Here is a 1,153,433-nt window from a genome sequence, read left to right as displayed (position 1 = left end):
GCCTTTAATGGTTTTCTTATACCATTTGTAAATAGTCCCTTTATTTAACTCTCTTCATTTTTCTATTTGTGCCATTTATTTCCTGCTGGGACCCTACCTAAGGGACGCTGCCTTATACACTTCCCTAATGTTTCTTTGAAACATTATGGCAGAAAGTGAAGAGGAACTAAAAAGCCTCCTGATGAAAGTGAAAGTGGAGAGTGAAAAAGTTGGCTTAAAGCTCCACATTCAGAAAACGCAGATCATGGCATCTGGTCCCATCACTTCATGGCAAATAAATGGGGAAACAGTGGAAACAGTGACAGACTTTATTTTTCTGGGCTCCAAAATCACTGTGGATGGTGACTGCAGCCATGAAATTAAAAGACGCTTACTCCTTGGAAGGAAAGTTATGACCAACCTAGATAGCATATTCAAAAGCAGAGACATTACTTTTCCAACAAAAGTTCATCTAGTCAAGGCTATGGTTTTTCCTGTGGTCATGTATGGATGTGAGAGTTGGACTGTGAAGAAGGCTGAGCACTGAAAAATTGATGCTTTTGAACTGTGGTGTTGGAGAAGACTCTTGAGAGTCCCTTGGACTGCAAGGAGATCCAACCAGTGCATTCTGAAGGAGATCAGCCCTGGGATTTCTTTGGAAGGACTGATGCTAAAGCTGAAACTCCAGTCCTTTGGCCACCTCATGCGAAGAGTTGACTCATTGGAAAAGACTCTGATGCTGGGAGGGATTAGGGACAGGAGGAGAAGGGGATGACAGAGGATGAGATGCCTGGATGGCATCACTGACTAGATGGACATGAGTCTGGGTGAACTCCGGGAGTTGGTGATGGACAGGGAGGCCTGGCGTGCTGCGATTCATGGGGTCGCAAAGAGTCGGACACAACTGAGCGACTGATCTGATCTGAAGGAATATGGTTCCTTAAATATGATATTTAAGGTAATGTTTCCCATTACCAACACTCTGACTCTATCCATAGCTCAGATAATTCAGGTGGGATTCTGCCATGGTTGGTCTCCCCCAGGTTCAAGGAGAGATATGGAAAACAGGCTGGAGTTCTAACATTTACCTTCTAACATCCTACTTGCTTTGTGTGAACTGTTTGAAGAAAGGCTAATCCCAAATGGCAAAGGACAAATAAATTGAGGATCATCCTAGAGACAGAAAACTTAAGTGGACTTTGTTTCATTCAAATGATACAATATGATTAAAATATAAAGGATTTCGCTCCCAAGGAGGAACACTTAAAGAGGCCTTAACTAGGTCTCTGTTTGGCAGCAGAATTTTATGCCTCTCAGTATTTGCATGGTCAATTAATCCCTTAAAGTGATGACTAGTAGGCAATTTATTTGGATGGTACAAGAGGCTAATTGGTAATATTGTTATACAAAATCTTGTAGGCAAAAATTATGCCTTTTAAAAAACGTGCCTTTGGTATTTGAAGAGAGAGCTTTAGTGCCTTGGGCCTCAGAGGAATTCAGCCTGCTGATGTCAGAATTAATGAAGAATATGGAAACTTAAGTGTGGGATGGATGGAGTGAAACATGCATTAAAGATTAATGACAGTAGACTAGTGGGGGAGCCACATTTTCTGGTGATCAAAGACTCTGAGGCTTTCATCTCCCAGTGCCTGGGAGAATGTTGAACATCTTGGAATTTGTCGTATCGCCTATTGGTTATGTTTTATCAGCCTGCTCTCCAGCAAGGTGTTCCAAGAGAAACCCCTACCCTCCAGCTCTGATCTGTTCATTCATTCAGCAAATGTGTTTTGAGTACCTACTCTGTGGCAGTGGTGTTAAAAAAATGGTGACAAGTCAAAACACATATATTTGCCTTCTCTCAGGGAGATTATAGCATAGTGAAATGGATGAGTTTTCTTAAATAAGAAAGTAAATGAAACAGAGCAGGGCACTATGGTCCTTCCCTCCCCTGCCCTCTGTCCCTTCAACCTGTCTTTTGTCTGTAGAAAAACTTTAGCCACAGAATAAGTTTAATCAGAGTAGAGAGGAGAAAAGCAAAGAAAAAGAGTCAAACAAGACCAAATAATAACAGTTTAGTCATTAAGTAGAGTCAAGGACCTTTAGTTCCTCCTCAACAGCTATTGGTAATATTCTGAGCTTTATTCTTTGAGCTGTTCTGTAGATACTGAAACCCCCACCAAGTGGAAGAAGTTAACTACATGATGACCGGACTGTAGCCATGACATAAGCTGTCATAATTCCAGGAACTTATTTCAAAGAATTGAGAAACTGACCCTGGAACTGAAGACTTAATGTAATTGAAAGTTGCTCAGTTGTGTCTGACTCTTTGCGACCCCATGGATTATACAGTCCATGGAATTCTGCAGGCCAGAATACTTGAGTGGGTAGCCTTTCCCTTCTCCAGGGGATCTTCCCAATTCAGGGATCGAACCCAGGTTTCCCGTGTTGCAGGCAGATTCTTTACCAACTTAGCCACAAGGGAAGCCCAATGCTACTTAGAGCAGTCAAGATGATGCTGATAAGACCAATTTCAAGATGACTGTCAGAGCTGACTGCAGTTTCTAAGTGTGGCCCCTCCCTCCACCTATATACCCTTGAAACTCCCATTTTTAAATCTTTTGCCCACTGATTATCTATAGGGGGAGTACCCTGCCCCAGGTTGCCAGCCTCCACAATAAAAGAAGTTTTCCTTTCCAACCAATCTTGCCTCTTTATTGGCCTTCAAGTGGCCAATAGCCTGACCCCACTTTCAATAACATAAGAGCATATTTACATTCTTAGTTGGAGAAACTACATTTCTTGTAATAGTGTTTAATAGGATAACAAGAATTCCTCCAGTTTCAAAATATCCCAAACACTGGATGAAATATGGTAAGAAACATTTCATTGGCGGGATTGAACATCTCCAAAAGTCAATGAAACTCTCAGAGGCCAGAAAAAAACAAGATGAAACAAAAGAGAGGAGTGTAAATTAAAGATCTGGTAGCTTTGTTTGTGGAGCAAGAGGGGACGATTCTCACAGATAGCTCATAAAGGAAACAGTTCGCCATGAATGTGAATCAGCAGATACACTGGGCAAGAGAATTTAAGCCCTCCTGACTAAGTGATGTTCTGAAAGAATCAAGATTGCACCCAGAGCACTGAACCATATCATCTGATCTAAGGTGGGCCAGGCATCTGTTGTGGAAGCTTCCCTGAAGATACCATGTGTGGAGAGGGCCCTGTGGGATAAGTGGGACTGGGGGAGTCAAGGCCATGGCTGGGCAGTCCTAGAAGAAAGTTGACCATGTGATACATGTCTGGGCCAGATGGGCAGTAGTACATTGAAAGGACAGAAAGGCTACTGGGGCCAGTGAGAGAGAATGAAAGGGAAAGCTCTTTAGTACAAGACTGAACAGCTAAGTTAAAAAAAAAAAAAAATTCAGTCTTTATAGGCAGGATTTTCACCTGCACCTGAAAGTCAGTGGGAAACTCTTAAAGATTTTAAGTGGTGTGAGTTGCTCTTTTTAAATCTTCTTTTTGCCACTTTATAGAGTAGGACTACAGTTGGGTAAGAGGGGAAGATGGTCCAGGCAAGAGGACAAGTGCTTTAAACCCCAGTGGGGATCAGAACCCCTACTCTTCTGTTCTGCCAATCTGGAACCATGAAGCAAAGGAAGGGAAAAAAAAAAAACAAGAGGGAGAGATGGGAAGTAGTGGGCATATGGAGTTTTCTTTTTAAAATGTTGAGGAATGCAGAAAACATAAAACGATAAAAATTGTATAGCCCTAGGATTTTCACATCGATAAAGGTTTTGTTTTGTCAGTCTTGTTTCATGATTTTTTAATGTAAAAGAAACAAAGCATAACAGATAATGTTCATCCCCTTTATCCTACCCTGCTCCCATTTGCTCTCCTACCCTCTCCTGAGTTAGAGAGGTGAACTTCAGATCATGTTTCTCTACTTCTGGGAAATAATTTTCTATTTTCTAGATAATTTTTATATACATATGTATAATATTGAATATTTAAAATATTCAGAAATTATACTATGCTCTGTGTAATAATCTACAGGGTACCTTTTTCACTCAGCATTATGTTTTTGACCTCTGTCCATGTGGAATCGCATACATATGGCTTTGCATCCCATCTTAATTATCTCTTCTTCTACTGTTGGGTGTTTGGGTTGTTTATAATACAATGTCACAGATGCTGGTGTAAGCATTCTCAAACAGTCTTCTGGGACACAACAATAGTTTCTATAGGTTACATACTTAAAAATGGGATTGTTGAGTAGTAAATTATGTCCCTTTAAAAAAATTACTGATCTGTTGCCAAATTGTCCTTAGAAGTGGTTGTAACAACTCAGTTGCTTCCAGAAGTTTACACTATCATCACTTCATGAGGTCAGCCCTTTTCCCCACCAATTTGAGAAGTATGAAATAGTATTCTGTTGTTACTTTAGTAGGTGATGCTTTTGGTTGCTACTTGAAGTTGAGCTCTTTTTTTTTTTTTTCCCTATTGGGACAAAAAATGTTTTCTACATTTTTGTTTGTCCACATGTTTGGCTCATATTTTCTAACTCACATGTGGGCTTTTTCTTTCTTTTGCTCATGTCTTCCATCTTGTAGGATCTTAGTTTCTGGATCAGGGACTGAACCTAGATCACAGCAGTGAAAGCACCAAATCCTAATGACTGGACCACGAGGGAACTCCCATTAAGGGACATTTTAATCTGCTCTGAACACTGTTTCCTAACTGTGTATGCATTACAAATAACTATTTGCATTCTGTTGCTTGTTCATATTATTTTACATTATCCTTAAGTTGATACTTTTCATTCAGTGAATTTTGTTCTTTCTTTTGTGAATTGTACTTTCTCTTTATTAAGGGTTTCTTTGATACAGCATAGCAGAATGGTTAGAATATTTGTCTCTGAAACCAGACTGCTGAAATGGAAGCTGGGTTGCTACTTTCCTATCATATCCTGTCCTGTCCACCGTATCTTATCACATTGCATTCATGAAGACCTTGAGTACAAGGTTGAATAGTAGACATGTTTGAAAGAGGTGGATCAGTAGAGATCCTTGTAAAGTGGCAGCATGGTCTTGACTGGGAAATATGAAATTCTTTAGTTTGCCCTATGTAGCAGACACTGAAGATGGCTTTTGTTGCTGATGCCACATCCTCTCACGGGCTTTGGTCAAGTGATCATTTGCTCAGAGTTGTGTTATTATATACCAAGATAGAAAGGCTGAAAACTATTTTAGGTTCACCACTAATTTGCTGTTTTGACATCATTTAATCTTAAGTTTTCATTTTATTTATTGATGTCCCTTACTAGACTCATGACGATAATGCAGGTCAATATTACTGATCCAAAACCTGAAATATTGGGCTGGCCAAAAAGTTCATTTGGGCTTTCCTGTAACATCTTACAAGAAAACTTGAGCAAACTTTTTGGCCAGCCCAATAATATCTGGCATATTATAGAAGAGAGTGGAAAAGTTGGCTTGAAGCTCAACATTCAGAAAACTAAGATCATGGCAACTGGTCCCATCACTTCATTGGAAATAGATGGGGAAACAGTGGAAACAGTGTCAGACTTTATTTCTCTGGGTTCCAAAATCACTACAGATGGCGATTGCAGCCATGAAATTAAAAGACGCTTACTGCTTGGAAGGAAAGTTATGACCAACCTAGATAGCATATTCAAAAGCAGAGACATTACTTTGCCAACAAAGGCCCATCTAGTCAAGGCTATGGTTTTTCCAGTGGTCATGTATGGATGTGAGAGTTGGACTGTGAAGAAAGCTGAGTGCCGAAGTATTGGTGTTTTTGAACTGTGGTGTTGGAGAAGACTGTTGAGAGTCTTTTGGACTGCAAGGAGATTCAACCAGTCCATTCTAAAGGAGATCAGTCCTGGATGTCATTGGAAGGACTGATGCTAAAGCTGAAACTCCAATACTTTGGCCACCTAATGGGAAGAGTTGACTCATTGGAAAAGACTCTGATGCTGGGAGGGATTGGGGGCAGGAGGAAAAGGGGATGACAGAGGATGAGATGGCTGGGTGGCATCACCGACTCAATGGACATGAATTTGAGTAAACTCTAGGAGTTGGTGATGGACAGGGAGGCCTGGCATGCTGTGATTCATGGGGTCGCAAAGAGTCAGACACGACTGAACGACTGAACTGAACTGAATAGATGCTTATTAATGATTAAATTAGTGATCTTGTTTTATCTCTCTGTTAAATGATATCTATAAAATAGGGTCCTTGAAATTAGCTCTATCTCCCACAGTGAGTTAGGAAGATTCAATCTGATGTGCTTTGAAAGGTATCCAGAGTTTATGATGACCATAGGTCTTGGTGGATAACAGCAGACAAGGAAGCACAAGTAGGTGATAACATTTTCCCCACCCTAGAGTGTGCATTCTATGAGAATAGGAATCTTGTTTACCTTGTTTATGGTTGTCACCCAAGTACCTAAAATAGTATCTAGAATTCAGGTATTTATTGAATGAGTGGAATAGAGTAAAATTTAATCAAGATCTTTATTTTACTCACAGAAAATAAAAGAATAGAGTAAAATTTAATCAAGATCTTTATTTTACTCACAGAAAATAAAAGAAAACATAAAGTTGAATCCAGGGGTTTGATATGAAAACATACATATGAATGAAGGTGAATCGGAGAAGAACGAAAAAGAAAAAAAAAGCAGAATAAAAAATGGATAAGAAAACCATAAAAGAGAATAAAGAAGACATTGTCTAGGACTTAAAAAATTCTAGACTGAAAAGGTCAATTTGATGTTTGACTTATCTTTCTGAGTGGGATCAATAGAATGACAAATCTGATTGCTTAAAACTGGTCTTAGAGAACTGCAATTTAACTGTAAATTCTTGCTTTAGTATTTATACGTCTATGAAGAAAGATGAGAGACAAGAGTCTGAAGATCTCTGACCTTTTTCATTCTTTGGAAGTGCCTTAAGAATTGGACAGTTGCCTGTGGTCTGAAAACAATAATAATGTATCCTAAAGAACTCTGAATTTAAACTTGGGTTTTGTCTTTTGTAACTTTCTCTGTATCCTCATAAAAGTAGTTTCAGTGGGCATCTGCTGGTTTTGCTTGCCCTGCATCTATTGGCTTTTTATTTTTCTCCTAATAGCATCCAAATTTGTTCTGGGGGATAACTTCCTAGCTTCATTCATTTGATTTGTGTTAGGATGGGCTACTCTTCATTGCCAGGAATGGTCATGTGACAATCAGAATAGACCATTTTCTTCTGGTGACAACGCTTGACTCAAGAGATGGAGCACAGAGAACAAGATAGGTGAGGACACTCACTCTTGGAACTTTGGTCTACTTGTTGGGAGAGAGAAGTTATTCTTTAACTAGGGCTTCTGCATTGACTAACACCCAAAGAAGAGAACCTACCCCAAAAGAAAGAAAACTAATGAAACTGAGGTCTTACGATTATGTGAGAACATCTGAATCCTTTCTTCCTTGAAGCTCCATTTCACTTAGGTCAGCCAGCACATTCTCGACTTCATTTAAGTTTGAGTGGGAGTTACCTTGCAATTCAGAAGAGTCTTGATTAATACATTTTGATTAAAAAAAACTTTTTAATGGAACTTATTCTTTAGAAAGCAAAGCCCTCAGACCTAGATTGGTAAAAGTCAGGAGTATATGTCATCTAGCCTATCTAGGTAATTAGTTATTGAAAACATATCTTTAGAAACTTAACCTCTCAACAATGTTTGTGCTTCTATAGCTATAGGTGGTTGAATTAGATGATCTCAAGGTTATTTTGAGGTCAAAGTGTAAAAGTCTGCAACAGCCTCTCTTTCAATGACCTTATGATCTCTCATATTTGCTGACCACTCCTGATGACCAAGACTAACTCTTACCATTTTCCAGAGTATGCCCTGCCATTAACCTCCCTTTCTTATGTCTGCCTTTGTTTCCTAATGCCTCATAACATAGGAAGACCCTGCAGCTGCAGTAATGATGATGTAAATAGCTACCCTTTTAAATCCTCACGATACCAAGAATTTCACATCATTTCACTTAATCTTGCCAAGAACTTTAATGAAATAGGAATTAATATGAAATGTGTAATCACTGATCTACTGTAAGAATCTTGGATTTATTCAGTTTAACTTTACCTCACCTACGCACCAAGTGCAGACAGGTATAATTTTTCCATCATCACCTGAATTAATGTCCAGAGACTCATTATCATTTGAGGGACTTATAGGTTCCTTAAGAAATAAGAAGTGTATTCATGGGGTGTCAAGGGGCCATCAGGTGAAATCTACCAATTCTTCTTCCATAAGTAAGCATTTTACTCCTGCTGGGTTTATAGGTGATCTTCTGTTCTTTTGGCTTTCAGGGAAGGTCAACTGACATGTTCCTGGTTTAACAATGGCTGCATAATTAGTGATGAGAGTGCTAACTCAATCTCTCATTGATCCTCTAGTCTATATGAGCTGTGCCATGCCCAGTGATCCTTCTGTGAGTTTGCATATCTGGATCTTTCTGGGAAGATGGTCTTCAATCTTTTATGGAAGTTGTTCCAATGTAACAACTAACCTTCCAGAGCTTTTTAAAAAATTTACCCAATTCTACTTTTCTTTGATTCTTCTGCTGTCTCTTCCATTTTCTCCTTCTTATTCTTACTATTTTTTGGTAAACATTCATTTTTATTGTTTTTTAACAATTGACAGGAATGTGTCAAACCCACATGCAAATTTTTGGCAATCTCCCCTAAAGTTGCTTTTTCTTCAAAATCATGAACTTAAATGAAACTGTGTCAGGAAGTGAAAGGAAAAATCTTAGAATTGATCTTTGAATTTCATGAAGAAAAAAGAAAAGAACTAACTTTTTCTATTAAAACACTGTGAAGAGTCTAAAATGACTTCAATCCTCATTTTACAGATGAGGAACCAGAGGCTCATAGAATTTGAGTCAGATCAAGAGTTATAAAGCTGTAGAGTTTTGGGTCAAAACTTGATAGGATTAAAAACAAAGCCCTGTTATTCTCTACTGAGCTTAGAGGAAGTGGGAAGGATTGACCCATGATATATTCTTAGGAAAATGATTCTAGAAAAATGTCACAAATAATAGTTTTTAGCAAAAATCTGTAAGTCACAAGTTTTGTCAGATACTCTTTTCTACAAATTGTTAGGGGGAGTGAGCCAATGAAACATTTAAAAGCCCATGTAATTTTCTGGAAGAGTTTGAGTAAGATAGGAGTTAGCTCTTCTCTAACTTTTTGGTAGAATTCAGCTGTGAAGCCATCTGGTCCTGGGCTTTTGTTTGCTGGAAGATTTCTGATTATAGTTTCAATTTCCATGCTTGTGATGGGTCTGTTAAGATCTTCTATTTCTTCCTGGTTCAGTTTTGGAAAGTTATACTTTTCTAAGAATTTGTCCGTTTCTTCCAAGTTGTCCATTTTATTGGCATATAGTTGCTGATAGTAGTCTCTCATGATCCTTTGTATATCTGTGTTGTCTGTTGTGATCTCTCCATTTTCATTTCTAATTTTGTTGATTTGATTCTTCTGCCTTTGTTTCTTGATGAGTCTGGCTAATGGTTTGTCAATTTTATTTATCTTCTCAAAGAACCAGCTTTTAGCTTTGTTGATTTTTGCTATGGTCTCTTTTGTTTCTTTTGCATTTATTTCTGCCCTAATTTTTAAGATTTCTTTCCTTCTACTAACCATGGGGTTCTTCATTTCTTCCTTTTCTAGTTGCTTTAGGTGTAGAGTTAGGTTATTTATTTGACTTTTTTCTTGTTTCTTGAGATAAGCCTGTATTGCTATGAACCTTCCCCTTAGCACTGCTTTTACAGTGTCCCATAGGTCTTGGGTTGTTGTGTTTTCATTCTCATTCCTTTCCATGCATATTTTGATTTCTGTTTTGATTTCTTCTGTGATTTGTTGGTTATTCAGCAGTGTGTTGTTTAGCCTCCATATACTGGAATTTTTAATAGTTTTTTTCCCTGTAATTGAGATCCAATCTTACTGCATTGTGGTCAGAAAAGATGCTTGGAATGATTTCAATTTTTTTTAATTTACCAAGGCAAGATTTATGGCCCAGGATGTGATCTATCCTGGAGAAGATTCCGTGTGCACTTGAGAAAAAGGTGAAATTGATTGTTTTGGGGTGAAATGTCCTATAGATATCAATTAGGTCTAACTGGTCTATTGTATCATTTAAAGTTTGTGTTTCCTTGTTAATTTTCTGTTTAGTTGATCTATCCATAGGTGCAAGTGGGGTATTAAAGTCTCCCACTATTATTGTGTTATTGTTAATTTTCCTTTTCATACTTGTTAGCATTTGCCTTACATATTGCAGTGCTCCTATGTTGGGTGCATATATATTTATAATTGTTATATCTTTTTCTTGGATTGATCCTTTGATCATTATGTAGTGTCCTTCTTTGCCTCTTTTCACAGCCTTTATTATAAAGTCTATTTTATCTGATATGAGTATTGATACTCTTGCTTTTTTTTGGTCTCCATTTGCGTGAAATATCTTTTCCCAGCCCTTCACTTTCAGTCTGTATGTGTCCCTTGTTTTGAGGTGGGTCTCTTGTAGACTGCATATATAGGGGTCTTGTTTATGTACCCATTCAGCCAGTCTTTGTCTTTGGTTGGGACATTCAACCCATTTACATTTAAGGTAATTATTGATAAGTATGGTCCTGTTGCCATTTACTTTGTTGTTTTGGGTTTGAGTTTATACACCCTTTCTGTGTTTCCTGTGTAGAGAAGATCCTTTAGCATTTGTTGAAGAGCTGGTTTGGTGTTGCTGAGTTCTCTTAGCTTTTGCATGTCTGTAAAGCTTTTGAATTCTCCTTCATATCTGAATGAGATCCTTGCTGGGTACAGTAATCTGGGTTGTAGGTTTTTCTCTTTCATTACTTTAAGTATGTCCTGCCATTCCCTTCTGGCCTGAAGAGTCTCTATTGAAAGATCAGCTGTTATCCTTATGGGAATCCCCTAGTGTGTTATTTGTTGTTTTTTCCTTGCTGCTTTTAATATTTGTTCTTTGTGTTTCGTCTTTGTTAATTTGATCAATATGTATCTTGGGGTGTTTCACCTTGGGTTTATCCTGTTGGGACTCTCTGGGTTTCTTGGAATTGGGTAACTATCTCCTTCCCCATTTTAGGGAAGTTTTCAACTATTATCTCCCAAGTATTTTCTCATGGTGTTTCTTTTTGTCTTCTTCTTCTGAGACTCCTATTATTCGAATATTGGGGTGTTTCACATTGTCCCAGAGGTCCCTGAGGTTGTCCTCATTTCTTTTGATTCTTTTTTCTTTTTTCCTCTCTGCTTCATTTATTTCCAGCATTCTATCTTTTAACTCACTTATCCTATCTTCTGCCTCTGTAATTCTACTGTTGGTTCCCTCCCAAGTGTTTTTTATCTCATTTACCCTAATAGCAAAACCAGACAAAGATGCCACAAAAAAAGAAAACTACAGACCAATATCACTAATTAACATAGATGCAAAAATCCTTAACAGAATTCTAGCAAGCAGAATCCAACAACATATTAAAAAGATCATACATCCTGACCAAGTGGGCTTTATCCCAGGAATGCAAGGATTCTTTATATCCACAAATCAATCAATGTACGTTAACAAATTGAAAGATAAAAACCGTATTATTATCTCAATAGATGCAGAAAAAGACTTTGACAAAATTCAACATCCATTTAAGATAAAAACTCTCCAGAGAGCAGGAATAGAAGGAACATACCTCAACATAATAAAAGCTATATATGACAAACCCACAGCAAACATTATCCTCAATGGTGAAAAATTGAAAGCATTTCCCCTAAAGTCAGGAACAAGGCAAGGGTGCCCACTCTCACCACTACTATTCAACATAGTTTTGGAAGTTTTGGCCATAGCAATCAGAGCAGAAAAAGAAATAAAAGGAATCCAGATCGGAAAAGAATCCACTTGTAAAAGAATGAAACTAGAACACTTTGTAACACCATACACAAAAATAACCTCAAAATGGATTAAAGATCTAAACATAAGACCAGAAACTATAAAACTCCTAGAGGAAAACAGGGAAAACACTCTCCGACATAAATCACAGCAGGATCCTCTATGACCCACCTCCCATAATATTGGAAATAAAAGCAAAAATAAACATATGGGACCTAATTAAACTTAAAAGCTTCTGCACAACAAAGGAAACTATAAGCAAGGTGAAAAGACAGCCTTCAGAATGGGAGAAAATAATAGCAAATGAAGCAACTGACAAAGAATTAATCTCAAAAATATACAAGCAACTCCTGCAGCTCAATTCTGGAAAAATAAACGACTCATTCAAAAAATGGGCCAAAGAACTAAATAGACATTTCTCCAAGAAGACATACAGATGGCTAACAAACACATGAAAAGATGCTCAACATCACTCATTATCAGAGAAATGCAAATCAAAACCTCAATGAGGTACCATTTCACGCCAGTCAGAATGGCTGCTATCCAAAAGTCTACAAGCAATAAATGCTGGAGAGGGTGTGGAGAACAGGGAACCCTCTTACACTGTTGGTGGGAATGCAAACTAGTACAGCCACTCCAAAGAACAGTGTGGAGATTCCTTAAAAAACTGAAAATAGAAATGCCATATGACCCAGCAATCCCACTGCTGGGCATACACACTGAGGAAACCAGAAGTGAAAGAGACACATGTACCCCAATGTTCATCGCAGCACTGTTTATAATAGCAAGGACATGGAAGCAACCTAGCTGCCCATCAGCAGATGAATGGATAAGAAAGCTGTGGTACATATACACAATGGAGTATTACTCAGCCATTAAAAAGAATACATTTGAATCAGTTCTAATGAGGTGGATGAAACTGGAGCCTATTATACAGAGTGAAGTAAGCCAGAAAGAAAAACACTGATACAAGATACTAACACATATATATGGAATTTAGAAAGATGGTAACGTTAACCCTGTATGCAAGATAGCAAAAGTTACACAAATGTAGGAACAGTCTTTTGGACTCTGTGGCAGAAAGGGAGGGTGGGATGATCTGAGAGAATAACATTAAAACATGTATATTATCATATGTGAAACAGATCACCAGTCCAAGTTCGATGCATGAGACAGGTGCTCAGGGCTGGTGCACTGGGATGACCCAGAGGGATGGTATGAGGAGGGAGGTGGGAGGGGGCTTCAGAATGGGGAACACATGTACACCCATGGCTGAGTCATATAAATGTATGGCAAAAACCACTACAACATTGTAAAGTAATTAGCCTCCAACTAAAATAAATAAATTAAAAAGATTAAAAAAAAATCCCATGTAAATTTCTAAACACTATATCCCATAATAGTCCTTGACAGTGAACACTCTGAAATTCATAGCTTGAGGCACACTCCTAGGTGTTTGTTTTTGTTCTGTGTTAAAAACAAAACAAAACAAAACTTTGGTATGTTCTCTATATAACTTTACTGATTAAAATTTGCAAACAATATCTGTTTTTAATTCTTTCATACCTTTGTTTCTCAATATCTAGTGAGGTATGGGGCTAACTATTTTAAATAATGTTCGTCCTTATATAGTAGCTATGAACATAGTACTTTGCCATCCTACAGAAAATGGAAATTACTTTTTCTGCATGAAAACCTTTGGCTTTTCACAGTTCACATGAAAATTTTTGATGAATAAGTTTCTTCTCACCTATTTTTGACGTACCTTCCTGCTTTATTTCTGTGTCAGGATATGGAAAACAAAGAGTTGTGCATTTAATATCCCAAGAGAATCTGGCCATATCCAAAGTGGAATAGTTACACAAGGCTAGACTTGCACAGGAAAGACTTATGAGCCTAATAGTGAAATATGCTTTCCATTAGCAATTTACAACTGCAGAAACTAAATAGCACTTTATATATACAAAGTTAGACTTTCAAATGAGGAAGTACCTGATGCCAACTTGTTGCTTTATAACTACTTGTCTTTGCTGACTAGAGGCCATTGAAACTTATAAATTTCTGATATTTTTTATTTTGTACATTTTCTTTCATGGCCCGAGTATTAATCCTTGGATAGACAGAAGTACAAAGGTTTTATCCTGTTGTCTGATGTAGACAATGTATCAGTTGCTCTACACAGGATCATGTTAGAAAATTGTGTGGACATATTAAGTCAGTTGCTGTGACATCCCAGGTAATGTTAGAAATGCTTCTCCATTTCTTTTCATCAAGAACTAAGAGGTTTGTGTTGAGGGAGGTGGGAAGTGGGGGTAGGGCTTAAAGTCCATCATGAAGGGTTCCTTATAATATCAAAGTTGGGAGGGAGAGCTACTGCGAACAATGCCAAAATGAAAATGAAAATCTAAAGTGACAAGCTAAAAGGGGAGTAATTCCCTTAAGATTACTTCTGATTACAGTGAAGCTTCAGAGGCATCAAAAAATCCAAGAGTTGTATCAGGATGATCTGGATTAAAATCTATTTATGAGGGGGAAAGTAGAGATCTTAGCTGGCAAGCACTGCTTACATAATGCAGCTGCTTATTAGATGATACAATCTTAGGTTAAGCCTTGAGCCACTGCATATACAGCATTGTCAGGGTGTATCTAGAATGTAGGCTCCTTTCATAAGGCAGTTGAGAAATTGAGGCAAGTCCAAAATTCTAAGCTGGCTTTAAGGAAGACCAGGAAATGTTGCCCAAAGACACGAAGACCAAGTTAAAGCACATTTTTTTCTCTCTGGCCTGTTAATAGTTCAAACTTTACATGTCATAAATGGAACTGGTAATTTTCCCCTTAAATTGGCTTTTTATTCAGTGCTCTCGATCAAGTGGTAAAGGGTATATACCAAATAAGATTAAACAAGAAAATGTGCCACTTAGCTGTAAGTTTGGCACATGGCAAACTCTCAATGAATTAAGGACTACTGTTATCTGCAATCTCAGGTGAAAAAACTGAGTGTCACTGAAGTTAGGTGGCTGAGTCAAGACAACACGGGCTTCAGAGCAGGAGGTAAACTAAGGCCTCTCTGAACTTGAAGAACGCTTATAGTGCTAACCAGTAATTGCTTCTGCCTCTCAAGAATGTCTAATATGATTGGATAACAGTGATCAAGTGGAACTAGGTTATGATGTCCACATTCTCTTTTGACTTGTTCTGAAAGAGTTGCTACTTTCCTTTGGGCTTTTAAAGCTTCCTGCACCACTCTTTCGTACTTTGAATGTTCTTCTCAACTAGACAGAGAGGGAACTGCATTAGCTATTAAATTGGATACTTGACCATATACTAATTTCCGACTGAACTTTTTAGGACTTCAAAGACTTGAAGTAGAGTTTAATGGTGTTTTGGCTGTCACTGGAATTAAAAGTTGAGTGCTATTGTAAACTGGGTTTTGTCCCCCCTTTGGCTGATATTTGGAGAAGTAATTATCCTCCTTGAGACTTGCAAAGAAGTGTGTACTGTGAAACAAACAATAAAGACAGACCTCTTGAGGTGTGCCATGGATTATTTATTTCCCCTTAATATTGCTCTCTGAGAACAACTCACTGCCTATATTTTTGACCCGCTGTAACTTTTTCCTTAATAGAAAGGTAAAGAGACCTTAGATCTAACTCTCCCAAATTTATATCATCACTAAATCACACAATATTCAACCCCCCAAATCATCTAGTCCTTAAGGTTGCCAACACAGGGGAGCAAAGGCAGAGTTAGCCATTGCCAGACACTGATTAAACACACCCAAAGTGGTCTTTCTCCTGAGAGGCTCCTGAGGTGGACAGAACAGAGACTACTAATTGTCCTGTGAGGAGTTTATCCTTCTACATTCCCTCCTTTCACTACACCAGGAATAGACCTCTTCCCCTGGTTAAAAATTGCAAGTATTTATTGCTTGTATTTTGATTTGCTGGTTGTTGGCCTGATATCCCAGTTAAAGCAGCATATCTTCTACTTTCTCCTCTATTATCACACTCTGAGTCATCTTTAAGTGCTAGGTTAATGCAGGGGAGCTCCTTCTCATCTTTGAGGAATAGACAGACCAGTTTTCTCCTGTATTATTCAATACAATCTCTGGTGTGAGGTGTTCAGAAAATGCTTGATCAGTATCTGTTAACTTTGTATGCTTAAGAATGAGGCAAGAAGATGATGAAGCCCTGATTCCGTCCCAATAATAACCACAAGATGCTTTCTCTATCAGCTCTACATGTGGCATATATGACATGAACAGCAGCAGTTATAAGCCTTTTGACATGAGCAGTATTTGTTGTACTATGGGAACCATTGACCAGATAGGAAAGAAATGGGTGACAGGAAGTGATCTATAAGACAAGAAGGCATTGTGGGGTTTGTGGGAACTAAAGAGGGTTTGTTACATCTAAAAGTACCCAAATTCAATCTCTGTAAAAAAAATAAAACAAAAAAGCATCCACAGACCTTTTAGACTGTTAGTTGTTGGGTTCTGATTAAAAAGAAACTGGGCCAACTTCAGAGAAAAGCATCATAAGTATCAGGGGTTCAATCATGTCTTAGGAGGAATAGTTGGAGCCAAATACTTTATCCTACATGAAGAGAACTCAAAATAAAGATAAAATTTTCCTTAGATATCTGAAGGACTGACCAGAGTAAAACAGGACTTAGTGTCTGAGGCCAGTATTTGGAATCAAGAGGAAGAAAGAGATTTTGCTTGGATATATTTGCTTGAGATTTTGATTGAATTCTGATGAGTAATGAGTTCCCATCACTGAAAGAGTTCAGGTTTATCTTGAAAAACTTATAGCTGACATGCTGAAGAGGCATTTAATTTGAGAATATTTATTTTTATTTATTTATCAATTTTGCTACTTTATGATTTCTTAAAGGTCAAGGTGCATGGATAGGATGAGCATCTTTTCACACACAGTGCAAGGCAGAAGGAGTAGGTGGGCTATTTGTTCACTATGCCAAAGCACCCTGTAACTAGACATATACCAAGTAGAAGAACAGATAGACCTCTTCAGCCTTAGGCAAATCCCAACCTTGAGGTGCATAGATCATTGAAAGAATATTATGCACTTCATTTCTTAACAGTAATCAGCATTAAAAGATACATAGTAAAATTTTCACTCAATTATTAAACAATAGCTTTACAGTCTAGAGAATAAAGAAATTAATTGCCTAGTAAATGGGGCTTCCAAGGTGGTGCTAGTGGTAAAGAACCTAGCTACCAATGCAAGGAGATGTAAGAGACCAGGGTTCAATCCCTGAGTTGGGAAGATCCCCTGTATACTCCAGTATTCTTGCCTGGAGAATCCCATGGACAGAGGATCCTGGCAGACTACAGACCATAGGGTCGTGAAGAGTTGGACACAACTGAAGCAACTTAGCATGCACAAGCATGCCTAGTAAATTAGTTATACCTCATAGCAAAACAAATCATCCCAGACAATTTGGCTGGAAACAACAATAATCATTCCTGACTGCATGACTTCTGTGGATCTGGATTCTGTGAGTGGCTTAAGCTGGGCAGTTCTGGCTTGCAGTGTGTCATGATGTTGTAATCAAGATATCCACCAGGGCTACAGCTGTCCAAGCTTAACTGAGTCTAGAGGATCTGTTTCTGTGGTTTACTCACATGGCTGGCAAGTTAGTACTAGCTATTGGTGAGAAGCTTGAGTTTCTTCCCACTTAAGATTCTCCACAGGGCTACTTGAGTGTCCTCATAGTATGGCAGTTGGACTTCTCCAGAGTGACTGGTCCAAGAGCAAGCAAGGCAAAAGCCATAGTGTCTTTATTTGAAATCACACTTCCATTTTGCGATATTCTATTGGTTTCACAGGTCAGTCCTATTCATTGTGGGAAGAGACTACACAATGGCATTAACACCAGGAGGAAAGAAACACTGGGGACTGTCCCAGAGGCTGGCTATCACATGTCTTCTGGTTACCCTTGTGGATTCATGTCTCAAATATTCCTCCAAGTTTGAAGTATCTTAGTCAAGGAGAATTTCATCATAATTCTATATTTCAGGGTTGTTTTTTTTATAGTTTTATTTTTTCCTTCACTCTTTATAAGGGTGTTTTGAAGCACAGCTTGACAGCATTCAACCCTGAATCTCTTAGGGAGTAATTCCTCACAAAATCTTTTGTAGTTAACCACAAAGAGCAAATAAATTGGGAAAAATCTGTTAGAGCAGATATTGAACAATCTAATATTATTGTTTAAGTATTTACTTGTTTGAAAATTTTAACTGTTTTACTAAGTTTAACATTTTAAGTTCTTATAATTTCTGGTATATAATTAAAAATTATATATAGGCTTGGAAATTTATATTGTCCTTCATTGGTTACTAACATTTAATCTACTGCTCAAATCCTGATCAACCTCTATTTTTTTAAAGTGAGGAATTCATAAAAGGAAGGTTTTACTGAGTCCATTCCATCAGATTTTGGATGGATTTACCAAACCTATCAAAGAATTGCTGTGTCAGAATGTATCACTTTTAAAAAATGGGCACTTGCATAAGATATTTGTGTTTTCCTGGTTATAATATTACAGCACTGTCAGCTGCTGATTTCCACCCCCCTTATACCACAGATTGTTATAGTATTTAACGTTTATGTGTTCTCTCTCAGTACCAACTGGGGCTATGGCCAAAATTCTGATTGGGAGTGGGTGGTGGGGTTGGAAACTATATATGTGATGGCTGAACAGCTGTGATAATCTACGTTTTAGAGGCAATAATCATGAATAATGCAAATTTAGCTATTAAAAGAGAATGAGGGGATAACGTCTTACTGGGTGGGAATTTTAAGGAAAAGTGATAGTTTTAGAGTTATAATGATAATACCTATGGCTAGGTGTCAGTATTATTACTCACTATACACTCAGTTTGAGAATGAAAATGTAACATCTTTGAATTAACCCCTGAAGAACAGATGATGGGAAATCCATATGATGATGTCCCCTCTGAAAAGTCTTTCTCTGCCTGATCCCCCCAAATTGGGTCAGTGCTCTTGCTGAGAGCTCCCATATCTCCCTGTATTTATCCTGTTAGCAGTTGTTATGACTCATTGATTCATTGATACCTCTCACAAGAATGTTGATTCAGTGAAGTGGGATTACTATTTAATTCCCAGCACTGAGAAAGCTATAGGCAATACTGTTAGTCAGTAGACCTTTAACAGTAAGTGAGGGAAATGTAACTCAGGTAAGCATGACCATGAAAAGTAACTTATTACTCAATATAATGCAAAAGTCTTTTGATATAAGGCTTCAGGCATGATTGGACCCAAGTACTCAAAAGTATATGTATCTCCACCTTGAAACTTTTTTCCTCAGTACTGACATTGATTTCAGACAGCTTCTTCCTTTGGGGTAACAAGATGGCAACCAGAATGTCCTGTGTTTACCGAGAGGGGATTTTATCTTCCTCAGTTATCCCAGCCTAAGTGGCTGGGAATCCCAGGGACAGGGGAGCCTGGTGGGCTGCCATCTATGGGGTCACACAGAGTTGGACACGACTGAAGTGACTTAGCAGCAGCAGCAAGTGGCAGGTGCCAAAACTTGCTTTGGTGAAGCCATCTGTGGTCACGTGTTCTGAGCAATTCAATGGGAGGGACAGAAATCTAGTAATTGATACAAGCTGTTTACAGATTAAAGAACCTGCCAAGAAGGTGGAACTTGAAGGTTTTGACTGGATCACTTGGTTTGAGAGAAAAGGGAAGACTTTCTGACCAGGCAAACTAAGGAGCAAAGACAAAGAAAGGATCATGGATGTTGAGAAACCAAAGAGGCAAGTAATTGATGGAAGTAGGATTTGAACCCCCAGATATTTGAACATGTATAGCACTTAGCCACAGTTATGCCACATTGCTTGCTTATGATTGCTATCCTGTAAATGCTTTTTTTTTTTTTTTGCTATTTTTATATCTTTATATACTAATGCCATTTCAAGCACTGAGTAGGGTAGGGTATCTCCAAACCATCTGGAGAAGACAGAAGGAGTTGATGTTTTTAGCACTCCATATATTGGTTGAACAGATTTTACCCACCTGAGTGATAAAGTTAGGTATAATTCAAAAACTGCTAAAGTAACAAAAGAATGATAACAATTGACTCAAGTGTGATTTCTAAAATAGAAAGCAGATATATTAATCTATAAAGGCAATGATTTTCCTGAAATGAAGATCAAAGCAGAAGTTAACTTAGTGTTCTTACACAGAGGATATTGAGACAAAGTAGTATGTCATTGTTTAATCCATAAAGATCCAAATGCTATTGGTTGGTTCATTGGCTGTACCATATCCACACAGGAGATAAGTAGAAGGCACTTCCCATTTCAGTTTCATTAGTGATCATATGCCTTCAACGCCTCATTTTCTTAGTCGCTAGTATTCTTTTTTATACTAGCAACTTTTTTATTCTTTTTTATTCTTTTATTCTTTTTTGAGTGTCCCCAAACAGACACTCACTTAATGTTCATACATGTGCAAAAGCAGAACACCCAACTCCTCAGACATGTGAAATATGCAATAATGTCTGATGTATTTACAAAGAGTACTTTGTGTTGGTGTCTTTGCACTGAGGTCATTTTCTCTGTTAGAATTTTAAATGCATGCAAAATATAAGTAGTTTTGGATATGATTTATTATTAATTGTCATTTAAGATTTACTGGAAACCTTATTATGTATCAGGCCCAGGTGCCAAGCACTTTATAAATGCAATCTAATTTAACTGACTAGTATTTGTATAGATTAATAGTGGTGTAGATAGAGTAGAGGCAAAATTTATTTAGCTCCTTCCTTGGAATTCACTTTAGGAGAAAGGTTATTACTTCCTTATCTCCCTTTCGAATTAAAATAAGCGGCCAAGACAATGGTGTCTGTTTCCTCCCCAGACCCATATCATTCAGAACCTGTCTGCAGCCATGAGTAAGGTAGCTGTGAGTTTCTGCGCCATCCAGATGTTTCAGCCCAGACTGGAAGGCAGACAAATACATCCAGTGGAGCAGTCACTAGTTGTACTGGTGACCTTGTCTTTGGCACATCAAAATAGCCTCACTGAACAGTTAGGAAATACCTGGGCTCTTCTATGATTGGGATAGGGAATCAGGCCCTTCTTTTAAAACAACAGTTTAAAAGCCATTGAACAGTCTTATGGACTCTGTGGGAGAGGGAGAGGGTGGGAGGATTTGGGAGAATGGCATTGAAACTTGTAAAATATCATATATGAAAAGAGTTGCCAGTCCAGGTTCGATGCACGGGATGCTTGGGGCTGGTGCACTGGGACGGCCCAGAGGGATGGTATGGGGAGGGAGGAGGGAGGAGGATTCAGGATGGGGAACACATGTATACCTGTGGCGGATTCATTTTGATGTTTGGCAAAGCTAATACAATTATGTAAAGTTTAAAAATAAAATAAAATTAGTTAAAAAAAAAAGCCATTGAATAAATTTTGCTCACAATTTAGTCCAAAGATAAAAAAAAACAAATACTAACAGTTTCTAAATCATAAGCATTTAGGTAATAAGGGGTAAGTGAATTCCCCAATGCAACCAGAAACTATGGACAAATTTGTAACATCGAGTTTCCACTTGGTGAGTACTTGTTATGCTAAAACACAAGTTTCCATTTCCCAGCTGCCAGTGAGACCTCAGGACTATAACTGTCCTTATTTTGTGTATATTTTTGTGGGTTAATTGTAGTAAGATATTATGGTACAGGTTTTGCCTTAATGTTGACCCTCTAGCCTCAACTGATATAGTTTTCATTATCCTATTTGGTCAGAGATATTTCTGGTTAAGTTACATAAATGCTAGATATTTTTGAGTGTAAAGAAATGGCATACTAAATGTTCATCAAACAAAAGAAGTTAAAAAAAGACCAAAGAACTACCAATCTGGGATTTTCACCTAGAAACATAATGATCCACGTCTATGGCTTGGCTTGCTCCACAGGAAGGGAGAATCGCTTCTAGCCAGCTGTTGGTTCTGCAGTGTCTTGGCTGTCGATGGCAGGAGGAAATGCTTTTCCTTCCCTCAGGCAGAAAAGAATTTGGAATTTAGGGAAGCATTGAGGAAAAGGTCAAGTTTGATGGGAAAGGGCATTTGTAACAGCTGGTGAATACTACTTTTGTTCTTATGAATCATTGGCTATTTCATATGCTAGAAAGCATTTTTATTTTTATAAAAAGCTCTGAAGTTTGTATAGAAGTATTGGTCTCTGTTTTTCAAAAATTCAGATTTTAAGATAAGCCTTGGTGACCTCAATGTTTCATTACAGGTAATCATTTTCAGCTTTCTTAGCTAAGGTAAAACAATGTGTCACTTAGCTAGTGATGAACTCAGCTAACTGCCCAGCATCAAAATCTCAATGAGACTTTGATATTGTTGATGTTTCCTATATTTAGTAATAGTTATCCATTGATTAAAATTGAAACTAATAGCAACTTAGATTCTTTGGGAAAATGGCTACCAAATGAAGGTGAAGATGAGGAAAGTTGAAAAGTGGACTATTGGTGGGGTAAAGCCATGCAGAGGAAGCATGTGTTTCTTGATGTGATTGAAAAGGAAGCCGCCAACCTATATTTATCAGTTTGAGCATTTGCAGTGTTCTCATTTTACATTTACTTCTGAAGATCAGGACATGACCGTCAATTAACATACGTGCTTTAGTAGGCAGTTTTATTTTAGTGTAAATAACAATGTAGTTAGAAGGATGATCGCTATTTAGGATGGTGTGAAATGAATAAACAAATGGCTTAGTCTTCAATGCTCCTCATCTTCTAAACGATTACCAAATCTGATACTGGCATCTTTCCCAATTTTGACACTTCATTTTTTTCCAGAGGTAAAATAAGGGAGAGACTTAAAAAGGAAGAAAGATGGGAAAACCAGCATAGTGCAGGCTATAAGTCAACCCTGCATTTGTAGATGAAGAAAGAAGCACAGAGGTGACATCATTGAAAATGATGGAGTAAGACTTCCAAAAGTTTCCTCCTTCATAAGAGCAATGACAAAACTGGATGCATTGTCTGAATAAACTTTTTCAGAACTTTGGAAATGAGTAAAGACTTGTAGTAACCTGGAAAGTGTTCATTCAAGAAAAACTGGAGAATTTTCATCAGAGGAGAGAGCTTTGTTGCACTTTAACTTGCTTGGTTTCCATCTCCCTCCACAGTAGCACTGAAAACCAACAGATCACAATTATTGTGAAAGAATGGAAAGAAAGAATGTGATTGGAGCTTCTTCAAAGTCACATTCCCAGAGAATTGTCATTATTTGACCTTTATGATGGTTCCTGGATCTTCCCAGGTAGCACAGTGATAAAAAATCCACCTGCCAATGTAGGAGATGTGGGTTCAATTCCTGGGTTGGGATGATCCCCTGGAGTAGAAAATGGCAACCCACTCCAGTATTCTTGCCTGGAAAATTCCATGGATGGAGGAGCTGGGTGGGCTACAGTCCATATAGTCACAACGAATTGGACACGACTGAGCGACTCATTGCGATGGTTCCTGAGAAAACCCCACTTGCAAAGCCATCCTTATTTGACCTGATTTACAGCTTACTGAATGAAGACAGCCTTAGTGAAGAAAGCCTTTTCCATGGGGGCTTTTGTCAAAAATATGTAGAGACAAATGTTTAACTTTATGTCTGTCTGAGGCAATGGGCACCAGTTGGGGCAAACATAGGCAAACCAAAAAACTTAAAAAGCTAGGGAATGAGATGCCCTTTCTAAAGGCTCTGAAAAACTCCTCTTGTTTCTTGGAATTTAGAAAGTCGTACACATGTGTAGGGCTATGTGCATGCTCAGGGCTGTGTGAGTGCTGACAAAGACCTGAGATAAATGTCCTAAACTCTCACCTCTGGCTCATTTTGAAGCTCTATATAAATCTGAACTAAAGACTAAGGTAAAGTTGTGAGCTGGCTGGCTGGCTGTTTAAGATGTGCCCCAACATGCACACCAAGATTCTAAACAAAGACCGAGACACCTACTTTTTTAAGAGTTTAAAGAAATTTCTATTTAATAATTAGCAACTACTAAGCTAACTGTAGGGAGAAGGCGATGGCACCCACTCCAGTACTGCTGCCCGGAAAATCCCACGGGCGGAGGGGCCTGGTGGGCTGCAGGCCACGGGGTCGCTAAGGGTCAGACACGACTGAGCGACTTCACTTTCATGCATTGGAGAAGGCGATGGCACCCACTCCAGTACTGCTGCCCGGAAAATCCCGTCCACTCCAGTACTCTTGCCCGGAAAATCCCGTGGACGGAGGAGCCTGGTGGTCTGCAGGCCATGGGGTTGCTAAGGGTCAGACACAACTGAGTGACTTCACTTTCACTTTCCACTTTCATGCATTGGAGAGGGAAATGGCAACCCACTCCAGTGTTCTTGCCTGGAGAATCCCAGGGACGGGGGAGCCTGGTAGGCTGCAGTCCATGGGGTCGCACAGAGTTGGACACGACTGAAGCGACTTGGCAGACTTGGCAGCAAGCTAACTGTAAAGCATCTGTCTACAATGCGGGAGACCTGGGTTTGATCCCTGGGTCAGGAAGTTCCCCTGGAGAAGGAAATGGCACCCCACTCCGGTATTCTTGCCTGGAAAATCCCATGGATGGAGGAGCCCGGTAGGCTACAGTCCATGGGGTTGCAAAGAGTTGGACACGACTGAGCGACTTCACTTCATTTCAAGCTAACTGAGCAGACATTTCATTTACCAAATAAAACAGAGAATACAGATTTTATAAAAATAGTTCAGAAAAGTCACTAAACAAATAACAATCAGCAATAATAACAAACTCTGCGAAAGAGGGAGAATATAATTTTCAGAGTTTCCACATATGTTCCATTTTCAACAAAAATTATGAGACATGAAAAGAAACAAGAATGGATAGCCCAAACAGAGGAAATAAGCACATGATAGAAACTGTCCCTGAGGAAGCCGAGATGGTGGACTAAGTAGATAAAGATTTTAAATCAACTATTTAAAATATATTCAAAATAACTTAAGAATATCATATTTATGAAATCAAAGAAAATATGAGAACAATGTTTCACCAAATAGAGACTACCAATAAATATATAAAAGTTATTAAAAAAAAACAAAATAGAAATTCTGGAGCAAAAAAATACAGTAAGTGAAATTAAAAAAAAAGAAAAAACTTACTAGAAGGGCTCAAAAGCAGGCTTGATAAGGTGGAAGAAAGAATCATTGAACTTAAAGATAGGCCACTTGAGGAACAGAAAGAAAAAGGAAAGAAGAAAAATAATGAAGAGAGCCTTAGAGGCCTGTAGTGTATTCAAATGTATGAACACACACATAATGGGAATCCCAGGAGAGAATAGAGCAAGAGAAATAAGAAAGAATATGTGAAGAAATAATGGGTGAAATATCCCAAATTTGATAAAATAAAAACAAAACATTTATCCACATATCTAAGAAGCTCAGTGAGCTCCAAGTAGGATAACCTCAAAGAGAGTAACACCAAGACAAACATAATCAAATTGTTGAAATGCAAAGAGAGAAAGTCTTGAAAGCAGCAATAGAGAAGTAACTCATCATTTACAAGATTAACCTGATTTCTCATCAGAAACCATGGACAGCAGAGGCAGTGGGGTGATATATTCAATGTGTTCAGAGTCACTCATTATCAGAGAAATGCATATCAAAACCACAATGAGGTACCATTTCATGCCAGTCAGAATGGCTGCTATCCAAAAGTCTACAAGCAATAAGCTGGAGAGGGTGTGGAGAAAAGGTAACCCTCTTACACTGTTGGTGGGAATGCAAACTAGTACAGCCACTATGGAGAACAGTGTGGAGATCCCTTAAAAAACTTGAAATAGAAATGCCAAAAGACCCAGCAATCCCACTGCTGGGCATACACACTGAGGAAACCGGAATTGAAAGAGTCACATGTACCCCAATGTTCATCACAGCACTGTTTATAATAGCCAGGACATGGAAGCAACCTAGCTGCCCATCTGCAGATGAATGGATAAAAAAGCTGTGGTACATATAACAATGGAGTATTACTCAGCCATTAAAAAGAATACATTTGAATCAGTTCTAATGAGGTGGATGAATCTGGAGCCTATTATACAGAGTGAAGTAAGCCAGAAAGAAAAACACCAATACAGTATAGTAACGCGTATATATGGAATTTAGAAAGATTGTAACGATAACCCAGTATGTGAGGCAGCAATAGAGACACAGATGTATAGGACAGTCTTTTGGACTGTGGGAGAGGGAGAGGGTGGGATGATTTGGGAAAATGGCATTGAAACATTTATAATTTCAAATATGAAATGAATCACCAGTCCAGGTTCGATGCATGATACAGGATGCGTGGGGCTGGTGCACTGGGATGACCCAGAGGGATGGTACGGGGAGGGAGGTGGGAGGGGATTTCAGAATGGGGAACATGTGTACACCCGTGGCAGATTCATGTTGATGTATGGCAAAACCAATACAATATTGTAAAGTAATTAGCCTCCAATTAAAATAAATAAATTTATATTTAAAATATTAAAACAAAACCAAAAAAAAGAATGTCAACCAATAAATCCATTAAATCTATCCTTCAAAAATAAAGGAGAAATTAAATCATTGTGACATAAACAAATTTGAAAGAATGTTGTATACAAAAATTAACTCCAAAATGGATCAAAGACCTAAATGTAACAGCTAAAACTATAAAACAGAAGAAAACACAGACGTAAAGCTTCATGACCTTGTCTTCGGCAATGGTGCCACCTAAAGTGCAAGGAACCAAAGAAAAACAGATCAATGAACAGCATCAAGAAAGTAGAAATGTAGCCCCCAGGATGGAAGAAAATATTTTTATAAACACACAATGGATAATATACCCTTTTTGATATATGATGTAATAAAATATTTGTATATGATATGAGATGTTATCCACCTTCATTCTTTTGTATGTGGATAATCCAGTTGTCTTTATACCATTTGCTGAAAAGACTCTTCTTTGTCAGTTGACCCTTGTTTAAAATCAATTGATCAGACATTTATGGGTTTATTTCTGGACTCTTAATTCTTTCTCCTTGATCTCTCTCTATATATATCTTTATGCTGTCACCACATAGCCTTGCTTTCTGTAGCTTTATGCTAAGTTTTGAAATTGAACTTCAGAAGCATTCAAGGTATGGACTTGAGAGAAGGGATCATCAGTTTAACAGACAGCTGAAACAAAGACACATTATAATTTTTATGTTCAGTGCCTCAACTGGGGAATTTCCCAAACTGCATTTTGCCACTTGAGTCCATGTCAAGACATACAGCCAGAATCCTAGTTTGTATGACAGATTGAACAAACATCATGTGGGAGTGTGGCATTTCTGAAATTTGAGTCACCAAGTACTGTTGTAGTATTTTTTGCTATAGCCACTTACCTACTTTTTTCTCATTTTTTCTATGAATTGATTCACGTTAAATGTCTAATTGTTTTACATGACAAGTCTATGTTAAGTACATCATAAAAAGTGTTATCTGTGAAAGTATGGGTTTTAATTGTTGGTAATATTTCTTCTAACATACATTAAAATAAATACATAATTATTAAAAATTAAGTTTGCACAGTTAACACCTACAATTTTTTAGAAGCCATAAGACATATGAATAATCTATTTTGTGAGACACTGCTATTTGGAAAGAGCCTTCCTCTTTGGGATTTATTTGACCAGGTTTCTGGTTTCCATTATACTTTGTCATTCTTGATGAACCAGACAAATTCAGCGACCTTATCCGAAAAATGTGAGTGAAATATTTTATCTTATATTAGCCATTATTTATCAAAGACCTCCTGGAAGTCATGATCTTGGGATCATGGTCAGTGATCTCACCATGAAATTACGTGGTCAGTTTGTCTATTACATACTGTCATGAGTTGATGTGTATTTGTCTCCCCAAAAGAAAAGTTATTGTCCTAACCCCTAATACTTGTCAATGTGACCTTACTCAGAAATAGGATCTCTTCAGATATAATTAGATAAGGTCACAATGGATTAGGGTGAGCCCTAAATCCAATGATTGGTGTTCTTACAAGATGAGAGAAATTTGGACATATGGGCACATTTTGAAAATGCCATGTGACAATGAAAGTACAGATTTGAGTGATGGGTCAATAAACTGAGTAACACTGAGGATTTTTGTTAACCACTAGAAGCCAGGAGAGTCAAGGAAGGGCCCTTTTCCAAGAGCTTTAGAGGGAGCATGGGCCTAGCGACACCTGGGTTTCAGTCTTCTAGCCCCCAGACAATAAGAGGATATATTTCTTTAAGTCATCCAGTTCATAGTAATTTGTTACAGAGCCCTAGGGAAATAATACACCTATCTTCTTTTCTGTGTGAACTAGATGAGGGCAAAGGTCTCTCATTTTTTCACTACTAATCCTCAGGTGCTGAAACAGTTTCTCACATTTACCAAATACTCAATTTCTTTTTCTTTTTTTTGACTGAATGAATCAGTGAGGCTTGTTAACAATCCTGAGAGTTATACATTTATTGTATTATTGAATAAACCAAGCTTAGGAGAGTTTGAGAACTATGTCGAAGTTTATATGACTAGCAAATAGTGAAGATTCAAACTTAAATAATCTAATTCCAAAATCTCTGTCCTTTTCCCCATACTCTTGTTCAGTTGCTCAGTTGTGTTCGACTCTTTTCAGCCACATGGACTGCAGCACGCCAGGCTTTCCTGTCTTTTACTGTCTGAAAAATATAGAGCTGCTGGAACCAAATGATCTCAAGGGGTCTATGATAGCATGAAAATGTTTTAGAAATCATCACGTGCATGCATGTGTGCTCAGTCGTGTCCAACTTTTTTCGACTCCATAGACTAGAGCCCACCAGACTCCTCTGTCCAAGGAATTTTCCAGGCAAGAATACTGGAGTGGGTTTCCATGCCTTCCTCTAGGAGATCTTCCTTATTTAAGGATTGAACCCGTGTCTCTTGTGTCTCTTGCACTGGCAGGTAGATTCTTTACCACTGCACCACCCAGGAAATGAAAGATCATTGCTAAATACCAAGTCATTGTTTATAAAGATACTTATTGAGGTTGTAGTAAAATTGGGACTCCTAGAGAGAAAAGTAATAAGAATTAGTTTCCGTTTTTGTTAATTCAGTAAGTAGAGAGTCGGACACGACTAAAGTGACTTAGCAGCAGAAGCAGTGGCAGTGAGAGCTTACTATGCACTAGAACCCATACATATTTTCCTCAACAGATTATTTAATTTGCTTTTCACAGGTGCAAGTTGAAATGATTATCATTTCCATTTTACACATGAGGAAAGTGAAACAAAGTCATGCAACTTGATGAATGTCACAGCTTGGAAGTGGGCAAATCTAGATTCAATCCAGACTTTGAAACTACAAATCTTAATTGCCTGAAATGCTTGTACCCTCCCCTTTCGTGTTCCACCTGTTCTACAAATCCTAGTTCAGCATCTTGCAGCCCAGAAAACCTTCCTTTCATGTTTTACATCTTATGGTATATTCCTCCTTTATACCACTCTTCTGGCCCTTCCCTCTACTTTGGCTGCCTCCCACACTTACATATAACACATGCATAATCCCTGTAGCTTGAGCTGGTGATATAAATGGTGTCAAGGAAGGAGCTGTGTGGATACCTGAGACACATTGTCCAAATTTTCCTGGATGACCACATTCTGAATTGGTTCAGACTACCATGTTGCCTCTGACCTTCTCAAGGTTTTTAATCTTTTGCATTAAAATCTCTTGGGTGTGTTTGTTAAAAATTTATTTTCCAGGGCTTCTCTTCAGACTTATTGAATCAGAATGTCTCACGGTGGGATCTTCCCAAACTCAGCATATGTTCTTGCAGTGCCTACAGTGTTTTCTGCCCCAGTTAAGTGACTTCACTAAAAAAAATTATCTTTGTGTTACAGGTGTTAGTTTAAATGTCCCAGTCTCTAAGAATGTTTCTTTTCATCCCAGGCTAAAGATGAGACTCTCCTGCCCTGTTTTCCCATTGGGCAGCTTGGTATTTAGCATTCTGCATGCTCTAAAGGAAAAGGCAATGGCACCCCACTCCAGTACTCTTGCCTGGAAAATCCCATGGATGGAGGAGCCTGGTGGGCTGCAGTCCATGGGGTCGCTAAGAGTCGGACACGACTGAGCGACTTCACTTTCACTTTTCACTTTCATGCATTGGAGAAGGAAATGGCAACCCACTCGTGTTCTTGCCTGGAGAATCCCAGGGATGGGGGAGCCTGGTGGGCTGCCATCTATGGGGTTGCACAGAGTCGGACACGACTGAAGCGACTTAGCATGCTCCAATATGCCTGCATGTTTACTTGTAAGTCTCCCTTTGACTTCTCTGTGAGCTACTTGGGGCCGAGGTCTTTCACTGTATAGCCCATGTTTTTATCGCAGTCCTTGGCATATAGGTGGTGAGTAATAAAATAGACAAATGCACCAATAAAAAAGAGATAATAGAATTAATGTGCAATTAGGAATACCTAATTTCTACTCAAATTTCTGCCAGGAATATATAGGGACAGAATATGTCTTCTACATTTAGTGTTAGCATTATTGTTGCCCCCCACACTCAGCCATTTTCTCTGTTGCAAGACTGAGTCAGAATTAATTGTCATAGAGAAACAGAAGGAAACCACAAAAGTTGATGGTATTGTTTGTCTTATCTAGTTTGAGAAAGACACAAATGCAGTCAATTTAGATGTCAGTGGAAAAACAGCCTTAGCCTCCTCAATAGTTCTGGGCAGATTTGGCTTCTGTGGAAATGCAGGAAGAAACCAGTAATGACAGACACATAATTTTGCAAATCATAGTATTTCAAACAAAACACACCTTTTTGGAAATCAAGACTAACTATAAATCAGAGGAGCTAACATCCTGTTCTAAAATCTAGGAGATTGTTACTTGCTGATATCATATGGCAGGTGCTTTACTGGCATTTAATAAATGCTTATAGATTGGATTTAAGTAGCTAGTAGCCTTCACACTCCTGTATATGGGAATAAAAATATGCTGTTGAGAAAAAATTTCTTTGTGGACCACATGTTTATACAAATCTGCCTTGCAGAGGAAAAAAAATCTACTCTGTTCACCCAGTCAATGAGCTTGTGGTTTGTAGAAAAATCTTGAATCATGATAGCAAATATTCTTAGGCTTGGTCTTGAGTTTGTCTCTAACCAGGTGGCCTTTGATACATTCGACTTTTCTTAAGTTTTTGTGTCCTTACTTCCCAAAGGAGGAAAGCGTCAGCCTCTTTATTAGCTCGTGTGTTTATTCAGAGGATTTAATAAGACAATGTGCTAATGAGAGTTTTCTTGTATATAAGAAGTAGTCACTTAGTAAATATCAGGAATAAACAAATAAGTAAACAAGCCAGAGTGTATGAAAGAGCTTTAGAGTTATAGAATTACTAAAGATTATGAAGCCTGCTAAGAGATCAGAAATTTCCAAAGAAAATTTTTTCTGAAGGACTCAGGTTTCTTCTTACTTAGGAAGAAATTTGAGCACTGTATTATGTCAGAGTAGGACCTGAAGGAGACGGGCCATAGATTGGATAAGTTTAACGAAGGATAAAGCTAAGGGCTTATACAGGGAAGAAATGATTGGAGACCAGGTGAAATGTTTCAGAGTGGGGCCATGCATTGCCACACCTTGGGATCTGAGGCAAAAAAAAAAAAGGCAACAAAAACAAGCTGGTGGCAGTGGGGAGGGAGAGCAGAGAAGAACCTAAGGTTTAAGCCAGCTTCTTGTACTACTGTTGATAAAGTTTCCTGCGTACATAAAGAGTTCACTGGGATCATAAGCAGTGATATACTGGTTAATGTTCAACAATTAATTTTTCAGAAACAAAAAGACTTGACTGTAGCATTAGCTTATTTCCATATACCCACTATGGCTGAATTCAAGCCACCATTGGTTTAAAAACGGGCTTGTAAAAAATTTAATGGCCAATTCTCAGGACTATTTTGAGCCAACTCTAGCAATATGAAAATTTATTATGGAGTGTTTCAAGGAGCAGAGAGAATTGGCTGATAAACTCCCATATTCCATAACTAGCTTAAGTAATGATCCAACCAGGCAAATTCTTGTTTCATCTGTACTCCACCTGCTCCTTCCATCCCCAAATTAATCATTTTGAAACCGGTACTACAATGTCTCTAAAAGGGAAGGACTCTTTAAAAATAAAGCCATCTGGGACAACCCAGAGGGATGGTATGGGGAGGGAGGAGGGAGGAGGGTTCAGGATGGGGAGCACATGTATACCTGTGGCAGATTCATTTTGATATATGGCAAAACCAATACAATATTGTAAAGTTAAATAAAATAAAAAAAAATAAAACCATAATACAAAAAATACTGATAGCAATTTCTTAAAATGATCAACTATCCAGCCTGTATTCCAATTTACCTGATTATGTATATACATTTTGGTGATTATATATATACATTGGAGGGGATATAGAATTGTTTTATTCAAATCAAGATTCAAACAAGAGCTACTCATTGCATTTACTTTATGTATCTCTTAAGACTCTTTTAATGCATAGGTTCCCTCTTTCTTTCCCCACCTCCTTTATTTTCTTTGCGGTTTGTTTGCTAGGGAAACCAGGTCACTTGTAGTTTTCCATAGTTTGGATTTTGCTGGTTGCGCTTGCATGGTATTACCGATGTGTTCTCCTGTCTCCAGTTTGTTGGTTTTTTTTTTTTTTCTTATACAGTGATAATCAGATCCAAAGCCTTGATCTGATTTTAGGTTCTCTGTGTGTGCAGGTGTGTATGTATGTGCATACACATGGGTCTTTTATGATGAAACATATTCTGTCTGGTTCTTGATCAGTGAGTTCAGCCTGAAATGGATGACATTCATTGTTGCCCAAAAAACACCCCAAATCTGAGATAAATATTTTCTTTCTCTGTCTTGAAGATGCCTTTTTACCACAAACACATAAATCAATATACAAGTATACACAGTTACTAAATCAACCCATGTATTTTATTCATGATCACTTCACATTTGAAAGCTCTTGCTGTGTTTATTTTCTTTGAGCTGAATTTGGGGCTTTGACTAGAAAGCCATAAATCCATTTTTTAATGAAATATGACTCATCATGCTACTAATGCCAGATTGGAAAACATTCCTTGCTAATTTTTTTTTTTTCCTTAACATTGGTTTGGTAAGTAGTAAGCATTCAATTTCATTCTGTTCAGGGTAACACACCACAAAATCAGTGTCAACATTAGAGAAACTTTTTTTCTTTACTGTTTAATTTTTAATGGACACAGCATTACCAGGGCCATTCAAATCTGCCAGGTTGTAGAGGCAGGATTTGAAGGGTGCCTAATATATGGGCAGATGAACAAATTCTATCTCCTGAAGGTTAGCTGCTGCTTCTAACTTTCTCTAGCCACTAGTTAGGCCTTAATACACTTAAAAGGTTGCTCTTCTAATTTGAACTGTGTGAGACTTTGGCTGGAGGGTAGTTCTGTGTCCCAGTGATAAAAGAACACATAAAACAAGCCAGTGCCTGATCATTCTCCCTGGCTGTCAGTGAATCATGTCTAATAGCATCTCCATGCAGTTTGTGCCAATTTGCTTGCAATGGCATCCTTTTCCGTGGGCTTGCTGCTCGGCAGGCCCTGAAGCAATCTATGAATAACTTCCCAACAGATGCTGTTTATGAATTGAAGCAAATGGCTTCCCTGTTTCTCTTTTTTCTCACTTCAATAATTTTCAGTTACATTACGATGAATATTTATAGTCCTGTAGCAGTGCATAAAAATGGAGAACAAGCGGACCTGGGCATTGTTTCATACGTGAGTGCTGTTCTAATGGGTTTTGGCTGACTGGTTTTAATAATGTTCTGTTGATGGACTGAAAAGAGGATGCAAATTGTAGATCAGTCATTTTCATTCACTGTTTTTAGCAGGATGAGCCTTGATGGAGCACTGGCTGCATCCGTCGCATGCACATGACACCTTAACTCACCAAAACAGCCCGTCCGGTTGCATGTCTGTCTCCTCTTGATATGTCTTTTGAGTAATTTCAAATATGTGATTTCAACAGGGCCTCTGACACTCGCATAAGGGCTCATTAGGTTGATTTTACCACTTTCCACAGGTATGATCATTTGTGATTCAAGTGACTAACTGCATTAGAAACCGTAGCCCAACTAACATCCTATTCCTAGGAATTAAAATGTGAAATCACAAGGGATGTGTTGGATTTGCTGGTTTCTTTTATAGAAAGGTACTGGGCCATGTTTTACGCTAAAACGTCTTTTTCAAAATGTTTCATAGTTCCCTGTTCTCTTAAATATTACAAAAATGAGACACTTATCTCTAAACATAGCTCTTGAATTTGATTCTCAGGAAATTACTCTGTCTTCAGTGGCTTATGTTTCAAATGAGCTGATAAACCTTACTTGCGTTTTCTACTTACAATAATGAGTCAGTTAACTAGCCTATATTTTCCAAACCATTGACTGTGTCATATTGGCCCACATACAAATAATTGCCTCTTTGGCTATTTGCTTATAAATAGAGTGCTGAAATTGTATGTAAATATGTATATGCATGCACAATGAATATATATTGAAGCCTCCCCAAATATTCAAATTGTCCCATTTTCTACTCTTGCTTTATGAAATGTTCACCAACTACTGAAATGAAACTATATTTATTATGCATGCATTTCCGCAATATCTTCACCACCTATCATTTGTATGCTATACACAGAAGGTTGTGCTGTAACACAACAATAAAAAATAAAAAAGGCAATTTGAAAAGGAGTATGTTTCCTGCTCTAACTGCAAAATGTGCAAAGAGTGATTTTCCTTTGAAAAGGGGCAGTATAACCCCCAATTCTGAAATGTTCTAAAAATTAACAAAAAGCTGAAGAATTTAATATTTGGTAGAGAAAGGTTATTTTTAAAGAAACTAATATACAGTATAATGCCTCAAAGGGATTATCCTACCACAAAAGTGCAGAAATACAAAACTCTGGAAAGATTTCTAGGCCTGGAGCAAAAGGGCTAAGAATAGAGTGAGGTCCCTACTTTTACAGAACAATTCTCTATAGCACTTTTCATTTGTTTTAAATAATGGTAATCAAGGAATTGGCAACCCACTCCAGAATCCTTGCCTGGAAAATCCCATGGACAGTGGAACCTGGTAGGCTACAGTCCATGGGGTTGCAAAGAGTTGAACATGACTGAGCAACTTCCGGAGAAGGCAGTGGCACCCCACTCCAGTACTCTTGCCTGGAAAATCCCATGGATGGAGGAGCCTGGTAGGCTGCAGTCCATGTGGTCGCGAAGAGTCAGACACGACTGAGCGACTTCACTTTCACTTTTCACTCTCATGCATTGGAGAAGGAAATGGCAACCCACTCCAGTACTCTTGCCTGGAAAATCCCAGGGATGGAGGAGCTTGGTGGGCTGCCTTCTATGGGGTCGCACAGAGTCGAACACGACTGAAGCGACTTAGCAGCAGCAGCAGCAGAGCAACTTCATTTTCACTTTCACTCACTGTCAAAGTAACAAATGTAAATGCTATGTGAAGCTAATGTGAAAATTGTTCCCCTCACTAGGATAACTATAGTTAGCAGTGATTTCTGTATAGTCTTACGTGGTTATATTGAGTTTGTAACATTCATACTAGAATGCTTTTTTTCATGTATAAGATTTTCTCTTTCCCTATTGGAAATTTCTAGATCTTTATTTCCTGTTTGCCTCTAGTTCTGTGGTCAACAACTACTCTGATTTCTAAGAAGGCAAGCCTTTTATTCAATTTATTTTCTTCCATATTATCCCTTTGTTGTTGTTGTTTAGTTGCTAAGTCATGTCCGACTCTTTTGCAACCCCAAGGACAGTAGTCCACCAGGCTCCTCTGTCTGTAGGATTTCCAAGGCAAGAACAGTGGAGTTGGTTGCCATTTCATCCTCCAGGGGATCTTCCTGACCCAGGGATCAAACTCTCGTCTCCTGCATTGGCAAGTGATTCTTTACTCCTGAGCCACCAGGAAGCTGATATTGTCCATTCACTCTAGAGTAACTTACAGTTTCATTTTAAGGATGACTTTTGAAAATCAGGAGGAGACTTTGGGGAAAATCATCTTGTTTATGGTCCTTTTTATAGTGGTCATGTCAGGGCCACTTCCCAGTGCATGGGTGCTGCAAAAATATTTGAGTGTGGAGGACTGTGTGTGAGAACTGACACTTAGAATATTTTAAAGTCATACTAACCCTGCTGGGCTTTGAACCTAAATCTGTGTGAGACTGAAGACATTCTCTTGAATAATGTGCTTCCCTCAACCTCTCATAAGAACTCCCTAAAGAAAGAAGTAGGACAAGCTCATAGATAGAAAAGGCCATCCCACAGGTAGCATGCTCCAGATAAAGAAAACATTCTGGATCAACCTCTGCCTACCAACTGATTCTCCCCTTTCCCTGACTAAAAGAGTTAAAATTGTTCCCACATCAGGCAGAAATTGGAGAAATAATGATTGTGAAAATCATTTGCAAAATGCTTGTGTCTATGGGTGCCCCCAAAATCTAGAAATAATGGGATTTATCACTATTATTATATAATATCATTAAAGAAATCTTTGAATTAAAGGAAATAAAGCATTAATTGTGTTTCTAGACTTTATGGACATGCTATTAGAGAAACAAGAAGATACAGATCATGTTTTTTTCTCCTTAAACAGTGCTTTCTTACATTGTGGTCTTTAATATATTACTGCTTGATTCTGGTATCTGAGGTGACTAAATTGCACTGTTAGGTTTGTCACGTCTCCGCTTTCTCATCTGTCCTGTCATATTCCTCCATATAGTTCATTTATCCATTCATCTCTTCATTTATTTGACAAATAATATTTGTTGAGCAATTACTGGCAGTCATTGTAGAGCTTGAACCCACCCTGAGGGAACAGTACCTCTAATGGGATTTTTGGAAAATCACAAAGCTCATTATGACATAGTGAGATAAATGTTAGAATAAATGAGAGGAATGATATGCAATGTGCCTAGACAGGTGGATTTGGGGTAGAGGCGGATTGTGTATAAGCAGAGATATGAAGAGATCTGAAGGCTAGATAAGAGTTAGCAGTGAAATATGTAGAGATGATATAAAAGGGGTCCACGCTGAGGGACCAGGGTATGTAAAGGCCAAGGGGGGAAAAAGATCATGACTTTGAGAAGAAATGAAAGAAGGTCTGCTTGTCTGGTGTCAGAGTGGGATGGGTGAGTGGGAGCCTGGGTGGAGATGGAATCAGTGTAAAGGCATCATTAGAGGTGGAGACCAAAGAGGTGAGGTGTGGATGGGGTCTGATTTTAAAGGGCTGGGGAAGACATGGTAAACACCCTGTGTTCCATTATTCTGAGGGTCATGGGAGTTCATGATTAGTTTTAAGCAGAGTAAGGATATGAAATTTTCGTTTTGGAAAGACCGCACTATGAACACGGCATGACAGGTATGTTGGGAAAGCAAGACTGAGGGCAGTGAGCCTGCTGAGAATGCTGCTGTGGTCCAGCTGACAGGTGACGGTGGTCTTAAGTGAGGGTGTCCAGAGAAGTAGACTGACTGGCATCCTTAATCAGAAACCACTATATTGCTTATTGGCCTTTCCTCAACCTGACATTCTAGATGTTTTCCAATATGGAGCTTGCTGCCTGAGTTAACCCTTGAAACCCAACAGAAAACTACAGTTGGGGTCAATAAGAATTCTTTATTGTATCTTGAAAAAACTTACTTTTCTGTTTTCCCAGCCTTTCAATTTTTTTATTATCTCCTTTGTTTGCCTTACCCATGTTCTCTGTGAATCTTTCATTTAAATCTGTATACATTTAGAAATTTCATTCAAGTTTGGTTTATCTTGAAAATCTGTTGGCAAACATATAGGCTTTGGTGTTGGACATACATAGGTTTAAGTTTTGCTACTCAGTATCAAAGTGAGTTAGGACATGTTTCTTAACTTCCCCAAACTCTGTTTCCTTACTTTTAAAATTGGTGGCACCGTCTTCATCATCATCATCATTAATCTTTAAAGCCAAACACTAATTCATCACAATAACATTTATAGCATCTGCTTCGTTAGCCCTGGAAAGGGGCCCATGATTTATAACAAGCATCTCCCTGAAATTCCAAATCGTATGTGGAAAAATGTTGTGTTAGTTCATGTTTCTTTTTCACTGGGTAGATGCAAATTCAAACATTTTAAGATAATGTAAACTAAAAATTCCACTATTGGGAAAATCAGACCTTCTAAACATTAACACCAACTGGCAAGCATAAGTTCTAAATTATTTTAGAAATTACATATAAAACATATTATTTTACTCACATAACCTAATAACTAGAGGTTAGATACACTTAAAAATGATGGTTGCCCAGTTACCATAAAAGCATGCATTTTTAAAAAGCATATTTTAAACAGCACAGCACAGAAAGTATCTAATAGCAATTTGTCATTGAAATTACTTTTTTTTTTTTGTCCCTGGACAAAGCATTCAGAGTCAACCAGAAACCAATCAATATAAACACTAATGTAAACTATAATTAAAGATGACAAATAGGTTCTTATGTGATGTTAAATAATGTATCTATAAAAATCCAAAGTAATACTTAATACCAAACCATCAATGTCTAGAGGATGCATGCTGGTGATATTCCTGCCAATTTCTGTTCAAATTTTTATAGATACCAGTAACTGACTATAAATCCCTTATAGGGCTGCATATACTAGATGTATGAGTCCTGTGATATTTTAAAGGTTGTTTAGGTTTTCATGTAGGGATGACTTATTTTCAGTCAACTCTTGATATTCAGTTGATGTATTGATAGGGTTGCATAATTCTGATTTTTTTTTTTTTTTTTGGTGGAAAGAGCAGGGATATCTCTGATGTATTTGGAACTTGAAGGGCCAGATATCTCCCATGTGTTAGCTGAAATCAACACCTATAAGAACTTATACGAAGCAAAAAGAAAGATGTTGTCCATTTCAAAGCAAGGGCTTACAGGAAAAAAAGACATATCTAAAAGGAAGCCACCATCTGGGAAACAGACAGGGCTATCATGCTGCACACCTCCAGGGAGTGCCAGTTCCATTGTGCTCTGATAAATATCATTCATACTGGGAAGTAATTATTCCCCACACGGAAAATGAAGGTAGAATACCAGTGCATTCAGACTTTACAGAAATATCATGATAACTAACTTATTGGTAAAGGGGCTGAGTATTTTGAAGAATGGAGTAGTTTATATTTAAATATGAGGGTTTCATTGTAAGCCTTCAGTATATCTAATGAGTTGTTTTAATGTTTTATATGTCTAATGTGCTATCTGATCAATAAAGTATAGATAAAAGGTACTGTACGAACTTATAGCTTATATTATTAAAGAACACAAATTTAAATTGATGACTTGAGTTTGTGCTACTTACAAGCAAATTTCTGTTTCATCAGCTATTTATTTTGTATTTCCCTGTTGGAAGATAATTTTCTAAAGGATTCATATATCTAATGGAGGAACACACTGATCATTTTCTTTAAACTTTGGTTCACATTCTGTCTGCATGTCTGACTTTGAATTTGCCTGTATGAAGGATTCTTGGGCTCTAGGCTCTTTGTTTTCATAGGCATTGAGGAAGGCTGAGGACTTGTGTGAATCAGATGTTGTGAGTATCAGGCATGGCTACCGCAAAACCAGCTGGTAAGATTTACTTTGTCAGGAATAAGGATAAAAATATCTCTTCCTCCCTACCGGTTAGATAAGTTAAGCCACAGGATCACCTGATCAATCTAGTCAGTTCTTTCAACTCAGTCAGTCCTCAGGTTGTTTGCTTTGTCCTTTTTATCACTTGAGTTGAAAAAAGTCTTGCTAAATAACTTGCAATTTCTGTCTTAGGTGTATTGGTAGTGTGCTTCTCATGGACTTGGTAAATATATCCAGAAAAACTGATGAAGTGTTCCAAGATCTAGATTTCTTCTTCTTTCTTTCTTCCTTCCTTCCTTCCTCTCTTTTCTTCCTTCCTTCCTTCTTCTCTCTTTCTTTCTCTTTCTCTCTCTTTTTACTATATGTGCAGAAGTAACTTGATATAGGAAACTGACTATATGGATTGTACTTTTTTCCAGCTCTCTTCAAGGTGAAAATAACTATTGAGTATTGACTATAAGAAGAGTGCTGTACCTTAGCAGTTTAAATGTAGTATCTAATTTATTCTATGCAAGAATCCTACAAAAGAAGAATCTGTAATGTTTCCTCCTTTTATAAATGAATAAACTGAAGATCAGAATGGTTATGGAATTTGTTCAAGGCCAAAAATTCAGTGTTTATATCTAGGCATGTTAGACTCAAAGTTTTTCTGTAACTTTTCAATAACTTATCTGACAATTATATAGACTTGGCAGGAGATTTCATTTCTGTAGATACAGTTTTATCAACTGTATAATGAAAGGTCCTCAGTAAGTTACTTCTAAGGCTTCCTGAAATAATACAAAATCTTGATTCCATTAATTCATTGCTTTTCTATAGGATATAATTCAGTGTAATGAGTGTCTTTCTTGGTCTCATCCCTGTTCAAGGGGGTTAGTGAATAAATTAGCACCTTATTAGGACTTGTTATGGAGGGGGTTTTGCCTATTAATTAAGAATCTAAGAAACAGTATTATCAAATATGTCTAACATACTATTCTCCTCTCCAGAGGTCAAAAAGAGAAGTCCTTCCCAAAACTAAAAACCTACAGGCAGATTCATTAAATATAAGACTTTGCACATTCACATTTTATTCCAGAAATTGTCAGGGCAGATATATATATATATATATATATATATATATATATATATTTTAAAGTAGGTCGCAATGCCTGTTTTGCAGACAACTAAAGCAATCAGCTAAAAATTTATGTTTAAATGATACTTGTTGCATCTCTAGGGTCCACCCTGGCAAGAATGAAAAAAGAGCCCTTTCTTCACTCAATTAAGAACCACAATGATATCTCCATTTCTCTGTGTTTTCTCTCAGCATGAGATGACTCAGCCAGAAATAGCACGATAATATCACAGATGTTCCTTTGCTCGGGTAGCTGGTTATTGCTTATCTCAAAGATATTTTAATACAAACACACAACTGTTCACCCTGTTTTATGGCTGTCAGAATTTTGCCTCATATTTAACAAATGGAAGTTTATGAGCATTGACTCAGGTTTACTTTTTCCCTCATTGTGTTACATGGATAAACTAATTCCTGGAGAGGGTATGAGTCACATCTGTGCTAAGTCACTTCAGTCATGTCCGACTCTGTGTGACCCCGTAGATGGCAGCCCACCAGGCTCCCCCATCCCTGGGATTCTCCAAGCAATAACACTGGAGTGGGTTGCCATTTCCTTCTCCAATGCATGAAAATGAAAAGTGAAAGTGAAATTGCTCAGTCGTGTCTGACTCTCAGCGACCCCATGGACTACAGCCTACCAGGCTCCTCCATCCATGGGATTTTCCAGGCAAGAGTACTGGAGTGGGGTGCCATTGCCTTGATAGGCTATTGGATTAAGGTTGCTCATCTGATCTGTCAGCTTCCATCAGCTCGATATCCCCAAGTTTCACTATCTATTGTTAAGACCAAAAGATCAAAATTTGATTCTAGAATCTTAAGCAAAGTTTTCCCTGTTCTTAACAATGAACTATATTTAATAGCACCATGTCTTCCCTTTGCTCCAGGTACAACTTTGTAGAAATATCAAGACAGTTTGCTCACCCATCATCATTTTCAAATGATTTTTTTTTCCCCCTGATCTGAGTCAGTACACTGAACAAGGCTTTGGAACCAGGCACATTTGGCTATGAGTTTTGACTCCCTCTTGATTTAACCATATGACATTGGTCGATTCATTTACACTTTGATCTGGTCCCTTACTATCTTCCAGCCTCATCTTGAGCTTCCATTTAATTTTACTTCAGTCATAACTGGTCTTTTTTGCTTTATTGCAACAAGTTGCAGGATTTGCCTCTAGAGGATCTGAAGCCCCAGACTACTAGGGGGCTAGTATACCTGGGGAATTCATCATGCACGATACCGAGCTAGGTGCAAGGCTCTTAGGACTTCCACATGCTCAAAAGTCAGTCTCCAAAATCACTGAGATGAGCCAGAGGCCTATTGAAATACACAAATAAAAATGAGGCTGATAAGCAGACCCTTCCAGCTGACCTGCTGCAATTCTTACTCCAGTCATGGTATGATAAGCAGCTGGAAAAATTTAAGTCGAAAAAATTTATAGCTCTGAATGAATATTAAGAAGTCTGGTTCCAGGCCAAATTCAATGCACGATTTCTTAGACGAATGATAAGACTTTTTCCCAGCAGGTTGTTGCTCTCTCCACACCAGACTTGGCACACAAATCCCTCTCTCTTGTCTCCCTTCCCTTACCCCATCATCCAGAAAGATTCAGAAGCCTTTGTTTGGGGCTCCAGGATGAAATGATTCCCCCTACTACGTGCATTGTGTCCACGTGACCTTCAACTACTACAATTCCTTGAGGGGCAGGAGAACTATGGAGGCCTGGCACCCTTCTTTTGTATCTCAGTTGCACTATCATAGTGAGTGACTGAAGCCATGATAGTTGTTCTCATTTGGGCTCATTGTCCTATCTGGCCACTTTGACACCTGATTGCTTAACCAATATGCCACCATGTTTCCCATTCTGTGTGCTTCAATAGCAACAAGATGGAAACTTAAGATTTATTGAGGAAATGGCAACTCACTCTGGTATTCTTGCCCGGAGGAATCCCAGGTGGGCTACAGTCCATAGGGTCACAAAGAGTCGGACTCCACTGAAGCGACTTAGCGATTGTGTGCTTGGCACAGTTTTAAGTACCTTACAAAAATGAGCTCATTTGACAAAATTTAAAATAGGTATTGCTTCGGTCCCCATTTTGGAATTGAGATAAGTGGTTAAATAAATTGCCTAAATCTTGTAGAGGTGGTAAGTGGGAAAATGAAGATTTGGAGTAAGGTAATGTGGGTTCAAAACCTCCTGACCTCCATGGCACATGACTCTCCTTTCTGTTTCTTGAAAGAACTTTTAACCTCTGCCTGTGACTTCTGATATGTTTTCATCAATCAATCATGTGAAAGCTGCTGGGACATCAGGTCTGTGTCATTTTCCTCCTCAGGCCTTATGCATAAGAAGTCCACTCGTACATTCATCCTACAGCCTTGTATTCATCAGCTCAAAGATTCTTTTCTCAGAGAAACTTTCCTTGACTCATTTCTGCATTTATTCTCACATCCTCCTGTACCTCTACTTTGAGTACTTACCACAATTGCAATCAAACAATTATTTGTTAACTTATCTCCACTGCTAATGTCAGGTTCCCTGAAGGTAAAGGTCTTGACTCTTCTGGTCATCAGTGTACATCCACAGTGAGGTGTAATGCAAAGTGCATTACAGAGCTTAATGCAAGACTTGTGCTTGAATAAATAAAACTTTATTGTGTGCAACTTTCCTCATTTATAGAGAAGGAACAAATACAATGATCTTACTTGGATTTTGTGGAGGTGAGATATAATGTATCTAATAACATATAGAGTCATTCTTAGCATATTGTAGATGCTTAATAAACACTACTCATTATTAGGTATGGTAGAAATAGTATTCTTCAAAAATTTTTTTTCCTCTTTTTTGTGGGATGATTTTACAATCCTGATTCTTTGAGGTTAGGTTAGGCCTTGTGACTTACTTTGGTAAGTGAAATACATGTGGAAGTGATATATATTGTTTTCAAGTTGAAATTATAAAAGTCATTGATCCTCCAGTGCTCCCTTTTTTCCTCCATGAAACTGGCCAAGTCCCAGACATGAGCTCCTCCTTCAAAGATGAAGCATACTTGAGATTCTGTTCAGCCCAGCCTTACTTCTACCAACATCAGTATGAAGTGCGATCCAGAACTTAAACTCTGCTGCTGCTGCTGCTGCTAAGTCACTATTGCAAACCAATGAGATTTTGGCATTGTTTTGCATGATAGTAAAAATTAGCTTGAGCTAACTGATGTCTGAGTCAAACGTCAATGCCAATACATTATTGTGTATTATACTGAATCTTTTTGGAAGTCATTTTATGATTGTGCTTTTCCCAGTATCAAATGCTCTCTTACAAGTTGATACATATGTGAATGTATGGACAAAATAAAAGTAATAGCTAACATTTATTAATTATAGTAATTTAATAGCTTATATAAAAGTTATTAGGTGCAGAACAGTTAGAGTAAATGCTCTGAAGATATACAACTCATAAGCGACAAAGCCAGAATTGCAGTCCAAGTGTTCAGAGTTCAGAGTCCATGGAATACACTGATTAGTGTATTCCATCATGTCACGTTTATAAATACACAAATATATGGACATTAGTAGAAACAAAAGCATCTACAAATTGCTACAATGGAAACAGTGAGAGACTTTTTTGGGCTCCAAATCACTGCAGATGATAACTGCAGCCATGAAATTACAAGACGCTTGCTCCTTGGAAGAAAAGCTATGACCAATCTAGACAGCATATTAAAAAGCAGAGACATTACTTTGCCAACAAAGGTCTGTCTAGTCAAAGCTATGGTTTTCCCAGTAGTCATATATGGATGTAAGAGTGGACTATAAAGAAAACTGAGCACTGAAGAATTGATGCTTTTGAACTGTGGTGTTGGAGAAGATTGAGAGTCCCTTGGACTGTAAGGAGATCCAACCAGTTCATCCTAAAGGAAATCAGTCCTGAATATTCATTGGAAGGTCTGATGCTGAAGCTGAAACGCCAATACTTTGGCTACCTGATGTGAAGACCTGACTCATTTAAAAAGACCCTGATGCTGGAAAAGATTGAAGGTGAGAGGAGAAGGGGACAACAGAGGATGAGATGGTTGTATGGCATCACCAGCACGAAGCACATGAGTTTGAGTCAGCTCTGGGAGTTGGTGATGGACAGGGAGGCCTGGTGTGCCACAGTCCATGGGGTTGCAAAGAGTCAGACACGACTTAGCGACTGGACTGAACTGAACAAATTGCTAAGAAGGTATGTCATTGATTGAATATGATTCAGTTTCATCATATGGAAAATGAAAGGATGGACTGTGTTGAGCATCTTCTCAGATCTCAAGTTCTATCATTTAGCTTTCTTTTCTTCTATGAATATGATTCAGTCAAGAAAAAGATCAGTCTTATTCATTGGAATCTCCCACCTGTTGCCCTACAGGAGACAGTGGGTGGAGCAATGGTTCAAATTCACAGATGCTTAGAAAACATACTTTCATGAGAGTTGTTCCCAAAGCGATTATTCAACACTTCCCCTTCATTTACTGATTTAATAAAAACTTAAGAGCGTCCACCATAAATGTATAACCAACCACTCTGAAATTGGCTGGATGGCCCACAGTACTGAGAGAGTCAACACCCAGCTGAGATTTTTGGATTCTCTGTGATAACTCATAGAAAAATGTGTGCTTTCATTTTGTTGAAAGTGTAAAATATGAATATACACACATTTTGAATCATTTAGGAGGTAAATGGAAAGTTGAGGAGGAGCCAAAATGCTAGAGTTGTTGGAAGCAATGAGTTTTGAGTCATGCAGATTTGGTTTCAAATCCTAGTTTTATCTCTGTGTGATGCTGAAGCATTGCCTACAGTCCCTAAGTTTCACGTCCCTTATCTGTAAATTGAGCATGATGAATTCATAAATCATATGATTACTATGAAAAATAAATTAAATTTTTATCATTATATAGTATTTAATAAATGTTCCAAAATTAATAAAGTAGCTATTATTTATAATTACCATTAATTATGAAACAAATCTCTTAAAAGGAAAATTCTACATTGTAATATACTGGCTAGGTACTTATTATCCAAGATGTCTCCCAAAGGACTTCTCCATGGACTGATAATGTCATGAATGCTACCACAGAAAAATTGGCTTCCTTTTAAAGATGTTAGCACTATTTGGCAAACAGGAAAAGCCCTGCATGCCACAACTATGATTCAACACAGTGTCTAAGCAGCACCTAGATAAATAGATATCCCAAGGAAGAAACTGTTTTAGCATAAAAACAAAATCAGGTAAAGACAATAAAATACAGCAAAACAAATAGGTTTTATAAATATAAGGTGAAAACCAAACCACCCTGGCAATTATAGCTTTCATATGATTTATGTCTTTAATTTTTCTAAATCAGTGACCCAAGAAGTATTGGCATAAAAATTTCAAATTCAGCAAAAACCGAAATCACTATAAAGAAATGCTGAGTTTTTATTAGTTATTTTCTTTCACCAACTTCTCCCAAACAAAATGAATTCTTCCCTGAGTGTGGCAAAATGAAGGATTGTACTTTACTAAGATATTAATGTCATCGATCTGTGATTCTTAGTATCCAATATGTCACAGAAACACAGAAACACAACTTGACTGTGAAATCAACACGGTTGAATTACCATTCAAAACTTCCCCCACCCCGCCTTTGCTTCTGTTAAATATTAACACTTGATATCACATGTATTTGATAGAAATCAATAGAAATGGACTCTGACTAACTTGGGTTAAAAAAACACTTTTTAGAAAGATAAGGTATAATTCAAAAAGTCAAGAGAATAGGTCCTATCCAAGCCTCAGAAAAGGACGGAAATCAATGCCAGCTTCTTAGGAGGCATGGACAAATGACCAATCATTTCAGGTCCCCTCAGATGTGATGAAAGAGCTGCACTGAGTTCCAGTTTTGAATTGCTTCACTTAAAATTCATATACTTGGGAAAAACTGTCAATTCTTCAGAGGCCAGAGGAGGGCAAGGCACCTTGATTTTCACTGTTCACAGTGAGGAGATGTTCCCCACATTGGGGATCCCCACCTCCTGAAATGTTTGCAGTCTTATCAACTAAAATTTTGATTTTAGTCCATAATCTGAAGTGTGAGCTAGATTACCAAAGCCAGACTTGCTGAGACTTGGCTGTTTGGTGTTCTCTTAGATTGTATATTTGTCTGTTTGGAATCCATTTGTTGCAGGGCCAATTGAAGTAACTTTATTTTGTTATGTTTTGTATTCTTGATGCCCTGGCATCTGGGAGCTTTATAGATCCAGGGAGATATACACTTCTCTGCTGCTGCTGCTGCTAAGTTGCTTCAGTCGTGTCCAGCTCTGTGCGACCCCAGAGACTGCAGCCCACCAGGCTCCCGAGTCCCTGGGATTCTCCAGGCAAGAACACTGGAGTGGGTTGCCATTTCCTTCTCCAATGCATGAAAGTGAAAAGTGAAAGTGAAGTCGTTCAGTCGTGTCCGACTCTTAGGGCTGACCAATTCTTAGAGACAGCGGGGGCTCGACCAGGAGCACACTGCTCATGTGCAAACCCACCAATCCCAAGTCTATTGCCCCAACCACCTCATTTATCTAGTTCTTACAACCATGCCAAGATTCCCCCTGCTCTAAACCATCCCAGAGCCAAGGACCATCCCTATGCCCCACAGTCCCCTGGAATGATTCAAACTTTGCCAACCCTAAGCTGTGGACTCTGTGCTACCTTGCCTTTCCTGTAGAAAATGCAAGTACAGGCTCTGGCCAAGACTTTCCCCTTGGCCCTGTCTGTCTTCTGCCTCCTGACCACCTCAGTGCTCTTTTGGCCTTTTGTAGTGTGGTATATCCCCTTCTCATGTGAAATGTGAGCCCTAAATTCTTCCTTTCCTGGCATTGGCCTCTCTGTGTTGTCACTCAGTCAGACCACTCTTAATTAAATCCTGGGTACAACTTTAGAGCAATGGCAAACCTGATTTTACGAATTTTAAGAATAACCACCTCTGGCAGTTAAGGTTGAAGGGAAGAATGAAGAAAAGTGCGGGTGTGCTGCACCCTTTTGTTTTCACACCATTGCCCCACCAGGGACAGGAAGGATGCCTTCTATCTAAACCCAAGGTGGGAGACAAGGGGAATGCCAAAAGTGTGGTATCCATCTCTTTTTTTAATTAGACCTGTGGGCTTCCCTTGTAGCTCAGTCAGTCAAGACTCTGCCTGCAGTGCAGGAGACCCAGGCTCGATTCCTGGGTTGGGAAGATCCCCTGGAGAAGGAAATGGCAACCCACTCCAGTATCCTTGCCTGGAAAATCTCACGGACAGAGGAGCCTGGTGGGCTGCAGTCCATGGGGTTGCAAAGAGTCGGGCACAAATGAGCAACTAACACTTACTTCAAAGAGGGAAGAATAAAGCACAGTGTATGGTTTTACAGAGGCACTGAGAAAGAGACTCCACCCAGGAGAACTTTAAGGAAGGGATCCCAGACAGAGGTGAATGGTAGGAAGTCCTGAGCTAGAAGGGAAGTTGAAAGTGGCTGGCCAGCTAGACAACAGGCGGAGCTAGTGTCATGGGAACTCTAGTCAGAAGCTCTCAACTGGAGAATGCCCCAGGCTCAGCTGCTAAACCACGGCATGCTTCTTGGATTAGATTCTCCAGGCCTCAGAGAGCAGTTTGCAGAAGAAGCTCTGGAAGGGTGAGCACGGGAACAAGAGAAGCCAACCCTACTCTCTGTGTTCCCTAATTATAATGGTTTTAATGTACCTTGGACTGGACTTTACTTACTGAAATGAGATCGCTCTATGAATTGAAAAAGCTAGGAGAAACTAAGGGACTTTTCCAGCAGCTCAGGTAAGAAGCAGAAAGGATCAGCATGCAGTCCAGATCAGGAGAGACAGTGGGAGCAACTAGACCAACTTTTTTCATGGTTGTAACTGGTTGAGTCCAGCGTTTTTCATATGTTGTTGTTTATACTAACAGAAAAGTACTTGGTAGACCCAAGGAAAGAAATCTACTAAAACAGAGTCATTACAGAACAGATACAGTAATTAGAAATACTAAGGGAGAGATCAACATTGAAAATCAAATTATTGACATAGAGGAAAGACTAGACATAATCATAATGGATTCTGATGATGGTAAAACAATAAGAATGCTAGCAGATGAATAAGACTAAAATAGCTGACATGAGAAGAGCTGATCTCTCTGAGGTGGCTATTCCTCAAAAAGGGGGAAAAAAAAAAGCCTAAAATGAAGAAAGAACTACAGCTGCAGATCAACAAGCACACATTGACACACTGATCCATGAACACATTCACTGTGTTCTATGGTTTCTGGCTTCTATGTATAAAAATAAAATCATGTACTAGGATAAGAAATCAGGCTGGCCTCAGACCATTCCGTTGGAATATAGTAATGTCCATTGCCTGAAGACAGAAAGCAATGTCTACAGTGTTTTGACACAGAGAGAGTACCACCCAAGGAAAAATTACCTGGCAAAGTTGCTTTTATTTCTAATGGTTACAGAGTTCAGTTTAGTTCAGTTCAGTTCAGTCGTGTCCGACTCTTTGCAACCCCATGAATCGCAGCATGCCAGGCCTCCCTGTCCATCACCAATTCCCGGAGTCCACCCAAACCCATGTCCATTGAGTTGGTGATGCCATCCAACCATCTCATACTCTTTTGTCCCCTTCTTCTCCTGTCCTCAATCTTTCCCAGCATCAGGGTCTTTTCCAATGAGTCAGCCCTTTGCATCAGGTGGCCAAAGTATTGGAGTTTCAGCTTCAGTATCAGTCCTACCAATGAACACCCAGGACTGATCTCCTTTAGGATGGACTGGTTGGATCTCCTTGCAGTCCAAGGGACTCTCAAGAGTCTTCTCCAACACCACAGTTCAAAAGCATCAATTCTTCAGCGCTCAGCTTTCTTTATAATCCAAATCTCACATCCATACATAACCACTGGAAAAACCACAGCCTTGACTAGATGGACCTTTGTTGACAAAGTAATGGCTCAGCTTTTTAATATGCTGTATAGGTTGGTCATAACTTTTCTTCCAAGGAGTAAGTGTCTTTTAATTTCATGGCTGTAATCATGATCTGCCGTGATTTTGGAGCACCAAAAAATAAAGTCAGCCACTGTTTCCACTGTTTCCCCATCTATTTGCCATGAAGTGATAGGACCAGATGCCATGATCTTAGTTTTCTGAATGTTGAGCTTTAAGCCAACTTTTTCATTCTCCTCTTTCACTTTCATCAAGAGGCTTTTGAGTTCCTCTTCACTTTCTGCCATAAGGGTGGTGTCATCTGCATATCTGAGGTTATTGATATTTCTCCTGGCAGTCTTGATTCCAGCTTGTGCTTCTTCCAGTCCAGCGTTTCTCATGATGTATTCTGCATAGAAGTTAAATAAGCAGGGTAACAATATACAGCCTTGACGTACTCCTTTTCCTATTTGGAACCAGTCTGTTGTTCCATGTCTAGTTCTAACTGTTGCTTCTTGAACTGCACACAGGTTTTTCAAGAGGCAGGTCAAGTGGTCTGGTATTCCCAACTCTTGAAGAATTTTCCACAGTTTATTGTGATCCACACAGTCAAAGGCTTTGGCATAGTCAATAAAGCAGAAATAGTTATTTTACTGGAACTCTCTTGCTTTTTTGATGATCCAGCAGATGATGGCAATTTGATCTCGGGTTCCTTTGCCTTTTCTAAAACCAGCTTGAACATCTGGAAGCTCACGGTTCATGTATTGCTGAAGCCTGGCTTGGAGAATTTTCAGCATCACTTTACTAGTGTGTGAGATGAGTGCAATTGTGTGGTAGTTTGAGCACTCTTTGGCATTGCCTTTCTTTGGGACTGGAATGAAAATGGACATTTTCCAGTCCTGTGGCCACTGCTGAGTTTTCCAAATTTGCTGGCATATTGAGTGCAGCACTTTCACAGCATCATCTTTTAGGATTTGAAATAGCTCAACTGGAATTCCATCACTCCCACTAGCTTTGTTTGTAGTGATGCTTCCTAAGGCTCACTAGACTTCACATTCCAACATGTCTGGCTCTAGGTGAGTGATCACACCATCGTGATTATCTGGGTCATGAAGATCTTTGTTGTATAGTTCTTCGGTGTATTCTTGCCACCTCTTCTTAATATCTTCTGCTTCTGTTAGGTCCCTACCATTTCTGTCCTTTATTGAGCCCATCTTTGCATGAAATGTTCCCTTGGCATCTCTAATTTTCTTGTAGAGATCTCTAGTGTTTCCCATTCTGTTGTTTTCCTCTATTTCTTTGCATTGATCACTGAGGAAGGCTTTCTTATCTTTCTTGCTATTCTTTGGAACTCTGCAGTCAAATGGGTATATCTTTCCTTTTCTCCTTTGCTTTTCACTCCCTTCTTTTCACAGCTATTTGTAAGGCCTCCTCAGACAGCCATTTTGCCTTTTTGCATTTCTTTTTCTTGGGAATGGTCTTGATTCCTGCCTCCTGTACAATGTCACGAACCTCCGTCCATAGTTCATCAGGCACTGTATCAGATCTAGTCCCTTAAATCTATTTCTCACTTCCACTATGTAGTCATAAGGGATTTCATTTAGGTCATATCTGAATGGTCTAGTGGTTTTCTCCACTTTCTTCTTATTTCAGTCTGAATTTGGCAATAAGAAGTTCATGATCTTATCCACAGTCAGCTTCCGGTCTTGTTTTTGCTGACTGTATAGATCTTATCCATCTTTGGCTGCAAAGAATATAATCAATCTGATTTAGGTGTCGACCATCTGGTGATGTCCATGTGTAGAGTCTTCTCTTTTGTTCTTGGAAGAGGCTGTTTGCTATGACCAGTGCATTTTCTTGGCTAAACTCTATTAGCCTTTGCCCTGCTTCATTGTGTACTCCAAGGTCAAGTTTGACTGTTACTCCAAGTGTTTCTTGACTTCCTACTTTTGCATTCCAGCCCCCTATGATGAAAAGGACATCTTTTTCGGAGTGTTAATTCTAGAAGGTCTTGTAGGTCTTCATAGAACTCTTCAACTTCAGCTTCTTTAGCATTACTGGTCGCGGCATAGACTTGGGTTACCATGATATTGAATGGTTTGCCTTGGAAACGAACAGAGATCATTCTTTTTTTTTGAGATTGCATTCAAGTACTGCATTTCAGACTCTTTTGTTGACTATGATGGCTACTCCACTTCTAAGGGATTCCTGCCCACAGTAGTAGATATAATGGTCATCTGAGGTGAAGTCACCCATTCCAGTCCATCTTAGTTTGCTGATTCCTAGAACGTTGATGTTCACTCTTGTCATCTCCTGTTTGACCACTTCCAATTTGCCTTGATTCATGGACCTAACATTCCAGGTTCCTATGAAATATTGCTCTTTACAGCATTGGACCTTGCTTCTATCACCAGTCGCATCCACAGCTGGGTGTGGTTTCTGCTTTGGCTCTATCCCTTCATTGTTTTTGGAGTTATTTCTTCAGTGATCTCCAATAGCATATTGGGCACCTAACAACCTGGGAAGTTTATCATTCAGTGTCCTATCTTTTTGCCTTTTCATACTGTTCATGGAGTTCTCAAGGCAAGAATACTGAAGAAGGGAATGGTTACAGAGAGACATTATCAAATATGAAAGAGATCAAGAAATATAATTCTATGAGCTCTTGTTGGAAGGAAAATATCTTGAAAACTGAAGTCAGCCAATTGAGTGATCAGTCAGAATGACAAAGCCAGGAATGATAAAAGATCCTCTGAGAACACTGATGGCATTTGAATATAAATATAATATCTTTTAGTTATAGGACAGTAACTCATCCGTCTCCATTCTATCCTCCTTTGATAGTGCAAAGTTGTAACCGTAGGGCCTTCCTTCCCCAGCAGCTATTGGTTTAGGTTGGGCTAAAGTTCCTAAGTTCTGTTCTCTCTGCCGTCAGGCCCCCGCAGAAAAGTCTTGAGTTTTCTGTAGAGATGCTGCAACGAGTAATCACGAGCTTGTGATTTCAGGTTAGAGTGAAGGACACCCCATTTGTCCTCTCACCATTCTGGGTCCAGGAAGCATGGTGTGGCCCTGAGAGCAGTAGTTGTGATAGCTGTAGTGTCTGGTGTCTGTGTAGTATTATGTTTTAAATCAAGTAATTCTGTCCCGGGAGCTGTCCTGTACACTGTAGGATGCTGAGCCTCTATGCATGAGATGCCCATAGCACCTGTCCTCCTCCCCAGATTTAACAACCAAAAATGTTTCTCGACATTGCCAGATGTCCCCTGGGGTTAAAATCAACTTCTGTGGAGAACTACCCATATAAAGTCAGGTAGCCTATTCTACAGTCCTTCTCATCCTCTTGTTTGGTTTTGCTCTGTGTTAAGATTTGAAAAAAGGGAGACGGTTTCAAATATTTACACAGAGCAAGAATTTTAGGACAAGGATCACAGCATGGCTTTCTATCACTGGAACAGCAGGATTGTGTTTAGGTAGGCTGAATTACTTTCTACCTGGGGGTGTCTCATGAGCAGTGACTGAACATCCTGTACTATTCTCCACAATCCTCATTCTGGGAGTCTTTGAGGACTCTCTTCTATCCTCAGTAATCTTGTGATACAGGTCTTGGGATGTTAGAAAACCATATAGCAGAAGCATATTTGAGGCAAAGAATTTACTCTGCCTTACCCTAGGGTCCAGTGCATTATTTTATCATATTTGTTATGATATTGATTCATGGTACTCTAAGAGGTACAGTTTTTATATTTTGATAAATTATAAAATATCTATTTCTTATTCTACTTCCCTATCCTTTATTTTCTGTTGAATTTGGGGCAGACTTTTTATAGCATCATTTTTCAGATTATAAATTATAATTAATACATGTTCATTTTAGAAAATCTGAAAAATATGAAGAATACAATAAAAATTACCTGTAATCCAACTGGCCTCAGATACTTATTGTTTATATTTGTATACATTTTTTTAAATGTCCTCTCTTACCTATCACTATATGTATGCATGTATTTACTTGTGATTATTTGCTCCTTAAACCAAATTTCCATGTTAATGTGTAGTTTTCAAGGTACTTATTCACATAGTCACATGCTGTATTTTATGTAATATTCCACATAACATTACAATGAAAATGTGAATTTTCTTCCCACTATTCTAAGTTTGTGCTTTTAAAGGCTACTCTTCTCCATCTTGTCTGTGCCATTCATGTATTCAACAAGTATTGAGTAGTTCCAATATGGTTGGTTCTGGCTTCAGCACTGAGTGAGAATGCACAGCTGAGCAAGAAAGCATTCCTGCCACCAAGGAGCTTTTTAAGCCAAGACACATAAAGAAACAAACACTTTCAGTGCCATTTTCATTGCCATCACTGACATTGAAGCTGCTTTTCTGTCATTATTTAAAATTAGGTATTAAGTTCCTGATTGCACAAAGAATTGATTTTGGCAGGAAGCTAGGGAAAACATGCTGATAAGACACAACAGTGAGCTGCTGACATCAACCAGAGGTTAAGGACAAGTGCATTTTTGCCGAAGAAGGCAGGGGTCAGTACCTAATTGGTAGGAGGGCTGGAGAAGTGATCAGGGGTACACAACACAATTGGTTGTTGGCCCAGCCAAACCTGGGAGAGGCTTTGAAGCAAAAAAAAATTGTAAGAGAGAAGGACCAATTCATGATATCAGCTGGTGGAACATTTTATGCTGAGTGTTACCTGTTGCTTTAGGGTTCAATGTCTGCACCATTTATTAAATAGTACTGTAGCAGAAGTCACTTGCCTCCATCCCTTGCTTCCAAGCAGCCATACCCCACAGCCATCAGAAACAGACAGACTTGGCTTGGATTCACTAGATGAGTGGAAGAAGTTCTGGATGTCAAAAATTCTAAAGTCAAGAAGACGGTTGACATCTTACTGCAGTTCTCCATATATTAGGATTTTAATTGGCTAAACAGTAGGGTAGTTAGCTCTGGTTACAATTAATCACGATGACATTTTGCTGCTCAAAGATACCTTGAAAGGTATTTTTGACCAAACTTTTCTATCTGTGAGAAAGCACCCTGTATTCTTTCTATGGATCTATGGGTGACAGTATGAAATCCAGGGTTTCCTCTTACATGCTCAGCGTACCTACACCTTTTTCTGTGGGTGTCAGTTGTTTACCTTGTGTTCTATTAGTGGAAAGCCCTCAGTGGAGGCTCCTGATCTTATGGTCTTACGGTTCTGGTCTTCCTTCCTCTGGGGACAAAAGCCAGACTACTTACTGTGTGAACTGCATTGTGCTTGCTGTGGTGGAAACCACAGCAGTTCCAGCCTCAGGTCTGGACCCACAGAGCTCTGGCTTTCCCAGTAGCTTCCAGGAAGGGCTTTGTACTATAACCCAAATGTGCAGGAAGATAATAGCCCATGGGGAGAACTTTGGCCAGTAAGTGACCAGAGAGGGAAATGAACCAGCAGATGAAGTGTTGCTACTGTTGCCCTTGATGGGCTGTTCTTGTTGATAGCCATCCAGTATGGCTTATGAGGGACTGGGTGACTGCTCTGTGTTCTTCTGGGAAGCCAAGGCCATCTTAATGATTCACCATCTGGTCTTGGTTGCCTTTCCTTTTTGCTTGAATTCACTCTTTCCCTCAGTCTTGCTTCCCTAAGATTAAATACGCCTCCATAGTGAGGGAATGCATTTTTAAAAATTATGTCTTACCAACCATGGGCTTCCCTGGTGGCTCAGACAGTAAAGAGGTGGGAGACCTGGGTTCAATCCCTGGGTTGCAAAGATCCCCTGGAGGAGGGCATGGCAACCCACTCCAGTATTCTTGCCTGGAGAATTCCCATGGACAGAGCAGTCTGGCGGGCTATAGTCCATGGAGTTGCAAAGAGTCTGACATGATTGAGCAACTAAGCACGGCACACCAACCGTGATTGGAAACAGATAATTCTTAATTTTAACTTTTAATTTAAAAAACATAAGTGAGGAGTTTATAGGCCATCTGAACATTATTGCAAAAGTGACAGATTTCATCTTAACAGGGCAGTCACTGGCAGCAAGCCTATACGGTCACTGTACCTGTGGGGTGAAAGTGAAGGAATGAGCTTAAAGACCATCCATCTGTGTTTGGAGTGTCTTAGAGAAGTGTGTTACAGGATGCAAGCATTAGGTCAGTGGGCATCCCTGCTGAGGATAAATGTGAATGTTTATAGGCAGAGAGCTCAGTACACTGGAAGTGAGCTTGCACAAATCCCCAACCTTTTGACTCTGTCCCTGCAAAATGTGTCACTGAAAAAGATGAAAAGACCAATGCATCCTACTCGTACCTACTATATTCCAATCAGCCAGCTGGGTATTTCTACTAAGGTGTCACATGTACCTGTTCAACCATATTTTCCTAAATGGAGATGGCATCAAGAGGAAAAAGTTCTCAGGCATAAAATCATCATACATACTTAATACCAAAGGAGATGTTTTCAAATGAAAATAAGGTCCCTAATGCAGAAACTAACAGTTTTACTAGATGAAGTAAATTGAGACTATTGGCTGCTGAGAAATTTTTGAAGGACTGTTTGAGGTATCTAATATCAGTATAACCTTATTGCCAATTTTCACTCCTGTCAACAAATAACTTAGAATGTTTTCTAGAAGCAGCAAGTTAAATGCCTGACATCCCCCAGAAACTGAGGAAGCAAGCCAGAGCTCCCACATTCTGGCCACTGCTCTATCTGTTGCGGGCAAACTTTTTAGTACTGATAAATGTTTTTCTTGTTCCTGATTTAGTCCCAGCTCCATGATTACTTTACTGTAACTTTTCTTTGACAGCTTATTTCCTTTGCATAGTCATTTGTTATTTAAAAAACAACAACAAAAAAAAAACAATGGGAAATGAATAATATATACATTTAAAAAACTACCCCTTCTCAACTCTCTCATTACAGCCCTCTGTGTTTTTAGTAGTTTTTGTGTTGGAGGAGTGTTTGCAGTATTCATGACTTGAATTTCTAATTTATGGGCTCTTAAAGCTACACCAATCATCAGCACAGTATTAATATTGTACTCTAAGGATTTTCCTCCAACTCCTATTCCAGACAAAAAGAACAATCTTAAAAGTAATATTCAACGATTTCAATAAGCAGTCAGGTCAGGTTAGAACATGAGCCACTGGCATTGATGTGTGGACGGTAGCATTATAAGAAGTTATTTACTACAGGAAATGCCAACCTTGCCAATTTTTAAATGTTAATGGCCTTATGGTGAAGATGAAAGGTTTATGCATTCTACCTAGGGATTTCAGAATTTTGCAATCTGGGCATAGGAATGGCTTGATTATCTAATAAATCATTTTTACTTCTCTTTAATTATAGGTGTTTATAAATTTTTATAAATTTAAAAGCAAAACTTTCTGGTATGTTGTGTATAATAATTGAGCATAAAAGACTGAATTTAATATGCAGGATTTACTGATTGGGGGGAAGACAAATTTTTTTGTTAGTCCTGGGGGGAAAATGAACCAAAATAAATTCAAATGGATTATGCAGATTTGTCTAAGCAGATCCAGAATGTTCACTGCATTTACAGGAAATTCTAATTGCCTTACTGTAACTTGAGTGTATCATCTTTAGCAAATTAGAAAGAGTTGCCCAGGGCCCAGCTTATTCTAAGAGACTTTGCCTAAACGTTCATAGAATCACAGTTCATTACTTAATTTTTATTTATCATTATGAAGCTACTTTAAAAAATGTTCAACTCAAAAAATATCTTACATTTGGATAATATTCCTTAGATGTGTTTCACCTTAATTGATTTCATACTAGTTGCAATATTTTAGAAAGCTATTCTTAAAGTCTTTATTTTAAAAAATGATAAAAAAATTGCACAAATTATTCATGAGATGCTACTATAGTTAATAATAGGTGATGTGCATATTATTTGTATGAATGATACCATGAAATATATCAGGAAGCATTATCTAAACACTTAATAATAGAAAAGCTATATGTTCTCCAATCTGAAATTACTTATGGTTTTGAGAGATTTAGAGAAATGTACTACCTTTTCTCTGTTCGTTTTGAAGGCAAACCATTCAATATCATGTAAATCCAAGTCTATGCCCTGACCAGTAATGCTGAACAAGCTGAAGTTGAATGGTTCTATGAAGACCTACAAGACCTTCTAGAACTAACACCCAAAAAAGATGTCCTTTTCATTATGGAACTGGAATGCAAAAGTAGGAAGCCAAGAAACACCTGGAGTAACAGGCAAATTTGGTCTTGGACTACAGAATGAAGCAGTTCAGTTCAGTTCGGTTCAGTCACTCAGTAGTGTCCGACTCTTTGAGACCCCATGAATCACAGCACGCCAGGTCTCCCTGTCCATCACCAACTCCCGGAGTTCACTAGACTCACGTCCATTGAGTCAGTGATGCCATCCAGCCATCTCATCCTCTGTCTTCCCCTTCTCCTCCTGCCCCCAGTCCCTCCAGCATCAGAGTCTTTTCCAATGAGTCAACCCTTCGCATGAGGTGGCCAAAGTACTGGAGTTTCAGCTTTAGCATCATTCCTTCCAAAGAAATCCCAGAGCTGATCTCCTTCAGAATGGACTGGTTGGATCTCCTTGCAGTCCAAGGGACTCTCAAGAGTCTTCTCCAGCACCACAGTTCAAAAGCGTCAATTCTTCAGTGCTCAGCTTTCTTCACAGTCCAACTCTCACATCCATACATGACCACTGGAAAAACCATAGCCTTGACTAGATGGACCTTTGTTGGCAAAGCAATGTCTTTTCAATATGCTATCTAGATTGGTCATAACTTTCCTTCTAAGCAGTAAGCGTCTTTTAATTTCATGGCTGCAGTCGCCATCTGCAGTGATTTTTGAGCCCCCAAAAATAAAGTCTGACACTTTTTCCACTGTTTCCGCATCTATTTGTCATGAAGTGATGGGACGGATGCCATGATCTTTGTTTTCTGAATGTTGAGCTTTAAGCCAACTTTTTCACTCTCCACTTTCACTTTCATCAAGAGGCTTTTTAGTTCCTCTAAACTTCCTGCCATAAGGATGGTGTCATCTGCATATCTGAGGTCATTGATATTTCTCCCGTCAATCTTGATTCCAGCTTGTGCTTCTTCCAGCCCAGCGTTTCTCATGATTTACTCTGCATATAAGTTAAATAAGCAGGGTGACAGTATACAGCAGGGCAAAGGCTAATAGAGTTTTGCCAAGAGAACGCACTGGTCATAGCAAACAGCCTCTTCAAAACACAAGAGAACACTCTACACATGGACATCATCAAATGGTCAACACTGAAATCAGATTGATTATATTCTTTGCAACTAAAGAGGGAGAAGCATTGTACAGTCAGCAAAACCAAAACTGGGAGCTGACTGTGGCTCAGATCATGAACTCCCTATTGCCAACTTCAGACTTAAATTGAAAAAACTAGGAAAAACCACTAGACCATTCAGGTATGACCTAAATCAAATCCCTAACTATTATACAGTGGAGGTGAGAAATAGATTTATGGTATTAAATCTGATAGACAGAGTGCCTGATGAACTATGGACAGAGGTTTGTGACACTATACAGGAGACAGCGATCAAAACCATCCCCAAGAAAAAGAAATGCAAAAAGGCAAAATGGCTGTCTGAGGAGGCCTTACAAATAGCTGTGAAACGAAGGGAAGCAAAAAGCAAAGGAGAAAGGGAAAGATACACCCATTTGAAGGCAGAGTTCCAAAGAATAGCAAGAAGAGATAAGAAAGCCTTCCTCAGTGATCAATGCAAAGAAATAGAGGAAAACAATAGAATGGGAAAGACTAGAGATCTCTTCAAGAAAGTTAGAGATGCCAAGGGAACATTTCATGCAAAGATGGGCTCAATAAAGGACAGAAATTGTAGGGACCTAACAGAAGCAGAAGATATTAAGAAGAGGTGGCAAGAATACACAGAAGAACTATACAAAAAAGATCTTCACGATCCAGATAATCACGATGGGGTGATCACTCACCTAGAGACAGACATGTTGGAATGTGAAGTAAAGTGGGCCTTAGGAAGCATCACTACAAACAAAGCTAGTGGAGTTGATGGAATTCTAGTTGAGCTATTTCAAATCCTAAAAGATGATGCTGTGAATGTGCTGCATTCAATATGCCAGCAAATTTGGAAAACTCAGCAGTGGCCACAGGACTGGAAAAGATCCATTTTCATTCCAATCCCAAAGAAAGTCAATGCCAAAGAATACTTGAACTACTGCACAATTGCGCTCATCTCACACACTAGTAAAGTGATGCTCAAAATTCTCTAAGCCAGGATTCAACAATCCATGAACCATGAACTTCCAGATGTTCAAGCCGGTTTTAGAAAAGACAGAGGAAGCAGAGATCAAATTGCCAAAATCTGCTGGATCATTGAAAATGCAGGAGAGTTCCAGAAAAACATCTATTTCTGCTTTATTGACTATGCCAGAGCCTTTGACTGTGTGGATTACAATAAACTGTGGAAAATTCTTCAAGAGTTGGGAATACCAGACCACCTGACCTGCCTCTTGAGAAATCTGTATGCAGTCAGGAAGCAAGTTAGAACTGGACATGGAACAACAGACTGGTTCCAAATAGGAAAAGGAGTATGTCAAGGCTGCTGTCACCCTGCTTATTTATTGTCACCCTGCTTATTTAACTTCTATGCAGATTACATCATGAGAAACGCTGGGCTGGATGAAGCACAAGCTGGAATCAAGATTGCCGGGAGAAATACCAATAACCTCAGCTATGCAGATGACACCAACCTTATGGCAGAAAGTGAAGAATTAAAGAGCCTCTTGATGAAAGTGAAAGAGGAGAGTGAAAAAGTTGGGTTAAAGCTCAACATTCAGAAAACGAAGATCATGGCATCTGGTCCCATCACTTCATGGGAAATAGATGGGGAAACAGTGGAAACAGTGGCAGACTTTATTTTGGGGGGCTCCAGAATCACTGCAGATGGTGATTACAACCATGAAATTAAAGGACGCTTACTCCTTGGAAGAAAAGTTATGACCAACCTAGACAGCATATTAAAAAGTAGAGACATTACTTTGCCATCTGTCTAATCAAGGCTATGGTTTTTCCAGTGGTCATGTATGCATGTGAGAGTTGGACTATAAAGAAAGCTGAGTGCCAAAAAATTGATGCTTTTGAACTGTGGTGTTGGAGAAGACTCTTGAGAGTCCCTTGGACTTCAAGGAGATCCAACCAGTCCATCCTAATGAAAATCAGTCCTGAATGTTCATTGGATGGACTGATGTTGAAGCTGAAACTCCAATACTTTGTCCACCTAATGTGAGGAGCTGACTCATTGGGAAAAAACCTGATGCTGGGAAAGATTGAAGGCAGGAGAAGGGGATGACAGAGGATCAGATGGTTGAATGGCATCACGAACTCAATGCAGATGAGTTTCAGTAGACTCCGTGAGTTGGTGATGGACAGGGAGGCCTGGCATGCTGCAGTCCATGGGGTTGCAGAATTGGACACGACTGAGCAACTGAACTGAACTGAACTACCTTTTCAAAGTTGAGTTCAGGAATAGGTATAAATTTCTGTGACCATATTCAAGTTGGAATTTCCATTAACCTTTTTGAGAAACATTTTGATCAAGACTACGTTGTAAGCTAATAAAAATGTGAAATAATTTAGTAACTATAGAGGATAACTTTCTTTTTTTTTTTTAATTTTATTTTATTTTTAAACTTTACATAACTGTATTAGATTTGCCAAATATCAAAATTAATCCACCACAGGTATACATGTGTTCCCCATCCTGAACCCTCCTCCCTCCTCCCTCCCCATTCCATCCCTCTGGGTCGTCCCAGTGCACCAGCCCCAAGCATCCAGTATCGTGCATCGAACCTGGACTGGCAACTCATTTCATACATGATATTTTACATGTTAACCACCCGCTAGTGAAATGTAGTCAAAAAGTACTCAAGTTTTGTATCATCAAAGATAATCATCATATCTTTTGATATGTTTTAGTCTTTTATATATACAGAGCCTGTGTTTGTTTCATACAGTGCTATGTTCAAATATGAAATGAAATTCTGTATTATACTTTTGCTATACATGTTTTTCTATGTAACTGCAATACAGTAATGGTGACATGAAAGTGTGAGAGTGAAACTGTCAGTTGCTCAGTCATGTCTGACTCTTTGCGACTACATGGACTGTAGCTCTCCAGATTCCTCTGTCCATGGAATTCTCCTAGGCAAGAATACTGGTTGTTGTTGTTATTCAGTGGCTCAGTCATGTCTGACTCTTTAAGACTCCATGGACTGCAGCATGCCAGGCTTCCCTGTCCTTCACTATCTCCTAGAGTTTGGTCACACTCATGTCTATAGAGTCAATGATGTCATCCAACCATCTCATCCTCTGTTGCCCCATTCTCCCCCTGCCCTCCACTCGTCTTGGAGTGGGTAGCCATTCCCTTCTCCAGGGGATCTTCCCAACCCAGGGATTGAATCTATGTCTCCTGCATTGCAGATCAATTTTTTTTTTTTTAAACCATTTGAGCCACCAGGGGGACATGAAGGTGTCACGTAATTCCTCTTGAAGAAAATAGTTTTAAAAGATTCATGTCTAGAATTTGCCATCTGTATATCATTTTTTGTGATTTGTCTTTTCATATCTTTTCTGGTTTTCTAATTCATTGTTAAGTTTGTCTATATACCCTAGGTATAAGTCTAGAGAAAAATACACTTTAAAAGCACAATGGGATATCACTGTATACTTATTAGAATGGCTAAAATAAGAGTGTTGATGAGGGGATGGATAAACTTGATCACTCATGCTGAAGGGAATGAGAAAGGGTACAGTAACTCTGGAAAAGAGCTTGCAGTTGTTTTTTTTTAAACTAAACCTGTGGTTGCCAAATGATACAGTGATTATTCTCTTAGGCATTTGTCCCAGAGAAATGAAAACCTGTGTTCACATCCACAAAAATAGCAAACTATATACAAATGTTTATAGTAGCTTGATCCAAAACTGGAAATATATAGGATATCCCTCAAACAGGTAAAGACTAAAGAAAATGTGTATATATTCATTCTATGGAATACTACTCAACAATAAAAAGAAAGTAGCTGTTGATATAGCCCACAGCTTCGATGAATCTCTGGGGAATTATGCTGAGTGAAAAAAAGTAAATCCAAGAGAATTACATAATGTTTGATTCCCTTCAGATAATATTTTGAAATGACAATATTCTAGAAATGGAATACAGACTAGTTGTTTCCAGGTGTTAAGGAAAGGAAGGTAGATGAGGTGGAAGGGAGGTAGATGTGGTCCTTAAAGGGCAGTTCATGGGATCCTTGTGATGATAGAACTGTTGAGTATCTTGACTGTGGTGGTGGGTACACAAGTGATAAAATTTAATAGAATATTCACACACAAATACAAGTGAAACTGGGCAATGTGGAGAAGATAAATGTATTGTATCAGTGTCAATACCATGGCTGTGATACTGCATTGCAGTTTTCCAAAATGTTCTTATTGGAAAAATTGAGTAAAGTATACCTGGAATTTCTCTTAATTATTCCTTACAACTTCACATAATTCATAATTATCTCAATAAAAACTGCCCCAACTTCCTTATCGGATGATAGATCAGAGCACAGAAATGTCTGAGCTTCAAAGAAGAACTTTCAAAAGTGGAAAAGCGTCAAAGGTGCTTAAGTCCAAAATCTAAGTATAAACTCTACTCAAATTCCTAATTGATCACAAAACTACACATGCTTGGAATTAAGAGACCCCAGGGGGGGAAAAAGTGAAGTAGAAACTAGAGAATCAGCTGCCACTAAAATTCAAAACTATCTGGTGTTAAGGTTTTTGAGTTTGCTGTGTTTTTGACTGAGTGTGTTCTCCAAATCACACACAACTTAAGCAGCAGAAAGGAGAATGCTTCTTTATCTTAAATATCAGAAGCATGAAGCTCAGACTGGAAAAACATCTGGAAATTTAGAGAACCCCCCCAGAAACAAAATAACCATTGAGAGTGAACCCTAAAATCTAAATGTAAAATAGACCCAAATTTTTGCTGACAGCCAAACTATGCAGGCACAGAGAGACCCCAAGGGGTCGAGCCAAATAAGCAGCAGCTGGAAGCCAAAGAAAATTGATCAAACACCAGCTGCTGCACATTGCAGGGAGGACTGTTTCACAGTTTGATTTTGGGCAAGAAAATTGCCTTTAGAACAAATAATAAACAACCCAATCATCCTCAGACTATCCCAGAATCACTACAAAGTATAATCTACAGGATACAGTTTCAAAGCAAGAATTACTAGATATGCAAAGCAGGAAAGTGCTTCTTTGTCTAACTATGAATGACAGTCAATAAAAAGTGAAATTGAGTGGGCCCTGACAATGTATTGAGCAAAGGTTTCAAATCGTCAATTTAACATACAGTCAAATAATTAAAGGAAAATATAATATTAATGAGTAAACAGATAGGAAATTTTAACAGAGAGATGTAAGCTAAAAGGAAAAAAGCAAAAGAAAATTTTAGAACTATAAAGTATTAACTGGGTATAAACACCTCACTCTATGAACTCAAAAGAAAATTTGAAATAGCAAAAGAAAAAAAGTCAGTGAAATTAAAGTATCAGTAGAATTGCCCACTCTGGACAACGGGGGGAAAAATATTTAGCAAAAGTGAAAAAACTGTAGAGGACTGTGGAGTAATATTTAACAGTCTACTATACGTGCAGATGGAGTCAGACATGACAAAATGAGAGAGAAAAGGGGGGGAAAAACTGAAGACAGATTGGTCAAATCTTCTTAAATGTGCAAAAGAAAGTCCATTAACTTAGAAATCCAATTCAGTGAAGTTCACATAAACAGACACACACATACACCCCATAGTTCTATCTCAATATACCATAGTACAACATCTGAAAACCAAAGATAGAAAATGTTGAAAGACACATTACATGCAGAGAACTAACAATATGATCAACAACTGACTTATCACCAGAAATGATGTGGGCAAGAAAACACTGGACTTACATATTCAAAATAAAGAATAAGTAAACAAACAAAACCAACCAAACAACAATGACAACAAAAAAACCCTGGCTGTCAAGAAATCTAGAGTTCCTACAGGTATTCCATAAATATGAAAATAAGATAGAAGTTTCTGATGAAAATTTACAAAACACAATGCTAGCAGACTAGCATATCAAGAAATATTAAAGAAATACCTTTGGGTTCAAGGGAACTGACACCAAACAGTAGCGGTGATGTTCAGAAAGAAATGAGAAGCACTGGAAAATGTACATATATGGTGAAATATAAAAGATTATACAAATAATTTTTTCACTTAGTTTTTTAAAAAAGGCAGTGTAGAATGCTTAAGGTATATTAGTATATATGACAATAAAAGAACAAATGAGAATGGGTAAATGGAATTATAATGTTTCAAGATTTTGGTATTTTAATCCAAGTCATAATTCAGTGTCAGGCAAAAGTAGATTGTCATGAATTAACAATGTATCTTGTTATTCTTAAGCCCCTAATAAAAATAATGTAATAAATATAGTCAAAAGTTAATAGGGATTAAAATGACTTACAAAAATATTTTCAGAAAACCAAAGGAGAAATGAACAAAAAGGAGAAGAGACAACTAGGAAATACATACTGCAATGGCAGATTAAAATATTGCTGTACAAAAATCACATTGCTATAAATAGATTATTCTAATTAAAAGGCAAACCTTGGATTAAAGAAAAAAGATCCAACTGTTTTCTTTCAATGAGATATATAGGGTATACAAAGAAATTAAAGGAAAATGATGGTAAATAATGCAGTATTCAAAAAGTAAGCATAAGAAAAAGGAGATGGATATATTAATATCATATAAATCAGACTTTAAGACAAGGATTAATAGAGACAAGGAGAGAGATTTGATTCAAAAAAGATCAATGCAACAGGAAGAGAAAGCAGTTATAGATTACGTTTTTGTTGCTTAGCCGTTAAGTTGTCTCTGACTCTTTGTGACCACAAGGAGTGTAGTCCACCAGGTTCCTCTGTCCATGGGATTTTCCAGGCAAGAATATTCGAGTGGGTTGCCATTTCCACCTCCAGGGGACCTTCCCAATCCAAGGATTGAACAAGTGTCTCCTGCTTAGCAAGGCAGATTCTTTACCACTGAGTCACCAGGGAAGACCATGGTAAAACATTCATATACATTTAGTTCTCAAAATAACTTTATAAGCTATATATTATTATTACACTTATTTTTTGTAAATTAATTTATTTATTTTAATTGGAGGCTAATTACTTTACAATATTGTAGTAGTTTTTGCCATACATGAATAAACCATGGGTGTAAATGTGTCCCCCATCCTGAACCCCCCTCTCACCTCTCTCCCCATCCCATCCCTCAGGGTCGTCCCAGAGCACTGGCCTGGAGTACCCTGTCTCATGCATTGGACCTGGACTGCTGATATATTTCACATATGGTAATATACTTGTTTCAATGTTCTTCTCTCAAATCATCCCACCCTCGCCTTCTCCCACAGAGTCCAAAAGTTTGTTCTTTACATCTGTGTCTCTTTTGCTGTCTCGCAGATAGGGTCATCGTTACCATCTTTCTAAATTCCATATATATGCGTTAATATACTATACTGGTGTTTTTCTTTCAGATTTACTTCACTCTGTATAATGGGCTCCAGTTTCATCCACCTAATTAGAACTGATTCAAATGCATTCATTTTAATAGCTGAATAATATTCTATTGTGTATATGTACCACAGCTTTCTTATGCATTCATCTACCGATGGACATCTAAGTTGCTTCCATGTCCTAACTATTGTAAACAGTGCAGCAAAGAACACTGGGGTACACAAGTCTCTTTAAATTCTGAGTTCCTCGGTGTGTATGCCCAGCAGTGGGATTGCTGGGCTGTATGGCAGTTCTATTTCCAGTTTTTTAAGGAATCTCCACACTGTTCTCCATAGTGGCTGTACTGGTCAACCACTTGTAAAAGAATGAAACTAGAACACTTTGTAACACCATACACAAAAATAAACTCAAAATGGATTAAAGATCTAAATGTAAGACCAGAAACTATAAAATTCCTAGAGGAAAATATAGGTAAAACACTCTCTGACATAAATCACAGCAGGATCCTCTATGACCCACCTCCCAGAGTAATGGAAAAAAAGCAAAAATAAACCAACGGGACCTAATTAAATTTAAAAGCTTTTGCAAAATGAAGGAAACTATAAGTAAGGTGAAAAGACAGCCTTCAGAATGGGAGAAAATAATAGCAAACGAAGCAACTGACAAAGAATTAATCTCAAAAATTTACAAGCAGCTCATGCACTCAATTCCAGAAAAATAACCCAATCAAAAAATGTGCCAAAGAACTAAACAGAAATTTCTCCAAAGAAGACATACGATGGCTAACAAACACATGAAAAGATGCTCAACATCACTCATTATCAGAGAAATGCAAAGCAAAACCGCAATGAAGTACCATCTCACACCAGTCAGAATGGCTGCTATCAAAAAGTCTGCTGCTGCTGCTGCTAAGTCGCTTCAGTCAAGTCCGACTCTGTGCGACACCATAGATGTCAGCCTACTAGGCTCCCCCGTCTCTGGGATTCTCCAGGCAAGAACACTGGAGTGGGTTGCCATTTCCTTCTCCAATTCATGAAAGTGAAAAGTGAAGTTGCTTAGTTGTGTCCGACTCTTAGCGACCCCATGAACTGCAGCCTACCAGGCTCCTCTGTCCATGGGATTTTCCAGGCAAGAGTACTGGAGTGGGGTGCCATTGCCTTCTCCTATCAAAAAGTCTACAAACAATAAATGCTGGAGAGGATGCAGAGAAAAGGGAACCCTCTTACACTGTTGGTAGGAATGCAAACTAGTACACTTATTTTAAGGGCAAGGAAAATTGGGTTTCATAAAGCCAAGTAACTTATTCAAGATTATATAAATTTCATTCTGGAATTTTATTTTGAACTAACAAAATCATGGTCCAGAGCTTGTGATCTTAACTACTACATATTATATCCAATGAATAGATGGATAGATTTGTGGAAGGATAGATGGAATAGTAGCAAGTATAGTTTAAAGTTTCAGTAGTCCCCTTCGTAATTAATAGAATAAATAGCACTCACCAAGACACACCAAAGGCAGGGCCATAAAGCAATCTCAGTGATGCCATGTATATGTGTATGTGTGTGTACATATTCTCTTTCCTTGTGGGTTATTACAAAATATTGAATATAATTCACTGTGCTATACAGTAGATACTTGGTTGTCTATTTTATATATAGTAATGTGTATATGCTAACTTCTAAACTCCTAATTTATTCCTTCCCCCACCTTCCCCCTTTGGTAGCCATAAGTTTGTTTTCTGTCTGTGAGTCTGTTTCTGTTTTGTAAATAAGTTCATTTGTATCATTTTTTTTTAAAATTACACATATAAGTAATATCATATGATATTTGTCTTTATTTGTCAAGGGTGATAATCTCTGGGTCATTCCATGTTGCTGTAGATGGCATTATTTCATTCTTTTTATGGTTTTATGACTGAGTAATATGCCATGATATACTGCTTAGTTGCTTCAGCCATATCTAACTCTGTGCAACCCCATGGACTGGAGCCTGCCAGGTTCCTCTGTCCATGGGATTCTCTAGGCAAGAGTACTAGAGTGGGTTGCCATGCCCTCCTTTAGGTGATCTTCCTGACCCAGGGGTCAAACACAGGTCTCCTGCATTGCAGGCAAATTCTTTACCATTGAGCCACCAGGGAAGTATATATATATATATGTGTGTGTGTGTGTGTGTATATACATATATACATATATATATATATATATATATATATATATATATATATCTTTATCCACTCATTGTGGATGAACATTTAGGTTGCTTTCATATCTTGGCTATTGTAAATGGTGCCACTATGAACACTGGAGTGCATATATCTTTTCAAATTATGGCTTTCTCTGATATATGCCCAGGAGTAGAATTGCAGGATCATATGGCAGCTCCATATTTAGTTTCTTAATGAACCTCTATACTGTTCTCCATAGTGGCTGTACCAGTTTACATTCCCACCAGCAATATAGGATGGTTCTTTTTTCTCCACACCCTCTCCAACATTTATTATTTTTTTTTCATTTCTTATGGTTTGTAGTTTTCATTGTATTTGAAACTTTAATTATCATTATCCATTATTGTTGGTTAAATCTGAATACTGCATGATAAATCAAATTAAACAGAAAATATTCTTGGGCCATTGCATATAAGGCTATCTGATATTTGTGACATTCAGGCCTATTGAGGCAGTTTGCATTTGAACTGGTTCTAGGCAATGCAAATCCTTTGGAGCAAACTATGACAAATTTGGGGGCATTACACCATTTGATAGTTCCATATCAGGGATAATTGGCACTATGATACTTAAAATAGTTCATTAATTCTCTTTAAAAATCCTTCTTCATGGATATAGGAATTATCTCCTTTCTGTAAGAAACTTTGGCATTTAAAATCTGATTCTGCTACTTATTGTCTATGAGATCCTGATAAAATTTCCTAATCTTTCCATATCCTCATCTTTAGATTAAGAGTGATAATTGCCCCCATTTTTCAGGAAGGACTGTAAGGACTGAATGAAGTAATATGTAGAGGGCACCAATCAGAGCCTGAAATTTACCTAGTGCTAGATAAGTATTTATCATCATTGTAATCCATTTTCCTTGTTAATTCTGTATTTTGATAGAATAGGTTTAAAAGTTTTATAACAGCCATTGTGATTAGTGACTGGATTAATGAATTAAGTTGAATGTAAGAGAAATTTTAACCAGTATTTTTAATAATGTCATTCTTTCCCAACTCATCTTCCACAGCAGTTATCTTGCCTGGGGATAGGGGCTCAATATGGGTTGAATGAAATAGATTCCTGATAGTTCATGATCCGAGCAAATACAATAACCTTGTTGACCCTATTATATTAGAAGTCTGAGTCCTCATAGGTGACTTGCTTGCTAATTATAGTTCTCTCTTCTATGAGTAAAACCTTAATAACAATAACCAAACCATAACAAATAACAAAAAAACTTAGCCATAAAATGAAGCCTTTCTACAATGAATTATAGCTGTCTCTGCCAATTTCAACAGTATTTTGAACAGAACATTGTGTTTTATGTAAGATACCTTAGGGTTATCTGTTTGCTCTTATTGAACTCTGTGGACAGCAGTGTTGTCATGAAATGTCCTTCCTGGTCCACGAGAGCTAGACTTTTGAACACTTATATCAGATGCTGTATTATTTTCTCTTCTTCCCCTAAGTGTTAGACACCACTTCTTGCTCAATGTGTGTCTTACCAGCTCCCCTTCCCTTTCTCATTTGTTTTTTACAATAGCTATTATACAGGGAAATGAAATAACTAAAACTGTTCAAAGTATGTATAAAATAAGAGTAAGTCATTAGTGAGTATGCTTTCTTAGGAGTAAAATACATCAGTTGAGATCAGTTCAGTTGCTCAGTCATGTCCGACTCTGCAACCCCATGGACTGTAGCACACCAGGCTTCCCTGTCCATCACCAACTCCTGGAGCTTACTCAAACTCATGTGCATCAAGTCAGTGATGCTATCCAACCATCTGATCCTCTGTCCTCCCCTTCTTCTGCTTTCAATCTTTCCCAGCATCAGGGTCTTTCCCAATGAGTTAGTTCTTCGTGTGAGGTGGCCAAAGTATTGGAGCTTCAGCTTCAGCATCAGTCCTTCCAATGAATATTCAGGACTGACTGATTTCTTTTAGGACTGACTGGTTTGATCTCTTTCCATTCCAAGGGACTCTCAAGAGTCTTCTCCAACACCACAGTTCAAAATTGTCAATTCTTCGGCGCTCAGCTTTCCTTATGGTCGAACTCTCACATCCACACATGACTACTGGAAAAACCATAGCAGCTGACTTATTTTACACATCTTAGTGCCTCTGGATTCTGTTTTGGGTCTTATTTACCCCAATACTCCATCCTCAGTTGAATTTCATATATGCATTGAGTTAAAAAGTTTCTTCATCTGTATGAACTATTCTTGTAAGATGTCTTACATATCCATGAGCTCAATTGGTAGGTATTAGTTAGTGTTATTTTTAAAACAAATGATATGGATAAGACTTGTCTTCAATTATTTAAGAGATGAACAGGAAAATATGAAGATTTAAAGGTAACAGTTCCTAAGTACAAGCAACAATATACCACTTGGGTATGCAGTGGATTTTTCAATATTATAAAAACTTAGTTTTTGATCACAACTATTGAACACAACTGTTATAGTCTTCATTAAGCATCTGATTGATGGCCAAATTTGCATTTTTATGTTGCTAAATGTATAAAATACTTCAAATTTATAGTGATTTAAACTTAAACTAGGATTTGGGATAAATGCTTCACCAGGTCCCTCTATAAATAGCTGTCAGTTCAGTTCAGATCAGTAGCTTAGTCGTGTCCGACACTCAGCCCCATGAACCACAGCACTCCTGGCCTCCCTGTCCATCACCAACTCCGAGTCCACCCAAACCCATGTCCATTGAGTCAGTGATGCCAACCAACCATCTCATCCTCTGTCATCCCTTTCTCCTCCTGCCTTCAATCTTTCCCAGCATCAGGGTCTTTTCAAATGAGTCAGCTCTTCGCATCAGGTGGCCAAAGTATTGGAGTTTCAGCTTCAACATCAGTCCTTCCAATGAACACCCAGGACTGATCTCCTTTAGGATGGACTGGTTGGATCTCCTTGCAGTCCAAGGGACTCTCAAGAGTCTTCTCCAACACCACAGTTCAAAAGCATCAATTCTTAGGCACTCAGCTTTCTTCACAGTCCAACTCTCACATCCATACATGACCACTGGAAAAACCATAGCCTTGACTAGACCTTTGTTGACAAAGTAATGTCTCTGCTTTTAATATGCTATCTAGGTTGGTCATAACTTTCCTTCCAAGGAGTAAGAGTCTTTTAATTTCATGGCTGCAATCACCATCTGCAGTAACCTTGGAGCCCAGAAAAAGAAAGTCAGCCACTGTTTTCCCATCTATTTGCCATGAGACAATTATTTTAAAAATGAATCTATCACTTGTGGTCAGCTGTATAATAGCAAAGTGAATCTCCCTTACTAGGAAATACAGCAAGCCATTGTCTAAAATAAAGAATGAGGTGATTCTCAGTGATTCTCATATACACTTGATATAGAGCTGCTTTTAATATTTTTTCTCATTGTTTGGGCTCTAGGCAATGCTATGGAGGTAATAATGGCATGTTCATAGATGCTGGCATGCTTTCAGAGAAGACTTTCACAATACGGAGAAAGCACAACTTTTACCATTAGTTTAAAGTAAGGGATCTGATCTTGCCTGCTCTAAGTCACATAATTCTCATTTTATGTTAATAGAAGTTATGCCTAATTATCAAGGGGAGAGTAGGTTTCTAAATTATAGTCTCTTCCAGAAGAGTTATGAGTATAACCTCCATTAACACTGGGGAATATTAAGAAGGCAACTCTTTGAATGTTGAGATAAAAATATGTCCCTCTAGTGGAGGGTTATATTTTATCCATAACTGAGTAATTTTGACTCAAGTGACCTATATTGAGAAATAGATTTAATAGTGGAAAGACTGTGGATTGATGGATCCCTGCCAGGCAGAAACAGAAAGTTCAGAGCATAAACAGTAAGTGGAGCAATATAGGACATGATGTTATTCCCAAAATTATCAGGAAGAGAAAATAATAGAGGGGGAAAAAATAGTGTGAACTCTTACCCACCCCCACCTCCCTGGATGTTCAAGTTAATGTCTCCTCAGATGGAGTTTTGTATCAGATTTCTCTTTTGAAATGGTGAGTGTTTTATAGGCTCTTATCTAATCAGAAATAAACCAAAAGCATTTGTTTATTTTTGTAGAAGTCACTGTGCCTTCAGTATGCAATTCTTTGAAGCCCATTTGCTAATGTTCTAAGAAAATTTGCTGCCTCATCTGTGATAAAACCAGCATACACAATCATCTTCCAATTTAAAGTTCAGATAGGAATGTTTTCTAGTCTTCAGAGCAGTCTAAAAGTCTCTCCCTAAAATAAGAATTGCTTGTTCATGGAAGGAAGTCTGGGGAGTAAGTTACGTTGGTTCTTTCTGTTCCTTCCTTCCTCTCTCCTCTTCCACTCCTACCCTCATCCTGCTCCCTTCTGCCTTCCTCCATCCTTTCTTCTTTCTTTCTTCTCCCCTCTTCCTCCTTCCCCTCCCTTTTTTCACCTTCCCTGCTCTTTCTTCCTCCCACATTAGTTCTTGTAACACTGCTGAAAAAAATCTGTCCCAGATTTTAACTTTGAGATTTATATACACCCAGAATCTAATCTGATTATTTAGGAAAGACTTGCAGATTCAATTTACTGTAGTAACTTGTTACTGTTTTATTGACCTGATGTCTTTAGGACTTAGCTAGCATCATCTGAAGTGGGTGGTAAAAGGAAAACCAACAAATAAAAAACCCAAATAACCTGTATTTCTTCATTATGTAATGTGTGTGCTTAGTTGCTCAGTTGTGTCTCCCTCTTTGCAACTCTTTGGACTTAGCCCACTAGGCTCTTCTGTCCATGAAATTTTTCAGACAAGAATATTGGAGGGGGTTGCCATTTCCTCTTGCAGGGGATCTTCCTGACCCAGGTATCGAACCCGAGTTTCCTGCATTCCAGGTGGATTCTTTACCACTGAGCCCCTGGGGAAGCCCTTCAATATATAATACAGACTCAAAACTGTTTCAAAAGTTTTGGAATTGTATCACTGTTTTGTTTTTGTTTTTTCTTTCTGTCCTAGGTGCTTAAGGGAATTTAGATGTGCCTGTGATGCATTAAACTATTTTTAAAGCTAATTTCAAGAAGAGCAATCATTAAGCCCACAAACATCACTCTGAAAGATGCAGATTCCTTAGCTGTATAACTTAGCTTCTGAGTGGGCATGGTTTTTGATCTTTGAACTGAGATTTTGTATCGGCACAATCACTTCCTGAACGATCTAATTATTTCCAGGCTTTGGTCTATAAATCAGCCATTTTGACATTCAGTAGCACAGCTGCCTTCCTTAAAATCTAAGGATATAGATTGATTTCTCACATAAGCATTCTGAGAAAACATAAGACTTGCTAGTATCATTAAAGCAATAAAATATTTTTCAAGAATTGTATGCTTAAAAGAACTTGATCCAAGTTGAAACTCAATCTGTTTTGCCTTTGAGGCTGATTTTATTGAATATTTATTTATTAAAATCAGTGCCGGGCTCAACACATAATATAAGTTCATTAAATGTTCATTTATAAGGAAGGGGAGGAATGATCTCTAGGAACACCAGTTTTCCACGTGTAAAACCAAGGACTGGCCTAGTTCAGGTCCCTTTCAGATCCACAGCCCCATGACTGAATCTTAAGCACACACTTCATGAACCATGAACTGGTGATAAACTAGTCAAGCCTTGGCTTCTGGCAAGTGAAAGTGCTATTCGCTCGGTTATGTCTGACTCTTTGCGACCCCATGGACTGTAGTCCACTAGGCTCCTTTGTCCATGGACTTCTCCAGGCAAGAATACTGGAGTGGGCTGTCGTTCCCTTCTTCAGGGATCTTCCTGATCCAGGGATGGCCAGCTTTCTGGCACTCATACCCTGTCTTTTTCTTCAGTGAAAGGAATAAAAATGTGAAAGTTGAGTAAAAAATCTGAAGTATTTAGCAGTCTTCCAGACGCCGGCAGATTTGTCATGACAGTCTCCCCAGAGCATTAACATCTGTATCTCTTGACTTGTCTTGTTGAAGGTTCTGCCTTAAAATCTGTCTATACTGATATGATGTGATTTCTAAGATAAACTAAAATGCAAAGGAGCAAGAAGGGGAGCAAGTCTACATGTATACACATAAATATATATGCATGTAAAGTATATATACACATATATGTAATGCATATATACACATAAAAATGTATCTATGTTGCATAGATTAATACATTATGTATACAAACATTCAGTATCTCTGAAAAGATGCATACGAATTGGCATGAGATTGCCTTTAGAATGAGACACAGGGAAGAAGACAAATTTAATTTTCACTTTATGTACCTATTTAAATTTAAAAACAAGATTAAAAGTAACTTCTCCTATGTAACTATTCTGGGGCTAAGCTGATGTTAAAGCTGATCTCTTCAATTAGATGTCTCCTAATTATACATCAATAGTAAGGTGCTTAGCCCAATACCTTGACAAAAATCTCTTGTACATATGTTGATTAAATAGCTTTTTTATAATATGATAGATGGAAAATGACCAGATCACTGTTAGAGTCTAAGCATTGGCTTTATCACTGTAAATCTACAGGAGTTCCATTGAAAAAGAAATGTAGAAGGTTCCAATGCAAGTTGAGGCACTTTTGTAAACCACCTTTAGGTCTGTGTGTATGAATGTGTCATTGAAATCTTGTGGGCTGTCTGAACATACTATATAATGTATAGGAATACTAAGTTGTAGTTGAAAAAGAAAATTTTAAAGAATTGATGAAAAAATTCATAGTCTGTGTCAGTTAGGTACAGTTGAATAAAGAATCACTTAAAATGTGGTAACTTAAAGTAGCAAGCATTTATTTGGTTCATGACTCTGCTGGGCTGTCCTGGTTGTGGGTTTGTCCCCCTCATGTGTGTGTAGCCATTTGGGAGTGACCATGAAAGCTGCAGATTGACTCTGCTTATTAGTTTGGGCTCTCACGCCTGTCTGGGATCAGCTGGGCTGACTGGCCCATGGCTCACATTGTCTTCCCAACTCCTGCAGGCTACTCTGAGGTTGTTCCATGACCAAGGCAAAGTACAAAGTGATGCTCACGTGACCTCTTGAGGCCCAGGTCTGGAATGGAATGGACCTTATGCCTCCTTTACTGCATTCCCTTGGCCAAGCACTCCACAAGCCAGCCTAACTCCAAGAGGCTGAGAAGTAGACTCTATCTCGTGATGGAGGGCCTTCAAAGCCATTTTCTAAGAGAAGGGGTCCTGGAAAGGAAACCCCTTTTGCCACATGGTCTTGAAGCTTTATGGCAAGGACCCTAAGTTGGGTAAAAGGAATATATTTAGATTTAAAAATTTAATTTTCCAAGTTGTTTAAAAAAAAGAGTAATTTTAATGTTTTGGGAGGGATATGTCATAGTAATTCCATCTGTTTTATTTGTTTTCATATTTTTCTACCACAATAATAATAGATATAATTTACTGAGAACTCTTAACACGCTGCTGCTGCCACTGCTGCTAAGTCACTTCAGTCATGTCCGACATAGACAGCAGCCCACCAGGCTCCGCTGTCCCTGGGATTCTCCAGGCAAGAACACTGGAGTGGGTTGCCATTTCCTTCTCCAATGCATGAAAGCTGGATGCTATCAACTCACGAGTTAATTTATATACATTTATCTCTCAGGTTTACTGCTATAATGTAAGGTCTCATTCCACTTTCTTTATTATAAATTAAGTTTCATCAGTTGACTGACAGTAGCAGACCAGACCATTGATCTAGATCTGTGTGGCTATAAAATTCAGGCCTTTTCTTTGCCCAGTGGAGTTCCATATCTGGAATTAAAATATGGCTCTAAATGTAAGATAGCTCCTTTATCTTATAGTCAATCAGAGGGAAAAATGATCAACTGTGGATGTGCCATGGAAGGTTCAGATATGGGGATTGGGAGAGAATGAAAGAGAAAGTGATTTAAATATTATGAATAAACCAGCCAGCCATTTTACCCAATAAATATGTGTCCTACTGGAATCCTGATTTGCGAGCTATAAACCTACTGTTGGTTTCCCTGATAGCTCAGTTGGTAAAGAATCCACCTGCAATACAGGAGACCTGGGTTCGTTCCCTGGGTTAGAAGATCCCCTGGGGAAGAGAAAGGCTACCTACTCTAGTATTCTGGCTTGGAGAATTCCATGGACTGTATAGTCCATGGGTCACAAAGAGTCGGGCACAACTGAGACTTTCACTTTCACTTTCAAACCTACTTTAGCACAGGTTATTACAGCTCCAGGTACCTCTTAGGTGGATGTGGTTTTGATATTTTTGTTTCCTTTTAGGAATATGGCTCTAAATGTAAGATAGCTCCTTTATCTTATAGTCAATCAGAGGGAAAAATGATCAAATTAGTGTTAGAGGGAAAAAAAAATCGTTTCAGGGTTGTGAGTTGTAATGCAATCTTTGGTCTGTCACATGGTTGGAGAATTTTCAAGGGCAATTTCGAACCTGTGTCTCCTGCATTGCAGGCAGATTCTTTACTGTCTGAGCCTCCAGGGAAGCCCTAATTTCAACTCTACATACTCTTTATTTTAAGAGCAAAGTTCTGATCTTAATCCACAGTAATATGCAAATTCAGTTAACTATGCTATTTAGTATTTTCTGGAGAAATAAATTTTAATGTTTGTATATAAAATGCTTTTTGAAGTGGGGTACAAAATATTGATTCTGCATTCTTCAGGTATGTTAATATAGTTAAGCCTATCAGAAAAATAAGCGGCATAACTACAACAATGCTACTGTAATGCTACAAAAACACTACTCCATCCATTTTGTAGAAGAACTAGATTTTGCATCATGTTTTATGAATGTATCATTAGTTCATTTGTAAAGAATATTCTGCAAGTAAGAAGATAGTCTTGTTATTAGGTACACTTAGCTGTTTAAAATTAACATAAACAGTGTATAAATTGAAGTAAGCAAATGAAATTATTTTGTCACAAGCATTTATAAAGAGACATGCACATAGAAGTGTACAGTTAAATATATCTTCACAAGTTGTATACACCTGTGTTAGCAGCACTCAAAAAGAAGCCCACTAAAGCCCCCTCATGCTTTTGTCCACATATGATTCCCCCAACCTCCAGAATAACCACTATTCTGACTTTTGACAGGATAGATTAATTTTGCCTACATTGTGCTTATATAATGGAATCAATGGTCTATATATTTTTGTTTTTCTGACGTTTATTCAACACTGAATTGGCAAGTTGGTCTGTGAGACTGCATGATATTTGGATGATTCATCCTCATTTTTGATGAGTGAATATACTGCTATGAATCCATTCCAGAGACATGAACATTTGAGTAGTTTCCAGTTTGGGGCTATTAAAAAATGCTGGTCTGAATATTAAAATACTCAAACACATACCTTTTATGGACATGCACACATTTCTGTTGTGAATGTACCCAGGAGTAGAAATTTTCAGTTATGGACCATTCATGTTTTCATCTTTTTCCACTGACTTTTTTTTTAGCCAGTATAGTTACCTTACCTAAAATACTGTAAGATTGAAGTTTCATATATATATTATTAGAGAGAAGATATTATTTTTCAGAATAATGCTGAAACTCACCTTCATAAAAATAGAACACAGAAAAATTATAAATTTAAGTTAAAAGTGATGGTAGTTGGTTTGTGTTATTTTTTTTTATCTCCCTAATCAAACTGTTAGGAATGACTAACCCACACTGTATATTCATTTAAAAAGCAAAATTTTAATATAACAATCTTCTTTTTCCATTGGAGTTTTCTTTCCAAGTATGATCAAGGCCTAATTAAAGTTAGAAAATAGTCTTTTCAAAGCAGTCTTTTGCATTACAATCCTAAGACAATTCTATGTAGAAGAAATACCTGTGGCTTCATTTTCTCAGCATATGCTTAAGTTAAAGAAGAAGCCCATGGATACATGCAAGTTCCCCTTTTGCATCTCAAAAAATAAGCTATTTATCAAAATAGTAAATCTCTAGAGAGCATATGATTTTTGGCAAATTACATTTTCATTAGTTTTGATTAGGGAATTATTACTCCAGCACTCTTGCCTGGAAAACCCCATGGACGGAGGAGCCTGGTGGGCTGCAGTCCATGGGGTCACCAAGAGTCAGACACCACTGAGCAACTTCCCTTTCACTTTTCACTTTCCTGCATTGGAGAAGGAAATGGCAACCCACTCCAGTGTTCTTGCCTGGAGAATCCCAGGGACGGTGGAGCCTGGTGGGCTGCCATCTATGGGGTCGCACAGAGTCGGATGCAACTGAAGTGACTTAGCAGCAGCAGCAGCATTTTTGTGAATTGCTCAATAAATTATAAATAGATAAGAAAAAGTTAAAATAATATAAATTATTGGAAGACAGTATTACTCTACAAATACAATGGTGGCAGGATTTTAAAAGTTGGAGTTTCTTAGTTTAAATATTGTGCTGCAAGAGGCTTTATAAATCAAAGATATAGTCATTTTCAAATGATGTTATTTTGATTTGATTATAGGCATTGGTTCATTTATAGTAACCCTAGTGGAAACATCACAAGAAACATTGATTCATGTACAGTTAACCACTAATTATTTATTTTTTAAAATAAGACATGAAAAGAGGCTGTTTATATTCATTTACAGGTCATGACTTTTCTGAACGATATTCTCATCTTATGGGTAAATAGCAATTGGTGTGGGCCAAGTATCTTTTAAACATGTAAGCCACATTTGGGGGCCTGCAAAAAAAAATCCCATAAAAATGAGTGAAATACTACTATTTGCAGCAATGTGTATGGTCTTAGAAAATGGTATATTTAGTGAAATCAGACAAATATTATATAACATCACTTTTACATGGAAACTAAAACAACAACAACAACAACAACAACTCTGTACAAAATAGAAACAGACTCACATACATAGAGAACAAACTATGCTTACTGAAGGAGAAAAGCAAGGGCAGAAGAATAAATTGGGAACTTGGAACTAACAGATACAAGCTACTATATATAAAGTAGATAAGCAGTAAGGATTTACTGTATAGCACAGGAACTATATTCCATATCTTATAATAACCTATAATAGAGAATCATCTGAAGAAAATACATAACTGAATCTCTTTGTTGTATACCTAAAACTAACACAATATTATAAATAAAATATACTTTAATTAAGAAATACACACTCACCAAATAACATGGAAAACACTAACATCTATAAAGAAAAGGAAATATTAAATGTAACATTTCCTAGTCATTACCATATTAACACTTTTAGCATCCTACCTGGTGTATGAATGCCTAATGAGTGATAGCAAAAAAAAAAAAAAAGAAAGAAATGAAACAAAAACAATGGTAAGTGCTGTTATTAGCTGCAGCTATCAAGGAACCCTATTTTACAAATAAAGACATTAAAACTCAAAAAAATTAGAATAAGTAAATTGTCAAGTCAGATAGCTAATAGTGTTCAGATGTAGGATTCAAATGATCCTACATGGATCATTGGACATATCATCTTTTAAGCTATCTAGATGTGCAGTCAAAGGAACTTAGTGAAGGGAAACTTATCAACATAAACAGGGAAAGGGATTGTGATGAAAACATGAAGGTGTCCTAGAAGAAGTGACATCAGAAAAAGTATTCACAGTAGAAGAGCTCTTGGAGATATTTCATGACATTGAAACTCAAGGATAAAATGTTGGAAGGTGATTTGTACTTAGAAAGGGCTATGACAATTTTCCAAGGCAAGAAAAGATGCTGGCTGGGTATCATAAGTCCTGTGATATAAAAGAAGAAGACAAGCAGAGTTTAAACGACCCTTGATATGATTTTTCTTTTTTAACAAAGAAATAAAACACCTTGTCTTACTCAGCTTGGAATGGCATAACAAAATACCACAGACCCAGTGATTTTTTTAAAAAGCAGAAATTTATTTTTCACAGTTCTGGAGGCTGAGAAGTCTAAGAACAAGGTGCTGGCAGGGTAGATTTCATTCTGATGCCTCTTTTCTTGCTTGGTTGGTGGCCGTGATCTCGTTGTATGCTTCCATGCTTGTTTGTGTGCTTGCACACAAGGAGAGAGAGATAGAGATCTTCCTCTTTCTCTTCTTATAAGGCCATTAATCTTAATAATCTTAATAGATTAGGGACCTACCTGAGTTATCCATCTTAAGGATGAGGACACATTTATCCATCCACTCCCAGTCCCCAAGGTCAGAAGTAGCCCCATGGACATGAAGTTCCTCACAGGCTCAGGAATTAACCATCTTCTTGTAGGTACCCTATGTCATGACTTAGATAAATTCTGGAGAAAGAAGAAAGAGATACGTGAAGACTGGCAAAAATTTCACATTGAAAAAAATCTTGAGGCTATTTCATGACATTGAAAGTACAAAGAATAAAATATTGGAAGCTGATCCAACTTTCAAAAGGAGTGAGTTACTGTGAGGTTGCACCAGCACCAGGTTGATCAAAACTTGGAAGAAAGCATCCTGACATCAGTAGCTAGAGTGAATGATGGGACAGGAGGATGCAAAGTGCTGTGGTATGAACTATTTAAAGAAATAAAAGGTGGAATAAAAATGAGCATCCAACTTTTAAAAGTTGTCAAAAATAAGCAGATATTTGACAAGTGAAGATCTATTTTTATATCCAGTATAGCCAGCTCTTTGATATTAGAACTGTGCTAGAAAATAAACATTTATGATTCATGAATGGAAATATATACAGAAAAAATTAATTCAAAGATTGTTAGGTATAAAAAGTCATTAAATAAAAAATAAAGTCTCAACTCACTAGGAAAGGGGAATAATTCTCAACATGTATCCACTTCACAAAATAGCTTCAAAAAATACAAAGCCAAAGTTGTTAGAAACACAGAGACAGTCTAATATCACATTAGGATATTTCTATAGCAAAGGGCTGGCACATGTTCATCGTATTAGATATTATTTATTTTATTAATCTTTTCAATTTTACTAGTTCCTTGAAGACAATTGAGTCTGACTCTTTGGCATACAACATGAAACTATGTTATAAAATTTCCATGTTCATTAAGAAGAATGTGTCCCATTTACTTGTTAGGCATAATGGTTAGTGTGTATTTTCTAGAGAGCCAGGCTTATTAATTGTCTCCCTCAAATCTTTTATAAATTTATAAATCCACTCATTCAAAGAAAGCACAAGACCAAGATGACTTTCTAGGAAAATTCTACAGCACACTCAAAGAACAAATCATTCCAATTTCATGCAGATTCTTTCACAGAATACAAAAGGAGAGATTACTCAACGATTCCATTGTATGAGCCAAAGTGGAAACAAGAAATGGTTTCATCCATAAGTATAAGTGCAAAGATATTAGTCAAAATAACAGCAAAATAAAATTTGGCAAAATATACAAAAGGTAATGCATCAAAACTGAGTTTATTCCAGGGATTCAGAGGTAAGTTAACCTTAAGTGTTTCTTCAATGATTTCTTGCCAAAGCACAGGCAACCAAAGCAAAAGTAGACAAGAGGGATTATATCAAACTAAAAAGTTTCTGCATCGCAAAGGAAACAATAAAATAAAAAGGCAACCTGTAGAATGGAATGCAATCAAATTGCAACCTATGCATTTGTTAAAGGGTTAATATTCCAAAAATTGTAAGAGATTCTTAACAATTCAATAGCAAAAGCAAATAACCTGATTTGAAAATGAATGAGCAAAAGAACAGAACAGACATTTCTGCAAACAAGGCAGACAGAGGCAATAGGAATATAAATGGATGCTCAACATGGCTAATCATCAGGAACAATGGAAATCAAAACCACAATGATATATCACCTCATGCCTCTTAGAATGGGTATTGTTTAAAAGACAAAAGATAACAAGTGTTGGCAAGGGGGTAGAGAAAAGGTAACCCCCTGCATTGTTAGTGGGAATGTAAATTGGTACGGCTATTTTGGAAAAGAATATGGAGGTTCCTCAAAAAATTAAAAATAGAACTACCATATGATCCAGCAGTAACACTTCTGGGTGTGTATTGAAACAAAGTGAAATCACTAATGAAAAGACATGCAACCTCATTACAGCATTATTTGTAATAGCTAAGACACAGAAACAACCTAAATGTCTATAAACAGATGAAAGGATAAAGAAAATGTGGTATATACCCACACTGGAGTACTACTTAGCTTTATAAAATAAGGAAATCCTTCCATTCGTGAAAATATGGATAAACCTGGAAGACATTATACTAAATGAAATAAGCTAGACACAGAAGACCAAATACTGCAGAATACCACTTACATGAGAAGTTTAAAGTAGTCAAACTAATAGATGAGTAGAAAAGTGGTTGCCAGAGGACTGAAGAAGGACAAAACAGAAAAGTATTAGTCACAGAACACAAAGTTTTAGTTATGCTAGATGAGTAAATCCTGGAGATCTTGGGAACCACATAGTATCTATAGTTAATAATATTGTATTATATATTTAAAAATTTGCTAAGAATATGGTAAAATGTGTAGTGTTTGGGGGGCTTCCCAGGTGGCACTAGTGGTAAAGAATCCACCTGTCAATTCAGGAGATATAAGAGACACTGTCTCTATCCCTGGGTGGGGAAGATCCCCCAGAGGAGGACACGGAAACCCAATCCGGTGATCTTCCCCAGAGAATCCCATGGACAGAGGAGCCTGGTGGGATACGGTCCCTATAGTTGCACAGGGTTGAACATGACTAAAGTGACTTGGCATGCACACATGCACATAGTGTTTTTCAGTTCAGTTCAGTCGCTCAGTCATGTCTGATTCTTTGTGACCCATGGACTGTAGCACGCCAAGCCTCTCTGTCCATCAACAACTCATGGAGTTTACTCAAACTCATGTCCATTGAGTAGGTGATGCCATCCAACCAATTCATCCTCTGTCATCCCCTTCTCCTCCTACATTCAATCCCTCCCAGCATCAGGGTCTTTTCAAATCAGCCAGTTCTTCGCATCAGGTGGCCAAAGTATTGGAGTTTCAGCTTCACCATCAGTCCTTCCAATAAATATTCAGGACTGATTTCCTTTTGGATGGACTGGTAGGATCTCCTTGCAATCCAAGGGACTCTCAAGGATTTTCCCCAACACTACAGTTCAAAAGCACCAATTCTTTGGCGTTCAGCTTTCTTTATAATCCAACTCTCACATCCATACATGACTACTGGAAAAACCATACCTTTGATTAGATGAATCTTTGTTGGCAAAGTAATGTCTCTGCTTTTTAATATGCTGTCTAGGTATTAGACAGCATATAAAAAAAGACACTTGGGAGATAAGTGTCTAGGAGACACTTATCTCCCAAGGAGCAAGTGTCTTTTAATTTCATGGCTGCATTCACCATCTGCAGTGATTTTGGAGCCTCCCAAAATAGTCTGTCACTGTTTCCACTGTTTCTCCATCTATTTGCCGTGAGGTGATGGGGCCAGATGCTGTGATCTTAGTTTTCTGAATGTTGAGCTTTAAGCCAACTTTTTCATTCTCCTCTTTGACTTTCATTCAGAGGCTCTTTAGTTCTTCTTCACTTTAGCCATAAGGGTGGTGCCATCTGCATATCTGAGGTTATTGATATTTCTCCAGGCAATCTTGATTCCAGCTTGTGCTTCATCCAGCCCACCGTTCCTCATGTTGTACTGCGTATAAGTTAAATAAGCAGGGTGACAATATACACCTTTTCCTATACTTGATGTACTCCTTTTCCTATTTGGAACCAGTCTGTTGTTCCATGTCCAGTTTTAACTGTTGCTTCCTAACCTGAATACAAATTTCTCAAAAAGCAGGTCAGGTGGTCTGGTATTCCCAACTCTTAAGAATTTTCCACAGTTTGTTATGGTCTACGCAATCAAGCTTTGGCATAGTCAGTAAAGCAGAAATAGATGTTTTTCCAGAACTCTCTTGCTTTTTTGATGATCCAACAGATGTTGACAACTTGATCTCTGGTTCCTCTGTCTTTTCTAAAACCAACTTGAACATCTGGAAGTTCACGGTCATGTACTGTAGAGGCCTGGCTTGGAGAATTGTGAGCATTACTCTACTATCGTGTGAGATGAGTGCAATTGTACGGTGGTTTCAGCATTCTTTGGCATTGGCTTTCTTTGGGATTGGAATGAAAACGGACCTTTTCCAGTGCTGTGGCCACTGCTGAGTTTTCCAAATTTGCTGGCATGTTGAGTGCAGCACTTTCACAGCATTATCTTTTAAGATTTGAAATAGCTCAACTAGAATTCCATATCCTCCACTAGCTTTGTTTATGGTGATGCTTCTTAAAGTCCACTTGACTTGGCATTCCAGTATGTCTGCCTCTAGCTGAGTGATGACACCATCGTGATCATCTGGGTCATGAAGATTTTTTTGGTATATTTCTTCTGTGTATTCTTGCCACCTCTTCTTAATATCTTCTGCTTCTGTTAGGTCCATACCATTTCTGTCCTTTATTGTGCCCATCTTTGCATGAAACATTTCCCTTGGTATCTCTAATTATTTTGAAGAGATCTATAGTCTTTCCCATTCTATTGTTATCGTCTATTCTTTGCACTGATCCCTGAGGAAGGCTTTCTTATCTCTCCTTGCTAGTCTTTGAAACTCTGCATTCAAATGGGTATATCTTTCCTTTTCTCCTTTGCTTTTTGCTTCTCTTCTTTTTACAGCTATTTGTAAGGCCTCCTTAGACAGCCATTTTTCTTTTTTGCATTTCTTTCTTGGGGATGGTCTTGCTCCCTGTCTCCTGTACAATGTCAGGAACCTCCATCCATATTTCTTCAGGTACTTTGTCTATCAGATCTAATCTCTTGAATCTATTTTTCACTTCCACTGTATAATCGTAAGGGATTTGATTTAGGTCATACCTGAATGATCTAGTGATTTTCCCTACTTTCTTCAATTTAAGTCCTAATCTGGCAATAAGGAGTTCATGATCTGAGCTGCAGTGAGCTCCTGGTCTTGTTTCTGCTGACTGTATAGAGCTTCTCCATCTTTGGCTGCAAAGAATATAATCAATCTGATTTTGGTATTGACCATCTGGTGATGTCCATGTGTTGAACCTTCTCTTGTTTTATTGGAAAAGGCTGTTTGCTATGACCAGTGCGTTGTCTTGGCAAAACTCTCTTAGCCTTTGCCCTACTTCATTCTGTACTCCAAGGCCAAATTTGCCTGTTACTCCAGGTGTTTCTTGACCTCATACTTTTCCATTCCAGTTCCCTATAATGAAAAGGACATCTTTTGGGGCTGTTAGTTCTAGAAGGTCTTGTGAGTCGTCATAGAACCATTCAACTTCAGCTTCTTCAGTGTTACTGATCAGGGCATACACTTGGATTACCGTGATATTGAATGGTTTGCTTTGGAAATGAACAGAGATCATCCTGTCGTTTTTGAGATTACATCCAAGTACTGCATTTCGGACTCTCTTGTTGACTAAAAGAGCTACTCCATTTCTTCCAAGGGATTCTTGCCTACAGTAGTAGATATAATGGTCATCTAAGATGAATCACCCATTCCAGTCCATTTTAGTTCTCTGATTCCTAAAATGTCAAATTCCTAAAATATTCACTCTTGCCATCTCCTGTTTGACAGCTTCTGATTTGCCTTGATTCATGGACTTAACATTCCAGGTTCCTATGTAATATTGCCCTTTACACCATCAGACTTTGCTTCTACCACCAATCTCATCCACAACTGGGTGTTGGTTTTGCTTTGGCTCTGTCTCCATTCTTTCTGGAGTTTTTTCTCCACTGATCTCCAATAGCATATTGGGCACCTACTGACCTGGGGAGTTCATCTTTCAGTGTCCTATCTTTTTGCCTTTCATACTGTTCATGGAGTTCTCAAGGTGAGAATACTGAAGTGGTTTGCCATTCCCTTCTCCCGTGGACCACATTTTGGTCCACATGACCAAAATGTCCACATGACCACAGTTCTGTGAGAGACAATAGAACTCTCCACCATGACCCATCCGTCTTATGTGGCCCTACATGGCATGACTCACAGTTTCATTGAGTTAGACAAGGCTGTGGTCCATGTGGTCAGATTGGTTAGTTTTCTGTGATTGTGGGTTTCAGCCTGTCTGCCCTCTGATGGAGAAGGATAAGAGGTTTATGGAAGCTTCCTGATGGGAGAGACTGAGGAGGAAACTGGGTCTTGTTCTGATGGGGGGGCCATGCCCAGTAAATCTTTAATCCAATTTTCTGTTGATGGGTGGGGCTGTCTTCCCTCCCTGCTACTTACTTGGGGCAAAACTATGGTGGAGGTAATGAAGATAATGCCAACCTCCTTCAAAAGGTCCCATGGTTCGTACTGCTACACTCAGTGCCCCCAACCCTGCAGCAAGCCACCACCGACCCATGCCTCCACTGGAGACTCCTGGACACTCCTGGGAAAGTCTGGGTCAGTCTCTTGTGGGGTCACTGCTTCTTTCTCCTGGGTCCTGGTGTCTACAAGATTCTGCTTGTGCCCTTCAAGAGTCTATTTCTCAGTCCTGTGTAAGTTTTGGCAGCTCTTTGGTGGGATTAATGGTGACCTCCTCCAAGAGGGCTTATGCCACACCCACGTCTGCTGCACCCAGAGCCCCTGCCCCTGCAGCAGTCCACTGTTGACCCGTACCTCCAGAGGAGATGCTCAAACACAGTTCTGTCTCAGTCTCTGTGGGGTCTCTGGGTCCTGGTTCACAAGGTTTGTTTGAGCCCTCTGAGCATCTCTGGCAGGAATGTGGTTTGATTCTAAATGTGAATTTGCTCCCCCAACTATCTTGTTGGGGCTTCTCCTTTGCCCTTGGATGTGGGGTATCTCCTCAAAGTTGCACCAACGTCATGCAGCTGCTGCTCCAGCACCTACCATCTGGTGGGGCTTCTCTGAGCTTGGACGTATCTCCTCATGGCCACTCCAGCACCATGCAGCTGCTGCTCCAGTGCTGTCCGGCCATAGTGTTTTTACAACACTCAAAATTAATGATAAATAAAAAGGGTGGGGGAAACTTTTGGAAGTGATGGATTTGTTTATGGCAAAGATGGTCATGGTGGTTTCATGGATTTACATCCATGTTGTTGTTTAGTTGCTAAGTTGTGTCCAACTCTATGTGACTCCATGGACTGTAGCCCACCAGCCTCCTCTGTCCATGGCATTTCCCAGGCAAGAATACTGGAGTGGGTTGCCATTTCCATCTCCAGGAGATATTCTCGACCAAGGGATCACACCTGCATCTCCTGCATTGGCAAGCGGATTCTTTACCCCGAGCCACCAGTATACTTAATGCCAAAGACATTTAGATATATGCTGCTGCTGCTAAGTCGCTTCAGTCGTGTCCAACTCTGTGCGACCCCATAGATGGCAGCCCACCAGGCTCCTCTGTCCCTGGGATTCTCCAGGCAAGAACACGAGTGGGTTGCCATTTCCTTCTCCAATGCATGAAAGTGAAAAGTGAAAGTGAAGTCGCTCAGTCGTGTCTGACCCTCAGCGACCTCATGGACTGCCGCCTTTCAGGCTCCTCCATCCATGGGATTTTCCAGGCAAGAGTACTGGAGTGGGGTGCCATTGCCTTCTCCAAAATATATAATAAGTGTATATAAATTAGTTAATAGAATATAGCCAGGTGGATATAATACTGTCAATCAAAATTTGCAGTTTATATATAAGCAAAGAATTTTTAAAACACAGTTTTGGAAAGATAATGTTACACTGAACAACAAAGAATGTACAGTATTTAGGAATAAATTCAACAGTAAGTGTGCAATTATAACACATTATTACTTTATCTGGGGATTCCCAGATGGCACTAGTGGTAAAGAACCCACCTGTCAATGCAGGAGACATACAAGATGAGGGTTTGATCCCTGGGCCAGGAAGATCCCTGCAGGAGGGCATGGCAACCCACTTCAATATTCTTGCCTGGAGAATCCCATGGACAGAGGAGCTTGCTGGGCTCCACAGGATTGCAAAGCGATGGACACGACTGAAGCAACTTAGCATGCATGCATGCATTACTTGCATTACTTTATTGTAAAATATAGATAAATAATAATATGTAATCACTTTATGATAGGAAGGCTTAATATTATAAAAATGTTATTCTTTCAAGTTGATGTATAGATTATATAAAAGTCTCAACAGAGTTTTATAAAAGAGCTTTACAAGCTGATTTTAAATTTAAATGGAAGTTCAAATGCCTGAGAACAACCAAGAGTCTTCTGAAAAAAAAAAAAGAAAAGAGAAAGAATGTGATAGTATCAGCTCCATTAGATAAGAACTATGATAAATTTATAATAATCGATAAAGAACAGCATGATAGGCAAATGACCAGTGGAACATACCCAAAAGCCCAAAAGGAAACCCAAACTTATGTGGCATTTTCATATATAATGGAACTTTTGTAAAGTTATGGAGAAAAATGAACCTTTCAATAAACGGTACTGGAACAATTCATTATTCAAATAAACAAACAAAACAATAAAATGAGATTACTATCTCATGCCCACAAATAAAATTAATACATGATGAATTTAAAGCTTAAATGTGAAGGCAAGTATTTACAATTTTAGATAAAAATATAGAGTTTTTTTTTTAATAGCTTTAGAATTAAAGAAGTTATAATACAAAAATGATTGACAATTGTATTAGTTTCTTGTGCTTGCTGTAATAAATGACTACAAACCGGGTGGTTTGCAATACAAAAATATAGCCTCATGGCTTTGAAGACTACAGGGTGCCTCTCCATTCTGAATGCTTTAGGAAAGAATTACTCCTTGACTCTTCCCAGCTTCTGATCCTTACTGGAAGCCTTGGTCCAGTGACCCTATTTCAGTGTCTGCCTCTGTTGTCATGCGATCTCCCCCGTGGCTGTTCTCTCTCTGTGTCCTCATTTCCCTTTTATAAGACATCAGTGATTGGATTGAGGGCCCACCCTAATCGAGTGTGACTTCATCTTAATGTGATTTTATTTGTAAAGACCCTATTTCCAGATAAAGTCTCACTCACAGGTGCTGAGTGGACATGAATTTTGAGCGGGACACTATTCAAGTCAGTACAAATGTGCAGGAGAAGGTTGATAAATCTTTTAACTGTTTCCTATAAAGAGAATGAAAAGACACAGAAGCTATCAGTAATATATTTAATGGGTACTTTTATATGAATGTAATAACTATATAAACAGTTGATATGAATCAATAAGCAAGACAAATAACCCAGTAGGAAAATTGGCCAGTCATGGATAAGCAGTTTTCAGGTAGGAAAACATATGTGGTAGATTATCTAAGAAAAATGTGCCAAAAGTGCTTAGTAAGCAGGGAAACACAAATTAATATCACAATAAAATATTACTTTACTTTCCCTAAATTATGAGTCTGACAATACCAGGTATTGGTAAGGATGGTGGAATAGCAAAAACCCATACATTAATATTGAAATTGTTCATAGAAGCATTATTTTTAATAGTGTACACATTAGAAGAAACCCAGTATTCACAGATAGGATAATTGAAAGATTGTGATATATTCACTAAATGTACTATTTTACAATAATAAAAAATAGATTAACTGTAGTTACATATGACAGCACAGTTGATGTTTCAATTAAGCAAAATTATTTGACACAGACATACATGATCAATCTCTTTAAAAAAGCAAGAGATTAATAAATATAAAATTCAAGAGAGTGGTTACCTTCAGGGAGGAGGCCTAAGGAGCACACAAAGATGTTGGCAGTATTCTAGATTCTGGGTGGTAGATTTCTGTATTGATTTTATTAGACATCACAGGGTAGATGCATGTTATCAACATATATACTTTGTGTGCAGCAAATATCTCATAATATAAACAAAACAAAATTCATGTTTAAGGGTCATGGTATGGGAACGCAAGTATATCCAACACTTTGAAACTAGTCTCATTTTAATTGCAGTATTGATAGATTAAGGATTTAAGCAGACAATAGAATATACTGGCAAATCCCTGGAGTCCACTGCCGATACAGGAATCCTGACCTTGCCATTGACTAGCAGCAAGATATTGGGAAAGTTTCTTAATTTCTCTTTACTTCCATTTCATTCTCTTTTAAGTGAGGAGAAAAATAGACCTGGCTTTACAGCGTTGATGTGAAAATTACTTGAAATAAAAAGGGTAAAGCATTCAGTTGCTTGAACACATAGTAAGTGCCTAGTGAATATGACTTAAACAGATTTGGTCAGAGCTCTGAAATGAGCTCTCACACAGGTTCCCTGGCACCTGTGACATTGCTCTGAAAAGGCTTTGCCCCACGTAGCTGCTGTCCCCTTTGCCTGGGCTCCAGAATGAACACACAGGAGCCCAACCTAGGATGAGAAGCCAAGCCCCAGTGGGCCTCATTCTAAGTCAGGGCTGCCTGAGTTCAACCAACATGCAGTTAGAGAAACTAAGAATAAACAATTGTTCTTTTTTAAAAAAAAAACAAAAAACCACACAACAATTGTTCTTAAGCCTATAAGTCTTAGAGCATTTTGTTTGCAAAGTAATCAACTGATACATGAACTGCTATTATTGGTATTATTAATATTAAAGATTTCTAGTAGCTAGTTGCTACAGAGTCTGCAAAGGTTGTCTCATTCACATTAGTTGTGCCTAGTCAGGTTGGATTTAGTGCCTTGAAAGACTAAGAATTTTCCGTTTATATCTCAGGAAGCTGCCAGCAGCATGCATATCTTATTCCTGTTGACTTCGTCTTCCTGTAGCCCCAGAATACATAGGTTTGAGTCAGCTTGGCTGCAGCACTCTGGCATCATCAAAAGGACCCGAGGACAAATGAGACGTGCTCCGTTTAGTTCAGTTAAAATTATCTTTATTATGAACATTGTCCTTTACTGTTAGAGCATCATTATACAGCCCATAAACTACCCAACACACTGTTTTATTGATCTGCACTGCAACCTGCCTGGTAGCCAGGGTCAAGATCATGTTGCCTCCTGCAGAATGAAGAGCCCTAATCTCAGAACCGTTATAGTGACTTGCCCAAGGCCACAAAACTTGTAAAGGGTAACACTGGACTGAAATCTGCCACTTCTGATGCCAAGTACTGCCTCTCTTCTAATGTCTCACAGATACCTTTTAATACCTCCAGTTTTCTTGCTTGAGAATATACACTTTTCTACAGAATGGGTCACCAACAGACTGGGTCAGTCTCTTATGTCACAATGATGCCATGGGAAGTGTGCTAACACACTGGTAGCAACAGTCTGTCATTCTGATGTCAGGCAAATACATGGATTGTAAAACTAGCTTCTGCAACTCTAGGTCTTTGTTGATTCCTCAAACTGTGTTTGGTTAGAAGATCTGGAGATGCGAGTGCAGATGAGACAGGAACAGATTTTTACCTGAAGTAATGTGGACATACCTGAGCTCATTAACTGGCCTGTGCATTAAATGGTACTGTAGAATCAATGCCCAAAGCCTTCTTTTCCTATGCTTATTTAGAAATTAAGGTATCATGTGACATGAATTAAATAATGAATTTATCATATTTTCTTTAGGACTTCTGCACAAACAGAAACACAGTAATTGAGGCTTTCCAAGGATTGCCCCTGCTTAGAACATTATCAGACATCTTTGTGAATTCTTTTAAATAAGGTTGCAATATTTAAAATCATATGTCTTATTTTTAAGAAATAAGACTATATAAGAGTTTCTAAAAGTTTTTTGTTTTCTGAAAAGAACCGGGTTCTATGATATTTAGTGTAGTGATGAAGACCTGGGCATTTGTCTGTCTAAATTGCAATCTCAATTCTACCACTTGCTGTTTGTGTGACTTTGGTGGTGGTGGTGGTTTTAGTTGCTAAGTCGTGTCTGACTCTTGCAAGCCCCTGGACTATAGCCCACCAGAGTCCTCTGTCCATGGGATTTCCCATGTAAGAATACTGGAGTGGGTTGCTATTTCCTTCTCCAGGGGATCTTCACAACCCAGGGATTGAACCTGTGGACCCGTGTCTCCTGCACTGCGGGCGAATTCTTTACCTCTGAGCTACCAGGGAAACCCATGTGACTTCGGACAAGTTATTTAAGATTTCTCACCCTCCAATTTCTCATCTATAATTTGAGACAGCTAATAAGACCTTTATTGTAGATTTTGTGAAGATGATTCAACATAATGTGTATACATTGCCTAGAAAAATAACTAGCATTAGTGGGTCTTCAGTTCAGTTCAGTTCAGTTCAGTTCAGTTGCTCAGTCGTGTCCAACTCTTAGTGACCTCATGGACTGCAGCACTCCAGGCTTCCCTGTCCATCACCAACTCCCAGACTGAGTAGGTCTTCACATGTTAGCAATTCATTACAAATTGTTCCTCAACCAGATATTAGCTGGGTATGGCCTTTGGCAAGAGATTTCATCTTTGTCAATCCCTTCATCTGAGCAGTATATGGTATGGATTGATTTATATGAGTATTATGTGTTGGCTCAGAAATTGGACTTGAGTCAGAACTACTAAGTTTCAGATTCCATGGGCAAGTAACAGGATATCTCAAGGCTCTAGTGCCTTATGTTTTTAATGATGGAAATAAGAGAATCTACCTCATAGAACTGTTCAGAAGATTAAATGAGAAAATCATTCAGGATGGGGAACACATGTATACCTGTGGCGGATTCATTTTGATATTTGGCAAAACTAATACAATTATGTAAAATTTTAAAATAAAATAAAATTAAAAAAAAAGAGAAAATCAGTTAGACAAATGTCTCACACATGCCAATATTTTTAAAAATGGTAGCTATGCTACAACTATGAGGGAGTTGGAATAAAGAGCTAATGTCCATTATTTTTGTCTTTACTGGTCTGAGACTGTTGCCCCTAAAAACCTCTAAGACGAATGTATTGGGTTGGCCAAAAAGTTAGTTTGGATTTTTCCATAACAGCATAGGGAAAAACCAGAATGAACTTTTCGGCCAATCCAATATTAGAATCAAGCCATGGACAGCTTTGTACTGTTAGTTGCCTGTCCCTGCGTTGTTGGTTTCTGGCTCCTCTTAGGCATTAGCTTGGCTTGTACTAGGCTTTGGGCCCTCCCTCCCTAAAGAGGCATGTTCAGGATTGAGCCAGAATTCATGCACATGCATTGGGTCCCACAGCTCACAGCGGCTGTCAATATGTTGCCTAGAATGCCCTCTCCCTGAGAGCGTTCTTCTGAGTTGTCATCCACTGGTGGTTGGAATAGAAGATTCCCCTCAGAAGTCCCTTCCTCCTGAGTTAGAGTCTACTTTACTGACAATTCTGCAATTCCATTTCTGTGCATCTTTTACTCTACTCCAGGCTGGTTCTATCCTCTCTGATCTTTTATCAGCACCTCAAATACTTCTGTCTTTCACTCTAGCCTATAAAAATCCAGGTCTTTCCACCTTTAAATGTCTGACTAGAAATCTTTCTTCCTTCACAGTTAATCTGAAATTCTCTTTTTTTATCTAAATTTGTCACATTTTAAAAAATCTAAACTTTCTACCATGGCCTGTAAAGCTCTATCTGTTCTTGTCTGCCTCTCTGATGCCATATCCTGCTTCTCTTCAGTCAAATAAGCCTCTGTCTGTTCCTTTAGGACTGCAAGTTCATTATCACCTTATTACTTTAGCACTTAATTGTTCAACTCTGCCTAGAAAGCTTTCTTCCAAAATATTTCCTGGTTGGATTTTTTTTTTTTTTTGGTCTCAAAGAGGTCTTTCCTGACCATCCAAGAAAAACAAAAGCAAAAAACTCATCCTTATTCCCATCACTCTTGTACAGTGGTTTTCAGCTGGGGAGGAATTTGCCCCCCCAACCCCCACCCCAGGGGATATGTGGCAATGTCTGGAGATTTTGTTGGTTGTTTTAACTGAGAAGGTGCTATTGGTATCTAGTGAATAGAAGCCAGAGATGCTACTAAACATTCTCACCATTCCCATAGTAAAGAATTATTTGACCCAATATGTCAGTAGGGCTGACGTTGTAAAATTGCATCTAGGATTTTTATTTCCTTGAAGGAAGTTGACATTCTTTGAAACTATCTCATTCATTCATTCTTTTCTTAATTTGGTCTGTCTCCTGAACTAGGATGCAGGCTCCATGTGAGCAGGAATCTTGCCTATCTTGGTCAGTGTTTCATCTCCTGTGTCTACCGTGGTGCCCAACACTTGGTAAAAGCTTTAAAAGTTTTAGTTGAATTACTAAATCAATCAGTTAAGAAGTTTCAGCAGAAACTTTTACTGTGCGTAGTACTTAACCACATTGAGTCATACATGGTGTGCGTTTGTATGTGTATCTGTGTGATGGTTATTTGTGCATGTCCTTGGATTATATTGGGCTTCCCAGGTGGTGCTAGTGGTAAAAAACCTGCCTCCCAATGCAGGAGATATAAAAGATGCAGGTTCGAACCCTGGGTCGGGGATATCCCCTGGAGGAGGAAATGACAACCCACTCCAGTATTCTTGCCTGGAGAATCCCATGGACAGAGGAGCCTGATGAGCTACAGTCCATAGGGTCACACAGAGTCGGACACAACTGAAGTGACTTAGCACAAACACACTTGGATTATATACTTGCTGGCAGGGATATGACCCCACAATAACTAGCATGCTGAATAAACATATGATGGCTGAAATGAACTCCTTAGTAGGAAATACCCAATACCCATATTTTGCTTTTCCTTTGTGTTTAAAGATCTGTGTAGCAATCATCTATATTATAGGCTCGTGGTTTTCTTAACTGTGCTCTGCTGAGGGTCCTCTACACAGTGGTTCTTAGTACTTTTAATTCTGATTTTATCTTTACCTAAAATATTAATAAAACCCAATATACACTTTCATAGTAACTGTGAATCAGTTTTAAACACTTTGAAATTCCAGGTTCACAAACTCTTTTTTTGTGCAGACTTTGAAATATCATCCCCATTCTCTGAAACATACACCCTTTTTCTATATGTAGGCGGTGCTTGAAAATCTTGAGAACATGTTATGATTAGGGATTGTTTAACTCTGCAAAGTGTCACTGAATTAAAATTCAGACGTGCTCTTGTCTGCTCATTTAACATCAGGCAGGTAAGAACAGACTCAGTGAAAGGCCGGCGGTATCTCTGGCTTAGTTCTCCTCAGGGTTGAGCAGCACACGGCGAGGTGACAAGAATGTGTGTGGTGTGCACCAGCACTGTCCTGTTCTGGAAAGTTTCAGCAGTTTTTTTTAAGATTGATGGAATGTAGAATTGAACTTTACTTGTTGTCATGGAATTAGGGTACTATATAATCCCTTTGTTCAAAAGAGAACCGGTGTATCCATGTGACACTTATTGAAAACTGTGTCTCCATCGTTCCCACACTTCTGCAGTCTGTGTACACAGGAGATTAAACACATTCAAGATCATAGGGACCTGTGGACTTCTCCCTTCCCTCTGGAAAGGAGGTCAAGGAATTCAAGGAGATCATGTGGATATTAAGAATTTCTGATCAAGCTAGCTAATTGTGTTGATTAAAATTTTATCTCTCTAGTAAGTCTTCTGCTTGTACAAAATACACACCGTCCTTCCATTCTGATGGTGAAATTGACTATTTTTCATCTTGTACTCAACATTTTCTATTCTATGTATTTGAAAGTTGTGTTTTTAGGTTTATACTAGTTTAGAATTTTGTATCTTCTTAGTGAATTAAATTGCTATTGTGCTTAGTACCAAAATATTGCTATATATATGAGTTATTTTTGTCTTAAAGTCTATTTTGTCTAATATTATTATTTCTATACTCATTTTCTTTTAGTTAATATTTACCTGATAAATGGAGCTTCCCTGGTGGCTCAGTGGTAAAGAATCCACCTGCTGATGCAGGAGATGTGGGTTCAATCTCTGGGTCAGGAAGATCCCCTGGAGAAGGAAATGGCAACCCACTCCAGTATTCTTGTCTGGAAAACCCCTTGGACAGAGGAGGGGCTGGCTATCATCCACAGGATTGCAAAGAATCATCTTTAAATTCCCCTAAGTCTTAAAATTTAGATCTATCTCCTGGAAACAGCAGACAGCTGCTGGATTTTTTACAACCTGTGTGACAATTCTGTATGTTGTCATCATGTTGATTTACTGCAGTCTTTTTTTCTTTTTTCTTTCTTCTCTTTATATTGATAATGGATTTTTCCTTAGTTCTCCTTTATGACTTTATTTGTTTAAAAGGTCTATATTGTATGTCGTTTAGTATTACCCAAGCCAAATTCACTATAGATGGTGATTGCAGCCATGAAATTAAAAGATGCTTACTTCCTGGAAGATAAGTTATGACCAACCTAGATAGCATATTCAAAAGCAGAGACATTACTTTGCCAACAAAGGTCTGTCTAGTCAAGGCTGTGGTTTTTCCAGTGGTCATGTATGGATGTGAGAGCTGGACTGTGAAGAAAGCTGAGCGCCGAAGAATTGATGCTTTTGAACTGTGGTGTTGGAGAAGACTCTTGAGAGTCCCTTGGACTGCAGGGAGATCCAACCAGTCCATTCTGAAGGAGATCAGCCCTGGGATTTCTTTGGAAGGAATGATGCTAAAGCTGAAACTCCAGTACCTTGGCCACCTGATGCAAAGAGCTGACTCATTGGAAAAGACTCTGATGCTGGGAGGGATTGAGGGCAGGAGGAGAAGGGGACAACAGAGGATGAGATGGCTGGATGGCATCACCGACTTGATGGACATGAGTTTGAATGAACTCCAGGAGTTGGTGATGGACAGGGAGGCCTGGCGTGCTGCAATTCATGGGGTCACAAAGGGTCGGACATGACTGAGCGACTGAACTGAACTGAAGCTGCCTATCTTAAAGATGTCTGAAGTTAATATTTTTATCATACTACAGAATAATATAAGACCTTACAGTTGTTTATTCTAATTATCTCCTCCCAACTTAAATATTACCATTATCCAGTTTCAGTTTGAATTATTCCCAGATTAGACAATATTATTGTATTTTATAATGTTAGTTATTTTTAAATTTACTCACATATGTACCAGTATATTTTATCACATTTCTTCTTGCAACTTAGCCTTTCCATGTGACATGATTTTTCTTCTGCTTGATATACATCCTATGAGAACATCCCCTAGAGAAGAAAATGGCAACCCACTCCAATATTCTTGCCTGGAAAATCTCATGGACAGAGGAACTTAGTGGGCTCCAGTCCATGAGATCTCAAAAGAGTTGGACATGACTGAGTGACTAAAAAGGAACAACAATAATAATACATCCTTTAGCATTTATAAAAGATACTTCTAAAACATACTAAACTGTAGTTGTGTAACTTTTACTCAGTGGACACGAACTTGGACAAACTCTGGGAGTAAGGGACAGGGAAGCCTGGCATGCTGTAGTCCACGTGCTCACAGAGAGTTGGACACAACTTGGTGACTGAACAACAGCTCTTACTCTTATGGTAGTGTGTGTGAGCAAATTCTTGATATCATTAGTGATTAAACTTTAAAACAAAGTTCACCATATTTCCAGTTCTGGGTGCTCTAAATTAAAGAGAATGGAAATATCACAGGTGGAAATACTTAAGAAACACAAACACAATGACTACTGTTACCTCGAACTACGTGATGTTTTCATATTTGTTGGTTACAATTAATCGATATCACAAATTTCACATTGCTTCTCCTCATATTTATAGTTACATATAAAGGTGTAAACACAGATAATGAGAACCAAAGCTTGATAATAATCTTAAACTAATTCTAAATATTTTAATTGATCACAATTGCTTTTTTATTGATGGACACTAAGAAGAAAATACAAATTTGAACATACAAATAATTTATTTTAATAAGACCTCACTTTAGTTTGTATTACATATTGGGTTTCTGCAAAATATTCCATTTGAGAACACAGTTTCTCTAACTAAACCAAACCAAAGTATGAAGCATGTATCTTGTCCTTAGATATCTAATTCTTAACCTGTTTCTTACTCTTTGATATAGAACCTTAAGATTTACTGTTGTCATTAATATTATTTCAAATCAGGATATTCCCTCCTTCACTTTGATTAACATACACAAAACTTTTGAAGAAACTTCTACAAATATGTGAGTTAATCCAAATTTTTCTCTCATATGCTGTCCCTGACATTTCTCTCACCAAAAGTAAAGGGTAATTACAATTTATATCTTTAACTGCAAGCTTTTCCTAAAATTCTTTAACTACTTTTTAATGTGCAATCCTGTACTCTTACTTAGAAGAGCATTTGATGTTTGTGATAAACCAGTCAAGAATACATGAACTGTTAAAAATCCAGCTAATCATAGTGCTTAATTGAACAATTTCTTATTAAAATTTCGTGTGTCCTGGTAAAATATAAAATCCCTTTAGCCGACTTGTTTCGTTGACACAGAATGTTGATGTAGAGTTTTATTATGATAATACAGTTAAAATGACTTTTCACTGGCCTATAATATACTTCCAGTTAACATAGTTCATGGAAATAAACATCATCATTCCCATTATGCTGTTGTACCCTCATGTCCCATGATGACCTTCTTTATCTCTTGACATATTTTTAGAACTAAAGATCTAATTTTGGTGAATAAATACAATAAGAACAACAGTTAAACAAATTTAATAATTATGTAACTGGTTGACATTTCTACTCTCAAGAATTTTATATGTTAATGATTTAAGTAGAGATCTATTTTTAGAACAATTTTCCTGTGGAAAGATTATCTAATATAGATTTTAGGTTAAAAACAACAATGCTGATATCATCTTCCTCCTCACCAAACATTAATCATCACTATTATCTTAAAAACAACCATTGTTACCGTTCTCTACATCATAGTCTCTACAAATTAAGTTAGTTCATTGTATCCTCAGAATGATGCAGATAAGTACATAGAATATGTAATATTCCCCAATTTAGAGGTGAGAACAATGAGCTCTGTGCATTTTAAGTGACTTAATCAAGAAAAGACTCAATTCTAGACCCTCTTTTTCTCCCTAGTGTTCATTTTCCTCCCTCTTGCAGGTCCAGTACCTGCAAAGCTGACACCTATCACCTGTAACTAGCAGTGATTTTTATATAAACTAGAGCTAATACCTTCTTAAAATAATTTTTGAATCTCAAAATTGAATACATGATTTTAGATTAACCTATTGTAATGCCTTAGACATTAGCCACAGTCTGTACAGACTTAAATCTGTATTGTCCAACTTGATAGTCACTAAGTCAGTTCAGTTCAGTCGCTCAGTCATGTCTGACTCTTTGCGACCCCATGAAACGCAGCCCGCCAGGTCTCCCTGTCCATCACCAACTCCCGGAGTTCACTCAGACTCATATCCATCGAGTAAGTGATGCCATCCAGCCATCTCTTCATCTGTCGTCCCCTTCTCCTCCTGCCCCCAATCCCTCCCAGCATCAAAGTCATTTCCAATGAGTCAACTCTTCACATCAGGTGGCCAAAGTACTGGAGTTTCAGCTTTAGCATCAGTCCTTCCAAAGAAATCCCAGGGCTGATCTCCTTCAGAATGGACTGGTTGGATCTCCTTGCAGTCCAAGGGACTCTCAAGAGTCTTCTCCAACACCACAGTTCAAAAGCATCAATTCTTCAGTGCTCAGCTTTCTTCACAGTCCAACTCTCACATCCATACATGACCACAGGAGAAACCATAGCCTTGACTAGATGGACATTTGTTGGCAAAGTAATGTCTCTGCTTTTGAATATGCTATCTAGGTTGATCATAACTTTTCTTCCAAGGAGTAAGCGTCTTTTAATTTCATGGCTGCAGTCACCATCTGCAGTGATTTTGGAGCCCCAAAAAATAAAGTCTGACACTGTTTCCACTGTTTCCCCATCTATTTCCCATGAAGTGATGGGACCGGATGCCATGATCTTCGTTTTCTGAATGTTGAGCTTTAAGCCAACTTTTTCACTCTCCTCTTTCATCAAGAGGCTTTTTAGTTCCTCTTCACTTTCTGCCATAAGGGTGGCATCATCTGCATATCTGAGGTTATTGATATTTCTCTCAGCAATCTTGATTCCAGCTTGTGCTTCTTGCAGCCCAGCATTTCTCATGATGTACTCTGCATAGAAGTTAAATAAGCAGGGTGACAATATACAGCCTTCACGTACTCCTTTTCCTATTTGGAACCAGCCTGTTGTTCCATGTCCAGTTGTAACTGTTGCTTCCTGACCTGCATAGAGGTTTCTCAAGAGGCAGGTCAGGTGGTCTGGTATTCCCATCTCTTTCAGAATTTTCCACAGTTTATTGTGATCCACACAATTAAAGGCTTTGGCATAGTCAATAAAGCAGAAATAGATATTTTTTCTGGAACTCTCTGGCTTTTTCGATGATCCAGCAGATGTTGGCAATTTGATCTCTGGTTCCTCTGCCTTTTCTAAAACCAGCTTGAACATCTGTAAGTTCACAGTTCACGTATTGCTGATAGTCACTAGTTCTATAGCACTTGCAAGTAAATAGTCTGAACTGAGATGTTCTGTAAGTATCAAATCCACACTGGATTTCAGAGTACCAAGCCAGGCTTCAGCAATACATGAATACTAAAAGTCTAGTTTGTTCTAAAAGATGTATAAAGTAGAGAGAGGGTTAGATCACAAAGCAGTTTTGTCCTGCAAGGTTAGAGCTTGATAAATGGTAATGATAATGATAAAAATTTAATGATACAGTAAAATTTTACTGAATAAATACACTGAGAAAGTTCTGCCTGAGTTTCCTCATCAACTATATATATATGTCAATATATATATATAATATATAGCTTCCCTTTTATATATGTATAAATATGTATCAGTTAGAATTTTATATCAATTAGAACTATATAATATATATCATATATAATAATGTATATAATATGTATTAAGGTATTAGTTTAAGGATATATATATCCTTAAATATATATATTATATATATAAACTTTATAAGTATAAATATATTTATATATACATATACATAATTTATAAATATAAATATAAATTATATTTATATTTATAAATATGCACACATCCAACTTTCCCAATGTGTGTGAGTGTGTATTTATGAGTTTTTCAAGGATCAAGTGAGTTTGTACACATATAGCACAGCACAGTGCCAGTCATAAACAATAAATATTAGATTTTATTATATTATAAATGTTTATTGAAGAAACCTCAAAGATCATAATATTTTTCAAATGATCTATGGCACAGTAGAACTTCATAGCTAATATGGGAGTGTTTGTTGAAAAAAGACAGTTGTAGAAACATATATAAATAACATTATTGTCTTTTGACATCTTTTATACACTTCTGCAACTGTGTTCTTTATGTTTATATTCTTAGAATTTCACTACTAAAGGGAGAATGATAGGTTATTATCTCATCAAACTTCATTAATGAACAGATGAAGAAGATGCCACCCAAAAAAGTTAAAAGTCATGCTTGCACTCAAATACTTATTTAAGAGAAGCAAGAAAATAGTGGCATTTTATTAAGTAGTTGCCACAGGCTGGGGGTGTGTAAAAACTTTGAAGATTGTATCTCATGTAAGCAATTAAACAAGCAACTAAAATAAATGCTGTAACTTCTCCCTAACATATGTGAGAAAACGAGAGCTGGAAGACATTGTCTCAGTTGTCCAAGGTCCCCTCGCGGGTAGACTGAGAAACAATGTATAAACTCTAGTTTGACGTCAAAACTTGTGGGCTTGATCTTGTATTTTGTTTTCCTTGTTAGTTTTATTGTTGTTGTTTTTAAAGTAAAGTGTCAACATACAAACTCTCCACTTTTGGTTAGTCTATAATGAAGGTGAATTGGAAGCGTCTTGTCGAATCTAAACTCTAACTGGCAGCAAATGCCAGCACAGAAAGGAGATAGTCTGAGATTTATGGTTATGGAGCCCTGGGTAACACCTCAGAGAGGCCCTTGATCTATTCATCTCATTGGGAATAAACATACAGGATGAGGAATTAGCTGGGTTATGATGGACAAGATATATAGACACACTTTCTTGAGGGACATATAAAGTGATTGAAGGAGCAAATGGACTGTGAAAAATGACTTTTTGCTTCTTCTCAGTTTAGAGTCATCAGAGCTTAACTTTTATCTCCCAACAAAAGCATTAAGTGATCAAACAAATTTCAGGATCTTTAATTTAACAGACCTAGTATTAATGGATTAAATAACTTTAAAATTAGGTAAAAGAAAATGGGATTAATTTAATTGCTTGCTAATGAAGGAAAAAAATCAACTTCTTCCTTTATTATTAAACTGGTTAAAAAATTATCTTAAGTAATGTATTTGAACTAATATAAGGTCTACTGGCCGTATTGATTTGAACAGCCAAATTTGATATGGAGATGACAAGAATTCTTTGGATCCTTCTAGCTTGAAAAATAATCCTCCAAAAATGAATAAATCATTCATTCCTAACTTAAGGTGATGGCAGGAAGAATGGAAGATGAATACATTTTATTTAAATCAAAAATATTGTTTCTAGTTTACTGGATCCAGTGAGTACAATAAAAGATAGTTTGATAAAATTCACATGGAAACTGGCTAATTCTGGTAAGAATGTGTGTGTGTGTGTGTGTGTGTGTGTGTGTGTGTGTGTGTGTGTTAGTCACTCAGTCATGTCCAACTCTTTGTGACCCCATAAACTGTAGCCTGCCAGACTCCTCTCTCCATGGGATTCTGCATGCGAGAATACTGGAGTGGGTAGCCATTCCCTCCTCCAGGGGATCTTCCCCACCCAGTGATCAAACACAGGTCTGAATTGCAGGCAGGTTGTGGCTCAGATGGTAAAGTGTCTGCCCGCAATGTGGGAGACCCGGGTTTGATGCCTGGGTTAGGAAGCTCCCCTGGAGAAGGAAATGGCAACCCACTCCAGTACTCTTGCCTGGAAAATTCTATGGATGGAGGAGCCTGGTAGGCTACAGTCCATGGGGCTGCAAAGAGTTGGACACGACTGAGCAACTTCACTTTCTTTACCATCTGAGCCACAAGGAAAGCCCAAGAATGGGTGTAGTGGTTTGCTATTACTGTTATAACAAATTAACACAAACTTGCTGTCTTAAAACAATAAAGATGTGTTATTTGTTTTGTAGACCAGAAATCTCACTGGGGTAAAAATCAATGGGTCAGCAGGGCTGGGGTGCTTCTGGAGGCTTTAGCAGAGAATCTCTTTGCTTGCCTTTGCCAACTTCTAGGTCCTGCCTGCATGTCTTTGCTTTTGGCCCCATTCTTCCATCTTGAAGGCCAACAGAATAGCATGTTCAAATCTCTCCTTCTGACTTTCACATGTGCTCTATCTTTCTCATCTCTTTTTTCCACTCATCAGGACCCTAATGCAACCAGCCTTCCTTACAGAGACACAATTCCTTTATGCTGTCCCTGTCTTCCCTGTGATCAGCTTTACACACCCCTCTCTTCCCATCTCTTCAGTGATCAAGTTTTAGTAGTCACAGGTCCTACTTTAAATTACTGTTGTTTCACTTAGATAGCTTATTTGATTCTATTCCACTATTATCCTAGAGGCTGTATCAACCAGATTTATCTGAGATCAAGTTCATTCAGTCACCTGTCCTCTTGGGACTTTTGACTAACCCATAGACTTGAAACAATACAAACTTGAAAGCATCAAGTTGGATGCTTTTTCTGCATGATTACTATGTGTCAGAACTGGCATTGCTCATTCCATCCTCTCCATATAATTCCTTCTATGCCCTTCTACTATTCCTAGAGTTCACTATATCCATTTTGCCATGTGTTCAGTTGTTCACAATGTCTGTGTGTGTACAGACACACACAATATCTAGATGTATACAGATGCTTATGCTATCCGGCTATGTGGACAGGTGTACATAATATCTGAATGTGGATACAGACACACACCTAGAATTATATGTAATTTTGGGGCATAAGTATTTGACAGAACACACCCATTTAAGAACAGCATCCTGTGCTTGTGCTAGGTATTTGAAAAGTTTGGAAGAGGAATGATACAGAACCAGTTATGATGAAATTACATAGATAGTTTTCTCAGAAGACATTGTTTGACAGGAATATTCTCTCTGTGTGAAAACCAAACCTTGGTCTCTGGGACTCAGACAAGCCTCACTATTGAGGCAAATCTTCTCACAAGACCATGTGCTGTGCTTAGTTGCTCAGTCGTGTCCAACTCTTTGCAACCCCATGGACTGTAGCCTGCCAGGCTGTTCTGTCCATGGGGATACTCCAGGCAAGAATACTGGAGTGGGTTGCCTTGCCCTCCTCCAGGACCTTCCCAACCCAGGGATCGAACCCAGGTCTCCCACATTGGAGGTGGATTCTTTGCCGTCTGAGCCACCAAATCACTATGGAGTCAGCTTATTGAAGAACTATAGTCCTATATTAAAATGGATTACTACTGGTGGATTAATGTTAGACACTAAATGTTATTTTACCATGTATTTTACCCCTTAATATAAACCATGGTATGAAACAAGGACACCTATAAGTGCTATATTCAGATTTAATAAATAGTAATTTTTTCCGTTGAAGTCTAATAAATAATTTAATAAGTCTCCCACCAGAATCCTATGGAATTCCAAATAAATCAGTAGATTTTCAGTTTAGCTGTTTAGCGGTTGTAATGAATCCTTAATGTCTAACAGCATCTACTGTTTACATTTGCCTGGGGTCTCTAAAACATTACGAGATGAAATGATTTTTCTGGTCCTTGGTGTATGGCTGTCATAGAATGAAAGTGTTTCATGAATTTCATATTTGAGCGAATGACTTCCATTCTTCAGTCTCTTGTGGGAAAGGAGAAATAGGTGGGACTGAATTGAATGACATGCTGTCTTGTCTAGATTGAATTTGTTACGAATTGCATGGTTCTCAATTCTACTCTCATGCATCCTTAAAACAAACCACGAATTCTATGGGACATATTTTGTTCTTTGGTGAACACTAGAAATATATAAATGATGATTTAAAGGCCATGAAACTGAAGCTGGTATAAGGCTGCAAACAGCATGCTAATTTTCTTTAGAAACATAAAGAGAGCTTGTTTTGAATATCATTAAAAGTTTAATAAGAGTTCCTTTCAAGGCACTATACAAAAGCAACTCCACAGAAAAACAAATATGTACCCATTAGCCTTTGCTAAAATGTACCCAGATTTTCAATTATGCAATGCTTGTAAAGCCAATGATTTCCTCCTTTTAGAATCACTTAAAACAAGTGCTAAGAATTATATTGTTATTTAAATAGGGAACATTCATGTATAAAGAATGGATTTCTGTCTAAACATAAGAGATTGCAGAACTAAAACATGATTCCTTTTTAACACTTTGGACAGTTCATTAGGAGGAATCAAAACAACACAGAGAAGTGAATCAGCTGGCTGGTCTCTGGGGAATATTTGGTCTCTATAACCTTTTCTATGAGCTCAGATAACCGAGTTCATTCAGCAAATCTCCACCAAGGTCCTGTTATGGCTACACTTTGTTCTAGGAACTGGGGTATAATGCTGAACATGTTAGCCAATATCCTGCCAAAGCCTAATGGCACTTACTTTTTACTGGGGTGACAGACACAACTCAAAAACAAAGTAACATATAATGTAAAGTCAGCTGGTTAACTGTAAGCACTACTAGGGAAAATAAAGGAAGATCAGGGCCAAAATGACAGGAGTGTGATGTAATTACCCAGGTTTAACTTTTCTCACAAGGGTATTTACCTTATGATTATTATCTGCACGAGAATTTAAAGCAGCTTATACAAATGGACATGAGTTTGAGCAAGCTCCGGGAGATGGTGAAGGACAGGGAAGAGTGGCATACTGCATGCGGTCCACGGGGTTGCAAAGAGTCAGACACAACTGAGCAACTGAACAACAATACAAATAAACAAGGCACAGAATAATTATATAAATATTGGTAGGAGTTGGGTATAATTATATTCTAAAGTTAAATTAGATCACAGAAATACAGACCTTACAGCCTGGTTTAGGTGCTGCATATGAGCCATGAATTTGGCACAGAGGACTATTCAAGGAATTCTTAAGACTGTCTAACTTCAAAACTTGAGTACTGCCAAGGGGTTCAGGAGAAGAACATTTTGCTGAAATAGAGACACAGAAAGTTTTTTCTGGCATGGATCAGAACTATGCAACAGAGTAGATGATTCTTTGACATCCTTTAATGTCAAGAAAAGCAATTAAAGGTCTAATTATCTCAGCATTGTAATTCATTTTCTCCTCATCTTGCTTTGTATTTTTGTTTGTTTGGTGTGTGTGTGTGTGTGTGTGTGCTGTGCAGAAATGTCTCAAGCCCCTCTGTGACTTTAAGGAAATCTATGGACCCTGTCCCCAGATTATGTCGTTGTTGTTTAGTCACTAAGTCATGTCTGACTCTTTTGCAATTCCATGGACTGTAGCCTGCCAGGCTCCTCTGTCCATGGGATTTCCCAAGCAAGAATACTGGAGTGGAGTGGAGTGGGCTGCCATTTCCTTCTCCAGAGGATCTTCTCAACCCAGGGATTGAACCTGCATCTCCTGCATCACAGGTGGATTCTTTACCACCAAGCCGCCAGGGAAGCCCCTGTCCCCAAATTATATCCACCCCTAATTGGGCACACAGTGTCAAGGAATGTCAAGGAGGTCTGAAGCCCAAGCAAAAATCCAATGATGTCCATTTTCCCTTTATTATAATAGCATGAAGAAGAGAGAAACATACTGTTGTAGGCTCTGATTTTTTTTTTTAATCACATGCCGATATTCTTTGGCCAGTTATTAACAGAACCATATGTTTTGAAAATTAAGACCTTCTGAGAAAAATTAAGGAACCAAGAAAGACACTGGTATCTCTGACCATATGTTAAACAGGTTGTACAAGCCAGTTTTCATATTGCATCCAAGTCCATCACCATTTATGTCTACATCATTTAAGTGTCTACTTTTTTCTTTCTATTTTATTCACTGTTATATTTTTAAGCAACATGGAAAGAAATTATGTGGCAGTGTGTATATCTGCTTGTCAGTATCATTTCATTTCCGAGGAAATTGAATTAACTAGGTAACTAATAGAAAAGAATTGAATACAGTTTAAAAAAAATCCCTCTATTCGAGCCAAAATTGAAACTCAAATCACAAAAAGGTGTATATCATAAACAGCAAAAAAATAATAATAATAATAATAATAATTCCAATCTGGGTGGATAAATGTCTTAATTGCCAAGAATCACATTGTAACAGTTCAGTTTGACATCATTAAGAGTATTTCAAATTACTATATCACCTACTGGGACTCATTTAATCATGCCCACATTTGCCCACCTGACGTGCTTAAAAAAAATTAAGTGAATCAGAATAAAAATGCTCATTGTGATATGATATAACTTGACTCATTTTTCAGAAGCGCCTTTTCCATTGTCTCTTCGTTTTGTTTTTTTTTTTTCCATTTTCTTCCCCATAGTATTCAAAACCTGTATTGGAAGCCAAGAAAGCAGAGGGTGGGGAAGTCATTAGTTACCAGGAAAGGGAAATAAGGTCTCTGCGTGGGGTACACAGGTCTTTGGCACTCCAGTGGTGGTACTGAGTTAACGAATTGTAAAAACCTGATTCTGTTCTGAAGACACACAATGGTAATACCCAGCAGGAGGAAAAAAAGTACTTTTTTTTTTAAAGAACATAATTCCTTTTTAGCATAAATTTCTTTTCAGGTACACTTGCATAAGCACTTATTTTATATGAGTGGATCTTTTGATATACAGTGGGTGTGTTTCTTGATAATTCAATACCCCTGAGACATTTCTAACTTGAGTCCTATTTTCCCAGAGAAGTTGACTAGATGTTGAGAAAACTTTTTATTTGTGACTTGCTAGTGTGCTAATCATTGCTTAAGATCAGAAACCGTAATTAAATAAATATATCCTTACAACTGCTGGCTTGAGAATATTCTCTAGGGTTATCACATATGAGGCAGCAAATCAATGCCTGAGATTCAAGATATCTTCCCTGATGACTTTTGATTTGGGCCTCTTTTGGGGGAAAGAGGCATCTTTTTGAACCATGGTTAGTTTTTCGTTCATGTGGTATATTAAAACACTATGACTTAATTTCTCTAATCATTAATTTGCTTATCATTGAAAAATGGAATAAAAGTAGTGCCTATGGCATAAAGTTGTGGTCAGGGTTACATACTTTGATACAGGTGAAACAGATAGAATCACACAGGCACACAGGCAGCACCCAGTGGAACTGGCAGTCATGATACGAGGGTACCAGGTTTTCTCTCTTGTTTGGCATATTCATGGATTTCTCTTTATATCCCACTTGATTTCTAGCTGCTCTAAAGGGTCACAGCCTATCTTTTTTGGTGTGGTCCAATTTTGTATACTTAATTTAAAAGTGTGAAAGTGTTAGTCCCTCAATCCTCTCTGACTGTGCAACAACCCCATGGACTGTAGCCCACCAGGCTCCTATCTTCATGGAATTCTCCAGGCAAGAATACTGGAGTGGGTAGCCATTCCCTTCTCCAAGGGATTCTCCTGACCCAGGGAGCATCTATACACATCTTAGTGTACCCGTAATTTGACGGTTGATTCCTACCTCAAGTGCCCCCAAGTATCTCTCTGCTATTCTGCTTCAAGACTTTTCCTAAAGCCATGAACAGTTATTATATACAAGGAAGATAAAACCCACAGTAAATCTCAACTATTAGAGACTAAGAATCTATAAATGGATCAGATAGTTTGGTTTTTGGTGGGAGCATTCTGAGACATATTCTACCTTGTTCTCAGAGGCCCCTGATATGAATGAACCTAGTTGCTTAAAACCATCACCAATTTAATATTCTAGCTTAATTTGATTTTTCTCCTTTCATGCTTCCTGCTTCTGGGACCATCTCTCAAATAAATTCCCAAGACTTTGACTCAGGCTCTTTTGTGGAGGAATCCAACTTCCAGTATAGAACATAGGCTATATTTTCACTTGGACCTCACAACTATATTAGTGGAAATTTTCAGATTATTTCTTTTAGTATAATGCAACAGCAAGGAGACAAACTGAAAGAAAACTAATTTTATTTATATAGAAAATCCATAAACCTATGTACCTTTCTTTGAAATTTTTATGGACCTCCATGTATTAAATGAATCATCAGTAGATAAAAACTTAGAAATCCTAAAGATGCCAACTTCTTTATCTTATTAATAGTTCTCTAAAACAAACAATCCTATTTATAGTTTTCTGTCTTCATTTGTCTATTTTCCAGGTGTGGTTTTTGGGTAGTTCTTGTGATTTATTACCAATGATTAAACTCATGTTGAAGCTGGAAATGAATGGAGTCTATGGGGAGATATATCAATACATTTGAGGGAAGAAAAAGAAAGCAAATTTTCATCCTGTGGCCATTTTGATTGACTAGTCAGCCCAGCCATAACTTGTGCTGTTCACCAATTGGCCAATGGGCTATAGCTCAGATCTCGGTCGGTAAGTCACCTCAGCAAAACCAGTTTGTCTTGCGCTGTAGGCATTTTTACAATATCCCGTGTCTATCTTTCTGACTGTCAGTTTCATCTCTGGTTATTATGATGCTTTACTTAGCCTTTTCCTTGTAGGGAAAAAGGTTAGTAGTTTTTGTGTGTGTGTTTTATTTTTAAAGAGAAAATTAATATGGACTCAGGCTACCGGATCCTTCCCCTGTGGAAATTTAGCTTGCAACAATAACCCCCTGGAGGGGTATATCTTATCCAATATGGCTTTCATCATGCAAACCAGTAGCTTTTAGATAGAATTGAGCTGCCAGCGTTTGGCCTGCACAGTGATGATGCTTTAATTTGAATTGGTTGTCAATTTAAAGATCAAGGTGGTATCAACAAAAATGAATATTTTGAGCTTCTGAAATACTGGAAACATTTATAAACTCACATCTCTATCTCTTTAATGCTCACAGAGGCTAGAGCATAGTATCCATGTTCTTCAGTCACAGATCACCACGGTCCCCTCATTGGTGTCCACAGTCTCCTCACCGATGCCAATTCTTGATCCTTGACTCTATTTTCTTGCTTGTCATCTGCTTCACTCACTTATACTACAGTCTGGCCCCAAGAAGATTTGAATTTCAGTTTCAGTATTAGAAAGGACCCAAAATAACATAACGTCCCTTTTTTAAAGTCAAAATAAATCTAGGATACAATAGTACAATTTAAATCAGCTAATTCTAGAGCTTGCCAGGGACTTTGGAGTTTGATCCAAACTCCCTTAAATTACTGATATGGAAACTAGGAACAGAGAAGTTAATTTCTGCATTAGCTAATGATACAATGTATCAGCTCTGCTGCTGCTGCTGCTGCTGCTGCTAAGCCACTTTAGTCGTGTCCGACTCTGTGCGACCCCGTAGACGGCAGCCCACCAGGCTCCCCCGTTCCTGGGATTCTCCAGGCAAGAACACTGCAGTGGGTTGCCACTGAAGTGGTCTAAACAACACTTTGAAGATGCTTCACTTTTTCCCTTGGAATAGAAAGGACATAGGCTATGTCTTTATCCAGGATTTTGATTGTTTCAAAATTCTCCTTTAAAAAAAAAAAGTTAAGATATTTATAAAATACAAATTGCAAAATTGAGAATCTTACAAACAGCCAAGAAATAAAACCATTATGTTTTGAAGCCATCTCAGTAGCTATTGTGAGCTTTACCTTCAAGATGATAAATCCATAAGAATGTGAGAGCACACAGGAAGTGGAAAAAGAAAGTGTTAATAGAAAGAGGCTTTAAAGAGGTTGGATGTATGATTCTAAGTATTACTTTTTAGGGTCATTATTAACCCTAGTAGTTTGTTTCATTCTTCACATTGGAAATTTCTTCCATGGCAAGATTTTGGCTTTATATAAAAAGATAATAGGTATTCTAACCTATTTTAGGACCTTTGTAAAGGTCACTCTGGGAGTGAGCTGAGAGCTTTAACAGACATGCTCACTGGAGTCCTCATTATCTACTGAAACAAAAACTCTTAAAATTCCAAGAATTTTGAGTTGGTATTAGGATGGAGTAAAGGGACACTTTTTTCTTTCAAAGGCAGTAAAAAAAAAAAACCTTCAAGTGATGACCTGCAGGGTATATTAAGAATTTCCAGACTTAACAGGTGCTTGGTCTCTGAACTGGCTGTGCATGGACATGAGTGGAGGGGAAGCTGGTGACATGCAGAGGTCATATAGTTCTTATTAAGTAAGTTCTGTTCTCCAAGAATGCCAGGCTTTCAAGGTATCATAGTAACTCAGATCTCTTATTTATGTATTTGTTTTCTATGAATTAACCCAAATGCTCCTCCCCCCATCCAAATAACATCCAAACAACACATACTGCTCCTTGCTGCTGTTGCTTAGTCGCTTCAGTCGTGTCCGACTCTGTGCGACCCATAGACGGCAGCCCACCAGGCTCCCCCGTCCCTGGGATTCTCCAGGCAAGAACACTGGAGTGGGTTGCCATTGCCTTCTCTGATACTGGTCCCTAGGTGCTTTTAAACAGGTGCTTCATATTATATACTTTTTATTCTAATAATCGCACAATTGGTTTCTCTGCTTCTACCATTCACCCTTTGGTGACCCTATTCCCCACCCAGCAGGCACAGCATCCTGCTAAAACAGAAGTCCACCTGTGTCACCCCTCTAATCTAACCCTCGAATAGCTTTTGGCTCACACAGAGCAAAGATCTAAGTTGTTACAATGCCTGTTATGTCCTACAACAAGGATTCTCAAAACATGGCCCCTGGACCAACAATATCAGCATCAGGAACTTGTTAGACATGTATATTCTCAGAGCCTACCCCAGATCTACTGAAACACTGAGGGTCCAGGGGTGTGCCCAGCTCTCTGTGTTTTAACAGGTCAGCCAGGATTCCCTGGTATTTAGATTCTATTACACTTGGACCTGAATGCTCTCCCTTTCCTAACCTGACCACAGCCACTCTGGCCTCCTTGCAGCCACATGAACCTGCTGCGTCCACTCCTGCTTCTGAGCCTGTGTACTTGCTGTTCCCTCTTCCTCAGGGTAGCTGTGTGGGTGCTCCCTCACCAACTTCAGGTCTTTCCTCAGATGTCATCCCCACAGTTGAGGTTTCCTTGCCCACTATATTAATTTCCTATGGCTACTATTATAAAATACCAAACTATTGAGAAGGCTTGAAAAAAACAGATATTTATTTTTTCTCCTAGGATTCTGGAGGCTACAAGTCCAAGTTAAAGTGTCAGCAGGGCCACATTCCCTCTCAGACGTTGGGTACAATCCCTCCTTGCCTTTTCTTAGTTCTGGTGATGGTCAGAAGTCCTTGGTGTTCCTTGGCTTATAATTGCAATGCTCCAGTCTCTGCTTCCGTAGACACGTGATGCTCTCCTTGTGTGTCTAAACACTATCTTCTAATGAAAAGACAATAGTCATATTGGACTAAGAGTCCACTCCACTCAAGTATGACTTCCTCTTAACTCATTATATCTGCATAGATTCTGTTTATAAATAAGGTCACATTCTGAGCTCCTGGTGATTAGGACTTGAATTCCTCTTTGGAGGAATACAATTAAACCCTTAATACCCACCCTATTTAACACTGCATTCCACTGTCAGCACTTCCTATCCCACTTCTTTTTCTTTTTGCTGTTTATCACTTCCTCAAACTTGCTGTGTTTTACTTAACCATTTGGTTTACTCTCTGGCTACCTTCTCTGAAATTTAAGTTCCATGATGACAAAAATTCTTGTCCTTTTTGTTTTCATTCTCATAATATCCTTAGCTCTTACAACATACCTGGCACACAGTACCACTCAGTAAACCTATTCTGAATGAATGAAAAAGAAATAGCTTAACAAGACCATTTCACTGTTAAGAAGTCTGATTACCACAAAAATAATCTCTCTGTCTTTTTTTTCACTCCCTGGAGGCTAGGCATGCAGAGGGTAGTATGAAATACCCTCTGCCCCCCACCTCCTTACAGTCCATGAAATTCTCCAGGCCAGAATACTGGAGTGGGTAGCCTTTCCCTTCTCCAGGGGATCTTCCCAACCCAAGAATTGAACCCAGATCTTCCGCATTGCAGGTAGATTCTTTACCGGCTGAGCCACATGAGAAGCCCAAGAAATGTTAAGTTCATTCTAAAACTAATGATAAACCCGTAGGTGGACTGGGCTTTCTCTCACGCGAGAGACTCAAGGGAAGCGCTAGAACTGGGGATCTTATTGGGTTAATAACACAGGATCCAGGAAATGGGCTGCTATTAGCAATATAGTTGGTGAAAGCAGGTCAGGGAGTAAAAAGCTCCTACACTGGTGTCTCTTGTGCCTGGATCTTGACATTGCTGTTCACTCACTCACTCACTCATTCCTTCAGTCATTCAAGAGATTCTTGGATACCCAAGTGCTACCTTCTGGGCTCCAAGTTTGGGATACGAGACTAGGTCTGTGAACTTATGGAACTTGCACTGTGTCAGTTTGGTCACCCAGTCATGTCTGACTCTTTGTAAGTCCATGGACTGCAGCACGCCAGGCCTCCCTGTCTATCATCAACTCCCAGAGCTTGATCAAACTCATGTCCATTGAGTTGGTGATGCCATCCAACCATCTCATCCTCTGTTGTCCCCTTCTCCTCCTGCCTTCAATCTTTCCCAGCATCAGGATCTTCTCCAATGAGTCAGTTCTTCACATCAGCTGGCCAAAGTACTGGAGTTTCAGCTTCAGCATCAGTCCTTCCAATGAATATGCAGGACTGATTTCCTTTAGGATGGACTGGTTTGATCTTCTTGCAGTCCAGGGGACTCTCAAGAGTCTTCTCTAACACCACAGTCCAGAAGCATCAGTGTGCAAAATTCACTGTATGCATGAAAAGTGCACTGTATGAGGGGATAAGATGTATGTGAGTGCATGGTTGTACCACAGACACTTTTTTCATGGGACAAGATCTGCTTGAGGTGTTGTCTTGTTATTCACCCCAAAGAAAATCAATTTCCTTTAATCTAATAGGTATAAAATAATACAGGTGTTTAGTAGCCAGGTGGGAATTCACCAGAACAGACCCTGGATTGGACTGTCAGAGGTAAGGCTGCTGTTGAGCAGGTCTTGTTTTTAGAGTCAGTGCTTAAGCACACCCCTGCATAATGGAATTGAAAAGAAAGAGCTGATTAGTGAGGTGGATTAGCAGGTGAGGCCATAAACTTATACCGAAGTTAACATTTCTTCTCAGCCATAAATGAGCCATATAACTTTGGAAAAAGTTGCCCAACCTACCTGAGGCTTCATTTTCTTATCTATAAAATGGCATTAATCTTTCTGTGTCATGAGATGGACACAGCTAAAGAATATAAGCATGTAGCCCAGCGGCTGGTCCATAGTCAGCACTCACTAATCCTATTCAAGGGAAGACATAAATCCAGATGTGACAGATTTTGAATTTGGCAGATCTTTGCTTATCTTTAGTGATATTATGGGATAAAAGAGATGGAGCTATGAAAACAATATGAGCCAGAGATCTGAAATGTGAAACACCTGCCCATATCAAAAGGTGGACCATTGTGTCAAGAATGGCCAAGAAAATTACAACCTTCTCTTTTAGGAGAGTTTTTACTTTTGACTAGGTATGAATTTGGGGGTGACATATATAAAGGGAGTTTCACAAAACACTACAGGGAAGTGACCCATAGTATAACACAAGTTTTCATCCTGGTATTGCTAAAATTATGCAATATCTCTCTTTAGCTGCTGTCTTACAAAAGACAGCAGTGAATTAAAACTGAACAGTGAACTGCACTCTCACCATCTGTCTTGAGAGAGGTATAACATGGGCCTGGCTGTCATTCAGATTATTTGGGAAGGAAAACCATTATATGTTTTACCAGCCTTGGATTGAGCACCCTGTACAGAGTTTGAACCAAACTATTAAAAATACCTCCTCAAGTTATTTCCAGGGCTTCCATTGTCAATAGAAATGCTTTGACAGTGAAGTTTAGTAAAAGTGTTAGTTGCTCAGTCATGTCCGACTCTTTGTGACCCCATGGGCTGTAGCCTGCCAGTCTCCTCTGTCCGTGGAATTCTCCAGGCAAGAATAGGAGTGGGTAGCCATTCCCTTCTCCAGAGAATCTTCCCAACCCAGGGATCAAACCTGAGTCTCCTTCATCACAGACAGATTCATTACTGTCTGAGCCACCGGTAAAATTTAAGTCACTGATAATTCAAATGACGTTATAGACTCGGCTAACTAAAACACTGAAGGTAAGAAACTCTCTTTCATCTTCTCCTGTCCTATTCTTTCCCTCAGATTTTCCTCAAGTGATCACTGAAGTATGGCTAGGATGTCGGGCTGATGTAAAAGGGTCATTAATTAACAACCATGGTCTTTGCTAGCCATTTGGTGCCTTTGGAAAACTATATCTGTAGCTGCAATCCGGTTTAAAGCTGTGAGAATAATGTGTGTGTGTACTCAGTTGCTCAGTCATGTCCAACTCTTTGCGACCCCATGAACTATAGCCTGCCAAGCTCCCCTGTCCGTGAAATTTTCCAGGTAAGAATACTAAAGTGGGTTGCCATCTCCTCCTCCAGGGGTTTTTCCTGACCCTGGGAGCGAACCTACATCTCTTACATCCCCTGCAATGGCCACCTGTGAGAATAATAGCATGTTTTTAAAAATTCTGGACCTAGACAAACAAAATGTCCTTTTTAGAGCAAGGATGTCATCAGTGTTTTAGAGAGGCAGAGAAAAAGAAAAACTCAAGTAGCCGCCATTCCCCTTTGCTAGAATCTCCAATGAGCTGTCAAGATATCAGTTTGCTGGCCCACTTCTGACTAAACATAAAGATCCTTTTTTAAAGGTAAGGTATTTGATATACATTTTTCTATTCTGGAAACACGAGCTGTGGCCTTTTTAGGTCAGATATATAGGTCTCATTATGGATGGGACCCAGTGCCTGCTTTTGTAAACTGATTGCTGTTCTGTCCTTGCTTATCCTAGTGCAGAGAAGATGTGCAACCCAAACAGGCATCTTTATGCTAAATGACCTTCCCTCAGCCTTCTTCTCGGTGTAACTTCACAACATGTCAGCAGCTTGGATTAAACTAGGTTTAGTGTCTATTCAGTAATTCCTTGAGCAGTGGGTTTTCTTATTTAAAGCTATACAGGAGAACTCTGCTTTGTTGCCAATACTAGGGGGATGGTTTTATGTGGAGACATAATTTGACTTAGAATATTCCCACTTCTTGTAGCAGTGTGCTGTATTTTAATAGAGTTCCCATATATTATGCAAACGAAATGTTTTACAGACTTGTCACAGATGGCAGTTGGAAGTGACTATTGGACGATCACTCCATACCATCTTCTTCTGAAAAACGATGAGCTTGATTTGTCTCCCTGTGATCCCTAATTTGAGGAGCATAAGCCATAGAATTAACAAAAACTTCTGAAGAGTTATGCAGGGGTGGGAAAATACAGAGTTCTTTGAAGAGAGACTAGGAGAAAATATCTTCCTGTGTGGTTCCTAAAAGACAGAATTTTATGCCTTTACTAATAAGTATTATTTTTTTTTCTTTTTACTACATATTATGCATTGTGCTGGGAGGAAGGTGAATGGAGAGAAAGAAAAACATGTCTGAAAGCTTTGGGGGCTGTTTATTTCCTACAGAGTTAAGCACTGCTCATTAGCAAAATTGTAGGTCAAATGTTTCCATCTTACTCATCTCCTTTCAGTCCTTCCAGACCAATTTTGGAACATCCCCTAAACAGCATATTTTCTGGAATCTGCTTTCTGCTTCAGGTGCCATTCACCTCTCCCTGGGCCAGCAACTCATAACCATCTAACCTCTATTTCATAAAAAAAGAGCCTTTCCCCCATTTTCATTTATTACTCTTGTTTCTAAATCTGGTCTCCATTAACATCCCCATGGAGTTTAGCTTATTTATTAAATGAGCCACATTTTGTTTTAGTGAATGCAATTTGGCTGAAAGAAATCCAGTGAAGAAATTCCATAGAGATGGGGATTGTTGATAGAAGACTGAGAAATTTCATAGAAACAGAGTATGGAAAACACTAATGCCAGGGCCTTTTGGAGATGGAAGGATCTAGGGGCCTCAACAGCAACAGAAGCCACCAACTTCCTTTGAATGCTTTGGTGCCTTTCACATGTCCTTAATTTTTTGCCCTGCCACCAATGCATAAATGTTTTACAGTCCTAAATCCAGCTTCCTTGAAGTGGATTGGTTAGCCTGACCTTACTTTTCCCATTGATTTTCCTGATCAGTGGTCAGCCTATAGTTGATTCTTCCTCAATTTGGGTATCCACTTCTGGTCCAATCAGATGATGTTGGACTGGGCGGTACTAAGGGGAGAGTATGGAGGAAGAGTCATACACACATGGAGTATCAGAGACTATGGTCAGAGACTGATAGTTTGAGAAAGGGGTGTGAAGTGAAAATCACTCAGTCAAGTCCGACTCTTTGTGACCCCATGGACTGTATAGTCCATGGAATTCTCCAGGACTGAATACTGAAGCGGGTAACCTTTCCCTTCTCCAGGGAATCTTCCCAACCCAAGGACTGAACCCAGGTCTCTTGCATTGCAGGCAGATTCTTTACCAACTGAGCTATCAGGGAAGCTAAAGGGGTGTGGCTATATCCAAATATGGTCCTACTTATCCTCAGAGACCTTTATGGAAAGGTTGAATTTTGGCAAGATGCTAAAAGGAGGCATGGTGGTTTTTACTTATCTGAGATTATGTTGCGTAAGCATTTCTTATTTTGCTCAGTTTATTCCAGACAACAATTAGAAAATATTAATAGAAGACTTACATCTGTGGTGTGTGTGCAAGTGCTCTATGCACACAAATGCAGTAGGGACAAGAGAGGAATACTATATACTTGTACTGCTGAAAAGGACCTCAGAGATCCTCCAGCCCAACCCACACATTTCACAGATGAAGAAAGCCATACTTTTAAAGGTTACGTGACTGGCTTAAGGGCATACAGCTATTAAGTGGCAGAAAATAGACTCAGTTCTCTTAAGTCTTTATCCAATGAGCTTTATAACCCAGCTCTATTATATTTTTCTCTAGAAAAAAGTCTTAATTAATTGAAACAGGATCAAACATATACTATGCTTTGTCATTACATGGTTTGCTTATTACCTTTCAAACCCTAGCTCAAAGCTCCCCACTCCGAAAGGGCCACCTGGACCCTGCCTGATGTTGGTCCCACTCTTTATCCCTAGCATTTCTATTATATCATTACTTTCATAACTTTTTATTTCTAGTCCTAGTCCAATCTTTAATCACCTCGTTCATTTTTTCTCATTTTCTTCCTTTGTGAAAATAGGAGATTCTAGGAAGGTAAAGGTTGTTTCTCTCTGTCATGTTTGCATCCTCAGCTCCTGTGATCATGCTCAGCACATAGTAAGCACATATCCTTAATTAGTCCGACCTTTGCAAAGTTAATAAATATAAATGTTAAAATAATAAACTTTTGGAGGGAGCACACAGACTCTTTTCTGGTCATTCATACTTCTTAATTATTGAGATCATGCACATTTTTATATCCCTATGATATTAAATTCTCTAAAGGATTCTACCTATTTTTCTGTGTCATGTCACAATTTCAGGCTAAAACAAAACCAGGAACTTATAGCAAAGGGAGCCAGCAACATCTGATTCAGATGTGGCTTTACCTGTGTGGGTATGTTCTATGTAAACTGTGAGTGCGCTCGTGACAGGAGTAACTTGGCTTACAGATGCTGCTCCCCAAATATCCTTTTTGTTTGTGAGTATTTCTGTGACTCTCTGACGGTAAGAACTGTTCATTCTTATTTCTGGCTCTTGGCAGCCTACAGATGCTTCCTGTTAGTGCTCCTGGCAGGTTCCTGGTAGGGCCTGTTGTTTACTGCCCTATCTATCAAGTCCTATTTATTTTTAAAATAAACTTTAAGTATACTGTAAACTCCTTTCACAAACAGATTTTTCCTCCTCTTGTACACTTGACAAGCCTCTAAAAGAAATAGCAACTCTGTCTCATAAATATCTGAATCTGAACCTTTTAGGAAAGAATTATACTTAAAGCACCTCAAGAACAGAGATGATCTCAGTCCAAAATCTCCTCTGCAACTACTAATTTTCTCTCTCTTTCAACCTCTCCTTCCCTGCTACTCTTTCTCTCGCTCTTTGAATCCCTTCTTTTTTTGTGTTATCTCATTCCTGTTTCCATACTGCTCTCTCCTCTTGCTAATCATTCCATTCCAGGTTAAATTCACTAGTTGAAACTGCCATTCATATCTTTCTTAAATACAGCTTATATAATATGAATGTCTTTAGCAAAATGATTAAAGGGTTTCCTTTTTTGCAAGCTCACCAAATCTAAATATTTTACATCTCTTTCTTGGTCCTTAAAAACCTACTATTCCTTTAATTTGTAAACTCTACTATTTTCCAGCACAAAGGGAAAGTATATTGACACAATACAACATAAAAGAACTTAGAATTTAGAGTCATACTGACTCTGCTGCTGCTAAGTCGCTTCAGTCATGTCCGACTCTGTGCGACCCCATAGACGGCAGCCCACCAGGCTTCCCCATCCCTAGTATTCTCCAGGCAAGAACACTGGAGTGGGTTGCCATTTCCTTCTCCAGTGCATAAAAGTGAAAGTGAAGTCGCTCAGTCGTGTCCGACTCCTAGTGACCCCATGGACTGCAGCCTACCAGGCTCCTCTGTCCATGGGATTTTCCAGGCAAGAGTACTGGAGTGGGGTGCCATTGCTTTCTCTGATACTGACTCTAGGTTCAATTAAAACACTGCTACTTTATTAATGTTAACTTTGACAAAGTCTGCTAACTTCTCTTACTGAATTTCCTCATTGGAAAGGTGTTTACCCAATATTTCTTTGGGTAAACATTACTGGTATTTTCTAAATATTTCCAGCTCTTATTCTGATCACATTTCACCAGCATTTTTCAATATAGGCATGGCTTTATGGCTTGTTTTTGCTAATGCAATCTGAGCGAAGGTGCTGTATTTCACTTGTAGATGGAAGTTTTTCTAGAGGCAGTGTGAGATTTGCTATGGTCCCTACCCTCAGTTTGAGCATTCTTTGGCATTGCCTTTCTTTGGGATTGGAATGAAAACTGACCTTTTCCAGTCCTGTGGCCACTGCTGAGTTTTCCAAATTTGCTGGCATATTGAGTGCAGCACTTTCACAGCATCATCTTTCAGGATTTGAAATAGCTCAACTGTAATTCCATCACCTCCACTAGCTTTGTTTGTAGTGATACTTTCTAAGGCCCACTTGACTTCACATTTCAGGATGTCTGGCTCTAGGTGAGTGATCACACCATCATGATTATCTTGGTCATGAAGATCTTTATTGTACAGTTCTGTGTATTCTTGCCACCTCTTCTTATTATCTTCTGCTTCTGTTAGATCCATACCATTTCTGTCCTTTATCGAGCCCATCTTTGCATGAAATGTTCCCTTGGTATCTCTAATTTTCTTGAAGAGATCTCTAGTCTTTCCCATTCTATTGTTTTCCTCTATTTCTTTGCATTGATCACTGAGGAAGGCTTTCTTTCCTCTTCTTGCTATTCTTTGGAACTCTGCATTCAGATGCTTATATCTTTCCTTTTCTCCTTTGCTTTTCGCTTCTCTTCTTTTCAGAGGAACCAGAGACCAAATTACCAACATCCGCTGGATCATCAAAAAAGCAAGAGAGTTCCAGAAAAACATCTATTTCTGCTTTATTGACTATGCCAAACCCTTTGACTGTGTGGATCACAATCAACCGTGGAAAATTCTGAAAGAGATGGGAATACCAGACCACCTGACCTGACTTTTGAGAAATTTGTATGCAGGTCAGGAAGCAACAGTTAGAACTGGACATGGAACAACAAACTGGTTCCAAATAGGAAAAGGAGTACGTCAAGGCTGTATATTGTCACCCTGCTTATTTAAGTTATATTCAGAGTACATCATAAGAAACGCTGGGCTGGAAGAAGCACAAGCTGGAATCAAGATTGCCGAGAGAAATATCAATAACCTCAGATATGCAGATGGCACCACCCTTATGGCAGAAAGTGAAGAGGAACTAAAAAGCCTCTTGATGAAAGTGAAAGAGGAGAGTGAAAAAGTTGGCTTAAAGCTCAACATTCAGAAAACTAAGATCATGGCATCTGGTCCCATCACTTCATGGGAAATATGGGGAAACAGTGGAAACAGTGTCAGACTTTATTTTTGGGGGGCTCCAAAATTACTGCAGATGGTGATTGCAGCCATGAAATTAAAAGACACTTATTACTTGGAAGAAAAGTTATGACCAACCTAGATAGCATATTGAAAAGCAGAGATATTACTTTGCCAACAAAGGTCTGTCTAGTCAAGGCTATGGTTTTTCCAGTGGTCATGTATGGATGTGAGAGTTGGACTGTGAAGAAAGCTGAGTGCCGAAGAATTGATGCTTTTGAACTGTGGTGATGGAGAAGACTCTTGAGAGTCCCTTGGACTACAAGGAGATCCAACCAGTGAATTCTGAAGGAGATCAGCCCTGGGATTTTTGGAAGGAATGATGCTAAAGCTGAAACTCCAATACTTTGGCCCCCTCATGCAAAGAGTTGACTCATTGGAAAAGACTCTGATGCTGGGAGGGACTGGGGGCAGGAGGAGAAGGGGACAACAGAGGATGAGATGGCTGGATGGCATCACTGACTCGATGGACGTGAGTCTGGGTGAACTCCAGGAGTTGGTGATGGACAGGGAGGCCTGGCGTGCTGCAATTCATGGGGTCACAAAGAGTCGGACACGACTGAGCGACTGAACTAAACTACCCTCAGTGAGGCAAATATGAAAACATGTGTTGAAAAGGAACCTCCATCATCTTGCGATCTTGGCTGTTAAGACTAAGCACATTCTGCTACTGATTCACCATGGATGTGCAGCAAGAGATACCAGGTTGATTTGTTATTGCAGCAAGACTTGTTCTATCCTTACTGATATGTTTACTATGCAAGATTGAAGGATGAGTGAAAATATATGTAAAGCATCACATAATATGCAGTCAATAATTGGAAGATGTCCTCATCAGTAGTATAAGTATCATCTGTGACCATTGCTACTTTGCTAGTTTTTGGGTGTATTATTCTGTATTGTATTTTTTCCCCATTATATACTATACATATATATTTACTTTTCTATTTACCCTTCAATAAACTATGAGCTCTTTGAAAAGGACAAAATACTTCATATGTCCTCATTTAGCCACTGTCAGTTAGGTTTGGTGTCTATTTCAACTAAACACTACCCTGGCAGAATAGAAGCATTTATAGATAATACAATATAAATGGGTGTATTTGTGTTCCCATAAACAGGAGGCAGACCCTAGTTTGCCAACCCCTGATTTAGACTCTCTTCTTATCCCCCGTCTCTTTCTCCTTTTCTGTCTTTCCATATTAGTCTGTCTCTTTCCCTTATGGGTGTGGCTGTGCTTCTGCTGCCACAGGTACAATTTTTCCTTGTAGCAAATAGAAATGGCCACCAGTAGCCCCAAGTCTCTGCTATAAAGGAAGCAAATCTCTTTCTCCCTGATGTTCCTCTTGAATAATGTGCACACTTGGACCAACCTCTGCTGAGAGGACTTGGGAATTCCTGATAGGTCAGGCCTGAGTCATGTGACTACCCCTGTCATCAGAGAATGGTTGAGACATGGTGATTGATAAACCCTTCAGGACCACCTGGGGTAGGGATGGGAGAAAAAGGAGTACTTGGTAGAAATAATAGGCTGCACTTTATAAGCCTCATTTCTCCTACACATGCAGAAAAGCAGGAAAGAACCATTTCTATCAATTCTTCACTGTGTAGTAGCCTTGATACTTTATAGCCAACCTCACTGGGCATTCCTCAAAGACCTCCTGTGGGATCTGGAAACAAAAGCACTGCTAGAGATTTTGCATGGATTGTAGGTGAGAAGCAAGAAAGAGAGCAACCAAGGAAGGCACTTAAACTTCTGTCTTAAGCACTTGGTTAAGTAGATGGACAGGGAAGCCTGGCGTACTGCAGTCCATGGGGTTGCAAAGAGTTGAATACAACTGAACAACTGAACTGAACTGAGAAGAGGTGCCCTGTATTCAGATGGCTAAAAATCATTTCCCAAACTGTGAAAGAGGAAGCAGCAACATGGATAATTCCCAACTGGCTTCTAAGTACTTTTTAAATGATCTGAGAAAACTCACAAAACTTTACAAAAGGTAATCAACAAAGCGATAAGATGCTATATGAGTCAGGACTTGCTGGAAGCTATCCAAATCCCTCTCTGTAATATGGGGAACACTTGCAAAGTTCTAATGTGAAATGCCATACTAAGGGAAAAGACTTATTCGTGTTATTCCTAGGCACATGAGCTCTGCCTAAAGGTCATCACTGGCTACCATGGATATCTGTTGGACAACTCAAAATCTGAGTCAGTTTGAGATACCAGTACTTCCTCTATTTTTACTTGGCTCAGAAAATTTAATGAAATTATACAAATCCCTGAAATCTAATATTTTTATGTGATAAGATTGTGTAAGAGGAGGAGGTGGAAGAGAAGTTTGGAACATGTGGTGACAGTTGGCAAGTGGGCTCAGGCACATAGCGTTCCTATATATAGGGGAGGGGACAATCTGGTTAATCAAGGGGGTGGGGGAGTATTTTTAAATTTAGATTCAAGTATTTTATATATTCAGAAACATCATTTACTGAAGCAGCCTAGCTGGATAGAACTTGAAATTTTTTTTTGGTTGGGGGTGGCTTGTGTGATATATATTTTCAACAGTTTTGCATATTCTTTCATGACGTCTGCATTTGAAAATCAAATGGTCTCTACAGGCTTTGAGTATGTCTTTTGAGAAAAGGCTGAGAATATCTATTTCTAGAGAGAGTTCCTTCCAAGGAAATTTAATGACATTTAAAAAATTAGGGTCATCACAGCTAATTTAGCAACATTTGAAAATTAAAGTGAATGTTTACAATAAAGACTTTATTCTTTAGTAGAATGAACAATGCACTGGAATGAGGACACTTGAAATCCAGGCCCAATTCTAGGTAACATAAGACCCAGTAGATCGCATTGTCCTCCATGAGTCATTTTGGCTGTTTGGGTCTTAATCTTCTCATTTTTTATTTTTTGGCCGAACCTCACGGCATGTGGAACTTCCCCTACTGGGGACTGAACCCATGCTGCCTGCAGTGGAAGCAGAGTCTTAACCACTGGACCACAAGGGAAGTCCTCAATCTTCTCATTTTTAAAATGAAAGTTTGGGTTAAATAATCTTTGGGATATTTTTAGTTTTATAGTTCCACTGTTGTAGGCTGTCTCTTATGGGTGCTCAGTCAGGTCTAACTCTGTCCACCAGGCCCCTCTGTGTGTGAACTTTTCCAGGCAAGAATACTGGAATGGGTTGCCATTCCCTACTCCAGGGCATCTTCCCTATCCAGGGATAGAACCCACAACTAGCACCACCTGGGAAACCCAGGCTGTCTCTTAATGCTCCATGAATTAGGATGCTTTTGGTTGAAAGTAACAGAAAGCCACACTCAAACTGCCTTAAACAGGGCAAGTCTAACACTGAGTGGACTTAAGAGTCTGGTTCAGCAAAGGACAATTTTTCCACACTTGTTTCCTCTGCTTTTCATGGTATCAGTCTCATGCTAAGATTAGCACTGCTTCATAATGACACTGAGTCTATGACCTGCTCCCTTTCTCAGGTCTGGAGAAGAGAAAAAAATAACTTCCTAAAACTGTCTTGGATGAATGAAAAAAAGTATCTTTCCAGGAGATCTCTGCAAACCTATCCTCACATAATTATTGGCACAGATTGACTTTTGTGCTCAACCCTGGTTATGGCAGGGAATGGGGCTACCCTGAGCCACAGAAGAGACTCCTAGAACCAGCAGTTAGCTCAGCACAGGAGATTGTGACTAAATGACAAAAAGTTAAGGTGGGGGGGGGGGAATGTATGTAAGGGGAGCAATCATGATGTGTACTAACCATCTCTTGGAACACCCAAAGTTCACATAATCTATGCACTTAAATACGAGGTAGGAAAAAAAATCACAAAGTAATGAAATAGAGGTCTTATATGGTAAATATTATCATATCAAGCACATAGTAAGCTTTCCATAAAGATGTACTGGAAACACTGGCCTAACCTTAAATCTATTAAACAGGGAGAATGTGCCTCTTAGTTGGCAACTAATTAACAAAATATCACAGGTATTTATGGGGTTGCCATAGTGACCAAACTCTGCAGTAAGGTTTTGTTTTACTGCAGTGGCTTTCAAACTTGGCTGCATGTTGGAACCACACAGAGAGCTTTGAAAATACTGCTGCCCGAGTCGCACTTTCACAGATCCTGATTTGATTGATCTGGGGTAGGGTCCGAGGCCATTTAGAGTTTTACAAACTCCCCAGGTTATTGTAACTCACAGTCAAGACTGAGGACCTCTGGTTTAGGGAATCCAAGTGTGGGTGTGCTCAACTACTCTATCCTACCCACTTTAGTCATGTTCGATGACTCCCTTGAACTCCTTTTTATAATTCTCTCCTCCTCTACTCTAAACTAGCAACTGCTAGATCTCCTAGTTGGGACTCCCAGAGATACCACATGTTCTTCACTACAGTATGAACGTGAAGGTGGAAACTAAGAGTGGGAAAGGCCTACTTTCAATATGGTGTGGTAGGAGAAAAGGACAAAAGGGTGGATGAGAAAGAACAAGAAGCAATTCAAAAAGCCTTTCTGGCACTGGGCTGTGGTTGGAGATGCACATTTAGGCATTCTCAGACTCAGATTCCCACACAAACACCCATACACATACAGACACATCATCTGAAATTCTTCCCAGCCTCCTCCCTGCTCAGCCCACTGCCAACCACTTGCTTAGAATATTGCTGCAAATTCATAAGACACCTAAAACATGAGAATGAGAAATGGCTGTGTTTATTCATTCACTGACACATTCCTTTATTCATCTAGTCTATAAATAATGATTGATCACCTACTATGTGCCAGGTACATTGTCAGAGGGTGAGTGAACAGTGATGAATAAAACAGGAGTTTAGAGCAGGTACAAAGGCTAGAAAGCTTTTGGAGTGTGTGAGCAATTTCTATCTTATATACCAGTTCTTGAGCTCTGTTCTCTGTACTTGGCTTATTGCATGAATGCTTCTTAAAGGAAAGAATACTGAAGTGTATTACTGAGAGAAGTTAAGAGTGACTAGAGCATAGTGAATGTGGGAGCAGGTAGAGAGGAATGGGATGATATTTAGATTGAAAACATAGGCACACTTTGGTTGTGTTGAGTCTTGTGGTCTGTGGTTTTTAAACCACATTAAAGTCATCATGTGTTTTCAAAAAGGGAATGATAAGGTCAGGGAAAATCTCTGTGAGACCAGAGGGATAAAAAAAGAGCCATCTGGGAAAAGAATAGATGAAGGAATGTTCCAGAAGGAGGGAATAAATTGTGCAAAATCTTTGACTGAGGAAGGCATTTTGTTTGAAGGACTGAAAGGCACTGTGCTTTATCTTGGGATGTGGAGGTGAGAGATAGACTAGATAGTGATAGTGATCTTGTGATCACTAGATAGTTATTTTCACTTCACTAGTCTATCTCTCACTTCCACATCCCCAGATAAAGCATGGTGCCTTCCAGTCCTTCAAACAAAATGCCTTCTTGAGTCAAAGCTTTTGCACAATTTATTCCCTCCTTCTGGGACATTCTTCCATCTATTCTACCGCACTGAGCAGTAGATGCTGTAGCAAATGTGGTTGGCACTGAATCTTATAGAGATTGAGGTGTGTCTTATAGGACACAACTATATAGAGGGGTGTCCAGTCTAGACTTGGGAGGCCAACAAAAAGTCTGTGGAAAATAAAGCACTAGAACTAACTCTAAAAAGTGATTTGATTTAGAGGAAAGAAGGGGAATAGGAAAGGTAAGTGGAGGTGAAAGAAGGGAGCAAGAACGTTTCAAATTTTAAAAGCTGAGGTTTCAAAGACATGTGAAAGCATCTTAAAATATAGAACTAAATCTTAGTTAGAGCCTATATATCAAATTTAATTTTAAAAGTTTACAGAGACTTATAATATACAAGATATTCTAATATGCATCTTAACAATAATCCCTTGAATTAGATATCAGTATTTGGCAACTCAGGAAAAGTTACTAAAATAGGATTGGACAGTTAGTAAGAGATGCTGCTGAAAGAAGGACCCAAGCTGTCTGACTCCACAGTCCATTCTCTTAGCCCTTCTATTTTACTGCCTCTCTGACCAAGTCGAAAAGCAAAGAAATAAAAGGAGGGAAGGCCAAGGAGATATGGATTAAAAGATATACATATCTATTTTTCTATATTTTTTCCATTTCAGGTAATTATTTCTTTCTCATAATTAAAATTCAAACCAGATAAAAGAGAATAGATAATCAGCCATATTAAAAATAAAACAAAGACCAGAAGAGAAATTTACCTGAAGGCAGATCAGATACAAAGCGACAGTGTCAAATAAAGTTCACCAGATTTAAGCCCACACCAATCAGCGGGGATGTATGCTTTTCTGTTGCAGTTAACCATTGGTATCATATAGGATCCTGCAGAGAAAAGAAAAATATTTTCATTGTTAATTCTCTGTCTTGCATAGGAGGCAGTTTGCTGCCATAAAAGTGAGAAGATTAACCACAGTTTACAAGCAATAAAGGGATATGGAATGCTTAGAAAGAGAAAAGTATTTTAGGTTGATTATCTAGATTAAGTTCACCATTAGAGGAATTGTTATTGACATCGTAAAATGTGATATTTTCAGAGAAAAAAACAGACCATAAATATATTCTATAAATTGTATATAAAACATATTATATATCAGTCAGTGAGTCAGTTGAGTTGCTCAGTCATGTCCGACTCTTTGCGACCCCATGAATTGCAGCACGCCAGGCCTCCCTGTCCATCACCAGCTCCCGGAGTTCACCCAAATTCATGTCCATCAAGTTGGTGATGCCATCCAGCCATCTCATCCTCTGTCATCCCCTTCTCCTTCTGCCCCCAATCCCTCCCAGCATCAGAGTCTTTTCCAATGAGTCAACTCTTCGCATGAGGTGGCCAAAGTACTGGAGTTTCAGCTTTAGCATCAGTCCTTCCAATGAACACCCAGGACTGATCTCCTTTAGAATGGACTGGTTGGACCTCCTTGCAGTCCAAGGGACTCTCAAGAGTCTTGTCCATCACCACAGTTCAAAAGCATCAATTCTTCGGTGCTCAGCTTTCTTCACAGTCAAAATCTCACATCCATACATGACTACTGGAAAAACCATAGCCTTGACTAGACGGACCTTTGTTGGCAAAGTAATCCCTCTGCTTTTGAATATGCTATCTAGGTTGGTCATAACTTTCCTTCCAAGGAGTAAGTGTCTTTTAATTTCATGGCTGCAATCACCATCTGCAGTGATTTTGGAGCCCCCCAAAAATAAAGTCTGACACTGTTTCCACTGTTTCCCCATCTATTTCCCATGAAGTGATGGGACCAGATGCCATGATCTTCATTTTCTGAATGTTGAGCTTTAAGCCAACTTTTTCAGTCTCCTCTTTCACTTTCATCAAGAGGCTTTTTAGTTCCTCTTCACTTTCTGCCATAAGGGTGGTATCATCTGCATATCTGAGGTTATCGATATTTCTCTCAGCAATCTTGATTCCAGCTTGTGCTTCTTCCAGCCCAGCATTTCTCATGATGTACTCTGCATAGAAATTGAATAATCAGGGTGACAATATACAGCCTTGATGTACTCCTTTTCCTATTTGGAACCAGTCTGTTGTTCCATGTCCAGTTGTAACTGTTGCTTCCTAACCTGCATATAGGTTTCTCAAGAGGCAGGTCAGGTGGTCTGGTATTCCCATCTCTTGAAGAATTTTCCACAGTTTATTGTGATTGACACAGTCAAAGGCTTTGGCATAGTTATAATAGTCTCTTATATTCCTGTGTATTTCTGCATTGTCTGTTTTAACCTCTCCTTTTTCATTTCTAATTTTGTTGATTTGATTCTTCTCTCTTTTTTTCTTGATGAGTTTGGCTAAAAGTTTGTCATTTTGTCTATCTTCTCAAAGAAGCAGCTTCTAGTTTTATTAACCTTTACTATTGTTTCTTTCATTTCTTTTTCATTTATTTCTGCTCAGATCTTTATGATTACTTTCCTTCTACTATTTTTTTTTGTTTGTTGTTTTTGGTTACAGCTGTTTTAGGTATAAAGTTAGGTTGTCTAGTCAATGTTTTTCTTCTTTCTTGGGTAGGATTATATTGCTATAAACTTCCCTCTTAGAACTGCTTTTGCTGCATCTCATAGGTTTTGAGTTGTGTTTTCATTGTCATTTGTTTCTAGGAATGTTTTGATTTCCCTTTTGATTTCCTCAGTAATCTGGTGGTTATTTAGAAATGTGTTGTTTAATTTCCATGTATTTGTGTTTCCTACAGTTTTTTCTTGTAATTAATATCTAATCTCATAGCGTTGTGGTCAGTGTAGATGGTGGATATGATTTAAATTTTCTTCAATTTACTGAGGTTTGATTTGTGACCCAAGATGTGGTTTATCCTGGAGAATGTTTCATGTGCACTTGAGAATAAGGTGTATTCTTCTGCATTTGGATGGAATGTCCTGAAGATATCAATGAAATGCATCTTATTTGGTGTATCATTTAAGACTTGTGTTTCCTCATTAATTTTCTGTTTTGATGATCTATCCATTGATGTGAGTGGGGTGTTAAAGTCACCTACTATTATTGTGTTACTGCCCTTTTCTCCTTTTACGTCTGTTAGTATTTGTCTTATGCATTGAGGTGCTCCTATGTTGGGTGCATAGATATTTACAGTTGTTATGTCTTCCTCTTGGATTGAGCCCTTTATCATTATGTAGTGTCCTTCCTTATCTCTTGCAATATTCTTTAATTCTAAGGTCTATTTTGTCTGATATTAAGATTGCTACTCCAGCTTTCTTTTGCTTCCCTTTTGCATGGCATATATTTTTCCATCCTCTCACTTTCCATCTATATGTGTCTTTAGGTCTGAAGTGCATTTCTTGTAGACAGCATATATATGGGTCTTGTTTTTGTATCCATTCAGCCAGTGTGTGTCTTTGGTTGGAGCATTTAATCCATTTACATTTAAAGTAATTACTGATACATATGTTATTACTGCCATTTTCTTAATTGTTTGGGGTTGATTTTGTAGATCTTTTTTCTTCTGTTGTATTTTTTGACTATATAAGTCTGTTTAACATTTGTTGTAAAGCTAGTTTGGTGGTATTGAATTCTCTTAACTTTTGCTTGTCTGGAAAGCTCTTTATTTCTCCATCAGTTTTGAACGAGATCCTTGCCAGGTACAGTAATCTTGGTTGTAATTTTTCCCTTTCAGTACTTTAAATATATCCTGCCAGTCCCTTCTGGCCTGCAGAGTTTCTGTTGAAAGATCAGCTGTTAAGCATATGGGGTTTCCCTTGTATGTTGCTTCTCCCTTGCTGCTTTCAATATACTTTCTTTGTGTTTAGTTTTTGTTAGTTTCATTAGTATGTGTTTTGGCATGTTTCTCCTTGGGTTTATCCTGTATGGGATTCTTTGTGCCTCTTGGATTTGACTGTCTATTTCCTTTCCCATGCTGGGGAAATTTTCAACTATAATCTCTTCAAAAATTTTCTCATACCCTTTCTTTTTCTCTTTTTTTTCTGGGATCCCTATAATTCGAATGTTGGTGCATTTGATATTGTCCCAGAGGTCTCTGAGACTATCCTCAGTTCTTTTCATTCTTTTTACTTTATTCTGCTCTTCAGAATTTACTTCCACCATTTTATCTTCCAGCTCACTGATTTGTTCTTCTGCTTCAGATATTTTGCTATTGATTTCTTCTAGAGTATTTTTAATTTCAGTAATTGTGTCATTTGTCTCTGCATGTTTATTCTTTAATTCTTCTGAAGTGAAGTGAAGTCGCTCCTTCGTGTCTGACTCTTTGCAACCCCATGGACTGTAGCCTACCAGGCTCCTCTGTCCATGGGATTTTCCAGGCAATAGTCTTGGAGTGGATTGCCATTTCCTTCTCCCGGGGATGTTCCCAACCCAGGGATTGAACCCGGGTCTCCCGTATTGTAGACAGACGCTTTACTGTCTGAGCCACCAGGGAAGTCCAAGAATACTGGAGTGGGTTGCAATTTCCTTCTCCAGGGGATCTTCCCAACCCAGGGATCGAACCCAGGTCTCCTGCATTGCAGGCAGACGCTTTACCCTCTTAGCCACCAGGGAAGCCCATGAAGTAAAGTGAAGTGAAGTCGCTCAATCGTGTCCAACTCTTTGCAACCCCATGGACTGTAGCCTACCAGGCTCCTCTGTCCATGGGATTTTCCAGGCAATAGTCCTGGAGTGGATTGCCATTTCCTTCTCCAGGGGATCTTCCCAACCCAAGGATTGAACCTGGGTCACCCGCATTGTAGACAGATGCTTTACCGTCTGATTTTTCTAGGTGTTTGTTAATTGATTCTTGCATTTTCTCCATTTTGTTTTCAAGGTTTTTGATCATGTTTACTATCATTATTTTGAATTATTTTTCAGGTAGTTTGCTCTTCATTGATTTGGACTTCTGTGTTTCCAGTTTATTTCCTTCACTTGTGTAGCATTTCTCTGCCTTTTCATTATTTGTTTTAAACTTATTGTGCTTATGGTCTCCTTTTCCCAGTCTTCAAGGTTGAATTCTTTCTTTCTTTTGGTTTCTGTCTTCCTAAGTTTGGTCCAATAGTTTGTGTGAGCTTCTTATAGAGTGAGATTTGTGCTGAGTTTTTGTTTGTTTGTTTTTCCTCTAATGGGCTAGGCTGAATGAGATGGTAATCCTGTCTGCTGATGATTGGGTTTATATTTTCTTTTTTTGTTGTTGTTTAGATGAGGCATCCTGCACAGGGTGCTAGTGCTGGTTGGGTGATGCTGGGTCTTGTATTCAAGTGGCTTTCTTTGTGTGAGTTCTCACTATTTGATACTCCCTAGGGTTAGTTCTCTGGTAGCCTAGGGTCTTGGAGTCAGTGCTCCCACTCCAAAGACTCAGGACTTGATCTCTGGATCTGATTCCGCAGCTCTCAGCTTCCTGCTTCAGTTGCTCCAGATCACTCATCCTTGAATTTCCTCGTGGAAGAAACTACCAAATGAAAGTCCAGAAATAATTCTGTTCAAGGCCTCAGCATCCCAGTTCTCCTGCAATGTCACCTCTTCTTTTTCTCCTCGACTCCTTGAGAAGCACCACTGCCTCCTCACTGACTCCAGAGGTGGAAGTTCACTGGGAGAGGACCTACACTACTCCTACCCCATCTGCACTCTTACTTACAGACCAGGACTCTCTGATGGACGTGGAGGAGGGAAAGAGATTCAAAGAGGGAGGGGAAGTTTACTACCTTTCAAAAACCATACTACTTTTAAGTAGAAAAAAATTATAAAAATGACAAAGTACTTTAGTCCTAAAATATATATGAAAATACCACCAGCTTTTGTCCACACTGTGGTTGTTTTCAATATTCATCCTTTCTTCCAAGTTATTGTCCTGATTTTCATTTAAGTGACTTCCCTGGTGGTTCAGACAGTAAAGCGTCTGCCTACAATGCAGGAGACCAGGGTCAGGAAGATTCCCTGGGTGAGAAAGATCCCCTGGAGAAGGAAATGGCAACTCACTTGCCTGGAAAATCCCATGGATGGAGGAGCCTGATAGGCTACAGTCCACAGGGTGGCAAAGAGCCAGACATGACTGAGTGACTACACTTTCACTTCTTTTAAGTATCAGACCTCCCACATTCCATTCATTTCTTTTGGAGGAAGTTAATTTCCCTCTTGACTTGGGTTTGGGACTAATGCTGTAGCCCTCAGTCTAACCATGTGATCTTTCCCCCCTGATCAAGGTAGCTGGCTCAGGGAGGGGCAAGTGATCCAAGACAAGCTAAGGAGCTCTGAGAAGTGGTTTGCTAGGGGAAGCTAGTAAAGATTCTTCCTTGCTTATCTGAGGAGAGCTTCTTGAAACAATCCTTTTTGTTCCCATACATGGATGAATAAGATCATATCTCAGACAGCTTTTGGCAGTTGTGTTTCATCCATGGTGGGAAGCCTACTTTAGAATGGCACCTTGCACAGCAGAGAAAAAGTTGAAACTGAGCTACATCCTTGATAACTGAGTGGAGTTACTGAGTCAAACCCACCAGGAGGTGAGCCCCACCTGTGAACAATGCACCTTTAAGAAAACTTACATCCTCTGTATTATTTACTCCAGTTTGCATTGTTTCTGATTTCTTTTCCTATTACTTGTAACCAAGCCCATTTTACCTTCTTCAATGTTATCCAAATTCTGGAAGGTTACTGTGAGGTAATTCAGATTTTTCTGCTAGCTTACTAAAAATTATTTGATGTCATTGCATATATTTTCCTTAATCTAGCTAACATATTTTAGAGCTATGCTGTTCAGTACAATTTCCACTAACCATATGAAGCTATTTAAGTTTAAATTAATTAAAATGAAAAATTTCATTTCCTCAGTTGCACTAGACACATTTCAAGTACTTGATAGCCACAGGAGGATAGTGGCTACCATCTAGGTCAGCACAGATACAGAACATTTCCAGTCTCAGAGAAAGTTTTACTGGATAGTGCTATGAAAGAGAGAGCGTGTGAGAGAGAGAAAGAAGAGAAAAGAATAGAAGAGAGCATATAAGATGAGGAGACTTGTATTCTAACGTGACACACACCAGTGAACTCACTGTATTCCCTTAGGAAAGCCTCTTCCCTTTCTTAGGTCTTTTTATTTCCTGTACAACAGAGAGGCTGAACAAGGAGGTTTGGGGGAGGTTTCTTCTAGGTTCAGAGTAATGAAATTCTAAGTGTTTTTTTCAATTTTTAACATTTGTAGATTTTTGTTATTCTTCAGGGGTCACCTGTGAATTCTACCATCAGATCATATTTAGACGCTAAGTACCAGGGCTGAAAATTCAGGACAGTTTTATTTTTTTCTTCTAGCAAAAAAAAAAAAAAAAAGTATCAAAAATAGATTTAGTGGCAGGTAGGTAAGGGTTTAAACAATACATGGGCACTTTCTTTCACTTAGTGTCAAAACAATAGTCTCAAACAGAACAAGGCAGTCATCCTTAATATGTATTGCTACTTCATACATGTGTACTCCCAAAAAGAACAAATAAAGCCTTGGAGGAGGGCACAAAATATACTTATTTCTGAAAAACAGTTCATTGTATATGCCATCATGATAGTGGCCTCATATTTTATTTCTGATTCATTGATTATTGTTTATTTACATGTACAAACACTTGAGTCTCTACTATATGGTACGTAGTATATATATATACACTTGATTCTGACAATAGTGTAGCGAACAAGGTGCTAGTTCTCCTCTTACAGTGTTTATGGTAAAGAGATAAAGCAGATATCATAAATAATTCCAGAAACAGTTATTTACAATGGTAATTAAGGCTATAGAGATGATACACTGTGAGAGCATATATCAGGGTGACAATTTGGTTTGGAGCATTCCAGAAGACAACTGAGAGAAACTGTATCCCACTCAAGGACCCAACAGTATAGTAAGAGCTGAGTGAGAATGTAAAAGATGAGCCTAGAGAAGTAGACAGGGGCCGACTCATGCAGAGCCCTGTCAACCATGCCCAAGAATTTGGGCTTTATTTTAAGCACAATGGGAAAATAATTTAAAGGTTTTCAAGGTTTACTTGAGTGGCATGATCAACATGAATCTTAAATCCATTCCCTCTGGTGGCAGAGTGGGAAAGAGATGCATGGAAGGTTCACATTTGAAGGCAAGTGGACTAGTTAAGGAAGTATTGTTATAATTCAAATGAAAGATGGGTGGTATTTGGGGTGTATATGTTTGAAGGGACAGGGACAGAGTGGAGAGATTTAAGACACAGAGTCTGTGAAGGGCCATTTCTTAGGTCAGAGTGGGTATGGGAGATAGTGACTATGAATCTGGCTATGGATCTGAGCATTTTATAAACCAAAGAAATCATGTTATTGTTTTTATTATTTTCATCAAAGCAGTCATTTTCACAGCCTTTATGTGCTCATAATATATATTCATATTCTCATAATAAAGAGACCACTTGTTCTTTAAAAGTTCAGTTTATTTATCACTTTCATTAGTGCAATGGAAGTGAAGCTGTTTGTGGTTTCAACTTTCTTTCTGTTCTAAAAAGAGAATAAGGAGATGAGATGTGGAAGAACAAAAGAAATGACCTTATTCTTTCTTTTCCTGCTGCCTGGAAGACAGACAAGATAAGCAGTGAGGAATTATAATTGATAAAGTAATTGAAGAGATAGGCTGCTGGAGGTGAAAAATGAGACTCCTACATGAAGGTTATCTTTTCTTCTAGCCTAAGAGAAATCTTGCCTTCCATTTCCCTTTTCTTACAGTTACTGAAAATTCTGGCTTGTGTATCCACATCCAAATTACCAAACTGAGAGTCACCAGTTTTACAGCAAATGATTCAGCCTCTGCTCATTAAGTCTTATTTCTGGAGCAGTTTTTTGGCTTTTTTGGTGGGTGTGCTTTTGCTTGGTTTTTTACCTTATGGACGCTGTACATTTTTATGAAATAAGTTGTCTCTTCTTCACTTCTACTGTTAGGAAGTTTTGAGTGACTTCCTCTGTCACTTGATGGTTGGGAGTTCACTTTCAAAGTTCTCGTTAGGCTTATCTTACTTAGCTTACGTGGCTTTTATCTTTATTTTGTAATTTTTTTTTCATTTCTTGGCAATATCACTTGCCTAGAATTTGGTTGCTTAGAGCTTTGGTTCTGAAAATCAAATATGAGTTTGCATCAAAGTTGTTCAACCTTATGAGAGGTGTGACATTAGTTCAATCACTTCTCTGAAATTTGTGTTTTCACTGATAAAATAGAGATGACTATAATACAGACCTATTAGCATATTTGTGAGTATTAAATGAGACACTGCATGTGAACGCTAAGCCAGTGGCTTGGCACATAAAAAGATTCCTCTCTCTAGATAAAGGGTATTAATACAATAGCATCATCATCATTATTAATACATGTTTATCAATCATCATAGATATTATATATTATATAACTCATATTCTCTTGTACTTCATTTGCTTTCTCTTCATTTTTTCCTCATCTTAGCTTAAATGTATTTTAAAACAATACAAGGTACAGAATAAAGAAATAAGACAAGTATATACATTTTATTTAGGTCCCAAAGTAACACTTACAAGCTAGGGATGTTGTTGTGTATCTGATATGGGGCACATATTAGGACACCAGGGGAGACAGGAAAATTTTAAGTGGGTTCCAGACAAAGCATGATGTAACACAAATAATTTATGCAGTTGTGTTACAGGAGAAAGATAGGGTAGCATTATTACTTAGCCAAGGGAAGAGGTATATTGTCTTCTCATAATCAGGGACTGAAAACAGACATTGTCAGCCAATTGATGGATAGCCCCAGGGACTACAGAAAAGAGAAACTGAGTTTCAGTGGTATAGAAAGCATCTAGATTAGAGATAATGACAATGATCCTCTCATCCATAACTTCATTTCCATTAGCCAATTGAAATGGAACAAGAAAAAAACAATAGAGTTGTGAAATCACAACCAAAATTGTTTTATTTCAGGAAATACTTAGAACTCCTTTAAATGGCATACATCTAAACCACTTTCATTTGCATTGGACTGAAACTTGGCATCTTTCTCAGTCCAGATGTAATTTATTTAAATTCCTTTAGTTGTTTTTTAATTTAGAAATATGCATAGACATAAAATTTTGCATGTCTCAAATGTGTTTTTCCTGCACATTTGTGAATTCAAATTAGCCAAATTATTAAGTGGATTGTTCCTAAAGTGAAGATGGATTTTATTTCTAATGCCAAGAAATGAAAAGAGTGGTAATCAGGGAACTGAGGGATTTTCTGGTGGTACTTCGGGCCTGGATCCAGGATTTTGCCCCTTCAATGCGTTTCCCAATTAACTTACTAACACAAAGTATATATGAATTTTTTCTATTTTAAAACTGTTTTTAATCATTTGAAGAGACAAAAGGTGAAGTCACACTCCACAGGATGCAGTTTTCCACCAGGAAATTCCCTTTGGACATTTCTGTTGCCCCCAGTTCTTCTCTTCCTGAGCTTCTAGAGAACCTCTGCATCTCTTTCTCTCTCTCTCTTTTTCTGCCCACCCCCACCATTTTTCCCCTCTCCAGGTTTCTGCTCTACTGGTTCCTCTATCCTCCACTCCTCCATCCCCATGCCTTTCATTATGCAGGGCAATATGCTAAACATTCTTGGCTATGTAAACATTTTGAGTTTTATCTTTTACCCTCAATTATTTTCATTGAGTTTTCTGAGTAAATGTGGGTTTTTCCATGGGGAGACGTTCTAGTGAATATGATTTTCTCTCTTTTTTACATAAACAGATGTACATACACATAGATACTGTATTTGAAATTATATCTTTAGGAGTTTGGCCCCACTGAGTAGGTATCTTAAAGTCCTGTAACTGGAAGGGCTGTAACAGTGGTGTGGTAGACCTTTGCCTTTTGCAATATCATACTTGTATAACTGAACCAGCCTGGCCATGGGCATGTGAATGTTCAGTTTATAACTCCTGGCTTATGAGAATCTGAAGGGATACTGGCTGCAATAATCAATGCTTTGGATTTACACTGCTCTGATCAAAAATCTCCAATGGGTGTCTATACCATGGAGCTCTGCGAAGACATGAACTGGGCCTGATGTATATATTCTGCTATAGCTTAGGGAAGTAAATGGAACATAATTCAAGTAATACATGATTGATATAGGTTAAATATCATTCAGGACAGACTAGGTTATATTGCAGTAACAAATAGCTCCCAAATCTCAATTGCTTAAAGAACAGAATATTTCTTATTTACTATCTACATCTGTTGTGAGTGGCAAGGTGAAGATGAGGACCTCTGCTCTTTGCAGTCTCTCAAGGATCCAGGAAGATAGTCCCTGTTCCAGAGGCAAAGAGTGATCTGAAAAGTGTTGCTTCAACAGTCCTTCAGCCTCAAAGAGATACCATTAGTCTGGTTGACACCTCATTGGCCAAAACATTATGGCCACCCAACAAGAAAGTGACCAGGTGATGAAGTCCTGTGATGGCCAAAGGTGGAAAGGCTGAACTTCTTTGAAAAGCGTGAGAATAACTTTGCTTTGTGTTGGGAGAATGGACTAAATTGCCTTAAGCATCTGTTGATGCTTATATTATTAGGGAAAATGATCATTGGCAGCAATACAATGGACAGGGTATTTAGAAAAGAAAATGGAGCCAGTCTGACATTCTTGTTCCATCATATGCAAATATAGAAGCCACTTAAGCCTGAAAGGGAAAGTCATTATTCCAGTCTTTTTAAAAAATTCTAACAATGCCTATCTGAGTGCCTTGAACATAATCCATTAGAATGTATTTAAGTTTATTAAACTAAATCATAGATAAGAAATGATGTTGAACCTTAGTTTAATCCCTAGAAATGAAAAATATAATGTGCAGTTTTCAAAATGGTAGCCTTTATAAGCAAATGTGAAAAGTAAAAGTTGCTGAGTCATGTCCAACTCTTTGCGACTCCCTTGGAATTCTCCAGGCCAGAATACTGGAGTGGGTAGTCTTTCCCTTCTCCAGGGGATCGTCCGAACCTAGGAATTGAACCCAGGTCTCTGGCATTGCAGGCAGATTCTTTACCAGCTGAGCCACAAGGGAAGCCCTTTCCTTCTAATTTTAATGCATTATCATAGCAAGGGCTTCCCAGGTGGCGCTAGTGGTGAAGAACATGCCTGCCAATGGAGGAGACATAAGAGATGTGGGTTTGATCCCTGGGTTGAGAAGAGTCCATGGAGGAGGGTATGGGAACCCATTCTAGCATTCTTGCCTAGAGAATCCCAAGAACAGAGGAGCCTGATGGGCCACAGTCCATAAGGCTGCAAAGAGTCAGACAGGCACACACTAGCATAGCAAAAACAAAACAAAAAACCATGAGGTAAAGACTGTCTTTCATATGTCTATACTTCAAATGCCTGGAATATACTCAGCATATAAGTCTTGAATGAATATATAATAATTTTTGAAGACTGTATTAATTGTAAAGAAATAAGAAAATATAATGGCTAATTTTGGAGGGTAGAGTTTTTTTTTTTTTCTATGAAATATTTAATCCTAGTGTTTAGAAGATGGGCTCTTGACCCAGATCACTGGGGTCTGCTCTATCACTTAGCAGCTATAATAATACCTTGAGTAAGTTTCTTAATCTCCCTATTCACCCTCTGGTTCCCCATTCATGAATGAGACAATAGTAATGATACTTATCTTATGGGGTTGGTAAAAAGGATTAAATTACACCTTATAAGCAACATACTTTGGAGTAGCATCAGCACATGGTGAGGGTTTAAATACACCTTACCTATTGCTACTGTGGGCTTCCCTGGTAATTCAGCAATAATCTGCCTGCCAAGGCAGGAGATGCAGGTCTGATCCCTGAGTCAGGAAGATCCTCCAGAGAAGAAAATGTCAACCCATTCTTATATTCTTACCTGGAAAACTTCATGAACAGAGGAACTTGGTGAGCTGCAATCCATGGAGTCGCAAAAGAGTCAGACACGACTTAGCGACCAAACAACAACTGCTACTGCAGTTTTGATCACTTTTGTCTTGAGATTTAATGGTGTGAGCTTACTATATATATTCACCAACTCAACAATAATGAACCATAGAAATGAAATACACAATCGCACCTAGAACTTTGACACTCAACTTATTTTCACTCTAAGGTTTGTATTTACTGTTATCTTGAAATTTGTTTAATGATGAGCTTTCATAAACAGTTGTTAGGGTCCAAAGAGCTATTCTGTGCAGGACCAGGGATGAGGATTGAGGTGTTTGAAGGGTGTCTCAGAGTCTCACTCTGTAAATGGAGAGAGAGAAGGATAGCTTCTGAAGATGCACCGCAACATCAAACTTTCTTTATAATGACTGTGAAAGCCCAGAGAGTACTCGGAGGCACTTGAAGAGGTTGTTGAAGCCAGAATATTATAAGAACTACCCTAATTTTGAAAATAAAAAAAAAAAGAAAGAAAGACTAGACAGTATGATGTATGACAGTGGCAATCACATCAATGTTATTTTCCCCCTTGTGCCCAAGCATCTAACACATAGTAGGTGCTTTATAAGTGGATAACTGATTGACTTATTTGAGTGAATCGTTGTCAATGTAATCTGTAGTGAAAACTAGGTCACTTCATATGTACCATCATATTTATTTTTCCAAAGAAGAAAGTGTCTAAACCCTAGCACTGGAAACAAAATGTTGAACTTCTGAGTGTTTCCTCTTCCCACCCCAGCATATTATTTGAAGGAAATTTTTATAAAATGTCTTGAGCATATTTCTTTGTCAAAACCCACTCTTTGATGCTGAAAATGATACATTTCTATGTATTAAACATGTTTAAAAAAAAACTCAGAAGGTTTGTTTTAGGCTTACTCCTATAAACATCTATACTGTAGTCTAGCTAGATCATGTTCCCACATTTAGCTGCTGAAATAATTGACAGACTTAAATTTGTATACACTCAACAATATTTCGGGTTAACTTACTGGTTAAAAGAACCTTAAGAGGTAAGAAATGGCTTACATTTTTCACTTTCCCATTTGCCGTTAGAAATCTAACACCCATTAACACTATCAGTATTTTGCAGAATGCTTTTTTCTTTTGTTTCTCCTTCCCTCTTTCTTCTTTTGGTAAATGAACAGTATCAGTAAAATCTCTAAGAGAAAGTACTGGGTAATACAGTGTTAAAGTGCTGCTTGAGTTGTTCAATAGTTAGTGGGCAGGTATTACAATTCACTGTAGCTGTAATAGAGGGTAATGTCACTTTAAGACATGTGATACTTTACAGAGGAGGGATGTATTGAAAGAGACTATTGCTACTTACAGCGCCGTATAGCAGCCCTGCTCCTACATTTTGCTGCCTTACTCTGCCCTGAATGCTCTGGAGTGGGGATGGTCCGTCATTAACTTAAACTGATTCTCATCAGGAAACTGCACATTATCTCACCATCATTTCAAAGGTCTCATCTGGCAGAGGTGACGCCAGGAGATGATTTAAAGGTGAAAATGACAAGGTTTCCAGCCCTCAAACCTTGGTTCCTTTTCTGACAATACAGTCTGAATGAACCCAATGTCTTCTTTACTGTGGAAGTAGCATCGGAAGAGAAAAACATATATATTTTTTTAATCCTGATAAAGAAGATTATTGGGAAGCTCTTTTAAAAAAAATCTTCAATTGTGGCACAGATGGATTTTAGAAAGTGTTAGAGCTTTCCAATGAACACTAATAGAGTACTCTGCTCTTGGCTGGATTTTTCAGGTAAGAAGCCTCTTTAAGGATTTAAGATTCAGAAAGCAGATTTGAAATCTATTTAGTCAGGTCTAGAGACCTATGTAAAGCTGAATGCATTATTTTTGGGGGAAACACCTATTAATATAGAGATCACCTCTTGCTAAGAGAGTTAGCAAAGAGAGCTATTTGCAGGAGCCTTGGAAGTAATGTTAAGAATTAAAGAAAGTTAAATGAAAAAAATAAAATAAAAAGAAGGAAAATATTGCAAACCACAGCAATTTTGAGTGCTAAGATTTATATGGGTGAAGAAGAGAAAGCAGTCATTGAAAAACTGTTAAGTTTTTATCCTGGTAGGGTTTTTTCAAGTTTAGATGAATTCCTAGTACATTTTAACTGAAATTCACAGTCATTGCATGCCACCATCCGCTCTATTTTGTCTTTCTATAATTTGCAGGCACCCAGATGCATTCATTTCAGAATTCATAGGAGGAGTGCTGCTCTTATCTGAAGAGAACGCATCTATGGTACACTGATAGTTCTGAAGACAATGAGGCTAAATCTGTTGTACACAAAAGTAAACAGTGGGCTGTGAAACTAATTATAAAGTGAATGGTCCATGTGAATCACAGACCAGGGCATGAAAGGCATCACGCTGTTGAACATAATGTTTTCCTACTTTGCACTTAATTATGGTTGTCACCATTTGTCTATTATAATTTTAAAACCCTTCTTAAAGACTAAGTCTCTCTCTCCTAAAACCCACAAATTATCTTGTATTATGTCTGTATACATACACACACACACACACAGGTATAATGTATATAGTTTGCTTGCTGAACATCACAGCTTTTGAAAGAGGGCCAATTTTCATGAATAAAGAAGCCACACTGGGAGGTCACTAGGAGGTTTTAAATGTAGAGTTTAAATACTTGAAGTATATGATTTGACAATGGAAAGATGAAAAAAAGAAAGAAACAATCTTGGGTCCAAAGCTCTAAGAGAAAAGATTACACTTAACTGGATTCTTATATAGAAAATGCTTCCGTATCACTGGCTGAATAAGGACGATGCTTCAAGTTTGATTAATTTGGCAAATATGAAATGCAGCATAAGGTGTTGTTTGAGAAATTGGACAATATGTAGCGCAGTTGAGCTTTTGTACCTCCTAAGATTCTCATAGGTGCTGAGAAGACTGTCAAAGTTTCAGCGCCTGAGAAAAGGTGGATGTTCGTCCATAAATACATACACCACCTGTATATGCATATTCATCAACACTCAACAAATGCCACAATAAGATCTTAGGAGGCAAAGCAATATTGTAAATTATGGTTTGCTTTAGGAGAGATGCATAGATCTTAGATCTTGTATCTGAAACTCATTTTGGCTGAAGACAAATCCTTCTGATTTTAAGTCCAGCCCCAAACACCAGTTCTTTCAGGAGATTACAACATGCCTCTGAGAAATGATTTCTTAGTTTAGAAGACAGCACTGGAATTAAAAATTCATGACTGTAGAATTAAAAAAAAAAAAAAGGAATCCACTCTTTCCTTCCAGGCTTATGTCAGACTTGCAATGAAGTTAGAATGAACAGGAGCATGCAGGCTTTCAATGCCTGGAATAACTATAGCTTAAAGATAATTGTGTAAAACAGGGTATTTAGTCAGGGTATAGTGTTTCAAACTGTCTAACAGATAGTCAAAAACTTTATTTCTGTATTTCAGCTATCCTAAGAGTTTGGTTTTGCAGAATTTCAAAAATGGATTCATGATCTCGTGGAGAGTGATTTCTCTCAGTCCCACTTCATGCCATGACCTCTGCTGGGTCATTAATTCTAGCCAGCAAAGTAGCAAAGGGACATGACGTCTGAGACCCCCCTTCTCTCATCAGTGGGACTGACGGAGCTGGGGGCTCAAAGCCGGGGGTAATTCTTCCTTTCTAATGTTCCCTTTAGAGAATGGCAATGGTCTCTGCGATGTCCTGGGTCCTGTATTTGTGGATAAGTGCTTGCGCGGTTCTGCTCTGCCATGGATCCCTTCAGCACACTTTCCAGCAGCATCACCTGCACCGACCAGGTAAGTCGGAGGCTGGCTCCACAGTAGCCTCCAGTCTCCAGCCTCTCTGTGGTCTTCTAACAGATGGTTGAAGGCAAGTGACAGAAAGTGCTACAGCGTGGGCAGCTTGCCTCGGAATTCCAAGACTTACTGTTGGCTGGATGTTACGGGGAGTGTGGGGGATACTAAAATGCCATGGATGTATTTCCAATAACTGTTTAGAAAATGTGATTCTGTCTAGGAGTCCCACCATCCCTTGGTGCATAAAGTAGAAGTCTTTTGTTTGTGGATACCTTGGCCAATAGTGAAATATTCTGCAAAAAGTGGGATAACTTTCAAGACTTGAAAAATTTTTAAAGAGGCAAAATACAATATTTGCAATCGAGAAAGTGTGTCCATGATCCTGAGCTGCATTTGTCTGAAGCATAGATACCATAATTTTGATGTGTATGTGGCTAAGGATTTTGTGTGCATGTTAGGGCCAAAATTAACTTTGGAAGTAGTTTGTCAATGAAAAAGAAATTAAACAGCAACTTACTATTTCTTGTCTGGTTTGTCTCCTCTCTTTTCTCCCCTTCTTCACTTTCTGTTCTTCCGGTATGCTTGGTGCCTTTTTTTTTTTTCCCCCCTATCTCTCTTGGCAGTATCAGGGACAAGTTCTCTCTAGCGTGACTCCCCCCCCCAACCACCCTCCACCCCCCCATCGAATTTTAAGTTCCAGATGCATTTTACTTTCTTCGTTTTTCTTTTCAGAGTATATTTCTCACCCTTCCACGGTCTCACGCTTCAATCTGTATTTTTCTCTCCTTTGCCGCTCCAGCTTTCTCATTACTATTCCCTCAGCTCGACTGTCCTCACCAATCCTGGTTCTCGGAAAGGTTGCCTTCCATTTTCTGCTTAGCTTCAGCCCTTGCACTTATTCCTCCACCTTCAGCGCACCCCTTCCCCTCCCCCACCCCCCATCCGATAGCCAGGTCCGGGCTCTGGGGACCAGTTGCGCGCTCAAGCTCCGGATCCTTAGTTCTCTAGCGCTGCCAGCTTTCCACACACACTCCTTCCCTTCCAAATCCCTCTCTGGCTTTCTCCCATCCGCCCGGCTTCCTGCAGCTGCGTGGTCCAGCGTCTATGCCTTTGCCTTTCCCTGCCTCTGCAGCCGGCCTGGGCACCCATCCTGGGCTCTTCGACACTCTCTTCCAGCAACGCCTCCCAGGGCGCTGCTTGCTGCTTTCCTGGGCTCTGCTTCCTGGCTGGGGGCGGGATCGAAAGAGCGCTGCTGCCGCCCAGGTTCTCCCGTGCCGGCTGCGGGCGAGCGCACCAGCCCGCTGAATGCTGCAACTTGGGCCGCCCCGAGAGCAGGGGTTTGGCGGGGCCTTAGCTTGGGGCAGAGGCCCGGGGTTGCCTCTGGGCTCCAGTTGCCCTTTCTCCACTCCCTGGGTCGGGGAGGGATGGCGAGGGGGCGTTGGTGCCCCTGCAGGTGGGTTTGGAAACGGCTTTGCGGATGCTGCGCGCTGGTATTTCTGCTCCGCGTGTATTCTGAGACTGGATCTACCACTGCCAGAGTCCGAGGCATCAGTGCGGAGTTGGAGGAAAAAGAAACGTGGGTCTTGGAATCCCCAGGTTACCTCCAATCAGTAGATGACCAATCTGCTCTGGCAAAAAAACGTCTTTGAGTTGTTACATAGTCATACAAATAACGTGAGAAATTTCTAGTCATGATAATACTTAAAGATAAGCATGAGTAACAGAAACAGCTAATGTGAGTGTTTTAGACAGGACCTGAAGGTTAATTCACGTTGCTTGGCTTAATTCTTATTCAGGTAGGTGTGATTCCCCACCGTGTTGCTCAGGAGACTGAAGTTCTGAGGGTCTGGGTGACTTAAGTTCACACAGCTAATATCTGTCATTGGAGACTTCGGTCTGATTTCATCTCCAGAGCCTGTTTCCCAAAGAGGAAATAATGCCTCAAAGTGCAGAGAACGATCTTGCCATGTAGCCTTTTTGAAGCTGTATGAGAACCTTCATGTAATTCAAGAAAACTTTCCAGTTATGTCAATAAACGGACTCATTTGAAATGCATTCTGAAAGGTGTCTATGGCAGAACTGGTGAGGGGTGGCTTGTGGGGATGACAGAACTCAGGCCAGACCATCAGTACGCATGCATGTGCGTGTGTGTGCACGCGTGTGTGTAAGTGTTCACAGGTGCTCTCAGTCATGTCTGAGTCTTTGCATCTGTCACTGAACATTAGTGATATGACCCTGGACAAGTCACTTTTCTTCTCTGGGCCCAATTTCTCATTTAGGGGTATTGTGGGGAGTGTAAATAAACTAATCTTCAGAAAAGTATAAACTGTAAAACTCTTCAGAAATATCAGGAATTACTGACATCCTGGGGCTTCCCTGGTGGCTCAGATGGTAAAGAATCCACCTGCAATGTAGGAGACCAGGGTTGGACTCATGAGTGGGGAAGATACCCTGGAGAAGAGAATGGGTACCCACTCCAGTATTCTCGCCTGGAGAATTTCATGGGCAGAGGGCCTGGCGGGCTGCAGTCTGTGAGGTCACAAAGAGTCAGACAAGACTGAGCAACTAACACACTTTCACCACTTCATAGACTACAAACGTGCATGTCATAGATGTTGAATTAGTGACGCCTTGCTGTTCACACAGCTAACTATCTTTACTGATAACAATATTGCTTTTACTCTTGCTGTTAATTTTAACTATGTGATACCTGGCTAGAATATACTACCAAATTCCACCTGTCTTATTTTGTGCCCTATGCATACAGTCAAGAAATATGGCACAGTATGCAATGAGTTTTCACATAGACTGTCTCTCAATTAATTGATTAATATATTAGATTTTTTTGGGGTGAAGGGTTGTGGCTATGTAACAAGTAATGTCTTTGTGGAGCTTGTTATCAAAATACAATAATTTTAAACTGGGAAACACATCATAGGTTCTCTCTGCAATTAAACTCAGTATTTTTTTTTTCATTGTTTACTATTAGTAATTGCTTTTTATCATCAGTTCATGGTTCATCTGTACCTCGAATACTCTAAGAAACTGCAGCACTGAAACCAATTTCAACCCCAAGTACTTATACATTTGAGATCTATTTCAGATTCATTGATGAAATGAAGAAACTATAAATACTCCCTTCTAGATGCAGATAATATTAAACTAAAGTCCAGTGTTTCTATGTATTAGGTTTATTCAACTTTCTTGGGTTTTCAACAATAGCTGCAAAGATTAAAGTCATAGATCTTGGACACCGCAATATTCTACATTATTTCAGTGAGAAATACAATCTCCTTTAATGCAATCTTCGGTCTTGATTTTAAGGGAAAATGTATGCTTCCTGTGATGAGAGTTGTGATGTTTCCCTTCATGGGTCTTAAATCTTCAGGGACACTAATGAAATGTGTATGAAAACAAGAGAGAAATCAGGGCCAGTTATCTGTGACAATTCCCTCCTTCAATGAGCAAATAAATAAATAAATAGCTGGATAAATGAGCAAAAAGGAAAAACATAATCTCATTTTCTCAAATCGGTTAAAACAAGTGACATGATGAGAAAAAATGAGACACCAGCAGACCCTGAGCTTTGCCACATTTGCCTAAGCTTGAAAAATCGCCTCTTTCATAAAGTAGGAGCTGGCAGACACCATGTGCATATCAAGTGTCTGGGAAATGTGAAAAATGACACATCTTTCACTCACAGCCCTGGATGGAGTGAAGGCTTTACAGTTGCCTCCTCACCTGTTTAAGAATGTCTGGTCCCCCTCTCTCCAGGCTCTTATAGGCAGCTTCACCATCATCCCCTACACTGTAAGATGGATAGTGCTCTGATCCCAAGCAGCCAATCTCAGTCTCTCAAGAAATAATCCACTCCACTGACAGATGAGTGAAACTGGATGTTCCCCTCATTCAAACTATGCCATACCTGGATGGCACCAGCCAGCCGGAGTCCTTGAGGGAAATGGTTAGAGATTTGGGCCAATTTCTGCTGTCAGCACATAGTATTAGGATCTTGTTTCTGTGAGGTTGTGAATTTGTGATCTGTCTTTTCAATGCTGTTTCTACACAAACAGAATGAAAATATGTTAACTAGAAAACGGACTGAGTTTAATGCATTCCCCTGCAGTCCCAAAGTGCTTCCTATTTTTCATATTTATAGTATTAGGAATGCACCATTTGTTTTCAGTGACTCACTAGTTAAGGAAGATTAAAACAGTCAATCAAATGAAAGTGAATTTTAAAATTACACAAATAAGTAAAATGTGCTATAGATTAACAGATTTGTAATATCAATAATTTAATATTTGGCTAAATCAAGTTTTTTTATTTTGGGAATGATGTAGGAAATTAGTGTAATAACTTGAAGAATACTCATGCCTTTTTAAAAAATATGTACAGTAAAGCTAGAAGAAGGACATTTAATTTAAAAAAGACAGACTGAACAATGAAAACTCAGAGTGGTATTCCATTGTTCCCAGAAGTTAAAATAGACAGCTTCAACTCTTTATAATCACCAGTTATTATGTGACAGGTAAAAAAAGATGAGTGGTTTGCTAAACGTAACTTTCTTATATAAGATTATTTTTCCCCTTATGGGTATAAGATTATGACAGCAATTTTAATGGTTACTTAATTTCAAGGGTGAGGGTACATGGGTATGGGTGTGAGGGGTTGTCCTTGAAACTTAATAAAATATGGATGATTTCAAAATACTTTAGTGAGAAAAGATCTTTAGGATTCTTTAGCAATTTAAAATTATAAAGATAAATTACATGAGACAAGAAGTTGTAAATGCCTTATGAATCATTTATTCTCTCGTCACTGCTATTTTATTGACAAGGGTGTATGGAAGTATAAAAAGATGACACTGAATAGAATTGTCTGTGTAACTTATACTTGGTTTGATTTAAAGCTTTATAAAGCAAACTGTACTTAGAGGTATTTGTGACTTAATTATTACATAGTAAACATCACCATCCATTTTAAAGTGAGTGTTTTTGTGAAGATTGGAAAGCATCCTTGTATACCTTATACTTATTTTTCCCTTACTGTTATATATTACTTTATTGAAAGCTGGTCAGGGAATATGTATTAGAATACCAAGTTTCCTTACAATAAAGGGTTGTTTTACAATTGTAGTATAAAAGAAATAGTGAAAACAAGAGTGGTTGTATATTGAATTTTTAGAATGTGTACCAATTCTAGATTGCTAAGTGTAGTGAATTGGCCTTAGGATTGGAGCAGACAAGTTGTTATTTGGTGTAACTGGTGCTGGTGATAATCCGTCGATCATGTGATTGATGATATTGACCTCATTCTAGAGTCAAAGTGCAGGCATGAGCATTTGATGGTGGCTTAGATGATAAAGAATCCACCTGCAATGTAGGAGACCCGGGTTCAATCCCTGGGTCGGGAAGATTCCCTGGAGGAGGGAATGGCTTCCCACTCCAGTATTCTTGCTTGGAGAATTCCATGGACAGAGGAGCCTAACAGGTTATATATAGTCCATGGGGTCGCAAAGAGTTGGACATGACTGAGTGACTAAAACTTTCACTTTCACACTTTCTTTTCAAAATCAAAATCAGGTAAAGATGCAAATAAAGATTTTCTGACATCCCTGTGAATTTATAAAAGAATTACTACAATGCAGTCTAAGTACTGTTACTTATGACCTTAAGCCTATGGCCTCAGTTTTATACAACAGTGCAAACAGATATTTAGAACTGGCATTAATGAACAGTAGTCTTAGTTGTTCATCTCTTTAAAGTTCATTTAAAATGAAAACTGCTTTTTAAAATCTTCTAATTTTGAACTCTGTGTAAAAATTCAAAGCTTGGGTATAAAAATTGGTACATCATTAAAACAGCAACAACAACAATCTGCAGTGTTTTCCAAAATGTAAAATGTGAAAGTCCTGACACAATTCCATTTCTAGATGCTTATACTAAGGAAATGATTGGATAGGTTTAAAAAGATGTATGTTTAAGGTTTAGTCACTGAAACAGTAATTTTGATGGCAAAAAATTAAAGGAAGTTTCCATCTCTATCAAAAGGGATGTGCGTGCATGCTCAGTCACCTCAGTCATGTCTGACTCTTTGTAACCCCATGGACCATAGCCTGCCAGGCTCCTCTGTCCATAGGAGCAAAATAGTCTGGAGAAAATATTTATTTGTACATGCATAAAAAATATCAGAAAAGATAAAAACATTCCTTATACACTGTTAGTTAAACCTGATGGGAGGATTGGATTGACTTGACTTTTTATTTCCTTTAATTTTGAAAAATTTTCAAATTCATTTCTAGGATGGGTATGTAATGATCTTTAATGAAAAGCTTAAAATCTTAGCTATAGAGAATTCAATGATTAATTTAAAAATGCATCAATGTTCCTTCCCAGTTTAAGGAAAAAGAAGCAAATGTAGGTTGCAAAAGTATCATTAGGCCCTTTTCCTTCTAAGAGCCTTAATCCAATAAAATATTCAGATTAGCATTTCCCAATTCAAAAACACTGTCCCCTCAAGATGCTCTTTGGAGAAAAACTATTAACTGCTGAGGAAACACTCACTGTACGATGTGTCTTTCTCTTGGAGATTTGCAGTGTATGTGAGTGTATGAAAGTTCTGAAAAGGTTTGCAGATGGGAGTCCTGATTGTGTTTAAAATTTTCCAAATTTTTTTTTTTTAATTTGGAAAACACCTACAGTGCCTAGTCATATCACATGCATTGAGACGTATAGGCCTAGATAATCCCGGAATCATGTAACATTCATCTTTTTATCTTTCATTTCTAGTAAGGAACCTGGCATATAGTAGGTACTCAGAAAATATATGTTAGATTATAAAAGAAGAAGGAATGACTGCTCTGGTGGAATCAAACACTCCTTCATTTTTTCCTACTTTGTGTGTATATGGTTGGGTACATCTGTGTCTATATGTGTGTTTGTAATGGAGTGGTATAAACACTAAATTGTCACTGTAAGATATGCATGTGTATGTGCGTATATCTGTGCAGTATCTTTGGGTAGATATTTGACTCTATTCAATATTTGACATTAATCAAAAGCCATGGCTCAGATGGTAAAGAATCTGCCTGCAATGCAGGACCAAGGTTCGATTCCTGGGTCGATCCCTTGAGAAGGGAATGGCTACCCACTCCAGTATTCTTGCCTGGAGAATTCCATGGACAGAGGGGCCTGGTGCGCTACCAGTCCATGGAGTCACAAAGAGTCAGACACGATTGAGTGACTAACACTGATATTATAGTACATTAATCAAAATGGTCCAAAGAACATACTTAAAGATGTAGTGAAAAGTCAAATCCTTAAGGTTTTCAGTCACAGCATGAGTTTTTATTTTTTCCTATAGATTAGAAAATATTATAGGTGTGCTCTTGAGGGTCTGAAAAGGAAACTTCACTTAGTAAATAGGAAAAGGACTTTTGCTTTCAAATCTTCTGATATCAAGAAAAAAATATTCACTTTATCTTTGCAGAAGGAAAAAAATAACACCAGACCAGCAGTTTATCATTTATTTGGGATAAATAGAAGAAGAAGAGTTATTTTGCTAACAATTTGTATAAACTAATTGGATTCCCAAAGATAATATCCTCAAAGTATTTAGGGAATCTTCTTGGCCCACTATTTCTTTCTCTTTCCTTGAGTTTATATGATAAATGTCCAGAGAAAGAAAAGAAAAATGATATATCACAGCACCTTTCTCTCAGAAGATAGATAGACATCAAAGTGATCTGCCTACTCGTTAAGCATATCCTTTCTCCTTGCAGGGCAGGAATCCAATCAAGCTTTCCCTCAGTCTAAAAGGGAGGAAGACTTTGTACATCCTCAGAAAAGGCCATCTTCTGTTGATGGAATTACCTGTGTTTACCATTACCCTGCCCTTAGTAGACCTTCACTTGTAGATGTACCTCCTTTATACCTAAGACTAAATACAAGCTGAGTCTGTGTATATCTAAAGGGGTTTTCTGATTTCCCACTTGTGTGGGTGAAGAATGGACCTCCTGAGTCACATGCTTTGAAGTGAATAAATGTCAGCTTCCAGATTTAGATGAATTACCGCACAGTGCAGGGTGGGGGTGGGTGGCAGAGTGGGGGTGGTGGCGATGGTGGTGGTGGTGGGGGGGGAAGGATTTCAATGCTCCTGAAATTGACAGCAGGCCAGCAGTTCATCCTATCCCTGGATTAAATACTATGTAGGTATTTGATCAATATTTGCTGAGCAAGTAGGCAAGAGTTTTATATCCTTTAAAAAAATGCACATATTGGTGGGAAAGCACCACTTTACACCTTCTCTTATACCTAATGGTGTTGAAGAAAGAGCCAGAGTAGGAGTAGGACACTGGAGCTTTCAGCATCTCACTTCTGTTATCAATTGCAAGGCTCCAGATTAGAAGGTTGGAAGGAAGCAACCATTTTAATATTGCTCCTAGCAACTCCGAGGAGACGATCCATGCATTCCACAAATAGTAAAGTATATCCTGCCAAATAAGGAAGCTTTAAGCGGCCCAAGGAACTGATTCATTGCCTTTATCCATTTGATAGAGCAAGAAGCAGTACAAAATCACCTTTGTATATTTAAAAAACCTTCTGCTAAAGCTATTTGAAAACTTTCTGGATGATTTCATAGATGGAGAAGGCAAATAGCTTCACAGACCAGGTAGTTAACAAAAATAATTGGATCAGCCTGGAGGCCAGATATTACAGAATGCTGAGAACTGTGGCAGCTTAAGAGCATATGCACATCTAGAGGGCATAGCACAGACTTCGCCACACCTGAGGTGGGCTCAATGTGACCCGATCATCCGGTATTTCAAGGCAAGTCAGAAACCTAGAATTTTATGTGTTAAGTTCTTTATCTTTTAAATGTCAAGTGGGCCAAACAAAACTTGACTCAGGGCTATATCCCACTAGCAAGCTGTCAGTGGGTGACCTCAGACAAGATTATCTCCGGCTCCAACAGTTTATGATTCCTGATGAATTTATGCGAGCACAGTGGAGCGAGGTGAAGGCAGTAGGGTCAAAGGGGGAATCTCAATGCAGATCTGTTTCGTTTTGGCCTGCTTTAAAATTATGCCCGTGGATGAGTCCTATTTTGAGTTAAATTCAACATGTTAAAATGCTGTGTGTCTCTGAGCCTTTTATACGCAGTCAACTACTATCACTAGGGGGTCTGATGAACAGAGAGCATTTGTATTATGAAGCCAGTGGCCTAAGCAGAGGTCTCATTTGAATCTTAGCTAAAAGTCAATTAACTTAACTTTAGATTAAGGCTAAGCAGAAAGAGTAATCTGTAAATGTAATAAAACAGAGGGAAGCATCGGACAGCATAATGATGCCTATGTAAAACCCTTTATTTATTAAAGTTCTCAAAATCTAGTCTGCAGTCCACTAGCGGATTATAAATTTATCTTGAAACCCAAGGTGTTTTTTTGTTGTTGTTGTTCTTTTGAGCAAATGATTTAAGATTTTATGTATATTCATTTTGCATATGAACACAGGCTACTTATTAATATACTGGCTGAGTTATCATTCTACCCAAATGACATGTAACTAAGGTTTACTGAGCTTCCTTAATTCGGTATTCTGCTAAGAAAACTGGCTGCTGCCTCTGGGAAACATTGCAAAGTACCTGCATGCAAATAATTAGAACTCATGCAATTTGGGGAAGGATAATTTGTTATCACTGGATCTTGAGTGTTGTTTGAGTTGTTAGTGATTTTGCATTGCTGTGGTCCTTGCTTTTTAATTATAAATTAGTGTTGCTTCAGTTTCATCATTATCAATTAAGTTTGCTGCGGGTTGTTTCATTAACCCTATAGTCTATAATAATGCATATTTGCATACTTGGGGTTTTAAATTTGCTAAGGATTAGACTTTGAAACATTCTTTGGTTGTGGTTAGAAATGATTCATTGATATGCTTATTGTAAAACATGTGTTTATATCACTCTCAAAACTTATTTGTATGGTGACACTAGCCTAGTAACATTTTATATATGGCCTGTGAACCTACGCGACATAAATTCTCAAGAGAAGAAACATTTTTGGGGTTATTTTTATGTCTGTAAGGCATTGTTTCATAATATACTAGCATATTAATAGGTTCATCTTATTTTACCAAAATAATGAGTGATTCATAAATGCATCTTTCCAAATATTTATTACCCAAGTATTTTCCCACTGGAAGTGGAAACAGGTAGAAACTGGATATTGCACCTCCTCAGGGTGTTGGGATTAGGAAAATTTGAACACCACCGTTCTTTGAAGAAATTGTATCTAGAGGTCAGACCTACTGGAACTCTGAATTAAAAACTATATGACAAAGCAAAAAATAAAATAATAAAACCATTTTTTTTCTGAGATAAAATGATAAGATATAAGACAGGAGAAGAGGGTACTTGGAAGCTTCCCAGATGAGGTCTTATTAAGTTGAATTGTTTTTGTAGCTTCTTACACTTTTTATCTGATGAAAATGCAAGATGCCATGTACTGGACATGTGTTTGAGAAAGTAGGTCACTGGGTGAACATTTATAGGGCAGCATTTTTGACAGTTACTCCCAGGATTGTTTAGAAGAAAAAGCAGATTTATGGCATACATGCTGCCAATCTCCAACCCTCTATCTATCACAGGCCAAAGGAATCAATCACAGTGATTGTTCCCACAGAGCCTAGATGCAATTTCAGAATCTTTTTCAATCCTTCTCTGGACCACATACTAATTGATTGACACAAGCAAGTTGAGAGTCTTTGACCGTCCCTGCTGGTTCATTGACCATCTTTAGAATCCCTCTCCTATCCAAAAATACATACCATGAAACAATTCGTAAAAAATAAAAAGATCCAAAGTGTGATTAAAGCAAATATAAATAGCCACACACGTCTAGTAATGATGGTTTAAGATAGTGGATCTTTAGTCATTCTGTCAGCTTCTAGTATTTGCAGAACTTTCTTTTTATTTAATCCAGAAATTTTTTATTACTTTCCCCATTCTCTTATTGTATGTCAGGGATACAAGCTGCTTGTCATAGGAGCTCTAGTCAATCAGGTGCTTGATCATAAAGCATGAAGCACTTCATTCTGAACAGAGAGGATTTGAGAAGCCCTCATAGAAAGCTGGATTTTGTGTTGGCTTTGAATGTTGGGTAGGAAGTCAGCTAGTGGGAAAGACAAAGGGTTCCATAATGAACCAGAGGAAACAGAACAAGTAAAGTCTTAGTGGAAGGTAAGGGGGATAAGGTAGGACTGCGACCTAAATGTCTATAGGCCCTAAACTAGTTGGAGAACTTCATATTATTGCAGATAAAGGGAAAGCAAGATTTTGTTGTTGTTGCTGCTGCTGCTGCTAAGTCGCTTCAGTCGTGTCCGACTCTGTGCGACCCATAGACGGCAGCCCACCAGGCTCCCCCGTCCCTGGGATTCTCCAGGCAAGAACACTGGAGTGGGTTGCCATTTCCTTCTCCAATGCATGAAAGTGAAAAGTGAAAGTGAAGTCGCTCAGTCGTGTGCAACTCCTAGCAACCCCATGGACTGCAGCCTACCAGGATCCTCCGTCCATGGGATTTTCCAGGCAAGAGTACTGGAGTGGGGTGCCATTGCCTACTGTTTTATAATCTAAAGGTTGCCTTAGCAATGTACACTGATGATCACAGATGAACAGCTAGTTAAAATGGAAGAAAGAAGCCCCAGGATCCACAGTTTGAGTCTCTATGGAAAGCAAGTCATTTAATAATACAAGCCAAAATATGCTACTTCTGCTGATTTTTAAAGTCTGGTTGTTACTTTAGAGTAAACTACATATCTCTTACATCAAAACCTAAGGATAATAATTTTATTTTTAATGGACAACAAATTTAATGTGTTATTCAACAAATGTTTATGAACTGCCTACTAGGTTCAGAAAACTACACTTCCTCAATAGTTATAGCAATGCCTCTTTACTATAATCACTGGTTTAATGTTGCTTTTCCTGATTGGATCACCAGTTCTGTGTAGGTAGGGAACTGAGCAGTCTGGGGATCCCTGACTGGGTGTCTGGCCCATGTGCATGTGCTTAATCGCTCAGTCGTTTCCAGCTCTTTGCGACCCCATAGACCGTAGCCTGCCAGGCTCCTCTGTCCATGGGGATTCTCCAGGAAAGAATACTGGAATGGGTTACCATGCCCTCTTCCAGGGGATCTTCCCAACCCAAGAAAGCCCCATCTGGCCCATGGTTCTGTGCTGTGCTTAATCGCTCAGTCATGTCCAACTCTTTGCAACCCCATAGACTGTAGCCTGCCAGGCTCCTCTGTCCACTAGGATTCTCCAGGCAAGAATACTGGAATGGGTTACCATGCCCTCCTACAGGGGATCTTCCCAACCCAGGAATCGAACCCAGGCCTCCTGCATTGTAGGCAGATTCTTTACCAGCTGAGCCACCAGGGAAGCCCCAACGTATGGATAATAATGAAAAGCTGAGAGGGAAACTTAGGTTATATCTTGTCTTTCACTCAGGTGCTCTTTCCATCACAACCGAGTACTACTTTTAGGAATATCAGCAAATTGGTCTTGGTTTAATATAATTACAAAATAAATTTCTATATTGTGGGGCATTGTGCTGTATTAATAGGCTCTGTGTCTTAGGCTTGGCTACATCATGCTATAATTTTAATTTCCTGTGCTCGATAGAACTTTAGTGTTTATATTTCTTTGCATACAGGCCTGACTGAGAGCATGCTTTCTTTGCTTGTTGCATTAACAGGACCTCATTTTCAAGTATTTTTTTATAGGGCTATGGTCTTAAAATGTTTTGTTTTGATTTTTAGACTCTGGAGGTCCTTTTCTTGTGCTCCAGGGGAGGAAGAAGCAGCATAAGATGAATCTACATTTATTAGACTCAGTCATAGTGTAGATTTTCTGTTTTACTTAAAATGAAGTTATAAATCATTCACAGTGGAGAAGAATTCCACCTAACTGCAGTTTAACTTTTTGATAAGATTTTTTGGCATTTATCATGTTGAGACTTTATAAATTATCTAGAATATTGTAAAGTGGGCTGACCTTTCTGGTAAGTGGTTTGATCATTTGCAGCAGTATCTTTTTGCTAAAATATAGAATTTGCTATCTTTCAAATAAAACTTGCCAGATTCATAACTCAATAACATATTTGGTAGAAATTGCTTACATAATCAGACCTGAAGTTTCCCTTTCAAATTCCTCTCACCATCAAAACAAATCCTTTTGTTTGTTTGAAAATATCCCCATGGCCAGTGGTGGCAAATTCTTGAAACATAGTCAACTCTTCCTATAACCATACATTGCATATATGATTGCTAATCAATTATGACACTCTTTGTATTTTCACCTAGATTCAATCTCTGAATCCTTCCAAGCACTGTGTTCCAATCATGAGTTGTTAAAAGAGGTAGGGATGCTTTCAAAAACAACCACAAGAACCACCCCCACAACCATCATCATTCAGCACCTACAATGTCAAATACTGTGCAGTTTCCTACCTGGACTTACTTGTTTAATTTTGAGGTGAGACAGTTGTCCATTCTTGAGCTATGCTGTTCTTATATGTAATTGAAGTCCCCGTCAAGGTGGGCTATATTATTCATTTAAAATAATGATATAAATAAGCATTGACATGTAAAATATTTAGGATGGTACCTGCAGCAAGACTGTTTCACCCCATTTGTGTAGCTACTGTGTACATCTTTGGGAATGAGGTAAAGAGCTGACTTGCTTGCAGGCTTTTTACCTGATCTTACCCTTTTTGCCACCTGTGATCCTTGGCCAAAGAAGCTGTAGGAATTGGAGTAGCTTGGTATCCTAATCAAACCAGGAGTTCTCATCCTAAGTCTATCACTACTAGCTCCAAGTGTGGACTAGACATTATAATTCTCCCTGCCTCACTCATGAAATGGGGATTCCTGTGTATAAAATTTCCACCTTTCTGACTTACGTAAGGAATAGAGAAGGTATCCTTTCTATATCTGTCATATAGTACCTGTCCAGCACAAAGCATCTTACTATATTGTTATGTAAATATATGAATGTCACAGCAAAGATGGTATAGAAGGACTGCTTTATACTGACATGTATACCCATAATATTTTATTCTATAAGATGATGCATATAGAAATTTTATAAGTTAGACTTATTTGACTCACTTTATGAATACATCTGAGAATTCTGATAGTAAAATTCATGTATTCATAACAGTTAAAAGGTAGGGATTTTAGAGCTAGTCTCTACTCTGGAATACATAATGGTTAGCCATTAGTTCTAAGTCAATATGACCAGGTTAATACTCACAGTATACTTCCTTTCAATAGCAGGTTGTGTAGGTAATTACTGAAGAAGGTGCTCTAATCCATAAGTTTGGTAGAGTCTGTATGATGTCAAATAATAGGGAAGTTTGGTTAATTAATTAAAACATCTGGCCAATATTTCATTAACAAGAAATGGTCTAAAAGCCAGCATTGGCTCTTTGTGATTCTCAGAATGGGTTATAATTGTATTAAAACCCCATTAAAAGAGCCACTAGTCAACTGAAATCTTATACCATTTATCCATATTTCCTTAGTTGTTTCTTTTTCCATTTATAGTGTTGTCCTTCCAATAACCCATCACCTCTTTATCATAAGACCCAACTGCTAAAGGAAGTAACCCAGGTGTATACTGATTTGCACATTAGTACCTAAACATCCACGGTTTTCATCCCAGGGTACCATTTTTGTGTATTATTATGTGCACCCCATATTTTCTACTTTGAATGCAAAATGATTTCTTTATGTACTAAGGATTGCTTAAGTAGCATGGTGTCTAACATTTTGAGCCTTAGCAAAAGCAGCAACACAAAATAAAGTGCCAGTGGTCAATTTCTTATGTTTTAAGACTCCAGGGAATTTGAATTAACATAAAATAATAGCCTATGCAGTTAGAAGCATGGATTAAATATATTATAAGATGATGATAAATTTGCAATTACTGTTTAAGAGTCTCCTAAGAACCATATCCAACATATCCAAGAGCTCTCTACTGAAGAGGTCAAAGCCTTATAGAAGTCTTGACGAGTTACTTGATAAAACTTTATCTCTTTTTTACTGTCTCATTAACATACTTCAAAAATGCTGTTAAGTATTTCTGGCAAGCTGAGCATCAGAGTAATTTTACAGTAGTGTAAAGGATTTATTATACTCTTTTCATGAGCCTATTTATATTCAATAGTGACATTAATAGGTTGCCAAAACAAACTAGAGTTAATTGTATTTAATTAAATTGTTGAAAACAACTAAGGGTAGTTTATTATTATTGTAGGCAGAAAGCTCTATTGATGTACTTATTTGTGTGAATAAGATCTGGGGTAAAGTTCTTTCTCATGGGTATGGTATTATTCGTCAACAGAAAGCAATATAAAAATGCTAATTTGAGAAAGTTGTTATTATAATAGAACATTTGGAAGTGGAAGCTTCACATAATGTTTATAATTTTATATCCAGTATTAGACAGATAAAGTGGGGTTTCTGCCAAAACAGACATCCCTGTTCTACTATGCATCCTGAGGAGCTCCAAGACCATCTATTCATCTCTTCTTCCTCCCGTTGAAGGAATATTTGGTGGGGGAAAGGTCTAAGATCTGGGTCAAGTCTTCTGTGAAAAAAAATGCTTTAAATGAAACCTAGAAAAGTAGAAGAGGTGAGATCAAGAGTTAGGGATGTAGTTTGGACAGCAAAGAATTCCAGGCAGGTAAAGATAATAGCATTATGAACATCTGGAGTCAGAAAAGAAGATGCATTAGAAAACTCTAAAGAAGATCAGAAGATCATGGAAAGGGCACTTCTTTGTCATGTTTTAAAACATCTAAATGTTTTGAACATAATAGGAGACAAAGAGTATATGCTGACTTTGGAAGGGAAAAGCTAATTTAGCACTCCTCCTCCTTGTCTGAGATAGATAGATGTATGTATGTATGTATGTATATATATATATATATATAGTTTTACTAAGTACCGTGTGCCTGTCAGTGTGCTAAGAATTCCATATTATTTCATTAACCCTTATACTTACCACTGAAGGCAGCTACTCTTGTTCTCTTCTTTCTACCAATGAAGGAAATAGGGTTCAAAGAGTTTGAATAACTTGCTCAAAGTACACAGCCAATAGGTGGTGAAGCTATGATTTAAACTGGGATAATCTGGTTCCAGATCCCATGCTCTTCATGTCTACAACACTAAAATTATTTGCCTCTACCAGCATCATTAGTTTTAGTTGTGATGGACAGAATTAAGAAGGAAATGAATGTGTTTCAGAAGAGGCTACAAGATGCTATGATGACCAATCAGCTCCAAATTTCAATGGCTTAACACACAGAAGTTATTTCTTGTTTATGGTACTGTCCTCTGGGGTTGGCTAGAGACTGTGGTCTGTGCTATGGTCAATCCAGAATTAGGAGCAGCATCTGTCATTCATCATGGCAGAAAAGAGGAGAGAATTTGAGGTAACATTAGCAAATAAATGCTTCAGTTTGGAAGTGACACATGTCACCACTCACGGGCCAGATCTGGTCATATGGCTCAACCCAATGGCAAAAAGCCAGAGAGTACAATCCTATCATGTTCCCAGAAGGCAGATAACAGGAAATATCTAGTGAAGAGCCTTCATGGTAACTGTGAAATGCCTTAATGACTAGGAAATATTTTCTTTGTTACAGTGCCCTTTCATTCTTAGATATCCAAGTTTAGATATCTCTGCTTATTTTAGTATTTGGATAAGGCTCTAAATGTTTCAGTTACTCAGTCTATAAAGAAGAGGATAATCCAGTTAGTGAATCTAAAAAAGCAAAACAAAACCAGATGCACCATGACACCAAGCATACAGTTTTGTTTTGTTCTGTTTTCACACAGCTGACTTTTGAACAAATGGGTGTCACAGGGCCCAGCTCCCCATGTAAGTGAATGTGGAGCAAACCTCTGGGGCCATCAGAGACCATGCACTCTTCTCCACTAAGTCCTTTCCCATAGCAAACACCTAAAGCGCTCGCTTGCTCACTCTCTCTCCTTCCCTCCCTCTACCCTCTCATTTGTGTGAGCCTAATAGTTGCTTTTGAACTGTGGTGTTGGAGAAGACTCCTGAGAGTCCCTTGGACTGCAAGGAGATTCAACCAGTCCATTCTAAAGGAGATCAGTCCTGGGTGTTCACTGGAAGGACTGATGTTGAAGCTGAAACTCCAATACTTTGGCCACCTCATGTGAAGAGCTGACTCATTGGAAAAGACCCTGATGCTGGGAAAGGAGGAGGGCAGGAGGAGAAGGGGACGATAGAGGGTTAGATGGTTGGATGGCATCACTGACTCGATGGACATGGGTTTGGGTGGACTCTGGGAGTTGGTGATGGTCAGGGAGGCCTGGTGTGTTGTGGTTCATGGGGTTGCAAAAAGTTGGACACAACTTAGTGACTGAACTGAATCTGTGAAGTGTCCTCCTCCGAGGAGCCTGGCAGGCTACAGTCTATAGGGTCGCAAAGAGTCAAACACGACTGAAGCGACTTAGCACACGCAAGCACACACAATGTGTGAACTGATCTCTGTTTTAAGAATTGTTGCCAGTGACCAAAAAGTCAAAGCATTCATTACTCTACCATCTGGGAGGCTGCTGTTTGCTTTAGATGAAACATTTATAAAGCATATTTAGAAAGAAAATATTATTTTTATATTATCCTAGTTATTTTTTAGTTTTCTTGTTTCCATTTTCAAAACTGTATCTGCTCCTAGTTGGCAGGCAGAGAAATCAGTTATGGATCAAATGTACCCATTTGTCATGGATTAATGCATATAAATGCTCTGATGACAGCAGGAGAGAAAGGCTGTAAGGATAGATGCTGACTTTGGAAGACAAAAAATTAATGAAGCTAGGGAAAACAGTGATAGCATAGCGCATTGCAATTGTAGGTGCTAAATGACTTATTTTCATACCCTAGGAGTATAGTAACATTATTCCTCTCTTCCCTCCTTTAATTAGGTGCTCTTATAATCCATAGTGGCCTCAGCTGACAAAAAAGTTGTTTTAGGAAGAGTCAGGCTTCCTGGGAGCTGTTATTAAACAGACAGGGTTTTTTTCTTATTAGCTACAAAACTGTGTGTTGATGAGCAGACAAAGCTGTAATTCACCAATATGTGTCTAAGGAAGAGAAGAAAAAAATAGGAAGACTAGATTGGTCCATCAACACTTCTGTCACAAATGCCATTACCAAGCGGCACTTCCCATGGATGGTTCAGGAAGACGACACATATCAGGTTTAGTCCTGTTAAACATGGCTTCAGTCTCTAACTTCCTACCTCTTAGTGGTGGAATAAGGCTGAGGTAATTATTTTGTCAGGATTTTAAAGGACTTTCAAGACTGTCTCCTTGGTACACACAGACACACTTGATTAAACATTGTTAAATTACTTAAACATAATAATTAGATAAGTTAAGAATGAGGAATTACTTTAACAGTTATCTATATCAAGCTTTCCTTGGACACTTCATTTGCCTCAAAGCAACCCCTGCCAAGTGGTTATGGATTCCCTGGTTGGGTCCTTTGATTTGTTGGGGCATTCTGAAATCAGGACTCATTTTTTGACCTACATAAAATTCTTTCAATCATAAAACTGATTTGCCCCCATTCTCAAGCCTGTTCCATCCATAGTTTTATTCATCTCAGTTAATGGCCATTTCAGCCTCCCCATCCTTTTCATCAAAACCCTGGAATCACCCTGCACTCTCTCCCTCAAATTTCATGTTCAATCCATGAGCAAGACTATACTTCCTGAATGAGTGTATGTCTACGTCTAATTGAATCACTATGCTGTACATCTGAAACTAACACAACAATATAACTCAGCTTACTCAAAAAAAAAAAAAAATAGACTGTTAATTCCCTAACTTTAGAACATATCCAGACTCCAGCCACTTCTCACCTTTCCCCTGTTATCTCTGTGGTGGATTCTCTTAGATCCCCACTGGCCTCCTTGCTTTCCCTTCAAAAATAGACACAACTTCTGTGTTTGTTGGCTCTTGCTCTGCCTGGAATGTTCTTCCCTCGATATCTACATGGAGTACATCCTCACCCCCTTCAAATTTCTGCTCGAATATTGCCTCCTGTGTGAGGTCTCACACAACCACTTTATATTAATTCTTATTTCACCCTCCTCCCAGCACTTCAGATCCTGTACCCTGCTCTCCTTTTGCAGTAGCATTTGTTGCCTTTTAACTTGATATATCATTCACTTATTTGTTAACTTTATTACTTGTCTTCCCCCATTAGAATCTAAGTTCCACGAGGACATAGATTTTCTTTAACCAACCTTAGTCCCTGATGTATCATAGGGCACAAAGAAGGCTCTTAAGACATGCTGATTAACTAAATGAATGAAAAAATGAAAGAGAAACTTTAGGACCTCATGAGATAGAGCTCATTCTTTCTACTTCACATTAAATATTGTAAAATAAGTATTCATAAATTACTTGCTAGAGTTTCTGTCCACTGCTGAAAAGGAAATTCTGTCCTAGATCTATTGGTCCTGATCCTCTGAATTGGCATGACTCTATTGGCCACAGGAGTGAGCACCAGGGTTGGTCTGAAGCCCACAGTCCACGGCCAAACCCTGTGATAATAACATGAAGAAGAAGGAACTTTTATAATCTCAATTTTCCAGATGAAGAAATACAAGCTCAGAGAGGTTAGGTAATTTGCTCAATGTCACACAGCTAGCAAATGACTGAGCTAGGGTTCAGACCCAGACAGCAGTTTATGCTCCTAACGACTGCCCTAACTCTAACTTGTGTGACCTTATTTCAGGAAAGGGGTACACAGTTATCTTAGGATGTCACTCTTATGGAAAATGAACAATAGTTTCAGACTTTTTCTGAGTCTTTTGTAAGACCTGGGATGTTTGTTACCTTTTGTGGTAGCCTGTTTCAATATTGGATAGCTGAAATGATTAGCTTTCTATACCCCCATGATGCTTAGCAGAATCCTAGGGAAGAACATCTGGATGGTTTTTAGTTCTGTGGCAGGCTTTAGAACAAGCTCAATATGTTTTCCATAAAAGAACCATTTAGATGTAAAGACAGTATATCTCTCCTAGGACATCCTTTTCCAGGCTAATTGATTGTCGTATGAAATAGTGTGGCTGTGAGCTAACACAGGACTATTGCCTGTGGAACCCCAATTTTTATTTAAACAGCCCAAGGTCACAATAGCTGTTTTGGCAGCTCTACCAACCTGCCAACTCAGATTGAATTTATCATCAGTGAAAACCCCCAGGTCTCTTTCACACGCCATAGTGAAGTCATATCTCCTCAAGTCTCTGTTTTCACAGTTGGCTATTTGGACCCAAGTGTGGATTTTAAATGTGTCCCTGTTACTTTCTATCTTGTTAGATTTCAACCTTCATTTCATCTTATTGGAAACTTTCAAAATTACAATTCTCTCATCTAATATTTTAACTAGACTGCCCAAACTTAATGGTTTTGAATGAATAGAAATATCTACAAATATTAAAAAAATTATTTCCTAAACATGAATAAAATAATCCTACATTCTAGGATGCTAACATTTTTGTGAATTTAAGAAGATGATATCATTTTGTGAATTTAAGATTTTTAAGCTGCTTCTTACATATGTGACCTAAGAGATGGAAATTCCACACAAAATATTATTTGGAAAAATAGATAATCTCTGAGAGCTTATTCTGTAGCAGTGTAGTACAGGAAAAATACAATGAGAGCCAAATAGGTAATTTAAAATGTTCTAGTAGTCACATTTCTAAAGCTTAAAAAAAGAGAAATTAATTTTAATAATTTTTTAACCCAATGTATCCAAACTATGACTGTGTAACAAGTTTCCAGAGATTGGGAGGCCCTAGAGAGCAATCCCTTCTTCGTGTCTTCTTCTCATGGATATTAGTGCTCCTTGACATGTGGCCTCCTCTCTCCAATCCATCTTGTCTCCTCCTTTGCTGTCTGTCAAATATCTCTTGGCCTTACTCTTAGAAGGACTCTTGTGTTTCTAATGAGAGCTCACCTGGATAATTTGGCATAAGAGCCTCCTCTCAAGGTTCTTAATTACATGTCTTTTGCTGTGTAAGGTAGCATTCCCTCATTTACATGTGAGATGATACTCACCAATTCTGGAGATTAGGCTGTTGATGTAACTTTTGGAAGAACACCATTCAGTCCACTCCAGATATCATGCCCGTGCATGCCAAGTTGCTTCAGTCGTGTCCAACTCTCTGAGACCCCATGGACTGTAGTCCTCCAGGCTCCTCTGTCTGTGGGATTCTCCAGGCAAGAGTACTGGAGTGAGTTCCCTGAGCCACTAGGGAAGCCCTGTAATCAAGATAGAGACTTGTTAATGCAATGTTTGGGCTTCCCAGGTGGTAGTAGTGGTAAAGAACCTGCCTGCCAATGCAAGAGACATAACAGACATAGGTTCAATCCCTGGAAGAGGGCATGGCAATCCACTCCAGTATTCATACCTGGAGAATCCCATGGACTGAGGCGCCTGGCAAGCTACAGTCCATAGGGTCTTAAAAAGTTGGATATTATTTTTACTGGTACTAAGTCTTTGGACTCTGGTGTGTGTTCCATACGTACAGCACATCTCAATTTAGACTCCAAATTTTCATTAGAAAGACTTGATTTCTATTTAGATATTATAAAATTTAAAGTTGAAAAGATGGATTCACATACTTGAGTTTTTCCACACTATTGGAAGTTTCCTAGTAAGAAATCACACATCAGTTTCAAAATTTAAATTAAATAAATAAAGTTTGCAACTCTTTATTTTTGGTCTTACTAACCATTTCACATGCTCAGTAGTCAAATGCGGCTGGTGTATTGCAGCACTAGAGCTTACTTCAATCATTAAATATTAATTGTAAGGCATAATAGCCAGTGCATTGGAAAAGACTCTGATGCTGGGAGGGATTGGGGGCAGGAGGAGAAGGGGACGACAGAGGATGAGATGGCTGGATGGCATCACCAACTCGATCGACATGAGTTTGGGTAAATTCTGGGAGTAGGTGACGGACAGGGAGGCCTGGCGTGCTGCGATTCATGGGGTCACAAAGAAGTGGACACGACTGAGCGACTGAATTGAACTGAGCTGAACTGAATAGCCAGTGTGCTCAGACTTTATAGTGCTGACAGCTTTAAACAGCACTAAGTTTTTCATTTGCAATACACGTATCTCTGAGCATCTATAGTGTGTCAGGACTTGGAAATACGATAATAAACAAGAGAGACAGTATCTCTCTCTCTCTCATGGGATTTTCTGTCTGAATTCACATTTGTTTTCTTACCCTATCTATGTCCCACTTGACAGGAATTGGTTTGGGATAATAGGGACGTAAACTAATGGAAATACATCTGAAAATGTTTGCCTAAGAAGCCAATTTACTCTATGGCAATACTGTGCTCAGAACTTTGGCAGAACTTTGTTTTGGGCTTTCCATCAAGCATGATCTAAATGCCCTTCTAAGTTCGTCTAATTAACTTCTTTTCAGGACATTAACTTGATGTCTTGTAAGATGAAGAAATAAGAGAATATAGTTAAAATGTCAAGAGAATGAAGGTAACTGGAAATAAAATGGATAGCATTATTAATAATAGCAAACAGTAATGTTACATCAGTAAAACAAGTTATAAAGATAAAACAAGTTTATGCTTTTTCTTGACCAGCACACATCTTAATGGTGTCTGAAGCCATCGGTCTTTTATATAGTACATTTTGCCTGGGAGGTTTCCCAAATAAAATGCTGATTGTTTGTTTGTAGTAACAATCCTAGGCTGAAATGTACCCTTCTTCGGAAGAGAAAGGATGTCCCTTTTTTAGTGGTTTTGAAAAGGCCACAAGTCAGCTTATATATCACATTACAAGAGCTTAGATTCAATACCAGAAAGAATTGCACCAAAAAGACTATTGTGGCTTTTGAGATGGTCAGGCAACTAAAACACGTTGCTACTACTGGGCAGGCATGCATCAATTTTCAACCTTGGAATTGTTTCTTAACTCAGAATTTCCTATTCAGAATCAATTCCCAGCACATTTTAGGGGAGAAAAAAAGCTTATTTAAAAGCAGAAACCTGCAGTCAGTTGGAAATATTTTAATGCAATCATTATTAGAAAAGGATAAATATTCAGTAGGTATTGGGGCCTGGAATTATCCATATGGAGAGACTGATGTTCAAGTAATTTTCTAGTGGGATGTCTGGCGACTAATTTTGTGTCCTACCTGGATTCCAGTTTCATCCTTCCAACATTTATGTGATGCTGTAGTAACACTGTTAGGTGCCAAAAGAGAAGAGAAATAGAAGTAGATCTCATCATCAAAGCTGTTAAAATGCAGTGAGGAATGCCTAAAGAAGGAGCGATTATATAAGGCAAAGAGGAGGAAGCACTGGAGAGAGGTTTGAGGAGGAGAAACCAGTAATGATTCTAACCTGGATTTAGACCAAGGTTAGAGAGAGGATCTCGTTTGTAAACGGCAGATAAGTAGGCTGGACAGATAGATGAGAATAATCGTTTCCATTTGTCTAGTCGTCCTAGTTTGGGGGACTTGTCATAAATCTCAAAACCTAGCATCACAGAGTGGCCAATAATTTTAAACAAGTCATGAGTAAATGAAACCAGGAATTTTAAATGTTTGATTTTAAAAAACTCCCAGACTTCCCCGGTGGTTGAGTGGTAAAGAATCCACCTGCCAATGTAGAAGACATGGGTTAGACCCTGATCTGGGAAGATCTCACATGCCGTGGAGTAACTAAGTCTGCACCACAGCTGTTGAATCTGTGCTCTAGAACCTGGGAGCCACAGCTATTGAGCCCACGTGCCACACTTACTAAAGCCTGCACACCTACAGCCTGTGCTCCACAACAAGAGAAGCTGCAATGAGAAGCTCCCACTCTGCAACTAGAAAGTAGGCCCCTCTCACCTTAACTAGAGAATAGCCCTTAAAGCAATGAAGACCCAGCACAGCCATAAAATAAAATAAAATGATATATAATAATTTATATATAATAAAATAAAATTATATACAAAAAGTTGAAAACAAAACAAAACTTCAGGCTCCTGTGTATAAACATCCATTCCAAACAAAGTAGAGCTATACTGTTTTTTTTTTTCAGAGAGTTGTTTCAGTGACTTGAGTCTTCTGTTACATTTCCTGTGGTCTCTGTTTTTAGCCTTACTGTACATAATACGAGTCATATCCCATTGTGATAAATCAAGCCAGAATTGAGGAGACACAGTTTCCCTACTTAATCTCTAAATTATACCCATTTGAATCTTCATACAGATTTTCCTTCTCTAATCTGCAGGGTTTATTTATTTATAATCTGCATGGAAAATTGAGTGTTGATAGTTTTCTTTTCTATGAGATTTCATCATGTTTTTAATCTTAAGCCTCAGCAGGTACCATCATGTCTTTTCAGACTGTTTGGGGGTTTGACCAGCCTCCTCTTGGCAGAATGAACCAAGGGCTTATGTGGTCTGTGTCTAAGCTTCACAAGTTGGATCTCTCAAAATATTTTTGTATTTTTATAGAGTTCCAGAAGGTAGACAAATCTCTCTGGTGAGCAAGTACACACAAGAAAAGGAAACCTGCAAGAAGATAAGTCTGCTAAAATGGTCAAACAAGGGCAAGTTTAGTCAAGCTGTTGTTTTTATCTCTTATCCCTATTTCCTCCCTCCTTCTGTCCCTCACCCCACACAAGTTGTGGACACCTCGGAGAAGGCAATGGCAACCCACTCCAGTACTCTTGCCTGGAAAATCCCATGGATGGAGGGGCCTGGTAGGCTGCAGTCCATGGGGTTGCTAGGAGTCGGATACGACTGAGCGACTTCACTTTCACTTTTCATTTTCATGCATTGGAGAAGGAAATGGCAACCCACTCCAGTGTTCTTGCCTGGAGAATCCCAGGGACGGGGGAGCCTGGTGGGCTGCCGTCTATGGGGTCGCACAGAGTTGGATACGACTGAAGCGACTTAGCAGCAGTTCCCACCCAAAAGCCAGTCTCATCCCAGTAACACACTTAAAAAGAAATGCCAATCAGAGAGCAAAAGTTTTAGAAGGTAATGCACACCTTGGCTGACACACAACCTCTTGCAGAGGTAATACAAAGGGACTTACAGCTTTTAACATGGAATGAGACCGTTCTAATCCTCCTTTTCAGCCCAGTCTCCTTTTAGCCGCTGCCTGGGTGCTTGTCCATGTTTTCCCAAACTCCAAACCACTCCTTTCCTATCACTTGGCTTGGCTTCCCTCCTCACCCTCCCTCTCCTCTCTTGCCTCTGCTTCTAGCCTCCCAGACTCCTCTGTTTCCTTCAGGGGAATCCCAAGCCATTTCTCAAGTACAGAAATTGGTTTCTCTGAAGACTAGCCTTCATACCATCCTGCCCAGCAAAGCAAAAGGATCTTCCTTTTGTTATCTTTGTTCACATGCCTAACACTTCTTAACACTTGTAAATTTATCATTTACTGTTGCTTGCCTTCTTCACCTTCTCACCTTTATGTTTTCCTCTCCTGCTCCCAATTCTTCATTCTATCCCTTTTTTCTCGTGTGTGTAATGCATGCATGCAGGTGTGTTAGTCGTGTCTGACTCTCTGCGACCCCATGGACAGTAGCCGTCCAGGCTCCCCTGTCCATGGAATTTTCCAGGCAAGAATACTGGAGTGGGTTTCCATTTGATATTCCAGGGGATCTTCCCAATCCTGGCATCAAACCCGAGTCTCCTGCATCTCCTACATTGGCAGGTGGATTCTCTACCATTGTGCCACCTGGGAAGCCCTGTGGGTAATATCCTTTTATTTCTTCCAAAATTAAATCAGAGGAAAGAACATTTGATATATATAGTTGATGAAAATATATATACTTAATGACCATTTAGGAGAGCAATGCCTAGTTGTGAAACACTTTTACAATCATGATAAAGTGGCTAAATTGTCTTCAATTTCAACAGGAATAGATAGCACCTCTTGTAATTTTTCCACATTTTCCATTGACCTAGTTACTGTTTGATCATATGGAAGTGGGGACCCAGACATTTTTCTGCGTCTGAGCTTTTATACTCACTTCCTTTTCTGCCAAGTTGCTCAGCTGTTCCAGTCTTCACCTTCTTTCTGTCCTCACAGCTGGGGACTGCACTTTTACTTTCAACACCTGAAATATCTGGAACAGTCTGACTCAAAGACATTCAGCTTTACATCTTTCTTTTATGAGCATTGCATTACTATGGGTTTATTTTTTAGTTGTATAGATTTTTTGGCATGTGTGATTTTAAAACCATTCATCATGCAAGTATTTAGCATCTGACATTGATCTTAACATCACATTATATGTTAGATGCTTCTTTTTTAGACAAGAATATTCTCCATCGAATTTTTATGCACCTCTGATAGCACAGTGCTTTTGTATATTTATAAGCCAATATAATATGACAAATACCAGTTTATGACTTGTGGATTAAACGTATGCTGGACACTTCCTTATTAAGGCAATAGATAGAATAGAAAAATTAGCATTTAAGGAATTTTTTTGAAAGCAAGCAGTATTTATTCTTTACTGTAACTGGAATATGTCTCCCTGTCAAAAAACCTTTACCAAAGGACAAGTTTATCAGTGTGTAAATACTAGAAATATACGATACTGTCTCTGCTGGGTTAGACAAGATGAACAAATAGATGCTCTGCTTGGGTTTCTGAAGGAAACTTTTGGTTTGGAGTTTGATGTAATCTTCAGATCAGTCATTTTAATAGCAGGATGGACAGGTGACATTATCACTGTAAAACAAATGACAACACCATTAGACTAAAGAGGAGCAAAATAAGATAGTCAGAAGCAAGATAGTCAATGTGAATTGATCCCTCAGCTTTGAACTATAAACTAGATATAGCAGTATCTTTTGTAGTATAGCCCTGCCTCTTTGCTAACCCATGGGCTTCCCTGGTGACTCAGATCATTAAGAATCTGCTGGCAATGTTTGAGGCCTGGGTTTGATTCCTGGCTTGGGAAGATGCCCTGGAGAGAGGAATGTCTACCCACTTCACTATTTTTGCTTGGAGAACGCTATGGATAGAGGAGCCTGGCGGGCTACAGTCCATGGGGTCACAAGGAGTTGGACACAACTGAGGAACTAATACTTTCATTTTTGCCTATCTTTAATGCAGGTATGAACTCATTTATAGATTGAGCCAAATAGTACCTTTGGCTTATAGCATATATAAAGTCGTGTATTTATTTATTTATTGAAGGTAATTGCTTTACAGAATTTTGTTGGTTTCCGCCAAACAAGCTGTGTAGTTTTAGCATAAAGGGGGACTTAGATCCCCCAGAAAACTTCCTTCATTTGATACATGTTAATATTCATTACGACAATAAGAAACTTAAAAGCAATAAGAACTAACATGCAACAATTATGATGTTCTAAGCACTATTCTAACCTCCTTACTTGTGTTAATGAATGGAATCCTTACCATAAACCTGTAAAGTACTACTATTATTAACCCCATTTTGCTTGAGGGGAACCTGCAACACAGTTCTTCATTGTCTTGCTGGCTGACATCACATGTTCAGTATGTGGAGGGCAGGGGGTAAGAATTTGAGCCCAAGCAGTCTGATTCCAGACTCCAGGCTCTTAAAAAGATCTTAAATGGGCTACTCCAGCCTGGCCTATCATAGGAAACTTCGGAGAATTCCTTTATGAAGTGGTACTTTCAGCCGCTAGTTCCCGTCTTTCTTGGGGTGGAGCACGAGGAAGTCACTATTATCCTTTCATGTCCTTGCTTGGTGAGTGAGAACACTTTCTGTTTTAAGATGTAAGCCCCAAGGATCCTCTGTCCCTGTCCGTATGAGCATTTGGAGGAGAGAGAGACTGGGCACATTGTTGGTTGGTGAGGATAGGAATGCTGGGAGGAAAGTTTGGCTGATTGTGTGGGTTGGCAAATATATGTCACTGTCTTAGAAAGGAGAAATAAAAAATTCTATATACCAAGGCAGACATCTTATCTACTTATCACCTTTTACACATCTATCCTCAAACTGGTTCCCAGGTTGGAGGCATATTAGGGCTGATTCACAGACTCTTTTTATTTCTACCTGAAGATTATGTTTCGGAGTCACTCACCCAACATTTACCTAAGGCTGCTAACAGTGAATTTGGACCTTCTCTGCATTCCATCAGGACCCTAGCCTGGTTTGTTTTTCAAAGCCCTTAATTCTAATTCCTTTCCCAGATCTTTCCTTATTTCAGACAGATTTTAAAGAAACAAAGCACCTCTCTGATTTATCACATGAATTCAGACCTTTCTTTCAGATGATTGTGATTCATTCCAGCCTGTGGTCTCATAAGTGCATTGACTACTATTTCATCAGCACAAAACTTCTACTTCATCTGTAAGTATATGCTGTCTTAAACCCCAGACTCTCTTTATATACATTTCCTCATATTTTCTCTATGATGTTAAATATTTAATATATTTGGTAAAAAGAAAACTATTGATTGTTACTATGTCAATGCTCCATTAACTTATTTTGTCATATTATGAATACTTTTTGATTACCTGTTTAGAATATCACCTTCTGTTTCCAAGTAAACCATCTCCAAGATCCTGTGACTAGAATGCCCAAAAATGCAGGGCAGGGAGGGACAAAATAAGGGTATGGAATTAACAGATACAAACTACTACAGTTTTTAGGGAAAAAGAAAGAAAGAAAGAAAAACCACATCTGTGGCCATTCTGGGATCAACAGAAGTTTGAATACTTTCTTTTCACATTAGATTTCCTTTGTTTTCTCATTCATTTATTGAACACTTGTTGAGCTCCACAAAGAGCCAACTCCTGGGCCAGGAACTTAGGAAGTGAAACTGAGTCCTGACCTCAGAAGTTCATAGTCAGGTGGGACAGACATACAATGGATAGATGCAGCATGGTAACTGCAGAATTGCAAAGAACTAGGAGGCAATGATTAGTTTTCTTCACCTCCCCCCGCGCCTGCCCCCAATCCTTAGGGAGGTTAGGGAAGAATTAACCAAAGTGGTGGTAGCTTCAGTAAGTCTTTAAGCATGAGTACATTTTTTCCAGGCATAAAAAGGTGAGAAGAGGGCACTCCAGAGAGGGAAGAACTCGTAGAGAAGTCCCAGAGCATCAACAAGGGCAGTGTGCTTCTGAAAATGAGATAGTGCCGAATTGCTGGGAAGTGACATATACAGGGGCCTGTCTGCAGATGATGCCAAAGAGAAGAAGGCCAGATTTTCAGGGCCTGGTGTATCATACCAAGAAATCTGTACTTTTATCTTGCAAGTCTATGATGACTATCCCATAAGGCACAAGTTCCATCTGATTCTACCTAACCCAACGATTCAGTTTGAGGTTGAAAGATGAAAAAACTACCCTCCAAAAATATCCAGGTATTAGCTTTCTATGGATTAACTGCAGCCTCTCTCTTTCCCAGTGACAGTCTTCTGTTCAGTAAAGTAGGTAATCCACTTTTGGAAGAATATACAGTGCATACATGGGCTTTGGTAAAACTAGTTTCAGTTTTAGTGGAAAAAAAAATTCAGCCCATAAATATTTTTATCTTTTCTGCATTAGGTGAAAGGGGTCCTTTTAAATGGTTTTCAGCAGGGAAGAGACACAATGAGATTTGGATTTTAGAAAGATCATTCCAGAGGCGGTATGGAGAAGGAAGGTCTCTGGCAAGATATATTTTACTGTTCTGGAGGTTTACTTTAAGCAAATCCTTTCTAAGCATCTTACGGCCAGATAGGATGAAAGAGAAAGAAAACAAATTCTCACTCTGCTGGTGGGAATGCTATATGAACAAAATTGTGTGGTTTCTCTCTTGCTCCTTCTCTCTGAAACACAGAAGCAAGGAAAGGAAAGACAAAGAAAACCACAAAGAACCTTTCCATATAATTGCATAAAACCCTGATGTCATTTGAATTATTATATTCTACATGATTCTCAACTGATTGTACCATTAACAGACCACAGAAGAAGCATTAGGAAATTCCACAGTGGTACTGAATTTTGCCTACATATATTTAGCTTAATGCACTCTTGTTTTGCCTTGTAGAATATTTTATCATATTTTATCATAATTTTAAAGACTGTCATTGTCACATTTAAGAACAATAGATCACTGAGTCTGAGAAGTCTTCCCTGTACTTTTTTCATGAGTCACTTTGGGAAGGTGATGGGAAAGAAAGAATTTGAAAGAAATTGAGACAAGTAATTAAATGCTTTTGATAACCAAGTTTCTGTGTCATAGGAATCTTTAGTCAACATTTTTGGAAATGTCTAATTTCAACAGAATTACATTGGAACCAATGTAGAATTTTCTATTGAGATCATTATAATAATTTATCCAAATGCTTTGCATAAATCAGTCTTCTTTCCTGGACTGTAAGCTCTATGAAGCTAGGATTCACATTTCTCTCTGCTTATAGCTGAATGCATGGCATGTGGCATGGAACATGGACTCTAGCAGAAACTCAATAAATGTCAATTGTGTGAATAAATAATGCCTGGATGGATGCAGTATTGATCTAACCACTGAAAGGTTGAAAACAATGATGAGATAAAAAAATGGAAAAGCTAAAATCTGATGTGGAGTAAGTGTAGCTTTCCAGTTTTCCAATACAGTTTCTTGAAGAGACTGTCTTGTCTTTGTATTCTTGCCTTTTTGTCATAGATTAATTGACCATGTAAAAATGGGCTTATTTCTAGGCTCTGTATTCTGTTCTGTTCATCTATGTGTCAGCTTTTGTGCCAGAATCATACAGTTTTAAATACTGTAGCTTTGTCATATAGTTGAAGTCATGGTATGTAATAGATAGAGCTTCCTCAGATAATGTCTCTTCTTATTCAGGATTGTTTTGACTATTTGGATCTTTTGTATTATTTCTTCTAGTTCTGTGAAAAATGATATGGTTATTTTGATAGGGATGGCATTGATTTCAAAGATTGCTTTGGGCACTATCAGTTCAGTTCAGTTCAGTAGCTCAGTCATGCCCAACTCTTTGTGACACCATGAACTGCAGCATGCCAGGCCTCCCTGTCAATGACCAACTCCTGGAGTCCACCCAAACCCATGTTCATTGAGTTGGTGATGCCATCCAACCACCTCATCCTCTGTTATCCCCTTCTCCTCCTGCCCCCAATCCCTCCCAGCATCAGGGTCTTTTCCAATGAGTCAGCTCTTCGCATCAGGTGGCCAAAGTATTGGAGTTTCAGCTTCAACATCAGTCCTTCCAGTGAACACCCAGGACTGATCTCCTTTAGGATGGACTGGTTGGATCTCCTTGCAGTCCAAGGGACTTTCAAGAGTTATCCAACACCACAGTTCAAAAGCATCAATTCTTCGGCACTCAGCTTTCTTTATAGTCTAACTCTCACATCCATACATGACCACTGGAAAAACCATAGCCTTGACTAGATGGACTTTTGTTGACAAAGTAATGTCTCTGCTTTTTAATATGCTGTCTAGGTTGGTCATGGACAGGGAGGCCTGGCATGCTGCGATACATGGGGTTGCAAAGAGTCAGACATGACTGAGTGACAGAACTGAACTGACTGACTGAGGTTGGTCATAACTTTCCTTCCAAGGAGTAAGCGTCTTTTAATTTCATGGCTGCAGTCACCATCTGCAGTGATTTTGGAGCCCAGAAAAATCAAGTCAGCCACTGTTTCCATTGTTTCCCCATCTATTTGCCATGAAGTGATGGGACCGGATGCCATGATCTTAGTTTTCTGAATGTTGAGCTTTAAGCCAACTTTTTCACTCTCCTTTTTCACTTTCATCAAGAGGCTCTTTAGTTCTTCTTCACTTTCTACCATAAGGGTGGTGTCATCTGCATATTTGAAGTTATTGATATTTCTCCTGGCAATCTTGATTCTAGCTTGTGCTTCTTCCAGCCCAGCATTTCTCATGATGTACTCTGAATACAAGTTAAATAAGCAGGGTGACAGTATATAGCCTTGACGTACTCCTTTTCCTATTTAGAACCAGTCTGCTGTTCCATGTCCACTTCTAACTGTTGCTTCCTGATCTGCATACAGGTTTTTCAAGAGCCAGGTCAGGTGGTCTGGTATTTCCATCTTTTTCAGAATTTTCCACAGTGTGTGGTGATCCACACAGTCAAAGGCTTTGGCATAGTCAATAAAGCAGAAATAGATGTTTTTCTGGAACTCTCTTGCTTTTTCCATGATCCAGCGGATGTTGGCAATTTGATCTCTGGTTCCTTTGCCTTTTCTAAAACCAGCTTGAACATCTGGAATTCATGGTTCATGTATTGCTGAAGCCTGGCTTTGAGAATTTCAAGCATCAGTTTACTAGCATGTGAGATGAGTGCAATTGTGCAGTAGTTTGAGCATTCTTTGACATTGCCTTTCTTTGGGATTGGAATGAAAACTGACCTTTTCCAGTCCTGTGGCCACTGCTGAGTTTTCCAGATTTGCTGGCATATTGAGTGCAGCACTTTCACAGCATCATCTCTTAGGACTTGAAATAGCTCAACTGGAATTCCATCACATACACTAGCTTTGTTCGTAGTGATGCTTCCTAAGGTCCACTTGACTTCACATTCCAGGATGTCTGGCTCTAGGTGAGTGATCACACCATCATGATTATCTGGGTCGTGAAGATCTTTTTTGGGCACTATGGTACTATTTAAATAATTTTAATTTAATTTAATTTTAATAATTTAAATTCTTACAATCTATAAGCATGTTTATTTCCATTTTTTTGGTTCTTCAGTTTCTCTCATCAGTGTCTTATACTTTTCAAAGTACAGATCTTTCACCTCCTTGGTCAAATTTATGCATAAGTATTTTTTTGATGCATTTGTACATGGGATTGTTTCCTAAATTTCTCTTTCTCGTAGTTCATTATTAGTGTATAGAAATGTAACCAATTTATGCATGCTGATTTTGTATCCTGCTACTTCCCTGAATTCATTCATTAGTTCTAATATTTTTTGGGTGCAGTTTATAGTGTTTTCTGTATACAATATTATGTAATCTGAAAATAGTGTCAGCTTTCCTTCTTCCTTTCCAATTTGGATGTCTTTTATTTCTTTTCCTTATCTGAATGCTATTGTGGAAACTTCCAATACTGTGTTGAGTAAAAGTGGCAAGAGTGGGCATTCTTGTCTTGTTCCTCATCTTAGAGGAAAACTTTTAGCTTTTCACCATAGAATATGATGTTAGCTGTGAGACTGTCATTTATGACCTTTATTATACAGAAGGGCTTCATTGGTGGCTCAGATGGTAAAGAATCTGCCTGCTATGTGTCAACCCCTGGGTCAGGAAGATCCCCTGGATAAGGGAATGGCAACCCACTCCAGTATTCTTGCCTTGAGAATTCCACAGACAGAGGCTGCAGTCCATGGGGTTGCAAAGAGTTGGACACGACTGAGAGACTAACACTTCCATGTTCCCTCTATGCCACTTGGTTTAGAGTTTTTATCCTACATGAATGTTAAATTTTGTCAGATTTTTTTTCCTGTATCTATTGAGATGACCATATGATATTTATCCCTTGTTTCTTAACATGGTGTATCACATTGATTTTTTTTTTGCAAATACTGAACCATTCTTGCATGTCTGGAATAAAACCCACTAGATCATGATGTATAATCCTTCTAATGTCTTGTTGAATTCAGTTTGCTAAAATTTTGTTGAGATTTTTGCATCTATGTTCATCAAGGATATTGATCTGTAATTTTTGTTTTATTTTTGTAGTGTCTTTGTCTGGTTTTGGTATTAGGGAAATGCCAACCTTGTAAAATGAGTCTGGGGTTGTTTCATTATCTTCAGTTTTTTGAAGTAATTTGAGAAGGATAGTTATTGACTTTTCATTGAATGTTTAGTAAATTTCACCCATGAAGCCATCAGGAAAAGGACATTTGCTTAATGTGATTTTTAAAAAAATTGTGATTCAGAGTTCATCACTAGTAACTAATTTGTTTAGATTTTCTATTTCTTGCTGACTTATTCTTGGAACATTGTATATTTCTAGGAATTTATGTATTTCTTTCACATGAGCAGTTGAGTTCAGAGTCTCCCTAGGCTGCCATCTTGGTCCTCTCTTTAATTTGAAACTTTGCAGATCACTTCTTGACTTTTACTTAATAAATAGGCATTCCTAAAATTATATACTATCATTTCATGTGTATGTTTTTAGTATATTTGAAATTTTGTATATTTGAAATAATATCATTATTCTTATTTGACAAGTTTTGGCCCCCTCAGTGATTATGCTGGAATTTATTTCATAATTACATCATAATGGACAATTCAAGTTCTTTCTTACCATTTAAAACAATGTTTCAGTGAACAAGTAGGATCTGTCAAATGCAGATCTTGAAGCATATTTTGGAGTGCAGATAGTTTCCTTGAAGGCGATTGTTTCTCAGGAAAGGGGAGGAAGTCTATATGTGTTGCTTCCATAGCAGATCATTGCTACAGACAATTCTAACTCGATTTCACTACAACCTTCTGGGGAATGGTGCACAATATGTCTCTGAGAAGTCCTATTTAAGGATAAACAAACAGGTATGAATCCATCAACTTGAGCTTGTCATTGGCTGTGGGCTGCTCCCAGGAGTATTAACTCCACAGCACTTCTCACCTGTCCTGTGAGTGGGCTGAACATGTCCCTGCATTCATGTCTCTAGAAAGTTCCCCATCAGGGGCTCACAGGAGGAATCTGTCAGCATGAAGGCATGCTGGTTGCTGAAAGAATCTGGTCGGGGCATTGAGAACACCTGCTACAATGTTCCTGTGCGTGCTTTCTTGTAAGTTTGTGTCTGTGTCTTAGTAAGTATTTTAGGGGAAATTTTTGAAATTATTCTTTTAATACTTTTAACTGGACCTTGTGTTTTGACTGGATGTGTTTGCTTGCAAACTCTTTTGCAAGGCAATCTTCTTACTCACCTGCTGCCTTGTTCAGTTCTATGCAGAACTGTTTCTATTCCTTTTGAGCTTTCTCCCCTGCTGAGTCAGACATTTACTTTAATTGTCTTGAAATACTCTGGACCATCTGATAAATAATCCAACTCTGTACCCTTCTCCCAGGCGAGGCTTACTGCTCCTATAGTTGGGTTTCAAGTGAATAGAGTCAAAGAAGGCAGTCACTGCTTAAGTGACTCTGGAGCTGAATGCAACCTGTGTGTCCAAGAAAATGTCTTTTTTAGTACGACTAAAGCAGATTGTAATTTTTTCTGGTGCTCCAATGGTGAATTAATGATTTATCCATAGCCACTACAGCTTCGTTTTAAAAAGGGTATTAGATTTCCTCTAGTCCAGGGGCTCATAAAATAACTTTTTGGCTAACTCAAAATCATGGCTAGTAGTTATAGAGGCATGTGCCTCACTATATAGTCTCAGTATCACCTGGGAGTTTATTTGAGGTTCACATCCTAAGGCTCTTCCTCCTCCACACCTACCAATTCAGAATCTCTTGGATTGGGACTCAGCAGTCTTTTTTAAAAAGCCCTTCAGGAGATTTTGATAACCACTTAAATTTTAAAACAACAGTTGTAGCTGTTTATAATTCACATCAGTCCAAGTATTTATGGCCAATTAAATTTTATAAAATAAAATTTCTTTTTTTTAGGAAAATAGCAAATTTCTTCCCTTTTTAACAACTTCTTTTATTCTTTAATAACATACACTAACGAAAATTCCAGTGCCTTTAATCTGTGCATGTTTATGGACTATGCAACTGTGAGGGCAATGCTATTTTGAAAATCACATCAAGACAATTCTTCTGTTTTGCCCAGCACATCAAGGATTATTGTAACCATAAAAATTAATTATCTTATGGTTATATCTTTTCAATTATTTTAATCAAATGATGTGATTATATTTTTCAAATATCATAACCAGTAATTACAGAGGCATGTGTATCACTGTAAAGGAATCTGTAATCCAAAACCCAAAACTTTTATACCAGTCCCTTTCCCCAGCGTTGTATGGGATTTTTGACATTCACAATAGTCTCTCCGTTGAGGTTCTTCTACATAAAAACGTATTTATTGCTTGTCAAATGATTTGCTTAAAAAATAATAAAAAGTAACTTATTTGGTTTACCAGAATTCAATTATGTGCATTCCAAGAGTTTATACACAGATTAAAGTGAGAGAGCACAGTATATATGCCTTTGAGCTTGTTTGGAGACATTCTTATGATGATGATATCATGAATTTTTGTTCTGTCCTCGTGAGAGATATATATACATATTTTTGGTCTTTCATTTTCCTAATATGAATAGATAGGAATAACTCGAATGTAGAAAGGCTCAGGAAATTAACCTAGGTTGAAAAGGTTTGAAATCGAACACTGCTCATTACATAATTTAGTCATTGGAAAAAAAATATTTATTGAGTGTCTACTCTATTAGGCATTGTGCTGGCTGCTGGGGCTGTGCGAGGAAAGAAGACAGAGTGAGCTTCCAGTCCAAGATGGGCAAAATCCATGCTCTTTAGTGCATTCCCCGCTACACACCAATGTTTTTCCAAGTTTTTACAATGGTGGAACCCACTGATTCAAACTGTATCTTATCTAGAAGTTCAATGTCTAGAAAAATAATGTTTGAGTTATTCTGGAGAAAGGGAATATAGAGCACCTCATGAATCCTAATCCCCCAACATAGCTCTTGATATTCCAGGGAATATGGTTTGAATACTGTTGACCTAGCATGGAGGTGGCAAACATTTCAGAGAGAGATTTTGCTGGACATGGTTATCATATTAAAAAAATATATAAAATTATTTCCAAATATTTACAAAATGAAGAAAGATCTAGGGTTCTGGATTTTCTGAAAAAATTGGCAGATTGGGCCACAATGAACTTTCATTTTCCCACATGTGGCTACAATTCACTATAAACTCCATCACTCCCTGTTTAATGACTACTGTTTTCTTGCCCTAATTTATACCAGCTGCCTTAAGCTTGTAGAGTATTCTATTTATAGCCTCAACTTCTGATCTGAGAACTTAATCAAAGTAAAATAGTTGCAATTGCTTGAGATCATAATAATCCTTTACATTTATCTAACTCATAGGATTATATTCCTATGCATAGCAAATATTGTTTTCAATTTTGATTAATGGAAGCAGAATTTTATATATAATTAAATGCAGCGATGTCTATAGTGTACATTATATGTGTGCGCATACTTATTTAATCCTCACTTCACATCTCTTGTAAGAGATAATTTTTCTCCTGCTCTACAGATAAGAGGTATAGAAAACTGTACTGTGATTTTAGTTCCTAAAACTTCACATGTACATTAATTTCCACTTCAATCACAATTTAATTATGCTGTTCTGAGTTTATATGTTAACGAAAGGAGAGTGGAGCATTTCATGTGAAAACAGTATCTTTTGTTTCACTGTTTGCTAGGTGACTCTGCCTCTGCTTGCTTAAACAGAGGAAGGTGGTAGTCTTGGAGGGAAAGAGAAACTGTTAAAATTGTCTTCTCTGTAATTTCTCATTTCCGTCCCTTTTAAATTCACCTAGTTCCTCTGAATCTCTTACAGTTTCTCTATTTGGGATGAAAGAAGAATTGTTTTAAATAATTGATTGGTTTTGCCATACATCAACATGAATCCGCCATGGGTATACACGTGTTCCCCATCCTGAACCCCACTTCCACCTTCCTCCCTGTACCATCCCTTTGGGTCATCCCAGTATTGTAAAGTAATTAGCCTCCAATTAAAATAAATTTATATTAAAAATACTAAAAAAATAATAAAAATAAAATAAAATAAAGAATTGATTGGAAAATTAACTTACTAAAAGAATTTCCTTCCAAAGTACAGACTATCCAGATAGAATAGGCAATATTATTCATTTTCTAGGAAATGACTCACAAAATTTTTATATTTGATGATGTATGCATTTTATGAAATACTTATTTTAATACATGTTTTGGGTAAAAATGATTAAAAGATTAGCCCACCTAAAACACATAAGCATTTATTATATTTTAGAAACTAAACACATTTTCCTTAATATGTATCAGACTTTTTCAAAGTAGATTGATTTTACTTTTGCTTCTGAGGAAGAAGCCAAATTCTTCACATGAAAAATAAAAATGCAAGTTCATTATTCATAGAATTTTCTATGAGATTTTTTTCTCTGGAATCTAAAAGTAATGCTGGAGTTTTGATTTTTTTTTTTTTTTCTCCCTGAATCCTAAAAGAGGCTGGTGCTACTTGTAGGATTCAAACTTTTTTTTCCCACCTTATTTTCTTTCTTCCTGGGCCATTCTATACAGGATGCTGCATGCCAGAATCAAAACCTGCCTCGGTTGCTGCTGATGGCATTCATTTCGAAATAAGGTATTTCTAAGGGATTCATATGGACATTTTTCAAGGAAAACTCATTTCTGTTTTCTGACCTGAATCCCTTTCCCATCATTCCAGCCACTCCTTCCACTGAAGTAAAAACTTGAGAAAATTCATAGCCCTCAGCATTAGGATTCTACTCTTTGAAGATCCACATTTGGTACCATGGGTGACAAACATGTCATATCCTTTGATTTGGATGGGAATTGTTTCTATCAGTTTGTTCATTTATTCATTCCTTTAGCTACTGTCTACTCCAGGCTCTCAAAGAATTATGTACTTCTTCCTCCTAGCATTTATGATAATTCTGTTTTTTACCTTTATTTTTGGTTCTTTAATTAGTATCTTGCTCTTATTCCCTGAATTGTAAACTTAATGACACTAGAGACTTTTGTACTTTTATTGCTGACCACTGGAAACCTAAAGTCTATCAAGGTGCCTGTTGAATATCTACTGAGTGAATACACAGGGCTTTCCAGGAGGCACAGTGGTAAAGAATGCCTGCCAATGAAGGAAGACGTAGGAGACACGGGTTTGAGATCCCCTGGAGAAGGGGATGACAACCCACTCCAGTATTCTTGCTTGAGGAGTCCCACGGGCAGAGGAATCTGGCAGTCTACAATCCGTGGGGTTGCAGAGTTGTACACGACGGAGTGACTGAGCATGCGCACACGAGTGACTATATGGATGCGCACATTCGCAGAGGAATCTGGCAGTCTACAATCCGTGGGGTTGCAGAGTTGTACACGACGGAGTGACTGAGCGTGCACACACGAGTGACTATATGGATGAGCACATTCTTTGTCCCCCATCTGTTGGACCTTTGTTTTGCTCTGAACTTTCTACAATGACCTGGGAGGCCCTATATAACAGCCCTGGTCATCTCCCTGACTTCTAGTCCTCCTACCTATTTTCACCTTTGCACACTTCAGCATTGAGCTATGCTTTATTATGGTTAAAAAACATATATATTTTCTTCTGGGAAGTTGTATGGTTTCATATTGGTATATTCATACTCATATTGATAGCTAAATAAAAAGAGAGGGAGAATAAGTCTGGTGTTTAAGAAAGGTCATGGATTTTGGGAATTGCATCAGAATTCAAACCATAGACCAGCCAGTTAGGAGTTGTTGGAACTTGGGCCCATAAAAGCTTTCTGAATCTCATTTCCTCGTCTCTAAAATGGGGCTACTGTTGTTGCAGAAATGTTAGGAGGATTAGACATAAAATGACAAAATGCCTAGCATATAGAAGTTATTTGAGACAGTAATAATGATCATCATATGCAGCACAATTACACTAATCAGCTGCTGTTGTGTAACAAATACCCACCTAATCTCAGGGCATAAAATATTAGCTTTTTTTTTCCTTCAAGTCTCTGTGGAGTAACTGGGGGTACCTTTGATTTATCTTAGCTAATCCACTTATACAACTGGGAGTCAGCTGATGTTGGCTGGGAGGCTCAGAGCTGTGAAACCAATCTGCTCCTATAAATTATGTTTTGCAAGGGCACAAGAGAGGGGAGTGGCAGCACAGGTGATTTGTATGTATTATTATGATTTATTTATCACATAGCTACTAGATTATCTCTTAAATCCTTTTTACCTATCTAATCATTCATTTTATTATTTTCTCATGTTTTATTCCATTTTGAAAATATGCCAAAATTCTCAAAGGGCAACATTCTTATGGTGAGACACCTTGTATTCTAGAGAAAATTTCATTCATAAATGACTATGAGCTATAGATAATCTAAAGTGTTCTAGTGATATTGTCATAAATTACTTAGTAAAGTTTGGGGAATTAGCTTAGTTACATATTTTAATTAACTTGCCCCATTGGCAGCATATTTTCCCTAATAGGTTTACAGTTCCTCTTAGACTTACAGTAAATCCTTCATTTTCCCCTTATCTCCATTATTTGTGTAAGCCATATTCCCATCGAGGATATTTGCTTTTGCAACCACAAATGTTGGATGGGATACAGTTATTTTGGCAGTAGTTTTCAGTATTTGAAACAAATCCGTATCTTTATTTAATTTCTCTACTACTTGAAAAATTGAAATGTGGGTCTAGATAAAATTTTTTATATTGTTTCCTATAATGATAAGGTTATGTTTAGTGACTAATTGCAGAATATAAAATAATTCATCTTGAAAGACATGGCTAAGTAGACTTTTGGAAGTTGTAGCTTCCTTAATCTCAGAATTTACTTAATTCAACTTTTTTAAAAACATTTTTTTCATGATTAGGAACAGTTATTGAGTTTGCAATCATACATTTTCAACTTTTTAAGTTATAAGTAAGCCTTCTAGAAATAAATCAACAAAATTGATCAATTTAGGGTCTAATTATCTTATTGTTAGGATCAATGTTGAATAGATTGATTTTTTGATAATAGTAAATATTGACTAAGTGCTTGCTATGTTCAAGCATCATGATGAATGTAGTCTGTGGCTTATCTCATTTAATTCACACAATACTGTATATGGTAGATACACCAGGTGAATTTATAAATAAACCAAAATCCAAGGAGATTGTGTAACTTAGCTGGTTAGACAGCCAACAAGTAGCAGAGCTAGGAACTACTGTAGGTAGACTGATTCTGAATCCTGGGTTGTGAAACATGATAAGGTAAACCTGCTGATATGAATTTATCCTTAGTAAGTAATATCATAGACAGCATATTGATTTTTAAAAGAAAAGTACAAGTAAATGTGCACCAGATGTATCATAATTTGTTAGACATAAAATGTAAGTGCTGTACTTAAAAATTAGGGAATAGCTTTTGTTTCATTAGTCATTCTAGTGTAATATCTATGAAAAACTGTTTTAATATTTAGAAGAGTTTTATCTCTTTAATATATCCATCTTCATGATGGTAAGCAAGCTGTGGGTTTGCCCACATTACTTTCATAATGTACTTAGAACAGTTTTCCTCTCCTTCAGATAATTCTAGGGTGTGATATGAGGTACTGTCACATTTTTCAACATAGGAAACTCCTGTAGAGATTCAAAGTGATCCTTTTCAGATAGCAGCATAAATTCATCTGAGTCCCTGAACTCAGGTATGAAACAATTCCGAAACAATCTTCCAATTGAAATAAAACATACAGACAACATGAGAAAAATAAATAAATTCAAGATGGAGCCCATCACAAAGGATTAAACTTTACCCCAAAGAGAAGTTTATACTAGTAGCAGTTTCTTTTAATGAGAACGGAAAGCTGTCATCTCTGGAATAAACTAGGAATTCATAGATTCTGTTCTTTCTTTTGGAATGCCATGTAACTTCATTGGATTCAAACTACAGTAAGAGAAACGTTCCTTTCTGCCTGGAACAGGCAGCTGAGTTGTTATAGCAATATGGTTACAAAGAGTAGAAGCTCACTTAAGTTAAGTGATGGAGGATAGGAATATATTAGAAAAATTTATAGATGAGGAACCAAGGAGCAAAGCAACCAGGCTTTGGGAAGATACCACCTCTTGACTTCTTGGAGTCTAGATATGTGATAGAAATCTAAGCTTCTAACTCTATCACTCTACTACAAGAGAAAGTGAAAATGTTAGTTGCTCAGTTGTGTCCAACTCTGCAGCTCTATGGACTGTAGCCTGCCAGGCTCCTCTGCCCATGGAGTTCTCCAGGCAAGGATACTGGAGTGGGTAGCCATTTCCTTCTCCAGGGGATCTTCCCAGCCCAGGAACAGGTACACAATTACTGTAAGAGCCTGAGAAGTTTAAACTGAGACGTTTAAGTAAATGAATCAAGTTGGCCAAGTATTTTGACAGATGATTCTGAGAGCTGTGGTAGCTATTTTATGGCCAAAAGGCAGAAGCTAAGGTAAATGCAGAGGAATCAACCTGGTATCATGGAATCGTTAAGGTAACAGACTCTACAAGGCCCTGTTTCCGTTCTTCCTGCTTCATGAAATATAACTGCTGTTAGTTGAGTACTCTGTTGCTGCCAAGTTAAAGCATTCTGAGACTCTGAAAATCGTTAATACTAAATAATACAACAGTTATGATTATATGAATGTATTGGGCAGGACAAATACAATCAGAGTTCATGGACCTTGGAAATAGGTTTAAGGCAGGCCTGTCATGTATAGTTGGCCAGATTTTTCACTGTATAAGTGTAAGGAGCACCAATCACACAGTCTAAAATGTACAACACTATGTATTGGTCCTGTCTGGATTCCTTATTTTCTCTATCTGAGACCATTCATTTTCTTAGAAATCTGCTTTAAATAGCACATGGGCTATTAAAAGAAAATAATCCCCAAATCTTTGCCTATAATGCCTGAGGTAAGGGCAAGTCAGGGGTGTCAATAAAGAAGGACTTTTCCCCTTGGGGAGCAGCTCTTAGCCACCAGGCAGGATGTACGCATGACAGACAGCATGATTTCAATGATTCTTATTATATGAGGATTGTGAGCTGTGTATAAAGAATCATGGTTGTGGTGTATCCTTCAAATGTGTGATCTTTAATCCCTAATAAAAAAGAGAATGATAGTCTTTTTGTTTTCCACACTGAAGAGAAATAAATGTGTGATTTGTGTATGTGGGCACACATGGATTCTGAATCTCTACAGAGTTTCATAGCTACTCTAAGGCCTGGTAACTCTTGATTGTTTACTTGGAGCTTAAGGGAATATTCTGGGTCATGGCCAATAATGAAGCACAAGCAAAGGAGTGTATAGATGTTACTTTCTAAGGCTCAGGAGAGGAAAATTTGCCTCTGTCCCTCTCTCTTGGGTGCTGGCAGGGAAATGGACTATCCCTCCTAGATAGGGAGGGGAAGAAGCATTGTGTGTGTGTGTATATGTGTGTGTGTGTGTGTGTGTGTGTGTGTGTGTGTGTGTGTGTGTTAGGTGTGTGTGTTTCTCTCTGAAAGAACTTTTATCCCTCCCAAAACAAACTCTGAGACAGTGTTGATAGCTATCTATTTTTCCTGCATAGTAGAGAAAGGAGAATAGGAATATCCAGAATGCCCCTATAAGTGACTATTACTTGGGAATGGTTTGGTTAAGAGTGGACTCTGGAACCAGATGGCCAGGTTCAAATCCTCACACCACCAATTACCAGCTGTGTGACTTTGGGCTAGATACATAACCTCTCTTGGCTTTAGTTTTCTACCTATAAAAATGGCAGAAATTGAAATACCCTCAGACATAGAACTTGAGATAAGAATTCAAGTACAGGTAGTTTATTTGGGAAATGTTTCTAGGAAACATAGGTTGGGAAATGGGCAAGTGAAAGAGGGAAGGGAGAAAGCCAACAAAAGACATGTTTTCAAAACCAGTTACCACAGTGGGAAACAGGGAACTTGGGGAATGAGCATAGAAGAGACCTCAATATATTCCACAACAGGGGTAAAGACTCTGAAGAATTTATCGCTAAGCTGTTGAAGGTTGCTTGTGTGTTATCTATTGTCTGGTGCGTCCCACTTGTCCCATGCTTGAGCCAAATATATTCCCAAGGCAAGGGAAGAAAAGCCCTCACTGTGTAGATGTGACTGCTGGGGAAATACGAGCAAGACACCAACAGCATCTGCTGTCACACGTCATGATGCCTCATTGGGTTATTCAGAGGATTAAATGAGTTTCCAAAGATGGATGCCGAGAGGAGTGCCTGGATCATAGTAAGCCCCAGCCTGGTGCTGCTGCCATTCCTGTTATGATCAATAGAGCCCTGTGGGTTAGAGCCTGGCTGTCATTGGGCTAGGTTCAAGTTCTCTTTATACTACTTACCATTGGAGGGACTAGCTTCTTAGCCTCTAAAGCAGGGATAGGCATCAACAGATCTTTTGTACAAAAGGCCAGGAGAGAATGGATACATGTATATGTATGGTTGAGCCCCTTCACTGTTCATCTGAAACTATCATGTGTTTGCATGCTAAGTCGCTAAGAGTGGTGTCTGACTCTTTGCAATGCTATGGACTGTAGCCCATCAAGCTCCTCCATCCATGGGATTCTCCAGGTAAGAATACTGGAGTAGGTTGCCATGCTCTCTTCCAGGGGATCTTCCTGACCCAGGGATCAAAACCTCCTCTCTTAGGTCTCATATTGGCAGGTGAATTTTTTACCACTAGCGCCACCTGGGAAGCCCCCAAACTATCACAATATTGTTAATTGGCTATACCCCAATACAAAATCGGAGAAGGCAATGGCAATCCACTCCAGTACTCTTGCCTGGAAAATCCCATGGATGGAGGAGCCCAGTAGACTGCAGTCCATGGGGTCGTTAAGAGTCGGACACAACTGGGCGACTTGACTTTCACTTTTCACTTTCATGCATTGGAGGAGGAAATGGCAACCCACTCCAGTGTTCTTGCCTGGAGAATCCCAGGGACGGTGGGGCCTGGTGGGCTGCCGTCTATGGGGTCGTACAGAGTCGGACACGACTGAAGCGACTTAGCAGCAGCAGTAGCAGCAATACAAAATAAAAAGCTAAAAAATAAAAAATCTTTTTAAAAAGGCCAAATGGTAATACTTTTCATCTTTGTGAGCCCTACAGTCTCTATCTTGACTATTCAACTTGCTTTTCCAGAGTAAAAGTAGCCTCAGACAAAATGTAAATGAATGGGTGTGGCTGTGTTCCAATAAAAATTTGCTTGCTAAACCAGGTGATGGGCTAGATTTGACTCTTGGACCATTGTTTGGCCCATAAGCCAATTTATCTTTTCCACAACTATCTAATGTGAAATAAAAAATAGTGTTTACTTCACAGGAGACAGTAGAGCATGGACTGTGAAATTAGAATCTGTGTCAGCCTGCCAAGTTTTGGATCCCAGTGGTTATACTTTGTACCTTGATAATTTTACACAAAACATTTATTCTCTGTAAATTTCAGTGTCCTCATCTATAAAATGGGAAAAGTAAGAGTACTGCCCCATAGGGTTGCTGTGAGGATTAAATGGGATTATTCTATGTCCCATACTTAGCATAGTGACACATAATCAGAACTCAGTGTTTCCAACACACTTATTTTGATTTCTATCACTCTGCTATTTCGTTGAAAGAATCTACTGAAACTCTACTTGGGTGAAAAGATAACAAGATAGTTCTTGGTATCCTTGCTGAGATTCAGATCTGGCACAAAGATTTACCAGTTAAATTTGAGCAATCTATTAAACTGCATGGACTTAGGTCAGTGGTTCTTAACTAGGGGTGATTTTACAATGTCTTGATGGTAAAGAATCTGCTGCAATGCAGGAGACCCGGGTTTGATCCCTGGGTCAGGAAGATCCCCTGGAGAAGGGAATGGCTACCCACTCCAGTATTCTTGCATGGAGAATCCCATGGACAGAGGAGCCTGGAGGGTTACAGTCCATAAGATTGCAGAGTCAGACACAACTGAGCAACTAACTTCCTTCCTTCTTAAATGGGGTGAGGAAACTACTGGTGTTTGTAGAGGCCACCATGCTGCTAAACATCTCTCAATGTGTGGCCCAAAATACCACTCGTGCTGAGGTCAAGAAACCCTGGTTTAGATAGACTATGTCCCTTCTCAACTTTTACCCTCCAACATTTGGCAATATGTCTATCACAACTTTTCACATGAGTTTTAAATTGCCATCATGATTTGCTGGTTCACAGGCTTCCAAAAGATGCATGGAAATATTTTGTCAAGATAAATAGACTAAGGTGTGAAGTATTATATTTTTGAATGACATTATCATTTAAAAAATACTCTAGATGCCTGGTTGACAAAACTACATACTTTATTTTCTGCTAAAACAATTTTAACTGTTGAGGAATCTTTTTGACAATACGAATGATTTTCTTTACATTCCATATCTTTCTATCAATTGGGGACAGTTTGAGATGATAGAAGACAGCCTCTCAAATCTGTCATCTTTGTTGTGATGTAAAGAAACCTTTCTCTATAAATTACCAAGGTATCTGGCACTGGGAAGTGTGCAAGGCTATTATTTATACCTGTTTAACTCTCAATATTATGACAGTATGATTTTTGAAATGGACTATCTCAATTCAAAATGCTTTCTGTTCTGAATTTCACCACATTGGAGTGATTGTTAATAGCTCTTCACTGTCAAGAAATCACCATGACCTCTTCTTTCTCTTATTTTTAAGTGTTGATATATTCTCAACTTGACAGATGAATTTGCTAGAGAATTTTTATTAAAAAAAAAAAAAAAAAGCTCTAAATAGGCTATCTCCAACCAAACATCCCTTCTGAGTGACAGTCTCTTTTCTTTTCGTGCTCAATTTTCATTTAAATCTCTGCAGATTTCCGTGACTACTCTGGGTCTTCAAATGGCCTCACAGTGTTCTTGCATCCTCCCCTAATCCATGTGGAACCTTTGGGCTACTTGAAGAAAGGCATCCTACTCAGAGAAAATACCCCATGAATGAAGTGAAGTGGAGTGAAATGAAGTGAAGTCGCTCAGTCATGTCTGACTCTTTGCGACCCCGTGGACTGTAGCCTATCAGGCTCCTCTGTCCATGGGATTCTCCAGGCAAGAATACTGGAGTGGGTTGCCACTTCCTTCTCCAGAGGATTTTCCTGACCCAGGTATCAAACCCGTGTCTCCCGCATTGGCGGTAGACACTTTAACCTCTGAGCTACTCAGAGAAAATACTCCATGAATACACCCCATGAAAATGCCCCATGAAAATTCCCCATGAATCAATACACAGAGCCTTGACTGGGAACTCTTGAACACTGCACAACTTGTATACTTTTATAGGGTACTCCTGAAAGTTGTATTGTAACTATGCCTGTATCCTGACTTTCTCTCTTGTTGGGACATCACCATTTATTTGTTCATTTATTTATTTTGCCAATAAATATTCACTAAGTTCCTTCCCTGTGCCTGGCATAACAGTAACACAAAGTCCCTCATCTGGTTGACTTTTAAATCTCAGAGCTGGTGCACTGGGATGACCCAGAGGGATGGGATGGGAAGGGAGGTGGGAGGGGGGTTCAGGATGGGGAACACATGTACACCCACGGTGGATTCATGTCAATGTATGGCAAAACCAATACAATATTGTAAAGTAATTAACCTCCAATTAAAATAAATAAATTTATATTAAAAAAGGATAATTTATAAAAAAATAAAACTCTAAAGACTTACAAAAAAAAAATAAAAAAGGATAAAACCATGACTCTCACACAAATGCAAAATGAACACATGCCAAAGATTTTTACTGTTAATGGGGGAACCAATAATATGGTTCAAATAAGAATTAGATTTATAGAGATTTATCATTTCTGTTGGACAATATGCATTTGCCTTGCCACCAGCAAGAGAGAAAAGATTTATTTCAGCAGCATCATCTAAAATTTAACTTTTTCTTCTCACAATTGCAAAACAGATGAGTAAAAAACAATCAAAGATGTGCACTCCATGTTAATCAGTTTATTTCTGAGGGATCCGTTGACATCCTTCAGTATTCTGCAGCAGTCTTTCTTGATTCATTTTAAAGTCTTCACAACTTCTCTTTAACGCTAGCACAGTGTTCAAATAAGGAGCCATTTCAGGTAACGGTGAGTGTACTGAGAAACAAAGCAGAGTGCTGTGGAAGCAGGTGGTTGGGTGAGGGGGGGACAGTTTTTAGATGGCAGAACCAAGAGGAGGTAACAGAATTGGTTAATTGGTTAAAGTAATACTCCCAACATTACCTATTTAAATTTTAACAGCTGTGATAAAGAACTTATTCTACAAGCGGAAAATGTTGATATTTATGGCATCAGTGTTGGCTACTAGCGGAGTCCATTTGTAGTTTTTCACTAGAAATGAAAACAAAATTGGATGTATTGACAAGTCTTCTCCATGTCTTTTTATTTCCCCTTCTGAAACCTGATGTCCATATTTTTTTTTACAACTTTTAACACAGTTTTATTTTATGTATTTTTAGTATGTTAGTAACTATGTAGAAACTCCAGTGTTCTTGCCTCGAGAATCCCAGAGATGGGGGAGCCTGGTGGGCTGCCGTCTGTGGGGTCCCACAGAGTTGGACATGACTGAAGCGCCTTAGCAGCAGCAGCAGCACTTTAGAATTGTCTTACATTTTATTAATGATTGCTTATAATTTTGAGTATGTTTTTATAGGATAATTTATAATTTCATGCATAAAATTAAAATATATGTGTATTATTTTAATAGTAAAATTAGAAAGCTATTAAATTTTTGTTGTTTTATTAATGCAATTTTAATTACCTTATCTCTAGCAGAGATAGAGGTATTAAACAAGTTGCTAAGTAAAAAAGGAGCAGGTTTAATTTATAGTTGCTTGAGAAGTTTTATTTTTATAAATTTTTTAAAGATTTATTTTATTAATTTTTTATTGATGTATAGTTGATTTACAATATTACATAAGTTTCAGGTGTATTTATTTTATTTTTATGCAGTGGAATATGTCTGCTCTTTTTTCATAAAATTTATTTTACAGTAGTTTGTGTAGTATGCTGCTACTGCTAAGTAGCTTCAGTCGTGTCCGACTCTGTGTGACCCCATAGATGGAAGCCCACCAGGCTCCCCATTCCCTGGGCTTCTCCAGGCAAGAACACTAGAGTGGGTTGCCATTTCCTTCTCCAATGCATGAAAGTGAAAAGTGAAAGTGAAGTCGTTCAGTCGTGTCCGACTCTTCACGACCCCATGTATTGCAGCCTACCAGGCTCCTCAATCCATGGGATTTTCCAGGCAAGAGTACTGGAGTGGGGTGCCATTGCCTAATTACCCAAATGGCTTTCAGAAAAGTAGGGCCACCCAAAATGAGAAAATCCATTAAAAAATAATTTTATATTTTAAAAAGTATCAAAATAACCATCAGATAAGTCAGAATTTCTTCTAAACTTCACTTATTTGAAGTTTTGATATGATTTTAATTTTGATTTGCATCAAGATTTGGCAAACTATAGCCTATGAGCCAAATTGGCCCGCATTTATTTATTTATTTATTTTTTTGTAAATTAAAATTTTTTGGAATGCAGTTACACTCATTTATTTACATATTATCTACGACTGCTTTCGCATTGCAACAATAGAGAAGGTGGAGACTATGGGACTTGCAAAGCCTAAAGTTTTTACCATCTAGCCCTTTAAGGGCAGTTTTGCCAACTCCTGGGCTACATAACTGGTGGGAGCTCTGATGCTGGGAGGGATTGGGGGCAGGAGGAGAAGGGGACGACAGAGGATGAGATGGCTGGATGGCATCACCGACTCGATGGATGTGAGTTTGAGTGAGCTCCGGGAGCTGGTGATGGACAGGGAGGCCTGGCGTGTTGCAATTCATGGGGTCACAAAGAGTTGGACATGACTGAGCGACTGAACTGAACTGAATCTTTTCATTTATTCATTTGTTTTTCATATCATATATTGAACACATATTTGATAAGTAGGCACTGTGTGCCAGACCCTGCTCTATAAGATCAAGGGTTACAACACAGTGGGAGAAAAAGTTTTATGATCTTCAGGTTCTTAATCTGGTACTAAATATGTTTCCCTTTTTTCTTTTAATTTTTGGGGTGATAGATTAAAGAATGTTCTCTAAAGTTTTAGTAATGAGATCTTTGCCTCCATACTTTGTCTTAGTATCTCCCTGAAGCAGATTCTTAGGCAAGGATTTGGGTGCAAATATTTTTCTGTTGTTGTTGTTAAAGAAAACACCCCCTAGAGTGGGGAAGTAAGAAAGGGAAGTGAAGGCAGGCGGTAGAAGGTGCATTATTAAGCCACCTGCTTTGGTATAATATTTCCAGGAAAAAAGCCTTTCAGGCACCAAAATGCAGAGATTGGCATCTAGAATTTGCCTGGAGACACTGAAACATCTGGAGGATATGAGTGAGGCAACGCAATATTTGTTAAAAATTTTAATTCCTGGAAGTACTCAGATCCACTTATGACCCATGATAAGTTGCCTTTGTTGTATAGTAAGGGGTTGGCTGGACACAACTTATACAGGAAATTTGATGGGAAAAAGCTTCAGTACTGGCTTTTAGACTTGAGCTGCACTTGAAATCCATAATCTCTGTCCTCTCCTGCCTATTTTAGATTTCTTTCCCTCTTGGCCAGCAATTATGTTGGTCCCAGGTGTTCCTCCAAAGAGGGCAGAGCATCCTTTCCTGTGTCAGAGTCAGTGTATAGTTCACAACCCTGAATTGGGAGCCTAAGATAGAAATAAATCATTTACAGATTTGCCCCTGTGATAACTCAAGTAGTGTCTACTTGGCTTGGAGCTAGAGATGCTAGTTATACCATCTGGCCAAGCGCCTTTACTCAAAATGCAGCCCACCAAGCCGGCCTCCTCTCATCAGTGCTGGGGTAGGTGACACAATGTATTTTCCTCACTTCTCTGTAGCCGACCACATAAATAATTGTATTTTTCTGAGACCACTTCAATTTCACTGCCTCATTTAAACATGGATCTTTGTCACAGAAAAGACGTAGGATGGAAACAATTCACTTCCTTTCCATTTTTATATGCTAGAGACAGATGGTGCTAGTGGAAAAGAACCCTCCTGCCAATGCAGGAGACCCAGGAGATGCAGGTTCGATCCCTGGGTCAGGAAGATCCCCTGGAGAAGGGAATGGCAACCCACTCCAATATTCTTGCCTGGATAATCCCATGGACAGAGGAGCTGGTGGGCCACAGTCCATGGGGTTGCAAAAAGTCGGATACGACTGAAACATCTAAGCACAACAACTATTCAGACAGTTAACCTGACAATGGAAGAGTATGGTAGGCAAAAAAAAATAAAAAATAGCTCCCTCAAAGATGATCATATCCTAATCCACAGAAGGTGCAAATATATTACCTTACATGGCAAAAAAGGACATGGCAGATGTGATTGAATTACAGATCTTGCTATGGGGAGATGATCCTGGATTATCTGGGTAGACCTAATGTAATCATAAGTGTCCTAAGAGGGGGGCTCTAATCAGAGTCAAGAAGATGTGATGATAGAAGAGTGGTCAGAGTAATGTGACCAGATGACTTTGAATACAAAGAAAGGAGTCATGAGCCAGGCGGTGCAAGCAGCCTCTAGAAGTTGGAGAAGGCAAAGAATGAATTCTCCCCTAGGACCTTCAGAAAAAAATACAGCCCTGCTAACACAGTGATTTTAGACCTGTAAGACTCATTTCAGATTTCTGACCTCCAGAACTGTAAGATAATTTATTTATGTTATTTTAGACTATTAGGTTTGTGGTAGCTTGTTCCAGCAGCAAGAGGAAACTAATATATAGGGTAAAACAGATTATAGTCATCTTTGGAGCTAGAGCAGAGGCAGAGATGTTTGTATTTCTGGTGAAAATATAGTGTAGATACTGAGAATCTAAGGACTGAATTAAAGTCCCATGGCTCTACAGTTTATTTGCAATGTGACCTTTAGAAAGTTACATAACAATTTTGAGTCTTGGTTCCCTCACCTGTAAAATGGGAATCCTAATAATATATGTCTTATAGTGTTGTGAGTGTTGAATAAGATAATCTATATAGTGCACTCAAAAGTATTCCTAGAGCATATTGAAAACTCAAAAACATTGACTATTATTGTTGTGATCTAAAAATAATGATCTTTGTGCTTGTGATGATCTCACAGTTTACAATGTTCTCATAAACTTAAACCAATCCTTTGAGATTGTTTTGCTTTTTCTCTCCCTCACCCTTCTCCCGAGGGACACATAGAATCATGGAGGGGATAATGGAAATTCCCAAGGTTTGAGACTGGCTCCTAACTCAGTGCTCTTTTTCAGTACTGAGTCAATGTTGAAAATATGATGCAATAAGTACAAAGTTCCAGAGATAAAGAAAACACAAATGTGCTTCAACAATGGCACATGCAAAGCTCCACATGTTTCATAATGTCTCAGAATGCAGTTGGCTTCCTTTTATTGGGTAGCATTATACACTAATATCTAAGTCTCCCAACTTTTAAAACTTTTTAGTTTGGTTACTTTTGATGAATAGCCCATAGAAAAAGGCTCATACAGTTTTCCAAAAGACTGCTCTATATTTGAGTTCAGTCACTGACTACCGAGAGAGATGAGCTCTGGTGACAGAAAAAAAAAAAATGTCATAAATTGAAAAGTTTCAGGATCAGAAGCTACCAGTGATTGCTGAAGATGGGACCAAATTGTGGAGAAGTTTGCTATTTTATATAAAATCCCCACATGCTGAGTAATAAGTAATCTTTCCTATCACTTTCAGGGTATGAATGATGTCAAAATGCCTGCTTTCTTGACAACTCATATTTCCTACAGGAGGCTGAGAAAAAGCATTAAAGAAAATTCATGATAATGGCTTGAAAAATAAACCATATGATCAAGAGGAATCTTGTATTGATACTTAATGCCATTTATAATGATAGTAGGGCTTCCCTGATGGCTAAGATGATAAAGAAATCTGCCTGCAGTGGAGGAGACCCAGGTTTGATCCCTGGAGTGGGAAGATTCCCTGGAGGAGGGCATGTCAAACTACTCTAGTATTCTTTCCTGGAGAATCCCATAGACTGAGGAGCTGGTGGGCTCCAGTCCATGGGGTCCACTTCAGACAAGACTGAAGTGACTTAGCATGTTCACATTCATAATAATAGCAGCAATAGCTAATGCTTATTGAGTGTTTTGAAAGTGCCAGGCACTGCTCTGATGTTTTAAATATAAAAATACATTTATTCCTCACAATGACCCTATAAAGTGGAAATGATTAGTTGTCCAACTTTGCAGATGAAGAAACTGAAGCAGAAAGGCTAAATAACTTAGAGGTCACAGAGTTATTACATGTCAGAAGTGGGGTTTCAACTCAAGTGACCTGGCCCCAGAGCCTAAAAGAGCCTACATTCCTACTCACTAATAAGTTACCTCGAAAGGTAGAGAACAAATTTCTGAGAGAACAGAATACAGGAGACATGAGTTTTCAGAGGAAAAGAAGGGGATGCTAGGTAGAGAATGCACAGTCAGATAAGACACCATCACAGGGTCCCTGAACTCTGAGGTTAGCAAGGGCCACTTGGCATATGTTTGTGCAGTGACAGATGGGATCTGGGAGGCAGGGAAACAAATTGAGAAAAGAGGCCTCATGAATAATGTTTACCTATTCCATGATTTAGCCAAGGGATGGCACTAACTAAATACATGAAAGATTCAGAGGAAATAAGGTCTTGGTAAAAATGTGTTTGTTTGATTTACGGACTCAGTTGGGAATTATTAACCCAAGTGCCATGACAGAGAGAAGGTAATTGTTTTTACTTAGAATAGCACTTGAGCCTAAATTATTGGATGCACATAACTCTATTTCTGAGAGTCAGTGGTGGTAGGGGTGGGGCTCCATAGACTTGTTCTGGCTTCTTCAAGTTGGGGCTGGATGCCCTAGCTATTCACATCCCATTTGGAAGGCTAAAGTGAGAGAATTTGTTCTGAATGTTTAAGACGGCTTTCTCCTTTGATAATCAAGGCTTGCCCAAGCAGAACTGGGAAGGAAGAGAAGTTTATCTTTGATGTCTTCATGTTATCCTTTAACCTGCGTGCTCCTCTGCTTTGAAAAATCCCCCATTGCAACCATATGTATGTGTGTTTACATACACACATAACATCCCACATTCCCTTGTTCCCCCTTTATCATTACTTTTATACCAGGTGGTTGGCATTCACACATGCAGATGTTGGCTGTATGATGACTAATGCAACTTCAAGTTGTTACCACCAGGAAGGGTATATTTATTTCAAAAGGTATTGTTGGAGGCCATGACACCTTACGTTGTAGGAGGGAAGCTAGAATGGGAGAATCTCAGAGAAGCTAATGGGTAGAACAACTAGTGAGATTCTGGGCCTTTCCCGGGAAATCTGTGCATTGTATTTTTATAGTGGATTTCCATTTTGATTTTGAATCACATTGCCCTGGCCCCCATGAATGTGGAGAAACTGGCTTCGACTGAGACCACGTCCTGGCCTGTTCTCCGTTCAGCCATGGGTCTTTGTCATGGATGTCAGACACATAAGCCTCAGAGGCAAGATAAAAGAGTTGGAGAGGCAGTCTGGAGAGAGGCTGTATAATTTTATTGAGCAATATTTCTTCTTTAAATGGGCTCATGGATAATTCAATTAGCTGGGTTTTGATTGCTCTTCTTAGCGGGTAGACTCTATATAATGAAAATGTGGATTCTTCATGACCCACTGTCACAAACCATCTTGTCAAGATGGATTATTCAACATCATCCCATAGTGTGTTTTGACACTGGTTCAGATTTGACATAGGTTCAAATTCCTCTTTAGCAGTATGTGTGTGTGTGTGCTCTCTCTCTCGATATTTCTCTCACCTTTTCTTGGAGATAGAGCTAAGAGTTGTAGACAGTAAATATGTACTTAAACTGAGTGGACAATGGCCATGGCAGAGACCATGAACTTTTCCCAGTGGAGAGCTCTGGGACATGGCATGTATGAGTTTGTCATTCTCATCAATGCTGGGTGCAAATGGCTTATGTCTGGTGGCAGAATTTGAGGACATTTATTAAGCCTCAGGCTAAGAGGTTTCATATCTTGATTATGAAAATGACATAAAACAATTAAAAAATAAAGTATTTGATAAGTTTCTCTATTTATATGGACCTTACATATCAATAATTCTACATTCAGTCTGGTATGCCTCAAGGAGAATAGGGAAAGCAGGAGCAGTGCTGAGAAAAGAGACTGAATAAGTTCCCTGTGATGAGATGGTTTCTCTATGAGAATGGACTAACAAGCACAGTGGGAGACAGCATAGGGATAGTAGATCTAAGGAGGGATGGTACTCACATCCACAGAATTAGAAAGGGGTCAGGCATGATTATGTGCCTTTGTTTATCATATCCCTAAAAACCAAAGGTTTTGTTCAAAGCTGAAAGTGATGATTTAAGAAGTAGAATAACGGATGCAATTGGCACAGGTCATAAGCACTATTGATCATGTACAGTGGCTTGAAAGAGAAATAGATTCCAAAGAAGAGCAGTTTAAAAAGTGAAGAATAAAACTATAGTTGACGATTAAAGGTGCATTAAGAACATTCAGGAAATATCTCTATTTTTGAGGATGAGGTCATTTTTCTCCACAAAATACCTTTCTGGGAAAGAGGGGGAAGTTGGACCACTTGTCAAGCAGAGTTTCTCTCTTTTTATGTTTCCTGAATATACGACATTTATCCCTGATCAAAACGTGATTTTCCTTTTTCCTGGCAAATGTAGAAATGACACCTCAAACAATTTGGTCTCTGTTCTCAAATTCATATTAGAGATTCTAATGTTTTCAGTATATATATATATATATATATATATATATATATATATATATATATACACTAGGCACAAAAAAGTAGTATTTTATTGTGGAAGCTGTCAATTTATCTTCTGCTACTATATTTCTAATCATCAAAGCCTCTTGGTAGATTATCACTTTTGCTTTTTAAAAAGGTAATTTTATCTTTGTTTAGACTAGGTGGTTTCAAATCAAGATGCTTCAGAGCAGGTGAGTAGGCAAATAATATAGACTATTGAGATGGGTCAAGGTGTTTGTTGCTCTGTTGTGCCTGACTCTTTGCAACCCTATGAACTGTGTAGCCCATCAGGCTTTCCATGGAATTCTCCAGGCAAGAATACTGGAGTGGGTTGCCATTTCCTTCTCCAGGGGATCTTCCTAACTCAGGGATTGAACCCGAGTCTCCTGCATTACAGGCAGATTCCTTATCATTTGAGCCACCAGGGAAGCCCTGAAATGGGTCAAGTGCACTTCAGTAGGGAATGGTGAGGACTGTAGCAAACTGGAGGTCGTAGTCCTTTGGTAAGGGAGGCTTCTGTTGCTCACTTTCAGCCAATAGCTGCCAAATGGGGCTCTAGGCCCAAAATTGTGATTCTGTACAAATATTTTATAGAGATGCCAGAAATACGCTCAAAGAAATGAAGAGTTCTGTCATTTGAAATGATGTACAGGCCCCCAAAACCTTAGTTTGTGACTTCTGGAGAATAATCTGATAAAGGGGAAAGTTCAGCAAATAGAGACAACAAAGCATCAACAAAACAAAAAAACAGGTTCTTGACCTAACCGATTCATATATAATAAACAACTAATTCAAATTACTTTCTATGTATGTACAGGACCCTAGGTTTTGTCCACTGGAAAATCTAAACCGTAAATCAAAATATGTATTATGTTAGCTGCACATTGAGAGTAGGGGCACATATTTCTGTTTGGAGTAGGATAGGGGACTTGGAGGGTGGGTAATATTTGAATTACGATTTGAAATATAGATATGACCTGATTATGAGCAAAAACATAATGAAGAAGCAGTCCTAATAGTTGAATTAAGTGAAGATAAGTCCATGGTAGGACAAGACGGCTATTCCTTTCCTGGAACAATGGTCACAATAATTTGATCAGTAAATATAATTCATTGAAAGCGCCAGGTATTGAGGGTCTTAAATGACAGGCTGAGGAGTAAGAGTTTTATCCTCTAGCAGGGGGTTGCCAATTCAAATGTCTTTAAAGGCCAGATAGGAAACAAAAAAGAAAACTTAATTTGGATAGGAGTCCACCGTATCTAGATGAAAAAACAGGCTCAGTTCCAGTGGACTGTTGCCATGTAGAAATGCACCACCAGCATTGCCCACGAGAAGTTGGAAATCTAAGTTTTTAGTTTTTATTTGGAAGTTACGGTTTTTAAATGTTGGCAGCACATGCACATGAGAAAAGAAAAGTGTGAATCAAAGCTTATTTGGAAGCCCACATGTAAAATAAACTTAGATCTGCGGGGGGACGGGGGGAAGGTTATCATGAGCCTATATTCTCTCTATTCTTGAGCCAACTAGGGGGTCTCTCATCAAAGAGTGGACTTTAAATACTCCTGCTACTGATAATAGGAAAAGATAAAAGACATACATTTTGTATGCATTGTAAAGATGCATGCACAAAGACAAGAAGTATTAAATGAAGATATTTTTGTGTGTAAAAAGATTTTTTTTCATGTATTATGCTTCATATTATAGCATAAAATTTTAAATTAGAGACACATTAATTAAAATATTTTTAGAAGTTTAGAAAAAAAATTTTCTTCCAAATCAGTAGTTTAAAGCAGAGAAAATTCAGGCTTGTGAACTTGAGCAAAAACATAATCACATCTTTATCTCCATTATCCTCTAACTTAAGTGTAACGCTTCATTCAATTATGAAATATTTAACAAACCATAGAAGCTTAAGTGGTACCCTTGTGACTTTGTCACCAATGGAAATCCCAGGAAATTTTCATACTGTTGAAATGCAAATGGCTGGAAGTCATAGTTAGGCTTATTACTATAGATACTTAAAAAACCATAGCAGTTAGCAGACTCAGATAATGTTCTTCCATGCATTAATAAAGAAGTACATATACATATACTATGTCACATATTTAAAAAATACTATTTTACAATAAGTGCTTTCATTTTTAATCCATATTTTAAATGTTTAAATGATTACATGGAGCGGAGTCCATTGGCTTCACCAGATCGCCAAAGGGGTTTGTGACAGGAGAAAAGTTAAGAAGCCTGGCTCTGAATCAGTAAATAAAAAGATTTTCCATTGTGGAGGTTCTGAGATTGCTCTTTTATTTTTTTTACTGCAAGGTTTCCTATCTGGGGTACTAAGGTAAGAACAACCTTTCCAATTGGAGTTCTTACTGCTTATAAAGATTCAGGAGTAACTGGGATAATTCATTGTTGTGAAACAGAACAAAAAAGAATAAAAAAAATTTGTAAACAGTTGAGTTCAAATGTAAAAAAACAGAATAAGGGAGGGAACTGACAGAATGTTGCCATATGTTTGTACCTGCGGCAAACCAAAATGAGGAAATAAAAACGTGATCAAGTGGGACCTCAAGTTGGTCAAGCTGGCTCGCATAGAAACCATCCAAGTGCAGAATTCTTCAAAACAAAAGTAGGGCATCAATATTCTGGACAGTGGCTGGGAAGCAGGGAGCACTCTCTTAGCTATTTAGAAAAAGCATCTTCTGAAGCATTTTTTTTTTTTTTTTACCTGAGTAGTGATTAAAGGACAGAGTTTCCATCTCCTGGGGAAATGTACTGACTGTGACCAAATTAGCTCTGAATTTGCTATTATTTAAATGCAGGTTCTTGTATTTATTAAAATGAAGTGACTGTCATATTAAAATTGAAAACGAGCAGTTGCACATGCAAATTATTTCTAAAGTTCAACTGCTGCTAAATGAGACGCAGTGCTCCTAAACTTAGAAATGCTTAACATAAATTATGACCTAATTAACATTTGCATGGTAATCCGGACTTCCTACAGCTTATTCTGCTAATTAACACATGATAAATGAGCACACATTAATATTTTATTGTAACATAACTTGTCCAGGAAAGCTTCTTAACTCCTTGGAAAATATTTTGTGTATGTGTGGGTATATTTTTCTATTTCCTGCCTGAGAAGTATCCTATTTTGGCTTCTGCTATTATATAATTTTGATGATAAAACTGTTTCATGTTGTAAATTTAATAAGACAATGAGGCAAGCTCTAGGAGTGCTTTTCTCCCCTTCATTTAAATTCTTTTTTCCATACTCTTTCTGGGAAATATCTGCATTTTTTAGAGAGAAAAAGGATGGCCTTGGTATGTACATTTCAGCTAATTATCACTTGTCATGGTTAGTTTTTTTAATACCTGCATTGTGGTTGTCCTGCACTAAAGGAGTCACGAGTGACTCTAGATGTGTTGAGTAGAGCAAAAATGTATATAAAGGTATGGATTTTGTACTTAGCAAATGATTTCCTATTGGTCATATATTCAGCTAGTTTGTGTCTTTTAACCAAATCATGACAGCCATCAAGTAAGTTAGGGAGACAAGAAAGCTTCTGTCTCTATCAGGGACAGGAAGTATCTTTCAGTATCCATCACTTTCATTGTTGTTGGGTTGCAATTTTTGAGTTTTGGCTTACCTACCTGGTATACTGTAGGGGACCAGATGCCATGATCTTTGTTTTCTGAATGTTGAGCTTTAAGCCAACTTTTTCACTCTCCTCTTTCACTTTCATCAAGAGGTTTTTTAGTTTCTCTTCACTTTCTACCACAAGGGTGGTGTCATCTGCATATCTGAGGTTATTGGTATTTCTCCCGGCAATCTTGATTTCAGCTTGTGCTTCTTCCAGCCCAGCATTTCTCATGATATACTCTGCATAGAAGTTAAATAAGCTGGGTGACAATATACAACCTTGATGAACTCCTTTTCCTATTTGGAACCAGTCTGTTGTTCCATGTCCAGTTCTAACTGTTGCTTCCTGACCTGCATATAGGTTTCTCAAGAGGCAGCTCAGGTGGTCTGGTATTCCCATCTCTTGAAGAATTTTCCACAGTTAATTGTGATCCACACAGTCAAAGGCTTTGGCATAGTCAATAAAGCAGAAATAGATGTTTTTCTGGAACTCTCTTGCTTTTTTGATGATGCAGTAGATGTTGGCAATTTGATCTCTGGTTCCTCTGCCTTTCTAAAACCAGCTTGAGCATTTGGAAGTTCATGGTTCACGTATTGCTGAAGCCTGGCTTGGAGAATTTTGAGCATTACTTTACTAGCGTGTGAGATGAGTGCAATTGTGCGGTAGTCTGAGCATTCTTTGGCATTGCCTTTCTTTGAGATTGGAATGGAAACTGACCTTTTCCAGTCCTGTGGCCACTGCTGAGTTTTATGGGGAAAGAGTGGAAACAGTGTCATACTTTATTTTTTTGGGCTCCAAAATCACTGCAGACGGTGATTGCAGCCATGAAATTAAAAGACACTTACTCCTTGGAAGGAAAGTTATGACCAACCTAGACAGCATATTCAAAAGCAGAGACATTACTTTGCCAACAAAGGTCTGTCTAGTCAAGGGTATGGTTTATCCAGTGGTCATGTATGGATGTGAGAGTTGGACTGTGAAGAAAGCTGACCACCAAAGAATTGATGTTTTGACCTGTGGTGTTGGAGAAGACTGTTGAGAGTCCCTTGGACTGCAAGGAAATCCAACCAGTCCATTCTAAAGGAGATCAGTCCTGGGTGTTCTTTGGAAGGAATGATGCTAAAGCTGAAACTCCAATACTTTGGCCACCTCATGCGAAGAGTTGACTCATTGGAAAAGACTCTGATGCTGAGAGTGATTGGGGGCAGGAGGAGAAGGGGACGACAGAGGATGAGATGGCTGGATGGCATCACTGACTCGATGGACGTGAGTTTGTGTGAACTCTGGGAGTTGGTGATGGACAGGGAGTCCTGGTATGCTGCGATTCATGGGGTCACAAAGAGTTGGACATGACTGAGTGACTGACCTGAACTGAACTGATCCTGTAGGGGATTTTGTTTGTTTTAGTTTGTTTTACTTGGGACTACCAAGGATGATTGCCAATTGGCATCTTACTTAATTACATAAATCTGAACATGGGGTCTTTGGAAGAAGATTTTCTAAATCAGAGTGAGAGCAATTGACTATGGTGAGCAGTGCATTGAGTGTTCTGTAAGCCCATTAGAGGGGCATCTAATGAGTGATTGAGAGGGTCTATAGTGTGTTGCTCTGTTTTTAAAGACACCATTGGGATCACTGAGCAACTTTTCTTGCCTAATGCCTGAATCTTACTCGTGGTCTTTCAAACTCATTCCTTTTGAAAGTATTTTCAGCCACACTTCTTACACCAACTGTGTGAGATATTCTTCTCCACCATCACAGGTTGTCCAACTCTCTGGTCAAACTATTGGACATCCTACAACCCAGTTCCATTCTGACACTGTCTACTTGGATAGAGGTTAAAGGCTCAGTCCCACAGAACTGCTCCTCACCCCTAGCAAATGTTGATCAAAGTCCCAAGCCTCCCATAGTTCTGAACAACTGGGTATACACTGAGGGTTCCTACAACCCCTTCCTCAGACTAGCAGATTTCCTAGAATAGGTTATAGAAGTCAGGAAACACTTTACTTACCATTGACAATGTATTTTAAAGGATATTAGAAAGCATACAAATGAACAGCCAGATAAAGAAGTACACAGAGTGAGGTCCAGAAGGGTCCCCAGCACAACTCTATCCCCTCTATGGTGGAGTATACTAACTTTCCAATACCTGCATGTGTTCTCCAACTTGGAAGTTCTTCAAACCCTACTGTTTAAAGATCTTTGTGGAGGTTTCATTTTGTAGGCATAATTGATTAAATTATTGGCTGCTGGCTCTGGGCACTGGTAACTAGAGACTAAGAACTAATCCATACCAGACAAACACTCCTGACTTGAAAAAAAAAAAAAAAGAAGAAGTTTTGAACTGACTATTAGGTAATAGATAAGTTAAATAACTGATGCATTCAAAATAAGAAATACAAAGTGGAGCAAGATTTTCAACTTGTGGATGACTGTAGTTGAGATGTCATTCTGTCCATCAAGGATCTTCATACCCTCATGGGCATAACTTTCTTGTAAATCTGCTCTTTCAGAACTAGACATCCATTTTTAGCTCAGAGTCCTCTTGTTTATATTAGCTGGCTCTTTCTGCTGTTCTGAGGCTTCAGATATCATTGTATGACAATGCTGATGGTTCTCAGCTTTTAAATCTTTAATCATGCCAATTCCTGTACTTGGGGTCATGTTACTTAAGTAGGCGCCACTATTCTTGGGAACAGAGCTACTAAAATAAAAGTGTAACTGTGTCTTCTCATCCCCTGTGGTTTCCCTGTAACAGACCCCAAAGAACATGGCACTGGAAACCACAAACTTATTTCCTTTCAAAATTTTCTCTGTCTGATCAAGGGAGACCCGTGTGTTATGGTTAGTTACATGGCTTGCTTTCTCTCTTTCCGACGTTTTTTCTTAGTGAATAGAAAAGTTGTTCTTGTTTCTTCTCCTTGGGTCAAATAGTAGTGAAAAACAACCATAATAATAACAGGACTAACATTTTAAGTATTTTGCTATGCCTTAGCTGATTTAATCCCCCACATTGTTACACGTAAGACTCTACTATGTAGATTATTTGTGATGCACGTAACCAGTCTCTTTCCTTTGAATTTCAAATCAGTAGGTCTGGAGTGAGATGTGGAAATCTGCATGTTAGGGATGATTTTCAGAAAAAAGAGAAACATGTATTCTTTATCTTGGAACACATATGCTGGATCATTCTGATGAAGGTGTTGCTAGGATTGCACTTTGGGAAACAATGGACTAGATGCAGTATCAACCACTAGGATGGAAAACAAGAGCCTGAGACTGCCGACTACTATGTCATACCAGTAAGATGGGTGGAGTGACATTGGTAAATCATGGAAGATGCTGGAGGACGTGAGGTGTAGTGGTTAAGAACAGAACTCTGGAGCCAGGCAACCTGAATTCACATTCCAGCTCTGCCATTTGCTACATATGTGACCCTGAGCGAGTCATTTAGCCTTTTTGTGCCCCAGTTTTCCCACATTAAAATGAGAATAAGAATGTTAATTAAAAGAGCCCTTGGTGAACATGGTCATTGGAAAAATGGAATGAGTTCATACTTGTAATTTGGTTAGCCTAGGAAATGGCAACCCACTCCAGTATTATTGCCTGGAGAACCCCAGGGACAGAGGAGCCTAGTGGGCTGCCGTCTATGGGGCACACAGAGTCGGACATGACTGAAGCAACTTAGCAGCAGCAGCAGCACATTATGAGTACTACTTAATTAGTTGCTTTTATTATGTTTTTATTTGAGGGTAGCTGAGATTTAAATAATGAGGAGGAGTCCGCCAGGTCACTTATCAGATGTAGTAGTAGCAGGTGGCCATCTCAGCAGAGCAGACATCATGTGTAAAAGCAGAAGAGACTCAGACTGCTGGACCAGAAAGCAGGGGATGTGAGGCCATAGAAGTAGATGAGGGTCCAGTCACTAAGGCACTTGGCTTTTATATTGTGGACTCCTTCACGGGGCTTTCAGGGGGTGATATATTTTAGTACTATTCTGGTGGATCTATGGAGCATTGGTTTGAAGGAAATAAGATGACAGTCCAGGTGACTAGTGAGGAGGACCTATGGGGATCCAGGTGACAGATGAAGAGGTGGAATATGAACACTAGTGAAAGGATGGAGAGAGGATATTTAAATGTTTAGGAGTTTGGGATTAATACATACACACTACTATATGTGGAATAGGTAAGTAACAAGGACCTACTGTATAGCACAGGAAACTACACTCAATATCTTGTCATAACCTATAAAGAAAAAATCTGAAAAATATAAAATTGAGTCACTTCACTGTATACTTGAAACTGATATAACATTATAAAGTAACTATACCTCAATAAAAATAAAAAAAGAAATGCTTAGGAAATTCAGTAGGCAGGTCTTGATTGTCTGAGGGCAAGTTTAGAAGAACAGAAGAGTCAGATATCTGTCTTGAGAACTGGATGAACAGCAATGCCATTAACTGAGACATAGCATAAAGGAGTGCTTACAGAGTCAATGAGTTCAGTTTTGGACTGTGGAGTTTGTGGTACCAAGTAGGATGTCTGCATAGAGATGTGTACAGCCAGTTGGACATTATGGGTTTAAAGTTTGCATCACTGGTTTGATCTGAAGTTTGGAACACATGGCATAATAAATGCAAAAGCTTGGGAAACTGAAAAGGATGCTACAAATATAAAGCATTCAGAGCAGTATTATCCTATTCTTGCAGTGTTCAGCAATAATTATTTATTTTAAGGTACAAAGAACTGCAGTGAAATTTTTCTGAAAAGGAATAATATGCTCTTCCCCCAGCTCATTAGAAGGATTTCTGAAGAGAAAACAGTATGTGCAGTGACACACATCTAAATTCTAGACTTTCAAAGGAAATTTTCAGACAGGCCATCCTTGTTCTTGGTTAATTAGAAAATAAGAAAAACCAGCAGAGGAGACCTCCTTTTGGCAGATTTTTCCATTTGTTGTGGGCTTCTATGAGGATGACTTAGACCTATGGCTTTATTATAAGAAAAATAGCATTTTTATGGATTTACAGACTATTAGACTTAGAAGCACCCTGATAGTATATTATCTGTGATTTAAAAAAAAAAATGAGAGAGACTCACTGAGGCTGACTGATTTACTTTAGATTTCATAGCATGTATATGACAGGACCAGGCTCTAAGAGCAAAGCCCACTGGATTGGGACAGTGAGTTTCTCTGGGGTTCCATACTGGCTCTCATTTTTCAGTACTGAAATAGCTATCTCTATCTATCTAATATTTGCACCCCTTGATTCTTTTTCCCCTTTCTATTATTTACCTTATATCTAAGGAGAACATAAAAGTATGAATACATATAGCACTACCAGGTTAGACATGTCGGCTTGGAAATTCTGCTCAGTGAAACATGGCATATTTGTTTCAAACTGTCCAGTAAGATTCGGTTATAAAATTCTGTTGGATTAAAATGCTTCCATATATTAAAAGGACAAGTGTCACAATCTTTTGCACAATCTTCCTTTTCCCCTAAGTACGTATTAGTAATGGTAGTGGTAGTAGAAATAGTAGTGAGTAGTAGCAGGAGTCATGGTAGGAACTATAGAAGAATGATTGTAGCAGAAGTAGTAACAATGATGGTGAGGGTGGGGCTGGTGATATATATTTCCTAATTGCTTTCTATAGGCCAGACACTCTATACATAAAAGACTGTACAGAATATAACTCAAAACTTTAATGCTCAGGTTCAGATTCCTGGGCTTGTATCCCAGTGCAAACATTTTCTGGCTATTTGACTTTGAGCAAATACTTAAATTCTTGAAGTCTCAATTTCCACACGAGTAAAAATAGAGAAAATGAAAGTACCTGCATGAAATGGATAAAGGGAGACTAAAATGAACAAAAAAGTACATAAAACATTGGCAACGCTTATAACCCACACTCTGTGATGAAGGCTTCGTTTTTATCCCCATTGTACATATGAGAACACTGAGGCTCAAGGAGCTAAAATAATTCCCAAGTCTTTTTTTTCATGGTAGTACTGGAATTCAAATCTAAGTCTATATGACTCCTCACCTGGTTCAAAACCACAATGTGTGTGTTCTTTGGGAAAAAGTTACTTCAATCTTGGTTTTTGAATATTGCTTCTTAAATCTTGAAAAACCTCTTTGCATTTGTTATCCGAGGGCTTTTTTTTTTCCCCCCAACATATAGGATGTTCCATTTCTGAATCTTCTGAAATTGTTGCACCAAGATGCCTCTGTTGTCAACATTAGTCTTTGGTCATATGGTTGGCCTTTCCCATGAACCTGACAGTTGACAAAAGGTACACATTTAAATTGCAAGACTGAAGACTGAACAAAGTAGTCACTGAAGATAGATTCGAGGTCAATAAATGCTGTTGTTAGAATATTATTTAAAACTATAAATCTGACTGCTTCTTTTGTATATGATATTGTGTTGGGACTGGCCAGCATTGGATTCTTCTTTATAGGGACTGCAGAATTACTGCCTTCCCTATTAATTGGCACTGGGGATAAAATTAGCTGGTGTTTGACTTTCCACTGAAGTCTGGGACCCCTGTGACTCTGATTCTTACTCCTAGGCTAATAGACTATTAGTCACCTTCAGTGAGTTTTCTTCCTCTCTGTTTCTTTTCTATAAGCTGGTTCAGAAACCAACTTGTAGTTTGTGGTAAGAATATTGAAAACCTAACTAGGATGTTATATTCAACTCCACAAAGAAAAGATCACTTCAGTAGAATTATAATGAATTGCTTTCCTTTTACACCATTTTAAGTCCCAAGGATTTTAACAAGGGGGTTGTTGAAAGTAAATGCTGTTTTATTACACATTACGAAGGAGCAGCAATTAAGATGTTGTCTAAGTAAGTTAACCTTTTAACCCTTAGACATATTCCAGTTCTCGCAAGTGGATAGAAAAGTAGTAGGTGTCAACATTAGAGCTGAAGGACCAAGTACCATTTTCTTTCAGAGGAAAAAAAAAAGCCCTCCCAATCATTTAAGAAAAACTGCCATCAGCAGAATTAAATAAGCATCATTGAAATGTTGTGAGATATTTTTGCTCTGTTGCCCTTGAGAATTTTGTTCTGTTGCCCTTTGAGCAATTTTAGTGAAGGCTGAATGGAAGAGCTGGGACCTGAGACCAGGTCTTTTGACTCTTAGTTGTCACTGGGCATCAAAGTTTGATAAAAGAGAGCGAAATACCAAAATCCTCTCACAAAAACCAATAAGCCATCAGGAGTCTTTGCATTATTTCTATTTCCTAATTCAAAGTGTCCCTCATTTTTATTCCTGGAGCAATTTATATAAACCTTAAACATAGGAGCTGCTGCTAAGTCATTTCAGCTGTGTCCGACTCTGTGTGACCCCATAGACGGCAGCCCACCAGGCTCCCCCGTCCCTAGGATTCTCCAGGAAAGAACACTGGAGTGGGTTGCCATTTCCTTCTCCAATGCCTGAAAAGTGAAAGTGAAGTCATTCAGTTGTATCCGACTCTTAGCGACCCCATGGACTGCAGCCTACCAGGCTCCTCCGTCCATGGGATTTTCCAGGCAAGAGTACTGGAGTGGGGTGCCATTGCCTTCTCTGTAAATACAGGAGACACATCAATATAAGTGATTATAAGCCTGAACTTTGCTGGCTGATAAACCTGGATTTAGGCTTTAAGCATGACATGCTCTAACTTTGTGACATCAAATAGTTATTAATCCCTCAAAGTCTTTTTTCCATGTCTGTAAACTGGAGCCATTGGTAGTGCCTAAATTCTTTTGGTTGTCTGAGGATAGAAACATAGAATTCAAGTGAAGAAAACAGGACAGTGCTAAGGTATACCTAAGTGTTGATGAGGATAGTGACGATGACAAAGATGATGATGATTTCCTTTGTAAAATGCATTATAATAATTTGTTTCTGCCAACCTCCCCACTAAACAGTGAAAGCCTTTAAAGTAGGAGTGAATTGTATTTATGTTGTGTCCCCAGAGACTTATACAGTGTTGACTGTCTTGTTGTTTAGTCACTCATTAGTGTCCAACTCTCTGCGACCCCCTAGACTGAGCCCCCCAGGCTCCTCTGTCCATGGAGTTTTCCAGGCAAGACTACTGCAGTGGGTTGCCATTTCCTACTCCACGGGGTCTTCCTCACCCAGGGATCAAACCCGTGTCTCCTGTGTCTTCTGCATTTGTAGGTGTATTCTTTACCACTGTGCCACCTGGGAAGCCTTGACTAATTTGGAAGCATCTAATAAATATAGGACTGAATTGCATAAATTAAAGTTTAACAGAAATTGAAGCCTGGCTTACATTACTGATTATGCTGCTGTTTGACATTGAAGAAGTCATCTCCTCCCTTGGTTTATCCAGTTTTCCATATATAAGGAGGAGGTATCCTACTTGCCCTTTAGATGTGCTATAAGAATGATTTTAACATTCAGTGGAAAATTGTACCTTAATTTGTGAGGGATTAATATTTAATATTAATGAAGTTCATAGCCATCCATTTCCCTCCATTCATTTTTTTTTTTTTTTTGTAGTTGCAATATGCTTACGAGCTTAAAGGAGCCTGAATGAAAGAGTGTGAAGGCCATGCCTTATGTCACACACATACCAAATGACTGAGTGCCTCTCAAATTAGAGGAGATATCTGTCCAGGCAAAAAGAGCATTGCAAGCAGTAAGAAAATTAATTGAGGCACTTAACTGCACCAAGCCCCAACCCTCACCTATTCATTTCCAAGCAGTTAAGTATTTTAGGTGATCGTCACTTTTGTCTTTGCTTCAATTACTTGAATTTTAATTGCTTGTTTTCTATAGATCTTATATGAACATCATTTAAAATAAAATTATACATCAAAAACACCATGGATGAATACCTGCTAATGATCATTATGTGTGAGCAGTGAGATTGTAAGTGATTTCTTTGTTCTTTCTTATTGTAAACTTGCTTTAATTTAGCCTCTTTTAGTGGCATGAACAGACTTATTCAGGCTGGAGCAACTGAGTGAATGCTTATGGCCATGAGGCTAATGGGGAGCTCCTGAGAATCTGAACATGCATTGTTACACTGTTGAGGTTCTCCAGAAATGGAGATGAATGCAGAGCATCACTGCAAACCTCTGTCATCATTCCCTCTTCCCTGTGGCAGTTACAGGCTTCAACCACTTTATTGGTCTTGGCTCCTTTTGGTGTGTTTTCTTACTTCTGGTCCATTATCAACTAGCCTTCATTCAATCTTTGTTTGGTATTTTTCTCTCTCCACTTCTGTTTCCTCATGGTCTCTGCTTTTTCATCAATTCAGCTCACTCACCACAAAAGATTCAGTATGAATCTTGCAGGTTATCACCACTCCTGGCTCTTTCAAGAGACCGAAGATGGAGATAGTGCTTCTGCAGAGCTTAGATGTGAATTTTATTTATTTTTTAACTTTTATCCATCTCAAAGATTATACCTACCTATGTCAATAAATACAAGTTTCTGTCACATATTCAGAATTCACTAGAACTACCTAGTCATTCAGAGACTAGGAAAAATGTTTGTTACAACTTTAGATTGTCTGTAGTTTGAGCGGGTTTTCAACAAATGCCCCCAGCGGGAGGACTTTGATAATCATTCTTTGGAAGTGTCTTTATGGGGGCTGGACTTTTCCCCCAATTTTTTAAACACTGATGTACCAGTTGATGGACAACTACAGCACCCAGACACCCCTTCTGGAGCAGAAGTGCCCAGTGCGGATAATTCTAGCCACAGGTCTTGATCTACATTACAGAGCAGAGTGCTAATTCTGGTATTAGAGAAAACCAACACCAAATACTTGAAATTCACATTCTCTCCTGCCCTGAAGGGATTTTTCTTTGTTCATAAGAGGCACAGCCCATTTATAAATACTAAAATGGCCAGTCCTCAATCAAGACATCTGGAAGTGGAGGATAACCTGATGTTCTGATCTGATTGGTAGTTCAGAATCAAGACTTTCTGAAGAGGAAGCGAAGGTCACTTTCTCTCTTTTCCCAAAGTGTTCTGTGACCACTTTTCATGACCACAGACATTTCCAGAACATAGTCCTGGTTATTGAGGACACTGATTATCGCCTTCATCCGGGAGAGGGACCCCACCGGTGTCAGATGTAAGGAACTGTCTAGGGTCCTATGTTTGGAGCTTCTTGGAGATGCAGGTTGCTTCCTGGGTGGTCTATACAATTTGCAGATTTCTCACCTTTCTCTCTGCCTATTCATTTCATGAGTGTGAGCCATGAATTTTATATGTCTCTATTGCCTGATTGCTGTCTCTCAGTTGCATGTTAAAACAGCAGTCTTGCCTCTCATATTCATTTATTCTTAAGTCAAAAGACTGACCAACTGCATAAAAAAGCATTTTCACTAGAATTTCCCCTCTGATTTCAAAATTGGTTTCTGAATTGTTGGCTTATTATTATTTTTTTAAATCTTTATTCTGTAATGTGCATGTGAGAAAAGGAGCATGAGATAGTCATTTACTTTTAATTTAGCCTAAAGAGTGATGTGGTCCCATCACTTCATGGGAAATAGATGGGGAAACAGTGGAAACAGTGTCAGACTTTATTTTGGGGGGCTCCAAAATCACTGCAGATGGTGATTTCAGCCATGAAATTAAAAGATGCTTACTCCTTGGAAGGAAAGTTATGACCAACCTAGATAGCATATTCAAAAGCAGAGACATTACTTTGCCAACAAAGTCCATCTAGTCAAGGGTATGGTTTTTCCAGTGGTCATGCATGGATGTGAGAGTTGGACTGTGAAGAAAGCTGAGCGCCAAAGTATTGATGCTCTTGAACTGTGGTGTTGGAGAAGACTTTTGAGAGTCCCTTGGAATGCAAGGAGATCCAACCAGTCCATTCTAAAGATCAGCCCTGGGTGTTCTTTGGAAGGACTGATGCTAAAGCTGAAACTCCAGTACTTTGGCCACCTCATGCGAAGAGTTGACTCATTGGAAAAGACTGTGATGCTGGGAGGGATTGGGGGCAGGAGGAGAAGGGGATGACAGAGGATGAGATGGCTGGATGGCATCACCAACTCAATGGACGTGAGTTTGAGTGAACTCTGGGAGTTGGTGATGGACTGGGAGGCCTGGCGTGCTGCGATTCATGGGGTCGCAAAGAGTCGGACATGATTGAGCGACTGAACTGAACTGAAAGAGTGACGGCAGCTCGTTGCCAATAATATGTGATTTTGAAGCTGTCAGTCTATTGTGATATAAACCCATTTTCCCAGATAGTGAGGGGCCCATTGGAGAGGAATTCTTTGATTTTATTGGATAAAAAAAGCTTTAGGTTGTGTTCTCTTAAATGATTTACAAAAGAAATCTTTCTCCTTGATCAGGATCATTGAGGTTAACATGAGAGTTAGAGTATCATTTTTCTTGCAAGATCATCATTTTTTCAAAATAAAAAGAGTCTTCAACAAGACACCCCACAAATCCCAAGACAGTAATTACACTCTTGGAACTGGAAATCTTGCATGTTTGCAGACATTTTGGAGTTCGGCATTTGTGGCTCTTCACACACTATGAAATATTTATGCATTGTTCAAATAACCCTGCTTAGTTACCATTGGATACCTACTGTTGTACAGGAATTGCATTTAGAAAGCAACTGAATCTAATTTGCAAAATCCATAAAGCTCTCATACACATATACTTCAGTGGAAATTTTTCTGAGACAATAGTTGAACATACTAGTAAATAGATGCTTATTTGGTTTGGAGGATTTTTTGTTATTTGCAGCAATGAAAAAAATTACTTACTCTCAACATATTGCAATTAATTTATAAAACATAAAGTTTCCAATAAAAATTGACTTTCTATACCAAACATTTTTAAAAAATGATTACTGTGCATGCAGTAATCCATTTTACTAATGCAAAAGCATAAAAATAAATAAGAGATTATTTATAACTATCACCTAGAGAAAGCATTTTAGAAAATACCCTTCTTGACTACTGTTTTGTTTTTCTTCCTTTAATTATCTCCTTTCCTTCCTTCCCTTCCCTTCCCTTTCTTCCTTCCTTCCTGGTCTTCTTCCATCCCTCCTTTCTGTCTATCCATTCATCTGTCCTTGTATTTAAAACATGGTGTTATATTAGATATAAGCTTTTTACAGTTTGCTTTGCTAATGAAGCAGCATACTTTGAGTGTCTTCCAAGCCAGGAGATATACTTCTACTTAACAGGGATTTTATTTCATTGTATTAATGTTCCATAAATTATATGTCCAATCTCTTATTACTGGGCATTTATATTGTTTCTAATTTTTGACTAATATAAACATTTCTAAACAGATAAAGAGAATTAAAATTCATTTATTCAATAAATAGTTATTGAACTGACATTATGTGCCACATACTGGGGTTATAGCAATGTTAGAAACAGCTCATGTTTCTGTCTTTCTATAAGCCCATGATAAATAGATAAAACAAGATCTTTGAAATTTAGATTAGGGTAACATTTGTTTTTCCTGAGACAGTCTTTATCATCTATTAGAGAAGGTTAATACTTCTGATTATTATTTTCCAAGGCCATTAAAAGGCTTTATTCCTGATGTCACACTGACCAACTGTAACTCCAGTTACAGTTGACAAGGTGAGAGATGGCTGTGTTATCACTAGAGATGGTGAAAAATGGTCACATTCTGGATCTATGTGGAAGGTAGAGACGACGAGATATGCTGATGGTTAGGATGTCAAGTGAGAGGGAAAGAGATGTTCAGGTGAACTCTACAGTTTTTAGCCTGAGAGACTAGGCTGTCAGCCACTAGCTGTCAATCACTGATTGGTGGATAGGAGGGAGCAAAGGTTTCATGGAGGCAGAGATGAGGGTGATCAACATTTTGGTTGTGAGGTGTTTATTAAGTGGAGATGTTCAAGTGTGAAATTGGATGCATGAATCTAAAGCTCAAGAGAGAGAAGTCAGAGTGGGAGATTTAAATTTGGGAATTATCAACACTGGCCAAGTGATCTTAATCAAGGCAATTAATCCTTCTGTACCTCAATTTAATCATCTATAAGATGGGTATAATGCTTTTTTGTAAAAGTTAAATGAAATAATACAAATTTTATAAAAATTTCAGCACACTGCCTGACACATGGTGAGTAGATAATAAATATTACCTCCTACTCCTCCTTCCCATGATGATGATGGATGGATGGGTAGGTGGATGATTGCAGTGTTGATAAATTAATTAATGTGAACATTTTTAAAACCCAGGTCAGAAGTTCAACTCATTTTGGAGAAATGGAGAAAACATGGGTTCATCTGCTTTCAGTGTAGGATATAGAGGTATAGGAGAAAAAGCAGATCCTAAAACACATTTAGATTAGAGGTTTAGTAACTATGGGTTATTAATTACATTTTCCAGGGAAACCAAGCCATGAATCCCAGGGCTCATATTATCACGGCTGACTATGCCAAGTCTAATCTTTGTGGTTGAAGTGTGGTCCTGACCTTCCTTGCCTAGATGGAAATGTTAACTAAAAAAGCATTTTGTAGTCCTTGATGTGCTCAGGGAGAATCCTTTTAATAATTCAGTCAACTGTATTTACATGGTCCCTTGATGTCTGGGCCAGGCCTTGTTAGGAATAAAGGATAAAATATTAAAGAGAGAAATATAAACAATCCTGACTTGAATTACAATTTCTAGTTAAAAAAAGAGTTCATGACTCACAGAAGCTATTATGTGTGTAATCTCTGAAAATGGAATTGGCTGGCTGACCTCCTAAGAGCCCCTCTTAAACACTAAGTGAATATTTCACTGTAATGACCAAGACTTTGCAGTTGATGTTAGCAGACTGCCTACTCACTAAGAATTTGCAGTCATTCATTCAATCACCAAAGCTGTGAAGAGCAATTAATATGAGCCAGACATCCTACTAGCTGAGAATTGCAGTTTTTGAAGTTATGATGGCCGAATTGTCTGCTAACTCAAAGTCTTCTCTCCAACACATGAAACACATTTCTGCAAAATATATTTCATTTTTTTAGAAAGCGAACATTGATTCTGAGATACTTGTAGATTTGCACACAAAAGATCCTGTGTACCCTTTACCCACCTCCCCTCAATCGTAACATCTTGTGAAACTATAGTTAATATCACTGTAGGGATATTGACAATTCATTTTTATATTAAGAAATGAAACCTTAAGACTATATTAAGATTTGGAATCACAAATGTAAGATTTAAATATACAAGTCTAAAGACATGCAAAGATATCTCAGCTAATGCTATTTTCCCTGTTTTGTACCCTATGCTGCTTCCCTCTGTCTGTGACCCTGAGTCTGGATACACCTTCTGTATATTGCTCTAGGGATTTTTGTATACGCCTCCTTTGTAACACTCAGCTCACAGGAAATTCCTTGTTTAAAAAATGTTTTCTTTTGTGACTCAAATCTCAAACGGCAAAAATTACATCTATTATTCACTACTGTTTCTATGGCATCTGACAAAGTATCTGATGCAGAGGGTCTTATTTGGATGAGAGAATCAATTAGTCACCCCTGTGACAGGTCATCGAAAACTAGGATGTTAGTGGTGATGCTTCTTCAGAAGTTAGTAAGACCTTTGCTTCTCTAATTACACATCTGTCCTCAAAAAGCTTTCCATCCACCAAAACAACCAAAATACGTATGTGGTCTAACACATGTGAGAAAGTTATTATTCTTCAAAACAATCTAATCTGAGTTAAATAACAATCCGTCAATTACTGAAATGTCTTGAAATCAGGTGTGAAAAGCAATCTATTCTAGAATATTTTTCTTGATGAAGGATTTTTTGGGTTCTCCAATGTTCTAATCAACTAGACCATCGTAGCTGAATGATTTCCCCTCTTAAATGACAGTATAAGTTAATGCTTCTTAAACCTTGCTTGTGAACATCCAGGGCACCTACAAGCTGGCTTCTCTCTGGGGGATAATGGAACTCTGATTATTTGGTGTTTTAAATAGCTTGGCAGATTATCTGAAACAAATAGTATAATAAAGAAGTATACCCTAATCGTTAGCTTCTGAGAACATACCTTAAAAGCTTTTCATTGGAAAGTTTTGTTATTTGAAGTTGGGAATAACTGGCTGACTTTCGAACCACTCTCATTTCTTCAGAACTCTGAGCCATAAGATGTTTAAATGAATATCTGTGTCTGATCTGAGACATTCCAAGATTGCTCAGTCTGTTGGGTGCTTTGTTCTGTGGCACTGAGAAGTCACTTGGGATAAAATTAAGAGCCAGTTAGTCATGATATCTATCTTAATGGAGCTTATTTTCTAGAATAAAGAACAGGAAAAAATATTAAGTGAGAAAAACAACAAATTAAATAATTATAATTTTTGAAAAGCCACTTCTAGTGAGTGAATGAATGAACATAAAGAGAGAAAAGCAGCCCTGAAAGGCAGAAACTAGCCTCAAACACACATAGGTGGGCCGTGGTTTGCTCCTGTTGAACATAAAAAATTTCACAAAACATCAACATCATCCTTTCTGAGACTGTAACTGATCAAAACAATGACGCTGTAATCATTTTTGAATACAGATAAAAACATGAACATTGTCCAAACCAGAAAAATGACCAAACATTTCTCCGTAATAGTTAATATGAGTGACTGCTGCTTTTTTTTTTTCTTTTTTTTCACAAATCACCGGGTGCTTACATTCTAGGTGAGAATTATTAAGATACCCAATCACAGAATTATCCCAGCTTCCTAGCAGCGTCCCATGCAGAGCAAAGTCTCACTTCCTTGAATCATCTCCCAGATGACCTAATTTCAAATCCTACAATGAACCCTTTTCAATACTTCCCCCACCCGCCTCAGCCATGGTGTTCCCCAGGGTGGAGCTCTTTCTCCTTGCCATAAGGCAATAAACACAACATTACTCAATTAAAATGTGTTCCTGCTGCTCTTTGGCTTGAAAAATGAATGCTGCTGCAGCTGCTAAGTCACTTCAATCATGTCCAACTCTGTGCAACCCCACAGACGTCAGCCCACCAGGCTCCCCTGTCCCTGGGATTTTCCAGGCAAGAACACTGGAGTGGGTTGCCATTTCCTTCTCCAATGCATGAAAGTGAAAAGTGAAAGTGAAGTTGCTCAGTCATGTCCAACTCGTAGCGACCCCATACCAGGCTCCTCCATCCATGGGATTTTCCAGGCAAGAGTACTGGAGTGGGGTGCCATTGCCTTCTCTGGAAAAGTGAATGAAAGAACTTTTTTCAGATGTTTAAAGCTTTCTTCACTCAGATTTAATTGCTGAGTCAGATTTAGAATAAAACTTACTAAAATTTGGAAACACACATGAAGAAGAAAATGGTTTATCAACAGTAACTTGTTACAGAGAAAAAAATTAGAAAGACTTGAAAACTTGAGTGATTCTCAGAGAGGAAGACTCTGAGCAGATGGAGGTCAGCATATGAATTGGGAAGAGGTCTATATGTGTCTAGGTAGACAATGGAAAGAATGGATACCAGCATGGGAAAGATTTCAGCTTATTCGAAGAAAAATTCTAGACCAATGAGAGAGCTCTTGTGACAAATGGGCAAGAAAAGAAGGAAATTGAGCCATGTTCTGCCCATAAGTTCTTCCTTCTCTCTCAAGTAAATCTTAAATGTAGCTTATTAAGCAATTTTTATCAAAGAGTTTGTAAGTACTTCAACAGGCAAAAGAACTCTTCTTCCTTCCAAAATACATCTCTCAGAAATCATAAACAGAAGTTCTTAATATCTGGACACCTACCAGAATAGCAATTGCACTCCCCAAGTGTGCCAAAGTAAAATCAGTTGGCTCTATGTGCATACAGAATAAGGCAAGATAAATCCTAATAGCTGAGTCAGGAGCTAAATCTTTATCCAGGGCTCAAGATTTATATACTACAACTCAGCTTTATTGTCTCTAGCTGCATAATGTTGGCTGGGAATAGCTTAATTTTAGGCATTTCTTTCACTGCTAATTTTAAACAGTCTTTTTCAGATTATCTCAGTTTCTTTTAGATACATATTCATAAATTAATATTTGAAAGTAACTTTCATATATGTTTATTTCCTCCCAAAAGTTTTCCCTGTCCTTCCTCAAAATCCAAGATGGCATTAGGTATAGATGAAGAGCTTTTGTGTACTCATAATGATGCAGAAAGGAAAGCTGGAGTGAGTGAGGATGGGTGGCTTGACTATCCCCTGGGTTCTTTTGGGCTCCATTGAGATCATTCTTGTCCAGCATGGTAACTGAACATTGTTCTCTGTATGTTTCTCAAGTTTACGGCTGGTGAAACTGTTCTTTCCACACAGTGGGGCCTAGCGCTTCTCCTTTCCACCTCCTATTTCACACTCTAGAACTGGGTCTCATTTGGCTCTTTCTGGCCCAGGTGATTCTCCTTGTTATCAGCTATGATAATAAATGGATGCTCATCGTCCTCATTTCAACTGTAAAAGAGAACCTAAAAATTACTCTAGCTTATCAGTGGCAGGTTCTGGGTTCTTGATTATCAGCTACCATTTGTAATATCCAAGAGACACTTTAAAATCTTTCCCATATCATAGACAATCCATTATCTTCCATGCTGGTTTCTGGGAAGGTGGATCAGCCTGAAGGACTTACCTTTTGACTATGTCATGTGGCCAATTATATCCTGTGGAGCATCTCAAAAGGGTGCACTTTGGTTGTTGTTCAGTCACTCAGTTGCATCTGACTCTTTGCAACCCCATGGAATGCAGCACGCCAGGCCTCCCTGTCCATCACCAACTCCTAGAGCTTGCTCAAACACATGTCCATTGAGTCGATGGTGCCATTCAACCATCTCATCCTCTGTCATCCCCTTCCCCTCCTGCCTTCAATCTTTCCCAGCATCAGGGTCTTTTCCAGTGACTCAGCTCTTCGCATCAGGTGACCAAAGTATTGAAGCTTCAGCTTCAGCATCAGTCCTTTTAATGAATATTCAAGATTGATTTCTTTTAGGATTGACAAGTTTGATCTCCTTGTAGTCCAGGGGACTCTCAAGAGTCTTCTCCAACACTACAGTTCAAAAGCATCAATTCTTTGATGCTCAGTCTTCTTTATGCTTCAACTCTCAACACCTTGGCAGTTGCATTTTTTTTTTTCAAGTTAAAAGTAGAAACCTGCTTATGACATTCCATGTCAATATATCTTGTGTTTTTATTATTCCCTTTCAGGATTGGTCCTCAAAAGTGGATAGGGATTGATGAGAAATAAGAATTCTAACTGCTGGTGCCCTTGCATGCATTCTCTATTTCTCCTTTGATGGAAATTTACATCATGTTCTATTCTGAATTTTCTCTACCAAAGTCATATAGAAAAGTCCATGTATGCAGTCACCAGATTTGTCTGTTGATATGGAGAAGGAGTTTTGAGAATTTCTTTTTTCTTTTTTGACAAGGCCCAACTATCAGAACTATTATCTTGTTATAGACTCAAAATAAATCTAATTTGACAGTCAACATGAAGCATAGGTTTTGTTATTCTAGATGATTCCTTTTCTCTGAGGCACTGAAACCCATTAAGGTAGGAGAGCCCTAGGGTATTATGATTTAAAATGAATGAAAAGTACATCAATTTAATATTTTAAAACATATTGTACCTATCAAAACTCTAATTCCATGCAGTCATGATTCCCAACTTTGATGGGTTCATGGATGTTTAAATCATTCATCTGCTCTGAGTCAATGAATCTTTCTCTGACATCTTTAATAATTTGTTTATTTATTGAATGTACTACTTATTGTATCACTTCTTCCTTTACAATAAGATCCACAAGGACAGAAATCTTTGTTTTTATTTACTCACTCATGTTACTGGTGCCTGGAACTAAATAGGGCCTCATAACTATTTGCTGAATGAATAAATAATGAATGGATACAAGAAACAGATTCTCTTATGCTCATTTAGCAACAAATATTAAAAAGATAGTCAGGTCTTACACACAGATGAGAAAGTAAGTTGTAATAATATGCACTGAAGAATGTTTAGGAAGTGTCCATTAGGTACTGAGGTTACAACAAGGAACAAAGAGATATGTGTCAGTTCTCATGGAAGAAGAGAGGGAGAGATATTAATTGAAATCCTGGCTTTGCCACTTATTAACTATGTGATACAAGTAAAAGTATCCAATCCCTATGAGCCTTAGTATTTGAATCTGGAAATTGGAAATAGGGAAAATTTTCTATTTCCTATTTGAAATAGGAAATTTATCTTATAGTGCATTCTCTTGGCAAAACTGTATTAGCCTTTGCCCTGCTTCATTCTGTACTCCAAGGCCAAATTTGTCTGTTACTCCAGGTATTTCTTGACTTCCTACTTTTGTATTCCAGTCCCCTATGATGAAAAGAACATCTTATTTGGGTGTTAGTTCTAAAAGGTCTTGTAGGTCTTCATAGAACTGTTCAACTTCAGCTTCATCAGCATTACTGGTTGGGGCATAGACTTGGATTACTGTGATATTGAATGGTTTGCCTTGGAAACAAACAGAGATCATTCTGTCATTTTTGAGATTGCATCCAAGTACTGCATTTTGGACTCTTTTGTTGACCATGATGGCTACTCCATTTCTTCTAAGGGATTCCTGCCCACAGAAGTAGATGTAATGGTCATCTGAGTTAAATTCACCCATTCCAGTCCATTTTAGTTCGCTGATTCCTAGAATGTCGACATTCACTCTTGCCATCTCCTGTTTGACCACTTTCAATTTGCCTTGATTCATGGACCTGACATTCCAGGTTCCTATGCAATATTGCTCTTCACAGCATTGGGCCTTGCTTCTATCACCAGTCACATCCACAACTGGGTATTGTTTTTGCTTTGGCTCCATCCCTTCATTATTTCTGGAGTTATTTCTCCACGGATCTCCAGTAGCATATTGGGCACCTACTGACCTGGGGAGTTCCTCTTTCAGTATCCTATCATTTTGCCTTTTCATACTGTTCATGGGGTTCTCAAGGCAAGAATACTGAAGTGGTTTGCAATTCCCTTCTCCAGAGGGCCACATTTGTCATTTCATGCAAAGATGGGCTCGATAAAGAACAGAAATGGTATGGACCTAACAGAAGCAGAAGATATTAAGAAGAGGTGGCAAGAATACACAGAAGAACTGTACAAAAAAGATCATGACTCATATAATCACGATGGTGTGATCACTCACGTAGAGTCGGACATCCTGGAATGTGAAGTCCAGTGGGACTTAGGATGCCTCACTATGAAAAAAGCTAGTGGAGGTGATGGAATTCCAGTTGAGCTATTTCAAATCCTAAAAGATGATGCTGTGAAAATGCTGCACTCAATACACCAGCAAATTCGGAAAGATCAGCAGAGACCACAGGACTGGAAAAGGTCATTTTTTATTCCAATCCCAAAGAACGACAATGCCAAAGAATGCTCACACTACTTACTGCACAACCACACTCATCTCACACACTAGCAAAGTAATGCTGTAAATTCTCCAAGCCAGGCTTCAACAGTACATGAACCATGAAATTCTAGAAGTTCAAGCTAATTCAGAAAAGGCAGAGGAACCAGGGATCAAATTGCTAACATCCATTAGATCATCGAAAAATAGAGAGAGTTCCAGAAAAACATCTACTTCTGCTTTATTGACTATGCCAAAGCCTTTGACTGTGTGGATCACAGTAGACTGTGGAAAATTCTTCAAGAGATGGGAATACCAGACCACCTGACCTGTCTCCTGAGAAATCTGTATGCAAGTCAAGAAGCCACAGTTAGAACTGGACATGGAACAACAGATTGGTTCCAAATTGGGAAAGGAGTACATCAAGGCTGTATATTGTCACCCTGCTTATTTAACTTATATACAGAGTACATCATGACAAACGCTAGGCTGGAGGAAGCACAATTTGGAATCAAAATTGCCAAGAGAAATATCAATAACCTCAGTTATGCAGATGATACCACCCTTATGGCAGAAAGCGAAGAAGAACTGAAGAGCCTCTTGATGAAAGTGAAAGAGGAGAGTGAAAAAGTTGGCTTAAACTCAGTATTCAGAAAACGAAAATCATGGCATCTGGTCCCATCACTTCATGGCAAACAGATGGGAAACAATGGAAACAGTGAGAGATTTTATTTTTTTGCTCCAAAATCAATGCGGATGGTGACTACAGCCATCAAATTAAAAGATGCTTACTCCTTGGAAGAAAAATTATGACCAACCTAGACAGCATATTAAAAAGCAGAGACATTACTGTACCAACAGAGGTCTGTCCAGTCAAAGCTATGGTTTTTCCAGTAGTCATGTATGGATGTGAGAGTTGGACTATAAAGAAAACTGGGTGCCAAAGAATTGATGCTTTTGAACTGTGGTGTTGGAGAAGACTCTTGAGAGTCCTTTGGACAGCAAGGAGATCCAACCAGTCCATCCTAAAGCAAATCAGTCCTGAATATTCGTTGGAAGGACTGATGCTGAAGATGAAACTCCAATACTTTGGCACCTGATGTGAAGAAATGACTCATTAGAAAAGACCCTGATGCTGGGAAAGATTGAAGGCAGGCAGAGAAGGGGATAACAGAGGATGGGATGGTTGGATGGCATCACCAACTCAATGGACTTTGAGTTTGAGGAAGCTTTGGGAGTTGGTGATGGACAGGGAAACCTGGCGTGCTGCAGTCCATGGGGTCACAAAGAAATGAACACAACTAAGCGATTGTACTATGCTGATCCTATATTGTATAAATTGCACATCACAGGTACTCAGTGAATGTTAATTTCCTATTTCACATCACCAGGTATCAACTTATAAAGTGATGTGAAAAATAGAGGGAAAAATGGAGAAAAGGAAAAGTAGAACATGAATTTTGATTCTCAACCATAAGTGGAATTTGCTCTAGCTCTATACTCTCTTGACATATACATGCATGAATGCTAAGTTTCTTCAGTCGTGTCCGACTCTGTGTGACCCTGTGGACCTCAGTCCACCAGGCTCCTCTGGCTATGGGATTCTCCAGGCAAGAATACTGGAGTGGGTCTCCATTCCTTCCTCCAAGGGATCATTGAAGCTGTATCTCTTATGTCTCCTGCATTGGCAGGCAGGTTCTTTACCACTAGCACCACCTGGGAAATCCCTATTGAAGTATAGTTGATTTACAGAGTTGTGTTAGTTTCAGATGTTGAGCAAAGTGATTCAGTTTTATGTGTATATGTATATAAATATATAATTTTTTAAGATTATTTCCCTTATGGGTAATTATAAAATATTGACTATAGTTCACTGTGCTATACGTTTCTTCCTTGTTGATTATCTATTTTATATATAGTAGTGTGTATATGTTACTCTCAAATTCCTAATTTATTCCTCCCCCTCTTTCATTTTGGTAAGCATAAATTTGTTTTCTATGTCCAGGGTCTATTTCTGTTTTATATATAAGTTTATTTGCATCATTTTTTTAGATTCCACATATAAGTGATAGCATATGATATTTGTCTTTCTCTGTCTGGCTTACTTCACTCAGTGTGGTAATCTCTAGGTCCATCCACGTTGTTACAAATGGTATTATTTCATTCTTTCTATGGCTGAGTAATATTCATTATATATATATATATATATATATATATATATATATGCCACATCTTCTTTATCCATCCTTCTATTGATGGACATTTAGGTTGCTCCATTGTAAATAGTGCTTCAGTGAACATTCAATAAACTCAAAATGGATTAAAGACCTAAATGTAAGACCAGAAATTATAAAACTCCTAGGGGGAAAAAAGACAGAACACTCTTTGACATACATTGCAGCAATATTTTTTTGGTTCTTAACCATAGCTGAAATTTGCTTTAGTTCTTGATAATCATTTTTCTCTGTCTAACAAGGAGTCAACCTGTAGCATAACTGTTGGGGGTCCCATGGAATTACTCCTACAGCAGTGTACAAGGCCACCCATCACAGAGAATGGACTGTGACCCTCTCAGAGGCCCTTCAGTGACTCGGCCTCAAGCACGTGACATTCTGGTCCCTCGTCTTCAAGCAAGCAAGATCTGATTGGCTGTTTTCCAAAGTGTGTTTGCAGCTCCCTGGACACTCTTGTTCTGCTCATGTTTGATAGAGCTCTTAGGTTCTTAACTCTGCTGAGTACAGTCTCTACTTCTCACTTCCCATGAGAGGGAATTGCTGGTTCTTGATATCAGTTCAAGTGAAAACCTGCCCAAGTTTCTTTTAAGTGGTATTGCCAGTAAAGGGGGTTTTATTAATTCAAAGAGTAGGATTCAAAGATATTTCTGCAATGATACACCTTTGTCTGGTGCTGTTCAAGCCTGTGGACACTCAGTCTTGAAACACTTTTTACAATTAGTCCTGGAACCATTGATTTTTCATATTGTCAGTTGAATACCTTACTATTTACTGTCAGAGCCTCTCTTCCCTGGTGGCATGTCCTTACTCTGTAGGTATTTCACCTCCAAGTCCCATGATAAGCATACAAAATTACTAAGGTATATTTAGCTACCCAAGATCTGTCTTGAAGAAACATTTGTAAGCCATGGTTCCTGCCTCCAACAGATTAAAGATGATGGTGGTGGTGATGATAATAATAACATTGACAGTAAGTGACATTTGAGCACTTATTGTGTCTCAGAAAATATGTTAAAAACTTTGCATGCATTAATTAATTTATTCCTGGCAAAATGGTCAATGGATTAGGTACTCTTAGTGTCCCCATTTTGCAGATGAAGAAACTGGGCTCAAAGAGGCTAAATGACTTGCCATAATAGTGGAGCAGACTTCAGAGAATTTCCTGCCTCTCACTGTACCACAGTGCTTTGGATACATTATCTTACTCTGTTATTCCAGTAACTCTGTGAGATTGGAATATTAGTTACATTTTCCACTTATGGAAACTAATGCTCAGAAAGGTTAGGTAACTTCTCCAAGATCACACAGCTTGTAAATGGAAGACCTGGGATTTAAAACAACAAAGCCTATAATCCTAAACTTTAAATTAAACTATTATAGCAACTTGATAGTCAATAGAACACTCTATTACTATGGACCAAGTCTAAATAATACATATACACATATATTCCCTACACCTTCAGAGAGTTATAATCACAAAGCACTTTCATATAGATTAAAAGTGAGAGTTTTGGAAAGTTATTCTCAGAGATAATGATGAAGAGCCATGGTGAAGACTGGAGGGTTTTGTAAACACCTAACTGCCATCCAGCAGGTGTCTACCCCCAGGCTCACACAACAGGTAAAGTGGTGTCTTAGGATAAGAGTGAACAGTTCTTTCCCTAAATGTGCTTTTCTCTCTATACCGTGTTTTTGTGAGCTGACGGATTTAATAACAGATGCTCTGGGATCATTCTTACTAAAGCAAAAGAATTGTCTCCATAGATTCATTTCCTGCCCAGTGTTCACCATGAGCACATCCTAAAAGAAATGATCATCTGACAGAAAAACACAGTAGGGATCACTATGGGATTGGGTTTCTCATGATGATAATGACAGAATTGCCACTTCATTAACATAGAGTTTTACACAGGACACTTCTTTCCTATCATATCCCTTAAATGAAAGAAACACCTTTCAGCCTCAAGGCCATAATACTTATGTTCAGGTTGAAGAAGAATTTGTTTCCATATAAGTTTGAGTAAGCAAACAAATTATCTCTTCTGTTTGTTTTTCATCATGATCTATGTTTGATCCTGTTCACTTCATGGCAAACCAATACGAAACATTTCCCATTTGTCCTGAAATGAGCATCAAATGAAATATCTTTTCATGTACAGCTTGGGCTTGTATTCTGTTGCTCAGAACAATTATTTGGTGCTTTGAATACAGTTAGATTGAATTATCTCATCCTTCAATAATGATAGGAGAGTGAAGAAGGGAAATGTGTCTTTTTCCTTTATGTAGCTTACAGTCTGGCATAAAGATGGATCAGGGTATTTCATTGGTATTGTTCCTGCTGCACCCAGTTCCTGGCACTTAATAAGTGCTCCATAAATGCTTGTTGAATGAGTATATTCACAGTGAAGTTTAGTAAGGACTATGATAGAGAGATTACCAGACAACCATGGAAATGTCTAGCACTGGACCTATTTCCCCAACAGAGATTTGGGGCAGAAGCTCTTTCTACCATACTTGACAGCTTCACTGGAAGAGAACCCTCACAGCATGGTGATCCAGACCACGCCCCCAGTGTCAGAAAAATATGGATCCCAATTCTGCTCCCTCACATGCTCTGCATAAAAGTGTCGACAGGCTGTCCCTCCTGTTTTCTTATATGTAAAATGGTAAATGACTCATGTAATGCTCCTAGTGACCAGCACATGCTAAGCAGTCAATATCAGTAACTGCCATTGTCTTCAAAGGATTGGTTTGGGTTCTCATTATGTAGAACTATGTTATTCCTTCCAGGCAAAACTTTGCAGTGGATTTAGTGTCCTAAAAGACTCATGATAGAACTCAATAACTGAATGCCTCAAATAGAAAAAACATTCACAACCTCCTAACTGAAGACATTTTCAAGTGTGGTTATTTTTTAAAGGTTTATATTCAGTTCAGTTCAGTCTCTCAGTTGTGCCCGACTCTTGCGACCCCATGAATCACAGCATGACAGGCCTCCCTGTCCATTGAAACTCCCGGAACTTACCCAAACTCATGTCCATCAAGTCAGTGATGCCATCCAGCCATCTCATGCTTTGTCGTCTCTTCTCCTCCTGCCCCCAATTCCCCCCAGCATCAGAGTCTTTTCCAGTGAGTCAATTCTTCGCATGAAGTGGCCAAAGTATTGGAATTTCAGCTTTAACATCAGTCCTTCCAATGACATCCAGGACTGATCTCTTTTAGAATGGACTGGTTGGATCTCCTTGAAGTCCAAGGGATTCTCAAGAGTCTTCTCCAACACCACAGTTCAAAAGCATAAGTTCTTCGGCACTCAGCTTTCTTCACAGTCCAACCCTCATATCCATACATGACCACTGGAAAAATCATAGCCTTGACTAGATGGACCTTTTTGGGGAAAGTAATGTCTCTGCTTTTCAATATGCTATCTAGGTTGATCATAATTTTCCTTCCAAGGAGTAAGCGTCTTTTAATTTCATGGCTGCAGTCACCATCTGCAGTGATTTTGGAGCCCAGAAAAATAAAGTCTGACACTGTTTCCACTGTTTCCCCATCTATTTGTCATGAAGTGATGGAACCAGATGCCATGATCTTCGTTTTCTGAATGTTGAGCTTTAAGCCAACTTTTTCACTCTCCTCTTTCACTTTCATCAAGAGGCTTTTTAGTTCCTCTTCACTTTCTTCCATAAGGGTGGTGTCATCTGCATATCTGAGGTTATTGCTATTTCTCCCAGCAATCTTGATTTCAGCTTGTGCTTCTTCCAGCCCAGCATTTCTCATGATATACTCTCCATATAAGTTAAATAAGCAGGGTGACAATATACAGCCTTGATGTACTCCTTTTCCTATTTGGAACCAGTCTGTTGTTCCATGTCCAGTTCTAACTGTTGCTTCCTGACCTGCATATAGGTTTCTCAAGAGGCACGTCAGGTGGTGTGGTATTCCCATCTCTTTCAGAATTTTCCACAGTTTATTGTGATCCACACAGTCAAAGGCTTTGGCATAGTCAATAAAGCAGAAATAGATGTTTTTCTGGAACTCTCTTGCTTTTCCGATGATCCAGTGGATGTTGGCAATTTCATCTCTGGTTCCTCTGCATTTTCTAAAACCAGCTTGAACATCTGGAATTTCACGGTTCACATATTGCTGAAGCCTGGATTGGAGAATTTTGAGCATTACTTTACTAGCATGTGAGATGAGTGCAATTGTGTGGTAGTCTGAGCATTCTTTGGCATTGCCTTTCTTTGGGATTGGAATGAAAACTGACCTTTTCCCGTCCTGTGTCCACTGCTGAGTTTTCCAAATTTGCTGGTATATTGAGTGCAGCATTTTCACAGCATCATCTTTCAGGATGAAATAGCTCAACTGGAATTATATCACCTCCACTAGCTTTGTTCGTAGTGATGCTTTCTAAGGCCCACTTGACTTCACATTCCAGGATGTCTGGTTCTAGGTGAGTGATCACACCATCCTGATTATCTTGGTCATGAAGATCTTTATTGTACAGTTCTTCTGTGTATTCTTCCCACCTCTTCTTAATATCTTCTGCTTCTGTTAGGTCCATACCATTTCTGTCCTTTATCGAGCCCATCTTTGCATGAAATGTTCCCTTGGTATCTCTAATTTTCTTTAAGAGATCTCTAGTCTTTGCTATTCTGTTGTTTCCCTCTATTTCTTTGCATTGTACATCCAAATGAATGACTAGTGTTTTCTTAAGAAGAGCAGAATGTTGTACTCTGCTGTGCTGCTTCCCCTACCCCAACTGCCTTGTGATTTGAGAGTAGCCCTTGGAACTTCTAAGCCTCAGTTCCCAAAGCTCTGAAATGCAAAGAATTAAAATTAATGTATAAAGGCATTTACTTTTCTATCTCAGAGAATTTTTAGGAACCCAAGTCTTCCTAGGTTCTACTTCTTTGATTCATTGAGTCATCAAATACTTATTAGTCACTAGTAATTTGCAATGCATCATGCCAGTCATTAGTTCAGTTCAGTTGCTCAGTCGTGTCTGACTCTTTGCAATCCCATGGACTGCAGCACGCCAAGGCTTCCCTGTCCATCACCAACTCCTGGAGCTTACTCAAACTCCAATCCATTGTGTCGGTGATCCCATAGAACCATCTCATCCTCTGTCCTTCCCGCCTTCAATCATTCCCAGCATCAGGGTCTTTTTTAATGAGTCAGCTGTTCACATCAGGTGGCCAAATTATTGGAGTTTCAGCTTCAACATCAGTCCTCCCAATGAATATTCAGGACTAATTTCCTCTAGGATGGACTGGTTGGATCTCCTTGCTGTCCAAGCGACTCTTAAGAGTCTTCTCCAACTCCACAGTTCAAAAGCATCAATTCTTCAGTTCTCAGCCTTCTTTATAGTCCAACTCTCACATCCATACATGACCCCATAGCCTTGACTAGACAGACCTTTGTTGACAAAGTAATGTCTTTGCTTTTTAATATGCTGTCTAGGTTGGTTATAACTTTTCTTCCAAGGAGTAAGCGTCTTTTAAATTCATGGCTGCACTCACCGCCTTCAGTGATTTTGGAGCCCAGAAAAATAAAGTCTGTCACTGTTTCCACTGTTTCCCCATCTGTTTGCCATGAAGTGATGAGACCAGATGCCATGATCTTAGTTTGCTGAAGGTTGAGTTTTAAGCTAACTTTTTGACTCTCCTCTTTCATTTTCATCAAGAGGCTCTTTAGTTCTTATTTGCTTTCTGCCATAACGGTGGTGTCATCTGCATATCTGAAGTTATTGATATTTCTCTTGGCAATCTTGATTCCAGCTTGTACTTCATCCAGCCCAGTTTCTCATGATGTATTCTAAATATAAGTTAAATAAGCAGGGTGACAATATACAGCCTTGATGTACTCCTTTCCTGATTTGGAACCAGTGTGTTGTTCCAAGTCCAGTTCTAACTGTTGCTTCTTGACCTGCATACAGTCATAAGATGGGATACATGCCTCAAGGAAGTGTGTGGTAGGGAAGTGGGTAACAACAAACATATGTATATATTATTATAAGGGAAGATAGTTATGGTAGAGAGAGGTGCTAAGGGTGCCAGTCATATATAAAGAGGCTTTTGGCTCAGTCTAGGACTCCTAGCAGAGAAGGCAATGGCACCCCACTCCAGTACTCTTGCTTGGAAAATCCCATGGATGGAGGAGCCTGGTAGGCTGCAGTCCATGGAGTCACGAAGAGTCGGACATGACTGAGCGACTTCACTTTCACTTTTCACTTTCCTGCATCGGAGAAGGAAATGGCAACCCACTCCAGTGTTCTTGCCTGGAGAATCCCAGTGATGGGGGAGCAGTCCATGGGGTCACACAGAGTCAGACACGACTGAAGTGACTTAGCAGCAGCAGCAGCAGCATGACTCTTAGGTCCACTAGATGGATACTGTGATTTCATAATCCTAGCCCCAAATTCAGTGTTTAAAACTGCTTGTCAGTAGGTCTGCTGTGAACCTTTAGACTGCATTCAGCTCGATGCAAATCTAAGCATTCTTTTCCTGATCATCATTTATTATTCCAGCTATCTGTTTATCCAACATCAATCTGTTAATTAATAAAGGGATATTTCCTGATATTCCTTGCAATGAATTGATAAAGAAATATTTCCTGAGCACATATTGTGTTTCCAGTACTACGCTCTGAAATCAGGGATAAGTGAAATTCCATTCCTCTCCTTAAGAAGCTCCTAGTTTGAGAAAATGCAGGGGGAAATGCAGATTGCTGTAGCCAGGAGCAGAAACAGAAGGCGGAAGTTGGTGTTTTCACACTTGGCCAGCACCACATGCTTAGGGACGTGGCCAACCACTCCAGGTTCTGGAAGGTGTAGACCCTGTCCTGACTGTGGGAAAGGCGCAAGATGAATCTCTGAAGAGAAGGGAGGTCTCAAATGTCCCATACATCAAAATAGAGAGGTTATGCAATAGAAAGAGCCTCCCTCGGTTGAGAAAAGGGGAGCAGCAGTAGAACCAGAAAGCTGTCCAGCTCTTATAAGAAGGCTGAGGCTGGGAGGATTTTGCCCAAGGAGTATTAAATGAGCTTAGCATTTTCTTCAGAGAACGGGTAGGGTGAGACTTTATTTAACAATCAAATGCCTTGTCAAAGACAAAAAGGCATCCCAGACTGTGTTTCACTTTTTACAAGAATAAAGATAAAGGTGTTACAGTAACTTTTTGTCATTTCTACTCGAAATTATAGCTTTAGATTCTGGTGGAAATGATTTCTTTCTTTCCTTCCGTGCTAATTCATTTCAGCAAGACACATCAAGAGTGGCTTGAGCTGTGAGGCTGATGGGATTTCTTAAAGTTTAGAAGAAACAATTCTCCTAAAATTCTCCCCCAACAAAAAATTCTAAAACCACTTTCTAGTTCTTTAAATACCCTGAGCTTAGGATTTAAAAGCCTGTTGCTTTACTACCATTCAATTATCTACCTCTCAGGTAACTGTGATATTATAATTTTGTGACATCCTATAGTGCTATCCAAGCATTCAATTATATGTATAGCAGGGTTTTATACTAACCTAATTAATAAGGGAGGGGACTGGTTAGAGGCATTAATGTCAGTTAACTCATCACATGCACAGGAAGCTTTTATTTCCCATACTGAATTGCTATCTATACACACAAAATTTTAGCTGGCACTGAGTCTCAGACCCATGGTTATATAATAAAATCTGTAATTTGCTATTCTGTATTATGATTATTAGAACTACACTGATCAATTTCTGGGATGATAGGAAAAAGATGCCTGGCCTTGCAGGCTATCTCAGGAATCTATTTCCACCACTTGCCAGGAAGAAAACCACATAATTGTCTGGTTCTTAGATTTTTCATCACTTATAGCAATACCATCCTCACACCCAGGCCAACTAGCCCTGTTCTCGGCTTTGGTCCTTAGGGTCCAGCTCTGCTCTCTGCCAGTTGTGTCCCTCCCCATGGGAATCTTCAGGCCCAGAACTGTGTCCATCCAGAACCCATGCCCTCTCTACCTCCCAGGCTGTGAATATTTGAAACCCCAGGATTCTCAGTACACCCTGAACCTGTTTTCAGACTCTCTTTGCCCGAGTTTATTCTATCAAGGTAAGGAAAGGATGTTGAGGGTGTATAGACATGGTGTGACCAAAGGGTAGATATTTCTGTGTTGGAGATAAAGGACATGGGTATCTGAAATCATGTGCTTAACTCTTAAGACCAGAGACTGGTATCAGGCATAAGAGAAGGGAGGCAGGCTGGAGAGAGGATCTCCATTTGTACTCTTGCTTCCTGCCCCTCCAGTGTTGGGTCAGGCGTGCTTAGACCCTTGAGCACCTGCTCTTTAGGAGGAGATGCAGCGGGATAAGCTGCTAGAAGGATAGCCTTATGCTTTTAGGTTGGAAGTGTCGTGGGCTAAGTGTGTTTAAAGATTTTCTTGTTCGTAAATATGCTTATTAACTACTGTCCCAGTGATGTCAGCCTTAGCAATTCATTCCTTGAGTTTTAACACTGAATATTTGTTGAAATATAGAAAGTTCTTTGGGGGTGCAAATACATTTATATTTTTCACCAGCAGCAATTAACATCTTTGCATGTGTTTATCCCATTAGCCAGTCACTTACCAAGGCTCAGGGGAAACACACAGGTTTTAGTAACTTTCACTGGTGGTGAATTCACTGGTGGTCTGGAAGATTATTAGAATTCCTAATTTACAAGGAATTTCTAAGTTACAGGTTTCAGCACTATAATAATAAGTAATAATATAATAGTAAGTAACTAATCAGCACTGTAATAATAAGTAATGAATAAGTAGTTAATATTCATTGAAGATTTGCTATGTACCTGGTTCTGTTCTAAACATCTTGTATTGTTCTGTGCTGTGCTTAGTTGCTCAGTCCTGCTGACTCTTTACAACCCCATGGACAGTAGCCCATCAGGCCCCTCTGTTCATGGGGATTCTCCAGGCAAAAATGCTGGAGTGGGTTGCCATGCCCTCCCCCAAGGATCTTCCCAACCCAGTGATTGAACCCAGGTCTCCTATATTGCAGGTGGATTCTTTACTGACTGAGCCACTAGGGAAGCCCAAGAATACTTGAGTGGGTAGCCTATCCCTTCTCCAGGGGCTCTTCCCGACCCAGGCATTGAACCTGGGTCTCCTCATTGCAGACGGATTCTTTACCAGTTGAGCTACCAAGGAAGCCCTCTAAGCACTTACAACGATCATATCATTCAATCCTCATAGAACATAGGAAGTGGGTTCTTTTCTTATCCATATTGTAAAGATGAGAAAACCTGAGGCTCAGAGTGTGTAAATGATTTTCCCAAATCCTAGAGTTAATAAGTAGCAGAGTCAAGCTTTGAACCCAAGTTTTTGATTACTCCTTCCCATTGGCTTAAGACTCCTTCTTTATTTGCATATGTCTTTTGTCAACCTAACTTACTGACTTATCATTCATGTGTCTCCAGTGCACTATAGGAATTTGAAGTCTAATGTTAAGCCATCTTGCCTATAATAATTGATCTTTATTGCTTTTATTATTATAATTGTCCCATTCTAAACTCAGTAGCCACTTTATACCAGTCTCTTACCCTGATCATTAAGAGGCTTGGGAGACTGCCAACATTCATACTAATATGGGTCTACTGTGTTTATTTAACTAACCACCAAAGTGATAAACTGGCATTGAACAATTCCAAGGACAACTCCCTAAGAATCATTACATCATTCAATTAAGTCTTTATTGTTTTATAAGATGTATGGCAGATATAAAAATTTTAAATGAGAAAAATATATGTAAATATTGTGAAATACATTAACAGAAAAACATCATTAATTTTTTATTGGAATTAAAAGTACCACAAACCTAGAATATATTGTCACCTTTCAAGGAAATGAATTACCTTTATATTTCATTTATTGTACACTATTACTTTGGAATGAACTTCCTGTCTTTTAATAAAATGGGAGTGAAGATCTTTAACTCTAAACCAGGGGCCGGGTCAGGCCCACAGCCTGTATTTTTTTAGGTAAAGTTTTATTGAAAAAAAACTGAACTAATTTGTTTACATATTGTCTATAACTGTTTTTGTGCTGCAACAGCAGAGTCAAGTACTTGTGACAGAGATCACTGGCATGCAAAGAATAAGATCGTTACTCTTTAGTCCCTTATATAAAAGTTTAAAGACTCTAAGCAATTTTCCAAACAGAATTGTTGGTTGATATATATTGCAATAATAATTTAAGAGTCCCATCTAACTGGAGACATTTCAAAATGACTAAAACACAGTTGTGTCAAACATTGTTTCAGTTCAGTTCTGTTCAGTTGCTCAATCATATCAGACTCTTTGCAACCCCATGAACTGCAGCACGCTAGGCCTCCCTGTCCATCACCAACTCCAAGAGCTTACCCAAACCCATGTCCATTGAGTCAGTGATGCCATCCAACCATCTCATCCTCTGTCGTCCACTTCTCCTCCTGCCCTGAATCTTTCCCAGCATCAGAGTCTTTTCAAATGAGTCAGCTCTTCACATCAGGTGGCCAAAGTACTGGAGTTTCGGCTTCAACATCAGTCCTTCCTAGGAATACCCAGGACTGATCACCTTCAGGATGAACTGGTTGGATCTTCTTGCAGTCCAAAGGACTCTCAAGAGTCTTCTCCAACATCACAGTTCAAAAGCATCAATTCTTCAGCCTTTATAGTCCAACTCTCACATCCATACATGACCACTGGAAAAACCATAGCCTTGACTAGATGGACCTTTGCTGGCAAAGTAATGTCTCTGCTTTTGAATATGCTATCTAGGTTGGCCATAACTTTCCTTCCAAGAAGTGTGTTTTAATTTCATGGCTGCAATCACCATCTGCAGTGATTTTGGAGCCAAAAAATAAAATAAAATAAAATCAGCCACTGTTTCCACTGTTTCCCCATCTATTTGCCATGAAGTGATGGGACTGGATGCCATGATCTTAGTTTTCTAAATGTTGAGCTTTAAGCCAACTTTTTCACTCTTCTTTCACTTTCATCAAGAGGCTCTTTAGGTCTTCTTCACTTTCTGCCATAAGGGTGGTGTCATCTGCATATCTGAGGATATTGATATTTCTCCCAGCAATCTTTATTTCAGCTTGTGCTACCTCCAGCCCAGTGTTTCTCATGATATACTCTGCATATAAGTTAAATAAGCAGGGTGACAATATACAGCCTTGACGTACTCCTTTTCCTATTTGGAACCAGTCTGTTGTTTCATGTCCACTTCTAACTGTTGCTTCCTGACCTGCATACAGGTTTCTCAAGAGGCAGGTCAGGTGGTCTGGTATTCCCCTCTTTCAGAATTTTCCACAGTTTATTGTGATCGACATAGTCAAAGGCTTTGGTACAGTCAATAAAACAGAAATAGATATTTTTCTGGAACTCTCTTGCTTTTTCGATGATCCAGTAGATGTTGGCAATTTGATCTCTGGTTCCTCTGCCTTTTCTAAAACCAGCTTGAACATCTGGAAGTTCACAGTTCACGTACTGCTGAAGCTTGCCTTGAGGATTTTGAGCATTACTTTACTAGCGTGTGAGATGAGTGCAATTGTGCGGTAGTTTGAGCATTCTTTGGCATTGCCTTTCTTTGGGATTGGAATGAAAACTGACCTTTTCCCGTCCTGTGTCCACTGCTGAGTTTTCCAAATTTGCTGACATATTGAGTGCAGCACTTTCACAGCATCATCTTTTAGGATTTGAAATAGCTCACCTGGGATTCCATCACCCCCACTAGCTTTGTTCATAGTGATGCTTCCTAAGGCCCACTTGACTTCACATTCCAGGATGTTTGGCTCTAGGTGAGTGATCACACCATTGTGATTAACTAGGTCATGAAGATCTTTTTTGTACAGTTCTTCTGTGTATTCTTGCCACCTCTTCTTAATATTTTCTACTTCTGTCAGGTCCACACAGTTTGGGGTCTCTAAAATGTTCAGCCAATTAAAAACAGAGTGTTTTATTTTACTGCCACATTTATTTGAGAAAACTTGCAAAATCAAGGTGAGGTTCCCTCAATCCTATGGTTGTTCTTTAAGCAAAACTATGTTTATCAAATTTATTTACTAAGTGGAAATGAGAAGGCACAGAAACTAATGGAAGGTTTTGTGATAAAACCCAGAATCTGATATTTACTTTTTTCTTTAAAGCAGAATTATAATGGGAAAATAAAAATACCAAAGTTCATGTGAGAAATATATTTTTTCTACTAAATAAAGTAAAAAGAAAACATACTCATGCTTGTTTCCCACTATAGAGGTCTCTTTTCAGAGACCCATTTCTATATAATAATACAAATTAGTATTTTCATACTTTGGATCATTCAATTAGTTTCTTTGTAAGAGGCAGAATTTCCCTTGCAATCAAGCTGCCTCCCTGTGCAAACCAGGCTTAATCTATCTGGTACTCACAGATTAATCACCTAAAGCCTAGCAGACAGGATGTCAGAAACAGATGTTGGTTCAGAAGACAAAAGGTGGTAGAGAAAACAGTTTTCACCAAGTGAATTTGATGACCCTAACTCAACCACCCTGGTGGCTCAGACAGTAAAGAATTCACCTACAATGCAGGAGACCTGGGTTTTTATCCCTGGGTTGGGAAGATCCTCTGGAGAATGGAATGGCTACCCACTGAGTATTCTTGGCTGGAGAAGCCCACGGGCAGTGGGTCTTGACAGGCTACAGTTCATAGGGTCGCAAAGGGTCAGTCAAGACTGAGTGATGAGTAACAGCTTTTTTTTTTTTTTTAACTCAACCACGGTTTTTGGTCTCTAACAGTTTATCCTCAGGTATGCCTTTTTTTGAAAGAAATCATAAAAATGCCAAAGGTAAAGTCTTGTGTCTACTTTGACATACAAAAATTGTTATGGTAGTAAAAAGCAAAGTAGATTTCAAAAATGTTGCTGGAACAATTTGAAATTCATATGCAAAAACAAAGACTCCACCCATGTATCACACCATATACAAAAATTGACTTGAAATATATTAGAGACTAAATGTAAAACCTAAAGCTATCGAACTTTTCGGTGAGTAATGTACAAAAGGAACGGTACACCAAAATCGAAGTGTTCAGTAGCCACCCTGTCAGATAGAATAGCCACTAGTTAGTCAGGTTACTGAGCACTTGAAATGTGATTAGTGCAACTTAGGAACTGAAGTTTTAACTTTATTTAATTTTAATGAATTTGAAGTTAAAATATCTACATGTAACTGGTGGCTGTTGTACTGGACATTTGAGTTTCAGAAGAAATTACAGGAATATGTATTTGTAACTGGGATTTGGCAAATATTTTTTAGGATAAAAAAGCAGATATCATAAATGAAAAAAAAAATGACAAGTTGAACTTTCAGTTCAGTTCAGTTCAGTCGCTCAGTTGTGTCCGACTCTTTGCAACCCCATGAATCACAGCACGCCAGGCCTCCCTGTCCATCACCAACTCCCGGAGTTCACTCAGACTCACATCCATCGAGTCAGTGATGCCATCCAGCCATCTCATCCTCTGTTGTCCCCTTCTCCTCCTGCCCCCAATTTCTCCCAGCATCAGAGTCTTTTCCAGTGAGTCAACCCTACGCATGAGGTGGCCAAAGCACTGGAGTTTCAGCTTTAGCATCATTCCTTCCAAAGAAATCCCAGGGCTGATCTCCTTCAGAATGCACTGGTTGGATCTCCTTGCAGGCCAAGGGACTCGCAAGAGTCTTCTCCAACACCACAGTTCAAAAGCATCAATTCTTCAGCGCTCAGCTTTCTTCACAGTCCAACTCTCACATCCATACATGACCACAGGAAAAACCATAGCCTTGACTAGACAGACCTTTGTTGGCAAGGTAAAGTCTCTTCTTTTGAATATGCTATCTTTATAAACACTAAAAACATGTGCTTTTTAAAAGATAGTAGCAAAAAATGAAATGACAATTTACTGAGAGAAAATATTTACAACCAAATACCCAATAAAGGACTTGTACTGAGAGTGTATAAAAAAATTCTCAAAATGCAATAATTAGAAAATAAAATAGGCAAATTATTTGAACAGACACTTCAACAGAAAGATGAAAAAGGCAAATAAGCATAAGAAAAGATGTTCAACATCACCAGGCATTAAAGAAAGTCACATTAAAACCACAATGTTACAAACCTGATAGAGTGGTTAAAATAAATTGCTTAAAAACTTGAATAATAAAAAATGCCAGCTAGAATGTAGAGCAACTGGAACTCTCATATATTGCTGATGCAAATGTGACATTTCAAAGCCCCTTTAGAATAGTTGGGCAGTTTCTTATAAAGTAAAATTATGATCATTGTTGTGTTGGAATCAGTCCTTAACTCACGCATGAAAATCATTCATCCAACTCCACTTTTAGTGGTGCCTCATGGGAAGCTTGAAACAGGCTAGGTGGGAGTCTATACTCAGGAACTGGCAAATGCTACAAATAAAAGTTTTCTTCAGGGGAAACAATTATTAAATATCTACCATAATGCAGTGCATATAGCCTAGAAATTGTAGTCCTAGAGAAATTAAAAAGTATGTCCATCCAAGTACTTTGCATTACTGTTTATAGTAGCTCTGTTCATGCTTACCCCAAACTGAAAATGAACAAAATGTTCATCAGTTGGTGAGTGGATAAACAAATTGTGGTACATCAATACATGAAATACTGCTGCTGCTGCTGCTGCTGCTAAGTCGCTTCAGTCATGTCCAACTCTGTGCGACCCCATAGACGGCAGCCCACCAGGCTCCGCCATCCCTGGGATTCTCCAGGTGAGAATACTGGAATGGGTTGCCATTTCCTTCTTCAATGCATGAAAGTGAAAAGTGAAAATGAAGTCACTCAGTCGTGTCCGACTCTTAGCGACCCCTCGGACTGTAGCCCACCAGGCTCCTCCATCCATGGGATTTTCCAGGCGAGAGTACTGGAGTGGGGTGCCATTGCCTTCTCCAATGAAATACTACTCAACAGCAAAAAGGAATAAGCTGCAGTTAAATGAAATAACATGATTGCTTTTTAAAAAAACATTAGACTTAAGTGAGAGAAGCCACAAAAGATGACATTTTATAAGAATGGAACAGGAAAAATTTTAGAGACACAGATAAAATTAGTAGTTGCCTAAGTAGACTAAGAGTGAGGGAAGAGGGATTAACTACAAAGGACCACAAAGAAATTTTAGGGTGATGAGAATATACTATGTATACTTCTGTTGAAATGTATAGAACGTTACACTTCAAGCTGTTGCAGTTTTTATTGTATCTAAATTATATCTCATCAAGTCTCACTTTGAGGAAAAAAACAGATTTCCTCTGGAAAAATACCTGTCTTGTACTTTTTGGTTCTCTTGCAAAGAAACTTTTCTGAAAACTTATATGAAAGCAGTCACAATGTATAAGAGAAGTTGAGAATTTGGTGAGGGAATCTCTTTCTGTCTCTATCTCTGTCTGTCTCTTTATCTCTCTCTCATTTAAAAATAAAACTGCAAACATGAATTAGTCTAGATGTTTCACTTGCGACCTGAATATGCAGTATTTTCTTTCAATACGTTCCACATTGCCCCAGTTATTTGAGTATAAAAGGTATTCTTGAATTACCAGGCAGCTGTAGTTGGTATTAAATCATCAAATGAGTTTTTAGAGACATGCCACATCTTCAGTTTAGTTCAGTTCAGTCGCTCAGTCGTGTCCGACTCTTTGCGACCCCATGAATCGCAGCACGCCAGGCCTCCCTGTCCATCACCAACTCCCGGAGTTCACTCAAACTCACATCCATCGAGTCGATGATGCCATCCAGCCACCTCATCCTCTGTCGTCCCCTTCTCCTCCTGCCCCCAATCCCTGATTCAACTAGCATAGGATCAGGCCTATGATAGAAAAACATTTGATTTATATGCAGAGGTCTAAGAAGTCAAGAAAACATAAATGATCATAAAAATCAGGTCCAGCATCTTGGGCAAGCTGTCAACGTAGCTCTGATGTCGTCATCTTCTCATCCTGGTGTAGTGTAGTTTCTCCTGCTTGAGCATCATTTTAAGGTGAGATCAGGTCAGCTGTCTTCTCTATAGACCAATCCACTGTAGGGGCCGGTCAGGTCACCCTGGCCTGTTGTCCGCATCAGGAGGAGATCAGGGACAAAAGGGTCCCAGTTGCGGCTGCTGGGTCTGGTCCATTGGCAGGCATGCTGGCCCCTGAGTACCCCGAGTGGTCAGGATGTCAGTCTCAGGGAAGAAGAGTCTCTGCCAGAGTCGCCATTTGTTGCAGGAAGACGGACCCCTTCCAGGGCCTGAAACTGGGCTCTTGTCTAACATTCGGAAATGAATTGTCCGAGGAGACACACGTGCTGACAAAGCAAGAGACTTTATTGGGAAAGGGCATCTAGGTGGAGAGCAGTGGGGTAAGGGAACCCAGAACTGCTCTATGCCACATCTTACATCAAATTAAAGAGCTCAGAATTCTTCATGTTTATCAAGTTTCAAGGAGTGGTTTGATTTCATATGATTTCTGATACTCACAAAATAGCATTGAATAACAAAGTCTAGTTTCAAATCCAAATTCAAAGGGCTAAAGTCTTTAATCATATAATTTAGCACCTGTTTCAATTTACTCCTTGTATTTTTCTTGATTTTACAGGGGCCCTTGGATAATTCTGTTTTAGTCATTAGGATACTAATTCTATTGAACATTTGGTGCTTTTAGTCGCTAAGTCGTATCTGACTATTGCAGCCCATTTATTATGAACCAAATTATCTATTCATGCCCACGCCTGGTGATTCAATGCTAAAGTGTAAGGGTCAGGGAATACAGAGATTAACAGGCTGATTGGATTTGTTTTCCAGTCATATTGTGTTTCAATATTCTCGGCCACATTTTCCAAGAATTTTGGGTTAGTAAAAGCAAAATCACCTTTAGCAAATAATTATTAGATAACTCTATGGGATGAATGTGACAGTGTATGACAGTTTATTGTTTTTCTTCTTAAAGTGTTTATTTTGTATAACAAAATGTAGACACTTGCTCAGACAAGGGCAATGGGAGCTGTTTTTTTAAGTGAGGTTTACCAGTTGAACTGACTGGTAAAAAGTATTATTGTAATAAGTATTATCTAATGCATCAGAAGATTCAGAACCCCTCAAAGTAAACTAAAGTATGTTCAAATTAGATAACTTCTGTCTGGAATGTCCAGTGTAATAAAGCCAAGGTAAGGTAGTGGGAGAGAGAACTGATTTGAAATTTTTTACAGAGTTAAGCATTACAACATGCACTGACTGTCATTCATCCTTACCTATTTGTGCTTGGGATATCACAACATTGATTGGTGACTGGCAAGTTTCCTGAAGGAGCTTACCAGACTAGACATGAAGTGGGAAGAACAAATTAATCCAGACAGCATAAACCTTACAAATGTATTAGTAATTTTTAACACCTTGAGAATAGTGTCATTGCTGATTAGATGAAGATGCAAAAATACAGCTAAATGAGATGTTCAAAATTAAATGAGATGTGATATTTTAAATTTCTGAGTAGCTTCTTTGGTCTTTCATTATTATAAAAAAAATAATATGTAGAATGAAATATTAAAGCAGAGATATAGAAATAGTAAATAATTTTTTCCCAATGGCAGTTTCACTTAGTAATATGTTACATATTTTAATATATGCATATATAGAGACATGTATTTTAAAAATAAAAGCTTTATCATTTTATATATCTACTTCTACAGTTTTTCTCAGTGAAAAGCTTATCATTAACTTCTTCCATGAAAATATCTTAAAGTCTTCCTCAAGACAGCATATAATTAAGCTCTAAGGTACATTTTGATGTACTTAGCTCTAAGAGAATATTTAGTTTTTCTTTTTTTTCCCCCTATCAAAGTGTATATTTTGTGTCAGTTATTTGCTTACTAATGTGACTGTTTCTTTGGATATATTACTAGTAGTTAATTCTTGTGGGGAGGGGTTGAAAAAAATTCTGTTTTATTGGGGAGGAAATTGAGTGATATTGAATGAGAGATTTGGAATGAAGTATAAAAGGAAAGGATGAATTCATAAGACCATGACTGGATGAATGATTTATGTATGATATACAGGTATCTATATTCTGACTTTCAGCAAATGTATTTAGATATCTTCTATATGCCAACATTCTGTCACATGCTTTTATGTGTTCCTTCTTTTTGTTGACTTAGTTTTATAAACAATTATGACATTTTCAACAGTGTCTCCCCTATATAAAAAGAGGTCTTTTCACATTATCATTGACTGGAATTTGTTGCATGGAATAAAAAGCATAATTTCAGGGATTGGTAAATGCTATTAATGAAGTTAAATGAGGCAAAGCACAAGAGTCCAGAGAGAGAAGGACTTAAATGGGATGGTGAGTGAGGGCCTCTTGGGTTTCTCTTCTTCTTTGTTTTTAGTGAAGTCCTCTTGTAAGACACAACATTCAAGGAGAAACTGAGGGTCCAAGAGGAGATATAATGAGGAAACTGCTCTTTCAGAAAAAGGAAACAGCAAGAACAAAGCAACTAAAGCAGAAACTAATTTGGATTATTCATTAAAAAAAAAAAAATTTTAGTATGCCTAGACAGAAAGGCAGGGTCCAGACCATGGAATGCCTTGAAGGTCAAAGTAAAAAAAATTGCACGTTAGAGAAACAAGGCACTCCAAATTCAATGGGAAGCTCTTAGAGATGTTTAACTGGGGCATCATAATCTGGTTTATGTGAATTGTGTGGCTGATTTTAAATGTTTGGTGAATGGATCACAGGAGACAAGGTAGAAACAAGGTAGGATGATATTGAGGTCACTTAGAGAAGAGGTGATGAGGGCATTGCAGATTGGGAGCAGATACAGATTAATGATACATTTTTCCCAGTTTTTTTTTTTTAATTTTTTCACCAAAGAGTAATTGCTTTACAGAATGTTGTGGTTTTCTGCCATACACCAACAAGAATCAGCTATTGGTACACCCATGTCCCCTGCCTCCTGGACCTACCTCCCATCACCCACCCCATCCCACCCTTCAGCCTGTCACAGCACCCCTGTGTGAGTTCCCAGAGTCATACAGCAAATTCCCATTGACTATCTATTTTACATATGGTATTGTAAATTTCCAGGTTACTCTCTCCATACATCCCCGCTTCTCCCTTCTCTCCTCCCCCCATGTCCATAGGTCTGTTCTCTGTTTCTCCAGTGAAGCAAAACATAGGACTTGCTGATGAACTCACTGTGAAGTGTGATGGAAAGAGATAAATTGCCACCATCAGAAAGTTCTCTGACAGAGAAGTACTTCTAATGGAGATTGAAAAAGTTGGAATCCAGAACCCACTAGGGATGGAGTCCATACAAAGCCTTTCTACTTTGGACTGGGATCCTGAAGGGTGGCATCCTGGGAGTGAAGATGAGCCACAAATAAACTTGATGTCACAGGGACTGTATCATAGTATGAGTTGCTTGAGTCAGCCTCAAAAATCTCTGTCCTTAACACTAGCATTAACATGATCCTAAATTGCTAGGTTCAAGACATAAGGCTGAAAAAAAATTATTATCTTTCCTAGAGAAATATAGGGTACTTATAAAGCTGAAATTATTTCTACAAATTACACTTTCAATAAAATATCCATAGCACGATCAAAGATAACAAGGTACACAAGATTTAACATGCTGCTGTTTCCTGGGCCACATTCTAGGCAGGAAATACCTACCAGTAGACACTTACTCCTCCTAGGAAAGTTATGACCAACCTAGATAGCATATTAAAAAGCAGAGATATTACTTTACCAACAAAGGTCTGTCTAGTCAAGGCTATGGTTTTTCCAGGGGTCACATATGGATGTGAGAGTTGGACTGTGAAGAAAGCTGAGCGCCAAAGAATTGATGCTTTTGAACTGTGGTGTTGGAGAAGGCTCTTGAGAGTCCCTTGGACTGCAAGGAGATCCAACCAGTCCATCCTAAAGGAGACCAGTCCTGGGTGTTCATTGGAAGGACTGAAGCTGAGGATGAAACTCCAATACTTTGGCTACCTCTCACAAAGAGTAGACTCATTGGAAAATACCCTGATGCTGGGAGGGATTGGGGGCAGGAAGAGAAGGGGGCGACAGAGGATGAGATGGCTGGATGGCATCACTGACTCGATGCACATGAGTTTGGGTGAACTCTGGGAGTTGATGATGGACAGGGAGGCCTGGCGTGTTGCGGTTCATGAGGTCGCAAAGAGTCAGAGACGACTGAGCGACTGAATTGAATTGAACTGAGACTTCTTAACAAAAATAATGGAAGCCAGAGAGCAATGAAATAATGTCCTCAATGAACCAAAGGAAAAAAAAAGCTGCTAATCATTAATTCTATGGCCTATAAAAATAGCCTTCAAAAGGAAAACAGAATAGACATATTAATAGAAAAGAGTGAGTGATTTGTCCATAATACCCAAACTAAAAGCTAAAGGAAGTTCTACAGACAGAAGAAAACTGTTCCCAGAGAGAATGTTGGAGAAATAAGAAAAAATAAAGGATGAGAGAAGTAATAAATAGATTATGATGAGTATAAACTGCATATATAGAATTAAAATATATAGCAATTATAGCATATGGGTTATGTGGGGGTCAATTGGGCTAATGTGTTCTAAAATTCTTGAATTCCTTGGGAAGAGATTGTAATTTAAATTACCAATTAACAGTAGATTTAATATGCTAACATACATGTATCCATTATAATAACTCTGGTAGCCATTATAATAACTGCAAAAATTACAATGTTTAAAAAGCTTAGTAAAATAAACATAGAAGAAAAGAGAAAGAAGAAACATAGAACAGGACACATTTAAAACATTAACAAGACAATAGATTATTTAAGCAGAAATATACCAATAATTGCAGTAAGTGCTCCAATTAAAAGCCAGTCATTTTCAGATGGTTATTTTACTAAAACAACAGGAAAGATACTCTATAAAATACTAAATAGAGCTCATGTATCTATAGTAATATCATAAATATAAAACCAACTATAAAACAACATTACTAGAGGCAAAATGGGGAACAGTATTATAATAAAACACTCAATTCACCAGGAAGATATAACAGTTCTAAAGCTCTGTGAAGCTAGGAACATGGCTGAAATAATACATACAGAAAGATGGTTATAGTTATAAGCACAAATCACAGTGGGTAATTAAAACCTTGTCTCAAATATATTCTATTTTTAATGATTCTTGCTCTCTTTGTTGGTTTTCCAAGGCATTGTTCAAATGCATCCTTCATCCTATGAGACACCCATATTCTGTATTTGACTAATTGCTTCTTCATAATGTTGTTTACCTTTGCTTTTCTACCTTTCATTTCCCAGTAAGTTGGTAGATAGTCCTGGAGAGTTGATTTGATGCAGGCTCAATTTATTTTTAGAGTAGGTTTCTTCCTGGACAGTGTTATATACTTTTTATTGCAACTCTTCATGAGGCATATGATTAATCAGTGGGTTTTGGTGAATAGGGGAAATTTTTGATACCTCTTGCTTAGTAGCTAATATAACAAGCAGACAAAGTATCAGTAAGACTAAATAAGATTTTAAAAACTCAGTGGATTCTTTAACACTGTACCAAATAACTGCAGGAGACAGCTTTTTTCCCCAGCACATGTAATACAGTTATAACATTTACATTATTTTAGAATAAGTAAGTTTCAACAAATTAAAAAAAGAAAACTATGTTATAGGGTATATGTCTTCTGACTAGAGTTTAATTAATGTAGAAACTGAGTACAAAAAGGAACAAACTTAAAGGGGAAGTTTTCAGTATCTAACCATTCAGTTCAGTTCAGTTCAGTTCAGATGCTCAGTTATGTCTGACTTTGCGACCCCATGAACTGCAGCATGCCAGGCCTCCCTGTCCATCACCAACTCCTGGAGTTTACCCAAACTCATGTCCATTGAGTCAGTGATGCCATCTAACCATCTCATCCTTTGTCATCCCCTTCTCCTCCTGCCTTCAATCTTTCCCAACATCAGGGTGTTTTCAAATGACAGCTCTTCACATCAGGTGGCCAAAATGCTGGAGTTTCAGCTTCAACATCAGTCCTTCCAATGAACACCCAGGAACGATGTCCCTTAGGATGGACTGGGTGGATCTCCTTGCAGTCCAAGGGACTCTCAAGAGTCTTCTCCAACATCACAGTTCAAAAGCATCAATCCTTCTGTGCTCAGCCCTCTTTATAGTCCAACTCTCACATCCATACATGCCCCCCGGAAAAACCATAGCCTTGACTTGATGGACGTTTGTTGACAAAGTAATGTCTCTGCTTTTTAATATGCTGTCTAGGTTGGTCATACTTTCCTTCCAAGGAGTAAGTGTCTTTTAATTTCATGGCTGCAATCACCATCTGCAGTGATTTTGGAGCCCCCAAAAATAAAGTCAGCCACTGTTTCCATTGTTTCTCGATTTATTTGCCATGAAGTGATGGGACTGTGATGGGACTGGATGCCATGATCTTAGTTTTCTAAATGTTGAGCTTTAAGCCAACTTTTTCCCACTTCTCTTTCACTTTCATCAAGAGGCTCTTTAGTTCTTCTTCACTTTCTACTATAAAGGTGGTGTCATCTGCATATCTGAGGTTATTGATATTTCTCCCTGCAATCTTGATTCCAGCTTGTGCTTCATCCAGCCCAGCGTTTCTCATGATGTACTCTGCATATAAGTTAAATATGCAGGGTGACAAGACAATATACAACCTTGACGTACTCCTTTTCCTATTTGGAACCAGTCTGTTGTTTCATGTCCAGTTCTAACTGTTACTTCCTGTTAAGTAAGTAAATTATCTACTTGTGTTTTAGGTGAATGCTATATGAAATTAAAGAAATTCCCTTTTTGTTATTTCCTAGGAATTTTTAAAACTATGAAATAGCATTTGTTGGTTACTTTTCTGCCTTAATTGAAATGACTTCCCTCTTTTATTCTGTTAATGTGGTATGTTACACTTAAAAATCAATCAACTTAAGGAATTTTGAATTTCTTAACAAACCCTGCATGGCATTATATATGACTGGAATCAGTTTACTAATATTTGTTTACAATTTCTGAATCTGTATTGTAATTTACCTATAATTTACCTTTTCTGTAACTCCCTATTTGGGAGTTTTGGCAGGCTTAACAGGCCTCCTTAGGGAACTGAGTATTGCAATCTTTAATATTTTGTGAAAGAATTTAAGACTGTTGTTACTTCTTTCCTAAATGTTTGATCAAAATACATGATGAAAGAATCCAGGCATCAAGGAAACTAAACAAAATTAAATGTAATTTCATAGTTTAAAAAATTCTTAAGAGATTAGAGAACTTTAATATATTCTATTCACAGAAAACAAAGGAAACTATTAGCAAGGTGAAAAGACAGCCTTCAGAATGGGAGAAGATAATAGCAAATGAAGCAACTGACAAACAACTAATCTCCAGAATATACAAGCAACTCCTACAGCTCAACTCCAGAAAAATAAATGACCCAATCAAAAAATGGGCCAAAGAACTAAATAGACATTTCTCCAAAGAAGACATACAGATGGCTAACAAACACATGAAAAGATGCTCAACATCACTCATTATCAGAGAAATGCAAATCAAAACCACTATGAGGTACCATTTCACACCAGTCAGAATGGCTGCAATCCAAAAGTCTACAAGTAATAAATGCTGGAGAGGGTGTGGAGAAAAGGGAACCCTCTTACACTGTTGGTGGGAATGCAAACTAGTGCAGCCACTATGGAGAACAGTGTGGAGATTCCTTAAAAAACTGGAAATAGACATGCCTTATGATCCAGCAATCCCACTGCTGGGCATACACACTGAGAAAACCAGAAGGGAAAGAGACACGAGTACCCCAATGTTCATCGCAGCACTGTTTATAATAGCCAGGACATGGAAGCAACCTAGATGTCCATCAGCAGATGAATGGATAAGAAAGCTGTGGTACATATACACAATGGAGTATTATTCAGCCATTAAAAAGAAAACATTTGAATCAGTTCTAATGAGGTGGATGAAACTGGAGCCTATTATACAGAGTGAAGTAAGCCAGAAAGAAAAACACCAATACAGTATACTAACGCATATATATGGAATTTAGAAAGATGGTAACAATAACCCTGTGTACGAGACAGCAAAAGAGACACTGATGTATAGAACAGTCTTATGGACTCTGTGGGAGAGGGAGAGGGTGGGAAGATTTGGGAGAATGGCATTGAAACATGTAAATATCATGTATGAAATGAGTTGCCAGTCCAGGTTCGATGTACGATACTGGATGCTTGGGGCTGGTGCACTGGGACGACCCAGAGGGATGGAATGGGGAGGGAGGAGGGAGGAGGGTTCAGGATGGGGAACACATGTATACCTGTGGCGGATTCATTTTGATATTTGGCAAATCTAATACAGTTATGTAAAGTTTAAAAATAAAATAAAATTTAAAAAAAAAAAAAAAAAAAAAAAAGAAAACACAAGTAGATATTATACTTCATGGTTAAATGCTGAAAATTCCTTCTTTGAGTTTGTTTTAAGTCACTAAGTTGTGCAATAGTTTTTCTGTCAGCAACAGTTAACTGAAAAAAGGGCAATAGACTTAAATGGGTACTGCACACAAGAGCAAAATGAATGACTAATTAAGTGTAGGAAGATGCCGAATCTCACTACTAAGGGAAATACAAGACCACAATGAGAGCCCTACCAGGAGAGCTAAAATTAAAGACTAACAATGCCAGTGCTGATAAAGATACAGAACAACTTCAGTTTTCATGCAGTGCTGGTTGGAATGTAAATTGACACAAAACACTTTGACCAACACATTGGCATTAGCTAGCAAAATTGAAAATAAAAATATCTTGTGAATCAGCGATTTCTTTTCTAGATATGAAAAACATGTATTTGTATACTGAGACATATAAAAGAATGTTCAATTCAACATAATGTATAATAGTCTTAAAGTGAGAACAATGCAAATATCCATCAATTTATAAAAATACAGTGATACATTTTTACAATGGAATAGAATACAACTATGGAAAAAAAATACAATTAGGTAAAAGCAACTACAGTTAAAAGCAGAAACTTGATGAATTAAATAGCAGAAATCAGATATATACCATATATTATATTATATAATTAGAAGAATATATACAATATATGTGTGTGTGTGTTAGTCACTCAGTCATGTCTGACTCTTTGCAACCTCATGGACTGTATAGCCTGCTAGGCTCCTCTGTCCATGGAATTCTCCAAATAAGAATACTGGAGTTGCCATTCCCTACTCCAGGGGATTTGGGCCTCCTGCATTGCAGGCAGATTCTTTACCAAATGAGCCACCAGAGAAGCCCCATAGTTTATATGTATTCGTCCAATTATATAAACCTCAAAAATAGGCAAAACCAAATTAGTATAATTTATAGTTCATAGATGATCAAAGTATTAAAAAGAAAAGTAATGGTAAGTATAAAAATCAAAACAGTGGTTACAATTATCATGGAGGGAGGGGCTGTAATTGTGAAGGGGCACCCAGGAGTTTTCTTGGATGTTGGCAAAGTTTTATTTCTTATCTTAAGTGATACTTATATGAAGCCATGCTATATGGTAACTTATTAATGTTTTGTTATGACCAGTGCATTTTCTTGGCAAAACTCTATTAGTCTTTGCCCTGCTTCATTCTGTATTCCAAGGCCAAATTTGCCTGTTACTCCAGGTGTTTCTTGACTTCCTACTTTTGCATTCCAGTCCCCTATAATGAAAAGGACATCTTTTTTGGGTGTTAGTTCTAAAAGGTCTTGTAGGTCTTCATAGAACCGTTCAACTTCAGCTTCATCAGCATTACTAGTTGGGGCATAGACTTGGATTACTGTGATATTGAATGGTTTGCCTTGGAAACGAACAGAGATCATTCTGTCGTTTTTGAGATTGCATCCAAGTACTGCATTTCGGACTCTTTTGTTGACCATGATGGCCACTCCATTTCTTCTGAGGGATTCCTGCCAGCAGTAGTAGATATAATGGTCATCTGAGTTAAGTTCACCCATTCCAGTCCATTTCAGTTCGCTGATTCCTAGAATGTCGACATTCACTCTTGCCATCTCTTGTTTGACCACTTCCAATTTGCCATGATTCATGGACCTGACATTCCAGGTTTCTATGCAATATTGTTCTTTACAGCATCAGACCTTGCTTTTATCACCAGTCACATCCACAGCTGGATATTCTTTTTGCTTTGGCTCCATCCCTTCATTCTTTCTGGAGTTATTTTTCCACTGATCTCCAGTAGCATATTGGGCACCTACTGACCTGGGGAGTTTCTCTTTCATTTTTTGCCTTTTCATACTGTTCATGGGGTTCTCAAGGCAAGAATACTGAAGTGGTTTGCCATTCCCTTCTCCAGTAGACCACATTCTGTCAAATCTCTCCACCATGACCCGCCCATCTTGGGTTGCCTCACGGGCATGGCTTAGTTTCACTGAGTTAAAGAAGGCTGTGGTCCTAGTGTGATTAGATTGACTACTTTTCTGTGAGTATGGTTTCAGTGTGTTTGCCCTCTGATGCCCTCTTGCAACACCTACCATCTTACTTGGGTTTCTCTTACCTTGGGCATGGGGTATCTCTTCACGGCTGCTCCAGCAAAGCGCCATTGTACAGGAGACAGGGATCAAGACCATTCCCATAGAAAAGAAATGCAAAAAAGCAAAATGGCTGTCTGGGGAGGCCTTACAAATAGCTGTGAAAAGAAGAGAAGTGAAAAGCAAAGGAGAAAAGGAAAGATATAAACATCTGAATGCAGAGTTCCAAAGAATAGCAAGAAGAGATAAGAAAGCCTTCTTCGATGATCAATGCAAAGAAATAGAGGAAAACAACAGAATGGGAAAGACTAGGGATCTCTTCAAGAAAATCAGAGATACCAAAGGAAAATTACATGCAAAGATGAGCTCGATAAAGGACAGAAATGGTATGGACCTAACAGAAGCAGAAGATATTAAGAAGAGATGGCAAGAATACACAGAAGAACTGTACAAAAAAGATCTTCATGACCCAGATAATCATGATGGTGTGATCATTGACCTGGAGCCAGACATCATGGAATGTGAAGTCAAGTGGGTCTTAGGAAGCATCACTACGAACAAAGCTAGTGGAGGTGATGGAATTCTAGTTGAGCTATTCCAAATTCTGAAAGATGATGCTGTGAAAGTGCTGCACTCAATATGCCAGCAAATTTGGAAAACTCAGCAGTGGCCACAGGACTGGGAAAGGTCAGTTTTCATTCCAGTCCCAAAGAAAGGCAATGCCAAAGAATGCTCAAACTACCGCACAATTGCACTCATCTCACATGCTAGTAAAGTAATGCTCAAAATTCTCCAAGCCAGGCTTCAGCAATATGTGAACCGTGAACTTCCTGATGTTCAAGCTGGTTTTAGAAAAGGCAGAGGAACCAGAGATCAAATTGCCAACATCTACTGGATCATGGAAAAAGCAAGAGAGTTCCAGAAAAACATCTATTTCTGCTTTATTGACTATGCCAAAGCCTTTGACTATGTGGATCACAATAAACTGTGGAAAATTCTTCAAGAGATGGGAATACCAGACCACCTGACCTGCCTCTTGAGAAACCTGTATGCAGGTCAGGAAGCAACAGTTAGAACTGGACATGGAACAACAGATTGGTTCCAAATAGGAAAAGGAGTATGTCAAGGCTGTATATTGTCACCCAGTTTCTTTAACTTATATACAGAGTACATCATGAGAAACGCTGGACTGGAAGAAACACAAGCTGGAATCAAGATTGTTGGGAGAAATATCAATAACCTCAGATATGCAGATGATACCACCCTTATGGCAGAAAGTGAAGAGGAACTAAGGAGCCTCTTGATGAAGGTGAAAGTGGAGAGTGAAAAAGTTGGCTTAAAGCTCAACATTCAGAAAACGAAGATCATGGCATCCAGTCCCACCACTTCATGGGAAATAGATGGGGAAACAGTGGAAACAGTGTCAGACTTTATTTTTCTGAGCTCCAAAATCACTACAGATGGTGACTGCAGCCATGAAATTAAAAGACGCTTACTCCTTGGAAGGAAAGTTATGACCAACCTAGATAGCATATTCAGAAGCAGAGACATTACTTTGCCAACAAAGGTTCGTCTAGTCAAGGCTATGGTTTTTCTTGTGGTCATGTATGGATGTGAGAGTTGGACTGTGAAAAAGGCTGAGTGCTGAAGAATGGATGCTTTTGAACTGTGGTGTTGGAGAAAACTCTTGAGAGTCCCTTGGACTGCAAGGAGATCCAACCAGTGCATTCTGAAGGAGATCAGCCCTGGGATTTCTTTGGAAGGAATGATGCTAAAGCTGAAACTCCAGTACTTTGGCCACCTCATGCGAAGAGTTGACTCATTGGAAAAGACTCTGATGCTGGGAGGGATTGGGGGCAGGAGGAGAAGGGGACTACAGAGGATGAGATGGCTGGATGGCATCACTGACTTGATGGATGTGAGTCTGAGTGAACTCCGGGAGTTGGTGATGGACAGGGAGGCCTGGTGTGCTGCGATTCATGGGGTGGCAAAGAGTCAGACAGGACAGAGTGACTGATCTGATCTGATTAGTGTTTTAGGCATTTGCTGTGAATGCGTTCTATTTCACAATTGAAATGTGAGAGACAGAGTTTAAGAGTGGCAGGTGTGAATGTGTTGCTGAAATCCAACCACCCTACTGTCCCCCCTGCTGTTATGACAACTGTTTTGTCTATGAAGCAAAAATTTGGTTGACCGGGTGGATTTAAGTCCTCCTTTAGAATTTTGGGACTTCAAGTGCTAAAGGAGAAGCTAGTACAATTGGCACATCACAGCAAGGATTTAATTAATCCGCAGATACAGAGCTTGTAAATAGGGAATATGGACACTTTTATGTGTTTTTACATAAGGAACTTCAGCATTCATGGATTTTGGTATTGTAGCAAGTCCAATTTTGACACACAATCCAGATAATGAGCCCCCAAATTAGTGAGAAATGACATCCAATGGACCAAGTTGAGGTTTTGATGTAATCTGAGCAACAGCATACATGATCTGAGGTGCGCTTCGAGTGCTTTGCTCCATGCTTTCTGGGTGACTTGAGTCAGGCTTCATGTGTGTTCATCCCTGCTTGTCAGTCTCAGACTTGTCAGCAACAAACATAGGAGGATACAGATCAGAAGGTGCTTACGCCCGTGCTCATGCTCAGTCGCTCCATTGTGTTGGACCCCATAGACTGTAGCCCACCCGACTCCTCTGTCCATGGGATTTTCCAGGCAAGAATACTGTAGTGAGTTGCCATTTCCTCCTCCAGGGGATCTTTTGATCCAGGGATCAAACCTGCATCTCTTGCATCTCCTGCATTGGCAGGTGGATTTATTTCTACTGTGCCACCTGGGAAGTCCAAATAAGAAGGTACCTATGTCTTATCAGTTCATTCCACATGTACTGCTCCTCTATCTTATCTTTTTGTGGCAAGAACATTGTTTATCTGTGTAATTCAAAGCCTGTTCAGTATATCTAGGGTGATTGAAAATTGTTAGTAATACTGATACTTGTGTAGCACATGTCCTATTGTTCATAAAACACTCCTGTAAAAATAAAATATGGGAATGAATTACCCTCTACAATTGATGTGTAAAATTATCCTCCAATAAAAATGTCTACATCTGAGACATTCTTAAGTACTAACATGGAATTTATGTCATACATGTAATGCACATGTAGTTAGTTTTCTTGTATGAGTGAAGTGTAAGTATTTCTATCAGCCAGACTGTTTGCAGTGCACATATTTTCTTCTTTGTGTGTTGAGGAAGCTAATTCATTAATAGTTCATTGATTCAATTTTGCTATTTCTTATTTCTCCATCATTGAAATTAATACTAATAATTTTTCTCAACCATACCTATAGAAACAAAGGTTGTTTGACCAGATATCTCACCTGCAGAACTTTCTGAAAAGTATTCCTCCTCAAGCTCTACCCTACACCCATTGAATGAATTTTTTTTTTTTTCCAGATGAACTTCTGTAATGTGGGTTTTTGACAATCTATTAAGTAGCCAGGTCGAAACCTTTAGTTTGGAAGATGTTGGAGCAAACTATTTTTGAAAGGAAATAACTCCATATCATTTAACACTATTTGAAACATCTTTGTTTCTTTGTGTCTCTCTCTCTCACTTTGTCTCTTCCTCCCTTCCTTTTTTCCTTTCTCTTCTGCATTCCTGCTTCCTTTCCCTCCCTCCTCACCCTCTCTCCCCGCTTTTCCCTTGTGTCTCTGGTGGAATATAAGCTTCATGAAAACAAGTCCTCTGGACTGTTTCCTAAAATGTAGAACAGAAGTTAGCATCTATGGCCCATGAGCCTAATTCGGCCCACCTGCCTATCCTTACGAATAAAGTTGTGTTGGGACACAGCATTGCTCATTTATCTAAGTATTATCCATAGCTGCCTTTATGCTACACAGACAGAACTGAATAGTTTGGAGACAGGGACCATCTGGTCTGCTAAACCTGAGATATTTACTATTTGCTCTTTTACAGAAACAGTATGCTGATCCCTGATCTAGAATGTGTGTAGTTGCTAAGTCGTGTCCAACTCTTTGGGACCGCATGGACTGTAGCCTGCCAGGCTCCCCTGTTCCTGGGATTCTCCAGGCAAGAATACTGGAGTGGGTTGCCATTTCCTCCTCCAAGAAGAATAGTTATAGTATAGTGAGTTCTACATAACTGTTGAACATTGAATAAATGAAAAAATCATTTATCAGTGTCTCCAAGCAACTTTCTTTTGCCTAAATAAGTTTATTTTTGCAAGCTACCCTTAGTGAATCATTTTTATTATACTGTGGTCTCTCTTAGAAAACTTGCTCCCCTCATTGTATTATTAAATGCCCTTCATTTCCCTTGGAGCTAGTGTGGGGTTTTTGTTATGCTAAAGTACAATGAGATATGGGAGTATATGAATCAGTTTAAGCATAACTACTCAGGAGTATATTAATTAGACACTATAAGATTTGTTCCAGCTCTCTTTCATTCTCAGGAGAGTGGCAATAGTGTATCAGATTACAGGTTAAATGCAGAGCCAAGAATGGAATGTGGTGTGTTACAGCGGCAAGTATCCCAGTTGGATTTAATGACAGGTTATCAGTATCCAGGAATGAAGTGCATTATCTTTTAACAGGTGGCTAACAGAAAATATCGTGGACTAATTTTTAGGTTTGTCATTCCATTAACTGTTGATAAACTTGCACAGTAGACCATTTCCCCGTATTCCTTGGTTCTTCCTTATTAACTAAAAAAAGAAATCTAGGTTAGTTGATGTTTGTTTATAGTTGCTTATTATTTTATTGATTTATAAATAGGAAACTAGATAATAGCCAGAAAATATGGTAGACTCAAAGTTTAATTTAAAGGTTAGGTTTTAGAGGTTTTCAATACTACATTATAGAAATTTTCATACAGTCTAAATGACCTTTGATTTTTCCACAAGTGACACATATATTTTTGTTAAATTGTGGTAAAATACGCATCACATAAAATTTACCATCAAACCATTTTTAAGTATGCAATTCAGCAATGTTAACTACATTCACACTGTTGTGCAACCAGCCTCCAAAACGTTTTTGTCTTTTAAAGATGAAATGATAAGTGTCATTTCAATGACAATGCTGCTTTTCCCACTCTCCCCAGCCTACTGCCCTCTCACCATTCTGCTTTGTGTCTCTATGAATTTCACTATTTTAGGAACCTTTCATAAGAAGAATCATGCTATCTTTGTCCTTTGTTGAGAGACTTATTTCACTTAGCACTATGTCCTCAAGGTTCATTCATGTTGCATTTATAGCATGTGTCAGAATTTCTTTCTTTTTTAAGCTGAATAATATTCATTTGTGTATGGGCTTCCCAGGTGGCACAATGGTAAAGAATCCGCCTGCCAGTTCAGGAGATGCAGGAGATACAGGTTCAATGGGTAAGTCAGGAGAATCCCCTGGAGAAGGGAGTGGCAAACTATTCCTGTATTCTTGCCTGGAAAATTCCATGGCAGGCTGTCCAGGGGGTCCCAAAGAGTAGATGTGACTGAGTGATTGAGCACATATGTGTATACCACATTTTGTTTATCCACTCATCCTTCAATGGACATTTGGGTTGCTTCCACCTTTTTGATAATGTGACTAACACTGCTATGCACATGGGGGTAGAAATCTATCTCTTTGAGATTGTGCTTTCAATTCTTTTGGGTATAGAATCAGAAGTGTAATTGCCAGATCATATGGTAATCCTATTTTTAATTTTTTAAAGAATTTCTATACCATTTTCCATGATAGAGATACCATTTTCCCTTCCCACCAACAGTATACAAACAAGCATTCCAGAGTCTATCACTAATACTTGTTCAGTTCAGTTCAGTTCAGTCGCTCAGTCGTGTCCGACTCTTTGCAACCCCATGAGTCGCAGCAGGCCAGGCCTCCCTGTCCATCACCAACTCCTGGAGTTCACTCAGACTCACGTCCATCGAGTCAGTGATGCCATCCAGCCATCTCATCCTCTGTAGTCCCCTTCTCCTCCTGCCCCCAATCCCTCCCAGCATCAGAGTCTTTTCCAATGAGTCAACTCTTCGCATGAGGTGGCCAAAGCACTGCAGTTTCAGCTTTAGCATCATTCCTTCCAAAGAAATCCCAGGGCTGATCTCCTTCAGAATGCACTGGTTGGATCTCCTTGCAGTCCAAGGGACTCTCAAGAGTTTTCTCCAACACCACAGTTCAAAAGCATCAGTTCTTCAGCACTCAGCCTTCTTCACAGTCCAACTCTCACATCCATACATGACCACAGGAAAAACCATAGCCTTGACTAGACGAACCTTTGTTGGCAAAGTAATGTCTCTGCTTTTGAATATGCTATCTAGGTTGATCATAACTTTCCTTCCAAGGAGTAAGCGTCTTTTAATTTCATGGCTGCAGTCATCATCTGCAGTGATTTTGGAGCCCAAAAAATAAAGTCTGACACTGTTTCCACTGTTTCCCCATCTATTTCCCATGAAGTGATGGGACCGGATGCCATGATCTTCGTTTTCTGAATGTTGAGCTTTAAGCCAACTTTTTCCCTCTCCTCTTTCACTTTCATCAAGAGGCTTTTTAGTTCCTCTTCACTTTCTGCAATAAGGGTGGTGTCATCTGCATATCTGAGGTTATTGATATTTCTCCCGGCAATCTTGATTCCAGCTTGTGTTTCTTCCAGTCCGCTAATTCTTATTATTTTCTGTCTTTTAAAAAGTTAGTAGCCATCTTAATGTATGTGAGGCAGTATCTCATTGTGGTTTTTGTTTGTATTTCCCTAATAATTAGTAATATTGAGCATCTTTTCAGATGCTTATTGGCCATTGTACAACCTTTTAGAAAATATCTAATTGACACCTTTGCACATTTTAAAATTGAGTTGTTTTGTTGTTGTTTTAGTAGGGGTCCTTTACACATTCCTTGTATAAAGCCCTTATCAGGGGTTGTAAATATTTTTGTGATTTTTAAATATTTTCTCTCATTCTACTGATTGCTTTTTCACTCTGTGGATTGTGTCTTTGATGCACAACTTATAATTTTTATGCAGTCATATTTATCTGTTTTTACTTTCGTTTCATGTGCTTTTGGTGTCATATCCAGAAAATCATTGCCAAATCCAATGTCAAGAAGAATTTCCCCCATCTTTTCTTCTAAGAGCTTTATTATTTTTTTAGCTCATATTTTTAGGTCTGATCCATTTTGAGTTAATTTCTGTATATGGTATAAGGTTAGGACAAAATGTTATTTTGTACATGTGGATATTCCGTTTTCTCAACATTACCTATTAAAAAGACTGTCCTTTTTGCATTGAGTAATATTGGCACCCTAGTCAAAAATCATTTGACTATATACACAAGAGTTTATTTGGAGGTTTTCTATTCTATTCTTTTGGTCTGTGTGACTGCTTTTATGCCAATACCACAATGTTTGGGTTACCATAGCTTTGTAATAACTTTTGAAATTGGGAAACCTCCAATATTTTTCTTTTCAGTATTATTTTGGCTACTCAGCATCATCCTTGCAATTTAGTATGCATAGTTTCTTGCAAGTCTACAAGGTATGTTTAGGTTTATAGAACTATTGACATGTTAAAAAATACAACGAGGGGAGGAGATCCATATGCAAATATCTGGTAGGAGTTTTTGGTTGATCCATTCTTCCTTTAGGAGAACTGTGAAATCCTCAACACCTGGGACTGGGTAAAAACTAGTCAAGTAGCCCTTTTTGCAGCCAATATTTTGCCAGTCAGTGTTCAAAGTAAGTCTCCAAAACTTAACTTTTGTGTCTAGATCTGTTTACTTTAGTGAGGCTTACAGAAAGGATACAGCTTCACCATACCTGAGGTAAGGTTGATAACCTTGGGGTAAAAGGCCATTTGAAGACACCACTGTCCACCTTCATGTCTCCATGCCGTATATACTTATTACGGGTCTGCTCTTTTATGAAACTCATGGAAGAAATGTGTTTTTCTGTGTGCCTTTGAGGATCATTATTCTAGAATCATGGTAATAGATATTTTCAGGGGATGTAATTATCCTAAAAGAATGAAAATGACTATATGAAGTACTAAAAGGGTAATACACTTTTCCCAGGGACCTGTCACCTTTGAGAATGTGAGGGTCTGCCTCAATCTTTTATTGACAAATGCCTGAAAAGCTACTTAAAGACCATTTAAGAACTTTATATGTAAGTTGGATTGAGAGCTGAATTGAAATTCAAATCCTATATGTAGTCAATAGTCTCTTCTTTCTCCCAGTAGCTTTGTTTTGTCTCAGCTAATTTCCATTACTGAGTCAGCGGAGTTGCAATAACAAGCCAGCATGTAAATTCTCCAAGTCTTAATAAAGAGAAGTATATTTTAGTTCCCTTGCTAATAATGTTTCTATAGGCTGTAGGCTAAAAATGCTTTCTATAATGCATTTCATCCTAATTATTCAAAGGATACGATTTATCAATAGAATTTTCAAATGTTGCTCATGAGTGTGTGTGTGTGTCTGTGTGTGTGTGTGTGTGTATATATATGTATATGTATATAAAAGAGTAGGACACAACTGAGCAACTGAACTGAGCTGAACTGAATATATATGTGTGTATATATATATATATATATATATATATATATATATAGAGAGAGAGAGAGAGAGAGAGAGAGAGAGAGAGAGAAAGAGGCCCTGTTTAGAACTGGGGCCTCATATAAGTGAACTCAGGATATTCTGGCTTGATAATTATTAAATGATGGAGAAAAAATAAGAATGCTTCCCTCTGTTTTTAAAAACCCCAGCAGAACTCATTATTCTGTGTCAGTGGCTCTTTCACATATGCAAGCTTATTTTTGGTGTTCCAAGAAATCTGAAGTTCACTAACAAGGTTTTTGAAGAACGCTCTTGAACTGAATGTACGAGCTGTAATTGAATAAGAACAGTATGTGTTTGGAGTGCGAATGAACCAGCTGGGCTACAGAGTTCTCCATGGTGCCCCTAATTCAATAATCACATGTTTTCTTTTTCTGTCAAAATGAGGCACTGTTCATGGTTGAACATAAAAATATTATCACAAATGGACATAATTTACTATTTTGTGCAACATTATAACTCTGTCATCTAGATCAATTAAAATACAGCATACACTGTGATTTCTAACAACAGATGACAGTGAAGTGTAAATGGAGTGTCCTTTACATCAGAAGCTTAATTCTTTATATAGGCCTGAATTTTGCAAGCAATCATTTGGAAGTATAGCAGGAAAATTAATTGCAAGATGTTTATATGTTGGTTCTTTGTATCTGTAAAAATACCAACTAATGTTTCTAGAGCTCACAATATATGCCAAGCATTCCTTTCTTCCTATTAGACAACATCCCTCTCAGGTAGCCTGGGAAATAGTCAAACTATGTGGAGCCTTTGGCACACCTTTAAACAGTATCCTAAAGGCATATACACCAAGACTATATACTTAGGTATGTAGTCCCTTTATATTCACATCTATCTCAAGAAGTGGGCTTCCCTTGTGGCTCAGCTGGTAAAGAATCTGCCTGCAATGCAGGAGACCTGGGTTCAATCCCTGGGTTGGGAAGATCCCCTGGAGAAGGGAAAGGCTACCCACTCCAGTATTCTGGCCTGGAGAATTCCATGGACTGTATAGTCTATGGGGTCTCATGAAGTAGGTGTTCTTTTTATCTCCATCTTGTAAAGAAGAAAGCTGAAGTGTGCTAATAAGCTGTGAGTCTGGAATTCAAGAGTCATTTCATCTAACTCCAGAATTGAATTTTCGTGATGCTCCTACTGTATTGGTACTCTGATACAACTCTTCTTTATATTGTTTTTATATTATTTATGTTCTAGGCTCTCTCTATATTTTAACTCACCTAATAATTTTGAATATTTCCCACTTAACAATACATTCAGGTTTTCATCTCCTCCATGGCAATGATACCCATACTGAAAGAAATTATCCATGTCATGTGTAGATTTCATCCTATTTATAGATGCATTGGCCCAGAAGGAGTTTTGTCTTCTATGCAGTGTAAGTTAGAAAAGATTAAATAATCATGTATGTCCCAGGAGAAGCACAGACTGGAAAAGAATTGTAAATGAGATGAAGATAATAGAATGAGAAGATTCCGAGCTAAACATAATATGCAGTTTAAGGAATCCACATGGCAGGAACACTTACTCTTGTGTGAGGAGAGAAAATGAGTTAAATGTGAATTTAGGACCATGTTCTAATGAAAACCAACGTCAAGATAAACCTAATAGTTTGCCATTGGCATAGTTTATGTGTTTAACATAAAAATGCAAAGCCTGGAAAAAAGCAAGTTGCTTAAAATTCTATGAGCAGAACATGAAATAAATGAGAAATTTATTTATTTTTATATTAAGATTTCAGCTGCTCTTATTCACTATAACTTACTTCATGACATTTATAATGTGGTGTGTGTGTATGTGTCTCATTGAAGTTTCATGACTCATTGAATAGTGGGTACTGACCTACTGGAAATAGCAGTGAAGAAATTAGCAAGGTTTAGAACCTTCTCTTTCAAAAATATTTCCGTAGATTTATTCCTTTTTTCCTCCCTTCCTTCCTCCCCTCCCTACCCCAGACAGCTCTTGCACATGAGTTTCTTCTTGCTATAGGAAGGTGTGTTATTCTTCTCCCTTTTCAACCTTCCATCAAGCTCATTTTCTTGTCCACCTCCTCAGGTGCTAAAGACGTGTTTTGAGTGCAGAGAAGTTAAGGTGGTTAGAGGAGCAGGGTTGACCAGAAGCATGGGAAGAGTGGGCTGCTGCCTTTAGGATACTGTTTAAAGGTGTGCCAAAAGCTCCACGTAATTTGATTATTTCCCAGACTACCTGAGAGGGATGTTGTCTAACAGGAAGAAATAAATGAAGGACTCTGAAGAGAACAATGGGAAGAATGGAAAACAGTCGTTTCCTGTTGCACAGCTTGCCCAGACCTAGAGGAGTCCTGCCTGAGATGATTCAGAACTTAGTATCGTATGCCCAAAACATTAGGGTGGATAGTCGTGTTTGCGGTCAGCTTCAGGTCTGGTGAAGATGTCTTTATTTGTCTGAAATGGCAGATGGTCTGTTCTTGATAATAGAATAGACCAACGATTGAATCTATTTCATTCAGCATGTGTTCATCTCTTCTCAATTAATGCAATGGCTTGGTCTGTTGTTGATTTAATAATCAGCTAGTTCAGTGGTGTATCCACTGGAAATATTTCTAAATCCATACAGTTGTCCATCTGATATTTGCTTGTAGAATTTATAATAGTGATTGTACTGATGTTTCAGGCAACCTTTGCTTTCTTAACCAGCTGTGCTATAAGAACATTTACACTACTTTTGTACTCTGATAAAGAACAACATTTTAAAATGTGTTTCACTCACTAGAAACTTTAGGAATCACTGTCCTTGAGATCTCTTGGTTTTGTCATGATTTCCTTAAGTCAAACTATTGGACAAGTGTGAGGATTGTTGTCCTTTAGTTGAAACCCTTGCAATATTTGCTGATTTGCTGACCTATGTTAATCACTATGTATAAAGGGTTTTTTAAGATTAAGTTAATGTTGCCTTCGGCTTAATTAATTAAAATTTTAATTGTGCTGGCTGTAAGCTTCACCACTCACTGGTAATAAGGATTTTATAATTAGTAGAGGCTAAAAAATGAGAGAAGATTCTTCTCTTTTTTTCCCTTTTGTGTTCCCATGGCTTTTAGCAGTTGCAGACTCTGGTCCCCCTATATTTTCTCCAACACCTCCTTGGGTAAAATTTCCTTTGGAAATGTCTTCACAGGCTCCACCTAGAGATGTCCCTATGTGGACCATGGGGATGCTTAGTGAGTTGTGATGTCTCTGAGACTGGATGAAATCATGTGTATGTGTGTACTTGTGAGGGAAGGGTGTCCACAGCATCACAAAATCTTACATGGAGACATGAGCCACTAAGTTAAGAGCAAGGGCTCCTTTCACAAAGAATGTGTGGCAGTGGAGGAAATAGTGACAATATCCAGTGATTTCCATGTTGAAGACACTGTGCTATAGAATTTTGAAATATTTTCTAAGACTTTAGGCACTGTTATAATGCCCATATTGCAGGTAAGGAGACCAATGCTTGGGAGAACTTACAAGAATCAAGATTTGAACCCAGGAAATGTAAGTCCAGATCCTGAGCTCCCAGCCCTTCTATTGAACAGGGGCTATGGAACCTGGTCTGTCACTGCCCAGCTATGATGTGTCACTACCCCCAAAGAGCAGAATTTTTGCTACCTGGTAGCATCTGTTAGTATGGATATGAGGGTAAGAATAAGGGGTGAAAGGTTGGGATCAGGGTCTCAGTTGATGAGCTCTCCATTTCCTCTCAGTTCTGGAATAAAAACAAACTGATTCTTCCTCCACCAGGCATTGACTGAGGCTCTTGTGATATCTGAGAACTCTTGGTTGCATGCTAGACACAGACAGGGAAGAGATGCAGATGACTGGAATAGGAGTGATGCCTGATCTGTCCATTAGGCTGAGACAGACTGCAAGATGTGATGAGTAAGAATTCTGAAATCTGACTGGTAGGCTTGAGTCTTTGTCCTCCATCTCACTAGCTGTTTCACCCTGGGCATATCTTAAAATTTTGCTGTGCCTTGGTTGCCTAATCTGTAAAATGGGGGTCATAACAATGGTATCTTTGTCACTGAATTTTTGTAAAGATTAAGAGAGATGAACTAGGTTTACCACTTAGATCAGAGCCTCGTGCATCTGAGGGAGTAAATTGTGCTACTATTGTTATTCTTGCTATTGTTTTTACCACCATTTTGTTGTTGTTGTTTTGAAAAATTAGCACTTAATGTGCTTTGAAAAGTGAATCTGATCACCAAACCTGTTTATCTGATCTTTGGCTATGAGCTAAAGGATGTTCTAAATGGGCAAGAGAAACACGGTCCCTGTCTGTGGACATGTGGGATCTAAATGCTGAAGCCCTTTGTGTTTTTCAGCTCACATGCAGGATCCTGGCACAGGGCCTGTCAGAGAGGCAGGCCCTTATTGAAATTTCTGTAAAAGGGTGACTGTCACTCTGCCTTTAGCATCTCCTGTCTCATTCCCTCAGCTTACCCCTCATCTGAGCCACAGCTGTGGTGGGCATTGCCTTGGGGTCTCAAATTCACTTCGTGCCAGCAGCACCTGCCTCAGATGCCCTCAGATTGTCTGCTATGAGGTCTTTTCCAACACTGAGAGAGCCTATGTGTGAAGGTGGCCTCAAAGAAACCCTTAACCAAAAAGGATACTTCCCACCCTCCAGATGGACAGTCCTAGAAGGTGCTTTCAGAGTACCTTCTCCTAGAACAAAGGCATTCAAAACACTCCCTCATCTTGGGTTTTACCCTTCGCTGTATCACTCTCCCTGTTCTCTCCCTCCTGTCTATAGAATTGCCTTCTAAGTAAACAACTTGCACGTAAGTGCTTATCTCAGCCACTGATTTCTGGGACCCACACTAAGACATGCCCTCTTCTAAAACTCTAATTCCAAAACCAATATCATTGTGCAAATCCCCTGTAAACTCCATTCCCTTCTTTTGCTGTGGTTTTCAGTGCCTAGCGTGCAGTCTGATACAGCCTAGACATTCAGTAAATGCTAGTTGAGTGACTGAATCAATGAACAAATAAATCAACATGCTTCTTAGTACTTGACAGTGAGCATGTAGGTTGGGTACCACTCAATCTTATTTACTAAATGCTGTACCAAAAGCATGGCGACTGATTGTCAAAATCTTCCTTGGAGGGTTCTTATATCTTAACTAGTTTCTTTCATCTTTAGTCATGGAAAACATTGTTTTTCTTTGCAATCCTGAAGGGAAAAAGTGATCAGTTCAGTGATTCTCTAGCTTTACAAAAAATGTATATTTCCAAAGATAAAAATGTTTTACATGTCAGCAAATATTCATTGGTCTTTTATAGACCCTGTTCCAGGCTGGGATAACAGATAATGGTGAACTGTTTGATGCAAACCTTATAAGAGGGAGCTTATAGACCATATGTACAGTCAATACTATACCACGGGGCAATGTCTGGATGCCAGGAGGTTATAATGCAAGGTGCATCATGTTATATGGGAGCTTGTTTGACCATACACGTCACTTGCTAACAATAAGAACACAGAGCCCTCCCAGGCTGACTTGAGAAAGTAGAATATACTTCAGCGTGTCATATTCCTACTTCATTACATGAACTCATTTGCATGAACTCCTCAATGCAGTAAGTTCACAACCGCAGCCTTTCTAAAGGGAGATTTGAATTTTAGAACATTTAATCTGCAGAATTCGATGAACTCAGTGTTTTTGCATATTGATTTCAAACAATGATATAACTACCACACCTGAAAATACAAAATGTGTACAACAGGACTTCACTGCAAAAACAATTAGTACAAACTGAAAAACTCATGAATGAGCTTTATTAACTGGCTTCTGACTTGATCAGACCACAAGCAATTTTCACTAATAGAAGTTTAGAGTTAGTGCACACGCCTGTGACTCTCTGGATCACTAAAGAGAAGGAGGAAGTCTTTATAAATAAATTTTTAAAAAAAGAATGAGTTTTACTTAGTGGTTCATAATGAAATATTAAGGCCATTGACAATGTCAGAGAGACAGAAAAATGGTTTAAGGGCAGGACATTTGATTTAAGCTCCCTAAAAGAAACAAAAATGGGAAGTATTAAAGACCTCAGCTAGTTGCCCCAGTGGCTATTGCTTAATGTCTTGTTAGCTTTTAAATCTGCTTTTAGTTGTAATATGGAAAACTTGAGCATAGGTGAGATGGATATGAGAGAAAAGGAAAATATCTGGACTCAAGAAGAAAGGAAAGAGACATTGCTGCTGCTGCTAAGTCACTTCAGTCGTGTCTGACTCTGTGTGACCCCATAGATGGCAGCCCACCAGGCTCCGCAATCCCTGGGATTCTCCAGGCAAGAGCACTGGAGTGGGTTGCCATTTCCTTCTCCAACGTGTGAAAGTGAAAAGTGAAAGTGAAGTCGCTCAGTCGTGTCCGACTCTTAGCGACCCCATGGACTGCAGCCCACCAGGCTCCTCCATCCATGGGATTTTCCAGGTAAGAGTACTGGAGTGGGGTGCCATTGCCTTCTCCGGAAAGAGACATTAAGTGGGTCTTAAAAAACTGGACTAATGGGTTTGGGTGGACATGACATTTTTGTTGCTGCTGATAATGGTGAAGAAGTAGAGACAGTAAGTGGATCTTAAAGAACTCAGCTTTTGGGCTTGGGTGGACCATGGTGTTTTTGTTGCTGCTACTGCCTTTGCTAATGACCAGGGTGGTGATGATAAAGGTAGCGGTGATGATGGTGCTTCTGAGTGTGGTGATAATGATGATGAGGGAACGGTGGCGGTGCTGAAGGTGGAGGGAACAGTGGTGACGGTGATGTGACGGTGACAGCGGTCATAGCTAATATTTATAATCCAGGAACCATGTTTCTCTCAATTTTTATAAGTACTCACTGAAGGAATCCTTTTTATAATAATTATCATTATATTATTATAATTAGTTTTCAAGCTTCAAAACAGGCTTAGAGAGGTCACACAGTTAACAGTGGAGCCAAGACTCAAACCCAGGCAGGCTGACTCCAGAGGCCAGACACTTAATTTCACGTAGTCTTTATCCAAATCTGCATCTTGTGCTTCAGTTTAAATTCATCAAGATCCGAGACCTTCCAAATTCAGTTTTAAGCAAGACCCTACATCCTGCTGCTAACAGACTTAAGCGTAATGAATAGAAAGCTGTGCTCAGATCTTGAAGTTAATGACTAACAGGCAGGACTTCAACCACAACTTTGTTAGCCAGGCAACAATTTCATTAAGTAGACAAGCTACTTACAGAAGGATTGTGAGCAAGGTGATATTGTGTTTTAAAGGTCAAAACTGGTTTCATGTAGATCTAACAAAGCCAAGAATAAAGTGTGATTTGAAATCAGCAGCTTTCTTCATAGTCAGAGCAGACTCTCCTCCCCACACATGCACAGATATCACTCCTAATTGTCTAGCAAGTCTCATTATCTGTCCTCCCTGTTCTTATCCCCACCTGATATGATGTAGATCCATTCCATGGAGAGGAGATGTGTGGTACTTAGACCAGTACCTCAGGAATCATTTAGCCATTCAGTAGCTATGTCCTTAACTCAATTTTCTTCATATAACTCAGGCTTAGTGAATTAACCTTAAACCAAGTGTTCCCAGCTTTGAAAAAAGAAAAGAAAAATAAAGGCTTTTACTTAAAGTTTACTTCTAGAAAAAAGTAGTTTCCCAAGATTAAGTGATTATGTGCAGCTTGTCATTTCAGCCTGCACTTTGACATCAGAATGCCTGCCTGCCTGCTAAGTTGCTTCAGTCATGTCCGGCTCTTTGCCATCCTATGGACTGTAGGCTGCCAGGTTCCTCTGTCCATGGGATTTTCCAGGCAAGAATACTGGAGTGGGTTGCCATGCCCTCCTCCAAGGGATCTTCCCGACCTAAGAATCAAACCCCCGTCTCCTACGTGATAGGCAGATTTTTTTTTAACCACTGAGCCACCAGGGAAGCCCTTGACAGAATACAGCAAGCTAATTAAAACTCTGAAGGGAGAACGACTTATCCTCATATTATGATAACCAGTATTCCGTTAGGAGCATCTTCTCCTCAAAAATATCATACTATACAAATGATATTGTACAAAATAATAAGATCACACATTTAAGAGGTGCTCCTATTTTTCCAGGCGCTGGGCTAAGTATTTGACTTGTACTGTTCCATTTCATCCTCATGACAAACCTTAGGGTGGGTGGGATCTTTGCTGTCATCTGTCAGGTACAGATAAGTTAGCCAGGGATCAGAGAGGTTAGGTAACTCACTTAGCATCACACAGTTACTAAGTGGTAAAGCCAGGATTTAAACGCTTTGACTGCTTTGCTCTGCTCTTGCCTCTACTTGTGTTGAGGATTAGGACAGAGGTCATACTAGCCTAACCACTGCTATACCTCATCCCAGCATTTAAAAAGAGCCATTGGGTATAATGCTTAGAAGCACACATGATGGTTACCCATCAGTTGGATGAACTTATGCATGTAACGCAACCGCTTCCAGGTTCAGTTTTTTCATCTGTTATTTGGGGATCATAATGGCTACTCCATAGGCTTCTTGTTAGAGTCAGGAATACTGTGTTCCCAAGATGTCTTACCTAAGCCCCACTTTTCATTTTGTTCTGCAATGGGTATTTTATGTTTTTGGTGCCTAAGCAAGATATTGACCCCCTAGCCTGGTAATTATTATCCAAAGGACTGATAATTATAATGTAAGTGCAACATATTTTCTCTGTTGGAAGATTTTTAATTTTAGAAGTTCTCCTGCTGTCTCAATAACATCTTTTACATCTCTATAATATTAATACAATGCTTGCCAAACTGTGTTCTACAAAATCCCTAATCAGGTGGTTTGAAAGAAAAGAGTTCCTTCTTTAAATAAGTAGGAAATACAGTATTCTATTGGTGATTCATTAATTCACTAAAAAGCCATACGCATTAATGCATTAAAGGCCCTGATAAATCCTGCAATATAGAAGTCTAGAAGGGTATTTGAATATCAAATGCTTATTTTCATATCTTTTGAGCACATATTCTCCAGTTTGGGAAATACTGGGATAGGGGCGTAATGACTTTTACTTTATTACTCATTAATTAAATTTTCACAACAACCCTGCCAGGTAGCCAGAACTGTAGATGTAGAGCCCGATGAGCTTCAGTGAGGTTAAAAAGTTGACCTACAACAAAGCAGCCATTCATGTGGGAAGCTGAGGCTGGAAGAGAAACTACTTAATATCTTTATCTTGAATTAGTTTTGAACAAAACTCATTATCTTTTTAATTATTTAATTCCCCAAATTTTAGGCGTTAGAGAAGTTTGCTGCTGACGTTTGGAGCAGTGAAGCCTTTGGGCAAAAGGTACAAGTTATTCCTTCTCCAAGACACAACTCAAACTTTTTCATTTATTTCCATTTTTGCTGCTGCCACATTCGCCCAAACCACCTGGGCCTCCACCTCAGCCTCCTAACGAGCCTCCCTGTTTCTCTTCTTCCTTTTTTATCCAGAAACTGAACTGCAATCCACTGCACGTCATAATGTTCTCCCACTGTTGTTGTTCTGTCACTAACTCGTGTCCGACTCTTTGTGACCCCATGGACCTCAGCTCACCACGCCCCTCTGTCCATGGGATTTTCCTGGCAAGAATACTGGAGTGGGTTGCTATCTCCTTCTCTAGCTCATCTGGTTCTCCCATACGACCCCCTAAAACTCCCTTTTTTTAAAATATAGCCCCAAGGTTAACCCCTGGACTACAAATTCATCCTGTCTGGCTCCTGTCCATCTCCAACGCTTTCCTGTCAATTTCCCGGTCCTACTATCTTTCTTTTCATTCACATTTCTCTTCCTCAGGTGCATCAGAACTCTTTTCTGCCTTGGATCCCTCTGCTTCCAAGGTTCTTTCCATACCAGCTCTTTGCAGAGATGATTCCACCTCATCCTGGATGTTTCAGCTTCAGTGTTACCTTCCCCACAAACCCTCCCTGCCATCTACCCAGGCCCACTCTAGCCCATTACACTGTCCCTTTCCTTCGTAACACAGTCCATGTCTTCATCCATTAGTTATCTTGTTGGTTATCTACCTCTCCCAAATAAAAGGCAAGCTGCATGAAGGCAGAGACCTTTTCTGACTCTTCACCATTTCATCCTTAGTACTGTGTAACACATGGCACATAGTTCTCTTAATAAATACTTTAGGGAAAAATCCATGTAGAATGAATGAATTGCTGAATTATGCTCTCCCAAGATCATTGCTTGCACTGTATATGACTGGTCACACATGTGATCTTTGAAACCATCTTTAAGTGGTGGTTTTTTCCTTACTCATCAGTGGCTCTATTATAGCTCCTCCTAGGGGATCCCACATTCTCCTCCACTCTCAGTAACGTGTAAAGTCTCTCTCAACGATCACCCTTAAAATCACACACTCATCCCCAAAAGGAGAATATGACTTTAAGGTGGCGGTCAGAACTGGCTAGCCATTTAGTTGACCTCTGTTCTCCCCAGCAGAAGAGCTTAAATTAATTACCTTTGAGTCTCACCCTTCCTGCATCCTTATTTTTATTTTTAGACTCCTCACCATCATGCTACTGCCCTTTGTCAGTAGCTTAGTTATCTGCTCCTTACTTATTAGTGCTTCTCTACGGTAGATTAAGCAAACTTTTTAGCTGCTGCTGTAAGCTATTGGGTTTTCCAGTGGTACTAGTGGTAAAGAACCTGCCTGCCAATGCAGGAGACTTAAGAGATGTGGGTTCGATCTCTGGGTTGGGAAGATCCCCTGGAGAAGGAAATGGCAACCCACTCCAGTATTCTTGCCAGGTAAATCCCATGGACGGAGGAGCCTGGAGGGCTGCGGTCCATGGGTTCACAAAGAGTCGGACATGACTTACTGACTGAGCACACACACACGTGTGTGTGTGTTAGCCACTCAGTAGTGTCCAACTCTTTGCGACCCCATGGACTGTAGCCTGCCAGGCTACACGCACACAGGAGAGCTGTTAAATCCACAAAAATCAAGCACAGGCATGACTACTGATCAGGCTGTGTTGGATGGGTCATGAGTCCCACTGCAGGGGGCTGGGCTGCACAGAACCTTCAGCAAGTTTGCATCTTAGAGTCACTGTAATTTTGTGGTTACAGTTCAGTTCTTACAGCCCAAGGGCCTGCTTGAGAGTTCTGGCTCTGCCACTACCAGATGTGGACTGGGGTATGTTACTTAGTTTCTTTGCCTCAGTATCTTCATCTGTGAAATAGAAATACTTATAGAACCTCCACATCTGCTGAGAAGCAACATATGAAAGAAAACATTTAACCTAGTATCTGGACTGTACTAAGCAGTCAACATATGATTTAGGAAGCAGTTAACACTGACTTTCTTTGGACCCTGTGTATTTTTTCTTCCTTATCACAGTAGCTACCTAGCTCCCAACTTCCAAGAAACTAAGATCCAAGAGCAAACAGTCGAGATAACAAAAGTTTATTGGTGGGATCAGACACCATGCCAACAAGCAGAAATCAAAGACAGGGAAGACACAGTCCTTGCTCTTAAAGATCTTAGAAACTAGATGATGGAAGATGATTTTCACATGGTAAATGACAGTTCTAAGTAAAAATACAATTGATTGGACAGAGAATTAGGAACAGAAGGAATGGAGACTTTTCTGAGGTTGTAGTGGTTAGGACTGGCCTCTTGTAGTGTGTCAGATTCAGGCTTGACCTCAGAACAGAGGTGAAAATTAGTTGAAATGGCCAATTCATGATGATAACTAGCAGGAAACTCTATGAGTGGTTAATCAATAGACATAAAGGGAGCTAAAATGGAATTGACTTTTGATTGATTCATGTAATCAAAGCCACCAATATTTACTGGTTGAAAACATCTCATGTAGCAGATACAAAATACTTGACCTCTAATCCATCTCTGACCTCTAATCCTCCCATCAACTGCATGAGGTCATCTTCTTGGTGTTCCCATTACCACTGGAGAGGCTGGCTTTAGAGAAGATTCTATAGCTGTAGAGGAAAGCCTTCTAGAATGACATGTACAGAAGTAAAGGGTGAGAATGCAAACTAGGACAGGGATTTGGAGATTTCAACAGCAAATAGATCTGCTGTTCTGAAGTGGAACAAGGACTTGGTTCTATAGAGGAACAAGAGGGGAAATCAGATCAACACTCAAGTGGCATTCAAATTCTTAATAGGATGAGTTTCTGAAAACACCTCTGATGTGTGTACAAAAAGATGCTCCTTTGCGAGTATAATCTAAAGATCCGCAGGCCTCCTTTGTGAGCCACTGTCACTTGGAGGGACAAATTTGATTTTGGGTTTCCTGATAGCACAGTTGGTAAACAATCTGCCTGCAATACATGAGACCCTGGTTCAATTCCTGGGTCGGGAAGATCCACTGGAGAAGGGATAGGCTACCCACTACAGTATTCTTGGGCTTCCCTTGTGGCTCAGCTGGTAAAGAATCTGCCTGCAATGTGGGAGACCTGGGTTCGATCCCTGGGTTGGGAAGATCTCCTGGAGAAGGGAAAGGCTACCCACTCTGGTATTCTGGCTTGAAGAATTCCATGGACTATATAGTCTCAAAGAGGTAGATGCAACTTTCACTTTCACTTTCTTTTGTTTTCTTCAGGTTGAAGAACAGTTGGTTCTTGCTGTCAGTCAGTGTAAGTGGCCTGCTGGCATATCTCCAGAATAAATTTCTTTATAGTTCATTTAAACTGGATTTAGCTTTAAAAATGACATTAAGAAAGATGGACCTTCCTTGGTGCCTCTTCTAAGATATCTACTTATTTAAGCAAACAAGTAACCGTAGACCTCATGTTGTTTACATGGAAAGTCCAAGTGATGAGGAGAAGATATAAAAGTAGATGTAAGAGGAGGGTCTCCAACCTTAAGGTAATTATCATGGAAAGACAGGGACATAAATCCTGCCTTTTTTCTCTCCTAGCAGGATATGTTTTAGTTGGGACTGGTTTTGAGTTTGTATAACAGAAACCCCAAATAATAATGTCTTAGAATAAGATATAGGTAATTTTCTTTTGTGTAACTTGAAGCCTGTACCTGTCTCCAGGTTTTGTGTGGCCTCTGGCTTCTGAGTTGCCATATAATTATGACTGTGGCTCACCTTTCAGTCATCGGATGAGTATTCAAGACAGTAGGAACAAGGCAGGTGCACTGGGACGACCCAGAGGGATGGAATGGGAAGGGAGGAGGGAGGAGGGTTCAGGATGGGAAACACATGTATACCTGTGGCGGATTCATTTTGATATTTGGCAAAACTAATACAGTTATGTAAAGTCTAAAAATAAAATAAAATTTAAAAAATAAAAAAAAAATTAAATTAAAAAAAAAAAAAAGAACAAGGCAGGAAGTAAAGCTAAAAGGGCACATGTCCGTCAAATAGAACCCTGTTAAAAACCTTTGCTGAAAAGCTTACCCAAATCTTCTAATTACATTTCCCTAAGCACATAGATGGGGAAACAGTGGAAACAGTGTCAGACTTTATTTTGGGGGGCTCCAAAATCACTGCAGATGGTGATTGCAGCCATGAAATTAAAAGACGCTTACTGCTTGGAAGAAAGTTATGACCAACCTAGATAGCATATTCAAAAGCAGAGACATTACTTTGCCAACAAAGGTCCATCTAGTCAAGGCTATGGTTTTTCCATTGGTCATGTATGGATGTGAGAGTTGGACTGTGAAGAAAGCTGAGTGCTGAAGAATTGATGCTTTTGAACTGTGGTGTTGGAAAAGACTCTTGAGAGTCCCTTGGACTGCAAGCAGATCCAACCAGTCCATCCTAAAGGAGATCAGTCCTGGGTGTTCATTGGAAAGACTGATGCTGAAGCTGAAACTCCAATACTTTGGCCACCTGATGCAAAGAGTTGACTCATTGGAAAAGACTCTGATGCTGGGAGCGATTGGGGGCAGGAGGAGAAGGGAACGACAGAGGATGAGATGGCTGGATGGCATCACCGACTTGATGGACATAAATTTGGGTAAACTCCAGGAGTTGGTGATGGACAGGGAGGCCTGGAGTGCTGCAATTCATGGGGTCGCAAAGAGTCGGACACGACTGAGCTACTAAACTGAACTGAGGCACATATATTAATAAGATAGCCTGGCAAATACAGTTGTTTATCTGGGCACATTGCCACCTCTTATGTAAGAGGAGGGTGGATGGATTTCAGTGGTCATCTATCAATATCAACCAAAACATATCTCCTGGATACCTAGCTCTGGCCAAAAAAAAAAAAAAGTATAATTTCTTTTCTGACATTGTTCCAGGATTCAGTGATGGGCCATGTACTTTCCATGACTGAGGTTATGCATTTGAATTTTGGCATTTCCTGATTTCCAGGCAGCATGGAAGAAGAAGCGCAGACTCTGGATATTCAAGACCCTGGTTTAAACCCTCTGTGGCTACGGTATGAAAGAAAGAACCTGGGCAAATTGCTTACCCACTCTACGTCTCTATTTTCTTATTTTTGATGAGCAAATTCAGTTATGAATATATAGTATCTAGCCTTGTTCTTGGAATGTAGTAGATGTTTAAGAAATTTCAGTGGTATCTGTTGAATGCTAAGAGTTGGAAGCTGACTCATAGGGCTGAAACCATTTGAGTTTGCTGAATAGCAGTTTATTTACATGGTTTGTTGGAGAAGGCAATGGCACCCCACTCCAGTACTCTTGCCTGGAAAATCCCATGGATTGAGGAGCCTGGAAGGCTGAGTCCATGGGGCCGCTGAGGGTCAGACACGACTGAGTGACTTCACTTTCACCTTTCACTTTCATGCATTGGAGAAGGAAATGGCAACCCACTCCAGTGTTCTTGCCTGGAGAATCCCAGGGACAGGGGAGCCTGGTGGGCTGCCGTCTATGGGGTCGCACAGAGTCGGACATGACTGAAGTGACTTAGCAGTAGCAGTACATGGTTTGTGTTAAAATACAATCATGGTTTCCTCTTTCCTTTCAATCTATCAGGATTTTTCTTTTCATTTTTTATTTAGGCAACTGTAGGCATGATTGCTACTGCTAAGTCACTTCAGTAGGCATGACTACAGCCTACAGTCATGTATGCATGACTACAGGTGGATATTTCACACATATTTGGGGGGAGGGTAAGTGTGTATCTCATGTGTGCATAAATATATTTCCTTTCACTAAAACTCAGGCAGTTATGCTGAAATGTAATAAAGGAACTGAAGTTTGCTTACATATTCTTTCAATAAGTCTCAACCAGCAGAGAGATTGGATTTCAGAAAGATGAGCTTGTACATATTGCTCCAGTTTTGGCTAATGCACCTCAAGAGTGAGAGACAGACGTGGTTACAGTGGGAGAGGGAAGGGGAGAGGCGGCACAGGCGCAGGAGGTTCAGAAGTGTGAATTATTAGGTGTGAAATAAGCTGTAAGGATATATTGTACAACATGGGGAATATAGCAAATATTTTATAATAACTATAAATAGGATATAACTTTTAAAAATTGTGAATCAATGTATTGTATACCTGTAACATATATAATAATATTGTGTATCAACTCTACTTCAATTAAAAAATGAGAGAAAGTATAGCTAAGGCAGCACATGATGGATCTATGTTTTCCTCACACTAGGGAAGATCAGGAGACAGAGTTCAACAGTTTATCCCACTGTAAGAAAACCCAATACCTTGAAATCCTATTTAGGAGGGGAAAAATCTTTAAACAAAGGATTGCCATTAGGGTTCTATTAAATATGACACCGTGTATATGCTTTTGAAATGTACTTTGATTTAAATCCACGGAGTCAGGACACAGTTCTTCTGTAAAGCAAGGCATCCTCACAAAAGGACAGAGTGTATTCTAGATATCCACAGAATCATGTTGTATTTAAATTAGTGGGGGCAGAACTTACGATCTCTCGGGGATTGCTGCAGCATTTCCACTGACAAGTTACATGCCACTTTTCTGTAGTTGTAGTGTCTATTCTTTACCTGGAACAGCTTCTCCATGGCAACCCCATTCACAGAGCGCCTTCATTACGTCTCTCTTTGTAACTGAACACATTGGAAAGGAAGTAGAATATATATATATATTGTGTACATAAAGGAGAAAGGGAGGGATGACAGGCTCTGAGGAAAGAAAAGAGGATTTTTTTTTTCTCTCAATTTGCCTCCTTCCTGGATGGATATGTCAAAAAGAAATGAAAATCACCGGTACTTTGGATTCTTTGATTTGTTAGTGAGCGTCCCAGTGAGATATGGTCTGGACCAAAATTCGTATGTATCTCAGTTGATACTAAGTTTTGACTCAGTGGTTTGCTGAAATTTTAGTCGCCTTTTCACCTGTTCATTGAGGACTGTCTTTAGCCACCCAGGCCTGGAGCATTTGGTTGAGGGGAAAATCCCAGAATAGTGTTTTCAAGGACATAAGTTGTCAGAAGAGAAAAGTGAAAACACTAGAAGGAATGATTTTTCCATTATTTCAGGAAAATATTGTTTTCTAGACTTTTTTCTCCAAGGTCTAAATAAGAGTACTGTGTAGGAAAATCTCTCTCTTCACATGGTATAATTTAAGAGGCTCCTCTAAACAGAAAAACAACACAAAAACCGTCAAGAATTCAGTCACTTTACTCCATACAAATGCCCTGATTATTTTTATCTAAGTCTTCTATTTTTCATTATTCTTTCAATTTTATGATTAAATGGAGGAGTAAGCACTGACTAGGTATTGACCTTCCTTCAATGTTGTGTCTTTCTTAAATAATTTATCCCATCAGATTATATTCAGCCAATGAGAGTTGGATTTTAAATCAAGAAAGTATAGTGCACATCACAGAATGCCTGTAAGTAACAACAGCAGTAGGGGATACAATATTGCATGAAAGAAGGTTCTAGAAAATAGGAAGCCCTAGAGTACACAAAAAGCAAAGAAACCCAGATCAGTAAATTGATGGGTGCAGAGGTTTTCTTGCTCTGAAATTTTGCTGTAGAGTGAAGTCAGTTCAGTTCAGTTCAGTCGCTCAGTCCTGTCTGACTCTTTGCAACCCCATAGACTGCAGCATGCCAGGTCTCCCTGTCCATCACCAACTCTCAGAGTTTACTCAAACTCATGTCCATTGAGTTGGTGATGCCATCCAACCATCTCATCCTCTGTCATCCCCTTCTCCTCCTGCCTTCAATCTTTCCCAGCATCAGGGTCTTTTCAAATGAGTTAGCTCTTCGCATCAGGTGGCCAAAGTATTGGAATTTCAGCATCAGTCCTTCCAATGACTATTCAGGACTAATTTCCTATTTAGGATAGACTGGTTGGATCTCCTTTCAGTCCAAGGGACTCTCTAGAGCCTTCTCCAATACCACAGTTCAAAAGCATCAATTCTTTGGTGCTCTGCTTTCTTTATAATCCAACTCTCACATCCATACATGAACTACTGGAAAAACCATAGCTTTGACTAGACAGACCTAGAGTGAAATATAGAACAATAAATGGAAACGTTGCCTATCACACAAGTCGTCTCCCCTGATGTGCACTCTCTTTGGACCTGTAGTTGTGCTGGTCAGCGTGTTTGGTTAGAAAGTTAGGGTGTAACAATAAGTCATGCGAGAGATGTAGAGAAAGGCCCGAATGAGCCATCTTGTCATCTGGCTGACACTAAAGCTTGATATTTTCCCATAAAGACTGTTGAGTGAAAATTGGATCTGTGATATTTGGCAAGAAATGGCAATGTTGTTGTGTTGGTAATAGGCTAATAAAGATGTCCAAATCCATCTCTTGACAACCCACAGATACATTTATTAAAGGTATTTTCTTGTTGCCAAATATCCTGTTAACACACATGATTAACCTTAGCTACCATTTACAGTGAAAAAAATGTGGATCCAACAAACAGATGATTACCTCCAAAATATTAGGGCAAAGAACTTGAAAATGTGTAATGAAGTATGTTTTTGCAGGTGCCCCATGTATAAGCCTCCTCCTACCTAGGAATCATGAGAAAGGTTACATGGCAGCGGCATCTGTTGTTCATTGAATATCCATGTGCCCTTCCCCAACATTTTCCCATCTTTTGGCATTTGGGCAGCACTGTGGACTAAGGCCAATGGACTAAGAGCAGAATTGGTGTGTTCTTTGTGGGCTGAAGCATTTGAGCCAATGCAAGATCCCCCAGGTTTTACATCGCTTGCCATGGGTATCATGCAACATGATGGAGCCACAGGGCAGAAGGATAGGATACATACTGAAAACACATGCATAAATGTATGGAATTTGGAAATGCAGGAATGGTGCCCATCCTGCATCAGATTCTGTGGCATAAGTCAGAGCTTCTAGCACTTTCTCTATCCTGACTAATAAACCTGAATGTTTGTTACTCAGTCTGAATTTCTGCAGCCACTCGTTTAGTATGAAGGAAGCTTATGGAGCAGGTGTTATAGTTGTAGGCTTTGTGGTTAAACAGAGTGGGATCGGAATCCTAACTCTACCACTTACAAGGTGATAGATGATGGGAAAGTGATTTGCTATCTCAGGGCCTCAATTTCTTCATGCATAACATGCAAACTCCTTACACAGGGCAGCTGCTATGAGATAACTAGTGGTGTGAAGCACTTAGCATTTAGTGCTCAGCACAAGATGTGTATTCAGTAGTATCGGCAGTTGTCTTTGTTGTTGTTACCAATAGTTGGTTTCTGTGATAGTGAGGCTGCATTTAGTAGGGAACTGAATCATTGCAAATCTTTTCCAGGTAGAATTAGGATATGTTTGACATTGCTGGAAGTTGCTAGAACTGGTGGAATTGGGGCTCTGAATGCCATGATCAAAGGTAGAAAATCTGAATGACTCAGGATGTGACAGTTCCTCTGCTCTTTGAATTACTGTTCCTGAGTGTGGCCATGTAAAATCAGATTGTTTTTATCTTCTATTTTAGATTTGCATGGATGTACCTTTAGAATTCTGGAAACTATTAACTTATTTCAATTGTTAAGGAGGTCCATTGGGAAATGAATTTCTACTGTGTTGTTACATCCATTATTATATATAATATTTATTTATGTTAACACATGCAAACATTGACATACCAAATACCAGGTCAATTAACCATAGAAATTAATTGTATATGTAAATAGCAGTAAGTGGAGAAATATGCACCGCTGGAAATTAGAGTTGGGAATAGGTTCTATAAAGTGAGCACTGTTTCAATAATATGTGGGTATGAATAATTCCCCTTGAAATAGCAAAGTAATAATGTACTGTAAGCATTGCTTTCCTCTGCAGAATTTGCCAGGAATTCAGTGGGAGACAAGTAACATTATGGGAAAATATTGATTCACTGCAGGCACAGTGAGTCTAGTTATGGTAAAGAAAGTCTGTGGCCATTTCTTTTCTCACTGTATTCTTATTTGGAAACTAACTGTGTGCATTTGCTTACAGTAATTGGAATATTTATGTTGCTTCATTTGATGAAGGAACTAGAAAATTCCTTGATGAAGGAATTGATGAAAGATGAACTAGAAAATTCCTTGGGCCTCAACAATTTTTTCATGCCCTACATACATTAAGGTCATGAAAAAGTTGAGCTCACACAGTTATGTCAGATCTGGCTTTTGCATTTTGATTATGCATGGAGTCTGGTATAGGAATATCTTCCAATCAGTAGCAAAACTTATCTTACTTATTTGCATTCATCTCCTGTTCCATCTCAGTCCATGTCAACATGGGACACTGAGCATTTAGTGGTTAAGAGATAAGCTCTTCCACATTGGCTGATTCCTCTGCTTTTTAGCTCTATGTGACTTGTGAGCCTCATTTTTCTTATCTGCAAAATGGGGATGATAATGAAACTAAACTGATTGTGAATTGTCAGGACTAAATGACATAATGCACGTGAAATTCAAATAAGTCTTCCTTAAACACCAGGTATCACCTAACTCTCCTTTCCTGTGTACCCTGGGCTCAGTTTCACAGTTGAATCTCCAATTGCAGTGAATAACACATACTATATTAGTGAAATCAGTCTCAAGTTCCAGCCTGTCACACCATCTGTCTCTTCAAAACTTAGTTGGGAGGGTTATTTGGTGACAGTAGCACTTGACATGAATCATCAGAATTGATTCAGAAAATGAGGCAGCTTGGGGGCCAGCACCCCTCTTTATTCATTGCACACAAAGGTGATCTGTTTCTGAAACTTTGAAGGATGAGAACCAGGCCTTTTACAGAGGTAGCTGAGTATGATGCAGTCTGACTAGAATAGCAAAATAAATCTCCTCTTCCACAAAGCCCTTCCAGATTAAACTAGTGCATATCCCAATCAATAATCACACCTTTTGGTACTGAAATGACAGTCATCCGAAATGATATCTACTACTTTGGAATTACACATTTCTTAATGGAAGTGCATCTGTCACCAACTCTTTCCATCTGTGAACTTTTTTTTGATTGGCCACTATATACAAGGCTCTGTGCTGAATACTTTCCTGCCATTTCTAGAGGTGCATCCTTGGTCAAGTTCCTGAACCCACTGTGTCACCATGTATAAAATGGAGATATTAAGAGAACCTACCTCACAGAATTTGGTATGAGGATTCAATGCATGAAAGCACATTTTTAGAGTAGGCATGGGGCAAACTGAAAATGTTCAGTGGGCAGTAGTCACGGCGACCACTTTACAGAGGAGGAAATGGTCTCAGGAGAGTTAGACAGTTTGCTTAGGGATTGAGAGCTCACTCTGTCTACCTTTAAAGTCTCAGAATTTAGGTCTTTTGTTGTTGTTCAGTTGCTAAGCCATGTCCGACTCTTTGCAACCACATGGATGGCAGCTCATCAGGCTTCACTGTCTTTCACTATGTATCACACATGCCCAAACCCATGTCCATTGAGTTGATGATGCCATCCAACCATCTCATCCTCGGTCTTTTACTACCCTGCTTCATAGCATCCACTGTGAATAACTACAAGTCCAGGGACTGCCATCCTTAAAAGCTCCTTATTGTCAGTTGAAGTGAGCCCAGCGAGCTTAAGAAGAAATGTACCAAATCTTTGTTGGAAATAGACAACAGCAGAAGTGCCCTAGAATAAATCCAGATTTCTGCTGTCTGAGATTCTGAGACCATGGAGTTATGGAACCTTGTACCTAAGCTAAGTCTCCTCTTCTTACTTTGACAGTCTGAACTCTTTGGAGCATGAGAATAACTAGAGGGGAGCCACAGGTCAGGTGCTGGCAGGAACTTGTGAGAGTCTGCTTTTCTCATGCAGCCAAGCAGCTCCATAAGAGACAGCCGACGTGGCACATGGCACCTATTTCCAAGGAGGATAATTTCAAACAAGACTAAAATAGCACACAAGAAAAAAAACTCCTTTCAGCCCAGCTGTGCATAATCTATTCTCATTTCAACCCCTGCTCAACTCATTCCATAACCACCCATGTAATATAAACGGAAGAAAGAAAGGAGGTAAGTCCTTTATCAAGAAAGAGAACATGGGTGGTCAGCAAGTGCAGTGGGTGCTCCTGATTTTGCCTGATTGGCATCTATTCTGCCATTTCCTGGTTACCCCTCTGCCCCCTCAGTCTACCTGGTTCAGGTGTGGTGCCAATTGCAGGAGTAAGCACATGATCCAAGCCTGAGCAAGGCGAACTAAATACTGAGACTTTCACTAGAGTGACTGGGAAACACACGTTATGTCTGCTGGGCTTGATGGTGAAAGAATGTATGTTTGAACCTCCTGGGCGTCACCACTGCAAAGGGTCTTGATGAGAGGGAAGCCAACAGCAAGGAAAGAAAAGTCAAGAGATGGAAAGGCAGATTCCCAATGATCTCTTGAGCAACAGGAGTCTGCCTAACCTAAAGCTTTCCACTGGGCTTCTCATCTATGATAAGAGTCGACAGATGTCTTCCTATTTATTCCTTCCAGCAGTTTTGACTTTCAATCACCTGCCACTGAAAGAGACCAGATTAGCAAATTTGAGATATCTTCCCTCCCAGGTCACTTCTTGTGATCACTTGGAATTATTTGAGACCATGTAAGTTGTCTTTGAAGAATCTGAGGTCACTGAGCTTCTTGACTCTTGGATTTCACTCAAAATTTTGAAGATTATGCAAGTTTTATTGGGAAAAGTGAAGAGTCTATGTCAAGGAGAATAGAGATCATCTATCTACAGGACACTTTTATTTCATACATGAGAAAAGAATAATAATTAATAGAAAAAAAATTTCTATGACTCATTCAAGTTCAAAGTCTCAAAAGAGAGGTATTAATATCAATCTCTATTGCATATGGGAAAAAGCAGAACCTGGACAAATTAAATAAGCTGCCCAAGATGACATAGTTAATAGCTGGTGTGCCTGGGATTCAGAAGCGTATAATCTTATTTGCACATGGCAGAAAGGCAAGCTGGAGACCTGTAACCTTCTTCATGCCAGGGCATCTTTAATCCAGATCTGATGCTTTGGTGTGGAGCCCACAGCTCTTCCCTTACTTTGGTTTCCATGGTGCGCCTTGCATCTACATTCCTTGAACATTCTTGCATTTGCTGGGGGTGGGAAGCCTTTCTCCAGCCCTCAGCTTCAGATGCTGCCCACCCAACCATCTGTGGCAACAGATTTGTGTGTTATCAATTAGAGTCTAAAGGAAGTTGGCAAAACCTCCTACTCTAACAGGATGGGCTAAAGCAGTTCCTGTTAAAACAGAAATGGGTTGTGTCTGTGATATTGGTAATTGGTAGCTTTCCAAGAGCACTTTAAATACACCCCGTGCCATGAATTGCTCAGCTTTGATTATCTTTAAGACATTCCCCTCAGACAGAGGTGGCTCATTTCCAAGGAGTGGACCATGCAGAACTACATAGGGTTCCCCTTGTGGAACTCAAAGCAACATCCACAATTAACAGAATCTGTCTGGCCTGAGGTTTTTCACTTTGGGACTAACGTTGGAAACCACAATTTTTTTTTTTTTTTAAATCTACAACATCTTCATACATATGGTGTGTTGTGCCCCATTTATAGTCACCAAGACTCCTTAGTTTCAGCTGCTCTGGAAGACTATCTATGTTTGTGAGAGGCCTTACTCAGGGACTCCAAAATATCATGCATATGAAATAGCCTGTAATTTTAAGACAGACCATCTCTAGCACATGCCCCTAATTCTGTGACAATCTGTCTCGCTGTTTTTACATAACTAGATGATTTGAATTTTCACATAGAGATTTGCAAAATAAATCTGAGTGCTAAGTGCTTAGTCACTCAGTCGTGTCTGACTCTTTGCAACCCCATGAATAGTAGCCTGCCAGGCTCCTCTGTCCCTGGCATTATCCAGGCAAGAATACTGGAATGGGTTGCCATTTCCTTCTCCAGGGGATCTTTCCAACCCAAGGATTGAACCAGTCTCCTGTGTCTCCTGCATTGCAGGTGGATTATTTACCCACTGCACCACTGAGGAAGCCCCCCGCAAAATGTCTACTACATGCAATTCTCTGTGATAGGCCCTAGGGGAATAGAAATTAACCATGTATGGTTCATGCCTTCATGAAAAAATGTACTGTCCAATATATAAGACTGGCTAGAGAATTAGGTCATTCTGACTACCAAAAAAAAAAAAAAAAAAGAGTTCCACATCATCTTATGAAGAAATGTGTTTCTGAACTTCTGAACCATGGAACTTCAGTCCCACTATAGGTAGGTCCTTGTGCCGTATAGCAAAATGCAAGGAAAGACGCTCTCGCCTGCTCATTGCTCTGTTTCTCAATCTCGGTGTGTTTACTTGGGGGCCTGATAATTCTTTATTGTTGGGGTACCCTGGCATTTTATGGTGTTTAGGGGTATCCCTGGCCTCCACCTACTACGTACCCTTGTGGTTTAGCTGGTAAAGAATCTGCCTGCAATGCAGGAGACGTGGGTTTGATTCCTGGGTTGGAAAGATCCCCTGGAGAAGGGAAAGGCTACCCACTCCAGTATTCTAGCCTGCAGAATTCCATGGACTGTATAGCCTATGGGGTCACAGAGAGTTGGACACGACTGAGTGACTTTCACTTTCACTAGCCTCCACCCACTAGATGCCAGTAGCAACCTCCTGTCCAGTTGTGACAATCAAAAGAGTGATCCAGACGTTGTCAAATGTCCCCTGGGTGGTTGGCTGGCTGCGGAGCAGGAAGGGCAAAGTCACTCCCAGCTGAGAATTAAGACCAAAGGTAAATGCATAGGAGTGGAGAAGTTTTCATGTGTTGATCCACAGAAAAATCTGCTTCCCAGTATTTTCTAAAAGAGAATGAATTTGTCCTATGGTGGTCCAATTTAATGGGGAAAGGTGAGTCCTTCCTAGAGACAGAGGAATGGACTAAGTGACCTCCCAAGATCCCTATGGACCCTCGAACTCTTGGACACTGTTTATTCATGACCTGGCCTGATTCCTCTCTCTCTCTGTACCTGTGGGCTTGTACTAATGATAATGCTGTCAGCAGCCTTACCATCCAGCACACCTTTATGTCCGCAGGAAGCCTGGAGGGGTCTTTTTTTTTTTTTTTTTTTTGAGAAAACTTGGCAGAAACATTTTTTTTTTTGAAACAGAGAGAAGAAAAATTAAATCTCAGGGCTGTGGAAAAATAACTTTCTGTGCTCTTAGGTACCAAAATCGACCATTTGTTAGAACCAAGCTTCTGCTAAAGTGTGAAAAATTCTTGGAAGGCATTTCCTCAATTTTGTCATTGTTGTTTTATCAGTTCATTTCCATGAGCCCTCTAGCTTGCTGTCTGTCAGCTGTCTAGGCTAGGCTAGCCAGCCAGAAGTGTACCTCTCATCTTTTATTCTTAAGGTCCTAACATTTATCCCACGGTTGGTAAGTGGGTTGTGCTGCTGCAAAGAAGCTCAGGATTTCAAAGTTTTAAGACCTGGTTTTGAACCTTATCACCATTACTTCTGGACTTGGAGATTTTAGGAAATATTCTTAAAATTTTCTGCCTTCTTCTGTCCCTAAAACTGGAGATGGTAAAATTTTCCACTAGACCACAGTGAGGATAAAATAGAGAGTAGCTGTTTGTAGATTTCGCAATGACTATGCAAAGTATTTGTCAACATGATTAGACATTGTAATCATGTAACAAATATTTGTTCAATTATTGTCCACTTATGCAGGGTTCTTAATTTCAAATTAGGGCGAACCAAGACCATGTCCCCTAGAAACATATTGTAGTCACAGTTTTTTAAGAAATTTTATGTATTTATTTTTATTTATATTTGGCTGTGCGGCATCTTTGTTGCTGTGCAGGCTTTCCTGTAGTTGCAGCGAGTACAGGCTACTCTCTAATTGCGGTGCCCAGGCTTCTCATTGTGGTGGCTTCTCTTGTTGTGGTTCCTGGGCTCATGGGCACAGGCTTAACTGTCACGGTGCATGGGCTTTGTTGTTCAGCGGCATATGGGATCTTCCCAGACCAGGGGTCAGATCCATGTCTCCTGCACTGGCAGGTGGATTCTTTACCACTGAGCCACCACGGAAGCCATACCACACTTTCTATAACTAATCTGTTGTCAAACATAATTCCTAAACTCTCCTGTAATTTCCCACCTCAATATTCTATTCTATTCTATAGATTTTTAAAAGTCAGCTTTTCTGTAGTAAGAACATACTCTCTGGAGTTAAATTTACAGTCAAATCCCAACTCTACTATTTGATGTTGAGTATATAACATCATTTATAAATCCTTAAAAATCCCCTTGTCTTTATCAGTAAATGGGGATGATAATAGATGTTGATAATATAATGACTGTAAAGTGACTTGAAGATGCCTGGACTCTATTAAGTGCTCAAAAAGTGTTACTGATAAACTTGACTAATAAGAGTTCTTTGACAAAACTGATAATACAAAGGCTCTGTCTTCCACACAGTAGAGTGTCAGTTTTGAAAAGACTTCTTGGTTCTGTGTAACTCTAGAGACACCGTGCACCCTATGTCCTATGTGACTGGCGCCCCCTGGAGTTGTAGAGCCACAGCCCAGGGTTTTCCTGCCTTTCCGGGGAATGTTGAAGATACACTGCAGAAGAAATTACTGTTGATGCATGAAGGTTTCCTCAAAGCCAGAATGAAGAAACCCAGGAAGGGGTTTAAAAAGTGATGGATGAGAGTAGGGCTTCTTAAATTTTAATGCATCTAGTCTTTCTTGAGGATCTTGTCAAAATGCAATCTATGGTTTAGTGGGTCTGGAACAAGACCTGAGATTCTACGTTTGTAACAATTTTCCTGAGCTGCCGCTGAGGCTGTTGCAGGAACCCCACAGTATAGCAAGGTTCTAGACTAGAAAGATTATCTTCATCACATCTTTTTTCTTTAGGTGCTGTCCTTCTTTTTAGGAGGTGCCTTAGGGTGTTACTGAATTCAGACTCCATCAAAATATCCCTTCTCCTGTCCCAGAACACATTAAGTCACTGTGGAACAAGAGTCCCTGGAGGTGTTCAACCTCAATGCTGCTGCTGCTGCTAAGTCGCTTCAGTCGTGAGTAACTCTGTGCGACGCCATAGATGGCAGCCCACTAGGATCCTCTGTCCCTGCGATTCTCCAGGCAAGAATACTGGAGTGGGTTGCCATTTCCTTCTCCAATGTATAAAAGTGAAAAGTGAAAGTGAAGTCTCTCAGTCGTGCCCAACTCTTAGCGACCCCATGGACTGGAGCCTACCAGGCTCCTCCGTCCATGGGATTTTCCAGGCAAGAGAACTGGAGTAGGGTGCCATTGCCTTCTCCTCAAAGGACTCTAGAGTGAAATAAATATGCCCAACACTATAAACTTCCCATCTTGGAGACCCACAGGATACAAGAGTGTATTAAAAACTCAGAAATCCTACTGTCAAGAAACTAGCTAAAAAAACATTATACATGGTTAAATATAGAATGGTGGTGGTGGTTTAGTCTCTAAGTTGTGTCCATCTCTTTGACCCCATGGATTGTAGCCCACCAGCTTTTTCTACCCATGGGGTTTCCCCAGAAAGAATGCTGGAATGGTTGCTGTTTACTTCTCTAAAATATAGAATATCTCTTACATATTCTGCAAGTGTCTTCAAACTAGGTTGGTTACAATATCTGAGTCTTAGGGACAGGCCCCAGATATCAGATATTGCCTCCCCAGGTGATTCCAATGTGTAATGGGGACAATGGTAAAGAGGACATTCTACAATACATAGAGCTCGAGCTCATTTGGGGGAATTCCTGGCGGTCCAGGGGTTAGGTCTCCAGAGTTTCACTGTTGAGGGCCCAGGTTCAATCGCTGGTCAGGGAACTAAGATCTCACAAGCCACACAGCCAAAAAATAGGAAAAACTAGATCCCCCTTAGGGAGTCAAAATACTTCATATAAAAACACATTGCTGAATCTAATGCTAAAGATGACAACTCCTGACTTGTTAGGCCTACATTTATACAATAGGTGCCTTGTTTGAACAGATTTAAATGGCTTAAATCAGGCTGGGAATATGGGGACAGTGGAGCTGACAGATTGGGTGAGGAAAGACGGCAAGAACTTTGAAACACTCTCAAACCCTCTATACTATTGACTACATATCTCTGTCTGCTATAGGCTCTGACTGGATAATTTTCTTACCATCCTTAAAATATTTGAAAGAGAGAGATTTTTCATAGCTATACTGGACTCGAGCTCTACTCTTAGCTCTTTTATCCATTTAATGATAGACCTTTAGCAAAGACATTTAGTTCTTCTTGGTGCCATGTTCCTTAGTTATCAGGTGGGACTCACCACTGTCCTGTCTGCATCTCAGACCTGTTGTGCAAAGTAAGTGGGACCTCCAATGCAGAGAAAACGCTTGGTAAACTATTGAACCAAACACATATAAAATGTTATGAAATATTCTCATCGTGCGAGGCAAATGTCATGTACGTTTCTGAGGATTTGCTATGTTGTTTGATGTCTTCATTTGCTGCAGAAATTTGTTTAGTAAAAAAGCAGGACTCTGTGCTTCTGCCAGTATTCTTATATATTTTATTTCTACCCAATACCTGGGTACATATCAACTCTAATGGAAAAAGGCAGGAGAAATTTTGTTATCTGGTATTTCTAACGAATAGCCACAGATAGATTTATCATTTGCTTCTCTTAAAGGTGATTGGTTTCTGACCAATGGATCATGTCCCCAAATAGTTCCATAATGTGTCACAAATTCACCCTACCACAGACAGAAATATGACCTTTTAATGACCATTTGAAGTAATACAGCAGTCTCTACCTCACTAGAAGCCTTATGTATTTAACATCTCTCTCCCATGTATTTTGAACCAGTGTTTTCTTCTCGCTAGGTCCCTCATAATGAGCAATAAACTTTGACACATGTTCAGAGTAGTTTGTTTAAGAAATTCTGTGTTGACAGCATATTTGCATTGTCCTTTCCTCCTACATTTAAGGAATAGGAACCAAAATACCTAACATGAGGGCAGACCCTTGACCACTCATCTATGAAATGATGGGCAGTTGAGAAAGTCATTTCTAAAGCATGTTATAGAGGTTTCAGGAAAACATTTGGCCTGGATCCCTGTAACTTCTCAGCTCTGTCTCCATCACATCCTCTGCTATTTTCAGCTTTCCTCCCAACTCTGGTAGCTTTTCTAAAGTGGCCTCCAAATTCATCCTCATCAAGTACTGGAGAATTCCAAATGCAGCTCTGGTCAGCTCTCTCCAGGGAGGTAAAGCTACAGGGCCTCCCAGTAATGTACAGGGCATCTCTTATCCAAGGGATTTTTATCAAGATTCTGTTTATTCAAGTCCAGGGTACTTTGTAAAACTTCAGTCCCACAAGAGTATCTGTATCAAAATACCCAAATGAAAGAAAATTCTTCTAAGTAAATGATAAGCCCAAGAGTTGGGATTTTTACACACACACACATACGCTTTAAAAATTAGCAGTGTTTATTTTTTGTCCAGCCCTTTAATACTTATTTATTTTATCTATTTGGGTACAATGCTGTCATTACTGTATCTACTGCTGACTAGAATACGGAGTGTTTTACGTGTGCCTGGACATAATGCACTTCCCATACATTGTCTCATTTCATCATCTTGACAATCGTATGTGATGGATGATGTTCTTATCCCAGTTTATGGTTAAGGAAACCGAGGCTTGGAGTTGTTAATAGTTAAAAATTCACTCACTGCTTTCTCAGTGCCAGTCATTACTTGAAGCACTTTACATGCATTAACTCAATCTTTTCAACCTTGCGAGGTAGGCATATTATTATCCTATTTAACGGATGAAGACATTGAGATATAGATATAGAAACCTTACCTCAGTTTTCTAGCTAGCAATGTCAAAAGTGGGCCCAGTGTGTACATTTCTAAAGCTTATGTGTAAGCTCACTTCTCTCTTGATGGGAAACTAGAAGTTGGAGACATGGGAGACAGAACTGGGTTCTGGGTTGTCTGCCATATTTGGTCCTTTACCCTGACATATAACTCCACCTATAAAGCTGTCATTTATTTCAGTGGATATGCTGCAAAGGAAATGAAGCAAAATCTCTAGTGCTGAGAGGCAAATACTGTAATCATCTGCATGACTTGATTCTTTATTCCAGTAATATGAAAATTGTCAATTATGGATGAATTATGGATGCTACAGATACCTGTAATTTGTGGCTGCAGTTTTGTAAACACATGCAGCTGCCTTTAATTTTATTTCACCAGTCATGTAATTCATTAGCACACACCTGCAGTTACCAAAGATAAGGAGGCTAATGAAGCTAGTTTTCAGTTTCCACTATTTATGTTTTATGCACCTCTCTGTTTAATTACCGCTCTCAGAGGTTGAGAAATTGGTTAAAAACAGATGCATTTCAAGAAGGAGCCTGGTGATTATCCTTTAAGAACATACTCAAATTTCCACCTCAGCCATTGACTTAAATCATTGCTTTATCAGCCAAAGCCCAGGCATTTTGGAAAAGGAGAGGACTGTGAAATTGATTTTTTTTTTTCTTCTTGCAACTGTTATGGCAGCAAAGGCTAAAAATGTATTTGGGAGATAGCCCTTGAAGGTCCATTAACATCAGAGCCATTTTTAGTGCTCATGGGTTCTTGCTGCTCCACCATGTGTACGGGCAAAGCCAGTGAAAGAATTGAGGGCATGCGACACTGGACCAGCAGGCAGTACTTTCTTTTTTTTTTTTTTCATTAAAATTTTACTTTATTTTTTTTTTTTCATTTTTTTTTTTGTATTTTAAATTTTATTTTATTTTTAAACTTTACATAACTGTATTAGATTTGCCAAATATCAAAATGAATCCGCCACAGGTATACATGTGTTCCCCATCCTGAACCCTCTTCCCTCCTCCCTCCCCATTCCATCCCTCTGGGTCGTCCCAGTGCACCAGCCCCAAGCATCCAGTATCGTGCATCGAAGCTGGACTGGCAACTCATTTCATACATGATATTTTACATGTTTCAATGCCATTCTCCCAAATCTTCCCACCCTCTCCCTCTCTCACAGAGTCCATAAGACTGTTCTATACATCAGTGTCTCTTTTGCTGTCTCGTACACAGGGTTATTGTTACCATCTTTCTAAATTCCATATATATGCACAGAGTGAAGTAAGCCAGAAAGAAAACACCAATACAGTATACTAAGGCAGTACTTTCTTAAGCCTGCCTCTTCTTTATTTCTTTCGCCACTTGTTGAAATTAATTGAAATTAATGCCTTGGGTTCTTTCTGATTGTTTCTTCTCCCTACTCTCATGTCTATAGAAATATGAAATATTTTGTATGTTTTTTCCTATCCTCATCTTGCTAATTATTTTTAAAAGTAGTACCTCCATGGTAAAACCACAGTAATAAGAATAATAGTGCACTCATCCTATGTTAACCATTCCATTAAATATTTTACATCAGATATTTCATTGAGTCCTGAACACAGCCTAATGAGATTGGCTTCATTTTCCTCTGGAAACCAGAAGCTAAGTGACTCATCAATGTCGTGGCTCTTCTAGTAAATGGGACCTTGGTAATTTAAACTTGGAACAACCAGTCCTTCTTCAAAGCCTGTCCTCCATGTCAGGATGACTTGGAGGTATGCTTATTTCAGGTATATACAGATATACACAGGTATGCTCATTTCCTCCACAACTTTCACCATGAACATCCTCCCTTGTGTAGCTATGCCTATCATACAAGCTGCTAAACCAGTTCCATTGCCTACTTACTTCTGTGTTTAGGGTATTGTTATTCTTTTTTTAAACAGGGAAAGTTTAGGCATTGCTATTTAATGTAGAAGACTTTTCAGTGTGAGGCCTAAAACTGTACTGGTAAGCCATTAAACTTAAGGACATTAGTCCTAAGTGGCTTTAGGCAAGATAATAGGTGAGGTAGGATTTTTTTTTTTTTTTTTTTTTTGTATTTTCCCATCCTTTGTACACCAGAACTTTTATCAGGCTGAGTCTCTGTCCTCTTTTCCATACCAAAATTTATATATTCTGTGTTTCATTGCTTCAAGGTCTTGTATATTTCTAATTAGTAATAATTGGTTTATCTGAGAAGCTAATCCATGTAAATAAATTACCAATAGATACCATTGTTGGAGTCTTATGGTATGACAGGGTTTGTGCTAAATACTTTATAAGCTTTATCTTGCAAAGCCCTCTATGATTGATGGCTTTATTATCTTCATTTGTAAATTAGGAAGCTGAAGCATAAAAAGATTAAAAGATTACCCTTTATCCCAGATATGCCTGTAGGCAGTAGAAACAGGATTTGAAATTCATTTGTATATTATTTTAGTCCCTGAGTTCTCATCCACTTGTCACAGTACTATTTCATAAGGTTTGGCTACCTGTATCAAAATCTTCTAGGCTGCTTGATGAGAATGGTGATTTGTGGAGTGCTCAATGGTCTCCTAAATCAGAATCTATCCATAAAGAACTTCAGTTCAGTTCAGTCGCTCAGTCGTGTCTGACTCTTTGCGACCCCATGAATCGCAGCACACCAGACCTCCCTGTCCATCACCATCTCCTGGAGTTCACTCAGACTCACGTCCATCGAGTCGGTGATGCCCTCCAGCCATCTCATCCTCTGTTGTCCCCTTTTCCTCCTGCCCCCAATCCCTCCCAGCATCAGAGTCTTTTCCAATAAGTCAACTCTTCGCATCAGGTGGCCAAAGTACTGGAGTTTCAGCTTTAGCATCAGTCCTTCCAAAGAACACCCAGGGCTGATCTCCTTTAGAATGGACTGGTTAGATCTCCGTGCAGTCCAAGGGACTCTCAAGAGTCTTCTCCAACACCACAGTTCAAAAGCATCAATTCTTTGGCGCTCAGCCTTCTTCACAGTCCAACTCTCACATCTGTACATGACCACTGGAAAAACCATAGCCTTGACTAGATGGACTTTGTTGGCAAAGTAATGTCTCTGCTTTTGAATATGCTATCTAGGTTGGTCATAACTTTTCTTCCAAGGAGTAAACGTCTTTTAATTTCATGGCTGCAGTCACCATCTGCAGTGATTTTGGAGCCCAAAAAGATAAAGAGCTTAGGAATCTGCAATTTTTACCATTTTCTAAACTGTCCCTGGAATCCATATAACTTTTCCTTGGGTTAAAAAGCTCATGACTTTTTGGTAAGTCCCTCAAAAAGTAACTACTAGTATGGTGACACTGGTATAAATCAGTGAGTGAAACAATTTTGGACAGCTTATAAGAAATGATACCTGAGTACACTGCTGTCAGGAAATCTGACCCTGTTGCTATCAGCTTAATTCATCCCCATGATATTAGACTTGTTACTTTTAGAGAAACCTAATGGTGACTGGAAGAAGCATAAAAGGTAATTGATTTGCTTATGTACAATACATTTTGATCAAGGTGCTTACACACAGAATGAATTGTGCTTTGGGTCACCTCTTCTATGTTTGGGCTTCATTCTTAGGTAGCCACTTCCAAGGAGGTATGGGGTTGCCTCCACCACCTCCAAGTTTATCTACTGCCAGGTTAGAATTTCCAATGGGAAGAGTATATCTTTCAACAAAATTCCGTCAAGAGCCAGATGACTACCATAACCTCCCTGAACCAAAGAAAAGAAGGGGATGACATGCCCGCCCCCCCAAGTTTGGCTAGATTTGGATCCTGTCCACAAGATTCTGAAACTGCAGGGAAGAGGGAATGAAAGGTGGAATCTAGCCATTGATGAACCATAAGAACTGATGGCAAGAGAGGCTTGGTTCCCAAGGGAAGCTTGAGTCTTAATACTCCAAGTAAAGGGAATGATGGACAGGCAAATCAGTAATTATCCTTTTTACCATGAATAAGTAAAACAAGCCACACTCTGCTTATGGCTCTGCTATTGTTTTTCTCCTTGGTGTTTGGATGTAGTATAATTTTCTTAGCAAATATTTTTAAATGTTATAAAATCTAATGTAATCTGGTGCTCTGTGAGGTACATCTCCCTAGAGATCAATATTCACATCAGACCCAATTAGTGCTCTAATAGAATTTATTTCCCAGATGCTTCAAATCAGTTAAATGGAAAAAGTGGCCATGATAGTTCATAGGACACTTTAAAGGACCAGCTAAAAACTGCTGCAGGTTGAGGGCAACAGGATCGTCCTAACTGGAAGCTGACAAAGAGGCCAGATGAGGGGCTGGAGAGAACAAGGACTTTGTATGAAAGTTGAACGATATGGATCGAGATGAGGGTGTTTCTTAGATGTAATTTGAAAAGCTCTCCTATAGCTTTGAAGAATTTTGGAATTGAGTTCTTAAAGTAAGTTTATTTCGTTTGTTCATATTTTATTTATTTTAAACCTCCAGGTATTAGCATCATGCATATTTTCAGAGAGTACTCCATGGGTGGTTAAGATTTTTATGCTGGTCTGATCAATCTCTCGTGTTCTCCTGGTAGAATGGCTGAGATGGCAACTCTAACCCTGACACTTTTCTTGAGCGAGAAAACCATGTCATATGACTCAAATGAATTTGTTATTAAAACAACCTGTGATGTAAAATACTTGCTTTTTATGATGCTTTTTGCTGGTATGTTACTTAGACTGTTACATGGAAAATCCAATTTTTGTAATATTAAAGCTGTGTACAAACTTAGGTGTGAATCATATATTCTACATGTTCATTAAATTATTTTTGTTTTCTTTCCTTCACATTTTAGGGCTGATGAAAAATTCTGTGTCAGGTGTTTTATTAATCGGTAATTAATGTTAGCCATTGTATTAATAATAAACAGCATCCAATTCTTTGTGGCTTAATATCATATGCATTTATATGTCTCAGCCTTGTCATATATAGTCTGATTGCATACTCGGCAAATGATTTTTCATATGGTGGTTCAGTGGATCTTTCCATCCATTTTCTAAATGTCCTCATATTCTCTATCGCATCAGTCAGCTAGTGAGCAAAGAGCAAGTGTATAGGACATCACCTGCTGAGTTTCAGGTTGAATGTTGCATGCATTACTTCTGCCCGTATTCCAGGGGCCAGATCTGGTAAAGTTAATTTCTCTGTTCACCCAAGAGAAAGAAATGGGTTTAATGAATATTCAGCCACTTCCTGCTACCATCATTCCTGGGACCTTTTGCTTCTGGGCTGCAGTAAGATCTCGGGCAGAGGAGGTGATGGCACCCCACTCCAGTACTCTTGCCTGGAAAATCCCATGGACGGAGGAGCCTGGTAGGCTGCAGTCCATGGGTTCGCGAAGAGTCGGACACGACTGTGCGACTTCACTTTCCCTTTTCACTTTCCTGCATTGGAGAAGGAAATGGCAACCCACTCCAGTGTTCTTGCCTGGAGAATCCCAGGGACGGGGGAGCCTGGTGGGCTGCCATCTATCGGGTCGCACAGAGTTGGACATGACTGAATCGACTTAGCAGCACAGCAGCAGCAGCAAGATCTAGGGAATTTAAATGCCTGCTATGATCACAGTTAGCAAAGTTCTTATCCTCTTACCTAAGCCCATGACATTTCACTGAGGCTTCTGTTCCTCTTCTCCCTTACCTATGGTAAATAGGACAAGTTGGGCATGCACAGGATATATGAGGATTAAGTTAGATCCAAACCTGAAGAAAATACTTACAGAAACCTTATCCACAGCTATTTTCCTTTATTTGCTGCGATCCTCTACTACCTTGCAGTTTCACGAAGTAATTTCAGGGTTATTAAATGTGAACAGCTTAAAGTTATGTAATTAATTGCACTCAGGTTTGGTTACAATTCCTGATTGATCCAAGCCTGCCAGCTTAGCACCTGGCAGCAGTCAGGAACACGACAGTGATGGCAGGCAGGTGGTTGCAATAATTAGGTTGTTACTTTTTTTTTTCCTCCCCTCCTGCCTCGAATACCAGGTGGTCTAAACCCCGGGGTCAGGTAGACTGTGTTTGGCCCACGGGTGCCATTTCTGATTCTGGAGTTCTTTTGAAGAAACTGAGAGCTGTGGCAGGACATGCTAGTCCATGAGAATAGGGTAAATAAAACACAAGAACCCTGCTGGCTTTCCTGAGGCAGAACTGGTGACCAGGATCCTGACAGAAGGTCCGGAGGAAGAAAAAGACTGCTTGACCTGCAGTCGTTGTATCGGAGCTTTTGACCTGCAAGCTTGCCTCTTCTAACCAGAGTCTTGGAAGCAAGGAGGGATGAAGGCCTAAAGGTAGGCATGTAATCTGAATGTATGGGCAACGTTACGTGGTGCACATAAATGTGGGATTTAAAATGAAGCAGTATTTTGTCTGCTTGTTTGTTTGCTAGCTCACTTGTTTGGGGCCTTTTGTTTTCCTCCTGGATTTGCTTCATATTAAATGTGAGACTTTAGGCAAATTGCTTGACTTTTTCAGGCCTCAGTTTTTTTCATCTGCAAAATGGAAATGGAAAATATGGTGTAGTCTCTACTAAATGAGAAAATGAGTAAACATTGCTTAGCACAATGTCTGCTGTGCAGTAAATGGATCCACTAGTGTTAACCTGTTTCAACTATATTGTCTCCAAAAGAGGAAACCTGCACTTTGAGCTAGGATGATTGACAATAAATTTAAAGTTTGAAATGCGAAACATTATCATCTTTATTTTTATAATAATAGCCACACTTGATTGAGTATAAATTTTGTGCCGGGGAAAAAATTGTCTTACATTATCTTTAACTCATGTTATCTTTAAACTTGAAACAGATATTAACATGTCCAATTTACAGATGAAAAACCGAGGCATGGAGAGATTGTTACTTCTCTCAGGTTTATACCTATTTTTAGCTGCTAAATGAGGGAGATGAGTTAGAACTCAATTTTTAAAATTCTGTCACCATTAACTAGCATGCTTTTCTGACTTCATAAACTCTGGAAGTAGTGTTCTCAGGTTCTTTATTGCAATATGAACAAACTCACTTTTATGTTGGAGTGCCAGGTAATACTAGTTCAATGTGTGTTACAATTCAGATTACCCTCAGAAGCAATCAGTATGACTTTGAAACCATGCATTCAAAGCATACTCAGAAAGGCTCCAGGGAAATTATTTTTTTTAATTTATTACGTTTATTTTCTTTTATTTAGTAGCTTTTCTCTGTTTTTGTTTGCTGTTTTTGTGCTTTAAAATGTGCTCTGGATCATCCTATTGAAATACGAGCTGAAGTCAATATTCAGTGATGGGCAGGAAATTTTTGATAGGTCTGTGATCTTAAATCAGAAATTCATTGCCACAAGATATTAAAAGTAACTACAAAAATGGTGATTACTATTCTGTCAAGAACATCTGATAAATAAACATTTTCTTTACTGGAAGTGGAAGTCTCCCAAAAGCCGTAGAGAGGAAAGAAAAAAATAAAAGCCTTGCTTGGAAGACACATAGGAAAAATTATTGTTTGTTTTCTAAACAGTTTGGAGTCCTTTTGGAGCTGTCTTCCAATCAATAGAAATGACTAAAAAGTCCTTTGGTTTCATCTCCTAGGTTTTATGTTTCCCATTTATTTAACCAAGATAATAAAAACTCATATGTGGTCTCTTCAGTCATTTCCAAATAGGGCTGGCATCTTTAGTTTATCTCCAAATAGCTTTGGCTGCAAATTTCATTTTAGAACTGTCATTATCATAATCACCTGCTAGTTGGATAGCCAGACATCACCTTTGGTTTTCTTATTAACAGAAATAACACTCTTTGGTTTAAAAGCCTTGGGTTATGATCATGAAAAATTATATCTTGTTTTTTGGCCCTTGGAGAGGCCCGTGAGACCTGGGCAGCTTTCACATTTTGAGCCTTTCACTCTCAGGTGTATCCTCTCAGCCTTAAATTTAACAAGTTCCAGAGATCAATACCTTCAGTAAGAATCAGCTGAAATTAAAATCTGTGTTGAGGCTTCACTCAGCCCCCTTACAAAACCTGCCCTGAGGAACAGCCCAAATATTCAGGCCCCAGTGAAATGGTTTTTGCTGCTGCTTTATTCTCCTGACAGCTGAGATTGATAGGAAATAGGCTTCAGATTTTAGTGTATCTTTTTCACTGATGTTCATCCTACTGAAGTTTGCTCTGTGCTGTAGCCAGTTCAGAAGTGCCATGGAATCATGTGGTCCAAACAGCTCCACGCCCCAGCATTCCACGGGAGTCCCTACTTCTCCATGAGTCTGCCAACCTTGAACACGTGATGTGTACAGTGTTGTGGAGTGGTTTCTGTTCCCGGTGTTGATTTCAAGTTCAACTTGCAGTGTGTAAAATGTATAGATTACTTATAAAGGTGAAGACAGTTTCTCTTTATTGACTCTCGATGGCACTGATACTAGATACAGTCTGGCTATATTTATGCCAGGTTGGAGATGGATATGAGGACACATTGATTGAAAAGTCTACCAAGACGAACTATCAGGGTTAGTCAAGTTTACTCTTTCTTCCATTAAATATATGATGATAACTGGCTTGCATAGAGAGTCATGTAGTGTGAAAAATACTCTTAAACCCTAGAATCATTGAGATGAGACAGTCTCAATTTGAGAGGTCAGGAATTTGCAACCATTATTTTTCTCTTCTCTTCCATTTGCACATTACTTTTTTTCTTTTACAAAGTAAGTGCATTTGATTTCATGTAATTTGAATAAATGTATGCTATAACTTTATAATATGTATTTGTATCAGGAGAGGGCATTTTGCATGCATAGAGGTTTAAGAGAGAATCTTACAGTGTCTGTGGGAAATATCTGCATCTTTAAATAGCCAAGCCAGTGCTGACTGAATGAAGGAATTCCAAACACTGAGAAAGGGCCTGACTTTTTGTTCAATCTCCTGCTCAGTCAACTACTGATTATTGAGCACCTCCCATACTGTAAGCTTTGCTTAATTTGCTGGGGATACAGATGGGAAGGGTACCAACCCTGGTCTCAAAAAGCTCACAGCCTGGTCTGAAGGAAGAAAAAGTTCGTAGATAGCAAGGAAGCAAGGATGGTAGAGGAGCCCCACTGAGATCCATGATTTTCAGGCCTCTGGAGCAGGAGGCAGCCAGTGACAGTTTGTCGGAGCTATGCTGGCCCATCACTTGTTTTTGTAAATATAGATTTATTGGAACACAGTAACACTCATTTGTATAACTATTATCTCTGAACAGCTGTTATGGCACGGCAACAGCAGCGCTGAATAGTTGAAACAGAGGTTACATGCCCCCAGAGCAAGAATCCTTTAGTATTTGACATTTTCCAGAAAATTTTTGCCGATCACTGGTCTGGAGGTAGCCGGTGTCGCACATCACTTTTGGTGAGTGAGCTAGCAAAATAGAGAGTTGCTAAATTCAGTGTCCTAACTGGGACTTCAGTTAGGCTCCTCAACTCTTTTCTACATGTTTCTCAGCATGCTGGCTGACTGTTCGTGTGAGAACTATCATTCTCCCTACCAGAATCAGTAAACGGCTTTCCCTTTCCCCTATGGTTCAATAGTGTGGACTCTGTCAGCATTCTGACCATCAAATTACCACAATTACGCATTTTCTAGTTATTTTCAGCAAGTGTTGTTAACTATGTGTGCACCAGAGTGACTTAGTGACATTCTGAAAACATTCCAAGAGGAATGGTTTGAGCCCAGGCAAGAATCAAAACAAGAAATATACTCTCGCCTCAGTGATTATGTTATCTGAAAAACCTGAAGTGTTTTCTAGTGAGCTCTATGTCCAGACTCAGAATGAGGAATGACAAAATTTTTAGATAAATTGGTTTGTGAAATATTTATGTGCATTTTAGTGGCACAGACAGGAGGTAATCTGTTTTGTATTGAATCAGCTTGGGACAGAAAAAAGAAGCACAATGTTAATGAGATTTTTTAAAGCCACTTTTAAATTCATGTTGGCAAAAGACAAATAGTCAAGACGTTTAATTTCTATAAACTTAATGACTACAGAACAAATAAAGCTTTATTAACATAAATAAAAGTGGCTTTCCTTTCAAGGGCATAGCCATTTTTCTTTCGGTGTAATGTTCTGAAGGACTGTTCTTGTCTATGTATTGATCAGCCTTTTCTAGTGTGTTTAGTTAGATTTTAACAAAGTACTGTTGATTTTGAGAAAAAAAAATTAAAAGGAAAAGAAAGAAAAACATAGGATGATTACAGCTTGGTGCAATGGGAAAGCTTTTGATTTGGGTGTTAGCCAACAAGTATCCTCATACTATTTCTGCTGTGCTCTTGCTAAAAAGCCTTGATAAGACTGCATTTCAATGTGGCAGTCACTTTATTAATTAAGGTAAAATATAAACAAAATTAATGGCAAGTAACATTAAGCAGTTGGAACACCATTTCCATTCCTTTCAGCAGGGCAGACATGACAGGTCAATGCTTGTACACACCTTCTTTCTCCACAGAACCAATCTCAACATTTTTCTCCAGTGAGTGTTCTGAGCATCTAATGTTAAGAGATAGGAACTGCTATGTAAATTAAAACCATTTACCAGTAAACAAGTACATGCCCTCTGGGTTCTTTGATGATGTGCAGTGTCATAGGAATGTTTTTTTCTCAGGTATTCTGTAGTCTCGCCTTCTGCTAATAAATCCACATTTTAAAGACTGCATGTGTTACGGTATGGATCGAACCCAGAAGAATGAATAACCCTTGGTTATTTGAGGGAGAAGAAAACTACAATGAAAGTTTTAACTTTGCCTTGCCTTAAAAAAGTTCCTGGGAGATATGGGAGATGAAGAAATTAAAATTGTTAAAAAATACATTTACCACTGGTTACTGTTGAAGCATGATCTCTAGACACAGCTCTAATTTACTACTATACACTGTTTTAAATCCAGTGGTTAGTACATTAAATAGAAAACTTTGTCTAATATTCAAAAGATTGTGAGAAATTGAAAACATAAACCCCTGATATGTTAATGCTTTGGTAAATTTCTTCTTATTATATAGACCATATTTGGTTGCTCAGACTCTCAGCCATGTCTAACCCTTTGCAACCCTATGGGCTGTAGCCTGCCAGGCTCCTCCATCCACAGGATTCTCCAGGCAAGAATATTGGAGTGGGCTGCCATTTCCTCCTCCAGGGAATCTTCCCGACCCAGGGATCAAACCAGCATCTCTTATGTCTGCTGCATTGACAAAAAGATTCTTTACCACTAGAACCACCTGGGAAGCCCTTATTTATGAGATAAAAAATTTATGTACTTCTTAAAAAAATACTTTCTGCCTGAAATCTGTTTTATAGATATTTCTCCTCTGTCTCCAGTTTTCTGTGTTGGTTTGCGGTGTATGTGAGTGCTTGTGTGTGCAGCGGAATCCCTTACTATATAATGGAAAACTACCAACAGATGTTGACCTATCAGAAAGTGACCCTAGAGTTTCCTGAATTGATTAATACAGCCCAGAGGTGAAAGACACAGCCTACATATTTAAGAAATCAACAGAATGTGTCATTTCCACACAGAAAGGTGAATGGAGCTATAATTGTGGGCACTTTACTTGAGCACTGCATATACTCTTCACTAGTACATGCTTTTCTGGTTTGGAGACCTAAACTAAGGTGAACTAATGGGAGAAAATTTTCTTCATGTGAAGTGATTCCTACCCATGGCTATTTGGGTGCATGCTTGGTAATTTTTTCTTGTTCCCATCATTGTTCAATGCCTATTGGTGACTTGTTAGGAGAAAACTCTGAATGATAAGTGTAAAATCCCACCAGAGGGCTTGGCAGTAGTTAAGTGCTCAATAAATGATAGCTAGCTATTATTTTGTTGTTTTTGTGCTTTCCATCTTTTGTGTCTCCTAAATATCTGTTCTGCAACAAATATTTGACCAGTATTTCAGTTCAGCTCATGTACTCTTGCCTGGAAAATCCCATGGACAGAGGAGCCTGGTAGGCTGCAGTCCATGGGGTTGCTAAGAGTCGGACACGACTGAGTGACTTCACTTTCACTTTTCACTTTCATGCATTGGAGAAGGAAATGGCAACCCACTCTAGTGTTCTTGCCTGGAGAATCCCAGGGACGGGGGAGCCTGGTGGGCTGCGGTCTATGGGGTCGCACAGAGTCAGACACAACTGAAGTGACTTAACAGCAGCAGTAGCAGCATTGAAGATTGAATGGCTTCCTTTGAATCCTGGATCAATTGCTTTCCCTGGCTGACTCTGATACTATTATGGTCAAGCTCTATGATCTTAAGGAACTGAACTCAGTTCCTCAGATGTGAAATGGAAGATGATAGTAGTATCTCCTCTTAGGGCCATTGGGGAAATTAAGATGGTAAAAGTGAAGTATCTCAGTAGAAAGTAAATGATCAACTAATATTTACTATATTATTATCTAATTTATTTAGATGAGACAATAAAGGCTTTTTTAGTATTATTGCATTTGTCTCTAAATTCACATTCTAACCACACTCACTCCTGTCCTTTTCGTTTCTGTTCTCATGCTTGCCTCCTTTGGATGGCTTTCCTGATGAATCCACAGAAGAGAGATGACCCACCTCCATAAGCCTTAACTAGATTACAAAATACCAAAACTTCCTTTAAAACAGGATAACCTCCAAGGAAATATCTCTCTTTTAATTTATAACCTCAGGGTCCATCTGTGAACACATAACATGAAATCAAACTGACAAAGAGAGAGCAGTGATTCTCAATATCTGCATGTGTAAGAATCTTCTAGTGTGTGTTCTAAAAATGCAGATCCTCAGGCTTCTTCCTGATTGGGTCTATGGTAGGATCTGGGTATCTTTATGTTTAACAGTCACCATAGAACTGCCCCATCCAGTTTGGCAGCCAATGGCTACACATTTGTCTTAGTCCATTCAGGCTACTATACTAAGATACCTATGGACAAAGTGGCTGATAACCAATAGACACTATTTCTCTCGGTTCTAGAGTCTGGAAGTGTGAGATCAGAGTGCTAACATGATACAGTAAGGGCCCCTTCTGGGTCACAGACTTCTTGATGGATGATCAAATAGCAGAAGAGGGGGCTAGGAATCTCTTGAGAGCCTCTTATGTCAGGCATAACCCACTCACAAGGACGTCATCCTCCTGAAGGCCCCACCTCCTGTTACAATCATTTTTGGGAATTAGGATTTCAACATGAATTTGGCAAGGACACAAACATTCAGAACATATAGTTAATATGTAAATCAAGATGAACTAAAATTAAAAATTCAAATCCTCATTCACAGCGGTCATACTTAAGCATTGAGTAGCCACATGTGATTAGTAAATGTTTTCATCATAGAAGAAAATTTATTAGCACTGCCTTGTACTATTTTAATAAATAGTCTCCTTCAATCACACATTAAGAAATGTAGGAATAGAGCCATACTTATGAAAACTCTGTTGTATCTGGTGACTTCAAATTGAAAAACCATAATTATTTAAATTGCTCATGTCTAATAATATTAGTAAGCAGAGTAACTGCAACAGCAGACATAATACTGCAGGTATCATTTTATTGAGTATATTCTTGATGCTTTCTGTCAGATGTACCGCCTACATTAATTTCTTCAAATCTCTAAGTGTTCGTATAATTGGTATGTTATTCCTATCTTACAGGAGCTCAAGGCTAAGGAACCTGCTCAAGTGCTCAAGGTCATTCAGCTGGTAAATAGTGAGCCAACTTGCAGTCTTGTTTTAAGGCCAACACTTACTCTCTTCACTTCATCAGCTGATTCTACCCATAAATAGGCATTAAACTGGTTTTAATGTCTGAAGTTGATGCTTCACTTTGGACCTGAAAAATACTCTAGTGAAGTATACAAAAAGGGAAGTCAACCCTAAGATCCTTAAGTCAAAGCTTAAACCTTTCATTTCATTTACCTCCTCCAACCCAGGTCAAGGATCTCATCTCTGCATTTCCATAGTTCTCTCTACTTATTCATCTCTATTAGTGTATAATTCATTCCAGACTGAAATTAGGCTGTATTCCCCTTGTAAACTATGACATTTCTTGAGAGTAAAGACTGACCTTAATTTTCAAAGTATCCCAAGTACCTGGTATATGGTAGATGCTAAATCAGTTTCAAGTATGTGAATTCATTAAAGAGACAATTTTTGCTAATCAGCTGGAAGATCAACTGTAAGGATGGGAATGACCATGTAAACTGTCAAAATCTGCCAGGGACCACGCTAAAGAACACCCTTCTGGAACTTGTTAGGCAAAAAGAGACTGGATTCAATTTGGAGTTCCACAGATAGTTTAGGTCACTATATAATTCCTTGAAAATTTTCTGACCCTATCTCCTAATCTTGTTATTTATGCAGGTATCCCTTTTCTGCTGACCAGTGGCAGAATGCTTATGCATGGCTGAATGTTCTTATTTTTTTTTAATTTTTTAACAAGTATGCTAATCTTAGGGATGATGCTTTCAAGCTCTGGCATCATTAAAATACTATCCCATTGCCATTCTGCAAGTCACTGCTGAGTCAACACCTTCACTACACTCTTTCTTCTCCAGGCTTTCTAATTTGGCCATAAAAATTCACTCAGGTTAGAAACTTAATCACAGGAGGTCTTACTTCTGAAAGGTGTTTTTTTCCAAACAGAATCACAAACTACATTGCTGAATATGAACAGTATTGTGGGGTTCACAAGTATTCCAATGGAATTCTGAAAAGGGCCTTTAAGGCATTATAACTTATGGCATTACCTGAAATGTTGACACTTCATCATGGAAGAGTCATCAGGCAAGTTTTGAATAGATCTTTTTCTCCCATCTTGGGTAATTGCCCAGGGTATATTATGTAGACTATTCCCAGTTTTTGTAAAATCAACACATTTCTCATTTTTGCAGAATCTCTTCTTTTTCATTATATTCTGTATACCATTTCCATTTGCCTTTGCTCTTATTCAGCTTTTTCCTCATGGTCTCATCTACCATGTTCATTGTCATTGCAAAATGTGTGTGTAAGAGGTGTCTACATGGAGATTAAATTATTATCTAGTGCCTATGGTCAGCTCTCAGAATTTCCCATTATTACCCCCTGGTGAATTGTCTATGATAAATTTTTTCCTACAATTTGACTTTTCCCTACTTACCTGGATTATAACCAAATTACCTCTTTCTCCCATTTGAAAACCTCTAGTGACTTAAAAACCCTTTGTAGATTCTTTGAGATATGTCATTTGAGGAATGTATTTTGTCTTCCAAACCTCATAAAATAGGTTGAGTTTCAGTTGTTTAAATGCTCCTAAGAATACGCCACTAACTTGTAGTATCCGGAACTCCTTTGCATATTAGCAATAAACAAAGAATGACTGTTCTTGAACTTGTACTCTGAGCACAAGTGTTCATAATGGATAGCAAGGAAGATCAGGGGGTGAAGTTCAGGCCATGGTGCAGCAGCCTGAGAGCTTGAAAACAGGTAGACAGCTGTGAAATCTGCATTCATGCATGGAACTCCTGGAATTTTAGAATCTTCAACATAATGAATGACTTCCCAAATAAACCAACCCTCCTAACACTGAAAAATATTGTTGAGTTTGCTACAGGCTCTGTGGCAAATGGTGGGTATTCGAAAACCCTTTCTCCCACCAGTCAAACAGCCTCATCGGCAGCAGGGAGACCTCCCCACACACAGATTCTGCTTCTTCCCACATCTGTCTGAGGGCCTAAAGTAAGAGAAAGATTTCTTAGAGTAACACTGATCTTTAGCTATCCCAGGATGAATAATTATCTAAGTTGATCGGCTAGTTTCTGAACATAAGGTGCATGGATGTAGCTACAACACTAAGCTTAGAGAGTTTTATTTATCCGTGGGCATCTGGTCCCTGCCAGGTACATGGCTCTGCTCTGCAGATGCAAGAGGTAACTGTGTAACCTCTACCCTCAAATCGCCTGCAGTCTGTGATGCAAAACAGATACCTAGCTGGCCTTTTTAGTCCAATGTAGTGTTAAAGTAAAGCTTTAAAGTGTTAAAGTAAAACATTCCTTAGATGTTTTCTCTGTGCAGGCAGGGTTCTAGGCTGTGGAAGTGCAATAATGCACTAAACAGACAAGACCCTGCTTTCCTGCTCCCAGGAAAAACAGACAACACGCAAGTCATTAAGTTTGGGAGGCAAGGGGCTTTGTCTTGCTCACTGCTGTATCTCCAGCATCTAGAGCAGTGCCCGGCACATTGTATGTACTCGACAAATATTTGCAAACTTGAATGGACATAATTATGAGTAAAATGGGCTTCCCAGGTGGCTCAGTGATTTTAAAAATATCCACCTGCAATTTAGGAGATAATGCAGGAGACATGGGTTCAATCCCTGGGTGGGGAAGATACCCCTGGAAGAGAGTATGGAAACTCACTCCAGTATTCTTGCCTGGAGAATCCCACGGACAGAGGAGCCTGGTGGGCTACAGTCCATAGGCTTGCAGAGTCGGACATGACTGAAGCGACTTAGTACCCACATGTATGCGTGCGCGCGTGCGCGCGCGCACACACACACACACACACACACACACACATGAATAAAACAAGGGCTACAGTTGCTTTGGAAGAGAAACTATTTGCCTGGTGAAGGTGATCAGGGAGGAAGGAAGGTGAAGAGGTGAGAGCTCATTCTGTATGTGGGCTGGAGAAAGAAAAGCAAGAGGTGAAGCAGCAATGGCAGATGGAGGAGGGCAAAGTCCAAGCAGAGGCAGGTGTGAAAGACTATAGTTCATTCCAGACACTGAAATTCACTGTGACCAGAGCTCAGAGACCAGACAGGCGAGTTGAAACTTGATCACGAAGTTCTTATTTGTCAAGGAAAAGGTTTTGCTATCTCAGAGAGTCTGGGGACACTTAAAGGTTTTTAAGCAAGATGGGTCTTGATCCCATCTGCCTTTCTGGGTTCTTCCTTTCCTGAGCCACTTTCTCTATCACACTTGGTTTCTGTTTCCTCTTAGTGCGTTTTGTCCCTCAACTGTCAACCAATCACACAATCTCTTTTTCCTTTGAGGTTTTCTTGGATCATTTCTTAAAATGAGCAGAGTTCATTGTGTGCCCCCTTGTTTGGTTAGTAACTAAACAGCTTAACATCTCAAGATCTCTAGCAACAAAAAGACACCTTTCTGGAGCAGCTAAAGTGATGCATTGCATAGTAAAAGAGAGACCTACTACTGGCAGTCTGGCTTCGCACATTAAAAATTAACAGTGTGCAATATACAGCAAAGCCTGCCATGCTCCTCCCTCGTGGAGCTCATAATGGGAGAAAACAGCCTTCCCTGGAGGATGGGAAGGGAGCACTTTCATACAGAGGTGCCAACTGAATCATCAAAGGGAAATTCTGCACATCAAATAGAGGGCAGAACTCTCAGGAAGAGGCTGTAGGTTTAATTGCCCATTTGTGAGTCCTGAAATGCTCTTACAGGGTTGTATAAAGGCCAAGGGAAGTACATCTGCCATGAAGCCCTATGCAGAGTAGAATTGCAGTAAATATCTTCTAAATGATAAATAAGATTGATGATGTAACCTGGTCACTTCTGGCAGAGGCCTCAGCAGTAAGGATATTCTGAATATCATTTATGGAGTCTATAATTTACAAAGCCTTTCCTTCATGTTGCCTCTTTTGTCTTCAGCACTAACCAGAACGAGACAGAAATTTGCACCATGATCAGGAGGAGTCCTAGGAAGGTCAAGGGAACCACGGAGGGTCACATGACTAGTTAGTGCTGTGATTGGGACACGAACTCAGGTTTGCTGAGTCAGAATTTTGGCTCTGACAGTGTAACTCGCATACTGTAATAATCTAATTCCCAAACTATAGTCTTAGATGATTGCTTCAAAGTCACCTGGTAGGAGGTAAAATGCAACTTTGAGGTCCTCCATCAATCAACATCTCTGGAAATAGGGCCCCAGGAATCTGCATTTTTAATAACAGCACTCAAGAGAATCCTTACTGCAGAAAATTTTGAGAACCAGTGCACCAAAAAACCACCTAACATAGGCTGAGACACTTAGTAAAAGTTCTAAAAGTCTAAATTATTCCTAGATAAATCTTAGAAACAAAGGAGAATGTGTGTGCAAACTGCAGAATCACACTTGGAGTAGATCTAAAGATCAATTTCAGTGTCATTTGTCAGAGGATGCAGTCCAGTTTTATTCAGGTTTTGACTGCAAATATTCTGATTTGGGGTTAATTACAATTATGAATGTAGAAAATCTTGTCTGTTGGTGGTAATAAACTTCTTAGATACAAAAGGAAATGATAACAATGGCTTTTGGTAACAATGTTACCAAATGGTAACAATGGCTACACCTTATTTTGAATTCTTTTCTTCTTAGCTGGGTAGTATTTGCAGTAACCACGGGCACTTCAATTTCAATGATGAATAAGTGTGTGACTGTGAGCCAACGTAGCATTTTCGGAGGAAATAATTTGTGTCTCCTAATGTTCAAGCAGATGATGTAGTAATCACATATTCATTCTCCATTTTTTATTTATATATTTGCCAGAGCTTGAAACAAGTAGTTTAAAACTGTACAGCTTTATGTTTCTGGAAAGAGTCATAATTTAGATGTTGATTGATGTAAATAGCATCCAGGTAATCTTTATCCAGCCTAGAAAAGTGGAAATTCAGAAGACACTGGTTTTTCTTTAGATACTGGTGGCAGATTATAATTGTGGTCAATACCTTCTGGTTTCAGTGGTTTAGCTAAATATGGTAGTTTGAAGTTGCTTTGCCCACCATGAAGTTGAAAGTCTTTAGACAAAACATTAGTTTAAAGAGTCTAAATCTGCTTCTAACTTAAGAAACTAAAATAAGCACCTGTTCCTTTCTATCTGCAAAGGAATTTATTGGAACTAATAAATAGGCAATCGTTTCCTGATTTCTCAGTCATAGCCAAGAGTCCCTCTCAGTAGAACACCCGTGTTAAAGAAGTTGGGTGCCATCTCTACCTTTTTTTTTTTTGAATTCTTAAAGTATATAATCTTTCATTTTCAGCACATCATTTAGCTTAGTAGTATTGTTATTGGAACATGTGCCTCTTTATCCAAAGGGTCTCAAGCTAAATAGGTAGTGTAGCAATAAGCTGGTATCATGTCCTCAAATAATTCATGTCTCCATGTGCCCTTCCCACATTGAATCAGAGCTGGTATTACATGACCAACAGAATGTACCAAATGTGGTGATGCGTGACTTCCAAAGCTAGGTCATAAAAGGCACTGGAGCTTCTTCCTTGTTCTCTTGGAACATTAGCTCTGGAGAACACCAGCTGTCATGTCATGATGACCCTCAGACAGCCCTTTGAGATGAACTGAGACCCCTGAATAAAAGCCAACACTAAGCTGCCAGCCTTAAAATTGAATTGCCTGAAAAGTAGATCTTCCAGAGCCAGTCAATATCTGAATATGACAAAGTAGAGCCCAAGCTGGAACCATTCAACAAAGCAACTTTAATATTCTTTTCGACAGAAATCAAGCAGCAATAGCTGCTTGATTACATAGACCTGAACATCTATTTAATAGATAGGAATTTCTGGCTAATACATGATGATCATTGCTTTAAGCTAATACGTTTTAGGGTAATTTGTTTCTCAACAATAGATAACACAGAATTCCATGGCCAAAGACAAGAGCATGATGTGAAAGGTTCAAATTACTGGATGCATGCCAAACTCTGTGATGATCATGAATCTATATTTCATTCTGTTCATTTCGTGGAGAGAGAAGTTAGTTTTTAACTAGGTTTTAACAGAATAGATTATGTGGTAAGATAGAAAAAAGCATATTTAATTTGTGGTAAATTCTTAAAAGATTAATGGCAGGTTGCCTTCAGTGGTTTGTCTGAAGGTTTGCTGTCCTGGTAATGATAAAGTATGTTAATTGCAAAAAGGACACAATTTGAAAGTTAAGATGTTTTAAGAATCCCTTCCAGGAGTAAGGACCTCAAAAAATCTTCCTTTCCACAAAAGAAGTACTTAAGAAAGGAAGCAGAATATCAGTTTTGATGCAGAATGTCAGTTTTAAAAAAAATATCAAGCTTTATGATAACTAGGGATAGAAGGCAAGTTTTTAAACCTAATAAAGTATGTCTACAAACCACTGCTCCCCCCCACCCCCAACAATTAACATCACACTTAATAAAGACTAAATACTTTCTCATCTAAGATTAGGGACAAGAGAGAGATGTCTGTCCTCACCACTTCTATATTGTTTTGGAGGTTCTATGCATGGAATTTAGGCAGGAAAATGAAATAACAGACATATAGATTGGAAAGGAAAAAGCAAAACTATTTCCATTTGAAGATAGTATGATTTTATTTTATTTTTTAAATTGAGCACTTTTTAAACTTTTTAATTTAAATTTATTTATTTTAACTGGAAGCTAATTACTTTACAATATTGTATTGGTTTTGCCATACATCAACATGAATTTTTTAAATAAATTTATTCATTTTAATTGAAGGCTAATTACTTTACAATATTATAGTGGTTTTGTCATACATTGCCATGAATCAGCCACAGGTGTACATGTGTTTCCCATCCTGAACCCCCCTCCCAGCTCCCTATAGTATGATTTTAATATAGAAAATTCTAAGGAATCCACTAAAAACCCATTAGAACTAATAAATGAGTTTGACAAAGTTCCAGGATACAAGATCAATACGAAAAAAAAAATTGTATTTCTATGTTGTAGTAATGAAGAATCCCAAGATGAAATTAAGAAAGAAATTCTATTTATACTACAAACAACAAGAATAAAGTACTTAGGAATAAATGTAACAAAAGAAGTACAAGACTTATACATTGAAAATTACAAAACATCATAGAAAGAAATGACATATCTAAGTTAATTTGAAGCATTATATGTTCATCATTGAAAGTTAATCTTGTTAAGATGAAAAAACTGTCCAAATATTTCTACAGGTTTAATGTAATTTCTGTCAAAATTCCAAGCTACTTTTTTTTTTTTTTTTTTTTTGCATTTTGACAAGTTGATACTAAAATTCATATGGAAATAAAAGTGGCCTGGAATAGCAAAAATAGGACAGTGTATTTCTGGAATTACTATATAATTTCAATCCTTATGCCATATATATTATATATTCTCTTATGGTATATGAAAATCGCTGTTGTGTCTGACTCTTTGTGGCCCCATGGACTATACAGTCCATGGAATTCTCCAGGCCAGAATACTGGAGTGGGTAGCCTTTCCCTTCTCCAGGGCTCTTATGGTATTGATTTCTTACATTTTTGGACAGTTGATTTTAACAAGGGTGCCAATTCAGCTCAATGGCTAATAGCTTGTCTATTCAACAATTAGATAGTTTCATGCAAAAAAAAAAAAAAAAAAAAGTAATTCGAGCTGTATCTCACATTGTATAAAAAATAATTTATAATGGATCATGCTGCTGCTAAGTCACTTCAGTTGTGTCCGACTCTGTGCAACCCCATAGACGGCAGCCCACCAGGCTTCCCCATCCCTGGGATTCTCCAGGCATAGAACTAAATTTAAGAGCTAAAACTACAAAACTTTATAAGAAAATGAGAGTAAACCTTAGTGACTCTGTATTAGGCAATAGTTTCTTAGGTATGACATGAAAAACAGAAGCGACAGAGGGAAAAAAATGAGTTGAACTTCATTGATTGTTATTTATTATTATCACTGATCTTTTATGTTTAAGGGACACTACCAAGAAGTCAAAATACAACTCCAGAATGGAGTTGAAAATAATAATTTAAGATTTATTTGGAAATAATTTCAAATCACACAACTGACAAGTATCTAGAATATATAAAGAACTCATAACAATGAAAACAATAAGACAATTCAGTTAAAAATGGGCAACATATTTGGATAGACATTTCCCCAAAGAAGATTTGCAAATGGCCAATAAGCCCTTGAAAAAATGCTCAGAATCATTAGTCACTCAGGAAATAGAAATAAAAATTAGAATGAAATACCACTTCACACCCACCAAGATGGCCAATATAAAAAGAAAGACAATAAAAAGCATTGGAAAGGATGTAGAGAAAATGGAACCCTTATACACTCATGTATTGCCACTTAGATTGTAAAATGGTGTGGACACTCTAGGAAGTAGGTGATGAATTCCTTGAAATGATAAAAAGCAGAGTTACCATATGATTCAGCAATTCCACTCCTAGGTGTATACCCCAAAGAACTGAAAACATCCAACCACCCAAAATCTTGTATGCAAATATTTATAGCACTGTTATTCATAATAACCCAAAGTTGAAGACAACCCAAATGTCCATCAGCTACTGAATGGATAAATGAAATGTGGTTTATCCTAGAAGGGACTATTATTTGACCATATGAAGGTGTAAAGTGCTGCTACAGACTGTAACATGCATAAACCTTGAAAACCTTATGTTAAATGAACACAGCTGGTCAAAGCTGCTATATAATGTATGAAACTATTTATATGAGATGTCTGGAGTAGGCAAGCCCATAGAGATATAGAGTAGATCAGTGGTTACCAGGGCTGAAGGTAGGGAGAAACAGGGAGTGACTGGCTGGTTTTTATGCGGTCTTTTGGGGGTGATGAACTGTTCCATACTTGATAGCAGTGATGACTGCAAAACTGAATATATTAAAAAGTCCTGAATTTTATACTTTAGGGTGAATTTTAGGGTCTCTAAATTATATCTCAATAAAGCTGTAATTTGGGTTAAATGTAGCCATTTGAATTAAGAAAGCTATTAAATCATTGCCATGATGTGTACATTGAGCAGAATGTTTTACTGAACATTATTGGTAGAGATTTATTACTGTCCTGTCAACAAGGCAACACAGTATCAGAGTGAACGACTGCTGTGGGCCAAGAATAAGGGAGAACCTAGCTAGAATCCTAGTTCAAATTCTGACAGCATGTACATATGTGCTATCTGCAAGTCACTTCTTGATTCCAAAGTAAAATGTGGGGGTTGTGTCAGACCAGCAGTAGAAAAGTCTGCTCCAGGTTGTCATCTTCAGGAGCTGAAGAATGTGACACGTTCTTGTGACAAGAGAGCAGAGCAGATCTGACTTGATCTGTTTTATGTATTATACAGTGTTTTGCTTTCTTGGCTAAAAAGAAAGCTTCAAACTTCCCAGATTAAATAATTTCTGAAGGACTTTTCAGCTATATCACTCTAAGATCTGTATGTAAAGACTTTCCTTTTAAATACATTTCTCTGTGTATTTTAAATATACATGTTTTCTGACAAGTGGGAGCTATAATCCCTCCAATAAACACAACAGAACATGTATTCATTTCTGTAGTGTGCTTGATAGCTTCTTCATATTCCTCTCTAGGTTGATTTTTTAATCTCCCAGTATATTTGGATCATGTTATACATTTTGAGCAAATTTTCCAAGCTTAATAGCAGTGTTCTGTGTTCATAGCTTGTTTTATTTGTTTTTTTCATAGTAGAAGTTAGAATCTGTAGTCGTAGACTGTGGCCTATTATCAATGTGATATTTTTTCATACTGAGCTTAGGGTTTTTGAGCCAATCCAACTTCTAAGATTTTCCTTAAAGGTAATGGAATAGCCTTATGTTGTAAACAGCATTTAATCATTTTGAGACATCAGACATGAAAGAAACAGAGGGACTCAGAGAAATAGTATAATAAAAGTTTCCTTGTTTATCCTATTTTAGATTTTAAATGTATGAGAGTTCACATATTTATGCACAGAGTGTATTTTGAAAACCTCAAACAATAAACTTTCAGTATTCAAGATGTATTTTCCTATAAGAGTACATTTAAAGGATGGGGAATGTGAATATTCAAATAATTGCTTTCATGCTGCTTTTTGTCTTTTTTTTTCTTTGTCTTCTCAGCATTAATTTCTTTTCTTAAGATTTTTTTCCCACTAAATTAGCAACGTGGTATGTCATTCTGGTTATTTGCCTTTCTTTGTGGTCTTTTTAAGCAATTCCCTTAACTTCCAGAGTCATTGATTTTCAGAAGCTTAAAAAAAAAGCAGTACTAGAACCACTATTGAAAGAGTGTTTAGGTAACAAGTTATAGAATTTTTTTTTTTAATCATTTCTCCAATTTTTAAGAAAACATACATTCTGGATGTGAGTCTGTCACCTATTTCCAAAATGATTTTTGAATGTTATAAAAATGACACCAAGGTAACTAAAATCTCTTGTAGAAGTTCCATTCCAAGTAAACAGTAACACGGACCAGCAACTTTGTCAGTCGGTTCAGTCGCTCAGTTGTGTCTGACTCTCTGCCACCCCATGGACTGCAGCACGCCAGGCTTCCCTGTCCACCACCAGCTCCAGAGCTTGCTCAAACTCATGTCCATCAAGTTGGTGATGCCATCCAACCATCTCATCCTCTGTTGTCCCCTTCTCCTCCTGCCTTCAGTCTTTCCCAGCACAGTTCAAGGCCCCATTACAAATATGCAGAATCAAAATATGAATTTTAACCAGATTGCACTTGGAAAGCACATTACATTTTGGGAAACACTGGTTATCACGGAACCAAAAAATGGTAGCTAGTATTACAGTTTGAAAGCCAAATTACTGCTGTTGGAGGCAGTAGAGAAAATAATACAAATGAAAATGCAACTTACAGATCATTTAGTATCCTTTTTAATTTTGGTAACTTTTTTTAAATTGAGAAGGTTTATATTATTTCAAGTGTTTTCTATAATGGCAGACAGAACCATTTTGATGTCACTCATTAAAAGCGAAAAGCTCCACACCCACACTTACCAATACTCTATTCCAAAAATATCCCACTAAGCCCTGACCAGTGTGCTTGTGCATTTAGACAATGCTCCTTCTGGGATACCCAGGCCACATAAAATTGCAAAGAGTTCATTAGAAGAGTGCCACCAGCATATAGCAATAATTAAGGCTGTATCAGCAATTTAAGGGCTGGTAACTGTGTTGTGAAGTTGTACTCTGGAATGAAACTCAGCACAAAAGCTCAACCTGGGAGTAGATTATTTGCCAGATCTGGGAGGAATGTGAGGGAAAATTGATTTGGTTGTTTATGATTCGCTATATGTCTCATCTGATTCTTGGTGGCATTTGAATTAAGATGTTTTATGGACTGGTGATCATCGTGAACTGGTATTTTCATGGATGTCTTCATAGACCTTACTCAAACTGTAAACATTACAGTAACTCAGAGGATGTCACTGTTTATATTACATAACTGGGGACAAGTATGCATAGGAATGTAGTTAAAAAAGAAAAAGGAGTAATTCTAATCAGGCAGAAATGGTAACATATTTCATTGAAGTAGGACACAGTGAATTCCTTAGTTGCCTCTACTTTTCTGCCAAGGAGACCCTAAGGCATGCTCCTATGGACTGCTCTGGGATATTTAATTGGTAAATCAACGTTAATGCTTAGGAAAGTTTAGATCCAGCTTATTTAGAAAGCTACTATGCACTTTTGACTTCCTTTAGTTACAGCTACAGAGCTAGTGGCTAAAGGGAAAATTCCTCACTAAAAAAAACAAAAAATCCTGGAATTCTGTGCTCTTTTAGTATCACTTTGCTCTTTTGAAGAGAGAAACTTGACATCCTGAGACTTCTAGCTGTAGTAATCAAGAATATAATAGGAGTGCACTCTTTTTATAGTCAATTTGTAATTAGATACATCGTCATCTTGGGTACAAGTTTAAATGTGGTTTTAGGCAGTTATCTAAAATGTATCCCACTCTAAAAAGGAACTCTTGATTTTCAACCAGGGATTTACTATTAATATTAATGGTGTGTGTAATAGTTACAAGCTAGAGCTCTTGAATAAGACAGAACTGGGTTCAAACACTGTTCCTGCTCTCTTCACTCTCTGTCTGGGCTTTGGGCAAGGAACTCCTGTAAACTTCTGTTTCTGCTTCTATAATGTGATGTTGATAAGACTAGCTACTTCAGAGGATTGTTATAAAATTTAACAAAATAACTCAGCCAAACAGACTGCTTATATGTGACAGCTATTATTATGTTATGCAACAGCTGAAACAAAATGACTTTTCCATGTCATTTATTCATTCACTCACTCATACTTATCAGTTGTTTTCATTGTCCCCGACACTCTGATTAGATGCTGGTACAATGGTGAATGGGCTTCTCGGATGGCATTAGTGGTAAAGAGCCTGCCTGCCAATGCCAATGCAGTTGACATAAGAGATGTGGGTTTGATCTCTGGGTAGGGAAGATACCCTGGAGAAGGGAATGACACCCCACTCAACCATTCTTGCCTGGGAAATCCCATGGAGAGAGGAACCTGGTGGGCTACAGTCCATAGCGTCGCAAAGAGTTGGACACGACTGAAGCAACTTAACGTGCACACAAAATGGTGAATAGGGTAGACAGAGTGCCTTTCTCATTTAGCTAATAATCTGGTGGAAAGAAGGAATCAGACAAGTAATCATGGATTATGATAGGTGTTAAGAAACAAACAAGCAAGGGGTTAAGATGGAAATAAACAAGGGAAGAGGGGCATGCTAATTAATTCAGGATTCAGAGAAGGCTTCTAGGAGGCAGAACTTATAAAGCTGATAATTGAGAGACAAAGAGTAGAAAAACTCAGGAAAAAGCATTGCTGGTGAAGGACCAACATGTGTATGTGCCTTGGTATGCCCAGTTTGCCTACGGCAGAGAAGATAAGGCAGAATAAGATTAGCTTGGAAATGAAACTAGGGCAGGTTAGCCCAGTTTCTTACTCATGTAAGTTTGGAAACACTAATTCAAAAAAGTACATGCACCCTAATGTTCATAGCAGCATTATTTATACTTGCCAAGACATGGAAACAGCCTAAATGTCCACCAACAGATGAATGAATAAAGAAAATGTGATATTTATGTGTGTGTATACGCTTACACAACAAAATACTATTCATCCATCAGTTCAGTTCTGTAGCTCAGTCGTGTCTGACTCTGTGACCCCATGAATTACAGCATGCCAGACCTCCCTGTCCATTGCCAACTCCCGGAGTTTACCCAAACTCCTATCCATCGAGTTGGTGATGCCATCCAGCCATCTCACCCTCTGTCATCCCCTTCTCCTCCTGCCCCCAATCCCTTCCAGCATCAGAGTCTTTTCCAATGAGTCAGCTCTTCGCATGCGAAGGTGGCCAAAGTACTGGAGTTGCAGCTTTAGCATCATTACTTCCAAAGAACACCCAGGGCTGATCTCTTTTAGAATGGACTGGTTGGATCTCCTTGCAGTCCAAGGGACTCTCAAGAGTCTTCTCCAACACCACAGTTCAAAAGCATCAATTCTTCGGCGCTCAGCCTTCTTCACAGTCCAACTCTCACATCCATACATGACCACAGGAAAAACCATAGCTTTGCCTAGATGAACCGTTGTTGGCAAAGTAATGTCTCTGCTTTTGAATATGCTATCTAGGTTGGTCATAACTTTCCTTCCAAGGAGTAAGCATCTTTTAATTTCATGGCTGCAGTCACCATCTGCAGTGATTTTGGAGCTCAGAAAAATAAAGTCTGACACTGTTTCCACTGTTTCCCCATCTATTTCCCATGAAGTGATGGGACCAGATGCCATGATCTTCATTTTCTGAATGTTGAGCTTTAAGCCAACTTTTTCACTCTCTTCTTTCACTATCATCAAGAGGCTTTTTAGTTCCTCTTCACTTTCTGACAGAAGGGTGGTGTCATCTGCATATCTGAGGTTGTTGATATTTCTCCTGGCAATCTTGATTCCAGCTTGTGCTTCTTCCAGCCCAGTGTTTCTCATGATGTACTCTGCATATAAGTTAAAAAAGCAGGGTGAGTGATGTTGAACATCTTTTCATGTGTTTGTTAGCCATCTGTATGTCTTCTTTGGAGAAATGTCTAGTTTTTTGGCCCATTTTTTGATTGGGTCATTTATTTTTCTGGAATTGAGCTGTAGGAGTTGCTTGTATATTTTTGATATTAGTTGTTTGTCAGTTGCTTCATTTGCTATTATTTTCTTCCATTCTGAAGGCTGTCTTTTCACCTTGCTTATAGTTTCCTTCATTGTCCAGAAGCTTTTAAGTTTAATTAGGTCCCATTTGTTTATTTTTGCTTTTATTTCCAATATTCTGAGAGGTGGGTCATAGAGAATCCTGCTGTGATGTATGTCGGAGAGTGTTTTGCCTGTGTTCTTCTCTAGGAGTTTTATAGTTTCTGGTCTTACGTTTAGATCTGTAGAACTGCCTTATGACCCAGCAATCCCACTGCTGGGCATACACACTGAGGAAACCAGAATTGAAAGAGACACATGTACCCCAATGTTCATCGCAGCACTGTTTATAATAGCCAGGACGTGGAAGCAACCTAGATGTCCGTCAGCAGATGAATGGATAAGAAAGCTGTGGTACATATACACAATGGAGTATTTCTCAGCCTTTAAAAAGAATACATTTGAATCAGTTCTAATGAGGTGGATGAAACTGGAGCCTATTATACAGAGTGAAGTAAGCCAGAAAGAAAAACACCAATACAGTATACTAACGCATATATATGGAATTTAGAAAGATGGTAACAATAACCCTGTATACGAGACAGCAAAAGAGACACTGATGTATAGAACAGTCTTGTGGACTCTGTGAGAGAGGGAGAGGGTGGGATGATTTGGGAGTATGGCACTGAAACATGAATAATATCATATATGAAACAAGTTGCCAGTCCAGGTTCAATGAACGATACTGGATGCTTGGGGCTGGTGCACTGGGACAACTCAGAGGGGTGGTATGGGGGGGAGGAGGGTTCAGGATGGGGAGCACGTGTATACCTGTGGCGGATTCATGTTGATATATGGCAAAACCAATACAATATTGTAAAGTTAAAAAAATAAAATTAAAAAAAAAGAAAGCGAAAAAATAAAAATAAGCAGGGTGACAATATACAGCCTTGATGTACTCCTTTTCCTATTTGGACCAGTCTGTTGTTCCATGTCCAGTTCTAACTGTTGCTTCCTGACCTGCATATAGGTTTCTCAAGAGGCAAGAACAATTTTGTCATTTGCAAAAACATGGATGGTCTTGAAGGGTATTATGCTAAAGTGAAATAGATCAGATAGAGAAAGACAAAGACAATGATATCATTTACACGTGAAATCTAAAAATTACAACAAACCAGTGACTATAACAAAAAAAAGAGAGACACAGATAAACAGAGAACAAACCAGTGGTTACCAAAGGGGAGAGAGAAGACAGGGTAGTGTAGGCTTAGGGGATTAAGAAATATAAGCTATTACATATAAAGTAAGTTACAATGATATACTACATAGGTTATACAACCAACATTTTATAGTAACTATAAATAGAGTATGAAGAAGGAAATGGCAACTCACTCCAGTATTCTTCCTGGGAAATTCCTTGGACAGAGGATCCTGGAAGGCTACAGTCCAAGAGGTCACAGAGTTGAATTCAACTTAGTGACTAAACAACATTAAATGGAGTATAACCTGTAAAAACTGTGAATAACTATTATTGTACACCTGTAACTTATATAATATTGTACATCAACTATACATAAATTATATGTGTATGTGTGTGTGTATTTAGAGAGAGAGAGGACCTAGTAAATAATCCTAGAAGAGGTAATATAATAAGGTTGACAGTGTAAGAAGATGCTTCAAGCTGCTGCCCTGTGGAGAATGCCCTGAAGAGAATCCAAGGTGTCGCCCTGAGCTTCCTCCTCACTGATTAGAGGGGAAATCCTCAACCTTCCATTGCTGGGGCTATTTTGTATCTGATGAACTATGAGACATTAGATATTTTCTTCATTCTGCACGTATCAGGGAGCGGAGGAACTGGTGCTCAGAAGGCATTTATTTGCTAAGTAAGAGCAGCTTTTTATAGCATAACCACTTAAGATTGCACTTAACTATTGTTTTGAGACTCACTTCATCATTTAAAATTTCATTAGGTCATAACATATTTCCAGGAAAACTATGTTACATCTCCCCACCTTCCCTGCACAAAACATCACTTTTGGTATTTTTAAAATTTAAAATTCAAGGACATGTACCAGATCAGCATATTTCTCTGATTTTTCTCCTCTCTAGGTCAAAAATATTTTTAGGCATGTTACAACACTATAAGACTAAATGACCTTCAGAATTTAATTTGAGTGCATAAGTAACAAAGAGTGAGACTGGGAGTTTATTAGAACACCTGATCTTTTTTGTTTATTTTGTTCATCTTTCCTTTTTACTCATTTCACTTTGGCTTATATTTTTAGAGAAATAGAACTTGTAAAAAACAAACAGGATTTTCCTTTTATTGTGCTCACTGTATGCTGCTGAATTATTAAGTAATAATATAATAATGAGCACTTATCTAGAGCTTTACTCAAGGACTTCTTACTTGCAACTTTACCCCTGGAGAACACTGAAAATGTTTTCTTTTTATAGTTTCCAATGGAAACTTCGGAGTGAATCTGTTTCTTCTTGGTGTATCCCTGCAATGAAAAAATTTTCCATTTATTATCAGATAAATAAATTGGATGATACGTTGTTGTTCAGTCACTCAGTTATGTCTGATTCTGCCACCCCATGGATACAGCATGCCAGGCTTCTATGTCCTTCACCAGCTCCTGGAGCTTACTCCAACTCATGACCATTGAGTCAGTGATGCCATCCAACCATCTCGTCCTCTGTCATCGCCTTCTCCTCCTGCCTTCAATCTTTACCAGCATCAGGGTATTTTCTAATGAGTCAGTTCTTTGCATCAGGTGGCCAAAGTATTGGAGCTTCAGCATCAGTCCTTTCCATGAATATTCAGGACTGATTTCCTTTAAAATGGACTGCTTTGATCTCCTTGCTGTTCAGGGGACTCTCAAGAGTCTTCTCCAACACCACAGTTTAAAAGCATCAATTCTTTGGCACTAAGCCTGCATGGTCCAACTCTCACATCCATACATGACTGCTGGAAAAACCATAGCTTTGACTATATGGACCTTTGTTGGCAAAGTAATGTCTCTACTTTTAATATGCTGTCTAGGTTTGTCATAACCTTCCTTCCAAGGAACACATGTCTTTTAATTTCATGGCTGAAGTCACCATCTGCAGTTATTTGGGAGCCCAAGAAAATAAGGTCTGTCACTGTTTCCATTATCTCCATCTATTTGCCATGTAGTGATGGGACCAGATGTCATGATCTTTGTTGTTGAATGTTGAGTTTTAAACTAGATTTTTCACTCTCCTCTTTCACTTTCATCAAGAGGCTCTTTAGTTCCTCTTTGCTTTCTGCCATAAGGGTGGTGTCATCTGCATGTCTGAGGTTATTGATATTTCTCTTGGCAATCTTGATTCCAGCTTGTGCTTCCTCCAGCCCAGCGTTTCTTATGGTGTACTCTGCATATAAGTTAAATAAGCAGGGTGACAATATACAGCTTTGATGTTCTCCCTTTCCTATTTGGAAGCAGTCTGTTGTTCCATGTCCAGTTCCAACTATTGCTTCTTGACCTGCATACAGATTTCTCAAGAGGCAGCCCAGATTGCTGACTCACAAAATTCTCTACTGTTTTAAGCTGCTTAGTTCCAGAGTAATTTGTTATGCAGTGACAGATAAATAATATTCCATATTACTTCAGAGGAAGATGATGCATTGATTAGCATGTGCAAAACCTTACCTTGAGATGATATAAATTAAGGTAGTAAGTTTCTCTATTACCATGACTATAGTTTCCTTGTAATGGCTGATGTTGGAGATACTCAGTAACTAGGAAATGAATAAAAGTTGACCAGTGAGGACTTAAATGCTGTGAGAGACTTGCACTAAAATGTTTCTTACAATGCTACTTTTTCAGTATTGTTTGAGTTTGTTCTTCAGGTCTCTTTAGATGTGCTTCCAAATATTCTGATGATCAAAACTGTGTGTCAGCCATAAAAAGCCTGGAAAGTATTAACCACATTAAGTTTTCAGAATACCAGACTCCTATAGGAGACTACCGGAGAGGGCAATGGCACCCAACTCCAGTACTCTTGCCTGGAAAATCCCATGGACGGAGGAGCCTGGTAGGCTGCAGTCCATGGGGTCACTAGGAGTTGGACACGACTGAGGTGACTTCACTTTCACTTTTCACTTTCCTGCATTGGAGAAGTAAATGGCAACCCAGTCCAGTGTTCTTGCCTGGAGAATCCCAGGGACGGGGGAGCCTGGTGGCTGCCATCTCTGGGGTCGCACAGAGTCGGACACGACTGAAGCGACTTAGCAGCAGCAGCAGCAGCATAGGAGACTACTCAAAATTATGCAGATATTTGGCATAGATTGAAGATGGAACCATCTTCAATCTATAAAATAGGGTGAAATCTAAGAAAGAAGCAGAGTAAGGCTAAACAAAGTCTACAAAGATCTGGATACGATTCTTAACTGATAAACTGGGTAACCCTTAGTGGATTATTCAGTATTACTTTGTCAATTGGAAAATAAGGTACTGTTCACTTTTGTATTTAGCAAGTTTTTTAAAAGCCCCTGTATGTAGCAGTTATTATGCTCAGTTTGGAGATAAAATGAATCAGTTATAGAGTGCTGTGCATGCTGTCTTCAGCCTATACAGTTGTGGTATTTGAATAAAGCCTACACACAATGCAGTAGTATTTTATTCAGAATTAATTTGACAGCATAATGTATTTGAATGTGGAGATGGGAGGAATTATCAGTGCTAGGTTGTTGCTTCAGCTTGTGTTTCTGCTAATACTTCATTCCTCTGCTCCTCTAGCAAGCTGAATTTTTTTAGATTAGCCTAAATTTCCTTTTAAAGTGAAATTATATTCATATATATAGATTTTAATGTGTGTTTTAATGTAATGCCTGGTAACCGTCAAACCGTGTCTTTGTATAAACCTTGCATTTCTGTAAACCTTAGGAAAAGCCTATGGCTTTATGCATTATACACACTTCTTAGTAATTTCACCAACTGAATTTCTTGTTTAGTAATAATGTCATGATTTATGAGCATTGTTTATATTTTATGCATTTATGTGGTGGTGATAAACATAGTCAAGGCTACGGTTTTTCCAGTGGTCATGTATGGATGTGAGAGTTGGACTGTGAAGAAGGCTGAGCACCAAAGAATTGATGCTTTTGAACTGTGGTGTTGGAGAAGACTCTTGAGAGTCCCTTGGACTGCAAGGATATCCTACCAGTCCATTATAAAGATCAGTCCATCCTAAAGGAGATCAGTCCTGGGTGTTTTGGAAGGAATGATGCTAGTACTTTGGCCACCTTATGCAAAGAATTGACTCATTGGAAAAGACTCTGATGCTGGGAGGGATTGGGGGCAGGAGGAGAAAGGGATGACAGAGGATGAGATGGCTGGATGGCATCACTGACTCGATGGACGTGAGTTTGACTGAACGCCGGGAGTTGGTGATGGACAGGGAGGCCTGGCGTGCTGCAATTCATGGGGTCGCAAAGAGTCAGACATGACTGAGTGACTGAACTGAACTGAACTGATAAACGTGAGCTGGATTTAGTTGAAAATAAAAAGAAATACTCTTTGTATATAAGTTCATGCAGTTCATAGATAAAATGTTAAAAACATAAATCATCAAAATCATGCTTCTATTATCAGTTAGTTCTATAAACCCTCCTAAATAATTATACCACCATAATATCCTTGCACTATTCAACATATTTGACCTGAGGGGTGTGTATGTGGCTTTATCATCTGTCACTGGCCCTTGCTTCCAGTGAAAATGGTGGTCTGAAAGGGATTTTCCTCCTCAAAAAAAAAAAAAAAAATTGTTTGACTAATCATGCCAAGTTCACCTTTTAAAGTTTTCCCAGGACCACTCATTGTCCGTTAAGTATGTGGAGCAGATCAAAGGTTAACAAGTCTTAATTGGACTTCATTAAGTGATAATATAAAATCTCGAGCTCCTCATTATGCCCCAGGATTGGACAGCAGTGTCGTAACATCATGGAATAATGAACTAGAAGGCATGCATTATCATGCCTTAGAACACTCCAGCAACTTATTATGTTCCAGATGTATTGTCTCAAGTGAGTTATAAAGTGAGGTGCTTATTAACAGCTCAGTCATGTCCCCATTTTGAGAACGAACTATATCTTCAGTATAATGGAGACTTCCTGATTTGAACTGTTAGGATTTGTAAGATCCTATTGGAGCCCATTTATCTTTCTTTACTGTTTATTTGCTGCCCCCAACCTTGAGAAACAAGGTTACTTGTTCATTCCAGAGCTTGTGCAATTCATTTGAAACATATCTTTTTGGTCATGCATCACTTTTGAATTTAGCGACTGTCCTTTTCTTCATCTCCTGTGTGTTGATTCCAAACCCACTTTCATAATATAGAGGATTCCGATAATGTATTTTCTGCTAAGCACATTCTATTTAGATCAGAGTCAGTTCTATGGTTTCCCTTTGCTCTGAGAATGGGAATCTGTGCATAGAAAGCAGTCATAACCGTAGTTAACTTGTCAGGGAAAATGGATGCAGAAATGTGCAGTGGAGTGCCATGTGCTTCAGAGATAACCACAATGAGGGATAATGAGCTAACCTTGGCCTTTAGTAATGCAAAGCTAATATACTCAGAAAGACACTGCCCTTCATCACAGTTTAGTATAATTGCTCCTAATCTGTAACCTGAACAATAAACGCAAACATCTTATTCCAAACACTAACATTAAGCTGGTTTTCCCCAGAATGTCAGTATGACATTGTGCATTCGTATGCCTCAGAGAGGAAAAGGACAGCAAAAAGTACATTATGTGCTATGGTCGCTCTGAACTTTTCTATGCGTTTCTGTGAATAAAGAATCAAATGACTGAGTTGACACTTACATTTATAACTCAGTTGACTGACAGAGGATGGCTTTGGTGGTGAAATAGATCACCTCCACAGGATACATTCCAGCCATCTCATCCTAAATCCTACATGAAAGCAATTATCAGATTCAATGGGCTTTGCAGGGCTGCAGGCTTAGAAAATTATTACAGTTCATATTTTGGAAACACCATGGCTATAAGGTATACCAACATATTTTTTCACATTTAAGATGATAAGCTCTGTGTGTGTATAAGAAAAACAGAATGAGAGTTTTATCTTTCATAAGTATAAACATTGAACTTTAGCTCAAGAAAATAATCCAAAATGCTACAGGGTGTCTTTTCTTCTATTCCTAAATTAGGTCTACTGATGAGCTCCAGTGTATACTGGGAACATAGAAGCCCCCATTTGCTAGCAAAGCAGGTGTTGAATAAATATTAGGTTTGGGCAAATGAGCAAAGATTAACTACTCATTCTTGTGGAACTGCTCCAGAAAAAGAAAGATTTCAAGTCCAAAGTGTGGGTGTTGACTGTGATATGTATAGATCTCTCACAGTGGCCTGTGGACCACTATTTTACTTTGAAATATTAATACATTGGTTCCTGAACATAATGTAGTGAAGCAGGTTCACAGGGGCTGAAGCCTTGAAAAGGGTATTCTACACAGACACCCAAGAAATCATTGTATATGCTTTACTTGAACAACTTTGGGTATAAATTCTGTTTCTTGCTTGGGATGATGTTTTTCCCTTTCAGTTCAGATTGATAAATATTTAACTCTGCTTTGTGACTGTTACTCTCCCCAGAGAGTTGTCTCAAAGTCCCTGTTCCCATGAAAATCCTCAGGCTCTTAGGGAAGACAGACATCTGAACATGCAGTAAACATGCACTTGGACTAATCCCTGTTGGGACAGCAGGAAAGACAGCCCTGAAGATGACATTTCAAAGTCCCTTTAAGGATGAATAAGAGTCAGTCAAGGGAAGGAAAAGAGGGAAAGAGAAAAAGAAGGGACTTTCCCAAATAGAGAAAACCATATTTGTGGACCGGACCAGAGTCGATAAAACAGAGTAGATTTGAAAGATGGAAAGACTTAATAGTTGGAAAAGGGAGTGAGTGAAGTTTGGGGCTTGAGAGGGGCTGGGCAGAAGTGAAAATTACAGGATATTATAGACCAGTTCACTCGTGTTTGATACTATCATATTATGTTCATGGTTTTGTCCACCAGAGTTCCACTTGTACATTTCCTTAATACATTGCTGTACATCTATTTACCTCTTAAACAAATTTATTCTAAAGGAAAGAAAGTGTCACATCCCTGTGTATATATGACACCAGCTTCTTCTCACGTAAACAGGTCACTTTTTAAAATGAAGCTGAAACAAAACAGAGTTGTTAAATCGTAACTCAGCATTGTTGCCCATGGGAGATGATGAGCATAGAGCCTGCTTTTTGACAAAAATGTAGCAAGTGTTAGGAAGGACGTAAAGTTACCCCAGCACCAACATGAGACTTCCTCCCTGGAAAGGAAGTTAAAAACCAAACCGCCTTCTTATTGTGAATTCATAAATACTTAGTGCCTTCATCATGTGCCACCTCCCACCCTTAGAGGACTGTCTGCTGTTAGCTTGAAGGTTTCCATAATACATTTCTCACTATTGGGGAATGATTATAAATCCTGTAGATTTAAAATTTTGTCCTAAAGACAATTAACTCTTCTAGGGAAGTACCCAGAACTGCCTGAAGCGAGAGAAGCAAGTTGAAATGGCTTTGAATTCTGCTCTCTTTTCAGCAAGTGTGATTTCCTGCTCTAAAGTGTAATACAGCCCCTTCTCATTATAATAATAATAGGTCATTGAGTAAAATTCATTTTACTAAGATGTGACAGTACGCTTTTTCTTTCACTGTTGTTCCCCTTATCACTTACACAGAGACGGGCATATAGTGATGTTCAATAAATAGATGTTAGTAAGTGGACACATTCATTGTGGCTTTTAGTGGCCTCTAAACACATGTGTTTTAAGGTTTCTCATACTGTAAGAAAATATGTTTTTGAATTGTCAGTGCATTGATATTTCTGTATTTAAAATATGCTTCCAAGCAGTCTCTGGCATCAATTACTAAGGAAATTAGTAAATGATGGGCTCTGCCATCTCCTTACTCAGGTTTACCAACACAACTCAGCTTCTGTGTTAACACATTGGACTGCGGGTCAGGTGTCCACTGCAGGAAAGGATCTTTGTTTATCCCCACCTGGAAACGGAAATCATCATTGATTCTACTGTAGTTATCTTTGCAGCCTCTTCACCTTCCTCCTGCATCCGGGTGTTTAACCTGCCTGGTCTATTTCCTTTCTTCTTTTCTTACTCCATCTGCCTGTCTTTTTCCCTTCCTTTTCTCCAGCTTCCCTCTCTGCCTTTCTCCTTGTCTCTAATTCATTCATCAAGGACTATTGTGTACTAGACTCTTTACTAAGTGCTCAGGATGTACTGAATTTCTTTTGGCTGCCAAGAAAGCTCAAACTTTTGGAAATGACACATTGATTTCCTCCTTTCCAAACTTACTAGTAGCCCTCACCCACAAAGTACCCTTCTAAAAATCCTCTGTCCTCTTTCCCTCTATGGGTGATAAGTAGATCTTTGAAAACATGTAAAACTTGTGAAGGCAGTGAGCCAAGCTAGTTCCCTAACTCTGCATCCCATCTTTAAGTCTGCACTCTTTGTTTCAGGCCAAACTTTCATGGAAATTTGGAGTATGTTTGAAAAAATTAAGCCGTCAGTTCTATACTAAGTCAATTTTGCCTATCATTATTTGGTATGGATAAAGAATAAAACATAAGCATTGCCATTTTTTTTCCTGCCCATGTAATTTGACATGATTTTCTCTGTATAAGCAGCCTCTCAAGGTATCTTTAAAATTTTAGTTTATGGAAGTAGAAACACACAGGGTATAAATCATAAATGTACTGTTTAATGAGCTATCACAAGGAAAACACATAGATCTAGAAATAAAACATTATCAGCGACTTAGAAACTTTCCTTGTGCCCTCCTTGATCACCCCCAGCCAAAGGTATTATCATAACTTTTAACCCTACAAATCAGTTTTGGCTATTTTTGAACTTCATATGATGGGCTAATACATTGTGGCCCCATTTGTTCAGCAAAAGTTTTGTGAAGTTGATTAACTTGAGTGATGTAGTTTATCACTGGGTGGTATGATTACATGACAGTTTTTAGATGTCCTCTGTAATATTTTTTTTAATTTTATTTTATTTTTAAACCTCAAACACTATTAGTTTTGCCAAACATCAAAACGAATCCGTCACAAATATCCTCTGTAATATTGAATTTCAGTCTGGGGCTATTACAAATAACAGTCCTGTGAACTTTATTGTGTGTATATTGGAAGCATGTATTTTTATTGGATACATACTTAGGAGTGGAATTTGAGGTCATTGTATACAATAATGGCACCCCACTCCAGTACTCTTGCCTGGAAAATCCCATGGATGGCGGAGCCTGGTGGGCTGCAGTCCGTGGGGTCATGAAGAGTCGGACACGACTGAGCGACTTCACTGTCACTTTTCACTTTCATGCATTGGAGCAGGAAATGGCAACCCACTCCAGTGTTCTTGCCTGGAGAATCCCAGGGACGGGGGAGCCTGGTGGGCTGCCATCTATGGGGTCGCACAGAGTCGGACACGACTGAAGCGACTGAGCTGCAGCATATACAATAAGCATTTGTTTATCTTTAGTAGGAAATGGCAAGCAGTTTTCCAACATGCTCTGCAAGTTTATACTTATGCTAGAAGCGATGTATGATAATTCTTTTCTCTTTAAAACCCATGTCAGCACTTGGTTCTGTCCATCTTTCTAATTTTTGCCATTTTAGGGAGTATTGAGGTGGTATTTTGGCTTTAATTTGCATTTTATTAATTACTAATGAGGTTGAGTGTTTGTTTATTGACTTATTGGCCATTGGAATATTATGTGAGACCACTGTTTAAATTTCTTGTCCATTTTCTACTGGATTGTCTAGTTTTGTTTTACTGATTTTTAGAAATTCTTTTATATTCTGAGTGTAAGACCTTTCTTATCCGTGTTGCATATTCTATTCTGTGGATTATCTTTTCATTGTCTTAAGGGTATTTGCTTGCTCGCTTTGAAAATAAATGGGATTCTTTTTTAACTTTAATACAGTCAAATTTCCCCAGTATTTTTTGCATCCTGTACAGGAAATCTTGAATTAAGATAAACTAAATTCCATGCTCCCTAACTTTTTTGGACATTGGTAAGAGCAAGTTTACAGTGTTGGTTCCTCATATCACTTACTAGATTAATTTTCTAAATGGTTATTTGACTTTAAAAAAGAATATTGAAATGGACTATTTTCCCTTACTCCTATTCTTCCTGTTTTAATTTTTTTGTTTTATTTTGAAGCAGTCTTTCTAAATATTTTTCCATATAGCGTTTTGAAACTAGTAGCCCTTGTATCAGTTAATGTTGATAAAAGAGAATCTGGCTCTTACAAAGTAGTCTTTGTGTTTCCATTGAGCAGTTTAGAAAGAAAGAATAGTAGGTTTTCTTAACTCTGAATTAGATTCCACATCCTTTTGCCCTGAGGACAAAACCATAGATGGGTAGGGAAAGATGACTTTTTGACATTGATCAACATCTTGTGTGATGCTTCTTCTGGTTAATTTTTATTGTTCAAGGTAATTTTAGTCATTCCTTTTTTTGTGGCCTGCCATTTCTGTTTCATTAATGGATTGAAACCAGGTACATGCTGAGATTGGAGGGTAGGGGTTAGTGACCATGCTCAAGTCTTTATAGATCCTGGCTGTAGTTGTCAGGTTTAGACATTCAGACTCTCACGTTGGATTGCCACTAGTAATTATGTATTTAGGGGCTGATTTATACCAAAATCCTTTGTAAAATGATCTAAAATCTTGGAATGCAAAATAATAGAAAGTTTTTTCAATTATTTTATTTGGAGGATAAAATTTTAAGAAGATGCAGTCTACATCCTATTCATCTTTATATCATCAATGGCTAGTCACATGGTAAGTACTCAGTAAATGTTAGTTCAGTGAAGGAAAGAAGGAAAGATATTCTTGCATATCTGTCCCATCCTAGAACTCTTTAACTTCAACATAGCCACATGCCAGTTGTCTGATATATGGAATCTAGTCCCAGAGAGCAACATTTGTTTTAAATGTTGCTTCATATTGATCCTTAATAACATTCAACTCTTACCTTGTTCTTATTATCTGTTTCATAAATTCCTGGCTGTGTATTCCCAATTTAAATATCAGCTCTGGGGTTGGCAACCCAGTTCAGTTCATTTGTCAAACGTAGCTGTTCACTCAAAGCTGGACCCAATACCCTGATTTTATGGCCTAAGTGAAAGTTTCACAGTTCTAGAACTAGCCCTTTAGAAGTTCCCCAAATGGGTCAATGACTGGCACTCTATTAAAGAAGGGAGAACAAATTAAGAATTATACAAAGCATATCCTGCATTGAGAAAAAAATAGCCTGAATCACTGGCTCCAGCTAATTAAATGTGACCTTCCTTCAAATTATTTAATCTTTCTGAGCCTCAGTTTCTTCAACTTTATCTTCAGGATAATAATTATACCTCCCTCATAGAAATGCTTTGAATATGAAATAAGATAATGCAGGATCCAGTCCCAGCACACAGGGAGTTGCCATTGATACTGATTTTGTCTCTTTTGTAATTCTTATTGGCACTATTGCCCCTATTAGTCATCTGCACCAGGGAATTTCTCCTGGCAGGTGAGTGAACTTTGGAGACCCAGTTATAGAGAAGATGGCTTTGAAGAGGATGGATTAGAATGAAAGAAGGTAGTGAACTTCACAGATACTTACATCAAGCTACAGTGGCTAAATGAATTGTCTTTCTCCACTTGAAGGAGATTCTGTCAGAAAAGCTACTATTAGTCATGTGGATCAGCCCGCTCTCTGCTATGAATAGTGTCAGAAAGAAATACTAACGAATCCTAACATTTTGTCATTCTCTTTTTTCCCTTCAGTGTTCATTCTCAGTCACCAAAAGCTTCTTTTGTGGCTCTATTATCCTGCAGTGAAAGAAATGATTAATTAGATCACAGCTTATCTGGCATTTTCTACATTATAGCCTGGCTGTCTTTCTGATACAAAAAGGCTGGCTACAGTTTTGGATAAGCTGTAGGTGATACCAGCATGCCTTTAGGAAAACATTTCCAAATATTTCCTGATGGTGCTTCCACACATCTGTTTGATTTCTATGAGTTTTGTTTTCTGAAGAGAAAATACTGAGGTAGGAAGAGTGCCCTCGTACAGAGTCTGTGTTTCTCACAGTATGTTCTTCAGACCACCTGTCTCAAGGTCATTTGAGACATGAGTGAAACATGAAAAAACTAGGCTGTGCTCCAGTCTCCCTGTTTTTGTTCTTTGTCAATAGGAGCCTTTGCAGTTTTAGTGGATACTTATGTGATTCTGCTGTACATTAAATTTGAGAAGCACAGCCTTACCCAGATGGTAATAAATAAAGGTACGTGTGTTGAGAGGATTTTGTGAGAATAGAATAGCTCACTACATGGGCTCTTAATATTTTTAAGTATATCTGTATGAGCCAGAAAAGTATGACTTCTTCATTTATTTCTGATTTAATATATATCTGGTGTTTCCTCCAAGTAATATGAACTTCTAGTGACACCAGAGTATGAATGACATAAAGTATCTATACCAAGACGCAATTTTAACAAATACCTCCACTTCACACTGACATCCTACCAGTTTCAGTTACTAAGTATGTTGTGGGATTGTTATTTTAGAGACCTTAAAAACTCACCTACATAGCTGGTTGAATTCAAAGATTCAAATTCAGCTAGTCTAAGATGGAGACTTCAAACATGCCCTAAAGCAAATCTCAGTGAGTGATCTTCAAACGACCCTTAGAAAAGGGAGTAGTAAATGCTGTTCTATGACGAGTCTACAGTATGTCTATCTTGTTGTTTTTTTTTTTTTTAATTTAGTGGCAAATACATTGTAATACATTTTATCTGTATGGTGTACTTTCTCTTCTAATATCCCTCCTATGAAATCCCAAATAACAATGCAAAGAGCTGAGTGTATCATCACACAGCATGCATCATCAATTTAGAGTTTAAAAGTGTTTCCCACAAGACACATAGGGATATCATCATGGAAGCATTTATTAAACCTGCTCTAACAGTACAAAACCATGACTACAGTCAAAGTGAATCATTTTTACTGGTAAATTGAAGCTGAATCTTGTGGTACACTAAAGGTGCTATGTTGAAGTTGAATCCAATTATTTTTGGCTTTTTGGTATCTTGATTGCTTCAGTTTTAGTGTAGTTACTTGTAGAACTGATGGAGTAGAATGTCTAAGGAAGTACTTGTAGATAGGTCAAGTTCAATTCTAGTAAGTTGGACTTCACTCATCAGCTCTGCTTAATTCTGTTGTCATCATGGAATGTTTTATTACAGCAAAGACAGTAGAAATCAAGGAGGGGGAGAGAGGACTCATCACACAGGGCCATTACTTGACTTAAGGTCGCAACATGACAGATAAACTTTATGTCATGTAGATTCGGAGCCAACACTATGGATCCATAAGGTACACAGTAATGGGCACTTGGTTTTCACTATGGGCGATTTAGGAGACCTGGCGGATGTAGTCATTGTACAGCATATGATCTGATGGTGTTTGGTCATCTCCACAGTGTCACAATAGCTGCTAAAGGAATTTCTCACTTTCTTTGACTCAGTCACTCTTAGGTGAATTCTCATTGTCCCTATATTGCCTCCTTTTGTATTTTGTTTCTCTACTTTTGTATTGGTTCCACGTTCCTTCCCAAAACCCTGCCTAAATGTATCCCTAGCTTTAATTCCTAAGCATCTGTCTTCTGAGCTATGAGGTTTATGTTCACTCTGGCACAATAGTTTTATACTGAGTGACTACTATGTGCCAGACTCAGGAATTATAAGGGAATAAGCAGCATGGCTTCTGTTCTGATAGGGATTACTATAATCAAAATTAAACTAATAACCTTCAGTTATGAGTAATTCTGAGGGTCTAGTATATTGCATAACCCACTCCAGTGTCCTTGCCTGGAGAATCTCAGGGACAGGGGAGCCTTGTGGGCTGCCGTCTATGGGGTCGCACAGAGTCGGACACGACTGAAGTGACTTAGCAGCAGCAGCAGCAGTATATAGCATGGTAACTATAGCTAATGACTGTATTATATATTATATATATATATAATTTTGTAAAAGTAGATCTTAAACTTGTTTAAAAATGTAACAGTGAGGTTATATATATATATATTAATTGATTTCATTGTGGAAATCATTTCATGATGTATACATGTCAAATCATATTGTACATTCAAATATATTACAGTTTCATTTGTCAATTGTACCTCAATAAATCTGGAAAAAAGTAAACAAATGAGATTAAAATTAGAATGAGGGATTTATTAAGAAGGTAAAGGAGCTTCTGAAAGCTCATAACAAGGGGCCTTATTTAGGCTAAGCAAGTGAAAGATGTGGTTTTGGAGGGTGTGATGGATCACCTGAGACCTGAAACTTGACTATGAGTTAAGTCAGGCATGGAGGGACCTATGGTTAATAATCCAGCAGAAAGAACAGGGCATGGAAATGTGCACAGTGAGATCCACGGTGGCTGAAAAGCAAATAGCATGAGATACAGTAGAGTATCCTGGAATGTGTCTACATGGTGGGCAGCAAACATCATTCAGGGCTTCTTAAACTTACTGCAGATTGTTCTCCGGGGGCAGAGAATGTCAGAATAACATTCGGAAGGAGGAAACAGGAGATTCGGAAAAGTCTTACTTTTGCACATTATGCTATTAACTCTGGCACTTGGGGAGTGGGATCTGGTGGGAGAGAGATGGGCTTCCCAGGTGGTGCTAGTGGTAAAGAAACTACCAGCCAAGGCAGGAGACAAAAGAGACGTGGGTTCAATCCCTGGGTCAGAAGATCTTCTGGAGGAGGGCATGGCAACCCACTCCAGTATTCTTGCCTGGAGAATCCCACATCAGAGGAACCTGGTGGGCTACAATCCGCGGGGTCACAAAGAGTCAGACAAAACTGAAGTGACGTAGCATGCATGCACAGGAGAGAGATACCTCATTTTTATTTTAGGTACTTGTCTATCATCGAATGTTTATTAACCTTTGTATCAAGAATTTCTTTTTAATTTGAAGAAATAATGAGACATTGTGCCCTAGCTTCAACATTTTTGCCAAAAGTGTCAAGAAAGAAACCAAGAAGTTAAATAGAGTTTACACAGAGAAAACTTGCCCCAAAAAAGTTTCCTTTGAAACTTGAACAAGAAAACAAATATGTGCTCTTCCAGTGAGCCTTCTTCCCTTGACAAGTTTTGATACTCACTGTTTCTCCCACCCCCTGCCCCCCACTGTCAAGGGCAAGGAGTTAGGCCGAGTTCTGAAGCCTGCTGCATCCTTGGGAGTATAGCTTTCATTGTTATTTCGAAGACATTTTTTCCCCAGGCAAAAACATCTCTGAAATGATTGTGAGTCAATAGGAAGACATGATTTTGTTGACAGAAATTTTGTTTTTCCCAAGTTTCTCAAGTTACTTAGGCTTTAAAACTAATTTGGGAAAGAAAAAAAGAACAGATCTTCTCTGTATCTATCTCAGACGCTTGCTGTTTTAGTCAGGTTTCTGTTGCTCTAATGCTATGTAACAAGCAATCCTCTGAATCCTAGTTGCAGACAACTGTAAACATTTCTTTACAGGCTCAAAGGTTTGCTGTTCTGAGACTCAGGGAAGATTAATGTCTATTTGGGGTATGTTCTTCCTTTGGCAAAGTGCTGAATCTCAACAGGGTTAGTGGACTCTTGCAATGCATCTTAAGATTATGGCTTAAACCCATTCCCACTTCTGCCCACTGATCAATATAAGTAAAGTGGCCAAGCTCAAAGTCATTAGAACAGAGATGCATACTCTGCTTCCAATAAAGGGACTCATTATTACCACGTCATACGACAAAGTCACTCAGTCATGTCTGAGTCTTTGTAATCCCATGGACTGTAACCTGCCAGTCTCCTCTGTCCATGGAATTCTCCAGGCAAGAGTGCTAGAGTGAATAGCCATGCCCTTCTCCAGGGCATCGTTCCAACCTAGGGACGGAACCCTGGTCTCCTGCATTAAAAGCAGATTCTTTACCATCTGAGCCACCAGGGAAGGTGACTCAAACTGTGTGTGTGTGTGTATGTGTGTGTGTGTGTAGAGAGAGAGAGAGAGAGAGGCTTCCCAGGTGTTGCTATTGGTGAAGAACCCACCTGCCAGTGCAGGAGACATGAGACATGGGTTTGATCCCTGGGTCAGGAAGTTCCCCTAGAAGAGGGCACGGGGCAACCCACTCCGGTATTCTTGCCTGAAGAATCCCATGGATAGAGGAGCCTAGCAGGCTAGTCCATAGGGCCACAAAGAGTCAGACACAACTGAAGTGACTTAGCCACGTGTGTGTGTGTGTGTGTATATATAAGAAAAAATGTTGCTCTAGGTATTGTAGGGTGCATGGCTCTACCAACAGCTTGGCTTCAGACTTCTAGCCTCCAGAGCTGTGAGAAAATAAATTTCTGTTGTTATAAGCCACCCAGCTGAAGGTAATTTGAAATGGTAGCTCTAGAACACATACTTCAATGTGTGAAAGCTTAGTTTTGTCTCCTTAAACTGGCAGTGGCACCAGTAGCTGTCCCCTTGGGTTGGTAAGGTTTTGTTTGTAAAGTGTATATAGCATAGAGACTGGTGTATAGGGAAGTATCATCACAGGAGAGGCTTTGCTATCATCCTCCTCCTCATCATCACCCTCAATCAGTGGTAGTTGTCTTCTCCTAGATTTTTTCTCTGATTGTTGTTATTGTTCAGTTGCTCAGTTGTGTCCAACTCTTTGCGAGCCCATGGACTGCAGCACACCAGGCTTTGCTGTCCATCTCCCAGAGTTTGCTCAAACTCATGTCCACTGAGTCAGTGATGCCATCCAGCCATCTCATCCTCTGTCGTCCCCTTCTCTTCCCACCTTCAATTCCTCCCAGCATCAGGGTCTTTACCAATGAGTCAGCCTCTTCCCATCAGGTGGCCATAGTATTGGAATTTCAGCTTCAGTAACAGTCCTTCTGATCAATATTCAGGACTTATCTCCTTTAGGATGTCCTTGTTGGATCTCCTTTCAGTCCAAGGGACAGTCAAGAGTCTTCTCCAACACCACAGTTCAAAAGCATCAATTCTTCGATGCTCAGCTTTCTTAATAGTCCAACTCTCACATCCATACATGACTACTGGAAAAACCATAGCTTTGATACTCATTCTTTAAGTACAGCCACTTAATTTCCTATAAATCTGTTAAAACTGGGTGTGTCCCCTCTGTGCTCATCTATGTCTGGATCCTCAATGTGCTTCGCTTGATGGCAGAGGAGGGTGTGTGTTTGAAGGGGTTGGGGATATAGTCAGAAATAGCCCATGACATTTAGAAATGTTCTTTCAGGCTTTAACTAAATTGGAGTTTATACCATAATATATGTGCATTTACTTAAATATAAATACACTCTGAATTACTATCTAGGTTACTTAACTTTTAAATCCTCAAATGGAGAGTTCAGGTCCTAGGAAGTTATAATATAAGGCTTCCTGTTCCCATCCACTCCCCCTACCCCCAGTATACCGTTGTAAATTCCTGGGCTTATCAATATCCTAGTCTGATAATGAGAGTTTGAGGATTTCTGTGTGGATGTTTCTGCCTAAGTCTTAGCTAGAATTTCTTATTATGGCCTTTCCGTTTCTAAGCATCAGTACCTCTAGGCCAATGGTTCTCAAGTCAGGAGTGCTTGGAATACCCAGGGGACGGACATATGACAACATCTGGAGGCATTTTTGTCATAGCTGAAAAAGCTACTGGTATCTAGTGTTTAGAGGTTGGGGATGGTGTATATGATTCTACAGTGCCTAAGATGACCCCATAAAGCAAAAATTATCTGGCTTAAGATGTCTACAGCGCAGAAGTTGAGAAACCCTACTCTAAACTATGCCAAAGATGATAAAGTTGTGTTGGGTCATGTCAGCCATAGAGATTTCTACCTTTCACTAGGATCATCACCATATAATATTTAATTATTTTCCCTCTGTCTCTCCATGCAACTTCATGTCTTAGGCGTTAGTGTATCCCTTTTAGCTCCTAGCACTGATCCTGGAACAGTAAGCTTCAGTACTTGTTGATAGATGGAGTCTACTGCTATGAAGATGACCTGTGCCTATGTCACTTGGCCACTCACAGATAGAAAAATATTTCTCTCTTTTTATGGTTCAGATAGCATTAGAAATGCATAGAATTTCAGAGGCAACAGGGTTCTTAGAATGTGGGTCACACATCACAGAGCTGAGGTTTGAGGGGGAAAAGTGATCCTTTAACAAGGGTAGGGTGGAAGCTGCTCAGGAATCAGAGACCTGGTTCTTCCCTTCCCGTCTGTAGGTAGGCAGCTTCCCACTGGGCCCACACATTACTCTGTTCTACTTGTTACCTTCCCCTAAGCTTCCTTCAAAGGAGTTCAGTGGTAATAATATTCTCACATCAATGGATGACTTGTGTTTAATTGGTTGAGCTGTCCTCCAAGAAGCATTCTCAGTCTCCAGGAACAATGTCATCAGACCCCAAATCCTCAAGGTACTCTGCACACTGCAGTTAAAGCTGTCATCACATTATATTAAAACACCTTCCCTGATACACAGTGAACCCCTAATGGCCCTGTGTCTCTCTCATCTTTGTAAGTAAAGATTTTCCCCAGCACCTGGAACATGATGGGTGATCAGGGAATGTTTGAATGGATGGATGAATCTACTGGTCAATCCATAAATCATTCCATCATTTTGGATGATACTTATGTGGGGTCTACATCTCTTTTGGCTCACCTGTTTGCCAGTGTACATACAGCATTCAGCAACTGAGGAAATCAAGTTCCAGTTCAGTTCAGTCGCTCAGTTGTTTCCAACTCTTGGCAACCCCATGAACCTCAGCACGCCAGGCCTCCCTGTCCATCACCAACTCCTGTAGTTTACCCAAACCCATGTCCTTTGAGTCAGTGATGCCATCCAACCATCTCATCCTCTGTAATCCCCTTCTCCTCCTGCCCTCAATCCCTCCCAGCATCAGAGTCTTTTCCAATGAGTCAACTCGTCACATGAGGTGGCCAAAGTACTGGAGTTTCAGCTCCAGCATCAGTCCTTCCAGTGAACACCCAGGATTGATCTCCTTTAGGATGGACTGGTTGGATCTCCTTGCAGTCCAAGGGACTCGCAAGAGTCTTTTCCAACACCACAGATCAAAAGCATCAATTCTTCAGCACTCAGCTTTCTTTATAGTCCAACTCTCACATCCATACATGACCCCTGGAAAAACCATAGTCTTGGGAAAAATGGAGGATTATTGCTTTGGAAATTTTCAAAGAATCAACACATAAGTGGATATGGGGAACAAAAATGATATTGTGATATTTCTATCTCTCATTTCTCCTCCTCTTTCTGCTTTTCTGTGTTGTATGCTGCATGTCAAACTCTCTGTGGCCCTGTGGACTGTAGTCCACCAGGCTCCTCTGTCCATGGGATTCTTCAGGCAAGAATACTGGCTGCTGCTGCTGCTAAGTCGCTTCAGTCGTGTCCGACTCTGTGCAAGCCCATAGACGGCGGCCCACCAGGCTCCCCCGTCCCTGGGATTCTCCAGGCAAGAACACTGGAGTGGGTTGCCATTTCCTTCTCCAATGCATGAAAGGGAAAAGTGAAAGTGAAGTCACTCTGTTGTGTCCAACTCTTCGCAACCCCAAGGTCTGCAGCCTACCAGGCTCCTCCATCCATGGGATTTTCCAGGCAAGAGTACTGGAGTGGGGTGCCATTGCCTTCTCCAAAGAATACTGGAGTGGGTTGTTATTTCCTACTCCAGGGGATCTTCCCAACCCAGGGATTGAACCTGCATCTCTTACATATCCCGCATTGGCAGGCGGGTTCTTTACCAGTAACACCACTATTTTATTTATAATTTGAACCAGAGTCTTAGACTACTGTTGGCAGTGCTCCATGTCCTTGGCCATCTCATAAACTGAATCTCTCAACCTAGTGGGCAGTGGGGCCCTGGTGAGGACTAATGCCCCATAACCTTTTTAGAACAGTTCTAAGAACTTACAGGGCATTCACCAACAACTGAGCCAATCACATTGGCTACAAGGATGGGATCATTTCATCAGGGCCAACCACAGAACCATCCATCTGACTGGAGGAGGTAGAGATAGTCCCAGCCAACTGTATGGAATGGATTAGGGAAGGAAAAGGTATTTCATCCCCAGGAGAAAGGGCAGAAAATCACTGCTGTTCAAGAGCATAGGGAATGCTCAGGATGTGAGATAGCCTATCACAGCTTCAACATGTGTCACTCCTCTGTCTTCTGCAAGGCCTAAAATCATGCTTTATATCCCAGCAGTAATTGGTGAATGTATATATAGCCACCAACTGAAGAAAATGTGTCATAATTTACTATGTAAGGTGTTGCCAACACACTGGTTTATTTAGGATGATTTGCCAGCATAGTGTATGAAAGATTTTCTAGCCCATAAATAGAACATTTATGTTCTGCTAAAATATGTCTCCCCCAGCATGCTTACTGTCTTGCTTTTCTTAACAATAAAATGGTGAAACTGAATGTGTAAGAGAATTGAAAGTGTAGGGTTTGGAGTATATGCCTTTATCAGATCAGGGGTATCTTTTGGAATTACTTGATTTTTACCTGGTAGGTCTGATAACAGTTTAATCAGAACAAGCTCCTCTGGGGCTCAGGAAATGGAATACTTGTAAGTTGCAATGGGCACCAATTGAAATTTAGGACCACAGTATCTCCACATCAGTGGCAACATCTAATTATTAAGAAGGAAAGGCAATTTTGTTGTTTTTGGCAGGGTAGTTGTATTAAATCTAACTTTGTTGACAGGGAATACTCAAGATTATCCTACAGAAATGTGCAATCAGACAATGAATAGATCTTTGTCAAAACAGCAAGCAGGGACTCTTTGTTTAAAAACATAACAAATATTGTGGCCTTAGGCTCTGGTGGTTAACTGAGTTCCAAATTCACTGGTGAAAGAAAAGCATTTCAGAGCTGAGATCTATAAGTCTTAGAGTGTTATTTTGCATTATGGATTTAATTGTTCCTGAATACAAATAGACGGGTTGGGTGGATCTGAGATGCATATCGTATATAATTAAATATAATATAACTCTGGTCCTGCTAGAATGTTAGCTCAATAGATGTAGAGCTTGTCTGTTTTGTTCAGCATTGCATCCTCAAGACAGCATGTAAAAGTTGTTCAGTACTCAGTAAATGAGTGAATGAATTGCAGTTAATCTTTTAAAATGAAAATCGTGATGTGTCACTTAATATGTAGATTTAAATATTGGACATATATATATTTCTTAGAACCACAGAATCATTCATCAGATCAGATCAGATCAGTCACTCAGTTGTGTCCGACTCTTTGCGACCCCATGAATCGCAGCACGCCAGGACTCCCTGTCCATCACCAACTCCCAGAGTTCACTGACACTCATGTCCATCGAGTCAGTGATGCCATCCAGCCATCTCATCCTCTGTCGTCCCCTTCTCCTCCTGCCCCCCAATCCCTCCCAGCATCAGAGTCTTTTCCAATGAGTCAACTTTTTGCATGAGGTGGCCAAAGTACTGGAGTTTCAGCTTTAGCATCATTCCTTCCAAAGAAATCCCAGGGCTGATCTCCTTCAGAATGGACTGGTTGGATCTCCTATGTGGTCCACTGGAGAAGGGAATGGCAAACCACTTCAGTATTCTTGCCTTAAGAACCCCATGAACAGTATGAAAAGAATCATTCATAGCATGTATTAATTCTTTTAATGTATCAACATATATTTGATGGGCAACTATTTCACTGGAGTGTTGAACTCACTTGTAGAGAGTAAATAACATCATTTCTGAATGTACTAATTAGAACTCAATCAGGAGCAAGTGAGCAAGCCTCACTTCAAATTATCTTAGGTGAGGAAGAGGAGCTTATGTTTTGGGAAGTCTAGAGGAGGAGAAATGACCTCAGGTATAGCTGGATCCAGAGGTCCTATTGATGTAAACTGGATTCTGACTCTCTCTTCCATTTTTTAAAAATTTCTGCTTTCCTCTGGTTTGGGTTTAGTTATTGGACAGAATCTCCTGACTTAGTAGCAAAGATGATGATGGGAAGGTCCATGCTTATATTGGCTTTAGAGTTAGTGATCCCAGAAAAATTAGTCTAGTCCTTCCTCCCACAGACCTGTAGACTGACCTTCATTTGTGACATCGCTCACCGCTGAACCAATAACTGTGGCCAGAGGAAGGGAGCCAGGAATGCTGTGATAGATCAGCCTGAATCATATATCATCACTTGGGCAGGGAAGGTATAACTGGGACTAGCAGCCCATGGGACTCCTGTGGAGTGAGAGAGTAGCACTGAGATATGTACATTACAATATGTAAAATAGATAGCTAGTGGGAAGTTGCTGTATATAACACAAGGAGCTCAACCCAGTGTGCTCTGACAACCTGGAGGGGAGAACAGGGTCGGGGAGGGAGTTTCAAGAGAGAGGGAACATACGTATACTTATGCCTGATTCACAGTGTTGTACATCAGAAACCAACACAACATTGTAAAACAATTATCCTCCAATTAAAAATATTTTTTTTTAAAGAAAAGAGGCAGATCCCAAAAGTAAGGACACAATAAAAGCAACAACCACAGATGTCCAGATGCCCACCGTATTCCCTCTAACAAGCTTCCTGTGTAGAGTTTGAATTGATTTTGATGGTGAACTTTTGCACCTCCCTTATGAGCAAACTGAAATTGTCAAGGCTGAAGTGGTTTGCTCAAGGTCATCCGGTAAGTTAATGACTAATCTATGACATAACTAAGAGCTTGAGTTTCCTAGTCTCGAGCCTATTCCCATTGCACTATTTGGCCTCCCAGGTGCCCTATAAACCTGCTTCCCTTTTTTCCTTTCACTTGAAGCATAACTATTCCCATTTAGTATATCATATCTTATTACAGAATTATAAAGTAGACTGGCCAAATTGCAGTTCCACATACAGTATAAAACTGACCTTGTGTATAATGAGTTGAAATTCCATAACCTGGGTAAGCCCAAGAAAATGAACCATGACTTAATAGCACTGCAATGCAAGGATTATGGGTGGGAGGATTTCTTTTAACTTATTCTATAAGGTATGGGTGGTTTTTAGACATCACACTCTTCCTGAGATGATTTAAATCAGTTCAATAGCAAGGGTTTGTGCTTTATGAGCTGAAACTCTTAGTCGATAAACCCAATGGAAATCATTGCAAGGAACGAGGCTCTGGCTGTGTTCATTTCACAGCCCCTCTTAACAGTCTGTGTTGTCCAGCCAGTATCCATGGCAATATTCTAGACTTTGTCTTCAAAGCAAATGACTATGAGGGAGTTTGGGGAATGGAAAAGAAAATAAAGCCGGGATCCCATCAGGACATTGTGACTCTGGGCAAGGCACATCACCTCTGAATGTCACTTTCTTCATCTGTAAACTGTGGATATTTATCACTGCATGGCAAATGGAAGGGGAAAAGTAGAAACAGTGACAGATTTAATTTTCTTGGGCTCCAAAATCACTGTGAACAGTGGCTATAGCCATGAAAAGTAAAGACGCTTACTCCTTGGAAAGCTATGACAAACCTAGACAGCGTATTAAAAAGCAGAGACATCACTTTTGCCCATATAGTCGAAGCTATGGTTTTTCCAGTAGTCATATATGGATTTGAGAGCTGGACCTTAAAGAAGGCTGAGCGCAGAAGAACTGATGCTTTCTAACTGTGATGCTGAAGAAGACTTTTGAAAGTCCCTTGAACAGCAAGGAAATCAAACCAGTCAATCCTAAAGGAAATCAACCCTGAATATTCACTGAAAGGACTGATTCTGAAGCTGAAGCTCCAATACTTTGGTCACCTGATGTGAAGAGTGGATTCATTGGAAAAGACACTGATGCTGAGAAAGACTGAGTAGAGGAGGAAAAGGGGGCAATAGAGGACAAGATGGTTAGATAGCATCACTGACTCAGTGGGCATGAGCCTGAGCAAATTCTGGGAGATAGTGAAGGACAGGGAAGATTGGTGTGCTGCAGTCCATGGGGTCGAAAAGGGTGGGACACAACTTAGCAAATGAACAACAGCAACAAGTTACTATCATCAGGCAAAGGTGAATTTAAAGATGGGAAATAATCCCTAGGTTATCTTTTCTTCAGACCACTAAATATGTTTATAATTGCTGTGACTTTCCACAGAAATGAATTACAAGTAACACAAGTGATTATAAGCAGTATACCAGAAAGCCAAAATGATTGTTCATATAAGAATGGATGAAGGGAAAAGAGGAATTAGTCATAAAATTGGTCCTCCTCACACTAATAAGAAAATATATTAGGTAGCAAAATACTAACATGGAAAAAGTAAAAAATAGGTAACGCACACATTTTCTCTTCAGTTGAATTGCACTTTCAGGAAATATGCAAAAGCATTCTGAAGTTACAACACTCTAGAATCCTTTGCAGTCACCCTGACATAGAAACAATATAATTAAAGACATGGTCCAAAATTTTTTATTATTCCACATGTCACAGGGAAACTGGAATGATTTTAACTATTGTCATTCTTTGTTCTATGAATTATTTTTAAACCACAGATTTACACAGAAATGACCAACAGTCTTTGAGTAGTAAAGAGATTTGGGGTAGATTTTAAATTAGGTCTATGGTTATGACATGAGATACACTATGTGTTTATTAAGTGAGGAGGATAATTGCTGATTTGAATTTACTTCTCTGTCAATGTGGACAAGATTGTCTAATGTGTCTGATTTTTCTTAAACTGCTATAAATTAGTATCAATTATGCACTGTTATTACTCATTTTATAGAAAAAATAACCATTTCTAAATGATATTATTCAAGACTCGTCAGTGGCAGATAGAAAAATTGACTTAAACTAGCTTAAGCAGAAAAATGATTTATTGGCTCACATACATGAAAATAAATGATACCGTGGTTTCAGGCATAGCTGGGTCTGGTTGCTCAATGTCAGTATGAATTATGCTCCTTTCTGACCTCTGCCATCCTCTCTGTTGGTCTCATTATCAAGTGAGGTCTTCCTGTGTGAACCCAAGAGAGCCATCATCAGCTCCTGATTTACATTCTTATCATCCTAACTACCTTAAACCCAAGGGAACTTGTTTTTCAATTCATTCCAGTCAAAGTGCTGGTGTTGTATCTCATTGAGTCAAGTTGGGCCACATGCCTGAACCTGAACCAGTACTGTGGTTTGTAGAGTGAATTACGCTGATTGTCCATACTCAAGTCACATGACTTCCACAGAACCTGGGGTCAGTCATACACAAATCATATTGACAAAGAGTGGAGATGACTTTCCCCCTGAAAGTGATGGATATGCTTTTTCTAAGAAGGTAGACTGCTTCAACATCAATAAAGTTCAGATGTTATATGTATGTAGCATGTGGCAAACTAAAAGGTTAATAGCAAGCTACCTGGTGAGGATTACACTGAATGTTATCAAACTGTATGATTGATGGATTTTTAGAAAACAGCCATTTGTCAACCACAAATTGCCAAAAATTAAGAGATTGCCTTCTATTGAATAATACGGAGTGAATTCTTGGTAACCAGGATCCCTAAATTTACTATTGTATGAAAATTCCCCATTCTTGAGCAAGGCTTCAAGATCTAATACATTATGCTTTCTCTGTGTTTTCCAAATTAAATTATATTAAAATGTCACAGCTAATTAAAACTGGTACTGTTTCTATAGACCATCAGAAAAAGTCATAAAAGTGAAAAATACCACATGTTAAAGGTTTACCTGTACAGTGGAATATCATGATTACTGGGATTAACCTTTTCTCCTATTCCCTTGGTGAAGTGACAAGCTTCACAGAATAGACATTGATTATCACCATGTCAGATCAGTTTTCAGAGCCATACCTCAGATTTACTGAGTCAAAACTTTGGGAGTGGGTCTCATAGTCTGTGTTTAATTAAGCCTTCCAACTGATTGTAAAGTTTAAGAACCACCAACTGCTCAATGTCAAGTGTGTGTTGTCAACAATTTTATATCAATAAAAATTCCATAAAAATTTTATTCTGATAGTATTAGCAGCAGTAGCAGTTGTAATAATTAATTACTAATCTCTTACTATAAGTCAGACATTGGGCATAGCTCATCTATGATCACACCTGCAGATATTAGGTGGTCTCATTATTCCCATTTTACAGAAGAGGAAATTGAGGGGGAAGTGAGGTGATTATAAGGTCACACAGCTACTAAATACCATTAACCTTTATCACCCATCCTATTATGATTTTGTTGCTTAGAAAGCTACTCTCCTCAGGCAGCAATAGAGCAAGGGAATAACAAGAGACTCAGACTTTTATAGATACAAAGCAGAATAGTGCAAGACCTTTCTATTCACATGAATGTAAACCTTGTCCATTTTTATTTTTAGTTGAATGAGAAAATAGAAGGTAGCGTTATTTTTAAATAGTGCATTTTCCATGGTAAAATGCAATATGCCTATCATAACTGTGTAGAATATGCAGGGATTGGGAGCTATCCTTTCCATTTGTGAGTGACCTGTGAACTAGTACCAACAGTGCCATTTTATTTCAGCAGCAAGCAGCAACAGCAGTGCCCACCACACATTTATTGTATTAAAGGTCACTATGTTGATTGGATCAAAGGGCTAACCAAGTTCCCATCCCTTTTGGCAAGGTGGTTATGACAAGCAGAATTGGTGCAGTGTACCTCAGTGTGGCTTTTCTCTTGGCTCTGAGTACTCTTGAGGTGCATAGTTTCAGAGAACCCCTTCTGTGCAGATTGCTGCTGCTGCTGCTGCTAAGTTGCTTCAGTCGTGTCCGACCCTGTGCGACCCCATAGATGGCAGCCCACCAGGCTCCCCCATCCCTGGGATTCTCCAGGCAAGAACACTGGAGTGGGTTGCCATTTCCTTCTCCAATGCATGAAAGTGAAAGGTGAAAGTGGAGTCGCTCAGTCATGTCCGACTCAGTGACCCCATGGACTGTAGCCTGCCAGGCTCCTCTGTCCATGGGATTTTCCAGGCAAGAGTACTGGAGTGGGTTGCCATTGCCTTCTCCGTCTGTGCAGATTAGGGTCTTGCTAAATTTGAAGAAAGACCTGAATCCTCTCTTCATCGCTGCACCTTTTGTCATCAATCAGGAGAATCTATTCAGACAACTTAGATTCTCTCATTCAGGGAATGGCAAGCTCTTGAGGTGATCTGAACCCCCCACATACTTCATCCTGTTTATGAGAAGAAAGCAGTGTTACTTGTCCCTGAAGAATATCTTCACCTCCATCTTTTCAGTGTCCAATGAAGCTCATCTTCCCCAACCTCACTCCCTGATGTGCATGCCCTAAAAGTGGAATCCCCTCCTCTTGAGTGTAGTGGGTTTTAATAATCAGGTAAACCCTTTAGAAGAGGCTCTAATGATCATTTAGGCCACCTGATGAAAAAAGCCAACCCAGTGGAACAGATCCTCATGCTGCGAAAGATTGAAGGCAAAAGGAGAGGAGGGTGGCAGAGAGTGAGATGTTTAGATTAGCATCACCGACTAAATGGATATGAGTTTGAGCAAACTCCGGGAGATAGTGAAGGACAGAAGCCTGGTGTGCTGCCGTCTATGGGGTCACAAAGAGTTGCATGGCTTAGCGACTGAACAACGACTACTGATGGTCAGAGCCAGAAAACTCTGAGAAACTCAAAGATGCAGAGGCATGCATCCCGCTACTTTACTTTTTATTAAAAAAAAAAAAAAAAAAAGTTCCATTTAATGAATAGGGCCACATGAAAAAGACCTGAGCATGACCTCTGGGTGCTGATTGACGTCCCCAACCAACAGCTCACCAAAGGAAAAAAAAATCGGGAACCTCAGTTGTATAGCTGCAAGAAGGTGAATTCTGTCAGTAAACTGAGGGAGCTTAGAAATACATCTTTGTCTGGTCAAGCTTCCAGATGAGGACACGGCCAGCCAATACCTTAATATCACCTCTGTGAGACCTGGAGCAAAGTATCCAGCAGAAACCTGCCAGATTACTGACACACAGAACTGTGAGGTGATAAATGTGTGCTCTTTTAAACTGCTAAATTTGAAGTAATTTGCTATGCAGCAATAGAAAGCTAATACAACCTGTAACATGCTTAATCCTCTGTCCGGAATACTATATTATGTAGCGGTAATTTCTAAGATTCTTATACCAAAATGAGATAATGTGGTTCTGAAACAAATGGAATGCAACACAGAAATGTTGTGATTCTCATGGACAATTAAGTTAAGAGGGTAGCATATTATATTATCTGTTGTCCCTTCTTGCTTCTTAACCAGTTTAGTCTCCATTTCCCAGTGCAGTATTACGTTATGTGTCTGTTCTCGGCAGTTTGCAATTTTCTGGCTTCCTATGTGTTTACACAGTGATTCAAAATTGCAGTAGCATGTTTTGATTTTTTAAACTGTTGAAACACTATGATTCTATTAACAAATGCTACAGTATTCCTAAGACTTTTCCCCTTGATATTGCTCATGTCTGCTGTGTTAGAGAACTTATATTTTTGTTTTATAATACAGATACATCCATGATAAAAGGTACAAAAGCCAACACAATTTATATATAATTTAATGTTTCAGATTGAAATTCAAAAATACATAGTCTAAATCAAAATATGTGAAACCTATACAGGCTGAAATTGCAGGCCTAACTTTTAAGCTCATTAATATCAGTTTTTAATTTTTTTCTGAAACATGGTTAAACATGATATGAAAGCACCATACTCTATGACAAATCTTTTTTTTTTTTTTTCCTTTTTGCTGCCCTGTATTTGTAATGAGCTTGTGTTTTAGACAAAAAGAAAGAGAGGGAATTGAAACTATCCTTCCCGTTACAACCAAGCCTGGTTTCTGAAGATGTTTTTTCTATTATTTAGCGTCTTCCATTTGTTTTACCTTACAAGTGTGATTCAGTTATCAGAACCTGAGGAAATTGAAACTGACATTTACGATTTCACCACGAACATCTCTACTCAAATCAGGAAAACTGAACTTTGTCACAAGACCTATTCCTTCAGGCCTTTTCTCTAAAATGAAAGTCTGCCTAAGTTAATGTCAATTCATGGGACCATCCTTAGAGTCTATATATTATCACCACGATCATCAATGTTAATTCACATTAATTATGCACTTCTGTGATCAGAGCTTTGCTAGGTGCTCATCCATTAATGGAATTTGATGGCTACTATCTTGGGATTTGCTCCCTGGGTTATCATGCCCTGTGAAATTACCTGACAGACAGAGACTGAACCATGTGAAAGTTCCAATTTGTCACCTCTATCCACAATTGACTTGGCATAATGCAAGCCATTTTTGGAAGCCAATTTTTATGTCCACCACACACTGTCTCTGCTTTGCAGGTCTGACTATAAAGACTTAAAAGTTCTCTCTCCTACACTTGTACCCATCCTTCACCAGACTCGTTTGGGTAGCCACCCTGCTGTCACTGCTATTTAATGCAGCAGCTGCTGCTTGCTACTATTTTTTTTTTTTTATAATACTTACTACATTCCAGATACTGTTTTAATAGTGTATTGGTCAGCTCGTGCTGCATGGGAAATCACCCCAAGACTTACAGATAAAGAAACAACAAACATTTATTGTCTTATGCAGTTACTCTGGGTCACAGATTCAGGACTGGCTTAGCTGGGTGGTTCCAGTTTAGGGTGTCTGATAAGGTGGCAGTCAAGATAGAGCCTAGGGACTGCAGTTTCTGAAGAGTTGATTGGAGCTGAAGAATCCAACTCTAAATTAACTTACTCATCTGGCTGGCAAGCAGATGCTGGTTACTAGAAAAAGCCCTTCCTTCCTTACCACTCAGACCCCTCCATGGAGTGGCTAGGATCTCTTCTCAATGTGGCAGTTAGCTTCCATTAAGGCATGGCATCCAGGGAGAGCAAAGTGGTCATAGATCTGTATTTTGTAACCTAGCCTTGGAAATCATACACACCCTTTCTATAATATCTTATTGGGTATGTAGGTTAGCACTACTCCATGCAGAAAAGAACTACACAAGGGCAAGAATACCAGGTGGCAAGAATTACGGGGGCCATCTTGAAAACTGACTACCAGATGTAGGTATATCATACAATTTTTGCTTACAGAATATATTTTGTGTATGCTCTTCTCAACTATTAGATAAATTTCCTGTCTTGAAAGTGAAGTCACTCAGTCGTGTCTGACTCTTTGCAACCCCGTGGACTATAGCCCACCAGGCTCCTCCGTCCATGGGATTCTCCAGGCAAGAATCCTGGAGTGGGTTGCCATTTCCTTCTCCAGAGGATCTTCCCGACCCAGGGATCGAACCAACCCAGGTCTCCCGCATTGCGGGTAGATGCTTTAACCTCTGAGCCACCTCTTCTCAACTATTAGATAAATTTCCTGTCTTGAAGGATGTACCTAAGAGAGTAGATTCTGAACATACTAATTTTAGTGCCTTCACTTTCATGATATTAATACCCGAATCTAGATATTTGAAAATAATTACTGAACTATAACAGTCTGTCTCCATTCTAGGCACCAGAGATGCTGTCATGATTGAGGTAGGCAAGACACCAACCCTCACAGAGCTTATAATTGAGGGACAAGAGACTTTGAATGAATAAATAGGGGTAATGCTGAGCATCATAATGAAAACAAGTTTGTGCTGAAATAGAAAATAACTGAGAAGTGGAGGTTACCTAAGATAGGGTCCCACCAATAACATTTAATCCTAGATCTCAAGGATGATTGTGGAAACTTATAGGAAAACGGGCAACCCTGGGGAGTAGGGTCAAGTCAGAGAGAACGAGCACAGTCATGTGCCTTTAGAGGAAGAAGCCTGGCCTGTTGAAGAGCCGGAAAAAAAAAAAACAAAAACAAAACACCAGCATGGCTGAGACACACTGAGTAGAGGGAGAGGACTGAACAGAGGGGAGAGGACTGAAGAGAGGGGAGAGGGATGAGAGATGAGAATGAAGAGAAGACCAGATGTGGAGGACCTGCTTCCAAGCTGGCTGCTGTCAGGAGGCTTCAGTTCCTAGTCATATTCATATGGACCTCTCCCAGAGTGCTGCAGGTCACTTCTAAATGCAATAGGAGTCCTTGAATTTTAGTAGAGAATCAGAAGGATGTTCTTCGTATTTTGGGTTCATCAGCCTTGCCACTAAGTAGAAAACAAATGGTCAGTTTCAGCTGCTTTTTTCTTGCCCTTTTTGTCCTCTTATAGAGCCAAGTGTCTTTAGCTTTAGACCTTGCAATGTGCAGTCACTCTTTTTCCCCCTACTATTAGAATATTGTTAAAACCATCAGCACTTTTTGAAAAGTCAATCACTGAATGAGCCTAGCCAAAGTGAGAAGTTGAGACAATGATGGGGATGTTGGAGCAAGGAGATAGTTGCTATGGAGATATTCATCCTTATCTAGTAAGCATCTTTGCTTGGTTCTGTGTGTGTACACTCAGCCCTGTGGTTGCTCAGACACTGAGCAGCTAGATGAGATGACAACACACCCTCCAAGCCACAGGGGGAGCTGTCATCTTTCCACCATCTCAGGATATTGAACTCACCCTCAATAACATTCCTCAGGGTGCAGCATCCTCGAGTTGCAAATGGTGGTTTTTATAAAAATATTTTAGGCAGAGGAAAAGTATGACACAAACCTAGTAGTGTTACCAGTTACTCTACACTTCAGCAGAAACTGGTACTCGATTCTTTTGAGTGATATAATTAATCAGTTTTAGTACTCCATTGCCAGTAGAAAAGAAACCAACTCCAGCTAATACAGGTAGAAAATAAATTTATTGGATGATGGCCAGAAGACTTGGGAAACTGAAGAGAATGTTGGATATAGAACTTTGGTGGGGGTGGGGGGGGCAGATAAAACGTAAACCTAAAATCACCATCTGTCCATGAATTAAGATGTAGCATCTAGTTTAGTGTCTTCAGATTGTCAATTCTGGAATGAGTGGGTTCTACCATTCATTTTTGTTTATTTTCCTTTTTTGTGTCATTTTTATTCATATTAAAAATCTTAAGAGAGAGCAGTATGTAGTTTCAGTTCAGTTCAGTTCAGTTGCTCAATTGTGTCCGACTGTTTGCGACCCCATGAACCCCAGCACGCCAGGCCTCCCTGTCCATCATCAACTCCCAGAGTCCACCCAAATCCATGTCCATTGAGTCTGTGATGCCATCCAACCATCTGATCCTCTGTCGTCCCCTTCTCCTCCTGCCCTCAATCTTTCCCAGCATGAGGGTCTTTTCAAATGAGTCAGCTCTTTGCATCAGGTGGCCAAAGTATTGGAGTTTCAGCTTCAACATCAGACCTTCCAATTATTCGGGACTGATTTCCTTTAGGATGGACTGGTTGGATCTCCTTGCAGTCTGAGGGAATCTCAAGAGTCTTTTCCAATACCACAGTTCAAAAACATCAATTCTTCGGTGCTCAGCTTTATAGTCCAACTCTCACATCCATACATGACTACTGGAAAAACCATAGCCTTGACTAGACAAACATTTGTTGATGAAGTAAAGTCTCTGCTTTTTTTTTTTTAATTTTATTTTATTTTTAAAATTTACATAATTTTGCCAAATATCAAAATGAATCCACCACTCTTCTTTTTAATAGGCTGTCTAGGTTGGTCATAACTTTCCTTCCAAGGAGTAAGCGTCTTTTAATTTCATGGCTGCAATCACCATCTGCAGTGATTTTGGAGCCTAGAAAAATAAAGTCAGCCACTGTTTGGAGAAGTAATATTTCAGAAGAAAATCAGGGTGCTGTTACCAGAAGTGGTACTTTCCCTTCTACTCTCAAATCCCTAAAGTTCAGCAGATAGGATATTGCATGTATGAAAGATATTAAATCTTACGGAAAATGTCATTAAGGCTGTGGATTCTACCAATATAGTCAAGAAGACATTCAACTTACATATTCAAGTTAATTTGATCAGTAAACTACAGAAAGTCATATGCCATGTCTTTCTATGTAATAAACCTCCAATTTAGGAATTATATCCATAGTAAATGCTTGAAACCAGAGGGTGTGGCCTGCTTAAATCTTCTTGCCATTTGAGTCCCTGAAAGTTCTACTTTAATCCAGAAGAGGCTTTAGCACATTCTTCCAATGTTGAATCAAATGAACTTTGATTTTAAACGTACTTGACGTTTGTTTGCCTGTTTTAGCCTCAGATGGGTATTGTTGTTGTTGTTTAGTCATTAAGTCATGTCTGACTCTTTGTGACTCCATGAACTTTAGCACTCCAGGTTTCCCTGTCCTTCACCATCTCCCAGAGTTTGCTCAAATTCATGTCCTTTGAGTCAGTGATGCCTGATGGATGTTATTATATATAAAACACAACCATGTAAAAATGACTTAACTTCAGAGTTGGTATTATTATTCATGTTATCATCTCTTTCTATATATATAGCTACTGTGCTATACCATTGAGTTGTATTGAAGATAATTCTCAATTGATTCCGACTATCCCAGTCAAATACATTAGGATTGATTTCTTGGATTAGTTTAGAAATGGATTAATTTTCATTAGAAAGAATGGATCAGCTAGGCTATTGGTCTTGTCTTTGACATACTTTGACAACCCAGCATTCCACATCAACATCATACTGGGTGCCTTTGTCTACCTTCTCATTCCTTCCAATTACTTAAAGAATAGTCATTTCCTTAACCTTCTGGGCATTGTTGGAATGATAATAACTTATAAATTCAATCAGGAATTAAACTCTATAGAAGCTGTGGTTCTTTGTGGCATAGGTAACACAATTTGGGTAGCCTTCCAAAATTTTCCAATTAAATTCCTTAGATGCTGTGAGATCGTTCCCCTTGTAAAAAAAAACTTGGCATCATAAAGTTCTAGTCTTCTAACCACATTATCTCCACAGGGTAGAAGAATAGTGCTTCACAGTACAGGCTCAGAGTTCAAAGAGACCAGAATTCAAATCCTAAAACCATTTTTCTGATCAGGTGACTCTGGGAATTTTACTTTATTTCTTTGGGCCTCTGTTTCCTTGCTTTCAAATAAGTATAATAATAATAATAATAAGTGAGGTTAAATAATATTATACAAGTTAAGTTCCTGTGTTTTGCACACAGTAAGAGATCAGAAAGTGTTTTAAGTTAGCAGCTGCCACTTCACTTTGCCCTTACAAGATGCTTTGTAAGATGTTCCCAATCTCCTCTTATACAAACAGTCTTTGGTTATTTATTGTACTCATAAGAGAATCCATTGCCCCAGCCTTTTAAATAATGAATACCAGATGTTTTCTTCTGATGGTGACAAGGAAAGAGACCCCAGGGAGCAAGTGGGATCTTTGCTACAATCTTAACTCAAGTGTCATAATAAAGAAGAAAGTTAAAGTTTTGTTTAGAGGCAGTATATACTGTTACTGATCTGTGAAATAAAGGGCACTCAGATTTCTGCATTATTTAATCATATCAATATAAAGCTCCATAAAACTAAATTCAGTGACGCATCATTCATCCAGTGTGCCAAAGAGGTTCATTTTAAATTAGCGTTGTTTTAACTGAAATCAAACCTATAAGGTAATGCTTAAGAGGAATAATAATAAAAACAAAACAACAACAATAATAAATAGATTGTACTCAGTGGGCCCAGAGTACTTTCCATGCATTATCTCACTTACTATCACACTAAGCAACATGGTTTTTAAAAGACATAAAAACATGCTAAGAACATAGAAATTGAGGCTACGACAGTCTGAGTTGAAATTCAGGCTATGTAGCATCAGCCAGGTTATTCTTCATGCTATGGGAAGGGGGGGCCCCTCCAAAGCCCCAAGAGTGGGCTCTTGTCTAATACTCAGAAAAGAATTGTCTGAGGAGATATGTGCTGACAAAACAAGAGACTTTATTGGAAGAGGGCACCCAGGGGGAGAGCAACAGGGTAAGGGAACCCAGGAAAACTGCTCTGCCGTGTGGCTCGCACTCTTGGGTTTTATGTTGATGGGATTAGTTTCCGGGTTGTCTTTGGCCAATCATTCTGGCTCAGAGTCCTTCCTGGTGGCTCATGCATTGCTCAGCCAAGATGGATGCTAGCAAGAGGGATCCTAGGAGGTGGATGGACACGCAGTGTCTCCTTTTGACCTTTCCTGAACTCTTCCAGTTGGTGGTGGCTTATTCCGTTTTCTTTACCAGGACCTCCTGTTGTAAAACAACTCACGCAAATGATTACTAGAGAGCCTGGCCAGGGTGGGCAGTTTCGGCCAGTGTGCTTCCCCTAACACTGACATTCTACTTTCGCCATCTGGAAAAAAAGAATTATATAATTCCTGAAAAATGGAGGGTTGGAGAAAATCTAGGCGATGGAGTGTTTAAGTTTTTAGATAAAACATCAAAAGCATGATCCATGAAAAAAATACTGATAAACCAGGCTTTACTAAAATAAAGCATCTGCTCTGTGAAACACTTTGCTAAGAGAATGGAAAGACAAACTGCAGACTTAGAGAAAATATGTGCAAAACATATATCCAATAAAGCCATTAGAATGGCAGAAATCCTAGAAACTGACAACAGCAACTGCTGCCAAGTATGTGAAGCAACAGGAATTCTCTATTTACTGCTGCTGGAAATGGAAACTGGCCCAGACACTTTGAGAAATGTTTGGCAGTTTGTTACAAAGCTAAACATTGTCTTACCATATGACCAGCAATCATGCCCCTAGGATATATGCACAGCTGATTCTAAAGTTTATGTCCACACTAAAATGTGCACGTAAATATTTATAGCAGCTTTATTCATAATCACTTCAAACTGGAAGATATCCTTCAACAGGTGAATGTATAAACAAAATGTGATATGTCTGTAACACAGAAGCCATAGCCGTAAAGAGAAATGAGCTATCAAGTCACAAAAAGATACAGAGAAAAGAAATGCATACTGCTCCATGAAAGAAAAGTTTACAGGCATGATTCCAACTATATGACATTCATAAAAAGTAAAACTTCAGAGATCTTTAGAAACAGAAAATAGTTCAGTGATTGCCGGAGATAGAGAAGTTCAGAGTTGAATAGATAAAGCACAGGGGATTTTTAAATGTGGTGGAACTATTCTGTATGATTCTCCAATTGTGGATACATGACACAGTGCATTTGTCAAAACTCATCGAAACTTACAAAAGAAAGAGTAAATCTTAATGTTTGCAAATATACAAGTTATTTGAGAGGTCTGGGTAATCCCAAATGAAAGCAAAAGTGATTTTTAAAACTATTTATAATAAAACATAAAATAGCCTTATTGAAAGGAATGGGGAAAAAACAACAGTGATAAGTAATTTGGAGAATAAGTAAAGCTTGTAAAACAAAAGGTAAAAGAAGCTATATGTAAATACTGTACTCTAGCTGCTAATGATGTATCCACAAGAGTTAAATGTGTATAAAAACATGTACATGGTAAGTGAAAAGTGTTAGTAACTCAGTCGGGTCCAACTCTTTGCGACTCCATAGACTGTAGCCCACCAGGCTCCTCTGTCCATTGGATTCTTCACGCAAGAATACTGGAGTGGGTTGCCATTCCCTTGTCCAGGGGATCTTCCTGACCCAGGGATCGAGCTCAGGTCTCCCGCATTGCAAGCAGATTCTTTACCATCTGAGCCACCTAAACACACATGTATTTTCTTGCACTAGTGCTCAGTACATCTAACGCTCAGATCTTGGTTCCTAATGCCACTATCTGATAAAAGAATCCAGGAATCTTTGAAGAAATGGCTAACTCAAGGATTGGGGCGGAAAATAAGCAAGATGAGCCTAGGACATCTTACAGTGCCAGAAAGTGAGGAAGTGCACAAGAACCCAGACATCCCACACTGAGTCAAAAAGATCATAGACACCAATTGAAAGAACGCCCAATGAGCAAAAGTGGGGGCAAAAATTTGAGCAAGAAAATAAAGTAGTAGTGAATTGTAACCCAAAGTTTAAAATAAATATCTGTGAGTCCGCAGTGTTTCCTGTTTCTGTGGGGCATGCATACATGCTAAATTGCTTCAGTTGTGTCTGACCCTTTGTGACGCCATGGACTTTGGCCCCCCAGGCTCCTCTGTCCCTGGGATTCTCCAGGCAAGAATATCGGAGTTGGTTGCCATTTCCTCCTCCAGGGGATCTTCCCAACCCAGGGATGCAACCCATGTTTCTTATGTCTCTTGCATTGGCAGGTGGGTTCTTTACCCCTAGTGCTGCCTGGGAAGCCACTATAAGCAAATAATGGAATACATAAACACCTGGAAAAGAATAGACAAATCTACTATGTAAAATAATTCCAAATAATTTATGTAGATACCACCCACCCTCAAGGAGATGGGTGCAAAACTCCCCATGCTTTAAGTGTGGGCTGTTTATAGTGATTTCCTTCTAAAGTGAATGGTGTAGAAAGGGCGACAAGGACCAGTAACTTTACAGTGAAGAAATAGAGGCAGCATTACCTCAGCCAGGTGACTGAGACTGACATACACGGTGATGCCACGTTGAGAGTATGTCCCTTTGTTGTAAGAGATGAACATGAAACTTGGTCTCTGTGGTTTTCCTCTTCAAAACTGGTAATCTCAGTCTTACCATTAGAAAAACATCTAAATTGAGGGATATTCTACAAATTATATGACTGGTGCTCTTCAAATCTGTCAAGATAATGAGAAAAAAAGGAAAATCTGAGAAACTCTTTCAGTCAAGGGAAACCTAAGAAAACATGATGCTTAAATGATAGGGGTCCTGGATGGTGTCCTAGAATAGAAAAAGGACAGTGGGCATAAAACTAAGAAAATTTGATTAAGCTCTAGTTAATAATAAAGTGTCAGTATTGAATTACTAATTACAACAAATGTATCACACTAATGAAAAATAATTATGTATAATAGCAAAACTGGAATGGAGGATATAGGAACTCTACTGTAGTCAGTTTTTCTGTTCAAAAAAATAAGGTTGATTTTTTTTAACAGAGAGTTGGTATAAGTGAGATAATGTACATTCCAAATATTTTACATGTATGGATTTATTTTATTCTTGATAAATGCACTTAATAACTCATATAATCTTCACAATAACCCTGTGTATTGCCTAACATGTTTTAGCATGTATTATTATCATTTTTATTTTGAATGGTATTTAGATTGGAAGAAAATGAATACCCTTCACAGTAAACCTCTAAAAATAGGCTAAGTGGTTTGTATTTGTATGGCTTTCTGGGGAGGGTCCAAAGCACTCACCATGTCTTCACGTTTTTTAACAATATGTTCCCCAGAAGTTGAATCAGCATCCTGCAGGACATGATGGTTCAATGTTCTAGCATTAATTCAGTGTGAAAAATTCCAGCTTTTCAATTCTAAATGTAGAAGCCTAATGCTGCTGCTGCTGCTAAGTCGCTTCAGTCGTGTCCGACTCTGTGCGACCCCATCGGCAGCAGCCCACCATGCTCCCCTGTCCCTGGGATTCTCCAGGCAAGAACACTGGAGTGGGTTGCCATTTCCTTCTCCAGTGCATGAAAGTGAAAAGTGAAAGTGAAGTCGCTTCCTAAAATTTCCATTTCCATGTATTTAAATAGATGAATATTTCAGGTTATCTTCTCAACATTGAATGACAAGTATCTTTAAGCTATGAATGCTGTTCTAAAGTTTCAGTTCATACCATGTTTTGATGAAATGATGCATTTAGGAGAATCAAATGTGACTTCTTAATACAGAGGTTAATTATTACAGTTTTTAAAAGGGAAAAATGTTCTCCTGATAATCCAGATTCTTGGTTTATTGTGGTTAGTTCCCAAATTACCACATGCTTGTTGGGGAATAAGTAGCAGCTGCTCCTTTAGAGAACCTTCCCCGGTGGCTAAGCAGTAAAAGAATTGACCTGCAATGCAGGAGATGTGGGTTCAATCCTGGTTCGGGAAGATCCCCTGAAGGAGGAGATGCAACCCATTCTATATTCTTACCTGGAAAACCCCATGGACAGAGGAGCCTGGCGGGCTACAGTCCATGAGGTTGTTGGTCTTAGAGTTTATCGTGTGCTCATCAGTCCCATTGTCTTGTAACTTTATATCTGTGTGTAACTTCATGCTTGATCCTATAGGGGTCCAGTTTATGAAAGCGAGTAACTCCTACCTTCAAATATTAAAGTGCATCCAGATAGAAGAGAGACAGAACTTATTCTCTGGAGTGTTGGGGAGCAAAGCTTATATAAAGGTTAACACTTACATTGACTTAAGTTTCTGCTTCATTAACCTGAGGCATGTATTGACTTATGAGGTGTAGATCTCTTCTGCCTGCAATAGCTGATGTAAAGGAGTATCTGAATTTGGGGTGGACTGAATGAATGGCCCCTGAATTCCTGTCACACTTTGAAAGTGTACAGTTGTTTCTCTGGTAATGTCAGTTTCTTACCGTCCATGACTATCACAAATATAACTTCATTTCATCTTCTCTAAATGTGAAATCCTTTCGAGTGCCCTTGACACTGCTGAAGGATGTCTAAATAGTACTACTTAATTCCTAAGCATTCTTTTTTTTTGAAATTATTTTAAACCAAGATGTTCTCTAAAAGGATTTATAACTTACCATTAGAAATCCTCTTCATTGCATTTTAGCACTTTAGGATTTTGTTGGGATTACGAAGGGGATTTCTTTTTATCACTAGGGAAATATGGTTGCAGCTATTATATCTTAAAAGTATAAATCGTAGACATAGCTTGACAGTGAGAAATGAATTTATATTCCACACTGAACTAGGCTTCCTTATAACCCAAAGACATTTTTAAAAACAATTTTAATTTCACAAGAAGTATAATAAAAGAAAACCCAGGGGAGTTCAATCCACCTGTGAATGTAGTTTACTAATATATACATTATTGAATATCAAAATATAGTTTAGAATGTACAGAACTTAGGAAGCAGTGATATTATAGCACTCTGACTCGTGTTCAGCTCTGTCAATAACAGTTGGACATAAATACAGGTGTCTATATAATCACTCTAGTCCTGTTTCTGCATCCAGTCCCTTCAACCTACTTTCTTATTGACTGTCAGATAAGAGCCACTCTTTGCCCTTGGGAGGTCCCTCTTCTCACACGTGGCTGATTGCTTGCTTCTAGGCCTGCCAGAGAACGCTTCTCTCATATTTCACCTTTTAAATGGGTCATCTGATTCAGTCAGTTTCATCTCCAGGATGATCTCCCTTTTGATTAACTCAAAGTTAACTGATGCATAATCTGTAATAGTGAATGATCCCATCATATTCACTGATCCTGCTCATGGTCAAGGGAAGAAATTCTACAACATGTATATACCAGGGAGCAGGAACCTTGGCGACCACCCTCAATGCTTCCTGTCTCTGATAGGTACCAGGTTGGGCTCAACATTGGTTGTGAGTCTGGAGATTGTAGTTTGTTACCAGAACAAATAGGATACCTTGCACCTACTGGGCAGACTGAAAATAAGATCTTCAGCAGTTATCAAAGCGTAAGGAAGTCTTGTCCTCTCCAACTATTTTTGGATTTAATATGATAGTTGATAAGTTTCATATGGCCCCTTAGTTATTTATTAATTGTGTTATTTACCTGTGGCTTAATTACAGAAGTGACAATACAAATTGTAGTAGAGCATGAATTAGACATTTGAAACCAACCCATCTTAATTAGAAAAAATGCCATTTAGCTTTTAGATTCAGTTAATGTATTAACTCAGTAGGACAAACTATTGTGTGTTCACTGACAGGTACCCTCAAAGAGCTTGTAATTTTGTAACATAAACATGCAAATAGTATCTTCACTACAAGGCTGAATGATGTCAGTGCAACATGGGTGAACATACAAATTGTCCTCCTGAGTGAAAAAGTCAGACAGAGAAAGACAAATAGCCTATATCACTTATATGTGGAATCTTAAATTTAAAAAAGGAGGGTACAAATGAACTTATCTGTAAAACAGAAGTAGAATTACAGATGTAGAAAACAAACTTATGAATAGCAGGGGGTGAGGAAGGGAGAGAGAAATTGGGAGATTGGGATTGACATGTACACACTACTATGTATAAAATAGATAGCTAATAAGGACCTATGTATTAGTAAGCATGTGAAACACAGTGCTCTGTGGTGACCTAAAAGGGAAGAATAATTTTAAAAGTGGGGATATATGTATACATATGACTGACTTTGCTGCACAGCAGAAAGCAACACAACGTTGTAAATCAACTGTACTCCTTTTTTTTTTTTTTCTAAGTAAGTGAGATCTTGTGAATCTCAGATGCATGCATGCAGTCTCGGGTGTATCGACCCCGTGGACTGTAGCCCACTAGGCTCCTTTGTCCATGGAATTCTCCAGGCAAGAATACTGGAGTGAGTTGCCATTTCCTGACCCAGGGATTAAACCCACATCTCCTGCATTGGCAGGTGGATTCTTTACCACTGCGCCACCTGGGAAGTGGCTCTCAGATGAGGAAGTGCTTAATTCAAACCGAGTTCATTCCCACAGATGTCGGGGCATGTGTACCAAGGCTGGCAGCAGAATAGGGTAGCAAATGTAATACTTCAGCTTGAAAGTGCAGAGAAGATGGAATGTCTTTAACTTGTTTATAATTAATATGGTCTTTTCCCTAAATCCTTTACCCATACATTAGTGCAGTGAAGAACAACAACTCCGGGGGAATGTCCAATGTAAGGTTTTACAATTTGTCTGATCTGTTCCCACAGGCTCTTTAGGGAGATTTCAGGACCTTGTACAGAAATGACCAGGGGAAAACACATTCAGCTTCTCAGGTTGCCACCATCACCTCCAAGATATTCTCCAGGATGGTGCACATGTGGAAGAGCATGGGTCTCTCAATCTCTTCATGGAGAAGATGAGTTGAGGCCCTTGGGTCATGGTGTCCTGGGCTCCTCTGTCCACTGAGTGATAGTCCTTCACTTCTTCCTTGTTTGCGCTGTTGGCTTTGGGAGTCTTGACTAGTCTCTCTTGTCTTCACTGGAGTGCATGGAGCTCCTGGCTGGATTAGCCTTACATTGTTCCTACTGGCACTATGGGTGCCTCTGCAGACCACCTGTGACCTCCATCAAGATCCAGCTTCTGTGGTTTGCATTAGGGCCTGAGTCACAGAACTCTTAATCCTGCTAATGTACTCCTGTCAGAAGCCCCCCAGTCACATCCTCAGCAGCCTCTAGTCCTATCCCTACTACACAAGAATCAAGTGCGGCTCAGGGAGGCTAAGTCTGAGGGCTTCCCTCTACCTGCTCTCGTGTCGAACAATGTCCTCAAACTGCTGTGAGAAGCGGCCCAAAGACCGTCTTGTTCCAGCACCAGATGTTCCAGCATCATTTGCTCATCTGATTACCTCCACACATTGGGCTCTGGCTGGAGTGAACAATTAATGCCCCATTTTGCTCCCTTTCTCTTCTCTGCTCTCTTTGCTATCATTTACTAGGGCCCCAAAAGGATAGGTTTGTCCCTGTTCCTCTTTTGTCTGGATATTCTTTATATAAAATCCTAACACAAAGAGACTAGGTTGCCTCTTGATATGTTAAAGGAGAAATAAAATAATTTCAACTGTATTTTCTCAAGAAAATAGCCTGGCTTGAAAGGCAAGTGTTTTGCAACAACATCCATTTTCTTTTTTAATAACAGAAGCAAAAAGCTACCTTTCTCCACCACATCTCTGTCCCTACACTCCTGACACCCCTCCTCTTCTACCTCGAAGCAAATGGATGCACGAACAATTAAGGAAAAAGTAAAAAAAAAAAAAAAAAAAAAGTCAAACTGAAAAGATAGAAAGCACATTAATGTCCTTAAAAGTCATTTCAGAGAAGGTTATGTAGTATTTCAACAAGCTGAGTATTTAGGTAGAGAGAAGAGAACGAGCAAATACACAGTGGGGACATTTTCAATGAATAGAATACCCAATAAATAGGATGTGACTGTGCTTTCTGATTCTTCCAACCTCTTAAGATGCACCACTAAAAATCATAATAATTTGCCATATAAGCTGAACACAAAAATCGCTCCTGATTTGTGTAGTAGAATGAGAATTCACGGTGTGTTTGTTGAACACAGAAATATAATAGGGAATGACACCTGGAGGTTGCTTTGGGGCCAATTGTCGAGAGCTGATTCCCTCAAGATGAATAATGGTTCATCCTGAGCAAGCCAAAAATCCTCCAACTTTTTATTTTCATGATTTTATTGGCGGTGAGAAGAATGCAAGAGAAAGCCTGACTTATTTAAGCTTGTGCTTCTGATTTACAAGAGAAAAGTTCACACAGGCAGCACCATGCATTTTCAGAACTGCAGGGAGCCTGAGGATAAAGGCTGACAGGGTTCATCTTGTCCTTTAGGGCAGACTTTATCTGATGTCATTGAGAAAGAAATCTGCTGTTAGATAATTGTTCTTTTCATAATATAAATTTCATGCCAGAGAGGAAAGCACTATATTGTCCTTCCCATCTCCTCATCTGATAGATCTTTATTTGCAGAGTTTAAAGTAAGGCAGTTAGAGTTGGTCTTTACCTTATTGTCTCCTTCTCTGATGGCTTCTGAGGTCTTTGATGAGTAGGGCTACTTTTCTCTGTATTTCCTTGCCTTCTCAACCCTGCTGTTTCTAGCCTAGTTTTTCTTTTTTTTTTTTTTCACCTGGAGGGTATTCGGTATCTATTTGATCCATTAATGTCATTGAATTAATTTTCTTGAGTTTATTTGCATAGCATCATTTTCTCTTACAATCTTAATTCCTGACAGATGATTACTCCAATTCATACTTTAAGACTTTTTTTTTGAACAATGAGGAGTATTTTTTTTTTAATATAACTCAGATTCTATTGAGCATCCTTAATGATCACATTCATTTTTATCCTTAAGCTTGATTTCCCCTTGGGAAGAAATCAAGACTTTCAAACCAAAGTTTGGTGATTACCATAGGTGATCGGGATGCATGGTTCTCTTTCTAGCTAAAATAATCATTGTGATTTCCTTGAAGGCCTATGAGATGATTTTTTAAACACATTTCCAAAGTACTTAAGGGTGAGATAGCTTACGAAGCCTTTCAAAATTTTCACAAACACTTGGAAGGAAATCTCTACCAAACAGCAAGCTGGGGTTTCCACTCAGTGTTTTTTTAAGAAGGGAGTGCTTACTATGTCCCAGACACTATGCTAAGTACTTCATACACCTCGTGTTATTCGGTACAGTCATCCAGTATTTACAACCAAGGTAACTGAGCCATAGAGATAAAGCAACTTTAAAATCATTACTTATTTTGTTCAAGGGGTGTGTGTTTGTATACATATATTGGGCTTGCCTACTGGCTTAGATGGTAAAGAATCTGCCATCAGAGCAGGAGACCTGGGTTTGATCCCTGAGTCAGGGTGGTCCCATGGAGAAGAGAATGGCAACCCACTCCAGTATTCTTGCCTGGAGAATTCCATAAACAGAGGAGCCTGGTAAGCTAAAGTCCATGGGGTTTGCAAGGAGTCAGACACGACTGAGTGACTAACACATACACACATATATACACATAAGACTCCCATGCTCTATTCATGTCATAGCCATGCCCTTGTAATAAAAGTCTGGCTTTGCAGACTTTCATTTACAAAGATGTAGATAGCATGCAAGCTGTCCCCTGATGTCCCAAACATTTAGCCATTCAAGAGTTTTTTCCCCATGCCCACTGACAGGATGAGGAAGTTTAAATAATGGCAGGATTGTATCAGTAATGATTATTGATCTGGGGCCATGATGGATGCCAGTCAGGGAAAACAATTCATGACACAACCCAAGTTATTAGCAGCCTTGGGCTGAAATTTATGATGGATCAAAGCTCTCTGGGTTTCAAACTGATTTATTTTAATATCTGTATTTAAAATTGAGTACAGGGCAGTAGGGTCATGTTTCTGTGAATGCCTCAACATTAAATGATTTGATTAAACCTTAATCCATTGTTTTCTTTTTCCAGAATGTAGTTAATGAGAGTAAAATTTATTGAGCACCAATTTTATGGCCATTAACTATGTGAGCCTTGACAAACTGCTAGTATTTTAGAGTGTTTTATATCTCCCTTCTTGACCAATGTTTTCTGGTTGGCTGCTCACATTTGACATAAAGTCGAGCACACTTTAGAGAGATTTAAATGCATGTCTAAATCACATTCAGTAAATAAAGGTAGATGTAGGCAAATTTAAGACAAGCTTACACAAAAGAATTAAGATTAATACTAGCGCTGGTTCTTCTTCGAGTGGGTTTCTTCCTTCCCAGTACTCGGACCCCTCGCTTATTAAGTTTAAGTTCAAACACAAGCGATTACACTGACTCTTTCGGATTCCAGCTCTGACAAAGGAAATCGTGTCATTTAAATAAATTTTAATTCTTATGTTTTTAAAAATTGTGTCATCTAAGCTGAAGGGCTGCTAATTTAATTTTAGTTTCTGTGGCTAACCCTTGGGCACTTGAGAAATCCAGACTTAGAGGGGTATCAAACATGAGGTGTGTGTGTTTCTTGACAAACTTTGTGGCCTGTGGCTTTCACTCCCACGTAGAGCACACACTTGATAACAGAGCATCACGCAGCTGGACTGGCCACCAGTCACCCTTGTGCTGAGGTTCACAAGCTCTCACTTTTAACAATGCCCTTCATTGCTCCGTGCCTCAATCTCCCTGTCTTTGAAATGAGCCTTTTATCCTGAATGATTCCTGAAAGGCCTTTAACTTGTATTCATAGTCAGTAGAAAAGAGGAGACTTTAGATTTGTAATGGGGCAGGTGGTGGAAGACAGGGTGAATGGGCCTGTAATCATGTGCCTTGGTGTTTTACATTTCAGAAACCTCTGGGTTCTGACACTTTATTTCTTTTTTGGGTGACAGTTATATTGCTGGGTTCAACTTACATAGTCTTATGTGTGTGAGGGGACCAAGTAGGAGTTTTTATTACAATCTATAATTTCTAATCAGGATCTTATGCGCATGTATTTATAGTGACTATTACAGGATCATCTCTTTAAATTGACCTCCACCAAACAAATCCATGAGAGCAACAGTCAAAATAGATCACCTTATAGTTCCTGCCTGTGGTGGCAATATGGTACCACGGAAGGAGGGCCAGCTGGTGACCTTGAAAAGGTCACATCTCCTCTAAATATGTTTGCCCTCTCTGCCTCAGGGCATGGTTGCCAATAGTGATAAGAAATGCATATTCCCTGAGCACCTGCCAGGCACTGTATCAGGCATCCATCATGCACAGTAGACGGCAGTGTGGTGAGAGAGCAGATCAGCAGATCAGGGAGTCAGTCTCTTGACTGTGAGACCTCAAGCAGGCTATTTCATTTCTCTAAGCTTGACTTTCCACATCTTAAATTCTTTTTGTCTTTGTTCTTACTGGGCAACCTGTGGAATCTTGAACAAGTTTTCTAATGTTGCTGAGCCTCTGCTAACCCATCTCTGAAAGGGAAACAGTAATAATACCTGCATTTCAGGGTGGCCATGAACCAAATCAAATAAACATAACTCATATGAAAATTCTCTGGGAACCATCTGGCAAAATGGAGGGAAAAGATATTGTCATATGTCAGTTAACAGCATAGAGTGGTGATATGACTGAAAAAATAGTTTCACCAAAAGGAGTAGTTATATCAAAACACTCCCTTGGCATGTGGTCATTAAAAAGAAAGAAAATTCAAGTTTTATTTTTAGAGTTCAATTTACTTACATTCAAAGACAGACAGACAGATGGATGGAAACATACTGTTATTTTCTTGGTGTCAAGCAGCCCATCTTTCCGCACTGTTCCTTAGCATTCTTTGATTAGACAATTAAAAGCAAGGAGTCAGGTTATAGCTCAAAATGAAATGATTTCATGCCATGTACAAATGCTTTCCACTCCTCAGCAGACTGATAAGCTCAGAAGTGTTTGACACTTTGTCATGTTCATTAACAGAGAAACAGGACCAACCATATTATCAGAACGACAGGAATCCTGTCCCCGTGTCACTCGTTCAGAGGAATGGCTCTTATGCTTCTGAGGGACGAAGTTTGATATGGGCATATGAATTATCACTTCAAAATATTTCCTCTCCCTCCTCTTTCTCACCTCTTACTCTCATCTCTGTCACTCTTTCTGTGAAGTTCCAACAGAGGAGAGACACACGTGTTTAGTCACTAAGTCATGTCCAACTCTTTGGGACCCCACATACTGTAGCCTGTCAGGCTCCTTTGTCCATTGGCATTTCCAGGCAAGAATGCTGTAGTGGGTTGCCATTCCCATCTCCAGAGGATCTTCCCTCCCCAGGGATGGAACCCCGCATCTCCTGCATTGAAAGGTGGATTCTTTACCACTGAGCCACGGGCATTAACAAAAATAAAACTTGTGATATATTATCCTTCACCTCAAGAAGCTTGTAATTTAAATGGGAGAGGAGATCTTAATCATTCCTTCCCATCTCCTTTGGCCTTCTTCATTTTAGCTTCCACTGTACAGCACATTTGACAAGATACTTCAGTGTATACTTATTTCACTTAACACTCTGGACTTCCCTGAGATGAAGACAGAGCATGAATTATTTTCATTGTTTTGAAGTCTGAAAAATCTTGGTTTTTGGCCCAAGTCACAGATCCAGTAGTTCTCAGAGACTGGTCACTTCCAACTCAGCCTCTCCTGATGCCAGTGCTTCCTCATTCTACCACACCCATCATGCCTATTCTTCTAAAACAGTTCTTAGAAGAGACAATGACCACCAAGAAGTACCATCAGGAAGCCAACTAGGAGTTTGGAGGAGCAAAGTGTACCAATCTGTCCTAGTTATTGTGGGGCACACGATAGAAGCTAATGCATTCTCTGTCATTTAGAGAATTATTGTTGGGATGAAGGAGCCAAGATGCAAGTGAATGGAACACTGAGTTGCTGTGAGTCTGCAGTCAAGTGGTCATTGTTACTGGTGTCATTTAGTCTGAATATTTCAAGATTTTTTTGGGGGGTGGGCAAGAGGCAAATATCTAGTAAATCTGACATATTCAAATATTGCATGCCATATAATATATGATCATATATAATGTATCATATAATTTTTAGTATTTGCAAAATTAATATATTTCCTAAGAAAAAATGTTTTTTAAAGGTAGATTAGCTTGTATCTGAACTGAACTGAGCTTGTATCCTAGCAATATCTGTTTTTGTTTCATACAACAGGAGTAGAACTAAAAATAAATAATGTCATTAGATAATCTCACAATACATCCATTAATTTCCCTTTCTGCTAAAAAGCAATGAAATTGTGGTTTAAGCTGCTTTAAAAACATTACATGAAAAATGAGGAGCAGGGATGAAGACAGATTAGAACATAATTACAGGGGCTGGAACTCAGCCAGGTCCTTTTATGCCTTGCCAAGTTGGAGACAGCCAACCTCCAGGTGAACTTGGAAGATGAGTACTTCAAACTCAGAATGCCACCTCCCACATAGCAAGACTCCACGCAGCCAACTGGGGGAAATACTGACTCATAAAAGACCATCAAAGGGCAAAACTAAGTGTAAGACTGAATGGAACATGGAAAAAAAAAAAACACACAATACAGATCACTTCTGTATTATAGCAGAGAGCGTTATATTTTTTCCCCAACTTTGGTCAGAGATGTTAACTTTCTCTCTGCAGATCTGGCTTAAATCCTTGGTGAATTCCCAAACAGGGTGTGAATTTATCACTCAATATTGGGAGCATCTGGGGTTTTTCATTTTATTAAAATGATTCTTTTTTTTCCCACCACAGATGCTCCATGGAGCAAGGTCTGTACATTATAAGTGAAAAGTGATTCCCCAGAAGGAAATCTTTTATCTCGAGCTGTAACTTAAAGTTGAGCACGTACTTTATTTTGGAAGCTGCTTTGTGAAGAAAACAGCAAAAGGCTGAATGTAGAGACAGGTTGACAAATGCATTAGTATCTAGTTTGCAACTGGGTCTCCAGGATGGCAAGACAGACCACAGCCTAATTCAGCAGGTATATTTGAGGTTCACTCATGTGTAAAGCTGGAGAAGGCAATGGCAACCCACTCCAGTACTCTTGCCTGGAAAATCCCATGGATGGAGGAGCCTGGTAGGCTGCAGTCCATGGGGTCGCTAAGAGTGGGGCACGACTGAGCGACTTCACTTTCACTTTTCACTTTCATGCATTGGAGAAGGAAATGGCAACCCACTCCAGTGTTCTTGCCTGGAGAATCCCAGGGACAGAGGAGCCTAGTGGGCTACCGTCTATGGGGTCACACAGAGTAGGATACGACTGAAGCGACTTAGCAGCAGTAGCAGCATGTGTAAAGATGGAAAACATAAAAGTAGTGACCTGATTAGGTAGTTGTGGAAATAAAATGAGATCACGCATGTAAAGAATCATCATGTCATCTGACATGGTGTAAACCCCTGATAAATATTAACTAATAGAATATCAAGGTAGCCTGATAACTAAACTTAGAAATATTTCTATGGAAGATAAATACGTTAATCACCATACAGTTTCTGTTCTATACAGTGGTACCATATGGCTCTCTACTTCTACTTGTTTCCTTTGCTCTGGTTTAACTGACTGGAATTTGTTTACCCACCCGTGTGCCCTATCATTCTATGAATGTTTCAAGAACTAGATTTACTCTTATTGTCTACCACTGGCTCAACATGACTAGTTCTCAGTATATGCAAGTTTAATTGACTTGAAAGCAATGGTTTTTTGTTTCTTAGGGAAATATACCAAGACTGAAATAAAACCATCTGATCTGATGTTAAGTTTACAAGGGAAACAGACCAGGATGTGCTGGCTCTCAGAACCAGTGCAGGTCTGTGGCTAAGTGAAAGTTGAAGGAAGCAGGAGAATTGGGAGAAATAAGGAAAAAAGGAATACTGTGGGGGACTGTGTGCCAAAGGCTTGCCCCAGGAGAATGCATTTTGCCTGAAACAGTTTCCAACTCGCTTTTCCTTCTCTAACCCCATGGCCGCCTACCCTCTGCCCCCTCCCAATATGGCGTCTGACTCAACTTTGGAAAACCAGGCAGCTTGATATTCATCAAAGTTGAGAAATCTTGGCTACTGACTTTATATTTTTGAACCAAGTAAGCACAAGAGTCTTAGCAACATTTTGTGTTGCAGTATATTTGGAAGTCATACTGAATGTTTCTTCACTGATTTTCTTTATTGGCAGTCAAGCACGTAACTAGGATTTTCTATTGCTCTTATTTTTTTCAGTGTTCAAAAAAAAAAACCAAGTTTTACCTCTGTGAAATAAACATGTATAAGATATCCTTATATGCTAGCTAGAAAAATATGTAAATTCTTGGTAGGATGTCTAACTCTAAAACAGAAAATACACCTGTGGCTTTACAGTCTAAAATATCATCTCTTCACCATTCATTTATAATTGAAATAGGGGAAAGTACCCCTACATAACCAAAGTAGTAACACTCCAGTGTTGCAAACTACTTTGCAAATGTGGAAGCATAGACTGAAATACAGCATGGCCAAACTCATTGTAATACAGTGACAAGATTTTTTTTTTCTTTTCAAATTATCAATCTTACTTTTTGGTGGATGGGGTAAAATGAAAACTAATAAAGTTGAGATCATTGTCATGATTTTAGCAGCTCCTAATAATGTGCATCTATTAGACCAAAGTTGTGCTGTTAATTCTTCAAGTCAGATCTATTTCAGATGATAACTCCTCCACATATACGTGCATTTAAAACCCCTTAATCCTCAGCTTCTTCATCTGTATCATGGAGATATTTATAATGCCTGCCTCAAACAGCTATTTATGACAACTAAATGTGATAATGTATGTAAAATCCTCAGAACAGCAAATATATGGCAGTTTCTTTGTAAGTATCTTTCAATCTTTCTCTACTAAGTACCATCTCTAACCTCAAGAATCTTATCGTATTAATTGTATTTTTCTCAAAGATAGGATGTTTTTGTCCACATCTTTGTTTATTTAAATATATACATGTATTTGCATATTTATACAGAGATATAAAAAGTGGAAGGTCTAATCCTTTCCACCAAGTGAACAGACACTAGTTTTTATAATATACTTTCCTGACATTTTATTATAAACATTTCAAATACTCATAAAAATATAAAAATTATACAATAAACACCCATTACCAACATGTAGCTCATGCACTTACCATTTTATTATATTTGCTTTACCACATTTCAGTCAGTCTATCCATCCCTCAATCATTCTTATTTTTGCTAACAGCTTTATTGAGATATAGTTTATCCACCATCAAATCAACTTGTTTTCAATGTGCAATTTAATTATTTTTAGCACATTTACAAAGTGCCCAGCCATCACCACTCTCCAATTTTAGAACATTCCCATCTTCCCAAAGAGATTCTTCATGCCTATTTGTAAATACTACCTCTTCTCACCTCAGCCCCCCGCAATTGTTAAGCTACTTTCCGTCTATATAGATCTGAACAGCCATAAGTTTTAACCAACATCACAAAGATTCATGAGGATGCTTCTGTCCTATGACTCTTGGGATTAAAAGATCTCAAAAGAAACTGTCTATAACCAAAGGGACCTAATATTTTTCACAAAGCAGAGCTTATGTGCAGAAAAATCTCCCTGCAGTATATGATGACCCTGATTCCTTATTCTCAGAGCACTAAATCACTCCCACTTTCCTGACGAGGAAATATAAGGCAGGAAAGAAGGGTCAGAAACACTGAAAGTGTCCAGAAAGCTATGAGAGTGGTAGAAACAAGCCAGGGGCTACCGTTTACCACTCTGCTCACTGCTCCGAAGCTGGCTTTGTTGAGTATCACTGTACCTCTATGAAACAAATGGCACTGGATGAAGGAGTGTATACAGATTACCCAGCAGCTGACATTTCTGTGGGTCATCGGCCAGGATGGTGATTGTGTGAACAGATTCCCCAGGATGGCATTTGAGAGTGAAATCAAAGAACAGTGATGGCAGATGTTTGGAAACCACATTTGGAGTTGGCCTCGGACAGAAAGGAGCTGAATTCTGATTTGGTGGGTGGTGAGGGATGTCCATGGTCTTCTCAGAGGGGAGTTGCTTCTCTGGCAGGATTCCAGTCAAACAGATTTAGGTTTCTTTTACGTTAAAATCCCCTGAAGACATTTATGGGGATAGGAGGGAGCTAGAGGAATGCCAACATCATGTGTTGAGTATCTATTCTTTCAGAGATAAAATTGTCAGTGCTAACCCAAAGGAGAGTATTTAGGATTTATCAACTCCTTTTGTTGTTGTTTGGTTGCTAAGTTGTGTCTGACTATTTAGCGACCACATGGACTGTAGCCCACCAGGCTCCTCTGTCCTTGGAATTTTCTGGGTAGAATGGGTTGCCATTTCCTTCTCCAGGGGAACTTCCTGACTCAGGGATCAAACCCATGTCTCCTGCATTGGCAAGCAGATTCTTTACCAGTGAGCCACCTAGGTGCAATTAAAATATTTAAAAAGTACCAGTTCTTCTGCCTGCTGCTGCCACAGTTTCCATTTTTCTATTTACAAAGGCTATTAACTCAAGTGATCCTCCCCTGGGTTCCCTCTCATGACTGTCAGCCAGCCCATCAAAGCTCTGCTCTTACTTCTTAAGTGGCGTCATCTCTGCCCACATTTGTCACTAGCAGGTTAATTTCTCTCATATTTTATTTTCAGCCTTGGAAAACTAAAAAAAAAACAACACACACACACTCACAAAACAAAAATTAGCATTTATGGCGGTTATGATAAATGTACTTAGATTTCCTCAGACTACTCAGTCTCTGAAAATTTCAGGGTGAAAACCCAAGTGGCAGACAGGTCACTTTTAATTCAAGCAATGTAGCTTTAGTGTCTATTTGGAGCAGCTTGCTTTGAATTTCTGGCATACTAGCCACACTCATTAAATACCTGTGAAAGGAGGGAATGAGACACACAAATGAACACTTAAGGTCTTTATTAAATACTTGAATCATTCATTCCTGGCTCTTTGTCCCATATATATGTGCGCACACACACAGACATTCCCTGGAGTTTAAACCATTTAGCTCTTAAAGGCTAAAAGGCATTTTCATCTTAGTTCAAGGTGAAGGAGCTATTTGCTGCTTCTGTATAGGTCATAAGGACTTGAATGCCTCAAATATGACAACTCTGTAGAGAAACTTTGAGTTCAGTTTGGTAGAGTGTTAATTTATTTAAATTAATATAAGTGATTTACTTTTAAACACCTTTCCATCCCATTTGGTACCATGCTAGCTGCAGAAAGCATTTTGGAGATGAAGCCCTGATGACCTGTTATCTTTGTCTCTGTTATGTTGGTAGCATCTCTAACATGTAACTATGAATTCTGGGTATGGTTTTGAAATGTTTTTGGAGTAACAACAGTTTCATCCTTAAACCACATATAATAATCCTTAAAAATTAGGTGGTATTATGAGGATTAAATGTCACCTTGTAAGTTGGTTCCTAGTTAAATTACAACTGGCAGAAATTTGAGAACTTTATGTGTGTGAAACACCTATTTCCATTTTTCCTGAAGAGTAGATAGACCTTATGATCTGATTGGGGCCAGTCCTACTCAATGTCAAGTGTGCTTGGCCAATCAAATCTTCTTGTGGACCATAGAATGCAGTGAGACTCAGACCTGGGACCTACCTAGATAGATTGGCAAAAGGAAACTGTCTTTCTGTTAGGCTTGAAACTGGGAGAGCATACACCTGGAGCTTCCTAGAACAACCATATGCATTGAAACTTCTTCATGGTGAAGACAGAGCACAAAAATAGAGCTGATATATAGCAAAGAGAAGGGGCTTCCCAGGTGGCACTAGGGGTAAAGAACCCACCTGCCAATGCAGAAGACCTTAGAGATGCGGGTTCAATCCCTGTGTTGGGAAGATCCCCTGCAGGAGGGCATGGCAACCCACTCTAGCATTCTTGTCTGGAGAATCCCATGGACTGAGAAGCCTGGTGGGCTACAGTCCATAGGGTCCAAAGAGTCAGAGACGACTGAAGCAACTTAGCATACATGAATAGCAAAGAGAAAGATGGATTCTTTATCATGTGGGTTGAGTATCTTATTGTCACCTATGAAACTGGATCTATTCTAGGATTTTTCCATTAGATGACTATAAATTTCCCTTATTTGGTTGAGTTTGTCTTTGTTGGATTTTTGACATCTGCAGCTGGGAGCCTTAATTAATGAACTGCTATATATGTTAGCGGTGAAACCACCACAGCATCTCATTCCTCTGTCAGTTTACCAGGTTCTGCATGATTGAAGCTTGATAAAATCTGATCATCTGAAAGCTCATAGTTAAGCAGAGTAGAACCAAGGAAAATGATCACTTTATTTCAAAAAGTTGGGAATTCTGAAGGCATTTAATTATTTATAGCCGTAATTCCTTACGGCATATTGGATAATACTCTAAACTTTTTGGGAAAAAAAATTGGAAAGATTGTTTTGGTCATAGGTGATTTCAGTAGTTCATACTTTAAAAATATATATTTCCATACACTAGCCTATTTAGAATAAAATTATAATTACTATTATTACTGAAATTAGGAAGTATCATTCTTTTTTTTAACCACTCCATGAAACATGCAGGATCTTAGTTCCCTGACCAGGGATCGAACCCATATCCCTTGCCTTGGGAGCACAGAGTCAACAACTGGACCAACAGAGAAACCCCAGAAATGGCATTCTTATATAGCAAAATACAGAGTTGAGGCTAAAGTCACCCCCTTTCATTTTTTTGATACTGTACTCTGTGGCAGAGTTACAGTAACAATAAGATGGGCTGAAAGGAGATATTAATGGAGTAGGTCTCAACCTACTCAGGAGACTGATATTAACTAACAAAGTACATAATGGGAAAAAATGATAGAGCTGTTGAAAGCCTCCGTATTGGACCAAATGTTTTAATTGTGGTTTTTCATATTCAGAGAGAGTTAATATCATTCATGGGAAAATGTACATCTTAAAGTGCATTTTAATTATTCCTCCATTAGACTGTCTCTGTCTGGTTACATAATTGTGGTTTCATGGAAGGACATCAACACTTAAACTGATTCTTTGAACCTCTGAGCTGAGTAATGTAAGAAGCAGCAGCACCTTCTCATGAAATCATGGTCATGGAATCCTTGATGGAGGATCATTGAGACTGGGTCAATAGGAGCTCATAAAATGTGTGCTGGAATTAATGGGGCCTCAGTAGGAATCTCAGTGATGAATTAGATGCTCTAATCAAAATTAGATTGTGTTCACTAAACAGTAAGCCAATGAATAACATCTCTAGCATATGTTTGTATTGTAGTACAAGTTAGACAATAAAGACTATTAATCTTTAAGCAGTTAAGTAACCAAGTTGGTTTGTTTTAAATGCTACCCTCACATCAGGTGCATGTGGATAACTAGTCATGTATGTATGAATTCATATATTTTTGAATGTAATTCATGAAATACTGGTGAATGACACATCTTAGACATAGGTGATCTCATCATATACATATAATTAAAATCTGTACTTTTCTTACCTTCCCTTTTTTTTTTGCTTTAAAACTTCTTTGTTGGTTTTTGTTCATTTTCAAGTATATCCTCACTCATTATAGAAAAGTAAAAGTATACCCAAAGATATTGAATTAGTAGGGGTCCAATTAGAAAAGAGAAAACCCACATAGTAATTGGAACAGGAAGTTTAATATAGAAATTGTGAATTGTAATAGGAGATAGGGATATCAGGGGATTTGTTACTAGAAATTAAAAGAGAACCCTAATTAATGTCAGAATAGCAGATATAAGGAACAGTCACTACCCTTAGGGCTGAAATGGAACACTCTAGAAGAATTTTCCTCCCCTAGGTGGAGACCTGGACCTTGTTGCGTTTCATGGGCCTCGTTAATTTCAGCAGCTAATTTTCCTTATTGGTTACATGCACTGGATAGGGAAGAAATTCAGGATTTTCTCTGTGAGGCATTGGCCACTTGATGCTAAATATCATGACAGGCAGCAAGATTCTCTACACCAATTAATGCATCTCCTGCAGGTGAATTGTCCAGAAATGAAGCTTTCATGTTGCATGCATAATACATTATACAATCCCTAATTCAGCTAATTTTTGAAAAAAAAATTTTTTTTTGATGTTTTGATGATGACAACTTGGTAGGAGTTTAAATGAAATTGTGACAAAATGAGATGCTGGCAGAAACTGACAAAGTACCAAAGGGAAGAGTGGAATTCTTTTAATTCTTTCCTTTGTCAAAAAGATAGCTGATGATTAGATGTTTGATAATACTTTAATGGGTTTCCCTAGTGGGTCAGCAGTGAAGAATCTGCCTGCCAATACAAGAGATGCAGGTTCAATTCCTAGGCTGGGAAGATCCCCTGGAGAAGGAACTGGCAACCCAGTCTGGTACTCTTACCTGGGAAATCCCATGGACAGAGGGGCCTGGTGGGCTCTAGTCCATGGGGTCGCAAAGAGTCAGACACAGCTTAGTAACTAGACAACACCAACAACAATTTCTTAATAGAAACATGGCCATTTCAAACAACTGTGCTTTTTTTGGCATTTTATTTTAAATATAGCTGAGAGTACAAGTCATTCCCAAGCTCCCAACCTATCCCCTGCCTTTGGTAAAGAGCAAAACAGGCAGGGAATAAGGCAAGGAAAAGACTTGCTTCTCATGACTCCAATTTTGTGATACAACTGTGTATTTTCTAGAGGAAAACATATCAAATATTGAGGGACTTTCCCCGTAGATTAGTGGGGGGTGTTTTTTGTTGTTTTTTTTTTTTTTTAGTTTTTCATTCCACTCTTTGTATTTCTTAACACAAATTGTGCTTATGAGATTGAAAAAATACACAGGTGTTTCGTGGGGGGAAAAAAAAAAACTCACTTGTATCCTTACATTAGAGTTCAATACATTTTCTGAAGCTGCCATGCATTTTTACAAAGCCTTTTTTTTCCAAAGAACTCATGGACTACCCTTTACTATTTTGTCTGGCCTGGGGAAAAAAAATAAAGCAGATATGCCTCTAAGTCTAGGCTTTGTGGCACAGAGGCAAATAAAATTAACTGTGGACACATAATTATAAAAAGCATTAAATAATTGTGAGTTTTGGCCTCATTTATCTCTGCCAAAGAAAGCTTAGAAGCTATGAAATGAGCTCTGGTGTGGATATTCTCATATTTGTTCTTTGATTGAGTGGGGAAAAAAGATCTCCACTGATATAAACCATCATAGAATATTTTTGGCTTGCCTTTTTAAAACTAAAGTATGAAATTTTTACATCTTCACCATGGTTAGGTCAGTTATCAAAGATCTAAGGGAAAGTTGAAGTTATAAAATAATACTTTTTTTCATAAAATCACTATTTCATATAAAAATGTGCCGCTTGATCCTATTGGAAAGAGCAGGAAATGAGTGATGCCTATTTATTACAGATTTAAATAGAAGAAAAAAAATAGAGTGGTTGTTTGGTGATCTTCTGTGTTATTTTTTCCATATACCCTGAGATGGTACAAGTATCTTCTGAAGATATCCCTGGACAAATAATTTCCAGTGATATTTTATTTTTAAGGCTTTCTGGACTCAATATGTAATGGAAGAAACTATGCTGAGAAGTCCATCTCTTCATGACTTTTAAACAACTTGTTTTCAGCTACGAATGAATTAGTGCCAAGGACAGTAGCACTTTGGGGAAAATAGAGCATGACTCTAACCTGAAAATTAATGTCCTTTTCCAAGGATATAATTAGTCTTTTCCACACATGGCTTTGGTGGCACTTGTTGAGTTGTTGTATCTTAATTCTCTGTGAACTGACCATTATACTTTCATATGACTCCTTTTTAGGAAAATGACCCAACTTTGCTTCTCTTTGGGGGGCAATGGGTAGGTGAATATGTGACTGGACAGAGGAAAGCATGTGTCAGGCACTTGGGCATCACACTCAATTTAATGCTTGATTCAGAGGTTTTATTTTACTTCTCCAGCAGAACAAAAACCCCCAGAAGTCCAACTAACTTCAGAGCCAAAGCCCAAACGCAGAACCAACAGGAAGCATAGCATGTGAGAAACACATTTAAAAATCAGTTTTTTGAATATCTTGCAACTTTGCAGGTTATCTGAGGAGGGCCACATATTAGATACAAATTTGGATCCAGAGATTTTGTGTTGCCATTTTGTTGTGTTAATTTTTTAATCCTATCAACCTTGAGTTTGGCCTGACTGACCTATTGTGCTGTCTAAAGTTGCAGTAAAAGAGCCTAAGGCACTTGTAAGTGACTGGCAAGCTGGAGATGATTTCAGAGTAAAGGATTCCCTTGGCATGAATGAGTTTAGGGGAATCTCTTATTAAGGTCTGTTCCCTGTCCTTGTACTATCCTATGTCCCCCTATGACATGATAAATAAATAAGAAAGGTTTCTAATAACCTCTCCATTCTTGTACACACAAGAATTTCTAAAGTGTTCATTGAGTCTTTAAAAATTTGCTGTATTTAAATATTCTTCTCAGATACTTCTCTGCACAATTTACTTAGATAGTAAATCTGTCTTTTCTTAAATATTAGAAATAGTGATATGGGTAACACCCACCATAAGCTGTTATAAGTTCTAAATTAGTAGAGTCTACATTAATGAGGTTTTACTGTACATCAAGTATACTACATCTCTAGTACTTGTGCCTAATGAATTTTCACCCCTAGTAATTAGGTGTTGTTTAATTATGGTTAGAATCTTTCATATCACCTAGGTTAATCACCATATTAAAGACTATTTGAGAGTTGAAGTCATTTGCTGATCATCACAGATTTAGTTACAGAACTAAAAATGTGGTTCCTTTTCCCTACTTCAGTGTTACTGATGAGAATTAAGTGCAGGCATATATTTTCCTATAAACTGTAATTTTGATGTAGACTACATAAAATCTCACTCTACACATTATATGTAACACTGAGCATATGGTGATTCCTAAGCAATGATGCAAGGTGTGGAGATGTGTGTGAATGTGTGCTGGAAGACGTGATGAAATAAACTCCCTTTTCCATCTCTTATTTCCCAGGAAGCATTTTGATATTTATCCTCCTGGATAGCTCAGGCACCACTGAGCTTTATGAGATTTCATCCTGAAATCGTATGTTTAATCCTTAAATCTTTGAAATCAGCATAATTTTTTTAAATTTTATTTTATTTTTAAATTTTACATAATTGTATTAGTTTTGCCAAATATCAAAATGAATCCGCCACAGGTATACATGTGTTCCCCATCCTGAACCCTCCTCCCTCCTCCCTCCCCGTACCATCCCTCTGGGTCGTCCCAGTGCACCAGCCCCAAGCATCCAGTACCGTGCATCGAACCTGGACTGGCAACTTGTTTCATATTTTACATGTTTCAATGCCATTCTCCCAAATCTTCCCACCCTCTCCCTCTCCCACAGAGTCCATAAGACTGTTCTATACATCAGTGTCTCTTTTGCTGTCTCGTACACAGGGTTATTGTTACCATCTTTCTAAATTCCATATATATGTGTTAGTATACTGTATTGGTGTTTTTCTTTCTGGCTTACTTCACTCTGTATAATAGGCTCCAGTTTCATCCACCTCATTAGAACTGATTCAAATGTATTCTTTTTAATGGCTGAGTAATACTCCATTGTGTATATGTACCACAGCTTTCTTATCCATTCATCTGCTGATGGACATCTAGGTTGCTTCCATGTCCTGGCTATTATAAACAGTGCTGCAATGAACATTGGGGTACACATGTCTCTTTCCCTTCTGGTTTCCTCAGTGTGTATGCCCAGCAGTGGGATTGCTGGATCATAAGGCAGTTCTATTTTTTAAACTCCTTATGTTGCAATCATAACAGAGTCATAGCAATTTGTATCTAAGTGTCCAGAGATGTCACCTGTACCCTTCACCCAGTGTCCCCCAGTGATCACATGCTGCATTTATAGTTTATCAGTAATTATGCTAGGAAACTGGCACTGGCATAATCCACAGAGTTTATTCAGATTTCACTATTTCTAGGTGTACTCGTGCGTGTGTGTGTGTGTGTGTGTGTGTGTGTAGATCAATGCAATTTCATCACATATGTAGCTTCACTAACAACCACTTCCACAATGTGTGTTAGTCTCTCAGTCGTGTCCAACTCTTTGTGGCCCCAAGGACTGTAGTTCACCAGGCTCCCCTGTCCATGGGATTCTCCAGGCAAGAATACTGGAATGGGTTGCCATTTCCTTCTCTAGGGGATCTTCCCCACCCAGGCATTGAACCCAGGTCTCCTCCATTGCAGGGAGATTCTTTAATGTCTGAGCCACTTCCACAATGAATATGCTTAATTACACTGTCCCCATAATTTGCCTTTATATAACACTATAGCACTATCCCTTTATAGCCACACCCACCCCTCTTGCCACCCTAGCTCCTCACAGCTGCTGATCTTTTCTCTATTTCTATGACTATGTTATTCCACAAATACTGCATAAGTGAAATCATACCATATGTAACTTGTTGAAATTGACTTTTTTCCACTCTTTGAAGTTTATCCAGGGTGTTGTGTGTATCCAAGTTCATTCTTTTTTTAAACTATTGGGATAAAGTTGTTTATAATATTGTTTCTGCTATATAATGAAGTGAATCAGCTATATGTATAGACACAAATCCCCTCCCTCTTGAGCCTTCCTCCCACCCTGCCCCCCTCCCACCTCTCTAGGTCACCACAGAGTACCAAGCTGAGCTCCCTGGTGTATAGGTACTATACACCAGGTTCCTACTAGCTATTTTACTTATGATAGTGTATATACATCATGAACTTAGTCACTCAGTCGTGTCTAACTTGTTGCGATCCCACAGACTGTAGCCCACCAGGCTTCTCTGTCCATGGGATTCTCCAGGCAAGAATACTGGAGTGGGTTGCCCCTCCTCCAGTGGATCTTCCCAACCCAGGGATCAAACCCAGGTCTCCCACATTGCAGGCAGATTCTTTACCAGCTGAGCTACCAGAGAAGCCCGATAGATAGATAGATAGATAGATAGATAGATATAGTGTATATACATCATAGTTCATTCTTTTTTATTGCTGAGTAAAGATGCAATAGGAGGTTTATGCTTATTTCTTTTGCTTGTGATGTCTAATTATTCCAACACCATTTGTTGAAATGTTATTCCTCCTCCATTGAATTGCAGCATATTTTTTTAAGATTTATAGATCTTAAATAAGTTACATGTGCTATATAACAATAAATAGAAATGTTGAAGGACCTACTCAGTGCCAGGCATTTTAACTGTGCAGTCTCTTTACCTGCATTATTAACCGTATCTTATTTGCAGGAAAAAAATGTGGGCAGTGTTACTATCTTCACTTCAGAGATATGGAAGCTAAGATCTGAAAATCATTGTGACATGCTCAAGGACACGAAGGTGCTACAATATAAAGGTAGAATTAGAAGTCAGATCTGTGTGATTTGAAAGCACATATCATGCTTAATACTAAAATGTTTTACCATCAAAGGAAACTCAGAGTCAAAGCTTTTCATCTTTCAAGCCATTATTATGTTGTATAGTAAGAACTGATGACTTCTTTGGCAGGCACTTAAAAACATTTCTTTAGCTTGAGAAATCAGCTATGAGTTTGGAGTCTGGTTCTGGAATTTGACTAGGCTTTTGCCACATTAAATATAACCATTTTAGAAAATGAAATGGTCCCTTCATCTAGTATCAGTTTTTAACAATACTCTTTGTTATGCTCACTGGGAGATGGTGAAGGACAGAGGCATGCTGCGGTCCATGGGGTCACAAAGAGTCAGACACGACCTAACAACTGAACAACAACAACATGCCAATAGTAACGGCCAGAGCATCTGACCTGTTTTGGCCTCTTTTCATTCAGTTTGTAATTTAACAGAACTTCTTACAGAGCCCTTTACTTTTTCCACAAAGGTCATATAGCTAAGGGTGACTTTCCCTATTTATTGAGCCTCTAATTCTTTTTAAAAATCTTGAGAGACGATTTTTCTGGACATAAACCCATAGTAACGATTTCTATGTGATTTACATGTTACACCCTCAATTTACATACATTTCCGATGTGCTACTTTTCATTTCATGGAGGCTTGCTTAGATGTTGCATATTAAAGCAAAATGAACAACAGGGGTCATCTAGTGCCATATGTTGCCCGGAAGATGATTAGCAGGTTTTTGTTGTTGTTGATGTTTTTAAATCATAGTTCTCCTTTTGTTCCTAAACATTTGGTACTTGGTCACCTGTTGCAAATAGGAAAACTTGTGGATAAAAATCAGAAGATGAGTTGCTTTGCTTCCTCTACTGATTACTTATTGTGTGACCTTGAGTAGCCTCCCATTCTGAACCTTCCATCTTTCTGGTGGGGATCAAAAAGAAAATAAATGCTTTACCCTTGAGAGTTAGCTTTTATCGTTTCCTTGTTTTGTGATATGTATGAGCTAGCCTTTCAGAAGCAAGAGTATGTAAGTTAGGGGGTATTTTACAGGAGCCATAAGAAGGGCTTATCTAGAGCAGTAAGCTAGACTCAGGCATGGGTAAAAGTTAACTGTGGTACAGAACAGCCTCCAGCAACAGAAGCTCACTGATAATAAATAAATAAATTTTTAAAAAAGAAGAAGAAGCTCACTGAGGGCAGGAGATCTGTGTGTTTGGCTCCCTGCTCTATCTCCAGAGTTAACAACAATATCAGGCACTCCCCACAGTCAGCTATTTCATTTCCTATTTCCCCATCTGCACGGAGAGCTTGTAAGGTAGTAAAACTAGCCACATATGCCTTGGAACTCCATGCTCCATCCTAAAGCAGTGTTCCAATTCCCTGGGTATCTATTGCTTGCACTATGCTCTCCAGAAAAGCTTCCCAAGTAGTCCTGATCTTCCTGGGGGAAAAAGGTAAACCAAGAAAAAGGAGTCCTGGATGATCTCAGTCAGTCAGTTTTCCCTCCCATGGTTTCAGTGTTCTGTCTGTAGAGTGAGGAAATGATTCTGGACTTCACTGTTCTATTGAAAGTACGAAATGTATGTATGAGACTGTACAGTGACTGGATTTCCCAAATGGCAAAGCATCATAGCCAACTCTAAAGAGGATGGTCACTGTTATAACAGTGAAGTAGTACCATGGCTCTGCTACTGCTCAAATCTTAGTTTTAATGCCTGTATTAAAATAAACTATAAATGGGCACAGTCTCATTTTTCCTTTATGTAAAATGGGGGTAAGATTGGGTAAATCAGAGTATTCAGAAGGATGATAAAGATGAGAACATGGGATCGAGCTGCTTGGGTTCAGATGCTGGCCCTGATGCTTACTGAACTTCTTGCCTCTGTTTCTCCATCAAGAAAGTGCCATACAATAATGTTTGTTCATGAGGTTGACATGAGAATGAAATGAAATGACATAAAATGATTAGCAATAGCCTTGGCACATAATAAATTTCTATAAGCACGAGTTATGATATTGCCTTGATTAAGACCCCTAGCTACCCTAAAATTTCTCTCTCCTTCCTCCTTTTCCCTATCCTGGACCTGGAAATATGTGATTCGAAACACAAAGAATTCTGTCATGTATCATCCTGAAGACAATCCACCTAGAATGCTCCCTCAGAAACTAAATCTCTTTCTTTCGAATGTTTTGTTTGGAAGAGATTCTTTCTCTTATTATGAAAACTCCTCTAACTTTTTCTACTTTTAAAGAAAAACCTACAAAGACCAAACAAAGTCACATGCATGGATTATTTTTTTTTGTTTTCCCCAAAGCAACAGCAGAGCTCACATCTGTCCTATTTCCAGCTCTGGTGTCCTGGAGAGGACTTCCTCAGAGGGGCTGCATTTGGAACTTGGTCAATTTTACAGTGCTTTTTTGCATAAGGCAACTGAAATCCTTCTTTCTCTGGATTTTTGCTGAGAGGCCTGGCAGTGATGGGTTGGTCAGGATCCACACACACTGGGACCAGGTTCTGCAGAGCTGTAAGGTTGGGTATATTTTACTCTCTCCCCACCTCCACCATTTATATATGCACTTTCTGAATTCTTTCCATTTTCACAAGTTCCTTTTAACCAATATCTGAGTGCAGCCCTATGGGAGAAAGGAATATCATAAACATGATTTTTTTTTAAAATAGCAACATAGCTGTGAATTTACCACAGAATGGGAAGAGGAAAAAAAACTCTCTTTCTTAATCAGATGATTAAATCAATGTCTGCAGGGCATCTTGGGCTCTCAGCTCTCTGCAATGTCCTGTACTAAACCTACATCAACTAGTCTGATCACTCTTTCTCTTCATTTGTGTGGAAATGAGTTGAAATTCTGTCCTTATTAATAATGTAAGTAACTTTGGAAAGGTGACTTAAATTTTCAGGCTGTGGTTTATAGCCCTTATAAACTGAAGCCAATTTGAGTATCAAACCACTATTAGCTAAAGGGCAGAATTACAGATGAGTAATTCTGGAGTATTGAGTTGCAAAACTGTTGGGAGAAAAATCTCATTTTGAGGGGAGGAGGGATAAATTAGAAGATTGGAATTGACATAATCACACTCCTATATATAGATAGATAAGTTTGTACATAAATAGATAACTAATAAGGAACTCTACTCAAAACTCTGTAATGGCCTATATGGGAAAAGAATCTTAAAAAAGTGTAGGTATATGTATTTGTTTAACAGATTCATTTTGCTGTACACCTGAAGCAAACACTACATTGCAAATTAACTATACCCTAATAAAAAGTTAAAAAAAAGTCTTTTAATATCATCTTAAGATCTGGACACTGAACATAGGGTGACTGAGTCTTTAGAACATAACTGACTTCTAATGGATTATTGTAAGAAAATAATTCATCATATTAATTTCTAACACTAAAAATATTCATTATATTAATTTCTAACAAAAATTATGCAGTGAAAATATCACATAAAGATTTATTTGTAAAGTCAGAGGGTAGGATTATTTATTTTATAAAACTAAGACATTCCAAGTTCTGTTCATTCAAAACCCTAATAAGAACCATTAAGTGGAAACACTTCATAAAGTTATATAACTTTAGATCATTAGTAGAGAAGAGATTTCAATTTGCCTTAGGCTTAACATTTCTAGAAATAAATGAAATTATTGAGAAAAGATTAAGAATGAGAAAGAAAAAAAGTTGAAAGAATAAAATTCATAAAATGACTGAAAGGAGACATCAAAGTAAACATCTTTTTAAAGTTGGCATGACTAGTCAGATAGTAACCCACACACAAGCCACCTGTCTTCGAAAACCCAATTGAAACTGGCTTAAGCACCAAAAGAAATGTAGTAGCTCAAGTGAGTAAAATAATACAGAAATAAAACAAACCTAGGAACTAGATGATGTCATCAGGATTTGTTCTCTCCTAGTCCCTAACTCTGTCTTCCTTATGTGAATTTCACTCCCAGGGAGGACCTTCCTTTTAAATCAGGATATTTGAGGAATTCTCCCAGATGTACATTGTTGCTGTTGTTCAGTCACTCAAGCATGTCCGACTCTGCAATCCCATTGACTGCAGGACGCCAGGCTTCCCTGTCCTTCACCAACTCCCGGAGCTTGCTCAAACTCAAGTCCATTGAGATGCATATTGAGATGGTTTTACTAATGTTAAAACATACAAGAAATGCATTCTATGGAAAAAAATACTTCAGTGAATAACTGTACATTCTCATCACCTCTAGTCATATTCCTGCCTCACTGTCGGGTGTAATGATTCTACTTTAAACTTCTCCACCCGCTAAATGTATCACCCTTAAGAAATAGTGTGCTGAACTGTCCACTGTGGGTAATAATAATACCTTCTGCAGAGGTTGGTTATCATGGTGCCTGACAGAGGGTAATCATAGGTTGGCTGAAATGATTGTTGACGCATTTCAGCTTCATTTGGAAGTGATCTCAGAACTAATCAGACGTACTTGCTTAGAGTATTCCAAGAACATATAAAATACACTGATGCTCAGGATTAGGGTACTGGGAACTTCACCAGGAGTCACACTACTCCTAGCTCAGTATGGCCTCTGGTACCTAGTTTATCCAAGGATTGCCCTTACCTTGTCTTTCTAGCCTTCCGAGAAATAACCAGTGATATTTCCTAGTTTCAAGAGACTAGTTTTCTTTGCAAAACATTTATGTACTCAGTCATCTTGCATACTTTGAAGTTCTCACCTATTATTCCTTTTTCAAGCAACCAGCCCCTAAGGCAAAATGAAAATTGCTTGAGTGGGAATTTGGAGGAGAAAGGCAGATTTTTAGTGAAATTGAGCAAGCCTAAGTGACCCTTTTAGTCATTTTTCTAGCAATTTCCTTCTTCTCTGGAGCCTGACCCTGTAGGACAAGGAACTAGTTCAAGTCAATTACTATTCAGAAAGGGCATAATTACATAAAAATCAGAAAAGGAACCTCATTTCTCTTATTATGGTAATATAATGGTAACTTTTGAAAGAACTACAATGCATATGATAAAAATGACATTTGCTTCCTTTGGATTTCTCATTGCTTTTAGTTTAATATTACCATTTTATTCCCAAATCTCTAATTTATCAGCAAAACAGCAGTAAGTGGCAGTTTGTAGGTTATCTTTAAGCAAGAAAGCAAAACAAAACAAATGATTGGCTAACAGCACACCATTGTGGCTAATACACTTCTTAATGAACAACATTCAAAAATCTCCCCCAAAATTCAGAGGCTAACCCTTGAGAGCTTGGATGATGACAGAAGATGCAGGTTTCACTGCCCAAGAAGCTGTTCACAGTCTTAGACTCCAAGCTCCAGGGCTTGCGTCCAGTTCCCTGCCGCCATCTTGTCATTTCCTATTCTTTTCAACTACTTAAAAAAAACTCTTTTCTCTGGCAACTTGAGTGCTTTACACATGTTCTTTCATTTAATCTACATACTACTTACATACTACTCTACATACTGACTCAATGGATATGAGTTTGAGCAAACTCCAGGAGTTGGTGACGGACAGGAAGGACTGGTGTGCTGCAGTCTGTGGGGTCACAAAGGGTTGGAAACAACTGAGCGTCTCAACTGGCATACTACTTCTCTGTTAGGATTTCTATTAGTCCCTTTTTTGGCATTTTCCTTCCATTCACTCATACACATCAATGAACATTCGTGGAATGTCAGGCCACACCCTGGGCACTATGGATATAGCAATGTGAATGAAAATTTGCATTCTAATTGAAAGAAAGGCAGTAAATGGAAGGTGAAGAAGAAAGTGGAGGAGGAGGAGAAAGAGGAGGAGAAACCTCCACAGAGATGATATTTGAGCAGAGACCTAGAGGGAGCCATGATGTGAACTCAGGATGGAAAGTATTCCAGGTAGAGGAACCATCATGTACAAAGGTACTGTGGCAGAGACAGCGTGTAAGAACAGAACAACACCTCTGTGGGTAGGAGGGACGTGCGCTGGCAGGAGGGCCCAGCACCTCTTAGGCCAGGTAAACATTCTGGATTTCTTTTTGACGATAAGGAGAAGCCATACTTAACAGCAGGGGGATGACATGATTTACCTGCAAGGAAACAGAAACTAAAGAGATGTTAAATAATTCATTAATATTACACATTTGGGAAACCCAGAGCCAGGACAGGGTCTATTCAATTCCTGAGCCTTAATCATTTATAATCACAGTGCTACTTTTCAGTTATTCAGTAGATAATTCTGTGTATATATGCTCTGTTACTGCCTTATAAATAAGCTTAACCCTTGAAACTAACTACTTTCTTCTATTGATATTCCCTCACTCAAAATCTCAACTGACTTCTTATTGCTTAACTTTCACCAAATCTGCCCTGCCAATCACAGAATCAATTATTAGTTCCTTATTAAAATCATAGGATGTATCTTTCCTGTTCCATCGGCTCTAGTACTATTAGAGCTTTAGCTGTGTGTATTCCATCTTCTCAAGATTTCTGAATACTCAACAATTTGGTACCAGTCTACCTTTTCAATCTCACCCCTCCTTATTCCCTTACATCTCTTATTGGTCACCTATCTGCAGGTTATATTTAGACCATACGGTCTTTTTAAAAAATGCATACAAAATTAGGTTACTGAATTCTCTTAAAAAAATAAATCACACTGGGGGCATATTCCCACAAGGCTGAAATTGAGCAGCATCCATCAATTTTGTATGGGCCATAAACTCAAGTTCTCGGCAGTGTCCATAGTCAGACACCCACAGGCATCACTTGTAGCCCGTCTGATCCTTAGAAGCATTCTCATATATTTTGGCAATAGTTACGAATGGTGGCTGTAGGTACTTCCTGGAGCTGGACTACTTGGGTTCAAATTCCAGCTTTAACACTTACTAATCTTCCTAACTTGACTGGTGAATTAAGCTTTCTGTGGCAGCCCTGTAAAATATAGGTAATACGATACCTACCTCATATCTCTGCTGCTGCTGCTGCTAAATCGCTTCAGTCATGTCTGACTCTGTGCGACCCCATAGACGGCAGCCCACTAGGCTCCTCTGTCCCTGGGATTCTCCAGGCAAGAATACTGGAGTGGGTTGCCATTTCCTTCTCCAATACGTGAAAGTGAAAAGTGAAAGTGAAGTCCCTCAGTCGTGCCCAACTTATAGCAACCCCATGGACTGCAGCCTACCAGGCTCCCCCGTCCATGGGATTTTCCAGGCAAGAGTCCTGGAGTGGGGTGCCATTGCCTTCTCTCGTGTGATTAAATGAATTAATACATACACAAACATTTAGAACAATGGATGGTCATAGAAAGCAGTCAGTAAGTGGCAGTTTATAATTCCTGCTGTTTGTCAGTAAAGTTGGTACACTTAGCAATTGAACATACCTTTTGCAATCCTATCTCTCTACTCTTGTGTGCCTTAATCTTCTATCTCAAATAGCTTATCCAATCTTCCATGATTACTGAATTCTATCCATCTCTTAAAATCTTCAGTCTTTCCCCTTTATGAAGTCTTTACCAACTACTCTAGCTGCTCGTTTCTCACTGCTCTCCATTCCTCTAACTTGGACTTTTTGTGCTACCCATTGTGTACTCATCTCTTCCTTTGCATTGGCATTTAACTGTCTTGTGTTGATATTTTATCTCTGTAATCAAACTGGAGCATCCTAATGGAGATGTATGACAGGTGACGATTGGGTCTTGTTTCAACTTGCTGGCAGATAGTTGGCACCAATGTTATAGAGTACAAAATTTTCTGAAATCTCATGAGGAAAATTTTTATCATGACATTTTTCTTGGCTAACAAAACTAAGTTAGAAGGTCAGGTTTCTGTCTAATCAGTGAAATAGTGAAAGAGCCAGTTATGAATAACACAGTTAGAGCTTTGAAATGGCTTTTTCACCCCTTCTAATATAGGTTGATGTGGACTGAAGGTCATTACTGTGTAACACTACTTCCAAATTGAAGGTCATTATCATGTGGCAACTGTGTTATGATTTATTTCCTTCCTACCTTATAGAAGCAAGAAATCTAATTGGAAAATCTGTAAAAATAACCAGGGGATCAGTTTCTTTGGAGTTTGGCCTTGGTCTTCAACATGGATAAAAGACCAAGGATGAGAATTCAACATATAATAGGTTATGTAATGGAGATGATGAAATTAGTTATTGGGAAAGTGTGAAAACCAATTACGTATATCAAGATTGAACCTAACAAGATGTTTGTTAGTGGGGATGGGAGGTTCAAAAGTATTCTTGTTCACTAATGTCAGAGAATGCTTCCTAAAATTCAGTCAAACAGAAGAATTACTTAAACCTGAAAGGAAAATACGTGTCATTTTTTGCTTAAGTCTCTGAAATGAAATACTTTTCCATATGCCATCATGGTATGGAGTGAGCTATATTACTGAGACCACTTTATAGATACTACTGCTGGAATTTATCCATATGGGAACCAAAGAGATCCTGTGATAGATAGTTATTACCTCTATGGAGGAATATACAGGAATATTACAAACAAGCTTGACTTCCCTAATGGCTCAGATGGTAAAGCATCTGCCTACAATGCGGGAGATCTGGGTTCAATCCCTGGATAGGGAAGATCCCCTGGAGAAGGAAATGGCAACCCACTCCAGTACTCTTACCTGGAAAATCCCATGGATGGTGGAGCCTGGTAGGCTACAGTCCATAGGGTCACAAAGAGTTGGACATGACTGAGTGACTTCACTTCACTTCACAAACAACCTTAGGTTTTAGCACTGGATCTGCCATAATTAAGTCCCAGTTTTCTGAATGTGACCTTCTAGAATGTTCATGTCTGACTCTATCAAAGGTCATGATCCCATGCAGGGAGAAAGGAGTAATGAAATTGATAAACTAGAGAAAACCCAATTAATCCTGCTGGAACCAAACCAAACCCACAGTGTCAGCTTATATAGCACAATATATAGATAAGGTAATTTGATACTCTGGTTAAAACTAGCTCTGAAAGTGACAGCCACTTGGCCCCATTGAAAAGATAAGGAGAAAATGAACTTTGTAATAAATTACTTGTCACTCAAGAGATCTTTGATTTGCAATAGGAAAAATAACACCTCAAAAGAGAGATGATTTTGTAACGACAACAAAGAAATAAATAAGTGCTAGTGAAATGGATGAAGAATATTCATTCATGTTTAGGTCATCTATAACCCCAAGCTATTAAAGTGGAATGATACAATCCTAGAAGTGTGACTAGGTAAAGAAGGAATAAAGAGAACACTGTAGTTCTCAAATAACTGTCTATTAAATATTGTTTTCATTTATTAGGTTTGTCCTAAAGACCTATATTTTACAAATCTGGTTTGTGTCCAATTTAAGGAAATGTAATCTATTTACATTTATTTGTTTGGTTCTGATGCAGGTAATCATGGAATCTAGATAGATAAGGATATTGGCCCACTATTCAGTATACCAAAGAATTGTGAATTGAGAACTTCCAAGTCTTGAAGTTTAATCAGCAGTCACCAGTGTTATTTCTTAAATGTGATACCAGTTGGAAAGAAACCTGTATATCCCACTTTACTTCTGGTATTGTAAGCTAAAACTGTTGTCTATAGGTCCATTTAGAGGTTACTAGAATCAATGACAGCACAGGAAATCACTACAGAAATGGAAAACCCATGCTAGAGATTTTTATAGTTTGTTTTGTGAGGGACAAAGATTTCTTTAAGGGTTCCTGAGCTTCACAGGATTTGTGTTTGTCTAATATGTTTGCAGAGTAAATGGCTGCAGGCAGGCTGATAGAAATGGAAACACTAGTTCATTTTCTCTGGCTGACAATGGCAGTTAAATCTGTTTTAAAAAATGGAGATTTCAGTTTCACCAAATATATTTTTAATTACTAGAGAAGGGTCTAATGAATCACTTTCTAAATGACTTTATTTACTAATATGGCTCTCTTTCAGAACCCTATCTCTGCTACAATACATACTATCTATCAAAGCCCCAAAATGGCATTAAAACATTTTCCAAATATTATAGTTTAAAATCAGACCAGATGGCTACTCCTACTGCTTTAAGTTGGAATAGTACAACAATCCTTCCAGGTGTGGAGTAGAATAAAATAATTTTTAGTCTAGGGATGACTTCCGGCAGGAGGTAATACTGCTCACTGGCTAAACAGTTCCCACATTTTCTAAATACACTTTGTCTCCTCAAAATGTCTCCCTTTAGCCACAGAGAAATGCCAGGGTTTCTCTTAAACTAAAATTCCATTAGCACTGAGATACATCATACTGGTTCAGAGCAAATAGACTGGCTGTGAGATCAAGACATTGATTAAGTTCCTTCCCATGATTGAATCTACACTTCTGTAAAGTGGGGATAATAATTGTACCTATCTTTTCACATGGTAGTATAAAGTCACATTTAAAATAGGGCTTGCTCTGTGGTGTTATTTATGTGCTGTTTCTGTCTTTTGGGGAGAATAATTGCTTTGTTGAGATGATGAGTAGCACTCTTTGCTAAAAGTCTCAAGTTGCTAAGATATAAGGGTGTCATGTAGAGCATCCTATTTATAAAATTATTTTTTAATTGTTTAACATACGTAGTCTTGTGTCCAGTTGAATGGAGACAGCCTTGACTTTGTGCAGAATGTTATTTGGGAACTGTGGGACAGGAGGACAGCAAATTCAACTGTAGGGTTTTAAGCCCAGAGGGTTAATTACGACATAAATCAGACTAGGTGATTCGGGAAGAGAAGACTGAAAGAGATTGGTGTCTATTTATGTTTATCAACTGGTGCATTCACTCCCCTCTTCCCTCTGCTACCGCCTTCTCGTCCCTGAGTTCTTGTTGTAGCCGCAGAAGTTAATCTCCTCCTCCACCCTGTTACCCTGTTTCCTACAATGCAGCCTGTGTGATTTCTTACGATTTTCTGCCACGTCACACCATCCCCCTGCTTAGCATCACATGTCAGTTGGACTTTGGATAAATAGGAAGCTCCAAGCTTCTGCTTCCCTCTCTAGCTTTGTCTCTCCTCACAGAATGCTCGTCTTCTCCCTGGTCCTTGAAGTATTTCCAGCGTCAACACATGAGCATGTGCTGTTCTATGTGGACATCTTCCAGTCCCCCTTTCTTTCCTACTCGCCCTTCAGACCACAACTAAACATAACTTTCTTACCAAGCAGTTCTTTGAAACCTAGCCTACCACATCATGATGCTAATTTTCAGAAATAGCATACTGACCCTTTTCTTTGTATAACTTATTCCAATATGTAGTGCTATGTTTTCCTATGTGTTTGTTTGAAACATCCATCTTCTCCAATAGACAGTTAACTCCATAAGCACAAAGACTGTCTTTTTTAAACTCTGTATCCTGACTCCCATGGTAATGCCTCAGACATGGTTGGTAGTTAATGAGTAGGTGATGAGTCAATGAATGCATGGATAAGTGAATGCTTCCTGTGTGTCAAACACTAGGTCAATATTCATGATTTTGTTTCATCTACAGAAGAAACTTTTGAGTTAATTACCATGAGAATCCCCATTTTACAAATGAGAATATAGTGGACCTGGAAAGGGCTGTTAAATCTCTCTAAAGATCTGGACTATGGGCTGAGCTTAGTGATTTGCTTCCAAAGAAGAGAGAAAGGAAAGGAAAATAAAAAATAGTAATAATGGTAGCTTCATACTGGATAAACCTGGAAGACACTGCCTGAACCGAGTGATAAAGTTTAATAAGTGGTTGATATCATGTACCTCCTGATGTTGGTGTGATAAGGAAGGCACTTCACTTGCTTGATATCCTCCCCCCTACTTCATAATCCAGTTTACTCATGAGGAAAATCAGAAAACCCCAATTAGAGTGACATTCTATCAAATACCTCTTCCAAACTCTCAAAATTATGAAAAAATTGGAAAGACAGGGAAACAGAGATCCAAAGAAAGCAAAGACACATTGGCACTAAATACTAAATACTTTGAGAGATCCTAGAAAAGGACAAAAGTGAGAAAACTGGTATAATTCAGATTAAGTCTGTAGGTTAGTTACTATCAAAAGTTAATTTCTTAGTTCTGATAAATGCACTGTCACGTATAAGATGTTAATATTACAGCAAACTGAGTAAAGGGTATACAAGAGCTCTTTGTAGTAGCTTTCTGTAAATCTAAAATTATTCCAGTATAAGAAAATTTATTCAAAATAGCTAAACTGGGTTCAAAACCAGTGGTGACCTCTGGTTAGTATACACTAGTTGTTTACCGCTGCCATGACTTAAGTTGATGTCACATGTCAGTTTTGACTAATCAAGGATTGTATGGTGGCATTGACTCTTTCTTTTTTTCTGTTTATTTATTTATTTTACTTTACAATATTGTATTGGTTTTGCCATACATTGATTTGAATCTGCCATGGGTGTACATGTGTTCCCCATCCTGAACCCCCCTCCTACCTCCCTCCCCATCCCATCCCTCCTGGGTCATCCCAGTGCACCAGCCCCGAGCACCCTGTATCATGCATCAAACCTGGACTGGCGATTCATTTCACATATGATAATTTACATGTTTCAATGCTATTCTCCCATATCATCCCGCCCTTGCCCTCTCCCGCGGAGTCCAAAATACTGTTCTATACATCTATGTCTCTTTTGCTGTCTTACATACAGGGTTACTGTTACCATCTTTCTAAATTCCATATATATGCATTAGTATACTGTATTGGTGTTTTTCTTTCTGACTTACTTCACTCTGTATAATAGGCTCCAGTTTCATCCACCTCATTAGAACTGATTCAAATGTATTCTTTTTAATGGCTGAGTAATACTCCATTGTGTATATGTACCACAGCTTTCTTATCCATTCATCTGCTGATGGACATCTAGGTTGCTTCCATGCTCCACTTTCTCTGTCTCTTTCAGAAAATGTGTAATCAACTTTCTATTTACTCTGGAGAATTTCCTTTAAAATATTCTTTTCAGAATAATTAGAAACTCTTATATAACTTTAGCCATTTTGTTTAAGAGTGGTTGTCGTGGTGAATCCACATGTTCAAGGAAAATTTTCCAATTAAAATATCATATAAAGTTAATGCCAAGGCACAAGAAAAGCCAGCTGCTGATGATGTGGTTTTGAAATCATATAAAAACTATACAAATTTATGCCTAACATTGGAAGCCTTCACCTTCAGCATCATGTAGGGCATGTTTTGCAGAAGATGTTATCAAAGATACCCTAACATCTGTCCATTCCACATGCGGTACAGAGTCCAATAGCAGCACCTGGGAGCTTTCTGGAATTTAAGAAACTCCAGGCTCAACCCACAGTCATTGAGTTGGAATCTGCAGGTTATTAATAACGTCTGAGGATCTACCATATAACGTGGAGACCATTATTGATAACACTGTATTGTGTACTTGAAATGTGCTGAAAAAGTAGAACTTAAATATTCTTTCACATGCACAAAGAGATAAATATGTACAATGATGGATGTGTTAAATAACTTGATGAGAGAGTCTTTTCACAATTTATACATACATCAAATCATGCTGTACATTTTAAATATCTTACCATTTTATTTGTCAATTATATGTCAATAATACTGGGAAAAAGATGTAGAGTTTGATAATTATTAAAATCTGCTATAATAGCGTATGCCCCTCCATATAAAATTAGCATATTTATATGAAAATGTACACAAAAAATTGGGGCATTTTTTATAGACTATCAAAGTAAGAAATTAACATGCTGTTTAGCTGGCAATGCAAGAATTGTGTTCAATTTAGGATAATTTATGTCATCCCAATTTTGATTTTCATCTCATTGTAGTTGTGTTGAACTTGGAAACTCTTTTTAAAAGACTCTCATCAAAAACCCTTTCTGAGACTCTGATCACTTAGATCTCCATTTAATTTTCCTCAGTCATTATTAACATGTGTTGATTTCATTTTCTTTGTCTTAATCATTTCTTGCTAGGAATTCTAACCATGGCATTCTCGCTGTGTATTCCAAAGGGGCCCTGAGCCTGCTGCTTTCAACATCAACCTAATTTGAGAGGTCCTTTTATATGAGAATGACTAGCCATCATCAAGGGCAACCCATCCCTTAATTAAAGATGATTATGCACAGCCACCCAGCATCCTATCAGGACAAGCCAATTGACTTTTTGGCTGCGTCACAGTTTACATCCCCAGTGGGAATTTCTATGAATTCTGAAGTCTCTGAAAGATGTTTTGATCTCTCCCTCTAGGGAGAGGACGTTTTCTAGGACAGAGATGCTATGTGAAGCTTGAACTAACTGAGTTCATCTCCAGACCCGAGAAAGAGCACATGAACGGAAAAGCATAGCTTTGCAGCCAGTATGAAGGAGAGCTTCTGCAAGGCTTGTTAAGGAACTGGCACCTAACACCCAAGTCCCTTCATTCCCATGGCCTATAAGCACTGCCGAGTGCCAGGGAGGCTAACTCAGCCCTCTAGAAAGGTCTAGTCTGCATGACTGGGACATGGGTAAAGAAAGTGCCAGGCCTGAGTAGTACTGGACTCTTTTTCTCCAAGGCACTTCACAGCTCTCATGTGTCATGTTAAAGGATTTATACCTGAAAGTAGAAGTTGTGAATATGGAGAAGAAAAAAATGAGACAGTAAGTGGAATGCTAATATCTTGAGTTTCTAAATAGAAAGCATACTTAGATTAAGCTCCCCAGACACAGTCATCATGTGCTTATTCTTTTTACATGGGCCTGGCTGCTTCCCTTAAGGCCATAAAACATTTCCTTCCTAAGGAAAAGAAGTGAAAGTGTTAGTCTCTCAGTCCCATCCTACTCTTCATGACCCCATGGACTATAACCCGCCAGGCTCCTCTATCCATGGGATTCTCCAGGCAAGAATACTGGAATGGGTTGCCATTTCCTTCTCCAGGGGATCTTCCCAACCCAGAGATCGAACCCAAGTCTCCCACGTTGCAGGCAGATTCTTTGGCATCTGAGCCACCAGAGAAAGAAAGCATCTACAATAAGGACAGCATTTTTAAAAAGTGGTCAGCGTTGGGACTGAATTGAGACAAAAGTGGAATGCCATCATTTTCCATAGTGCAGTTTAATCTACAGCCAGGTTGATGCTTAAACTTTTATAGTCTGTAACGAAGTTGCAGATGACACCACGCTTATGGCAGAAAGGGAAGAGGAACTAAAAAGCCTCTTGATGAAAGTTAAAGCAGAGAGTGAAGAAGTTGGCTTAAAGCTCAACATTCAGAACACTAAGTTCATGGCATCTGGTCCCATCACTTCATGGGAAATAGATGGGGAAACAGTGGAAACAGTGTCAGACTTTATTTTTTAGGGCTCCAGAATCATTGTAGATGGTGACTGCAGCCATGAAATTAAAAGACGCTTACTCCTTGGAAGGAAAGTTATGACCAACCTAGATAGCATATTCAAAAGCAGAGATATTACTTTGCCAACAAAGGTCCGTCTAGTCAAGGCTATGGTTTTTCCAGTGGTCATGTATGGATGTGAGAGTTGGACTGTGAAGAAAGCTGAGTGCCGTAGAACTGATGCTTTTGAACTGTGGTGTTTGAGAAGACTCTTGAGAGTTCCTTGGACTGCAAGGAGATCCAACCAGTCCATTCTGAAGGAGAGCAGCCCTGGGTGTTCTTTGGAAGGAATGATGCTAAAGCTGCAACTCCAGTACTTTGGCCACCTCATGTGAAAAGCTGACTCATTGGAAAAGACCCTGATGCTGAGAGGAATTGGGGGCAGGAGAAGGGGATGACAGAGGATGAGATGGCTGGATGGCATCACTGACTCGATGGACGTGAGTCTGAGTGAACTCCAGGAGATGGTGATGGACAGGGAGGCCTGGCGTGCTGCGATTCATGGGGTCGCAAAGAGTCGAACATGACTGAGCAACTGAACTGAACTGAATGAAGTTGTCCCTGCAGTTGGTGGAGATGGAAGTTTCATCTTTGATGAAGAAGAATGAGGTTGAGATATTTCAAAACTAAAGTCTTTAATTGAAGAGATATATATCACATGAGTTGCAAAGCTGAGAGTTTAATAAGACATAGAACTACTGTCTTGACCTTAAACCTAAGTTACCGTAAGTGTTGATAACTCTGTGTCCCACTTTCATGTCGTAATTAATGATCTGACATTTGGTTTGCTTTTTATGGCTTATAGAGAGATTTCACAGAAACTTGCTTAATTTTTGCCTCTCTGGTGTACACAGTATTGTTATTGTCTCTTTACCAAGATTTGTTTCAGGTTTGCAATTCTCCATTTCTAGAACTGCACTTCTAGTAGGGCTGCAAACTATTTTATGTGGAATGGGAGCCTGGGACATTCCAGGAGACAAAGAGAGGGGTCCCTGGCAAGAGCTGGGTAAAGCACAGTTCCCAGATGCGTGGGGTTGTGCAGAGTGGGGAAAGGAATGCCAAAGCATCTGGCTGCCCGTGTTTGGTTGTGGTTCTGCCTTCCAGAACCTTCCTCTCCAGGGACTGCTGCCCAGCTCCCAGGAATAAATGTGATTTTAATTGGCTTGTTACCATAATTTGAAGCTACATGGCCTGCCTGACTGGTATTTAATGAGGCACATCCACTCTAGGGCTCAGTCAAGCAAAAAGAGGCTTCCTTGGATTAATGTACTCGAGTTTTTCCTGTGAATCTTGCCCAAGGAGCAGGGGGTTTTGGGTTCCAGGAGAAATAGATTTTCCACTGTTAGACTTCCTACATCCAAATGGTCCTCATTCCCAGGGGATACTTTAGCAAGACAAAGCTGAGTCTCTGTTCTCAGTTATCCAAACTTATTCCCACCCCTTGATGTAAAGTGGTCCATCAGAACATGTAGGTAAAGTCTTCTGAACCCATACTGTGAGGAAACCAAGCTTGAAAACCTCAAGTAGCTCATGCAAATTACACAGAAAATTATGTATGAAGTCAAACCTTGAAGTGCAGCTGTGGAATCTTAGTGCCTGTGGAGCTGGTGGTCACAGGACTGACCCCACCTAGGGATGGAAAGCTCTCTATCACAGCCTTGACGTAAGTGAGTTTGTAGAGTATATATATGTGTGGACTTTCCTGCCTGAAAAGATAATTGATTCTGTCAAGATTGCTCTGTTGAACGTGATACATCTCTGCTAGACAATTGACAGATATTATTAAGGTTGCTAGATGATGCTATGGATATGAACTGGCAAAGAGGACTTAGTTTTGGAGTTGTTCATAGTCATGAGCTCATTAAAAGAGCTGTAGTCCCTTGCTATTGGCAGTCCAGACAGTTCATTTTATTTTCTCTTTGTGTTGGAATTTTCAGACTCTGTTGAAAAGGTGTTAAAAGGTGAGGCATATTTTGAGAATTGTTCTGTCCCTCTCTTTTATAACACCAGCTCCAAAAATAAAGTTCTTAGGTATTTGACTGCCATTATGAGTCCTTCTTATTGTGAAAAGATACCTAAAGTTTTGGCTCCAAAAGATAATATTGTAAAAAAAAAAAAAAAAAAAAAGACAAGCCAGGTCAAGATAGAAGAAGATAAGAGAGAGCACCATTTCAGTTTCAATGAAGAAAGATATATTTTCACGTGTTGCCTAAAGTTTGACATTTTAAGGGTTAGCAGATCCAAACCGGAGACCAAAAAATGCTTGGCCCTCTGACTCAATGCACTGTGGGAGCTGAGAAGTGGAGGGGGTGGGCAGGCAGTTCAATTGTCAGCTAAATATGAGTCCTTGAGGTATTTTCTTCCTGTGATATTTGACCTCTCTTTCATGGGCATTATCATCATTTTTCCCCACTGGGAGAAAATACAGTGAAGGAAATGAAAGGTGAAAGCAATAGAAAAGAAGAGAATGGATGAAGAAGAGGTAGAGGCCAGATACCCTGACCCCAGGAGAGAAGGGTCAAAGGAAGCCCTTTGGTTTTCTTCTAGAAACTTAAAAATATCCACTTCTTGACTGATTGACGTTTCCAATCTGCTTTCCATACGACATGCTATAGGGCCTAAACTCACTTGTTCCCTGCACTTTTCCTCCGTTTGAAAGAAACCAGTCAGTTGGATAATCATGATAATTAAAAAAGATGTAAACTTTCAGAGTGGCTGACACTAACTCATTACACTAAGATGCCTTGCTTGACTGAGCTAACATTAATTCCAATATCCCGTTACATCATGCACATCAGAGTTGCCAGCCAGTGGAGATATTTCTGCCTTCCTTCCCTTTCTTACCAGGAAATTCCTTCCCTGCTTCCTTCTCTCCCTTCTTTCCTCCCTCCATCCTTTCCTCGCTTCCTTTCTTCCTCATTCCTAATGAGGAAGACATTCCTCATGTCTCCCATTTATGTTGATGCCACTGGTCCAAGGACCACACTTAGACCGCATGTTTCAGACATTTTGAATGAGCCTGTGAATTACCTGGGGGTCTCAGTTCACTTCAGTTCAGTCGCTCCAACTCTTTGAGACCCCATGGACTGCAGCAGACCAGTCTTCCCTGTCCATCACTATCTCTTGTGTTGGTTTCAGTTTCAGGAATGATTTCTCCACATAGTGCCAAGGATGGCCATTAGCCAATCAAGATCTGTTTCCCATGAGGTCATAAAATTTCAATGAATCACAGAACTCCTGCTTCCTAAGAGGAACCATAGAAGTCCAGAGTTCAATTTTGTAAGCCTAGCTTTCACAGGCTCATCTCTGAATGAATTATGTGGTTGAGGATATGAAATTATTTCCCTCTAACTGTACAGAGCTTGGTCACATAAAGCACGTCACTACAAATGGGACAAAGATTATTTTCCCAGTAAAACTGGGCTATTGTTTCAAAAAAAAAAAAAAAGAATGAATGAATTGTGGGGTAAGAAACAAAACTGATTTCCAAGATCCAAAAGTCTGTCAAGATGATAAATTCCTTTAAAGAACTTGGTCAAGAGAGATTCCAACACACACACACACACACACACACACACACACACAGATATTGAAAGGCTTTTCAATAAAGAGAATAAATATCATATTCTGATATCTATCACAAACAAGATGTTAGCAAATACTTTACAGTTTGCAAAGTGTTAAAGTTCAGGTGCTGAGCATGGGGGAAATACTTGGGTAACAGCTACCTGTATTTCATCTGTCAATTTCAATATCAGGGTTTACTCACACACTTACGTGTGTGTGTGTGTGTATATATATATATATTTATTTATATTTATGTGTGTGTGTGCGTGCGTGCTCACGTGCATGCTTAGTTGCTCAGCCGTGTCTGACTCTTTGTGAACACGTGGACTATATATAGCCTGCCAGGCTCCTCTGTCCATGGGTATTCTCCGGGCAAGAATACTGGGGTGGGTTGCCATGCCTTCCTCCAGGGGATCTTCCCAACTCAGGGATCAAAACCAGGTCTCCTGCATTGCAGGCAAATTCTTTACTGTCTGAGCCATCAGGGAAGCTTATATATATATATATATATATAGAGAGAGAGAGAGAGAGAGAGAGACAGAGAGAGAGAAAGTGTATATATAAGTATATATACTTATATACAGTAAGTGTATATGTGTATATACATATATATATATAGTAAGTATACAAATATAAGTAAGTGTTAGAGTTCAGTCATATCTGCCTTTTTGCAACCCCATGATCTTCCCAACTCAAGGATCAAACCCAGGTCTCCTGCATTGCAGGCAGATTCTTTACCATCTGAGCCAACAGGGAAGCCCACAGACACACACACACGCATACACACACATTTATTTAATGTATACAATAAACTTATTCACCTCAGAAATGGGGATGTGATGCCAGCCAGAGGATTTTACTCAAACGACTGAAATGTGGTTAAGTGATTTTCAAGTATATAGCGATTTGCACTATGTAACTATAAATAGGTGCTCTGGGAAAATACTCTTTCCCCAATCCTATTGACTTATGGAGATGTATGAGGAGATCTGAGCTCTGAGCAGAGTGAAATATGATTTTGTACTAGAGTTTCTTTCTGCCAAAGATAAAAATCACTTTACATAAAAAGAGCCTTATTCTCACCAAGTGACAAGCTGCTCTTTCATAATAAAGCACAGTACTCTGGTAAAGCACATCAGCTCCTGTGTGCCATTGGAATACCATTCAGGGAGGCAGAGAGCAGGGAGCTCAAAACCTTTGGCTTTGGTACCAGTCAGCCTTTCTCGCCTGGGTGACCTGCTCAACTTACTAATAATGGTTTTCCTCATCTGTTTAATGACAGTAACCAAGCTATCCAAAGCAAAAGGAATCATGAGGACAAAAAGGATAAAACCTATTACATGGGACCTGGCATATTATGTAGTCACAAACAATTGTTAATGGGTGAAGATCCCCTGGAGGAAGAAATGGCAACCCACTCTGGTATTCTTGCCTGGAGAATCCCATAGACAGAGGAGCCTAGCAGGCTATAGTCCATAGGGTCACAAAGAGTCAGACTCCACTGAAGTGGCTTAGCATGCATGTGGCAACTCCCCCCCCCCCCCCCGCCCCCCAGTGGCTCAAGCAGTGAAGAATCCACCTACAATGTAGGAGACACAGGAGACATGGGTTCAGGCCGTGATCTGGGAATATCCCCTGGAGCAGGAAATGGCAACTCATTCCAGTATTCTTGCCTGAAAAATCTAGTGAGCAAAGGAGCCTGGTGGGCTACTGTCCATGAGGTCACTAAGAGTTGGACACGACTAAGCATGCATGCATGTCTTGTCTTGCCTCTCATGTGGCACTTAGGTACCTGAGAATGCAGCAAGTGGACTGTAACAGTTCATTGCACATTAAGTAAAAATTGTAATTTTGGTCTATGTTTTCAGAAACTTACTGGATTAAAAAAATCAGTCAGTGTTAGATTAAGAGAGTATTAAGATTTTTTGATACTTATAATTCATCTCTTTGGGCTGTAATTTCCTCATCTATGAAATGAGAGATTCAAATACAATTTTTTAGGATCCTCTCAGACTTTACAACTCTAAAATTCTCAGTAGAACATTTTGATACCTTTAGTTTTTGAGCATTGTAATAACATACTGAATGTTTTCAAAATAGAGCTAACTTTTATGTTAGGCTAAGCAATAATTTAAGCATGACTGAAACTCCTGAAATATCATAAAAACATTTCTTCTAATACATTCACGTTCATACAGTAGGACATGGGAGGCCAGAGCTTTGAATTCAACTCACATTCATTCCTTTATTCCATAAAAGTAAACTGAGGGCCTCTGCATCCCTCACTCCATGATAAGCGCAGGACTTATATTTTAACTGGGAGGAGGAGGTTAAAATATGTAACAGAAAATACATTTATAAATCATGTCACAAGTTAGGAAGAAAAGAAAGTACACAAGAGAAACAAAAATATTACCAGTGTGGGCTGCCTTGTTTTCATTTAGCAAGCTCTCTAAAAGGAGGTGATACTTAAGCTAAGATACAAAGTAAAAGGAATCCAAACATGCAAAGGAGAGAAGGAAGCGCATTCCAAGCAAAGGGGAAAGCAAGTGCAAAGGCCCTGGGCTAAGAAAGGTAAGTATATAATTGAAGAACAAAAAGCCTGGCTGGAGCATAATCTGTTGGGGATAATGTAATATCCCCCCAAAAAAGTAATATGATATGTGATTGGAGAAAGGAAGGAGCCAGATCAATGAACTTGTGTTGTTGCCAAGACTTTGCATTGTTTTATGTGTGCACTGAAATACTGTTGAAAGAGATTAGAAGGATTAATGATTTAAAACCACTCTTGCTACTGTAGAGAAACACAGGAGGGTATTAAAAAATGAAAAGAGGGAGACCAGTTAGAAAGCTATCAGAGAAATCCAGAGAAGAAAGGTTAGTGAGCTATGTCAGATGGTGACAGTACAATGTAGAGGAAGAAATGTTTCCACCTTACCTCTATCTGTGTTAATTTGACATAATTTCTTTTCATCCCTGGGACTCTGTTTCACTATAAGATAAGCACATAGAATGCAGTCTCTAAGGACTCTTCTAGATCAGCATTTGGTTCCAGCTCTCAAGTATCCTAAGCCAGACCAACCTGTCCATAAAATCCATTTGACTTTAGTAGGACTCAGTGATTTGCTCTGACTGGTTCTCAGCCATCCCCCCAAGGCAGAGATGTGAGAATACTGACCAGCCAAAGATGTAAGAAACTAGTCTATGTCTTACTGAGAGCTGTGGCAGTTGGCCAGCCTTAAAATGGTGCTATATTCTGTTACCCTCAGAATGACTTCACAATGGTTCACTCAGGTCCAAAAATGAATTTCCACTTCCAAATTCAGACTGTTAGTTTCATATGTCCAGATTATGAATGTTAAATCTCACTCCATGGTGTTTAGGGTGATGCTTTTCATGAAGAAGTGTAAAAGATGAAAAAGAGCTATGATGAATGTTTCATAAAATGAGGGATTCAAAAGAGAAAATTCTTCAAAACTCCTCCAACATTTTTCTTTCCAGTGTTTAGATAAAAACGGTAAATTAATAGATGAGCAAAACAGTATGGGATGCCAATACATTCAAGAAAAAGCCAAAGTTCATTTCGGCCTGCAGTTTCCAACGCTTGTCGGCAGATCAATAGGAGCTTCTCAGTGTGCTTTGCAAAAAATCGTTCTGCAACTAATACCTCAAGGACAAGACTTGTCCTGCTTTGGCTACTGCAGACGTTTGCCTGGATTGCTATGGGAAGTGATATTTTCCACTGGGAGGACTTCGAGGGAACGTATAGTTTACTCCATCCATTAATCATCAAACCTCAAAAACGTAGTGAAAGTTTTGGTGTTTGCATGTTTTTTTCCACATAAAACTGTGTGTTTCTGTATGTATATGGAGGGTGTTGTGTGCGTGTGTTCCTAGTCTTAGAAGTTCAATTATATGCTTCTTCTTCAATTTAACTAGATTATGACTATGTATATATGCCCTCTTTCTCTCTCTCTCGTTTAGTTATACTCTCTAGAAGATCTTCCATTAGCTAAGGACCTTGTTTGCATTTTTGTTGTTGCTGGAAAATTATATTTAGTTTACACGCAGTTTGCAGAAGCACAGTAGAGGTGGGTTTATAAAGTTAATGTTTCTTGAAAAAAACAAAGTAAAAGTTACTTAATGTCTTATTAGCTTTTATATTTAAAAATCAGTTGCAGATCTGCAGGACAGAGCAATTTAAGCAGTATATATTTGTGGAGCATGTATCATAAGGAAGGAATCAGGGTAGGCATTGGGGTGGCAACAGTGGACTGGAAGACAAGGGCTCTGTCTTCATTGGGCTTCTAGCCGTAAGAGAAGGCTGGCGGGGGGGAGGGGGGGGCGACAATTAAAGTGCAGTAAGGAATATTTGGGAACAATGCAGAGGGCAATCTTTGTGGATAGTGGAAGAAATCATGCTTAAAGACAATTGCTGACGGATGAATGGTTACTAGTCAGAAAATGAGGAGAGAGTTTTAGTAACAACAGAGAGATGTCCAAAGGATCAGAGACTGCATATTCTGATGAAGAAGCTGATGAAGAATAAGACCAGTGTGGCTGAGAAGGAGAGAGAATGAGGGCAGGAGAGCTTCAGGTAAGACCACTCACATCCTCAGACCGTACATCTTCCAGGGCCTTGAAGAATCGGGGCACATTTTTCCAAAAGTCATTGTTGAAGAGACAAACACTAAACAAGGAAGCAAGATGTTTATAGATCAAGAGTGTGAAACAGGGTGGTGGGTCAGAGAAAGCTTAGAAGAGACAATAGCTGGGGTGAACAGGAAATGTCCTCTCTGAGGGGCAGACATTTGAGTGGAGACCTGAACGGCACAAAAGAGCCAATAGAGAAGAGATCTGAAGCAAGACTAATGCAAGCAGACGAGTAAACAGGGCAGACACGAAGGAAGCAGGACTGGGCTATGTGTTAATAAACAGAAATGAGGAAATGGTTAACTGGAATTTGGACCTGGGCCCTGAGTCCACATCCAGCGTTCATGTCACTACCTTCAAATGCCATCCCCTATCTGGGCCCCCTGCCCTCCAGGATTTAGGAGTATTTTCTCTCTTTTGGCTCAGTAAACATGTGGGTATTGGCTATGTCTGCTCACTTACATCTGTGCACTCACTCTCTGGCCACTGGCTAGTTCTTATTAGATATTGAGTAAAAATTTGTTGTGTGAAGGGATCTCTAAGAAAAAGTGGTCACATGTCTAGTGTTGGGATTCTAAGACTGGGAAAGAAAACACTTTCAATGTTGAAAACTAATTAGTAATTTAATAACCCAATAAGGAATCCAAAAGTTAAAGCAGTCAAATTACTCGTATCAGTAGATATAGCTTAAATAACAAGATAGGGAATCTATGTGTGTGTATATGTGTGTATATATGTGTGTGTGTGTGTATTTATTATATTTATTTATGGAGCTTCCCAAGTGGTGCTAGTGGTAAAGAACCCTCCTGCCACTGCAGGAGATACAAGAGAACCAGGTTCAATCACTGGGTCAGGAAGATCCCCTGCAGAAGGGCATGGCAACCCACTCCAGTATTCTTGGAGAATCCCATGGGCAGAGGGGCCTGATGGGCTATGCTCGATAGATCACAAAAAGTCAGACACAACTGAAGCAACTTAGCACCCACACATACATACATATATATAATACAAACATACACACACACACACATACATATATATGTATACACACACACACACATGTATATTCTCAGCCTCAGTACTCTTAGCATTTTGGAGTAAATAACTCTGTCATGAAGTTATCTTGTGTATTGTTTAGCAGCATTACTGCCCCCTGCCCATGAGGTACCAGTATTATCCCCTCAGTGGTAGCAACCCCAAATGTCTCTAGATACTGCCTTATGGACCAGAGGAGACTGCTAGTATAAAAGTATTCATGCCATGATGCTCTAAAAAAATGTTGCAGAAATTGTTGCACCACCCAGAGGGGTTTCAGTTGATTTGTCTGCAGTTTTCCAGAGAGGTATGATAAATGTGCCCCCTGAATTGAAATACTGTACATCATACATGCATTTGTAGCAGCAGAAAACAAAGATGCTTAATTTTTTATTATTTCTTATGGTGAGTGTTCAGACATCCATCAATGTAAAAGAAACCATTTTCAAAATTTTTCTTTATAAATATGTAATATAATTGTAAAGTAAAACTCCTCTATCATCCTGATGGGGGAACAGACAAACACTCATCTTATATATCGAGCTTTATCAGGATCTCATTCTATTTTTTTTCAGCGGAGGGAGGGAGGTGGGGAATGGTTCGATTTGCAATATGTTGATATCTATGGAATAATATAGTTTCACTTTATCATTAAGCCCTACCACACAGCTTTAATAATTTTTAAGAATAGTTCTGGTTTTTTTTTAACTGATTTTAAATATTCAGAAAATACAGGCAAGTATACAAAAGGAAATTAAAATCATCCATAATCTCACCATCTAGAGATAACTGTACATTACTCTTTTATAGATTCCCTTACTCTTTCATTAAATTATGTACCCAGCATTTTGCTAAGGCTGATAATTTATGGTGGACCAAACCTACATCTTTAGATGAAACTGATCTGCACATATATTGGTATTTATGTATCCGATCCCCACTTATGCCAGATGTACCTAGATCCCTGGGTAGTTAAATAATGCTTGGGTAGAAGATTGTCTGTAAGTGACAGAAGTCTAAAGAATATGAACAAATCAATGGCTTTATCTTTTTGATATAATGCAGAGTTTGAAAAAAACCATTCAGGTCTAATTCATTCCACACTTGCTTTGGGAACCCAGGCTCCTTTTAGTTTTCCATTGTACCATCTCTAAAATCATGGATCCATTACCCCAGTGCTTGAAAAGTAGCTTCTCTTTTTCAGGTATTCAGCTAGTTTCCAAGCTAGAAGGAAGGGGAAGGGCAAAGAACAAACTGTAGGGACCTCCTGAATTTGGCCCTATCAACCAGCTTTCTCAAAACTTAAAAGAGCTTTCCCTGTGACACCCATTTATATCTCATTGGCAGGAACACTGTCACATGGACCGAGATACAAAAAGGATAAAGAGTGCAAAATTATACAAAATTGAAAGCAATAGACTTCCTCCTCAAAATGGGCATATTGCTCCCCCAAGTAACCATTAACTGTTCAGTATTAGACTTCCAGATACTTGCCTATGTACATACAAAGAGAGCCATACACATAAACATTAGGAGTTTTTATTCCCACTGAAAGGCATGATAGACATTTTTATCTTCTCAGTGATATATTATTGGCAGTCTTCTAGATCAGTACATTTAGATGTATCTTTAGAAATAATAAGTGTACAATCGACCTCATTATGAACATGTTTCATCTTGATAGTTACGTAGACTCCAAGTTACTTCTTATTACAAGTCAAGCCACCGTCATCTTCTTTGTATTGTATCCATACACAAATGGCTGAGTTCTTCTGTAGATATGCTTTCTAAAAATAGTTACTGGATCACTATATGTGAAACATTTTTAAACAGCCTAGCATTTACTGTCAAATTATCTTCCAAAAGTCATAACTACTTGTACTCCTACCATCAGTGTATGAGTTTGCTTTTCTCATACCTTCATTAGCAATAGATATTATCCATATTTTAATGCTTTTTAACTACATAGGCAGTAATGTATCTCAGGATGCATTTATTTTTCAGCTTTTTATTATGAAGCATTTCACGTATACTCAAAAGTAAAAAAAATAGTACAATACATTCTCATTACTCATCATCCAACTTCAACAATTACTAATAGAATGCTACACTTGTTTTATCTGCATGAGGTTTAATCTTTTCTTAATATTCCTGCCATAGTCTTTTTCATTTTTTGTTTGTTCATCTTTCACTCTTCATCCTAGTACTAATTCTGATTTCAAGCATCATACGTGTGAGTCAAGTTTTCCATCTAGAGCAGAAATAATATATGTGTAGCATGAGGGTTATCACTTCCCCCTCTGCACCTGGATAGATATCATGAACCAATGAATGCATCAGCTTGCCGGAAGCCCAGCCTATCTTTCTAACCCTTTTTAATACAGGGCTTTAGACCAGTAGGTCTCAAACATTACCATACTTAAGCATCACCTGGACAGCTTGTTAAAACACAGTCTTGGGACTTCCCTGGGGGTACAGTGGATAAGAATATGCCTACCAATGTGAGGGACATGGGTTCAATCCCTGGTCCAGGAAGATCCTACATGCTGCAGAGCAACTGAGCCCATGCTCTTAAGCCCCCGTGCCACAGCTACAAGTCTGTGCCACAATTACTAAGCCTGTGTGCTGCAGCTGCTGAAGCCTCGGCACCCAAGAGCCTGTGTTCCACAACAAGAGAAGCCACTGCAGTGAGCAACCCACACACTGCAGCAAAGAGTGGCCCCCACTCGCAGCAACTAGAGAAAGATCGTGCACAGCAGCGAAGACCCAGTGCAACCGAAAAGAAAAATTTATGGAAAAAAAAAGTATTAAAAACACAGTCTTGGATCCCTCCTCCATAGATTCTCATTCAGTTAGGTCTGAGATGGAGCCTTAGATTCTGCATTTCAAACAACCTGCCAGGTAACATTGATAGTGCCTGTCTACATGTCACATTCTGTTAACATTACTCTGGGCCACGTCTGACTCTTACAACCCCATGGACTGTAGCCTTCCAGGCTCCTCTGTGAGATTCTCCAGGCAAGAATACTGGAGTGGGTTGCCATTTCCTTCTCTGGGAAATGATTTTTTTTTTTTTATTCCGGGGGTTTGCTGCAGAGCCTGCAGTTAAGCTTTTCTAACAAGCTTCCAGGGGACACTGCTGTTCCATAGTCCAACTTTGAGTATCTAGGTCTTCAATGACCATTGCCAGAATGGTGTATCAGGTGAATCAATTGCCTATGTCTGACCAAAACAAAAGGGCTTCCTTTATCTCAAAGAGTCTTAAATATGACTCTACAAACCAGAACCAAACTGGCTACAAAATATGCAACTTAGAAACTTATATTGAAATTTACATTTCAGGGCCCTTCAATAAGAAATTCTGATTCAATAAGTTTGAAGTGGGGCCTTGAAGTCTCATTTCCTTTAGTCAATTCTGGGGCACAAGTAAGTGTTTGAGCCACTAGCTTACATGTCATAGATGATGATAGGTAAGTGTTCTTTCTTGAATGTATCTGGTCCCTCTCCAAACCATCCATCTTATCAAGACACTTGTATTTGCACTGACCATTTATTATACATGACTATGCTCCAAAATCACTGCAGATGGTGATTGCAGCCAGAAAATTAAAAGACGCTTACTCCTTGGAAGGGAAGTTATGACCAACCTAGACAGCATATTCAAAAGCAGAGACATTACTTTGCCAACAAAGCCGTCTAGTCAAGGCTATGGTTTTTCCAATAGTCATGTATGGATGTGAGAGTTGGACTGTGAAGAAAGCTGAGTGCCAAAGAATTGATGCTTTTGAACTGTGGTGTTGGAGAAGACTCTTGAGAGTCCCTTGGACTGCAAGAAGATCCAAGCAGTCCATCCTAAAGGAGATCAGTCCTGGGTGTTCTTTGCAAGGAATGATGCTAAAGCTGAAACTCCAGTACTGTGGCCACCTCATATGAAGAGTTGACTCATTGGAAAAAATTCTGATGCTGGGAGGGATTGGGGGCAGGAGGAGAAGGGGATGACAGAGGATGAGATGGCTGGATGGCATCACTGACTCGATGGACATGAGTTTGAGTGAACTCCGGGAGTTGGTGATGGACTGGGAGGCCTAGTATGTTGCAATTCATGGTGTCGCAAAGGGTTGGACACGACTGAGTGACTGAACTGATGCTGAATGTGGGGAGCCATGCAAAAATGAAGCAGGAGTTGAATCAGAGGTGTTCCTACTCCTCTAGGCCTGACAATCTGGTGAAAGGTAGAGACATAAGAATACATAACCAAACACATATAGGAAACCAGAGAAGAAAGAAAAATTCTTCCTTATTTCCTCCTTTTTGAAAGTTCATTCAGTACACTTAATAGGGATTTTTCCATTTCAGAAGGAAATATCACAAAAGCATAGAAATGCCAGGGTGATAGTTTTTTCATGTAACATTAAGTCATAATATGGGCTTTGCACACGGGTTGTGTTCCTGACTATTAGCTAGGCTTGAAAGTATAACACATGTTGTTCATTACTGGTACGTACTACAATGGGGAAATGAACACCACCTAGAGAACCATAGCTTCCTTCATTCCTTGACTCAGGGAGAATTTTAATCTGTAATCTTAATAATGTACAACTGTAGTTTTTGCATTTTAAATAATGTGCCAGTTGCAGTCTTGCATAGCATTCTGAGTCTCCCAAAAACGTCATTTCACAAAGCTTTCTATGCAGGGTGTAAAAATCACAAAATGCTAATAACATAAATGATATGGTAACCATCTGCTGGATAATGCTATTTGCTGTCACTGAGATACTGATAGAACCACTTGAGAAAACGGAATAATGGAGAGGGAAAAGAATGGTAATCAAACATCACAGGACTTTTCAAAGGGGGAACTGAGACATCTTTCAGCAGTGACCTTTATATCACTGCTATTGGACTGGGACTGTAATTGTCCGTCATTCTCTTCAGTGGTCGATACTCCACTTGCCACAACTCATTCTTTCAATACCATTGATCCCTTTAACAACATTGGCTTGCAATCACTCTTTGTAAGTTACAAAGTTAGTGGCATTCCTTCTGCCCTGCTTTTCAGTTCACTGTTAGGCAGTCTCAACATTCTGTCTTGATGAAAGCAGCCTGGTAAGTGAATTAGGAAATTCCTCAAGTGGTAGTATAGAGTGACTTTTAGACAGGTTATCATTGTGGTTAAAGGGAGGCATGGGTATCAACTGACAGCCTCCCATCATCATTAAAAAAATTCTATCTCCATTTTTAAAGGAGTTGATCTAGTTTTGAGCAGGTCCTAATTTAATTGTCTTTTCTTTCCTGCACAGTGGGATGACTAGAAAGATTTTGATCTTGTGTGTACTTATTTCTTAACATTTTGGAATATTCTTATGGAATAAAAAATCCATACATTTCTAATAAACTATTTTATAAGATGTTACCAATTTAAAGTTCATACACAAGTCAATTTTTATGACAGCCCTATTTAATAGGCATGATAAATGTTTTAATTGGGGGTTTACAGATGAGTAAATTAAGGCTCGGGGAAGTTAAAAGAATGGCTGTGAATTGGCAGCCTTATACACTACAGAACAACTTAAAAGTTGCACACACACAAAAATGATGTTATGTGGCTGCTGCTAAGTCACTTCAGTTGTGTCCAACTCTGTGCGACCCCATAGACGGCACCCCACCAGGCTCCCCTGTCCCTGGAATTCTCCAGGCAAGAACACTGGAGTGGGTTGCCATTTCCTTCTCCAATGCATGAAAGTGAAAAGTGAAGGTGAAGTCACTCAGTCATATCCAATTCTTAGCAACCCCATGGACTTTGCAGCCTACCAGGCTCCTCCACCCATGGGATTTTCCAGGCAAGAGTACTGGAGTGGGTTGCCATTGCCTTCTCCGGTTATGTGGTTAAAATCCTCATTTTCTGACTCAAAGCTTTTTCCACTTTATCATTTTGCCCTTAGGGTTATCTTTTTAATATATTAAGATTTTATTTTTAGTGTTTTTCAAATCATACATGCTGATTTGTCACACTGTGACATCAAGCCCTAGAACCAGTTATTTAAGATGTTTTGGTTTTGCTGGGCACTAATTTCCACATTAACCATTCTAAATGAAGCATAAAGCTACTGTGGGAAAGGAAGACCAGGGGAATGCAATTAGGATATTTAGTTTTATTCTATACATAGTACCATAGTGATACAGATGAACCCACTTTGCATTCATATTCACATTTTCCAGTCATCTGGACCATTGATCACAAACATCTATCATTAGCTCTCAAATTCAATTAAAGGCATGAGGACTTTGTGTTTGATGGAATAGCTCTGTTGGTATAGGTGAGTTTGTATTTTTCTTCCATGGAAAGTTTCTATATTTCTCAGGATACTTACAAGAGTGGATTTGTGGCATCAGTGTTCTACCACTTTGATTTTCATTAATATAAATTATCAGTATTATTTCTGTCCACAGAAGGGAGTGAGATGGCTTTGCTTTTATTATTATCCCTGATTATGACAATCATGAACAACAGGTGATGAGAACGTATCAGGAACTTTCTGAGTTCAGTTCAGTTCAGTCTCTCATTTGTGTCTGACTCTTTGTGACCCCATGGACTGCAGCACGCCAGGCCTCCATGTCCATCACCAACTCCTGGAGTTTACCCATCATGTCCATTGAGTTGGTGATGCCATCCAATCATCTCATCCTCTGTCATCCCCTTCTCCTCTCACCTTCAATCTTTCCCAGGCTCTTTTCCAATGAGTCAGTTCTTTACATCAGGTGGCCAAAGTATTGGAGTTTCAGCTTTAACATCAGTCCTTCCAATGAATATTCAGGACTGATTTCCTTTAGAATGGATTGATTGGATCTCCTTGCAGTCTAAGGGACTCTCAAGAGTCTTCTCCAACACCACAGTTCAAAAGCATCAATTCTTCTGCGGTCAGCTTTCTTTATAGCCCAGCTCTCACATCCATACATGACTACTGAAAAAACCATAGCTTTGACTAAACAGACTTTGTTGGTAAAGTAATGTCTCTGCTTTTCAATATGCTGTCTAGGTTGGTCATAACTTTTCTTCCAAGGAGCAAGGGTCTTTTAATTTCATGGCTGCAGTCACCATCTATAGTCATTTTGGAGCCCAAGAAAATAAAGTATGTCACTGTTTCCATTGTTTCCCCATCTACTTGCCATGAAGTGATGGGACCAGATGCCATGATCTTAGTTTTCTGAATGTTGAGTTTTAAGGAACTTTTTCACTCTCCTCTTTCACTTTCATCAAGAGGCTCTTTAGTTGTTCTTCGCTTTCTGCCATAAGGGTGGTGTCATCTGCATATCTAAGGTTATTGATATTTCTCCTGGCAATCTTGATCCCAGTTTGTACTCTGCATATAAGTTAAATAAGCAGGGTACCAATATACAAACTTGACATACTCCTTTTCCTATTTGGAACCAGTCTGTTGTTCCATGTCCAGTTCTAACTGTTGCTTCTTGTCCTACATGCAGATTTCTCAGGAGGCAGGTAAGGTGGTCTGGTATTCCCATCTTTTTAAGAATTTTCCACAGTTTGTTGTGATCCACACCATCAAAGGCTTTGGCATAGTCAATAAAGCAGAAGTAGATGTTTTTCCAGAACTCTCTTGCTTTTTCAATGATCCAGCAGATGTTGGCAATTTGATCTCTGGTTCCTCTGCCTTTTCTAAATCCAGATTGACCATCTGGAAGTTCACAGTTCACCTACTGTTGAAGCCTGGCTTGGAGAATTTTGAGCTATACTTTGCTAGCATGTGAGATGAGTGCAATTGTGCGGTAGTTTGAGCCTTCTTTGGCATTGCCTTTCTTTGGGATTGGAATGAAAACTGACCTTTTCCAGTCCTGTGGCCATTGCTGAGTTTTCCAAATTTGCTGGCATTTTGAGTGCAGCACTTTCACAGCATCATCTTTTAGGATTTGAAATAGCTCAACTGGAATTCCATCACCTCCACTAGCTTTGTTCATAGTGATGCTTCTTAAGGCCCACTTGACTTTTGCATTCCAGGATGTCTGGCTCCAAGTGAGTGATCACACCTTTGTGGTTATCTGGGTCATGAAGATCTTTTTTGTACAGTTCTTCTGTGTATTCTTGCCCCCTCTTCTTAATATCTTCTCTTCTGTTAGGTCCATACCATTTCTGTCCTTTATTGTGCCCATCGTTGCATGAAATGTTCCCTTGGTATCTCTAATTTTCTTAAAGAGATCGCTAGTCTTTCCCATTCTATTGTTTTCCTCTATTTCTTTGCGTTGATCACTGAGGAAGGCTTTCTTATCTCTCCTTGCTGTTCTTTGGAACTCTGCATTCAAATGGGTTTATCTTTCCTTTTTTCTATTGTGTTTCATTTCTCTTCTTTTCACAGCTATTTCTTATGCCTCCTCAGACAACCATTTTGCCTTAGTATATTTGTGCCTATGTGTTTATTTGTGCCTAATCCTCTCAACTACTCTCTGGGGGTAGTTATAGTTAGCACCCCCATTTTATAGAGGAGGAAACTGAGACTAAACTATAGGTAGTGACTTGTCCAAGTTTACACAGCAGGTAAACAGTAGTACTGACATTCATACCCTATTTTCAAAGTCTAGCACCCATTCTCTTATAGACTGGATTTATTCCATCTCTCCTGATATAAAACAAAACTGTGGGCCTCTCCTAGTACTAGCAGAAGAAATCTCTTCTTACTTTGGTATCCCATGAGCTCCTATAGTCATATATCTGACCTCCTCTTATCAAAGTCATTTCCTTCGTACATCAGGAAAATGAAAACTATTTTAAGATCCTTTTCAATGTGTAGTCTCTCTTTCAGGCTGATGGTAGCTATTTCTTTTAAAGGTAAGGTGGCAGGTCCTCTTCTCCAGTAATTTTCCAATTGTTTTTGCCCATGCTCCTTTTTCTTACTCATCGCCTTGAACACTTACTATGTGCTAAGTGTATGTTATATTATTTTATATTATCTAGGCACATTATGTATATTTTCAGTCTTCACCATAGCCTTATGAAGTAGGCATGAGTGTATCCTCATTTTAGAGATAAGGAAACCATGATTTAGAATGTTGAACTGAGTCATCCAATGTCTAACAACAGAACTGAGATTTCACCAAAGAATTCTGACATTCTCTCTTGCCTAACTTTTCTTCAAAAGATCCGTGTTTGTCCAAATAAAGTCCACATAAGAGTATCATTCTCATAGGAATGGATGCCACATTTTATAAAGCTAGGGATTCTTGTTGTCCTCTAAGTTATGGATATATTAACAAAAAAAAATCTCTAAGACCATCATTTGTGGATGACTCACTTCTTACTACAAAACTGAGAACTTCTAAGGTTCCTTAGATAATTTTTAACTCCTTGCAGTCTGCTATGCTCTCATGAGTATGAGAGATATAGGTGTAGCTACAGCAGGCTCATGGAGCCTGCAACCCAGGGAGTATGTCCTCTTCCTTGAAGATCACCATCCATTATGAGGCTCATAGCAAAAACAAGGCTGGGAAGAACTGCCAAAACATCTCACCTGTATAAGCAATGATTGGTCGTCTTCTCCAGTGAGTCAAGTATTTGCCCAATGTGCTCAATCATTTCATGGGTAAACTCTCCCACCTGTTTTTCAATGAGACGTTCTGAAGTATATAAAATTCCAAGTTTTGTTCTTGTTCAGTCACCCAGTTATGTCCAACTCTTTTCAACCATGGACTGCAGCACACCAGGCCTCCCTGTCCCTCACCATCTCCCAGAGTCTGCCCAAGTTCATATTCATTGCGTCAGTGATGCCATGCAGCCATCTCATCCTCTAATATCCTCTTCTCCTTCTGCCCTCGATCTTTCCCAGCATCAGGGACTTTTCCAATAAGTTGTCTGTTCACATCAGATGAACAAAATATTAGAGCTTCAGTTTCAGCATCAGTCCTTCCAGTGAAAATTCGGGGTTGATCTCCCTTAAAATTTACAGGTTTGGTCTCCTTGTTGTCTAAGGGACTTTCAGGAGTCCTCTCCAGCACCACAGTTCAGAAGCATCAAATCTTAGGAGTTCTGTCTTCTTTACGGCCCAGCTTTCACAACTGTACGTGACCACAGGGAAGACCATAGCCTTGACTATTTGGATCTTTGTGGGCAGAGTAATGTCTCTGCTTTTCAACACTGTTTAGGTTTGTCATCACTTTCCCCCAAGAAGCAATTGTCTTCTGATTTGATGGCTGCAGTCACAGTCCACAATGATTTTGGAGCCCAAGAAGAAGAAATCTATCACTACGTCCACATTTCCCCCTTCTATTTGCCAGGAAGTAATGGGGCCGCATGCCATGATCTTAGTTTATTTAATATTTAGTCTGAAGCTGGCTCTTTTACTCTCCTCTTTCACCCTCATCAAGAGGCTCTTTAGTTCCTCTTTGCTTTCTGCCATTAGAGTGCTATCATCTGCATATCTGAGGATGTTGATGTTTCTCCCACCTATATACTTGCCATGAGAACCTCATGAATTGTATAAAATTCCAAGTTTTCTGGTAGCTAAATCCTTGGCCTGATTCCTGGAATGGGTCTTCTACTTTCAGCTTTAAACAGATGAACTAGAATCACTTTCTGTCCAGCATATACTAGAGCTCTGGGCACATATCTTAAATCTCTCTAAACTCCAGTTTTACTCATAGTACAATAGGAATGCTATTGTATCCACATTTTACCTTTTGGTTGATAATGGAATATAACATTTTTCTTTGTAGCTGTAGTTATACTCTTGTAAAATTCTCAGACCAACAGATGTAGTAGATGCAATGTGTTTTATGATTATAAAGGATCAGTACTTAAACCAAACAAGTAAGCTGTGCACACAAGGAGGAATGCTTGAGACTGTTCTGCCATACCTGTTCACCACTAGAGATTTCATAAGTCCTGTAAAATGCTAAAAAGAAGAGAGCCCTGAATCTGCATATATCATCTTATGTTCTTTCTTTTAGTCTAACTTACTGATTCTCAAGCTTTAGCATGCTTAAGAATTACTCTTTCAGGTTATATATACCAAGCCACTCTGCCCTACTGTGTAGACAATTCAAAGATTTTTAGGAATAACTTTTGCGTAAGTTTCTTATTATCTCTAAATTTAATCTAATTCATCCTCCTAGTAAGAGAAAACTCGGTGGCATTACTGCTTATATTCCTGGGTGTATTCTGGTCCAAGCACTTACAGTGAAAGCTCCTAAATGTTTCTGAGCCTCAGTTTCCTTCTTAGTAAAATGTAGTAATAAAACCCACCTTAAAGATTTTAGTGAGGACCTAATTCAAGACTAGGTACCAAAAATTCTGTGTGTGATGGGTGGCACTTTGTATCTGCTTAGTAAATGTTATTTCCTTTCCCATCGTTCATGCCCTACAGCCCATCCCATGCTGAAAATCAGAAATGGGTGGTCATTCCCAGGTTCAAAGCCATGCAGCTGTTTTCTGTTGTCCTTAATTTGCTTTCATACATTGTATAACTGCATAAACTCCAAAATACTCATTGATGAGTAGAATTCTTTTGGATACATGTTTGTGCAGTTTTGCATGTCTTGTCAAGTTAGGTGAGTAAAAGGATGGATACATGAACTTTAACCAGAAGCTAAGACCTGAGATTTCCCTAGAAAACCTGCTGCTCTATATGATCTGACAGAGGTTGACAGGCTTTTGATATTGAATCTGTTTAAATGCCCACTTTGGCCAAAGAATTTTGAAAGAGGGAAGAATTAAATGAGATTTGAGTCTTTCCATGTTTTTCAGTCTCACCAACCTTAATTGCATTTTTACTGATATCAGACCACACCACGTGAAAGAGCTTGTTCCTATTAAAGTCTCAACACTTGTGAAAGTTGTTGGCTTATTCTTAATTTGGGGTGAATCTGGGAGTTAAACATAAATGCTGGCACCGCTCATCCATCAATCAGTGCACACCCTACAAGATGACCAATATTTGAAAGATTGATAATATAAAATTAAGTACTGGTGAGGGTATAGAATAACTGCAAATTTCATACTTTTCTGGTAAGAATGTCAAGTGCTAAACAACTTGAGACAACTGTCAATCTGTAACAAAATACTTGCCTCCTCTATAACCAAGCAATCCTACTCCTAACATATGTCCACAAGATATTAAACTGTTATGTCTTCAAAAAGATCATATATGCTTTTAGCAGCTATATTCACAATAGACAATATCTGTCCATAGGAAAATGGCAAATGAATCATGATGTGTTCATAAAATCACACAGCAATAAAAAAGAACCAACTACACATACATTCAACACATGTATGAAACTCAAAAATTTTATGTTGAATGAAATAACCAAGTTATAATACAAAAGAGTTCATAAGGTGTAATTCCATTAATGTGAAGTGAACAAATAGGCAAAAGCAATCTATGCTCTTGGCAGTATAGATATCATAGTCAGATAGTATCAGATACTATCATAGTCAGAATAGTATCTGTATTTGCCTGTGGTGGGTAGCTGATGGCTGGAAAGGGTCACATTTACATCTTTCTGTGGGATGAAAATGTTCTAAATATTGATATGGATAATGTCAATATATAAACATTTATAAAGATGTGCTTTAAAAATTTGTAGATTTCATTATATTCATATTATACTTGAAATTCCAAATAACCTATATATTGCCATGGAAGAGATGTATTAGCATAAGATATATCACAAGAAATTAGTGACTTTATATGAAAAACTTTCTGAATATCCAGTTTCTTCAGCAAATATGTAGCATTGAAAAAAAGGGAGAACTACTATTAAAGGTTTAAAATTATTTAATAAACAATAAACGTCAGTCAAATGCAATTTATGTGAACTTTCTTTGGGTTCTAATTTATTTTTAACTTAGGTTTATTTTTTAGTCAATTGGGGGAAAATCGAATGTGGACTGGTTGCTAAATTATATTAAGGGTATATTACTAATTTTATTAGATGTGATAATGCTATTGTGACTTAAAGTGAAATAAGAGTGTTTCTGGGATTTTCATTATATATTTCAACTAATACAGTGAGAGCAGAGGTGAAACAAGAAAGGCTAAGTGTTATTCAGGAGTAAATCCAGTTTTATGACTTGAGTGACTAAAATATAATAAAAATAATAAAGCAATATCAGAATGGCATGAGGGTATGAGTAATGAGTCCAGGTGTTGATGTTTCCAATAAACCATTCAAGAGGAGATTGTTGGCTATGTGGCCAACAATTCTGGACTGGAGAGGAAGATGGAGGGAGTCACCAGTCCTTCAAATTGCAGCTCTGAGTTGTGTGGGGGTATTTTCTGCATTGATTCTTTTTTAAAATTTTTATTTTATATGGAGTATGGTTGATTTACAATGTTGTGTTAGTTTAAGGTCTATGGCAAAGTGATTCTGTTATACATATATCTATTCTTTTTAAGATTTTTTTCCCATTTAGGGTATTATAGAATATTGAGTAGAGTTTCCTGTGCTATATAGTAGGTCCTTGTTGGTTATCTATTTATATATAGTAGTGTGTATATGTTAATTCCAATTTATCCACCCCCCCCCCACACACACACACATTTCCAGTTTGGTAACCACATGTTGGTTTTCTTTGTGAGTCTTTCTGTTTTGTAAATAAGTTTATTTGGATAAATTTTTAAATTCCACAGATAAGTGGTATCATACAGTATTTGTCTTTGACTGATTTATTTGTTTAGAATGATAATCTCTAGGTTCATCCGTGTTGCTGCAAATAGCATTATTTCATTCTTTTTATGGCTGAGTAATATTCCATCATATGTATGTACCACATCTTCTTTAACTACTCATCTATAGATGGATATTTTGGTTGCTTCTATGTCTTGGCTGTTGTGAATAGTGCTGCTATGAACATTGGGGTGTATGTATCTTTTAGAATTATGACTGTCTCCAAATATATGTCAAGTTGTGGCTCTCAGTTTGAAAGAGAGCAGATGAATAGAACAGAAGGGGGCAGAAGCTGAAGTCCCTCAACCCTCAAAGAGTAGACAATGGAAGTAGAGACCCTCAAGGATGCTAAGAAGGATTGATGAGGGAGAACTGGGAGGAAAATAAAAACCAGTAAGCCCAGGAAAGTTGGGAATGCAAAAAGTATCTTTTGAATATCACTCAGCAAATATTTTCTGAGCACCTGCTATCCAGGCACTGGGATTGGGCTGTTGACAAATCACTGATGACACCTTCCTGGGGCTGTCCCAGTGGGCTGCCTGGGGACAAGCACGAGGTGGCAGTAATGGAGAGCAATCAAGACATTGAGTGGTTGGTTACTCTTACCAGAATGGTAGGAGAGAAAGCAGAGTGGGCTGGTGATGGAAATTTGAAAATGCTCTCTCCTCTTAGAGCTGATGCAGCAGAGGATCATCTTCCTGCAAGAGCCAAGCCCCTTGACACTGCTCTCATCATAGGCCCATCCTTGGTGTGATACAATTGGAATGGAGATTCATTGTATTTCAAGCAAGGAAGTTCAGCATAGGGCCCTGCAGTCAACCACATTGCAAAAAAAAAAAAAAAAAAGCCGGAAAACAGTAATCTCTCCAGCAGAGAATTAAAGGTGACCTACTTTTAGACTTCTGGGCTTAGCATGCCCGAGTGGAGACCCTATTTGCCAAGTCTCGGCCCACGGTTAATTTACTTTCGTTTTATTTTTCCTACTCCTGGATTGAATTATCATCACCTTCCTGAAAAGCTGTGTGTGTAATGGAAAAGCTGACACCAGCCAAAGTGGATTGTAGCAGCCCAAATGAGTCTCCTATTATCGCCCTATTACATGAGGAACAGCCTTCTCTTTGCCCTTCATTCATCACCTGCTAACTATGAAAACCTAATCAAGCCACTGTGTTTTAATGGCAGAAGTTCTGCTCCCTGACTTGTGCTGCCCAACCCACCCCCACCCGGCCCCAATTCCAGGAGCAGACATATGAGTTCCATTTGGAGCTGAAATTATTGTGTGAGAAAATCACAGTTAGGGGCAAGGAGATTTTTTTCCTTTGCCTCCATGGGACAGAAAGCATTAAAGTCCAAAACAGATTCACACACTTAGACCAGAGGACTTCAGCTTTGCCTTGTGCCTCCTGCTGAAGGCTTTCAAGATCCCTCCTGATGTTTTCATAAGCATTTTCAGGGTATTAAAAATATATCCTAGGAAATTATTTTAATCGTGGGTGTTTCCTGGCCTGTGTCACACACAGTATACACTTATGACAATTTATCCCGCCCCTCCACCGTGCCCTAAAGCAAGGGCCATTTGTGAAATCTAATTATACCTGTTTGTTTCTTCAAAAAGAAGGACATTTTTAGATCTTTCACCAGGCACACTTCTCACGCTTGGAAGATTTTTGATTTTTTTTTCCCCTTGGTGGGGCATTTTATTTATTTACTTGAGAGCCCCGAAATGATTGGAGGCCTGATATTTATTTATTTTAACACCAATTTCCACAGGACACTGTGTAGGAGACAATGTAAACTCTCTTTAGTGAAGATCTTCAGTTCTGAAAGCTTCTTGGCTGTCGCTTCCCATTAATTTTTTTTTTTTTTTTTTTAAGTCATGGGTGATCTCTCCTCTCCTCGCAGGGCTGAGAGTTCATGAGAGTTCATGGCTGTTTCTAACTCGGAACTTGCAGAAATAGAAAAATATGCTCCTCGAGATCATCATTCTCTCCTATTTGCAGCTGCTCACCTGTCACAAGGGCTTCCCTGGTAGCTCCGCTGGTAAAGAGTCCACCTGCAATGCAGGAGACCCCAGTTCTATTCCTGGGTTGGGAAGATCCCCTGGAGAAGGAACAGACTGCCCACTCCATTCCTCTGGAGAAAAGATAGGCTACCCACTCCACTATTCTTGGGCTTCCCCGGTGGCTCAGCCAGCCGCCTGCAATGTGGGAGACCTGGGTTCTATTCCTAGGTGGGAAGATCCCCTGGAGAAGGAAACAGCAACCCATTCCAGTATTCTGGCCTGGAGAATTCCACGGACTGTATAGTCCATGGGGTCCCAAAGAGTCGAACACACTTGAGTGATTTTCACTTTCACCAATTATAGGGCAAAACACAACTTGGTTCCAGACCCACGAGTGATCCCTGCCATTACCACAGGCAAAAAAATATATATGTATATTTTAAAAGCAGCTTTGTGAAGATGGATATATCCTTGGGCTAGTGTTTGTGTTGAATCTCAAACACTTGGTGAAAGCAGAAATGAGGAAAACAAAATGCAGATCGAATCCGGGGAATTTCCATTTCCTCAGTTTGGTTTACTAGAGAATCAGTCCATAGAAGATGATGATGCCATTTGCACCAAGTCAGACTGGCTGTTTGTCAAGGGAGTCTAGCATTCTATTTGTATTCTTACCTAGCCCACATGTTTAATGATGTCTCTTCTCCATTTCTCATCCAGACATATTTTTTTTATCTGCTTTCAATGCTAATGCCTCCTTGTCCTGTTTTTCAAATTAAATATTGTACTTAAAATATTAATACTCCTTGCTCTTTGATTCTTTGTTTATTCATCTTATGCAAAACACAACAGTGAGCCCTCCATCTATATTAAATGCTACTGTATGGGCAAATTCAATGACTTATTAATGACTTTTCCATGATATGAAGAGCTAGGGCTTTATATAATCATGCAATTCTTATTCAGAAATGCTCTGCTGGTACTACCCTGTAGGGAAAAAAATGAAATATGTCTATCTTTTCAAAGAAAAAACGACTTGTTTTGTGAAGACCATTGTAGAGACAACTAAGCGTTGAAAGTAGGCCAAGTTACTTCAGTCTCCAAGGAAGTTAGCTCATGTCTTGAAGTATCTGGGTATATAAATTTTTGTAAAATTTTTTGAAGTTAAAACCATGTACCATAAAGGTGTATAGTTCAGTGAATTATCATGAAGTGTACAGTCAAAAATAGTATATGTTTAAGGTGCCTTATTCTTGTCTCTGGCCCATATTCTATTGGGTTATTTCTGCTTTGTGTATGATTTATAGGTGGTGTTTGTATACATTTTTGTAAGGCCTAAATATGAATCTTCTGTCTATTGTATGTGTTAATAACCCACTATGGAGGCTAAATTTTCACTCTTTTGATGAATTGAAGTTCTTAATTTTATTGCAGTCCAATTTATCAAGTTTTCCACTATGGTTAGTAGAAAAAAAAGTGTTTTTTTGTTTTAAATATCTCTCTCTATTTCACCGTCATGAAGCCTTCACTATTACTTCCTAGAAGATTTACTGCTTGTCCTTCATAGTTAGATCTACTTTACTCAGAAATTTACTTTAGTATTTGTGTGAGAGTCACAGGATATCACTAGAATGTTTGTGGAAGATGCTTGCCTTGGCTAGTTTATCTCTTATATAGATCCTTCTGGCTGCAATATGAAAGATGGACAAAGTGTGAATCAGGGAGACTATTTTGAATCTTCTGCCTCGGTAGTTTAGGTGAGAAATGATTAGGGTAAGGAACTGGGTGGAAGCAGTGAAAATGGAGAGAAGTGGCTGGATTTGAGATACGTCTCAGAGGTTGAGCCTTCTAATTTTACAGTTGGAGGGAGAGAAGAAGACAACTTAAGGATGCTTCCTTGGTTCTTGACTTGAACAACTGGGTGAGTGATGATATTATGGGAATGAATGAGTGAATGAATGAACCAGTGGACTTGTCCAAGATAAATAGGCAAGTCGTTGGCCAAACTTAGGCTGCCAGGTGTTTAACTTTTTTCCATTATACCAGCATAATTCAGAGAATATGCCACTGAAGTCTAGTTTCAAAGTATTCTAGAAAAACAAAGTAACAATCTCTGGGTATGTAATTTGGGATATTTTATGTATTAACTCCCTTGGTGATTTAATATACATATTACTTAAGTCTCTGAGAACCTCTGCAAAAACAAAAAATATTTCTTTGGCTTTATGTAACCTAGTATTTCTCAATTTTTTTCCATGAAAGCATTTTAAAAGGGAGACTTGTTAATATTTCCATGAAATGAATGTTAATATTCTATGGAATCATCTTTAGGAAAAGTTTTTCTTCAATTTACTACCATGTTAACATACACAAAACACAAACACACGCACAGTAGACTGTGGCCTTACTGTAGTAAACATCATTGTTTTCAAGTTTGTCTATTTATGCAATCTTACACAAGCGGTAAAATGTCTTTTAACTGCCCTTTCTCAAGGGCAGTTCCCTGTGTTATAATAATTGAAAATTAAGAAGTTACAGAGTCGTAATTAAATTGTCCCCTTTGAACCTTTGTTGACTGAAGCTGCATATTAACCACATCCCATTCAGACAGGAGTAGCAAGAAATATTTAGAACACCAACTGCTACAAGATAACATAACAAGCTTTGACAGCTTCCTAATTACCTGACTATCCAGTAGTTAAGAACTCTTTAACACTGTAGCAATTCTCTTCTTTGCACATAAGTCAAAAGGTATATCTAATTTGCTATTTAATTGATATCTATATTGCTGCTTTAAAAGGAAATTACACTCTCCAGTATGTTTAACTATTAATTTGTGACCTTTGATCTGCATATGAGAAATAATTAAGAAACTACTTATGTTATCAACTACGATGCTGTCAATAATAGATAAATCTAGAAAATGCAACTAAAAATGAATCCTTTTTTTTTTTTCTAAGCAAGCTTTTTTTCCTCAAGGTCTAACCCACTTTCTGTTTAATGGTTATGTATTCTTGCAAATTTCATTTCACCCTGCTAAACTTTCTTGTTCTCATCTGTAGAAGGGGGAAAATAATCAACTTAGGGTCACCACGGACATCAAATATAAAATGATGCATGTACAAGGATTAGAATGGAATCTGATCCATTGAGAACAATGACAGAGCTTCAGCATAGAGAGTACTTTTTACTTGCCTTGTGCTGTGCTAAGCTCTTAACAGGCATATTCTTGGCTGAAGTCCACAAGAACCCTGTGAGTTGGGTAGCATCACTGATCCCGTTTTATAACAACAGCAACAAGAAAAAAAAAAAAAATGTGGCTTAAAGTCTCCAAGTAACGTAGCCAAGGCCAAAGAGCTAGTAAATGATGGAGGTAGACTTTGACCTAAGTGTATCAGTGTGCAGAAAGTCATACTCTTCGTACCGAAAGAATCTTGTGAAAATAATCATTCTATAAAAGAAGTAGAGGAAGCAGAGAGTATCTATACATTAAAGTAGTGTGGATGGACAGCCATTATGGAGAACGGTATAAAGATTCCTTCAAAATCTAGGAATAAATCTACCATATGTGTGTGTATATGTGTGTGTGCTCAGTTGTGTCCAACTCTTTGAGACCCCGTATAGTGCACCAGGCTCTTCTGTCCATGGGATTTTACAGGTGAGAATACTGGAATGGGTTGCCACTCTCTTTTCCAGGGCATCTTCCCAATCCTGGGATTAAACCCAATCTCTTGCATCTCCTGCTTTGGCAGGCAGATTCTTTACCACCAGCACCACTTGGGAAGCCCTAAATCTTCCATATGACCCAGAAATCCCACTACTGGGCATATATCTGGAGAAAGCCACAATTCTAAAAGGCACATGTACCCCCAGTGTTCACTGCAGCACTATTTACAGTAGCCAGGACATGGAAGCAATCTAGAAGTCCGTCTGCAGATGAATGGATAAAGAAGATGTGGTACATATATACAATGGAATATTCAGATCAGATCAGATCAGTCGCTCAGTCGTGTCTGACTCTTTGCGACCCCATGAATCGCAGCATGCCAGGCCTCCCTGTCCATCACCAACTCCCAGAGTCCACTCAGACTCACGTCCATCGAGTCAGTGATGCCATCCAGCTATCTCATCCTCTGTCTTCCCCTTCTCCTCCTGCCCCCAATCCCTCCCAGCATCAGAGTCTTTTCCAATGAGTCAACTCTTCGCATGAGGTGGCCAAAGTACTGGAGTTTCAGCTTTAGCATCATTCCTTCCAAAGAAATCCCAGGGCTGATCTCCTTCAGAATGGACTGGTTGGATCTCCTTGCAGTATTAATCAGCCATAAAAGAGAACAAATTTGAATCAGTAGTAGTGAAGTAGATGAACCTAAGCCTGTTATGCAGAGTGAAGTAAGAAAGCAAAAAACAAATATCACATATTAAAGAATATATATGGAATCTAGAAAATTGGTATGAACCTGTTTGCAGGGAAGGAATGGAGATACAGATGTAGAGAACGGGCTTGTGGAAACAGCAGGGGAAGGAGAGAGTGAGATGAATGAAGAAAGTAGCATTGACATATATGTACTATCATGTGTGAAATAGGTGAGAAGTTGCTGTATAACACAGGGAGCGCAACTTCATGCTCTGTGATAACCTAAAGGGATGGGATGGGAGAAGGGGAGGGAGGCACACGAGGGAGGGGAATATATGTATGCTGCTGCTGCTGCTAAGTTGCTTCAGTCTTGTCCGACTCTCTGTGACCCCGTAGATGGCAGCCCGCTAAGCTCCTCTGTCCCTGGGATTCTCCAGGCAAGAATACTGGAATGGGTTGCCATTTCCTTCTCCAATGGATGAAAGTGAAAAATATGTATAATTATGGCTAATTATAATTATTGTATGGAAGAAACCAATACAATATTGTAAAGCAATTTTCTTCCAGTTAAAAAAATAAACTAAAAAACAAAGGAAAACAGTAAAGTAGTAGAGACTGAAATAACTTGTCCATTCCCCACAGAAAGGATCTAGATCATGTATAAAGATTGTTTAAACTATTATAAACCAAAATGATATTTAAAACCTTAAACCCACCAATCTCACTAGACTTAATACTTCCTTTCAGATAAACACATGCTTGTTTAGAGAATTCTGGGTTAACTGCCATACAAGGAATATCAGAAATAAAATGAATTTCCTCCCTTTAAAAAGCTAATAGTCTAGTAGGAAGAGAATACAGTGTCAGAAATATATTATTTTATCCCTAAGTATATGAGAGGTAACTCCTTGAATATGATGATTTTAGACCAACACAGATAAGATTGTAACCAAACATAAGATATGACGTCAGTCAGTCGGCTCAGCATTCAGTCATGTCCGACTCCTTGTGACCCCATGGACTGTAGCATGCCAGTCTTCCCTGTCCATCACCAACTCCTAGAGCCTACTCAAACTCATGTCCATTGAGTCAGTGATGCCATCCAACCATCTCATCCTCTGTCATCCCCTTCTCCTCCTGACTTCAATTTTTCCCAGCATCAGGGTATTTTCCAATGAGCCCGTCCTTTACATCAGGTGGCCAAAGTATTGGAGTTTCAGCTTCAGCCTCAGTCGTTTCAATGAATATTCAGGACTGATCTCCTTTAGGATGGACTGGTTGGATCTCCTTGCCGTCCAAGGGACTCTCAAGAGTCTTCTCCAATACCACAGTTCAAAAGCATCAATTCTTTGGCACTCAGCTTTCTTTATAGTCCAACTCACATCCATACATGACCACTGGAAAAACCATAGCTTTGACTAGATGGACCTTTGATGGGGAAGTAATGGCTCTGCTTTTTAATATGCTGTCTAGGTTGGTCATAGCTTTTCTTCCAAGCAGCAAGTGTCTTGTAATTTCATGGCTGCAGTTACCATCTGCAGTGATTTGGGAGCCCCAAAAAATGAAATCGGTCACTATTTCCATTTTTTCCCCATCTATTTGCCATGAAGTAATGGGACTGGATGCCATGGTCTTTGTTTTCTGAATATGAGTTTTGAGCTAACTTTTTCACTCTTCTTTTTCACTTTCATCAAGATTAAATGAGATACTCCATATAACAGGGCATAGCTTGTTGCCTGGCTTAGTCAGTGTTTGTTATCATGTTCTTCATAAAACATTTGTATTTAGTGTCTCAGGCTTTGCAGTGGGAATGGAAGTCAGAACAGGGAAGCTGGTCTTTTGAGACTTTTGCGAAAATCTGAAGAGTAATTTCCAGGTCAAGAACTGTGGTGGGAAAAGCGTTTTTCATTTCATTTCCAGGCCAACCAGGGGTTGCTTCTTGCAGCCCTCTTATAAATGAGGTCAGGGAGAAAAACAAACCTTGTTGAAAAACACAAAGAAACAGAACCTGGTCAAAGCACAGAGAATCTGCCTGCAACACCAAGGATTAAGATTTAGGATTGTTTTGCTCATTTACCATTCAGAGGAGCATTACCAAAATATCCTCTTAGCAGTTAAGAAAATTGCCACTGATTTAATTATCACTTGAGTCTTCCTTTATCTCAAGGAATATATTAGAATATCTGTTGTTGTCTAAATATGCAGCAAACAATGACAAGTCAGATTTTGGTATGCTATACACCATCCTCCCCAGGTCAAGTAATTGATAGGACAAGGTAATTCAGAATGACATTACTCAAGATAGGTACCAGGCAAGCCAGACCTGTAATTTTAGTATTTGGATCACCAACCCTCATAACTTTTTCTTTGAGTTCATCTGACCTCCATGTTTGTTGTTCCTACCTACAGTCTCAAAACATGATGTGTCTCTCCACGTATATATCTTCTTGAATTTCAGTTTTAGCTTCTTCCCAGTGTGGAGATGGCTGTCTTCTCCTTACATGTGGGAGGATGTCCTTACAATCATCCCTCTCATGTCTTTCCTTATTAGGGCACTAATCCCATCAGTGAAGGCTCTGCCCTCATGGCTTAATCAACTCCAAAAGACCTCACCTCCAAATATCATCCCACTGAGGGTGTAGGCTTCACCATGAATTTTGAGAGGACACATTCAGTCAATAGTGTGTAACCATGTGCAGACACTGTACTCAGTACTTGGTTTTCAGGATACATGGGGAACAGACCAAAATGACTGCTGCCTTTAGGGAGCTTGTTATTGGTGGGAGACTAGTTCATCCAGTAACCAAATGTAAAAAGTCAACTGTAATAAGTAGCATAAAAAGATAGGGCAAACTGATTTTGAAGATTTGGGGAGGAAATGACTTAATTGAAGAAGTCAGGAAGGCTTCTATGTTTGAGACTCAAAGTATGTAAAAAAATATTAACCAGGTCATAGGAGAGAGGAGGAGGATGGACCTTGTATGTACATGGAACAGCACATACAGAAGCTCAGAGAATGTACAGAATGAAACATAATGGCACATTCAAAGAAGTCAAGGAAAGCCCCTGGAGCTAGGACTTAGACAGCAAGCAGGAGTATGACACAGGATAACACTGAAGCGGTAGACAGGGACAGATTCTGCAGGACTTGGTAGGCTTTGTCTCAAACATTTATCTTTATCAAAATCTAATCTGATCCTCATTCTAATAGGGCATTCCTTTTCAGGGAGCCTGGCATGCTGCAGTCCATGAGGTCACAAACAGTTGGACACAACTGAGCGACTGAACTGAACTAAACTTTCATTAACTAAGGTTGTTGAGAGTATTTAAACCATCACTTGTCTATCTTCAATTTTTTAAGCAAACCATGAATTACTTTAGAATCTTCTTCTTATATCTTCAGAATAGTCACTCTAAATTCAGGATCTTTATCCTGGTGAGATTTACAACAAAGTAGATGATGGGACCTCCTCTCCCAACTCCTGGAGTTTCTGACTTCACAGATCTGGGATGGGACACAGACATCTTTATCATTTAAACCTTCTACTAGTGATTCTGATGGGCAATAAAGTCTGGAAACTATTGCCTTAGAAATTCACTTTTGTATATTACCAGTTTATTCACAGATAATATCAACTTCAGTAGAATAGATAATATTACCAGGTGCTTTTGGAAATTATCTAATGGGGAAGTAATTTGCAGCAAGATCTTCCTTTCCCAATATAACTGGGCTTTGTGATATTTTATTTCTTGGGGATCTTCTCTATTAAGAATATATCTATGTGTTTATAATCCCTTCTTTTGCTTTTCTCCTTGCAGAATTTTGGTTCTTTATAAGTTGGCATCTCTATTTTGAAACAATTATTACAACAAGCTCAGTGAGTCTAGCATTTTCAGATAGTACTATTTTTATCTTATTTCTCACTTAAAAAGAACTTGCTATAATTCAAATACTTTCTTGCAGTCAATATTATTTATTTTTTTCTGAACACTTCAGAAGTAAGACAAAAATAATTCCTCTCTGACTAAATTAATTCGCTGGACCTGGAGATTTGTTTCTCTGACCTTATCTGTTCATCCGTTTTCACCTGTTAGGCAGATTGGTGTAACCATGCTGGAGGGCCTGTTCCCACAATTCTTGATAAACAAAGAGTGGACCAGTAATATGACTACCTTGGCATCAGTGAGGGCTGGACCATTTCTAAAAAGGGCCATTGAGATGCTTCTGGAAAGAATTTCAAATAGGGATCTAACATACATAATTACTTCATTTGGACTACTTGAAGTGAGAGGGCATATAGAATCAGGGCTTCAGGGGCTATCCAGAGGCCATGGACAGGTGGTTGTGCTTGTCACATGCTGAGAAGCTGTTGGGAGAGGGCGTCATGAAATGGGGAGAAAATTGAAATGAAAATGGCAGGAAGTAGCAGGAAGACATTGAAGGAGGCTGCAGCAGAGGTAGAATATCTTACAGCTGAGGTAATGGAAGGGGTGGAAAGAGGGACGGAAACACAGAAAAGGAGGAAACCTGAAAAGAAAAGAGGTGATAAAGAGAACGAAAACAGACAAGATAGTGGGGAAGAGATATACAGGTGAGAGAAATAATGATAAAAAGTAGTGGGAAAGAGTAAGGGAGGCCTTCAGATACATGGAGATGAAGAGCTGTTTCTTTTCTCTGAAGACTTTATCCCATCATGAGTGTATCTGGCTTTCTTTCCTGCCCTCGGATTCTCTGTTGGATTGTTAGTTAAACATCATTTTCCTTCCAAATGTTATTTATTTGTCTTTTTTCTTATTTGTCTCATTAGAACTTACCTATGTTATTTCTCTTTTCAAAAGTGCCATTTCCTTGATATTCTAATCTAACTCTGTAAACTTTGTTTTTTTAATTCTGTTTTAAAATAATTTTAGACTCAGATAACCACAAAAATAGGACACAGATTCATGACCATCACCAAAATCTGACACTTAAAAGGTGATATAGTCACGTAGTTTAAAAAAAAAAAAAAAAGTAAAATAATATTAAAAGATATTCAGTGAAACATTGAAATCCTCATTGTATCCCATGATCATCTTGTTCCCTAACATAATGATCACTTTTACTATTCTTTTGTTTCCCTTTCATTCATCCATTTGAAAATATAAGCAGACTAGTGTGTATTTTTATGCTCTTTATGTAAAAGCTCACTTATATAATCTTCTCCTTTCTGTTTTCATTAATACAAGTTGGGCATCATTTCTTATTTTCACACAAAGCATTTCTTATTCATTTTATAGGTGTATAGAATCCCATTGTATGTATGCTGCACTTTGAATTTACTTACATGTTCTTGGAGTGGCTTTTTACTCCAGACTAAGATGCCATGTATCTCACAAAACAGGAGTCTTGGGGAAGCTTGAGAGAAGCTGTCCAAATGTGCCCCAGTAAACTGGGGCAAATCTATCAGATGGAGAGGAGCAAAGTGGCCTGGAAGCAGGAAAAGCAAGGCAGAATTGAAGCAAGAGTACATCTCTGCACTGAAAAGATGAATTTTTTCTAATCAAAGAGAATATCACCTGAACTGTTTAAGTTAATGGGATCATAACTGAGTTAAAAATTGACATTGGAGACTCAGTCCGCACTCTGAAAATTATCAAAAATCTATCAGATGATTGACAGTTGATGTTTATGTGGGAAACAAAATAAGAATATTACTTGTCTGTCGAGGCCAAGTTGAAGAAGAGCTTATATTTCAGAAAGATAGGATAAATTAAATGTACATATTTTAGAGACAGATCCTTTTACTACATTTATTCAGGTTGGTATTCTCTGTTCATCTTATCCTAGTTCATTTTATTGTTAATTATTCATCTGAATTTTATCACTTTACCATTGTGATAAACAAAAGATATTCAGGATTTATTCTATAATTTCTGAGTGTGTATACATATGGTTAACAGAAAGTCAAATCCATGTAAAATATCTTCTGTGATCACTACCATAGATCAGATATTTTCCTTTACCCTAATTGAAAGGAAGAGATAAATTCTCTTAGTTGGAGTTTGAAAGACCAAGGTGATATTACATTAAACCTTAACTCATTAACAAATACTAGAGTAAGAGAGATGTTTATTCCTAGCCCACACTGTCATCTTTTACTGCTTTTGAGATCCTGAGAGTTCCCAGAAAGGCAGTTGAATTTAGTGAATCTTTGTGAGCATCTTTTATTTGTCAGGCAGAGTATACATGCCCAGGAAGGAATTTCTTATTCAAAGAGTGCCCTGGTTGCTCCCCCAAAATGTAGCATGATCTCTTCATGCAGAGCTGTTATTTCCAAATAACAGCTAGCTACACTGGAAAAATGAATGGAATTTAGGTGCTGGCAGCTGACAATGGCATTAAGCTTTCCCAGCCACTTGTATACATCACCTTTTAAAAGCTTTCTTCTCAGTCCTATTTTGAATCTCTGTTCTCTTATTCATTTGTTTGCCTATCGTTTACTCCCCCACATGAAAATGAAAGTTCCAGAAGAACAAAGTCCATTCCAGTCTTGTTCACTATCATACCCCTCACATCTACAACAGATTCTGGCACATAAAGATACTCAATAAACCTTTTTGAATGAATGAGACAGAGGCAGCAGTCTAACCTAGAGTAAAGACCTCCATTCAGGGAGACCTAAATTCCCATTGCCTCTTTGACATTTTCTAACTATGTAAATCAGCAGGGAAAATAATCTCTGGGCCTCAGTTTCTGTATTTATAAAATAGGACTAATGGATTCAGGGTCAAAATACAAGTTCCAGAGCCAAGACACTCAATTCTATCATAGTTCTAGTACTTACTAGCTAAGTATGATCTAGGGCAAGCTACTTAAAACTCTGTATCCCAGCTGTTTCATTTGTTTAATAGGAGAAAATATGAATAATCTTCCACATAAGATTTTTGGAGGACTGCATATTCTCCTATGGTATGTAGCAAAGTATCTGGTATATACTAAATGCTCAATAAATACTCATATCACCATCATTTACTGTGAGAATCAAATGAAATGTACTGAAAGTACTTTCACTGTATAAGTAACTACACAGATTATATACTTCCTTATTACTATATTACCTTCTGAAGGACACACCCTTGTCTTCTAGTACCAGGTTTCTAGAACCACAGTGCTTTTACAAACTCATACATATCATGGAGATCCTTCCAAATACTGGCATACTGATGGTGTGAGATTTTTGGAAAAGGGGTCTTTTGATCAATCCTAATGTAGTACATCATACGAAATCCAAGGCTGGATGAAGCACAAGCTGGAATCAAAATTGATGGGAGAAATATCAATAGCTCAATAACCTCAGATATATGGATGACACCACCCTTATGGCAGAAAGTCAAGAACTAAACAACCTCTTGATGAAAGTGAAAGAGGAGAGTGAAAAAGTTGGCTTAAAACTCAACATTCAGAAAACTAAGATCATGGCATCTGGTCCCATCACTTCATGGGAAATAGATGGGGAAATAATGGAAACAGTGATAGACTTTATTTTGGGGGGGCTCCAAAATCACTGCAAATGGTGACTGCAGCCATGAAATTAAGAGATGCTTGCTGCTTGGAAAATAAAGCTATGACCAACCTAGACAGCATATTAAAAAGCAGAGACATTACTTTGCTAACAAAGGTCCATCTAGTCAAAGCTATGGTTTTTCCAATAGTCATGTATGGATGTGAGAGTTGGATTATATAGAAAGCTGAGTGCCAAAGAATTGATGCTTTTGAATTGTGGTATTGGAAAAGACTCTTGAGATTCCCTTGGACTGCAAAGAGATACAATCAGTCCATCATAAAGGAAATCAGTCCTGAATATTCAGAAGGACTGAGGTTGAAGCTGAAACTCCAATATTTTGGCCACCTGATGTGAAAAACTGACTTATTGGAAAAGACCCTGGGAAAGATTGAAGGTGGGAGGAGAAGGGGATGACAGAGGATGAAATGGTTGGATGGCATCACTGACTCAATGGACATGAGTTTGAGTAAGCTCTGGGAGTTGGTGATGGACAGGAAAGTCTGGTGTGCTGCAGTCTATGGGGTCGCAAAGAGTCGGACACAACTGATCTACTGAACTGAATGTAAAACTCAAAAGGTGATCATTTACTCTGCCTAAAAAGAGTACAGAGAAAATGCCTTTTGACCCAACTCTTACAATTATAGAGACTCTTAAGAATTCAAAATATGTCACAAAAGGCAAAATTCTTATAGAAGTCACTGGTTTGATGACATTAATTGAAAAGCAGTTAAACCACAGACGTTTCCCTTATTAAAATTATATCTTTTTAAAAGTAGAAGCTTTTATACTTGTGTTTTACTTGTGTTACCCTATTTCAAATATTAGAACTGCACCCACAATATGGTGCTTGGTTAACAAAGGTAGACATTACAGTAGTGGAAAACTGAAGTGTACTATAATAGCTTTACCCACAAAGAATAAGGCAGGGCTATTTGTAAATGATACAAATCTGAAATTGGATATTTAAATATGGCAAAATGAATGTGACTAAAAGAATGTGGAAATAGTATAACCATATTTTTACCTGTCTCATATTAAAGTAGAAAATACTCAATAGCTCTGTGATTTAAATGATATATACCTGATGTGAGCATGTGTAAAGGAGAAGGTTGCATTTAGAATAAGCTATCAAAAATCCAAATGCTGTTAGAATTTTATTTGTAAAACCCCAAGTCAATACAACCAAATATCTAACCACAGTGAAAAACCTTTTTGAAGTTTTGTTTATACTTGAACTAAGCTAAAAGCCATTCCCAGATGGCTTCATTGGTAAAGAATCTGCCTGCTGATGCAGGAGATACAGGTTTGATCCCTGGGTGGGAAAGATTCCCTGGAGGAGGAAATGGCAACCCACTCCAATATTCTTACTTGGAGAATCCAATGGATAGAGGAGCCTAGCAGGCTACAGTCCATAGGGTTGCAAAGAATCAGATATGACTGAGCTCGCACACAAAAGATCTTCCAGGTTATTATTGTATGCATTACTGGTAATTTTTTCAGTGTGTAACTCTTTTCTAAATAATATGAATAAGGGGTGGGATTTAGATCTGCAGCATGTCCTGTGTTCCCTCTACATATTGGTACATCCATGAAGTTTCAGCACAATACCTTATTTCCCAGATGTGTAGTAATAACAGAGTCACAACCATTCCTGAGGTGCTTAGGAAGTGAGATAAATCTTGAATAAACTGTCACAGTTTATCCTTTTCAAACAGCCACTGAAGTATAATACAAAAGTACTTAATTGCCTAAAGAAGTTGAAGAAAGCCTTGGCAAGATCACAGTTTTAAAATAGAGAAACAAACAAAAAATATTCCTGTTGATGGTGATGAATTACTTGGTTAGTTCATAAAAAGAAGTAAAGATGACCTTACTGAACGAAGAGTTTGCAGAGGAGGGATTGTTTGGTTGTATTTTCATTTGTTTTGTGTGCTTGGCTGGCCAGGCAGAGTCATCTGGAGTAGACCCCATAGAATAGTAGCTAATCTCTATCAAGATGTCTCCATTTTACTTCTCATGCAAACAAGCAAAAAATAGAATATGGAGCACTCTGTTAGTTCCCTGGAAATGCCAATGCCAAGTACCATAAATTAGGAAGCGTAGCACATCAGAAATTCATTTGCATTCTCCCCCATTTTTGAAGTCTAAAAATATGAAATCATTGTGTTGGCAAGAGCTTGCTCCCTCTTCTGGAAATTCTGGATAGAATTCTTTCTGATTCTTTCTAGCTTTTAGTGGTGGCCATCAACTATTGGGATCCAAAGGCTTGCAGCTGCATAAATCCAATTTCTGCCTATGTCATCATATTGTTGTTTTACCTTATGTCTCTTTCTTCTTGTGTTCTACTCATTTTAGAAGGATACATCATATTGGATTAGAACCCACTCTAATTAGCGCATCCCAACTTGATTACATCTGCAAAGAACCCTTTTAATAAGTCATATTCACAGGTGCCAGAGGTGAGAACTGCAACATATTTTGGCTGGAGTTGGGTAGGATGAGGGCAGTAGGAGTTGTCACAATTCAACCCACATTGAAAAGGGAAATTACTAGATATTTGAAGTTGTTCTTTCAGGAAAAAATATAAACTAGAAGGCTTCAGATTTCAAGAGTAGATCCAACCATTGGGAGATCACTAGAGGTAGTTAAATGGTACCTGATAATTGTCTAGTCAGAGATCCCATGGCATGTTACCTAGCTGGTTGCATTTCTTTAAAGTTGGATTAAATTGTACCTCATTTTTACTGGGTGAGGTTTTTTCAGTGGATTTAGTGCCTAAGGGGAAATAACAAGTAACTCTCTGAGTCTGACCTTGCAAAAAATGTAATTAAGTGACAGTAATTATCAGGATGCTATTAACTTTGAAACATCTGACACTTGCATACCATCCAAGTTTGCCTGAGTCTGATTTTCAGACTTGAAGAAACACAGTTTTGAACTCAAATATGCAGCTGTGTGTGTGTTTAAATTTATATGCTATCAAAAATATTTTTTGACCGAACAGTTTAAACTTGGTCTCATACAAATTAATTGATTCTCCCCAATGGATAGATCCAGATCTCACAGGAGATATAGCTAGTCTCTGGAACCACAATGTGTGAAAACCTGTCCCAACAACAGCTATTTGTCTCTACTATTTGAACCACATTGCAGGCTCCTGAGGGTCAGGTTGCCCAAGACAGCCACTGTACCTCCTGAGTTGCTATCCTTGGTGCTGAATCTTCACTGTACAGGAAGGAAAGTCAAAGTTGCTCCGTCGTGTGACTCTTTGCGATCACATGGACTATCCAGTCCATGGAATTCTCCAGGCCAGAATACTGGAGTGTGTAGCTGTTCCCTTCTGCAGGGGATCTTCCCAAACCAGGGATCGAACCCAGGTCTCCAACATTTCAGGCTATTTCTTTACCAGCTGAACCACCAGGGAAGGGATCTTTTTCTAGAGTTCCCACATTCCAACCCCACCCTTACCTCAAGCTTCCCCATGAGACAAATTATGAATTAATTTGCATATTTTCAACCATTTTGTGTTAAACATTTGCACTTTCTTTTCTGTAAACATTTGGTGACATTTCAAGGCAGCATTATGTAGTGGTTAAGAAGACAGTCTTGGGAGCCAGCAAGGACTGGTTAAAGGACTCCACCATATGACATTGGAAAGCCATTTAATTTATATCAGCTTCTATTTATTTATTTGTAAAATGCTAATGATAATAGCATAATTGGAATAATGCATGCTAAAAGTTTAATATACATTGCCTAGCACATACCAATGTACCTCATCAACACTACTAACTTTAGATATTATTTATCATGTCACATTTTCTAAGATGAAAGTCCATTTTATCATGCAGTAATGAAAGCAAATTTCTTAAAATATTTATATTTACCTCATTATTCCAAAGTTGGGAATTATTTGGGTTAGCTTGAGGGAAAATTTTTGACAACTCTTGCAGTGCAACATAGGAAAGAAGATGAACAGTTTAAATAAGTTTTCTAGTATCCCAGTGCAAATCTAGAATAGTCTTGTATGTAAGTTAATCTGTAGGTCTATAAATAGAGAACAGCTACAAATTCTGCAATTCCAACAATATAATTTTTCTATAAATAACATATATTAAACAATAATATCCAATGACATATATGAATAACATGGCATTTTAATTTTCTCAGATTTACTAGATGCATGTCTTCATCATCCGGTTCTCATTTATGGGTTTTATTGGACATGTGCCTCCACTTCGCCTTGAAACAATTTTTGGATTTTATCTGTTTTATCTGATTGTTGCTTTGCTTATCTTAGCAAGGCAAAACATTTGAAAGGGCTGGAGATTTGAAGTATACCCCAGACTCCTTTCTTGATTCAACATATTAGTTTCATCTGAAGAGTTTAAACATGCATGAGAGAGTGGCTTCCCCAGGACTGGGAAGACATAGAAAGGGTATGAACTCCATGTGAGGTGAGTCTGAGATCAGGGTTAGAAGTATGGAAAGATGCATAAAAAATGGCTAATCATTGCATCCGAGACTCATAATTGCCCTTGTTACTTTATTGATTTGTAATATGACTATGTTAGCCTTCTTAAATGTCCCAAAATAATTATCTACTTTAAAAAGATAGTGCTGATTTTTAATATTACTGAGCGCTAAATAAACATATGTATAGTCACTCCCCTAAAATACCAACTACAGTAATAAGTTGGGTGATATGAATGGAAATTTCCTAATTTGAAAATGAGCTTTAAAATAATCAAACATGCAGACACTCAAAACCTAGGATTTACAAACCACTAACATTGTGTGAATTCAGAGCCCCCATGAAGGTGTGCAACTAAAGGTATTCCTTATACCAGACACTCTAAATCCCACAATAATATTTGATTGATTTCTAGTGCTTATCACTCTTTGAAGTTCTGTTTGCTTTCTTATTCATTTTTGCCTATTCTAACATAAGCTCTGTGAAAATAGAAAACATATCTTGTCTAGTCTGTTCACCACCATATCCTCAGTGTAGAATGTACTAAACATAGTGTTAGTGCTCAAGGAATATTTGTCAATAGCAGTAGTAATTTTATTCTTCAAGAGTAGCATAACCATAATATGTACAAATACTCTAGTATCTTAAAGAGGAAAGAAAGCTATAGTATTATGACTAAATTATTTCAGTTTTTAAATGAAGCTTTTATTTTATATTAGAGTACAGTTGTTTTCGGAGAAGGCAATGGCACCCCACTCCAGTACTCTTGCCTGGAAAATCCCATGGATGGAGGAGCCTGGTAGGCTGCAGTCCATGGGGTCCCACAGAGTCGGACATGACTGAGCAACTTAACTTTCACGCATTGGAGAAGGAAATGGCAACCCACTCCAGTATTCTTGCCTGGAGAATCCCAGGGACAGGGGAGCCTGGTGGGCTGCCATCTATGGGGTCGCACAGAGTCCGACATGACTGAAGCGACTTAGCAGCAGCAGCACAGTTGTTTTACAATATTGTATTAGTTTCAGGTATACAGCAAAGTGGTTCAGTTGTTCATATACATATGTTCATTCTTTTTCAGATTCTTTTCCCATATAGGTTATTACAGAATATTGAATAGAATTCTAAGTGCTATACAGTAGGTCCTTCCTTGTTGATTATCTGTTTTATATATAGCAGTGTGTATGTGTTCATCTCAGATGCCTAATTTATCCCTCCCTCCCCCACATTTCTGCTTTGGTAACCATAAATTTATTTTCTGTGTCTTTGTGTCTGTTTTGTAAATAAGTTCATTTGTATCATTTTCTTAGGTTCTACATATAAGTGGTATCGTGAAATTTGTCTTTTTCTGACTTCTGTCCCTTAGTATGATGATCTCTTGGTCCGTCTATGTTACTGGAAATGGCATTATTTCATTCTTTTCAACTTTCACATCCTCTCAGTGCCGCAGCACTCATAAATAGCTTAGATGGATTTGAACTCATGTTTGTCTTACAACAAAACCATGTCATTAAGTGTGAAAAAAAAAAAAAAAAAAAACATAGTCATACAATGGGAGACTCCAGGACAAATTTACCTAACAGTTTTCCCTCTAGCCACCAGAAATCATTGTTTGTGCATAAATACTCTTTATGGAATTTGTATCATACAGATTTTTGTTAGCATTGACAATTTTCCACTTAAATCTGCTTGGTCAAAAATATAAAGTAAGATAAATAAATGCATCAGCCCAGAAAATTGAACAGATTGGAGGGTTGGCTCTGACGGAGGCTTGATCTAGTGCTCAAATTATATCATCCAGACCCAGTTTTTTCTCTCCATTTCTACACTCCACTTCCTTGGTGTTAACATGGCAGGTGGGGAGTTCTAGCAGCTCCAGGCATTATGCATTCTCTTTCATGTCAGTGGAAATGAGGAAGTTTACTTCCACAGTAGTCAAGGCTGCTGCCAGCCCATATGGCACGTTTGTGCAAGTTAGAAAAAGGTACCCCTTTCTCAAGGAAATTTCTAAAGTTGGTGGATGATTTAACAGTAATAATTATTGGAACATACATAAAACACTGTAAAAATTAAAACAAATCACACTGTTGAAAATAGTAAAGCAACATGTGTAATGTTTTAATCATAAAGATTAAGAATCCAAAGAAACTTGAATTGTATTTGGGCTTCCCTGGTGGCTCAGACAGTAAAGAATCTACCTGCAAGGCAGGATACATGGATTCTATCCCTGTGTTAGCGAGATCTCCTGGAGAAGGGAATGGCAACCCACTCTAGTATCCTTGCCTAGAGAATTCCACAGACAGAGGAGCCTGATGGGCTATAGTCCACAGGGTCGCAGAGTCGGACATGACTGAGCGACTATCCCTACTACACTATACACAATTACAGGTTTTCCTTTCAGAAAAACAAAATAGAGTTGTTTCAAAGGCTATCTGTACCAACAAATTATAGACTTCACCATCTTTCTAGTGATAGTGGAGACTATAAGTAGTGTTCGCTTTGAGGAATCATACTCTTGAACAGTGACAAATATTTACCAAGTTAACTATATCCTGTTTTAAAATAAAAGTATGTGAAATTTTTTTTCTGGTCAATATTTTCATACTTTTTAACAGGGTACATTATAAATGTTAGAAAACTATGTGTGAACAGTTGGTGCCTCATATTCTGATTTCTCCTCATTATTACAGTCCTTACTATGTTCCTCAGTTTCAAGTTTATATTTTACGTTGTTGGAGTAGTTCATGTTCATGTCAAAGTTTCACATTACATCTAATCAAACAGTAACATAAGCTACTATAAAGTTGCATTTTTAAGGTAATTTATGTTCATGTTAAATATATGAAAAACGTATTTTAAACTTTAGTTTTGAGTTATAGAAGGTACAATCATGGTATTCATATTTGAAATGAATTTCACATTTTCTATTCTGGAAAATGAATGTTAAAAAATATTTGGCATTTATGTGCCTTCAATTGTATATATTTTTAAAACATTACTTCATTTCTCTTCAAATAATTTATTTTTTCCAAGTGCTTTATATATGCTGAATTTTGATTGCTCACCATGTTACTTATAGCATTAGTTTTGTTTAAAATGTCATACTAAATTCATATTACACAAATATATTAGTAAGTGAATAATTTTGGAAGTATAGTGTTGTTTTGTACCTCAGAATCTATCTGCTTTTTAAGCTCCTTGCTTAGAATCACACATTATTTTTGCTGATACTAGGTTGGTAGTCTTTCCCTTCTCCTACTTGCTTCTCCTTCATAAGCCAAAGCATAATGATCTATAGCCACACTGTCAGAACAGTAGTCTTACTTTCATCTGTTTGAAACTTGTCCAAATATGCTGATCTTCTTAGAGCAAGACATCCTTGTTCCATCTGCCCTCAAATTGTTAAAATAAACATATAAATCACTTATGCTCAAGTTAACAAAGTTATGATAAAATTTTAGAAAGGTCAAAATAATGAAGATGTATGAATATAAATGGGACCCTCTCAGATATAATGCCTTTCTTCAGGGTACAACCTGGACAAATGTGTATATCCTGAAAACAACACCAAAAAAGTCCCAAAAGTCAATCTTTTTGACCCTTGATAGCATGACGTGGATCATTTGCGTAAGTCAGTCGCTATGACTGGGGCGTGGACTATCCTGATGACCCTTGCCTCTACTCTGAGGGCCTGGAATTAAAGTCAGTTTCAATAGAAGCCTGTGGACTAGGAGTAGAGAGATGTTTTCCCTTTAAGAAAAGAATGTAAATATTAGCCTGCAGAAATAACAATTGTGCCTTGCATGTTTGATTATGGAAATAACTAGAAATGTAAGAAGGAATCCATTTCTCAACATTAAGCAAGACCACAGTTTCCATTCCATTACTCTCATGTATTCCTGCAGAGTATGAAAATGACTCCAATTCTTGCTTATTTTCCTAGATTTTAGGGTTTTGTTGAATTTGGTGTTTGACCATTGTTTTTTCCTGTGATTGCCTATGAAAGATCTTTAGGAAGAAACAACCCTGTATGCTGAACACACGGTCCAATTAGATAGCAATAACTGACATGTGGGTGAGTAGACAAATGCACGTTTCTTTATAAAATTCAAATAGGAACACCTGTTCCTCTTCACAGAGGAGTTGGTCATATGTTCAGAGCTGAGTTTTATTTGGATACTTTATTCATAAAGGAAATCAATATCTGCCATTTTACAGTAGAGTTAGAGCAAACTCATCTGATCTGCACATAACCATTCCTGCCACTTCCTCAGTCCCCTGTGCTCTCATTTTCCTGATATTAATGTTCCACACATTAAGTGTCTACAAATAATTCTTACATCAGAATCACATATTGTTGGATAAGAAAAGGCTGGCAAATTTTTTCTTTCGACAGGATTGATTTTTGAAAGAGAAAACATTATAGTACACATACGTGGAGGATTGCGCACACACATACTGTTTAGAATAGCAACTCATCAATGAATGAAAGTCACTTTGCCAATAATATTAGTTACTTCACTTGTAAATATGCCTAGCAAGCACTTTTTTATTCAAAACACTAAAAGTTTTTTTTTTTTTAATATATGACCTATGATAAGAGAATTTAGCCTGTCCCCTTCTTCTTAATGAAACAGGAGAAGATTTAGCATAGAAAAGATCACAAATAATATCTAAAGGCATACTTGGGGTCCATAGTTTGAAAGAGTTGGCTAAAATTATACTTGGGTCATTCCTGGTTCTCAGGATAATTAGGCATTGACAGTGATAATTATACATATAATATGTATGTATATATCAACAATGAATGGAGAATACAGTATATCAAGAAGATCATCAAATAGACATGAAAAATTGTCTTTCTCTGTTAAAGAGGACTTCAGTAAGTAAGAAAGTATGTAATATTCTTCCCTGAAAATCATGAAAACCACACTTACTGTGGTTTATCTAAAAGTTAACCATTTATATAAAAGTTCTGCTGTTTCTAGGGAAGAGTACCAATGCACATGTCTTTAAACAGTTCACCAAGCAATTAGATTCTATGATTTCTGATTGGAAAGTGATGCAATAGAGCTGTAGAATTGCCACATTAAATCAGCTTCACAGGAAATTGTCAGAGACGAGTCTATATGGTTCCCAGGTCGGTGGACACATGCTTGGCTCTCTCATGGTCAGTTCTTGGCTTGGAAAGCTATGATGTCCTCTCACACTGAGTTGGAATTGGGATCCTGGCCATCCGACTCCATGAGATATGTGTGGAAAATACATGAGCTTTGGTGGGACAGAGAACTTGGTTTGTCCTAAGGCCTTTACATTGAGTTAATGATGAATCCTCAAGCCTTAAAACTCTAATGATTTCTCCTGAAGATACATTACTCAATTAACTTTATTCTCCTTATGCCAGATGTGAACAGCTCAAAAAAATAAATAAAAAACTTCACTAAACTTCCTTTTAAACAGTTCCACATCAAACTTTCAACTATCCTAGAATCTGACAAATCAAATCATTTTAATGAACCACAGCAAGCAGCTCATGTTGAAACAGCTGTAAGCACAATATGCAAATCGTGTTTACTGGTAGCTTATGCTCCAGAGAAATAATCTTTATACGACTGCTTTATTATTTACAGTAGTTTGGAAATTTAATTTTTGTCAACATTGACAGATGCCATCCATGTTAATACTTGGACTGCTATATATAGGAAAGGCTAAACATATGCAGAAATCTCATGTTCGTGAGCTGATAATGTGGTTGACAAATGGGTTTAACAATATCGAGTCATTTCTGAGCAGTTGACGAAATTCACCTGAGGTCTGTGGTAACAGTGAGGAGGAAGGTCAGAGGAATATGAATGAAGAAAGAAGAAAGCAAAGGCTCTGGAGAGCAGTGCATATAATGAAAGCATGACAGAGGATGATTAATTATATTTCAGAGCCAGATAATTCCCAGAGAATATGTGTGTACGATAAAAAGTTTCTAACCTTTCCAGTTGTAATTAAATGAGGGATTCACTAATCTAAGTTGAGTAAAAAGTACTTTGCTCCGTCACCATACTAATGCACATATTGAAATAGTTTATTTTAAATAGGTCTTTTACTGCTTGACTTGTAAAGCTGACAAACTGGACACTACCTGGAGATGAGGAGGTTTGCCCCCCACCCCACCCCATGCCCCGAAGAGAATGCTCTTCCTTAGAAATGATCAAAATGATTAAATAAAATTACAGTGCCTTGGAAGATTCACCTGCCTTAAAATATCTCATAATTTACTCTCAAGTGAAAAGGAAACAAAACTAATTTTCTACCAACACTGTTTCTTGTTGCTTTGGATTTCAATCTTCCACAAAATAATGTGTTTATAATGTTTGGGTTTCTCATAATGTTCTGCCTTTTAGAGGTTGCTAGCTTGCAGTGTTCTGGACTTTTCTCTCTCCTTTTCTTGGTGTTTGCTTTCAGACAAGGAAAAGTAATGGGTCTAGAAAACCTACTGAAAAAACTGGTAGTTTTTATGAGGTGGTTTGAGTTCATACTAAAATTAATTAAATTCCTAGATTTTCCAACAAATATTTAGTGACCGTTTTGTGCATGTCTGATGCTGCATTAGGCCCTGGGGGATTGAGTGCCTACAACAGTGCCTGGCACACAGTAGGTCTCAGTAAATATATATGGAATGAATCAGTGAAAGAGAACCATGTATCATTATTTTGATTTGATGACTTGAGTCAATTATCAATCTGCTTTCTTAAGACATGAAGAAAAAGTAGAACATAGTTAATAAACATTTCACAAGTGTTTTGATGAATGGAAAAATAGCCTCACACTGCCATTATTTCCTTCTATTTTTCTATTACAGTAGGATGGTGGCATGAGTGTGACTCACAGCCAAGTTAACATTTGAAATAGATGGTACTATGTAGGACAAAAAATTAATCAAACTAAATACATATTCATTGAAGAGTCAATCATTTGTGGAAGGAGATGGCTGTAAAGTTGATTAATGGAGAGCTGTTTGTAAAAAAGGATTCCAGTGCTCACTATAAAAGACTGTAATAATTTTCTGGATAAAGTAGACATGTCGTGTGTTTAGAGGTCTCAAATTTCATGCTAAATCTCTGGGGATTGTAGAGAGGTTCCTCTCCCCAAGTGAAGTGCCATAAATTAGTGAGGGTAGATTAGATTATGCGGCATTAACAATCAACCCCTGTATCTCAGTTACTTGCTGAAACCAAGGCTTATTTCTCAATTAGGCTGCTTGTCAGCTGCAGCTTTACTCTGTCACTTGGCTCCCAGGACCCAGGTTAAAGAACAAACATCTATGAAGAATATTGCTGGTCCCTACAGCAGAAAGGACGGAAACCTGGAGAACTATATGTTGGCTTTTAAAGCCAGTGGAGCCTGGCGGGCAAGTCTACATAGGGGTGCAAAGAGTAGGACACGACCGAGGACACACAGCACCCCAAAGTGACCCCCAACACATCCATCCGTGTTTCACTGGTTACTGCAAGTTGAATGACCCCTCCCAAGCTCGCCTCAGGGAAGGATACCCAGGGACAAGAAATAGAATATTTGATAAACTAGTAATGCCACCTACCATAGTTGATTTTCCGAATTTCTCTTCAGCATATAGGGAATGACTTTATCAGGAATCTTGACAAGGAGTGTCAGGGATGGGAGGGTGGGTAATAATGTTGAAGTCATTGCAAACTCCCCAGGGGCTGAGATGTGCTTTCTTTTGTTCACAGTTAGGTCGCCTGTACCTAGCACAGTGCCTGGAAGATGCCAGATGCTCTGTAAATATCTGTTGTTTACATGATCAGCTTTAGTACCTTATTTGTGAAGCCCAGTGTAAAATGAAAATGCAGGGGTTTTGTTCCCCCCAAATAGGGATAAAAGTACTGTTAGAGCTATGAAAATGTATTTTCCTCTCTCTATCTTTGACATGATGCTTTCATTTGCTATCTAATGTTGAGATTACTCAGGCACAGGGATTCCTGCTGGTGAGATCAGACTTATACGTGTGCCTGGGAGCCCCACCCCATGGCTCACCAAGTTCCCATGTCTCTACTCTGCAGTCTTTTGACTCTCTTATCTTGCCACTGAGGAACAAAGACCCATGAAGACAGTGACATAACTGTGGTCACACCATAGTGCTTTGTAAACACTTGACAAGGATTCAGTTCTGACCATCTTTCTAACGTTATACTATTTTGATTTACTCTTGTGTTATTCTTCCTCCCAGAGTATTTTTTTTCCTTTCTGTTTTGAAATTTATTTATTTTTAATTGGAAGATTGTTGCTTTACAATGTTGTGTTGGATTCTGCCATACAAAAACATGAGTCAGTCACAGATAGACACATGTATCATCCTTCTTGAACTTCCCACCTCCCACCCCATCCCACCCCTCTAGGTTGTCACAGAGCATTTGATTTGCTCTTCCAGTTTCCATTAGATTTTATAGGAGAGAATAAATATTTTTAAAACTGAGAAATTTTTTTTAACCTAGTTCTTTGCACTTCTGAAGAATATATCTTTCCGTATGATTGCTCACAATATTCTAAGGTAGTCTGGTATAGGTACACTTGTTTACTTGATAATTAATTGAATTTAAACCTTCTGAATTATGTTGTCTTCAATAAAGATGAACCATATAATGCATCTAATAATAAAATAATTGAATCCCAAAATTTAAATTCATAGCTAGAAGACAAAGCTCATAACATGGGTAACTGTCCAATTTTTCGAAGAATTATGTTAATGGAGAATCCTCAGAAGACAGCATTTTATTTTAATATTATTCTTTCTTCTCCTCCTCTTACCCTCCTACAAAAGTGTCCTCAGCAAATAAATCCATTTTACTTGAGGTATCTTGGCTCCCATTGGCCATACTGAAGCTTAATTTTTGGTTCAATGTAAGAACATGTAAGGAATAGCTATAAAAAGATTGAATCCTACAAACAGATTTGATCCTTGGATGTTACTTCTAAACTAGTAGGATCCAGTTCAGTGTGTATGATTTTTAAAGCTCAAAATCAAACTAATTCAAGAGAAGTATAAACAGTCACAACCAGTAATAGTACAAGTGAGATAACTATAAATAGTGAGTTGGCCAAAAATGTCCTTCTGGTCATTCTGAAACGGCTTACGGAGAAACCCAAACAAACGTTTTGGCCAACACAATATCTACCACATAAATTATCATCTGGGAGTTATTTGTCCCATTCCCCCCCACCCCCACCACCTCAGAGGACATTTGACGATGTCTGGATTCATTGTTGTCATGACTGAGTGGAGAGGATTAATGGAATCCAGTGGGTAGAGACCAGGAAGGGTGTGAAGCATCTCATCTTACAAAGGGCAGCCCACAGCCAACAAATAACTATGTACCCCAGAATGTCACTACTGTAAGGCTAGGAAACCCTGACCAAGAGGGTCCATCCAAAGCATTAAGGAGTGTGGGCAACAGATTTAAAAAAAAAAAAAAAAAGGTAGTCAGGTTTTATCCAGTATCACCTACACATGCATTGGTGGTATCTGTCATTCTTACCACTAAGGATTTTGACAAAGTTAAATTCACTCTGGGCTTTGTCCCTCAGGTAAAAATCATTTTTCCACATCCCCATTTCAAAATTAATTCATCATCCTCAAAACAGAATAAGTATCTTTTTCTTCTTTAAAGTTCAAAAGAGACATTTCTGTATTAGAAGGATTAAAATCCTTCATTCTGGTTTAGTATTCCAAAGATAGAAGGAACTAGCTAAGCCATGGTTTGGATCCAATTTATCCTACTGAGCTATTTAAAGTCTTCATTATCATAAAAATAATTGGTATTTTTCATAGTAGCATTAGAATGGTTGTTAGCTTTGATAAAGCAAGTAATGAGAATACTACTAAGACAGTGTTTCTTCTAAAATGATTTCACTTGAATACTTTATGTCCAATTTGAATATATATGTATATGTGCGCATTTGTGTATGCATGTATATATATTTGTGTGTGTGTGTATATGTGTGTGTGAGTGTATATATATGCAAAACAAATCCTTCTGTGCTTACAATTTAACTGCAAATTTGGGGACAGAGGATAATAATTAAGCCCTCTTATCTCCCAAATTCCAAGTCAATTGAGGTTTAAATTATATACATGAAGATCATAATACCACTTTAGCTTTATTAATGATACAGCCAAGCTGAGAACAAGGCTTAGATACATGGCCACAATCTGGCTTCTTTGTGTCTTTCCCTTTATGTTGAACATGCCTACGTGTGGGTCCCGGCTCTTTCTGTTCTCAGATCCATGCATTACCCTCCTTTGCCCTGTCTGTGTAGTGAGGCTACATTGTCCTGGCTCCGGTGCTAGCTAGTTTCAAGTAACAGGAGGTCCGGAAGTGTTAGGAAAGAAGAAACAAGAGAGTTTCTCCCTCCCTGCCTCTACAATATCTTTGGCAGCAGCTCTCTCCCCTCCATAGTCCTAGACTCTGCTGAAAACACCTGCCATGGTTCCACCTGCTACTGGTAGATTCTGAAACTGAGGCCCCTGTTAAAGCATTTCTTTTCACTCTTCTGACCCAGAGCCAGAGGGGGCTCCCTGCTGCTGCTGATCCCCATCTTCTTTTAGCTTCTCACCTCTTACTCAGCCTCTGTGACCAGTTTTCCAATGAAAACCATGTTCTAAAGACTCTCTCACACCTATACTCACCAGAACCCAAGGTTGCCCCACAGAGGCAGGATCTCGAGATGACACCCCGAAAACAGGCTCTTCCTCAGTGGGAACCAGAAAAGGGTCCCTGCTCCTTTTCTTCCTCTGAATTCTCCCATCACATAAGAACCCCCCTTCCCAAGAGAACAAAGAGAGAAGGCCCTAGGGAGGAGCTGAAGAAGGTCTACCTCATCGATCTCCTCCTGGAGCATGACCTAGAAGCATCCATGTTTCTTCTACACTTGGAGGCAACATGGACCACACAGTTACGAGACTGAGCTCCAAAACCAGACTGTCTGGGGTCAAACCTCTGACCTGCCTCTCATTGGCTGTGCTATGTAGGCAAGTCAATTAGCTTCTCTTTTCTTAGGTCTCTTTCTTTAAAAATAGGAGCTAATGTGGCCTACTTTATAAGGCTATTACAAAGTCTATGTAATCTAATACACAAAATCAACTAGAGCATCACTTGGCGTCTACAACAGAGTCTAGGACCATAGAGGGGAGAGAGATGCTTCTACAGATACTGTGGAGGCAGAGAGGGAGAAACTCTCGTTTCTCCTTTCCTAACAGTTTCCAAACTCCCATCAGTAAAAGATACATCTCTGTCTTAAGATAAGTCCCTTTGCATTTCAGCTATGCCTGCTAATGTGTGCTAAGTCACTTCCTTTAAGTCCAACTCTTTGTGACCCCCATGGAGTGTAGCCTGCCAGGCTCCTGTCCGTAGGATTCTCTAGGCAAGAATACTGGAGTAGGTTGCCATATACTTCTCCAGGTTATCTTCCTGACCCAGGGATTGAACCCGCATCTCTTGTCTCTTACCTTGGCAGAAAGGTTCTTTACCACTAGCACCATAGGAAAGCCCTATTTTAGCTATGTATTGTGCCTGCATGCTCAGTCGCTTCCAGCCCTTTGTAACCGTGTGGACTTTAGCCCACAAGTCTCCTCTGTCCATGGGATTTTCCAGGCAAGAGTACTGGAATGGGTTGCCATTTCCTCCTCCAGGGGATCTTCCTGACCCAGGGATTGAACCTATGACTCCAGTGTCTCCTGCATTGCAGGTGGATTCTCTACTACTGAGCCATCGGGGAAGTCAATATTTTATATTGTAATATAAGTAAATATATTTTAGCTATATCCATTAACAAAAGCAGAGAGATCTTTTTCCATAGCCGTGTATAAAGATTGTTCCAGAACATCACAGAATATCTTATAAATATAGATGAGCATTATGAACAATGCCTAATGGCAGAGAAGGCTACTTTTCTAATTTCATGGGCTTGGAGCCACAAGCCAAATTTTCCTACTAGTACCTTTATGGAACGCATTTACATTTTTCTTCCAACTCTATCATTATTGTTTTACTACAAAAGAGAAGTTTAACCTACCTGCTAAGTAAATTAGTTACAGCTCAATCTTTTAGTAAGATTAATGCTTCCATAAGATTTGCTGAGTTTGCACCATGTCTTCCTGTTCTTCTCACAACCATAATATTCCTTTAGAAAGATACACACTTCACTCAAGATATCCAGAAAGTCATTCTGTTAGTTAATTCTCACTAAGATATCAGTGCCAGTGCTTCCACTATATTAGCATCTGCAGATCTGGAGAAGTGGTATGACTTGCCCAATCAAGTTCATATCGTTAGAGAGAGTTTGGACAAGAATTAAGTAAATCAAGTGAGTTAAAGAAGCCTCAGTTCCTCCCATTGTATTACAGGGCCTCATTTACCTCGAGGAAAATCAGGGCCAGCTGGGAATCTATAATCAATATTTATAATGTCTTGGAAGGGGTACCAATGCTTATATTAAAAGGTGTTTTGAAAAATTAATTGTACGGAAAATTCTAACACAATTTTGCCAAATTTCATCTCACCTTAAACATTGGCTTCACTCTGAACAGACTCTCTGCCCTAGATCCAGATAAAGTAAATGCATCCCTGGCAGAGATGCTATCTCCTCCAGACGAAATGGATCAGGATTTATGCGGCCACCTGTGTAACACATTAGCGGCCACCTGCAGACCTACCCAGCCTTGTAAAATTCATTGAAATGAATAGATTCAAGTGGCTAGAACTTGGAAACAGGTTGAAGAGACAGGAAATAGGAGCCAACACAAATGCAAAGAAAAACTGGGGACAGTCAGAAACCAAACAAAACAAAACATTGAATTTTATACACAAAAGATGTAGGGCCATCTAAGTTAAGAGCAGGTCAGTGATTGACAGTTCTTTGGCCAAAATGTATTAAATTGCCTGTCCTCATATATGGAGCTAGGTAACCTGGGCTGTAAAAATGATTATTTTTCAAGGCTGACATGCCCATAGTTGTCTTAAGCTGAAAGGGAGGGGGAAAGAATAACCAAGTATCAGAGATTGAAGTTGAACCAAATGGTACAAATATTTGTTTATTCCTTTAGACTGTGAGATCAGCTGGAATTCATTTCTTGAAAAATAATTCTCAGAAGCAGCATGACATAAGGCAATGTTTATCAAATGCCAGCACTTGGTGGATTTACTATGAAACCAATGAAACCATGCTTTGGAACTCTCCATTTGCACAGACCCCTGCATTGTGTTCCAGGTGGGGAGGGGGTGCCAGATTTCAATCAGGAGTAATTTCTGTCTAAGCATTTCTGATAAAGTGCCTAAAGGAATATCAGAAAAAGGGACACCTCCATCTCTAAGACTCCAGGAATCCTTGCATTTTTTTTTCTGATTCTCAATAAACATCACCTTTCCTGCCTAATTTTGTATTTTTCTTAAACAGATCCCTTTACTCACAAATTGCGTAAGCTTTAGGCTTTCCAAACCCAAGTCCCTTCTTGGAAGTGCTGGTCCATGGTGAAGATTTTACTCTGCCAAAATGAAATGGGGAAAATGAGAAAATTGTAGAGACTTTGTCATCGAGACAAGTTAATAATATTAACCATAATTTTGTGGGTATTTTTTTAAAAGATTTATGCCCATAATTATGACATAGTAAATGTAATTCATTTAAAATGATCTTCACCTAATAAAAAAATATACAGTCAGTCCCCCATATCTGGGGTTTCCACATTTGTGAATTCAAACAACTGAAACCATTTGGTGTCATTTCCAGGTAGGGTGGCTCTTAGGAGCTCCAGTACCATAGTCCTTTATGTCTCAATGCAGAAAAGAATTCAGCGAGAGGCAAAGTGATAGATAAGAATTGATTTGTTAGAATAGGATGCTTGTTGGAAGAAAAGTTATAGCCAACCTAGATAGCATATTGAAAAGAAGAGACATTACTTTGCCAACAAAGGTCCGTCTAGTCAAGGCTATGGTTTTTCCAGTGGTCATGTATGGATGTGAGAGTTGGACTGTGAAGAAAGCTGAGCACCAAAGAATTGATGCTTTTGAACTGTGGTGTTGGAGAAGACTCTTGAGAGTCCCTTGGACTGCAAGGAGATCCAACCAGTCTATTCTGAAGGAGATCAGCCCTGGGTGATCTTTGGAAGGAATGGTGCTAAAGCTGAAACTCCAGTACTTTGGCCACCTCATGCAAAGACTTGACTCATTGAAAATGACTGTGATGCTGGGAGGGATTGGGGGCAGGAGTAAAAGGGGACAACAGAGGATGAGATGGCTGGATGCCATCACCAACTCGATGGACATAAGTTTGAGTGAACTCCGGGAGTTGTTGATGGACAGGGAGGCCTGGTGTGCTGCAATTCATGGGGTTGCAAAGAGTCGGACATGACTGAGTGGCTGAACTGAACTGAACTGAAGTTGACAAGTAGGCAGGTGAAAAATGCTGCACCCCAAGAACTTCTGGGGCTACAGTTTTATAATCAAAAGAAAAGTGGGAAAGGGAAGAAGAACATCTTTGTCTTTCCTGAGTAGATATCATGCTTCCACCTATCAGCTTCTCCTCCAGGTTGTCCATACATGGCCAAGCTAGGTCCATAAATTACTGTTTTTTTATGAGTGCAGAGAATATGTCCTAGGGAACATTAACTTACTGAACTCACTGAGCAGGATGCAGTTCTCATGTCACCATTGATTTACTGTTTGGGGGCATGTCACATGCTTCTGTTGCAAGGTTTTGTGGTTAAGCAAGTCTACTTTCTTGACTATTGACTAATTGTTAATTTTCAGGGGTCTCACAAAGTTGGTTTTTTGTGTTGTTTTTTTTTACTTACAAGCCCATAGAGGGATTAACTATTTAATCACCTGCTTTGTCTCTTTATTCTGTCCCTATCACAATAATGAAATTAAAAAACACTTGCTCCTTGGAAGAAAAGTTATGACCAACCTAGACAGCATATTAAAAAGCAGAGACATTACTTTGCCAACAAAGGTCCGTCTAGTCAAGGCTATGATTTTTCCAGTCATGTATGGATGTGAGAGTTGGACTGTGAAGAAAGCTGAGTGCTGAAGAATTGATGCTTTTGAACTGTGGTGTTGGAGAAGACTCTTGAGAATCCCCTGGACTGCCAGGAGATCCAACCAGTCAATCCTAAAGGAAATCAGTCCTGAATATTCATTGGAAGAACTGATTCCAAAGCTGAAATTCCGATATTTTGGCCACCTGATGTGAAGAATGGGCTCATTGGAAAAGACCCTGATTCTGGGAAAGATTGAAGGCAGAAGGAGACGGGGATGACAGAAGATGAAATGTTTGGATGGCATCACTGACTCAATGGACAAGAGTTTGAGTAAACTCTGGGAGTTGGTGATGGACAGGGAAGCCTGGTGTGCTGCAGTCCATGGGGTTGCAAAGACATGGGGTTGGACACGACTGAGCAACTGAACTGACTGAACTGATCACAATCATGAAAATATCACATTGGAAAATATTCAGGAAACAAATTCCAGAAAGTTCCAAAAGGCAGAATTTTAATTTGTCATGGACTGACAACAATTTACATAGTATTTACATTGTATCATTTACTTTGTATTAAGTATTATAAATAACAGAGAGAGTGATATGGCCTACATAGGGGTTCATGGTTGAAATGGCTCATTATGTTGACCTCGCAAACAAAGAATAAAATCACAGTGACCCTTGAGACCAAATTGCCCAAACAACATTCTGTTTTCTTACTGGCACCTACTTTCTCAAGGCTACAAGACCACCAGATTCCAGACCTCCAGCTATGTGACCAAAGGACTCAACTACAGGCTCAAAATTAAGCATCCCTTCAGAGAATTTTTCATTGATGGGGTATAAGAAAGGATTTTCCAATCAGAAAAGGATTCTGAGGGTTCTCCTTAAGGGCCAGTCATCCTCTCATTTCCCTCTAATAAATTTCCCTTTTTGCCTGACTGCCCAGCTCACTCTGTTTTTCTCTGCAGTTGCCTTGCTTTCTGGTGACACAACCCAGAAGGGAAGATCCACCACAGCTGGGTGGGCTCCCTCCCTCAGACCTTGCCAAGAAAGTGAGACAAGCTCTAGGACTGGACTCTCCGCTTGCTTTGCTGGGCTGACTTCCACCCACCAGCCCACATTTCAACCATGAGCCCTCATGTAGTCCCTATCAGAGAGGATTAAAAGTATAAGGGAGGATGCACGTAAGTTATTTTCAAAAAATACTGTGCCGTTTTTTTTACGAGGGACTTGAGCATCTGGGAGGTGTCCATGAATAAATACACCCATAGATACCAAAGGATGATTGTATTTCAAAATTCTCTGTCAGTACAGCCAAAGAGCACTGGAGAATAGAAGGAACATTACCAAGTCAGTAAAAATTGGGCTTGTTTTTGGGAGCCCACACACCTGGGGAAAGTGTGGGAATTTGCAAAATTGTGAGGAAGTGCTTTTCATAAAACTGAGCTTGCTTAGGTATTTGGGGAAGGTTTCACAGCTTTGCTTGGAATTGGATATTTTCAGAGGTAAGAGCAACTCTATGATTGGGTATCTTGACAATTTCAATAAGTAGGTGGGAGAAACAAAGTGGGGCTGAAGAAGTAATTAGTAAATAAAAGCAGTTGATCATATGAAATAGACACAGGGAGGTTTGGTCATTTTCATAATTTGGATCATGTTCTTATGCTCAGGTGGGATTCTAGAGAGTGGTCTCTTTTTCTTGTTCTTCTTCATGGTCACAAAAGTGGCCTTATCTGATGGTGATTGGCTTTTGTTCCATGGAGTTAATTTATTCAGCAGGAAAACAGTGTGGTCTGTTTGAGCTAGATTTGCTCAAGCTGACACAAGAACACTAGCAAGGGGTGTCTGTCTGTCTCTCATCTCTCAGTATTACAACTTCTCCTGAAATCTGAGTTTGTGAACCAATAGAGAATAGAAGTCTGGTCTTAGAATTGATGGGTTTGAGTCTCTCTCTGTCTCTTGATAGGTGTGTAACTCTAGGATAGTCATTTTACTGGCCCTAAATGTCAGGGCCATATGTTGTATGTGGGAAGTTGAATTAATATTTGATTCCCTATAAAGCCTATGGTTAAGAGCATCCTTAGTTTACTATGAATCTCAACCCCTGCCCCACATACTATGTGATCTTCCAACTAGTTATTCAACCTCTTCCTCACCTCTAAACTGATTAAAATATTAATATCAATTGCTAAGTATTGTTTTAATGATTTAATTAGGCAATATATGTAAAGACTTTAGAGCAGTGCCTAGCTCTAAGCCTTTGCTATATATTTACATCTACTAGTATGATGCTGATGGTCAAGAAGGTCACTGTCACTGTTAATTGTGTAACTACTGTGTTCACAATGCTGGGCTGGGCATACAGTTCACTTTTAGAGGCTGCAATTACAGTGAGCTTTCGGGTGAACTAGTTGAGGTTTAGTTGTATTCATTGTATTGCTGCTGCTAAGTCACTTCAGTCGTGTCCGACTCTGTGCGACCCCATAGACGGCAGCCCACCAGGCTCCCCCATCCCTGGGATTCTCCAGGCAAGAACACTGGAGTGGGTTGCCATTTCCTTCTCCAATGCATGAAAGTGAAAAGTGAAAGTGAGGTCACTCAGTCGTGTCCAACTCCTAGTGACCCCATGGACTGCAGCCTACCAGGCTCCTCCATCCATGGGATTTTCCAGGCAAGAGTACTGGAGTGGGGTGCCATTGCCTTCTCCAATTCGTTGTATTAGTTAGATGCAATATCTGATATGTATTGAGTTCAACACTGTTTTCCATTCTTGTAAACTCTATAAGGATTTCAAAGGCTCCTCTAAGCCTGCTATTTTGAGTAAGGAAGATGAGATCCGAGAAGGTTAGATAATTTGCCTGAGAAATGAAGTATTTCCTGCCATGTAAACAATGTGAGTTCCTGAGCCCTAAGGGCACCCAAGAAGGAGAAGAATACCTGTGACCTGGCAGCCATTAGGCTGCAGCCACTCCCTACAGTGAACTCTGAGGAACTCAGGATGTGAAAAACGCAGGATACTGGCCCCATATAGCTGAGATGCATATGAAAGGAATAATTTCAGTGATCCCAGACTCTTGCATCTTCCCATAAATAGGAAAGTGCTAAATTCCTTAAGCCGGGATATCTGGTTTTCTTTAATTAACAATAATCTTTTGATGTTCAAATTACCTTCCCTTTGTTGTAAAACTTCTATATAACCTGGCTCTTCCCCTCACCTCCTTGGAGCAGTTCTCACAAGACTACTTGAGATGTTGCCTCCTGGGCTTAAGTCCTAAAAATTTCCACCTAATAAAACATAACTCTCAACTTTTAGGTTGTGACTGTTTTGTAATTAGCATGCCCAATGACACATATTTTACTTGTGATAAAGGAGACTTGTATCAGATCCCAAACTCTTGGTCACACCACTGTGACCATGGCATTACTACATTATGGGGCTATTGATGTGACTCCTTTGGTCATAGTGTTGAGGGAGGTCATTTGGAATAGATTTAGAACAAGTTAAAATGTTTGAAATTAAAAGACGCTTACTCCTTGGAAGAAAAGTTATGACCAACCTAGATAGCATATTGAAAAGCAGAGACATTACTTTGCCAACAAAGGTCCGTCTAGTCAAGGCTATGGTTTTTCCAGTGGTCATGTATGGATGTGAGAGTTGGACTGTGAAGAAGGCTGAGCGCTGAAGAATTGATGCTTTTGAACTGTGGTGTTGGAGAAGACTCTTGAGAGTCCCTTGGACTGCAAGGAGATTCAACCAGTCCACTCTGAAGGAGATCAGCCCTGGGTGTTCTTTGGAAGAAATGATGCTGAAGCTGAAACTCCAGTACTTTGGCCACCTCATGCGAAGATTTGACTCATTGGAAAAGACTCTGATGCTGGGAGGGATTGGGGGCAGGAGGAAAAGGGGACGAGAGGGGATGAGATGGCTGGATGGCATCACCGACTCAATGGACGTGAGTTTGTGTTAACTCTGGGAGTTGGTGATGGACAGGGAGTCCTGGTGTGCTATGATTCATGGGGTCGCAAAGAGTCGGACACAACTGAGCGACTGAACTGAACTGAAAATGTTTGAGAATGCAAGCAAATGACAATTTCAAAGAAAATGTAACTAAAGGGTCTAGCAGAAATTCCTGTCCTTTTAAATCCCAAAGTGCTGTTTTCCCAAAGTTGCTTATTTTCTTATTTGCATATGACAAACAAGAAATTGCAATTTCCAAGCTGATAGAGAACATTGGGTTTCCTGTTAGCTTATGTCAGTGGTGAAGGAAACCTACTTGTGAAGTGTGCCTTGTATCACATGTTCACATTTAAAAGTATCTGTCATTGTTTTTAATGAGCTGTAGTTGCTGCAGATTTTGCCTTGTGTCATTGACAATTATATTTGGAAATTAAGCCTAGGAAGGGGAGTCAGTTAGAATAGAATAGGCAGATTAAGAGCTATTGGGAATTGGTTGGGTTCATAGATCTTTTTTTGTGTCACAGAGTTATTTCCCATTCAAATTGTCTACATATTCATATCAGCCTGGGGTGACTTTACCTGAGAGTTTGCATTCAACAAACTCTTTCTCTTGCCCTGCATAACTGTGCTCAGTCTATGCCATGCATGTATGCTCAGTGCTCAGTCGTGTCTGACTCTTTGCAACCCCATGGACTATAGCCCACCAGGCTCCTCTGTCCATGGGATTCTTCAGTCTATGCCACCCTTTACATGTTCAGCAATTTATCAGGATCTGATGTTTAAAAAACAATGAACTTCTTTATCATGGAATATAAAAGAATGATCATGACAGAAGGAATAAAATTAAAATTTAAAGTGTTCTTATTACTTGATACACACATTAGCAGATGTATTTATGGATATTCTCTCATTTAATCCTCACAATTCTGTGAAGCAGGTATTATCATTTCCTTTGAAAAGATGAAGACATAGGACTGAGAGATGTTGTGTGACAAACCCAAAAACCTTAAAACAGAGTTTGCTGCTGCTACTGCTGCTAAGTCGCTTCAGTCGTGTCCAACTCTGTGCGACCCCATAGACGACAGCCCACCAGGCTCTGCCGTCCCTGGGATTCTCCAGGCAAGAATGCTGGAGTGGGTTGCCATTTCCTTCTCCAGAGTTTGGGCATCTTCAAATACAGGATTTCAAGACTATAGACTATGTTGCCCAAACTGCTATATTTGAATATTTTGGTATTAACAGAATATCAATTTTATATTAACAGAATATTTTTATATTAATAGGGAGACTTTATAAAGAGTTTTGGGCCTATCACTTGGTTTTAGTGAGAAGGAAACTTTATAAAATCTTTGCTGGTGGCTCAGGCAGTAAAGAATCCATCTGCAGTGCATGAGACCTGGCTTCAATCCCTGGGTCTTGAAACCAAAATGGATTTTTAACCAAGGAGGGACTATATGAGTTAAGCAGCAGCCCTGATGTTAGACCATCCTAGGTTTGAGTACTGTCTTCACCAGCTATTACCAGTCTGAAATTCTGTTCTAAATACTTAACATTACTAAGTTTTAATTCTCTTATCAGTAAAATGGAGATACCAATACTAACTTCACAGGTTTGTTGAGAAGGTTAAATGTGTGTGCATGTGAAGTTGCTTCAGTTGTATCCAACTCTTTGCAACCCCATGACTGTAGCCTGCCAGGCTCCTTTGTCCATGGGATTCTTCAGGCAAGAATATTGGAATGGGTTGCCATGCCTTCCTCCAGGGGCTCTTCCCAACCCAGGGATCGAACCCATGTCTATTAGGTCTCCTGCATTGGCAGGTGAGTTCTTTACCACTGCCGCCTGGGTTAATTCAAATATATCCATGACATAGATCTGGATACCAAATAAGGAGTCAACAAAGGGTATTAGTTGAAGTGTTGTTATTGCCCTGTGTAAAGCTGGATATTATTTGTTTATAATAACTAAAGTGTTTGAAAACCTCCAGCCTCTCTCTCAGTAATGAAAAGACTTGGGTCTTCCCTGGCGGTCCAGTAGTTAAGACTTCGCCTTCCAATGAAGGGGGTGTGGGTTCGATCCCTGGTCGGGGAGCTAAGATCTCATAGGCTTCATGGTCAAAAACCAGAATATAGAAAACGGAATCAACATTGTAACACATTCAATAAAGTCTTTCAAAATGGAACACACACACAAATCTTTAAAAAAGAAATGATGATAGGACTTTTCATTGAAGAGATATTTCCAAGTAGATCATATTACTTAAAGCGGTTCTTAGGGCCGCCTTTAGTTCTATCAGTCTCTATCAAGAGAAATAAATGGACCAGGATAACCTACAAACTAGACATCCCCCAAATCCTTGATAACTATCATTTGGGTTGGCCATAAAGTTCAGTCACTCTTTCTATAATATGTTATGGAAAAATCCAAATGAACTTTTTGGCTAACCCAATACTATAGTTTTTTTTGTGTGATAGAGATGAATTTTAAATAGAGGTATCTGAATATTGAAATAGCTGATCATAATTACTATGGTGTCTTCTAGGGCATATTCATAGCTTGTCTTTGTTAACATAGATGATCTATTTGTGTAGAAAGATGTTTCTCTTTGCTGCCTAGGATCTCATTTTTCCCATGTGGCTTACCTGGAAAGCTAGCCTCAACTTTTATATTTTTCCACATGGCTTGTTTTCATGAGTCAGCTAGTCGGTGATCAACAGGATTTTGTGCCACTCACACAAATGCATTCCCCAGTGTCTGGCCTGGGCTGTGTGGAGTGTTGAAATTACCAATTTCATAAAATTGCTTTTGATGTTGGCTAAGATGCTATTTTTATTGAACACAGCAATTGGTACCCAGTTTCAGAAGGACAGTCTCTTCTTCTTGATGATCCTATTTAGTTTCAGATTTGTGTTTGGGGAAAGTAGTTATTACACAGCTTTGAAGCCCCTTGAGCTGAAATTGCTGAGAAAAGTGTCTGCTGGATCAGGAAGCTAGTTGAAGCATGTCAGCTGTTTTCTGAGGTAACAAACTGATGTGACTGCCCTGTGCACCATTTCAACTTTGGCAGATTATCACAAATTATTTAGGGCATTTCCCAAGGACTTCTTGTGTAAAGCAGCAGGCTAACATGAAGCACAGTTCCATTACCCATTTTTTATTGTGCAGGTTGCTTTGAAATTCACTATGCCTGAGAAGGAACTCACAGATAAAACTAATGTCCAGACACTTTTTATTTCTTCATTTCAGAGAATAAGCTCTCTCTATATAATGAATTCATGTATAGCCTTGCAGCTCCCAAGACCAGACACAACTGAAACTGAACTAGAAATTAGAACTTAATGGTAAGAAACAATGGCATGAAAGCTAAGGGGAAAAGAGAGCTTGTGGGAAACCAAGAAGAGTGACAGAATATAATGAAATAAAAACCATATAAGATGGCAAAGAGTAAATGGCATGTTGGTTCCAAGCTACGTGCAAAATGGAAAAAAAATAAAACATTGTGATGCTGCTATGGACTGTGATGCTGTCCATAGAGGAATAGAGCATTGTCTTAGTTGTGGCCATTTTAATGGCTAATCTACCATTTTCTGTATCTCAGCTTCCAAAGTCTGTCCCTCATGGGTAATCTATACCAGCATAGTCATGCAAATCAAGTTCTGTTACAGGATAAATCTCATTAGGCAGTGATGGCTAATGATGCACTGAGTGAAGACTGGCTTGAAAGATCAGAAACCTTAGTGACTCTTGACTACCAGTCTTTGCTTTATTTAAGCAAAATTCCTGTGTGTTTGCTGCTTTATTTTAGTTTTAATGCCCTCAGTCTCACATGATGACCATTGGCTTTCTACAAGCCTCAGGCACACATCTTCAGTCTTAGCTGTCAATAAACCCTATACTTTGGAAGACATTTACATTTGTAGAGCTAAAATCAGGAGTACCAGAGACAGCCTGTGGCAATGTATGAGTGATCTCTGAACTACCATGTTTATGATGATGCTCTGGGCAGAAAGATGGAGAAATAGCAGGTTTCTCATGCCTCATGAATTGAATATTATGTGAACAGGTTAATTTACCTGCTTGTACATTAAATTTGCATTCAGTTCAGCCGCTCAGTCATGTCCAACTCTTTGCGACCCCATGAACCGCAGCACACCAGGCCTCCCTGTCCATCACCAACTCCTGGAATTTACCCAAACCCATGTCCATCAAGTAGGTGATGCCATCCAACCATCTCATCCCCTGTCGTCCCCTTCTCCTCCTGCCCTAATCTTTCCCAGCATTAGGGACTCTTCAAATGAGTCAGCTCTTCGCATCAGGTGGCCATACTATTGGAGTTTCAGCTTCAGCATCAGTCCTTCCAATAAACACCAGGACTGATCTCCTTTAGGATGGACTGGTTGGATCTCCTTGCAGTCCAAGGGACTCTCAAGAGTCTTCTCCAACACCACAGTTCAAAAGCATCAGTTCTTCAGCACTCAGCTTTCTTTATAGTCCAACTCTCACATCCAGACATGACTACTGGAAAAACCATAGCTTTGACTAGATGGACCTTTGTCAGCAAAGTAATGTCTCTGTTTTTTAATATGCTGTCTAGTTTGGTTATCGCTTTTCTTCCATGGAGCAAGCATCTTTTAATTGAAGGCAGGAGAAGGGGACAACAGAGGATGAGATGGTTGGATGGCATCACTGACTCAATGCACATGAATTTGAGCTAACTCCAGGAGATAGTGAAGGACAGGGAAGCCTGGTGCACTGCAGTCCATGGGGTCATAAGGAGATCGACATGACTTAGCAACTAAACAACAACAGCAAAAATGGGGCAACAATCCAAAATGTTTATCAATGAGGAATGTGTAAACAAAATGTGGTGTATCCATCCAATGATGTACTTAGTCTCTCAGTCATGTCCATCTCTTTGTGACCCACGGACTGTAACCACCGGGCTCCTATGTCCATGGGGGTTCTCCAGGCAAGAATACTGGAGTAGGTTGTCATGCCCCCCTCCAGGGGAATTTCCCAACCCAGGGATCAAACCCAGGTCTCCCACATTGCAGGTGGATTGTTTACCATCTGAGCCACCAGGAAAATCAACCATAAAAAGAAATGAAGTACTGACATGCTATAAGGGTCATACCTGAAAAACATTATGCTAAGTGAAAAAAGCTAATCACAAAGGGTCTATACTGTATGATTATGTTTATATACAATATCTAGAAAAGGCAAATCCATACAGACATAAAGTAAAATAGTGGTTGCCAGGGGCTACAGGGAGAGAGGAATAGAGAATTACTGCCTAAAAATCGGGGTTTCCTTTTGGAGTGAGGAAAATATTATTGAGCTAGATCATAGTGATGTTTGTTCAATGGTGTGAATATGTCAAATGCTACTGAATTTTATACATTAAGATGGCCAAACTGGTAAATTTTATGCTATAAGACCTTTACGATACACAACAAAAATAGTCCAAGCACATAATAGGTATTTTAAAAATAGTTGTTGAATAAAAAAATGAATGGATACCTGAGATAACAGACTTAAAAAAAAAAACATTATGGGCTATGTTGTCACTAAGACTATATTTACCTCTGTTGCAGAGAGAAACATTTCCTTTGTGGTAATCTGAAGCCAAAACTATTTATCTTATGGGAGATCGTTAGCAAATTTTTATGAGTAAGATATTTATATGTGTTTCCCTTTCCCAATTCTTTGAGATAGGAATAGAGAATATTCATACTCTTAGGTATATTTTGATGCAGTGCTGCCGTGATGTATTTCAGTTATTTCTTTGTTGGCTTTGTCATATTTGTGAGACTGCTCTGAAAATTTGATGAAAAAGATCCTTAAGTACAGATAGTCATGATAATTAGGGAGAGCTAGATATTTAAAATATATATCTATGGGGCTCGCCAAAAAGTTCATTCAAGGTTTTCCATAAGATGGTACAAACAAACCTTTTGGCCAACCCAATACATTGGACAAAGTTAAGGGTTGTATAAGTCAGAATAGACTCTCAGTGCTTCTCCAATTATGTGTGCAAATCACCAGCAGCCTCTGTCTCAGTAGTTGTGACCTGGGGCCTGAGATTCTATATTTTTAATAATCTCCCAAGTGATAAGGATGCTGCTCTACCATACACATTACACACTGATTTTTGCTGTGGGAAGAAATGAACTCTGATGTTCTGACATTCATGCTATATGTTTTTCTCACGCTGTGGGTCTCACTCGTGCAGTATGTCTTCCTAGACCACTTCCCTGTTGACTCAGACAATAAAGAATCTGCCTGCAGTGCGGGAGACCTGGTCTTCCTATTTAGGTTATGCCAAGTGCAGACTGAATGAGATACTGAGCTCTACAGAGTCTCTTAGGGACTCATATCAGTGGAGGACTTAACATCTCATACTTGAACCACCCAAGGGATGACAAATGAGAGGGTTAGAAAATTGAGCCCCAGCAATTAAGTACTTTGACCTCAAGGTATCCTATGTCACTTACAATCATATTTCATTAACATGATTCACTTCAAGGAAGCAGAAAAATGCAATCCTCTGTATATTCACAAATAGCATAGAACCATATGTTGAAATAGTAGTGAATTTTAGGAACTTAAGTTGAGGGCCTGTGCTTGCAGTTTTATCATGTGAGCAAAATAGTTCACAAGTCATTATTCACAAATTTCATAAGAAATACCTTTGCCTTAAGGTTTCAGTTACATGCTTTCTATTTACAAGAGATTTGGTGTGATTTTCTTCCTCCTCATAAGATAAGTTAATAATTCTTTTTGACTGATAGAGTTTTGGAACTGAAAAGACTTGCAGAAGTTATTTCCAATCCTCTTACTTACAGAGGCATAAAAAAGAGGTAATCACTTTTCTTTTCAGAATAGGAACATTAAGTCTAGAATTCAGTTATTTTGACTTCCGTAAATTTTTGCATGGCATGACTTCTTGTTTGTTACTCGGATCAGTGGCAGACAATGAGTGGAACAGAAACCAGCTTCTCCATATCCCTGGTTAGTATATGTGATCTTGAAAAGAATTTTGTGGCCCTTTTAGTTTTAAAACAGTTGAATTAGAATGGACTTTAGATGCTGAATTGGAGAAGGAAGTGGCAAGACACCCCAGTATTCTTGCCAAGAAAATCTCATGGACAGAGGAGCCTGACAGCCTACGGTCCATGAGGTCACAAAGAGTTGCACATGACTAAGCATGCACATACCCAGTTTAGATGCTGAATAACTCAAGTTTCTAGGCCATTGCAATGGTGTGTCTGTATAATGGGACCATTTTTTTAAAATGGAGGATTCATTTCAGTTCAGTCACTCAGTCCTGTCCAATTCTTTGCAACTCCATGGGATATCCTACAAAATTTAAGATATATGATTTTACACATACATACAAACAAACATAATGACATCAGGAGGCACATAATCATATTCCAAACTTGACAGATAATTGAGTCCACTTATTGTAAGAATTTCCATTAATTCTAGAATTTACAAGATACATAATGGATGATCTCAATAACCAAGATGAACACCAAGTTATCTTTGACTTATCTCCTTAAACAAAATTTTCTTTAAAAGGAAGTCACATGACATGACAAACTTCAGTTATGGAAAACATTTCTTAGTTGCTTTTTCAAGTTTTGATTCATAAACATTCTTTGTGATTCCTGAATCCCAACCCAATGCTTTTAACATTTATCCTGTGCTCCTCTTCCTCTTTAGTATACCAAATTGGAGAAGCAGTGGGTCATTAAGAATGGGGAGCCAGCACCATCCTTTGCCAGCTGAGAAACCTTAGGTAAAACATTCTGACAATTAAATTTTTAATCTTATAATAAAAATCCAATATCCACTTTGCAGAGTGGTTGTGAGGATTAGAAACAATATTACTTAAAGTCTCTAGCAGAAGGTCCAGGTCACTGCATGCATTGTTTAAACGTGCTGGTGATTGTTTTAATGCCAGGTGATCTGAGCTTTCAGCCTGAGAACCTCAGTCCTAACATTTTGCCCTACCAGGACGGTAGCTTTGGTCTCTTGTTTCCATGCTTTCAGGATCCTCCCAACTGACCACCTTGCAACTTCTCCAGAGTGTTAATTTGTCATCCTGAAACCCAGTTCAGGAATTACCTGTGCCTAGTTGCTCAGTCATGTCTGACTCTTTGCAACCCCATGGACTGTAGCCCACCAGATCCTCTGTCCATGGGATTCTCCAGACAAGAATACTGGAGTAGCTTGCCAATGCCCTCCTCCAAGGGATCTTCCCAACTCAGGGATTGAACCCAGGTCTCCTGCATTGCAGGCAGGAGAGCCACCTGGGATCTCCTTAACTCTTTTAAGAAAAGCTAGAAATTTGTTTTTGTGAAATTTCATACATTTTGGCACCCACCAAAGAAAACAAATCTGTGAGGCCCAGAAAACACTAGTTTGTGCCCCCATCCCACCCCCGCTCCATTAAGTTTAGGTCAGTGCTCCTCAAAGAACAGTCTTCACACCATCTGTTTGACAATGAGGTGGTCCTCATCTGGTGCATGAGGTAGGGAAGGGAAGTTCCCATCCTCACTCCAGACTGATGAATCAGGAAGTCTGGTGCTGGGCAGGATATACATTTTATTTTATTTTTAATATAAATTTATTTATTTTAATTGGAGGTTAATTATTTTACAATGTTGTATTGGTTTTGCCAGTTTCTGGGTGATTCTATGGCCTCTAATGTGGACATAGACTAGTTGAAGTACTGCCCTTTGAAAATCATCATGAAACAGTATCTGGGAGACATGCAGCCAGGGGGATTGTAGCTTTTAAGGAGAATCATGACTACATTACTAAATAAGGAACACACTCACCTAAATTTTACTTTCTTATTTTGTTTATTTTTCAATTGCAGGAAAAGTGCTTCACAATATTGTGTTGGTTTCCTCTGTACAACAACACGAATAATTATATATTTATCCCCTCCCTCTTCAGCCTCCCTCCCCTCTCCCATCCCTAAATTTTACATTATTTACTATTTACCTGTTTTATCTCCTCCATCCAGAAAAGAGCATTAGGTCAAGGAACTCAGAGACACTGTGTTCTCAACAAATTTCACTAATTCACTGTAGACCACTTGGTTGATTTTTCTAATCACTTGGTGGGTCTCTGTCAAATTAGATTAGCCTGTGTTCAAGTACAAAGCTCAAAGTCCTTTGGCTTGCAATTCATTTGCTTATCTGTGTGTTTGTTCTTATTGTACAAGCTTAGGTTGAAAACTCTCCTCCCTTGTGAGTTCTGGGCTACCTGTTATGGATTTCAGTGCCTGTTGTGAACAACACTTGGATAAGGTCATGCCTTAATTTTTACGTATATAATAGAACTCATCCATCAAATTTTATAGAGACTTTTTGGTATGGTCAGTGCTTAGCAGTGTTCAAAAAATAAATTCCTGTTCCAAACCTGTGTTTAATTCCAAAGCAATTGCCTTTGGCCATGTTCTTCAGTCAATACTAAATATGTTGCCTTGCAGGTGATTCTGTTTTATTAGTGAGTTCAGACTCTACACCAAAAATAGGCTTTTCCCCTCTCTTCTCAATTTCAGTCAGTAGTGATGCTTTTGTAAATAGTAAATGTTTAATAAAAATAATCCTAGTAGCTATTAATTTTGAGTTTTCATTATGTCCCATATTCTATGTTGAGCCCTTTATAGAAGATCATTTTGTGGAGAGAATTCTCAGTTCATCCTCACTAGAACCTTATGATAGAAATAGTATTGTCCTCTTTTAATTGATAAAGAATAGAGCAGCTCTAAATATTTGAGCCAGTATTCAAAACTTTGCTCCTGAATTCCAAAGCCTGTGCAAGTCTGATTTATATTTGTTATTTAGTTTCCAAGTCATGTACAACTCTTCTGCACCCCCACAGACTGTAGCCTGCCAGGCTCCTCTGTCTGTGGGATTTCCCAGACAAGAATACTGGAGTGGGTTGCCATTCCCTCCTTCAGGAGATCTTCCCAATCCAGGGATCAAACTCACGTCTCCTGCATTGGCAGGCAGATTCTTTACCACTAAGTCACTAAGGAAGCCCCTGATTTATATAAACTGTTATTTAAAAAAAAAAGTTTAATTTCTGCCTACTGTCTGATAACTACATTAGTCAGTTATTGCTCCAACACTGCTACGTAACACATTACATCAAAACTTGCCTGCTGAAAATAAACGTTTATTTAAATAAGTATTTACTGTACACTCATTGAGTTGCCTGGAGTTTGCTTAATCTCAGCTAGGCTTGTCTAAGCTTGGATCTGAGCAATCAGCTGGATTCAAGTCTGTGCCCTGTTTCTTTATTCTGGGGCCAGGATAAAGAAAAGCAGCTTCTAAGGGCATTGTCTTCTTGTGGTCAGTGGCAGGGACAGAAGATAAGCACACAGTGGCTCTTGAGGACTTGGACTAAGAAGAGACATACTGGAGGCTCCACCCACATTCTGTATGGACAAGACTAACATCAGTGTGATGGGAAGTGTGGACATGAGTGTGACTACCAGGAGAGGGGTGGATGTGGAAGAATCACAGCAATGACTAAATACACAAGAACAACTCTTCCATATTTTCTCCCTGTCAAAGACGTGATTGGATTATAACCAGCACCGCATTAAAAGAACTGTATTTTGTCTGTAAGGTATAACAGGATTTTATTTTGTGACTCTTACTATTCTTTCATCATTTTATAACATTTTTACCACAGATAACTTAGATATAAAGATATAGTGAATTGCCTTATTAGAATCAGGAACAATGTATATACCTCGATCATTGTTTTCGAGATGATTTTGATGCTGAAGCTGAAACTCCAGTACTTTGGCCACCTCATGCAAAGAGTTGACTCATTGGAAAAGACCCTAATGCTGAGAGGGATTGGGGGCAGGAGGAGAAGGGGACGACAGAGGATGAGATGGCTGGATGGCATCACTGACTTGATGGACATGAGTCTGAGTGAACTCCAGGAGTTGATGATGGACAGGGAGGCCTGGCGTGCTGCGATTCATGCGGTCACAAGGAGTCGGACACGGCTGGGCGGCTGAACTGAACTGAACTGATGACAGTATTCAGGCTTCCCAGGGAGCACTAGTGGTAAAGAACCCGCCTGCCAATGCAGGAGACATAAGAGACATGGGTTTGATTCCTGGGTTGGGAAGATCATCTGGAGGAGGGCATGGCATCCCACGGACAAAGGAGCCTGGCAGGCTACCGTCCTTAAGGTCACAAAGAGTCAGACATGACTAAAATGACTTAGGACTCTTGCACGCATGACAATATGCATGGTAATGGCAACCAAATTTGACAGAAAAAGTAAGTTTAAGGGTCAGTTGTTTTTTGAAGATGTTATATATACTACAAGAAACACAGGAAATTTGTGTATTACTGAAAGCATATTATTAAAAGCTCTTTTGATGCTTTATATTTTGGTAGAACTATGACTTAAATCCTCTTGTCCTATATAGAAACATATTTCTACAATGTGCACAGTTCTAGTTAAACATTTTCATTGTTTTTTAATATGCAGCCACTGATACTGTTCCTAATGTAGATTTTTGAGGATACAAAAAATCAATAAGAATATCTGTCTACTTCTTTTATCTTCTCTGCCATCTATACTAGCCTCTAATCAGTGGTGTGTTACTAAAGCAGCCCTCAAAAAAATTTACAAAAATAGGCTTTGAGATGTAATATTTGCCAATTTTTATGGTGTAAATATTCCCAATGTAGCTGCCTTCAGTTTACCAATGGCTTAACAGCCAGCTCACAAAACTCTGCTATAAGCCAGCTCCCACAAACTTCTTCCACTATAAATAATACTATGGTTGTTAAATTGAGACTTTTCTTGTGTTTTTCTTGAAGGCCTGTAGTGTTATGAACTTCCCTCTAAGAATTTCTTTTGCTGCATGCCATAGATTTTTTTGGTTGTGTTTTCATTGTAATTTCTCTGATGGTATTTTTTAATTTCCTTTTTTATTTCCTTGTTGGCTCATTGGAATTTTAGTAGCATGTTGTTTAGTCTCCAAAACAGGCATTTTTTTCACCTCATTTCCTGTGGTTAATTTCTAATTTCATACCATTTTGGTTAGAGGGGAGAAGGAAATGACAACCCACTCCAATATTCTTGCCTGGAGAATCCTGTGGAGAGAGGAGCCTGGTGGGCTACTGTCCATGGGGTTGCACAGAGTCAGACACGACTGAAGCGACCTAGCATACATGCATGCATTGGAGAAAGAAATGGCAACCCACTCCAGTATTCTACCAGGGACAGAGGAGCCTGGTGGGCTGCTGTCCATAGGGTCACACAGAGTCGGACATGACTGAAGCAACTTAGTATGCATGCATGGTAAGAGGAGAGGCTTGAAATTTCTTAAATTTGTTGAGATTAGTTCTGTGCCCAAGTATATGGTCAATCCTAGAGAATGTTCCCTTTATCCTTGAAAAGATTTGTATTCTGGTTTTTTAAAATGTAATATCCTGAAAATATCAATTAAATCTAACTGTTCTATTATATCATTTAATATCTGTTTCCATATTAATTCGCTGTCTGGAAAATCTGTCCATTGATGTGTTCAGTTCAGTTGCTCCATTGTCTCCAACTCTTTGCGATCCCATGAACTGCAGATGCCAGGCCTCCCTGTCCATCACCAACTGCCAGAGTCTACCCAAACCCATGTCCATTGAGTTGGTGATGCCATCTAACCATCTCATCCTCTGTTGTCCCCTTTTCCTCCTACCCTCAATCTTTCCCAGCATCAGGGTCTTTTCAAATGAGTCAGCTCTTCACATCAGGTGGCCAAAATATTGGAGTTTCAGCTTCAACATCAGTCCTTCCATGAACACCCAGGACTCATCTCCTTTAGGATGGACTGGTTGGATCTCCTTGCAGTCCAACGGACTCTCAAGAGTCTTATCCAACACCACAGATCAAAAGCATCAATTCTTCGGTGCTCAGCTTTCTTCACAGTCCAACTCTCGCATCCATACATGACCACTGGAAAAACCATAGCCTTGACTAGACGAACCTTTGTTGGCAAAGTAATGTCTCTGCTTTTGAATATGCTATCTAGGTTGGTCACAACTTTCCTTCCAAGGAGTAAGCATCTTTTAATTTCATGGCTGCAGTCACCATCTGCAGTGATTTTGGAGCCAAAAAAAAAAAAAAAAAAATAGTGTTTGACACTGTTTCCACTGTTTCCCCATCTATTTGTCATGAAGTGGTGGGACCAGATGCCATGATCTCAGTTTTCTGAATGTTGAGCTTTAAGTCAACTTTTTAACTCTCCTCTCACTTTCATCAAGAGGCTCTTTAGTTCTTCTTCACTTTCTGCCATAAGGGTGGTGTCATCTGCATATCTGAGGTTATTGATATTTCTCCCGGCAGTCTTGATTCCAGCTTGTACTTCTTCCAGCCCAGCGTTTCTCATGATGTACTCTGCATATAAGTCAAATAAGCAGGGTGACAATATACAGCCTTGACGTACTCCTTTTCCTATTTGGAACCAGTCCATTTTTCCATGTCCAGTGCTAACTTTTGCTTCCTGACCTGCATACAGGTTTCTCAAGAAGGCAGGTCAGGTGGTCTGGTATTCCCATCTCTTTCAGAATTGTCCACAGTTTATTGTGATCCACACAGTCAAAGGCTTTGGCATAGTCAATAAAGCAGAAATAGATGTTTTTCTGGAACTCTCTTGCTTTTTCCATGATCCAGCAGATGTTGGCAATTTGATCTCTGGTTCCTCTGCCTTTTCTAAAACCAGCTTGAACGTCAGGAAGTTCACAGTTCATGTATTGCTGAAGCCTGGCTTGGAGAATTTTGAGCATTACTTTACTGGCATGTGAGATGAGTGCAATTGTATAAATACTAATTTATTTTAAGTTATTATTTGGCAACATTTGAATCCTGGAATGTCATTTTTAAAACATTAAGTCTCAATTTAACAACCAAACCTACCATCTAAAAGATTCAGAAAAAGAACAAACAAAACTTAAAGACAGTAGAAGGAAGGAAATGATAAAGATCAGGGAGGAAATAAATGAAATAGAGATTTAAAAATATAGAATAAAATCAATAAAACCAAGACCTGGTTCTTTGAAATGGTAAATAAATTTGGCAAACCTCAGACCAGGCTCACCAACAAGAAAAGAGGGAATCCAAATCAAATAAGAATTTAAAAAGGAGAACTCTCAACTGATACCACAGAAATACAAAAAACCCTAAGAGATTACTATGATCAATTATATGCCAACAGAATTGACAATCTAGAAGAAATGGACAACTTTCTAGAACGATAAAGCCCATCAAAATTGAATCATAGATGATTTGAGCAGACTGATCACTATAAGTGAAATAGAATCTATAGCAATAATAATAATAATAAAACCCCTATAAACAAAAGTCCAGTTCCAGATGGCTTCAAAGGCAAATTCTACCAAACATAGAAGTCATACCAATACTTTTCAAACTCTTCCAAAACATTGAAGAGGAGGGAAAACTCCCAATGACATTCTATGAAGCCATCATCACTCTGACACCAAAACCAGAAAAAGACACCACTCAAAAAGAAAATTACAGGTCAATATCTTTGATGAATATACACAAGGGAATACTACTCAGCCACAAAGAAGAATGAAATAATGCCATTTGCAGCAACATAGAGATGACTAGAGATTATCATACTAGTGAAGTAAGTCAAAGAGAAGGACAAATACTGTATGATGTTACTTATATATGGGATCTAAAATTTGGCACAAATGAACCTAACTACAAAACAGACTCCTAGGGAACAAACTTTTGGTTGCCAAAGGGGAGAGGGGTAGGGGAAGAAAGGACTTGGGAGTGTGGGATTAGCAGATTAAACTATTATATATAGGATGGATAAACAGCAAGGTCCTACTGTATAGCATAGGTACCTGTATTCAATATCCTGTGATAGATCATAAAGGAAAATATATACATAAAAAGAATCCATATATGTGTATAACACTAACTTTGCTATACAACAGAAATTGGCCCAACATTGTAAATCCAGTACACTTCAATTTAAAAAATTATAACAAGAAGAAAAGAACTTGAAGGGCAAACATTCTATATGTTTTAGCAATAACTATTAAGTACCAGGAAATCATATGAACACTTAATATGTTTGTTAATTCCTCTGTTCTTTGGAAAACAGTTCTTCAATAATTGGTTAAATAAAGGTGAATAGGTCTTGGAAAAAATAAATAAATAAATAAATAAATAATACTATGTCTTCCATTGAGGAGTATTTTTAGTTCCTTTAATCTTTTCTAATTATTCTTTCATATATCCTGAGTTTGTCCCCATCTACCATCAAGACACTGAATCAGGCTTAAGTGATTTTTGAAAACCAGTATGAAAATATTGTTTGAAGCCTGTAAATAAGCCATGGTGCTTTTGGTGTGCAATGGAAATTACATACTGTACATCAGAAGGCAGTATAGAATGATAAGATATTGCAGCATGTCATTTGGTACACATTCCTCATGATATTAGAAATAAGCTAATATTCTCTTTGAACTTGAATAGCCAAAGTTTCCCTGAGTCAAAGAGCACATCTCCTTGTCTACCCGCCAGTTCCATTTGAGATGGGTCCTGTGAAATCTTTAACTGATTCTGCTGATTACACTGAGGAATGTTGTTGATATGATATGTATGCCATCTTGCCTTTGTCATGTGAATGGACATGGATTAGAATGGGGGGAAATAGTGTCTCATTTGCCAGGTGATAAGCAAAAGAGCTAAAGCAGGGAGAGTTTATTTTTAAACAGTCCTCCTGTGCTGTTTTCCTTCCACAGCCAGTTCCCCAGAATTGAATGACGACCTCATATTCTACACAGAATATGTAGAATTCTCTTTCTGTTCTCTTTCAATGAATATTCCCTTGTGCAGAAACAGAAAAGCTCAATCATGTATAGCTTAGATACATTAACATCTTTGAAGGATTTCTAGGGGTAACTGCATATAAGTTCTTTTCTCTCATTCATTCACTCCTCATAGGCAGCATGCTACCTGCCCTGTCTTATTTGTTAGGAAGGATGCAAAAAGTGAATTCTACCTTTTGAGAAGTTATAGTCTAATGGGGAAGATAGAAATCTGAGTTTTAGCCACATTTCTTTAATATCAGGAGGAGACTAATGGGCCCATTGAGATTAGTGTTACAGGTTCAAATCAGAGAAAACAGAGTTCATCAATGGGAGTGCTGGAAGTCAGAGAAAACTTCCTGGAAAGATCACATTAATCATGGGTAAGATACTAACATGGAGAAGTTGAGAAAGAGTGAGGTAATTGTTTTGTTCCTTTGATGATATTTTATTTAACACAGGTTCCCTGCAGAAATTATAAAAATTTCACGAGCTAATAGTGAAATACAAAATAATGTTACTTAATAAGCTGATAAATAAATAACATACTTTAAAACAATAGATGAATTATATGACTTTTCCAGGTGAGGAAAGATGAAAGGAATAAAGTCCATATTTAGCTTGCAGTGTATCTTTCTATGAATTGGTTCTCAGGAGAGAGAGTTTCTCCAACCAAGAGTTGGTGTCCAGCTGACAGCGCAAAATCAAAACTCCCTGTAGTTAGAGCATGTTGCTAGGGAACAAAGGTGCTGGTGTGGACAGGCAAGATGATCTCATTTGTGGGGCCACCACATGGTTTTCACCACTCTTTGGTAGAGTTATCTGTTCTAGACAGGAGCTATTGCCACAGGGTCTTCAGAGAGCTATTTAGATCAGCGAAGAGTCACCTTGCTCAGCTTGAACACTGTTGGAAAGCCTTAACTAACTTCACTAACTTCACTAAAGCCTTCACTAACTCTGGTATTTGTCTTGGAAATGTCTCCTCACCATAGTTGCTTGTTCATATGTTCTTATTGATAAGCCACCAGCATGGCCCCTCAGAGGCCAAGCTACTTGGTACCCATTGGCACCATGCATGTTGGTGACAGCATCCTGACACAACTACTTCACTTTTTTATCCAAATAACTTTACTTAGAAAAACAACTTGATTTTGTCATAAACAAGTGGATTTAAAGTCATATCAAACCATTGCACAATAATTATTTTTCTGAATAGAAGCAGTCACAGAAGTAAAGATTCAGGGATGGGGGACTACACATAAAGACCAGGAAATCCTGGTTATTTCCATTTGGCCTGAGCTTAAAAAAAACAAAGAGGAGACATGGAATTTTAAAAGTCAGCTTTATTAACAGGGCCTTCAGTACCAAGGTGGTTTGACAGTGAAAAGTATTGAGTTGATGCTTTGGGGAAGCGTTTTTGGGGTTACCTTTGGGAAGTGGATCTTGCTAAAGAATATGCATCATCAAATTGTTACCACTTTCTCCTAAGTCCGGTCACACTTTTATATGATGGATGGGTGGATGGATAGATGGAATGTTTCCACCCTTTTGACAAGTTCTGCAGGCTGGCTAGCCTTTCTACGCAATGACAACTGACCTCGGCAAGAATAGGATAAAGGGTATAAACCTACAAAGTAAGGGCTGCCTGTGCCCTCCATGCCCTCAGTAATAATATGTCAGTGGAGTTAGAGGCCCAAGCTAGTTTGGAAGTGAACATTAGAAGATGCTAGAAAATCTGAGTTTTGCCACCCTAATGCAGAACAGCAGAATGGATGGCCTGCTGGCTTTTGTTTTGGTTCTCTTGTCTGATCCTCTTTAGAACCAAGAGCTTCAACTGAGTATCTTTAATCAACTCCAAAGGGCTGTGAACTTGTTTATTTCAGTAACACAGCAGTGAGATGGAGCTAGTTCAATTTAGCTAAAACGTTAAGTACCATTCAAATATTATTTTTTTTCTTTCTTTAACTGTACAAATCCCGTAGAAAATACGATTTTCATGTCTTAATTGAGATACCGAAAGTGTCTTTTATTCTCAGCATGCTTGAGATAGCAAAGTAATTTTCAAACTGAATGTGATTGTCTCAGACAGTCATGATTCAAATATTTAATCTAAAGGGAAAATTCCCAGAGTGCTTCTCTCATCATTTCTCAGTTCTGCAGAGAATAAAAGCCTCAACTTTATATGATCTGATATTATTTCCATTATTGGTATTATGCTGTAGGCAAATATCCTTCAAGAGGCCAAGTTTCCTTCCTTCATGCTTAGAACTGTAGGCATCACAAAGGCCCAATCTGGCCTTGACAATATGAGCTGCTGCTACCTTGTAATCTGGGGAGAATTTAATAACAATAATTTTACTTTATGCAGTGCAGCCTTTAAGATTTAATAGTAGATTCTTTACACATTCAAAGTATCTTTCCTTTTTCTTCTCAAAGCCTTTTTCAGTTCATGGATCACATTTCCTACAGGTTAGTTGTTTTAACAAAGTGCTATCAGGTGAACTATGTAGGCATGGGTGAGATTCTATAGATTGATACCTGGGGAATTTGATGAAAGAAACTTACTTAGCAAGCCCCTGGAGTCATTTTGAGCTTTTTCATTACCCATTAAGAGGAAAATGTCATCCACTAACTCTCTTCCCTAAATGGCTGGCATTTGCATACATCCCAAACAAAGAAATGTTACATCTCAAGCAGTTTTCCTCCAAGTGTAGTCTTTTGACCACCTACGTATAAATCTCCCAATGAGAATAAAAAATGTAGACTTCAGGGGGAATAGAGAACCGATAATTCAAAAAAAGAAAAAAGCAATTCTTAGGCCCACTGAAAATTGAGACCCATTGGTTTCTGTGTGTGGCAGTTTCACTATTTAAGTTATCCTTGCAACTTCTATACACACTTTGTTGGTGATGGTTTAGTCATTAACTCATGTTCGATTCCTTGCAACCCTATGGACCGTGGCCTGCCAGGCTCCTCTGTCTGTGGCATTTCCCAAACAAGCATACTGGAGTGGGTTGTCATTTCCTTCTCCAGGGGAACTTCCCGACCCAGAAATTGAACTCGTGTCTCCTGGATTGCAGGTAGATTCTTAACCACTGAGTCACCAGGGAAGTCCCATACATACATATAGTAGCCGCCCCCATATTTGTAGGTAAAGGCCAATGAGGCCAACAAAGCTCACATCCATGCTTCTCAAACTGTGCTGAGTCACCCGTGGGCACTGCCTTGTTCTCATAGACACTACAGAATATTTTAAATTTTTCAGGAAGGTAGAATGATACTCAACATCTCTTGAACACACTGAAGCTCAAGGTAGTTCAGTCTGAAACTGCGTATGTTTGTTTGTTTGTTTGTTTTTGTCATGTATTTTAAATTAATTTTTATTGGAGCATAGTTACTTTACAATGTTGTATTAGTTTCTACTGTACAGCAAATGAATCAGCCATACATATTCATAACCCATCTCTTTTGGAGTTCCCATGCAGACTAGATATTTTTGATGATGTCATATCTTTGTATAGCTGAGTTTCAGTAGTTGTTGCAATCACAAGCACATATCACGAGAAAATCAGTGTGGAGCAAGAAGAGTAATGGTATCTACGAAGTTGTGCAGAAATACCATTTTGCAATATTTTATATACATTATCTTTATCCATATTATCTTTCAGATTATGTATATTATATTTTCAAATGGTTGTTGTTAGGACATAGATATCTGTTAGGTTGCTTGAACTGACTACTTGTAAATGGAAATGTTAAGTATTCTTTGCGTCTAGATACATTGTGAAGAAACTGCTGAGACACTGTAGGTGCCACGTGACAAGACAAAGCTCAGAAACCTCTGGCTTGGCCTCCAATTAAAATAAATAAATTTAAATTAAAAAAAGAAAAGAAACCTCTGGCTAAGGCATGAATATGAGGAAATAAAATACTAACCTGAGCCTACCTATTTTTACATGTTCTGTCTATAAACCAGTGCATCTTAGATCATAATCTCAGCAAGGGATTCCAGAGGACAGGTGTGAGCATGAGCCAGCTCTGATGTGATACACCTTTTTTGTCTGAGTGATCAGCATAAGCATTCTTCCCCTACTCTAGCAAATGGTCAGTGAACCAAGTATCAAGTGACCTTGACTCCAGCCCTGACTTTGCTCTGATGTAGCTGTGTGACACTTGGGCCAGATCACTTAGCTTTTCCACATTTCTAGGCTTCATTAAGTCCCCTATAGCTAATAACAGAGATAAGAGCAAGAATAATAATAAACATCTATGCACCTATAGATGGGCACTCTATTAAACGTTTTGTGTCATCATTATTTGTGTTTAACCTTCAAATATCCTTGAATTAGTTTCTTTTATTATTCCTATGCCACAGATGGGCAAACAGATTAGAAGGAGGTGAAGCTAACTCAGGCTTTTCAGCACCAGAACTTGTGCTCTTAATCCTTGTCTATTAGTTGTTCAGTTGCTCAGTTGTGTCCAACTCTTTGCAACCCCATAGAGTGATACATAAGTTGATTTTGATTTAGGTTCGTATATGATTTCTTTAAAATGAAAAAGTTAAATCAAGTGTCTCATTCATATTTCGATCTCAGGAGATCAATAGCAAGTGGAGTCTAACAAACGTTAGCCTTTGCTAACAGTTTACCATCCAGGGCCTGGGAGGGACCATCATTTTGGACTAGGCCATTCAATGATCTCTCAAGATGCTACGTCCTGACCCAGTTCCACAGGCGTGTCATTGAGGAATAAGGTGCAGTGAACTGGAACGAAGTGGGCAAGCAGGGCCAGGTATCACCTCTATACCTCTTCCAGGCAAAAGAGGCTTAGAAGTGTGAATCTGGGACCAGGCAGGTGTGGCTATCCTCTTTCCATTTGCCTGTAGTTCTCATCACGTCAGCTTTTCCTTATATAATGGGACAAATGTAGAAAGAGAGCCTTTTACATAGAAAAATCCTGACTTGAGAAAAATAGAAAAGGGATTGACATCACTCAGGGTATAAGGAGTCAGAGAAGCTCTTGAGAAGCTAGCAGTACATTGATGTGAGGAGTAGAGTGACACCTGAACTTGACAGGCAGACCCAGGAGATCATGTTCAAGCACTTTGTTAAGGCAGAAACATACCATTCCTTTCAAATTTTTCTTCTGGCCTGGAACATACTCTTATAGCCAGAATTTTCTTTTTTTTTTTTTTTTAAAGAAAACCAAGTATCAGCAAAAAGTGTCGTGTTTACCAGATGATTGTGTTAGAATATTTTAAATGAAGATTCTGGAAAACCAGGGGCACCTCATGGGAAATTTATACTTTATTTTTAGGTGTGGGGAGGTAGAAGTAGGAAAAAAAAAAGTTAGAAGATGTACTGAAAATTCTTGATAATGAAATACCCTCTTTCCTTAGAGTGAAAGACACGAAAGATTGGCAAGAGACTGCAGCTTGTTAAGTTACATATCTGGTTTACCAGCCAACTAAAAATCTTCTTAGAATTGTTCTAGAACGAATGGCTGGCTACTTATTTGCTGTTCTTTATACATATTTTCTCTAGGAACTACCCACCTATATGTGGATCAGCTTTGACTATTTGAGAAGCTAAAGTATTTAAAAGTACAAGAGGAGTGGGTAGTTCACCAAAATGGAATTAAGCTTTATATGTCTTTCTTGGCTTAGACAGTAAAGAATCTTCCAGCAATGCAGGAGATCCAGGTTCAATCCCTGGGTCCAGAAGATCCCCTGAAGAAGGGAATGGCTAACCATTCCAGTATTCTTGCCTGGAGAATTCCATGGACAAAAGAGCCTAGTGGGCTATAGTCCATGGGATCACAAAGAGTCAGACATGAGTGAGTAACACAATCACTTTCTATTTAGCAGGTGATGCTGTTTTACCTGGTTTGGCCTTATCTGAGTCCCAGAAAGGAGTTCATAAAGAGGTTCTCGCAGCATAATCATCTCCAAGTGACAGTACCTGGAGAGATAATTTAAGTTACAGTTTTTCTGAAGACAGCAGAAGAGTTGATTGACAATGATTGCTAACACTTTTTTGAACCCCTTTTTTCTGACTATCACTATACACAGCATTTGATTTACATTATCTCATGTAAATGCAAAGGCAGCCTTCAGAGGCTCCAAGTCACAAAGTAACTTGCACAGGTTTACAGTTTCTGACTAGAGTTGTTCCATACTCCTCAGTAAGGAGCTGTATCAGTTTCCCAGCCTCTTGCCCTGACATATGTATCTATTTATATATGTTTATACAGTTTATTTTATTACCCATATTTGTATTTATAAATATATATTTATAAAACTATACATTTTATTATGTATAAATTATTGTATAATTATCATATATAATTATATATTTTATAAATATATATGTATATATTATATACCATGATGGGGTAAATTCATTCAACTGATAAAGGCAGCTGGAGGGCTGATGAAATCATGAAATAGGATATGTGATAGAACTTTCCAGGTTCTGTGGTTCAGGCTGGGGTGGGGAGGAGGGTGAAGAAATGGCAGTATCTTACTTTACATGCCCACGTATAAAAACAATTAGACTAAAGAAAGCATGGGGAAAAATTCTGGTAGAAGTCTTCAGATCTTCCTAAGAGCAAACAGCTGCTACCATTCTCAAACTAAGAATGGTCTTTGCTTTGCTCCAGTCTGTTTTCCCCATTGAGTTTCTGGGATCTTATTCTGGGTCAGGAAGATCCCCTGAGAAGGGAATGGCTAACCACTTCATGCCACCCACACTGAGATGCTGTGTTCTGGAATTACAGCTGTTATTATACATCATATTCAGGTGGAATATTCTTAGTGCTTATATTTTAGCAGAAATTACAATCTTCACTTTCTGGTCCTTTATGAATGTTTTGCTTTTTCTTAAACATACTCATTAAATATTAGCTGCTATTTACCATTTAGCAGGAATGCCTTGGAAGATGCTATAGCTTTATGCGGCCTGCATGCTCTCTCTGCCTCTCAAACTCTTTGCTCTATAGAGACTGCTTGCAAAAAAACTCACTTCTGGCTTCAAATCCAAGTTTGAAAAAGAAAAAGTTCCCCTGTAGTATATATAGCACTAGAACACTTTCCATGTGACATAGTTAGCCCTCTAGGACAGGGCTTGATAGTCTTATTTTATAATGGATCAGACAGTAAATAATTTAGGTTGCACTAATTGTACGGTTTCTGTTGCAACTACATGACTGTCATGGGAGCGTGAAAGCAGCCATAGACAATATGTAAATGAATGGCTGTAGTTGTGTTCCAATAAAACTTTCTTTACAGCAGATATTAGGCTGCATTCGACCCATGGAGACGGATTTGGCCCATGGGACACAATTTGCTGACCCCCACTCTAAAATCACTGGCTCTGGCTTTATTGTGTGTGTATGTAAGAGCCTTACTTTTTAATCACATAAAGAATCCACCTGCAATGTGGGAGACCTGGGTTCTATCCCTGGGGAGAAGGGAAAGGCTACCCACTCCAGTATTCTGGCCTGCAGAATTCCATGGACTGTATAGTCCATGGAGTCACAAAGAGTCAGACACTACTGAGTAACTTTCACTTTCATGGTTTAGCCACAGCCAATCGTGAGCTCTTTTGAAAGGGCATATTTGGGGATTACAACTATTATCATTCTTTGCAATGTGTTCACTGGTAATGTCTCTGAACAGCTACTCTCCTGTGGAGATTCTTTCTCTGAATCTCTATTCGGAATGGGTGACTACAAGTTTTCATGGGGTGACATGATGTCAGAAGATTTGGGTTCTATCCTGGTCCTGTCATTTACCAATTTCACAATGTTGATTTTTCAGAGTTTTTACATGCTTTATCTATAAAACAGACATACTTCACAGGGAAATAATGGTATATAGAGCAGAAGTTTGTTTTGTTTCATTTTCTTTTTTTTTTTTTTATTATGGTCTTTACCTCTATGTGCATATCTAGAGAAAGTTACTTCACCTTTTTAGTCTCAGTATCATTGCCAATAACACAAGATAATACCCTTTAATAATTAAATGAGATTCAGACTTTATTTTTCTGGGCTCCAAAATCACTACAGATGGTGACTGCAGCCATAAAATTAAAAGACGCTTACTCCTTGGAAGTAAAGTTATGACCAACCTAGATAGCATATTCAAAAGCAGAGACATTGCTTTGCCAACAAAAGTTCGTCTAGTAAAGGCTATGGTTTTTCCTGTGAACATGTATGGATGTGAGAGTTGGACCATGAAGAAGTCTGAGCGCCAAAGAATTGATGCTTTTGAACTGTGGTGTTAGAGAAGACTCTTGAGAGTCCCTTGGACTGCAAGGAGATCCAACCAGTCCATTCTGAAGGAGATCGGCCCTGGGATTTCTTTGGAAGGAATGATGCCAAAGCTGAAATTCCAGTCCTTTGGCCACCTCATGCGAAGAGTTGACTCATTGGAAAAGACTCTGATGCTGGGAGGGACTGGGGGCAAGAGAAGAAGGGGACAACAGAGGATGAGATGGCTGGATGGCATCACTGACTCCATGGACGTGAATCTGAGTGAACTCCAGGAGTTGGTGATGGACAGGGAGGCCTGGCGTGCTGCGATTCATGGGGTCACAGAGTCGGACACGACTGAGCGACTGATCTGATCTGATCTGAATGTACATAAAGTACTTGCTGTAGACCTTGGTACATAGTAATTCTGTACTAACTTATTATTTTTGTTTATCACTATAATTATAACGGTGGAATGCTTCATAACTTCTAAGCCAGAGTATACATTTGGACACAATGTGTGTCTCAGTTTTCCTCTTGTTTAAAGTTTTTCTAACTGGTGTACTTTCAGTTGCTTATCTTGTTTTATATTGTCAAATGTATTTGACTTTTTGAACAACAATTTATTTTTTCTTACAAATATGCTTTTTCTTTTGAGCTAGAAATTTAGGAGAAGTAGTACCAATGTCAAGCTACCCAAGACCTTTATTCCTAATTTTAGCCTCAGGTACCTTTGAGAGGGACATTCAAACTATACGAACCAAGTCAGCCCACTTTTTTTTTTTTTTTGCTCTTAGTTAAATTTAAGTTTAGGTCCTGAAACACCAATGAATTATCAAGGACTTCCTTCTTGCTACAATTCTAACATAGTTCAACCCAAGTTTCTTTATGACCCTTGTTTTCTCTCCTTTCTTCTGTATCCTCAAAACCTCTGAAAGCAATTTTTAAAACTCAACATGAAATGTAAGAATGAATTACTGTAACCCCCTACCAGCCACAGGGATCATATTCCTTCCTGAAAAGTAGCATGGTTGGAAAAGCTGCATTATAAAAGATCAAGGACTCAAATAAAATAGAAGGTTGGAGGAAAAGCAATAGGTATTGCTTTTAATAATTAAAAAACATGCTTGATAAAAGCTCTAGAAGGCTTTGCTTCTAAAACAAACTGGATTTCTGATGTTAAACTTTATTAGTAGTAATCACTTCATAATATATATAAATCAAACCATCATCAGATCAGATCAGATCAGTCGCTCAGTTGTGTCCGACTCTTTGCGACCCCATGAATTGCAGCGTGCCTAAACATATACAGTGATGTATATCACTTATTTGTCAATGAAACTGGAAAAAAAAATTTAAACCTTATTAGAAGGCTGATACCAACCTGCTTCTTGTTCCTTTATGGAGGACTGATGTGTTTGATTGTTTGTTTTCTGGAAAGTTCAGAATCATTCTCTGTGTGTTCAGGAAATTTTGCAAATTTTCCTAAGGCGTCATAAAATCTGATGTAGATTTTCCCATGGCTCTGTTATTTAGGCTGTAACTTTTCTTTGAGATTTTTCCCCTAAATCAGTCTTTGGTATCTTTAAACTCAAAGTCCTTTGTGCCTGTTTTTTTCTCTGTTTCTACAAGCAAAATTCTTTCTGATTGCCAAAGATTTCCTCCACATATCATAGTACTTAAGTGCCTATTTTTCTGGACATGATATTCTCTTATAAAAAAGTGTTACAGGAATAAATATACTCTCTCTCCTCTGCCCTATAGAGTCATATTCCAACCACATGTACAAGAGGAAAAGTGAGGACAGGTGACCCTTGAACAACACGGGTTTTAAATGTACAGGTCCACTTCTATGTGACTGTTTTTCAACAGCAAATACAACAGTACTATACTGTCCAAGGTTGGCTGAATCCATGGATGCGAAGGAACTGCTCATTTGAAGGGATGGCTATAAGGTATATGCAAATCAACCTCTGAGTTCTTTAAGGGTCAAATGCTAGTTCTTCAGCATATCTATTGTATTTGGACATGCAATGCTTTTAGAATTTGACCTGGCATGCAAAAATTTTACACACAAAAAATCTAGATCAGGATCAGCAAATTTTTACTATAAAGGGCCAGATAATAAACATTTTAGGTTCCAAGGGCTATGGTTCTTAGCTGCAAATACTTAACTCTGCCACTGTAGAGAGGAAGCAGTTATAGGCAATATGTAGACAAAAGAGCATGACTGTTTTTCAATAAAACTTCACTTGAAAATGCAGATGGAAGATTGGAATCGTCTCTGGCCTAAGTTTGAACATTCTTGATCTAGACTTTCACCTCCTCTTGGGGCTAGAGACTAGAAGTTCAGCACCTCTGTGTCTGTATTCCCATGTCACCATAACAGACCTGAGCCAAATAAGAAATGTTCTTTTAGACACAGCTGAGTAGTACATTTGCCACAGCCCTTACGACTTCCTATGAAACTCCCAAGACTCTTACCTTGATTCATTAGCAATGCTTTTCTGGCCTCTGTAGAATTTGGAGTCTTACAACCAGCTTAAGGGATGTAAAATGAATCATGCATATACAGAAATATTGGTATATAAATAGCAAACAGTATTTTAAAACTCTGGTCAGCCAAAATATGGATGATGGCAAGATTGCAGTTAAGAAGAAATTTATTTGTACTCAGTGATTAATTGGCTTTGTTTGATAGAGCATTCCTTTAGAAACTGTGGATGTAATCTCTGATCTAGAAGTACGGAGAGTTTAACTTTGTGCACAAATTTGGAAAACCAAAAAGCTGAGCCTTATGTTATTTAGAATGAGAGCTAGATGCTGTTTTTATTTAAATAGTTTACACCAGTGTTTGGAATCAAATGACAAGACAGAGCTTCTCAAAGCCTGGCCCCTGGACTATTGGCTTCAGGATTATAAAGGGTGGGAGGGTTGCTTGCTTATAATTGGATAGGAGCTGAAGATTCCTAGGCCCACCACAGATTTCCTAAATCAACTTTCCAGGCTCTGCATTCCTAAAAGTTCCCAAAGTGTTTCCTTGTTTCCTGTGTGTGGCAGAGTGTGCAAAACTGCTCCTATGAAACAAATGTAGGTATTGTACTTCCTGTTTGTTTATTGAATGTAATTAAAACTACTTTTTAACAAAAAAGCAGCAGATGCTTCTCAGAACAGAGTCAATTACACATAAGAACATTTATTTCAGATACAATTAAGGACTGATGAAGAGTTGCTTATCTGTGGCAGGAAGATCTCTGTGCTGGGTCTTCTCATAACTAGCTGTGTGACCTTGGGCCAGCCCCCTAACCTCTCTGGTGTCACTATTCTAACCTGAGGGCAGAAATGAGGGCTTTGCTAAATGACCACTGAGACCCTGTGTAGCTGGAACACTAACTTTAAAATTGTATAAAAGAAACGCTGTGCTGGAGCATATGGTGCCTCTCATATTTTGCTATTGAGTCAGCAGAAAATTACTCCTTAATAGGTGCCTCACCAGGGCTGCTCACCCTTGGCTGCACAATGACATCACACAGGAGCTTTTAAATACTGATGTTCAGGCTGTTCTCCGGATCAACTAAATCCAAATCACTGGACAGGGGACCCAGGCAGCACTGTTTCTTGTTTAATCTCCCCAGGCGGTTTTAAGCTACAGCCAAAGGTCCTAAATATATAGCCAGAAGGTTATTTGATTATACGAGTCACCTGGGGGTGTTTTTATGGAGCAAACCCCAGTCCTGGATATTCTAATCCATTGAATGAGGATTGAGTCCTGGAAATCTGTTTTGAATAAGTAATGGACATGATTGTCATGGTCAAGTGAATGTGGGGAAAGATCACTCAGAGAGTTGCTTAGCATATCAAGCAGAGTTCAGTGTGGGAGAGAAAACTGCTCAGTGTATTAGAGAACAAGGGATGTATAATAGGAGTACAGCTACACAGCTGTGGAAGGAGCTGGAGAAGTGAGAGTTGGAAAGAGCTGGAAGATCTGAGAAAAGTCACTAACCAGCTCCCACCCTAGTGAAGGTGGACAGGAAAGGAGCTTGCGTGGGAATATGGAAAGACAGATGCCTCTACCACTGGCTGAGACGCTCATGGAAGTAAGGGTGTTGTCCCAGAGTCTGATTGTGGACCTGGGGTCACTGATGACCAGCGGAGTCAGCAGGGGTGAGGGAGTGGAGTTCACATCTGTCTTTGAATACCTCTAACTTCAATGGCTTCAGAAGCTCACTTGCACTTCTGTTCCGACCAACTCTGACTCAGAGTCAAAAGGCAAAGGAGAACTTGGAAAATGTAATTCCAGGTTAGCCAAATTGGCACTATAGTAAACCACTTGGAAACCCACTTGGGAAATAGCTTCTTTGTCACTCTCTAAGAGCATTCCTTTTCACAAATGAAATTACTGCCTCGCCACTTCTTAAATTGTGCCTAGTGGAGAATAAAAGCTCACTGCACAGGTCTGTTGCTCTCTGCTGGAATCAAGGCATTTATCTCTGGCTCTGAGTCTTCTCCTGCTTTAGGCAATTGACCGAAGCCCTTGCTCCTTGGACACAGGAGAAGCCTATATTCTAAAGTCTTCTCTATCCTCTGGGAGTCACACTGGCAAGAAGGACTTGCACGCAAGTGTCTCTGTTTCTTAAGACACACATCCTATTAACCATGTAGAGCTGATCCTGGCCTTATAGTTTTACGTGGGTGGTACAGCCATGTAATGTGACTGTTGGAGTACGAGCGCTATAGTAGTAATTCTTATTTCGCAGTTTGAAAATTTCTTGATGCTTTAATGGAACGAGTGTTTCTGAATTGGGTTTATGGATAAGCACTTCGTTTTGTATTCATAACCACTATTTGCTGCATAATCTGACTTTTCATGCAACAGTGGCTACAGGGAAGGAGAGAACAATAGAAGGAAAACTCTAAATATTCAGGAAAGGTAGTAAGGAGAAAAATCAAGCCTCAGGCAGAGAACAGGAGAGGAAGGCCAGTGGGGAAGAAAGAAAAGGGAGCAGCTTCAACTATAACAAGAGCAACAACAGTTCAGTCACATAGTGTCTTAGCGTGTGAAGTATAATACTTCATGAGTGCAGTGTATAAAGCTTGCTTTATTCCAAGTGTGAAGTAAAAAAAGAGTAAGTTCTATTACAATTCCAGAATTAATCAGGCTTGGCCTGAGCAGTACAAAATGGAGTTTCTAGACAAAACACTGCAGCTAATTCTTGAGACTTTAAGCGAAGTATTTTTGATCTCTGGGCCTCTGCTTCCTCACCATTAAATGTAACACTTGGACTGGATTAGAGATGGCATATTAGCAGCCTAAGGGCTGCATACGTGTTAAGTGACCCTCAAGTTTTGGCCACAGGGTCTTGTTTCTTTAACTTATTTAAAAACTAAACTCCAGACTTAATTCAAATTTCTTTTGTTTTTCTACCATTGTCCTTTATCCCAAGATCTAGTCTAGGATACTATAACGCATTTAGTACAAGGTGATTTTTTTAATGAAATTGTCAGTATTTTAAAATGATATATTTCACATAAAAGATCTGGATTTCACACTTTCCTTGAAGGCTTAAGTGATCTGATGATGAGAGACCTGTGCACAGAACTTGATAAATTTGACCATAGCAATGATAAGCTAAAGTTGAGTCACCACTGCCCCTTTATTTACTTTATTTTTTTAATATTTATTCTTTTATTTTGGCTCTGCTAGGTCTCTGTAGCATACAGGGTCTTTAGCTGTGATATGAGAACCTATTGCCCCAACCTGACCGGGAATGGAACCCAGGCCCCCTGCATTGGGAGTGTGGAGTTTTAGCCAGTGCTCCACCAGGGAAATCTCACCACTGCTGCTTAAAGCAGGACACGTGCCCTCTAGTTTGCCACAGTCTCCTCTATTCTCTATTGCCTGCTGGACAATAGACAGTAGCCATTACCATCACTTGGCACCTCCAATTATAGTACAATCCGGAGGCTATGGACCATTCATTGCACTCATAACTCTGAAAAGTGAGAAATCAAAAGATAGCCTGACAGTGTATTTCCAGAGAAAGTGGGCAAAAATGAATTTGAGAAAATAAAGATATATTTAAATAACCAACCCACTTCTCTCATTTACATAAGCTTCCTGGCCAATGTAGGCATTTTGCTTTGAAATCCCTGAGTAAGAGCAGCTTCTCTAGTTTCTTTCTTTGTCGCCATTTGAAAAAGTAGCCTTTGCAGTTAGGCCAGGGTTCTCAGGAAAACACAGATTCCTTTTATTTATTTTTTTTTATTTTATTTTTAAACTTTACATAATTGTAAACTGAGACTAAAATGTTTCCTATTTAACCCTCTCTTACAGAACATAGGAGTTCAGAACTCAGTCACTGATATGTGATTTCTGTGCTCTTTTAGATCCTTTAACTTGGGTCTTGAGAAGCCAGATTGCAGTGTAGTGAAGACAGTGGGCTTTGAATTCAAAATTACCCAGTTTCAAATTATGAAACTTCCTTTGCCTCCCTTCCTTTTCTTAAAATTGGACTAATGAATTGTACTTAGCCTTTAAGGTTGTTGTAGTAGATCAATGAGCTAAACTATATAAAGGACTCAAAATAATGCAGGGCATGTATGAAGTGCTTTGGCCAGGGTAACAGTTATCATCATCATCATATCATCATCATACCTGGATGCTGAAACCCCATTAAAAAAAAATCCTGATCCCAGCATGCTTTGTAATTATGAAGATTTGTATATGGCAAAGAATGTTAGGATATACTAATGTTTTGTGAAATTGATTGAGCATATTTTATGTAGCTCCAGTAAAAAATCAGGACCAAGTATGTAAAAGTTAGAGGAAACAGATGTTGGTTCAACATGATGAAGACCTTTCTTATGTTCATAGATAGAAAGCGATTGAATGGGTTGTTTGTCAGGCGATCAACAACCTGTCACTTATGTTCAAGCAAAGACTGCAGGACTGTCTGCAGGAATGTTATAGATCTCTTGTGTCCAAGTGGTAGCCATGAACTATGTGTGAGTGTTTAAATTTGTTATTTAAAGTTGAATACAATTCAAAATTTTTTATTAAATAAAATTAAAAATTCAGCACCTCCATCTTACTAGCTACATTTCAAGTGCTAATAAAAATAGCCACGAGTGGCTAGTGGCTACATTATTGGACAACACAGACATAGAACCTTTCCATCATCGCAGAAAGCTCCGTTGAATAGCATATTGTAGAGGCAAGTCCTGGATTTCTGAATTCGATGACTTGGGAAAGGTCAGTCCATGTGGAAGAGGTATAAAGAAGGAACTGAGAGTCTGAGTAGTATGAAGTTTACTTATGCAAGGATTCCTGGTTTTCACACACATGCATGGCCCCAGGCAAAGCACTGTCTGAGTCTCAGTTTCCCCAGTTGTGTAATTAAATCTTGCCCCCAAGTGTGGTTATCAGTGCAAATGGAGAGAAGTCAGGCTCAGCGTTTGGCACAAGTAGGACATGCAGATGCTTGCCTTCTCTCTTTAGCTGAAGGGAAGGAATCATGGAGAGGCTGTGATCTCAAGTACAGCAAAGCAGCCACTTTGGGCCAGCCTCCCAGAGAACAAGATGCTTCCAAAATCAATAGCTACCATCAGTGCACACTTAACCATGTATCTCGTTCTGAGCTAAACTCCTTGCATACAATATCTTATTTAATTCCCACTACCACCCTGAGAGGTGGCTTCTCACACAGTCCTAGTCCTGAGGAAACTGAAGCTTCAAGCGATTATGTGATCTGCCCAAGGTTATCAGCGGCTGGATACAAAATTTAAATACAGATTTTTTTTAAAAAAATTGTATTGGCATATAGTTGATTTACAGTGTTGTGTTGGCTTCAGACGTACAGCAAAATGATTCAGTTATACTCTATACATATATGCACTCTCTTTCAGGTTTTTTCCTCATATAAGTTATCACAGAATATTGAGTAGAGTTCCCCGTGCTATACAGTTGGTCCTTGCTGGGTCCTTATCTATCTTATTTATATAAATGTGTATATATTCATTCCAAGCTCCTAATTTATGCCTTCTCCACTAAATGTGGATTCTTTTAACTTAAGATGATTGCAATGTGTAACTGTAAATATATTAATACATAGATTCTTATATATGACAGAATCTGTGTAAGAATATTAATGTATCATCTCATTTAATTCTTCTAGGTTTAATTTTATAGGTAATTGTTTAGTTACCTACAGGTAATTAAACCTTTAATTTTATAGGTAATTGTTTTGTGAAGATGTAAATACCTTGTTTAATAAATCATATATAGGAACTGGTTCAGCTGGTATTTGGACCCAGTTCTCTAGAACCAGATGTTTGACCACTGTGCTCCCGGTGTGGCTTCCTTATTTATAAATGAGCAAAATCTTTAAGGATGATGTCCCTCTGAACTTTGTCATACAAGAATAAAGAAGCCAAGGATGTCTCTCCCCATCCCAATGATGCTGTAAGCTCTAAATAGACTAGAATTATTTCTATAATATTTGTTTCACCTAGGTCTCCCAGAACTGTACAGAACATATAGGAATTGAATAATTCTTCCTAAATAAAATCAGGTAAATCTTCCAAAAGAACAGATTTACCAAGCAACATTTCATATTCAGCAATTTACTTTAGTGAAACCCTGTCCATCTTCATGAAGCAAAACAGCGCTCATTGTATATATATTTGTGATCACTTTAATTGTTGATAGATGCCTGTCATCAAGGTAGAAAGGCCCTCCATTCTCAGAAGAGGAAACTAGGCTATGGAAGAAAACTAGGAGAAAAACACCTTGCTGATCTGGGACCCGATGATATGTTTTTTTGGATTTATTTTATTGTTGTTTAATTCCTTAAAAAACTGTGATGATGTTTGCTTACTTTTAGGCAATCTTTACCCCTTCTATTGTGAAGAGAGATCTCCCTAGGCTAGTCGGTATAAGTTTCTCTGCTAAACCAGCCATGTAGAAAACTCCAATGAACTAAACAATTGGTTAGTTAAAGCAGTATTACTGAGACTGAACACAGGGGGATAAAATGGCTGTTGGCAATTGCATTCTGTCTAAGCATTCTAATTTTTGTTTGTTGTGCAAAAGGCTGCCTGACGGTGGGATGACCAGGCATTTTTATATCTCTGCTGGGGATGTAAATGGTCCTGGAACTTGTGGATTTCAATTACATTTGTTCTCGGTCTCAGAAAATTAGGAGAAAGATGCTCCATTTTATTTTTGATTTTGAATCTTTGAAGCTGAAGAGAGGATTTTTCTTTGAAAGATGATAGAATGATATCAGATGATAAGAAACGTCAAATATTACACAAATGCTTAGATATATTTTACATATTGGTCTGTGTGCTTTGTTGCTTTTAAAAATAAAAGTATTATGTATTTGTTAAATAGATTGTCTTGTCAATAGGTTGTTTTGGTGATATTTTCAGGGAGCCAGGCTTGAACAAAGCTGTTTATTCTTAGTTTGGTAGTAAAAATATATCTGTATTGAATTCTACTCTAATAATTATTACTTTCAGTTCAGTTCAGTTGCTCAGTCGTGTCCAACTCTCTGCAACCCCATGAATCACAGCACGCCAGGCCTCCCTGTCCATCAACCAACTCCTGGAGTTCACTCAGACTCACATCCATCGAGTCAGTGATGCCACCCAGCCATCTCATCCTCTGCCGTCCCCTTCTCCTCCTGCCCCCAGTCCCTCCCAGCATCAGAGTCTTTTCTAATGAGTCAACTCTTCGCATGAGGTGGCCAAAGTACTGGAGTTTCAGCTTTAGCATCATTCCTTCCAAAGAAATCCCAGGGCTGATCTCCTTCAGAATGGACTGGTTGGATCTCCTTGCAGTCCAAGGGACTCTCAAGAGTCTTCTCCAACACCACAGTTCAAAGGCATCAATTCTTCGGCACTCAGCATTCTTCACCGTCCAACTCTCACATCCATACATGACCACTGGAAAAACCATAGCCTTGACTAGACGGACCTTTGTTGGCAAAATAATGTCTCTGCTTTTGAATATGCTATCTCAGTTGGTCATAACTCCTTCCAAGGAGTAAGCGTCTTTTAATTTCATGGCTGCAGTTAGGTGTGTATATTTTTAAACATTTTTCTATGCTTATTTGAACTCTCTGCATATATAATTTTGAGTTGTCTTTAAAAAAAGGGATTATTCTAGTTCTTTATCTTAAACTGCATTGCTTTCATATCCTAAATGTCTTTTCATGTCTTCTTTCTGAGCTAGTTATACTATTCACAATTATAATGCCAAAAATAGCCAGTAATTACTGAGGACATACCATATGTCAGATTCTGTACTAAGATATTTAGATCAGTTATCTCATTAACATTTCACTAAATCTGAGGCATTTTCCAAGTTTTATCATTATCTCTGTTTTACAGGCAGGGAAAGTGAAGCTTAGAGGCACAGAGTAAGTAGCTCAAGGAGCCATGAACCAGTGGACTTCATCAGCCACAATAGGATACAACTTACTTTTTATAAGGTTGAATATTATCCCATCTTATGGAGGTCTCCCTATTGCCCCCATGACTTGGACTGACCCCATTACTGTCCTGATCACCCTCATGTCCCACCCCCTAAATTTCTAGTCGACTCCATTCCTCAGTCAATGCAGTCAGCCACATCCTCAGCTGCAGTTACAGTTACTGCTGATCAATGACTGCTCTTCTTCTTTCAGAATAAAACTCATAACCTTCAGCATTATAAGCCATGTGGAATATACTAGTGATAATGTTATGAATCTTAGACATAGACGTAAAAAACTTCCAGTAACATTATGGAAAAGATAAGAATCCTTACCTTGTTATTTTAATCACTGGTACCCACTGAGTGCTTTGAATTGAATTTCTACTTCCAACCTTCAGTCTATGTTTAATCCTGCTTAAGGCAGAAGTTGCTTTTACATATAGAATCCATTGGGTATCCAGTATAATTGGGTCTCACCACCACCAAGTCTATTTCTTGCAGGAATCTGACAGCATAAATTTAGTGCCCAACGCACCATTGCCTACTCCTGGACTAAATATATATCTGTTATGGGACCCTTTCCATAAAGATATCTCCTTTTTATTGTTTAAACATGATGCATATATGTATAATTCTCCCTATACGTTCTGTGGCAAAAGGCAAATATTCTTAAAATCATGTTTATCCGAAATTGCCAAAGAGATTCAGATAATTCTTGGGTTGGCCACTGTGGTAAGTAGAATAATGCACCCCCTCTCCCACCAATTTGCACCTCCTAATCCTAAAAACTGTGCATGTATTACCTTAAATGCAAAGGGAAACTAAGGTTACAGACAGAATTAAGGTTGCTAACCAACTGACTAGTATAGGGAGATTATCCTGGATATTCTGGGTGGGCTCAAAGTAATCATCAGAGTCCTTAAAAATGGCAAAGAGAAGATGAGAGTAATGTGATGTGAGGAGGATTCAGTCTGTGGTTGCTGGCTTTGATGGTAGAGGCATGAGGGCATGAGCCAGGGAATAAGGCAGCCTCCAAAAGCTGGGAAAGAGGAGGAAACAGCTTCTCCCCTAGAGACTTCAATAAGGAACAGAGTCTTTCCAACCCCTTGACTTTAGCCCAATGAGACCATGTTAGACTTCCGAACTTCACAACTGTCAGATGGTGAATTTATGTTGTTTTAAACACTTAAATTTGTGGTAATTCACTACATCAGCAATAGGAAAGTAATATAGCTGCAAATACTCCTTCTTAGATTACCAGGCCATGACTAGACCTAAATGTTATTTCTACTGTCAAAGCAGAGGACTTTTTCCATCATAGGAACCAATTTTCTATTTTTGTAATGAGCCACTTTGTAGATTCCATTACTGAAGACCTTGAAATGAGATGGACTAACAAAACATGGATAACTCGAACAAGAAAATTCATGTCTTTGGTCCCTTATGAAACCTTACATCTAGAGGGTTTGTGGCTGTTCATTCTGATTGGAAGTTGAGTATGGTTTTTAGATCTCAACATATTTATATTTATCAGAATTCAATCCAGGCCCCTATATTATTCACTGCTATGATTGCATATTGATACAGACGCCCCTGCTTGAACAATATGAGTAAATAACCGACTCCAGTGGCTCTTCAATTCCATGCCTCTCAACATTAAATGACGTGGAGATTTGGCAGAGAATGTGTATTCAACAGAGCCTCATAGAAGCCTATAATCTTCAGAGAATCCTGACTGTAGTACTAAGAACACCACTTTGGAGCAACCACTTTTATAAATGCAAAGTTTCTATGGTTAACAATTTAAATGCTTAGTAGAACATGGATGCTTCTCCTTTCTGTAATGTTGTTTGCCTAGTTACAGTCAAAATACATGACATGATAGACATCATGGAGTCCCTGTGTTACTGTTGGAGTAACTTACTCAAGTTTTCCTCCCAGAAGAGGATGCCAACTCCCTTTGTACTACACACACACTAAGAGAGAAAGGGGTTTGCAGTAGAAGGAAAAGGGCAAAATTCACCTGATTTGTTACTCAGCAGCTGTACCATCTCATGTGGATTTTTTTAAATCACAAGTGTTCCCTCAGTAGGTTGAAAATATCACATTGGTATCACTAATATTTTTATAGTTAGTCATTTGAAATACTGTCTGTACACATAAGTATGACATATGCTACTATTTAAATTCACAGCTTGGCCTCATATGAAGATAAAACAATGCTAGAATCACTGACTCATATGGGAATACTTACATCTGATGCTAAAACAGAAATCACTGTACTATATATACATTAGCATTTTGACAACATATTGCAACCCTGGAAAAAGTTGTATAGTACTCCAATGAAAGCTAAATGTTATTCATAACAGTTATTATTCACTGAATATTAGAAAGGCCTGATTAGAGGCTTTTAAATCAATAATTTTAATGTTCAGAAGATATAAGTTTCTGGTCTTCCTTATTGCAATGATGGATTAAAATGTGGCAAATTTTATGCTAAAAAAATAATAAGACAAAATACAGTTCTGCTGAAACCTTGAATTAGCACTGACACTTGAAGAATGACCTCACAATAGTCTTCAAGTATTGAAATAATTACAGGAGAGTGCCACTAGGTGCTTCCAATAAGCATTGAGCAAAAATAAATTGTAGCACATCAGGCTTGGGTAAGACATAAGGAAAAGAGCAAAAGAACCAATATTTCCTGAGCAGGAACAATTTGTTACCTTTTATTTTGGATGACTTTGCACAATTACTTCATTTATTTGTGATGCAAAATGTCTGTGAGTTGTGTCTTCTTATTCTCATTTTACATGTGAAACTTGGTCTCTGAGAGGATCATGAATTTTTCACAGAGATAGTGAGTTAGGAGTTGTCTCAATCCAAAATCAGTTTGAACTAAATCTTATAAGGTAGATAATATTGTCCCTACTTAACAGAGAAGTAAACCAATCCACAGAGATGCCAAGCGACTTAAAGTCTCATGGAAACGTAGCATACTCTTGACCACTAAGTTGTTAGTAAATTATCCCAGCTAGAGCAAAGCAAAGAAATCCTTTCCACTTTCAATCATGCCATCAGAAAAGGCAAGCTGAAGGAAAAAAATGTCATGACAATTAATATACATTTCATAGCCTAGATACTGTGTTTGACTCAAGGAGCACATCTCCAAAATTTCAAAAAATAAGTTACAAAATGACAAGATGAGAAACTTCAAGAATGATTTGGATCAAAGAATTAAAGAGGGTAAGGGTCTTCCCGAGTGACACAGTGGTAAAGAATCTACCTGCCAATGCAGGAGACACGAGGGACGTGGGTTCAATCCCTGAATCGGGAAGATCCCCTGGAGGAGGAAATGGCAACCCACTCCATCATTCTTACCTGGAAAATTCCATGGACAGTGGGGCCTGGTGGGCTACAGTCCATGGGGTCGTGAAGAGCCAGACATAAATGAGCACTCACAGCACACAGTACAAGAATAACAAAGATAAGGATATGTTTCAGAGGAGACAGATTTCTAGGGAAATGCTTTCCACTTATGTTTTGGGCTTCCCTGGTGACTCAGACATCTGGTAAAGAGTCTGCCTGTAATGCAGGAGACCTGGGTTCGATCCCTGAGTTGGGAAGATCCCTGGAGAAGGAAATGGCAACCTGCTCCAGTATTCTTGCCTGGAGAATTCCATGGACAGAGGAGCCTGGTGGGCTACATGGGGTCAAAAAAGCAACTAACACTCTTTCCACCTATAAATGTAGAGGCATAAAAGTTTATAACCTATAAGCATACATGTTTGCACAGAAACTTGGATACATACTTAAGACTATGTGTTCTTCAATACTCTATTGCAGTACAAACTTGGGGTGACATTAACTGAAGTAATAATAAAAATAGCTCACACTGACATATTCTTTAATATGTGGTAGGCAATATTCTAAGAACTTCATGCGTGCTGTGTGTGTTAAGCCACTCCAGTCATGTCTGACTTTTCGCAACCCCATGGACAGTAGCCCTCCAGGCTTCCTCTGTCCATGGGATTCTCCAGGCAAGAATACTGGAGAATGTTGCCATTTTCTTCTCTAGGGGATCTTCCTGATCCAGAAATCGAATCTGGGTCTCCCGCCTTGTAGGCTGATTCTTTACCACCTGAGCCACTAGGGAAGCCCCAAGAACCTCATATATGTTCATTTTCATATTGACTTTTACATCTTTACAGTAGCCCTATGATGTAAATAATTCTATCCTCAGATTATAAGTCTTATGCACAGAGAATTTATTTATCAAAAGTAACATAGAAAGAGCCAGGGCAGGGATCTGAACCCAGACATCCAGCTGTGGAGTGTCTACTACATATAATTTTTATTTTGGATGACAATCAGCCTGTCTAAGAAGGAGTGTATGCTCTTAACCTTGGTCATAAAGCTGAAAGAGCCCTTTATTGAGGGTGGGGATGGGAGAATAATAATAATTGTAATCGTTTCTGTTGTAGCATCTAACATATCCTAAGCAAGCACTATACTTAAAACTTCATATACACTGTTTTAGGAATTGATCAGTAAAGTATGCTTAGGACCATTTTACAGATGGGTAAAACTGAAATTCTTTTCTAAGATCCTCAGTAACTTTCCTAAGATCACACAAGTAGTGGTGGTAGATCCAGACTCTAATGTAGGTCTGTCTTATTGCAAAGTTCCTTTTCTGGAAACTATTTGCTGCTTCTTACGGAATTAGTATTGGCATTCAGAAGATTTGCGAGCCAACAGTTATACATAATTTCTAATGCAAGGACCATGGCTACCGAAGGCATCTCTATACTGTATATGAATGTATTTGTGGAACTGCCACAATTATAGAAGAAGGCAAGACTTGTGGTTTGGATGCTCAAACAATGGCATGTAGGAAAATTTAAGCTGCAGGAGGGAGGGAGGGGATACTGGTCCAAAATATCAAGAATGTAAGTTACCATGCAGAACATTGCAAGTAAAGACAGGTACATGCCCTTCACAGTCTCTCTCTCACTGTGGTAGCTGAGCCTGACAGAAATGTCACAGAACCAAGTGGGAAGTGAAATGGCTTGAATCTTCACTTCCAGAAAGGGAAAGAGGCCGTAGGACACTTGTATAAACTCAGAAATTCACAGTCTTCTTTTAACATCTTTACAACATGCCCCTGTTTTCAAACCATTACACAATGTGGTGTTGATTTTTCTCAAGCCAAAGTGTTCAAAATGGAAATAGGGACTGCATTGGATGGAAATGTAAAGTCACAGGAGGTGGTGAAATATACTGGGTACAGATGCATTGGATCTCTTGCCTTATAGCAAGGCAGTCTGTGGCAGAGTCTCACAACATAAGTTAGAAGTTCAGACAGTTCAAACCCAACTTAGCACTTTGGACAAGTAACTAAGCCTAATTTTTCTGTCAATCAAGAAGAATAATAGTACTTACCTAGGATCTGTGGAAGTAAAAAAGAAAAATGAATATGGAGTGCTTAATTTAGTGTCTGATGAATAATATGGGCTCAATAAATAGAGCCCAATATAATTATTAGAAGCAAGCTTTAGGATACAGAATCAGGAATCATACTTGCCTCTCTAAAGCCAGATATTTTCAAAAGTTTTTACATTCTGACCTGTCTTTAAACTATTACACCCTGTATGGTGACCATGACTCAAGCCTGTAGAATTTACTGTCCACGTCTTCTGCTGCTTCTAAGTTAGCCTTGGTTTCTTCACCTCTTAAACAGGAATAATGACAGGGATAAACTACCTCCTGAGGTTGTTGTAAGAACTGAGTGAATTATGACATATAAAGCACTTTGGACCGTACCAGCACATGAATGGCCAACTTGTCTATTTTAAAGTCCAGCCCGAAGCTTTAAATGGGATGCTTCTGGCACAGAAATCTCTGAGAGTCTAATGTCTTACAGTTCCCCCTTTGGAAATAGGAGTTCTTAGAAAGGACTGGGGCCACTCTTGGGTAATCATAATCCATTTAGCAGTCCCTTGCTTAACCTGGTGCATTTGTCTTAGGATGTATGCAGTGGTGGAATTAAAATAGAGCAAAAGGAAACAAGATTAGATCAAATGAACTAATCTAGTAATAGTCTGCAGTGTCCATCAAAGGTTACAAGTTGTGGTTTTTCTCCATCAGGAAGGAAAGGATAAACCTATCAAGGGTTTGCTGCTGAGTAGCTTCAGTTGTGTCCGACTCTGCATGACCCCATAGACGGCAGCCCACCAGGCTCCCCCGTCCCTGCGATTCTCCAGGCAAGAACACTGGAGTGGGTTGCCATTTCCTTTTCCAGTGTATGAAAGTGAAAAGTGAAAGTGAAGTTGCTCAGTCGTGTCCAACTCAGCGACCCCATGGACCGCAGCCTACCAGGCTCCTCCATCCATGGGATTTTCCAGGCAAGAGTACTGGAGTGGGTTGCCATTGCCTTCTCCGATCAAGGGTTTACAAGTCACCTATAAGTGAGGAGACAACAAGGGAAGAGGTGTTTCCTGAAGGAGATGCTTCTAAAATCTGATGAAACTCATATTGGGATTTTGTGGTCTACCACCTCAGACCAACATCGAAATCATCTGAGAAGCTTTTAAAAAATTCTCTAGCCTAACCTACCCCAGACAAAATACAAGGTTTTCTGTGATAGGACCTGCATTATCAGGTTGCTGGTATGTTGGTTTGTTTGTTGTAAGGCAAAGTTACAAAGTGGGGTATATAAAAGTTCTGGTAAGGCAGGTTCTAGGATAGACAGAATGACAAAGGGCAAGTGCTTGAATGGGGGGAGTGGTTCTATTGTCTGTAAAACTAATGTTCAACATTAATGGCTCACTTAGCTGCTGTCTATATCTGGTGGTAAAGCAAATTAACTCAAATGCAAACAGCTTATATGTACACATTCCCATACGTTTATTTCAATCCCTAATGATACTCTAAAAGCTAATTACAATGAAAAATAAGTCATCCTGTGTGTAAATATACATGCAATTCTTCCAGTTAATTGCTTGGAGCTTTCATTTTGTCCACAATCCCAAGTGGAATAGGAATTTTTTTTTCCCCTTAAGTAACAGACAACCTGGGTAGCCTTTAAAAATGTGTTCAACATCACTATTGTCTGTTGTAATTTCTTAAACCATATTTATTAGATAAAATAACCCTACGAATAATGTTAGATTAATATAGGTTTTTCTCTGGTCACTCATCTTTCTGTCCAAGGAAGCCCTGAACATTATAGAATTTCATCCAATAAAAAGAGTGGGTGTATCTCAGTTCCAAGTGAGAGATAATATTTGTGGTCACAAGTACCCGTGACCTCATTCCTAGACCTTGAAATTATTCTCATAGGCCTTAAAGCATTTATATCTGTATCCCCTAGGGATGGTATGGTCCAAGGAAATAAAACCCCTTTCTACAGAGCATCCAAAAAAGTACCTCATAAAGACAGCTGGGATGTTGAGCTGACAAGTAATGTGATACTATCTTGAGATCTTTAGTGCCCTTTGTAAAGAAAAAATGAAGATTCTAGATTGTCTTCTCTCTTTCTTCCTTAAATTTATCAAAATCATTTTTATTTATTTATTTTTTTAAATTTTATTTTATTTTTAAACTTTACATAATTGTATTAGTTTTTTTGACCAATGCAAACACATTATCTAAAAATGATTTTGTAAAACTAATACAAAATCATTTTTAGATTACGTGTTTGCATTGGTCCAAAAGGAAAGGAGGATGCAAAATAACACTCTATTTCATCTGTGCCACCAGCATCTTCCCCAACAAACCCCTTTACAAACCCGAGGAAAGTTGGGGGCAACAATCAGTGGTGTCAGCTGCAATTTAGAAGCAAGACAACATCTCACATGAATGTATTCTAAATTCTTGGTTTACACCTATTCTTCTCTGATGTGAATATTTTCATATTAGACTCAGAACAAAGGTATGGTGGAGAGATACAAAATTACTTAAGAAAAGCATCTAATGAAAATTAAATGTATTGCATAGAACATGTCAAAAATATATGTAAATGCCTATTATTTGATATAAACTTCCAATATTATAAGTAATATATATCAAGTGCTTTGTTATAGCAAATACTTGTCTAAAGTAGGTTTTGTAACCCCAACACAGCATGCATAGTCAGGAGACAGGCATTCTGGAACATCAGTCTAGTGTGCACACAACATACACAGGCCCCCCAACAAAAATAGAACTAAAGTCTAATATATAAATTGCTTCATAATGGATGTTTATTCGATCAACAATGATTTTAATAGTTAGATGAGCTCTGACAAACCCTTGGATCCAAATTTCCTTTAATAGTGTATGTGAAGAAAGAGGTGATGCTTTGCTTCACATTACATGTCAATAGATTAATGTTAAAGTTCAACAAAATTGTACAAAAATAAAGTGAATTATTTATTCTTTGCAGAGAAACTATACCTTCAATTAAGGTGATGTATGTGTTTAAGCACATTATTGAAATAGGCAAAATATTTATGAGACCAATTTTAAAAATCAGTACTGTAAAAAATGTTTTCTCACTGGTTATTGGCCAACAGTAGTCACAGTTCAAAGACTATATTGTCCTATCTGGTTTCTGAGTGATCTTTCTCCCTCCACCGATTCTATTTTTTATAGCTCTTGTTCTATTTAAATCCTCAATTTCTTAGGGATTTGCTATCACTCTCTCACACATTTTTTCAATCTCAATATAAATTGGCTCTGCCTCTTGCATTGTTTCTCCAAATACTCTTCTTGTTAAACAAGGGCTTCTTTTTCTAGAATTCTTATTAGGAACAAGTCCAGGTTCCTTCTCAAAATATTTGCAAGTGCCCTGCCTTCAGAAGACAAAAGAAATCTTCCTTAAGATGAGAGGAAGTAAAATGAGACCACCCATATGCTTTTAAAACACTCAAGAGATTTCATGGCTGAATATACATTTGTTTTAAAGTACAGAGCATTCTTTTAAAAAAAAAAAAAAAACTTTGCAGTGTGAATTTAAGCAAAGTACAAGAAATAGCTGAACTCGGCAAAAATTCTAAAATGAATTGTTGACTACTTAAAGGAAATAGATGTTATAAATCAGATAGTGGAATTCTTTTTTCAAGTGTGCAAGACAAGAGAAGTTCTATCAAAACCTTAGACGAATTGGAAGTTGTCTTCGTGAAACCACATGTAAAAGGCACAAAAAATCTCTTAGAAAATTGGAGAGTGGGTACTGTTTTTGTTAAGCCTCCTTCCTTTTCTGTGTATTGCTTTTTATTTGTTTTTTAATTGTCTGAATTCCCTGATCACTGAGAAATGGAATAAGTTATGGGACTCTGGGAAGGAGGCTGGGAGCACACACAACCTGCACAACTCCCTTTGCATGGTGTGGTCTGAGACACCTGCCAGGCAGTTCCAGTTTCCAGCCATTGAGGGAACAAACAGGGGAGCCTGTTTCACTGGAGAGAGAAAAAGTTTTGATCAACTTAATTGACAGTCATCATGTGATTGCATCTTCTGGTTTGAGGAAGATATTTGGGGTGTAATCTCCCAGAACACTACTTCTACTCTCACCCTTTTTAGCTATTTTGGTTTAGTTGTTTGTTCCCGTAACTGTAGCTCAGCCGTGTCCTACGGTATGCCAACCCCATGGACTATAGTCCGCCGGGCTCCTCTGTCCATGGAATTTTCCAGGCAAGAATACTAGAGTGGGTTATCATTCCCTTCTCCAGCAGATCTTCCTGACCCAGGGATCAAACCTGGGTCTCCCGCATTGCAGGCAAATTCTTTACCATCAGAACCACTAGGGAAGCCCCAACACTAAACTAGTATAATGATACATAGATATCAGTGAAGAAAAGAAAAGGCCAACAAAGCTAGAAGCATTTCATTTTTCTTATTTTATTGACTCCTCTGTTAAAAGGAGATTGTGGCGGATTCATTTCAGTATTTGGCAAAACTAATACAATTATGTAAAATTTTAAAATAAAATAAAATTAAAGAAATGTAAAAAAAAAAAAAAAAGCTGAGCACCAAAAAAAAAAAAATAATAAAATAAAAAAAAATAAAATAAATCTCTGGGGCAATTAAAAATTTAAAAAAAAAAAAGGAGATTGTGATTTTTTTCCCTCTCCCCATTGATACAATATAAATAAGCACAAGTCCAAGTCCACCCTTATTAGAAACAAAACCTCTTTGAGCCTTTGCTTCTAAGAATTTTTATAAAGTTAAAATGCTTAAAGTCCCATAATGCAGATGTTGCCACCTCAAATGCATACAGGATGCAAAAAATTAAGAAATAACCAAAGTGACCAAATGCGAGACAGAAGGGAGTGGTGAAGACTATGAAAAACAAGGGAACACATGCTAATTCTCAATAGGAGGGGGCTGCTATTCAGTTTCATCAACAGCTAGTTATTCCCCGGGGGGCATGATGGCCCAAAGTTGCCAAACATTCTGATAATTTTCAGAGAAATCAAAAAATCTAGATTCTTGGGTGAAATTTTATTCTAATTCAAACTTAAGAAAACCTCAATCAAAGTGAGCCAGTATCAAATGAGTCAATTTTTGTAGGCAGTCTGAGATCAGCAGTCAAATACACATAATGTATTTAACCAAACTACCTCCTTATTAGTCTCACTTTTATTTGACTATGAGTTAAATAAGTAAATTATTAAGGATGTTCCATAAAAAAAAAAAATCAATGAGACATAGAACTTCAGTGTCATTTGTTTGTTTTGAAAATGCAGTGTTAATAACATTTGTGGTCTGGCCAGCCTAGATGAAGAACATAACTTTGCAGCATTGAGGGATCCTCTGGGTCCTGGTGGCAGTGTGATAGGTCAACAATAGCTGAAAAAGTACATTCAAGTAAAAAGAAAGACTGCTACAGATGCTGTGCTATGCTTAGTCGCTCAGTTGTGTCCGACTCTTTGTGACCCCGTGGACTGTAGCCCGCCAGGCTCCTCTGTCCATGGGATTCTCCAAGCAAGAATACTGGAGTGGAATGACATGCCCTCCTCCAGGGGATCTTCCCAACCCAGGGACTGAACCCGAGTCTCCGTATTGCAAGTAGATTCTTTACCACACACATGCTGATCCAAAGTCTAATGGGAAATAGACAATCCCAGAATCTGACAGCATGGAATCTCAAACTGCGGGTTAATGAGCACTTTGATGAAGGGGGCCAGGTGGATTTGAAGATGAACTACCAATCTTTGGTGCTCCTCTGGGCATCTGCTCAAAATGCCATTTTTACTAATTGCTAGTCACATGACAAATAGCCTAATGTGGAACCAGCAGGTGATGCAAAATTGTAGGGCAAAGAAATTTCAGGACATAATACAGCATAGTCTTGTGAATATAGAAGCAAATGAAAACTGAACTAGAAAAGCACAATTTGGGGAATAAAGTGCAAAGACCTGCATACAACAAAGGTTGGATTAATCAGATGAAATAGCACAGCCAATCAGATGGAAAAAAATTAACCCAGCACTGAAGAAATCGGTGATTAGAAACAAGAAGTGAAAGACACAAAGGAATAGCCTCAGTGAGAAGCTGAACCCAGGAATCTGTTGGAAAATACAAAACTTATTTGAAAAACTGTCGAGGTTTATAAAGGAAGCCTGTATGCAAGGCCCCCAATCCGTCAGCAGGCAAATCTCCCACTGGAGAAGAAAATGGATTTATTTGGCTTCCAACTCAGTGGGAAGAAATTGGTCCCTCAATATGTAAAGTTCACAGTTAATGTATCTTTCCTGTTTTACGTTGCAAGTTTCCACTACCATTTATTGAGTACCAGGGTGCTGCCTACAAGAAGATACAGATCATTGCCTTGCAACTGTGGCCAAGCAAAAATTGTCCAAATGATTACACCCTCCTACAGGTGGTTCAAAAATGAGCATGAGGAAAAAATATATGTGCTTATGCATGCTGCATTTAAAATGATGGCAAACAACACCACTGCCTGTTCAGACAGAGTCTTTAAGGGTCTCCAAAGACCAAGAAGTTTGAGCCTTCGTTATATTTGTTTATTTCTCAGTGCCTGCTGTATTGTAAGCACAGTGAGGACATGGGTGTCACTCTTGTTCACTGATGCCATTCTAGCCCCTCACACGGTGCACGACACATAGCAGGTATAAAAAAAAATAAATAAACTGTGGAATGAAAAGTAAATGAAGTAAAAAAGGAATTAAACCAAATAGCACAACCTTGCCTAAGTGATGAGTGGGCTTCCCAGGTAGCTCAGCTGGTAAAGAATCTGCCTGCCATGTGGGAGACCTGGTTCGATGCCTAGGTTGGGAAGATCCCTGGAGAAGGGCATGGCAACCCACTCCAGGATTCTTGCCTGGAGAATCCCCATGGACAGAGGATCCTGGCAGGCTACAATCCATTGGATCTCAGAGAATTGGACACAATTGAGCACAGCACAAACGATGAGTAACTGTTTGTAATCAGTAATCAGGTCCTGCTGCATACCACTTATAAAATCAGTACTCACAAATGTTGATAGAAAGGAAGTTTGCTTTCAATCAGAGTGCCCACAATCTGGGGAAATGGTGGTCTCAGCATCCCCCAAAATCTACCTCCAAAGATTCTATACAGCCATGAAAGCTTTTAAAGGGAAACAGGGAAGTTACCTCAGTTTATCACTGAGATAGGGGGTCGGAGTAGTTGCCATTCCCTACTTTATGCAGGCTTGTTGACTCCTTGTGACCTTTCTTTATGTGCAAACCTGTTCGCACAGTGTATCTGAGAGATTATTGAAGAAGAAGTTAGGGAAGAAATCTAGTCATCTATTAATTGCTTATTCTTCATTCCTACTTCTTTGAACTATGAAAAGAACAAAAAAGTTAGGCAAAGTATTGTGTGATCAAAAGGTTGGAATGGTGTGCTAGGACCAGAGATGAGTAGGGCTTGGTGTGCTTGATTTAAGGTTACTGCCAAGACCAAGAGTTGCCTCCTGCAGAGAGCTCTTTGCTGCAAAGAACTTTTTCCTGCCAAAAGTTGCTCCCATAATTACTATGCCTCTAGCTCCTCCAATGTTTTTTATGATGATTTTCAGGTTACAGAGGAGGCATCTGAGGCTAAGAAACTGTGAGGGACTGAATTGAAGTCACATGACTACTAGTAAGTACCAGAAGCGAGATGTGAACCGGTGGCTAGTTAAACTCTAAAAGGGTACTCCTTTCTTTACACCACTCTGTTTAGCTTCGTAAATAATAAACTTCGGGGGAGTGGTTTAAACTAGTCAAAGTAACGCAAGACTTAAATCCAGGTAATTTACTCAAATCCATCTGCCCTTATGACCACAGTTGCCATAGCTGCTTTGTTTTCCTCACTGCAGCCCCAGAAGACAGTACCTTTTTTAGCCTGATCAGCAGCCCCCAGCACACTCTGGCTATGTAATAAATGTTGATGTCAGAGCTACCATAAGAGACAGAAGTCATTTCATTTTATATCAAGACGCGAGCCACCATCTGGAGGACCAGATATGCCAATCTTAATTTGAAACCAGATTTTCAAATCTGACTCCAATGCAAGAGAAATGCTTATCAGCATTCACACTGAAAACTTGGGTTACTCTGCCCAGCAAACATTCATTTTGCCAGGACCCTCTTTCATGAGTGAAAGCGGATGGATTCTGCAAACAGCTAGAGCCCATTTCTGTATTAATTCAGACTCCTGTTTGACAAGAGTAGACACCCATTTGAGCAAGAATGAAACACAAGAAGGAAATGTATCATAAGGGTATAGAATATCTCCTTGAACCTAAAGGACGGAATGCAACGAAGACTCAGAAATAGACCAAAGATGAGGTTACCTCCTCTCTGTATCCCTCTACTCTATAAACTAGTTTTTGTTTTTGTTAACTTACATAGTAAAACATAGTAAAACCTACAACTTTTGTGATGAAATCCAGTCATTCAAGAGATCAAGCAAATGGGTATAAGAATTCCATGTCCCCTTTGATTTTGGTCAATTACCCATTCCTGGCCAATCAGCTGAGGAGGTAGGGGTCATATTTTTTGAAATATGATTGCCTATACTGTAGCCATATAAATAGAGCAAACAGTGAGGGGCTTGTCTTTGTAAGGAGGAGGGGACTGAGGGAAAGTGGATTTTGAGCAGATTAATCACTCTCTGTTGCCCTCTGTACTGTTATGTATATGCACTTATAAAAAGACAAATATCCCTATGGGGTACAATTACATACAGAGTAGAATTAGAAGGGAGAGGTTACTGATTGTAAAGGTTTGTGCAAATTAATATTTATTAAAATTAACTGGCTCTTTGAACACTCTAGAATTCAGTAAACTTTAATGCATAAAATGACTATTAAAAATTCCCACAACTGTTCTGTATTATGTAACTCCTCTCCTCCTCATCTATTTCTAGAACTCACCACACTGTGTCGGTATCATGGTAGGCATGCACCATATGATTCTGTATTGATGAGAGTCACCTACTTCCAGGTCTTCTAGTTGTTACGTTACTTAATGCTTTCATGTGAGGTAAATGTTTCTAAACCTGCTAGGAACTCCAGCTCAGCCTTTTTGAATTTTCTCAGCGATCCCAGGAGCTCTGTCTTTATATGACCCGTACGGATCTCATTACTTTCAACAGTTCTTATCTCCCTGCCTGCAAAATCATCCTCCAGGCGAAGAGTTTTAAAAAATTATTATCTACCACCACCCTTTTCTTGTGATGATGGTACAATTGACTCTCCATAGACTAATCACATTTCAGAATCATCGTATGTGAGGATAAATTTATGTGGTGTTGAGTTTATCACAACTAAATCTTTGGGGAAGAAGGTCCCCTTTTGATATAACTCTACTAGGGGTTTTTTTGTTTGTTTGTTTTTCAGAGCTACCAACTGATCTGTAATCCTCTCAAATATAAAAAGCCTTTTTGCCTTCTGTTCTTCATTTTACTTTTTGATCAGCTAATGTCATCTAAGGCAAGAACTTCCTTTTGTTCAAGAAAGAACTGCTTTCCATTGTGAATTCTACTCTAGATAGTGATGTTCTCATATGGTAATGTCTAACAGGACTTTCTAGTACTTTGGAAATAATTTCTAAGTCTATTTTGATGGATATAGTTAATTATGGATTCTGGCTTACCTACATAAAGTAAGTACATGTTTGGAATCAACTCAGTGAGAATATACTGTGTGCTTATGCCGTGCAAGTAACTGGGCAAAAAAAAAAAATGAAGATGACTCAAATGTTGTCCTGTGACATTAAGGCAGTCATGATCTATATAGTCTGTCTATAAATAAGTCCAATCAACTCTCTTGTCTGGAAGAAGTCAATATCAGATTAACTTATAGATGATTTCCAAGGACTACTATGAATCATTTTTCCTGATTTAACTCAATTCATTAAAACAGATATGAGGTCTGTTTCTTCATGGTTCACATTCTCAACTAACAATAATAACTATTATTTTTTGAGTTCCTTCTATGTGTCAGGCTCTGTGCTAAGTACATACATACACATACACAAGTGATTCAAATGTGCGACCAAGTTTGAGGCCCTTGCTGTAGCTCATTTTTATACATACATATATGAATCCACCAAGGGATTCCAAGGCATAGTCAAGGGTGAAACCTTCGCTTTTAGTTCCACTAGTCCAAAATGAATGAGAATCTCTGGACAAGCAGTCCAGGCATCTGTAGGTTTTAAAACCTGCCGGAGACTACCCAGTGAGTGCCTGAGAACCCCTGTGTTAACATGATGATGTTTTCCCATCTGTCTTTCACTCCATTTCACACTTTGTCTCCTGGTCTTCAGTGGAACATGAACCTTTGAGTTTCACATTCTCATTCTCTGTCAATTATATGCCATTCTTGAGTGGAAAAGGGACAGCTCTGTGCAGAGTTTAAGTGCTTCAACATTTAACCTTGGAACCCACTATCTTGGGGCTATATCCTACCTAGCACTGTAATTTACTAACTGTGTGGGCAAGTTAACCTCTCTGAACCTCTTGTTCCTCATCTGTGAAATAAAGATAGTAATAGTGCCTGGGATTAAATGAGATAATGCACACAGCTAGGCTGTTATGAAAAACAGGGAAAGAATGGCCTTCCACATTTTTTTTTTCCCCACAGAAGGGAAAATCTTTTGCCTCTTCTTTTAAAAGTGTTTCCAATGACTATTAAAAACTGGTGTTTGCCTAGGAAAAATCCTTGTCAGAGTGAAGTCCTTGGTTAGTTACCATGTATGTTCTTGTTTTTTACATTTTTATTTGCTTATCTATTCAGCTGTGCCAGGTCTTAGTTGCAGGGGTCTGTTAGTTGCAGCAGGCAGGATCGTCAGTTACGATGTGCTGACTCTTAGTGTTAGCACGCACATGGGCTCTAATTCCCAGACAGGGATCCATCCTAGGCCCCCTGCATTAGGAGTGAGGAGTCTTAGCCACTGGACCATCAGAGAAGTCCCCTATTACGTGTTTTGAAATGAATGGTGAACTATCAAACATTGTTCGGTTTTCTCTTTTTTTATATATATATTTTTTCAAGTAACAGTATTCCACAGCAAATCATTCTTTATTTTAAAACTTTTAATTGGTGGATAATTGTTCTACAGGATTGTGTTGGTTTCTGCCATACATCAATATGAATCAGCCATAGGTATACATATGGCCCCTCCCTCTTGAGCTTCCTCCCACCTCCCAGCCCATCCCACCCGTCTAGATTGTCACGCAACAGCTGATATAAAAATCATTCTTAAAGTTCTCTTTGGCCTAAATAATTTAGAGCAGCCCTCTCCACCCTTGTCGATGTCATTATGAGTTCATTTTCCTTCAAATAATTTCACAGCAAAGAGAGAACACACAGTGAATTATGAGTTACAAATAGAATGTCTTCCCCCAAAGCCGTATAAGGATGGTAGAAATCAAAGGTAAAGCTAATTGAAGCTCTTCCAAATTTTTCAAGACTGCCTAATCATTATAAATATGAGTGGTCCACATTCTCAAAATTGAACTACATTAGTGTTTTGTTTGAACTTCAATTTCAAACTGGCCTTTTTTCCTGGCATTTAATTACATTCTGATAGAGGAGTCACTTCCCAGGTGTCACAGTGGTTAAAAAGAATCTGCCTGCCAGTGAAGGAGATGCGAATTTGATCCCTGGGTCAGGACGATCCCCTGGAGAAGGAAATGGCAACCCACTCCAGTATTCTTGCCTGGAAAATTCCATGGACAGAGGAGCCTGGTGGGCTACAGTCCATGGGGTTGCAGAGTTGAACAGGGTGAACACACACATACAGAGGAGTTAATAAGTAATAGTCAGAGCCGCAGTGAGTGGTGAAGAAAACAAACTCCCAAACCTGAGGACCTAGGTTCGTATCGTGACTTTTCAGCTTCTAAGCTGTGTAATTTTTAGCAAGTTACTAACACCTCTGGGCCTGTTTGTGCTGTAAAATTGGAGATATTAATAGTAGAATAGTTCCTATCTTATGACAACTGAATGAATTAATCTAAGTGAAGCACCTAGCACAGTATGTGGCATATTGTAAGTGATTTCAAATATTTGATAGGGATGGTCAGTCCTGGGTGTCCATTGGAAGGACTGATGTTGAAGCTGAAACTCCAATACTTTGGCTCCCTGATGTGAAGAGCTGACTCATTTGAAAAGATCATGATGCTGGGCAAGATTGAGGGCCGGAGGAGAAGGGGAGACAGAGGATTAGATGGTTGGATGGCATCACCGACTCAATGGACATGAGTTTGGGTGAACTCCGGGAGTTGGTGATGGACAGGGAGGCCTGGCGTGCTGCGATTCATGGGGTCGCAAAGAGTCAGACACGACTGAGCGACTGAACTGGAACTGGAACTAGATTCATAATATTACTATTAAGCATATCTCTTAAAGCATTACAAATTACAACCCCTGAGCCAAATCCAACTCACCTCCTGTTTTTGCAAATAAAATTCTACTGGAACACAGTCCCATCATTTACATGTTGTCTCTGGCTGCTTTTGTGCTTACATGGGCACGTTGAGCAGTTGAGACAGAGACCACTAGGCACCCCAAGTCTAAAATATTTACTATCTGGCCTCTAGCTGTTTACAGAAAAAGTTTGCTGACCTCTGCTATAAGCAAGGGACTGTGCTAAATTTAATCCCCACAACATGAAAATTAATTTCTGTACATAACACTATGTGGTTACTATGTTATCCCTATTGTGCATAAGAAGAAGCAGAGACTCAGAGTTATTATGTAAGATAATACACTCACCAGTCACACAACTAGTAAATAACAAAATTAGAACTTAAAGCACATTTTTATGACTCCAAATACATGTCTCAGATGAGGTTATGTAGTTCTTTAATGATATGTGCTGACTGTGGTGGTTCCTAGTTACTTTGTCTTTCTTTGTCTCTAATCTCATACGTGGATGACACAGAGTACATATTTTAAAAGTCCATGTCCAAGACAATCAGTTCCGTTTCATCCATGTTGAGAACTCGTGCAGGTTGCTACGTGCTTGATCTAGTCTGTTTTCCCATCTCCATCTTTGTTGACATCCAGCTTCCCCTTCCTGGGAGGGAAATATTTGCCTTCACCAACAACGTTGCCTGCAGACAGCCAACTGTGCCATTGATGGGGAGGGTTGTAGGCTGTGGCTTTGTTTCCTCTTGGCTGCCCTGTAGGTAGTTAGGTGTAAGCCAATTGAAATGCCAAGTGTCTGAAGCTTTGCCTGCCAGAAGCTTATTTTGTTTAAGAAGGTTTGACTTCCCTTTGATTCACTTTTGAAAGATGTTATATGCATAAGCATTAAGTCCTAGGAACAGTGTCCCATGAGATCAATTTGCAAGACCCTTTAGTTTAGAAAGAAAGATCATTCTCTAGTGTCTATGTTGGTTTGATATGGAAATACATACACTTGCCCTACATCTTGATTGCCAGTGTGCTCAGAATTTGCTTTGTAAAGTCAGGCATTAAATCCATACTCTCTGCACCTTAATGTTCCTTTTTGGCATCTGCATATAGACACTGTCTACAGGATGAAGACCTTAGGCCCACGAAGAATGTGATGGAATAAATCTCAAATCTATGCCTTCATAAAGCCATCTTTGTTGTTGACTGAAAGAAGGACTGAAAAGTCTGGTGACTATAAATCCAGATAGTATACTTCCACTGATAATTAGGTTTCTTACAGATCTGAGATCCTCTGTGCTAGACTCAGAACGACAGGTGGTAGTTCATTTTGCAAAAGGGCTTATTCCAAAACTCTAAGAAAGACATTATTAGATTGTCAAGTGATTTTTGGAGTTTTCCAGTTACATAAAAGCATCTCCTCAGGATCTTTTGCTTCATAAAATGTTTATAAAGCCTAATTAGCATTTATTTGTCCTCACTATGCACAGAAGTTGCCTGGATAGTACTATTTAATATAAAAATGTATATTAAATAGTACTATCCAGGCAATTTTTATAAACAATTATTTATGTTTTTAATCAGAGGTTAATTACTTTACAATATTGTGGTGGTTTTTTCTGAACATCAACACGAATCAGCCACAGGTGCACATGCATCCCTCGATCCTGAACCCCTCTCCCACCTCCCCCTCCACTCCATCCCTCTGGGTTGTCCCAGGGCACCAGCTTTGAGTGCCCTGCTTCATGCATCAAACTTGCAGTCCAGGCAACTTTTGTGTATATCATTCGTGCCACTGTACCATGGAAATCGTATGCCTTAGTGAAGAGTCTTGGTATGATTTTACCCTGCAGTCACCCTTCAGTGGTTACACAGCATGACCGACTCAATGCACATGAATTTGAGCAAAAGTAGGGAGATACTGAGGGATAGGGATGCCTGGTGTGCTACAATCCATGGGTTTATGAAGAATTGGACACAACAACTGAATAATAAACTATACCTGGCATTATGATGGGCGCTGGAGAAGTAAAAGCGTGAGGATGTATTAGGTTCATCTATGTGCCCAAACTTTCTATTCATTTCAAAGAGTCTTCTTTCTTCTCTTACTTAGTGTCATTTGTGAGTTCCCTGCCAGAGTTAAGGACGCCCTGACAGGGTCATGAGTAGTACTTACAGTTTCTAAGAGTGACATGGCAACGTGTGTGTGTGTGTGTGTGTGTGTGTGTGTGTGTGTGTGTGAAGGAGCTCATGCTTGTTTTCTGAAACTGTAGCCTTGGAACATCATTTACATATTATGCATTTCATTCAGCTTTAGTTTTAATACAAAACAATGATTGTATTCCTTAAATAATCTAAACCCTTTCTGACTATTATCATTGAAACTAATACCTGAGATTTAAGGTGACATTTCCTCATTCCATGAAAGAAACTTGTGCTATTTTATGATTAAAGATGAATTATTCATCCTAAATAAAGCATATACTGTGTAATTTTAAAAAGCATATTCAGTATTTCGTTATAGCATTATTTTTAGAAATCAAATAAAATTCCTAATGTCTTAACTCACATTATGAAAACTCAGGCTTGGAACTTGGCTGAGAGACAAGGAAAAACAGTCTTAGAAGGAGTTTGGAGGGAATATGCCACTGCATGACTGCATATTGAAATCACTAGCTTTCAATTTTACCTTTATAAAAAGTTACTATGAATTTAAAAGAAAAAAAGTGGTTGAAATAACTAAACTAGATACTCAACTTGTATTAATGAAGCCCCAAAGCTCATTAGCAGTTTTAGTAGCCACATCACACACATAATCATTCACTCAGTCATATTTGACTCTTTTCAACCCCATGGACTATACCCACCATACTCCTCTGTCCATGGAATTCTCTGGGCAAGAATACTACAGTGGGTAGCCATTCCTTTCTCCAGGGGCTCTTCCCCACCCAGGGACTGAACCCAAGTCTCCTGCTGACTACCGCATTGGCAGATGGAGTCTTTGACACGGAGCCCCGTACTACATCACACAGAGGCCTCATTCTGAGTTCACTGTCAATTTAAATCTGTCTCCTTTTTTCAGAGCCATCGCTGCTGTTAAACCTCTTTTCCATGTATTCTTACACCTTTTTTTCTAATAGGTCGTATCTAATATATATCTCTATTACTTCTTGCTATCTTCAGCTCATTATCCCATGAATTTGTTTCTAAATCTTAGCACCGACCTCTAATTTATTAGCTCTCCCTAATAGATCCCCAGCATCTTTAGGTGTAGATAGCAGGCACACTGAGTCTTCATTGTACCAGGTTCCTTTAGACCTCGTGGATCTCTATTCCAAACTGTGAAGCTAGCAATCAATTCTACTAGGCCTTTTTAAAGAGTTTATGGCTATCTGATGTCTTTTGAATATAAACTTAAGTGACCAAAGGGGCCTTTTGAATGGTCTGTCTAAAGCTTAATAATTAGCCAACAATTTTATCACAATGGACTATAGATCTCATGTGATTGACCATCGATGCTTTAGCTGTACTTCAAAAACCTATTTTGTAGAAAATTAGGTTGTAATTTTTTGCATTGTTAAATGATATTTATCTGAGAAACTGACCCAAAGAGAGTTTTTGTACACTGGTGGTTTAGAAAAGGGTTTTTTATTGTGAAAGTTAATGAACCACAATACAGGTCACTTTAATTGTACTTTATATGTGAACTTTTTCTACAATGAAACTAAGAAAATTATCTCTGCCCATGAGTCAAAGATAACTTTTTAATTAAAATAAAATTGTGAATTCTGCCAGCTACTGTATAGTCCATGTTGATAAAGACAGCCCTATATCTTTAAAGTTTATACTTGTAGATGCTGGAAAACATGCCTGTACAACCTCTACCTTGAATCAAGGGGAACTTGAATATATTTATAAGTCTGCAAGTGTTTTGCCTTGATTTTTCAATTATTCCATCTGTGGCTAATCATATTAGATATTTGACAGCACTTCTTAAGCTCATATTTTTTTTTTTCCCAGAGGAAACACATAAAAAGCTTTCATCAGTCTGGCCTCTTTGTAATTAATTTTTTCATTTTATATAATCTTTAATAACTACCTCATTTTTCTAGCTATTATGAATTAGGGTACCCTGAATAACTTTGTACATACAGCTTTGTTAACTAACTACTAAACTACTAAAAGTAGAAGAGACTTTTAGAATTGATATTACTGGGTCACAGAATACATCCATTTAAATATCTATAGATACTGCCAAAAAATGTCTGTTAATAATTCCCCAGTTGTGTCTGTGTCTGCTTTTATGTAAGATCATAAACTCTGGACATTAACCTTCTTTATCCTTTTTATAAAACTGATTAGGAAAAAATATTTCCAACTTTACATTTCCTAATTATAAATGAGGGTCTGTTTTTCTTCATTTATTTCTTTACTTTAAAGCAAAGCTTCTGTTGAGATGGGGGCTCTTATCAGTAGGAAGTCTAAATGGCTGCAATGTTTGCTTCTTTTAAAGATAATTTTTAATTGAGACATACTATACACTGAGAACCCACTCTAGTATTCTTGCCTGGAGAATCCCGTGGACAGAGGAGCCTGGTGGGCTGCTGTCCATAGGGTCACGCAGAGTTGGACATGACTGAGGCGACTTAGCAGCAGCAGTAGCATACACTGAGAAAGATGGATTTAGAAAAGGCAGGGGAACCATAGATCAAATTGTCAACATCCCTTGGATCATTGAAAAAGTGAGACCGTTCCAGAAAAACATCTACTTTTGCTTTATTGACTACACCAAAGCCTTTGACTGTGTGGATCACAATAAACTGTGGAACATTCTTAAAGAGATGGAAATACCAAACCACCTGACCTGCCTCTTGAGAAATCTGTATGCAGGTCAGGAAGCAACAGTTAGAACTGGACTTGGAAAAACAGACTGGTTCCAAATCAGGAAAGGAGTACGTCAAGGCTGTATATTGTCACCCTGCTTATTTAACTTATATGCAGAGTACATCATGTGCAATGCCAGGCTGGCTGAAGCACAAGCTGGAATCAAGATTGCCAAGAGAAATATCAATAACCTCAGATATGCAGATGACACCACACTTATGACAGAAAGCAAATAAGAACTAAAGAGCCTCTTGATGAAAGTGAAAGAGGAGAGTGAAAAAGTTGGCTTAAAGCTCAACATTCAGAAAACTAAGATCATGGCATCTGGCCCCATTACATCATGGCAAATAGATGGTGAAACAGTGGAAACAGTGAGAGATTATTTGGGGGGCTCCCAAATCACTGCAGATGGTGACTGTAGCTATGAAATTAAAAGACACTTGCTCCTTGGAAGAAAAGTTACGACCAACCTAGACAGCTTATTAAAAAGCAGAGATATTACTTTGCCAACAAAGGTCCACCTAGTCAAGGCTATGGCTTTTCCAGTAGTCATGTATGGATGTGAGAGTTGGACTATAAAGAAAGCTGCTGCTGCTAAGTCACTTCAGTCGTGTCCAACTCTGTGCGACCCCATAGATGGCAGCCCACCAGGCTCCCCCATCCCTGGGATTCTCCAGGCAAGAACACTGGAGTGGCTTGCCATTTCCTTCTCCAATGCATGAAAGTGAAAAGTGAAAGTGAAGTCATTCAGTCATGTCTGACTCTTCGAGACCCCATGGACTGCAGCCTACCAGGCTCCTCCATCTACTGGATTTTCCAGGCAAGAGTGCTGGAGTGGGTTGCCATTGCCTGAGCACCAAAGAATTGATGCTTTTGAACTGTGGTGTTGGAGAAGATTCTTGAGAGTCCCTTGGACAGCAAGGAGATCCAACCAGTTCATCCTAAAGGAAATCAGTCCTGAATATTCATTGGAAGGACTGATGCTGAAGCTGAAACTCCAGTATTTTGGCAACCTGATGCGAAGAACTAACTCATTGGAAAAGACTCTGATGCTGGGAGGGATTGAAGGTGCCAGGAGAAGGGGACAACAAAGGATGAGCTGGTTGGAAGGCATCACTGACTCAATGGACATGAATTTGAGTAAACTCTGGGAGTTGGTAATGGACAGGGAGGCCTGGCGTGCTGCAGTTTATGGGGGTCACCAAGAGTTGGACATGACTGAGCGCCTGAACTGAACTGATACACTGAGAAAAGTATACAAGTCATGAGTGAACAGCTCAATGAATTCTTACTAACTGTATTCATGCATGATACCACAATTCACATAAAGAAATAGAATAATACCAGCAATCCAACAACATCCCTTGTGACCCCTTTCAGTCACAACTCTGTCCTCCAAGGGAATTATTTTCCTAAGTTTTAATACCATATAGTTTTGCCTTTAAAAAAGACATTTAAAATCATCAATATCGTATATCCTCTTTGGTATCTGGCCACTTTTTTGCCTTTGTTCCATACAGGAGTAGATGGCTCGTTTTCATTTCTGTATACTGGTCTATTACATAAACATACCAGAAATTTCGTCTGCTGTTGATGCACATTTAAGTTATTTCCAGTTTGGGGCTGTAATGAATTAAGCTGCTATAAACATTTTTGAAAAGTTCTTGGATGGCTGCTTTCATTATTCTTGAGTATATACTGTTGGAGGAGAAATATTTTTAGGTTCCATGGCTAGTCTAATAACCAAATTGACATAAAACAGATGAACAGGAGAAAAATTAAGTTTAATTACATGTAGACCTCCTGTATACTTGGGAGAGACTCTAGAAAAGTGAATAACTTGCTCAAATGGACAAAGCTGCTACCTTTATACCGTCTTTCAGTTCAGTTCAGTCGCTCAGTCATGTCCGACTCTTTACGACCCCATGAATCGCAGCACGCCAGGCCTCCCTGTCCATCACCAACGCCCAGAGTTTACCCAAACTCATTGCTGCTGCTGCTAAGTCGCTTTAGTTGTGTCCAACTCTGTGCAACCCCATAGACGGCGGCCCACCAGGCTCCCCCATCCCTGGGATTCTCCAGGCAAGAACACTGGAGTGGCTTGCCATTTCCTTCTCCAATGCATGAAAGTGAAAAGTGAAAGTGAAGTCGCTCAGTCGTGTCCGACTCCCAGCGACCCCATGGACTGCAGCCTACCAGGCTCCTCCATCCATGGGATTTTCCAGGCAAGAGTACTGGAGTGGGGTGCCATTGCCTTCTCCGCCCAAACTCATTAGCTAAGGACAAAAGATACTGCGGTGGGATCAATGAGTTACAGGAGATGACCAAAAAGAGCACAGTACACAAGGGTTGGTTTGCAGATTGAAGTTCCTGCCATCTCCATTAGTAGGAGTTCTTAGAGACTGAGTCATCCTCTTCTTCCTGGTACAACAAGGGAGACACCCCTACAATTGGAGTTTCCCTTAGAAATGTAAATAGTTTTTTAAAAAGAATAACTTGTAGTTGGCTTTCAGAGCTGTTTTATGCCCCAATTTTCTTTAAAATATCAGCTTAAAATAATTCATATGCCAAAGAGGCATATTTTGGGATGACCAATTCTGCTCCCCTACAATACCTGGAAGAGAGAAAAAATTCCCCATAGGAGATTAATCAGTTCTACTAAAAGACCACTTTAATCATGTCATTGCACTCAATGTCCTTAGAATAAACTAAGAACATTTTAACATGGATTTTAGGGGTTGCACATCCACTCCAGTATTCTTGCCTGGAAAATTCCATGAACTAAAGAGCCTGGCCAGCTACAGTCCAGCTACCATACATGGGGTCACAAAAGAGTCAGACCTGACTGAGTAACAACAACAGCATATTAAGAGATATACCTTTTCATCTAAGCAACTTACCTACAAAGCAGGGCAACTTTTGTTTTCCAAACATCTCCTCTCATTTTCCTATGAATAGCCTTCTTTCCCTTTGTAACTCCAGGCCCCTAGCCCTTTCCTTAGCTCAGGATGCTTTGTAAGCCTCAACTACCTGACTGCCCTTTGAGTCTCACATTTCTATGAGCTCCTGTACCTATGAAATTAAATTTGTTTTTAATCTACATTATGTCAATTTAATTATTAGACTAGTCAAAGAACCTACAAGGAAAGAAGTTTCCGTCCGCTTCAAAGGCAAAATAGGAATAGTTCAGGCTTTGTGAGCCAAAAAGGCAAAACTGAGGCTATTCGTAGATACTTAAATATCATGGTAAAGGGAAAACAAAACTACACACAATTTTCATTGCTGAAATTTAAAATATAATAATAGAGTAAAACTGACTATGTCTGTAACCTTCCAACACAAAGAGCAGCAGTGGCCCTCCGAATGTACTGAACTCACTCAATTCAACCACACATACTCAAGTAAAACAGAGCTAGAGCCAATACAAATAAATAAGAATTTTAATAATGCTAATTCTTATGGTTTTTTCTTGGATATTTCCTGGAGTGGGCATGAGATGTATCAACTTAAAAAAATAGTCACAACCTGCAAGTTGAGAGTTCTGTTTTATTTGGTGGGAATTTTTAGGACTTCAAGCCTGGGAAACAGCATCTCAAGTGACCCTGGGAGAATTGTTCAGAGGACCTAGGGGGAGGAGTCAGGTTATCCAGAAGCTTGTAACAAGAGGCCAGTAGTCTGAACATCAAAAGATTATTGTTAATTAAGGAAAACCAGGTGTCTCGGAAGTTAGCACTTCTCTATGCATGGGAAGATGCAAGAGACGGGGCTTACTGAAGTCATTCCTTTCGTGTGCATCTCACCCATCTGGGGCCAGCATCCTGGGACTTGACTTTTCACACCTTAGTTCCTTGCTCACCTTGGGGAGTGACTGATGGCTGCCAGTAGCCAGCACTGTTCTTCCTGGGTGCCCCTGGGGCTCAGAGGCTCACATTCGGAGGGCCAGAATCACGAATCGTGCGTGGCTGTGACAGCCTTGTTCACTGATACGGCAGGAAATATCCCATTTCACAGATGGCCCTCTTGAGTCAATTGTTCTCCCCTTTTAATTTGTCTTGTCTCCTACACTGTTAGCATCTCTCCAGTCTAATGAAGGAGTTAGTGACTTTCTGAGGGAATTTTGACCTAACATGTTTTTTGGCCATTCCCCCATGGGCTTTTTAAAATTAACTCTGTTTAAAAAATAAATAAATAAATAAATAAAATAATATAACTCTGTTTAACAGATAAAGGAACTGATGGTTAGAGTCATTTATCAAGGATTCCACAGTTAAATTCATCCCAGAACCAAGGGTAAAATCACACCCTGAATAATCGAAATCTGTTCTCCTGACTGCCGTTTCAGATTGCTCCTCTCAGCTTCCAAAGACAACGTCATGAACCAAAGAAAAAGTGAGGTGATGAGTTTAGGGCTGAGAGATTGAGGGTGTGAAGTGACTGAGTAGGAAAGAAGACATTCTAGGCTAAGACAGAGGTCTAAGTGAATCTGTGAAGGAAAAAAGGAGAAAGGCATTCCTTGTGTAAGACTCTTCTCTGAGGACTTTGCATTTTTGCAAACACTTGTCTGGAAACAGCATCCTTCCAAATGGCTTTCATGCATTATTGAGTGTGGTGGAAATTTGGTATGTGACGCCTAGGCCTCCTCAATAGCTTCAATTCCCATGTTGACCCCATTAACCTGAATATAATTTGCTGTGAAGAAGAAAACTTTAGCCTTAGGTTGAAATTTATGTACTTTTCAGCCAGCTTTTCCCTAATGTTATTTCATTACAAGCATTCACTTACATAGCTGTTTCTTCAGGGAACTCAAAACTTTAGTAACCATATTCTGCTCTTCAGATTATCACTCATAAAATGTGTATTGACGAACTGACATCTAACCAAGGAAAAGCAGTCTTTTTTTTTTTTTTTACAGACTTCTCACTTCAAGGTCACTTTATGTCTGACTTATCTAAAGGCATAAGATGAAACTCTGAAAGATGGCATTTTTTTACATTAGGTGGGAAAATGTCTCTCTCATTTAGTCTAAATAAGTTAAAGTCTAAATTAATCTATTTCTACACGTTGCTTCTACATTGCTCAAATGTCAGTTAATCAATACTGTTTGGTCATAAAAATGTTAAGGTCTAATTTACATCACTTAAGAGCTGAAATTCAGTGTATTTGCGTCAGTCAATATAATTAAAACATCAAAAGCGATGATTATGAAATTTTACAGTTTGAGTCAAACTGTACTGAGCTGTTCGTATTTATTACTCTATTCTTCACAAATATCTAATGAAGTTATTTTCACAATCCCATTTTACAAAGCTCAGAGACTTTAAGAGATGCATGTTTTACATGACCTAGTTGGGATTGAAACCCGTGTTTGGTTTACTACTGCGCTCGAGAGTCTTCACTATAGTATTTTACCAATTCTTTCGTGACTCTGCTACTTGGAATTTCTTAACAACAGAGGCTCAACCATCCAGTTGACCATGAGTCAGTTCACCCGATTGTTTGACTATCAATTGCTAGGAATCAATATGGTGACTTATTTGGACTTTGTCTGCAGTAGATGTCTCATAAAATCATTGTCTAATTGATTCTCTCTCCCAATTGCTCTCAGTAAATTTAAAAGATGATTTTTATTACAGGAACACTAATAGTAACAAAGACAGCTACACAGTTTGTGCATTTACTATGTTTCAGGCACTGTATCAAATACTTTATGTGCATTTAAAAAAAATTAAGTTCTCATAAAGATTTTACATACAATGTTAGAACCCTAAAACTAAATTCCCAGGGTATCATAGAAAGGTGTCTTGTCTTTGTACCCAGTTCCTGGCACACAGCTGGTAAAATCCTTGGACTCTCTAAAGTAATAAGCGTATTTTGTATGCTAATGAGATGACTAGTGGCTGGGGATCCCTTAGATAGTTTTGGGACAGAAGTTGATCACCAAAACGACCCAGGTACCAGGAAAACCAAGGTATAAGAGGGTTGGAGAGAAGCAGGCTGGAAGTTGTGTTAATCACAAATGGCCAGCAATTTAAATCAGTCATGCCTATGTAAGGTCAATAAAACCTTCATAGAATGACAGGTTTTTGAGAGTGTCTGGGTTGCTGAATGCTTTGCGATGTGGGGAGGTGGCAGTACCTGGAGCAGTAATAGAAGCTCTACTTAAACCTCCCTCCTCCCAACCCATGACCATACCTTGTCCTCGGCATCCTATTGTCCTATTTGGCTATTCCTGAGTTGAATTATTTATAGTAAACTAGGAAGCATAAACTGCCTTCCTGAGTTTTGTGAGCCATTCCAGCAAATTATTAAATCAGAGGAGTCATGAGAACCCCTGAAGTTATCACCAAGTCAGGCAAAAGGTAGTTTGGCCATCGCATTTGCAACTGTTGTCTGAAGTGAGGTCGGTGTTGGAGAGTCCTTCAACCTGTGGGGTCTGCACTAACTGCAGGTAGTTAGGGTCAGAATTGAATTGAATTGAATTATTGGATACCAGTTGCTGTTGGGGACTTGGAGCAGTGACATGAAAAATAACACCACAGAATTCTTTAAATAACTGAAGCCAATACAGTCAAAAAGAAGAGAATTTTTCAGCACATTTAAGAAAGAGCCCAGAGTAAGAGCCAGCAGTGTTGGATCTACACGAGGGCCAGGTCCATCACTATCTCTTCTGTCCACTGTTCTCCAGATCAGTTCGATTCCTCACTGAATCTCTGAAAAGATCAGCTTGCATCTAGTCCAACAGAAAGTAAGTTTTTTCCCAGTATTTCCCCTTAACTTTGATTCAGCCTGATTGAACCAACTTGGATCACAAGCCCATCTTCAGACCAGTTTCCATGACTGTAGAAAGACTATGTGGTGTGGCCAGGTCTAGGTCACAGTCCCACCCCTGAAAGCTTTAGTTCACCTGCTCTACATGGACTGCAAATAAGGTGGGAGTAGTCACACCCCAAAGGAAACCTGACATGCTCTTATCAGAAGAAAGAATGAAAAGATAGGCGAGTAAAAACAGTTGGGTTTTGTCTTACTAACTGGCAAATTTCGACTTGTCAGTTAAACCTCCTGACCCTTAATTTAGTTGTTGTTAAGTTCTTTTCTTCTCTGAACAATAAGATTCTTAAAGACCAAAATGTACATTTTCATATTTGTTTAGATCTTATGAGTGCTGTTGATTTTTAGGAGATGTCCTTGGTAACTGAAATCAAATATCAAATGAGGTAGAGATTTTTACCAGAAATTACCTAACTAATCCCTAAACATTGGAGAAAAAGTGTACCACGTGGGTATGAGTTGACAGACATGTAGATTCTCCCCATAGGATCCTTTATATTGTTGGTAGAATCCATGTTCTTACAGTTGTATAACTTCCAACTAGGGACTACTCCCAGCGCTTAGAGGCCATCTGCAATTCCTTGCCATGTGGACATTTCCATATATCCTCTCCCAAAGTCAGCATTGGAAATAGAGTGTCTCTGTGATTGTTGTATTAATAGTTATTGTTCAGTCGCTAAGTTGTATCTGACTCTTTGCAGCCCCATGGACTGCAGTAAACCAGGCTTTCCTTTCCTTCGCTATTTCCCAGAGTTTGCTTAAACTCATGTCCATTGCTTAAACTCATGTCCAGTGATGTTATCCAACCATCTCATCCTCTGCCAACCCCTTCTCCTTTTGCCTGCAGTCTTTCCCAGCATGAAGGTCTTTTCCAGTGAATTGGCTTTTTGCATCAGGTAGCCAAAGTATTGGAGCTTCAGCTTCAACAACAGTCCTTCCAGTGAGTATTGGAGCCTCTTTAGTGCATATTAACAAGACTTGATAGAGGTGGAGCTACAGATAAAGACAGAGATACAGATAAAAGATCATTATGGGAATGACATCACATTATCTTAGCCATACCTATAACCTAATCACAGAAGTGCTATTCTGTCACCTTTGCTATACTACATTCCATACTCTATATCCTAAAAGTACCATCCTCACTAAGGGGAGAGCATTAGGCAGAGCATGAAGAGGGGCCCACTCTAGAGTCTGTCACAGGCCTCATCCTTAGGTATTTGCTCACCCTATTCTTTAAACCTAAAGTGTGTATCTCCTATCACCATAAGAATAAATAATCCCTGAAGGACCAAAGACCTGAATCAAATCCTTTTACTTCAGCAAGTCTTACTCAATCCATTAGGATGAAGATAGTATCTTGTAATCCTTCAGACACTCCAGTAATGGAAAGAGTCTACCCTCTCATGGCTCTTATTACTTTCTACTTTGAATTATTTATTTTTATTTTCTCTCTGTCTTAGATCTCTGACTAGATCTTTGAAGTCAAGGATACTTCCTTTCATTTTCTCATATATTTTTAAAGCATTTATCAAAAATTGTAACATGTACCAATATATCAGAACTACATTTTATTGCAAGTAATAGGAATCTCATCTGGGTGGTAGGTTAAGCAAACTGGTAGGCATTTATTTTTTCTCATGAAATAGTCAATCTGGAGGCATGTTTGGTGACTTGGGTTTAGTTGCTTAACACTCTCCAGGTTAAAGTCTATGATTTTCTTGACCTCTTCTTTGACCTTCCTTTCTCTCATTGGCACAAAATGGCTGCTATATTTCCAGCCATCTAGCCTTTATTTCAGATAGGAAGAAGCAAAAAATAGTAAACAGGAAGGGGCAAGTGTTATGTAAGGAAAGCAAAGTCTTCCTAGATATACTTAGCAAATTTGCACATATAACCCATTGACAAGAACTGTGTCACGTGTCCATCATAGTTATAAGGGGAACAGAAAAATAGTTTTGAATGCATGAGTATATGGTCCTCTGATCAAAATTGTTGTTTTAGCTCTATGAAAAAGAATACGATAAGTATTGAGTGACCTAACAAGGGAAGTAAAGGAAGTTTTCCCTCAGGAGGTGGCACTGAGAGAGAGGTCAGTTTTGGAAGCTGTCTTAGAGTACTGCATATAACAAATGTATAGAAAAGAAGAAATTAGAATTGCAGAGAATCTTCTTAATATCTTTGGTATAACTCAGCTTCATGACTCTTTGTGGTAGAATATATAATTAAAAAAACATGTTCTACCCAAAGTTAGCTGCCAGCTTCAGGCAGAGCTGTATCAAGTAGCAGTAACAATAATGCGAGGAAGCACTCCATTTTTCCACTTGGCTTCCCTCTTTGTTGATTCCATTCATTTATACTCTTTTTTTTTTTTTAAGCTTTACAGTATTGTATTAGTTTTGCCAAATATCGAAATGAATCCGCCACACGTATACCTGTGGTACTAAGATAGTGGCAGACTCCTGATTTACATCTTTTAATTAGAAAGACTTCCAGAAAAAAATATTTTCCCAAGAATGAATAGTTTACAATTGGATCTCATTGTGTACAGCTTGAGCTAGGACTGGTACCAGTCCTTGGAGCTCTAGACTGGTCACTAGAGAATTCATAATCCACTTAGCTAGTTTTGAGTCTTTGCACTCTTCTGGATCAGGGGTAGAACCAACAACTTCAAAACTCTATGAGCTAACATTGGAGAAGAGGCCTTTGGCTCCCTAAGGAAAACAAAGAAGCAAGTACCAGTAGAAGTAGCAGAGTTTGCTGGGCAGATAAAAAGAATAAAGAATTTTCTATTCTGTAGTAGCATTCTATTTTCTGTTCTCTATAGAAGAACAGAGAAACTTCTCTTTGGAGGAAGTTTCCCCAATGGCTCAGTGAGTAAAGAATCTAGCTGCAATGCAGGAGACACAGGAGAAGCATGTTCTATCTTTGGGTCAGGAAGATCCCCTGGAGGGGAAAATGGCAACCCATTCCAGTATTCTTGCCGGAAAATTCCATGGACAGAGGAGCCTGGTGGGCTACAGTCCGTGGGGTCTCAAAGAATTGGACACGACTGAGTCAGACACAACTAACACTTCACTTGCACAAAGTAGAAATGACTAATGGCATTAATGACTGCCACAGTTAATAATAGCAATACTAAAAACAAACACTTACTTTGTGGTTTTTTTTTAATTATACTCATCCATTCAAACTCATTCTGCTGCTGCTGCTGCCAAGTCGCTTCAGTCGTGTCCGACTCTGTGCGACCCCATAGGCGGCAGCCCACCAGGCTCCACCGTCCCTGGGATTCTCCAGGCAAGAACACTGGAGTAGGTTGCCATTTCCTTCTCCAATGCATGAAAGTGAAAAGTGAAAGGGAAGTCGCTCAGTCCTGTCTGACCCTCAGCGACCCGGTAGACTCCAGCCTTCCTGGCTCCTCCGTCCATGGGATTTTCCAGGCAAGAGTACTGGAGTGGGGTGCCATTGCCTTCTCCATTCTCAGAAATCTGAGAATCCAGCCTGCTTTACACAAACCAGAAGGCAAAGTGACTGTATGTTTTTAGATTAGTTGAGTATGAGATTTCCAAAGAGCAGGGTTTAAGTAGGACTAATACCCTTCCCTCAGTCACCAAATCCACACTGAATGCCCTGGTGGTCATCTACTCACATAAACATGCCTCCCTTTGTGCTGAGCTGGTGGAGCAGGTCAATTAAGTGACGCTCATTTCAAGTGCAGAATGGTCCCGTGTAGCTTCACGTCTGCCTGGTGGCCAGACTAAGTGATTTCAGATGGCCTCAGACTTCTGATCACATCCATGCAGCCAGGGAGGAAAGGAAACCTTGTTTATCATCTTGATAAACAGTCCCTTTCAATGCCTCCGGACGCTTTATGTAACTCGGTAGAGTCAAATACTATTAAATTGTCATCACTGTCAAAAAGAGAAGTAATAAGTTTTTCTACCTGAGTCATAGTTAATGACTTCTACAATGTGTAACACAAATCAGAGTTTCTGTTTGCCTTCTTTTCCCCTAAATGTGTGTTTTCTGATCTTGCTGACTGTGGAGGAGAGGCACAGTCTCATGATATGAAGAAATATATACTTTTGTGATTACCTCTCAGCTACACCAATAAAACACCGAGATGACAAGGGCCAGATCCTTGGCTTGGATGAGATATGTGCACAGAGGAAGCTGAGCAGCTATATCTCATTCCCGTTCTTCATGGATGGCATCAATTTGAAAGACTGTATTTCATGGGTAAAAGCCTTGGAATGGTTCCACCTTAGTTATCACTAAATATTTACAGAAGCAAGTTAAGCTCTCTTAAGGGGGTAATACACCTTTTTTATTCTCATCACCTTAAAGAATAATACATGAGTCAGATTAGGCTGTATTGAACTGCAATAACAAACCACCTGCAACTCTCATTGGCTTAAAACAATGAAGGTTTATTTCTTGATCAAGCAACACGCCCTTTGTGGTTCCTCAGTGCGATTGTGCTTGGAGGTGTCACCCAGGAACTAGAACTGCTGGGGCAGCCAATATCCAAAATAGGGGTGGGCACACGATAGTCCATAGACCAAATCTGGCCCACCATTTGGTTTTCTTTTTATAGCTTATGAGCTAAGAATGATTTCGACCTTTTTCATTGGCTAGAAAAAATCAAAAGAGGAATATTTTATGACCCCTAAAAAATTACATGACGTTCAAGTTTCACTTTCCATACACAAAATTTTATTTATGCACAGCCATACCTTTTATTTATGTTTTGTTCATGGTTGTGTTCCAACTGCAGAGTTTGGTAATTGCCACGGAGATCAGATGGCCAACAATACTAAAAACATTTTTGACCTGAGACTTTTATAGAAAAAGTTGGCTGATCCCTGATCTAAAACACTGCTGGTTACTACACCAACAGGAAGAGAGCTCCAGAGTCTTCCACAAGGAATTAAAAGCTTGGTATGAAAGTGATGGGCTTCCCTGGTGGCTCAGCAGTAAAGAATCTTCCTGCCTGTGCAGGAGACCTGTGTTCAATCCCTGGCTCAGGAAGATCCCCTGGAGAAGGAAATGGCAACCCTCTCCAGTATTCTTGCCTGGGAAATCCCAAAGACAGAGGAGCCTGGTGGGTTACAGTCCATGGGGTTGCAAAGATCAGACACAACTTCGCAACTAAACAATATGAAAATGACAGATCACTTCCTTTAATAAAGAAATACTCAGATGGCCCCGCCTCCCACAAGGGGACTGGGAACTACCCTAAACCTAGGGGAAGGAGAGTCAGAGATAGTCTTTCAGAATCCTAATGGTTACAACAGCTAAAATTAAAAATAGCAAGACTATTAACAGCAAACACTTGTATGGTTCTTCAGGCATACTTCAAGTGCCTCATTTATCCTCACAACTCCCTAATCATGAAAGTATTGTTATTTTCCCCATTTTACAGATGAGGAAACTAAGAATAGAAAGTGTAAATGATCTTCTTGACATAATACAGATCCCAAAGGGTGGAGGCAGCATTTAAATCCCGTCAATATGGCTCTAAAATACAATCTCAAATGCTATAGTCTTAAATATCCTACTACAAGTGGATCCTTTAGGTATAAGAAAAGTCCCAGCCATTGATAATGTAGAGACCACTTCTTCACAAAACCGTTATAGAGTTGAATATGTGTGTGTGTGTGTGTGTGTGTGTGTGTGTGTGTGTGTTAATCACTCAGTCCTATCTGACTCTTTGTAACCCCATGGACTGTAGTCCACCAGGCTCCTCTGTCTGTGGTATTCTCCAGGCAAGAATACTGGAGTGGGTTACCATACCCTTTTCCAGGGGATCTTCCCAACCCAGGCACTGAACCCTGGTCTCCTCCTTTGCAGGCAGATTCTTTACCATTTGAGCAACCAGGGAAGCCCATAGGATTCAATAGACATAAGCAAAATGTTAATTTTAGTATTTGTGTAACAGATTTCCTAAAACTTAGTAATTCACTTAGGAGTTTGAGAGTGATTAGACCACGTTGCTGCTGCTGCTAAGTCGCTTCACCATAGATGGAAGTAAAAGCTAATGCCTATGGATTTTCATGTGGTTCTCCTGTGGGTACCACAGAAAGGACTTAGAATTTAAGATCAGTTTAAGACTCAGCAAGAGGACCCAGCAGAGAAAATCAGACCCTAAAGTAAAAACGCTTCTTTCAGGGGATGTTATTTTAAAGCCATTTCTCCTTGGATAATCTGAAATTGTATCTTGATCTTCTTGTTTTTGCTTCTAAGCTAACTCAGGAATATTGTTCCGTGAGTGTGTATTTTTGTTTAGCTGGAAGAAAATATGTCATAAAATAGTTATGATTTAGAGACAATAGATTCTGGGCCATTGCATTGCCTGCTGTTCTTCTATGTTTTGATAATGGAGTTTGTGTATTGTCATTACTCATGTTCCTTTTAATATCCATACACTTACCATGGAGGCTAATAGAAGAATCCCATTTTAAGAGAATTATTTTTAAAATCTTATTGTTATTTATTTATTTTTGGCTGCTCTAGGTCTTCATTGTTATTGTTATGGTTGGGTTTTCTCTAGTTTTGGTGAGCAGGGACTACTCTCCTTGAGGTGCTGGGGCTTCTCATTGTGGTGGCTTCTCTTTTGGAGCACAGGATCTGGGATGTGGACTTCAGTAATTGCAGCATGTGGGCTCAGGGATTGCCGTGCGAGGGCTCTAGAAAGCAGACTCAGTAGTTATGGAGCAGAGGCTAAGCTGCTCCATGGCAGGTGGGATCCCCCCAAACCAGGGATCAGACTGGTGTCCCTTACATTGCAGAGCAGATTCTTAACCACTAGACCACCAGAGAAGCCCTCCTTAAGAGAATTTTTAAAAGTTTATCATTGTTACGGGGCTTCCTTCTCAGAGTGTATTCCTGCTGGTATGCCATTAAATAAACATCACGAAGAAACAGAATGAAAATGAATAAAGACTCAAGAGCAGATGAAGCAAGGATGCAAAGTGGAAAGCAGGTAGACCACCCATCATTGCACCGACACTTCACACACCTGACAGGAGAGTCTTGGAACTTGAAAACTAAATGCTTCCATTTTCCAACCTTTCGGAATTGTGTCCTTCCATCAAAATTCACGTCACATATAACTGCCTCTGGTAGTGTCTTTGAAATTGGGTTTCATTTTTCATGTGAACAGTAAGAAAAATGTCAGTTCTTATTTATGGTGGGCATGCTGTGTGCTGGTCAGTGTATTAACAGCTATTTATTATAATCAGTTTGCTTGCACTCACTTAATTCTCATACTCATTTAGTCTTCACACTAACCCTAATAAGTTAATATTATTATTATTCACTTTTTACAGAGGAGAACCCTGAGACATAGAATAGAAGACAATAAGAAGCTGATTTAGGACTTGAACTTTGGGGGCCTGACTCTACAATATTTTATTCATTTTGCTCTACTGCCTCAGACATGACTGTTTGGCCCAGAATTTGTTTCTTTTTCCTGCATTTGTCTACACTGTATATACCACAGAACCCTGGGACAGAGGAGATGGTAATTTGTTTAATCTCAAGTATAAACAAATCAAGCAGCCATTTTGCCCTCCTTGACCAAGACATGCTTAAAGATCCATTAGTGTCTCTCTTGTCAATGATTTACAAAGACATTTGGAGCTTCCTTCCAGTCCATTGGGTCAATAAAGCATTTTTAACACAGTCTTAAATATGCATTTCTGACATCCGCTACAATAGATTCCAAGAGAGCTATTTATAAGGCCTTGATCGAGAAGTCCTATAAAAGTGAATATCAAAACACCTGTGCTTCTTACACTTAACAGCTTTCAAAGAAAGGAACCATTTGCAATAAAGTGAAAATGCTAGATCCAAATTATCATGTCAGTCTTGGCATTCCTTAATCACATTTTATTCATTTCCTCCAAAAATTGGCTTCTACTATAAGCAGATATATCCTGGCTATACCATTAATGAGGACTGAAGTTTCCTTATGGTTACTCTTTATTGCAATTTCATTTTTCAGTCATTTTGCTTAGAGTAAAAATCTTTTCCTTTGTACAATTTGGCTCTCCCCCAAACCAAAGTTCCAAGCTGATTTTTCTAGAAGGTGTATTAGAAGGTCACTTCTTTGCAAAAGCTACATTTATCATTTAAGTTCATTTTCTGAAAAGACCACATATTGGATACTCAGGAAAATATCCCCGAAGAGGATAAATGTCTAACAACATTTCATTTTTTCCCTTCTCTTCTTTCTTCCTCTTTCTTTCTTCTATCTAACACTTTCCTTCTTCCCTCCTCTGCTTTTTTTCCTTTCTTTCTTCTTTCCCTCATTCAGTTATTTAATTACTCAGTAATCGAGCAAGTATGAAAATGTCTATACCACGTACTATGGGCTTCCCAGGTGGTGCAGTGGTAAAGAATCTGCCTGCCAATGAAGGAGACACAAGGTTCATTCCCTGGGTCAGGAAGTTCCCCTGAAGAAGGAAATGGCAACCCACTCCAGCCTTCTTGCCTGGAAAACTCCATGGACAGAGGAGCCTAGCAGGCTACAGCCCACGGGGCTGCAAAGAGCTGGACATGACTGAACCACTAAGCACACACACACACATGTTTCAGACACTAGGGATAAAGAAGTAAACAAGATGATCTTCCTGCCGTTACAGAGTATGTAGCCCAACAGGATGGACAGGTAATAAACCAATCATTCCAATTAGCAGACATGGGGGACAAAGCCTAGTCTTTGGGGAAGAGGTTCATTCACCAAATAATTACAGGCCAGAAATGGACCCAGTAATAACGTAATGAAATATAAAAGTTGCTGCTCTTATGGAGATAAGAAAAGTGAGATATTCTCTAAAAGTGCCAAAATAGTGCATTGTAAATATTATTATGGGGTAATTATATGAGCTTGTAGGGTCATATAGAAGAGAGCTTTAACTTACAATCTGATTCAAGGAGACCACCTAAAGAAGACCTGAATAGTGAGTACAGGAGCCCCCCTCCTCCCAAAATACAGAGTTTAGACTTACATTAATTTAAAAAAAAAAAGATTATTTTCCATCTCAACCTTACATTCTCCCCTAGCATCTTCTTTCCCAGAAAACTTGGCATTGTGATCATTTCAAATTGCTTGGCTACGCTTGGTCATGGACATGAAACCATCAACACCAAAATATACTAGTGTCAAACTCTCTGACAGATGAAAAGGATTAGATATTAGCAATCTCCCACAAGTGACCATTTTTAAATGGTTGACCCAGTTTGTAGCTCAGATCAATCAGTTTTGTCAGTATAAGCTATTTCTACTAGATGTCCATGGTGGGGGAGGCGGGGGACAAACCATTTAAGATCCCAATCATCAGATTTTTAGCCATCCACCTGCCAATCATCCCTAATCTCATCTTCCCTTTCCTTCAAGATGTATAATTGTCATTCACAGGGACTCTCTTTTAAAGAAATATTATCCTTAGCAATTTATCTTCTTTTTGTTTCCTCACCAATACAGGGCAAGACAGCGATGCATTGAATTGAGAAGGAGGGATCATTGCTAGGAACATATTGGGCTTAGAAATTTTTGTAAACTTTTCCATCTCAGAAAGAGTTATGGCTGCCAGAAATAATCTTGAAATGCTGTCTTTTTTTTTTCCTTTGGGGCTATTAGGAACTTTCTCTTCCTGTTAAAAATAGGTTTCGATAATGCACTCCAGATGCTGACAAATCCAAAAGAAAGACCGGACAGAAAAAGTGGAGAGCTGCCTTGGGGAGCTTCTCGGCAGGGGACTTGCCCATCGCCTCCTGGGAAACATGGGGTAAAAGAGTGGGAAGCAGGCCGCTGTTTTAAAAATGTATATTGGAGGGAAAACTAAGAAACTGATGTCCATCTAATACATCTAACTTTTTCAGATTGGCCTGCATTCATCATGTAATTACTGTATTTACCTTCTAATCTGGAAGAACAATAGGGCCCCCTTCTAAGATTAGATTTAGGGTAGAAGGCTAATTTCTTATATTTCACCTTCAGAGAAGGCAATGGCACCCTACTCCAGCACTCTTGCCTGGAAAATCCCATGGACGGAGGAGCCTGGTAGGCTGTAGTCCATGGGGTCGCAAAGAGTCAGACACGACTGAGCGACTTCCCTTTCACTTTTCACTTTCCTGTATTGGAGAAGGAAATGGCAACCCACTCTGGTGTTCTTGCCTGGAGAATCCCAGGGTCGGTGGAGCCTGGTGGGCTGCTGTCTATGGGGTCTCACAGAGTTGGACACGACTGAAGCGACTTAGCAGCAGCATTTCACCTTAGGTATGTTTTCTATAGACAAAGCCATGATACAAACCACAAACTAGAAAATCTGAATAGTACAGACAAATCCCATACTGGCTTGTATTATGACACATTCTCTGCCAGTAGTGAAAAGGTTACTTCACCTGTCTTCTTGGCTGGTTCTACAGATGCTGAGTGAAATCCAGAAAAGCAAGTTTCCAGGTAATCTGTAAGCAAGAAAGGAAAGCTCAGTTTTCTGAGCACTTAAATGACTTTGCTTTGAGAGGCCATAGATCATCTCGAAATCATTTTGACTTGGATTGAGATAAAATTTAGAATGATCAGGTATTGGTGCCAAAGACTGAAAGGCATTTACATGACAAATATTATCATTATGATTTTGCAATAACCTTGCTAGTTGGGTTTGAAAGGACAGTTCACTAGGTAATTCTTAAAATGCAGATAAAACAGATTTAAAAGAACAATTTTCTAGTTCCCAGAAAGAGTTATGACAAACTTAACTCTTCCCTTTCACAGGAACCAAATCTGGGAATATTTTTATTTTAAGTCTCTCTTTTGAAGTAGCCGGCTAGTGAGGCCAATAGGTAAAGAAAAATACAGTCAACTCCAGAGGGTCTTGAAAAGTTCTATCCACATGGTTATTATAGAAATCCAGAATTTTATTTCTTTTCACAGAATTGGATCAGCCTCTCCCTGTGTCTTGGGTGGATCAAAGTAAATGTGGGCTTCTGAGACAGCCAAGAAATAATAATAATAATAAAACACATAGAAATTGAAAATGGGGAGTGTATCTTACCAACTTACTATACAATTCTGTACCAAAGACATCTAAACATCTCAGAAACAGTAAGTTCCTTGTTAAATGTGCAGTAATCCACGACAGACCTGTAATTCATGTTTCATCTTGTTCAATCATCCATCCATCCATCCAGCAAATACTTGTCACTTGATATTAGCTTTCGAGCTGCTCATCAGCCGAGTACAGTGGTTTTCACTTTTTCCTTAGCAAAGGAATCCCTTTGAAGGATTATACTGAATGTTAAAATAAACATTTAAATAAAACATTGAAGTGCTATACTGAATATTAAAAATAAATTATCAAGAGTTGCTTTCTCCTTTCTTCTAGTGGATGTAACTGAACCCCCTCAGATAATCTGTGAAGTCTCATGAGGCAAAACTTGAAAAATTCTAATCAAAGGACTGCATATCTGAGCTTTTTCCAAAAAACTAACTTTTTTTTTTTTTTGTAATTGCAAGCCTATGGACCCGGGCTTCATAGTTAGTATTCTAAAGAAAGATTAAATTTCTACTGAAAGATTACATTTCTCTGATTGACTGCGGCTAGGTCAGTCACAAGCATAAACCTTGGGAATCAGGTCTGCATATATGGCAGGGCCCATCAGACATTCTGAATGTCAGGGTCCTGTGGTTCTCTGAGACCCGGTTCTGGTCTCCACATTGGTGTACCTGAGCAGTAGGTGTCATTGAAGCCATAGTTCAACTTGTCAAGATCAGATGAGCTCATTATTTAGAGCAACCCAGTTGCTCCAGTTGCCCCAGGCTTCCAGTGTGCAAATCCATCATCCATTAGCCTAAGGAAGATGTGGTCTGGGGTCATTGACTTTATATACAAGGTTTTAATGAAAATGGAGCACTTGTCAATTCCCTGTCCCTTTTCAGAGAAAAGGCAGCATATGTGCCAGGGTGGGACTGGGGAAAGGATACATATATGGGGTCAGAGGATCTAAATTCTGGTCCAGATGCTGACAGGTACTTGCTAAGTAAAAGGTGGGTAAGTGTTTAAGCTGCTCTTGATGACTCTTGCCTCCTCTGTAAAAATGAGGGTCATCATGACCTCATTGGGCTTTTTGACTATGTAATAAATTGAAGCTTTATACAGTATCTACCATGATGTCAGTAACGTATTAATAGTAAATAGTCAGTGAATGGTTAACACCTGGAATACTATTATCATTGCTGATTCTTTTATGGCTATGTCATTTGGCTGCTTTAAGTCTGCATCGTAACTCAAACAAGTACAGATTACAATAGTCCTATTTCTTTTCTTTTCTTTTTTTTTAATTTTATTTTATTTTTAAACCTCAAACACTGTATTAGTTTTGCCAAACATCAATAGTCCTATTTCTATCTTTGAACAGTTTTTCAGTTTTAATGAAATATGCATCAAAAGTACTTTTGAAATCCTAACAATAGTGTGACAGACAATGTTTAATGGGAAACATCAGGAATCCCTGTCCTTGAGAAAATTGCAGTCCACTGAGAAACACACAATAAGTATAATACATAAATAAATTATATACTGTATTTGGTAAGTTACAAGTACCCTGGTGGCTGGGTGTGGGGCAGTGGCTGGCACAGAGCAAAGTGAAATCATGGGTGCTGACTAAGGGAATTACGATTTCAATGAGTGAAGTTGCTCAGTTGATTTCAATAGGGTGGTCAAAAGTGTCTCTGGTAAACTGACATTTGAAAAAGATATGGAAGAGTTGAGAGTGAGCCAGAGATCCACTGGACGAGAGTCCTAGGTGTTACAGAGTTCAACTTGTTGAGGCAGTTTGCTCTTTAGAGTAACACCTCTCTGAATCAGAGCAACCCTCAAGAGGAATCACTCCAGCCACGTTCAGCCAGTAGTCTGCAAAGGGACCAGTGGCCCTGGAGCAGAGGGAAGGAGAGAAGGGTGGAGTAAGTGAGGTCAAGGACACAGTTATGGGAGGGGTAGGTTGAATGCCTAACCCTAATACCCCTTCTAAACAAAGTGTCAAACTTCCTTTTGGAAGTTCTTCATCATCAAAGAAAGTCCTGTGACAAGATGCAGAAAACATGTGAGTTTGGAGTACAACAGACTTGGGGCACACTTGTGTGACTCTGGGCAGGTTATTCAACCTCCCTTTCATCTGCTGAGTGGGAACAATGCCTTGTATAGTTCCTGGGAGGTTCACAGTTAATGTAGGTAAAGTGCCAAGGACAGCACCCAAATCAGAGCTCACTAAAGTGTAGTGAGCACGGAGCTGACAGGGAACATAATTCAGTCATCTACAACAGTGTTTCCCTGGTGGCTCAGATGGTAAAGAATCTGCCTGCAATGCAGGAGACCCAGGTTTGACCCCTGGGTTGGGACGATCCCCTGGAGAAGGAAATGGCAACCCACTCCAGTACTCTTGCCTGGAAAATACCCATGGACAGAGGAGCTTGGTGCGCTACAGTCCATGGGGTCACAAAGAGTCAGACATGACTTAGTGACTTAGTCATCGCCACAACAGGGCAGTGAGAACTGGCTCTGGGCCTCCAGTGGCCACCTCCTTGTCCATATTATAAAACTCGGTCAGTAATTCAGATGATCTGGCTTGTCTGTCACCCTGCCAGCTTGGCTCTAAATGAAACGAGAGCTTTCATATGCCTTGTGCCATTTTCAATCAAAAATGTTGCTCCAATCTTACATTAAACTTAAGCGGTGACTTTAGAATTAGTGGTATTTTCATGAAGTATAAAACTAGTTATTAGTGACTTGACTGGGGGCACTTGTTGCTTACAATTATGAGCTAAAGTAACATGATTGCAAGTGTCGATGTTAAAGAGTGAACTGTGCCTCTAGCCCTGCTCTTTCATTAACTGTCATCCAGTGATGGGCAGGTGGTGAGACAGAAATACTCTACTCATCATCCAAGTTCAAGCCTGCTTACTTCCTGCTTAGAATTCTGCAGCAGCCTCTTGTTTCTTCTTCTTTGCCCTCTCTGACCCCTCCTGAATGGGGTCAAAGAGTAGACATGGTGTCGCTCAAGAGCAGTATCCAGGTCACATCTTTCCTTAGCTTCATAGTCACATTGTACCTCATTGCAATGCAGAATCACCCCCAATGCCTCTCCTGGAAGACGAACGTCCTCTTCTGTTCAGTCCTATTTCAAGTCCTCAGTTCCATCTGTTCCAATATTTAAAATATTGTCCCAGGTATTTAAAATACCTTGACTCTCCTTAGAGATATGGCTAATTCTAGGACTAGGGCAGGAAATATATACGATGAGGCAGGATCATAACACAGGGCCAGAAAGAATGGAAGTGCTTTTAAAAAGAAGAAGAAGAAGGAGGCAAATCAACTAGAAAAGTTCATAATGGCCAAATCTGGACCATCTTGATCAACAAAATAAATAGCATAGTATTGGATTATAACCCAAAGGATAAATAAATAACAATGAACCATGAACCCATACTGATATGATTAATTCATCAATCAATTAATATAAATAATTTGCTGATGTAAATAATAAATAATTAAATAAATGGAAGAGAACAGACTTATGTACCTTGTAGAAGGATTTCCAATAATTGTAATGGATACTGCAACCCCACAGAGATGGAGACAGAGCATAAGTAACTCTGTATTCTCTAAGGATGGGCTGTAGTCAGTGACATCTTTCCAAAGAGGACACCATAGCGAGTGGAGAAGGAGTGTAACTTTATGGTAGAGAAATCTGACAAGTACTGAATCAACCATGTGATCAAGGTCAACATCAAGAGTAATGAGTCATGTTGATGACATGTACTCTTGGTTTGATGTCATGAGAATGGTACTGTACCTCCGAGGTCCTCCTCCAAAAACACAGAACAGTTTAATCATGAGAAAACCATAAGAAAAATCTCATTTGAGGGACATCTTATAAAAAACAAAACAAACAAACAAAAAAAAAAACACTGCTCAAAACTGTCCAGGTTCTCAAAAAGGAAAGAATGTCTGAGAAACTGTCATAACCAAGAGGAACCTAAAGAGATAAGATAACTAAAATTAATGTGGGATCCTGGAAGTGTCCTGGCAAAGAAAAAGACATTAGGCAAAAGGTAAAAAAATCGGAATGAAGCCTAGACTTTAGCTAATAACACTGTATCAGTATTTGTTCATTAATTGTAACAAGTGTAGTATACTAATATGTGATGTTAATATTAAGAGCCTAGAACTAGGAAATATATAGTAGAGTGTGGGATATATGGGAACTCACTATACTATCTTCATAAATTTTCTGTCCTATGTCATCCTAAGATTAAACATTTGTTTTAAAATCATATTCCAACCTCTCACATTAGCAAAATGCTTCCCCGTCATCGTCCCCTGCTGAAGCCCTACCTTTCAACTCAACTTCAGTAGCCTTCCTAATTCTTTAAAAAGGAATGGGTGTCCCCTTCCATCTGTGTCCAAAGAACTCGATACTTATCCTGTTGATTTTCATTAATTTACTTATTCTTTCATTCATTCAACCAATAGTTATGGATTACCCACACCAGTTATTGACTATAGTGCTGTGGAGAGACAAGCAACAACCTTGACTCTGACCAAGCTTACGGTTTTGTGGTTACAGTCGTGCAAGCATATGTGTACAGTTCTAAGAGAATGAAAAATGGTGATTAGGGAATGTCTCTAAGGATCTGACCTTTGTAATCAGTCTATGCATTTGGCGTGTGAGTGGTGGATGGAGGAATGGGAAGACAGGAAAGAGTATTCTGGGAGAAAACCTGTTTGAACTTTCCTGAGGCAGAAAGGAGGGAAGCATCCCCAAAGAAATATAACATCAGTGTGATTGGACATTCCCAACATAGGCACCATATATGAACTCAACTATGTGTCAGGCTCAGCGCTAACGTGTGTTACCTTGGTTAATACTTACATAACTCGTGACGCAAGGTTATTTTTATTTGTACTTTACAGATATTTGTACTTTATAGATAACAAAACTGAGGGACTTCAACAATGACAGAGCTGAGATTCAGGCTAGAACAGGTTTGTTTGAAAGCCGAAACTCTTTCATCCTATTGAGGAAGACACAGTTCATCTGCTTAAGTCAGAGATTTTTTGTTTGGTTGTTTTTGGCTGTCCGTTACTATGTGGGCTTTTTCTGCTGGCGGTGAGCAGGGACTACTCTTCATTGCAGGGTGTGGGCTTCTCACTGCCATGGCCTCTCTCGTGGCGGAGCCCCGGCTCTGGGCACGCGGTGCAGGGGCAGCGGCTGCGGCTTGTGCACTCTAGAGCTCAGGCTCAGTATTAGTAGTTCTGGTGCTTCACCTTAGTTGCTCCGTGACATGTGGGATCTTCCAGGACCACAGATGGAACCCATGATACCCGCATTGGCAGGCAGATTCTTAACGACTGGACCACCAGGGAAATCCAGTCAGAGATTCTTGTGATTGTTCCCGTCGTATTATACCAGGGTTTCTTGGCACTATTGACATTTGGGTCAGATAATTCTTTGTTGTGGGGTCTGTTCTGTGTACTGTAGGATGTTTAGGGGCATCCCTGGCTTCTACCCACTAGATGCCATTAGCTCTCACCCTCGACCTGTAATGACAATGAAAAATGTCTTCCGACTTTTCTACGTTTGATTGACAGCGAGGGCGAATAGCAAAACAATCCCATCCCCCGCCCCTGCATTGCGATCCCCTGAGTAACACTGTTTCAGATCGGGATGGAATTGTGTTTAAATTCTTCCCTTCCTCCTGTCTTCCCTCCCTCTGCTCCTTTGTTTCAGTGTTTCTTAAGTGCCCACCATGTACAGGCTGGATACACAGCCTGTATAGTTTAGAACACAGTAACCTGTAGACAGTGGTTGCTTAACAAATGCTTGACGAATTACTGCCAACAGAGTCCTAAATGCCTAGGATTCTAAGTGTTATGGACAAATGAAAAACATTCTTCCTGAATGCAAAACTTAACGTTGGTGAAATAAATCCCAAGTTTCTGATCACCTAGAGTACCTCTTATGTCCCTGGAGAACTGGCTTAGCTGGTATCCTTCCGGCTGAAAAGATCCACTTAAATTTCACTGGCCCTTAGACCCAGCAGAGCACCTGTTAAGAACCTAGCAGAGAGTGGCATACGTTAGGTTGCCAGTAAATGCTGAAGAGAGCATGGCTGATCTGTAATAATTAAGTGAAGCCATATGCCTTGGTCTGTAATTTGAGATTCCATTTGAAGCACATTCTGATTTTCTTTTTCTATCACTTTTGGGTGAGATCTGGATTGGGGAAATGACTCTTCAACTAGATTTTCTATTCAATTCCCTTGAGAGTGAGTGGGTGCTAGGAGGGAAAGCTCATTTCAGGGCAGTTTTCTTGCCACTGCAGGTTCTATACCACTGGAGTGTCAGTTTCTTGTCATTAGTGGGAGCTCAGAGAATTCTAAACGCAAAGATAATGCAGGGGTGAGCTCTCCAAATGCATTTAAATCTCATAGCATCTTTATTGTGTGTTATCTCCGGGCATTCACTGCTCCACTGCCTCTCCGTACATACAGCCCAGAAGTGTTGCCTCTTGAGGGCTCTTTGTTGTTGCTCTTTGTTGCATTTAAAATGTTGTGCCCTGATGCCTGTCTTCTCCCAGATGACATGACACATCCCTTGTATGCAATCTTGTATACATGTATAGATACATGTTGTAGGAGAGAATCCCATAGTAACTCTACTTTATGGAAACCCTTCCCTTTACATTTTTCACTTTCCGAACCCTTCCGCTCACACGTGCACATACCTGAATGACCACTGAATTATCTCTAATCAGCATCCCGCTTCTTTCTCTCTTGCCAGAAGGAGGGACGTGTGAAGTGATTGCTGCGCACAGATGTTGTAATAAAAACCGCATTGAGGAGCGGTCGCAAACAGTCAAGTGTTCCTGTCTCCCTGGGAAAGTGGCTGGAACAACAAGAAACCGACCTTCCTGTGTCGATGGTAAGTAGCTGGTTTCACTCCTCTCTCTATGGGTTCATCTGTGTTGTTATGGTGTAAAATATATATATTTTGTTTCATCTAAATATGGTTCAGGATAATAAAGAAGGTGCCTCTACAATGCTGCAAAGTTAGACAAATACCAGCCCTTTGCATAGAGTTTGAATTCTTGTTTCTCTGGCTCTAGGTTTTTCAAATAGCTGTATTTGAATGTATGTTAGAAAAGATAAGGTGAAGGAATTTTTTCAAATCTATGAGTTTGAGGGTCCAGCTCATTTTGGAATTGATTTTGGATCGAGTTTATGTATAATGATGATGATTAATGTAGTAAAGATGGTAATACCTGACAGGTATTCAATCTGTATTTAATGAGCATTTACTCTATCCCAGGCACTGCTCTAGGGCTTCATATATATTCAAAAACAGATAGATGTGCCCTGAGAGTTCACCATTTGCTATACCCTGTCCAAAACCCATGCATTATTTTATTTACTCATCCTAACAATACCATCTTTCTTATGTCTTGCTATATAACAATTCACATTCCCCCCAAAGTTAGCAGTTTTAAGCAGCAGGCACCATCTCACAATTTCCATAGGTCAGGAATTCAGCTTTGCTGGGTGATTCTGGCTTGGGGTCCCTTCTGTTGCAGCCAAGATCTGAGGACTTGACTGATGCTGGACGCTGGTTTTAAGATGGCCCTTCACAGAGCTGTTGGCAGGTGGCCTCTGTTCCCTTCCACATGCACCCTTCCAGAGGAAGCTAGGTATCTTCACACCGTAGTGGCTGGCTTCCCGCAGAGTGACCCAGGAGAACAATGTAGAGGCCACAGTGTGACCCTTTTCTTTTATGATAGAGCCTCAGAAGTTATCCTTTATTGTTTCCACAATATCCTGTGGGTTATATAAGTCAACCCTCTCTGTCCAGCACAGAAGTGGACAAAAATGGCTTGAAAACCTGAAGGCTAGGTACACTTTCCACCAGGGTAGATACACTTTCCCTGCCATTTTAAACATGGAGGAAACTGAGACTTAGAACGGTTCATTAATGTTCCATTGGTCCCATGATTGGTAAGCTGTAACTCTGCTAACTCTTGAGATGAAACTAACTGACTCTAATACCTAGTCTTGACCACCATCTGTAAACAATTTTATATGCCTGTCAAACAGAGAGTCCACAGTTCAAAGGGATCACAGATATCTCTCCCCCTCTTTCTCTTTCATCATTTTAGAACCAGATGTGAGTTGACCTTCAAAATCTTAAGTAAGGAAATCAGGACTCAGAGAAGTGACTCACTTGCTCTGGTCATACAGCAGGAATTATAACCTAAACCTCTTGACTTAGGGTCCATGGTCCTACCTCTAGATATAGATGGAGAAAGATACCTTCTAGATTGGCTCATGCTGTGTATTTTCATTATGAACCATTAGGTGGTTAGAAAGAAAACATTCACGCACAAACTAGACCAAGAAAGGCAAAAGTTATTTTTTAAGAAAACAGAGAAATCCTGGGGAATTCAGTTATAGGAAATTCAGGAAATGTCATGGGATTCAAAGCCATTTAGGCAGCCTCCATCTTGTTTTCTTTGTTTTGATCTTTCTTTCCCTCATTCTTCTCTGTGTAGACTGGTTCCTTCAAGGATTTTATCTTTTGCTCTCTCATAACTTAGGGATTGGCATAAAGCTTTTAATTTCCGTGGTACCAACTCTGATCTCACTTAGCATCATGGCATACAACAAGTATATTTGACTCACTTCCTGTATCGACTTCCCTGGTGGCTCAGATGGTAAGGCGTCTACCTATAATGTGGGAGACCCAGGTTCAATCCCTTGGTTGGGGAGATCTCCTGGAGAAGGAAATGGCAACCCACTCCGATACTCTTGCCTGGAAAATCTCATGGATGAAGGATCCTGGTAGGCTACAGTCCATGGGGTCTCAAAGAGTTGGACACAACTGAGCGACTTCACTTCACTTCACTTCCTATATCTTAAATGCCATCTCCAAAAGACTAAATATGATTGACCTGGCTTGGGTCACATGTTATCCTTTGTCCAATCAGCCACAGCCAGAGGGACAAGCTCTTGGGGCATTGTGTACCATGGGAAGGTCAAGCTTTTTTTTTTTTTTAGAAGATGTGAAAAGGTTAGATTTAGGAATGCACTGTGATCTGTAGTTCTCAATTAGGGCAGTTCTCAGGAGCCATTTGACAATGTCTGGAGACAATTTTGGTGCAGGTATCTGTTACAACTAGAAGAGTGCTACCGGCATCTGGTGTGTACAAGCCAAGGAAGCTGCTCACCAACTTACCATGCACAGGACAGCTCCCAGCAAAGGATTATCATGCCACCAGTGTCAGTGGGGCTGCGGCTGAGACACTTGCACTATGACTGTTCAGTTATTCTAGATCACAGTCAGTACCATAAGGCGCCTCCACCGCAGGGAAAGCAGGCCGCTAGACCAGAAAAGCCATTGCATCCTCTTAGAGGAGGAAATTCTTGGCCCCTAAAGCCAATATACATTATAAAACCATGATGATTTCTCCTCTTCTCTGCCAAAGAAAGCAGTGAGTCTTTTAACTATAAATCTCCATTTTGTTTCCAGTTCCTTTTTTTTTTTTTATTATGGATTACCTAGAAATAGAATTGCCTTCAGGATCTGAATGGAGAACACAGGGAGCAACGCACTGTCTGTGCCGACACAGGGGGAGCTGGCATTTGGCTCTTAAGTTTCTCTGAGAAGCTAAGCTACATATCGGTAACTTTTGTTTCTCAGAAGAAGTCTGTCTGACTTTGGAAACTCAGAGCCCTTTAGTGTGGTAGGTTTAGGCAGGAGAGCTGTTAAGTGTCTATCTTCTGAGCAAAAGTCAATAAAATGCAGCATATTCTATAGCCTCACACTCATTGTTTCTAATTTCCAAAGCATCCTACTCCTCAAAAATCTTGGAATCCATTGGCCTGTGTAGTAAAAAGTGTCTGTGTTACTTTGATCAAAACTCTTTTAAGGCCTGGATCACTACATGCAAATTGAATAGGAAGTAGGTATATAAAGGAACAGTTCCAGTGTAGTTATTAAGACCATAAACTATGAAATTAGACACGAGTGGAATCCCAGCTGTACCAGTTGCTAATGGGATGATCTCAGGCCAGTCATGTTGCTTCCTAACCTGTTTCCTCATCTGTAAATGAGAATAAGATTGTTTCTGCTTCATGAGGTTGTGATGAGAACTAAGGAAATCATGTGTATAATGTGCTTTGTCTAATGTCTGGTTCTCCTCAAGTGCTCCTTAAATGATGGTGTCAGTTTTCTGTCTTACTGATAAAGTGTGGGTAATGCTTAGAAACAGACATTATTTTCTGAAGTTTTGCTTCATAGTAATTCAGTACAATGGCCTTTTGGCCACTATATTTTCTTGGAACTGCTTCTAAGTGTTTATACTGGATATCATTAATGATGGTCTGTCTTCTTCTGAAATGTATATTCATTATAAGAATTTTGAAAACTACAGCACATCCATGCATTAAAATCACCCATAATATTATTGCTTTCTAAGAAAATAAGTATACCTTCTTTGAGGTTGAATCCATTGAAAGAAACTCACAAAGTAGGTATTTTATTGAACTAAAATGTTATAGTACTATTTGATCAACAGCTTGTTTCTGCTAATATATCGGGTTGGCCAAAATAGTCGTTTGGGTTTTTCCATAAGAAAATGAACGTTTTGGCCAACTCAGTATGATGAACATTTTCCAACTTAATATATACTCTTTAAAAAACATTATTGTTAATAGCTACACAAATTTCAGGGTAGGATGTACCACCATTTATCTTACTTTCTTCCACTTTGGCATATTTATGATGTTTCATGCATTTCCCTTCTCATCCTAAAAATGGATAGAAATGAGTTTCTGTCCATGACAACAGTTGACAATCCAGATACCACTTTTGTCCTAAACATATTTTGTTCTACATAGTGCATTTCCCAGGGTAAGTGTTCCAATTGCTGTTATTTGCTTTCCTCTGAAATTGCAGGTCAGTTGCCTTTTTTGCAGTGTTTCCAAAAACAGAGGCACAGCTTGATTTTTCAAAATGCTTATATTGGATTGTTTGAAGATTCACAATCTGAGACCAGATTGTTTTAAACAGGGCCTACATTTAGCAGTATAATCTTAGCAACTCATTGAAAAGTATAATACATGATATTTGGAGAGATATTTAAGGAGTGGACTTTTAGTTTAAAAGTGATATTCTGTTGCCTAATAATACCAAAATACCAAAAATATACACTCAACAACCTAAATTTTGGCGTAGTCTTTTGCAGATATTTTAGAAAGCATTATACAATTGGATGTGTGCCTAGCACTATTCTGAGAGAATAGAGTTTGTTACACTAGAATTCACATCATGTTGTGTTTTTATTAATTATTCTATAACTCAGAATAAATGGAGTGGCCCCTTGCTCAAGATCTTTGGTTGAGATCAACTAAAAATGTAGTCTTTCCATAATCTCCTATTATTTTCCAGAGACTAAATTTAGAATACAATAAATAAGAAGATGATGGAAGAAGCATAATTATTTAAGAGAAGAATTTTTCCAAGCAGATGATGGAAAACAACAAAAAAAACTAATTTCTTGGAGGCCTGTGAAGTTGTATTTTATTATTCTAATTGATCTATAGTGGCATAAAAAGAGTATCAAAGTCTTAAAAATAATTGACTATAAATAGTAAGAATAATGATAATAGTAATGAAAAGAGTGGCTAACATTTTCTTGAAGGCTTACCATGTTCCCCTTTTGCAAGTCCTTAAAATCTGTTTATTCAGTTCTAACCCCAGCCCCATAAGGTGTAACCTTCGATTATTTCAGTTTTACTCACAGGAAATTGAGGCTTAGAAATTGAGTGACTTGCTCAAAATCTTATATCCATAGTGGCAGAGCCAGAAGGTCTGCCTGGGCTATCTGACTCCAAGGGCCCCGTTTAGCAAGCATAGGCAAACCACAATCTAACACACACATGTTCTCTTCCAAAGGCTTTCTTGCAGAATGCCAAAATGTTTGAGTGAGAAGAGACAGACAGTGCAACTATGACAGATACTTACAGAAACATTCAGTATTTGGGGCAATACTTTCCCCTTCGCTTTCTGTGTCTTCGAAATGGTTGATTGATTACCCTTCCTAAGGTCATTGTCACTGAGCAATTAGAAGCATTTGTGTAAATAATGGCTTCAGTTTTGTAGAATGATTGAAGTGTCATTGTTTGGGAGGGGGGTGCGGAATAAAGTGACTGCTTGATGGGAAAATTGTCATGCAGTTGTCTCTATTTTGTATTTTATTTTCATGTAATTTATGTTTCTAACTTAGACAAATACGTGGAAAAAAAATCATTGTAACTACTGCTTAGTGAGGACTTTTCATTCACTGTGAAGTTTTAGTGTCAATATAAGTAAGAAAAATCTCCATGATAAGTTGATAGGCCTTCCTTTCTCATTCCTTGTAACTTATGACCATTTCAGTGACTGATTGCTAGCAAATTTTACCTGGTATTCTTGTCTTCTTACGCTGGGATTACCAGCCAGAGATAGCAGCAAGAAGAGACCACCTCACATCATAAAACTTTCTAACTTTCTCAGATACAGAAACCCCAGATTATTTTGCTTTTGACCATTAGTGTACAGTTAATACGATGAAAAAGGCGTCATACTGCTGGCTGTTTTCTTAAAGAGAAACTTCCAAAATATATCACTACATTTTGTTCCCGGCTTATCACGACCGAGTTTCCAAGGTAAGAGCAGAAGAGACAAAAGGAAAGATACACAAAGACTCAGACCCAGGAAAAGAAACAGAATTACAGGAAAGGAGGCCCACAGTCAGTGAACTGGAGGGACATACAAAGAACAGAGGGGCCTGGAAAGAGGAACCAAGGAAGAAGGGATAAAAGAAACAGAAGACAATGGATGCCTAGAAGGAATGTTAAAACATCTGTCCATGAAATTACTTCATTCATTTTTCCAGACAACTTATTTGTATTATCTCACAGCATATAACTAATTTTAACAAAATAAAGTGTTATTTGGTAGACTGAAACTTTATTTTTTTTCAAATTGTATTATTTGAGATTCCAGGACCAGAATGTCTCTAAAACTTGCTTCTGAAGATTGCTCCTTTGGAAAATACATAAGAAAATTTTCTTGACCACATGCCACTGTATTCCCATCATGAATATATAGATCAGAGAACTGAAGTAAATTTGAAATTCAGTAACAGTTTTTTGTAGAATACCATGAAATGCGTATGAGAAATACTGCATGTTATAGCCCCTTCTTAGCCTTCTAAAACATGATAGCGTATTAAAGGCTGAGAAGCTCTGCAGACCAGGAACCTGTAGAACTTTAGGCCAGTATTCCCTAACCATATTTGACCATAGAACCCTCTCCTGTGTAACACTTGTTTATATCCTGCAGACCCAATGTTCCATGAAATGGACTTGGGACCATGTTGGTGTTAGACTGTTTAGACTGTGTTTTTGTTTTTGTTTCCAGGAGAGTGCTTTAGGTATTCCAAGACCAGCTGATAATTCCTTTGCCCATAACTCAGTGTTTTGCCAAAGACTGGCTTTTCCAAAGACCAAGCAGTGCACAACAGGTCTTGGCAGTAATGTGGTTTATCACATTTCAGTGACATGTCAGGCTCAACTTAGGTTTGGAAAGCATCTAGCGAACTTCCAGGGAAATGCAGTATGAAACAGCTTAAGCCCTTATTTTTATTCACACATATTAAATATTTTAGGGGACAGACAAGATGACCTATTTTGGTTCTGCCATTTGTTACTCAACATCCACACATAACAAATAATGAATTGCTATGGTGGACTAAAACACAGTAGCTGTCTATGGTCCCTTCATTACAATCCCTGTTTAAAGTTTTTCTCGCTCTTTCAAAGCAGACTTTGGCTTGTTTAATAGACAGAAGTCTGAGTTCAACTGGTTTCTTCACAAGCTGTTGCTGAAAGGAAATTTTATGGTTCTTGTTAGAAGAAGGTCTTTTATAGCATCATTAGTATAATTGTTGCATTTCTAAGCATAATTTCTGAATTGTGTACATTTTCTTTTGCTCCCCTCCTTGGCACCTATTCCTGCCCAGGTAGGTAAGGAATTCAAGTCTACATTAGTCAGAGCAATGAGAGGAAGGGCATACAAGAACTGACAGAGTTTTTAGACCATCTAATAAAAGTGCTGTTTCTCGATTTGTTCCTTGTCAGGATAAAGAGAAGGGTATTCAGTTTTCAGATAATCCCATACCTCTAAGTGTGGGTGTCACTTTTCATTTTTTGGTTTAAAGCCATAGGTTCCAACTCCGAGAGCCCACTGGCAGAAACTACTGTCAGACCTGTTCTTGGGTCCTTGGCTGAGCAGTGGGAAAATTGGCTTTGCTTGCTCTTTGATGGGACACTCCAGTTCCCGCAGGATTCACCACTCCCTCTTACACACCAGGCTCTGACACATTGATATTGCTTACCTGATCCCTGAATACAGTGGAATGTATGGTTCCTGGCTCACAGAGCCATTTTCCTAGTATTCTAAAGCTAATAAGCATATCACTTGTTGGAAGAAATTTGCTCTTTCATATAAAAGTACTAACCTCGTGTAAATTCAAGTGCTATTGTTTAGTTGCTAAGTTGTGTCCAACTCTGTTGAACCCATGGACTATAGCCCACCAAGATCCTCTGTCCATGAGATTTCCCAGGCAAGAATACTGGAGTGGATTGCCATTTCCTTCTCCAGGGGATCTTGCCAAGTCAGGGATTGAACCCACATCTCCTGCATTGGCACACAGATTCTTTACCACTGAGCCACCAGGGAAGCATCATAAATGGAAATACATGTATCCAAAAACAGCAAAGAAAGGATCAAAATAAGAATAGTCCTCCTCCTCCCTTTTTCCACTAATCCTCTCACATCTTAATTGCCAGAGGGAATCATCATTACCATATTTCTGTGCATTCTTACAGATAATAATCTGTGCACATGTAGGCTTATGGATATACACATGAAACTCAACAAATCAAAATGATATCACATTATTATTAAAATGGTCTTAACCTTTTTATTTTTAACATAAAAAATATCTTAAATACTTCACTTTTTCTGTAAAAGAATAGCTAGTAAACATGGAAAAAATGCTTGAACTCACTCAAGAGAAGAAATGTAAATTAAACTCTGAAATGTAATGTTTCAGTGGTCAGTTATATGCAGAGATGAAAGATTTAGTAATATGCAGTATTAAGGGAAGAGAGAAAAATTACATATAAATTATACTCAATGATAAACAGCTTCCAAACTCAACTAGTTAGCCACTTTCCTTTATTTGGTTCACCGAAAAGGAGTAAGATAAATAGGAAAGTTTCTAATGAGACTGGATGTTTGGGGAACATAATACAAATCACAGGCATTATAACTCCTTGCCTTAACTTTATTTAGCCACAGTTCTTAGACATATAATTCACCACATTTCCTCAACAGGATTGGGTTCATGAATCTAGATATCACCTAATAAATCTCAGGATTTTGATGTCCTTTCCAGAGAGAAAACTAAATATGAAAGTATATTTAGTGCCTATTTCTTGTTTTTGTTCAGTTGCTAAGTCATGTCCAGTTCTTTGTGACTCCGTGGACTGCAACACACCAGTCCTCCTTGTCCCTCACTGTCTTCCGGAGTTTGCTCAAAACATTGTGCGCTGAGCTGGTGATGCAATCCAACCATCTCATCCTCTGCCAACCTTTTCTCTTTTTGCCTTCAATCTTTCCCAGCATCAGGGTCTTTTCCAGGAGTCAGCTCTTCCCATCAGGTACCAAAATATTGGAGCTTCAGGATCAGTCCTTCCAATGAATAGTTGAGGTTGATTTCCTTTAGGACTGACTGGTTTAATCTCCTTGCTGTCCAAGGAACTCTCAAGATTCTTCTCAAGCACCACAATTCGAGAGTATTGGTTCTTTGGCCCTCAACCTTCTTTAAGTCCAACCATCACATCCGTAGATGACTATTGGAAAAACTGTAGCTTTGACTGTACAGACTTTGGTTGGCAAAGTGATGTCTCTGCTTTTTAATACACTAAGCTTGTCATAGCTTTCCTTCCAAGGAGCAAGTGTCTTTTAATTCCATGGCTGCAGTCACTGTCCTCAGTGCATTTAGAGCCCCAAAAAATAAAACCTGTCCCAGCTTCCACTTTTTCCCTTTCTATTTGCCACACTTGCACCTAGATATAGTAAATCCTATTGTAAAGCCCATCTATGTAGCCACTTGAGAAACACAAAACTCTCTGCACAAACATTTGTCAGAGCGTGTAAGTTGGTGCACATGTGCGTGCATGTGCGTGTGTATGTGTGTAACTATGATGCAACATATCCCAAATCGTTGTCAGTTATCTAGATGGAATATACTTGGTTACACAGAATTCCAAAATCATCAATAAGAAAATTTCCCTAACATAGCTCCAAAGTCATTGCTTTCCATTTATCTACAATGAGCTCAGGTGTTTTCAAAGACCTGTTCTTGTCTGATATGAGAGCACCTTTAATCAATTTTTTTTTTTTTTTTTAGAAAGGGGAAAAAGTATTGTTCTAAATCTATGGAGTCAGGTCCTCATCCCTCTAGCTTGGCTCCAGCCTAGATAAGGTAAGATTTCAGGGTCCTGTGTTATTAATGTGCTGTCCATATGAATAATGAGTGAGCCTGGTGAATTATTTCACACTTCTAGGAAAATCTATAGCCCTGTCCTTCTCTAACAGCACTGGAAGCTACTGAAATGCTGGTCCCTTTCTATGTGGAAGATTGTGATAACTTCATTTAGGAAAGTGGTAAAACTCTGTCCCCTTCTGAGGCCCATGTAGAAATGTATGCAGATGAATAGTAGTTTGAAAAATCAGTACTGTATTCTATCAAGCTCTTTGAAGTTTTTGAGGGCCTGCTCCCAGCTTAAACAACAAGATGTGAATTACACACCAACCAGAGAAGAGATGCCCAAATGATCTTTATTAAGTTCAAAAGTCATTCAGAAACTCTGGTAGAAAATTGAAAGATGAGAATTTTTTGCCCTCAAACTGATATGGATGCCATGAGCCCAGGGAGGGAGAAAAGAAGGACCACATGAATAGGAAAACTGGTCCACGGGAGCACAGACAGACATGCCACTCCTGCCAGGGGCGTGTGTCACTGCCTGTGGATCCATCTCTCCAGCTGCCAGCAAAAAAAACTACTACACGTAGTAGGTCAACACACTCTTCACATCCTTCTGGTTTCCTTCCAGTGAAGACCACCCATGAATAGAAGCTAGCTATTGCACACAAATAGTCCAACAGGAGTCATCACCACCTGCCTCTCTAGTCTTCCACTCTGCGTAGGTATGCTCCCAGGAAGTGAAAAAAGCAATCAGGGTCCTTAACTGGTGTGGTGGACATAGAAATGAAGTTCCACACACCAACCACACAAGACCAGTTGGAGTCAAAATCTCCAACTGAACTAGGATACTGATAGGACATTCTCACCTTCCCCAAGCCACGAGTTTTACTTATAAGCCCCGATGGTATTTAGTATTCTCATTATTGCTTCATTTAAAAGATTTAAGGGTAAAATTAAGTGGTATGCATGCTCAGTCACTCAATTGTGTCTGACTCTTTGCGACCTCATGGACTATAGCCCACCAGGCTTCTTTGTTCATGGGATTATCCTGGCAAGAACACTAGACTGCATTGCCACTTCCTTCTCCAGAGGATCTTCTCTGACTCAGGGATTGAATGCACATCTCCTGCGACTCCTCCATTGGCAGGTGGATTCTTTACCACTGAGTCACCTGGGAAGCCTTAAAATTCAATGGACTCAAATTCAAGGTCAGCAGTAATTACTTAGGCTGGTATAATGGTTGGGTGGTTAACTAGCCACTCATTCAAGGGAAGGTCACATTCCTTCAGATATAGAATGGCATGCTAGTGCGACTCAGAAATGATCATTCATGTTCCCCTTTGGTGCTTACATAGCAGTGTTGCTCTGTGCTGGGTACCCGTTCTCAGCAATCCTCTCAGTAGTGGCTCAAGTGAAAAGGGAAGTTATTGTGACTATATACTGGGATTAGCATAGAGTACCGAGAGCAGAGAGTGCACGGAGGAGGCCTCAAGGCAGCTAAAACTGAGGCGAGTCCATATGGGCTCATCACAGTGTTCACAGATGATGGTCACCTTTCCTCCTGGGCTCTTTCTGGATATCTGCTTCATTCTCTTACCTGTAAACAAGGGAGGTTAAGTCCATATCAGCTGGCAATGCTCTTATCACCTATATGGGACACGAGTTATAGTACGAATTTAAAACTGATCATTGTACTAGCTTATAATTATTGAGCTCTTAATAGGTGCTAGACCTGTGTTTTACTTTATGTATTTCTCATAACAGCAGCCTTATAAGACAGGTACTATTATTAACCCATTTTATAGAGGAAGAACCAAGTGTCTTAGAGAAGTTAAATCGTTTCTTCTAAGCATGGTAGCAGGAGATCTGAGACCCCAAATGAAGAACTGCTAGAAATGATGAGTAGGAGCCAGCACTGAAAACCTAGGTAGGAAAGGTTCAGAGTACCTCGCACTTCATGTATTCCCTTCCTTGGGAATGACAGCTTCCTAAAGGCATCTTCAACATACACACTCATCATTCCCATCACATACCTTTCAAATCCATCATTTTCTCATCATCTCCTAATTTTAATACAGTATAAAGTTTTCTCTTGACCCTGATTAATCCCTCTGACAAAAATGTGCCCTAAGCACTTCTCCCTCTACCCCATCCCACTCCAAGTTCATCAACCAAGTTACAGCACCAGCTCCCGAGGCCTTTCCTCAAACCTATGCACCCAAATCGAACAGATACCCTTCTCTGTATCCCTGACATATCCTGGATAATATTTGTCAGAATTTACCATAATGTAGTATAATTTTCTATTGACTTATGTCTAAAGACAGTCATCTGTTCACTCAGTAGTTCTTTTCAGAGCATTGACTATGTGCCAGGAATTATGCCAAACACATGTTCACATAATGATGAACAAAGTTAGTCCCTCACTCTCATGGGAACTACAGTCCAGCCGGGACGACACATCTTACTCTCATCATACATCAGATTGTTGAAGTAGAAACTGCATGTTCTGGAGCAAAGGAATTCAGAGAGGATGTAATAACAAAGAGTCTCAAGGAGGCTGGGAAACTGAGACTTCTGGGAAGAAGTGACAAGAGGTCTGAGTTGTGACTTAAGCTTCTTGGGTAAAGAGAACAGCTGGGCAAAAGCCTTGGATTTTGATCAACAACTTGAGGAAATCATTGTGGTTTTCTCAAACAATAATGAGATCGTATGCCAGAAGAGGCTGAAAACATAGGCAGGGGTCAGACAATAGTGTTGTAATTGAGCTGAGCGTCTCCAGTTCTGAGTATAGTTCTTGAAACTGAGATGTGCTCTTCAAATGTTTAGGGAAGGCAGCAGTGCAGGAATCTGCTGGGGGAAATTGAATGATAAGTCAACTTGGAACTTGGTGAGTGAGGAAACAGCACTGAGAGTCCTCTACTTAGACAGAAATCTGCCTATGTAGTGCCTGACAACAGATTTTAAAAACTCCCTACTGACACTTGAGACAATGCCAAATCTAAGCAAATCAAATTGCCTTTTTGATATCCCCATCTTCCACACACACTGTTATCCACATGGTTGCTGTCACCTGAATGTCTCAGTCTCGCTATGCTGAGCCAGTCACACCGCTACAAAGAATACTCACAACCACCTCCAAATCAAACAAGCAAAACTTTCTGATAGAAATTGCAAGTCACTGCTTTTCAATTCTACTGTCTGACTTTAGAAAATATTGTAACTACTAGGTTCATTATGCGAGAAGGCAATGGCAACCCACTCCAGTACTCTTACCTGGAAAATCCCATGGGCGGAGGAGCCTGGTAGACTGTAGTCCATGGGGTCGTGAAGAGTTGGACACGACTGAGCGACTTCACTTTCACTTTTCACTTTCATGCATTGGAGAAGGAAATGGCAACCCACTCCAATGTTCTTGCCTGAAGAATCGCAGGGACGGGGGAGCCTGGTGGGCTGCCGTCTATGGGGTTGCACAGAGTCGGATGTGACTGAAACGACTTAGCAGCAGCAGCTGGTTCATTATATCAGACAGGGCATCAGGGTAAAGGGCTGATAATTTGAGGTATATTTAAACATGGCAACTAACTACAGGCTCATGTTAGTTTATTTTCTTCCTGATTAACTTATATGTTCTTTGACTCTAGTTCATTTCATTACAAATGTATAATGCCCTGATCTATGTAGCAAAAAAGGAAAAGAAAACTTCCCTAACACATATACCCAATGGATGCCTGACAAACCCATTCCTGAAATCTGAGGTAGTGTGTAAAAATTCAGATGGATTCAGATTATATAAGTCTATTTTGTGAAGAGGGAAATAATGAGAAAATTGTTTCTTACTTTACTGAGTCCTGCTCCCTTCAAAATCCTCAAGCACATAAGAGTTGAAAAGCAGTATAATAAAGCCACAAGCACACTATAAAAATTCTCCACTGTACTAAGAGCCCTTATAGATAAAGGATAATAATGACTGCAGGAACTGGAAGTTGGAGAGCACCATGTGTTAGGTACCCTGCTGAGAACTTTTCCAGCATTTTCATGTTAGAACTTTACAACAGCACGAGATGGGTACTGTGATGATTATCCCTGTTAACAGATTCATCCATAGAGCCTCATCTTATCCTGCACTTCAAATTGCTGAATTAATGGACATTAAGGAGCTTGACTTTACTTATCCTTCTCCTTGTGTTTGTATGCTGAGAAGTTTTATTCCATTTTAATGCAAATTAAAAGGAAGACCTCAAGTAGAGGTATATTCCATCACTGATTATTCCTACTGTTCCAGGTGGAGACAAAATATATGTAAAGAGAAAATTTACATAGAAATTTTGATCAAAGGCAGAGTTTTTCAGTGCACTCAATTATTCAGATGGATAAATGTTACACATGATCTTGCAGCCTGCTGACTGACTGATTTTTGGTATGTCTTTAAGAGTTAATACTGTTTGTCTAAAGCCTGTCATTTTTGACAATATCGTCTTGCAGAATCTGTAGCCTTCAAGAGAAAAATGTCTAATTCTACCTTGTAAGCCAAAAATGATAGAGAAAATGGCCCAGGAAAATGCCCACATACCGAAGATTCATTCCACAAACACCGTTGATACTGAGCATCAGAGACAGAGTGACCTAATGATTATGAGATCTAGGGGAGATGACAGTAAATGGGTGATTTCAAGACTATATGAGAAGTTTTAGCCCAGAGCAGTCTGAGAGCCAAGGTGAGGGTATTAACCCATGGTAGGGAAGGGCTCTGGATGGTTTCCCTGCAGAATTAACATCCAAACTGAGACCTGACTAAGCAGGTAAGATGATACAGTAGTATGTTCAAGGCAGAGGAACAGTATATGTACAAGTGTGGAGTCAACAATGGGCCTTGTGGATCCAGAGAAGTGAAAGATGCTTAGTGTGCCTGGAGAGAGAAGACCATGGATTAGGTCTGGAAGAGGTGAGACCAGAGCGTTCCCTAGTATGAACTCATGCAGCATCCTGGTAATCAAGATGAGACATTGGAACTCTGTCCAAAAGTGGTGGAGTCTGGTGCTAAAGAATTTTATGCTGATAAATGACATAATTCAATTTCCTGAGAGTTTTTCACTACCTAGTAAAGGAATCAAAAACATTGCTTCTACCATAGCTCCTATTCATTGTACTTAAACTTATCTTTCTAAGCAATAGAAAGATTAAACCCAAGAAATGCCAAAAAAGATGCAAGTCAATTCTGATATTTAAGTCAATGCTCACTCAGCAAAGGTGCATCAAATTTGCTGGCAAAAAAAAAAAAAACTCAGAGTGAAGATTATGCAAGAGGACATGCATCCCAAAGGAAACCTGAGCATCTAATTAGCTGGCAGACTGGAAAGCCCTGACTTGTGCATATTCAAAAGGTCTAGGACAAGAGTCCAAGGTTCTTCAGGAAAACTTGTGGTAATGCATCAAGATCACGATGGCAAGAGGAGAGTTGATTCCACTTAGAAATAAAAAGTGAGAAAGACTGGGTGGATGATGTCTTAACCATGGGAAGAGGAGATACTTCACACGAGGAGGATCAAAGGGTACTGTGAAATCACCCAGCTGCACATTACAGTCATCAGAGAGGTTCTTAAAAACACCAACGTCTTGACCACATCCTTAAGTATTTTTATTTCATTAAGATAGGGTGGGACCTGAGTATTTGTGTTCTTGGAAAGCTCCACAAGGACACTAAAATGTAAGCAGATTTGAAAACCAAAGGTGTCACAGCCCAGAGCATGGGCTGAGGAGGAAAGCAGTGTGAGTTGGAATTCCAGCTCTTTCTAGAAATACTTATTTTGCTCTTTATATTTTTTATTTGCAAGCATCCCATGAAACATTAAAGGTGGCTTTATATGGATATATCCAACACAGCAAGATAAAGATAAAATGTACAGATACGAAGGAAATTTAACTCTTACCCCTCTGTCCTTAGTTTCCTCATCTGTAAAAATGGGAAAAATTAATAGCATGTCTCTGATAGGATCAGCAAGGATTACATGAGTTAATGAACAAAGTGATTTACAAATTCCTGGCAGATAGGTGCTCAATAAATGGAAGCTGGTAAAGAATCTGCCTACAATGAAGGAGACCCCAGTTCAATTCCTGGGTTGGGATGATCCCCTGGAGAAGAGATAGGCTACCCACTCAAGTATTCATGGGCTTCCCCCGTGGCTCAGATGATAAAGAATCCACCTGCAATGTGGGAGACCTGGGTTCAATCCCTGGGTTGGGAAGATCCCCTGGAGGAGGGCATGGCAACCCACTGTGGTATTTTTGCCTGGAGAATCCCCATGGAAAGAAGAACCTGGAGGGCTACAGTCCATGGGGTTACAAAGAGTCAGACATGACTGAACAATTAAGCACAGCACATTTTTCTTAAACCAGATCTAGGTAATAGGAGAAACAATGACAGGGAGATGGAAATCACAAGGCATATTCCAAGGACACCAATTAGTTTGGTTAGTGCTTCAGAGAATAATGGGGGCTTCCCTGGTGGCTCAGATCTTAAAACACCTGCCTGCAGTGCAGGAGACTCAGGTTCAATCCTTGGGTCAGGACAATCCCCTGGAGAAGGAAATGGCAACCCACTCCAGCATTCTTGCCTGGAAAATCCCATGGTCAGAGGAGCCTGGTAGATTACAGTCCATGGGGTTACAAAGAGTCAGACACGACTAAGGGACTTCACTTTCACTTTCTTTCAGAGAATAATAGAAAAAACCATTTAGAAAGGCAAGTTGGGGCCAAATTGCTTTCATGAGTTCCAAGCTAATGTTGGAATATGAACAAGTGTTCATTAATGGATCATCTAATAACTGTCCCCAAATATGAGGCAAGGAGGTATACAATGTACAAAATAGAATAAATTCAAGGGTTGCTCAGAGTCTACTCCAAAACTTGGACTCTGATTTGAATTTAACACAAATGTGGAACCAACAGATGTCTCTGAAGAGTTGAGATCAAATCAACATAGAGCTTCAAAAATGAACAGTGAGTCACCGGACATTAATAATCCCTGGTGCCCCAATGCTCGTCTTCCTGATACCTTGGCTCTCATTCACATAGTCAACTCCATTTATGTTGTCCAGATACAACCCACTTTATTAGGAACCTCTAAATAGTGCTGGGAATGATTTCTGCTCCTTTCCCTTTTCATTTATAAATATTTCTAAAAACGAGTAAAGGTGACTTAGATGGATGCACCGAACAGAGCAGGGAGAGATAAAATGTAATACAAACGTGAAAGAAGGCAGGAGGCAGGGAATATGCGGGTAGGAGACTTCAGAGGAGACCTTAAGGGACATGAAGATGCTGAGAGTAGGCCATAAGGACCTATAAATATGCCAGCAGTGGGGTGCAAATTGGTTTAAAGCCTTCTAACAGACAATGTAAAGAAGGAAACAAGATGGGTTACAAGATTCAGAAGGTCCCCAGCTTAATCCAGGCAACTGCTGAAGAGAGAAATAGCTCTTTCTGGAATACTGCTGGAGAAAACCATCTCCAGATCTAAATAATGAGGCTACTGTGTAAAACTGTAATAACGGCATCCACATCCACGCACCCTAGTAGAACGTATGACATGTAGTGGCCACCAATACATATTGAGTGAATAAATTATAGAGGAAAGGAAGCAGGGAGGGGACCTGTCCCATACATCACTAAATTCATGGGATGCTCTGCCATTCCTCGTGTGGGCTGAGGGACTCCCACCAGTCAATAAAAGTAATTGTGAAGGTTGTGTGTGCAAAATGGCCCAGTGCAGGCATCAGTACTCAGCTAGTCTGGCTGAAACCAGAAATAGATTATAGTGCCTATGGAAGGAATCCACTAGGCACTATAATCTATAGTGACAGACAATCTTTCCTAAAGACTTTCTCTCCACTGAGCATCTGCCAAGTGTTGAGGGGCAGTAATTTGATCTTATACTCCTCTATAACTCCAGCTGCTGGCTTTGTGTACTTAATATGATAGCATTCTACTTCTCACCTACAGCCCAACTAATCTGTGTGTACCTGAACAGCAGGGGGCTCTCCTCCAGGTAGAGATTCAGAAGTCTCCATCCTTCCATATTGTGGCTCTGCTAGTATGGCTGCTGGGGGCATCCACACCAAGGGCAGACAGGGAAGAAGGCCCACTGATTTCTTAGCCAGCCTGGCCCAGAAATGGCTCACCTCACTTCTACTCACATTGCCTTAGTGAATGGTCCTACCCTGTTGTAAGACAGTTGGAAAACAGAATCCCTAGTAAGGCAGGCTCTTCCCAGTTATATCCCTTGCTCCAAGCCAAAATAAGACGGGAGCTCTGGAAGGCAGCTTCAATACTTATCTCTAGTCACCCATTATATCCTCATATACACAAAATAAACTTCCTGTCACCCAAAGAGACTGCCTGAAGTTGAGGGTCTCCAGGTTGTGCGTAGTTTCTTCATCAGGTCTAAATGCGACTCCTCTTATAGTCTGGCCTCCTAAAACCATTACAGGCATAATCTGTGCTTCACCCAAGCTCACATACTAAATATATAGGTGCAGCATTAGTTTAAACACTCTCTTTCAGAGGAGGAAAGAAAGAAGGAAAAACAGCAGTCACGCCATTTTCTAACAATATAAAGTCCTGCTCAGTGGGCATTGTTGGGACTACTACCTAGGGACTGTGGCAGGGTTTCTGGTCCCTCTCTCCCCATGGCCCTGCTTCTGCCTTCTGGCTCTTTGTCCTTGTCCTTCATCCTCCATGGCATCATCTGAAGGGAGTGGCAGGCAACGTGTCCTCCTTGTGGCTCTGTAGCATTTACAGCATACATCTTATTCATACTAATTTGGGAGCCCAAGAGTTGATTTAAGTGCAAACAGCTAGTTTTTTTAACCTCTGAGCAGAGTTCCCTCAAACACTCAGAAGGCTCCAATATACATTTTTTTCCCACTAGTGACCACTTCCAATGTTATTTCTTAGAAACAGTTCTCAAGTCTGCTTTATTTCTTTGCTCTCTCACCGTCCTTGTCACGTACAATTTCCACTCATGTGCCATTGGACAAGAGTAGTCACACGACCCTTCCTGAATGAAGCGAGCCTGGGAAATGTAGTTCTCATCTGAGCTTATCAGTAACAGTGCAATACAGTGGAAGAGATTGCAAATATTAGATGAAGAGCTGACCATTGGAAAAAATCTCTCTGAGAATATTTGCATAAATATAAATAGTCTTTGATGTACATGTAATATACAATGCTCCCATTGCTCTTCTTTTAATTAAAATGAATCTGAGTTCAAGTCCTACCTTCATCATTTGCAATCCCTAAAAGCTTAAGTAAACATTGCTCTGTCCCTTCTGAATATCACATATTTCATAAGATTGTTTTATATAATAATATATTTAAATGACAAATTATGTAAAATTATGTCCAGTAATTTTAAATGAGTGACATTATCTTGATAATTACAGTCACTGTCTGTATTTAAGATTTGTAGTAACCCAATGATAACGAAACAGGACTCTGACGTGCTCTTATTTACATCTTTAAGGCATTTCATGCTTTATAAACTTTGCATTTTGAGCACTCTATTTCCTTTTTGGCAAAACTAACAGATTTACTAAGACACTTGCTTAGCAGTTTATGTATAATACATGGTCTATCTCTGCTATTTTAATTTTGCATTTTATGAAAGTGTTATCAAACACCCCAGTCCTGTTGGAAGAAAATCTTCTGACTGGACACCAAACAATGTATAATTTGATCCAAATTTGTATGGCAATAAGATGCACACCTTTGTAGAATTTAGTACTGAAAAGTTATCTGCTTTATAGGATTATTGTTTTAATCAGTCAACAAATGAACAAATGATCTATGCAATGAAGTATGGGCAAACTAATTTTCTCAGAGGAATTCTCCATGGATAATTTATATTGAACAAATATATAAACACGGGTGCAGTTGCAGACATTAAAATTAGCATTCAGCATGAACAGTTTTTGAAATGAATTCTAGCTGTAAAGTGGGTAAGAGAGAATTCTATTTGGACAAGACATATGGTCCCCTAGGCTAAAGCAGTGGTTCTCATGCATCAGAATCACCTAGTGTGTTGGCTCTCATTTTCAGGGTTTCTGATTCTATACATCTACGCTCAGAAATACACATTTCTAAAGTCTAGTGATGTTGCTGCTGCTGCTCTTGAGATCCCTCTGGGAGACTCACCAGTCCAAAGTCTAGGTCAGCAAACAACATCTTGCACCCCAGTCTGACCCACCATTTGTCTTGTAAATAAAGCTTTATTGGAACACAGCCATTCTCATTTGTTTATGCATTGTCCGTGGCTGTTTTCACACTATAATGGCAGAGATGAATAGTCTCAACAGAAACCATATGGCCTGCAGAGCCAAAGATATTGAGTATCTGTTCCTTTGCAGAACATTGGCAGACCCCTGGCTAAAGAATAGGGAAGTGAGAGTAGAAGATGGCAAGAGACCTGGCCTTTGCCTTTTCATTTCAGTTCCTTTTATTGCCTTGAGTTAGGGATTCACTATGAGCTCTTCAGCAGCGCAGTCAATTATGAGGACAAATCATTTATATATGCCTGTCATTAAGGGATGAAAATTGAAGGGAATTGAATTATACACTTCAGTACCCAGTTCCTACTAGATGGATAGAAGGCTGACATCTAAAAAGAATCACAAAGTCAGCTTTTTTCTGAAACCTTTCACCCCTGGAAAAGACCCAGTTGTTAGCTTTCCCTCCCAAGATGATGGAGAGGCTCCATCAGCGTCACGAATGGTTCGCTATCATGTCCAGTTAATTACGCACCCATGCCCACCCGCAGTTGAAACACCGCAAGTAAAACAAGGTGTCCATCTGACAGAACCACGTGATCTGACAATCGCTACTTGATGAGGTCATCTTCAGTGGCATAGACCAGTCAAAAGAGAGACAGCTGTTTCTTTGTGGTGACCCCCTGGCTTTTGATCTGCCCATTGCATTTTTGAGTCTAACAGTGAATGTTGAAGGATCAGATTCTCTTTGGTGGTAGTAAGTCATTTGCTGTCACCATTTGGGTAAGAAACCTTGAGAGGACTTTTGTGGTGTTGGAATGATGTCCCACACTTTGAAAGTGAGGAGTAGGAAAGGAAACTAGCATTCGTAGAATATCCCTAAATATGTCATGTACTCTCCTTATATCTGCGCAGGTAAGCTCCAGTACACATCACGGCAGCCCCATGGAGTTTGCTGTAGCATATTATATTCCACAGAAAGAAAAACTGAGCTGTAAATTACTAAACAGACTTCCTCGGCTTCACCCACTACTCAATGCCAGAGCAGGATTGAACTGTGGACTAACAACCACCAAACTAGTGGCTGTTCTACTCTTCCCACTGCAAAGTCCCAACCCTGAATTTTCTGGATGGGATCACAATGTGGCACTCATTCTACTGGTGTGCCTCTTGTCTACTCTGTAGAAATGCCTGGCCCCAGTCACCTGTGACCATTGTCCCTGAACTCTCTAGTTTATGGTCTGATTATTAACAAGGGAAAAGTTCATGTTAGAGATGTAAACAACAGTTGATGAGTATGGACAGTGGTTGAAAATGATAAAAATATGTTTTCATAGAGTCGTGTCACTGAGAAGCATGGAGAAGTATAGCCAGGCCCGTCAACAGAATTAATTTCAATACTCAAAAATAATTTCCATCTCTTGAGTCACCTCTTATCAATAAACACAATGTATTTAGAAGGATTCTGGAGCTATGCTCTAGCTTGGTAGGAAAGAATATGATTAACAGTAATCAGAAGAATAAAACATAGCACACAACTTGACAGGTATGGGACCAAACATTTTAAACATTAACTTGGTTATTCTTGAAATAATCCTATAAAATAAGTTCAAATGAGGGAACTAAAGTACCAAGGTTAAACAATTTGCCTGATCCACAGATTCAGTGGTATTAAGTGGCAGAGCTGGGCTGTGAGCCCAGGAATCCAGCTACAGAGTTTGTGGAGTGTGTGGTCATTTCTGGAAGAAGGAACAGGAGGGTATGCATCCCTGGGGTACCCTCCTACTGAAGGGGCCCCATATCTGCTTTGTACCATGGAGCCCTTAACCATCTTGTAAGACCCATTAACCCCTTCTTAGAATAATGTTTTAAATGCATAAAACAAAACTAATAAATAAATATTAATTTAATATATATAAATATATATTAATTTAATATATATTTAATTATATTACTAAACATATATATTTAATTAAATATATAGCAGCAGCAGCCTGGAGAATTCCGTGGACAGAGGAGCCTGACAGGCTATAGTCCATGGAGTCACAAAGACTTGGACACGACTGAGCGACGAACACTTTCACTATATGTTTATTAATTAATATAATATATTAAAATTCACTTGTTAAACTATTTTTAGAAGTAAATTTCTGAGAGAATAACATACATGCTCCTTCATTAATACAAAAAGTTACAAGAGCCATCAATGAATCTAAAACCAGTTGTAATCTGGAATAATGAAGAGCATAAACTACATTTTAAAGAAGCTCTAACAACTGTACTGTGATATGAAAACCTTTGTGATTTCCATTTGTGACAGACTGAGTCACAGCCTGCTGATTCTAGTGTGGTTTGTTGCCTTCTTAGATAATTGAAGGAGATGCTAAATTTCTGTTAAAGGTTAATGAAAGTGAAGATGTCATTTTTTCTTCCCACTTAAGGTCACAGACCCTCTAAATTCTATCCACTGTGACTAAACTGCATTAAGAGTAGCTCTGATGTTATAAAAGGAAAACTGAATATGAAAGTTAGAGTAGAATTTAATAACTTCTTTGTAGTTGTGTCACCTGAATACATCTCCTGCTGCCGCTGCTGCTGCTGCTAAGTCACTTCAGTCGTGTCCGATTCTGTGCAACCCCATAGACGGCAGCCCACCAGGCTCCCCCGTCCCTGTGATTCTCCAGGCAAGAACACTGGAGTGGGTTGCCATTTCCTTCTCCAATGCAGGAAAGTGAAAAGTGAAAGTGAAGTCGCTCAGTCATGTCCGACTCTAGTGACCCCATGGCCTGCAGCCCACCAGGCTCCTCCATCCATGGGATTTTCCAGGCAAGAGTACTGGAGTGGGGTGCCATTGCCTTCTCCGGAATACATCTCCTAGCCTCTCTGAATTTTCATTTTCTCACTGTAAAATGGGAATAAACCTCTCTTATGGGACCAATGTAAAAGGAAAAAAACAACACAGTTGGAAATGACTCTATGATGTATAAACCCTTTTTTCTAAGAGATCTTGATTATTACTTGAGAAGCAAACTATACAGTGGTATAAGAATGTGGGCTGCCTGTTACTCAGCTTCCATTCTTACTGTTAAAAAAAATTTTTATTGGCTGCCTACTGTGTGTCCACACTGGGATAGGTTTTGCTCTGAAGCACAAATGAATGAGAGAGGTTACTGCCTTTAATGAGGTTGCATTCTACTGTGGGAAATATAGTCACATCTCCATGAAATGGTGAAGGAAGTGCAGTGGAGGAGGAGATGCACGGAGAAGAGGCTGAGCGGGCTTCCTGTAGGAGGTTATGCACCAAGCCCTCGTGTGAATAGAAGTTAAGCAATTAAACAGATAGGTTACTGTTAGAGGGGACAGTATAATAAGCAGTACAAAAGTAAGATATGAGCTTATGAATGCAGGAAATGAGACTCATTTTTGCCATTGCCAGAGCATAAAGCTCTAGAGAGGAGAGGCATTTTTGAGCAATAAGAAGAGAAAGGTTGAGGTTCAAACATGGTAGTTCTTACCTTCTGTGCTAAGGGTCTTGGACTGTATTCCATAGGGAATGGAACACCCTCATGTCTTTGCATAGATGATTTATCTGGTCAAATCAATGTTTTTGGAAGAGATTACAAATTAGTGACCTTCTGAAAAAATCTAGTTTACATATGTATTTGGCAGTATATTGAATTTTTTAAATTCTTCATGTATTTAAAAATCAGGAGACTATACTTCCTCCAAAAAATTGAAAGATCCAGCATCCCTGACTTCCTGTTCCATTTGGCTTCTATGGCAGAAGCTAACTGGTGATTGTCGAATTTAGACTGCATGTGGGCTCTCCAGGTGGCCTTGATCCCTCTACTCTTTGTATCTTTGCCAACACTGAGCCCAAATAAGCGAGGCCATTTATCATCAGGTTCACTGCACATTTTTCTCATAGCAAAGAAATGTATCTCCATACTTATATCTGTGTCAAAAGTGGGAAAGTGAAAAATAGATCAAGAGGACCATGCACTTCAAGCAAAATGGGAAAGACAGTATTTCCTTTCTTATACTAGCAAGCTTCACTCATTCACAATGCCTGACTTTGAGCTTGACATTTGAGTTTGCAGCTCTTCTTACCAAAGTCATCATCATGGACTGATGGACTCCTAGAGGATGGATTTTATGAAGCAAAACTAGAGGCAGGAAGAACAATTGGCTGATGGCTAGGATGCAGATAAGGAATAAGAGTGAGAGTTAAAACTATGGTGCTGAGGTTGGAAAGGAGAGTGGATTTACATAGTCCACAGGTGATACAATCACAGGGTTCATGGTTCATTGACTCTGAGGTTGAGAGAAGAAAAGGATGATTTCTCTGGTTCTACTTTGTACAGTAGAGGCTGCTGGTGGTACAATAGGAGAGCCAAATTAGGATGAAGAATATGAAATCCATTTTGGATTGGACATAAATTGTGACACAAAGTATCAGTATTGAGTAGAAATTTGCATACATGAGCATGAAATTAGCAGAGAGATCTGGGTTAAAAGTTTGGATTTGACTAGTCAGAAGAGACAATTTGTAAGTGGATCCATAAGAATGAATTCCATCAGTCAGGGAGAGTCTGAGGTTCAAGAATGGCATGTGGGCAGATGCCCCAAGAAGCAGTACATTTAAGGAGTATATCCCACAAAATAGACACAGAAAAAAAAAAGGCAGAGAAGAATGAAAATAATCTTGACATAAGGGTGTAATGGAGGCCAGGAAGCAGATTTTAAAGAAGTATCAAACGAAACAAAAAGTGAAGTTGGTCCATTCATTTGGGAAATTTGGAGTTTGTTGTTAATCTCAGTGAAAGTACTTACAGTGACATTTTAAGGACAATGGAAGATAACAATAATAATTACATAGCAGTTATTACATGGCTGCAGAGTCCTAAGTGTTCTACATTTTAACTCAATTAAAACAATAACCTTATGAGACACTACGTTTGTCCCTGTGATACAATGAGAAAACTGAGGGACAGAGATATCATATAATTTTCCCAAGAAAACAGCAAGGAAGTGATAGAACCAAAGTTTTAAACTCAGGAAATCTACTCAAGAGTCCAGATCTTGACTTTACTCCTATTGGACTAACTTTTCACACCACAGTGGGTAATAAATAGTATGATTCAGTTTATGCCTATTGTCTCAACATCCTACCAAAGAATCAGCTTTCCAGATTAAATGATAAATTCCATCTGATCACTCCACTCATGTAATGAATGGACAGACAGGAAATGAGTACAGTGAGCCTCAACAGTTCTTTGAACCACACTGCATCACAGTTCATAAGTTCTCGAGAAATATTTGTTAAATCAATATGTGAGAAATTTTGGCTACAAGAGGAGAAGAGAAATTAGTACAGAATGGTAAAGACTTGAACATATTAATCAAATTTAAAGGAACTTGCCAGAAGGGGAAAAACTTGTGAAAATACACCAGGAAGTAAGTGACTGATTCAGTGATGTCTCAAAGGGAGAAACAGAGGGTGCTAAAGGCATTCCTTCATCACAAAGAAAATAAAGGCTATAATATCTTTATTCCTGAACTCATATTCCTGTGAGAATTGGACCACAAAGAAGATTGTGTGTCGAAGAAGTGATGCTTTCAATCTATGGTGTTGGAGAAGACTCTTGAGAGTGCCTTGGACAGCAAGGAGATCCAACCAGTCAATTCTAAATGGCAACCCACTCCAGTAATCTTGCCTGGAAAATTCCATGGACTGAGAAGCCTGGTAGGCTACAATCCATGGGGTTGCAAAAGAGTTGGACATGACTGAGCAACTTCACTTACTTCACTAATTCATTAGAAGGACTGATGCTGAAGCTGAAGCTCAAATACTTTGGCCACCTGATACGAAGAGCTGACCCATTGGAAAAGACCCTGATGCTGGAAAAGACTGAAGACAGGAGGAGAAGGGGTTGACAGAGGATGAGATGGCATCACTGACTCAATGGACATGACTATGAGCAAACTCCAGAAAATGGTGAAGGACAGGGAAGCCTAGCATGCTGCAGTTCATGTGGTTGCAAAGAATCAGACATGACTTAGCAACTGAACAACATACTCCTGTCATTTTCTCTCTCCATCTGTACTTTATTGAGTACTTATGTTATAAGCATGGAGGGACTGGCTTTGAAAAAGAATCAGAAGAAAAACCTCTGCCAAAAAACCTCTACAACGGGAAAAACAGAGGTACGTAGGTATAAAGACATGTAGAGACAGAGGATGGAAAGCTGCCAAAGGCCTTCGGGATGAATTAGACTCTTTCCATAAGAGAGGGGTGAGAGCCATCTGCCAAGAGAGAGTTGTGTGAGCTTGAGGATAGACATGGGAGACTTGGAAGAGTCAATGACCCATTGAGAAATGAGATGAGAGAGTTAGCTGATATATATAAGGGATAAAGAGCAGTTCTGATGGCCTAGTGTTTGAGACTAAATATTTTATGGTAAAAATATGAGTGTAGTTCTGTTTCTGCATCAAGGTTTTTCTGGGCACATGTGATGGTAGGTTAGAACTATGAAGGAATCCAGGTAGGTTTTGAGGGAGTAGCCCAGATAACCACCCAAGAAAGAAAGAGAAGCCAGGGGTAGGGAAGATGGGGTTGGAGAATAGGAATTTAACTCCCAAAAGGCAAGTTACTTTCTCTTATACCCAGCTTCAGTGGAATGTATCCACTACTATCCTTACGCAGCCATGGAGAGCACACTGAACACGGAACTTTTATTCAGCTCCAAAACATGTATCTTATTCTCCAGATAATGGCCCATGTTGTGTGTTGAGTAGCCATATGAGTGTAAATACTGGACCAAAATGAAGACTTGACATTAGTGTGCCCAGTCAAAGAGGACATTCTTGTCTTCCACCAGGGAGATGTTCCTGGGTGAGTGCAAAATTGATTGTAAATCACTTGTGTTGTTTTCTAGATATTGAACATGCCCATTTAACATAGTTAATGTGTTTCTGACATTCACACAGTGTCTAGCAAGCTTTGGACAATCATTATTTAAAGCATTTTACTGAAAGTACCCCTGAGTAGTTCCTAAACATTGCATTCTTTTTCAATCAATTCTGAACATCCCTGAAGAGGGAATTGTAAATGTTGAATACTGTAGTTGTCAATCATGGGCTCATTCACTCTCCTCTTTGAATGATAATAGAAATCCATTTGAAACCCTACAAGTAGCCAGATACTCATTTTTTCCCTCATTGCTATGGCATTGCTTTATTTCACTAAGATTGAGAAATTGGATTAATCTCTAGGGACATAAGTGCTCGCTAACCTTGAGAGCTACCCAACTCAAGATTTTCCAATGCTTTTTTAAGAATAATGGGGTTTGAGTGGATCAGAGGCAGTGCCCCAAACCCTCTGTCTTGACAAGAGAGCCATTGCAGACAGCTCTTACCCTCGTGTAATTTGTGCTGGGAGTGACAGGTTGTACATTAGGACATGAAAATATCTCCAATCAGAAAATCCAGCATGTTTCAAAAATGACAGAAATTGTGCATGTTATAAACACAAGTCTTCCTCAAGCCACTTTTCACTCCGATTCTGATCAACATGCATACTGTAGTCTCATACACAGCGACTGGTGCCCAAAATGAGATGACGGAGTGTAAGTGTGCTTGAACCAGCAAGTGAGTAGCAGTGTGAAGTAGCAACAGCATTGTGAGTGTAGAATACAAATGCAAACCTCTTCATCCTCAATTATATTTTGATACATTCTCTGCATAGAATATCAGGGCCATCTAATGAGAAAATGTGCAGCTAGGCCATTTGGCAATGAGCAACAGATTTTGTGTAAGCATCTGGCACAAGAATAATTTGACAAACAGCAATATGCCAAAATTGTGTTAGATAACTTCTAAAGAACTATTTGTCAAGCTGAATCCTCATTATTCCTGGAATGTTATTCATCAACCCCATGATTTAAATGACAATTAGCCACACCATTTACATTGTAGTCAGGGCATGCACATTTCCCATAATCCTCTGCTTGCTAATTTTTTATTGGTAAAAATGCAGTAACTTCTACAGCTTCTCACCTTGGCACTCTGCTGGAAATCTGAACTCAACTTCTGAGTGCACCTGAATAAATGAAGCTTAAGGAGGAGGACTGAAATGAAAAATTATTTCTTTGCACATCCCATGGAAGTTGAAGTAGGTTAACAGATGTTCGTTACCAATGGGGCACCTTTAGCAACTTGGAAATTTACAGCCGTGACTGCAATAGTGTTTTTAAATGAGCATTCCACAACTTCAAAATATGAGATCTACCTAGTCAATCCAGGAATTGCAAAAGGATAGTAGCAGCTTTCCTGGGCTTTTATCATCATTTTTGTAAGGAAAAAGGGTTGCCATATGTATTTTGGCTCTTGGACCTTCTTCTCTATTGCTCCTACTGAACTTGATTTTATCACTCCTGAGTCCCTCTGGATTTCCCCAGTCTATCAGTTCCCAATTGGTCTTGGGGGTCCTTCCTCCCTGATATTAGATCTCAGTGTCTGCTGCACAGTCTTGCACCAGAACTGTGAACTTGGAAACCCATATCTCTAGTCTCTCACTTAATCCTGTTTGATACAGGCCCCAGCTCTAGATTGGGGATTCCCAGGTGGATAAGTGGTAAAAGAATCCACCTGCCAATACAGGAGACACAGGAGACATGGGTTCAGTCCCTGGGTTGGGAAGATCCCCTGAAGAAGCAAATGGCAACCCATTTCAGTATTCTTGCCCAGAAAATCCCATGGACAGAGGAGCCTGGAGGGCTACAGTCCATGGGATTTCAAAGAGTCATACACAACTGAGTGACTGAACACAGTGCACAGTCTAGATTGATAGAAAAGTCTATTACCTTAAAACTCATTCCCAAGTTTTCAGAAAGTACATCAAGTCTTGGGCTGCTTGGACACAATGTAAGAATGATTTCATCCATCCTCACCTGAGCTCTCAGTGGCAATTCCTTATTATTGTTGTAGCTAATCCACAATAGCTGTTGTTTCAGTCCTTTATTCCCTCCTTGAGCCCCAGTAGCCACCTCTCCTCATAACTTTTCAGATTGCATAAGAGTTATTAAGAATGTTGACTTAAAATGCTCTTTACCTAACACCACTACACAGAGATTCTATTTCAGTAGGCTGGAGGTGGGGAATTCAATGAATGTGCCTTTTAAACAAGTATCCTTGGATTCTGATGAGGTTTTCCTGTGGACTATGCTTTGAAATAGTTTACCCTATCACTTTTAGGTAAGGAGATGAATCCGTGAAGCATTTTTAGCCATCTGGTCTTATTCCACTATAGCAACATATTGTATGAATCAGTAGATGTACATTTGATTAGCCAGAATTACAGCTTTTTTTTTCCCCCACAGGGATCATTTACTTGTTCACTGTTTTATCATTTCCAAGAAAGCTCAGTAAAGTTCAATGTTTTGTCCAAAGACATTGACTCAATTAAATACTAGGACACAGGATTTTGAGTCTAAGTTGATCATTCACCCCAATCTTCCTAAGAAGCTCTGTAGATTCTCAACCAGAAATAAATAACATAATGGCAACTACTAGTGTGATATTTCCAAATGTTTTATATGCAAATCCTCCATATGTAGTTCAATTAGAGCTCCTTGGGTGAGGATCATATGTGGTTGGAGTAGAGAAATATTTGAATAGTGTTTTTCACTATTTAAAACTGTATCATGACTCCTATAGGAAAAGATAAATTATGTTATATTTAATGATAGCTTAGGCTCCCTGGGAAACAGACCTTAAGACCCATTTGCTTGCAGGAGTTATATTAAGTGAAGTCTTCAGGATCAACCCCTGGAGAAGATGTGAGGCAGAGAAGCAGGTCTGGCAGAAGGCAGAGTTGAATGGCGATATAGTCATAGCAGGGTTTCCCAGGTGGCTCAGTGATAAAGAATCCACCTGCAATGCAGGAGATGAAGGAGACTCAGGTTTGGTCCCTGGGTCTGGAAGATCCCCTGGAGGAGAGCATGGCAACCCACTCCAGTATTCTTGCCTGGAGAATCCCATGGACCGAGAAGCCTGGCAGGCTATGGTCCATCTGGTCAAAGAGTTGGACACGACCGAAGCAACAAGAGCAGGCATGCACATGGTCACTGCAAAGCCTCACCCAGTCCTTAGGGACAGCCCTTCAGAGTTGTTCTTTCTCTAGCAAAGAATTAGTCCCTTCTATCCTCACATTTGGCAGTCACTGAATGTAGGGGAGAGGATGACTTTGGGCAAGGAAGCTCTCTTCAAATGGGCAATTCTCAGTGAGCCATAAGCCACCTTATGAGCCAAGAGAATGAACCACTTGGTCCTGAGAGGGGAATCCAAGCCACACCATCCACTGCAAGTAACAAGTTCCTAATCTTTAAGACAATAAGCAATAATAACATTTAAAAAGAAGAATAATAGATGAGTTTTAGAGTACTGAGCACTTGAAATTAGTGAAAAATGTGTACATTGTTATACTTTGATCTTAAATTCACAATCTACATCTTAGACCTAAATAATTTTTAAGCAGGGACTAATTTCAAAGGATTTGGGGGGGGTGCGGGGTTTCTCTTTATCTTTTAATGCACTAGGAGAAGTAAGCAATGATTCAGCTTTGAATGTTCATTTTTGCAAAATACGAGTTCTGAGAATTGAATAAATATATCTAAATCCTGGTTCTGAGGACAAAATAAATGGAACTAATACTAGTTTTATGGGAGCTAAATGAAAGTGTTTGCAGTTGATAGAAAGTATTATCTCATCCTTTAAATGAGTGATAAGATCAATACAAAGAAATCTCATCCCTGCTTTTCCCCTAATTCCCTATTTGCCCATATAAGACTTTCATTTGAAGACGCCCCAGTCAAATGCTCATGAAGTAATGTCATCCTCAGCGAAATAAAAGAAAATGATAAATAAAGGTGAACTTCTCACATGTAATCAGAAATACCTGAAGCTCTGGAAACATAATGAAGCTATGTTCGACTCATCATGAAATGTGGGCTGTGTTTTCAGTATTCGTGTGCTAAGATTCACACAGTAATTAACCACTGCTTTGTTATTAGGGAAACAAATGCACTTTAGGCCCTTTGTTGGAGTTTGAGAGATGAACAATTGCTCCATCATCTCTGAAAGACCTCAAGGTCTTACCTTCAATCTTGCAATGGATTTAAGAAATAACTTTTTAGGTCTCAGAAGCAAAGGGAAATGAGGGGGTTTTGTTGTTGTTGTTGTTTTGTTTTTGTTTTCATGCCTCTTCTCCCTACAGCAAAACTTAAGGTGTAAATTGTTAGGAGAGCATTAGTGAAGTTACAAAAGAAAAGGGACAAAATGTACATTTTGAAATCTCAGAGTTCCAGATTTGGGAGGGAACTTTAGAGCCCATCTGATTCATCACAGTTCTCCCGCTTACTTCATGAGAGAAATTGATGTATTTTTCCCCTCACCACTCTTCTTTCTGGAGTCTGGTTCCTCCATGAATAAAGGATTTTTGTTTTTCAATACTGTCACTCAGGTCCAGGGAAGAGGCAGACTTTTAGCATAATAAGGTGCTAGGAAGGTGCCAGGAGGAGTAGAACCATCCCAATAAAAGAAGTTGAACAGTATTTTTAGATACATCATTCAGAGGCAAGATCTCTGTAAGACTGTCTTCCTCTCCTCCATATCCTGGGTTCAAAGCATCCCCTGATCATTCCCAGGAGTGAGGAAGGAACGTTTCCCAGCAGAAACACAGAGAATGAATATTCACCTATACAGATGCCAGGGATGGGGGAGACAGGCTTTTTTAAAAAAATATTCTGCATAATTTTTTTTTCTTTTTAACTTTCTATAAAAACTTTTTATTTTGTATTGAAGTATAGCTGATTGAAAATGAAAGTGAAGTCACTCAGTCATGTCCAACTCTTTGCAACCCCATGGACTGTAGCCTACCAGGCTCCTCGGTCCATGGGATTTTCCAGGCATGAATACCAGAGTGAGTTGCCATTTCCTTCTCCAATAGCTGATTAACAATGTTGTAATAGTTCCAGGTGAACAGCGAAGGGACTCAGCCATACATATACACATATCCATTCTCCCCCAAACCCTCCTCCCATCCAGGCTGCCGCATAACGCTGAGCAGAGTTCCATGTGCTATACAGTAGGTCCTTGTTGGTTATCAGTTTAAAATATAGCAGTGTAAACATGCCTATCCCAAACTCCCTCACTATCCCTTCGCACAGTCAACCCCTGACTGCCCACCCTCAACCATAAGATTGTCCTCTAAATCCGTGAGTCTCTTTCTGTTTTGTAAGGAACTTCATGTGTATCATTTCTTTTTAGATTCCACATATATAATAGATGCCATACAGTATTCCTCCTCCTTTGTCTGACTTACTTCACTCAGTATGACAATCTCTAGGTCCATCCATGTTGCTGCAAATGGCATTATTTCATTCTTTTTAATGGCTGAGTAATCTTCCGTTCTGTATATATATACCACATCTTCTTTATCCATTCCTCTGTCGGTGAACACTTAGGTCGTTTCCGTGTCTTGGCTGTTGTTAACAGTGCTGCAGTCAACATTGGGGTGCATGTGTCCTTCAGATCTTGTTCTTCTCTGGATATATGCCCAGGAGTGGGATTGCAGGGTCATATGGTAGCTCTGTTTTCAGTTTTTTAAGAAACCTCCATACTGTTCTCCATGATGGCTCTACCAATTTATATTCCCCCAACAGTGTAGGAGGGTTACCTGGGGAGACAGGATTCTGAAGGGCTTGTTAGCAGAAAAGTTGCTGAAACTTGTCGCCAGAGTTTCTGATCCCCTAAAACTGGATCTCAGTCTGGGAATTTACATTTCCAGCAAGTTTCCAGATTATGCTGGTGCTACCAATGATCTGGGACCACATCTAGAGAATCATTGTACCAGACACACTCAAACATTTTTAAAGGCATATTTAAAAAAAGAAAGATGTCTCAAAATGAGATCTTTCTTCTAAACCTCAAGTGCAAAACAGATTAAACTCTGCTCTCAGAGTTCAAAGCAGGCTTTTTTATAAAATATTCTGGAAAGAAAAAAGTACAAATAACGTGGCTAGTATACCCACAAGGAGTCTGCACTAATTATGCTGCATACACATACACATCCCATATAAAGATTTTTAGCCAATTGAACGTGGGTATGTGACCCAGTTTGTTTTTCTTCCCACCTTTGCTACTGGAATCTATTCATAATCTTAGCTTTCATCATTGCTCTCACCAAATCCCAAATTTTGGTAGAAGTGAGAGCTTGAAGAGGGATTGAAGCTTGATCCATATACCTCCATCATCCTATTGTTATACCCTCTCCACAGACAATGGCCTGTCTGGATTCGTGGAAACTCTGGTGCTAATAGAGCACAAACCTGCCACATTTCCTCCTAATGTCATTAAGAATGAAAACCTACCTCAGTTACCATGTTCAGCTCTTCTCAAGGAGGAGGCAGTTGCCCTTATGGTCCTGTTTGCCTCCTTCCAATGGAATCATGGGTGATTCCAGTGATCATGTCCTGTGACTCAGGGCAGAGCAGTAGACTCATCCATCTGGTTACTCTTCCTATGATAGCCAGAGTTCTAGGGGCACCTTTATCTGTTAATACATAATGAGTTAATACTTTTACAGAAAAGATATAGTTGCTCCCAAAGTCGTTCTCTAGGTTGCAATATAGAAGATTCGGGTAAGAAAAGAGGGGGGAAGTCACATAGTGCAGCAGTAGGAAAGTTCATGATTGTCAGACACTGATAAGACAGAATACATTTTGGCTCATAAGAAGTAAAGTTTTGAAGACGTGGGGGAAAATTCTCAATAGAGTGGTAGGTATAAAAGGGAGCTTAGGAAAATAGAAGATTTTTGCTTTTTTCTTTATATTTTAATGTGTTTTTGAGTATTCATAAACATATGCATATATGCACATAAGCCTGATTTTTAATAAACTATAAATAGTTATTTTTAAGTAGAAAATAAGTTAATTATAAGTAGAAAATATGAGGTAAACTTAATAGATAACAGATTCATTTTGTAGAAAGCAAAGTAGTTACTGCTATTTATTTATAATTATATTTCATTATCATTTGTTTTGTATTAAATTGTGTCATGAGGGAAGTTCATTGTCACAGAAAGAACTGTTAAAACTTTGGGCTTATGTAATACGCGAATATATTTTTGTAAATAGAATAGTCTCCTTTGCCAGTAACCAGACATTTTCAGATTAAATCATGACATATATCCAGTACTTCTTTTTACAGTCTAACAAGCATATTGAGATTTGATGGAACGTATATATTTTACCTCTCATTGGTAGGGAAAATTTGCCTTTTATTGTGTGTGTGGCTTATGTACCATTTCATGAATTCCCGAATTGGCAAGTACTAAGATAAACAAAAGCACTCACAAGGTTTGTTATTTTCAACTGAAGTGGCCTATTTAAAAATATGGATTAAACTATTGTAAGCAGCTCATTCTCTGACTTCTTTGTGTGGTACCTACTTCTTAGTTCTTTGATTTCTTATGATTATTATAATTTTAGCTGAAAGGGCATCATAGAATTTTCTAACACATGGAGAGGGGCATAGATTTCTATCCAGGGTGACACATTGATTGAGTCAGCCAGTAAATCAACAGCAGCAGAACACTATTAAATTTTAAACTTAATTGCCTTCTCTTCTTAATTTCTATGGATATAATCAATAGATGCCAGAAAAAAGTTAAAGGAGTTAGTAAGCAAGCATCTATTTCCTGGAGCATAATGGAGGGGGGAGTGGAAAAACTGTTTCATCTCAGAGTCAGTGCAAAAAAACTTGTATTTCAAATTCAGTCACTTACAAGGTTTTTATCAAAAGGCTTTATTTTCATTGGTTTTTCCTTAATTAGCTGTTTTTCTTAACAAGCAAATGGAAATTCTAGTTGTATCATCAGTTTAGTTTTCTCTCTGGATCTGCTCCTAGCTATCCTTGCCTGCTGAATTTTATTGTGTATCTTCTCCATCTTTGCCACGTGTCAACTCTCTTTCCATCTCCACGTTGAATCTGTGTCCTGTGTTCCAGATTTACACAGAAAATAGCAACTCAATATAAAATACTGAGCATGTCCACATACCCAAGAATAAGCCCTACCAGTTGGAATTTTTGGTATGGTGTGGGGTGAAGCTAAAATCTGATGACATATTTTGCATCATTTGTGGGATTCAGATTTCTCTTCCTTGAGCCATTTCTACTGAATTATGGGCTATAGCAATGGCACCCACTCCAGCACTCTTGCCTGGAAAATCCCATGGACGGAGGAGCCTGGTGGGCTGCAGTCCATGGGGTCACTAAGAGTTGGACACGACTGAGTGACTTCACTTTCACTTTTCACTTTCACACACTGGAGAAGGAAATGGCAACCCACTCCAGTGTTCTTGCCTGGAGAATCCCAGGGACGGGGGAGCCTGGTGGGCTGCCGTCTATGGGGTCGCACAGAGTCGGACACGACTGAAGCGACTTAGCAGCAGTAGCAGCAGCAGCATGGGCTATAGCTTAACAGGCAATTTCACAGCTTCTTGAATCACCCTTATCAATAAGATACATATGGTTACAAAATAAATGATTGAAAGAATACTGGGTTTAAAATAAATTCAGTGAGCTACATGGGTTGAAAATAGTATTAATCCTTAAGTGAATGAATAGGCTTATGATTTTCACTTTATTTTTTAAAAAGTACCATGCCTCACTTGACCCTTTGTAGATTTGAATGAACACATTCTTGATGAGGTGTCATTTCATTTTTGTAGGCAAACTTGAGTGTATGCCATTTCCTTTAGCCATGTAAGGATGATTCGTGATTACTCTCATTATCACCCAGATTTCTGTTCATTGTTTCATTGTGTTGAGCACCTACCATGTACGAGGTGCTGGTCTTCTTACTAGAGGTGTGTAGGTGAAGAAAATGGACAATACCCTGGCTTTCATTCATCTTGCAGTCTAGTGGGGTAGAACAAAAATAAGAGTACAACACAACTTATAAATGCATAAATAGGATCCTTTCCAATCAGGAAATTACAAAGAAAACAAAGCCAGATAGAGGTAGAGAGAATTGGAAAGGAGGGATCTGCTTTATACTGAATGGCTGGAGAAGGTCTCCCAGAGAAGGTACCTTTGAAGTGAGACATGAACAGACAAGAAGTCAGATAAAGGTTTCTGGGGAAACATGACAGGAGGTTCATAATCCCCAAGGTTGGAATGAGTTCATAACTTTTGGAGAATACTCACAAGTCCCTGCTCACAAGTGCTGGAGAACAATGGGATGAGAGTGTAGCATGAGGAGTAGGACTGAGGGAAGCCAGGGTCAGATGGCTAGGGTCTTGTAGAACACAGAAAAGAGGATGTTTTTATCCAGGAAATGGCAAGTTTTAGGTGGGATTTAAGCAAGGGCAATAAGATTATATGATTTGTTTTAAAGAGGATATAGCCCAATGCCTGCTATTTGAGAATAAGTTGAAGGTAGAAGGATGAGTGAAAGGCAGTACAGTAATGAAACATCATCTCTCTCTACTCTCTCTTGTTTTACTTCTATATATTTAGGAAAAAAAATACAAAGAAATATATATTTAGAAGAAAAAAATGTGACTTGCTCAATGCTCAAAATGCTCCAAGCCAGACTTCAACAGTATGTGAACCGTGAATTTCCAGATGTTCAAGCTGAATTTAGAAAAGGCAGAGGAACCAGAGATCAAATTGCCAACATCTGTTGGATCATCAAAAAAAGCAAGAAGAGTTCCAGAAAAATATCTACTTCTGCTTTATCTTTATCAACTATGCCAAAGCCTTTGACTGTGTGGATCACATAGACTGTGGAAAATTCTTCAAGAGATGGGAATACCAGACCACCTGACCTGCCTCTTGAGAAATCTGTCTGCAGATCAACAGGCAACAGTTAGAACTGGACATGGAACAGCAGACTGGTTCCAAATAGAAAAAGGAGTACGTCAAGGCTGTATATTGTCATCCTGCTTATTTAACTTACATGCAGAGTACATCATGAGAAATGCTGGGCTGGATGAAGCACAAGCTGGAATCAGGATCGCCGGGAGAAATATCAATAACCTCAGATATGCAGATGACACCACCCTTATGGCAGAAAGCAAAGAACTAAAGAGCCTCATGATCAAAGTGAAAGAAGAGAGTGGAAAAAGTTGGCTTAAAACTCAGCATTTAGAAAACTAAGATCATGGCATCCAGTCCCATCACTTCATGGCAAGTAGATGGGTAACAGTGGAAACAGTTGCTGACTTTATTTTTGGGGGCTCCCAAATCACTGCAGATGGTGACTGCAACCATGAAATTAAAAGATGCTTACTCCTTGGAAGGAAAGTTATGACCAACCTAGACAGCATATTAAAAAGCAGAGACATTACTTTGTCAACAAAGGTCTGTCTAGTCAAAGCTATGGTTTTTCCAGTAGTCATATATGGATGTGAGAGTTGGAGTATACAGAAAGCTGAGCACCAAAGAATTGATGCTTTTGAACTGTGGTGTTGGATAAGACTCTTGAGAGCCCCTTGGACTGCAAGGAGATCCAACCAGTCTTTCCTAAAGGAAATCAGTCCTGAATATTCATTGGAAGGACTGATGCTGAAGCTGAAACTCCAGTACTTTGGCTGCCTGATGTGGAAAGCTGACTCATTTGAAAAGACCCTGATGCTGGGAAAGATTGAAGGCAGGAGGAGAAGGGGATGACCGAGGATGAGATGGTTGGATGGCATCACTGACTCAATGGACATGAGTTTGAGCAAGCTCCGGAAGTTGGGGATGGAGAGGGAGGCCTGGCATACTGCAGTCCATGGGGTCACAAAGAGTCAGACACGACTGAGCGACTGAACTGAACTGATGGGACTTGCTAAATGTAAAAGTAAAGGTGAAGTCTAAGAGATTCTGCTGAGGCAGACAGTTTCCCCCTTCTCCCTTAACCTATAGATGCCTTTATTTGGACAGCAGTCCGCTCCTGAAAGATCAGCCTATTCTCCAGCCCTGGGAGATGAGTCGTGATGCCCTAATACCAGTTCTTTTTGCTAATGATTGGTTTAGGGGAGGGCACGTGTCTTCATTTTAGATATGGAAGGAAAGATTCCTTGTAGCGTAGGAGGTGGGTAAGAGGGGAGAGGAGCAGAGAGCAGTAATGAACTTCTTAAAGGGTATTGCTTCCTGATGAAAATAGAATAGGAGATCTCCTCCTCTTCATGCCTTGAGCACTAGTAGAAATGACTGGCATTGCAACAATCATCTCATAACCACACAGTGACCAAATCTAACATGATGAGGATCATAAATCAGAAAGAAAAAACTTAAGTCTGTGGAGCATCAAAACTGTGGAACCACCAACATCTAGACAATTCTGTCTTTCTTGTTTAAGCCACTATTGGTTTAGCTGTTCTTTTTTGACATTTTATTTACTTATTTTTGGCTGTATCGGATCTTCATTGCTGCACATGGTCTTTCTCTTTTTGCAGTGTGCAGGCTTCTCCTTGCAGTGGCAGAACACAGTCTCTAGAGCATGTGGGCCTCGGTAGTTGTGGCTCACAGGCTTCGTTGCTCCGTGGATAGTGGGATCTTCCTGGTCCAGGGATCAAACTGGAGTCCCTTGCATTGCAAGGTGGATCCTTAACCACTGGACCAGCAAGGAAGCCCTAATTTGACTGTTCTGTTACTTGCAACCAAATACATTCATTCCTTCATTTTACTGAATAATTTTGATGTGTAACATTGTATAAGTTTAAGATGTACAGGCATGTTACTTTGATCTATTCATGTAATATAATATGATTGCCAACGTAGCAAGATTTATCATACCACATATTAATACTTAAAATACAACATTTATTGTCTGTATTCATTATACCATGCATTAGATTTCAATGGCTTATTTACTGCTGGTTATAAGTTTGTTTCCCTTACAGTATCAGTGTTATCCTTTCCCCACTCAGACCCCTGGTACCCACCATTTTACTATTTTCTACAGGTTTAATATTTTAGATTCCACATATAAGTGCTATCACACCATGCTTGTATTTCTCTGTCTAATCTCACTTGGTGCAATGTACTCAAGGTCCACCCATGTCACTGAGAATGGAAGGATATCCTCCTTTCTCATGGCAAAATAATATTCTTTTTAAATTACCACTTTTTTTATCCATTTACCTGTTAATGATCATTTGGGTTATTTCTATTTTTTGGCTATAGCAAATAATGGTAAGATAAATATAGAAGTGCATATATCTCATCAAAGTCATGTTTTTATTTCCTGTGGGTATATCCCCAAAAGTGTAATTGCTGAATCATAATGGTAGATCTAGTTTTAATATTTTGAGAAAACTCCATATTGTTTTTCACAGTGGTTGGATCAGTGTTCATTCTCATCAACAAAGGGTAAAGGTTCCCGTTCACACATCTTTGCCAGAACTTGTGTTTTGTCTTATTGATGATTGCCATTCTAATAGTTGTAAGGTGACAGATCATGCAGTTTTGATTTGCATTGCCCAGATGATTAGCAATGTTGAGCACATTTTCATGTGTCTCTAGGCCACTCTGAGGTCTTCATTGGAAAAATGTCTAATTAGTTCTTTTGTCCATTTTTTAAAATTAATTAATTTTTTTAAATTTATTTATTTTTACTTTACAATATTGTATTGGTTTTGCCATACATCATCATGAATCCGCCACAGGTGTACACATGTTCCCCATCCTAAACCCCTCCCCACCGCCCTCCCTGTACCATCCCTCTGGGTCATCCCAGTGCACCAGCCCCAAGCATCCTGTATCCTGCATCGAACCTGTACTGGCAATTCATTTCACATATGATATTATACATGTTTCAATCCCATTCTCCCAAATCATCCCACCATCTCCCTCTCCTACAGAATCCAAAAGACTGTTCTATATATCTGTGTTTCTTTGTCCATTTTAAAATCACATTGTTTTGTTATTAAGTTGACTTAGTTTTTAAAATACATTTTATAAGTGGTCAAACAGGAGATGGCAAGAGTGAACACTGATGTTTTAGGAATTAGCGAACTAAAAGGGACTGAAATGGGTGAATTTAACTCAAATGACCATTATATCTACTACTGTAGGCAAGAATCCCTTAGAAGAAATGGAGTAGCCCTCACAGTCAACAAAAGAGTCTGAAATGCAGTACTTGGATGCAGTCTCAAAAATGACAGAATGATCTCTGTTCGTTTCCAAGGCAAACCATTCAATAAGCTGAAGTTGAATGGTTCTACGAAGACCTACAAGACCTTCTAGAACTAACACCCCCCAAAAAGATGTACTTTTCATTATAGGGGACTGGAATGCAAATGTAGGAAGTCAAGAAACACCTGGAGTAACAGGCAAATTTGGCCTTGGAGTACAGAATGAAGCAGGGCAAAGGCTAAAAGAGTTTTGCCAAGAGAATGCACTGGTCCTAGCAAACACCCTCTTCCAACAACGCAAGAGAAGACTCTACACATGGACATCACCAGATGGTCAACACCGAAATCAGACTGATTATATTCTTTGCAGCCAAAGATGGAGAAGCTCTATACAGTCAGTAAAAATAAGACTGGGAGCTGACTGTAGCTCAGATCATGAACTCCTTATTGCCAAATTCAGACTTAAATTGAAGAAAGTAGGGAAAACCACTAGACCATTCAGGTATGACCTAAATCAAATCCCTTATAATTATACAGTGGAAGTGAGAAATAGATTTAAGGGACTAGATCTGATAGACAGAGTGCCTGATGAACTATGGACGGAGGTTTGTGACATTGTACAGGAGACAGGGATCAAGACCATCCCCAAGAAAAAGAAATGCGCTAAATATGCCAGCAAATTTGGAAAACTCAGCAGTGGCCACAGGACTGGAAAAGGTCAGTTTTCATTTCATTCCCAAAGAAAGGAAAAACCAAAGAGTCCCTTGGACTGCAAGGAGATCCAACCAGTCCATCCTAAAGCAGATCAGTCCTGGGTGTTCATTGGAAGGACCGATGTTGAAGATGAAACTCCAATACTTTGGCCACCTGATGCGAAGGGCTGACTCATTTGAAAAGACCCTGATGCTGGGAAAGATTGAGGGCAGGAGGAGAAGGGGACGACAGAGGGTGAGATGGTTGGATGGCATCACTGACTCAATGGACATGGGTTTGAGCAAGCTCTGGGAGATGGTGAAGGTCAGGGAAGCCTGGCATGCTGCAGTCCATGGGGTTGCAGAGTCAGACAAAGCGACTGAACAACAATGTAAGGTATTTAGGAAATGGTTTGGTACATTTTCTTGCAAATATACCACTTCATACTAGGCTGTAAGCTAATTCACTTTGTCCATGGTGACCCCTGCTTCATTAAGTCTTTCTTTATGCAACAAATAATGAATTTACCAGGTACATTCTATGTTTCAGGTGGTCAAATCACTGGAGATTTGGATTAGAACAATTTAGAAAAGGTTATACTCCTTGCAGGGATTAAATACTATAATATATAAGGGAAGAAATGAAGAATAAACAAGCATATAGGTGAATAAAATGATTACAGATTGTGAAAGTTCAAGGAAGGAAATAAACAACAATAACAATACAAATCTAAGGTATTTGATGGAGTAACTGGGGTTGGGAAACTGAAGTAGGGAGTCTTTTCTGTGCAGGTAGCAAACTGGAAGCCAAGTGATTAAGACTTGGAAAACCATCACTTTTTTTTTTTTTCCTTTTGCCTGAGGCTCTCCTTTCTTAGCTTCCCATGGCAGATAGATTGTTAGACCTGAAGTTCCTTATCTCTGATAACCATTCTACCTTTGGCCAATTCCACTTGAGAGGAAGCAAAGGGAACAGATAAGGCCATTGATATCTGGTAGCAAGTTTCATTACAGAAACACTGCCATCTACTAATAAGATCACTTGACCTTCAGTGTCTGGTGGTAAATATGAAAGTATTAGACTGGAAGGTTAAGAAGAAAGTCCATTTAGCAATTTATGCCATCAGAGATATGATAGAAAATTCTTCGGTTTTTATCTCTCCTATATTTTCTGTCATTGATTCATACCACAGTCATCACCATTATCATCATCATCATCATTACTGTCTTTGCCTTTACTGCCATCATCATCAATCGCCATCATCCCTGTCTACATTTCCTATTTGTTACCAGGAAGAAGCTTAGAATACTATTCCCGAGAATTTCAGGCAATGGCATCCCACTCCAGTACTCTTGCCTGGAAGATCCCATGGATGGAGGAGCCTGGTAGGCTGCAGTCCATGGGTCGCTAAGAGTCAGACACAACTGAGCGACTTCACTTTGACTTTTCACTTTCATGCATTGGAGAAGGAAATGGCAACCCACTCCAGTGTTCTTGCCTGGAGAATCCCAGGGACAGGGAAGCCTGGTGGGCTACCATCTATGGGGTCACACAGAGTCGGACACGACTGAAGTGACTTAGCATAGCATAGCATAGCATAGCATAGTATATACTTTTTCTGGTTAGATTTAGTCAATGAGTGGAGAAGGGCATGGCAGCCCACTCCATTGTTTTTTCCTGGAGGATCTATTGACAGAGGAGCCTCGTGGGCTACAGTCCATGGGGTAGCCAAGAGTTGGACATGACTGAGCAACTAATACACTCATAGTCAATGAGAGGCATTTGAGGGAGGTTTTGTAGGTGGAAGAGAAATAGACGCCATCACTCTCTGGTGGAAGTTAAAGGCAGCAGTTCAGCTCACATCTTTCCTGAGCTACTGAGGTTTCTCAGGCAGCTGAGATAATGGACACTGATTTGCTTTACTGTCTGTGGGTTCTTCTGAAAATCACTTTGGTCTTGAAAGCAAATGGATCATCAAGATTTCTTGAATGTGGTCTCTTAACCATGTTCTCACTCCCTCCACTGAGCCCTCGTATCATTTGAGTAAGCCTGTCATTCTCATATTAAATGTCTAGCTAGTCAAAGTATCTAGAGTATAGTGGCTTCTATTTTTCCATTCAAAGGTTGACTGATATACCATTCCTCATTATTTATGCTCTTGCAACCCATATAAGAAGCAGTCTTATAGGTGGCAATAGTTTATTTGACAAGCAGGCACTTAGTTGCTATCACTGACTGAGGACTTAAGATGTCCCAGTCACTGAGCCAAATGTTACTTTTTAATTGAGATAATTTTATATTCACTTGCAGTTGTAAAAAAAAATAAAAAATAAAAAAAACAAAACTAGAGACTAGAGACCTCATGGATCCGTTACCCAGTTTCCTCTAATAATAACATTTTGCCAAACTACTGTACAATATCACAACCAGATTTTACAGATTTTATTCAGACTTGTGTGTACATGTATTTACTTCTAAGCAATTTCAGCACATGTTGTAAGCTCACGCACCCAATATAACAGTCAAGATATCAGTTCCATTACTACAAGGGCTTTATATGTACTTTTAAAGTTCAATCCTTACAGTGTACCTATAGGTACTATTGTTGTTTAGTCATTAAGTCATGTCCAACTCTTTGCAACACTGGGAGCTGACTGTGGCTGAGATCATGAGCTTCTTACTGCAAAATTCAAGCTTAAATTGAAGAAAGTAGGAAAAACCACTAGTCCATTCTGCTGCTGCTGCTGCTAAGTTGCTTCAGTCGTGTCTGACTCTGTGCGACCCCATGGACTGCAGCCTACCAGGCTTCTCTGTCCATGGGATTCTCCAGGCAAGAACACTGGAGTGGGTTGCCATTTCCTTCTCCAATGCATGAAAGTGGAAAGTGAAAGTGAAGTCGCTCAGTCGTGTCTGACTCTTAGCGACCCCATGGACTGCAGCCTACCAGGCTCCTCCATCCATGGGATTTTCCGGCAACAGTACTGGAGTGGGGTGCCATTGCCTTCTCCACTAGTCCATTCAGTATGACCTAAATAAAATCCCTTATAGGTCCTATTATTATCTTTATTTTTCAGATAGAAAACTAAGCTTAGACACCATAAGTCAAAGGTATATGGTTAAACAATAAGTATTTGAACCATAATATGAATCCAAGTCCTTTAGTATCTGGCCCCATAGGAGAATGAACTTGCCCCCGTAAGATAGCCAGTGAAGCTTCCAATATCTCCTTAAACATCTCTTTGACTGTGCAAAAGAAAAAAAAACAAAAAAAAATAACTAGCCTTGAAAGTGAGAAACAAATGATACATGAATAATGCTTCATGCTTTCCAATGGCTAACATATCTCCTTTCTATGTGGAGAAAAATTAAGTCTCCTGATTGTTTCTTAACAAATTCTTTCTTTCATCATCTTAGAATACCAAAACAAATAAAATATAAAAACATGCCTTTGCCAGGTTTGAGCTTAACAACTACTTGGAAAAGGGTTTCAATTTGAGCCACTGTATTATATTACCTATTTCCTCTTCTTTTTTCTCTTCTGTAAATTTCCAATGAACCAACCACTTTGACAAGGAATAATTTGACACCTTGTGGAATTCATTTCTTACTAAAAGTGTTGCAGATATTGATGAGTTGGCACGACCCACTCCAGTGTTCTTGCCTGGAGAATCCCAGGGACAGGGGAGCCTGGTGGGCTGCCATCTCTGGGGTCGCACAGAGTCGGACACGACTGAAGCGACTTAGCAGCAGCAGGCAGCAAGCATATGTCTTTCGTAGAAACCAGATTTGAGGATAATAGAAAAGTGCTGATAATGTGGGCCCCATGCTGGATGTAGCTCACCAGTGAGGAAGCCTCATAAATCTCCAAAATATTGTCAACTCTCAACTATTAATGGTAATAGGGGTCTAGGAGAGCACAAATACTGTAATTGAAATCCAGTGATAATCTAAAAACTTCATTTTATCTAATAGTTCCAGTGCCCTCTTGGGACAAACTCTTGACAGGAATGGGTATAAGCAGTCAATGGGACTGATTTGAGTTTCATCTCCCTTTTCCTGTCTTGGCACAAACAGGCACTGGAGGTTAGAATCCATTAATATTCAAAAAGGGAGCCAAGAATGACCAAAGGGGAAAGCACAGTCTCTTCAAAAATAGTGCTGGAAAAATTGGAGGAACAGTATAAAACTGGACCTCTATCTCATGCCATTAACACAAATTAACTTGAAATGAATTAAAAAATTAATCATAAGATCTGATTCCATAAAATTCCTAGAAGAAAATGTAGGAAGGAGACTCATTGATATTAGCTGTGGCATTGATTTTTTTGAACATGACGCTAAAAGTACAAACAACAAAAGCAAAAAATCAACAAATAGAGCTACATCAAACTCAAAAGTTTCGGTACAGCAAAAGAAACAACAAAACGAAAACACAACCTATAGAATGGGAGAAAACTTTTATTTGTTGCATAAAGAAAGACTTAATGAAGCAGGGGTCACCATGGACAAAGTGAATTAGCTTACAGCCTAGTATGAAGTGGTATATTTGCAAGAAAATGTACCAAACCATTTCCTAAATACCTTACATTGTTGTTCAGTCGCTTTGTCTGACTCTGCAACCCCATGGACTGCAGCATGCCAGGCTTCCCTGACCTTCACCATCTCCCAGAGCTTGCTCAAACCCATGTCCATTGAGTCAGTGATGCCATCCAACCATCTCACCCTCTGTCGTCCCCTTCTCCTCCTGCCCTCAATCTTTCCCAGCATCAGGGTCTTTTCAAATGAGTCAGCCCTTCGCATCAGGTGGCCAAAGTATTGGAGTTTCATCTTCAACATCGGTCCTTCCAATGAACACCCAGGACTGATCTGCTTTAGGATGGACTGGTTGGATCTCCTTGCAGTCCAAGGGACTCTTTGGTTTTTCCTTTCTTTGGGAATGAAATGAAAACTGACCTTTTCCAGTCCTGTGGCCACTGCTGAGTTTTCCAAATTTGCTGGCATATTTAGCGCATTTCTTTTTCTTGGGGATGGTCTTGATCCCTGTCTCCTGTACAATGTCACAAACCTCCGTCCATAGTTCATCAGGCACTCTGTCTATCAGATCTAGTCCCTTAAATCTATTTCTCACTTCCACTGTATAATTATAAGGGATTTGATTTAGGTCATACCTGAATGGTCTAGTGGTTTTCCCTACTTTCTTCAATTTAAGTCTGAATTTGGCAATAAGGAGTTCATGATCTGAGCTACAGTCAGCTCCCAGTCTTATTTTTACTGACTGTATAGAGCTTCTCCATCTTTGGCTGCAAAGAATATAATCAGTCTGATTTCGGTGTTGACCATCTGGTGATGTCCATGTGTAGAGTCTTCTCTTGCGTTGTTGGAAGAGGGTGTTTGCTAGGACCAGTGCATTCTCTTGGCAAAACTCTTTTAGCCTTTGCCCTGCTTCATTCTGTACTCCAAGGCCAAATTTGCCTGTTACTCCAGGTGTTTCTTGACTTCCTACATTTGCATTCCAGTCCCCTATAATGAAAAGTACATCTTTTTGGGGGGTGTTAGTTCTAGAAGGTCTTGTAGGTCTTCGTAGAACCATTCAACTTCAGCTTATTGAATGGTTTGCCTTGGAAACGAACAGAGATCATTCTGTCATTTTTGAGACTGCATCCAAGTACTGCATTTCAGACTCTTTTGTTGACTGTGAGGGCTACTCCATTTCTTCTAAGGGATTCTTGCCTACAGTAGTAGATATAATGGTCATTTGAGTTAAATTCACCCATTTCAGTCCCTTTTAGTTCGCTAATTCCTAAAACATCAGTGTTCACTCTTGCCATCTCCTGTTTGACCACTTCCAATTTGCCTTGATTCATGGACCTGACTTTCCAGGTTCTTATGCAATATTGGTCTTTACAGCATCGGACCTTGTTTCTGTCACCAGTCACATCCACAACTGGGTGTTGTTTTCACTTTGGCTCCATCTCTTCATTCTTTCTGAAGTTATTTCTACTGATCTCCAGTAGCATATTGGACATCTACTGACCTGGAAAGTTCATCTTTCAGTGTCCTATCTTTTCGCCTTTTCATACTGTTCATGGGGTTCTCAGACAAGAATACTGAAGTGGTTTGCCATTCCCTTCTCCAGTGGACCACATTTTGTCAGAACTCTCCACCAAGTCCCGTCCATCTTGGGTAGCCCTACACGGCATGACTCATAGTTTTATTGAGTTAGACAAGGCTGTGGTCCATGTGATTAGATTGGTTAGTTTTCTGTGATTGTGGTTTCAGTCTGTCTGCCCTCGGATGCCCTCTCTCAGCACCTACCGTCTTACTGGGGTTTCTCTTACCTTGGATGTGGGTTATCTCTTCACGGCTGCTCCAGCACAGTGCAGCCACTGCTCCTTACTTGGACGTAGGGTATCTCCTCTGGGCTGCTCCCCACTCCAGGGCCATGCAGCCGCTGCTCGCTACATAGGAGTTTTCTAATACTGTAGTGCTACTATGTAAGTATTATTGACCCCATACATAGATAACAAAACAGAGGCTAAGGAGATTGAGTAAACCAAGGTTACTAAAATTATTCAGGATGTAAGTTCTTATGTTTCCATAGCATGTAGTTTCACCACAATTCCAGGCTGCTTCACTCCTCTGAAGGGGCTAGAGACAGGGGTTACAGTAGGAACGTGGCACTTGTCCACTAGTCCGTTTGAAAATCTGAGGCTTTGCCTAAGGGTTGATATCCACACCTATGTCCCATTACTGAAACAATGTTAAGTTGGCTGTAAAACATCCAACCAAGTCTATCCAGTCATCAGAAGTTTATCCTCATCTACAAGATTTAGATGATGTTTTGTTGAAGCCACCAGGGTCACGCTCACTAAGATATGGATTCACTGCAAATTTGGTCTTCCAGTTAGTCAGAGATAGTTAAATGCCACTTCTGAAGAACAGTGATTATCTAGATAACTGAGTTTTACATGGGTGTATTGCAGCTTCAGCATCTTGGTTTCATAAACCTTTGAAGATTATTTTCCTACCTATGTTCCCAACCATTTCTGTTACTTTTCCATGAAAAGTAAACTTAGACAGAGGTCATTCATAGAGAGGTGTCCAGAGATTAAGACAAAGGGAGTCAAATAAATAATCTCTAAGATACCAGTCTCTAGCAAAGGGGGAAAAACAGCACAAGAAAGAAACAATTTAAGTGGCAAAGATAACTTTGACTCCCAGGACAAAGATCTTGTTTATCGCAGTAGTAGCTGTGTTTGTTTTTTTTTTAGTAGGACTGTGTTTTTTTTTCTGTTGAACATTAGAAATATGGAGTTTCTCACAGGTAAGATGTGATCTGCTGAACCGATTACCTAAGGTTTTACTTTATTATCAAAGAGGCTCTGTTCCTTTGAGTTACTCTTGATGTTGAAATTGAAAATCCCCTTTACACAGGGTCAGATGTGAAAAGGTTCTGGTACCACCTGCTAGAGGAACTTTTAAATGTTGACTTCTCATTTTGAAGGAGCTAAGCTGTTAAGTCTGAGATAGCCACTGTCTTCAGAAACCTACCGGCATTCAACACAGTAAGAAAGTGCTTAGAATCTGTCCTGTTTGGCACACAGGTTATAAAAGGGAAGCATGGAGTTCAACCAGTCTTTTTTTTTCCTAACTTAACTGAGTGTAATTTACAAGTAAAATTGTAAAATATTTAAAGTGTATATATTGTGATGATTTGATATATGTATATATCTTCCTTTTTATTTTAGTAGTAGCATTTGTTCTACTTTTTTAGTGAATTTTAATTTTAATTGTACTTGATGTTCAGTCACTGAGTCGTGTCCAACTCTTTGCAACCCCATATTATACAATATTCATGGTATAATATAATGTTATCAACTAGCCACCATGTTTTACATTGGATCCTCAGAACTTATTCACCTTATAACTGAAAGTTTATACCTTTTGACCCACCTCCCCCTATTTCTCCTGTCCTCCATCATCATTCCAGCCCCTGGTAACTTTTCTACTATCTGTTTCTGTGAACTTGACCTCCTCCCCCCCCCAGATTCCAAATATAAGTGCTACTATATGGTGTATTTGTCTTCATCTTTCTGGCTTATTTCTCTTACCACAATGCCCTCAAGATCCATCCATTGTCTATAGAGAGTAGAAAAGCAAGCCATTGTCTCCTTAAAAATAGAGACCAGGAACCAGAGAATTTAATTTCAGGTTTAACCATCTTAAAGTTCACACCTATTCCCAATTCACTATATTCTTGAAATTGTGGAGTAAGAATGCATATGTTCACATGATTAAGGAAACCCAATAAATATCATTTTTCTGAATTGGCTTAGGATGTCATCAGATGTTAGGTACCTGCTTCTGATCCAACTACAATATATGCTATGACCTGGGCTAGCAGCAGGGCCTCACTACATTAACCTAGAGTGGATCATTTCCAAATATCTGTCCTTTAAAATTTGTAGGAAATTTTTGCCAAGATCAAAATTATTTTATATTGAAGTATAGTTGATCTGGGCTTCCTTGGTGGCTCAGTGGTAGAGAATCCACCTGCCAGAAGATGTGGGTTCAATCCCTGAGCTGGAAAGATCCTCTGGAGAAGGAAATGGCAACCCACTGCAGTGTTCTTGCCTGGAATTCCATGGACAGAGGATCCTGGCTAGCCACATTCCATGGGGTTCACAAAAGAGTTGAACACAACTTAGTAGCTAAACAGCAACAACAATAGTTAATTTACAATGTTGTTTTAATTTCTACTATATAGCAAAGTCTGGAGAAGGAAATGGCAACCCACTCCAGTACTCTTGTCTGGAAAATCCCATGGATGGAAGATCGTGGTAGGCTACAGTCCATGGCATCGCAAAGAATCAGACACAACTGAGCAACTTCATTTTCACTTTCATATAGCAAAGTGTTTCAGTTATATGTATATATGGTCTTTTTCATATTCTTTCCCATTATGGTTTATCACAGGGCCTTGAATATAGTTCCCTGTGCTAGGACCTCATTGTATATTCATTCTGTGTATACTGGCTTACATCTGCTAACCCCAACCTCCCATTCCATCCCTGCCCCAGTCATTCCTTCATTGGATTGTTGTCTGTGTCTGTCTAGGTCTATTCTCTGTGTCTATGACTCTGTTTCTGTTTCTTTGATAGGTTATATGTAAGTGATATCATGTGTCATTTGTATTTGTCTTTTTGACCTACTTCACTCTCTATGTCAGTCTCTAGGTCTATCCATGTCACTAGCATTAAGATGGCATTGTTTTGTTCTTTTTATGGATGAGTAGTACTCCATTGTATATATATGCCACATTTTATTTCTTCATTCATCTGTTGATGGACATCTAGATTGTTTCTATGCCTTGGCTATTGCGAATAGTGTTGCTATGAACATAGACTTGCATGTATCTTTTTGAATTATAGTTTTGTATGAATATATTCCTCAGGATGGGATTGCCAGATCATATGGTAATTCTATTTTTTGGTTTTGTGATGAACATCCATTCTGTTTTCCTTAGTGGTTGCACCAACTTACATTCCTACCAGCAGTGTAGAAGGGTTCCCTTTTCTGCACACCCTCCCCAGCATTTGTTATTTGTAGACTTTAATGATGGCCATTCTGAGCAATGTGAGTTGGTACCTCACTGTAGTTTTAATTTGCAGTTCTCTAATAATTAACAGTATTGAGCATCTTTTCATGTGTCTTGGCCATGAAAAGATGTATTTCTTCTTTGGAGAAATGTCTCTTTAGGTCTTCTGCTTATTTTTCAATTTTTTTTTTTTTTTTTGGTTGAATTGCATGAGCTGTTTGTATAAAAGGAGATACAAAACACATTTATAACATGAAAAATCTTACATCAATGTTAATTATAGTTATTATTGATAGAATAGTCAGTTTTGGTAATACCATGAAATGAGTAAATTGCATCACAATAGCTATTGTGATTTTCTGTTATCTTTATCAATTAATAATACAGTACTGAGAAGCTGCTCAAATTTACATAAACACACCCTTTCAGCACTCAGATGAAGAAACAGAACATATCAGCCCTCTTTTATGTCCTTTCAACTTCTCCTTCCCCAAGGATATCTACTCTCCTAGCTTCTAACACTCATATATTAGTTTTAATTCTAAAATTTTATATGAATGAAATTAAACACAATATACTGTTTTTAAGTTTATTTGTTTAATTGAAGGATTATTGCTTTACAGAATTGTGTTGGTTTCTGCCAAACATCAACATGAATCAGCCATAGTATACATGTGTCCCTCTTGAACCTCCCTCCCTCCTTCCTCCCCATCCCACCCCTCTAGGCTGTTACAGAGCCCCCGTTTGAGTTCCCTGAGTCATGCAGTGCAGGTGACATAGAGACATGGGTTTGATCCTGGGTCAGGAAGATACCCTGGAGGAGTGCATGGGGACATTCCAATATTGTTGCCTGGAGAATCCCATGGGCAGGATTGCAGAGTCAGACATGACTGAAGCTACTTAGCATGCACCCACACATACTTCCTTAACACAATATAGTCTTTTATGTCTTGTTTTTAGCTTCATTTGTTTGTGAGATCATCCATATTTTTTTGTATAATAATTGTGTTGAGTCTCATTGCTATGTAATATTATTCCAGAAAGTGAACATGCCATGTTTTGTGACTTAGTCTACTTTTGATGGGCACTGAAGTAGCTTCCAGTATGGGACTGTTACAAATATTACATGTATAGATATACATATATGTTAGTGTTTCTATTGAATATAAACCTGAGAGTGAATTTTCTGGTTAAAAGAATATGCATTTTTGTCAGCTTTAAAAGGTACTGACAGACAGTCTTCTGAAGAGTTTCCAATTTATACTCCTACATGAATGAGAGTTTGAATTGCTCTACATATTTGACAATACTTGGTGTTTACAAGTTTGGTGACAGGAGGGGTTAATCATACTGATGATGTATAATAATATACCATCGTCGCTTTAATTTGAGTTTTAGAACTGGAGATTTCAAATGAGGTGCACAGACCATCAGTGATATAAAAGCAATTCCACTAAGGGCTTGGGGATCATTCGTCTATTCATGAGAGATTTGGATCTTGTGTTTTATTCACTAGAAAAGGGAGGAAGTTTTTCAATCATAAAATGGAATTTTAAAGCTAGAAGGAGCCTTGGAGATTAGGACTGAAGTTGATCCTTAGAGGTGTGATAGACACTCTCCCTGTGATTCTTGGATTCTCACCGGTGACAGCAGGAGCATTTGCTGTCTCATTAGGTACTCCCAACTTGGCTGCTTTCTTTGTTTAACAAATCAGAACATGGTGTGCCAAGTTGACAGTAGAGTTTAGGAGAATTCTCGGCAATGCTTATTATTATTATGTGCTCAGGATACCTGTGCATATTTATTTGGACTGCTCATGTTCCTCAACAACAACAACAAAAAGTCAGCAGGCCCTTCCTAAATGAGAGGTCTGCAAAACTTCCAGCAAACTGTTTGAGAAAACACACCCAGCAACTTCTAGGACGTGAAGGGGAAGTAAGAGCAAAGACAAGTAAAAATTATTTTCAGTAAGGCTTAGAACCTGCAAAACATGGAACACTTTCTCAATGAATATTTATTCACCTCCCATAAAATGTTAAAAGTTGAAATAATCATCCTTCCCTCAAATTCTGGAATCTTTTCTGTGTATGGTAGTTGATAAGCTATGAGAAATGATGAATAAATGTAAGTTTGTGTAGATTGAACCTACCAATTTTAAGACATTGTGACAAGTGGTCCTCAACGTCTGTTCCACGTTGAAGCATCCAGCAGGGTTTTTTTCCCCATTAATATAAGAACAAGCTGAACTGTAACTTGTAAGTGTACAGATGTTGAAAATACTGTTTACATGGGTGGGTAAATTGAAAAATGCATACAAGTGCCATGTATCCAAACACCAAGCTCTGTACTTCTATTTTATCAGAGAGATTCCAGAAAGAAAAGTAACTTTTGGAATACTTAGATATATATTGAAAAGCAGAGACATTACTTGGCCAACAAAGGTCCGTCTAGTCAAGGCTATAGTTTTTCCAGTGGTCATGTATGGATGTGAGAGTTGGACTATGAAGAAAGCTGAGCACTGAAAAATTGATGCCTTTGAACTGTGGTGTTGGAGAAGACTCTTGAGAGTCCCTTGGACTGCAAGGAGATCCAACCAGTCCATTCTGAAGGAGATCAGCCCTGGGATTTCTTTGGAAGGAATGATGCTAACGCTGAGACTCCAGTACTTTGGCCACCTCATGCGAAGAGTTGACTCATTGGAAAAGACTCTGATGCTGGGAGGGATTGAGGGCAGGAGGAGAAGGGGATGACAGAAGATGAGATGGCTGGATGGCATCACTGACTCGATGGACGTGAGTCTGAGTGAACTCCGGGAGTTGGTGATGGACAGGGAGGCCTGGCGTGCTGCAATTCATGGGGTCGCGAAGAGTCAGACACGACTGAGTAACTGAACTGAACTGAACTGAACTCATATATGGACTTCCCTGGTGGCTCAGATGGTAAAGTGTCTGCCTGCAACGCGGGAGACCTGGGTTCGATCCCTGGGTCAGGAAGATCCCCTGGAGAAGGAAATGGCAACCCACTCTAATACTCTTGCCTGGAAAATTCCATGGATGGAGGAGCCTGGTGGGCTACAGTCCATGGGGTCACAAAGAGTCAGACATGACTGAGCTACATCACTTTAACACATATATAGTCATCACATTTATATTATTATGTAGGTATATGTATGTATGTTTATAAATATATATAAGAATATACAGTGCTCTAAGGTATATGCATGTATATGTATGTAAGGTATATGTATGTATATAAATACATATGAGAATATATAGTGCTCTAAGGATATATAATGTATAAATATATATATATATAAGAATATATAGTGCTCTACCCTACAAACAGTAGCTCCACACACGCAGATAAACTTACATGCCATGAGTGTATTTGTGTGAATATCTGTATCTTGTGCCCTGCATAAATGCTAACTCTAAGTACTATGTTGTTGTTCAGTCACGCAGTCATGTCCAACTCTGTGACCCCATGGACTGCAGCACACCAGGCTTCCCTGTCCTTCACTATCTCCTGGAGTTTGCTCAGACTCATGGCCATTGAGTTGATGATGCCATCCAACCATATCATCCTCTGTCATCCCCTTCTGCCTTCAATCTTTCCCAGCATCAAAATCTTTCCCAGTGAGTCAGCTCTTTGCATCAGGTGGCCAAAGTACTGGAGCTTCCATTTCAGTATCTGTCCTTCCAATGAATATTGAGGATTGATTTCCTTTAGGATTGACTGGTTTGATCTCCTTGAGGTTCAAGGGACTCTCAAGAGTCTTCTCCAGCACCAAGTTCAAAAGCATCAATTCTTCAGCACTCAGCCTTCTTTATAGTCCAAGTCTCATATCTATACATGACTGCTGGAAAAGCCATAGCTCTGACTCTACAGACCTTTGTCAGCAAAGTGATGTCTCTGCTCTTTCATAAGCTGTCTAGGTTTGTCATAGCTATGTTATAGCTTGTTTTATTCTCACTGTCTAGATCTTATAGCTCTTTGAATGTCCTAAATAAGAGTTCTTCAAGGGTTTCAGGAATCATTATCAGTACATCTCTCTTACTTTTGAAATGACAGCATAGATTCCATTGCAGGCATCTATCATAAATCAGGTGAATGCTCTTTTCTTGATGGATCTTTTGGTTCTTTGTTGTTTTTTTTTCCTATTAAAACAATGCTAGTTGATATATTTATATAACATGAAACTTTATTTTCAGGATAGATTCTGGAAAACATGCATGCTTAATCAGCGGTCTCTCTGATAGGTAAATTTTGGACTTATTTCCAGGTGTTCTTTATATGCTTATCTCTGCAAGTGGACATGACATCAATTCCACTCAAATCATAGGAACACAGAGCAGTGAAAGCATTCTTATGATCAAAAGAAGGAGTAATGAATGCTTCATAGGCACAAAAAGAAATCTGCGTATGTACACATATATGTATACACACCTTTACTTAGAGAGGAGTCCACAAATTATTTTCCTCATTTTCAACTGTAAAATTAGCTAGTGTAGTTTCAGACAAGTCTTATACTTCCCTGGGCTTGGATTAGCTCATTTACAAAATGAGAAACTTGGCCTAAATCAATGGATCTCAAAGAGTTATCCACATACCAGTAATGTCATCATGACTTGGAAACTTGTTAGAAATGTACATTCTTAGGGTCTGTTCAGGACCACCTGGGTCAGAAACTATGGTGGCAGGGCCCAAGACCTGTGTTTCATCAAAGTCCTGAAGGTCATTTTGAAGGATCCTGAAGTTTGAGAACTATTGGCCTAAATGATCTGGAATAACCCTTCTAGCTCTTATGATCTATGAACTTAAATCTTCAAGACCTTATGTGTCTCTTTCCTTCCTTTTAAATTGTAAATTTTTTGAGAGCAAGAATTAATTGCCAGTACTTTTTGCTTCGTGTAGCAAGTAATGAGGGTGTAAGTATTATAAAAATCCTTCATAAGCTTGGCTACTTATAAACAATTATGTTTTTTTGAATGTGCATGATTTATCTCCAGTATGTCTTTACTGTATCTGATACATAATCCCAGATCCTGTGATGACATCCATGAGCTATTCATTCATGTTGTGACCATTATTTGAATTCTGACTCTATCAGGTGCTATCAGAGAAATCTACTGAGGAATTACTATGCCAACAGACATGAGGAGCCTATAAACAGTGGGTGTTGTAATCAATTTTTACAAAGAATATTACCACAGGCAAGTTATATCTTGCTCAAATAGTTAAAAATAATATGGACTCTCAACCCCAAAGTTACTTGGTTGGGACCTAAAAGAGTTTTAGAAGTATTACCTACCTCTTTTGTCATTAAAAACAACACCGTTTTTGGAGGCAGATTTTCATTCAGATCTAGAGTTTATCCTGATTCACTGCATAACTTTGGACAGCTTGCTTAACATTGCTAAAACTCTTTTCCTATCATCTCTAAAATTAGAATATTGCTTATCCCAAGTGGCATTGAGAGACTTTAATTTTTTAATTTATATAAAACAAATACAAATGTTTAACACTTAGGCAAGTATCAGTGAACAGTAGCTTTTTTTACTGAAGCTTTTGATCAATAATTTATAACCTTATTTCTGGATGAGTGATATAGAAAGAAAATTTCTAGACATCAGGTTCCTTCATCTCTTTTCCTATACTCATGGTCTAGCCCCTTTCATTCCTCTTCATCTCATTCTGTAATATAGTACAGCCTTCTAACTACAGTCTTCCCAAATTTACCCTACCAGTTACTACCAAAGTAATCCTCCTAAAATACAATCTTTGTATGGTTATTCCTTACTCAAGAGAAGAATGGTTAAAGTCCATGTTTACATGTATTTTTCAGCATGTATTGGGCTCTTCCTCTATAGTGGTCTCTGTTTGTATGCTGAGGATACAAAGAGCAAAGTCCTGTTTCAAAAAGCTCGAAGCCCCTGCAGAAAAGAAGCAAGGTAACCATTTATTCCCATGTGGTATGAGCAGTGCTGATGTAGAGGAAAGCCCAGGTTTACAGGAGACCAGATCGTAGGATTCAACTGAAGCAGCAGTAAAAGGATCTGTGGAGACACCCAAAAGAAAGTGATGGTGTGTCCATTAGGACTTCAAGGACAAGGTAACAAACATCCATGATTTTAGCCACATAGCTCTCATTTCCTGCTTCTCCTAATTTTCCCCAGGAAGATTATACTCTTCCCCTTCTGCTTTATGGTCTGCAGACCTCACTCAGCAGGCTGACAATTGACCTAGCTTTGAGCCAATTAAAATACCACATCCTCTGTCCAGTGTGAACAAAAGGTTCATGCATGGGCCTATGGTTTAATTAGAACCAATTCAGAACAGTCTCTCTGGGACTTCCGGAACCTTATAGCTTTGGGAGCTCTTAGAAGCTGTTTTGCACCACAAGAGGAAAACTGTGTGTGATTAGAGCCAACACAGAGGAAGAAGAACATGGTGATGGAGAGAATGAAAGCAGCTCCTGCTGACATAGCTTAAACCTCTGGACCAGGCAGTCCCACATTTGTTTATGGAACCAATGAAATCCACTTCTTTCTTAAACCAGCCAGAGTCATTTCTGCTGTCTCTTGCAGCTAACATAGGACTTCACCAGATGTAGGGAAGAGAAACGTTTCCAGCCAAGGAAATGAATAGAAAGGTCTGACCCTGGGAGAAGTCAGTGCCTACAGGCCTCTGCATGTGGTCTGGCTCAACTGGAGCCTAGGATGGAAGAGAGGAAATGGCTTGGGAAGATACCAGTGAGACAGACAAGGCCCAGCTCATAAAGGATCCTGCATAACTTCTATCTATCTATCTATATATCAACAAAGGTTTTCTGTAAAGGGCCAGATAGTGAATATTTTTAACTTTGGCCAAGAGTCCGTATATGGTCTCTCTTAAAAATCATCTGCTCCACCTTTGCAGCAGGGAAGTAGTCATTAAAGAATATGTAAACAGGGACTTCCTGGTGGTCCAGTAGTTAAAAATCTGCCTTGCAATGCAGGGGATGCGGCTTCAGTCCTTGGTCAGGGAAATAAGATCCCATATGCTGCAGGGCAGCTATGCCTGAGTACCACAACTGCTTAGCCCATGCACTCAAATGAAAGATCCTGTGTGCCATACCTAAGACTCAACATAGCCAAATAAACTTAAAAAAAAAAAAAGATGTAAACAGATGAGCATGGCTGGAGGAAGGGGCCAATGTAAGGTATGGGGAGGGGAGGGAAAGTTGGCCTATGGGCCACAGTTTGCCAATACCTGATCTATATAATATTTCATGGGGGACATAGCACATTTACAAATGTTCTGTTAAGTATGTGAAAAACATTTAAGAGGAGAATGTCTTTTATACACTTAAAAGAGGCAAAAAGCCACTGTGACTGGAGCCTAGAGTTTATAAAGACACATAAGAGGAAATCAACAGCCAGATCACTTAGGGCTTTATAGATTGTGATATAATAAAGCTCAGACTTTGGGCTATGGGAAGCTAAAAGAGGATTTTTAAGGACCATGATCTATTTGATTATAGAGCTAGCCAATACAAATATATAATTTTTAATTTTCTGCTAACTGTTGCAAAAAGAAACATGTGAAATTAACTTCACTGATATAGCTTCTTTAATCCAAATGCATTCAGAATATTATAATTTCAACATGTAATCAGTATAAAATTATTAATGAGATTTTTCCTTTGTTTTTTATCTTTTGTGCAACATCTCCGAAATCCAATGTACTTTTACACTTAAAGCTCATCGCAGTGGGAACTGACCGTATTTCTATGGCTTGATAGCCACTTAGTTAGTGGCTACCATGTTGGGAGTTTCAGGGAGATCCCTGACTGTCATGCAGGGAATGGATTCTTGAGAACCAGAGTAGAAGTAAGGGGAACAAGTTAAGAGGCTGCTTCGCTGGTCTAGATGAAAGGTGATGGTCCAAGGTAATAGTAGCAGCAAGATAAATTTGAGATATGTTGAGATAAGGTCTGCTGAATTAGTTTTGGGGAGTGAGGTGAAGAGAGGATTGAAAGATGATTTCTATGGATTGGTATAAACAACTCAGTTGTTGGTTCCATTTTGTGGGTGAGCAAAGCCTAGGAGTGAAAGACACCAGGCAGGAGCAGAATGAGGAATCTGAATTTAGATACATTAAGTTTGGGATGCCTATTAAGCAGCCAGGAAAGCAGTTAAACAGAGTGGTTCTGTCCCAAGGATCCATCATTAATCTTATGGGCAGAGGTAGTTTTTCATATTTCAAAATCTTTGAAAAAGCAAGTTTTAATCTACATATACTTGGCCCACATTCTCCCCTTCTCCCTTCTCCTCCTCCTATTTCTAAAGAGATTGATTTCACTTTGCCTGAGATGCTACAGTATTTTCAATTTAAATAGAAACCTCAAATAAATTGGATTTAAAACCTTCTCGGGGAAAAAGGAAACAATTTGTTTGCTAGAGTTTAATTTCAAGGCAAGAATCATAACCAGGGCTGTTTTAACCCATCTCTTGATTGCCTTCCATGGCAACACGTGCCCTTGCAAAGGTGGAGGGATTATTGAAATTTCAAGGAGGAGGATGCAGCTATAGCTACACACTTGAGGAAGCCATGAAAGGGCTCATTGGTTACAGTCCCCAGCCTCTAGGGCTTCTAATCCACCCAGAACAAATAAGTGTCTTTTCTCCTCTTAGCGATTTCCACAGCTACAGGCTACAAAATCTCTCTTGATAGTCGACTCCACTACCTTATCGCATGCAAGCCAGCTGGGGGAGAAGGGTAAATGCTGTCAGCTCACCAGCTGCTTTAACCAGATGTTTACCTGATTCCAGCCAGTTGTTTCCAAAATGCCCGCTTGTTTAAATGAAGCCGCACTCTCCCCAGGCACACTACGTAGGTAATAGTGGCTAAATAAATCTGAACATTTTTTTTCTACTTTGCCAAAGGCTTCCTTAGAAAGTTAGGAAAAGTCCTTCAATCCTTTTTTTTCCTTCTGAGACACAGGAGAAGTGGGTTCATTCCTTGGGTCGGGAAGATCCCCTGGAGGAAGGCATGGCAACCCACTCCAGTATTCTTGCCTGAGAATCCCATGGACAGAGGAGGCTGGCAGGCTATACAATCTATAGGTTCACAAAAGTTGGGCACAACTGAAGTGACTTAGCATGCATACACTGGCAACTGCAGGGTTTAGATACTAAAACTGATGTATCTGATGATAATGTTGATACAGTATTGAAACCCAGTCCTTCACTACCGTATTTATTAGGGAACATCTATGATATTTTCATTCTTCTCTAACACTCCAGAAAAGAAAAAAAAAAAATGTTTCCATTCCTCTCTGACACTCCAAAGGCAAATTAGAATTATTGTAAAAGTCTTTGTGTCTACTGGATAGAGAATTCAGTATCAAGACAATTAGATTTGAATGCCCAGTTATTCATTTATTAGCTGATTCAGGGCCCCTCATTGGCCACTTGCCTGAGGGCAGTTCATCACTGATTAGCACCTTGAACTCTAATCTTCAGGAATCTTTGAATACCGAACTGAGCATTTTGCTACAGAAAGAAGCTAGTGCAAGGATTTAAGAGGAGAGCTCAGAACTGCTGACGCCAGTCCAGGCACTGCTTTGAAAAGTTTCACGTATACTTCATTTAAATTTGGTAGCAAGGAAAATTTTATTCATTGCTAAATTCTTATTGAAACAGACTTGAGCTGCTTTCTAAACAACTCATTTAAGCTAAAGTGAAAATTGCTAAACAAAAAAAGCAGCCCATATTTATGAGATTGTTTTTACTTTATTTTGTCTGCATCAGAGCAGCCAGCTGAAGAACTGGGAAGAACACGGGATTCTGTTTTGGTTTGCATGCATTGTGTTTTTTGGAACTTTGGATTTGAAAACTATCAGGCAAGGTATGAAGTCTCCAGTTCCTTAGCATTCTGGCCATTACTTGCAGTCTGAAACTGAACCACATTCAGAAGTTCAGGCCATCTGCCTGGCCCCTGGGAGGTTTTCCATTTGCAGGCCCTGAGTCACACCATGCCTCCATGCCTAAGCATGGCCTGGACTTGGAAATCCCACAGACGTGGGTTCAGATCTTCCCCTTGTCATATACTAGTTCAGTTGTTGTTGCTGCTCTTCAGTTGCTCAGTCATTGCTGTTCAGTTGCTCAGTTGTGTCCAACTCTTTGCAACCCCATGGACTGGAGGATGCCAGGCTTCCCTGTCCTTCACTATCTCCCAGAGTTTGCTCAGATTCATGTCCATTGGGTTAATGGTTGTCATCCAACCATCTCCTCCTCTGTTGCCTCTTTCTCCTCCTACCTTCAATCTTTCCCAGCATCAGGGTGTTTTTCATTGGTTTCTACCAACGTTATTAATCTTTCTAAGCCTCAGTAGTTTCTGCAGAAACTTAATCTTTCCAAGTCTTAGTTTTCTCATCTATCAAAAGAGTATCTTTACTCACTTTTTCAGAGAACACTTGCAAGGTCGTTGTTCTAAGAGAGTGCATTGTACTTATGCAGGCTTCCTTGGTTGCTCAGTTGGTAAAGAATCCACCAGCAATGCAGGAGACTGCCTGCCATGCAGAAGACCCGGGTTCAGTCTCTGGTTTGGGAAGACCCCCTGGAGGAGGGAATGGCAACTCACTTCAGTATTCTTGCCTGGAAAATTCCATGGACAGAGGAGCTCAGTGGGCTACAGTCCATGGGGTCGCAAAGAGTTGGACAAGACTGAGCGACTAACATTATTGTACTTATTCAGCAAGTGGCACAAAGCATAGCACCGTTTAACAATGATGATCTCTCAAGTCTGTGGAATGGACTCATGTTTAAGGCTGTCAACACAGCAGTAATCCTTATAAATGGTTAACATTTAATTACCCAGATATGACATCTGGGCATTTGGTAACCGAAGTAAGATAGATAACTGAGTTACCTACTTCTTATCTGGCTTCTTGGCATTTTATCATCATAACTAGTGCTTCTCAGAGGCAGTTTGGCTTCACCCAGTGTCATCAGTACACTCATTTCTGAAACCATTTAGACTTATGAGTTTATTGTGAAGCTTTATTTCCAGTAAGTTTTGACAATCAGCCAAGGACAAAATGAATTAAAATACCAAAAATTACAACCCTTTGGGATCCAATTAACCCAAGCAAGGTTATTTTTAAACTTATGAAAAGATAGAAATGTTATGACGGGTCAGAGAGTGTTTGAAAACTCCAGAATTTAATTGCAAATAAGAAAGAATGTCAGTTGCCCAGGAATGTGACTTAAATCCCAAATATTCTAATGTCAGCAAAGGTTTTGGGAAATTTGATAGTACTCTCTGCCAAAGTTCAGGTGGTTCTAATTACAGTCACAAACCATGGAGAGCTTTTCTTAAGAACATACTGTGAATTTCCTTCATTATTTATTTGACAAAACCATGTTCTTGGTTTTAATTTTTCACAGCCAGTTAATTATGCTTCATTATATGATTCACAAATTATAGCATATTTGTGAAGGGGGAAGTGTGTGTTTATTTCTATAAACATTGAAACGTCTGTTAATGTCAACTCTACCAAAAGGTGATGTGATCAATTATAAATCAGTTTTATTGGAACATGTAGTCTTTCAGATGTTTCTGCTTGTTCTTTTCATTGGCGTGTGTTGGAGAACTTCCACAGAAAGAAGCACCTATGTGATATGATGTCCACAGGCCTCCAGGAATTGGCACAGATTTCCTCCTTATAAGCATTAATAATCAGCGACCAGTAAAGATGGATATAGATTAGATAGATGCATGTATTTTCAGTACAAACCAGTGTTGTGTGTGGAAGACAGTACTTGAGATTCTTAAAGACCAAAACTTTGTAGCTCTGAGTTCATGTAGCTCTGTCTGAGTAGGCTCTACTTGAGAACCTTCCTTAAATTCCCTGAGCCTTACTTTTCTTATCTGTTTAATGGCAATAAAATATCTCTATCACAGGGTTTTGTAAAGATTAGCTGAGGTGCTGGATATAATTAGCATAATACCAGCAGCATGGGAAGTGCTCAGTACTCGGTATTCATTGTTGTCTCACTGTTCTTTCAGGTGGCGGTAGAGAGGTTGCTGGTCATTGACTGCCTTTCTGTGCCTCATTTTCCTCATCTCTAAAACGAGACCACATAACTTCTAGGGTCCCTGTGAAGGTTGAATACATGGCTCTGTCACCATTGGCATCATCAACAGAACTAACTTCTATTATGAACTTAGGGATTTGAGAGACTCAGAACAAAATTCTTTACTTTTATAATCCCATTTAATCCTCACAACTTTCATAGTATTATCCCCATTCGGAAGATAAGAAAACTGAGACTAAGAAAGATAAGAACACTGAGAGTCACTTCACAAGTCACATAGCTAGTCATAGAAAGATTTTATGTCTTGCATATATTAACTTCACAGGCTTTGCTTTTCATCATTCTATCATAAACTAGCATTTACAGACTTAGACTGCTTTGTACCTAGGAAGGTAAAGGTAATGAATGAAATAAGTTGGGGTGGGAGTGGTTGTGCCAACTGGAGAGGAGCCTGCCTCATGTAAAGGGTAGCCAGTCCATTATCATGAGGAAGGAAAGAGAGTCCAGTGTTATCATGTCTCTGATCTTTCAAGAAAAGCCCAGGACTCAGATTTTTATATGAAATCTCCTGGCTATTAAATGCTTACAGCTAATTCATATTTTAAAATGCTGTGATGGTCAGAGGAAATAAATCTGCATGCAAAGTTCCATTTGTTGTATTGACTCTGTATTATTCTCTGCTGCTAAGTCACTTCAGTCGTGTCCGACTCTGTGCGACCCCATAGACGGCAGCCCACCAGGCTCCCCCGCCAATGGGATTCTCCAGGCAAGAACACTGGAGTGGGTTGCCATTTCCTTCTCCAATGCATGAAAGGGAAAAGTCAAAGTGAAGTCACTCAGTCGTGTCCGACTCTTAGCGACCCCATGGACTGCAGCCTATTAGGCTCCTCCATCCACGGGATTTTCCAAGCAAGAGTACTGGAGTGGGGTGCCATTGCCTTCTCCAGTATTATTCTCTAGAATAGTGATTCTCAAATGTGATCTCAAATGTGACCCCACCCCCAATGGTGGGGTCCCTTAGATCCTTTCGAGGCAGCTGCATGTTCAAAACTTCTTTCACAATAGCAATAATTTTTTTTTCATTGACACTTGCACGAATGATACAAAAGACACCATGGATAAAATCGCTGTTGCCTTAGCATAAATTAAGGCAGTTTCTCCAAAACGTATCAGTAACCATTGTTTTATTCACCAACATATGCTCACAATAAAATGTTTTAAAATGCCCATTTTACTTAAGAATGCCATTAATAAAGCAGTAAAAGCTACTCATTTATTTAATCTAAACCTTTAAACATATATATTTTAAACAGTCCATGGGATAAACTGATAAGTTTACATAAAAGTATTTTTTCTAGAAGGACGACTAAGTAATTGATCAGAGAGCAAACTAAACTAGCCACCTTTTTAATGAAATATCATTTTTATCAAAAAAGTTGACAAACTATGATTATTCAGATTTGTTCTTTGGCATACATTTTCTTTATTAAAAAAAAAAGTAAGCCTGTCACTTCCAAGGGAAACAACTGACAATATTTGTTGCCAATGATAAAGCTCAAGCTTTCAAGTGAAAAATTAAAATTTTGGAGAACTTAAGCTTGACAGATTCCCAGTTCTTACAGACTTCTCTGATATAATTGGTAGTTATATTAACAAATGTGATTTTTAAAATATAATAACATATGTCAATATTTGAAAAATCTGCTTAATTCAGTAAACCAATACATTCCAGTGAATATACTACAGAATCTTGCATGGAGGTAAGATCATTCAAAGTGAAGATGAATGAACTGTCATGTTAATAAGTATGGAAAGTTCACTGATACAATTTCAGAGCTGTATTGAAAATAAACTTAAGAAATGACTACTTTTTTAGTTTTGAGTATCAAAGAATATCTACAACTATCTTTAAAAACTCTTATGATAATATAATATCTTATATAATATCAGGACCCCCCTTTTCCTGCTACACAACAGACTGAGTATGGAAGCAGATATGAAGCTCCAACTTCCTTTTATTAAGCCAGGCATTAAAAAGATTTACCCACTGTAAAACAAGCCACTCTTCTTGCTTATTATTTCATGTTGAAAATGTAATTTCTTTTCATTACAATAAGTAAGTATTAACATGAGATTTATTATTCAGTTCAGTTCAGTTCAGTCACTCAGTCGTGTCCGACTCTTTGTGACCCCATGAATCACAGCACACCAGGCCTCCCTGTCCATCATCATCTCCCAGAGTTCACTCAAACTCACATCCATCGAGTCGATGATGCCATCCAGCCATCTCATCCTCTGTCGTCCCCTTTTCTTCCTGCCCCCAATCCCTCCCAGCATCAGAGTCTTTTCCAATGAGTCAACTCTTCGCATGAGGTGGCCAAAGTACTGGAGTTTCAGCTTTAGCATCATTCCTTCCAAAGAACACCCAGGGCTGATCTCCTTTAGAAAAGACTGGTTGGATCTCCTTGCGGTCCAAGGGACTCTCAAGAGTCTTCTCCAACACCACACTTATGTTTCAAAGATTAAACCAATAAATATATGTTTTAATTCCTAATTCAGTATTCACAAATAGTAGCAGATAAAGTTATTTGGGATCCCCAACCATTTTTAAGAGTATAAAGTGATCCTGAGACCAAATCATATGCTCATCACTCCTCTAGAACAGTGCTAGTCTATTATTCTATTATTATTCTATTATGGATGAGCAATGTCAACACCACCTAGGAAATTCTTTTGTTTTTTTTTTTATTATTATTATTATTTACTTTACAATATTGTATTGGTTTTGCCATATATCAACATGCATCTGCCACAGGTGTACACGTGTTCCCCATCCTGAACCCCCCTCCCACCTCCCTCCCCGTACCATCCCTCAGGGTTGTCCCAGTGCACCAGCCCCAAGCTTCCTGTATCCTGCATCGAACCTGGACTGGTGATTCGTTTCTTATATGATATTATACATGTTTTAATGCCATTCTCCCAAATCATCCCCCACCTCCCTCTCCCACAGAGCCCAAAAGACTGTTCTATACATCTGTGTCTCTTTTGCTGTCTTGCATACAGGGTTGTCATTACCATCTTTCTAAATTCCATATGTATATGTTAGTATATTGTATTGGTGTTTTGCTTTCTGGCTTACTTCACTTTGTATAATAGGCTCCAGTTTCATCCACTTCATTAGAACTAATTCAAATGTATTCTTTTTGATGGCTGAGTAATACTCCATTGTGTATATGTACCAAAGCTTTCTTATCCATTCATCTGCTGATGGACATCTAGGTTGCTTCCATGTCCTGGCTATTATAAACAGTGCTGTGATGAACATTGGGGTACACGTGTCTCTTTCAATTCTGGTTTCCTCAGTGTGTATGCCCAGCAGTGGGATTGCTGGGTCATAAGGCAGTTCTATTTCCAGCTTTTTAAGGAATCTCCACACTATTCTCCATAATGGCTGTACTAGTTTGCATTCCCACCACCAGTGTAAGAGGGTTCCCTTTTCTCCACACCCTCTCCAGCATTTGTTGCTTGTAAAAAATATAGAACGCTTCACGAATTTGCCTGTCATCCTTGTGTGGGGGCCATGCTAATCTTCTCTGTATCGTTCCAATTTTAGTATATGTGCTGCCGAAGCGAGCACTGGGAAACTGTTAAAAATGTAATTTCATAGACTCGACCACAGACCTACTAAATCAGAATCTCTGGATGTGCATCCTGGAAATCTGCATTTTAACATCTTTTAGGTGATTCTGAAACTCACTAAAGATAAGTTGTTCTACATCAAATTGTATTGATCACATACCTCATCAGTTAAAAAAAAGTTGGAGTACATACCCTCAATTTATGTATACTTACATATTTATCTATAGATTAGCACTTCTGCACTATTTCATGTATATCAGATAGAAATGGAAACATGCACAAAACTAGAAATTAGAGAATGAGATGTTTTCTCCTCTGTATATTGCACCTCTGTGTGGAGACTGGTCCATGTGGGTCCCCAGTTATAACTACATTGCTTCATAAAGTAGATTTGTAAACAAAACTCCCTTTCCTCCTGTGATTGAGTCCTGATCAATTAAGAAGCAGTGCCTCTTTCTGACCCTAGTCTGTTTCAACCAGTGCACTTTTTCGCATCAAGCCTTTCCCAAAACACTCAAAGAAGGCTTCTGTGTCACTGAGATTCTCTTTTATAAAAGTTGAGAAACAAAGCAAAGGGAAGCCAGACTACAAAGAGAATTTCTGAGCAAGCTGCTTTTCTGATGGTCTGCATTCCCTCTTTTTTTCCTGAGTTCATCTGATCTCTCCGTGAATGAAAGAAGAAACCAATGAATGAATCAGAAAGGATTGTTTTCTCAAGTTCTGTTGTTTCACTGTAGTCTTTCATTCTTCCTTTTATTCATGGATGGCTTTTTAGTCCTGAAGTTTCAAGATAAGTGACTTTGGACTCTAAATGATTGTGATGTTCCCATATTTATTTTGTAGAGAAAGCAAGAGAAAATCAAGAAGAAACATTTTGTTGTTGTTTTTTTTCTTGGTGTTGGAAGGAAAGCCTTTTTTAAAAAAAAAAGAAACTATTGCAGGAAGACATTTTCACCTTCAAGTTCCTGGAAACTTAGCAGTAAAAGTGGAAGCATATGGTTAAACTATGTAAATATATTTCCCACATTAGCCTGATTGCAAGGATGAGCTGGAGCAGGTTTTCAACATGGATTTCTCAGCTCTACTCCATCTACTGAGTATAATCTCCAGGGAAAAAAACTGGGAATTTGTTTATTTATTTATTTTGGGGTAATTTATTTTTTGACAAACATTTTAGATGACTTTCTATGATCAAGCAAATTTAGATACTGCATGATTCAGTTCAGTTCAGTAGCTCAGTTGTGTCTGACTCTTTGTGACCCCATGAACTGCAGCACGCCAGGCCTCCTTGTCCATCACCAACTCCCGGAGTCCACCCAAACCCATGTCCATTGAGTCAGTGATGCCATCCAATTATCTCATCCTCAGTCGTCCTCTTCTCCTCCTGCCCTCAATCTTTCCCAGCATCAGGGTCTTTTCAAATGAGTCAGCTCTTCGCATCAGGTGGCCAAAGTATTGGAGTTTCATCTTCAACATCAGTCCTTCCGATGAACACCCAAAACTGATCTGCTTTAGGATGGACTGGTTGGATCTCCTTGCAGTCCAAGAGACTCTCAAGAGTCTTCTCCAACACCATAGTTCAAAAGCATCAATTCTTCAGTGTTCAGCTTTCTTTATAGTCCAACTCTCACATCCATACATGACTACTGGAAAAACCATAGCCTTGACTCGATGGATCTTTGTTGACAAAGTAATGTCTCTGCTTTTTAATATGCTGTCTAGGTTGGTCATAACTTTCCTTCCAAGGAGTGTCTTTTAATTTCATGGCTGCAATCACCATCTGCAGTGATTTGGGAGCCCCAAAAAATAAAGTCAGCCACTATTTCCCCATCTATTTGCCATAATTAGAAAGAATGAAAACAGATTTAAGGATAATGAACCATATCTAGTTATATATTGTAAATGGGCTTCCCAGGTGGCACTAGTGGCAAAGAACCTGCCTGCCAGTACAACAAATGTAAGAGATGTGGGTTCAGTCCCTAGGCCAGGAAGATCCCCTGGAGGACAGCATGGCAACCCACTCCAATATTCTTGCCTGGAGAATCCCATGGACATAGGAGCCTGGTGGGCTATAGTCCATGGTGTCGCAAAGAGTCAGACACAACTGACAATATCTGGTATTTTCATTCAATGAGCAACATCCCCTGGGGACTTAGTGTAGAGGGATGAGATGGTGCCAGGAATCTCTGTTGACTCTTTCCTAAAACACGCAATGGTATTAGTGTGGTAGCATAGTTCAGAGATCCCTTTTGGAATCTGACAAACCAGATTCCACATATGATCTTATTTGCCATGTATTCATTTGTGAGCTTAACCTCTTTAAGTCTGTTTCCTGAAAATTAGAACCAATAGTATCAACTACAGGGTTGATGGTAATGATTAAATATAACACCTCGCCTGCTAAAAATTTTAGGCTTTCACTAACTACCTTTGTGATCAAGATCTAAACTTTGATAAGCCTCAGTTCCCTTCTCTGTACAATAGAGATGGTAAAAAGAACTAGCTGGTTCCATGTCTAATAGTTGAGGGCCAGGATCCATTCTCTTCCTGCTTTGTAGAAGAACCCATATTCAAATTGAGTATCAAATTGCACAGCTAAAAATGTACCCCAGACTCCAATCACGGACAAGCGTGGCCTTTGCAGTATAAGTTCTAGATCTTAGATAGTCGTTCTAGAGAACTTCCCTCCCTTCTACCATTTGCTGCCACAAAACAGATGTGAAGACTCTAGTGGTCATCTTGGATCATGCAATAATTCTGAAAATGGAAGTCACACATGATGAATGAATTCCTAATTCCAAGCCCATGGCTATTTGCCTTTTAAGTTACCTTCCTTAGAAGAAATCAAACTTCTTTTTAAGCCCCCTGGTGGCTCAGAGGTTTAAGTGTCTACCTCCAATGCGGGAGACCCTGGTTCGATCCCTGGATTGGGAAGATCCCCTGGAGAAGGAAATGGCAACCCCCTGCAGTATTCTTGCCTGGAAAATCCCATGGACGGAGGAGCCTGTTAGGCCACAATTCATGGGGTCACAAAGAGTAGGACACGGCTGAGCAACTTCACTTTCACTTTCATCCTTGCACTAATACAACTTTATGCAATTAAGGAACTTAATGCTATTTCTAATTGGTGCATGATCTCATAGGGGTTTTGGAAGGATAAAATTAGGTAAATCACGTGAAACAGCTATACAGACCCTGGCACATGGATCATGCTATTAAAAGTGATAACATTTATTTAAACAAGGCCTAGATTTCATAGGACTTGGCAAAGGTCATGCTGATTCTCCTTTGGACTGTGGACAATGTGATTTTCTGTGGGGCTAAGTCACAGCCACAGTGGAAAACAAAGAAACACACCAGATGCTCTCTTAACTGACCTCTAACCCAAACACCAGGTGAATGGAGACTGTCCCTCCCTCTGTAAAAATATCCCAGTGGAGATCAGCAATGCAGTGAGGCTTCTATTAGGTCACTTTCTAGCTCCCCTGAGTATTTGCTGTTCTCACCTGTTGAATTGTATACTTACCAAGAGTCAGCGTTTTCAAAACTTTTCATGCCTGTTATATTTGCTATTGAAATATGCAATTCAATTTTATATAAAATCCATAATTTAATATTTTGAAAAATTCCATTAGAGAGAAACATTACCCTTTTGCACATGGGAAAAATCATTTAGAAATTTGGAAGTATTTTGTGTTCTCCCTTAAATTCTCATTTTACTTGAAAGAAAACAAAAATGGCATCAAGCATGATGCTTAATAAATGTAGTTTATACAAGAATGACTACTTGGAACCTCCAAATCTGGACTCTTATTTTGAGAAAAGTCCTCAGCTTTACATTTTTAAGTTGGGAAATAATTGTACAATTAGTAGTTTTAAGTTGCACTGAAATGTATATGAGGTGTATGTAGCAACTTGTCATTTATTGCTTTCACAGAATTTTCAGCTCACCAGCTGCCATTCTCAATCATTTTGGGTTAGGGGCACACACTTTCAGCTCCATCCAGAGTCCACACTGCTGCAGGCAGTGCCTGAGGACAGATATCTAAAGCAACTCAGGGTTGATTGTGAGGGTTCAGAGAGACACATGCTCCCTTGGCTCCCATGTGGACCAAAAAAGAAAGGAAACTGAGAAAGGAATTTACATCAAAGCAAGTTAGGAAAACGCCAAACTTTCTTCACAGGCTTAAAGGGAAAAGTGATCTCCATGGACAGTGATTTAAGAGGCATCCTTTGAAGGGCTCCTGTTTGTTCTGCAGGATTTTCCCACTTGCCTCTTGAAATAGAATGATAGTGAAACTTCTTTCCCTCAAGCAAGAGAGAAAAAAAAAGACAAACAGACCTTCTCAAATCAAATACCACTGTGTCTGTGGTTTGTGTGAAGAATGCTTGAAGTTGTTATCCTTTGGGACCTGGAAGGAGGGTAGCAAGGCTTACCTTCTTATCCACCATGATCAGCATTAAAGAGTATCAGTGCCAATGCAAATAAATTATGAAACAACATAGTATCTTAAGGAAGATAGTTTTCAAGATGGTCTTCATCAATTTCTTCCCTCTGTGTGTACGTGTGCTGCTCTGCATGTCCAGACTTTAAGTGTAACTCCTTTCCCTTCACCCTGGGATTTCCTTAGTGTTTGCTGGACCAATAGAATGTGAGAATAGTCATGTTCTAAACTTATAACTCTAGCCTCTAAGGAGACTTGCAGTTTCCCCTGATATTGTGGAATTACCCCTGTTGGAATGATCCCTATCAAAACCCAGCTTCATTGCTGTGGGAAGTCCAAGCCACATGGAGAGGTCACGTGTAGGCTCTCCAGTCAGCAGTCTCAAAAACATTCCCAGCCAACAGCAGCATCAGCTGCCAGCTCTCCAAGTAAGCCATCTTTGATGTGGAGACTAGTGAACGCTTTAAATGTCTAAAGATCCCAACTGACTGCAGCCTCAGGAGAGACACTAAGCAAGAGCCACACAGAAGAGCCTATTAACCCCCAAAATGGAAAGAGCATATTGCTGTTTTCAGCTATGAATGTCAAGACTGGGTTCATGTGAATCCTGACTATGCCTATATTATCTATATAAATATAGATAATATATTTACTATACATATTATATATATATATATATATACACACACACACACACACAGTAACTTAACCCTTCTCTATCTAGTTTCTTCATCTTTATGGTGTGGGTAATAATATTACCTGTCTCACTAAGTGGTCCTTAGGACCACATATGATTGTCCTGCATTTAAAGAATATAGCATGTAGTAAGATACCATCAGCAACACTATTATCATCATCATCTTTACTGTTACCAACACTGCCACTACCATTGATACTGGTGTTTCTTACCAGTTTTTAGGAGGAAAATGAGAGACTTCTGATTTGGTCTTCAGGAAAAAGCCAACGAAAATCAAAAACAAAAATGACCAGTTTGTTCACAGTTCTTGGAAAAATGCCTTTTGCATAGTAAATACTTGGAATATATTAGCATTTATTATAATATCACTGTTTTTTTTTAATTGTCCGTGTTCCTGGGTAAACTATTCCAGTGCTCTACCAACTATTCACATTTTCAAGACATATTTAAGCCTTTTATTGTCTCTAAGGTAATGGTTCCTAGAAGTGACACAATTTAATTATTTAATATATGTCCATTAATTCACTCAACAAGTATGAAGTATCAGCACTATGATAGATATTTGGTACTGGAGATATGGCAAGAAAGGAAGACAGATATTCAATGTGTAATTATAAGAGTATAAGGGGAGTTTAAAAAACAGAGAAGCAAGACTTTGATGGTACGTTTTAGAGGACTCTAGTATGATCTGGGACTGGAATATATCAAGAAAATCCTTTCTGGCCAAGCTGAGACCAAAAGGAAAGATGAGTAGACCTATGACAGCAGGTCACAATGACACAGTTGGATGGCTGGAAGCACAGAGTGTTGGTGTGCCTGACTAAAGCAGCAGCCAGAGTAAATATCTTTAGCTAGGAAAGAGCATGTTTCCTCCAGGAAATGAAAGTAGATAGAGTATGACTGGATACAGGAAAAAAAGCTTGAGAGGTGTCTGGAAAAGTAAACAGGACTTCTACACTCAGGTGAAGATTTTGACTTTTTCCTAAAGATATGTAGAATACAGTGAGGGTTTTGGAGAAGGAAAGTGACAGAGAATGGTGGATTTGTTTGTTTAAATGGCTCTGACTGTTTTTTATAGAAAGGACTGGAAGGATACACATGTAGCCCAGGAAGAAGAGTATAATAGCTTGCACTGGGAAGTGGTGGTGTGGATGGAGAAAAATACTCTGGAATCACCTGACATTGGATAATTATCCCCAGTTGGTAGCCAGCTAATGGAGTTTTCACCAAAGATCCACTTGGATCTGATGCTACTCCAGGGAGCATTGCCTATCAGAGACACTGATTACCAATCCCTTGCTTAGTAGTCAGTAGACTCTTCACTAACAGTGGCTTGGAGTTCAGTCCCTGGTGTTATAAAAAAAGTTGAGCGATTTTGGAGTCAGAATTTGAATCCTGACTCAGCAATATTTGACTGTCATATGACCTTGGAAAAAATCACTTCTCTGTGCCTCTGCTTCCTCTTCTGTGAAATAGACGTAGCCCTAAGCATCTACCTCATGGGGTTCCAGTGAGGATTAGAAGTATGGAAAGTATTTATAATCACACCTGGAATGAAGAGAATCTTCAGTAATAAGTATTATTTTGTAATCATTCATTCTACACATATCTATCAAAGCAGGCACTGGGATGTCCCCATGTTCAAAGATATTTATACTCAATAAGTATTGGGTTAGAAATCACAGAGAGAAATGGGTGCTGGGAGCTGAGTACAGTGCTGGAGCTGTGCAAAACATAAATATCAAATCAGAAAAGCACACTTGGCTAAGTGGGTATGAGAGGCTGTATCTCCCTAAAGCAGAGTCTACTATTAAAAAAAAATAACAACAGCAACAACAAAAATGCTAAGGGTATTCGTGACTGAAAACATGGTAATTGCAGAGCCCAAAATGTCACTGGAAGTGCAAGATGGCATGAAGACACAGTTTTCTTTCAAAAGCCAATTTAAGTAGAGGATTTTTTGAAAGTCTATTCTGAATCATAAAAACGCCCCCCCCCCCCAAAGTTTTTTGGTGGTTTTTTTTTTTGAAAGAATACTATTTTAGTGGTGGTGGTGGTGGTTTAGTCGCTAAGTCGTGTCCGACTCTTGCAACCCCATGGACTGTAGGCCACCAGGCTCTTCCATCCATGGGATTCTCCAGGCAAGAACACTGGAGTGTGTTGCCATTCCCTTCTCCAGGGGATCTTCCCAATCCAGGAATCGAACTCGGGTCTCCTGCATCACAGGCAGATTCTATACCAACTGAGCTACCAGATGACTCAGACAGTAAAGCGTCTGCCTACAATGCTGGGGACTGGGTTCAATCCCTGGGTCAGGAAGATATCCTGGAAAAGGAAATGGCAACCCACTCCAGTATTCTTGCCTGGAAAATCCCATGGACGGAGGAGGCTGATAGGCTACAGTCCATGGGGTCGCAAAGAGTTGGACACGACTGAGCAACTTCACTTATTTTAGTGGCCTCCATGTAGAAGGTAGGAGAAGGCAATGGCACTCCCACTCCAGTAATTTTGCCTAGAAGATCCCATGGACGGAGGAGCCTGGTAGGCTGCAGTCCATGGGGTCGCTAGAGTTGGACACAACTGAGTGACTTCACTTTCACTTTTCACTTTCATACATTGGAGAAGGAAATGGCAACCCACTCCAGTGTTCTTGCCTGGAGAATCCCAGGGACAGGAAGCCTGGTGGGCTGCCGTCTATGGAGTCGCACAGAGTCGGACACAACTAAAGCAATGTAGCAGCAGCGGCAGCATGTAGAAGGAAATATTTGAAGTAGAGTGTGTTTATAGTGGGTCATCTGTTAGGGTGATTAATTTTGAAATGGTCTTGAGAAAGAAGAATGGAACTGAAGGAATCAACCTGCCTGACTTCAGATTATACTACAAAGCTACAGTCATCAAAACAGTATGGTACTATCACAAAGACAGAAATATAGATCAATGGAACAAAATAGAAGGCCCACTGATAAATCCATGCACCTATAGACAGCTTATCTTTGGCCAAGAAGGCAAAAATATAAAGACAGTCTCTTTAACAAGTGGTGCTAGGAAAACTGGTCAACCACCTGTAAAAGAATGAAACTAGAACATTTTCTAACACCACACACAAAAATAAACTCAAAATGGATTAAAGATCTAAATGTAAGACCAGAAACTATAAAACTCCTAGAGGAAAACATAGGCAGAACATTCTGACAAAAATCACAGCAAGATCCTCTATGACCCACCTCCCAGAGTAATGGAAATAAAAGCAAAAATAAACAAATGGGACCTAATTAACTGTAAAAGCTTTTGCACAATGAAGGAAACTATAAGCAAGGTGAAAAGACAGCCTTCAGAGTGGGAGAAAATAATAGCAAATGAAGCAAATGAAAGAATTAATCTCAAAAATACACAAACAGCTCATGTAGCTCAATACCAGAAAAATAAATGACCTAATTTTAAAAAATGGGCCAAAAAACTAAACAGACATTTCTCCAAAGAAGATATATAGATGGCTAACAAACACATGAAAAGATGCTCAACATCACTCATTATCAGAGAAATGCAAATCAAAACCACAATGAAGTACCATCTCACGCAGGTCAGAATGGCTGCTTTCAAAAAGTCTACAAACAATAAATGCTGGAGAGGGTGTGGAGAAAAGGGAACCCTCTTACACTGTTGGTGGGAATGCAAACTAGTACAGCCACTATGGAGAACAGTGTGGAGATTCCTTAAAAAACTGGAAATAGAACTGCCATACGACCCAGCAATCCCACTGCTGGGCATACACACCAAGGAAACCAGAATTGAAAGAGACACATGTACCCCAATGTTCAACTCAGCACTGTTTACAATAGCCAGGACATGGAAGCAACCTAGATGTCCATCAGCAGACTAATGGATAAGAAAGCTGTAGTACATATACACAATAGAATATTACTCAGCTATTAAAAAGAAAAGATTTGAATCAGCTCTAATGAGGTGGATGAAACTGGAGCCTATTATACAGAGTGAAGTAAGTTGAAAGAAAAACACCATTACAGTATATTAACACATATATATGGAATTTAGAAAGATGGTAATGATGACCCTATATGCGAGACAGCAAAAGAGACCCGCATATAAAGAACAGACTTTTGGACTCTGTGGGAGAAGGTGAGGGTGGGATGATTTGAGAGAATAGCATTGAAACATGTATATTACCATATGTAAAATAGATGACCGGTCCAAGTTCGATGCATGAAACAGGGCACTCAAAGCCAGTGCACTGGGACAACCCTGAGGGATGGGATGGGGAGGGAGGTGGGCTGGGGGTTCAGGATGCGGGACACATGTACACCCATGGCTGATTCATGTCAATGTATGGCAAAACCCACCACAATATTGTAAAGTAATTAGCCTCCAATTAAAATAAATAAAGTAATTTTTTTAATGGTCTTCAGGGACTTTCATGAGTACAGGAGATGTTCTTTAACATTTCCTTAGAACTGGAACCTTGAAAGCCTATCTCCAGCAAAGACATGTATTGGCTGGAGCCTAGAAGTTATTCAGTTTTCTCTTTTGCAACATTTCCCCCTTTATCCTGGTAGAAGACAAAATAGTCAACTTTTAGTTGTTTAGTTTGTTTAGTGTGGTTAAAATGGAATTGTAGAAATCATTAAAGAGATACCTTTTCTCCCAACTCTCATAAAGCAGCCTGGGTATAAAATATCTTTTGAGATTCATGCAGAATTTTCATGTATACTGAGGAGCTTATTTTGTCAGGGCCAAACTGAGAGGAATAATGATTATCTGGAGCAGTACTTTCTATGGAAACCCTTTACATGTTAATTTTTAAAGGTATTATTTATTGAAGCAATAATGACTATTCGAGTCACTTTTAATATGTTTCAGTAATGATATGGCTTGAGAACTAAGCTCTTACTTGGTAAAACTTCATTATTTTTATAGCTGGGGAAATAAATATATGGGTAAGCGAGGTGATTCCCCCAGTGTCTCACAGTTAGTTAATGGAAGTGAAAGGTAAGCAAATTTATATTTGTCAGATTCTCTTGGTTACAAGTGACCAAAAACTCCATGAAAAATGGCTTTTTTTAAGGAGGAGGAGGGATTTATTGGCTTACATACAAGTAAATTTCAGTGGTAAAACTTACCAGTTGGGGAAACAAACAAAACGCAAATAAGCAGTACCAAGCTGAAGACTTGATCAAGGTCTCAAGTGATGTCATCACAGGTGATTTCTATCCACCTTTTGGTTGTGCTTTCCCATATCTTGCCTTCCTTCCTTCCTGGACTCTTTGAGGTGGCCCAATAGCTGCAGGCTCACAATTTCTAGGTTTAAGTGCCAAGGGGAATGGGTCTCTTCCTACAAGTCTTGGATTGGCTTGAATCAGGCTGATGAGTTTACCTTACACTATGCTGTGTTCTAAGCCACTGCTTCTCAAACTTTCCATCATGAGGACCTTTTTATCATTTTTTTTTAAACATCCAGTGGGTAATAGACCAATAATTTTGTAAAATACAATTAAATATGAATTAGCATAAAAATGAAAGGAAAAGAATTATATTTACAAAATACATAAAATTACTCTGTTAAAGTGATATAAAATTTTCTAAACACTTATTCACAATTTTGGTACTTGTAGACCCATAGCCAGGGGTTGGCAAATGGCAATTCACAGACCGAATCTTGTCCCTCATGAGTTGCTAATACAGTTTTATTACCAGACAGCCATGACCATTTCTTTACATGTTGTCTAGGTTGCTTTTATGATACAAGGACAGAGTTAAGTAGTTGAACAGAAACTGTGCAGCCTGAAAGACCAAAATATTTACCATCTGGCCCTTTATAGGAAAAAAAATTGCCAATTCCTACTTCAAGCAATCCCTGTGACCAGAAGACTGTGAGTTTATGATTATCCAAGAAGTCACAGACCCATACCTAAGCACATGGATGGGGAGTAGCAATGGGATGATTCTCCAAAAGGAACTTGTAACCCAGCTACCAAAAGAATGGGAAACTTATTCTTTTTATTGTAAGAAACTCGCTCTTAGAACATGGCGTAAGGTAAACTCTTCTTATTCAAGAGAAGGGGAAGCTGAATTCCTTCAAATATCTAGTATAGAATTTGGATTTGGATTTTTCCTCTTAATATCCTGTTTTCTTGATACTCTTTAAAAATGAATACTGAAACCTCAAAATGTGCCTTAAATGAATTCCAGCTTGAAAAATTGTCATCTCAAATCCTTTGAGGATTGAAAAGTAATAAAATATGCAAAGAAACGAATAAATAATTTTTAAATGTTATTATAATAAAGAAATTAATGAGCCCAACCATGATAAGATATAAAATAATTATAAAATACTTAAGGCTTCCCTAACTCTCACTTCCAGAAATGAAAATAGAAACTATTTGAAGAGTTTATTTATTTAGAAAATATTTAATAAATATATACCATGAATATCTAAACACTGAGCTAGATATTGATTCTTTCAAGAGACTTGAAAGGAGAGAGGAGCAAACTGTAGTCAGTGGGTAATTAAATAAAATCACTGCAGGTTATAATTAGGCTATCATTTAACTCCAGCAAAAGGGAGAAAAAATAGAGATTAATAATGGAGGATGTCCTTTAGCAAAAGGCCTCTACGACAAAGTGGCATTGAGACTAAGTTCCACAAGAAGAACAGTGGGTGGTTAGCCGAGAGAAATGTAGACTATAAATATTCCCAGCAGAAGAAAAAGCAGGCGCCAAGTCCCCGAGGCAGGAAAATCTTGATCTGTTCTAGGAAATAAAGCCAACGTGGTTGGAGAGAATAAGCAAGAAGAAAAATAGTCCAAAAACTTTTGGAAAGTTAGAAGCAAAATCATTCAGGTGAGGCCTTAGGACACAAGAATTCTTTCCTGAGTCCATAAACTGGAAAAGCATCGAAGGGTTTTAAGCAAATGGACAATATGGTTTGATTTGCTTTTACAAATACTGCCTTAACTACTGTGTACTGAATGAATAATAGTGATGATAATAATGATTGACTCATTAAGGGCAACACCTTTTAATTTAGAAGCATTAAGTTACTTAAACCTCACAACTAACCTATTATTAACTCCATTTTACAGATAAGTATTATGATTACACTTTTTAGTGTCTGCTAGGAAAAATAAATATAGGTCTTCCTTACTTTTGAATACACAGAAACAGACTGTCATCAAACACAAAATAGTTGTTAATGGAACCTTACGTCAAATGTCTTGATTTGTGATTATTAGTCTTAATTATTTTACACAGTTGGTGGATTACTAAACATTGAGTAATTGAATAAAAACAGAATGTATTTATTCCTGGGAACACAGATGAATATAAACAGACTGGTAGTCATAGGCAAGTAGATACAATCCCAAACACTACCAATATAGCAGATTATGAGAAATTCTGTTTCTTCAGAGAGTCCCAGCCCCAAGCTCTTTTTTCTGTACATTTCTTCCTCCCTAACTCGTCCACACACATTCTCATCTGCTACCTTCAATCTACCGAGTCAAACAGCTGCTTCTTGATGCTCTTAGAAATAATAACATGCAAAAAAGGATAGTTGCCAAAACTTGTCTTGACCACATTCAAAGACTCAAAACCAACCCTGAAAATTATTCTAAGGCCCCAAAGAATTGAAGATACATATTCAAATCAACTTCCTTACATAAGTGCTCTGAGTAGCATTATTCATAACAGCCAGAAGGACTTCCCTGGTGGCTGACAGTAAAGCATCTGCCTACACTGCAGGAGACCTGGGTTCGACCCCTGGGTTGGGAAGATCCTCTGGAGAAGGAAATGGCAACCCACTCCAGTAGTCTTGCCTGGAAAATCCCATGGACGAAGGAGCCTGGTAGGCTACAGTCCACGGGGTTGCAAAGAGTCGGACACGACTGAGCGACTTCACTTCACTTCACTTGGGACATAATGCAAATGTCCCTCAATAGATGAATAGATAAACAAAATGTGATACAGACACAGGGGGAAAAATATTATTCAGCCATAAAAAGAGGTAAGATACTATATATACTACAACATAGATGAATTTTGAAAGCATGGATGAACTTGAAAAATTTTTTTGAAAGAGCCGTATGTAAAAGGCCACATATCATATAATTCTGTTTATGTAAGTATCCAGGATAGGCAAGTCCTAAGTGCAGGAGAAGCCTATGGTTGTCAGGGGCTGTGATGAGAGGGACATGGGGAGTGATGTTTAATGGGTACACAGTTTCCTTCGGGGATCATGAAAATATTCTTAAACTAGATAGTGGTGAGAGTTGTGCATTTTGAATGCACTAAAATCCGCTGAATTGAATACTTGAAAATGGCTAAAGTGTGTTTTAGTGATGTGAGTTGTACCTTAATAATTTAAAAAAAAAATCATTACAAGAATCATTCCTGCTAGGGAGGCATTTCAAGCAAAAAGCTATTATGTGTGCATTTCCCCAGAAAGAGGCATCGTTTTCTGATAATACATATTTTGGAAAGGAAGCCAGTGAAACAGCACTGATGGATTTGTTTTTGGATTTGAACTAAGTGCTCAATGCAGAAAGAATGATGAAGTAAATAGTTGATGATGCTGTTCACCACCATGATGGCTATGGTCATCATCATTGTACCATCATTATATAATCTGGATAACTTGATAATCACAGAAAAAATTAATCCAGTGCACAGAAAACTGAATCTTAGTGCATACGTTCTGACTGCTTTCTTTTTGATGGTTCTATTTTTAAAGCATAAATTTGTGGTGAAGGGACAAGGAAAAGATGAATGACCACATTTTAGTCTCATTTACGTACAACCAAATAAAAAGCAAATGATAAGTCCAGCCATGGAGTTTCTCCATCGTCTTTGTCTGCTATAGGCATTTTTCTGGAAAGATCTTTCTTATGATCTTTACAAACATAAAGATCTTATGAACAGCCAAGCTTCCCTCACCCAGTTCACTAGGTTGACCAAAAAAGAAACTGCCTGCCAGGCCTTTGTTCTGAAAACTAGCAGGGCTCCCCCGTGGCCACCCTAAGCTGAGTTGCTCTAAACACAAACTGTCCACAGAGCAGGCAGTTTTGTGTTTGTCTGCTTCTGTCCTGGGGAGGACCTCCCTGGACTCAGATTGTGTTCCTGAACACCTTAACTAGGATTGTAACCAGGATCCAGGCATGACAGACACACTGTCCTGCAGTGTCTGCCATTGAGACTTTCGGCTGACTTGATTCGTTTCACCTGGTCCACACGAGCACAGTCACAAGAGGCCTGCCACTGTCCCTGTCATGTCACCATATATCAGTGTCCTCACCCTGACTCAGTCTCTTTCAAAGGAAGAGTGAATCCTCTACTGTGTCTGAATGGCGGTTACCAATCCTTTTCTTATCCCTTTACTAAAAATTTGCCATCTAACCTCAACATTTTGGCTCATGAGCTTTATATTTTCCCCCAACTTTATCAACCAAAATATCAATGGCCAGTAAAAGTCTATCCAGAGGTATTATTAGCAAGGTTGAGAGATAGTGCTTTCAACTTTGTGCTATGGTGCACAGGTTACTACAATCCCTTAAAGGATCAAAATATGATGGAAAAATAAAAATTGCTCCTGCTAAAAATGGGGCTATTTACTCAAAACTAAAAGTTGCGAGAAAAGGCTGTCAGATGGCGTAATGGATGGATTGTGTGGAATGCTAAGAACAGAGTGCATTTTGCTGCATGTGTTAGAAGGTAAGAAGTGTGACATTCTGAGAAGCAGGTACTTAAGGTCTGAGTATGTTTCCTGAAACATGGGAGAGCCACCTCCTCTGGATATGAGAGCAGAGTCAAGGCAGCAAATGGCTGTACCCAAACTGTGACATGGAGAAGGAAATGGCAACCCACTCCTGTATTCTTGCCTGGAGAATTCCATGGACAGAGGAGCCTAGCATGCTGCAGTCCATGGGGTTGCAGAGTTGGACATGACTGAGTGACTAACACTAAACTATGAGGAGGCTTGGGAGGATACCCAAGTGCAAAATGAGATAACTGCAGAGACAGAGTCAGTCTATTCCGTTCAGGTTTCCACCCAAATTCCTAGTGTTTAGCAAACACAGAAAGTTAAGAACCTCTGTCAGGGAGATAGTTATACATGATACAAGCTATATTCTTCTGACTTCTGCTTTTTATCTTTTAACAAGTTCTCTCACCTTTCCTGACATAACAAACCCGTCACCTTATAATCACATTTTTCAAGTTCAAGAGCCATATTTTAAATTCTTCTCCATGATCTTATATTATTTTTCTACTTCTGCATAACAAATTACATATCTAGCAACTTAACAAGTGTTTATTTACCCATAGTTTCTGTATGTCTGGAGTTCGTAGCTACATCTTCTGCTCAGTGTCTTACCAGGCTCAATTGAAGTGCCAACTGGGCTGTGAGGTGCCTGGCTTCAGAGGGTTATTATAACTAGTTTATGTCCTTTCTGGACTCCAGTGGAAAACCCACATTGTATGTAACTTTGATTCCCCATCAAGCCAGGATAAAATCTAATGCCATTGTCATGTTTTATAATATCCTTAATGATCTGTTCCCACCTCCTTGCTTCATGCTTCCTCTCATGTTTAGACATTTGTAAAGATGATCCCTCTGCCTCCAGTTCTCCATCCTTTCCTCCTTTGCATCGCTGTTTCCTAACAGACATCTTCCTTGATCACCCTCCAAGGCTGAGTCTGGTGCCCTTCACCTGTGCTTTCTCTGCTGTAGAACTTATTACACTAAACTGCAATTGCCCCTCAACCTGACTATCTCCCATTAGACTTGGAGGAACTCAAAGGAAGAAAGCAGACAGTGCCTTGGACATCCTGTATCCCCAGTGCTTTGTACCATTCCTGGTGGAGGAGGCTTTCAGGTGATAAAGTGATTGCTTACACACACACACACACACACACACACACACCCCTCGTCCTTTTTGATAGCATTCCTCTGCTCAAAAAGTCAAGGATTTTGAAGTGAAAGCAGTTTAATCCTCTGTCTCCTAGAGAGTAGCTAGCTTCCTTGCTAACCCAGAGAATCACCCATGGTTGACCACAGGCACCATTGCATGTCCCACTTTTGTGTCTCAGGGCATCTGTGTAATACTACCATGTGATACTACCAGATTTTATGCTGTATCTAAAATTCAGAGTTCACTCTCTTCTTAGGATAAAGAAATGAAAACTCAAAAAGTTGAGTAAGTCAAACAAGGTGACATAGTTAATTACCAACAGAATGTAGACTTACACTGGGGAATTTTGACACCCAAGTCAATGTTCTTTCCACTGTATCATTTTCACATAGTAAAGAGAAAATATGAATAAAACAAAAATAAAAATGCAGGAAAGTGACAGATTTATCGAGCTCTACAAAAGAGTAAAGGGGAAAAATCGACAAGGTATTATTCTTCTTTGGCTATCAGGTAAATAGAAATTTGCTCCCTGATGTAAATGAGCTCATTGCAATCCTTAGGATTTTACACCTTTTGATTTTAGTGTGTTCTTGCTTATTCCAAAGAACAAGAGAAAGGTCAGGTATCTATCGTATTGATTTTCCAGAGCGTATATTAAGAAGACTCAATTGCAAATGCATCTCTCCACTGTGCCATTTCCTTGCCCCTGAAAGGGGAAAAAACTCATTAGATTTTTTGCAATCGTATTTCACTTGCTTTCCACATTCAAGATTGCACCCATTGCTGTTTCTTAAATAAACATATAGTATAAATATCTGGGTGGCAATAAATATGGAAATAAGGCTCAGCCTCTTGCTATAATAAATTTAAACATGAAGTAATAGTATGGAAACAAATGTGAAAATAATACTATTAGAAAATGCAATTGTCATAAATGTTATTAACATAATTATTGTCATAGTTTTGCAAGGTTTCTAATCATATATTTCTACCAGCAGTCAAGTTGAAATTACTTATTTCTTCTAGAACTTGATTAAAAATATGCTAGAAAAGGAACCCATTTTCCTTATATCAAAACAATAAAATTAAAGTAATGGAACAGAGGCAAGAGTGTGGGATCTGGGCAAATATCATGAGTTTTTATCCTATCAAGTGATTCTAAGGACTCTCCTAATTACTCTAAGAAAATAGATATTAAGAATTATATTATAAAAATCATTATTTCAAATTTTGCAAGAATATTATTATTTAAATATGGATTAATATTCCCTAGATTCATGATTTTTTTACTTTTTCATGGTAGTATTAGTTACCATAGATAAACTTAATTTACTAAAATAATTTATCTATCTTTACTCTAACTCTCAATATACTTAACTATTCAAATTAAAACCAAATATGTGTCAGGGATGGTTCTGGGTAATATAAGCAATGATAGTAACCATCATCATCATTAACAACATATACCGAGCTTATATGGGACTTCCCAGGTGGCACGAGTGGTAAAAAATCTGCCTGCCAATGCAGGAAACTTGAGACTCGGGTTCTATCCCTGGGTTGGAAAGAGCCTCTGTAGGAGGAAATGGCAGCCTACTCCAGTATTGTTGCCAGGAGAATCCCACGGACAGAGAAGACTGGTGGGCTACTGTCCGTGGGATCGCAAAAAGTCAGACATGACTGAGTGTCTAAGCACAATGCATGATTGCACTTATATATGGCAGGACTTCTTCTAAACTCCTATATCAACTGTTTAACATTTAATTACTCCCACAACTTTCTGAGGTAGGAACACTATGATTATCCCTATTAGATGAAAGAGGATACCAAGGTTTTCAGAAGTCATATAACTTAAAGCAGGTTATGTAAATCTAGGTTTCCCTGACTCCACAGTTAAGGTTTCAACCATTTCACGTGCTGCCACAGAGCTTGTGACCTATTGATTTGTTTACAGAGTTCACTCTATTTCTTTCATCATGTAGCAAACATAGATTTATTTCCCACAGTATAGAAATGAAGGACTTCCAAAAAAAAAAAAAAAAAAAAAAAACTCCTTAAAAAACATCTTTCATTGAAATAATGCCATTTGCAGCAACATGGATGGACCTAGAGATTATCATACTAAGTAAAGCAAGCCAGGCAGAGAAAGACAAATACCATATGGTAGCACTTATACGTAGAATCTAAACTATGACACAAATAAATGTATTTATGAAACAGGCTCACAGACAGAGAATAAATAGGCTCATGATTGCCAAGAGGGAGGGAGGCAGGGGAGGGATGGGCTGAGACTTTCAAATTAGCAGATGCAAATTATCATATAGAGAATGGATAAACAGCAAGATCCTACTCTATAGCATAAAGAACCATACTCATTATCCTCTGAAAAACCATAATGGAAAATTATATATATATATATATATATAAAACTGAATCACTTTGCTGTACAGCAAGAATTAAGACAGCATTGTTAATCAACTATATTTCAATAAATAAAATTAATTTTTAAAAAAATCACTCATTAACTTTTAAAAGTAAAGACTATTTTATCAGGATTAAGCACAATGAGCAACTACCTTAAGAAAATACACTTTTAAAAAATTACTTCACTCTGTATAATAGGCTCCAGTAATACAGTTATGTAAAGTTTAAAAATAAAATAAAATTAAAAAAAAAATAAAAAAAAAATTAGTAGGATCATTAGCTCTCTATAATTTTCTTTACCCACCATCAGAAGTCCAGATACACTCCTACAGTCATTGTATCTATGTAATGACTGAAAGCCTTGCAATGGCCTGGGAGGCATTAGGACCGGAAGGGTCAGCTGATACTTTTTAATCCATTCTGTGTGTCAGTTACAATTCTTAATTCATGTTATCTCACTTAATCAGCACAGCATCAGTATTAAGTAGTTAAGTATTAAGTAGGTTCTTGCCTTGAATTTTATGAGAAAGATGGAATTAAAAGTGCTTAAAAACTTGTGCAAGATTATACAACTTGTGAGTGGCTAAAATGGGATTTAAAGCAAATTTAAAATAAATAATTATTTTATCCAATATCAGAGCAAATGATCTTGACTGTGTTGTTATTGATATGTTATAAAATTAGATCTTGAAAAATTTCTCTTGAGGAAAAAAAATTAACTTTTTAAGAACTTTGTTAATCTTGATTTTTGTACATTTTCAAAACACATAGGTTCCCTTGTACAATTTCAACAACTGTGTGAAGTGCGTGCTATACCCACTTTACAGATGGGAATCTGAGATTTAATGACATAATCAGCTGAAGTTGTCACCTACATCGGTATTAGATATTGGACTAGAATTCAGGTCTTCTTAGGACTTCAGTCCACTTTACACAAGTCCACAAGTGCCTCCAGAGTGGCGAGCATAGACATGAAAAGGATGTAGAGCTCAGAGCAGAAGTGGCAGGGTGCTGCTGGTGACAGTAGATGGATGTATGCCACGTGATGGCTAGTAGATGCTGGGCTGATTGAATGTCAGGTAGAGTAGGCCAGTGCTATCCAATAGAAGTTTCTATAGTGATGGGAATATTCTATTCCACACTGCCCAGTGCCACTTATTGAAGAGACTTGTCTTTTCTCCATTGTATATTCTTGCCTCCTTTGTCATAGTCATATATAGCTCTTAAGCCCTTGAAATGTGCCTAGTGAAATTGAGAGGTTAAATTTTAATTACATTTAATTGTAATTAATGTACATGTAAATAGTCACACATGGCCAGTGGATACTGTATTTGACTGTATTGGCATAGGACATTTTTAGCATTAACTTTGGGAGTCAGCTTGTGGCTCAGCTTGTAAAAAATCCACCTGTAATGCAGGAGACCTGGGTTTGATCCTAGGTTGGAAAGATCACCTGGAGAAGGGGAAGGCTACCCATTCCAGTATTCTGGCCTAGAGAATTCCATGGGCTGTATAGTCCATGGGGTCACAAAGAGTCGGACACAACTGAGCAACTTTCATTTTCAGGAGACAACCTGTTTTTCCTGCTGACACACGTCTATTTCATAAAGACCAGTACAGCCAAATAAGTCCTCCCCTAAACTGTGAGCTCTAAACTTTACTTGCCTATTTCTAGTTGCCTCCAAAAGCACCAACTCTGTTTAATTAAACAGAGTTTAATCAAAAATTCTGTGAAGGAAGCAGGACAGTTATTATTCCCATTTTACAGACCAGGAAAATAGACCTCAGATCATCAAAGTAATTTACCCACTGAGACACAAGCTAATGGTTTTAACCATCATGCTTGTTTATTTTGTCCCCATTTCCTTTTAATCACACTATGCATCTGTACTTTTATATTTAGAAGTACAATTGGAAAGATCAGAATGGCCTCTGAGCTAAAAGCCCTCCTATATGGGCCTGGAAAAATCATTTTTAGATGTGTCCTTAAGTTGCCTTTTTCTTTGTATTCCTCCACTTCTGAAACTGTGACTTGATGTTAATTTTAAGTGGTCCTTCTTTCCCTTGTTTGCATTCTTTCTTTCCATCTCACCTTTATCCCATTAACATAGCTTTCCTTGGTAGAAACTTCTTCAGTTGGAAGAAACAGAATTCATTTGATTTAAACAAAAAGTTTATTTTGCTATGAAATAAGAGGCCAAGGCTATGATTATCTTCAGACATCACTCCCTCTCTCTCTCTATCCTTCTGTTGCTTCTCCGTTGGCCTTAGTCTCAAACAAGCTGTGCACCAGTAGTAATAAAAATGCTACCAGTAGTCCCAGTTTTGTCTCTTACCTAATCACCACCAAGCAATGAAAGGAGAGTTCTTTTTCCCAATAGAATTAACAGAACTCCTGGAATGAATGTCATTGATTGACTCAGGTCGCAACCCATCCCCAAACCAATCATTGTGGCCAAAGAGATTGTTCTAGTCTTTAATGTTGCATCATAACCCCACAACTTATTGGCTTAAAACAATAATTTTTTTTATTACATCCTATGATTTTATTTGTCAGTAATTTGAATGTGTCAGCAGGTTGATTCTTCAGTTATGACATTGACAGAGGTTACTGCATGGTATTTAGCTGGTGACTAGACTGGACAGATCTGGTCCAAAAATGGCTCATTTACCTTGGCTTAAAGTGGGTGGATGGAAGGATGGGTTCATCTGGGATTATCAACATGGTGTCTGTGCCCTTTTCCAAGATGGTAGTTTCAGGATAGCTGAACTTCCAACAAGACTAGTCCAGGACTCCCAGAGAAAGGATTCCAAGAAACATAGATAGAAGCTACAAGGCTTTTCAGGACCCACCATAAGAAATCCCAGAATGCTGTTTCTGCTGCATTTGTTTGGTCAGGCAAGTTACTAGGGCCATCTAGGTTCAGCAGAAAGGCAACAATACTTTAATTCTCAAAAAGTGAAAGTGCTCAGTCATGTCCGACTCTTTGCAACCCCGTGGGCTATACAGTCCGTGGAATTCTCCAGGCCAGAATACTGGGGTGGGTAGCTGTTCTCTTCTCCAGGGGATCTTCCCTACCCAAGGATCAAACCCAGGTCCCCCACATTGCAGCCAATTCTTTACCAGCTAAGCCACCAGGGAAATCCCAATTGATCTCAGAGAGAGGAGTAGCTATTTTTCTAATTTTCTGCAACAGTCTTTAACCTGCAGAGAGATAGTGATCTGATTGGACAAACCTGGTCATGTGCCATCTCTATTTCCATAGCATGGGATCAGATTTACCTGAAACATCAGACTAACATTGTAAAGAGAGTAGTTCCACAGAGGAAAATTAGTATCTTGTTGCCAGTAGACAAAGAAACAGATGCTAGGTGTGTAAAAACAACAGCTATGTTACAAATTGATGCTGGCATCACCAAACCTGTGCTTCCAACAGGCATTCTGGAATTTTAAAAATGCATAAGAAGTTAGGTCTCAGCCTGAGTTTGTGCCCTAACTTGTGCCATCCACATGTTGGGCTGTTTACTTAAAATCTGAACCTTACCTTCCTATAAAATGTGGATAATAATAGCTTTTCCAGAATTGCTGCAAGCATGAGCTGAAATACTCTATATAAAGTACTTAAGATTTGCTCAGCAAATGTTATCCCCCTCACTTTCTTTCCCAGTGAAACCACTTCAGCCGTAGATGTGAGCTTCTTATGAAATTAGCCCTCCCTTTGAGAGGGGCATAGGAGATAGTAGCCTAGGGAGTATCAAATCTGTAGAAACCAAGCACTGTTTACAGGCTACATCAGCCATTACTTCCCAAAATCCAATTCACATTGTTCAGTTTGATCAATAAACGCAGATGCAGGTTGGTCTCTGTTCACTGGAGAGAGAGACTCTATGCATCTTTGCAGTGACATACTATTTCCTATTTCATCTTCAAAATTCATTTCTCTCAGAATCCTGAGCATCCAAGGCCATCGGTCTCTTAAGGAATATTGGAGGTCACTCAACCCATCGTAATAATGAAATTTTAGGGCTGAATTTAGCTTTTCTTTTTTATTGGTCATCACTAATAAAACTTGATTGATTACTATTTTTTTCCTGGACATTCAGGTGCTGGAAGCTGTCTTCCAAATTCAGCCATTAGAGAAATGCATCTTAAAGTACCAGACCGATGGCATCTCAGCCTGGCACTTTTCATCATGGAGCCAGGGCTGAAAGGGAGCTGTCCTTCAAGAAATGTTAGCCTTGGTTGATACATATTTTAATGTGAATGCCAGCTGAAAAACTTATGCTAGTAATGTTGCAGCTCTTCCATAGCTTACAGTTTCATTTATTCATCTCTCATTAATGTGTCTGGTTCTTGAATGCCATCTAAATAAAAGTGGTCTTGGATTGAAAGCGATCAGGATAGTGTAAGACATCTAAGGATAGCATTAGCTCCTTCTCCCTCCTGCTTCTTGAAGAAGCAATAAAAGAGATTATTTCATTGGGGTCAGTATGCAGGGGTCATACCCCTGGTGGTAAATGAGATCGTTTTAGGTAATAATAGAATACTAAATAATAATGAATGCAGAGTAATTAATACTTCTTTTCAGTTTCTTTCTGTCAGTCTGATGTCTTGAAGAACTCAATCAGGTACTACTATTGTGTCTTTAACACCTCTCTAAAATCTGCTCATTGTCAATTTTCTTTTTTTAAAACAGACCAAAGATATCAGTTTAGGAGGGCAGCAGTATCTAACTAGATATAGTAACCTTGTTTGGGTGAAGGTTATGTTTATATTTTTCATGTGAGAACAATGCTACTACCCTACCACATACAGCAAGGAAATAAAGGTCTCTTTTCATATAAATTCACTTCAGTAAAAGAAACATTTCCTCAAAGTGGTAACCTACGGCTTAAAACTCAGATAGAGAGCTCTCTATTTGGGTCATGGCCTCCTGCTGTTTCTTTTGTCCTGAATTCTTGTCTATAAACCAAGGATCCCTAGTTGGGTTTGCAGCCTGCATACAGGGAAAGATGCAGAGGCCTGTGGTCACATGACCTCCAATTGGAGGAGTGATAGAGATGCTGAGCAGACATCCTACAGGCTACCCCTGATGGAGATCTGAACTGAAGGAAGTACTTGGTGAGGACAGACCGCTTGCTTCTGCCAAATGAATGAATTCATCCCCAGTTCCATCTACTAAAATACACTTTCCAAATGTGGAACCGTGGCCCTAGAGAAGAAATTCATCTGACAGAGAAACAGTACCACTCAAGACCAAAGAAAACTTGCTCCAGATCAAAAACGATCCTTTCCATCATTCTCTTGGAATCTTTGATTTGCCACAGCATTAGCATTTTATAAAGCTGATTTAATTAAGAAGACCTTGATCAAATTCCTCAGTACCTAGAACACACCCAGCTTCTCACCTTCTTGGCTTCCTCACAAACACACACATATATTTTGCTCCAGAAATTCTGAATCACCAATAGTTCCCGAAGTCCAGCTTTCTAGACAACAATTCTGGGTTGTGCACAGGTTTACCTCCACTGAAAGTATCCATCTCTACTTTGTTTACATTGCAAATTACTATTCATCCTTCCACATTTACATCAGGCATCACTTTCCCAAGCCTTCCATTGGCTCTGGAGAAGGTTGCTTCAGCTAATTCACAGTTCTTCCCCTTACTAACAGTGTGAACATGGGCAAGTTACCTAACTTTCCTTTTGTTCCATTTCCTCCTCTCTAAAATGTCAGTAATACTTCTCAGGTCCCAAATAGTATAAGTTGATGTGTCTATATGTTGCAAGTTGATATGTCTACTTGTGCCTATATGTTTCAAGATGTTAAGCTTCTTGGTCTAAACTGCACAAGACCAAAGAAATGGCCAATTAAAAGATTCCAGATTATTGCCTAGTGGTTTTATATCAACTATGCTCTAGGCTGATGCATTTCAGAAATGAATTGATCTTAGGATGAGTGTGTTTTGTGGATTTACGTACCGGACGTGCTTTAACTCTCTGCACTGAGGGGAGACATTGTTCAAGAAAGTTTGCAAAATAAGACTTACAATTGAAAGGAGGTAATTTCAGTATATTCCTTCTTATAGAAAGGAGCTCTTATGACCCAACAAAATCGTATAACAGAAAGCTGCTGCTGCTGCTGCTGCTGCTGCTGCTGCTGCTAAGTCACTTCAGTCGTGTCCGACTCTGTGTGACCCCACAGACGGTAGCCCACCAGGCTCCCCTGTCCCTGGGATTCTCCGGACAAGAACACTGGAGTGGGTTGCCATTTCCTTCTCGAATGCATGAAAGTGAAAAGTGAAAGTGAAGTCGCTCAGTCATGTCCAACTCTTAGCAACCCCATGGACTGCAGCCCACCAGGATCCTCCATCCATGGGATTTTCCAGGCAAGAGTACTGGAGTGGGGTGCCATTGCCTTCTCTGATAACAGAAAGCAGTACACCTTTACTCAGAATTTTACATTAAGCCCTGTTGTTACAGTGATAATTTTTTTCTTTGAGAAAAGTTGTCATCTCAGAAATTGAAATGAAAATGGTGTTTGAGCTTGGTACTTGAGATTCAAGCCAACTTATAAACTCAGAGCATTAGAAAAAAATTCCTCAAGCCTGTCTTCTCCCCAAATCACATCAATTCAAATAAATTTTCAAACTCTCTCCTACTGGCTGGGACTCAGGTAGAGATCCATTTCAGCCTGCTACATGTAGAATGGAAAATGATTTTAAATCAACAATAAATAAACACTAGAAGCCCTTGCTTTTGTTACTCTGTTTCTCTCTTTCTTTTGATGGCTGATTTTCAGTCCTTTCCCAATTTCTTTCTTTGCTCCAGCCAGCCTCAGAAAATACTTCACCATGAGAGCAGTTTCTATATGTGTTCCTCTTCTTGCTCAAATAGTACATCGAAATGAATCTTAATAGTTTAGCAAAATTGAATTTAGCTTCTCTAGACCATAACAGTTAGTATTACTCCATTGTGAGCATATCTGGATTGTAATTAAGAAAATTCAACATTACCACTGACACTGAATTGCTCTGGGAAAATGCCTAATTTACATACAGCTATGCTAGTTTGATATCTTCCACATCTGGTGAGTTGTGGAGGAAGGTGTGACTGTGCATGCAAATTGGAGACACACACAATGAGGACAGAAAACCACTCTCAGGAGTGTCTATATGTCAATTGAATTTCTGAATTTGAATGCCAAATAAAAGGTCACTCTTTGACGATCGTGAATATTTAGTAGTTGGTGGATAGAAACAGCAGAATCCAGCCTAGGCACAAGTATCTGCATTCATTCATTCATTCAGGTAGTCCAGATATTTATTAAATACCTTCAGTTTTACTTAGGATTGTATTAGCTGGCGAGTAATAGAATCCCCAACTGTAATATCTGGAGTAATAGGAATTGATTTTTCTTGGATAACAAGAAGTCCAGAGGCTTGGATTGTTGATGTTGATTTAATGACATAAGTGCCAGCCTTGCAGCCATTTTCCTGAACGTTCCTTGGTGAGAGCCACTGAAGTTGCAGCTGTCATTTAAATATTCAAGGCAGGAAGTGGCGGGTGAGGGGGCAGGTAAGGAGCAGGCTAGCAGTGAACTTTGTAGAACTGGGGTCTAGGATGGCCTCAGCCACAGTCTGATGGTTGGCAGGCTAATTACTCCAGGAGGGCATCAGATCGGAGAGCTCTTCTCAGCTCACATGACCTTTCATCATGGTCAGCTCAGCATTCCAGAGGGCAGCAAGCCCCAAGCAAGCAAAAGTGCTTTCGATCTTCCTGTAGTGTTTGCTAACTTCTAATTAGCTAAACAAAGCACATGGCCAAACCCAGACAAAAGGAGTGAGGAAATAGACTTCATTCACTTCCTGATGCAAGGAGAGGTGAAGTCACATTTTAAAGGGTGGACACAGAAGAAGAGGAAGACTGTGCAGCCATTTCTACAATCAAAATGAAAAGGTAGTATCACTTGACATAAAGAAATAGTAAATACAAAAAATAAAAATCAATCAGAATTACTAAATTCAAGAAGACTCTACAAACCACCATGGTTACCACAGTCGTCCCCACCTCCTCCAGAGGTCTGTAGCCCTCAGATGGAGAAGTACTTTTCTGGCTTCTAGGTATTGCTGTTGAATTTTAGGAACACATTACCTCCTGCTTCCAATTTAGGTAAACATAGAGGTTTTCACAGAGAAGGCAGTGGCAACCCGCTCCAGTACTCTTGCCTGGAAAATCCCATGGGCGGAGGAGCCTGGTAGGCTGCAGTCCATGGGGTCGCTACGAATCGAATCAGACACAACTGAACGACTTCACTTTCACTTTTCACTTTCATGCATTGGAGAAGGAAATGGCAACCCACTACAGTGTTCTTGCCTGGAGAATCCCAGGGACAGAGGAGCCTGGTGGGCTGCCGTCTATGGGGTCGCACAGAGTCAGACACAACTGAAGCAACTTAGCAGCAGCAGCAGAGGTTTTCATGGAGAAGGCAGTGGCAACCCACTCCAGTACTCTTGCCTAGAAAATCCCATGGACAGAGGACCCTGGTAGGCTGCAGTCCATGGGGTCACTAAGAGTCGGGAATGACTGAGCGACTTCACTTTCACTTTCCACTTTCATGCATTGGAGAAGGAAATGGCAACCCACTCCACTGTTCTTGCCTGGAGAATCCCAGGGACAGAGAAGCCTAGTGGCTGCCGTTTATGGGGTTGCACAGAGTCGGACATGACTGAAGCGACTTAGCAGCAGAGGTTTTCAATTTAGCATGAAGAGTAAGGATGTGTGGCTTGAGGCAGTAGAACTATCATTCTGAACTTTTTGCAGCTGGGTGCATCAAAAACATTGCAACATTTATATTGCTGGCTTTCTTTGATTTTCTAGCCTTCCTTTTACTATCATCATGAACATGAAAAGTTGCAAACTGTCAATGTTGTGAATTTACCCATATATGTGGTAATTTCTAAAGGCTAATTCTGGTTGTTTAAATAAAGTTGTTTGATATTTTAGGCATTAGGTATTTAAAAATAAGGACCTTATATCATTTTTCATTTGCTCATCTACCTTAAACTCATCATAAAGCTTTGACATCACTTTTATGTCACTCAGACTGCCTATATTGAATGATGATAAGCATAGAGCATATAATCTATAGCTATTTTCTGATAAATGAAGCTGAACTTTTCCAAACTATCCCAACAATTCCACCAAATTGACCATCCTAGTTGTAGGGTATTGTATAAGAAAACATAAAGAAAGCACCAATTGTTATTTTGCATTTCTCAAGGGATTGGTGAGTGAAGGCATATGCCAAAAAGATACTGCACAGTTCTTGCTGAATTATAAAAATAACCAGTTATCAAAATATTTTGCCATTTCAAGCACATACACACAAATAAAATTAGATTCAAGAGCACTCTGTGATCAGGGTTTACACATCTCATCCTCACATGAAAGTTGGGTTATGTTTTCTGAAGTTTAATTATAATAAATCAGAAGGCATCAAAGTCTTCCCCAGATGCTGTGTGAGCATGGTAGCATCACAGCGTGTTTTTGTCTTATTTTATCAAACATTTATGAGACAGGTGTATAAAGCACTGACTGCCATAGGCTCTTCATCCAAGCTTCAGCTCAGCTCAGCTCAGTCACTCAGTCATGTCCAACTCTTTGTGACCCCATGAATCACAGCACACCAGGCTTCCCTGTCCATCACCAACTCCCGGAGTTCACTCAGACTCACGTCCATCAAGTCAGTGATGCCATCCAGCCATCTCATCCTCTGTCATCCCCTTCTCCTCCTGCCCTCAATCCCTCCCAGCATCAGGGTCTTTTCCAATGAGTCAACTCTTCCCATGAGGTGGCCAAAGTATTGGAGTTTCAGCTTCAGCATCAGTCCTTCCAATGAACACCCAGGACTAATCTTTAGGATGGACTGGTTGGATCTCCTTGTAGTCCAGGGGACTCTCAAGAGTCTTCTCCAACACCACAATTCAAAAGCATCAATTCTTCGGGGCTCAGCTTCAGTCCTCCCCAAATTTCCATGCTCTCAGTTGTACTTTGACCAACCACGCATAACATCCTAATAAAATAAGTTTAAAAATAAAATAAAATTAAAAAAAAAAAATAAGAGAAACAATGTTTCGCATTCAATTCCCCAGGATTTGGCTTCTAAGGCAATAGGTAAAGTCATGTTTGAGACACTTCTCTCCAGCTTACTGTCAATTTGCAAAGATCTGAAGAGGCCTAAGAGGTTCCTGGTGTCCTGTTCTCTCTCCCTTGTCTGAAGTCTCCCTCAGTGCCAAGAACATCTCACTGGGAGTTTGAACTTGCCTTTAATCTAATCCATTTAGAAAATGACTCATATGTATGCCTGTGGCGGATTCCTTTTGATATTTGGCAAAACTAATACAATTTTGTAAAGTTTAAAAATAAAATAAAATTAAAATAAAAAAAAAGAAAATGACTCACGGTTTATTGAATAAAATCGAGAAAACTGATACCTTTTCATTAGGCTGACAAAGTGTTTTCTACTGCTGGCATCTGAAATATGTTTTCTATTTAAATTTTATTTATATCAATCTTCTCTAGTGGGAGCAAAATTAAAATGAAAGACCTTACAATTAGTGTGCAACTTTCCCATTACAGCTCAGATAGCAGGTACTAGTTTTGCAAAGGATCTTGATGCCAAGAATTTTCTGAGAGTAATTTAATATTTGAGATCGCTTACAACCTGGAACCAACCAAAGTGATAGTTTTGTATGTCAATAACTGTAAAAGTGATTACCTTACCTATGAAAAGGAAAAAATGGTACTTAACTAATATTATTTGATTCTATTAAATCTGTAGCCAGTTTAGAAAATAAACTATATTATATAATCTAATAATAACCTTTAAAGTTACCTTTTCAAATTGAGAAATAAATACATCCCTCCAAGGAGCAGTTTCTTACATTGTAAGAACAGAGAGCTAGCACCCAAAATGTATACAGATGTGTAAGTGTCTTGAAAGTTGCTTGTAAATATCATTTTAAAATCTGATTTCCCCTTTGATTTAAAATGCAGAACCATTGTGGAGTTTCTCCTATACCCACATCATTGTTAACCCCTCTCCCCATTTATTGCCATGAACGTAAGGGGATTGAATTTACAATCCATAGGGACACAGAATTTCAGAAGGACAGCATAAGTGCTTGTTCTTTCAGAAATAGCAAGATTTTCCACAGCAGCTTGGCTAAGCCTGAGCAATCCATGTGCAGTAGCCACATACTATCCACTGGAGACCTCCAGGAGGTATCAGTGCACGCTAAGGACTCCAACATAGTGGTTTTGGTTTTGTTTGGGGCTTAGTGCCTTCACTATGCCATTCTCTCTTTATTCTGTGACAGCCCTCTCAGTCAGATTTCTTCAAGGAGGAATTATTCACAAATAAATTGAGACCTTATTATTGTATTAGGTCACTCTTTTGATAGTCAAGTTGGACTATGAAAGTTGGCAGTTAGCTAGGCTCGCTAGGTAAGCAACATGTTTCTGTAACATGTTACCCCTCAAAAGACAGACAAAATCCATAATTCACTGAAATCATTAGCAATGCAAACAAGTACTGGTGTAGCTGTGCAGGGAAATGGATACTTTCGGTGGGAAATACCAGTTAGTATCAAGTTTCTGAAGGACTCATTGATGATATATATCACAAGCACCAAAGTGAAATCACTCGGTCATGTCCACCTCTTTGAGACCCCATGGACTGTAGCCTGCCAGGCTCCTCTGTCCATCGGATTTTCCAGTCAAAAATACTGGAGTGGGTTGCCACGTCCTTCTCCAGGAGATCTTCCTGACCTAGGGATCGAACTCGAGTCTCCTGAACTGCAGGCAGACTCTTTACCATCTTAGCCACCAGGGAAGCCCAAGCACCAAACATTTTTTTTTTTTTTTACCTTTTGACTCAGAAATTCTGCTTGTTGGAATTCATGCTAGAGAAATAAATACGTTGCAAAGATGTATGTGCAAGATCATTCATATAAGCATCCTTTCTAATAGCAACCAACCCCCCCCCCCAAAAAAAAAGACAACTTTCCAATAACAGGGGATTGGTTAAATCAGTTATGCAGCCCTCCTATGGGATATTATGCAGGCATTAAGATAATGATGCCTCTTACTTAATAATAGGCATGGGGGAATGTTTGTGATTTAGTGTTTAGGTTTTAAAGAAGGGTACAGTACATGTGGTATGATATGGTATGTGTTGGTAAATACATTTATTCAAGCAATTTAAATATATATATTGACCACCTACTATGTGCTAGCACTGTTCTAGCCATTTGGAAATATAAAGTCCAAACCTTCATGGAGCTTACCATCAGTGGGAGGAAAGACAAGTATTAGGTCAATAACATATTCTATAAATTCAGGTAGTAGTATGTGCTATGAAGAAAAGCAAAGCAGAATATGAGGGGAAGTAGCAAGGTAAGAGAGTATGAATTAGTTTAGATAAGTTATCAAAAAAAGGCCACTTAGAGAACAAAGAATTGAAATTAGGCTGGTTAATGTCAATTCTCGGAGAAGGCAATGGCAACCCACTCCAGTACTCTTGCCTGGAAACTCCCATGGACGGAGGAGCCTGCTAGGCTGCAGTCCATGGGGTTGCTAAGAGTCAGACACAACTTAGTGACTTCACTTTCACTTTTCACTTTCATGCATTGGAGAAGGAAATGGCAACCTACTCCAGTGTTCTTGCCTGGAGAATCCCAGGGACGGGGGAGCCTGGTGAGCTGCGGTCTATACGGTCGCACAGAGTCAGACACGACTGAAGCGACTTACAGCAGCAGCAGCAATGTCAATTCTGGAGAAGGAATGGAAACCCACTCCAGTATTCTTGTCTGGAGAATTCCGTGGACAGAGGAGCCTGGTGGGCTGCTGTCCATGGGGTCGCACACAGTCAGACACGACTGAAGCGACTTAGCATGCATGCATGCATTGGAGAAGGAAATGGCAACCCACTCCAGTATTCTTGCCTGGAGAATCCCAGGGACAGAGGAACCTGGTGGGCTGCTGTCTATGGGGTCTCACAGAGTCGGACACGAATAAAGAGACTTAGCAGCAGCAGCAGCAACAATGTCAATTCTGGGAGAACATAGCCCAGACAGATGGGTAGCCAAATAAAAAAGAGAGCTTTACAGGTGTGCAGAAGAGCTAGAGGGGGAGAGAGATGGTAACAAAATGGGGGGAGATGGGTGGAGATAGGGATGGTGGAAAATGTGGGTTGAGAGATAGGAGGGGCCAAGTGATGTGGATCTTTGAAAGCCATTGTAAGGAGTTTAGGATTTATTCTCTGTAATGGGGACTGTTGGATTAAAGAGATGAATGATAGGAAATTATTTGCATTTTTAAAGATCATTTTGGATGCTATGTCATGAATACTCAGAGGGAAACTCTAGGAAAAACATACCCAAATGGAGCAGTTTATCTCTGCCTAATGCAATTAGGTTTATGTTCCTTTTTCTAATTATCTGTATGCTTTGAATTCTAGAAAAGAATATTTATTACTTTTCAAATTAAGGAGGGGAAAATGTAAAGTTTTCTACGGTTGGAAAAAATAAGAACAACAAAATTTCACTTCCTATTTACTGTAAACTTCAGAGTTATTCTTTAACATAAAATGTTAAATTTGAGAATATGAGAAATGTACAGGATTTTTTGTCTAATAACTGATTCTTTGTGTTCTTTCTTAACCATATATTTTAAATTATGTACTTACATAAATGCAATATATATATGAATTAAATTCAAAAATAAAGGCATCGGTTTAAGGAAAGCAAGACCAGCATCCAGTGTTTGAATTATAAGTGAATGTGTGGATAGAGTTGTCATGTATTAAAAGCACGAAATAAACCAGAGACTCCAGTCCTGGTGTCCAGACCACAAAGAAGGATATTACTGCTGGCAGGAATTAGGAGTGCTCCTTTAAACTGGCAAAGGGTCTGAGAATTCTCTTACCAGACAGCCTTTTTCTTTTTCTTTTTTTTTTTTCTTTTCCCTTAAATCAGTGGGGATGATACCCTGCATCCTGATAAGACAGCCCATGACAAGTACAATACTTCTTTGTGTTTTATCTTATAATTCAGGTAAAGTTAACCTTTTACCTCATAAGAAATATATTTATTTGCTTCCGTATGAAGATACTTTGGTGATTTTGGTGGTTAGATTACCTCCTGGGTGAGGACTTCTTTCCTGCCATCATGCTGACACTCTAAATCAGATCCGTTTAGTTTCCCTTAAAGCACATCGTATATTTCTACATATCACAATTTGTAAACACATGTTACCCCATCATTACATACAGTGTATATCTCCCACAAGAGATTGTGTGCCACTTTGGGGTAGAAACCATGTCTCTTTTATGTCCAGCACAATACTTAATGAATAGTTTTCAAAGGAATAAAAGATAATTTTTTTCTTCAAATACCTTCAAGGAAAACTATTACTCAAGGAGACTGTACCACATTTATCTTGTGGCTTTAAGTATGGCCCATTTCACAATCCACATCCTCACCTCTACCCTCACCAGGATAAAACTGCCTCAGTTTGAAAAGCACTAGAATAGAATTAGTAGAAGAGAAGTAATGCTTATCAATTCTATCATCAGCTATTAATTCTGTGTATGTCTCTGAAATATATTATAGGTCCCATAAAGTAGTACAGTCTAATCAGTACAGTAAAAAAGCAAATATATGTCTCCCAAAACTGGAATAAACTTCCATTAAAAAAGGCACTCATTCTCCGTAAAGACAATTGCATGAATGCATACATAGCTGGCTAGAGGACACATGGATAAATAATAGTAATAATTTTCCCTGTGTTGAGCTTTAAGCTTATTAGGTATTATGCTAAGTATCTTATTTCATTGAAAATTCACAATTACAGTGGTGATTTTTATTAACTCCATTTATAACTCAGGAACCTGAGACTTGAACCAAAGAACTTTCAGAAGCCATTCTACCAATAAGTGATGGAGTTAAGGTTCAAACCTGAGTCTCTCTATCACACACCCAAGAGTTTAGAGTCTTAACCATTCACCAATCCCTCCAAACTGGATCCAGTTCTTAAATGTGAGCTTACAGAAAAGAGGGAGCTCAGAATATCTACAGACAATGGTATTCAGTGCCTTTAATTTTCTGTTTCCTTTGATAAAGACAATCACACACAGGGCGTCACTGCAGGTCTTTTGAAGAAGAGCCTCGTAGCAGCTGTTCCAACAACCTGTGCAAAAATGGAGGCTGGAGAGCTGTCCCATTCTTCTAGTGGAGTCCCAGCCATTGCTTTAAATTGCGTGACAGGTTGCACAAAAATGAGCCTGGAAATTTGTCATGATTGATGTACTTATAACCTACTTCTGGGAACATGAATGCAATCATATGTTCAATCATTTAATTTATGCTCAAACTCTCATAAGTCATAGAAGCAAGCTGAGAGTTTGGCATAATATTGAAGAACAATGGTGTAGTTGCTAACTTTGTGAAGAACTGCCTTTTCTCTTTGGGAATGATTTTATTCTTTTGAGTACTAAAATGATGCCGATGATGATAATAATAGCTAATATTTATTAAACATTTGCTGAATGCTAGACAATACTAAGTGCTTGGGATGAATTTCTCATGTGATCCTCACAACCCTTTGAAATTGTCACTATTTTTTCTTTCTCTTTTTTGTTTCATTGTTTTATTCATTCATTTATGAGTGAATGAACCTGTCTTAAGCTACTGTATGCCATTCAAAGGTGAATGTAATATGATCTGTGCCCTCAAGGAATTCACTACTTAGTGAGTAGTATGCATGCATATGAACTGTTTGCTGTCGCTGTTGAGTCGCTAAGTCATGCCCTACTCTTTGCGACCCCGTGGACTGTAGCCTGCCAGGCTCCTCTGTCTATGGGATTTCCCAGGCAAGAAAACTGGAATGGGTTGCCATTTCTTTCTCCAAGGGATCTTCCGAATCCAGGAATTGAACCCGAATCTCCTGTTTGGCAGGTGAATTCTTTACCCTTGTGCCACGAGGGAAGCCCCTGGCACATGAGCTAATAAGTTAATAATTAGTGTCCAGTGTGGTTAGGATTAAATTAACATGGTTGAGATACTGGCAACTGTATTTCCCCCACTGGTTCCTAACATCACTTTCCGCTCTACCATGCTTCACGATTCTAGAGCAGGCATCCAAAAATCAAGACCTGTCGCTTCTCTGTCTGAATGCAGCGGTGCTTACCTGGCATTTCAGGTGCTTGCTTCTTCCCTTCTTGCATCTTGCATATCACTGCCAAATTCATCTTCCCCCAGTCACCCCTATAAATAGGTCCTCCCTTTGCTTGGAAAATCAAGAATATTCAATGATTTACCTTTCCTTAAAAAATAAGTTAATGACAAAACAATTTTTTTTAAGCTCAGGCTCCTTGCTTTAAGAAACTTCTACAATCTTACTAAGAGTTTCTATTTTCCTACTACTCCCAATCGTAAGGCTGCTGTTCTAGTACATTATCATATTTACTACTGGAGGAGCACTTTTTGTTCATTTATTTCTCTTTACCATAATTCATGCTAAAATGCTAATAGTGTTCATATTGAAAAACCCTGAGCTAAGCTGTAGGCTCTGAGGGTAGGGACAATGTCATGTTCATTATTTTATTACTCTCAGCAGATCAGGGAGCTTTGACTAGGCAAAGTACCCAATAAATATTTGCTGAACCACAACTCAAACATTATCTACTGAAATGATTTTTAAAAAGGACAATTCTAGACAGTATTTTTTTAATATATATTAAACCCGTTGCTTATTATATCCCATTCTATTTTCATGGGGAAATTCCTCACAGTGAACAACAACCCAAAAAATAAAAAAATGGGATTTCTGCTCCATTTACAATTTATCACCAAAAGATAGATTCACTCTCCTTTTATAGTCTCTCTTCTGCTTGATAGCAATAGGACCTGGTATAAGGGCAAAATCAAGACTCATGATTAAAGTGGCCTTAGTGATTTTAAGAATCTCTCAAGGAAAGATGAACATTCTTGAAAAAGTTGAAGATCAGATATTTCCCTGAACACGGCACATTCATAGAATCTCAGAATCCCAGGGTTAAAAAGGACTTTTAAGGTTCTTTTTCATAATCAACACAGATAAGAGAGAGTTGGGTTTTGCAGCTGATATTTAATTAATTCAGTTCTTCTAAGAGAGAAAAGTTCTTAGAGCAGTTAGGCATCTACCTCATGTTTCTTATGGATTCACCAAGTGTTCACTAGTGGGAATTTCTCTTAAAATGCTATGACAAATGAAGCAACATGTAGCTGAGACTAGGAAGAAACAAGTGTGATCAACTGTTCCTTTCCAAATTATTTTTTAAGTTAATTTTGCAAAAAACTGAATGCTTTTGTTTTCTGCAAGTGTTCAGGTTGATACAGAATTTATTTTCAAAAATAATAGAGGAGAGAGAATTCATTCATCCATTCATAAGTCAATACATGTTTTTCTTAGAGAACTATGATTTTTAAACTCACAACTAAAATGAGTTAGCACTGTCATGGTGCAAAACTTGAGTTTTTGTGGTCAAGCAGGCCTGAATTCTTGCGTAAATTTCTGAACTTCTCTACCTGTGTAAACTCAGGAAAGTTACTTAATCTTTCTGGGCTTTATTTTTTTTAATCTAAAAAAACAAACAGTCTCATGATATCTACTTCATAAGATTGCTTTGAAGACTGAAATAATACATTTAAAAGTATATAACATAGAGACACAAAAGAAGTATTCAGAAATGTCAGTTATCACTTGTATTATTGAACTGACCATTATAATGCAAGATATCTTAGAATTATTTATATTTACAGTTTTATTATTATACTTATCTTTGTAATAAAAATTATTAAAAACAACTAACTAGCATTAATATTAGCTCATTTTATTAAATCCAATTGTTCATTCTTTGTCCAATATTCAGAAGGTTTTCAGTAGCTTCCAAATTGGGAGAAGAGAAGGCAATTTTTAAATCCTTTCTTTGTGAATTTTTAAAAAGATATATCAGGAAATGCTCGTTAAAAAAAGGGGGGGATGAGAAACTATATTTTGACCTAGGCCATAAAATAATAGGTATTAAAATGACTGTGTAATGCACAAAGCAGAAACAACACAGGTCTAATAGCATCTTAAGAAAAGTGATCCTGGAAAAATGAACTAGATTGTAAAAAGCCGGAGGGAATACTAAGTCATCAAACTCCATGTAGGAGAAGCAACTGTAATACAAATTTTTCGAGACCATTGGCAGATCTGGGACATTTTTATTCTTAAAAAGCTTTTTCTCTTTCCCTCCATGCTGGTGGGTCTTTATAAACTTGAATTGAAAGTGATACTCAGGATTTGAGGTGCATTCCTTTTCCTACAGCCTACGTGTTCATTCGGGAGATATTAATGCTTGAGAGAAAGGGGAGAAGCTGCTTTGTTAGCTTGCAACAAAGTAGGTCAGCTGTGAGAGGGCAAAGAGCAGTCTGAAGAAGACAGAACGGGGTCCTTTAGAAAGAGGCAAAGATACTAACGGCTGACCTTACCAGCAGTTGTTCATTATCTGTGAGCCTCTGTGAATGAAGGGGGACAAATGCTAAATCTAAGACCTTTGGGAAAGGCAGTTTCCCCTCCGAGCAAAGATTATAGGGTCTCTGTTCTTGATGGTTGAGATGCAGGGCACAATACTGAAATATTAGGTGGGCTTTAAGGGGACAAGCGTGGCAAGTGTCATTGGCTTGTGTGTGACTGAACTCTAGCCAGAAGGGAGCCTCAACTTGGAAGCTCTCAAGAAGCACCGCCAAACACTGACTTGTATCTTACGTTCCTGAAAGCTTTGCCATGTGGTTTTATTCCCCTTCAACACAACATACGCTTTTCTTGCTTCCAAAATATATGCTTCTCTATTTAGTATTGTCAACCTATTTGTTCACAAAAATAAGGCCTCTTAATTCATAACAAGATTCTTCTTCTTCTCCATATCCTGATGCTGAATCCTACTATTAAAAAGAAAATTATTCAAAGCGTTCATAATCATTTTGGACCCTCTAGAATAGTGATCCCCACCATTTTGGTACCTGGGACTGATTTAGTGGAAGACAGTTTTTCCACGGACTGGGTTGGGGGGGATCTTTCAGAATGATTCAAGAGCATTACATTTATTGTGCCCTTTGTGTTAGTCGCTCAGTCATGTCTGACTCTTTGCAACCCTATGGACTGTAGCCCGCCAGGCTCCTCTGTCCATGGAATTCTCTAGGTAAGAATATTGGAGTGGGTTGCCATTCCCTTCTCCAGGGGATGTTCCCAACCCAGGGATTGAACCTGATTCTCCTGATTGCAGACAGGTACTTTACCATCTGAGCCACCTGGGAAGCCCTTTGTGAACTTTATTTCCAATGTAACGCCACTGCTGATCTAAAGGTGAAGCAGGTCCATGGTCCAGAGGCTGGAGACCCTTGCTGTAGAGGATTTGTGTTTCCTGTTTTTAGTCCAAGTTTTTCAAAAATATCACATTGTTTTGCATATGGATAGAACAATACGCAAGATTTTACTTCCTCTGCTTGCTCTATCCAATAGATTTGTGTTTTCTGTGATTTGGTCTAGTCTACATGTAAAGTGAAGTCGCTCATTCATGTCCAACTCTTTGCAACCCCATGGAGTGTAGCCTACCAGGCTCCTCTGTCCATGGGATTTTCTAGGCCATAGTACTAGAGTGGATTGCCATTTCCTTCTCCAGGGGATCTTCCCAACCCAGGGATTGAACCCGGGTCTCCTGCATTGCAGACAGACACTTTACCATCTGAACCACCAGGGAAGTCCGTCTACATGTAAGGTGTATATCAAATGTAGGCAAAGTTACCCTTGAAAAAAAAAATCTTTAAATTGACCATATAATAGAGAAGATATGATTTTGCATATATAATCCTGCAGAATAATTGTTGTTCAAAGGGAAGTTTGAGGAAGACTGAATTCTAAAGGAGAGGACGTGTGAAATAAGAGAAGTGTGGAAGAGGGAAACTTAAATGCAGATAAATGTCTGGATGTTTAAGCCATTCTGCTTCTGAGGTAGCAGTCTGATCTCTCTCGTGTACGCTGGATGGATAGAGAATTTTAATGTGCTCCTGCTTCCCTATACCATGAACTCCATTTCATTTTAACATTAATGCCCTGTGATGTCAAGAGATGTCCTGTGGGTTCTTTGTTGTTTTGAGACAAAACATCATGGTAGAGACAACGTGGGAATGTGAGGGATTGAAAAGTGACTTTATTTTATTTTTTTTATAAAGACCTAGAGTTCCAGTTCAGTGTAAAGACAGCCATTTGGAAAGTATCACAAAAGAAACACTCACAGATATGTTAAGGATTTTTCATGAAAAAGCCAGGTGAATTTGATAAAAAATAAAAATAAAAAAGCCAATGCACTGAGGATCCTCAGAAACAACCAATGCTTATGCAGAATTCATTTTCACTCAAGATATTAAAGCTCTGGGACTGCTTGATTTGTACTGAGTGAATCCAGTCTCTAGTTTTATAAAATCTCATTATCCAAAAAAGTGTGCTATAAATCCAGCCACTAAATTCATCGCCAGCTTCCTAATGTGGTCATCCTTGGTGTCACCCTAAAAAGTAGAGCTGTTTTATCAGAGGCTCAGGTTTTAAATTTCCACTCATATCCCCTCAAACACATTGAAAGGAAACACACTGAAAGCTCACATCAAATATACTTTTGACTGTAAACAAATAGTTTCCTTTATTATCACTGTTGGTTTTAATTTCTCAGGCTTTCTTGTGTACTTTCCATTAATTTTTTTTTTCTTTTTTTCAGTAGACCTTTGAAATTCTCAAAGACCCTAGGCTGGGAGATAAACCCTAATGCTAGGGATAAATAAACTGGCCTTTCTGAAAAAGAACAGCTCAGTCAGTCATTCTAAAGAACATTTAGTCCTTTTGTCCCTCACTGAAAAGAAAGTACGAGATCCTTGATCTACAAAACTAACACAGAAGTTTCTCTAAAAAGTGAATGTCGTCATTCTTCATATTTTCATCATACAAGGAGATTCTGGACAAAATGTAGCTTGATGAAACCAGACGGCATCATTATATTTGCATTTTAAGATGTTTTAAGTTAAAATCTTACTCTTCTTAATAGTGTTCTTACCCAATCATGAAAGGTTCAAAAGGACCTAATGCATCTCATAGAACATTAACATCTATAGAAAGACACAGTCTCTCGCCCAGATTGGGTGAATTGCAAACAAACTTGTTTCCTGTCTTTGCACAGCCTCCATTGTGATCGGGAAATGGTGGTGTGAGATGGAGCCTTGTCTAGAAGGAGAAGAGTGTAAGACACTCCCTGATAATTCTGGATGGATGTGTGCTACAGGCAATAAAATCAAGACCACAAGAGTAAGTTGTTTTCTTTTTTTTGAAATGTCTCATGCATGTTACAAACTGTACTGTTTGCCTTTGTGTTGTATAAAGAACACCCAGAGAAGCTTTGAACAAGAGAGAAAGAAGCCTTTTCCCCAGCAGAAATTATTTTTGATGGTTCAGATCAGTGTCCATCCATCAAAGAGAAGTTAGAGATTGAACTTGACTTCTCCATACTGAGCAGTTTAGTGTTTCTGTTATGGACTCATAAACAAAGCTAGGCTGCCATCGCCAAAGGGAAGAGGGGCAGTGAGGCAGGTATTTGGATAACGCACTGGACATCTATGGTGCTCAGAATAGATAATAAAATAAGGATCTTGCCTAATTCATCCAGATGGTTTTCTAAAAAGTTCTGCATTTAAGTACTGCTATTTTCTAAAGGTTGTTTAAAGGAATTTTTGATGCTCTTTTAGGGAAATGAAAGGTTTCTCTGATGTGAATAATTGTTCTTTGCTTTGTGTGGTTGAAGCAGGAATTGGCTTCAAAATATGTAATGATGTGTATCAGGCTACTCAGCCCATCAGAACTGGTGTCATGAGGCTGGAACAGGTTAGAGAGGCCAGTCTAGGCCAGTTGTTGACTCTGTAGTTACTGGTTCATAAGAAAGTTTGAAAGTTCTAATGGGGGTACCGATGGGGGTTCTTTAGGGTATGTAAGACAGTAACTATTCACTATACAAAAGTCTATTAGTACAAAAGTCTATTTGTATTTTAAGTCAGTATGGTAATATGTACATGAACCATGAGAATATCAGCCTTGTTATCTGTGTATATGTTACAAGTATTGGGTAGTTTTTAAAGCAAGCTCCACTAGTTAAAATTCCAATATGTTGAACTTGTAAGTTTCCAAAAGAATGATCTGAATTTCAAAGGGCATATCTGATTCCAGCCCCTAAATCATGAGTCTTAACCTGGTCTTTCTTCTCAGAATTTTCCTTTCAAAAAATAAAATTGGTTCTTGCATTTTTGTGATGCAGAAAATATAACACTTTATGAAACTTTTTATAAGTGAAGACTCTGTTTTTCTAGTTTAGTTGCCTATACTGACCACGTTAGCCAGTAAATGGCTCTACCTCCCTGGCTTGCAGCCAGAAGGCTTGTCGAAACCATCCTATCTTGTTAACCTACAAATTGAAGGTGCCAAGAAGTTCAATCTGGAATATTGTATTTCATTCCAATGAAACATCTACAGAAGAGAGTGTTTAAAACTGAACCTAGTTTGTGCTACTTACTCCAGAAGTCATCTTAATTAGCTGGTCTGGAGTATGGATTTTTGGTTTCCCTTTGGTTACATTTTTCATGAAGATGATTTTACCAGATAATTTGAAGATACCCTCGCAAGTTAGTTTTAAGCTACTCTGGATTTTAGCCAGTATGGTTGGAAATCAGTAGCCGTTGTTTTGAACATGTTGTTGATATACTCTCTGCCAAATCTCCATTCCCTATTCCAAGTGATAACCAATCACCCTATATTGATGGTAATCCTTGTTCTCATAGTACCTTCAGACTTAAAACTCCTTAAAGAACAATAACACAAGTCAACATATTTCAGAATTTAGATATGTAAAATTCCAAGAGTACCAATGAGAAGACTCTTTGGCTGACAGAAAATAAAACGAAACAGAGAAATTGTTAGTGCTGCTTATTTGTGACCCATGTCACTTTCTTTTATTTGGCTTTCATGGAGTATATTTCAAAACCATCATGCTTACAGTAATACATCCTAGACATTCTTCTGAATCACCAAAGTATGGTGTGGAATCTGATAATGGTAATAGAGTCAAGTACGCACTGTGTTCACTATGCCACTAGGTGGGTTGAACGCAATCCAACGCACTGTGTTCACTATGCCACTAGGTGGGTTGAACGCAATCCAAATAGTTGAACAGTATAAGAGAAATAAATCACCCTTACAGGCAGTTTAAAAGCAGAAGATTCACCTGTTTCTGATGTGTGTATCTGTTCCAGGCAAGGAAATAAGAGAGTCCTCTATAGCCATGTGTGTGGCACGTCAGCCAACTAAGAATTCTCAAGTCTCTCTTTAGAGAAGGAAAAAGAAGGCAGTAGAAAAAGCTGAATGTTTCAGACCTTACGAAAACCCAAACACTGCAATTGACATATTTTCTTCCCCCTTCTTTACAAAGAAATTCATGATGAAATAAACACTTTTAAACACAAAAGCCACAAGTTAAGTCCAAATGATATACACAGGCACTCCATCCCATATAAATGGCTAACACCAGTCCTTAGATCATATGTTCTAAAAAATAGATTTTATATGAATTTTTCTAGTATGCCTTGTGTGTTTTTCCCCATCAGAGTATAAATATGCCTACACACTTCAAATGTTGACCCTAGCAACTTAACTTTTAAAAGTTTAAGTCACAGATGTATTTTAATTAGGAATCATATGTTTTCATTGTTCTTTAAGAAGTAATCTTTAGGGTAAAAAAGACCTTATTAAAGTGAAAAGAAGAATAAAAAATCATCTCTTTTTGTTCTATGGGTAAGATTGGTTCAAAGAGTTCTTTAAGAAAAAAACAAAAGCAGAAAACTGAAGAAACATACTCAGATTGCTAATGGCAACTGTGCATTTCCTGCAAACTTATTTTTTAAAAGGAGCTTCAGTGTAAAGAAATTTGCAGGAAAGATTCCTGGGACTTCAGTCTTTCTCCTTACCCTTTTTTTTTCCCTATAAACTCCCTATTATGTGAGTTACTTCCCAACTAATCATACTAAGCCAAAATTCTCAGCATTTTTTGAAATGTCGATAAACAAAAGATGGTTTAAAGTGTGCTCTAATTTAAATTTTTAGGATGCTCATTTTTCAAGGAAGGTGGAGAGTAGAAATTCAGTGTTTCATTTAACCCACCAGACACCAGAGAATATAGACTAGCCAGGGTAACAGGCCACAGTCTGAAGGAAAATCTTGGGGAAATTGGATCTGGGTGACAATAAAACTCAGAAGGAAGGAGAGAAGGTAAGTGGAATCAAGCAGAGGCTTCCCTTTCAGGAGACTTGGCAGAATAAATCATAGGGAAAGAGGAAACTTCCTGAATGCCACACCTTGGAGAGAAAGTAATCACACTTGAGAGGTGCTCCAAAAACATGGCATGGGCACACTAAAATAGATGCCTTCTGAGAAGAAGCTTGGTGTATCTGGGTGAAGCTTCTTGGCTAAACTTTAACACTGTTCCTGCTTGATCATAGCTTCAGTTGTTTTATCAAATTGCTTTGTTAGGAATTTGGAGCAAGACTAAACTACCTAAATATTGACTAGAGATTTTCTTCCTATGGTTTTAGATATCCATTAGTTTATCCCTTTTCTTTAAACTGATTTATGAAAAATGTAAGTTGGCTAAATTTTACCCCTGTTCCTACTTGATCATGGCTTCAATTTTTATTATTACATTGCTTTGTAGGTAGTTTGTAGCAAGACTAACCTGCCCAAATATTGACTAGAGATTTTTTTCCTATGGTTGTGGATACCCACGGGTTTATCTCTTTTCTTTAAGCTGATGGAGGAAAAGCATAAGTGTGAAAGGTGAAGAGGTTATCATCCATGTATTCAGGAATGAATTTACTACCTTGTGTATTCAGGAATAATGACTTAATTCAGAAAGCTAGACTTCCCCTTTGAGGAAATAAGTTGTCTGACAATGCTGTAATAATTTATGTGTAGAAAGTGAACAATGATTGTTTGGGGACAGGAAGAGGAAGGGAATAAAATGAGGACAAATCTAAAATCACTTGGGAAGGAAAATTAGTAGATTAAAATATCAGAACGTAATCTGGTTTTATATCTGGGGAAATATCAACCAATTTTTTGGATTTCCTTCATGCAGGTATGTTAATGTCTTTCACATTAGTGAGGAGATCAACAGTTAGTGTACACTGTAAAGTCTCATTCCCTAAAAGAGTAAGTTACAGACCTCAGATTGCAACCTAACCCCTCAGATTACACATCTAACCACAATAGCCATCTTTTCAGATGTGGTATGCCCTGTGACTCACCCAATGCAATTCACCAGAGTCATTTGTCCACAGCCTCCTGGCCTTATCCTCCTAATGGCTTTGCATATCTCCACCCATTCTAATCACCCCAATGTTGTTGTTTTTTTAATATTACTGAGGAGTAAAATACCAGCTTTGACATATTCCAGCTTCTTCACTCAAAATTCCACCAAGCGTGAAAGGTTCTGAGTCTTGACAGTCTTGATCTCTAGTCCATTCGTTTTGCAAGCAATGTCTTTGAGAGAGAGAGAGAAATGATGGGGAAAGAGAGGAGGCTGGAGTGGGAGTGGTATTTAGAGATTGCAGGAAGAAAGAGTAAGCTATCTTCTTAAAGAATAAAATATGCTATCAAAATTGCCACAAATGATCCAAGTGTGCTCATTCATTTCTTTAACTAATAAATAGTATTAAACCTCTATTATCTAAAGTTAAAGTCTTGGGAATGTGATAATGGTCATGACATGGCCCCTGGTCTTCCATGAAGGATAGAGCCTAAAGTCGGGTGGGATGGGGAGAGAGGGAGGGTCATTACATTTTTTTTTTTTTAAAGGCAATTCCAAATCAGTTTCAGAAATGTCTCTTTCTCCTTCCTTTTGGTGGAAAAGAAGACAGTGAAAACAAATGTCATAAACACCACTGGACTATAAGAAACCAAAGTTTGAAAGTATCTGTTATTTGTATGGAAAGAGTAAAAAAATAAATGTGTGAAGTTTTCTTATACATTCTGCCCCTGACCCAACCAACTTTTGAATGCAAGCATGTATTGTCATTCCTACCTAACCCTTAAAGCTTTAAGTGGACTTCACTCCTGGACTCAGAATACTCAGTTTCTAAAACTATAAAGAATTAAGAGATGATGAAGAAAACTGTTTTAAGTCCTAGAACTCTAAAATAGAACCTTCAACTTTATTAGAACCATCATCATGCTCTAAACCAGTGATTCTTCATGCATGCATCCTTCTGAATATGAATCTTTGGGACCATTATTTGAATGGATTGAATGACATCAGTAGTTATAGAAGTATGCCAATGATTGCCCTTGAAAACTATATCATTGTTTGAGTGGAACAGATTCTCACCTTGCAAAGGTCTCTTAAATTCTTCAACAAGTGTGATCCAACCTTGGCAATGACTTCACCTTATGCCACCCCTCTGCACCTTATGAGCGACCAACATGACAAGGCTAATGAATTTCCTTCTCATGAAATTCTCATCAGACAGACATAGGAATAACTACATAATTTACAGAAAGAGTCCAGTGCAAAATGAAAACACAAAACCCCTTTTTAAAAATTACTAAGAATTTCAAGATGGCAGTTGTAGGTCATTAAACCAAGTGTGAAATCCTTTTCCGCACAGGGCTCCCCACAGTTACGTAGGTTGCATGCCTATGACCACAGTCTTGCTTAACCATTGCTCCAAGAGTCTGTGTCCTCACTTGTGGCAAAAAGTAATGAATTGATTAAATATGGTGGCCTGTGCATGTGCTTTGATCATTGTTTGAAAACTACTGCTCTAGACTTGAACATTTTTTATTTCGGTGCACTTGAAAGAAGCAACATCCTAAAAATTCCTGGTGTCCTTAATTTTCCTCCTAATCATCTTTCTTTGTGCCTTCTTTTCCTTCTTTTCTTCCTGAATTTTCTTTCTTTCTCTCTTTGCTTTCAGATTCACCCAAGAACCTAACGGAAGCATCTGTTATAGTAATAAAGGAAAACCAACTCTGCGAAAATGCGTTTTAAAAAGTTAAAACATCTTATACATTAGAAGCCAAATGGATTTCTTATTTGCACTTTGACTGATTACCAGATAAGCACAGTGATTTTACTGTGTATCACAGAGTATCCTAGAGTGAGAAGACCTGAGGTTTTGGCAGTACCATGGAAAGTGGGTTAAGGAAAAAAAATGGGTTTTCTCAATGCAAATTTTTTGGGATTACAAAGAACGATCAACTATCTTCTCATTTGGATCTATAGTTACTTTGTACCACTTGAAATACATGTATATACATAATATTTTGAAATATTATATATTCTCTTCAAGAATTGAACTGTACCACAGTTTGAGACAGCTGGTGTACCTCTTTGAGTTTTGGATGTTTTGTTTTGGTTTTTTTGTCATTTCTTTTGCTATCAGCGAGGAAAACATGTGCCCTTTGGAGAGGTGGGCATGGCACTGACACTGGAAGGCCAGCTACAGGTGGACTCCTGGAATCTGAGGCATCAAAACAACACCGAGTCAAGAGCTTCCTTCTGTTTCTACCAGATGGCCCAAGGAAGCACATCATCCTGATTTATTGTTTTCTATCCTGTGCAATATTAGCATGCAAGCTTGGCTTACACAACCATACTTTATATTCAATTGATATAACCATTCTAACCTCTTCCAGGAAAATATTTTTAGAACTACTAGCTTTTCCACAGATAAGAAAAATGAGGATTCTTGAGGGAGCCACTCCATCTTGCTGTTAAGACTCTGGCAGAGTGATGGTCAAATATGGATCCCTGTATTAAGTTCTGTAAATACAGTGTCTTAAGGCTTTGTATAGCTATCTTAAACTGCAGAAATGTCCTCTGATTAAATCCAAAGTCTGACATAATTAATAACATAGTGCTGTAGCATTGAGTCTTATCATGGCACCTCTTTCTACATTTGATTTGATTTTTCCAAGAGTATTCAGAGATCGCTTCTGATGAGATGAAAAGACTGTTAAAGCAGTTAGGTTTCAGAATGATCTGTGTGACCAAATGTTGGACAGCCCTATTAAAGTGCTAAATAACTTCTTTCTAAATCACTGTGTCCTCTTCATTTGCCATTTATTTTTCCTCAATCAGTGTTAGCCAAATCCAGAGAACATTCATGTAGCGACACATAGTCCATAAGAATTAGTTGCACAAGGTCATTGCTGCTATCATAACCAATATTTCCAACTCTAATAATTTGAAAACTAGAAATTCATTACTAGAAGTTCAGTGTTCTCAGCCAGCAAGATGAAATGTCAAATCCCATTATTGGGCTTCCATAGTGGTCACCTGGATCATACATACAGGGCTCAGCCCCCCAAAGATCAATTTGTGTCCATCTTCTTTTTTTAGAGTTACTTAGCTGACACTTTTAAGAAAGACTATATACTTAAATTCTTGTTTAAGTAGATATTATGTTAGCACTCTGGTAGAGCATAATATTACTGTACATTCCTGTTACTTATCATATCATACTGCAAGTGTGTTTTTTTTCCTCCAAAGTCTTTTCTCCAGAATATGTGTTATTAGGGCCTGTTACTAGATCAGTGGCACAGTGAGTCTCTTAGAGTGGATTTTTCAGTTAACCTTTGGGTAAAATCCAGAGGCTCCTTCATCTCTTCTAATATACCTTGAAATCTGATTGAATATATAAATACTCTAGGTGGATTTGTTCTGCATTTTGAATGCCTATAGAAGCATCCAAAAATGGAAATGTAAACCTTATTGCAAAATCTGAGCTTCCTAAACACTTTAACAAATATTTTCTAGGAGGTAGCATAAAATTCATACCAACAATTCAGAATTGCTTGAATTTTGTGGTCCATATCCATGTACCATGTAATATGTTACAAATTGATTTCATCTATAAATTTCAGAGGTGAAAACTGAAGTCATAAATCCCAAGATTTATCTAGAACAGTACATCCCAAAATGTGGAGCAATAGGTTTCTGTAATCAAATATATTAGGGAAATTTTTTCCAACAAAATAAAGTAGAAGTATTCAAAGGGATTCTCAGAGCCTTTAATATATCAAAAGATACTGTGTGTCCTCAAGAAAGACTAAAACAGGGGGAGTAAAGTAAAAGGCTTCCAGAATCCAAACATGTTGAGTGGTCCTTGACTAATGGAGCACTCGTTTGTTGACTAATAGAAGCTGCAAGAAATTATTTCTGTGTGTGGATAGATTTACTGTATTGTCATGTCCTCAGTTTTTCTAGAGAACCAGAAGTCTGGATTTTTACATACAATCTTCTAACATTCTTAAATAAGATGAACCAAAATGAGACTATTTCCATTAAAAAACCTTGTAAGCCTTATTGGAGAAGGAAATGGCAACCCACTCCAGTACTCTTGCCTGGAGAATCCCAGAGATGACGGAGCCTGGTGGGCTGCCGTCTATGGGGTCGCACAGAGTCGGACACAACTGAAGCGACTTAGCAGCAGTAGCAGCAGCAGCAAGCCTTATTACTGCTCAAAATATCTGACCATGTGGCCTTTTCTATAAGATTAGTATTTTCTGGAATACCCTTTGAAGAGTGTTTGTCCTGAATAAAAAATCCAATGAGAAGCAAATTTTTTATTTTCTGTGGCCTCACACATGTAGACCGTACTCATGATTCCCAATATTTGGGGTTCACAGCTTTTTCTGTTCTGTAACTAGAGCCTGTAAGTCAATGAAAGATCCAGTCTAGAGGTCCATGTCTATTAGTTCATCTCCTGTTGTTCACTTAATGCGGTAAATTCCCTGGTAAAGAGTTGGAAGAAAAGAGAAGGGGGGAAGAAAAGAAAAGACCACATCAGAATCAAGCAATCATCCAAGAAAACAGTGAAAATATTTGTAAATGTCATCAAATTCAGTTTCCATTTATCCAAGTCCCTTACCAAAATGTGTGAACCGTCAACTTGTGTTTAAATTTAACTTGCAGCAGTTTGGGGAATTTTCAGTAACTACCATCTGCCTATTGAATCTGAATGTATATGGTTTTAAAAAGTATATCACGTATTTCTGGTTAATAAAGAGCTCAGTGTGGTATGACTAATACTGATATTGAGCTTTCGAATCAAGAATGATGAATAATATTACAACATAATTAGAGCAAATGCCAAGGGTTTCTTCCAAATCCTTTGTCATGGTAAAAGGGAAATATGACTCAGTTCATAAGACAAAGATTTTCAAGGAAGGTAAAGCTTATTTGCTGACTTTTTTGTGTGTGTAATTGCATTTACCATAAACGGACTTGGCAAGCACACTGAGATGTTTAACTACTTCTTTTCCCATTATAGAACAATGAAGTTGTTCATATCTTTTTCTGATCAAATCCAATGTAAGTTTCACCAAGCAATATAGTGATTTTATAGTGCAGTATATTGTGCCACCTTGCATTGTCACTGATAAAATAAGTTATGAAGGGTATAAAAACTGTTTATATGAGACAATTCACACATTCCTCACCTACATGGGATATGCACTCCTCCTTAGAAGGTCAAATATCGTGTCATGAATGAGTTTCTGTTTTAATTAAGCTTGACAGTCCCATTTCAAAATCTATTTGGTTTTGCCTGACAAAGTGTATCATGTCTCTTTTTCACTATCTATCTACCTTCCAAATAAAAGATTTAGTGTCTAGCAAATTCTAGGGCTCAAGTCACTTCCACCTAGTTTATAAATATGAGAAAGCAACATAGAAGGCTTTCTAAGGAATGTAGAGACTCAGAGCTCATGCAGTAGTGATAGAATATGATTTTGTAGTGCCCATGGACATTACACAAAAGTGATAAAATAAAATCATATTCACACTTCAAAGTAAATTTAAGAGGAAGCTACTAATTGCACCAACACACACAAATCTCCTGCTAATAAAGATTTTAAGATTTTAGGTTGAATAGTTCAGGATATGTTTTCCTTATAAAAGATCTCAGGAGCCTCACGGTAGAAGTTACATTATGCTGACATCTTTGGTCCACAGTGGCTCTCATTTATTTATTTTATTTCCTTAGGTAGTTTGTTTCATTTTCAAAAAGAAAATGTTCAGCTCTCATATATTGATTTTGGTAGCTAGCTACATTATTTAAAAAAATAATAACCAATTACCAAACATGAAAGCCAGGACCCCAAACATAACTGACTATATTTAAAGTCCAGCTCTACTTCCCACCTCCTTAGAGAGACTCTAACCCTGGATTAGATTCCACTCATGCCATGAGGAAAAACCTGAGGCCAGACTTTCCTTATGACAATGGTTCTCAACAACATGGATATGTGGCCATTGTTTACAGAGGGTTTAGAAGTGGCTTATTAATATGATCTGTAAATACATTTTTAATTAATTATTATTGCAATATAGTTTATTAATAATATTGTTAGTTTCTGCTGTACAGCAAAGAGAATTATCTACTGCGTGTGTGCGCGCACACACACACACACATTCATATATCCACTCTTTTTTAGATTCTTTTCCCATATAGGTCATTACAAAGTGTTGAATAGAGTTCTCTGTGTTATACAGTAGATCCTTATGGCTTATCTATTTTGTATATAGTAGTGTGAATATGTCAGTTCCAATCTCCCAATTTATCTATCCCTACCCCCCCTTTCCTACTTGGTAACCATAAGTTTGTTTTCTACATCTGTGAGTCAATTACTGTTTTATAAATAAGAAAAGTATAATTATTTCACAAGCAGTTCCCAACCAGGGCCTATAAGATATATATGCCAACAGGAGCTAGGCAAGTAACACTTGTTAGCTAACCAAGGTCACATGTCACTGCCAAAGCACACATGATTAGGGTTGCGATGTAGCTGGCAGGTTCCAGCAGGCAGCATTTGGTCCTAGCCTATTACTCCTACTTAGCATTGGTGTGCTAATATGGCCCAGTTCTTCTGTTTTGGGGGTGTTTTATAAGAAAATCCAGAAATTCCAAGGTTTATAGGAAATCTCCAAATTGTGCATATTTATAACTTACTGAACTTTTATTAAAAGATATGACCGAATATTCTATTTTGTCTATGAGACATTGGTTTGCAAATCTGGCCTACAATGGCATTCTTCTCAGGATCTGCATTCTTGTGTACTTCCTCTGGTGGTAGAAAAAAAAATGCAGTGGATTAAAAAGCTTGTCTGCAGTCCATTGCATGGAACCTGCAACCTCTCCTGCTTTTGCCACTGGGAACCCTATGCACACAGCAATAGATATCAGTTATACTCAAATAGGGGCATGCCAGGGTTGCAAAAAGAGGTCAGCCCCTGTGCCAGAATAGAGTAAATGGATTAAACCTCCATAGATTCCACCGTTGGGGTCACCAAACCACTGTGGGAGCCAATTTTAGGGGCTGGAAAGAAGCAGTGTCAGGTCAGAATCTCCCACAAGCAGCTGCTAAAACACCTGAGAGGCTTGAACATTTAGTTTAAGGAAAAAATGCTAGGTACTACCTGCCCAATGGAAATGGCCTCCTCCCTCTGCTTTCTCATCCTGCACACACCCTCCCACACTCACGTGTGTGAATTCTTAAGTTCTTTGTCCTGTGATCTGGATCCTCCTCAAGAAGGCCAGATGGAGAAGCTCTCAAGGCCTCTCACCCCATCACCCCTTTCATTCAGCTCACCACTGTCATATTTCCTCTTCTCCCTTTTACATTCCAGACTTAAAAAGCACTGTATGTATTTAAAAAAAGTTCTAGGATTGGAAGCCAAAAGAGCTTCCAATCTCCCCCGAAGATTTGGGTCCTCGCCCTCCACTTATAACCTAGAAAACTTGTAACCTCTTCCTCTTGAGTTTTCCTGTCTGTAAAATGCAGATCATTGTACAAAGTTTAAAGGTTATGGGAAGACTAGGAAACTAGAGAAAATGGAAATGTGTTATACATGGAAAGCAATAGGTAAACTCTTGTTGTTCTCAGATTACTAGACAGATCTCTGTTCAACTTTGTAGAATTCCCCATCTGCCGTTACTATTGCTAATGTTTTTAAACCACTGAAAAATGCCAATATTATCTACACTTGATCACTGCCATTAAGACTTGAGTTGGCCAGAGTTCATGGCCAGAGTTGTCTGGTTTGTAGGACAATGTCCAACAACTATGCATGATGTCATCACCAGCCTACTCCCAGCCTCCCTCGCATCTTGCCCTCTTGTCATTCAGGCAAAATATTCGTACAAATTCACACATAACCCTCATTAGTGCACGGGTCTGACCTTTCATGATGTCTAGTAGAACTTTCTGTAGTGTGAAAATGTTCTGTATCTGAGTTGTCCAATACGGTAGCCACGTGCTCCATATAGCTATTGAGCATTTTGAATGTGTCGACTATGACATAAGAAGAGGTTTTTACATTCATTTAATTTTATTAACTTACTAGATAACCACATGTGGCTAGGAGGCTACCTTACTGGACAGCATAGTTCTGTTTTGTCTTTCAGAAGTACTAACACTGAGCCCCAGTTGCCCAAAGCCATGGCATGCTCATAACAATTTTATTGACTTCCTTTCACTTTCTGTCACTTCCTCACTTCATTTTCACTGCTGCCTGGATTTACCTCTCAAATACATTCCTTGCATTGAAATCTTTGTCTCAAGGTCTTCCTATGGAAAGACCCACCAAAGGCAATATTTTAAGATGACCACTCTATTTCCAAAATGGAGAAAAATGGGAAGGGCACCAACTAGAGCTGAGGAGATCAGTAAGGAGGTTTTTGTAGTATTTAGTAAACATATGTGGAGCATTTCCTTGTCAGAGCCTGAGGACAGAGCAGTGAATCATGCTTTTCCCTTCATGGAGGAGCTGATAGCTTAGATTCAGGTCTCAGCTACATCAGTCAATTGCCATTTTATAGACTCAGTTATCCAAGGCCATCGTGATAAAACAAGAGTAAGGTTATGTTGTATCTCTTAGAGGTAACTCAGACAGAAAACTTTAGTCCCTTCTGATTCACCTTGTTCCCAGCTAGCTACCCTCATTGCCAATGAACAAGATTCAAATTGAATTAATAATAAGGAAATTCCAAGTTTGTCTCCAATCCTAGTATTTTCTAAAAACCACGTGGTAAAATGTGGATGGCATCCTAGAAAATGCATTGGATTAGACGAACCCTGATCTCTAGTTATAACCCAGGAAATGACTTAAACTTCTTGCAGTGGTTCTCAGAAATGGCATTCTGTGCAGGCAACCACACATTGTAATTGTAGGGGAAATGGTGAACTAGTTAAAGTACCAGTTTGAAATTTTAAAGGCCACAGGCATAAGATTTTGCAAGGCAAATAAAGAGTGAAGACTATATATGACAGTGACAGAGACCTCTAAGAATATGATAGAGTTACAGTGACTTATGACTTAAATTGACTTCCAGACACGGTAAGGTCAATGTCACAACCTTTTTGTAGCTATATTAAAAGGACACAATGACTGGGTGAAGCCAGTGGTATATAGGTGATGGAGAATCCAGGACTTTCTCAAGCAACTATGTTGTTTCTGGTTTTTCTATGTTGATAAAAGTTACCTGCTGGCTAAAATGTCTGGAAGGGATGTTATTAAGAGAAAAATAACTCAAGATAGGGGAAGAAATTTGGAAGAGAGCATCTAGTCCTCCTCAAGGATTCAAGTACCCAGGGTGCAGTGATGGCAGAAGGAGGGAAGCTCTAATTTGTACATATTTTTGTTGATCCCAAGCTACCAATGACAGGTTGGGAAGAGATACACTTGGTTGGCCCTCACAAGCCTGTGAGAGCCAGCTTCAGCGTACCACTGTGTAAGGGAAATGACATTCCTAGTTCAAAAAAACAAAAACAAAAAAAACCCTGTCCAAATATTACCATGCCAATGCTGGGGAAATATGTACCTCTAGGAGGGGTACTAGATGTCTAGTATGGGTTAAGCACAGTTTAAATTGTTTGGGAAAGGAAGTAGATACTGAAATCTACAGGTCAGAGAATCCTGAGGTCAACCCAGGGCAATATGCTAAAGTAGATCATTTAAGAAATCTGGGGGCATGGGTGGGGGAGATAATTAGGGAAACAGTGATTACCAGGAGCCAGCGTGGGTTCACTGAGAAGAAAAATCATGCCAGACAAGTTTTTCATTGACCTCACTGTTTTCTTCAATTAATCTAAATTATTTTTTTAAATGATTGACATATTATGTCTATATATTAAAAAGATATGAATCTAAGCTAAGGACTGGTGAACTGTGGTCCTTAAACTAAGTCTGGAGTGCTGCTTGTTTTTGCAAATAAAGTTTTATTGTAATACAGCTACTAGTTTGCATAATGGCCATAGCTGCTTTTGCAATATTATAGCAATTGAATGACTACAACAGAGATATTATGCTCAGAAACTCTAAAGTATTTACTATTTGGGTCTTTACATTTTGCTGCTCCCGGGTATATTCTGGAGAAGGCTAGATGAGAGTAAAAATTGTGTGAGCTCATAACCATAATGAAGAGTGGCATTCAAGTGTTTCTAATTTCCAGAATAATTGTATCCTAGAGAAAGATTTCTAGTAATAGAATCCTGAGTACTGACCTAGCTGTGTCCTGTGCATTGTTTTATTATCAACTGTGTGAAAGACAGAACTGACTATACAGACCAGTTTTGCAGATGATCCACAGTCAAACTGGTCATCGACTACCTGGCATGTTTAAATCAAGTTCAAGCAAGTAGACAGAGGAAAGTGCTTATGATCATCAAAAACAGTTGAAGAAGGTTGATGCTTAGATTCATGGAAAAAGAAAAGTGGGTCAAGAATGAGAAGCTGTATTTAAATATTCAAAGGTCTCATTTAAAAGAAGGGGTTACACTCGTTTCTAAAGAGTATGTGCAATTTATAACTAAACTTTTACCAGTTTAAGAACAACTTACCTGATTGACTTTGTTTAGCAGGTAATGGCTTTGTTGCTATGAATGGTATTCAAGCATAGACGAGGAGAACTCTTAGGGGTGCTGAATCTGAGCAAACTCTGGGAGATGGTGAAGGACAGGAAAGCCTGGTGTGCTGCAGTCCATGGTGTCACAAAGAGACAGATATGACTTAGCGACTGAACAATAACAGAAGGATTCATGCCTAAGGAATCTTGTACTTCTCAGAATTTGTGATTATCTGAGCATAATTTCTTATTGGTGGAGTGATGATTGGTAGAGGAGAAGGGGATGACAGAGGAAGAGATGGTTGGATGACATCACCAACTCGACAGACATGAGTTTGAGCAAGCTCCGGGAGTTGGTGATGGACAGGGAAGTCCCTGAGGTCGCAAAGAGTCGGACATGAATGAGCAACTGAACTGAACTGAGAGTAAAAATAGAATTTGAGATACTCTTTAAAGTCAGATACTTACAACATAACAAATTCTTAGGTTCTGAAGAGCAGCTCTGACTGCTTAGATCTAGATTGCTTGATTTAGACATACAGATGTTCCTTAACAGCCCCAGAAGCCTTGCTTGTGGGTAAAGAGAAAGCTCTTCCTTCCCAACTTCTGTAGCATCTGTTTCTTCAGGCTCCAGCCACACCTGGAGCAAGCCAGCGTAATCACTGATCAGTCAGTGAGAACCATAATGGGGTGATGATTTTGCCATAAATCAGCAGTCCTTGTTAGAGACTGGCCAAAAGACTTCAAGGCTATTAAGTCAGGTAGAAACAACTGCAAAGGTGAATCAGTTAGACATCTGAGAACAAGGAAGCAGACCCAAACCAAACCAGTGAGAAACAAAATGGTCGAAGGCAGGAATTGGTTTAAAAATGTAAAACTGAGCAAGTCCTTGAACATTTCAGCCAGATATGTCTCTACTACATTTTTAGTGGTTTATCAGATTATGGATATCATCAAATTATTTTTTTAAATTTTTATTGTGATAAAAGTCACATAATATAGAACATACTATTTTAAACATATTTAGCTATACAGTTCAGTGGTACTAAGTACAGACACATTGTTGAACAAATCTCAGCATCATCCATCTCCTGAATTTTTCACTTTCCTAAACTGAAACTCTGTACCATTAAACACTAACTCCCCATTCCCCCTCTTCACCTTCCATCCCCTGCCCCTGGCATCGACAAATGTACTTTCTGACCCTATGAATTTGACTACTCTAGGTACCTAGTATAAGTGAAATCAAACAGTATTTGTCAGCATCTACTATATATTGGAATGAATTTTTCAGTTCAGTTCAGTTCAGTCACTCAGTCGTGTCCGACTCTTTGCGACCCCATGAATCGCAGCACGGCAGGCCTCCCTGTCCATCACCAACTCCCGGAGTTCACTCAGACTCATGTCCATCGAGTCAGTGATGCCATCCAGCCATCTCAACCTCTGTCGTCCCCTTCTCCTCCTGCCCCCAATCCCTCCCAGCATCAGAGTCTTTTCCAATGAGTCAACTCTTCACATGAGGTGGCCAAAGTACTGGAGTTTCAGCTTTAGCATCATTCCTTCCAAAGAAATCCCACGGCTGATCTCCTTCAGAATGGACTGGTTGGATCTCCTTGCAGTCCAAGGGACTCTCAAGAGTCTTCTCCAACACCACAGTTCAAAAGCATCAATTCTTCAGCGCTCAGCCTTCTTCACAGTCCAACTCTCACATCCATACATGACCACAGGAAAAACCACAGCCTTGACTAGATGGACCTTTGTTGGCAAAGTAATGTCTCTGCTTTTGAATATGCTATCTAGGTTGGTCATAACTTTCCTTCCAAGGAGTAAGCGTCTTTTAATTTCATGGCTGCAGTCACCATTTGCAGTGATTTTGGAGCCCAGAAAAATAAAGTCTGACACTGTTTCCACTGTTTCCCCATGTATTTCCCATGAAGTGATGGGACCAGAATGAATTTTTAAGGTTAACTTAATATATGTCCTACATATTATACCTTCTTTCTTCCCCCTGTGCTATGCAGCAGGTTCTCATTAGTTACCTACCTTACCTACCTTATACACAGTAGTGTATATATGTCAGTCCCAATCTCCCAGTTTATCCCCCCCTTATCCCTTGATGTCCATATATTTGTTCTGTATGTCTGTGTCTCTATTTCTGCTTTGCAAATATATTCGTCTGTGCCATTTTTCTAGATTCCACATCGTTCAGTTCAGTCAGTCATGTCTGACTCTTTGCGACCCCATGGATTGCAGCATGCCAGGCCTCTGTGTCCATCACCAACTCCCAGAGTTTACTCAAACTCATGTCCATGGAGTCAGTGATGCCATCCAGCCATCTCATCCTCTGTTGTCCCCTTCTTCTCCCACCTTGAGTCTTTCCCAGCATCAGGGTCTTTTCTTTTTTTTAATTTATTTATTTTAATTGGAGGCTAATTACTTTACAATATTGTAGTGGTTTTGCCATACACTGACAGTATTCTTGCCTGGAAAATTACATGGACAGAGGAGCTCTGGTGGTCACAAAGAGTCGGACACAACAGAGCATGCACATAGACACAGAAAGTGTAACTGAACACATATTTGGCTGCTCACCACTCAACAGACAGTAAATTGAGAAGCAAGCTTCAGTAGAGAAGAAACATGCTATGTTCAGAAAAATCCAGCAACTCTGAAGATGCTGCCCAACCCTAGTGACGATTTTTAAAGGGAAAAAGGGGAAACAGTTAATTATTAAGCAGGAAGTCAGAGTCTTCATCATTTTTCCATTGCATGCAGTCCTGTTGACTTACCCCAGTCTTACTTGGATGTTGTCTTGCTCGCATGGTCCACCTGTAATTGAATGTTCTCTTGTCCACATGGTCCACCTGTGCCCGCAGAGTCTACCTGCAGATTTACTAAGGGGAACTTAGGGGTAGAGAGTCAGTCATTCTTTAACTACTTAATTCTTCATTCTTATTCCTTTTAATCCAGGAAGGGAATCAACAAATCAGGTAAGGGGTTGTATTTATTTAGAAAAGCAGAAATCAGGAGCAGAGTTAAATGTTGCCTAATGAACTCATCTTTATGTTTAAGGTCTAAGCAAAACAAGGATGAGCAAACAGAAAAAGGGACCAAGGAGCTGCTTACAGAAGTAGATTCATTTCCAGGGGATAGAAGGGGGAATGGGAAAGCGACTGCTAATTGGTTGTTTGAGGCAGATGAAAACTGTCTGAAATTAGATTTTGGTGATGGTTGCACAACTAAAAACCATTGACATGTAAACAGTTTTAAAGTGGTGAATTGTATGAAATGCTAATTATGCCTCAATTTTTTAAGGGGAAAAAAATACAAAGATATTATTTTTTGTATCTGAGCTCAGTTCTGGGCTCAAAACACCATAAACGGATTTTCTTACGTACATTAATCTTCAGTGTGACATTACTAAGTCAATAGGACAGTAATTCTCCCTTGAGCAGGAGTATCTCATGCACTTCAGGGCGTACAGCCTTTCTCCTCCTTGCCCACCGCACAGTAATAGCAGCCCACAACCACTGTAACAGCCAAGAAATCACTGCGCAAATGCCCACATGATCCTTGAGAACAAGATACTGCCCTTGTTGAGAGCTGCAGTTGTAACAATAGTCAAACCAAAAACAATCAAATGCAAAAATAATCGAACCATATAAATATTTTGCACCGTGACTTTCTCGATTTCCAAACTGACAGTTAGTCGCCACTTACCATTACTTAGGGCTTCCCAGGTGGCCCTAGTGGTAAAGAACCCGCCTGCCAAGGCAGGAGATGTAAGACACCCAGGTTCGATCCCTGGGTTGGGAAGATCCCCTGGAGGAGGGTATGGCAACCCACTCCAGTATTCTTGCCTGGAGAACCCCGTGGATAGAGGAGCATGGCGGGCTATAGTTCATAGAGGGACAAAGAATCGGACATGACTGAAGTGACTCTGCACACGCCCACCATCACTTAGAGACTACTTCAAGGACTACTGAAGCTGTATTTGTTGGTGATTTCACCTGCGTCTCCTTCCCATTACATGTGATTTGTAAAACAGCCATGCAGAGTATACTCTCGCCCAGTGATCCATTAAATAAATTGCAGGATTCTGTTTGTTTGTTTTTTTGTTTTTCCTAAATTAATACTATTAGGATGTGTGGTATTTCTCAGAATTTGCAACAGCCCTTACAGTTCGATGATGATGTGTTTCTCAACTCATCATCAAGAAGGAACTCAGTAACTTTATAGTTCAATGGTGGTTTGAGGTAGAGGGTTTAAAAAAAAAAGGCTTCCCAGCTATTTAGGAAGTTTTTCTGTTCCTCAAAGATATTTTTTATTCTTACTTGATTTTGCATTTAAAACAGCAGTTAAGAGACCCTCCAGGCATAGACCGTGGTTTCAAATATGAATCTGAATAGCTGTTGGCAGAGTTGAAGCACCAGAGGCTGCTGGTGTCAAACACACACAGAGCAAAGAATTTTTTCAGGTTTTCGTTTCATGAATTGGCCCCTACCAAGTGCTGAAGGCTTAAAATCAGGATCTAAGTAATTCCCAAATCACGTTTTGGTACACAAAAGGAGATTTTTTAACAGTTTCAAGGAGAGTCTAAAATTCTCAAAATACCTCATTTTTATTTGCAATCTTTTTCAAAATAAAATACACCCCAGAGTAGGTTAGAAGGGCTGGGCGATGCAACCCAGACTTTCTCAAAAGTAATATCCCAGACTGCTGACCATGGACTGAAATCACTGTGAGAATGCTTTCTACAGTCTTCTTTGAACCATTGCCACTCGTGGGATTGGATTTTAATGAAATAGTTATTTGGCTTTAAACATTGGCTCTAGTTCCAAAGAGAGGAGAAAAGAAGGCATTTTACTTTAAAAAAAAAAAAAAAAAAAAAAAAGCCATTCTCTTCCTAAATACAATAGTGGATTTTTAAGTCACAATATGATTATCAGAACTAATCAACAATGATGTCATTAATATCAAAGAACAAGTCAGCGATATTTGTGCTCTTCTGATTGTCTTACAATTTTTCAGTAAAGTCTTGAGTCAAGATTCAAATAAGTCCCATCCATGACAATTGATTATAGATGTGATTTGCTTTAAACTAATCAAAGTGAGGGAGTTGGTGTGAACCAACACAGTGGATTATAGCCTGTTATATTTTCCCTTGATGAGAACCACCATCCATGAAGTTCATCAAAAAGCCCATTCCCTAGGATGGAGGAAGATTGAGAATGTGTTGCAGAGTAAGCACTTTATAGAGAGCAAATTGTATTTTCACAAACCCTTTTTAGTTGAGCAGAAGTAGGGAGACGATGGAAATAAAAGAAGACCCTTTAAAGAAAAAAATTGTTTCAGGTCAGACTAGCCTTTCCTGGAAGAGGATTAAGCCCCGTGATTGGTATCTTAACAATATCAAGCATTTTGCTCTAACCCAATAAACTGGATCTTTTTCCTGCTGACCAGAGACATAAAATAAGCATAATATCTTAACCGTGTTTCAAGCAGATGAGCTGCAATCCTAGTGTTTGAAATGGTCTGATGCTCTTCAACCATTACCTGTTTTCCTCCATCACAGTTCATGTTACACAGTATGGTTCGATGAGGTTGGGCGTAAGTGGGAATTTGCTGTTAAGTCAAGCAATGATATTGTTCTCTTGGCAAAGTAACGTTTACATAATAAAATGAAATCAAATGTTTCTCTTAATGATTCTTTAAAAGAAAAATTGGCTGGAAAAAAAAATAGCTGTGACAAATTAGTAGGAGGGCAAAGGTATTTCAGGAAAAAAATAACAACAGATGCTAGTAACATCTCTCCACATTCATTGCCTATGATTGAAGCTATCTCTTTTTGAGTTGTTTGGTCTTTTTTGCTCAAAGCAGCATACATTTATTATGTCAACTTCCATGGGTTAGAAGTACAGGTACAACATGACTGAGCTCTCTGCTTAAAGCCTCATAAGGCCAAAATCAAGATATCAGGCAGTGCTGACATTTTTGTTTGTTTAATTTTTATTAAAGCACGGTTGATTTACAGCGTTGTGTTAGTTTCAGGCACATAGCAAAGTGAATCAGCTAGTTACACGTATATATGTATCCACTCTTTTTTAGATTCCTTTCCCATATAGGTCACTGCAGAGTACTGAGTAGAGTTCCCTGTGCTATACAGTATATCCTTATTAGTTATCTATTTTACATATAGCAGTTTGTGTATGTCAATCCCAATCTTCCAATTTATCCCTCCCCTCACCTTATGCCCTGCTAACCATAAGTTTTTTACATCTGTAACTCTTATTTCTGTTTTGTAGATATATTCAGTTGTACCTTTTTTTTAGATTTCACATATAAGTGATGCATGATATTTGACTTTTTCTGTCTGACTGCAGTTAGTATGACAATGTCTAGATCCATCCATCTTGCTGCAAATGCCACTATTTCATTCTTTTTTTATGGCTGAGTCATATTCCATTGTGTGTGTATATGTATATGTGCGTGTGTGTGTATGTATGTATATAAAGGAATAGATATTTCTTTATTCCTCTGTTGATGAACTTTTAGCTTGCTTCCATGTCCAGGCTATTGTAAATAGTGCCTCAGTGAACATTGGGGTGCATGTATCTTTTCAAATTACAGTTTTCTCAGGATATGTGCCCAAGAGTAGAATAGATGGATCATATCGTAGCTCTAGTTTTAGTTTTCTTAAAGGAACTTCCATACTGTTCTCCACAGTGGCTGTACCAGATTACGTTCTGACGAACAGTGTAAGAGGGTTCCCTTTTCTCCACACCCTTTCCAGCATTTATTGTTTGTAGGTTTTTGGATGATGGCCATTCTGACTGATGTGCAGTGACACCTCATTGTAGTTTTGATTGGCATTTCTCTAATAATTAGTGATGTTGAGCATCTTTTCATGTGCTCTTTAGCTATCTGTCTTTTTTGAAGAAATGCCTATTTAGATCTTCTGCCCATTTTTTGATTGGGTTTTTGTTTTTGTTTTAATATTGAGCTGCATAAGCTGTGTGTATATTTTGGAGCTTAATCCCATATCATTTGCTTCATTTGCAAATATTTTCTCCCATACAGATGAGAGGATCAAACTATTGTCTCCTACCAGTGACCTCAGAGTTGCTTAACAGGCTGCACAGGAAGAAGCAGGTGCTGCAACAAACATGAAATACCTGAAGGAAAAGCTAAAAATGGAATCAACCAGGTTTTAACAGATAACTAGATATAGACATTTTTTACATCAAATACCTAGATCATGGGTCAACAAAATTTTTTCCATAATGAACCAGAAAGTAATTACGTTAGACTTTGCAGGCAGTTATTGATTTCTGCCATCAGAACATGAAAGGAGGCATAGACAATGCATAAATATCCCTATATAATTTATTTACAAAATCATTTACAAAAGCAAGCAACAGGCTAGATTTGGTGTACAAGTTATGGTTGGTAAACCTCTGATACAGATGATGACAGAAATCTTGCTTTCATGTGGGTATTTGCCACTTAGTTGCGGATATGAGAAGGAATGTGCAGGTTATAAATTATGTAATTGGCTCAGGTAGTAGGTCACAGCCCAGATATCTACAGGTTGACAACGTTCAGCTACATGAAGAGATGTAGGTGTGTATTTAAAGGTTGAAAGTGATGAAGACATAGCCAGGTAGAAAGACCTTTCTCTCCCAGTGGAAAGGGACCCTGTTACTCAGCTGTACCTGACTGTCACCATGTGGAAATGTCCAGCAGCTCCATCTCCTCTATTGGTTCAGTGAAATCTCCCGATTTCTGAATATCTGAATATTTAAATATGGAAAATAATTAAACATTTTTAGGACAATGGGAAAGCAAACAAATCTCAGGGCACCCAGAAAAGTGTTGAATAGACACATATTAGATTCTCAATAAATATGTGTTTGAAGGGCAAGAAGGAGAGGGAACCAAGAAGGAAAGAGAGATGGAGGCAGAGAGGCTGAGAGGGAAAACAAGCAAGGGGAAAGGCAGACAAAATGAAGAGACAAGTGGACAAAACCGTTCCTTAAACCACCAGTTTTCAAACTTTGGGCAAGAGGCTACGTCCTAGTCATTCATATATGGAATCTGCACAGGCCTGATGACACCATGTGCGTTAGAGGAGAGGTTTTATATTTCTTTAACTTAAATGATGTGTGCTATTTTCAACCTAGTAGGAAGGAAGTAAAGTGAAGACCAAGAGTCTGGAGAGAGAAATCTCGATTTTTGTTTATGCCCTGCACTGTGGGGCACACACCAGACTTCATCGTCAATGCCCATGTATTCTCTCCCTCACTGAACACGGGTCATCAGGGAGTTTTGTAGGAGCATCAGTGTGCAGTCAGAGTCCTGAGATTCTGATTTAGTGGATCCAGTATGATGCTCCGGCCTCGATTTTTTTTTTTTTTAATCACCCCATGTCATTCTCGAGTACAAAGTAGAGAATCACTAAACACTAAGGATTTATGTGGTGTTAGGAGGATAGTTGGGCATCCCAGCTGGCTCAGCATTAAAGAATCTGCCTGCCAATGCAGGAGACGCAAGACATACAGGTTTGATCCCTGGGTCAGGAAGATGCCCTGTAGTAGGAAATGGCAACCTAGATTTACAAAGAGCAGACAATACAGAATCCCTTCAGCTTGCCATTCTGGGATGTCTCCAACGTTGGTCTACATTGTGGAATTGAGTCATCCAGCAAACTCAGCAATTAACACAATTTCACTCCCCTATCCTTCCCAAAAGTACCATCTGACCTATGTCTTATTTCAGGGATCAGTCAACTACAATCCATTATGGGCTTTTGTATGGCCTAGAGGAGGAATGGCTTTTTACATATTTAAATGATTGAAAAAAATTCTTAAAGAATAATGTTAGTGACCTACCAAATTAAAAGAAATTCAAATTCCAATCTATAGTGAAAGAAAGTGAAGTCGCTCAGTTGTGTCCGACTCTGCGAACCCATGGACTGTAGCCTGCCAGGCTCCTCCATCCATGGGATTTTCCAGGCAGGAGTACTGGAGTGGGTTGTCATTTCCTTCTCCAGGGGAAATTCCAATCTATAAATAAAGTTTTATTGAAACCCAGTCATGCCCCTTCATTTACATATAGCCTGTGGTTGTCTTTTCACTGCAAGGGCAGAGTTGAATCACTGCAACACTAACTGTGTGGACTGCAAAGTCCAGCATATTTACTATCTGACCCTTTACAGAAAACCTTTGCCCATCCCTGTCTTGGAGAGTATAGACTCTTTGATGTGAAAAGACTAACAAATATAGCATCTTGAACATCTTGGTAGGTTAACCCAGCAAGCGTTTATCTTCCCCATATGTCACAGAGTCCTCCCATGTGGCATCATGATTCTTAACCTTTTTGTGCCTCGGACATTTTGGGAAGTCTGGTGAAGTCTGTCAACCCTTTTTCAGGATAATAATTTTCAAAAACATAAAATAAAATATGTAGAATTTAAAGAAAAATACATTAAAATTCAATAATCAAGATATTTTAAAATGTGACATAATATATATGCTTCACTACTAAAGAATTAAATAACAAAATCTGGCAACAGGTTCAACAACTATAATAACTTTAAAACAGTAGTAAGTGTAAAACACTTTTGAAATATCTGCAACAAATAAGTGATATGAAAAATCTGTGATTTATCCAGGTGACAGTCATAGGGAGTATTTAAATCATTGTGGTTATTTGCCTACATTCATAATAGAAGGAGATACTAAATTTAGGTTAGAGTTTCATGAAAATAGGGATGTAATATTTTTCTAGCCATAAACTCCTCGAATTTTAGCCATAAACTCCTCGAATTTTATCCATAGATCAAGCAACCAGGGACTCAACATTATAAATTTCTGAGAGGCTCTACCATTTCTGAGACAATAGAAACATCTATTTGAAACTCTGCTTTCCACCAGCAGGCAGGGAAGAGAGAGCAAGCATAGGGCAGTCCTAAAAATGGTAGAAAATACAACAGCCCGCATTTCATGAAGCAGAACTCCAGTTTATTGGAGATTCCAGCAGAACCTACCTGACTGCAAGAGAGGCTAGGAAATGCATCTCAGGATGTGCCCAGGAAGGAGGGGAGACCCACTTGGTCAACCCTCAGCTGATCTCCACCACAGCATCTTCTCCAGAGTATAAAACACCACAGACTGACTGGCTTAAGTAACAGATTTATTTTCTCACAGTTCAGGAAGCTAGAAGTCCCAGATCATGGTGCTGCCTTTTCAGTTCCTGGTTGATAACCCACCTCCTGGTTTGTAGATGGCCCCCTTCTCACTGTGTCCATACATGGAGAAGGGAGAACACTTTTTGGTGTCTCTTATTAAAAGGATGCTAATCCTATGGGTTCAGGTCCCCACCTTTAGGACCTCATATAATTTCATTGCTCCATAAAGGCCCTATCTCCAAATGCAGTCCCACTGAGGGGTTAGTCCTTTGAGGATAAATTTCGGGAGAAATTCACATTTAAGTCCACAGCAGAAAACATGCCAAGTTCTCCTTTAAGACTCAGAGAAAAGAGGCTGTTTTGTTCAGAGTCTTCCTGGTGGCTTGATCTCAATATGGTAAACAGCTCCACGTTTTTCCATTTTCATGTTTTATCCCGAAGCAACAGAGCATTACATTAATTGACTTGTCTTATTAATTCAGTAAGCTGCTTCCAGGATGAAATGCTTAGCTATGCTTGCTTGTTTGGGGTCCTTTTTGGTTGTTGGGAGAAAGCTTCAAGGCTCAAGCCGTTCTGTTTTTCACAGTCACTGAAAATTTTTATGCACTGGTGCAGATTCACCACATTTGGAATTACTATGAACTTCTAGTTTCTCATTATATTATAATTTAATTCACACTTTTTAGTATGATAAGAAAGTATTGGGTAGTTCACATATTGTAGTGGGATATTTGCTCATAGACAGTTAATATTGTGCTTTAGCATTAAAGGGAATTTAATGCAGCAAATTTGACAGCTTCAATTAAAGCTGATGGAAGCGCTCGTGTCACAATACTAACTGCAGCCTAAAACAGCGGAATAAGGACTTCGCTCAAATACTTTTTTGAAAATGAAATTAGGAAATCAACCAAGTAGAAAGTGAAAACTTTCTACAAATACAGGGGGAAATCTAGATATTTAATTATCAAATCATTACATTGTACACCTTAAACTTAACACAATGTAACATGGCAATTATATCTCAATAATCTGAGGTTAGGGGGAAAGTATAGATATTTAGGCTTCCCTGATGGCTCAGAGGATAAAGCATCTGCCTGCAATGCAGGAGACCTGGGTTCGATCCCTGGGTTGGGAAGATCCCCTGGAGAAGGAAATGGCAACCCACTCCAGTATTCTTGCCTGGAGGATCCCATGGACAGAGGAGCCTGGCGGGCTACAGTCCACTGGGTCGCAAAAAGGCAGACACGACTGAGCGACTTCACTCACTCACTCACTCATAGATATTTAAGAGGCTAAAATCTTTCAAGAGTTAAAATAAATCTTGATAGGAACTTATTTATTAAAAGACTTCCCAGACTTATATTGTTGAATTTCTTTTTCCCCAAAATCCTTTGATACAGTACCAGAACAGTACAGATGGGTGCCTAATGTGTGTTTTTAATGAAATCTCTATTGATGATGATAAATATGTTATTTTGTGAAACACATGGATAGGTACTAAAGCATGGCAAAAGGATGTTTTTAAAAGTTGTTAGCAATTTAGACACCAATCTCAAGGACAATTGGAAATTTACATTAGTATTATAAAAGCAGCATTTTAAAGCAAAACTAAAGACAATCTCATCTTAACACAAGGACACAGATGTGCATGTGTTTTTCTTTGCAAAGAGGCAATTGAACAAAAGGTTTTTGCAAAAATCCAAAAAGATTTAAAATACTTATTCTACACTATGTTTGATATATAAAGTCTACAAAGCAGCTCACACCTAGACAAGTGGGTTTAATACAAATAAATATTCATGGCCCAATGCCCACTTAAGCCTGGAACAAAATGTTGAAGTAACTAAATATTATTTTAATCTTTCCTCCAGTGTATTGTACCAAACCTTGATGCAAATTAAAGGTTAATGCAATGCATTAGGTAAAAGGGTTTTTATTGCATAGAATTGACTTTCAAACAGGTTTTCCAGTACTAATATTAGGAGAACTGATAATGACAAAAAATACAAAGTCAGTAGCTTGGACTTGCAAATCTTATGTGGTCTTCTGTTAGCTGTAGAATTTCACAAACCACTTCCTTGCTTCCACATAATACATAGCAAAAGAACTGAAAACATGTGAATCCGTGCATTCATTTGTTCATGTGAACATTTATTCACTCATTCAAAATTCATTCATTTATTCAACAAATACTTCTTGAATAATTACCTTGCAGCAGGTTTTTCCCCATTCATTTATTTATTTATTTATTTTTTTTTTTTTTTTTTGTTTATAAAATATTTTATTTCCAAAATAAAAATATGAATCAAAATTTGTAATGTTACATTTAAAGGGGGGGAAGAATTAGAATGGAACATTGATACCGATCTTCTTTTTTTTTTTTTTTTTTAAATTTTATTTTATTTTTAAACTTTACATAACTGTATTAGATTTGCCAAATATCAAAATGAATCCACCACAGGTATACATGTGTTCCCCATCCTGAACCCTCTTCCCTCCTCCCTCCCCATTCCATCCCTCTGGGTCGTCCCAGTGCACCAGCCCCAAGCATCCAGTATCGTGCATCAAACCTGGACTGGCAACTCATTTCATACATGATATTTTACATGTTTCAATGCCATTCTCCCAAATCTTCCCACCCTCTCCCTCTCCCACAGAGTCCATAAGACTGTTCTATACATCAGTGTCTCTTTTGCTGTCTCGTACACAGGGTTATTGTTACCATCTTTCTAAATTCCATATATATGCGTTAGTATACTGTATTGGTGTTTTTCTTTCTGGCTTACTTCACTCTGTATAATAGGCTCCAGTTTCATCCACCTCATTAGAACTGATTCAAATGTATTCTTTTTAATGGCTGAATAATACTCCATTGTGTATATGTACCACAGCTTTCTTATCCATTCATCTGCTGATGGACATCTAGGTTGCTTCCATGTCCTGGCTATTATAAACAGTGCTGCGATGAACATTGGGGTACTCGTGTCTCTTTCCCTTCTGGTTTTCTCAGTGTGTATGCCCAGCAGTGGGATTGCTGGATCATTCATTTATTTAATAGCACTTTTTTAACCCATATATTTCAGGAATACATTCCCTGAGAAAAAATAATTCAAACAATAGAGACCATATAAGGGAAAAAAGTCTAAAATCTCCCTTCACTCTTCCCAGTGCCACAGATTTCACCAGAACTAACCAAACCTAGATCAAGAGACAACAACCAGTAAGCCTGGAGGATTTTACTTTTATATAATTCATGAGCTAAAAATGTTTTTTTTTATTTTTGCAATTTGAAAGAGTTGTTTACAAACAAATGCATGAATAATATCCAACAGAAACTGTTAGATGACCTGCAGAGTCTAGAATATAGTCTGGCCCTTTACAGAAAAAAATGTTTGCCTACTGGCATAGACTTTCAGACCTTTCTCCTAGCGTATATCTGCATGTGTACATATATAAAAACACAAATAGACACACAGAAATCTAGAGTTTTGTTTTTCCATTTATTTATAGAAGAGAAGTTGTATTTATTTGTTCATTGCATTTGCTACTATTTTTTTACTGAATAGTGTATCTCTAAGATGGTTCTATGTCAGTATATTTATCTCAATTTCTCTTTTTTTAACTCCTAGCAGTATTTCATACCTGTTTCCTGTTCCCTGCATCTATAAAGCCATTGGCCCCTCTTCAATTTGGAGCAACAAATTCTCTGAAGACTCTCCCATACACGTCCTCAGTTTATGTCTCAAATATGTGTCCTTGTCTTCCATTTTAATCATCCATCCATTTATTTATTCATTCTACACATTTTTTGGACACATAGTATGTATCAGGTACTCTTCCAGCTGTTGTGGATTCAATAGTGAATCCAAAATTCCTACTTCATAAAATTTAATTTAACTTTCTAGTAGAAGAAACAGAACCCGCTAGTGAAAAATAATATGAAGCAGGGAAGGAAATGTCAAATAGTAGGGCTTGAAATTTAGATCAGGTGGCCGTACATGCCCTCCATGCAACAGTGACTTGAGGAAAGACCCTTGGGGAACAAGGGTGCTGACCCTGAGGATACATGAAGGGAGACATTCTGGGATTGAGGGAGTGGCAAGTGGAAAGGCCCTGAGATGGAAGAATGCTTGGTGAGTCCAAGGAAGAACAGAAGTAACAGGAAGAGCAGCGGGCCAGAAGCAAAGAGAAAGCGTTGATGGTTTCATGCAGCATGGTGACCAAGCTCGTGATCGGAAAAGAGGAGTGGAGATGAGGTTAGTAGGTAATAAGAATCTGCATTATGTGGGTTAAATTGTGGATTATTATGAAGACCTGGGGTTTGACTCCAAATGAGGGGGAGCTGTGGAGTGTATTGAACAGAAGAGTAATGAGGTCTAATTCTCTTTGAAACAAAGTTACTCTGGTTGCTTTGTTGAAAGTAGATTAAAGAGGCTAAAATACAAGGATAGAAGCAGTTAGACCAGTTAGGAGGCTATGATCATAATCTAGGTGAGATATGCTCGAGGCCAGGAATCGGGGGGCCTTGAAAGGGAGTGTATTATGGAATAAATGTTTGTGTCCCCCACCATACAATTCATACATTGAAATCTTAACCCACCAGTTTTGGTATTTGGAGATAGAGCCTTTGATTAGGGATAGATCATGTCATGAGGATAGGGGGCCTCGTGATAGATTTTAAAAGGAGGAAATACTAAATGAGTCTCTCTCTCTGCACATCAGCGTGTGAGATACGCTGCAAAGGCCACCATCTGCAAACCAAGAAGAGGGCCCTCAGCAAGCACCAGTTCTATCAGCATCTTGATCTTAGACAACCAAGACCCCAGAACTGTGAGAAATAAATGTTTGCTGTTGAAGCCACTGGTCGATGGTAATCTGCTATAGCACCCTGAACAGAAGAAGACAGGGTAGTTAAGAAACAGAGGCTATAAGAAGCCATGGAGGAGAAAAACCAGTTTTGCGACTCCAACATACTGACCCATATGTAACACTCTCATTCCAAAAATAAAACAAAATTAAAAGTATGTTACAAGATGAATTTTCAACTCTCAAAAACAGGCCAAAGGCAGCCTAAAAAGTAAATCTTAATGTCTGAGATCACACCTTATGTGTGTAAATATCCTTAAGGTAGGGCTTTATTACTTATTTTAAGATCAAGGCTATGTTCTGGTGAAGCATCATCTTAAAAGTTTATTTGTAAGCCCCATTGTGAAAACAGTGAAACTAGGAGAAGGAAATGTTTTCCTTTGCAACTACTCCAGGAAAGAATCCAGTAATATGTGTGCAACTTTTTTTAACAGAAAAAATAAAGAGTTTGAGCATATGCCAAAGAACAAGGAGATCCCCAGAGCATAAGGCTGTTTGGCAACAGATATGAGTAGATGAGGTCAGAGCCTAAGGAACAGCAGAGCCAGAAGTGGTCATGAAGGCTCTTGGCCAAATCCCAAGGGTCTATTTTCAGCAGGTTGGGATAGCTCTGGTGGTCACTCCAGCATCTTCTCTTCTTGCGGGCTTGACTCCCTCAAGTTGTCAGTGGAGGCCACATTCCAGCATCCTTCCATTTCTCCACCTGAAGGGTGTTCCCTTTTTCTGTCTCCCAACAAATTCAGAAAGTTGAGGAGAGTTCCACTGAGTTGAATGGCTTCTCAGAGGCACAGTCTCAGGGGCAAATTCTAAGTCAAGAGTCCCAAGAACATTGTGGAGAATCTGAAATTCAGAAGGTTCTGTGCTTTAAGTTGGACTTTATATACCTTTAAACAATACTGATGCTTGTATACAGAAACTGGACTTAGTATATACTAACATGAGTAAGATCATTCTTAAGTGTGAGGCACAATGAGGTTAGAAGATATCCAGACAATTATTATTTAATTTCTGTTTCTAAGGAAAAAAGGTCCAAAATGTATTTCAAACTTTGGGGGGGAAAAAAAACTAGTAATAATTTTAAATATAGTAACACTCTTAATACCACTGTATATATTGATTGGATTCTTTTGGTTACTAATGATAGAAAAAATGACTCAAATTAACTCAGAAAGAAAGTGTATTGGCTCATCTAGCTGTGAAGTCCAAGAGTGGACACAAACATAGAAGAAATTTACATGTTGGGTATGGCAGATTCCAGGGCCTCAGATGATATTCAGCTGCTTTTCTTTCTCCACCTCTAGTTTTATTTCCAGTATGCGTTGGCCTCATTTTCATTCAGCTATCATGTAATTTGATAGATCACAGACAAAATCATACAGAAAGTAGGAGGACTAGTCTCCCAAAGAAAGTGGAACTGAGAACACAAAAACTTTTGTCTGCTATAACTGTATTTCTTTTTTTTATTGAAGTATAATTGATTTACATTATTATATTAGTTTCAGATGTATAGCACAGTGACTGAATACTTTTATAGATTATATTCCATTTAAAGTTATTAAAAATAATGGCTTTATGTCCCTATGCTGTACAATATATCCTTGTAATTTATCTATTTTATACAGAGTCATTTGTATCCCTTAATCCCATATCCCTATTTTGTTCTGCCCACTGATAACAACTAGTTTGTTTTCAATATCTGTGGATTAATTTCTGTTTTGTTATATCCATTTGTTCGTTGTTGGTTTTTTTTAAGATTCTACATGTAAATAATTCAGTCAGTTCAGTTCAATTGCTCAGTCAATTCCCGTAACGTGAGGGTTTTCCATCCATCTCCTGCCTTACCCATTCCACATAACAGCCCAAGTCTCTATCACTGCATCTTCTGCACCCATGAGGGCAGATACTCCCTCTGATGCACTTTTAGAAAGCAAAAGTTGACTATGTTTATTTCCTGTACCGAGACAAACAGCAGTCTCTGTCACCACCAGTAGTTATGATAGGGTTCATTTCTAGCCAGTGAATTTAATTGGCTATATTTCTAGAGTGCCAGCATCAGCAGAGCTTCGCCAGTTTATCAATGACTGTTATTTCATCCACTGAATGAAATCCACCAGCCAAAAAGGGCATAAATCCACAGCAATAAAGACATTCAGTGGTTAAATAGTCTCTAGCATGTATGACTGCTTGATTGCACAATGAGCTCATAGAGAAACTGTTACACTGAACACTGGCACTTATGTGGATCTCAGAAGAATGGGGCTCAATAGACAGAGTGAGGGTCTTCATGGAGCCTTAATTTACTTTTTAAGGACCCAAGGGCTTCATCAAAAGATAGCTTCACTTATGAGAGTGTTCCACAGAGATACAAGTGAAATTTTACAGCAGGTAAAGCAATAGCCTTTGGCATTAGAAAAGCTTGGGCTTGAATTCTCTCTCCACTCCTTGCTTCTTGGGTAACCTCGGGCAAGTCACTTAATCTTTCTGAGCAGACATACCTCTTTCTGTATATTGAAGGTAATGATGTACCAAGTCATAGGGTTCTTGGGATCATTAAATTAGATAACCTTCAGAAAGTAATTAGCACAGTGCCTGGTACAAAGGAAGCACTCAAGAAATTTCCCTCCAACAAATTTCTTCCATTCCTGCACTCCTTGGAGCCAAACAAGCTGTCTCTCTAAATACATACCCAAGTTTATTATGGCCCTCACTCAAAGATCTCTCCTGGCTTCCTAGCTACCCGGTAACATTGAAAGTCCTTAAGATAACATACAGGCATTCACAGTCTATTCCTCTGCTATCCTTTCAGCCTCACATCTAGATTCTTCTTCAGTTCAGTCGCTCAGTCGTGTCCGACTCTTTGTGACCCCATGAATCACAGCATGCCAGGCTCCCCTGTCCATCACCAACTCCCGGAGTTCACTCAGACTCACATCCATCAAGTCAGTGATGCCATCCAGCCATCTCATCCTCTGGCGTCCCCTTCTCCTCCTGCCCCCAATCCCTCCCAGCATCAGAGTCTTTTCCAATGAGTCAACTCTTCGCATGAGGTGGCCAAAGTACTGGAGTTTCAGCTGTAGCATCATTCATTCCACAGAAATCCCAGGGCTAATCTCCTTCAGAATGGACTGGTTGGATCTCCTTGCAGTCCAAGGGACTCTCAAGAGTCTTCTCCAACACCACAGTTCAAAAGCATCAATTCTTCGGCGCTCAGCCTTCTTCACAGTCCAACTCTCACATCCATACATGACCACGGGAAAAACCATAGCCTTGACTAGATGGACCTTTGTTGGCAAAGTAATACCTTGCATGTTTTACTGCACCCATAGCAAACTCTTCACTGTACCCCACTTGCTCACAGTATGATGCCTTCTCTATTCTCTCCCCTTTGCCTGGAATGCTTTTATGGAGAGCTCAAGGCTTTATTTAGTCAAGGATCACCTTATTAGCCTATATTTAATAAGTGCATATTGTATGCCCAACACCATGATTATCTCTATGATGTGATACTATTATTAGAAATAAGAAGAAATATGAGACTTGGCAAAGTGGAACTCAGCAAAGTGATCTAGGGATACATGTCCAGGAAGTGGCGGAGTGAGAATTCAAATCAGGGCATTCTGACTCCAAAGTAGCTGTATTAGTTTGCCATTACTGTTGTCCCAAGTAGCCACAAACTTTGTAGCTTAAAGCAACGCATACTTGTTATTTTCCAGTTCTAGACATTAAAAGTCCAAAATGAGTAGTAATAGGTTCAAATCATAGTGTCCATGGTGTCAGCAGGCTGTATTCCTTCTGAAAGCTCTAGAGGAGATCTGTTTCCTTGGCATTTCTAGATTATAGGCACTGCCTTTGTTTCTTGGCTCTTGACCTCTGATTCCATCTTCAAAGCCAGCAGTCATGGTAATTATTTCCTTGGTGGCTCAGATGGTAAAGAATCTGCCCGCAATGCAAGATTCAATCCCTGGGTCAGGAAGATGCCCTGGAGAAGGGAATGGCAACCCACTCCAGTATTCTTCCCTGGAGAATTCCATGGATGGAAGAGCCTGGTCAGCTATAGTCCATGGGATCACAAAGAGTTGGACACAACTGAGCAACTAACACGCACACATCAAAATATCAGGTTGTACACCTTAAATATATACAATTATCCTTTGTCAAATATACCTTAATAAAGCTGGAAAAGAAATATTTTTTTAAAACTTTGCAAGCAAACTGTAACTACTACTGCAATAGAGAGGAAAACAAAAACCACATCAGCTCGGATTGTTTCGTTCTGCATTGTATCTATAGTGAATAATCTGTGTTTACTATTAGTAAGCTATACATATATTTTTATAAATCTGATTGACATTTAGGTATTTTATAAAACACAACAAATGCCAGAGAAAATTAAATTTAAACCTCACACCCTCAAAAAATGGAAAATTTGAGCACACCTATGCTGTAGGGATTTATGAAAATTAGATGAGATTTATGAAGAGCTTAACTTAAGATCTAGCAAATTCTTTGCATCAAAGAAATGCTAACTAGCTAGCTATAATTATCATTTAGGATAATCCTTTGCTTTTTTATATTAAAAAACAGCCCATTATGCAATATAACAGAATAACATTTCAAAGTGTTTACCAAAGTCCTACTGACTACTTCCCAGTGCAGATACCAACCATCCATTTTAGGAGTCACATGGAGGAACACCAGTTGTAGAACTTACACAATTTACTACTGAGAGCAAAGGTGACATCCTTAGCTCTCAGTGGTGGAAAGAATGAATAGGAAAAGATGTTTTCTTCCTGCCCCTGGATTCTATAAAAGATCCTCTAAGCTATAGACAGAAAAAAAGAATTTGGATGAGAAGAAGGACAAGACATTCCAGAGGCCATTTACTCTGTCTCTCCTTCTTGGAATAAGTCCTGGTGAAGAAGAGTGGAGACAAACTCACAGTTGATTTTAATTTGGGGTCTGGAATAGAGAAGACTGGTACCCTGCCAATTCTCTCTCAAACTCTGGTCATTAATAGTCTCAAAGACTTGAAAGTAAGTGTCAGGGGAAAGTAGCTCCGCATCTCCTGTGGACCTCCAAAAGATGAAGGACAGCAATCAGACCATTAGGAGAGATCCTAGAAGACTGAGGTTAGACAGAAAGAGCTGAATGAGCCTGGAGTCAAGAGTATGAAAATTGGGAATGACCTGAAGGCATAAGGATGAGAGTTACAGCTGCTGCTGCTGCTAAGTCACTTCAGTCGTGTCCGACTCTGTGCGACCCCATAGATGGCAGCCCACCAGGCTCTGCCGTCCCTGGGATTCTCCAGGCAAGAACACTGGAATGGGTTGCCATTTCCTTCTCCAATGCATGAAAGTGAAAAGTGAAAGTGAAGTCATTCAGTCATGTCCAACTTTTTGCAACCCCATGGACTGCAGCCTATCAGGTTCCTCTGTCCATGGGATTTTCCAGGCAAGAGTACTGGAGTGGGGTGCCAATGCCTTCTCCAAGAGTTACAGCAAACCTTGCTTATCTCAAGGGACAGAGTTGCTAGAAGCCAGTGACCATAAGCTGTGATAGGTGAAGTGCAAAAACATAGACTGGACAGCACACCCCAGACTCAGGCAAAATACATTTTGCATATTTAAAAGCTCTAACAAAATATCAAGATATAATACGTCTAAGATCTGGCATCTTACATCACCTGTCTTAACCCTGGGACATATACTGAATTGGAGGAAGGAGGGAACGTCAAGATGGTTGTATGAGATTTTCTCAATGATCCTGAGTTTCAGCCCAGAAGTAACTTAAATAAAAATCACTGAACTGGACTGACAAAATACTGAAAAGTGTTAAGCTAATTTTTCTCTCTGGGGAAGTCTTAAGTCATAAAATCAGAAAGTTTCATAGAAGTAAAGTTCATTTTTGCACACCTGAGATAATCACCATAAATTGATTACCCACCAATATCTGCCTTTCAGTAACTCATTTGCTCAAGCTGAATAAGGGAGACTTCACTAAAGTAAACACACTTGTGACAACTGTGTTTAAAAGAGCTTAGGTTGCATTTTATGTTGTGTATTCCATTAGCAGGGCCAGGGGCACTGGATTACTGAAAAGACCCAGGGTGGGGTGTGTGATTTAGTGCATAGTCCTTGCTTGGTAAAGTATGACAAGTAGAATCTGCTAAATTAATCACCATTTATTCAGGTGCTGCTCCTCAGATGAAGAAACAGAGAAGAGTGAAGGGGTGAGAGGGGTAATTGTCCATGTGCTGCCCTGGAACCTTGGTGACCAGTTCTAGAAATCAAAGTGCTTACTGCATAGCTCAAGGTTTGGCAATTTTTTGCAGAGGGTTATGTCTTAGTCAGTTTGGGTTGCTATAACAGAATATCCTAGACTGGGTGGCTTGTAAACAATAGAAATTCATTTCTCACAGTTGTGGAGGCTGGAAGTCCAAGATCAGGTGCCAGTATGGTCAGGTGAGGGTCTTCTTCTGGGCAGCAGACACTTTCTTGTATCATGGCAAAAGGGGCTAGGGAGCTCTGTGGAGCCTCTTTTATAAGGAGGTTAGGATTTATTTCCACACATAAATTAAGGCAGAACACAAACATTCAGACCATAGCAGGCCAGATAGTGAATATTTTAGGCTTTGTGAATTATAACATCTCTTCCGCAACTCCTCAACCTCTCCACTATAGCATGAAAACAACCACAGACAATAAAGGAGTGTGGCTGGGTCTGAATAAAACTTCGTTTACCAACAAGAAAAAAAATTGGATTTGGCTCACAAGTTACACTTTGCCAACCTCAAGTCTAGCTTATCTGTCCCAAAGTACAGCCAGTTGACAACAACATGGGCATACAAATGACCTTGCCCAATGGATAAATGTAACAGATACAGAAAGCAGGGGTATTTTTGGTTTTGTTTCATGGCCCCCTTAGGATCTGTTTCCATTAATGTCCTTTGGGAACCACCCTTACCCTACCTTCAGCCCACACGATTTTGTTTAGACTGGACTCTTAGGCTCATGGATAGAGAATGGGATCCAAATCTAACCAATAAACACACCTAGCCTCCTAGCCTCCTAGCCTCCTAGGATTGATGCAGAGATTGGAAAGAGATCCCAACTTGTCCAATCAGGATGAGACTTGTGGTGTGTTCAATCAGGAAGAATTCTTCCAAAGCAGACCCAGAGACAAAGATTTCAGTGTGAATTTTTTTTTTTTTTTTTTTTTAAGAAGCAGTCCCAGGAGACACTTGGTGTTATCTAGCAAGTTACAACTGAGGGAACTTGGAGCTTCATCCTATTGAGGGGTTCTGGGAGTTAGGGTAGAGCAGGAGCCTCAGAGGCAGCCCACACCAGGGTACATCAGTGCCCCTCAGTCACTGGTTAAGGGTTACTCTTCAGGGGGTTCATCCCTGCTCCTTCTTACCTGCCCTGAACACTAGCACAGTGGCTGTTTCAGCCACAAAAGGATGACCTCAGGCAAGAGGTACAGATTCTAGGATGTGGAAGTCAAGGCTTACTGCACTGAAGTAAGCCCTGAGAGGGAATTTCATGGAGGTCCTACATCTTTTGCTACCAGAGAATTTCATTAGAACCCTTTATGAAGAAACTGGGGGATTATTTGACCTAGTTAGAGCCTCTGAATCACACTGCACCAAAGTCATTTCATGGGCATTTTAGTTACATGAGCCAACAAGTTCCTTAATTGCTTAAATGGTTTGAGTCAGATTTCTTCTGTATGAATCAAGAAGGACTAAAAAAATTACATGGGAACTTGGGTCACAAAGTGTTGGACACAACTGAGTGACTAAACTACCACCACCATGTACAGTAAGTAGATTACAAAGATGGATGTACTAATATTGATTCACTGCTCATTGTCATGATTTTCAGGGGGCTATAGAATTCCTAACATTACAGGTTGGAGAAGGCAATGGCACCCCACTCCAGTACTCTTGCCTGGAAAATCCCATGGATGGAGGAGCCTGGTAGGCTACAGTCCATGGGGTCGTGAAGAGTCCAACATGACTGAACAACTTCACTTTCACTTTTCACTTTCATGCATTGGAGAAGGAAATGGCAACCCACTCCAGTGTTCTTGCCTAGAGAATCCCAGGGACGGGGGAGCCTGGTGGGCTGCCGTCTATGGGGTCACACAGAGTTGGACACGACTGAAGCAACTTAGCAGCAGCAGCAATATTATAGGTATAGATATATTAGGTATGGATTATATACATCATCTGTATTAAATATACACGTATCATATATATCACCTATGCTGTCATATGCTTAGTCATTTCAGTCATGTCTGACTCTTTGCAACCCTATGGACTATAGCCCGCCAGGCTCCTCTGTCCATGGGGATTCTCCAGTCAAGAATACTGAAGTGGGTTGCCGTGCTCTCCTCCAGGGGATCTTCCCAACCCTGTGATTGAAGCCAGGTCTCCTGCATTCCAGGCAGATTCTTTACCATCTGGGCCACCAGAGATGCACAAGAAATCTGGAGTGGGTAGCCTGTCCCTTCTCCAGGGGATCTTCCTGACACAGGAATCAAACTTGGGTCTCCTGCATTGCAGGCGGACTCTTAACCAGCTGAGCTACTAGGGAGGCCCCTAAATCATCTATGTCTATATCTGTATCTATATATACAGGGGTGTAGTGCTATATTCAGGAAAAAGCTATACACATATGTTGAGTTTTAAGAGTTAAGAAAGCCTACAATGTAGGATCTCAGAGAAAGGTCACCAAATCACCACAATCCTTTCATTTATCCACATGATGAAAACCCATGAGTATCGGCTTCCATGAAAAGACACAGCAGTGCAGAGTTTCCCAGCGGATTCTCAGGAACTGTTTAATGAAAGTGATCAATGTCTGTTCCTCAGGAGAACTTATTTTTGTCCACAATCTCTGTGCTTGAGCTTTCTCTCTCTCATTCTCTCTCTTCTATTTGCTCAATGGAATTAAAGGATTAGAGTTGAGATGGTCAGGACAAATAGAAGAGGATCCGAAGATAATAAGACCAGAAAAACCAAATGTAGTCTTTCAGAGAAAGTCAGAATGTTAAGGGAGTAAGCAAAGAATGACATATGCTTATGAGAGTGGGAGAAGGGTCCAGAAAAACAAAATATTAAAAGAAAAAAAAATTTGTAATGCCTGGAGCATACAGCCCCCCCCCCCTTTTTGTGTGTTCTCGGGAAAAAATGGAATATATTTCTATTATATTTTTGTTTGAACTGGTATTTCATGTAATGTGATTCTCTGCTGATCTGTGCTTACTTAGGCTAAGGTGGCTTGTGAAATCCTTTATAATCTGTGATCTGTGTGGTTCAGTCTTTGCTGTCCACTTATTTAGGAGTCACAATTCAAAAGCCTACAAGTAGACTAAGATGGATTCCTTTCACTCATTCCACATTTCTCTTGAACAACCTCTATGGCAGCCACTACTCATGGCGCTATTGATGCAACAGTAAACAGAATAAATGAAAAGCACTTCCATTAAGTTCACATTGAGTGGGGAAAGGCAGATGATAATCTAAATAAACTGTGTCACATTAGATGAACATCAGTGATGTGTACGAAACACAGCAAGAAAAATGATTGGGAGTTCTGAGAGTGAAGAGTCTCTTTTGAGATGCTGACTTTTAACCAAAACCTGAAGAGGCTGAGGGGTGAGTCATGTAGATATGTGAGGAAAGAGCATTGCAGAGGGAAATGCAAGTGCAAACGCCCCGAGGTGGGAAAGTGCTGAATCTTTCTTGGAATTCTAAGGAGGTCAGTATGCAACTAGAACAAGCATCAGCAAACTTTTTCTGTAGAAAAACAGATAATTAAAAAAAAGATTACGTCTCCATAACAAGCACTCAGTCCTACCACTGTGGTCCAAAAGCTGCTGTAGACAGCAGGCCTTTGGTTTAAAGGAGTGAGTAGTTGGTAATGAGACCTGAATATGTGGAGCCATATACATCATCATAATAGCTTTGGATTTTAATTTGTGTATTAGTCAGGGATCACCAGAGAAACTACCCAAAAGAACCAATGGGATAAGTGAGAAAGCGTGTGTGTGTATGTAGAGACAGAGATTATAAGGAATCTGCTCCCATGATTATTGAAGCCCACAAATGCCCAAATCTACAGTTGACAAGCTGGAGATCCAGGAAAGCTAATGGTGTAGTTCTCGTCTAAAGACCAGCAGCTCTGAGATGAAGGAAGACTCAGTATTTCAGGTTTAGTCTAGAGGTAGGGAAAAAAATCTGATGCCTTGCCCAGTTTGAAGACAATCAGATAGGAGTTACCTCTCATTCAGGAGAAGGTCAGTCCATTCGTTCTATGCAGGCCTTCAACTGATTGAATGAGGCCATCCACATTAGGAACAACGATCTGATCTATACTCAGTCTAACAGTGTAACTGTTAAACCCATCCCCCCCACCAAAAAAAAAAAACTTTCACAAAAACACCCAGAATTATTTTTGACTAAATATCTAAGCACCCTGTGGAGCAGTCAAATTGACACTTAAAATTAAACATCACATTTTGCATAGGATGAAGAGATATTAAAGGGTTTTCAGCAATGAAATGGCATAATATGTTTTACATATAAACCATGTCACTCTAGTTGGTGTACCAGGTCAGACACAGGGTGACCAGCTATGAGGCTCTTTCAATATTCCAGGTAACAGATAGTGGGAGTTGGACAAAGGTGGTAGCAGTGGAGCCGGGGAGAAATAACCAGATTCTGATTACTCTCAGAAACAATTAGACTGGTTTTTGATAGCAGCACTGATTACACTTAAAAAAAATCTATTGAAATACAGTTGCTTTACAATGTTGAGCTAATTTCTGCTGTACAACAAAGTGAATCAGCTGTACATGAAAATATATCCCCTCTTTTTGGGATTTCCTTCCCATTTAGGTCACCACAGAAAGTTAAGTAGAGTTCCCTGAGCTATACAGTAGATTCTCATTAGTTACCTATTTTATACATAGCAGGGTATATATGTCAATCCTAATCTCCCAATTCATTCCACCCCTCCTCTCCCTCTTTGGTGTCCATACATTGATTCTATATGTCCATGTTTCTATTTCTGCTTTGCAAATAGGCTAATTTGTGCCATTTTCTAGATTTCATATATCTCTGTTAATATTGTTGTTGTTGTTGTTTTTCTGTTGCTTAGTTTTGTGTGACTCTTTGCAACCCCATGGACTACAGCATGCCAGGCTTCCCTGTCCTTCACCATTTGCCAGAGTTTGCTCAAACTCATGTCCATCGAGTCAGTGATGCCATCCAACCATTTCATCCTCTGTCATCTCCTTCTCCTTATGCCTTCAATCTTTCCCAGCATCAGGGTCTTTTCTAGTGAGTCAGCTCTTCGCATCAGGTGGCCAATGTATTGGAACTTCAGCTTCAGCATCAATCCTTCCAATGAATATTCAGGATTGGTTTCCTTTAGGATTGACTGGTTTGATTTCCTTGCAGTCCAAGGGACTCTCAAGAGTCTTCTCCAACACCACAGTTCAAAGTCATCAGTTCTTCAATGCTCATTCTTTTTTTATTGCCCAGCTCTCACATCCTTACATGACCACTGGAAAAACCATAGCTTTGACTATACAGACCTTTGTAAGCAAAGTAATGTCTCTGTTTTTAATATGCTGTCAGGTTTGTCATTGCTTTTCTTCCAGGAGTAAGTGTGTTTTAATTTCATGGTTGTAGTCACTGTCCACAGTGATTTTGCAGCCCATGAAAATAAAGGCTGTCACTGTTTCCATTGTTTCCCCATCTGTTTGCCATGAAGTGATGGGACCAGATGCCATGATCTTCATTTTTTGAATGTTGTTTTAAGCCAGTCTTCTCCCTCTCCTCCTTCACCTTAAGAGGCTCTTTAATTCCCTTTTGCTTTCTACCATAAGGGTGGTGTCATATGCATATCTGAGGTTATTGATATTTCTCCCTGAAGTCTTTATTCCAGCTTGTGTTTCATCCAGCTTGGCATTTTGCATGATGTACTCTGCATATAAATAAGCAGGGTGACAAGGTACAGCCTTGATGTACCCCTTGCCCAATTTTGAACCCGTCCATTTTTCCACGTCCGGCTCTAACTGTTGCTCTTGACCTGCATACAGGTTTTTCAGAAGGCACGTTAGGTGGTCTGGTACTCCTATCTCTTGAAGGATTTCCCACAGTTTGTTGTGATCCACACAAAGGCCTCAGTATAGTCAATGAAGCAGAAGTAGATATTTTTCTGGAAATCTCTTGCTTTTTCTATGATCCAGCGGATGTTGGCAATTTGATCTCTGGTTCCTCTGCCTTTTCTAAATCCAGATTATACATTTTTCTCTTTCTGACTTACTTCACTCTGTATGACAGTCTCTAAGTCCATCCATGTCTCTGCAAATGGCACAAAATTGTGTTCATTTTTATGGCTGAGTAATATTCCATTGTATGTATGTTCCACATCGTCTTCATCCATTCCTCTGTTGATGGACATTTCAGTTGTTTCCATGTCCTGGCTATTGTAAATAGTGCTGCAGTGAACACTGGGATGCCTGTATCTTTTGGAATTACGGTTTTCTTTGTGTATATGCTCGTGGAGAACAGTATGGAGGCTCCTTAAAAAACTAAAAATAGACTACATTTTCTGATTATATGAGTATGCAAGAAAGATTACAGAAGGCTGGACTCCAAAACTTTGTCCTGAGGAGCTTAAAGGATTGAGTTTTCCTCATCTGAGATAGGAAACATGTGAGTAAAGCTGATTTGGGAAAAAGCATAGGAGTTTTGGAGAGGTAGTATTAAAATGCTTATTAGAAACCAAGTCTCAGAGTAGATGCTATCGTCTGAATGTCTGTACTCTGTCCCCCCAAATGCCTATGTCGAAATTCTAATGCCTAATATGGCAGTATTTGGAGGTAGGGCCTTTGGGAAGTACTTAGGTCATGAGGGTGGTACTCCCATGGACGAGATTAGTACTCTTAAAAAAAGAGACCCCACAGAGATTCTTTGCCTCTGCCACCACTGAGGATATAGCCAGAACGTGCTGGTTACAAACCAGGAAGAGGGCCCTGATCAGAATGCTATCTTGCCAGCACCTTGATCTTGGAATTTCAGCCTCCAGAACTGGAAGAACTGAATGTCTGCTGTGTATAAGCTATCCAGTCTGTGATATTTGGTTGTAGCAGCTCAACAGGACTAAGACAGTAGAATAGGCAGTTGTATATACCATTTGCAGTTCAAAGAGAAAGGACTTCCCCTTACATAAATTCAAAAGACAGTTTGAGAGATTCGATTCAATACTTTCAACATTTCCTCTTTCCTCTTTGCTTCACATACCTGAAACTCCTTGGCCCTCTATGCCTACAGTCCACTCTCTCCCTACCTTGTTAACACCCAACCTTCCTGCTTCCCCATGATCTCCCTGAACCTCTCACCAGGTCTACATCCTCCCCTCACCCCCCAATTCCTGTCTGGGTCTTCCCTTCTCTGCCCTTTGCTGGATCTGTATCCCCAGGTCTCCCGGCTTGGGAAAGGCAAGGAGTGGATTACAAAGAGGGGAGGATGAAGAGAAAATTTAGACTGGAAATTATGCATTCTTTTGTGCAGATATAAGGATGGGTGAGATCTATAGACAACTCTATGATAAGCAATAATAGCCACATATGTATGTTTGTATATGATTTATAAGTAGCTGATGCTCATTATATCAGTGCATATTTATTAGTATCATAGGATTTTAGTGTAATAACTCTGGAAGTTCACAGATTATCTTCTCTCAGTCTATCTTTTATAAAGGAAGAAACTGAGAACACAGCAGTGAAGTACCTTGTCTGAGCTTCACGTTTTCTCAGGAGTGTACTCATTTATTAATCACCATAGCCGTGTAATGTGTGTACAGATGTATGTATCTCTCATCAGTGTAATAAATGGAACATCTACACATGTAGCACTGCGGCAAGTGTTGTATGTTCAGAACTTCTTTGAGTCCTCACAACTCTACGAAGTAGGTAAAATTAGCTCAGTTTCACACACACACAAAAAATGTCCAGAGGGCTAAACAGGTGAAATGACTGGCCCTGGCTCACAAGCTAGGCAGTGACAGAGCCAAGCTTAGAAATTTGTCTAAATTCAGTACTTTGCCTGGAGAAGGCAATGGCACCCCACTCCAGTACTCTTGCCTGGACAATCCCATGGATGGAGGATCCTGGAAGGCTGCAGTCCATGGGGTCGCTGAGGGTCGGACACGACTGAGCGACTTCACTTTCACTTTTCACTTTCATGCGTTGGAGAAGGAAATGGCAACCCACTCCAGTGTTCTTGCCTGGAGAATCCCAGGGACGGGGGAGCCTGGTGGGCTGCCATCAATGGGGTCGCACAGAGTCGGACACGACTGAAGCGACTTAGCAGTAGCAGTACTTTGCCTGCACATAGCTCCCTGTCAATCATGAATCATTACATGTGTTTTATAAGAATGAGAAATAGGAATGATCTATATTAGATAGTATTCTATTCTCCCTGAATTTGTTTCAATCTGGTATGGACATGTTTGGAAGTCCCTGTGATTGAACTTCATAAGCTCTTAACTTTCTCTGAATGACCTGGCTTTGTCTTCCATTCATAGTTTGCTTTTTTCTCCCATTATTTGTAAGAATGCACATGTTCTATAAATGGTAGCAGTGGTGCAAGAGAGAGGAATAGAGTACCATCCTACCTTAAAAAAAAAGCACACATAGAGGAGAGAGCATGCAGGCTCTACCAGCAGAAAAATTACAAGCAGAAATTTGACATGAGCAAGTGTTAGGAACTTGTGACAACCAAACATAAGAAAGTGATTGTTGCCCACTCTAAACTAAAGGCACTTAACCAAAAGAAGACACAAACAAGCTGTGGGTCTATTCCTATTTCTGTTAACTGTCATATTTTTCAGCCATATAATTTTTTCAGGGTAAAATTCCAAAATATCATCCTGTAGAGGAGGATTGGAAAGGAGTCTTATTCTTACAAAAGAGAATTTTGATAGAAGGGAAAGCAGGAAACGTAATAGAGCTGTCCAGGGACACAGGCTTTTATTTTTAATTTAGTAAATGCTAAAGTCATTGTTTGCATTCACTGCACTCTTTCCATTCACTGTCTTATATGCTCTACTATAGAAATCCTTTCTCCTTTTGTCAAATATATCTGATATATCTCACTCTTCCAGGCAAGCAAAAAGGCAAGGAAATTTTGTGCAAATGCAAAGAATCTTTGAATCAGTCTGATGGTTTCATTTTGCTAGGAACACTGTATGGTGTCCATGGATAGTATCCATAACTTTCCTGCATTTTCACTCAGAAGGTCTGGACAAAGAGTAGGCAGTAAATGTCAATATGATGCATTTTAATTTCTAGAAATAGACTATGGCTTCTCAATTTGACATAGCTGACATTTTCAGCTAGATAATTCTTTGCTGTGGGGGGATGTCCTGTGGATCACAAGATGTTTAGCAGTATCCCTGGCCTCTCCCCACAAAATGCCAATAGCATTCTCCCACTAGTCATGACAAGCAAAAATGCTTGTGGAGAAATGGGTGATTTCATGGCTGGGGAAGGAATAACATGATGAATTGAGTGCATCTCTTAGTATCAAGGATGAAAAAAAGATAGTTATCAAAACACACACACACACAAACAAATTCAATGATGGTGTATGTCAGATGAACACAGAAGAGCTTACAGAGGCCAAAGCTGGAACAGTTTAAGCAACAACAACAAAAACGAGTATTGGGTTCTAATGCAAAGTATAAAATCAATATCCATTAAGCCTATATTAATATAAATAAATAATTAAACAATTAAATGGGGATAACAGACAGTCTTGTCTGCAGAAGACTTTCAAGTAATTTATAATGTTGACACTCATTTATGTGTTGACACTCATATATGTGTGACACACACACATATCATGAGTTAGGCAGTCCTCAGTGAGGTATGGATAACTCCTCCCTCCTTAAGTATGGGCTGTGCATAGTTACTTACTTAAAAAGAGCACAGCATGAAAAGGAGGGATAAAATGAGTAACTTCACAGTAAAGAGACCTGACAGACACTAACCAGCCATGTGCTCAAGGGCAAAATTAGCAGTGAGAAGTCATGGTGATTGTGTGTGCCCTTGATTTGATGTGATGAGAATGACACTGTCCTGTGGTCTTCCTTCTAAAACCCATAACCCCAACCTAATAATGAGGAAAGCATGGACAAATCAAAGTTGAGAAATATTCTAGAAAATGTCTGACCAGTACTCCTCATAACTGTCAAGGTCATCACAAACAAGGAAACTGTGGCAAATTGTCATAGCCAAGAGGAACCTAGAGCTTCCCAGGTGGCTCAGTGGTAAAGAATCCACCTGCAATGCAGGAAATGCAGATTCGGTCCTTGGGTCTGAAAGATTCTCTGAAGAAAGAATAACTGCAGTATTCTTGCCTGGGAAATCCCGTGGACAGAGAAGCCTCAGGCTACAGTCTGTGGGGTCACAAGAACTGGACATGAGTAAGCAACCAAACAACAACTAGAGGAGCCTAAGCAGACAGATACCTAAACCGATGGTGGGATCCTGGAGCAAAAAGGGAAGCAAGATAAAAGCTAAGGAAATTTGAATAAAGTATAGAATTTATTTAATAATAATGTATTGATATTGGTTCATTAATTTTTACAAATTGTGGTTCAGTCACTAAGTTGTGTCTGACTCTTTGTAACCCCATGGACTGCAGCACTTCAGGCTTCCCTGTCCTTCACTGTCTCCTGGAATTTGCTCAAATTCATGTCCATTGAGTCAGTGATGCTATCTAACCATCTCATCCTCTGCTGCCCTTCTCCTCCTGCCTTCAATCTTTCTGAGCATTAGGGTCTTTTTCCAGTGAGTCGGCTCCTTGCATCAGATGGCCACCATATTGGAACTTCAGCTTCAGCATCAGTCCTTCCAATGAATATTCAGGACTGATTTCCTTTAGGATGGACTGGTTGGATCTCCTTGCAGTCCAAGGAACTCTCAAGAGTCTTCTCCAGAACCACAGTTCAAAAGCATCAGTTCTTCAGTGCTCAGCTTTCTTTGTGGTCCAACTCTCACATCCATACATGACTACTGGAAAAACTATAGCTTTGACTAGATAGACTTTTGTTGGCAAAGTAATGTCTCTGCTTTTTAATATGCTGTCTAGGTTGGTAATAGATTTTCTTCCAATGAGCATCTTTTAATTTCATGGCTGCAGTCACCATCTGCAGTGATTTTGGAGTGCAAGAAAATAAAATTTTTCACTACTTCCACTTTTTCCCCATCAATTTGCCATGAAGTGATGGGACCAGATCCCATGATCTTAGTGTTTTGAATGTTGAGTTTTAAGTCAGTTTTCACTCTCCTCTTTCACTCTCATCAAGAGGCTCTTTAGTGTCTCTTCATTTTCTGCCATTAGAGTGGTGTCATTTGCATATCTGAGGTTGTTGATATTTCTCCCAGTAAACTTGATTCCAGCTTGTGATTCATCCACCCTGGCATTTCACATGATGTACTCTGCATATATGTTAAATAAACAGGGTGACAATATACAACCTTGCCATAATCCTTTCTCAATTTTGAACCAACCTGTTGTTCCATGTCCAATTCTAACTGTTGCTTCTTGACCCACATACAGGTTTCTCAGGAGGTAGGTTAGGTGGTCTAGTATTCCCATCTCTTTAAGAAATTTCCACAGATTGTTGTGATCCAAAAGTCAGAGACTGTCACATAGTCAATGAAGCAGAAGTAGATGTTTTTCTGGAATTCTCTTGCTTTTTCAATGATCCAATGGATGTTAGCAATTTGATATCTGGTTCTTCTGCCTTTTCTAAATCCAGATTGTACATCTGAAAATTCATGTACTGCTGAGGTCTAACTTGGAGGATTTTTAACATTACCTTGCTAGCTGAAATGATTGCAGTTTTGCAATAGTTTGGACATTATTTGGCATTGCCCTTTTTGGGGATCAGAATAAAAGCTGACCTTTTCCAGTCCTGTGGCCACTGCTGAGTTTTCCAAATTTGCTGACATAAAATTGAGTGCAACACTTTAATGACATCATCTTTTAGGATTTTAAAAAGCTCAGCTGGAATTCTATAACCTTCACTAACTTTGTTTGTAGTAATGTTTTCTAAGGCCCACTTGACTTCACACTCTGGGATGTCTGGCTGTAAGTGAGTGACCACACCATTGTGGTTATCTGGATCATTGAAACCTTTTTTGTATAATTCTTCTGTGTGTTCTTGCCACCTCTTCTTAGTCTCTCCTGCCTCTGTTAGGTCCTTTCTGTTTCTGTCCTTTATCATACCCATCCTTGCATGAAATGTTCCCTTGCTATCTCCAACTTTCTTGAAGAGATCTCTAGTCTTTCCCTTTCTACTGTTTTCCTCTATTTCTTTGTATTGTTCAACAAGAAGGCTTTCTCATCTTTCCTTGTTATTCTCTATAACTCTGCACTCAGTTGGGTATATATATCAATTACTCCCTTGCTTTTCACTTCTCTTCTTGCCTCAGCTATTTGTAAAGCCCCCTCAGACAACCACTTCACCCTTTTGCATTTCTTTTTCTTTGGGATGTTTTTGGTCACTGCCTCCCATACAATGTTACAAACTTCTGTGCATAATTCTTCGGCACTCTGTCTACCAGATCTAATCCTTTGAATCTATGAGGTCACAAGAGTCAGACACAACTTAGGGACTAAAAACAATAAACAATAACAAGAGGAGTCTAAGGAGACAGATGCTTAAACCTTATATGGGATCCGGGAACAAAAAGGGACATCAGATAAAAACTAAGAAAATCTGAGTAAAGTACAGAATTAATTTAATAGTAATGTATTATATTGGCTCATTAATTGTTACAAATATATCATACTAATTATTAACATGAACAAATTACCATACTAATTATTAACATGATGTTATTAATAGGAAGAAGTGGGCATGAGAATATGGGAAATTTGTTACTATTTCTGAAACTGTTCTGTAAATCTAAAACAATTCCAAAATAAAAGCTAATTTAAAAAAAATCTTATGATCCAGCAATCCCACTGCTGGGCATACACACTGAGGAAACCAGAAGGGAAAGAGACACGTGTACCCCAATGTTCATCGCAGCACTGTTTATAATAGCCAGGACATGGAAGCAACCTAGATGTCCATCACCAGATGAATGGATAAGAAAGCTGTGGTACATATACACAATGGAGTATTACTCAGCCATTAAAAAGAATACATTTGAATCAGTTCTAATGAGGTGGATGAAACCGGAGCCTATTATACAGAGTGAAGTAAGCCAGAAAGAAAAACACCAATACAGTATACTAACGCATATATATGGAATTTAGAAAGATGGTAACAATAACCCTGTGTACGAGACAGCAAAAGAGACACTGATGTATAGAACAGTCTTATGGACTCTCTGAGAGAGGGAGAGGGTGGGAAGATTAGGGAGAATGGCATTGAAACATGTAAAATATCATGTATGAAACGAGTTGCCAGTCCAGGTTTGATGCACGATACTGGATGCTTGGGGCTGGTGCACTGGGACGACCCAGAGGGATGGAATGGGGAGGGAGGGGGGAGGGGGGTTCAGGATGGGGAACACATGTATACCTGTGGCGGATTCATTTTGATATTTGGCAAAACTAATACAATTATGTAAAGTTTAAAAATAAAATTAAATTAAAAAAATAATAATAATATACAAAAAAAATCACTGGATATTGCCAAATGTCCCCATGAAGGCAAAATAGCCCCAAACTATGGCTTTAACAAATCTAGTTCAAGTCTCACATCTTCCACTTTCTAGCTGTATGGCCTTGGCAATATTCCTTAGCATCTCTGAGCCTCTGAAAAATGGGAATAAAAATACCTGTCTCAGAAGATCAGTTTGAGGCTGAAGTGAGGGAATGTAAAGTGCAGGCTGACACCTAATAAGCACTTGATAAATGTCACAGTGGTAACACTCACCAGGATCATTATTATTATCAGTTCACGTGGTATGACTAATGCACTACTGACATGGTCCTGTTTGTCCCTAGACTCTCAGGCTCCAGAAAAAAAAAATCTTAAGGGTGAACTGGGTCTAGACAAATCTCCCTGCTTGCCTTGAAGAACACAATGTGCCTTTTGGAAAATGATAAACTCTCCCCTGAACCTACAGCCTCTCTCAAGAAAAGCCCAAACAGTGATCGACAGTGGCATTTGCTGGCCTAATACCGAGTCAGCCTAGCTGTCCCGCATCAAATTTCTTTTGGTTAAACTCGTTTATTGAATCCCAGAGTGAGAAAGGCAAGCAATAACACAAGTGGAAGATGAAGCCATCTGTCTGGCTGGGGAACAAATGGGGAAGTGAGAAGAGTGGGCTCCACTGCATGAAGGGCACAGCCTCTGATGACAGATTCGTTAGGTCAGCCATCCCTGGAAAACGTTTCCCATCTACCCTCTGACTGTTCAGTACTGGAACATCTTAGTCATCTAACCACCCACTCTTCAGCCTCTTGGACTCAAAACTAGTTAGATGTAATGATAGTGTTAGGAGTTTAGGGCTAAAGGAAAATTCAGAGAGCCGTACAGTTTACATTTTCACAAAGGACGCAGAGTGAAACAGGATAAAGGCAACCTCTGTTGCAGCCCCTTGTTGCAAGTGAGGCTAAAATGAAGCTCAGCCTCGGGCAGCCTTCCATGTACCCATTGATGTAGAAAAGCATGATCCCTTGCCTGGAAAATCCCATGGGCGGAGGAGCCTGGTAGGCTGCAGTCCATGGGGTCGTGAAGAGTCGGACACGACTGAGCAAATTCACTTTCACTTTTCACTTTCACACATTGGAGAATGCAATGGCAACCCACTCCAGTGTTCTTGCCTGGAGAATCCCAGGGACGGGGGAGCCTGGTGGGCTGCCATCTATGGGGTCGCACAGAGTCGGACACGACTGAAGCGACTTAGCAGTAGCAGCAGCAATGTCAGATTATCTCGGTTTCAGATTCCTCTGAGTCACTTCCAGCTGGATGACTGTGAGCCAGGCTCTGCCTCTTCTTTGAAAGGACATTTTATACTCCTTCCATATAAAATGGGGGCTGATTATGAGGAATAAATGAAGGAATTTTTAATAAAAGAAAATCAAAATGACCAAAATGGCCACAATTGTCAGAGACCTGATGATTCTAGACGGACTGATCCTGAAGAGTGTTACCTCTGGAAGTTCAAGGACACAAAAGCAACACACTGTATCTGCAAAGAGGGTCTTGGTTCTCTCCAGCCAGGGCCCAGAGGGATGCCTTCTTCCCTTTGAACTAAGGTCTGAAACTCTTGAGGTCAAAGAGTGGAATCTGTTTTCTCACAGATTGTGTGTTCAGTTACTAAGGGATTATTTGAAAGGCAGTGATGGAAATAGCTTAGTCCAAGCAGTCTTTGTGGGAAGGAGGTGCTGGAGAGCAGGGTAGGTCCAAGAGAGGGTGTGAGATGGAGTGTGGTGCTCCAGCTCTGAGAGAGTCCAGTGTGGAGGGCATCGGAGCCATCACTTATCACCTATGTGCCAATGCGTTAATTAATCTTCACATTCTTGAACCTTGACCTTTTTCTTGGATCCTGACCTCTGAAATCCTGATTTGAACCCATTTTCTAGGATTTGGCTTCTTTTATTCAAAAAGTAATTATTAAGCACCCACTGAATGCCTAGGCATAGGAGATACATGATTTGGCCAAAAATTTCGTTTGGGTTTTTTCAGTAAAGTGTGTAACAGAAAAACCTGAAAGAACTTTTTAGCCAACCTAATAAAAACAAGCAGGCTGCCAGCTGGCCTTCTAAAGATAACAAACAATAGCTAAGGAGAGGTACACGTGAATGAATAATCAAGACAGCCTTGGTGATGAGCTCTATAAAGAAAATAAACCCAGGTTAGGAGACAAGTGACTAGATTTGAGGTGACCTCCAGACAGAGTCGAAGAAAGCGCCTCTGAGGAGATGGCATTGGAGATGAGCTCTAAAGGGAGAGAAAGAGACAAATATGCAATGATTTGTAGAATTATCCAGGTGGAATCAACAGCCTGAACTAAGGATATCCTTGATTGCTTCTTACTTTTGATTTGAGCACAATTTACTGAAATCTGATTGTCTGATTTCTTCCTGTTTAGGGAAGTGTTTTAGACTCTACTTATGGAGACCATTTGTTCATTCATTCATTCATCCATGCACCCAATTATTTATTAAGCACTTCCTAGTTGCCAAACACTAGAAATAAATAGTGAGTAGGTCAGACATGAGTTCCCATTCAAATAGAAACTGAGTTTACAGAGACTATCCTCAAAGTATGTCCGTGGCTAATGCCCCAGATACTAGTTTCTTGGAAGGATGTTTCAGAGCCCCTACCTTAGACATAGCTTATTTTTGAGGAAGTCAAAAATTTTTGAGCCATGGATGGGGAACACATGTATACCTGTGGCGGATTCATTTTGATATTTGGCAAAACTAATACAATTATGTAAAGTTTAAAAATAAAAAAAATAAAAAAAAAAGAATCCCAAAACTTGATTGCTGATGGATGTTGGGAAAACACTGTACCTTGAGGTCAGAAAGAACTTGGCTTCAAATCCTAGTGCTTTCACTGACCAGCTGTGAGTCCTTGGCAAAGTTACTTCACCTCTCTGAGTCTTAGTTTTCCCGACTGTAGTATCTAGTCCAGGGTTCAGCACCGAGCAGGAGCTTCATAAATGATTAAGGTAACACTTTCACCCAGTTTTGCTGCCTTTTTGAGTAAGTAAATTATACTTTTTGTTCCCTGAGAGAGCAAAACTGTGTAGAAATGGAGGTTTTTTTTTTTTTTAATAAACCTAGTTTAATCTGACTTTTACAAAGAGACTATCAGATCCCCTTAAAATCCAAAGAGGATATTTAGCCCAAAGGTATCTATACCACTTTCTAGATTAAGACATTCTTTCTCAACAGAGCTTATCTAAGTGGTCCCTTTCTGAAAACCTGGATTCTCCAGTTGCCTGTACAATAGCATTAGTTAAATAATTATCTAATATATACATGTATGGGATGTAGTCAAGCTATTATTCCCAAACTTTGGGGACTGTCTTGTCAAATTCATGCAAATATCCAGAAACAAACAAACAAACAAACAAAAATGCTGTGTCTTAGCCTTTGGTGGAAACGGAAAATGAAATTGATCGATGTTGAATTATACCTTACTCTCTATGCCCTACCAAATATGGAATCCAGAAACGACTGCTTAATGTTAACCCCCACACAATAAGCCACTTCTCAGAACAGTTTATCTCTCATTATAAAAGGAAACAGATGTTGGCATTCCTATCTGTCACACATCCTACATCTGCCAAGTCCCTCCATGAGTTGGTGCAGGGAGACCCCCAGGGGAGAATTACTTACTGGGTTTCTCAGTCACCTCCTAGAATAAGGATCAGTGGGAGAAACAGAGAGGTATTGTATGAAGGTCAATTTCTAGCTATGTCATGCACCAGCCCATAACTGGCAGCAGGGAGCCACACTGCTGATTTGTACCAAAGGCCCTGGGAGTTACTCAGCTGTATTAAACTATTAGGAGCAAGAATAAAAATCGAAACAGATCACATCCATTTGAGGTGAGCTGTTCAAAATGCGTTCACTGGGAGTGTTAAATTCAATATAGATGACAAGGTCGGATGAGACCCACTGCCTTATTCCAAGCAGATTAACGTTCAAGTGCTCACCACAGGATATCACTGCACACTTCATTAGATTACACTTCTCACCTGAAACAATAACTGTTAAATTCCAAACTCCATCTGAGTCTTGGAAATTGTGCCTCAGAGATACCTTAACCTTGGGACGGGCAGCTGAATGGGAATTGATCTGTCGTCTTTTAGAACTGGCAAGAGCTAAGAGTTCACAGATTGACACTCACATGACATATTCTGAATTCTGCAGTTATTTCAGCTTAACAAGAGACTTGTACAGTTCTGTCTGGCCCAAATTGCTGCAGCCCTATAAAATATTATATTGGAATCACACTCCCAAATAGGACACTGCCTTCGCTGTGGAAGGTTGTTTACATTGAAATTATGTCTGCCTGGTGACCCTCTGGCCAAATTTGTCATCAGCTCACTTTGGCCAAAATTCATTTTTATTTGCACCATTTTGAGGTCATGAAGTTTAACCTGACCAGTGAGAATTTTCAACCCTTTCAGGTCTGTGTTTCAACTTCATCTTTCTGTGCCTTGTTCTTACAGGCTGAGGGCTTATGTTCCTTGATCAATCTTGTGCTTTCATAAAGTGACAATGTTTTACCCAGATGTTATTTTTCACCTCCCTAACCCTCCAAGAGGTTATCTATCTTCCGTACCGAAGAAATATCTTCATGATTACAGCTGGCATTCAGTCTTTGCTTTAGAGAATGAACTCACTCATTCATTTAATTAATATTTCAGTTGAGTACCTACTATGTGCCAGGCATTGTTTTAGATCCTACAGTTGCAGTGATAATACTGAGAGAATCTTTGGAACTCACATACTACTCAGAGTGAAAGATGAAAAAGTCTTTCTAAGAGGTGACATTTGTGAGAGATCTGAAAAGATCTGGGGGAAGAATATTCCAGACAGCTGGGACACCAAATGCCAGCCTCTGGGAGTGGGAATAAGCTTGGTTGGTTAGAAAAACAAAAAGTACTAATGCAAAAAGGATGAGGACCCAGAGGTAGGTGACCTTTCCAGCCCCGAGCAGGCATTTAGGATTTTATTCTCTGAATGATGGAAAGTCATCATAGGGCTTTAGGAGGAGAAGGACGTGATCAGCTTTAATGTTTTTAATTAAATTTTGGCTCATAGGTAGCAAATAGATCTATGGCTTATGCCTAATACATTGTTGTTGTTCTTCAATTGCTAAGTCATGTCCAACTCTTTGCGACCCCATGGACAGGAGCACACCAGTCTCCCCTGTCCTTCACTGTCTCCTGGCGTTTGCTTAAATTCATGTCCATTGAATCATTGATGCTATCTAACTATCTTATCCTCTGCCTCCCCCTTCTCCTTTTGGCTTTAATTTTTCCCAGTATAAGGATCTTTTCCAATGAGTTGACTCTTCACATCAGGTGGCCAAAGTATTCGAACTTGAGTATCAGTTCTTCTAATGAATATTCAGGGTTGCTTTCCTTTAGGATTGACTGGTTGATATTCTTGCAGTCAAAGGGACTCTCAAGAGTCTTCTCCAACACCACAAAAAGCATCAATTCTTCAGTGCTCAGACTTCTTTCTGGTCCAACTCACATCCATACATGACTACTGGAAAAACCATAGCTTGGACTACATGAACCTTGATCGACAAAGTGATGTTTCTGCTTTCTTAATATGCTGTCTAGGTTTGTCATAGCTTTCCTTCCAAGGAGCAAGTATCTTTTAATTTTGTGGCCGCTTTCACCATATGCAGTGATTTTTTGAGATCAAGAAAATAAAACCTATCACTGCCTAATATATGATAGCTTAATAAAGTGGTCTTTGGTGATTGCATAGTTCTGAGTTCAAATTCCAGTTCTGCCATTTACTAGCTCACCTTAGACAGGTTATTTAATTTCTTGCCTTAAACCCTTCATGGCAGCAGACACATGCTAATACCTGCCTTCTTAAGTAAGATCATATACATGTCTAGTACATAGGAAATCACGATATATGGTAAAGATTATTTATTCATTGACAAATTCATTTGTTTGTCTATTCTTCAATATATATTCAACAACTGATACTCTGCCTCTTCGAAATCATGCATATAGCAACATTTTTATTTAGCTGCGTATGTTGTTTTTTTTTTTAGCATTTGACTTCCTGTGATCACTCTCCCAACTTTGTAATACAAAGAAGTTCCACACTGGCCATTCCTCCATACTTTTGTGCTTCCTCAAATCACAAACCCTCCAGTGAATCTGGAGCATTCCACATATAAGCACATAGATGGTAGATTCCCATTCACTGGGTAAATACTGAGCTGTTCTCCCTATAATATTTGAGGGATAAGGTTTTGTGGTGCTACGTGAGTGATCCTCAACCTTTAAAATACCAGAAATTTTGGCCACATATTAAAGCAGTTAAGAGATTGAAGGCAGTAGTTAATGAATCCGTTATACCCACAGTACAGTTCTTTAAAACAGGGTAACATTTCAGTGTGTGATCATCATTGTTTTTCTCCTCTTTGTTGATTGCTGTCAACCCAATGCAGACTGTTTACTTCCTTGACTAAACTCCCTAATATACCCACAATGTAAAATTGTTGAGTATTCTCAGAAACCGGAGCTCTTTTCCCCATGCTGACATGATATCATGACTAGACTCTTCTGACTGTCAGCAGGTATTCTCTACTGATAGAGCTGCCTCAATCTCAGCACAGCCTCACATCTGACGAAATCACTGTAATAATTAATATGAACCCTCAGTTGTAGAAGACATTAATACATATTGTTCAAAATGTGAAGGCAAAACATGAAGGATTCACAGCACCCTAGTAAATTTGTGACACCCCTTTGCTAACCACGGAAACAAGGACTGTCACTGGACTCCTAATTTTTATTTCAAACAGCAGTAACTGCTCCTGGGATCATACCACATAGACTGATATTAGTACACAAATTCCCAGCCTAGCATTTGGTTAAAATTTTCCAAAGTCAAAGAGGGCTCTGATATTTCCTGAGAACTGTGTCCTAACTCATTGTGTCCAGACAGGTCTGTGACTTATGAAAGATTTCTCAGAATGACACTTCTTACAAATTTAGACTAATGGACACATCCAAAATTCTAATGCTGAGAGCATGTCAAAGTCTAAAGTTGAGAGGCCCTATGAAGAGTGTTTCCAGATGCCACATCTGGATTTTAAGATTATTACATGACATTACTCTGATTAAATGCTTATTAAAATTTGAGAAGCCATAAGGAAGAAACAAAGGTCTCTATGTAGACATCTGGACATTCAAACCCTCAGCAGTTAGCATAACTAGAAAATCCTTAGCAGTAGATGAGTGTGAAAAACCTCTAAAATGCCTTTCCTTGTTCAGCATTTGAGCCAATTTCCCACTAAAATTATCTGTTTGAGGAGATGATATAGAAGAATCTGAATACAAGGGGAGTGGAGGGCCAATAAAAAGTTAGATCTAAATTCAGCTTGTAAATTAAATCCATGCAAGCTCCATCTCTATTGTAACTCCTCTTTTACCTGCTAAACCCAGAAAAATTTTATAAAAATAAAGTCTATCTATTTAACGTTCTCTATTGCCCTTGCATTTCTTTAGTATTCCAGGTGGAATGCCAGAGCCTGGGGATGTACTCACAGTAAAAACATACATTGAGAGTCTTTTTAAAATTGATTTATAATTGGCATACAGTATTATATTAGTTTCAGGTGTACAGCATAGTGATTTAGTATTTTTGTACGTTACAAACTGATCACCACACTAAATCTAGTTACCATCTATCAGTATACAAGGTTATTACAATATTATTGATTCTATATGTTGTACATTACATCTCCATAACATACTTATAACTGAAAATTTGTATCTTTTAACCCCCTTTACCTATCTTGCCCAACCCTCTGCCACTCTCCCCTCTGACAATGATCAATTTGTTCTCTGTATCTATGTGTCCCTTTCTGTCTTGTCTAGTTTTTTGAGATTCCACATATCAGTATGATCATGTATTGTCTTTCTCTGATTTGTTTCATTTATCCCCTGGATCCATCTGTGTTGTCACAAATGGCAAGATTGAATTCTCTTTTATAGTAAATAGTATCGCATTGCATATATATCAGATCTTCTCTATTTACACTTAAGTTGCTTCCATTTCTTAGCTACTGTAAATAATACTGGAGTGAATAGTGGAGTACAACTTTCTTTTTTGAATTAGTGTTTTTGTCTTCTCATAAAACCCAGAAGTGGAATTGCTGGGTTGCTTGGTAGTTCTATTTTTAATTTTTGAGGGAACCTCTCTACTGTTTTATTGGATGGACTGTACCAATTTACATTCCCACCAACAGTAAAAGAGGGTTCCCTTTTCTCCACATCCTCACGGACCCTGGTTATTTGTTGTGTTTTAATAGCTATTTGACAATAGCTTGTTGTCTTAATAGCTATTCTGACAGGTGTGAGGTGATACCTAATTGTGCTTTTGATTTGCATTTCCCTGATAATTAGTGATGTTGAGCAATCAGTATGTCTTCTTTGGAAAAATGTTGACTCGCGTCCTCTGCCCATTTTTTAATCAGATTGTTTGTTTTTTTATATCAAGTTGTATGAATTTGTTTTTTGATATTGAGTTGTATGAATTCTTTATATAGTTTGGATATCAAACCCTTAAGGATAATATCATTTGTCAGTATCTCCTCTCAATCTGTATGTTGCCTTTTCATTTTGTTGATAGTTTCCTTTGCTCCATAAAGCTTTTAGTTCAGTGTAGTCACTGAACTTTGTTTATTTTTGCTTTGTTTCCCTTGCCTGAAAAGACAGATTCAAAACAGATATTTCTAGGATTAATGTCAGAGAGCTTACTGCCTATGTTTACTTCTAGGAATGTTATGGTTTCCAGTCTTAAATACATTTAAGTCTTTAATCCATTTTGTTTATTTTTGTATATGGTGTAAGAAAGTAGTCGAGTTTCGTTCTTTTGCTTGTAGCTGTAGCTTTCCCAGTACCATTTATGGAAAAGACTGTTTCCCTCATTGTATATCCATTGTTGTAGATTACTTGGTCATGTAAGTGTTGGTTTATTTCTGGCCTCTCCAATTTGCCCATGGATCTATATGCCTGGGTTTTTTGTTTTGTTTTGGTTTTGGGGGTTTTTTTGCCAGTACCAACCGGTTTTGATTACTATAGTTTTGCAGTAGCGTGGTACCTCCAAATTTTTTTCTTCTTTCTCAGAATTGCTGTGGTTGTTTGTAGTCTTTTGTAGTTTCATACCAATTTTAGGATTATTTGTTTGGGTTCTATTAAAAATGCCATGAATATCTTGATAGGGACTGCATGGACTCGATAGACTGCTTTGGGTAGTATGTACATTTTAACAATGTCAGTTCTTCCAGTTCATGAATACAGAATATCAGTCTCTTTTTTTGTATCATCTTCAGTTTCTTTCATCAGTTTCATATAGTTTTCAGAATACTTGGTTAAATTTATCCCTAAGTATTTTACTCTTTTTTGATGCAGTTTTATTTTTTGATGCAATTTTAAATGGGATTTTTTTTTTTGCCTTCTCTTTCTGATAGTTCATTATTAGCATATAGAAATGCAGTAGATTTCTGTAAACTATTTTGTATCCTACAAGTTCACTGAATTTATGTATTGGATCTAGGAGTTTTTTGGTGGAGTCTGAAGGATATTCTATTTATAGGACTGTGTCATCTGCAAATAGTGACAGTTTTATAGAAGTGGGTATCTTTATATTTTTCCTGATCTTAGAGGGAAAGCTTTCAGCTTTTCACTGTTGAATTTGATGTTAGCTGTGGATTTATCATATACAGCCTTTATTTATGTTGAGGTACATTCCCTTTATATCTACTTGTTGAGAGTATTTATCATAAATGAATATTGAAATTTTTCATATGCTTTTTCTTTATCAAGATGATCGTATGATTTTTATCCTTTGTTTTGTTAATGTAGCATATTGTATTGATTGATTTGCACATGTTAAATCATCTGCCTCTCCAAAAGAATCCCACTTGATCATAGTTTATGACTCTTTTTAATGTACTGTTGAATTTAATTCGCTAAAATTTTGCTGAAGACTTTTGCATCTGTGTTCATCAGGGATATTGGCCTGTAATTTTATCTTTTTGTCATTTCTTTGCCTTAGTTTTATTTGGAACCCTTGTGGCTTCCTTGATGTGGATATCTATTTCCTTTCCTGGAATAGGGATATTTTCAGGCATTCTTTCTTCAACTAATTTTTCTGGCCCTTTCTGGCTTTTCTTCTGGGAACTTTATAATGTGAATATTATTCCACTTGATGTTGTCCCAGAGGTCCCTTAAGATACCCTCACTTTTTAGAATTCATTTTCTACTTTGCTGCTTTGTCTGGGTGATTTCCATTGCTTTGTCTTCTAGCTTGCTGATTCATGCTTGTGTTTCTTCCATTTTGCTAATGAACCCTTCTAGGGTATTTTCCAGTTCAGTTAAAACTTTTGTGTGCTGCTTTCCTGTATATTTCTTTGTTGAGGTTGTCTCTGTGATCATCCATTCTTCTCCTGAGATTGGTGAGCATCTTTATGACCATTGCTTTGATCTCTTTATCAAGTACATGGCTTATCTCTATTTCATTAAGGTCTTTTTTGGGGGATTTGTCTTGAACTTTGGTTTGAAACATATTCCTCTGTCTCCTCTGTGTTAGGTCAAATGGTTTCCTCCCTCAGTCGTAAAGGAATTGTTTTGATAGGAGCTGTTCCATGTGGCCTAGAAGCACAGTTTGACCTGGCCACCAGAGCTATGGTGTGGACTGTGCTGTGCCCACTAGCTTGATAGGGCTGTGGCTGCTGCACAGGGAGGGTGGGGCTCAGGGTGCTCCCCTGGTCTTGTTGTGGCTCGGCCACTAAAGGGAGAGGGCTGGGTTTTGAGCTGCTTGCCCATCCCAGTTGTGGCTTGTCTGCTGCAAGGAAGAGTGAGGCTTAGGGCATTCAGCCTGGATGGTTGTGAACTGGTTGCTGCCCATGCATGGCAAGTCTCAGAGTGCTTGCCTAACCCTGTGGCAGCTCAGCTGCTGTGTAGAGAGAGTGGATTCAGAGGACTGGGGGCCAACCTTTTTGTTAGCAAAAAAATGCTTACTTTAATAGTAGATGCTCTCTGCCTTTCCTACCACTTCTTCCCTTTGCAGACTTCTGATAATTCAGATTATGAATTTTAGCTTTAGCTAGTTTTACAGCTAGTTTTAGCTTTAAACTAGAAAAGAAGCAATGCTCTCTTATTCCCTCAGCAAAACTAGGCCATTCTATTAGCTCAAAGTCCACTCCATATTTTCTGATATAAGCCGTGGAAGTCAGGGGTGTAAACAAAATAAGGCCACCATACAAATGTTCTTGAGACCCTTCTCGATACTTCATAGCATGATGAAATGGAAAGACTGTGGGCTATAGACTGAGATGGACTTTGATTTGAAACTTAATTCTGTATTATTACAGTTATGTAATTTTGCACAAATCACTAAACCTCTTTTTACCTCCACTTCCTCATTTGTGAAAATGTCACATGGTTTTTGTAATGAATAAGCAAATCAACATATATGATCAACCTTGTTATCAAACATGACACTCAGTAGGCAATCAGTTAAATAGTAGTTGCTTTGTCATTATTGGTGTAGCTTCTATTTTTGCTGCTGTTCTTACCAATAACATATCTGGCCCGTTCTACCCCCTGAGGAAACATTAGCTCTTATCTATTAAGCCCTTTTTACTCACAGCCGTCTTTGCCTTCTCTCCTTTCCAGCCTACTCCATGAGGTGCCCAGCTGGCTTCCTGGTGCAATCCTAGCCTTTGTTCCAGCCTTCCCACTAGCCTGCCTTTCTAGATAGATGAACTGGAGCAGAAATAAGGAGGCAATGTTCTTTCTTTCTATCATATACCTAAAGGAATTTGTTTTAGTCTTTTGAGAACATTCAACTCTCCCTCCAGCTCAAAGTAACTCTCAATGAGAGAAATCATTCATGGGATACCTGGGGAGTCTACTGAACATCAAAGCCAGACCAAACTACAGCTGGTCCCCTCCACAATCCTTTCAAGAATAGGAAAACAGCAACTGAAGAACTAGAATGAGGGGATAGACAGTGGGGGGACCCAGTAAAAACCTGCCATGGCATTTACATAACACAGACAGGCTGAACTCAAACCATCATTTCAAAGAAATTCCAACCTAAGACAAATTCTCTGCCACAGAAGCAGCAAATTTTCGTATCTTAAACTTCTTGTCATTCTCATATGAAACCTGCAAGTCCATATTAAGAGACCGTTGTCTGGAAATTGGAAGCGTTAGAAATGATGAATAAAGTTACCTTAAGGGAAGTCTCTGAGCCCAAGTTGGCTTTTCTTTTTCTCCTGTTTAGTTTATCTTGTAGGCGTGTTAAGAATGGATTGCTGGCTTTTAAATGTAGGTTATTATTTGGCTGTTTATTCAGAAGTTGCTATTTTGGACTCCCTGTGAGTTTCTGGCTTTCTGATAGGAAATTTAATAGCTCATTAAATCGTTTACCCAGTCATTCCCCCCCAACCAGGCTTACTTTTTGCTGTTGTAATGTGTGATGCAAAATTTGGAGATGTACCCTCGTGTTAACAAATAATGCTGGATAAAGAACCATACTCAGCCCACAACACAGGGAAGCTGTTGTTTTTTTGCCTTTTTTTTTAATAGTGTAAATTGAGTTCATAAGAAGTGTACGAACCATTACTGAAACAGTGGTGTAACATTTCCAAACTTCTTTTATATGTGTGATCTTGTTTAATTTTCACAGGGTAGAAAAGTATTCTTCCATTGAAAAATAGCTTTTGTAGTTCCTACTAAGTGCCTGACATTGTGCTAAAATGGTGGGTCTGCAATTCTAGGTAGCATCATGTCTTTCTTCATTCTCAAATGAGGAACCTGGTTTCAGGAACATTGAGTGACTTTGCTAAGGTCCCCAGCTAGTGAGAAGTACCAGATTCTCTGATTTCAAACCCCACGTTGATTTCCACAGAAATTTAGAGCTGAGTGGGGCCTTGCAGATTACATAATTCAATATTTTTATTTTATACATGAGAGAAATAAGTATTCTGCCCAAGTTACATTTAACAAATAGTTGAATGAGGATGGGAACTTACATCCCCCAACACCTAGTGCATTGTTCTTACCCAAAGGATAGCTTTAAATATATTGTATAATTTTAGTATTAGTCATTCAGTTATATCTGACTCTTTGTGACCCTATGAACTGTAGCTTGCCAAGCTCCTCATCCATGGACTTCTCCAGGCAAGAATGCTGGAGTGGGTAGCCATGTCCTTCTCCAGGGGATCTTCCTGACCCAGGATTGAACTTGAGTCTCCTGCGCTGGAAGCAGGATTCTTCACTGTCTGAGCCACCAGGGAAGCCCCAGCCACCAGGAGAGTGGTCATATTCAAAAACCTACACTCTTTACTAGAGAACATTCTCTAGAATTCTTTCTCCAACTTACATTTCCTTGGAGGAAATGATCTTACAATATAGCTGAAAATAACAGATGTGATGATAATTAATGTGGCTTGGCACATGGCAGTAGCTTAATAATAAGCTGTTAGCTGAATACACTAATGGCCTATGAGAGCCTTTCAAAAGTCATGTTATTTATGTGTTAGTTCTGGCCTCCATTTAGATCTCTGGAAAGCAAGCACTTATCTATCTTTGTTACTCCCACAGTACCTCACATGGTCCCTGACACAAACCATATGCTCAGCAGCATTTATAAAAGAACCATCCCTTAAAGAAAGAGAACTCAGTATTATTACTAATACCAAGGAACAGGTATTTGACAGAGGCTGCTGACCTTCTCAGTCCAACCAGAATAGTTTTCTATCTCCCTGCCTTCCTGGTTAAGCCAGCTAATGTGCCTCTATAGCTTTGTTGAGTTTCAATTTGTGTTTAAATCTGTGTTTGTGAAAGTTATTTTAACTCCGGTGTCATCAAGTTGGAAAAAAGTTCTTACCAGCCCTTGCACAGGAGTCTCCAAAAAAATCAGCAACTTAACTGATGATGGCGTCCATGGAAATTAGATGTCTTAAGAAACTTAAACATAGGTCAAGGAAGAAAAGAATAAAAGTGACAATGACACCCATTTGGCCGCTGGCCATCATCCTCTGGATAGTAGGTACTTCACTACTGCAGTTTTATATCTAGAATTCTTAATGGAATAGTAGGATACAGGATGAGTGGTTCCATCCTGAAGGTATCAGTGTAGTAATTGCAGCAGAAGACCCTACCTCCCTTGAAAAGTATTCTGCCACAAAAAGAGCTTGAGGGAATTGTACACATGGGTGACAGAAGCAGAAGAAAGCCAGGACAAGCTGCCTGCTAGGTGGATTTGGGCAGAGGGCGGCACGCCCTGGCAAGCTGAGTAGAAGCTTTGGGCTGTTCTTGTGTGTGGTCCACAGCCCAGCAGCACCTGTTTAACATGAGAGGGTGGGAGAAATGCAGAATCTCTGTCCTCTCTCCAAAACTATGAAATCAGTATCTGTATGTTAGCAAGGTCCCTCCAGTGATTTCATGCACATTTATCTTCATGTAACGGAGTGAGATACAGAAGAGAGAAAAGCAGAGACAGAGGTATATCCAGTTGTCATGTCTAATGAAAATCCCACGCCAGCCACTCCCCTCCAGTCAGTGTCCTTAAGAAAGAGGTCTAAGAAAAGACCATAAGGTTGGCAGAACTTGAGATTTGTTCTTCCTGTTGGTGTATCCTGTGTCATGAGAGCCAAGCAGAGTTCCTCTACCAGGATGACTTGGAAATAAAGGCTTTCATAAGGATTTCACAGAACTCCAAAGTGAAAGCAAGTAACATATACAGTGTGTGTTAGTCGCTCAGTCATGTCCAACTCTTTGTGACCTCCTGGACTGTAGCCCACCAGGCTCCTCTGTCCATGGAATTCTCCTAGCAAGAATACTGGAGTGGGTAGCTATTTCCTTCTCCAGGGGATGTTCCCAACCCAAGGATCGAACCTAGGTCTCCTGCATTGCAGGAGTAACATATTGTTCCATAATAATTCCTTCAGCCAAAGACTGTAAATGCCATCTGTAAGACACAGTGAGAGGAGGAGGCCTGAGAAAGCTTATCACTTCATACTTCAAAGATAAGAGAATAAACTCCTTGGGACCCAATAATAAGACTTCAAAAGTATAAGTTCCTGGATAGGAAAACTAACTTTTATTCACCTTTCATACCTGTACCTTTGCTTACTGTGGACTATAACTGACTTGCAGAACTGAATACGTGAATAAAAGAGAAAATCTAATTCAGTTGTCTGGGAGGGAAAGAGAACCCAGAAAATTTATTATGCATTGTCTGACCATTGTAAGGGATCTATTTTTGTATACCTGAGACTGGTATTTGGGGAGAAGTTCTAGATTTACAATCTGCTTTAGTTCATTCAAACTCTATTTTGACATTGAACTTTAAAAGTTTTGAAACTGTTCTTCAGTACCAACAGGTAACCTCTTAATTTCCAATGACTCCATCCACTAATAAATTTTTCCATAAAGGAATCTATAATCTGACCAATAAAATGAGCATTCCATTTTCTTGGGAGGAGCAATGGAAAGAGTGATAAAGAAAGTTGATGAGCTCTTACAGCATGCAGGGCGATCCTCATACAAGTAGGCTTAATGGGGAAAATGAGATCCACAGGGCATTGCAGGGGTGTGTGTGTGTGTAGGGAAATTACACAAGAGACTGAGAAATAGACGAGTATCTGTTGGTTCCAGACCCCTAAGAAATCCTTCAGAGTCTTGGTCACAGCTTTAAATCTTCCCCAGGCAGAGGGGAAAATAATGCCTCCTAAGTGTAGTTTCATAGACTGGTAAGCCTTTATCACTTTCCCAGTGTAGTTTCTCCACTCCCAGTTGAGTGAGGAGCTGCCCAAGGAAGCATCTCCCTTCCTCAAAAGGATCCTTACACTTAGATATATAAATTCCCATTATCCCAATTAGCATAATTTCCCCTTCTATTAAGGTTTTTGAGATGAAGTCTTAAATGCTGCTTTGAAACTTTGAGGAGTAGCAATCACCTTAAACATAGAGTTGTTTTTCCTCTCAATTCACCTCTTGAGACATTTAAACCCTACAAAAAGAAAAAAAAGAAACTCTTTGAGTTTTAATGTTATAATATGCTAGTAATAAGCAACTTCAAAAATAAGACAGTGCTTATTTAAAAGAAATCTAGTTTGTAATAGATTTAAATATTCTCTTCCCACCCACACAACCCCAGATGGCTAATGTGCTGGCTGCTCAATTTTGGGGTTCATGGGGTCATGAGTGTCTTAACAAGTTATGGGGTTTCATTACTTAGTCAAAAAAATTAAACTATGCTTATACAGAATATATCTGACATAATATCTTTTCATATGTTTCCTGAAATCACCCTCCAAAATAGGCAGAAACATATGAATAATTTTGTTTATAAATGAGAAAATTGAGCTCTGTGAAAGATTAAGTGATTGCCCAAAATAGCATATCTGGGATTATAATGCATGACTCATATGCTGGCATTATTTCCCTACTGAAAAACTGCCTCTTGTGCTTCCAGGAAAAGAACATTTCTCTGAATTCTGTATCATGTGTTGTTGTAAACCATGACAGCCAAAACATCTCTTAATGCATGTGATGTTTTGCTCTGAGTAAAAAAAAAAAAAATCCCATCTTTGTAAATTATCTTCACTATTTCACCTGTACCTCCTTAATAACAAGTGAGAGAGTTTTTCAAAGGCCATACACGAATATCAGAAGGGATGAGGCCAGGGGCCCACACAAGGCCAAGTTCTTAGTAGAGCTGGCTCCTCTCCAAGGTGCTGATCTGAGATGTCCACAAAAGTAGCTCTGGTTCATATGTCTTGCAGAGTATAGCATTGTATCTGTTTTCGTACATTCATTTTATAACCGTGTACTGGGTGTCTGCTATGCATCGTAGCAATACATCAGAAAAAAAAAATAAAGGCTGGATCCCAGTGAGGCATATAAAGTGACAAGAATCTCAGTTCCTGAGTAAACATAGGGTGGCTTCAAAGAACACGCGCATTTTATCTAAGTTTCGGAAAATATGTAGCATTTGGGTTGAAAGTTGAGGCATCCTGTGTGGAAGAATAATATCCATGCAAAAGCATGGAGATAGGAAATCTTGTGAGGAGTAGTATTGAGCTGGAGAGTTAAATAAAATAAGATACAAAGTCGAAGATGTGGGCAAGTGCTGAATTTATACAGAAAACTTGTTGAACCTCTGAGCTTTCCAGTAATGTCATTTTGGGGAAATGAGTTATACAATGGATTATATTCTGTGTATTATTGAATTTCTTTGAGGTACTATCAAGGCAATCCTCTCATGCTGCCAGTGAGGTGATGGAGTATAGTGACAAGGACTTGGGAGGAGAAGGATCCAGGTTTACATCACGGCTCTGCCATTTCCAACTGTTTGGTTTTGGACAAGTTACTGAACTTCACTACAAGTGTCTACTAATTGATAAAAAATAGGATTATAATAATTTAGTCAAGTTATATCAACCTTCTAATGCTTATGAATAAATGAAGATATTACCTGCTTAATGAGTTTAGAAAGAGAATTATGCTAGGTAATATCTCTAATGCATCTTGCCCATACATTGCCAATATTCAATATATGTGTTTGCACTTCACTGAATTCCCCTATCTATGCACTAGGATTTTATAGACTGGAATTTTTTTTTTTTGCATATTCCATCCCTAATGATTTTATACCCTATCATTTGGATTATTTCAAAAATGCTTTAGTTTATTTGAGTGTATTTGAGTTTTCTTTACCTCACAAATCTGCTTTATCAGATGTAAACATTCTCTGATCCAAATATTCAAGAAAGCCTATGCCAGGGATGTATGAATGTGTATGTAATAGAAATAGAAAAAGATAAAGATAAAACTGATGGAAGATACTCAAGGTAGACAATGCTCTGTGGTCCCTTCCCACTGGACCTGGTTTCACCTGGAGAAGCTACATTAATGGCATTTTCTGAATCATTTACTTGAGCTTCCATCTTTCCCATTCAGGAAGAGCCGGTGAAATAACTTTTGTTCTTAGAGTCTTACTCTAATGGCTGGTTGTAATGGCAAAGAGACAGCTGCAGTCTCTTCCAGAGCTCAGAATTTCTAGGATGTCTCTCCCTACTTCTTTTCATCAGAAAAGAATCAGCTTTTTAAAAGTCCCTCCCTGCAATGGAAATCCAGACATAGAGAAAAGACTTGTGGACATAGTCAGGGAAAGGAGAGGGTGGGATGAATTGAGACAGCAGCATTGAAACATACACATTGTTGCTGCTGCTGCTGCTGCTAAGTCGCTTCAGTCATGTCCAACTCTGTGCAACCCCAGAGACGGCAGCCCATCAGGCTCCCCCGTCCCTGGGATTCTCCAGGCAAGAACACTGGAGTGGGTTGCCATTTCCTTCTCCAATGCATGAAAGTGAAAAGTGAAAGTGAAGTCGCTCAGTCATGTCTGACTCTTAGCGACCCCATGGACTGTAGCCTACCAGGCTTCTCCGTCCATGGGATTTTCCAGGCAAGAGTACTGGAGTGGGTTGCCATTGCCTTCTCTGATACGTTACTATATACAAAATTAGATAGCCAGTGGAAATTTACTGTATGATGCAGGGAGCTTGAATCCGATACTCTGTGGTGACAACCTAAAGGGGTGGGATACAGTGGGAGGAGGGAGGGAGGCTCAAGAGGGACAGAGCATATGTATACCTATGGCTGACTCATGTTGTTATATGGCAGAAATCAACACAATCTTGTAAAGCAATTATCCTCCAATTAAAAAAAATTCCCTCTCCTAAAAGAATTCATCAGAATCTAGGAGGGCCTATCTGTCACTGGATTTCTTATTCCTAAAGCTCAAGCAGCAGACAGAGGAAATATTAGTGCATCAAATATTTTATCTTAATTAGGGAGACACAGTTAATAAATCACAGCAGTTATCTGGCTGTTCCCCATTGACCAGCACAAAGATGCAGGCTGGTTTTGTGATACGGAGCTAAAGCACACTTGCTACCTCCACACTGCACATTAGCACCAAGTTGGTTTATTATTCCAGTTGTCAATATTAGATCATCACAAACAACTTGAAGAATTATCTCCTACACACCTTCCACCTCCCTTAAAACAGCATCCCTTTCAAGTGAGTGCTGCGGAGACAGTCCTGGTCCTAAGCAGAGGCAATAGAATCCATTGCCAAGGTGCATCTCTTTGTTCATGGAGCCACCCAACATGCGGCATAAACTGCCACTCCATCACTCATTTAACAAGGAGGTATTGTGTGACTGCTGTCTGTCAAGTACTGTTTTAAGATCTAGCAATAAACCAAAAAATAGAAAAATTTCATCATTAGAGGAAGCTTACAGCCTAGCTAGAGAGAGAGATAAATATATCCATATCTATTGTTATATTGGGTGAGAACAAAGAAAAAATTGAATTAACAACCTGTCCATGGAAGCAGGAAGTGCTTGAGAGTGAGGCAGGGAGTTGTAATTTTTCACATCTCCTGTGGCCAGGGAAGGTCAAATGGAATGGGAAATATTTGAATAAAGACCACAGGGAAGCAGGAAAGGGAGCCATGCACATATTCAAGGGAAGAGCAATTCAGGTAGAGGAGGTGAAAAGTACCAAGGTCCTGAGACAGAAATAAACTTAGTGAGTTTGAAAAACAGGAGGAGAACCAGGTGGCTAGGGAAGAATGAAGTTGATGTGGTTAGAATAGGAGTTCAAGGTCAGACCATGTACGGCTTTGGAAGTCATAACAGGGACTTTTTTGTTCATCTCTGGTGATGTGAAAGCCACAGAAAGATTTTGAATGGAGGAGTGACAGGACAGGTCTTAGATTTTCAGAGGTTCACCCTGGCTCCTATGCATCTATTTTTAAAAGGCTTAGTGAGCATATACTTACTATCAGGCTTGAGGCCATGTACTAGGCACAGAAAGTTGAACAAAATCTGTTTTATTTTTCAATTCCTGGGCCTTACAGCAGCTATTTATACAAGATGTGGAAATGAGTAAATGTGTTACTTAATTCAATCCATAGGCAAAGACCATGGATTGTAAGTGAGGCTATAATTTTAGTCCAGTGCTGAGTGCCTCCACCATACCTGTATATTACCTTTTATTTGCTTTCTGGCGAACACATTTTTTACAGTCTCATCCATTACCTTCCCTAATCTGACAAACATTTCCTTTCTTATGGCTAAACGAGAACTAGTACACACTCAGCTAAAAGCAAGACACATTTAATCAGATTTCAAAAAGTCAGTTTCTCTCTCTAAAAAAAATTGAGTTATTCAATAGAGCCTTATCATTATTCGTCAACTATGGATAGCTTTATGGAGAAGCAAGCAAGTAAGGGGTGCTAAAATCACTTCCTCTCCCACTCCCCCACGAAACTGGCAGATACTATACGTGAGTCCTCAGGCAGAATAAACGTTCTCAGACCAATCTGGGGGTAACTGATATGGCAAAAAAATTATCAGAGCCCCATACCAGTCTCCCTAATAACTACCATGACACAAAGTCACTTCTTAGTGTTGTTGTGTCTATGACATATTTACAAATTCTGTGTTTGCAGGAGGGAAATAAGTGGATTTATTTTTCACATCTAGTGTATTAGTCAGCTTCTGCTGCATAACAAGTTACCACAAAGTCTCAGTGGCACATAAAAATTAGTAATTATTCTAGTTTAAGTTTCAGCAGATCTGGTAAGATTTGATTCAGAGGGTGGGTTGAGAGACAATGAGGGAAATCTGGTTCATTCTTTTTTTTCAATGTTTAGCTAGTATTTTATTTTAATATTTATTTTCCAGTTTTACTAAGTTCTAATTGACATAAAATTATATTAGTTTAAGTGTAAAACATAATGATTTGATGTATGCATATATTGCAAAATGATTACCACAATGAATATATTAATATATATCACCTCACATAGTTACAATTTTTTCTTATAATGACAGCTTTAAAAATCTACTCTTTTAGCAACTTTCACATATAAAATACAAGAATGTTAAAGTCATCATGATGTATGTTACATCTCCAGAACTTGTTTAACTTACAACTAAAACCCAGTTCATTCTAATGTGCATGGCAACTTTTTTTTAACCAACTCCCAGGGCCTGGCCTTTAAGTCCAAATTCTATTTATCCCTACTATTCATTGAACATCTGTGGTTTTACGGTTAGGAACTAGATACTTTACTCTGAAAAGATAAGAGAGATAGAAAGATATATAGATAGATAGACAAAAGATCTCTATCCATATCTTAAATAGATATGGAGATACAGCTAGAGAACAGAGAAAATGTTGTGGCTGACCCAGTGAGCTAATGAGCACTGAAGTAATATCTTATTCTTCTCCCATCATCTCCATGGTATCTATCTCCACAGTACCTAGAACAATGGTTAAACTGATTTAAAGTAGAATTCAGACATTGCTTCCAGTCCTGGCCATGTAACTTTTAACATTATCTTTGCCCTTCCTATAAAATGGGAGTAGCGTAGTGCCTCCTCAGCGGGTACCAGTGCATAAACAACTAATGGGTTAATTACACTTTGGTCAAGGCAGGTTCAGCAGCTAAGAGGTTGGTGATTGTGCTGCAGTTGATGTCGGTCATGGCCATAGCATCACATTTTCCGCATCCTAATGATGGGTAGTTCAAGGTGTTCAGAAAAGTGGATGCTAGGGAATGCTGCCTTGAGAGAATTTAGGGGGTAGGAGTGACTCTCTCAGGGGACATTTATCCTTATAAATGTGAAACGAGTAGTATGAGAATAAGTTTGCCTAGAATTTTATTTGTATATTCACCTTATGTTAAATTTTATGTGAAAATATATTGTATCATTCTCCTTGATAATAAACCAACTTGGTTTTATTTTGAGAAGAAATATATGCTTATTCCAACTTCTTTACCTTCAAACGTTGTGTGCCTAGGAATTTAAATGTGACTGGGGAGAGGGCAATTTTCTTTGCTATCTACTGAGCTGTTGGTTATTTTTGCTATAAAATATCATTCTCTCCACCAAGTTTCCCCTTGTTACAATTTAAAATGGGCAAGTGATCCACACTCAGGGAAAAAAAAGAACTAAGCCAAGCTCTATTGGAAAGTCTGGCAGACCTTAATAATAGCATTGCTATCAAATGTTAGTTCTGTAGTTTATAAATAATTCATTGATCACATGGCTTTGAATAGTTCTATCAAACTCCACAAGAAGAAGTGGCAAATTATTCTTCAACACAATCATTTGTTTTCACCCATGAAAAATAGTATGCATTAATACCATGGCAAATAAGAACTGAAACTCCAGCCAGGCAATCTTTTAGAAGAGTTTTGTAGGTGAAAATCTGTGGCACACGGTGTAAGATTGCCTCTTGTGCCACCACTGCATGGAGTCACCGTTCTTGTTAATTTTATTAATCTGTAGGTTTGGTCGTCGAACTTCAGAAGTGGTTCTGAAATTCTGCAACATTATCAGTTCCCGAAAAAGCCTAGAAAAAAACATAGGTGAATCAGAGTGTGTAGAAAATCAACTATGAAGTCTGTGAGACAACCAGTTCTTTTATCTCCCATACTTGGCTTGGTGTATGAATCTGGTTTTCTCATCTGGCAATTACAGACAGAAAAATATAATTGCACATAGTTAAACAGATGATAGATAGGTAGATAAATAGATATTGGATGGAACAAATAAGGAAGCTCAGAGGGAGAAAAGGTTCTATATATCCTTGAAAAATCAGCATCCAGATGAAATATCTCTGACAAGGACCACTGTAGTTGGTCTTACTTTCTAAACAAGCATGATGGATGAAGTTAGAGCAAAGTCCTAAAGGATGAGATGATCGAAAGTGATTTCCTCCTGGTCATACCCAAATATCCAAACAGTTAAGACAACAAATCAATGGCAGTGCTTTATACAGGCATCACCAGAGGGTACCAATTTAGCCTGACGGAAATGAGTTAAAAGAAGCTGAAAAGTAGCTGGAACTACGTAGTCACTCCTCTCTCTCCTGAGTGTCTGCCTATACATAACTCTACTGAAATTGCATTTTTTTTTTTTTTTTTTTTTAGTCAAAAGCCAGGGTGAGCAATGACTCCCATGTTTCAGAATTCTAATCATGTTGGAGGCAGTATCATATTGTACCTGGACCACTGGACTGAAAACAGGAAAGATCCAGGCTGTGATGTGAGTCAGCTCTTGTGTAACCTCAAATGAGTCACTCTACCTTTCTGGAATTCCGTTTTGTTGTCTTGATCATGAGGCAGCTGGAACAGAGAAACTGCTGAGTGCATTTTAGCTCTGAGCATAGGGCAATATGCAGAGGTCAAGAGCATGGGTTTTGGCAGGTGGGCCAGGCCTTCCACTTAAATAGCCTTGTCTGTGAAGTTTCTTAACTTCTTTAAGTCTCTGTTTTCTTATCTGGAAAATGGGCTTAGCAGTAATATCTACTTCACAAGCAAATAGTTTATACATATCACCCTGAAACACCATATATAGTTTATAAATAGCTGCTGTTCCTTGGGTTGTTTTATAATAATGATTCGTCTCAATTTTTAAAAACCAGAAGATGTTATGGGAGAGAAAGAAAGTGAGAGCAAGCCATTGAAAAGGAGGCTCTACATTGATGGCCCCCAGGCAGGCTGTATAGTGGTCCACATGACTTCAGGCCATCTTAGGAGATCATATGATAAAGTTAAACCACATTACCAATTCCTTTTTTTATGATAATCACTTTGTAAGTTTTTAGTAATAGTAGGCAGAGTGAAGTTGGGGTTAGCACAGGAATGAAACTTTGAAAAATTATTTCTTTTGGTAGGAAGTTTTAAAAAAATAGAGAACAGCTTAAAAGTTTTTCATTTGTTGAACTTTCTAAATATAAAACTTACTAATCTGGATCTTGTTTAACTCTACATGTTCATTTCTCAATTCTATATTCATCCACTCCTGATGTCTTGACAAATTGTGAGGTGGCAGAATGAGGTGGCAAAAATACCCTTAACTTCCACTGGAGCACAATTGCAGTCTGTGTGGGCTTCAGAGACCTGTGCTAAAAGCAGGAGTACCCCCGCACCCCAGGACTTCTCATTATTATTTCTTGAGTTCAGAAGACAACCTAAATGTCAGAGATGAGGAAACCAACTCCAGAAGAAAAGGCGACAGGCCAAGTTTTCTAAAAGCAGGTTATAAAATATGAAATTGGTTTCCTGGGCCCATGTATTGTGGGAATACTAAATCTGTGCCTTGAATTAAGGGTCTGTCACTTGTTCCATGAAATGCTTGTGTTTTCAAGAGGGGCTTTACGTGACAAATGAAATAGAGGTGAAACAGGAATGCAGGATTTTTCTCAAGAAGTGTTGCTTTGAAGAAAAGTGGTTTTGTTGTTTGGACTTGTGAGAAATTGACTTCAGTAAATAGAATAAGGTTTATTTCAACCATTGTGACCAATCGATCTGGTTTTTATATAGTCTTTAATAGCATATGTGCCTGAATATAAGGCAAGGTATTTTCTTCAAAATTCACCATTCAGAAAATAGGGAGTCACCTTCCAGTAGAAGTTCATACAAAGTTACTAAAGTACTTTCTTTTGAACTACCAAGCATCATTTAGAGAAAACCAAGCCTGAAAGACACTCAGTCAGTGTTAGTTTAAGATACTTGTAGAGGTCCCTGCTGTTGCTGCTGCTGCTGCTGCTAAGTCGCTTCAGTTGTGTCCGACTCTGTGTGACCCCATAGACAGCAGCCCACCAGGCTCCCCCGTCCATGGGATTTTCCAGGCAAGACTACTGGAGTGGGGTGCCATTGCCTTCTCTGGTAGAGGTCCCTATGCAGGGTTAATTGTTTACATTTAGTTTCTGCTTGTCTTTCAATCTTGAGTATTTCTTTTTGGAGATATGACCCTCACAGTTGCAAAGTGTCAGTGTCGTAAGTAGGCCTTTAAAAATCTCTAAAACAAAATAGGGTGACAGGTAGTAGCACTGAGGAATTCACAAGCATAGTGAATGCAGAACGAGTGAGGAAAACAGTGTCCAGATGTGATACAAAGCATGCTTGCAGCTTGGGATAAAATAGCCAAAATTAGCAAAATACCTGGATTCTCCCTTCATGAGTTGCATGTTAAACTAAGCCATGGAGGTGATACGCTCTAGAATGTGTGTGTGTGTGTGTGTGTGTGTGTGTGCGCGCGCACGCACGCACACACACGCACGCGCACACACTCACTCAGTCCTTCAGCCGCGGTAACCCACAGTGTTTCTAGCCATGACAGAGTTACTGAGTCAGAGACGCACTCCGCCAGCTGTCAGTGTCTTCGTGGTTTGCTCAGCTACAGAGAGCTGCCTCAGCCAAGGGGACACTGAGGGCAGCCCACAGCAGTGACTGATGTAGTGGGAGGATAAAGCCCTGGCCCAACCTGGGACAACTCTAATGGGTCCAGTGCACTGCAGAGCTCGCCACCCAGTGAGCCAAGACTTTGCTGGGCCCGCCTCAAAACCCAACTTCTCTCTGCTCTCTTCACCCCACTTCTTACTCCCTCTCCACCTTCCCATCCACCGATACTGATCCCTAGTCAATGCCCTGCTCACCAGCCTCTTATCTCAGTATTTGTTTCCACAGAATGCAACCTGTACAAGCTGGCTAGAGGGCAGAGGGGGAGGAAAATTATGAGTTCTGCTCCAGCGGGGGGATATGTGCAAGGTACCTATTAGGAAGCTGCAGGGAGGGGATGCCAAGGAAGCAATCCTGTATGTGAGCCCAGTGCTCAGGGCAAAGTTCAAGGCTGGAGAGACAAATACAGGAGACAGCAATTTAATAGATGGTATTTAAAGCCAGGCGACCAGATGAGAGCTCTTAGGAACTAAGTATAGAGAGTGAAGAAAAGAGTTTCAAGGATTGAGCCCTACCATTTAGAGGTCAGAGGAAGGGAATCAAACAAAGGAGATTGAAAAAGAAGCAGCCAATGAAATAGCAGAAAAACCAGTTGTGTTTGGTATCCTGGAAACCTAAGAAAGAAAGAGTTTCAAAGAAGTGATTAGCCATTTCATTGTGCTAACAGGTTGAGTAAGATTTGGCAAGACAGAACCATAGCCATCTTGACCGGAATGATTCAGTGTAATGATCTGTGTACAAAGTTGTTTTCAGGATACATAGGATGCAAAGAGCTTCCCAGGTGGTGCTAGTGGTAAACAACACATGCCTCCCTGCTCAATTCCCAAATCCTGTGTGCACACACACACATATAAGAGTTGATTTCCAATAGGAATATTTGGGTACAAAAATGAATTGTTCAGTTCCTTGTCTGCACCTCTGGAGCCATTGATAATCACTTTGCTTCACTTAGTTTTCCAGAGATCCCACACTGCTTGATCCCTAAAATACTCTCAGCAGTAGAACATTTATCCAATGACAGATCTGAGTCCACTGATAATTTTATATCAAAAGCCCTGAGATATGTTACAGAGATTAAATCTTGAACTTTTTTCTTGTTAAAACTTTTTGGCCATAAAAACTTTTTTTTTTTTTTTTGGCCTAATACATATTGAAATGTTTTTCCCCAGAATCCACTATTGGTGCACGTGTTTGTTTCTTAGGGCTGTGGTAACAAAGTATCACAAACTCAGTGTCAAAATGACAGAAGGGTACCCTCCACAGTTCTGGAAGCTAGACAAACAGAATCTAGGTGTCAGCAAGGTTCTCTGTCTCTGAAAGCTCTAGAGGAGGAGGAATCAATCTTCCTGACTCTTCCTGTCCTCTAGTGCAAGTCCTGGCATTCCTCCACGTCCAACTGCATAACTTCAGTCTCTGCCTCCACGCGCAGATGGCCGTCCTCCCTTTGTCCCCTCGAATCTTTACATCTCTCCCTTTAAACAGACACGCATCCCTGGGTTTGGCTTCCCTGGTGACTCAGACATAAAGAATCCACCTGCAATGCAGGAGATATAGGCTTGATCCCTGGGTTGGGAAAATCCCCTGGAGAAGGCAATGGCAACCCACTGCAATATTCTTGCCTGGGAAATCCCCTGGAGAGGAGCCTGGCGGGCTACAGTCCATGGGATTCCAAAGAGTCAAACATGACTGAGCGACTATGCACACAGGAACATTGGAACATCACTGGATTTAGGGCCCACCCCAATCCAGTATGACTCCATCTTAATTTGATTCTAGCTAGAAAGACCCTACTTCCAAATTTGGTCATATTCACAGGTATCAGGGCTTAGGACTTGAGCATGTCTTTTCGGAGGACACAGTTCAACCTATTATACCACAGAGTATAAGACAAGCCAACCAGACTTTCTTTGACCCAAGTCACCTCCCACCTATTATCTGGGATCCGCCTCAGTATTACTCAGTGTCTGGCCCAGTGACTGATGCCTTTTATGAACTGACTGACTAGATCTGGGACACAATAAGTATAGAAATAAACCTTTAGAAACATCTGTAGCAATGTGACATTGCTGTGACATCCAAGCATGAATTCCAGGGGCTTAATTTATTTCAAAAGCAATAGACTGGTTTGGATGTTGTCAAGCTCATCTGGTGAATTACCTGTGGCACTGGTCATCCCATGGCTTGGAAAGTTGTAAAAACTTTGTTGTAAAAACAATCTGCTGATGATCTGAGATGGACTGACGTGGCTAAGAACCTGTAAATGGTCACAAATGCGGGAAAAAAAGCTTGCTATCTCAACTTTTCCCTAGGTACTTACATAATCCAAACCTCAGGTCCTAAACAAAGAATTGCTATTATCTCTGCTAACTAAGTATTCTAGCTCATTCCAAAATCTCCTTTTCCCTTTGAAAGAACACAATCTAAAATAAACTTTCAATAAAATTTTCTAGGGAACAGAGTTTGTTCATTGTTTGCAAACAACTTTGCAAATCTGTGGGCATGCGCTGCTTTGTTTCAAGACACAAGCCATATCAATTAGGTGCATTTTATTTATTTTTTTTTAATTTTATTTTATTTTTAAACTTTACATAACTGTGTTAGGCCGTATCGGCCTGAAGGCACCCGATCTCGTCTGATCTCGGAAATTAGGTGCATTTTAAATGCTTTTGGCAATTAAAAAAAAAAGTTGTTCTTCTAAACATGAAATATGGAGTTCATTATGTCTCACTGTTATTTTTGCATGTTGAACACATTTGCTATTGATGACATTTTATTTTCCTGCACTTCCAACTTGAACTTCCAAATATTTGTGCATTATAGCAATGATATTAACTCTGCAAAGAAACTGTTTCTTCAGAAAACTGCTTTTTACATAGAAAAAAAAATACTATTTGATTCAATGTGACTTATTAGTCTGAGAAAAAAGTAAAAGAAGCAACGTCAGATTCTAATACCAGCTTGCTCTCTTAGGGATGACTGTATGGTGGACTCAAATTTGGATAACAATTCGTGTTCACTTTGTTGGCGTTTTATTTTTTTGGTTTGGTTTTTTTGAAATGTTTTCACTAAACATTGATCAATCAATTGATCAAACTGTGAAAATGATATATGTTATAGAAGATACTACTTTTCTGCTGCACCCTCCTAGTCCCCTAATCCAGCTGATGCGAGTGTTATCAGTTCATTAGGTATCCTTTCAGAAAGAGTCTTTAGGCACTGATGTGTGTATGTGTGTATAGATAAGGGCTTACCAGGTAGCTCAGTGATAAGAATCTGCCTGCCAGTGCAGGAGACATGATCCCTGGATTGGGAAGATCCCCCAGAGAAGGGAATGGCAACCCACTCCAGCATTCTTGCCCGGGAAATCCCACGGATAGAGAAGCCTGGCAGACTACAGTCCATAGGGTCAGAAAGAGTCGGACACAACTAAAGTGAATTAGCACATACACAGAGGGTGATTTTAGAGGGTAGATGGTAATTTTAGATAACCAATATATATACCATCACACTCCATTTCTGTTTATTGTTGCAAACTCCATTTTTCTTTGTTGTTGCAAATGATAATAACAAAGAAACAACAATCCTAAAATTCAATGACTTAAATAAAATAAGAAGACTGTTTCCCCACCATAAAATAGGCTGGAGATGTGAGGTCCAGCCTGGTGGAGAAACTGTTCTCCATACCGTCTTTCGGATACCCAGGTCCCTGCTGTCTTGTCGCTTTGCTATTACCTAGGCACTGTCGTCATCTGTAAGATCAAAGCTGGTTGCTACCTTCTCTGTATACCAGCTCAAAGAAAGGAGAAAGTAAGGACACCAGAGGTATGCAGTTTTCTTATAAAGAGAGTAAAATGAAAGCTGCACCCATCTCATCTCAGGAGCCTTTAATTCCATGGCCACCCCTAGCTGCACAGAAAGCTAGAAAATTATTGATCTAACTGGCCAGCCATATAGCCAAAAAAACTGGAAAACAGATTTCAGGAAGACCATCATTCTTCCCCGATTTTGTAGTATTCCTTTGTTTAGATGTACGTACTTTCCCAGGTGGCTCAGTGGTAAAGAATCTGCCTATGAATGCAGGAGACACAAGAGATGTGGGTCTGATCCCTGGGTGGGGAATATCCCCTGGAGTAGGAAGTGGCAACCACTCCAGTATTCTTGCCTGAAAAATTCCATGGACAGAGGAGCCTGGTGGGCTGCAGTCCATGGGGCCGCAAAGAGTCGGACACGACTGAGCGACTGAGCACAATCATTGAATGATGACTGCCGGACATTGGACTCCCAAGGTCGTTGTAGCAAATGACTCAGGAGAAGGAAAGTCATCATCCTACGTGTGGGAAATCTACAAGAAGCACTCAGGTACTGACAGTTCGAATGATCACGGTCTTGTAGGAAAGGGAAAAAATGACCTGCCCTTGTCATAAAAATGGGCTCCTGTGCCAGAAGTGTACAGTGTAAAAGTCAAATGACATGTGCCACCGTTTTTCAATGAACATTCTTTTCACCCCACATTTGTAAAGTCTGTTTATGTAAGATCATGGTTCTCGAAGTGTGACCCTTGGGAAGCAACAGCAGCACTACCTGTGAACTTAGAAATACAAACTCTTAGGCCCCATCCCAAATGTCTAAGGACAGAGACTCTAGAGGTGGGACCCAGTGATCTATGTTTTAATGAATGCTCCAGGGGAATTTTGTTGCTTGTTTGAAATCCACCAATCTAAGACTGAAAGAAGCATATGTGAACTTACTAGCTATGTGACTTTAGGCAAGTAACCTCACCTCTTTTCCTTAATTCCTGCATCTGGGAAATACAGATAGAAATAGTGTTTGTCATTGTTACGATGTGCATCAAAAGAGCTAAAATGTATAAAGTGCTTTTTAAAATGCTTCACATATAGTGAGTCCTCAAAAAGATACTGAAGATTATTTTAGCTGTTGTTGTCTTTATTCTCCTGACTTGTAATCTCACTAGCCTGTGGTCCAAAATGAGGTCATGGCTTTTAATATACGAGTGAAGTGACTCTGAGACACGGTGCTTCTTGCAGAGAGAATAATGTCTTTCTTCCTTCTCTGGGCCAATTCCCCCCTCACAATCACTCCAAGCCCCCAAAAATGCTTTTTAAAGTCTGGCAGTCATTGACCCCAGCAGCAGCTAAACAGATTGACTGAACAGTTCATTTATAGAAATGAATGAATGATAATCTTACAAGAGTATCAACCAGAAGCCCAAGTCCAACCAAAATGGCTAATCATTTCCCAGCATTTGTCATTTTGAGCTCTCACTTTCATGGAGCAACGTGAGGTTGTGAGGAATTGGGGACAATGTCAAGGATCCCCAGCATTGGCATGGGTCAGTCTAAGAGACCAAGGAAGTGGGTGAGTTAGGGGACAGAAGAGCTCTCACCACCCATAAGAAGCCATATATATATATATATATATATATATATATATATATATATATATATATATATATATAAGCCCTGGCCAGCTTGAGCCGTTCCCACCAGGACCACCTCCCCAGAGCCTGCCCTCAGGTGCGGAGCAGAGAAGGCAGTCTGTAATCTTTTCCTTGACCAAAGCTTTGTCTGCTTCTGCTGCTGCTGCTAAGTCGCTTCAGTCGTGTCCGACTCTGTGCGACCCCATAGACGGGAGCCCACCAGGCTCCCCTGTCCCTGGGATTCTCCAGGCAAGAACACTGGAGTGGGTTGAGATTTCCTTCTCCAATGCATGAAAGTGAAAAGTGAAAGTGAAGTCGCTCAGTCACGTCTGACTCTTTGCGACCCCATGGACTGCAGCCCACCAGGCTCCTCTGTCCAGGGGATGCATTTTGGGGAATGCCCTGGAGGTCCAGTGGTTAGGACTCCATACTTTCACTGTCGAGGGTGTGGGTTTGATCCCTAGTCAGGGAACTAATATCCCACAAGCCATACAGTGAGGACAAAAAAGAACAAAATAAAGGGAAGCATTTTTCCTCCCTGCTTTGACAGTGAACTTGAGGTCTGGGGACCCTTCTGAGCTGCACAATAAGGATGCTTGTCGCCTAATTACCTGGAATTGAGAAATGGGTTCTTTTTACATTCAGTCATCATCAGCACTATGGTTACAGCTTTAAGATTTTGAGGGTTTTCGGATTGGTCACACTACTGGTTTTTACAGTCTCGCTCTCTTTTTTTAAATTGAGATAGAGTATTATATTAGCTTTAGATATACAACATAATGGTTTGATATATGGATATATTGCAAAATAAGTATATAATATTGTGTTTGTTTTAGATGTACAATGTAATGGTTTGATCCATGTATATATAGCAAAATAACTACACCACAAAAAGTGTAGTTAATATCCACCACCACACAGAGTTACAATTTGTTTTCTTTTTTCCTATGATGGGAACTTCTAAGACCTAATCTCTCAGCAATTTTCAAATATATTATACAGTATTATTACCTATGGGGCTTCTCAGGTTGCTCAATGGTAAAGAATCTGTGTGCCAATGCAGGGGCCACAGGGGACCATGGGTTCAATCCCTGGGTCGGAAAGATCCCCTGGAGGAGGGCATGGCAATCCATTCCAGTATTCTTGCCTGGAAAATCCTTTGGACAGAGCATCCTGATGGGCCACAGTCTATAGGGTCACAAAGAGTCAGACACGACTGAGTGGCTGAGTGCGTTATTACCTATAGTCACCGTGTGGTATGCTACTCCCCAGAATTTATCTTAGACCTGAAAGTTTGGACCTTTTGACCATAAAGTCCCCTTTTTTTTTTTAAGTGTGATGAAACCATGTAGGCAGGAAGAGATAAAATGTATCTTGAACAAGTGATATCCACTAAATAAGTGAGAAAAGTAGAGCTGAACCTCACTCAAGCCACAGTTTAGTAATCTAGGAGGAGTCAGGTGTTTTTTTTCAAGAGATCTTATCATATTACAAAATGTGGGAAATCTGTTCTTTATCTCTCTGCTATCTGCCCCACTCCACCCTACCAGAAGTCAGGTCCCTGGTTTCCCTTTGGGAGCTTCATCCCTTATCGTTTCTCATCATGTGCGTCAGGTGGGGTTCACCTCACGCTTTTATTCCCATAGTCTCTGATAGGCCTAAGTCAAGAGACTGGCTCAAGAATGAACATCTGACCACATCAGAGCCACTAAGATGCAAGAACCATTTTGGAGGGAGAAAGAGGGTTTCCAGGAATGAGCAGCTCTGGCTTTCTCAGTCCCTATAAAGGGAGGTATGAGGAAATGAAACCTAGCTCTGCTGCAGAGATACTGCTGCCATTACAACGTGCTCAGTGGCGTCCGACTCTCTGCGACCCCGTGGACTGTAGCCCACCAGGCTCCTCTGTCCATGGGATTGTTCAGGCAAGAATACTGGAGTGGGTTGCCATTTCCTTCTCCAGGGGATTTTCCTGACCCAGGAATCGAACCCGCGTCTCCTGTGTCTCCTGCATTGGCAGATGGATTCTATACTACTACTACTCAGCCACCTGGGAAATCCTTATAGAGCAGGAATGGTTGCTAAAGGCAAATGCAGAGCCCAAAGATGAAGGACGCTGATGGCAGGACAGAGGAGAGCCACCCAGGTACTGGTGACAGTGTTTGTGCCTTTGTTTTTATATTGACATATAATTGATGTATAATGTTACATTAATTTCTGATGTACAGCAAAGTGATTCAGTTATACACATATATGTACATCCTTTTTCATATTCTTTTCCATTTTGGTTTATCACAGGATATTGTATATAGTTCTTTGAGCTATTTAGTAGGACCTTGCTGTTTATCCATTCATTGCATCTGCTAATCCCAAACTCCCATTCCATCCCTCTCCCCACCCTCCACTTGGCAATCACAAGTCTGTTCTCCATGTCTGTGCTTCTGTTTCATGGATAGGTTCATTTGTGTCATATTTTAGATTCCACATATAAGTGATGTGATATGGTATTTGTCTCTTTCTGACTTAGTTCACTTAGTATGATAATCTCTAAGTCCACCCATATCTATACCTTTGAATGAAACCTCATCTGAAATATACTGCAATATACTACTGAAATATACTACTCTCTAGAGTAGTCTTTTCCGTTGTGTGGTCCCTGCATCAGCAGAGTTAGCCTTAGCTGAAAACTTGTTAGAAATGCAAACTGTTGGGTACCTACTGCAGACTTCCTGAATCAGAACTCTGTCTGGAGTTCCACAATCTACATTTTAATGAGCTTTCTGGGTGATCTGAATTCACACTAAAGTTTAAGGAGCACTGCTGTTGACCTATGGAGTAAGCTATTAGAAAATCAGCTAGTCTAACTCAAGTACAATTATTCCAGAGTTCTCAGTGCTACAGGCCAGTCTTTGCATTTCTAATTAAATCTGGTCTGAATTTGGGTTTTATATTCCTCATCCTTGCTTTAATATTTTTTTGTTGCAATAGTTTGAAAATCAAGTGAACTGCCTAAATTAGAATCCTTGCTTATATTTCCAAAATTTACTGACATATGTTGAGTTCTCTTCCTCAGGACAGCTCTCGGAAGGACAGCAAGGATGTTCAGTATGCAAACTCCTCATTGTAGGGAATAGAAAACCAAAGTGCCATCCCGTAAACCTCCTGGCTGGCTAAAATTCTGGTCTGGTTCTTTCTGCCATATGTGGCTGCCTGTGTGACTCAGTAATTAGACCCAGAGGCGATAGAGCCGCGCCAACCTGGGTTTATGTCCCGACTCTGCTACACGGGAGCATTCTAGCTTTTGTGTCTTGGTTTCTTCATCTGTGAAATGATGAAAACAGTTCTCCTTCCTTGAGATGCCTAGTGTGAGGGATCTATGAGAATTAGTATGGGAAGGGCCAAGCACTGGGCAAATGGTCAATAAACGGTATCCATTCAGAATACTATTGTCAAATCCATCATTGCTACCGCGCTATAAAATGCAGCGGCTCCACCCACAGCAGACTGCAACCAGCCAAAGAGTGTTATCTGGGAGAAGCAGCACCTCAACCCTGCATGGAGTTATCCAGCCAGCTGATTTCCAGGAGCCATCTGAATTCTCTCGGCCAATCACCCTAACTCAAGCGCCTGCAATCAGCATCACAATGTAATCTCTCTCTTCAGCTTCCCATCAGAAGCTGTGTTCCTAAACCTCATCTTCCCCTTTCAGGCCGTCTTTCTTCTGAAGGGAGCAAGGCTGCTGGTGATTAGGAGTTGTTTAAATTGCCATAAAAACAAGGAAAGATTTCTCATTCTCACTAAAGAAGTCGTCTGCTTGAATCAGTGGATGTCTCTCTCATTTCCATGGATGCTTAATTCAAGTCTGGTCCACACGGAGGATGGTGGTTTATTAAGGATTATGACTTCCTCCCTCCTCTGGGTCGTCTAGACAGTGTGCTGCTCTGGAAGGGGAAGACTCTATATTAGGTGCAGTAATATTTTTATAATCGCATTTCTCTTGCCTGGCTCTCAGTAATCGACCTGGCCATTCAGCATGACCACGACTTAAGTCACACACCAGGGACATTTTCCTGAGAGATCTTATTTGGAGCAGCATCTTGTAGCCCATGAATAAAAGGGATCTTTGTTTAATAACTGCCCAAGTTCAAGTTCCAGCTTTGCCACTTAATACCTGTGTGACTATAAGGAATATATTTAGCCACTTGGGGGCCTCAGTTTACCCATCTTTGAAACGGGTATAACGGAACCTATACATAGGACAATGATTACAGAATGTAACGTTTATTAAATCTTTCAGTGAATAAAACTTAATGAATAATATTTGCCTTTTACTAAGAACCTACTTTGTGCCAGACTTCATGCTAAGCACTTTACATTTAACAGATAAATTTATCCCTAACGTAAATCTCTGTAGTAGTATGATAGTAGTAATAAACAATAATGACAATATTAATAATAATGACAGAAATAATAATGATAATAATATGTGCACTTGGCACTATTGTGCTATGTTTCATCTCACAAAACCTTGTTAATTGGAGATTCTGTTATAATCTCCATTCTATACATGGGTAAACTGAGACACAGAAAGAGTAAGTATCTATCCCAAAGCCACACAGATAGTAAGTGGCAGAGTTAGAATTCAAATTCCATCCTCCCTAACTCCAGATCCCAAGCTTTCAATTGCCCACCAGTTCAGATCCACATGAATATTGCATCATAAAATGAAAATGTCAGTGTTCAAACTTTCTAGACACATGAGATAGATCAAAAATGTCAATATCATTGTTTTTCCTCTAGGAAAATAATTCCAAATGAGACACATAAATGGAATGGAGGATTGTAAAGCTTCCTAATTGGCGGTGATGCCAACCTTGTGTGCTCTGTGAAAACGAGGGATTATTTTCCAAGTGAAAAATGACTCCATTAGTAACAGGTTTTTAAAACTATAGAGTCAGCACCTTTCAGAAGATACTCAGGTGGGTAATAAAAAAAAAAAGTAGAGGCTTTTATAGCATCCAATTACATGACAAGTGAATTACATTTAAAGATATTGGGAAAAAAATAAGCAATTTCACATGTGAAATGAGGAGTGTGAGCAACTGTAACTAGTCCTCATATTAAGTTCTTTCCAAGCCCCTGGGAGAGGTGAAGAAGTCATAAAGGAGAGCTATGTAACCTGACTTGAACTTGATAAGTCTGCATGTAAGTAAGCGATGTGTCTGATGACCAGAGACAGAGGGAAGTCTAAGGCTGGTGATGAGAGTCATCACTCATCTGCTACCACTGTGTGCCTGTTGTTTAGTCACTCAGTCATCTCTGACTCTCTGCAAACCAATGGACTATAGTTCGCCAGGCTCCTTTGTCCATGGGATTGTCCAGGCAACAATACTGGAGTGGGTTGCCATTTCCTTCTCCAGGGGAATCTTCCTGACCTAGGGATTTAACCCACATCTCCTGCATTCTGTGTAAAGTCCTTCCAGATATCCTGTTCTGGTCCTTCCTAAAGTATTTCAGGGGGAACCCTTATGAGCTCCATTTTACAAATGAGGAGACTGGAACTGGGAGACAGTAAGTGACTTTGCCAATAGTCGCTACTGCCTGGTAAGGGGGAAACTGGGGTTCATGGCTGGAGTTTGTGTACTTGAGAATCAGCGTGCTTCCCACTGCATCATGCTGCCTTTCTCAAAAGAGACCACAGGAAAGAAATTCTAGGATTTGAAGGTGCAAGATAAATGACTTCTTATCTTATTTGCCTGATGTCATATTTAGGTAGAGTTATAATTTTTTGATGGAGACAAATTGAAGCCTTGCTATTAGGATACTTAAGAAAGGATAGTCTAATGAGAAAGATTAGGACAAATCTCTTTTGGGACTAAGTTCAAGAGAAACATTTATGTATTTATCTTTATATCCTAATGTTTTATGCCAAGCTGGTGTAAAGTACATGCTTCATAGATGTTCACTCAGTCGGCTTGAATTCTGTTCTTTTAATTCACAAACCCCTTAGGCAGAGCCAAAAATATTTTCTTTAAGTTTCTTGAACCCTGGGAGAATGTCTGGCATTTCTTTGGTACCCACTTCTGCCCTCCAAAATACCATGGTAAGCATGTTGGTGCTCATGTCAACACAATGAATACAGACCCTGTGGGATATTCTGTTATGTTTGCTTTGAGTTCAGCATCTGCACTTTGGGGGACCATGAAGGACTGAAGTGGACCTTGATACCAACCTGGATCAAAATACTAGCTGTATTCTTGGAAATCCTGATTATGGAGGATTGAGAGACTAAAGATTAAAATTTTTAAAGTAAGACTGTATACTACAAATCTATATACAGAAAGAAGAAAAGAATGGTTTAACTCTCCCATCTTCTTGGAATCTTGAAATTAAAATCATTGTTGTATTCACCCTTATGTAGTAATATTTTAGTGGCCTGAACAACTGGCCAGAAATTTATTTAAGAGAATTGTCTTTCTTTGGGGTTAGGAATGTTGTTATTTTGGTTTGTCTAGAGCTGCTTTTCATTCTTCTGTGGTCACGTGATTCTAGTGATGTTGGGAGGGTTGGAGGACAGAGGTGTCTAAAATATCGGGGGTAGTTTCTAGATTCTTATAGTGGAGGAAGATAGGCAAATTAATAGTTCCCCAAAGAAATCCATGTCCTAATTGCCCAAAACCTGTGGCTGTGTTACCTCCATATGGCAAACGAGATTTTGCAGATTTTTAAGGGTTTAAGATGGTTAACTTAGGAGTCTTGAGATGGGAACATTTTCCTGGATTATCCAGATGGGCTCAAGCACAGTGATCCTTCTATTAATAAGCTAGAGACAGGGTGTTAGAGCCAGAGAAGGAAATGTAATGATGGAGTGGAGGTCAGCATGATGCAGTTGCTCACTTAGAAGACAAAAGAGAGGCACAAGCCAAGAAATGCAGGCAGCCTCTAGAAGCCATGAAAGCAAGGGACAGTTTCTTCCCCTAGAGCCTCCAGAAGGAATAAAGTGAGGCTTCTGACCTCCGGTAGTGTAACATACTACCTTTGTATTGGTTAAGCCACCTAGTTTGTGGCAATCGTTACAGGAGCCATAGGAAACTAATACAGAGACTAAGTTCCTCATGCAGCTTCTGCCAGAGAGGGGTGTTTCCTGATGGAAGTTTCAGAAAACATTCTACCTGACTGGAAGCCAACATAGTATCTTTGACTACTTATGATTTACCTAAGGGTTTCTAAACCTCTTTAACCTCAGCACCATTAACATTCTGGCTCGATAACTCCTTGTTGTGGAGCCGTCCTGTGTATTGCAGGATGCTAAGTGCCTCCCCTTGCTTCTATCCATAGATGAGAATAGTACCACTCTTCCTCAATCATGATGATCGGAAATGTCTCTGGGCATTTCCAAAGACCCCCTGTGGAGAGAAAGCGCAGCAAAACCGCCCCCAGGCTGAGAACCACTGCTCTCACTTGATCATCTGCTCCTTGATTAAAAACTTGCTGGTGACAGTGAGCAAGCCATCTTTCTCCCATGATTCTAATTCATAAATTAGCCAAAGCCTATGACACACAAAATATGCTCTAGTCAGAGTCATTTTGCTGCTCAGTTACAAGGCAAAAAAATCCTTGCCTCTAGAATAGATAGAATAATCTCATGGCTTGTGCCAAGAGATCAGACAGGATTTCTTTGTGGATGAAACTCTGCTGATAACCCAGGGCAAGTTATTAATCTACTCAACCCAGCTAGCTAACACCTTAAGCCTGTTACTGTCAGTAAATGCCAGATAAAGTGTTTTATCAAATTGAGTGAGGTGGCTTTGTGCCCCTCCTCTCCATTGGTAGAAGTTAATTGGAAATTCATTTCATAACTATTACTGGTTGAAAACTCCCCAAATGTATTGGTTTGAAATGTGGCAAATCTGACTAAAGGAGAAAATGAGCTCTGTGCCTCTTCTGGCTCCATGACATAGGTGATGTTACACATGGAAGCAAGAGCAGATCCAGAGAGCCAGTTTTCCCTTCTTTGAGTTGACATGTCTGCTGAAGGATGCCTGAATTCAGGGTTAAGGGAATGGAGAGAGAACTGAATCCAGTTTATTTTCCAAAATAAATTCATATCATGCCATGGATATGTTTGGCAGAGATGAGGTGGTCAGAAACAGGAAAAGGATAAGAGAATAAGTGGCCATGATAGAGGATCAGCTCAGATGGAAGGATAGGATGATGTTATAGACTGAATGTTTGCATCCTTTCAAAAATGCTTATGTTGAAGCCCTAATCCCTGGTGTGATGGAATGTGGAGATGGGGGCCTTTGGGAGGTATTAGGTTTAGATGAGGTCATGAGAGTGGGGCCCTTAGGATGGAGTTAGTGTCCTTATAAGAAGAAAAGGAGACCAGATTTCTTTCTCTCTCCAACACATAAGGACACAGCAAATAGGTGACCATCTGCAAAGCAGGACAATAGCTCAAGAACCCAACCATGCTGGCACCCTGATCTTGAAGTTTGCCAGCCTCCAGAACTGTGGGAAATAAAGGTCTATTCTTTAAGTCACCCAGTATCTGGTATTGTGTTGTAGCAGCTTGAGCAGACTAAAATGAACAGTGGAACCACAGAAATTTTATCAGGAGCTAGAAAGATACCAACATGTTTGAGTCTTTTGGAGTGACCCCCACCATCAGCACCAAACATGAGACCTCTGGCTTTTTAATTAGTTTCTTGAATTTTATAAATGTGAAAATAATGTGCTATGTTAAAGACTAGATTCTCACCAACTATATGAGTGTGGATAGATCTCTTTCTTGTTTCCCTTTTTCGGTTTCAATATTAAAATGGGAAAATAATACCAGCCTTGGAAGAGCATCAGAAGAAGAGAATGAAATCCTAAGTATGAGATTGATAGGTGTATGATAGACACTCAGTAAAGATAAATCTCCTCTCCTTCTATCTAACCTCATCCTGATCAATTTAAAATAGGTCAAGCCTAAATTCGGCAGGTTCAGCTAGTATGTGAATGTGAATGAGGGTACGTGATCATTTATACCCTATCTGAGTCATTACCAACCTACCGTACTCGAGTATGAAAAGTAGTTCTTGTCAGGGTCTCATTGTGGTAAATATCTGAAAGCATTGCTTTTGTAAACACATCCTGTAGTCCCCCTTCTTCTGTTAATTGCACCTAGTTTCTCCTTTGAGAAGTCTCCTTTTTTTTTACTCTTGGTCTATGAGTTTCAGTAGGAGTTGAAAACAGTGTCTCATACACACACACAGACACACACACAGACACACACACACATAAACATCTTATTCCAGGAAAGAACCCTCCATGGGTCTGGGCAGTGAGTATATTAATCATTACCCAAACCAGATCAGAATGAATTAACTGCAAGAATACTGTTCAGTCAGTTCAGTTCAGTCACTCAGTCATGTCCAACTCTTTGTGACCCATGGACTGCAGCATGCCAGACTTCCCTGTCCGTCACCAACTCCCAGAGCTTACTCAAACTCATGTCCATGGAGTCGGTGATGCCATCCAACCATCTCATCCTCTGTCATCCCCTTCTCCTCCTGCCTTCAATCTTTCCCAGCATCAGGGTCTTTTCCAGTGAGTCAGTTCTTCGCATCAGGTGGCCAAAATATTGGAGCTTCAGCTTCAGCATCAGTCCTTCCAGTGAATATTCAAGACTGATTTCCTTTAGGATGGACTGGTTGGATCTCCTTTCAGTCCAAGGGACTCTCGAGAATCTTCTACAACACCACAGTTCAAAAGCACCAAGCACAGTTCAACACCACCAAGTTCAATCTTGATTCTAGCTTGTGCTTCATCCAGCCTGGCATTTTGCATGATGCACTCTGCATATAAGTTAAATAAGCAGGGAGTCAATATACATCTTGACGTACTCCTTTCCTGATTTGGAACCAGTCTGTTTTTCCATGTCCAGTTCTAACTGTTGCTTCTTGACCTGCATAGAAATTTCTCAGGAGGCAGGTAGTCTGTTATTCCCATCTCTTGAAGAAATTTCCACAGTTTGTTGTGATCCACACAGTGAAAGGCTTTGGCATGGCTTTGGCTTTCCCAGTTGAAGTTGAAGTTGAACGGTTCTATGAATACCTACAAGACCTTTTAGAAATAACACCCAAAAAAGATGTCCTTTTCATTATAGGGGACTGGAATGCAAAAGTAGGAAGTCAAGAGATACCTGGAGTAACAGGCAAAGTTGGCCTTGGAATACAGAATGAAGCAGGGCAAAGGCTAACAGAGTTTTGCCAAGAGAACACACTGGTCATAGCAAACACCATCTTCCAACAACACAGGAGAAGACTCTACACATGGACATCACCATATGGTCAATAACAAAATTAGATTGATTATATTCTTTGCAACCAAAGATGGAGAAGTTCTATACAGTCAGCAAAAACAATACTAGGAGCTGACTGTGGCTCAGATCATGAACTCCTTCTTGCCAAATTCAGACTTATATTGAAGAAAGTAGGGAAAACCATTCAGGTATAACCTAAATCAAACCACTTAAGATTATACAGAGGAAATGACAAATAGATTCAAGGGATTAGATCTGATAGAGTACCTGAAGAACTATGGACAGAGGTTCATGACATTGTACAGGAGGTGGTGATGATCAAAAACATCCCCAAGAGAAAGAAATGCAAAAAGGCAAATGGTTGACTAAGGAGGCCTTACAAATAGAAGAGGAGTGAAAGGCAAAGGAGAAAAGGAAAGATATACCCATTTGAATGCCAGTTCCAAAGAACAGCAAGGAGATATAAGAAAGCCTTCCTCAGTGATGAATCCAAAGAAAGAGAGGAAAACAATAGACTGGGAAAGACTCTTCAAGAAATTTAGAGATACCAAGGAAATATTTCATGCAAAAATGGGCACTATAAAGGACAGAAATGATATGGACCTAACAGAAGCAGAAGATATTAAGAAGAGGTGGCAAGAATACACAGAAGAACTATACAGAAAAGATCATCATGACCCAGATAACCACGACGGTGTGATCACTCACATAGAGCCAGACATCCTGGAATGTGAAGTCAAGTGGGCCTTAGAAAGCATCACTACATGTATACCTGTGGCGGATTCATTTTTATATTTGGCAAAACTAATACAATTATGTAAAGTTTAAAAATAAAATAAAATTAAAAAAAAAAAAAGAAAGCATCACTACGAACAAAGTTAGTGGAGGTGATGGAATTTCAGTTGAGCTATTTCAAATCCTAAAAGATGATGCTATTAAAGTACTGCACTCAATATGACTGCAAATTTGGAAAACTCAGCAGTGGCCACAGGACTGGGAAAGGTCAGTTTTCATTTCACTCCCAAAGAAAGGCAATGTCAAAAAATGTTCAAACTACTGCACAATTGCACTCATCTCACAAGCTAGCAAAGTAATGCTCAAAATCTTTCAAGCCAGGCTTCAACAGTATGTGAACTGTGAACTTCCACACATTCAAGCTTAGAAAAGGCAGATGAACTACAGATCAAATTGCCTACATCTGCTGGATCATCAAAAAAGCAAGAGAGTTCCAGAAAAATACCTACTTCTGCTTTATTGACTATGCCAAAACCTTTCACTGTGTGGATCACAATAAACTGTGTAAAATTCTTAAAGAGAGGGGAATAACAGACCACCTTACCTGCCTCCTGAGAAATCTCTATGCAGGTCAAGAAGCAACAGTTAGAATTGGACATGGAACAACAGACTGCTTCTAAATCAGAAGAGTATGTCAAGGCTGTATATTGTCACCCTGCTTATTTAACTTATATGCAGAGTACATCATGTGAAATGCCAGGCTGGGTGAATCACAAGCTGGAATCAAGTTTGTCAGGAGAATTATCAATAACCTCAGATATGCAGATAACACCATCCTTATGGCAGAAAGCAAAGAAGAACTAAAGAGCCTCTTGATGAAAGTGAAAGAGGAGAGTGAAAAACTTGACTTAAAACTCAACATTCAGAAAACTAAGATCATGGCATCCAGTCCCATCACTTTATAAGGGCAAATGGATGGGGAAACAAAGGAACAGTGAGAGGCTTTATTTTTTGGATCTCCAAAATCACTGCAGATGGTGACTGCAGCCATTAAATCAAAAGACACTTGCTCCTTGGAAGAAAAGCTATGAGCAGCCTAGACAACGTATTCAAAAGCAGAGACACTACTTTGCCAACAAAGGTCCATCTAGTCAAGGCTATGGTTTTTCCAGTAGTCATGTTTGGATGTGAGAGTTGGACCATAAAGAAAGCTGAGCACTGAAGAACTGATGCTTTTGAACTGTGGTGTTGGTGAAGACTCATGAGAGTCCCTTGGATTGCAAGGAGATCCAACCAGTCCATCCTAAAGGAAATCAGTCCTGAATATTCATCGGAAGGACTGATGCTGAAGCTGAAGCTCCAGTATTTTGGCCACCTGATGTGAAGAACTGACTCACTGGAAAAGACCCTGATGCTGGGAAAGATTGAAGGCGGGAGGAGAAGGGGATGACAGAGGATGAGATTTTTGGATGGCATCACCAACTCAATGGACATGAGTTTGAGTAAGCTCTGGGAGTTGGTGACGGACAGGGAAGCCTGGCGTGCTGCAGTCTATGGGGTCACAAAGAGTCGGACACGACTGAGTGCCTGAACTGACAGGTATTTCAGAACTTCACATTGGGATAAGTTCCCTGTGTTCAGAAATTTGTTTTCCCATCAAAAGACTCTGCAGCTGCTGTTCAAATGCTGTTAGAATCATCCCAGGGCTAATTGGTTGGGCATGTGTACTGCTGACCAAACCCCCAGCACCACCTCCGTATGCCTGGGAGGCTGACTACATACAGTCACTGTGTCATTGCTAGTTGTAAAGAATTTTTACAGTCAGTCAAACAATGCCTCTGTCCCCTGAAACTATTAAGGCTAAGTCATCCCTTTATAATAAACAACAAGCATTCTCTTTCTGTGTGACACTGAAGAAAGAATACAGAGATAGCCTCCTTTTTTTATTGGGATATACTTGTTTTACAATTTGTGTTAGTTTCTCCTGTACAAGGAAGTGAATCAGCTGTACGTATACATATATCCCCAGCCTCTACGATCTCCCTCCCACCCCCAAACCCACTCCATCCATCTAGGTTACCACAGAGCACCAAGTGGAGCTCCCTGTGCTATAGAGCAGGTTTCCATTGGCTATCTGTTTTACTGGTGGCATGCACATACCTCAGTCTCAATCTCAGTCTCCCAATTTATCCCACCCCCATATCCATTCCATTTGTGTGTGCTCTATTCCTGCCCTGGAAATAGTTTCATCAGTACCATTTTTCTAGATTCCACAGACATGCATCAAAATATGACATTTGTTTTTCTCTTTCAGACTTACTCCATTCTGTATGACAGACTCTAGGTCCATCCACATCTCTACAAATGACCTAATTCCACTGCTTTATATGGCTGAGTAATATTCCATTGTGTATAGGTACCACATCTTCTTTATTCATTCATCTGTCAATGGATGTTTTGGTAGCCTCATTTTACTTAAGCCAAAAAGATTCCAACTGTTGCTTGCTGCCTTAATCCTGCAAACATGAAACAATAGAGGCTGCTTTTCTCCCTTCTACCCCAACCATTGTGTTTTCCAGAAGGTCCTACCAGCACATTTCCTATTTTAATAAGCATTTAAGATGCTTTCCTAATCACAGAGGGCAAAGAGACAGATAACAATAGGTCAAAAAAGAAAGGGAAGCAGAAGTATAAGTCCCAAATGATGTGCTGTCATGATTTGTGATAAATAAGGCAATATAGCATTTAGAAAGGAGAGCCACTAAGGAAAGGTTTCATTTTATTCATAAAATTTTCCTGATGTGAAAAAAAAGTAACTTTTTCTTGCTCCTTAGCTGCCAGGTAAACTTGGAGAAACATGTCCATAGGAATAGTGAATCCCTGATACTGCCCCAGTCTGTGACATCATGATGTTGTTGTTCATTGTTCAGTTGCTAAGTCGTGTACAGCTTTTTGTGACCCCATGGACTGCAGCAAGCCAGGCTTCCCTGTCCACTATCTCCTGGAATTTGCTCAAACTCATGTCCGTTGAGTCAGTGATGCCATCCGACCATCTCATCCTCTGCCACCCTTCTCCTCCTGCCCTCAATCATTCCCAGCATCAGGATCTTTTCCAGTGAGTCAGCTCTTTGCATCATGTGGCCAAAATATAGGAGCTTCAACTTCAGTGTCAGTCCTTCCAGTGAATATTCAGAGTTGATTTCCTATAGCACTGCCTGGTTTGATCTCTTTGCTGTCCGAGATGAGCATAGATATTGCAATGTCTGAGTCTGTGATTGACATACCAAGCTAGCCTTTCATGTCTACAATCAGTGTCTACCCTTCCATGAGTGGATATCCTTCTCCGTGAATTATATAAAATGAAGTCTACTGTGCTATTTTGGCAATATTTCTTAGGTACAATTTTTATTAATTTCTCTACATTAAGTCAAAAAATATTCCCAGAGTGAGTGACTATCCATCAAAAAGGTCTAGACTGGAATAAGGAAAGAATTTAAAGACAGACATGATTAAGATGCCTCCAGAATTGTCTGCTTGTGTAACTCCAGCAGCATTCTAACTTTATTAATTCTATGTCAGCAGGAACATAATGAAAAGAGTGTGCTTTTTGAAATGAAAATGTAAAGTGGATTTGATCATTAGACATGTTCTTTTTCCTTAACACTGACTAATCCTGAAATCACTAACCTGGAAAGGAATCTACCTTGTGTCTGGAAACCAAAGACTACAGTTTCTAAGGGCACTGGCTCTCTCTCCCTATAGATCCCTTTCTGGTTTTTCCAGGGCTTCCTAGAAAGGTTTCAAAGCTAACTCTGTTTCTTCCTCCTAGATAAATGGGAAAGCAGAACTGAGGCTGCCATCAGCCTATGTCTCTTGAAACACGTATGTTCCAAGTTCAAGAAACAACAACCATAAGCAGATTAAGGTGTCTCTGTGTCTCATTTCCACATTCCAAGAGACTCTGATGGCCAAGCCTGGGCCAGGTGTTTGCCTTATCCAGAGGGTGGATAAGATCCAGTCACCTTATCCAGAGGGTGACACCAGGAAATACAAACCCTATCATTAATAACCACAGGGTTATTCTAGAAGTAACGCCAAATCACAGATGGTAGCTTTTCAAAAGCCATCTCTGTCATTCCGTATTCAAAGTCCCCATTCCTTTCTGTGCTATCCGCTCCCTTGCCATCCTTAGCTAATTAAACTTGTGGCACCTGCCCTCCAAATCCTAGCCTGGAGAAAGCTTGTTTCCCTTTAAGAAGAGCTTAGCCAAATGGTGCTTTTCCCAATGCAGATTTTATACAAACAGGCCCTGAAATTTAAAAGGAGTCTTTAAACCCCATTAAATAACACAGTTCCCTAGCGGGAATATCTCCTGGGACGGGATGTCTGCTATTCAAATGCCATGTTATGACAAGCATGACAGACTTGATGGGGATCTGTTCTGACTCATGACATCCCTTAAATTAGGTTAGGTAGAATGTGTGCAGGCATTCTAAGAAAATCTCCTCGGGGCCCCAGCCCTATTATTTTTGTTAATAGCTCTGAATTATGACTGCCTTCTCCTAGGGCCAATAAACCCTCTTTCCATACTGGCTACATCATGGAATGTTTTTATTACCTGATACCTTACTAGCAAAGCCAGTTGGGCTGCCACACATTAAATATTAATTTACTATTGTATTTCTTCTCCTCTCCCTCTCTTCTTCCAATAGGTCAGAGTCAGCTTGCCCCACCTAAACTTTAACTTCTGCAAATGTTACAAGGGGCCCTCTAACCTTCACTAAAGAAAAGAGTGCTGGGGTGCCTTCTAATCCCCACCTTCTGTCTCAAACTTGAATTGCAGTTGCTATTTCTTTGGGGGCAAAGGTTCAACTTGCCAGGGATCATTATTGGTTATATTGGCTCTCGGATCCAATTTAGTACATCCAGTCCACGTATCACTGTAATGTTAATCTACCTCTTTATATGCTCTTCCAGGAGATTTGAGGCAGGACTTGTTCAGCTATAAGTCATCAGGACTGAGTTTCTGTCTGTCTCTCAGCTCTGCTTTCCTGTCGGGCAGCTTTGTGAAGACACCTGAGAGCTGCAGTGTCACACGCTCCCAGCTGCAAGCCAGCAGCAGGCAAGAGTCAAATTTCCAGTAGAGCCAAAAAAAAAAAAAAAATCCCAGAATTTCTGTTGATTTAGTTGCAGTCACTGTCATCAAGAGAATAAGATGCTCATTGGTCAAGCCCAGTTCCTCAGTCTGCTCTTAGACCTTCTACTCATTGGAGACCTGGAGCATGCCTCTCCCACTACCCCCACTATGTCAGTTCGGACAACTTAAAATGTCTCCAGACATTGCCAAGTATGTCCTAGGGAGCAAAAGGGACCTAGGTTCGAAATTATTGGCCTAGTCAACCTAGTTGAGTGGCCAACCTCTCCTTGGTTTGCTACAAAATAGCCATTCAGAATCCTGGAACTAACTCTGGCTCCTTAGCCTTCTTGGAAGCATCACTTAGAAGGAATCATTGTGTGTAAGAACCAACCAGATTCTCAGGGCCCACCTCCAGAGACCATAACTTAGTAATCATGTGCGGAGTCATTGAATTTGCAGTTTTTACAGGATCTTTGAGACCCAGTTCCCAGTTCCACAGAGTATTCTTGGTCATTTTCCCACAAGTTCCTTCACTCAAGATTGATTTACTGAGCATGTACTATGCTAAGAATTGCTCTAAAAGCTGGAAATATCACTTCCTTCATTGAGCTTTCATTCTATTGGGGGAGACAGACAATAAACATAATAAATAAGTAAATTATATAGTATAAAGAAATGTGGTAAATGACATGGGAAAACACCAAACCTAAATGGGGAGGGGGTAGTGGTAGAGTGGGAGTCCCAGGAGTAGACATAGTAGGGTAGACCGGGTGACCTCAGTGAGGGAGTAACATGTGAGCAGGCACCCGGAGGCCTGGAGGAAAAATACTCCAGCACGCATCTAAGGGAAGAGCAGATCAGGACAAGGGCAGCCAGTGCAAAGGCCTTGAGGTGGGTGTGTGCCTGATTTATTGAACAAGTACCAAGGAGATGACATGGTTGAAGCAGAGTGAGCAAGAGACAGAGGATGAGGGGATAAGAGTTAAGAGTAAATGTGGGGGTGAGGTGGGAAGAATATCACATAGAATCTTGCATAAAATTATATGGACTCCATACAATGCAAAGTGATAAAAGAAATTTTCACATATTGCAATGTAAGGAAGTCATTCTGGCTTATACATGAGCTAACTTGAATTTTATGCTAATTAAAAGAGCCTGCTTATAGCCTATCAAACATACATTGTACATCTACTTTAATTATTAGAGAAAAGGACATACTAACCAAAAGTAAAGAACATCCATGTTAAAAAGTAAAAATTAAATGCCTCTCTTCCTGGGATACCAATGCTGTATTCCTTTGATGATAGGAGTCCCTTCCCAGGCGCCATGGCCATACTGACTCGCTGTATACATGCAGATCTGTTGTTGTTTGTTTTTTTTTAACTTTGAAGAAATGTAACCCTGATTGTTTAATACTCTTTGCTCCGACAAAATATAAAACCATGCTTCTCAGGAGTAGTTTCTCAGAATCATCTGGAAAGCGGCCTTCCAGCCTAGTCTTCAGTTGTTGTTAAGTGGTTCAGTCATGTCCAACTCTTTGTGACCCCATGGACTGCAGCATGCCAGGCTCCCCTGTCTTTCACCATCTTCTGGAGTTTGCTCAAACTCATGTCCACTGAGTCAGTGATGGCATTGAACCACTTCATCCTCTGTTACCCTCTTCTCCTCCTGCCCTCAGTCTTTGCCAGCATCAGGGAAAGTTGACTGTTTGCATCAGGTGACCAAAGTACTGGAGCTTCAGCATCAGTCCTTCCAATGAATAGTCAGGGTTGATTTCCTTTAGGATTGACTGGTTTGATATCCTTGCTGTTGAAGGGCCTCTCAAGAGTCTTCTCCAGCAACACAATTCAGAAGCATCAATTCTTCAGTGCTCAGCCTTCTTTATGTCTAATTCCCACATGTGTGCATGACTAATGGAAAAACAACAGCTTTGACTATACCGTAGTTTGGCTCAAAAATAGCCTTTTCTGGTCTTATTATTGGTTGTGTTAGGTACCTAGAATAGGAAAAAGGAGTCCAGAATGGCAGTGGCTAAAAGACAAAGAAGGGAAAAGCCCACGAAAATAGAACAAAGGAAGGTCTGAGAACCAGAGTGAGAGCCTCATGTGAAACAAACAGCGCTCCTGGCTAGCCCAGTTTACATAGGGCAGGCTCAGGGGGAGGAGGAAAAACATAAAAAGAGGAGCCAAATTTGAGCTGCTGGCTTCCCTTAGTATCTTTTGGGTTGGCCCACCCTCACTCCTTGAGGATGTATTTTCCTTTGCTTGCCAAATAAAACAGCTGTAACACCAAGCCATAACACTGGTCCATTCATTGCTTCAAATTTTTGCTGCAGTGAGAACCGAGGAAACTACAAACTCCCTAGACAATTGTGTGTTGACTGTTTTCGACAGAAACTATGAACATGTTTTGAGCAGAGATGTGACATGAGTTTGAAATATTTTATGGGGATCAAAGACGGGAAAAGCCAGACTAGTGAAGAGGTTATGAGACATGAGAACAAGGAATTCATTGGTGACATCAGTGAGAGTGCGTTCAGTGCAGTGGTGTGGGCAAAAGCCTGGAAAGACTAGTTGAACTGTTTCGAAGCCAAAGTGCTGCATGTGACGCGTGTTTGCATTAACAATTCTTAGAGGAGTTTTGCTCAAGTAGACCCAAAAAGTGACGCTCCAGAGGGAAGGAGCAATGGGATCCAGGAGACTTTTAGGGTGGGAAGGATGTCTGTAGTTTTATGAAGCTGGGAGCAATCTAAGAAGAAACAGACGCTCTGATGACGTAGGACGAGAGACTCGCGAGCTGCTGAGTGCGATTGTGAGCGTGAGAGCAAACACGTGCTCATGTGCATGAGGGAGCTATGGCCTTGGGACAAAAGTGTGGTCCGCTTGCCTACCATGATGACGAGAAGACGATGAAGGTGAGTCAGTGTCACAGTGGATGTTTGTGGAAGTCCTCTTGTTAACTCTTTAATCTTCTCAAAGTCGGAAACGCCTTGATCATTAGCTAAGAATGATGAATGGGAAAAGGGAAGAGATGTCAGAAAGCAAATGGGTGACAGAGCCGATGTGGTACTAGTGCCAGGAGTGCAGTTCACACCGGAAGAATGGTCAAGGGGTAGGAAAGTGGGAGAGTCACTTTCTGCCGTGTTGTGTTGACTGGAGGCTGGGAACAGGTAACTTCTTCGGAGCGGTTATTGTTATCATGGTAACTGTTGCTGTGGTAACCGTGCAGTAGTGACCGCCCTTGTGGCTGTATAGTCACAGCGGTGGTAGAGAAGTGTACGGCGCTAGCAACAGCTCTTGTAAGAGAAATAGGCACTGTTTGTGGCCGTTGTTAACACACAGTTGCTGTTGATGTTGTTATAGGAGTAGCTACCCATTGTGGTATAATGTGGGCAGAACTCAGGCTAGCTTCCCTACTGTTTCTTTCATTTTACCTGTCTTACTAAGGTTTCCAATTCAGTATTTTGAACCCGACGTTAAAGGCAGAGTTCTCTCTGAGATCCGTGCCCACCAAGCTTCTGTGGGGATACAAATCCTCATTTAGTTCTCTGATGGAGGAGAGCCAAGTCACACCTGCCTGTAGCTCGCATCACATCCTCAGTTGTCAGGTGCCCCCGATCCCAGGGAAACTCATGTGTGTTTGAAGCTGTTGGAGTGGCCGTATGTTTAAAGAACGAAGTGAAAATGATGTTTATGACACTGATTTTTTTTCTTCTTCACCTTTTCTATCTGCTTTCTTGACAAAGTGGATTCCTTAGGCAAAGTGTGTGTGGCTTTAAATTTTTAAAGGGAAAAGAGAAAAAAGTGTCCATAGGCAGGCAATCAATTATAAATTCTCACAAATATAACAAGTGGATCACATCTGAGGATACATTTTCAAGTCTTGTGTATGGATTTATTTATTGACTCCCCACTGATTAAAAGGAAAAACACTGATAAATTACAACACAACTTTTTTGTTTTAATTAAGGGCTAGACATCCACTTGAGATGCTCAAAATCAAATTATATTTTTTCTTAACCGTACTCAGATAACCATTCCAAAGGAGAAAATAATTACCTAACCTTCTAAGAAAGCTTGCAGAACTACCATACAACGATTTTCACTTGAAATATTCACATCCAAGCTTCCTCCAATTCTTCTGCAGTGATTCAGCATCCAAAATGGTTGTAAGCAGTGACGTCAGTGTTTGCTTAATGTTCATTATGTGCCACGCATTGTGCTAGCGATCTTTCCTTATGCTCTGCCTCTGTCCAGAACAGTGGTTTTAATCTGGGCATGATATGGCCCCCAGGAGATACATGGTGGGATTTTTGGTTGTCACAACTGGAATGAGTGCTCTGGCATCTAGTACAAAGGGGTCAGGGATGCTCCTGAGCATTCTATCAACAAGAAATTGCACTAGCTTTTTACCATTTAAAAAAAAATTAAGCTATTGAAAATTCAAAACAAAAATGAAGTGCATCTATTGTGTGCCATATTAACATTAACTATACAATGAAATATAAAAATGATATGGAATATTTGAAAATTAAAAAGAAACTAAATAAACAAAATAAATCTAATTTACTTTCATTCCTTCAAGCTTCCTAGATGTTGTGTTTTCATTTTTGATTGAAGGACATTGCTATACAATGTTTTGTTGGTTTCTGCTATACAACAACGTGAGTCAGCCACAAGCATACATATATGCCCTCCCTCTTGAACCTCCCCCTCAACCTTTCACCGCAACCTACCCCTCTAGGTTGTCAAAGAGCACCAGGTTGAACACCCTGTGTTATACAGCACAAAAACTTCTGATTCACTGTTTTACAGGTGGTAATGTAGGTTTCAGTGATACTTTCTCAATTCATCCCACCCTCTCATTCCCCCACTGTGTCCATAAATCTCTTCTCTACCTCTGCATCTCTATTCTGCCCTGTGAATAGGTTCATCAGTACCATTTTTCTAGATTCCATATATATGCATTATTATACAATATTTGTTTTCTTCTCTTTGACTTAATTCACTCTGTATAACAGGCTCTAAGTTCATCCACCTCACTAGAACTGACTCAAATATGTTCCTTTTATGGCTCAGTAATATTTCATTGTATATATGTGCCACAACTTCTCTATCCAGTCATCTACTGATAAACATCTAGGTTGCTTCCATGTCCTGCTCCTGCTGCTGCTACTAAGTCGCTTCAGTTGTGTCCAACTCTGTGCGACCCCATAGATGGCAGCCCACCAGGCTCCCCCGTCCCTGGGATTCTCCAGGCAAGAACACTGGAGTGGGTTGCCATTTCCTTCTCCAATCCATGTCCTAGCTATTGTAAATAGTGCTGCAACAAACATTGGGATACATGTGTCTTTTTCAATTATGCTTTTCTCAGGGTATATGCCCAGTAGTGGGATTACTGGCTCATAAGGTAGTTTTGTTCCTAGTTTTTAAAGAAATCTCCATACTGTTCTCCATAGTGGTTATATCGGTTTACATTCCCACCAACTGTGCAAGACGGTTCCTTTTCTTCCACACCCTCTCCAGCATTTATTTGTACGGTTTTTGATGGTAGCCCTACTGATCCATGTGAGGCGATACCTCATTGTAGTTTTGATTTTCATTTTCTCTGATAATGAGCAAAGTTGCACATATTTTCATGTCTTTGTTGGCTGTCTGTATGTCTTCTTTGGTGAAATGTCTGTGTAGGTCTTCTCTGCTTTTTTTGATTGGGTTGTTTGTTCATCTGATATTGAGCTTCATAAACTGCTTTTATATTTTGAAGATTAATCCTTTGTCAATTGCTTCATTTCCAATTATTTTCTCTCATTCTGAGGGTTGTCTTTTCACTAGATGTTGTTCTTAATCAATTTTTTATTAGAGTGAAGGTGATTTACAATGTTCTGTTTCTTATAGCAAAGTGAGTCAGTTATACATCTACGTGTATCCGTTCTTTTTAGATTCTGTTTCCATAAGTCCTTACAGAATACTGAGTAGAGCTATACAAATGGTTCCTATTAGTTATCTATTTTACAATATGTATAGTAGTGCATACCTATCAGTCCCAGTTTATCCTTTGCCCTCTCCCCCTAGGTAATCATATATTTGTTTTCTACATCTGTGATTAAGTTTATGTTTTGTAAATAGGTTCATTTGTACCACTATTTAGATTCCAAATAAATATCATATGATATTTGTCATTCTCTGTCTGGCTTCACTCAGTATGACAATAATAGATTCATCCATGCTGCAAATGGCATTATTTCATTCTTTTTATGGCTTTCTGAGTAACTCTAAGGATAATAGAGTTTTGCCAGGAGAATGCACTAGTCATAGCAAATACCCTTTTCCAACAACACAAGACTCTATACATGGACATCACCAGATGGTCAATGCCAAAATCAGATTGATTATATTCTTTGCAGCCAAATATGAAAAGCTCTATACAGTCAGCAAAACCAAGACTGGGATCTGACTGTGGCCCAGATCATGCACTCCTTATTGCCAAATTCAGACTTAAATTGAAGAAAGTAGGGGAAACCACTAGACCATTCAGGTATGACCTAAATCAAATCCCTTATGATTATACAGTGAAAGTAAGAAATAGATTTAAGGAACTAGATCTGATAGAGTGCCTGAAGAACTATGGATGGAGGTTCATGACATTGTACAGGAGGCAGTAATCAAGACCATCCTCAAGAAAAAGAAATGCAAAAAGGCAAAATGGTTGTATGAGGAGGCCTTAGAAAGAGCTGTGAAAAGAAGAGAAGCAGAAGGCAAAGAAGAGAAGGAAAGATATACCCATTTGAATGCAGAGTTCCAAAGAACAGCAAGGAGAGATAAGAAAGCCTTCCTCAACAATCAATGCAGAGAAATAGAGGAAAACAATAGAATGGGAAAGACTAGAGATCTCTTCAAGAAAATTAGAGTTGCCAAGGGGACATTTCATGCAAAGATGGGCACAATAAAGGACAGAAATGGTATGGACCTAACAGAAGCAGAAAATATTGAGAAGAGGTGGCAAGAATACACAGAAGAACTATACAAAAAAGATCTTCATGACCCAGGTAATCACGATGGTGTGATCACTCACCTAGAGCCAGACATCCTGGAATGCGAGGTCAAGTGGGCCTTAGGATGGATCACTACAAGCAAAGCTAGTGGAGGTGATGGAATTCCAGTTGAGCTATTTCAAATCCTAAAAGACGATGCTGTGAAAGTGCTGCACTCAGTATGTCAGCAAAGTTGGAAAACTCAGCAGTGGCCACGGGTCTGGGAAAGATCAGTCTTCATCCCAATTCCAAAGAAGGGCAGTGCTAAAGAATGTTCAGACTATCAGACAATTTTGCTAACTTCCCAGGCATACTTTGGGTTTTGTTGACAAATGTTTATTTCGGTTTTCCAAGCACTTCCCAGATGTGTGTGCTGGTATATTGCATAAAATCTGTCTCAAAACCCTCAGTACATGAGTGTGTCTTCTTGAGGCTCCTTCTAGGCCAGTGAGAGCTCAGACTGACGTAACTAAGCCACAGGAGAAGGACTTAGTCTTTCCATGCAGAAAGGAGAATTGCACGGTTTCTCTTAAGCTTATCAAGAAAAATTCCCTCACTTCATCTTTGACCTCATGATATTTCTCAGTTTTACTGCATTTCCTTATTTGCTGTTTATACTCATGAGATTCCAAGCAATCACTGAGTAGCTGTCAAATGAGAGGATATGAAACCTTCAAAATTACCATCTAGGGGCTAAAATATAAGAATGGTATTTCTGAGCAAAATGTGCAAAACTTGCATACAGATGGAACATTACTTTTTATGTGTGGAGACATCAGGCAAACCAGGATCAAGTGAAAGGAAATGTCTTTGAAATAACAGTATTTGTGATTTATTCTCATCTTCTGTATTTCAAGCTAATTATCTTTGTTTGAGGTGAAAAACTAAAAAGGGCTTAATCTGTTTTTGAAGTTCAGTTCCATCAAATTAGGCAGAATAGATATGAAGCTTTTTACTGATGGAACTAGGATCCAGTAATTATGTAAAAATTAATAGCAACTGCATTTATAATATTTTACTTCTTGGCAAATTTCATTTATTGATTCCTTAGAGGCAATCTACTCCCGTATTCTTGCCTGGAGAATTCCATGGACAGAGAGGCCTGCCAGGCTACAGTCCATGGGGTTGCAAAGAGTCGGACATGACTGAGCAACTAACACACACACACACACAGAGGCTTATAATTGTTCTAACTCTCTAAGGAGCTAACTGTGCACACCATTGATCTAGAAGTCTCAATTTAAGATCAGGAAAGGGAAATGAAGACTGTGTTTTAATGGTGTAATTTTTAGGTGAAATGTGTAATGTATGCAAAATCTTATATATATGTTTTTTATTAAGGCAAGAAATGGTGGTTGACTAAAGGCTGAATTCTGGAATAAATTAGACATGGAACAGGACAGAAGCTCTGTGGTTGTATTTACTGTTTGAGCAAGTTTATTATCCCCTCCAGGCTGTTTTGTGATCAGTAAAATTGGAATGATCATCTAAAGGAATTGTTGTAGGTAATAATTAAGTGCCTGACATACAAGTAAGCAAGCTTTATGAGTACTGTTCTCTTATTTCAAGAATATTTTCCTTCTGATAAAGAAGGAGAGGGAGACTGAATTTTTGAACACCCAATTTTCAGTCTATGTAATGTGCAATATTTGGGCTTCCCTGGTGGCTCAGTGGTAAAGAATCCACCTGCCAATGCAAGAGATGCAAGAGACATGGGTTTGATCCCTGGGTCGGGAAGATCCCTTAGAGAAGTAAATGGTAACCCACTCCAGTATTCTTGCCTGGGAAATCCCATGGACAGAAGAGCCTGGTGGACTACAGTCTACGGGGTCACAAAAAGTCAGACATGAATTAGCGACTGAACTACCAGTGGAATGTGTAATATACATTTACTGATTCCATGTATAATGATAAAATAAGGGTTATGGCCCTCTTTGCAAATGAGAACAATGAAAAGCAAAGATCAATTATATGAGTGCCCTTGGTCTCACAGCTACCTTTTTGGTCAAATCAGAATTTGAACTAAAGTTGTTGGACACCTAACCCCTGGGCTCTTATCCAGTACCATGCACTGATGGCTGCTCAGTGGTCCTTTTGGGGGTTTGGGAAAGCAGATCGTGAGAGGGGCTCAATAAACCAAGTAGCCTCAAAGGCTACTTCACTTTCTCAGGGCCACCCAGTGACAATACCAAAAGTGATACCAGCTTTCTGAGTACCTGTGGAGCTTTCATATCTCCCAGGCAGCTTTCATATCTCCTTGAAGCTTGCTAGTCTCATAATAATTAAAAAAAAATAAAAATATGTCCCTTAAGCCAATGCCCTTTCACCCTTTCTCATTTAAATAAGCCTACTCATGCATTTTAAGCCTTAAGGCTTAAAGCTCAAAATTCAGAAAACGAAGATCATGGCATCCAGTCCCATCACTTCATGGCAAATAGATGGGGAAACAATGGAAACAGTGGCAGACTTTATTTTGGGGGGCTCCAAAATCAATGCAGATGGTGACTGCAATCATGAAATGAAAAGGCACTTACTCCTTGGGAGGAAAGTTATGACCAACCTAGACAGCATATTAAAAAGCAGAGACATTACTTTGCCAACAAAGGTCTGTCTAGTCAAGGCTATGGTTTTTCCAGTAGTCATGTCTGGATGTGAGAGTTGGACTATAAAGAAAGCTGAGTGCTGAAGAATTGATGCTTTTGAATTGTGATGTTGGAGAAGACTTTTGAGAGTCCCTTGGACTGCAAGGAGATCCAACGAGTCCATCCTAAAGAAAATCAGTCCCGAATATTCATTGGAAGGACTCCAATGATGTTGAAGCTGAAACTCCAATACTTTGGCCACCTGATGCAAAGAACTGACTCATTGGAAAAGACCCTGATGCTGGGCATGATTGATGGCAGGAGAAAAAGGGGATGACAGAGGATGAGATGGTTGGATGCCTCACTGACTCAATGGACATGAGTTTGAGTAAACTCTGGGAGTTGGTGATGGACAGGGAGGCCTGGCATACTGCAGTCCATGGGGTCACAAAGAGTCGGATACAACTGAGTGACTGAAGTGAACTGAACTGACTCATGCACTTAATTGTCTTTCCTGTAATTAGAAATGATCTTTCTTCTTTAAAGTATAAGCCATGCTTATACTTTAAAGAAGATGCTGCTGTCTATGTGAACTCATCATAACAGTTCTCTGTAATTTTTTTAAGTATCTGTTGAAAGTTCACATCTATAGAGATAGAAACTATTTCCCCTGAAACAGCTGTTGCTTTGAAAAGCACTAGAATTTGTGGAGGGCTGTTTGAAAATTCATCCCTGGATTTTTTTTTTTTTTTTAACCTACCCATTTCAGAAACACCTGCTCTTTGGTCTCAAGAGTCTGATATAGTAAGCCTCATCGAAACACTCTATCCTATTGCTATTTTAATTGTGTGATTCTCTATGTCATTCTACTGTAGTTTTATACCAGGCACACCTTTTATGTGGGTTGACCTTGAAAGAAAAAGCAGTATTACTTTTTCAAATAACCCAATTTTGTCTTCTACTTTTTTCCTCTTGGACCTTTCACTGTTAAGGAACCATGATTAAGTATTTAAGATCATTCCTATCATTTGTCATTGGTGAAAATCCCTGTATCCTCAACTTACTTAATAAATCTGCTGGAAAAACTGTAGTCCACTATACTCTTATTACTAGTGGGAGGAGAAATATAAATACTAATCCATTTGGTCGGATTAAATCTATTATATAGTCACAGGTGTTTAGAAAGCTTCTGGAAAATGATTGACTTTTTGACTGAAATATAATTGACACACAGTATTATGTTAGTTTCACATATATAACATTTAAATACATTATGAAATGATCACTGTGCTAACAACCACCTGTCCCCATACAAAGTTATTAGTTTTATTGACCATATTCTTTATGCTGTATATTACATCCCCATGACTTATTTATTTTATAAGTGTAAGCTTTACCTCTTACTTTCCTTCATCTATTTCACCCATCCTCACTCTACCCTCCTCTGGTAACCATTCATTTGTTCTCTGTATCTATGAGTCTGTTCTAATTTTGTTTTGTTGGTTTGTTTTGGTTTTTAGATTCCATGTATAAGTGAGATCGTATATTATTTGTCTGACTTATTTCACTTAGCACAATACCCTTTATAATGTTGCAAATGACAAGATTTCATTCTTTTTATGGCTGAGTAATATCCCATTATATATGTATATACACACTTTATCCATTCATCCATCATTGGACACTTAGGTTACTTCCAAATCTTAGTTATTTTAAATAATTATGCAGTGAATATTTTATCTTAAGGCCTAATCTGAATTCCTCATTCTTCTGCCCTACCTCCTGACTAATGGTTAATTTTAACATAAGAAAAAAAATTAACCCATTGTTATGAGTTTTTTAATATTGAAAATGAAAAGAAAATCTGGTTCTATGTAGATAAGTCCTTAAGCATACTTTTATATTTTCTCTTGACCTAATGACCACTAGGTTGACTTTTTAAATGTTATAAATACTCTCTTTCAAGATTTATATTTAATTTAACTTTGTTTTGTGACCACATTAATATTATATAGAATTCTTATTTATTTCAGTGTTAATTATTCCTATATACTGTGAGTAATTTATTTCAAGTTTTCACATATGTATCTATATTTTACATATATTAAAAAATTTACATATATAAAAAATTAAATAAATAAAATTTAATATATGCAATTATGTTAAAATATATAAAATTACATATATAATTGCATATATTAAATTTATATAATTATATATATATAACTAAATGTATGTATATGTAATTTATGTTTGAAAGTGAAACTTCCTCAATCATGTCTGACTCTTTGTGACCCCATGGCTGTAGCCTGCCAGGCTCCTCTGTCCATGGAATTCTCCAGGCAAGAGTAATGGAATGGGTAGCCATTCCCTTCTCCAGGAGATATTTCTGACCCAGGGATCAAACCTGGGTTTCTTGCATTGAAGGCAGATTATTTACTGTCTTAGCCACCAGGAAAGCCCCATTTATGTATGTGTGTGTGTGTATATATATATATACACACACACGTAATTGTTTTAAGGAAAGCTATATGTGTGATATGCTTTATAAAATTTCTAAGACCAGCTTGCTGTTGTCCTGGGAAATGAAAAATTATTTAGGCAGAAATAGATTTCTTGAATTAAGTGTTTTTCTCAAGTGTTGGTAATTCACTTATTTTCTAGTTTTTGCATTATAGAGTCTTGCACCTTTGCAAGTGACATTTTTCCTTGTTATTTATAAGATCCTTTTTTAAATTCATAAAACTCAAAAGTTGTCATAGGATAAGCTTAGACATTTTGTTCTTCGCATTAATTTTTCTTCAGGCCTTGCTTAAAGACAGAAAAATTGCCTGCTGTTGTTTTCTTTTTTACTTATCCTGCATCAATTCTGTTGTATTTCAGGTTTTCCTCATATGTATTTTTCCATGTTTCTGACCTTTTCTCCCATTAGTTTTATCTATTTTTGCCTGAAATTGAGTGTATTTAACAAGGTTGCTACATTCTGCAGTAACTGATTTCCGTGGATATTCTATCATCTTTCACTGCCTTTCTTACTGTTTAACACATTTTTTATATTTTATAATTTTTATGAATGCTACATGTTTATTAAAGAATAATCAGAAAATACAAGAAAAGAAAAGGTAAACACTCAATACAGCGTCATAGAGAAAATTGCTGCTGTTGATATTTATTTTTCCCAACTCCAAATACTTCTTACATTTGAAAACTATCCACTTTTTGACTTTGTATATGTATGGAATGTATGTTTCATGAAAGTGTTCATACTACTTGTTAACCTGATTTTTAAAACTTAGGAACAGTTTCCCTGATGATGCATATAGATTTAGTTCAACATTGTTAATAGCCTCATATAAATCTAATTAGATGAATTTTATATAATTAGTGTACCATTAGCTAAAAGACATCTAGGAGTTTTACAGATTTTTTCTTTCTTATTGAAAAGTTTCTGTACAATATTATGTAAGTTACAGGTGTACAGGATAGTGATTCACAGTTGTTAAAGGTTATTTAGAGTTATTGTAAAATATTGACTATACTCCCTGTGTCATACAATATATCCTTATAGCTGACTTTGTACTTAATATTCTACACCTCTTCATCCCCTGCCTCTAAGTTGCCTCTCTCCACATCCTTCTCCCCACTGGTAACTACTAGTTTGTTCTCTATGAGTCTGCTGCATTTTTATTATATTCACTAATTAGTTGTATTTTTTAGATTGCATGTATAAATGATATTATAGAGTATTTGTTTTTATCTATCTGACTTACTTTGCATAATGCCCTCCAGGTCCATTCATGCTGCAGAAAATGGCAGAATTTTCTTCTTTTTATGGCTCAGTAATACTCCACTGTGTATATATACACCCCATCTTCTTTATCCATTCATTATTTTGATCCCTGATGATTAGTGATGTTGATAACATTGGTTTTCTTTATTGTTTGCTGGTTTCGTGTATCATTGGTGTCTTCTTTTAACTTTAATTACCCTCTTATTACCCTCTTTCTTCTACATAATTTGGGTATTATTTAATTATCCACTTTATCTTTCCCCTGACTGTGCAGCCTCTTCAGAGGTGTAGAATATTGTGGAAAGAGTCTCCTATTAGAATCACCAATTCCTTGGGCTATGACATCTCCCTGAGAATTTTTCAAAACTAAAGGGCATTGTTTTTGTTATTTGCTTAATTCTCTGCCTTCTTAGTTTTCCTTTCAATTTTGGTCAGCTAATTTCTTACTCTTCTGTTTCTCTTTGCTGTTTTTAAAAGTTTGTTTTCTAATTTATTCTGCATTTTTGTTTGTTTTTCATAGTAGGATTTGTCTGGAAAAGCTAGCCTTCTATTACCAGCAGCTGGATTCCTAGTTGTTTTTTCATGTTGGAGAAACATTGTCTCAAAGGCATCTGTGGCCCTTTCCTTCCCATCTTCTCATATTCCATCAGAACCCTGATGATTGTGCTAGTTTCAGGATACTTAGGTTGAATTTAGTGTTCTGTGCCTCACGTGTTCATTTTACTTTTTGGGGAAAAAAATTTTGTATTTCCTCAGAGACTATATGTGGAAACTGTATTTTCTTGATCCTAAACATAATAACTCTTGAACAGTTTTTAACAGAATGAAGAGAAAGTGTCTATGTTTCTTTATCCTAAAGGAAATTGCAATGAATATAATACTGCATTCCCTGCAAACAGTTTTTTCCTTTTTAATGTAGACAGACAGATACACTGGCCAACTAACTGTGTTTCATAGGAATCACTCTATTATCTCTACACTACCCCATAGTGTAGCCACCAGCCACATGTTGCTGTTCAGCATCTGAAATGCAGATAGTCTTTTTTGAGATGTGCTATAAGTGGGATCACAATAAACTGTGGAAAATTCTGAAAGAGATGGGAATACCAGACCACCTGACCTGTCTCTTGAGAAACCTCTATGCAGGTCAGGAAGCAACAGTTAGAACTGGACATGGAACAACAGACTGGTTCCAAATAGGAAAAGGAGTACATCAAGGCTGTATATTGTCACCCTGTTTATTTAACTTCTATGCAGAGTACATCATGAGAAACGCTGGGCTGGAAGAAGCACAAGCTGTTACCAAGATTGCCAGGAGAAATATCAGTAACCTCAGATATGCAGATGACACCACCCTTATGGCAGAAAGTGAAGAGGAACTAAGAAGCCTCTTGATGAAAGTGAAAGTGGAGAGTGAAAAAGTTGGCTTAAGGCTCAACATTCAGAAAACGAAGATCATGGCATCCGGTCCCATCACTTCATGGGAAGTAGACGGGGAAACAGTGGAAACAGTGTCAGACTTTATTTTTTGGGGCTCCAAAATCACTGCAGATAGTGACTGCAGCCATGAAATTAAAAGACGCTTACTCCTTGGAAGGAAAGTTATGACCAACCTAGATAGCACATTCAAAAGCAGAGACATTACTTTGCCAACAAAAGTTCATCTAGTCAAGGCTATGGTTTTTCCTGTGGTCATATATGGATGTGAGAGTTGGACTGTGAAGAAGGCTGAGCGCCGAAGAATTGATGCTTTTGAACTGTGGTGTTGGAGAAGACTCTTGAGAGTCCCTTGGACTGCAAGGAGATCCAACCAGTCCATTCTGAAGGAGATCAGCCCTGGGATTTCTTTGGAAGGAATGATGCTAAAGCTGAAATTCCAGTACTTTGGCCACTTCATGCGAAGAGTTGACTCATTGGAAAAGACTCTGATGATGGGAGGGATTGGGGGCAAGAGGAGAAGAGGACGACAGAGGATGAGATGGCTGGATGGCATCACTGACTCGATGGACGTGAGTCTGGGTGAACTCCAGGAGTTGGTGATGGACAGGGAGGCCTGGCGTGCTGCGATTCATGGGGTCGCAAAGAGTCAGACACGACTGAGCGACTGATCTGATCTGATCTGATCTGATAAGTGGGAGATATACTCCAGATTTGGAAAATCTATTATAAAACTTCCTCTCCCACAGAGTCCAAAAGACTGTTCTATACATCTGTGTCTCTTTTGGTGTCTCACATACAGGGTTATCGTTACCATCTTTCTAAATTCCATATATATGCATTAGTATACTGTATTGGTGTTTTTCTTTCTGGCTTACTTCACTCTGTATAATAGGCTCCAGTTTCATCCACTTCATTAGAATTGATTCAAATGTATTCTTTTTAATGGCCATAAAAAGTATGTTTTAATTTATTTTATTAAAGTATAGTTGGTTTACAGTGTTGTATTAATTTCTACTGTACAGCAAAGTGATTTTTTTCAGATTCTTTTTCATTATGGTTCACCACAAAATATTGGATATAGTTCCCATGCTATACAGTAGGATCTTGTTTATCCATTCCATATGTAATAATTTGCATCTGGAATCCTAAACTCCCAGTCCCTCTTCCAAAGCCCCTACCTCTTGGCAACCACAAGTCTGTTTTCTATGTTGGTGAGTCTGTTTCTATTTTGTAGATAAATTCATCTGTGTCATATTTTAGATTCTACATGTAATATAATATGATATTCGTGTTTTTCTTCCTCACTTCACTTAGTATGATAATCTCTAGGTTCATCCATGTTGCTGCAAATGGTATTACTTCATTGTTCATTATGGCTGAGTAGTAGTCCATTGTACAAAGGAATGATGTCTTCTTTATCCACTCATTTGTTAATGGACTTTTAGGTTGTTTCCATGTCTCCGCTATTGTAAAGAGTGAACGTAGGGGTGAACGTATCCTTTTCCACTATAGTTTTGTCAAGAAGTATGCCCAGGAGTGGGATTACTGGACTTAGCAGCAGCAGCAGCATGACAACTTTATTTTTAGTTTCTTGAGGACCCTCCAGACTGTTTTCCATAGTTCAGTTCAGTCGCTCAGTCGTGTCCGACTCTTTGCAACCCCATGGAATGCAGCACACTAGGCTTCCCTGTCCAGCACCAACTCCCAGAGCTTCTCAAACTCATGTCCGTTGAGTTGGTGGTGCCATTCTACCATCTCATCCTCCGCCGTCCCCTTCTCCTCCTGCCCTCAATCCTTCCCAGCATCAGGGTCTTTCCAGTGAGTCAGTTCTTCGTACCAAGTGGCCAAAGTATTGGAGTTTCAGCTTCAGCATCAGTCCTTCCAATGAATATTCACAATTGATTCCTTTAGGATGGACTGATTTCCTTTAGGATGACTCCTTGCAGTCAAAGGGACTCTTAAGAGTCTTCTGCAACACCACAGTTCAAAAGCATCAGTTCTTCAGTGCTCAGCTTTTGTTATACTCCAGCTCTCACATCCATACATGGCTACTGGAAAAACCATAGCTTTGCCTGGATGGACTTTTGTTGGCAAAGTAATGTCTCTGCTTTTTAATATGCTGTATAGGTTGGTCATAACTTTTTACTTTCATGGCTGTAGTCACCATCTGCAGTGATTTTGGAGCCCAAAAAAATAAAGTCTGACATTGTTTCCACTGTTTCCCCATCTATTTGCCATGAAGTAATGGGACTGGATGCCATGATCTTCATTTTCTGAATGTTGAGCTTTAAGCCAACTTTTTCACTCTCCTCTTTCACTTTCATCAAGAGGCTTTTTAGTTCCTCTTCACTTTCTGCCATAAGGGTGGTGTCATCTGCATATCTGAGGTTACTGATATTTCTCCTGGAAATCTTGGTAACAGCTTGTGCTTCTTCCAGCCCAGCATTTCTCATGATGTGCTCTGCATAGAAGTTAAATAAACAGGGTGACAATATACAGCCTTGATGTACTCCTTTTCCTATTTGGAACCAGTCTGTTGTTCCATGTTCAGTTCTAACTGTTGCTTCCTGACCTGCATAGAGGTTTCTCAAGAGACAGGTCAGGTGGTCTGGTATTCCCATCTCTTGAAGAATTTTCCACAGTTTATTGTGATACACAGAGTCAATGGCTTTGGCATAGTTAATAAAGCAGAAGTAGATGTTTTTCTGGAACTCTCTTGCTTTTTTGATGATCCAGCAGATGTTGGCAATTTGATCTCTGGTTCCTCTGCCTTTTCTAAAACCAGCTTGAACATCTGGAAGTTCATGGTTCACGTATTGCTGAAGCCTGGCAAGATGAGCTCCCTGACACTAATGGTTTGAAGAAACAGCAGTCTCTGGTCTGAAGATAACTCTAGTCATTTGATCATGCAGAGAGACTCATGAAAGACATTAACATCAGTCCGCAAAATAAAATGCATTTTCACAAACATGTGAGCAGTTCAGCTGGACTAGCCAGCTGCATTTTTGGAAAGAGAGCAAAGTGCATCAGAAGTGTCGCACACTGATACCTGAGATGGAGGCATGGGAGATACTTTAGCAAACTTCATAATAAAAACATAAACAAATTACCAATGTGGTACAGGTATTATTCTATTGCAGATACCTGGTTATCAAGCAAAATACTGAGAGGGTAACAGGCAGGAAGGCCAGGGGTCTCCAAATGGAGGAAATAGCCTGCAAGTGTCAGACATTTTTATCTCTCTTAAGCGGCAGGAGGAAACAAACGAGCAATATTTTTTTCCTTCTCTATACAAATTTAAAGAGAGGTTTCTCTTAAAATACTGTGTTGCCATAATGACACCTGGTTTCTCCTGAAGTTAGCTTATTCTTGAGCCTAGAGATAACCAATGCCTTTTTCTTATGGAAATGTTTGTCTTAAGCTATGCTAATGTACTACGCCTTTACCCCAAACTCTGTCTCCAAGTCGGTTCGCCTCTTGGCCCAAAACCTACTTGACAAACCAGTATGTTATACTCAGATATTGTTCCCCTAATCTATGTAAATGAAACTATTTGTATGGTGGTCTGCCCTTCTTTAAGATTCAAGTTAATTATTTTATGGCCCAAGATAAACCATTTGGTGCCATTCTAAATTTTAAGACATTCCTTTCTTTCATTAACAGACTGCTAGTGACTATATAACATCCAGCTGAAGACTAGCAGGGGGGTACTCTTTCTGCCCCCTTCTGATGCCTATGTCAGAAGCTTTCTCCATCTCCTTTATGCTTTAATAAAACTTTATTACACAAAAGCTCTGAGCGATCAAGCCTCGTCTCTGGCCCCATATTGAATTCTTCTCCTCTGGGGGCCAAGAATCCCAGTGTATTTGCGTGATTCAACAACAACCTTTCAATACCCAATACTATTATCAGGTAAAGTGGGAAGACTTTCCCTTAAGACTTCAACTGTGGGTAAGAAAGTTGTTAGGAGTTTAAGAAAAAATTTAATGTAGACTGAAAAAATGTCCTTGATTTTAGAATGGAAAAGAACAATGTAATGATTAGCATTGATAAAATTGCTTCTTACTTAAATTATCCAACCTCAAAATAATGTCCAAGTGAGTTTGTGTGTTTTCCTTTTTCTTTTTTTAGTGGTAAGAACTATACTTGAAACAACCCTCATTCAAGCCTTGAATCTGCTAAATTAATAGTCAATTTACTGGTCCAAAACAATTTGGTTAAGTGCTTGTCTTTGTACTAAAGAATATATTTCAGAACTAGAAAGCGTCCTTAAAGTCATTTGTCTCTCTTTGTATTCTTCACATCATGTTTATCTACTAAGTTAATTAATAGTGGCCAACTCATAAACAAATAGAAGGAATGTCTTGTAATGAAAGGTGTAAAGATTTTGACTGAAAGATAGTGATACAATATGACTTAAATATTGCTTTGTCATTCAATTAAGGCTTATGAGGATTTCATTTATTTTTGTTCACCTTTTCATTGGAAAGTCAAGATGTTTGTAAATCCAGACTAATGACAGCAGCAGTTAGCTACACCTGCTCATAGATCTATTTGTGTTAGTGTATTTTGACAGGTAGAATGCATTGTAATTTAACTCCCACTGTATGCAGTTCTCTTTTCTTTCCAATTTATAACAATCCCAAAAAGAATGCAGTAAGGGGCATACTTATTCTGTAATATGTTTTTGTGTTTTCATTTATTTTGTAAACTCATTTCCAATTTAGTTACACTGCCAGCTTTGCCATGATTTATGGTTATAACTTCTTTGTTTTGGTTATATATTTCTATCTGCATGAAAATGCTCTGATAAATGTAAGCTGATATATTTCCAAATTAAAATGCTGTGTTCTGTGTGAGTATTTAATACACTAAAGACATTTTTAACACAATAGCTGCTTGAGACAGAAATTTCTCTTAAAGCACTATTGAGTGATAACATACAAAAGACATGTGTATATGATTTATGAAACTATCACCAAGCGATCCTGAGTTGATTTGATGTCTTTCTCACTGACGGGTAACTATTAATAATTAATCAAAGAGGACAGTTGGTTCAGTTGTTCTCAACAGGGACAATTTTTCCCCCAGAAAATATTTGGTAACATCTGGAAACACTTGTGCTTATCACTACTGAGGGATGGGTACTATCGGCGTCCAGTGGGTAGAGGCCAGAGACACTGCTCAGCATCCTGCAGTGCACCAGACAGCCCTTCACACTAACAAAGAGTTGTTTGTCCAAAACTGCCAACAGTGCCAAGGATGAGAAACTCTTGTCTGTCTGAGCTGAAGAATTTAAATCCCCTTCATATCCTTTAAGTGTGGTCAACCATATTCCTCTAGCTATTAGCCCTTGTCAAAGCAACCCAAACGTACTTGATGGAGCCTACCTCTCTGGCTTGATCTAAATTGGCGCGAGTCTGAGAAATTGAGGTGGTTGAGCTAATCCCATCTAAACCTTCACTGGTTCAGACACACAGATACTCATTCACTCACTCATCACTCTTTCAATCTCAACATAGAGCTTGTCTCTCTCACCTGTATCCAGGCAGCCCAAAAGTTATCCCAATTATTCTGGCTTGCTGACAGCCCACCCCTGCCATGTTGGTTTCCTATGGCTTTTTAATGAACCAATGAGAGAAGCAGTGGGGAATACGGACAGTTAGGCAGCACCGCTGTGAACAGTCCCTTGCTCTCCAAGCTAGCCGTGATGCTTACCAAGCCTCAGCTCTTGTGTGCCTGGCTTTTGAACACCCTTTCAATGTGGTTCCTGTGGAGACAAGTGGCTATGACTTCCCTTTCAATAGGTCTACTGTTTGCAGTCTGCTATTCCCAATGACTTGCAGGACAGAAAAGATAATAGCGAGCTATTCAGAGTCAGTAATTCTGTGTTCCAGAGACTAATTCTACAGCATGTGGCAGACACGCCTTTCTTTCCACATACAGGGTGTGTGTGTGTCTTTCTTTGAAAAGCACCAAGTGAATTCGTACGGTTTTACACTCTGGATGGGGAAAGAGAAAAAACTCTAAAGGAAAGGAAGATCTGTCATGTGGCTGCCTCTCCTCTCTCAAACACATTTATTTCTGCTCCTGGGTGTCAATCATTCAACACGTAATTACCAAGTATTTACAACATACAAAGCATTCATGTGGAACTGTTAATACAAAGAAGGAAAAAAAAAAACCTCTTCTCTGAATTCCTCCAAAAGTTTGGGGAAAAGGTGAAATGATGTTACACAAGACTGACCTCAAGGCAGGATGGGATTTATAACCAATATAAAGCTTCCAGGGTGGCTCAGTGGAAAAGAATCCACCTGCAACGCAGGAGGTGCAGGTTCAAGCCCTGATCCAAGAAGATCCCCTGGAGAAGGAAATGGAAACCCACTCCAATATTCTTGCCTGGAAAATCCCATGGACAGCAGAGCTGGTGGGCTAGAGTCCTTGGTGTCACAGAAGAGTTGGACATGACTTAGCAGCCAAACAACAAGAAGATGACGATAAGGGATGGCAAAACTCACAAGAGGGGCAATAATACATGACAATCTCAGCTCCACTCCCCGCTCCCATGCTTGTGACAGACATAAGATGGGTCGTATCACTCTTTCCTGCTGTACCCAGACATGGACTCTGAAATCTTTTCATCATAGCAATGCAAGTGGACATAACAACTCAATGGAGAAGGTGTCTGAGATGCACACTAGTTGCCAACCTTAAACTACAGACTCAGAAGTCACATAGGTTTGGAGAGAATAGACTGATGGGTGGATGGTGTTTCGGTAGCAAGAAGGATATTTCAGGTCTGAGTCTGACACCATAAAATCATAGTGAATGGAAAGTATTTGGAGAGTTCAGAAGCATGTGAGCAGGAAGCTGGTGCTTTATTAAATTAAGTGGAACAGTCAGAGAAGTTGCAAGTTTGGGGAAAATGTCAGCATGGAGCCTTAAAATTATGTACCTCAGCTGCTTCTTTCTTACTCCTCCGTTCTGATGTTTCCTCTCCATGTCACCATTTCACCTTTTCCATACGCCTTCTCTTTCTGACATCACCCACCCCTAAGAATAAGACTGTTGAAAAATAGGAATATAAGAATAAAATCAGAGGCCTTTCTTTGTCCTGCTGAACTAATTTCATAATTGATTACCAATTTCAGCATTCTGCCTATGTAATTTTTTATTCTCTTCAGTGATTTCAGGTCTCAGTTTATTGATAATATAATAATGGTAAATACTTACAGCTAACATTTACTGGGTATATCCCCCAATGCTTGATATATGTGCATAACTTCATTTCATCTTCAGAACAACTCTTTGAGGATAGTTAGTATTAACATCCCCCTTTTGCAAAAGAGACTTAGTTCAGTAACTTGCCCAAGAGCGTCTAGTCAGGAAACAATCGAGATGCCTGGCTCTGAAATCTATGCTATTAATAACACTGCTGTTCATCCTAGTAGAGAAAGATAATTCAAATAAATGATTTATCATGATGAGAAATACAGATGCATTTAAGGAACAGTGAGACATTAACTTCTTCCGTGTGTGTGTGTTTGGGGATGGGTGGAAATATTAAGGAAATGTTTTCCCCTTCATGTTCCTCTCAGAGTTCTGAGGGAAGGAAAACTAAAAATCTGCTGAATGAAGGAAGCACTCAGGTGTCCCCAAATGGATCCTTAGTGACAGGAGATGAATCAGAAAGTCAGGGAAGGGGAATGAGCTCATTTAGCCGCAGAATCTAGTATTCATTTGAGTAAACTTATTGTTTCTGAATAATTCTTTGTCCCAGACATGATCCATTTGGCACAGGTACCTGGCCACTCATTCTTTTTCTTCCAAAAACCTGTGAAAAATATATTCATCTGCTCTTTCATCGTAGTTGTGGCTCTTTCAGTACCTTCTCCTGGAGACATACACACACCTTCATTTCCCTCTGTGCAAGAATGTGCAGATGAAGTCAGGTCTTTCAACACCATCCCAGGCAATCTCAGAGCTGTTGGGAGATACTGCTTGTGGAGCTTTTCTTCGTCACTGCTAACACACACACTGGCACAGTTTGCAGTACTCTGTGGGTCCTTCTGATGTTTGGAAGTCAGCCACCCTTATTGTTACGTGGGTTTATTCTGTCAACATGACAGCTACCTTACCAAGTCTAATTATACACATAAAAAAAAGGAAAATGTGCACATATCAAGCTGGGAATAGAAGTCAAAGTATAACAGAAAAGAGAGACTTTTAATTCAGTAATGTCAGTTATCTTTTGCTGTCAGCTCGTGGTTTAATTCAAGCACTCTTATGCAGAAGCACTGGGTCAAGAATCCTCCTTCTGGAGTCTTGGGGAATACAGTCATTCTTGTCCAGCTGCAGCCAGACTGTGTTTGGAGGCCATTCCCACCGCTTTAATTAGGGGGAAAATTTAATGTTGTAAATTCATAGCATGTCACTCCTAATTCCTATACAATCCATCACACTCAGAGCCTGAGTGTGGCAGCTCTTTTTAATAAAGGATTGTGCTGAGCACCTGCTGGGGCTAAAACATTTTATCATCTTTGCTAGCTCCAGGAGTCCTAGCATTATGTCATATTTGACTCGAAAAAATATTATTATAAGCCCTGGAATTAGAAACCCAACAATGGAACTAGCTGATTTCAATTGCCCGTGAACTTATCATATTTTGAGGAATAAAACTTGGTAAGTTTTCATTTTAATCAAAACCTATAACAGTACTGGGGGTATTTGTCTGAAATGAATGGTCTCCATCTTTCTGGATGCTATTGGATAATGACTCTCTCATCTATGAATTAATTGTAAAGCTAGAAATATGCTAAGAAAATCAAATTGTATCCCTCACATAACTTTTTGTTTCATCAACTCAGAGCTTAAAGGATGGGAGTGAAAAGCCATCGAGAGACATTTTTTAAAGCATTTTTTCAACTGCAGCACGTGGGAAGGTCATCGGTGCTTGCCGTATCTCAAGCATCGTCCAAGAATAAAGGGGCTTATTGAAGAGTCACAAGTTGTTGGGGTAACTTTCAAGGAAAAACTAATTTTCTAATAGTAGTGTCCAAGGAACATGTGTAAAACCTCCTGTAGTATTTCTCAGCTGAGTGACATCCCCCTCAATATTGAAGCCCAATTCCACAAGTTTGAGCTCTTTTCTACTTACCCCAGTGGTCTCTTTGCAGTTTGTATTGAGACTATTAAACAACAATATAAAAAACCCACAGGTTGTTTTTAAACCTCATTCTCAGCTTTCCTCTTCTTTGCCCTAGTCCTGAATCTTCTGTCTCTAACCTGTCCCCAACCTACAAAGAAAGTAATTCTGTCACTCACAAGCTATAAAAGTGACTTTTCTGGAGGACTGACTCTTGACTCCCAGGAGGAAGGGTCCCTTGCGCAACAGACCTCTGGTGAGAAGTAGAGGCAGTAGCTCTTTTTTTGTGTTGTTGTTGTTGTTTTGTTTGAGGTTTGCTTTTGGGGTTTTTTTTTTTTTAGCTTTTTTTATTGAAGTATAGTTGTTTTTTTTTAATGTTGTATTAGTTTCAAGTGTACAGAAAAGTGATTCAGTTGTATATACATATAAATCTATTTTTTCCAGATTCTTTTCCCTTATTGATTAAAAGATGCTGAGTATGGTTCACTGCTGTACAGTAAGTCCTTGTTGGTTACATTTTATACACAGTACTGTGTATATACAAATTCCTCAATTATCCCTCCCTCCTTCCCACACCAAGAGCTCTTCTTGCTGTACTTGTCTTATTAATGGGGTGGAGAAAAATGGCCAGTTCTTGTGCAGTGATGTCCTTTAACGATGCCTGCCCTCTTCACTCTGACTTCAGTACATAGTATAACTTCCAGATTCTTCTTCAGCTGTGGACTTTAGCCATGATTCTGGGATGACAAGGGTAGCCTCTTGGGTACCAAGCATCATCCAGGTTCTTTATGTAGACTATCCTCAGCAAATTAATACTGATATTCTGAACTAGTCGTGCTACCTTCATTAGAAACATGTCATGGCTTGGGCAGTAACATACTATAGTGTCTACATTCTAATGGTTAAATGAACAAAGCAGTGGCAGACGGGGCTTCAAGTTGTAGGCTCAGTAGATTGTGACTGCTTAGTACACCTCAGAGTTAGATGCAGGTTTGGGGTCTACCCCCTGTTCCTTTTCTATGCACCAATTCTTAGCCTTAGCTTCTCTACTTCTCTCCAGTCCTACCTCTTAACTGAAGCCTCCTCACATAAACCCTGCCTCAACTAGAGATCCTGTTAATATCCCAGCTCTAAGCTTTTGCTTATGTTGACTTCACTTAAAAGTTCTTTCTTCCCTCTTCATCCAAAACTCCCAGAAGAAAAACAACTGTCATATTTTTAAGCATGGATTCATTTAATGACTACATTTATCAATTAGGATAAGCTGGATTTTGCTTCAGTGACAAACAAGCCCAAAATATAAGTGGCTGATAACAACACAGATAATTTCATACTCCTATAACATGCTTATTAGAGTCAGCTTGTGGCTCTGCTTCATGGTTTCCTCACTCAGGAGCAGTCCCCAGCAACTATAGCAGCTCTGTCCTAAGAGATCTCTCTGTGGTGAAGGAAATGATCTATATATGTACTGCCCAAAATGGTACCCACTGGTTACAGGTGGCACTTGAGTACTTGAAATGTGGCTAATGTGACTGATGAACTGAGTTTTTACTTTTATTTAATTATAACTATTTTAATTTCAGTGGCCACAATTGATTAATAGCCACCGTCTTGTAGAGTGTAGGTCCAAATCATCATATGTTGCTAGGGAAGAGCAAAAACATGGATGCTTACACACCAGTCCTCAAAAGCTTCTACTCAGAAGTAATGATCACCATACACTCTGCCATTTAATGCACTAAAGTCCCATGTCCACCTAGAGCTTCTGGGGGTGAGATAGGGCTATCTCATCTTGTCCTTGGAGGAGAAAAAAAGTATCAATGAGGGACACTGATGAATGTTCTGATTGTTCTGACACCACCATTGATCAGTGTTCTGAAAATTCAGTGTGAAATGAAATAGTTGTGTGCCTGGCCCTCATGGAGCTTAGAGTTTAATATAGGAAGGAGAATGAAGTGATCATTTAAAATACACACCCTCCTTAACCAAGCTTCAAATACGAGTGAGATCCTGGGCTCTTGAGGCAGACACACTTAAGTCCAAAGCCTGCTTTGGTCTTATTAAAATGGGAGTGATTACATTCAATGAAATTATATTATATTTATAAGCTTTCCAACAATTATTGTTGATTCAGACTATATGATTCTGTGTCCATGTTTATATATAAATATAATTTTATGGATAAGATTTACCTTTATGTAACAAACCAGTTTTTTCCCCTGAGTACAAAACAATTAATAAAAATAAAAATGCACCCACAAAGTACATGATTACACATCTTTGGGACAGAATAAGTAGCTTCTAAATAAAGGCTTGTAATTTAGCTAGTGTGGTAGGAAAGTATGAAGTGGTTCACAGTGAGGTAAAGAGTGTTTCAGATGAAGGGAAGAGCCAGTGTGAAATCTCTGGATTTGGAGAGTATATGGTGGTGCCTTTTAGGAAGTGAAGGAAGGCCTGGCAGGTTGGAGCAGAGGCCCAGGGGGAAGGGCCCTGTAAGGTCCACGTCATACACGATGTTGTAAGCTGTGGTGGGAGTTGAGACTTGACTCTCATCAAGGGGAGGCCATTTAAGAGTTTTAAGTAAGGAGAGACATGATTTCCTATACAGTTTTGAAAGATTATTCTGGCTGTTGCTTGGACAATGGATTTGAAGAGGGATTAGAGAAGGGAGAAAGCTATTTGTGGTAGTTGATTTTATGTGTCAACATGACGAGGCTAAGAGATGCCCAGCTGGTAAAATATTCTTTCCAGGTGCCCTCTGTGAGGATGTTTCCAGAACAGATTAACACTTGAGCCAGTAGACTGGATAAGGATGACTGTCAGTCATGGGGGTAGGCATTATCCAACCCATATGAGGACATGAACAGAACCAAAAGGTAGAGGAAGGGCAAACTTCCTCTCTGTTCCAGTTGAAACATTTATCTCTTCCTGCCCTAGGACTTCAGCCTTCCTGGTTCTTGAGACCTCAGATCCAGACTGCATTATACCATCAACTTGCCTGGTTATCCAACTTGTATGACACAGATTGTCGGACTTTCTCTGGGGCCTCTTGGTTAATACACCCCTCTACTTGTTATCTGTTGCTGCATAACAAAAGGGATGTAAATATAGTGATTGTAAACAACCCTCATTTATGATTTTACAGTTTGTATGGCTCAGGGCTTCCTGGGTGGCTCAAGGGGTAAAGAATCCACTCACCAATGCAGGAGATGCAAGTTCAATCCCAGGGTTGGGAAGATCTCCAGTATTCCTGCCTGGGAAATTCCATGGACAGAGGAGCCTAGCAGGTTATGGTCCATGGTGTTGCAAAGTCGGACACAACTTGGCCACTAAGCACACACACGTGGCTCAGGAGTCCCCATATGTCTTATCTGAGTCTTCCGCTTAGCGTCTCACCAAGCTGTAATTCAGGTGTTGGCAGAGCTACAGTCTTTTCTGGAGTTCATGATATTCTTCTGGGTTGATTTGATTGTTACCAAAATTCAGTACCTTGTGATTTTAAGACTGAGGTCCCTACCCTATTCTTATAATAGATGTCAGCTGGGCTTTGTTCTCAGTCATGCAGTTCCTTGCTGTGTTGGCCTTCTCACAACATGCCGGCATACTTCTTCAAGTCCAGCAGGAAAATCCATCTTTTCAGAACAGGCCAGCATCTCTTTTAAGGTTTTTCACCTGATTAAGTGAGGCCCACCTAGGATAATCTCCCTTTTGTTTAACTTAAAACCAATGGAATTGGGGCCTTAATTACATCTGTAAAATCTCTTCACTTTGACACATAATCTAGTAACAGGAATGATATCTCATTATTTTCACAGGTCCTATTCATAGGCAAAGGGAGGAGATTACATAGGGTCTGTGTAGCAGAGACAAGAATCTCAGCTGGGACCTGTGGTGCCATCTCAGAATTCTGCTCACCATGATTTTTGTGGTCTTTTGAGCTCACACAGCGTTTAGCCTCTGAGAACCTCCCACAGAAGTTATTATCTGTATTTCAGGGAAAAGAGAACCAAAAGTAGCCAGCTCTTTACCCCTAAAAACTAGTTCACTCGTGTGAGTTGTAAGAAGCCACAATCTGCCATTTTTTGGCAGCTTAATTTACTCATCTATTTAGCTCTAACAGCCTAATGTAGGCTACCCAGGCTCATGAGAGACCAATCAATAAGCAAGAAAGACATTACTATCTTTTTTACGTTAATTTTTAAAATGTGTTTATTTGTAATTGAGGATAATTGCTTTACAATGTTGTGTTGGTTTCTGCCATACATCAATATGAATCGGCTATAGGGTATACACAGGACCCCTCCCTCTCACCTCCCTCCCCATTCCACTCATCTAGGTTGTCACAGAGCACCAGACTGAGATCCTTGCACCATACGCAAATTCCCGTTTGCTATCCGTTTTACATATGGTAATGTATATGTTTCAAAGCTACTCTCTCAGTTCATCCCACCCTCTCCTTCCCGACTATGTCCATAAGTCTTTCTCTATGTCTGAGTTTCTATGCTGCTGCTGCTGCTGTTGAGTTGCTTCAGTTGTGTCCGACTCTGTGCACCCCAGAAACGGCAGCCCACCAGGCTCCCTCGTCCCTGGGATTCTCCAGGCAAGAACACTGGAGTGGGTTGCCATTTCCTTCTCCAATGCATGAAAGTGAGTTTCTATTACTGCCCTGCAAATAGGCTCATTAGTACCATTTCTTCTAAATTCCATATATATGCATTAATATACCATATTTGTTTTTCTCATTCTGACTTAAGTCTGTATAAGTCATAAGTCTGTATAAAGATCCTAGGTTCATCCACCTCACTAGAACTGACTCAGATTTGTTCCTTTTACAGCTGAGTAACATGCCATTGTATATATGTACCACAAACTTTCTTCTCCATTCATCTGCCAGTGGACATCTAGGTTTGCTTCCATGTCCTGGCTACTGTAAATAGTGCTGCAGTGAACACTGAGGTACATGTGTCTTTTTCAGTTCTTGTTTTCTCAGGGTATATGCCCAGTAGTGGAACGGATGGGTCATACGGTAGTTTTATTTCTAGATTTTTAAGAAATCGTCACACTGTTCTCCATAGTGGTATCAATTTACATTCCTACCAATAGTGCAAGAGTGTTCCCTTTTCTCCACATCTTCTCTAGCATTTATTGTTTGTAGATTTTTCTAATGATGGCCATTCTGACTGGTGTGAGGTGGTAGTTTTGATTTGCATTTCTCTAATCATAAGCAATGTTGAGCATTTTTTTCACATGTTTAATATCCATCTGGCTGTCTTCTTTGGAGAAATGTCTGTTTACGTCTTTTGCACATTTTTTGATTGGGTTGTTTGCTTTTCTGATGATGAGCTACTTGTATATTTTGGAGATTAATCTTTTGTCAGTTGCTTCATTTACAATTATTCTCTCCCATTCTGAGGGTTGTCTTTTCATCTTGTTTATGGTTTCTTTTGCTGTTCAAAGGCTTTTAATTTTAATTAGGTCCCACTTGTTTATTTTTCCTTTTATTTCCATTACACTAGGAAATGGGTAGTAAATGATTTTGCTATGATTTACATCAAAAAGTGTTCTTCCTAAATTTTCCTCTAAAATTTGTATACTTTCTGGTCTTTTTTTTTATTATTTTTTTTATTTTTAAACTTTACAATATTGTATTGATTTTGCCAAATATCGAAATGAATCCACCACAGGTATACATGTGTTCCCCTTCCTGAACCCTCCTCCCTACCCATACCATCCCTCTGGGTCGTCCCAGTGCACCAGCCCGAAGCATTCAGTATCATGCATTGAACCTGGATTGGCGACTCGTTTCATATATGATATTATACATATTTCAATGCCATTCACCCAAATCATCCCACCCTCTCCCTCTCCCACAGAGTCCAAAATAGTGTTCTATACATCAGTGTCTCTTTTGCTGTCTCGTACACAGGGTTATTGTTACCATCTTTCTAAATTCCATATATATGCATTAGTATACTGTATTGGTGTTTTTCTTTCTGGCTTACTTCACTCTGTATAATAGGCTCCAGTTTCATACACCTCATTAGAACTGATTCAAATGTATTCTTTTTAATGGCTGAGTAATACTCCATTGTGTATATGTTCCACAGCTTTCTTATCCATTCATCTGCCGATGGACATCTAGGTTGCTTCCATGTCCTGGCTATTATAAACAGTGCTGCGATAAACATTGGGGTACACATGTCTCTTTCCCTTCTGGTTTCCTCAGTGTGTATGCCCAGCAGTGGGATTGCTGGATCATAAGGCAGTTCTATTTCCAGTTTTTTAAGGAATCTCCACACTCTTCTCCATAGTGGCTGTACTAGTTTGCATTCCCACCAACAGTGTAAGAGGGTTCCCTTTTCTCCACACCCTCTCCAGCACTTATTGCTTGTAGGCTTTTGGATTGCAGCCATTCTGACTGGCGTGAAATGGTACCTCATAGTGCTTTTGATTTGCATTTCTCTGATAATGAGTGATGTTGAGCATCTTTTCATGTGTTTGTTAGCCATCTGTATGTCTTCTTTGGAGAGATGTCTATTTAGTTCTTTGGCCCATTTTTTGATTGGGTCATTTATTTTTCTGGAGTTGAGCTGTAGGAGTTGCTTGTATATTTTTGAGATTACTTGTTAGTCAGTTGCTTCATTTGCTATTATTTTCTCCCATTCTGAAGGCTGTCTTTTCACCTTGCTTATAGTTTCCTTTGTTGTGCAGAAGCTTTTAAGTTTAATTAGGTCCCATTTGTTTATTTTTGCTTTTATTTCCAATATTCTGGGAGGTGGGTCATAGAGGATCCTGCTGTGATGTATGTCAGAGAGTGTTTTGCCTATGTTCTCCTCTAGGAGTTTTATAGTTTCTGGTCTTATGTTGAGATCTTTAACCCATTTTGAGTTTATTTTTGTGTATGGTGTTAGAAAGTGCTCTAGTTTCATTCTTTTACAAGTAGTTGACCAGTTTTCCCAGCACCACTTGTTAAAGAGATTGTTTTTAATCCATTGTATATTCTTGCCTCCTTTGTCAAAGATAAGGTGTCCATATGTGCGTGGATTTATCTCTGGGCTTTCTATTTTGTTCCATTGATCTATATTTCTGTCTTTGTGCCAGTACCATACTGTCTTGATGACTATGGCTTTGTAGTAGAGCCTGAAGTCAGGTAGGTTGATTCCTCCAGTTCCATTCTTCTTTCTCAAGATAGCTTTGGCTATTCGAGGTTTTTTGTATTTCCATACAAATTGGGAAATTATTTGTTCTAGCTCTGTGAAGAATACTGTTGGTAGCTTGATAGGGATTGCACTGAATCTCTAAATTGCTTTGGGTAGTATACTCATTTTCACTATATTGATTCTTCCAATCCATGAACATGGTATATTTCTCCATCTATTAGTGTCCTCTTTGATTTCTTTCACCAGTGTTTTATAGTTTTCTATATATAGGTCTTTAGTTTCTTTAGGGAGATATATTCCTAAGTATTTTATTCTTTCCGTTGCAATGGTGAATGGAATTGTTTCCTTAATTTCTCTTTCTGTTTTCTCATTATTAGTGTATAGGAATGCAAGAGATTTCTGTGTGTTGATTTTATATCCTGCAACTTTACTATAATCATTGATTAGTTCTAGTAATTTTCTGGTGGTGTCTTTAGGGTTTTCTATGTAGAGGATCATGTCATCTGCTAACAGTGAGAGTTTTACTTCTTCTTTTCCAATTTGGATTCCTTTTATTTCTTTTTCTGCTCTGATTGCTGTGGCTAAAACTTCCAAAACTATGTTGAATAGTAATGGTGAAAGTGGGCACCCTTGTCTTGTTCCTGACTTTAGAGGAAATGCTTTCAATTTTTCACCATTGAGGATAATGTTTGCTGTGGGTTTGTCATATATAGCTTTTATTATGTTGAGGTATGTTCCTTCTATTCCTGCTTTCTGGAGAGTTTTTATCATAAATGGATGTTGAATTTTGTCAAAGGCTTTCTCTACATCTATTGAGATAATCATATGGTTTTTATTTTTCAATTTGTTAATGTGGTGTATTACATTGATTGATTTGTGGATATTGAAGAATCCTTGCATCCCTGGGATAAAGCCCACTTGGTCATGGTGTATGATCTTTTTAATGTGTTGTTGAATTCTGATTGCTAGAATTTTGTTAAGGATTTTTGCATCTATGTTCATCAGTGATATTGGCCTGTAGTTTTCTTTTTTTGTGGGATCTTTGTCAGGTTTTGGTATTAGGGTGATGGTGGCCTCATAGAATGAGTTTGGAAGTTTACCTTCCTCTGCAATTTTCTGGAAGAGTTTGAGTAGGATAGGTGTTAGCTCTTCTTTAAATTTTTGGTAGAATTCAGCTGTGAGGCCATCTGGACCTGGGCTTTTGTTTGCTGGAAGATTTTTCATTACAGTTTCAATTTCCATGCTTGTGATGGGTCTGTTAAGATTTTCTATTTCTTCCTGGTCCAGTTTTGGGAAGTTGTACTTTTCTAAGAATTTGTCCATTTCTTCCACATTGTCCATTTTATTGGCATATAATTGTTGATAGTAGTCTCTTATGATCCTTTGTATTTCTGTGTTGTCTGTTGTGATCTCTCCATTTTCATTTCTAATTTTATTGATTTGATTGTTCTCCCTTTGTTTCTTAATGAGTCTGGATAATGGTTTGTCAATTTTATTTATCCTCTCAAAGAACCAGCTTTTGGCTTTGTTGATTTTTGCTATGGTCTCTTTTGTTTCTTTTACATTTATTTCTGCCCTAATTTTTAAGATTTCTTTCCTTCTACTAACCCTGGGGTTCTTCATTTCTTCCTTTTCTAGTTGCTTTAGGTGTAGAGTTAGGTTATTTATTCGACTTTTTTCTTGTTTCTTGAGGTGTGCCTGTATTGCTATGAACTTTCCCCTTAGGACTGCTTTTAAAGTGTCCCACAGGTTTTGGGTTGTTGTGTTTCATTTTCATTCATTTCAATGCAAATTTTGATTTCTTTTTTGATTTCTTCTGTGATTTGTTGGTTATTCAGCAGCGTGTTGTTCAGCCTCCATATGTTGGAATTTTTAATAGTTTTTCTCTTGTAATTGAGATCTAATCTTACTGCATTGTGGTCAGAAAAGATGCTTGGAATGATTTCAATTTTTTTGAATTGACCAAGGCTAGATTTATGGCCCAGGATATGATCTATCCTGGAGAAGGTTCCATGTGTGCTTGAGAAAAAGGTGAAATTCATTGTTTTGGGATGAAATGTCCTATAGATATCAATTAGGTCTAACTGGTCTATTGTATTGTTTAAAGTTTGTGTTTCTTTGTTAATTTTCTGTTTAGTTGATCTATCCATAGGTTTGAGTGGGGTATTAAAGTCTCCCACTATTATTGTGTTATTGTTAATTTCTCCTTTCATACTTGTTAGCATTTGTCTTACATATTACCGTGCTCCGGTGTTGGGTGCATATATATTTATAATTGTTATATCTTCTTCTTGGATTGATCCTTTGATCATTATGTAGTGACTGTCTTTGTCTCTTTTCACAGCCTTTGTTTTAAAGTCTATTTTATCTGATATGAGTATTGCTACTCCTGCTTTCTTTTGGTCCCTATTTGTATGGAAAATCTTTTTCCAGCCCTTCACTTTCTTTCAGTCTGTATGTGTCCCCTGTTTTAAGGTGGGTCTCTTGTAGACAGCATATGTAGGGGTCTTGTTTTTGTATCCATTCAGCCAGTCTTTGTCTTTTGGTTGGGGCATTGAACCCATTTACTTCTATACAGCACCATTGGTAAAACATCTACGTTAAAGATGATAAGTTTCTCCACCGTGAGGGTCACCCAGAGAGGTTCACAGCGTTACATGGAGAAGAGAAGAGGGAGGAGGGAGTTAGAGGTGACCCGAATGAGATGAGGTGGAATCAATAGAGGAGAGAGTGGGGTAGCCAGTAATCACTTCCTTATGTGCACTCCACAACTGGGCCGCTCAGAGATGTTCAGACAAGAGAAGAAGGAGGAAGGAGACAGAGGTGGCCAGGAGGATAAAAAGGGGGGAACGAAAAGGAGGGAGACAGATCCAGCCAGTAATCTGTTCCCTAAGTGTTCTCCACCATCTGGAACACACAGAAATTCACAGAGTTGGGTAGAGTAGAGAGGGGTTAGGGAGGAGACACAGGCAATCTGGTAGAGAAAAAGGAGAGTCCAAAAGGAGAGAGAGCAGTCAAGCCAGTAATCTCGCTCCCTAGTGAAAAATGGGTCCTGAAGATTGGGTTCTTAAAGGTACAAAATTGGTAACAAATACATAAAAGCAAAAATTAAAAGTCTAGAGTAGAGTTTGGAATTTCAAAAATATGATGTTAAAGAAAAGATGAAGGAAAAGAAAGAGAGAAAAACAAACAAACAAAAACAAAGTCGCAAAAATTATAAAGAAAATATAGGTACAAAATTGATAACAAATACCAAAAAGCATAAATTAAAAATCTAGAGTTTGGAATTTCAGATATACAATGTTATATAAAAGAAGAAGAGAAAGAAAGAGAAAAAAAAAGTCACAAAAATTATTAAAAAAAAAATATATATATATAGGTACAAAATTGATAACAAATACCAAAATGCTGAAATTAAAAATCTAGAGTAGAGATTGGAATTTCAAAAATACAATGTTAAAGAAAAGAAGAAGGAAAAAAAAAAAACAAGGTCACAAAAATTATAAAAAATATATATATGAAGTTTGCTTTAAAAAAAATAGGGTCTTTTTTTTTTGCAAAGTAATAGTAGGTTATAAAAGTGAAAATTAAAGGAATAATAGAGGACTTAATTTTTTTTTAAATTAAGAAAGAAAGAATAATCATAAAAATAGTAAAAATATATCTAGGACTTTCTCTGGTTTTGTTGTGGGTATTGTGGGGTCAGTTCATTTTCGGCTAGTTCCTTGGTCCGACTTATATTTCTCAAGATCTTTAGGCCCCTTCCTATGTATTGGGTACTAACCACAGGGTTTTAATCTATTGCCTGTAGCTTCCAAGGCGGTTCCCTCTGTTATAGCTTCTTCTGTTTGCTCGTCTCTTCAGTGTCGGTTTCTGCCCTGACACAAAGGGGACGGTGGTGGACACTTTTTTTTTTTTTTTTTTTTAAGGCTCACTTGTTCAGTCACGCTGTGGGGAGGGAGGGATGCTGCAAACAACACTGGCGTGTGCTCGCAGTGCCTCAGCCACACTGGGTCTGCCCCCGCTCATGGCGCATGTAGCCTCCCTGGCCACACTGCTCAGGTTCTAGGTTGCTCCGATGGGAACCATCCGTGGCCGGCCCTGGGCTGCTTGCACCTCCCAGGTCTAAGCCACTCAGGTTCAAGCACTCGGGTAGTCCTCAGAGGCACAGACTCGGTTGGGCCTGCGTTTTGTGCCCTTTCCAGGTCCGAGCAGCTCAGGTGATGAGGTGTTTGGCGAGCGCAATTACTGCAACTTATCACCTCCCTGCCGCTTGGTTATCTAGGTGTACAACCAGCACACCTTCTCAGGCGGATGTTGACCGTCCAGACCCCCAAGAAGTTTTAGTTGGCAAAGAAGCCTGCTTACAGTTTTATAGATAATGTCTCTCTGGGGCTGTGATTGCCCCCTTCCAGCTCTGGCTGCCTGTCACCGGAGGTGGATGGTCTGCAGCCGGCTATTTCTGTTCAGTCCTTTGTTACATGCGCGGGTCTGGCAGTGTCTTAGGTTAGGGCTGGCTTTTCACATGGTAGATATCCCACAGTCTGTTTTGCTAGCCCAAATTATTTCGCTCAGATAGCACTCAGGGTATTCAGGCCAGATCCTTATTCTAAGCGATGCAGCCCACGCCATGCCTCCCTGCCCAGCCTCCGCTTGCTAGTGGCGTGTGCAGGCGTCTGTGCTGCTTCTCCGCTGGGGGAGTTACCATAGGGCTTGCAATCTGTGGGTTTTAATTGTTTATTTATTTTTCCTCCCTGTTATGTTACCCTCTGTGCTTCCAAGGCTCGGCACAGATTCGGCAGTCAGAAGGTTTCCTGGTGTTTGGAAACTTCTCTCTTTTTAAGGCTCCCTTCCCGGGACGGAACTCCATCCCTCTCTCTTTTGTCTCTTTTTTTGTCTTTTATATTTTTTCCTACCTCCTTTCTAAGACTTGGGTTGCTTTTCTGAGTGCCTGATGTCCTCTGCCGGCATTCAGAAGTTGTTTTGTGGAATTTACTCGGCGTTTAAATGTTCTTTTGATGAATTTGTGGGGGAGAAAGTGTTCTATCCGTCCTACTCCTCCGCCATCTTAGCTCCCACTTTCTGGTCTTAAATTTAGGTCTTTAATCCATTTTGAGTTTACCTTTCTGTATGATATTAGAAAGTGTTCTAATTTCATTCTTTTAGTTGTAGCTGTCCAACTTTCCCAGCACCACTTACTGAAGAGACTATCTTTTCTCCATTATATAGTTTTGCCTCCTTTGTCAAAGATAAGGTGCCCATAGGTGTGTGGGTTTATTTCTGGGCTTTCTGTCTTGTTCCATTCATCTGCATTTCTATTTTTGTGCAGGCACCATACTGTCTTGATGACTGTTGCTTTGTAGTATAGTCTGAAGTCAGGAAGGTTGGTTCCTCCAGCTCCATTCTTCTTTCTCAAGATTTCTTTGGCTGTGTGGGGTCTTTTGTGTTTCGGTATGAATCATGAAACTTTTTGTTCTAGTTCTGTGCAAAATGCCTTGGAATCCAGATTGGAAAAGAATGAAAACTGTCACTGCTTACAGATGATATGATACTATATATAGAAAACCCTAAAGGTGAAAGTCGTTCAATCGTTTCCAACTCTGCGACCCCATGGACTATACAGTCCATGAAATTATCTCGGCCAGAATACTGGAGTGGGTAGCCTTTCTAGGTACTATCAGAAAATTACTAGAGCTAATCAGTGACCTTAGTGAAGTTGAAGAATACAAAATCAATACATAGAAATCTCTTGCATTCCTATACCCTAACAGTGAAAAATCAGAAAGAGAAAGCATTAATCCCATTCACCATTGCAACAAAAAGAATAAAATACCTAGGAATAAACCTAAGGAGACAAGAGAGCTGTGTACAGAAAACAAGGCACTGATGAAAGAAATCAAAGACAACATAAACAGAGGGAGAGATATACCATATTCTTGGATTGGAAGAATCAGTATTGTGAAAATGACTATACTACCCACAGTAACCTACAGATTCAATGCAATCCCTATCAGGTTAATTATATTTCTTGGAGTATGGGCTTCCCTGATAGCTCAGTTGGTAAAGAGTGCACCTGCAATGCAAGAGACCTGCGTTTGATCCCTGGGTTGGGAAGATCCCCTGGAGAAGGGAAAGTCTACCCACTGCTGTATTCTGGCCTGGAGAATTCCATGGGCTGTATAGTCCATGGGGTTACAAAGAGTCGGATACAACTGAACAGCTTTCACTTTCACTTCACTTTCATCTGGGCTTCCCTCATAGGTCAGTCAGTAAAGAATCTGCGTGCAGTGCAGGAGACCTGGGTTCGATCCCTGGTCAGGAAGATCGCCTGGAGAAGGAAATGGCAACCCACCCCAGTATTCTTGCCTGGAGAATCCCACAGACAGAGTAGCCTGGCAGGCTACAGTCCATGGGGTTGCAAGAGTATTGCTTCCCTTGTGGCTCAGTTGGTAAAGAATCCACCTGCAATGCAGGAGACCTGGGTTCAATCCCTGAATTGAAAGATCGCCTGGAGAAAGGAAAGGCTACCTACTCCAGTATTCTGGCCTGCAGAATTCCATGGACTGTGTAGTCCATGGGGTTACAAAGAGTCAGACACAACTTTCACCAGTGAGCAACTTTCACTTTCACCTTTCTCTTGGAATATAGTTGATTTACAATGTTGTGTTAGTTTCTGCTGTACAGCAAAGTAAATCAGTTTTACATATACATATATCCACCTTTTTAAATTTTTTTTCCCATACAGGTTATTACAGAGTATTGAATAGAGTTCTCTGTGCCATTCAGTAGGTTCTCATTAGTTGTCTATTCTATATATTAGTTCAGTTCAGTCCCTCAGTCATGTCCAACTCTTTGTGACCCTATGGACTGCAGCACGCCAGGCCTCCCTGCCAATCACCAACTCCCGGAGTTTACTCAGGCTTATGTCCATTAAGTCAGTGATGCCAGTACCATCTCATCCTCTGTCGTCCCCTTCTCCTCCCACCTTCAGTCTTACGCAGCAGCAGGGTCTTCCCTAAGGAGTCAGTTCTTTGCATCAGGTGGCCGAAATATTGGAGTTTCAGCTCCAACATATCAGTCCTTCCAATGAATATTCAGGACTGATTTCCTTGAGGATGGACTGGTTGGATCTCCTCACAGTCCAGGGGACTCTCAAGAGTCTTCTCCAACACCACAGTTCAAAAGCATCAATTCTTCGGTGCTCAGCTTCTTTACAGTCCAATTCTCACATTCATAAATGACTACTGGAAAAACCGTAGCTTTGACTAGATGGACCTTTGTTGGCAAAGTAATGTCTCTGCTTTTTAAAATGCTGTCTAGGTTGGTCATAACTTTCCGTCCAAGGAGTAAGTGTCTTTTAATTTCATGGATGCAGTTACTACCTGGAGTGATTTTGGAGCCCCCCCAGATAAAGTCTGCCACTGTTTCCCCATCCATTTGCCATAAAGTGATGGGACCAGATGCCATGATCTTAGTTTTCTGAATGTTGAACTTTAAGCCAACTTTTTCACTCTCCTCTTTCACTTTCATCAAGAGACTCTTTAGTTCTTCTTTGCTTTCTGCCATAAGTGTGATGTCATCTGCATATCTGAGGTTATTGATATTTTTCTTGGCAATCTTGATTCCAGCTTGTGCTTCATCCAGCCCAGCCCAGTTTCTCATGATGTACTCTGCATATAAGTTAAATAAGAAGGGTGACAATATACAGCCTTGACATACTCGTTTTCCAATTTGGAACCAGTCTGTTGTTCCATGTCCAGTTCTAACTGCTGCTTCTTGATCTGCATACAGATTTCTCAGGAGGCAGGTCAGGTTTTCTGGTATTCCCATCTCTTGAAGAATTTTCCACAGTTTGTTGTGATCCACATAGCCAAAGGCTTTGGCAGTAAAGCAGAAGCAGATGTTTTCTGGAACTCTCTTGCTTTTTTGATGATCCAGTGGATTTGGCAATTTGATCTCTGGTTCTTTTCTAAATCCAGCTTGAACATCTGGAACATCTGTGAACTTCACAGTTCACATACTGTTGAAGCCTGATTTGGAGAATTTGGAGCATGACTTTGCTAGCATGTGAGATGAATGCAATTGTGGGGTAGTCTGTTGGAACCCTACATTCAAATGGGTATATCTTTCTTTTTTTTCCTTTGCCTTTCGCTTCTCTTCTTTTCACAGCTATTTGTAAGTCCTCCTCAGACAACCGTTTTGCCTTTTTGCATTTCTTTTTCTTGGGGATGGTCTTGATTACTGCCTCCTGTACAATGTCAGAACCTCCGTCCATAGTTCTTCAGGCACTCTGTCTATCAGATCTAATCCCTTGAAACTATTTGTCACTTCCACTGTTCAGTTGTAAAGGATTTGACTTAGTTCATACCTGAATGGTCTAGTGGTTTTCCCTACTTTCTTCAATTTAAGTCTGAATTTGGCAATAAGGAGTTCATGATCTGAGCCACAGTCAGCTCCTGGTCTTGTTTTTGCTGACTGTATAGAGCTTCTCCATCTTTGGCTGTGAAGAATATAATCAATCTGATTTCAGTATTGACCACCTGGTGATGTCTATGTGTAGAGTCTTCTCTTGTGTTGTTGGAAGAGGTGTTTGTTATGACCAGTGCCTTCTCTTGGCAAAATTCTATATATAGTAGGGTATATATATCAACCCCAGTCTCCCAGTGTATCCCTCCCCCATCATTTCTCCTCTGGAAACCACAAATTTGTTTTCTACATCTGTGACTCAACTTCTGTTTTGTAAATAGGTTTATTTGTGCCTTTTTTTTTTTTTTGTATTCCACATATAAGCAGTATCATATGATATTTGTCTTTCTCTTCCTGACTTACTTCACTCAGTATGACAATCTCTAGGTCCATCCATGTCACTGCAGATGGCATTATTTCATTCTTTTTTATGGCTGAGCAATATTCCATCACATATGTGGACCACATCTTCTTTATACATCCCTCTGTCAGTGGACATTGAGCTTGCTTCCATGTCCTGGCTATTGTAAATAGTGCTGCAGTGCACATGCTATGCTAAGTCGCTTCAGTCGTGTCCGACTCTGTGCGACCCCACAGACGGCAGCCCACCAGGCTCCCCCATCCCTGATATTCTCCAGGCAAGAACACTGGAGTGGGTTGCCATTTCCTTCTCCAATGCATGAAAGTGAAAAGTGAAAGTGAAGTTGCTCAGTCGTGTCTGATTCTTAGAGACCCCACGGACTGCAGCCTTCCGGGCTCCTCCATCCATAGTGATGTGTATATTGTTCGAATGATGGTTTCCTCTGGGTATATGCCCAGGAATGGCTTTGGTGGATCATATGTAGCTCTGTTTTCAGTTTAAGAAATCGCCATACCTTACACTTCTCTATTTAAAATGGATAACCAACAAGGACCTACTGAATAGCACTTGGAGCTCATCCTGGGTGGGAGGGCGGTTTAGGGGAGAGTGTACACCTGTATATGCATGGCCAAGTCCCTTCACTGTTTACCTGAAACCATCACAACATTGTTAATTGGCTTTACCCCAATACAAAATAAAAGTTAAAAAAGAAATCTCCATATTGTTCTCCATAGTTGCTGTACCAATTCACATTACCACCAACATTGTAGGAGGGCTCCCTTTTGTCCATACTCTCTCCAGCATTTATTGTTTGGAGACTTTTTGATGATGGCCATTACAACTGGTGTGAGATGATTCCTCAGTGTAGCTTTGATTTGCATTTCTCTAATTATTAGAGATGTTGAGCATCTTTTCATGTGCCTCTTGGCCATCTGTATGTCTTCTTTGGGGAAATGTCTATTTAGATCTTATGCCCATTTTTTGATTGGGTTGTTGGGTTTTTGATACTGAGCTGCATGAGCTGTTTGCATACTTCAGAGATTAATCTCTTGTCAGTCACTTCATATGCAAATATTTTCTCCAATTCTGTGGGTTTTCTTTTTATTTTGCTGATGGCTTCCTTTGCTGTGCAAAAGCTTTTAAGTTTAATTAGGTCACATTTGTTTGTTTTTATTTTCATTACTCTCAGAGGTGGATCAAAAAGAAATCTTGCTGCAGTTTATGTCAGAGAGTGTTCTGCTTATATTTTCCTCTAAGGGTTTTATAGTATCCGGTCTTACATTTAGATCTTTAATCCATTTTGAGTTTATTTTTGTGTACAGTGTTAGAGAATGTTCTAATTTCAAGGAATGACATCACTGTCTTTTGGCACAAAATAACACCACCAGGAAAACTATAACAACTGTACTGGCCAGGAAAACCGCAGAAAGTGTTTTCAAAAGTTTTGGAATCAGAGAGAAGATGCAACAATCTTCAAGTCCTTTTACAGTCCATAGCCTCAGATTCTTCATCTTTAAAATGGGGATCATTTTAATCGCAATACAGTATTACCTGTGAGAAAACAATGAGATAATATGCATCAAACCCTTAACCCAGGGCCTAGCACCAGAGGACCAATAGCTGGCAGCTGCTGTTGTCCTCCTTGTCCTTGTCACCAGGCACAGCCAAAGAAAGACAAATACCTGTTGCCATAACACAGGGGAAGGCAGGCAGTCTGGGAAGCTGCCAGGTTTTGTCCCAGGAGGAGCTACAGAGCTGAAATGAACAAGCTTAGCCGTGTGTCACTGAGCCACTCTGGGCCATCATTTCCAAGTCTGTCAAGCTGAGATAACCTCTCCCTCCTCCTCCTTTGGTTGAGGAGGTAGGTGGCAGCTGATCGACGTTTGTAGAAGAAACATGTCATGGGATAATTATATGGTGATAAATACCTTGCTTCCAGGTCTCTTGTTTCCTCCCCAGAGTATAAAGGTATTCTTGCAGCTCTGACTAACATGGCTGGGTAACAGAACCTTCCTGGGCAATCTATCATCCCATTACTTTATAGCTGGAATTTGTTTATTTAGTCATTTGGACTCTGCTACAGACTGCTGCATACTGCTGAACAGCACGTAATCAATTAGCGCTCAGTTTTCTGTTGTCACACCTGTATGTTGGAATGGGCACCTCTGAGACCTCAGGAGTATTCTTGGAGTCTTGAAGACTCAATACTGGCCAGCTCTTTTCTGACACATAGTTTCATGCATTTTCAGCTAAATGTGATGCTTCTTAGGATGCTCTTTTGTAATTGATTTGCAGGCATCTGTTGTGAAAGCAGATACGACTCATTCAAATCCACACATAAGGATGTCTTGGTTTGAAATGAGAATATTATGTTTTCTCAGACTCATTATGTGTCAAATGTCAATATGCAAGTTTCCAGACATGGCTGGTAACGAAAATGGAAGTGTATTTTCACATCCCTGTTTCAGAGCTGGAGACCCTGTAGAAAGAAGCATTGTTCTTGGAAATAAACTCATCACGAATTCATAGATTAGAATCTCTGTAATTCAGTAAAGTTTACAAAATCAAATTACTTGTTGGAATTATGCAGAGGAAATATCCCCAAAGAACACAAAGAAAGATACTGATAAAAGAACATGGTTAATAAATCACACTGCCAAAAACCATTTTTCAGACCAGGGAGTGGTAAATATGGTCCAGCCCACTGCCTGTGTTTATAAATAAAGTTTTGCTGTAACATAATCACACTTACTTGCTTTCCTGTTATCTACAGCTCTTTTGTCACTGCAACTGTAGAGTAGTTGTGACAGAGGCCATATGGCTGCAGAACCTAAAATATTACTTTGTCCTTTACTGAGAAAGTTTTTGAGGCCCCTGGTCTAGAACACTGGTTATTAAATTCTATTTGTAAAGAGCGTTACATACAAAATTCATTTAAACTATTTCTGTGTCCATTTAACCCACAACAGAGTCAGTTATGATAGCAAGTGTGTCAAGAGAAAACAATGTATTCCCAAAATATGCGAAGCAAAAACTGACAAAGAAATATGCCATATTTTCAATAATGATAGTCAGAGACTTCAGTATTCTATACTTTCAATGATGGCTAGAACAACTACACAAAAGATGAATAAGGAAATAGAAGACTGGAACAACACTTTGAACCAAATAAGCTAAGAGACAGCTATAGAACACTTTCTCCAACAACGCTAGCTTACTCCTCTTTCTGAAGTGCAGATGAAAACTTCCATGGTATAAACCATATGTTTGGCAATAAAGTAAGCCTTAAAATGTTTTTAAAGAATTGAAATCATACAAAGTATATTCTTCAACCACAGTGGAATGAAACTGGGAATCATTAGCAGAAGGGAAATCAGAGACTTCATAAATACATGGATATACTTTGAGATGAATGAAAACAAAAGCGCAGTGCGCCAAAACCTAGGGGATGTGACTCATACGGTGTTTGGAGGGAAATGTATCACTGTAAACACCTGTGTTAGAAAAGAAAAATCTCCAGTCAATAGCATAACCTTACATGAGGATATGGAGAAAAAGAGAACTTTTGGCAGGAATATAAATTCATCCAGTCACTGGGGAAAACAGTATGGAGCTCTCTCAAAAACTAAAACTGGACCTGCCATATGACCCAGCAACCTAATCCTGGGTATATATCTAAAAAAAAATCCACTAATTTGAAAACATACTTGCACCCCAGTGTTCATGGCAGCATTATTTACAATTGTCAAGTTATGGAAGCAACCTCAGTGTCCATCAACAGATGAATGGGTAAGAGGTGATGTGTGTAAGAGTGTATGTGTTTATATGCATGGACACACACACACACACACACACACACACACACACAGTGGAATACTACTCAGCCATGAAAATGAAGTTTTGCCATTTGTAACAACATGAATGAACTTGGAGGGTATTACAGTAAGTGAAATAAGTTAGATAAAGATAAAAATGTATCATGTCACTTATATAGAGAATCTAAAAGTAGAACAAACTAGTGAATATAACAGCAGAGAAACAGACTCACAGATACAGAATAAACTCTTGGTTCCAATGGGGAGAGGGAAATGGGGGAATGGGCAAGGAATTAAGAGGCACAAACTATTATGTATAATATAAAATGAAGTACAGGGATATATTGGAGAACACAGGGAATATAGCCAGTATCTTATAATAACTGTAAATGGAGTATAAACTTTAAAAATTGTGAGTCCCTATACTGTACACCTGGAGAAGGCAATGGCACCCCACTCCAGTACTCTTGCCTGGAAAATCCCATGGATGGAGGAGCCTGGTGGGCTGCAGTCCATGGGGTCATGAAGAGTTGGACACAACTGAGCGACTTCACTTTCACTTTTCACCTTCATGCATTGGAGAAGGAAATGGCAATCCACTCCAGTGCTCTTGCCTGGAGAATCCCAGGGACGGGGGAGCCTGGTGGGCTGCCATCTATGGGGTCGCACAGAGTCGGACATGACTGAAGCAACTTAGCAGCAGCAACAGCAGCATATTGTACACCTGTAACTTATAAAATATTGTATAGCAACTGTAGTTCAATTAAAATTAAAATCTTTTTAAATATGCGAAGTATTTGAGTTGATATTTCTCCAAAAAAAAAAATGTTCTGAATTAGATGGTGGTGGCTATAGAATTCTGGATATACTAAAAATTCACTGAATTACATACTTTAAAATAATGAATTTTATGGTATATGAATTTTATGTCAGTAGAAAAAGCAAAAAAAAAAAATGCAAGGCAGATGGAGTAGGTGATTTATCACTAGATGCAAAGCCTCACATTCGTTTATGTCTAAGACAGAATGGTTCTGTAGAATTTCCCATTATTTTCCCTCTCTCCTAAACAGATTTCTTTGTAGATATCCATCAGGTTAAAATCCTGTGGGAAACTTCCACTTCTGGAAGGAGATCCTTATTTCTCCCAGTAAATACAAATAAAAACTCTTATGGACTCTGTGGGAGAGGGAGAGGGTGGGAAGATTTGGGAGAATGGCATTGAAACATGTATGATATTATGTATGAAACGAGTTGCCAGTCCAGGTTCGATGCACGATACTGGATGCTTGGGGCTAGTGCACTGGGACGACCCAGAGGGATGGTATGGGGAGGGAGGAGGGAGGAGGGTTCAGGATGGGGAACACATGTATACCTGTGGCGGATTCATTTTGATATTTGGCAAAACTAATACAATTATGTAAAGTTTAAAAATAAAAAAAATAAAAAAAAAACTCTGGGAAAATATAACAGTCGTCTAAAAAGTGGAAAGAAGAAGACAGACGATCTAAGGAGTTTGGGATCCAGGGAACATGGCAGTGAGTCCTCTGCTTCCTCTCTCTGCTTCAGGTATATCTCAGGCTGGCTGCTGGGTGAAACCAGCAACCTCGGAACACCTGGGGAATCTCAAGACCCACATGGTTTCACTAGACAAGTCTACCAAATTTTTGAAGGATTAAACCAACTTTAAAAAGTCTCTGATGGAAAAGAGAAGGGAACACTTGTCTATTTCTTCTATGCACCTAGTATTGTTCTAAATCCAGACCAGCCAAAGGCAATACAAAGAAAACTGGAAACTACACACCAGCATCTCTCATGGACATAGACACAATAATCCTTAACAAAATATTTACAAATAGAATTGAATAATTTATGAAGACAACTATATACTGTGGCTGATTGGGTTTTATTCCGGGGCTGCAAGGTTGTCAAAGTATTCAGATTTCAATTGATATAGCTCAGTTCAGTTCAGTCGCTCAGTTGTGTCTGACTCTTTGCAACCCCATGAATTGCAGCACGCCAGGTCTCCCTGTCCATCACCAACTCCCAGAGTCCACCCAAACTCATGTCCATCGAGTCCATGATGCCATCCAGCCATCTCATCCTCTGTCGTCCCCTTCTCCTCCTGCCCCCAATCCCTCCCAGCATCAGAGTCTTTTCCAATGAGGCAACTCTTCACATGAAGTGGCCAAAGTATTGGAGTTTCAGGTTTAGCATCAGTCCTTCCAATGAGCACCCAGGACTGATCTCCTTTAGGATGGACTGGTTGGATCTCCTTGCAGTCCAAGGGACTCTCAAAAGTCTTCTCCAACACCGCAGTTCAAAAGCATCAATTCTTCGGTGCTCAGCTTTCTTCACAGTCCAACTCTCACATCCATACATGACCACAGGAAAAACCATAGCCTTGACTAGACGGACCTTTGTTGGCAAAGTAATGTCTCTGCTTTTCAATATGCTATCTAGGTTGGTCATAACTTTCCTTCCAAGGAGTAAGCATCTTTAAATTTCATGGCTGCAGTCACCATCTGCAGTGATTTTGGAGCCCAAAAACATAAAGTCTGACACTGCTTCCACTGTTTCCCCATCTATTTGCCATGAAGTGATGGGACCAGATGCCATGATCTTCGTTTTCTGAATGTTGAGCTTTAAGCCAACTTTTTCACTCTCCTCTTTCACTTTCATCAAGAGGCTTTTTAGTTCCTCTTCACTTTCTGCCATAAGGGTGGTGTCATCTGCATATCTGAGGTTATTGAAATTTCTCCTGGCAATCTTGATTCCAGCTTGTGCTTCTTCCAGCCCAGCGTTTCTCATGATGTACTCTGCATATAAGTTAAATAAGCAGGGTGACAATATACAGCCTTGACGTACTCCTTTTCCTATTTGGAACCAGTCTGTTGTTCCATGTCCAGTTCTAACTGTTGCTTCCTGACCTGCATATAGGTTTCTCAAGAGGCAGGTCAGGTGCTCTGGTATTCCCATCTCTTAAAGAATTTTCCACCGTTTGTTGTGATCCACACAGTCAAAGGCTTTGGCATAGTCAATAAAGCAGAAATAGATGTTTTTCTGGAACTCTTTTCCTTTTTCAATGATCCAGTGGATGTTGGCAATTTAATCTCTGGTTCCTCTGCCTTTTCTAAAACCAGCTGGAACATCTGGAAGTTCATGGTTCACGTATTGCTGAAGCCTGTCTTGGAGAATTTTGAGCATCACTTTACTAGCGTGTGAGATGAGTGCAATTGTGCAGTAGTTTGAGCATTCTTTGGCATTGCCTTAGCTCACCCCATTAATATACAAAAGAATAAACAGGATATAAGATCATGTCAGTCAATGCGGTGGGGGGTGGGGTGAGGGGGGGAAGCGTTTGACAACATTCAGTACCTATTTGTGATTGTAAAAATCTCTCAGAGAAATAGGAATAGAGTTGAAAGCCCTCACATTGATAAAGAGAATCCACAAAAAGACATAATATGGTTAATATTATACTTTATGGTAAAAGACTGACTGCTTGCCTCCTAAAATTGTAAACCAAGCAAGGATGATTGATTTCACCACTCTTTTTCTCTGTGGTACCACAAGTTTTACCCCAGGTGATAAGGAAAGAAAAGAAAAGGCACCCATACCAAAAGGAAAAAGTAAAACTGCTTTTTTTTTTTTTGTAGATGGCGTGCTATTTAATAGAAATATTCCAAAGAAAGTACAAAAAAAAAGTCTCCTAGAATAATGAGTTCAGTGAGGTGTCAGGAAACATAATTGATATACAAAAATCACTTATATTTCTATATACTACCAAAGGACACATAGAAAATGAAATTCAAAATACAATATGACTTATAATTGCCCCAAAAATATGAAATGGCTTCTGTATAAATCTATCAAAATCTGTATAGGAGTTGTATGCTGAAAACTTGACCATGCCACAAAAGAAATCAAAGAGAATCTAAATAAATGAAGAGAGGTTCCATGTTCATGAACTGGAAGGCTCCCATTAGTAAAAACTTGTTCTCCAAAATTAATATACAGATTTTAACACAGTCATTTTTTTGTAGATATAGGAAATACTACTCTAAAATTTATATGGAAAGGCAGCAGAACTAGAATAACTAAAAATAATTCTGAAAAATAAGAATAAAATGGAAGGAAGGGCTCCATCACTTTGCAGAGTATGTAGTAATCTTGATTTATGTTTGGAGGGACAGACACACAGATAAATGGAACTGAATAGAAAATCCAGAGGTAGAGTCACTAAGTGTGGCCAACTGATTTTTCCTCTGTTTTATTTAATTTTAGTTTTATATTGGAGTATAGCTGATTCACAGTGTTGATTAGTGTCAGGCATACAGCCAAGTGATTCAGTTTTACACATCCAGGTGATTCAAAGCTAAAGAACCTGCCTGCAGTGCAGAAAACCCAGGTTTGATCCCTGGGATTGGAAAGATCCCCTGGAGACAGGAATGGCTACCCACTTCAGTATTCGTGCCTGGAAAATTCCATGGACAGAGGAGCCTCAGAGGCTAGAGTCCATGGGTTGCAAAGAGTCGGATACGACTGAATGACTTTCACTGAATCTAGATATCCATTCCTTTTCCAGATTCTTTTCCCATATAGGTTACTACAGAATATTGAGTAGATTTCCCTGTGCTATATAGTAGGTCCTTGTTGATTATCTGTTTTATATATACTAGTGTCTCTATATTAATCCCAACTCCCTAATTTATCTTCCCCATCTCTCCCCTTTGGTAAAAATAAGTTTGTTTTTTAGTCTGTGAGTCTGTATCCGTTTTGTGAATTAGTTCATTTATATCCATTTTTAGATTCCACATATAAGTGATATCATATGATATTTGTCCTCTGTCTGGCTTACTTCACTTTGTATGATCATCACTAGGTCCATCCATGTTGCTACAAATGGCTGCATTCCATTCTTTTTTATGGCTGAGTAATACTCCATTGTGTGTATGTACCATATCCTCTTTATCCATTCCTCTGTTGACGGACATTTTGGTTACTTCGGTGTCTTAGCTATTTAAATAGTGGTATGCTGAGTCACCCAGGTAGCGCTAGCAGTAAAGATCCTGCCTGCCAACGCAAGAGACGTAAGAGACGCGAGTTCGATCCCTGGGTCAGGAAGATCCCCTGGAGAAGGGTATGGCAACCCACTCCAGTACCATTGCTTGGAGAATCCCATGGACAGAGGAGCCTGGTGGACTACAGTCCATAGAGTCACACAGAGTCAGACATGACTAAAGCAACTTAGCACACATGTTGTGAATCACAAGATGCACGTATCTTTTCTAATTATGGTTTTCTGAGCATATACACCCAGGAGTGGGATTGTTGGATCATATGGTGGAGGCAGAGGTTGAAATGGTTAGATAGCATCACTGACTTAATGGACATGAGTTTGAGCAAACTCCGGGAGATAGCGGAAATCAGAAGCCTGGCATGCTGCAGTCCATGGGGTTGCAAAGACATGACTGAGCAACTGAACAATGGTAGCGCTATTTTTCATTTTTAAAGGAATCTCCATACAATTCTGCATAGTGGCTGTGCCAGTTTGCATTCCCCTCAAGCGTGTAGAAGGGTTCCCTTTTTTCCACGTTCTTTTCAGCATTTATTACTGGTAGACTTTTTGATTATGGCCGTTGTGAGTGGTGCGAGGTGATACCTTGTTGTAGTTTTGATTTGCCTTTCTCTAATAAATAGCCACATTGAACAGGTTTTTCAGTTGTGTGCAAAAAATGTACCTGTCTAAATTGACTTCTTGAAGGTCTGCCCTGTTTGGATTTCTTTTTCGATTACATACCCCAGGACATTTCTTGAGAGCAGTTATGTTTTACAGCCCCTCAGACCTTGTGAATATGAAGTGTCTATTCAGCTCAGTCGCTCAGTCGTGTCTGACTCTTTGCGACCACATGGAGTGCAGCACGCCAGGCCCCCCTGTCCATCACCAACTCCCGGAGTTTACTCAAACTCATGTCCATTGAGGAGGTGATGCCATCCAACCATCTCATATAAGCACTGGTTTTCAAGTTGTAGTTATATGAATGGCCACAAGGTGGCAGCATTTCTTCATGCCCCACCAGGGTTCCTGGGGCAACCAGCGCCTTATGAAAATAGTGATACTGGGTTGTACCTTAGAGTAGAATGTGCCAGAACAGACACCCAAGGGTTTGTGTCTCATACTTCTTCCCTCTTACCCTGCATCCCCATAGACTGATATCAGGCCCTGCAATAGAGCAGTGCTGACAGTTCCATTGCACTTGTATGGGTGGGAGGATTCTGAGGCAGGAGGTTAAAGGTAGGAACTCCAGCACCAGGAGACTTGGAGACCAGGGGGATTTTCAAAGCTCTTCCAGCCTGGAGGGTCCTCCTTCTTTTGCGTGCAGTAAGCTTGGTTCATCTGGAAGAGGACACACCTGGATCTGGAGATTGGAGTCCCATCCACAGGGGACCAGGCACTCTGCATCCAAAGGGGCTCCTTTGCTGGCCCATCCTCCCCAGCTCCCTCAGCTTGACCCAAGGCTGCTCAGGCTCCAGGGTTGTGACACCAGCCCATGTATATATATACCTATACATATACATACACACACACATATATACATATACACACACACACACACACATATATATATACACATACATACACACATACTTTTTTGAGGTTCCTTTCCCATATAGGACCTGCCAGTGTTGAGTAGCATTCCTGTGCTCTGCAGTAGGTCCTTGAGGATTATCTGTTGTATCTATGTTAATGTGTATATGTGAATGCCATCCTCCTAATATATCCCTCTCCCCATTTTCCCCTCTGGGAACCTTAAGTTTGTTTTCTAAGTCTGTGAGTCTATTGCTGTTTTGTAAATTAGTTCATGTGTATCCATTTTTAGATTCCACATTTAAGTGATAATCATATGACATTTGTTCTGTGTCTGACTTCATATTATCGTCATTAGGTCCATCCATGTTGCTGCAAATGGCATCATTTCATTCTTTTTTATGGCTGAGTAATATTCCCACTGTGTGTATGTATACAACATATTCTTTATTCCTCTGTCAATGGACTTTCTGCTTGTTTCAGCGTCTTGGCTGTTGTACATAGTGGTACATTGAGCCACAAGGTGCTTGTATGTTTTTGAATTAGTTTTCTGAGGACATAGGCCCAGGAGTGGGATTGCTGGATCATATGGTAGCTCTATTTTTTCATTTTCTAAGGAACCCCCAGACTGTTCACCTGGTGTAATGTGTCACTTAAGGCCTGTGTTTCCTTGTTGATCTTCTCTCTGGATGATCTGTTCATTGCTGAAAGCGGGGTGTGAAAGTCTCCCAGTATTATCATGCTAGCGTCACGCTTTATGGCTGTTAGCATTCGCCTTATATACGAGGTGCCCCATGTCAGGTTTGTATATATTTACACTTGTTATACTTCTTGGATTGCTCCCTTGATCATTATGTAGTATCCTTCTTTGTCTCTTGCAACGGTCTCTAAAGTCTATTTTGTTCGATATAAGTATTGCTACTCCAGTTGTGTTTTGATTTCCATTTGCGTGGAGTAACTTTTTCGGTCCCCTCCCTTTTAGTCTGTATGGGTCCCTACATCTGAAGTAGGTTTCTTACAGACAGCATATATATAGGTCTTGTTTTTGTATCCAGTCAGTCAGTCTGTCTTTTGGTTGGAGCATTTAATCTATTTCCATTTAAGGTAATTATTGACATGTATGTTCTTATTGCCATTTTGTTCATGGTTTTGGATTCAGATTTGTAGGTTCTTTTTCTTCCCTTCTTCCTTTGTTCTCTTGTGACTTGATGACTATTGTTTGTGTTGTAGTTGGATTGCTGCTTCTTTTTGGTGCATGTATCTGTTGTAGATTTTTGGTTTGGAGTTACCTGGAGGTTTTGATGTAGCAGTCTGTATATACACAAGATTGTTTTAAGTTGCTGGTCACTTAATTTCATATACATGCCCAGTGTCCTGCATTTCACTCTCCTCTCCTCATGAATGCTGGTTTGGATACCATGCTTGTGTGAGGATGTTTTCCTTCCTTTACTGCATGCTTGCCTTCACTGGTGAGCTTTCCCATTTGTAATTTCCTTGTTTCTGTTTGTAACTTTTCCTTTTCTACCTAGAGAGTTTCCTTTCCCATTTTTTGTAAAGCTGATTTGGTGGTGCTGAATTTTCTTAGCTTCTGCTTGTCTGTAAAGCTTTTGATTCTCCATTAAATCTGAAAGAGAGCCTCACTGGGTAGAGTATTCTTCCTTATAGGTTTTGCCTTTCATCACTTCAGATAAGTTGTACTGCTTCCTTCTTGGCCAGTTGATTTTTGACGGTGGTACAAAAGCAACTCAATGGAGGAGTTTAGCCTTTTTAGCACATGCTGGAGCAATTGAACATCCATAGGCAAAAAATGAATCTTGACTTAAATTTCATGTATTATAGAAAAATTAGCTCAAAGTGGATTATAGATTTAAATATAAAATGTAAAACTATAAAACTTCAGAAAACAGCATGGAAGAAAATCTTAAGGACCTACCAGGGTTTGTTGAAATATTGTTAAACATGACACAAAAAGCATGATCAAAGAGAAAAATTTTAAAGTTTTACTCTGTGTAAGACTCAATTAAAAGACAAGCTATAGAGTAGGAGAAAATATTTGCAAACTACATTCCTGTCAAAGGATTCATACCTATAATGTGTAAAGAACACTTAAAACTCAACATGTAAAATGATGAAAAAATCTGTCATTTGTGAAAAAATCTGTCACTTGTTAAAAAAAAAAAAATTACACATACAATTACCATTTGACCCAGCAATTGCACTCCTGGGCATTTTTCCCAGAGAAATGAAAATCTAATGTTCACCCCAAAACTGACACATAGTTGTCCATAGGAAACATATTTAAAATAGCTAGAAACTGGAAACAATCAATATATGCCTTTAGTCTACTGGAGAGTAGACTAAACAAACTGTGGTTTATCCCTACCATGGAGTACTACTCAGCACTTTAAAAAAACTATTGACATAAGGTAAATTTCAAGGACATCAGGCTGAATTTTTATAGAGATAGAATTCGACAGTAGTAGTTATCAAGGATCAGGAAAGGTGGGTCACAGAGGAGTGTAACTAAAAAGGGAGCTGTGAGTGAGATCTGGGGTAATTGAATAGGTTTATATCTAACATCAGAGAAAGCAACGGCACCCCACTCCAGTACTCTTGCCTGGAAAATCCCATGGACGGAGGAGCCTGGTGGGCTGCAGTCCATGGGGTCGCTATAGTTGGACACGACTGAGCGACTTCACTTTCACTTTTCACTTTCATGCATTGTGGAAGGAGATGGCAACCCACTCCAGTGTTCTTGCCTGGAGAATCCCAGGGATGGGGGAGCCTGGTGGGCCGCCGTCTATGGAGTCTCAGAGAGTCAGACACGACTGAAGGGAGTTAGCAACAGCAGCAGCATATCTAACATTGAGTGGCACACACACAAACATCGTGTCCATGTGAAATTCCTGCTTCTGGCACTGTGCTAGGATTGTGTAATATGGAACCAGTGGATGATCTGGGAGAAAGGTACAAGGGACCCACATCTCTGCTATCTCTGTAACTTCTGTAATTATTTCAAAATAAAAACTTGACAAACCCGAAGGAAAACCATTCACACTGGAGGGGCAAGATTGTCAACCTGCTATTTTCCTAACAACTGTCTCCATTGTTAAAAGTGTCAAGTTCACTGAGATTAATCTGCCGACCCTTCAAAACCTCTCAGATCCTGCTGGGCAGATTGAGTACATGTGCCCTTACAGTGTCTTGGTGTCTGGACAACTACATTTCACATACAAGTGGAAGATGATAACTTCAGGAACACTGAAGCTGAAGTACTCTAGGATCTTAACCTCTCCTAGGGAGTACAGACTTATTCTGAATGATTAAATCAATGTACCTGTTGAATGCATGTCAGAGAGAGGAATCTCTAGCAATTGATGTGTACCACAGCACAGATGTTCCAGAGATCAGAAGAAAACAAAAGGAAACTTTTCTTTGTTTATTGACTCTTCCTGCTTTTTAACTGTGAAACCAGGGAATTACTATTCCTTCCCTGTGTCCATTGAAGTACTAAAACAGAGTTCAAATATGACATGTGATCAAATGCCTAAGTATATCATTAGGCACTTTTACCTACAAAGGCTTTACTCTGATTCATTAAATCAACCTTCTCTAGGGGTCCTCCCTGGGCATACTGTAAAACAGAGCTTGGTTTTGTAATTTGTCCTTTTGAATACCTGTCTTTCTTTTCAAATGCAGTCATTAGAACTGACTTGATATCAGCCATGATAAAAAAGTATCTTTTTGAGGGGATCTTTTCAGATAAAAAGATGAAAGAAATTCTCCTTTTGTTAGGCAAAGATTATGAGAAAGTAGAATGAGGATGTTTATTAAAAAATAATTATGGCTTCATGGGAGAAAAAAAGAAAATACGCCTCTTTTTCTCTCATGGTTTTATTTTGTCATTGTTTCTCTGGCTTCCCTGGTGTCTCAGAGGGTAAAGAAACTGCCTGGCAGTGCAGGAGACCCAGGTTCGATCCCTGAGACGATCCCCTGGAGCAGGGAGTGGCAACCCACTCCAGTATTCTTGCTGGAAAATTCCATGGACAGAGGAGCCTGGTGGGCTACAGTCCACGGGGTCACAGAGAGTCAGACACGACTGAGCGAACAACACTTTCATTTTCACCCTGGACCAGTGCTTGGAGTAGTGGCCCAGCTAGAAGGGATATCTTTCTCTAACTGAAAGTAATGTTGGACTGACCAAGGAAATCTTGAGTTTGATATTCAGAGCACAGAGTAGGTGGTCAGTACTTGCATAGCTGCAAAACCAGAAGAGACTTTTTTTCTCTGGGCCCTGCTTGCTCCTCCTCTGAGCCATGAAAAACAACCTCCTTCTAGCTAATTACACCCCGTTGGCTCCTATTTTCTGCTGAAACAGAGTCTCAGCAATTGGGATGATGTTCCATTAAACTCATAGGCACATACTTTCTCATTTCAGCAGTCTTTCTGACAATACTTCACATAATGTCTCTTTACTAAAATCAATTAGTGTCTTATCAAATTTTTAGTTAAGCAGTTCTCATTTAAATTTACTTACTTTCTAAGAGCTCACATTCCCAATTCTGGATAGTCTTTTATGTAATTACAAAATTAATTATAGCATTAGGCTCCAAATCTCTCTCCTTTTGACTTCTATTATCACCACCCTGATGTGGCTTTGTTTTTACAATGCCTTCTCTGAGGGGAGTTGGATTTGCTGAAGCCTTAAGGCACTGAAAATGACTTGAGGTCCTGATGTTACTATTTACTAACATTTACTGTCAAATTGCAAACTTCTATGAAAGACTAGGGGCTTCAGATGGTAAAGAATCTGCCTACAATGTGGGAGACCTGGGTTAGATTCCTGGGTTGGGAAGATCCCCTGGAGAAGGGCATGGCAACCCACTCCAGTATTCTTGCCTGGAGAATCTCATGAACAGAGGAGCCTGGAGGGCTACAGTCCATGCGGTCTCAAAGAGCTGGACATGACTGAGAGACTAACACTTGCACTTTGAAGAAAGACGAGAAAGACTAGGTAGGAAGATGACAGAAGGTGTGAATCTTAGCTCAAACACTTCCTGTGTTCAGGGCGGCTTCTCGTTCCCGCTTTCAGTCTTTTCATCTGCAAACTACTGGAGAGCTAAGATGTTGCACCTTACATATCCTTGGTGTCTGGTAAAAATCAATTCTCTTTTTCTCTCTAGTGATTTTTGTACACTGGAGCCAAAGATGTTTTAGGCTTGCATCGAAATCTAAAATGTAAGGGATTGGATGGAGAGGTAATAGATGAATTCTGATGGCTATACAAATCTCTCCAAACATTCTGACACGTGACATCTCTGGATTGGTGAGACTCGCATTTGAGAGATCAAGTTGAAAGAGTGATCTTCTTGGGGAGTTTCAATAGTCAATAGAATGTTATTTCTAGCTATCTTGAAGTTGTCCTCCCTGACAGGGAATAATAACTCAGTTTAAGTTAGAATGACTTGGTAAACCCAGAGAATATCTAAAGGGAAATCAGTTAGAGATTAAATATATTAGTGAATATGCCTCAAAAAAAGATTGTGTAAAGAAGGAATCTAAAACCACCCATCCTCCTTCCCCTTAATACTTTATATACGAGATCTCTCCCTGTATTTTAATGAAATGGGATTATACTAGATAGTTCAGTATAAATCAATACTATTTTAATGGTTCTATATTTATTGGTTGGAAATACTATAACATATTTAGCCACCTCTTCTTTATAATAACTTCATTTTGAAACCTTCGTTTGACTCACAGAAAGTCACAAAAAAATATATATAGTAGAATTTATGTGTACCTTCTAACCAGATTCTCCTGATAATAATATCTTACATAACTATAATACCATGTCAAACCAGAAAAATGATGGTGGTATAATCAGTCCTTGTTATTCATGGATCCTGAATAATGAGGTGCTCAAATTTGTGAACTTGTCTACTGGCCAGAATTTATTTGTAAAACCAAAATCAACAACCTCAGTCCTTCCACAGTCATTTGGACATGTGTCTGCACAGAGCGATGAAAAATTTTAGTTGCTCAATGTAAATGTTCACAGCGGAGGCTGAGCATGGAGACACTCCGCCTGCTTGTTTCAGCTCTCATACTATAAATAAGCGCCTTTTATACAGTCTATTCGGAGAAGGCAATGGCACCCCACTCTAGTACTCTTGCCTGGAAAATCCCATGGACAGAGGAGCCTGGTAGGCTGCAGTCCATGGGGTCGCGAAGAGTCAGACACAACTGAGCAAGTTCACTTTCACTTTTTACTTGCATGCATTGGAGAAGGAAATGGCAACCCACTCCAGTGTTCTTGTCTGGAGAATCCCAGGGACAGGGCAGCCTGGTGGGCTGCCGTCTATGGGGTCGCACAGAGTAGGACACGACTGAAGCGACTTAGCAGCAGCAGAAGCATACAGTCTATTTAGCACCCTGTTTTCTTGCACATTTATGCTTTCTGTCAGCAAATCCATTGTGAAGATGGCCTCCTGGCTAGTGCTTCATACAGGAAGGCTGCCATGTGCCTTATGGAGAAAATGTGTGTATTAAAAAAACTTCATTCCAACAGAAGTTACAGTGCTGTTGGTCATGAGTCCAATGTTAATCACTCAACATTAATACATTACATATGGTGTCCTTAAACAGAAACATACACCGAAAAAGGTAATGCACTGATATTAATAAGTTGATGAAATGTTGTCCCTGGAAGCCCATAGAAACACAGCCTTGTGTTTCCCATAGGAGCAATGATTCAGGATTCATTCATTCAGTGTTCCTAGTGATGCTGTAGACCATACCCACCATGAATAATCAGAATCACCTGTACAAAGCTGGTGAGGAGGTGGAGTAAGTAGATCTGTCTCTTGCACACTGCTGGTGGAAATGTAGGGTGGAACCACGGCTCTGTAAAAGTCTGGAAGGTTATAAAGTTAAACATACATTTACCATGCAGCCTAGTAATTGTACCTCCTGGATATTGATCCCAGAGAAACAAAACCTTACATTCGTACATGCACCTTGGAATTTGTAAGCTTATGTCTTTTGTCAAATTTGGGACATGTTCAGCCATTTTTTAAAAACATTTTTTGAACTTCACATTCTTTCTCCTCTCCTTGTGGGTCTCCTAGGACCTGAATGTTAGATCTCTTGTTATTGTATAATGTGGCTCAAAGGCTCATTTTATTTTATTTCAATCAATTTCCTCTCTGTTTTTCAGATTAGATGATTTCTATTAGCTGATCTTCAAATTCACTGAGTCTTTCATTATTTCAGTTCTGCAATGAAACCCATCCAGTGAAATTTTCAAAAAATGTCGTATTTTTCAATTCTAAAAGTTGAATTTGTTTCTTCTTTGTGTCTTCTGTTTTATTGTTGAGATAGGCTGTTTTTAAATTTGCTCAGGAGTGTTCATAGTTGCCTGCTGCAGCATTTTTGTGACAGCTGCTTGAAAAACATTGTTAGAAAATTGCAAAATCTGTGTCTTTTCAGTGTTGGAATCTGTTGCTCACATTTTCTCACTTGAGTTGAGATTTTTCCTTTGACTTGATATGATGAGTAATTTTGGACTGTGTCCTAGGCTTTGAATATTACACTATTAGCCTTTGGTTCCTATTTAAATCTTCTAATCAACCTATTCTAAATACATATCCTAGTTCACTCCTGTGGTTCATGGTTCAAATATCAGTTTAGTTTATAAAGCCTCCACAATGCTGTTTTCTTCCCCCAACTTGTGTGTTACTTAGATGATAGGAGTTGACTCTAGAGTGTCTTCAGTGGTGGCTGGAGGTGGGAAGGGGAGAGACACCCCATCTCTGCAGGATGGGGAAAGAGGGCAGAGTCTTCTACAGTGACAGACCTAGGGGAGGAGGGGCCACCGTGTTTCTGCAGAGAAGGCTGAATCAAAATCTTGCCCACAGGCTCCACAGAGCCAGGGTGTCCCTTCATCATCATGGTGGTGGAGTGGGGGTACATGTCAGAGTTCTGCCCACAGGAGAGGAAAGTTGCCTTACCATTCAGAATGGAAATCATGGAATTCAGGTTTTTGCAGCAGGCTTAGTAGGAAAGGAGAGCTATCTGATTACAGGGATGTGGCAGGCAGGGGTCTGACCAAAGCCTGCACAGGAAGGGGACACACCTCCTTGTCCCCGCAAGAACGTGGAGGAAGTCTTAGTTCATCCCCTATCCCTGCAGGGGAGGGACATGCACTTTTGGAGACAGAGATGAAGGACAGAGTTCCTCCTGCAGACCCCCAGCTGCAGTGCACACTGTGGGAGGGGTGGCTACAGAGGGTTTTCAAGGTGGCCAGTGTCCAACTCTTTGCAACCCCATGGACTGCAGCCTACCAGGCTCCTCTGTCCATGGGGATTCTCCAGGCAGGAATACTGGAATGGGTTGCCATGCCCTCCTCCAGGGGATCTTACCAACCCAGGGATCGAACTGAGGTCTCCTGTATTACAGGTGGATTCTTTACTGACTGAGCCACCAGGGAATCCCAAGATTATTGAAGTGCGTAGCCTATCCCTTCTCCAGGGGATCTTCCCAACCGAGGAATCAAACCAGGGTCTCCTGAATTGCAGGCTGATTCTTTACCAAATGAACTATCAGGGAAGCGCTATCTAATATGAAGAACGGGCAGATATAGCCAAAAGTTTCGATTCTGTTGGATTGCCCTTTTCTCAGTCCTTTGTGTGAAAGAAACTGGGTTTTTTGGGGGGCTATGTTTTGTCTGTACCCTTTGGCATTTCTGGGTTTCAGGCTTCTCCAAACCCAGCTGAGTTACACAGAGTACAAGGGGAAAAGAAAATACAAATCAGACATCACTTCTGGATTGTTCTTGCATTGCTGAAAAAAAAAATGTGCAATTTGAGTTGTCAGTTACATTTTGGGGGTGCAAAATGAGGACTACAGTCTAAGAACCAGCCTCTCGGATAGCTCTGAAGAACTGCTCTGAAGTGGTGAGGGGAAAGGTAGTATATATGTGATTTTAGTGAAGGGGAACACAGGCAGTCAAGCTCAGATTTTGGCAGAAAGTTACTGCTAATCATAAGAAGTTTGTTGCTAGGCATGAGGACCATTTTGTTGTTCTGTCACTAAGTCATGTCTGACTCTTTGCGACCCCATGAACTGCAGCACCCAGGCTTTCCTGTCCATCACCAACTCCCAGAGTTGGCTCAAACTCATGTCCACTGAGTCATCAATGCCACCCAACCATCTCATCCTCTGTCCCTCCCTTCTCTAGCCTTCAGTCTTTCCCGGCATCAGGGTCTTTTCCAATGGGTTGGCTCTTTGCCTCAGGTGGCCAAAGTATTGGAGCTTCAGCATCAGTCCTTGCAATGAGTATTCAGGGTTGATTTTCTTTAGGATTGACTGGTTTGATCTCCTTGCTGTCCAAGCAAGACTCTCATGAGTCTTCTGCAACACCACAATACAAAAGCATCAATTCTTCGGTGTTCAGCCTTCCTTATGGTCCAACTCTAACATCCATTCATGACTACTGAGAAAACCATTGCTTTGACTCTACAGACCTTTGTCAGTGAAGTGATTTATCTGTTTTTTTTAATATGCTCTCTAGGTTTGTCATAGCTTTTCTTCCAAGAAGCAAGTGTCTTCTAATTTCATGGCTGCGGTCACCATCCGCAGTGATTTTGGAGCCCAAGAAAATAAAACCTGCCACTGTTTTCCATTTTTTTCCCCATCTGTTTGCCATGAAATGATGGGACTGGGTGCCATAATCTTGGTTTTTTGAGTGTTGAGTTTTAAGCCAGCTTTTCCACTCTCCTCTTTCACCCTCACCAAGAGGCTCTTTAGTCCCTCTTTACTCTCTGTCATTAGATTGGTATCATCTACACATCTGAGGTTGATGATATTTCTCCCCACAATCTTCATTCCAGCATGTGATTCATCCAGCCCAGCATTTGGCATGATGTACTCTGCATATGAGTTAAATAAGCAAGGTAACAATATACAGCCTTGTCATACTTTTTTCCCAATTTTGAACCAATCCATTGTTCCATATCTGGTTCTAACTGTTGCTTCTTGTCCTGCATACAGGTTTCTCAGGAGGCAGATAAGGTGGTCTGGTATTCCCATGTCTTTCAGAATTTTCCACAGTTTGTTGTGATTCACACAGTTAAAGGTTTTAGCATAGTCAATGAAGCAGAAGTAGATGGGTTTTTTTTTAAATTCCTTTGCTTTCTCTGTGATCCAACAGATGTTGACATTTTGATCTCTGGTTCCTCTGCCTTATCTGAATTCAGCTTGTACATCTGAAAGTTCTTGGTTCATGTACTGTTGAAGCCTAGCTTGGAGAATTTTGAGCATTACCTTGCTGGCATGTGAAATGAGTGCAATTGTGTGGTAGTTAGAACATTCTTCGGCATTGCTGTTCTTTGGGATTGTGATGAAAACTGACCTTTTGCAGTCCTGTGGCCATTGCTGAGTTTTCCAAATTTGCTGGCATATTGAGTGCAGCACTTTAACAGCATCATCTTTTAGGATTTAAAATAGCTCAGCTGGAATTCTATCACTTCAAGTAGCTTTGTTTGTAGTAATGCTTTTTAAGGCCCACCAGAGTTCACACTCCGTGATGTCTGACTCTAGGTGAGTGATCACTCCATCATGGTTATTGGGTCATTAAGAACTTTTTTATACAGTTCTTCTGTGTATTCTTGCCACCTCTTCTTAATCTCTTCTGCTTCTGTTAGATTCTTGCCATTTCTATCCGTTATTGAGCCCATTTTTGCATGAAATATTCCCTTGGTATCTCTGATTTTCTTGAAGTGGTTTCTAGTCTTTCCCATTGTATCATTTTACTGTATTTCTCGGCATTGTTCACTTAAAAAGGCTTTCTTTTCTCACTTTCCTATTTTTTGGAATGCTGAATTCAGTTGGATATATATTTCTCTTGCTCCTCTGCCTTTCACTTCTTTTCTCAGCTATTTGTAAGGCCTCCTCAGACATCCATTTTGCCATCTTGCATTTCTTTTTCTTTGAGATGATTTTGGTCATGAGTTTCTGTACTGTGTTACGAACCTATGTCCATAGTTCTTTAGGCACTCTGTCTATCAGATCTAATCCCTTGAATCTATTTGTCACTTCCACTGTATAATCATAAGAGATTTTATTTAGGTCATACCTGAATGGCCTAGTGGTTTTTCCCTACTTTCTTCAATTTAAGTCTCAATTTGCAATAAAGAACTCAAGATCTGAGCCACAGTCAGCTCCAGGTCTTCTTTTTGCTGACTGTATAGAGCTTCTCCATCTTTGGCTGCAAAGAATATAATCTATCTGATTTCAGTGTTGACCATCTGGTGATGTCCATGTGTAGAGCTGCCTCTTGTGTTGTTGGAAGAGGGGGTTTGCTATGACCAGTGTGTTCTTTTGACAAAAACTCTGCTAGCCTTTGCCCAGCTTCATTTTGTACTCCAAGGCCAAACTTGCCTGTTACTGCAGGTATCCCTTGACTTCCTACTTTTGCATTCCAGTCCTCTATGATGAAGAACCAGAGGAACCAGAGATCAAAGTGCCAACATCTGTTGGATCATTGAAAAAGCAACAGAGTTCAAGAAAAACATCTACTTCTGCTTTATTGAATATGCCAAAGCCTTTGACTGTGTGGATCACAACAAACTGTGGAAATTTCTTCAAGAGATGGGAACAACAGACCACCTTACCTGCCTCCTGAGAAGTCTATATGCAGGTCAAGAAACAACAGTTAGAACTGGACATGGAACAACAGACTGGTTCAGAATCAGTAAAGGAGTATGGCAAGGCTGTATACTGTCACCTGGCTTATTTAACTTATATGCAGTATACATTTTGCAAAATGCCAGGCTGGATGAAGCACAAGCTGGAATCAAGATTGCCAGGAGAAATATCAGTAACCGCAGATATGCAGATGACACCACGTTTATGACAGAAAGTGAAGAGGAATTAAAAAGCCTCTTGATGAAAGTGAAAGAGGAGAGTGAAGAAGTTGGCTTAAAGCTCAACACTCAGAAAACTAAGATCATGGCATCTGGACCCATCACTTCATAGCAAATATATGGGGAAACAATGGAAACAGTGAGAGACTTTAATTTTGGGCTCCAAAATCACTGCAGATGGGACTGCAGCCATGAAATTAAAAGACGCTTGCTCCTTGGAAGAAAGGCTATGACCAACCTAGATAGCATATTAAAAAGCAGCGACATTCCTTTACCAGCAAAGGTCTGTCTAGTCAAAGCCATGGTTATTCCAGTGTCCATGTCTGGATGTGAGAATTGGACTATGAATAAAGCTGAGCACCAAAGAATTGATGCTTTTGAACTGTGGTGTTGGAGAAGACTCTTGAGAGTCCCTTGGACTGCAAGGAGATCCAACCAATCCATCCTAAAGGAAATCAGTCGTTAATATTCATTGGAAGGACTGATGCTGAAGCTGAAACTTCAATACTTTGGCTACCTGATGTGAAGAACTGACTCATTTGAAAAGACCCTGATGCTGGGAAAGATTGAAGGCGGGAGGAGAAGGGGACAACAGAGGATAAGTTAGTTGGATGGCATCACCAACTCAATGGACATGAGTCTGAGTAAGCTCTGGGAGTTGGTGATGGACAGGGAGGCCTGGCGTGCTGCAGACCATAGGGTCACAAAGAGTCAGACATGACTGAGCAACTGAACTGAACTGATGATGAAGAGGACATCTTTTTTTGTAATCAGTTCTAGAAGGTCTTGCAGGTCTTCATGAGGAGCATATGTCTCTGTAAATGATTTTTGTGCTTTTCTAGATATAAGAAGATGCAAGAAATTGAGCTCATACTATCTTTTCCTGAAATTTTCTATCTGAAGCCCTCTTCTGCCTTTTTTCCTATAGTACAGAGTACCTCCTTCCTCATCTGCATCATGGACTCCCATCATGGTGTGTTGAAGGCTACAGTGGCCAGTGACTTCATGCTTGCATAACCAGATGGCAAGTGACTGTTTTCAGTTGACCCCTGAGTCCCAAAATTCCAACTTGTCTCTGTCATCCATCTTTGACCCTGCCAGGTTTTTAATGGGTTTTGTCCAGGGATTTCTGTTGAAATCAGCAGGAGTAAAACGGAATCCACTGTCCTCAGAACCAGATGGCAATATAGGATTGATGGTAATATAGGATTTCTGATTGCTAGCCCTTCTGAACAGTTCTGGGATTCATAGTCTTGCCTATGCCACTTGGCCTCTTACGTCCTCACATTTCTATAAGTAGAAACCTTAAGAAGGTTGACTGCTGAGACTCTTGGTGCGATATGCACTGGGTAGCGTCACAGCCCTTGCAGCTCCTGTTAAGTATTCTTTCTTTTTAATATCAGCCAAACTGACATGAGAGACTATTCTTCAACATCAACTTCTCATCCAAGATTGCAAACCATTTGGCCTTCGTGTATTTCTTCTTTTGTGAATTATTACACCTTTTATTTGCTTTTGTATTGAGGTGCTCATCTTCTGCTTACTGGTTTGTATAAGTTTTGCATGCTGCTGCTGCTGCTAAATCGCTTCAGCCATGTCCGACTCTGTGCGATCCCATAGACAGCAGCTCACCCGGCTCCCCCATCCCTGGGATTCTCCAGGCAAGAACACTGGAGTGGGTTGCCATTTCCTTCTCCAATGCATGAAAGTGAAAAGTGAAAGTGAAGTCGCTCAGTCGTGTCCGACTCCTAGCGGCCCCATGGACTGCAGCCTACCAGGCTCCTCCGTCCATGGGATTTTCCAGGCAAGAGTACTGGAGTGGGGTGCCATTGCCTTCTCTGTAAGTTTTGCATATATGGATATAAATACTTTGTTTGCCTATATAAGCTGCAAATACTTGTCCCAGTGTGACTTTTAGTTGAGTTTCTGTGGTTTGGCCATGCCCAAGATTTTGCTTTTTATGGAGTCAAATCTATCACTTTTTACAAATCTTTTCTTGCTGAGGAGATTGGCCTTCCAGGTCCTACTCTGAGCCTGAAAAGATCGCCTTCCCCCTTTTGACCCCTTTTTACATTTGAAATGTCAGGGTGGGGAAGAGAAAGTGATACAGCTCTCTTTAAAGTGCAGGAAGACGAGTTGGGTGACAAATGGGAAGACCTTCTCCGGTAGGTTTCTGTCTAATCAGAAGTGAAATAAGAGCTGTTTAAAACCACACTCAAACCCATTTTCTGCTTGACTCCCTCTGACCACAGCCCAGGTGCCTACATCACCACATCAGAGCCATCGGAACTGATTTTCTACAGGAAAGACCCTTTCCCATGAGAGCATTAGACATGGTGTCTTGTAAAGATTCCCCTCCCCTATTGCCGCTCATCATCTGGGCTCTAGTAGTGAATCAGGAGAGACAATGATTGAAACAGCATATGGCATCATCAGATAGTGGTTTTTCTGACTCTGACAGTTTTAAGAGTTGTCACTGACTTTTTTCTCCAGCTGAGGTTTAGTGGCTTTCCTTCCCTTTTCACCGTGGCATTAAGGATCTGTTTCAGTCCTCGGTCAGATATGTAGAGCTCATACATATTTAAATGTTTCAAAGTGTTGTCCTGATTCCTGTTTCAACCCATGCCTCCACCTAGCTGACCTCAGCAGTCCACCCTATCGATTTGTGTATGAAGAGAGACTGTATGGATTTTTTTTTTATGTTTTCTTTTCAGTTATTGCAGTGCTAAAATAATAAGGGCATGATTAAATTTTCTATGATGTCTGTGAACAGGCGATAAAGCACTGAATGTTGAACTGAATATATGTAACAAAAAGCAAGGGTGATGAGGCAATTCAAAAAGAGGGCAGGCCAGTTCAGAGATGCAAACTGAACTCCTGATAGTAGGATTTTAGATTTGGAATAGAGGACCCAAATTCATCGGCTTGCTTCCATCCCTTGGTTGTTAATTACAGTTTTCAATTAATAATTCAGTGTCCTGGACTATTTTGATAACTCCTCATTAAGAGAATCAAAGCTGATAATTAAAGGATGGGTCACAGACCCTATCCACAGAGAGCAAAGGCCCAGGTGAGCAATTTGAAAGCTCTACCATTGAACAATATGAAAGCAATACCACTGTGCATTCCTCTCACGGGAACCGACAGTGAATATGGATATGGCACCAAAGAGAAGAGGAAAAAACTCGAGCACAAGCTCGCAGTGCCCTGCTTTGTTCACAGCCCCAGATCAATAGTACAAAGACTGCCCAACATGCTTTAGTAACCAGTCATCAATTATTTACCGGGCTCTTTTGTTCAGAGTTTCTGTTTACAAGATTACTTTGTTACTAGAAATGGTTGTTTCCTTTCATGCGGCTGCTGGCTGGGGGCTTGAGTCTTTTACAAGATGAGCCTTAAAGAGTGGTGTTTGTGTGTATGTCCTACATCCCCCAGCTCAGACTGCAGATTCAAATCAGCATCACTGTGTAGTACATCTTTCCACTGGTGCTCAGGATTCCCCTAGGTAGATATTACAGACTCAAGACTGACCTCTCCATGTAGAAAGCGTAAGCATTTTCAGTATCTGCCAAAGGACAGTGGAAGTCAGGGGGAAGCCATGCCTCTTGAGTCATTTGCAGAATTTGTCCTTGCCCAGCTTTCTCAAGAGATTTAACTGACTAAAAAAACCAGGAGAAAATACATTAAGGTCTAGTCTTATTGTTGTTCAGCCACTAAGTCCTGTCTGACTCTTTGCAACCCCATGGACTGCCGCATGCCAGGCTTCCCTGTCCCTCACTATCTCCCAGAATTTGCTCAAACTCAAGTCCATTGAGTCAGTGATGCCATCCAACCATCTCATCCTCTGTCGTCCCCTTCTCCTCCTGCTCAATCTTCCCCAGCATCAGGGTCTTTTCCAGTGAGTCAACTCTTCACATCAGGTAGCCAAAGTATTGGAGCTTCAGCTTCAGCATCAGTCCTTCCAGTGAGTATTCAGGGTTGATTTCCTTTAGGATTGGCTGGTTTGATCTCCTTGAAATCCAGTGGACTCTCAAGAGTCTTCTCCAGCACCATAATTTAAAAGCATTTATTCTTGGGCACTCAGTCTTCCTTATGGTCCAACTCACATCTGTACATGACTTCTGGAAAAACCATAGTTCTGACTACATGAACCTTCATCAGCAACATGATGTCTCTGCTTTTTAATACCCTGTCTAGTTTGTCAATGCTTTCCTTCCAAGGAGCAAGCCTCTTCTAATTTCATGGCTGCAGTCACCGTCCACCATGATTTTGGAGCCCAAGAAGAGAAAATCTGCCACTGTTTCCACTTTTCTCCCATCTATTTGCCATGAAGTGATGGGACCAGATGCCATGATCTTAGTTTTTTTTAATATTGAGTTTAAGCCAGCTTTTCCACTCCTCTTTCACCCTCATCAAGAGGCTTTCTAGTTCCTCTTCACTTTGTGCCATTCGAGTGGTATCATCTGCATATCTGAGGTTGTTGACATTTCTCCCAGTAATCTTGATTCCAGCTTGTCAGTTATCCAAGCTGGCATTTTACATGATGTACTCTGCGTATAAGTTAAATAAACAGGGTGACGATATACAGCCTTGTCGTCGTACTCTTTTCCTAATTTTAAACCATCCATTGTTCTATGTCTGGTTCTAACTGTTGCTTCTTGACCTGCATACAGGTTTCTGAAGAGAGAGGTAAGATGGCTTTTTATCCTCATTTCTTTCAGAATTTTCCACAGTTTGTTGTGATCCATACAGTCAAATGGTTTAGCATAGTCAGTGAAGCAGAAGTAGATGGATTGTTTGTTTGTTTGTTTGTTTGTTTTTGGAATTCACATGCTATCTCTATAATTGAACAAATGTTGGAAATTTGACCTCTGGTTCCTCTGCCTTTTCTAAATCCAGGTTGTACATCTGGAAGTTCTCGATTCAACTACTGTTGAAACCTAGCTTGAAGGAATTGGGGTATAACCTTACTAGCATGGGAAGTTGGCAAAATTGTCTGATAGTTTGAACATTCTTTAGCACTGCCCTTCTTCAGAATTTGGGTGAAGACTGCCGTTTTCCAGTCCTGTGGCCACTGCTGAGTTTTCCAAATTCACTGACATACTGAGTGCAGCACTTGAACAGCATCATCTTTTAGGATTTGAAATAGCTCAGCTGGAATTCCACCACCTGCATTAGCTTTATTTGTGGCAACACTTCCTAAGGTCCTCTTGACTTCACACTCCAGAATGTCTGGCTCTAGGTGAGTGGCCACACCATCCTGGTTATCCTGGTCAGTAAGACTTTTTTGTACAGTTCTGTGTACTCATGCCAGCTCTTCTTAACCTCTTCTGCCCCTGTTAGGTCTTTCCTGTTCATGTCATTTATCATGCCCATCCTTGCATGAAATGTTCCTTTGATATCTCCAGTTTTCTTGAAGAGATCTCTAGTCTTTCCCATTCTATTGCTTTCCTGTGTTTTTTCCCACTGTTCATTCAAGAAGACTTTCTTATCTCTCCTTGCTATTCTTTGGAGCTCTGCATTCAGTTGGGTACATCTTTCCCTTTCTCCAGTATCTTTCACTTCCCTTCTTTCTTCAGCTACTTGGAAAGCCTCCTGAGACAACCACTTGGCCTTCCTGCATTTCTTTTTTGTGGGGACGGTTTTGGTCACTGCCTCCTGTACAGTATTATGAACCTGAATCCATAGTTCTTCAGGCACTCTATTTGCTAGATCTAATCCCTTGAATCTGTTCATCACCTCCACTGTATAATCATAAGTGATTTGATTTAGGTCATACATGAATGACGAGTGGTTTTCCCCACTTTCTTTAGTTTAAGCCTATAATGTTAGGTTTTTGCTATATGAATTTTGCTATAAGGAGGTGATGATCTGAGCCACAGTCAGCTCCTGGTCTTGTTTTTGCTAACTGTATAGAGCTTCTCCATCTTTGGCTGCAAAGAATGTAATCAATCTGATTTTGATATTGACCTTCTAGTGATGTCCATGTGTAGAGTCATCTCTTATGTTGTTGGAAAACTGTGTTTGCTATGACCAGTGTGTTCTCTTGGCAGAATTCTGTTAGCCTTTGCCTGCTTCATTTTGTACTCCAAGGCCAAACTTACCTGTTAAGCCAGGTATCTCTTGACTTCCTACTTTTGTATTCCAGTCCCCTATAGTGAATAGCACATCTTTTTTTGTTGTTGTTTCATAGTTTGGTTTTTTAGTTATGTAAGTTCTTACAGGTCTTCACAGAACTGATTAACTTCAGCTTCTTCAGCATCAGTGGTTGGGGCATAGACTTGGATTACTGTGAGTTGAATGGTTTGCCTTAGAAACCATTTTTCTGTCATTTTTGAGTTTGCACCCAAGTACTGCATTCTGGACTCTTGTTGACTCTGAGGGCTTCTCCATTTCTTCTAAGAGATTCTTGCCCACAGTAGTAGATATAAAACTTCCATCTGAATTAAATTCGCCCATTCCCATCCAGTTTAGTTCACTGATTCCTAAGATGTTGATGTTCATGCTTGCCATCTCCTGCTTGACCATGTCTAATTTACCTTAATTTATGGACCTAACCTCCTAGGTTCCTATGTGATACTGTTCTTTACAGCATTGGATTTTACTCTCACCACCAGCAGCATCCACAACTGAGCATTGTTTCTGCTTTGGCCCAGCTGCTTCGTTCTTTCTGGACCTACTACTAGCTGTCCTCCACTCTTCCCCAGTAGCAGATTGGACACCTTCCAGCCTGGGGGGCTCATCTTCCAGCGTCATGTCTTTTTGCCTTTTCATACTGTTCATGGGTTCTCAAGGTAAGAATGCTGGAGTGGTTCGCCATTCCCTCCTCCAGTGGACCACATTTTGCCAGAACTCTTCACTATGACCCATGCATCTTGGATGGGCCTGCATGGCATGGCTCATTGCTTCATTGAGTTACACAAGCCCCTTCACCAAACAATACAGTGATCCATTAAGGGGAAGGTCTAATCTTGCTGCTGCTAAGTCGTTCACTCATGTCCGACTCTGTGAGACCCCATAGACGGCAGCCCACCAGGCTCCCCCGTCCCTGGGATTCTCCAGGCAAGAATACTGGAGTGGGTTGCCATTTCCTTCTCCAATGCATGAAAGTGAAAGTGAAGTCGCTCAGTCAAGTCCAACTCTTAGCGACCCCATGGACTGCAGCCCACCAGGCCCCTCCATCCATGGGATTTTCCAGGCAAGAGTACTGGAGTGGGGTGCCATTGCCTTCTCCAGGTCTAATCTTAGTGGACCCCAATTCCCATCAGTTGTGTCCACTTAAAAAACTCACACCCCACTTTTGAGCCCAGGGCCTGCTGTTTGCTTTTTTTCATCTTCCCCACTGCACTGGGTCTTCATTACTGTGCAAGTTTTTCTCTAGTCGTGGTGAGCAGGGGCTACTCTCTAGTCACGGCACACGGACTTCTCATTGTGGCAGCTTCTCTTGTTGTGGAGCACGGGCTCTAGGGCAGGTGGGCTCAGTAGTTGTGGCACATGGGCTTCATTGTCCCAGGGCATGTGGGATCTTCCTAGACCAGGGATCAAACCCATGTCCCCTGCATTGACAGGCAGATTCCTATCCACTGGAGCAGCAGGGCAGTCCTTTGCTTTTTTTGTATGAGGTGACTACTGGATTATGGGTTGCTCATAACAGAGGCACAGCTTTTACAAGGGTTTATTATTTGCTCACCACCACACTAAGAGTTTGTTGATATAAAATTCTTATCAAAAAACTCCTTCAGGCTGTATATATCATCATCCCCTTATCCCCATTTTATACAGAAACTGCAGTTGATGGAGTAGAAACCTTTGAGAAATGAGCAGCAGAACCTACATTCAAACTTTGAATTTTCTGACTCCAACACTTCAGCTCTCTGCCAGTGTTGCAGTGTTTCAGTGAACTCAAAAAAGAATATTATGTTCTTCCATTGCATAGAGCATGAATTGGCCAACTTCTCTGCAGATTAAATACTGTAGACTTTGTGGAACATGTGGGCTCTGTCACCGTCTGCTCTGCTGTTGCAGTGCAAAGCTTGAGGTGCTCCACAAACACTCAGCATGGCTGTGTTCTAATATAGCTTTACTAACAAACCCGGGTTGGCTGAATTTGACCACACTTTGCCAATCCCTAGTATAGAAGAGTGGAGAAGGAAATGGCAACCCACTCCAGTGTTCTTGCCTGGAGAATCCCAGGGACAGGGGAGCCTGGTGGGCTGTCATCTCTGGGGTCGCACAGAGTTGGACACGACTGAAGCAACTTAGCAGCAGCAGTATAGAAGAGGGCTTCCCTTGTAGCTCAGCTGGTAAAAGAATCCACCTGCAGTGCGAGAGACCTGGGTTCAATCCCTGGATTGGGAAGATCCCCTGGAGGAGGGCATGGCTACCCACCCAAGTATTCTTGGAGAATTCTTCCAGGATTCTGGAGAATGCCCATGGACAGAGGAGCCTGGAGAGCCACAGTCCACGGGGTCACAAAGAGTTGGACACAACTGGGTGACTAAGCACAAGTATAGGAGAGCCCAGGTGGAACTTTAATTTTAGGTATAATTCTTAATAATGCTTTGCCTCATTCAGAGGGACCAGCTCAGCAGTGGCTTAATCCTTGGTCAGTGAGTCCCTAATTGCCCATCACTAAGAATTTTGTGCAGAAGCATGTTCCAGTTTTGGAGAAATTACCTATTAATATGACACAGGCATGATGGACAGAGAAGCCTGGCATGGTGCAGTCCATGGGGTCACAAAGAGTCGGACACGACTGAGTGACTGAACTGAGCTGAATGATGCAGGCGTCTCGATGAGGTTGTTTCCACAGACATTGACAGAAGTCAACTCCCGATTTTATGCACTAACCAGTTCTTTCCAAGATACCATACTATGAGCAGATATTGAATATTCAAGTGAGGGTTGCCAGCCAAGTGGGCAGGGCATTGTGCTGGGATGGGTAGGGGGAGGTATTGTGAATTGAAGGGGCTGCTGTCTCCACTCCAGCTGATGACACTGACATGGAAGAATATGGGCTCAGTGTCACTGCATCTTCAAAAGGCCTTAGAAATCCATGGAACATATACTTGAGATCCATCAGCACTTACACAGCCTCTGACTGAAACTTACATAGAAAAGGGCTGGTGTACTGCCAGGGTATACAGTGGGGCAGAGAACTTTAAAGTTGCTCATAGTATATAAGTCATACTAACAGCAGCTCAATTAATTTTTCATATTATACCAGACCAATAGTATTTTTTAAAAAATTATTCTTTGGGGTCGATTTTTTGCTGTTTTCTATTTAAAATTTTATTGGAATATAGTGGATTTAAAATACTGTCTTAGTTTTGGGTGTGATTTAGTTCTAATGGAAATATATTCATTCTCTTCAGATTTTTCTCTCAAATAGGTTATCACAGAGTATTGAGTAGAATTTCCTGTGCTGTATAATAAGGCCCTTGCTGGACCTTATCTGTCTTATGCAAAGTAGTGTGTATATGTTCATCCCAAGCTCTTGGTTTATTCCTCCCCCGCATCCTTCCCCTTTTGTAACTATAAGATTGTTTTTGGTATCTGTCAGTCTCTTTCTGTTTTGTAAACAAGTTCATTTGTCTCATTTTTTTTAATTTCACATATAAGTGTTACCATATGGAATTTCTGAAGTATCTCATTTAGTAGGATAATATCTAGGTCCATCTGTGTTGCTGCAAATGGCATCATTTTATTTTCTTTATGCCTGAGTAGTATTCCATTGTGTGTGTGTGTGTATACATATACATATATGACTTCTTTATCCAATCAACTCTCAATAGACATTTAGGTTACAACTGTGTCTTGGCTATTGTAAACAGTACTGGAGTTAACACTGGGGTACATGTGTCTTTTCAAAGTATGGTTTCCTCTGGATTTATGCCCAGGAATGGGATTGCTGGATCATATGGGAGCACTATGGTTAGTTTTTTGTTTCTTTCTTTTTTTTAATAATTATCTGTCTGTGCTTGGCCCTAGTTGCTGTATCCACCTTCTTCAGTCATCATGTGGCATGCAGCAATCTTTACTTTCGGAATGTGCGATCCTCTTTATTTATTTCTTTATTTGTAATTATCAGAGGCATGCAGGAACTTCAGTGATGCATGTGGGCTATTTCGTCGTGGCCTGAAAACTCTTACTTGTGACCTCTGGCATCTCATTCCCTGACTGGGGACTGAAACTGGCCCCTGAATTGGGAGCACCAAGTCTTGAAACTGAACCACCAGTAAAGTACCTATTTTACTTTTTTTTTTTTTAATGAAAATCCATACGGTTCTGTATACTGACTGTACCAACTTACGTTCCCACAAACAGTTCACTTCTCTCCATAACCGCTTCAACATTTATTGTTTATAGATTTTATGATGATGGCCATTGTGACCTGTGTGCCGTGATACCTCATTGTGGGTTTTTTTTTTCTTTAAGGTTCATTTATGTATTATTTATATTCGTCTACCCTGGGCCTTTGTTGCTGTGTGGGCTCTCTCTAGTCGTGGCGAGCGGGGGCTGCTCTTCGTTGCAGTGCCCGGGCTTCTCTTGGTGGTGGCTTGCCTTACTATAGAGCATGGGCTCTAGGGCGCACCGGCTTCAGAAGTTGGCACTGGCGGGCACTAGGGTGTGGGCTCAGTAGATACAACGCACAGGTTTAACAACTCTGCAGCATGTGGAATCTCCCCAAGGCAGTGATCAAACCCACGTCCCTTGCACTGGCAGGCAGACTCAACCACTGGACCACCAGACAGACCTGATACTTCATTCTCCTTTGGATTTCAGTTCCCTAATAATAAGGCATGTGGAGCATATATTTATGTGCTTCAGAAAAATATAAACCTACAGTATGCTTTAAATATATCCTTGAGATTGGCTTCTTAAAGGTCCACTGTGTTTCCCATTGTTATTCAATTAGCTACGCGGGACATCCTTAAAGGCAAGTGAGGTTTTTACACCTCAGGCGTTTTGAGTCTGTGGTACCCAGAAGCACCAGGTTTACAATTGTTGTTCCAGGGAATGGCCACAAGGCGGCAGCATTTTCTGATTTCCACGGCCCCCCACTCAGGTGGCTCAGGCAAGGAAAGCTAAAGAGAATTCCCGTTACTGAGTCGTAGATTCGAATGGAATATCCCAGAAGAAGCCATCCAGAGCTCCTGTCTCATTACTTCTTCCAACTTGCAGTTTAAGCTCCAGACAAGTCCCAAGCCCTGTCTACACCACTATGCAGAGAGAGCGGCCACAGGGAGGAGAGGCGCCTCCAAGAAGGAGGCTGCCTCTGGGGACCACCCCGCAACAGGAGACTCAGAGAGCAGGGGTCTTTTCAAAGGTTTTCCAGCTGACAGGGTCCACGTCACTGCAGTGCACTGGGCTTGGCTGAGCCGTAGGAGGGCCCGTGTGGGTCTGGAGATGCGGGATCCTCACAGGGAACCAGGCGCTCGGTTTGCAGTGGGGCTTATGTGCTGGCACCACCCCCCCACCCCCACCCCACTGCCTCCGCTCCACCCTGTCCAGCCCTGGGACGCAAGGCTGTTCAAGTTCCAGAAATGTGTCACCAGGCCAGGTGCCCGAGACCTGAGGGAAATATCGTTGCCATTTTTCTTTCCTTTCTAAATTAATTTTTATTTTCTATGGGAACATAGATGATTTTCCATGCATTTCCTTTTCGGTGTACACCAACCTGATTCAGTTACACCTATGCATACATCATTTCTTTTTCAATTCTCTAATCAGACATGGTGTTACAGTGTGTTGAGTGGAGTTCCCTGTGCTATACAGTCAGTGTTTGTTGATTCTTTAGTTTAAATATATTACTGTGTATATGTTAATCCCAGCCTCCTAGTTTATCCCTCCCTTCCCACTTTCTTTTTTGGGAATGACACAGTCGTTTTTGAACTGTGGGTGTCTGTCTTTTGTAAATGAGTTAATTTCTATCTATTTTGAGGTTGCAGGCACAAGTGTTATCAGTGTCATTTTGTTCTCGGTCTGAGCTCCATCACTTAGTGTTATGTTAGTTCCACCCATGTTGCTCAAAAAGGCATTATGTTATTCTTTTGAATGGCTGAGGAACAGTCCATTGTGTTTATGTACCATGGCTTCTTTAACCATGTAAGTCTCGATGGTCATCTTCCTTGCTTCATCTCTTGCCTGTTGTCAGAGGTGCTGTTGAACATTCGGGCGCATGTGTCTGTTCCGATTCTGCTTTTTATTTGTATCTGACCCAAGAGTTTGAGTATGAATCACGTGGTACCTCTTTTGTCCATTTACTAAGGAATGTCTATACTGTTCTCCACCGTGGCTGTTACCAATTTTCATCCTTCCAAAAAGGGCCATAGAGGGTTCCCTTTTCTCCATACTCTTTCCTGCATTCACTAATTGTAGATTTTTGGTGACAGCCATTCTGCTGGGTGGGAGATGATACCTCATTGTACTTTTCATTCAGTTCCCTAAAAATGAGCCATGTGGAGCATCTTTTCATGAGTTTAAAAATAAATGAAAAAACCACCCACAGTGTACTTTAAATGTACCCTGAGATTGGCTTCTTCAAGATCCACTGTGTTTTCAACTCTTCTTCGATTTCTTCCCTGGGACATTCTTTAAGGGCAAGTGCTTTTTTTAAGCCCCTCAAGCTCTATGAGTATATGGTGCCCAAAACACCAGGTTTCAAGTTGTTGTTACAGGGATGTCCACAAGGTGGCAATATTTTTTAATGCCCCACTCGGGTTGCTGGGGCAAGGAGAGCTAAAAAGAAAGTTCTGTTCCTGGGTTATAGATTAGAACGGAATGTGCCAAAAGAAACAGTCCAGAGCTCCTGTCCCATTACTTCATCTGCCTTACATTTCAACCCCCAGACAAATCCCGAGCCAGGCCAACACCACTATGCTGAGGGTGCTGTCATATGTAGAAGAGGCGACTCCAGGAAAGAGGCTGCCCCTGAATTCCCCACCAACAGGAGACTCGGAGAGCAGGGGTCTTTTCAAAGGTTTTCCAGCTGACAGGGTCCACGCACTGCAGTGCACTGGGCTTGGCTGAGCTGTGGGAGGGCCCATGTGGGTCTGGAGATGTGGATCCTGCACAGGGAGTTTTGCAGTGGGGTTTACATGCTGGCACCACCTCCCTCACTGCCTCCACTCCACCCTGTCCAGCCTTGGCATCAGGGATGTTCAAGCTCCAGAAAAGTGTCACCAGGCCAGGTGCCCAAGACCTGATGGAAATAACATTGGCATTTTGTTTTTTCTTTTAAATTTATTTTTTCCTTTCTATGGGAATATAGATGATTTTCCATGTGAACTTTTCGGTATAGACTAACCTGATTCCTTTATACATATGCATATATCCATTGTTTTTCAGATGCTTTTCCCATACATGTTACAACAGTATGTTGTGTGGAACCCCTGTGCTATACATTCTGTGCTTGTTGATTATCTAATTTAAATATGTGACTGTGTATATGTTAACTTCCTAGTTTATCCTTGCTTTCTGACCTTTGTCTTCTGGTAACAGTACATTCCTTTTTGATCTGTGGGTATCTATCTGTCTTATTAATGAATTCATTTCTATCTATTTTGAGGTTGTAAGCATAAGCAATATCAGTGGGAGTTTGTTGTTTTTCTGTCCAACCTCCGTCACTCAGTATTATGTTTAGGTCCACTGGTGTTGCTGGAAAAGGCATTATTTTATTCTTTTTTTATGACTGAGGTGTATTCCATTGTATGTGTATATATATGTGTGTGTGTACCACATCATCTAAATTGAAACCAAGTCTGGATAGACATTTTCTTTTCTTCCATCTCTTGGCTGTGATTTGTCTTTGCATCTGGGTCCAAGAATGAGATGGCTGGATCATGTGGTACCTCTTTTGTTCATCTATTAAGGAATCTCCATACTGCTTTCCACGATGGCTGTTATCAATTTTCATACCCCGCAAAAAGGGCAGAGGAGGGTTCCCTTTTCTCCATGCCTTCCCCTGCATTTACTGTTTATCAGTTTTTGGTGATGGCCATTCTGTTTGGTGGGACGTGATACATCTTTGTAGTTTTCACTTCCTTTCCCTGAAAATGAGCCATGCTGGAGCATCTTTTAGGGAGTTTAAAAATTTAAAAAACAAAACACCCGTGTTGTGCTTTAAATATACGCTTGAGATTGGCTTCTTCAAGACCTACCCTGTTTTGAATTCTTTTTCAGTTACCGCCCCAAGACATTCCTTAAGGCAAAGTGTTTTTTTTTAATAACCCTGCAGGCCTTGTGAATTGAGAAGGGAACAGCTACCCACTTCAGTATTCTGGCCTGGGAAATTGCATGGACAGAGGAGCCTGGCAGGCTAAGGTCTGCTGCTGCTGCTGTTAGTCGCTTCAGTCATGTCTGACTCTGTGAGACCCCATAGACGGCAGCCCACCAGGCTCCCCTGTCCCTGGGATTCTCCAGGCAAGAACACTGGAGTGGGTGGCCATTTCCTTCTCCAGGGCTAAGGTCTATGGGGTCGCAAAGAGTTGGACACGACTAAGCAACACACTTGTAGATTAGAATGGAATGTGCAAGAAGTCAGAGAAGGCAATGGCACCCCACTCCAGTACTTTTGCCTGGAAAATCCCATGGATGGAGGAGCCTGGTGGGCTGCAGGCCATGGGGTCACTAGAGTCGGACATGACTGAGCGACTTCACTTTCACTTTTCACTTTCATGCATTGGAGAAGGAAATGGCAACCCACTCCAGTGTTCTTGCCTGGAGAATCCCAGGGACGGGGAAGCCTGGTGGACTGCCGTCTATGGGGTCGCGCAGAGTCAGACACGACTGAAGCGACTTAGCAGCAGCAGCAGTGCAAGTAAGAGTTCAGATCTCCCGTCTTATTACATCTTGCACCTTACAATTCAAGCTTCAGACAAGTCCCAAGCCCTGCCTACATCACCAAGCAGAGGAAGCAGTCACATATAGGAGAGGCGACTCCAGGAAGGAGGTTACACCTGGGGACCCCCCCCAACAGGAGACTCAGAGAGCAGGTGTCTTTTCAAAGGTTTTCCAGCCCAAAGGGCCCATGTCACTGCAGTGCACTGGGCTTGGCTGAGCTGTAGGAGGGCCCGTGTGGGTCTGGAGATGTGGGATCCTCACGGGGAACCAGGCGCTCCGTTTGCAATGGGCTTACGTGCTGGCACCGCCTCCCCCACTGCCTCTGCTCCACCCTGTCCAGCCCTGGGACACAAGGCTGTTCAAGCTCCAGAAATGTGTCACCTCGCCAGGTGCCTGAGACCTGAGGGAAATATCATTGGCATTTTTTCATTTTTTTTATTTTCTATGGGAATACAGATGATTTTCCATATGTTTCTTTTTCGGTGTACACCAACCTGATTTGGTTACACATATGCATATATTTTTTCATGTTCTTTCCCATGCATATTATCATAGTATATAGAATGGGCTTCCCCGTGCTGTGCAGTAGGTCCATTTTGATTATCCAGTTTAAATATATTACTGTATACAGGTTAATCCCAACTTGCTAGTTTATCCATGTCTTCTTACCTTTCTTTTTTAATAACTATAAGTTTCTTTTTCAACTCTGCGGGTCTCTCTGTGTTTTGTAAAGAGTTCAGTTGTGTCCATTTTGGGATTGCAGGCATCAGTGCTATCATTGCCTATCCGTCATTCTTTGCCTTATTACAGTTGTACGAGAAGCTGCAGGGCCATTCATTTTTCTGCCCATGGCAGTATTGCATTCATTTTCTTAATTCCTGTGTATATGCGCTGTCTTCTGTGCCCCTTCCTCTGAGTTTAGCTTGCTTTTATCTTTCAGCTGTTGTTGGTAGTGGTGTAGTGACCATTGGGGTGTATGTACCCTTTCAAATTCTTGTGTGTTCCGACTACTGCTCAGCAATGGGATTGTTGGATAATATGGTACTTGTAGTTTTAGTTTTTTAAGAAACCTCCAACGTGTTTTCCATAATGGCTGTACCAACTTATATTCCTACCAACAGGAGGTATTCCTTTCTCTGTACACTCTATCCAGGAGTTGTTGTGTTTAGTTTTTGGTGATGGCCATTCTGCACTGAGAGCCGATGTTGTGATTTGCATTGCCTCCATTATTAGTGATATTTAGCATCTCTTCATGTGGTTTTGTCCATCCGTATGTGTTCTTATGAGAACTTTGCACTTAAATCTTCTGTGCAAATTGTCTGATTGGATTTTTTATGTTTGACATATGGCTGCATGAGCTCTTTGAATAATTTGGAGATTAATCCCCTGTTGGTGCCACATATCTAAATTTTTCCTTGCGTTTTGTGGGTTGCTTTGTGTTTTATTTATGGTTTCCTTTGGTGTGCAAAATGCTTTAAGTTTAATTAGGTCCCATTTGTTTGTTTTTGTGGGTTTTTTTTTTTTTTCATTACTTTAGGAGGCAGTTCAAAAAAGATATTGCTGCAATTTGTTTCAAAGAGTGTTCCGCCTGTATTTTCCTCTAAGGGTTTTATAGTGTCCCACCTTATGTTTTAGTCTTTGGTCCATTTTGAATTTAGTTTTGTGTGTGGTGTTAGAGAATGCTCTAATGTCATTCATTTACATGTCACTGTCCAGTTTTTCCAATACAACTAATCAGTGTCTTATAGTTTTCAGAGTACTCTTGTCTTCTTACTGCTGCTAAGTCACTTCAGTCGTGTTCAACTCTGTGCGACCCCAGAGGCGGCAGCCCACCAGGCTCCCCCGTCCCTGGGATTCTCCAGGCAAGAACACTGGAGTGGGTTGCCATTTCCTTCTCCAGTGCATGAAAAGGAAAAGTGAAAGTGAAGTCGCTCAGTCATATCCAACTCTTAGCGACCCCATGGACTGCAGCCTACCAGGCTCCTCCGCCCATGGGATTTTCCAGGCAAGAGTACTGGAGTGGGGTGCCATTGCCTTCTTGGGTAGGTTTATTCCTAGGTATTTTATTTGTCTGGTTGCAGTGGTAAATGGGATCGTTTCCTTTATTTTTCTTTCTGATCTTTTCCTGTTAGCGTATAGGAATGCTGGTGTCATCTGTGTATTAATTTTGTATCTTCCATCTTTACTGAATTCATTGATGAGCTCTCATAATTTCCTGGTAGCATCTTTATGATTTTCTATGTGTAGTATCATGTTATCTGCAAACAGGGACAGTTTTACTTCTTTTCCAATTTGGATTCCTTTCATTTCTGACCACCTTGGTTAGGCCTTCTAAAACTGTGTTGAGTAGAAGAGGTGACAGTGGACACTCAGGTCTTTTTCCTGATACGAGAGGGAATGCTTTCAGCTCTTCACTGTCAAGAATGATGCTAACTGTGAGTTTCCAACCGTTTTTTTAATACATAAAGAATACAGTTTTTCTTGTAAACTCATGTTGAAGTTCAATACTGAATATTTTTCCAATTGTTTTTAATGTTGGAAGTGTGACATTTTTCATGTGTGTGTCCAGTGGCAAAGAGTGCAGTGGACAAAGGGTTAGATAGATGTATTTGTGTGTAAAAGGATGAAAAATCTCCCCCAGAACTCCGAGGGGTCTTGGGAAGGTTCACTAAGTGTTGAATTTACTGTGTCAGCAGAATTCCACCTTTCCAAGGGCATGAGCTACAGGGGTCTGTGTAGTTCTGAGCAGCACCCTGGAACCTGAGGGAGCGCTCTAAAATTGAGGTGGTTGCTGCTGCCTTAGGAGAGGCCCTGTCCGAGTCCACAGGCCTCGCAGGGCAGCCAAAAGCCCTAAGATGTGAGAATCAAATGTCTCTCCAGTGTTGAGACCACTTGCGCCACCATCAGAGAGCCAGGGGTTGATGTGACCGATACCTCCTTTGGTATCTTTTCTGCGTTTTTACAGAATTTAAAGCAAAGACTCCTATCTACTTCCCTACCAGAGAAAAATAGGAATGATAACACTAAAGTGCTTCTCAAATACCCATTTCAGAGCTAACTTGCGAACTAGGTATAAAGAACACTGTGAAGCAGTAATGGATGAAATGGCAGCTTCCATACCTGCCACTTTCCCAAATGGACTGTTTACTCCCTGGAAGTAGTTTATCCTGGAATGAACCTCAAGGTGAAGCGATGTCATTTTTACTTGATTTTGTTTGGGGTAAAATATCAGATGTGTGGCTGAAAAACTAAGACATTGTCTCATGTTCCACACAATTTCATTTTAACTCGCTTTTTTACAATGGAACATCTTATACTAAAGGCAGCAGAATGCATGTAAAACATTATGAATGTGCCTCAACTTAATTAAATCTTCCTACATTTTAAAGTCTCCTTAGTGCAACATAGGTTTGGGAGAAGAAACAAAGTAGTGATCTCTATATAAATTGCCATATAGTAACATTAAAGTTTATGTAAAGTTTTCACATTGATAATAAAAATTTGCAAGCCTAAGAATGTTAACACCAAGTCTTATGGAATAAAACAGTCACAAAAGTGTGTACACCAAATACCATCAGTGAAACTAATTTTTTACTTACTAATATGAGAGTAACAATTCTGGTAAGCATCTAGTCAATCAGATTCAAACAAAATTTAGCAAACAAGTAGCTATCGCCTTTCTCCATTCCTTCTGCAAGAATAAAATCGAAGACACGTAACTGTTACATTACAAACAATACAATAATAATATTTTCTCCCATAATTGTGACAGGACAGGGATAATCAGTGCAGAAAGTATGTTTTTGGCATGTCTTAACATATAAAATTTATTCCATATTATTATAGTGGTATCTATTTAATAACATTATGCATTTCAAATCTGGGTCACTTGTTGTCTGTAATACATTTCTGCATGACAGCGTCTGAGAATATGTGGAGACACAGCTGCTGCAAAGTCATTTAACCAAGAAAAAAAATGACTCAGATTTTACTTACATTTAAAAAATAAGATAACTAATAAATAAGGAGGGAAGGCGTAGGGCTAACTCAGAGTCTAAAAATTCTGCCGTTAATGACTTTTGTCTCAGAGTTAGCAAAACAGTTTGATTGACATAAACTGGATCTAAGAAATCACCCTTGGTCTAAACAGAAAGTGTTCTATATTTTCAATGATTTACCTCTCTGCCTACACTTAAGCATAGAAATCCCAGCGGGTCCTCCTTTCTGTTGTGTATCTGTCATGAGAGGGCTTTGGTTATAAACTATTGGGGTTGATACACTTCCTTAGCACTGGGTGAAATGGCACAGAAGTTACAACGGGAGCATTTTATTTCTGCTGACCTGCCAAAGGACCTTACAATGCAGAGACTTTAAAACTGAAACAAATGCACACACAGTAACCCCAACATGAGTCCTTCTATTCCTCAAGGTTTATAAAATAAATTTTCATCACCAATTAATCAGAGTTCATCGATCTACATCTGCAAAAAAAAAAAAAATGTTCTGCCAAAATGTTTTGTTATTTGGACCCTTTCAAATGACCAACACAGGGCTGAAGGAAAAGTTCACAGGAGGAAGATAATGAGGATCCTCAGAAACAGGTCCGTGCTCCTGTGTAAATGCAGAAAGAAGCTGCAGAAATAGCCTTCTTCATTCAGTGATGATCCATTTTTCCAGCTTCCAGTTTGTTGGTCCAGAGTCTCTTGGAGGTATGTTCCTTAGGAATCCAGGTAGGCTGTCCGCTGGGTGCGTGGCAGCCCATGGTTATAACCCACTGTAGTCAAGTCACAAGGCAGTGAGAGCTGGAACAGTTAAGTAAACACCGCCATTCATAGCACAGATATGCCCATGTGGCGTGGGTAAAATCTAAGACAATTTCCCGCAGAGTCCAGGACTGCAGTCCCAACAGGAGAGCGCTGCCGCCCGTCCCTCCTCCAGCGTGGAGGCACCTCTCTCTTTGCTACCGTGTTACCTGAAATGAATTTTAAAAGTTAGCATTCAGCACCCTAGACCCACCACAGGTATTCCTTCCTCTTAACAGACCCAGAAGTCCCTGTCTGCATCAGATGTGTACAATTTAATAGTCGGGCCCCTTGATCTGTAACCAACCTCTCCCAATCAGCTGTTGACATCAAATTCTTCTTTATATTTGTCTTCCTTGTAGGTTGCAGAGGAAAACACACCCAAAACATTCCACAACATGGTTATAGGCCCTAGTTCTGTATCTTGTGGGGTTTATAAAAAAAATCCCAGCAGATTAGGTACATTGATTGCTCATCAAGGTAACTCACATATGCTAAGACATGCTTTTATTAATGGGACTAAACTTTTGTCAGATGAGTGCTGATTTAAATCAGTGTATGTCAGGATCAGAATACTGCCTTCGTTATATTTTTAAGGAGCCACTAAGCACAAGGTAGTTAACTTTTGTTTTCAAAAATAGGTTATTTTATAAAATTACAATATTTTCTGAAAATGTGGTGGTTTAGAGACTAAGTCATGTCTGACTTTTTGCAGCCCCATGGACTATAGCCTGCCAGGCTCCTCTGTCCATGGGATTCTCCAGGCAAGAATACTGGAGTGGGTTGCCATGCCCTCCTCCAGGGGATCTTCCCAACCCAGGAATCGAACCCAGGTCTCCCTCATTGCAGGCAGATTCTTTACCATCTGAGCTATGAGGGAAGCCCTTTCTGAAAACCTACATCCATTAAAAAATGTGTGGTTTCTTCTACTTTCAAGCTCCCAGGCTCACCATTGCTTGGGATTTAAGAAAACAGGTCTGCAGTTTCTATAGTTTGATTTCATCATGTAATAAATTGTACAGGTTAGATAATCAATACACCAACTAGGAATAAATAGAAGCATAATATGTTAACCTGTCTACACCATCAGCATACTTTTAAAGTAAATTATATTCTCTGATCACACAGTCATCATGACTACTCGATGATAGTCATCATCCAATCAGGTATGTATTCAAACTTCAGATATGCTTTTAACTGACACAGTCCTTTATGTATTCTACAACTGCTCTTTTGTTTGCTATATAGTATTCTCAGCACAAATAGTATTAAAACACTTTCCTCATGGAACTTAGCTAAAATAGGGGTAGATATAGTTTTTCTGTGAAACACCAAACAGTAGAATACTTTCAGTTTTGCAGGCCACACAGTCACTGTTGTGTCTACTGCACTCTGCCTTTATACCACAAAAGCAGCCGTAGGCAATACATAACCAGTGGGCGTTGCTAGGTCCCAATAATCTTGATTTTTGGATGTTCAAATTGAAATGCACAAAATTTTTGTGTTAAGAAATACATATTCCTTTTGTTTTTTTCCCCAACCATTTAAAAAAAGTACAACTCATTCTTTCTCTGCTGTTTCAATGACCTGTAAGCTAAGGGCTAGATTTGGCTCAAAAGACATAGCTTGCTTATTGCTAGTCTAGAGGAAAAGGGCTGGACGAATAGGTAAATGAAAAGTATATCAAAAGGTGATATAGTGTATGGAGCCCAGGACTAGGGCAGGGAGGGGAGACGGCCGCTATTTCACAGAGGCTTGTCGGGGGAGGAGGTGCCTACAGAGAAACTTGACAGAATGGCGCCCTGACTACTTGAGCCAAGAACTGTCCAGGGAGAGGGAAATGCAAGGATTTCGGCCTTTTTCTGAAGGAGGCACAGAGATGAGACAAGCAATGTGGTTCCAGGCTGTCAACTCAGAGAGACCACTTGGTAAGAGGGGAGCCACCAGGACTCGTGACAAATACAGGATGTGTGAGAAAGGCGTCAAGGACAACTCTCGGGTCTTAGGCTTGTGCAGCCAGAGGAGGAAGCTGGTCACTTTCTGAGCAGGGAGGACTCTCTCTCTCAGCCTCAGGTTCCTCGTCCACTAAATGAAAACCAGTAGCATCTACCCTCCTTAAGTTGTTGCGAGAAGGGAATGAAACTGCACGAAGGGTGTGCTCGCTGCCTGTCGTGGGGTTAGTGCTCAAGGAACAGTGACTGTTGTCATGGTAGCTCTTCCTGGATCTTTCTTTCATGCATCTGTTTCAAACCCAACCATCTTTACAGTCAGCCAAGTAGCCGTCTACATCTAGGATGTAATTCTCAAAAGCATCTTATCTGAGGAAGCTCATTCTCCACATCCAACCCGTTTGGGACCCTTTCTGCACTGACAATTGGAAGAGGTACTTTCAGATTTGGTTGATTTGAAAATTTTTGTCTCGTTGCTTGTAGGCGGAAGGTGCATTGCATCTTGGTGGATAAAAGGCTGCTATCGTGTCGCTCTCAGCTCCACTCTCATGTGACACAGTGCCCCGAAAAGTTCAGGCTCTGGCTCTAGGGATCAGAGAAGCTAAGACTTCAGGATAAAAGAGTCGCCTCGGCGCAACCTTGAAAGACAAGTAGACTTGAGAAGTGGGAGGGGATGAAGAGGAAGATGCGGACACAGAGGCCTGTCTGCTGAGTGGCCACGAAGGCCCATCCCAAGATGCTTATATCCTACATTTTCTAGCAGTTACCAAGGGGCATCCATCGATGGTTCCAGGAAGGAACCTGGGCAGGGACCTCACCCTCGTGGCACAGAAAGCCAAGACAAAGGTGGGAACCGAGAGCACATAGGGAGCTCGAAAACCGAGGGTATACTGTTTGCTCATCAGAATCTCCCTAAGAACACTTGTTCTTAAAGTATGGATTTCTAAACCCCATCCTAGAACATCCTAGAATGAGGCTCAAAATAGTTGTGTTTTTAACAAGTTCCCATGATGGTTGTTCTACAGCCACTGGTATCATTAAACAGTTATAACATGGTGGTAGAGAGGATGAGGATGACCCGATGCAGTAGACCAAGAGCCAGAGGGAAGGGTATCGATTAGGGATCAGTGAGGAAGGAACCAGAGGAATCGGTCACCTTAGATCCTGAGGGAGAGGGAGGTGTGGAAGAGAGTGTCTTACCTCCTCCCTCTAGCTTTTCCAGTAGGCAATACTGCAAACGCTTGGACACTTAATAGAAACTCTGAAGAACAAAAGGAAGCAATGGGATCAGGTAGGATGCTTACACACACAGTTACCGAAAGAACTACCCTATTGGATGAAGTAGTCTTTTTTCCAGCTTTAGCACTACTGTTATGTGGGGCTATGTAACTCGGTCGTGGGGCTGGCCCTGTGCATTTCAGGATGTTGAGCCGCATCTCTGGCCTCTAAGCACAGAAGCCCACAGCAACCCCCTCCCCAGTGTGTGACAGCTAAAAACATCCTCGGACATTGCCAAACATCTCCCTGAGGGCAAAACTGTCCCTCGGTGGGAATAACCACTCGCAACGCATACTTCTTTACTCTTAGAGGTCTTGAAATTAGGAACATGTAAAAATGTAAAGCTTCTCAAACTTCAACGTGTGATTTGCTTGTATTTGCAAGCAACAAAAAATGCCCTTCAAACCATTGCCTGTGGTACTAAGAAGACACTGCACACTTGTAAGGAGTCTTAATACCGACAACTCAAATAGGGAGAAATGACTTAGCACATTCAGCAACTGCAGAAGACCCTGGTTTGATTCCTGGGTCGGGAAGTTCCACTGGAGAAGGGATAGGCTACCCACTCTAGTATTCTTGGACTTCCCTTGTGGCTAAAGAATCCACCTGCAATGTGGGAGACCTGGGTTCCATCCCTGGGTTGGCAAGATCCCCTGGAGAAGGGAATGGCTACCCACTCCAATATTCTGGCCTGGAGAATTCCATGGACTATATAGTCCATGGGGTTGCAAAGAGTTGGACACAACTGAGCAACTTAGACTTTTCACTTTCAGGTAATAAAACTCAGAATTTAAGTAAGGAAAATCAAGGCAGGATGTCAGAGAAGTTAGATTTCCCACAACAAAGCAGTACCCGCCTCCTCTCTGGGGATATTGAAAACAATACAAGCAGAATCAACTCAGTGTCTGCCTTGCTGGTTAGGGAGCTGTCCACGCTCATGTTCCTATCTTCATCTAAGACTATTCATATCTCAGGTTGACTGCTAACTTTTTGTTACATTCGCATTTCAGTGGAAAAGAAAATTTGGACCTAGATGCCTGACAGTAGCTAATCTTTTTCTTTTCGCCTTTCTGTGTTGTGATGCTGCCATGCATGGACTGTTAACGAAAATGGAAACTATTTTGCTATATAGTTAATAATACCCCCTTGAGAGCGGTAAGTGTTCTACCTTTATGTGACTGTGGTCTCACCTAGGGTGTGAGGTCCAGTGTCAATTTTAAGACACAGCTTTTGTGAGCTCGATGCCAGTCACCGTTCCACAAATGAATTTACTCTATGTGCATAAGCTCCATAAAAGACATAAAATGTTTTATATAGTTCAAGTCACACCGACTTGGATTACTAAAGGAAACCAAGTTTTATGACTCCAAGATTATTCTCCAGTGCTGTATCACAAAAAAGAAAAAAGAAAAGTAGCTATGTAGCATGAGGGCTGGGGGAACTGTATTATGCTTCTGCAGCTTTTCACAGTGCTAAATGAAATGTCACTGCCGTTGAGGATTCGCTAGAGCAAACTCCTAATCCCAGCACATAGAGCTATAACACCCCTCCAGGCCCACTTCCTGCAAACACCCTCGTGAACTGTATGGAAACAGCAGGGAGCTACGCAAGCAAGGGGCTCCTCAGATGCATTCTGTCCCAGAACACAGCTGACTGGTGCTCAGTATCTTATTTTATATTTCTGTGTAAGAGTCAATACAAGCATAATCTTGCAAAACGTTATTTCTTAGTCTACAAGAAACATGAAAAAAGGAAAGATTTATGGTTGACAGATTTAAGACCCTAGCTCTTTGGCCACTGCCAGATTTGGATTTCGGAAGAGGTAAGGGAAGAGAGGCTGATGGGGGACCCATGGGAAAGGACAGTGGAATTATCTTAAGGCAGGATTCGCTTAACAGGCACACTTGGGTTTACCCAAATCGAAAGATTATGGGAGCGGGTTAGAAGAGGAGCAGATAAAAATGATGGCAGTGTTGGAAATGGTGCTGCAGTGACCAGTGGGTGCGTGTGTCTTTTAGAATTATGGTTTTCTTAGGGTATAACATATATTCACTGCTAAGTCGCTTCAGTCGTGTCCAACTCTGTGCAACCCCATAGACAGCAGCCCACCAGGCTCCCCCGTCCCTGGGACTCTCCAGGCAAGAACACTGGAGTGGAGTACCATTGCCTTCTCCAATATATTCACTTCCATGTGTAAAATAGACAGCTAGTAGAAAGCTGCTGTATGACAAAGGGAGCTCAGCTTGGTGCTCTGCGATGACCTACATGGGTGGGGGACGGGAAAGAGGTGACAGATGCATCCATATGGCTGATTCACTTAATTGTATAGCAAAAAATAACACTGTAAAGCAATTACACTCCAATTTTTTTAAATGGTGGCAGTATTAACTTCCTTCCTCTACCAATAACCTCCATGAACTTCTACTGCCCTGGATAAAGAAGCATAGATCAGGTCATTTAACCTAGTGATCATGATATCACTAACAAGGACAGCTTAGTTGATAATTGCAATTAATGTTAAAATGGTCTTGATTTTGGAATTATTTTACCTACATTATAAAGAATAAATCAGACAACATACTAGACTATTAATCTAAGATGTAATAAATATCAGCTAAAATTTACATGTAAAGTTTATTTTTAAATCTTGTTTTACAATAGTATGTTTTAGACTTAATCTTTTATTAATGACTTGTTTAAATATTTATAAGATCTTGTTTATTATAATACCTCATGTGCATACATAGGAGAACTAACTCACCTGTTCTTGCCCTCAGTGGCTGAAGATGACTGAGAACTTGAGTAATTCAAAACACTCATAAAGGGGGAAAGGTAAGCAAGGTGAGAAACCATTCAAGGGATATTTTTCCTCCTCGGGGGGCCAAAGCTGACACAGCAACCAGGACTAAGCAGTCATTCCATTCCAGTGTGTGTAGCTCATTAGAATCCTAGACTGACCTGTTGTATTAATTTTTGTACAAGAAACAGTGTGGAGATATTCATCCAGCTCTGGGACTACTGGGTGAGCGACCCAGCAAGGGGCCCTAACGTCACTGCTCTGCTCCCAGACAGGAAGCTGGCAGAATGAAGCAAGTAAGTGGAGCAATGCGTGCGAGCTGAGTGCGTTTTACATGATACACTCAGAGATACAGGGATGTGCCTCCTATCCGTGAAGGATTCCCTGAATAATGGTTTCTTTCTAGAGAAGAATGGCAGCGCATTCCTTTGCAGCTGGCAAAGCACCATAGGAGGAGGACTAACCGAGGCCGAGATGGTTGGAGCAGAAAGAACAAAGGTAGGTGCTCTGCAGAGTTATTTAGTGAGGGCCACACAAGCAGAGGTGAGCTAAGGAGCACAGAGAAGCCACTCAGAGATTTGGGGGTGGACTAGCTTAGCAGATCCGCAATTCACAAAAATGACTCCATTCTATAGAGAACAGGCAGGAAGGGAAGCAAGAGTGGATATGAGGAAGCAACCTTGGTCATCCAGACACGGCGGAGACCACCCGGGGATGGTAACTATGGTGATGCAGAGAAGGGGCGGGGTGTGGGAGTACCAGTCCCTAAGACAAAACAAGAGCGTGGACAGCAGGAGAGGAGAAAGAAGTTCAGTTTCTGGCTCGAGAACTGGGTAGAAAATGGAGTGTTTCAGAGACACAACTAGAACGAGGATGAATGGGCAGGAAACACGACTTACAAGGCTTGAATTGGAGTCTTCAGCCAATTCAGCCAGACTAAATCTCCTCCAAGGTGGCAGGTATTCTATTTCAGTGAGTCACCAGGATGTGGGGTCTGGCCACGCTGGTTTGATGCACGGGACTGTCAACTCTGAAACCTTTACTTTAAATCGGCCCGTGAAGGAGCTGAAATGAATTCAGTAGCCCTGCTTCAGATAAGGCATCCCTCCACCAGTCATGACTCCATAAATCTGAAATGGAGGGTGATGCTGAGAAACGTGCTTTTCACAGGGCCCGAGTCATAGAGGGGCATTGCCCACGTACTTTACCAACGTAACATTACCCTCCCTCTTGGCGGCAGGATGGAATGAAAGGGGCAGGTTACAGGATGCGGAAGCCGTCGAGTACAGCTGTGCTCTGTCTATACTTGCCTTGGTAGTTTTGACTTTGTTGCCACTGCTACAGGACCAACCTGAGTAATCGGGCAGCACTCGGCAGTCCTCTCCTTCCAAACAAGGATCCATGTGACACCACCATTTCTGAATCACGATGGAAGCTGGAAGACAAAGGCACGTAACATTTGTGACGCGGTTTCTTCCCTCCAAATCCAGGCAACATAAAGCTCAATGCAGGTTAGTACACTGGCTTCCAAGACTGCGTATAGATGTCACCATAAGGAAGGAATCCAACCACCCATATACCTAACAGAAAAACACCATTTCTTTTTTATGCAGTTGGCTAACATTACGATGTAGGTAGTAAGACCTCAGACTGTGCGGCCTTCTTTAAAGGAGCTCGGACGAGCTGTTTTACGCTCGGCTTCGGTTTCTTCACCTGTACAATGGGGGGAAAATAGAGCCCCCCCCAAAGGATGGCAAGGGGATACAGCCGATCCATGTAAAAGCCCTGGCTGACTTTGCACCAGTCACTGTGTTGTCAGGAAATATCAGCTGTTACTGTGTCTCCGTCTGGCTGCAGGTGACAGTGGTGGACGCTGATACCGCAGGTGTGAGTGCTGTTGACAACAGAGTGTCAAGACAGAACAGACGATATTTTCATCCCAGAAGGTGCTCATCTCTCCATGCCGCCCCAGCTAGGTGAGTCAACTGGGCGCCAAGTTAGGAGGGGGAGCACTGGCGCCCCTTCGCAAGCCCACATTCTCGACCAGTTAGCTGGCTTACCTGCGACTGCCCTTCACCTCCCCGTCCCCACGGCAGTCTGCCAATACAGTGATTCATGCTGCAAGCCCATGAATCAGAAACGAGCACCCCAGTTCTCTGAGTTTGCAGGTAAAGATGAGAAATTAAGGAAAAAACCATCAGCGTGACTAGTTATTCCCATAGATTTCAAAGGACAAAAAAGATTGTGATAGGTTTTTTAAGGGGACCCCACGCAGTGGGCTGGTAGAGGACCAAGCTCCAAAGCTGCGGGTAGTGTGTGTGGATTGGGGGTGGAAGTAGATTAACCTTTCGTTGTTGTTTAAATAGTAACAGGTTGCTTTTTTAAAAAATACCCCAATGGATTCTACCACTGCCTCAGAACTCTGAAAGTCAAGTTCAAGAAAAAGCAGGCATTACACAAGCCTACCTTGGAGGAATCCGGACCACCACCATAAAGTAAGTGACACAACGTTATGACTTCGCAGTGCATATAAAAGCCAGGTTTACACTACCCTGCAGTCTATTAAGGGTGCAATCGCACTGTATCTATTTTAAAAAAGCAAACCCTCAATGTATATATACCATGATTAAAAAAATATTTTACTGCTCAAAATTGCTAACCATCATCTGAGCCTTTAGTGAGTCATATTCTTTTCGCTGATAGAGGATCTGAAGTGTTTCACAAATTGCCAAACTGTGACACAAAGTGAGCAAAGGCGGTTGGAAAAATGGTGCTGATAGGCTCACTCAATGCGGGGTTGCCTCAAACCTTCAATTTGTCAAAACGCAGGATCTGTGAAGTACAATAAAATGAGGCATGACTAAATTCTAACAGTTACTTTCTCATGAATGCAGGACACCTTAAAAATGAAGGGAGGACACTTAGTAATTTCAAATTCATTACAACTCTAAGGTTAACAGTGGTTATTTTTTTCCTGTGTTTTATACAGGAGAGAAAACTGAGGTCCAGTGGTATTAAGCAACCTGCCCAAAGTCACAGTTTTTGCAAATAGCCAAATGGCATTTGAACAGAGGTGCCCGAGTGCAACACTGAGTACCTACCTCCTCCCCAGCAGAGGCCCTACTGGAGGCAGCAAACGCAACGCGGCATGACAAGGGGACAGAAGGGTTCCATTACCGGCGGAAGTGACGACTTACTGTTCCTTCTCTGCATGCAGCCACCATTCCAGGTTCTGACCCAACACTGAGGTGTTACCCAGTGAGTCCCCTCCAAACCAAGAGCAGTGCCTGAGTAAGGCAGATCTGTGATCTAGAATAACCAGCTGCTACTGAAATCAGAAGGTGCCAACACTGAGAAAGGCATAGCGCTAAATGGGTTATTTATTGTGTCAGAGACTGAACTCGATGGATGGGGTCAAGTGTAGGAAAGTTGTATTTTTTTCAGCCCCCAATATCACAACAGTTTCACCTTAAAATTGTACAGAGCAGTGTCATTTTGAAAGCACTTTTATGTACTGTTCCTCTTGTGAATTGTCCCCAGAACCTTCAGAAACAAGAAAAGGAGGCAGATGGTTCCAGACCAAACACCAGAGCTTTCCACACCATGAGCAGTATCTGAATCTAGACTCTGCATCCATCAATCTTTCTGCTTACACCAGAGTTTAAGTAATAGTTTAGATGAGTAAGTGCTATGCAGAGTTGACCATATGCATAGTGCTGACTAGTCATTCCTTATTTTCTGAATGCCTTAGTCTGGTCCCAAGTAGGTACAAAGATGAGGGGTTTCTAACCTTCAATTTAAACTACCATCTCCAGGACAGAAAAGTTATATAAATGTTGACAGACTTCATTATATTTACACAGAGTTAAAATTGAAAATGAAATACTGTCCAGAAAAATCTTTACAACTGTTCCATAGACAAACTTTCTTCCACTCAGCAGTGGAGACCTGTGTACTCCTGGCAGGTATCAGAGCTACACAGATGATTCGAAAGCAGCTCTGACAGGTGCCTAGAGATCCAAGTGAAGGAAAGAGGGACAGCGAAGGGCGAGCAGGAGACATGTGGCTGAAGTGAGGGGTCAGCAAGGAGGCAATGGACATTCAGGGGCAGGTGAACACTTGGTTCTCTCAGCTCTAGGAAGCTCTGGGAAGCTTGTGACCAAGGTAGTGCCCTCAGCCAGGAAACCTGTGTCCCCAGAAGATGAGAGAAAAGACCAGCTGAGGTGGAGTGAGGTGAGAAGTCTGGGCATAAACTCCCTGCCGAGGAAATGGATGAAATCCAATTATCTCACCTTCAGAGCAGAGAAGTGCTGGTATCTCCTCACTGGACCATGGGGATCCAAGACAATGCTGATGAGAAATCTAGAAACGGATCTTGGGGAAAGATGATGGATTCAGGCATTCATCACAGACAAATAGGCCAATTCCTAACTGAATTGCCTGGTTTTGTTTAAAGATTGAAGTGTATTTTAATAAATAAGCATATATTGATGCCTTATGAAATCACTTACCACAATCCTGTCATTTAATTAGAAAACACAGAGCATATTTCTAAAGACAGATTCACCACTGACTCCTAAAACTAGCAAAGCTGTCCTGGACTGTAAAGCACTGCTACTTGTAAAAAAGAAACTCTGTTCATAGTTGATAGAACGCAAGGAGGGAGGGGCTTCCATAAGCACATACTGTATCCAGGATAAAGGTTTTTGTGAAACACTTAATCCCCAATGTTCTTTCAGAAGAGAGAGACATAGTAAGAGCCGCCCGGGTAGCCAAAATACAAGTTTCACATTCCTTTAGGAGTTAAGGATTGAGGAAGGAATGCACAGTGAAGGTGAAAACCAAGCGGGGGATTGACCTAACAGAGAAGAGAGTGATTAACAGCCTGCGAGTGTCAGCCCGGAGTGCACACGGAGCAGGGCTGTAAGCTGAGACAAAGGACTCAGAAATAGGATTCTATTAAAATAACTCTTGAGAACATCTGCCCACTTAACTGAGTCTTGTCTCTGCAGGAAAATAAGTTTGTAGGAGGAATACATTTTTTTTTTCCTGTTACCAAGTACCATAATATATTTTAAATGAGAAAGTTATCTTGTCACTTCTATTTTTAAAATGAAATTCTTTAAAAAGCCCCATGCCTTCCTGACTTAGGAAAACACAAAATATCCCTATCTTCAAGCTGCCGAGCTGTAACAAATTTCTGGTTTTATGCAGGAAAGGAAATTTTAAAAAGACAATGATGCTCCCGTTTTATGGGAGCGGCTAGTACTTCCTATACGTTCTCTTTGGGGGACAGTGTGGCGAGGTGGCTAAGTAGCTAAGGAAAGCTGATGCACTGTCTTTCTCTCTCTGTTGTGTAAAATAGATGGATGTTTTTGGTTTCTTGCCCTTGTTCCAGATAAATATTACTCTAAATACGTACTCTGTTTTCTTTAATACATAATTATTTAGTTAAGCCCACCTTCAAATAAGATTAAGAGGCTCACTTCTCTATAGCTGGTCTCTCCTTTCTTGATTTATTTTGATTGCTTTTACAAACAGTTAAGGCTTTTCTAAAGAAAAGTGTGTTTCTACACTGACATTACAGACAGAAGATGTTTAAGAAACATCTTCCCCAGGATATGTGTCCTCTGGAAAATGGAAACGGTCACAAGAACATCAAAACAAGAAGAGGTTTTGATGTATTTCATCTTTAGCTCTTTTGCTCTTATCTGTGTTATTTCAAGGAACCTGACATGTTCCTTAAATATTAAGCCACTGATTAACTTAAGAAAGGTATATGGAAAACCTTGCCAATAGATATGCTTGGTATTCAAGAAAGGAAGCCATTAGAAGCTGACCCAGGTAACATGCATAAAAGCAGTAGTGGGAGGACTGTGATTTTTTTTTTAAGCAATCTTTTACTTGTTCACACATTTCACCTATGACCCAGTATTGTTATTTCCACAGAGTACAAAGTGAGGCTGTGGATGAAGACATACACACTCCTCCTCTGTGATCTAAGATGCTTCTAAATGCCACCTCGCACAAGCACATCCACACACAGCAGAAACCTCAAAGGCGGGGCTTCTCAACCTTGACACTCCTGACATTTGGAGCCATCTAATTCTTCACTTCAGGGGTACAGCCTATGCATGTTAAGATATTCAGCAGCACGACCCTCTCCCCCAGCATAAAGAACAAAAGCATCTCCAGACATTATGACATGTTTCCAAGCTTGAGAAAACCTCCCGCAGTTGAGCAACAATGGTCTCTGGTCACCTACAGTCATGATCCAGATGTCCTCAGCCCAGAATGAGAGGCTTTGCTGGTTCATCAAACCTCATCAAAGCTTTGCCGGGTGAAAATACAACTCACTCTAAGTAAATATGTCAGCTCTAGTCCTTGTCTCCCTTTTTCCCCCCACTGAAGGTAATTCCACAAGTCTAACATCTACATGTTTCTCTGTCCCCTACAGACACACAAATCCTGGGCTCACCACGACACCTATGCTGAAATCCATCTGACCTGTCAAATTCAGAGAGCACATTTTTCCTTCTGAGAAATATTTGATATGAACTTCGCTCACAGCATTTCCTACCTTTCTTATTGGCAGAATCTGCTTCATCCACTCTCCTTGAATACAAATTCCCAGACGGCAGGCAGTAAGTCCAAAAATGTGATTTGCTCTCAGACCTTTACTATCAAGGCCCTGTGTACACCTCCAGATTTGTCTTCTGCCATTTCTGAGCCAGACGAGCTGCTTCCACTTCCCAAGGCTGCCCCACTCATTCTCAGGTGCTCTACACGCCCCTCCCTCCTACATAGTAAAGTCAGACTCATGGCTCCTCATGGGTACCACCCTTGACCCCTTCTCTACTTTGTCTAAGAGTCCTTCATTTACTAGACTTTAATTATCTATCTTGCTTATTATTAGCAAACTCTGGGTTGAAAACAGGACCTCCAGCATCTAGGACTTGCCAGGTACAAAAGAGCTAAATTAAAACTAGATAAATGCACACACATATCCTTCCAACTTTCAAAGTGCTTCAGTAAAGGATACTTCATTGTCACTTAGCTGACCAACACTGAGAAAAACTCAGAAAACTGCTTCATCACTCAGGTAGCACAGAGAAAACAGCTAGTAACAAAACCTTGTGAACTCACATCTTAAAGACAGACCCCACATCTGACCACACAACCCACAATTCACAAAAGATATCTTCAGGACATGAAGTAACTCTTATCCTTAACTAAGCAAAGTCTGACATCTCAGAAAAGGCATTGGGACATCACTGAAAGAAAGGGGAAAAAAAAACCTTTGAAAAGTAACTGTCTTCTAGTCCTAGGCTTTTGTCTTATTAGGCTTTTATAAACCTGATGTTTAGAGAGCATTCAGTTTGACAAAATAAATTAAGCTTCATTGTACTACACATTTATCTCATTTTATCATAAACCAATCCAGGATTATCTCTATAGGGCTATATTTTGATAAATGTGTAGAATACAGTTCCTACCACAAAACAGCCTTGTCTATGCCCATAGAAGATGCAAAAGGAAGAATGCTTAACAGCTAAATAGTTTCTGTTTCAGGATCCAAGTAATCACAGCTTCAATCAAATAATTCTTCATTCCTTCTCCCAAATCCCAAATGTGTATTACAGACACATTTCAATAATTCAGGGGGATTTCATAAGTTAATTATAATAATAAAAAAAAAGCTTGATGGGAGGAAAAAAGAGCTATTTTTAACTACTAAAAGCTGTAATTTCCCAGAAAAGCACAAAAAACACTAGATAAGTATCTGTGGTATGGATTAACAAAAACGTATAAAGATAGTCCAATGTCTGTACCCAAATTAATGCCCCTCTTCTTGCCTTTAATTTAAATGTAAATTCAAGTAAATTTTATATTTTAGATCCTATCCTTATTGACAAATAAGATAAAAGGAAGGTATCAGCAGACACTAGGTCTCCCCACATGCCAGTTAGCAGCATGATATTGCATAATTATTATGGGATAAAGATTAAGCAGGTAAAGCTAAAAAGCCCGATTCAAAACATATTCAAATAAGGAACAGAAGATCAGAAACATATGAGAACAGACATACATCCTAACTAGAGTCTAAAGTACAACTTCTAACACCGCCTCCGTGACTTTGAGCCCATGAACACTGACTATTTGAGCCCAACACCAACTATTTGCCAGGCAGTGCTCGTGCAGGGGACACAGATATGAAGACTCACAATCCTCTCTCTCTCAGGGTTTTGGGATGCCCTGGCCACCAAATGTTACACTAAGCTTACACAATGGCATAAAGCTTATCCTGCAACACAGAAGCTTCAGGTCCCACATTCCCACTTAAATACACTCGCGCATCTGGAGTGCTCTGGAGGCGCACATGCTTAGCGGCTCCCAATCGTACTGGACACACGGACATGATGCCACTCAGAGATGGAGATATACAGAAAGAACACTTGCATCGTCACAGAAAGCTCTACTGTGCAGATTCCGCTCTGAAACCAGACACTCGGTCTCCACCACTCACTGATCCTCCCCACCAAGGCACTCAAGTAGCCTGTGAGCATGTTCCCTTTGCCACAGACGGAACCAAAATGCCTTTCAGTAGAACAGCTAAACAAATTACAACCTGCCCATATGAAGGAATGCTGTGGAGCAATTAAAAAGAAAACAGGTCAACAGGCACCAGCACACAAAGATCTCTACAACATAGTACTAACAGGAATAATGCACACTGAGTTAAGAAATGGCCACTGGGATATCCGTTTGTGTAATACACATTCATACCAAGATCGACCACATTTTCTACAGACCTGTTTTAATACACAAGTATATATATTGACCAAACAGAGAAATGTAGTTACCCAGAGAGTAGAGGCCAAAAAGGATTTTCCCACATATCAAATGTAAAACAAGCTAGTTTATGGTAAGGGATTAGCATTTCCTTTACTAAGAGACAGATGCTAATGGGAACTGCTACCTTATCTGTACTTTGTAGGCCCCAATAAAAGTGCTTTCCGAATTGTAACACATGATTTAGACATACAAGATTTTTATATTCAAATATCCCAAACCAGACAGAGTATGAACACAGTTTATGTAATGATTCATGACTTCCTGTAGACGTGTAAAATCTACAGAGGTCATGTTTGGTCTGGATAAAATGGCAGAGTAGGAAGAACTTGAGTTCATCTCCTACCCTGGAGACACCAAAACCACAAACAGATACAGAGCAACTGTTTCTGAGAATGACCTGAAGGCTGGGAGAACAGGCTTTCTGCAAGTAAGTCTATAAAGAAAATGTCAAGTCCAAACAGGTAGGAGGGGCACGGGCACGGTGCAGTCAGAACCCACACCCCTGGTGTGGGACCCGGGGCAGGAGGGACGTCACGACCGGGAAGCCCCCAGCCCAGGAGCCGGCGGACGGGCCCCACGTCGGGTGGCCCAGCCCAGGGGTCCTGCACCAGCAAGGTGAGCCCTTAGAACGGCCTTGAAAACCAGCGGTACTCAGGGCGAGGAGAGCTGGGGAACGTAGACAACTGACACTCCGCTCTGTAAGGATTCACACACAAACTCACTTATTCCAAGTCCCAGAACACAGGCAGCAGCTTGGAAAGTGCCCCTGTCACACGGGAAGGAAATTCAGGGACCACGTTTAGGACGAGTACCAGAGAGGCAAGCCTCTGGTATCACCTCCAGGGACAGAAGCGCTGACAGGGGCTATTTTCTTGAACCCTCTTTTTACCTAGCTGGCCCAGCGCCGCTGTGCGGCATTTCTGCAGCCCCATCTACCGCGCTAACACTGTGCCCCGCCCCGCTGGGGTCAGTCCCTCCCAAGGAGATCCACCCCTCCCTGGTGGGCCACCTCAGCGCCCAGGTGCCCCTGCAACCCAGCTCCCATAAGGGGAACTCCGCACAACCGCACTCTCACAAGAGTCGTGATCAAGCCTCACAGCCGGTTGTCCCAGGGACCAGTTTCATACCCAGGACGTGCCATAAACAGTCCTGGCCAACCCACGCAACCAGCCAGCCTGGGCATCAGCCCTGCCCCCAGTGTGTCAGCAGCAGTAGAGACTCAGCCCTAAAAGGAAGGTGCACGCGGCCCACGCCGGTGATTCCGGTGTCTGGGGGGTGCAGGGTAAGGGGGAAGACATATGGGACCTGAGCCCTGGCACACTCCTCTCTAATCTGCAAGCCAGGAACACTTTTCTCCAGGGCTCTGGTTGCCAGAAGAACCGGGGTGGGGCATGGAGAAGTGCTGCCGCCTTGTGGACATTTCCTGTATTAACAACTTTAAACCCAGTGTTTCTGGCACTTCATATTTACTAGGTTTATGGGGCTGTAAAGCACACCTGCTCTCAAGAAATGTCCTGGGGTAGGTAATCGAAAAAGAATTCAAAACATGGAGGACTTTCACCATGGCAATTTCAAGAGGTAAATTTAACACAGCTTTTTTTTTTTTTTTTTTTTAAGCACACGAAAAGATGCTCCACATGGCTCATTATTACAGAACTGAAATCAAAACTACAACGAGGTATCATCTGCCACTAGTCAGGATGACCAACATCAAAAATCTACAAATAATAAATGCCAGAGAAAGCATGGAGAAAAGGGAACCCTCCTATGCACTCGTTTTGGGAATGAAAATTGGTAACAGCCACGATGGAGAACAGTACGGAGGTTCCTTAATAAACTAACCAAAGAAGTACCACATGACCACTCCTAGGCCCATATGGAAACAAAACCCACAGCTGGAACTGGCACACGCACGTAAATGTTCACTGCGGCAGCGCTGGGAAAAGCCAAGGGGTGGAAGCATGAGAATCTCCATCCGGAGATGGACAGATAAAGAAGAGGCCGGACATGTATACAGGGGAATATTCCTCAGGAACAAAACTGAATGAAAACGATGCCTATTCCAGCAACTTGGGTAGATCTGGGTATAATCATCCTTAGTGAAGGAAGTCAGACCGAGATTGACAAAATGGCCATGGTATCCCTGATGCCTGCAACCTCAAAATCGATACACATGCACTCATTTGCAAAACAGAAACAGAATCACAGACATAAAAAACGAACGGTTGCCAAAGGGGCAAGATGGGGTAGCAGGAAAGCATAAATTAGGAGATTGAAATTAACGTATACACAGTAATATATTTCAACTAGAAAATCAACCAGGACCTACTGTATAGCAGACGGGACTCCACGCAACACACTGCAGTAAGATGTATGGGCAAAGAATCTGAAGAAGAATTGATACATGCATATGTGTAACTGAACCAGGTTGATGTAAACTGAAAAGAAACACAACATTGTGTGTCCATGTTACTCCAATATGAAACAAAAATTAAAAAGATAAATGCCAACGACACAGGCCTTGGACCCCTGGTCTGGAGTCACATCCTTGGAGCCTGAGCCACCCTGAGTCCCAAGGCTGGACTGGGTTGGAGCTGGGGAGGATGTGCCAGTAAATAAGCCCCCTTAAACCTGAAGTGCCTGGTCCCTGTGGATGGGACTCTGGTCTCCATATCCAGATGCACCCTCCTACTGTTCAAGCAAACCCAGAGCTCTCAAACGATGCTGACCCTTTGGGCTGGGATCTTAAAGAAGTCCCCTGTCCTCCAACAACCCCAGTGGTGGGCTTCCCACCAGCAGCCTCCTTCCTGGCAGTCCTCCCACCTAAGTACCACAGCACACTCAGCATCACAGTTAGGGGAGGGCTTGGGATTTCTGTGGGGAGTGCAGGTTAAGGGGGAAGAAGTCATGAGACAACTCTGGAACAGATTTTCTCTGGGGCTCTGGTTGCCTGAGGAACCCAAGTGGGGCCAGAGAAAGGGCTGCAGTCTTATGGACTTCTCCTGAAACAACAAATTGAAAACCAGGACTTAGGACACTTCAAATTCACTATTTGCAGATGTAAAGGACACCTGCCCTCAAGTAATGTCCTGAAGTAGATAATTGAAAAAGAATTCACAAGGCAGACCTTCAAGAAGCCAATTTCAAGAGGTCAATTTGACATACCTTTTTTTTTTTTTTTAAGCACACGGAAAGATGCTCCACGTGGCTCATCATTAGAGAACTGCAAATCAAAACCACAATGAGGTATCACCCTTACCAGTCACAATGGCCATCATCATAAAGTCTACAAACAGTAAATGCCAGAGAGCACATGGAGCAAGGGAACCTTCCCATTCTGTTTTTTTGGAGTGTGAATTGGTAATAGTCACAATGGAGAACAGTATGGAGGTTCCTTAAAAAAATAAAAACAGAGCTACCACACGATCTAGTCATTCCACCCTTGGGCCTAAAAGCAGAGAAAAACTGGAAAAGATGCTTGCGTGCCAACATTCACTGCAGCACTATTTACAATAGCCACGACGGGGAAGCAGCCAGTATGTCCATGGACAGATGGATGACAAAGAAGATGAGGTACAGTTACAATGGAATATGACTCAGCCATTAAAAAAAGGAAGAAATAAGGCCACTGCAGCAGCATAGATGGATCTAGAGATGACTGTACTAAGTGAAGGAAGTCAGAGAACGACAAATAGCCTACAAGATCACTTACGGGTAGCATCTAAAAATCAATGCAAATGAACTCATTTGCAAAGGAAAAACAGTGACCCACACCTTAAAAAACAAACTTAGTGTTACCAAACAGAAAAGGTGGAGCAGAGGGAGGGATAAATGAGGAGGCTGGGATGAACATATATCCATTAATATGTATAAACAAGTTAATCAACGAGGACCTACTGTGTAGTACAGGCAACTGGACAGAACACTGTAATAACCTAAACAGGAAAACAAAGAAGAATAGATATAGGTCTATGTATCACTGAATCAAGTTGCTGTACACTCAAACACAAGATTATAAATCAACTATATTCCAATAGACATTAAAAAGATTTTTAAAATGCCAGCAATATTCCCCTCAGGCCTCAAGTACCTGGCCTGGTGTCACATCCCTGAAGCCTGAGCTGCCTTGGGTCCCAAGGCTGGACTGGGGTGGAGCTGAGGGGCCTGGGGAGGGATGTGCCAGCAAATGAGCCCCCTTAAACCTGGCATGCCTGGTCCCCTGTGGAAAGTGAAAGTGTTAGGTGTTCAGTCGTGTCTGACTCTTTGCCACCCCATGGACTGTAGCCCGCCAGGCTCCTCTGTCCATGGGATTTTCCAGGCAAGAATACTGGAGTGGGTTGCCATGCCCTCCTCCAGGGGATCTTCCAAACCCAGGGATCGAACCCGGGTCTCCAGCACTGCAGGCAGATTCTTTACCGTCTTAGCCACCAGGGAAGCCCTGTGGATGGGAACCCCTTCTCCAGATCCAGGCAGGCCCTCCTACAGCTCAACCAAACCTAGTACACCCAAAGAACAGTGGACCCTCTGGGCCAGAAGAGCTCTAAAAAGTCAGCTAGTCTCCAAGTCTCCCGGTGCTGGGGCTCCCACCAGCTATCTCCTTCCTCAGAGTCCCCCCACCTAACGAGGACAGCACCCTCAGCATCACAGTTCTGACAGGGCTTAGGATCTGTCTGGGTGGTGGAGGGTAGCGGGGGAAGAAGTCATGAGACAGGAGCCCTGGCACAGCGTACTCTATAATCTACAAGTCAGGAACATGACTTTCTCTAGAGTTCTGTTTGCCCAAGGAACCCGACTGGAGCATCAGGAAGTGCTGCCAAGAATTTCCCTGGGGGTACAGTAGATAGGAATCTGCCCGCCAATGCAGGGGACACGAGTACGATCCCTGGTCTGGGAATATACCACATGTCGTGGAGCAACTGGGCCCGAGCGCCAGAGATACCAAGCCTGCACTCTAGAGCCTGTGCTCTGCAACAAGAGAAACCACCACAGTGAGAAATCCAAGCACCACAAATGAGAGTAGTCCCCGCTCTCTGCAACTAGAGAAAAGCCAATGCAATGACAAAGACCGGGCACAGCCAAAACTAAATAAATCAATAATAAAAAGTGCTGCCGCCTTGTGGACATTTTCCATAACAACAACTTTAAAATCGCGGCTTATGGGCACTAAGAGTTGGGCACGACTGAGCGACTTCACTTTCACGCACTGGAGAAGAAAATGGCAACCCACTCCAGTGTTCTTGCCTGGAGAATCCCAGGGACAGAGGAGCCTAGTGGGCTACCATCTATGGGATCGCACAGAGTCGGACACGACTAAAGCGACTTAGCAGCAGCAGCAGCATATACACAAGGCCTCAAGAAATGAGGCCATTTCTCTCCTCAAGAAATGTCCTGGAGTAGGTAGGTAATTGAAATCAATAATTCAAAACAGGTCAGACCATAAGGAAGCCAACCTGAAGAGGCCAGTTTAACACACGCTTATTTTAAAGCACAAGATGCTCCACATGGCTCATTATCAACCATCTGAAACTCTAAACAAGGTGTCACCTTCCACTAGTCAGAGTGGCCATCATCAAAAAGCCCACAAAGAATAAATGCTGGGGAGGTTGTGGAAGAAAGAGAACCCTCTTCCTACACTCTTAGTGACGATGTAAATTGGTATAGCCACTATGGAGAACAGTATAAAGTTTCCTTAAAAACTAAGAATTGAGCTAGCATATGATCCAGCACTCCCACTCCTGGGCATATATCCACAGAAAACAGTAATTCACAAATATAAATGCACTCCAAGTTTCACTCCAGCACTGTTTACATTAGCCAAGATAGGAAAGCAATCTAAATGGCTATCGATAGATGAATGGATAACGAAGATGCTGTGTATATACACAATGGAATATGACTCAGCCATTAAAAAGAAAAACAATGCTATTTATAGCAACATTTACAGAAAAAATAATGCTATTTACAGCAACATGGATGGTACTGGCAAAGTAATATCTCTGCTTTTCAATATGCTATCTAGGTTGGTCACAACTTTCCTTCCAAGGAGCAAGTGTCTTTTAATTTCATGGCTGCAATCACCATCTGCAGTGATTTTGGAGCCCAGAAAAATAAAGTCTGACACTGTTTCCACTATTTCTCCATCTATTTGCCATGAACTGATAGGACCAGATGCCATGATCTTAGTTTTCTGAATGTTGAGCTTTAAGCCAACTTTTTCACTCTCCTCTTTCACTTTCATCAAGAGGCTTTTTAGTTCCTCTTCACTTTCTGCCATATTGTGGTGTCATCTGCATATCTGAGGTTATTGATATTTCTCCCAGAAATCTTGATTCCAGCTTGTGCTTCTTCCAGCCCAGCATTTCTCATGATGTACTCTGCATAGAAGTTAAATAAGCAGGGTGGACAATATGGCATATTGAAAAGCAGAGATATTACTTTGCCAACAAAGGTCCATCTAGTCAAGGCTATGGTTTTTCCAGTGGTCATGTATGGATGTGAGAGTTGGACTGTGAAGAAAGCTGAGCACCGAAGAATTGATGCTTTTGAACTGTGGTGTTGGAGAAGACTCTTGAGAGTCCCTTGGACTGCAAGGAGATCCAACCAGTCCATTCTAAAGGAGATCAGTCCTGGGTGTTCATTGGAAGGACTGATGCTGAAGCTGAAACTCCAATACTTTGGCTACCTCATGTGAAGAGTTGACTCACTGGAAAAGACCCTGATGCTGGAAGGGATTGGGGGCAGGAAGAGAAGGGGAGGACAGAGGATGAGCTGGCTGGATGGCATCACTGACTCAATGGACATGAGTTTGAGTGAACTCCAGGAGCTGGTGATGGACAGGGAGGCCTGGCGTGCTGCAATTCGTGGGGTCGCAAAGAGTCGGACACGACTGAGCGACTGAACTGAACTAGATGGTACTGGAGATTATCAAATAAACTCAGAAAGAGAAAGACAAGTATCATATAATATCACCTCTATGTGGAATCTTTTTTAAAAATGCTAATTAATGTATTTGTTAACTTATTAGAGAAAGAACTTAATGGTTCCCAGGGGTGAACCTATAGATTGGGAGTCTGGGATTCGCATGTACACACTGCTATATTTTTCTTTTATCTGTAAATGTATTTGTTACAAGCATATGTCCCAAACCATGAGGTCATTTTAAAATGATTAAATATATATACATATGTGTGTCATATTTAATATATAATGACATGTTATATATATAGGTTCAGAACTTTTTTATGGAGGTAAAACTGAAAATTACACACTGCTGTATTAAAATAGATAACCAACAAGGACCTATTATACAGCAGCCTGGAACTCTGCTCAGTATTCTGTAATAATCTAAATAGGAAAAGACTTTGGAAAACAATAGATACATGTATATGTGTAACTGAATCACTTTGCTGTACACCTGAAACACAATGCTATTAACTACATTCCAATAAAAATCATTTTTAAAAACAACAGAAAAAGCACATACATTTCAAGTGTCATGGAACATTTTCCAGGATAGATCACATTATTGTCATAAAACAAGTCTCAATAAATTTAAGATGACTGAAATCAAGCATCTTTACCAACCACACAAGTATGAAACAAGAAATCAAATCACAAGAAGAAACCTGGAGAAAACAAAGATGAGGCGACCAAATAACATGTTACTAAAAAAAAAAAAACAAAAAAAAACCACCAATGAGTCAATGAAGAAATCAAAGAGGAAATCAGAAAATATCTCAAAAATAAAAATAAAATACAATTTTCCAAAATCTATAGGATACAGGAAATGTAGTTCTAAGGCGGAAGTCATAGTGATACAGGCCTACCTCAAGAAACAAGAAAATCTGAAACAGCCTAACTTACCATCTAAAGAAATTAGAAGAACAACAAACACAGCCCAAAGTCAGCATAAGAAAGAAATATTAGAGCAGAAACAGATGAAACAGAGACTAAAGAGAAAATAGACAAGATCGATAAAACTAAGAGCTGGTTCTCTGAGAAGATAAACAAAATTGATTAACCTTTAGCCAGACTCATCAAGCAAAAAAAGAGAAAGGGCCCATATAAATAAAGTCAGAAACAAAGAAGTTACAACCAACACCACAGAAACACAAAGAATAGTAAGCGATTAGTACAGATAATTATATACCAACAAACTGAACAACCTCAAAGAAATCTAGAAACACGTGCTTCCAAGACAATCAAGAAGAAATAGAAAATGTGGATGAATTGATTAATAGTATTGAAATGGAATCAGTAATCAAAAAACTCACAACAAAGTCCAGGACCAGATGGCTTCACAGATGAATTCTATAAAACACTTAAAGAAGAGTTAATACCTATTCTATTCATATTATTCCAAAAATTTATAGAGGAAAGAATGTTTCCAAACTCATTATTGTCATACTAAAACTACAGACCAAAACTTAAGACCAAGACTCTACCAAAAAAAAAAAAAAAAAAAAAGGAAGAAAATTACTGACCAGTGTACGTAGTTAACATAGATGCAAAAAATCTCAACAAAATATTAGCAAGCCTAATTCAACAATATACATTAAAAGGACCATGGTAGTGGCTCAGTCACTCAGTCATGTCCAACTCTCTGCGACCCTATGGACTGTAGCCTGCTAGGCTCCCCTGTCCATGGGATTCTCCAGGGAAGAATACTGAAGTGGGCTGCCATTTCCTTTTCCAGGGGATCTTCCTGACCTGGGGATCAAACTTGGGTCTCCTGCATTGGCAGGCAGATTCTTTACCAACTGAGCACCAGGGAAACCCTAAAAGGACCACATGCCATGGTTAAGTGGGATTTATTCCAGGAATTTTAGGGTGATTCAATATCTGCAAATCAATCAACGTGATATACCACATTTACAGAATAAAGGAGAAAACTGCATGATCATCTCAACAGATAAAGAAAAAGCACTTGACAAAATTCAATATCCAGTTGCTTAAAAGCTCACAACAAAGTGAGCATAGAGGAAGGCACCTCACGTAATAAAAGCCACAGACAAGAGACCACAGGCAGCATCCCACTCAAAGGTGAAAAGCTGAGAGCTTTTCCTCCAAGATCAGGAACAAGACAAGGATCCCTACTATCACCAGTTTTATTCAACGCAGTACTAAAGTCTATGTATTAATTAATTAATACTTTTAATTAGTTAATACTTTAATTAATATTAAAGTATTAAAGTCTACTCCTACAAAAAAGATATTAAAGTTATCCAGATTAGAAAGAAAGAAGCAAAACTGTCACTGTTTGCAGATGTTACAATAGTATATATATTTTAAAAACCTTAAAGACGCCACCAAAAAACTTAAAACTGATCAAGGGATTCAGTAAAGTTGCAGGATACAAAAATCAATATACATAAGTATATTGTATTTCTATAAACTAGTAACAAAATATCAGAAAGAAAAGTTCAGAAAATGATCCCCCATGGGATAAGTCAACCTCATACACCACTGGTGGGAATTTAATTTGGTGCAGCCACTATGGAAAATATTGAGATTCCTCAAAATACTAATATTAGAACTACCATATGATCCAGCTATCCCATTTCTGGCTATTCATCCAAAGAATAAAAAAAAATAATTGGAAAAGAAATATGCACTCCTATGTTCATTGCAGCATTATTTACAATAGCCAATGTATGGATAAAGAAGATATGAGATATAGATGTGTGTGTGTGTGTGTGTGCACGTGCACGCACGCTCAGTTGTGTCCAGCTCTTTGCAACACCATGGACTGCAGCCCGCCATGCTCCTCTGTCTGTGGGATTATCCTGGCAGGAATACTGGAGTGGATTGCCACGCCCTCCTCCAGGGGATCTTCCTGAGCCAGGGACTTAACCCACATCTCCTGTATTGGCAGGTGGATTCTTTACCACTGAGGCATGAGGGAAGTCCCTGTACAGACAATGGAATATTACTCAGCCATAAAAAGAATGAAATTCTGTCATTTGCAATAACATGAATGTATCTAAAGGGTATTATACTAAGTGAAATAAGTCAGATAAAGAAAAAATAACATATGATTTCACTTGTATGTGGAATCTATAAAAAAAATAAATGAACAAACAAAACAGAAAAAATTTCAAATATACAGGGGAAAAAAAAAAAAAAACTGTTGGTCTCCAGAGGGGAGAAGTATGGGAGGTTGGACAAAACAGGTGAAGAGAATTAAGAGGTACAAACTTCCAGTTATAAATTAAGCCATGGGGATATAATATACAGCATGGGGAGTACGACCAGTAATACTTTAATAATGTTGTATGGCAACAGATAGTTACTGGACTTACCATGGTGATCACTGTGTAATGCATATCAGTGTTGAATCACTATGTTGATCACTGAAAACTATCAAATACTGTCAACTATTATTACTATCATAATAACTCAAAAAAAAACAATAAAAATTTACATGATTTTTATTAAAAAATTAAAAATCTACAGAGGCAAGCAAACACTGCTGTTACTTTTCCAAATGAATCTGTGATTAGTGAAGATGAAATAATTCTCTGCTATACTAACACTCACCAAGTATCAGCCAATGTGGAGAGATATAAATAAAAGATCCCGTTCCCATCTTCAAGCAACTTGTAGACTAATGTGAAGACAAACATTCAGCAAGTTTGAACAACAAAATGAGATCCATGTCAGGAACTGGAAGTATGGTGAGATACAGAACATATAGATTTGAAAGATCAGGCATCAACTGGACACATGTGTTTTGAGGGGACAAAGGCAAAGATTCAAGTAGTGGATACAGACAGGTGAAGTGCAGAGATGAAAGGGAACAGAGAAGACTCCAGTGTGGCTAGGATACAGTAGTTGAAAGAAAAAAAAGAAAAAAAGACAAAACCAGATTACGCAGGGTTTCATCAGCCACACCAACAGGGCAAGGACTTTAGATTTCATTTTAAAGACGGCAGAAAGTTGCTGAAGTAAGGTTTTATTGATAAATATGAGAGTGACGTGACGAGCCCTATTTCCGTGGAAAGATCATTCTGGCTACTGGGTGAATGTTGGAACACTAAGATGGTAAGCTCCGCAAAATATGACAAGGCCCTTAGACTGTGGAGGGGAGAGCCGAATACATAAAAGCAAACTGATCTGAGTGAGAACAGGGAGACAGAGTATGATTTGGGCTCAATAATGGAGAAAATACATATATGAAACTGTTCTTAACACTGTACAGGAGGTGCTAGGCAAAACTGCTGGACTCAATATGCCAGCAAATTTGGAAACTCAGCAGTGGTCACTGGACTGGAAAAGGTCAGTTTTCATTCCAATCCCAAAGAAAGGCAATGCCAGAGAACGTTCAAACTACTGCACAATTGCACTCATCTCACAAGCTAGCAAAGTAATGCCCAAAATTCTCTAAGCTAGGTTTCAACAGCACACGAAATGAGAATTTTCAGATGTTCAAGCCGGATTTAGAAAAGGCAGAGGAACCAGAGATCCAATTGCCAACATCCATTGGATCATAGAAAAACCAAGGAAAAAAAAAAAAAGAAAAACCAAGAGAATTCCAGAAAAACATCTACTTCTACGTCATTGGCTATGCTAAAGCCTTTGACTGTGTGGATCACAACAAACTGTGGAAAACTGTTACAGTGATGGGAATACCAGACCACCTTACATGCCTCCTGAGAAGCCTGTATGCAGATCAAGAAGCAACAGTCAGAACTGGACTGGACATGGAACAACGAACTGGTTCTAAATCACGAAAGGAGTATGTCAAGGCTGCATATTGTCACCCTGCTTATTTAACTTATATGCAGAATACGTCATGTGAAATGCCAGACTGGATGAAGCACAGCTGGAATCAAGATTGCTGGGAGAAATATCAATAACCTCAGATATGCAGATGACACCACCCTAATGGCAGAAAGTGAAGAACAAAAGAGCCTCTTGAAGGTAAAAGAGGAGACTGAAAAAGCTGGTTTAAAACTCAACATTCAAAAAAACAAAGATCATGGGATCCAGTCCCATCACTTCATGGCAAATAGATGAGGAAACAATGGAAACAGTGACAGACTTTATTTTCTTGGGCTCCAAAATCATTGCACATGGCAACTATAGCCATGAAATTAAAATATGCTTGCTCCTTGGAAGAAAAGCTTTAACCAACCTAAATAGTGTATTAAAAAGCAGAGATATTACTTTGCTGACAAAGGTTCATATAGTCAAAGCTATGCTTTTTCCAGTAGTCATGTATGGAGGTGAAAGTTGAACCATAAAGAAGGCTGGGCACAGAAGAATTGATGCTTTTCAACTATGGTGTTGGAGAAGTCTCTTCAGAGTTTCTTGGACTGCAAGGCGATCAAACCCGTCAATCCTAAAGGAAATCAGTCCTGAATACTCATTGGAAGGACTGATGTTAAAGCTAAAGCTCCAATACTTTGGCCACCTGATGCGAAGGGCTGACTCATTAGAAGACACCCTGATGCTGGGAAAGATTGAAGTCAGGAGGAGAAACGGATGACAGAGAATGAGATGGTTGGATGGCATCACCAACTCGATGGCCATGAGTTTGAGCAAGCTCCGGGAGATGGTAAAGGACAGGGAAGCCTGGCATCCTGCAGTCCATGGGGTCACAAAGAGTAGGACACGATTGAATGACTGAAGAACAGCAACGACGATGACAACAAACTGTTCCAGCTGGAGAGCCAAAATTAGCAATTTTTTAAAAATGTTAAAGCTCCTCATTCTTTTTTTTAACTTAGGTCTACAATTCTTTATCTTTAATCCCCAAATCCAAAAAGCTCTGAAAATGGCAAGAATTTCTTTATGATGGTAGCAATACCTGACTTGAATTAACATGAGGCTCTTCATCTTGCCTTATCCCATCCTGCATAAATATTCACATATTTCGCTGCATAAATATTAGTATCTGTGATTATGGGGTGCAACTGAGGAAGACTTCAGGACTGTTAGCTAATAGATGGTATATGTACTTTTTTACCTTGAGAAAATCTGATGAAATCTGCATTTGGCGACTCACCTGATCTCCAGGGTTTCTGGTGAGGAATTGTAGTCGGGAAACATTCCACGTTCACCTTCCAGCTTGAAAGGTGGCTAAGATCGTGCTGACACAGACCACAGGCATGCATACCACACAAGTACGCTATACAACCTATAAATCTGTGTCTGCCTTTGGTAGGGGAGTTGGCACACGTAAGTCAGCTATTGTTGTCAACTGTATAATTTCAGAGATAAGAATGTGGGTGTGTGTTTTAACCACTTACCTTTAAAGATGCATCGGGTAAGACGGGAAGTGTTCATTTTCACAGGTTCCACGCCGCTGTAGAGAAACAGCTACAAGACTTACCCCATGTGTGTGTTCCCCTGGGGACTGACACTTGTGTCTAACAAGGTGTCTGCTGGAAGGAGCCAGGGGCATCAAAAGGAATCAGTGCCAGGCCTCCATCCACAACCATCGATCCTCATTCATTTTTCTAAACTACTGGCACATTACTCAGCTGGGGGATGTGGAAACAACAAATAAATGATACATGATCCCAGACTATTCTCAGGGAACCTGCTCCAAAGATGTCTCACAAATAGTAAACTAGAAAAAAAAAAAATGAGTATTCGTCTGTAACACTAAAGACGAGGTGAGAAAACCAGGTTGCTAAATTTTTTGAGCAGCGTTTGAGGGCAGGGAGAAGAGTGTGTCTGGGGAGGTGACTGCTCCATTGGATGATATTTGAAGAGACAGCCAGGCAAGAAGAAATCAAAGCATATCTTCTTAATTGTCCAGTAAGAGAAGTCCTCGTTGGTACTTTTTGAGAGACATCATTAATGCCTTACTCGTCAAGAAATTCGTAGGGTTACATTTATGCTCATTTTTATTTAATTTTATTTTTCGCCACACTATATCTTCATTGCTACCCACAGGCCTCCTCTAGTTGCAATGCACACCGCTTCTTGCTGTGGAGCATGCGCTCGAGAGCGCAGGCTCAGTAGCTGGTGGCATATGGGCTTAGTTGGGGGATCCTAGGGAATCCTCCCAGGCCAGGAATCAAACCTGTGACCCCTGCACTGGCAGGCAGATTCTTAACCACTGTACCACCAGGGAAGTCCCTTTATGTTCATTTTTAAAGTGACACTGACGTAGTTGACCTACTTTTCTTTGCAGTTGCAAAGACAATAAAGCAAGAAGGTTCTTACAGTGTTAGGTCCTTGGGCAACATTAGGGAAACTGACTGCAAAGGTCTTACCTTCAACACAAGAGGGCTGAGCCCGAGTCGTGCCAGCAACCTGTCCTGGGAAGCAAGAACACTTGACCGTCTGGGATCGCTCCTCTATGCGGTTCTTGTTGCAGCACCTGTGCACTGCAACCACCTCACAGGTCCCTTGCTTGATCTGGTGGTGACCTGGTGGGTAAGAGGGGAACAAAACAGACCCAGTACTGTTAGGAAGAAACGGAACTACCAAGAGGCTCAGCGACGCCACGACTACAGCTTTCCAATTCCATGTACTGTATCCATGAATCTATGTAACTTTTTTGTTTTGATGTAACCTTAAACTTAGATAAAGGTAACAAGAATAGTGGCATGAACTCCTATGAACCTGCAGCAGACAGAAATTTGGCTTCTGGGACCTTTCGTCCCCTGGTATCACACCCATGGCTGCTGCTGCTGCTGCTAAGTCGCTTCAGTCGTTTCCAACTCTGTGCGACCCCACAGACAGCAGCCCACCAGGCTCTGCTGTCCCTGGGATTCTCCAGGCAAGAACACTGGAGTGGGTTGCCATTTCCTCCTCCAATGCATGAAAGTGAAAAGTGAAAGTGAAGTTGCTCAGTCGTGTCTGATTCCTAGCAACCCCATGGACTGCAGCCCACCAGCCTCCTCCATCCATGGGATTTTCCAGGCAAGAGTACTCGAGTGGGTTGCCATTGCCTTCTCCGACACCCATGGCTACGTTATGTTATTTACATGGCAGCGAGATTTTGCAGCTGTAATTAAGATTATTAATTGGTTGCGTTTCAGAGAGGGAGATTATCCTGGGTTACCTATGTGGAGCTAATGTCATCACGTGAGCCCTTCAGGGCAGAGAGAGAGAATCAGAAGGGGAAGTCAGGTTGAAAACATGAGACGGGCTCCAAAGCACCACTGGTGGCTTGAAGGCAGAGGGGCCAAGAGTCAAGGAAACGGAGACCTCAGTCCCGCAACTACAAGGAGCTGAAGTCTGCCAAAAACATGGATGTGCTTGGAAACAGATTCTTCCTTCGGGACACCAAAAAGGAATGCTGTCCTGTTGACACCTTGAATTTAATCCAGAGAAACCAGCCAGACTGCACCAGTCTTCTCATAGAAACAAGCCACTAAATTTATGGTCATTTGTCAGAGAAGCAATAGCAAACCGATAGAAGACCTTTCACCAAGACACCTAATCATTAACATGTGACCCCGTTTGCTTCATCATTCACTTTAGGTCATATATTTTTTCTGAGCCATTTAAGAGTAAGTTGAAGACATGACATTCCTTCACCTCTAAATACTGTGTATTTCCCAAAAATAATTAATTAACTCTCTGACATAATTAACAAATTCAGGACAATGAACATTAACATAAAGCTATTACATAATTGACAATCCTCAGTTCAGTTCAGTTCACTCGCTCAGTCGTGTCCGACTCTTTTCGACCCCATGGACTGCAGCATGCCAGGCCTCCCTGTCCATCACCAACTCCCAGAGCTTACTGAAACTCATGTCCATTGAGTCGGTGATGCCATCCAGCCATCTCATCCTCTGTCGTCCCCTTCTCCTCCCACCTTCAATCATTCCCAGCATCAGGGTCTTTTCAAATGAGTCAGTTCTTCACATCAGGTGGCCGAAGTAATTTCCCAAAGATTGTCCTTCAGAGCAGTTTTCCTTTTTCCTCAGGATCTAATGCAGGATCCTGCATTATATTCAGTTCACTTTTCTTTAGTCTTCTTTTGTCAGAACTATTCCTCAGGCTTTATCTTTCACAACTTTGACATTTTTAAAGAATACACGTCAGTAACTGTGTAGAATGTTCCTCACTTCGGATTTGTCTGATGTTTCCTCCCGATGAGAGTTGGGCAGTGCACTTTGGCAGATTACCCTAGAAGGGACACTGTGTTCTTCTCAGTGCATCCTATCGGGAAGCATTTTGTGTCCATTTATTTCACTACTGGTGCTGTGACTGTTAATTACATGCTTACGGTGGTGTCTACCATGTTTCTCCATCTCTAAAGGTATTATTTTGCCCTTTGTAATTAATACGCATTTTAAGGGGAGATATATTGAAACGATGGCAACACCCCATTGTCCATCAAACGTTCACCCATTATTTTTAGCATCCATCGATGATTTCCATCTGAACCAGTTATTAACATGATGGTTGCAAAATTGATTCTATATTAATGTTCAAATTCTCTCAGATCTAGACAGGAGGAGACCCTTCACACTGGCAGCTCTGTCATTTTTGACATATCCCCATTACTCTTTGAGTTCTTTCTAACTTTCTGGCGCAAATGGAGACTCAAAGATGTGCCAGACTCACCCTTTATTTTCCTTGCCATCATCATTTTTCTCAAAGGAGACCTGATTGTTTTTAGTGGGGCATCAGATTTAGAAACCAAGGTCTTGGCACAAAGGTTTATTCATTGCTACCAGGGAGTGATTTGGGGCTGAAAGGATAGATCGATCTAGGAGTGTGTGTGAGCATGTGTGTGTACAGCGTAAGTTCACACCAATATCTCCAATTCCAACCTAGCACCACAGGTTCTCACTACTCTGTCCACAATTCTCTATTTGTATCTCCTGACACCAATAATGAGAAACCTGACTTCCATAGTCCTGTAACAAACAAAAAGCAGTTTAATTTACTTTGGAGTTCATTTTATCAGTTAGAACTCTTCTGTTTTAACAACAGAAACTGATCTGAGCTCACTTAATTCAAAGAGGATTTACTGGAAGAGTATCAGGAGCGAGCAGAACAAAGAGAGAACTTAGGTTAATAATGTGTGCGCTTAGTCACTCAGTCGTGTCTTACTCTTTGCGACCCCGTGGACTGTGGCCCACCAGGCTTCTCTGTCCATGGGATTTCCCCCAGGCCAAGAATACTGGAGCAGGTTGCCATGCCCTCCTCCAGGGGATCTTCCCAATCCAGGGATCGAACCCAGGTCTCCTGCATTGCAGGCAGATTCTTTACCATCTGAGCCACCAGGGAAGCCCAGGTTAATAGTAGCTGAACCTATTTTCATGAGTGACCCTGAGGGAATGATTCTACTCAATGACTCTCTCATTCTGTTCAAGGTCATGTCAGCTGTGGCAACCACCATCTAAGGCGATCCCCAGTCAGCCCTGCCTCCTCCAGTCCACACTTTTGTGCAGTCCCTTCCCACGTGGTACCAGGGTGGGTCTGCATGACCAATAGCCTGCTGTTGTAATACGGCACTTCCACAAGCAGGTGGCCACTCTTCCTGTGCCATTTGGATCACTCACTCTCGGGAAACCATGGCATAAGCAGCCCTTATAAAGAAACTGAAGTCTCTTGCCACGAAACCCTGTAAGTGAGCCTCTAGGTGTATTTCCTCTGATGCTGCACCAGTACTGGTCTGGGTGCCAATACCAACAGCAAACACCAGGAGCAGCGGTTTGAGGAAGCCGTGCTGCGTGCAGCTCTGAGCGTCTTGCGGCCAGGAGTTAAAGTCTGCGGCCAGCAGTCACAGGAGTGAGTAAAATAATATACAGTTGACCTGTGAACAATGCAGGAGTTAGAAGCACCAACTCCCACAGACAATCGAAAATCTGAGTATAACTTACGGTTGGCGCTCCTTACTTACAGTTGCACATCCACGAATTCAACCAACCACAGGTCATGTGGCACTATAGTGCCTATTTATTAAAGAAAATCAGAGGACAGTAGACCTGCTCACTTCAAGCCTGTGTTGTTCAAGGGTCAACTGTACGTTGTTTCAAGCATCTAAGATTAGGGCTAATTTGTTACACAGTAATAGATAACTTTATTTTTCTGGGCTCCAAAATCACTGCAGATGGTGACTGCAGCCATGAAATTAAAAGATGCTTACTCCTTGGAAGGAAAGTTATGACCAACCTAGATAGCATATTCAAAAGCAGAGACTTTACTTTGCCAACAAAGGTCTGTCTAGTCAAGGCTATGGTTTTTCCTGTGGTCATGTATGGATGTGAGAGTTGGACTGTGAAGAAGGTTGAGCGCCGAAGAATTGATGCTTTTGAACTGTGGTGTTGGAGAAGACTCTTGAGAGTCCCTTGGACTGCAAGGAGATCCAAGCAGTCCATTCTGAAGGAGATCAGTCCTGGGTGTTCTTTGGAAGGAATGATGCTAAAGGTGAAACTCCAGTACTTTGGCCACCTCATGCGAAGTGTTGACTCATTGGAAAAGACTCTGATGCTGGGAGGGATTGGGGGCAAGAGGAGAAGGGGACGACAGAGGATGAGATGGCTGGATGGCATCACTGACTCGATGGATGTGAGTCTGGGTGAACTCCGGGAGTTGGTGATGAACAGGGAGGCCTGGTGTGCTGCGATTCATGGGGTCCCAAAGAGTTGGACACGACTGAGCGACCGAACTGAACTGAACTGAATAGATAACTAATACACTAACTCTGGTTATAACTAGGATGGAAAGACTTAGCTTCACTCTAATTTTAAAAAAGCAATATAAACAAGATTACAGAGGCAGTGTTCAGAAATTATTAACGAAAGGCAAGCTTTTGAGCACCCTCAGAGCACCCACCTCACGGTTTTCACAGATTCCATTTACATATAAATTGTTCTGTGAATTATAAGAAATCTCATCTACTCATTAAAACAGGTTTCCCCAAGGAGTCCCACGGGTTAATGTTTTGCTTGGTCTCTGTTGTTTGGTGCATGTGCTTCGAATAACAAAACTCATTCAAAAAATTCCGTATTTCAGATTTTCAGTCCATAAAGATAGGCCTTCTACAAAATAATCTCTGCATCATGCTGAATGATTTTCTGGCCCTTCCCTATCATACCATCTTAAACAGGGAAAAACAAAATCCAAATAATGGTGAGAACAAACACTAAGGCAAAGTTTCATTTGTAAAATATGTAAAAGTGGAACCAGTACCCAGAGAGTCAGACCACCAACATGAGAGACAGCTTTCAATCCACAGCACAAGAACACAGCAATATGAAAGACATAATTAAAATGATAAACCTAATTAAATGTTCACAAGAAGAGTGTTTATTTCCCATAGGTAGTTGTGAGTGATTGTAAGAAAGTACATAAATAAAAAATAAAGAGAAATTACAGTGTCGGTAAAGAAGCATGGAACTTTAGCACGACGTGAGCGGAGAAGTGAGGACGGGGAGAGCTCACAGGGACAGTCTTTCTCTGGTTTCCAATTGCACATAAGCGCCTTCGGGTCAAACAATCCCAGACAGGCAACGACTGGGGGCCGGGAGGAGAGGGGTGGCCAGTCCACTCTCAGTGACAACCCTCCCCATCAGCTGCCACGACACACTAACCCAGATTGGGTGGTCTCAAAACAGGCTTTGTGTCTCAGAGTTCTGAAAGCTAAACACCCAAGATCAAGGTGCTGGCCAATTCAATTCCTGGTGAGAGTTCTTTCTCTGGCTTTAGACAGCCTGGTTTGTTGTTTTGTTTTGTTTTGTTTTGTTTTCAAAAAACTAGTTTACTTACGTTAGTGTTTTGGCTGCACAGTATGTGGGCAGGCTCTTAGTTCACCTGACCAGGGACCGAACCTGCGCCCCCTGAACTGGAAGGTTAGAGTCATAGCCAATGGACCGCAGGGAAGTCCCCCTCCTTCTTACTGCATCCTTGAGTGGCAGAGATAGCATGCTCTAGCATTGCTTCCTCTTTTCTCTAAGGACACCAGCCCTATTAAATTAGGGTCCACCCTATGACTTCATTTAACTTTTATCGCCTCCTCACAGACCCTGTCTCCAAACACAGTCACATTTGGGGCCCAGGGCTTCAACATATGAATTTGGTGGGGGAAGTCTAGAACAGCCATCATGCCTTATTAAATGGCCATAGAGAGTCTATAATGAAAGCAGCTCTATACCCCATTAAGAAAATAAAAGAAATATGCTTTAGTAACTTCCTAGACTAGCCAAGAAGTGAGGTGAACATTCATTAATATTATAGTTTGCTAAGAGTTTTGTTGCTATTTAGATAACCATCCACAAACGCAAACAGATTTTTTTTCTATTCAGTCTTGTCTCTGAATAATCAGCTTGCCTGGTGTAGATTTTATTCATTTATATAGCACCAACTCTGGTACTTTATTGATTTTAAGAAACATTTTTTTTTTCATCTTTTAACATGTCAGGAGATGTCACAACTGATAGTATCTTACCATTATAATTGGCATTGCTTTCTCTACTTTGAAATACACAAAATAGCAATGTATTTCACAACTGACAGCATTTCTGACTTGATAAACTATGTCAGGTTGCAAGCACTGTTCTAAACTTCCTATAAATACTGTCCCATGTAGTCTTTAAAAATGTTATGATGTAGGTACTATTTTCATTTCTATTTTACATTTAACAAAATATCCAGAAATTAATTTGCCCACATTAACACAACTAGAGAATGGAAAGAGGAGAGATTCAAAGCTACATAGTGTCTATGATATCACAGGATGGTGGAAAATGCAGTGGCTATGGTAGCTAATATTTTACTGTGTGTATGCTCAGCTGCTCAGTCGTGTGTGACTTTTTGCGACCCCATGGACTGTAGCTGGCCAGGCTCCTCTGTCCATGAGATTTTCCAGGCAAGAACGCTGCAGTGGGTTGTATATACACAGAAAGAGATTTATCCTAAGGAACTGACTCAAGTGATCATGGAAGCTGGCAATTCCCAAGATCTAAAGAGAGAGTCAGCAAGCCGGAGAAGTGGGAGAGCCACGGTGTCATTCTAGTCCAAAGGTGGACAAACTCAAGACCCAGGAAGTGTGTATGTTTCAGTCAGTGTCTAAAAAGAGGAAAGGTTGGAAGAAGTCTCTCTTATTCAAGAGGAAAATACAGCCTTTTGCTCTATTTAGGCCTTCAACTGATTGGATTAGGCCCACTCATTTTGGGGAGGTCAACTTAGTCTAAAGATTAACCTATAAATTCAAATGATCATCTTATCCAAAACACCCTCCCAGAAACACCCAGAATAATGCTTGGCCAGGCACCCCACCAGTCAAGCTGACATATAAATGTAACCATTATAAACATCATACATCTATCTATGAAGTATGGTGTCACTAGACAGGAAAACAATGAGAGCAGAAAGAAGACAAGAAACGAGTGGCTTAGTTCTCTATAAAGACATAGAAGAGGGATGCCTTGTTCAATAAGCGTAGTACCTGGAACTGGCCACTTCAGATACATTCACTTAAAACAAAGATGCATCTTCTCTCTTAAACAGCAAGGAACATTTTGGTCAGGGAACTGTCTTGAAAACTACAGCTACATACATATAATAACATAAGGGCTATGCAGTAAGTGAGAAGTTGTGCTGAAACGTCTCATGTGAGGTTTACTTTAGAGCTTCAAGGTGTGGAGTGGAGGATGGACGGATGAGTTATCCAGAAGTGGAGCCAGGTTCACTGGACAGAAACTGGCCAAAGAAGGGGGAAGAAAAGAAAATCACCATCCTTTTTACACCATTAATCCTTGTCCGTTTCTGAGCCATTTCCCTTCCAAGCTTCTTCTCTGATAGGTGGATGGAAGTGTATTATTTCTGTTTATTTAACCAACACTTTCATACAGTGTACTATGTACCAGACACTATTCTCAGTGCGCTTTAGAGGCATATATTTAAACTGGGGAAACTTGAAACATTATTTATTTTTAATTTTACTTTTTTTTAATTGGAGGATAATCACTGTGCAATATTGTGATAGCTTCTGCCACGTATCAACATGAATCAGCCATAGGCATACATATGTCCCCTCCTTCTAAAACCTCCCACCCCTTCCCGCCCCCTAGGTTGTGACAGAGCACTGGCTTTGGGCTCCCTGTGTTATACAGCAAATTCCCACGGGCTGTGTATTTTACATATGGTAATATATACATTTCAGTGCTACTCTCTCAAATCATCTCACCTTCTTATTCCTTTCCACACTTCTGAATTTGCAATCAGGTTGTATATGCTCTTTTCCAAAAAGGTGACATAACATACTGGCAGAATTGTAAAATCTAATATGCCTGGCTTCTCACTCACCTGAATAATTTATGTATATACCATTAAAAGAGTTATGACAATCCTTACGACAAAAATTCATTGCTTTGGGATTGCTACAGAGGATAGATTAACGTTATCTGCTTAAATACGTATCTGTTTTTCTTATTAAATATGTTTTTAAGAAAAGTTGACAGCAGGGTAAATAAATACATATTTGTCCCAGTGCAGGGTCTTCCCAGGATAAAAGGGATAAAATACAAAACCTCATTTGCAATAAAAGTCCTACTTTGATTGGCTGGAGCTAACTGAAAGCTGATGGAGAGACAGAAGGCGTCCGATTAGGGTGAGTTTCTTGATGCTCTTATTTCCCTCGCATCCTTTTGCTTTTGTTTAAATCCTTTCCCCGCTTCCTCCTCCAGCCCAGCACAGGAAAATACACCCACAGAGGAAAGCCTCATACTCCAGTGATCTTAGCAAGTGCTGCTTTGATTTGAGCAGGGTTTTCTCTCCAGTATTCTCAGCCTCCCCCTCCATGGGAGCAGAACACAGCAAAGAGAAGGCTGAAAACAAGACTTCATGAAATGAAAGCAGAGAATGAGGCCGTGGCGCGCCACTTGCCTTTGGGAAACAAGCTCACCACGCCTGGTTGTGCTTCTAAACTCTCAACTTTCTCCCCCAGTCCTGGCCCCAACATCGCTCTCTGTCCAAACGAGATACCTGAGACTATGGACATTAAGCCTATGGTAGCCATGGGACCGTCAGCTGGACAAAAGTCATAACTTCGTTGTGCAGACAAGTATCCCCTGGGCTCCTGCTATGCTCCACGCCTCTGCTGGGGTTGAGCAGACAGTAGTAAAGAAGAGAGATGCTTCTGGCCTCAGCAAGTAGAGATAACGAATGGCAGTATCTGACGATTCTCCCAAGGCGGAAATGGACTTCTTCCCTGAAGGTAACCAAGGAGAGAGCACTGGACTTGGAGTCAGAATTACTGAGCTGGAATGCCAGCTTCCAGACTTGGGGAATTCAACTGAGTAATTCAACCTCATTTTTCTGAATACACAGCTAGTCTGTTATCTATCACACAAGATGGTTCTGAAGTTTCAATTAAAGTGCTTAATGATATTATGAGCTACTTCAAACACCATAGAAGTTGAATAAATGACTTAGGGTTTTTGTTTACATATTTATTCAATAACTATTTGTTGAACACTTGCTCTGTGCCAGACACATGGAAACATAACAGTGACCAAGACAGGACAAAGGACCGCTCACATTCTGGTGATGAAAGCAACACAAAGCAGCAGAGATGGAATTTAAAATAGGGAGCACCCAAGAACCTAACATGTCAGTGTGACATTGAAGTAGATGAGAGACGAACACTTGCAGAGTATCTGAGGGCAAGAGGCCCTGACACCTGGTGCTGTGTAAGAGAAGGGTAGATTCATAGGCAGTGATGCCGAAAGATAATGCAGACTGAGTGGGCAGCTTCCCCAGCACCTCGTGGGTCACAGTGGGAGCTTGGGCTTTAGTTACAATATGACTCAGAGCCCCTGGGAAGTGTGAACTTGGAGTGACCTGCTACGACAAACATCTATAAAAGATCTACTGTGATGAGCGCAGACTGAAGAGGCACAGGCTGGGAGCAGGGAGGCAGCTCCTGTCACCATAGTCCAGGGAGAGGTGGCGATGGCTTGGAGCAGGTGGCAGCAGTGGTGATATGGGAAAGGTGGGGATCTGGATACAGTTAGAAGGTAGAGGCAATGGGATGTGCTGAGGGGTTACATGTACGGTGTGAGCAGAAGAGAGGACTCAAAGCAGACTCTGAGGCTGCTGCCATGAACGAGAAGGGTAGGGATGATCCTCCAAGAAATGAGGGCAAACCAGGAGCTTACTTGGTTTTAGGTGCTGGTTAGATACCTAACTGAGGAACATCAACTAGGTGGTTAGGTGTGAGACTTGAGTCTGAAGATTAAGAGAGAGGGTTGGTTTAAGTCTGTCCATCATTAGAATATGTGGAGGGTATTTAAAGCCATCAGACTGGGTCAAATCCCCAAGGAAGTAATTGGACCTCAAGAATTTTTTTTCTAAGGCTCACTTTAATGGCACAAATTTGGAAGAAAAGGAGTGACCAGCGGCCTAAAATGAGAACCAAGGATGGATGAGGGGTATTCTGGCAGCCCAGGAGACAAAGGTTTCAAGGATAAGGGAGTGATCGTGTTAAATGCTGCTGTGAACTGAAGTAAGATGAGGACCCCTGGACATTACAGGATTAAAGCCACTGGTGGCCGTCACAGGAAAAATATCAGAAGAACAGTGGAGGCAAATCATGATTGGAACAGGTTTCAAGAAAACACGTAAAGTGAGAAATTGCAAACAATAATTACAGCTAGAAATTGTGCTGTGAAAGGCAGAAGAAAAATAAGTATACGGTATACAGATGTTAGCAATTTTTAGGTAGGAGAGTTTACAACAAACATGTATCAGTTCAGTTCAGTCGCTCAGTCATGTCCAACTCCTTGTGACCCCATGGGCTGCAGTACGCCAGGCCTCCCTGTCCATCACCAACTCCTGGAGTTTACTCAAACTTATTTCCATTGAATCAGTGATGCCAATTCATCCTCTGTCATCCCCTTCTTCTCCCGCCTTCAATCTTTTCCAGCATCGGGGTCTTTTCAAATAAATCAGCTCTTCGCATCAGGTGGTGAAAGTATTGGAGTTTCAGCTTCAACATCAGTCCTTCCAATGAACACCCAGGACTGATCTCCTTTAGGATGGACTGGTTGGATCTCCTTGCAGTCCAAGGGACTCTTGAGTTCTCCAACACCACAGTTCAAAAGCATCAATTCTTTGACACTCAGTTTTCTTTATAGTTCAACTCTCACATCCATACATGACTACTGGAAAAACCACAGCCTTGACTAGATGGACCTTTGTTGGCAAAGTAATGTTTCTGCTTTCTAATATGCTGCCTAGGCTTTATTGGAGAAAATTGGATACAGAAAACTACTATAGAGACGTCTGAGCAGGTAGGAGGTTATGGGCGCAACCTATGTGAAGAGGTGGGCATTTGATAGAAGCACATACAGCTCACTTATAACCTTCCTTGTCCCAGTTTTCTGGGTGTCACCATTGTGCCGGATGTTCTATATGGAACCTGTGTTCACTGCTGTATGACTATTCACTGACATCATCAGTTAAAAAATTATGCCTGGTCACACAAATCTAGTCCCCGCTAGACGGTACAGCAGGAACTGTACCGTCAAGTCTCAGAGCAGCCTCTCGGTGATGGTCCAAAACATCCCATGACGCAAGTATTACAAATGCTGAAGAATTTCATAAAGCCATTGCCAGGGGCACAGTATAGCTGCCTGAATACTACTCAAAGCCATTTTACTGAGAATATGGCAGATTTAGGTCAAGAGGAGAAAGTCACCCGGAAAGACTTCTCAGAAGGGAGTGGCTGGGATTTCCCTGGTGGCCCAGTGGTTAAGACTCTGCTCCCAATGCAGGGGGCCAGGGTTCGATCCTCAATCCCTCATCAGGGAACTAGATCCCACAGGTAAGTTCCCACAGAGAACTAGATCCCACAACTAAGAGTTTGCACGCTGCAACTAAAGATCCATGTGCCACAGCTAAGACCCGGCACAGACAAACAAATAAATATATTTTTAAAAAAGAGACAGATTGACTGAAGTGTCAAAGGACCAAAGAGAAGCTCATAGAGAAATGAGGGAAGCTCCTGAATGGTTTCATAGACATTTCTCATCATACAACAGAAGGCAATAATAAAATAAAAAATTACACATTACACTATGTAACAATTTTCCCTGTATAAAGTCATATCTAATCCAGTCTAAGAATTATATCCCACCTACTTGGTCTTTCCCCCCCTCAAGACCTTCTTCCTGTACTCAAAAAGTGCAACACCATTTTTGCGGAGAAAACTATTACTACCCTATTATAATAGATATCATAAATATAATTTTCAATAACAGATTAAAAGTCAAAAGAATAATATGTTCTAACTCAACACAACTCAGTCGCTTTCCTTAGTTTTTAGAGTATCTACAAACTTCCCATACTCAGCAATTTTAATTCATCTTACCAAAAATGTTCTTCTTTCACTACTCAACAACACACGCATTCTAAAGACTTTCCCTCCACACTTAATCAAGGCCACTACCTCCTTGGCATTCTTTGTTAAAAATACCATCAACTACAAGACACACATACAGAGAAGATGATAAGCAGCCCAGAATAAGCGCTCTGAGAGGATCTCAATATTAGATGAATATATATTTCACACGTAGTATTTCTGATTATTTATAAATACAAACTAAAAGCTCCCAGATTAATTATTACATAATATAAAAGCTGTCTTTAATTAGTAAAATATACTTTCACATGTTACACTGAGATGCACCTTTTCCAGAAGTTATGTATGGACGTGAGAGTTGGACTATAAAGAAAGCTGAGCGCTGAAGAATTGATGCTTTTGAACTATGGTGCTGGAGAAGACTCTTGAGAGTCCCTTGGACAGCAAGGAGATCCAACAAGTCCATCCTAAAGGAGATCAGTCCTGGGTGTTCATTGGAAGGACTGATGTTGAAGCTGAAACTCCAATACTTTGGCCACCTGATGTGAAGAACTGACTCATTGGAAAAGATGCTGGGAAAGATTGACGGCAGAGACGAAAGGGATGACAGAGGATGAGATGGTTGGATGGCATCACCGACTCAATGGACATGGGTTTGGGTGAACTCCAGGAGTTGGTGATGGACAGGGAGGCCTGGCGTGCTTCAGTCCATGGGATCGCAAAGAGTCGGACATGGCTGAGCAACGGAACTGAAGTGAACTGAATCTTCCTATATTTCAGAAGTATTCCTTCAAGGCATCTGTCATAGACTGAATTATGCCCTCTTCCCACAAAAATTTGTATGCTGAATCTCGAATCCCCATATGACAGTATTTCGAGATAGGGCCTTTAGGCAGGTATTCAGGTTAAATGAGGTCTTAAGCGCAGAGCCCCAACCCAAGAGGACAGGTGTTCTTATAAGAAAAGGAAGAGACACCAGAGAGCTGGCGCCCTCTGCACACGCACACAGAACAGGCCGTGTGAGGACACAGTGAGAAGAGGGGAGTCTGCAACCCAGGAAGAGATCACATCGGAAGATGAATGTGCTGACACCTTGATCTTGGACTTCTAACTTCAAGAACTATGAGAAAATAAATTTCTGTTGTTTAAACCACCCAGTCTGTGCTAATATGTTATGGCAGCCTGAGATGACTCATACATTGTCACTTACTCATTCTCACTTCATGGACTGCAAGAAGGTGATGAGCTTCACATCAGGGGTATCACAGCGCTAACACGACTGGGCAAAATACATCGTTTGGGATCATTTGTGTTTCTGAAAAAGTGTGTGTGTGTGTGTGTGTGTGTCTGTGTGGTAAATTGGATTTTTAAGCCCAATTCATTATCTGCTTTAGTTTATAGTGATATAGTTTGTTACAGTAGTAAATTCTTTTGGAGAATGGTCTTATTCTCAAAAAATATATGCAGTTTGCCACTTATTTTCAAACAATTAAACAAAAAAAAGGAATAGCTACACAGGCATAGGAGTGTGTAATTGGCAGTTCTAATATGATAGGGGGTCTTCTGTGGTGGCTCAGATGATGAACAATCTGCCTGCAATGCCTCGTAAGGGATATGAAGATATACTTTTCATTCAACCTTTCTCTAGATTTGAGGAGTTTCCAAACAATAAGTTGGGGGCGGGAGAAGCTAACATTGCAAGAAAGAACTCAAAGTCATTCCAGTTTTTAAAGACTCCAGGTACCTCTGTTTCAATGGCTAGCTTGCCATCTCTCTACTTCTGGGAGGTTTTCAACAAGTGACTTCATTCCTGTTTGCCTCTGTTTCCATGTCTGCAAAATAATAAACCTTCAGAGGGTGGGTTGAGGACAAACAGTAACACAGGTGAAATGGTAGGTGCTCAAAACATATGGAGGTATGATATGCAAACTAGTATATCAGGCTGGATATGACAATAAGGTCCTGCTGAATAGCACAAGGAACCATATTCAAAATCCTCTGATAAATTACATGGAAAGGAATAGGAAAAAGAATATGTATATGGATAGCTGAGTCGGTTTTCTGTACAGCAGAAACTAACGCAACATTGTTCAATGTTCAATTTCAATAAAATTTTTACTGCTAATAACAGGAAGTATGATAGCAACCTTGCCTGGAGAATCCCACGGACAGAGGAGCCTGGCGGGCTACAGTGCATGGGGTCGCATAGAGTCGGACACGACCGAGCGACTCACACACCCACACGCGTGTGCGACGGCAACATTACTGCTGTAATTATGATGGGCTACTTAAATAACTGTTAAACTGGGAAGATCTAGGAAGAAATGCAAAGAACTGAATTCAAATCATTTTTTTTTAATTATACTTCTCAGAATAAAGAAAAAGTAAATGCTTTCTATTACCAAAACATCCCCCAATAACGCTCCCCTCACTCAACTGATATTTATTAAAGATTTGAAATAGCAAGCAACCTCTGTTTTAATTTTTTCCCACCTGGTGTGTGGTGGTGGTTTTGCCGCTCAGTCATGTCTGACTCTTGCGAGTCCATGGACTGTAGCCCGCCAGGCTCCTGTGTCCATGGGATTTCCCAAGCAAGAATACCGGAATGGGTTGCCATTTCCTTCTCCAGGGGATCTTCCCAATCCAGGGATAAAACCCAGGCCTCCAGCATTGCAGGCAGATGCTTTATCAGCTGAGCCACCAGGGAAGCCCTCACCTGGTGCATTAATTCCTTTATTTCATAAGAAATATTCCTTCAGTACTTCCTTAAACCCTTAACTCTCCCATTAGAAGCCAGCTGCTGCCAAATTTAGGGCATCTTCAACCACGAGAGTCACGACTCCTATCCCCACTGCACTGGACTATATACTGGGTGCTCCAGTTTCTGTGTCTCCGGTTCCTGGTTTCATCACTGCCTAGTACCTTCAAAGGTTTTAAATTCAGCAGGCCCACTGGAGGACGGGAAATCAAATAAAGTGGCTCCCCATGCTCAGATGATCAGATTGAGCCGTTTTCTTCTGAAAGAGGAACATGATTGCAGAGACATGGAAAAGACTGCAAAACGCCTCTCCCATAGCGGTAGCTGATGAAGTAGAGAACTGACATTAGGCTTTACTGGCACCTTCCCTCCCAGCCCCAGACACACTCCTCCCCATTCCTAACACTCCCACAAATCAGCAGTAAGTGCAAGAAAGAAAAAAAAGAAGTATAACTGCTGACTTCAATTTCAAAGAACCTGTTACACAACTAGTGTGTGTGTGTGTGTGTGTGTGTGTGTGTATATGCTAATGTCAGAATAAAGCCAAACAGAGAGTTAAAAGATAAAAATAAACAAAAGGACTTGTTTTAGTCCCTGCAAGTCCCTTCAATATCTGTATCTGTGATTTCAACATTTCTTGCACAGTTGGATAGATTTCTTAATCATTCTTCTACTAAATTTATATGCAGAACCATCTCAGTAGACAAAAATGAATAAATTTATATGCATGTACAAACTGGCGATTAGCTTCCACTTGTACATTTCAAACATAAAAAATATATGATTTTTTCACATTTTCTCGTAGAAAATTGTGTTCCATTTTACTTCTAGCTAAAATAGACTAGAACAGAAATACTGCATAATGATTTTTTTAAAAAAACCTAAACAATTTTTAGCTGTTAAACTCTCTTATAAGCATTATTTTTGTTGTCACATTATACATGTCACTAAGTATCTAAGCCCAGAATTAAAATAGCATTCTGAACCTGACATGTCACCATGAACCTTTTCTGAACAGCACCTTAGCAGAACCAGTTTTAATTTTTTAAATTCCAGTTGAAGATGGTAAATTAACCACTTAGGTCAGTGTTTTCTCCTTCCAGAGATGCAACCCACACTATAGTTGAGGTAGACAAGAGAGTCAAACTCACGAGAACAAAAAATAAAAGTTAACACATCAAACAAGTGAGAAACATTTCATTGTGTTTTGGGAGATGGAAAGCAGGTAGATTAGAAGTGACTGATCAGGACACGAGAAGTAAGAGGATGCAACCACCTCACTTGCAAGGATCTCAATAGGTCCTTCAAGGCATGGCACTCAGAGGAGGAGGCCTGACTGATCACCCATACACTCAGAACCAAAGTCCACTGATCGCCAAGTCCTATACACACTCAGAGATTCCACTCTCCTATAAGGAGGTACAACATTGACAGAAAGTCTCCAACAAGAAAATGAGCAAAATAAACAAATAGAAAAAATAAAACTAGAGGACAAAGATTTAACACAAGGAACAGACAAAGACTTAGCACAAGGAACAAAGACTTAACTCCAAACAAAGACCTAAGAGTACAACAGCAGTAGTATGACTTCAAAAGAAAAGAGAGAGGAGGAAGGGGGGATTTGCATCCCCTTCTCTCAACAACTATTACAATAACAAGATGAAGTCAACAACGACACAGAAAACCAAAACATATAAATGGTATTTTTTCAATACCATTTATATGTTGGAAAAAAAAGACAACTACATAATACTTAAAAAAAAAAGAAAATCAAAACAGCACTATCAACCAATTTGACAAGATTTAAAGAACACTCTACTCAACGACAGGAAACATATTATTTTGGACACATATGGTAAGTTAATCAGAAAAGACCATACTCTGTGCCATATAATATGTCTCAATTAATTTAGAACTATTCAGTTCAGTTCAGTCACTCTGTTGTGTCCAACTCTTTGCAAACCCATGGACTTCAGCACGCCAGGCCTCCTTGTCCATCACCAACTCCCGGATTACTCAAACTCATATCCATTGAGTCAGTAATGCCATCCAACCATCTCATCCTCTGTCATCCCCTTCTTCTCCTGCCCTCAACCTTTCCCAGCATCAGGGTCTTTTCAAATGAGTCAGTTCATCGCATCAGGTGGCCAAAGATTTGGAGTTTCAGCTTTAGTATCAATTCTTCCAATGAATATTCAGGACTTATTTCCTTTAGGATGGACTGGTTGAATCTCCTTGCAGTCCAAGGGACTCTCAACAGTCTTCTCCAACACCACAGTTCAAAAGCATCAATTCTTCGATGCTCAGTTTTCTTTATAATCCAACTCTCACATCCATACATGACTACTGGAAAAACCATAGCCTTGACTAAACAGAACTTTGTTGGCAAAGTAATGGCTCTGCTTTTTAATATGCTGGTTGGTCATAACTTTTCTTCCAAGGAATAAGTATCTTTTAATTTCATGGCTGCAGTCACCATCTGCAGTGATTTTGGAGCCCAAGAAAATAAAGTCAGCCACCGTTTCCACTGTTTCCCCATCTATTGGCCATGAAGGGGCTGGATGCCATGATCTTAGTTTTCTGAATGTTGAGCTTTAAGCCAACTTTTTCACTCTCCTCTTTCACTTTCATCAAGAGGCTCTTTAGCTCTTCTTTGCTTTCTACCATAAGGGTGGTGTCATCTGCATATCTGAGGTTATTGATATTTCTCCCGGCAATCTTGATTCCAGCTTGTACTTCTTCCAGCCCAGCGTTTCTCATGATGTACTCTGCATAGAAGTTAAATAAGCAGGGTGACAATATACAGCCTTGACGTACTCCTTTCCCAATTTGGAACCAGTCTGTCATTCCAGTTCTAACTGTTGCTTCCTGACCTGAATATAGGTTTCTCAAGAGGCAGGTCAGGTGGTCTGGTATTCCCATGTCTTGAAGAATTTTCCACAGTTTATTGTGATCCACACAGTCAAAGGCTTCAGTATAGTCAAAAAGCAGAAATAGATGCTTTTCTGGAACTCTCTTGCTTTTTCAATGATCCAGCGGATGTCGGCAATTTGATCTCTGGTTCCTCTGCCTTTTCTAAAACCAGCTTGAACATCTGGAAGTTCACAGTTCACATACTGTTGAAGCCTGGCTTGGAGAATTTTGAGCATTATTTTACTAGCATGTGAGATGAGTGCAATTATGCGGTAGTTTGGGCATTCTTTGGCATTGCCTTTCTTTGGGATTGGAATGAAAACTGACCTTTTCCAGTCCTGTGGCCACTGCTGAGTTTTCCAAATTTGCTGACATATTGAGTGCAGCACTTTCACAGCATTTAAAATCAAATAAATCAATAGGAGCTAAAACCAAAACTTTTATAAGATAACAGAGGAGTAAACCTTCATAAGCTTGGATTTAGCAGTGGATTCTTAGATACATATTTGACACCAAAATACCAAGCCAGAAATCACAAAAAGATAAAATGAACTTCATGATAATTAAAAACATATTAATTCATCAAAAGACATTTAGGAATTAAATTATAAGACACACACTGGGAAATATAATTTTGAAAACATAACTAATAAATGTCTTTAATCTAGAATATAAAAAGAACTCTTCCAACTCAATAAGAAAATAAACACCTTCTCTCACCAAAAAGCAGGCATAGCATTAAAGAGATATTTCATCAAAGACAGTTTATGAATAGACAATTTAGCATATGAAAGTACTCACAACACCAACAGAGAAGCTTTCACAAACTAAAACTACAGTAAGATACTGCTAAGTATCTACTAAAATGGCTAAAATCATCAAAGTGACAAAACAAACTCTGGTAAGAATGAGGACCAACTAGAAATCTCCTACATTACTGGTGGGAATGCAAAATGGTATAGTCGCTATGCGAAGCAAGTTCATACTTGATCACAAAGGTAAGCATGCAATTACCATACAACTCAGCAATCGAATCGGAGAAGGCAATGGCACCCACTCCAGTACTCTTGCCTGGAAAATCCCATGGACAGAGGAGCCTGGTAGGCTGCAGTCCATGGGGTCGCAAAGAGTCGTACATGACTGCACGACTTCACTTCCACTTTTCACTTTCATGCATTGGAGAAGGAAATGGCAACCCACTCCATGTTCTTGCTTGGAGAATCCCAGGGACGGCGGAGCCTGGTGGGCTGCCGTCTATGGGGTTGCACAGAGTCGGACAGGACTAAAGCGACTTAGCAGCAGCAATCTAATTCCTCAGTAGAGGAATGAAATAATATTTTTATACAAAGACTTATATATGAATGGCAATAGCAGCTTTCTTTCATAATAGTCAACAAGTCTAAACATCCCAAATGTCCATTACCTGGTGAATAGATAAGCAAACTGTGGTATATCCATAGAACTCAATACTATTACTGAACAATAAAAATGAATGAATCACTGACACTCAACAACATGGATGAATCCTAGGTGTGTTATGTGAGTGAAAGAAGCCAACTCAGAAGTCTATATACTGTATGATTCTATCTATGCTGCTAAGTCACGTCAGTCGTGTCCGACTCTGTGCGACCCCATAGACAGCAGCCCACCAGGCTCCCCCGTCCCTGGGATTCTCCAGGCAAGAACACTGGAGTGGGTTGCCATTTCCTTCTCCAATGCACGAAAGTGAAAACTGAAAGTGAAGTTGCTCAGTCGTGTCTGACTCTTAGCGATCCCATGGACTGCAGCCCACCAGGCTCCTCCGTCCATGGGATTTTCCAGGCGAGAGTACTGGAGTGGGTCGCCAGTGCCTTTTCCAATGCTTCTATCTAAATATCAACCTAAAAATAGGAAAATTACAGAGACAGAAATCAGAGCTGGATGTCAAGGAGAGGGTAGAGTGCATAAGTGTCTGAGGATACTTTTGGGGGTGGTGGAAATTTTCGGTATCTGTGACTATGATGATTAAACTTACTATATATATATAATATATATACACACACATATATATGTCTATCCAACTGTACACTGGAAAGGGTAACTGTGTATATGTAAATTATGTCTTAATAAATCTAACTTCTAAAAAAAAAAAATTCTACTCCTAGGAATTTGCCCATTTGTCTAGGAACAGGCATCTGCAATATAGCTTGCATGGTCCTAAAGAAGTGGAAGCAACCTAGATGTCACCCATAGGGGACTGGTTGAATAAACTCTGCTAAGTCCCCACAATGTCACAGGGCTAGCTGCAGGACCTGTGATCATATATATTCACTTTTCATCCACACAAGGAAATAAAGCAAGTTGCAAAACTATGGAGAACATTATCCCCTTTGTGTTTAAAAAAGAAAGCAGACACGACTTTGAACATACATGGAAAACTGGAAAACTACAGGAAGAAACACAAGATGATTAAGTATGGTTATCTCTTGGTAGGGAAACTTCTGTGCATCCTCTGTGCCGTTTCAAATTTTACCATTACCTGTATTAGCTTTTATAAGCATTTAACCTTGACCAACGATCTTGGTTTTCTACTCTGTAAACTGGTAATAATACTTGTCTTGTTAACTTTAGATGGTATTTCGAATACAGAAAGAGAAAATGCAGGTACATTGAAAAAGATTTATCATCTTTACATAGTAATGCATAGAAAGCGAAAATTGCTCAGTCGTGTCCGACTCTTTGAGACCCCATGCACTGTAAAGTCCATGGAATTCTCCAGGCCAGAATGCTGAAGTGGGTAGCCTTTTCCTACTCTGAGGGATCTTCCCAACCCAGGGATCAAACCCAGGTCTCCTGCATTGCCAGCGGATTCTTTATCAGCTGAGCCACCAGGGAAACCCAAGAATACTGGTGTGGGTAGCCTATCCCTTCTCCAGCGGATCTTCCTGACCCAGGAATTGAACCAAGGTCTCCAGCACTGCAGGAGGATTCTTTACTAGCTGAGCCACTAGGGAAGCCTGTAATGCATAGAAGTTAGGTATTATTGCTAATGATGATTTTTTTAGCTACAGGAAATCATTTTATAACCCAGGATTTACAATGGCTAGGTATGAGGAAAATTTTTAGGGAAAAGGATGAATGAGAAAGGCTAAGAACCCTGCTACAAATTATGAGTGGAAAAAGGCTTTGGTCTTGTTTGCCTTTAAGGTCAGAATACAAAAATAAAAAGGGGTAAAAAATATATACAAATGCTCATGTAAACTTTAAAAAATTGCTAAATAAAAACTCAGGCCTATAGAACATTTTCAAGGTCCTTAAAAACGAAGATAAAAACCCTGTGTGAGGTTGCACAGGAGCCTTATAATTAAAGGAGAGTCAGTGGAGGCCAAGGTGATCGAAAGAGAAATATGTTCCCTCCATGCTGAGTGCATTTTAAACAGGTGTTTGCAGGTATCAATAAAGCTAACGTTAAAGAGAAACAGAAAAACAACGAGACCTCAGAGTATTCTGCGGAGCCTGAAACTGCAACAAACTCACCCCCTACACTTCCTATTAAAAGCTCATTAACTCCCAGCTGTTCATCCATTAGGCGGAGAGGAAGGGAAAATGCATGCCCTCACTGCCAATATTTATACCAGAGATTTTCATCTCATAAAAGGGAGAGAGGGGAAAGATACGGAGAAGATAACAATCATAATTATATCACCAGGCTGTGGAGAAAGCTGTGCTAAGTATAATGAACCTCTCGGGCAATAAAGTCAGATGAATGTCCTCAACCTGCCGAGTCAGGAGGACCAAAGGGCAGAGTGGACGCCCAGTAACATCGGGGGACTCCTCCTTGCGCCGCTTACACATCAGAGCCCCATCAACCACCCCACTGGGTCACGTCTAATCTATGCCACAAGCAGCCACACCCGCAAGGAAATATGTATTTCACCAAGTTAGTCGCTGTGGTACACAGTCCCTGGGCTACCCAGGTGGTTCAGTGGGTAAAGAATCAACCTGCCAAAGGAGGAGATGAGTTTGATCCCTAGGTCAGGAAGACCCCCTGGAGGAGGAAATGGCAACCACTCCAGCCTTCTCGCCTGGAGAATCCCATGGGCAGAGTAGCCTGGAGGGCTACAGTGCATGGGGTCGCAAAGAGTTGGACACAACTGAAGGGACTGAGCACACACATACAACATTAAACAAAAGAGGACATAGGCTGCAAATCAAGCCTCAAAACTAGCTGAGCACAAACCACTGTTTTCCTTAAAGAGGGATGGAAAGGAGCTGCTTGTTGACTGATCAAGCTTCCAGACCAGCACTTATATAAAGCAATATGCAGCCCCATTCTAACCCATGGGTGTTATGTTGGCTCAAAGCTCCAAAAATTCTCTCATTTTTCAGTTGTCAATATTTAAAAGTTAAGAGAAGTCCCTCAACAGTCTACTCTAGCTTGTTTGGCAAAACTGGAAGATTGCAATGCTAGACCCACACTTGCCTATTTCAAGAGGAGATAAGACTAGTCTTAGGTATTTGAGCTTTCTTACCCTTTTTATGGCCCAGAAGAGTGACTTATTATAAATAAAAGACACTACTCCAGCTGTCTCTCCAGAGGAGAAATGGTTTTTAACATCCTCCAACACAGTGCTTGGCACGTAATGAACCATTACTGGCATGAATGTTATTTTTACTAAGGTGATTGACACCAACAGTCTATTTTGTGTACAATGCATAACAAGCTGGGGCAGACCGGAGGTGTAGTTCCACGTGACTGCATAATAGTTTAGTGATAAATGTATTTAAATTAGGTATATGAGCTTTGTTCTAACTTTATCTTGTTGCAAGAATAAACTGAGATGAATAAAGCTTGCACTAAAAACAAAAATAACAGTTTTCCATACATCAGTCTCATGTGATACAGCAGATGGCTGGTCTTCTTACCTCTTCTGTGCAGCACCATCTCTATGACCACATCTTCCCCCACTGGCCCTACTCCTGCTGCCTCATCGCCCTTGCTGGTCACTGTCTGTCTCAGGCCATCTCCACTTGCTGTTCCCTCACCTGGAACATTCTTCCCCCAGGTATCATCACGGCTGGCTCCCTCATGTGAGTCTTTGTGCTCAGATTTCCTTCTCAGAGAGGTCGTCTTTTTGACCACCCTTTTTAAAAGTCCATCTCTGGGGACTTCCCTGGTGGTCCGGTGGCTAAGACGCCACACTCCCAATGCAGGGGGGTCAGGTTCAACCCCTGGTCAGGAAACTAGGTCCTGCATTCCACAACTAAAAGTTTGCATGCCACAACTAAAAGATCCTGTGAACTGCAACTAAGACCCAGTGCAGAAAAAAAAAGAAAAGAAAATTAAAAGCAAATAAATAAAATTCCATCTCTGACCCTGGTTTTATTTTTTCCCTAGAACTCATGACATATGACACACTACGTTTGTTCTTCCGTATTTGTTGTCAATCTCCCTTCACACATGATGTAATAAGCCTCAAGAAAGCAAAGGTATTTCTCTGTTTTGTTCACCTCCCTGTCATCATTTTTCTGATGAATATCAGTACTGGGTACAGAAGAGGAATGGGGGGAAAAAAATCTCATTGGACAAATTAACTGCTTCTCATCAGAAAACGAAAGAAAATCACACATTCAACAAATACCCACATACATCAGTGAAACAATGTTGGTCGCATACTTCTAAAAGAAGAGTAGCATTTATTAGGGAGGATTTTTCCCTAAAACAAACACTAAATAATACTCTTCAGGCTGAAGGGAAATCATTTTAGGGGGAAACTTGGACTTTCATCAATGATGGCAAAGCAACAGGTAAATGGTAAACATATAGGTAAACAGGGTTTATCTTTCTCCTCTTCAATTCTTAAAAATATGGAGGACTATTGAAAGCAAAAATTATAACATAATCTGGTAGGGTTTTCAATGTATCATGTATACATAAAGTAAAGAAGATAAATGGATCTATATGCACGTAAGGCTTTTACATTTTGCTCAGGGTGTCAAAAGGTTAACTCTGAAGTGACTGGGCAAGATTAGTATGTACCTTCTAAGCCCGAGAGCAAGCTCTAACAAAAAAAAAAAGAAAGAAAGAGCTATAGCCAAAAGGCCAATAGACAAAGTAATACAAAACATTAAAAATTATTCAAATGACCCAAAAGAAGGCAAGAAGGGGAACATGAAACAAAAAACAGAAGTTACAAACAGAAAACAAAGTACAAAATGGTAGGCCCATTTCCATTTATTTCAAGTGTATTTTTTAACTTCTCTTTTTATTTCTTCTTTGATTCATTGGTTGCTTGGTAGCATGTGGTTTAGTCTCCACACACTTCTGAATTTTCTAGTTTTCTTTTGAAATTGATTTCCGGTCTTGTATCACTGTGGTTGCCAAAGATGCTTGATATGATTTCAATCTGAAATGTATTATGACTTGTTTGGTGGCCTAACGTATGAGCTATCCTGGACAATGTTCCATCTGTGCCATTGTTTCTGGATGGAATATTTTGTATATATCTGTTAAGTCTACCTAGTGTAACAAAGATATGCTAATATTTTGTTCACAACTAGAGATTAGGATTTTGATATTCCCACACTGAAACACTGCAGACTGAACACACCTCATATTTCGGCTGAACATGTCCCACAAGCCACCAGCTGATAATATCTCCTTATAATCACATCCCTGCACCTCAAGGCAGAGATTCACAAGGTCAGCAGAAAAGTCACTCACCTACACAATTTCACCATCTACCAATGGATTTTATGAGATGTCTAGAGTTTCCCAAGTATTAAATACTCTTAGGTGTTCTTAGAGAAGGCAATGGCACCCCACTCCAGGACTCTTGCCTGGAAAATCCCATGGAGAGAGGAGCCTGGTAGGCTGCAGTCCATGGGGTCGCTAAGGGTCGGACATGACTGAGCGACTTCACTTTCACTTTTCACTTTCATGCATTGGAGAAGGAAATGACAACCCACTCCAGTGTTCTTGCCTGGAGAATCCCAGGAATAGGGGAGCCTGGTGGGCTGCCACCTATGGGGTCGCACAGAGTCGGACATGACTGAAGTGACTTAGCAGATGTTCTTAGAAAAATACCTTCATCATCCATCCCTGCCTGCCTTTTTTTTAATCTTTATTGGGTTTGTTACGATACTGCTTCTATTTTGTGTGTGCATGTGTGTTTTGGCTCGTTGGCTGCGAGGCACACGGCTCCTGGCTCCATGACCAGGGATAGAACCCACAGCCCCTACACTGGAAGGTGAAGCCCTGAACACTAGACCACCAGAGCGGTCCCAGCAAGCTCCTTCTACTTTTTCAGAAAATGAAACGTTGGGCTGATACATTATTAAACAGTACTTATTAAAGACAGAGCTTAATGCACAAAAAATAACCCTTAACTCATCATCATTAGTGGAGGGAAAATACAAATATAATCTTATTCCTATGTTTGGTTGGGAACATTAGCTACAACTACACATGTGGACTGATCCATTCACAATAATTGTATTCCTCTACAAGTCAAGGAAATTTTTTGGAAGAGACAGAAATAAAATTTCAAATTCGGGGACACACATCTTCAATTCATGGTCTGGGATATGGCCTAGGTATCAGGATTTTTAAGTTTCCCTGACGATTTTAGCGTGCAGCAAAGTTTGTAAACCTCTACAACAGACAGTAGAATGAAGGGCATTTCTAACACTGAGATAACATTCTCTATTTAAAATTCAAAATATGATAGCACTCATACCCCAAAGATAATCCCTTCAAAGCTTTCAAAGTTTCAGGGGGAAAAAAAAAGATTGATTTATGCCATCTCTTGCTCTGATTTTTGGTTAATGAAAATCTTCTAGTTTCTTCAAATTCTCTAAAGTTGCCCACGTCATTTTATCATCATTGTTCTTCTTGCAGCAGTAATTTTCATCTAAAATGTTTCCAAATTAACTAGATTAAAAGAAATGCCACTTATTATGAACAAAATGTGTTCTGAAGACAGATACAACTGTGCTTCCATTTCTAATGAAACTCAGACCTTTCATCTTAAATTCAAGCAGAATTTCAAACACTAAAATGAAATGAGTTTGATACTTTTATATTTCTGTCAAATTGATGGCCATCTACACACCAGTAAAAAGCCTCCTCGTTCTCTTCATCATCCTTGTACAGCTGTGCTACTGCTTCTGTGAGATCAACGGGTTATATTGTCTCTTAATAGTGGGATTATGTTTTTCCTGTGTTTCTGCTTTCATTATTTTTAACTTCGCAAAGCATCTCAACTTTGGCAAGCAAACACAGGCAGTTAATCGCTCTGTGGGGTCAGGGAAGTAGAAGCTGACTTATCCAAATCTCCCTCTGGGACATAGATTTTCAAATGAGGTCCTTTGAAAAATTCAGAAAAAAGAAGATGGTCCATGAACACAACCCCAGAATTTACTAAACAGAAAAAGAAACTGGACTTTTGGTGGCACTAGTGGTAAAGAACCCAGCTGCCAATGTAGGAAACTTAAGAGATGTGAGTTCGATCCCCAAATCGGGAAGATGCCCTGGAGGAGGAAACGGCAACCCACTCCAGTATTCTTGTCTGGAGAATCCCCATGGTCAGAGGAGCCTGGCAGGCTATGGTTCATAGGGTTGCAAAGAGTTGAACGCAACTGAAGTGACTTAGCAGACACAAGCAGATTTCATCATTAAGAGAATATAGGCTCAATAAGTACTTTAAGATGATCACTGCTCTACTGAAGAACACCCTCTGTTTTAATTGCTCACTTGTAATTCGTTGCAGGGTTTGGTTTTGCAGCAAACTGTTTCAGATAAGCAATCCTATTTGGTGATTCAGAGCTAGACAGCCCAGCTTGGAAATCCAACTGCCACTTAGATAATGATTAGTCATAAAGCTAAATGGCAAAAATGGCATTTTAATTTTGAGCTTACATTAGAGCAAGAGAACATTAAAAACACTGAGCATGAACCAATCTCCTCCTGTAACAGTTAGCTGAACTTCAGAGAGTAACAATTACGATCTTTTGCGCAAAAGCAATGAACAAAACTCGGAGCCAGTTTTTGTTCTTTTGTTTTAAGGGGAGCTGCCATTTTTATTGCTGTGCTCGAGTTATGGATTTTAGAAAGCTGCATCTCGGATGCACGTTTAATTCACTCTGTAATAATGGATCAAATGTAGACACATAACGAGGGATTCCAAATCAGATAAAGTGAAATTCAGAAAAGGCCATCTTTACCTGCCAATCTATTTAATCACCCAAGATGCGGTCTCTCTGTGTTTAATGGAAAAGTAATAATAAGTCAAGACACTGGAATAGCAAAGCTGCTCCACTTCCAACCTGTCCCCAGTGACTCATTCAAAAGCAGGCAGGTTGTCACAACCAATGAAACATAAACACCTCTTATTCCCTGAGGATCTGCTAGGATCCTGACCGGTGCAACCCCTTATTTATTATTTTTTCACAATCCTCTCTTTGGAATAAAAGGTGTTCTTAAAAATTCAAGATCTTAACGAATCCTGGTAGGAATATGCCAATTTATTTTGCCATTGATGAAAATATAGACTTCACGCTACAAGGAGTGGCTATCTGTGAATACAAGCTAAGGAGATGGCACCAGTTAATTTGTGCCATTTTTTTCTCCTCCACTTACCCTTTTCTGGAGAACCTATTACTAACACAGGGAGGTCTGTTTTCTACCCTGGCTGTGTTCCTTCTTTTCCTTGTACTTTGAAAAGCTATAATGTCTATAAGGATCTTCCTATTTGACTTGTGTTAAATACATGCTGGACTATCATCAAGTAACACACGGTAACTTTAAAGACCTCACTCTCAACAAACTAAAAACAACAGGCACAGCACTGGCCTGCAGATGACCTTTTCCTCTTCCCCTAGTTGGTCACTGGTCTGCTTTTCCATCTCCTTACATTTCCTTATCACTTCTTCCTATTTTCCATGGTGCCCTCCTTTCTTCACATTTCTTTCAAAATTCCACACCATATACTGATTTTGGTGAACAGCTTAGGCTTCCCTGCAGTTATAAGAGTAACTGAAGGCCAGAAAGATGACTTTGCTAACCATGAGAAATCAATATGGAGTGTATATATATCACCCCTTTATTGATTGTGGCCCAACGATTCTGATTCTTTTTACTACTATTTTTAAGGATCACCCACTTAACTCCACCTAGGCAAAGACTAACAGGAATTGACCCCATCAAAAACAAAGAGAAAAAAATATATAGCTACTTGAGCAATGATTTTTACCTCAGTAGAACCAAGTATTGATACAGATGAAAAAACATATGCTACCAAGAGTTATTATAAAGTTTAAACTAAGTGTGTGCTTTTGACTCACATTTATGCTTCAATAGGGATATCACAATGGCAACCCACTCCAGTACTCTTGCCTGGAAAATCCCATTGACGGAGGGGCCTGGTGGGCTGCAGTCCATGGGGTTGCTAGGAGTTGGGCACAACTGAGTGACTTCACTTTGAATTTTCACTTTCATGCATTGGAGAAGGAAATGGCAACCCACTCCAGTGTTCTTGCCTGTAGAGTCCCAAGGACAGGGGAGCCTGGTGGGCTGCCGTCTATGGGGTCGCAGAGAGTCGGAAATGACTGAAGCGACTTAGCAGCAGCAGCAGCAGCAGGGATATCACAATTTTGAAAAATTAAATTCAGAGTGCTATAAGTACTTTACTAGCACTTAAAAACATACCTGGATTTTTATTGCGACCTGGATGAGAATAGCATGTTACAGAAAGAATGAGCATAAAAACACTTTGCTTGCAGAAGCGATTCTCTGGATGTGGAATTTCCTGAGGAATCAGAGCAAAGAGCAAAGGAAGGAGACTCTGAGCGGAAGCTGGGTGTCTGATGTGCCTTCACACATCTTGTTTAGAGAAGAAAGTCAGGTACATGAGTCCATGAGCTACAGGAAAGATTCCAAGGGCTTCCTCTATCAATTTGCTGTTGTTCAGTTGCTAAGCCATGTCTGGCTCTTTGCGACCCCATGGACTGTATGCAGCCCGCCGGGTTCCTCTGTTCATGGGATCCTCCGGGCAAGAATCCTGGAGAGGGCACCCATTTCCTTCTCTAATACTTGCCTGTTTCAAGGCTACTGTGTGTCCACACCGTGTGAGCATTAGGGCTGCAGCTCTGAACAGGAAGGATCGCACCCCCATGAAGCATACAAGCTTCTCTGCTTTGCTCACTGGATGAGTCTGAGAGTAACAATAGACATTACAACACTGTACATGGTTAGGAGAATTACAAACCATTGGACCTGTACATACACACACACAGGACCGAGGCTGAAGAGCCAGGTCTCAATACACATGACTATCAAACGCATGACGTCAGGAAGAACCGGAATGTGTAGATGTTATTCTTCAGGGAGGACTTTTTGGAACAGGGAAGTTTGGAGGAAGATTTATCTGTAAGGAAATTAAGAACATGGACTAATAGTCCATGTGTAGCAAAACCGGTGCTGTGACTTGGTCAAATTCAGACACGTGACAAAATTGAGAGGAAGATGATTCCACTTCACTAGACAACAAATATGTGCCTAGAGGCAGAGATCGCTGCTCAAGGTGTTGGGCAATAGTTCTTTACACATTTTAATACTCTCTGTCCTGTATTTAAATTCTGGTTGGCAGCAGATCACTCACACACACACACACACACACACACACACACACACACACACCAGGTTAACCAATGATGCCTCGGCTATTTCTCCCTCACCTCTGCATTCAGTGACCCATGTCCTGGTAACACTGTCTTATCTCATAAATCAATCATGGTGGAATGCCAGACTGGCCACAGACTCCTTCCCTCTTTCCTCTATGCGGTGTAATCTGGCACCTTCTCCTGTCAAGAGGTGGAGTCTTCCATTGCAGGGGCAGGGGTTTGGTTCCTAGGTGGGGAAGTAAGATCCCACAAGTCACAAGGCACAGCCAAAAATCAAACAGATAAACAGAAACAAAACGGTCAAGGTCATTAAAAACAAGGAAAGCCTGAGAAACTGTCACAGCCAAGAGGAGCCTATGGAGACATAAAGACTAAATGGAACGTGGCATATTGGATGGGATTTCTGGAACAGAAAAAGAACACTGGGTAGAAACTAAGGAATCTGAATAAAGTATAGCCTTCAGTTTAAAAACAAAAACAAAAACACTTTTTCTACACCTGAACCAGGGTTGGACTTGAGACCTGCTTTGGCCAGTACAACCCCAGCAAACATTTGGAAAGCCCTCGATGTGGAGACTTGCCTCCTTGCTGTTCTTTATAACTGGCTGCCCCGTGAACAAGCCCTGGGTAATTCTGCATGACGAGAGACATAGGGTGCCATCACCCCAGCCAGCAGGCAGCCCTCCTCAAACACGTAAGTGGAACCATTCTGACCAGTCAGCCCCCTGCTGACCTGCTAAGTGACCACAGACAAGCAAACCTAGTCAAAGCAACAGCCTGTCACCAACCAAGAGAACTGTCTAGAAGCCCTGTGAGCCGAATAAATGCTATTGTTTTAAGCCTTAAGTTTTGAGGCAAAAGCTCACACATCAACTTCCTCATCTCTGTCCTCTGCTATCATAATTTCTCACCCAGACTATTACATCTTCCCACCCACTCTCCACAATGCATCCAGATGGATCTTTGAAATTATACCTGTATTGTGTACATGTATATGTACATAAATATTATGTATATACTATAAATATATGTTGTACATTAAATATATAATGTGCAGATTTATATACATAGGAACATACATACATTTGATAACTGTACTCAATGATGTATGATAAATATTTACTGATCCTCACAAGGGCAGCAACAGTCATTTGCAGCATCTGCCAATTTCCATGGTGTAACAGCCCCTCATGGCTACCAATTATTATCAAGCTACCAATTGTTTAACCACTTGCTTGCCCAAATTTTGAAAGAACAACAACCAGCTCTCATGGACCAGTTTGAAACTCACCCTAGCACAAGACACTTCTCTCCTTAAAACTTCCAATGGTTCCCCATTAAACTCAGAATAAAACCCAAACTTTATGTGTCAAATCCTAGGTTTGTAGGACCAGATTCTGCTTCTCTTTCCTTCTCAAACTCTATAATCTGATCCTTTTAAAACAATCTCATGGGAAGAACACTAGTTAAAAATTGGAATAACAAATGGGACTTCCCTGGTGGTCCGGAGGTTAAGATTCCACAGCAGCAATCCAGGGGGTGGGTTTGACCCTTGGTTGGGAAACTAAGATCCCACATGCTGTGCAGCATGGCTAATAATACATAAAAGATTGGTTTAAAAAATTGGGATAACAAAGCATCATCCTAGCAATTTCAAATTAGAACTTCTTAGGCAAGGAATCCCGAGATTACATATACACAATGGAGTATTACTCAGCCATTAACAAGAATACATTTGAATCCGTTCTAATGAGGTGGATGAGACTGGAGCCTATTATACAGAGTGAAGTAAGCCAGAAAGAAAAACACCAATACAGTATACTAACACATATACATGGAATTTAGAAATGATAACCCTGTATACGAGAGAACAATTGAGACACAGATATACATCTTTTGGACTCTGTGGGAGAGGGAGAGGGTGGGATGATTTGGGAGAATGGCATTGAAACATGTATAATATCACATAAGAAACGAATCACCAGTCCAGGTTCTATGCAGGATACAGGAAGCTTGGGGCTGGTGCACTGGGATGACCCAGAGTGATGGTACGGGGAGGGAGGTAGGAGGGGGGTTCAGGATGGGGAGCACGTGTACACCCGTGGCAGATGCATGTTGATGTATGGCAAAACCAATACAATACTGTAAAGTAATTCGCCTCCAATTAAAATAAATAAATTTAAATTAAAAAAAAAAAAAGGAAACCAGAGATTACAAGTTGTATCTACCTAAACAGATTCAGGATTAGCAGACACTGCAAACTAGACAAAAGATGACTTTAGCCAGCAAAATTTTATTTTTCCCATACAGAGTTTTGAAAATTTTAATCCACTGCCAAAATTTTTGAATTGGCAAAAGCGAAATAAAAATTCTTCAAACATCAGAAGATCTGGCAACCTGGACTAGAGCTGAGAGGACAAAGCTATTTAAAATAGCCCTTTGACTCACAACCCTGCCAACCTGTATTGTCTTAATGACAGTGGACTTCTTTCGACTATTCATCCTCCCCCGAGAGGAGTCTGAAATCCTTGATGTATGACAGTTTCTGGGCCTGTCTACCTCCTTCCATCTACAGCATTCCATTCACCCTACACCACCCTCATCTGCGTCTCGGTAATTTCAGGACTCACGTTAAACACCACCTCCTTGTGGAAGGGCTCTCTGATCCCACGGACTAACTGTTCCTGTTAAATTCTCTCACCCCCTTTTCCTCTTGTAATTTTCATTGCACCTACAATTACCTGTGAAATGCCAGTCACCTCCACTACATACTAAACCCCTCAGAGGAAATAATCAACCTTTCAAATGCTTAGAACACAGATGCTGAAAGATGAACATACTTCAGGTATTTATTAAATAAATGGACAGATTCCATAAATAATCAGGCAAGTTTGAGATCACTTTGCTCTGGGAACCTTACAGGAAGGACTCCAAGAAGAGGTAAAGTTTTAGCTAGATGTTAAAGAAGAGAGGCAGACACTAATAATAATAGGGAGAGAGAAAGCATTCAGGAGAGGAGAGTTCCAACAGCTGTTAGTTTGGGGCCCCTCAGCACCATCCACTTCCTTCAGTGCTAGTAAGAGCCTGCTCTTAATTCAGTAAGCCTTCCCCATTTTCAATCTCGTGATTCTTCCAGCCCCACTTACAGATCTTATGACCCAGACCCAAATTTCAGCGCCTCGTATTTCCCGCAAGTCACAATAATTGCTTTAGTAAACAATAAGGCCCTACTGTATAGCACAGGAAAGTGTAATATATATCCTATGATAAACCATAGTGGAAAAGACTATGAAAAAGAACACATATATATGCATAACTGAGTTACTGGGCTATATAATAGAAATTAACACAGCACTGTAAATCAGCTATACTTCAACAAATATTTTTTTTTAATTATTGCTTTAGGGATGAGTTCAAGTCTACCTAGATAAAGCTAGCCTGGTCTTATACACTGCTAACAAATATATCACTCTACCCCACGACACTGAAACTCAAAGGGTGGAACTACTGCTCCTATCTTGCTACCACAGGGACCCCAAAAATAAAAATAAAATCTGGACGAAAGCAGAAGCAAAAGATAGAGGAAAACTCCATCTCAGTGCTATTCAAGCTATAATTAGAACAAATTCTGCCCTCACAAGAGCCACCATATTTGCCCTCTGCTTGAGACAAAGTGGATGAGTTTCTGACACTTGGAAAGAGACCTAAGTAGAATAAGGAATTATTCTTATGAAAGATCCAGAAACTTATGAAAGATCCAGACCCTCAATAAACTAGATGTTGGTTGCAGGAGGTCTATAGGTTGGTGACTAGGGGATGGAGCTTATGAAAAATATTTTTTGGCCAATTATAGAGGAGCAATTTGGAGAAGGCAATGGCACCCCACTCCAGTACTCTTGCCTGGAAAATCCCATGGACGGAGGAGCCTGGTAGGCTGCAGTCCATGGGGTCGCTAGAGTAGGACACGACTGAGGGACTTCACTTTCACTTTTCACTTTCATGCATTGGAGAAGGAAATGGCAACCCACTCCAGTGTTCTTGCCTGGAGAATCCCAGGGACGGGGAAGCCTGGTGGGCTGCCGTCTATGGGGTCGCACAGAGTCGGACATGACCGAAGCGACTTAGCGGCAGCAACAGCAAAGGCCTGATTGCAAGGTTCACATATCATACTACTTCAACAAAGAATACAGGGGTACTCCTCATTATTTTTGAAATCTATATACAGAATGGTGATACAGTGATTTATAGTAAATATATATTTGATCTTCATTCCTGATTTCTGGCACAGAGTTCCCAAACCTTTGGAATTTCCTAAGCGAAGAGAGTGATAAAGATGTCTTTTGTTACATTACCCACATCACTTTTGGGCAGGACCTAAAATGAGGGCTGGATGCCAGTGGAGCCAACCCTGTGGTTAGAGGGTTGGAATTGCCAGTCCCATCCCCTAACCTTGGGGGAGGGGAGAGGAGCTGGAGATTGAGTTAAAGTATCAGTGGCTGATGATTCAATCTATCTTGCCTGTGGAATGAACCCACCATAAAGACCCAAAACGATGTGGTTCACAGAGCTTCCTGGTTGCTGAACACTTGAAGGGGCTGGGAGAGTGGTGGCTGAGAGAGGGCAAGGAAGTTCTGGCCCTTAAAATATACTCAGCTCCACACATCTCACACTGGGACATTCATGCGTGTCCTCCTTCGTATCTTTTAACAAACTAGTAGATGTAGGTAAGTGCTTCTGAGTTCCGTAATTTGCTACAGCAAGTGAATTGAACCCAGTGAGAAGGCTTTGGGAACATCCAATCTACTGCCGGTTAGTCACACGCACAGGTGATAAGCCAGGCTTGCAGCTGATATCTGAGGTTGTGCTGGGGCAGCCAGGGGGTCGTCTTGTGTAACTGAGCCCTCAACCTGTGAGGTTGTGACCTTATCTCTCTGATTACAGGAATGCCCATCAAAACTACAACAAGAAATCAAATTCCACCAGTCAGAATGGCCATGCTCACAAGTCTACAAACAATAAATGCAGGAGAGAGCCTGCAGGAAAGGGAACCCATCTACACTGCTGGTGGGAATGTACATCGGCAGTAGCCACTATAAAGGACAGTCACCCAATGCCAGAAAAAACTACCAAGAGAGCTAAGCCTTGGCTCTGACATGCCCACACCTGGGTCTATATCCCGAGAAAATCATAATTTAAAAAGACACATGCACCCCAATGTTCACTGCAGCACCACTTATAATAGCCAGGACTGAACCAGCAAAACGTCCACCAACAGATTAAGGCTTAAAAAGATGTGGTACATACATAAAATGGACTATTTCCCAGCCATAAAAAAACAAATGAAATTATGCCTCCAAGCCACAAGAATGGACCTTGGAGGATCACACACTAAGTGAAGTCAGGCAGAGAGAGGAAGATAATAGTGTAAAATGTCCCTTCTAGGCAAAATGAAAAAAGAAATACAAAGGAGCTGATTTAAAAAACAGAGAGACTCTCAGAATTCAAACACAGGGTTACAGAAAAAGAAAAAAAAAATGTTGAAGGGCTAGGGATCAGTTAGGAGGTTGGAATTAACATATACACAGAAATCTGCAACTGTACTAGATAAGCCATAAACAAGGGACTGATGCTCAGCACAGGGACTTTGCTCAACCTTCTGCAATAACCTCCATGGCAAATGAGTCCCAAAAAGAACAGACATATAGGTATGTACGTGTCATAACTGAAATAGACAACAAGCTAAACATTGCAAATTGACTATAGTCCAACATGGCAGCATAATGAAGTTAAAAAAAAAAAATGAAATGAAAAGCAACACATGGTTTCTACTTTCCAACTTCCTTGACTTGGGGTGCTATCACATCCCTAGAGCCTCAGGTTTGGGTCACGTGGCTGGACCGTGCTGTGGTCGAGGCAGCCAAGGGGGTGCCCTTTATTGAACCCCCTCTTAGACCTTAAGTGTCTGATCTGCTCTGGCTGGAACCAGAGTCCCTAGTGCACCCAAATGATGCTGGCCTGACCCTGTGGCCTTGAAGAACTTGGAAAAGTCACCTTGCCCTGGGTTTCTCAGCTCAAGCCTCCTTCCTCAGAGTGCAGTCTTCTAGGCACCTATGAACCCTCAGCAGGGTGCTGTGGCTCAGGTTGGGATGAGCCTGGAGTTGGCGGAGTGGTGAATCTTCAGGGGGAATAAGCAATGAGACACAAGCCCCTGGGTGTTTTCTCAGGCACATTTCACTCTAATTGACAGCCCAGGAAGCCGGCTTTCCTTAAGGCTCCGGTGGCCTGAGGAACCGGTTGGGCATGAGAAAGTGCTGCTGCCTTGTGGACATTTCCTGTAACCACAGCTTGACCACTGCTGCTTACTGGCACCTCCAATTCACAAGGCCTGGGGGACTGTTAATGACAGCTGCCCTCATGAAGTTTCCTGGGATGGTTATTTCAGAAATCAGTTCCAAACACAACCAATTTTCAAGAAGCCAATCGCAACAGGTAAATTTTCCTCACATTCTTGAAGGGAAAAAAAAAAGCAAAATACACAAAACCATCACATGGGTTCAGTCGCTCAGTCGTGTTTGACTCTTTGTGACCCCATGAACTGCAGCATGCCAGGTCTCCCTGTCCATCACCAACTCCCAAAGCTTGCTCAAACTCATGTCCATTGAGTTGGTGATGCCATCCAACCATCTCATCCTCTGTCAGCATCCCTAATTATCACAGGAATGCCAATCAAAAGTACAACGAGGTGTCACCTCCCACTGGTCACAACGGCCATCATCATAAAGTCCACAAACAAAAGATTCAGGGGAGAGCGTGGAGCAGAAGGAAACGTCCTGTGCCATTTGGGGGAATGTAAGTTGGTAACAGCCACAGTGGAGAACAGTATGAAGGTTCCTTAGAAAACTAAAATTAGAGCAGCCACATGATCTGGAAAGGCCACTTCTGGGCCTATATGCTGAGAAAAACCATAATTCAAAAAGACACACGCACTCCAACCTTAATGGAAGCAAGCAACATATCCATCGTCAGAAGGATGGATAAAGAAAATGTGGTATATACATACAATGAAATATTCCTCAGCCATTAAGAAGAATGAAATAATGCCTTTTCTAGCAACATGAATGGACCTGGAGATGACCATACCAAGTGAAGGAAGTTGGACATAGAAAGACAAATAACCTATGATATCACTTAGAGGGAGAATCTAAAAATCGAGGTACATGACCTTATTTACCAAACAAATACAGACTCAACAATTTTGCAAACAAGCTTACGGTCACAAAACACAAGAGGCAGCGCAAAGAATAATTTAGGAGGCTTTAACATAAATTCAGTAACATATGTAAAAAAGTCAAGCAACAAGCAACTGTTGCAGAGCACAGGGAACTCTACTGAATGTTCTTTAATAACCTATATGTAAAAACAATCTGAAGAAGAATAAAATATATATGTATAATTGAATCAGGCTGCTGTACACCCAAAACAAACACAACCTTTTTTTAAGTCAACTAGACTCCAATATAAAATAAAAATTAAATGCAAAAGAAAAGCAAAGAAATGCCTCGGCTGCTGTCACATCCCTAAAGTCTGACAGCCCTGGATCCCAAGGCTGGACTCTGGTGGAGCCGTGGGAACTGGGGAGGATGCGGCAGCAAATGAGCGCCTCTTGGAACTGGAGTGCCTTGTTCCCTGTGGAGGGACCCTGACCTCCAGATCCAGGCAGGCCCTCATACAGCTCAACCAAGCCCAGCGCAACTGAAAACTATGGACCCTCTGCGCTGAAAGAGCTTTGAAATGTTACCAGGTTCTCCAAGTCTCCCAGTGTGGGGTTCCCAGTGGCAGCCTCCTTCCTCAGAGTCCCGCCACCTAACCAGGACAGCAGCTTCAGCCTCAGTTTTGGCAGGATCTGGGATTTGTCTGGGGGGCTCAGGGAGAGGGGGAAGAAGTCATGAGACAAGAGCCCTGGCACAGTCCACTCTGATCCACAACCCAGGAGCACGCCTTTCTCTAGGGTTCCAGTTGCCAGAGGAACCCGAGAAGGGCATAGGGGAGTGCTGCCACCTTGTGGACATTTTCCATAACAACAACTTCACAGCCAGTGCATGAGGCTCTCTGTGACTCCCCAGGTGCCAGTACTGGTAAAGAATCCATCTGCCAGTGCAGGAGACACAAGAGATGTGGGTTTGATCTGTGGGTCGGGAGAGCCCCTGGAGAAGGAAATGGCAACCCACACCAGTATTCTTACCTGGGAAATCCCATGGACAGAGGACCCTGGCAGGCTACAGTCCATGGGGTTGCAAAGAGTCAGACATGACTGAGCACAGCACAGCTAGGAGCACTTCAAATTCACAAGGCCTGAGGGGCTGTAAAGGCCTGCCCTCAGCAAATGTCCTGGGGTAGGTAATGGAAAAACAATTCAAAACAGGGCAGACCTTCAAGAAGCCAATCGCGAGAGGTCAATTTATGCACTGTGTGTGTTGGGTTTTTTTAAGCACATGAAAAGATGCTCCCCATGGGCCACATCAGAGAACTGAAAATCACACCTATAAGGAGGTATCACACTGCAACAGTCAGAATGTCTGTTAGCAAAAAGACTACCAACAGCAGATGTCGGAGAGGGCATGGAGGAAACGGAAGCCTCCTACAGTATTTGAGGGGATGTAAACTGGTAATAGCCACAATGGAGAACAGTATGGAGGTTTCTTAATAAACTAAAAAAAGAACTACCATATGATCTGTAAATTGCAGTCCAAGGGGTACACTCAGAGGAAACTACTCAGGTGTACTTTGGTGTACGGCCGCAACGAACACAGCATTATAAATCACCTAAACTCCAGTACAAAATAAAATTTAACAAGAATTCCATTAAATTGTAGGACAGCCAGCTGGTGTCAGAGAATTGCTTGATGTGGTGTAAATACCTCCACACATTAGATGAGCAGCAGTGTCGAAGTGAGGCATTCTCCTGAATGAAAGGAAACACACGGGGAAGAAAGACGTAACAGGAAAGAGGTGGGTTTCCCCAAAACAGAGAGATAGAAAAGTGAGTTTTCCGATTACCAAAAAATTAAAAAAATCATCAACTGCTTTTCCAGGAAAGCAGAACTAGGAAAACTAACTTATACAAAATAAAATAGAACCCAGGAAAATAGTAAAGTATGTAAATTCATGGAGAAGGAAATGGCAGCCCACTCCACTGCTCTTGCCTGGAGAATCCCATGGACAGAGGAGCCTGGCGGGCTACAGTCCATTGGGTCGCAAAGAATCGGACGTGACTGAGCAACTAACACTTTCTCTATTTCCTTCATGCAAATTCAAATATCCACAGCCCCATGGAAGTCTGGTTTTAGGAGTTCTCACCTCTGGAACTATAAAGTAATAAATTTATGTTGTTTTAGGAAATCAAGTGTGTGGCAGAAAGCCCATTCTCATACAGATACTCTGTCCTAAAGTCAAACTTTTCAAAACAGATGGAAACACGCAGTGGCTCTTGTTCAACTCCACAGTTTGACTTATATGAAAAAAAGTAAGCTGTGGTACCTCCAGGCAATCTGCCAAACTCATAATGCCTGAGTTCTCAGCCTCCCAGCTCACCCTTATCTCTGAACAGGTTCGCTCCACACTTTCTTCAAGCTCTCCGAGCCTGGCACCAGAACACAAAGCCTGGTTTTGAAGAGTGTCATTAAGGCATGTTTGAAAGACTTGCCACCACTTAAAGGGAGAAAGAAAAGCAAGCTCTTCTGCCAGGTGTATATTCCACAAACTTAATGAGAACTGAAGCACGTGAAGAAATAAGTTGGTATCATTACTACCAAGATGTGGAATTGAAAATAAGGCTCAGGATGGGACAAAGTCAGATCAAAGTGATGGGACACCAGCTTTGTTAGCAAAGCCACTGGTGTGTGCCAAGCATCGAGGCAAAGAGAGCAGATGGCACCCCTTGCACAGCCGCAACGCTAATTGGGCTTGCAAGTGTCAAATGGCCACAGCTGTCTGGTATGAAAGAGCCCCCCATTAACTTGCAGGACCGACCCCTCAAGGCCCCAGAGTCTAACAGCCAGATCTGTTTTGGATTTAAGTTCCAAGAAAGGTAACTCCCCCACCCCTCAACCCCTAAGGTCATGAGTTTTATGGAAATAGTAAATTCAATATATACGATATTCAGTTGCTGCTATCGGCATGTAGATTTCTAAGTGAAAACTCACACCATATCCTCACCGGCTGAAATACTAGGAAGCACTGCCATTTTGCTGACGTATCCCTGGGTTGAATTCTGTCTGCCTCATCGACCATCCCCTTACAGCTCTGAATAAGCTCCAGAATCCCATGGATTTTGTGGCAGGCTTCGGGGGGATTATCGGATCCAGGTTAGGAATCACTCTCATCTCTTTTCCACTGATGGCTGTTCAGTGGCTTATGTGAAAAGTTGGGATTAAAAACCTTCTTAGTTTACGAAGGTTCTCCACTCACAGCACCAACTGCGCTGCTGCCTTGCTTACGACAATGCTCTGGTGGCCACGACATCAATGTGGCTCAGAAAGGCTTTTTTTTTTTTTTTTTTAATTTCTACAGAGGAGAAGGAAATGGCCACCCACTCCAGTATTCTTGCCTGGAGAATTCCATGAACAGAGGGGCCAGGCGGAGTATAGTCCATGGGGTTGAAAAGAGTTGGACATGACTGAGCGACTAACACTTTCTTCTGCTTTCACCTATTTTTTACCTACTATCTACCTATCACAGCAACGCAATTAGGCAAAGTCTTTTCACCATAATCTAGACCAGAGGTTGGCAGAGTTTTTCTTAAAAGACCAAATAGTAAATACATTAGGCTTTAAGGGCCAAGAGGCAGAATTAAGGCTATTATACCCATGCCTAAACAATCATTTGAAACATAATCATTTAAAAATGGAAAGAACATTCTTGCTCACAGAGCCTACACAAAGAGGTAGTGGGCCAGCATTAGCACAAGGGCCATACTTAGCCAACCTCTCACCTAGCTAAAGAAAGTCAACCCTGAATATTCATTGGAAGGACTGATGCTGAAGCTCCAATACTTTGGTCACCTGATGCAAAGAGCTGACTCACTGGAAAAGACCTGATGCTGGGAAAGATTGAGGGCAGGAGGAGAAGGGGACGACAGGATGAGATGGTTGGATGGCATCACCAACCCAATGGACATGAGTTTGAGCAAACTCCAGGAGTAGAGCACAGGCAAGCCTGGCGTGCTGCAGTCCCACGGGGTCACAGAGTTGGACAAGACGTAGCAACTGAACAACAACAACAACAAAAAACTAGATAATTTAGAAAGTCTATTCACAGGTGGAATTTGAATTCTGAATTGTTCCCTTAATCGTTCAAATTCTTTACATTAAATCCCTGTAGTTTGTGTGTGCAAGTGTTTTCCTGGAGCCCAGAAATCAATAGGGTGTATTAGATGCAAAGCAGCCATTGGGAGCTTCAGGATTTGCTGCAGGTACATATAATTAAGGAATATTGATGCACACTTACATCCATGATGTTTTTCTCAAAATAACAGGGTGGGGATTATATTATATTTTTACTCAACTGCAAAACAATGATAGCAGTTTAAGCAACACAGAAAGAAAGCTCTTCTAATTGATATCACCAGTTAGCTAACTTTTATATGCAGTTTAGCCTTCTCTAATTGACATTTTATAAATGGTAGCTGCTTCTAAGTGTTCCATTTTGATTCATACCAATCTGCTGGCATTACACATGAACTGGAAGAAAATGCAGAGCCTTCTGCTTCAAGTATCCTAATTTACATGCTGAATCAGAAGGTCAGAATGAATTTTTGTCATATTTAGAGCCCTATACATAGGCCCAGAAATAGAAGGCAGCATGTTGGTTTTGTTTTTGTTTTTTATTTTTTATTTTTTTGATGGCATGAAAGATAATTCCAAAAAAAAAAAAAAAGGCTGCAAATCATCACTCAATGTGAACTCAATGGGAGTTTACAACAACAAAATCTACTGCGCTGGAAGATAAATACTATGGAAAGTGCTTTGGCATGAGGAGTATGGCTCTGTTTAAGTTGAAGATTCTTCTTCATTCTGATAGCAGTCGAGCAGCAGATGGCCTGAAGTTATCATAAATATGGAAGCCCCAGAAGTGCTCTGAAGAGCAGCCAAAACACAACTCTGTTGAACAACACACAGCACAGAGAGAAGCGTCTGACACCTATAGAAGAAGGCGAATCCTGCCCCCAGACAGTACGGTTTCTAAGCAGAGCTTCTGAGATGTCACCTAGCTTTCTTTCCCACACAGCAGTAAAGCATAGAGCAGCCCCATTTTTAAAAGCTTCCATGGCAAGGAAGTTAGCCTTTCTTTCAATTAAATTACCACATTTTTGCAACAAAGAACTTAAAATAGAATTTCAAGTGCTTTCTTCTTTGGAAACTTGCTGTCAAAATCGCAGCTTACTAGTAAGATGAAGAGCTGTACGTTGCAAAGGAGAACTCTAATAGGATGGTATGCTTCTGCTTAAGAGTAACTTTCCACCCTTCTCTAGGCACTGTGATTTTCCCCCCTTGTTCCCATCTGGCTAAATGAGTACCTGAGATGCCACCCAAAGAGATCTTTATTGAAAATTCCCTTCACTGATGAATTACGAGAGTAGCTCACTTTATATCTGCAGCAGCTACAGCCATAGTATTTTGTAGTTACCAGGCTTCAATAAATAAACACATGTGAGATCCATCCATCTATTTGTTAATGCCTATTATGTGCTGTGCGAGATAACAAGAAATACAGGGATGAAAAATTTACAGAGAACAATACTCCTCTCCCTGTGTTCCTACAGAATTGGTTTAGACACTGTGGCCTTCTCACACTCAGTCCCCCAAATGGGAAAAGGAGGAACTGACTTGATTGGAGAAATAACGAGAATCCCAAATCCCTGGTCCACTGTTCGGTCCTGGGCAAGGCTGACTGATTCACAGTCGCTGCGCTGACGAAGGCCATGATCCCCCAAGATGCTGCAGTTGGGTTACTGGATGACTGTTCTCCCATATGCGAGTCCCACGGAGGAAACTCAGGGTCAGGAGGGAGCAATCAAGAAGTCCATCTGGGAATTTTCTGGCAATCCAGTGGTTAAGACTCACGCTTCCATTGCAGGGGACGCAGATTCAGTCTCTGGCGGGGAACTAAGATTCCTCATGCTGTGCAGTGCAGCCAAGTAATGAATAGAGAGCTGAAAAAGTCCGCCTGGGTTAGAGGTCTCAGCCTCATTCTTCAACTTTGTTTTACTCTGTTAACATTAGACGTAAAATTGATATTTTGATTTTTCTCTGCCTGTGTCTGCTTTTCAGAAGGTTCATTAAGTCGAAAAAAAAGATGGCTCTGACTCCTTCCAGCTCTCAAACCCCAACAAATAAGATTCCTGCCCTCAAGAAGCTCAGAGCCTTCCAGGATCTTTACTTCTGGTTTTTTTTTTTCATATACAGTATATATAATATAATTAAACCATGAGTAGAAAAGAAAATCTAGCCCACTTTTCCAAGAAACATCAATTCAATTCAACCCTTTAAAGGAACTACAAGTCTATACACCTACAGACATCTAAGAACACAGTCTCCGATTAAGTCAATACACAAACGGCATTAGTTACATATAAAATATTATATAAGAAAATAAAAACAGAAAATTGAATACCTGGTGTCTTGGATTTAGGTGACTTTAAGCACTTGGTAACAATCTAAACACTGTTAAAAAAAAAAAACAAAAAACAACTCATATGCCAGTGACCTGAGCAGTAGTTATTATAGAGTTTATGATCTGGTAATGAGAGGGCAGAGGAAAAAAAGACTTTCACCAGGAATGTTGTGCTTTCCAAGTAAGGAGAAAAAGTGTTTTGCTCAAATTCGACTAGTCGGTAGAGGACACTTTTCTACTGGTTTCCACACATAATTGTCTACTTTAAAAATTATCAAAGACAGAGAAAAGCAAATATTATCACTTACATATGGAATCTAAAATAATTATACAAATGAACATATACAAAACAGAAATAAAGAAAATTAATAAGCCCTTAGCCAGACTCATCAAGAAAAGAAGGGAGAGGATTCAAATCAATAAAATTATAAATGAAAAAGGAGAAGTTACAACAGACACCACAGAAATACAAAGAACCATAAGAGATTGCTGCAAGCAACTATATACCAAGAAAAACAGACTACCTAGAAAAATGGACAAATTCTTAGAAAGATACAACCTTCCAAGACTGAACCAGGAAGAAATGGGAAGTATGAACAGACCAATCACAAGTACTGAAATTGAAACTCTGGCTAAAAATCTTCCAACAAACAAAAATCCAGGGCAGGTGACTTCACAGACAATCATCAAGCATTTAGAGAAAAGGTAACACCTACACTTCTGAAACTGTTTCAAAAACTGCAGAGGGAGGAATACTACCAAGCTCATTCTATGAGACCATCATCACCATGATAACAAAACCAAACAAAGATATCACAGACACACACAAAATTACAGGTCTATATCACTGAGGTTAAAGCATCTGCCTGCAATGCGGGAGACGGGTTCGATCCCTTGGTTGGGAAGATCCCCTGGAGAAGGAAATGGCAACCCACTCCAGTACTCTTGCCTGGAGAATCCCATGGAGAGAGGAGCCTGGTAGGCTCCAGTCCGTGGGGTCCCAAAGACTTGGACACGACTGAGGGACTTCACTTTCACTTTCACCACTGATGAACACAGTTGCAAAAATCCTCAACAAAATACTAGCAAACCAAATACAACAACACATTAAAAGGATGATACACCTAGATCAAGCGGAATTTATCCCAGGGATCCAAGGATTCTTCAATATATGCAAATAAATCTATGTGATATACCACATTAACAAATTGAAGAATAAAAACCGTATGATTGGGGTTTCCCTGGTGGTCCAATGGTTAAGAATCTGCTTTGCAATGCAGGGGACACCAGTTCGAGCCCTGGTCCAGGAAGATCCCGCATGCCGCAACTACTGAAGCTCATGCACCATACAGCCCATGCTCCACGACTGAAGCCTTTGCAATGAGAAGCCCACACAGCACAACAGAGAGCAGCCCCCGCTCTCCCCAACTAGGGAAAGCTCATGCACAGCAATGAAAACCTAACACATCCAAATATAAATTTTTTATAAAATCAATAAAAATATAAGCTATAAGGATATATTGTACCACACGGGGAATACAGCCAATATTTTGCAGTAACTATGACTGGAGTATAACCTTTAAAAATTGTGAATCTCTATATTTTACACCTGTAACTTACATAGTATTAGGTATCAACTATACTTCAATATAGAAAAGACAAAGACACACACACACAAAAAAAAAACAGACCCACAGACATAGGAAACAAACTTATAGTTACCAAAGGGAAAAGGGGAGGAGGGTTATATTAGGAGCTTTGGATTAACAGATATACACTGCTGTATATGAAATAAACAGCAAAGGACCTATTTTATAGCACAAGGAACTATACGTAACATTTTGTAATAACCTATAAGGGAAACAAATCTGAAAAAGAATATATGTATATATTCTACATAAGATATGCTTGATATCTTATAATAATCTATAATGGAAAATAATGTTTTAAAAAGCATATGCATAATCACATATATGGGCTTTCCACGTGGCACAGCAGTAACAGTGGTAAAGAATCCAGCTGCCAATGCAGGAGATCCAAGAGACGTGGGTCCAATCCCTGAATTGGGAAGATCTTCTAGAAGAGGAAATGGCAGCCTACTCCAAGATTCTTGCCTGGGAAATCCCATGGACAGGAGACCCTGGCAGGATACAGTCCATGGGGTCACAGAGAGTCAGACACGACTGAGCACACCCACACACAATCATATACATATGTATATATATTGAATCTGGAGAAGGCAATGGCAACCCACTCCAGTACTCTTGCCTGGGAAGTCCCATGGAAGGAGGAGCCTAGTAGGCTACAATCCATGGGGTCTCGAAGAGTCGGACACGACTGAGCGACTTCACTTTCACTTTTCACTTTCACGCACTGGAGAGGGAAATGGCAACCCACTCCAGTATTCTTGCCTGGAGAATCCCAGGGACAGGGAGCCTGGCGAGCTGCCATCTACGGAGTCGCACAGAGTCGGACACGACTGACGTGACTTAGCAGCATATATTGAATCACTTTGTTCTACTCTTGAAATTAATACCACACTGTAAATCAACAATATTTCAATTTTTAAAAAAATTAAAAACTTTAAAAAAATGTCAAAAGCAACAAATGAGAAAAAACTGTTTTAATTCAAGTGACTTTTCTAAAGAAGAAACAATCCCTCCTGATTTTGTCATTCCAGGTTACCTATCTAAAACCTCACATTATATATTCTGTGGTTAAATTTTTGTTATTGTTACAAAAAGCTTACCATCCAGGACTTGGCCAAGAGTATATAACACTCTCAGTTCAGTTTAGTTCAGTTGCTCAGTCGTGTCCGACTCTTTGCGACCCCATGAATCACAGCACGCCAGGCCTCCCTGTCCATCACCAACTCCCGGAGTTCACCCAAACTCCTGTCCATCGAGTCGGTGATGCCATCCAGCCATCTCATCCTCTGTTGTCCCTTTCTCCTCCTGTCCCCAATTCCTCCCAGCATCAGTCTTTTCCAATGAGTCAACTCTTCACATGAGGTGGCCAAAGTATTGGAGTTTCAGCTTTAGCATCATTCCTTCCAAAGAACACCCAGGACTGATCTCCTTTAGAATAGACTGGTTGGATCTCCTTGCGGTCCAAGGGACTCTCAAGAGTCTTCTCCAACACCACACTTCAAAAGCATCAATTCTTCAGCACTCAGCTTTCTTCACAGTCCAACTCTCACATCCATACATGACCACAGGAAAAACCATAGCCTTGACTAGACAGACCTTTGTTGGCAAAGTAATGTCTCTGCTTTTGAATATGCCATCTAGGTTGGTCATAACTTTCCTTCCAAGGAGTAAGCGTCTTTTAATTTCATGGCTGCAGTCACCATCTGTAGTGATTTTGGAGCCGAGAAAAATAAAGTCTGACACTGTTTCCCCATCTATTTCCCATGAAGTGATGGGACCGGATGCCATGATCTTCATTTTCTGAATGTTGAGAGCTTTAAGCCAACTTTTTCACTCTCTTCTTTCGCTTTCATCAAGAGGCTTTTTAGTTCCTCTTCACTTTCTGCCATACAACACTCTGAAAATATACAAATGTCACCAATATTCATTCAGTAGTTGTTCACTGAGTGCTAAGGTGTATCAGAAATTGTTCTGGGAGCTGGGGATGAGAAAGGGAACCAGCTTTGATCTGGAAGGTTTCTGTTCATCAAGAAAAGAGAACACGGGAAGCCTCAGTAAATTTTAAGCTTTTGCCCAGAAAGTTCACAAGTCATTTCCACTCAGATTTCACTGGCCAAAGAAAAGCACATGACCAAACATTATGTCAATGAGACAGGAAAAAGAGGGGCAACAAATATTTTCAAATAAAATTAAAATCAATAGTGATTGAATCGACTTGCATAGCTCGTGATCACTTCCAAGGCATACTCTCAAATCTCCAGAGGACTGCACAAGTTCCATGGTCAGCAACAAGCCGTTTCTGTGAGGCAGACCTCACTTAATTGCATTTTGCAGGCACTGTGTTTTCTACAGACTGAAGCTTTGTGGTAATTGTGTATCAAGCAGATCTATAGGCACCATTTTTCCAACAATGTCTGCTGACTTTGTATCTTTGTCGCATTTTGGTAATTTTTGCAATATTTGACACTTTTTCATTATTATTGTTTTTGTTATGGTGATCTGTGGACAGTGATCTTTGCTGTGACCATTGAAAAATGATGATGACTCGATGAGGGCTCAGAGAACGGTTAGCGGTTTATTTTAGCAAGTATGTATTTTTAACTTAAGGTATGTGCATTCTTCTTTTTAGACAATGCTATCTACTGTACACTTAACAGACCACAGTACAGTGTAAACAAAATTTTTATATGTTGGAAAACCAAAAGATTTGTGTGACTCTCGTAATTGCAATCTTTATTGCAGTGGTCTGGAACTAAACCTATATGATCTTTGAGTTTTGCCTGTATTCTGTTCTGGTATGATGATAGCAGTAGATTTGTATATTTTAAAGTATAAACTGAAACCCCAAAAACACAGTTGATCCGTATGAATAACAACCAATAACATCTCTTTTGGATTGCCAGTTTGTGAACTCAGTTAACCAATGCAATGAAATTCTAGTACAACAAAGTAATTTGGACATGGATTCAAAGTTCTATTTTAAATCCACTAAAATCCAACTTTAAATAAAGTTCTATTTTAAAACTATTAACAGCATGGCATTTAGAGTTATTTATCTAGAAATATAATTTGTTGCCAACATAATTTGGTTGCTTCTTTTAGGTGGTTCTGAAATATACAATTTTGATATGGTAAGATATAAAATATTACTAAATCTCACTATATGTACAAAGTTAAAAACAACATAAACCCTTCACAATTAAAGGTAAAGGATTTCATTTCAAAGTTGGTGAGCTATGGAAACTATCAACAGTTTGCACTGCACCATATAAAGTTGCCAATACAGACTTTGTTAACATTGTGGAAACCAATTCTGCCAATTATTTTACTGACTATTTTGGCTGTTGTTTTTAACAGTCAATACTTACAGATTAAATTTTTAAAAAATCTATAATAATGTCACTCATACATTCACTGATGCTGAAAAAACACAGCAAAAAATCAATAGCTTTTGAACCACTGCCAACATATACCATGCTGTTAATTTAAGAACAAACTCTGAGCCATTAGAAATAATACTAAGGAAATACTCATAGCATCGAAACAGTAAGACATGATGGCTGTAGATTTATGGTCCATGAAGGCAACCCCATTTGATTTTTTTTTTCCAGAAGAAAATAAGGCTCGGATGCATTGTGCATCGTGAATTATGTGATTTCTTTAGGTACCACTCCTCACAAAAAACCCCACTGCCACTCCGAATTTTAAACCTTGCCATAAAGAGTGAATCCATGAAGCCATATTCCCAATAACTATGCTTCATTGGGGTGTTTTGCCCCTATGTAACTTTTTATCTGAAAGACAAATGAGAAAATATTGGCTGTTTAAACCATGCTAAGTACCTAACAGCTCTCTTCTTCTATTTCAAGACATGGCTGTCAAGTCCATCACTTACAAAGATACTTGCCAGTCCTCCAGTCAATCTGCAATGGAAACTGCCAGTAGAAAAGCACTACTGTTATTAACTCTGCAATCCTGTTGAGCCTCTTGTTAACAAAATAAAAATGTATTATGCTCGCTCTTGTTATATGGCAGGTGTGGACAGCTTTGAAAAGCTACATGTTTATACAGCTGTCTTTCTAAATTATCCAGTGAGAATACTGACTTTTCCAAAAGTGTAATCCAAATGGTGAGAAGGGGGTAAAAGGTTCTTGAGTCAAGCCAATTTGACAACCATGAGCATGCCTACTATGTGCAAAGCCATGTGCCAGATTTAAGCCCACAACTCTCACCAAACAAGTTATTGGATGTGCTATCCCATGAGCTCCTCTCTCTGGTTGGAGCTCTCTCCTTCAACTCTGGTTGAAGCTCACCTGTGGATACTGCTCCGTGACAATGGTCAGTACCATTTCCAGACCATCCTGCTCATTCTTGGTCAAGAACAGTTCCCTGACCACTGTTAAATATCCAGAATTTCCTCTAAGAGGCAACTTCACTGAAATTCTTGCAACACTACTCATTCCTTTCATTGTGTTTCATGCTTTGCTAATATGGAATTAATTTCACTCTCATCACCCTATCCTACTGTTTATTGATAGGTCTTCTCTCCTGGTAAGTCAGCTTTACAAAAAAAAATGTTTCAAACCGTGAAGCCCAAATAAATTCAGTTGGGTTTACAATAATGGTTTTGGCCTTTCCCAAATGAAACAGAGCAGTCATTTCCTCATTCTAACAGACCTATCACCCCTCTATCCTCAAGCATTTACAGAATACACACACTGAGTCTTGCCAGAAGTACTAAGATCTTGAAGTTTCACTATACTGCCTTGTGGTCTTACAACACTGTCCTTCCCAGGGATTCTCACCTGAGGACCTCAGGAGGTCCCAAGGAGGGACCCAAGGAGGTCCACAGAGAGAAATGGAGCTTGGGAGACTTGGCAAGTGAACCAGGATGCGGGCGGGGGAAAGTTATTTTCACTCCACTAATCTTGAACTGCAATCTAGCAGTTCCTCCAATGATGAGGCAATGAAATGCAATAATATCAGAGGTACCTGAGGTTTTATCACCAAAAGAAATCACGAATATTTTCATCTCACATTTCAGCTTTTGCAGATATGCTGAAATACCATTTATGCTCATTACTATTTCAAAAGTACAGTAGATTTAAGGCCTTACACAAGATCTTTTTTGATGTGTTACTAAGGTTCAAACATTAATTTAACACAACACTTGAGTTTTATATATATATATATATATATATATTTGACAAGCATGATTCAATATACTGGGTTTTCTGGGTTGTGGTACTGACTTTATGAATTAAAAAAATAATTATGAGAATCATCCACAGGCTTTACATAATGTGCTGCCAAAGGGGTGCATGGTTCAGAAAAAGAACCAAACGAAGTGCAGTACAGTGACGGTATCTGAGTATGGGTGAGCACCCAAAGCTTGGAGAGGGTAACTTACTTTAGCAACTCTAAGCTTTAAGTTACTGTAAATTACTCCAGAAATAATAGTAACAACAACAGCAACCACAATACAGAGAATGCTTACTGAACTGGTTTCCTATTACTGCTGTACCACAAATCATCTCAAATTCAGTGGCTTAAAACAACACAAGCATTATCTTTCTGAGCTGGGTCTCTCAGAAATCCAAAATGGGTCTAATGGGTCAAAATCGAAATGTCAGCGGCACTTGTGTTTGTTCTGAAAGCTCAAGGGGTGAAGCTGTCTCCCTGCCTTCTCCAGCTTCTATGAGCTGCCCGTGTGCTTACGTGTCTGTGTGCGTGTGCTGATGTGTGTGTGCGTGCTGATGTGTGCGTGTGTGCTTAGCTGCTCGGTCATATCTGACTCTGCAACCCCAAGGACTGTATCCTGTCAGGCTCCTCTGTCCACAGGATTTCCCAAGCAAGAATACTGGAGTGGGTAGCCATTCTCTTCTCCAGGGGATCTTCCTGACCCAGGGATGGAACCCAGGTCTCCTGCATTGCAGGCGGTTTCTTTACCTGGGAAGGCAGGGAAGCCCTGCCTTATATCCAGATGCTTTATATCCAGATTCCCTTGTATTTTACCCTCCAGAGTTGCTGTCCCATGCTCTCTAGACCAACTCCCATTTACACCTGGATGCAAAGTTTAATGCTTCCTTCATGGCTCTCGAATGCCTGGTACTTTCACTGTTATGTCCCTGAATTTTATGTTAATTCATCCATTATTAACTTGTATTACTGTACAAACTTCAGCATGGGGGGCAAACAAGAGCAGAGACTTAGCAGCTTCTTTATCCTTCAATGAACGTGGCCCCCATAATGCATAAGAATGAAAATGCAACCTTTGAAGGGAATGACTTTCAATATCTCAGGCCTTTCAGGGACTCTCAGGCCGATTCAATGACCGTCTCCACTCACTGGTACAAGGCTTTGTCTTGGAATCTATTGGGGACACAGAAAGGCACCTGTCCCTGCTCACACACTGTTTATAACATAAGGGATGGGAGAGGGAATAAGTAGAAATCAACCAGTGCAAACATGACTCTTCAATAGAGGGGGGATTTAGTCAGTGACCCAGGCTTTAGGTCAGCATCATGAAGGGGCTTTTAATAAGCAAACAGATCAAACCAGTAGGACCTTTAGAACAGGCAGGGAGCTCTGCAGAATGAAAAGGGTTTTGCAGTTGAGTGAAGGCTGTGGGACAGAAATGATGGTGTAGTTCAGAGAGAAGTTTTGTTGGGGCTGAAGCAAGGCAGTGAGTTAGGAAAAGAACACTGGACTTGGAATTGGAAGGCTGACGTTTGAGGACCAGTTCTGCCACTACCTGTGGAACCACAAACACTCCATCATCTCAAGTTCTGTCACCCATAACAAGGGATAAAAGAAAGGCTATTCAGGGAGGTGGTTTACAAAAATAAAATAACTAAGCCTGTGTAGATGTTGACCTGAATTTGAGGGCAGAACCCCATCAAAAAAGTCTCACTGGGAGGCAAGGAGACTCAGTCTGCTCTGAAGACGCTCAAGAGTCAGGAAAACCCATGTTTCTTCTGAAGACTCAATACTTTTTACTGCAAACTCTTTCTTACTCAGTAACATGAGAGCAACAAGGTATGAGAAGAAGTAACAGGTCCTTATTATTTCAGAAGATTTCCATTTTAAAGGACTTTATTTCTCAAAAGACCATAGAATAATCACAGATCCAGCCGATGAACACAGAGATCAGAGTCTAGAATTTTCCACAACTGAGACCTGACTTTGTATGAAATACATCACCCAGACTTACGGCTGCATGTCTCTCTAAGAAGTCCCAATAAAAATGCCAATGTCAAGATGATTTTGAATCTTTGAAGCATTCAGGCACTTGGGAATAAAAGTGAGAGTAAAAAGTTTTCCTAAAAATAAATCCAATGATAATGAACAGTCACAGTCTTTTATGTTTAAATTGCATGTAAATATTCAATGTGGTTTTTTTCTTAATTCTTTTGTGACGTGAATACAAGTTTCTCTTAAAATGACATATACTCTGAACACCCCATCACCAATAACAAAAACAAATGTTTTCATGTCTATAGTTTAAAAAATAAAATGATCACCCCTTTGATAGTTCATTTCTTTGGAAGACATAGGAGAGGAATTAGACTAGTGTCAAGTGTACAGAGAGGTCTTCCCATTCCAAGCTACATGATATTAGGTAAAGCAACATCTTTAAGTAAGTGCTGCCTCATCTGTAAAATGGTAATAAAGATGTGAAGATCACTTGAAACAGTAAGTGTAAAGAATCTAACATTCAGTTAGATATGTGTTCCCAACTCCTGATACTCCGTTACCTAAGTTAATGCACACCCTGGCTTCTCTCTCCAAACCTCTGGAGCCCCATCTCTGGAGGAAGAAGAATGACTTATGCAGCTGACTGATGGGCAAGTTCAAGAAGGAAGTGTACATTCAAAAGTCTGTCTGTGGTAAGTGTTCATTTAGAATCCGCTTACCTGAGCGCAGGCTAACATTCTGATCTGCTCGGTACCTCCACACGAGAAGGGACCCATCCCTGAAAATGTCCATCTTGACCATGCGTGGTGGAAAATCCATGTGATTCAAAAGTAAAGTATGGGCAAGTCCACTTTGCCATAGACTCAAAGCCACATTCTCTAATCCTGCCGTTATGAGCAATAAAGTTGAAATTTCAACTCTGTAACTATATAGCTTTTGTTTTCATGTATCACTTGGTTCTGAATGCAGACATGCGTGAAAAAGAAGGTTCTTTACTGTTTTCGTACACTCAAATAAAAGGCACTCAATCCTAATGACTCTTACCAGCATCACAGCATCTTCCAAACCCTCCCCACGATCTTCGCCACCACACACCCGGGTGCCTTCCTGACCTCTTCATCTGAGGTCATCAGCATTTCCACTCAACATACCCCAAGTCAAACTCCTGATTTCCACATCCACCCCCAGCCCCTGTTCCCCCCATACACTCCCTCATCTTAGCAGCAGCATTACCTCCCTTCTGGTTGCTCAAGCCCAATATATTTGCCTCATCCTTGATCCCTCTCTCTCACCATCTACATTCCACCTGTCAGCAAAATTGCATCGGCTCCACTGCACAACATTTTCAGAGTTTATTAAATCTCTACTGCTACCACCCTCATCCAAGCTACCCACATTTCTTGCCGGAATTTATTTCAATAGCCCCCTAAGTGGTCACCCTGTTCTGGTTCTTGCTCTTCTACTTACCAATATAGCACAAGAGTGGTGCTTTTCAAGTGCTAGTCAGACCCTGTCGCCCTGCTCAAAACCCTCCAACATTAGAACAGCCTGGAGGTTCCTTAAAAAACTGAAAAGAGAGCTAGCACATAATCCAGCAATCCCACTCCTGGGCATATAGCCAGAGAAAACCACAATTCAAAAGAGACACGCACTTCAGTGTTCACTGCAGGTCTATTTATAATAGCCAGGACATGAAACAACCTGAATGTCCATCAACAGAAGAAAGGATAAAGAAGATGTGGTACATTATACGATGGACTGTTACCCAGCCATAAAAAGGAATCAAATTGTGCCATTTGCAGAGATGTGGATAGATCTACGTCTATGTGATAGACTGTCACAGAGAGCAAAGTTAAGTCAGAAAGAGGAAAACAAATATCATACATTAACACATACATGTGGAATCTAGAAAAATGGTATAGATCTTATTTGCAAAGCAGAAACGAAGACATAGAGAACAACATTATGGATACCAAGGTGGGGGGTGCGGAATAGATTGAGAGATTGGGATTGACATATATACATTATTGATACTATGCATAAAACAGATAGTAAGAACCTACTGTATAGCACAGGGAACTCTACCCAATGCTCTGTGGTGACCTAAATGGGAAGGAATTCCAAAAAGGAGAGGGCATACTTAAACACATTGGTTCCCCTGGTGGCTCAGATGGTAAAGAACCTGCCTGCAATGCAGCAGACCTGGGTTTGATCCCTGGGTTGGGAAGATCCCCTGGAGAAGTGAATGACAACCTACTCCAGTGTTCTGGCCTGAAGAATTACATGAACAGAGGAGCCTGGTGGGCTACAGTCCATAGGGTCTCAAAGAGTCAGATACAACTGAGCGACTAACACTTTCACATAAAAATAGCTGATTCACTTTGCTGTACAGCAGACACTAACACAACATCGTGAAGGAACTATACTCCAACTAAAAAAAAAAAAACCTCCAAAATCTTGCATCTCATTCAGGGGAGAAGCCAAAGTCTTCACAATGGCCCATAGGGCCCCAAACTGTCTGCATCTCCATCCAGGGGTGGCAAGTGCCGTACTCACTCCACTGAACCCTCTCTTCCTCCACCTCCTCTCTCACAGCCTTCACATTTGCCATGCGCCACACCTGGAACACTGGCTCCCACGTATCCTCAGGTCTTTATCTAAGGGGTACCCCCATCAAAGCCTCCCCAATGGCCCTATATGAAATAACTACCTACCCCACACCCACCCTGCTCCCCAGATCCCTTGAATCTGGGATTTTTCTCCTTAGAACTGGTAACCATCTGATGTTCACTTTTTCGGTCCATTGACTATCTCTCTTAATGCACTAGGATTAAAAACAACTCGAAGGCAGACTTTGCCTAGAATGAGAATGCTATCTGACACACAGTCAGTATGCAAATATTTGTGGAATGAATGAATGAGGTCAAGGTATATGATAGGAACAAATATATTTCTTCCTTGCTGGCTGGCTCCTGCAAGGCCTGATGATAATATCATGAATAAATAAATACCCAGATTGTACAGTTTCAATTTCTCCATCGAAGGTAAACTAGTCAAGTTAGTTGTACAAGTGCAGTACAAAGGCAACACTTTTGAGAGAAATCTCATTATGAAGCTTAGACATCAGGGGGCAGTCTTGCATGGGCACAAAGTGAGCTCAGAGGTGACACCATTAGGTCACCTGAAGCAAGAAGGCTTAGAAACAATAAAGAGCTCGATACAACTTCTCAAGTCAGTCTCTTTGTAGCTTTAGTAGGTGTACCTTCCCCTCTTGCTGCCTTAGGATAAAAACCCTGACCCCCAGCCTTGCAGCAGCATCTCTAGTAAATTCCACCTCAAGCAGTCATTTGGTCTTCTTCTCATATCCTTCTTCAAAAATTATTTGTGATGCTTTCAACACACCTGCCAACTGCCCTTCCTTGAGTCAGAAGCACCTTGTGCCAATTACAGTGTTTTTCTAACAATATGCAATACTATTACCAAGAAACTCATTCTAGCAAGATCTATGGATTTCATTGCAAAAATCTTATTAAGTGTCCTAAAATGAGAAACTCCAAAGAAGAACAAAGAAGAGGGTCCCTCTTGTTGGGCCCCTTTTTCTTCCGATTGGTGACTTGACTATTGACATTTTGGAGGAAATCCCTACAAGAAGAAGACAGGAGTTTTGTCTGGGATCTCTTGCCCCAAGAATAGTCCTTGATTCCTCCATTCACCAGGAGATTTGTCAAAACACAATTTTATTCACAATGTTGAAAAGGGACTGAAGACTTAAAATTAAGAGGCGGGTAGCACGACTGAGCGACTTCCCTTTCACTTTTCACTTTCATGCACTGGAGAAGGAAATGGCAACCCACTCCAGTGTTCTTGCCTGGAGAATCCCAGGGATGGGGGAGCCTGGTGGGCTACCGTCTATGGGGTTGCACAGACTCGGACACGACTGAAGTGACTTAGCAGCAGCAGCAGCAGTATCTGCTGGAAGCTACAAGGTCACAATTTCGGTCCCTGCAAATCGTCTTTTATCTAACTTTAGTGCACTGCTCAGAATGAAAGAGCCTGAGTGTAGAACAACCTGGTTCCTAGGACTTGCACTCAGGGTCACTAACTGTATAATGGGTTGCATCACTTTACATAGAAAACCCCCTTCCCATAAAACACTATTATTAGAAGTGGGAAATCATGAAATAGCCATTCATTCAATAAATGTTCACTGAACTGTGAACTACTTACTGTGTTCCAAGCCCTCTTCCAGGCAGTGAGGATACAGAGAGAACCAAAGGTATAAATTCCTGCCCTCATGAAGTCTCCATTCTATTTGTCCTTCAAAAGAAAAGTTATTTTCAAAGCAAGTTTCATTGCTAATATGGAACCCACCTTGTACAGTATAAGAAACACTCACATGGGAGCCCAGAAGTCGGAGGAGCTCAAGTCTCAACTCTCCCATGTGGTAGCTGTGAATGTTCCTTATTTAACCTTCCAGAACTATTTTTGCATATGCTACCAGGAAACAAATGAATGAAACCACCCACCAAATGACTTGTCATATGGAAGATGCTCAATAATTCTGAAGAACAGTGATATTAATTGGTATGATTTTCTTAACACAGAATTGGCAAATCATAGCCCTCAGACCAAGTCTGACTGGCCTCCTGTTTTTGCAAATAAAGTTTTATTGGGACACAGCCACACCACCATTCATTTATGTATAATCTATGGCTCCTTTGGCACTACAGGCTGAGTTGAGTAGTTGAGACAGAGGTTTTACGACCCGCAAAGCCTAATATTTTTACTTCCTCATCCTTTAGGGAAAAAAAATTTGACAGCCCCTGCTCTAATCCCCTGTTATACTGAATGAGCTTCAAGAACAGATACCACCAACCTGGTAGCTTATTTGAAATGCAGAATCTGAGCTTCCACTCCAAAACTGAATCAAAATCTACATTGTAACAAGATCCCCAAGTGGGATTCCATGACATGGAAGCCTGGGAAACACTGCCATGGAGTGTTGCATGATGATAGAAATACCCATGCCCTGCTGCTAAGCTGCTACTGCTAAGTCGCTTCAGTCGTGTTGACTCTGTGCGACCCCATAGACGGCAGCCCACCAGGGCTGAGATTCTCCAGGCAAGAACACTGGAGTGGGTTGCCATTTCCTTCTCCAACACATGAAAGTAAAAAGTGAAAGTGAAGTCGCTTAGTCATGTCCGACCCTTAGCGACCCCATAGATTGTAGCCTACCAGGCTCCTCCATCCATGGGATTTTTCCAGGCCCTGGAAAACCCATGCCCTACACTGATGTAAATTTCATCCTACCCCTTCCTACCAATACCAGAATTCAAAGCAATGACTTTCCACCTTAGTAAAATCAGAATCACATACGGAGCTTGTAAGAAATATAAAGTCCTGGGACCTCCCTCCAGAGATTCTGATTCAGCGTACCTGAGATGGAGTCAAAGACTCCAGAATTTTTAAACAAGTACCCTTGAGGAGATTCAGACACAAGTGAGCCTGGGACATCACTCTGGAAACACTGCTTTAAAAGACTAGACTTTTGAATCTGTAGCCTGCCAGGTTCCTCTGCCCATGGGATTTCCCAGGCAAGAATATTGGAGTGGGTTGCCATTTTCTTCTCCAGGGGATCTTCCTGACCCAGGGATTGAACCCAGGTCTCCTGAAGTGGCAGTAATTGATTTTTTACTGACGGAGTCACCAGGAAAGCCCAAGAGACTAAAGCACCTCCATCACAGTTGGGGCCAAAATCAAGAAGCATCATTTGTGTCCATCACTATCAGAGTTTTACTTTTGGACACTTAAAATACCACCAGGAGACCTGAGAGCTACAGTTTACTGTAAAGTAAAGACTCACAGTGCCTCTGTGGCTACCTAGGAGTCAGGTACTGCAACTCTAAGAGCTATAAAAAAATATTACTACAATTACTGTTTTCGGTGACAGGAGTCCAGGTTTAAGTCTTCAGGGTCATATTCAAGACACTTTATTCAACACCAGATGTCAGTGAGACATCATTCTAGGAAGATGGAGAGAACAAAATTGGGGGACCCAAGTGACATTCTTTCACTCCTCAAATATTTGATGAGGGATGGCTCAACAGTCAGGCACTGTTCTGTGTCAGGGGTCAGCAGATGCTTTCTCCAAAGGGTAGATGGTCAGTATTTTAGGCTTTGTGGGCCACATATAGTCTCTGTCTTATATTATTCCTCTGTTTCTTTGTTATCCCTTCTGCAACCCTTTAAAACAAAATCATTTAAAAGCCCTTTTAAAAAATGCAAAAATCATTCTTGATTCTCAAGCAATCCACAAAAACAAGCAATGAGCCAGATGTAGTCTGCGGGCTGTCATTTTTCAATCCCTAGTCTTGGTGATAGGAATGAATACAGGAGTGAACAAAAGTCCCTGCCCTTATGGAGAGTGTGCTCTAGCAGAAGGACATGCATAATAAACAAAGACAGTAAAATGATGATAGCAATTAAGCTCTAGGAAGAAAAAAATACTAAAGGGATTAAAGAATGACAGCAGAAGAGGACGTTCATAGGAGGTGGCCAAGGAAGGTGACATTTAAGCAGAGATTTGAATCAAGTGGGGAAATGAGTACTCTTCCAGATATGGCAAGACTTACATTAAATTATTATCATGAGGGGCTTTCCCGGTGACTCAGAGGCAAAGAATCCAAATGCTAATTCAGGCAACACAGGTTCGATCCCTGATCTGCGAAGATTCTACATGTTGCAGGGCAATTGAGCCTGTGTGCCACAACTACTGAGCCTGTGCTCTAGAGCCCAGGGAGCGACAACTTCTGAAGATTGTGCTCCGCAACAGGAGAAGCTGCTGCAGTGAGAAGTCCGTGATCACAACTCAAGGGTAGCCCCCACTTGCTGCAACTAGAGTAAAGTCCTCATAGCAATGAGGACCCAGGACAGAAAAAAATAAATAAATAAAAATAAAAAGCTTTAAAAAAATTCTCATCGTGGAGAATGACATTAACACCATTTGGGGAATGGTAGAAACAATGTCCAAAAGAAACACACAGAAGTCATGCACTATGAAATGGGCCTCAGGACACACACACACACCATCAAGGTGGAATGTGAAAGTTTTACCACATGATGTGAAAGCAAATGCTTCAAATGGGCCCTGGAAAAGTTGGTACCAACCAAGCTTCATTAACGCCCAGATGCAATTCACAACCTTTTCTTATTGAGAAATGTTCCCCTGCCTCTTAGAAAACCATTCTAATTCCTCCTTTCCCTGACACATGGCCTGCTGCTCTGCTTTCCAGCCTCATGGTAATCCATTAGAAGTATTAACTTTGAGGTCTGTGGGTCCTCACCAAAGCAGTTTGTTGTAAAGGAGGTGCCTTGGGAAGGTACAGTTAAGGGGGGGAAATCTAGAGAGAGCAACCTTAAGCTGGTTGCAAGTTTCAGAGGTCAAACAGACCATCAACCGCAGTCACAGAGGCACTGGGCTGAGATGGAAGGAGAAAGTGATGGGCACCCATGAACATGTAGCACTAGCCACAGATTTAATACACAGTCAGAAAGCTTTCGCAATAGCACCCCACTCCAGTACTCTTGCCTGGAGAATCCCATGGACAGAAAAGCCTGGTAGGCTGCAGTCCATGGGGTCACTAAGAGTTGGACACGACTGAGCGACTTCACTTTCACTTTTCACTTTCATGTATTGGAGAAGGAAATGGCAACCCAGTCCAGTGTTCTTGCCTGGAGAACCCCAGGGACGGGGGAGCCTGGTGGGCTGCTGTCTATGGGGTTGCACAAAGTCGGCCACGACTGAAGCGACTTAGCAGCAGCAGAAAGCTTTCTTAGAGTCTCATCTCATCCTTCTGCTTCCAGGTAGAAGCTGTGATACAATTCTGTCTTTCCTCCAAAAGAGAAGCTTTTGTTCCCTGAGGCTAAAATCTCAAGAAAAGATGAAGACTGTAGAACAAAAGACCCCATGGCAAGCACGGGCTACATCAGTAAACCTTCCCTGACTAGAATCCAGGTCTCGCCACTTAGTGGTTTTAGGAATACCATTTGTTTGGTACAAATGAACTTATATACAAAACAGAAACACTCACAGACTTAGAGAACAAACTTATGGTTACCGGGAGGAAAGGGTGGGGGAAGAATAGACTGGGAGTTTGGAATTGACATGTATATACGATTATATTTAAAACAGATGAACAAGGACCTACTGCACAGCACAGGGAACCTGGCTCAATATTCTATAATAATCTAAATGGGAAAAGAATCTGAAAAAGAATGGATGCTTGTAGGGGTATAAATGAATCACTTTGTGGTACACCTATAATTAAGATACCATTGTGAATCAACTATCAGTTCAGTTCAGTTCAGTCGCTCAGTCGTGTCCAACTCTTTGCAACCCCATGAATCACAGCATGCCAGGCTTCCCTGTCCCTCACCAACTCCCGGAGTTCACTCACACTCTCGTCCATTGAGTCAGTGATGCCATCCAGCCATCTCATCCTCTGTCGTCCCCTTCTCCTCCTGCCCCCAATCCCTCCCAGCATCAGAGTCTTCTCCAATGAGTCAACTCTTCGCATGAGGTGGCCAAAGTACTGGAGTTTCAGCTTTTGCATCATTCCTTCCAAAGAAATCCCAGGGCTGATCTCCTTTGGAATGGACTGGTTGGATCTCCTTGCAGTCCAAGGAACTCTCAAGAGTCTTCTCCAACACCACAGTTCAAAAGCATCAATTCTTCAGTGCTCAGCCTTCTTCACAGTCCAACTCTCACATCCATACATGACCACAGGAAAAACCATAGCCTTGACTAGACCAACCTTTGTTGGCAAAGTAATGTCTCTGCTTTTGAATATGCTATCTAGGTTGGTCATAACCTTCCTTCCAAGGAGTAAGCATCTTTTAATTTCATGGCTGCAGTCAACATCTGCAGTGATTTTGGAGCCCAAAAAATAAAGTCTGACACTGTTTCCACTGTTTCCCCATCTATTTCCCATGAAGTGATGGGACCAGATGCCATGATCTTCGTTTTCTGAATGTTGAGCTTTAAGCCAACTTTTTCACTCTCCTCTTTCACTTTCATCAAGAGGCTTTTTAGTTCCTCTTCACTTTCTGCCATAAGGGTGGTGTCATCTGCATATCTGAGGTTATTGATATTTCTCCCAGCCATCTTGATTCCAGCTTGTGCTTCTTCCAGTCCAGCATTTCTCATGATGTACTCTGCATAGAAGTTAAATAAGCAGGGTGACAATATACAGCCTTGACGTACTCTTTTTCCTATTTGGAACCAGTCTGTGGTTCCATGTCCAGTTCTAACTGTTGCTTCCTGACCTGCATACAGATTTCTCAAGAGGCAGGTCAGGTGGTCTGGTATTCCCATCTCTTCCAGAATTTTCCACAGTTTATTGTGATCCACAAAGTCAAAGGCTTTGGCATAGTCAATAAAGCAGAAATAGATGTTTTTCCGGAACTCTCTGGCTTTTTCCATGATCCAGCGGATGTTGGCAATTTGGTCTCTGGTTCCTCTGCCTTTTCTAAAACGAGCTTGAACATCAGGAAGTTCATGGTTCACATATTGCTGAAGCCTGGCTTGGAGAATTTTGAGCATTACTTTACTAGCGTGTGAGATGAGTGCAATTGTGTGGTAGTTTGAGCATTCTTTGGCATTGCCTTTCTTTGGGATTGGACTGAAAACTGACCTTTTCCAGTCCTGTGGCCACTGCTGAGTTTTCCAAATTTGCTGGCATATTGAGTGCAGCACTTTCACAACATCATCTTTCAGGATTTGAAAGAGCTCAACTGGATTCCATCACCTCCACTAGCTTTGTTCGTAGTGATGCTTTCTAAGGCCCACTTGACTTCACATTCCAGGATGTCTGGCTCTAGGTCAGTGATCACACCATCGTGATTATCTGGGTCGTGAAGATCTTTTTTGTACAGTTCTTCTGTGTATTCTTGCCACCTCTTCTTAATATCTTCTGCTTCTGTTAGGTCCATACCATTTCTGTCCTTTATCGAGCCCATCTTTGCATGAAATGTTCCCTTGGTATCTCTAATTTTCTTGAAGAGATCTCTAGTCTTTCCCATTCTGTTGTTTTCCTCTATTTCTTTGCATTGACTGCTGAAGAAGGCTTTCTTATCTCTTCTTGCTATTCTTTGGAACTCCGCAATCAGATGCTTATATCTTTCCTTTGCTCCTTTGCTTTTCGCTTCTCTTCTTTTCACAGCTATTTGTAAGGCCTCCCCAGACAGCCATTTTGCTTTTTTGCATTTCTTTTCCACAGGGATGGTCTTGATCCCTGTCTCCTGTACAATGTCACGAACCTCATTCCATAGTTCATCAGGCACTCTATCTATCAGATCTAGGCCCTTAAATCTATTTCTCACTTCCACTTTCCAATATAAAATTAAAAAAAAAAATTTAATAAAATTTTTTTAAAAATTGAACAGCCAAGAATAAAAACGAGCAATTGTCAGGCTAGGTTAGTAGTCTCTCTAAGAAATGCTGGATAGAGATAATACACATGACTTTTCAAAATTAAAACTTTCTGTTTTCTTCAATACACAAAGACAGAACCTGAGAAGTGGGCAGGTGACATTTACATGTACCCAATACTGTGACAGAGAAGGGAAAATAAGAGCCCCAGCCTTTCCCCATGGGGAAAAAATCATAGTTTCACAGTTGGTTTAGCAGCAGACACTCTGCCTGCATGACAAGCCTTTCATAGTCTGTCCCTAGGTGCCACCATGCCTGCCAAACACCACTTGCCCCCACTGTGGTGAGAATGACCCTTGCTTGCTTCACTCACTGTTACTTCCTGAAATACTGAACTAAGTGGAGCATCTTCCTAATGCTGGACTTTCCCTGTCACCCACTTCCCACGTCTGTTGTCAAGATAAACACTGCAGTGTGAAACCTTACAACACTCCAAGGCGTTCATCCCTTCTTCACAAGTCTAAATTGAAGGTGATCTTAAAAATACATACACACATGCAAAAAAAAAAAAAAAACCTTTTAATTTGCCTTAAATCTCTGTGGTTCCACAACTGACTGCCAGAGTTCTTGCCTTTCTTCCCTGACAGCACAAGGCACCCAGGCCCTGAGCTAAATAGCAAGACATGACTACTACCCTCCACAATTCATGTGATGTCACCTCCAACTGATTTACTGGAGGGGTTTCAGAGGAACTGAACTTCTCAAAGGTCACAAGTTCCAGACTGGTAGATTTGAGCACAGTAAGGTATGAAATCACTTGGTCATGAAATGCACATTAATTTCCCAGGTGTACAGCATGTTTTGGAAATATTACTAACTTCCTGCACTTCCTGCTTTAAACATGTTCTCCAAAGGCCAAGTGAAACATATGCAGAATTCACTCACCCTACTTTTTGCCAAGAATTGATGTCAGGAATTGCTCTAGAAAAGATAAACCACTACTACTGCTAAGAACTATCATTTTTTTAGCTCTCTGTCCACTTTATATAGTCATGTATTTTAATTTTCACACTTCTACCAAAAAGGAAATGCTACTGTTAGCCTCACTTCTTGGTGGGGAAACCGAGGAAAGAAAGATTAAATAACAATCTTAGTGTCTACAGCTATTCCATGGCAGCACCATGATCAGATCAAGAAATATGACCCCAGGGCTTATGCTACTAAGCGCTCCCCCCACCATACCAGCACTAAGTGCTGCCCCCCCATACGAGCTCGTCACATCTGTGGAAATTTGTCTTCTCCGTATTTCAGTGGAAACGACACAAAATTAACTAGTCCAGGATTTTCTGAGGCTCTATACAACTCTATTTCTAGACGTGAGACTAGAGACAATGAATAGGACACTATCCTCTCCCTACTCTCAGCCATGTATCAGCAAATATAAATAATGGTCTCCACTTGTACTGTTTAGTTTTTTAGGCACAAGATGTAACTGGCCTTTCCTATGAACCATATACCTTTTCTCTAGGAAGTACGCAGCCTAAATCAATAAGGTGGAAACTATCAATAGCCCATTCATCCTACTGTTCAGCCTTTCCATAGACCATGGGAGGCCAAAGACTTGGTGGAATGGTACATACCACGAACTTGGATGAAGGTAAAAATGGACACATGTACTTAATTGCACTGCTTCTTCCATGCCCTTTGAACATCACCCACACCCAGTGCTGGGGGATCAGACAATCATTTTCTATGGCCACCTCCAGAGGAAACAAAGTCTACTCTACACCACTCCCAATCTCAACTCCAGCGTCCCTTGCCCCTTTGCCACTTTCTCAGGCATAACTGTTTTAGGATGGGAACACACACAGCTCATAGTACATGGAATGTGGTAGACCACCTCCTTTCCACCTCATTAGCGCACAACATAAACATCATCTTGACTCATTGGAAGGGTTTGCCAAGGAGAATGCCAACTTACAAACAGAAAAATACCTAGGAAGAAAAAACACTCCTAACTCCCTCTGCAATAGATTTCCCACCTTTAGCATAAGTTGTTGTTGTTGTTCAGTCCCTTAGTTGTGTCTGACTCTTTGTGACCCCGTGGACTGCAGCATGCCAGGCCTCCCTGTCCCTCACCATCTCCTGGAGTTTGCCCAAGTTCATGTTCATTTCATCAGTGATACTGTCCAGCCATCTCATCCTCTGACACCCTCTTCTCCTACTGCCCTGAATCTTTCCCAGCATGAGAGTCTTTTCCAAATATTCAGCTCTTCACATCAAATGGCAAAAGTACTGGAGCTTCAGCTTCAGCACCAGTCCTTCCAGTGAATATTCAGGGTTGATTTCCCTGAAGATTGACTGGTTTGATCTCCTTGCTGTCCAAGGGACTTTCAGAAGTCTTCTCTAGCACCACAATTCGAAAGCATCAATTCTGTGGCATTCTGCCTTCTTTATGGTCCAGCTCTCACAACCGTACATGATCACTGGGACAAGTTATCCTTCCAGAAAAACAGGTGCAATATACAGCTGATGAATATAATGCATGTATAGTTTTTCTACATGTATCTTTCCTTGACTATTCTAGTAGGATTCTTGCATTCCAACCCCTATTTTCTTCTTCTCATATCTCTTAACTTTCTTCTGGCCAAGAGATGCATCAGAAAGAGACAGCAAGTCACTGTGACACATGAAAGATGGCTGCAAAGGCTTTGATGTTCCTCTGTGGGAGGGGAGGGGTCTCAGTCCCCTCTTTGAAGATGATGTGCTCTGTGACCACTCTGAATAATAGAATGTGGCAGAAATGACACTGTACTAGTTTCTGGGTCTGGACCTTAAGAGACTGGCAGCTCCCATTCCTTGGTTTTTGGAAAGTTTGTTCTTGAGCCCTGAGCCACTGCTGACAAGTACAATAACCACCACCTCCCAGAAGACAACATGGAGAGGCCCTGAGACTCATGCAAAGAGACCAGTGCCTCCAACCTCCCAACGTGACTGAAGGTACCTAAATCCTTCAAACTAGTCCAGACGTCATCTGAATATCACCAAGCAACTCAGTGCCTGTGGAGAACCACCCTTAACCAAGAGTCCAGAAGTCCTAATCTGAAATCACGATCTAAGATAACATATTGCTTTAAGTCACAATTTTGGGAGTCATTTCTTAGGTTGCGTTAAACAAGTGGAACACCAGTCCTTTCACAAAACACCAACTTTCATTCATGTTGCCTCACTTGCCTCTTCCTCTGCTACTGAACAGCTCACTCAACAGCCCCCACAAGGTTCCTTCCCTCTCCCACTCCTCTCTGACTTTCCAGAGGGTGTTGTGAGTGCTGGTTGTCATTTACCACCATGGTCCAAAGTTGTCTCTTTCACGGGGAAACAACCAGATCTGGGAGGTCCTTTTCAAATCTCATCTGATCTGCTAAGGGCTCTTATACCTTTACATAAATGCAACTCATTACTACCAAACACTGAGGGGGTAAGCTTTAGCAACTGGGTTGTGTGTGTGTGCTAAGTTGCTTTAGTCATGTCCAATTTTTTGTGTGACCCCATGGACTGTAGCCTGCCAGGCTTTTCTGTCCATGGAATTCTCTGGGCAAGAATACTGGAGTGGGTTGCCAGGCCCTCCTCCAGGGGATCTTCCTGATGCAGGGATCAAACCTGTATCTCTTACATCTCCTGTATTGGCAGGTGGGTTCATTACCACTAGTACCACCAGGGAAGCCCAGAAATTGGGTTATCTGATTTCAAAACTCACTATATAGTCATAGTAGGTGCAGGAAAATCAAAGGAAAGGAGCAAGTCTGGCAAGACGTGAGGGGGAAACAACCTAGGTAGAGATAAATGAGCCTGGATTCTGGGGCGATATTAGCAGAAATGGAAAGAAAGCATTTCAGGAGGCAGTATTAAGGTCGAACCAGGGTGAGCAAACTTCAGCATGCATCAGGAGGAGCAGATGACCACCTTAAAAATTCCAACTCCCAGGCTCAGACCAAGAGACTTCGATTCAGTGCTTCTGAGTGGGATCCTAGGAATGTGTGTTTTGACAGCTTTCCTGGTGATTCTGATACAGTGGCCACAGACCACTCTGAAAATCCCTACTTGAGATCTAATCCCCTGATGGGTGACAAAGATGAAAAGAAAAGATGAATCAGTGACTCTTAAGTCTCAAGATTTAAAACAGCTAAGACAGAAGTAGGGAGATGAGGAGGGGCTGGTTTCGAGGGAGGTGACTGTTTCATGCCAGATACAATTAGGAGGGACCAGGCATCTGAAGAGGAGCAACTAACTGAAATACTAAGTTTTGAAGGATAAACTGAACCCAGTTCCTTCCCTTTCCTACTTTGGGACTTGCATTCCTTCAGGACATTTGCATTTGGTCAGTTCTGCGTCATCTGAGGGTTATTCCTGTGTCAGGGGCTTGTGCTTCTCCAACCCTGCCAGCAACAGGGTAGAGAAGTCCATCTAATTACAGGCAGAAGCATCAGCAAGCTCCCCTGGCTACAGACATGAAGGCACATTCTCCAACCAGCCTGAACAGTGCCCAAGGCAATGTGCTCATCTCCACTTGCCTGACTTTGTAGCTCTCTCTCAACCAGTTTAGACCCAAAGTAGGGGGTGCAAGTTCCCAGGTCTCCAAAATCCAATCACAAGTTTCAAAATGATTTGGTCAAGCTCCAGCTTCTACAGAAAAGTCAATACACAACGGTTATCAATTTCCTTTCAGATTTATTAAGCTTGGATCCTTAGTCACTGAAAGTCATTAACAAAGGTCCCAAACACCATTAGGGCACCCTCAACTTAGATTGTCATCATCCAAAAAGAAAGCTAACTAGCAAGACTGAGCTCCTTGGTTCTTGAGGGCCCAGGGTTGTCGGGGGAAGTATAAAACAAGACCAAAAAAAATCCCCTCATCTCATATTCATGATCAGATTACATAATCCTTTTGAATCTAACAACCCTACATGTTTCCCAAAAGTGTTCTGAAATAACTCCTCCTTAATAAACTCTTCTCCCTTTAAAGAAACACTGAGGGTTTTTTTTTTTCATTTCTGATTTTTGTCTGCTTTTTAAAATCTAATTTTTAATTTGATATACAATTTTAAAGGTTACAATCCACTTATGGTTATTACAAAATATTGGCTATATTCCCCATGTTGTATAATATACCTTTGAGCCTATCCAACACCCAATAGTTTGTATCTCCCATCCCCTCACTCCTTTACTGCACCCCCCACCCCCCGCACTGGATATCTGTGATTGTTTTTTGTTATAGTCACTATAGAATTCTGTTGTACTTCTTAGATTCCACAGAAATGCAAAGGTTCAGCTGTGATTCCCCAGAGTCTTTTGCAAGAACATGGTAAGAGCGTATGAAGCAATGTGATTGCTGTATAAGTAAATTATACTTTAATTTACAATGTCAAATAGAAATAAAGTTGGAGTGTCACAATGTTTATACATCTAATAGTCTTAATTATTATCATTATCTACTACAGAGTTAAAGGGAAAAAAAAAATTTTCCCTTGCCAGTGTTCTAAAAATAAACCTTGAGTTGTTAATAGATATGACTCAGTTGTGTTTTTAATACAGGAAAGTGTGACTCTGAAACACCCATATTCTTTCTATTACCTTCAAGTCTATTTTAAGTAATGTTTTAAATGGATGATTTACTGTTTCTATTCATTTCCCCTGGAAAACCACCTCACTCCTCTCTGCCTACTAAAGGAGACTTATTCTTAAAATCCAGATAAGCCCCATCCCTCCTTCGAGGGAGGGGTTGGGCCAGAACCCTTCCTTCCCTGATCCTACCCTGGCTAAATCCTACTCTACTAATTTATACAGACAATTACTGCCTCTCTACACATTCCTTTAGTCTCTTATCATCCATTTCCCATAATATGGCCCTTTACTATTCATTTCAATGCAGTAACTATTTACTGAAGGTCTTCTGGAGGCAAAGACACTGCAGTGAAGTGGTTAAGAGATCACAGAATGCCCACATACAAGGATCCTCCACTTACTACCTGCTTGACTTCAGGCTAACTGGTCAACCTCTGTGCCTCGGCTTCCTCCTCTACAAAGAGAGCTAACAGCCTGACCTACCTCAAAGAGTCCTCAAATAAATCAACACTTGCCAAACCACGTGGAACAGGGCTTGGAGCGTAGAATGCTTCAGTAAACGTTAGCTGTCACTGTTATCACTACTCCTAATCATATCCCTGGGCTCAGGTAGTACACAAATAAATAGGGCAAGGTGTCTGTTTCATATTTTAGAACTCATTCACTGATTTAGCAAAGATTAACTGAGCACCTACTATGTGCCCGACACTATTCAGGGGATGTGAGTGTGAAAATTCTCTTTTTCAATGAGAGAGAAAAACAAGAACCAGGAGAAAAATGAATGAAGACATATCGGGATATCAGATAACAATGCGTTCCATAAAGAATGACAAAGCAGAGAAAGCAGGGAGACAGATGGAGCAGGAGCGGTAATCCCAGAAGAGATGACATTTAAGCAAGGTTCTCAATGAAATGGGACAGTGAACAGGAAAGAGGGTTCAAGGCAGAGGGAGCTCAAGCCCACGATGAGAATGTTCTGTAAGGAAGGGCAAGGGGCCCAGCGTAGTTAGAAAAAGTGAGTAAGAAAGAAAAAGACAGGAGATGATGCCAAGGGTGTAGCCAGGGCCCAAACTGAAGACAGCCTTAGAGGTGACAGGAAGGATGACGGCTTTATTCTAAGAACTGCAGGAAGCTGCTCGAGGGTTACAAGCCAGGGGTAGGGTGGGGTGGGGGGAGGGGTGTGCATCATCTGCTATGTGGAGAACATGCTAGAATCACATACATTTTCACTAATTGTCAAAACAATTATATATGTTCGCTAGTTGCTCTGAGTTGCAGGCACCAAGTCTTAAAATTCTTGGATTCTTACACAGTTCACATGGGGCAGATTCATGACAAAAAGCCTTATTTGACTGAAAGAATGATCTTTGCCTCTCAGTTGACACAGCTTTAAAAAAAAGTCACCAAGCATCTTCAAGTATGTTTTTTCTCTGTTCTGTTTTTGTATGTGTGGAGCAGGGGGGCCGGCGGGGGTGGTGGGGGAGGTGCGGATTGCCTCCTTTCCTAACCAACTTTCAAAGACAATTGAACGACAATTTCACCTTCACTGAAGTCCATTTCTCAACAACCTCAAGCTTCTCGAACAGTCTTGAAAAACAAGAAACAGTCTACTGAGCTCTCCAAGAATCAATCATAATTTCCCAACACACTATGTCTGTATTTTACTTGTAACCATCTGGACACACTCAACTCACTCTTGGTTGACACAGAATTCCAATACCTCTGGTCCCAAACTCCCAACAGAATAAAAATCATAACACGGAACAGTGGAGTCCTTAGGGGCCAGAAAACTGACAATGCTAAGTAAAAGGTGATTCCATAAAACCTAAGTAAAGACTTTCCCCAGTGGCTCAGTGGTAAGGAATCTATCTGCCAATGCAGGAGACACAGGTTGATCCCCGGTCTGGGAAGATCCCACATGCCTCAGAGCAACTAAGCCTGTGTACCACAGCTACTGAGCCTATGCTCTAGAGCCCAGGACCCACAACTACTGGAGCCCATGCTCCCCAGTAAGAGCAACCACCACAATGAGAAGCCCATACACCCCAACTAGAGAGTAGCTTCTGCTCACTGCAACTAGAGAAAAGTCCGTGCAGCAACAAAGACCCAGTGCAGTCCAAAATACATAAAATTAAAAGAAAAAAAAGCTCAGTAAGAAAGAAAATCTAAATTACAACAGAACTATGCTGGGTGCTCTCCCCAAACTCCAAACTAGTTATTTCTAAAGTGGCTGACACCAAAGATTTCAATTATGTTTTGTATCTTTTCATTTACAAGAAAGTAAACAGTAAATTATCATCTAGATGGAGTTCTATGCAAAATGGTTAAAATCAGCAAAGTTTTGCTGTATGATAGAAACAGCTTGATTTACTCTTGTATTTACTCATAATGGGAAGAAAATTTTATTTCTGTAATGAAGCCAAATAAATTACTAACGTAACAAACTGACAAGTAGGGAAAATAAGTTGCAGAACAATATTGAGAGTATACGTCAGTTAGAATAAAAAAAAAGAGAGGGACTCTATACATACATACGTAAACAGATACATAAATTCGTTGAAAAAAGAATGAATGACTAGGCAGACACTGATAAATACCAACTCAACATCCCTTTATCCCATTTTTCTTACTATGAGAAACATCATTTTTTTCACCAAGTGGTTTGTAACAACATTCTGACCATTAAATATAAGATGATGTCCCTGGTCTCCGGAAAAGTTACTGTTTTCCTAGAAAAAGGACCAGAATCAGGTGCCATGCACCTGTTTCTGTTTGCCCTTTCCTGTTTTTCCTGCCCCAGAGGCACACAGGCTCTCCACAGCTAGAGCAGCCAACCTGCCACCATGAAAACAAGTTACAAAGTAAGGATGGTGAGGCAGAAAGGGAGGAGTCTGGATCTTTGAACAGTTGTGCCTCTCTGGACTATGTACCACTAGATTCCTTGTTAAGAGGGAGCAATAGACTGATTTATTACATTTAGTTGATTACATGTAGATGACACAATCCTAAAGGATTCATATACCACTCTTACAAAAATGGTTACCCTGAGGAGAAAACAGGTAAGGGTACAATGGGAGAAGAGGACTGGGAGATGTAAGGCAGCTTTATCTTTTTAAAGGTTTTAAAATAACAATCTGTATTATTTATGTCAGGGCTTCCCAGGTGGCTCAGTGGTAAACAATCTGCTTGCCAAGCAGGAGACTAGGGTCTGATCCCTGGGTTGGGAAGATCCCCTGGAGAAAGGCATGGCAACCCACTCCAGTATTCTTGCCTGGGAAATGCCATGGGCAGAGGAGCCTGGCGGGCTACAGTCCACAGGGTCGCAAAGAGTTGGACACGACTTAGCGACTAAGCGGCAGCAGCACCGTTATTTATGTCATACTTAATTCAAAAACAGATGCCAGACGGTGTCTAGACTTAGCATAATGATCACTTCTTAATGTATAAAAATATGGAATCACTGTTGTATATCTGAAACTAATATAGCATTGTAAGCCATCATTTTTCAATAAAAGTAAATAATAATAAAATAGAGGATCATTCTGAGAGCCTATGTGTAAAGAGGCACAGAGGAATAAGGCAGCCTCTTATGGTTGCCTCCACAGTCTGAGATGGTCCCAAGCACACCTAACTTGTCTCACTCCTCTCAGAACATTCTCCCAGCATCTATGCAAACTTCTGTTGACCTGTGGCTTCAACCCATTAGGCAACCTCTTGGGGTACCAGACTTTACTGGCTATGGAGCAGTAAACCTCATGTGATTTTCAAATTAACTCCTAAGAATAGTAGGAAGCTTAAGCTGGAAAACGAGACATGGTTCCGCTCTCACCCTCTCACACATCAGTACTGAGAAAGTCGGCATTGTCAGCATTCCTATGGATGGAATAAAGGATAATTCCACCTCACCCATTCTCAGGGAGATGCAGGTGAGAACCACAACCCAGAAACCAAACCTATCATTGGTGAAGCACTGGGATACAGACGGAAGGAGGAAAACCAGTACCATTCCAGCCCTAGCTCCACCATCTGCTGGCTGTGTGACGTTGGGCCACTCACTGAAGAGGTCTGAGCCTCAGTGCACAGGTGAGCAGGTAACAACACAGACCTCCACGACTGAGAGTAAGTCAAATGGGATGCACACGGGGTAGAGCAGTGGCCCGGTATAATAATTAATTAATAATATTCTAGGTATTAATATTAATTAAACTCATTAGTATGTAATACAGAGAAGGCAATGGCACCCCACTCCAGTACTCTTGCCTGGAAAATCCCATGGATGCAGGAGCCTGGTAGGCTGTAGTCCATGGGGTCGCTAAGAGTCGGACACGACTGAGCGAGTTCACTTTCACTTTTCACTTTCATGCATTGGAGAAGGAAATGGCAACCCGCTCCAGTGTTCTTGCCTGGAGAATCCCAGGGACGGGGGAGCCTGGTGGGCTTCCGTCTATGGGGTCGCACAGAGTCGGACACGACTGAAGCGACTTAGCAGCAGCAGCAGTATGTAATAACATTCTTTCTGAATTAAGCTTTAATTCTTGAGAATTCTTATTATCAGCTTCCATGTACCTGTTGTATGTACTAAGTGTGACAATCAGATTCCCTTTTGCCATGGCATTCAATGATGCTCCGTTTTATGCAAATTGTCAAAATATAGTAACAGAACCAGTTCTGAAAACTCAAAGATAAACTGGTGGCACAAGTGTTAAATAACACAGCACAGCTAAAGGACAAAGTCCCTCTTAATAAAGAAATATCATAACCTGTTGATTCATTAAGCACTGTATGCTTATACAGTGTTAGAAGGACGGAAACACAATACCTGTACTCCACAGTATGAAAGGATCAACAAGAAATAACGGTAGGCGTTAGCTAATTAGAACCCACAGATGGAAATCTTTTATCACCCAGATAATGCTCTTAATTATCATCAAATCACTGAAATTAAAAATGACTTTTACAGACTACTAGGGCTTCCCCGGTAGCTCAACTGGTAAAGAATCTGCCTGCAGATGCAGGAGACGTGGGTTCAATCCCTGGGTTGGGAAGATCCCCTGGAGAAGGGAAAGGCTACCCACTCCAGTATTCTGGCCTGGAGAATTCCATGGACTCTATAGTCCATGGGGATGCAAAGAGTCGAAAATGACTGAGCAACTTTCATTTCACTTCACCTTACATACTATGATTGCTTTACTAATTTATCATTACCTAAAATACATTATATAAAAGTGAAATGTAAATTCATATACATATATATAGCATATAGATACACACACACATACATGTACTATAGTTATGTGTTACTAATTTTCTTGAGTGTTAAGAGTTCCAGAGGGGAGAAAAACACTCAGAAATAGCACTTAGTTTTAGCACTAAATAGCTTTGGAAGCCAACATCATCTTTTAAAATAAGCGGGTGGAGAAAAACAATAACATCATCTTTTAAAATAAGAAGCGGCTGAAGAAAAACAATATATTAAGCTCTGATTCTAGTCAAGAGAGGACATAATGATTAAAGCGGGCCAATTTGTCTCCATCTCCTTCCATCACCCAGTAATTTAAATCTGATTTCTGATGCCCCATCTGCGTATCAAACACCATCAGCATGAGACACTGTCTCTGAGACTGATCCTGCTTTTCTGCCCTCTGTGGACTGTCAGATCCTGCTCACTTTATACGTCAGACTGGAATCATCTCCACCTCCTCAGGTGGATCATGGAAGCTGTCACTTAGAGCCATCTGATTCATGTATAAGGAACAAGGCTCACATACATAACAAAAACGCTTTGTGGAAATGCTTGGCATCCTTTATATAATGCACCATCTTCTCAAGTCTCACTGCTTGGCAGAATATCAAGAGCAGGATAATGTCCATCAGCTTTGACAATTTCTTTTTTGTAGTCAAGTTAGAATGGAGTTAATAACACCATCAACCTAGCATACCTGCATTTTAAGAAAAATCACATGAAGCCTGAAAAATATCACTTTTTGCCTTTTTCAACTAATGAGTAATAGAAGAGAAATTACCCTTTTATTTATCAATTAAATTTTCTTTTTCAACCAAACTTTACTTAAAAATATAAGATGAGTTAGCATGAACAAGATACTACTCTAAGTAGCGTGTGTGTTTATCTGTGTGATAGTGTTGAATGGATTCACATCCACACAGACACAAATGGAATCCGTGCAGCAATCTTAGGAGGCAGAGAAAACTGCGGTCCAATTTAAACAAGAAAACTAGTATTCAGAGAGGTTAAATAACCCTCTTAAGGTCACACAGCTAAACTGGAAGAAACCAGCACATGTTTCCATGCAATTTTGATCCCAAAACCCAACTCTTAACCACTATGCTATAAAATAACAAAGAGGCTTGAAACCTGAAACACAATCTTCTAGTTATCTTTGTCTTCATTTTGAAACATGGGAGTCAAGGCTCTCAAACTCAATTGCTTATACTTCAGAGTCAAGGGGGTCAACATAAATGAGGGAAGCAGGTGACAAAGAGGATGAAAAATGGCCCATCTGCTGAGAGCAGTCAGCTACAGCAAACTGCTACAAAGCAGAGGGGAAAACCCAGTGTTGCCCAAAATCTGGATTTATGTGTGCAACCCTGTGATTTTCAAACAATACAGCTGATTTTACAGATGCTTTTTAAACATCATCTGGGCCCAACAAAACATATCCATGGGCCTAATTTACCTGTGGGCTGTCACTTGGAGACCCTTGTTTCAAGCCCTAACAACTTTGGTGAGAAAAAAAAAATCCAACAGATCACTGGCAATAAATAATGGCAATATTCACATTTCATTGCAGGTGTTTATTTGGCATCCATTTGATCGATTTGTTTCTTGTTCTTTAGTATTCTTCCCAGTTATAGAAAATTCTTTTATGTTTAAATATTTATTTGACTATGCCAGGTATGAGTTGCAGCATTTGGGATCTAGTTCCCTGATCAGGGATCAAACCTTGGCCCTGTGCCTTTGGAGTACAGAGTCTTAGCCACTGGACCACTGGGAAGTCCCCAGCATCTGTTGGATTCTCTTTGATTCTGAAAATCTTGAATCCCTGCCTACCCCACCCTATCCCCCTGAGATGTTTAGCTCGACCTGTTTCTTCATTCATGTCTTCCTGCTGCAAAGTTTACCTTTGGTGAGGTAGAAAGTGACCTTGCTGGTTCTATTTATTATTTAACAGAATTCAGTCTCAAAATCCCTGTCATACTGTATAATGAAACAGAGAGCAAAACTTAATCGGCTGTAAATGTACAGTGGTTAGCATTCACCGCAAATAGTAATAATATTTCGAGAATGCCATTTCTCTTACTGGCCTTTTGACCAAGTTAGTTAATGGGCTGAGACTTGGGAAATAATGGGAACGATTTAGGCAGAGAACTTCCCAACCATGCATCAACCCTGCATCACGCTGCATCCGTACAGTGAAAGCTACATACACCAACTCAGCCCAGCACACGGCTTTGCCAAGAGCTTAACCACCAGCGAGGACTCTTATGACTCTAACAAAAGGTAGAATGGGAAAGACAAGAGATCTCTTCAAGACAATTAAAGATATCAAGGGAACATTTCATGCAAAGATGAGCACAATAAAGGACAGAAATGGTATGGACCTAACAGAAGCAGAAGATATTAAGAAGCAGCAGCAAGATTACACAGAAGAACTATACAAAAAAGATCATGACCGAGATAACCACAATGCTGTGATCACTCATCTAGAGCCAGACATCCTGAAATGCGAAGTCAAGTAGGCCTTAGGAAGCATCACTATGAACAAAGCTAGTGGAGGTGATGGAATTCCAGTTGAGCTATTTTAAATCCTAAAAGATGATGCTGTGAAAGTGCTGCACTCAATATGCCAGCAAAGCTGGAATACACAGCAGTGACCACAGGAGTGGAAAAGGTCAGTTTTCATTCCAACCCCAAAGAAAGGCAATGCCAAAGAATGCTCAAACTACCACACAATTCTACTCATCTCACATGCTAGCAGAGTAATGCTCAAAATTCTCCAAGCCAGGCTTCAACAGTACGTGAACCACAAACTTCCAGATGTTCAAGCTGGGTTTATAAAAGGCAGAGGAACCAGAGATCAAATTGCCAACATCTGCTGGATCATGGAAAGAGCAAGAGAGTTCCAGAAAAACATCTATTTCTGCTTTACTGACTACACCAAAGCCTTTGACTGTGTGAATCACAACAGACTATGGAAACTTCTTAAAGAGACGGGAATACCAGACCACCTGATCTGCCTCCTGAGAAATCTGTATGCAGGTCAAGAAGCAACAGTTAGAACTGAATTTGGGACAACAGACTGGTTCCAAATTGGGAAAGGAGTAGGTCAAGGCTGTATATTGTCACCCTGCTTATGTAACTTATATGCAGAGTACATCATGCAAGATGCCAGGCTGGATGAAGCACAAGCTAGAATCAAGACTGCCAGGAGAAATATCAATAACCTCAGATATACAGATGACACCCCCTTATGGCAGAAAATGAAGAAGAACTAAAGAGCCTCTTGATGAAAGTGAAAGAGAAGAGTGAAAAAGTTGCCTTAAAACTCAACATTCAGAAAACGAAGATCAATGCATCTGGTCCCATTGCTTCATGGCAAATAGATGGGGAAACAATGGAAGCAGTGACAGACTTTATTTTGGGGAGCTCCAAAATCACTGCAGATGGTGACTGCAGCCATGAAATTAAAAGATGCTTGCTCCTTGGAAGAAAAGTTTTGGCCAACCTAGACAGCATATTAAAAAGCAGAGACATTACTTTGCCGACAAAGGTCTATCTAGTCAAAGCTATGGTTATTCCAGTAGTCATGTATAGATGTGAGAATTGGACTATAAAGAAAGCTGAGTGCCAAAGAACTGATGCTTTTGAACTGGTGTTGGAGAAGACTCTTGAGAGTCCCTTGGACTGCAAGGAGATCAAATCAGTCCATCCTAAGGGAAATCAGTCCTGAATATTCATTGGAAGGACTGATATTGAAGCTGAAACTCCAATACTTTGGCCACCTGATGTGAAGAACTGACTCATTTGAAAAGACTCTGATGCTGGGAAAGGTTGAAAGTGAGAGGAGAAGGGGATGACAGAGGATGAGATGGTTGGATGGTATCACCGACTCAATGGACATGAGTTTGAGTAAGCTCTGGGAGTTGGTGATGGACAGGGGGCCTGGCATGCTGCAGTCCACGGGGTCGCAAGGAGTCGGACACAAATGAGCGACTGAACTATTTCAATCACCAGTGGCCAAAAACTACCTTTCAAGTATTCCTAGCACCAGATTTTCTTACAATACTACATAATTAAAATTGAATGCCTAATATGTATCTGGGCATCCCTGGTGGCTCAGTGGTAAAGAATCCATCAGCAAATGCAGGACACATGGGTTTTCGATCCCTGGGTCTGAAGGATTCCCTGGAGGAGGAAGTAGTAATCTGCTCCAGTAACCTTGCCTGGGAAATCCCATGGACAGAGGAGACTGGTGGGCTACAGTTCATGGGGTCTCAAAGAGTCACAACTTAGCAACAACAACAAATATTTATGTAGAACACTTGAATCCTATGATTGGATACTTACGTAGCACTTAGGTTCCTGACCCAAAATTTTAATCATATATACTAATCAATGGGCTAAGACCCTGAAACTCATCAAGCGAGGCACAGATATTATCTACAATCTTTGCCTTCAAATTCCTTCCTTTCAAAGAATATATCTCAAACGCAGCTTCAGGGACTGCAAAGGAGAGTGGCTGCTGTGGCCAGCCCATCTGTGAGTATTTTGTCATATTATGTATGCACCCTCTTCCCTGGCTACCCAGTAATTCCTCCCACCCATCCGTATATCCCCAAAATTCCAGAACAGATCCAGACAGGGACATTCACATGGATTATCACCAGTGCACTTTCATTGCTGTTTGTTTTGTTTCTGTTTTGGGATGGTGGAGAGCAAGAACAATCTAACTGTCTGACTAAGCGAATGAAGAATTCACCTGTGATGGGCATGCACGATGAAATATCCCACAGCACTTGGAATCTTGGTGTGTTCTTCATTCAGTCCCAGGAACTAACTCATGAAAAATCTCTCCCACTTGTATCCCAGAAAGCTAGGATGACAGGCCTTGCGAAATTCTACTTTTGGATAGGAAGTATCCTGTTGCATTCAATATTCACTCACGCTGTTAAGTTTTTAATCAGTATGTCAGGTACCTTGTGAAATAAAAGTAAGACCCCTGTGCCTACCCTGCCGGAACTCTTGCCTAGAAAGGGAGACACACACAAATCATGCTCATACACAACGATAAGGGCCACAAAGTCATGTACACCTGTGCAGGGCACGTGCTGGAACTCACCAAGGAGGAGAGGTCGCCCGCCTCCCCTCAGCCCAGCTCCACAGACTCAGAGAGGACCCCACAACCCTGGAAGTGTACCAGCACTCACTTCCTCCTCTCTCCACTAAGAGAAAGGGACAGGAAAGGAGTAAAGGGACAAAGGGTTAAATACTTCATCCCACTAGGGCACTATAAATTATAAAAAGGTATGGGAGATAACTATAAATTATAAAAAGGTATGTTATCTTAAATAGTTAAGATGTTAACCATTTAACATCTTAATGGTTAACAATAGTTAATAAGTTAATGATTACTCAAGGAAACATGTTAAAGCGTCTCTCTACGATGCGGGAGACCCGGGTTCGATCCCTGGGTTGGGAAGATCCCTTGGAGAAGGAAATGGCAATCCACTCCAGTACTAATGCCTGGAAAATCCCATGGACAGAAGAGCCTGGTAGGCTACAGTCCATGGGGTCGCCAAGAGTCGGACACAACTGAGCGACTTCACCTTCACCTTCATCTTCACCTTCACGTAACCACAAAACCAGGCAGGCTTGCTTAGCAACAAAATTTATAACCAAAAGCATGAGACACGCCCCTAAACAATAAACCAATGGTAGCATGGGACCCACATTCTGCCCAGTGAGCTCGGTAAGTTAATGATTCCTAGGACATGCTTTCTGCACAGGAGAAGGAATGCTTTATGGAAAGGAGACATTTCAAACTGAAATGGCCTCACTGAACAGAGAGACCTGAATTAATTTTTCCAAAGTGTCATGACAGTCCTGGCTAGACCATATAAAAACAAGAAAACTCTCCTGCCCAAACCGGTCAAAGAACTGATGATGGAAGTGTGACGTCCATTCAACAATGAGGAAGAAGGCAGTCTTTCCCTCCTCCCCACTTTTCCTTTGATTATAAAACTGTAGCCCACTAAGCTCGTGGGTCATGGCACCCTCTCACCTGCCTGGCTTGTAAGCATCCCAAGCATCCTATTCTAATAAATCACTTCTTATCTATCACTTTGTCTCTCGCTAAATTCTTTCTGTGCTGAGACATAAAGGATGGCAGATTTTCAGAGCCCGTTGAAATGCCACCAAATGGTTTGAAAAGGGTCACGAGGACTCATCAGCAAACTAAGCCATCTATGACCTGTCATCTGATCTCCCCCACCTGCTAGAAATGCAGACCGACATGACAGATGTCAGGAATGGAGATTCAATACTGGATACCTGATGCGGGGATGTGGGGAGGGGACTGGTACGATGACAACTTTACTGATGCTCCCCCAGAACTAGTCACACATAAGCTCCATGTCCCAATTCTGCCAGATGGTGCAACTGATTTCACTTCTGCCTGCTGCTATTCCTTCTCCCCGCTGGCCCGAGGGGAAGCTCACCTCTCTGGACACCCGACATCATGATAGAGCAGCTTCCCACGTGACCAGGGAGTCACTTCCCTGGGGGGGGAAAGAGTTCTCTGAGGAGGCTGCGAGATGCCTGCGCTCCCTGCCGCCCTCACCCACTTAGCGGACTTGTGAAGGGCAGGGAGGCTAAGATGCAGTTCCCAATGCTCACAGAAATCCCTCATCTTTTTTGTGTCATGGTGACTCTACAAACTTCGTCTCAGAATATTGTTAATGCGTGAAATAAAACACACAAGAGGGCAAAGGAAATCAGTTATATCAACATACTCTAAGTTAAGAGCCCAAGCAGTTTGCAAATACCATGTATGACGTGCATGTGTGTACAGACACGTGCTGCTGCTGCTCAGTTGCGCCTGACTCTTTGTGACCCCTTGGACTGTAGCCTGCCAGGCTCCTCTGTCCATGGAATTCTCCAGGCAAGAATACTGCAGTGAGTTGCCATTTCCTTCTCCAAGGGATCTTCCCGACTCAGGGATCAAACCTGTGTCTCCTACATTGGCAGGTGGGTTCTTTACCACTGAGCCACCAGGAAAGGCCATAGACATGAAACAATTACTAAAAATAAGCAGAAAGCAACATACAGTTCACACGACAGTCCCTACAAGGATGCTTCATTTTACCCTAACTGACTTGTTTATTAACATGTTCCTGGGGGCTTCCAAGCTGGCACATGTTATAGGATGCCCACAGAGAGAAGTTCTAAGTCCACCCTTGAGTCTGAGCTATGAAGATACATACATCATTCTAGCTACCACACAGGCCACTTTCTGAGCCAGCAGTGGGTGGATGGAGCAGGGTGAGGAACACTGTCAAGGGCCAGGCAGGAGAGTCGAGACGTTTACCCACCTGGAACCACCAGAACAAACCGGCATCTCAGCTGAAACCCACTAGCCACAAATGATGAACGAGTAGTACCTCACAGTCTCATTACACCTCCAAGTTTGAAAAATCCTTAGCAGAAGATCATTTAGACACAGGTTTCCCAGCTAAAATGAGTAAGACTATTTTGAAAAGTGAAAGTCGCTCAGTCATATCCAAGTCTTTGCTACCCCGTGGACCATACAGTCCATGGAATTCTCCAGGCCAGAATACTGGAGTGGGTAGCCTTTCCCTTCTCCAGGGTATCTGCGCAACCCAGGGATCAAACCCAGGTCTCCCACACTGCAGGAGGATTCTTTACTAGCTGAGCCACTACATTCTCCTAGTAAGAATAAAGTTTACAATGTATTTCCAATCAGACAGTGGTTGTACTGCTGATAAGCCTTTGATTATGAAAATGTAGACCTGACATAGCATTAATAGGAAGTCAAAGCCCTTTTAAGTCAATTTCTATTTTTTCCATCAGATGCCATCAGTGCATGCTTGAAAAATGAGCTGCACACAGTTGAGGGACATCTATTCAACCTCGTCAGTTACTGGTACTAGGATGAACATCAAGACCCATAAGAATCCAACCCACCTCTAGTGAACAGAGCTACACACTGTGAACAGCAAAGATCATCTAACTTCTGTGTTTAACAGCTGCAGAAACTGAGGCCAAGAGATTAAACTTGTCACGGTCTATACAACTGGTTACTGCCCATGTCTGGAAGAAGAGCTGTTTAAAATATCCTTATCTGTAGAGCTGTACTGTTTACATTATTGGACATCGTTATTTTAACTCACTAATTCAGACTAACTAGTGTGGGACTATCAGTCTGGCTTACTAAAATGCCTAAGTCTTTTGAAAATAAATCTATGATTATGTTCAAGTACTCTCAGCAACTTCAACTAGGTAGCAGGAGGAGAATTTATAATGAGCAGTATTTTCTTACCTACTCAAAATGCATTCAAGTACATCATCTACAGAAATGAATCACAGACCTAAACATCAAGACTAAAATTAAACCATTTCATAGAAAGCAAGCTTTGTGACCTTGAGTTAGAAGCAAAAGATATCAAAAGCATGGTAGCTAAAAGAACAAACTGGTAAACGGAATCTCATCAAAACAAAAAACTGCTTTTCAAAAGGCACTGTTAAGAGAATGAACAGACTCAGGGGAAATATTTGCAATTCACTTATCTGATGAAGGAATTGTATTGAGAATATGTAAAGAGCTCTCAAAATTCAATATTAAGAAAATAACCCAACTTTCTAAAAAATGGGCAAATGATTTGAATATACACTTCACAGATATACAGAAAAGCAAACAAAAAGATGCACAACGTCACTGGTCATAAAGGAAATGAAAATTAAAACCATCATGTGATATCACTACTCACCTAGTAAATGGGCTAAAATTAAAAATACAGACCATGCCAAGCGCTGACAAGAATGTAAAGGAACTAAGACTCTCTTACTCTGCTGGGGGGAGTGTGAGCTGGTACAACCACACCGGAGAACAGTTTGACAGTTTCTTGAAAAGTCAATCATACATCTACCATATGAACCAGCCATTCTGTTCCCTAGGAACTTCCTTAGGAGAAATAAAAGCATATGTTCATGTAAGCACTTGTAAGAAATGTTCCTAACACCCCTACTTGTAATAGTCAAAACTGGGAACACCCTCAAATGTCCACCAACAGGTGAATGGATAAACAGTGTGTGACACAGGATGGGCCACTATTCAGCAATAAGATGAGCTACTTCGAGGACAAACATATGGACACCAATGGGGGAAACAGGGATGCGATGAATTGGGAGATTAGGATTGACGTAAATACACTCCTATGTATAAAATAGATAACTAATGAGAACCTACTGTATAGCTCAGGGAACTCTACTCAGCTCTACAGTGGCCTTCCCTGGTGGCTCAGTGGTAAAGAATCCACCTGCCAATGCAGGAGCCACAGGTTCGATCCCCGATCCCAGAAGATCTCACGTGCCGTGAAGCAACTAAGCCCATGTGCCATAACTATTGAGCCTCTGCGCTAGAGCCCGGGAGCCACAACTGCTGAAGCCCGTGTGCCCTACAGCCCTTGCTCCCTAACAAGAGAAGCCACCACAGTGAGAAACCCCTGCACTGCAACTAGAGAAAAGACCCCACTCACTGCAGCTAGACAAAAGCCCGTACAGCAAGACCCAGCACAGCCAAAAATAAACAAACAAAACGGTTTTTTTAAATGCTCTGTAGTGACCTAAATGGAAAGGAAATCCAAAATAGAGGGGATATATATATATATATATATAGGTGATTCACTTTGCTTTACAGCAGGAAGAAACACAGCATTGTAAAGCAAATATCCTCCAATAAAAATGAAGAAAAGAAATGAGCTACTGATGCATATGACACCCCAGATAAACCATACAGCAACTATGAAGAAGAAATCAAGCAAAAAAAGAATAGATCCTGTATGGTTTTACTTAAACACGATTTCAGGAAATGAAAACTCATCTATAATGGCAAAACAGATCAGTGGTTGCCTGGCAATGGTACAGGTAGGGGCAAGAGGGATTGATTACAAAGGGGCATAAGAAAACTTTCAGGGGTAATGGGTATATTCATTATTTTGATCATCAAGATTGTTTTCATGGGTATGTGTGTGTGTGTGTGTGTATATATATACCTATACATTATGTATGCTAAAAGTTACCAAACTGCACACTTATACAAAGTTTACTGCATGTCAATTATACCTCAATAAAGCTGTTTAAAAATACATTAAGTTCTCAATGTAATACCCAACTCTGCACTATTTAATTTAAACCTCATGAAAAAACATTGAGATAGAGGGTGCAGTCCCATTGCCAGAGAGACTGAATAACTGTTTTTCAATAACTCACACAGCTAGGGCTTCACAGAGCCAAAGCACAAGCATTTTGATTTCCTGTTAAATAAATGCTTTCAAATCACTTGATATTTTTATAGGTAACTTCAACAGCTCCCACTGTTTACACTATTTATTTGCTTAGCAAATCTCCTTTCATAGACAGAGCATGGGTAAATGTCAATCCCATCATTTCAGGATCATCACAAATTCTAAAATTAATAGGGTTCAATTGAAGGTTTCAGTGACTTAGAGAAACAATCCAGGCTCTGACGTGTCACACAGCCAAGAGTCACCAAGTCAGGCTCATTGGAAACAAGATCAGCACAACATACGGTAGCAGAGACAGGCTCCCACCTGGAGAGATCAAACACCATAGTTTTTCTTCTGGAGCAGAAACACACACACACAGACCTGGCAACTAAAATGCTGAGCTAGCCATTGTGTGGATGTTTCAAATTTCTAGACGCCCACTAACTAGAAAAATATTCAGTGTTACTTGCCACTATCTTGCTTTATATACAGTCAATATTTCCTATTGAATAGGATTGACTAGTAATAGCTCAAACACATAGAATCTCTCCAAATAGAAGTCACTGGTCTCCACCGGTTGGCACTTTGCAAATCGGCTAGATGACAACAGGACAGCTGGGGAAGGTCGGGTAGAGCAAACAGCAATAAATTCATGCCTGTATCTCAAATCCAACCAGGCCTTTCAATGGTTCTCTTGAAAGACATGACTTCCTGGACCACCATGCCTTGCAAATGCTTTCCCAACAGCAAAGCTTAGAACTACGTTTGGCTTGAGGGCAGAAGGCACACACCTTTAACTTTGTGCCAAGTTCAAACTGTTCGCGTTCCCTTGCCATACACATGCCTGGATTGCTGGTATTTACTTCTAGCCTTTCAGCGAGTAGTTATGCAAGAGTCAGTAACAAACTATAGAAAGAAGGCCCACTGGTAGAGTCATTCTTTCATTTTATTTCATGCCCGTATTACTTTTCCCTGAAACAAAGTTATCTACTCTTTCCCTTTCTGAATCCCTCACTACCTGTTCCACAACACACTGCGAGTGTGCTCAGTCGTCTCCCACTATTTGTGACCTCATGGAGTATAGCTCTCCAGGCTCCTCTGTGGGATTTTCCAGGCCAGAATACTGGAGTGGGGTGCCATTTCCTCCTCCAGGGGATCTTCCTGACGTGGGTTGAACCCACGTCTCCTGCATTGCAGGCAGATTCTTAAGCACTGAGCCACCCGGTCAGGCCCTCCCAGCCCAGTTTAAATTGACTGTAGTTTTTATCTGATTTCAGACTTTCCCCAAGACATATGCACTGACAGCCCACGGCATAAAGAGTGGGAAAGTTTTTAACTATTGTACACACTCTCTTCTCAGAGTGAATTAAAGTTTTAATAGGTTTCTGAACATCCTTTTAATAATATGACTATCACCATATAGGCCAAGTTATTTCCAGCATTCAAGTTACACCTAGAAAAACATAAAACCTCATTGTTCTTCCCTTTCCATCTCTACCCTCCTGATTCTTCTTACCAAATGATTTTGTTTTCTTTATACAAAAGATTCTGGTTTCCTTGGATAAAGCCAACACACAGATGAGATCTTGGGCTTTTTAAACCCCAAAGTGTAGGCTTTGTTTAGGTAAGTTCAAAGGTACGGCTTGAAGAAAGAAAAAGGAGCTTTCTTCTCAAGGGTAAAGAGAATCTTTTGCCTAACTACCCAGAGAACTCTTCAAAGGCCTTGGGTTGCCTCTTCTGCCTCAAAGGCACAAAAATGCATCAGGAAAAAAAAGCCTGCTCTGCCACCTGCGGGGGCTCACACGCTTATTTAAGGACCTGAAATTCTTTACTCCCCTCTCTGTGAAACACCCCTTCCTCCCCACAAAAAACAATGTGAAGCATGCTCATTTGTCAGATATTTTGCCAAGCTGACCTTGTCTGTGGCACTGGGACTTGAACTTGCAGCTGAGATGAGAAGAAGTCAAATATTAACACCTCATATAATTGGTTCCTTTTTCTTCTTATGAACACTGAGATTAAGATGAGCCCATCAAATGGCACTGGACAAAAATAATGAAGGGTCCAAGGGAGGTCAGTGGAATCCCTCACGCTACGAGCTCTTGGCATCCAGGAACAGTCATGCCAGTACAAAATGACCAAATATTCTCACAGCCCTTCCAAAGACGTGGAGATGGAGGTCATTGCTACAGGAAGCAAACAGCCCTCTCTGCAAGCCTGATCGTGTGTAGTGAGCCTGAGATGGAGACTCATCACCACTGGGATCAAACTGTAGCATGACAAGAGCTTGAGTCAAACTTCTGATTTTTTTTCTTCTGAATGAGTGGTTCTGATACTCACCAGGAAACTATTAAATAATATAGTTGCCTGGGCTCCACCGTCCAAGATTCAGATATAACATAGCTGTGGTGGAGCCTCTCTGTTTTTTTCATGCAAAAGCTCCCCAGAGAAATCAAGTAAGCATCATCACATGGATATCCTCTTTACTCCCAAAACGTGGGCTTTGGGGCCATTGCGGAGTCCTTTTCTGGCTTATAAAACAGAGGATATTCCTGTAAAGTTGCCTACATAGAAATATACCCATACAGTTAAAGAAGTAACCATTCACTGGGGGCAGGGCAGGAAGATGAAAACAGTTACAGAAGAAACCATATTAAATCTATATTGTTGGACTTCACTCCAGTGGATAAATACCTGTTATTGGTCAAAATTAACTTCCAGGGACTAACTTTAGGACTTAATGGCTTGGGGAACACAGGTATACCTGTGGCGGATTCATTTCGATATTTGGCAAAACTAATACAATATTGTAAAGTTTAAAAAAAAAAAAAAAGACTTAATGGCTGAAGCCATCACACACACACACACATACACACACAGATACACATATACTATCCTGCCGTTTTTCTTTTCCTAAAAAGAATACCCTCTTGCAAGGAATGATCATATAGGCAATTCATCGGGAAATGCAGCCATCTTTTCCACACTTTATGAAGGCTACACACCCCACTTACCTGGTACTTAACCTAAATTTAGAAGCAGTCATTCAAGAAAAAAATAAAGAACTAAAACTAAAAACTTAAAAAGAAGTGAACAAAAGGGAGATAAAACACCTTGCCCTAGGATTGACCCATGAAAATACAAATAACTCATAATTTTAATCTTTCAGAAAGTAATGCTAAGACTCAGTTCATTCCCCTGCACTAAGCAGATTACACTGGCCTCTGGCTGCGTGTAGCTACTGAGTGCTTAGAATGTGGCTTGGGCCACAGGTTGAAATAATCATATTTGGATGTATTAGGTTAAATAAAATACATTACTGCTTCACGTGTTTCTTTTTACTTTTTAAATGTGGTTATATAGAACATTTAAAATTACATACGTGGCTCTCCTATTTCTGCTAGACAACATCTGCATCAGGCTACAATACTGCTTCTTGCTGTTAGCTCTTCTAAGCCCTGCCTGCCCCCTTGTGTCAGAACTCTGACAATGCAGACTAATTATTTTTCAAAACTATCTGTATTATCTTTGAAAGAAATGTCTTACAGTAAATGAGGGCTAAAGTAGTCATTCCAATCAAAATCATCAGCAGGGTTCCTATAAGATTTCGGCTGTTATAGGGGACAGAAACAGGAGCCCAAATTTAGGTGTAGTTACTTTTCGAACAATTTAACCAAAGCTGAAAGCAACACAAGGCACCCAAGTCCAACATTCATATTCTGCGATCATCCTGTATCACAGAGAAAACAGAAAATCTAAACTTCCATAAATGTAAACATCACAGAACCTCTATAAAATGGAATGCCCTCATAAGGAGAAGGCAGTTTTCAATAAAGATGACCAACATTTATTGAACATTCAAAACACAAACACAATTCTTAGCACTTTCCAGACGGGAACTGACTCCTTTTTACAATTCCTTAAGGATGACTTTTACTGTTTATTATCTCCACTTTCCAGAAGAGACTGAGTCCCAAAGAGATTCTGTAACCAGCTCAAATATGAAAGGAGAGCAGGAGCTAACCTGAACCCCTGCTATTTGCTGTGCAGTAAGAAGAAACCCCTTGTCTCTAGCCTAGGATCTCTTGTCTTCCACCAGCATCCAGGAAACCGACAGGCTGCCCTATGACCTTGCAAGGAAGGTTAAGCCTCAGACCCATTACAATTCTTGACACAGTTCCCCATCAGTGAGGTGCCTCCCTCTACGGAAGACCTGACTGAAGGCTAGAAGGTAAAAGGACTCTCAGCACGCCCTGGGGTTGCTCTGTCCCCAGCATGATGAAATCCTGCTTGTTACAAATTCCTTTCCTCTTTCCTTAAGGTTGAGTGAAACACCAGTCTTCATAAAGACATTCTCTTCATTACAGTCAGCTCTTTAGAACAATGAAAAACAAGCATTTTCTCTTGTACATGATAAAGCTTCAAACGTTTTGTCACTGATTATATCCCCCACCCATACGGAGCCCTCAATTATTCCTTGAAAGTTTCCAGACTCCTGCTCATTTTAAATGCCTCTAAACATGAAGGCAGCTACCATTTACTGAGTGTTTACTAATCCTTTCACCTACTTTTTTATTAAGTAGGTCCAATAATTCCGTAAGGTAGGCAACTACATCATTCTATTTTTACAGATAATGAAGCAAGTTCAGAGAGGTTAAGTGCCTTGGACAAGGTCACACAGCTGGGAAGTGGCAGAACCAGGATTATGCTTTCCTGAAGATCTGCTTGTGCTCTGCTGCCTCATGCTCAGTTGTGCTCGTTTCTCAGGGCCTTAACACCTGGGCACAATGTATTAAACAGGAGACTTTCCACCAAAACGGAGTATATTAAACAGCAGCTAGGCACCATGGCATCTGCAGGAATTAAATGTGACCAAAGTCATTCATATTTAAAGCTGTCTGGAGAAATGGGACTATTAAAATGAACCTGTAAACCAGCAGCACCCAAGTTTCCAACTCTCTCAGCTATATGGGAAAAGCAGCTATGATTCTGTCTTCAAAGGGGAAATTTAAAGTGTCTAAATATTCATTCTTAGGCTCATTCATAAAGGACAGGGAAGCCTAGAATGCTACAGTCCATGGGGTCGCAAAGAGACAGACACGACTGAGCGACTGAACAACAACAAAATATACCCAAGGATAAATCTCCAGGATGTAGGATGTTTTGTGTCCCAAACTCATCACGTGAACCTTGAATGAAACTGTCACAAACATCCCTAAATGGTTAATTTCAAATGACTCTGAAGTCTGTGAAACCGTCAGCATCTTTCCACAGCATTACACGTGCTGCCCTCTAGTGGGGAAATGATGTTACGTACAGTGGCGGGGAAAGGTCGGGGGACAGGGAACGAAAGGACAAACTGCTCCTTGAAGAAATGAGAGAGTTAACTCTGGCTTCCTTTTAAAAGAATGTAACCTACCCATTGGCCCCAGGCCCCTCTTCTGTGGTCCGGGGCTACAGATGCCCACACGGTCTCCTCTGTTGTTGTTCAGTTAAGTCGCGTCTGCCTCTTCGCGACCCCAAGGTCTCCTACTCAATCACTGTGTCAGCTGGAATTTTAAAAAACAACAAAGGTGGCCGTTTGTGTTTTCTAATTCCTTAAAGATACTACCTCTGTTCTCGAGTGGAAGATGATCAATGCCTTAAAGAAAGTTTCCCACTCCCTGTTCTGCGAAAATTGGGTGCATTTTTGTTTTCTAACACTTGAACTAAAGTGAACTTCAGCGCACACCTAACACCTGATCTGATCAGCCCAAATCAGGGATGGGGTCCCATCTTCTTCCCCTCTGGCTCTGTCTTAGACAGATGAGTGAAGATGGGATTGGAAAATATCTCCTTGTTTATTTTACAAGTGGTTCTAATCTGAGCCATTAAAAGCATCCAGTAAGCTTCCAACTAGGGTTTCCTAGGGCCACAATTTCTTTAATTGGCCAGCACAAACCACAAAGCTCTTGGGACGGTGTCAGGAGTCCTTTTGGACACAGTACACTCTCTTCTGCAGTTAACTCTCTACAGCCTGCTCCTACTCTCAGGCTGTTTCAGATACACTCAAAGACCTGACCAGAGTTTCTCAAGTCTGACCCTTGACTTTGTCATCAGGTGAGCACAATAATGGGAAGAAAATCCACGTGGCCGCTGTGAGGTCATTAGAGACATTTACAACACCTGCCTCCCTTCGCCATTTCCCTCCTCATCTCTCTCTCTCTCTCTCTCATACACATAAACACACACAGCCAATTAGAACACACAGCCTCGCGAGAACCGTGGGCAAAGAAAAAGCAGGAAGAAACAAGGAAATGATAGTCCAGGTACTTGGTGTCCTCAATTTATAAAGAACTCTCACAAATCGACAAGTAAACAATACAGCCAAGGCAAAAACAGATAATGGATAGGATAGCACAAGGAAAACACGTAGTCCCGCAGCACAGAGTCTGTAGTCAAAGAGCTGCAAGTCAAAACAATCTGACAGTAGGTTTCATTACCATATTCACACATCAGTAAGACCTGATAGTACCCAGAGCTGATGAGGGTGTGGGGGAAAGGGAGTTATACTACTACTGCTGCTGTAAGTTTAAGTTCAGAAGTCTTGGAGCATGCTTGGCACTACTAAAATCTTTCTTTCTCTTTGGCTGCGCTGCACAGTATGTGGGATCTTAGTTCCCAGACTAGGGATAGACCCCATGTCCCCTACAGAGGAAGCTCAGACTTAACTGCTGGACCACCAGGAAACTCCCTGCACTACTGAAATCTTAATGCGGTTGTCAGAGGATGCAGGACACTCACCAAAAACCATCATCTCCTCTCAGTCCTGGATCCCCAGCTAGGGTATGTTTCCCAGCAGCCCCTGCAGCACGGTGTGGCCGTGGGCACTCAGCTGTAGCCAATAGCAAGAGAAGACAGGTCAAGGGATACTGCCAGCTCCTAACCCGGTTCATCATCACCTCCGAGGTGTACCCTCCCCACCCATTCCCCTTCTAGCTGTCTGGAATGAAGATGGCTCCAGGACAACCTTCGAGGACACAGGCTGAGAACAGTATAGCTTCCATGCCCTGTGGTTCCAAAAAGGCCACAGGAGAGGACAGCCAGTTGACATGTTACCTACCCAGCACTCGTGAGCAAGAAATACAACTTCTTTTGTTTAAGCCATTATGTATATTTCTTTGGTCTATGTGTAACAGGAATTAACCCACTCTCACTAATACATTTGCTGTGTGTGTGCTCAGAAGTTTAGTCATGTCCAACTCTTTGCAACCCCATGGAATGTATCCTGATAGGCTCCTCTGTCTGTGGGATTCTCCAGGTAAGAATACTGGAGTGGGTCGCCATGCCTTCCTCCAAGGGATCTTCCTGACCCAGCGATCAAACCTGCGTCTTCTGCATCTCCTGCACTGGCAGGTGGATTCTTTTACCAACAACGCCACCTGGGAAGCCCCACTAATACATTTACGTGCACTTTAATTCAACAGAGATTCATCTGCAGTCAGGACATATATTTGGAAAATACGACAGACAACCAATGTCCACCAAAACTGGGAGTGATCAAATAAATGAGAGCACATCTGTACAACAGAGAGTGATATAAATCTGCACGCACTCAAACGAAGCCCCCTTAAACTCTACTGTTAAATAGGAAAAAAATCGAGGTACAAAACAAAGTATAGAGTGAGATATCTGTGCATACACACGTACTAGTATACACATTCCTTTTTCTGGAAGGATAGGTGTGTACATACATAAATCTGTAAAATAATATAGAAAATATAGATGACTATATAAAACACTATCTAGAAAGATACATGAAATTGTCAACTTGAGTGGGCCAGGGGACACCTAGATATCTGCCAAAACATGACCCCTGAATATGTCTGTGAAGGTGTTCCTGGAAGAGGTTAGCATTTGAACTGGGGCGCTGAGTGAAGCTGATGGCCCATTGTGGTGGGCCTCATCCAAGCGCTTGAGGACTTGAAGAAAAAAGCAGAAGGTGGAATTTGTTCTTTCCCTGACTGCTGAACTGGGACACTGACTGTCTCCTGCTCTCCGTGCTCCTGGACCACAGGCATTTGAAAGGCTGGAATGTACACCATGTATATGTAGGGTTTCCCTGGTGATTCAGTGGTAAAAGAATCTGGCTGCCAAACAGGAGATGTGGGTTTGATCCCTGAGTGGGGAAGATCCCCTGGAGAATGAAATGGCAACCCACTCCAGAATTCCTGCCTGGGAAATCCCATGGGCAGAGGAGCCTGGCAGGCTACAGTCCATGGGATCACAAAAGAGTCAGACACAACTGAGCAACTAAACAACAACAATATGTGTGTGTATATATATCTTATTGGTTCTGTTTATCTGGAGAACCCTAATAATCAACAAAAAGTTAACAGGAAATCTTTTCACACCTGCCTGTTACTGTCTGGAATTTTAGCACCAGCAGAAAATTACATAACTGATTCCATGGTGACAAATAGGCAAAATCAGCCTATTAATAAATATTCATTTAGCACCCATTATATTCCAGGCATCAAGGACACAGCTTAAGAAACCCATGAGGGAATAAGACTTCACAGTAGGGTTCAGGAGCCTTCAACTGCAGTTAAACAAAGGGTATGGGCAGATCACAGGGACTTTGCCAGTGTGCTTCCAGACCACCTCAATAAAGTGAATATCGTGATAACTCAAGACACATGAGTTTTTTGGTTCTGCATATAAAAGTTACGTTACTGTAGTCTAGTAAGTGTGCAAAAGCATTATGTCTAAAACAGAATTCACATCCCTTAATTTTAAAATACTTCATCGCTACAAACGCTAACCATCATCTGAGCCTTCATCAAGTCATAATCTTTTTGCAATGGTCACATCAAAGATCACAGGTCAGACAGACCATAACAAATAAATAATGGAAAAGCTTGAAATAGGGTAAGGATTACCAAACTGTGACACAGACCCACAAAGAGAGCAAATGCAGTTGGGAAGAAATGGAGCCGATAGACCTACTGGATGAAGGGTTGCCACAAACATTTGATTTGTTTTAAAAAAAAAAAAAAAAAGCAGTAAAGTGCAAGCCAGAAGCCAAGAGCAAAAAAACAAAGCATGCCTGTACTTCTGCAAAGATGGTTCTTCATATACAGCCTGCGGCCCCAGGGAGAGAACAGAGCTCCCCGTGGGCAGGAGCCATCCTGACTGCTTTGATGGAATGTGCTGATGGCTACTGAGATGAGGGGTGAGACGTATATATGGAATCTAGAAAGATGGCACTGATGAACCTAATTGCAGGGCAGCCAAGGCAATACAGACATGGAGACTTGTGGCACAGTGGGGGAAGGAGAAGGTGCATGAATTGAGAGTGTAGCATGGAAACATATACAGTACCATATGTAAAATAGATAGCCAGTGGTCATTTGTTGTACGACACAAGAAGCTCAACTCGATGCTTTGTGACAAGCTAGAGGGGTGGGATGGAGTGGAAGGTGGGAGGGCGGTTCAAGAAGGAAGGGACGTATGTATACCTATGGCTGATTCATGTTGATGTATGGTAGGAACCAATACAACATTGCAAAGCAACTATCCTCCAATTAAAAATAAATTAATTAATTTTAAAAGATGAGGGATGATAGGTACTTCAATTCCAAAAACAAAATCAGGAAGAATCCCCCAAAAGTCAAAGAGAAACCAAAAACCAAGAATCCAAATAAAATCACTGAAAGAAATCCATGATGAAAATTTCATTTCTTGAGCAAAACTTTCGAAGGCTTTGCTCAGACTTCTTACCCTCCCTGTTACAGTTGAGTCTTCGCTTATAGGGAAAATACTGCATCTCTTGTGTTCACGATTCTAATCTTAATTTAGATTTAATTCTGATTTTTTTTTTCTTTTTGCTCACGTATAACACATTTTATTACCAAACTGCACCTTCACTTTCACACAGACACCCTATGGTCTCACCTTTTCCAAATTTAAAAGGTTACAGTTAGGGCTAGGGTTAGGATTAACCTAACCTAGGTTAGGGTTGGAATGAGGATTGCCAACCAAGATGAAGAGCTGAAGGGTCAGTCATGGCCCCTGTTTGCCTCAGGTTTAATCACTGTGGATCACAATCTCAAACCCAGTTTTGAGAAGTCTGGAATGTGCTGATGCTAACCCGCCCCACTGAAATGTTCTGCTTCTGTACGACACTGACTCTCTACCTGCAACCCAAGAAAACAGGTAAGACTGATGACTTCAAATACCCTATTCCTGAGAGTGAGCTCACCCAAAGATACACAGCACAATAACCAACTAGCCCTAGGCACTTTCAGAGCAGTCAAATGGTATGGATTTTACACTGATTTATTAAAATTGCAATCATTATTTTTCTTGTCTTCTAGAAACTGTCACTTAAGGAAAATTGAATTGTGAGAGAGTTTACAAACTTCAGCCTAAAGTTCAGTCTTAGTCCTAAATTGTCAGAATAACTAAGAGGAAGCCTTGAGCTGCTGTATATCTGAGAATAAGGCTATGTGACCAGCACAGTTTCTTAGACACAGACTTTACAATTCTGACACATACACGGTTTAGGGTTCAAACTTCACTCTTTCACTAAAAACTCAGAGCTTGCCTGGCACTGCCACACCTCTGATTACTGAAGCATAGACAGTAAATTAATTGTTTAGTAACGAGTTTGCTGACAAATATCAATTATTCAGGAAAACACAGTTCACTGGGGAGTTTTCAAATCTGTATTACTTTAAATGTAGATGTAAAAGGGAAAGGTGAAGACAAATACACAATACACACAGAGATACTTAACTGATTATTTTGATCTGTCTTTAGAAATAAGCGAAGGACAGACATGGGTCTCACTAGAAAGTATCAGAATGCTTCTCTAAGACTTCACACACGTTCTATTTTAGGTCCTGTGCAAAAGTTACCACCACATTTTTTTCCCCTTTCTTTCTTCTTTTTAAATCATTCACCATTTTTTCCTAAAAGAACCCTATTATGTGCAAACTGCCTTCAGTGTTCATTCAAGTTTATCAATAAAGATGTCCTGCCTTCAAAGGAAGCTGGAATATATAAACACAAAATGCTGCTGGGTTTCTAGGATTCTTTGAGAAAAATCACTTCCAAAGAATGGAAGTGTACTCAGGAAAAGGAAAAGAAAACCTAGAGAAATCTTAAAAAGATACCTAGAACAAATCTCTTTAAGCATCAAACCATCAAACTGCTTCACCCTGTTGTATTTCATGCTTCCTCTGGTTATTTACACACCATCCAAGGCTCCTGTCAATTTCCTGCACCTAAAATGTGGGCTTTCACATTTGAAAGGGTTTTATTAATTGATCTCAGTGGCGCAGGACGAGTTTAAAGGGCTTACCTGTGTGTCCCCGGAGGTGCTGGCTGGAGGCGGACATGAGCTTACAGCACACCATCAACACGTAGGCCAGAAAGAGCCAGTGAGACAGCAAGACGGATCTGGCACAGGCTCTCATCCTGGAGGGAAAGCAGGATGCAGGTCAGCGATGGAGGGGTGGTGAGAGACTCGGAGCAAACGCCGTCCTTAGAAGGTGCAGAGAGCAGAGGAAGATGCTGGGCGATGCCCCTCTACCCCTACCTCACCAAAGAGACCAGAGGCCAAGCGAACCTTACATGCACTGTGCATTCACTCAGTTTCCAATACACACATTTTATAATTAAAAGTTTTTCAAGTTAGCTACATGCCTCAGTGAGAGGTCTATTTATGAACCCCTAGAGCATAGCCTGAGTGGCCCTGATAGAACATGGGGGTTATATACTATTTTATAGCACAAAATTTAAAAAGCAACATACTTTAAGCAGGATTCAAATAAAAGATATGTGGTTTCTGCATGTGAAATAAACCACAGAAATTCACACACCAGGCCTGAGAACTTTCCCCTGGTTTCTCTGACTGCATATTAATGCTCTTTGGCCTAGAATACTGGCTGAATAGTGGATTAATCCAATCTCAGAGTCTGATGAGAACATGGACAACTAGAGATAAATACATAAACAACTTCATATAGATATCAATAGATACATGGATAAAGATGAAATATTATTCAGCAATGAGAATGAAGGAAATCTTGCCATAAACAAAATTTCAGATGTACTTTGAGGGCACTGTTGCTAAGTGAAATAAGTCAGATCAAGACAAATACTGCATAATCTCACTTTTATGTAGAATCTAAAAAAGACAAATTCTGAGAAACAGATTGCGTAGCACAGTGGTCACCAAGGGTTGAGGGTGAGGGAAATTTAGTCAACGGTCAAATCTCCCAGTGACATGATTAACGAGTTTGGTTATCTAATGTTCAGCATGGTGATTACAGCTAATCTAATAACACTGTCCCATATACTTGAACGTTCTAAGAGGGTAGACCTTAAATGTTCTCATCACAAGAAAGAAACAGTAACTATGCGACAGTAAGAAGGTGGTAGCTGATACTATGGTGGGAAACATTTTGCAGCTGATAAACATATTGGACCTCAAATATACACAGTGTTATGAATCAATTACATCTCAATAAAAACTGGGAAAATACACTTCACTTCATATGAATGGACAGTGTTCAAACAGTTGCTCAAAGACAATTTAGTTTACAAATGCGGCTGTGTGGTCTATTCTAAAACACTTCCCTTTCCAAAAAAAAAGTAAATAAAAAGAAAATAGCTAATATGCATTCTACTTCCTTCCCTAACTTTCGGCCTTTTTGGATCTCAGATAGCACTAGATTAACTTTAGTTTGCTCTTTTTTAAATTAACTTTTTCAAGTGGAAGTCCAAGCTCTGGGCATTTGAAACTCCAGTAACACTGGGTTCTGCCTGGCTTCAAGGATAAAGACCCACCACAGAGGATCAAAGGAACTCCCTTTTCATATACAAGACGTATAAACACTCATGGGCAGATGATTAAGACATGGCCCGTGGATTCCTGTTTGAGTAACACTACAGGCAAAGCTTCTGAGGAAATCCTGAAGAAAGGGCCTAACAAGCCCATGACTGCCAACCCCACGGGGTCTCAACCAGAACCCTGACTCTGTGCTCAAGAGGAAGCGCAGCCTTGGGGACCCGGTGGCCATACCACACTCCCAGGAGCAGGCACTGGCCTCTCACAAAGTAGTCACACAGATCTTGTTGAAAGATCTTGTAATGCCACTGGTTTGAGACTCATTATGACTCTGAAACAGCCACAGTAATACAAGATTCTAAGATTATCTTTGAAGACCATGGTGGCAAAAGGGACTTGAGACAAGTCCCTTTTGATGTCAAGCTTTGAAGCTTGACATCATTTTGCCCTTGGCCTTGGAAATTCCAAGCGCTTGAAACTGACAGGAACACTAGGTGCCTCTGCTTTGAAAGACCTGCGTGCACCTTAATTTTGCAAAGCATGTCCTCTGTCTCCGCCACCTCAGCCTCCATGCACGGTGGATAGAAACCCTGGAATCAGCTCAAAAGGTGGCAAAGAATATGTGCGAGTCTATGTGAGCTTGAGGTGCTAGTATGTAATTACATTTTCACTTCAGAAAATTGATTATTAATTTATTACTCAACAGGGAAAGCATGGAGGTTCAGAATTCTATATATGCTGAGTTTTTGAATGAGGTCCTCTGTCCCCCCTCCATATTTTAAAATTCCAGTTGTTAACTCCAGTATCCATTATTAATCTAACTGTTACAAAGGCTTATCCCTCTTACCCAAGGGTTAAATTTCAAATATCTCCCAATAAAAGTGTAGGCTGGCTGGGCCCAAGGCACTGGAGAGCAGTAAGGAAGGTAGAGTCCTGTCTAGGGGCAGCTGCTCCAAGGGAACGCCAGGAATGACTTTTCAAGAGAAGCTGCTTTCTGATACACCGTCTGCACACTTTGAGTCAGCAAGAGATTCCACTTGTTTTGTTTTAAAAACAGAGTGCAGATCAAACAAAACACATTCACAAACTGGATTGGGTACCCTAACATTCTGGTTTGTAGCAATCAGTGGCCCAAAAAAGGAAAATTTTAAGGAATCAGATGAATGGAGTACTAGCTTTCTACTGCCATGTAATAAAAACTGCCAAATTGAACAGTTTAAAACAATAGGTCTCCAAAGGCCTCTTCACTCTTCTATCCTCCACTTTTTCCTCCTTCGTGGGTTGGCTCCTCTGCCTCTAACCACAGTGTTCCACCTGATTTAGAGTCTCCAAATTCAGATGAAGTCTATCAGATGAGCTATAATCTGTCCCACCTAATTTACCAGTGAAGTTCAGTTTCCATGTGTTTATCAGTCACTGCAAGTCCTAAACCTGTCTGGATGGAGTTAACCAAACTGGGAGAGTATGTCTGAGATGATCTGAGTCCCAAACGCTGGGTACCCTAGGAAGTCAACTCTAAGATAGAAATTAATAATCAGAGGATGACTTAAGGAGTGCTCTAGGGAGTATCACCGGTGAAAGGGGAGGGACAAGAAGAAGGAAAGACAGAAAGAGGAAAAGGCCTCAGACAACCCTCTGGAAAGTTCAAAAGCTCAGATCAAACCAGTCAATCCTAAAGGAAATCAACCCTGAATATTCAATGGAAGGGCTGATGTGAAGCTCCAGAATACTCTGGCTACCTGATGTGAAGAACCGACTCACTGGAAAAGACCTTGATGCTGGGTGAGACTGAAGGCAGGAGGAGAAGGGGACGACAGAGGATGAGATGGTTTGATGGCATCACGGACTTAATGAACATGAGTTTGAGCAAATTCCGGGAAATGGGAAGCCTGGCATGCTGCAGTCCATGAGGTTGCAAAGAGTCAGACACGAGTGAGTGACTGAACAAACTACACAGCTTAGATGCCCCTTCTCCATGGTCCCAAACTGTGGTGAGGGGTCAGGCCTTTACACCTGAACATCAGGGAAAATCATCTCAGGCAAGGAGGCTCTTTGGATTGCAGACAATTCAAAGATGCTGTAGGCCATCTTCTGCAATGCTTCCGACAGTTGAGGGCATGAATCCTTCATTCCTGAAGGGGATGCTGGGTAGGGCAGCACGCTCATTAAAATGTGATGGGAAGAGACTTCAAATATAAACCCTAGCCCAGCCTGGGCCTGCTCTGCCCTCAGCACCATTCTTTTCACTTCTACTGGGTGACACCTCTACACTGCATTCCCCAGGCTCCTGAATGATCTGGCTCCTACCTGGCTTTCACCAATAGGAGACATTGGTTAGAGCCTGCAGAGTGGAAGGGAAAGGCCATGGTGTTTTTCTCCACCTTCTCTGTCTTGGCAGGGTCAATGGAGTGGCCATTTCTCCTCCATGGTGTCAATTTCCCCCAGAAGGGCCCACTATGGCTCCAGCTCCCATGGAAGGCCCTTCCCCACCAAGGCCACTGGCCAGCAGGATTGCCTTCCTCTGTCCCACCAGCCTCAGGATGGCAGGAGCTGTTGCTCATCTGATGGCAGGAGCTGTTGCCTGCTGTTGCTCATCTATGGGCTGCCTTTATGTCTTCTGCTTGACCTCTCTGACTCTCCCATCACACATGTAATCGGTTTCCTAAATTCAATTCCCTGTCCTTCTGCTCCTGGATGGCTTCTGTTCTCCTGGTTGTATTCCAACAACAAACCCCAAATCGACAGTCTCATGGGCCCCTGTTCCAAATCTTGGGAGATCGTCCCTGATCAGACTTCTTCTTCATGGAAAATTCTATGTATCAAGGTCTGGGGTGAGTTTGAGAACAAGTATTGCTTAGAACAAGTATTTACTTAACAACAGCTATGATTCCCTGGAGAAATGCCTATGGCTAGGCGGGCAGCTATTTAGCAATGATTCTTCATTTCATTCAATAATCCAGAGCCCCAGTAAAAAGAAGTCTCACCTACTACACTTACTGTCGTGACTCAGACAGTAAAGAATCTGCCTGCAATGCAGGAGACCCAGGTTTGATCCCTGGGCTGGGAAGATCCCCTTGAGAAGCGTATGGCAACCCATTCCAGCATTTCTTGCCTGGAGAATTCCACAGAGAAGCCTGGTAGGCTACAGTCCATGGGGTCACAAAGAATAGGACACAAATGAATGACTAACACTTTTACTTTTCACTTTCATACCTACTGTGATACTTCAATTTCTCCTACATTGAACATTTTTGTCCAATATAAAACAAAATTAGTTTATCTTAAACATATCACCTTTGGCCCTGTTGAATAGCCAAAGTACTGCTTTATCAACTGAAATAATTTCAAAGATCAGAGCTAATTTTTTTTAATTCTCCTTATTTCCAAAAATTCAACATAAAATAAAGCTTTTATAAAGGGTCATCAATTCTAGGATATTCTTCCATCTGCCTAAATTCTTTATGCTTCATAAAGATACCATCTCTAGGTATGTGCTAAAATCATTTTACCTTGGAGACTTCATAAAATTTGGTTCCAGTCAAACACAGTTATTCCAGGATGGATTTCAGAGTGACTCCAAGTTCCCATTGGTAGCAAGGACCAACCATTTCAACAGTTCCAAAAAATTATCTTAACTTCATAGACCTATTTAAAATAAAAAAAAAGATAGGAAGCCATTAGCATTTTAATGTTGAGATGATACAGGTTTTCAGAAGCAAAAAAAAAAAATTTTTTTTTTCAACAACTGTGTTTTCAGGCAAGTGGTAGACAGTCAAACACATCCACATTTGTAAAGGGTCCTAATAGATGGGGATGGAGGGAGAGCAGGAAATACAGAATTCTGTACTTATTAATTAGCCACACAGTAGTTAACAGAATATAATCTTAAAGCAGAAGTTCCCTCTGCAGCAAAGGCATGACCAAGTTGACAGAGGGTACCAAACCATTCATGATGCAAAATTTCACTCATCAACGGGATGAAAATGAAATTGGAGATACTCCAAACCCAAGAGTTCCACAACCTGCCCAAGTTCACAGAGCAGTGGAAAAGCCAGCATACAGACCTAAGTCTCAGTGTTCTGTGACATAAACCTGATGATGATAAACAATTTGCAAAACACACCACTGTGTATAAAATAGATAACCAAGAAGAACCTAGTGTATAGCACAGGGAAGTAGACCCAATATTATATAATAATCTATAAGGGGGGACATATGTGCACCCATGGCTGACTCATGTTGATGTATGGCAAAAACAACCACAATATTGTAAAGTAATTATCCTCCAATTAAAATAAATAAATTGCTTTTTAATGAATGGGCTTTATATATACAGGCTTCCCTAGTAGCTCAGATGGTAAAGAATCCACCTATAATGCAGGAGACCCGGGTTTGATCCCCAGGTTGAGAAGATCCCCTGGAGAAAGGAATGGCTTCCTACTCCAGTATTCTTGCCTGGATAATTCCACAGATAGAGAAGCCAAGTGGGCTACAGTCCATGGGGTCACAAAGAGTCAGACACAACTGAGCAACTTTCATTCATTCACTAATACAGATATAAAACAATTTGCAAGGATGCTTTTTGAAAAATGCTGATGGGACACAGAAGGCAAAAATTTTTCCAACATAAAACACACAAAAATACAAAAAACACTTTTTAACACCATAACTGAGATTCAACATGCTCCTTTAATGCACACACCTAAAAAGACTTTTCTTCTTAATGAAAACATTTTTCAAGAAGGATTCAGATAACTCCAAACCAAAAGACATTTCAAAAACAAAGGAACATGAAATTACCCATTTTTAACGTTACCGAGTTAACTACATCCCTCCAAGGGATGGAGATCAAAGAGAAATAATGATGGGCAACAATAAATATTTAAGCTGCAAATGTGACATACAAATGATCCTTGCGGGCTTCCCATGTGTTTCAGTGATAAAGAAAACATCTGCCAATGCAGAAGACATGTGTTCGATCCCAGGTCAGGGAAGATTCCCACATGCCATGGAGCAACTATGCCCATGTGCCACAACTATTGAGCCTGTGCTCCAGAGTCCAAGCATTAGTGAAGTCTGTGCTTCCTGGAGCCGGTGCTCCCCAACAAGAGAAGCCACTGGAATGAGAAGCCTGTGCATCACCACTAACGTGTAATAGCCCCAACTAGCTGCAACTAGAGAAAAGCCTGTTGAAGCAATGAAGACCTAGCATAGCCAAAAATAAATAAAATTATTTTTACAAAAGATCCTTGCTCCACAGTCTAATCATTATCGAATCCTGTTGAACCCACTGCAAATGCACCACAAAATACAACTGATAGTTTTCTCTTCTTTGGATGCCCTGGAGGGAATTACAGATGTTTGTCTAGAGGCCTCTTTAGGTGACAGGCTTGAGATCCATCCTTCTGGGGCCACAGGAGACACAGAGGAGGCCATGAGTGATTAGCTCTACGAGAGAGAAGCAGCTTTGAGTAACTGTATAAATGTATGATACTTGGAAAAGAAATCACTGGATAATGTTCGTCTCCCAGATCCTCCAACTTTATTAAGTATGTTTGTCCTGATATCCACCCAAGGGCACAACATGACCTTCTGTTATCGGAAAGAAATACACAGTATAATTTACCAGAACCCATCCTAATGAACTCCCCACATACTGGAAACCAAAATGACCTTTCCTAGCTAATATTTATCTTGTTTTCTTCACATAAAGGGAACCATTGGGGATTCTCTTTTCAATTCGTTAAAAAAAAAAAAAAAAAGGATTCATCAGCGAAAACAAATGTGATCCAATAGTTCACATGCTAGACAAAAAGCCAGGAGTTTAATTTTAGGCTGAGCAGTAACTCATTCAGTCAGATTTTCCCCGAGTGTACCCTAGGCACTTGCTTAAAAGGATTAACTCTTTCCTGTCATGTCTGAACTTTAGTACGTTCAAGATCATCAGTGCTTTTGTGCACAACGTGAAAAGCATGTGTTTCCAGTCACTCTACTTCCCTCCAGGTTATTTTCCAACAGTGGCACAGTCTTTTCTATCATTCTACTTTAAAAGTCCTTCCTTTTTCTAGTATGTAGCAAATGGATAAACAAGATCCTACTTCTCTGTCCATGCGATTCTCCAGGCAAGAACACTGGAGTGGGCAGTCTATCCCTTCTCCAGGGGATCTTTCCAACCAGGGACTGAACCCGGGTCTCCTGAATTGCAGGCGGATTCTTGACCATCTGAGCCACCAGGGAAGCCCTACTGTACAGCACAGAGAACTATATCCAATATCCTGTGATAAACCATAATGGAAAAGAATCTGAAAAAAGAATATATATTCTGTGTGTGTGTAAATACATATACACACATAACTGAATCACTTTGTTATACAGCAGAAATTAACACAACATTGTAAATCAACAATACTTCAATAAGATATTATTACTTATTAATACAATATTATTATATTATATAATACTAAAATAAAAATATTCAAGCTAAAAAAAAAAGTCATTCATTTTTAAAGAGTCTGGGTGTTTACAATGATGAATGACATTGCCATATCTAGACTAAGAACAATTTTAAATGTGTCTGGTCCAATTTCAACTGTTGGAATCAGAAAAAAAAAACCAGCATTTGCGTGCTGGGTTACATTTTTCATCTTTCACCTTATACACTGGTCTTATGTGGAGACAGTCACTTTTCTTCTCTTTTTTTTTGACAGTCACTTTTCTACAAAAGAGCAGGATGCCTGTTCATGTTCCCTGGTACCAAGAAACTGAGCTTCCCAGGCAGAGGAGACCATTCTTCAGATGTTTATTTCTGTTGTACCCAAGAAAGAAGTCAGCCTATACCCGATTTCTTATCAAGGAAATAGTGAGGTTCTGCCTTTCTTTTCTCTTGATCTACTTGCCTTCACTATTAGCAGAGTGAATTCCTTGAAAGGATTATTTTGAGAAATACAGCTATTGACTTGCTGTAGATAAGCACACTCAGAATATCTCTTATATCAGTTTTGCTATACCCACCTCACTCCACAGATGTCAATTTATGCAGCATGATGTTCTTATCTTTTCATTCTAAAACTCTACAGTGATGAAATACCACATTCCTTTTAAAACCACAATTCACAATGACCTTAAACCTGGACCTAATCACGAGGAAAAATGCCAAAAGTTTGACTAACTTAAATGTGAGAGACTTTCTGCAAAGTAATTGCTCCTTAAAAACTGTCAAGGTTATGAAAGACCAAAATAATCTGAGGAATTGTTCCAAATAAAGGAATGATACATGGCAACCAAATGAAATGGTGATCCTATGCTGCATCTTAGATCAGAAAAAAAACACATGCATAGTCATTCTCAAATGAACCGCACGCACAATCACACACATACACACATATATACACACACATTTATCTATAAAGGACACTACTGGGACAAATAACAATTTCTGAATATAGCCTATAGATTACACTATGGTGTCATATCAATATTAAATTAGTTAAGAGAATGTCCCTGTTATTAAAATATACCCTGAAATATTTAAGAAAAAAGGGGCAACTGTCTTGAATTTACTGTCAAATGATTCTGAGAGGAAAAAGGGAAGAGGAAAGGAAGGAAAACCGAATGAATGAATGAACAGAAAAATAAATGAACAAAATGTAAGCAACTGATGAATCTAGGAATTCCTTGTATGATTCCTCCAACTTTTCATTACGTCAGAAATTATATCAAAATAAGACAATAGATGTTCACTAAAAAGAACGGTTTATCACATATACTAAAATGATTCAGAACTTATTACCATTCTTAAACCATAAGAGGAGTTGAGAGTTGAAATGTTCTGGCTCATCTGACTTTCTTAATACTCACTGAAGACCCCAGAGGAAGTTCATCTACTTTTATTTAAAAAGCACTTTCATAGGAACACCTTCTATAAACACATTTGGGTGTTTTTTTGCTATTCCTTTAAAAATGTCACACTGGTTTACCATTTCTCAAGCTGTTAGTTCATACAATATTCTCATGTAATTAAAATATCTTCAAGGACATTTAATAGAATATAACATTCAATAACATTGAAAAACTGTTGCTATTCAATGTGTTCCTTTGGTCAAAAGTCTATCAGTTGTATAAGAAGTATAGGAGATTGATACTATGTGCTCCTAACTTCTCTTATTAATTAAAAATGTATTCAATGAGAAAAAATAGCACTTTCATAGTGTCTACTATGGTTCAGTGATTGTGCAAGTACTTTAAAATAATAACTCACTTAAAAGTAGGATTTATTTCTATCCTGCTATGCAGATGAAGACAGTGAGACACAGATAGGTCAAGGGGTTTGCCCGAGGTCGCTCAGCTAAGTGGCTAAGCCGTGATTCAAATGCAAGCCATCTAGCACCAAGGAATCTACTGTTTCAATTCTTATCAAAAGATTTTCAAAGAGCATTAGTCCTTTTCATGCTTTTTTAAATAGACTGAAAATAACTCTTTCTTCAGGAATTCAAGGCAATGGTCATCAAGATAAAAGTAAAAATCTTGTCTGTGGACCCACATGAGTAGACCACTGGACTGAATAAGGACCAGATCCTGGCTTGGAGCCTCTGTTATTTTTTCAGTTCAGTTCAGTTCAGTCGCTCAGTCGTGTCCGACTCTTTGTTATTTTTCATTAACCCCTAAATAATTTTCGCCTCATCTCTGAAAAGCTGATGAATAAAAGTGATTCTGACTTGCTACAGGGTTCTGCCTTACTACAGGTTTATTCAAGGCTTAAGGTCACTTTCCAAATTAAGACCAAACATACAAGAATTCTGAAGACCTTGAGCACTTAAGCTGCCATTTTTCAAACAGGTGGAAAAACAACCACACTTTAGATCAGAACGCCTCAAAGACACTTGGGTGAAAATACAGCAGAGCCGGAACATAAGCCACTTCTGTCGATTTCCATGAAGGAATTCAGCACTGACACAAAACAAAGCAGAATTCTGTCAGTGCATCCACGCAGACTCATTTCCTGCCAAGAAATCCAGGAGCAATTCTGTGACGGTACAGCAAGGTAGATTCTCACTTAAAAACCAAATAGACACACGTTTGCACCATTGCCCTTTCCTGCCTGCCCACTCACCTAGGAGGTTTCCAAGCCCCGTCTTGCTTTACCAGCAGAGTAGGGATGCTTGAATAATGAGCTATTTTCAGATTCAGCATTAGTGCAGCTGACCTCCTAGAGTGGGATCTACTGGGATGACCTGGTAACTGTGGTTCTCAGCCCCTCGGGTATCAGGGCACAAGTAGGACTAATTTTTCCAGCTAATGATGTAACAGGTGACATCCTTAAACAAGTTTAAACATCGCGTTAAATCATTTTTTCACGCTAATTTCAAATCAGTCAAGGTAGAAGATGATACAGGTGAGAAAGTTCACCTCTATCCTCCAGAGGTGAAACTAGCAACCTGAATTTTGGATGTATAAAACAGAGTTTATGAGTGGAAAAGGGGTGAAAAGATGGTCCCATTAAGCAAGAATTGTGTCTCATAACCAATGGAAATTTTGAAAGAGAAGTTGTCTCCATGAAATAATTCATCATTTCTTTAGACAGAGAGGAGGAAATAGGTTTCCATTTCATGTTGTGTTTATATAATACAACCACACTGATTTGTCTTCTGGAAATTCTCAAACCGCTTTTCCACAAAAGTACGCAAACCAAGCGCAACCTCTCTCTTGACAAATTTACACAGGAACAAGACAAGTATTAGTGAACGTTTTATATTTAAAAGGCTTCTGATGAAAGTAAATGTACTTAATAGGTTATCGACACTTTTATGAATGTATTTCAAGCCCTGATACTCAGCTAAAGCCTCAGCTGGGCTCTCACTTATAACTGTCACATGATGCGTGGAATTACTTTGTAATTTAGAGCATGCTTACTGTCACACGTTCAAGAGGACAGGTTTCTCTGCCAAAATGCAGTATACTCATGCTATTAAGTTGCTTTTCTATTGCTGCCTAAAAATATCAATGAGGAACTTACTCGTTCATCTTACAACACGCTGTAAATATGTTTAGAACTTAAAAGGTTCTGAGTGAGTCATTAAAGACAATAGCTGTGTCTGGTACAGAATTGTATAAAATTTTACACATGGCATTTTAATTTTATGTGTTGCCAATACCATCTTGTTTAAATTAGGTTGTAGAGTTCTTCAAAAGGGCCCTTTTGGTCAGAGATGATTTAAACAAATTAAACAGACACACTGTGATCTCAAAAGGTTCACATTCTGTCACTGTAAGAACCGAGAAACTCCTTACAACCACGCAGCATCTTATTTCCATGCAGTGACATGGTCCTTTCTAATGGAAGTATGGCCAGTGCCTTCTGTTAGTGAAGAAAAACTCTAGCCTACAAGTGACTATGAACTGTCCAAAAGCACTCATCACTAAGTGACAATGGTTCACCGAGAGTCAGTCTACACAAAACACAGAAAACAAACCCGCAAGTGACATAAAATACAAAACGCACTCACCAAATTCAGGGACACTCAACACGATTCCACAGCTTGTTGTCCAAGTGAAACTGCCCAGGTCTGGGGCTGAACTAATGTGAGCGGTAATGGCAATTTAGCCATAAATCTCTCAAGGCCCAATTATCCTTATGTCTAAGGGTTTCTTTTAATTGGACCAGTTTTTAATTGGAAATTTTCCTCCCGTTTCTCATTTTTCAAAGCATCAAAACAGTGTCTACGGATTTTATTTAGCATAATAAATAACCAACATAATATTTTGAAGGCTACTCACAAGTTGCCAAGCACCTGAACTTTTATTTTAAAAGTTTTTGTGTGATATGATCTAACTTCTACGTTATATTATAAAAAAATAAAGCAAGCTATACATAATGAAAGTGAAAGTTGCTCAGTCACGTCCAACTCTTTGCGACCCCATGGACTATACAGTCCATGGAATCCTCCAGGCCAGAATATTGGAGTGGGTAGCCTTTCCCTTCTCCAGGGGATCTTCCCAACCCAGAGATTGAACCCATAACAGGCAGATTCTTTACCAGCTGAGCTGCCGGGGAAGCCCTAAGCTGTATATAATAGAATGCAAAAGTAGAATTCTGTGACTATTCGATAGTTACATTGCTAGGGTCAGGGCTGGCCATTTACAAACAGAACGTAACCCTCTCGAGGGGAGGGGATGGTATCTTACTTCGCTTCTATGCTAACCTCTAACATAATGCTCTGCACACCAAGGGTGTTAAATACAGTTTGTTAAATAAGTGAATAAAGTCTCTAGTTTTACTCCCAAATGAATGGTCATTTCATTTCTATGCTTCCCTAATTCCTTACCTGTAAACTAATATAGTTTAACGACACAATTACCAATGTATGTTCAACCACCAGCTATGACAATGACTCACAGAGCATTTTAGGGAGAACACGGGAAGTTTCAGCTATTGATAACATACAGGTCATGGATATATATACACAGCAAATTCAACTGCGACAGGATTGCACAGCAAGACAATGCCCATCGCAGGCAATATTGACCATTTTAATCCATTAGTGAGATAAATGCTTCTTAAAAGCTGTATCAGAACCATTATTAAATTTCCAACCTTAAAAATTCATCTTTTGTTTGACAACAGTGCCCTCTTGTGGCAAAAAGGGAAGTCTTCTGAAAGTGCTAACATGTTACCTGATTTATAATGGATATTTTTATTATAAGTGTAGTTTTCATTTTTTAAATAAAGTCATTTAAAAACAGTATGCAAACCATCATTAAAGAAGCATAAGACACTAAATAAATTAAAGAGCAATTTAAATTGCATCACAAAAAAAGTCAAATCAAAATATGGTAAAAAGCTTCTAAATAAAATGGTAATTATTTATACAGAAAACTACACATAATAAATACAAGCTAATGAGATTCAATATTTATTGGTTTTCCCTGTTGCTTTTATAACACAAATCCATGATATCTATCAAAGCTCTCCAAGCTACTTAAAGATACTGTAAACATTCAGCTTATATATACAAAAGCCTACTGAGTTCTGGCTTAATACTAGGACATGCTTAGGGAAATCAAGAATAAGACTAATTCCTGTCTATCCAAAAATGACAAATCAATTGCAAAAGACATACATGGGGCAACCAAGAGAGAAGGTCAGTAATATTTGCCATTGTCTTTTGATGGACCTAGAGACTGTCCATACTGAAAGAAGTAAGAGAAAGAGAAAATATTGTATGACAACCCTTACATGGGGAATCTAAAAAGAAATTATACAAATGAACTTATTTACAAAACAGAAACAGATACATAGATTTATAGAATGAACTTATGGTTGCCAAGGGAGAAGGATGGGGGAAAAGGACAAGGAGTTTGGGATGGACATGTACACACTGCTATATTTTAAATGGATAACCAACAAGGACCTACTGTATAGCATAGCAAATTGTGCTCAATGTTATGAGGCAGCCTGGATGGGAGGGGAGCTTGAGGGAGAAGGGATACATGTATATGTATGGCTGAGTCCCTCTGCTGTTCACCTGAAACTATCACATTGTTAATCAACTATACTCCAACAAAATAAAAAGTTTAAAAAAAATTACTATTGTCTTTTTGAATAATGAAAATAGAAGAATAAGATCACTGAGGACTGCTGCAATCCAGGAAAACTTCCTGGAAGAGACAACAACACGCAGGAGTAAAAAAGGAATGTTTGGGGAAAAGAGTAAAGAGGTGTTCAGGAATTTAAAAACTTTGGTTTGGTTGGTTGGTCATTGATGAGGGGAAAAGATCTGCACACGTGTGCGAGTTTGTTTTGTCTTGTCCTGATTTGATCTGGTGGCGGAGAAGAAAAGGCCACTAAAGGAAACCACACAGAGAAAGGGGGAAGGGAGAGGTGGTAGGTATGGTGGGCTGACCCCATGCGGAAGTCATACAGAACAGGTGAGCAGTCTCCCAGGTCCTATCCACACTCAATGGGTCACCTCTTCATGACTCCCTAAACAAGTAGTTTTTGATCAATTCTTGGACCAGGTCTTGTGTTGGGTGCCGGGCATGGGCGATGAATAAGGTCCCGGGTACCCTGGGGTTTGCACTATAGTGTGGGAAGACAGACAGACAGGTAAACAAGTGTGAATAACGGAACTGTTGTTGTTGAGTCACTCAGTTGTGTCTGATTCTTTGCAATCCCATGGACTGCAGCACACCAGGCTTCCCTGTCCTTCACCATCTCCCAGAACTTGCTCAAACTCAAGTCCATTGAGTTAAGGATGCCATCCAACCATCTCATCCTCTGTCGTCCCCTTCTCCTTCCTGCCATCAATCTTTTCCAGTATCAGGGTCTTTTCTAATGAGTCTTCTCTTTGCATCAAGTGGCCAAAGTATTAGAGCTTCAGCTTCAGCATCAGTCCTTCCAATGAATCTTCATTGGAAGGTAACTGTGGGTTCAGATTAAGTATGACAGAGAAAACAATAGTCAATAGTGTAACAGAAACCGGCTGGGTTTGGAGGAAGAGAGGCTCCTGGACTGGGTGCTTAGGGAAGGCCTCTCTGAGAAGGTCATCTTGACATGATGACAAATGATAGAATGTGACTTCTTGGGGAAGAATGTCCCAGGAAGAGAAACAGCTCTGCCCTGTAGGAGTCTAAAGTCCAAACAAGCTGGGTGTGGTCAGAAGCAGAGGGGCTGCAGGACAGTGAGCAGGGCAAAGAGGGGTAAGGGGTGACGTCAGGGAGGTCCCAGGAGCAGATCACAAGGGAGCTTGCCGATAATAGCGTGGAGTTGGGATTTGGCTCCAAATGGAACATGAGAGCTGTAAGCACAAGAGAAATGGGAGATGGTTTAAGGTTTGCATAAGAGCTCTAAAGCTTCTGGTGGAGAAGGCCCTCTGGGGGGCAAAAGTAGAAAAATGAGAGACTACTGCAGACTAAGGTCTCAACCTAGAAGTACAAGAGAATGAATCTGGCCAGATGTCTGCAGAGCAGAGCAATAATGAAGTCAGGCCTCTTGAGGAACTGTTTTGCTCACATACAATGCTGGATATCTTAGACACTCCATGTGCAGTCAAACTACTGAATTAACATCCAAGGTTCAGGTCTCAGGTCTTGGTACCAAGAATACTAGTTTTTATCTATGCAATTGTACATCCTATAATCCATTGTTTTTACTCTTCACTTTGGCTACTAGGAAGCTCAGAGTCAAATTTAGAGTCCACCTTTAGTTAAGTGAAGAGGACCGCTCACCAAGCATATCATAGGCTAACCTGCTTTGTTGTCCTTACCATCCCTTTATGTCCGATTTCATAAAATATTTTTAAAAATTTTCTCAAATCTGCTTTGATGGAGACAGATACAAATACATGAATATGTAAACAAGACACCATATACTTTAACAGGTCCAGCATGTTCTAACTCTCTCTTCTTGTAATTCCCTTTTTTCAACCCATTCTACTTGCCAGACCAAAAGTCAAAATGTCCACCATGGCATGGTTACCTCAGGGAAACGCATTATTTCCAAATAATAAAACGAAAAATATTACCTAGACTTACATAGCATAGAAACTAACAGGAGGTAAATCACTTTGGGATTCACTGATGAATTTCCTGGTAGATTGCAGGGTCTGAGCAAATAGGACAAAGGACACAAGGTTTGGTTTAAGGTGAGTAAGGATGTGAGAAACAAGGTTTAGTGCCTGCAGGTCAGAGAAGTGAATGCAGTCAAGGGACCCAAAAGAAGACAAGGTGAAAAAGGATGGGATGGGAAGGGACCCAAGAACGCATGTTTAACAAAGATCAGTCCTAGCCAGCAGTGACTCATAACCAATCACTCCTTCCCTTATTAAGATCATGGGCTTCCCAGGTAGTTCAAATGGTAAAGAATCTGCCTGCAATGCAGGAGACCTGGATTCGATCCCTGGGTTGGGAAGATCCCCTGGAGAAGGGAATGGCTACCCACTCCAGTATTCTTGCATGGAAAATTCCATGAACAGAGAAGACTTGGTGGGCTATTTAGTCCATAGGGTCGCAAAGAGTCAGGCATGGCTGAGAGACTAACACATATATAATATATAATCTAAGAATCCAGAAAAGTGTTCACAGGACCTATAAAACACTAGAAAGTCTTATCTATTTTGTATCTTAAGTCTAAAAAAGAGAACCAAGGAATCTGACATAGAGATAATAATTTAGCAGCTGGATACACCGAGCCTAACATTAGAAGAGACACCATCACTTCTCATCTCATAGAACCCTCAGAACAACCCACAGGGTAGTTTTACTTCATTTTGTTTTAAATCTCCAACATGGGAGAATATAAGTAATTCTAGCTACCCAAGAGCACAAAGCAAGTAAGTAGTGGACCCAGGGCTCCAAACGAAACTGGGAGAGTCCCCATATGGGAGGAAAAGGGAAGGGAGAATAGAAAAAGGTCTGGGAAAGCTAGAGACAGGGCTGGGAGTGGAAAGTAGTTAGCCAAGGCTGTTTCAAGACTGGAATTTTCACAGTACAGAAAGTCCAACCCAGAATGGTCCAACCCATTTCAATACTGGGGCTGTTAAGAAAGACAGAGTCCTCCTAATAACTGGCCATACTGGAGGAAGGTCACATAATTTCAGTCACATATCCACTTTTTCTTATGTAAACACTACGGAATACATGGAATGCCTAGCAAACATTTCCAGTGAAAATTTACCATCTGACTTAATGTGCACTTTAAGTACAAAAAAACACAGAGTCATAAACATTTGAAACCAAAAAAGAACCCCCTCATTAGTTAAGTTTTAGTATCAATTACTTATTGAATTGATAGTATTTTAGATATGGTGGGTTAAATAAAATATATCATGAAATTTAAAAGCAAAATTCAGGCTTCTAGGTGTCACCACAAGTTGTTATCTACAGACAATAGATTCTGGATTATTTGTTTTCCTCATTTGGAAAAATCTTTTGGTTTTCACAGCAGCTATCTTCAACTCCTCCTATGGTTTGACATCATTGCCTTAGAAAAGGTCTGTGAGGCCATTCCTCTTATTCTGGCTCTAAAAAAAGACACAGCCCACATGGAGCCAGATGCGATGCACCGTAGTCAAAATCTGAGTTCTAAGACATTTCTATGTTGCATTCACATTTCCATGTAAGAATTCACTAATCATGCTTCCTTTGGGCATCAGGGAAACATTCTGGCAGCAAGGACACCCATATAATGAAATATTAGGTCATGATGCCATAATTCCAATGCACAAGAGATACAACACACAGTTTAGGAGACTTTTAAAGCAGAAAAACACAGGAAGTGAGCAAGAATGATTTCTCTTTCCAGGGACGAGTTTAGGCCCTTTAGGTATCAAATGCACTCTTCATCCTCAGAAGGGAAAAATGTGGGTGAAAATAAAGATTACCATCATCTGCTGCTTAACATAAAAATGCACAAAGCTGCAGATCTATCTTTGTGACCTATAGGACCTTCATCCTTTAATTAAAATGACAGAGTTCCCTGAAAACCCATCAATTACAGTCAATGTCAAAGTGTTTTTGGTAACTGGGGCCAAGGGAGCAGAAACAATAGAATTCTAACATGAGCCGAGAGAACTTTCCTGTCCTGGAACTTAGAATGGAGACTGAGAGACAGCTGATCATTCTAGAACAGGCTGCTAAAGGAGGCAGATACACATTTGGGGGTTGGGGGTCGTCAGGCTGCTCTTATCACGTGCTTCGGGGACAAAGAAAGCCCGTGAGATCGGCACAGATGTGCCAAGAACAGACATGACCCAGGAGAGCATGATCATGACCCTGAAAGTCGTTCTGTTTTTAGCCTTTCCTTAGCTTGCCTTCATCCCTTCTCCTGGGTTTCTCAAGAATGGCTACAACTTTTCAAAAAACAGTAACAGTTTTCATCTTTGTTTGACCTTGCTGGAATGAATTTTTAATTGAATCCAAAGAGAACTGTCCCACATCATAGATAGGGAAACTGAGCCTCTAGGAATTATCTTCCCCAGGTGGCAAACCTAACCAGTGATAGAGCTGGGCTCCCCACCCAAGCCTTCTAACCAAGAGCCACTGTCCATTTGGTAACTGCTAGCCATGTGTGGTCACTAAAGTTTAAATGAACTTAAGTGAAGTCAAATTTACAGAACATTCCCACCACTGCAGAAAGTGTCATGGGATGGAGATGGGTTCCTGAAGGTACAATGTTTTTCTTTTTTTAAGATTTTGATTTTTTTAGAGTCTTTATTGAATCTGTTACAACATTGCTTCTGTTTCATGTTTTGTTTTTTTGGCCATCAGACATGTGAGATCTTAGCTCCCCAACCAGGGATCGAACTCACATCCCCTGGGCTGGAAGGCGAACTCTTTAACCACTGGACTGCCAGGGAAGTTCCAGGAACAATGTTCTTCATATGTAAAATCTGAAACTGCAAAAGCTCACTTCAGCCACTCTACTAAAAGCAGTGGGACCCACTGGAAAGTGGACAGATATCTCGCCATCCCAAACCTTGGGTTCCCATCTACACCCCTTCATAGCCTTTCAATGAGCAAATCATTCAACCTTTCCTAACCTCGGGTTCTTCATCTTGAATACTGATTTAAAAATAACTCCTCAGGTTACTGGGCAATTCAAGTGAGGCACACCTTTCCAATGTCTAAAACCAGGCATTTACCCCTCCCTCCCTTTTATCCCCACCATCATTTCTTTCCGTCAATACCTATACAGCTCACTTTGTGTATGCACATTCCAGTTATAATCTTGTCTTTGGCGCTTTCTCTTGTAATATTCTTCCCTTTTCTATATATGGGTATGAGAAGCTCGGGCTTCCCTCGTGGTTCAACAGTAAAGAATCCACCTGCAATGCAGGAGACGCAGGTTCAATCTCTAGGTCGGGAAGATCCCCTGGAGAAGGAATGACAACCCACTCAAGTATTGTTGCTTGGGAAATCCCATGAACAGAAAAGCCTGGGAGACTACAGTCCATCGGGTTGCAAAGAGTCCGACACAATTTAGCAACTAAACAACAATAAGGAGAAGTTTATTGGATACAAAAACACAACCTCAAAACAAAAAGTAGAGGATTCCCCAGAGGTCCAGTGGTTTGGACTTGGCACTTCCACTGCAGGGGTTGTGGGTTCGATCCCTGGTCGGGGAACTAGGATCCCACAAATTGTGCAATGCAGCCATAAAAAGGGCGGGGGAGGAAAATAAGATGCAGGCTGGCCTCTTTACTCCACGACATTCTGCACAGCAGCAATCAGCAGAGAAAACCTGACAAACCAAGTTAGTAAAAGCCGTTTCTAAAGTATTTTCCATCTAATAAGTAATTTCAGACACCATTGGTTCTCCCAATCAATGGCCATTTCTATAATAGATGAAAGGAACCAAAAAAAAAAAAAAAAGAGAGAGAGAGAGAGACCAGAATCCTGAGAGCTAAGAAGCCAGCATCGTCACTCTGGTCCTTAACATTCACCTGACCTGTGACGGCAGCAGGCACGGTACTGGGCGATGTTTTCCTTCAGCCAACACATGAGGCAGATGCTGAAGCCAAAGCCCACCACTCACCTGGCAAACAAGAGCTTTGGCACAGGCCTTAAAGCACCTGCCATCCAGAGAGCAGGGCTTCTGAATCAGGGGTCCTTGGAGAGAACTTGGGATCTATGACCTGGGATGAGGGGGGAAAATGACATCTTCATTTTTACTTACTCCTACCTGAGCCTCATTATTCCCTTCAATTATAAATGTCTGCAACCAACCAGAGGGGTATTTAGCAGTTCCTAGGACTTGATCACAAGCAGAAAGCACAGGTATTTTCAAGTCACATGACAGTCTGTTGCAAATACCTCACAACGTGTCCATCACACCTCATAATTCTCGGGTTAATGGACCTGCCTGGAGATCGTGCTGTTGCATGCATTCTTACAGAAGCATGCCTGCTCTGTGTCATGAACAATTTTAATGTGTCGATTGCTACATTTCTGTAGAACTGACTTCTTCTGTGATCCTATGAACTTTGTTTTCTGTGTTTTCAGACATTGTTTTGAGACAGGATCCCCTGGCTTAACCTCTTCTTTGCCTCCCAGGGAAGCCACGGCAAAGAAGAGTTACAGGCTCTCCATCGTAGGAGCTGGCAAAACTCTTAAGTTCGATGTGCAGTATTACATTTGCCTTGTCGCTTTCCCCTCCGCCACCCTACCTAAACCAAACCTTTCACCCATCAGTTCTTCTGGTACTGCCTCAGAAGTCTGGAAGAAAACTGACAGATGATGCAATGACTTCATATAGGACATAAACCAGTCACAAAAGCACCAGGTAACAGTTGCAGAATGATCTGGGGAAGGTTAAAAAAAAAATGATTTGCCCTGTATAGACAGCACCATCGTTTCAAGTACTTCTTGCAACCACTATCTGTAATGTATTCCAACTTGCCAGTGTAGAAATGGCCTCATTATTTCCAGAAGTCCTTCAGAAAGTCTATTTCAAAGCAAGCAACTCAAAAGTTGGCCCACCATCTAAAACCCAGTGCTATAAATAGGCATGGGAAAGCAACAGTCAGCTGGATCTCGTGACTGTGTCTTCAGAAAAGGAACCAGGAGAGTTGAGGGGCTAGCAGAGTGAACAACTATAAGAAAAAGGAGGCTGAGGTTCTAGGTTTCTAGGATAACAGGTCTCAGAAGTCCAAGAGACCCCTGTCAGCCTGAAAGAGCTAAAACACATTCCCAGGCAAACATTCATCGAGACTTTCATACAAGGTTGTAAATATCTATGCAGGCTATGACAGAGGGCAGGCAACAAGGAAGCGAAGCTATCAGTGTGAATGGGGTCTTCAGGTGGGTTCTTTCCAAAGCAGAGCCTGAGACGAGGACATCAGGTGAGAGCACGTGACTGAGGTTACTGAAGGAGTAAGGGCAGCTACATTTCCCAGGGCCTCCCAAGAAGCCAAGGGAATTGTTCCCAGAATCATCCACCCAAGCACAGAGGGTAGGGGCATTGACACTTCAGGTTTCCATCAGAGGCACCCATGCCCCAGTTCTCCTGGGCTACTTCTGCTCACACATCATCACATCAGAGAAGGCCCCAAGACAAAGGTGGAAAAGATGCTGAGCGAATGCCAGGGACAGAGCATGAGCTCCTCATTCTCACTGGTACCTCGTGTCCTCATCTCCACACTGAGCCACCTCTGCACCTGCTCGGATGGTCCTTTGCAACTTGGGGAAGCTGAGTGTTAGGACACAAGGTCCCAGAGCTACCTGCTACCCAGAGTGAAGGTGGGATGTCAGCTTTTTTCTCCTGGAGTAGGTTCCCCTGCATTAACTTTTTTTTCTCCAGTTTTATTGAGATAGAATTGACATACGACATCAATGATCTGACTTACAGACATCATGAAATGGTGAGCACAGTTTAGTGAACATACATCATCTCACATAGATACAACATTATGGAAAGAAAAAAATTGATATATTTTCTTGAGATGAGAACTATTAAAACTTGGCTCTCTTAACAACTTTCAGACATAACGTACAGCAGTGAAAAGTCTATGTATCATGTTGTACCTTACGTCCCTGAAAATGAAAGTGAAAGTGAAGTCACTCAGTCATGTCCAACTCTTTGCGGCCCCATGGACTGTAGCCTACCAGGCTCCTCTGTCCATGGGATTATACATCCCTAGTACTTATTGGCACCCCACTCCAGTACTCTTGCCTGGAAAATCCCATGGACGGAGGGGCGCCTGGTGGGCTGCAGTCCATGGGGTTGCTAAGAGTCGGACACAACTGAGTGACTTCACTTTCACTTTTCACTTTCATGCATTGGAGAAGGAAATGGCAACCCACTCCAGTGTTCTTGCCTGGAGAATCCTGGGGACGGGGGAGCCTGGTGGGCTGCCGTCTATGGGGTCGCACAGAGTCGGACATGACTGAAGCGACTTAGCAGCAGCAGCAATAGTACTTATTTATCTTACAACTGGAAGTCTGTAACTTTTGGCTACCTTCCTCCAATCCCCTCCTCCTCCCTAATCCCTGCCTCTGGTAACCACAAATTTGTCCTCTTTTTCTCTGAGTTTGTATATTTCTGAATTACAACTGACTTACAACACTATGTTAGTTTCTGGTATACAACACGGTACTTTGATAGACCTTGATGCTGGGAAAGATTGAAGGCAGGAGAAGGGAGCAGCAGAGGATGAGATGGTTAGATAGCATCACCAACTCAACAGACATGAATTTGAGCAAACTCCGGGAGGTGGTGAAGGACAGGGAAAACTGACATTCTGCAGCCTATGAGGTCACCAAGAGTCGGACACGACTGAGTGACTGAAAAACAACAACACACAATTTTAAATGATCACAAGTCTAGTTCCAGTACATCACTGTACAAAAGTATTATGTAGTTATTGACTGTATTCCCCACACTGTACATTTCATACCTGTGACATTTATTTTGTAACTGAAAGTTTGCACCTTTTAATCTCACTTGCCTATGTCTGCATGAAAATTTAAAATCCATTCACTCACCAACTATTTCTGAGCCCCAACTATGTGCTAGGCACTGTCTCCAGATGTGGACACCCAGCAATAAACAGGGCAGGTGAGGTCTGTGCCCTCCTCCACCTTGTATTCAGACCGTAGCCATGTGAAACATGAGTCTCTCAGATACTGACAGAAAGAAATGACAGGAGAAAGGACGAGGGGGAGAGGGCAGAGAGGATAAGTCAGCAAGGGGAGCCAGGAAATGTCATTCTGACTTAGAGCCTGAGAGATGAGGAATCTACCTTGGGACAGGCAAAGAAGAGCTTCTAAGCAGAGGGCACAGCAGGAGCAAAGGCCCTGAGGTGCAAAGAAGCCAGTCAGAGCTCAAGCCAGTGCATCCTTCCACTGGGTGGGTGGAGGAGAGCATTTATCATCACAGCCATGAGATTTCCTCCATCCGAGAGGAAGCCAATTGTTTGCAAAGCAAACCTGTTTTCAGATGGTAATGAACTTGAGACAACACACAGGACCCTCTCTTTAGAAAGACTTCCAACCACACCAAAGTGTTTCTTTTTTTTTTTTAATAACATTTTATATAACTCATAAAACAGTGCTTGTATAAAAATTCACACAGTTGCTAGAGAGCATACAATTTCCAAAAAATGTCCTGGGTTTTTGTTACATTCAGTTTTCTAAGGGTGCACTCAAATCAATGGTAAAATGCAGATATTATGCAATGTTTCATTATCTTTGGTAAAACTATTCTCATTATTTTGTCTCCTCACAGTATTAACTCTGATATCCACTTTGCGCAGGGTCTGCTATCACTAGGATGTCAGAAAAACATTAAGGCTGGATCTACAAGAGACAAGTATCTCTGAACGACATTAAGAGTCCCTTGGCCCAGGGGCCCCACTTCTTTTTTGGCCCTATAGCATGTGAGATCTTAGTTCCCTGACCAGGGATAGAAACTGTGCCCCCTGCAGTGGAAGCAGGGAGTGGTAACCACTGGACCACCAGGGAAGTCCCACCACTTCATAGCATCTCTCTCCATGGTGAGGCAGGGTTAAGAGCTCAATGGCCTCCAATCTGAGGTCTTGAGACCCTCCTCCTCAATCAGGCAAGAAGTAAACATTTGGGGCAAAGGTGGAAAATGAAGCCATGTCTGCAGGAACCCAAGTGGCCATACTATGGTGTGGTCAGGCCAGTGACTCAGCATTTAAACAGTTAATCCGCTTACCACTAAGTAGATGCCATTGGCTGGTTGATGATTGCTGCTGATGTGGTACCCCCCCCCCCCCACACCAAACTTAAAAAGCAAGGAAGGGTGGGGTCCAACACTGAGGGGGAGGGGCACACTAACACCCATGACACTGGGCACAACTTTATTCCCTGTCAAACCTGTGTTGTCATGTAGACACAGCCAAAGTGAACGGAAGCAGGATTAGAACACTTAGTACATTCATGACTATTTTCTCTTTTCCTTTTTTTATTTTTCCTCTCCACCTTTCCATCCACAGATCACTGAACTTGGAGCTTCACAGCATCAACCAGGCTTGAACCCAAGAGAAAGTCCCCAAGGGCCTATGGTCCCTGGGCATTTGGGAAAGAAAAGAACAAAAGTAAACCATAAGGAAGTACTTTCCCATCTTAGGAACAGGGGATAAAGAGCAGCGGGGCTCAGTATCTTGAACTGAAGTAACCTTCTGTGCACACAGTCGGCCAGATAAGGAAACAGGATGCGGGCTCGATACATCTCAGAGGATAGACTGTCCTTCCTCAAAGTGGCCAAGCCAGCTCTGCATCTCCTTTCCTTTCTCATGTCCTGGCTGATGATACATTGATGGACATAATAAAACACCAGGTACTGATTTCATGTGTTCCTCTCTGGGCATTAGAATTCAAGATCATGCCACCTGACTGCCCTCTAATTTCAATTATTTGGAGACTTTCACTCTTGAAAGATTCAGTATGCAAATCCTAACTGCTGTCATTAGAGACTTTTTATTTAGCATTAACCATGGGCTTCCCTGGAGGCTCAGTAAAGAATCTGCCTAAAATACAGGGGAGACCTGGGTTCGATCCCTGAGTCAGGAAGACCCCCTGGAGAAGGGAATAACAACCCACTCCAGTATTCTTGCCTGGGAAATCCCACAGACAGAGGAGCCTGGCGGGCTACACTCCATGGGGTCAGAGTAGACTTTCACTTTTTTTTCATGTGCCAAATATAGTGCTGAAAACTTGTTCTATACATGAATTCATTTGAGTCTCACAACAGGCTTCTGAGGTAGGGACCTCCTTAGAGGGAATTCAAATGCAACAAGATTAATCATTTGGCCAGGATCATAAAGACTATTAGGGAAGCTGGGATTTGAACAGCCAGGGTCTGACTCCGGAGTCCATCTCCTAACCACAAGTTCTAGGACTTTGTTAACTCCGTAGGCACCTCACAGCTGACTTGCCATGGTGGCGGCATTTCAAAGGCATTGGAAGCCTGCCTATAATGAAAACCCCATGTCTCATGAGAACTGAGAGCCATCTGAAAACCACTCCCCGCAGTATATTACACCCACCAGAAAAGGGTCTCAATAAAGTGATTTGAAAGTGAAACTGTTAATTGCTCAGTCATGTCTGACTCTGTGACCTCATGGATTGTAGCCCACCAGGTTCCTCTGTCTATAGAATTATCCAGGCAAGAATACTGGTGTGGGTTACCATTTCCTTCTCCAGGGCCTTTTCCCCACCCAGGGATAGAACCTGGGTTTCCTGCACTGCAGGCAGATTCTTTTTATTGTCTGAGCCACCAGGCAAGCCCAGTGATTTAACTAGATGGGAAAAAAAGGGAGGGAAGGGAGAGAAAGTTTAGAGAAACTGATCGTCTACTAATACCCAAAGTTGTCCAAGAAATTAATGCTCATTATTCAAATAGAAGGTGGAGGCAAAGATATGCACCAACTGCCATTCTCAATATAATAGCTTTCTATCCAGCTGGCTCCTTTCAAGTCATCTGCTCTGGAGAATGCCTCGATCCTCAAATGAAAAATCTTCCAGCCTCTGATATGAGTGTCAGGAAGGCAAAAGGCCGGAATGAGCTGAGCCCAGCAGAAAATGTGCAGCACAACAAAAGGGCTATTTCTGTTACACTCAGGGCAAGGAGAACAACACTAAGACATCGGTCTCCCGCATGGAGGGGGTGCTGCATTGCTCATCGTGACAACAGGCGGAATTACCCAGCCTCCGCTCTGCGTCCGTGTTCTGTCAAGAGGGACGAGATGCTTTCCACAAAGAGTACAGGGGACACTGGTCAGAGGGAACTGAGGCCCAAAACAAGTGCAGCGACTGTCACACTGCCTGCCCCTTCTCCGGATGAGTCCCAGCGTCCTGGCCCTGATGAATTAAACTCCATGCCACTGACGGCATGAGATGGGAGGTGGCAAAAATATCACTGGCAAACTCTGAAGAACATTGGAGAAGAGGAAACATACCAGCGAATGAAAGGGAAGGAAAACAGAGGTTCTGCCAATGATAACTGAGTAAGCATCTGCTAATCTCACAACTGAAATTCTTCAAATGCCATCAGTAACATGGAGTGGGGAGCGGGGGACAGGGAACAGTGAGGGTTACTTGGAACGTGCGTGGATTCACTAGGAATCATTAATACCAGGCAATGCTCATTCCCCTTCGCCATCCTCACAGAAACTGACAATCAAGAGGCTGTTACGAAACTTACCAAATGGGAAAGGAGGGGAAAGAGCAATAAATTAGGAGTTGGGGATTAACATACACACACTATAAAAAATAAGTAAACAATAAGGACCTACTATATAGCACAGGGAACTATATTCATTATCTTGTAATTACCTAAAATGGTAAAGAATTTGAAAAGAATATATATGTGTAACTGAATCACTTTGCTGTATAGCTGAAACTCACACAACACTGTAAATCAACTATACTTCAATTTTGTTTTTTTTAATTTATAACAAAAAGAGCCTGGTAGGGTCATAAAATTCAGAAATCTGCAAGATACTCTGACCAGGTTTTTCATAAAATTCCAGTGTAAAAATAAAGAATTATAGGCTAGACATACTGAAAGTAAGTGGGTTGAACAGCTCAGTTTTCCTCTGCTTAATTATATCTATGTCAATTTAGACTGCAGCCTCTAATGTTATGCCACTGGGTTCCATCCAAAGTCCCATCCTGTTCATCTTTCTTATCAATAACTTGGATGCCAATGCTGCTGGCATTCCAGTCAAATCTGGGGATGAACTGAAGCTTGGAAGGATAACAACGATTCTGAAACATTTTAAGCAAAACTGAAAAAAATTCCAATATATTTGAAATTACAATTCGTTGAATCGGACAAAATTAAATTCTCCAGAGGTAAATGCTTAATATGAAGCTTGGATCTAAAAATAGAAGTAGACAAACTACACTACAGGGGGGAAAAAAAAAAAAAAAGAAACACTGCTCTCTCATATCACCCAGACAGAGATTGCTCATAAATGTCTTACGGGTTCTGAATTAAAAATGAGGACTACAAAATGGCTGCTAAAATTATTACCTTGATCTTATGTTTCATTAGTAAAAGTATATTACTTACAATCAGAAAAACATATAGTCCAGTTATACTCTTAGTTGTACCAGAACGAGAGACATTATAGTACTCAGTTCAGTGTAAGAATGCCAGGATTCATTCAGCATCTACACTCAGGATGGAGAAGGAATTGTAGCCCAGCCCTGACCCAGACCACTTTCTGCCATGAAGAAATGTTCTATTCGAACTTCCCTGGTGGCTCATATGGGAAAGAATCTGACTGGAATATAGGAGACCCGGGTTCAATCCGTGGACCAGAAAGACCCCCTGGAGAAGGGAATGGCTACCCACTCCAGTATTCTTGCCTGGAAAACTCCATGCACAGAGAAGCCTGGTGGGCTACAGTCCATAGGATCACAAAGAGTCAGACATGACTGAGCAACTAACACTTTGACTTTCTCCAGTTCGGTTATACGTGGCTTACTGAGCTCTTGATATGTGGCTCATATAGCTTGAGGAACTGAATTTTTTTTTAGTTTTACTTAATTCTAATTAATTCAAATTTATGTAGGCACTTATGGCCCCTGGCTACCATATTAGGCTGCAGAACTTTAAACAGAGCCATATGCCAAATGGTAGAACTGACTGGGAGGTTAGCAACCCTGAAAAAAATACTCAGGGGGCCAAAATGACAACTGTGTTTAATCTCTGAAGTGCAGTCTCATGGAAAAAGGATTAGAAATATTCTTTGGAGTCCACTGGACAAAACTAGGACACAGAGAAATCAGAGTAAGATAAAATTCATGGCTGTATAGAAATAAGTGTTTAATAATGATGACAACATCAGAACCTGTGGCCAGTGAACTCACCTCCAGCGCCTAGCACCCTGCCTGGCACCAAGGAAGCGCTCAGGAAATACTTCATTTAAGTAAACCAATCAATCAAACAAAATAGAAAGCAATCCAAATGGAATTCAGACGCCTCAAAAGACAATTAATTCCCGCATTCAGGAGGAGTCCCACAGGAGCTGGCTGACCACCTCCAGGGAAACCATGCAAGAGCCAGACATCCACCAAAAGGCAGCTGGACCATATGAGGTCCTTCCAAATCTGCTACGAGCCTCACGTCTACCATCAGATGGCACTGTGTTAAGTCCTGACACTCGCTATTTGTGGGACTAATCAGATACCTATAGCTGTATAATGGATTTCTACATGTGAGTTTCCTTAGTGACTACAAACAGCACATACTTTTTATCTCATAGTTTCTTCAAGCCATGAGTCTGGGCACAGGTTCAGATCAGATCAGATCAGTCGCTCAGTCGTGGCCGACTCTTTGCGACCCCATGAATCGCAGCACGCCAGGCCTCCCTGTCCATCACCAACTCCCAGAGTTAACTCACACTCACGTCCATTGAGTCAGTGATGCCATCCAGCCATTTCATCCTCTGTCGTCCCCTTCTCCTCCTGCCCCCAATCCCTCCCAGCATCAGAGTCTTTTCCAATGAGTCACTCTTCGCATGAGGTGGCCAAAGTACTGGAGTTTCAGCTTTAGCATTATTCCTTCCAAAGAAATCCCAGGGCTGATCTCCTTCAGAATGGACTGGTTGGATCTCCTTGCAGTCCAAGGGACTCTTGAGAGTCTTCTCCAACACCACAGTTCAAAAGCATCAATTCTTCGGTGCTCAGCCTTCTTCACAGTCCAACTCTCACCTCCATGCATGACCACAGGGAAAACCTTGACTAGAGAAACCTTTGTTGGCAAAGTAATGTCTCTGCTTTTGAATATGCTATCTAGGTTGGTCCTAACTTTCCTTCCAGGGAGTAAGCATCTTTTAATTTTATGGCTGCAACCACCATCTGCAGTGATTTTGGAGCCCAGAAAAATAAAGTCTGACACTGTTTCCACTGTTTCCCCATCTATTTCCCATGAAGTGATGGGCACAGGTTAGCTGGGTGCTTTGCTTAAGAGTCTCATGAAGCTTAATTAAGATGTCAACCAGGGCTGGGTTCTCCTCTGGAGGTTCAACTGGGGAAGAACCTTCTTCCCACTCGCATGGCTGTTGGCAGCATTCATTCCTCAGTCCTTGTGGTTACAGGACTGACAGCCTCGGGACTGTCTTCGGGCTCTCAGGCTGAGCGCCTTCAGCTCCTTAAGGTCATGTGTATTTCTCTGCCACACTGCCTCCCCAACATTCCATTTATATATCCAAGCCATCAAAGAGAGTGTGTAGAGTAAGCCTGCTAGCAAACAGTTTACATAATGTAACACAGTCACAATGGGTGACACTCCATCACCTCTGCTGGATTCCACTGGTTAGAATCAAGTCCTGCCCAGTCTCAAGAGGAGGCCACTATAGAACGGTGTGAACACTAGGAGGTGGCGATCCTGTGGGACAACCCTAATGTCTGTGACAGTGACTTTGGCAGGTCACTCAGCACACACCAGCTTGTCCTCTATAAAAATGAGGCCCTATGAGCACAATGGAGTCCTTACAGACACATGTAATACACAAACTCGCTTTAGAATGTAACCAAGGTCAGATTTGCCTCCATGACACTGTTTAAACCACACAACAACAAATCTAGCAGGATAGATTTAGGTTAAAGAGGCTTAAGATTAAAAGAGAAGCAAGGCAACCCTTTAAGCCAGAGAAATACTTAAGACCTCTCAACTCATCACCCATCTATAGAACTTTGGTAGTTCTAAGCAGAATTCACTCAACATTCATTTATTCAATAAATGTGAATGCCCAGGCTTCCCCATGGAGATACTCCTCTTGACACAAAAATATCTTAAGGGATTTTTCAGAGAGCAATTCTATGATTTTTATTTTACACACTTAATTAAGCACCAAATCTCATGTGCAATCAGATTTCATTGTCCAAACCTCATAGGTTTGTCCTAATAAAACGTCATTAAAAGGGTAACTTAATGCTTGGTTCTTAATTGTTTGGTGAACATTCTCTTACCTCCCATTAAATTACTAAGCATGCAAAAAAGATTCGATGATAGATTTGGCCTGAAATATTGGCTCAGTTTAATCTCACATTCCCAAAAAGAGGGTCAAACTCCGTATCTCTCTCTCCTACACAATTTACAATTCAATAACGGTAACCTCAAAACCCAGTAAGGGCACTGTTCACATTCCTAGCAGCTTGCTGCCGAGAGCAAAGAGGCAGATGATGTTCGAAAGATGAGCAATTATGCCAAGCCAATCGATACAATGAACTGCAAAGATTAATCCTCTACAATCCTTTTTCTTTTTTCCTACAGAAGCCTGCATTTGGACATTTCTTGCTGCTTTCACCCACACCTCTATCATCTTCTCATAAAATAAAGACAAAACATCAACAACTAAGAGCTTGCTGTCCATTAGAACTAAATGTTCCTCTTCTTTTTTTTTTTTTTAGAAGAACATTCCCTGCGGATTTTGGACTGAGACAGTAAAAAGGAAAGGGGAGGCATCATGTGTGGGACACAGTGCTAGATGAGGTCCCCAGGTGAGGTCATGTGTCCCTCACATTCACCCTAGGTGATGGAAATGATCAACTTTGTTTTACAGTGGGAGAAACAAGCTGTGAGAGAGGTCACACAGGTTGTGCAGACACACACACATACACCAAACAGCAACTGGAAGCCAGACGCTCAGAAGAGGATTCCCTAAAACGGAGACGTCTCTAACAGAGGAGAATCCCCCAAACAAATCATCTGCTCCACAAATATTTGGAAGTCTTCTATATGCTGGACACCACCCCCCACTGCATGACTTGGAAATAAACCAGAGGACCAATAAAGAGGCGAGACCCAGAAATACCTGTAATCTTGGTGGGGTAGTAAGTTGGGGACAGGGAAGGAAGATGGCTTGATGTATACACAGTACGTCTAACAAGCTGAAACAGAAAAATAAATGCCGCAAACCTTCCTGGAGAGGGTGTCTGTATGTTGGGATGTATGTGTCAGCAGATAGGGCTACCTTACCCACACGGAGGGCTCTAGCACCCAACTCATCAGCCCAAGCGCCGTGAAATCATTTTAATTCTCTGCACCTCACCTCGGAGGCTTCAGTCCCCTCTTGTAAGCTCCCCTGGATCAATGTTTCATCTGCTACGTTTGGGTGAATCACTGATCCTTCTCCTTCATTCTTTTGGTCCAGGCTCACAGAATATTTCCTGCACCTTTATTCCATTATCCCATTCTATTATTTTCCCCATCGTCTGTTTTCCACTTTGAGACATTAAAGGGAAACCCTCTCCTTAAGGGTTACACAAGCCAATTTCTTTCTCTTCACCTGCCAGGGCCCCTTTAATCATGAAACATCAGGAAAGACCTACAAACCCAAACCCCCCCCCCCTTCTACTTTTACCAGTCCCATGGAATCAAATCTGGGTCTTTTATTTGCCTGCAGAATAGTACATCAAAAGAAGTGGGACAGGGGGCCTGTGATTAAAAGACTGTAGCAGCTCAAGGATACAACCAAAATGCTACATGCCTGACTTAAGGACTGGCCACTAATTAAATGCAAAACAGCAGCACCAGTGCAGAATGGGACCTCCAACACTATACTGGGTTTTTCTTTTTTTCTGCCCAGTGAGCACCCCTAGTTTCCCCCACCCTCTTCCCACTGCATTTTCAAAGTGTCTGGGACCAGATGAGCAAGCAAGCAGGATGCCGTTAATCAACCTTCCTCATCTGTGTGTGTGCCGCTGCATTCAGAGAGAATTAATAACCGGCTGAGCTGAAAACAGAGGACCAAGGTGCTGCTGGCTCCCATTCAAGTGCTCTGGGATTCCTGGCTGTCCCTTTAAGCCCCAAGAGCTCAAACTCACCTGTTCTTCTGTTAAAACCCTGAAAATAGGAAAGCCCTACGGAAACCCTCTCTGGGCTTCAGAAAACCACTAGAGATTAACAAAATTGAAAGAAAACAGTACTCAGGTATTTTCCTCTGTGAGGATGTTAAAATGGATGTTAAACCACTTGTGGAGCTCACTTTGCAGGTTCAAGGTATTTATCCAGGTTCTTAACGCAGGCTGGCTGGCTGCTGGCAAAGGTGTGATTGAAGGCAGTGAGGGAGGGAACCCTGCCCCCAGATATCTCCCCAGCCAGGTTATCCTACTACAGATCAACTCTTGGGGTTATTAAGGAATTGTCTGTCCTAGAGGATTTAATATGGGGAGGCTTTCAGCTGCCCAGTTATTCATTGAAACAGCCCTAATGACACATATGTTGAATAACAACAACCAAAATAAATAGCAATAAACACAATAGCTGATTCTATCTAATGAAAACTTCCCGTGTGTCAAACACTGTGCTGTGAGCTGTATACACATTTCCCACATACTGCTCAGGTGATATTTTCTCCATTTTATGGACAAGGACACCTGAAAGGGTTGCACAAATAGTTACAACTGAAGCCAAGGTTTAAATCCAGGCAAGTGACACCAGAGCCCAGTTTTCTAAAGACTGTCCTGTTCTGCCCCTGTCACATGTGGTGGCTAGGTGGGTTTGCAAAACAAAGCTGGCCAACCGGGAAGAGAGCCAGGGGCCTGCAAGACACAGCACGGCCAGTGGGGGCAGCAAAGAGCCCAGGAAGAGAGGGAGAGAGGTGCTGGAAGGGACAGGGAAGAACTGACCAAAATGAAGCTTGTTTTACTCAGCAGAATAATTACAGGCAGAACCCTTGGAGCCGCTGCTGCTGCTGCTGCTAAGTCGCTTCAGTCGTGTCCGACTCTGTGGACCCCATAGACGGCAGCCCACCAGGCTCCCCCGTCCCTGGGTTGGAGCCACACCTGGGTTCAAATTCCAGCTCAAATCGTGAGCTGCTGGAGATCAACTTGCAATGCTGTTCCTCACTTACCCTGTCTCTGGCACAGGGTCCTACACATGGTAGTTCCTACATTTGGGGAAAAAATCAGTGTAATTAATCTGATCAATGCTTGATAGACTTTCTCAATGAGAGACAGACTGAGATGGGAAGACCAAGAGAGACAGAAATAAATTCAAGCTCTCTAAGTTACTAGCTGGTGACCCTGGCCAAATGTTCATCACTCTGTTCCTTAGCTTCCTGTAAAACGCAGACAACAACCCTACTCACCCCAGCAAGAAGGGCTGATAAATCCAATGGATTCAGAATAGCATTTCACACAGCATAAGTGCTATTTAAGCATTGTGTGTGCTCAGTCACTAAGTCATGTCCAACTCTTTGTGACCCCATGGACTACCAGGCCCCTGTGTCCATGGAATTCTCTAGGCAAGAATACTGAAATGAGTTGCCATTTCCTTCTCCAGGGGATCTTTTCAACCCAGGGATCGAACCCAAGTCTCTTGCATTGGCAGGTAGATTCTTTACGAATACACCCACCTGTGAAGCCTGAAAAAGAAAGCTTGGGTCGTCCAAAATAAGTCAGTCATGGGTATGTGATGTCCGACATGGTGACTAGAGTTAATTATACTGTGTTGCATTTTTGGAAATGCTGAGAGATTCAAACTTCAAAGATCTTATCACAAGAAAGTATCTGTACCTGTGTAGTGAGGGATGCATGGATGGTAAGGAGAATTGTGGGGATCAGTTTACAACATATACAAATACCCATTCATTATGTTGTACAACTAAATCTAATGCAATATTATATATTAACTCTAATTAAAAACTTGGTACAGATTAGTTAAAGAAAATTTCTGTTATTTAAGTGTTAACTGTGTTTTACTTTTATAACAACTCTTCCAGGAAATAGTCCTGGTTCAAACAACCAGTCTGAAAAACTTGAGTATATGCAACAGAAAGAAGTGTGTATGTCAACCAAAAACATGGTGAGAGTTCACAGCAGCCTAAAGCATAGGATAGAAGAAGCCTGTATGTTCAACACTAGAATGGATGAGTAGAGTGATTTGTTCATACAATGAAACACTACACAGCAATAAAGAACTACCATTACATGCAACAGCAGACATGAAGCACACCAAACAATTCAGACGGGAAGGAACACAGGTTGTACGTTTCCGTTCACACAAAGCTATAAAAGAGAGAAAACTAAGCTCTGCTGGCAGAGGTGGAGTAGAGGTCATCCTAGATAGCATATTCAAAGGCAGAGACATTACTTTGCCAACAAAGGTCCGTCTAGCCAAGGCTATGGTTTTTCCAGTGGTCAGCATGGATGTGAGAGTTGGACTGTGAAGAAAGCTGAGCGCCAAAGAATTGATGCTTTTGAACTGTGGTGTTGGAGAAGACTCTTGAGAGTCCCTTGGACTGCAGGGAGATCCAACCAGTCCATTCTGAAGGAGATCAGCCCTGGGATTTCTTTGGAAGGAATAATGCTAAAGCTGAAACTCCAGTACTTTGGCTACCTCATGCGAAGAGTTGACTGATTGGAAAAGACTCTGATGCTGGGAGGGATTGGGGGCAGGAGGAGAAGGGGATGACAGAGGATGAGATGGCTGGATGGCATCACTGACTCGATGGACGTGAGTCTGAGTGAACTCCAGGAGTTGGTGATGGACAGGGAGGCCTGGCATGCTGCGATTCATGGGGTCGCAAAGAGTCGGACACGACTTAGCAACTGAACTGAACTGAAGACGGGCTGGGTATGAGTAGAAAGCGATGCAAGGGACCCACTTGGGAGCTGGAATTTTGCAGTCTTTCTGAATAGTGGTTTCGTGAGGGTGTGTGTATATGGTCAGGCCATTCAAGATGGCTGCTGTCTTGCTCTCTGTACATTCCCTACTCAACCAGGCCTTGTTTCATTCACATGACAATCCAACCCTCTGAATTATAGGGCTTAATCAGTAACTGCCTGCATGCTTGTCCCTGCCCCAGCTGCTGGTTTCCCTGGTAACTAGTGAGCTAACCTGAAGTCAATTCCCTCTATAAATGGTAGCCCCCTCCTCTCTTCAGTAGACTGCTGCCATGCCCTGCCTGCCATCTGCTGTCAATGATGGAGTGTCACTCCAGGACCTTTTGTTAAAGATCTCTTGTCCAATAAGCTACTGATGTCTCTGTCACTGTCTCCGGGCTCTTTCCTCAGGGGCTGGGCAACTACAAGGCTTGCAGGCCTGTGGGGTGCCACCCAGAAGTACATCTGTGCAAATTCACTAAGTTCTAATGGTTAAGCTTTGGGTACTTTATTAGAAGTGACACCTCAATTTTTAAAAATTAAAAAGTACTGAGTCAGTATGGTATGTGATGTGATAGTATGTTCCATTTTAGTAATTAATATTCAAACACAGATGCATGTAGACTGTATTTCATTAATATAATTGTTTAGGTGAGAATGGACACATCTGTTTCAATAAAAATATGGGAAACTATGGTAAAACAAAACAAACCACTCAAAGGCAGTGTGCAAAAGACTGAAATTTGGAAATCACTAAGCTATGAGTAGCACACACCCTAGCTAAAGAGGAAAGTCAAAAGAACCTTTATTGTAGCCCAGAATGAAAAAAAAACAAAGAAATTACACCCAGGGACCAAATCCAGCCCACTGCCTGTTTTTTAAAACCCCAAAACTAAGAATGGCTTTTTAGATTTTTAAATGGTTGAGGGAAATCTAAAGGATAGTATTTCTTGACATGTGAAAATCATATGAAATTCAAATTTCAATGTTCACAAATAGGATGTTATTGGAACATAGCCTTGCTCACTCATTTACATAACATCTCTGGCTCTGTTCCCACTGCAACAGCAGAGTTTAAAAGTTGTTACACAGACCACATGACCCACAAAGCCTAAAATATTTACTATATGGCCACGTACAGAAAAAGTTGGCGGATCCTGGCTCTAGCAGCTAATTTCCATCTTTGCCACTGATGTGGCCCATAAAGTTACCTACTTTCCTAATCTCTCCTCACTCAGATGCTGTCGTCGAACACCCAATATGATAAGATTCTTGGCACCAAATCCTGACTTTATAAAGCCCACAGTGTGTGTCTGAACTCTAAGGTCTGATCCAATGACAACTAAGTCATTGAGTATTATTAGAAGATCCTATTATTATTATCATGCTATTATTATTATAGGATAATTATTATTATCCTATTATTATCATTGAGTATTATTAGAAGATCCTAGCCACAAAAGACAATGCAATCTCGACGTATCAGGAGCTAATATTAGAAGTTAGTTTCTTGTGTAAGTGGCCATTTTTTTTCCAGAATGTTTACTCTGCCCTCAGGTTAGTTCTTGCTTAAAAAACAACCAATTCTCGAGTCCTTTTTTGTTTTCAAGCCACTAGTGTATCTTCAAAGTATAAACATGTAAGGGTGTTGTTGGAAAAGCACCAATAGAAAATAACTAAGGTGCTAATTGGCTGATAAGAAAGAGCAACTGTGAAAGGGTGATGGAAGATGAATTTTCCCACCTCTGAACTTTCAAAAGGCCTATTTCTTCCACATGGAATATCCTTCCTGCTTAGCCCCACTGCGGCTCAATCTCCCTTACTACACTGAAAGCGCACTGAATATGAAATCCATATTAAAATCAAGAATCACATCCACCACCTTATGCAAAATAAGCATGTGAGAAATACATGGAGAAAGGAAGAAACTTACAAAGTCCTATCCTCACTCAGTAAATACTGAATTGATGAAGATACACTGAATGTATCTGCTCATCTCCTTAGATTTTAAGTGACTATCTCTCCGTGTGTGAAAGCAGGAACTATTTTATGACAGACAAGTTAAAAATCTACCAGGGTGAGTTTGTCCTTTTGGAAACAGGGTAAATATCTTGCGATTGTGAAAAATTCTTTCTTGTGGAATGCTATTTATGAAAAGGCATGAGGTTTCTACTGCCTCTGTCTAATGTTAATCATTTATGAAATACTGTGGCTCAGCAACTAGACTCGTTTCAGGCAGTAAATACACATTTCCTGTCAAAATGCATCAAATGGGTAAGGCTTCAATTTATTTGAGAATGAGTTGTAACTAACTTCAATATGGGCAATTTGGAGAAGTCTCTGATGGCCGTTAATAGCCTTGGCTGTTTTCTTCACTTCTTGTCCTCATACCATAGAGTATCTCTGAGTGACTCTCCCAGAAATGGTTTTCAGGATCAACCTGTGTAGTATTCATTCCTTTGATTCAAAATCTGTTGTACAATGTAGGCTTCCCTCCAGTGGGTTTTTGAGAACCAAAGCTAGGTCTACACATAACTTGAAAGGGTGTTCTGGATTTGCTGTTGTTCAGTCGCTAAGTCATGTCGGATTCTTTGTGACCCCGTGGACTGTAGCCCACCAGGCTCCTCTGTCCGTGGGGTTCCCCAGGCAGGAATAGTGGAATGGGTTGCCATTTCCTCCTCCAGGGGATCTCCCTGGATCTGGGAGCGAACCTGCATCTCCTGCACTGACGGGTGGATTCTTTACCACAGAGCCACCAGGGAAGCCCATATTCTGGGCTGTAAACTCTTCTACCACATTATGAACTCATTCAGGGACGTTGTAACCTTACTTGTCACTGCATTACACTTGTACCATTTCATCTCACTGCATGTGACAATGACATAAAAAAATACAGGCTTGCTCCTTTACAAAAATTTAGTCAAACGGTAGGCAGGCCAGAGCAGGTAGCTCAGTTCCACATAGCAGGGTCTCAGGCTACTTCCATTTTTCTCTTCAGCCATCTGCCTTTCATTCTCAAGGTCACTCACAGTCCAAGACGGCTGCTGCAGTATCAACCATTACTTCACCTTCCAGGATTTAAGATATCCAAGAAGGGTTCCTGTCTCGATTTTAGGAAGACACCCCAGAAACACACCCAGTATTTCTACATTCATTTCACACCATGAGAGAGGCTGTTAAAATATGGTCTTGGTTCCACACAGCAGGTGCCTGGCTAGAAATCAGGGTTCCATTATGAAGGGAGGTGGAAAGATATAAGCAAGTAGCATCTCTTCCGTAAGCCTGTATTGTATATGTACACTTTGTATGGATGACCATCAAGGATCAAATAAATGAAAGAAATGAACATTGTCCAACTTGCTGTCTTTCGTCACTTCAAGGAACCTCCCAGAAGACTGCATTTCAGCAGCCTAGAAGGCAACATTCACCATTATATGTATTTCTTCTGAGTTTGACATTTCTTCTCAAACTGGTCATTATCACATACTTCCTTATCCTGTTACCATAATAAAAGATTTCAGGCATAAATAGTACCTCAATTGCACTTACAATGAGACCAAAGTATTTTACGGTTTAAACTTTTAGATTTTTGCCTCCGGTGATATTTATAGATAAAACCATATGTGTATATATCTCATTGAACCCAAGAGTAGAATTAAGTCCTCTGCTGCTAACACATCCCTGTGTATCAATGTGGAAAAGACTTAAGAGTTCAGAGAAACGATGGCATTTATGTAACACGGAATGAGACAGCAGAAACCTAAACTCTGAATTCAATACCTCTGAGTTTTCACTCCAATGCCCAGCCTTATGGAAGATCACTACATCTTGGCAGAAGGAACGTGGCCTCTGGCAGAACTTCAGGAATAACGACAATGTGTCTTGACACTCTGAGCTGCAGCTTTTCAAGGATTTCCACATAATAACAACTGGCAATTCCCACCACTGCTTTATACGGGGCAGATCACTGTTGGGTCAAGTAGGTAAAAGGCATAAGTACTCAAGGGAACATGCGAGACTTAAAGGATGAGAAGGAGCCAATCAGGAAAGAGGAGGAAAACTAATAGAGGATGCAAATTCCAAGGCAAGTACAGAGCCACTGAAGAAGTAATAAGTTTAGTGCGTTCTAGGGGAAAGCTGGATGGCCAGTGTCATCACCAGGAAGCAAGCAAGGGGGCGAGGGCTCAGATGAGATCAGACAGAAAATCAAGACATTGGCAATCATCATGTTTCTCCACTACCTCTAATACAACTTTGGCTTTTCCTGCAAACAAACACATGTTCAACATGGGAATCTTACTAATCTGTCTGTCTCCATCACCCTCACTCAATCTACTTCAAAAACTCTCCATCACTCTCACTCAATCTACTTCAAAAACTATCTTCTAAGAGAAGGAAAAGAAGGTATTGTTTTGATGGCAAAGTATGCCTAGTTTTAAAATACATAAAAATTCCAGAAGTATAAAACATCATTTGCTTTAAAACAAGGTTTTCCATAAATTTCCTGTAACATTGGTTTGTGTATTTTTAAAAATAAGACGTACATACAAATACACAGTCCTATCTCTTGTATTGAGAGTAAGCCTTTAAAATAACCTTCTGCAAGAAAAGAGTTCCTAGCCCCTGTTACAGTATTTACATCTAGAAGGCCCTCAATTTCACTGGTTCCTTTAGCTGTGACATGCAAGGATCACTGCTTCAACCAGTTAGAGGAAAATGAAAAAAATTTTTTTTATATCTTGACATCCATCAACTGACATTTTCAAGGGCAAGAGAGAGGCAGTGCCCAAGGAGCTGTCCGAGGTGCTTAAGGTTAATGGCTGTATTTACATAGCCATCAATTCACTTTACAAAGAACTGCCCCAGTAGAACTGTACAGCTCCCACCAGGCAGCCCAACCACGTAGAGCAGACAACAGTCTCTCAACGAGGGGGAAAAGTGCCTAATAAATCTTAACAGCAGCATCTTGCTTTCATTAGATTGTTTATCTCTTTATTTTCTGTTAACACGTCTTAAGCCTCTTATTGAACAAAACAGACTACATTTCCACCTCTGCATGAGTCACTTTCTAAAACATTCTGGCACTGAAAAGTAAAACAGTAACTGTACTCCCTGGATGGTGAGTACCTCCCACTTATAACTGTCTAAAATGTGAGTCTCTAAACAGATGTGGCTATTTCAATTTAAAGTTAAATTAATTAAAATGAAGTAAAATTTAAAATTCAGATCCTTGGTCACAATAGCTACATTTCAAGTGCTCAGTGGTCACTTAGTGGCTACGAGAGCTGACAGCATGGATTTTACAACACTCTTCCTCATCACAGAAAGTTCTATTGGAAATTAAAACACTGTTCATCTAGAAAGTCCAGGGCCTGACTTCTGGAGTTTGTACATCTTGATTCCAAGAGAACACAATAATGAATGGGGCGTTCTGCATCCCCACATTTTTCAGATGCATTCTTAAGCAACTTGATGCTCTAAAACATATCCTCCGATCCAGCAATTCCACTTCCACTCCAGAAAAACTCATACACATGGCTACAAAGAGATGTGTAATTATGAGAGGGCTTTCAACAGTGAACACTGGGTCTCAGTGTCAGGTACAAATTTTCTCAACAATATTCTCATAATACTCACTGTAATAGAAAAAAATGGGGAATATGAATGTCTGTCTGTATGAGAATGGCCAATTAAAATGTAGTAGATTCATAAGTGAACATTAATGGCAGTTAAATAAGTGGACAAGTGGCTTCCCTGGTAGTCCAGTGATTAAGAATCTACCTTGCAATGCCAAGGAATGCCAATTGGATCCCTGTTCCAGGAAGATCCCACATACCATGGGACAGCTAAGCCCATGAGCACAACTACTGAGCCCCTAAAGCCTGTGCTCCACAACAAGAGAAGCCACTGCAACGAGAAGCCTGGGCACTACAACTCTCCAGCGGCTCGCTGCAGCTAGAGTACAGGAATGAAGACCTAGAACAGCCAAAAATAAAATTTTAAGAAGCAAATTAAGAAATGGACAAGCGCTATTAATGTATCAACATAGGTAGACCTGGAAGACAACACAAATTATTATATGTTACTATTTAAGCAAAATAAAAAATAAAACATCACACATATATTTTTTAAAACATACACAATGTAAATAACATAAATACAGCAAATTACTATATTTTGACGTTTCTGCATTTTAAACTTTAAATTATACGCCAGATAGGCCTCCTACTTCTGTTGATCAGTGAGCATTGACAAATCAACTTAAAATGGTTACAGAGAGTCTTCTGAGATGTGATCAATACATTCTTTCTCTTCACATTTGGATAAAGTGTACTAAATATTATAAATATGTGCAGAAAAATATAAGCCAAACTCTATAAAATTTGGGGAGTGAATAACAGAAGTGGGTAGGGAGATAATTAAATGTGATCTGCACCTTTCATCCACATTGGGAAAGAAGTACGCCAAGGCTGTATATTGTCACCCTGCTTATTTAATTTATATGCAGAGTACATCATGCGAAATGCCAGGCTGGTGAAGTACAAGCTGGAATCAAGATTGCTGGGAGAAATATCAATAACCTCAGAAACGCAGATGACACCACCCTTATGGCAGAAAGCAAAAAAGAACTAAAAAGCCTCTTGATCAAAGTGAAAGAGGAAAGTGAAAAAACTGGCTCAACATTAAAAAAACTAAGATCATGGCATCTGGTCCCATCACTCCATGGCAAATAGACGGAGAAACAATGAAAACAGTGACAGACTTTATTTTCTTGGGCTTCAAAATCACTGCAGATGGTGACTGAAGCCATGAAATTAAGACGTTTGCTCCTTGGAAGAAATGCTATGACCAACCTAGACAGCATATTAGAAAGCAGCATATTATTCAGCCATTAAAAAGAATACATTTGAATCAGTTCTAATGAGGTGGATGAAACTGGAGCCTATTATACAGAGTGAAGTAAGCCAGAAAGAAAAACACCAATACAGTATACTAACGCATATATATGGAATTTAGAAAGATGGTAACAATAACCCTGTGTACGAGACAGCAAAAGAGACACTGATGTATAGAACAGTCTTATGGACTCTGTGGGAGAGGGAGAGGGTGGGAAGATTTGGGAGAATGGCATTGAAACATGTAAAATATCATGTATGAAATGAGTTGCCAGTCCAGGTTCGATGCACGATACTGGATGCTTGGGGCTGGTGCACTGGGACGACCCAGAGGGATGGAATGGGGAGGGAGGAGGGAGGAGGGTTCAGGATGGGGAACACATGTATACCTGTGGCGGATTCATTTTGATATTTGGCAAAACTAATACAGTTATGTAAAGTTTAAAAATAAAATAAAATTTAAAAAAAAAAGAAAGCAGAGACATTACTTTGCCAACAAAGGTCGGGCTAGTCAAAACTATGGTTTATTCCAGTAGTCATGTATGGATGTGAGAGTTGGACTATAAAGAAAGCTGAGCACCAAAGAATTGATGCTTCTGAACTGTGATGTCGGACAAAACTCTTGAGAGTCCCTTGGACTGCAAGCAGATCCAACCAATCCATCCTAGAGGAAATCAGTCCTGTATGTTCATTAGAAGGACTGATGCTAAAGCTGAAACTTCAATACTTTGGCCACCTGATGTGAAAAACTGACTCATTTGAAAAGACCCTGATACTGGGAAAGATTGAAGGTGGGAGGAGAAGGGGATGACAGAGGATGAGATGGTTGGATGGCATTACCGACTCAATGGACATGAGTTTGAGCAAGCTCCGGGAGTTGGTGATGGACAGGGAAGCCTGGCATGCTGCACTCCATGAGGTCACAAAGAGTTAGACATGACTGAGCAACTGAACTGAACTGTACCTTTCATTTTATTCTAATTTTGCTTTTACTGTTTTAGAACTCATGAGTTAACCAGCGGGACTCCCACAAGGTCACTATGATCCTGTATTACAACTGATGTCACCCTTGTCCATGCGACTCAACACTAGCAGTTGTAATAACACTGACAGCCATTCTCAGCCAGCAGAGAATACAGTCTACATGCACCAGGCTCTACAGTAAACCAAATGCCATGTTTCTTTCCTAAGTGGATATTTGTTCTTAAAAAAAAAAAATAATCGGGTAATTTTGTTGTTTGGATGCTTCTGCCATTTAGTCTTCCATGTAAGCTATCTTCTGTCATGCCCTCAGCTGCCTTTCAACTTGGAAGCCTCATCTTCTAACTGTCTGGAGTTGAGTGCTGGAGGGGACAAAGGGCACAGTGGCAGGCAGCCAGGGAAGGAGAGCCACAGCATCTTGACAGTTGGGCAGAGACAACCAAAGTAAAAACCAGTCGAAGGGACAACAGTGACTGATGGGTCCCAAGAAAACGTTAGTACAAACCTAGTCACATGCAATGTGCCACAGCCTCCAGGAAAGTATCACCGCAAACCAGCTATGCCATTAAAACACAGCTCTGGAGACAAAGGAGATTAAATGCCCTTGATCCAGCCCATCCCTTCTTCTTGGTGGTTGCCAGTTCTTCCCTTCCTGCCAACAGCCACATGTTTCTGTAAGTTGAGCTATCTCTGAAAAAAAATCATAAAACCCCAATTAAAAAAAAAAAAGACTGAAGATTTATTAAAAATCAACCTCCTCTCATTTGTCTTTTATTCAGAAGAGACTTCAGTTTGCAAACTTCACATTTTTTTTTTTAACAGTGCAAGACAAAAGTCAAATCCACCAAAAGCTTTTCACTTCAGCAAACACAGGAGATAATTTATTCCTCCAAGTGGTAAGAGAACACAAGAAGCCAGGCATCTGTGCAAAAACTTTCCATATCCCCTCAAGTACCATAACTCCATCTACATCTCCGTCTTCTGGTCCTGACTGAACCTTCAATTATCCCCAGAATGGATGAAATCTTAAATCCATATCAGCTTTTAACATCTGCTGAGTCTTAACTATACAGAGATGAAATTCATGTATGTCGCCTGCCGACAGGATTACAATTTAAATCAGACTCAAAAGTATATGGACATAGAAGCCACATTTTCCCTAGTCAATACAGACATCAGTCTAATGACAGAAAGAGGCAATATGCATGTTACGTGCTCCACACAACAAAATTTCCTCTACATCCATTTAAACAATGGATTCTTGGGAGGGTGGTTCAGGGGGTTAGCATGGGGGAACACATGCACTCGTGGCTGATTCATGTCAATGCATGGCAAAAACCACCACAATATTGTAAAGTAACTATCCTTCAGTTAAAATAAATTAATTTTAAGAAAAGTTTTCAGCCACAGAAAATGCATCTTATGCTCTAAAGGAAACTTACGGACATAATCAACATCAGTTTCTCACCCGTAACACCTATCTAACCAACATTTAATTTGTATTTTGGGCCCAGGAATTTAAATTCATCTCCAGAATCATTCTGTTTAGACAAACATCAATGTATTACAAAACATAAAACCTACCACCTAATAACATAGTCATTTTTCTAAAATTTTTCATTTTAAAAATTTTAAATCAAAAGATGAGCTGTAAAAAGAAGTGTTAAGTCAAGTATGGTCTGAGGGGCTCTATGGGGACCTGTCAGAAGTGAACATTATCAGGCTCCAGCCCAGACTCCCTGAACCAGGATCCCTGGAGGTGAGACACGGGTATTTTAACAAAATCCTCCAGGTAATTCTATGGCCACCTGATGCAAAGAGCTGACTCACTGGAAAAGACCCTAATGCTGGGAAAGATTGAGGGCAGGAGGAGAAGGGGAAGACAGAGGATGAGATGGTTGGATGGCATCACCGACTCAATGGACATGAGTTTGGGTAAACGCCAGGAGTTGGTGATGGACAGGGAGGCCTGGCGTGCTGCAGTTCATGGGGTCACAGAGTCGGACCCGACTGAGCGACTGAACTGAACTATACCAGGTGATTCTTATGCACTGGTCCAAGTAATAATATTAAGAACTGTAATCATACCAGAATGGGGGGTATCACCAAGCAACAGTGATAATATGAAATAGACTTTTTAAAAATCCAAGATTTGCAGAGGACAAAAAATTTTTAAACTATAATCAGCATGAACCCAATATTCATATTCCCTTGTCACCTCTCAGTAAATGAAGGCAGTGCAACTCATACATGGATGTAGTCAACTGCTTGTAAGTTCATGTCTATTTATGCTATGGTTCAGAATTATTTGAACTACACACATCTGATTTAGGATTCCAGAAGGATCCACCCCCACCCCCACCCCCAGATGGAGGCTTATTTCTAGGTCTTTAGAATCAAATTAGAATATCCCTTCAGATACCTATTTGTGCAGACTTTAATTTCAAGTATATTTAAATGTTTTCCCATCTTGCTTTGGCTCATCACATCAAGCCAGGCCGCTTATGCTGTGTGATCACAATAATGAATAAACATGGGGTGCTTATAAAGGATGCGGGCACCACAAAACTGATCAATTGTTAATTCTCTAAAGTGACTATACGTGCTTTCTTTTGCAGTCACTTCATTAAGCTGTGCTTTTGGTGGGGAAAAAAAATGCCCAAGTCCTCTGTCTACTGTCTCTGTAAAGTAAAACTACAGTAATCACTCAGAGCCAGCTTAAGGCTTACCTGGGTCTTGATCATTTCCTTGTACTGTCTCAACCCACTACCACCCCCCACCTCCAGCAAGGAACGAAACTGGCATGGCATTTTAAAACACATGGGCTGCATGGTTACTAACTGCCAGAGGACTGGGGGCAGCACCATCATTCGCAGCCAAAATAACCACAATGTGTATTTACTGCCCTCTGGTTATTCTGATCATAGATCAATTTCTCAATGAGCATCTGACCCACATCTCAATCAAACTCCTCCGCGTGGCAGGGCGAGGACTTTCACAGCTTCTCTCTGGAATCAGCGTGTTTGTTACTCAGTTCTTAGCTGCCCCCACCCCCATCCCTGGGCCCTACGCAGGAGTAGTCCAGCCAATCTTTCCTCAATTGGAAGAATGGATTGGATACTCTAGTGAGAGCATTGGCTCTACTGTCCTGCCTGGGTTCAAATCATGGCTCTTTCACAAGCTACCTGTGTGGCTTCCTGCCAACGTGCCTTACTTTTCTCATGCACAGGATGGGGACGATGACTATACCTACCTTGGAGGGCTTGGTGTGTGTGTGGTGGGGGGTGGGGAGGCAGGTATGGGAATTGAATGAGACAGTGCATCAAAATTCTCAGTGCAGTAAAAGGACACATTCTCTATGGAAAATAGGACGGCAAGTCTTCAAAAAATTTAAAACAGAATTACTATACGACCTAGGCATTCCACTTCCGAGTATTTACCCGAAAGAAATGAAAGCAAAGATTCCAACAGATATGTGTACATAACACCTTTATTTGCAATAACCAAAAGGTGGACACTACCCGAGCGTCCATGGATGGATGAAAGGGTAAACAAAACATGGTGTATACACACAGGAGAATAGTATCCAAACTTAAAAAGTCAGGAAATTCTGACACACACTACAACACGGATGAGCCTTGAAGACATCATGCTATGTGAACTGAGCCAGTCGCAAAAGGATAAATATCGTAGGATCCTAGAGCAGCTCTATTTGTAAAGATACAAAACAGAATGGTAACTGCCAGGGGCTGGAGGCAGGGGAAATGCAGAGATGCATTACTGAGTGCAGAGTTTCAGTTTTCCAAGATGAAGAGCGTTCTGAGGATGGATGTTGGTGACGGCTGCTCAGCAATGTGAATGGACTTACACATTTTAAATACAGTTCAATGGTATTAAATAGGTAAACTTCTACTATTTGTATTTTAACACAATTTTTATAAATGCTGGGTGCAGTAGCCAGCAATATCCTTATTCAACAAATGATAGTCATTGTTGCTACTATCATTTTTTAAAAGGTCAACAAAGAAAATATTTCAAACATCCCTTAATGTAAATATGGCAAATACCAGCAGAAACTAGTGAAAGAGACATTTACTATCAAATGTTCAACTCCATGTAAATGTCTCCTTGCACACCCCTTGCACATCACTCTTATCCCTATGTGCCCTTATTGGGGATGTTTAAATATTAACCTGTTAGTTTCCCAAACTTCCTTAGCTGAGCATCAGCCCCTAGGGTTTGAGGTGGTAGGAATTCAGTACACATGGAGAATGAGAGGTACCAGGGGACAGACTCAGTCATCCTCCAGCTTGGTTAATAGAGCTCTAAGCTCCTGAGCTGAACCGACAGTCTGCAAAGAGCAGGACAGAACACAAAGAAGATAGGAGTTTTATCCTGGGAGGACTGAGCTCATGGTAACCAATTTTATGGCTCTTTTGATTTGAGTCTGTGGATGTGTCCATGAGAGAGAGAAAAGGAATTAATCCAGGAATACAGATGAAGAAAGCTGTGGGTCTCTGATGTGAAGCCCGGTTGCATAATCAGTTCTGAAAGCAGAGAAAAGGTAACAGATGTTTACATTACAATCTGGCTGCTTCTGGAAGAGCTGCCAAATGATTTAAATAGTAACGAAGACGGCAAGATCACCGGGCCCCAGTGACTTGTTGCCCCCACTGATACATTCAGAGAATTCACCCCAATAATATTTTCTTCAGATGGCCTCAATTAAACACCTCTTTGGATATATATATTTTGGCTTTCAAGGTACTTTCAATCTCAAACTAGACATCAGAAAAAAAAAAAGGTAGAACTCAAGGACTTAATATAACATTAATATCATGAAACTTGCTGCCTTTGGCAAAGAGGAAAGCATTTTAAAATGAATTTTTAAATAGAATAAGATACAGCCATGAAAAAGAATGGCATACATACAGACTCAGCTCTTTTCACTGATTCATCATCCTTCCGAGAATGGCTGGAAAGCACAGATGGGTCCCATACGATTGTGTGTAAAACGGGCACAGTGCACAGGAGGTCTCCACTGTTGGGGAAATTTCGCCCGACCACATGGCTATCAGCCTCCTTCCCCAGCAGTGGATTCACCAAAGGCCCTCCAGGAGACCTTTGCCAAGTAAACAAACCAGCACACAGTTTATATGAGGGATGACCCCATTTATCTAAAGTGATTTGGTCTAAATGTCTGTATGTGGAGAAAAGCAAAAGGAGGGAATTGGAAATACATTTACTGCAATATGAAAAGGAACTATTTCAATGGCAGAATTGGGTTCCTTTTTCTTTCCGTTTTATACCCTTCTACAGTACATAAATTTTCTACCCCAAACATGTATTATCTTTACAATTGTATTAGAGAAAAACAGAGAGAGAACTGTACAAAACGGAGGCCTAGAGTGATTAAAAGAATCCTGGGTTTGCATTTAGAGATCTAGGTTCCCTGCCAGAAACAGGGATCTGGGGACACTGGATAAGCCATTTCAAGACGCTGGGCCCAGAAAATTGTACTTCAGCAGGGTTTCTTTTTTTTTTTTTTTCTAGTTGATTCAGTTTTTATTTTTATTTTTTTAATTTTATTTTATTTTTAAACTTTACATAACTGTATTAGTTTTGCCAAATATCAAAATGAATCCGCCACAGGTATACATGTGTTCCCCATCCTGAACCCTCCTCCCTCCTCCCTCCCCATTCCATCCCTCTGGGTCGTCCCAGTACACCAGCCCCAAGCATCCAGTATCGTGCTTCGAACCTGGACTGGCAACTCGTTTCATACATGATATTTTACATGTTTCAATGCCATTCTCCCAAATCTTCCCACCCTCTCCCTCTCTCACAGAGTCCATAAGACTGTTCTATACATCAGTGTCTCTTTTGCTGTCTCGTACACAGGGTTATTGTTACCATCTTTCTAAATTCCATATATATGCGTTAGTATACTGTATTGGTGTTTTTCTTTCTGGCTTACTTCACTCTGTATAATAGGCTCCAGTTTCATCCACCTCATTAGAACTGATTCAAATGTATTCTTTTTAATGGCTGAATAATACTCCATTGTGTATATGTACCACAGCTTTCTTATCCATTCATCTTCAGCAGGGTTTCTAACCTCAGCACTCTTGACATTTCGGGCTAGGGTGTCCTCTGCTGTAGAGGCCATGTTGTGCATTATAGGATGTTGAGCAGTATCCGTGGCCTCCACTTACTAGAGACCCACATAACCCACCCCAAGGTGGAACACCAAAGGTGACTCCAGACATAGCCAAATGTCCCTGAGGGGGCAAAACTGCCCCTCAGCTGAGAACCACTGCCCTAGAAGATTTCAGTTTCTTCCTTGCTGGAAACCTTCCTTGATTATCTCAGGAGCTGTGTCTACAGTCTGAGGTTTTAGCTGATGGACAAGGAAGTACCTTTGTTATAACAAGGACATGCCAATATTTTAATGATTCATTAAAGCACAGGATAATGTGAAATTGAATAAAGGAATAAAACCATAAATTTTCAGAGAAAACTTTAGGATATACAACACAGATGTAAACCTAAGAGAATTCAAGCAGACATAATTAATGGTCATCAAAAAACTAATAATAAAAGCAATGCTAGTTTTTGACAGTTCCACTTTTAGTTAAGACAATGGAAATGCCGCAGAAATGTTTGACTGGTATCTAGTTTGGAATGAACTTACAGTGCTAACAAAGCCAACATAGACTATTTTTTCTGCAATGCATATTTTTATTTTAAAAGAATCCCATTGTTCTCTCTTTATAAGAAATATAAACATATCTTCCTATCTTTCTAAAAGGGATTATGCTATTCTTCTGTACTAACAAGACTACGAACAATCTCTTAAAATAAAACTAATTAGCCACATCTTTACTATCTTTCTAAATACACCATATTCCTCTTATTTGGCATTGTATTAACAAGAATTCCCTAATATCTGACGCTACTGTATTTCTGAATGAAAATTATTTATGCTCATGCTAATAACTTGCTACTGTTTGATCCTGACATCTTCTGAATTAAAAAGAATGCCAGAGAAAGAGTCAATGTGGTTTTACATGAATGACCTTTGAAAACCAGTAGTTCATCCATACGGAGAAAGGGATTTATTAACCCTATACCTGGTACACACTAAGTGTTCAACAAAGGTAAGATGCCATTGTCAATATTCATTGTCATACTTAAAAAAGAGTATTATTCCAAATTATTGGTTTGGCTGCACAGCAACTAGAAAGCACAAAGTATGAAGGAAGAGATTATCACACAATAAATAAATGTCCTGAGTTCTTAGACCTGAAGTGATGCCTCAGTATCGTTTTATCATCCTTGTCTTGCCCTGTGCTCAGGTCCAAATTGAGTCACCTTACCCGCTCCTCCTCCACCATAACCTCTCAGTTAAATGTCTCTTTTATAATTACAATACTAAGCTACCAGGAAGTGACCCAAGCTAACTGCTGCATATAGTTATCAAATCTCTGAGTCAGGGTCAACGAACATAATGTTCTAACTAAGACTCAATAATGGAAGAAGTGGATGTGGTCCTCCTTCCACAGAGAGAGCTAAAATGTGGGTCCTAGCACATTACTAAAGCCATTCCCTGCAGGTTTTCACCAGAAAGCACAGTGGGCTAGGAGTAAGGATTCGGGGGTTCTAAGCCCACAGTGGATCCAAGTCACAACATCTCCTACTTCTGATCTTCTGGAAAAAGGAACTCTGAGATACTTTTCAGATTCAAACTTCTGCTTGCCTTTGACTCTCCCCTTAAACCACACTGCACAGTTAAATTTATATTAAATACAAAACCCAAGAACCCTCTTAACTGACTTTATGGAGGAAAGTAGATTTAACTTAAATGGCTACTGCAAAACAGAAAGAGTTACTTTTATTTTTTTCAATAGATATTAAAAACATGGGAAGCCAAAGTTAATTTTACGCTGTGAGCAGCGGGTTGCCAGAGTTCACAAAATGAGTTGGCTATTATTGTAAAACCAAACTCCACACACCCATTCAAGCCTATATAAGTAAGGGCTGCCTAGGAAGGATCTGAGCTTTTTCTAATAGTGTTTTCAAAAGAAATAATTATGAAGTCATTAAGGTAGCCAAAATTGTTTCACCAACCCCTTTGTAGACGTCTTTTTCTATTGCCTGTCCCCCTACCCTCAATCCCGAATCTGTTTGACAAATTAGAATGAAGAACACTATTTGATCTCCCAGTCATTTATGATTGACTTCAAGATTTATAGGTACGCTGGTAATCCTAGCAGATTCATACCCAACACCTGATGAAAAGTACGCTTGTATGCAAACAAGTGAGTCCATCACCTAGATGTTCACCTATTTCAAAGAAAAAAAAAATCAAAAGGTTAGTCCATTTACTATGATGTCTCTCCATCAGTAAAGAAACAGAGCCAAATGCAGGGTGAAAAATTTCCAAAGAAGAAAGCAAAAGGGGGAAAATGTACTTATGCAAATTCTAAAGAGATCTATAAAACTGCAATCCGAGAATTTTATTATTAAGCTAAGCTTCTTAGTGTAGAAATCCCCAAAACTCTCCAACTGGGCAGCTAATAGAGAGTTAGGAAGAACCAAAGGACTTCCCTCTTTCTCTGATTCATCACAGGCAATATAGAAACCCTTGCTGAATATGATAATGTGACTTTTGTCAATGCATGTTCAAATCAGATAGAGGATTGGCTGGTGATGATGTCATACCCAAGGGTTAATCTCCATTGAATGTAGTTTTAATACCATATACATACCATATACACCAACACATCATTTATATAACAGTATTATATTAAGTGTCCCAACAAATGAACTGTGCAGATAATAAAAGCAGCTATTAGAGAAAGGCTATGTGCCACTGAAAAGTAGGTAAGGGGACAAAGAATCTGTGTCTGTGTGTGACTAAATGGAACTAGGTCATCAAACAAAACACATCTCTAAAAGGAGTCAAAAAATGAATATTGAAATTTAAGTGACTCAGAAAATTCTAGAACCAGATATTTGGAAAAGTTCCCTCAAATGAAAAACTATTCAGTAATCAAGTTGAGATATTTGTATTTGTGTGCAAGTTTGTGGGAGAAGAAAAAACAAATTAGCCATCCAAAAATAAGTGAACTGGCAGCCACTGCTTATCTGGTAAGAGGAAAACTGGCCACATCAAATCATGACTTACAACCTTATAATACATTTCAAAGTGTCAAAGGGGAGTTAAGATGGTACAGAAGGAAGAGAACAAAGTCATCCAAAGCTGAAAAATGAAAAGAACTGAGGAAGAAAATCTTGAAATCCATTTTTTTGGACATGAGAATATTGATCAAGAAATGCCTACACAGATAAAGAAAGCTTTTTGCACAAATGAGCAATGTCCATTCACACAGTCAATTTGGGAGAACATAAGTCATCATTAGTCGTAATGATTCTGAAAACTGCTCTCACACCGCCTTATTAAGATCTGTATTTCCAATCCAAAGGCAGTGCTGGGCTTACACACTGATTCACAACCATAAACAACAGAAATGCTCCTCATTGTAAAACCACAGTGAGCTGTTGAATTCTGCAAGTCACACATCTGTCCTCAAATGACTGAGTGCAAAACACAGATTATATCAGGAAATGGATGTTCTTAAATTATTTTAGCCTTTTTCTGTTTGCTTTGAAACCCGGGCCCTGCCTGAACAGGACTCAGACACACAAACTCATTGTCCCTCAGCAAGTGGCCTGGAAGGAGGGCAGGTCTGACCAAGAAACTGAACCATCATCGGAAACCAGTTTGGGCATATGGGTCTGCAGGTATGGGCTTCAGGTTGTTGAATCCCCAGACCACGGATATTACAGAAAGAATCAGACCACGGCTTTGAACGTCTCTGTTCCCACGCTCCAGGGTCACTTGTCACATCACATCAACCTTGCCCGTCTCGGAGGGACAGCGGTTGAAAGTTAAAGAGGAACCGACTACACGGATACAGACACTTCCTCAAGGGAGTCCTAAAATCCTGTTTGGGGGATGGGCACAGGGGTAGGTTTCAGCGAGGAACCATGAACTCGTGTATGCACATCTGGCTGAGGAGTTGCTTCACAGCTTAGCTAAGGTTCTCACGGGGGTCTGTGGAGCTCTCAAACGTTAAGTGACGCTGATTCAGGAGAAAAACACACCAGTAGCACCGTGTCTGGCCTGGGTTGTCTCCCTAGGTGCGGGTTATCAGGCTTTCCACATCGTCCCCGAGGAAGAGAACATGGCTTAAGGTTAAAGATGCCCTCCCTTCCAGGGGCTGACTGACAGAGCAAAGGAAGCAACAGCGGACGAAACCGAAAAAGATGGGAAGAAATCTAAGCACGCCGGCTTGGTGAACAAATGCTAGATACCTAATGTGGGAAGGGACGGTACTTCTAGACCCGCTCCGCTTCTCCCCTTGCGTGGGAAGCTTCGCGCTCACAGCTGCAAGTTGCACCCCGGATCACGCAACGTCCTCCCAGCAAGAGCCGGGCAAGCAGGAAATCAGCTGTAGGCTAACCCGCTCTCTCCTTCAGGCTCCTATAAAGATACCGGCTCAGACTTTTTCAAAACAAGGACTCGCGACCAGTTCGCCCTCTGCCTCTACATATCAATCCATCAAGTGACCTCTCAGACATTCACGGAGCACCCTCGGGATCTCTGAGTGACAGACACAAACCCTGAAGTTGGAAGCGTGCCACACACACCCTGCTTCTTAGCGAGGTTTCCAACTTCGGGGTGCACGGCAGCCTCCGCCACAGGAGGTCACTCCCGCAGTCCAGAGCTCCAGGATGAGCGGGAGGAGGCAAGTCGGTATCGGCCCGAGAGGCAGATGCTGCCCAGGAGACAGATCGTGAGCAAAGGGTCCCAAGTCACCCCAACCCCATCTTCCCGCCTCCTCCTTGCCCTTTCAACCTTCCTCACTCAGCTAAAGCCGGCAGCCAAGTCTGAAACTGCGTTTGCAGAGCGACACACCGATTTCCCTCCGCACCCGAGCCAGAGGACGCTCACCGTGCCGCCTCCCCGCAGACATCCCCACAGAGGTCCATCACCTCCGCAGGCTCGCTCGGAAAGGAAACTCCCAAGTCTCTCTGAAGACAAGTCCGAAACTGCATCCGGAGAACAAACGTCTGCGGAAGCAGCAGCTGCGACTCCACTCCTGGGGTCTGGCAACAGCCTCAGTGCGCCCCGTCCAGGGCGGCGCGCAGCCAGCAGTGCTGCAGAGCCAGGCTAGCAAGCCCATGGGGAGGGCAGGGCCACCGCGGGTCACAGTGATTGGCCAGGCTGGTTGGCTGCCCCCGCCCCCGCCCCCGCCCCGCCTGGTGGTCCACGTGGGTCGGCCCTCTACCCGGCCTGCAGTCCCGCTCGGTCCGGGTACTCCCAGCATCGGACTCCGCGCGCCTCTCCCTAGCGCCTCGCTGTGGCCATCGCTCAGCAGGTGCTAGGGAAAGCTCTTCCTTCTGAAGAGCTGAGCGCCTCGTGGAGCCCTGCATCAGAGAGGAATTTAGGGCTCACCTCCCAGCTGAAACAATCCCCTCACATGGTTTCTCCATCGGAAGACCCAAGGCAGCTTGCAAACAGTTTTCCTTAACTGCCCTGAGCATAGCACATGCATAATTAATCCCCCTTCTTTTGTAACTTGCTTGCAAGGAAAAGGAGGGAAATCTGCACAGTGATCACCTGAACACTTTACTTTAAAAAATCATGAAAGTACCGCTAAGGCTTCTTTGCCTGGAACCCCACACCAAATCCTCTTCCTTCTCCCGTCCCCAAGTAACAGTCATAATCCGTGACTTAATACTTACATAGTATTCATTTTACAGAGAATACCTCATCTGATCTTCATTTTATACACCAGAAAACAGAGACATTACATAATTTACTGAAGATCACACAGTTAATCAGTGGTCCCTGTGTAATCTGAACCTTGGAAGTCTGGTGGCAGAATCCATGTTCTTTGATATTCAAAGTGCAATCCCGGAGATGCATCCCCTGAGAACTTGTTAAGAATGAAGACTTTCAGACCCCATCCCGAAACAGCATCTTCATTTTAACAAGATCCCCAGGTGACTGGCATCTGCATAAAGTTTGAGGAGCACTGTTGTATATCACTGCGCTGTTCACTGTCATTGGTTTCCTTATCATCCTCTGGTCCTTTCACCCTGCGGTGATCATTACGCATCATTTTGCCCCAGATGTACAGGTTATATTTGCCCTTCTCTGAGCCTGCTGCTTGTGCCACTAGAAGCCTCCTGCCTCTGCTCCCCGTTCCTTTGTTCTACGAGACACCCATCATGCCATATTATTTTATGTATCATTTAACCTTTTCAACCCTTTGTCCTTTTACTCTAGGAGTTGGGGGCTCTGTAAGCCAAGATTATTACCAAGTTGTCACCACTCTAAAAGCGAATTCAAGTATCAGAGACAGAAACTTGATCTCTGAGGAGTTCCTCAGCGCTGAGATTCTACGAAGGTCAAGGGCAGATCCAAGGAAAACCTGAAACTACATGCCAAGAGATGCCAGAGTGCTCCTGATGGCATTCATTCAGTCAGTCAATGAAACTGATGGCATACCCTGGGTCTGGTGCTGGTATATACAGACATAACAGAAGTAAATGAAACAGTAAAAATTTCTGCCCTCATACAGCTTACCTTCTAGTAAAAAAGGGGAGACAGTAATAAACACCATACATAAGTGAAGTACAGAGTATGGTGTGCAACAGAAAGAAATGAAGTACAGAAAGGGAAGTGAGCACCGAGAGGTCATGATTTAAAATGTAAGAATCAGGCTAGTTTTCACTGAGACGGTAATATGGGGACAAAGACTTAGAAGAGCTGAGGGTGAAAGTCATTTTGAAGAACTCTACAGCCATTCAATCACCAAATACTGATCAATTGAGCACTAAGCTAACCAGGTGTGCTAAGCCCGGTTCTGGCATGGGTCTGTGTGTTTATTTAAGCCCTCCTGTATTTCATATGTCCAAGTTTCCCTGAACTGAAATTTTCTCATCCTGGTAGAGAAAAGCATGTAAGCAATTTTATGTGGCTCAACCCACTATCATATTTTTCCATCCTGGATGCTCAGGATTGTTAGGGGTTTCATACACTAATGTCCTAACCCACAGTACCTTGGAAGTACCCAGGTACCCAGGACCTTACTTGGAGAAAGTTCTTTACAAAAGTAATCAAATTAAAATGAAATGATTAGGTAATACAATATGACTAGTGTCCTTATAAAATGGGGAAATTTGGAGACAAATACAAAGAGAAAGCACCAGGTGAAGGTGAACAGAGAGATGGGATGATGATTTTACAAAGCAAGCAATGTCAAAGATTGAGGACAAACCTCCAGCAGAAGAGAGAAGCGTGGAACAGACTATTTTGCTTTGAGCCCTCAGAGGGAACCGACTTGACCAACTTCTTGATCTCAAATGACTACCTTCAGAACTGTGAGATAATAAATTTGTGTTGCTTAGGCTATGCAATGTAGCACTTTGTTACAGCAGGACTAACTAACAAAAGTATGTTTCTAAGGTATGATGCTAAAGTTTAAGTGACTCATAAATTTCTAATGACCGATGATGCCTTTTGTGTAATATAGCAAGAAGCCAAAATGATCTGAGGTGAGATTTACCAACCAAATCACCACAAGAAAAGACAAATTATGTTTTAAAAAAGCCAAAGGTGCCCCAATTATTCAATCATTTCTCATCTATTTATCAAATGCCTAGTATATGTCAGGCTGTGAGATACAGTAACAGATAAGACAGATGTGGTCCCTGCTTTCAGGTGACATCATTATGGACAGAGTCAAATGGTAAACAAGTCAACAAACATATAAACAAGCTAATTTCAGACCAGAATGCTTAAAAGAAAAGACAGGAAGGCTAGAGAAATAAAGGGATGGGGGGGTGGGTTTAATTTCCAATGGCTGCCCCAGGAAGGGTCCTATGAGGGGGTGACACTTGAGACAAAGATTTCCATAAGAGAAGACCATCCAAGCAAAGATCTGGCAAAAACAGTTCCAGGCGGAGATAACAACTGCTCATCTCTTTTTGAATTTTATTTCTTTTTATTTTTGGCTGCACTGGCTCTTCATTACTGGGCTTGGGCTTTCTCTAGTTGCAGCAAGCAGGGGCTACTCTCTGGTTGCAGTGCGCAGGCTTCTCATTGCATTCCTTTCTCTCGTTGTGGAGCACAGGCTCTAGAGCACTGACTCAGTAGTTGTGACACGGGCTTAGTTGCTCTGGGGCATGTGGGATCTTTCTGGAAAAGAATCAAACCCATGTCCCCTGCATTGGCAGGCAGACTCTTAACCTGTGACCACCAAGGAAATATCCTTGCCATCCATTTCTTAACACCCTTTCTTTCTCTCTTTGCCACCCATGCTGCATCCTTTGAGGTTGTACAAAATCAATGTCTTTCTCTTAAAAATGGGGCCAAGGTGTTTATTTTCTTCTGTAAAAACCTGGGGAGGTCATGCCAACAGGGTTTTAGATGCTCACACACTCTCACAAAACATCCCGGGATGTGGTGACGTCACATGACTAGGATGCTGTGTTTATCTTCTTCATTTGTATAACATCCAGAATACAACTGGGGAATGTCCTAGCGCTTAATCAATACGCTGATGAGTGACTGTGCCTTCAAAATAACATTCCGACTCTCCAAGGCCTATTTATAAAATCCTCTGATTATCAAGGGAAGCTTCAGTTTTCAGCTTTGTAATGCTCATGTACTTTGAAGGCAATTTTTACTTAGGAGACTAATAAGAGTAACAGCTAATATTAATCAGAGGCCTGTGTGTGGCTCACTCTGCTAAGCGCATCTCATGGATTATTATCCCCACCACCCTACAAGGGAAATTCTATGACATCCTCTTCACAAATGAGAAAACTGGGGCTCAAAAAAATGAAGTAATAGGCCCAGGGCTGAAACCACTATTAAATGGCAGACTTAGAGCCCAAGCTGGTCTCTTTCCCTAGAAGGCTTGCACTAGGGTGGGTGAGCAGAAAGCAAAAGCATTTGTCTATTCTCTTGCTTTTGTCTTTAAGATTTTCATAGCACTGTTTTCTAACTTTTTTTTTTACACGCCAGCCCTCGAGCTTTCAAGTTCACTTATCTAACCAGATATTTGCTTTGCTTTCCCTTGCTTCAAACCGGGAACTGCAAGAACTTTGATAAATGAAACGACAGATACACTTTTTGTTTTCAGCCTGTCTGTTTTTCAGCATCCTCTGAGGAAATGGGAGTCAAGCTTCTTAGACATCAGTCTACTTTGACAGACATCCGTATCACACACGCTGACGGATCCTGAGCACAAAGGGAGTCCCTCCCCTCACTCAACTCACAGGGAACATCGTGCCCCCTGCCAGACCCAATGCTGTGTGTGATGCTAGCTCTGAGTCTCTTTGCACAGACACTAACAGATCCTCTTGCCTGAGAGTGAATACCTAAAAGTGGCTTCAGCTGGTCTTTGTGAATCGCCTTCCATTCCCAGTCCTGATCAGTGAGAAAGCCTGGGGAACTTGCAGAAGTGAAGAGATGAGAGGTAGGCCTCCCTGCATCCTCGATTCCCCTGCCACACTAAGGAAACGGGCGGCCGTTCTGGCAGTTGCATGACTTCCTGCCTGGGATAGCACAGTCAGGCTTGCTCTGAACTGCTGGAACTCAGACAAGGTGTCTGGTCTTCACTTTGGAAGGCTCAGGTGGGTCTCCCTATCTTTCCCTTTGCTGAGCACAACTGCTTCAATAATTTATGCCCTGGAAAAGCACAGCACTTTGGAGCAAATCAGCATAAGAAGGATTTACAAAACCACAGTGGGAAGGCATTTTCAGAGATCGCACAAGAGCTGGTGCATGGAGCACTATGAGCTCGTTCCAAGTAGGACCAGCCTCAGGGAGAATCACCAGAGAAATAAGGCTCCTTCTGGGACCCTTTCTTCTTGTCCCTTCCATCCAGCATCTCCCAGTAGGGTCATACTCCTCCTTAGTGACGTAGAAGACTGCTGCTGTCATTCCTTAATTCATCCTTTAATTGATTCTTTTATTAATTCATATAAAGCTGTGTTTGTCAAAGATGTATTTGTATCTCCATGTTCACATCAGCATTATGCACAACAGGGAGAAGCAACCCAAGTAAGTGTCCATGAATGGATAAACAAAACGTAGCACAGATATACCATGTAATGTCACTCAGCCTTTAAAGGGAAGGAAATCGCTACACGTGCTACAAGATGAACCTTGAGGACATTATGCTCAGTGACATAAAGTGAAAGTGAAGTCGCTTAGTCATGTCTGACTCTTCGCGACCCCATGGACTGCAGCCTACCAGGCTCCTCTGTCCATGGGATTTTCCAGGCAAGAGTACTGGAGTGGGGTGCCATAAACCACTAACAAAAAGACAAGAGCTGTATAATGTCTTGTATGTGAGGTACCTAGAGCAGCCAAATTTATAGAAACAGAAAGTAGGATGGGGTGGAGAGGTGGTGGGGATTACAGAGAGTTAGTGTTTAATGGGTACAGAGTTTCAGCTCTGCAAGAAGAGAAGTGTGTGGGGATGGATGGCGGAGATGGCTGTGCACCAGTGCGAAGGGGGTTAATGTCACCAACTATGCCCTTAAAAATGGTGGTGAATAAATTTCACTTTACGTGTATTTAACCACAATTTAAAACATTTTTCAAATCTAATTTGAAAATTTTCCTAAATCAACCAAAAATGGAAAAAATGAAAAGCTTAAAATGTGATATGTGATGCTATTTAAGATATGTGATTCTATTTAAGTTCTGCTGTATCACAACTTAACAGACTTAGACTAAACACACCTTCACATAACAACAACAAAAAAAATTATTTTCATCTTTGCATGTGTGCTAGACATTGTACCAGACACTCAAGATGCTGTTTAAAAGACACCCATGGGACTGATCTGCTGGTCCCGCTGCGCAGACTCCATGCTCCCAATGCAAAGGGCCCAGGACAGATCCCTGGTTGGGGAACTCTCTCCCACATGCTGCCGGCTAAGAGTTGCCATGTCACAACTAGAGATCCTGCATGACACAACTAAATAAATCCTATGCAGCCAAATAAATATATATTTTTTTAAAAAAAAGGTGGTGGCTCAGGGGTAAAGAATCTGCCTGCAAAGCAGGAGACGCGGGTTCAATCCCTGGGTGAGGAAGATCCCCTGGAGAAGGCAATGGCAACCCACTCCAGTATTCTTGCCTGGAAAATCCCATGGACAGAGAAGCCTAGTAGGCTATGGTCCACGGGGGTCCCAAAGAGTCAGACACGACTGAGCAACTTCACTTTCGCTTTTCTTAAAAAAAACGAAAAGGACATTCAGAATCCCTGGCTTCAAAAACCTTAACAAAAGAATACCACGCTGACCTGATGGAGTCTGTTATTCAGTTTATACTTTCTTTCCCCAACAAATACTTACTGAGTTTCTACTACATGATAGGCTCTCTGCTACCTGCTCAGATACATCAGTGAACAAAATAGACACAGACTCAGTTCTCACAGGGCTGCCAGTCTAGCAGAAGAGAAACATAACAACCAAGAAATTATTGTTCCTCCAACTTACCTGCTCCATCAGAATTCACTGATTCTCAGCTAGACTCTCTAACAAGTGTCTTTATGAAGTCTGCTAATGATATCGAGGTATAAAGCTTATGTCATCCCTTCCATATTTGTAACATATACAGGCAATAACATTAGAAACAATATAGTAATCCAGTTTTCTTCGATACTGGATGCTTGGGGCTGGTGCACTGGGACGACCCAGAGGGATGGAATGCGGAGGGAGGAGGGAGGAGGGTTCAGGATGGGGAACACATGTATACCTGTGGCAGATTCATTTTGATATTTGGCAAAACTAATACAATTATGTAAAGTTTAAAAATAAAATAAAATTTAAAAAATAATAATAAAATAAAATGTGGCTTCCATTCCAAAGATGGTGTACACAATAATTTTAGCTAAAATATGGAAGGTTTCTTTTAGTATCTGTAACTTATTTTAATGTATATTATGAAAATGGATAAATGATAGCATCAAATCTGTGATTTTCATGAAAATTGTTATTTATAATGAGGTTAAATTAAAAGGTGATTACAGTTGAAGAAAAGATTATGATAACAGTAATTTAGGCATTTGGTAAAAATCAAGAAGGTGAGATCCAACAAAACCAGGACGAGAGGTGACATTTGTAAAAATAGGAGTGATTCTATTGGCAGAAATGCTTGATCAATGATAGGCTGATGAGAATGATATTATCAGGAAATACAGGTTTTATAGTCATTGGAAAAGACCCTGATGCTTGGGAAGATTGAAGGCAAGAGGAGAAGGGGACAACAGAGGTTTGGATGAAGCCAGAGGTTGGATGACATCATCGACTCAATGGACATGAGTTTGACCAAGTTCCAGGAGATGGTGAAGGACAGGGAAGCCTGGCATGCTGCGGTCCATGGTTTTGGAAAGAGCTGGACACAACTGAGAGACAGAGCAACAACAAAGTCACCTTTATGTTCCACCACGAGTTCATGTTCTCCCTTTCTAACTCTGAAACTCTTAGAGGCAGCCATCCCACAATACACCGAGCAATGACATGTTCTAAGAATCTCTTCCTTACCCATTTACCAACTCAGCTTCTTCTGAAAAGACTAAATCTAGAGGAGGATGGTGGTGAAGAATGAAAGATGGTCAAGTATCTCTGGTGCTTAGGTTGGAAGCATGCTGAGTTTGTATCATGCAAATTGTTACTGTAGCAAACTCACAGTGGAAACAATGATTACATTTCCAGTCCTTATCTGTCCCTTTTACTCTCCTTGAGCTCTAGTGCAAAGTCTGGGGCAAGGCAGGAAAGTAAGTATTGGGTTTTATTCCAACTTTCTTTGTATCTGCCCTATTTTAATACAGGCAACAAAAACCACATGTCAGTTGACTTTAATTTTGGACGAGATTTTGCCTCTACCTTAAAAGAACGTTATTTAGTAAAATGTCATGAATGTTAAAGCAGGATTTAAAGGGCTTCACTTGGACATCTGACATTTGACTCTTGATCAGGGACTTACCCACCAGGGAAGCCTAATCTATCAGACCTTAAATCCCATGGATTTCCCAAGAAAGTAAAGGACTGGACATTTGCCTGCCTGCCAAACAACCCCTTCAGAGAAACCATACTAGCCAGAACCCTTAATTGCAAGTGACAGAAACTCAACACAAACTGACAATAGGCTGAAAGGGGGAACTGCCTCTTTACATAACTAAGACATTGCAGAAGTGTTACTGGATACTAGCACTCAAGGGAGGGCACAGCGATAACCAATCCACCTGCCAGTGCAGGAGACACAGGAGACAGGGGTTCAATCTCTGGGCCAGGAAGATTCCCTGGAGGAGGACATGGCTACCTACTCCAGTGTTCCTGCCTATAAAATTCACAGACAGAGGACATGGAGGGCTACAGTCCATGTGGTCACAACAGATCGAACAGGACTGAGCACACACATGCTCACAGAGTGCATGCATTTGTTCCTATGTCTTCCCCATTTCTTCACTTTGTTCTTTGTTTTTGCATGAATTGACATCATTCTTTCCAACCAAAAGGAGGCTTCTTTCCAAAGGCAGGGACAAAGTCCTTCAACAGTTCTCACCATATTTTTCCAGCCAAATGACTCCAAACACAACAAGAATTCTTTTTCGGCTTCTAATTAAAGAAACCTTGTCCCACTCGTTTCATAAGCTCATCTATATGCCCAGTTTGGGCAGAGAAGATAGCACTCCCACCTTAATCATATTATAAATTCCTCCAGTAGAGGATAATAAAAACTAACGTCCAAGCAGGAATCTGCCCTATCCAATGCCTTGGTGGACTGATTCATATAACAACAGTTAATTATTATAGATTAGTCTGGACTCCTAAACCAAGAACTAGCCATCCATCTGACTTGTGTGGCTTGGCTAGAAAAGAAGCATGGGCCTACAGGCTTTTTCCCTGAAATTTGAAAATGGAAGCCCAACAGACTGAGTCTTTAGCTGGGGCAGTTGACCTTAATGACATGACAGACAATTATAGGCAATGTGCAGTTGAAGTTATAAAGAAGCCAGCCTACAGAAACTGGAGATCAGGGAGAAACACTGACTCTGAGACCACATCACCTCAGAAAGGACATTCAGGGAGCTGCATTTCTCAGTTTACTGTGCATGCCAGTGCCTGAAAATTTTGTGGTATGAAATAAGAACTGGCTAACACACTGAGTGCTTTTACTCACTCGATCTCATTTCCTCATTATAGCAACTCCATTAGAAAGTCTCTATTCTCTCCATTTTAAAGATGAAAACCTGAAGTTCATAGAAACTATTGGATTTTTTTTAATGTGATTTGTCAATCTAGAAAGAGTCTGAGTTGAGAATGTTTACCCCTGCTCCAAGCTGCTTCAGAACCTTGAGCAGCAGGGAAAGAGCTGGCCTGGAGACCTGGATTTGGCAGTCATCTACTTGAACTCCAAGTGATACTCATGAAAGCCACAGAAGGGGACTTCCCCAGTGGTCCAGTGGTAAAGAATCCACCTGCCAATGCAGAGGACATGGCTTTGATCCCTGGTCCAGGAAGATCCCACATGCCATGAGGCAACTAAGCCCGAGTGCCACAATTATTGAGTCTGTACTCTAGAGCCCAGGAGCTACAACTACTGAGCCCATGTGCCCTAGGATCCGTGCTCTACAACAAGAGAAGTCACTGCAATGACAAGCCTATGCACCACAACTAAGACCCAGCACAGCCAAAATAATAATTACAATTTCATAAAAGCCATGGAAAGGAGTAAGGCCACCAAGTGAAGGCTCACAGGTAGAGAGTAAGTCATCAGCTCACCTTGTGGGTACTCCCTGTGCTCAACATTCTGCATGTTCTGTACTTTATCAGAAAAAAGAGAAACTGAGGCAGATTTAGGGGAGATAGCAGTGATCTTGCTTTTAGGCACCATAAGATGAAAGGGACTTCAAATAGTTTATTTTTAAGGATTTGGTCATTTTTCTGCCATGCTTAAGTGGCTTCATCCTCACATTTTGTCCAGTCTGAAAAATTCAAGACAATCTCGCTTTTACACATGAATTTCTAAAGAAACCTTGCAAATTAGCACAGGCCTAAAGGGCCAGAACAACAGAGAATGAAGCAGAATATCAAGGACTGCGTGTCAGGTTGCATATGGAGACATCCAAGGCCATTCTTCCACCCTATCTTGATAAACAAGGTTGCACACCAAGTTGATTTTGCCCCTGGTAAATTTGGGCTATTCTAGCATTTTAATAAGATTTTTTTTTAAGAGACACAAAATAAATTATGATTCGTCATGTCAGCGCTTTATTTTGTAAGGTTGTTAGCACACTGTGACATAAATTTTGAGGAATAAATAAATGTGCTGAGATGATTTTTAAAATATTCCCTTTGCTTCCTTTTACTCTCTGACTCTCCATCCTCACCCATAACAAATTCAAGCAGCTAGACAATATGCTTACAACCCTAGGGGAAAATATACCAAAGCAAAACTTGGAGAACAAAGAGACAAAACCATAGCTTATGAGTTTCAAAACATGCCGCTGAAACCCATGCCAGACATAATAGCTTTGAAAGGGTTTCTGAGCCTCCAAAGCCAGGGTTTTGAATATCAAAAAGCCACAGCATACTCTGAACAATAGACTGGGGAAAAAATAGCCTTCCCTCTGGTTTTCAGATAAGGTACAGATTCCATAGGCTGGATGGAAGAGAAGATAGTTTAAAAAGAAAGTCAGATGAGGGTGAATGTTACTGAGAAAGACCACTGTGGACAGCTGCCCCTGAGTTGTGTGAGGTTGACCAGACGTCTGACCTAGAATAGAAATTCACAGGGCTCCTCACTCTTGTTGCTGTTGTCATTTTGGCTGGAAAATTCTTTGTTGTGGGGGCTACTCCACTGCAGGATGTTGAGCAGGAATCTTGGCCTCCAGCTACTAAATGCAGGTAGTACCTCCAAGTTTTGACTGCCAAAAATAAGTCCAGACATTGCCAAAACTCTACTAGGAAAGAGGAGAGAAATCACTCCTGGTTGAGAACCAATGAAAGAGGGAAAGAGACAGAGATTCCACATACACACACATACATATCTTTCTAATTAAAAAAGCCATTTGTTCTTTATACAGAAAATTGTAAGAATACAAAAAATCACCAATCCCTAAAATTATCTATACTCTATGCACTCAGAAATCATTATTGTTCATGTTCTGTCTACACACAATGTTTCATACACGTATATGTATATTCACATACCCCAAAGGTAAGGCCATATTACCATATGTTTTGGAATTGGCACTTTTTTTTTTAACATGGATTTTCTTAGAGGTATAGCATCCTTAACATGCTCATAATATAATCTAATTAGCCACCCCCTATTTCTGGACATTTAGATCACTCCTATTTCACCATCACTGGTAACGCTCTGATGGACATCTTCATATATTCCTTTGTTTTCTTAGGGTAAATTCCTAAGGAATGTTCTGGACAGGGAAAATGATATTGGAGGGCCACATCTATAATACGTTCTTCTGCACTGGTTGAAGTCATAATTTGCTGATTTCAAATACACCTTATTCCACTGGTGTTGTTACCTTTCTACAGTGCTTTCCACTTTGCCAAGTATGCAAGGCAGCTTCCAACTGTTCCTTTTTACTGACATGAAAACTAATATTCATGGAAGCTAAATGACTTGCCCAAGGCAATACTGAGCAACACTGTATCACCTGAGCCCTGGGATTTTATTACTGCTCACAGTGGCAACACATATACAGCCAAAACTGAAATAATCCAGAGAAGATCAGTATGTCCCGCATTCATGGATGAAGTGCAATTTTGTGAGCATGAGGACGTTAGGATAATTCTTGATCATGAGTTCTGTCTCTGAGTACAGTGGATTCCAGAGGTCCCAAAACATAGTCAAGGCCATGAGACTGCGGATGACTGAATCTACCACTTTCCATGCAAAATTTCACAACCAATCTCATCTCACAGTGTTGACTTAGAGGGATAATATTTAAAGATGCTAATTCCAACATCTGCTTCCTTTTTATCCCTGAAGCCAAATTATGCTGGTACAGTCTGTTTTTACTTTCTGTTATACTCTAACACAGATTTATGACCGATTAATTTCTTATCGAGGAAAAACAACCCCATCATAAGTATCTGAGATAATGACATCTAAGTATTTTATATTGCTATAACTCGCAACAGTTAGGATACAGAGTGCATCCAATGTTCATTACTTCTTAATGCTTGCATTCTTTTTCATGTTTTGATTCACACAAAAAATGAAAATGTTACCCACTGCTTAGCCATTTTTTAGGTCTAATGAGATTAAACAAATTCTGAGGGGGAAAAGAGTACAGCTTAATAATGTTTTAAGTGGTTTGTAGAAACATTCCTTCTACCATGGGCACAATTTTAAACCAAAGCCAACTTCTGCAGTGCCACTGAAGGCTAATGAATGCCTTAATAATATGCAGAGGAAAAAAGGCGATGAGCTGATTAGATAACAGAAATATCTGAGACCTCTGAAATACGAAACGAAAACAACTCAATTGTACTCAGAGACAGAACTCCTAAGGAAGAATTATCCCACCATCACAGAGATGCACTTCACTACCATTAATACTGGGCTTCCCTAGTAGCTAAGTTGGTAAACAATCTGCCTGCAATGCAGGAGACCCTAGTTTGATTCCTGGGTCGGGAAGATCCACTGGGGAAGGGATAGGGGAAGACCCTATCCAGTATTCTTGGGCTTCCCTCGTGGCTCAACTGGTAAAGAATCTGCCTGCAATGCGGGAAACGTGGGTTTGATTCCTGGGTTGGGAAGATCCCCTGGAGAAGGGCAAGGCTACCCACTCCAGTATTCTGGATTCGATTCCTGGGTTGGGAAGATCCCCTGGAGAAGGGAAAGGCTACCCACTCCAGTATTCTGGCCTGGAGAATTCCATGGACTGTATAGTCTATGGGGTTACAAAGAGTTGGACATGACTGAGTGACTTTCACTTCACTTTTACCATTAATATTAAGTGATACCAATTGGCGGCATCTGTTGAGGTAATTGACAGTCACTGATTTGACAGCTAGACTTAAAAGCTTCAGGTAAACCTTGAACCAATTTCTCTGGTTCTAGTAATACTTAGAAAATGAGCACAATTTAGAACATCATATAACTTTTCTATTTTCTAAAATTTGGTTGATGCCAATCCTTCCTCCAGCTAATTAAACTCTTGCAAGTTCATAATTTTTTTAAAACAAAATTCAACGGATTCATCTATAAATTTTATTTACCATTTCCTGATTGCCTATCTAGTCCTAGGGAACTGTTCTGTATGTGCCAGTCTCTCTCTCTCAGACTGCTACCTTCAAACATACTTGCTTTCTAATAGACCAGCTAGCACTGACTAGATTGATATCACTGACTCAATGGCCATGAACCTGAGCAAACTGTGGGAGATAGTGGAGGACAGGGAAGCCTGGTATGCTGCAGTCCATGAGATCACAAAGAGTTGGACAAGACTTAGCAACTCAACAACAGCAGCAATAGTTAGACATGTAAGTGTGTAAATGTATGTTACATAAACTTGGAATAAACAGACTTTCTTACAGTCTAGCAAACTCTAAGATGGTTGTTACTTGATCCTTGGAGTCTGGAGCAAAGGGATACATTACATGGGACACTGCCTGGGTAAAGAAGGCAAGTATCAAGTAGCAGAGACCATCTATACACATATGGTATACACACACATACCATTAGAGAGAGAGTTCTCAAAGAAAGTGAGCAGTCAGTAGACAGGAAAATGCAAGCAGATCAAAAAAGGAATGAAGTACTGATACCTGCTATAACACAGATGAATCTTTAGAACACTGCTTGAGTTTATTATCAAATGAAACCAGCCAGTTACAGAAGTCTACATACTGTATGATTCTGTTTGTCTGAAGTGTTCAGAACAGGTAAGTCATAGAAAGAGAAAGTAGGTCAGTAGCCAGGGGCTGAGGGAATGGGAAATAGCAAGTGACTGCTAAATGGATAGTTTCCTTTTAGGGAATGAAAATGTTCTACAAATAAGTAGTGGTGATGGTTGCATAACTCTTGTCAATAAGCTGAAAGCACTTTAAATAGTTGAATTTTATGGTATATTAATTCTATCTCAATAAAGTTCTAAAAACAACAACAACAAAAAAAAGCAGGCAGACAGAAAGGAGTCAGAAGAAAAGACCCAGGGGGATGAGATGTGCAGGAACCTCAGTTGCTAAAGAAACGTCTTTCCTCATCGGTCTATGTTGACTGATGAGCTTTCCAGGCAACTTTGAGGTGATTAATTGGAAAAAAAATTTTAACAAGATAAAATCAATGCTGGACCTGTGTTCATCTCAACCAGCTAGATTCAGCAAACATTTCACAGCATCTACTATACACTAGCCACCTCAAATATAAAGAGTCCTCTTAAAGGACACTGTCCTCTTAAGTCACAAGCTTTTAACTAGAAAATAAAAAAATTTTTTTAATAAAGGAAGAGAGTACCAACGTTAAAATTTATTCTCTTCAGATGATGGAATTAGGAGTATTTTCTTTTTTTAGTGCTCTAGAATAGAGAGGGAAATAATTATTAGGAGAAAATAATACAGAAAAATATAATGAGTGCCCTCTTAAAGTGATGAAGTACAGAAGGAGGAGAAAATATCTGATGCTGGGGGAAATCAGAGCAAGTCTGACAGGCAATCCTTTGTAATCCAAGATTCTCATCTCTTGGGCTTGGAGGAATCTGAGGATGTTTCTCCATTCTTCATTCCTGATTAGCAGGACATGAGAAGGACTGAATCCTTCAGAGGCTGAAGCCTGCCAGAGTGGACTTCAAGATTCATCAGCCCCCCAATCCCTACCCCAGGGCCCCTCTGGGGGAACCAAGGGGCCGCAGGCCAGGGAACTACCGTCCACCACCACCCCCCTGCCACCCACTCATCTCCATCCACCATTAGGACGGGCTTTTTGTTTCAATAAGAGCAGGAAGATTGCAAACAAATAGAAATCATTAGGAAGGAATTAGCTTCTGGATCTGGGCCAGTGAGTATCGCTTCAGACTCTCCTATTGTTGCCAAAACACATAACACAGCAAGATGGTTTGCCGCAGAAATAAACAACAGAGAGCTCTGCTGTTAATGCACACACAGGGTGGGCAACAGGTAGAGGAAAGCTTCTACTGATTCAGTTATTCTGTAGGAGAGAGAGCTGCCTTTTCAGAGCGGATGCATGGTGTTCACTTATCATTATGAACTCTGTTCTTCACCACAATTCTCACCCCATCATCCTTTACTCTGTGCTGTGGTTATCCCCACCTTCTCTGATGCAACAAAAGAAGATGACAAAAACCACCCTGGCTCAAACCCATCCCTCCCTGCATGCTGAATGCAAATAGGGGAGGACGCCTTTTATGAGAAAAGAGCAAGGGCTTTAGGTTTGAATCCTAGCTCAATCACCCCATCAGCTAATTAACTTTGAGGAAGTTATTTCAGCTCTCTGGTGCTTTGTATTTTCCTCTATAAAATGGGTATGGTTTTAATAATGCCCTCATAGAGTACCTATGAGAACTATTTCAAATAAGGTATACACCATGGCCCGGCACCATAGGTACTGAGTAAGTAGGAGGTCATTTTCATCAGTTATCTTATAGATTATCGAGAGCAACATCTGCCAAAGTTTAGAGACAACGCACATGAACTCTATCATTTCTCTTCCTTGATTTATCCAGCTAACAAATATATATTTATGTATATATAAACACACTATTACATAGATTTGTGTGTGTGTGCGCTTAGTCACTCAGTCGTGTTTGACTCTTTGTGACACTTTGGACTGTAACCGGCCAGGCTCCTCTTTCCATGGGATTTTCCAGGCAAGAATACTGGAGTGGGTTGCCATTTCCTCCTCCAGGGGATCTTCCCAACCGAGGGATCAAACCCGTGTCTCCCATGCCTCTTGCAGTGCAGGCATATCCTTTACCTGCTGAGCCATCAGAGAAGCCCCTATGGATACACATACATGTGTATACAGTATCTACTTTGTTGGAATTGCTTTGGTTGCAGTTGACAAAAATTTCATTTCAGCAACTTAGAACTCCTCCCCAAATTTAGAGAATATTTGTTGATTTACATACATGAAAAGTCCAGTGGCAGCTGAGTTTCAAGCACAGCTATATTCTGAAACCCAAAGAATAGCATCACAAACGCCTCTCTTTGTGCTTTAATCTCTGCTTTTCTTTGTGTGGTTGAATGAATTAACATACATAAAGCACTCAGAATAGTGTTTGGCTCATAATACTACTATCACTTCATTTAATTTTCCCTACCACCCTATGAAGCATGTATCACTAGTGTTCTATTTTTACAGATAAAGAAACTGAGGCACAGGGAGATCATATAGCTATTCAGTCATCAAACTAGGCCAGGCACAGTCTGATTCAAAAGTCTTTCCTTGACCAGTTCTCCAAACTGCCCCCTCGCTGGACTGGAAAAGGAGATTGAGCCCTGACTGCAAAGGGAGGAGAACTCTAAAGACAGGTGCTTCCAGTTACAGCAAGTGAGCAAGAAAGGTTGGGGTCACTTGAGGGGGTAGTAGCCTTTCAAATCTGTTTCTTTCTTTCTGCAGCAGAAAATAAGTTCCTTTTTTCTGTAATTCACACATGGATCCTATCAATGTTATACAAAGGCAGAGGTTACACCCACTTAAAAATTCTTGAGACAGAAAGTGGTTGGAATACGAGTCCTAGTATTGGTTCTTCTTTGTTGACAACCCCAGCTCCGCAGCTCTGGTCTATTTTCTGCTCTTCCTGTCCTGCTCTGTGTCCAATGATGCTGACCTCTGTGGAATGACCTCTGGGTTACTTTTTCCTTTGGCTTCTAGCTGGGTTTGGCCAATAGTCACCACCTGCCAATGTGTCAATTCAGGCCCAAGGGTGATGATGGTTACTTGTCTCTGATAGTTATCATGGTTACTAATAACTCAAGGTTGCTAGTCCTTGAATGCTCCACTCCCCCTGGCCAGTTTTCTTGATCCGAACCACACCTTTGCAAGCAGCCCCCTTCATCTTGTTCTCTTCAGTGAAAAATCTTTGCGAGTCATCAGTTTCCAGGTCCACACAATGACATTTATGGGCCCCTGGCATTTCCACCTTTGTGAATCCTTCCTCCATAAAAAAACTATTACAATTACTATTACAGTTATTTTTTTTAGTTTACGACAGCCCTGATATAAAGATGAATATAATCTGGCTGGATTATAGCCACTCCTTCCCTCTTGGTTTTAAAAGAAATTAAAGCGTTTTCATGGGCTCCATTTTCACAGGCCCCATGCGTGGAGCTTGCCGTATTTCATGGGGAACTTGGTCACTGTCGTTTTCTGCCAGGACTCTGAAGGCGGAGTCTCTTCTACCTACAGACCTAGCAGGCAGAAGATGGACAGACGCTCCCAGGTAGATAGGCTACTATCAAGTTAAAATCACGATCCTAGGGTCAAATTTCCTGAACAGCCTGCTTTTATTACAGTAAACCAGTGTCTTTGTCCCTAAGCAGATCCTATTTCCAAGTCACAGCTATGATGACAAGATAATAACAGAAAGAAATGGAGTATCTAGTGTTGAATTAATTCCAAATTCATTTACTACTCACCACATCCCAGTAGCCGATGACACAACCACCAGAGACTTTATTAATAAACCTCATGTTTCTGTATGTAAATATATCACTCAGTAGCTGTGAAGGAGAGGTTTTTTTTCTGTATGTTCTCAGAAAGATCCCATTCTGCTCCTAATACTACAGAGCAAAGTTAGAGCTGGTTTTGTGTCGTCTTTAAATGAGAACTCCAAGTTTGGGGGATGATGTGTATTGCCTTTTGTTGGTCATCGGTCATTAGTTAGGTATTGACAATGTTGAAAGTTATAGTTAGGATTCTATTTCCTTAAAAGCCTCACAGCCTATGGCAACCTCACAGCCCAGCAGGGAGAGAAGTGGACAATGTAAAATGATGTCAGGTAGGAGACAAAGCTAGACAGCAGAAGGATTTTTAAATCTAAGACCAAGTGATTGATTTTTCTGCTGGAGGTAAATACTTCATACTTTATGGGAATATGGGACCAATGCCCCCTCAGATTCACGTTGCCTCTTTTTAATTTTTAGTTCTAGTTTCAAGTGGATGCCAGACTTAAAGCTTAAGCCTCTGGATCTCTCTGTATCCCCTTTGACAGACTGGAGGAGTGAGGAGGTCCCAAAAAGGACAGGGGAAGCTAAGATTCTACCCCTCAGTATCCTAAATATCAACCATAAAACTAATGAACTGTGGCAACTGAACTATCTAAGTTCATTCCCAATTATGTCTTGGTAAAGTTCATCTTTGTTTTCAATTATCATCCTGGAATCATAAATGGCGAATCTGAGGCACGATTTCTCTGCTCTCTGAATCCCGTTTGCATTCTTCTTACTGTTAAGCCCATAATATGCAATGGGCCACTTTGCAGGATACTTAGAGCCATGAATCCTCTCTTGGGAAAAACAAACAACAACAACATAACTGTTTTTCAAGGAATTAAATCTGAAAAGGTCTCTGAAAACCCTGATTCAATCAATCTCCATTTTGATATGTTGCTAAAGATGGTGTTTTTAAGCATATCCCCCTTAACTATTCATAACCCAGTTATAAGTTCATTTATATATCTCTTTTTCCTCCATCCTCTTATGACTATATAACATTTACCCTGATAAGTTTATAAAGAATATTGAGGCTGATACTTGCTGGTTTTAGTAGAAATTAATCAGAATCCATCTGTTCCCTTCTTAGCCTGGACAATTTCATTACAACTAAACTAGGGATTATAGGATTCGTACAGCTTCTTTTTTTTTTTTTCCAACACAGTTCAGTTGATTTAGAAACAATCATTAAAGCTGCTTACTTTAAAGAAGATTGTTTCCAATCTTCCCTTCTTGCAAGGCAGAGAGAGATGAAAGCATCTTGATCCTGAAATATTTATATCTAAGGCTGGATATCTGTATGGGAGGCATGATAAATGATTCCACCCAAAGACTTTTTATTTTAAAGTCATATTTCTTATCTTTACACTTCACTTTTCTCACAAGCTTGAGGAAATAAGCACTAAAATACACTCACTGCCCTTCATCCCAGGTAGATTTTGTATCTTTATTTAATTGTAAATCCAATGTGGCATAATAAAGAGATTCAAAAATAAAGATTACCTTTCTGACACTGACTATTTATAGGGATAAATATCAGTTATCCTTATGTAGCCTTAGAATGACTACCTTCAAAGGAATGCAGAACACAAATTAGAGGGAATGAATTTAAGCCTCCCGCAAGGACATACCTTGATCTGGGATTCAAGAAATCTGAAGAATTAGAAGTGATTACTAAAGAGTAATTCTGGGTTTACCCAGCCTCACACAGGTGCTCTAATTAACTATTCTCACTTTTAAAAAAAAACCTGATTTCCGTATTATATTTTCCCTCTAATGCCCTTTTCAAAGTGTTAGTCGCTCAGTTGTATCCTACTCTTTGCAACCCCAAAAACTGTGTAGCCCTCTAGGCTCCTCTGCCCATGGAATTCTCCAGGCAAGAATACTGGAGTGGGTTGCCATTTCCTACTCCAGATAATCTTTCCCACCCTGGGATCAAACCGGGGTCTCCTACATTGTAGGCAGATTCTTTTACCATCTGAGCCATCAGGGAACCCCTAATGCCCTTTTAGTTGAAGTTAAGATGCTCAGATCTTTAGTATACATTTGGATGAACTTTGATAAGTATATTCAGTCACAGAACCATCACTTCAGTCAAGATCTAGAACATCCCCCACTCTTAATTTGTGAGTGGGTGGCTGTATTTTTAAAATGAGAATGATTATAGCCCTCTGCTACTACGAATGAACTCTGCTCTAAAATCTGAAAGGAATAAAATAAAACCAAAGACCCGTGAGCTGGTTCCCTATAGAGCCAAAAGCTGTCTGAAATTGATCCATGTCTAGGGCCTTTTAACAATCTAACAACAACAAAAAAAAGGAACGAATCTTGACTGGCAAGCAGAGGGGATGGCGTCATGGCCCAAACATCAGATTAGAAACACAATGATGCCCTGGGACTGGAAGCTAAATCCTGGCAGACGATGCAGCCTTTCATCTTTTGAAATGGAGAAATTGAATGAAGCAAGGCCAATTCTGGGCCAGACAGATGAGATTCTTTTTTTTTTTTTTAAGTTCCTAACTATTCTACATAGATATTTAAACTTCAATTACCGCAGACCTAGAAACCGTCCTTCTGCCCTTGACATTTCCTCCCTCCACAAGAGTTTCTGTGTAACAGAAAATCAGTTACCCACCTAGATTTCCAGACCTCAGGACTCTGCCCCTCAGGGGTGCTTCCTTGTATGGCAGGAATCCTGCTGCATGAAAGGAAATGTACAAACACCCATTCTTAGAAAGGCTGAAGAGAATATTGTACAAGTACAGCCTAAGGAGTACAAAACGTTCTTCACTTCATTCAGGAATTGCTGCTTGGGGACCTACATACAAAAATCAAGTATGAATGGACTGCAAAGTATAATAAGAAAGAGCTGAATTATGGGATGTTGTTTCTGCTAGTTCGTTTAAAATGATGAGTTCTGGTTTACCAAAGGGGAAAGGTTGGTGGGGGGAGGGATTGGGAATTGGGGATTGACGTATGCGCTTTGTGTGTGCCAAGTCGCTTCAGTCAGGTCCAACTCTTTGCGACCCCATGGACTGCAGCCCACCAGGCTCTTCTGTCCATGGGGATTCTCCAGGCAAGAATGCTGGAGTGGGTTGCCATGCCCTCCTCCAGGGGGTCTTCCCAACCCAGGGATCGAACCCAGGTTTCCTGTACTGCAGGCAGATTCTTTACTGTCTGAGCCACCAGGGAAGCTCATATACACTCTGTTATATTTAAAATAGATAATCAATAAGGACCGACTATATAGCATAGGAACTCTGCTCAGTATTCTGTAATATCCTAAATGGGAAAAGAATTTGAAAAAGAATAGATATATGTATACCTGAATCACTTTGCCGTATACCTGAAACTATACAACATTGTAAATCAACTATAGTCCAATATAAAATAAATATTTAAAAAAGAAAGGAAAAAAAAAAGAGGAGTTCTGTCCTGGCAAATTTTTCTGTCACCACACATGGTACCAGAGTATTTGACTTCAGATTTCTGGCTCTGTCACATTACTGACACATGACTTTAAACAAATGACTTATTTTCTGTACTGTTACCTCCACCTCTATAAAATGAGGGCAGTAAGCCATAATCACATCAAGGGTCAGCCAGCTTTATCCATCCAGGGTTGGATACTAAGTCCTTCAGGCTTTGTAGGCGGTGTGGTCTCTGTCACAATTGCTCAGCTCTGTCAAAGCAGCCCCAGACAATATGTAAATGAGTGGGCATGGCTACATCTCAATAAAACTTTATTCATGGACCCTGAAATGTGAATTTCATAATTTTAAGGAGTCAAGAAATATTCTTCATCCTTTGATTTTGTTTGTTTCAGTCACTTAAAAAAAAATAGAAATAATGTTCTTAGTTCTCATTACAAATGTGGCCAAGAGGACCATAGTTGATCAACTCCACAATCAACTCACAGGGTTATTAGAATATTAACACATACACAACTCTTTGATCATTATCACTACTTCTATGTTATCATTTGTGACTATTATCTATTGGAATTCAATTAGTGCAATGGACAGTACATTCTGCAAGGATCTGATATCAGTACTGTTTCCCAGAAAGTTGACCTTATGGGCTTCTCCTTTTGAGAAAAAGATATAGAGGTCCCAAGAGAGAAAGTAACCTTAGTGTCTTCCTCCAATATCTAAGAAAGATACAATGAACACTGTCTCCAGATATGGATTCAACATACAGAGAGCACCACTGTATAGATCCCATCATTTGGGGAATGATTTTTTAAAGCCATTGCTGTCCATTTTTGCACATTAAATCCCACAAAGAGATTTATTTACAACATTAAATCATCTCCTTGCTGCCTGACTACATTTTTAACTATTGAAATATTCATCACACACTCTAAGAAACTAATGCCAAGTGTTTTATGACCTTTTAAAGGATGACTTCTTTAAAAAAAAAAAAAAGCACCTTCAAATGTGGATGTTGATGAAGAGCAGTCCACTGTCAAACATCAAGGAGATAAACATGAGATCACTGCCCAGGGAAAGCACCCCTGGAGATGAGCTGATTCAACAAGAAATGTATGTGATGCACAAAGCTGTGGGCTGGGGCTAGGGAGATGGGATGAGTGGTAGAGAAGAGTTTGGGGCAAAGTATTTTTGCTTCCTACTGGCAGAAACACACTCTATCCTCTACAGCAATGGCTCTCAAAGAAAGGGGGGTAACTGGGCCCCTAGAGACTTTGGCAATATCTGTATACATTCTTGTTTTCACGACTGAGTTGAGGGTTGAAATGACTAAAGCATCAAAATGGGCAGCGGCCAGGGATGCTGTTGAACATCCTACAAGAAATAGCATAGCTTCCCCACCCCCCGATCCCGGAAATAATTATCCAGCCCCAGATGGTCAGTAGTGCCAATATTAAGACACTGTAGTCTACAGGAATGACCCAGATGATCCCACCTCACATCTGACTTTTTTTTGCTTTTACTTTGAATTGGCTATTATAGGCATGTGTCAAAGAACTAAAAATAAACCTGGGATAGCATCCTTCCCTCTGTATCTATTAAGGATCACAATTCAATTTGAACCCTCCATCCACCCACTTTCTCAAAGTCATCATGATGGAAAATTTTCAAGATGGGTGTTAATTTAAATTACACAAATAGTTTCAATTACCCTGAAGAAAACTGGTACCAGATCACCAGATTGCTGAGCAACTGATGATAATTCGGTAATTCAATTTACTGAAGAGGTAACGTGACAAAGTTTAAAAGCAAGTTGGCAGTAGCTAGTAGCAAGCCATCCAAGGAAGCCTCTTACTCCTGGGTATCAATTTGGATCCAATCGTATTCCCTGTTCTCCACCAAGATGGATCTGCTCAATTTCCTTAAGTAAATAAGGCCTTTTAGACCAACACTAGATGAAAGAAGAGCTGAAAATCAACTCCCATCCTTTGACAAAGAACCAAAATACTAAACAGACACAGAGAACTAGATAAAAAGCTTCTAGATCAATTTATGGAAAAGTCAAAGTCATTCTGATGATCCTTATGTAACTTCAAATTATAAGTACAGTCAGTAGCATTGAATATTTAATACTATTTTTAACGTTTGTGATATCAGTTTAAAACTTTCTTTCCATAATAAAAATCAGCTATATTGATAGAGTGCTTTTCAATTCTATTTAAATTCATCTATATTTGTAGAGGGCTTTATAATGTATGAAGTGTATTCAAATATATTATCTTACTTGGGCCGTAAAATAATTCTGAAAAGAAGGGATGGCAGGTATTATCATCCTTCATACACAGATGAAAACACAGGTTTTCATCTAGTGTGTAGGTCCCTTTGGCTTAAGAGAACACTCAGTTGAGCGTATCATGTTTCAAAGTTGGATTACAAGGGTGTGTGGCACAGACAACTCTTCTAGTTTTCTAATGCCGAATAAACAACCCTAACACACGGTGGCTTAAAGCAGTAAACATCGCATGCTGCTGCTGCTGCTAAGTCACTTCAGTCGTGTCCGACTGTGTGCGGCCCCACAGACGGCAGCCCACCAGGCTCCCCCGCCCCTGGGATTCTCCAGGCAAGAACACTGGAGTGGGTTGCCATTTCCTTCTCCAATGCATGAAAGTGAAAAGTGAAAATGAAGTCGCTCAGTCCGACTCTTAGCGACTCCACGGACTGCAGTCTACCGGGCTCCTCCATCCATGGGATTCTCCAGGCAAGAGTACTGGAGTGGGGTGCCATTGCCTTCTCCCAAACATCACATAGCACCTCACAATTTAGTGGGACAGGACTGAGGTGGGGGGAGAGTGGCTAAGCGATTCCACTCCATGTGGCACTCAATGGGCTCCCAGGGCTCACTCTGTGATACTTCAGCTATTGGCTGGGGACGGAGGATCCACAGCTACTTTACTCACCAACCAGAGGGGGCTGACGCAAGCCAGGCTCAGCATCTGTGTATCTGTATTCTCTGTGACTGACTGCTGTCCATTTGATCCTATCCATTCCCAAGGCTTCAACCACCATGTCTGCCCCAGAGGCCTCTGTCCTGCCAGGAACCAAAATTCTAATACCCACAGGGTACCTCCAGCTCACAGGCATCTCAAACTCCACACATCCAAAATGAAACTCACACCTTTACTCCAAAACCTGCCTCTCTCCCTGCCAGAGCTGATGCAGCAAGGGATACACTCATCTACCCTGTTTTCCAAATCTGAGTATCATCCTTGACCTCTTCACCCACATTTTCTTCATTCAGTTGACAATCAAGGTCTACAAATTCTCACACTTACTAAGAGCCCAGTAGCCTCCACCCTCACTGCCACTCTCCCAGTTCATGCTCGCTTTCCTCCACCCTCACTGCCAGTATAAGCAGTATCCTAGCTATACTTCTCTCCTACTTTCCCTGCCCTCTCTCCACTTCCCTCCTCCCCCACCCCCCACTGCTTGCTTCTAAACAACCCAGACTGACTTTTCTAAAATCCAACTACAATTATGTCATTTTCCATTTTCAGTGGGAGGCACCCGGTTAAGGATAAAATCCAAACTCTTTAACGTGATTTACAGATTTTATTCTTGTGTGATTCGATGTGAAGACACCAAATGTCATCCTGCCCCCAAATATCTCTCTCACTGGCACTGCAACCACAAAGGATTCCATTATCCCTTCCTTCCAGTCAAGGCATCTGGAGACTGTCAATTGCAAATGGTCTCTAAGAGGAGTAGCCCCAGTTAACACCATATCAGCCATTAACTCCTTTATTGGGGTTCATTCATCAATGTATCTCTGTGGCTATTCAGTTCTTTGAGAATGAGAGACAGGATAGGTAAGTTCTGAAAAAAAAGCAAGGGTTGTCAAAGTTTGCCTGGATTCATTTCTAAAGCATAACAATTAAAATAACTTACAAATCTACATTTAAAAATTCTATCATCTGGAGATACCGTATTGTGAAATTATCCTGTATGCTATTTTTCAGATGAAGAAATTAGATTGTGATCAGTATTAGTCAAAAAAATAAATGTTCAAGGAATAAAAGAATGGAGACAGTCACCTTTGATCCAAAATTTCAAAATTATCTGGGGAATCATTCCACCATCTTCATTTGATAAGACAGCCATCGCTAGCGAAAATGTGTGTTAGTTGCTTAGTCGTGTCCTACTCTTTGCGACCCTATGGACTGTAGCCAATCAGGGCTCCTCTGTGCCTGGAATTCTCCAGGCAAGAATACTGGAGTGGGTTGCCATGCCCTCCTCCAGGAGATCTTCCATTGCTAGAGAGTCAATCAAATCCCCCCAACATAAATTCCATGAGATGATTTGCATGCATTGTTCACTTAGAAATTTGCAATATCAATCATTTCTGGAAAGTAGGGACCCATTATGCAAGACGTAAAAAAATTATTTCCATATGTATAGCTCAACTTCTACACGGTAATAGCATTTATTATTAATAATATGGTATGACCTTTAATAGAATTTAACATTTTAAAACCCCAAGTTCTCTGTCTCCTCCTCAACTTCCACTGACATTTCACTTTTCCAAGTTTGTATCCTGGTTCCAAGAAACGGAACCTGTGGCCACAGAGGTCAGAAGACCCATACCCTCACTGTCCCACATGCCTGGGCTACTGGCTACTCCTGCTTATCTCCTTCATATATCTCCTGGTTTCCTTACTTTTTTTCTGATATACTTGCCACATTTTCCACCATGTCCTTTCCTAGCAGCCTCTTACATCACTCAGCTTTTCAAAGCTCCCATATGTCACCTGCCTATAAAATCTGAATTCCAGTGATGACAATGGCAATCATGATGAGTTAACAGTTTTCCATCACTTTGATGTTATGTTATCTTGAGTATCTTCCATGATCCTCACAATACCACCACCATATCTGAGTATTATTCGTATCTCTTTTACAGAACAGGAATCTGAGGCTCAGAGAAGTCATTTTGTGGAGGCTGTACAATTAATCAGTATTTTACAAAGATATTCTCATAATGCTAACTCGGAAAACTTAATTGATTAGGACCCATCACCCAGATCACCTTTTTATATGCTGAAATATTTACGACTGAAATGATATGATGACACAATTTACTTCAAAATAATTCAGTGCCAAAGGAGGTAGGGTGTACATGATACAAGAGTGCCCATGAATTGATGATCATTGTAAGTGGGTCACGAGTATGTGGGCCTTCATCGCTCAACTCTACTTCTGTGTGTATTTGAAACTTATCAAATAAAAAAGGTTTTGTAATTGTCATCTATTTCATACAATTAAACACAACCCAAACCTACTGACCAGGATAGCTATTCAGCGTTTGTAGGTCATTTAAAACTGCTCCATTATGCATCCAGGCTTATAAATACCTAATATGGGGATACAGGGAAAGCTCTCGAGCTTTAGGTAGAGAGTCTCATCTTTGTCACACAAGTTTATTTTTTTCCCCTAGACCTCTGTAATATTCATTACATACTTGTCTCAGTGGAAGAAACAATTACCCAGGTGCTATGTCCAACTGCACAGTGTTATCTTTTAATTAACCTGTGTAGCCTGTTTTTTTAACTTAACCTAGTTTGAGAAGTGACAGCCTCTTGGGCTGTCTAAATAATGTTTGTCACTGCTCCTTGTTGGGCCTATTCAATCAAAAGAATAGTTCCTGGTGTGTGGTCCAGCTCTCCAGAGCTGGAGATACTGTCTATGCAGCCATGATCCTTCTCACAGCCTCAGGACTGCAACTCATCTTCCTAACCACAGTGCCCAGAATTGTCTCAATATATTAAACACTTATTGATACAATATGTTTTCTTCTTTCAGTATTTTCCTGTAAAAGCTCTTCTGCAACTCCACCTACAGACCCTTCTGCCAACTTATAATATCCAGTGTTGGGAATATGTAGACTAGTGGCATACTCAAATATCTGCTGAGGGGTCTATGAAAAATGCCACATTTCTGGATGAAAATTTATCAGAATGTAATCAAATCTCTGGGGGCTTCCCAGGCGGCTCAGTGGTACAAGAACCTGCCTGCCAATGCAGGAGGCACAGGAAACTCTGGTTCGATTCCTGGGTCAGCAAGATCCCCGGGAGGAGGAAATGGCAACCTAAATGAAATCTCTAAAAATGTCCATGTCCTGACATTAAGCAGTGCTATATCTTGGAAATCATCCTAAGGAAACAGTTGGATATATGTATAAAGATGTATGTGTAAGGATATTCAAGGCACAGCAATTTTTTTCTTTGATAATATTCAGTAGCTACAAAGCTACTAGAAAGAAATCTCATGCTCAATGACATGAGATTGGCTTAATGAAATTACCTTCAGACATTAAAAATGGTGACGTAAATATTTTTATGGTACTGAGGAGGTGGCCTTTAACTCCTATTGTTAGCAAATAATAAATTATCCAAAAATATACATACCATGAATATGTATATATTTGTAGCTTAGCACAAATAAAGTTTTATCTGCAAACCTGTGTGTGTACCATTTGTGTCTGTGTTTGAATTGTGTGTGCCCCTTGGTGGTATGTGCACAGCCTAGGTCTGGATTGATAAATACTATGGTTTCCTTTAAGTGACTTTTCCCTATCTGTATATCACAGATTTCTGCAATCAATCTTAGTAACCACATAAGAAACAAAAAAGAAACAAAAATAGCAGTTAATACATTAAAGAAAAAAAAAACATTCTGTCTAAACATCTTTCAAGAGTTCAGATAAAAGAAGATTAAAAAACCTTTTGGGAGCACTGTTTCAATAAAGAAAAGCCTTGCAGTATTAATTATTGAATAGAAATGATGGAAAAGGTAATGTGGAAAGGAGCAGAGAGAACAGGGAAGAGGTACCCTGTGACTGGTAACAACATCCCAACTCAAGGCTGGGAGCTGTGGGTGGGAAGTGCCGCCCCATCCAAAATAAACAGTGAACACTGCAGGGCATCTTCCCTCCCTGTGGGGGGTGTCAGAGCTCTTTGGAGCTCCTATAATAAGTAGACAATATCTGCTCATCCTTACAGCCACCTCTCAAGGTAAGCATGCCTCAAGGGTGGCCCCTGGGGTCAATGTCTTACCCAAGTTCAAAGCTGGGAGCCTTGAGTTAAGGTCATGAACCCAGGTGTGCCCTCTGCCACTCCCCTTCAGGGGCTCACCAGGCCAGAGCAATGAGAGAGCCATGAATGCTCAGAGAGAGGCACAGCTGCTGTTGTGTCAGTGACCAACGCAGGAGCTCGGTAATGTCTGGGCAGAACTCTCTGCAGAAGAATGGGGTCAAGCTGGGCTGTGCAGGCAGTAATGAGAGGACGTTTTAGGAGCCAGAAGTGAGCCTCTGTGACTGTCAATTATGCAGGCTAGATGTTTACAATGAGCAGTCTAGCTTCAGGCCAATATTAACTTCTGTTCCTATTACTATCAGATTAATTGCATTTTGTTGCTTTTTCTAAATACACTTCAAATCAGAAAACCTATAATTCAGCAGTTAGTCATTAAAGAAGCGGCAGATCTACAACTGCGTTATCTGAAGCTCATCTGTAAAATGAAACAAAAATTCAAGGTTGGGTTTCCTTTTTTGGTATGATAAACAGAGCATTAATAACAAGTAACAAGGACATGATTTCTAAGTTTAGGAATGCCTGAACTGAAAAATTCTTTAGATAACAAGGGAAATCAAGGCAAATAGACTAAAGAGGATTGAAGGAACGTGGGTAAATTTGCGTTTTAAACAACTGCTTTCTAGAATACATAGAAAATATGGTTGCAAAAACTTTCATTTCAATATTATAGAAACCAAGAAATATACAGATCATGTTTATGTTAGGATGCTCTTGTACAAAGATAAGAAAGGCTTAAGGGGAGTAGGTATAATTTCAAATTATATTTCTTATGTACTTCAGAGACTATAAATATGCATATACATATACACATACACATAAATAAAATAGTCTTCATTTTTCATTGTCCCTCATGATCACATGCTTTTTACATGAAGTTGATAACAGCTGATCAATAAAACACGATTTACATCAAATGACCAGAGAGTTGTCAATTTTTAAAAATCCCAGCCTCTTTTGTGGGTTGCTGACTTCAAAGACATGCATTAAGATTATTAAGCAAGTAATGATTGATTTATTATATAACGTTAAGAAATGTTTTCTTTGAAGCACAAATTAAAAGGTCACAGATGCCCCAATTTTTCTCTGGGTTGAGAGTTAAAAATGCAGAATAGATCATTTTGCTGGCCGTGAAGGACACGTGAAGGGGATTTGAAGTAACTCTCCTTTCCAGGCAATATTTTAATGAAATGCTTAATATTCAGCAGTGGATTAATGAGGCTGTTCTCTATTTTCAAACAATGGTGAACAATTAAGACCCAATCTTGAAAACAAATTGACACTGCTTGTTATTTTGTGACGGTATTAAAATGACCATCACTGGAGCAACTAGCGTTATTTAACAGGACGGAAAATAACCATTGACACACCAAGCAATTCAGTGGAGATATCTGAGGGGGGGAAAAAAAGGTCTGTGGCAGCTGCTGCTCCTAGAAATAAAGCTGACATTTTAGGATGAAAGCAATTTGACCAGCTGAAACCTCAACATGCTGTGTGCCACGTTCAGAAGTCACCCAAAATACATGCCAAGGTCCTAAACATTCTCCAAAAAGCCAGCAAGCTATGCAAGTTCTCAGTTCTGGTTTCAAGATACTCAGAGGAGAAGAGATGGGTGTGGATCTTTGAAGAGCTCAGACTTGCGAATGGGAATGGAATTAATTAGCCCCAGGAGTATAAGAAAAACCATACATCAAGTGTAGGAAAAGAAATCTATGTATGGAGATTAACTGGGAAAAACTGACCTTCCAACGGAACTCAAAATTCAATCCAAGACAGTCACATCGCCTAAATAAGCAGGAACTAAATACACTGCTCAGCAAACCTATATCAAGCTGCACACAGAATAATAAATAATCTCAGTTTCTCGGTTCCTTATTATGGAAAATGAGGATAAAATTTCAGTGGTCAATGAGAATGAACTATTTTTTCATGCCCAAGACTCATAGAACCTCAGGGAACTTTTCTTACACGTTTATTAGTAGTAATTGTGTTTACCTATCTTCCCCAAGGAACATTCTTTCTAATTCCACTTCTCAAAGCTCCAATCTTTCATTCCCAGGTTACAAAGTTATTTAGCTTGTTATTTTATGTAACTTCTATAATTCAGTCCTGGCCTCCCCCGTCTAAAAAAGGTAAAGTCTACATGGCCAAATTGATGGCATGAAATGATAGGTTTAAAGAACAATTCATTATACTATCAGGATCTTGGCATGCCAATTGCTGAAAAGACTATTTTGAGCTGTCAGTTCTAAAGCACATATTTTTTCATTGACTGACATGCCAAGTGGTTGATGGAATAATGAATTGTTCCCACTGACATGACCATCACACACAACCCCTGGGCTCCATGTAGCATTTTTCAAGGTGATGAATAACACTGCCGCTCTTTCTGTGGTGGTTCAAACTAGGAAGGTGAGGTCAGGTGTGGGGACTGGCTGAAGAGGGGGATGAGGGTTTAGGGGTGGAGGGAAGGGTGGGGTGAGGACCAAGGACATGGGAAATGTCAGCCTGTCAGTCAAGATGGTGGGGCATGTTTTACATTTCTCAATTAAAAACAACATGAGTCCACATTTTAACATGATTGCAGCAAAACAGCCCCTTCTGAATAGTATTTTGCTTTCTTGCTTGGAAAGGGTTTTGTTTTTTCTCTTTTTCTCTTTTCTCTGACCTGATCACTATTTTCTGCTACTGCATGCAACTCAGAAACTCAATTTCTCTTAACTCAGAGACAAGCAAGGCCACCAGAAGGCAACCAGATCGAAAGCACGTGGGTGCTGTCCTCAGCACGGGTTCAGTGCATGTTCCCAAGCTACTCTCTGCTCCTACAGTATCATCATACACCCCTGTATCACTGGGGTGGGCCAAATCTAAACCCTGCTGTGAAGTCCTGCCCCAAGGGCACGGAAGCAGAGCCCAGAACCAAGGTCAGCTCCAGAACTGATGGGGCCCCATTGTAACCATTGCCAAAAGCCTCCCTGATTCATACCAGTCAGCTTCCTAATCCCAAATTAGGCAAAAATGCCCACCCCGTTACTCAACTTGTCTCGAAGCTATAAAAATTGGCTACTAACCCAAGAAAACTGTTGGCTCTCCCAAGGCTGTCAGGAGGTCGGCCCGCTGTGCTTGCAGCCCCCACATTATCTCTGCCCTTTGTTCTTAATAATCTCATTCTTTTTTGCAATTCTGTGTTTGGAAATTCTTTTCCAATCCATGCCACTTCCTGGCCAAAGAAGCACCTTCTGAAGGCCTGCAGACCCACTGAGCAGACTTGACGGGAGCTCCTGGTGATGTTAAGGGGCAGGTGGACAAAATGCTGAATATTGACAAAAGTCACCAGCCACATAGGCAGTAATGCACTAGTACTTCTCCTTCACGTCAAGAACTTTTTTCTATGTATAAAAGACAAGCTTGGATCTTCACTGAGACGTTTCTCTATCATTTGCAAATGATATGAGTTAGTGGTAAAGAACCTGCCTGCCCATGCAGGAGATGTAAGAGAAATGGGTTCAATCCATGGGTCAGGAAGATTCCCTGGAGCAGGGCATGGTAACCCACTCCAGTATTCTTTCTGGGAGAATCCCATGGACAGAGGAGCCTGGCGGGCTACAGCCTATGGGGTCGCAAAGAGTCAGACACGACTGAAGCGACTTAGCACACACACATGCATCCAAAATTTATCAAGAGCTCATACAACTCGACATCAAAAAAAACCAAACAACTCAATTAAAAGATGGGCAGGAGATCTGAACAGTCATTTTCCCAAAGATGACATACAGATGGCCAACAGGCACGTGAAAAAATGTTCCACATCACTAATCATCAGGGAAATGCAAATCAAAACCACAATGAGCTATCATCTCAAGAGTGTCAGAATGACTGTCACTAAAAATACCAAAAATAACAAATGTTGGCAAGAACATGGTGAAAAGGGAACCCTCATCAATTACTGGTGCAAATGCCAATTGATACAGCCACAGTGCAAAGCAGTATAGAGATTTTTCCATAAAACTAAAACTTGAACTACCATATGACCCAGCAATTCCACTCCTGAGTATATCTCCAAAGTAAATAAAAGCATTAATTCAAAAAGATCTACACACTCCAATGTTCACAGCAGCATTAGTTAGAAGAGCCAAGACATGGAAGCCACCTAACTGTCCAATGACAGATGAATGTTTAAAGCAGAGGCAGAATACCACTCAACCATAAAAAAGAAATTTTTCCATGTGCAACAACATGGATGAACTTGGAGGGTATTACAGTTACTGAAATAGGTCAGACCCAGAAAGACAAACACTGTATCATATCCCTTATATGTGAAATCTAGAGAAAAGAACAAACTAATGTATGTAACAAAAACAAAATAGACTCACAGATATGAGGCAACAAAAGAGCCATTACCAGTGGGGGGAAGGAGGTGGGGAGGGGTAAGCTAGGAGGAGGGAATTCAGAGGCACAAACTACTATGTATAAAATAAACCAGCTTCCAGGATATTCTGTACAACATGGGGAATATAGTCAATATTTTGTAACAACTGTAAACGGGATGTAACTCCTTTTTTGGAATATAACTTTTAAACTGTGAATCCCTATGCTATACACCTGAAAACATTATTATACAGCAACTGTACTTCAATTTAAAAAGCAGTGGGGGGAGGAGCAGGCTTGGGGCTTCACTGAGACAAACCCTAGTCCAGGCAGAGCCCTTCTGAACCATGTGCCCCTGAGCGATAACATCATAGATAACACCTGCCTCAAGTTCCCCTCTCCCTCCAACAGACAGCAATTCACTTTAATTCTTTTAAAAAAATAAAATAAACACAGCTTTGGTGTGGTGCCCTGTACCAAGGTCAAAGGACAAAAATCTCCAGAACTGACCAAGCCCCGTAGCAACTGTTGCCATGAGCCTCTGGATCTAAACCAGTCACTTCACTGAACCCATATTAGGTAAAATATCCATGCTATTACCACCCTATAGCATCCTAACCAATCACCTAATGCCACCCTTCCAGTAGGAATTTCTTGTCTTGAGGCTATAAAAATTGGCTACTGGCCCACAAAAGGAGTCGGCTCTCCCACAAGCTGGCCCACTGCTCTAACACCATCTCCCACTCTAACAAACTCTAGTCTTCTCTCATTCTGCCTCACGTCTGGAAATTCTTTTCCAACCCACCCACAGACCACAACATTTGATTTCCCCTCCCCACCTCCCCAGAAGAACCTCCCTCCTGGCAGAGCGACCCCTTGGCCACCTTACATAATTGATCCTTGGGCTTACATATTAATATGTGCATGTATTTGCATAGATCACGTACCTTTTGCCGTTTAATCACAGACTGAAGGGGCAGAAGCGAAGTTCGGATGTAGGTAGCTGAGAATCCTGAGGCCAGGAGAAGGCAGGCTGGCAGTCAGGCCTTTGCCGTTGGTAAGGTTCTCAGGTGATGCTGACGAAATCACTCAGTGGGAAGCACAGTTCAAGTCTGATAGCCCTGGAGCCTCTGCAACTTCTGTCTGGGGGCCGCCTGGTCTCTAGGAGATTTTCCATCTCACAGGACTGTCAGTCCATCACTGAATCAAGCAGACCTCAGCGGCCACTGTCCTCAGGGTCTTTCAGGCTCAAGTTGTCATCACCTGGAGATTTCTCTGGTGGTCACGGACCGAGGACCCAGGCTTCCTGTGGGTCTGCGTCTTCTTCCTCCTCGTCATCTGCCTCCTATTCTCCTTCTTCCACGTCCCAACTCCTCTCCCAGCTTAGGAGTCCTCCCTGGGTGCCAGACCCCAGGTGTGCTACCTTAGTTTTGCCTGCGAGGAACCTTCCCTGTCACCCCAGGGCACGGCATCTCTTGGTTACAAGTTCCTCCCCTTCCAGGCAGCCCCACTGTTTATCTTTACACACCTTCACTGCGTGATTACCTGATTAAGATCAGGCTCCTCTATCCTTACAGTTGTTTGTGCCACACAGTTGTTTGTGCCACGAGGTGCCATGCAGATACAAGGACCAAATACAACCTCACAACAACCTTCAGGTTGGTCCCCTGAGTAGTGTCCATTCACAGATGAGAAAACTGAGGCTCCCTGAGTGTCAGTGGCTTGCCCTAGGTCGCTGGGGTAGTCAATGGTAGGCCAGAGTCCGTCCCTTCCACTGCTCCGCCACCCTGCTCCTCATCATGGTTCTGCAAAGCTACTTTTTGTCCTAAGACTTCATGTGTTTGCACTTGCCTCACATCATTTCCCTGCAGAGGATGGGGGTGGGGGGGTGGCAATCTCAGGAAGTCTGAACTGAGTAGGGGAACTAGAGGTTATCCCCGGGTCCTATGCGGCCACTTCCAATGGACAGCCCAGAAGAGTCAGCGCTAAGTCTGCTGCAAAGTCTCACCACTAAGGGTGACCATGCATATCACCATGTCAGTCACTAGGAACCAACAAGTCCAAATCTTTCTGTAGGGTTCCGGACCAGCGGTCTTTACTTTCACCAAGAGCGCAGACGTTTGTGGGGGAGCAGGAGCTGCACTGGGTCCTTGCAGCCTACAGGCTCTTCATTGCTGCGTGTGGGCTTTGCTCTAGTTATGGCGAGAGGGGCTAGTCCTTAGTTGTGGTGCTCGGCCTTCTGGCGTGGCTTCTCCTGTTGGTGGAGCACGGGCTCTAGGGCATGTGTTCTTAAGCAGTTGCACATGCAGTCTCAGTAGTCGTGGTTTGCGGCTCCAGAGCGCAGGCTCAGTAGTTGTGGTTCCTCGCTCCAGGGCGCAAGCTCAGTAGTTGCAGCGCTAGGGCTGTACTGCTCAGGCTCAATAGTTGTGGGGCACGCATTCGTAGTTGCTCTATGGCAGGTGGGATCTCAGCTCCCGGAGCAGGGAGCGAACCTGCGTCCCCTGAATTGCAAGGTGGATTCTTAACCACTGGACCACCAGGGAAGAACCCCAAAAGCAAACTTATAAATGCTAATATTTGGGGTGGGGGGGTAGAGGGGGAAAAAGATGAGGAAGAAGAAAAAAGAACTAAAAAAGCAGCAGCAAAATGATAAAAGGAGACTGTAAGATGCTTCCCAGCTATTGGCCCTTCTCACCAGTCTCAAGCATAGCTGTAAAAGAATGGGCGCCTTTCTCTGCCTATTACTTTTATTCCTTGTCCCCCAGATTTATTGCCTGCACCAAGTAGCAGCCATCATAAAACTTTTTTCAACAGACTGCTATTTGAATTGCAAAAGTATGACTATCCAAGAGCATATAATCTAGTACAAAGTCAATATGATAGTATTACCCAGCAATTTCTGAAAGGCAGCTTATTTGCATAGACACCTGCCAGGCAGAACGGAAATCCCATCTGGGCTCCATGTCTCAGTGTGGTGATGGCAGTAAGGACGCGCCACCATCACATCTTACTTTTAATTTCACAGGCAAGAGGATGCATTGACATCCTTGTGAACTGCAGGAGGAAAAACTCCCGGCCCGTTTCCACCAAGTGAACCATAAACACTTCTAAAAGCATCTTGTGTAAATTCTCTCCCTGAGAATGTTGCTGAATATTCCCTGCGTTTTTGAAAAACGAAGCGTAGATAAAGATATTTCTCTGGAGGATTTACATTTTTCTATCAGTGCAGAATGGCTTTCACTGTGAATCGGCGCTTTCGTGCTTTTCTCCCCATTTGCTGCCGCCCTCGGGGCCTGGAGGGGTTGCTGCAGTAAGAGACGTACTGGCTTCCTCAGCGTTTGCATCGTCCTCCTCAGTCTCCCTCTTCCGCAAGCTTTTCAATGTTATCTTGGCCTCTTCCTGCCTTTTCTTTGACCTGTACAACGTGTGTCTAGTAATTCCCTCCTTTCACTCTTGTCCTCGGCTTTATTTACTGCCTATCCACTTTAAGGTTTTCTTCTGAGACTTAGGAACTTCACCTTTAACTTCATCTCCTCTTTGCTGAGTCCTCATCCAGCTGCCTCATGTCAAACTGGCCTGATTTCTCAGGCACCATTATTAAACCCTCTGCCCAGCTCCAATTTCTACCTAAGACCATTAAGGACTTCTACATGTGTGTCCTTCACATTTACTTCTCAGATTTTTCTGGAAACTACCATTATTTTTTACCTCTGCTTGTCCTGCTGATCAGTCTCAGCTAGAGAGGTGATGGTGTGATGGGGCCGCAGTGTGGCATTAAACTTGGAATAAGAATGTCTGGGTCCATGTCCTCCCATCACCGTGGTGTTGGGTGGGACAGTCACTCCTGGAGTCAGGCATGGCTGTGTGGGTTCGGTTCTTTCAGGCTGGAAGAGGGCACCCAGTGCATGGCCTGAATGTACAAGAGGCCTCACGAAGAACTGAAGAGCAGCTCATAATTGTACTTGATACAACAAAAGCACCAATAGCTCAGATCTGGTGTCTTGGTTCCAGAAACCTTGGCATCCTCCTCACGTCTTCCATCCAAATGGCCGTGCTGAAGGGACCGGGGTCGTTTCTTTACCTTTTACCTTACAACCTCCCGACTGGATAGAATCGGCTCAGCTACTGATGCCTGGTCCAGTCAGTTGTGATCGGGCAGCACAGCTGAGAGAACTCACAAACCGGGACCGGCTTCATGCCGAAAGCACTGCTTGTTACCCGTTCCCCAGGAGGGAAGAGAGCCGTGGCCAGTACTGAGAGAAGCCTGCCTGAAGGGGGATTCTTGTAACAGCAATCGTCAAGCTCCCTGAGAAAGAGACCCAGTGGTCAAATGAATCTGGAAACAGCACATATGACCTCTTCCTATTTAGAAATTCACAGTAGGCACTGGTGTGTCAAAGGTGGGGATAAACCCTACAAGAAACAACTCGACATGAGGCAGTATTTCCCTGGTAAACTGTTTATTATGCAACATCTTAAGGATACCCAGTGGAAGAGACTTTGATAAATACTGGTTTAGACCTCCTGACCTATCTACTGCCAAGAGCTGCCACTCTGTCCTAGACCAGCAGCTCCCAATCCCTGTGCAATGGGACACCTGGGGACATTTGACCAAAGAGAGTCAGCTGATGGCAGCCCTGAGAATCTAAATAATTTCGTGTGGGGAGAAGTCTGGAGATTGAAAATTTAACCGCTTTCCAGGTACTAGAGCTTTAAATAATAACAGTTCTATATGTTCCATAGTATAATAGCATTTACTGAACAGATAGTATACACCAAGCCCTAAACGAGTGTGACTTTATTTTTTTTTTACCCTTGAATCTACCCTGCCTAATAGATACTGCCATCAATTTATGAGAAAATTGAAGCTTCATAAGGCTAAGCAACAAACCCCTGGTCACACAGGTGCAAGGGATGTGCAAGGCTGAGGAGTCAGAGCCCTCTGATTCCTAGAGCTGAATTCCTGGGTCTACAAAACATGCTTCTCCCAGGAACTTTCTCTCTTGGTCTGAAAGTTCCTGTTACTGGTGGGCAGTCAACAAACCATAGTGAAATGAACAAAAGCCACAAAGGATCCCAAGGTCCTTTTCAGCAAAAACATCCCCAAATAATGCAATTCACGGTTGTAAAAAACAAAAGAAATACCTGGAGAACTGCATGGGTCAGATTCACGTAAAGACTCGATATTAATACCCTTTTGTTTGTGCTAAAAATTCCTCTTTAATTAACATGGTACCACTCTTGACATTTAGACCTCAATGAATGCCTTCCTTTAGACTGGGCTTCCTGGGTGGGTAAAGCAGCTGCCTGCCAATGCAGGAGATGTAAGAGACACTGGGGTGGGAATATCCCCTGGAGAAGGAAATGGCCACCCACTCCAGGATTCTTGCCTGAAAAATCCCATGGACAGAGGAGCCTGGTGGGTTACAGCCCAAAGGGTCGCAAACAGTCAGACATGACTGGGCAACGAAACACAAGCACAAGAACTCTCCCACTTACAGTCTGGTTCTGCTCAATGATAACAGCACTTACATACACAGTAACCTATCAAGCCCAACATAACAAAGAATTTAGGTCCTAACAAGGACTGAGGAACTAATGGGCTACCTAGAGATCCTACAATAGAGCTCTCTACCCAAGAAAATTCCTTCGCGTCAATGAGACTGCATTCCACTGAACAGCTTCTGTCACTAGAAATCATCTTCCCAAGACCAAATGCTCTTTCCACGGGACGATCAGGAGATGGTACAAAGGGTTCAGGAATTGGCTGCAGCTAAGAAATTCCACACTTAAATCTGAAAACTGTCCAGGATAATTTTTCCACTTTACCTCAAATCAGGGATGAAAAAAATACATCACACACAGAAACAAGGCCTTACTCCTGGCACTCAGGTGTCTGGAATCTACAATGAGATTACTATACCCAGGCTTTCAACGTGCAGAGAGTCCATTTGGAAGGGCTTGACTGCCACCTCATGGTTAAAATGTGCATTACCGTCCAAAGAGAGGGCCCACATAACTACAGCCAAGCTCTAAGCCACTTCCTCCATGACAGGCGTGCTTATGACATCTTATGCCATGCCCCAATAAGCTAACAGAGGAAGACGATATTAAAGTGTCTGGCAATAGCCCTTGGTTGTAAATATAGTATTCTGAAAGACTGGTTTCTCCAAAGCAGCCATACCTGATCTGATTATTGCTCTTAGTTTCAAAAAGCAAGTGTTTTTCAAATTCTCTCTCCATTGAATGTGTATCAGAGAAAACTATATTGTAATTGCAAGGAATAGCCTAACACCAGGACTACTTTTTCTACTTTCTTTTCCACCCAACTTCTCTCTTCTCTTTCCTTCTTTCCCTCCCTCCGTCCCTCTTTCCTTTCCTTCTTTCATCCTTTACTTCCTTCATTACCTCTGTTTAAAATCCTTCACAAAGAAAGCCCTATATCCAATCCACCTATTACTTATTAGCTGCGTGGCTTTGGGCAAGTTCCTTAACCTGTTTAAATATCCCAAAGAATGTTTTTTACGTTTGTTAAAAGATTAGAGGTGGGGACCAACAAATAATAAAATGGGACAGAGAACTCATATGGCCCACAAAGCCACTCTCACCTTCTACCATATACTGTCTTCAAGGAGTCTTTAAAACAAATAAAATCTGAATCAAATGAACCCTTAGCTATAACTTTCTATTGGCAGGCAGTAGAAGAGAGAGTAGAACACGCTGAATGGTAACATCACACTATGGAGAGGGCCTGGGAGATCCACCCACCACCACTGCAATGGGAATATTGACCACTGATGGATCACACCAAGATCCTCTCCAGGAACTGCCATCAGCTGAAGAGAGCTGTTGCTCCAGAATACACCCCTCTGGAGAAATGTCCATATTCAGGGATTCATTGCTATGAGGATCTCCAGCGTTTACAATCAGCTCTACAGTGCCCCCCTGTGGCCTCACTTGCAATTGTGCTGCAGCTAGAGGGCTCCCTCCACGCCAGTCTGGTCCCTTTACTTCCTTCCAGGTGTCCATCAAGCAGCATCTTCCCCAACAAACCAGCTGCATACAAATTTACACCCCATAGTCTGTTCCCCAGGGTACACGACCTGAAACATTTCTCCAGAGTCTCTTTCCAGCATAATAGCTACAGTTCTCCTCTTCAAAGTCAGGCCATTCCTCCTGTTGAGATCCCTTCAATGACTCCCATCTCAATCACTATCAAAGGACAAGAGCCTTCTTGCCATTTGCACACCAGGCCCATTACCTCTTTGACCTCATCTACTACTCCTCTGCCCCCACACTGGCTTCCTGGCTGTTCCTCAAACATACTGGGTACCCTCCTGCCTCAGGACCTTTGCACGTACTATTCCATCATCCTGGAATACTCTTTGCCCGCTGTCTACATTGCTTCCTCCTTTAAATACTTTAAGTCCTGACTCAAAGGTGACCTCAACAAGGACTTCCCTGACCCTCTACCTAAGCGTGCCGGAATCTACCTCCCCCCAGAGCTCCAGAGCCCTCATTCCTGTTTTAGTTTTGTCCATACCATGCTTGTATCAACATCCAACACACAGTATATTTTCCTTATTTAAGTTAATATCTGTCTCCTCCATCAGAACGCAAGGGCCATGAAGGCAATGACTTTTTTCTGTTCGTCTCACTTCTGTATCCCCAGAACCTAGAGTAGAAATGTACAGAGTACTTGCTCCATTAATATTTACCGCATAATCTGGTGTACAAATGTAGGACTATAGATGTGGAATCAGAAGACATGGGATCTTTAGGGAGGTCCCCTAAATAGCATCTGACTTTTGTCACATTAAAAAATGGGAACAACTAAGTTGAGTTTATACAGATTATGCAATATACCATGAAAGCATCACATAATAAACTGCTAAATAATTGTTAAGGTACAACTTTTCCTTAAATTGAATTGTCAGTGACCTACAATCTAGAGCGACCAGATTGCACACACACACAAAAAAAGGTAAACATCTGACATTCAGACACAGAAAATCCTGAAAATAGTCTGGTGTTCAAATAAAATATAAAAAGATTTATTCTAAAGCCATATCCCAAATGTACAAACAATGACATGCATCTCTTTCAAAGACTTAATAAAAAGAGCAGTCTTTACATTTAAAATTTTATAACAATTTGAAGACCTTCTTTTGCTCCCATCAAAAAGAAAGTCTGATAAAAGTGAATTACATAAAGTACCTAGTGTATTTTCTCATTTCTATAAAACGTACTCTTTCTTTGTGAAATATGCAAATGTAACATTTTATTATGAAATTGTTTTCAATCCCTAAAATTCTTGCTCATCTACAGAAGCACATTGCCAAACACTTCTTAAAATGAGGTAAGAAGATAAATGCTGAAACCTTTTTCAGGCCATTTTTTTTAGATGTTTCTGCCTCTCTGACTAAACATGCAACATAGCCTTGACAATTCCTTTCACGTGAATGATCTTCTCAGCAGTTACTCAGTATTTTGGACAAAGAACAGCAGCAACACCAATCATTTCAAAAGTCATATTGTAAGTCTTTTTAAATATTGTAAAGGTCTCAAATCAAAGCTACTGCTACAGTGATTCATTAATTCATTTATAGATATTTTAATAAATATTCCTAAACTCTAGAAGACTGTTGATAATCCTTTAAAGCAGGAGTCAGCAAATGTGTTCTGTAAAGGTCCAGATAATAAATATTTTAGGATTCTCAAGTCACTTGTCTTCTGTATGTTCTTTTTTTCTTTTAACTACTCTAAAACATAAAAAAAATTTTAGCTCTGCTGTACTTTGTTAATCCCTTACTTAAAAAAATAGAAGCTGCTAGTCTCTAAATGAGATTACTCAGTGTTAATAAAATGTAAACTTCACATTTTACAATAAAATAAATCCGTGGTTTCCAACCACTAAATTGAAGGTTCATAAATAGTAAGAAATGAATCTCACTGAGGGAGTAGGGGTGGCTGTCAGATACTTTTTAATCTATGACACTCTCTTATGGCTTCTTACTCATTTTGAACTGGCTAATTCATGTGTGTCTTTACCCTTTTTTGCCTTTACTTTTTTATAGGGGAAAAAAAATCTCTACTTGTGGCTAACTTGAAGTTTGCAAAATCAAACACTGGAATAGTTTCATGCTGAAAGAGGTAGACGGATACACACAGGTATATGCACTTACAAATATGTGCACAATGAAACCACTGTTTCATACATAAATGCTCTCCACAGCTAAGAAAGAGCCGGTGGGAACCAGCTAGAAGATACATAAAACCGTTCTAAAGAACGTTCTCATTTGCTTTTATCATATGTGGTTGTTACACGTGGGGAAAACATGATTTGCATATGAAATATATGAATATGAATTAAGGAAACAGCATGATTTATTCAGGTTCTGGATGAATATAACCTGGCGTTGACTATAAGGATATAACAGAGAACTCATTTGGACTCTGATAAGAATAAAACAGATCTATTTATAATACTGTTTGATCTATAATACAGTCCTATAGCTTGGTACTGAAAACCACAACTGTCTGTGTGTGTGTGTGTGTGTGTGTGTGTGTGTGCACATGTATGCATGGGTGTGTTGCATGTTTTCCTTTCCAATTATGAACAGTAGTGTGTGTGTGTGCATTGCATGTTTTCCTGTCCAACTATGAACAGTGCTATGAACAAACTATGGCAAATAAATGAGTTGTGATTTTACTCAAACATATCATTATCAAGTTGGAAGCCTCTAAAATGATGATCTCATGGTATTCTACAAAAACACTTACAAATTCTAAAACTAAGAAAGTTGCAAACTTTGGCATCCCTAAGAAAAAAGCTCAATGATACCAGTGAGCCCAGGCCCAATTTTTGAACTATAAAAAGTAAAGTTTTCAGTGCAAAAATAGTATCTTGATAAATAGCAATGACACAAGAATCAAACAAAACACTTAAAAGCTATAAAAGACGTAAGTAATATCCTGAAGGCATTGTATTGGTATTTTTTTAAAAAAAAAGATGATTTGGGGCTAGGAGATAACAGGCTGTTTTACCTATTTAACTGTGAGGTGAGTCTGGGTGCAGGACTGCTCAAAAACTCCCTTTTGGCAAAAAGACTGAACAGATTTACAACTCATCATGTTTTTTCTTAAATGGCCACTTTGGGTGTTGCAATACATGATCTGCAGCCTGAAGGACAAGGTACATAAATTCTTCTACATCAAAAGAATAGTTGGTAAACTTTGGATGCTCCCCAAGAGTTGGGTGGTGGCCCTGCAAAAATAGCAAAAGACAAATTTGTAAGCTGTTAAGGATGTGATTTTCTGAACAAGAAGAAAATTATTTCACTTTGGCCAAAAGCAACTATTTTAATTTATGCTCTACATCAGAGGCTGGCAATTTTTTTCAGTAATAGGCCAGATAGCATGTACTTTCTTCAGCTCTGTGGACCACAGAGTCTCCACCACAATTATTCAACCCTGCCACTGGAGTCGGAGAAGGCAATGGCACCCCACTCCAGTACTCTTGCTTGGAAAATCCCATGGACGGAGGAGCCTGGTAGGCTGCAGTCCATGGGGTCGCTAAGAGTTGGACACGACTGAGCGACTTCACTTTCACCTTTCACTTTCATGCACTGGAGAAGGAAATGGCAACCCACTCCGGTGTTCTTGCCTGGAGAATCCCAGGGATGGCGGAGCCTGGCGGGCTGCCATCTCTGGGGTCGCACAGAGTTGGACACGACTGAAGTGACTTAGCAGCAGCAGCAGCAGCCACTGGAGTGCTCAAGGAGCCACAAAAAACATGTGAACAAAAGAGAAGGACTGTGTCCCAATAAAGCTTTATTTATAAAAACGAGTGGAGGGCCAGATACAGCCCACTGGTCTACAGTTTGCAGATCTCGTCTCTAAATAATTTAACAGATCTCTCTAGTCCCAAATTTCATGAAGGTCACTTTTCCACATAAAGACAGAGAATAATTAATTTCCCCTCTCCCACAAGTTTGCAAATACAAAAAATAACAACTCACAATTCCAGAGAACAGTTTTATCTTTGGATTGAAGTTTAAAGACAGTTTGCAATTTAATTAGACACTTTAAGCCAATTAAAAAATAAAACAAGATGACTTCTGTCATTGAACTTTACCTTATCTTGAGGAAAGACTTTGTTCTGCCTTTGCCAAGTGAGGTAGTGGACACCTCTCAGCCTAGCCAGGTCCAGGTAACAACGTTCATCTCCACAGTTGTACCTAAGGACACAAGGGCATCTGTACATGGGGCTTTGGCCTGGGATTTTTGACCAATCCACAGTTCTTTGGGGAAAAAAATTCACCTCCAAAATATGTTCTTGCAAAATATTGTATAAACAGTAAACAAGAAAGAGAGAGAGATTCATGTTCATAGCAGCAGCATTCAGAATAGCCAAAAGGTGAAAAGAATCTGAATGTGTACCAACTGACGAATGGATAAATAAAACATGGTACATAACCATACAAGGAATTATGCTAATAAAAAGGAATGAGCACTGATCCACGCCCCAACATGGATGAACCTTGAAAACATGACACTAAGTGAAAGCAGCCAGTAAGAAAAAGCCCACGTATTGCATGATTCCACTTCTGTGAAATGTCCATAATGGTAAATCTACAGAGGGAGAAAGGAGATTAGTGGTTTCCAGGGGCTGGGAGAAAGATGGAACCATAGTAATTGCTGAAGAGGACTGATTTTCTCTGGGAGGCAATGAAAATATTGTAAAATTGTGGTGGTGGTTACACAACTTTGTCAATATATTAAAAGCACTGAATTATATGATTTACATGAGTGAACTGTAGTATGGTAGATAAATAGAACTGGTTTATAGAAACACACACACACAAGAGTGAAACAGATTATTTTTTAAATATTTCCATAACTAAATCACCTTAACTTTCAAAAACCAGAACAGGATTAAAGAATGGAGAGGATTTTTATCAACAGGCCTGTGAACTTGATATGAACTCCTAATAACCCCAGCTTGTGCATATGAACATGGCCTTGGGGTGGGTGGGTAACACATTCTCCAAAAGAAACTGATCCCAGGACTGTTGACCTCCAAGGACTGAAATGTCTCAGTGACATTTCTTTTCTTCCTTCCTTTTCCTCTTCCCCCTCCTCTCTCAAGGAGAAAGGAAGAACTAAAATAGAACCCACAATGATCTAGCTATTTCTCTAACATATATATATATATATTTTTAAAGGTTTTTCAGGGTGTTGAAAGTTCATGGCAACTTTTTTTCTAAATAGTCTCTCATTTAAATGCCAAGTTATTTTTGAAATACGACCACAAAATCAAGATATTTAGATGCAAGGGGAAGAATCCGGTAACAGTAATCACGGTTGGTATCCAGAGTAGAATTACTAAAGGAGAGAGGTCCATGTCTCCACAACCACCCACCGAGTTAGAGCAACGCTGTGGGAAAATTACTTTCACCTGAGGCCTCAGTCTCCTGTGTGTGTATATGGAATCAAACAGGCCCATGGAATTGTATGGTGCCTGTGAGCACCAGGCAAAGAGGGTGGCTTATGTTTTGGAGCTGTGTTCTTCACTAGAAGTACAGATACTCAAACCCTCTCTCTCTCATTTTAAGAGAAAACACATGACATAAAATTTGCCATCTTAACCATTTTTAAGTGTACAATTCAGTAGTACATATAGCTCACTGTTATAACCAATCACCAGAACACTTTCATCATGCAAAAGTGAAACTCTGTCCTCATTAAACACTAAGTCCCCCTTCACCTCTCCCACCAGTTCGTGACACCGGCCCTTCTACTTTCTGTCTCTATGAATCTGACTTCTCTACGTACCTCATGAAAGTGAAATCATACAGTATTCGTGCTTTTCAGAGTAACATTTCACTTAACATAATGTCCTCAAGGTTCATCCCTGTCACTGCACGAGACAGGATTTCTTTCTTTTGTAAGGCTGAATAGTATTCCACTGGGTATGTCTGTGTCTGCATCACATTTCATTTACCCGTTCCATAGTCAATGGACAATTGAGTTTCTTCTACCACTTGCCTAATGAGATAACACTGCTATGAACATGGGTATGCAACACACAGGTTCTCTTTTCACACAATAACTACACTGATGGCAGGGAGAGGCTTTCACAGGAATGCACTCAGAGGAAGGAAACCACAGATTCACATCTCCTGAATCCTGCTGAGATGGGGGAGGAAAGGGTTATTTGCTTGCTAAGGATGCTGATCGCAATCTTCAAACTTTTAGGTCTTTTTTCCTTTTCTTTTTAGATGTATGTATGATGTGACTTCTTTGTAATAATTAAATATTAAGCCTTTTGAGGCTCTGAATGAAAGTCTCAGCAAGCAGAAAAAGCATTATCAGCTGCCTCAATATTAAAGTGTCCCCAAATACTTACAGTTCAAACACGGCAGCCCAGTCTGGAAGGAAAAGCAAATGGGTAAGACCAGCTCCATGCATTCCAATAAATATGTCTGTGTTATGCGTGATTCTCAGCTGATCTAAAAACCCAAGTTCCCTGTGAACATAAAGAACAACAAAAGAAAGGGGAGGAGAGGGAAAGTACTGAGTTGAGTAAGCTCACGATTCATGGTAACATTTATACAAGTGTCTTTCCCAGTTGAAAGTACATTTCCTCATGATATTTGCCAATTTCAAGCCTACTTCCATAACAGCTTACTTAATAAATATTTTTTCTAAGCTTGCCTTCTTTAAAACTTGCATGTTCTTATTTTAGAAGGAAACTTTTATACCTGTCTTAAATGGAAAACTAATAACACATGACATAAAACTGTAAAAATGGGTATAATAAAGCTAAAAGGCATTATTCCAAGGTAGGTAGGTAACACTACAAGGCAAAGCTCTGATCCCAAGGCTCACTCTCTTTTTAAAAAGTGGAATTAGCAAGCATTACAGTGATGTTATGATATATTTAGCAACCAACTGAAAACTATTTCCTTAAGATCATACAAGAACTTTTCAAAAATAAAACAAATTCTTGCTTGCATGATTTGAGTTATTCAATTGACATCTGTGTACCGCTAAAATTATCTCAGATACCATGAGGGCATTTTCCTGCCTGTGCAACAGATGAATCCACAATTTTATGCGTGCTGGTCTTTGAATTCAAGACACTGAAAGATGTGCAAACTTTGAAACGAAAGTAAGAGGCAAAAGGTCCACAAATCAAGGTAAATTGCAAGTGGTTAAACAGGAGATGGTAAGAGTGAATATTAACAGTTTAGGAATCAGTGAACTAAAATGGACAGGAGTGGGAGAATTTAATTCAGATGACTATTATATCTACTACTGTGGGCAAGAATCCCTTAGAAGAAATCGAGAAGCCCTCAGAGTCAACAAAAGGGTCCGAAATGCAGTACTTGGGTGTAATCTCAAAAATGACAAAGTGATCTCAGTTCATTTCCAAGGCAAACCCTTCAGTATCACAGTAATCCAAGTTTATGCCCCAACCACTAATGCCAAAAAAGTTGAAATTGAATGGTTCTATCTAGACCTACAAGACCTTTTAGAACACCCAAAAAAGATGTCCTTTTTATCAGAGGGGACTGGAATGCAAAAATAGGAAGTAAAGAGATACCTGGAGTAACAGGCAAGTTTCGCCTTGGAGTACAAAATGAAGCAGGGCAAAGGCTAACAGACTTTTGCCAAGAGAAAGCAGTGGTCATAGCGAACACTCTCTTCCAATAACACAAGAGACGACTCTACACATGGACATCACCAGATGGGCAATACTGAAATCAGATTGATTATATTCCTTGCAACTGAAGATGGAGAAGCTCTATAGAGTCAGCAAGAACAAGACTGGGAGCTGACTATGGCTCAGATCATGAACTTCTTATTGCAAAATTCAGACTTAAATTGAAGAAAGTAGGGAAAACCACTAGACCATTCAGGTATGACCTAAATCAAATCCCTTACGATTATACACTGGAAGTGACAAATAGATTCAAGGGATTAGATCTGATAGACAGAGTCCCTGAAGAACTATGGACAGAGGTTCGTGACATTGTACAGGAGGCAGTGATGAAAACCATCCCCAAGAAAAAGAAATGCAAAAAGGCAAAATGGTTGCCTGAGGAGGCCTTACAAATAGCTGAGAAAAGAGAGGCAAAAGGCTAAGGAGAAAAGGAAAGAAACACCCATCTGAATGCAGAGTTCTAAAGAACAGCAGGGAGAGATAAGAAAGCCTTCCTAAGTGAACAGTCCAAAGAAATAGAGGAAAACAACAGAATAGGAAAGACTAGAGACCTCTTCAAAACAATGAGAGATACCAAGGGAATATTTCATGCAAAGACGGGCACAATTAAGGACAGAAGTGGTATGGATCTAACAGAAGCAGAAGATATTGAGAAGAGGTGGCAAGAATACACAGAAGAACTGTACAAAAAAGATCTTCATGACCCAGATAACCACGATGGTGTGACCACTCACCTAGAACCAAACATCCGGAATGTGCAGTCAAGTGGGCTTTAGGAAGCATCACTACAAAGCTAGTGGAGGTGATGGAATTCCAGCTGAGCTATTTCAAATCCTAAAAGATGATGCTGTGAAAGTATGTACTCAATATGCCAGCAAATTTGGAAAACTCAGCAGTGGCCACAGGACTGGAAAAGGTCAGTTTTCATTCCAATCGCAAAGAAGGGCAATGCCAAAGAACGTTCAAACTACCACACAATTGCACTCATCTCACACACTAGCAAAGTAATGCTCTAAATTCTCTTCAACAATACATGAACCGAGAACTCCCAGATGTTCAAGCTGGATTTAGAAAGGCAGAAGAACCAGAGAACAAATTGCCAACATCTGTTGGATCATAGAAAAAGCAAGAGAATTCCAGAAAAACATCTACCTCTGCTTTATTGATTACACTGAAGTCTTTGACCGTGTGGATCACAACAAACTGTGAGAAATTCTTAAAGAGATGGGGATACCAAACCACCTTTTTCCTCCTGCAAAATCTGTATGCAGGTCAAAAGGCAATGGTTAGAATTGGACATGGAACAACAGACGAGCTCAAAACTAGGAAAGGAGTAGGTCAAGGCCATATATTGTCACCTTGCTTATTTAACTTATATGCAGAGTACCTCATGTGAAATGTCAGGATGGATGAAGCACAAGCTAGAATCAAGATCTCTGGGAGAAATATCAATAATCTCAGATATGTAGACAACACGACCCTTATGGCAGAAAGCAAAGAGGAACTAAATAGCCTCTTGATTTGGCCACCTGATACAAAGAGTTGCCTCACTGGAAAAGACCCCGCTGCTGGGAAAGACAGAAGGCAGGAGGAAAAGGAGGACGAGATGGTTGGAATGCATCACTGACTCAATGGACATGAGTCTGAGCAGGCTCCGGGAGATGGTAAAGGACAGGGAGGTCCAGCGTGCTGCAGTCCATGGGGTCGCAAAGAGTCTGACACTACTGAGTGACTGAACAACAAGAACAACAGCCAAAAAAGTTCACTGAAGTGAGGCTGGGAAGAAATGCTGGACAGAGTCTAATACTCTGATAAATAAAATAGAATCCAATCTCTGAGTCCCACCCACCCAAAGTGAAGAAAAATAAATGAACAAGATCTGTTTGCATCGAAGAAGGGGAAGCAACTTTCCTCTTAATCAGCTACTCCTCTTTGAAGAGCTTCCTCTCAGGACAGAACAGAAATCCCGCACCTGCACAAGGGAAGGAAGACAAAGGCGCCAAGTGCGTCTCACACGAGGTACACGTGCCTCAGTTTCCCCGGGATGCCCACTGATACTGAGGGGAACAAGGGGCATTTGTCCAGGGAACACATCTGTGAGTGGTCATTTCTGGGAAATGCCTATAGATCAAAACTCACAAAGCTCAACTATTATGTTTCTATCACGTTCCTCAGGTTGGCAAGGTCTGAATTTACTGTCACTAACCCTGGGCTCTCTTCTTGCCTCTGCACGTCCTCCGGTGGCAGTGAGGATTGCCACCATCGGGTTAGTGTCACCTGTCAGACAGAAAGAGCTTCAGAAACTTCACAAGACTCTTGAAAGAGGAAGATGAGCCAGAGCAAGGAAAGCATTAAGAATACGTGTCAGTGCTCACAGACTTAGATTAACGAACTTATGGCTGTTGGTGAGAAGGGACAGTTGGGAAGATCATGTATGGACGGTTATACTAAAATGGATAACCAACAAGGACCTACCATACAGCACATGGAACTCTGCTCAACGTTATGTGGCAGCATGGATAGGAGGGGAGTTTGGGGGAGAAGGATATACGTATATGTATGGCTGAGTCCCTTTGCTGTCCACCTGAAACTACCACAATATTGTTAATCGGTTCTACCCCAATACAAAATAAAAAGTTTAAAGGTTGGGGGGAAAAAAGACTAAGTCTCAATAAACAGTTGCTGTTCTTGCAACTGCTATTTATTTGTACTTAGTGTCTGCTGCTGGGACATGGCCATGCTTCCTCCATAACTGTCTTCCTACTTCGAAGCCTGGTGACCAGTTCATGGCAGGTACCTGACAAAGACTTGTTGTGTAAATGAACAAACGTGTAACAAATGAGGTGCTAAATGCCCAGGCTTACTAATAAGTTTAAACCGAACCATGTCAGGCACTGTATGTTGGTAAATGTGTACTTTTTAACACAGAAAAAAAGCTGTTAAATTTGGAAAACAACACTATGACTATGGGTGGGTGAAACGGAGAGAGAAAAGTTTTCATTTTCCTTTGGAACTTTTCTATACTGCTTGACTTTTTCAATCAAGAACATGTATTACTTTTATAGCCCTATAGTTTCTACATCAACAGGGGTTATGTAGACAGGGGTTACATAACATATAACATATGATATAGTATCGAGATCAACAGGGGCTACATAAATGGTAGGCAAATTCTATCTTTCTAATTTTTTACTTATGTTAGAATTTTAAAGGAAATGTAAAAAAAAATTGTTTTTTCTTTTTCTTTTTAACCTCACCCCACAGCATGTGAGACCTTGGGTCCCCAGCCAGGGATCTAACCCATACCTCCAGCATTAGAAGGCGGAACCACTGGGGAAGTCCCCAAAATGTAAATATTTTATAAGATTTTTTTTAAACCTCATACTGTTCAATGAACCTCAAATTATTCCCATATGACTAATCTTAGGCCAGAAGATGAAACCCAGCTGCTAACAGGGCAATTCAGGTTTATGCCATTTTTTAAAATTTGGAAGTACTTGCTAGTTTTAAGATTTTTTTTTTTTTTTGATGTGGACCATTTTTAAAGTCTTTATTGAATTTGTTGCAATATTGCTTCTGCTTTATGTTTTGATTTTTGGGGGCCACAAGGCATGTAGGATTTAGTTCCCCAACCAGGGATTGAACCAGCAGCCCCTACATTAAAAGGTGAAGTCTTAATCACTGGACCGCCAGGGAAGTCCCCCAGTTGCTGACTTTAGAAATTCAGAAATTTCAAATGAAAATAGGATTCATCACTTCTCTTTAAAAAGGGATAGTGTGACAACATCAGGCCTGTCACAGTGGAAGAACTTCTGCCACTAGACTTGGCATCCTCACCTGCCCACTTCATTCACTGATGGTATCTGCTTGTCCCTTCCAGATCCACGAGTGCCAACACCTCCCATTCACAAAGTCCTCCCTCCTCTCCCCGCCAAAGGATGAGGAGGCTCCTCCCTCATCCAAGCCAAAGAGGACAGGATCTGCCCAAGACTGGATTATTACTTACTTATACTTATAATCAACAATCTGGACCTCAAATGTAGATACTGTTTTCAGTGCATTTACAAGCTGGGGGAAAAAAGAAATATATTTAGAATTTCTTTTCCTTCCTTCTCTTCAGTTTTATTTACCTTGAAGTCCTCAAATTTCTTATTTTTCATGTAAAGTTATGTTTCAAGTATTAAATCCCCTTTATATTTTCATACAAATATGTTTCAGTTTTAAACCTTAACTGAGTTCAAGTGCAGGCTCCACCTCTGCATTTTAGGGAGGAACACACCACCTTCCTAAAATTGCTCTGCACTGGGCTGCTATGAGGATGAAAGGAGAAAATTCATAAAAGCAAAGGGCTTGTCATAGACACACATGAAATGTTACCTTTTAGCTACTGTTATTCTAATAGTTAGTCCCTCAATTTTCGATGTATATTCCCTGGGCACCGACTTTGTTTCAGAATTTTCTTCCTACCCATTATATCATTTCAGACAAACACCTAGTGCTTTGGAACCTCATCCACCAAAAATACCAAACGCCTGGCAGAAAAAAATTTCAACATCTCTACATAGAAAAACAACTATACTTTTAGCAAAGAGAAAACAACTAAGCTCGATTAATTCATCATCACATCAAAAGCATCGCCATGGTTCTCTAGGTCCCTCACAAATAAGCCACCTTAACCCAACACCTCGATCACTGCTTTTCAGAAGCATTTTGTATTTGTATCCTGCTCTCTCATGTTACACTCTGATTGCAGCAACAACAGGTGCAGAAGCATCACTGACTCTGCACTGAAATCATGCTGGCATTTCCAAGTGCTTTAGGTATATGTCACTTCCTGCTCACAAATACCATACCAAGGAAGTATTATATTATACACATTTCATAAATGGTGTACTGAAGTCTTAGAGAAGGTAAACAACTTTCCCAGGATCTCCCGTATAGCAAATGGCAGGGCCAAAACTAAATCTAGGTCATCTGACCCCAGAACCTGTGTTCTTGGCTAGTGCACTTCCAGTCTATCATTTATAAAAAGCAACCAGCAGTGGCCCAAATCCAATCCCATCCCCCATCACACACTCACAGAGTTATAAAGTGGAAGTTTCTCTCACTGGCCAGTCCCTGGACGCCCACAGATACACTGTTTATAGCAAGTAATTGAAGGAGTGAGGAGAGATTAGAATTCCACTTTCCAGGGGAGAATTAATCAGAGGGCATGAGCCCCTGTCTTATAATGAGATGGGCCTACCTAAAAGGAGTCACATGTCTCCAAGGATCCCGAAGGAAGTGTGCTCTTTTCCATGATTTCTAGTCAGACCAGAGACATGGCCATATCCCTTCCGGAATGACTGCTCTAACCTTGAGTCTGGGCAAGACTGCATGAACCATCATTTAAAGAGGGTATCTAGGTTTTGTTATCTATTCACAAGTCAAGGAAAAGGGAAAAGTGCTTTCTTCTCTGCCTGGGAGTTCAGGGATACCAATTCTGGGAGCAAAGCAACCAGTTGGGCACACAATGGCTTGGGGTTGGAGCTAAATGACCAAATCCTGCCTTAGGGCAAGAGCATCCAGGCGACCTGCGGGGCTGGATGTGAGAGCATGGACGGCAGCAGAGCAGCACCCACTGGTGGCACCTTTCCACTGGACTTTGCTCCAGCAGTTGACCGACGGACAGGGAAGGAAAGTGGTTAGCCTCCACCCAGGTGAAGCTGGGTTACAGCTATGGAATGTTCTCTGCCTATGAAGTAGGCTCCCTTCCCTCCCCCACCCCGCCCCATTAGTCTGCTCACCAGCTGGGTGAACTTGGGCATGTTTTTTTTAACCTCCAAGGTTCAGTGTTCTCATTTAGAATGGAAACAATAATAAAATACTGATATTATTGGTCTGCTGGGAGAGTTGAAGGACAGGCAGAGGGAACACATGCTTGGCACATACTTGCATCCAAAACGTGCTACCTTACCAATAGGTACTACTCATCTGCCTACTAATGACGCATCTCATCTGTCTACCCCTCAGTGCATTACTTGATACATTTTTATTTCCAGGTCTTTAAAACATACATACACACGCTGTTCATTTCTTCCATCCACAGAGCTTACAATCGATGCCTCATTACACCATATGTTCATGTCCTCCATAATCCATATGTGTCTCGAAAAGAGATGCTAATTACACAATTTGGATCAGCCTCTTAGGCATCCAAATTAACTTGTGCCAAACATTTTACCCATCAAAAGATGCCCCCAAATTCCCTCCCATCTCAAGTCCACTGAAGTGCTTAGGCTAACTGTCCAGGAGTTCATGCCTGATCCTCACTACCTCTCCTGGCCTCACCGAGGCTATAACTTTACACTCCCACAAGCAGTGTCATAGGCTCTATCTCTAAGATATATCCCGAAACCATTTATCTTGTCATCCCTCCTGTCCTCCCCTTCATCTAAGCTCTTATCGGGGCAACAGCTCTTAATCAATCTCCCTGATCCTATTCTTGCAGCCAGAGTGATTTACAAATAAGTAAAGAAATCAGTTTCATGCCTCTCTATTTGTTACTATGACAAATTACTACACACTTATCATCTTAAAACAACACAATTTATCCTCTTACAGTTCTGTAGCACAGAAATTTGACACACAGAGACAGAAGTCTCAGTGGGATGAAATCAGGGTGTACACAGTGCTGCACTCCTTGTGGAATCTCTAGGGGACAATCCTTGTCTTTTCCAGACATCTAGAAACCTTACTATTGCAAGCACACTGCCCTGGCCTGCTGTTGCAGGGAGCCTTCCATTGCAATCTTGTTGAAATTAAGTATAAGTAATGATTTGACATTGTTGACATGAGTCGGGAAGCATAAAAGGGGAACAATTTCTAAGATACCCATGAAAAGGATAAGGACTTTTCCAACTTCATCTGCTGCTGGAGGCCACAGTCTTGCTACACTTCATCTACCATCTGCCCAAAGATATTCGCTCAGCTGCTAGTTTGTCCAGAGACAAAACGCCTGGCAATCCATGGCAGCAAAGGCAGGACTCGGGCAGTTTTGTCTCTGTTTCCACTCTCAGTTAGTGCAGAGGAACGTCTATAGTAAGGCACGGCTCATTTAGTAATGTCTGGTTTGATGATTTCCAGTAGAAATCTCATAAATGAACTGGGTGCAGCCATCAAAATATTCTAAAAGCTAATAATTCCAAACCAAAGCATTTAGTAGTATATGAAAAAAAAAAACAAAGCACATTACTCATAGGAAGTTAAATTCAATATGTCGCTATTAAAAATGCATACAAAAAACTGACCTCATTTTGGTTCAGTATTTTCCGATACTCTGTGCTCCGTGCGAGAATGGTCACTCGAATTTTTCCACCCTGTGAAAAAGGCAAAATATTGTTGTGTATGCCTGGACTAATATAATTATGTAAAATTTAAAAATAAAATAAAATTTAAAATAAAAAAATAAATAAATAAAACTTAAAATGGGATTTTCACCAAGAGATAAAACTCAATAAGGACATCTTTATGGGACTTTTTGTTTTCCTTTTAGCCTGATTTCTTCACAGTTCTCCCAGGGGATAAAAATGTACTCACTTTAGCCACAGAAGGCAAAATGCATTCATTACACTACTTCTGTTTGTTTGGGTATATTTGGGGGCAGAGGATGTGTGGGCTGGGTGGGAGCTTGGGAGAGGAAGGGGAGAGATAGGGAAAGGAAAAGGAAAAAAAAAAGTACATTCTTCCACTATCTCTTAGTTTATCAAAATTTCCTAGGTTGTTGACATCTGATTTCAAATTACTCCAGGTCAGAATTTCTGGTTAACCCAGAAAACACTGTCTGCTGAAGATCTCCTTTTTCTGTAAAGATGATATTGACTTTTATCAGGGGGTGAAAAGTCGAGCCTACCTCAGAAACCATAACGCAGCCATTACCTTGGGACCCTCTTGTGTGATGTTCAGTCTGTGCAGTACATGCTGGGAAAATGCCCTGAATAACCCGGTATTTTGACACCCAGAGATCTACAATAAAAAACAATATTTCCTATTACAATGAGTAATTTCTGCATTGCTATTTAAGATGTTCTCAAGTTATACATAAGTACTATCTTAATGGCCATCATCAAAAAATCTATAAACAATAAATGCTGGAGAGGATATGGAGAAAACGAGGCCCTCCTACACTGTTAGTGAGAATGTAAACTGATACAGTCATTATGGAAAACGGTATGAAGATTCCTTGAAAAACTAGCAATAAATCTATCATCAGTTCAGTTCAGTTGCTCAGTCCAACTCTTTGCCACCCCATGGACTGCAGCATGCCAGGCTTCCCTGTCCATCAGCAACTCCCAGAGCTTGCTCAAACTCATGTCCATCAAGTCAGTAATGCCATCCAACCATCTCATCCTCCATCATCCCCTTCTCCTACTGCCTTCAATCTTTCCCAGCATCAGGTCTTTTCAAATAAATCAGTTCTTTGCATCAGGTAGCCAAAGTATTGGAGCTTCAGCATCAATTCTTTCAAAGAATATTCACCCATTCCAGTCCATTTTAGTTCACTGATTTCTAAAATGTTAATGTTCACTCTTGCCATCTCCTTTTTGACCACTTCTAATTTACCATCGATTCATGGACCTAACATTCCAGGTTCCTATGCAATATTGCTCTTTACAGCATCGGAATTTACTTCCATCACCAGTCTGGGTCTAGGTCATCTACCATATGACCTAGCAATCCCACTACTGGGCATATAACCCGAGAAAACCACAATTCTAAAAGACACATATATACCCCAATGTTCACGGTGGCAATATTTATAATAGCCAAAGCACGGAAGCAATCTAGATGTACATCAACAAATGAATGGATAAAGATGTGGTACATACATACAATGGAATGAAAAGGAACGCATTTGAGTCAGCTGTAGTAAGGTAGATGAATCTAGAGCCTCTTATACAGAATGAAGTCAGTCAGAAAAACAAGTATCATATATTAACGGATATATGGAATCTAGAAAAATGGTACTGATGAACCTAGTAGAGAATGGACTTGTAGACATACCAGGGGAAGGTGAGAGTGGTATGAATTGGGAAAGCAGCAATAACATACATTCACTATCACATGTAAAACAGACAGTTAGTGGGAAGTTGCTATATAACACAGGGAGCCCAGTCTGGCACTCTGTGATGACCTAGAAGGGTGGGATAAGGGGAGAGCAGGGAGGCTCAAAAGGGAGGGGATGTGTATATGTATATATATATATATATATATACACACATATAACTATGTGTGTGTGTGTATGTGCATATATATATATATATAATTATGACTGATTCACATTGTTGTGTGGCAAAAGCCAATACAACATTGTAAAGCAAATTTCCACCAATTAAAAAAAATTTAATTTTTTCTTTTAAATGTTATCTTAAAATCCACCAAGAATCAATTCTCTGGATATGACTGTCAACCACACATGACATGCTTACCAGAGGGGTGTTATAGAACAGCCCGTATCTCATCCGGGGAAGTAAGGAAAAAATAGCTTCTTTAAAACATACCTAAGAATGGAGATATTTTAAAAGGTGAGAGAATTACAATCTGCATCCTTCACACCAAAACAGCAATTTTTTTATAGAAAAAATTAATCTCTATTTTGCATTAAAATATTTTGATTAGCTAATTATTTCAATCAAATAGCATTCATATTTTCAGAAAAGTTATAGGGAAAAGTTTTTAAAAGCTACGTGGTTAAAATAATCATGACGATTCTAGTTATTACAAAGAAACTAAGGAGTTAGAAATCAATAATAGCTCATAGAAACCCAGATTAAATATTTATTTGATGAGTGAGTCATTGATAATGACAGTTATTTACAGGCATTTCAGTAAAGCTTCCAGTACCCTTTTGGAGTCATAAGTTTTCAAATGTATAACATCATAATCAGTAAATGCTTTCCACGTGTCGGAGAACAGGTCACCATATCCATAGGAGCTCTGAAAGTGGAAACAAAGTAAGTTAGGGAATGTGGCTAAACCTGGATTTTCAAAAACATCAGAAAACACTTGAATTAGCTTGTTAGTGAACCAACAACCTGAAACACAGTTCATAAAATCCATAGAAGAAAAATGAATTTTCATCTTGGGCCTGAGCAAGTCCCTAATTTGATGTAATAGCATCAGAAATAATCATCACAATTATAATCTCGGTCTGCTACAAATGTTTTGTTTTCCTACCCCAGCCCTTTTTATTCTCATGTCCTTAAAACTGGAACTATTGTGCGGTTTTTTTTCTGTGAATTTTCTATCCAAACCACACAATACATAGACACATTACCTTTTGTACACACCAGAACATGCACAGGGAGCAAAACTCATCAGAGCAGACAGAATGCACTTTTGGAAAGAAATCTGAGCGCTTATGGAATCTAGAAACATGGTACTGATGATCCTATTTACAGAGAAGAAAAGGAGATGCAGATGTACAGGCAGGACTGGTAGGCACAGCGGGGGAAGGAGAGGGTAGGACAAATTGAAGAAGGAGCACTGACATATATTATGCACTATCATATGTAAAACATTACCTAGTGGGAAGCCGCTATACAACACAGGGAGCCTAGCCTGGCACTCTGTGATGACCGAGAAGGGTGGGATGTCAGGGAGACGGAGGCTCAAGAGGGAGAGGACACACACACACACACACACACACACACACACACACACACACACACAGTTATGACTGATTCATGTTAACGTATGGCAGAGACCACCACAACATTGTAAAGCAATTATCCTCCAAGGAAAAAAAAATCTGAGAGTAAGAAAATGCTTTGAAAGTTTTAACATTAAAAATATAATGTTAGTAACTCTAGGAAATGATCTCCCTATTGATTAATGAGTAATATTTGATAATTCCCTTTGACATTAATCAGAGTAAGGCAATAGTATCTTGCATACTTCCTACATCCCAGGCACTGTTTTAAGAACTTGACATTATTAACACATTAAACCACTGCACTAACTTCATGAGTGAGGGAATACCATTATCCCTATTTTACAGATGAGGAAACTGAGACAAAGTTAAAGTAATCTACCTCAACTGTAGAGCTGCTGGGTTTACAGAGCTAGGATTAAATCCAGTCTATTTGGTTCCAGACTCCATACGTGTAACCTGTATATGGCAGAACTAATTCTTTCTGGACACTTACCAAATGCATTTCATTTTTGAAAAGTAGAAATTAATTACTACTCCATCAGTTGAAAGAAGTAGATCAATTTATATAAAAATGGTAGAATTTAGATGGAAAAACTCAGCCAAAAGAAATAGGAAATACACACTGTAGGGTTACATTCAAGGTCTCCAGCTGGCTACACATGATGTTCATTATGTCCATGTCTTTTTATCTTTACAGCATTCTTTTTTTTTCAGATTTTGAAAATTTTATGTTGCACATATTAGAGTCATTTCAAAGGTATTGAGAACTGTTAGATGCGAAGATAAAAAATAAAAATTCTTTGCTTTAGTGGGTCTCCGGTGCTGTTCTAATAAAGGTCCTTCTCAACACCATCAAAAATTACATGTTCCTGTTTTGGTTCAATAATAAATAAAGGGTAATTAAAGAAGTGATTCTAGGCAGTTTCCTGAGATAAAATACTTGTGATGAAATAAGATGAAATAAGGAAAATTTAATAATAAAATACAGTGATCCTGACTGGTCCCTTTTCAGAGATGGCATGTGTTATTCAGCAGTAACCACCTCGAGAAGCTTCTTTTTCCACATCCCTCAAATTCAAATGATTTGCCACACAGGAAGGAGGGACTTTTCCAGTCTTATGTTGAAGAATATTTGTACAGTCTTAAGATGACATAAAATTTCCTCCTGTGTATATCTCAAATGTAAGACAATCTATGACTTAGAAATTCCCCTTTTAAGAATCTGCCCTTCAGAAATTCTAGGATGACTGTGTAAAGATACATGTATATGAAAAAGATGTTCAGGACAGAATTTCTGTAAAGTGCAAAGAACTGGAAACAAATTAAATGTGTTCAATGTAGGGGCAAAGGGAAATACATGCACTAAGGCATTCCTGGTGGCTCAGGCAGTAAAGAATCCACCTGCAATGCGGGAGATCCAGGTTCGATTCCTGGGTTGGGAAGATCTCCCCTGGAGGAGGGCATGGCAACCCACTTCAGTATTCTTGCCTGGAGAATCCCATGGACAGAGGAGCCTGGTGGGCTACAATCCATGGGGTCGAAGAGTCAGACTCGACTGAGCGATTTCACATTATATATATATGCTGCTGCTGCTGCTCCTGCTAAGTCGCTTCAGTCATGTCCGACTCTGTGTGACCCCATAGACAGCCTCTTACCAGGCTCCCCTGTCCCTGGGATTCTCCAGGCAAGAACACTGGAGTAGGTTGCCATTTCCTTCTCCAATGCATGAAAGTGAAAAGTGAAAGTGAAGTCGCTCAGTTGAGTCCAGCTCTTAGCGACCCCATGGACTGCAGCCTACCAGGCTCCTCCGTCCATGGGATTTTCCAAGCAAGAGGACTGGAGTGGGGTGCCATTGCCTTCTCCATTATATATATACACACACATACACATACACATCCTAATGTAAGTCCTTGTATAAGTGTTGTATAAAGATGTGTTTACATTTATTAAAATAAAGTCTTGCAATGGATTCTCACATATGCTAACCACAATTAACCTTCAAAGGAAATGGAGTTCGAGGAGATAAAGGAGACTTTAAAAAAAAAAAACTTTATATACTTCTGGGTTGACTGAACTCATTATAACTTGGTCTTAGTTGTATAATTAAAAATAGTAATAATAAAGCTATAGTACACTTCTTAGCACAAGGGAAGGCGGAAAGCCTGCAGTAAGCCCCCTGGTGCTCCTTGTGTAAGAGCAATCCTGCCAGAAATGCATCTGCAGGAGTGTCCCCGGGTGCGCGGCTCCAGGTCAGCAGTTACACTGCCGAGTTCTGTGCAGGTGAGAGGGGCGGCCTCAGATGCTTCCTTGCGGGGAGAGTCTGTAAACTGATCTGAAGTGTAGATCACCACCAGCTCCCAACTCCTCCTCGGGGCACACAGCTCATCCAGGGCCACAAAGACTGGTTCCAAAACAACACCATCCACCGCAGCGGGGTTCAACTCATGTCAGCCTAAGGTGGCAGAGCTGCTTCCCTCAAGGCCTTCCCAGCAAGAGAGAACCAGGTGGCAGCCACAGGACACCTCACTACCACTCCCAACCTCCCTACAGGTCTCTGGGGGCCTCCAGCAAAAGAGAACCAGGTGGCAGCCACAGGACACCTCACTACCACTCCCAACCTCCCTACAGGTCTCTGGGGGCCTCCAGCAAAAGAGAACCAGGTGGCAGCCACGGGACACCTCACCACCACTCCCAACCTCCCTACAGGTCTCTGGGGGCCTCCAGCAAAAGAGAACCAGGTGGCAGCCACGGGACACCTCACCCACCCACATCCTCCCTACAGGCTTCTGGGGGTCTCGATTCTGACACAACCTGGTACTTGCCTGTCCTGAGACCCTGACTGAGCCACGAGCAAAGGCCTCTCTGACCAAGAAAACAGGTTCTAAATGGATCACAGAGAGGAGCAGAGGAGGGAGGTCACATCAGGGCGGCCAACTTGCTCGACTAAATGCACCCTGCGAGTACAGGGCAGTCGAGGTCAGGCTGCACGAACACCATGTGTCCCATTAACTGAGTAACTGGGGAGCCCCAAGGTGCCCATGCACCTTATTCAGTCCACCCCAGCAGGCGTAGAGAAGGGGAGAGGCTGTAGACGCTGGCTGAGTTTAGTTTACTCCACTAGAGAAGACACGGAAAAGCGTGCAACGAGATACAAGGAAGCTTCTGGAAAACTTTCCGTCAATTTAACAAGATCTTCAGGGAAGTACAGGGAGATGAGGAAGCACTGTGGTTGCAAGGCACAGGTCTGGGGACAGACTGCTTAGATGGGAACCCTGACTCCACCCCTCACCGACTGCGTTGTCTTAGAAATACTACCACCTCAGCTTCCTCAACTCTAAAATAAACAAATAAAAACCCTGGCCCACGAGAGTTGTGAGTATTATGAGAACATCAGATGTAAATGAAAAATAAAAAAACCACAACAACCCTGAGTTAATCATTCAGAGCTACAGGGAGCCTGTGCATGGGACCTAGAAACCACAATCATATACAAAAAGAGGAAACAAAGGGACAGCAGATCCTTTTGCTCAGAAAAACATTTCTAAGAAATAGAACTGTGTGGCAGCAAAACTGAAACACAAGAGGGAAGTGAAAACACATGCAAAAAAGGAAAGCAAAAAGTGAGCATTAAGTTGCTGAAAATGTTAGAAACAGTTCTCATCAGGCTTGAAATCAAACTATAGGGCTAGGGAGCCATGATGATGAAACCTCTCGTCACAGCTCTGCTACCAGCCCCAAAACAGTTCCCCTTCTGCAAGACAACCTGACCTCAGTTCACGGTGCAGCTCTGCCCTCTGGAACTGGACAGCATGCCTCCACCGTGTGCTAGGGGCCATGGCTTGTGATTCTAAGACACCTGACGGGTACACTGAGTGTGGAGGGGACAGAGCTCAAAGACTCCTGTAACTGGCTTGACTCTCAGGATCCTGGTGGCGTGGCCAATGCAGTTGTTTCAGAAGATCCTGGCCCTGGGGGACCTGTACCTGTGCCAGGCGGAATCACATCTCCCTGCACCTGACCTGTGCTGTACAGGCTGTGAGGAGTCCTGAGAAGCAGTGCCTAATGCTGCCCTGCCAGCAAGCTGTATTTCCCCTGAACCATCCTTCTCAACAGACTGGGGTTAAGAGGGGGGCCTGTGAGCATCCTGAGCATTGGAGCATCTGGGTGAACCTGAGGTGACTTCTCGGTGGGTGTTCCCACTTCCCAGGTTAGGCAGCCTCTCGCACGCACACTATATACCATGTGTTCTCCAGCCCACTGTCACGGTTACCATTCAGAGCACATGTGCTGTGGATCAGGCACTGGGGCTGTTTGCACATGATATGCTTTATCCTCAAAACAACACTGAGGTAGATACTGTAATTCTCCCATTTTACAGGTGAGAGTACCAGGCAACTTTGGGATGACCTTGGCCAGTGGAAGGGCCAGCTATAGGAAAAAAACAAGTGAAAGGCAGGCAAAGAAAGAGAAGAGGGAAGAAAAGATGCACTAAAAACAAATAAGCCCATAGCAGCTGTGATTCAACATGTGTAGCTACGTGCAGTCCTAACACTCAGATACACGTGGCACAACCTGGTGTGAAGCAGGAAGCAACAGGGAAGGTGCAGGGAAGCAAAACGGATGGCGATCACCAGAGGCCAGACTGTGAACAGAGGCAGGCTCTCCCCACCCAGGGACCACAGTGGAAATGGATGGCGATCACCAGAGGCCAGACTGTGAACAGAGGCAGGCTCTCCCCACCCAGGGACCACAGTGTAATGAATGATGATCTTTTATGCTCATCTCAGAGGCACTCTGAGCTCGACCTCCTCAAAGCATGGCAAGCAAGCTTCTACAACCTCATTCTAAATTTCAAAAACATGTGCATCTTCCCATATGTATCAAGATTCTGATTCAGTCACTCAGTCATGTCTGACTCTTTTGCAACCCCAAGGACTGTAGCCCGCCAGGATCCTCTGTCCATGGGATTCTCCAGGCAAGAATACTGGAGTGGGCTGTCATTCCCTCCTCCAGGGGATCTTCCTGACCCAGGGATCAAACCCACATCTCCTGCATTAGCAGGCGGATTCTTTATCACTGAGCCACCAGGGAAGCCCAGCCATATGTATACCTACACGTAAATTCATCCACACAGATGCATTCACACCATCTGCACATGCATGAATATGTGTGTGTACATGTGTAAATGTAAGTGTGTGCATCTGAGAAAATTCTATTACATAAGATCAGAGTCAAACTGGTACTGAGCAAGGTAAAGACAGCACTGAAGCAGAAAGCCAGTTCTTACTTACCGTGTCCCACATCACAACGTACACATCTGTGCTAAAGGAATTGTTAACGTGCTGGGTAATGTAAAGATTGATGAAATCACAGAAGTGGTGATACATGTTAACACCTAAGATTGAAAGAAAAAAAGAAATTCACGTCCATTAACCCCAAAAGAAACGATTACACAATTTTTATTCTACCCAATCTACTTACAGTATGGTAGACTTTTAGCTCAAATGAATCAGGAGAAAATTAACAATTTTCTAAACATAAAATGATCATACACAAGTTGTCCTCAGTTGACTGATTATGCTCAAACATTCATTTTCAAATCAATCATGTGAAAATTAGGAATGCCTTTTCCTTGCTGCTGCTGCTGCTAAGTCGCTTCAGTCGTGTCCGACTCTGTGCGACCCCATAGACGGCAGCCCACCAGGCTCCCCCGTCCCTGGGATTCTCCAGGCAAGAACACTGGAGTGGGTTGCCATTTCCTTCTCCAATGCATGAAAGTGAAAAGTGAAAGTGAAGTCGCTCAGTTGTGTCCGACTCGTAGCGACCCCATGGACTGCAGCCCACCAGGCACCTCTCCGTCCATGGGATTTTCCAGGCAAGAGTACTGGAGTGGGGTGCCATCGCCTTCTCCTGCCTTTTCCTTACACACTAAGAAACAAATGATCATTAAGTTCCCAGAAAAAGTAACAGAAGCTTATTTAAATCAACATGAGAACTATAGAGCCATTAAGACTAATCACTATTTTTATGGTCTTTTACTTAAAAAAAATGTTTTAAATCAATCGACACCTGCTCATGATGGTACTGGCAATGATGGCAACTATTACCATTTTGGTATTTTTCATTCCTGTCTCTTTTTCTCCTTTTAATCACTACTTATATTATTGCTTCTTGGGAAAACAGTAACCAGTTATCATTTAAAGAGCTGAAATCTCATGTCCTAATTAAAAGTATAAGAACTCTGGATTCAGAAGAAGAGGTTGAATTATGAGCAACATTCTCAGGTAAGTCTGTAAATTCCAAAGCTTCAGCTTCTCTACTGGAAATAGGAAGTCAATATACTTAGATGTCAGCTTTTAGGTAACATACCTAAAAGAGACAGCCCAGTGCCTGGCACAAGGGAAAACTTCGACCAGCTGGAGCGTGCTGGGTCAAAGAGGAAAGGGGAGGGCGGTGCTGCTCTTTGTAAGTTCCTAATTCCGCCATTCATAAGAAACAAGTGTATAAATCTAAATGGGGTGAAATTCCAAGAACTGACACCTTAAAGGAAATGTCAGTTAAAACATAAATAGTGACTTTCAAAAGCAGAAATCATAAAGTATTCTGACTTCCTTCCTAGCAAATAATAACACTGTGTGCCAGAAACTTAGAGGAAAAAGGACTCCATTTATAAAAGTCAGGTCATTACACTGTACACCTTCAACATAAACAGTGCTGGATGTCAATTATATCTCAACAAAGGAAAAGGAAAAGAAAAAAAATTACTCCCTTCTTTTTAGACCAGTATCTTAGACGAATGTTTGGAAGGACTTTTTTATTTTCACCCAGAAAAATCCTGCCAAAGAGCACATTGTTGAATAAACAAGGCAAATGATGTCTTATGACAAGCCGTCTCCTTTTCCCAGATTAGCACACAGCCTGCATTAGCTTCTCATGAACTGTTCAGCAACTTCATAGCACTTACTGAGGGAGGCCGAATGCACAAAACAGCAATTGGTGCCAGGAGGATTTATACAAGAGGGAGAAAACGTAGGCTCTGTCCTCAAGAAACAAGCCCCATTTGAGTATTATTCTGTGGAATGCTCATTTCTCAAGGTAAGGGTTAATATGGGGGCATCCCTGGTGGCTCAGTGGTAAAAAGAATCTACCTGCCAATCCAGGAGTCATGGGTTCAATCCCTGATCCGGGAAGATCCCACACGCCGCGGAGCAACTAAGCCTGGGCTCTAGAGACCATAAGCCACAACTCCTAAAGCATTTCACCCCTCGTCCTCGTTCCCCCTCTGCCCACTGCACTACCCTAGAGTCTGTGCTCCACAGCAAAAGAAATCACCACCAGTGAGAAGCCTGGGCACGGCCACTAAACAGTAGTCCCCACTTGCCACAAGTAGAGAAAAGCCCATGCAGCAACAAAGAGCCAGCACAGTCAAAAATAAACAAATAAAATAATATAAATTATTTTTTAAAAAAAGAGCAAAAACTGTTTGATGTATGTTTATGAGATTTGCTCACCTGTTTTTTTTTTTTAAAAGAAGAGTTAATATGAGAAGGAACGTGGGCTGATGGCATTAAGTTCGAAGAAAAAGGCAGACTTATAAACACAGGAAAGAAAGGATGCAGATCTACCCTAGCCTATTATTCCAACTTTATATCCTTTACTGCATAAGAAGCTACATAAATTCAACCATTTGCACATGTTCAACCCTTCCTCTCCCTGGGATTTCTTTGGAAGGAATGATGCTAAAGCTGAATGAAACTCCAGTACTTTGGCCACCTCATGCGAAGAGTTGACTCATTGGAAAAGACTCTGATGCTGGGAGGGACTGGGGGCAGGAGGAGAAGGGGACGACAGAGGATGAGATGGCTGGATGGCATCACTGACTCGATGGATGTGAGTCTCAGTGAACTCCAGAAGTTGGTGATGGACAGGGAGGCCTGGCATGCTGCGATTCATGGGGTTGCAAAGAGTCGGACACGACTGAGCGACTGATTTGATCTGATCTGATCTGAACCCTTCCTCAGACAGATCAGTGTTTTCTTTGCTCCATTTTAATCTGCGTATTTTAAAAATGTGTTGGGACCTTGAACACAACATTTTTACCTGCTCACATTTCTAAAATCTGTCTCATTTCTGAACCTCAGGCTTTGTCATATAAGAATTACGACTTCAGGAAGTGGAGCACATTAAAAATATGATCAATAAATTAGAGGAATTCTGAAATATTCGTGACAGGGGGCTCTCTATATTTCATCCTAAGCCCAGCCTCTCATGAATTTGGATATGGTGTGGCACAGAAATCTCCATTTCTTGTAATGAGAAGGATAATCAGGTACAATTTGTGTTTCTTCTCTCCAGGGCAGCAAGTTCACAAAGCAAAAGCTGTGCTTGCATGTAGAGAATTAGAAGTTTTAACTGTAAATAGGACAATAATTTTAACTTTTTTTTTCCAAGAATATATGCCAGGGCTAACTTCCAAAAGAATTTCAAGTTAGCTTCAGTCATGGAGACAGTATCAGAAAGTCCACCTGAAGAGGCCACGGGCCTTCCTTTCCCACCTACACTGCATACAGGGCTCTTAATTTTTAAAAAGTTCTATTGAAGCACCAGCTAAATCAAGGGATTAGAGAAGCCACATGGGGTAAATTTAGTTGCAAAAGGGGTACCCAGGCTTTCTCCACTCATCTTTCAATTTTCACTGAGTTATTTGACCATGATGTGAAAGTTTCTTCTAGCACACCAGAACGTAAAACAGTTGGAAATTCAAATTAGTTCACTTTTTCAAGAGAAGAAAGCAAAAAGTAAATCCACTGTTCAATGTCACGTTGCTACCGTTGTTCAGTCGCTAAGTCATGTGTGACACTTTGCAACCCCATGGACTGCAGCATGCCAGGCTTCCTCGTTCTTCACTATCTCCTGGAGTTTGCTCAAACTCATGTCCATTGAGTTGGTGATGCCATCAAACCACTTCATCCTCTGTCATCCCCTTCTTCTCTTGCCCTCAATCTTTCCCAGCCTCAGGGTCTTTTCCAATGAGTCAGTTCTTCGCAAAGTATTGGAGCTTCAACTTTAGCATCAGTCCTTCCAATGAATATTCAAGGTTGATTTCCCTTAGGATTGACTGATTTCTTTACTGTCCAAGGGCCTCTCAAGAGTCTTCTCCAGCTACTGCAATTCGAAAGCATAAATTCTTCGGCACTCAGCCTTCCTTATGGCCCAACTCTCACATCCGTAAATGACTACAGGAAAAAGCATAGCTTTCACTCTATGGACCTTTGTCAGCAAAGTGATGTCTCTGCTTTTTAAACCACTGTCTACGTTTGTCATAGCTCGTCTTCCAAGGAGCAAGTGTTTTTTAAATTTTTGGCTGCAGTCACCATCTGCAGTGATTTTGGAACCCAAGAAAATAAAATCTACAACTGTTTCCACTTTTTCCCATGTATTTGCCATGAAGTGCTTCCCAAAGTTATAGGAACACATATATCAATAAAAAGGAACAAAGCCACATTAACCAATAAATAAAATAGACAAACTAACTTCTCACCTGCATCTAGTTTCATGAAGTAGGTTGGTTTTTCAATAACAATGTCACACTGAGCATCTTCTACAGGTCTGAAGTTGAGCTCAGTGTAGCTCTGCAGCTCCGCAAACCTGGAATTAAGAATCAGGAGATGCTTTCAAAGGGCTCCTCCTGGATCTCTTGTTGCAATACTGTAATTCAGGATCTGTTCATTAGGTGAGTTTTATTTCCAGAAAATACTCATAAACACATGTGAAACTTCTCAAACTTACTAATACTTATGCAGCTTGATATCAATTTTAATGTTGAGACAAGAAAAAAAAAATGATTTTAAATTTCAGCCTAATGTGCAAGAGCAACCGGGAACATTTCTGACAAAGAAGAAAATTCCACAGAGAGTTGGCAAAAAAAATCTACCATTAAAGTGGAAAGATTCAGAAAGGTTTCTTGCAGTCTGGCAAGGCTCAGAAGGAACACTGACCCAGAGAACCTTTTTGGATTCTGAGAAAGATGGCGTTCCAAGACTTACCAAGTACCTTGGGAAAAACTGCAGACAACTACATTTCCCAGAAAAAAGAAAACTCTATTTCTCGGAAAACCACTTCTGAAACCACTTGGTACAATTTTCTTCCATACAAAAGAAGACAATCACAAGTTAACCTACAGATCATTTGTAAACTTTTTATCTTTGAGACTATATGTGACGTAAGACAAGTACCAAAGAGATCCTTTTAAAACACACATAACACTAAAATATTTATTCCAGTGGTTTCAAAAATATGTCCACAAATTCTTCAATACTTCTCCCTTCCAGAGGTGGAGATGAATTCCCTGCCTTGGAGGGTGAGCTGACTTCGTGATTCACGTGTAATGAACAGAATATGGCAGAAGTGATGGTGGTCACTTTCGGTGTGACCATTAGGGTATAAATATAAAGACTGAGGCCTCCATTTTGGGCCATGCTTATACGTGCTCTCTCTCAGACAACATGATCTTGGGGAAGTCGGCTGCCAGGCTGTCGGCAGCCTCAGGGAGAGGCCCATATGGTAAAGAAATGACACCTCTAGCCAACAAGCAGAGAAGAAAACCTCAAGATAACAGCTACATGAGTGAGTTTAGGAAACAGATTGTACAGGCCCAGCTATGCCTGAACCCACACAGCTAAGCTGCCCCCAAATCCTGGCTGTCAGAAACTGTGTGTGATAAAAAATGTTCACTATTTTAAGCTGCTAAATGTTTGAGTAATTTATGATACAGCAATAAATAATTAACATAAATATACCCTAGGGAACTATCATGATATCAAAAGATACTAGGAAACAAATATCAAATATTTGATTTTGGACATTAGATATCAAAGTGTACTAGGAATAGAAACGCCCACTAGAAAATAGGAACGCCTACTCCAAAAGTCTCTTATGTGAAGTAAGATCTTGCACTGTAAACTCTAATATGCCACATAAATCTGTGAAAGACAGTTTTCCTGAACAGTTTGCTTAGCATGAACATTTGACATTAAAAACAAACACTCAAAAAAAAAAAAAAGAACACTCTTTGAGATAAATCTTAACAATATTTTTTTTGGATCTGTCTCTTTTTAAAGCAAAGGAAATAAAAGCAAAAAATAAATAAATAGGACCTAAGTAAACTCAAATGCTATTGCACAGCAAAGGAAACCCTCAATGACATGGAAACACAACCTAAAGAACGGGAGAACGTATTTACAAATGATATGACCAATAAGAGGTTAATATCTAAAATACATCAACAGTTCATACAACTCAACATCAAAAAACCAAACAACTCAATTAAAAAATGGGCAGAAGACCTGAACAGAAATTTCTTCTAAAGACAACATACCAATAGCCAACATGAAAAGATGATCAACATCACTAATCATCCAGGAAATGCAAATCAAAATCGCATCTGTCAGAATGGTTATCACCAAAAAGAACACAAATAGCAAATACTGGTAAGGATGTGGAGAAAAGGGAAACTTCATTCACTGTTGGTGGGAATGTAAACTGGTGCAGCCACTGTGTAAAACAATATGGAGCTTTCTCAAAAAAATAAAAATAGAGCTACCATATGACCCATGAATTCCACTCCTGGGTACATATCTGAAAAAAATGAAAACACTAATTTGAAAAGATACCTGCACCCCAATGTTCACAGCAATGTTATTCACAATTGCCAGGATATGGAAGCAACCTGTGTGTCCATCAAAGGATGAATGGATAATGAAGATTATATACATATGGAATGGAATACTAGATGTGACAGTTGATCCATAAAGAAGGCTGAGCACTGAAAAGTGAAAGTCGCTCAGTCACAGTCGCATCCAACTCTTTGTAACCCCATAGACTATATAGTCCATGGGATTCTCCAGGCCAGAATACTGGAGTGGGTAGCCTTTCCCTTCTCCAGGGGATCTTCCCAACCCAGGGATTGAATCCAGGTCTCCTACATTGCCGGCGGATTCTTTACCAGCTGAGCCACCAGGGAAGCCCGAGAATACTGGAGTGGATAACCTATCCCTTCTCCAGAGGATCTTCCCAGTCTGGGAAATGAACTGGGGTCTCCTGCATTGCAGGAAAATTGTATACCAACTGAGCTATCAGGGAAGCACTGAAGAATAGATGCTTTCAAATTGTGGTGCTGGAGAAGACTCGAGACTCCCTTGGACAGCAAGGAGATCCAACCAGTCAATCCTAAAGGAAATCACCACTGACTACTCATTGGAAGGATTGCTGCTGAAGCTGAAACTCCAATATTTTGGCCACCTGACGCGAAGAGCTGACTCATTAGAAAAGACCCTGATGCTGAGAAAGACAAGAGACAAAAGGAGAAGGGAGTGGCAGAGGATAAGATGGTTAGACAGCATCACTGACTCAATGGACATGAATCTGAGCAAACTCTGGGAGACAATAGAGAACAGGGGAGCTGGGCGTGCCACAGTCCACAGGGTTGCAGAGTCAGACATGACTTAGCAACTGAACAACAGCAACAGCAAATAATGGAATACTGCTGCTGCTGCTAAGTCGCTTCAGTCGTGTCCAACTCTGTGCGACCCCATAGACGGCAGCCCACCAGGCTCCCCCGTCCCTGGGATTCTCCAGGCAAGAACACTGGAGTGGGTTGCCATTTCCTTCTCCAACGCATCAAAGTGAAAAGTGAAAGTGAAGTCGCTCAGTCGTGTCCGACTCTTAGCGACCCCATGGACTGCAGCCTACCAGGCTCCTCCGTCCATGGGGTTTTCCAGGCTCAGCCATAAAAAAACATTTAACAACATGGATGGACTTGGAGGGTACTATGATTAGTAAAATAACTCAGAGAAAGACAAATACTGTATGATATCACTTATACGTAGGATCTAAAAAATAAAACAAAGTAGTGAATACAACAAAAAAGACTCACAGATACAAAAAACAAATTAATGGTTACAACTGGGAGAGGGAAGTGGGGAGGCGCAAGACAGAAGCAGGGGATGAAGAGGTACAAACAGATACAAAAAAGTTATAAGGAAATATTATTGTACAACCCAGGGAATATAGCCAATATTTTATAATAACTAAGTATTGAGTATAACCTTTAAAAAATGTGAATCCCTATGTTATATACTGGAAACTTCTATAATATTGTATATCAACTATATCTCACCAAAAAGAAAGAAAATGAACATTATGAGTGTGCTGTATGACTATAAAGGGAAGCATGACAGTTTCTAGTACAATGGAACAGTTTCTTTAGTGACTGTGATAGTGCTTACATTTATCTAAACATATGATATAAATTTTACTGAGTTCTACATCCAAAAAAATAAAGAATGCATGGAAGTACTAATAATATTCAAATGTGTTTATTTAATAACATTGTACCACATATACACAATGCAATATTACTTAGCTATTTAAAAAAATGCATTTCAATCAGTTTAATGAGGTGGATGAAATTGGAGCCTATTATACAGAGTGAAGTAAGTCAGAAAGAAAAACACCAATACAGTATATGAACGCATATATATGGAATTTAGAAAGATGGTAATGATGACCCTATATGTGAGACAACAAAAGAAACACAGAGATAAAGAACAGACTTTTGGACTCTGTGGGAGAAGGCAAGGGTGGGATGATTTGAGAGAATAGCACTGAAACATGTATATTATCATATGTGAAACAGATCGCCAGTCCAGGTTCAATGCATGAGACAGGGTGCTCAGGGCTGGCGCACTGGGATGACCCTGAGGGATGGGATGGGGAGGGAGGTGGGAGGGGGGGTTCAGGATGGGGGACACATGTACACCCACGGCGGATTCATGTCAATGTATGGCAAAACCACTACAATATTGTAAATTAATTAGCCTCCAATTACAATAAATTTTAAAATTTAGAAAAATAAAAAAATAACATTGTACCAATGTCAATTTCCTGCTTTGGATTACTGTGCTATGCTTATTTAAGATGTTATCATTAGAGGAAGCTGAGGTAAGGGTACAATGGAAATGCCTTGTACTATTTTTAAACTTTTTATGCTACTTTTGAATTATTCTTAAATGTCAATGACTCTAAAGTTATCTTAAACTAAAAAGCTTTTAAAGTGCCCCACCTCTCTAATTTCCAGAGATAGTAAGTGTCTTGATAGACCTAGTTTAATATTCAAAAAATTTGAAATCAAAATGTGTTCTTCAATCTATCTAAAGTTCAAAAAGCTTATGAAAGGTGCTTAAAATCAGGGTAGTGTTTATCTTTGGAAAGGAGGATGGGGTTTGCTTTTGGGAGAGAGCCTGGGTAGATGATGGTCTAATTCTGACCCAGGTAAGAGTTACTCAAGTGGGCTTACTTTTTCAAAATCCAAACTGTACATTTCTCTATATGCTTGGTATCTGCTTTAATAAGTGTGTATTTTTAAAAATGTATTTCTCTAAACACATGTAGCAATTATGAGGAGCTAAAAAAATTCATTTTTGAACTTTTACGTTGGCTAACAGTAAATACTGTATCACTTCCTAATATTTTATGAACTTAAGTCAAATACAACTGATGATTCACTCTGGAGCCACCACTCCCCAGCAGCTCAGACCAAATTATCCACAAATGGAATAACATTTTCCATTTATAGTCCCTACCAAAATTCGTAAGCATCAAAAATAAAGACAAATACTTCACAAACATATTCCCCGCCCCCCGCCGCCCCCCCCCCCCCACCAAAATCTTACCAAGACTGCAGAGGGCTTTTGCGCTGACCTTGAGACATCAACGAACGAATATCAAGTTTACAGTGTCCTCCAATTTCCCCACTCTGGACAAAATCTTCCTTGAATCTAGTGGATAACAAAAAATTGAATTTGGAATTTTTTTTCATGACTCAGGCACGCAGGTTATAACTAAAGTGGTCTACCAATTTCTAAAATCAGTTTTTCATTAGAAGTTAACTCTTGTAATAGAACATTTCAAGTTTCTACAAAAAGTAGCAAAATCGTATCTAATGTAGCCATCACATAGCTGCATAATGATCAACTCATTATGACAGGTGTGGGTCATTCATTTCCCTCTCTCATTCTTGAACCTCATCACCATATTATTAGGAAGCAAATCCAAGGCATATTCCTGGACCTGCAAATATTTCAATATTTTCCTTAGATATTAACATCCACCACTGAAGTACCTGTCATGGTTTCTCTTGATGTTTCTTAAATCAAGGTAGATATTGGTGGCTCTGCAGTACTGAAGGTAACGGGAACACACCAGACTTGAGTCATTCTGAAATAAGGTGGAGAAACAAGAGAAAGATAACTGTGAGCATTAACACTTCAAGGACACACCCAAACTTGCTAGACATCAGTCTAACAGCATGTAGCCTTCAGGCTCCAGCCACACACTGTGATGAACACTTCCCAATGACGCTTCTGTTTAAGAATTTTCCTCCCTGGGAGGCATTGCCCAAGCATACTTTTGCCAACTTGCACACTTTTAGGTTACTACAAAGAACTCCACTATTTCTATAATCTTCAAATTTTAAAGAGCCCAGAGTTGTATTTATGGTTCAGTTTATCTTCATGAGAAAAAAAAAAAAAAAAAAAGGGCACTCACAACCCTCACAGCTGTGTGAAAAAGCATTTTCAAAGACGAGCCAAAGGAAACAAGGAAGAAGGCACATGCCACAGACCTTAAAATGCAAGGCAGGAAGGGTAGTTTGTCAAATATGAGTTACTTTCAGCAAGCCTTTCCCCAGTAGTTTAGCAGTAAAGAATCTGCCTGCAATGTAAGAGATGCAGGAGATGTGAGTTCGATCCCTGGGTCGGGAAGGTCCTTTGGAGGAAGGCATGGCAACCTACTCCAGTATTCTTCCCAGGAAGATCCCATGGACAGAGGAGCCTGGCAGTCTACAGTCCATGGGGTTGCAAAGAGTCAGACACAAATGAAGTGCCTGAGTATGCATGCAGGCAAAGGAGTTTAAAAGTCAACCATAGAGCCTGTTTCTACTTCTACCAACTGTGTTGACAGAGGGATAGCTTCAAAAATTTTTATCTGCTCTGGGTTGTAGTGCGAGATTTAAACACCACTTTGTTGCTTTTCCCATAACTCCCAATTGACCCTTAATGGCAATTAACCTTGACCATCATGGTGTTTTAGAATCTAGAGTTGGTAAGGGGTCACACCCTGATAGCAAAAAACCCATCAAAGCAGATCTTCATGAGGAAAGCATTTTGCAAATCACCTTGGAAAATGTGTGCAACATGGGGTTGAGGCCATCTCCTGCCCTTTTGTGCATGAACAGCTAGACCCGAGCAAAAGTATAAAGTACTGACTGTTAAAGACACCTTGTAGTAGTGCAGGTTAATGCCTTGCCTGAATCTTCTGGTTCAGGCACCTTGCTAGAATCACTTGAAGTTCTATCATGTGACACCATTCCAAGGCACTACAGAGCATATATTCACTTTTGGAATGCAAGTGATTTAAATATTTTTTGGTTTCTTAGATTGCCTGGAGATAACAGAGACTCCTGAGATGTCAGAGGCTTGGGCAGAGTTCAGGAACATTCAGTTCAGTTCAGTTGCTCAGTCACGTCCGACTCTTTGCGACCCCATGAATCGCACCAAGCCAGGCCTCCCTGTCCATCATCAACTTCCGGAGTTCACCCAAACTCAAGTGCATCGAGTCGGTGATGCCATCCAGCCATCTCATCCTCTGTCGTCCCCTTCTCCTCCTGCCCCCAATCCCAATCAGGGTCTTTTCCAATGGGACAACTCTTCGCATGAGGTGGCCAGAGTATTGGAGTTTCAGCTTCAGCATCAGTCCTTCCAAAGAACACCTAGGACTGGTCTCCTTTAGGATGGACTGGTTGGATCTCCTTATAGTCCAAGGGACTCACAAGTCTTCTCCAGCACCACAGTTCAAAAGCATCAATTCTTCGGTGCTCAGCTTTCTTCACAGTCCAACTCTCACATCCATACGTGACCACAGGAAAAACCATAGCCTTGACCTTTGTTGGCAAAGTAATGTCTCTGCTTTGAATATGCTATCTAGGTTGGTCATAACTTTCCTTCCAAGGAGTGCATCTTTTAATTACATGGCTGCAATCACCATCTGCAGTGATTTTGGAGCCCAGAAAAATAAAGTCTGACACTGTTTCCACTGTTTCACCATCTATTTGCCATGAAGCGATGGGACCAGATGCCATGATCTTCGTTTTCTGAATGTTGAGCTTTAAGCCAACTTTTCCACTCTCCTCTTTCACTTTCATTGAGAGGCTTTTTAGTTCCTCTTCACTTTCTGCCATAAGGGTGGTGTCATCTGCATATCTGAGGGTATTGATATTTCTCCCAGTAATCTTGATTCCAGCTTGTGCTTCTTCCAGCCCAGCGTTTCTCATGATGTACTCTGCATAGAAGTTAAATAAGCAGGGTGACAATATACAGCCTTGACGTACTCCTTTTCCTATTTGGAACAAGTCTGTTGTTCCATGTCCAGTTCTAACTGTTGCTTCCTGACCTGCATATAGGTTTCTCAAGAGGCAGGTCAGGTGGTCTGGTATTCCCATCTCGTGAAGAATTTTCCAGTTTATTGTGATCCACACAGTCAAAGGCTTTGGCATAGTCAATAAAGCAGAAATAAAGCAGTTCCAGATGTTTTTCTGGAACTCTCTTGCTTTTTCCATGATCCAGTGGATGTTGGCAATTTGATCTCTGGTTCCTCTGCCTTTCCTAAAACCAGCTTGAATATCTGGAGGTTCACAGTTCACATATTGCTGAAGCCTGGCTTGGAGAATTTTGAGCATTACTTTACTAGCATGTGAGATGAGTGCAATTGTGCGGTAGTTTGAGCATTCTTTGGCATTGCCTTTCTTTGGGACTGGAATGAAAACTGACCTTTTCCAGTCCTGTGGCCACTGCTGAGTTTTCCACATTTGCTGGCATATTGAGTGTAGCACTTTCACAGCATCATCTTTCAGGATTTGAAATAGCTCAACTGGAATTCCATCACCTCCACTAGCTTTGTTCGTAGTGATGCTTTCTAAGGCCCACTTGACTTCACATCCCAGGATGTCTGGCTCTAGGTGAGGGGTGGACCTTAATCCTAAGTGCTTATGATTCTCTGGGGCTTTAAAAAACTATCACTAAGCCCTTTGCTGTGAGCCTGGCCCTGCATGGAGCATTTTTCAATGCAGAATCTCATTTCAGTTTTACCACAAGCTGTAACACAGGCATGGCTTTAAAGCAGAAGAAGCTGAACACGGAAAAGTTTGGGTGCCCTTTGCACAGATCAAGATTTGAACCCCGTAGTCCATTCTTCTCCTTATTACCCCAAACTGCCTCCTGACAATGTGTTTATCACTGAGTGCAATGGGGTATGAGTGAAAGCACAAGAAAAACATCTGCATTTTAATTCTAGAAAGATTGAAGGCAAAAGGAGAAGGGAGCAGCAGAAAATGATTAAATAACATCACTGACTCAATGGAGATGAACTGATGACATCAACTCTAGGAGATAGTGAAAGATAGGGAAGCCTGATGTGGCCTGGTGCAGTCCTTGGGGTCACAAAGAGTTGCATGCAACTTAACGACTGAACAACAACAGCAGAATTGTAAAAGACCACACTTAGTAGCTGTGCGGTCTTCGACAGGTTGCTTAACATATCTGAGGACTCAGTTTTCCTCTCTAGTCCAATAGTACCAATAATACCTGCCCTGTCTATCTGTTATACTGTTTGTGAGAATCAAACCATATAACATACTGAAAAGCTTTTTGCAAAATGTAAAGTGCCAAAAAATATAGAACAGCATGGTGGGAGTGTATCACCTGTCCCAAACTACCAGCAAGGAAATTTATAAAGATGTAATTCATCAACTTACCTTCTTTAGTGTATGTTGGGGGGAATAATTAATTCTAAAACTACTTAAATATTTGACCTACCTCAAAATATGACCATCTGATAATATGTGTGTGAAAACAAGGACATGGCTTCCAACTAGGTTTTGGAAGTCAAATAAAACTTTAAGCCAATAATAGTGAGAGTGAGGGTTTCCTCTCATAGTGCCCTCTATCTGGTATTTATATTACAATCTAACCATTACGATTGCAGGGAATTAAAAGGTACAAAGTATTATGTATAAAACAAGCTAAAAGGATATATTGTATAACACCAAGAATATAACCAATATTTTGCAATAACCATAAATGGAGTATAACCTTTAAAAGTGTGAATCTGAATCACTGTATTGTATGTCTGTAACTTACACAATATTATACATCAACTATACCTCAATAAATAAATGAATAAATAGATACCACAGGTATTTTTAAATAAACATCTTCACTTATGAAGGGGTTGAACATCCACCTTTTCCTTCGGCTGGCAGAGCACATGGAGCTCCTCCAGACGCTCTGCGGCGTATCCAAAGTCGGCTTGCTTCCAGAATATTTCCTGGGCTGATTCAAGAGTGTCCGTCCTGTTTGCAAACAAAACAATTCTGTGATGAATCAACTTTTTACTTTTTTTGGACCTTAAATTTTCTAAATGTTACATTGCTAGAAGTCAGTCATTATTTTCTTAACTATAATAATTTTAAAAATCTACCTCTCACTACATGAGGTTACCAAAATAAGTTATTTATAGACTTACTCCCTGATAATAAACATACACAATGGAAATGGATATAGTCAGGATCATTTGGAACTGAAGACAATGAACTGTTAATTACTGCATTTTCTTTGCCCCATTAACCCTGCCTGTATTGGAAATACTGATTATACTTAACTCTCTTCTCCAAAACCAAAGTCAGCCATCCATCTCTTTTCTTTGCATATAGTGAGGAAAAGTATTTTCTGTGAACCATACTGTTTTATCCCTCTGGCAGAGGAAATGAGAGATATTCCTGTCCCAGGGGGAGACAGTCAAGACAAGTGAAATTACTCATGAATGTGTAAGCAAATTAATATCTAAAGGAATTATTATCTAATACCAAAAGAGTCTAGCTGGGAATTGATGTTTCAGCATACACTACAGAGAAAGGAGATAAGTATAGGGCAGGAGGGAGTCCATCCAGTAACTTACCATCCCATATCCACATAGGTGCAAACAGGGTAACCAAATCTGAACTCTGGTCTGCAGGATTTCTCATAACCCCAGCAGTATTTCAAATTTTCTAAGTATTTCTGGAACATAAGAGGTGTGTGTTGAGACTGGTCTACCTTCTGACATTCAGAGAGGACTCGTAGATTTTTTTTTTCCATGAAAAAAAAATATCTTTCTAGAACTTTCACTTTTACATTTTATAATACATACTCATGAAAGAGAAATCAGTAAATTCTAAGAAAAACAGTCTTGAGATTCTTAACAGCAATTATCTTTAGTCACCAATCCCTCCCCTACCAGGTCTGTTTTCCAAACAAAAGTCTGGGTTTTAGCTAGACTACCACAGATCATTTGAATTGGGATTTTTTTTTTTAATTAACATTTTTTATTGAAGTATAGTTGAAATTTACAATGTGTTAATTACTGTTCTGTAGCAAACTGATTCAGTTTTATATATATATATATATATATATGTGTGTATATATATATATATACACACACATACACATTCTTTTCTTAAATCTTCTTTTGCATTATGGTTTATCATAGGCTACCAAATACAGTTCCCTGTGCTATACAGTAGGACCTCGTTGTGTATCCATTCTGTATAGAAAAGTTTATATCTGCTAAGCCCAAGCTCCCACTTCATCCCTCCCCCGACCCCCTTGGCTGAACTGAAACTTCCTGAAGTAGCTTAATGAAGTCAAGTGAGTAAACTGATTCTAAAATCAGTCCCAAGAGAGTCATAAAAAATGGAATTTCTATCACCAAAAGGATCACAACTAAACTGAATGGATCAGCAGCTTTATTGATTGATCAAGACCAGCAGAGATCTGGGAATACTCTGGGAATATCTGGGAATAGCTCTGTAGCCCTTAGGGGACACACAACTGCTGTGGGCCAGGAAGCTCAGGAGGTTGTTCTGTGAGGCCCCTGGGGGCAGTGCCAGCTGGCTTCCCAGCCCGGCCTGTCCACGTGCTTCCTGTGCCAGCACCATGGGAAAGGAAATGGCTCACAATGCCCCGCTTTGATCTCTGAGGCCTCATGAGATGTCTGAATGGGCTCCAATTTGAAACCTTTCCAACAACTCGAAAACAGAAGGAAGGCCACAGTAACAGTCTTGATTATGGAGAGACAGAGATGTAGGTGTTATTACCAAAATGAAGTGCTGAGAGATCCTCTTAAGTGCAATTTAAGAAAGGAGAAGTTTGAGATTATTCAGTTACTTTTAACTACATATTCTTTTCTGTATCAAATCTAATTTATTTCATTTACAGACTAGACAAACCATACAGACTGCCTATTTCTTTTACTAGTGATTTAGATTTGTAATCTCACCTTTGTGAGTAGGACATACTTCTAAGCAAAGCTGAGTCATTAAGAAGCATGAGATGAAATACAAACATCAACTGACCCACAGTTACAACCAGGAGTCTACCTGCAGATTCAAGTTATGATGGGGGAACTAGTAAACCAGCCTCAATTGCAACCTTTTAAAAATATGCAAGAGGAGAAATAAGATTTACCTTATAAGGACAATGTGAGTCTTTCCTGCAGACTGTGGCAATATGCCTGTTATTGTGCAAAAAGAAGGGAATATGCTCTTCCGGCAGGCGGAGGCTGGCATAGTTGAACAGAGGGGTGGCTGAAATGCCATCGGCCTGGGGAGGAGCCTTGTCTTGGCCACTCAGGGGGACCTCAGGAAGCAATGCTCCAAAGACAAGCAGCATGAACATAGCAACCTCCAAACCTAAAGGTCAAATTGATAACACCCTCATTAAGACAGAGCCTTCAAAGTCAAAGGGGTTAAGGGTTAAGTACAATTATAACTAACTTCACTACTTTACTGAATAATGTTCTTTTACTCGACAAATACTGATTGTTATAGGCCAGGCACTGGGTCAGGAGCTAGGTATAGGGTGGTCAATAAAACAGCAAAGACCCCTGCTTTCATGGAACTTGGAAGCTAGTGCAGTAGATATAAAATAAACAACCAAATAAACAACTTCAGATAATGACAAGGGCTGTGAATCAAATAAACCAAGGGCCAGCACATTTTTTCTGGAAAAAGCCAGGCAGCAAATATTTTTGGCTTTATAGGTCAGATAGTGTCTGTACCCATCAGGAAAGCAGCCATAGTTATGCTAGGAATGGCGGGCTGTGTTCTAATAAAATTTTATTTACAAAGATGGGAGGAGGACCTTGACAGGACCCTGTTTGCTGATGCCTGAGTAAGTCAGGTAATATGATAGACAACACAGTTTGCTAGTTAAGCATGCAGACTTTGAAGCTAGGCCACCTAGGTTTGAATGTGGCTGCAGCTTTCTAAGAAGAATGACCTTCAGCAAGTTATTTAACCTTGCTGTGCCTAGGTTTTTCCATCTGTTAAATGGAAATCAGAATAACCCTTTCTCATAGGACTCCCGAGAGGTAAATATTGGCAACATGTCTAGATATACCTGGTATGTTAAATGCTATGTTAAGTGTTTCTTAAATAAAAGTTTAAAATTACACGGTATGGGGCGGAGTTGCTAAGTAACATTTAAGCTGAGATCTACATGATGCAGATCCAGAAAAACATACCAGGAAGAAAGAAGAAAGGAAGTACAATGGGTCCAAGCAAGTGTGTACCTGCTGGATTAAAACTAACAATCACTGAAGTATGTGAGAAAACGCTGCGTGCCAGGTACTCTGCTAAGTACAAGGAGGCAGCAGGGAATGGGCAGCTGAACAGTAAACTCCTAAGCCCTTGTGAAGCTTTTCTTTCACTGGGTGTAAGAACAATGATATTAAGAACTAAGACTAAGAAAACTCTAGGAGTGAAATCCAGACAGTCTGCCTCAGAACTGTACCCTTAAATTCTCTCCATCTGGCTTTAGCATTGAGAAAAGAGATAATGGTCATGAACCTTCCTGCATTTCTAACTCATCCCAGAAAGATTAAATCTCTTATATCAGATTTTTTTGTGTATATTTCCAGATAATAAACATGCCATTTGGGGTTCATTTTAGTGATTTATTTGCTCTAGTTTTTCAAAGTGGTCTCCCCACCAGATGATAAAGCCCTAGTACATATTAGTTGCTTCCAAGCAGGGTCTGCTGTCACTGAAGCATACTGGAAAAATCCAAAGTTCAAAATCAGCTTTCAATGAATACGGCTGATGGAGACGGGGCCTTTAGAACCAGACTGCTATGTTCAATCACATTTCAAGTTCCAAGAGTAAGCAATCATAACTGAACAGTTGGAATGCCAAGAAGAAATCCTTTTCCCCTCTGCAGTAAATATAATTGTTTTTTTCAGTTCAGTTTAGTTCAGTCACTCAGTCGTGTCCGACTCTCTGCGACTCCATGAATTGCTTTGCTGCTGCTGCTGCTAAGTCGCTTCAGTCATGTCCGACTCTGTGCGACCCCATAGACGGCAGCCCACCAGGCTCCCCCGTCCCTGGGATTCTCCAGGCAAGAACACTGGAGTGGGTATGAATTGCTTTAGGTATCCCTAAAGAGTATCTTGTTATTTGTAATAAAGGTCACCTGAATCAATATTTTTAATTGAGACTTTTACCCAACTGTGAGTTCGTAACAATTTCACAAAATTTAAAATACACATTAATATTAACAGTGACTCTAATTATAATGAAGCATTTACCTCTTTAATCCTCAGAACCACCCAGAAGTTGCTGTGATGTTTCAGGTATCTAAAATCTGTCAGAAATGAAACACATTACCTTAAAAAGATATCAAAGAAGACTTCTGCATCCCCGGTGATATTGTGAATTAAAAGAAATATTAAGAGAGAAGATAATAAGATAACCTGTAAGCAGACTGTCTGGCATTTAGTGAGATAAGCCATAACCAGAAGGCCTGGCTTATAAAACCTTTCTCTGCCTTAACAAATAAAAGCTACTAAAAGTGAGGTAGCAGGTACAATCCTCAACACAGTAACTTAACAGAAGAGATTCTAAGAGTGAGCAGGAAGGAGATGACCCACTTCATACAGGCACCAACTGGTACAGGCCAACAGGACACTCAGCAGATAAAACATTCCCAAGAGCAAACAATCCAACTGGTTCTCACCACAGTAATCCGACTCACCGAATGAAATTGCTCCCTGCTTTCAGATTCAACAGGCAGAATGGCCAGTCTCTCCCAGAAATAGGTCATTCTTATGACCAAGTCGACCTTTGGTTAGCCAAGTCCATTGTCCTCTACTGAGCTCTAGCCATAACTAAACGCAGGGATCCGTAAACGACTTTTCCGCCAAAGGAAAAATCGAAAGGTTCACATCAGAAACCTGGCTTTTGCTGAGGGCACGTAACCACTTGCACAAACTAGCAGGAGTGGCTGTTGTGCATGAAAGCACAACCCCAGGGCCTGACAGAGCCTTTCGGGGTTGAGTCCTCTTGCAGGGAGAGCCCCTGAAGGACAGGCGGGCACACTTCAGGAGATGGACGCTTTAGCAGCTGAGCTACTTTTTCCTTCTGCGCAAAGCTGCTGGTTCCCCCCACCTCTCTATGGGGATACCATGACTGGATTTCCACTGGCCTAAGAAAGGGGAAGGGAAAGGGAGAAAGCTTGAAAGAGAATGAGAGGTGAAACTCCGACAGTGACAAGGAACACAGTGGGTGAGATGGGTCAACATTCTGACAGGGGTTGGAAAGTTTACAGAAGCCAGTGGACAGGTGAAAAGTTAAACGCATGTGAGACCCACAAGGACTCCTAAAACGGCTCGCCCCAACTAGCACTAGTTTTACGAGGGAGGAGGTTGGAAAGGGCCTGAGATGGCCAGGTGAGGTCCATCAGCGGTCCGCTACAACGTCTGAGCCAAGGCGGCGGGGTCGGTGGCGAGCGCCCTTCCGCAGCCATGATGCCGCGCTGGGGTTGGGGCGCAGAGATTCCCGGGGACCGCCCGCCCCCCAACGCCGCACACTGCACCCTCCCACCCCAGACCTCAACACGCCTGGGAGGGGCCTGGATCAAGGAGGCTCCGTCCCGGCCTGGGAAACCCGGCATGCTTCCCCGCGCCCGGCGGTCTCGGGGACCCGCGCGCCGCGTCAGGCACGGTGAAGGGGGCCGAGCCCTCGGTAAAGGGAGGATCAGGTCTGCTTCCCCACGTCCTCCTTCTCGGCCCTCGGGCGATGGAAGGCGCAGGCGGACCCGTGGAGAAGCGCCAGCCCGCCGGGAACCCGCGCCGGGAGCAGGCAAAAGCGCCCACCGCGCACCCGGGCGAGGCAGAGGGCGGGGGGCGGGTGAAGATTCCGCGGACCGCGGGGCGAGTCCCACCTGGAGCCTGGGAAGTCGGGGCTGCGGAGGAGGCGGCGGCGGCGGCGGCTCGGACTGAGGGAGTCGTCATAACCGGCGACTGTAGCTCACCGGAAACCTCCGGCGCCGGAGCCGGGCCAGGGGGCGCCCGGGAGCTGCCGGGACACCTAGGCCGGCCTGCGCCGGGAGCGGGTCCCCGCCCCGCATGGGGTCCTTGGGGCCAGAGCCGGGACCACGCGCGCACGACCTCACGCGGAGTCAAGGGGCGTGGTCCGCGGTTTCCTGCGTTTCCCGCCAGGTCGAGAACCTCTGTGCTGAGGAGCAGGACTTTAAGATACTGGACTGTCCTCCTTGAGAGGTAGCGAAAAGGCGCTTAAGGGACACTGCGACCGGTTGCATAGAAAACCGGACTCCTTCCCTTCTTCCTTCCCGTTGCACTGAGGTGGAGGGTTACTGTATCCTTATTTAGGGTACACGTTGTCGCCCTCACGTTCATTCTCCGAGCCTGCTCGTAGTTGGCCGCACTTTGTGGTGGTAAGAATTCTTCGAAGCCTTGTACATTAAATAGTAGTCCTCTTATCTTTCTTAGTGACTATCAGAAAACTCATCAGCTCAAATGTCACTTTGTGGAGTTTGACTTTTATCCTTTTATTGTAGTTATTTAAATTGCAATGGTTTATCTTACCATACTTATTTGAACGCCCATCTCCCCACACTTTTACTCTTGGCATTCTCGGTCCATATAGTATACTGTGTAGTGTAGAGCACAGTAAAGTTGAGCATTGATTACTGCTTCATCTTGAACTGATCAAAGCTGATGTCATCAGAATGTATTTATGCTCAGACACAAAGTCACCGGTTTTAAGTACTATGATCATCAGAAAACACAACGGATTGTTTCTAAATCTTTACATACTTTTCAAATAATCTTTTTAGATACTGCTCGGAGAACTGTTACAAGTTCCATTATAACCTGCTAAATGAGCCACATTATCTGGATTTCTTTTTTTCAAATAATCGCAATGCAGAAACATGGTGTTATTCTAAAGCAATTTACAGTACTAACTCATTTACTCTTCATGTAAGATTTTGCCTCTAAAGGAACTACTGTTCTATTATAATTTCATACTTTGCCCACCCCTTACTAATAAGGACAGTAGCCATAAAAAGTGCTTTCTCAGGTTACTTGCCACCAACCTATTTTGTCACATACAGGAAATACAACTTTTCTGTTAGTTGATTCAAAAAGAACACACAAGCTAGTTTGCTTCTAAGTGATATGCAATAACGATATAAAGAGATATATAGATACATAAGAACACATGAGAACAATATATGAGAAAGGCTTCTAAAAATAGTCTTATTACAAGAGCAGACAGGCCAATCCAACTGTTGCCAGGTGCACATAGTGCTATTTTAAATGGCTAAAAATTAAGTTGTGGTCATTCAGACTCAGAGAAGACAAAATGTAAGGGGGCTTTAAGAACAAGAGGTTGAGTTCTATCATACAGTAACAACCATTCTTAACATAGAAATTTCCCTCCCAAAATATCAATGTTAAAGTTTAGTTTTAAATGATAAACTCAAATGTCTATTAATAGTAGACTGATGAATAAACTATAATACACCCATACAGTGCAGAGCTAGGCAGGTGTAAAAAAGAACTGAAAAATACCACTGTACACTGCAGGATATATTAAGTGGGAAAAGCACAGTAGAAAAACAATGTGCAATATGCTATCACTGAGGAAAGGCAACATATATGTATGTATATAAATTGTTATTAACAAATAGAATAACAACATTAAAATGATTACCTATAAGAAGAAGGAATATAGGTATAGCAAACAAAGAAGGTAAGTTCTCCAAATATACATTGTATAGATATGACTTTAGAATCAGTAAACATTTTACATTATAAAACAAAAGTAAATTTTAAGAAGTAATCCTTGAAAACTGACAGTAAAATGAAACAAATCCAACTGCCATCCAGTTGTGGCATTTACCACAACAGGGGTACTAAACCAAGTGACGCTGAAATAGAATCTGTACATTTTGGTGAAATGTACCTTCAGGACTAAGAGAATTACAATAAATCACAAACTGCTTGCAGAAGCCAAATTACTGGTGGCAGTGTTGGTTGGCTGGTTGGGATAAACTATATAGGAGTAATCTAGATGGTATCTTTGAAGCTAAAATTTTTGACATGCAGTATAGCTATAAGCCTGATGGAAGCTGTAGTTCCAAATTTGAAATGGAGTAAGTGTGAACTAACAATATATTTTATCCTTAAGAACAAATCTCTCCATCATCTGTTGAAAAGGCCTAGAAACAACCAACCTGGTATTATAGCAAGAAACACTCCTTGTGCCCAGACTGTGATCTTGGCAAACACTTTCCCATTTAAGGAACATGGTATCCAAAGAAAAATGGATAAATTGGTATACCCAAAGAAAAATCATCTTAGATGTGGGGCAGGAAATGTACTAGAAAAATCTGAAAGATCTTACAGGAGGATGCAAGGAAGCAATCAAAGGCTATGAGGGTCATATCATAAGAACTCAGGAACCAATTTGAGAAGACTCCCTCCAGTCAAAATTAGAATAATTTAAAAGCATCCACTGGGTAACTATAATGGATTGAAGCACAAATGTACTCAAATATTAAATTCAAAAAGATCCAACTAGAGATTTTCCTGGTGGTCCAGATGTTAAGAATCCACCCCGCCAATGCAGGGTACATGGGTTCAATCCCTGGCTCAGGAAGATTCCACATGCCTAGGAGCAACTATACATGTGTCACAACTACTGAAGCCCAGACCCCACAAGCAGCAACAAAGAATAGCCCTGGCTCAATGCAACTAGAGAAAGCCCACACATCAATGAAGATCCAATGCAGCCTAAATAAATAAATATTTTTTTTAATTCAACTAATCGATTAAATACACAAGCCAAAAACCTCATTTTTCATCTTTGATGACAGAAAGGAACCAATTTTAATTGTGAAATCTGGTAAAGGAAAAGAATGGAGCATATTTATCCTTTCTTTCCTATATGAATTATGATGCAAGTATCCAAATAGTTGATGAGGTAAAGTTACTTTTTACAGAAACATTTCAGATTTAAGTAAGTTATACTTCTGAAACTTGCTTCAAAATAGTCAGTATGAATTGATAGGAAGCACAAGCGAAATACAAAAAACAGAATGGATCATAAATTGAATGCTATTAAAAAGCAAATGTTAATAAGTTTATTGGACTCATTTATCTGCTATTTATTTTATGTAACTTTGAAATTTTGTATAATCATTACATCACAAGTTTGCTAAATGTGTTCTAAGTTTGCCACTCATATATTGATATTTTGGATAGCTCACAGAGTGTTAATATGAGCTATCCGCAGAATACAGCTTATTGGTTCTCTGAAATATCCAATTACTTAAACCATAAATCAAGGCTATTGAAATTTTAAGCAAGCAAATTTTGACTAAATTTGATCTTATGCTACAGTTCATCTATATACTTACAGTTTTACAGAAGAGCAGGAAGAGAAGCAGCATTGGATAGTTAATGGTTCAGAGCTTGGACTCTGCAGCCCAATGGCATAAATTATTTGCCATATGACCTTGAGCAACTGCTTAACCTTTTTTCATTTTAAAAATGAAGATGGTAATGGTATCAGCTTTAAAAGGATCTGAAGATATAGTGCAGGTATACAATCTCTTTTCCAAAATCTTTGGTACCATATATGTTCCTGAATTTTTTTTTAATAAAATAGGGTGTGCATATCCAAACACTATAACACCATGATCTGCAAAATGCATGAATGCTCACACTGAGATAAAGCCTGTAAAAGCCTTGTGTTAGTGAAGGTCAAGCTTTACTACCAAAAAAGATTTGACAAGCTTATTTTTAAAAAGCAATTGGTTTTCAGAGCTTTCTAGATTTCGCGACAGTGGATAAGTGATTATGATCCCATATAAGTGAATTCCTTAAACAAAAGCAAAGCAAGCACTGTGTTCCCTATTATCACCCATGACCACAGATTTTTGTTTGATAATGTGTATTGGTAAAAATTAAGATTGTCATTTTAAAAAAGACATATAGGCATGGAACACCTCTACCTACCATACTCTGAAAATCACTACCTGTAAAAGAAGAGAGTTTAACAGAAAAACCTCCCATTAGCCCTTGCTTAGTATTATTTGAGGACTGAAATGAAATTTAGCTTACTTGGGAGTAGGTCAGTGTGGGGAATAAATTCAGGACAGCACTATGAGTAAATTCTCTATATCACAATTGTGGATTACTGCAGCATTGTAAGGTTTTATTTGGGAAAATTTATTTTTTAAAGTATTAATATACATTTAATTTCCATTCTATCTTGTTAAAGGATCTTGATTTGCTACAAGTTAGCTGAGTATATGTAAAGGCAATAGGGCTTCCCTGGTGGCTCAGACAGTAAAGAATCTGCCTGCAATGCGGGAGACCCAGGTTTAATCCCTGGGTCAGGAAGATCCCCTGGAGAAGGGAATGGCAATAGCTTAAAAGTACTTTAAAGAATCAAAGTTGCAGAGTTCAATAGTACCAGCAATATGAAGTCACAATAACTTATGAATGGAGGATACTTACACAGAAGAACTACAAAAACGATCTTCATGACCCAGATAATCACGATGGTGTGATCACTCACCTAAAGCCAGACATCCTAGAATGTGAAGTCAAGTGAGCCTTAGAAAGCATCACCACGAACCAAGCTAGTGGAGGTGATGGAATTCCAGTTGAGCTATTTCAAATCCTAAATTATGATGCTGTGAAAGTGCTGCACTCAATAAGCCAGCAAATTTGGAAAACTCAGCAGTGGCCACAGGACTGGAAAAGGTCAGTTTTCATTCCAATCCCAAAGAAAGGCAATGCCAAAGAATGCTCAAACTACCGCACAATTGCACTCATCTCACGCTAGTAAAGTAATGCTCAAAATTCTCCAAGCCAGGCTTCAGCAATACATGAACCGTGATCTTCCAGATGTTCAAGCTGGTTTTAGAAAAGGCAGAGGAACCAGAGACCAAATTGCCAACATCCACTGGATCATGGAAAAAGCAAGAGAGTTCCAGAAAAACATCTATTTCTGCTTTATTGACTATGCCAAAGCCTTTGACTGTGTGGATCACAATAAACTGTGGAAAATTCTGAAAGAGATGGGAATACCAGACCACCTGACCTGCCTCTTGAGAAATTTGTATGCAGGTCAGGAAGCAACAGTTAGAACTGGACATGGAACAACAGACTGGTTCCAGATAGGAAAAGGAGTACGTCAAGACTGTATATTGTCACCCTGTTTATTTAACTTCTATGCAGAGTACATCATGAGAAACGCTGGGCTGGAAGAAGCATAAGCTGGAATCAAGATTGCCGGGAGAAATATCAATAACCTCAGATATGCAGATGACACCACCCTTATGGAAGAAAGTGAAGAAGAATTAAAGAGCCTCTTGATGAAAGTGAGAGGAGAGTGAAAAAGTTGGCTTAAAGCTCAACATTCAGAAAGCTAAGAACATGGCATCTGGTCCCATCACTTCATGGCAAACAGATGTGGAAACAGTGGCTGACTTTATTTTTCAGGGCTCCAAAATCACTGCAGATAGTGATTGCAGCCATGAAATTAAAAGACACACTCCTTGGGAGGAAAGTTATGACCAACCTAGACAGCATATTCAAAAGCAGAGACATTACTTTGCCAACAAAGATCCGTCTAGACAAGGCTATGGTTTTTCCAGTAGTCATGTATGGATGTGAGATTTGGACTATAAAGAAAGCTGAGTGCCGAGGAATTGATGCTTTTGAACTGTGGTGTTGGAGAAAACTCTTGAGAGTCCCTTAGACTGCAAGGAGATCAAACCAGTTCATCCTAAAGGAGATCAGTCCTGAATATTCATTGGAAAGACCGATGTTGAAGCTGAAACGCCAATACTTTGGCCACCTGATGTGAAGAGCTGACTCATTTGAAAAGACCCTAATGGCTGGGAAAGATTGAGGGCAGGAGGAGAAGGGGACGACAGAGGATGAGATGGTTGGATGGCATCACTAACTCAATGGACATGAGTTTGGGTAAACTCCGGGAGTTGGTGGTGGACAGGGAGGCCTGGCGTTCAGGGGGTCGCAAAGAGTCGGACATGACTGACTGAACTGATACTGGTTATATCTGTTATTTGAATACAAAAATATTTTAAGACTTTTAGAAAAATATCTTGATACAGTTTAAGACCTTAAATGGACACAAATCATCCTTACAGTAATTATACAAGAAGGTAAATTCTTACAATTATATTTTCCAAAAACATATCTTCATTAGGAAAACTATGCTGAATTCTTATAAAACTCTGAGTAAAATAACTCACAAAAAATCTGGACTTACCCTCATTTTCTTAAAATAAAAATTTCAAAGTTATATAGTCATCTGTCTTCATAAAACAGAACTGTCTTCACTCATTGATACTGACCACTCTAAATCATGTTAAAAATGAAATACATTATTACTACTTTAAAATCTTTATTCAAATCAGAATCATGCTTATTATTTACATCTTTCATTTAGAATTAAAATATAGTATCAATTAAAATATAATATCAAGTAGTTTTAAATCATACTTTTAGCCCTTTACAAAATATGAAGTTAAAGTTGTTATATTTTAAAACTGAACAAAATTAGGGAAATTAGACTCAAATGAAAATGAAAAATTAAGATACATTAGAACATACATGTACACATACTAGACAAAGAATAGTAAAACAAGATAAAGTATCCATAGTCATTTTCTATTTTTCTTGTGTCTATTTTCTATATATTATAAATCACATACTTTTAAATTATTTAAATAAAATTTTCAATTAATAAGTGCCAAATGAAGGATTATAAGAGAAAAATTTTCCTGAACTTTTCTTTTTACTTACTTAAACTACATGTTTCCCTAGGTCAGAAATTTCCCATATTTAGAATATCTTAAAAATCAAAGATTTGATGCATCCCCACATGCTACACACTATACAATTGGAAGTTCTCTAAAAAGAGGGAAAGAAAAAGAAAGAAATGGCACTCTCAATTTAGCTTCCCAAGAGTTAGAAGGATGCCCATAATCTGTGCTTACTTGTCTTATGGAAATGACAATGTTCATACCTTTTACTCTTTTTTTTAATATTCTTAACATTGTTATGATTTGTATTATCTATTTTCTTTCAAGAATGGAAACATCTGACTGCAAACTATTTTCTTATCTATTAAAATACAAATATTTTCTAGAATATGGATAGATAATTTTTAATGACAAACAGCAAAATACAGCAACCAATATCCAATAGGTATTCTGCCACTTAGTGGAGTTTTTCAAGAAAGCAATTGGTACGCATTCTCAATTTATAGATGTATTTAAAAATCTAAACATATATGAAACAAACTCAGTATGAAAATCAGCTATTAATTGGTGGATAAAGAACAATATATGGTAATATACAGTCAAAGACTTAAATAGCTGCTCTCATTTTTAAATTAAACTAAAAACACCATAAAATTTTAAGTTGAATTGATTTTATTAATAAGGATTAAGAAAAGAGAATGTTTAATATTATAAATTAAAAAGTAAAGCAATTTTATCTCAGTCTTTTCTCCACTGAAGGTTTTTTTCCCTCTTCATTAATGGATACCATAAAAGAACAATTTCATAATCCCTAAACTTCTGATTTCAAAAACTTGATAGAATTTTGCAACTTGTATTTCCCGTATTTTCTAATTTTGTAAATTTCCTATTGCTATCAATTTTGTCATTCTGTCAACCCCTGAATATTGATAATAATTTAAAAAAAAGAAAAGCTATTTTACTGCTTTTTACTGCTAAAATATAGAAAATTAATTTCATGAATTTGGCTCACACTGAAAGAATATTTATTAATGCTACAAATCAGAGATCCAATAACAGAAATACTGTCTTGAATCCAAAAAGAACAAAAATGAGGTCACTTGAATTGCCCTGAAAAGCATTCCACAATCTTCAGCATGGCTTACTTCTAGCTATACTCTAAAGTTCTAGTGTTTAAAATGTAACTAAAAACTAAGTCAGAGTTCTTATTTTCAAGTAAAGGCATCTAAATGACTTTAAGTAATAAAATCTATCAAAATATTTCACAAGTCTAAAACACAGCTGAGAAGGAATAGCTATTTTTTCAGCTATTAGTTTTTGATTTTAAAGGTCCAAGAAAAAAATTAAATGATAAACTACAGAAAACTGCAAAATGTCAAATTTAACTCCTATAATTCTCTATTTTGTTATGAATACTATTATGAATGTCAACATTTACTTTTAATGTGCCAAAAATAAGACTTTACAAAATGTGAACAATTAAAAAGAAAATTACATTAGTAATTTTATTTCTTTTGATTCGTTTTATAGGGTAGTAAAACAATACCTCTTCAAAAACCACTAAAATGTTAATGAAGTTATCACAAAATCTTTTAAAGTAGATTTTTCCACTATTCAATTATGCCTAGATAACTTTGAATAGCTACAACTTTCTCCAAATAGGTACCAAAGTTTGTACAGACTTAATTGTGAAATCTGACTGAAATAAAACTTGAGATCACAAAAATTTGTAAGTTTTAATTATTTACCTTTTAAACTTCAGAGACTTTTTTTAAAGAAAAAAAATTATTTCAAAACTTTAATAACTGCAGATTTAGTAATTTTTTTACTTGAAAACAATGTCCATTTTCATGAATTGCAATTAAGATATATTGAAGATTTAAGTGCGAAAGATTTCAGTGTCAACATTACTATAACTCTTTAAATGTTCTCAATATATACAAAAACATACAAATTATAGATACAATTAGTTATATATCTACAATACAGCATATGAACCATTCTCCTTCTCTAACCATACTGATATGAGGATAAAGTAATAAATCTCTGTGCTATTCAAGGCAAAAAAAAAAAAGACCTTTTAAAAAATAAATCTTTTAAAGAATAGTTTTAAAAATAAAGTTCAAATATTGCACAAAATAATTTAACTGGAAATATTACTATACACTATAAAAGAATTTTTTCAATTTTTTAACACTACAGTAATTTCCACCTTCTAATTCTATAAAAGAATTTATTGGCTATCTGCACGTAGATATCAAATGTTTACATTCAGTTTGATGGGAATGTAATTTGCAGAAGTTAACTGAGCCTTTGTCTTAGAAGTTCATCTATTTGAGTCTTATACATATTTTTTACATCTTCAAGATCTAATCGAAGTTCTTCTGCCTCTTCTGCTTTTTCTCCATACATCTGCAGAATAGTGTTGTATCTTTGATCCAAATCCTATAAAATACAGAGAATCTTTAAATATTATATGTATATTATCATAAATAAGCCACCAGTAAAGACATTACAATCTAAATAAAAGTATATAGTCATCTCTCATAAAAATTAAACTTGCACTTTAGTCTGTTAGAATAAAAGACAAAAAAAAAAAATACTAGACTAGATGGCTATTAATCTTAACCTATCTCTTCACTAAATCTACAATTCTCCCCATATGTAGCTTAATCTGTCTTTTCTCCCATTAATTTCAGCACATATGATGCAATTTAAGTGTCTGGTTCCCTGTAGTTTAAGTATTATCTGGCATTTACCCCAAAAGATATTCTCATATATAGGTTAAAAGCAATTGGCAATCCAAATATGCTAATTGTGAGGATACATTTAACAGTAATCAATAAAATATTACTCAGATCATGCAAAAGTTCAGGATTATTAAAGCCTTGGCCAAATGAAATCTAGTTATTTTCCTATGCTGGGACTAAACATGATTGTGAAAAACCACTGTGCATGTAAACTAAAAATAAGAGTGAAGAATACTTACCCTTAGCTGCATTCGAAGTTTGGGTATCTCCTTCACTTTCTCTTCAAGTTCATCATTTTGATTTGTTAATTTAACTAGCTCTTCAGCCATTATGGAGCGTGTTTTTTCTAGATTGCCAATTTCTAGCTGAGGCACATTACCAGAGAGTGATTTAAATCAAAATATATCTTGTTTAATAATCCCACTAATATAAACATATATAATGTGCTGATTTTTAAGAAATAGATATGTGAATATATAACCAAGAACAAGCCCTTTCTTAAATAAAAGGAAACAGTGGCATAAAAAGGGTTTCAACTTTCCTCAGAGGTATATCATTCACAGGATTTAGATTTACTATGAGAGAGAAAGAACTAAAGAAAATTTAATAATCTGTTTGTAACATGCAACTCTGTATTTTTCTCTAATCTAAGGAAATAGCAATATATTTCAGTTATTCTGTGGTTTAGTCCCTAGAATGTGTCCAACTCTTGTGACCCCATGGACCACAGCCTGCCAGGCTTCTCTGTCCATAAGATTCTCCAGGCAAGATTACTGGAGTGGGTTGCCATTTCCTTCTCCAGGGGATCTTCCCGACCCAGAGATCAAACCCGGGTCTCCTGTAGTGCAGGCATATTCTTTACCGACTGAGCCACCAGGGAAGCAAAAACTAACTTTAATGTAGTGCCAACTGTGTAGGTCATATTGGTAAGAACTTATCAATTACCAAAGAAGTTTGTTTGCACCCTCAAGCATTACATAAGGCTACATAAACATAAAAGGTATTAAGATCATGCTGATCTATTTTCTTCCAATTCAAGGACATCTTCTTTAATAAGAGTTATATTTTCACCTAACTAAAATCATAAAATAAGAGTAGGAAAGTTCTACTTTTGAGTGTATCAAGTTTAACAATGAAAACAGATAAGTAAAACATTTTAACATTTCTCACCACATTAAGTTTATGAAAAGCAAGATGAGATAGGAGGATGTCCCACTCAAATTCTTTACTTTTTTGTATAGCAGGTTACAGTTCTAATCTCTCTCATCACCTTTGTTCTTTCCTCAGAGGGGGAGCTGGAGTAACTTATATACGAGGTGAATCTGGGAAGAATTAAATGGCTATGCTCAGCGCAGCAACTTACCTTTTGTCATGTCTGGAAAAAGCTGCCTGCAAGGAGCTCTCTGCTTCTAGATGCCTCTAAGTCTCACTGAGGCAGGCTACCTATCACATGTGGGGAGGCCTACTCTAGCCTACCATTTTCTGTGACAGTCTCCCAAATTCTGGCACTCAACAGACCCATTTGACTTTCATCCTTGGCTAATTTCTCCCACCAGCCTTTATTGTTAATATACATGATTTATTTGGGGCTTCATAGGCCACTATCACTTTATTTCTCAATTTGCTCAAAAAGCAGGTAGAAATGAAGGATGCAACTTACTGGGCCTCAAAATTTCATTTCCTTGTATAGCACATTTCATTTTTACAATACCTGTAAATGAGAAATTTCTCCTTCCCTTAGCTTCAGCTGAGACTGTAGATTTTCAATAATGCTTGATCCCGCTCCCATCCTTACAGCATCATAAAGATTGCTTCCATTTGCTGACACAGACATTGGTCCAAATGAGTGATCATGAGGCTCATCCTATGTTAATTAAAGAAAATACATACAGGTATTCAGCTACTATAGACTATGCACAAGGTGCAAACAAAATAGTTAGGACAGTTCTTGCTTTAAATCGTCCACGATTATCTTAAAGGCAGAAAATTTTCTCTATTTCCTCAGTACAATTAGCACTCCCTTACAAAAATGCAGATAAATTGTTCACAGAATGCCAAGGTCATGGTGAGAGCCAAACTACTATCCTGCACACTCTCTTTATTATTATTCAACTTAAGAATGCATACAAAAAATAAAACATCACCTGAGACAGAAAAGATGTCTGTAGGCCTGCCATATCAACTCCACTTATTGAACTTGAACGTGATATTGTAGGAGTGCTAGAAACAGAAAACGGTTTCCGCTCCTTAGGGTGTAAAGAAAAAAAAATTAAATTCCGATTAAAGGGTAAAATGGCAAATAAAAAAGCAAGAAACTTTCCTAGGATCAATGACAACAAAGATTCATTCTAATTTCCTCATAAAATGGTTACAGATATGATTTCTGAAGTCTTATCAAAAGCACAATTATTTAGTAATTTAAAAGTATAGAAAAACTTGATCAAATCATTACAAGACTCATTTATATTCTACAGTATAATTTGGTTTATGTTTTATGAAATGTGAATGTTTTTAACAGAGAAATTATATGAACTGTTTCATATTATATAACATACCACCAATTAAACATATTTCTCTAGAATAAGATTACCAAGATTTACAAACTGTAACGTTTCTGGCTTATCCATTTTATTTTTACTGTATTTTAGACCAAATAAATTCAGAAGGCAGTCTCAATGTACATATAGGTGGTTTTAACATATTATGCTAATTACTGAGTATACTCCTATCCTTTAAATACAGGAAACTCACTTTAGAAAAATTACCTTCATTAACCAGAAACAAAGTGAACAAACCAGTTTCACTCCCAGGTGCCTATGGGCCAAATGAGGTGCATCAGTATCAGTGAGAGACCACAAAATTCATTTAAAAAGGGATAAGACGTTCCATAATTCATCTCCTAGAAATCACAGATCTCTTTGTATAAACTCAAGTCACTTTGGATCTACTCTGAGGAGAACACTGATTATACTACTAGAATTCATCACTCTACTGACTTTAGATGTTAAGAAATGGTATTTATAAAGTTTAGCTTGAATTACAAAACAATGACTAATCCCAACAACTACTAACTGGTTACATCAAAAAAGAAAATAACAAAATTTAATACCTTTTCTTTTACTGCTTCTTGAGTGAAAATTGCTTTCTTCCTCTCTTGTTCAACTTTCATTTTCTCCATTTCTAACTGACTATTCAACAGTGTCTAATGGAGAGAGACAGTCAGGTTATTTCTGTGAAACCAAGTCATCATAAGTCAATCTCCAAATTAGGAATATAATGTATACAGTCTTATTTGTTCTACTACTAAAGACCCAAGTACCAAAAGCAGAAACATCACCCATTTCATGTTGTCATTTCATTAACTTGCTACCATTCCCAACCATTCTCTAATGGAAGCTCTAAGAGGTAAGTGAACACTAATAGAAATACCTTTTCTTTCCTTGTCTCTTCAAGTGTTCTTACATATTCATCCTTTAGGTTTTCTAATTCAACCTGGTACCTATTAAGCCAAAGGGAATTAAACAAAAAAAGATGATAGTACAGACTATTAAAAACATACTACTATATTACCTCCAGTTACATACTTAGTAGTCATTTTTATTATCAGCTTGATTTTCCAACTGTATTTTCCAGATTACCTGGGTTTTATTCAGAAGCTAAACTACCATGTCTGTGTATTTTTTGGTTCTTTGGGTTAAGATTTCATTTAAAAAGAGACTTCCTAAATAGAATTTTGAATACCACCATTTCATAACATTAGTATGTTCAGATTCTACAAAAGCATTACAGAGTTCTAAAAAAATGTCTGCAGAAGTTCATATTCTTTACTTTATAAATCATTTTTCCCTGACTACTTTTTTTAAAAAGTAAAACTTCCAAAGAACTCACAGGATAAAACCCGTCCTCACAGCCTTAATTAACTTCACACAGATGGACATTACAGCTTGTGATTTCCAAAGAGCCCAGACGTTTATTTAGAAAGAGGAACAATGCTTAAAACCCTTGTCATACACAAATAACTCCAGTGTGTGGTCTTCAACTACTTTGTGGTCACGGACTCCTTCATAAAAATCTGATAAAAGCAATGAATCCTTTCCCTAGAAAATGCAAATACATTCAGAACATGCCACACATGTTCAAGAGACTATACAAGGTTCAGTGAATCCTACACCTAACTTGGTTCCACATCCTATTACTAATGACTCTGACTTTAAACACTACAAGTATGTATTTCCAGTTCTCAGTGTGATGAAGTTAAAAAACCAACAGCATATTTTTTAAGTGCTTTAAAATGTCAAGAAACTATCAAGAATAACACTCAAGAAACATGCTCACCTATTATTTTCATCCTCTAGTTTTCTTAGCCTATTTTTCTCTGATTCTAGCTGAGCCTGAAATCTACTATTTTCTTGTCTTAAGAGAGAATTCTGTGACTCCATGGAAGACATTTGAATTTTGTTAGCAAGAAGTTCTTCTGTGGCCGCACGTTCTCTCTCAACTGCTGCTGCCAACAAGGTCTGGGATTCACCTGATGGTAGGATAAGTAAGAAATTTCAATCATATATACAAATATTCAAGAGGCCAAGATAATAATACCAAACAGATTCTGACTTCAAACTTCTAATGATGCAGATAGCCACACTTAAAACTGTTTAAGTACTCACTGAGTAAGGCAGACCTGCCTACAGAGACAAATTTTAAAAATTTTAATTTATAGGTGCTTTACCATTTTTTTCACCAATATATTTTAATTTGAAAGTGGAGTCATGTATCAGCAGAGTAGTGAATCAACCAGTGCTGGATCAACTGGATAGTCAAAGGCAAAAAAAAAATAACCTCAAACTAATCTTCACAACATATATGAAAATTAACTCAAATGGATTACATACTTAAAAGTAAAAGAAAATATAATGAGGGGAGGGGCAAAACAGGTGAAGGGGATTAAGAGGTACCAACTACCAAGTATAAAATAGATCAGCTGCAAGGATGTAATGTACAGCACAGGGAATATAGCCAATATTTCATCAAACTTAATATGAAGTATGATCTATAAAAATGTCATATAAGAAATGAATCGCCAGTCCAGGTTCAATGCAGGATACAGGAAGCTTGGGGCTGGTGCACTGGGATGACCCAGAGGGATGGTATGGGGAGGGAGGTGGGAGGGGGGTTCAGGATGGGGAACACGTGTACACCCATGGCAGATGCATGTTGATGTATGGCAAAACCAATACAATATTGTAAAGTAAATAATAATAATACTAAATAAATAAAAAATTTTTAAATAAAAATGTCAAATTACTACTGTACACCTGAAACTAATAGAATACTGTAAGTCAACCATACTTCAACTTTTTTAAAAATCATAAAATTTTTAGGAAAAAATCAAAGAAATCTCCAGGATCCAAGGATAGGCAAAGAGTACTTTAGTTTAACACAAAACCATGAGCCATAAAGAGAAAAACTGATAAATCAGACTTCCTCAAAATTTTAAACTTTTGCTTAATGTGAAAAAAATGAAAAGACAAGCTACATACTTGGAGGAAATAAATACAAACCATATTATCTAAGACTAGTATCTGGATTACATAAAGAAGTCTCAAAACTCACTAATTAAAGTATAAATGGTCCAATTAGAAAATGGGCAACAGACACAGTTTACTGAAGAGGATGTACTAATGGAAAATAAGCATACAAAATGACATAAAATGTCATTCACCATCTTTCACAAGGAAAATGCAAATTAAAATCATAATAAGACATTACTATACCCCTGTCTGAATGACTAAAAGAAAAAATAGGGCCAAACACCAAAAGAAAATGCTGGCAAGGATGTAAAGAAACTAGATTACTCTCATAGACACAGCCACTTTGGAAAATAGTTGGCATTTGCTTAAAGAACCAGGCACACAACTAGACATACAACCCAGCAATTACACACATGGGCATATATCCAGAGAAATGAAATCTTAAGTTCACACTAAAAGCTGTACACAAATGTTCATTACAGCTTGATCTGCACAGACAAAATCTAGATACAGCCCAGACATCCTTTGTTAGGTAAATGGTCAAATAAGATACGCTATATATAAACACAGAAAAAATACTCAGCAGTAAAGACTAAATCTCTAATATACACAAGAATTTGCATGAATCTTCAGGGAATTATACTGAGCAAAAAAAGCCCATTCCCAAAAATGTCACATATTATACAATTCTATTTATATAACATTTTGAAATTCCAAAAGTTCAGAAATAGAGGATTAGTGATTGCCAGAGATTTGGGACTGGAAAGGAAGGCCAAGAGGGTGGTAGTACAGTTTTAACGGGCAAAATGAGGGGTCTTTGTGGTGTTAGAACTATTCAATATCTTGACTGTAGTGACAGATACATGAACCTACACGTGGTCAACTTGTATAAAACTTAATACACACAAAGACATAAACACACATATAGAGACAAGTGAGTACCAGTAAAACTGGGCAAATTAGAATAAAATCAGAAGGTTGTTTCAATGTCAATACCTTGGTTGTGATATTCTACTACAATCTTGCAAAACATTAACATTTGAGTATTGGGGAAAGTGTGCAAGGGGCCATTCCATATCACTTCTGCATATGTTATAACTGCATATGAATCTAGTTATCTCAATTGAAATTTTCAACTAAAAAAAAAATAGTGGATAAAATTTTGAGATTTAACCAAGGCAAGAATTTTCATAATTTTCCCCACTAAAATAGACCCAGTCATATCTGTTTTACATTATATATTCTTTTCAATACTGTATCTATGCTCTTATTTATAGCATTATAAAGTATGTTTGTCCCATGGCTTTGCCTACACTGTAGCACAACACCATACATCCCTGAGAATGTGTAGGCTCCAGTTTAAAAGCCACACAAATAACTGCTTCTAGCTTCAATTTTCAACCTAAAATTTGTATCTAGAAATTAAACAGTAGATGAAGGTTCATCTGTTTAGGGATTTTTCTTTTTAAGCAGATGAATCTATTTCAGACAAAATCTTATATGAAGCTACAAGGAAAAAAAAAAAAAAGTAGTCAAAGGAGGCACTACTTTCATTAAAGCAGCCTGGAGGAAGCCCAGCACATTACTTATCGAGCTTCCCTCTCACCATGACAGCCAGCACTAAGACATACAAGAGATCTACTGAACACTGTTTCAAACCCATTAATCTAGCTCACCCCTCATGATTTTATAGGGCATAGTCCAGACATGACTTGCTCCAGAGTGTTTGGCTGGATGATTGAAAACAAACCATAAAAGCCATGAGTCCAAATGTTTTGACACCCATTCACATCGGCTTTTATCACTACACAATGATGTCTCTCAAATTACAGTTAATTTTAGGCATAGAAAATAAACAGGAATTTTTCACCATTTGCTAGCTTCTGGGATATCTAATATATACATATTCTACCTGTTTGTGCTTGAGTAAGTATCTTGGGGAAAAAAAAATTCTTTTTATTAACAGCACAGGGTATTTTTGTAAAGAAGCAAAATTTGGAATCTTAAGACTTCATAGCATCTGTCTACCAGAATCTGAACTTGATTTAACTTGACCTATCTCTGCTCTTGGAATTCCACCACTGACTAGAATCATATTCGATCTCTACCTCCTACACTACCACCGACAAGCTAAAACAACATCAGATTTAGCAATGGATGAGGAAACAATAGAGTGCAAAAGTTTGTAAAAATGAGCAAAAGAATGACAAGAAAGTATTTTAGACAGTACCTGACACATTATGTAAGGTATGGTTTGAAAAGAGTCAATTAAGATATTAGAAAATAAATGTAAGAGAGGAGAAGAGGTCAAAATCTACAAGTGAGACACAAAATAAAACCATCAGATTCAGTGAATTTCAATTTCATGCCATTACCCTAATTCTAAAACAGGATGGAAGGGCTTAAGAACTGCATTGAGCTTAAGAACTAAAGCAGTTACCAAGTCTATCAGAAAGATTCTTCTCTAACTTCTCCCATGATGACGTCTGGGACCCTAGAGTTGCTTGCAAATTTTCTATCTGTCGAAGCAATGGTCTTGTTGTTGATGAAACACTTTGACTCAGTTCTTGGTTTCGATTCTCTGCTTCCTGGAGTCTCTGAATTATGACATTCTTAAGTCATTATTACTGACAGCAGTAAAAACACTAAAAATGCTAGCAAACAAACTCTATGAGAGATTTCGGGAAAAAATTACTTGTTTTCTATTACTTTCTAACTATTCAATCCTTAAGTTATAGTTAAATTGCATAATGGAGTAACTAAGTATGTGCTTCTTTTCAAAGCATTTCTATGTAATGACAGCCTTTGATTACCTTCAGGTAATAAAGAGTATCATCCAAACTTCTTAGTAGTTGCCTCCTCTCTAAATATTTCTAAGTATTTATAAAACAGGAAGATCAATATGAGTGGAATTTTCTCCCCCTTCTCCTGCACAACTTCACTGACTGACATCAACAGAGTAGTAGCATAAAAATTAGGCATTGCTTTCTGCCCCACAGTAATCAAAGACTGATAATAATTAATCAATCAGTCATTACAAATGGAAAAAAAAAAACTCAAAATACTACATATCTATCATGATAAAATTACTTTCTAGAAAATTAGTTTTCTTATAAATTTTTGAACTGCCCACTCTGATTTTATTCACATAAACCACATAAAAATACAGAAAATGAAGAGTATGGCAGTAATCTTCTCAACTCAAAGAACATTACCCAATTAACTCATTTATTATTTTTAGAAAAACACATCTCAAGATTTGTATTTTAGGGAAACTCTGACAAGTACCTGCTGGAGTTCACTGATCTCATGGCGTAAATAATCCTCTTTTCTGGCAGCTGTTTGCTCTGCACGTTGCAGTGCCAGCCTAAGGTCCCCCACCTGCACGAAGAGAACCAACACACTATCACAACCAATGTCAAATATTATCTCTAACTTCCTGCTATTATCTTTTGTGTTGACTTATGATTACATATGACTTATGATTCATATATAATATTCTATGCTATCCAGTGAGCATTTACATGCAATTATCACATATCTCATTCTTCAGGCAATCCCTGAACCACATGTACTCAATATGTACCTACGAAAGTACAATAGGTGTACACACATACACACACACATACACACATGAACATATACATATGTACAAGGTCCAGACACTGACATACAATATAGGAGGAAACACAGTGCATCCATGAATGTTTTCAGTGTAAGGCAGAATGTGATAGGAACTATACGAGCTTAAAAAACTGGCTGCCATATTCACACACAGCTGCACAGGTTGTAAACTTGCTATAGCCTTTTCAGAGAGAATTATGGCAAGATATTGAAAGAATCATCAAACTTTTTACATTCTTTAATCTGATCATCCTAGTCCTGAGAATTCACTCTATAGAAATAGATCTATAAACATACAAAAATATTCTCTACACTGTCAGCTAGACTAACAAAAACAAAACAAGAAATGCTGCAAATACCCATTAGCAGTAATTTATTTTTGCCAATGTGGATACAACAGGAATATGCCCAATAAAAATATGACCACAAAAAACATGCGTAAGTGTACAATTTAATCTTAAATGAAAAAAACTATAAAATAATATGAAAAAAGTGTGAAAGTGTTAGTCACTCAGTCATGTCCAACTATTTGCAACCCCATGGACTATAGCTCGCCAGGCTCCTTTGTCCATGGAATTCTCCAGGCAAGAATACTAGAGTGGGGCCATTCTCTTCTCCAGAGGATCTTCCCAACCCAGAGATCAAACCCGCATCTCCTGCACTGCATGTAGATTCTTTACCGTCTGAGCCACCAGGGAAGCCCATATAAATGATATCAAATTATTAAAAAAAAGTATATACAGATAAGGACAAGAAATTAATACACAAACTGACAGTACTTGTTAAAAGGTGATGTTTGAATGGTAACCCCATGCACTCTTTATCTCAATTCTCTCAATTATTATTGTCCCAATGTATTTTTAATTTAAAATATTAATATTTTATCTAGCCCAGTGAGGGAGCAGCAGAAACACAGGGGTATATGGACCATGGTGTGATCTACAACGGCAAAATATTGGAAACAATCCCAATATACATTAATAGGAACTGACTGAATGGTATAGTCACAGAATGATAAACTACAAAACTGTAAAAAGAAATTTTTTAAAAAAAATTCTATGCTCTACCATGGAATGATCACCAGGATGTTTTATTAAGTACATAAAGCAATCTATAAAATGGCATATTACCAAATAGAAAGCTATATTTTATGGAGAAAGGATGTGTGCTCAATCACTCAGTTGTGTTAGACTCTTTGCAACCCCATGGATTGTACCCACCAGGGTCCTCTGTCCGTGGAATTTTCCAGGCAAGAACACTGGAGCTGGAGTGGATTGCCATTTCCTTCTCCAGTAAACAGTAAACTATATTTTATGTAGAAAAGATTAAAGAGGTACAAATAAACATGTGTATAAGTGTATGTGTATATATATACACACATTGAGGAGGAATATAAATAAATGTAGATATGGAATTTATTGCATTTACAAATAGAAACACTGAAAAAAAAACCTACTGTAGTAAAATGGCTATTTATAGGCAAAGAAAGGGAATGAGGAGGGACTAAGTTGGAAGCAAATGTTACCCTAGTATATTTTGCTATGTAGCTTTCACCTTGGAATCATGTAAATGTTTTACATATTCATCTAAAATTAAATAAAAAATGCATTGAGATCAGTGAGGAAAGAATAGTCTTTTCAACAAGTAGTGCTGGAACAATTTGATATTCACATGCAAAAGACCTAAATGTGAGAACTAAGACTATAAATATCATAGAAGGAAATAGGTGAAAATCTGTGTGATCTTGAATTAGGCAAGAGGTTCTTAATTATGATATCAAAAGCACAAGGAACAAAACAAAAAATAAGTAAGCTGGACTTCATCAAAATTAAAAAACTTTTGTGTATCAAAAGACACTCTGAAGAAAGTGAACGATAACACAGAAAGTGGGAGAAAAGTATTTACAAATCCCACATTTGATAAAGGTCTAGTATGCAGAATATATAAGGAACTCTCACAAATGAACAATAAAAATGATAATATAAAAAAGGGCAAAGGATTTAAATATTTGAATAAATTTCTCCAAAGGAGAGACAGAAATCCAATAATCACATAAAAAGATGCCCGACATTATTAATAATTAAGGGAAAATAAATCAATACCATAACAGATACCATATAACACCCCTAAAAGGGCTACAATGAAAAAAAAAAAAAAAGACAGTGACAAATACTGGCAAGAATGTTGAGAAATTGAAACTCCCATATATATGGCTAGTGGGAATGTAAAATGGTTCAGCCACTGTGGATAAGTCTGGTTGTTCCTGTAAAAGTTAAATGTTTAAGATTAACATATAACCCAAGGGTATATATCTAAGAGAATTTAAAACATATGGTCACATAGAAATAAGTAAATTAATGTTTAGAGCAGCATTATTCATAATAACCTAAAAGTGTAAAAACTCCTGGGTGTATATCTAGAGGAAGTGAAAACACTAATTTGGAAAAGATATACACCCTCCAATGTTTACAGCAGCATTGTTTATAATATCCAAGATATGGAAGCAAACTAACTATCCATCAATAGATGAACGGATAAAAAGGTGTGATACATATATAGCTGAAATACTATTCAGCCATAAAAAAGACCGGAATTTTGTCATGTGCAGCAACAGGGATGGTGTGTACTATGATTAGTGAAATAAGTCAGACAGAAAACAAATACTGTACAATATCACTTATACATGAAATCTAAAAAAACAAAACTAGTGAATATAACAAAAATGAAACAGACCCATGAATTTAAAGAACAAGCTAGTGATTACCAGAGGGAATAGAAAACAAGGGAGGGGAAAATCAGAAGTACAAGACTAAAAGGTACTATTACATATAAAATAAATAAGCTAATGATATTGTACAGCAAGGGGAATATAGCCAGTATTTGATAATAACTAAAAATGGAATATAACCTTTAAAAAAATGTGAATCACTATGACATACACCTGAAATTTATATAATATTATAAAATAACTATACCTCAATAAAATAAATAAAATTTGAAAGTATAAATAACCCAAATATCAATTAATTGATGATTTTATAAGACAAAGTCTGACAAATGTTGGTTTTACTCCTTCATTTGACGTCCATGGATTCCCATAGATGCTATGAATGAGCTCAGGAGTAAACAGATTCTCCAGAAATTATATGCAATGTTTAGTATTTGTCTGCATACATGCATTCTTTTGGTTAAGAATGTCCCTAGTTTTCATAGCACTCTCAAATAAGTTTGAAATTCATAAAAATAACAAGCAATACAGGTTTAATGTAAGCATTACCTTAACAACAGTTTAAAAAACACACAATTAATTAAATTTGGCACAATCTAGTATTCTTAGAAAAGTGCCCAATAAGATTATAAAGGAAATGCAACACATATGCCACTATATAAGGTTTTATTCAAATTAACTAATGGATTCTTTATTTTGCAGAAGCACAAAGATTTTTAAAGGCTAATTTATCATCCGACGCTTACTTGAATTGCTAATGTTTCCTGCTGCTGACGGGCTTCTTCTTGGGCCTTCTCCAGTGCTGCAGAAAGTTCTTCTTTAGCTCTCATTTCACGACTCAGAGCAGCTTCCTGGGCCTCACTATCCTTTGCAGCATTGGCTTTGTGGAGATCAGTAAGTTCTCTTAAAAATAGATAGATAGTTTTTAATTTAAAATAATATACAGTTAATTACATGACCAAGTTAAGTTTCCATGTAGATTTCCATGAGCTCTACAGAATGAGGAAGTTTACCATGTAATAAACACTGATTACGAGGACTCTGTGTCTCGCTTTAACCAGTCATAACTCCATATACCAGTAAGTTTTATATATGTTATTAATGATCAGATAATAAAAAAAAGTGTTTCTGCCATTTCTTGCTCTGGTAATTGATTTTTCAGTGAGTTGCATATTTGTTCATTTTCTTACTTGTATGCACTATCAAGAGCAGCCTGAATACTTCGGTTCTTTTCTTCAAGTTCATTAATGTCTATGTGAAGTCGGCCAAGGTCCTTCTCTTGGCGTTCTACCACAGAATTTAGTTTCTTAATATTTTCTCTATGTTGTTTCTCAACTTCTTCTTTGCCATCAAGGACCTATATTATAAAAAGAGAAAAGGTATATTTCAACAAAAAAATAGACCACAGTAAATAACCATGTTCTAGGAATCTCAAGCATTGTATCAATAATAACAAAGAGAAACCTTAACATTCACTATTTACTTGCTTGAAAATTCCTCCCAAATGACATACCTCAATAATTCATTGAGGTATGTCATGGCCAACTATTCATATTGGAAGTAACAGCAACATATATGTAGAGAATGGTTAATATTCACCTGTTTTAAATGTTGTAACTCTTCTTCTAGCTCTTGAACTTTTTTGTTCAGCTTTGCAATAATATTTTCATTTTCTTTGTCTTTAGTTCTTAATTTCTTAATGATGTTAGAATTATGCAGCTGCTGTTTTGAAAGTTTCTCTCCTGGCAATGGCAAAAAAGTATAAGTTCAAATAATGATGATTTGCTAAGAATGTGAGTAGAATGTTTTCTCTAACCAGTGACAGAAAATGACAGAATATCTTTAAAATCACAATGCTGTAACAGTTAATGTTAAAGTGATTTGGACAGGAATCAGTGACTTGGACATGAATGCTAAAATTACTAAGTAGAAGGATGGTGTGGAACAAAATATTTACAGTCCTAAAGAATCATTCCCACATATTATAAATTACAAAGGGAAAAAAATATGCTTTTACAACAGAGAAATCTGGTCATAATCTTAACCAAACATTCAATTCTGACATCACTAAACTGTGCTACAGCCTGACCTTATGTGTCCACTGATGTGATGGAGTAGAAGGTGCACAATATCACCTTTTATATTTACTAGAAATCTGATCTGAATCTAATCATGAAGAAAGTGACAAACTCCTAAACAGGGGGTAGTCAACAGGATGACTGGACTCCACAAAATCTTTGATGTTATGAAAAAAATATCCTAGATTGGAGGAAGACTAAAAGAATATAATTTCCAAATGCAATGAACTTTGGATCTTAGGGCAGAACAAATAACCAGACATGAGAGTCATTTTTAGAGACAACTGAGATAAAGGACAAAATACACACTAGAATACACTTTTGAATTAATGCTGATTTTCTTAGATGAGATGACAATGTTGTGCCTGTCAAGAAAAACTGCCCTTGGGAGATGCAGATGGAAGGACTGAGGAGTGGACTACAGAGTCAATGCAATTTCTATCAAAATCCAAATGGCATTTTTCACAAAAACAGCAGGGGAAAAAAAAAAAAAAAAAACAACCCTAAAAGTCATATGCAACCACAAAAGACCTCAAACAACCAAAGTGAGTCTGAGCAAGAACAAAGCTGGAGATATCACACTTCCTAATTTCCTAATTTCAAAGCATATTACTAAACTATAGAAATCTGAATAGTATGGTACTGGCATAAAAACAGACATATAGACCAATGGAACAAAATGGAGAGCTTAAAAAGTGATCTTCAACAAAGATGTCAAGAGTACAACCATGAGGAAAGGGCTGTCTCATCCATAAATGGTACTGGGATATGCATATGCAGAAAAACTAAACACTATAGCATCATACATCAAAAATAAAAATCAACTCAAAATAGATTAAAGACTTAAATATAAAACCAGAAACTGTAAAACTACCAGAAGAAAACATAAGGGAAAAAAAGGGAAAAGTTTTCTGACATAAGTCTTGGGAACTGCTTTTTGACTAGGATCCCAAAAGCATAGGCTATAAAAGCAAAAAAAAAAAAAAAAAGATATGTGAGACTGTATCAAAGTAAAAAACTACTGCACATTAAAAGAAACAACAGAGTAAAGAGATAATCTGCAGCATGGAAAAAAATATGTGCAAACCATACACTGATGAGGAATTAATATCCAAAATATGTAAGAATTCCTAGAACTTGATAGCAAAAAAAAAAAAGCCAATTTTGAAAATGGGCGAAAGACATAAAGAGACATTTCTCAAACAATGCATACGAATGGCAAGGTATAGAAAAAGGTGCTCAACATCACCCACCAGCCGGGAAATGCAAATCAAAACTACAGTTAAGACGTCATCTCATACCTGTCAGGACAGCCATTATCAAAAAGATAAAAGATAAATACTGGAGAGGATATGAAGAAAAGAGAACCCTTGAGTAACAGTGGTGACAATGCAAACTGGTATAGCCAGTATAGAAAACAGTATGAAGATTCCTCAAAAATTTTAAAATAGAACGACCATATGATCCAGCAGTCTCACTTATGAGTATACATCCAAAAGAAATGAAATCAGGATCTCAAAGAGAGATCTGCATCCCCATGTTCACTGCAGTTTTATTTACAACAGCCCAGATACGGAAACAATCCATGTTTAGTCAATGCATAAATGGATAAAGAGAATGTGACACAGATTGATAAATCTATAGAGAGATATAAACATTATTTAGCTTTGAAAAAACAACTTGCCATTTGTGAAAACATGAATGAATCTAGAGGATGAAATAAACCAGACATAGATACAGATGATCTCACTTAAATGTGAAATACAAAAAAGTTGAATTTGTAGACACAGAGAACAGAATGGTAGTCAACAAGGGCTAGCAGGTAGAAGAAATGGGGACATGCTGGCCAAGGGATACAAAGTTTCAGTTATGCAAAATGAATAAGTTCTAGAGATGTAATTTACACTATAGTGACTATAAATTATCAGCGATCAATGCAAAGAAACAGAGGAAAACCACAGAATGGGAAAGATTAGAAATCTCTTCAAAGAGATACCAAGGGAACATTTCATGCAAAGATGGGCTCGATAAAGGACAGAAATGGTATGGACCTAACAGAAGCAGAAGATATTAAGAAGAGGTGGCAAGAATACACAAAAGAACTGTACAAAAAAGATCTTCACAACCCAGATAATCACGATGGCCAGATATCCTGGAATGTGAAGTCAAGTGGGCCTTAGAAAGCATCACTACGAAAAAAGCTAGTGGAGGTGATGGAATTCCAGTTGAGCTATTTCAAATCCTAAAATATGATGCTGTGAAAGTGCTGCACTCAATAAGCCAGCAAATTTGGAAAACTCAGCAGTGGCCACAGGACTGGAAAAGGTCAGTTTTCATTCCAATCCCAAAGAAAGGCAATGCCAAAGAATGCTCAAACTACCGCACAATTGCACTCTTGACACACGCTAGTAAAGTAATGCTCAAACTTCTCCAAGCCAGGCTTCAGCAATACATGAACTGTGAACTTCCATATGTTCAAGCTGGTTTTAAAAAAGGCAGAGGAACCAGAGATCAAATTGCCAACATCTGCTGGATCATGGAAAAAGCAAGAGAGTTCCAGAAAAACATCTATTTCTGCTTTACTGACTATGCCAAAAAGCCTTTGACTGTGTGGATCACAATAAACTATGGAAAATTCTGAAAGAGATGGGAATACCAGACCACCTGACCTACCTCTTGAGAAACCTGTATGCAGGTCAGGAAGCAACAGTTAGAACTGGACATGGAACAACAGACTGGTTCCAAATAGGAAAAGGAGTACGTCAAGGCTGTATATTGTCACCCTGCTTATTTAACTTCTATGCAGAGTACATCATGAGAAACGGTGGGCTGGATGAAGCACAAGCTGGAATCAAGATTGCCCGGAGAAATATCAATAACCTCAGATATGCAGATGACACCACCCTTATGGCAGAAAGTGAAGAGGAACTCAAAAGCCTCTTGATGAAAGTGAAAGAGGAGAGTGAAAAAGTTGGTTTAAAGCTCAACATTCAGAAAACGAAGATCATGGCATCTGGCCCCATCTCTTCATGGCAAATAGGTGGGGAAACAGTGGAAACAGTATCAGACTTTATTTTTTGGGGCTCCAAAATCACTGCAGATGGTGACTGCAGCCATGAAATTAAAAGACGCTTACTCCTTGGAAGGAAAGTTATGACCAACCTAGATAGCATATTCAAAAGCAGAGACATTACTTTGTCAACAAAGGTCCGTCTAGTCAAGGCTGTGTTTTTTCCTGTGGTCATGTATGGATGTGAGAGTTGGACTGTGAAGAAAGCTGAGTGCCAAAGAATTGATGCTTTTGAACTGTGGTATTGGAGAAGACTCTTGAGAGTCCCTTGGACTGCAAGGAGATCCAACCAGTCCATTCTGAAGGAGATCAGCCCTGGGTGTTCTTTGGAAGGAATGATGCTAAAGCTGCAACTCCAGTACTCTGGCCACCTTGTGCAAAGAGCTGACTCGTTGGAAAGGACTCTGATGCTGGCAGGGATTGGGGGCAGTAGGAGAAGGGGACAACAGAAGTTGAGATGGCTGGATGGCATCACCGACTCGATGGACGTGAGTTTGAGTGAACTCTGGGAGTTGGTGATGGACAGGGAGGCCTGGCGTGCTGCAGTCTATGGGGTCGCAAAGAGTTGGACACAACTGAGTGACTGAACTGAACTGAACTGAATACTGTACTATAAACCTGTAACTTGCTAAAAAAAAGGTAGATGTTAAAGCCTCTCATCACCCACATACAAAATGGTAACTATGTGAAGTGATTGATATATTACTTAGTTTCACTGTGGTAGTAATCTCACAATATATACATATAAAAAAGTCACACTGTACACCTTACAAATACACAACTTTTATACTTCAACAAAGTTGGAGTATTCCCTGGTAGCTCAGCTCAGTAAAGAATCTCATGCTATGCACGAGACCCCGGTTTGATCACTGGGTCAGGAAGATCCCCTGGAGAAGGGATAGGCTACCCACTCAGTATTCTTGGACTTCCCTGGTGGCTCAGACGGTAAAGACCTGCAATGCACGAGACCTGGGTTCGATCTCTGGGTTGGAACGATCCCCTGGAGAAGGAAATAGCTACCCACTCCAGTATTCTTGCCTGGAGAATGCCACAAAGAGTCAACACAACTGAGCAACTTTCAAGGGCTTCCCTGGTGGCTCAGTCAGTAAATGAGGGAGATCTGGCTTCCACCTCTGGTTCTGGAAGATCCCCTGGAGGACAGCATGGCAACCCACTCCAGAATTCTTGCCTGGAGAATCCCCATGATCAGAGGAACCCGGCGGGCTGCAGTTCACAGGGTCACAAAGAGTCGGACATGACTAGTAGCTAAGTACAGCACAGCAAAGTTGGATTAAAAAAAGAATTTAGGAGTGGAATGATACGATATCTGTCAACTACGTTCAAGAGGTTAGGCAAAAGGGTAGTATATGCATGTGCAGAAAGATATGGAGGAGGCATAGCTAGATCTTAACAGTCAATGACTCTAGTTAATGAAGTAATCAGATACTCATTGTAGTGTACTCAGCTTTGAGACTTGCCTCTCTTCAGCTATGACATTAAAAATACCTCTAGGGTATACAGGAGCAGTATGTGAATACACCTATATGAAATCATTCCGAAGTTCATCAAGCAAAAGAAAACATCAGCTCACTCCCCAATTAAATTAATAAATTCCAACATAGTGAAATTTGATATTGATATTTTAAATAATTTTTAAAAATTATGAAACCATGTACTTAGCCTTCCCCTCAGTCTCTAATGCTGTAACAGAAAATAGTAACAGACTGCAAGATGTCTTGAGATATGTTTAATTAACTCTTCCTTCTTTTATTTTAGTGCTTAGATTGTTTTTAATTATCTCTGTACCTATATTTCCCTCTCATTAAATTATAGTGCCTAAAGGACAGGGAATGTGTCATTTATTACACATTTGTCATTTGTCTATATGAAACAGAATCTGACCAACTAGCTGTTAAATATAAGCTGAATAAATGAAAAAGAAGAATTGGACAAAACTATTTCAAATGAAGTGATTAGTTCCAATTACTCTCAGTCTGGAAATTCACTTAAATGCAGTGATTTAAGTACAGAAATGTTCATCCCACTATGATTTGTAATATTAACATTTTAGAAATATACACATAACATTAGGAAAAGAAAAACAAATATATCTATATAATGCCCTTTAATACAGTCATTAATAATGGGATCAAAGTGCATTTAATGGCTTAAGGAAATTTAAAAGAAAGAACACTGCAAATTAGATATATGATATTATGTTTAAAAACATATTAAAATGCAATAAAAGGAAACAAATTAATAATTCCTTATAAAACTGGATTATGATCTTTTTTTTCTTTCTTCATATACTTCCTATAACTTAAAAATTTTCTGGAAGTAGCAAGCATTATTCTTATAACTAAAAAAACTTTAAGAAAAAGAAAAATTTATTTAACCATCTTTTCCAAAACTACCTTCTTTCCTATGACATTCCAATGTCCAAATGCAATGTTTAATCTCCTAAAGAATCTTTAATTTTCATAACCCTATTAATTATAAATCTTTTCATATACAAAGTGTTTAATAATTGAAAAAATTAAAATAGGAATGTAAGAAAAAATTCACTATCAAATTCCAGAACAACAAAATGATACCATATAGTACCCAAGCTAGAGATTCAGATACTATATAAACTCTATAATTAGAACTTTCAAGTATCTTGGTTTAAATGAGGGCTCTAAAACCTGTTACAAGCTTCCTTAGGGAAGCACAAAATTCTATTTCTCACAGAGTTGGTTTTTTTTTTAACTCCCTAGAAACAGAAAGCTACATACATTATAGCTCTACTTCTCTACATGTTGCTCCACATTCTTCCATAAACTGTTATCTATCAATTCTGAAGCTTAAGTCCAAACCTTTCTTGCTTCCCATGTTTTTACATTAGGAAAAAGCAGCACCTAGTCACATGGCAAGTATTTTATTGTCACAATATTTTTCACAACTGACTGAATATTTTACGTACCTTCTTCCATTAACCCTCGGATCTGCTCATCTTTCTCTTTCAAAAGGTCTGCCGTTTCACTACTATTTAATCTAGTAGCAAGTTCTTCTTTTATACTTTTGATTTCCTAATTAAAAAAAAAAAAACATGAATACCATAAAGAATTAATTTCATTCTGGGCATATTTTTCATTTTTTCCATATTCAATTAATTGCATTTTCAGTAACAATCCGTAAGTTTTGTTAACCTGAGTTTATATTACCTTGTTTAATTAAGAGCAAGTAAAGAGCTTTGAAAATTACATAGAAAACCTAAATTCAGACATAAGCAGATTTTAATATGGAAATGTAAATGAGAGTAAATTAACTTTCAACACCCTTTTTAAGTATCTCTACACATATTTTCTACAGTTGAGACATTATTTTTGGAACATTCAACTAGTATATCTCCATTTTTCACTGTATTTCTTTTCCTCATCTGATACTTAAAATGAGTATTCCTCATCCTCACACTTTAAAATATGTTGCAAAGTGAGAGGGAAAAAAACGTAACTTCATAAGGTTCAATCTAATTAAGCAGAGATTTAATAGAAACATGTTACGATATTTTATCTTTTGAAACAATGGTGATATAAAGTGTCCTATGATTTAAAATTTTTCACAAAGCTTTGAAACTAAAAAACAGCTCAAATCAACTAACATTTACTAAGTATTTAAAGTATACTTTGTATCCAATATCATTTAATCCTTACAACAGTCCTGGCAGGGAGGAATTTGTACTATTCAACTACACAAGTAAGAAAATTAAGATTAAGAAAGCTTGAGCAAACTTTGAAGGTCAGAAAGCTATAAAGAGGTAGAGTTATAACTTGAACCCAGGTCTGTGAATCCCTAAAGCTTATGCTCTGAACTATCAACAGCACTGCTGTCCATTTTCAACTGCCAAAATTCCATCCATCAAGGTCCAGGAAGAATGTCATACCTTCCATGAAAACACTCAGTTCCTCTGATTAAAATTCGTCCTCCACGATGCCATTTCAAAATCCTTATTCATCCACCTACTACTATATGTTTGTTGATATTATTTGTCTTTCAAATTAGGAAGGCAAACTCTTCACTTAAGGTAATTCAATTCACCTTTAAATTTCCAATGGATCCTAAGCAGGGAGTTCATACATGGCAGTACACATAAAATGTATTAAAAAACTTAGGACCCAAGGTTTTTCCACCTATTAATATAACTGGTTTGGATCTATTTTAGATCTACAGTGCAAAGCACACTACAGAAGACAAACATTCCTTAAAATCTACTTTTTGTACTGTATTCAGATGGAATGGAGCAAGAACAAGAATTTAGTTAAGATAGTCTCAGGTTACTGTTACTGTCTGAAATGATACTAATTGGAAGTCACTAATTAAATCAGCCAAGCAGACAAAAATATATCATGTATTTCTTTTCTGTAAAAATATGCACAGAAAAATTATAAATTAACATTGGTCAAGAAAGGGGAAAACAAGCTTAGAAAGGCACCTAATAAGAAATGCTACTATTAACAGTTGAGATACAAGCAATAATTAGTAAACTATTGGTTACCAATTTCTGAAATAGCCAAATTATAAGAAATATTTATTCTAATTACAAGAAAATATTTCTCAACTGCTCCAAATGATAAGAACTAGAACAATGGTTTCCAACCAGGAGTATTTTTGCTCCCGGGGGACATTTGGCAGTATTTTCAATTTTCATAATTGAGGGGGGACTGGGATGGCGGGTGGGTAAGGCAAGACAATACTGTATCTTGTAGATATGGGCCTGGGATGCTGGTAAATCCCCTACAATGTACAGGACAGTGCACTACAATATAAAATCATCCGGCCCAAAATAGCAACAATGCTGAGGTGGAGAATCCTACATTAGAATAAATTAATATTTTATTCTAACATTCAATGTCACTAATCATTAGGAATTTTTATTTTAAAATAACTTTAACTTGAAAGATTGAGTGTGTGTGTGTGTGTGTGTGTGTGTGTGTGTGTGTGTGTTTGAGGTGGAAGTGAAAATAACAAACGAGAATAATGATAACTTTTAAAATTTACAGAGTACCATTTAGATTTAAGTGTTATTTATTTTGATGGAATTATAATTTATAAAAATTATTCTAAAGATCCTTGCTACACACCTTTCAAGGACTTTACACACAAAGTGTACAAACAAATATTTGCTTAATTTTTTTTAAAGTATCAAAAATCTGAAATTCTAAAGGTACTGAAAAATCCAAAATTTAAGTGTTAATATACTCCATGGTATTCTTTTAATCTTACTTTTTTTCCCAATACCAAAATATTATTAATGCACTCCTCAAAAATATACGTCTCTATAGAGTTAGATTAATATTATTTTAAACTTCCATTACCTTTTTAGCAGCATCTCTCTCCTTGCAGGCTAGCTGAACTTTCTTTTCCGCTTCTGCAATTCTTTGAGTAAACTCATCTTTCAAGGAAGAAATGCTGCTGCTCTCTTCTTTCACTCTGATCATTTCACTAAATTTAAAATAATACTAAGACTGAAAATATGTGTTTATATATTCCAAAATTGAGCTCAGTTTGCCCCCCAAAAATAACAACATTCTCTTCAACATGCACCTTACTAAAATAGATTAATTTGAGGAGTGTTAACTTTTAAGAGAAAAATTACCTGCTTATTTTAAAACATTTCAAAGAAAACTCATTAGAAATTGAAAATGTCACCAATATTTGATGTGCAAAAATTAGAAAAAGATAAATAAAACTTGTTATTTTTGAATCTTATTGTGTCACATTTTGCTATTCACCTCCTTAAAGCAAACCAATGCTCAATATTTTTTTAAACTGTAATCTAAGTTTTCTCTAAATATACCTTTTAAATCTCTAATACTAAAAGATTATTAATAACTAAAAGGGAAGAAGTTTTTCTGTTACTGTTTTACTAAACACCCCTCTTCAGTGACACTGGTAAAAAAGTAAGATAATTTGAGGAGAAAAGTAATCTCTAAGGGTAGAACTGAAATGCTATTCAATTTTCAGTAATTATAAATAAGTTAAAATATAAAATATTTCAATTTAAAAAACATATTTAAGTAATAACCAAGTGCATGGGCCACTACAAAATGAATAAAATTACTCATATTTGTAAAGTACTTACTCTTTCAGATTATCATAAGCTTCTTCTAGAAGTGCTTTTTCTTTACTAAGAGATAATAACTGAGCTTCCCTTTTATCCAGTTTCTCATTCAGAAATTCAACTGTCTAGATAAGAAGAATACACAAAAGTCCAACATTTAACTTTACAACATCATTTTTACATGCAGGTAAAAACGGTAAAGGTCACCTAATCACTATAATAAATCAGCACTGTTTCATAAAAATTAAAAAAAAACAAAACAGAACACAGTGGACATAGAACAGCAAGAACTCACACACAGTGGGTAGGATGGTATAAATCAGTAGTACAACCAGAAAGCTGGAGAGCTGGTGGTTTGGTAAAATGCTTTGGAAAACAAGCAATATCTAGGTGAAAATCTATATAATCTTTCATGTAGAAAATTCTATTTTTAGGTGTACCTCAGAGGAGAAAACTCTTGCATAATTGTACAAGAACATTTATAGCAGTTTGTAATAACAAAAATGTAGGGAAGAGTGGACATGTCCAGTAAAAGAAGAGAGGAAATTAGATGCAATCAAAAAAGATCAAAGCCTCTACTGATGTTCTCTATGTTATCTGGGTAGCGGACATACAAGTATTTGCTTCTCCACATTATTTTTTAACCCTAATGTGTAAACTTTTTAGCATGATACATTGCATTTAAAAAATAAAGGTAACTTTAGGGACATCCCTGGTGGTCCAGTGGCTAAGACTCCATGTTCTCAATGCAAAGGGCCTGGGTTCAATCCCTGGTCAGGGAACTAGAGCCCACATGCTGCAACTGAAGAGTCTGCATGGCACAACTAAAACCTGGCATAGTCAAATAAAATAAATAAATATTTTTTAAAAAAGTAAAGGTAATTTTAGAAAATCCATAGGCACGTAACTTTAAAATCTCCAGAATATATCAGTATGGTGCTGCTCCTGCTAAGTCACTTCAGTCATGTCCGACTCTGTGCGACCCCAGAGACGGCAGCCCCCGCAGGCTCCCCCATCCCTGGGATTCTCCAGGCAAGAACACTGGAGTAGGCTGCCATTTCCTTCTCCAATATATCAGTATAAAGCCAAGCAAAAAGGAATGATCAGACTATCTAATTCCTTAGGGCTTGCTGAAGCAGTAATACACCTGTGCATGAGGAACAGTGCCTTTTGTACTAAAAAATAAAGTCCTAACCTGATTTAGGTCTAGGTTAACTTAGAAATTACTGACCTCCTAAGAATGGTTCAAAAATATCTTAATAATAAATAGTGTTGTTCCTAGGAATTCAAACTGCTATTATAGCTAGAGACATTTTGTTTGTGAAAAATATTAAACCTAGTTAACAGAATCTAGTACTTTTTGTACATTAAATAATTCAAATACATGACACTTAGAGAACATTTCTTCAAGATATCCTATATCTCAGAGGAGTCTATTAAAGACGCCAGATTAGAGTCAATTTCTGTATCTAAAAATCATAGAAAAAAACAAAACTGTGACTTAATATCAAAAAACTTACACCACTTTCCTTTTGCCTGCCAGGCTCCTCTGTCCACGGGATTCTTCAGGCAAGAATACTGGAGCGGATTGCCATGCCCTTTTCTAGGGGATCTTCCTGACCCAGGGACTGAATCCACATCTCTAGGTCTCCTGCATTGGCTAAAGGGTTCTTTACCACTAACACCACCTGGGAAGTTTTTTTATCTACTAGGTAAAAGCAATTGTCATTCCTAAGCAACACCTTTGATCCTTGGACATTTTTATTTTTCATTTAAGATAGCTATCAATAAGAAATATCAAAAACAACATAAACAAGAAAACAAAATGAAGCAATAACAGAAAAACATCAATGATCTGAAACCAAATTTTTTCATTTAAGATCTCCCTACAAATAATGTGAACATGCAAAAAATGTTTGGTGTAAGAAAAATCATGTAACATTTAGATTTGCTTGAGCTCTTCTATCTGCAAAGGAGTTGAAGGTATCTGTTTACATAAAAAGACAGTCCTTTACAAACTAACAAAGAATATATAGCAAAAGACAATATTAAGGTGATAAGAACTCAAAAGTAAAGGCCTATGATTGGGAATTTTTTATGCTCAGTTATACTGAAATATCAACTTATGTTACCATAGCTGCCTTGGAGAAATTTCAAATAACGTCAATAATTCTTCATCTTTAAATCCTTAACACCACACTTAAATGGCAAAAGGCCTGTCTTTTTTAATCAAGACAAATCATTAAGCATCACTGAACATTAAAAGTAAACCAATGATTTAATCTCTGAAGAACGTATCAAAAAACCCTCTTCCATTTCTTAGAGTTACCTTGCAGACATCTTCCTTCTCAGAAGGTGCCTCTGGCTGACTTGAAGCTTCAGGCTGCTCAGCCTCCTCAGCCAAGACAGCATGTCCTTCATTTACTGATGCGGAAGAAACCAAGATATCAGGCTGTTCGCAGTTAACAGGAGTTGCACTTCGTCCACTTTCTTCCATTTCTGTTTCCTCATTGGGCATAATTAATGTTTCATTTGCTTCTTCAGGTTTTCCTTCAACAGATTCAATTGTTTTGGTCTTTGGAGTTGAAGAATTAAGTATAATAGGTACTAGAGCATATCCCTTGCCTGACAGTTCATCATCTGAATTGATTTCGCTGACACTACGGCTATCTAATGACTGTACACTAAATGAGTCTATTCTTTCAAAAGCATCAGATGAGCAGCAACTCTCAGTGAGTTTTTGGAAATCATCTAAACGATTATATTCAGGACAAGCAGATGCTGAGAGAAGCTGAAAGGATGTCTGCATCAAGTGCAGGCTTGATTTTGAATCTGTATTCTCTTGTCTAGAACTTGCTGAGCTCTCACTTATTACACTTTCGTGATCTAAAACTTCAATATCACTAGTGGTAGAAGTACCTGACGAGAAGGTACTAACAGGAGGAGAAGGTGTATTGCTCTGTCGGTCTTCATGTTTTTGTTCCTTAGGTTCCAAAGCCATGTCCTTGGTTTCTGCTGTGAGAGGCTGTGTAGACATATTAGATACATTTTCCCTAGTTGTTTTCTCATTCACAACACTTTCAGATACTTTCAAATGCACTGTTGGCACCTTCGTATCAGATTCTTTAGTAACAGTTTCTTCCTGCTTATCCTCAGTTTTAGGTGACAGAGTATTGACTGCCGGAGTTTCCTTGGATATACATGGAGGAGAGTCCTTTACTTTTGACTCAGTGGCTTCAGTTGTTCTTGACTGTCCAGTGTGCAAGGACTCCTGTAAGGTGCTTTTCACTTCTTCTTCTGGTCGCTGTGATTTAGCTGGTGGTTTTGATACCACTGGACTCTTCTGAATGGTCTGGACATCAGCTGGAGGGAGAAAGGCACTGAAGAAATTTTCAGATTCATCTACCACAGTTCTCCGAACTGGCTTTGTAATTGCTTTAGGAGAGACTACTGGCTGACTCTGAGGTTCAGTGTTGGATTTTAACCCCCAGGTCGAAGTATCCCATCCTCCACTGACAGGGGGATTTATTCCTTTGACAAAAAAAAAAAAAATTAAAAAAAAAAATTTTAGACACACATATAAAGTATGCAAATTGCAATAATTATTGTAAGTCAATATAAATATGTCTTTTTAAAATTCTACAAAGTACAACCTATAATTTGTATCTGTTACACTCCTCACTTACAACATAATTAATTAGTTCATCGGTTAACTTTGGGCCATAAAGATGAAAACTGGTATGCATTTGCCCAAGAGGAACTAGGAACAAAGATGAAAGACTGGACCTGGCATATGCCAGAAACAAGTATGTTATTCCCTCCTACAACAAATTAATAAAGTAATGGTAGATGTTAATAATCCATGCCAAGTCCAAAATACATACTATGCATCTCACAATAATAGGCAGTATCTTCACTTACAGGTCATGTGGAGTCATGAAAAACAGAATCTACCTTCTATATAGTTAGTTTCATATTAATTTTATTCTTAGAATATCAATGATAAAGCATCATTATCAGCTATACGGACAGTAACATTCAACACTGAACCCAAAATACTGGTGACAAACATTCTTTATCAAAGATCAAAGTAAAAGTAAGCCAGAAAGAAAAACACCAATACAGTATACTAACACATATATATGGAATTTAGAAAGATGGTAACAATAACCCTGTGTACGAGACAGCAAAAGAGACACTGATGTATAGAACAGTCTTATGGACTCTGTGAGAGAGGGAGAGGGTGGGAAGATTTAGGAGAATGGCATTGAAACATGTAAAATATCATGTATGAAACGAGTTGCCAGTCCAGGTTCGATGCACGATACTGGATGCTTGGGGCTGGTGCACTGGGACAACCCAGAGGGATGGAATGGGGAGGGAGGAGGGTTCAGGATGGGGAACACATGTATACCTGTGGTGGATTCATTTTGATATTTGGCAAAACTAATACAATTATGTAAAGTTTAAAAAAAAAAAAAAAAATCAAAGTAAACTAATGGGAACAGTAACTTCTAAAGGACAAACTCATTTCCATCCACTAATGACAAACTCACTTTCCGAGTCCCACTCTCCAAACCCACTCCCTGAGAAACTTTTGTTCTCTTGCTGAACTCTAAATTATGTTAGTAATTAGTAGAAGGTCATATGAATTTCAGAATTGCATTTTTAGAATTATTGCTTTTTGATAAAGATAGCAGTTTACACTAGGATTTAAAAAAAAAAAACCTGGGAGAAAATAACCATCTTCTGGGCAAAAAAGGTAATTGTGTCAGTCATACAAATAATGTTAAATTATTTTTAACATAATTTATACAATGATAAAAAATGTCATATTTGCTAAAATACTTTAAGCATTTCTTAAAAAAAAAAAGTCACCCATTTCTAAATTCAAAAGTGGCTGAGCAGAATTTATCACATACTGTGAACAATTAGAAGTTGTTGGGCAGAGCACAAGTACCTAAAAGCTCCTAAAAGCTGTCAAGCCTGAAACTAAAGTCTATCCTAATTTAATATGACTTTGGAGGTATGTAGGAAACTTTAGCTTGGGGGTATAGTATTATATCCATTTATTCAGTATAGCAGAACAGTGGAAAAAAAGTGAAAAACAATATTAAAGATACAAAGGAATGAGCAAGATAAAATGCTGTATTATGTCAATGAATGACAGAACTCAAATTTGCCAGTTGGAGAAAGTTTTACACAAATCGTGGAGTTATGCGATATCCACTTGTGATTGTGATTATGATTATGCAATAATCATTGGTCATCTTTTAGTGATGGCAACGTAAAACACAGGTGATCAGTGAACATTTATAGCATTTCACTAAAACCTGAACCTATTCTGGAAAACCTATTTTTTTTTTTAAATGAATCACAGAACAGGATTCAAGTCCCGGGTGAACTTGAACAGAACTCCTTTCTGATACACAGAAAGAAGTATCCTTACAATTAATATTCTGTCTCTTTCAAAGTTCAGTCATTCAATATGTGGGGTAGCCTGATAAAAAGGAAGTTGAGCTACTCCCACCAAGGTCCTATGCAGTTCAATTCAGTAGCTCAGTCGTGTCCAATTCTTTGCGACCCCATGGACTGCAGCACGCCAGGCCTCCCTGTCCATCACCAACTCCCGGAATTTACTCAAACTCATGTCCATTGAGTCGGTGATGCTATCCAACCATCTCATCCTCTGTCATCCCCTTCTCCTCCCGCCTTCAATCTTTCCCAGCATCAGGGTCTTTTCCAGTGAGTCAGTTCTTCGCATCAGGTGGCCAAAGTATTGGAGTTTCAGCTTCAGCATCAGTCCTTCCAGTGAATATTCAGGACTGAAGTAACAGGATGATGACATAAACACTTGCGCCAAACCATCTTAAAATGAGGTACCTCAAATTTAGGTCCTGACTTCTCAATGATGTAAAATTAGAAACAAACCAGAAAGAAGTAGTCAGGAATAATTTTTTCTTTCTTAGAGATTCACACTCCGAAAGAGGGGCCAATCTTCACGCCACACACCAAAAGGACAAACTGTTGCTTAGACTTTACGCCAAAAACAACTGAAGATCCCTGAAAGATATAGCCCAAGGTCTCGGAGAAAGCGAGACCGGGCTCTTACGGACTAGACTGCGCAGCAAGCCGCAACCGCCGGGCGCGCCCCCACGGACCCTCCCCCTGGTGGAGTGGCCGAGAGGAAGTGACCGCGCGTCTCGGTACCACACTCAGGGCAGCACCCGAACCCGAGGAGCCATCCCAGGAGAGACGGTCATAACAGAGAACAGGAAGCGCTTGCGAACTCGCACTGCTCGCGAAGTGTTTGCGACTGTTCTTCCCGTCCCTATGGACCGATTTCGATACTGGGTTCTCCTCCGGGGTCAGGAGCACGCAGTGTACCGGGGCTCGGGGGAGGGGGAGAGGGGACTCTGCTCCGTGGTCTGTGGAGCGAGGGCCACTCGCACGGAATCGGGTCCCCGTCAGCCCCCAACCCGGGGCCCAAAGAAAGGAGGGACCCCCGGGGCTGGGTTTTCCCTCGGGACCACAGCAAAGCTCAACTGAGAGGCCAAAGCAGCGTTCGGGGCCGTGCTGGGGGCTACGACGCGCAGGAGTCCGTCGCTCAGCGACAGGCAGGCGCCCGGCCCCCCGCCCCCCGCTTCACCTGTTGGCCTCTTGAGAGACGCCCGCGGGATAGAGGGACGCCGCCGCTCGCGCCCTTACCTGGCTCTCCGTACGGAATGGTCTCGGCCCAAGCGCTCGGCTCCTCTTCCTGGATGTCCAGGACCCTGTCGATGGACTTCTGGGCCTGAGATAGGGCCTGCTTGGCGAAGCTGGAAAGCTGGGAGGCGTTGAACCAGCTCATCGCCCCTCCTCAACCGCCGGTGTTGGCGGCGGCGGCAGCGGCAGCACCGAGCGGGAAGGCCAAGGGAAAGGCCGACGGTCGGGGGCCCGGGGGAGGGTGCACGGAGAGCCTCGCCTGCTTCTCCACTCGGCGGGCCCTGTCAGTGGGAAACCATGACCCCGAAGATCTCCCCCGAGCCCGAGATGTTACCCTCGGCGCTTCCCACACAGCTGAGACGACAGGTTCAACTGCGCAGGCGCTGGCTGCTTCCACGTACACAACCGGCAACTCCAGGAGCCCAGAGTTCCGCCGATAGACGGAAGAACTGAAGAATGTTGACGTCACTTCCGGGAACGCAGGCTCGCCTATAGTTACCGAGGAAAGAGGAACGCGGAACGCTTCGTATTGAAACTGGTTCCAGGCGTACAGCGAAAATTCTTCGCCCCGGGATAAACTCTGTGGCTAAACCAGCAGAGCCTGATGCCTTAGGGAGGAATAGGCAGGTTTTTTCAAGTGGGTTCCTTCCTGTAAAACAGCTCTCGTACTAAGACTAGCGCATTGCCATTAAAAATAGGGAAGTTGGCTATGGCATTTCTTTCATAAAGCCTTCTCTCAAATATTTAATCAGTTGTGTTAACTCGGCCTCAAAGAGGAACTTTGGGTTTGGGTTTGTCTAAAAATACTGCTCATCGTATAAAAGACCTTACTCGGCCCACCTGATCGAGAAAATAAAAAGCCATTTTCCACAAGGAGGAATTAGAACAAGACACAATCTCCTCACAATACAGGTCGACTCTCAGCTACAGTTGAAACAAACTAGCATTAAGACTAGTACTCTATACCGTGCATATTATTTAAAACACACCTTTTTTGCATGTGCTCATCAAACAAATCAAATTGGTGGCCTTCCTAATCTAGTCAGCAGCTGTTTGGTTTGGCCACCATGTTAAAATTCTATCAACATTTAAAAGATTTCATACAAAAACCCAGACTTCCAGCTGATTTTGAAAAATATGTACACCAACATGCAACAGTCAGCTGGAGCAGGTGCCCCTTTTGACAATTTTCACTCCAGGATGTCACAGTCCCCACTATTCTAATTACACTCCCACTCTCACCTGTTTTTGCCTAATGAGTATTTTACCCCACTGCAAGGAACCATGTCATAAATGAATTATTTTTATTTATTTATTTTTTAGCCAGATTTAAACTCTGCCTGTGAGAAATTATGATCTTCTCATAATTTTATCTAACTTCTGTAAAAATGTGCATAATGAAACCTTTACAATTCAGTAATGTACAAAGTAGTACTAAATAACTCAATGTAACTTCAAACAACTTTAGCTAACTAGCCTGAGGAAGTGTCAGGTTAGACTTGGAAACCCTTCCAAGACTTCTAACTGTGTAGTTTGAGGTAAATGACCTAAATTTCTAAATCTATTCAGCTCTCAGATGAAGATAATATCACATTCTCACAAGGCTACTTACACAAGAATTACCGTTGTACCTGTATATAGCACCTGTAAGCTCAATCTGTATATAGCACCTGTAAACTCAATGTGTAACTTTTTAAGGAAATCGTATGAATTTATACCATGTTTTTATAATGAAACAAATTACTTGTCAATATAGAACTAGAAAGAATAAAAATAAATGAAAATCTAACCCAGTGACACATAATCACAAAGCATTTAACAGAAAACTGCCAGAAAAATCAAAAACAAAGAACATGTACTATATGTTCCCACACTAAGATACTAAAACTCATTTTCAGTACTTGTGTTTAATTCTGTTTTAAGCCTTAGACTTTTGGAAGGGGGAAAAAGCATTTCAAGAGGCCCTAATATAAAAATTAAGTCATTCCATTTCATTACATTATTATGCCAGAGCAAATTAAATCAGTAGGTATTTATTGTTGCTAAAGTACTAATTCAAGTACTATAAAATTTTCGTATTAGCAACTCTGCTACATGTTTTAAAATTATTTCTACATCAGTACAGAACTACTTACTAAATATATTTTTAAATTTTCAGTGAGAAAATTAGACAATATATGATTTTTATTAATAAATAATGTGAAAGCATCAGTGGTAATGGTTTAAACATTAAATTCTTTTAAACATCCATGTCTTGGCTTTAATGTGCATATTAGCCTCTATGGCACTGAAGGTAAACACATGAAAATATTTCCTATTTCCATGCACAGGTGTTCAGCTATATACCGTTTACAAATTATTATGGACAAGGTAACTTTTGCAATAATATTCATTTGGACAGCCACAATTAATATTAAATCAAGCAAGAAGTAGGCTATGTTGAACATATGCTCTAGATGTCAGTATTTAATGTTATTTAAAACTTAATTTTCTTATTTTTTTTAAGGGACATCTTTTTGTATAGTGGGTGCTCAAATGAAAACTGAAGAATGCATTCTTTGACCATATCCAAATTCTCATACAAGAGGGTATTTGTCTCCTCCTCTAAAAGAAGCAATATATTTGCTCATTAATCTCCCTCTCCAGGCACCATTTTCCGTATTACTAATGAAAATGCTCACAAGCACCAACCTCAAAATTTTGTCTTCAAGGGAAAGGTATAAAGTTAAAAAAGTGGCTCATATTTTAAAAAGTCAAATTCCAGCAACATTAATGCTAAAAATGACATCAATTATATTTCTTAGCATCCACAAAGTATAATATTTTCATGAGTTTTCTACTAAGTGCAGATTTATTTTCCTTAAGAAGTAAAATGAAGTTTGAATAGTACAGTCTGTGGTGTGGTGACATCAGCAACTGCCAGTTCTTGCCCATCAACGAGTCCTAATTCTAAAAGAAAAAAAGCTAAATTAACCCAAGCAAAAAAAAAAATCTCAAGAAAAGAGATAACACATTCACAAACTATAGCAAAGTATGGTCTAAACAAACATCAAAATCCAGTTCTCTTTAATCAAGGTAATATTTGATTTCACACAGATTTTTTTAACTCTACTCAAAGATCAATTAATTCTATTAATGTTTCTTAAGATATAATTAATTAGAATGGTATTACCATTCAAAAGCATTAAGAGGAAATCTAAAACAGGCCTTTATTACTTTTATTGAAAAAAAAAAAAACAGAAGAAATTGATTAGCATTAGTAAATGCATTCATTTAAAATACCTTTCAATGTCTTGGAGAGATTTGGCCTTGTTCGTTCTTCAATAGAGGTTACTGACTAGAAAACAATAATGTAAAGTACATTAAGTGAAATTAAACTTTTAATTTAATTTGGGGGGGGAGGGGACTGAACACTGATCACCTGTAAGTAAAGTGTTCTATTTTTGCCCTCTAATGTGGCTGTGATAGCTGGAGATTTCATCTGCCTAAATTGTAAGAAAAAAAAAATCAGAATCATTTTTCAAAAAAAACAATTCTAGTTTTTAAAGTTTTAAAATCACAAATTTTTTTCTACAACATAACAAAAGTCCTGAACACTTACAGAGAAGCACTATTGGTTAGATAATCCAAAACCTCCTGCAGTTTAGCTGATGGAGAAAACTGAATGTTTTGAGGAAGCTGACTGCAAGCTGGGCAGTTTTCCTAGACAAACACAAATCACGGTGACACATGTACCAATAACAGTGTATTTATAATGATGAAATAAAAATCAAGTTGTTTTATCATCAGTTTTTCATTTCCTATGAACAAATTTTTATATTTTAAACCTGCTTTTCCCAACGGGCCATTTTTCCTAAATTATTTCACTACACAGTATTTATTTTAGGCTGTATTACAAAAGACATATAGTAAATAGGGTTCTGGAAGTCAGAAAATACTCACAAAGGGTGTGGGAAATTTCCTTCACATTTCCAACTAGTAATTAATATTTAAAAATCAAAGTATGCATAATCAAAAAAGCTTTCATTAGTATACTACTACTAACCTTTCTCTCTGCTTCAAATGTGTACGTGTACAGTCCATCTACATCGTTGAAAACCAAGTAATTATTAAGGGGAATATATGCACTGCAATGAAAAAAGTGTTCATTTTTATATAACTGAGCCAGATCAAAACACAGACTTACATACATACTAAAAATGAAACTCATTACCTTGTGGCTATTTTAAAAACCTCAGTGGCACACACAGCTAAAGAGGAAAGAAAATAAAGATGCTTTAACTCAATGAAAATTAGACATTTAAAAACAGAAGTTAGTTATAAATCAGAACAGATAAATTTACAAAGCTATTGATTACAAATAGAAAAATACATACAAAAACACTATTATTTTTAAAAACTGAAAATATAACATTTTATATTTGTTTTGTATAATCCAAATGATAAAGTAACATTTTAAAGTAACATTACAAGTTTTCTTCCCTCTTCTTCAGATTGAGTAGCCTGTTATACTGATTAAAAAGAAATGGCACTAAAATGTCTTATTATAGAGCATTTTATGTATGAAATAATGTAAGATGAGATATATACAAGGTCCAGTAACTTGTCTTGTGGTTTTGGGGGCAGCTTAATTATACTACCATCCACCCAAGAAGATAATCAAATCCCCAAAACACTAGTTTTCTGAGATCATGTAGCTGCAGAAATACCAACTTAGGTACTGAAAATCTGAAGGGAAGGAAATAAAATTAAGTAGTGGCCATTTTTCCTCACCTGCAATGACTGCATTTGTGGACGCTACTGCAGGAATGATTCGTTTTACTACTCCTAAAAATATATTAATTAAAATATGGTTATTCCTTTTTTTAAAAAGTAGGTATCTTAAATTAGACAATGATTATTATTAAATATCATGCCCATTACTTGATTTTTCAGGCTTTCAGGTCAGAAAATAGACTTAAGTTTAACCATGAAACAATCTTCTTTCACATTCACATTATTTTGTATTAACAGCATGTTCAGAATCCTAAGTTATAGTAGGAAAGATAATTCTTCACACTGTTTCATAAAAGATGTGACAATCATATACTAATAACTCCTAAATATTCAGGTGTTTATTTTGCTCCAAGAGTATGAAGATTAAATAAAATTTCAATGAATTTGCATAACATCATGTTAGTCTTATTACTCTGATTTTAAAGATAAGGAAAATGAGGTTGCGAGAAATGAACAACATCCACAGCTATACATGTTGTAAGAGATAGGGGTGATATATGAACCCAGATCTGCCCTAATGTACATAGTCTTAACTGATACAGTATACTATACTATCCTCAGTAAGGTTTGAGTAAAGTATGAGGAGTAAGAGCTAACTAGTTTTTCTTCATCTATTAGTTTTAGCCATTCTATTCACAAAAATTTAAGACAAACAGAAAAACTGCCCCTAAACACTTTGTTTCACTCTACAACATGGACTATACAAAATATTAAACACAGTTCTCTATTTCTACCCCACTTTTTTCATATTAGTATCCACAGATTAGGAATGACCAAAGCCCCACCTAAAATCATTTTTTAGGTACAAAATAAATATTCTGTAACTATATTTGTACTGTTCATTTTAGAAAACAAAAATTCTGATAAAAGTAGCTATATTATCTCAGACTGTGAGCGAGCCCTGAAAGATGTGTTTCCAAGATGCTAGGTGTTGGCAGGTCAGGTTTTACAAACTTAAGAAAAAAGGCAAATATCTAAGAAGATGTGAAAGGAAGATAGTTAAGGAGCTGGAAAGCTGTTTTAAAAAATTAATTCTGACCATCTGACCATTATGTGCAATTTCAGAAAAGAGGAAATAGGGAGGAGCTAACCTCCTGGCATTCCTGGAAGCTCTCCAGTGAACCACAAAGAGCAGGATGTAGTGGAAGGAGAAACAGGTTGTCACAAACAGTGAGAAGCTGAAGACACACTGCCCAATAAAAGACTGGACATCTCTTACCCCTCAAAAAATCAGGATTCCACTTCCAATTTGGCTTCTCTACTCTTAGTCAAGGCCCTCAATCATCAAGCTAAGAAATATACACCAAGCCTTGCTAAAAGGTATGGAAGGATAAATAAGACTACACACAGAAATAAGTTTGCATTTCCTGATCAGGACAAACGGATTTCATTTGTTAATTCAAACAATCAGCAAATAAATGTGGATTATATGCCAGATACCATTCTAGGTGCTGTATAGAGGAGCAGTAAAAAAAATATATCTTACAGTGATGGAGGAGTCCATTAGACTGTCTACTTGGGGAGGTGATAATTTGAATAGAAATCTAAACCATGAAAAAGACCCATTCATGCAATGACCTGGGGAAAGTGCAATTGTGTACATGGCAGGGGCAAAGGTCCCAGAACAGGGATGAATCAGAGTGTAAGGATGAAATATTCTTCATATAGGAAAACAAGGCTATGTGAATTCTGAGCAATTATAAAAAGGTAAAATAGTGAATGGTTTATGAGTCATTATCAGTTGGTATGATCAGGAAATCGTTAAGTTGATACCTGAGGGACAGGTAACCAACCCTGAGGGGAATCCAAGAAAGAGTATTCCAGGCGTAAGGATCAAGAGTTATTAAAGTTCTAAGGTGGGATTATGCTTGGTGTCCTCCAGGAACACAAAGCAGGTTAGAACAATGAGTGTACAAATGCAACAAGTAGTGTGTAAGAACAGAATTTTCAAATGACAGTACTAAAACATCAGTAAACATAAGGAAATAATTACAGGAGAGAAATGGCAGATTTTCAAAAAGACAAAGCTCTTTCTGGTGAGCTTAATCATCTTGGACAAAATTCTTGGAAAGGTGAACTATGAGTAGATACATTAAGAAACATTAGTCACTAAAACTCAGTGTTAGGATTGTTACTGAGACAAGTCACAAGACTACCTCATTTAGTTACCATGACTAGCTTTGGAGCCAAGGGAATGTGGAAGATGAGCCTCAACAGATCATCTGGAAAGGTCTTTCATGACATCCTTATGAACAAGATAAAGAAACATGAAGTACTCAAGAACATATGATCAACAGAAGGGAATAAATCTAAAAAGGTCCTGACCAGAAGCATGATTCAGTTTTATCTGTTCTCAGCCACTTTAGTCTTGTTAAAAATTTTAAGTATTTGGAAAAGAGATAAGATACTATCAAAACAAGTGATATGAAGCTAAAAAGAATACATTAAGTTGACAGGCATAAAGAACATATTAGGTTGATGCAAAAGTAACTGGTTTTGCAGTGTTGAAATCTGCCATTTGATGTTGGAATACATTCTCAATAAATGTGAGTATGTTATACATCATTTTAATGTGCATTTCTCACTTTATGTTTTTTTACTAAATGACTTATTACTTGCTGTTTATTTTCTATTTATTTTAGACTATGGAAATGATGTTAGACAAAAAGCAAATAAGAGCAGTTTTCTTATTTGAGTCCAAAATGAGCCATAAAGCAGCGGAGACAACTCACAACATCAATACACTTGACCCAGGAACTGCTAACGAAGATACAGCGCAGTTGTGGTTCAAGAAGTTCTGCAAAGGTGACAAGAGCCTTGAAGATGAGGTGCATCATTGCCAACCATTGGAAGTTGATAATGACAATTGAGAGCCATCAACGAAGCTAAGCCTCTTACAACCACATGAGAAACTGCCAAAGAACTCAATGTCAACCATTCTATGGTCATTTGGCATTTGAAGCAAACTGGAAAGGTAAAAAGGCTCAATAAGTGGGTGCCTCAAGAACTAACTGGAAATCAAAAATACCATCATTTTGAAGCATTATCTTCTCTTATTCTACACAACAATGAACCATTTCTCAATGGGATTGTGATGTACAACAAAAAGTGGATTTTATACGACAACCAGTGACGACCAACTCAGTGGCTGCCCTGAGAGGAAGCTCCAAAGCACTTTCCAAAGCCAAACTCACACCAAAAAAAAGGTCATGGTCACTCTTGGGGGTCTGCTGCCTATCTGATCCACTATAGCTTTCTGAATCCCAGTGAAACCATTACTGAGACATATACTCAGCAAATCAATGAGATGCACTGAAAACTGCGTCTATAGCCAGCACTGGTCAACAGAAAGGGCCCAATTTTTCTCCATGACATTCGACTACATATTACACAACCAACACTTCAAAAGTTGAACGAACTGGGGTACGAAGTTTCACCACATCTGCCAGATTCACCTGATCTCTCGCCAACTGACTAACACTTCTTCAAGTATCTTGACAACTTTCTGCAGGGAAAATGCTTCCACAACCAGCAGGCAGCAGAAAACGCTTTCCAAGAGTTTGTCAAATCCCAAAGCATGGATTTTTATACTATAGGAATAAACAAACTTATTTTTCATTGGCAAAAATGTGTTGATTAATAATGGTTCCTATTTTGATTAATAAAGATGTGTTCGAGCCTAGTTATAATGATTTAAAATTCACAGTTCAAAACTGTAATTACATTTGCACCAACCTAATACATATATATACAGAACAGCAGGATGAGTTTTAGAATAAACTTAAAAGGACCTATACTTGAATATAAAGAAAAAAAAAATGCCATCCCCCAAAACTGCCAAATCTGTAGCAGTCGGATATGGCTTAGCAATTGCATATGTGAAAAAAACTTCCAGATTTTAGCAGATGGTAACCTGAAGGAATCAAAAGTATAGCATCAATGTAAACCACAAACAAACAATACAAAACCCTGGCCTCCTCTAAAACTGCATCAATGCTCAGAAGTGTATCCTAAGACTCATCCTAGAGCACTGCATTCTCACCTGGACAGTTCAGAAAAGTATGGATAACTGAAATATGGTTAGAAGAAAACAGCATGATGGGAATTTGAGTCATGGAAACATGTTGATGGGTTAAAGGAACTAGCAAGGTTGATGGGAGTGATAACAATTTGGAGGGTTCAATATGTTAAGGTCTATTACTTGAAAGAGAATTAAATTTACATATGGCATAAGCATATGGCATACTCTGGGACAATATCCAGCCCACACAAAAAAGATGGGAGATTTTTCTTCAATACATAGAAGAACTGTCTTCACAATACTGTCCAAATGTGAAATGACTGCCCCAGAAATGGATAAACTGCTCTTTCAGCAAAAGATATAAAGTGAATGAATGGCTTGCCCTGGATGACTCAGGGACTCCTCCAAGCCTAAGTAAGATTCAATGATTAAATTCCTCCAAGTTAAAAAGTGCTATGAATTCTAGTAAACTCAGTTTCCTTCTAACAAATTTGGGGCAGCTGGAAATGGTTATTTCCAGAGCACCTTTACTGAATCACAAAGGGATAGTATTATCTGAAATCACTTATCAATTATTTCGCCCAAAGCATCACATCCTCTGAAAAAGGGACCATCTTAAGATCGTTATTAATGAAAATTCACTAACTTACCTTGAGTGAGTCTATATGTAACACCTCTAATATTATATTGTGATGCTCTTTCCAGGGCTTTTTGGAAAATCCACTGAATATGATCAGGGTCATCACCATCTAATGGAACCCCTTCTGTCAGGAAAGAGGGGAAAAAAAAAGAATGGAAGACAGAAACATGTACACATAAATCAACTTATTTTTAAGGTAAATGTCCAAATAAATAATATAGACAAGTTATCTTATGTAATTCTGAATTAGGAAATTAGGTTTATTACCTCCAAAAGGCTGCTCCTTAGGCCACTGCAATATCCTGACATACTCAATACAGTGTTCTGGTAGCCTGGGCATAGACGCAATGGTGCACATGGGAAAATTAACCTAAAAACACAGTTTGCCTTTTTTAGTGGATTTTAAATAAATTATTTTAAAATGTAACTTCTAGTTATGATCTAGTTTGTCAAGTTTCTTATAATTCATATTAGCCTTCCATTTACAGAAACAAAATATTTAATACTATTAAGAATGCTTCTGAAATTAACACAGCTGATCTATGTCACTTCACTTAGGTTGATCTCCCTAAAAAAATAGGTTTGCCCTACACTTAAAAAAACATATAAAGTTAAGCTTTGTTAGAACATGGGAAGAATAGGAGTGAATAAATTCTCAAATATGAGTACCCTATTATGTTTAACTAAGATTTAAACTTAAAGATATAAAATTAACCAAAACAAATAAATTTCAAATAAAAACTAATAAAATTATTTATAAATCAGACTTCTAAATGCCCTTTCAAGTGGAAATGCAGATTAAAGAGCTTCATCTTTGGAAATATCATTCTCATCTCTGGTGTCTTTATATCCCTGAAACACAGGCAAAAACTAAACAAAACAGATTACAGCTCTATCCCAACATATAACTTTCTAACTGATCCCTTGATCCTTACTCTCTAAATAAAAAACTAATAGAAATGAATTATGAGAACAGAACAGTATCAAAATGATGATATTGAGTCTATGTATATGTGTGCTCAGTCACTCAACCGTGTTCAATTCTTGCAACCCCATGGACTAGAGCCCACCAGGTTCCTCTGTCCATGGAGTTTTTCTGGCAATACTGGAATAGGTTGCCATTTCTTTCTCCAGCGGATCTTCCCAGACCAAGGGATGAAACCCAAGTCTCCTGCACTGCATGCAGATTCTTTACCACTGAGCCATCAGGGAAGATACATTATGTCTGTTATCTTTCCTTAAATAGAGCAAAATTTCGTATTTCATCACCATTCTTCTTAGCATGCCTTTTAAAATATGGTTATTCCTAATTAAAAATCCTAAATACTGACTAATCTTAATAATGCAACCCTTATTTCACCCCAAGATACTATCAAACAGATGCGGGTGCTTTTGTGATTACCTGTGGTGGATATAGTTCCAGCGTGCATTCAATACAAGCAGTCATTCCAGGCAGAATCACCCGGGCATTTCCTTTAAAACCTTCTGTCCCCCCATCTATCAAAGGGACAATGGAGCTTGGATCTAATACACCATCTTCATAATTTAGAAGAGATATCTAGGAAAATTGTTTCAAGGGTTTAAAAGGAGAGGGGGATAAGAATTCAAAAAGGGAGAATGCTTTCAACAATTCTAAAAGTCAATCACATTACTAAATACTAATACACCAAATCAAGGGATTACATTAGTAGCAATTTACATCCAAACCTGCAAATTAATGACTGGCAATAAACAATGAACTACATCTATTACTGAAAACTGAATAAACTCTGATTTTTCAAAAATATGACACAAAGTCTCATTTTTAGTATGTTAAGAGCAGCAGGAAGAACTTCAGAGAACTGTAAAAACACTAAGTTTTTACCAGCATGCCATTTATCCATCTTCTGGCTATGATGGAGTCCAGTCCACATACAATTATATGAAATTCTACAAGAAAAAAAATGCAAGTTGAGTTTTTAAAAATGCAGCCACACAAAATGATTCACAATTTCTAAGAAACAAAAAACATTTTTCATTATAAAATAAACATACAGCTTCCAATCCTTGAGTAATCCATACTCAGAACAGCATATAAAAACGCAGCTAATGGTGCCAACTAAGAATTTAAAAAGTTTGCCATCCTTTCAATCAGTCAACAATATTCCTGAAAAGCCAACACCAAGAAATGAAAGCAAATAAAGAAATAGCAATCAAATAGCTAGCAATCTGTAAACAGCAACTAAAAAATACAAAAATTTAGTGAGAATTGAATTTCAAGTGGAAAACTTACGTCGATAGAAAGTGTCATTAAAATCCTGAATCTTGTTGAAATGTCTGAATATAAGTAAAGGAACTTAAGCTGCTAAAAATTTTTAATTTGTAAGATGAATTCAACAATGCCACAGGATCAAATTATAAATGTATATTTAAAACAAGACATAAGTCATCAGTGTTCAAAGCAATGGAATTCAAGGAATCTGATAAAATGAAAACAATCCTACCTCCTAAAAAAACTGTTTTCTAAACACTCCTCTCCCCTAATGACATAGAATAGTTTCTCTCATCCCCAAGCTTCCATATCAGTATAACTGTATCTCTGTTATACTTTCTGCTGGTGCTGCTACTGCTAAGTCGCTTCAGTCATATCTGACTCTGTGCGACCCCATATACTTTCTACTCTGCTGCAATTCTTATGTAAAACCATAAACTCTGGGAAAATAGAATGTGTGTCTTCACCCATCAGCATCAAGCAGAGGCAATAAAAATTTGTTTAGTGAAGGGAACGGGTATGCTATAGTTCCCACTTACAAAGGGGATTCGAATTCTAGGAGTTAACATACTGCACAAATTAATACACTGTACACCTTAAATGTTTACAGTTTTATATGTCAGACATAGGCAATTAAAAAAAAGTTACTGCAAAACTAATTTTTAGAAAACACAGATGTTTCCAATAGCTTTTTCAGGTGCTAATGATTTGTTGTTGATTTTTTTCCCCTTGTTGGGGGGAAGGGTGAATTTTCTTCCTTTCTCACTAAACTCAGTTCTTCAAGTCTCTCTCTTTCTACCCAACCTGCACCATATAAGCAGGCTTTCCCCAACCTGGAGGGTGCCAAGAGAACACCACTCAAAACCAGCTAGGAGTGTGAATCATAATACTTAACATCTGAACAGTATACGTATGCAAAAAAACATTTTTTTAAATTGTTTCTAATGGAGCAATTTCATTTAGTAACACATAAATTACACTCCCCTAAAACAAATCATCCATTGCAGGCTTTAAAAACCAAAATGGAAAAGAGGGACAATACATAGTATGTGTGCTCTAGATTTTTTTTATTATTATTATTCTGGCCTACAAATAAAGAAATATGTTCAATTCTAGCCCTCACCCACCAAGACCCTTATTCCTTTTGAATACCAGGCAAACGAGAGGTATGCTAGAAAACAAAGTCAAAAGAGAACCTGAGCAAACATTAGCGGAACAAAAATAGGAGACCCGGGAGCCAGACCAAGAAATGCCATCTCCTGGATTTCTACAAAATACCCAAAGTTCCCCAGATCTAAACAAGGGAGAGAGACAAAAGAGTGTACACACTCTTTTTTTCTCTTTCTCCCTATAAGGACATGTATTTGCATGTTTAAACTTTTTATGTTTGCAAAGACAGTACACAGTGTCCCGTATTTCTTTCATGCAGTTTCCCCTAGGGGTTACACCATATAAACTACAGTACCATAGCAAAATTACAAAAATGTGACACTGGTACAATGTGTGTGTTAAGTTCTGTCATTTAAATACATGTAGATCTGTGTAACTACAATTAAGATGCGCAACTCTTACAGCACCACTAATATCTCCCTCCTGCTGCCCCTTTCGGAGAAGGCGATGGCACCCCACTCCAGTACTCTTGCCTGGAAAATCCCATGGACGGACGAGCCTGGTGGGCTACAGTCCATGGGGTCTCGAAGAGTCAGGCACGACTGAGTGACTTCCCTTTCACTTTTCACTTTCATGCATTGGAGAAGGAAATGGCAACCCACTCCAGTGTTCTTGCCTGGAGAATCCCAGGGACGGGGGAGCCTGGTGGGCTGCCAGAGTCTATGGGGTCACACAGAGTCGGACACGACTGAAGTGACTTAGCAGCAACAGCTGCCCCTTTACAGTCACATCTGTCCCCTCCAACATGCCAAATCCCTGGCAATCACTAATGTGCTCTCCATCTCTGTAATTTTGGTATCTGAAGGTTATATGCAATCAAACAGTATATGATCTTTTGAGACCAGCACTTTTCATTCAGCATAATACTCTTGATATCCATCCAAGCTGCACCTCATTAGTTAGTTTTTTATTGCTCAGTATTATTGTACTGAGTACAATAATTGTATATTGTATACACAGTATAACTGTAATACAGGTTAACAATTCAGCTATTGATGGATGTTTGAGTTGTCGCCAGTTTTTGGCTACTTGCAAATAAAGCTACAAACGCTGGAGAATAAGTTTTTATACAGGTGGTAGGTAAATGCCCAGGAATGAAACTGCTGAGTTGTATGGAAAGTATATATTCAAATTTTTTAAAAAATAGCCAAACTATTTTCCAGATGACTATCATTTTACACTTCCAGTTTTCCTGTATCTTTGCAAACATTCATTACTATTTTTATGTCAGCTATCCTAAAAGGTGTGTAGTAATCTCACTGTGATCATAAGCTGGATCTCCCTTAAAGCTAGTGATACTGAATATCTTATCATGAGCTTTTTACTATTTTCTTTAGTGAAATATCCCTTCATATTTTTGGTCCATTTTCTAACTGCTTTTTACTGTTATGGCAGTTCCTTATATATTCTTGATGAATCCTTTGTCAGATACCTACTTCGTAAGTATCTCCTAGTGTGTAGCTTATCTTGTCATCCTAACAGGATCCTTCACAGAGCAAAAGTTTTTAATTTTGATGACACTCAATTTACCATTTTTTAATCCTTTTATGGATTATTCTTTTGATGTGGTCTATGGATTTTTATCAAACCCTACATCCCAAAGCTATTTCTCCTATGTTATCTTCCAAAGTTCTACAGGTTTACATTTTATACTTAACCTATGATCTATCTTGAGTTTTTTTTGTAATTTGAGTTTTGAGATGCATTTTTTTTTGCTACCACAATTTACTGAAGAGATGGTCCTTCCCAGAGAGAATTGTTTTTGCACCTCTGTCAAGTATAAATTGGCCATACTTGGATGTGGCTATTTCTGGTTTCTCTATTCTGTCCTGCTGATCTGTGTCTATACTCTCTCCTTGGCAACACCACAGTCTTGATTATTGTACTTGGGTAACAACTCTTGAAATTGGCCAGTGATTCCTCCAACTTTATTCTTTCATAGTATTGTCTTAGATAATCCTTAGCTCTATCCACTTTAGAATAATCCTGTTTGGAACAACAGAAAAGTTTGCAGGAATTTTGATAGAAACTTGTATACAAATTGTACACAAATCTGGGGCTAGGTGACAACTTTACTATGTTGAATCATCCAGTTCTTGAATACTATCATTCCATCATTTAGATCACTTTTGATTTCTTTCATTTGCATTTTGCAATATTCAGCATACAAGACCCATACTTATTTTGTTAGATTTCTCCTTTCTTTGAGTGGTTATAAATGGCACTGTAGTTTAAATTTCAGTTTCCATGTGTTCACTGCTAGTATTTGTGTATGTCGACTTTTGTATCTTGTGGTATTTCCAACATAACAAATCCCATTTCCTAAGTTTCTTTTTTTTTTTTTTTTCTCATTAAACTTTTTTTAATGGGTCTCAAATTCTGTGACAGATTTTTGGTCAAGTTGTTTTCATTAAAAAGTACTGATTTTAAAAACTAATAACTTAAACTGCCACACACAAAACATATGGTCCACAAAAACATTCTTCTTTCCTTCTGAAGGTTTTACAATGCATTGCTATCATTAACCAGTCTTTTACTATTAAACTTAAATGGCCAATTGAGACAAACAGTTCTGAGACCGTTCTTCCACCACTGATTAAGACTGGGGTGGCAGGTATTGGGGATAATATTCATTTAGCCTTCTGAGCTTTCTGGGCAGACTTGGTGACCTTGCCAGCTCCAGCTGCCTTCTTGTCCACTGCTTTGATGACACCCACAGCGACTGTCTGTCTCATGTCACGCACAGCAAAACGGCCCAGGGGAGGATAATCAGAGAAGCTCTCGACACACATGGGCTTGCCAGGAACCATATCAACGATGGCAGCGTCACCAGATTTCAAGAATTTAGGGCCATCCTCCAGCTTTTTCCCAGAACGACGATCAATCTTCTCCTTCAGCTCAGCAAATTTACAAGCAATGTGAGATGTGTGACAATCCAGCACAGGTGCATATCCAGCACTGATTTGGCCTGGATGGTTCAAAATAATCACCTGAGCTGTGAAGCAAGCAGCTTCCATGGGTGGATCATTTTTGCTGTCACCAGCCACACTGCCACGACGGACATCTGTGACAGACACGTTCTTGACATTGAAGCCCACATTGTCCCCAGGAAGGGCTTCACTCAATGCTTCATGGTACATTTCTACAGACTTCACTTCAGTTGTTACATTGACTGGAGCAAAGGTGACCACCATGCCAGGTTTGAGAGCACCAGTCTCCACACGACCCACAGGGACAGTACCAATACCACCAATTTTATAGACATCCTGGAGAGGCAAATGCAAGGGTTTGTCAGTTGGGCGAGTTGGTGGCAGGATGCAATCCAGAGCTTCAAGCAGGGTGGTTCCACTGGCACTGCCGTCCTTACGGGTGACTTTCCATCCCTTGAACCATGGCATGTTAGCACTTGGCTCCAGCATGTTGTCACCATTCCAGCCAGAAATTGGCACAAATGCTACTGTGTCGGGGTTGTAGCCAATTTTCTTAATGTAGGCGCTGACTTCCTTAACAATTTCTTCGTATCTCTTCTGGCTATAGGGTGGCTCAGTGGAATCCATTTTGTTAACGCCAACAATTAGTTGTTGCACACCCAGGGTGTAAGCCAGAAGGGCATGCTCACGGGTCTGCCCGTTCTTGGAGATACCGGCTTCAAATTCACCAACACCAGCAGCAACAATCAGGACAGCACAGTCAGCCTGGGATGTGCCTGTAATCAGGTTTTTGATGAAGTCTCTGTGTCCTGGGGCATCAATGATGGTAACATAGTACTTGCTGGTCTCAGATTTCCACAGGGAGATATCAATGGTGATACCACGCTCACGTTCAGCTTTAAATTTGTCCAAGACCCAGGCATATTTGAAGGAGCCCTTTCCCATCTCAGCAGCCTCCTTCTCGAACTTTTCAATTGTTCCCTCATCGATCCCGCCACATTTGTAGATCAGATGGCCAGTCGTGGTAGACTTCCCTGAATCTACATGCCCAATGTGCGTCTTCTCCTTTCCCATTTTGGCTTAGGTTTAACGGTGGTTTTCACAACACCTGTGTCCTGGCGGCAAACCCGTTGCGAAAAAGCCTAAGTTTCTATAAAATACTAAAAGTTCCCTGGATCTAAAGGTATGGGAATCAACAAAGTGTGACTAATCCTTTTTTAAAACATGTTTCTTATAAAAATATATTTCTTCTGACACACTTTCCATTTGATTAATAATATACGGACTCTTTACTTTGCCTGCTATGGTAAGGCGATACAAAGATTACCAGTATCCAGCCTACAAACTTAAGAGTCTAGTCGAGGACATATGCAATTGAAATTTAAATTAAAGACAATAGGCAAATAAATGAAGGTACTTGCTACCTAAGCTTAATTTAGGGCAAAAAACATTTTATACAACCTGAAAAGAAAAGATTGAAAGGACATTAATCAGTGTTACCAAAAGATATGTCAGTAATAAGCTTACTGCTGCTGCTTATTTTTTCTGCCTATCTGTATTCTCTATGTTAAACATCTCTTGTATAATAATAAAAATAATAAGCTTCACATAGTTAAGTATTGAGTAACTGATTTGTCAAAAGGATACGGAACTACATTGCAATTAGGAATTCTGTCATTTAGAAATTCTGCAGCAACTTCAGCCTTAGGTCTTCCAACATCTTTAGGCCTACAGAAAAAATTATATTTAAATTATTATTCATGATATAAATCTAGGTTATCTACATAATCTACTTTGACACACAAAAATATCCACAGTGAATTTATCTAGAGGCTATTTAGAAGGAATATTTTTACCTAAGTATTTCTGGTGAATAATGAGTCATTAAACACTAAATGTAAACCCTTGTTGGTATTCCAAATTAAGTATTTTTAAGTACTAACAAGTCTAAGTATTTAAGTGAAAATATGAAGTTTTTAAGTTAAAGTGTAACAACAGCATGTTTCCCAGACGGAAAAAAGTATTCCAGATCCATAGATTTCCATGTCTTTGCCCTGAATCCCAGAACTTCAAGGTGTTACTATGCAGGTCTTGGCAGAAAAAAAATCAAGGGATCCTAAAGATGCAAGAATGTTCATATACATTCTTCCTCTTCTTCCCATGTGTGCTAATAAACTAGTAAATGCTGAATCCCATAAGCAGCCATAACTATGTTTTTTGAAGGAATAATTCCAAAGGCAGTATCTAGAATTGCCTTTGATACCACTATCTTCAAGAAGGTAAAAATAAAAGACCTCAAAAGGTTACTCCTAGATAATAACCACAGTTACAGACAGGACAGGACACGAGTTCTCTCTTCTAATCTCAGTATGAATGATATTTTTCTTTCCTAATATTTTCTCATTCTTCTCATGGGAATAAATCATTCCCTCAGGTATACATAATAAGCACTTCATTACTACTTTTTCACAACATGATTTTTGGTTATATACATAGGTCCATCATAACTACCAGACTATGAACAACTGGAAGAAAGTTACCATACTCTTATCTTTTTGTACTCCTTCCTAGCTAAGCACAGAGTAAACACTTGAAAAATAAATGAAAATTAAACAGTCACTGTGCACATTAGAAATCGTTTTTTATTTAAAATTGGAATTTTTAACATGTATCGGAGAAGGCAATGGCACCCCACTCCAGTACTCTTGCCTAGAAAATCTCATGGACGGAGGAGCCTGGAAGGCTGCAGTCCATGGGGTCGCTAAGAGTCGGACACGACTGAGCAACTTCAACTTTCACTTTCCACTTTCATGCATTGGAGAAGGAAATGGCAACCCACTCCAGTGTTCTTGCCTGGAGAATCCCAGGGACGGGGGAGCCTGGTGGGCTGCCGTCTATGGGGTCGCACAGAGTCAGACACGACTGAAGCGCCTTAGCAGCATGTCTATGTATGGCTGAGTCCCTTGGCTATTCACCTGAAACTACTACAACACTGTTAATCAGCTATATCCCAACACAAAATGTTTTTGGTGCTAAATAAAATGCTAAAAATAAATAAAATAGGAATTTTTAAAAATGCTTTAACAGGTCAAATTTCTTCTCTCCAATAAGGCAGAATGCTTTTTTGACTCAAAACTTCTTGTAAGAGTTTTATTCTTTGTCCAAACTTGTAATTACAAGAGACTCTAGCACAAGTCAAGCAACTTGATTTCAGTATTACATCCAACTACCCTGGACAGAGCTCTTTAGGTATACAGAGTAGATAAAATAGTTCCAAGAATCTTTCAGACTGTGTATTATATGTGCTTTCATAATTGATCCCAAAAAAAGAACTCTAAGATGGTTTCTGTGGGAACGGCTACTTTACCATCCCAGAATTAGGGGATTCAATTGCTCCTCCGAAAAACTGTATTTTGAGTAAAATGGCCTTTCATACACATCATCCTTGCAAGAATGGCACTGTTATACAACAACAACACGTCATCCTTGCAAGGTATCTTGGCCTAATTACTTAACCTGGAAAACAAGAACCTATTGTGGGGTTTGCTCTGAGATTAAATTAAGTAGTATAGATCAAGAGCTCAGAAAGTACTTAATATATCCTAAGCACTTCACAAATCTTCATTGTCACTATGATCTTCAATCATTATTTCAGCCCTATATTAAAGGGCATAGCTTATTATCAATAACCAATCAATTTGGTGGTGTCATTTCAAGAGCAGTCCTACACTAAATATTTGTCAGACTGGAAAGGGCCCACAAACTTTTTCTATCAAGAGAAGAGAAATATCAAGGGCTGAAAAAATATACAAAGAAAACCTTAAAAGTTAAATGTAGGGTTCACCCTACAATTACAATACTTCATTAACTTGACTTAGTTTCACCCACCCTTCAACCTGTTTAAGATCTTTCCCAAAGTTAATTTTATCTTTTCTGCTACCTAACCTCATCCTGCATCCTGCTCAGACTACTTGAGCACCTTTTGTCAGTACTCTATGATCACTACAGAGAGAGAAAAAAGTCCTTATCTCTGTGCCGTTCTTAGTCGCTCAGTTGTGTCTGACTCTTTGCGATTTCATGGACTGTAGCCCACCAGGCTTCTCAACCCATGGAGATTCTCCAGGCAAGAATACTGGAGTGGGTTGCCAGGCTTTCCTCCAGGGGATCTTTCCAACCCAGAGATCGAACCCAGGTCTCCCACATTGCAGGCAGATTCTTTACCATCTGAGCCACCAGAGAAGCCCATCCGTGTAATTCTTTGAGTAACAAATACACACTTTTATCTAAGCCATTCAAGTCCCTAAACACTACATATAGTATTATTCATTAATGAACTTTTCCTCAGATCTGCATGTAAGGACTACTTCTAGAATTTAAAGTCACTCCACATAAGTTGCTCTTAGATGTTTACTGCATTTCACTTATACCTAAGGTAATTATCCCTCTCTGTTCCATTTCACTTGCTCCTGGGTTTTTTCTCCTTAACTCACCATCTTATTTCACCTTCTATAAAAAGTTCAAACTGTGTCATAACTTCACTGCCCCAGAGTCACCCCTCAAGTCTTGGCTCATAAGTCTCTACCAATATATCTCACTAGGGCCTAATATATATTTACTGTTCTTTTATGAAATCAACAGGAGGCAAAGAGTAGAACTCGGTGTCTTCAAGGCACAATCATCCCAAAGATCACATTCACCTTTTGGACATTTCTTTAAAATCAACAAAAACATATATTTGTTTACAGAACTATTTTTGCCATAATGCCCAAAATTTTCCTGCAAAATTTACCTAAGACAGGAGTGACAGTTCTTAACAAAATTAGCATTATCCTCTCAGCAGTTTTTTATTAAACTGAAAATGTACTCAAATTTGAATGATTACCACAATTTTAAAATAGGATATTAAAACTCACCTAAATAAAAATTGTCTATTCAGATTGGAAACATCTATAGTGTCCATGTCTATAACGTGAATCTGTCTAAAACCAGACAAGGCCTGTGAAAATAAAAGAAAAAAAAATCTAATTAAGCAAAAGGTTCATCACATTTGTAATTTTTTAATTTCTTTTCAATGGTCTTAAATCTACAAGTTCTCAGTAATAAGTTCTGCACAATTGTATTCAATGGTTAGAGTCATACAAGGTATATAAAACTCAGGGTTCTTATAAAGGTCAAAAAAGTGTAGGTACTCAGTTTTAAATAATCCATAACCCAAAGAGAGTAACTCAAAATTTCTATGGTTGTTTCATAATCCCATAAACACATCTGTTAAAGTTTGTTTTGCTGCTGCTGCTGCTGCTAGATATTTTATTTTTACTATTCTTACTACTTAACTATAGTTGCTATTCTTTTCTAGAATACTGTTGAAAGTAATTCCTACAAGATTTATATTACTGTAAGCATGCTGCCAATCAGAAATAACTGTAAGATTATAAACAGACACACACACACACATATATATATACACACACCCTGGACATGTAAAAGAAATACCTTAAAAGGAGAGTCAAGAGCAAGCAATCAAAGAGCTAGAGAAAAGCAACAAAACTCTTGTGTTTCAATGATAATGCCACATAGTTTAACAGTACAAGGTGTTCAAACTTACTTGCAGATTAAAAAAAAAAATAGGTCTCAAGACTCAATTAGGCGTCTCTGGTCATGGTCAGTTTACTTACGTAATCAAATTGAATCACTTGGTAATAATTTCACCATTTTTCTGCCCTCTTTATAGTAAGAGCTGTCCATACTTTCATTCTCAAATTCCTTTCTTGCACTTGCTGTAAACAAGCTCTCACTCCACTGAAAACCACACTTGTCAGTCACCAGTGACCTCCCATCACCAACTCTTACTCTCTGACATGACCCATCCCAAGTATTTGGCAGGGTATATGGATGGATTCACCTCCTTGAAACACTTTCTTCACCTGGTCACCTCACTCACAAGAATTTGAACACTTTTTAAAAATTGGTTTCCCATTCACTACTCACTCAAGAGTTTTCCTCCTCATTTACTGGCCGGAATTTGGGGCGCCCTTGCACTTACTAGTTCTGGTTACTTATGGCGATTTCAGACCATCTTGTAAGGTAAACCATCACCTAACAGATATTAATATCTGAAATTTAACAATTTCCAAAACCAAAGCCAATCACCCTTGCTGACCCAAACCAGCAAATCTGTTCTTTACCCAGCCCCCCTCACTTCAGTGAAAGCCAACTCCATCTTTCCAGCTGCTCACAGCAAAAACCTTATCATGTCAGCCTTGACTCCTCTTATGTCCCACACCAATCCACCAGCAAATCCTATTGATTTAATCTTCAAAACATCCATAATCCAACCTCCTCTCACGGCCTCCAGTACAACTGCCCTCTTCTAAGGGACTACCTATCACCTCTCGCCTAGGCGACTTCAACAACCTTCAAACCAGCCTCTCAGCTTTCTGCTCTGTTCTTCTTCTTGACTTTTCTTAATACATCAGCCACAGCGACCCAGGTTAAAGTTGTATGGAGTCAACTCACAGACTTAAACCTCCTCCAATGACTTTCTGACTGGGAGTAAAAGGCAAAGTTCTTAGAGTAGCACCTCAAGCCTTTTGTGACTCACTCCAAGCTCATTTTGTTATCTCATCCTCCTAGAAAATTCCCCTCTTCCTCACTTCTGCTTTAGCTACAATGACCTCTGTGTCCTCCTGGAACATAACAGTTATGTTCCCACTTCACAGCTTTTGCACCTGATACTCCCTCTGCTTAGAATGTTCTTGCTGACCTTTTTGCCCAAATAGCACCTTTCTGTGAACCCTTTCCCCTCCCGCCAGGCTATCTATATTCCATCCTTCCTTTCTCCATAGCATTTAAGCATTTATTACCATCTGACATACAACATAGTTCACTTGTCTGTTCCTTCCACTAAAACAAAAGCCCTCAGCATACAAACGCCTGTTTTGTTCAAGGCTATATCTTTAGCATATAAAACTGTACCTGGTATATAGAGAAAGAGGTTCAATAAATATTTGCTCTATCAATAATACTAATGTCATGTCCTTTATTTTAGAATGAGCCTTTGGTGGCTTACGATCAATTCAAAAAATATGCATGCATGTCTCTTTTGTTATCTATGTGTGAAACAAGCAAAGTAACAAGTGGTAAAATTGAAAACCCAGTTTTCTTCTATGTAAGAGATTATTACAATGCACTGAATAACAAGCCACTTCTGAAGTTGCTTGATGACTACTCCTCAGATCTAACCTCTAATTACTTTACATTTTAAACTGGTATCTATCATGTTTCCAAGTTAACAGCTTTGAAATGGAAAAAGCTAACTATTTAGGAGATTTGTGCATACAATACCTATGAAAACCACAGTATCTTTCCTAAATCCTTTGGTTCTTATGCTGCAAGGGTATTTGTATCTAATAAAGTACTGTTTTGGCATCCTATTACAGGGCACATCGTGTGTGTGTGTGTGTGTGTGTGTGTGTGTGTGTCTCTCTCACAGAGCACATGGTGTGTGTGTGTGTGTGTGTATGTCTGGCTCTCTCTCACAGGGCACATCATGTGTGTGTGTGTGTGTGTGTCTCTCTCTCTCTCACAGGGCACATCGTGTGTGTGTGTGTGTGTGTGTGTGTGTGTGTCTCTCTCACTGGGCACATCATGTGTGTGTGTGTTTGTGTGTGTGCCTGTGTCTCTCTCTCTCACAGGGCACATTGTGTGCGTGCATGTGTCTCTCTCTCTCACAGGGCACACGGGGTGTGTATGTGTGTCTCGCTCTCTCTCTCACAGGGCAGTGTGTTTGTGTGTGTGTGTGTGTCTCTCTCTCTCTCACACGGCACATTGTGTGCGTGAGTGTCTCTCTCTCTCACAGGGCACATGGGGTGTCTATGTGTGTGTGTGTGTCTCGCTCTCTCTCTCACAGGGCACATCATGTGTGTGTGTGTCTCTCTCTCACAGGGCACATCATGTGTGTGTGTGTGTGTCTCTCTCTCTCTCACAGGGCACATGGTGTGTGTGTGTGTGTGTCTCTCTCTCTCACAGGGCACATGGGGTGTGTGTGTGTGTGTGTGTGTGTGTGTGTGTATGTCTCACTTTCTTTCTCACAGGGCACATCATGTGTGTGTGTGTCTCTCTCTCTCACAGGACACATCGTGTGTGTATGTCTCTCTCTCTCTCATAGGGCACATCATGTGTGTGTGTGTCTCTCTCTCTCACAGGGCACATTGTGTGCGTGTGTGTGTGTGTGTCCGCGCACACTCAGTCGTGTCCAACTCTGTGTGATCCCATGGAATGTAGTGTAGCCCACCAGATTCCTCTGTCCATGGAATTTTCCAGGCAAAATACTGGAGTGGGTTGCCATTTCCTGCTCCAGGGGATCTTCCCAACCCAGGGATCAAACCTGCATCTCCTGCATTTCCTACATTGACCATCAGAGTCTTTACCACTGTACCATCTGGTAAGCCCTATATGATACATACGGCTATTTATTTTGTGTGAATACTTCAAATTCACTAAGGACATACATCATGATGACCTGCAATGCCCACAGAACCAAGCACAGCACTAAGTACCAGGAAGTGTATTAAGTTTTTGCAGTCTCACTAGGAGTGACATTAGTGTTTCCTAGCAAAAGTAATGTGCTTATTTATATTTAAATTTAGGTCCCAAGGCTGACTATTTAGATCCTTCATCTGGCTGTTGCCTGCTTCATTTTCTAAGGAGTATGCTCTACCGTTTCCACTTTTCCATATACTAATCAGAAGGCAAGCATACAACAGCTCCAAATCAATCTTCCCCTAACCATTTTTGTTAAATAAACTGATAAAATCTTATAAAGATCTACTTTGTAGTTATCAGAAGTCAATGAAACTAATTAAGTCACAAATTATGGATTCCATCCAGTACCTAGGAATAGCTTCACTAAATAGTACCCTCTCTTGAGATGATGTTCTTTTAAAACAGACTGACCAAAACTAGAAAAAAAAGGTTTAGCTCTCCCATATTTTATGGGTCTACTACCATATGGTTATTAAAAAAATTACTGTATGATTAGATCATGTAATGACACAATGGTTCAGTGAAATACTTGACTAAAAATTGATGACCTGGATTAGATTCCAGGCACAACACCATAATCCAGAAAAAACCTGTCATTTAACATCCCTGAACCTGTGTCTTACTCTCTATAAAATGAGTCCTATTCACCTAAGTGGATTATTCCGAGGGACATACAAAATAATAAATACTTTGAAATTACATGTGAAATATGAATTAACAGTTTTGCTATTTACTTCTCTGAATTAATGAGCACTTTGCAAGAGGAAGCACAAAAATTTGCTGGATAAAAAGAAAAGAAGAAAGGAGAAACAAAAATGTCTATCAATCATTACTTTATAGCCAAGGACTTTAGGGTTTAAAAAGTTAAGTTACATCATCATTTTAATTACTATCTGGAATTTGACCTGCTAAACTTATCCGACAAAGGCTCAGGAGAAACAGTTAACAATCATAATAAAGAAATGACAGAAAAGGAAAAAGGTTTAATTATCATAGAGAAGGAAAGTACATATTTTATATATATATTACCAGGTTTTTCAGGAGCTCACATCCTAAGCCGCCAGCTCCAATGACTAGAACTTTACATGTATCTAACAAAAACTGGAGAGACTGTAAAGAACGAAAAGGCATATTAAAATCTAGTTCATAAAAACCATAAGTACCAGCAATAAAGCAACAAACCATAAAAGAGTTTCTGTTTCCATGAAAAATGCAACTGAAGATAAAGAGCAGCCTTTGAAATTAATAAATTATTTAAATTTATGAACAAGGTAGAACCAGAAATTGTATAACCCTAATGATTTCTGAGAGTTCCAACTTTAATGCTGCTAAATTGAGTTTTATTGGTTGAAATTTAAAAAGCTACTATTTCTAACAAGAAAAAAATATGCCTACTTTACAGTTGTCTCTTTTTTTAACTTTGAAAGGAGAACATCAAACTCAATTATTTAATTGACTTCTTAAAAATTGAAAAGTGTAAAAATTGTAAGAACTGAAGATCAAGCACTGCACAAGCTGTCTAGAGGTCTTTAAAAAAAAAGGGTAAGAACAATAACAGCTGCTTTTCCATACAGTTGGTTACACTTACAAAACAGGAGATGGCAGGAAGAAAAAACAGGTAAAACTCTTATTTTTTGCCTATCAGCAGAAATATGATTTGAAACAACCACTTAACACAAGAATCTTAAATTATTAGCTCCCTGCCTCAACCCCGCAAAAAAAGAAAATCAGAAGCATGAGAAAATATGCTGGATTATCCAAAGAAATACAGAAGACTGTCAATTTTGTCCAAGATTACTCATTATTCAGATAAGACGAGTCAAACCTAAGAGTCTGCACCTTATCTTCAGGAGCAGCACAATACTTCTATTTCAAAACAGTATCTCTTCATCAACATAAAAGGAGATAAAAAATTTACTGTAAAGGAATATTTCCCATCCCATAATAAAAAAAAACAAGTTGTTTCTAATTGAACATTTGCTTTAAGTCAAACACTACCAGTTCCAAATTCTACTCCTCTATGATACAGCAGTCACGTACTTTTTATACTTTTTAACAGGCAATTAATTATATTGAATTCTAAGTAATTATATATAAATTAATTATATTCAATTCCAAAACTAATTATATTCAGTTCTAAGTAAAGATACTCATTTCAAATAAACTTCAAAATTTAAGCAAGCATATCTGTATCTCTATGAAAGTTAAATTTTTCATAGCAGGGATTAAAAAGGTGTGTCTCAAAAGTAATTTTAAACTGGAATTTTAAATGAAGTATAACAATTTTAAGTGAGGTTATGAAGTCATTTTACTCTTAAAAATTAACATATTACATTTGAAAAATGTGAAAATAACTCAAATATTATTCAGATAAAATCAGTTGCAAATATTCTATTTACTATTTCAAGATAACTTACACAATTGTATTAGTATTTTTATTATAAGAGTAAATTAAAGAGGAAGCATCTTATTATATTTGCAACATAAAACTATTAGAGGAGTTATTTAAAAATAAACATTTCTCACTTCAGTGCTCGGTTCGAAATCAGGGTGTGTGAAGGGTCCAGATCGCTCGAGGAACTTCTTTACATGGTTCCAGCGACCTTCCCAGTCTCCAGTGTCCCCACACCCACCATCAACAGCCATTCTGCACAGAACACAGTAAATTCAGCTGCAAAGATCAGTATGAAAAAGCCACTCCTACAACTAATATGGTTTCCCCAAATGAAAAGGTAACCACACCAGACCTGCTCAAATACAAAGGGTAATATTCAATGTAGTTACGCTTATGCTTTTATTGTCTTTTCTTGCTATTATATAGTTTATGTAAAGGTAAGAACAGATTGAGGAAATAATCAATACGTTTCTGGGTTCCTACAATAACCTAAAATCAAACTTGGGATACTGATCTATCAGTGAGAAATGGGCTTTCTAAACATTTGGAACTTACTAAACACTGCAAACTGCCCAATCTATTCTATAAAGAGCCTTGGAACAGAAAATATAAGCTACAAGAAAAAACAAAAACCAAAAAAATCCCTCCACTTCCAGAATCCTAATGCTTGACATCTAACATAACTCATGTGTCCTTTCCAAGTTTGAAAGGTGTAACTTCTTTCTGATGAGAGAAACATCACATTTTTCTCTGAGGTCCTAATTTTCAAAAAAGAATCTCTTAGGACCATAAGGTGGCTTCTATTGCCACTAAACACAGGCAAAGTTTCAGGTTATAATTATGTCACAGGTAGGCAATACTATCTATAAACCTTTTAGAACATACAATCTAGTAAGGAGGGACTCCTCTAACAAAATAGGTTTTCTATTCATTGCAAGACTCAGGTTTCCTTATAACTATTTTTAATTTTCAAATTTCCTACAACCCCACAATTTCTACCTTCAAACATATTTAGTAATACCCAATTTTTACAAAACGGACCAAGTATTGCCTAGCTATAAGACCACAGGGTTTGACGTCACAGCTGGATTTGGTTCCACAATTAATAGTATTGTGACCTTCAGCAGATTACTGGACCGCCATAAACCTCATCTATAGCTTGTCTGTAGCTACTTCTTAACGTCAAAATGATAGAGATAATCCACATAGAGGCCTTAGTACAATACGTGGTATATAGTAAACATTCAAATTGTAGCTGTCATTTTAAGCAAAAGTGGAATGAAATGAAAGGTGGGAAGAAATGTGAAACTAAACTTGTTCCAAGTCCTCTTGCGATTGAAATTCAACTTTCTGAGATACCTAGGGCCGTGCTACTGGGGACTGCCACAGAAATGACTAACTCACCACGCCCACTGTAAGAGCACTTTCTTCCCGTCCCAAGTAAGGAGGAAGAAAAAATAGGTGATGCTGCCCGGGGTGTAACACACTTCGTTTAAACCTGTCTCACTACCACAAAACGAGGCATCTGATATGAAATAAGGTGTGTAATACATGGGCAATATAAGCTCTCCGGAGGCAACACTCTCCTTTCAGAGCCAATGATTTTGCAAAAATGACTTAAGTGCTTAGTACGATACCAGACTTTAAGTTCTCATCGAAAGTTTGCAAAAATACTATTGTCTCAGTGTTTTCGAAAGGGCAAAAAACGGCCCATCGTCCGTTTCATGTGTTTTGATAAGACTCCCTTCTCACAAAGTCTCGGCTCTGACAATCTGGGATGGAGGAAGAGAGGGGCGCAAGGGTCCTTCCGCAAGACCTTTCGGTCAGGCACCCCGGCGGGCCGGCGCGGACCCTGAGCGCGGTACCCGGGCCCAGCGCCCGCCCGAGACAGAGACCGGGAGGGCCCGCCGGGCCCCTGGGGCTGCGGGCGGGGGTCGGGGGATGAGGCCGCGCGGCCTGCGCTCCGGGTGCCCCCCCTCCCAGCCCCCCGGGCCCGCTGCGGCTGGTCCCCTAGGCCTGGGGTGAAGGGAGGCGGGGGCCCCCGGAGAGGGCCCCGGCCTCCCGGCAGCACTAACTTCTCAGCCAGCAGCTCCTCTATTCTCCTTCTTTTCTTCTCCCTAAAAGAAAGAGAGAATAAAAGAAGGGTCAGCATCACGCTACACATTGGGCGCCGCGAGGGGATGGGGGGCGAGGGGACGGGGCGGAGGGTGGGAGGACCCCGGGTGGAGGCGGCGACCGCCCACCGCCGCGCTCTCTCACAACCCAGCCCGGCCCGGGGCGCCTGCAGAGCCCGGGTACTTACGGCTCCTCGCCATCCGCCATATTGTTCTCCGCCTCTTCCCAGGCACCCCCACGGTGGGAGGAGCGAGGGGCGGGGCGGGGCGGGACCGGCCGTGAGGGGCCGGTGAAGAGGGGCGGGGACTGCGGGAAGGAGGCGGGGCTGCTGGAGCTGGCTGTGCGAGGCTCCCGTGGGTTTAAAGGCTTCTTTGTAATAAAAATCATGATTAAATACACTTAGAGAAGTCTTCGGTTCAGCTGCGTTCAGTCGCTCAATCGTGTCCGACTCTTTGCGACCCCATGAATCGCAGCACGCCAGGCCTCCCTGTCCATCACCAACTCCCGGAGTTCACCCAGACTCATGTCCATCGAGTCAGTGATACCATCCAGCCATCTCATCCTCTGTCGTCCCCTTCTCCTCTTGCCCCCAATCCCTCCCAGCATCAGAGTCTTTTCCAATGAGTCAACTCTTCGCATGAGGTGGCCAAAGTACTGGAGTTTCAGTTTTAGCATCATTCCTTCCAAAGAGCACCCAGGGCTGAT

At 39.6% G+C, this 1,153,433-nt stretch overlaps 6 protein-coding genes, 3 long non-coding RNA genes and 1 other non-coding gene across 32 annotated transcripts; 3 read left to right on the top strand and 7 right to left on the bottom strand.

The window, feature by feature from the left end:
• Positions 1-79,584: 79,584 nt before the first annotated feature.
• Positions 79,585-89,375, bottom strand: LOC129635113 (uncharacterized). The gene is made up of 3 exons (XR_008706110.1): positions 89,304-89,375; positions 80,683-80,832; positions 79,585-80,591 (listed from the first exon to the last, which is right to left on the bottom strand). It is a non-coding gene; the product is annotated as an uncharacterized LOC129635113 (long non-coding RNA).
• Positions 89,376-141,433: 52,058 nt separating this feature from the next.
• LOC129635408 (uncharacterized) lies at positions 141,434-143,927 on the top strand. Its single transcript, XR_008706265.1, has 3 exons — positions 141,434-141,889; positions 142,317-142,386; positions 143,814-143,927. It is a non-coding gene; the product is annotated as an uncharacterized LOC129635408 (long non-coding RNA).
• Positions 143,928-294,510: 150,583 nt separating this feature from the next.
• Positions 294,511-829,029, top strand: TAFA1 (TAFA chemokine like family member 1). Of its 15 annotated transcripts, none has more exons than XM_055558385.1 (7): positions 296,224-296,569; positions 380,569-380,674; positions 538,395-538,535; positions 644,465-644,589; positions 666,309-666,380; positions 673,047-673,673; positions 674,140-676,409. In XM_055558385.1, exons 2-6 carry the CDS (start codon positions 380,641-380,643, stop codon positions 673,083-673,085), a joined length of 411 nt encoding a protein of 136 aa, XP_055414360.1. In that variant the 5' UTR covers positions 296,224-296,569; positions 380,569-380,640; the 3' UTR covers positions 673,086-673,673; positions 674,140-676,409. The 15 variants fall into 15 exon arrangements, 14 of the variants coding, with proteins under 14 accessions (XP_055414357.1, XP_055414358.1, XP_055414360.1 ...); XM_055558386.1 differs by having other exon boundaries at positions 673,047-673,681; XM_055558388.1 differs by lacking the exons at positions 666,309-666,380; positions 673,047-673,673; positions 674,140-676,409 and adding exons at positions 717,092-717,206; positions 726,859-726,932 and having other exon boundaries at positions 296,230-296,569.
• Positions 604,561-604,667, bottom strand: LOC129635648 (U6 spliceosomal RNA). Its single transcript, XR_008706406.1, has one exon. It is a non-coding gene; the product is annotated as a U6 spliceosomal RNA (small nuclear RNA).
• TAFA4 (TAFA chemokine like family member 4) lies at positions 821,738-978,594 on the bottom strand. Of its 4 annotated transcripts, XM_055558377.1 has the most exons (7): positions 978,442-978,594; positions 951,928-952,063; positions 946,928-947,043; positions 852,079-852,234; positions 830,346-830,429; positions 826,120-826,180; positions 823,022-823,140 (listed from the first exon to the last, which is right to left on the bottom strand). In XM_055558377.1, the coding sequence occupies exons 2-7, from the start codon at positions 951,939-951,941 to the stop codon at positions 823,137-823,139; spliced, it is 435 nt and encodes a 144-aa protein (XP_055414352.1). In that variant the 5' UTR covers positions 951,942-952,063; positions 978,442-978,594; the 3' UTR covers positions 823,022-823,136. The 4 variants fall into 4 exon arrangements, with proteins under 4 accessions (XP_055414351.1, XP_055414353.1, XP_055414354.1 ...); XM_055558376.1 differs by lacking the exons at positions 826,120-826,180; positions 951,928-952,063; positions 978,442-978,594 and adding an exon at positions 939,238-939,310 and having other exon boundaries at positions 821,738-823,140; positions 946,928-947,042; XM_055558378.1 differs by lacking the exons at positions 826,120-826,180; positions 946,928-947,043; positions 951,928-952,063; positions 978,442-978,594 and adding an exon at positions 942,364-942,871 and having other exon boundaries at positions 821,738-823,140.
• On the top strand, positions 830,400-833,269 carry LOC129635409 (uncharacterized). Its single transcript, XR_008706266.1, has 4 exons — positions 830,400-830,505; positions 830,852-830,970; positions 831,361-831,489; positions 831,984-833,269. It is a non-coding gene; the product is annotated as an uncharacterized LOC129635409 (long non-coding RNA).
• A 63,054-nt stretch (positions 978,595-1,041,648) lies between the features above and the next one.
• Positions 1,041,649-1,084,612, bottom strand: EOGT (EGF domain specific O-linked N-acetylglucosamine transferase). 3 transcript variants are annotated; one of them, XM_055557466.1, is made up of 17 exons: positions 1,084,416-1,084,612; positions 1,082,782-1,082,837; positions 1,080,663-1,080,886; positions 1,079,116-1,079,216; positions 1,078,402-1,078,510; positions 1,074,227-1,074,321; positions 1,073,778-1,073,882; positions 1,068,587-1,068,693; positions 1,064,337-1,064,440; positions 1,058,235-1,058,327; positions 1,057,820-1,057,891; positions 1,056,270-1,056,356; positions 1,055,642-1,055,710; positions 1,052,359-1,052,420; positions 1,047,033-1,047,152; positions 1,044,759-1,044,861; positions 1,041,649-1,043,888 (listed from the first exon to the last, which is right to left on the bottom strand). In XM_055557466.1, the coding sequence occupies exons 3-17, from the start codon at positions 1,080,870-1,080,872 to the stop codon at positions 1,043,742-1,043,744; spliced, it is 1,584 nt and encodes a 527-aa protein (XP_055413441.1). In that variant the 5' UTR covers positions 1,080,873-1,080,886; positions 1,082,782-1,082,837; positions 1,084,416-1,084,612; the 3' UTR covers positions 1,041,649-1,043,741. The 3 variants fall into 3 exon arrangements, with proteins under 3 accessions (XP_055413441.1, XP_055413443.1, XP_055413444.1); XM_055557468.1 differs by lacking the exon at positions 1,084,416-1,084,612 and adding an exon at positions 1,083,228-1,084,316; XM_055557469.1 differs by lacking the exons at positions 1,082,782-1,082,837; positions 1,084,416-1,084,612 and having other exon boundaries at positions 1,078,350-1,078,510; positions 1,080,663-1,080,800.
• Positions 1,084,613-1,092,875: 8,263 nt separating this feature from the next.
• Positions 1,092,876-1,125,755, bottom strand: TMF1 (TATA element modulatory factor 1). Of its 2 annotated transcripts, XM_055558330.1 has the most exons (17): positions 1,123,890-1,125,755; positions 1,119,511-1,120,712; positions 1,117,203-1,117,306; positions 1,116,436-1,116,562; positions 1,114,044-1,114,149; positions 1,107,533-1,107,675; positions 1,107,124-1,107,290; positions 1,106,680-1,106,836; positions 1,102,870-1,102,962; positions 1,102,022-1,102,178; positions 1,098,389-1,098,581; positions 1,097,483-1,097,552; positions 1,097,163-1,097,255; positions 1,096,198-1,096,299; positions 1,095,765-1,095,917; positions 1,094,293-1,094,418; positions 1,092,876-1,093,748 (listed from the first exon to the last, which is right to left on the bottom strand). In XM_055558330.1, exons 1-17 carry the CDS (start codon positions 1,124,029-1,124,031, stop codon positions 1,093,605-1,093,607), a joined length of 3,279 nt encoding a protein of 1,092 aa, XP_055414305.1. In that variant the 5' UTR covers positions 1,124,032-1,125,755; the 3' UTR covers positions 1,092,876-1,093,604. The 2 variants fall into 2 exon arrangements, 1 of the variants encoding a protein (XP_055414305.1); XR_008706261.1 differs by lacking the exons at positions 1,092,876-1,093,748; positions 1,094,293-1,094,418 and adding an exon at positions 1,096,819-1,096,867 and having other exon boundaries at positions 1,095,781-1,095,917.
• A 297-nt stretch (positions 1,125,756-1,126,052) lies between these two features.
• Positions 1,126,053-1,153,017, bottom strand: UBA3 (ubiquitin like modifier activating enzyme 3). 3 transcript variants are annotated; one of them, XM_055558331.1, is made up of 18 exons: positions 1,152,916-1,153,014; positions 1,152,689-1,152,730; positions 1,150,745-1,150,865; positions 1,149,248-1,149,328; positions 1,144,588-1,144,670; positions 1,141,322-1,141,402; positions 1,135,596-1,135,639; positions 1,135,188-1,135,252; positions 1,134,726-1,134,881; positions 1,133,591-1,133,693; positions 1,133,334-1,133,447; positions 1,128,660-1,128,713; positions 1,128,100-1,128,136; positions 1,127,932-1,128,013; positions 1,127,488-1,127,588; positions 1,127,308-1,127,371; positions 1,127,169-1,127,223; positions 1,126,053-1,126,835 (listed from the first exon to the last, which is right to left on the bottom strand). In XM_055558331.1, the coding sequence occupies exons 1-18, from the start codon at positions 1,152,933-1,152,935 to the stop codon at positions 1,126,747-1,126,749; spliced, it is 1,392 nt and encodes a 463-aa protein (XP_055414306.1). In that variant the 5' UTR covers positions 1,152,936-1,153,014; the 3' UTR covers positions 1,126,053-1,126,746. The 3 variants fall into 3 exon arrangements, with proteins under 3 accessions (XP_055414306.1, XP_055414307.1, XP_055414308.1); XM_055558332.1 differs by having other exon boundaries at positions 1,133,334-1,133,444; XM_055558333.1 differs by lacking the exon at positions 1,152,689-1,152,730 and having other exon boundaries at positions 1,152,916-1,153,017.
• LOC129635384 (elongation factor 1-alpha 1-like) lies at positions 1,139,216-1,140,763 on the bottom strand. The gene has a single exon (XM_055558335.1). It carries the CDS (start codon positions 1,140,746-1,140,748, stop codon positions 1,139,375-1,139,377), a length of 1,374 nt encoding a protein of 457 aa, XP_055414310.1. The 5' UTR covers positions 1,140,749-1,140,763; the 3' UTR covers positions 1,139,216-1,139,374.
• Positions 1,153,018-1,153,433: the final 416 nt, after the last annotated feature.

The sequence above is a fragment of the Bubalus kerabau genome, chromosome 20 (genome assembly GCF_029407905.1).
Source record: "Bubalus kerabau isolate K-KA32 ecotype Philippines breed swamp buffalo chromosome 20, PCC_UOA_SB_1v2, whole genome shotgun sequence".
NCBI lineage: Eukaryota > Metazoa > Chordata > Mammalia > Artiodactyla > Bovidae > Bubalus > Bubalus kerabau.
Note: the sequence above shows the minus strand (reverse complement) of the source record. Positions and strands in the feature narration are given on the sequence as shown.

What these genes read in the sequence shown, in the direction of transcription:
- TAFA1 (XM_055558381.1), top strand. Translation starts at nt 380,641, where the DNA reads ATGCTCAAGGACACGAAGGTGCTACAATATAAAG. An exon ending in GAAGGTGCTACAATATAAAG is followed by an intron (nt 380,675 to 538,394) that starts GTAGAATTAGAA and finishes CTCTCTTGCCAG; the next exon opens with AAGGAGGGACGTGTGAAGTG. An exon ending in CCGACCTTCCTGTGTCGATG is followed by an intron (nt 538,536 to 644,464) that starts GTAAGTAGCTGG and finishes GTCTTTGCACAG; the next exon opens with CCTCCATTGTGATCGGGAAA.
- TAFA4 (XM_055558376.1), bottom strand. Translation starts at nt 939,292, where the DNA reads ATGTTGGACTTGGGTGCCTTGTGTTGCTTTCAGCTTTGGTTAAATTGT. An exon ending in TTGGTTAAATTGTTCGAAAA is followed by an intron (nt 852,235 to 939,237) that starts GTAACTACACCT and finishes CTTACCCACCAG; the next exon opens with GTCACCACCAGATCAAGCAA. An exon ending in AGTGCTGCCCGATTACTCAG is followed by an intron (nt 823,141 to 830,345) that starts GTTGGTCCTGTA and finishes AATTCATTTCAG; the next exon opens with GTAACACGGTAGCAAAGAGA.
- EOGT (XM_055557466.1), bottom strand. Translation starts at nt 1,080,872, where the DNA reads ATGTTCATGCTGCTTGTCTTTGGAGCATTGCTTCCTGAGGTCCCCCTG. An exon ending in ACTCACATTGTCCTTATAAG is followed by an intron (nt 1,079,217 to 1,080,662) that starts GTAAATCTTATT and finishes CTTATGTTCCAG; the next exon opens with AAATACTTAGAAAATTTGAA. An exon ending in AAATACTGAACCAAAATGAG is followed by an intron (nt 1,052,421 to 1,055,641) that starts GTCAGTTTTTTG and finishes TTTTTCCCCCAG; the next exon opens with CTTGTAAATGCACTGAAAAC.
- TMF1 (XM_055558330.1), bottom strand. Translation starts at nt 1,124,031, where the DNA reads ATGAGCTGGTTCAACGCCTCCCAGCTTTCCAGCTTCGCCAAGCAGGCC. An exon ending in GCTCTTGATAGTGCATACAA is followed by an intron (nt 1,106,837 to 1,107,123) that starts GTAAGAAAATGA and finishes TCTATTTTTAAG; the next exon opens with AGAACTTACTGATCTCCACA. An exon ending in AGACATCTTTTCTGTCTCAG is followed by an intron (nt 1,095,918 to 1,096,197) that starts GTGATGTTTTAT and finishes TAATTAACATAG; the next exon opens with GATGAGCCTCATGATCACTC.
- LOC129635384 (XM_055558335.1), bottom strand. Translation starts at nt 1,140,748, where the DNA reads ATGGGAAAGGAGAAGACGCACATTGGGCATGTAGATTCAGGGAAGTCT.
- UBA3 (XM_055558331.1), bottom strand. Translation starts at nt 1,152,935, where the DNA reads ATGGCGGATGGCGAGGAGCC. An exon ending in GAGGAGCTGCTGGCTGAGAA is followed by an intron (nt 1,150,866 to 1,152,688) that starts GTTAGTGCTGCC and finishes TGTTCTGTGCAG; the next exon opens with AATGGCTGTTGATGGTGGGT. An exon ending in CTAACCAATAGTGCTTCTCT is followed by an intron (nt 1,127,372 to 1,127,487) that starts GTAAGTGTTCAG and finishes CTTACAATTTAG; the next exon opens with GCAGATGAAATCTCCAGCTA.